The following is a 1,153,433-nucleotide window of genomic DNA, read 5'->3' on the forward strand; positions in this document are numbered from 1 at the left end:
CAGCTCTCACGTCACTTGCTTCATAGCCACAAGCACCAGCAGCTCTCTTGTGGGCTAGAGAGGATGGAGGCAGGTATGTGCAGTGCAAGACCTACCCATTACTACAAACAGGCAAAGAAATCTCCCCACCAAGCACTATGCACACATGTACATGTATATATATATACTTGAAAAAAAAAAAGGGGAAGTAGTAGGACAAGCATGTACTTAAACTGCACCTTAACAGGAGAAGGAAGGAGTCCATTGCAGATGGGAAATACAGAGAGGTACAGTACTTTGTGTCTTCACACAGGCTCTCCCTCCTGCCTAAAAGTAAGCATCACCGTTAGCATCAGTGGACTTTGCTTATCTCTGAGATAATGAACACAGGAGTGACCAAATAAGGCGCCCCAGGAGCTCACCTCTGAGAAATCCTCAGAACCATGCTGGACATGGAGCCACCATCTCCACACCCCTCGTCTGTGGGTCCTACAGAGCTCTGTCCTCTCCCAACGTACTACTCCACCTCTCTGTAAAATACCTCAGAAACAAGGAGGCAACACACAGCCCTTTATCTCCTGTACATTACATATATACAGAAATCTCCCTTTACATCTAACACCAAGCAAAAATCAACACTTGAAGAAAAATTCATCTCATTAAAACTGAATCTAGATCAGATCCAGGTAGGGGACAGAATCCATCCAAATCTATTAATTGTGTAATATCCCATCTGCTGTTGCTGAAAATGTCTGACCACATAACTAATAAAGCACTTCATAGCTTTTGGGTTCTTTCGCTCCTAAACAGGATTGTCAGCATGAAACATGCACAGATACAGCTGTTCATTTCCCTCCCAACAACAGGAGAGGGGAGAATAAAAAGACTGAAAGCAGGTGGTTCTGCTGCCTCCACGTGGTCATGAATAGACCTAGGCAGATTTTAAAAATAAAACAATATCATATTTTAATATTTAATATTCTTCTTCAGAATATACCAATTCACTAAGCCAATCATTTTTATGTATATTGTCGACTCATCTCTTTTTGCAGGTACTTGTACCAAATCCATCAGATGACCAAGGTCACAATCTGCCTGGTAGGTCTGCCCTACAACCGGGCTGGATCCAGAGATTTCAAGGTTATTCATACATTCGGGTCTCAGGTTCTGAGGTAGTCAGAGCTCTGAAGTTGCTTTCAAAAAGTCTTCTGAAAGAGAAAAATCAGCTTTTCAGCCAACTCAGGAGACACTCATCAAATGTTTATCTTCAGTGACTCACTCTGGAGCGACACCTGGAAAAGGGGCGGTGGGATCCATCCACCACTCTAAGACCTCTAAAGCAGTCCCTGGCATGACTTGCACAAGGTAAGGACTCCACCACCACTATTTATTCCGTTTACTCCTCTCACCTAAAAGCTCTTAGAGAGAGAGAGAGAAAAGACTGCTTTTCTACAGCTGTAATTCAAGACACCCTGTTGGCATTTTTATTTTTACTAAGAAAAGTGTGAATCTCAGCGTTAGCTTGGCCAAACTCTGTGGAAAAACAAACAAACAAACAAACAACCCTCTCTGGAAAATATATTTTTAAAAGGTATACTATGAAAACCTATCTTCATTAGAAATATCAAAATAAATGCATGGATTAGTGTTCAAGGCCTTGAGATTCCTGTAGACTGTCTACATCAGTTTCACAAGGTCTAACAGTCCTACATATCATAGCTCCACACCCATAAAAATGTTATAAAAGCCACAAAAAATAAAATTGCATTTTTTATTTACCCCAAATCTCTCTCTACATCTTCTTTTCAGTATGCAGAGGAGCAGCAGAGCAATTTGGTACTCCATGCTTTAATATCTCATCAGTAATAATTTTTCATTAGTTTTTTAGTATTTTAGAGCTGCCTTTACTTTTTTTCCCAACAGCCTTGAAAAAATATCCCAATGACTCATTATCTCTTCTCAGAATACAGGCATTTATGAAGTACAAAGCTCCATGCAGATTTTTTTTTCCTGTGAAATTCAACTCAAAACTTGAAAAACAAATCACAAAGGGTTGTTGTAAAAAATTCAATAGCAACATAGCCATCTTGGAGCTGGAGGAGGTAAGTGTATCCAATTTTATTTCTTGTTTTGTAAACAAGTTTGAGAGTTGTCTGATTTAAGGAAAAGCTCCGTAAATTAATGAGGAAAAGCCGCCAGTTGTTTGATATTTTTGTGACAAATGTTTCCAACAGTTAGTTCCCTTGGGAGTCACCTTCAGTCTTTATTAGTGAAGAATGATGCTGTCCTTGATGTAGCCAAATCTTTGGGCAGGCATGAGAAAAACACCATCACTGAGTCCTAGAAGTGACTAAAGCCTGTAATTTCAAAGTAGCTGGAGAATATCTTAAGATGATTCAGCTGCATACCATAAAACAGGTTTTAAGTATAACATTTATTGTCTCTGAGTATCATGAGAATTCCACGAAAATTCGGTTTAATACCACTTAATAGAGTAAAGGTACTGCCTTATGCATTTAGTGTGCTGTAGCATTAGTTCTTGTCCGATACCAGTGAAGCACAATATGGATTGGTACTTGGAACGTATTGCTTAGAGTAGAAATAGGCTGATTCCCATTACAATATCAGCCTCAAAACATGCTTGCCACTTTGTCATTCAAGGTAATTCACTAACCACAGGTACACAGTAAAATATCATTCTTTCTCCAAACTGCCTTGGAGGGAGACATTTTTGAGACAGGAATACTCAAAATGCTTTAGGATACATAAGATAAGCAAGTCATCTGGCTTGGGCCGGGCTGGTTGTCGAGTCCGCACTGATCTTCTCATTTAACATGAAAGGCTGAATTCAACATTAGCATTTAGAAAGATTATTTTTAGCCACCACTGATATTACTTGACCAAAGCTCAAGAAAACATAGCCACAACAGCAGCCTGTGTTCCAGAAGGCCATTTACTGTAATGCAAATTACTGTCATTTATTTTACCCCAAAGAACTTCTGTTGATATGTCAGTGCTTTATTGTGATGGTTTTTACCTCAGTGAAGAACTCATAGGAATCCTTTGCTCCCTCCCTTCCTATGCCTGAAGCTTTCATCCCACCAAATGGCAAGTTCAGATCTCTAACAAGCCAGCAGTTGGTCCACACCAATCCAGACTGTAGCCTTTGTGCCACCCGATGAACACGTCCCACGTTGCTGGACCACACAGTGGCTGCCAAGCCGTATTTCACACTGTTGGCTCTTTTGATCACTTCTTCTTCTGTATCAAATGCTACCACACATGTCACAGGACCAAAGATCTCTTCTTGCATGCAACAGGATTCATCCTTGACTTCGGTAATAACTGTGGGCAACATGAAATAGCCTTTCTGGTTTCCAGATGAGAGAGCCAAGGAATCTACTCCCTCTCCACAGAGGACTCTGGCTCCTTCAGCCTGGGCTTTCTTCACATAACTTCTTACCTGGGGAAGGACAAGGAAAATGTTACTGCTAAAGGACACCAAAATCTGAGGATTCACCGCTCCAGTCTGGGCACACCAACAGGAGCCCCTGAATATCTCCAACTAGATCACACTGCCTTTACTTCCCTCCTAACAACAGAGGTCATTCCCTAGCTTTTGTTGTTATATTTATGTAAAAGTAAGGTTGTGTATTTCTTCTTGTAAAACCATCAATCTCTCTCTCTCCAAACACTAGTCTAGCAGGCAACACCACTGGCCCTTCTCGCTAAGTATTCTTAAAAGGGTAGGGCCCCTGGCGAAAACACAAGTGGTCCCATAGCTTCTCTCCCTCTCTCTCTCTGCTTTATTTGAGGAGCTTGAGCAGTTTCCCACACATCCCATGCCACAGTTCACTCTTCTACTCAAAGGGATCAGTAATATTTTCCTACCTCATAGGCAGACTTTTTAAATGCCTACGTGCCACTACAATGCTGAAGCTACAAATGCTATAGAAAATCTCATCAACTAATAATAAAATCTGTTTCCGTGGCTGCTGCTATCATATGCTATCTTGAACACATACAACATGCTATCAATCTACTACTGTTATCATTGCCTGGTTTCTCTATAGGAAAAACTGCAAAGACAGAACCAGGCTTCTTTCTCTTTTTCTTCTTTCGACCACCTTGGTAGGTTAGACTCAGAAGGCCTCTATGGTGCAGCAGACCTTGGACCTCAGGAAATGTTTCTGCCACTCTGCTTCTGAACAGGCCTGGTGAAACTGTTGAGGTGTCAGGAAGCATGACAAAGGTTTGGCTTGCTCTCTCACTCAGCAGTTTTCAATCTGCTTCTTGTTTATGCTGATTGTGTCTTTTGGGATGTGAGCATCTGCTCTCCTGAACTCTGTCTGACAGCATAAAAATTCCTTTCTTATAATCCACTAAATCAGACTTTGTGCAACTATGCACCATCTCAGCTTCCCTCTACACACATGCAATACTAAATTACTTCAAGCAGTCCTAGGAAACTGTCTCTTCCTCCCAGAATTTACCAGAGAGTGATATAAAAATAAAACTTTTACCTTCTTAACTACCTTATTAGGCAAATAGGTGATGTCAGAAAATGCAATATTAAAATCCATGAAAATGTCACTGAAGTCTTATATTGGTTAGTACAAATTCAGGATTTAGATTTACGCATTTGGAATTATTTCACTTCTAATAGGAAAAAAACTATTGTTCATAATTTTATATTACTTTACCCATGGAAGTTATTTTTCTGTAGTAATCATTTGATCCCAGGCCACAGGCAGCAGAAACCTTATCAAAAAGATACCTTATAATGCCTTTCATCACCATTCCTCAGAGCTAACCTTGGAAAGGACCATACACCTCTGAAATCACCTTTCGCAGCCCTCTAAGAGATAGATGAGATTATGTAAACTCCATGTACCCTTTCTAGATGCTCTTTACTTATTAGTGCTCCCACGTCAACTGTAGGATCTGAGGGGTTCCCAACCTTCCACTTCTTAGCTTCTGCCACAAATCTCTTTAAAAATTCACTGTATACGCCCCTCTGAACAAAGATTCTGGAGGTGCAGAGACAGATCTCACCCTATCAAAAAGAAACAAACAAGAAAAACAACAGTATGAGTTCATATTACACTGTACTATTGATGGGTATTAAAAGTCACATTCCAGAATGAGACTTGTGTCCCTGCATCCTCAAGAGTGCAAACTACTTTTAACAACACTGCAAAATAGGATTTTCTGCAGATTAAAAAGGAAAAAGAGAAGAAAGACAAAACAGCAATAATGGGATCGTATAATCACTCACTAATGCAAATAAATTTGATTTTTCACCGATTACATGTTATCTTCTACAACATTTTTCATAGGAAATGCTACTTCCAATTCTGAATGGTCTCTACCTTCATTTCCTGACAATCCTTTTCTGACACCAAGCTATTTTTCTGAATGTTTGCCCCCACAGTTTCATGGCTTTGGTGATCTCTCCTGAGGTGTGATAAGGGGGAAAAGGAACGTTGACAGAATTTTGGGGTGAGTGTTCTGAGTTAGTTACAACAAATCAACAAGCTTTCCACTTATTTGCAAGGTAAGATTTAAAACAGTTGCTTTATGAAAGGATAAGCAATATATTTATTTTGAGAGGGATAATGATACCTCATTATTTTCTGCTGGAGAGTACTAGAAAAACTCTTTATTATTTTGTTTCCCTGCTTGTGGAATAATGATATTTTTTAAAAAAAAAAATCTATTTACAGTTTGCTTAGGACACAGAATCTTGAAATAGGCCTTCACAATTAAGGATTGGATCCAAAAGCTTGTGCACATGTGCACACACACGCTCAGACACATGCACACCTCCTGCTGCAAACAGTGTTTATGCACTACAGAGGTTGGAAGCACCTGGTTGGCAAAGCTGGACCTTAGTGTGGTGGGGATGCATTGGGTCAAGTCAGCATCATCAAAGATGATCGCGGGGTTTTTGCCTCCCAGTTCCAGTGAAAGCCGTTTGCAGTGCGGAGCACTTTTCTCCGTGATCCGCTGGGCTGTCAGCGTGCTCCCCGTGAAGGAGATCAGAGGCACGTCAGGATGGCAGACTAGAGCTTCTCCTGCCTTGGTGCCCGTTCCAAACACCACGTTCACCACCCCGTGGGGTACACCTGACGAGAAGAAAGGCACACAGTCATTGTACCCTTTCCCTTGCTCTGCAGGTTTCACTTCACTGTGTTTTGTCTCTTAAGTTAGAAAATTACCAGTAGCTCTAGGGTGACAAAGACTGATCTTTAATTTGCACAGTAGCTGACATGCATGATGTTTAATAACTCAGGGGTCATAGGTTAAAAGATAAAATCAATTCCACTGATCGGTCAAGTTTGCCTGATATCCATCATTAGAGACTCGCTCCCAGTCAATTCAGAGAAGAAGCAGTTGTCCTCCCAGTTTTGCTTAATAATGTGCCAAATGCAGCTAAGACACAGCCATGGAGAGCTCATTCTCACTCTCTTACACCCTCATGGCTCCTCTGCTGGCACCACAGACTCAGGACATTGACTTAAGTCAAGGGCAGGAAGGGAAGAGGCTATTTTATTTTCCAGTGCAACATTCAGCTACAGCAGTCTTTCCCAAATTCTTGAAGCACTTTCTGACTTCTGCAACAGAAAAAACCCCAAATGGTGCAAAGGTGAGTATTCCCCTTCCCTACCGTGCTATGAGACTTACCTGCTTTCTCCAAGAGTTTACACATCATCCAGGCTGTGACAGACGTCATCTCACTTGGCTTGGCAACCACAGTATTTCCACATGCAATGGCAGGAGCTATTTTCCAGGTCAACAAATATAGTGGCAAATTCCAGGGACTGATTAAACCAGCTACAAAACAAACCCACAAAAGACAGGAGTTCAGTCTGCTGAGAGATAAAATCTGATTCTCTAATCTACAACCTACACCAAATCAGATTTATGAAGGGAATTTGATTATGGCTTTTTTTTTCCCAGACAATTGTAAAACAAATTTGCAGCTAGAAACATTTCTCAGAGGCAGATAATTTTAAAGGATTTGTTCAAGTGATCCTAAAGGTGCCAGTCACATTCTCTGAATAAGTGTTGCTGCCTCTTTTGGGCAGAATCCTATATTCACTGCAGTTTTCTAGGAATATTAATGCGAGGTCAGCCATAAAAACTACGCAAGTCAACTGTTCTGTGGTAACATTCTGTGTTAGCCAACAGCAAGCTAAGATAATGTGTGTTAGTTCAGATCACTCTTGCTTTCTCTTGCTTAGAGCTCCCCTTCTGCCCTCAGCCTCATCAGGAAAAAAAAGAACATGGATAACATACAGTCCATATTTTCCAGATAAATTTTAACCTTACTTATGAGTGCCTAAGTTTATCAGTGAACAAACTGCTGTTTCCACAAATTGCCGAAGGACCAGAATTTTTTCAGTAATTACCTTTGGGAATACTTGCACCTTACATATTTATAGGAAATAGAGAAAAATAATCTGTAATTGTTAAGTGTGATTGCTCACAAAAGCCACATTGGTTTGTGAAGCAGATGCAGTAAGTGACTGTTCTTTACGAGAGTAATTTTACCAGTCGTGTTCTCCACTGCTCACAAAAACTTTTAAATAGATCCTATAGGCTAGCTAATTTTAATTTTTAAATAATTCAAGTGTGAATGTGGAACATTCACATACATTTAAATAAAACACCTAGTAATGGAATCAATCATTGGGTTGTTTAGCCTGGAGAAGAGGAGGCTGAGGGGAGACCTTATTACTCTCTACAACTACCTGAAAGGAGGTTGTGGAGAGGAGGGAGCTGGCCTCTTCTCCCAAGTGACAGGGGACAGGACAAGAGGGAATGGCCTCAACCTCCGCCAGGGGAGGTTCAGGTTGGATATCAGAAAAAAATTCTTCACAGAAAGAGTCATTGGGCACTGTCAGAGGCTGCCCAGGGAGGTGGTGGAGTCGCCTTCCCTGGAGGTGTTTAAGGAACGGGTGGATGAAGTGCTGAGGGGCATGGTTTAGAGAGTGTTAGGAATGGTTGGACTCGATGATCCAGTGGGTCCTTTCCAACCTTGTGATTCTGTGATTCTGTGATTACACCACCACCAATCACTTTATTCCTGAAGCATTAGCAGCATCTAGTGGCCGAGTTCAGATTCCTCACCTAAAAGCAGTTTTGCCAACTATGCATTCCAATCACAGGCTGAAATGTCACGTTACAAAGTACCACTGCTCCCCAAAAGGCGAGGAGGATCTGGCTCTCTCCACAGGAGCAGCAGGTCAATGCTTCTGAACGTCTCGCTGATCCACAGCAGTAATACTTACTTACCCACATCGACACACGCATTCAGAACACTAGAGGTATTTTGAAAGTGAGAGCTGCCAGGTTAAAACAGATGCTTTTTAAGGCACGTGAGCATTCTTTTTAGCATGAAGGAGCATATCTGATTTTACATGAAGATGCTCATGCATTAGCAGACTAGTCTTGTTTAGCACCTGAGCCAGAGACAGTAAATGGGTTTGAAAAATCCTCTTTCTTTGCTGAGCCACTGCTGAGGCAGACATTCTGCCAAGCTTTTCAGTATTTCAGAAGCAGCATACCAACTCCCACAGGTGTCCTCGAGGTGTAATGCACACAGTCCATGGTTGCCATCTCTGTGCACTCTGTCGTGTGATGAAGGATAGAGGAGGCAAAGAATCGGAAGTTGTACACAGCCCGAGGGATATCCACTGTTCTAGAAAATGTAATAGTTTTTCCTGAAACAAAAACAAGTTTATTGCGGTTTTATCATGGGCAGAAACAGTGCTTTAAACTCTGCTCTGAAAGCTGATTTGCATGGATTTGGGGAAATTACTTTTGTCTTGCGCCCAAGTAATAACCAGCATAGTGCAAACATAGTTAATGGAACTGTTAGTAAAATGAAAACATAGTCAAAGAAAATAGTTCCCCCATAGTATTGCATTCCAAATGCAACAACTTAAGTCAAAGTCAGCAATACTGAAAAGTGAGAATGCCCCAGGAATCTAAAGTCAGTGGTTTCTATGAAGTTCATGCACATTAACTTCAATTTGCTCCAACAGTTCATATCATACTTAAAATTTGGACCAAATCCTCCATTTCAATATTCAGCTAGACACACTGTATTTGAGATGAACAGTTCCAAAGTTTACCCTGATCCTTTGACTCTGCTTGTGCAAATGCTTCCAGGTCATGTTCAATCAGGTCTGCCAGCTTGTTCAGGATCTGAGATCTTTCCAATGGACTTTTTGAGGACCAAATTGGGAAGGCATATTTGGCAGCTTTGACAGCAGCTTCCACCTAAAAAAAAAGCAAAACAAGGATGGTGAATGTTAACAAAAGGCCTTAGAAATAATATCATACAACTAGCAGATGAATTAATAGTTGAGATTCTGATAACCCAGATCACATTGTTGGGAAGGCTCTTCAGAGTTGTGACTTTTGATATTTTGTTCATTTTCATCTTCTAAGGACACCATCCCATAATTCAAGAAGTGTTACTGAAATAGAATACCTACAAGAGAAACTGTCACTGTAACTCCTACTGTTCTTTAAATTCCAGCAATGTGTGGGCACCCTCAGCCTCAAGGAAATGACAGACAGGTCAACTGGCATGTTGGTATGGGCCAAACCCATGCAGAACCTTATTTCTCATGGAGGAAAGTGCAAGAGTCTTTCAAATGCAAATGCAGCTTCAGTCTAAACATCCACAGGTCTCACAATATGGGACTTGAGCCACACCAGCCAATGCTGAAAGTAAGGGTTTGGAGAATGAACAGAGTGTATGCCCTGCTAACCTTTAATTTGCTCTTTCCTTTCCCCTGGCTAGTTCAAGGAATGACTAAGAATATATTTACAGAACACACACTCAAGAGAAAATTTTTAATCTTAGCTGATCACAGTTAGAAACTCATTAATGCTCTCATAAAAAAAAATAGCTCCTTTCTAAACTCTTGGGGTTTAGTTAGTTCTTTCATCAGATACCTAAGGAAGTCTACAGATATGAAAGATATATCATTTATATAGATGCATACTAGTTTTGTCAGTACTTTGCCTTAGATGCATAATACTTAACTGCAGCATCGTCTCTCAGGTGGGCTGACCTTTCTGAATAGTGGCAGATTACCATCACTTTTCAGAAGCAGACTAGCCTTCAAAGGATTAACATTGACCAGAAAGCTTTCTCTCACATCATCCATTTCCTCTGGGCTCTTAAATGGAAGTTACCTGCATCTATTCATTTATAAGCTGTTCCTTCTTGATGTTTACCAGTATCTCAGGTTACTAAAGATGGTTATCAATATCCTTCCATGTCTTAACTAACCCCCCTTTTTCCCAATTTTCCTTCCTATTCATCACTTCTCTATTGCTTCCAAAGTCTAATGTACATATTGAGGTGGGCTTCTAGTCAAAGCTTTCTTCGACAGTTTCCCATAATTTTTGCTCAGAACTTTCTCTAGCTTCTGGAAATCTGCCAAAGTCAATAACTAGGAGGATGCTGATGTAACATTAATCAAATCATTTTGACCTCTCCTAATGTCGCCACTTGGTTCTGTGCAGTCACTGAAAGCTCCTTTTCATCAGTTCCACAAAACTGAGTTCCAAATTTGTTCCTTCAAATCGTGATGGGTGTTATAAAAAACCACCACAAAATAATTTATAGACACTTCAGTGATGCTTTAACAATGACACAGGAGTTCAAGAAGGTGAAAAACCTTCCGCCCCTCCCCTGCCCCCATCACACACATCAGAAGTTATGATTTCCCTGAAAATAAGGACCAGAGTTTGAGGGCCAGAACAATACTGGTACAGAGGCCAAGATGAGAACTGAACCATCTTGCAAGAGGTCACACAGATCAATAGCCAAGCTTCAGAAACCTAGACTCTACTCTTTCGACTGTAGTTTGACGACCTCCTGCTCAGGCTGTCAGCCACCAAACAGCTGAAGCAGGACCAAAGCAGTCTTGGGAAAGGGCAACTGCAGCTTCCTGAGTGAGTCAGGCGTGGATGGCACTCTACCTTGAAAAGGTTACCTTCTCTGAAACCATACTGCCTTTGCTAATTAACTTGTTCTTCCACCTTCCCGTCATTAGGTGCCATTGTTGTGCTGCTTCTCACCTATCCTCTCCTCTGTGGCCTTTTCCACCAGGTGCTGCGCACTTCAAGAGAGGAATGATGTGAAGTTAGAGCTATCTCCAGCGGGTTCTGAAGATATTGCATTTTCACAGAGAGTAGAAAAGAAAATTAGCAAGGAAGGAATAAAGTGGCAGTAGATTGATCTAAAATATGCAGGAGGAAAGAGATCTGTACAGAAGAAGTAAGAGAGCACACAAAAGTTAAACAGTTACTTAGTTTCACTAGCAGAAAGCAGCAAAGAAAGTTGAGCCACAAAGAAAATATGCATAAGAATTCAACTATGAACCTGTGTGTCTGAAACACTTCCTTCTGCTTTTCTCTTACGCACAAAACAGACACAGAGAAAGAACACACACGGTCCCGGCGTACTGTAGAAGGTTGATACCAAAATACCCCAACCTGCCCTCATGATGTGATTTTTGCTTTGCCAGGGGATGATGCACAGGGGCAACGTTCTTTAAAGAGGTATTTTTTTAATGGAAATATTTGCCAGGACTAATTAGCCCTCACCAGCCTGTGTTTTGGAGATAAAGGGCACCTGATAAGCTTGCTTTGGTGCTGCTATTTGGAATTTAAGACATCTAGCTGGGGGACAAACTAATCCCTGGAAAAAACCACTTAGTGTTTTGGCAGAAATGGCCACTGCAGCTGGTGTTAGGTTCTAGGATCAGCAACAGATTTGCTACCCATCCCCATTCTGCCTTCTAACCTGTCACTAAAATTAACCAGGAAAAAAAACCCCAAATTAGCTATTGAGCCTTGCTAGAAACCAGCATTCCAAAGTTCTTTGTTGAACCTGGGTCCGGATGCTTGTTTTGATATCTCTGGATACCCTCTAAGTAGTATGTGATTGCATTTTCCCTCGTAGCGTATTCCATCAGTCACCAGCAGATGCCAGCTCTACAGAGCCTGACCTTCTTGTAGAGTTGTCTAAAGGTAGGAGTGAGGCACACTCTGACCTTACAGGTGTCTGGATTCCTGCTGCTATGCACAACCACTAAGTCAAAAAGCTGGAAGAGAAAAGCCATTGCTCTTTAGTATATTTGAACTATACCTCCAGAATGGCCAGCAGCCTACTTTTGTTAGGCTGTTCTGGCATTCACACATCTCTCACGTTTTAACAATTTTTCAAATGAATGAACAGGAAGATTTGCAGCTGCACATCAAAGAGAAGTCTTTTCAGGCATAATTAGGGTTGGAGTGAGCTTACACAGATGTATTCTAGCAAACCAAACCTGTTACTCTTTAACCTTTGGGCATCAGCATTTAGCAAATATTTACCCAGTTGAAATTGCAGTGCAAAGGTTTCTGCTGAGAAAAGTGAAAAGATGTCAGCAGGATTGAAATGCAAGTGAACGGAACAGCTACACACAGCAACAGTTTGTTTTTAAAAAAAACACTTTTAAAATACTGTACGCTGCATGCAACATTTTCCAAGCCCTTTGTGTTATCCGAGTTTTTCCAGACATTTCTCTCTTCAGTAAATCCAAAAATTACACTGGACACATACTTGTGGGTCTCTTACAAAGTAGCATCAATGAAACTGTAGCACCCTAGATGAATGTCACATAGGCCATCCACATCTGAACACATACAAGGCACAGGGAAAGATTCATTCCACTAGAGACCACAGGACTAGGAAACATTACATTGGGGCAGAAGACAGACTACACTATAAGGAAATGTACACTCATTGCAACCACTTCATCACCTCCACTTAATATTCAATTGCTAATACCAAATCCAGAAAGGTCTGGAAGCATTTTACTATCTTAAGGGAAGAGTCAGAAAGCCAAAAATCCTTTTGAGTGACGATTGCAAATTATCAAGACACCAGGGGAGAATAGGCTTAATTGTATACACTGCCTCTATGTTTATTTACACAAGAGACCAGAAAACCCTTTCCTCTCTTACAGATTGTTTATACTTAGGGCCAGTCCGAGCCTTATTGTTAACTCAGGTACAAGACACCTCCCATGTGAGCTGAATAAACTCGACAGAAACTACTGAAGCTGTTAATTTACAGCACCCTAAGATCTAGCCTGTAACTTTCTACCAGCAAAACGAAAAAAAGTAACAGTATTCAATGACACAGCCATAGATTACACACATTACAATAATCAAGAACTCACTCATTTAAACATTAAAGTCCTCAGTGTTTTTCTGTTTTCTCACATTCAGCCCCTGCTGCTCAAAATATTGCTAGGTGTTTAACGTTTTCACTTCTTTGTACGTTTGGATAGTACTCACCTCTTCTTTGCCACTGTCTGGCACTCTGCAATAGACCTCTCCAGTGGACGGATTATAGGAGTCTATGTAGGAGGAACAAGGAACAAATTTGCCACCTATAAAGTTTTCCAGTACTAAGAGAGCCTTTGAGTTAGCCATCGTTAGCTGCTGTCTTCATCTGTGATTTTTTTCTACAAGGCATCGATTTAGATTAGTGGCTTTGTAAGTATTTGCACAGTGAATCTGAACTCCTCCCCCTCTCAGTCTTCCCAGCGCCGATCACTCACAACTTGGAACGAACCCTGGCAACAACAGCAGAAAACAGGAAAGCAGGGGAAAACTACTACAACTATATCACTTGGTTCTTTTCTAGGAGGAGAAGCAGGGAGGTAGGATCATCTTAGCTGTTAGAAATTAGCTTCTCTCTGTCTACAGGAAATAAAGTACTGAAGAAGAGGAGAAAAAGAATGGTTGGACAGGAAATTTCTCCTTATACCATTTTCTTCAAGCTATGGTCTGGAGACATTTTGCAACAGTTATACAAAATAATTCAAGATCCAAACACCTAGCCAGGGACCTGCTTATCATCAGGAGACACCAAGGAAAGACACTTGGACTAGCACGTCTGCAGCCCATGTTCACTGCTTTGTCATAATTGATACTTTTCCATGTAACCCCCAAAACAATGCTTCTGCTAAACTAGAAGTTTTTAAACATAAAAAGCTCTCTAGTTTTTCACCAATATCCCCAAACATCAAACAATACAAACAGCAGAGTGGCCCTTCAATTTAAAACAGCTGAGAAGCACAATCTTACCTGCTATGCTCTGTTGTATGTTGTCAGAAAACCAGTTTTTAACAAAAAGAAGCCAGACACCAGCTTTCAGGGTTTACCTTCCACAGATACTCCAGTGTAAGCCACCTCACTGTACAGAAGCCTGTTACATATACTTAGGTTTTTCTTCAACTTCCCATGAACCAAACCTGCCTGGTAAGAGCTGTGTAAAAGACATCTCTCTCTCCAAGACAGAATACTTAGATTATCAAATGGCTCTGGGATTGCATGTCACCTTCTTGCACTCCAGAGATATTGGAAACACTACATCCATATTGGAGATTGCGACTCTCTCAATCAACATTTTAGAAAGTTTTTGCACCCTAGACCACTGCCAACCCATCAATTTCCTTGTGGATCAACAGCCAAACATACTTTTATCAAATAAAGGTAATATGTTTTTGTTGCACAACAAGAGATTATTTATGCACTAACTAACCAGCACCTCTGGTCAAAGTTCAAACCAGTGCTGAAAGGTAGCGCAGTCATGTTGAAACTGGATTAGGTAATACCTCTGACTCTCCCAAGCTACAAAGTGGGAAAGCATGCAGTAGCTTTTCTGTTGCCACAGAATATTGAGTCTCAAAATTCAATGCAACCATGTATGAGAAGGGTTATCAGAGGTGCATCCCCTATCACACTTCCTTATCTACAAACACAAGGAATTTACTGAAGTCTTAAAACTGAAGACATGCTCTTCCGCCTATAACACTTCAGCTGTCCCTGACTTAAAAGCAACCTAAACATCTTCCAAGGTTTGAAGGAAAGTTCAAGTAGATTCAACGCAGGAACTTGGCAATACGAATCTCTGGAATCCAACAAGTGCACTGAAACTTTCACAGCTGGTATGTTGTAATGCTTAAGTATTTAAATGTAATTTCTGGACTATAAAAAGACATAACAAATAGTGATAATTCATAAGCTTTGGTTTTGGCAACAGGTTTTCATGTATTTCAGATTCATAAGATTCTACAAAAGTCATTTCCACAAAAAACAGTGCTGATACTTCTACATATATGCATGCAGCCCGCAGTACTACTAATCTGTGTGGTCAAGCGCAGGTATCTGCTGAACCGGGGCTAAAACATGTGAATGCAAAAGAAATTACCTTACACTTACGTGGGAAGAATAGGTATGGACCATACATGACCTTGAACTAAATAACAATCATAGGCTTTTTGTGTTCTCCATTATGCAGGGCACAGTTTTACTTCAGTTAACTCTAGAGGACTGATGCTCTGAAGCAAGTACTTCAGTTCCTTCCTCATACTACAAACTACGGTCAAAGCAGAGTTATCTTCAGCCTGCACTCGCACACAGGTCCTGAAATACCCGAGGGCTTTCTTACATTTCCTATTAAATAAAGATATTCCAAGTTGCAGTGAAATGTGTCTGTCCTGAACTTATTCTGGAGAGAAGGACCCCTTTTCAGTTGCTAGGTCTTGCCTGCCCTATAACTGAAAAGCATGAAGGAGTTACAGGCTTGAATAAGCACAACAATCTGGCTTTAGAATACACTCCAAGACTAAACTGCCAGTTTTTGTTGAAAAGAGCACTGTCTCAATGAAAGGGATGTGTATGCGCAGTAGCTGCACTGAGTACCATGAGAAAAACTGAAATTATTTCCACAGAAAGACAAGTCGCGTGCCAGTTTCGCATTTTAACTCATAAGTTTACTCTGAAACTTCTGAGTTATGGAAAGTGAAGAATGATTTAACACAATTTAGAAATGTTTAAACAACAAAAGATGAAGGAGAGAAAAATTATGCTCAGATGAAGTTATTTTATTATTCTTACAGTTTAAAAAATAAAACTAGCCAATGTTGGCACAGCTTCCACTACACAGCAAAAGAAAACTTTTTATTTAAATAAATTTTGGGAGAGGGAAAACAATCCCAGGAAAACAGTACATGCCATTCTCTTGAAACCAAAGTAAATAGTTCTTTTTTCCCCCAAATATGCATTCAACTCGAACCTAAAAATATATTAGACTAGAAGAGTTACTTTACTGAATTAATGTGCAGAAAAAAGCAAATCAAAGAAAATATGTAAACAATTTATGTCTGGAAGTAATGACCTTGTTTCATGATGATTCACCATCTTTTTCTCTAATTCAACTTTGAAAGATTTTTCCATTTAGCTCTAAGGGCTGAATTTCATGTGGAGAAACACATGATATTCTTGAGATCAAGAAGCGCAACATTAGCAGTTCCCTGTCAGTTGGCATCTTGTTCTGCAGTAGGAGAGACTGATGAAGGGCTCTCCCCAGACATTTTACACGATGTAACTTTTGTCATGATCTTCTCTGCAGTTAATTGCACTTGTTCCTTCAACTGAAGTAACTGGATTCTTAAACAGAAGTTTTGATATCTCATTGCATTTTGGTTGAACAGTTCAAGTTCCGGCACCACTGTCATTCTTTAATCTAAAAATAAACACAAATAGAAATAAAACCCTAGGGTGAAAAGCAAAGTACAAACTGTAAAATTATCACAACTTTTTTTAACATGATACAGTTGCCGTGGGGGGAAAAAAAATATATATCCTTTGGAACAAGATCATGAGTATTAAAATAGTAATTCCCAAATAACGATCAAGAGTTATTTAGTCCCCAATTCTACAAACATTTGGCATCATAGATCTAAAGTGGACCCCATTCACTTCAAGTTAAATTAATGAAAAATGAGTACAAGATTAAAGCCTTACTTCTGAATCCTATTTAAGACCAGAGATTGTTACAAGCATTAAAGCCCCATAAGGCCCAGAGACTCTGACAGGTCTAGGACATCATTCCCGCAGACACAAGAAAACAGAAATTCTCACACTCTAGTTCCAGGTTCTCTAGACATTAAAGGACTCAGGTTGAGGTCTCAGTACCAGAACTTGGTTAATGTGACTAAATTGCTCTCCCTCAGGCCTAGAATTAGAACTTAAATTCTAATCCAAAAATCATAGCAAGATTTTTTAATGTGACATAAGAGGGACATTCATATGTTTTCCATCTAATAGAAGGCAAAACCTTTCTATTTAGTCCCACAGCTTTTGCTTCCTCTCACTTACCCATCAGAAAACGCTTGTAAGCATCAGTAAGAATTCAACAAACAATTCCCTTTAATGCTAACAGGAAAAGACCTGGCACAAAAACTAGCCAAAGTGAAAACGGTCAATATTTCTTATTTATAAACTACTTCCAGGATATAGAAAATTAGATTCCAGAAAGACTGGTGTATGTTTGGCCTATTTTTTACCTAGGGGCTGTGGGGAAAGAAGAATGCACAGCATTCAAAAATTCTAAATAGAGTAATTTTTGCTCATAATGAACTGAACAGAACCACGGCAAGCTTTCCTTACATTTTGCTGAAGCACTGTCTCTTTTTCAGCAGAATAAGTACACATCTCAGGCCAAAGGGTGTAGAACAGGTCTTAACCATAAAAATTAAATGTTAAATGTGAAAGTTAACACCATTCATTTCAGTATAGAAAGTCCATTACAAAAATATCATACCTCTGTGACAACTCCTGCAGCAATAGTGGAACCACCGTAGCGTAACATAAACCTCCCAAGCTCTTTAAAATCTTTATACAACTCTAGAGCAATCGGTCTTTGAGTTTGCAGTTCAATTAGAGCATTCTGCCCTTTAGTCAAGAACCTGCAGGTAAATAAGCAGAATACTCTATTATAACTATATGCATACATAAATGACAAAGAAAACAGTGAATAAATGGAAAAAATACAACTTAAAAACCTAAAATTATAGTAATCACTTTTGATTTAAAAAAGAGACAATTAATTGCTCTGTAGAAGTCGTAATTTTTCCTTGACTCCCAGTCCTGCAAAAGATCTTAAGCAAGTCATTTTACTTCTCAGATACTCAGCTTTTATCAAGTGGGCAGCAGGTTTTTCACTTTGTAAAGCACTCTGGAATCTAACCAAGAAATCAACTAAAGCAAGAAAAGCACATTCTTATAAATACATTATTATTTCATAATAAAACTCCTTGGTATATTGTATATTAACAAAAAGTCAGCCCATTTCTTGAGTAATTATTAGCTATTCAAAACACTTACTTAGGTTTTTTCTTTGTCACTTCACCAGTGCTTTTGTGCAGGACACTCAACAATCTTCTAATAGTAGCAGGTTCACTTACAGTTTGATAGTGTAAAAGCACCTAAAAATATGTTTTTCAGTTATTAAACGTTCTACAATAATCAGAAATCCTAAGTGTTAATACTTGAAAACACCAATTTCTTTTAACAGTGATATTTTAAACAAAGGCTTATAAATCTTCTCCCAAACGACTGTCTACCTCACACATTCAGCAACTGTTCCTAACCCTTGCGATCTCTACAGATGCAACACAAAGGTCATGTATTATTTAACTGTATATACATCTTCCATTCTTTAATATTTTGCTTTTGCCACTTCAGTGCAGTTCAGTAGAATGAACTGGATTTTTTTTTTTTATTTTAAAAGGTATCTTAAAAACTAAGTGCATGACTATACTCCTAAAAGGTGTGAGCTTTCTAAAGGACAGTCTAGCCCTACTGCAGTGGAACTTGTTCTCTGAAATGGCTTGGCTATGTATTAAAAGCCAGTAAGAATACGTAAGCAGCCACGGTAGCTCCTTACATCTGTCCAAATTACAGAAGAATCTGTTTCCTCTGGAAAGACAGAACCACTTCTGAATCCTAAATGCCTCATTTTTAGGGAGGTCAAATATGAAGAGGAAAAGCCCTAGGGAACTTTCACAGGGACTTACAGGAAATCCTTTAGTGATTGGAACCTCAATATTGAAGATGAGAACCCGAGCTCTGAAACGAGTGCAAACTTTAATGGGTTCCTTGGGATCACAAAATACACAACCAACACTACAAGGAAAGAGAAGAGAACAAAAGAAACTGATATGCATCTTGACAAACAAATGCTAATCACTGTGCTGAAGATAAATATTTAAGACAAGCAAAGCAAAGACCCCACCACTTTACTATAACTCCTAGACAATACCTATGGCATGAAGAGGTCTGTCTAGTTCAGTGAACAATTACACCCATTGCTAGTCAGTTTCTAAAAATGTCACCGTTTCCTGTGTGTAGATACTTTGAAGAATTAAGATTTTCACTCAGACATTAATTGTCCCAGATGAATAGCATAAAATACTGCAGAGTGCCCAAAACTGCATTGCTGCTGCCTGTAACTCAACTGTTTTGTGGATAAAGGAACAAAGTGACCAGGGTACTCAAAACTTTACTTCTCAGTAGCATTCGTTATCAAACAACTCTACATGTAGACACAAAAAAAGCTGCTGCTCATTACAAGTCATTAAGGTAGAACAGTCACAACTTTTTCACAGTAACTAGTTTTTTTAACCCTCTAAAAAGAAAGGAAAGTTAACCCCATCCAGAAAAACACAACTGAAGAGAAGAAATAGCATGATTAACCATATACATCAGATGCATTCAAATTTCATCAATATCAAGAGGACTTAAAACTTCTTTATCTTTTTTTGACACACATCTCCAAAACATGAATGACACCAACGTAACAAATTGAGCCAAGCCTTCATTCAACAATCTAAGAGATCTTCCTCCCCATACCATTTACCACAGAGAATCACACCCCATTATGAAATGGCAATACAAAAAAGACTGTATTTTTTCCATAAAAACAGAGCGTGAATTTATATAACTATCAATGCAAGGAGTCTTTCAAAAAGCAGCTTAAAAGTTTGCTGTCTTAAGTCCAACTGGAACAAATTATGGATCCAATTTCCTAGCCTGAACAACTGATACTTATATCAGTCTAACACTTAGCATGAAACCTCCAGACCAAAACAGAGAGATTTGCAGTGTCTCATTGAATGTAACAAACTCCCAAAAAAAGGGTCAGCATAACAGCATAACATTTACCAAGACAAATGTTAGAAGCAGCTAAATGGCTGAATAAACAGTTTCCATCAATTCCACTTGTCCAGATTTACTTATTGGTACACAATGGCAGTTTTTTGGATTTGTTTTGTTAGCATGATTTATGATTTGATAAGTTCTTCAAAAACCTTTTGTTTCATTTAGCAATAAGGACTTACTTTGTTTGGCAATTAAAATGTCCAAGGACAAGTCTTAAAGAAAAAGGCTTTGAAGGTTACCAAAGTCAGCACTAGGGTGAAGTATGAAAACTAACAGTATTCTTCTGAGGTTGCCGTTGGACATGTAGCAGATGTTTCCAACGTTTGTACATGCAAGCCAGGTGAAATGCATCACTTCAGTTTTAAATATCCTGGTAGCCACATCATTCTTCAAGTAAACCGCTGATTTTTAAGTGTAATAGTTACAAAGCTTTTCATTAAAAACAAACCGTTACTTAGACTGAAACCCAGTTTTGCTCACTTGATTTTGATGATATCCATGCCGGTCAAAGTGAGACTAACGTGATCTCCTGCTGCAGCCCAATCAACTGGTTCATCGTGCAGTGTGATTCCTGGAAATGAGTAATAACAGAACCTCACAGTGAAGTACCTAGGTTCTGAGCTACAAACAAACAGCTCTGTTTGGGCCATTTGTGCTTCATCAACCATCACTCATCAATTTTCAGTATGAATGGATTGAGAGTAAAAGCTTTTTAACTGAGAAGACTGAGGAAGCATTTTTTTCCCTTCACTCCACCCTGCACAATAACATGGCTTTAATTAAGCCAGAAGAGGGGACCTGGCACTTGTCACACAGCACAGATGACGCAGTCCTGAAAATGCCGTAGTACTAATATCTCCGTATCTGCCCCACCCATCCTTTGAGGCACACGCACACCCTAGACCGCATCTTTCATATACTTTAATGGTACCATGTCAACTTTCATTTACCTTAAGTGGGTTTGCTGACTCTTTCATAAAAAAGCGTAACTGATGCCTTTCGTTCATGACATCGCGTCTATTAGAAAGCATCTTTAAAATTAATTTTATTCTGATTTTGATGTATTTTAATCACTTTAAAAACAACATAGGTGGTAGGTGAGGACAAAACTAACTGCTTGTGACTTAACATTCTGAGGTTTCTGGTCAACACCAAGAAACAAAATAAACTCCATTTTTTATAAATATTGCATGTATTCATAGGATCTAGTTCTATTTCATTACAGATTGCATTTATTGATTTGCAAATGCGTTCCCAAAACCACTTGTCAAAAACAAGCCAGAAAGCATCATTCAACTATAAGTATGTTAGGTACTCTTTTCTTAAGGAGTGTCGATAATTATTTCACAGATAAGTGTCATTCTCACAGAATAAGTGAAATTCAGCCTCCTGAAATAAAAAAACAGAATCCTAATGTGCACACTACCTTTAGCAAGTATTGTATGATAAATTACATTATCTCTTCTTTACATTAAATATAAATAATGCATACTTAATGAACTAATATCCTCAACCTTCAGCTGCATTTCAGCTACATGAGGAGTAGTAGAAAAGAAAAATCACTGGGAATACTCAGACAAAACATACGTTTTTCCATGCTACTTCCTCCACTCCCAAAGTGGAGCAGTGACTATAGTAGTCTGATACCAATATTCATCCACATTATTTTAACACTCCTGTGTGTGTGAACAATGTACCTACAACCATATAAACAGGCATACTAAAGAGCTTCCCAAATTAGCACTGAACAAGCTGCTACTGGAACAGAAGAGGACAGCTGAATCAGCACACTGCTGAATTCCGGCTAAACAGTCAGATACAGACACCTATTCATTTGCTTTGAGGACTTAATTGTTATTCATTGGTCAATGTAGAAAAATCATAATTTTATCTTTCTGTCTGCATATGAAACAAAACCAACTCTGCAGTACAAAGACAGCAAGCTTAATCAGGAAACAGCTAAAGATTTAATGTCTTGATTTAGCTATTCCTCTTTCCAGAAATCGAATGTATTGAAATTTAAATCCAATTTTCTTCTCTTTTGTAGTTGTTCATGACAACTATATCCTGAAAGATTTTATATTATGAAAGGATCACTAACAAGTCTTAAGAATATCAAACAGCAGAGACTTAATTCTCAAGTTTTTTCACATCTAATTCATAAGATTAATTTACAAAGGCTGTTCAACGTCCTCACACTTGCTAACAGCAGTAACACTCCATAGCAAAGCTGAATATTAATCACTCCTGTACTGCATATTTTTACAGACATTGTTGGAGCTCAGATATTTTTACAGGTTCTCCATAAAACAATGTCAAAAGTCATGAGGCTATAACATTTGGATTATCTGACATGGTAAAAAAAAAAAAAAAAACATGCAAAATTTCATAGACATATTTATACAGACCCAGTCACATCTAAAGAAATCCGTTTTATGCTTTCACATTTTATGTTTGACAGTTAGTATCAGTTTGACAGTCTGTTACCATTTCAGTAACTGCTTCTAGCCCAGTATTGACCTGAAAGTAAACACACTTCTTTAGACTGTACCTTTTGCAGTGCAAGTTTCATTAGGAGGCATTGCCAGAAGTCGTTCTCCAACCTGAATATAGCCTGCTTCTATTTTACCAGTCACACAAAATCCTGACCCTTGGTCTGTAATAAACACAGTAATAATTTCAAACAACTTCAAAATTGGATCAATATCCCATCATAAGTTAGCCCTTCAGCAATGCATAGATAGTTTCTTATATAATGAAGCCAGGTTCCCCTCCTCCCCTAGAAGAGTGTTCAGTACTTGCAAGTTAGCCAGCTGTGCATCATCATGAAAATGAAACATTCAATTCAAAACCTCTAGATCTTATGTTTTTCAGAACTAAGGGCGAAATATCCTTCTTTGAACAAATGCAGATACATGAAGAAACATTTTTTAGTTTTTCAACAGTACATTAACCCCTTAATTCCTAGCAATTGTATTCAATTTAGCACCTTTCCAGTATCACTACAGATAAAAAAAAAAATCTCAAAATTTCTCATGCATACAGGTACAAATTCCTACACTGTTTACTGTTCAACTGAACAAGAATCCTACATGTTCTGTCTACATTTTACTTTTGCTTCTTAAAATCCAAAGATCGATTCACTCTTATTTAAAATGAGGAGCTATGACAATTGTGGATAACTTAAGTGCTTCTGAATAAAAGACCTGCATTGTTTTTCTTCTTCAATGTCCTAATACTCTGTTCATTATTTGAATGATAAGTCATTTATTTTCAATAAATGTGCTACAAATGCATATTTATGCACATGCACCTCAAGAAATGCCTCACACCCTTCACACGTGTTGGCAGGAGTATTCAAAAAGAATCCTCTGAAGGGGTTCTGCAATGACATTTTCAGTATCCATATAAATAACAAACATATGCAAGTATCTTAGTAATTTGTGTGTCACATTAGATTAAAGGCTTAATTTAAAGCTGACTTCAAAAGAGCAAGCTGATCTCAAATCTTGAGGTCATATACTACCAACCTGTTCTTTTGTGTTCATCACCACTGCTGATGAATGCTTCCAGCCATCTAGCTGGAAAAATACTACCAGTATGCTTGCAAGTTAATTTTCCTCTATTCATTCCAGCAAATGAAATTAATGCAGTGAATTAACAGGATGGCATCAGATGTCAAAAGAACAGAAAACTTGAGAAACAGATACTTGCTAGAAAAAGAATCTCCAAGTCATAGTACCAATTTCACCTCAATATTCTACACTAAAGAACATGAAGCTAGACCTGTGAGCATTTGCAGGCATCCAGAAAGGTGAACCGGTTCCAGGCTCCCAAGCACAATTGAGAACATTTCTCTTTTTTTCACAACATCACCAATTCTGGCTTGATAAACTGGCATAGTGTCTGAAGCTTCACTCTCTCTCATGCTGATTGCTTCCTGCAAAGTCTCAAATTCCTTCAGCTGCCCATGAAATCAATATACGTATAAAACGGACAATTGGAGACAGAGTCAAGGCATAAAAAATGACCCAATTTCTGTATATCATGGTACTCAGGTTCTGCCAGGACATATTCTTTGTCCTCAGGATTTGGTTGCTGGACAAGACATTTCTGAATTAAGCTCAAGTTATACCCTAGTCAGAATGATAATATGGTAAGTGGAGACTGGTGCAGCAGTGAAAGAACTAAAAGGAACTTCCTGGATCAGGAGACAGTTTGCCTGTAAACAATATTAGGACGGCTATGGAGGACAACAGCTAAAACCATGCTGAGATAGATGAATCATATGTGTGGGCAACTTTAATAAAGAAAGGGGTTTTCCAAACTATGCAAGAGTACACTCGGCACTCTCACTTTTTACACGCTTTTACGGACAGCTCCTCCTCAGCAAGCACAGGCACTGGAACAGAGCTGCGAACAACTGTTGCTTTATGTACTTGTACCTGCAGGTACTTCCTCTGGTAGCATCCAAGTCAATTAAGTTTTGAGATCACAAGGTAAGAAAAAAATAGCCTAAAAAACACCTAAAAGGCCACATTTAGTGCTAAACACTGTCTATGTAAATTGAGTCCCTTCTAGCAAAAAAATCAGACTTTGACCAAAACTGCTCATTCTGTGAAATGTAGCTCAGCACAAAAATTATTATTACCACAAAAATGTTGTGAAAGATCTTGAAAAGATCTTGAAAAGATTTTGAAAGATCTTAATCAATAATCCTAACACACTTTCCCACAGCTCACAAAATTAATGATGATGAAACTAGTGGCAACAAACTAGCGTAAATTCTCATGCAAGGTTCCAATATTTATCTTTATCTCTTCAGTACCAGAAGTCAGCCAAACCACGGTATGTGGAGCATCTAATGTTTTCTCAAAGACCCACATCAAAATTGCACAAAACTGATTCTTCCAATTACAGTCAGTATTTTGATCTAGTTTCTTGTATCACCCCAATAAACACCCTATAAAGTAAAATTGTGTTTTAAACTTTAATTTCAATATTAATATTTGATTACAAATGTATACAATCATTAAAATCATACAGTCAATTGGTTTGCAACATTTCTCAAGGGACCTACAGGAAGTTTCAAATGGGACAGTTTTTTAAACCTTATTTCTTTTAAACTATCTGTAAATGTAAATGCATCTAACTGCAAAAAGTATTAAGCTTATGATGGAAACCTTAAGGGCTCAAGGCATTCTATGTTCTCCAGACGATGGGAATAAAAACTGGTTATAGTTACTTGCTAGAGAATATTTAGCTACCTTTCATTAAATCCTTGTCTGGTTATAACAGTCTCGCTACCATCACCCTTTTCTTTCACCTCTCCCCACAAACGTTTATATGAAAATGAAGGAATTTATCATTATTAACTGCTACAACACTTGTAAGAAGTTCAACAAACATTTGTTTAGGCAACAAGAACCAATTCAGTAAAGAGAATCTCCAAGCTCTGTTCCAGAGAACTATCAACTGATTACATAGTCCGTTAGCCACTCGTGGACTTTTTCTCCCTCAATTTGTTTTCCAGTGGTGTTTCTCCTTCAGAAAAATCTAAAATTCCACAAAGAGCAGTGCTTGAACACCTACTATTCCTGTTCAAGACTACTGGCACAAATAAAGCTTCTATTTTAAGTCCTATTTTTAGATCTTTTTTTCCAACTTTTTTTGTGTTAAATATCACTGAAATGATGGTGAAAATACTATAAAACCTACCAACCTTTAAAAACATCAGCAACACACAATCTAAATGGTTTATCCACTGACCTCTGTGGTGGCTTGAAAGAATCTGCAAATAAAATGGGAAGACCTTTTAGAATTTCTGTATTCAACAACTATCTCAACAACTTCTCACATAGGGATAAATCAACAGCATTGCATTCCAAAGACTTTGCTCCTCATTTCCCCCCAAATATAAGTTTTGACATACACACAGGACTAAAGGTACAGTTTTTAAATACAAAAAACTGTACTCACCAATCTGCTCCAACAAACACTTTCCTTCATACCATTTTGTTAGGTCACTTGACTGACTTCTTGTTACCAGATTTTCACCCCCAAGGCCACTCGTTGGGATATATGTCACATCTGATTCCTATTTAAGAAAACAGAAGTTAAGAATACATTAACAACAGGACCTTCTAGCAGAAGCAAGAGGTGCATTTTTTCAATATTACCAGTCCAAGCTATAACAGAACAGTTCACACATTTGTATTTCCCTTGGAGAAGGCAGATTACTCAGAGGATACATGTTTACCTCTTGCCTTATTAAAGTGCTCCAAAGAGCTGGAAATATTTAAACGTGACAACAGCAACATTAACAACTAGAAACTGAGTTCAGGTAACAAACTCCAATTCCACATCTGACAGGCAAAACTTCATTTGGAATTGCTGGTTTTCAGGAAGGCCACAGTCAGTCCAAATGGATAGTAGTTGGAACTGAGGAAATGTAAGAACAACCCAGAATGGTGAAAGGAGAGTGTTCTTATGAGTTCATAATTCACACTGACACCAGCTCTGGTGTAAAATTCTACCATAATTCATGTAATGCTGAACATCAAGAGAGATGATCCTTGGTCTGTCCTGCTTTGTAGACAACAATCCCACGACACTACAAATGAGTGCCCAAAGATTCAACAGACCTAAACAAAGATGATGACAGTATTAAAGAACTGATTAACCTTTTCCAGGGCTCAGTGCACACCCTACCAGTAAGAAAGTGAATCTGCTATACTATGTGTACGCATAGTAGCAGGGAAGCATCATGAGATAACCTGGCTGTAAGAAAAGCTCATTCTAAATAAATGCCTAAACAAAGCAACAAAGACCTGAGAAATATACATTACCTTAAAGCCAGCTTGTTTAAGAAATTGACCAAGTTTACTCGTTATTTCCTGAAATCTTTCTTGTTGCCAATTGACCTAAGATAGAAAATAGATTCTGATAATAAAATTGTAGATTTTTAACCACGACTCAAACATACAGCAGCATGTCATCAACTCTAGCACCAGTAGCTATTCTCCAAATACAGCAACCAACTAATTTATAAATATGAGATTTCCAAGTGGATTCAAAGTTAAATGCAAAAGAGCATACACAGTAACAATTTCTGACAGTAAAGAACACCCTACCTAACTTGCAAGCATTAAGTTTTAGTTTGATTTGTCCTTAGACAGCATTTTTTTTTTAAGTTTACATAAAATTCAGATTCAGCAAGAACAGATATACATTAATAATCTAAAACACAGCTAGTCATATGTAACACACCTTACAGGTTCAAAGCTCTTGGAGTCTTGACCTGAATGACTTACCAACATGCCCTTGTAGATGTCATTAGGTTAATGGCTTATGTGAGGTTTTCCTAAGTACAAGAGGGACCCCTATTCATTTTAGCACCAAAACTATTCTTCTGTGTGCTTTGAAAATACACACATAAATAAAAAGAAAAGTATTGCAAAGTCAAGAATAAAAAAAAAAAATAATTTATTATTAGTTTCGCAATATCGAGCCTTAAACCTAAGGTCTAAGATCCTAGATAAATTCCCTTCAATTAAATGAAAAAATAAAGCGTGTACCTGATCCATTTTATTGACTGCAACAGCCAGCTGTGTTACTCCAAGAGAGCGCACTAATAATCCATGTTCTCGAGTTTGTCCACCCGTCTCAAACCCTGCTTCAAACTCTCCTCTGCTAGCATCTACAACCAAAATAGCCACGTCAGCCTAGATTAAAAAAAGAAAAACAATCAAAAGTGGTTAAGAGGTGGAAATAATCTGGGTAAATATAGCAATAAAACATTTCACACAAAATATTCTTTACATGGGAGGAATTCTGACATGCTTCAAATGTCATTTAAGCTGCTCAGTCCTGTCATGTCCACCTCAGTGAGATATGAAAGTTCTTATGAAAGTTGTGCTTCTTGGAGTTATTGGAACTCTAGTTCTCTGCACCAGTTTCACTTGGGTCATTTTTCTGAGCTTTTCTTTAGCTGTCACAAGCAGATACATTATAGCACTGTCTCACCTCACTTCATAAACGCTATTTCTGTTGAATGCAAACCCACTATTGGTTTTGGGAACTACCCCTCTATGGCTGTTCTGCATAGACTTCAACTAAACAAAAGTGGCCCATGCTCCAGAAGCTCGAGAATAGGTACGAACACAATGTCTAGTTCTTCCTGCCTCAGTCTGGACACCTTCATAGTAAGGAACTACAGAAATTACAGATAAATCACCTCACTACACAACTCGTATCAACAGGCAACCATACCCTCAATGTGGATGCTTCACAGCCCACTCAATACTAGAGCATGCCAAAATCACAAGGTGGAAAAGTTGAAGTAGCCTACTTTATCATCTAGGCAAACTCTGCCACAGCAATCAGAAGAAGTAAGTATTTACATAGTCTACAGCATTCACAAAAGTCATCAAGTAAGCACAGGGAAAATCCACAGATCTTGCTGTTAGCCTTAAGCACAGCTAATATTTCTTGTATTTTTTCTGCTTTGGCCAGACAGACCATCATGCACCAAGCAACGGCAACAGACGCGAAAAATAAAGGTGCTGCTGCCAAAAGGCAAGTGCAAGACAATTTCATGAAATGATGAGACAGACGTAACGCGAAGGAGAAGAAAAAGTGGTACTTTCTCCTTTTCCTGACATGCTTATGCTTCAGGATGCCAGAGGGAAAGAGACAGCACGCTGTCCTGGTTCTGAATTCCCCTTGCCTTGTCCTAGGTGTGAAATCCCCACAGCTCATACAGAGACAACACAAGTGTGAGAACGGGAAAAGGATGATGGATGAATTTCCCCACAGCTCTCAGCCTCGTAAGTGCATTGCAGTGAACTTCTCCCTCAAAAAAATGACATCCTGTATTTTCTAAAATATAAAACCCAATCTTTGTGACTTACGTGAATTAACCGTACATATCAAAGGACAGATCCTGGCCCTGATAAGGCTGATTTGCATTTTGCATAACAGCAGTTGGGGATTCACCTCCTAACAGAATTCTCCACAATAAAAAGGCATCAAAGCCATTTCCATGTTTGCTTTCTTCCACTCATTGCTTCAGCACTGAGCCTACTCTAATAGGCAACAGATACCTGCAAAGTTTCAGTGATTTCTTAACAGGTTTCAAATAGACAGGCCCCTCACCATCCTGAGAGCTGAAGGAACACAGGAAAATCGAGTCTTATTTGGCCAGCTCCATCTTCTGCTGAACTGACACGACTGCTGGTGGATCTGCAAGTCTTAACAATTCTGCCTGTATCACGTCTCCCGCAAAAGACAAATCAATTCAAGTTGTAAAGAAAATGGTGTGACAAAGTCAACATTTTCCACTGTTCTGAAACTAAAGTTTCATTTCTAATTTTAAAACTAATGAACTTCCTACAACATATGCTCCACAATTTAGAAGACTACACGCTCTACACCAGAATTTGCAAACTTCTGACTATTCTACAGCCTAACCACTCGGTCACAAGGTCTGAATTCTTCTAGCTCTGGAGCAGAGCCTAAGAGCATAATTTGGGGCAAACCAGTCTTCCTACAGTACAGTCCTCTATCTGTAAAATCATACTAAGAGTACCCATCCTTACTGAGATCTTACGATACAACTCACATTTCAGACTGTAATGACATGCACGAAGAAAAACCCCGACACGGTAGCTTAGCTTCGGAAAAAAAATCGTCTTTCATTACACCTCTCTACTTTGGAGAATCAACTCTAATATTTAAAAAAGGGTGCCTTGAAGTGGAAAAATTTCACACATTTTATTTCATGTAACCACGTGATATTCTTCCCCTCCTCCGATTTATTATTCCCATAAATTAAATAACTAGCCTATATGAGAATGGTAAGTGCTGTACTGAAGTCCATGAATACTGCCTGATACTTTTGGTTTTACCTACTGTTCGTAAAGCAAGTGGCATGTAGTTTCTGCAAATGTGCGATTGACAACATAGACATATTCTGCACAGGACTTTGTTATGTTTTCTCACTCTATATAAAATACATCGTTAAACAGAAGAATGCCCTTTTTTTTTTTTTTGACCTCTCCATTTCTTTCTTTACACTCAAAACCATTTAAAATTTTTACCTTCCAGACCACTTTCACAGAACTTCTTGTGGAGTAGACACATGACACATCTGAATAGCTTCCAAAGCTCAACACTGATTTTATCATACTGCAGCTTAGCGTTCAATTTACTTCCCTAATAAAACTCTCCTCCAAAAAGCTAACACCCCCGAAAAAAGAAAAGCAACTGCCTTTAAAGTTAAAAAACCCATTAATTTTTAAGTTTAGAAAACTCACAAAAACCTCAAAGACACCTTAGCACCATCAATAGCTCCATTTCATCTTAGATTTTGAAAGAAGAAAATCAATTTCAGAAAAAGTTATAATGCTATTGGAAAAAGAGGTTGAGACCATCTCTACCTGTGCGGCTCCCGTAATCATATTTGGAATGAAGTCTTTGTGGCCTGGAGCATCCATCAGTGTAATCACTTTAGTCTTGGTCTCGAATTTGGTCATACCCACATCCATTGTCACTCCCCTTAAACAAAGCATACATGCAACGCACCATTAAAACTGCTTTGAGAGCTTCACAGAGACCTAAAGTAAAGTTATTAAAAACACATCATGAAGTTATACACTCCAAAGCTTTCATTTTATTTAGCCTTCATAAAAACACTGAAATAAACCTGCCTGCTGGAAAAGCAGACCTCTAAAGCTGCCTTTCAAGAACTCTAGTTATGAAGGAACACAGCCAGAATTCACAATACTAGCTCCCATAGACCATGTCCCAACATGCACAGCGAGAACATGAAAATTGTACTGTGCATTTAATCACTACTAATTCTACTTTTAATACTTAGCTCTTCAGAAAAAAAGCATCATAGAGTAATAGAAACATATCCAAGAATTGAAAAAAAAAATAATAGAAGGTATAGGACTGTAGGAATTCAACTATACATTCGCAAAGATTCACACATAGAACTACTGATTATCAAGGAGGAATTGGGAGTGCTTTGACTCAGTTCCACATCTCACTAACAACCACACGTTCTGCACAGCAGATGGGATAGGATTCATTCGACCAAATGCAAACACCTATCACACACATATTGGTATCTAGGTTAGTCATCTGCATCTCCCTTTATAGACAATAAAGGCAGATAGGCACTTTCGAAGGACAAAACTTCTCACATTAGCACAAATACTTAAAATACGTTACCCCCAATGACAAAGAAACACAATAAAATAACCTCCTCCTAGCCCCTCAAACATTTATAGATGACTCCAGAAAGTTTTTCTTTAATAATACAAAACTTAAAGTGAAGAGAAAACAGGATCAATTAAAAATATCAATTCAGAAAACTCTTCCCTTAATAATTACAATTTATCTTCTGAAAAGAAGTCTGGTACCTAAGCGCATAACTGTTGGATACTAAAGAAGTCTTAGACCATGCGACTTCCTTTTAAGGCTCATGACAATTGTTCCACAAACTTTTCTTTCTGCTAACACCTTACTCTTCAGGCAGTAAAAAAATGTCTCTATTTCCAGTTTCACATGAGGATTGCATCCTATCAAAGATGCTCTGTATTCATAAAGTAACATTCTTAATATGATGCTTAATTATCCTCATCCCTAACTCATCTAAGGATACCTTTAAAATTTCTGTTTGATCACTTGAAGATTTCTCCATCTTCTCTGTACCTGCACCCCCTCAACACTCCCCTTTCCCCCCTCAGGTTTGTATGTGCACTTTGTAAATGGAAGGACTCACACAGGCAAAAGTTTAGCTATATACAGGTACAGTGCAGAAGTGCACACACAAGAGGGACCGCCTTACTGCATGTAGGTCACATGTGCTGAACAGACATTCCGCTGCTTAGTTTATAATCGACACCCTTTTACAGGAAAATTTAACATAGAACTTTTCTATACAACAATGACCAAACTGAGAGAGATTTGACAGCAATAAACCAGTAAGGCAGCTTTAAACTAATTCTGCTACCAGAAGCATTCTGCATTTTAATCCTACACCGCACTCCACAGCATAGAAATATGTGAATAAATACTCAAACTTCTCGTTTGTATTTCTTATAATGAAATGAGGATACTATTTTCATTTTGGATAACATGTACTCACAAAGGCAAAGGAAAATATTTGCTAATAAGTAGTAAGTAAATATCTATAAACATTTAGAATACTTCTACCAAAGCATTATTAGTAGATTGATATTTCCTAATGAATTTTGTTCTTTCAGGGGAAAAAAAGTTAATTCCCATTAAAAGATATTTTTACCTTTCTCTTTCTTCACCAGTTTCATCCAAGACCCATGCATAGGCAAACGAGGCCTTCCCAGCCTTCTTAGATTCCTGTTCATATTTGTGCATAGTTCTTTTGTTCACATTTCCCAAAAGGTACAGCAGATGACCCATTAAAGTACTTTTACCTGCATCAACATGTCCTATGGAGGAAAATAAATATTACATCAATTTTATTAATTTACATATTTTAAATATAGTACAAGAAAAATACATACTAGAACACATGAAAATCACATTTACTAATAATGCTTACGCAATCCATAGAATTTCACAATCCTGAAAGACAGAGATATAAAGAGCTTATTGCAACTGTCAGCCAGCATGACAGCCACATAGCACCTCCAAATTCATACTAAAAAGAACACATAGCAAGGAGGAAGCCAAACCAAAGTACTTTTTATTATACTGTCAAAAGGAAGCTAAGTCAACCTCACTGTCTTAGTCATGGATATTGGAGTGTACTCCTTTCAAAGGATAACGGTCAAGCAGATGCAACTGCTTCTGTATCACTTCCAGATTCAATCAACACAGTTTTTCATGTCTATGTTTCTCAACAATGTAATTTAACAGAATTACCTATTACCACCAAATTAAGCAGTTGCTTTCCTCCTTGTCTCTTCTCCAACTCTGCTTTCACATCTATTTGTGGTTTTGTTTTGCTTGACTTTTTTACTGGAGTAGGCACCGTACTCTGCTCTTCTGAAACCTGTAGTACTTGGGGTGAAAGGGTAGATTTTGAGACTGCTTCAAGCACCCCAGAAGCTGCACTGGAATCTTCAGTTAACAGTCCTTTCTGAAGTGTGCTAGCGTGGCCATTTTCTTCAGCAATCACACTAGGGAAAGAAAGAAAACACAAGAAACATAGGAGAGAAATTGAATTTTTCCCTCACTATCATGTAAGCCCCAAAAAAAGAGTATGTGATAAGCCATTAAGGTGGAAGAGATAAGCAGCTGGATACAAACTGCCCAGATACCAGCTCTGAACATCTTGTCTGAAAAGCAGTGTGTACAAAAGCAAGATAAGTAATAATCTTGTAAAATGCGTGAAACAGATAAACAAAAGCTTCCTACAGCCACTTCTTCTAACAGGGAGGGAGAGGACAATAGTGCAGAACAACTACAGAGAGGTGGTGGTCTCTTTTAAGTAAGAATCCAAGCCAGCTTTGAAGTATCAGTCCTAAAATAGCTTCCACATACACTACAAGTATTGCAGCTGAACACAGTGATGCTCTGTTGTGAGAATGTCAATAAAGCATAAGGAGTAGATACCAAGCATATCTGAGCTGCAATTTAAGGTGCAATGCTTATACAGAGCTGTAACAGACAAGTTACAGTCATCAATGGGGAGAAAATTTGTTGTATGAAAAACCAAGGAGTCAATGACTAAGAAGATTTGGATTCCTCAACTCCCCTTCTCTAACACTCTGTTCTTCCACAGACCATCACACTAATCCTACTAGTAATAATGCTAAATTTGCAATTCTTATATTCTCTCAATCTTTTTCTCTCTGATTTGTAAATGAGGATATTTTCCTAATTTACACAAGCATTTAAGAATACACAATATGATTCTTCATCTTTTATGGCAAAGATGACCAGTAAAAACAAACACCAAATAAGATCTCCAAGAGAGTAAAAGCTTTCTTACTGCCTGACAAAGTTCCATGATGAGGCACTAATGTAAGCAGCAACAAAGGAACAGAAGCGGTTATTACAGGTGGGACAACAATATATCAAGGCAAACTTGAATATACAAGCCACTAGCCATGACAGTATATTGAAAATACCTACAAAACACTACCTTTAAAATTCTACCCAGGGTGAAGCAGCTTCTTTCCCTGGGATAGTGGAAATCCTTTCCAATGCAGTATCATCATGCTTCAGGCTGCTTTCTATGGAACGGATTCATACCGGCTCTCAGACTGAAGTGCCTCCACAGATAGTTTTAATTTTTCGCTCTCCACTTTCTGTTTACCTACTACAATTAACTTCCCAGTTTTCCTCTTTTCAAGTTCTATAAACAAAACTACTTATTTTGGTGCTTCAGAATCCAACATTGTGACATCTCTGCTTTTATTTGACATAATTCTCATTTTCTGTCTGCGTAGGAGTATTTGCATTGTATTAGTCCCTTTCCATTACAGGGGGAAAAAAAAAATATCAAGAAACAATACACTCCAAGCACGTTAGTCTACTGAACAAAGCAGTTCAAGAGTTATGATCTAAAAAATTAAACCTAAGAAATGTTCAGACTAAATGCAAGATTAGCCTCTCATTATAGCACTAAGCAACATGGGACATTTTATAGGTCTCCCTTTTCCCCTTCCCTAACACTAACCCTTCAAGTTTCAGAACCCACCTATGTAATCAATACTGTAGCAACTTACTGATTTTGACACCTTTTTCGTAAGGCCAAAAGTCAAGTTCTACTCTTGATTGTGAGACCCAAAAGCAGAAATCTGAGCACTCATCTTTTTTGGGCTAGAGCTCCAGAACCCAAGGCCAGGGTTTTGCACCAAGGCTGGATACAACAACCACTTTTCTCAAATTACCTAAGAAAAGAATATAGTTCATGCCAATCATGCTGGTTGCACGGGCACAGATGGTACCTGTACTTCCGCATAATGCATAGATCATTCTGTATGAAGTCTGTTCACAAGAACTTATCCTATCAAAATATTCTAAACCACTTGAAGGAGAAGGACAAATCTATATTATACTGCCTTAAGTCACGCAATCATGACATTTTGGATTTGACACTATGAAACCAGCTGTACTGTATCACCAAGTATAGACTTAAACAAGCTCCAGTATATAATATCATATCTTGACAACTGAACACCTTTTAAGAAGATATGCTCGATTTCCTAAATTCCAAAAATCAGTGGGTCATCAATGCTTTAGATGTAGCTATGGAGAAAGACGATTACACATAACTACTTCACAGAAAAATAGTTACTACAGTTATTTGTGCTTTCTTTAACTACTGTAAATACTAGTGTATTTCTATAAAACTGAACAAGGATGGTTTTTTTTTAAATTCCTTAAATAGTACATTAAGATCAAGCTGAAAATAGATTTTGGAACGGCACAGAAATTGCTTTCTCCGATGTCTCTTCAAGGACATTTTACTTCACAAAAACTGACTGAAAACAATCAAGTTGATAGAAGGCAATTATGCACAGAACTCCAATAACAAAGCTTTCTACGTAATTTAATAGAGTATTTAAAATCATGTTAATGATATAAAGTACACCAGGCCATTTTTGTCTCAAACACATATTAAGAGAGCCTCCTAAATATACAATTAACACAAGCCTATTAAAAGACAAAAAATATACTTTGAAAGTTATGTTATCTGTAAGCTTCCAAATTAAATTTCGTTTAGCTAGGTAAAGATTTTTGTAATTGCAGATGCTCAGATTTTCTTGCAGGAAGGATGGATGTTGAGTAGTAGAATTCAAACGAGTTAAAACACCTGAAAAGAATCACAGCTATTGCCAGATAAAAATAACTACTCTCTTAGTTCTAAGGTAGCTTTTATTGTGACTACCACTCCTGAAGGCTGCCAAATAGTTTTTATTTTGAGTAGTGCAAAGAAAAAGTGCTAGATACAAGTGAAATACTGAGTGAAATATGACTCCAGCCACCATAACATTAGGCCTTGACACTTTTTCAAGAGTGCAGTACTTGAACAGTCAGTAGAGTTTTGCAGGTTTCAGATGCACCATGTTTTGGAAACCTGAAAACAACCTGTGCCATGATAAACCAAGACTTGCAATTTCAGAGGAGAAACATCAGAATGGGTAGAGTGTATAATCTACGTACAGAACATCTCTGATAATTCAGAGCTTTTTTGCTAAACAGGAAGATGGGCACATGAAATGTAAATTCAAGTCTCAGGTAAGTAGATTAAGAGAGATGCAGCAATAAGACCCTGACAATGATTCCTCATGGCAACCAGATGAGTAGTTTATTAAAAGCTTGAAAACAGCTCAGAAAAATGCTAAGGAGCGTCATCTCTAATAGTAAATGAGAAAATGAATGACATTGGAAATAGTTTTCAGTAAACCTTTTCCACTGCAATTTTTCAAAATGATAGAATTGAAAATTTCTCTCATAAGACAGAGTATATCAGATAGCACAGTAGTACCTAGTATGTCACCAGCGCTGGCAGCTGAGAGCATAAAAATGTCAACAGCATTAGAAAGCATCTTCAACAGCAAAGTTCCAACTTGGTCTGAGTTATGTTGAAACACCATATCAAGAAAAATTTATATTTGGATGAAGGGTACTTCCTAATCAATTGCTTGCACCTTTGTATGAGAACTTGATGGAACTACCAAAAGCAGTTCCAGTTTGCCAACATCTGTCCCTGTCTGCCACATCACTGCTAACCGCTAACATGGAGCGATTGATTAAACAACTCTTGACTTCTTTGAAAGGATAGAATGATCAAGCACTATGTGCACTGATGTCATGTACTCAAGAAAGCCTGACCACCAGCAACTCCGGCACAAATGCCAAAAGAGCTTACCACAGCTTTTTGTTAGGAAACCAGCAGACATTCAAAAGCCTGGTAAGGATCAACATTTAGTTAAAATTAAAACTGCCAGGCCAGAAACTTCCTGTGTTGTCTTGCCAACAAGGAGCAAAAGAATAAACTGAGTAAAATGGTATCATTACATCACTGTTTTCTGGGGAAAATTAACAAATGCAACATGTGTTGTTGGAAGACATGTTAGAAACAGTCTCACCAACTGTTGAAACCCTCACACTATCATGCATTCAAAGAAGAACTTGAAACATTATCTTGCTGAAGATTAACTCTGCATAAATTAAGCTTTTAAACAATATTTTCAGTCTTGTAGTCTGGACACTTAGTGAATTATTTTTACACAACCGACTCTTTCGGAGTACTTACAGTCATTACAGGAATGTCTACATTTATTTCCCCTTTCAAAATTATTAATTACACATTATTGGTGAGGCTGATGAAAATAATGACCCCTTTTTTTACTGACAAATTCTTCTGGCTTCGTTCATGAATTAAATGGAAGGAAAAGCCTGATAAATAGTTTTGGTAGAGCATGACAAAAACTATTTGCCAGAAGTGAGTAAACTCCAATTTTTTTAAACAATCCCACTAAGAATGCCCTGTAACAAAGGCAATCAATGCTCAAAGTAATTCATGACTTCTAATAGTGCATTAACTTTAAATAAGATTCATCTATTATTATGAGGTCATACCTTATAAAAAAATTGAGTCATAAAGACTAAATAGCTATCAAAGAATGGTTATTTTTGCTGATGGTAAGCCACTGGTTTTAAAAACACGGTCCATGAATTACCTTTAAGATCACACAGAAGGTGACAACAAAAACTATTTCATACATATATACAATCATCTTCTCCTCTAGAAAAAAAACCAACTCTGATACTAATGGAGTTGAAGCAGAGGTTCATATTTTGCTTTGGATTTCTGGAAATAGATATATACGAAGTCATTACAAGTTTGCAAGACAATGCTAGCACTTCAGCTAGCCACAATATATTTAGCACAGAGTTTATGCAGATACTGTGGAAAGGAGCTAGTCAAGGTCCAACTGTTAGGAAAAGAACTAGAAAAGCAAGTGCCACTCTCCTACAGCAGAAAAGGGAAAATACGCAAATACAGTCAAGGCCTCCTTTCCCATTCTTCATATCAAGGTTCCAGTGCCTTGGCAGTGCCTCCACAGTGGCCTGTAGGACAAAAGAAGAAAGGAGGCCCTCACAGACCCCTTGAAGTAGAGGTCTTTAGACATGGCAGATAACTGTACAACTTAAATTGTGCTTTCTTCCATACTCGTTGACTGGCTGTGCTAAAATCTTATGCTCTTTTCCAAATCACTCCACTTCTTACCTGTTCCTCCCACTTAAAGCTAAATGCCTAACGCGTATCCAATTTCTACAGCAAAAGAGGCTTGCTTTTGATTAGTATTTCAGCAGTAACACTAAATAAGTAAGATGAATTAAAAAACAGCTTCACAAGATGGAGGATTTATCTAAAGGGATAATGGAAAGCTTAATTTTTTCTGTCACAAAAAACAGTAAGTCACTAAACTGGAAGCAAGCACAAAACAAACTTTCAGGGTCCCTGAAGACAAGCAGTTAGGCTGAAAACCATCTATCCTCAGAGACTGTGTCATCACTTCTTATCTCCTCCTTCCCTATGGAGTGGAAACACACACACAAGGTGTGGCAGCTGCTAAATAAGTATCAGAGAAATAAAAGTCTGTATTTGCTCTTTTTTATAAACAAATATTTTAAATAGTCATTATTACAGCTAAAAAAAAAAAATATCAATCACTACTGTCCAGGACTAGCTGGCAGATCTTTTTCACTCACTTCAGATTTCTTTCTTTTTATAAATTCTGTCCAAATTAATTTAATTCATGAAAGTCCCCAGGAAAAACAGTAAATTATAAGAAGTGTAGTGGGAACACCAGAGATGTAGGTGCCATGATGTTGACAGGGATTTCATGATCAAGTCCAGTGGTCACACCCAGTAAGTGATTAGTAAAGCAAGAGGAAACAAACAAACAAACAAAAAAATGTTCCCTTTTATATATTGTAAATCTCAAACAGTACAGAAACAGGATTTTGAAAGGATCAGAATTTTTTCATTTGGAGCTCATTCCATCTAAGTAGCCCAAAGAAAGCGATTTCTCTTAGAAATAGCATTTAGCAGTATAAAGGGAATAATGACACCATCCCCAGACATTGTATTAAATATGATTAAGAGACTAAATGGATGCAACTGCTTGCTCTCCACTCAGTTATCAAACATGCACAAGATACTGTAAAATAAAGATGATGCTGCTCCCTTACTCCCAAAAATGCTTTCCAGATCAAAACTACAAACACTGCAGGACGAAGTGGGGATGCTGGCACTGCTTACGCTTGTAATTTTTTTTTCCTGAGAATGAACTATGGAATTTCTTGCACAGATTAGGGGACTATTGTAAGACTGGTTTCAAAAACTGAATAAGCAGAATCTATCAACCACTCAGCCTAAAAACAGCCTAAAGCAATATAGGGAGCCACAGAACACTACATGTAATGACGTTTCACATACTGCATTCCCAATACTCATGTCCTGTCCTTATATATTTCTTTAAGTATTCACTGCTGTCTACTGTTGTAGTTAAGACTCTGAGCCAGATGTCTGTTTTCATGTTCTCACGAGGTGTCCCTCCAACAGTTCCAAGTCAGGATAAAATTAGAACTACTGCTCAACCACTCTAGCTAACACATAAGGAGGACCAATTTCTTCTCTACAACAGTTGCGTCCTGGACACCTGTTACAGTTAATAAAAGCTGCAGAGGAAGGCAAAGTTTAGCCGTGATTGTTTCCCCCACAAATCATTCTTAAATATATTACTTCCTTTGAAGAACAAGCAATTACAGTTAAGATTTATTGATTTCATAATTCCACTTAGAGAACTAAAATTAAAATAAACGAACCCCAAGAAAGTTCAGTATTCTATGAAGCGGATGTTTAAATAATCTAACTAGCTGATATCTCTCTGCACTATTCATAGTGAAAGGATTTGTTAAACTCAAAACGTGAGGTACCATCTTCTGAAAGTAATTCTGAGTCAAACAAGAAGCTGAGATGGTTAGTTCTGAAGACTGACACTAAAACTGCTGTAAAAAATAGAAAAAAAGAAGAAGAAAACTTGTTACAGCTGCATCAGTCTGAAAGAATTGCTGCTGATGTACCTTGATGTACAAGTGCTTGGCTTACCATGGAACTTCAAATCCCATAGACTGTTTCTTTCCAGACACCGTCATTTTGGCAACTTTTGGCACAATTTCAGATTCCACTCTGGCTGACTGGGAATCCCTTGTTTTTCCTAGTAACAGACAAAAAGTAAGTTTGAACTTAAGTTCATGACTAACAGGTGTTAAATATAGTTTAACAAGTCATATTATTCTCTTTAACCCAAAGATATCACCCTTTGATCATGATGAATTCTCACCCTCCAGCATCTTACTTGCACATATTACATATTAAAATCTACAAACAGTTATATATATTGTGAAAATCTCATCCATACCTCCAAGAATTCACGACACCTACACCATCCCCGAGTTTTACTCGGAGCAGTTCTGCATGATGCCAATAGCATTTCATGCATTATGAGGATGAAGAAAAGCACTGCAGCTGCTCACTAGCTGGTAAGGTTAGTTATTATTTAGAGCTTCGCTTTTGCCCTAACATTGTTGAGCCTCAAGGCTACTGTAAGGTAAAAATGTACACCTACTTCAGGTACTGTTAGCAGCAGCACAAGCTGCATTGAGTTATCAGGCCTTCCCTGAAACATGGAAACAGAGTTATATCATACTAAATTACACCGAAGAAGCCAAGTAATACTCAAAAGATAGCTAATTTAAACATTATTTAGAAAAAATTAGCTAATTTAAAGTTTATTTTGAAATAGTTACCAGAATTGAGTAATTTACTTACTTTAAAGGTATAATGTTTTACCATAAATTAAATGAAAACGATTACAGTAAGGTTCATTCTTAATTCTGTGAAACTACATTTTCACAATTAATAGCACTACACTCCCTTCAAGGAAAAAAAAAAAAAGAAGACTTCCAGCTTCACAGCATGAGTGACAGCAGCTGTACTTTGTGTTTAGAAGGATGTTATACAGACAGGAAAGCTAAACAATAACCTAGATTCAGAATAAATCTGTAAGCTTTAAAAAATCTTCACCTACAAATGTAGCTGAAAATCTGAAAAGTGCCACTACTCTTCAAGCAATAGACCAATTTGAATAGACAGAGTCAAGTGATTACTTATTTTTAATAACAAGTTAATCATTTCAGTATTTTAGACTACTGTTGTAAGATGAACCATTGGAGTCACTTGGACCTATTAATTTATGCTAAGTCTTTATTGCATTCCGAAGTATGACAGCTACACCTTTAAAACCACAGAATCATATTGCTTTTCAGGTTATATACAAAGTTGTGGTCAAGGCTGCTTAACTTCAGGTAAGGAAGCAGAATACCACAGACGTCTATAATAGCATATCAAAAAAGCTGCTGTACAACTTCTTCTAAACAATTGCACTATAGATTGAAACATTCTTATTTAACTGACAACAATCTCCCTCATATGTCTTATCTGCTGATATTTATTTATTTGCACCTGCAGTTCTCTGGAAGAAGTAGTTTATATGTGTTATTATTAATAGATGTATACCAAGTATGCTGTAAATAAGGAAAACAATACAAGAAATAAAGGGAACAGCACAAATCATGGTTTACAATAATCACAAGCTATATAACTGATAAACAAATAGAAAAGATTCAGAGCATTCTCAGATCACTTGATGAGGACTACTAGTTAAGCACCAAGATTTTATTTCTTCTTCAAGCTCCTATATAGATCACCTACAGCATTTTGTAACAAGTAGTTAACATTCTTTTTGTTACCAACCTGGTATTTTTTTTTCCACTTCAATTCTAACAATTTTCAAGTAGCCATCATGTTAACTGCCAGCTAAACACAAATGTTTTACATATATAATTTGAAAGTTGAATTACAGTTAATTCTCAGAAAATACCATGTTTGAAATCTGGCCACTAGGAACTAATAATTACAAACAACACAACGAAACTGAAATGTGATTAGTTGAAAGAAACCAAGATAACTCCTATACAACTTGAAAATAACTTGCAATCTAATAGCAATATTTGCTACATATAATCCAAAATCAAGAGATAAAGGTTTTTACAACAAACATTTTCTAATCAATTTAGAAATTAAGCTTCGTTCTGTACAAATATTGTTGGGGTGTTTGACACCGATCCAAAGTTAAACATACAAGGAGAAAAAATACATTCAACAAATCAAGTATCTGACACAGAAAACAGAAATTTAAAAATAGAGATTAGGAAACACTAGAAGATGAAATAAGATACAACAATAAAATTACAAAGAGCAAGAGAAAGCAAAGCAATTATCCATCGACAGCAATAACAGTTCCGGTGGATTCTTTATGTATTTATTTTTATAAAGCACTAATACTTCACAGGTAGAGTGAGGAAGCAGAGCAGGACCACATAAAGACAAACCAAACCAGAGAAGATAATCCTGGAATGGTGGCATTCAAATAGATGCAAATGCAACACAAGTTATTAGTGTGTTAGAAGCATCAAATATGAATCTTCTGACTCCAGTGTTTTCATAACAAAGTACAATAAAATAAAGCAGCAGGTTTGAGATAAGGACCAGGTCTGTGTTTTGTGAACTGCAGGCACCATTAAAGATTAATAATTATAAGCTTCATTACAAAGGACTCAAGGCTCGGAAGAGTACAGTTTACTATCTAATCTATAGGGCACCAGAGAAAACTGCATGATAAATTCTTATCTGCTTTAGCAGGCAAAGCAAAAGCTATTCAGCACTTAACAGATCGTATGCAAATCCTTAAACTGCACACTGGAACTAAAAGGAAGTCAATGCACAATGCTGATACAATTCTTAAAACAATTCTTAATCAACAAAGTATCCCATGGCAACTGAAGGGCACTACAAGCCCAGAAAAAGCGTAGGAGCAGTGATCCTGATCTGATTAGGACAAAAACAGCTGTGAGGGAAATTGACCTGTGAAGGGAAAGGATATAAAAAATATATAAACTTTTGCCAAGAAAGGTTTCATGAAGTTCTTCATGCCTACTGCCATTTAGACATCCTTAAACACATACCCAAGTAATTCAATGACAATACATTTCCTAAATCAAGAGTACGCATAAAATAAAAACCAAGATAGAGAAATCTTTCATAAACTCCTAAAGACACCTCAATGCCTCCTTGCTACATTTCACTTACTCTAAGCACTGCAAAAAGCACAAATAAGAGCCATGCTAGCAAATGGCCAAAGGTGTCAAACTGCAGAATAAGAGATTTTACTGAAGAGGACACTCCATAAAAATCCTAGCAATTCAACAGATTAACACTAGGAAACTAAAGACATTTGCCCTCCTTGATAACAGAAAGAATATAATAATAAATTATAAAAATGTAAAGGCTTGTCAGCATAATAGTTCTCACAATTCAGAATGTTTAAAACTCAAAACTTCAACCTATTTTAAGCAAAGTAGTTTCCAGATGGGTATTTGTTATTTAGACTACACTGACCTTAGAGGGCCTAGACTAAAATGCTACAAGTGATACATTATGACAAAATAAAACATGCAATGATGCACCTTGTCTCAGTACTAAATCAGGATGAGCCTAAATACCAAAGGAGACAGACCTGCACTGATGTTACCCCAGTAAAATTATGACGGAGTGTGACAGCTTGACAATCAAAGCTCTCTTCCCTTCGTAACTCTTCCCTTTGCTTTTACCTTTCCTGTGACTGCCAGCTGGTCTCTTATTAAAAGTCTTTTTGCTTTAGTCAAAAAGTATTACTAATGACACCTGCTGTTAACTTCAAAACTATTAAAACTACAATCCCAAAATATGATGGCACAATGAAGTATTTGCAGACTGATAAACAGAACAGACTTATATAGGTAGGAAGCGAGTAAAACAGGGACATTCTTTAAAAAAAATGAAACAGTCTCTCTCTGGGTTTTCAAGCTAGAATAGCAAGTGTATGCATATAGTAAGCAACTCCCTCGACTTTGGATTTCCTTTGTAAAAATGGTTGCAGTGAGTATCTGTAAAAGATTTAAACAAACAAATCAAACTACTGTTTTGGCTTCTTTATCATACACAACAAGCTTGAGAAGTCCTTTTTTTTACAGTTTTTGTTCATTTATATATTTACAGTGAAAATATCAGAAAGATAAAAATTCGACTTTTCTCTAATCCTGCTGGAGGTGTGGAAGTTATGTTTCAGTATTTGAAAGAGTTGATTGTCCATCTACTCTGTTTCCCAGGTAGTTTAGAGACACACAAAAACAACAGAAGACTTTTAAACAACCACCATCTCAAGAAAGACATGTTGATACCAAGTCAAAGAGGGATACTGGCATATTCGGAGAAATGCATACTAGCACTATGTATTTAAATCCACACTGGCTTCAGATGCCCACATCTTTTCAACAACAGAAACAAAATGCCATGGTTTCTGATTGCTATACACAGAGGCTACTCCTTCCAATTTGTCCTTCCCTCATCAAATTGTATAAAGGCAACTGAAGTTTTAAGCTCAACTACGCTGATGCACAGAGAAGCATGTGTTTGATAAGATGAACCAGAATTTTTAACCTGCCTGAATTCAGCCTGAAAAACAAGACAGCAAGAATGTCAACATGTTACATATGTCTTAAGTCTGTGCTTTTTCAGATGGCAATTGCATTTGTAAGTAAAACCACATCTACTCATAAAATATCAACAAACGGTGTATCACCACTCGCAAAGGAATGCAGCTCTAAGAGAATTATGTGCTAATTAGCTATAGTCAGACTGCAGTTTCTTTTATTCAAAGCTTTAATTCATTTATGTGCTCTTGAATTTTTACTCGGTTTATATTTATTTTTTCCATTTTCAAAACTGGTGTGAGCACTTGAAGAAGGCTGCATGCTATTTCATTTTTTCATGGTGCTGGGGAGCTTAGATACTATTGACACTTAAGAGATGCAAGTAATTTACAAGTCCTCTTAGCACTATCTAAACAACACTGACATGGAAAAATACACAAGTAACACCATGCCTTCTGATCTAGAAGACACAGTTTGCATTCCTTACTCCGCTACAGACTTTCTCTATAACCACAAGCAAGCCACTTACACCTTTGTCTACCAATTATGCAGCAACAGCTACCAACTGCACAAAAGAGAAAAGGCAATGCACTGGTTTTGTGCTAGTTTTCTGCAACATATCACGAGCTTGTTCCAAGTACATTTTGTGACTCACCGATTTAAAAACATATTTTTTGCATTTACTGCTGGCAGTGCAACCATTGAGTATACTCATAATAACAGAAGTTCAGACAAGACACAGATCTGTTTGAAAAGCAGACTTAATAACTGAGGCAACTTTCAGCCCAGTTACGTTTGCCACAAAGCACAGTGCATCTTCAGTGGCAGTGGTACTGAGCACTAGTATTATAAGCACACCACAGTGCTGGGAATAATATCAGAAGTTCAGGACTCTCAACGATGTCCTACCACTACATAACACAACTACTAAACTTAGAACATCCCAGTTTTCCTAAATTTACACAGATCACCAAGTTTCTAAACATTCTGCCGACATAATTTGCCATGCACTCATCCCTATGGATGAGTGGCCCATCATTTAAATTTCTTTGAACATAACAGATCAGTGACACAGTCTGCGAGAAGTAATTTCCAACATACAGAAATCCTTTCTTATGTGAATATATAAAACAATATTGGATATTTGGGAGAGGAAAAATTAAATTATTTATAAAGGCCTCTCCCACTCTTCTACGATTGTAGAAACATCAGCAGCCCTCCAAGGAGCACCTTTGATAGCAAAGAGACACCACCCAACCCGAATTTAGAAACCGCCACAGAGGAAAAAACTTCAAATTAAACTGTTATGTTCATATTTAAATTATACCAGTTCAAAATACTCATTTTTAGGAAAACCCATGGCATTATATTACAATGAACTGCAATATACAAATGGGTGCCACCGAACATCCACAGCACTTCTGAAAATAATGCAACAATTCAAAATAATAGAAAAGGCAGCTCTTGCTAAGGCAGCTCCCAGTGCTGAGACTTAGCCATTCTAACGATACCACTGAAAATAATTCTCCAAACAAGAACCCTGAATTTTTCCTTTTTAAAAGAAAGGGTATTTCCTAATAGAAACCACAGTCAGGGGTTTTCCGGGTAACTTCTTCTTGTCATAACTATTACCTTCTCTGCAAAGTTTCAGATGGTGAATATGAAGGTGGTTTTTTTTCATGAAACCAGAAGTAGGCATTTTCACTAAAAAATGCTGAAAATAAAAATGTCTACTTGCACCTGATTACAAGAATTTTTGTTTTGTTTTTAAGGTTTGATACAGCAGGAAGGAGGAATGATACAGCAGGCTACTGAGCGATACTCACAGGCATCTCCAACACGGGCCAGTTCTCTGTGTCTCACAACACAAACAGCACAACTTGCAACTCCAAGACTGAAGTTCCAGAACCAGTTTGCTTCACTATATGCACCTGCAACAACTGGATGTGCAGCAGGCACAGTCAGAAGGGCTGGTACAGTTAGTTGGCACTTCTTGTTGCTCAGGGTTTATTTTCAATGCTCACAATGCCACATATGCAGTGACAAGTTACCTGCAGAGCTAAGTGCGAACAAAGGAAGCAGAAGAGGATCAGAACTGAAAATGAATGCAAACTGCAGGTGGAAAAAACGAACATGGAAAACAACAATGGCAAATGACAGGAAAAATAGGCAGGAAACCAGAAATGGCTACATAAGGGGTTTGGAATGATAAAATGGAAAAAAATTGCAAATGACATTAGGAAATGTTGTGTTTAGGGCACTAACAGGAATTAAACAAAAAAAATCTGACATGGCTCAAAAAATTTAGATGTCAGTGTCTGACATTAGATCAGGCTGAAGTGGATGGGATGGAATGTGTTACAACAAGGCAATAAGCCATTTTCTTTCCTGCCTGGAACTCAGCCAAAATTTCTGGAGCCTCAGCGACTCTCTTTCCTTTAACACTCCCACCAATACTGAAGCCAAATGGTACAAAAACACAACAGCCAGCTAATTCTGAATTCTCTTCCTCCTTCCCCTGGAACTCTTCTGGCCAGCAAGACTTATACAAACTAAATGTCTTCAAATACTTAAACAGCAAAAAACTAATGTTACCTATTAAAACTCATTTTTCTCTGTGACTTTATTGCAATCATTCCATTGAACAGTATTCATTCAATTTAGAATATCTGATGTCCCAAATAAACCTAGTGTCTCAGAGACTGGCATATTATTATATAAAACTTTTTACTGACCTCTATTACAGCTGCGAGCATTCAGTTTTAGAACATCAAACTTGTATGTCGCAATATCTACATATTTAATACGTCGTTCCAATCAGCATTTATCTCTAAGTTATGTTTAAGCAACATGCATCAACAAAGGAACACACAGTTCAGCTCTGTGCAGACTGTTGGTATGGTCCTTCCAGAAACATGGATAATTGGTCTAGTTTACATTCACTGATAACTTATTAGGGGAAACAAAGGCACTGTCACTGGAGTAAAACTCTCAAGATTTTTAGTTTCACTAAGCCAACACCTCCAATGTAAAAGACAGGAGATTCGCTGTACAGAAAGGTGGACTGGGAGGGGGGTGCTTGTTTTCTTCTAGAGATTACGCAAACATCAGCTGCCTCCTTATGAAGTTTCTGATACGTAAACACGTAAAGGTCCAATAGGAATTCACAACAATCAGAACAGCAACTTAGGCATCCGTCAGGTTTTTGAAAAGAACGTCTCTGCAGTATTTCTCATGCCTACTGCTTATAGTCAAACGAACTAAAATCCAGTACTTTACATAATCGTAACTCAGCACAACTCATCATGTAACTACTGAAACCTTATTTGTGGGAAGTGTATTGCTTTGCACTCTAGCAATGCCAATGATGCCGCTTCTCACTCCGTAACTGAAGCTACAATCTGCTGCAAAAATAATTAGACATTTGCAGTTGCTCTGCAACAGCACCTTTACTCTCCCACTCATACACAACCATGAGTCGTTGGTGGTGTTTTCTAATTCAACGAATTTTTCTCAAATGACTGTGAATTGTCTTTCACTGAGATTTAGAAAAAGCTCAGTCTGGTATTTCTGAAGTGCAACTTCCTACCATAAATGGTCATGTAAAGAGCAGAGTCAGCACTACGGGCAGGATAACCCTAAAAAGATACCCCCTTTAGCTAGTCACTTACTTGAACAGAATACACGGAGTCCATGCACATTACTAGAATTTCAGTTAAAACCCTGGCCAAAATGAGTATGTAAAACTGAAAGTACAATACGCATATTCTATTATACTTATATTGAATTTCCCAAAATAACAAGTGAGCAATTTCAGATTTAATTCTTAACTAATATTATAACGCCAGAGGATGGTGCTATTTACCTGCACATCATCCAGGTAACTCAGAAACAACATCATGCCTTTGACACTTTGAAGTTATCTATGCAAGTATATTCCTGTTGATTGTGTTGCAGGAGTGCAAGGCATTTTACAGAGGAAAGCTTTCTTGATCCACAAATCCTATTGATGCATCAAAATTACTTCACGTAGAAGAATAGTGATCAAGAAAAGCAAACTGATAGTACATAAAAAATAAAACCATCTTACATCTGTTAAAATCTTCCACAACCATTCTGCAAACTTTCTCTAAAAGTTAGTGAGGTGGCCTTTTGAAGTAGCAGAACAAAACAAATGTATTTACTAGTCCTCTGCAACTAAATATGTTGAAGCTGCAAGTATTTTCAGCGTTTATAAGTTCCAGAAAATTGTATTTTGTGAACTTTCAGTGTAGCGAGAACCTCAATGTAAGATTAAATAAAACCTTATTTAATTTAATTTCGATTCTCTGAATTCTTAACTCTACTGCTCTGCTGGTTACAGTACAACCATACTAGACCCTGATTGGGCCAAAGACCTGACATATCTGCAGAACTAAGCAATTTTTTCTCAAAAGTGAGTCAAAATTGCAAGGTTTTCCTTTTCCACACATTCATTTATTTATTTCTCTGAGAAGCTAGCCCTATATAAGAAAAATGCATTTATTTGAGGGCCCTCCTTGATTTCAGGGACAGCAGAGCAGCTTGCAACATCACAGCACAGGGCACATTTCAGAGTGAAGATATGAGCATTTAATAACAAAATATATGGATTGTTCAGGAGTTGAAGCGAGATGGATTCACTGACTGACACTGACTTTTGCACTTCTGTTTGCAAGGTTATGGTAATCAAATAGCAAATCTTCAGAGATGTCCCCTTTTAGTTTGTGAGTTTTTTCCTTAAAAAGACAAAAGACAGACATATTCTACTTACATATTTTACAAAAAAGTCAGCCAAAGACTCCAATTTTGAAAGCTTTACCTATAATGAAGATGAAGGGAAATGACAGTATACATTAGAATTTCATTAGAGGTACAAATGGTACCGTTAGAGGTACAATGTACCATTAGATGATACAAATGATGATATGAAATTGCCAACACAAATGGGATTGAAAAGATAGAACCACGTTACGTGGAACAGTTCATATTTCAAGGGTTTTCACTTTGCATTATGACAAAACTGACTTCTTGATCATCCTTGCCTTTCCCACCACCTTCTACTCAAAAAAGATGGAGAAATCTTCCCAAGCCAGTAGTTAGGGCACTTCTGTGGGAACTTGTAAAAAGAGGCACAAAATCCGTACTATCATCAATAGAAAATGTAGATGATACATACATCAACCAAAGCACAGTAAACATTCAGACTCTTGACCGTTTCTTGAGAGGTGGTTGCACATTTTGGGAAGCTGCACTCTTCCAATTAAAAATTATTTCACTGTAGACTACTAATTAGTTCTGGACATGAGCCTCAGTTGAAAAACAACCATCTTTATGTTCAGTATTTGTTCATATATGGAACTCAAAGCAGACATACCTCACATTTGTGGTACAAGTTAAATTCTACAGACCATAACTATACTGGAGACTTGAACTCAACATGAGCTGCTTCAGGACATTGCTCTGCTTCCATTAACACAGAAAACTGCTACTGAAGAAAAAGATACTAAGGTACAAAGACAAATAAAATTACAGAACTTTTTTTCATGAACAATAAAATTCCCTACAAAAAACCCAACATATCAGAGTACAGCAACTCCCTATACTGAAGACAAAAATTAGATACAAGAAGACAAAGTGACTGCCAACAAAAACAACCGCCGTAACATGGTGAAAACTACCATGCCATCATAAATACCAAAATAAAAAACATCAGAAGATATTATTTTGACCAAAGATATTAAGATATAGTAATTTTCTGAATTATCACAGAATAATGTTCAGTGCTTGCATTTCTCGACCATGAACAACCTTAATAAATTGAGGAAACTGCCATGGAAAAAGCTGACAGTATTCACCAGAATGGAAATTATGATTCTGGAAGACAGGCTCCAATGAAGATGAAACCAGTAAACACAAGACTGACATCCTACAAGCTTGCCTGCTTTGCAGAAACAACTGTTGTCTGCAAGACCTCCAGCTCAGTGAATAAGCAACACCTTTTACTCTGGATGGAAAACAAACTTCTGAAAAAACAAGAATAAGCAGCAAAATAGCAACTAACATGTAACACATATTGGGTGCTCTCACTTTTTAAGGTAGTCTAGCAGAACAGTGTCTGCCCATGTGCCCCCAAGACAGTGGGTATTTTTTTCAGAGCAAGGACTTGTAGCTGTGCACATGGATGCCTTTACTTAAGATAATCAGCTACTCAGCTATTTATCGTAAATAAAATGTTTAAAGAAAAAAAACAAGATGTCACATGAGCTAATAATACCGCTTATAGCTGATGAGCCCAAAAAATAGAACTTCCAGACCTAGCAGTTGATAAGCCCTCGATTACAGAAAAGCTGTATGAAAAGATGGAGGATAGAGTAGGACATACAATATTTTACAGTGTTTTAGAAAAGAGCATAGCTCAGTTACCATAACTTGAAAATCCTACCTCTTTTGCTATTCCAACCAGTCTCTTAATATCCAAAACTTAAACAGTTACTAGAAATGTATAACCTTGTAAAAAGCAAAATGATACATTAACTGAGTTCATTTTAAAATACTGTGAATCATAACTGTTTAATACATACATTTAAAAGCCACCTGAAGAATTACTTTGAAGAGAAAAATGTTAAATGTTCAGGTTTTTACGATTTTTAATGTATCAGAAAGAACACATTAAGAAAGGACAAGCTGAAAACAAAAGGCATTAAAAATGCACTGTACTGCTTTGCACATGTAAATTAGAAAAAATTAAACATTTCCCACAATCTGTTCAAAGGAAATTTAACTGAGTGAACATACACCTTTACAGTACTCCTTTTACTAGGATTAAACGTAAATAATGATGCAAAACACAAACTTAACGAAACCAAGCAAAATAATTAACAAGGTGCCATTTTCCCTTTGGTTTTTTCCCCCTCCAAATCAGAAACTATTATTGATCAAGTACCTGCAAATCCCATCCTTAACTGTTTCAAGATTTCAGACTAAGGGGTAGTGGTTTATGCCATTAATTCAATGCTCAATATTTTGCAGTTGAGGAAAAATGAAGTTGCTTTTTAAAAAAATATATATCCTATTCGGCCTAAGATAGTTTAAAAGAAATTAGACTTATAAATTATTTCTATGTAGATGGGACAGTTTAAGTATTCTGTAAATATCCAACATCAATTTTAAAGTGATAACAACAGCAGAAAACACATTTCCTCCTTCTAGCTTAATTTCGTCTGTTCTTACATCATGAAGCCAAAGGCTTCAGTTGTACCATCAAACAAGACATTTCTATAACATGCTTGCAGTGAAATGGGAAATAAGGCTTCACATTCTTACCTACCAGTGTTTGGTACTACACCCATAACAACGGGGCATATTAAGACATGTTATTCCATATGCCACTGCTCTCTATGGGAAAAGACCTAGACTGGTCATAATCATTCTAAAGAATTGGTGTTTTATTCTACCTTCCTGCTGGGATTCAAACCTCAGCTTTTCTGGTATAGCTAAGTACATCACCACTAGCAGCTCTTGATGGTACACTTACCATTCCTGTACTATGAAGGACTTTATTCTGTATGTAACCCCTAAACTCAAGCAACTCCTGACATTTGGAAAAAAAACAGTACAATCTCAGTTTTGTCCTCAGAGCTACACAGATGGAAGTTCAACAGATCACACACAAACCTCCCCAACAGCAGCTGTCTTTAACAAAACACAAATAATAACTAAATACATCCATAGGAGATGATGACCACATTCTCAAAGCATGGCTTGAGATGCTACCTGTTAGATAAAGCAGTTTGGAACTACTGAGCCATAATTTACAGCCACATAGTTTTCTTCTAGTTCATTCCTGACAAATTTTCTGTTTATCTTCTCTGTAATATCAACAAGCCTAACATCTACTTTTGCCGTTTCCTTTCATTCTAATTGAAGGTATCTTACTCAATTCCTAAACAAGTAGAATTAGTCTGCCACGCTGCTATCTTGCCTTGTTCACATACAGAGCACATTTGAGAAAGGGCAAAATTGCAGAGGAAGAAACAGCTTCTTTGTAAAAAGTACAAAGAATATGGAGAAATAAAAGCTTTAGCACTCTTTGTTATTTAAATGAGTTAGTGGAAACACATTTACAAAGAATCTTTGAAATCTAGGTGTGATAGTGCTAAAGATCTCTCAATCTAACTTGCAAAACAAACTCAAGCTGCATCAAGTGATCAAGCCTAGTGAACTTATCTGCAGCCCAGAACTTCTTCAGTGTTAAACCCAACATATTGGCAAAAAAAAAAAGGTTAAAAAGTTCACACATCTATTACCACAATTTCAGAGACTTAATCTTAAGCTATCCGAAAAAAACCCACAAAGGCCATTTTCCTGGACCACCGCTGTACACCATACCATTTGTACAAACACTTAGCTACAACAGATTATACACCAGAAAGACACCATGCCATAGGAAACACATTATGGATACTACACTAACAATGGACATTATTAGAGATTTAGCAAATCTAACATAAAATAGATTATAAAGCTGACAGTAGAATTTTCAACAGCTAACTGATATAAAACCCTAGTATTAAGCTCTAACTGTATTTATCAGGGAAACAGCTGCCAGAAGTGGTGCAGATACTGGTCAAGCTGAACTAATCAAGGTAAAACTAAGCTACTTGACATACATAGCAACATATATTTGAGAAGTAAAAAAAAATACCAAAAAACCCTGTTCTGCATTGAAATTTAAGAAAAGTTTACAAAAATTGTCCCACCCTGCAGTGAAAAAACATGTTCATGTACATAGTTAAGTTTTCCCCTTTAAAGTGCAGCATGTTTTACATTGTCTGCCTTACTAATCTACACCTGAATTATTTATGTATATTATTAGTCTGCATATTTCTTTATCCCACATTTTCCTACAAACTCGCCTGGTGCCAGCCAAACATACCTGAACTTCACAGTTATCGAAGACTAACTTGCTTAATTAAGTCTAGGGAAAAAAAAAAAAGAAAAGAGACTGAACATCATGATAATCTGAACAACAGAAACCTCTATTTGCAAAATAACAACCTAAAACTATCACACTGGAGGCTCTATTCTTCATTGCCAGAATCATTCAGAGAAAAAGCTGTGTATCCCCACTTAGAAGAAAAACTGAATACAGGAAATATAATCTGTAGTTTTAAATAAGGTTTGCAAGATTTATCAGATGCAGATGAATGCCAGGAAAAGTTCATTTACCAGTCCGAATCAGTGCATTTGACTCTACCGTGACTTTCGAAAGGAACTTGCATGGACTCAAGTTGATTGCTTAATGTTCCTTGATGCAGTGAAAGAGTAAAGACTTCACATTTACAGTAGTACCTGCAAACACACAGATGGCATCCAGAACCTTGCAGTAGTTTGCTCTTACACGTAAGTTATCAGAAAAAAATAGCATTAAAAGCATACAAATCAAATCACATCTTTTCCTGAAAAAAATTACTTGAAGTGGCACTTTTCCTCTTCTTTACAACTTAAGCATTGAGTAGCACTTGGTATATATGCAGTTTCAACATCTTACTTAGTTGACAAGCAAAGTTAGTCATTTTCCTGTTTATGTGGGCCAGCAATAGGGAAGAGGAATATATCAGAAATAGGAAAATGTGATTCTAAAACCACAAAAATTTCTAACAAGGACCTAAACAAGGAGGCAAAACAACTTCAACTCATATTTTGCAATTAACTAGATATAAAATTTCCATTTAGGCAAAGCTTTTATATGCAGTAAAAATACAGAAGAAGAATTGAAGCAACAACCAGTCAAAGCTCTTCCACATTCATGCCAAATGGGTATCACAGCTTCTAGAGACAGAGGTATTTTCCATAATAAAGTCACCTAGTTTTTCAAGCTTTTGCCATTTTAAGCATGAATTCCTACCAGGGATTCTGTCAATAAACTCATGAGTTTTAAGTTTAATGACCATTTTAAGTATCACCAGTATAACAGAAGGGATAGGCCTGGTAGTTTTAAGCATTTGTAACCGTCCACTCTGAAGACCAAAATGCTAGTTTTATGAAAGAATACAGAAGCTGAGATGATGAAAAACAGATATTTTGTCACTGATAAATAAACCACTTCAAGTGCCAAAAGAGGCACACGAGTAGTGGGTGGGTGACATTTCTGTCAGTATGTATTTGGCACAACACACCAGAGTATGCAACTGTTTTATAACGCTACTGAATCACACAGATTAAAAAAAAAAAAAGTACGATACAGCAGAAACACATCCAGAAGACAGCAGAGTGATAAAACAGGTATTAATGCAAATTTTACAAGGAAGGCACAACAGTATCTGTAGTGAAAGACAACTAGCATAAACAGACACTGTAAAGTAATTTCATATTTTAACCTTCCATTTTTACACCTTTTTGGCTTTTACCTTTTAACTTCCATTTCTGAATTTTACATGTCTCCTATTAGCATTCAAGCTCCTTTTCATCAGTAGCCAATATATTTTAAACTGTTTGTTTTGCTCCCACAATTTTTCATTTGATAAACGTCTAGCATTTAAATGTCTTACTAGTCTCTAGAGCTGAAATGCATTGGTTTACCGCTGCAACATACTACTGCCTCAGCCTTGTCAACAACCTTGCTTTGAGTACTCAAGTGCAAACTTCAGGTAGGACTTACAGTGTTTACACTTCTTGCCCCATTCCTGGAGGTGTTCAAGGCCAGGTTTGATGGGGCCTTGGGCAGCCTGACCTAGCGGGACGTGTCCCTGCCCATGGCAAGGGGGTTGGAACTGGATGATCTTTAAGGTCCCTTCCAACCCAAACTATTCTATGATTCTATATACAACAGCAGCAATCACTCATCCTTAAAACTTGAGAGGATTCAAAACAAAAAAGTGACTCCAACGATACCTTCCTGGCACTCCAGCAATCACATCTGAGAGCTTAGTAAATTCTACAGACACCAACCTATAGAAAACCTATAGACACACACCTATAGAAAACCAACCGATGGCTGATCTCTACCATGACTGAAGGGACTGAGATAGAAAGTCACTGCAAGAATCAGCAGAGCTACTGTTTCCCCAAGATCTCTGGTCCTTCTAGAATCCCAAAGTCCTAAAAAGTATACAACCATTTTTAGTTTTATCTAAGCTCTCTTAGTTTCCAAGCAAAACGCCCTACTTTCATGCATGATATAGTCAACTATGAACATGATTGACTTAGTATTGGTTTACACTTTGTCTGGAAAAAAAGTAAACCAAACTAATGTTAAAGGACCATAAAAAAAAGTTAGAAAAAAGCCTGGAGTGTCACTTTTTCCAGTGTAGGTGTACAGTATGTATGAGGAGAATCTCAAAAACATATCTCAAAGGATTTTAAAAAGCTTTTCATTGCTGGTGACACATTTTTCCCTGAAATAAGCCACTTCCTTTCTAAAACCCACACAGTACCTCAGTGTCAAGATTCAGTAACTTCTTGAAGTCTGTGTATATATCTTTCATACACAAAACACGGAAGTCTTAAATTCTTATTACTTTCCATGCTTTAAGATATAACTGTATTATCAGTAAGGTCAGATTTCAAACATTTCCATTCAGTAAAGAATTCTCTTTGTCACAGACTGAATACATGCCCTATGTGAGTACCATTAAGTCCAGTGGGCTCTTATCACTATATCAAGGATTTGAGAACTGCCATGTCATTCAAAAGTTAGTGTAGTCAATTGAAGTCAGAGACAAAAATTTCTTCTGAGCTACTCGGGTATAAAGGATTTCCAAATGCATGAAATCAAAGCATTAGAGCCTATTATGACAAATGGAAGTAAAACCCAAGGGACTCTAAGCTAATGAAAATACGTTGTACCTTACCATTATGCTTCAGAATGTTTATTCCTCAAGGATTTCTCTGGAATTCTCCCTATAAATAAAATCCAAAGTTTATTTGTTTTTTTCATTTAAGACTCCCAACTTCACTTGGCCATTAACCACAAGCAGAAGTGATAAAAGTTATATCTGTTAAAGCACAATAATCTGCACTCTTACAATTTGCATTAGGAAGCAACTGCTATTATATTGTGCAACTGCAGCATAAAAAGACAGAAGACAAATAAGTACTTGTCCATGGACGGAGAAACACCTACCATTCTGAACCAAAACCAAACCTTGCTGCATTCAGCTGAGTGAAAAAGTTCATTACATTAAGTCATATTGCAGTAATGTTTGTAGGATTTTCATATGTTTGTAATTGGTGTAAAGCAAAAATTAAGGAAGACAAAAGGCAAAAAGATAATTGTAGAAAACTGAACGATAAACAACGTTAACAAAATGCAAGCTAAGCACCTACTAGTTTTATTCCTGGCTTACATTCTTGAAACTGCCCACGCTGTCTGAACAGCTACGTCAAAACCTTGAATACACGCAGCATTAATAAAAATTGTAAATAAGAAATAAATGCCAGTGAAGAAATACTTGCTTCTCTATTAACAGTTGCAAGCAAAGCAGTATAGTCCAATATTTAGAAAACTAGACTTGAGCTCAAGACCCACGCTCTATATTCCTAGATTATCTGGCATATCATGAGTAAGGCTTTTCAACTTCCCATACTTGACTTTCAATTTTGACGCTTTACTGTGAAGCTGGTTTCTTATTAAATACTTATACATATGGCCTAGCCCTATAAAGGCCCCCATCTTACCATTAGTCCTGAGAAATTACCGTAAAACAAAACAGCCAGTGCCTCTGCAAATAAAGCCCAACTAAAAGAATTATGTCATTAAAAAAAGACCGGTTCCTTGCTACCCCTACGACAATCAAACTAGACATGCTTACTTCACAGTAACTTTACCTTCCTGCAAGGACTACACATTTACAGACATCTGACCACCCCTCTTACACATCACTAAAATCAAAAATCTTCATGTTATAAAGTGGTTAACAATCCCGTGAATAGTGTCTGAAATAGAATAGAATCTAGCTAACTTACCAGTACCTGTATTCGTTCTGTAATACTAATATGGGCAAAAAAATTAAAATGTAGCTTAGCCAGAAAAAGCAAGCAGAAATGAAATGAATATGCACAGAAGTATGCAATGTAACGTGTCCGCAAACCGGATAAAGAACACTTCCATGGCAACAGACACCAGAAACCCATGAACCATTTCACAAGAATCATTCAACAATCACCTAAAATCATGAACAACAATTAGGCTTACATTAGGTAAAAATGTTTATTTCAACAAACAGTCTGCCTTAAGCAGCAACTGGCTGTACAGGATAGAAATGCTAAAACAGAGACTAATTCCCACTGAACTGCACACAGATTGCAATATGAGAAGACCAAATAAGCTTGCTTTAAGAAATAAATACATAAATTGCCTAACGGCTTTGATTTTTGATTCATCACATTGTTTTCTAGTGCAGACTAAACACACCAGTTTCCAAAAGAAGTTTATCTTACTTCGCCACAGAAAATCTCCTAAGGTCAAAACCATTAGCACATATAGAAGTATAGATAAATCGGAATAATAACATTTCCTGGTCATCTAAATAGCAATTTGGACATACTGAACTAAACATAAAATCTACTTTAATCAGCTGTCTATACTTTACATAAAACAAAAAATGATATGTTATCCATAAAAATTCAACCCAACTGCCAAATAAAAAAAAAGGGGAGAGAAGCATATCCTTTTAGGAAGTTTATTTTTACTGCATGAATTACAATGTGATGAAATTATTGGATTTTTTTTTTCCCCCCTTCCAACTACAATTCATAATCAATATTTAATACAAAAGCGCTTTAACTCTGTACAGTTGAGTACGTTAGGTTTGAAAGAGATGTGAATGATGGTATGTGTAACTTTAAACTACTGCCCTTGTATAAAAGTACCATAATAAACGATATAAATTTCATAAAGGCAATCTATATCCTATCTTCGTGCAAATATTTTTTGTTGCTATTCAATTTTGCAGTAGTAGTTGCTCTTTAACTTTTTGCATAAGTGTAGATTTTCAGAAAGTCTTGATTACTGAAAAACATTGTTTGAATGATATAATTAGAGGAAACAGAATAAAACACAAAATTGTGAAGACTACCTCTGAGAAATAAGAATTTGAAAAATTATGATGCAAGTTCCAAAAATTCAAGTAGCTCTCTGCCTCTGAAGCTTAAGATCCTGAGAACTGTCTGAACAGTTCAATGCGAAATTACTCATATGGTTATTTCTGAATAAAAGTACAATGCAGGTATATAAAGTTTTAATCCCATGGGGATTTTTAAACCTGAAGCTTATGTTTCTAACATTCTATACTTTTCTCAAAACAAAAGTGATTTCTGTTGTAGTTAAACAACTGAGTATAATTATGTTGAATCATAGTCCAAAGGGTAGAAAGCATCAATAATTTCTACCCAATTAGATAACCCAGTGGGGGGTGTTATTTTCCTATCCTTCCCACACTCTGACTTTCAACTTGCCCTGGTTTCCCAAAACAATTCAGACAGAAATCAGCTACAAAAAGGAAACCTAAAAGACAAAAATGTAACAGGTATTTAGAGACATGTTAAGAAGCTGATTTTAAGAAATTAGTTTTAGTAGCTCAAATTTCTACTGTAATAAAGACCTCGAGAACGAACTTTATATTTTCTTTTTGCTTATTTCACCAATATCCTTTCATTTTTAAGATACAAATACAGCTTAAAAATGTGATCAAAATTATCTAAAAAACCCCACTTTACAAGTTCATTTCTAACCAACAGCAAACTGAAGCCTCAATATGGTATCTGAAGACACACTAGTAGATGCCGGTTTACTTTCTCCAAAGGAATGTTCCATAGAAAGAAGTATGTCAATGCAAACGTAGACAAGAACTAGAGCCTATTTCCACAACAGATACAATCATTATAGAACATTTAATCATAACTCTATTTCTATCAGGTAACTTAACAAGGAATTGTAATTAAGTCAGTCCTTTAGAATATGCATTTATTTAGGTACATAATGCAATAATTACAAAGCAATTTTATATTGAAAATATTCAGCAGCCACTTAAGAACTATGTACAAAATGAATTTAATGTACAAAATACCTTAGGAGTATAGCCTGAATACCAGAAGTAATGTGGCTATGTAGTTTATATTATCCTTAAGTCTATATGCAAACACAGACACAAGTACTTTGCAATGTTAATCTGTGAACTCCAAAACAAATAACAAAATTACCCGTATTTTCGACAAAGATACATACTAGCTGCAAAGCAGGAGGAAGAGGGGTGAGGAGGAATTTTATACATACATCAATAAAATAAGGCCACCAAGTTAAGCATAAAATAGATAGATTCAGTTAACAAGAATTCTTAAATTCATTAGGCAGAAACATTTCACTGCAAAGGCCAAACACAGACTTCGTAGACAAAAATGCCATATACCATAATATCATGCAGTATTCTAAGACAATTAAACCTGTCACTAATGACACAAACCCAGTTCTCAATAAAGAAATTATTAAAATACCTGTTTCATTTAAAAAGCAAGTACAGTAACACATTACCTTTTGTTTATGAAACCAAAACTGTAAAACTTTCCAAGCATGGAAATAATCTCTGCTGAAAATTAACTGGAATTAAGCTTTACCCACCACTTAGGCACCTCTGCAGTGTTCAGCCTGCAGGTTTGTATTAATTCAAGGCTCACTTCAGAATTCAGGATTGCAAACTGAAGAAACCCCCTCACACACACTCCCTATACACTGAACAGCATGTATTCCTTCTTCAACATCACTAATAACACTGGAAATGGAAAAGTATATACGAAAAATCTAGCTACCTAACAAGATCCAAAGTTGTTTACTAAGATATCAACCCCACAGTAAGATCTGCAATAAACACATAATGCTGATACCCTTTGGCTTCAGACACTTGTTCATACTTTAATCTGCACGAAACCCAAGGCAAAACTGAGTTCCAAGTACTACACTGCCACCTGCTACTCGTATGTACTTTCCAATGGAACCTATAGGCCATACTTAGGCGTTACGTCCAATTCAGGCTCTAAAATTATTACAACATGCGAAGAAGTTTTATACAAAAAAAGAGCACGCAGGGAAATGAGAAAACAGACCAAAACAAATGAAAAGTTCAACAAGAGAAAAGACTTTGAAAGAAAAATGAATCTATTAAATGAAAATTTTGAAAACTTGCATGTAGTAGAAATCTCATTCCACGTTATTTAGGGCCTCAAGAGCATTTGGAACATAAGAAAGCAAAACCACAAGACATTTTGCCTCAGTGGGAAAACCAGACTTGGCCTTTTAAGCAGTGGGAAGCTAATATTTGGACCAACTACAGAGAAAATGATCACTGAAAAGCATTTTGTATTGTTTAAAAAGCAGAATTTGCTATTAAAATTAATTAATAAAACAAGCAGTATCAGTGAAACTTCTATAGGAAGTCTTCTGAAGAAATAAATCAGTTATGGTCCTCCTCATGAACTTAATCAGATCATAGCACATACAATGAACTGTATTATTTACACTTCAATGTTTTAAGGCACTCAAAATATGTAAGGACACAGATGGTTACATTAACACATCAACTAGAACATAAACGCTGCAGCACTGTCATTATATAAAATATTTATTAGTAAGGGTAAGAAACATTGATTTTGTTCAAAAGGTCAGAGGTCACACGGCTAGCAGTCCTAAATGACAACAGCATCAACTCAACAAACAAGCAAAATATACAGAACATCAAATTTGTACCTAAGAGCACTGGAACATGTTTTATTTTTATTTAGAAACAAAATTGTAGTGCAACCTGAAGTCAAGATTAACCTAAGGTTTATGTCTCCTTTTTGACAGGCTCAACAAAAATCAGATTAAAACTAGATAGAATTTTTATCTACTGTTCCATACTAGCTGCCAAGTTTAGCATGAACAAGTGTATGGCAGTATATGAACAAACAGTTTTCTAGTTGCAGCAGTACCTTTACTCCGCTTATTGCTGTTCTGGATCCAAAACACTGACATTGACACTGGAAATATATTAAAGTAACATGTACTAAAAGGAAAGCTGAAACATGCAGTTACTAATGTGACTAACAGGGGCATCAAAATCTGGCAATTAGCAGCTAAAATAATAGGTCCAGAATGTCCTGATTCTGATCTTCCGCCTAAATATTCAAAGTAACACCAATGGGTGCAAGCAGTAGAAGGGAATATATTTCCATTACTAAAGGAAGCTTTCTTCAAAACAGACAAGAGGCAGACACAAACAGCACTCATGCTTTGCCTGATTTTTTTGTCCATTGAGCAAAGACACTTATGCTACAGTTGAAAGAGTTATTTCAATACTTTTCTGAAAGACTTGAGAAAAAAACAGAATCCTAGTGAAACTTCTCATTAAGCACACACAACACGTAAACATCTACAAAATAGCTGTTTTAAAATTCTGAATACCACAGTTTGTCAGCTGATGGAGAGGAGAAGGGACACAGAATTTTAATTGCTTGCTCCCCTACAAATTTGGTCCTATTAAAAAATATACATGTCCTACCACAACTAAAACTGTCAAAACCTGAGGTTAGTGAGACTTTTAAAAACTAAAGGTACTTCTGCTGTAATACTGTAATCAGTATAAAGACAGAAGAGAACAATGACATTGACTAGAAATACCAATTACAAAACTGGCAGTTTAATAGCATACCTTATCAGAAAAACCTAACTTTAAGAACGTTTAATAAAACGGTCATAATATAAACTGAGGCTCCTGCTCCCCAATTACACCATATAGCAAAACTAAATTACATTAAAAATAACTCGGTGTTCTTTCCAATGAACTGTATCTTCAACACCTAGCCAGATGTTTCAAGAAGTCTAAAGGTGTTTATAGATATTGCATGTATGAGATTCTGTAAAATTCAATAATTTGCAAAAGGTAAAAATGTTAAATTATCAGTGAAAATTATGCAAAAATATATTCACTGCAACAGCTTAAAAGTCCACATACAAATTTGCTACCAGTGAGAAGTATAATACAGCAATTAAAAAAACTTCAATTCAGTTCTGAATTACAAATAGGTCCTATATACTTACTTTTTTCCATATACTAAGATATAAACACTGCTTCCTGCCTTTTTTTTTTTTCCCCACTACTTCCTTGTAAAAGCTCTTTTTTGGCTAGCTTTCACAATATCATCAGGAGATGCTGATTTGAAGTCAAATGGTGTTATGGCAACCATAGGACCAGTTTCTTTGGGTTTTACATCTTGTACTTGCCTATTGTACAGGAAAGTTTTATGCACACCAATTGTGTGCCGTTTATAACCTTTTGGAGGATAACGGAGACACAAGGTTAAAGCAAAAGCTGAAGGTCTTGCACGCAATGCCTTCATCCATGAAAGGGACAAATCCTGCCTCTTAGGACTAAGCCCTCTTTGGGGTCTTTTATTTGTTTTGGCAAAACCAGAACATTTCCCTCGTTTTTCCTTTAAAAGTTTAGCTTCAGGGCTTAAGATGTTTGACCGTCCTCCCACATTCTGTTCTGCAGATACATCTGTGTTTCTTACAAGGACACTTAAATCAATGTTGGTTCTTTTACAGGCCCTTGATTCCGTTACATTCAGCTTAGGGAATTCTGTATTCTGTTGAGTTTTACCTATTTCCATCGTCTCTGCTATTAAATCTGAGAGCGATAAATTCTCAACCTCCTTTAGTGGAGAAACTTTAGAGAGGGCTAGAGAAGACAAAGATCCTGCTAGCTCTGGCATCCCACCTGAAGTCTGGGGCTGACTTACTAGTTGTGATAATGGCGAGTTTCCCAATTTCGTATCAGTGAGACTTGCTGTTGACTGGGTATAAAGATCAGCCAAAGAATAACAGTAGCTAGCATTGCTTTCCTGGTGCTCCTGAAGCAAGTCAGCCAATGATGTACTTCCAGACCTTAACACTGGCAAAGCATCCATGCCTGAAGAGGGGTTTTCTTGTTTTATACTTTGGACAAGTGAAGAACAATGTTCACGAAGTTCATTATTTCTATTTACAGTATGACTGACTTCATTATCAAAAGCCAATTTTCCTAAAGCATTTGTTAAGCATGGAGAACTGTAAAAATCTGCATTACTATTACAATCAGAAGTATTTGAGGAAACAAGAGGAATGTCTTCAGGATTCAGAGAATCACAAACCACATTCTGCATCAGCAAGGATTTCAAGTCCTGCGTTTCTTTGCTTTCCAACTTCTTAAAGGAAGAATTTCCAGATGAGCTACTTCCTATGCTAAAGTAAATATCTTCACCAGCAGGAATCAAACTTACTGCATTAGCACTTTCTGGTAGTTGATTCTCTGCCTGTTGATTCACAGGTTCACAAAATGATCCTTTACACAAATCATCACTATAAGAAGATGACAAAACAAGTGAAGAGGGTTTCAATTCTTTCCTTTCAGGTGAAGGTAGGTTGGATTTTTCAGCATTAAGGAGCATTTTGTCATTTGTAATTAAAGAATAACAAGCTGAACCACTTTCGGCTGTCAAGTTTCCAATCTCAGGTTTGCTGGTGTTGTCAGCAACATTTCCTACTGCACAAGAGAAACTGTCTGTATCAATACACATTTCTGGACAACAAAGTAAGTCTCCTTACCTTACAATAGCCAATAATTTCAGATGGAAGTGCAGTCACAACGAAATATCCAATTTTTTTAAAGTTGACAGCAGCCACAAAAAAAAACAAGAAGAAACATGAAAAGGCACTTAATTACTAAGTGTTTTCCAAAGATACGCAGTGTTGTACAATCAAATCATCGACATATACTGAAATACCTAAGAAACTTTAAAAATCAGCAAAGAATGCTAGTAAAGATTATGAAAATTTAAGCATAAATCAAAATAAGAAAGTTACTGCTTTGGCGCTACCAAAAAAGGAAGGTGTTGGTATTGGGGGTGGGAGACAACAGTCCACAAAACAAATAATGTGCATAATGTGCATAAAACTTAAAAGACTATGTCCCACTTTTAGGACATGTATTCATTCAGATAAGTCATATATTAGAAATCAGAAATTTACTGTGAACTGCAGATGTTTGCAGTTTGAATTTAAGCTGACACTAAGGTTTTATTTTGACTTCTAGCTCAAGAAAAGCTACCGTTTCCTTTAACTGTTTTTAGAACATGGAAATAGAAGAGTAAGTTGGTCTTTTTTAATTTTCTAATAAATGACTATGCAATAACAAGCACCTTCACAGCTTGTAAAGTCAAAATTAAACTGTACATAGAAACTTATCACCTTGAACATAAACAATTAAATAGAAGTATACCTTTTTTCGTTTTTCCTACAATCACAGCATCCTCATTCTTGGTCTTCACATTTTGCTTACTGCCTTGTGAAAACACACGATCCAAAGCCTTCTGTACATCAAATTTACTATCCAGTAGTGCTTCCACCATTGTTTGCTCTGGTACAGACTCCGCCAGAACTTCTCTCATTTGATCAAGGCATGAATTAAGACGGGCTAAAAGAGACATATTACTGTTATAAACCGCACAATAAAACATCTTAAGCGGCCTAACCACTACCACCACACATCTGATTAACAGAAACAGGAGAATATATCACAGTAAAAGAGAAAAACTTTAGAATTAATTTTAATCTCACTTATTGCCATGATAAACTTATATTTGACTAAGTTCAGATATTGCTATAAAGAACACACCACTGACTACTATTTATTAGTTTATGAGGTCTCAATACTGAAATACTTCAATGTTGTAAAATTAACTAACTTCACTGCAGAGAACAAATACAAATAATTGCCTTAAAAATATCTAAAGTAATTGAGTAAGTCAATACAGAATCCCATTGAACAGCACATTTTAACTATTTACAGATGCTATAATTAACACCCCAAAGCAAAGCAGTATTTTCAGGGGCCTCAGGCTTAAGAACTGAAAACTCCAGATCAACATGTCAGGTTTGAGACTACCTGCAATCTTTGCTTTTCCTAAAACTGTAATACATTTTTCGCTGATAAAATCAATTTTCTTTGGAGTATATTTCTACAACTAGTATAAGCCTTGACCAAAATAAGTTTCTTGACTTGCTGCACAATACAAGACTTAAAATTCCCCACAATGCCACTCACTGGCAGTAAGTGGAAGTAACAACTATTTGACAAACACATACAAGAGAACTGAAGAAAATTTTCATGAATATTACAGCTTCTGCCAGTTCAGATTTTAGAAAGCAGGAACTGAGCAAAAGGAAGACAACTACAGGTTCTTTATTTGAACACCTCCTCAAAGATGGTAATGTTTAAACAACTTTCCTAAGGTAATTCAACACCACATAATTCCAACTTTCTCAACATTACTTTAAATTAGCACCTCTAAATCAAATACCCAAATAGCAGGTCAATGTTCCCCAGAAATTTGCTCTGCAAAACAAGTACCGACAGACAGAGACCTGCACAATGTGCTGGTTGGCTATTTTATCATCCAGCGCTCAACAAGGAGAGTCTTGCCAAACTCTTTGCAACCAGAATGACTGTGATCCATAACTTAGTATTAATGCCAACATGGTACTCTATATACCAAATACAGCAGGTCTCGTGGAACCACTGCTGTTTTCACAGTAGAAATGGTTATTTCTAACTTTCTTTCCCACCATTTTTAGTGCAGAATATCACTTTCCTTCTTGTTCAAATAGCAATTCTTAACTGACTGAATCTGTAAAAAGCATTCTGAAAATCCAGGGTATCCACATAAAAGCCAATTCTTTCAAGTTGTCCTCTACAGCATTACTGCCAGCTGTAAAAACATGTATATTATACCCCAAGTTACCATATTTACTCATATGCATTAGCACAATAGCTACTGATTCGCTTGACATGGAATCTAGGCTGTTTCTACTCTATCGTTTCTGAATTTTCTGTACTTGTTTTAAATACCAAATTTCATTTGTATATTTTATTGTCTAGTCATTCACCAACATAGTTCACTCTGAGCTTATCGACATTTTAAAAATAAACCTTATTTCCAGAACATTAAAAACTAACTTAACTTTAAATACTTGTGGAAAAAAGACTCATGAATCTTTTTCACAAAGCATATAAAGTAAGCAATCAGGCAGTAAGTTTTAAAAAAAAAAAGCAAGTACTTTTTCCCCCAACCACTCAGCTCAGAACTCTGCTTGTAACATGGAATTCACAGCTGCAGGACTGAATGGAAACCAGAGTCTAATGAATTCAAAACAGAGTAAAAAAAGATTTGTTGAGGATACAGGTATGTAAAGACACTAACTACAGATTCAAAGAAATGCATGACTTTAAAAGCCTCTCAAATACTGCTAATTGCCATAATTTGGAACGCAATACAAGCAAAAGATCATTATACAAATACTCTGATACTCTTCCCTAAGCATTCATTTGCAGAGTCAAGACCTTGAACAAAATGGATCTTGGCCTGATGTAGTACAGCTGCTCTTATGCCTGAATTTCATATGAAATCTCATTACTTCTAATAAGAAACTATGAACCCATTTCAACGTATGCAACCAAGTTACAAGTAGTATACAAAAGGTAGTTATGAACTTGAAGAATCACCACGGAAGCTATGGTCATGAAGGGTGTTGTTCCACAAGATTACAAAATGAGCAGTATCAGTTAAGTTGCAAACACTAATATGACTATTTTAGCAAGCCTTTAATTTATAAAAGGGATTGTTCCGAGAATTATTTATTTTTCATAATTACCTCTATCAACTTCAGTCAACTGATGATTGGATGTAAAATAATCAGCACTCTCATCTGTATCTTCATAGCCATATTCTTCTTCTAACGGCTCAGCAAGTGTTGCTGGTTTGTCTCGTCTGGAGTAGATAAATTGAGCTGCTACATTAGGTAAAAAAAAAGAAAGTTTTAAAAAGAAGTTAAATAGTTTTTCCTCCTTTAAAACCAAAACATCTCTAAAGGGAAAGAAGGTTAGGACGCTGACCTGTTGCAGTGGTTTTGGGAGGGGATGGGGCAATACTATTTGACTACTACCTGAAGACTGTACAGAGCATGCAGCACTTCATGCGTGAATATATATTCAATAAGTTGTCATTACAGTGAAGCCACAGTCTGGGCAATATCCTTGTATGCATGTAATGCAACAATTCTGCACAGTGCAGTATTCAAATGAAAGAATATACTCCAGGTTTGAAAAATTTTCTCTACTGAATTACCATCTACGGCCTGATGTCTTCAGAATGTTACTCCACAATTATTTTTCTTTTTTTGCCTCAATCACAAATAAAAAAAAAATACCACAAAAATAACATTGCTTTCACAGTACGGCCCTGTCAAACTACCTATAACAATTTAATGAAGTAGGAACACATTCTCCTCTTTTTAAAATTTCATTAGAACTACAGATTATGAATTAAAATGAATATACATAATAAACAAGTGCATAACTCCACTCTAATTTAGCAGCACATTAATGCATACACAGATAAAACGCTGAACATGAGTGCCAATCATTATATATTCTCAGGAACATATAATGTAAACAAATATACTTATGTAATATTCTCCCCAGCTCTGAAATACATACTCAAAGTATATGTATATACAGAAGTTAAGTAGTATAGCCTTAGCAACTGTTTCCCAAATGTATACCATTTCCATACTCAATCACCATAACTGAAGAAACTATTAAAAGATTGCTATACAACCCAGATCAGGTTATTTTATAAATGCAGCTCATGTAAAAAGAATTCTTAGGAAAATTACTGTGCATAAACAATTATTAGTTTTACAATTTAGCAGTTTATACTTCAATAAAAAGTAAACACATTAGACATTTTCATCACAAAATACAAGGCTACCTTAATTCTTAGAAAAGGTCAGAAAAATTCTACTAATTAAACTTAGAAAATGAATGCAAGACAATCTGAATTTAGATCAGGGAATATGGATACAAGTAATAAAAATACACACCTAGACTGATTTGCTTATCTAAAATCAACAGGATGACAGAGGAACAGATTTTTAACGACCTAATTAACTCAAGTACCTGTGGCCAGAGGTCACAAACTACATCACAGTTGTAGTGGATTTAGATCCAGTCTAGTAGCACAGCTTCACACCAACATCAGACATACTATTTTCAGCTCTAGAAACACTATCAGCAAATCTGGGGAAGCCCTGAACTGATAATCTTGCCAGAGATTTGACTAGAGAACACAAACTAATGGTTCTACAGTCAAGGTGAATTCAGCTGCTCTAAGCCACTCCAATTAAGTCTTACCTGTGCAAACAGCATCACTTTTATACCTCCTTTGTAACATTACAAATGACAGAAGGCTTATTAGCTCCTCATGATCTTGCATGAGAACAGACGCCAGTGAGGATCAGTGCTGCATCCCATAGTAAAATTTCCTACCTGACATTTACTCAACATTGTGTAAAAGACATCAACTGCCAAGTGTAGAATCGCAACTGTTAAGCTCAGCTGGATCTTACAAACAATTCTAAAAGATAACAAATCTTTCAAGACTATCAACACATTCCCATAAACCTCATTTTTACATTCTCAAGTACATTCTGACCATCCAAGATAACAAACTTGTCTGACCGAAGATGTGTTCAGTTGTCAAATGTGAATTCCAGAAGTATAACACCTAACGCCACCTGACTTAAACAGGATTATGGCCACTAGGCACTTTTAGCTTTTAAATATTGTTTTATTCTACAAATGAATATCAACTTATATGTAATCATTCAAACTAACCTGTTGAAGGAGAAATGCAATACTCATCTTCTACCGACTGGCCATACACATCATCATCTTCAAAATCTATGGGGCAGAAATAGTAAGATTAGTCTGCACAGTTTCTAGACACTTAATATAATAAAAAAAGGCATCAGGAATCAATTATCAGGAAACACAAAGAGAAAGTAAATTAACACCCAAAAAAATATCCTAGTATTATGTAAAGCTTGAAAATAAAATTGCAATTTTCACGAAGTAACGATGAAATTCACGAAATAAGTAATAAAATATTTTTAAAGATGTCATTGAATATACTTGGCAGTTTCACAAACAACATATGTTGTTTGTTGTTTTAAGAGTGAGACAAAAAAGTAGCCAACAGGTTAAAAAAAAAAATGCACTCTGATATCAACTTAACAGACCACAGAACTAGTATACAACAAACAAATACTGATCCATCTATAAAAGGCTCAGAATTTGAAGCATGAAAGATTCATTTCTCTCTCAACATGAAACAAGAAAATCAAAGTAAACTTTACTCTATAATCCACTATAATTTTCAGAAAAAAATGCCAAGCAAAAGCAATAGCTAAAAGGGCTGGCACAAGTGTATGAAAAGTTTAGTGAAAGACCCAGGAAGCTACTTTGGAAACTAAATATCACTGCATAAAGAAAACATATTACAGCCTTGTTTTTATTGTTCACCTTTAAAAAAAGAACATATTGTTAACTACTTTCTGATCATGTCGAAAAGAACACACAGTCTCCTGATTCCATGTTAGAATCTATTAATCTACAAAAAGTCTAGAGAAGAGCTATAATTTTTTTTCAAGGCAAGACCACTTTTTGTAGTTTGGCCAATACTTGGAGAGTATCAAAGAGAACATTCACAGTTAGTAGCAAGTAAAATTAACATATCTTGTCAGTGTGCACTACTTGAATCACTTCCGTATCCCACACTAGTTTAACTTCTAGACTAAGTAAAACACAGTTCAGTGAAAATGGCTTGGTTTGCACTGACCATAAAAACAAATATTTAAAAATGACAGAAATTATAGAGAACAGAATAAAAGCCACAGAAGCATTCCATTGTATCAAAAGCTGTATCACAAACATGCTCTCAGCTAGAATATTACAGTCAGTTCTGGTCACAATACCTCAAAAAGGAGAGAGTGGAAATAGAACAAGGTCAAATAAAGGCCACAGGACTTAAGGCCTCAGAAGCCTTCCTAGGAAAGGAGACCAAAAAATATTGCAAATATTTACTTTAGAAAGCAGACAAATAATTGGGCCAGACAAAGCTCTGCAAAATCTTAAGTGGCATAAAAAGAACATATGGCACTATATTAAATAAAAAAAGAAGACACAAAAGTATACTTCATTTGGGGCAGAAATGATTGTATGCAATTATGGAAGTAGTATATATTGTAAGCATAAAGACCACACATATACATACTTCTAATTAAACCCAATGCGTAATGCAACAGTAAAGTTTCAAATAGCAATAGCAATTTAAGCCTTAGGTGGCTACCACAAATTACTATACATCTCAACAATCTCAATTAAAAGAGATCCTAATGAGTGTACAAACACTGAAATGAATTCTACAGGTTGGTCACCAAACTTCACAGAGATTCAGTGGAAAACAGTATTTCAAGGAACCTGTGATGAAGTAAATCTCTAGAGAATGAAAGAATCAAGCAGGAAAAAAACCCATCCAGTTCAAGATTTTGCCTACGTTAGATAAACTTGCCCTGATAAAACTTGCAAGGTAGGCCACACAGATGTGGTGGCACATGTGGATTTACATGACTTCTCCAAAAATTCCAAGATCACAGTGCAGAACCCAAGTTGTGCTACTATACTAGATACACACATTGCATCTCTCCACTAAACAGCAAAAGACCCGAGGCAGGCAGAAGTACTTGCAGTTTTTGCATATAATCTCACAAAGAGAGGCAAAAAAAAGCTGCTCCCATAATAAAGGGTCTTTAATACATCAGTATCAACTGAAGTGTGTCCATTTTTCCCACAGCCCAAGGCAACACAAAAAAAAGAAAAAAAATTGAGGAAAAAGAAGTGTGCAATTTATAATTTGCCTAAGTTAATGGGACAGGGCACAAAGAAAGCAGCAGTGCAGACAAGCTCTTAGATAGGAGTTTGTTCATTCCATGCAAGCTTAAGATACATGCTTAGAGTCAATTATCTTAGAAGTCTTTTCCAACCTCAATGATTCTGTATGACAGAAAGGTGTTTGAAAAACAGGTTCTTCCTGGATGCTCAACTCCATCTATAAGAACTACGTTCCTTCTACAACGAATGGCTGTATGATCTAGTATTATGGCTGAACACCAACAATTTGCTAGACTGAGACCGAGTATACAAGCTTTTAAGCTTTACAAGGTTAAGAAGGCTTAAAATGAGACTAGTTTGCTGTACATCTTCATTTATGTTTCAAAACACTTATGTCATATTTAAAAAAAGTCAATAAAAATCTATTGATGCAAGAAACAGAAGCATATAGAAAAGCTACAAAAGAATAATTAAAGGAATACAGTATTTAACTCAGCAACAATCTACTCAGTTTCTATCAGCACGTTTATGCAACCAAGTGTTTGCAAAACCATACTTAGAATCGTTAATACTTAGAATCATAGAATCATTAAGGTTGGTAAAGACCTCTAAGATCATCCAGCCCAACACCATCGTGCTTGCTAAACCATGTCTCAAAATGCCACGTCTACACTTTTTTTAAATCCCTCCATCACTTCCCTGGGCAGCCTCTTTCAGTGCTTCACAACTCTTTCAGCGAAGAATTTTTTAATAATACCAAATCTAACCCTCCCCTGGTGCAGTTTGAGGCCATTTACTCTCATCCTCTCACCTGTTTATTGGGAGGAGATTAGCACCTTCCTCACTACTTCTTTACAAGTGCTTCAGAACTCCTTTTTCCTTCCCTCAGAAGGGATCCCTGCTTTCCCATACAAGTTACATTAACACTGAGCATCTCAGACAAGAAACAGACCACCTACCAACACAAGCTTTAATTCAAACAGTTAATAAGATTTAGGGGGACTCCGCCTCCGCCACAAATACCACCTCAATTCAACACTGCCATTTTGGACTGCAAATGGCAGAACTCGAATTTCGGTCTTATTTCTGATTATGGTGATAATATTGGATAACATTCTGCGCTTTTTCACAGCGTCTTCAGCTTCAGACAGCATGTTCAGTTCTATCGAGGCTGGCTTTCCAAGATACTCCTGAAAAGCGGTTAACTTCAGCAGCTTAAGCCAAGGCAGGGAAACCCTCCCTCGGCCCGGCCTACTCCGCAGGGAAGCTGCCGGGACGCTGCCCCAAGGGGCAGCAGCAGCCAGAAACGGGCGGAGGGAGGCGAGGCCTGTGGGGAGCCCCCGCCCACCCCCGCAGAGAGAAGAAGGGGGCGGGAGGCACTGCGTCTCCCCTCGCACCGCCCTAGGCGGGCCCCCCCACCCCCGCGCCTGCGGGAAGGCAGGGGCGCGAAGACGCCGGCGGAGGGGCGTCCGGAGCAACCCCAGGAGCGGACCCCGCTGCTCTGCTGCCGGGTCCTGCGCGCCACTACCTTCGTCGTAGTTATAGCCTCGGACGTTCCTGTGGCGGGACATGATGGCGGCGTCACTCGCCCGCGGTGGCACTGGTGCGGCGGGGCTCTAGGGCGCCATGTTGATGTCCGGCGGAACTCCCCGGAGCAGGCGCGCGGAGCGTACTTCCGGCCGCCTCGCGCGGCCGCGCATGCTCCCTCGCCTGGGGGTCACGTCAGCGGGGGGTGCGAGGCGGGGCTGCGGAGGTACTCGTGTCGCTCGCTGGCGGCTCCGGGGGCGTCGAGGGGGCGGATGGTGCAGCCAGACACCGGCGGGGAGGCTGTTGTGAGGGTGCTGGCATCCGCCGTGGGGAATCAGAGAAGGGTTTGGTTGGAGAGGACCTTAAACATCATAGAATCATAGAATGGTTTGGGTTGGAAGTGACCTCAAAGCCCATCCAGTTCCAACCGCTTGCCATGGGCAGGGACACCTCCCACTGGATCAGGCTGCCCAAGGCCCCATCTGACCTGGCCTTGAACACCTCCAGGGGTGGGGCAGCCACAACTTCCCTGGGCAACCTGTGCCAGTGCCTCACCACCAGGAGTCACATGGAAAAGACATGGGGTAGTGGGTGTAAGTTGCTCTTAGGGGGATTCTGGTTGGATTCCAGAAGGAAATTTTTCACCATGAGGGCAGTTAAATATTGGGAGTTGATGCTGTGAAAAGCCAGACTCAATAATAGATCCCAATTTGATAATTAAGTGAAGTATCCTTTATTACAACATCAGGCAGGCAGGGGATTGCTCCACCTAATGTGTGTGCGACTTCTAGCACAATTCATAAAGGCTACATACAGTCAAAGCATACATATTCATCACTTTTCCTGGGACACGTGTGTCTATGATAATCAGTTCCTGAAATTTATTTATGTAAGTTTCCTCCCCTGGTGTAGAGCTCTGCCCTCTGGGCGTCTTGGGCTGGGGGCTTTTGGAGGAAGTCTCACAGTCTTCTTCACGGTGAACTTTTCAACTCTCCTTCTTGCGCATGCTCTTAGACTCCTTGGGCACCTTGTCAAGATTGTGTCTGGTCCTTCTTACTCTTATCATTACACTAGTCCTTGTTATCTGGCTTAATTAGATACAATCACATTCTTTCGCATTCTTTCGAGCTGCAGTCTTGTTAAAATTCCTCATGTAAGCGTAAGTATCCAGGCACAGGCTAGCTAAAAGTTATTATTCAAGCTAATCCTATATTTTAGTTCTAAAATTACAAACACTACGCATAATATTCAAACATATAATAGGTTAGTAATTTATTACAAATAATCTCTTCCTTCAGAGTAATTTGCCCAGGGAAGTGGTAGTTGGCTTAGCTTGACGGGGGTTCTAGGCCATCTCATTTAAACTATATATCACTGAGAAGGTTGGACGAGATGATCCCTGAGGTCCCTTTCAACCTGGCATTCTGTGGTTCTCTGAGTTTGATCCCACAGTTGGGTGCAGTCTTGGCAATGTGTAACTCTAATTGCTACATCATTATTCATGCCTCACACTGAAAATGTGATAAACTGCTGCAGCCAGGTATGTCCAGGTATGTGAGCAGGCATGTTTAAGACCATTCAAGGATAACTGCTGTTACCAGCGATGCCAGAATTGCATTCTGAGTTGTCCTAAGATCACTGAAGAGTATGCTGATTTAAACCCACTCTCAAAAAACAGTTTCCATGTTTGTGCACCACCACAGGAGCAGAATTCAAAAGGCTTTGAAATTAACTACGTTTTTTTCCAGTTCCAGGAATTGACCTGGCTTGTTGGTGACCATTAGTTGTTACAGTCTAGTAACTGACTAGTGGCCGGGATTCAACAAGCTGGCTACAGGTAAATGTAAACTGTATTAACTGGCATTGCTACTGGCCAGTGTTAAGCAGTAAAATGTCAAAGCATTAGGCTTCGTGGAGGTCTTTATTTTACTTCATTGGGTCACTCGGGGCACCATCGAAACCCATATTTCAGCCTGCAAGTGCTGTTGCATTGCCAAGGGGTCAGGTAATCAAGGAACATCCCTGCAGCTACTCCTCTTGCTTCAGTCAGAGAGAGAAAGGCAAGCAAAGACGACTGTACGTTTTGGTGGCAGAGGGAGATGGGAAAGAGATCCCTGTTCACAGGTGCTACCCATGCTTCCTGCTAAGCTCCAGCTCTGACAGACTTGACTGCTTCTGTATCCTCCAACCCAGCTGTTCCACAGATGCCTGAATTGATCTACATGCTCAGGAGCTGCTAGGTGAAAGATCCCATTAATATTTCTCAAGTCCGATGTCTCCATCTTCAAGAACTTTAATGTTTTATTTACCATATTTTTATGTGGTCTTGACAATCCAGTCTTTTCCAGCCACCTGCATGCCCCAGGTATCCATTGATATCCCACTAAGTACAAATTCCTACAAACACACAGGCCTTGGTTTTATAACTGCCGCCGAACTATTGTCTCATCCTGGCCCACAAGCCCAAACTGCCACTATCTGAGACTTCACATCCTTCCCAGTCACCACTGGAGGCAGGTTTTGTTAAACATAAGCCAAAGTTTGTGTTCGTATACAAATTGTATGCAAATGTGGAGATTGTTTCCTTATGCTATTTGCATATTTCTAACTCATTTGTACAGAACAGCACATGCAGCTGCTCAAACTTAGTGTCTATATAATATCTTTCATATGGTTCTGAGATTAAAATAGAATTGGAAACAAAGATTTCTAATTAATGTTGGCGTCTTGCTTACCTTTAGTGTCCCAGATGTCCTCTATAGCAGAGGTTTGACAAAAATTGTGTTAATATCATCTGTCTCAATCTCTTGATATGGGTCAAAGATACAAAAGTGAAGAATTGCTGATGATTTAATATTGCACAGCCAGAGTGACACATTTCTAAATTCAAAACCTGAGTCCAGCATATGCTGAGCCTTTAGTGAGGTAACTTAAGACACTGTAGTACTACAACTCTCACAGCATCCTGCCAGTCTGCCTTCCAACTTTACCTTGGAAGTGACACTTTTTTCAGCCCTCAAAATTACTTTTTTTCATGCATTTTTCAAATGTTAAGTGCTCTGTTAAATGTAAATGTAGTATTTTTTCTCTTTTGAGTGGGATATTTCTCATTTCAAACTGACCATCCTATTGCAAAGATTTTTTTATCCTTCCTATTCATGCTTTTTACACAAATTACCAGCTGCTTATCAAGTAATCATTTTTTCTTTTTTGAATTTTGTTTTCACATTTATTATGTTACCACTCTTGATTTTCAGTGACTGTGGCCTCCACAGGTGTCATACACATTTCATTTGGTTGATATTCAAATGTAACATTGGTTTCAAGATTTCAAAATTGGTATTTAAAAGAAGAAAATAAATAGTAGTTGTAAAAATATAAAGATGATTTGGGCCCAGTGCAGGAGATGATACATTATGTAGTCTTACCATGGCATGAACAGTGAACTTGGAAGGCTGCCATTTTAGTTCATTTAAAGTGTAGTAGGTTGTATCATATGAAGACATGAGGGGAAAAAAATAACCACAAAAACCAAAACAACCAAGAACAACAATTTCATGCAGAAATGCAATTATTCCATATTACAGCAGTATTTTCAAAGAGTCATAAGTACACTGCAATCATTCCTTGCCTTTCCTTAACTAAGGACTATGCTTTAGTCCTCAAGCCCTAGCTGTACCTCAGTTAGTGCTATTTGTAAGTGAATGCAAGAGTCATGAAACATTTTCATCTCATAGCAAAGCAGTCTATAATTAAACATTACTCCTTCAGCAGCCCTTAAAGCATCATCAGGGAACCTCATCATCCAGTTGCTCTGACTGAGAAATGACTAACCAGGTCACCTCTGGTGAATACTATGAGCATTCATTTCCTTCGTGCCCACAGAGATTATATATTACTTTAAGGAGTGTTCAGTTCATTAAGAAGTGAACTAAGACCACTGGTCTCAATGGAGGTAATCCATTTTTTTCCAGTAGTATCCTGGGTAATCCCAGCATTTTTTTTTTTGTAACAGTACAAATCAATTAATAAAATATTTAATAATTTATTTTAGCTAAGCATAAAGTCTTCTTAAAGTGAAGTTATCCAGCTTGTTAGTAGTTTTAAAGTTCTCATTTAAAAGAAAAAAATGCCGTCTATTCCAATATTGGTACCTTTTAAACCAAAAGTAAGCAAGACATGATCTGGAAAAAAACAATGTAATTCCAGATGTTATACCACACTATGCAGTGTGGGTGTTAAGTTGTAAAATATAGATATTATCGATGTCACTAAGCACTTTTCCAGCTGATAAATAATCTGGCTAGGTCAAAAGAACTGCAGCCAATAAATACATGTGTGTTTTTGTTTAAAATGGCACCATGTAGATCAGGAGCTGATTTAGGAGTTGGAAAGAAAAGAGTATTAATAAATGATCACTTTGTACATATGGTAAATAGCAAGTGTCTCCAATTTTCCACAGTATGAATGAGCTTGTTAAATATCTTCATTATTTCTTTTAGAATGGCTCAGTCTGCAGAACAAGTTTCGCATGTTAGTTAGTAATTTATGTTAGTCAATACCTCAATTTCAACAGGATCTAGCTAAATTAGATTAATAGGTAATGTAATGGCAATTTAATTTGAAAAAGTTGCCTATTGGGATGGTTTAACATGGACCACATGGTGGCTCTCAAGTATGTAAACTTACCGTTATGATAAGGAATAAAATATTTTGGTGACTTTAGCTATGCCTATATTCCCCAAAACACTTTGGGCTTTATCCCAAATTCCCCTGTTGTCCTGTGTCTCTGATGGCTCTCAGACTGCTTCGCATCTAAAGCGACCCAAATGTTGTGCCAGAAATGGAAGTTTAGTCTCTGCAAGGAGGGGAACCGCCTTGAACTATGTTGTTGGCAAGACCATGGTAGCTGTTGCCACTGAAAATCCATGGTCAATTGTTTTACACCACTGAATGCAAATAAAAAAATAAAATATGATTACAACAGAGAGTGGCATTCACTTTTTGCTGGTCTATGAATTATATTATTGATATAGAGTACGATAAGTGATGAGAATCACCAGGGATATGGGAAATTTCTTACATGAAAAAAAGATTAAAAGGATTAAGAGTTTGTCTTACAAAGGAGGTGTATAAAAACGGGACATGATCAAGAGTTTACCAGAGAATGGCTCAGAAATAGCCATTGTTTTTCCCCCTCATACTAAAAGAGAAGAATCTTTGAAAGAAGGCAAATTTTAATGCAGCACAGAATTAGGCTGTATAATTCACCTGCTGAAGAAATTATCAAGGCAAAAAACTTGGAAGGATTCAAACAGTTTAGATAGTTGTGTAGATGACAAGAATACTTAAACATGATCACAGTAAGTATTTAAGATCTGTATAGAAGTTCTGCAAGGTATGGAAATCTTCACTAGTGATTCAGCGTACTTTTAATTGTTCCAAGTGACTGACAAGATAAATTGATAGGGACTGCAGACAAGGAAGAGACAAAACAGAAGGTTGGATATGATGCATATCTATGCTAAAGCATATTATAATGACTCGCATATATATATGTAGTGGCAGCTTTCTGTTGTATACGATTGTACACATCAACTTAGCAAGCCTTTTGAAAAGTTTGTTATGGATCCTGCCTGCTACCATAAACTCTGTCTTCACCAACGCATCCGCGGTCAGGTGTATTTACTGAACATTGGGATGCAGTCAAGCTTCCAGTAACACTAGTGGGATCTTTTTTTATTGCCTTAGTAGAAAAATAGAGTTTAGATTCTGGAAAGTGTCTTTTAAGAAACGTTACCTAAGCATCCACAGACGCAAATCAAAGCAGGGCAAATACGATTTGAGAAGTCCCTCATTGTTCTGAATAAAGTCATTCATAATGCAAATCTGGCCAGGATATTCCACTACTGATCTCTTCATACAGACTTTAAATTAAAAGCAAATGCTGACACATGTATGCTTGTGGGAGGCATAATTGCTATCAGTTTGTTCAGAAGGCAGTGTGTTAAACTCTTAAATATTTTTATACAATTACTCTGATTTTGTTTTCTGTGTTCTGTACTTCTAAGTGTTTGGGACCTGCCTTTGGCAAACCCAAGTATGTATCTTGGGCAGAACAGACTATGTTGATGAGAAAACTCCATATGCTAGTCTTTCAGAGCCTTATTTTTCTCCCTTTCTGGTTACTGACCTAAAAAAAGCTGTCCTAGAGTGGAGGGGAAAAAATTGCGTAATGCACAAAAACACGCCAAAGACTTCCAGCGGAAGAATAAATTCAGACTTCCAGAAGACATGCAGAAGAATTACTGTTTAATATTCATATATTAATTGAGGCTGTGGCAAATGCAGTGTGTATCCATTTTCCTTTAAACGCAAACTCACACATAGGGTCTGTGCAAGTTTTGGTGTATCCTGAAAGAGAACTCTCAGCTATGTGATGTTCATTAGGCTTATTTTAAATACAGCCTCATTGGTGGTGTGCACAGTATAATGAACTATGGACCATTGCCATGCATCCATGTTGCAAGGCTGTGCAGTCATCTGCAGTCCACAGGCAACCTGAGATTTGATTATCTTTATGTGATGCAGAAGAGGTCAACAACTAGCATCATAGCAGCAGGGATGGCATGGCCACAAAGTCAGAGAAACTCTATACTCACTTCCCTTGCAAACCTGCTTCTTGCAGGGTTTTCCTCAGTTCTATTTCTTTGCATGTGAGACTCAGAAATTAATCTGTAAAACTGGGATATGTCAGGCTGAAAAGATATATATGGCATTATTAAGCATGACAGGGAGCATCGTTAGGTGAGTAAGAAATCTGGCTTCATTCAAAGTGATAGTATACTTCGGTCTTTGACTAAAGTCTTTGTTTTGTTTGCCAAAAAAATTTCCCTTTGAAGGGGTAATTCTACATTGAATTCTCAAGTCCCACTTTATCTCTCAATTAATTCTCATGTGCTGCAGAGTGATGTATTCCCCCTTTACAGGAAATCATGCACTTCAGATGTTCTTTCATTTTGCTTTCCTGGTTTTATTATCTGGTTAAATTTTGTATATCCTGGAGTTTAAAGTAGTCCTGGAGCACAGAGCAGTGACACTAGCAGGGAATGGGAACTTGGCCTAATCTTGCACAATAATATCCTTCTAGTTCAGTTTTGTTTACTTTATCTGATAACCAGGAGCTACTTAGCAAGATGCTCATTTACTATCTAGTTTGCTTCACATGTTTAAAGTATAAAATTCTATCACTCGCTATTAGAACAAATGTCCTATGCTCTGTGAGCTAATCTTGGATGGCAGATGCACTGTCTTAAATGTATAAATCTACTTGAAAACCAATCTGATAAAATGTTATGCCTGCAGAATGATGATTCACTTATATCAATGTACTTGTCACTCAGACCTTTAAAAAATACATATAATACCACAGAGCTGGGTGGGTGCTGAAAATATGCAAGACCTTGATAATGGGAAAACATTAGCCACAAATTGTAAAGGAGAAACACCAATTAAAAAAAAAAAGAAACAGTCCAAATTTTCAATTTTCCTAGTCTGTCCACCATATATGATGAAAAGGAACATGTAAGCTTTTGGTCTTATGGTGCTGCAGCAGCTACCTCGTGGGTGATGGCAGGATTTCAATTTAACTGGAGATATCTTACTCATCTCTCCAATTTTCATATCTGCACTGTTATGAAAACAAACATGACTTAGGTCTTGTGAATCAATGTTTTAATACTGGTGTCAAAAGCTTAACTGGTATAGCTGTTCTACTTAAACATTATTTTACCTCCAAAGTAATTTTCCCAAATCATTCATGGACACAATGGAAAGAATTGGTTCTTTCTGTCCTTCTGGTATGGATAAAAATAATTTCCCACAAGACTTCATACTGAATCACATGTACCTTGCATCAATTACTCCTGCAGACAACCTCTGAAAATGCTAATATGTCTAAGTTACCACAACAGCTGCTTCATATTTGAAACAAACTGATCCCTGCAGCAACTGAGTCTCTCTTTGCTCTGTACTCAGAAATCAAGAGTTAAGTTTATCGTCTATATAGGTAATCTAGGTGGAGGTTTTTGCAAGCTTTTAAAGAAGCAAGGCTCATGGAAAAACAGTTCAATCTTCATAAAATTCAGTGGTGAGCTACAAGAGAGGGACTCAAATTAGTGCTCCCTCAGATGGAAAAATATCTAAAATTGAACAGTTACATGTTCTGTGTGTATGCACAGTTTCACATTAGCCACAGTATGGGCCTGATGATGGTGTCACAGTTACAGAGACAGCTTTGGTTACTCGTTTGGGGACAAAAAATACAGGGCAGAAGAATCCAGGTTTCATCCCTTCACTGTTTGTGGAACAGCTTGTTTTATTTGGCAGAAGCTATTCCTGGAGTCTGAAGGATTTAATAGAAATAATCACAGTCTATCCACATTACTTAAGTTGATGGTAGAATATTCAGGAGATAACAAAATTACTTTTAGTCAGAATTTAATAATTGATACTCAGCAGTATTGTGTGGATTAATTAAATCAGTGTAATTTATTTGGTGAGGCAGGTAAAAGAAATAAAATTTAATCAGGAATGCATTAAACCCCATAGCAATAAACTGTAGTATTTACTTGCCATTCAGAAACCTTATTCTGGTGGAAAATTATGTAGATGCATTAGTGCTTTGCTGGATTTCATAGATTAGAGATCATAATTTACAGCTATGGTGCAATGCCAGCACTCTCTGTTGGTCACTTAACTTTGTTAAAAGAAAGTTTAGAATGATTGGAAATGTCACAACCAGGATCAGTAGGAGCATTATTAGTAATAGAAACAAAAAATACTCCTACTGCCTTTTAAGTCTGCTTTGCTCATGTGGAAATCTACATTTCGTTCTCAATTAATGCTACAGCAGAATTCTTGTAATAATTTCCAGCTAGAAGCTTTTGGCAATCTTTTTGTAGAAATTCATTTTGAGCCTGGTCCACTCCTCATGAAAGTTCAACAGAGATTATTGCATTGACTTTCATGAATCAATTTAACATTAACCAGACCAACAAAACATATAAAGGAAAGGATTTTCATAGAACAAAGCTGCAAAAGGGTACATGGAGTTTCAGTGGAGTGAATTGTTTTAGAGACCCTATTACTGCTAGAGGAACCATGAGCTGAGCGAAAAAAGATGATAATAGGTATAGAAAAATTCTTATCTAAGTTCTCAGGCAGTGAGGAAATGTCAATGGATGTTATCTGTGAAAACACAAGATTGAGTGAAAAAAAAAGTGAAACTTCACAAAGTGGAGGCAAATAACTAAGGTTGCCCCTTTCAGCCTGAAGAAGTGGGAGAGGAGCGCTGGAACCAGCCAGTCATGACCCATTATTTGACCAAAACAGAAGGCATTAACCGAGTCCTGCTAAGGACCAAGAGACTCAGTTGAATCCATTGACTCTTGGTTAAAGGGGCCCGTAAGGGTAGCTTTAGTCAGGGGGAATAACCTTGTTTTGTGCTGCTTGGTAAAGTTTGCATTTCGGATAATAGCCTGTGCCTGAGGGAAGGGCCATAAAGAGGCTTGGGTGTGGTACTGGATTTTTTTTCCCTTGGCTGGTGAGGGAGCCTGCCAGTTTACAAAAATAGAGGGTCTTAGCAAATACTGTGTGCTTGTACAAGACTTCCTTCACCTTGGAATAATGACATGACACTTTCTGGTATTTTAAAGCAACTTGACACATTACCTTTGAGTGCATATCAAGAAAAATTATCACCTTTCAAAAAGAAAAGGAAAAGAAGATTGTGATCCATTGATTTGAATTTTTTTTAAAAAAGACTTCTTGCATGTTGAAAAGTAGCTGTTCTTCAATCAGAAGAAAAAAAAATGTTTGTCTCAGGTTATAAGCTCTTTGGAAAAAGGATCATATTTATTTTTTCTGTGTTTTTACCCTACTGAGTACAGCATGGTTTTTCTCCAAGGCTGACGCACAACAGCAGTAGTGGTAAAACAGTGGTGTCTCAAAGATGGACATAAACACATATTTATAACCAATCAGAGGACTGTCAGTGTATTGAAAGTCCGGTTTTAACCTCCAGCAATATTGGATCTGTATAAGTTACATGACTTTTGTAGGCTGCTGAAATAAATGAATGTTGTTCAAATGAGAATAATTTCTTGAATCTGCAGGCACCTTTAGCGTGGCTGCACATTAAGCTTGCAGGATTTAAAACTTCCACTTCATAACCTGGATGCAACTACCATAAAGAAAATTCTATTCAGGTATAGACGCTGTGGACCTGATTTTTCCATCTTTTACATCATGCACTCATTCTGAGAAGAATTCCAGGCTATGTGTGAAATAATACAAAACTCTATTCCCTACCAATGCAAGTTACAGGAGCCTTAATTGGTCACACTGGTTCTGAGCTTCCAGGCACAAAATGAGCTCTTGAAATATTTTCGGGGGTGTTTTTCTATTGAAAATAACCAGGGGAAAATAAAACAACTGAGAATCGAGGGCAAAAATCTAGCTATGAGAAAGATGTATGCATGAAGAAAGGAAAATAATGATTGATAGAAGTCAAATGGTTTAATATATTTCCTTCAATAAGGACAAAATCTGTTTGAACGATAACTGCATACAGTTTTACCCAAACAGATTGCTAGTCTTTGTGCTCTACTGTCTCTCTGGTTGGAAGCTAAAGTTGTCTCTTACAGTGCTTTATATCAGTAGCAAAAAGTAAAACACAGACAGACTTTCAGCATAGTTTAAATACGATTTCTTTGCATCAGCAACATTGATGAGAAGGACTGTTTTAGCTTGTGAATGGATGAACATGTTGCTATGATGTAACAAGTTTTTCCCATGAGAATCCTCAAACAATGTGTTCAAGGTATAAACATTGATTATTTATAATCTGAGCCTAGTGCAGACTTAACACACTTAACTGTGTGAACAGTAAATACTTTGTGAGGGTAAGAAAGTGAAAAAAAGTGATGTTTGCAAGCACTGCCACATGGTGTACAGCATTTGCTGAAAATGATAATGCAACATCTCCTCCAGATCCCCACAGGATATGTATTCTTGTTACTTCAAGGTCTCTTCCAAATTTATTTGACATTGTTGTAAGACTCATATAAAATACAATGGATTTCAGTCCTGAGTTTGTCATGTAAAATACTGGCTCAATACAGAGTTCATATTCGGAGAGGTGAAATAAAACCTTGCTATTCCCACACCCCGAATAAGCACTTTCACCCTGTTTTAAGATCATTCCAAAAATAACAGGAAGCGGGCAGGTAATAGGTACTATCTGGCCTAACATTATAATTGCAGCCCCAGGGAAGGAGGGAATAATGGATTCTTCTATGCTCATTTTCCCCATGACTGAATCTTCAAGGAAAAGGGACATTTGTAATAATAAAGATTCCAGATCTTTATATAATCATGTTTTAAAAGCCAACCAATTAAGTTATTACTTAAAAAACAATCATTTCTACCAGTTCCATGCAGTGGATACATGGTTATTTGTTATTTACTCTCCATTCTTAACTTGACAGAGAAATGTGTAATGAAAAAAAAAGTACAGAGAGACTTATTTAGCCACAGGTCAGCAAGTGAGTGGAGAAAAGTGAGTATATGCTTCAAAATGTAGATCTCAGTTGTCAGAGTGTGCAAATACTAGCTTATAATTACTCTTTATTGGGCTTTCTGCTGGTAGAAATTAGGGGTCCTCCATAGGGGCTGGGGAGGCATGAGCAGCAGGGGAAGATGGACTGCTGTGCTCATACTCAGGAATGTGTTCTACATCCGTCTGTCCATCCATCCGTCCTCTGTGAGTATAACCAGCTGCAGGTGTGAATGTTGCAGAGCTCTTATATTAACGGAGTTTGCCTTCAGCTGTTGATTATCTGCTGTTTGTCAGTGACCTTGGCTTCATGCTTAATGACTGTGGTGAGCCCCAGCTCCATGTTACTTGTTTGTTGTTCAGCAGCCTCTTCTGAAAGGTAGTTGGAGGTAAAATGACAATATCCCTGTGACTCACTGGCAGGGAAGTCAGACAAGATTGTGAGAAGAAGCAAGGGTCAGATGGCCTTCAGGTGTCTTACTGTCTGTGAGGAGGGGGACAAATGTGGGTGATCTGCAGGCTGCTGTGTAAGGCCATCAACTTAATGGTGCAATCATGACTTATGATAGTCTTTTCTGATAAAGAATAATAGCTAAATCACCATCAATCAAAAACAAAAAAAGCTATATGCAGGAACCTTTTTTTTTTTTCGTTGTTTGATTCATGGATGTGAGAATTCATGTAACAATATTTCTCAAAGAGTTTCCCCATTCATTAGTGTAGATTTGTTCTATTGAGCAGTGAGTGGTTGGTTATGCAATTTTAGTGTGGTGTTTCCTGGGGGATTTGTACACCATCAACAATAAGGGCTCTATGTTCATTGAATACGTGGCCTGCAGATGATCAGGGAATATGTTTCAGCCCTCACCTCACGCTGTCTTGCTAAACTTGTCTGGGCTGAGGAGACTTGTTTTTGCTCTTCCCTTTGGGCCTCCCACTAAGAAACAAAAATGGGATTATTTCAGTATTTCCATCTCTGCTCTCACAATCCAACTGATTCTGAAAAATCAAAATGTCTCCCTTCAAAAAAACTGCAAAATGAAACAGTGATTGCCACAAAAGCAAGAAAACATTTACAAAATCATTAATTAGACCTCTAGTCTGTAAGCAAAAGGCAAAAATTAATCTATCAAGAATAATATATGTCATTTGTTTAACTAGAAATACTGCACTTAATTATGCATCATTCAACAGCCAGTGAAGACTGAGTGGCTTTTCCTGGTAACACCAGGGAGAGCTGGAAGACAAAAGTTTATGTTCATTTATGACCCCCACACAGGTCCCTGCTGATTTTCTACTTAGCTCTCACAATCGGTAGTAATGAAACTACCTTTAACCTTGAGGCAGCTATCATCTTCACATGAATTAAACTTACCTGTACATGGTTCCTCTGCAAGTTTGTTGTTCCTTTCTGACAAGCTTTCATTTCTATCTTGTCAAGGAATACTGTTCATTTTACAGATTATAAATCAAGAAGAGACTGATGTTACCACATAATCTGGCCTTCTACATAAACTGTCTAAATCAGTTCTTATTTGAGTTACTGCATGGCTTTTATTGTTTTAGCCTGATCAAAGAAGTGCTTCAAAGGCAGAAAAAAGGAAGTTAGAGGTCTGCATCCAAAAACCCCTGACCACTCTGTTCTGCCTCCCTTTCTATGAGAGGTCTTGTGGGCTACATTTATACTTCTAAGTCAAGCAGACTGGAAACTGTGCTTCGATGCAGAAGACAGATAACATGGTTTGAATGCAGGTCCAGAAATCTCCACTACCACATCCCAAGAAGATTCATTTTATCCAGACCTCCTAATGGGAAAAGTTTGTTTAACATGCTGTCCTCTTAGCAAAACCCACATATTTTCCAGGGTGGCAGCACTAGCTGTCAAGGACTAAAGTTATGCTTGGAAGTGTGCTGAAACAGTGAAAGTATCAGCAAGTGCAGAAGGGTGTACAAGTATGAGCTCTGACCCTGTTTTATTTGCAAGTGTAATAAAAGCTCGGTGACCTTTATCTAAGCTTGCAGTCGTTCTCATATGTTTCTGTAGTTCACTTCTTGGTCATTTATGGAACACTTCCTGTGCACATACTCCCTTCACTTTTCCCTTCTATTTGTCTTGACTACTGTGTATGTAATAAACTTATCTAGTACACCCTACCACAGCCTGGGGGCCTCAAGATCTCCAAGATGTGTGTTCTTACAGTTTCAACCTGCATCCCAGTTCTTGCTTATTTCCTATTTGTTCCCCCAAGTAAATATGTGATGTGGTAGCTATCCTTAAAAGCAGGCTAACAGCTGGCTTGGCTAACTGTACATGCTAAGGAAATAGACAAGTGTTGTCCATCCTGACTGATGGTGGGTTGGTTTTACTCCAGGCGAAAATAATGTGTGTGGGAACAGTCACAGCTTTAATGCTGGTCACAACTCTACAGTTGTCCTCTGAATCTGTCATAAAATCAACCTTATTTGTGTACTGGTGGGGTGGAGATAGAGATTTACCATTTAGATGACCTTTCTCTATGAATTTGAGTGTACTGTTAATTTTTATAGTGTTGAATTTTCTCCACAGGGTCAGGTGAGCAGACATTCTTCCAATTCACATGGGGAGGAGGGGACAGGATGCAATAGAAAGTACTTTACATTTCTATTTAGTCATCAGAGCATATTTAGGGTTTTGTCCATATTTCTCATTGTTTGTGGGTCTTTTTGGCAGTACCTTTCTTTCTAAAAGCATGATATCTTCTAGTAAAAAGTAATGATGTGAGAAGACCCAGGTCTTCAAGCTGAGGTACTTCAGTTTTGAAAGACATCTACTAACACCATTCTAGTTTTATCTGGCTGCTAGGGGAGGAAGAAGGAGATTCCTGACTGTTGCTGCTCAATCATAATTCTGTCATGATGGTGGTGAGCTTTATTCTCAGGTAGGCAGGAGACATCGCTTGCTTCTCTACTCAATGTGTCTGAAGGCAGGGAACATGGTCTTAGCAAACAAAATGTTCAAAGTACCTGAATTAGGGGCAGCTCGAGCAAAAAGGCCTTTTGTGGATACAGCTGCTACTGGGACCCTAAGCTAGGATGAGAATGTAGTACAGAGTTTGAGGCTGTAGTTTTTGGGAAGGAGCTAAGGATGAGAGGATATGGCCAGGGCCTCAGATTACCTTCATGGAAGTAACTGACTTCAGTGCTTAAAATGTGTTCCTTTTTTGCTGGCTAGTGACTATCTTTTTTAAAGCCAGCTATTTTTCTTTTCAAGGTCTTACACTGGACCACTGATACTCATACAAAGTCAGACATGATTCACATTACTTTTGAGACTACTTCAAACATAGATGCAGGTGGCATCGCAATAGTATTAGATGTCACTCTCTGCAAGATGTGTCTTTCTTAAAACCACAGTCTGCCTTTGTGGTTGTTGTTTTAGAAGAAGCCCTTCAGCTGGTGTTATCACATGATGACACAAAGTGTGGGAAATGAGACAGTCAACAGGTGCTAAGAAACCTTCAATACTAGAAGTGAGAAAAAAAAAAAGAAAAGAACAACTAAAGTTAGGCAAAGGAGATACAAAAGCACCAAAAGTTTTGAAAATTATTTTCAAAGTAAAAAGAATCCAAGCCAAAAGAATTATCGGTCATTCTGGCTAGACCAGAGGAAACACTGTGCCAGAACAATGTATTTATAGCCCAGATTTTCATGTGGTTATAAGATTTCCCTACTCTATTACACCAGACTTTCTCTAGGGCTAAACAGAAAAAAACCTTTATTTACTGCTCTTTATTTGGAAAGTTTTGCTTGCAACAGTGAAGCCATGCAACACTTTGCCTTTGTTGTTTTATTTGTTGCTTTTTCAGTGAAAATTTAGTTTCAGGATATGAGTTCCAGGGCAATCACAGAGTCTGAGGCAAACTCAGTCCTAGAGCTGTTAAAAAGTTAGGGTTGATACTGTAAGTCAAATGTCTTAAATTTTCTATTTAGATTTTAGCTTAGTTTCCTAAGGAAATGAGGATTTGATTGTGTTCTCTGTCCAGAGGATTGTCTGTCTTCCTTTGTATGTCTCATGTCTTCCAATTTCAATGGCCAGTTTCTAGAAATTTCAAAGTGTGGCAAGTATCTCAATACAACTCCTAGGTGGAATACTATCCTACATTAATACTGCAGTAGAGCAAAAGACGTAGGAAGTCAACAGTTGTAAAAAATATTTGCCTTGTTGGCCAGTGAACCTGCATGTAGTGGCTGGCCGCCAAGCACAGCAATATTTCCAGGTCAACCACGATATCAACATCTCCTTCACACTGGAGATGTTGAAGGAATTATTGTTGAGCGGGGACTGTTGTGGTGGAAATGGTTAATAGATAAAGGACCGACATCTATAGCAAGCCAGCAATTCCTTTGCTTATGGGACCACCTATTAATTACACGTAGAATACCTCTCTGCAATCAGAAATATTCAGGATTCAGTAGGCTATTTAATAAGCACATGCATGAAAAAGTACCCCAAATGCCTCTTTAAACACAATTAAATATGTGTACAAAACAGCTATGGAATATGTTGATATGTTTATGCATCAGTTCCAAACATTCAAATGCTTACTTGCATATACAAATACAATGTATAACACTTGTAATATAGGCACACAGAAAATTTGATTATCATTTCAGTACCATTATGAATTTTTATGAATTTTCTCCAGACTACTGACAAAAATTTCAAGTCAAATTAGAAAATAATAACTGTCCCAGTATTTTAGTATGTTGTGTATATATATATAGAGAGAGATATATATTTACCCAAGTAAGAGTTTCAAAACCAGTACAAGACCAAAACTGAACATAATTATTTGTAAGAATATATGTTTGAGAGCCAGGACTGATAATGAAAGGTATCTTCTGAAACAAAGGCTGAAAGAAACTTTCAGTCCAAGACATTGTTTTTTCATTGCTATCACCAGTGTGGCACATGGTCCATCGTGGCTTCTCTGCCAGCTCTCTTTTTTATGAGTCAGCAGGGGATCAAAAGTCTGTCAAATAACAGAAAAGAGATAACACATCCACAGACCACATCGTTTCATACATGCCTCCACAGCTTTATTCTAGCATGGCAGAGAAGGAGAACCAGAAGGACTGCTTCCTTAAAATCCAGCCATGTGCCACTCTGTGCAATCCTTGGTGAGTTGGACAAAAGAGCAAAACTGCCTGTAAATGATATTAGCATTAACAAGGGCAGTGAGGAGTCAGCTTGGTCACTGCTGCAGATAGTCTGTGCTCCTGGCCACTCTGCCCAGCAGAGACGCTGTGCTGCCGCAGAAGCTGTTCCCCAAGATGTGCGTGTTCCACCTACAACAAACCCTTGGATTCCACTACAAGAATGCCAAGAGGGAGAAGTGGGGGGCAGCTATTGGCAAAACTGCATTACAGCTTTAATTTTATTGATTTTAAATTGAACCTGTATGAAGGATCAGGCCGCCTGCGTAAAAGACACTATTGTACTAATGACGGCTATTTCTCCCTACAACAGCAAACCAGCAATTAATTACTCTAAAATGAAGTCATTACTTTAAAATTAACCAATAATCAATTCAATTTAAAATATCTACAGCAACTTTAGAAAATGTTTTTTTATATATTTTCATTTTAAAAGAAATGTTCAGAGGACCTCTCTGGCCCTTTTATACCTTCACAACTTCGAGATGTGACTGCAGGTATAAGGAATAACATTGACAGATCACATTTATTAGGTACAATTCTGCACTAATAGTTGAAATAATGAAAAATTCCAAAGATAAGCTTGTCATGTACAATGGAGAAAAGAAGATTAAAAAGCAAGCCAAATGGAAAATCATCTTTAAAATCAGCAGCAAGACTCTTCCCCAGAGACTGAGTACAGTCAAAATATAAAATTCTACTGAATAATTAACAGGTGTTATTGAAAATGGGGTGGAGTGGTTTTAGGCTCATATCCTAAAGGAAGTAGCATGGTAACACATTAAATCATGCATTACAGGAAAATTAAATCCTGCCCACCTAGCTGCTGTTAAACCTCTAAGAACTGCCATTGCACGGGTGGTTAATAAGGCAGGAGCTGAGAAGGACATCTGGAGCACAACTGCATCCTTCTATAATACTTGAAAGCATTTCAGCATTGGTCCAGCAAGCAGCTAAAATCATCCTAGCAGTGTTATAGATGGTGATTTCAATGAACGATATTGCTACTACACTCTACATCAGAATTAGGATCCAAAGCTCTGTGAAGCCAAACCTGAGTGGGCTTCATTGGACATTGGATTACGTCCAGCTTGCATAATGCAGAGAAGCTGCACTCGGGGCCTGAGAAGGGGAGAAGCCTACACAACTCACCCTATAGCAATCAGTTTTTTGGGTACCTGCACATAAGGAATCAGCTTCCTTGGTATCTGCATATAGAATTCTCTCTCAAAACACTGTAATCCAAAGGTGAATTCAAGTCTTTCTGGTTCAAAGCTTGTAACAGATGAACTGAAAGGCGTATGGACATAGTGTTGCATGATTATCTAGTTTGACAGACTGAACTATATGTGCTCATAGTATGGACTGTTGTAGAAGACTAAATAGTAGGTAATATCTTGAATAATTGAAAATTAAAAAGAAAAAGAAACACCATAAGGTATTCTTTGAGAAAAATACCTTCTTGACATATGAAAACTCTGACCACAGTATGAGTCAGTGCAAGTGACTTCTGATGATTCAGTGCTATTTTTTAAAACTTAGATAGCGATCTCTATTTGTTTCCAAAAACATTTTTTTTTTCCCAAACAAATGGCTTCGGCAGCTTTTCATATCAAAAGTCTGCAATTTAGTTTGCTGCTTTTAAAGCCTCTAAACTGCCACATTAGTGGGCTGTAGTTGGTTAAAATTGCTTCCATTTTTTGCTCGTCATATCTTGGTAGGTCATTTCTAGCGCAGAGCAGCAAAATCTTGACTGCTCCATCTCAGACTGTAAATTGCTTGTAATTCCAATGGTGGTGGTCATTTCCTAGGAACTGGGCCAAGGGAACAGAACTCATACTAGTAGACCACTGGAATGCCACCAGATTACATTTCTTGGTTACTAACATGGCCTCTGAGTAGTGACTCGTGCCTTACTTACGCAGGAATGTTTAGTCACTTGCTTACACCAATATCATTGCCTAGACAAAAATAGCTCAGTGGACTTTCAGTCAGGTATGAGAACGTTCCTCCCAGTCAAGCATGAATCCCTTTCCAAATGACATAATATAAACTGAAAAAAAAAAACTTTTTCCATATCAGAAAGAGACAGTTGTGGGTTGTTTGAGTCTAGCTAAATCAAAGTATTTTGACACATGTAGCACTGCCCATGTGGACAGAGTTTAACAGTGAAAGACTCTGCTCTCTAATAACTATTCCTCTTGACAGTTCCCACAGACTTCTGTCCTAAACCTTTTCTTTCCGTGCTGAATTTAGGCGTGGTAAAAAAATGTCCCGGCAGTCTCAAGGTATCCATACAAATTTTGCAGGCAACAAATTGACATTATACAGTTTTGGAATAGCTTTGAATACTTTTGGAAAGTTATTCACATTTAATCTGCTTAGCAGATAAACTATTTGAATAAAATAAATGATACACTTCCTAGTTTAGACCACAGAAAGAATTTCTTTGGTCTGTTCATTCTGCATCTTATTATACCTAGGTAATATGAAAATTTTGGATGGGAAACACTAATAGTCAGATAATTCTTCCAGTAATTCAGATCTGATTTTTTTTTTTTTCTACTCCAAGGCATTATTGCAATCACATGGAAAAAAAAGCTTTATTTGTTGCTTGTATCATTGCTGACCATGTGAACACTGCTGGTCCATTTCAGTGTAATATTGAAGAGGCTAACTATTAACTAAACAACTCTGTGCCTGCTTTGAGCTAATCTGTTTGACTTCGTAAAGGAATGCTTATATATATAGTCACCAGGTCTCAGCTGGGAATTGCAGCTACAAGTAATTTTTTCATAAGTTGTTAAAAAAATATAGAAGAAATACAATCAGGCCATAGGGATACAAGAGTAGACTGTAAAAATATTCATAGTGGGTCAGACCTTAAACCAATCTAGCTCGATATTCAACATCTGCATTAGCCCTAGTAAAGATGCTAAGGGGAGGGTATGAGGAAAAAGGCCAGGTACTGACGGATGCTGGTATGTATAAACAGTCAAGAAGCAGCATTTAGTAGTCTCTCTGTCTGAAACCTTCTGACGGACACATGCTATGCTGATTTGAATGATCTCTTTTAATTAATCTGTATTTTGGCCTTTGTGCTACCCTGTGGCACTGGTTTTGCCATAATACACTTGGGCATCACAAGGAAAAAGTATTCTTCTTCTCTTAAGCCTGCCATCTGGTCATTTTATGAAGTGCCTCAAGTCCTTATGTTGTAAGAAATAAAATAAGATAAGCTTTTACTAAATATAAAACCAGTTTACTGTGTCATACTTAATGTATTAGGCATTAATATTTACTTACAAATCGACATAATTGTGCACGTCCTTACTGAATTTTCCATTTGTTTTTACTGCATGTGGACCTCGCAGTTCATGCCATTTCAGTTACAGTACAGAGATCAACGCTTTTCTGATTCCTATGGGGACATCTGTTCATTAGCACGCAGGGTGGCCAATATCGCTTTAGGTAAAGATCAGCTAGTTCCTCTGTTCTACACATTTGGGAAGAATAGCATTGCTTATAAAATGTAACAAATGTTTCCTGGATTCTGGCCAATATATTTTTGATCCTTTCTTGATCTTCATTTTCACTAATCCTTTTCTTTTTGTATTCTTGCCTTTTGTTGACATGCCAAAATTCTGTCAGTCTTGTTTCCTCTTTCAAAAAACGTATTTTTGTTAAGTTGAATTAAGCATTCTACCCTGTTGCCAAGAGCAAATTAAATTCCCCCCACACTGAAATCAAATTTCGTAAAGTGTCAGGGCAATTAGCTCTAATATGTGGTTGCTGTAACTCTTAATTTTCCCCTTTCAAGGGTTTTCTTTTTTTCCTATGTCTTTGTTTCTGAACAGAAGATGTGAGATTCCATCTTTTCCCTCTCATTGTGGCCTTCTAGTTCCCAAGCATACTTAGCCAAACCTCACTTTTAATCTATAACCCAAAGGTATTTAAAGCAACAAATTGCTCATTCTTCAACCAGAAAGCTAAGCTGATAGACCAGCTTGCTGGAACTGGAACAAAACTTGAAGAACAGACTCCTGAAGAGCTCTCTCAAGCACCACATTTAAGCGCATCATATGCACACTAAGAGATTTCCCATGACGACTTAAAACCTGCACAGCTCACCCATATAACAACAGAAGTCTTTCACATCATAAGTTATTTTCTATGCATTTTTTTTGTTAGGGGTTTTATTCCGACAGGTTCAAGGAGAACAAAATATGAGCACATAATTATTCCAAGTAGATGGAAAGGGAAAGGTCATGGTGGAATGGCCCAGCTCTAGCTTAGCCTTTTAGAAATGCTTTAGCATTCTCACATCTACACCAGCCTACTGTAGGCTTTCCACTCCAGGATGCCTTCAGCAAAAAGGTTTTTCCTATCACCTTCTCCAGACCCTTTGTTTTGATGCATGGGCAGGAAGTGTAAGACAAAGAATAAGACTTCTCTCTGCTAGCCATACCAAGCACTCTGTGGTGAGGAAGGATGTAATCAGAGCCAGGGAAGAAGTTGTTTCATTTCCAATAAAAAGTCATCTTATACATAAAAAAAGAGTCCTGGATGGTTTCCCAGTGTCAACTAGATTAGAATCAGCTAATTTGTTCATGAAGAATTTGACAGTTTGAACATTACTCAGTTAGCCACCATCCCTCTCTTTCCTTCACATCCACATTTATTTTGGCAAACTTAAATAGTATATATGACAAATCTGTGTTATAGTAACAGTCATTGTGCTATTTTAAACATAACACTTAGAAGTCTGAGAAAAGCTGCTTGGACTCCAAAGGATATCTATATACACCTATAAATTGACCAGCAACATTGCAGATTCTAATGAAGCAACAATTGATTTTAACAGATGAAACCTGCAATTATGTGAAATACTCTTTTGTTTAAAAAAATTACTTCTGTCCACATATGCATGCAGAAGTGTTTTCCTGCTTCTCATACTTCCCATTGCTGATTGCTGATCCCCGTCAATGTACTACTGCTTTAAGCCCAAGAGGTGGGTAAGTTTTTCTGTTCCCGTTCTTCCTCCTTTTTACTCCTTGTCCTGCAAGCTTCCTTAGTCTACCTATTCCCTAATTTCATTTTCTATCAACCTTGTCAGGGAGGCGCAGCTGAGAATCAGGTGTCATTGAGATTCACTGGGGTCCAGGTACTAACTGCCCTTCTGTGCTTTGAAAATTCCAGTATGAACAGTATCATGCTAATAACTTAGTCTCTATTTCAAGTTAAGATGTCCACAGCAGCATCCAGAAATTCATAGCTAGTCTTTGACACGGCTTGTATGATGCCCATCTATTGTAGCCAATTCTCCTGCTCCTTCAGGGCATTTTAAATAATCTGTATGTGGCCGAGGGCAAGAAGCTCAGCACATATCTCCAGAGAACAGGCAGAAGGATCTCAGGTGGGACATGAAAATTCTCTTCCTTCAGCTGTCCCACCACTGCCCTGTTGAATTGGTGGAAAAGGGCTTGAAGCAAAGTAATGAAGCAGCCCGCATATGAATCTCCTCTCCTTTTTAATCTAGGCATCCTGGAGTATTTAGCAATTCAAACCCTAGCAAAGACTTATATTGTGTGATCTCACATTAGCAGTCACATGCGAGCTGCTCCCAATTTCATGCAGCACAGTAATGGCATTAGCCACCTTTCTCTGTTGTAATTAATAACAGAACTGCAGTACTCATAGTGCCTCCAAGAAATGGCTGGGATGTTTGAAGGCATGTGTGATAGCTTGTGAATTCCCACAAAGCCTGAAGTTTCACAGTAACAGTCTGCTCCCCAATTTCATTCTCCAACTATATTTCATGTGTCATTCCTTGCTCTTCATCTTTTCATTCTCCATCTGCAGACCTGATTCATGCTCTATTGTATCCCACATGCTTCATCTTCTTAATCCTCCTTGATCCTCACCCCTGATAAGACTGACTTCTTTACTATTAATGTTATCAAAAGGATGAATTAAAATTAATGCAAGACTTGTAATTCAGCTGCATTGTTGAGGTGAGAAGTCAAGCCAGTCAAAACAGTAAAAGAAACATGCTCAAAGGCATATCATGGCAGCTTTTAAAAGAAAACACAGCCTCTTTAGAAAAGCGTAGGCTTCTAGAAAGAAGAGAGAAAGATGCATGATCATACAAAGGATGATCAGTATTCACAGAAGCTATTTGTGAAGTACATGTGATATTTTTCAAACATTTTAGGACAGTTACATGATCAGCACAAGGCATATCATGATACAACTGTGGTATTCCTGTATCAAACCTACAATATAATCTTCTATAGAAAAAAATAATGTATCTTTTAATATTGTAAACTTAACACTATTTTCCTAATAAAATCAGTCACTATTTTTTTCTGTAATTTCCTTATATTAAAAGAAAAAGGTTAAAAATAGAAGTATTTTATCCAATATCTTTGAGTTAATTCATAATGCCATATAACATACAGCAACTGGCTTTCATCTTTAAGTGAGATGAAGAGGTCACTTTCTTTTTGAACAACGATTGCAGTCTGTTCCCCATTCACTTAAATTGTCATTGTTTTTGAAATTTTATTTTGCAAGTTAAGTAGTACTCAAACTTGTATTTCCTGACCTTCAGGTTAGTATCTCCACTGCTACAGCAAACAGTCTTGAAAGGCATATTATTCTATATGCATTATTTCCACATATGATCAAATGGGGAAATCAGAAATGGAAAAATCAGAAAAACCTGAGGTGGAAAACAGATTTAAATTATCATGAGGCATAAAAGGCAAGGAAAAAAGTAGGTATGAGTATATTGCAAAGAAGAGGAAAACAATGCGGAGATCCATTACTTAGTGTAGGAAGAAAGCATGCATAGCTTCACACACAAAAGACAAATTGCTACCAGCCACTTGGAAGAAAATAAATTTCAACAATGACAGAAGAATATTAGACAGAACACAGAAAAAAGAAGATTAAAGAACCTTCTTTTGGTTCTTTAGGTAACTTTTTATAGTTAGATAACTGAATAATGTTCTAGCCAGCAGAGCTAGATGAAAATTACTGTAGACAAAACTAGCAAAACTTGGAAGCAGACAAACTGGCTGATTTTGAAACTAACCAAGATACTTCTCAAATATTAGTGATTGCATGTGGGAACCTGGGAAAGAAATGGAGGCTCCAGAAAATGAGAAAGGGCAGAGCCTTTTAAAGGGGGAGAAAGGAAGATGTGAAGATGCCGAGCATTATAAACTAATCAGTCGATAAAAATTCTGGAGCAAATAACAATCCATGATAAGTGCCTGAAAGATAATAAATTAATAAAAACAGGCAACAAGGATGTGTCAAGAGCTGCTCACTTAAAACTAAACTGATTTATTTCTTTGATAGGTATAAAACATAGTACAAAAGGAAGAAGCAGAAGATTCTATAAAATTCGAGTGCATTAAAGGTCAGTCATTGTCCACATAGCATTCTCAGATGGAAGAAAATTTTTATATAGTCACCATCAGGTGTATAAGGTTGGCTGAAAAACTGGTTTCAAATCTACTTATCAGTGATTCCCAACCAAACAAAGAAAGTATCTCAAGTGGTTCAATTCTGCTATGAGTCTTCTGAATCCAGTTATTTAAAGTTTCCATAATGACTTGCACACTACAATAGAAATCACAAATTCTTTGCTGAGAATCACAATTCTCGTTAATCTTTTTAAATAGGAAGAATGGTCAAAATTTAGTATGCTGAAAATCAAAGAAGAAACCTGAACAATGCTGCATAGGAGCAGAATGCCACAATCACAAAAGAACAAATGATCTGGGCAGTGTGGCAGATCATCAACTGGAGCACCTCATAAACTGGATGAGAGAAGACAATATCACATCGCTACGGAAAAAAAGCAAATACTGTTTCATTCTGTGCTGATGAGATTTCTGATGGTACCCTCCCTATATTTGCTGATACTATGGGCTCTCAAAAGTATCCTAATCCCATATGTATTGCATACTAGATGTATCCTGATTCTCAGCCCTGTCGCAAACACTAGAAGCTGTCCTGGTTCTCCTGTTAAATAGGAGATTGAAGGGTATTGCTTGTGCTGGGAAGTTTTGAAGAGGTATATTTTATCGTGAAGTTTATAAATGGATCTACAGATTTGACTTAAGGACCATTTTGGTTAATACAAGTGATAATAGTGTGCAGATGGGTGATAAAGTCTTTTGGACTATTTTGCTATTTTATTTGGGAGTATTTTTGAGTTTTATAGTAGTCTTTTTAAAAAGAAAAATGCATATACATTTCTGGTTTATATTTTCATCTTTTATTGAAAAATAGCTATTAATAGAGTTTGGTTTGATTTTGTTTTTAATGAATGTTGGTACATATGACACACTTGGGCCTCAACTGAAGTCAAGCTTAGGATCAGGATTTCCTTTAGCCACCAAATCATATCTGTAATTTTTTTTTAACTTCATAGTCAAATCACCTTCAGTTTTCCACCTCTTTATTTTACTATCACAGTCTGCTCAGAGAAAAGACTAGGCTTATTTATGGCCATCAAAGCACAAGAAAGTTTAATCAAACATAGCTAACTAAAATGGCGAGCACAAATTTTCTGTATCAAAGTCTCAAAAAGTTGGTCGGGGTAAACACCACCCCTGCATCTTAGCTGAGAACAAGAGTTTCCCAAACAGCAAGATACTGGCTTTAAGTACAAGGGCAGTCCAGCTCAATCTTAAAAATTAGTCTCATGCTATTTGGCCCAAAGCCTGGACAACTGAACAAATTAAAGGAACACAGGTTAACTTCCAGGTTAGTTGGCTGAGTGTTACGGGGACTCTGTCTCTGCAGATATCACTTCAGAAAATGTAATTTATTTTTCATAGCAACCACAACCTGGAGGTGCAAGAACAGGATAAAAGGAAAAAAAAGAAAGCAATATTTACAGTTGATCTTTTTTTTTTCCACTTAGCTCTCACACACAAAAGTGATTCATTTTTACCAGCTGGGAAATTAAGGGCATCCCTTTCATGAGTCAGATTCTTTTTTTCTTGCGGATTTCTGTTTTCAACGTTTTGTTTCTTGATTTTGCTTTTAATTGTCTGTGACAGAGTTAGGCTAAACATCAGAAAGGTGACCACCAAATTTGCTTTCTCCTCATCCTATGTTCCTTAGCATTTGTTAACTAAGTTGCAATTCAGAACATCTTGTTGTTTATAACAGTTTGAAATGAGCAGTTCAGGTCAGTCTTAAGCTTAACTGACTAAAGCTATGGAGACTAATAGGCATCTTTTTCATCTTTGGTGAAAAGGCACAAAACCTCACCAAAGCAGGCCATACCTCATAAACAGATAGAGGACTTACCTTTAGCCTTTAAAGTTTAGAAGATCTTGATCAGCTTTCCTTAAAAAAAATCGACATATTTTATACATACAAACTTACACTTCACAATTTAGCCCTGATGTAACTCATCTGGGCCTCCCAAATCACACCAGAAATTAATCAGCCATACAGAGGTGAGGCTGAAAGGGCTCAAAAGAATTCACTGACTTTGCATGCCTCTGTTTACGGTTGTCTGGCTTTAAACACTTACCAGCAGGTGTCTAAATTAGGCTATCTAAAAAAAGAAGAACACAAAATTAGGGGGGACTTTTTAGAAAAGGTTTCCCCAAGTCACTTGTTCAGGGATTTTGAGTGAGCCAGCTCTCAATTCAGAAAAGGTAATCAAGAGTGTGATACAAAATTGACTGAAGGACATGGTCAGCTTGTAAGACTCTCACATCTCTGGAACTGGCAATCAAACATATGCCGGGTTGTGTACTATAATGTGTGTGTTACAGGGTTCTGAGGCAAAGAGGTGGTCATTTTCATATTGAAACTATATATTGCTTTTCTATGCACCTGGCTAGATACTTGGTATAGAGACCTTGTCTTCTCTAAAAAGGAGAAAAGGAAAAAAAAAAGTGAAGTCTGTTTTTTAACCCAGTCCATTCATGATCTATGCTACAATCCTGAAACCAAGGAATAAAAAATCTTTAATCTTTCTCAACTAGTCAAGGAGTGCCTGAGGAATCTATTGTAATATTTTTTACTGGTATTTAGAAAGTGTACCTAGCTTTTGTGAGGTTTTTTGGACTTTCTAGAGCTAAAAACAAATTTGGAAGACCAGTGTCACTTGGATACTATCCATTCAAGTATTCTGATGCCAGACTTTTACCTCAATTTTCATCTCCCTCAAAGATTTATTGCATAACATTTAAAAACTCAGAACATCTCAAGCTTTTTTTATATTTAAAGCTGTTAAAATCCCTAACTCCGTCTCACTGGCTAGCAGGGCTTAAAAATTCTAGTTGTCCTGTCTGCCTCAAGATTTTATCAAAGATTAATTAACATGGCTTGAAATGCATCCTTCTTCTTAATAAGAGAACATTTCTATTTATTTCTTTAAAGTTCCCAGTAGGATATGAAAATAAAAGTTTTTAACAAAGATTTTATCTGAAAGAGAGTTTTGGAGAAGTTAGACTAACCACCTGACAATGGCAGAGTGCAAATAGTGGTAAGAAAGGAGGTCAGATGTACATCAGTTAAATACACCTGTGAGAAAGTAGATGTGGAGAAGAGTTCAAATAAGAAAAACCAGAGAAATGTAGAAGTCTCTCAGACACTGAAAACAGATTGTTGAGCTCTCATCCTTCCCAGCCATCTTGTTGGAAAAATCAGGACAGTATTTGCTCACCTTTTAGTAAAGGAAATTGGAGCAGATGATTAACAGGTTTTCTGACTCTTTTTACAAAGGTTTAAGTAGAGGAAGAAAATTCCAAGGTCTTGGTTATTATTTGTATTTGGCTAAGCACAGAATTTGGCCTGTCTTTGTGAGATTTTTTTTTCCCTTTCATGAAACCTTTACTCAAGCAAGATAATGCCTGACTTACAACCACAGGGTGAAATCCATTAAGTGTACATAGGATGGATAGAAGAGCGCTGACATTCTATTTCCTGGATGGGGACCTGAGCTACAGAGTAACTGAAGGTTAGGTAAAAAAGGGACACAGTTGTGCATCTCCACACTTAATTCCCACTCTATGGCTACATTAGCAAGAAGAGCAGCTCAACAGGCATGGATTTGCCACATGACATGGTTGATGTTGAGAACCCGATGTCCACCTGCTGATTGTTTTAGGAGGTTTTAATTGTGAGTAGCTGTAGTTTGGCACCAGGTACTGAAATCCAGCTAGCCCAGGAGAGCACTGAGTGTGCTACTGCCAGGCACTCCCAGCTGGCTTCTGCCTGAGAGAAGATGTGTCCTGTGAGCTCCCCGGCCATTCTGCAACACAGACTGGAGCAGAGCAGGTGGAGCAGCATGACTGAGGGATTCACTTCAAAGGTGTGACCATAATCTCCAGTGAAGACATGGACTATCCCTTCACCCATCCGGGTGGGCTGGCAGCAGATGAGCCTCCAGCCAGGCCCCATCCCCAGCAGGAGGCAGGTAGTGAAGTGCCAAGGCTTTATGGCCAGGCAAGCTCAGGCACGAGCCAGGCACTGAGCTGTTCAGTCAAGTCCACACAGAGGCATTTCTTACACAAGCAGAGAGAAACAAAAGCTTAGGGTTCTGATGATTTTCAGGCCACATCCAGCAGTGGTTCGAGGACTGTATTTTTTGTATTATTATTTTGCTGCCTAAGTAATATTAGGGACCTGTATAACACTTTAAGTAATTTGCCTGAAGCCACCACAGCCATTTGTGGCAGAACAGGGAAATGCGCCTTCATCCCCAGAGGCTCTGGCTAACACCATAACCGCACCAACGTCCTTCCTCTTTTCTCCTTCCTCCTGGCTAGTCAGAATCAGCTTAAATTCACATAACAGGAGCATATTTTGATCACAGAGAGATAGGGCTTTGAGAGGCACTGCAATAAGACAGCTCTTCCTGAAAGGGAGGCACTTTGATCACAAAAGAAAAGTCCCCATGGCATGTAACAAGGTGCACAGAGCCCACAGTCACCTACCAAGTATGAAATCATTGCAGCAGTATGAAATGAGAGATGGTTGTGGAGAAGGAAGAGGAAAAGGGGTGATGAGCTAAAAGGAAAAGCTAAGAAAGATACGCATTTATTCAAAAGAAAATAAAGTTCCTATTTATCATCTTATTTCACTCAATGGCAAAATTTCCACGCACTTCAACAGGACAACTGGCTGACAAGTCACATGCAGGACTAGAGAAAGCAAGGCACAGATGTGCTCTCCGACTGTCATTCCCTGTGAGGCTCTGAGATGCCAACATTTTATTTCATCCCAAATCAACAGAAAAAAAAAAAAAAGATTTCTTTCTTCAAGTTGAAATGTTTGTTTTGATTAAGTAACAATGTTTTTTAGGCCTTGAGGTTTTGGATAGTGCTACAATAGAAAAAGCTACAATAGTTAGTATAGAATAACCTACACATTTAGTACATCAATGTATAGAATACAGAAATTGAAATGATAGATCATTTTGGTAATTTCTTAAAAAGCATTAAAAAAATTGGTACATTCACATGATTAATTTTTTTTATTTGATTGAAGAAGCACTTTAATATTGCCACCCAACTTTCTGTTCATTCCTTTTCATAGAAGTACTTACATGAACAGGCATTTCAAAAAGCTTGAATTTTCAAAACTCAAGCAAGTTACCATACTCAAAAAACTGCTCGTCCTAATGGAGGAGCCTTTCCCATTAGTTGTAATGAAACTATGATAGTACCTATTACTTTTCACAAGCTTTGGGTCAGGCCTTTGGGGAAAATCTTTAATTATGCCTTTCATCACAGTAATAATGTAAAGACATGGAAATTAATAAAAATAGTTAATATTTTTTGTCAAGGCTTTTTCTAACTTGTTGTTTAGTTCAATTTAGTCAAATATTTCATTTGTAATGCTTTATTTATTGAGTGTAAAAATAGTGAAAACCAATAATAATTAAAAAAAATTAAAATTATTTGAATATTTCTCTCTATATTTATAATAACCTCTTCAACAATTCACATTTTCTAGTTACAGTACCAGAGGAATATGATGTATTATTTCATTGCACATGCAGAAGTAACAATGTATAAGTGAATTGCTACCAAATATTCTGATGTATAAATTTTCTTGTGGTATGTTTACAAAAATAAGGCAAGATCTCATTGAATTATTAATTTCCCATTCTGTCCTTTATACTAATAAATCATGAAAAAAAAAGACAGTAGCTCACAAAAATAATATGGAATAAGATGTGGCCCTGTATTTTTCCAGCTATCTAGGGGTTTTTTATCAGGATCCTAGAGTCTGAGTTCCTACAGGAGAGTAAAAATGTGTTAGCTCTAGTCCCAGGCGATTCAGTGGGTGCACAGGGAAGAGAACTATTGTTGGTTTTATGGCTCTACCAGTAGGATGAGAATGTAACATGGTTCTTACTTTAAGAGTAAGGCGAACTTTCTTAAGAAGTGTGAGACAAAGTATTAGTAGGAAGACCAAGCCACAACAAGCAGCTTAAGCTAGCTTCTGCTCTGCTATATGTTTCCTTACACAGAGCTGTGGGTGTCCCTCCAGAACCCTACTGACAGTGATGCTGTGCAAGCTTATATGGTTTCATCCATGTGCCGTAACCTGCAGGGTCTTAATTCCTGTTGCCTCGCTGTGTCTTGAAAAGCAGAACACCAGGTAGGAAGTTGCTTACAATCATTCTGCTACATTTTATGAGATTAAATGAGGGGATTTCCCACCAAGGTGAAGGAGAAAACACACCTGTAAAGACTGAACATCAGCAATAATTTGGCATAGCCTCCTTCCTGCTCCAAAACCTGCTGGAATGTTTTTCACCTTTTTTCAAACTCCCTTTTGTGTTACAATTGAAAAACAATACACAGTTTTAGAGTTGTGAAGCTATACTTTCCCACCTGCTCACGTCTTAACATGACTGGACTATTTTTGGTTTAGAAAAACTGAAGAACTGTTTTTATATCTCTCTATGTCTTTACCTGCCAGTGTCCCTCTATGATTTATTTTCCCCTCACTCTGTCTTTCTCTATCATGTGTCATTGTGTTGAAGCTCTTTAAAAACTGTCACACCCTCTGTACTCCACCATTGGGACAGCCTGGTCTTTTCTTGTGTTTGCATTACTCACTTGGATGTCACTCTGCTGTTAGAAGCCCAGAGTGCTGAAGGGAGATAAAAACCCTTTCTCCTATATGAAATAACGGTTGGACAAGAGTTGATGTTCTGAAAGGGCCTGATCTAATATCCCTTGCAATCAATGGAAGGCCTTTAACTGACTTCAGAATGTCTTAGATAAGGACCCACATTAATATTATTACCGTTATCATTTGTAACGGAGGCTTCGAGCTTTGCTGTACAGCACGTTTTGTAGGAACAAGAAACAAATATGGGATGGTATGTTTCTCTCTGCTGCTTTTTTTTTAAGAAAACAGTAATTTAATGCAATTTTTTCCTTGCTTTGGTTTTTTTCTGCTTTTACGTATGCGATGTTCCATTGTAAGAGGTCCTCCATGTGTTTAGACATCTCTCAAGCCTCAGTAGAAAGATAAGAATATTAAAAATCAACAAGGAAATTTTTTCATAAATAGTTTTGGCATTTGTGATGATTATGTTTTAAAGAAAAAAAGCTTCAGAATAATTCAGATGGAAGAAGAATTTCCACCTCATTTAATTGAGTCTCACTTGTATGGGTGACACTGATACTGTTGCATTATATTCCAGGAAGAAACAGACCTAAATATCTGGTACAAAAGCCCAAGCTGAACTTTCTAAAGCTGGAGGTGTTGAAGACTTTAAAAAAGGCATAAACACTAGCCCCTTTTAAAAAATTGCCAAAATACTAAGTAATAAAATCTGTAGACATCAGAAAAATGAATAGGGTTGTCTCTGCCCCATTGACCTTCAAAGTGTGGAAGGAAGGAAGTAGAGCAGGAGAAACTGTTCTGAAAGAAAGATACCTCTCAAAGAGTTTTTTGCTTTTGTAATTTTCCATTTGATTTATATCATGATCATTTCAGTGGCTCTCATGAACTTCAATGGATTAAATTTTGTAATGCCCTCTAAAGTATGGAAATGTTACACCCTTTGTAACAGTCCTTAAGCTGAACCTGCTGAAGCTAGATGATATGCTTTGGATTGTGGCAGCATGCAGGCCTCTACTCTTAAACTCTTAGTCTGATAAGTGAGCCCAGCAACTCCAAGATCATACCTAAGGAAGCCGTACCTGTGTGATTTGCTGCTGGCTGTTGCTCTTCAAGTCATCACATCTAGGACTGAGCTTCATATTATATTCTGGGCTTTTTCCTCTTCTCATTTAGAATATTACAAAAATCCTTTTGACTCTGCTGTAAATAGAAGCGAGCATTAGACTTTATGCGAGGAGCCTGTTCAAGAATGGACAGCTAAATTCAGGGTTGTATCCGAGTCTGAACTCTGTTTAAACTGATGCATGTACACATATGTACATATCTTTTTCTATCAGTATCTAACAACATGTTTCTTACACTCTTCTGTCTCCTCTCCCTGATCTGTTACGTGCCCTCACCCACTATCTCTGCCACTCTAAAGTTTAAGAGAGCTTTTAAAATTGTAGTTTGTATGCCCAAACCTCAATACAGGTATGAAGCAACTAACCAGTAAACACTTAAGCTAGCCATTTCTTATCTCTATGAAGTATCTAGTAACTTCTACAAGTACTTAAGCTTGTAGCTCAGTACATTGAGAATTATATGCAACTAGGGAGTTTAAATGGATGTAGAGAGTATTATTTATGTATTACTAGTGAATATTGTCTGTATTAAAAATTACATAGTTTTAAAATTACATTTTTCAGTTAACTTGATGCAACAAAATTAATTCAAATGTATGATTCATATAAATTTTATCCCAAATTGATAGTTAAATTAATACAAGTCAGGCCAAACAAACTGAATATAATTTATACCATATTTGCACTGTTTTCACTAACTTCCTTTCCAGGGTGATTTCAAGATAAACAGCATTCACTTTGGTAAAGATGAAAACCTAAGCCTTACCTTAGTACTCTGATAGACTAAAATGCTGACAAAGCCAACAATAGAAGGAATTGCCACAAGTGACTACAAAGTTTTCACGTGAGAACGGTTAAAGGTAGGGGAGAAATTCCTCAGTTTGCAATAAGGTAGGAATGGGAGAACATTGGTTTGCCAATCACAGCTTTCCTAATCAAGGGGAAGGGGGGAAAGATGAAAGCCTTGAAAGCCTCAGGAAACTTAACTAAAAGTTTATGTCCAAATAAAGCTTTATGAGATGGTGATACTGCCAGAGGGAGACTGCAAAGTATTTGCCAAGAGGCAGGTCTATGAGAATAATTCAATCTGCAACAAGCTGATAATTGTTATTTCTGAAAAGGACTGGTGGGTAGCTTTCTAGTTGTATAACACTGGCGCTATAAAGAAAACCTATTGAGATGACCCTAAGACATAAAAAGTTGTCCATTTAACAAAGTATTTCCAACTAATGAAAGGACACAGAAAAGCATAGCAAGCATATGTGATCAAAGCAGTAGGTAGTACTGAAAGACTGATTGCAGATATGCTAGAAAGGCAAAATATAGGAAATACCAGGGGAATGATCGCTTTTTAGTTGTGTGCTGAATGAAAGGCACACAGGAGGAGCATGCAGAGCCATTCTTCCCAGACTCTGTTACTTGTGTTGGTAAATCAGATGAACCCTGGATAGTAGATTTCCTACTTCATGGTAAGCATGCAAGCTATAAAACAGGCCTGGTGTTTCTATTGTCAGAGCTAGTACACAATGATCTTCATTACCAACTCAAACTCAAATAAACTGCTGTTGCCCTTGGTAGCTCAGTGGGAGAACTGGATCTGAAAGGGCAATTTACAGAGGAGGCAACACACAGTGGCAGTTTGTTGAGACCCAGAGTGTATGGGAGGGGTACAGGTTAGCAATTTGTTGAGCTATAGATATATATCAATGCAGCTGATACAAAAGTTCAAAGGGAGCATCTGAAGAATATGGGTCTTTTGAAATATAGGGCAAGAAGGAAAAGCTGGAGGGGCAATTCCTTTGTACCAGTGATGCAGAGCATCAAATCTCATTTCTCGACAATGTCAGGAAGATCTAGTCAAGAGCCACAGTAACACATCCTGCAGGATGGAACACAGCGTACGTCTAGACCATAAACAAACTAACAAAAATCCTGGTAGGACTTCAGTGTGTCCAGGTAACCTCACTCCCAGGGCCATAGAATCACAGAATCATAGAATCATATATGGTATTTCACATGGACTTCAGCAGAGCTTCCTTCTTGCAAATTGTGCTTATTTTCAGACTACTCCATTTAGCCAATTTTGAAATTAGTCTTTTGGTACTGGCAATATTTCCCCCCTTTCAACACAAGAGCCTAATTGAAGAAGGTCTGAGTTTTTCATACTTCTGTACTTAGTGCATGTGCTTAATCAAAAGGAGGTCAAGAGTGTTTGCGTGTTTCCTTCAGGTTCATAAGCGTACAAGTGTTTCCCTGAATCAGGGCCTGCATCACCATTACTAATTCAGAGAGTGCAGGAGACAACTGCAAGCGGATAGCATCTTCCTCATATGAAGGGAAATAGCCAGTGTGTTTCATGCTGCTCTCCTGTGAAATGAAACCAGTGGAAGCCACTTGCTCTACAAATCAATCTTTTGTGAGTTTCGGTGTTGCCTCAATGAGATCATTCACAGTCAGCTCATCGCTATCAGAAAGGAAAGGAATACAGAATGATGGGATTTAATCATTCCAACATCCATTAAAAAAAAGTGTAGTGTGCCAAATTTCCTGAAAATATTTCTGTGAAACAAAGAATATTCTTGGTATTGCTACTTTCCATGTAAGAATAAAACAGTCCTTTTTCTTTCTTGTCTTACATGAAACCATGTGAAGCTTTTATGACTGGTTCCTTACACAAGGTTTCTGCTAACAGACTGTTGCTCCAAAGACAAGCATGACCTTGTCCTACTGAAAGTTTTGATAACAATAGATATCCCAAGTTCTCATCCAGTTACAGAAACAAAAATCTCAATATATGTATCCTATGGAAGAGAGCATAGACACCATAGGGCGAGGGGAAACCTACAGGCCATTGCCCTTTCGAAAGTCAAACCAAACAAAACTACATTTGCCTGACCAGAACATTACAGAGCAGAGTAAATAATCATAGAATAGCCCCCGACTTTTCAAACAGTAGTGAATGGCTAGATACAAGGAGGGGGAAAAAAAACATATTCTTTTGTAGGTTTAGGGTAATCCCTAAAACCTGGAGAGGAAACTGAAAACAGAAGACAGGATGCCCCTCAGGCTTTTAGAAACTGCTGAAAAAAAAACCCCACTGTTTCTAGAGTAGCCTACAGCATATGAAAAAAAAAAGCAAGCCAGAGAATCTCTGAATTCTGACACTTTAGTAAGTCAGTGAAAAAAAAGGGGGGAGTGATGATTTTCTGATAATACCAGCTTTGTCTGAGGAAGACCCAAAAAGTGGATATCAATCTTTGTGCATTAGAGCCAGCTGGGCTATAATATTAGCTGAAATACTTATGAACTGCGTGGTTGCCAAGTACAACTAAAATGTCACTGGGAAGGTTAAGAGTATGTTTTCTTACTGGGGAATTCCAGAGGAACTATTATGGAAAGAAAAAAAAAAAAAAGGACCATGGCTTATAGGGCAAGGTTTCAAAGCTTTTTGGCAAGATACAATTTCTATCACATTATCACCAGCCCTCAATATCCTCAAGCAAAGCAGAAACTGGAAGAAATGTGCAGACAAGATGATCCTTCTTTGGCACAGTTAGGTACAGATCAGCTCCTGTTATGTCAGCTAAATAAAACAGACTTTGCAGAAAGCACTTGCCATCTCACTGACTGATGCTTGTAGAAACTCTATCTATCTATAGAAGGTAGAGGTTGTACAGAGTATAGCAATGTCTAGCTGTCTCTGACTCTTTTAGATTTAGATGAGAATTTATAAGAGAAACAAAGTTGACCACTCTCTGCAAAACCACAGGAAAATTTTTCTCAGCACATCATATGAGTACTTTTCTACAGAAGATGAAGTATTATCAGGACTACCTATAACTGTGCATTTAAACAGAAAAAGCAACCTTGCCTCTATTGCTTGCAAAGCCAAGAAGTGTTTGAGGTTAAAAAAATCACCCAGTTTGCCACAGAAGCCACCTCTGGTATTGTGAAAATAGGTTTAATATGTCTGCTTCAGTTGAATGTTTTTGTCTCCTGCAGTTGCACAGTTTAAGGAACTTGTGCAGTATGAACTGATGCGGGATTTATGCCCACATTTAAAGCAAACTGAAAGAGTAGCTCCATGCAATCAGGCCATGACATTCATTTGGCTAAGTTTGAAAACTAGAGATGACCCATTTAAATATTGCTATTGACACTTTATCATTTATACTAGAGATATTAAAAATTTTTCTTGGTTCTGTCCAAACTTTTCCAGCATTACGTTTCTTCTAATCCAGAGTAAATGCCTTCAGCTTCACTCTTCACCTCTAGAAGGCACTGGCACCTCAGATGAAAGAATTTATTTGTATGTGTTAGCTTACTACATTGAGATTTAGTGCATCTGAGGTTAATTTTAATGTCCTTTCCTGTGTAATCAGATAGCTCCTACATGTCTGTCAAGAAGCCGTTTGTCACAGCTCCATAATGGCACTTAGCTGGTGTGTTGCTGCTGCTGAATTCTAATATATCACCCAAAGAGTTGAGTCCCACTCTCCACTTACAGTTGGGCAGAGAGTGGGAGAACAAGCAGACATTGGCCTCCTCGTGAAATTAAAACAACATCTGACAAGTGGTAGATCAGTAAGGATGGGTGCTTTACTAATTCATATGCCTCCTCCAGCAATTTAGCTGCTTCCCTAATTGTCTTGTTTAAGAGAAGTGAGTTGCCTCTACTTGTCTTCGATTTCTACCCGCTAAGCACTAAGGATCCACCTTGTTTTATCGTTTTCGGAGCTACTAAAGGTACTTTTATCTACATTCTTTTTCCTTTTCTTTTGCACAGCAATCACACTAAGTGCAAGACTGCCTGTTAGTGACCAATTTACAGAGTCAGATAGTCAAGAAGCTGAAACTGTTCTGTAATTCTAAAGCCGTTGTATTTAAAAAAATTACTTTCCAGAGGAACTACAATTGAACCTGCATTTCTAATTGAAAAAAGGGAATATCACTGAAAACTGAAATTTACCTGAAACAGGAATAAAAAATTTTAATGAAAGTTCCATCTGAAAACATAGAGAGGCAAGGCACTAAGAAATCAGGTATGGCTGCAAGTGAACAAAAAATTAACTGAGCATAATAGAATGAATGATTATATCCATGCTTTATTCTTAATGAAACAACTAGTAAATATTTTATTACAGACTTAAGATTAATATATGACTAAGTAAAGCAAATTTTTTCCATTAGTAGTGTTGCATGACAAGTCCCTCAGCCAGTTTTCACAGAAAGGAAAGTAAGAAATAAATATCCAACATTAACCTAAAAGTACAGACCAGAAATCCTGTCTTTGGCTGCATCTTACTCTAATCTAGCAAGAATATCCTCATCAAACTGAAGTCCAACCAATTGCCTCCACAGCAAATTCACCTCTGACAAGAAGTTAAGCAGTCTTTGTGCTCAGTTTCTGTAGCATCTCCAAAAATAACTGAGAAATCAGAACCCAACTGATGACCTGATGGTACAACAGGCAGATGATGGGCCAGCTTCCTTTTCACAGCTCTTTGTGTTTTACAGTGCTGACAACACTAGAGCTTGTTTTCGTCAGTATGCTCTCCAGTTATGACTCAGAAGACATATGGAGAATAGGTATGTGTATTACCAAGATTCAATTTTTAAAGTCACTTTTCTGTTCATAACCACACTGAAAAAAAACCAACCAAACCAAACAAAAAAACAAACTAACAACCACCATACAACAAAAATGTGCTAAACTGAAAAAACTGCCACTAATAGTTGTTTAAATCATTAGCTGGTCATCTGGTCTCTAACTTCAGCGAGGATGGGAAATGTGCTTGATTTACAACTATGAAAAATGTCCATTTGGGGGAAACTCTTAGATTAACAAACTTGAACTCTGAACACAATCTATTTTACAAATTGAAAAACTGTAAGTTTATGGCCGCTGAACATATGACCTAAATATATTGGTTACTATTTAAAACAAAAGGAAAAAAATATTCCGATTTGTTATGGAGATTTCTGCATCATAATACACCTGTCAAATAAAAAGTGCCTATAAACAGGAGAAGAAGCACTTGTGAAGTCCACCTTTGAAGCTGTATGCATAATAAGGCCATTTGCTGGGTGATCTGTAAATCATACTAGAAAGCAACAGTAGATGGCCTACTTTTCACAAAAAGTGAGAGCTAGAGAAAACCACATTGTGCCATAGGGAGGGGAAGCACAGGCACAGCCTTCATTATTAATTGGCATACACAGAAAAAGCAAGCAGAAACAAGGCTAGTAAAAGAAAGAAGGGAATTCTCCCCGGAAACATATGGGAAGCACAAAACAGAAGTAATAAAACATTAAAGAATAGGGATACAAACACCGTTGTGTCCAGAAAGTGCAATCATTAGTAATGAATGCAATGAAAGCACTGCAAAGAGTAAATGCAAAAGTTAATGGCTTCTTTTACACGTGTGAGAGAGTGCACCTCAGAAGACAGCATATCTAAATAAGAACTGTATGAAAGAGTCTTCCAAGTATCATTTTCTATATAACTCACCAGCCTTCACTAAAGGGAGAAGTAAAGGAAAGCACAGAAAATTCCACTTTGACACCTGTCTTTTAGAGCTGTTTTCATTTTCACAGTTTATGTTTGCAGTTCCTGCACAGCAGAGCTTCCAAAGCCAAGCCCTGTCAGCGAGTCATTCTGGCCACAGACCTGGTTTTCCACTCATTTACATCACTGGTCCACTGGACCAACTCCTTGTTATAATTATCCATGAAGTCTGATTTCCAGGCTAACATCGCCATGTAAACCCAAAACAGGCTCAAATAGCTGAAGAAAACTAAGCACTCAGCCACTGTATACATTCCCTCTGCTCAGGAAGCTAAGAATAAGCCCATTCAATACTTTGGACTGTCCTTTTCCTACCTGATTGAGCTCTCAAACCACAATTTTCGGGATGTTTTCAACTGACATTTACAAAGTACCTCAGGAAATATTTTTGCAGGTACTCGAAGCATTTCCAGCTCTGGAAAACCAGTGCGTATAAATGAATACAGATGCAATGTTACATGCAATTTGAATTATTGCTAAAAAATGTTTGGTGAACATGTTTTCAAACAGGATACACAAAGTTTGTTGGACACAAGTACTCAGTAATAACATAGTAATTGCTTCAGAATTGTCTAAGCAATAACAATCACCTCTTTAACCACTTTATCTTGCTTCTAGGTAGGATCCAGCAAATTTCTTTCAAAAGTAATAGTGTGATGTAGGAGCAGTTTAACTGAATTAAATGGCAGCACTTATGGGCACAAGGAAGACAGGAAGGAGCACAGCATTATTTGTATACCCAACCTTACTGCAAACATAATTTGACTAACTCTTGAACAGCAGTAGGTAACAAGGGTTTGAAGGAGGTCATTAATTCTGTCTTGGCCAGAAAAAAAAATTACTTTTCTTGCCAATCTTTTGGCACCTCCTACTGACTAATACAGAAAGGAGTGACATAGGGCCCGAGGATATAAAACAAATATAGTGAGAATTGAAAAGCTTTGCTATCTATCCTACATTAGGCTACCACAGCAAGAGGCTAAGTGTGAAAGAAAATGAAAAAAGAAGGGAGGGATTGATTCTGCTTTAAAATATTCAGTAGGCCAAACAATAGGAGAAAGTTTGAGAGGGAGAAGGTTATAAGCCTATAAAATATTGGATTTCAATAAGAAAACAGGCATTTTTGTGCAAACTGTAAGTGTCCATGACAAGTCTACAAGATGGGGTTAATAATGGATTAACCTATGAAAGGAAACCTGTAAGAAAAGACCGCACCCACTGAGCTAGGACCATGGAAGGAGATGCATCTCCTTTACATACATTCCAATACAAGAAGAAATGAATGACTTTTATAGACAACGGGCTTGACAATACAAGAGGCTGCCCTTCCTTTTATTTAAACTGGTATAAATCAAATTTATTTCCTTCCAATATATCAAAGTCAATAAACCAAGAGAGGAGAAAGGGGAAATCAAGCCTCCCAGTGACGTAAGAGTGAAAAAAGGGTAAACGTAAGCAGTTGGTGTCTATGGGACATTGCTATGTTCTGCATTGCACAAGTGGCTAAACTCATTTACAGGTGTTTACCCTCAACTACACTACTATGGTTTATAGATTAAGCTCTGCTTTTGGATACAGAGGGGCAAACCTAAAGTATCTCAAGACATATCAGTGGAGTCACTTTGCATTTACAAGAGCAAAAATGGGAGAGAAGCAGCAAGCTGAATTCTCTGTAAAACTGGTGCAAAGGTGTACCTCCATCAGAGGACACTTTTAAAAGCAGCTACAGAACAAAAGCCTCTCTGCTTGCCAGCCAGGCATACATTATAGTAACCACACCCTTCTAGGTAAACCGTGTACATAGAGCAAATCACTTCTTTTGTGAATAGGGTTTACTTTATCATTTTGAAAGGCATATTGCTGTTTCTTGACATATTAGTATGCTTAAATGAATCACTTAAGAAAATAAACTTATTTGCCTATGTTTACATTTATTTGTCCTCTCCTCTGTTATTAATCAAATTTGTCTAGTGTTTTTATCACATTGTGTTTTAAATAAATAAATAAACACCACAATTGCCTTTGAAATACTAGATGCTAGCAATAAAATAAAGGCAAGAATTCACACAGACAAGAGTAGGTGGAAAGGATGTATTGCTCCAGGTATGCTGATAACATACAATGTCAATACTCCTCCATATTGTTAATTTTCTATTGCTTTGAATGTCAGTGCCCTGCTACAGGTTAAAAAGATGGAGCTACATACACAACGAATGCTTCTTATTGATAGTGCTCTTCTTTAAAAGAAAAAAAAAAACATTTTGTGAGATCATGTATGTCTTTAGCTGGAAAGGGGATAGTTTTCATTGGGGGCATTGCACTCAGAGCACCACCAAGCTCATTGTGCTTGGGCAGCCCAGTCAGGGTTTGCTGACATCTAAGGAACTGGTGCCATTTGCCTTAAGCCTCATTTCGCACCTACTATACCATGCCATTTCAGAACAAATGAAAGAATAGCTTTTGTACAACATATGCTCTTTTCCTATAGTACTCTATTTTTGCAGTTGGAAGGCCTCAGGCATTGCTCTCCTTCCAAGCCATACACAAACAAAGAAGGTTTACCACAAAAAAGAGCCTCTGCTGAAGAGTGAAAGGTTTACCTTTGCTCCCTCACTCAAGAACCTAATTTCACCATGTCCCTTTATTTCATTCTGTATTATATAGCTATAACTTACAGCTTTCTGCCAGCAGCATCATAGGCCTCTCTTGATTTTCCCTGGCCTTTTAAATCAACAAGATCATCCAAGGCTTTTACCACCAGGAAAATCTAGATGTTACACCAGAAAGGAAATAGATCTTTTATTCAGCTGATAATCCCTTTCATATAAAATTTCAATTGATTCAGTCTAACCTTATCACTGGATTCTTATTGCAACAAGACCTGGGCTAAGGCCAACTGTACTTTAAAAATAAATAAGCGAAAAGAAATAATGCATTCAATTGGTAAGTCTGAATTGTGCCTGTCTTATTCCAGTTCAATAGCAGAACACACCGCAGATTTTCAGCGTAGGGACTCCAGCATAATCACAGGGTGATGGTGGTCTAGTGGGTTCTAGAACTGCATGTGCTGAAACCACACGTGCACGCCTGAAAATCTAGTCTATGCCATCTACATAGCTGCAGTAGGACCTGGCAGAGCACCTCCTTCTTTCTTTAAGCACATGGATGTGCTGCAAAGTCTGATAAGGAACCACAGTCTTGTCGTAGAGCCAGTGCAAGAGATCACAGCTCATGCCATTGCTGCCTGTATGGTTCAGCCAGGAGGGGCTCTGCTTAGCCTAGGGGGTTGGATCTTGTTTCCAGCCACTTAGGTTCCTTTCAGCTCACTACCCTTCCTCTGGCTTTTCAGCCTGGCTGCAAGAAAAAATGGATACAATGCTGTGGAGGGAGCCACATCTCCGGCTACCCTGCAGTTTGCCATCTCTCTTTGGCCCTAACCAGGTCAACACAATGTCTGTTTTCAGTAGGGCAGGTGGTTGCCACTCACATCTACATGTTTGCTGTACCCAGAGTCCCAGCACACATGCAAATCTAGGTGGCAACACATCCAGCTGCCTTTGAGGCAGGTACCCCTCAGGAAGGCAGTAGTGCAGCAGCCAGGCTGGCTTTAATGCTCCAAACAGTTTACTGGAACAAAAATGTTGATGCCCATTGTTTGCCATAATTTATACCCACAGATAGGGGAATCTAGCTAAATATGTGGCTCTAAGTAACTTGGTATGTGATACAAGAAGCATTAAACCCTTGTCTGGAGTATCCTGCCTCCCTCCCCAGAGTTTTTAATCAGCTTTCTTATCTTCTTTCGTGAGGCATTTATGTTAGGAAATCTTCATTATAGGAAAATATACATTTTTATTTGGCTTCAAATGTATTAGCAATATTTATTGAAAATATTTGTCCAAAATATAAAAAAAAAATTGATCTGATTTTCAATGATAAAAATACCACAGCTGCATTTGAAAGTTTACAGTAACTACAGTCTAAAAGTGAAACTAAAAAAGTGAAAGTTGCTGCTTGTTTTTCACTGCTCAAGCTGAGAGAAATGCAGAAAGTAAACAAAAAAGCACATATTAACATGTATTTATAAAAATGCTTCTGACATTCTAAGATGCCTTTAGATGAGAGGGAAAGAAAGGTTGGGTTTTATGGCACCTAGAAAAAAAAAAGGAGAGGTTGCTGATGTAAGTAGTTTGACACTGATTTCACAGTATTATTGCAGATTCTGTGACAAACTCAGCCAAAGCAGGAACAGCACATAGGCAGAGATTGGTGCTGGGATTTTCCAAAGTCTCAAAAAAAAATCTATCCCTTTGGAAAATCCCATTATTCAGGCTTACTATTCCTCTCCCAGCTAAATTTCCTTCACAATTCTTTTTCTAGTTGCTTATGCCTAATTAACTAATGTTGGCAATACTTAGCCCAAGTCACACCAGCTAAATAGCAGATTGCAATGGGAAAAACATAAGGATGAAGACAACAAACTTTGGATCTGCTGTTTAACCAAGATTCTTGAAATTTTCTTAATACACTTTAAACTCCATTCTGAAGCTTCTGTTTGTAGTGGAGGTGTAGGAAACCAAGTAATTCAATGTGCATTTACCATTTATATAATTACTTTTATTAAATTGCTGGTATAATTTGTGTAAGTAAAAGATCACCAGAACATGCAGTTACACTGTTTACAATTACTCTGTCAGTTGATGAAATTACTATAAATAGGCTCAGAGACATCACTAATTAATGAAGTTGGAAGGGTAATATAAAAAGTAGTCTGCTACTGCACATCTAGGGCATATTATCCCTAAGTTCAGATGCAGAAAGGTGATTTCTTTTTCTTTAGGGCTTTGGCAAGAATATACTATAAAGAACCCTCACACCTCAAACTGCCTTAGGCTACTGATGCTCAGCAAAGAAAATAAAACAGTACAGTCATAGCTCATTTTTAGCTAAATTTTAAGCCTTAAGAATGAAGCAACACCAGTGGAGTGTATGCACACGTAGGTTTTAAATATGCAGACTTGGGGAAGACCTGTCTTTAAACCTGTAACAGAGGTGCCGTTTCCCTTTTGATTTCGAAGCCAGCAAAAATATGTTCTATCTGTAGTTTTAAGTTTTCTTATAAAACAAATGTAGGGGGGTTTTCAGTCTAGGAAGAAAAAAGGTATTTATCCGGAGTCACTGGAGATGAAATGTCATCTTACACAAAACCTCCAGAAGAAAATTGTGCATAGTAACAATACTCTTGAGAGCAGTAATAGACATTCTTTGCATTTATTCAGCAAATTTACATTCAAATTGGGAAGATGTCGGATTTCTCTCAGTTAACACTGAGATATTTGCAAAAATCAACAAGGGAAAATGATCCCCAAAGAAGCAGGAAGAGATAACCTTGCACAGTTTTGTTTGTACCTCTGTGGGAAACTACAGGCAACATGACCGCAATTCAGTCCTGTAGTGCTTACCCTTAACAGCAGATCCAATGACTCCTGTCACAGCCTTACAGCTGCATCGCCTACAGGGTCAGCTTCAGGCCTCCTATGTACATAAGCAATACTCACTGGCAGAGCAGCACTGAGAAATCTTTTACCGTTAAATAGCTTTCTGCAAATGATTCAGGATTAGATTCTGACAGAACTGTAAGAGTATCATAGAATCATAGAATCACCAGGTTGAAAAAGACCTCCAGAATCATCAAGTCTAACCATTCCTATCTGCCACCAAATCATGTCCCTGAGCACCTCGTCTACCTGTCTTTTAAACACCTCCAGCGATGGTGACTCAACCACCTCCCTGGGCAGCCTCTGCCAGTGCCCAATGAACCTTTCTGTGAAATTTTTTTTCCTGATGTCCAGCCTGAACCTCCCCTGGCGGAGCTTGAGGCCATTCCCCCCTGTCCTGTCCCCTGTCACTTGGGAGAAGAAGCCAGCTCTCTCCTCTCCACAACCTCCTTTCAGGTAGTTGTAGAGAGCAATAAGGTCTCCCCTCACCCTCCTCTTCTCCAGGCTAAACAACCCCAGCTCTCTCAGCTGCTCCTTGTAAGACTTGTTCTCCAGCCCCCTCACCAGCTTCATTGCTCTTCTCTGGACACACTCCAGAGCCTCAACATCCTTCTTGTGGTGAGGGGCCCAGAACTGAACACAGTACTCAAGGTGCAGTCTCACCAGTGCCGAGTACAGAGGGAGAATAACCTCCCTGGACCTCCTGGTCACACCGTTTCTGATACAAGCCAAGATGCCATTGACTTTCTTGGCCCGCTGGGCACACTACTGCCTCATGTTCAGTCGGCTGTCAATCAACACCTCCAGGTCCTTCTCCTCCAGGCAGCTTTCTAGCCACTCTTCCCTTAGTCTGTAGCACTGCACAGCATTGTTGTGCCCCGAGTGCAGGACCCGGCATTCGGCATTCTTGTTAGCAGTTAAGAAAGCAACATGTTACATACACAAAAAGTATACTGTTGTGGACTATTATCAGCTTTCATTCTCAATCAGTTGTGTTGTATTCTCCAAAGAAATGAAACATGACTTCACCGATACCTGGCAACAGTGTGGACACCAAGGCATCTTTCCATATTTTCTTTGGCCTTCTGATTTGCTTCATTATCTGCATACACCTTTACCAGAAAATAACCAAAAAAATCTGACGGCTCTGAATAGCTTTATTCTCTGCTGGTGCAGGTACATGCTTTATAAAGTTTACAAGGTATAGAACAGAGCTGGATTAGTTCTCTCATGGCCATTGGCATTAGAGCATTAGAAGGCCCCTGCTTCCTAGCAGAGAAGTGCTTTGCAATGATGTGAGGATGTCACCGTGCAAAGCACCTCCGCCCTGCACTAATGCTGGTCCCCTGGTGCAGCACATCCATTTTACAGGGTAGGCAAATGGAGGCCAGGAGGAACACCAACTCCTGTTGGAGGCATAGGTAGGGCAAAGCAGGCATGACACACACACCGGCATATTTGGTACAAAGATGACACCAAGCTGAGTGGTGCAGTTGCCACACCGCAAGGATGGGATGTAATCCAGAGGGACCTGGATAGCTGGAGAAGTGAGCCTGTGAGAACCTCATGAGGTTCAACAAGGCCAAGTGTAAGGTCCTGCACCTGTGTTGGGGCAATCCCCAGTTTCATTTCAGGATGAGGGATGATGTGATTGAGAGCAGCCCTGCAGAGAAGGACTTGGGGGTGCTGGTCAATGGGAAGCTTGACATGAACCATCAATGTGCACTCACAGCCCAGAAGGCCAACCGTATCCTGGGCTGCATCAGAAGAAGCATGGTGTGGCCAGCAGGTTGAGGGAAGTGATTCTGCCTCTCCATTCCTCTTTTGTGAGACCTCATCTGGAGTATGGTGTCCAGTTCTGGAATCCTCAACATAAGAAGATTATGGAACTGTTGGACCAGGTCCAGAAGAGGGCTACAAAGACGAGCAGAGGGCTGGAGCACCTCCTATATGAGGACAGGCTGAGAGAGTTGGGCTTGTTCAGCCTGGAGAAGACTCTGAGGAGACCTTAAAGTGACCTTCCAGCACCTGAAGGGGCTACAGGAAGGCTGGAGAGGGGCTGTTTACAAAGGCTTGTAGGGATAGGATGAGGGGCCATGAGTATAAACTGGAGAGGGGCAAATTTAGACCAGACATAAGGAAGAATTTCTTCAGTGTGAGAATGGTGAGGCACTGGCACAGGTTGCCCAGACAAGCTGTGGATGTCCCATCCCTGGAGGTGTTCAAGGGCAGGTCGGACGGGGCCTTGGGCAGCCTGATCCAGTGGGAGCTGTCCGTGCCCATGGCAGAGGGGTTGGAACTGGATGATCTTTAGGGTCCCTTCTGCCCCAAACTGTTCTATGATTCTATGATTCTAAGTGTGGTCCCGTGAAGCGATGCACCCACAGAGCTTGGGGAGGCAGCCTTGGCTGCCCATCCATCCCTGCGATGGATCCCGTTGGAGGACACATGGAGCCTTGGGGACAGCAGAGCCCCGACGGGGCGCTCGCGCTGCCGCCACGCTGGGCGCCGCCGCGCAGGACGCTCCACCGCGGGAGGCAGCGGGCGCACAGCTCGCCCGGGCGCTGCGGGAGCGGCCCCGCCCCGGCCCCGCCCGCCCCGCCGGCGGCTCATTGATGACCCGCAGCCCTTTGAGGAAAAGGCGAGAGCGCCGAAACCCGCTGCGAAGCCCCATTTTTTTTTTTTTCAAGCAGCAGGAGCAGCAGCGCAGCCTGGGAACTTTGCATGTTTCGCCATTTTTTCACATCCTGACTCATTTCTGTATCAAAAAGAAACGTGTTCTCTGGAGCCCATCAGGCACCCGCCGCCTCTCGGGCGCAGTCACCACCCTCCTCCCGACAGCAGCGAGGGGAACCGTAGCAAAAATCCCCCGGTGCGGCATCTCCCGGCTCCCCCGGACACCCTCCCCGCATCCCCCAGTCTCTTCTCCTTTACATTCCCCGCTCGCCCCCCCCCCCCCCCCAACCCGAGGGCTGCTGCCGCTGCATCCCGCACGCCACGCAGGGAGCGCAGCAGGTGCACCGGCAAAGGGCCACCTCCCTCCGGCGGGAGGCTCCCGGTGGCGGCCGCTGAGATCCCCGGGGGGAGTCTCCAGCAGGGACCCCCCTTCCCCGCTGCCTGCCTATACTGATGGGGGGGGGGGGGGGGGAGGAAGGCTGTCCGCAGCCGCCGACGGCTGCATCGCTGACAGCCCCACGCCGCGGGGATGGGGAGGTGGGTTGCAGGGGAGGGTTGCGGGGTGGGTTGCTGGGGAAGGCTGCGGGGTGGGCTGCGGAGGGGTCCGGGAGAGGCGGGGCGAAGGGAGCCCCCGTCGGGCGCGCGGCCCCGCTGAGCGCGCCCCGCGCCCCGCCACCCGGTCCCGCCGCGCCGCGCCAGGCGCCTGCGCACTGCAGGGGCGCCAGATTTGGCGGGAGGGGGAGTGTCCAAGGGCCCTTTGTTTGATGGCATCTCTGTTTACAGAGTTTACTCTTTAATCTCAACCTGTTTCCTCCTCCTCCTCCCGCGGCTCCTCGGCACTCCCGTGCGCGGCGGCGGAGCGCCTGGGCGCAGCCCGGCAGCAGGGCGCGGCGGCGGGCGCGGGCTCCCCCGTCCTCCTCCCCCAGCGGCCGGTGCGAGGATGGCCCGGAGACCCCGGCACAGGTAACCCGCTGCCCCCGGGCGGGGGGCGCAGCCCCGCTCCGCTCCTGTCAGACGGGGCGGCAGGAGATCACCTCGCCGGCTGGACGGGGCGGCGGGCAGCCCACCTCGCTCCGCTCACCTGGGCTACTCCGCTCCCCGAATGCCGCGAGAAGAGTTCCCCTCCTCCGGCGGCGCCGGGAGAGCCTGGGACCGCCTGCCGCGGAGCCGCCCCGACGGGGCGCGCGGGTCCCGCGCTGCTGGGCGCCGCGGCGGGGAGCTGGGACGCGGGGCTGCGGGGAGCCGGGACTCACTCGGTGCCCGCGGGGAGACGGGATTCACTGTGCCCGCGGGGAGCTGGGACTCACTCGCTGCCCGCCGCGTCCCGCAGCGGCACGGCAGGGCGATGCCGGGCGGGCTCAGCGGCGGCAGGTAGCGCGTCCCGTCTCGTTCATTCATTCATTCACTCCCGGCAGGTGGGCGGCGGGCGCGGGGGCTGGGCTCACTCTCTTTCTTTTTCTTATTTCTTTATCCTTATAGCGGCGGCCCCGCTGCTCTCGGGAGCGCTGCTCTGCCCCGCGGCGGTAATTGCGCCCTGCGGGGCTTTGGCTTTTTCCCGGCGGCGGCGGGGGCTGCGGCTCCGACGGGGCGCTCGGGCTGAGCTGTCACCCGTGCCCGCCGCGCTCCCGGGGGCGGTGGCGCTGGGGGAACCGCGGGCGGGACGGGACGGGGCGGCAGCGCCGCGTGGCCGCCTCTCCGCCACCGCTGCCGCCGGGCGGCCGCACGGAGCGGGGTTGTTGTCTAATTAGCCGGGGACGGCGGGTCGGACACGTGGAGGCTTTTTTTTTTCCCTTTCTCTTTGCAGCCTGGCATCCTCCTCTCTTCTCCTCCCCTTCGGTTGAGCTGTGACAGAGGAGAAGGTCGCGGCTCTGCCTTTCCTTGCCTGGCGGGACTGGGGACTTCGAGGGGGTTCTTTTTAAGGGAGAGAGGGGCTCGCGGTGCGGGAGGAGGCACCGAGCGCCGGGCTGCAGTTTCAAAGTATCAGAGCGGAGGTGTTCGCTATGAATCACCCGGCGCGGCTCTCCCGAAAGAGAACGGGCAGCCGCTGCTGGCCTCGCGGGCGCCTCCCGCCGGGACGCGGCGCTGCGATGCCCCGGGCCGGGCGCGGGCTCCGCCGCGGGAACGGGCTGCGGGGCCGGTGCCCGAATTCTTTCAATCACGGTAGCAGCAGCGAGTCATTTCCTCTCCACCCCCTCCTGGTTCTCTCTCTCTCTCTTTTTTTTCCCCTTTCCTTCGCCCCGTGTTTCGTTACACAAGCCGGTTGCCCGGGCGAGAAGCGCAAGCGCTGCTGCCGAGGGGCTCCATCCCTCCGCCCCGGCGGCGCTCCGCAGCGCTGGGGTGCTCCGTGCCGTGCCGCTCGTGGGGAGGCTTAGGGCTGCAGCCCCCAAGAATAAAAAGTTTTAGAGCGGCTGGCTTAGAGAGCTACCGAGAGTCCCGAAATTCCACCCAGGGCCCTCTTCTCCTGCTGGAGGACACAGGTAATACAGCGGGGTTTGCTCAGTTCTGCGGTGCCAGCGAGGCCCCGGTTGTTTAAATAAACCGGTTACATGACTGGCACCGCACTTCGGTCGCTTTAACCCGTTCGCTGCCGGCGTTTGCCTGGAACTCGCCGCCGCGCGGGGAGCGGCGCTGATGGATGGAATAGCCGGCGCTTTTTACTGTCTGCCAAACTCACTTTCGAAATGGAAAATCGAGACACAAAGCTTTCTTTGGCATACGGGCAGCTGTAGCCTTGAGAAGAGGAGGCTGAGGGAGACCTTATTGCTCTCTACAACTACCGGAAAGGAGGTTGTGGAGAGGAGGGAGCTGGGCTCTCCTCCCAAGTGACAGGGGACAGGACAAGGGGGGATGGCCTCAAGCTCTGCCAGGGGAGGTTCAGGCTGGATTTCAGGAAAAAGCTTTTCACAGGAAGGTTCATCGTGCACTGGCAGAGGCTGCCCAGGGAGGGGGTTGTCTCCGTCCCTGGAGGTGTTTAACAGACAGGTAGACGATGTGCTCAGGGACATGGTTTAGTGGCAGACAGGAATGGTTGGACTCGATGATCCTGGAGGTCTTTTCCAACCTGGTGATTCTATGATTCTATGTAGCAAAGTGACTCTACTACCCGGAGCTGTGTTTGCAGCAGCTGGATCTTGTGAGCATCGCTCGCAGTCCTGGGTGGCTCCTGCTGCCAGCGAAGGATCCACGCTCACCTCAGCGTGCAGGGCTGGAGCTTCGGGCAGCCCTATCCCCCATCTGGGCCGGGGAATAGGGAGGGAACCGTGGGGAGGAGTTGGGGCTGGGTGGGTGAGTCAGGGGCCACCTGGCAGAGACTCGGGAAGGGCCACACACATCACGGCAGGCTGTGGAAAACTAAGTACGTGGAGCATAGTTTTCGTGGCACACACCACAGGCCAGAAAAAACAGGGCTGGAGATGTGAGGTGTGATTAGCCCTGTGCGCTTTAAAATATATGCTTAATAGCTTGCATTTTGGAGGTGTTTCCATCTTGACTGCCAGTCTCTGTGCTTCGCTGCAGCTTGGTTTAAGAAGTGATCTCCTGAAAACAGGTTGATGGTGTAAATGATGCTTGATAATCTTATTACAAAATAACTTTATTTTAGTGTCTTAGTCATGTCTTAACGTACCACCTGATATATCAATTTTTTAGTGTTGTAGGATGATATTTTCTCCTTTCTAGCACTTGCAGTGCTTAGAGGACACCTTAGCTGAGGTGTCAGAACTGCTCCTTGTATCCTAAAAGTTGGAAATAAAACGCTGCCTGCCATAAAGACAACTCCTGTTGCAAAACACTCCTTTAGTTTTAGTTAACTGGGTAGAGCAAGTGTTGTTTGTGAAGAGTAATAGAGTCTTTTTTACCCATAAATAGCCTCTGGGGAAATCCCTTAGTCATGAATTAGGTGAGGAGCAGAGTATTTCAAAACCAGTTTGAGGTATTTAGAAATGGAATAGAGGTAATAAAGTCTTGAGTTAAGGAAACGGAGAATATAAAAGGGTTCAGTCATTCATTTGTTGGTTGCAGGATATCAAATATGCTTGTGCTTAGCCTGTGTCTGTCCAGGCAGACACATTTTATATTAGAGGTTATTGCATGTTAATGCTACCACTTTATGGCTTTACTTAACCATAGAAACTTTTGCCTTCACATACGGGGTCCATAACCATATTCTTAAATGAGGTTATTATTGGCTAGCTTTTGTATTTATGCACACTTTGTTTTATTTGGGAACTGTGTAACTGTCTGTTCTGTTAAACATGCAAAAATGCTAATGTTTTTCAGAACGTGTGGCATGAGTTAAAGATTTTGAACACATGCTTGTGTAATGGACACAGCCTCTAGTTCTCTTTATTGTCCCAAACATTGTATTTTAATTTGAAACCTTCATTGGCTGAAAGTTTGCCAAATGTGTAATTCACCACTGATCTAACAGTAAGAGCAGGTCTGAACATGCACAGTAATACGAAGGTTGCCAGCCCTTTGCTTGTATCTGTGGATACCAAAAACAGCAGAACCAGTTCAGAATACTAGAACAACAGAATGCAGAACAAAATCTTGTTGTGCAAGTTTTAAAACTTTTATCTGTGTAACCTTTGTAAGGATTGTAGTCGGGTTTTTGTGCTTTGGAATTAAGTAGCTCGAGTCCTCATGTCCCACTCTGTGTCTCCCTGTGTTTCCTTCTGCAGTATATATAGTAGTGATGATGACGAAGAAGATGTTGAGATGTATGATCATGATTATGATGGTCTACTTCCTAAGACTGGAAAACGTCACTTAGGAAAAACCAGGTGGACCCGCGAAGAGGTAAATCAGACTGATTTGTTCATCTCCTGCTTGTAAAAAGACAGAGAGAACGTGGATCATGTTCTTCTTGGAGTTAATTATCCGCAGGCTAACTTCACTGACATTCCTATGTATTATTCATTCCTATGAATAAGGACAACAGCTTTGACCCATTAGCTACATTCAGTGTTTTATTTAACTTTTAGGGACACTCTTCTCTATTAAATAAAACACATAACCCACCTTTTTTTTATGTCCACTGAGGTCTGTATTATAGGTACCTGAATCTCTGTGTAATGCCTGTTGGACAAACAGATTAGGAGTCATCTGCAGAAATGCTTGATTGTTACTGCTGCCTCTTTTTGTTTGAAAACAGTTGCTATGCGAGAACTGACGTGTGTTCAGTGTCCCACAGCAGCAAACAACTGTGGCAGAAACTACTGCAGTCCTTTTGTGCCATTTGAAGTTTGCACTTTAATTGCAGAACTACAATTCTGAGTGGAAATAAACTAAAAGCTGGAAAAAAATCCAGCTGTACTTAAATTGAGCATTCAAGATGTATTTTGCTTTTGAAGGTCAGAACATGTTTTAGTCTTGATACCCCTATACTGACTTTACGGGTAAATTGCGGTATCAGACTCCTTCGCCAGGTGGATATCCTGTGGCCACTTAACTGGTTTGAGTTTATTGTGAAATACATTAATACAATTCTTAAGTTATGTTTTGACTTTCTCTAACAACGTATATTGATATATAAACAGTGGCAGGTCACCTCTTGCAAGCATTTTTTTATTTGTTTAAATCATAGTCTGCTCCTGCAGAGACGGCTGTGGTTATGATGTGGCCTGGAAGGAAGGAATGGCCATGGAGCCTGATGGGCACTTTCCTGTCACATGAACTGGGAGCATACTGGGAGGCGCTCATCGGGGAAGGGGAGGGTTGCTCCCCTCCTCTTATCTCTTGGGGCAGTTCTAACTTGTGTTACACTATCTCAATCATTCCTAGTGCATGAGATTGGTTTCTTTTGTCTTTAGGTTCTATATTTCTGGCCTTATAATTAAAAATACTGGGGAAAATTTCTTGGTATTGCAAGCATGCAGAAATCCCTCACAGTCACCAGGAACAAAAAAGAGCCATTAGTTTTATTGTGCGTTTATTCTACACAGACAGGCAATAAGCAAATTACTGGAACTCCCATTACTTGCAAGACATATAAAACTTCAGGCTGTGACTTTCGGAGGTCCCCAGAGAGCTGGGTGTCTGGGTGTTACTGAATCTAATTGTTGTTCTGATACCTGGCACCAAAACATCCATACTCTTCTGTAAATCCAGTTCAAGAATAACAGTTACATAGCTCTGAGTGGTAAAATGGGAATGTATAATACAAGTCAAAGAACAGCACAGAAAAAGTCAATCTTTCTCCTGCAGCAGAGTAAAGAACCTACCAACATCCATAGTAGTAGAAAAATCTCAAGACTTAGGCAATTAAGATATGATAGGACTACAGACCACCTCCTGTTACTTTCGGGACACAGAATTAGATGTATAAAATGCTGGAAGGAGGCTTTTTTAAAAAAAAATGTATTTCGTTTGCTTTATAGGAAATTGCAATATTAATTATGTCTGCTTTTTCAATGATTCAGGATGAAAAACTGAAGAAGCTTGTGGAGCAGAACGGCACAGAAGACTGGAAAGTCATTGCCAATTTCCTTCCTGTAGGTGGATATTGGTTTCTGTTTCCAGTTCTAGTGACAACTCTTTATCAGTGGTTTCCAAGTAAGGGGAAGGGGAGTGGTTCTTTTATAGTTACATTTTTGTAGGAGATATAAAACCTCTGCAGATGGAGACCTCAGAAATTTAGTTAAAATATTGTGGAAACCCTTGCCTTTAATTTTATTTTGACTTCTCAGAAAGGGTTGGTATGAAAACAGACAAGCAAAAATGGGGGGTTGGCAGGGTCTTGCACAGTAGATGGGCAGTGTGACACTGAGACTTAGCACTGAAAAAATAGCTTTGATGAATTGTATATATGGTTTAAAAGAGAATTGCTTTTGTGAACACTTCAGCTGTCATAGAAATACTGCATATGAAGGCATGACAGCTATTGTGGCAGATGGCGAAGATTCAGTTTGTGTCGTTCTGGTGATACAGTCATCACTGCAGGAATGATGGAAATATTATCTAGCTCAGTGAACAAATTGGTAGTTGAGCACCTTCTTCTCAGACCTACTGTAGATAGGAGTGTTGTCACTCTACATTCATGTTTTCTAAAGGATGATCTGCATTGTGTATTTTACATTTCACTAGAACCGGACAGATGTTCAGTGCCAGCACCGATGGCAGAAGGTACTAAACCCAGAACTTATCAAAGGTCCGTGGACTAAAGAGGAGGATCAAAGGGTAATCAGTTTTCCTTTCAGTCTGACTTATGCCTTACTAACAAATGTGTTGGGGCGAAACACACGGAGACTTCAGTGGTCTCAACACTAACATGGCCAGAAGCAGATTGATCCTGTAGTTTCAATGCCTAGTATTTGTTTAGTTTGCTATGCAAATTAATTCATGTTCCTTTACAGCACTGGTGGAAATGCAGTCTAGAAATGTCTTAACTGTTGCCAGATTTTTCCTTTTGGGTAATAGTATAAGTGGGAAGTGGGGAACTTTAATTGTGTGTTAGTTTTACCATGGCTGTTTTGAGAAATGTCATTGAAAATATTGCTCCAGCACAGAAAAAAATTCATTGATTCATTATGCATCATTAAATACAGGCAGTTTTTATGTCCTTCTTTGAAGGTAATAGAACTCGTGCAGAAATACGGTCCAAAGCGCTGGTCTGTCATTGCTAAGCATTTGAAGGGAAGGATTGGAAAACAGTGCAGGGAGAGGTGGCACAACCACTTGAATCCAGAAGTGAAGAAAACCTCCTGGACAGAAGAGGAAGATAGAATTATTTACCAGGCACACAAGAGGCTGGGAAACAGATGGGCAGAAATTGCAAAGTTGCTGCCTGGACGGTAATGACATATACCTTTAGCTCTTAAATAGGAAAACAGGAAAAAGCTGCAGGTCTGAGCAGTTTGTTTCAGTTGCCTTGGTCTTCACATTATAGATAAAAAAAATTTGGAATCAACCTGGAAAGCTGGTGACATTGATGTGTGTTTTTCTTAGTGGAGAACTGTGCTGTTTGGTCAGGACATGGAAGAGTACGCTATTTTTACAAGCTTTTGATGTTTGCCATGGGTAATAAAAAAATGAGTAACTAGAGCAAGACCATAACAGATTCCGAAATGTCTGTGCAATCGAATTTGTGCTTGCAATAACTGTCAAAATTCAAATTGATTCAACAGTGAAGTATCAGGGTCTGCAAATGGAACATAATTTGCATTCAGCTAAGGGTATACCTTCAACATGAAATCCAGCCTGTTTATTCAAAATTAAATGTAAGAGAAGGCTGCTTCAACATTTGTAATCTCTTCTGAATCATCCAAATGATTTTGGCCTGTTAAAAATCCGTGTATAAAACAGGAGAAACTCAATTCCTCAAACTTCGGTCCTGGAAGTACTTGTCTCCTTGAAAACTTATGCACAGCTTGCATATAATTTCAGAGATTTCATGTCTCATTTGCTGTGTAGTAAACGTGACTCAACATAAAGTGTAGTCAAGGAAATAATGTAAGCAAGAGAGAGGATACCCTTCCCGTTTTTATTCCTCGTATTTAGAGAAACATCTTCAAAATCTAAATAAGTCACCTAAGATCATGATAGCCTTTTGAGCAGGCATTCCCTAGGCTGCTCTCACTTTCTAGAAGAAAATAAGAAAGGAATTGCCTCTTGCAAAGTTTTTTTGCAGCTTCCACACATCATAGATACTTCTTTCAATGATACTGTGTGGTGATGTTTTTCAAATAGAAAAGTGTGTTTCTAAGCGTACTCTTCAAAAGTCTTGCAGACGTGATAAACTTGCTTTTTCTGACTCATTTATGTGAATATTCAAATCTCAGTTTTTCTGCAGCTAAGAAAAAAATCACAACAGCTTTGTTTACTGGATTTTTGTGTATAGCATGATGTTGTCATTGTCTAGGTGGTCAGTTGGGAAGTTGCTTGGAAATAAATCTTTTCATAGGTCTTCTCCACAGACTTTCTTTAAAGCAGTGAGATATAATGGAAGTCCACTGCGTTAGTAAGACTTAGGAAGATGATGTTTGGAGTCCTTTAGGGTGGCCTCAAAGGGGTGTCAACCTTTGCTGTCACCTCACCTCACAGGAGTGAGGTAAAGCTGAAATTATCAGTTTCTTACAGTTTGAGTACGTAAGGCTTAGAGGTTGCTTTAAAAAGTGCATAAACAACCACAATACATTTGTCTTTTTCCCTACCTTTCTTTACTGAGCTTCTTTCCTGAGAAGCTGAGGGTAGCATTTGTAAAGGTGCAGGCAGGAGGTAGGTCAGAGAACAGCTTGAGGTTTAAACAGAAATGCCAACACCAGTTTCCTGCCCATTAATCTGTCTGAATTGGAAATGCTTGTTTTTAAAACTCCTCAAACGCATGTCTTTGTGTTGCAGAACTGATAATGCTATCAAGAACCACTGGAATTCCACCATGCGCCGGAAGGTTGAGCAGGAGGGCTACTTGCAGGAGTCATCTAAAGCCTGTCACTCTTCAGCAGCCACTGGATTTCAGAAGAGCAACCACTTGATGGCCTTTGCTCACAACCCACCTTCTGCACAGCTGCCAGTAGCCGGCCAGCCCCCACTGAACAGTGACTATCCCTACTACCACATCTCTGAGCCACAAAACGTAAGCGCCTGAAAGTGTGAGGTGACTTTTGTTGTGCTTTGTTGAATAGGTGGGTGCGCTTCAGCCATAGTTCATTTCAAGAATCACAAATGTTTTTCTCCCAGACTATTATGTGTTTGATGTTAGGCAAGGGCTTTTCTGACTTTGGCTTCATTCAATGATGAAAATATGTACATTTTGAACTGATTGCTGGCTTTCATGTGGTAGAATTGGGTTCAACGTTTTTAACATCTTGTAAGCAGTGAATGTGTTTTCAGTATTGTTTCTTACAGTGGTGAATATTACATTGGTTGAAAATCAGTTGAATCTGATTAATTCTGTGTTCTATGTCAAAATCTCCCACGTTTGCTTCAGTAATACTCTGTTCGTGAGCTGCTTGTCAGAACCAAGTAAACAAATATTGGTTTTAATTTGATTCCTTTTCTATTAATGATTAATAATGAAACAGGCTGCTTCTTCAGATAGTTACATTGTAGAGGTTTACATGATAATAAATTGCATCTTTTGCATTTTCACTTCAACTTAGAAAAATCTTACAAAAGCATTTATAAATTATTCATCTTTTCTTGCTCAGGAAGGGTAGCTATTTCATGTATTGATTTTCTTTTTTTCCTCTGTAATGCTCGTTGTCGTATTCCTAAAAAAAATTTTTCTTCTAAACGTTGTTGGGGTTTTTTTGCTATTGCACTGCCATAGATTGCAAATATTAAGTACCTAAAACCAGAGTATGTTTACCAAAAGTTCACAGTGCAGGCAGACAATGTGATAGAAATAGTAACTTTTAGTGTCTTTTGCTTTTTGGCTTAGGTCCCTGGTCAGATCCCATATCCAGTAGCACTGCATGTAAATATTGTCAATGTTCCTCAGCCAGCTGCTGCAGCTATTCAGGTAGATAACTTGAATCTCATTTCAAGAGTCAATTTGTTGAATATGTGATATGTCAAAATGCAAATGTTGTACATTAAAGAAACGTTTTAATGTAATAAATGTGAAGAGAGAAAATGGGGAAGGTGGGGGAGTTCTAATGTGGCTAATAATTGCTTCTTCTGAAGTAGATTTAAAACCCTGCAGTTGACATCTAGTGTGATAGCTTTCACTTTCTCCAGTTCAAATGTCTATACTGTCAGCAAGGACTTTGGTAGTGGAAAACACAATTGACGTTTATTTCATCTTTGAGTCTAATTTGCCTATTATAACCACAGGACGGCAAGCCATAAGCATTTTAGTTGCTACATCCTATCAGACCTTTATCTTTTCTTTTCCCTTAACTCTTAATTTCAGAGACACTATAATGATGAAGACCCTGAGAAAGAAAAACGAATAAAGGAATTAGAGTTGCTACTAATGTCGACTGAGAATGAACTGAAAGGGCAGCAGGCATTACCAGTAAGATTGTCACTGTGTGCTTGGATGGAGGGATAGCAGCATTACCCCAGTGCTTGTCTTTTTAACTTTTTACTCCCCCTCTGCCTTCTATACTAATCAAGGCTCTATATTTCCGTTTTAAAAGGATGAAACATAGCACATATATAATTTGTATTTGCTTCATAAATTCTTCTATGGAAAAAAAACCCCGAAACAATTTGTAGGTATTTTACCCCACAAAGTGGGGGATAGGCTGGCCTTTGTAACATGGTGTGATATTGGAAACACTATGATTGCACAAAAATGAGAAATTCCACAGATCTTAAGTCAGTGGGATCTTAATTTCTGAAAGTGTGCAATGGTTCATGTGATGAAAATGTAGTGCCTGTACATTAGATTTTTCTCCTCTGTTGTGTTCTTTCCTTCAGCTGTGTTTTATATGCTTTGTAAGCTTCAGGCTTGGTGCATGTTTGACAGCTCGTGTTACTTCTCCAGATAATGTTAGATTCTTCATAACTGCATGTGTGGAGCAAATGCTGGCTATTACTGAATTCTTGCACTTCGTTGTATTTGCCATTGGATGTTAATGCGTGAAATCCCTTATGTAGTTACTTAACACCATCACCAAAGCCAAGAATCCCCAAATCATTTTTGAAGATAGGTGATAGCCAGCAGATTCTTTTTTTGGGTGATATTCAAATTAGTAGTAAAACAACTGCATGCATGATACGTTAGTTTGGCCACTTTTTAACTTTAGTTAGTGTTTTGCAATTTCTTCTGTTGCATGATCACACTGGAAAGAAACTTCTGTTAATTTGTTCTTCTGCTTTCCTAACCACATTGATTTGACAGCCTCTTCATTGCATTGGTGTAAGCTGTAGCATTAGACAGGGACAGAAGAAGAAAAGGAGATAAGCAAACAAAAGCAACTCTAACTCTTAAACCTTTTAGCCTTCTACAGTGCTGAGCGCTCAGTAGGGAAATACTGCCGTTTTTTGCTTCTCACAGAAAATGACTTGCAGACATTTTTTGAGCTTTTGCAGTAACACGTATGAATTGATTGTGTTAGTATTTATATATGCTCATAATCCTGGAAGTAAATGATGAGGTAATTTTGGGATAACAAATACAATGCTGATATTACTTAAAACAAGATCTTGCACTGATGAAAGGAAACATCTTGACAATTGTTTCATAGGCATAAGCTTTTAGATGATGATGCAACTACTTTTATCTTTCCTCCAGTGGCATCTGACACCTTGTGCAATTTCATTGCTAAGTTCCTTCTGCCTTTTTTCCCCCCCTTTTCTGTTTTTTTTTCTTCTTCCTTTAGACACAGAACCACACATCAAACTACCCCAGCTGGCACAGCACCACAATTGCTGACAGTACCAGGACCAGTGGTGACAATGCACCTGTTTCCTGTTTGGGAGAACATCACCACTGTACTCCTTCTCCACCGGTGGATCATGGTTGCTTACCTGAGGAAAGTGCATCCCCTGCACGGTGCATGATTGTTCACCAGAGCAACATCCTGGATAATGTTAAGAATCTCTTAGAATTTGCAGAAACACTCCAGTTAATAGACTCCGTAAGTAGACTTGCTGCCTTAGGTGTATTCATGTATGGTCAAAGAGTATGGGGAGAGGAACTGTGGCTGTCCTAAATGGGTTTCATTTTTTTTCTGAGTAACTTCTGATTGCTACAAGACCTGAAGTTTAGCTTCTGACATAACAAAATGTGGCTGCTTGTAAATTAAACTCTTAAATATGGATGCGTATGGTGTTTGTGGGTGTCTCCCTTTTCTGCTACATCTTGGTAAGGGAGTGTGATTTTTAGGAAACTGCACAGTAGGACCTTGAAATGATCTCTTGACATTAAGTCTTCTTAAAATAGAATCAGAAACACCATGAAAGATTTTAAACTATTAAATTATACTTATTTATATTTCGAGTGACTTATGCCATAGGTTTATGTGTGGCTGCTCATGTATCTGCATCATTTTCTACAAGTTTTTATTGTACTCAAAGGAGTTTGCTGTGGTGTATGTGAAGAGCTAGATATACATACATATTTTAAATGCTGAGTAGGTGACTTGACATTGACATGAGCCTTTTCTCATGGTGGTCTCTGGGATACTACGTGTAATAGAAGTGGCACATTGAAATATGTATGTTGGTGGCACCCTTCTTCAGCAACTGAGGTGACTGCTTCACGCAGTGTCACATCCTATTTAGCACATCAAGGGCAGGCATGCACATTAGGAGGAGACCAGTCTTGGTTTAGAGCCCAAGGCATGCATTTTTTCATAGTGAAAAGCACTGTCTTCATACCAAGAAGAAAACCCTGGGCAAGCACATAGTAAGGGCATCTTCTGACTCACTGTTTCTTTAGGGACTCGGTTGCCAGCAACACTACTAGGATGTTAGACAATTTGGTGTAATCAAGGTGTATATTGAAAACACAAATAAGTGTTCACAATGATACTGCTAAAAGAAACAGGGTCAAGCTTAACTGAACTGGGAAAGACTTTGGTGGTGGTGATTACAGGTATATTCTAGCGCTGTATTTTCATGAGGTGGCACTATACACTGTCTTATAGCTCCGTGCCTCCCACATTGTTTCAGGATCCTTCATCATGGGGTGATCTCAGCAGTTTTGAATTCTTTGAAGACACAGACACTTCAGCTAGCAAAGCTCCCTCAGGCAAAGTGGCGCAGCTTCAGCAAAGAGGGGCCAGTACTTGTAGACCTCAAGGACACCCCATCACAAACTTTCGCAAAATCATGTCAAGTCAGGGTTCTCCTGGCTCACCAAAGTCCTTATCTGCCTCACAGGGCAGCATGGCTCCGTGGGTCCTTCTTCGCAAAAAGAGAGGGCACTCCAGCCCCTTAGCCAGTGGCCACAGTAGCACCTTGGTCCTAGCTGACGTCAGGAGCTCAACTCCTCCTAAGTGCTCCCCTGTCAAAAGCCTGCCCTTCTCTCCCTCGCAGGTAGATCAAGACTTCTGCACAGATGTTACTAATTCTCAAAAGTCACCCCAGCCTTAACAATTTAGAAACTAATCCTTTGGAACAAATGACTAATTACCGTTGCGCTTGTTGATTTCACTCTGTTTTTGAATCTTCTCACTGCTCTTAGTCTTCACCGCTGAGTTTAGATCATTGGCAAGCTAACTGTTGATTCTCTTCTCATAAATTCATTTGCGGGGCTTGGGTTTTCTTTGTTTTTGGTTTTTTTTTTTTTATTTGGATCATTCTTTGTAAGGGAATATGATTGCTTGCTTTGCTTTTGCTGTCAACTCCTTTGGCTACTAGCGTTTAGCATTTCTGATCATTTGTAATACTTTCCATCTCTGTCCACTTACAGTATGATTCATTGACCTAGAAAACCCCAAACTGCATTTAAATAGCATTCAGGTTGTGAGACAAACTGACAACAGCCAGAAAATTCAAATTACGACTCGCCATCCTCAAACCAGGCCACTTGGAATGGAATAGGAATGAGGAGGAAAATGGCCTGTTAAAATGGTCTGGTGTGAGCTTCCAAATTCCTGTCAGTAGTTACTTTGTTTCACAGCTGCAGCACTATTTAAAAGTGTTTTGGTTTTTTTTGTTTGTTTGTCTGTTTGTGTTGGTTTTGCCTTGGTTTGCCTTTAGTCCTTGAAGTTAGAGAAATTCTATGAAGAATGGTAAAAGATTGCGTGTAATGATCTCGCACTGTATTGCCAGTTACCTGTTAAGTACCTATTTTAATCGTATATCATTTATCCAGTGAAATCCATATTTTCTTATGTTCCATATTTTTCTAAATTGTATTTTAATCTGATGAAAGTTGAGCCTAGAAAGTAAAAAGGTGAATCATTGTCAGCATAAAGGATACCACTATACTTTCAGATTTGTAGACGCTAGAAATGGAAGCTACTATTTACTAAGTAGAAATCGTGCAAAAGAAATTTTCTCCAAGCCTATACTACTGTTTCCTTTTTGGTCAATGATTTCTATTCCAAATCACTCCATACACCCATCACAGGTGGCAGTTTTCATTTTATGCTGTGAAAATGGAGCACTTAGTTTTGAGAGAGGTGATAGAAAATTTATTTTCCTGTCATAAACACTTTATTTACTGCCTTAAAAGTGCCTAGATTCCCCATATAAACCCTTATGGAGTTTAGTCGCATTTCCTTCAATTTTTTCCTGAAACGTCCCTTATTTGTTTTCACCCAGTACTTTCTTAGTCACATTGCCTTTGATATTGATTAAAATATGCTTGCAGAAAATCCAAATTGGGCTTTTAAGATTTGGCTCTTAATGTGGTGGAGAGTAATAATGGAGCGTCATTGTCTTTGTAGCTTCCCTCTCTCAAAGTGCTTGTTTTGCTTCCTGAGCGTTCCAGCCAAACTGTTGAATATTGTTTTGCCACATAGCCAGGTACCCCACGTATACCTGCCTGCATTGTGGGGTCAGGAGAATGACTTGTGTCAATGAGAAGGAAATAGTCTCTTTTCAATAACATCAGCTTAAGAAGTCAGCTTTCTAATCTGACTGTTCCTGTTGATTTTTCCTTTCGCTACCTGCAGTTCTTAAACACCTCATCCAATCACGAAAACCTGAACCTGGATAACACTGCGCTAACTTCCACACCGATGTGTGGCCATAAGATGGCTGTTGCCACGCCGTTCCACAGGGACCAGACTTTCAAATCTCAGAAGGAAAATCATGTGTAAGTCTGCTATCACATGGTCTTGTTGGATTCACAAGGGTTCTTTTCTTCTGGTTTGCACACAACCAATATGCTTGGTCACTATATGCTTCCAGCAGAATTATTTGCTTATATATTCGGATTTTTCTTACTTTGGAGTAAAACTTCTACTGTATAACTGTGAAGGTGGGTTATTACTATGGAAAAATCATGCAAGTGGACTCACCAGTTTTCTAAAGCAAGCCATTCCATCTAATCACAGTTAAATAGATGTTCTTTCAGAAAAGCAAAATGGGCTACCAGATTGCAGGAAAATATTTGTCAGAGTTTTATAACAGCCACTGCCTTCTACAAAGAAGAAATATTTCTAAGTATGCTCCTTTAAAATTTTTCTCCTTCTTTGTAAAGTTTCAGAACTCCAGCAATCAAGCGGTCGATATTAGAAAGCTCTCCAAGAACACCCACTCCATTCAAAAACGCACTTGCAGCTCAGGAAATCAAATATGGTCCTTTGAAGATGCTGGTAAGAAGGAAACAGTGATAAAAGTTGCTTTGATATTAGTGCAGAGGGATGTTCTGGGACTTGGATGTAACGTTTCTTCCTTTCAGCCTCAAACTCCAACTCATCTTGTAGAAGATCTGCAGGATGTTATCAAGCAGGAGTCGGAGGAATCTGCAGTAGTGGCTGGGCTACATGAAAGTGGACCCCCTTTGCTGAAGAAAATCAAACAAGAGGTAAATCTCAAACTTACCTGAGGCAATTTAATTCAGCACTCTTTCCTGAGAAACTTATACCCTTTCTGTTAAATAGCTGTGTCTGTTTCTTTCATCTGAGCCCCAAGATCTTAGTGTCAGTTCTATATAGTATACTAGGCATGCCTAATTCATCTCCCATTGATTTCCATAGAAGTCTTTCTGCCGTTTTCAGCAGGGGTTTGCTTGGGCCGTTTTAATGCAGTTTTCGTTTGAAACTTAAAAAGAAAAAAAATTAGATGGGAATTTGGATTGAATCTTTCTAATATTGGTGAAAACTATAAAAGAACCCCACTGGGACCAAGCTCCATGGAGTGACTTAGAAACCTGAATATTTGAGGACATTGCATTATATTACTTTGTCACTAAAGTTCTAAAAATACATATACTCTCAATCTGTTCTAGGGGATTAAATTCCTGAATACTGACAGTGTTGAGTGCAAGTATTCAAACTTTTATTAGGTAGGGATTTTTTTTGAGAACCTTGAACTTTTTGTTTTCTGCAAAGAGCAAGGGTGCTGTAAAAGACAGTACTGTAAACATGCATTACGCATCACAGCGAAGAATATTTATTCTATTTATTAAGCAACTGGCAAATAAATCTCCTTCTGGTCAGGTAGGTACTCATTATTATCATGGTGTGTTTCTTGCTTTCAGGTGGAGTCTCCAACCGATAAAGCTGGAAATTTCTTTTCCTCGAATCACTGGGAAGAAGAAAACTTGAACACTCAACTCTTTGCACATGCATCTACTATGGAAGATGTGCCAGTAAGTGCAAGTTTTCAGACCACCAATGATTTTTTTCTGTTGTACATCCCTGTTGAGTTCTTAAATGTAAGAAAGAAAATATTTTGTCTGACCCTCCTCCCAATTAAGCATTATTCATTATTTCCGTATCATTTTCCTGTATTAAGCATAAGAAGCAAAATCCCACTTGTAATTAGATCACTTCAATGACTATAGAAAGTAGCAGAAGCTGCAGTCATTAAGCAGCCTACAGTCTGTATCAGCCTGCACTTGGAGGACACCTGCACCTCTGTATAGAAATGACTGGGTCACAGTTAAAACTGGTAAAAGAAAGAGTCTGTTTTGTTTTGTGCAAAGGAGACTTTGTACGATTGTGGTTCCCTTTGCTTTGCCAAGACTATTTAATGTTACTGATATTCTTGCACTTGGGAGTTTCACTGGATGAAAACCTTTTGCATGTGACAATGCTCCTCCAAAGCTAATTCCCAGGGAACCCAGGCTGAGGTCTGCTCCCAGGCTGAGGTCTGCTCCCTGGCAGGTCTGTGATGATGCCCAGTGTTGCACCCTCTGAAGTCAGGCTGGATTTGCTTTTAATACATTTGAATTCAGGTTGTTCTCTTGAGTTACTGAAAATCTTTTTTCTTTTTCTGTTCAGAATCTTCTTACCAGCTCCATTTTAAAGACGCCTGTGTCAGAAGAGGATGGTGGTTTTCACAAAACATTTGCAGTAGCTAGGAACAGGCCACTGACCAGTCCACTGCAGGTAACTATTCTTTGATAAAAATTCCGTTTGTGTATAAAAATGCAAATATATATTGCTTTCTCACAGACTGATTTTAAGCTTTGCGTATGGAAGAATGAAACATTCAAATTAATGTGGTTGAGGATCTCACTGTATCTGTGCAGTGTGAGGATACAGTGGGTACAGGAAGCTTAACAGTGAAGAGCCCTGTGTGTGTGGCATTGTAAGTCAGTGTTGTGTTGATAGGATAGAGCATTTAAGCAGGTAAGAGGCTTTTTCGTAGCCTCTTGGAGTTGTCTGTTGGTGGTTTGGAGATGAGGATAGCTGAATGGTAGGGTGGTGGCCAGAACTTGTCACTAGCCTTGGGGCGAGAAGAAAGACTCTGGCACTGCCCAGCTGGCCAGCGCAATTGTAGCCAGTATTGCTCATCCAACCAAACACCAGAATGGCCTTTTGCTGAGTGCAGACTGAGGTCACACCAGAAATTTTGTTGTAAGTAGTGGTCTGAAGGGGCCTCATATTGCTTATGGCTAGTTGTACATCTTGGGTTCTCTGAACCAAATAAAATGTGCAACTGTTTTAATGTAAGCAAGCTGGGTTTTACATATTTATGCTTTTTCCAAGTGTTAACAAACACACATTTGCTGTTCTTTAAAATACTTGGATACCTATTATATAGGGCCTGATCCAAATCCCACCAAAGTCATTAACAGCCTCTTTGTCAGCTCTTGGGGACAGAAGTCATTCAGAGAACAAAATGCGGTGTAGATAATGATCAATTATCTTTCCTCCACAGCATGTATTTTTGAGGTATATGAGTTAGTGATTTTATATCCCTTCTCAATACGGATGAATTGAGGGAAAGTGTATTAATTCTCATGGTGAGTCACTGCCAGAAAGGAAATTACAACTCCATAGTTTCTGACTTTCAGAGACATAGTCCACATGGCTAATCCTTTCTTTCCTCCCTCCTCCCAGAATTTACGTTAGGAGTTCATTACAGTAGGAAGAAATTAACTAAACTTGATTTTGATTAAGCATCTCTTGCTGGGTGAAATAGAGTGAAATACTAAAATTTCACACATGTCCCTATTTGGCATGGTTTGCCTTGGACCAGGTTTGTATTTTGCACTGCAGAATCATTTGGCGAAAAGCAGCTTTGGAGAGCAGGAACAATGTCTTCTCCTGCACAGGGCTGTCCGTAGGGGCCAAAGACTCACACTCCCTATTGCTTATTTGCTCTTTTCTCCTGAACCATGGTTTCTTAGCTGCTCCATAGCAGATTAAGAAGAGAAGTGTTTGAAGATCCTGACTCTCCTCAGTGCCGCTGGGTTATGACCCTTATTTGGGGACTGAATTCAGACCGTCTCATGGCAAAGGAGCCCAGGGTTCCAGCTTTGCTGGAGGTTGCTGAAGGTCCCCAGCTGGCACGCAGAGGGAGGCTGCTGGTGCCCATGTGCTTAGCCCTGCTGCCTTGCCAATGCATCAATGCCTGGGCATATTCCCCGGCCCAACTCTGGATTCTTCCCTAGATATAGTGCAAATTTTTCAGGTAGCTAAGCACAGTATGTTGTGGGTTGCTCTTTTAGTGGTAGTTGCCTGCACTCTGCCTGTAATAAAAACAAAGCATCTGAGGTGACTCTAAACTAGGATCTTTTGATCTTTGGCTAAGTGTTATGTTTCCTGCTATGTAAAAAAAAAAAAAATTCTTTACAAGCTGCTGTAAATGACAGGGCTTGTTTAACCATCTCTCCTCACACATACTGATTTTGTTCAGGAAGTTTACACAAGTCAGCTTGTGGGCCATTCTGGTTCCCAATCTTCAGCTCTTGCTCAGGAAAAAACTTCAATTTTGCACATTAAAAGTCAGATATTCTCGTTGTTTGGATAAAGATGACTTTTCCTTAAGTAGGAAGTCAGTTAAAAATGACTTCCAAACTTCTCAGTGTTTAAAACATCTTGATCTGGAAGAAAAAAGCAGTTGTAAAAGCCCCAAATGAATACTTAGTATTCAGCTTCTTGGTGTACCAGTATGAAGGTAAAATTATTCTCTCTGCTGATGAAGAAAAACTTGAGTGTTTCAGCTGAAATGTAATCCTAAATGAAGAATGAGGCTAGAGGTTTCTGTGACAGTGACAGAGATAGCTTTTTCAGAATGAAATACAGACATTTTATAACAATGCGGTCTTGTCTGCTGATTACTGCACTCTCTGATTTGGAGTTAATGTCACAGTTAAAAGGGACAATCTGCTTCATCCCTGGTAAGGCTGCCTGGCCTCATGTCAGTGGGGAGTTTTGTGCCGTACAGCTCAGAAAGGACATGTGGTCTCACTTGCTTTCATGCTAGAAACTGCTGCTGCTTTGCCCTAATGCTTCTCTCCACTCCCTCCCAGTGGAGCCAGATGTCTGTGATGAGCGCACACTGGGTCTAAAGGGTACACAGCTATTGAATGTGTTAGTGTTAGCACTTGCTTTTGACTGGTAGCATTTTGTACGTGATCAGTACTTACTATGTTCTTGTTTTATGTTTTCTAGTTTATAAGTTGGTATATTGGGAGGTGATTTTGCCCCTCTGTTCCGCTCTTGTGAGATCCCACCTGGAGTATTGTGTCCAGTTCTGGAATCCTCAACATAAGAAGGATATGGAACTGTTGAAAGGGGTCCAGAGGAGGGCTGCAAAGATGATCAGAGGGCTGGAGCACTCTCCATACAAGGACAGGCTGAGAGAGTTGAGCTTGCTCAGCCTGGAGAAGAGAAGGCTCCAGGGAGACCTTATAGCAGCCTTTCAGTACCTGAAGGGGACCTACAAGAAAGCTGAAGAGGGACATTTTACGAGGGTGTGTAGTGATAGGATGAGGGGAAATGGCTTTAAATCAGAGGAGGCAAGATTTAAAACTAGACATTAGGAAGAAGTTCTTCACCATGAGGATGGTGAGGCACTGGCACAGGTTGCCCAGGGAAGCTGTGAATGCCTCATCCCTGAAGGTGTTCAAGGCCAGGTTGGATGAGGCCTTGAGCAGCCTGCTCTAGTGGGACGCGCTCCTGCCCATGGCAGGGGGTTGGAACTGGATGATCTTTAGGGTCCCTTCCCACCCAAACCATTCTATGATATTGCCCACATACATGTACAGATGCGTGGATGCACTCAGGAATACTGAGCTAAATCCATTGATGCATGCAGGTAGATACGAAACACCAGGCAATGTGTCTGGGTAAAATTTAATTATGTCTGCATATGTTCACATTGCTGTTGTTAGTATTTTGGGCCTGATCCAAATGTTCTTACTTAGACAAGTTGTCATTGACTTCAGTCCAAGTAAGAATTATAGCACTCTCTGCTCCTTGGGATGTGTGCATGGAGAGGGAAGAGAGAAAGAAAGAGAGCACTGTAATTTTTTTTTTTAATATGTTTGGTTCTTAAAATAACTGCATTGGGAATATGGTTGTATCAGTGTTGCACTAGAGCAGCCCCCTTAGACCCAAGAAGAGTCTGGGCTTCATCCTCATTTGATCCCCTGATTAAGTTTCTGTAAAATGTTGGATGTAAAGGTATCCATGTGTAGGATCTTTCTGGTAAGATCTGAAGGTTCAGCCAGCTTTCTTGTTCTGTGTGGCAAATCTCACAGTTGTGTATTGGGTATTCTCTTACTGGCAGAATAGGAGGTCTCACAAAACCCATGTTCTGCCTTGGGGTGGAATTACTCTTAAAATCTATTGCATGGATCCCAAATACTTCTGCCTCATATTGATGGAGTTAGTTACAACCTATATTTTTGTGTCCTATATTTTTGTCACTCAAGCAATATTTAGTTTCACTGTAAGGAGGTTTTGGCCTCACTAGGAACTTTTCCAAGGAATTTCGGGATAACATATGAAGCTCTTGCTGAAGCAAACTGACAATCTGTACTGCGCACTTGCTTGAACAGTACCTTATAATAGGATACGTAAAAACTGTGGTTCTGGCCTTTCTTACTCTGTGAAAGTTATGTTTTATTTCACATTATGTTCCCTAGCAGTAGCAGTACATAATACAAACTATCCTAACATAGACATTTTAGCAGATAGAAAAGTAGGCTAAATCATAGACCATCCACCTAACCCTGCAGGCTATCAAAAGACACCGTGAAATGGAACCTTTTAAGAAAATAGGGCTGCTTTGATATCTTCTTCCCCCAGTAACAAAGGAAACAACACAAGGTAGAAGCCCTGCAAGCTAAAGAGAATGTTCTTCAACCCCTAGCTCCTGTCACTTTCCATTTTTTAACCACAGACTGACACATTTCAGCTCGAATTTCCTGACTTTCAGTGGTTTATGTAACCATTTACTTTAAAGAGCAAGTTTAAAGGATTTTCAAATAGTTACTTGGCTAACTCTTTTGAAGAGTGTTAGATGTCATTAAGCTTAATTTTCTCCATCTAAAAAGTGTGGAATTTCATTTGCAGCTGGTAGTCATACAAAATGTGTAGGCGAGGCAGCATGCTCTTCTCTCCACAGCAGACTTTCTCTGTTTTCCCTCCATGGCTTTTTTGGGGGGCAAGAAGATCCCCGAGTCTCATACTCGAAGTTCTTTGTTTAATCGGGGGAGAGTAGAAAGCGTGCTGTGCTCAAGTCCTGAGGGGTTTAAGATTTGCAGAGCAAGGGAAGGTAGCCCTGCAAGTTTCCCTTGCTTATGTTGTCTCTTCTCTTGCCAGTGGCTGTTGTATGCTGGAGCTGTGCTTGTCACAGTTGAGGGAAGCAAAAGGAGGTTGGAAATTCCAGGTCAGTCACTGTATGTTTTCCTCCCAGGGCAGCAATATTTAGGTTGCAAACAGATCTAGAGTTACAGCTGCCCTGAGCAGGTGATGATCTCTCAGATAGAAGAAAAGTGACAGCTTGACTGTCGGCCCTTTGCAGAAGTATATTCTGATCTGTGAATAAAATAAATTACTGAAAAACAAAACTAGAAAGGTACTAAATATCTTAATGTGAGTTGCAGGTGCTTAGCGCATTTCCATATCTCCCCCATTAATCGTACTTGGAAAGCTCATACATCTCAACCAGGAGTTTTGTCTGAGTAAGGGCTTCAGGGTTAAGCTCTTAAAAGCACCACAAAATAGCTCTTTTTAGCACTAGTAACAGGCTTATAATAAAAGCTGAAAAGTTGGACTATCTTACTCTCTCATTCAGGAAGCTGTATTTCTGAGCAACTGGGGAAGCCCCAGAGTTAGGAGAAGGCTGTCCCACGTACCGGAGGTGAACCAGCAACAGGAGCAGAATAGAGCTCTCTCTGCAAGTGGAATTCATTTATGGTCACTTGAGTTTTTAATTAGTCTTTATTGTCTGGTCTTGATAAGTAGAAGGGCTTTGTTTGGTTCAGCATCCTTACAGAACAGGTAAACATACTGTTCTACAGGGCACGCATCGTATTATGCTAGGAAATTTCTTTTTGAGGACGTTGATTATTTTACTGTTTCAGAAAGAGTACTGCATTTCTGTTGCAAGTCTTTTCAGCAGCATGCTCTGCCGAATTATGTAATCTAAGGGAAAACTGGCAAGAATTCCAGCTTTTTACAGTAGAGGAACACAATAAGATATCTTCTAATAATCTAAGCCTTCTAAATATTTTAAACATTTGGCTTTTTCTGTTTTTAAATGCCAGCACACCGGTAACTTTGCTGGAGTTGCTAAAGACACCTATCATTGTAGTGGAGATATAAAATCTGTCTTTTAACACTGTTCATTGCTCAAAGATTTTTGATACACTTCCATCAGTTTGGGAGCTTGGTTCTGCAGGACTGCAGCAGTGTTTGGTTTTGGCATCCACCAAAGGCAAGGTGTCGTAATACAGGAGCTTTCTTAAGCTATGCAGACAGCACATGAAAAGACGGTCCAGGCTTCAAGTGTAGAAGGACTAGTTTTATTAGGAAAGCACCTTTCCACAGTCTTTTCTTTCCTTACTCTAGTGTGTTTTCCCTACATGGTCCAAGTTTTTATTTAAAGTGTTTTAACTGGATATCCCAGTTTCAGTTTGTTTACAGTTCACATCTGCCTGAGGGCAATTGAAGGCATGTTACAGGGTAAGTGAGGTAGTTTTGCTGCCAGAAGGATGTGCTGTGAGGATTACAGAAGTTAAAAAAAAAAATGAGCCAAGGAGAATGACATAGCTGGAATTGTACCATGGGTCTGTAATTTTACCCTATGGGAACTCATAGTAGTATACCTTCTCCCCTCGTCCTCCCTGTTCTAACTTAAAGAGAGAAAACTGCTGTGTGTGGAAAAGAAAAGAAAGTACAGATGCAAATCCTGTCTGAAAAGGCTTAAATTCTTTTAATTGACAGCAAAACTAAGAATAGCGTCCTGCTCTTTGAGGCAATAAAATTAGAATATATGGAATTAATTGTATTGTGAAAATCCTTTTCTTTCCCCCCTGGCTAGGGATTTAGGTGCCAAATTGAACACCCCACTGTTAGATGGCTGAATTTGAGTGGGATGAAGCCACTGGATCAATGAAAACCTGCCTATCTGTTTTAGTGGGGTTTGGGTCAGGCCTTGGCTTCTAGTTACCAAGCTTTTGTGTTTCCATCTGTTGATTTGCAGACTTGGACCTTTATGTGTGACAGGGGAGATGCAATGAACATTGTGCAAAAGGAATGGTTTGACTTCGCTTTCTGTTCTGTTTTCCTTCATGCCTCTAGCTTTCTGCTCGAGTCTCTTCTCTTTTGATACATCTGCTAAGCACTGCTTTCTGCAGAGCGCTGCCCCTTTCTGTCACAGAGCCCTGTCAGTACTCATTACAGTGCTGGCATGGAAGAAGGCGTGCTGTTCCCTGTTTACTAAGGCATCCGGTAGCTGTGTGTGCCCAGAGCCAGCAAGGTGCTCTGCCTGGGTTGTGGGACCACTCTTTGCCAAAGAGGGAAGTAAAACTTCTCATGTCGGGATGACTTTCACACACGCCTCCAGCACTGTGCTGCAGGCTGGCAAGGCAACAGCATTGTGCTTTGTTTTGTGTTGGCTGCCAAAAGCAAAGGCTTCAGACAGAAAATGTTTATTACAAATACCCAATTTATATATTATTCGAGTTCCCTAGGATAGAACTGAAAACTGTCTCAGTAAACATTCTACTTTGGGTCAAATTCTGAATTCTTTACTGGTCTCACCATTGTCAGTGGGACTGCAAAGTTAGTCGCTTTCTATAAACTGCCCTAGGAGGAAAAAAACAGTGTAATGTATTTCTGGGAAAATAATACAAGGGTCAAAACTCTATGGAGCAGATTCTCTCACGCTGTCTGTGTGGCAAAACTTGAGTAAGTTGTTTGAGGCGGCTCAAGGCAGAGGTCTAGCTGATCCCCTTGCCGCTTGCTGTGTTTGCTCCCTGCTGCTTCCCTGAGGCTCTGGAGGGAGGACAGAGGGTTCCTGCCTGCCTGAGCGGCTTCTGCTGGGCTGACATCAGGTTAAATGAAGACCAGGCTTTCATTGGAATGAGTGACATGTAGCAGCCTGCTGAGATGTTGGAGATATCAGGGTACAGATTTATTATTTCTTCTTTTCTAAGCACATGGCTGCTAATACAAAGAGCTCAGTGTAGATACTAACAATTAAGCCTAATTTATGAAATCGGGACACTCCTTGCCTTAAGTTGCTTCTGTTTTTCAGAAATTGACATACTGTGACAGATGGACTTTCCTTACATGTTTTCAGTTGTTTAGGGGATTGCTGATCTCTTATTTCTAGACCGGTGCATTAAAGCTTTGGAGGATCACAGGGAAACACCAGTTGGACACATATTTTTGTCCTTTGAAATGATGGATATTCTGGAACTACCGACTGCTTTTGAGGTGTGCAGACCAAATCTGACTTATAAGTGAAACCAGTGGTATTGCATACCAGGTATTAATTCAGTCCCTGGTGCAAATAACTCCGCAACAACAGGGTAAAATATTCACAGGTGGCTCAATCCTACTGAGGATCAACAGGAGATCAGTAGGTTCCCAGCTGATGTAGATGCCTTTGAAAAAGTTACCCTGGAAGATGTTTAACTAAAACATGAAAGAAGCTGTGATGTGTCACATGCATGTCTGTGGCATGCAGAAAGTATGTCACACCTGCTTTTTGGCTGTGGCGTGTGCTCTGGGCTGAGCCATGGCATAAGGTATACAGCCAGCCAGGTCGAACCACTCTAGAAAAGACGTGCATGGCATGTTTTATCCCATCACAGATGCAGCTTTCCCACAAAAAGCTGCAGAAAGTTAATGATTTGAGGCCTGACCTGATTCTCTTTAACTGTTCATGCTTCACATGGGGAACACCCGCTAAAGCTCAAAAGGAGTTTTACCTGCAAAAAGGCATCAAGAGGAGAGACAACATTTGGAACTTTTCTATAGAGAAGAGAAATCGTCGTCTAGGGAAGGCCAACAGAAGTTTACAGAGGACTAACTTGCCTTCATCTTGGCCACACAGCTTACTTATTCGTTTTGTCCCATTTAGGCTGTAAGCCCTGCAAGGCAGGGTACCTCTGTGTGTACCAGTGCCCTGATTAGGGCATCTTATGAGAAATTATTTGTATTTCATATGTTGCCCAGCCTTTTACTATACATATGTCTCAGATAACACTATTTAGAGTCAGAAGAACGTTCTCTAACTGCTTAGGCTGGGGAATACCTTAAGGATACTCTTGCACAGTTAACAACTAGAAGAAGGAGTGTAAAGAGTCGTGGGTATGCTGGTTCCGTTATGCTCTTAGCAGATGGTTTGCATTCCACTAATCATGCTTCACCCAGTGTCCTAAACATTGGGAACACTTTGGTAGTCTCATTGAGTGACCTAGAACTCTAAATGCAGCAATGATCCATGTTGAAAGCAGAGGAAAATAGAAAACGATTTCTCCTGACTTGTCTTTGTCGATGGGTTTTGGACATAGAACTTCTCAATCTTAATCCTCTTGTTGGCACGCAGCTTTCTGTTGAGCCCATTTTTGGAATGCAGGGTATTCATACAACTAGCTCTGTATAATAATAATAATAATTTTTTTATTCAAGGGAATAAAATAAAAAGAGAATATCAAGGGATATTAGGGAATATCTTGACATGGAAAAGCAGACAAACTGAGTAAGGAAAGAGTTCAGTAAAAAAAAAAAAAAGTGCATAAATGTGTGTGTATACTGGTAAATTCCAGGAGCTTTGAAATTTCATTACTGTTTATAGCTCAAGGCAATGAGAAACATCTCACATGTGTAGCAAGTAAATAAATGCAGTATGCACAGCCCTCTGCAGATACGTTTATCTCCCTTTAACATTATAGTAAATGGTGTCTGTAACCTCCATAAATACCACAAGAAGTGAAATGGCTTACATGATAATTAAAATGTTGTTTCTGCTGAGAGTTGCACCCCCCCCTACTCCCTTGCCGGAGGAACTCTGTTAATGGGCACGTGCTAATCGCTGCGCACAGGTGGAAGCAGCTTTGAGTGTGGGACTTTTTGTTAGCCGTGGTCAGGCTGCCAAGATTGTCAGGTTCGTTTAGGGAATGCAGGGGCAGAGCAGCTGTATTTCTAGACTGAAGGTTCTTTCAGTAGGAATTTGTGGATGGTGATAGCACTGACCATTGTAACTGTAGGCTTTAACTTTTCTGTGCCCTGTTGACTGTAAAGGCCACCTGCAAATAAATTCTCTTTTTAGACCTTTCATGGAAAGGAAAGATTAAAGGCAAGGCTATAGATATGGCCTTGTAGAGAAAACACTGCTTGAGAGAGAATTGGGGAGGCTCACATGATGTGCCCCTCTGCAGGTTGTCTGGTCTGTCCACTCCTCTGGAAACTGAGGTGGCAGTGATATTTTTTTGCCTGCTATGTTGAGATTTCAGTGTCTCTGAAGACGGGACAGCATCCTACTGTGTGTTCGTACAACGCTTAATCACAAGCGGGCTGGGCTTTGGCTGGGTCTACAAATAAATGACATGACATTCACCCCAAATCTCTCTGCCTGCTTCTAATTTAGCACCTGAACAACACCTGGGAGTCAGCATCCTGTGGGAAGATTGAGGATCAGATGACCCACACGGATCAAGCGCGCAAATACATGGCCAACTTCCCCACCCGGACTCTAGTGATGTGAAAGGGTTGACAGACAAAGAAGCATTATGGTTTTGAGAACACTTCACCTCTGCTGGGAAATTTCTGTTCCTCTGCATGAAAACTTTTCATGAATGGGAGAAGAACCTATCTTTGTTGTGGTACAACAGTTGGGAGAAGCACAAAGTGCATTTAAGTCACTCAGCATATATATTCTTGTTGGATTTCACCCAACTTAAGAGGAATTTTTTTTTTTTTTTAATAATTGATACTTGCCTAAATTATTAGGTATTAAGTTTGAATCAGTAATTAATCATCTTAAGTGCAGACTTACAATAAATATAATTTTTTTTATACTTTCTGAGATCAAGCAGACCTAATACACCAGTATTGTTATTTCAGTGATGTGTTAGCCAGGGGTGGGGTTTTGGTTTTTTTTTGTTTTTTTTTTTTAATAGTAAAAGAGCAGGTACTCAAACAGATATATTTTAAATCACTGAACAAAATGCATTGGTGTAAAATTCTGAAGTGAAAAGCATTACTACAAACTCTAGTCTGTGCAAAGGGGGAAAATGATCAAGATTGTGAATGCTCAAACATCCATGCCTCTTGAAATACTTTTTCATTCTGTTATGGTTCTAGACCATTATACATTGTGTGTTTCTGTTTGGGGGGTAATTAGCTTGCTTTAAAAAATATTACTGTATGAAACATAGATTTATAAGAAAAATTATATTTTTATTCAGTAATTTAATTTTGTAAATGCCAAATGAATACTGTGTTTTGCTGCTACAGACCTTAGTGTGTAGACATGCTGCTAGTGTAAAAGGAGCAGTAGAGCTTTATATGGAAAGAAAAGAAATGTTGATGTTAGCTAATTGACTATGCACTAGCATTTCAGACCTTTGTATTTTAATTTTTTTTTACATCATTTATATTTTTCCCCTTTTTTTATAAGCAATATTTTTAACACTGTTCCTGGGAGATTTATTTTTTTTTTTGTCTGGATGTGTTTTCTTTCTCATTGGTTTGTAAGAGCATCCATTGCACCTTCATATGTTTGGGAGAACACTGTCTAGTTCGTGTTGTCTGTTTTGTTCCATGTCTAGCTAATTGTTCCCTAACTTGGGTCTTGTGTACCGAATCAGGTTCTTAAAAATATATGGTTCTTCGTATTGCCATACCAAATCTTTATCGATATGGCAAAACACTGATTTTATTTTTTTATTGTTTGGGTTTTTTTATAACAGCCTCTGACTTTGCTGCCTTAATAGCATTTGGTGCAGCTTCATCTGCACTTATTTTTTTTATACAACAATGTACTGCCTTGTAGATAAATAAAGTGTGTTCTTTTTTACTTAAACCTGCATGGTCTCCTAATCTTGTTTGTCCTTAGTGTTTTGGCAGTGTTATAGGCAACAATCAAGCCAAGAAGGTTTTTTCCAGCACACTTAGATAAGTAAGGAATAGAGCTCTGTACCTATAGGTAGCCTCAACATCTCCGATTTTCACTGATTGTTAAGGAAGTGGAAGGAGCACAGCACAAAACAGTAAGCATTGAGCATATTGTGGATTCAAGGCACATCTGTAGTGACACAAAAAGTCCAGGTCAGCTTCAGGTGGTGGTGGGCTTACTGCAAAACTGCTGTTCTCCCAAAATTCTGGATAATTGATTTCTTCATCTAAGACCATCAGATCAGGAACCAACTGAATAAGAGCAAAATATTTTGGACTTCCTGTACTGTAGAACAGATTTTTTCGTGCTTGTCTTAAGAACACAGAGGTGAGAATACACTTTGAAATCTGGTGCATTATGCTGCACAGCAAGTAATTGAGTAGACCTGCAGAGCCTTGTGCTTGTGCAGTGTAAGTACGGAGAGTGTAAGTGCTGGAGAGTAAAAGCAATTGCCAACAAAACAAAATAAAAAAATGAAATCTGCCAGGAAAAAAATGTTGTTTAGTAAAGAAGTATTTTATTTAGTAGCTTGAAAATAATTTGCTTGCTGAAATTTAAGTTGATGCAAGTGTTTCAAAGTCAGACTGATATTCTTGAGAGCAGATTTTGACTCCATAAGGCAGTAATTTCTGTTGCCAGGCTTGTGCAGCCACGTATGGGCTGAGAGCCCAAAAAGTGCCTCCCAGTCCTTCTTACTCCTTTTCCAGCAGTGTGCCTGGTCCTCCCAGCTGAAGCCACATGCTTTCAGTGCAACAAGGGACTGGTGCTTGCAGCAGCCCCTTCCAAGTTTTGGCTGTGTTTCCTATCTATCCCCCATATGCAATTCAGACTCACTGGATGCTGAGGGAAAGCCAGTCCGGAGGTAATTTTAGGGCAATGAATGCAGGCAGAACCCCAGCGCTGGGTATGGATTACAGAGAAGGGGGAAGTCTGTGGCAGCACTTGCCTGTGCAAAGGCTGCGGGCTCACACTGTAAAAATGCTTGTGCAAGACGCGAGGGAGGGCTACAGGACTCGATGGTGTGCAACTTGGGAAGAGGGAAAGGTCTGCCTTTGAGGCATGCCGCAGCTTAAGCAACGCATTACGGCTTAAAAGAAAAAAAGGGAAAAAGAAACACCAAGCTTACAACAGGTCTTCAAGGCAAAGCTATTGCCTTGTAGGGCTCCAGCTGTAACTAACTACACCAAGTGTGGCTGAGTTTAAACAGAGTGACCAGCTTAAAGACTGGGTTTTTTTCCCCCTACAACTGCATTTGCTTTAAAGCCCATTTTTAACATGCAAAACCACCACAATAATTATCTTGTTGACGGGCATACTGAGTGCTAACACAGAAGAAAATGTTTCTTTTTTCCCCTCATTTCACTGAAAATGCAAAACACTTGGTAGATTAAGGCTGATTTGCATATCTTTCTGCATGCATGTGGCACTCAGCATGAGCAAGGAAGAGGCTTTGTTTGAATGCTGTAGCCCAGGAACCTGATTATTTTTCACCCACCCGTACTTACTAAGTTTCCGAAGTGCCATGTCCTATGTGTCTTTCTCCCACAAATACCCCCATGTGACCATGTTCTGCTTACCCTCAGAAATATACTTCTCTTTCAGAGGCCCAGGAGAAGTCCTACCTGCCTGTTAAATTCCTTCTTGAGGATTTGCCCAGTGAGACCTATCCTGAGACAGGTCTTGAAGATGGGTATTTGGCCTTGCAGTAGCCCATTGCACAGGTGTATAGCCATCCTGGACCCATTTAAACCTAGCATAACCTACCAAAATGAAGGCAAAACAGGTTCAGTCAAGTTCTCGTTTAATGGAGAGTAGATATTTGGCTCAAATTCCTATTAACCTTTTTTCCTTCACTGTAATTATAACTTAATAATGTTGTCAGTCAGTGGGAATTCTTTTGATTTCTGAAAAGAATTTAAATTATCATTTCGGCATGTGCCACTAATTAAAAACGAGGAGGCAAAGGAGCCAGGGCAAAAATAAAGAAAAATACCAGAGCATGAGGTGTTTCCCAGCTAGACCCTGTAATTCTCCATCTCTCTGTGCAGGGAGTCCCTGAGGTTCACCTCCCACAGATCTGACCTGTGTGACAGCTGTAAGACTAAATTGAAAAAGTGACAAGTCTTGGACTGCATTGGGAAAAAAAAAACCCCACATTACAGCTTGAATGAAAGAGACAGACTTTTTAGTTAGGAGTCAAAATAACAAGTCTGCTGAGGGTAAAGCACAGAGTGCAGAGTAGAACTTCTGTAGCACAAAGTGATCCTTCAAAAAAGCCAGAAGAAAAGGTTTCTCCTTGGTACTCGCGATCTTGATCCTCACCCAGGTCAGCTAAGTCAATCGCCACCAGTCCTCCCTCAAGCCCACAAAGTCAGGCACATAAGCAAAGGGTGTTTCTGTAGGGTTGTGATTGCAGCATAATCATCATCAGTTGTATTTCTACCTCAGCCTTGATTTGAGACAGGGGTGATGGCAAAGGGCAGAAAAACTCCCTGTTGCTAGAGGGTTGTCTATTTAAAATGTTGGGTTTAAAAAAATAAACAAAACCAAAACGTAGAAAAAATGGAAAAGAGCATGTTAAAAATAGTTTACTTCAGGAAAGAATGATCTTGAGTCTCTGGCCTGCATCTTGTTTGCCTCTTTGTTCCCCAGCACAAGTGAATTCAGTAAAGAGCACAAATGTTGATCAGGAGCAATGGTGGTATTTTGCCTGGGTGGCTGAGAAAAGACACTGGCCACATCTTCCAGTCACCAGGCTAATGTCTTAATTCGAACAGAAGATGTGTTTCCTGATTAAATACACTTTTTCCCTTTGTTTGCCTCTTTTCTTTCAACTTGACTTTGATGTCTCAGCAGTTTTCGCTGACGACCTCGGTATCAGCATGAACTTGTATGTCACTATTTGCTCTCAGTGGCTGATGCAGGTAAGATAATGAAGATAGACCATAGAGGACCAATTTCTTCCTGCAGCTGTGTTTGCAAGCTGGTAGTGGTTATGCTGCTCATTTCTAAGGGCTATAAAATGTATTCATTCTACCGTTATTTTTCCATAAATTATTTGTGATCAGGTTGTTGGGTCTTTTTACAATCCCACTTGATACATGACATTTCTACAAGGCATTTTTCCAATCTGTTTGAGTATCAGAATAATTGCTGGGGTTTACAATTTTTTTCAGAAGAGCCTCCGCTTCTCGGACTGCACAGATTCATATTTACAGATGGGCTCAACTCACACCTGAGGAAATTTCATTTCATAGGGAAACAACTTTTACTACTTGATTAAATGACTGTTCATCACTAGAGCTCCAAGATACTCTCTGCATGCACATCTGTCAGAGAAGCCCTCACATACAGCTAAGAAAGCTTCAGGAAGCTCTCCCCAAACAGGTTTCTACATTAACCATAGAAGCCACCTCTGCATCTCCCAGTTCCTGCTGGCCCAGCTGCGAGCCTGCCATGGCCCTCCCGATAAAGTCAGCCCCGACAGTGTCTTGAAAGGGTGCCTGCAGGTGTGCTTTCCTGCTCGCGACTATCTCTCCCCGCTGCTTATGATGTTTCATTAACTCTCTCATCAGCGTGCATCAGCATAGGAGTTATCTGAAGGCAAAGGGAGGCTGTGACTATTTAAGCGATGAGTTTTTAGTATCTGCGTTTCTATGAGCTCAAGGCGGAGACTTCAGAGGTGCCGGCTCAACCTTTCTGTGCAGATAAAGGCACTGCTTGCTGTGGTGCCGGCAGGGAAATGGAAATCTGCACAGGGTTATCACTCCTACCTGCCATGCCATGCCTTGCTGAACCTCAGAATACAACAGAGAAACAGCCATGGTTTGTTACAGTCAAAGGCCTAAATTATCTTTCAATGAAGTAATAAAGACAGTACTTTGCTTTTTATTTCAGTTCTGTTCATCCTCCTTGCCAGCCCCATAGCTACTTCTGGGAGGCTCAGCTCTGCTGCACCGAGGCACTCACCCCTGATGGGGTCTGGCCCAAACCTCGCTGAAAATTGTTTGAATAAAGCTGCTGGACTTAACGATCTCATAAAGCCCAAGCCCACACCTTGTGAGGGCTGAGGACAGGGACCATTTCCCTGCCCATGGCTGATGGGCCTCTGCCACCCGCACTCAGGAGAGGACACCGCACAGTCATGACAATGCTCCTGTTACCTCTAAGTTCAGGATCACCTTCCCTGAAAGCAACCTCTGGTTGTATGTCAAATAACGTCCTCCGGTCAAGTCCAATCTGTGCACAAAAGCATCTCACTGGAGCTGATTTGCTCCAGGCTTGGCTTCTATTATGAACAGGCAGGATGGGCCACAACATATGACACTCAGCTTTGGCACCCTCTTAGCAGCTGCCCACCTGGCCAGGATGGGGTTTGAGTTCTCCTGCTGCCCCATGAAGGTCCTGTGGTGGCAGCCCAGGAGCAGCAAGTCACAGGGAGACCTCTTGAGCCAGCACTGACATAGACACAGCCTCAATATTCTCTGATCAGAGAGGTTAGTGTAATCCTTTCCTTACCACCTCTGATTTGTGGCCACATCCTCTAACAGAAAATGCTTGACAAATAGAAACTTAGTTCTTGACAGTCACTCCTCCAATATGACTCTGAAAAACATCATCTCCTGGTGCAGACTTTCATTGCACCCGATTGGTGTAGCTACTGTTTGGATCTCCAAAAAAAAAGCCCCATTGCCACAAAGTCAACCTGGCACACACCTACCCCGTGATCTTCCCACAGGCATCACAAACCAGCGAATTCACTTACATGATGACTAAAATAAGGTGCTGGATTTCCACACCATCCTCTCCCATTGTTAAGTTGTCACTTCTGAGGCTGGCTACGCTCTCGATCTGACATCTGAAAAATACCTGTCACCATCCTCTCTGGCAATTGATCAATGTAACAACCAGTTTTTTACGTGACAGCTCGAATGTATTGAACATGAAATTTTAAATGATACCTAGGTTTGCTTTCCTAATTGTCAGAGTGGAACAAGCTATTCTTCATTCATCTTTAACACCTGAAAACTGATTTTTTTTTCAAAGGATTTCCAATAACAGAAATCAGCTCTTTCTTGACCACAGCAAGATGTCCGGAAGTCTCAACATCCCACGACATGCTCCTGCACTGTCTTGAAGCTGATGCTGAGGGTGCTACAACTTCAGCCTTGCTCTGCCAAAGCAGGTTTTCATACCTTAAACCAAACACCTCAGCAGAGATGAGCTTTGGGGAATAAGGAGAGCCCGACTGCTACACAGCTATGTTTAGACTCCATGTGTGCACACAGACTGGCAAAGGGCAGGTCACCCTAGTTCTGGAGCAATGTTCAGGTGTTAACAGTGATAAGGATGTTATGAGAAGATGCATGTAGAACAACACAGCTGAGCAGCACAATGTGTCCAGCAACTTCCCTTGGAGTTTCCAAGTCCCTGAATCTCCTGAGGTAGCTTGCATTTGTTAGAGAACCACTGCAATTCAACATAGCTGGAACATTGATTTCCCTGGGAGGTGATGATTTTCCTTTATGTTTACTTTTGTTACGTAAGTGCTTGCAAACAAATCCACGTACCTCTCTATATATACACTTATATGCCCTATGAAAAATAAAGGAAGGATGTTTTACTGAGGAGTCTCAGGTCTCAACCAGCAGTCTGAATATATCACCGGCTGTGTGCCGCATGCTTGGGTTGTGGAGACTCTTGGCCACCAGAACATCAAAAAAGACAGAATTCAGACAAACACCAGACTCCCCACTCAGAAAAAGAAAAAAACCGATCCAAACAAGAGGTTGCTGTGAGAACGGCTTCTGTGATGAGAACTGAAACTGCAAGTCACTGGTTTTCATTGAAAGCAATGCAACCAAGAGTCTGAAATCAGTCATGTCCTCCAACTGATGAGTCGTCTGAAATCTGCCACCTTCCAGATCACATGGATCCTGAGATCGCTTGGCTTCCTCTCTGTGATCACAGGTTTCTGTGAAAGGGTATTTCATTAATAAAATCAAAGTAATATTATTATTATTAATAATTATAATTAATAATAATAATTATTAATTATATTATTATAATTATTATATATTATATATATAATATATATTATATAATTAATAATATATATATTATATAATATTATATATTATTATAATATTATTATAATAATAATTATAATTAATAATAAGGACACCATGGAGAAAAACATACACTGAAGTCATCCAAGGGCTTTATTTTACCCAGTAGATAATTGATTAACTTTTGAGTTTATTGTGCAAGCGATTTTATACAAAGCCATTTATTTTAGAAGTTAGGCTGTCAGAGGTTTGTCCAAATATACTGCAGTTTAGAGTGGACTGGGCTTAATGTCACAATCATGTTTTAACCTAAGTCTTACATGCCTGATGCAAGAGTTTCCAGTCAAGTTAATGGGAGTAATCATGTGAATAACACACACAGGTTTTGGCCTGAAAAATCCCTACCACCCTCATTTGTGGGTCAAGGTTGGTCTGCTCGAGGAAAAGCACAATGCAGTGCCAACAGTGAATGGCCTTTACATGGTCCATTTCCGAGAGATATAATGATACCACCAAACCACCAAAACTGTATGCGCATAATGAAAAGTGACAATGCGGTCATTTGTGAAGGATATAAGACAGCCATGGTAGTTAGGGCAACATTTGCATAATCACATTAACTTTAAGGACCTACTTTAAAATTGACCTAACAATGGCAGTCATTGTTTAAATCCACAGCTGTCCATGCTGATCGGACAACGTGCTTGGTCAACTTGTGTCACAGCCTCTTCTTCAGGAGGATTTAGAAAGTTTGACTGAAAACATTGTGGGCTCCAGGGCATCCTGTGGGTGTTTGGATGACCATCATGGTTCAGGGATCTGGGAATCCACAGCTTTCAGAGCTGCACAATCATTGCATTTTTGTTGAGATTGATGTAATTTGTTGCATAGCTTTATTTTTCAGAATTTTTCATGACAGTTGTGTGAAAAAGCATACACAGACCACTTATGAGCTGCTAAGAATATTACAAACCACAAACAGTTTGAGCCCTGGTTAATTTAAGCTGTGTGAGTTACTGCTATGATTTGAAAAAAATCGGAACTTTTACTCCAGACATCACATTTCAGGCACGTGTTCCTTCTACACACAGGGAAGAAGAGGCCACTTTGATCTTCATGCTTGCCTTGCACAATCATCCCCTACCACAAGGCTGCAGATATTCAGCGAAAAATCTACCTGATGCATGTTCTTCAGTAGAAAAGAAGTTTTCTTAAATTATCAACACATATCAGGATAGTTGGCCACGTTCAAAGTTCTGATGAAAAAACAGACTCTTCCTAACTCATTTGTTTTAGAAAGGCGGTCTTGTCCACCTTGAAAAACATGTTTATTTTAAGTATTTTCAAGATTTTCGGACAAGTAAGGTGGTACAGGATTAGCTGCAGGGAACTCAGATTTTCAGTTGGTGTGTCTTCTTCGAATAACACAAACCACAGGTAGGAGAATGACTAAAGCACACACTAGACTGGAAAACAAATAAAGAGAAATGTCGAAGGAAAAAAAAAAAGCTGTAGCAAAAACGGTTCAGTCCTTTCTGAGAATGAGGTTGAGGAAAACTAGTTTTTCCTTGCCATGGTAGGCCTAGTTAGCATAGCTGCTAGTATGAGTCCGTGAACTTTAACTGACTTTTTGTTTTGCTTGGCATATACCTGTGATTAAAAATCCATCTAATCTCCACACACGGTCTTAAACCATGGTATCCAGCTAAAATATTTTTACATCTCTTTCAGTTAAGAAACTCTCCTGCCTCCCTGCGGTTCAGGGACTTGAAATTTTCCACAGGAGCGTTGTCTGTGACTCTCAGTCCTATGAAGATCCATATAAACTTGACAAAGTCATACCCTCTGAGCATTACGTTTGGCACAGTAGCACCAGAGGATCAGCGCAGTTTGGCCGCTCCCCTCCTTGCAGACCTCCTGGGCAGCACGCACCATCCATTTGAAGCTCGGGTGCTGCAGCTAGACATGTACAACCCTGCTCCTCGCTGTTAGGGGCCAGTGTGGTGTGGCACAGCAGCTCAGCTCGGCTGTCTCAGTCTTTAAGGGGGCCTCTTTCTGCCCCTTGGGAGTTTACATGGAGAGAAGGAGGTTACCCAACGTGAACGTGGAAGGATACAGAGCAAGGCAGATGTAAACACAAGCTGGAAGAAATGGCAACTACTGGCTACGAGCCAGATGTAAGTGTGCGTATGATTGTGCGCACACATAAATAAATGTGACTGTGTAATTAAGATTAGTATTATCGTGCATATGCAGAAAAGTGGGGAGTGAGGGGAGTGTGAATTAATTGTATGGAGAACCTCAATTCTGACTCCCCCAACTTTGAAGTGCTGCACTCCCAAGCCCTAATGATCTTTTAATTTATATTTTAAATGATAATTTACCTTTTGATTATTGAAACGAGGGGCAACATTTTACAGCAATACTTTACATTCAAGCAAAGTAATTGAAAAGATGCAAATACCTATAATTAACAGATATGCAGAATGCCTTTCTGAGTATAACACAAGTTAAGTGAACAAGCATATTAATATAGGCAAAGCTTCACTAACCACAGCAATTTATATTTTAAACGCTTAGTTCATCTTGAAGATCAGCATTCTTTCCTCATATCTAAATGTATTAAGGATCCTGGAGTAGGTCAATGGCATTACAAGAGAACTGCAGATAGGGCAAAGATAGGGATGAGATCTGTGAAACTTCTTCAGAAACACCTATGCTATTGCAGTACATTGTTAATGTTTTAGTACTTCAGAAACGTCTATTCTTTGGGACTGAAAGAAAATACAGCTTCATCTCATTTAGACTTACATATATTTGTCAAACCAAGGGAAGTCTCCATGGTGAGTACTATTGAAATAAAAAAATGTAATTGTTGTGCAGTAGTGTCTTCTGACTGCCAAAATTTACATTTTGCAGGGAAAATGATTCAACACCTTAATTTGATCTCATTTTCGGTACTCCAAGAATTATGGCAGCCCCTGTATCTAAAGCCAATGTGATGATTCATTATGTAATTTTTACTTTTGGGAACCAGCATTGTGTTAATCATACATTCCCTTAGATTTGGTAACTACTGAACATAGTTAACTAGGTATTTCATTATACATAAAGACTTGCATAGGTTTATACCGGAACTCAAGGCTGAATGGACATTTTTCATCCTTCAGTATGGCCAGAATGACATTAGTAGCCCTGACATTTCTGTCTAGAAAGCAATATTTCAAATAAAGAGACCAAAATGTATAGAGTACAAATGGATGAACTAGGGAATCCATTAACATGCTTAGTAAGCAGAGTACCAAACCCCTCATCATCATCAGACATGTTCAGTAGCACCTATCTATCAAGAATATTTCTGCATTCACACTACAAACTCTTGTATTCAGATAGCACTCCCTCACATACAAGCTCATTTAATATGGACTAAAACCAAAGCTTTACCAAGTGAAAGGCTAACAGCAAAACAGCATAGCATTTAACTCAGTCCTTCTCCACTAACTTGGACCATCCCAAGTTTGTACATCTAAAAAAGAAGTTCTCTTCACAAAATCTCTTTTGACTCAGTCCACTTAAGGTAAAAAGCTGCCTATTTGTATAAGCAATCAGCACTCACTTTCCTCAGTCATCACTATATACTGGCAGATTGTAGTATTACAGGTTTCTGCTCCCCTGTTTTACATAGAGTGTACCACTTACCTGCAAGTTTGCATGGGAGAATGATTTGAAATTATGTCAAACATGAGCTCAAAATGACATAAAATAGTCTATTTACAAGTAGCACCTGTGGTGAAAAGTACAGACTGTAAACATAACATTAAATTCAATCTGTCTGTAAGACAATAATTAGCTATTACTAATCTATGCAAAATGAGGCACACCAATAGTATTGTAACTGCTTCACATAACTCTTCAAACCCAAGAACAATAGCGAGTTGTTTATCTTAATGATGGCAATATTCTGCCCAACATAAGATAAAACTGCAGTGTGGATAAAAAGTTCAGAAACCCATTCAAGCACCACGCAGCATGCGAGTTCTCATCAGCTATCACAAAAAGTGACTCATTTACAACTGAGTAAGACAAGGTTTATATGGAGAGCAATATTTTTATTAGGCTGCCTGATACAGCTTCTTAGACCAATGGTTGAGCTAATGCAAAGATATTACAGACTTTGATTTTCTTTGTAGCAGATAACAGAATCTCGCACCCTTAAGCAATCACAGCTACAAAGCGTTCATTAATTATATGACACATAGAGGACAAAGTGATGTCGCATGGCTACGTATGAAACTAGTGGTGCAAAATGACTATTGGCGAGACCCTTCTACACAAAGTTAAAGGTAGCGTTAACACTGCATGTTAGAAAGTCCAAATATCACAGAGCACATGGGAGCGCACTCTATACTAAATCTGGTGAGATCCTTGGTTCAACTATTAGGCTGTTTTGCCTTACGCAGCAGATGGTGGTACCTGATGCTGTAGAGACAGGTGTGATCTATCTGCAAAACAGCTAGGTATTTATTTTCTGCAGTGGAGGAGAAGAAGGAAAGCCGTACTTTTTGGGGTACTGCAGGTCTTGACATGTGAGATTTTGTTAATCTTTCTTAAGGCCAGATGTTATTTTCTAGCCAGCTACCTACCTTATGCACATGAATATACACTGTATAAAAGCAGATTAGCATGAGGAGGTCATAGGCAGCTCAAAATGAAGTCGAAAAAAAACCCAGCTACCGCCTCCAAAGCCCCCACATATTTCATTGCAATATGCCTGTGGGTTATTTTCAGCTGCTGTAACTCGTTAGTCTCCATTTAGCAACTTCTGTATTTTTTCCCTCTTTTTATGGCACTTCGATGGCGTGGGTTTATAGAGCAGCAATGTAAAACAACAGTCTTAGAAAACAACCTAAATTAAGCATCTGTTCATATCATTGAATAAAAGAGGCAAAAAATCAGATGTCTTTTTCTTCTGATAGTATTTTCAAAGCCCACAAAAAACAGTGCATAGCTTTTTAACTTTTCTATTGGATATTTTGGGTTCCCCCCACTTCTAAAAGTCCTTTAATGGAGACTGTTGCCTTACAAGTCTTACATTTCACTCAGAGTTAAATATCTCAGCTCTTAATACTGCAATTAAACTGTTCTTTATTTCTATCACAACAGCAGTCAAAAACATCAAGGAGAGCCTTATTGTACGACACAGTGTAACACAAGCCCAGGAAGTTTCCACTGTGCCAAGCAGAATTTACTGTTAGGGGACTTATTTAACACCATTGTCACGTCTTGAGAACAGATCTCATCCCTGCACTACATGCTGCTCCACTATGGGTAATGAAGGTACCTTTACGGGCAACTGGGACTGCTTATTTCCACTGTACACTAGCAAATTGTGATATAAATATGTAGGGTCTCTGTAAGAAATTCTTTGGTGAGCATACATCAAGTCATAGCGCTCCCAAGCAATTTTTTGCCTTGCATTGGATTACTGGAAGAGCTACAACAGCCCCTCTGCTGAGGAACTACCTTAATGATATTACATGACGTGTTATAGAGGAGTACCTTGCCCCTTCTGCATATGGTTTGGGATTCCTTCTCCAAGTTTATCATGTTTTTCAAAAGTAGAAAAAAAGGAAAGAAAGAAGGGAGGGAAGGAAAAATCTGAAGCTATTTCTTTTGAGTTGAGGCTTCCACAGAGCAGCTGGGCACACGCAGCCTGTTGTCTGGTTTGTGCTGTGCCATGTTATGTGGCAATGCAATAACTTTGATCCCCGGGGAGGTGAGGCGGAAGTTGGTCTTCACCATTAAATTTTTTTATAGATAGCAAAGTCCATCCTTCCACCTGCATCCAAAGCACTGAGCCAGCTGGCAGAACAAAGCGCTAGAGAAAAATAGTTGACCAGAATCTATCTGAAATTGCCAGCATACAGGTGCAGTCTTGTTTTTCATCTCAGTTGAAGCAGTCCCTAGTGACTGTCAATGTTTTACTGAGGCTAGTTAACCCTTTTCTGCCTAGGATAGACCAGAGGAAGAAAAACACCAACCTGCCACCCAAACTTAAAATTACACAAGTAAAGAAATGAAATAATCATGCCTGGTCCAGAATCGTGAAACAAATTAAAAGTTTGAAGGAAAAGTGAAAAAGAAACAGCAGAATTGTAGGGAAAAATATACATCTTGTCATCTTGAGACTGTTCCAAGGTTAGCATGTTACTATTAACACCTGAATGAGGTGGTAAACAGAGAAATCACCCACTGCTGAAGCACCGCCAACTCCTGAGTGTAAAGGAACAGTTGTTAAACAAGGAATAGTAAAACTGAACAATAAACTTGGATAAGCACTGTAGACGGGAAGTCAGGAAATATAAACAACTGAATGTAAAGATAAGAATTTGAGGATAGATAAGAATTCCCAAAGCTGCAGTTTGGCTGAGCTGTCAACATTAAACATTCTTTCGGATCCTCAAGGAGAAGTGGTGGCTAAGGAGCCTTATGACTTTTAACTTTCTTCCTCAAAGAAGCCAGAGGAAACCCATATGATACACGCAAATGGCAGCATCGTTCCTTGCCTTTTCTATCTGGTCATTCCAGTCCCAACCTACAGGTTTCCACTGCTTCTCTGAGGAGATGATCTCATAATCCCAATATTAGAATCTTTCCATTTACATGTTAGCCTAAGTTTTGCTTCTCATTTTCATCTTATTCCTGCTTACTTATACCTCCTCCTTTAACAAGACAATGTCCATTGTTGTTAGCTTCCAAATATTTACCTCATTTTCACATATCCTCTAGCTAAATGGCTGTCATTAGACAAGGTATATTTAGTTCTCTGACAGCCTCTATAGAAGCCACCCACCGGAGACAGCAGAGCTGTTCCAAATTCCTCCAGCCCTCCAGGCCAGGCTCATCGCAGCTGCTGAGGGGGAGAAGTCCTCGTCTCTTGCCACAGTCACCTGATACCTCAGCTAGTACGGTCCTCTCAAAATATACTGGTCTTTTTTTCCTTCCCCAATCACATGATGAGCATATGTCTAACTTTGGTAACAGAGAAGTTTCTTCTCTTGCAGAAAGCATATTTGTCCAGGTGGTCCAGGTTACTTTCCTCCTCAGCATCACTTTTTCCATAGCAACTTGAATTAGACCTAAACACATCTCTGATTTGTCATAAACAGTAATACACTGACAGCTTCCTAATCACCACCAAGTGATGGCAGGACAGAAAGGCCAAACAAGCAGGCAGCATTTGGGCTTGTTTTTGCCCTCATTCTTTGGTGTGACTACATTAGGAGGAGAGACAGAGGTATGAATTAAAAATAAGGGAGGTGCTTGCTGCCTTGCTGTGCTTTTCTGCCAGGTTTTCCGCTTTCATGATTTCAGTGCCCCATTTTCCAGGGTGGACAGTTTGGAAATACACTCTGTGGCTGCTCTATAGCTGTGACAAAACCCAAACTCAGATCTAACAGAACTTCTGTAGCTGTAAATAAGGCCATTCCGATAAACAGAGAGTTATGTATAGGTCTGGGATGAAAAGGACAAGGCAGACTGCAAGAGGGGGGAATGCTCAGTCGTGCTGATACAGCAGGAGTTCAGTACTGATGTCAGAGTTGCTGAGCCCTACCTGATTCATTTCAAACCAGTCAGTTCAAAGAACCTTGCCAGCCCAGAGCTGGGAATTCCTGAGCTGTACTTGCATTCCTGGCCCTCAGTGAAACCGCCCACTCTGCTTCTTGGTAGCAGTGTCAAGGAAAATGATGCCTCCAGATCTGAGAGGCAGAAGCCTGCCATGGGGCTGGAGCTGCTGGAAAGGTGGGCCATGATGCAATGCTTTGGCAATTGCCAGCTGTGCTGTAGTTCGGCTTGCACGGCTGTACTAGTTGTGCCTTCCATATTCCTCACTTTGAAGGATGCCATGCACAGACAATGTAAAGGAAAACATTTCCCTTGCCAAGACACTTCAACAGCAAGTATTGGACATTTTGTTGGCTATAAAACCAGAAAATACAGTTGGAAGGCATCTCAAGATGTGATTATGTTCATCCTCATGCTTTTCAGCAGTATTGAGCCTAAGAAGCATTCCCGCAGTAGATTTGTTTAACCTCTTCTTGAATGTCTTCAGTGATGGAGATGTCCAGTTTCTTCAGGCCCCTCTGTTCTTAACATGATGCTTTCTCAAAGTCTTATCTGTTTTCCTTGCTGCCTTTCAAGTCCAATCCGTCTTTTTCAATCAGTAAAACATATGGAGAATAGTTTGTTACATTTCTCTTTACGGAAGTGTTAATAGTTAGTATTAATAATCAATCATCCTCTAATGAAATGGAATAAGATTTAGAAATATCACTCATTCAGGAGCCGTCCACTGAAAGGCAGTACTGCTTGGTAATGTAGTATGACTAAACCTGTTCTCTGTCTGTAAAGGGCTCCTTAGTAAATTATTTAAGGATTTAACTGGATTCACACTGTGAAATTGAAATTCCACAGCAAATGGAATTCTAGGCTTGCAAAACAACTTCCTCCCCTTCATAAATGCTATCACTTTGCATGGATTTGAATGGTCAAACATGTATTTAGTCCCTGGAATGATTTGTTCTTTTATTGATGCAGACTAGATGAAAGCCGCAGATAACAGCTCGCAGTGATTGAATATAAAGTAAAACTCCCTTACTGTACAGGATCTGCAGCCCAAGCACCATGGCAATAATCTAATGATGCCAAAACTTGGATGCCCTTCAAATGCTTCAGAACAATAGGTGCTGTCAACGTGACCTACACAAGGTACCAGCAATTGAGAAGCCAGAGTCTGAGGTTACACCTTCCCTCTGCCGCTGCGGGGGCATGTAGGGGCAGTGCCTCAGTGGCACCGAGGGAATGCTGTGCAAGCAGAAATCTGGGCAAGAGGCTGGTGCCGCTCAGGTCCAGACCTTCTGGGGTCCTCTTTCTTATTTAGACCCTCTAAAATCCAGCTGTCATCGAAGCAGTTGCTAAGACTTTCACAGAGGTGAATCAGAGTCCTTGTTAGGATAGTCCAGAGCAGCTCAGCCCAGCAGCTCCCTCTCATTTCAGTGTGACTTGCCCAGCAGTGAAGCATGTAAATATTTATGCTTGCAGGACTTCCACATTTCAAACTTAATACGGGCTCAGCCTAGGTAAGGGTTGTGGAGTGGATGTTAATCCCTAAAGGTGTTCAAGCACTTCGGAGCAGACAGCAGAGGAGCTTTCTAGCATGCAGCATATTATAGGCAATAAAATGTATTGACTGAGTGTATTCAGCTGTACGTCATCAACCCCTTTAGAAGGAATGTCCAGCTTCTGTCATTTTCCACCAAACTATAAATTATTTCAGTGGCCAGTGGAGTTCTTCAATGTAGACATCGTAATACCCACAAACAGTCTGTGTGGCATAAAGTTAAATACAGCCAGAATAAATACATTTTACTTGCAAGCAAAACCTGATTTCTCAGACTAATACTTGGAATAAACAGGGTGCTTTCTGAGATATGTGGGAATGAGAATGGGAAAGGGTGGGGAAAATAACCCAAGCAGAAACATGGTGTAGGTGACTTCCTGACTGTTACTTCCCTCCTTTCTTCCAAATGGTTGCATTCTCTGACTACATTATTTCCTGAACAGAAAAAAATGTTAATTCTCATTTGCAGAGAAAGATTCCTCCATCAAGAAAAAATACAAGATCATTATAAACTATTCCCCGACTGAGATCACAAAAGAAGAATAATGGACATGACAAAAGGCCAAGTTCTCCAACAATGAGACATTTCCAATTGGAATGCTGCTATTTATTTTAGTTTAAACATATTGCTCAGTGAATTAAAGAACTGAAGGCGCATAGGTCAGGACCCACCAGGAATACCTTGCTCTCCTATCGTAGTATTAGGCTGCCTATTTTTCAAAAGTCTTATGGTTACAGCCTTTATTAGTCTTGTTTCCATCCAAAGATACTTCCACTTCTTAATGAGAACATGCTTACAATTGAGATGAACACTGGAATCGCAGTATGCCCCTCCAGACTTTTGATGTGGCATTATTATTTCATATACTGTAAAACGAGCATGGTCTCCTCAACTACTTCTTAACTCAATTCTGTTCTGTTATCCAATCAGCACACCATTCTACATGCTAGGCAGGCATTCCTGCTTGTGGGGGACAACAACTCGAGTCCTTTCCTTGCCAGCTTATCCAGCATTTATCTTCTCTCTCTGTTTTGATGGCAATTATCACTTATGAATGCAAGAAACCTGAGGGGGAAAGTAACCTCTCTTTCTTTGCCATGGAATACACTTCAAGGCTTTGAGTTTTTCTGGCCAGATTCCCATTCTTGATTTTTGGAGCTCCAGTGAGGCTCGTTCTACAGTGTAATATAGCTGCCAGGGGAGAGTGTATTGTAACAAGTTATAGTTTCTAACTACAACTGAATAATCCACCCTTACAAACAAAGGCCTTTTTCAGAACTTCATCTTGTGTCTGATATTGCCAACCCCAGAACCAAGATAATCAAAATTGCCCGTCCAAGCCATAAATCTGAAAAACATGAGTTTACAAAAGTACTTACAAAACGCCTTCATAACTTCGTCCCACTGTAAATGAGCAGTGTTTGCCAACTATTTACTGAGTCATACAGGTACGTGACAGCTAAGCTTTTAAGATTCTGGTAGACAAGGGCTTGAGGACTGTATATGGTCCAGGCAATCTGACATAGATTAGCTCTCAGGCTGTCCGCAGAAGGAATATTAGTATCTCCAGCCAAAGACAGTGAAATTGAGGTGGAGGTTCAATTTACCTAAGGCCATGCCATAAATCATCAGAACAACATGATTAAAACTAAATAGCCATGGGCTCATGAATTTCGGAGAAAGGTTCAGAGTCAGGATTTTTGCTCCAGTTAGAGATTTATGACAGAGGAGATAATGAATAAAGCACTTCCACTGTCTTTTTTTCTCAAAGAATGATTGTTAAACACTAACATTGACATAGTGGGTCTTACAGATGCTGTTTTACAGGAAGAAAAAGGCAACGAATATTAGAAAGAAATTAAACATAAGATCATCCAATTTACATGGTCCCAGAAATAGACCTTTTTGCCCTGTCACACTGTGCCAGGTAAAACAAATCTTGTCCACTGGAGAGAAAAAACAATATATATACTTTGTAATGAGACCACATGAACATAGATTGTACCAAAAAGGGCCGCCTAACCTCTTGCTTTCTGTGAAAACCTCTGAGCAGTAAAGCATTGCTATGGTGTCTCCTTTCCCTCATCTCCTTTCTACAATAACAAATACAACTCCTTGTACTTCTCTTATTGGTTTCTAAACCTCTGATCACCCCCACCGCTGTTCCCTGGTCCCTCTTCAGTCTGTCCACAGGTTTTGGTGTGTGGTGTCCAAAACTAAAGCAAAATATTCCTGCTGAAGCTTCACCGGCATAACTTGGAAAGAAATAATAATCTTTTGATTTTACATGTTTAATCCCTGTTAATATTAGCACTCAGATGACATTTTTTTCAAACAGACATAGTGTGGTGTTGTTTCATTTAATTTACATTTGAACCCATCACCTTTAACATTTTTCTGCAATAAAACTAAAAAGGCATTTTATGGTTTTGCCTTTGGCTCCTTCTTCCTCTACTTTGCACAAGTCTTACTGGCTGCTATTTTACTCATTTGCACCATTACTACCATTTTCCAAAATCATTTTTTATTCTGATCACATCCTGCAAGAAGCCTGCAAACTCCTGGTGTAACGCACAAGTTTTATATATACTACTACATCATCCTGCTCATTAATGGAAATAGTGAACAGAAGTGACAGAGAACTGACCTCAGGGACCTCACTTGCAATATCTCCCTGGTATGATAACGAAACGTCGGTAACTCTTTTTTTAAATGCAGCTTTTCTTTTCTAATTAATTATTTATGCATCATCTCCTCATGATAGTTTCATCTAGACCATATTTCCCTCTTAGTTTATTACAAATATCATATAAAACAGTATCAAAATTCTTACCAAAATGAAAATTTGTCACACTTAACAGGAAGTCTTATTCACTTAGAGCAGTTATACTGCCAAAGAAGAAAATTCATCTGAGTATTCAGCATCAGTGTTTATCAAACAAAGATTTTCCATTAAAAATGGTCTTTAAATAAGCAGAGAAGTTCTCTGTGAAAAACTGTAAACATTGTTTAAATTTCCTGTGAGAACGCAATTGCAATTTTTTTCAAGATTATTATAAAATCACTGCTGGTATTGTTTATTAAATACTGACAAAGCATAATTTAATCTGAAGAATTAGATCATTGAGAATTTGGGCAACAGTTTCAGATTAAAGTTAATTAATCTGCTTTCAGTTTAAAGTCGCAAAGCCAGATGTAAATTAAACCCAACAAAATGCAAAGAATAATTTCAAAATCTTCTGAGAAATAATTTTCTTGGTTTTCAGATGGCATTAAGATTCCAGATCCCTTTTCTAAACATTTCCAAATGCTTTTCATCCTAGAGTAGATACTTTGGCTCCATAGGACAGAAGTAGAAAAAACCAGTTCTGCTCACACCTTTCTAGTCAAAGAAAGTTATAATGATAGTGGCTAATAACTAGCCAACCTAAACAAAAAAAGCCAACCTTCAAAAACGCCGGTACAAAACAGGGCAGCTATATCAATATTTGCACAAATTTGTCCAGGAGTGAGTAAGTCCTCAGAGTTACAGGAGGCACGAGTGCGTGAAGAAGTGAGTCACCGTGGGGATGGACGGCAGGGCATCCATCAGGGAGATAAGTGGTGCTTTGTGCCTGGGCATCTGGCACACTGCCGCCCATCCCATTTCTCCATTTCAGCTGGAGTTTTACAGAGGAGGTGGGAGGCCAGTGGGGAGCTGAGGGTGGCTGGGAGGGAGAATGGGAGCGGCACGACAAATTACGTATCTTTCTAGGAGCCCTTAATCTCTTGTGACACTTGCCACTACTTAAAAATCCATGTATAGCAGCGCCTGTTTTTCGTGCTGCTGCACCGTGCGGCAAAGAGACTACCCGTGTGCAGCTCAAGCACTTCTCTACTGGTTTTACACAGGTTCAAATAAAAAGGAAATTCTCTTTGTCTCTCTTTCTTTCTCACTAAACTCGTAGGAATCAACCTGATCCTGCAAGATCTACTTGTGCCATGAAACTCTTAAGTCACAAAGGAACTCTGCAAGTGAGGTTAACCACCGTTCAGCTTCAGTTTCATGCACAAATACATGTGTCTTCAAATCTGGAAGCTGTACCGGTTCATTGCCAGCTCCTAAGAAAGCAGGTACCTAAGTGCAGTTTCCTCTAGGTCCAGGAAAATACATCCATATTCCAGAAAAAGACAAAAATAATCAGGAACTGATTTCTCCAGTGATACAGAGATAAGTTCCCAATATGTATTACCACACATTCAAAAAAGGAACAAAACCAGAAAAAAGAAAAAAAGATACCCCAAAACATTCACAGATGTTACAGAGCTACTGTTAGCGTGGGAAACCGGTGCAGTTCAAATAACTCAGGGAAGAAACCTCAACCTACAAGAAGACCAGACCTTCACAGTGTGTGACCAGAGTGTAAAACCAATGTGCTGAACCACTCATTCTTTTTCTCCACACAAAACTTTTTTCTAGAATAAGCTAAACATTAGGTTTATCATCTTTGGTGGGAGGCTCAGCCTAAGTGCACTTAGGCTGAAAGGGATTTGAGGTTTACAGCTTTCCCCTCCAAACTTGCCAGTTTTTCATGGCTCAGGGGGAAATCTTTGTTGTAGTGGTATTACCTGACCATCCCCATTACCAGACCTATCTTGTCTCCTGTTTCACCGGCATGAAAAATACCAGTGAATGCTAAGCATGACCGAAAAAAAGTAGCCCTCCCGAGGAACCAAAGTGAGTCAAGCTTTTGCTAGATTCTAGCACAAAGCAATCAGGAAATTGTACGTGAGACCATGCTGTTCTTCCACACGGAGTGTGACCAACAACCAGAACCTGGGAATTATCAGACATCTTTTCTCGATATGTCTACTCAGGGACATGACTGGAGGCAGTCGAGTCTGTAGCCCTTGGCACATGAACCTGCTGCCAAAAACACTGCCTCAAGCGATACTCAGCAAGAGCCAGGTAACCAGGCTTCCAAGCATGACCTGGAAACCTACACTATTCTGTTGCTAAAGAGTACAGAGGGCAAAATGCCAGACACTGAATTCGAAGAGCTGCCATCAAGGTGTTTTTCTGCTTTCAGAGAGAAAACCTAATCCCAGCTGAAAGAATGGCAGGAAAAAAGCAGCTGTAGCTAACGCTTACACCCAAGCATGCGACAAAAAGCACTGTCCAAAGCTCCCACTCGCTTTGCCTGTGCTGGCTTAGTGACTGGAGCCCATCCCTGGTCCTGCTTCTGGTTCATCCCAGTTCTGGTCCTGCCCAGCCCAACCTGCAGCTCCCGCTCTGAGGACTGTGTGCCCTGCTGCCTGCTGACCTGGCCTCGGGCAGCCCACCTGCTTCTCATCCAAACCTTTGGGTGCAGGCAACAAATTAGGAGCTTTGGGGTCTAGATCAGGAGTCACGATTCCAGGATGTTTCCTCCAGCGAGCAGGACTTGCAAAGCCTTCATTGGAGCCCTGTGTTGCTCCACACCTTCTGTCTGCCTGCTCACGTCCATGCTGCATCCCCACGGAAAGCTGCCCCAAGATATTTACTGCCTTGTAGCATCCTGCCTCGGTTGACAGAAAAGCTGTTTTTAGTCACCCTCGGTTGTACCTCAGACCTGATCAGCTCCAGTCATGCTGTTCATTAAGCATGAGGGATGGCAGGAGCCCTCGGCCACACTGCAGAGCGCGTTTACTGTCCCTTCTGCCCTTTCCCTGATGTCACTTTCTCATTATGACATTATACCAAGTCACAATGGGGATTAACCACCCCCGTGTAAGCTTATTATAGGCTTATGCAGGCTGCTAGAGCTTGGCTTTAGATGGCATTCAATTTAATGAGCCTCGGGCTGATGTCACTACTACACCTATGAGTGTATATCCCTATTAAGTGCTAAAATTAATGCAGAACATAAAATTAAGTTGCTTTATACAGTGTCTATACAAAGGTGTCAAAATCCCGATGACATACACAGATAAAAAATGGCTGATGATGCAATGGCAAAATAAAAACGTTGAAGTGGAACCAAGGGAACAGTTACAGTCCATGATAAAAAAAACACTGCTAAATGAGTAACACTTGCTGATGATAACCAATTGCATTTAGTCTGCACAGCTCACCAGCAGCAGTGTAAAGGCTTAATTTGTGCACGTTAAAACAACCGTGCGAGCAAGGAAGCAAAGCAACCTATCCTACTTACCAAAATTTGTGAGGGAAGAAGGAGGAATTTTCTTCAAGTTATACAGTTGTGCAGTGCTGAATTGGTTATATTTAGCTGTGGTTTAATCGCTGAGTATTCAAGACTGAATGTATCCCCAGGAAAAAGAGATGAAATTCAGTATTTCTTCATCTTAACTGAGAGCCAAGGCAACAAATTTAGGATAAGTATTTTAATGCAGGGAGAACCTACCCTAGTCACCTTTGTAAGAACAAAGCAGTAAGAGACATTACAAATTAATTTGTGAGAAATTTGTACTCTTTTCACCTCACAATTTTCACTGGAACTCTCTCATTATTAAACAAAACTGAGTGTCTTTAACATGGACAGAGAAACAAAAATAGGGACTGATCAAGAAGAGTTAAACTGGGACCAAGTGTCTCAGCTCCACTTAATTTCATCACCAAAACAAATGGCCAGGGCCTGCACTGACTCACAAAATGTGTGAAAAGAGGTTCCTCAGTTGAACATGTCCACGGAACTTCATTAACTCTCCTGACTCTCAGAAAAGTAGGATCGAAGCCAATATATTCTGCAACAGTTTCCTTTCCAGCAAGTACCTCTGCCTGCACTGACATTGCCATGGACACCCCACGATGCTGCTGACGATGAATCTGGGAAAAATTTCTAGATTCAGAGAAATAGCAGTAATAGTGGGGTCCGTCTTTTTTTATCTGTTTTTTTCTTCTCCATTCCATCTATACCTGCATTTTACGTGATTACAGAGTTTTCAAACAGCTATATCATAACAGTCTGTCGCAAGTGTATTGGGTGTTTCAGTTTGCCAGACCTGTCATAATAAATTAATTACAGGATGTTGCAGAAATGGCTGAGTTCCAGCAGCATCTTGCACAGTTTAATATAGCCCTATTTCCCCATTTCGATGTATTTGTGGTTAGATAAATCCTCAGAAAATTTACAGCTGCTACACATTAGTTTATTATACTCCCTGCCTGTGCAAGCGGTACAAGTACAACAAAAATTTGATGTCTGCTCAGAGCATAGATTTTACTGATATTGCTTTACCGGTGTGGAAACATTTTTCCGCTAGAAGTGGCATCTGCAGTTTTTTTCCGAGTGTTTGCATTTGAGAATTGAACAGGACTTGTAAACCTGCTTGCCACAGCCAAACATAGTGAAAATTCATTTGGCCTAACATAGTTCTCATGAAAAATCAGGTGGTTAGAGTTTGAGATGAAACACAGAGTCATTGTTTTCATTTATGAGTGCAAGCTAGAAAATATTTTTCTAGTCTTTAAAGTTAGTGTATATGAATATATAAGCTACAGCCACGATGTTGCTGCTGACAGCCTAATCCTTACTGACTTTGCTGGAGCTTTGAGTATAGGGGTCTATTTGCTCTGAGGAGCTGGCAGGGCTGGGACTCCACGTATACGTCTTACTGCTGGAAAAGAGATCCTTCTGAAGGGGAAACCAGTATATAATCACAAATGACAGAACTCGGGCCAAAACCACATCTACATGCAAGAAAAGGATCGTATGATATTTAATGTTCAAAACAGCAGCTAGATGCTTGGTGTGAAATTCTCATCTCTGCTCTAGCTGTTTTAAGCTGGATGAAGAGGCTGGAGGGAATGGAATCAAGGCAGAGGTGCATACTGCAATGGACAACAACTTCAAAAGTGTCCTCCAAAGACCTGTGCCAGAAATTAGGGGAATAAAGCTTCATCTGTCCTAACTAAACTGCAAACCAGAGGTGACATGGACCTTTCCGGGCTGTAGCACAGATTTAAGACAGTACTAAGTCATGAGTTAACTGGAGAGACACGAGAGAATATTCCTCATGAGTTCTAAGAGTTCATCGAAAAAACTGTAAATAGCACAAAACTTCAATGCATTAAAAAGTGAAGTGGTTAAATATCTTAACTTTTAAGGTTTTAAAAACATGACTGAAGCCACCAAGGCTCTGCTATAACATGCCTTGTCACTGTGTTCTGTTCCTTCTTCTTAAGTTCCAATTTCTAATTGCCACATTCATGCAAGTCCCCCCCAGACAGCAGTTTTCTGCTCAAGTTGCTCATTTCCCCCTCTCAGACCTCCTCTTGTTTCTATTCCTTACGCGCAGTAGTTTTGTTCCTAAGGCACATATTTTATACTCTAAGCAATAAAACTCGCCGAACTAACACAATATGTTTCTACAAGTGCAGGTGCGCCTCCATAAACTAATTTGTCCAAAACATTCTGGATAGTCGTTGGACAGAATGTTAAAGGAAAACACAGTACAAACTTGAACATGAACCTTTGTAGCCTGCTTCCACTATTCAGAAAATACTTCCATCCCCTCCCAGTTTCCACATCCATAAAATAGGTTGCACTGCATACATACTAATTTCATACGTGCTAGAAAAGGATCATCAAAAACCCCACCACTCTTTGTGTTTACCAAACAAGTGTTTTTGCTTTAGTCTGTTCCCGCCTTAAATGAAGTATTTCCTATTCACCTTAGTAATTAGAGCAGAAGGATGCAGTGAATGAAGTGCCTCATTATCAAGTTTGTATCCACGGTCTCTGCAGAATGGCTACCATGCCGGCTATTTTTCATAGCTGTCTGCTTTTGCTTGTAATGGGCCATTGTTAACCCTAAATGATCCTGACATTCAATTCTCCATCAGACAATCGGGTCCAGCCGGCAGATTTAGTTCACTAGTCAACAGAGACTTTCAGTTGTCATGTTCCTCTGTGTTCTCATTAGCCCTTGTTTGACTGTGATCCATCCCCTCCCGCCTTCTGAATTAAGTGATGCTACAAATACACTTACTGTGTTTTACGATGTCTGTTCCTCAAATTATTTTAAGGAAAAAACCTAAATGCAATCTGGTGACTATTGGGAAACACAGGAAAAATGTGCCACCCCTTCTTTTCTATTTTGTTAATTTATGCATTGTTCTCAATACATCGACTGTATCGTAAAAAATGTAACAGGAATTGTATTTTGTAACCACACACAAAACCTAAAACCACCAGAACAATGAACGACCAGCTATGCTGTTATCACCAGACAGTTATAAATATCTAATACTTAGCATTTTTTAAACAAGTTTTTATCTCCTTTTTTCCACCAATGAACTTTTATCACCCTCTAAAAAGACCTCAAAGAGATTTTCATAACTCTTGTACTTATTTAATGGCTCACAGACCAACTTTGCAGGGCACACATGATTTAGGGTACTTAATGTGCTTCTTCAACTAAAAAAATAAGGCCAATTTTCAGTAGGCAATCTGATTCCTTCTGAATTATTTTCTTCCACTGAAACTTAAGTCCTTGGAATACTTGGACAATTTCCAGCAAATATACACAGTGTTCATTTTGAAAAAAAAAAAAAGTAGGCTGCATTAACACAGAAACAAGCAAAATTATATGAAATTTAATTGAAAAAACTTATTTTTTTAAACCACTACTCTGATCCAAACTGTTTAAAAGTTTTATCCTTTCTTGTAAGTTTAAAATCCCAACAGCAATGTCTAAAGAACAAAGAATCAACTAACACAAAGTTTTTTTTGTAAAAGTGAACGTATCAGCCATATTTTTGAACAAAAGCTAAAAACTGTCTTTGCCCTTTGCCATGTTAATAATTTGTTGAAGAGACTTTAGTCGGAAGGTTGTAATTTTAATGCTGAAGAATCACTTAAACTTTTTTTCTTGAAATTTCAGATCTTTTTCTTCATTTTCTGTCAAATGAATGCAGAAAACTGTAGTACCACAGTGACATGGTATAAAGCGATAGAAGACCAACCACGTCGGAGGGAGGAAAAATTATAAAAACAAACCAAAAGCTATTGCAATTACAAGAAAACATCGTGGAAAGTTTATTTTCAACTCCCTGCATTTTCATGTTTGGCTCTTATCTGATTCCTTCTGCTTAATTGTTATTTGGAACTGTGCCTTGGAAGACACTACTGCTGCCTCTCCTCTCAATTTGGAAAGTGTGGCAAAGCGGCTCTATTCAGCTTCAGAGCAGTGAACATAATTGGAGCCCTAGTTCGCAAGCATGAAAGGAGGTGCTGTGCCTTTGATTAGAACTACCATCTCTCAGTGGTGTTTATCTGAAGTGTTATTTCTGTCTTCAGTGTCCACAATGCCAAATTAACATTTTACAATGCTTTCCAATGAGCTCCCAGATCTTGGCTGCTCCTCAGTTCTCCCTGATGTGGAGCCTGACGTCATGCTCTGCCCTTATTTTAAATGTGATCCAGGACATTTTAAGAAACATAAGACGTTGAGACTTTTCTTTTATGAAAACTTTGAAGCCCGTATGTCACACAGAATGATGAGTTGGAATATGTTGCAAAAGCAGATATAAGAGGCTATGAGCCTCACTAGAACCGGGCAGTCTCAGGACTAAGATAATTTTATGCCACCACTGACTGGGAAAAGAGACATTAATAAGTTTCTAGTACATAAATGCAAGTCCCATTTAGGGGAGAACTCCATATATACGCTCCAGGCAAAGCAACGTCAGGACTGCTAGCAAAGAACAATTATAGCTGGGGCCCAGAAAGACTATTTGCTCCAGTGCTTTACTCAAAAGAAACAAGTTTACCAATTTTTCTGGCTTTAAAACATGTGCAGGGAAGATACTGCAATATATAGCAGCTAGTCCTCTGCATCTGGGTGCATTTCACACATCAGTGCCCAACATTGTTATTCTCACTTCTTTTTTTAATGGAATCAAGTGCCTTGTCTACTAAATAAGGGCTTTCTAATTTTATGTTATTTATTGCTTCAGAGGGGGAGGAGGAAGAATTTCCTAGCAGAGTAAAAATAAACTGGACACCATCAGCCAGAAAAAATACCAACATTAACTGATAGGAAGTGTTTCCTTTAATATAAAACATAAATTATTTAGCACTGTAGATAACTAGTGAAGTCATTAGTAGAAGTTCACAACAAAACAGTCAAGTAAAAATACAGATTAATGACACGACGGAATAAGGACTACATATAAAACAGTAGTGTTGGATATCAAATGTTTCATTCAAAGAAAAGAAAGTGTATTTGGCAAGACTGCTGCCAAAGCAGCCAGGAACTGTGACAAAACTACAATGCACCTTCATTCTGTGCAGAAAACCTCATTTGAAAAATAGAACTGCCTGAAATTTGCAACACTTATTTACATTGTTAAGCATGAGTAGCCACACTGAAGACAGTGCAGTTGCATAGGTAGTTACTCAACAATTCACTTCAGAGCTGCAAAATGCAGTCCAAGAAAATGTGGCATCAGGAAAACATTTTTAAAATGCTTCTGTTTCCAGGTATGCTGTAATGCCAGCATTCCTTTGGAATTTTACCATTCTGAGCACTCCTCTCTTTTACATACAACACATTTCAAAATGCTAATTTAATAACTTACATAGTGGTTGGGCTTCTTTTCATAGAATCATAGAATGGTTTGCATTGGAAGGGACTTTAAAGATCATCCAGTCCCAACCCCCTTGCCATGGGCAGGGACACCTCCCACCAGAGCAGGTGGCTCAAGGCTCCACACAATCCTTGAACACGTCCAGGGATGGGGCAGCCACAACTTCCCTGGGCAACCTGTGCCAGTGCCTCATCCCTCATTGTGAAGAATTTCTTCCCAATGTCTAGTTTAAATCTTTCCTCCCTCCAATTTATAGCCATTCCCATTCATCCTGTTACCACATGCCCTTGCAAAAAGTCCCTCCCCTGCTTTCTTGTAGCCCCCTTTAGGTACTGGAAAGTTACTGTAAGGTCTCCCTGGAGCCTTCCCTTCTCCCGGCTGAACCCTAACTCTCTCAGCCTGTCCTCATACAGGAGTTACTCCAGCCCGCTGATCATCTTCATGGCCCTCCTTTGGACCTGCTCCAACAGTTCTGTAACTTTCTTATGTTGAGGATTCCAGAACTGGACACAGCAATCCAAGTGGGGTCCAACCATGGCAGAGCTGAGGGGGAGAATCACCTCCCTCGACCTGCTGGCCACACTTCTTTTGATGCGGCCCAGGATATGGTTGGCCTTCTGGGCTGCGAGCACACATTGCCAGCTCATGTCAAGCTTCTCACTGTCCAGCACCCCCAAGTACAGGGCTGCTCTCAATCACATCATCCCCCATCCTGTACTGAAGCTGTGGATTGCCTTGACCCAGGTGTAGGACCTTGCACTTGGCCTTGTTGAACGTCATGAGGTTCAAACAGGCCCACTTCTCCAGTCTGTCCAGCTCTCTCTGGATGACATCTCATCCTTCTGGTGTGACAACTGCACCACTCACCTTGGTGTCATCTGCAAACTTGCTAAGGGTGCACTCAATGTTGCTGTATATATCATTGCTGAAAATATTAAACAGCACTGGTCCCAGTATGGACCCCTGAGGGACACCACTTGTGACAGATCTCCACCTGGACATTGAGCTGTTGATCGCTACTCTCTGAATGCCACCATCCAAACAATTCCTTACCACTGAACAGTCCACCCATCAAATCCACACCTCTCTAATTCAGAGAGAAGGATGTTGTGGGGGACCGTTTCAAAGGCCTTACAGTAGTCCAGAGAGATCACACCCATTGCTTTTCCTCTGTCTACTGATGTGGTTACCCCATCATAGAAAGCAATCTGGGTTGGTGAGGCAGCACTTGCCCTTGGTGAAGCCATGCTGGCTGTCTCGGATCACCTCCTCAGCCTGCATGCAGCTTCAGCTGCTCCTTGGCCTTCGTGTCCCCAGCCCTACACAACTGGGCAGTGTCCCTGTACTCTTCCTAGGCTACCTGTCCCTGCTTGCACCGCCTGTGCCGTTGCCTCTTGCACACTGGTCTCTTCCCTTCCCTGCCCAATTTGCTACACAGCAGGACTGAGCGCTCTTGCGCTTTATGGAAAGCATCCTTAAATATCTGCCAGCTGTGTTTCTCTCCCTTGTTTCCAAGGACCGTGTCCCACAGGGTCCTACTGACTAACTCCTTGAAGAGCTGGAAATCTGCTTTCCTAAAATTTAGGGTCCTGACTATACTCCTCGCCTGTCCCATATCTATCAGGAATTTCACTCTAGATCACACTTTTTCACTCGATTCTCTGCTCCCAGTGGACTGATCTTCAGAATATACAGAAGTGCCCAAGTTAAGATGTAATCGAATATCAAACTAGTTCACATTCTATCCATCAGTGGGGTTCTCATGAAATATGATAGTTGTTTTCAGATTTTACCAGTCCAGTAAGGAGCTGAACATTCAAGTTCTGTTGATTTCAAGGAGCCCAGGGCAAAAATTTTTCAAAATGGGTTTACACCATTGTTAAGTCACAACTGGTGTCATTTTGCATACTTGAGTATCTCCCTTTGTTTCTTGTTAATCCTAGAAATGAGATTGTAGTTGCAGCCTTCAATGTGTATACTGAATATCACACCAGTATTTGGAATTAAATTACGACTATGTGTCACAGCTTTCAGACTCAAAGGCAATATTTGTCTTTCCCTTTGTGCTCAAGCTTGAGCCTCTCACTGCTTTTTTTTTCTTCTTCAATTCCACCCCATGGGCTGTAGGTTCATTTTCAACACCATTAGCTGTAACTGATGATGCAGCAGTATCGAGACCCATTAAGTTGTTCTGATTTTCTTGCTCTTTCCTCTGTATCCTTTTCTTCTTTTTCTTTGCACCTCTAGAGGAAGGTGGATATAAAAAGAAAAACAAAGTTAGCCCAAATTTAGAGCTTTTTCCACCCACAGTTCATGTGTTAAAGCAATTGTCTGCCTGTCCCTCTTGAGTACAATGCTGAAACAGCTATAAAACTACTGTTCTGCAACAGAACAAAGACAGAAAACCCATGAGGGCAAAATATGAGACCATTCCACCCATGTATTTTTTAACATATCGTAGCATTGCTTTGAAAAGAACTGCTCATGATCTTAAAAATCAGTTAGTCTTGATTCGAATAAAAAATACAAATTACCAGTCTCCTCCTCTCATAAAAATAATTTCACTTTTTTTTCTCTCCTAAGCTCAAACACCAAAATACATGCAATTAAAGAGAGATTCCTGCTTTATTTACCCAAGAACAATAAGACAGGCAGGCAATACGCATGCGATTATTTTTTTAATTTTAATTTACCTGAACTATAATGGATTAACAGAACCAAAAATCACTTAAACATCTACTTATGCTTATCAGACTTCATACAATCCAAAAGCATCAATCAAGCTCCTGTATCTTTCCCAGTTAATGCCTTTGAGCAAGGGAATTAGACTGGTCTTGCAGACGATGCCAGAGATTATGCAGATGTCACACCACTTTCACCACGAATTCCCGCTCTTGGCAAAAGTAATAACTTTATTTAACCATAAATATGTAATAATACTTTGACTGTATCCTTTCAAGGACAGGTATGGTCATTCAAAATTTATATTGTCCCTAGCACAAAGCGGTCTTGGTTAGTGACCAGAACCGCTACATTGAACACTGCTGAAACACAAAAACAAGTGGATGAATCAAGGCCAAAGAATGTCATGAGATGTGTGCAGTTTCCCCAGAGAGGGTGCTTGTAAGAGCACTACTGTTGGGGACACTCCTCTGATGTAATCATAAGTTATAGATGAAAATATTTACACATCAGCCTTGCTAATGGACTGATGTGTAATTTGTATATTTTTTTTTAAGCTAAACTGTGTATTTGTGAGCACACAAATTGCTGCAGTTCTGACACTGGGACATCCTGAAGGAAAAGGTTCTGGACTTTAAGACCCTCCATATCAGGACTCCTGGAACAATCTGAGAAGTACTGCTGCAGGAGGAAATTGGGGTACAAAAATCACAATTCATCAGTAATATAAGTACCAATTTACCAAAGTGAGTCTTCAGATGGGCCTGATGTGCAATCACTTGTAAATTTACGCAGAAAACACCACCTACTGTAGTTCAACAAAACTGTACAATGGGAAAATATCTAAGGAGAAAATGTCTGTCCTGACAAATAGCATCTTATTATTAATATTCACAGAGTGAGGCACCTATGCATACTTTCAGCATAAAGCTACTCAAATTTTGAGTAGTTTCCATCTTTTTATAATTTGGATCATAAATGTGATGATGTATCCAAACTTTGAGATACGTGCATAAAAACTTAGTTCACTTAGCATCTGTTATGTGGAAGTTTCTTTATTTCTTCTACAGTCTGCAGAAGAAAGGTTAATTGCTTGACTAAGAAAAATCGACTACACATAAAATTTATTTTCCTATTGCAAAACCATATTTCCATTCAGAAATTCTTAAAGACAGACATGTCATAAGGGCTTGCCATTAACTTTCTTTCACAGCAGGTACTGTGGCCATAATGGGCACTGTTTTAATAGGCAAAACAACAAAAATTCATTTGGAAGCTCAAAGAAAGGTATAGTGAGTTATGCGGGCGCTAACAGTTTCACTTCTCTGCAGTCAAGGCGCATACTTGCAATCACATCTGACTTCATTCTTACAAAGTTTATTTATGTGCGGTTCATGTACTAGCATGAGACATGGATATTCCATGTATTTTCACAAAACGTAGGAACATAACAGAATGTTTTACGTGGAGCAACTACCTAAGAATAGATTTGACCGGCCCTCAGGTCATGTTGATATTGCTTTTGGATGCTAATTTCCAGTTAATATCACAATACTTGCATGCATGTCTTTTTTAAAGGATATTTCAAGACACATCAACTGTAGTGAACATGAAAAACTATACTGCTGTCACAGCCCCTGCCGGTCATGGTTTCAGGTACAAAGAAGTGAGAGTTTTCATGGAAAATATGCAACCATGTTTCTGAGATGTTTTATCATCTAATCTGTACTATACAGATAGCTTCTAAACAGAAATATGGAATGGTCTTTTAAACTAGTGGCATCAGAAATGAAAAAGATCCTTCTTTTTTCTAGCTCTGAGAATAAGGCAGAAACTTGTAGTCTTTTCCAAAAACTTTGGTATATGCAGTCACTGCTATAATTACAAACAAAAGTCAATCACATTCCCTTATGTTCTAGCTCATGGAACAGCTTGAAAAGTACACACATTTAGGTTCAAACTTTAGATCAGGAAAGGGTAGTACTTGGATTTGCATTGCGATCTTGAAAACTGACCACCACATATCAGAAAAATCACAAGCGCTGGTGAAAAATCCAGCAAAAACGTAATAAAGCCTAGAATGTCCCATACAGGGAAAGAAAATAGAGCACCGTGTAAGACTGGCATGTCTATCTTCCTCCCTTTCATATTAGTTCTCCCCTGATGAAGTATAGCATCAAATGCTGCCTCATGGCATTTTTCATTCTCCTTCACTAATGACTAGGTATAAATGGCTCAGCACATGAAAGCTTGTGATTGAGGCTCTGCAACATTGCTCTTTGTCTAGATGGGACAGCTATAATGAAGCATGACTTCAGACTAGTATCTCCATGATGCTCCTGCTCCCTATAGTTCAGGAGGAGGGAGTACATTCTAGCAATTCAGGCATGTAGGTGTCTTCCCTCACCATTTTGAAATGTAACTGAGGCAGTTTGGGGGCTCCGTTTCCCCACCATGCCACTTCAGCATGACCTCTTTTCAAGACAGCCTTAGTTTTTATTCATTAAAATGAATATTTTGCATTTGTTATGACTCAAAATTCTTGAATTTGATTAAATCATTTGCGATTCCACAGTATAAATCTGTGGTCCCACATTCTTCAGTGGATGCCTTGGAGATTGCACTCAAAATAATTATTTCCTGAAGTTCTAGTAATGGAGTTGAGTCACACCAAATTTTTGATACTGGCTTCTAACAGAATACATCAACCGTCACAGTAACTGTGCTTTTAAGGCATTTCCTTCCTTAATGTACATTCTATGAGAAAAGTCATGCTCAAAATTCAACACTGAATTCTGTCAATGTGTAATTATACAGCCCTTTCCTCATCATACATGAGGGTTAAACTTTCCACTCACAATTTATTTGCAAATCCAGATACAGATGAAGATAGAAAATTAAGATTTAAAGATAAATTAAAATTAGATCTGCATCTGCATCAACAGTATACGCACAGATAATTTATATGTGGAGGGGACCAGTTTGGAAAAGGATCAGTAAAAATAACTTTCCTTAGATGACAGATACCTGCAATGGTGAACAGAGGAAGTAATTTTAGATGTATTTTTTTAAGTATAAATGGTTGCAATAGCTAAAGATATCGTGGAAGCTCTTGTTCAAATTGTTGAGATCTTATCTGCTCACACCTTTCATTCAATGAATACATACGATTTTTAAAAAATGCAAGTGTTGCAATCAAAGAGGCTGGCTTGTATCTTCTTAGTATGTGACAACTGTTTGCAATTTATATGAATTAATTTTTAGAAGGTGCAAAAATAGTTGGCAGTTCGTAGCAATAAAGCCTAATACATAGATAAGGGATGCCACGGGGAAACCCTACATCCCCGAGTTTTGATTCTCATGTACACTATAGTCTTCACTCTTTTGGAGAGAGAGAGTGTCCACGTATACAAGCTGTTACTTCTTTCAGATTTCACCTGTGTAGCACTTTCTGAATGTTTAGCCTAAAGCTAACTTCTTGTTTCGCTTGCTAAAACAAAATAATCCTTCCAAACATCTCACCCAGTCTTCTAGCAGCAGTTATAGAAGTAACACTGCAAATTGTTTTAAGTATTTCTTGCTTACTGTATTGCAGGTAAGTCTGTATCTGTGTCACGCTCCAAGCTGAATTTTAGGTCCCCTGATTTACTGATGACTGGTGACATCTGTAAGAGAAAAAAAAAAAGCAGGAAGATAAAAAGACAGACAGGCAATGGGGCCAACACATGTACATAGAAAACCCACCAGTTTCCTGAATAATGAGAGAATATACCTCATTTGAAAAAGAATGTCTATCAGCCATAAAATGTTAACTCCTATGTGGTCACAAACAAGGAAACAGTACCATACTTTAAAAAAAAAAACTTGCAAATAAAAGACAGTTTTCAGGTATGTGTAGAAACAAGAGGTTATGAATCTGCCTGAAGTAAATAGACACAGTCTGTGAAGATTAAATTATTTCTGCTACTGCATGAGTAAAGAGATAATGCTAAAACGCCATCTAATTGCATAATTTTAACAAGAGAAACCTGTCTATCTTTAACCGTGCAAGTTTCAGTCAAAAACAATTCAAATCACTCCAGGTAACTTTATACTTCAGAGGTAAAACCAAACAACCAAACAAACCTAGAAGAGTTTAAGTAAATTCTCTAACTTCCACTGTTGCGAATCTCTAGTTCAGGCTAACAGGACAGCTATGTTCTGCAACTGTCTGTTTGGTATAACGTGCATGAGAAAAACAGTAGCTATACCCAGGCAGGCATTGTGTTTGTGTTCCCATGAAGACCTTGCAAAACTGGAGAAAAAAGTCTCTTTCAGGATATCGGAGCCCTAGGCTAGAGAAAGGAGGAAGAGATAAGATCTGGTATTTTCAAAAAATAAGATTTTTTTCCATGGAGTAAGGGAAAAGAATGGGCTTGAAACTAAGTCAACCCTCAAAACCTGGCCTACATTTATGATCCTTTTAAGACTGTTGAATTTCCAATACATAGCCAGCATAAAGTAAAATCTGCAAAGTCTCTGACTTTCTTAAATAGCCTTAACGTTAAAAAAGATCAGCCCATCCTGTTCTGCCAAGCACAGAGGTACTTCTCTGATTGTAAGTAATAAGTTTAATATTCTGCTATCAGCCTGAATTGCTCCAGGAAACAGTCAGTTACTGACACTACTGTTTTTAAAACCCCACCTGAAAATGAGTAGTACTAGGAAGGGAGTAACATTCAGCAGCTCAGGAGTGCCTAACAACAATACAGTATCTAAAGAAGTAACCACAAAGTCAACAAGAGCTTTCCTGAAGCATCAGAGAAGAAAGAATCACAGTTCTTGACCCTCTAGTCTGCCAACTGTTCATTTCTTTTTGGGTGACCTCACAGGCAAAGCGTACCCCGGTCTCTCCACTTTTAAATGAAACAGAGAAAATAAAGCATTAAGGACAAGAATTCCTACGGAACAAGAACCCATACCTCCCAAATCTCAGTTTTAGGCCTTGAACATTTTAATTACTTTCCTGAACTCTAAATGCAATTCATTAAAAAATATCTAGTCAGTGTTAATAGTTGAATAAAATTTGGACTTTTTGTCCAAATTGGTCCTGCTCTGTAGTATTATTAGTTTAATATTGTTATTCTGCTGACCTAGAAGAAACAAAATCAAACTCCCAATGACTAATTTAGTTCATATAAGCACACTGCCCACAATAACCATGTTCAAACATTAGTCATTAGAATGAGTCTGGTGAAACAACACAGATTGTTGGATTAGTTTAAACAAAATTTAGCTTATTAGAATATAATAACAGCACTGGTGGGACGAGGAAGAAAAATCCTCTACTTCACACACAATATCCCTGTTAATACAGTAATAAACTTGAGCATTCAGCATTCACAATCTTGCAGTTCCTTGCCATACACAATCACTAATTCACTTAGCTTGCAGTCAAAACAAAATCTTTTTCTGAAAATCCTATGTAAAGGATGTTGAACTACATGTTTTACCCTTCTTTTTGAGTAAATAAAACAGAACCTCTATGTTGTACTAATACTATAATCGAATATGGACTTTTCCAAAGCAGTCTGGTAGAATCCCTGTAGTGCCACTACAGAAGACTGACTTCTCTTATAACAGATGGACTAAACATTTTAATATTTACAAATACCAAACCACAGATAATTATCCTTGTTTTATGCATAAAAGTTTATTCAATAAATTAAGCTGTTTAACTGATCTGTTTTAAAAACTTTGTACAGTACCACTAACAACATTCAATTTTGTTGCCATATTCTAATTCTCCATTCTTTGAAAGTTTGTATCAACTGTAGAAGCTTAGAATTTCTTTTGCTTTGTTTACTTATCATGAATATAAAAATTGTAATAAAATACATACTTCTCTTTTCTAGAAGACTTGATTGCTTTACAGCTCATTTGGCCTCAATTTTTTGATACTTATTGTTGTCTCAGGGTTACCACATAAGAAGAAACCAAGGCAAAATAATTAAAGGCTAAATACTCAAAAGCATTTAAGTTCTTGATCCCTGCTGCAAGACTTGAAGCAGAGGGCACCTAAAGGAAATACTGGGGACCAAGCCTCATCCCAAGTCTATATCTCTGGTAGTGCTTTACTCTAGCCTGTGCAGGGTTGTCTCCAAGAGTGACAGTTTGCAGAAGCACTCTGACAGACTAAGAAGAAGATGGACAGAATGAAGTGGTGCACGCCATCTATTTAGGTGATTCAAGCCATGAAAGTAAATGCGCTTACCCTAGTCTGCACAGGGGAACTCTCCCATCGAAGCTGTTTATGCAGAATTTGATCTTATTAAAGATTCATTGGATCACAGACAGCAAGAATGAACATGTCTCGGTGTCTTTTCAGACTTGTCTTTAAGATGTTATACTCAGTATGAAGATTGTATTTTGTTTTCTATTACACAGTCCATAGATAAAAGATTTATAACAATGTCTTTAACTCCCCAAAATCATGTTGATACCTCCTATCAAAATTGTTCTAACTATAGTCAAGCTTGGAAAAAATGCCGTGACACTACCTCTTTTTCTTTCCTGCTATCCTGTACTCCTCCACACATTTCCCCATTAAATGAACAACTAGCAAGGAGCTTTGCCAGTGGAGTTATAGAGATTTATTTTACCATGACCTTTCTATTTAAAATGCTATTAACTCACAACTGCTTGCCTCCCTATCTAAAGCCTATCTAAATTAGACATATTATATTATAACTACATGTCTAACAGCATTATTGTAGTTGTGAGTATCTAGCAGAACTGGGCTTCTATACAGAGACACTGACATTGGCATGAATTTCTACCTTTCCCATAAAGAAACAGCTAAAACACTGGTGTTTAGGACTAAGCCAACATTCACTAGCTTGTCCATCCATGAACACTAGAGCCAGAGCCAGAGATGACTTTGCTTTGTCTAGTCTTCAAAAATACAACATTCTGGGCTTGTTTAAGTCTACAAGAGACTAATAGGAAATCTGGTGGGTGAAAACTGTAGTCATGGCTTCACAGTGACAAATACCGCATGTCAGAAATTGACAACTAAACAATTATTTGAAAGACAATAAAAGAAAGAGGAGGAAGAGTGGAGACAAGGTACTTCAGACTGAAGCTGTATGGTTTAGAACGGCTGTTTTCAGTCTTGAAGACTTGGCTTCTGGGAATTTATCTGTGGTTACAGTTTTGCATTAAAATTTGCATAAAAATAATTCAATCCTCTTCAGAAAGAGGCTATGAAGGCCCAAGGAGAAAACAAAGAGAAAGAGAGAAGTCAGCTAGCTCCTGAGAGTTATCTTACTAATATAAAAGTCCTTCAACAGTATTTTTGGTTCTGCTTGACCAACTCAGTGTATCGGGGCCTGATTCTTTCTACCTTTAAAAGACCAGTCACTTACAGCAAATGACTATGGATGCCATTTCATCCTTTCTCTTTCGCCAATAGATAGTAATTTGCTTATAAACCAGATATCTTTTCTTTCTATGACTCAACTAATATTATACAGGAGTAAACATTTCTTGAGACAGACTACGTTGGGAACCACAGAGGTGTTTTTGAAGTTGAAAAAGAAAGAGCTACCAGCTTACACATAAAGTAGCACAAAATATGCTGAAGAGAGAGTAATTCAACTTGAACAATACAAACTGCATTTTAAAGGGAATACAGAATACCTAAGAATAGGAAACTATAAAACTAAAAAGCTGAAATATGTTAAAGTTGGGTAACATTTAAGGAAAATAGTCCATTACTCGTAGATGGTACCATAGTAACTTTTCCTTTGGAAGAAGGATTTCTTCAAGAATAATTAAAGTAATTACTATTTCAAAAGTAGGATTTGCAAAGAAATATCTATTTTATAATGCCTATTCAACAGTTTATGTGGAAGCAGCTTTGCAGACTGATTCTAAATAAGTCTAGTTTCTTTCAGCCCAGATGTCAATGCCTTTAGAAAGAGAGTTCTGTAATCATATCAGGGACAATCAAAGCCCAGAATTATAAGCTTCACTATAATATATTCCAATTCAATTGAATATTTTGTGGGTCTGCAACATCTCTGAACCTTCAGAATGAACACGCTTGGTGACGTGCTGAAAGTCTTCAGCTCTATTCACTAGAAGAGTTCCATTGTATTAATTCTTTAATATTTCCCTCATTAGAACTATCGCATCTTCTTAGTCCCTCCACTTCATAAAAGGTAATCAGTCACTGAAGTGTTTCCCAGTAACTTGAAGAAAGATACCATTAAAGAGAAAAGTAGAAACAGCACAAACTAGAAAATGAAAGCTTTTAATTAAACCAATAAAAAATCTCTAGCTAGTACTTTGGGAAATATTTCTGAGCAAGTTTGCTAAGTTTTTAAATTTCTAGATCAAATAAATAAATTTTGAGTCCAGAAAAACACCCCCATCAAAAGAGCTCAAACCCAGGGGAAAGCAGCGGGTTAGTTTCAGATACACTAGGCTAAGTAATCAGAATTTCTGACAACAACCTGCTTTAGGGGAAAAAGATTGAGAACATGAATTATTTAGATGAACAGTGATAATCCCAAACTTCGCTTAAATACACATGGAATCAAGCTTTGATAATCTCTGTGTGGATTATCCAAATTGTGCAATAATGATGTAGTTCTTATGGTCATGCTTTTGACCATTACTTTACACTTTAACATAATTTTTCAAACATAGATACACTAGAAAGAATAGTTTCCTACACTTTTAATGGAAATTTTAAATTACTGCTTTGTTTTAGTGTATTGCTACTTCCTATTATTCTTACACAATGTGGAATTGAGTACTTAACATTCAGAAGCTAATTAGATGTATTTCATGTAGTGAGTGGAAGGCCATCTTAAATTATAAAACACATTCACAAGATTTTATAGGCAACAGAGCATTTTTAATTTGCCAAAATTTTGCAAAATCCAAATTCTGGCTTCTAATGGAACCTTATCTGAATTCCTCTCTTTTCTGCCTTCATCTTAAAAAGCCTGAAAACAGCATGTTCACTGGAGCAGCTAGATGACACATCTGTATCCATTTCTTGGGATTCTTCATCAGTGCAGTGAGAACTTAACTTCATGAAATTTCTATTGGCAGTTTAGATGTATGTTGTAATTAAAGATGATTATGACCTAATTTTGTGGCTCAGGAATTAAGTAACTCATAAGGCAGGAAAACAAGGTTTGCATAAAATTATTATGTTATGAATGCAAAGCTGATGGTAGAAAGCATTTGGAAAGCAGGTTCTTTGAACTACAACTTTTTTTTTTATTATTTGCAAAGACTAATATTGGATCATGAATATTACACACTCTTCTAATGTTAATGATTCCATTTTATTCAGTCAACATAAAATTCTGACAATTAGCAAGATACGCATTTACAATATCTGCAGTTGGAAATGCATTTTTAATTAGACTATCTGATAGTCTCAGTAACTAAAACCATAGTACTATTCTGCATTGTAAGTGGTCATATGGTAGCAAAATCTCACAAGTAACTGCGATGATGATTTTCACAGTAACTGTGCTTTTGTAGTCTTAACAGAGTTAAATATTTACGTATTCCTCAAAAAATATAGAAAAAAAATAGATATAGCAAATCTGGATATAACTGGGCATTAAGGAAAACATGCTTGTGGCCAAAAATCAAACACAATCAAAATATTCAGTCATATTTTCCTGCTTGTGGTAACAACTTAAGCAACAACTTAACTATTTGATACATTCTTTTGGATTTTTTAAAAAAGCTTTATTTTCTGCCAAAGGAAAAAAAATCATAGGGTATTACAAAATGATTTTTCCATATCTCCCATGTAAAGAAACTGGCATTTCCTTTCATCCGCTCTTATACTAAAGAAAATACGAAAGGAATAGGAAGAAAAGTTGCTGTGTCACTGCTGCAACACAGAAACTGCCATAACCGATCAGCCCCCTCAGTGGTCCTCTTAGTAGTTTTGTCTCAGAAATATGTGGTATTGCCTAAAGTCAAAGCGCTGTAGAACTTTCCTTCATTATGACAAACAGCTGAAGGACAATTTGTTTCTTCTATGCAGCCCTCTGCAGCTTTTGTAAAACCATTACACTTCAGGGCACTGCAAGTCTTACACAGAGATTTGATTCATCAATTGATTCAACTTGTTATCTTCTTGGTCATTTATATTGTGCTATTATAACTTCAAATAAAAAAACCCAAACAAACCACAAACAGCCAGATTTGGATTTCCCAGTCATTTAGATGCTTTTGGAATCTCAAGAATTACCTCAGCCTAAAATGTGTTGTTAAAAAAATTGATCCCGAGTGTCTAAATTTAATAGTGTCTTTTAGTAGCTTGGTTCACCGGGTTAACTAAGCATGGCATAAACAAAACCTTCCTTCTACCAGTATTAAGCTGGAATGGAACACATCTAATGTTCCCTGTTCTTGTTTAATGGCAGCGGGGGAGGGGGAAGAAAAGAATGCAGCCACAATTCACTTTCTCTCATGTACTTTCTTAATACACTCTCTTCACTGCTCAGTCTTTGCCAGTTTAATCTTGTAAGTATACACTCTTATACCATTTTCTCCAGGGCTACATTACTTTTCTCCAGACTCTCTATCACTTTGTAGGGTCCTTGGATGCTATGCAAGATAATTCAAAGTGTCACTAGAATCAAGGCAAGAATATTTTGATGAAATATTACTAAAACCATGTGTTACTAAAAAAGTGATACTAGTAACACAAAAAGTATTGTTAGAAAGTTATGTCAATCGTAGACATTTGAGAAAATATAAGTGATCAAAACTAATTAAATGTTACTTCTCACAAAGTATGAAATCTTGGCTATGAAATCCTCAGCTACAAAGTAGTAAAAGATACTTCAGTATTACTACTCAGTGCAGTGATTAATTACAATTATTTCATTAATTAATTAATTTTCAAGTATAGTTAGAAACACTTAGTAACTCGATTCATAGCAGTTGGCTTCAACTGTGCTGCCAAGTGAGTAATCTGTACTCAATAACTTATTTAATACTCTCTCTACCCACCTGTTAAAAACAAAAGATACACAGAAAAGGTTAACAAAAGTAGCTTTGAGTGTTTTAACCCTGAACATTGCAATATACATTATGATAGCAAAGATTAGGTAAATAGTCAGAAAAAAAATGCAACTAAGCAACACGTCACACATTTTGCGTCTTGCAAATCAGACGCAAAATATTAGATTCGATTCTAGAAAAGTAGATGGAAAAGTCAATTAATTTGAAACAAACCTGAAGAAAAGTAACTTTTCAAGTAGTTATGTTAGTACCATTTGACTAAGTGAATAGCTTTTGAAAGTGCACTTTAGAAGGATAGAAACATTTTGGAATAAAATAGCCTAAGATTGTAACAGTTATCAAGCTAAGTTCTATTACTCATTTTTGCCTACATAGTATCCCATTCTTTAAGACAACTATCAGTCTTACTTCACAGAATGGGAACATAAGTTATGCAAAATTTCTAATCTCTGCCTGGAGAAGTGAGAGTAATTCAGTCTGCTTTGCACATATCAGCATCTCTAAAGATCTGAAACAAATTAAATAAAAATCAAATGTTAACTTTTTTTTTCCTTGACTAAAACCTGGCTGTTATTTCTTTGTTCTTCTGTACATATTGTATTCTGACTACTAACTAAAATCACAGAAACAGGAATGTTTCTGTGTACAATGTAGTACATGAAGTGTAAACAACAATACAACACCATATGCAATTGCAAGCCAATATAAGTATTCAGTGGGAGTGGAGAGATATCAGATATAGTCAAGACAAAGGCCCATTTTTCTTCTGCTCTTCCAAACTAGGAAGTCTCTGTACTTCACCCTTCTGAGCAATATACAGGATGGGTGCAGTCATTCGAACCAGAGAACCATCAGCAGCTTTTAAACAGAAATATCCATTTATAAATAAGCATGTTTAGATGCAGCATATCTCATGGTCTGGTAAAATGGCTTTACAATCACATGGTATAGTTTAAATAGGATATTATTACACAGATTGAAAAATTCTTGAGAGAAAAACATCACATCTTTTTCCTACGCAACCTGATAGAAAAGGAAATTTCATGGTTGAAAATTTGAAGGATCTGTGGGCAGTGCATATTCCAAGAATGACAGTCAACTGCCTGAAAGTATGTCAGGTTTTTACAGGTCTACGTTGCTTCTTAAACCGTTATTTACATAAGGCAGCTGTGAGAAATACTTCTGTGAACTTTGGAGTTAATGGGAGATTTGTTACTCATTTCAATGGTGCAAGAGTAGGCAGACTATTCAACTGCTACACAATGGAACAGCTGGTTCCACATGAGACAAACTTTGGACATTTGTTGAAAATATACTTGCTTGACTGCAATGAGGTCTACACAAGATATTTTTCTAAAAGGCTGGTAAATTAACACAGTCTAGCTGGCATACAAAGGGCATACACCACCATTACTTAGAGAATCCCTCCTTCTCAAATTATTACCTTATGTAGTGCTGGAGAGCCTTCCTTTGCTTCTGTTAGTGCTTCAGGTAGGAGAGGAGCAGAATCTGGCACTAATCCTGAAGGTTGTTCTTCATATTCTTCTGAAAGCAAAATCCATAATTCACCATTGTGAGAGCCATGAAAGAATTATGAAAGTATCTATTTTATGCGAACTACCATGACATTATGAGGTATCCAATAACAACACGTGACCAAAAAAGATAAGCAACTTTTGAAGCCAAACTCTGTATGAAAATTTATCAAAATTTCCCCTTTAACTTTTCTTCATATTAGTAAACTTAGATTTATACATATAGGAAATTATATAAAATAAAAACAATCAAACATCCACATGACCAGGAACAAAGCCCATACTGGCAGCAATGTAGCTGATACTTAACAAGTGGTATCTCGTGCTGCAGTAACATGAAGGTCACCAACTGAAATAAATTAAATACTAGTGGGTTTTTTTGCACAGTGGGACAACTGCCTTCAAAAATTTTGTTTTGTTAAGAACAACAGGCCATTGCTGAAGACTCTTCCAACAGACTGCTCTCTGACTTATTTTGCAAGGAAAAAAGGAAGAGGAAAAAGCACAGGATGTGCAAGGGGAGGATAAAGGGGAAGGGCACCACTTAAGCTAACTTTAATTTCCATTATCAAGTTAGCATAGTGTTATGTCCAAGGCTTTTTTCGGGAAGAGAAATAAACACTAGACTACACTTGAAAGACAGAGGGAGGGACTAGAAAACGAGGGAGCATCTTGAGAAATGTTGTGTTAAAAGATTTCTAAACACCAGCATAACTGATAGCTTGATAGTTCAGGAAGGCAAATAAACTTCTTGTAGAATGTAACCACACGATATGTCCATATGTACCAGCTCTCAGGACAACTGAGCATCTTTACATCACTTGATTCAGTAGGATGCTTCCTATATTATTTGTTCAGGATTCATTTAAGCTTGTCTTTGTTAGCTTAAACAAAACTGTTTAAATGACAAGGACCTGGTAGCAGGTTCAATGCTCAGAATTTAACTATTACCAATCATTTAAAACTTCATACTGAAATCCACTTATTTGAGAACTGAGCATTCTCCATTAGAGTATGGGTAAAATCAGGAGTGTTTACACAAGTAACTGGTTCAGAGATCGAACAGAGATCTAAGAAAACTCTGAGATGTCTGTGAAATGCTTTCATGTGCCCTAAAATGTTGCTAAGGTAGGGCATGAACCAGGTGGCTATACGTAAGAAGAGTTGAGGAATCAATCCAGTTGACTGATAATTAAGCCAGTATTATATAAGTTAGAATGTTTAACTAAGTGCCAATACCTTCCTAAGTCAGCTTGCTAAGTGGTTAGCTAACTTTATACAAATTCTGCATGACAATGAGTCATAATTACACTATCTGTGTGCTACATAAATTCATATCTTCAGAACAAGGAGCAGTACAGCAAGGTAAAATCTTGGACCATCAGTTAAACCCACACCAGTATACCAAGAAGACAGCAGTAAACTTACTTTCACCAGCCACATAATTAGCTGGAAAATAGCCTTGCTGTCCATTTGCTAGGCTGCCAAACCACCAGTTATCATTATCTTTGTATAACACTTGGATAATGTCACTGCGATGGATGGTTAGCTCATCTGATCGATGCGCTGTGTAGTCATAAAGAGCCACTACCTAAAAGAGAGATAAGAGCACCACAGCTTTATCACAACCATGCCACAGAGAAAAAAGCGCAACATTCACTTCCTCTTGCAGAAAAGCAGCTGAAACCAAAGCTGCACTTTGGTAAAAGCTGAGGCTGTCTCAAGTTTTGCTAATGGGATCAGGGGTGGTGGGAAAGCAGCAGGAGAGGCAAGATAAAGGACTGTGGGATTGTAGAAATGGTTAAGAACATTCAATTCACTAAGATTAGCTTCAAAACAGCAGCTGTTAGTTTTATAAGCAATTTACTTGTGAAGCAAAAGGAAAAAAAACCCCCACTTCATACATTCACTTTCTCAGAATTGTTACACCACCTTCAGATCCCAGTCTGTATGCTCACGAAGCATATGTGTTCGAACAAATACTTCAACAGTATGACAGTTTTACCAAAGGAAAAGTTTAGTACAAAAAAGTCACTGCAAAGTTTTGCTTTGATCATTCCACTTTTTCCTTTTTTGTTGTTTAGAAACAAATATTTGCATATACCGCTTTATAAATATCTGCCAAAATTACATTTATATTCCATTTCACATTTGGCAGTGAAATACAGTGCATCTATACTTTTCTGGAAAAAACTACTAATAGTGGTCAGCACCATGCATATGACATCCAATACAAATACGAAAATATCAAGTATAATTTCTTAATTCCTACGTGCTATAAACAAAAATCTGCCCTGATGAATTCAGAGTAGAAAATACCGAAAACAAGTGAACTGAAAGAATAAGGGAATTGCTCACTTCCCTCATCAGAACTGAAAAGCAAAATGATGACCTATTTTACACAAAGAACACTGCTTTCCTACACCTCTTCACCTCAGATTCCTCTACAAAATTGTAAGTAAAGAGGTCAGAAACGGGGATCATTAGGAGTGATAGGAGGTTACAGGGGACTGAAGGAGATAGTGAAGTTATTCGAAGCTAAGAATTCAGAGAAAACCTTCCTTTTTTTTAATAACTCTTGCATGCATTTAAATCCTAAGACTGCTGAACTACACAGTGCTTTTTATATTTGTATTTCTATTTTGAGTAAGATCACCTATGAGTTCTGTCTGTAAAAATATAGGCAATATCACTTGTATTCTCATACTTTCATGTCACCAATTAAACAGATTAAATCAGTTATGAATGGGAAAAGATGGAAATCATTCTACCATTGTAAATTCTATCTGGTAATTTATGAGTTGCTCAACATCAAAGAATTAGTATCAAAACAGTTCACAGTAGACAGGAAATTTATCCAAACATGCATTCAGTAACCCTGAACTTACATAAAGATGCTAAACAATGAAATATCATCCTTTATCATAACCCTTCTCCCTGCATTAGCAAAGCTAATACATCAATTACAGATGCTGTTGACAATACAGAAGTATGACCAATATAATAGAATCAAACTAAAACACACTGACGAGCACCACAGAGAAACAGTACAGAACTGGAAGCTGTCATGATCACGTTCAGTTAAGTGACAAAGGTTTCTTTAGCAATGGTACTAAGAAAATCATGAGGTTGCTTAAGGTAAAAAAACCCCCAAAACACAGCATTAAAAACAATGAAAGGCAGACCAACAAATACTTCTTTATGCAGTGTCTTTTGTAAGACAGCTCTGGTGTAAATGTTTTGTTTTTTTTTTAAAAATTACAAAAATTCAGTAACATGGAAAACTGTCAACGAGTTCAAACCAACCAAGCAAAGCCCCACTGTCTGTTGCCCAGAAACAAAAAAAAAAAACCCACCAATAGATCCTGTAATACAACTGGTTTAGCAAAACTGACAATTCAAACAAAACTTGAAAATTGCCATTATATTCTCTGGAGACATATAAGCAGAAAATGAGCATAAGGGGATACAGGAAATGCAACTCGGGACCTATGAAGAATGTAAACCACTCAGAATTACGCCAAAAGCAATAGAACATCTTCTGGTGCGACATTCAGAGATGTGTTAACTTCTGTCTGGGTCCAAGTTCAAGCAAAAAAGTCTATACTCATCAAAATTTTACAAATTTTTAAGAGTGATATAAAACCAGCAGTAATGTGGGCATGCTGGTTATGAATATGTTTGTAAGAAATACAGTATCTACTGTAGCAAAAATATCTTGGGATCATGCTAAAAAAAAAAGAAAGTGCTTTCAAAAGGGCAGAAACAGTGTAACAGCTATAGAAGATACTACAAATATTACATAATACTCACTGTCTCTTGTCCAAGTGGACAACTGCTTTCTCCTCTTATCCCCAGCGCAGTCAGGCAGTCATCATTCTAGAAAAAATAATTTTAAAACTTTAATATGAAATATTTTGATAAACTATAACTTTGAGTATTTTCATGTCTACTGTAAAACAGAAAGAATTCTCTGTAATAAAATATTTCTTTAAAAAAGAGAAAAGCAGAAGTGACGTTAAGCAAACTGAGTAGATACTGACTAGGTAGATATTTGGAAAAAGATACTAAGTTTTTTAAGCATGCACACTACACTAAAGACAACATTGGGGAAGACAGACGACTGATGATGTTGCAGTCTAAGCTTTTTTGCATTGCAAACACTACAGTGGACGTTTAAGAAGTCGGTGCAGTGAACTTTACCTGTGATCCAGTAGGCAAAAGATGCCACTTCCATATAATGGAGAATTTCACTTTAGTCTTAATAGCCAATAGTTTCCATTTAAGCCTAATTGTTCTATTTTTACTGATTACTCTTCAGATTTCAAATGAAGTAAAAGGAATAGCAGGTATATCATGCAATAATTAGGATGTGACTGTACCTACAAAATTTTTCTGCCTAACAATAGAATTCTTCAGTTGGAAGAAGATTCAAAACAGAAAAATTATGAAAATTAGCAGAGGAAAGAGGAACAACAAATTGGAAAAAACAAAGAGACAGAAGTCCTTTGCTGGTGTTACTTCATTATTTTCTATGGCTTATTTCCACAGTAGGGAAACCAGTTTCCCCTAGGTTTGTGTTCATGGAAGGATACAAACTACAATGTAGAACAGGAATATTACACAGCAAGTAAAATAGAAGACTCAAATGCAAGCTTTGTGAAAAAAACATTTCCAATCATAACAGATTGTACCGCATTATAAACAACATTTAAATAAGAGAATTTCTATCCAACATACTTCACCTATTTTGTATTCTACAGCCCCTCATTTAACTGTCTTTTACATGAACTTCTTTCTCTTCTCTTGCTTTTTTTGGAACATATATCTAAAATGTATTGCTCCTTGAATTTTCTAGTGCTTAAGTTTTTTTTTGTTGTTAGTTTTTTTTTTTTTTTTTTTTTTAATTAGAGTGATCCAAAGCACATCATTACTGCAATCCTCAGCAGAATACATGACTTTCTCTAGAAAAGAGATCCTTGCCCTCAACCTCGTTTTCCTAACTTAGCTATGCTTATCCCATATGGGAAAGAAATCACTGACTATCCTGAACACAGAGGTTCCATTCCGTCTCCAGCTTATTTCAGTATTGCCACAGTAGTTACAGATACACAGAGTACATACAGGTGAACACAGTATAAAAATGAAAAATTGAACTCAGTTCTTATCATCTACCAGAACATCTAAGCCTACCACGTAAAGAGATCTAAATAATTATGTACATACAAAGAGGGAAAGAAAAAAAAAATGTAACTGCCTGATTTGACAAACAAATTTTTAACAAAGACCAGCGAAGCTGCAGTTAAGAGTTATGCAGCTTGTTCAGTGGTCTACTAGTAGTTAGCACTGCCTTACAGGTTTCAGCTAATTCTCATTTTCTATTCTCAAGCTTAAGAAAACTGTGCAGGCAATGTGCTTAGCCTGTGGGATGGGAGTGCCTCCTGTTGCTCAAAAATGATTCATCAGAATTATTAGCAGCACTATTTAGGTATCTAGTTCAGGTACTCACATTGCCCCATTTTTGTGTCTCAATCTGTCTCTCTTTTTAATAAAGTTCTTATGCACTCTCAAACACTCAAAGTAAAAAGAGCTTGAAGAGAGCGAGCTGTTTGGAAATATCAGGCTAAAATCCATGAGTCATCCTGAGACTATGTTGAATGTTCTCAGTCCCTGCATTAAACTTCTAAGGCAACAACAACTCGGAGAGTTCTCTCTTAAAGGGATACTCAGAGTATGTCATGGGCTGCACACATTCCCTCCAGAGGAATTGCCATGGCTGCCTACCGCAGACGTAGCTATCCCAAGGCAGCAGAGCTGCCTCTGGCATGCCATGCCATTTCTCAAATAATGCCAACTATCAGTTATGCTGCAAGCAACACCCAGCAAAAACTACTGGCCTTTCAGTTGAGAAACATCTTTTTTTAATGTTGTGTCACAAGATTAAGCCACATTTCAGGATTCCAAAAAAAGCGACAGACCTACTAAAGTGTAGGAATCAATCATTCTTAATATAAAATTAACATCTTTTTATAATGCAAGATGGAAACTAGTTAATCCTTTTGTTGCACTGAAACAGAGACGTGGCTATCACTAAGTTCTGAGGAGCTGGTCTTTTTGGGAGGCAGACTATCTGCAAGAAACAAGGAACAAAATGTTTGCTGAAAAGGCCCTCCACGTCACACTGATTTTGGTTGAATAAAACTATTATTAGGGGCTTTCAGGAAGATCCTCAGCGAAAGACAAATAGAGCCAGTAGTTGATGCAGAGTTCTAGAGCACAGAATTGCAGCATGCTGGCTATCCACAACTAACCCATTTAGACAGCCTTCACATTTCTAACACAGAAACAAACAAAAATTTTTTGAAGATATTAATACAAAAGAGAGCATTGCAAATAAGAGTAAACTGATAAATAAGGTGTTGTATCAAGTGCCACCAATTCCTCAAAATAGCATTAATTAAAATGTTCATGGCTTCTTTTTAATTGGGCAGCTTCAGTGACTGTGGTAATGGAGCTTTTGCTTTTACTCTTGCAGATGTATAACAGCCGACAGGAGTTGGGCACTAGATACCACTCATTCCTTTAGGAGAGGCAGCACAGAGCAAGAACAAACGATTTGTTATTGCTGCCTTTTTGTAAAAATGTTAGCCTGTCATTTCTACTACTGAACAAATACATTTCAAATACAATATCAAAGTTTAAGGAAAAAAATATGGAAAAATGTAAAGACTACCAGTGGTTTCATACGTTTCTTCCTTATACGTAAACACACTGTTCATTCTAAAAGAATAAACATACAGATTAAGTTCCACTTCTAATTAGTCATTAACTCTTAATAACTATACTTGGAAAATAAGCTTTTCTAAGATTAATCTTAGGCAGCCACTACACATATCAGGGTGAACCCAAGTACGTGTGCATACAAGGCCAAAGCCAGTTTCCCTCCTTCTCCTATTAGAGTGACAGACTCAGTGACAAGAAGGACAAACATCTATTTCTTGGATGTTGGACAGTGCCACTGGTTGTCACCACTCCACCTCCCTATACTTGCGAACTGCCAAAATGGAATAGAAACTGGAGTGTTATTTGTGCGAACATTCCAGGAAAGACACAGGGAATAAATATTAAAGCTTTTCTTGCCCGTTTAGTAAATCTGTGCCTTGGTGTGCAATAGCCCAGGTTCTGAGACTGTTATCCTTTGGGGTTTTGCTGTTGTTGTTTTTGTTTTATGGTTTTTGGTGTTGGTTTTGGCATTTGCTTTTTTTTTTAAAGGAGAGAAAAGAAATGAATTTGCAGTTCTCAAAACCCCCAAAACGTTTAAAAACACTTAAAAATTTTACAAAATCAATTGGAGCTTTCACAGTCACTCCACCGTTTTCATTTTTCCTTATGAACCCGTGGGTTAGAAATTTACTTAATCCTTTCCTTCCCCAAGAATGTAATGAAATAGCTTTACTCCAGTAATTCAAGTTTTAAATGAAATGCTAAATAAGCTGAGATGTAGCATAAAATAATTGAATATTGTTAGCACAGTCATATTTCTGTCCTTGTTCTCTGCTCCAATTAATTGTGAACACACTCCTAGCTCTGGACACCTAACTGTACAAATTTTGTCTGCAGGAAACAGAAGTACAATGACAGTATTAATAGCTAAATTAAAATTATTCTAGAAGTATTAATTGCTAAGAATAAAGTACTCCTCTTTGGTCTTTAATTAATATGTCTGTAAACACTGTAAAGCTGCTTCTTTTGACTTCAGATTACTATCCTTATTTGACTTCAGATTACTATCCTTATTTGATTACAGCCCTTCAATATTTAATGAGCATGGGAATCTATAATCTGCCTAGAGGAAAAAAAACAATACTGTTCTAGGCTACACTTTATTGAAACCTGCAGTGTACAAACAGAAAATAGACATGCAAACACAGCTGCTGCAGTAAAGCCTATAGGGATAAAAAAAAAGAAAAAAAAAAAGGAAAAAACCCCAAACAATTCAGAAGCATGTTAAAGACCTCAGCTCCTGAAATTATTCAAAACCTCTTCATGTATTTAATCATTTGTAAATATACTTTCTTGATATAAATCACTCAGTTCACCTGCACTTATAACACATAAAATACTGCATTTATAACAGAAAAAATAAAAAAAAAAATTCAAACTCTTAATTTAATCCCCTCAAAAAAATTTTTTTAAATTAACCGCTATTTAGTGTTTCCCAAAACTTTGTTCTGTAAATATTTACAGAGCTTGCTGTGATGAAGAACGTTAAAATTCCGATTGAACAATTTATACTTTTTCCTAAAAATGACATATTGATGCCTAAAAAATTGAAAATATGAAAACAAGAACTGTTTGGCTACTAACAAAACGGGAACATAAACCAGTACTTTCAAAAATTTTTGGTGAATCCTATGTATCTTACAAGCCTTCTACAGCTCTATTCACAGATTCTGTTAACTAACAAGAAAACTCTAAAACAACCCAAACCAAAACCCAAATCCAAACTGTAAAACAGCTATAAATGATCCAAGGTAATTTATGTATATTCTTAACAAGTCTCTGAAAAGTTACAATTAGCACACAACTAAGATAGAATATGAAATCATGGCATTCTGTCCATAGGTGCAGGAAGATTACAGTACAACAGGCCCAGTTTTCTAGAACCACACATACATTCAACATTCAGAAGAACCACTCATTTCCATCCCTAGTCTCTCCATACACATTGTGTTTAATCCTGGTTTATCAACTGCATAGTAGGAATTAATGGCTTTTACAGATTCTGTTGGATTTTTACTATGACGATCAGGAAACCGGAAATAAAGAAAGGAACAAATATAATTATTACAAGTTTCCAATCAGTATTTAACAGATAAACAATGAATCAAACAGAGGATAGCTGTGATTTCATTTATTACAAAAAAGGTGAAGTATTAGTAAACAACGAAAACACATTACAGTAAACAGAATTTGATTTCAAGTTACTGTTCAAGCTTTCTCATCCCTACTTATCAAGGCTTGTATTCTTAGTCATAATCAAAAACAAAGGACTGAGAATTTTGGCTTATTTATTTCTAAACAAAAATAGTAAATAACGAAAAAGTGTAAAGCTTTTAATTTGCAGGTATCTGATCTTGTTACCAGCTGGCTGCAGCAAAAGCTTATTTGGCCATGTAGACTATTTTCTTGAAGATACCTCTTTTATGATTAAAGACAAGATTAAAAAAACGCTTCTCTACAATGAGAACTTGTGAATAATGATATTTTATAGTTAAACAAGAATTTTTTTAAAAAATGCAAAGATAGAATTCCTTACCGTCTGCAGTCTACCCAAAAGTGTTCGGCTAAGAGGATTTCCTACTGGGCTGAAACACCCTGTGAAAAGAAAAGGCTGTGAATTTTCTGCTTGTTATCCTTTTCCATCGAATAAACCATTTTATTTAAAAATCATTATGTTAGCAGGATATGTTTGACAAAATTCTAATGAAAAGCAACAGCATCTTTCAGTCACAACTATGCATCCTTCAGTGAGGAACAGTTGGAGGGTTTATTTAACTAACAGACCTGACACAAGGTTAACTAATCCAATATTTCCATTCAAATGATTTGAGAAATAGCTCAAGCTATGTCCACATGCCACCTCGTGCTCAAAGCTGACACTATTATCTAGGCTGTATTGCTTTTCTCTTCATTGAATTTCTGAGTAATGCACACAAAGTTTCCAACAGAAATGATCACAAAAACGCTCAAAGGAATTACTTCCTTATTTTATCTGAAAGAATAACTATGTCTATTCAGTAGTTCCCTTTGATCATGTGAATTTCTATCACAACACATCTTGCTGTTTATTTTATTCACTCTCTACATACTGCATTTGAACAAGTACTTGTAAATTCTTTTCTTTTCAAACTATTATGTTAACTACTAAGCTCAGGAAAATCCTTTCATCATCTATGGATTTATCTTTTTGTTACTGGTCTCCTCAGCTGTATATTTAAGAAAAGATCTTAAAAATAAAAGATACAAAAATCTGAAAACTGTTGAACACGACAGTGAAAAATGCTACTGCTTCATTCGAGAACGGTTTCTCAAGTATAGAGATGCCAGACAACAGAGTAAAACTCATTGGATTTTCTCTGTGAGACACTAGATTTGAAACAAGTTTTATTTTCAAAGAAGGACATGTTCTGAAAACTTGTTTTCATCTGCCACTCCAAAAGCCTACTCTTGGGGAGTCATATATGTGAATAAAGAGGATGTTTCAGATTCAGATTCCCATGTACTGGCACAGCTCCACAAGGATGCTTGCCCAACTCCACCTACAGTATACTTTCTAAACCCTAGTGATTTAGACTTTCACAGGAGATTTACTTATAAATGTTTAATCATATTTATATTTAGATATTTCTGAATAAAAGAAAAGCTGCAAACTCAAACAATCATAGTTAAACCACGATCTTGCAGATCTTCTGCATGTGAGTGATTTTGTACTCACCAGAAATCCTAAGTGCAATAATTGATTTTTTCAATTTTGTGCATGAATTAAAAATGTGGTTTTAATAATTTAAAAAAGCTTGTATAAATTCCAAACCACCTAATTTTGAAGGCTTACCTTGATTTTTATTACTTTATTCGATTTCTATGCCTATTAACATTATCATCTACATACTCATACAGTTAAAAAACAAGCTGCCACAGATATGATACTACATCTGGATATCCTGTTCCATTCAAGTCATATTAATTTTTTGAATAACATCCTCCCCCAGCAAACTCAAGACTAATAAAATGCCTGCATGATACAAAAATATACTTTTTTCTTTAGTCAGCTAAGTATTCTACCACAGGATATTCAATTTGAGCATTGTAGTGTTGTGCCAGTTCATATAAACCCACTAAAGGGAAAAAAGATGCACAGAATACATGATGAAAAGAACTACTTGTTTGCAAAATTCCTCAAACTTTAATAAAAAATATATTAATCTATATTTTTACCAGTAATTATTGACTCTCTTGCTTTTCTAAGGAAAAGATTCATTACCTACAGGTACTACAGTACTTCTGTACTGTATGTTTACGTATGTGAGTACTCTGTGCAGTCTCTATATTTAGCTGCTTGTCAGGTGAAAATTTTACTGCTAGACTGATATCCCTGATTAAGCCTGAATAAAAGGCCGTGTAGACGTGTTCTGTCGCAAGTGTAGCAAAGAGATAGATGTGTAAACTCAAGGATATAGAGAGTGCTGTACTGAATTCCATCAGTTTGCATTGGTTTTGATTTACTGTTTTCCATGACTACAACTTTCTCTCAAAACAAGCAGGAAATTCTTATTACTTCGCTTGAGGTGTAAACACTAAATAAACCAAAGCACACTTGGGTCCAAATAGTCTACGTGCCACAGAACCAATGCTATTTGTTTATATTCGTCATGCTGATCATGCCTCTTGGTTACCCCAAACTAGTCTTTTGTGCTTAGTCTCCAGTGTTATCCATTAGTTGTTTTCAGTTGTCATGCATTCTTTTAGTAGCCCCTACATTCAGAACAGTCATACTAAATAAAAAACTCCACATAACTGTTCAAATCCTCCTCATTCACAAAACAAGGACCTTCCAGCAAGCAAGCCAATATCCATCCCTCCTTTCTCAAATGATGCAGTATATTTTTAAAGCAATTTTACACAGCTATTGGCTTGACGTGGTTCCATGCTTGATGAAGCATGTAAATGATACCAAGCAGGTGTGACAAACAGCCTCAGCAGTGCTTGTTTTGGTTATGCCAAATCCAGGCTTTGCAAACTTTTCAGCTACTAGAGTGAGGTATTGAAACTGAGGTCAGAATTGCAGAGGGACATTTCCACTTCGTCAAAAAATGAAGTTTACAGGACACCATGACCTACTGGCACTCCTACTAAGCCTGCGCTTATGCAAAGGCCACTAAATCTCTTGTAAGGTCAAATCTGGAAAAAACCCAACACCCACTGTTTTATCTTAAGGATGCTTCAGAATCAGTAACAAAGAAGCATTTTTATTGATTCAGAGGGTTTACTTGAACTATCCCACAATCTTCTTTCTTAACAGCATTTGCTGTCTTCACCTTCAAAACCTTGTATGTGTTGAGAAGCTAATCTTTCCTATGAAAGTATTAACATTTAAAACAACTGTATTCTCTATTAGTCTGCATTGATTCTTCAGCAGTCTCCTTTACATGGAATTTTACTTGAGAAGAATCAATTATTTCTAGAATCACCTACTGCTAACGTCTAAATGCAACACTGGATGTCTCCAAATGATAGTTGCTATTGCTTTTTCTCAAATGATCAGAATTTTCACACTGTCACAATTTAACAGCAGGACAGCTCTTCTTTATGGTCCACATAATCCTCTATGATTATTTTGAGAGTCCAAGCATGTGCTGATTTAGGTAAATATCTGCCAAAGAATTGCTATCTTTTGAAAAACAGTGTAGCTGTCTGCCCTGAGAAGGAGTCTGAAACTGTATTAGTTTCCTGTAGAAGTTCAACAGCGAACTGGAAGTCTATCCTTAGTTCCCTGAGTCACTTCTGGCAATATGTTCTCTGCTGGTATAATTGTAGCTAAAGAGAAAAGAAGATGACAAAAAACCAACTACTTGTCCTCTTGTCCAAAATGCACTACGAACTTTTTTCAAATGCCATTCACATAAAATTAAAGGAATGGGTGCACCCACCTAACACACATGTAACTTTTTGTTTCACCAGCAAAATAGATGCTTTATTAATATCCAATGCTCTAGGTGAAAACTCACTTCAAATTCTGCCATACATAACTTAGTCTAGCATCTATGATTTTTAACATGTTCTAAATTGAAAATGAGTATTGATAGGAAGAAAATGTACTGAAAACTGTTTTAATGAAATTCAAAATTGTAATGATATTTAATCTGTCTCATATCCAACTTACTTTGCAACACATTTGGCTGAAGCTGTAGAGAAAGAAAAGTACATTCAAAAGCAGTTCAAAGTGAGACAAGGAATGGAGTATTTTTAGTATTCTTTCTAAAATAGCGTTCTCTTTGTAACTAATACGATGCCAAAGGAAATGGTTAATTCTCTTGAGAACCAGTATCTTGCAAGTCACTTAAAATGTATATTCTCAAAATAGACAGTTCCCACATGCTGTGTTTAAGTGTATATACAAAAGTGCTGTGATGGCATTACTACTATATGCAAAGGACTTGTACAAACATCCAGAAGATTCTTGCAATGTATTCTGCCCTCACCGAAGTCTACTCAACATCAGGTTAGCCCATGCTGTTACCAGCTCTCTCCTTGTCTTTTCCCCACTTTTTTCCTTTTATCAGAGCATCTTCCTTAGACTGAATTATCTTCCTCAGTGTCATTCTAATTTTCTAAATGGGGTTCCAATTTGTTAACCTAAACCTATCCACTTAAAAATACCAAAAAATCTAAAGGACAAATAAAATCCTTCTCTGTTTACTGTCTTACTTTCTAGAAGTTATATAGAGAAACTTGTGTTATTTTACCAGTCAGAGAAGAGAGCTCTTTTCAAGCTATACGTACTTAAAGAAATGAGAGACAGGCCTTAGCCTTACTGCTGCCAGACATCACTCCTTCAGTTAGTGAGTGCACAGACTGGCGCAGATGGCAATGACAAAACTGAACTATGCTGATAGCCAGAAAAAAGTAACTCCATTACTTCCCTTCCCCATCCACATTAATAAAACGGCAACTTTTAAACAAACAAAGCAGAAGAAACTTGGGAGCTTATGTCAATAGGTCAGGCTGTGGTTGTCATTCAAAATATTATACTGAAGAGAAAAGTTTGCACAGGAGGATAAGCTTTCAATAAAAAGTATGCAATATTTATCTTTTTAACTGTTTACTAAATGGTGATATTAAAACCAGTTATCCCGAAGAGCAACTCCAGGGAGTTATACAATCCAGCACCATGCAGTTGCACACATACTGCTGCAGCTTCTTTCACAAGAGCACCTGATTTTCCAGTAGATGCCCCAACTTCAAGTATTAGAGGAACTCTGGCTTCCCAAACCATGAGTCAGTCACATTCTTCAGAAACTGAGAAACTGATTGAGTATGCCCAAACACAGTAACTTTCTTGTCTGAGGACCTGTACACTTACATGTAGCTACTGCATCTGGTTGTCTCCTATTCTCTAGCCCAAATGACTAAGTACACCCTTACAGGAGAGCTAAGTGAACACTCACGCAGTGGAACGGAGCAAAGCTTGAATTCACACCTGTAGATCCACAAAGAGATGACCTTCACTGTAACATCAACTAATTCCAAGACTCATAGAAGAGACCTCAGAATCAGACAGCAGTAACACAAAGAAAACACTATGCTTCTGGCAGTGCCATTTCCCGCAACATAATTATATTATCTACCATCAACGAAAAGAATGCATAGAGCTATTCATTCAGGCTTAGCCATCATTTTTATTCTTGGTTCAATGCAAACAAGGGCACAAACACGTATTTGCTCTGCATTTTAGAATAATCCTCCAGAAGGAACTGTAGAGACAGTCTGTCACTAGCTTTGCGGGGAATACTGTTTCATACCAATACATTTATCCTGTACTTAAGCACAATGAACAGTCAGAATTTGGCCACTATTTACAAGAAGTATAATAAAGTAAAAAACTATTGCATCACAAAAACAATTAAAAAATCCAACTTTTTAATTAGAGATTAAAATCAAATACATTCAGCAGCCTACACACCCACCTAATTATTTCTGAGTAATCTTATCAAATCATCTTCTTACATTTTTCTTGCAAATGTTAAATTTCTACAGTGCCATATATAAACAATGCAAGTAGTAGCACGTGTCCCAAGCATTCTTTTGAAGTAAAGAACATTTATTGAATTCATGCTAATCAGGAATGTGCTAATTAATGACAACCTCTAACGTTACATCATAATGGCAGTAGATATAACTGAAAGCAAGCAGGGGTTATAGTATCCAGATGTCTCTTTCTACAGTGTAGAGAACAGAAACTGACTCTACAGCAAACATCAATAAGCCTGCACAGATACCATCAGCGTTCTGAAATCAGATTGGCAACATTATTTACAAGTTCTAGATAGCAGATAAAAAAAGATGTAAGGAAAATGCAGACTATGACGCACACTTGGTATTAATAAGAGGTATTTTTCTTCTACTGCTGCAGATATCCCCAGAAAGTTATAATTAGTTTCGCTAAGATTGCGGGGCTATTTAAAAGCAAACAAACGAAATGAAATTTGAAAAGAAACTTATTTTTTATGATATTAAATAAAGCTTGTAGTATCACCCTACCAAAAAATACTTCATAAAATACAGAAACTGCAGTCCCTTACAGCTGTGGATGCCCAACAGTGAAATAGTAACCTTTGCTTTGGGATTTGGTAATATTTTTGCTTCTGTATTAACTTATCCTCCCTGAATCAGAGGAAATGAAACTCTTAAGTGGGATTTATGCTTATCTGTTTTCCTAAAAATATGTAGTGCAGTTAAATTATATTTATTAATAATTTCTGTGTAATACAGTTAAATAGAATTTAACTCTGTCTATAACTCTCAAAATCAGGGATCTACTGACCTCAGGAGGTCTACTGGTGTCTTCAAAAATAATACTTAACTAGGGATAAAAGACAAATAATGAAAATTATGCAAGGAAGGAGGACGAAGTAATATACTTTTCACAGTTCCTTTCACAACTGAAATTCAGCAATGCCTAGTGATCCGCAGTTACTTAAACCAAATTAGCCTGTTACAGATGGAAAGCTGTAAGTAAGAAAATATGCTTAGAATACCACAAATACTTTCCAAAATAAGCCATTAACATTTTTTGCAATGCAAAGTCTCCTCAGATAAGAATAAAACAGCCAGTGACTGCATGAACTACTGAGTTTCTATATTACCCAGTAGCCTCACAATGCAAATCAAATCTTGACAAAAAAACCCCATAAAATCTTGTAACTGCTTCAAGTCCATAAGTAGCATTTTTTCTAAAATTTGCATTCAAAGAAAAATAGTATCAGCAACATCATATGGCATGTGCTGGAAAAAATAAGTCAGCTGGATATTTCAGGTCTTTATCATGACCAGAACAGCCGCTAGTTTGTACCTAGCCTACTTCCTCCATTAAATTAATACTTTCAGCCAGTACTGAATACTAATTTTGAGAAAATATCACCAGACAATTCCATGACATTGCCAAAAAATTCATACATTATTAACCCTGAAAAATGCAGGACCATTGACAGACACTAAATCAGGAAACCACTATATAAGAATTACAATATGGTCGAAACTCAAAAGAGTAAGAAAAAAAATTCAGAGAAGTTTTACTTATTATTGTGTTTTCAAAAATAGAAAGCAACATTCCCAAGCTTACTTTCCATTTTGTAGTCCAGAAAATAGAATGGTCAGATATTTCAGGACAAGTTCGTGATGAAACTGACCTACCACGTGTGAGATTTTGTGCATGCTCACTACTGAGTTTTCAGACAATTTATGAACAAATTACCCTAAAAAGAGTTTTTCTACGTAATGATATTTGGAACATGTATGAATAGGTAAGTCACTTCTGACCAGTTTCAAACTGTCTATGGAAAGAAAATAATGGCCCGTAGCAATACAGTATTCAGCAATACCTGTATCCAGGTAACGGAACCTGAATATGCCTCCTTGCAAACAATATATGACAAATCACTTGAGACTAATATTGTCATGATCCATTACAGAAGAAAATATAATGTAAAGTGAAGTTCAACATTAAAGCAATACATTGCAGATCTAGTTGGGCACAGATTTCGATTATATTGATTTTTCAGTTTCCCTTATCTACAACGTCCACAAAGTTTTCCAGAAGGCAACAGCAACCTGTTACTACTTTTACAGCAGTGGAGTTTTAGAGTGCTTTTTAGTAAGTATCACTATTGCTATAATCTCAGCTTTCAGCCATCATGCAAGTACTCTAGCAGAATTTACATCAGTTATACAAATATGTGGATACCAAATGTTATGCTACCACGGAGAAAGCAAAGTAAAAAAGATGACTTGGCCAGGGCTGCCTTCTAGTACAGCAGACCCTGGTAGAAAGCTTGAACTGCTACTTGACAAAGAGCTGAAAAGCAATTTATTCTAGACAGACTTTTTCTTGGGTCTTAGGTGGACAATATGCAAGACATAACTATGGAAAGGAAACTGCAAAGAACATAAGTAGAAGGCAATATTCCCTTTCATTTACAAAGTGGTACTTGACCTGAGGAGAGGTAAAAGATAGAAAACCAAGACAAGCAAGTTCACAAAGAGTCACATGTGTGGCTAAGACCACATCTCTAGGGATGAGACGGAGAGAACAGACTTCTCTCCAAGGTTCAATAAGCCACCCAAATCACTGCAACTGGTATTAGAAGAAAACAAGACTTTAAACTACCTCAGCATCAAGCCAGAAAGTAGAGTTACAGTCCTATGCAGTGAATTTGTACCTTACTTATATGAGAATTTTATAAAAAAGAGTATTTACACAGCAAGTCTAAATATGTAAACAAAAATATTAATGAAAATTAAATTAAGAACAAATACAGAAATACCATTTGACTAAATATTTTCTATAGTATAAGGAAATACAATTTAAGTAGCTAATATAATCATGAGAGCTTCCTTCCCATTATCACACAGGTAGTGCCAAACCGATAAAAACTGCAGTATTTTAACATGTAAGCTTAGTTACATCACCCATCCTCACTGGTTTGACTAAGGGCAGCAGCTAAAATTGCTACTATGTTCATACCACCTCCCCACTAACCCCAAATCCAGATGAAAGCAGCAACTGCAAAGGTTTTATACTCATTGGGAAGAGAAAGAGCATTATTAAGGGCTTATACTCAAGGTCAGGAAATTCTTCTACCAGCTGATGATGAAAATAACCCATTTCTATACATTATGCATTAAGGAAGATAGCCTAGGTTTCTTTAAAATTGACTTAATTGCTAACTGCTACACAAACATCTGTTTCTTCAAAAGGACCAAAACTCAGTACAAAACACAGAAAACTGTCTAGTAACACTCTAAAAGCCTGAGACTCTCAAAGCATATCCTTTAATAGCCTTGTTCACATAAAAGCAGACAACTGTTTGTTAAATCTTCCTAGATGTTTTTTGCACGTTCGCATGTGCCAAATTATTAGCTCCAACACTAGTCATACAGATGGCTCTGGACACACCTTGTTCTCTTTGTAGGATTCCTGGAACTTGCCCTGAAAACAATTTGTTTTGGTAAGAAAAGCTGATTTGCAGGGAGATTCTTAATTCAAACCACAACTACAATTGCTGAAGATCCTTTACATGTATGAATTGTCACAAAATGATGGAAGTATTCCTTATGCTCTTTAGCACAAGGAAAACAACTTTCCAAAGAAGTACTGTTATCAAGGTACGCATCATGTGGTATAGTACAGATGTGTATTAAGCAGGCAACACACTCTAGATTTTCCAAATAACAGTGGCACAATTATCTTTCTTCTCCTGCTGGTTCTGCTTTTTATACAGAAGCAGACGAATCTGAAGAAAGCATATTTGGGCCCAATATATTGTTAGATTGAACTGCTGGACACAAAAGATGAAAAATTATCACAAATCAATCTATATATCATTCAAAACACAAGTTCTGAATGTATTTCTAAAATAAAAAATCCCAGAAGTGTGACTTGGGAGTCCTTATAAGAGAGAAAAAAAACCTCAGTTTTAACTTGTACCTGGTTCACGAGAGAAGTTCTTCAACTAGAAATGTGCACTATACAGAATTTGAAGACCTCTGTTACCACAAATTCTTGCAAACAAGTAGAGGAGGTGACAGACCTCACCAAATCTCCTCCGAATCAAGACAGCCTGAAAGAAAACAACCCAGCTTCAAGGACAAGACCATCCTTTTTTTTTTTTTTATTAGAGAGGTGAAATCTGCTTAAATGTGGTTATCCAAAAATGAAACTTCAAAGATGCAAGGAGTAGGAAAACAGAGCCTACTTATAATCTTCACCTGAAAAGAGCAGAAAATATGACATCTTACAAAGTAAATCTTAGCAGTTACAGTTCTTGCTAGGAAAAAATTAAAAAAAAAAAAGCTAGAGAAATCACTTCTTAAGCCCTACTGGTGGGTAGTGATAACCAGAGGTTTGGTGAAAGAATTGTCAAAACATTTCCTGCTACTAGGCAATTTATCACACCAAAAGACTCTCAACGTACACTATTAAGAAAGCTCCTATTTTCTGTATTTTACTCTTTGGCAAATTAGCTGAATTATCTGCTTCCTTTGACAAGTCAGGCTCTGAAGGGATTCCAAAAAGACCTAAACCAATGTATGTCACTGAAACACCCTTCAGTGAAACCCCAATCAATGAGGCACTATAAACTAGTAGAGACAGCTGCACTCTACTCAAAACAGAGGATACTGACAGGACAGGAAAAGGGGATGTGATATCTAGAGGCATATATAGGGATGCGACATGCTGGAATCAATATTTATATGAAATACACAGTTTCAGATGCTTCTGTTATACGGTCTGAGTAAGAGTCTTCTGCAGAAGTACTGCCTGGCATGTCAGAGCAAAGGCTGGGCTGAAGTGAGCAGGAGAGACCCTAAAGAGTTTTTTTTTAATTTGCCTATGTGTCATTTGGATTTTTTTTTTTTTTGGCCTAGGAAGTAAGAGCTGAAGAGACTGAACCCTATTTGTGAGGGGAAAAGATGAAGAAGGAACCTGCGCAATCTATTCCTTCACTGGAGTATGCCATAAGGTTGCAGAAAATACCCAAATAAAACTCTGCTCCTGAAAACTTGTAAGGTAATTCTATCACCTCATTTGAACCCAACAAGCAAAGAGTCACCCTTCCTTACAATCTCCAGTGAGCAAGAACACAAGCTTAACAGTGAGGAGGCACAGGCTCCAGTGAAGCGCTGATTTTATCTGGATCAAAGGTGTTCATTGAGGCCAACTCCGTAAATAATACCAAGTTGCTAGGTTGTATGACAATAGCAACGCGCAAGTCACACACCTATAGAGTCCCACTTCCCTGTACATGCCCTCTGCTTTCTTAATGCTTTCACAAACCACCACCTTCTATCTTTGCTTTCTACAGGACCAACATGACCAGTATCGAGCAACACAGGAGCACAGTTTATTGCAAAGCAAAATGTGGAAAACAGATATCCAAAGGTAATTTAAAAGGTGTTCTATTAGTATAAAGAATAATGTGAGGGAAGCTTGCTTTTCCTGAACTTGGTGCTTTAGCAACGACAGTAACGGCAGCCTCTTCCTAACAGCAGCAGTGTTCACCAAACCCCTGTCCATCATCTACCAGCAGTCCTGGCTGACTGGTAAAGTTCCACTTGACTAAAGGTTGGCAGATGTTACACCCATTTACAAAAAGGGGAGAAGGGAGGATCCAGGGAACTACAGGCCCGTCAGTCTGACCTCAGTGCCGGGGAAGGTCCTGGAGCAGCTCATCTTCAGCGCTATCACACAGTGCGCACAAGACGATCAGCTGATCAGGCCCAGTCAACACAGACTTATGAAAGGCTGCCAAACTTACCTGATCTCCTTCTATAACAAGGTTATCTGCTTAATGGATGAGGGAAAGGCTGTGGATATAGTGTATTTGGAACTTTAGTAAAGCTGTTGACACCTTTTCTAACAGTATTCTGCTTCAGAAACTGGCTACTACCGGCCTGGACAGGCACATCCTCTGCTGGGTAAAAGACTGGCTGGATGGCTGTGCCCAAAGAGTGGTGGTAAATGGAGCCAAAAGCAGTTGGAGACCAGTTACAAGTGGTGCTTCCCAGGGCTGTGTTGGGTTCAGTTCTGTTCAATATCTTTATCAATGATCTGGATGAGATGACTGAATGTACCCTTAGTAAGTTCACAGATGACACCAAGCTGGGAGGAAGTGTTGACCTGCTTGAGGGTAGAGAGGCTCCCCAGAGGGGTCGGAACAGGCTGGATTGATGGGCTGAGACCAGCAGGATGAGGTTCAACAAAGCTGAGTGCAGAGTCCTCCAGTTGGGACATAACAACCCTGTGCAGCGCTACCAGCTTGGGGAAGAGTGGCTGGAAAGCTGCCTAGAGAAGGACCTGGGGGTGTTGGTTGACAGTGGCTGAATATGAGTCAGCAGTGTGTCCAGGGGGCCAAGAAGGCCAATGGCATCTTGGCTTGTATCAGAAATGGTGCGGCCAGCAGGACCAGGGAAGTGATTCCGCCCCTGTACTCAGCACTGGTGAGGCCGCACCTTGGATAGTGTGCTCAGTTTTGGGACCCTCAGTACAGGAAGGACACTGAGGTCCTGGAGCATGTCCAGAGAACAGCAGCAAAGCTGGTAAAGGGTCTGGAGAACAAGTCTTACGAGGAACGGCTGAGTGAACTGGGGTTGTTTAGCCTATAGAAGAGGAGGCTGAGAGGAGACCTTATCACTGTTTACAACTACCTGAAAGGAAGTTGTAATGAGGTGGGTGTTGGTCTCTCCTCCCAAGTGACAATTGATAGGACAAAGGACAATGGCTTTAAGTTGCACCAGGGGAAATTCAGATTAGAATATGAGGAAAAAATTCTTCAGCAAAAGGGTTACCTGGAAGTACAACAGGCTGCCCAGGAGGTGGTTGAGTCACTGTCCCTGGAGGTATTTAAAAGACAATTAGATTAAGGATATGGTTCAGCAGTGGACAGGTACATTTGGACTCTATCTCAAAGGTCTTTTCCAATCAATTGACTGTATGATTCTATAGGAATCCATGAAAGTTTAGTTGTTTCACACAGATAGAAATCTGTCTTCAAAATTAGCAGTTTTTTTGAAAACGTATATATGCTTACCAAAAAAAAAAAAGGATGGATAATTTATCTTAAAAATAAAGATTTTTTTTTTTTTTAATGTACTTGGTTTTTGCTTACTTGTCACAATTGGGTATGAAGTCAATGGACATAGGCTTCCTCTTAGGAGAGGTAGATACCTTCCCTCCCATGCACTGTGGCTGCTACTGAGTCTTTTGCACAGTGATCCCAGCTCCTCTGAAAATGACAGGAATAGAAGGACTGGAGCAAGACAACAAGAGTTCAATTTGCCCATCTTATTCATTCATGCTTATGGCTGTACAGACAGCATCCTTGCTGACCTGAACTTTCTGATGGACAGAGAATTGATATTCACTTCACAGTGCTTGGGCAGAAAAACTGTTTCCAGATCTGAAAACAGCTGGAATCCCATTTAAGGATGCGCTTTGTCAATCTTTGCTGTCTTGTGGCTCAATAGCTAAAAAATTACAGGCAAGCTTTATTTAAAAGTAAAGACAAGCTCAGACAGAAAACAGTTAACAGGACCTCTCTACTTAGGAATTAATTAGATTTGCTTGTTTTAGGATCCACATAATTGAGAAAGTAAGGGCACATTCAGGCCAAATCACTTTTGGCAGAGTCTTTCCGCAGTACTACGTCACACCCTGATTTTGCAATCTATATCCACTGCTGCCAAATAAAGAGTAATGCTTCATTTAATCCACACCCTTGTATAATTTGGCTGAGAGTACTTCCTTTACCCCGAAGGCACAGCAGTGATTACCCTAACATACACCAATTTCAAGTAAATATAAATGGTGTTCTTTTGATGAAGTTTTTAGAATCTTCAAAGATTGCTGTTATTGTGCTCCGTATTTAGTGTAATTTTTAGTGAAATATTTTAATTAACTTGCCTAGAAGAAACATGAAAAAGAACATACAATAAAAGAACATGTGTATCTTTGATCTCAATATAAACAATTCTAGCAAGTTTAACTAGAAAATACAAACTCTTCTGACATTTATAACAACTTATCAATCAGATAGAGGAAACTGGATAACTAATCTTTTAAAAGAGAAGAACTATATTGTCATTAATGTTAATGGTTTTGTCTCTATGTCTTTATTATTCTGTTGGAACATTTTTGTGGTTAGATGAATCTGTTCATACATCTTCTGCTTCCAAACTAAAAATTCATTTTTACTACTCATTTTATAAATATAAACACTCACATCTTCTACTTTAAAACAAAGTCCTGTATTCGTGCCTTGAGCCAAAACTCTGACATTGGTTACTGATGTTGATGGTACAGTAGGGTCACAGAGCTCTGAAGAAGTTCTTTCCTCTGCAGAATCACCTGAGCTGCCTGTAAGCCATGGTGAGGGCACAGCTGTGTCCCAGTACTCTTAATTCTTATTTACTTCCAAGGCCAGCTTTAAGGTGGAATATCCTAGAAATGGCTCTAGTGACTGAGCAGAAGGACTAAGATCAGGGAAGTCCATGCATAGATTGGCTGCAGATGACAAATGAGCTTTTGCCATCTTTTTGCACTGAAGAAACTGACACAATACTCAAGTATCTTGCCTTCAAAATGCAAATTGCATAACAAAATAGATGATAAAAGAACACAAAAGGCACAAAAAAAAAATAGATCTTGTGATGGATATTTCTAGCACTGAAAAAGAAAATTAACTTTGAGAAAAATTTTTAATCATATTTTTCAGATCTTCCATTCTGCTATGAGAAAAAATACACCCACATATATGTATATAAAAAATTTAGACCTAATGTTCTGCTTATGGTAAAAATATTTTTACCTAACTTCAGTGTAATTAAGTTAGTTCACACATATTGAACATCTGATCCGTGGTGTTCAGGTGGTACTTCGTCTCTACTCCCTTCTCTTACCCTCATTTGAAAACTAAAGAGAAATTCTGGTAATTGGATATAAAACTTAACCCATCATTTCTCTGCGACTATGCAGTGCTTTATAGTTAAAATAAAGCCTTGTAATGAAGGTAAAAGTATTATCTTTGGTTAATAGGAGAAAAAAAAATAAAAATAATATATTAAAAAAACTAGGGACTACAATAAGCCCAGTTTATTCTCTTAAAAAATGCTATTTTTCTGCACTTTCTTATAACAATTTTCAAATGTTATTGTTATCCAAACTGGGGGGTGATGGTGTTTAAAAGTAATTCAGTTTCCAAAAGGAGGAGAACATATATACTCCAAGCAACCAAAAAGCTAGACGCAACTGAGTTCTACAAATTACACCAAATGTGAGAATTCTGCAAAGCTGCTATTAGCTACTTGTTATAATAACAAAAAAGATTGCATATTTCCATGCTTAAGAATGAAAAAGAAAATTACTGGCTAAAATTTCCAATTTTTAGATCTACTGTCCTATGAGAATAATTAAATGAAAAGGCCGCATTTTACAAAAAAAAATCCATCCCCATAAAAATGTAAGAATGATCTTGAAAATTTTTAAAAAGTTAAATTTCCAGAAAATGTGTCAGGTAGGATCAGTTCTTAAAATACATGACAGAGTAGTAAAACAGCAAACTGCATAAACCCATAGAAACGTAATTGACACGTGAGACAAGTACTGGGCACACATTTCTTTCATCTTAATGCACATTCACCCTTCTCAAACACATGAGATCATCTACTATAAGCAGATTGTAGCTTGCAGGAAGCTAACCATTCTGTAAACTTTTATTCTAATGTATTCTTAGACCACTTCCTATTTGGGCAGCACCTCCACAAGATACTAACAGTGTTCTGTATTACTACAGTTTAAAACCTAAAGACGACTAGTAGCAGACTACTAATCGAAGATATTTCCCCACTGGACTGCCTGACTACACTATTACATTGCTATTGCTAATACAACTACCCCGTGGCGAACAAGAAACTTGCATTTGTTCCTCTATAGTAGTAACAACAAATAGACAAAGATAAACATATCAGGCCACCAGGAAAAAAAAAAACCCACTAAAACCCTTTTGCAGAAGGAGTCATAATGTCACTTCATTATTTTCTTAATTAGCTTCACAAAAAAAAGAAAAAAAAAAAGAGGTAAGCAAACTCACCAATACTAATGAATTTGAGAGATGGCATTTGTGAGATTATTAAACATTACCTACTTTCCTTTTGTAAGTATTCTCTTACATAAAAGAGCAACGAAAATTAGTTTCCATCATCACCTATTTCTCCTTGCAGCTTCTATTACACTCAAAGCACTTTCAACTAACAGTGTGGGTGCTAAACCAATTTTAGGTACATACTTTTTCCTCTTCACCACAATATGCTCCTGCCCCAATTTTAAGATGATGTGTGGCTCAAAAGAAATATCTCAAAGTGACTTAGACATTATGGCAAATTGCTACACCATTTCCATAGCTCTGATCTGTGCAGCCTTGCAGGCTTAATTGCTTTTCCCATCACAGCAAATCTAAATGAAGCTGTTGGGTGCACTAATGAGGTAACACATATTACAGTTTAACAGGGAATAGATATACCCAGAGTCTTTCAAGACAAAATTGAGACTTCTTATCTTATCTTATCTCATCTTTATCTTTCTCCTCAAGAAGTCTTTTATACACACTTAAGTTATTTTCTCTTAAAAAACAAATAGGAAGAAATTTCACTCCTGTTTTAAAATTTCATAAAACAGAGTATTTACAATAATATGTTAGGATAAAAAAAGTATTTAGCTATGTGTGTGCCATTAAATCCACCTGCATGGATTGTATCCTACTAAAGAGATCTCTTCAACTGGCATTCGTACTAGCACTCCCTCTAAACAAAAACAATCCCCCAAGTTCAGCCTTATATAACTTCAGCACAGCAGTGTGGGAAAGCTGGTAACGCTTCTGGCTGTAACACATGCCTTCTCTTAGTTGTCGTCTGTCTGTCAATCAGTTCTTGCAGTCCTCTTTGAAAATGTCACCAAACTGTATCCAAACATAGCTAGAGATATACTACAAATAGTGTATTTCATGTTATACCTGTACTACATAGCATACATACACACAACTTATAATATATACTCTGTCATGTTTTTTAATCTCTCTTCATGATATTTTATTGTTGTTTATTCTCAAATCAGAAAACTAAGCCATGCTAACTTATTCAGTAAAACTGAATTAAATTGTCTATTTGATACATTTTCAATCAAAGTTTGCATGACTCTTTTCCCCCTAATAGTTTCTTACTAAGAGATGAAAAGAGTAAGGCCACACTGACCTAGCTTTCCACACACATTCTTCCTTGAGTGGCACAAAATTATGTCAGAAGCAAGATAAATACCCCTAAAATAAATAAAAAAAACCAGTTAAGCCCTACAGGACTATGGTAGTACTGAAGACAGATGTTACAGATTTGGGAAGAAAGTAGAAAACATTGAAAAAATGTAATCAATGATATCAATATACATATCACGATGTAACTTTTGACAGTGTTTCTGTAGTATCTCTGCAACAATGTGGATTTTGCTACTTGACATACTTCCTTTTTCTGCTTCTAAAAAAATGAGAATCAAAATAGTATTTTAAGAGCATTTAGTTGATGGGTAAATATTTTCAGTATCTTGGACATAGGAACCTATTTTACTGTTTGCTTGAGACTGAAAAAAGATTTAAACAGTTTATCAAATATTATAGAGGACTTAAATGCAAAGTCAGTTTTATTAATATCTTCAGAGAGTGAGATAGAGTGCTTTGAAGCTTTCACTTTATGCATGTGGAAAACACCCTTGACTGTCAGTTGTGTAATGGAGAGAACATTTCTAATTGTTCTCAATCCTGCCAAAGTGTTGTGTTTTTTGTTTTTCAGATTTTTAAAGATACAAGAACCATCATGTTTCTAGCAGATACGTAATTAATTTTTAAGAGTAAGTTTAATTAACTGGTTTTATTGAAGTCAAAGTTTTAGTCAAAAGATCTGTGCAGCTTTTATAGTTGAGCTTCAATCTCCCAGATACTTAATTATTAGGGTCATTGCTAATTACAATTACTTGAAATCTAAGATTTATTTCAGAAAACGTGCCCTGAAAACCGTGGGAGTTACTGAAGAGTCACTGTTGAATAAAAACTAAAAATCTGGCTATTTCTTTCATGACATGCCACGGATCTGCAAAACGGTGTCTGAGAGTACAGAAAGATGATTTCACTGTTCAAAGATTCTCACAAGCTTAAGGACAATGGAAAACAAAACCAGAGGGAATTTTAGTGTCTCTTAAAGAATGGGTAATTGAAAGCTGGAGCTTTTGATACTTCCTCATTTGTTTATAAAATAACAACTAGGAAAAGGGTTATCCTGGCAGAAGGTGCAAAGACGAGAACACAACAACAAAAAGATAAGAATGCCTAAGACAAAGTCCTGGGCAACACTACGGTATGGTGCTGCAAAGTAGTACTACAGGTATGACAAAATTAGTACTGAAGCAGAGAGACACACTGCCATTCAGAGGGACCTTGACAAGCTGCAGAAATGGGACAACAAGAACCTCACAAAGTTCAACAAAAGGAAATGCAAAGTCCTGCATTTGGAGAGGAATAATCCCACATACCAATGCAAACTGAAATTAAAAAAAAATGCCATTTAAACATAAGAAAACCCCCTTTACTGTGAGAACAGTAAAATATTTTAAGAGGTTTTCTAGAGATGTCGTGGAGTCTTAGAGATATCAACACCCAACTAGACATGGTCCTGAGTACTCTGCTCTAAGTGGTCTAAGTGAACCTACTCTGAGCAGGAGGGTCAGTGCCTTCCGACATCAATGATACTATGATCTTGTCTTTATTCATCTCTTATAAAAAAGTTCTGTGGTTGAGAAAGGTGCTGGAGCTCTCTATTTTATGATTAAACAATGAATTATTTAATTTAGAACACAGTAAGTTAAGATATCTAAGCATCACATGTAAAATTCAAGATCAGGGATAAAAAACCCTATGACTGAACACACTCCTCCAGGAGACAAAGAACGATCTGAGAGTAGTTTAAAATTAGAAGTTACAGCAGCTGAGCATACAGAAAAACAAATCACTAGCAGATTGTTTCACTATATGGAGCCACTTCATAAAGATAACAGTTCATTTTTTAAAAAAATTAAATAATCAGAAAGAGGTACTCAGTGTAAGCCTCTAAAACTTTATAGAACAGAGGGAAGACTGAAATAAGAAGGGGCATCTTTGCTATCACACTATGAAATATTCAAGTATGTATGAACCCAAGTGATTTCCAAATGACTCCAGTCTGCTTTCACAAAACATTGTTGCTGACGAAAGCGGCTATATTGGAATGACAAATGTCACTGAGCAATATTTTCAGTGTTTCATGAAGTTTTCCTTCACATAAAATATTTATATATTTATGTTTCTTACTGTTTGACTGCAGTGTTGTGAGAACCTGCAGACACAGGCTCTTTAGAAAGAACCAATGGAAAAGCCAAGAATAGAGAGTGCTGTAAGGAAGGGAGGAGAAGTTCAAGTGTGCAGAGCTACAGAGCAGGTGGCAGGCTTGTCAAGAGTGTATGGATCAGAATTGGAAGAGTGGGTGAAAAAATGGATGTCATGGGGGGCACCTGCTAAATACTGCCTCATCAAAACCAGGAAGTGGATAAAGCCTTCTTTAGACAGAGAAAGAAATCTCACAATCACAGGCTTTGGCTCTCATGGATGTTTTTAACCACCTCGATATCTCCTTGAGACACAAAAACACGGGCTATAAGCAATTTGGACTTCCAGAATTTGCTGGGGATAACTTTTAGATGCAGATGTCAGACAGGCTGACTAAAAGGGTTGCACTCCTGAGCATGCTAATAATGAATAAGGCAGAACTGGCTGGAGACAAAGGCAGTCCTGCCTCAGTGACACTAAAATAAATGATCTTGAGGAAGGAATAGCAGAACAAGAACTGGAGCTTTGTTAAAGCCTATATGTATGTGCAAGTAGGCACTTGACAAAAAGCCAAAACATATTATATGTTTGAGAGTATACAGAACCCACATGTTAAAATGAACAGGCATATTTAAAAGGCATAGTAGGGAATATTACTTTTATTTGAAGTATTAGGAAATCACTTAAAGCTATTTTGCAGACATATCTGGACAGAAAAAGATTTAGAAGTCAGGAAACATCTACAGTATTACTGCTACTGTTCATAAATTACAGAGGTGGGTATTCTGTTTTTACACTGTTTCCTACCTAAGACAAGACCTAAATTAAACTGTCTTGCTAAAAGTAGGAAGTAGCATGTATCCAGGCTACTACACTGTCCATATCACAAGACATCAATTACAACCTTATCAAGTCAATACGTCTGCATGCACACATATCAGGTACATGGTTAACAAAATTGCTAACAGAGCTTTACACATGCTGTCTGTAGGAACTTCACTGTAATGGGAATTCTGGATTTCGCTTTAAGAAGCACTAAATACACAGTAAAAGGACAGTGTGAGAATGAGGAGACTGAATAAATGCCAACGTACCCTTCAGGAAAATGTAACTGTCCGCTGAACAAAAAATGACTGATCTCTGTACTGCAGGCAGTTGTTAACAAAGCAGCATCCCAGTAACGTAAGTACAGAAAAGCATATATATATAGTGTATATGAAACCAACACAGAAAAAAAAAGGTTTTGTGCTTCCAGCACAATCCATAAATGAATGTATCTGTTTAAGTATTGATCTGGTATTCAAAAGTAAAATTAAACTGGCATTTAGGAACTATGAACACAAGCATTCTATTTCCAATGGGGAGAGATGAAATTAGATGAGTAAATATTTCCCATATGTTTCACTGAAAGCAATTCTATCACAGTAGAACAACTTGGAGGCCTTCAAAATAACAGAGAAGTCATTTAAAATTTTAAAGAGCCTCTTATGGGAAAATCTATTTCAATTGTGGTCCACTAGCATTTTTTTTTTAGTCTTCTTACCTTAAAAATCTTTCATTTTCTCCTTGCTTTCATTGCCTGTTGAAAGACTATTAGAATGTACCTCTTCTTTACCATATTTCCCCTGCATAAACAATATTCTGTAGCTGTGGACTGTCTTGAAGTTCTTAGTCAGTTTTGGAAACAACTACATAGGGAGCACATATGAACAGCTATAACATACCTATGCTTGTTCATGCTATTTAAGAAGTCTCCATCAATACATTTATCTGTGCTTCTGCATAAAGTAAAATTCAAGACAATAAAATGCACTGCTTGAGAAATACTAGCTACAGCCATTCAAAACAATTTAAAGTACATGTTAATGCTCTTTAAAGGGTTAGTCCACTTTTAAATATTCACAATATGTAAGACAGCATATTCTGCCATATTACAGGAATATGTTAGACATAATTTAGTGGTTCCATAAGATCTATGCATTCCAGAAACAATTAAGCATCTGTTGCATGATAGATGAACATTATTACGGCTCAACACTCTTTTGTTATGGTAGCAAATGGGAAGTTACTTCGTATATAGCCATTTGTATTGTGAATTAGTGACTAAGAGTGATTTTGAGAGTCGTAGTCAATTTTTTAACTCCATGTGAAAGACTCTTTCCCTCACTACACAGAAAGAGTAATCATAACTTGATTTGTGAAGAAAATAGTCTGCCTCTAGGAGATAATTCTGTATAATTATAGAGGCCACTCCTATTTTTACTATCTACATTTTAAATCTCTATTACCTGCTTTTAGTTCATTATATATTCCACCCTCCCTCGGACTTCTTTTTACTCTTCTCAAGGATACAAAACAAACCACTTAGAAACTAAGGTTCTGTATTATTTTACAGGTGCCCAAAAAAGAGAAAAAAAAAGCACAAAATGATCAATTTTATTATTAAATATTTTTATTAGCAATGGAAAAGATATTATTAGCAAAGTATCACAAAAATACATAATCCCATAGCTTAGTTTTTGCTCAAAATATCTGCATACAAAATGTCTTATGAAACAAACTCCTAAAAATACATCTGCAAATAGACTACCAAGCACTATGATTCTTAAGTAAACTGCTTTTTTAAATTAGTATTTTCTTATTTGAGTACATATGTTTTTAAAAATACGATTTTACTGGTTTTAGGTGTCTGTGTTTCAGACATTAAATTATATATTAAAACACTATCAAAATATTACATTAAGAAAAGCTGGCAATCTCACATTGTTCTAGGAATATATAGCACTAATATGTAAGTATACAGCTTAAAGAAAAAAGCAATACAAGTGAAAATATCAGTATTGGACTGTACTATACTACACTTTATAAACAATACCACACACAACCAGGAAACCCCCTGAAAAAGCTGCACAGCAAAATTTAGAAAAAAAGCAGAAAAAAATCCTTATGGAAGTTATTACTCATTCCCTACAGACAGTGAAGAAATAAAGAAAGAAACTTACCACTTTTAGCAGTTAAGGAATACAGAGGATTCAGTGAAGTGCTCAGAGTGCCTGGCAGTCCTAGCTTGGAGTGTGGTGACAGCGACGATGGCGCCGGAAGCAAGAGATTTGAGCTTGCCTGCAATACGAAAGAGAAATCAGAAAGCGAAATGTAATTTCCTGGGTTACTTACTGATGCAATGGCTGGAAAAGAAATATTTGCTTACTGTAAATAACTATTAAATGCCATCCAAAAAACTGAGACTCAAGTCTCAATGATAAGTTTCTATGGTAAGGTTTGGTGTTTGTTTGGTTTTTTTTTAGGTTATTTGGAGAGACAGACTTGGAAAAATTATTGACAAAGTTATAAATAGAATTGCATGTTTACACACGGACACAAACCCTCAAGCAGTGCAAACAATGGAACAGAACTGTTTGAATCGGCATCTCATTGCATCTTCATGTATGGAAAAAATATATATGGTTATAAACTTGTAAAATAACTTCTCATTTTTGAGTACTCAAACTACACTACATCAACAAAGATATTACTTAGTATTAGACTAAGAGAAAAATAAAAAACCTCAAACCACTCCTAACACAGACCCAATTTCTGCAAATCAATAAAGCATAGTTAGCTCGAAAGACCAGACGCTTCCTTCATGTAAGCTACACAAAAAATACCCACAACCCTAATTTCCAAAGTAACAAAAACAACATGGTTAAAATTTGGTTTACTATAGAGTTTCTTGACATATATGCAGCTATTACAATGCTTTACTTTTGACATATTATCCAATACAGTCTATGTAAAAAACATACTAGGATAGTCTTTGGCTTTTTATGTGATTCAGCTGAGAATTTTGCCATTTGTTAAACATTTTCCTTGGCTGCTTTGACAATACAGTCAAAAGGGAGGGAAAGTAGATCTTAAATAAAATATTTGTAATTTTCTTCAAATAAAATAGATTAAAATGCTAAAATTTAAGCTATTTACATAAAACAATGCAATTCTTGTCAAGTCTCTTTCACAATCTGTATATTCCCAATAAAGGGATATGGCCGCTCAACCTAACTAAAAGGCCACACTCAGTGGAGCACTTCCTTTGGCCTCAGTAAACTCTAGATCAGACCCTTAAAACTTTAGTTGTGGGCCAAAACAGAACAATAACATTTTGAAAATTTTCAATCTACTCGCTTGTAAATTCTGTCAGATGGCTAAACTGAAATGAACCAGTGGCTTATTCCCAGAAGTGATATAATTTATATAAACTATTATTTCTATCATTTAATAAATATTAAACAATTCAACTGGTTTCAATAATGCAGAATATTTGAGCATTGGCAGGTGTACTGGGATGCACATAATATGACATTAAAGACGTGTTGTAACTTGACTGAGCCATACAGGATAACTGCTATCATCTCTTCTGTACTACTACACTACACCTTCCTCATAGAATCATAGTACAGTTAGGATTGGAAGGGATCTTAAAGATCATCTAGTTCCAACTCCCCTGCCATAGGCAGGGACATCCCACTGGATCAGGCTGAACAACCTGGCCTTGAACATCTCCAGGGATGGGGCAGCCACAGCTTCCCTGGGCAACATGTTCCAGTGTCTCACCACTCTCATGGTGAAGAAATTCTTCCTAATGTCTAGTCTAAATCTCCCCCTCTCCAGTTTAAACCTGTTCCCTCGGTCCTATCCCTACAAGCCTTTGTGAATAGCCCCTCTCCAGCTTTCCTGTAGCCCCTTCAGGTACTGGAAGGTCGCTATAAGATCTCCTCTGAGCCTTCTCTTCTCCAGGCAGAACAAGCCCAACTGTCTCATCCTGTCCTCGCAGGGAAGGTACTTCAGCCCTCCGATGATCTTTGCAGCCTTCCTCTGGACCCATTCCAACAGCTCCAATCTTGATGTATCTGGGTTTTTTTGCGTACCAATATGGATTTAATTCTTAAAGAAGTTCATGATAAAAAAACCTGTTCTTTACTAGTCAAGTTCTCTCAGCTACTGTGTGTAGCTGTAATGACTATACTCCAAGATTGACCAGAAAGTAAAGAAAATCAGATCAGCCATTGGACATTGTTTTAAAAAAGCATTAAATCAGCCAGACTTTACAGTTTTGCACCAATTCAACAGCATGTTAGTAAACAGATGTTGCGAAATGTAGGCAGAACGGAGAAGCCTTTTTTACTGAACAACAACAAAATCAATCTGCTTTTCTAAACTCTACATACGCAAGTGACTATGTTTCATTAATATAAAATTTTCTCTAATACAAAAAAATATGACGGAAAGCCATTAGCTTATGTGTTTACTGAAACCCAGAAGAATAATCTGTCCTTCAAACACGTTGAGCACAGCTTCACAGTGTTTCATCTTTGTTTATCCACTGTTAGCTCTGGGGAGAGTCTTTATGCAGTAAGACAAATGAGTAGATGTCCCCGCATGAACTTCTTGCCGAATGCACAATACACCACCAGTGACAAAAATGCACATTTTCCAGTAAAGTATTCTCATGGAATTGTCTTTCAAATTTGCTATCATGAAATTGGTTTCAGACACTACCAGATAGTGAAGACAGGTCGAATATATCAGCCTTTGGAAATAAATACAGCAGAACAAACTATTCAAAACTAGCGCTTAGCATACACTTCATTGGTTCATCCTGGAGGACAACATATATCAGGAGAAACCTGTCTTTATTGTGGTGCTTGAATGAGTTACATAAGAGATATGGAACTTCATGTGTAAATTATTCCTGTGTGGCATTTAATGGATTTCTTTATTTTCCTGCTATTATTAAAATACTCTCATCATATATGCCAAATAGCATGTTTTGAAATGAAATGCAACAGACACACACATTAAAATATTGAAAGTATGCTTGGCATTTTTACAATGAGTTCTATTTTAAAACTCTTCCTTCCTCTCCAAGTCCTTAAAAACAAGATAAAACCCACTTTTATAGAAGAAATACTAGAAAGTTTTAAATTTAAGCAGTCTTACAGGAGAGATTAAGTCCCTCCATGACAGGCCATGAGGCTCAGCACAGGTGAGCTATAAAAAAATGCCCATCCAAACTAAATACAAAATCAGAGTTTTAATGACCTTTCTGCCACTAGCTCTTTAGTATTATTTAAATCTCTAAAAGGCCCAAAGAGACAAAAAGCCCACATCATCATAACAGAAGGAACCATTAAGCTAATATAAGTGAGGACTAATGATTCAGCAGAACTGCTTGCAGGTGAAGTATGCTGTCCTACAAAGCGTAATTAATTCTCCTACAACAGATGGACCTAAGACTACCTACAGAATAGAGTGAAGCAATCTTTTTTTGAAACGCATGCTGTGGGAAGGCATTGCTAAATACCTTCACAACGAGTAAAGTTGGCTAAGAAAGCCAACCATCAGTCCACTTACTTTTCACAACAGGCTCCACTTGCCTCATGCACAAACCACAGCTTTATCAAAGACACAGTTTACTACTACCCTGAATTGAGTAAAACTAAGAGTTGTAACATCCATTAAGTTTTTCTAGTGATAAAGGATACCGAGATAATTTTTGCCAAGTTCAAAGTTGATTTGCATTTTCTTTTTTGTGTTAAGGAAGCTCTATGCAAATTATGCAAATACACATCTTCAGTGGAACTCGCTTTCACATTAAAAGTGAATTGCATGAGATGAAAACCAGAATACTGGAAGACTTGAGAAGCTGACAATAACATTTTTTTGTTTTTCCTGAGTATGCAATTTTATGATCTTTACAAGCAATATAATTGACATTTCCATATATACTTGCAAGTCAAATAAAGTTGGCCAGCTCTGCGCTACCTCTTATTCTTCTAGCTTCAGGTGTCCCTTTCGAAATGTTAGGCCCGTAGGACACTTTGTAAGACAGTTTAAAATCATAATTAAACTATAATTATGAAGAATTTAAGAACTGACAACACAAATTCTGTTTTTCCTCAATGTTAGAAAAAAATACATAGGAATAATGCTTAAAGTAGGAGTACAGTACTACAGCTTTTAAATTTACATTGTAAGTTTGAATCAAATCTACATCTGTGTAAAAATGCGATAACTTCTATGACAGCAGCATTAGGAGGACTCTAGTGAAGTTGGGATTCTGCTGCCGTGTGTGTCCTGCAATCACTTAGAGACTCATGTATTCTGCTCTTAAATAACTTCTAGACTAAATGGGAAAAAATGAAAGGCAGCTAAAATATCATTCCATTACATACAAGCAAAATTGAAAAATATTTACTTCGCTTGTCTGAAGCAAGTGTGTTTCCCTGATGATCCCTACAGTCCTCTTACTCTGATCATCCAGATTAGTTCCCTCATAACTTGGGTGCTCTATTGTTTTTCCACATGGAAGCCCAGAAATGACCAGGGCATACACATGAAAACTGAAGCTAGAAGGTGCTTGATCCTACTGTTTAGATATAGCCATTGTCTGTAGATGATAGGTCTCATCACACAGTAATCATATATGTTTGATTCCTTACTTCTGCCAAAGAGTTCCATCATTTCAATTACAGGCTTATCACAAAAGCTTTTTTTTTTTTTTCTCCCTTTTAAAAAAAATTTAAGAAGAAATTAAAATTATTATAAACATTTGGAATGGTAAGCTTCTTTCTTTGACCACAAGGAAAACCAGATTCTTTGTACAAGACACAAAACAGTTAAATACAGGCTCAGATATACACAGGCTGTGTAGACAACTCAGCCATTAAAGACAGAGAATATAACCCTTTCCTGGCTCAGATAAAGCTGGCTTTTCAGCTTAAGGACCTGCCTGGATATACACATTTTAGCAGAATTGGCCAAAGTCAACACCAACTGACTAGATCTAGATCTGTCTCACTTAGTAAGAAAATCTATATCTGTCTCACTTAGTAAGAGCCAAGGAGATTCCTATGTGAACTGTTGATGTCTTCTGCAGCTGGTTATGAGTCTTGCTATCAATGAACACATGGCCGGGGAGAGGGAGAAAATAAATCCATTACTTAAGTAGCTAAACTTTAAAAATATCTTTTTTTGTACAAATGAAAAATGGATGTAATCTCTGTCACATATGAAACACACCCTAAAATACTTGTTCTACAATTTTACTCTTCTTCCTACTAAAGAAGGAAAATAGGCATCAGAATTTTTTCTGACTCACATCTTGTCAAATACATATAGAAAGGTCTTCCTCGGTACCTGCTGGTAAAAGACATTAGGATATGACTATAAATACAGTATAAAGTTTCAGGTAATCATGTAACCATTTAGACATTCATAACCTCTCTCTGCCCCTTCTGCTTCCTAAGTATTTCATTAGACTCTAGACCTTCCCCATCATATTAAAAAATCTACCAAAAAAAGATATTATGTTTCTTTGTTTTCACAGAGATGTTAAAAAAAGACATTTCTGTGAAAGTGTCGTTATAAAAAAAGTATAGCCAAGCTTGCACTTTTTTTAAAAAATATGCACTTAGACAAAAAGTGTAATCTAGTTTCTTATGTTAACAAGTCCTCATTTGCTTATTCCAGAAATTAACTGCAATCATAGAATCACCAGGTTGGAAAGGACCCACTGGATCATCAAGTCCAATCATTCCTAACACTCCCTTAAACCATGTCCCTAAGCAATTCATCCACCCGTTCCTTAAACACCTACAGAGAACCATAAAGAGAGAAAGGTAAACAAAGCCTGACCAGATTTGCCCATAACAAGCAGCACTTTCGGAAACAAAGATACAGTTATTTATTATATCTTTTAACTGAATGAAAAGCAAATTGCTTTCCTCAGCTGACAAAAAAAAAAAAAAAAAAAGATGCTGGAACAGGCTGTCCAAATAGGTCATGGCTTCCCCATACCTGAAAGCGTTCCAGGCTAGGTTCGATGAGGTTTGGAGCTACCTAATCTAGTGAAAGGTGTCCCTGCCCATGGCAAGGCGGTGGAACTAGATTATCTTTAAGGTTCCTTCTGACTCAAACTGCTCTGTGACTCCACGATTGCCTTTTATTTTTCCTGTCAGACAAATATATACAAGATAAAATCTGCACTGAATTTTCATATTCCAACCCTATCACAGGGCAACTTCATTGCCCTATGTGTGGCTTAGTAAAGATTTCTCCATTTTCACTTGTCTGCACCCACATGTATTGGCGCATTTGCATAGATGCAGCTGAATGGCAACTTTTATGAAGCCTACTTTGACAAACACTTTAGCAAAGCATTTATTCTAACAAGCCTTTCAACAAAGCCTGCTCTTACATACATGCATTATTTTTCATATGAAAAAGGGAGTTGCACACGTGTAAATGCATACATATCCAAAACTGTAATTCCAAATCACATATATTATACTCCAGGACTGTCCAGAATCTCCGATAATGCAGGCAGGCAATACTGTACCCACATGCAAGAAATAATCCTAATCCGTGCTTAGAAAGGAGGTATCACTGTCCCTCATCTCACGCTGGATTGCTGAAAACATGAGTATCAAGAGTCCTTCCAACGAAAAGACATCTCCTCCCAGCATGTCAGTGGTATAATCACTACTGCTCTGTGACAGACATTAGAGTGGATATGACTCTTTCAATCACCATCCTGTATTGTTCAGAAACATACATGGTGCAAAGACTCAGATGACCTTTCTGACATTGCCATATATATGGTCTATGAGTAGGGAGTTTGGAGGATCCTGTTCAAAACCTTGATCATGACTGTGCTCACAGTGGACTTACTCACTCCAAACTGGCCATTGAGCAACAGGAGTCCAGGGTTACAAAAATCCAGTGGCTGAAAGCTATTCTTTCAAACACAGCTGTGGGCTTATCTATTTTAACTAGTTACACAGTTCTGCTTGGTTCTGCTAAACCAAGTTTGTCTCCCACAGCCCAGAACCCCTAGCTAAACAGAGACTCAGCAGCTGCAACGACAGACCCCCAGAAATTCATTATCCCTGCCTTCTTCCTCAGATGGCAAGACATCCAGAAAAGTAAAAATAACTTCTTCTGGAATGTCTTCCTGCAGTACTTGTCCCAGACACAAGGTTACATGCTCCATTCCCTCCACATGGTGCCTCTCTCTGATTGCTAACACAACTTGAAGGCACCAGGGCTCACCTGTACATGAGAAGAAACAAAATAAGCAGAAAGCAGGAAGAAGACTTGCTTCTTTATGTGAGGCCACACGTAATGTGAGCATGGTGCTGCTGCCTTTACAATTATCTATTCAAGCTACAGTGTAGTTTTTTCTTAAATGGGTCCACTGGGAGCTCATAGTCCAGAAAGTAAAGGACTGCGGGATAGCTTTCTTTTGGATAGTTTCAAAGCACAGGCCTAATGGGGATGTCCAGGCCAGGGAACCCGACTAGATCTAATACAAAGCAAAACTTGTGAAGCAAGTTACATTATCCTCAGCAACAGCTGCTTTCATCCTTTTTTTTTTTTTCGTTCTTCACTACTTATTAATGCAGACAAAGCCTAATACTACACTGAAAAAAAAAATAAATAATAAGCGCAACTCCAAATGAAGTTCATGACACTGTGAATAGTAATTATAACAACACAGCGCTATTCAGGAATATTCTGTATTCTGCTGCATACAAAATTGTCTCAAATTAGGAATTTCACCTAATTAAATTTATTGTGAATTACGAAAGCTTTAATTACTGATGCAAGTATTGAAAACATAGTCATACAAACACCCACAGAAAATACTTCTCCTCTCTGTTTATCTGTCCCAACTTCACTTCAGACACCTCTCTCTTCTCTTTCCTAGTCCTTATTCTCCTTGCTTTTGCCTTTATGTTACACTTAGTCCCTTTGGTAAGGCTATAGGAGGTGCGCAGTGGCTTGCTCTTTTTGCCTCTCCTTTCAACTGCTTCAGTGTGGGTCCTCCATCAGCTGAAATCCCCTCCAGGATGGATTGTCCGGTGTGGATTCCTCCATGGGCTGCAGTCCCTTCAGAGACATACCTCCTTCTGTGTTTTCTATTGTGCGTCCATACTAATCTCCTGTCTTTCCTTTCATGTCTACTCTGTTATCTCTCCCAGCATCTCCATTTGCTCGTCACTTTACATCTCCTGCATCACCGCTGTGCCTCCTTCTGTGTCTACTTCTGTGGCTTCTCACATCCCTCCTCCCGAATCCTCACTTGTACCTCCTGACATTTTTCCTGTTGCGTTTCCTCCTCTGCTCTGGCATCTTCCGTACCTAGCAGCTACCAACCTTTCATATATAAGTTTTCACAGAGGTACCATATGCTCTTCTGTTTGTTCCAATTTCATCCATGCAGTGGGTCTGTCTCATCCTTTGCAGAGCTGGCTGGAAACAGCTGGTCCCAACACAGAACAGTACATAGTCTCCTACACAGGTCACTCCTGCAGCCCTCCTGCTACAAAACCCCTGCCATTTGTGCCACATACAATTCTAAAGATGAATGGGAGGAAAAAAAACAACCACAAAACACAACCCACAAACAAACAAAAAAAAAAAGCAAAAAAAAATTAAACAAAAACAAACCAAGGAAAACAAAAGAGAATTTCCTAAAGCTCAGCCATAACGATCTACGGAGTAAATCATATGAACGGTAATGGGCACTGACAAAAATCATTCTTTGTCATAAATATCTGACAAACAAAAATAACTTAGTTTTATGCAATTAATCTTTTCTAAAGAGCTACTTACAGGTGCATTAATATTAGTGAGAGATGCATAAATTTCAGCAGAACAGATCCCAAGACTACACAGATATGCTTTGTTACAATATACGAGTCCCAGTACATGAACTTTGGCTGAGAATCAAATCACCACTGGATCATCGAGTCCAACCATTCCTAACACTCCCTTAAACCATGTCCCTAAACACTTCATCAACCCGTTCCTTAAACACCTCCAGGGAAGGCGACTCGACCACCTCCCTGGGCAGCCTGTTCCAGTGCCCAGTGACTCTTTCTGTGAAGAATTTTTTTCTGATATCCAGCCTGAACCTCCCCTGGAGGAGCTTCAGGCCATTCCCTCTTGTCCTGTCCTCAGTCACTTGGGAGAAGAGGCCAGCTCCCTCCTCTCCACAACCTCCTTTCAGGTAGTTGTAGAGAGCAATAAGGTCTCCCCTCAGCCTCCTCTTCTCCAGGCTAAACAACCCCAGCTCTCTCAGCCGTTCCTCGTAAGACTTGTTCTCCAGCCCCCTCACCAGATTCGTTGCTCTTCTCTGGACACGCTCCAGAGCCTCAACATTCTTTTTGTGGTGAGGGACCCAGAACTGAACATAATACTCAAGGTGCGGTCTCACCAGTGCCGAGTACAGAGGGAGAATAACCTCCCTGGATCTGCTGGTCACACCATTTCTGATACAAGCCAAGATGCCATTGGCCTTCTTGGCCACCTGGGCACACTGCTGGCTCATGTTCAGTTGGCTAAGGGAAGACTATACACTTCTGGAAAGTAATTAAAATTGACTTACTGTAACAGAATCCAGCTTTTGTTTCACCTTCTGCATTCTCATTGATGCTCTTGCAACACTGACAAACTGATCTGCTGGAGACACCACTGAACCTTTTTGTACAGGAATATCAGAAAAACTGCTAAGAAGCTGTGGCCCTCTTGGTGCAGCTGCAGTAAGTGATGAACCGAGATCTTTCATGAGTTCAGCCTCCTGTTGAGCAACTGTAGAAATAACCAATATTAATGGGTCAGGTGAAGCCTTATTTTGCCAAGGGAAAAAAATAATTGAATGACTACTATAATCTTGTCAGCCCAGTCTTCAGTTAAACATCACTAGAAGCCGTACTACTAGTGCTATGGCGAAAATCTGAAAACGGCATGAAATTTTCCACATACTGCCAGCATTTCCCCCTAAGTCTTCCTGATTACAATGTCTCCCTTCTAATATTTGCATCAGTAACACAGTAACAGTCCTCTCACACAGAACTGATATTTTTTTTTATTGCTTATAAATAAATGTTCTCCATACAGAAATATTAGGGGTGAAAAAACCAGGAAATTTTCAAAGGCAAGGAAGTTATAGAGCTTGCGCTGAACTCAAGTCAGCTATTTTAGTATGTACTTTATACACTTTTTTTTCAGCCTAGTTCAAGTGAGCTTACTATACTTGGGTAAAACTTCAGAACCTGCTAGATACAAGGTCCAACAAAAATCCTGACACTAATCCTACAGCTTGGGAATGAAGAATGGGAGAGACAAAAAGATGGTGACAGAACATTTTCTAACCTGTCACAGTAATAAAAGGGTCAATTTGATCGCTTCACTCAGTACAATGGGTGCATGTTCAAATATAGATGTTTACTTGGTCTTGGTCAGAAAATGTCAGTGTGCAAGAATGAACAGTGAGTTAACATCAAGTTTCTTGTGAAACTGAAAAAATACATGATGGAAACTTTAAAATTATTGGCTGAGGCTTATGGTGAAGAAATCCCAAAGACCAAGTCAGTACTCAAAGGAACCCATTTTTTCTTGGCAGAAGATGCGAAAGCAAAAACAATGGAGATCCTCAACAGCCTTTTAGAGAATGATTTGTGGAATTGTTTTGAACACAGGCAGCATTATATGCAGCTGTGTGTCAACTCAGAAGGGAAATATTTTGAAGGTGATCATAGTTGATTTTCTTAATTTGTTAAGTAAAAAGAGTTACAGGCACTGTTAATTGCTTTTTTTGTGTTGGGCCTTGACATACAGGCAAAGGAGGCATTCTTAGGAGGTAGCCTGCTTTAAAATAGGATACATTTGATGAAAGTTTTCCTCATTGTCATTTAAACAAACTGTTTCAATTTTGCATTTTTTTTTTTTACTACGGTCTCAAGTCAACAAAGGTTAAAAGTATTCTTGATTAGTTTTGTCCAGGATATTAATAAAACTTGGTGCACATAGAACACACACTGTTGGAGTCTCTAAAATTGTGTGACTAAAATTAGTATTGCTACATGATTAACTCTTACAACACTAAGGTAGTAATAAGACCATCTTCTTAAAGGAAAGTGTGTGCTTTTAACCAAAAAAAAGGAACAAAAAGTTAGTAACAGACAACATAGAAAAGACTACAACCTATGCAAAATCTTACTGTCAGCAGTGACTTAGTTAAGCAGTCAAATGATACAAATAATTATCAATGTGATATCTCTGTGATCTCTAAAAACACATACAGACATATATATATCTATTAATTCACTCTATTAGCTTTTTAAACTCACTGTCTGCTGAAAAGTCAAAATATTTTAAAGAAATCCTTCCCTCAAAAAATTTTCCATTACTATCTAGAATACAGCTATCTTACTCAACCCAGTTTAGCACTGTTTACTGATTGTAAAAATCATTCCACTTTATTTTCCTGTAAAAGTCAACCAGTTCATCAGAGAAATAACCTAAACTGAGACTTGATATGAGTAATCTCATTAGTACATTTTCTTTCAAAGGAAAATGTACAAAGACAGGATTAGGTTTACAAATCTATGTTCACTGCAAATATAAACAAAAAAAACCCTGGTTACAGATATGCAAAATTCACTGCACAATTTGTATTAACATTATCTACTGATATAACGTCTAGATATAACATTACATCTGAAACTATGTCTGTAAGTGAAACAATGACATTGCTGAAGTTAAGCACAGAAACACAGCATAAGAAAAGCCTGCAAAGGATAGTTTGAATTTTATTATGTATATCAAAAATTCCAAGCTAGCATATCTTCTCTTTAATGTAAGATGAGGAATAAACATCTCTCACTTCATCGCACCACAGACATAACACTTGTTTATGAAAACAATCTATATTTTGCCATATGAATTCATTTCTATAGAGCTCCTCTCTTGTAATATAGCCAGCACAAAATACAGATTTATATTAAGCTACTCAATAATTTTCGTAACAACAGCACTTTGTCGCTCCATAATCCACCTTGATACTGAACAAAGGTTTTTACATATTTGTATGAAGCAGACTTTATATGATAAAATGCTGTAAGAATCACACAGGATTACATACAAGAACACATTTAAACTTGAGGTTGCAAGGGACCTCTGGTGACTGGGTAAGCCTAAGCTCCTACTGAAAGAAGGGTCACCTACAGCAGGCAGCTCGGAGTCACGTCCAGTTGGGTTTTGGTATCTCTCAGGATAAAGATATGTATTATCAAATGAATGGAGTCTTTTTCCATTCAAAAGATGTAAAAATAATATCAAATAATTTCTGAAAATAAACTACTTACAAGTGTTGGTCATGAAAATTTGTACTGTACCTTTATAATCATAAATATATACAAGTATTGGCTGGTTTTGACCAAAGGCACAAAATGACACCATGTGTTCATGTGGATGAAAGGCAACATCACGAAGCGGAGATGTGAAGGAGAGTTCAGAATATATGGCCACCTGATCTCCTACAGAAATGAAACACGTTTATTATTTATTTATTATTTGTGTGGAAACACATTTGATACAGATAAATAACAGTTGATTAAAGATTGTATTACTACAGTATAGTAACCGTCACTCTAAATATGATTCTGCCAATTTCCTTATTGAACAGTAGTATCTGGCATAAGACAAAAAATATCACATGCTTTCAAGTTATTCAGTAAGTCGGAGAAGTTAATGCTGCTGCAAAAGCTACAGAAAACATCAGAGGATGCATCAGGTTAGTCGAGTTCTCTTGTTCTGATAAGCAATTTCTGGAAAGGTGGCGTTCCACAGTATTTGTTTGTGCTTGCATTTTACCAGAGATAGCTATCTTAGTTGTGGATTTCAATTATATAATACTGACAAGAGGAATGAAAGTTGAGCATAAAAATATACTAAAAAAAAAAATAAAACAAAACAAAACAATAAAATTAGCTCTTCAGCTGATGGCAGCGGGAATGCAAGTACAGCAGGTAAGCAAAAGCAAAAACATACTACTAACAAAGTTCCTCCTCTTCCTTTTATTCTTCTTTAAAGTTTTCAGACAAATTATGTAGTGCATACACGTACGCTAATTTAGTTGGAAATGTGGAAAAAAATTCCAACCAGAACTGATGGTTAGTTGCCAGTTTTAAAATATTTACCTCTTCCTTTTTAAAAATTATTTCAATCACAATCGGAGACATTAAAGTCATCAAAACCAAAAAGGTGTAGTTGGCTACCCTCTACTGTTATTCTGGTCCCTTTCACCTCAATGCACAATGAAGATAACAAACTCTTTATCTTGGATTTGCTTAACATTTTTCCAGAAAGATTTTGGTAGCTATTTGGAAACTACTCAGTTTGGGGAATAATTAATGAGAAACTTTATATTACAAAGGCAAAAAATACTCCGTCTCTGGCCACCCTTGGGAAACAGATTAAGTGGTTCTCTCTAATTTACCAAATCCAAAAAAACACAGAAGACTGATTTGATGTAATTTGTGTTTTCTGACCCTCAACCATATACTGGGAACTGCAGTACATAAAAAGCAGAGCTTAAGGTGCTCCATTCCTGCTCAATACTACAAATGCTACCTCTGCTTACTAATTTCCTCAAGAGAATTAAATCTTACAGATTAATAATAACTATTCAAAAGACAAAGTTAAGGCTTCAAGGTTTAAGAACATTTTACTGAAGCTTTATTCCATATCAAAAGTGTTTCAATAAACACTCCCCCAGCTCTGACAACTTGGCTTAAGACAATAAAATAATTAGTTACCTGTTTCTGGATTCCAAACATAAGCCTTTCCATCTTCACTTCCAGAAAACAGGAATGTACCACATGGTGTTATAGTGCTGTGAATCTTTTCCCTATAATTTGTGGCACCTACATATTTCTTTGTAGCCAAGCTAAAGATAAAGAAAGTTTGCAAATGTCAGTACTCCTTCTGTTTCTCAGAAATGTCAATATATCTTGCATCCTAAATAGCACCCACCTTTTGCAAAGTACAGTGTTTGTCCTTTCTTTTCCCTGGCTTTCAAATACAAAGTTACACGTGAAAGTGGTCAATCCTTTTGTTAGAAAACGGAAATACTCAGATTTGGAGAACGGATATAGAGTAATGTTTTCTTGGTTAGAAAACCAGCAGTAGAATCAACAAATTTCAGACATCAACAATGATTTAGTACTACCGTTCATGTTTTTAATATTATCTTGCAACTTAGGTATCCTAATTTTTTTTTCAGTTTAACACTATTGGTCAGCATAGTAATAACGACCTACTAATGAACTGCTGTCAAACAGTTTGTTGGCATCAAGTAAGAGAGGATCTACAAAATTATTTAAAGAAGCTTAAGCCAGCTTGTAAAAGGCTCAAACACAAGGTACAGCTTGGAAAGATATGAAAGTTTAAAATGGAGATTAACGCAGCAGTCATACTACAAAGCAGAATTAAAGGCAAGAAGAATGGCAACAGGTCATGAAAGCCCTCAGAGACAGAAGACAGTAATTTTTAAAATGTGTTAAGAGGTAGAAACAACAGAGGTATACCAGGAGTAGTGCAGTGCAGCTAGTCTGACAGGAAAATTATTTTCAACAATATTCTGAATACATATCCCTTAGATACAATTCTATTTGGCAAGGAAGGGATAAGGATGCTTTAATGATCACAATGCAAGACCATATTAGGCCAAATAAAGAGTTTTAGCTGTGTGAATAAGATAGTATCTCTGAGATGTCATGCAGAAGATCTCTGCAAGACGTAAAACTAACCTGTATATGAAACCCTTAAGGAGATCACATACCTGACCGACAAGAGAGCAGCATTATCCAAACAGATCAAAAAAATTGAGTTGAAAGAGGCAAGTTAAGAACAACTAGCTGTCAATCAAAGTGAATTGTGTTGATCTGTGACCTCCACCCCCTCTTTTCTCATGCAGGGAATGAGCAGTTCATGCTGACGTGTAAAATTATCACTGCTGGGTATCTGACCCTGTGGTTTATTGACTCAAGCCAATGTAACTATGGGCTGCAGTCAAAGCAGCAGCCCTGCTGCTGTCCTCTTCACCCTTATCTTCCCAGGTTCTCCCTCATTTCTTCTCTAGTGTTTGGACAGCTACCAGATGAGTTAGATCAGATAGTTGATTAAAATGAAAATTAATCATTTGTATTTGTACGCTGACTTCTTGTCGGATCAGTCACTGATCTGACTTACCCTGCATCAAAAGATCTTTGGAGTTGATAAGGAAATGCTAGGAATACATGGCCAAAGGTGTGGGAGATAGGAGGAGATGGTGTGTCCTATGGATAAACTGGCTTAAAATAATTGTGAAATTGCACACCGTATTAACCCTTTCTTAGAAACTAATATGCATGTCCATTTTTCTCTCTCAAGCTAAAACTCTCTGCACTTTTTAAGAAAGTTAGTGATAGAAAAACATCATCTGCTTCAAAAACTACAGGTTTCTTCTGTTAATCCACCGATTTCATTCTTCCATTAAGTGGATAGTTTAGCCTTCTAGCACAGTCATTACAATTTATCATTTACTGTAAAAGATGAAGAGTGCAGTACAAGACTGGAAAGTCTTCAAGTAGTTTAAACATCTAACCAATTGTATTATTTAAGAGTGAGATTGCCTGACAAAGCGTGTATATATATATATACATGTACAAAAGCACATTTTAAAATAACAGTTTCTCATGCTATGACACTGTAAAGGTATTTCCCCCAAGTAACTTCATGTAGAACACCAGGGATCTTTGATTTGGTGCATGGCAAGGGGAGGAAGGGAACTCATGAAATTCAGGATGAATCATTTAGAAAGAGTGTTCATATCTTCAACGTGACTTTCCAGAAGAGAATGTTCAGGTACATCTTATCAATGTGTGTAACTAACAGGAATGAGACTCTTCCAGTGAAAGGACAAGAAGAAATGGACAAAAACTGAAATACAGGAAACTCCATTTAAACTTAAGAAAAAATTTCTTTTACTTTGAGAGTGAATGAACCCTAGAACATGTTGCTTCCTGAAGCTGTAAGCTCTCCATCCTATGAGATATTCAAAACCCAACTGGACAACAATCTGAGAAACATGTTCTAATGTATCGATTATTGGGGCTAGACTGGACACCCTCCAGCCTTAGTGATGCAAGTAATCCTGTGATCCTCTTGTTATTTATTATAGTTCATTATTAAATAATCATGTTCACAGATATTAAAAATGAAGAAATCATCAAAAACTAAGTTAAAGTATCTCATGGCCTGATTAATATACTACAATACGTATATCACTGCCTTTTGCAGTATTTCTGATGCTCTTCCCAGAATCTTAGCAATGAGAAACCAACATACAAATAGATATCATAATTTCAAAGTTATTTTCACATCCAGACTGGATTTTTAAAAGTGAATTAGGAGACTAGTGTCTTCTCCTTCATGCCACCTTAACATCCCAAGTAATCTAGTAATTTTTGGATATTCTGTTCTAAAAGACTTACGAAATATCACACAAAAGGTCTGTAATACAGCAGTCTTTTGAAACAATTTCCTAACCCTAATATTGCTATCCTTGATTATCACGACATCTTTCTTCTCCACAACTATGAATTTAATAGTTTTATGGTACTTTATTTCCCCGTGTAAATTTTAAAACAAAAAAGAAAAATGCATTTGTCAGCAAAAATCTACTTACATTCTGAGATCCATGATTCTTAGGGTACTGTCTTTGGCATGGATTAATAAACGTCTTCCATTTGGATGCATCTCCAAATGATTTATTGGTGTTCCTTTAATATCATTTTCTTTTATTTCCTAGAAAAAGAAGGAAAAATAAAGTAAAAATAAAAAACACCTTTGTTTTAAGACTCATGTTTTTACATATTATTATTCATTTTTCTCTTGCACTATTCTTTCTCTGCCCACTTCATTCTATTTGGTTAAGGAAAATTTGTTCCTATATTAAGGATTACATCCTGGGCAATGAAGTTTTCACAACCACAAGGCAAATTCTGCTGTAACTCTGAATTTCTGAAACACAGCTGATGACAGAATTGCTGACCGAACATCAGGCCTCTAAGGCATGAATAAAGGCAATTTGTAAATCAGGCAAAAAGGTGTGGTCTATATTACTGTCTCTACAGAACAAACCTAATGCATTACCATTTATCTGTTAATACCTCAAGCATTTCATGCTCATATACAAAAAAAATCTAAATTGCAAGACAATTTAAAAAAAAATTAAGCCAGTGAATCAAAGCATTTTCTATCAGCTCTTTTGTACAGTTATTTAAAGAAAATACAACTTTCCAGTTAAACAAAATTTAATGTATAAAAAATTTGAATTTAAATCAAATAATTCAATTTGGAACAGTTCGCATAAAAATTACAACACTAGTTTTAGCAACCTGTATACCTGACTAATCCTCCAGTGTTGAAACAGGTGTTGAGAATTTCCTTTGACAGATGTATCCCAAACTATTATCATTCCCGAACTATCTCCTGAGAACATGTGGAGCCCTGTTAAACAACAACATCTTATAAGTAAGAGAATGCCACACAGAAGAACAAATTCAGAAAGCCACGTATGAACAAGAAATCACTGTATTATTTTTGTGAATAGGTGAACATCAGTTCTCTCTTTTCTTTTGCTATGATATATTAAATGGAAATGCATTTTGCTCCTACTACGTGATGCAAGTTGATTCCATAAATCTGTATTCAGAACATATCATATACTGGAGTGCTGCATATTCTTTTATTTTTTTTCATTTTTACTCATATTCTAGAACCACATAAAAATAAGCATTTGTAGCTCAATGAGCTTCAGACGATAGCTTGATGCTTACCTACACATTCACTCAGAGCTCCTTGAACAAGAACAAATACAGTTTTTCAACGGATGTTCTTAAATTAAGCACAAATATTTACTCTTCAGAAAAATGGAACTCTTTCCTCCTCGTAGTACCTACTCCAGTGAATATCTTCAAAAAGGAACCACCTAATTACTAATTACATCACTAACACTACAAAAACTCAAATACTTCCAAGTATCTTATTCATTCAGCCATCTTCAACTCTTCCCACCTTTCACTAGTACAAGTAGCATCCGTGCTTTATGTTCTGCTAATTTTTGATGCAATATGTACAAAACACTAGCTAACTAAAACTAGCTAATTATAGGGATAATGAAAACTAAACTATGACCAAACTTTGACCAGTTGTCATTGCCTGATCACTACACATTTGTCTGCCTGTCCTTTCTACACTTACCTTTTCTGATTACTCTCAATTTATATCAGAGAATGTGTCCCATTCTGTTCAGGCAAATAAGACATCATACTAGCATATTAATTCCAAACACAGCTAAAACTATTCTATTCTATGACAGCGCTTCACATTGGCTCTACAAAATAAAGCAAACCAGTAACACTCAAGCTGGTCTTCAACCAAAAAGCAGACTATTTGAAGAAGTAATTCTAAGTACATACCGTCTGCATCAAAACAAAGCGTGTTAATAAAACTTCTGTGACCATCAAGCTCTTGTAACAGCTGCCCATGGATTTCTTTCACATCTGCATTCCAGATTCTAATTACTGAGTCATAACATCCTGTCACGACCAAGGAGTCAGCAACTGGGTGGTACTTTGCAGTGTAAACAAACGAAGGATGAGGGAAAACCCTTGCTGCAGATGCTGCCTGCATTTCTATCTTCCACATTCTAAAAGGAAAGGATGTTAGGATATCTGCTGTATAAAGCAATCGCATACACAGGTAAAAACGAAACCATATTTTGTACTAGTGGTTTGCAAGCAAATGCTCGCAAATTCTCAATACCACCTGTTTAACCTACCAATTAGTTGCACCTGTATTTAATCCTTTAATATGGTACTTTCTAAGACGAATTAATATACATTTAGTACTTTACATAGTACTCTGTCTTCAAAGTAAATTCATGACTACTCGCTCATTTAATAAGCATATTTAAAAATACACATAAAGAATTCCATGGAACGGATCAGTTTCTTTCTTTCAGGAGTTAAAAGAAATTATTAAAACCTTCTGGGCTATCACTCTTTAAAAAAAAAAAAAAAAAAAAAAAAAAAAAGCTAGAACAAACACTCACAAAGTAACATTTAGGACTGCTAAATATAAAAGCCCAGAAAGTTTTTAAAGAGCAATTACCTACCACACAGCAATTGTGATCTCAAGGATATTTTCTTTACATAAACCCAGTCCTTACTATTCATCCGTTTCCTATTCTTCATCCATAGCTTTAAGACCAGATTTTTCTTAGGAAGTGTTTTTTGTTGATTGTATACATGCTTCCCCAAAGATGAGTCAATGGAATGGTACCTGGATCATGAAATCTAGGTAGGCAGCACCTTTCAAAGAGTGCTCAGTTACAATATGGAATTTAATTGTTTGAGTGCCAGCCTTCCAGGTGGGGTGGCTACTGAAGAATTCTAAACTTATTCACAGGTAATTTCATTACAAAATTGCAATCCCTTAGAGTATGGCGATTAACTTGCAATTTAATGTGAAAAGGTCACAAGCAGTCTACCTATCTTTCAGAACAGTTTTGCACTAACAACACAAATGCTCACAAATAATGTGGGAACAAAGCTTGGGAAGGCTCAAGCCTAACATAAAACACTATATAAGAAGGATTCACGTAAGTTCCCACATTTCCCTTCACATTGCCTTAGAACTCAGTCTAAGAGATGACCCCAGTAATAAACCGATAATGACTTCTAAGGAAAGGGATGCCTTATGGTCCACATCCTTCAATTCTACCATGTTTCAATGGCAAAACACTCCCAATACAAAAGTGAAAAAGAAACTCCTTGCCTAAGCAGACATTTAAGGAGCTTAAGGCAATGGACAATACAGGAACTAACACCTTGTGCAGTGACTATGCACAGTACACAGAAAAGACTACTTCAATTTCAACTTGCTGCTATAAAGTCAAGAACCGAGGAACTGCTGTTTTTTCTTGTAGGTAACATAAGTTACTGAAATTCATATATTTACTTAAACATAAAAACAATCTTATTTAATCTGCTTCCAAATGAAAAACAGAAACATGGACTAAGCTCTCAAAATACTTTTAATACCCTCATACAGCACCAAAAAAACCAAAAGCAACACAGTTCCACATATACAATACAGCATGTAACAATTCTTCTGACTTTTTAATTATGCAACTGCCTGTAGCATTACTGAGTTGCATAACAGAAACAACAGACAGCGATCTGAAGAGCTAAAGAAAGAAGTCTTATGAAAACCTGTGAAGTCGCTCGTAATAAAATTGTGCAGTGTCACAGCCATATTTTCATGTTTTTCTACAGTTTTGAGGTTTTTGTTTTTAAATCTTGGACAGAATAATATTTTAACATTAACACTGTGCTGAAGTACACTTCGTAAAAGTAAAGGAAAGAGTGTACACAGCCAATCTTGAAGCATTACTATCAAATTTCATTTACAGGAGTTTCAGGAATTGAAGTTGAATTACTTAAAATGCCCCAAAACTAAAAAAAAAAATCACATATATAAGTGCAGTATGGCCAATTTATGCACACAACTTCAACCTTAAATTTTCAATTTCATGCTTTATGTGCAAATTTGCAAATTTAATACTGAATTCATAATACTGCAATTTCTCCAAGGACATACTATTCCAACTGTCTCTGCGACTTTTTGAACTATAAAGCCTTTTGGTTTTATTCTGTAGATTGAGACACTACAGTTTTTGAAAAAGCTTTGGTCTCAAATTCACGTACATTATAAACCAATATAGTAAACACAGTGTAAGCAATTAACTCCATCACAATTCCTATAACGTTACAGAGTAAGTAACACTGCAATTAAATTGTTACTTAAACTTTATAGCACAGTCTAGACCACTTTCTTTTGTGCTTCTGATGCTATCTGCTAGAATATTATCATCATACTGACCTGACAGTGCCATCAGAGGATGCTGTAAGAAGGTATTGATTGTCTTTTGACCAACAAAGATCATACACTATGTTAAGGTGACCAAAAAATTCTCTCAGGAACTGCCCAGAAGGAATTTCATACACTAGTGAAGTTTAAATAGAAAAATAAGAAATAGAATTCTGAGTATTTACAATCAATTACATGCAACTATTAGTGCAAAGTTTAGCCTAATCTTAGGCTGAATTTCTGCTAGGATAAGTCAACTCATTTTCTTTATCATCTCATTTTCAGAGAATATGATGAAATAGTGCCTAGATATGCATGGACAGCAAGCATATACTTCCACCTAGTGGTTGACGTATGTCACAAATATATTGACCCTTAACAAAAGCCGTATTTGCTTTAAGTTTTTAAAACCAGTTTAGGATTATAATTTTTTTTATATATAATTTCTTATACAGGGCTTAAGAACTATGTGGCTAAGGCTACAGTGAGGAAGCGGCCCCAAGTTCAATAATGTTTGTAGTTTCAACTGAACTGGACCATGGAAGACAGCAGCCTTCAGTAGTTTGTCTGGAGAGGACAGTATTCCAGGTATCTAACTTTCCTGGCAGGTTAGGAGAAAAATTTACATCAAAACAATGTGGAGTGGGGGGCTGGAGAAGTTATTTCACTTAAAACCTTAATATCAGAAAATACGTTCCTTATGCAAACTGATTTAGTAGTCCTGTTAGACCTCTGCACAGAAATACTGTGATTTCATAGCATTAAATTGTATACACTATCATGTATGAAAAGCCAGCTCCATCCCCATTAATAAAGAAAGAGCATTTTTCTCAATGCTCTTTAATGTATGGAACAATTTCCAAATCACAATTATAAAGCAACCTCCCCCCCAAAAAAATCAATCACAGGTTAAAAATATATTTTGCCCTTTAATTTCAAACTACACAAATTATAAGAAACCTAAAGCCAAAACTTATTTTAAACTTACAAACAATGGGATAGCCATTTCTTCCTGCACATGCTGCTGCCAGAATTTTCCCATCATGAGAGAAACGAACACAGAGACAGCCCATATCTCCACCTCGCAGTGAAAAGAGATGCTTGTTCGGTATGCGGCAGGCCTAGCTTTTCCAGTAAGAATTACACAGTTATGAATATTAGAGTACCAGATGCTTAAAACACTTCTTAGTTCCTGTCATGCAGAAGTGTTAGAAAGCTACTAACATCTTAAGTCAATTTAATAGAAAAATTTAACACTATAAACAGAGACGGTTCTACTGCAAAACTTAGGCCATGTGTAACTTATACATTCATTTCTGCCCCATTATTACAGACAACTAGCATGTTTTCAAAGCCTAAGAAAAAATACAATTTAAATAGTTTCCTTAATCTTACGAAGTGTATAATCACAATTATCATCAAAAATAAAAGCTGTAGATGTAGACTAAGTCAAGCTTGCTTAAGCAGTCTTAGCACAACTTTTAGTAACTTAATAATTGTAGTGTGAACTTAGAAGACTTAACTACAGGCACTCAAACCTTTAGTATACCAAACCACCTTTAGCATTCCCCGTCTGTATTTCAGTTCTTGACTTTTTTTTTTTTAAACATAATGACATATACAGGTCATGTAGCTGCAATTCACATATAAAGTTAATTTAATATTTATTTCATATCAATTAATTCACAACTCTATAGCACACTTCACAAAAATAACACATCATCCATCTATCTATACATATGAAGACAGATATAAATATACTGTGGTTCTTTAAAAAGATTATTTAGCTTTAAAGCTATAACAATAATTTAAATCTATAAGAAGGAAATAATTTTAAGTCATTATCAATTTTTAAACAAGCATAGCTGCTTTAATACTCTCTGCCAAGCAGAGAAGTCAGATCATGCTGACCTTACCGAAACTTTTTCACAAGACAGCACACTACAAGATCCATCATCATTGCTACTGAAATTCTTCAATATGTACATGGACTAGTCTAATAATAAAAGAGCTGCCAAATGAAGCCAGGCAAATATTCTTAGATCATATTTCTCTTGGTTTTGATTACAAACATTTTCAGAATTGCAACTTTCTAAAAAGTAACAAACACTAACCTAAACATACCTTTTAGGTATCCTGCCATTTTGGTAAGAAAATTTCCATTGTAAAAACTCATCTTTTCCCTACTATTTTATTATTATTAGCAAATGTAACTGGGAAACAAAATTAGGCCCTTGTATGTTTAAGTCTTCTTTTTTAAAGAAAGGACTGTAGTATACAACCAAAATAAAAATTAATATTCTTTGTTAACAAATCTTATGTTACTTTTTGAATTCTTTAAGAACTATGAACTCAGGCTAAAACCATTCTACAGAAATATATGAAATCTTTGCATAGAGATTTTATAAGTGGTTGCAAAAATACTCACTTTCTATAACTGCTAATTTCCCTTAGCTGCTCATAGTTCTGTTACATTGTAAAAATAACTTTAACTGAGGAAATAAAAGAAAAACCCAACACCAACAAGAAAACATATTTCCAGTCAAGGTGAAATCTACAAACTTGTTTCTTGTCCTGCTTCCAGCCCAACTAGCCCTACTCTTTCAAAGTTCTAGAGACATCCAAAGATAAAAATTATTTTGTGAAAAAAAAAAAAGTTAAATCAACCATATTTGGTAGGAAGCTAAGCAACCTCTACTGTTTCTGCGAGTTATTTATGTTTTGGCTTTTGTTTACTATTTTTTTTTATTTGCTCTAATGAATGTTTCCTAATACTTATAGAAACAAAATCATAAAATCATAGTAGATCTTTAAATCATTTTCCTTAAAAAAGCAAAGAAAAACACTTCACCTGTCCAGGCAATCTTGTCCATTTAAATGGCTCCTTTTTCTCCTCTAGAAAAGGTTCACATGATTTTTTAGATCCCTCTCTCTGGAGCTCGCAGAGTGCTGCACTACTTTGTTCCTGCTGAACAGCTACCATAGAGTGGAAAGAAGGAGCGACCTTAAGATAAACAAAACTAAGTATCAGGACAAAACATTTTAAAAAAGAACAGTGCAATATCTGAAAAGATTAAAAGGTACTTTTAATTTCAAACACATTGCATGTTTTCTTCTAGGCAAGATGCCCTGTTATTCAAGACATCTGTTTTCTTAACTACCACACCATTCAGGAGGTATGGAAGATCTGCAGAAAGGGGAGACTAGGCAAGATCTGTAACAGATCTCAAATGGAAGCAGAAATCACTGCACAGAAAACGTCTCATGCTGTGGCTCAATCCCAGCCTTGGCAAATCTGGCATTTATGAGAATAAAAATGAAATAGTATCAGTAGCCAGTGGATCCAAGTGAAGTATAGTCAAGCCTAGGCAAATTCATCCCATCACTTGAGCTTCACAGAGTAAAGCAGCGATGTCTGTAAACCAGTGATAGCACCTAAACATACCAGGAAAACATTCAGACTATGGAGAAGACAGGCTTAGAACACTGCCAGAAAGATGAAGCAAAGCATGCACAATTCCTAACATCAGCAGGTGACTGAGCAAGGGATCTATAAATGTCATTTCAAGACACAGATTAGAAAGAAATGTCCCAAAACCATGAAATAATCCCAGAGATTAACTTGGTTTTGGACCATTTTGGACCACATCCCATCAGGCTTTCACAGATCACCCTTGATTGTATCAACAGTGATCAGAAGACTTAGAACAATTGTAAAAATGTATGGAAAATAAGGCAACAGAACAATTTGTACTCACATCATAGAAAAATTTATTACGTATTTATCTTGAATGCACATCTCAGCACATACCAATGTAAGCCTGTCTTTAAAGGAGTTTTCATTTGAGAAAAAAAACCAAAACAACCCATAAGTGACTTACACCTTCTCTCACAGAATTTACTCACCTGCATGAGTCCATTGACTTGAAATGACATTTCTAATGAGAAGGACTATCAATCTTAAAGTTTCCATACTCTGTGATTGACAGAAAAGTTGCAGTTGGGAAAGAAGGCTTATTTTTCAGAGATAACTATGAAGGGCTGGGTTTGGAACACATAATTTAAGAGGCAAAGTTCTTACTAAAGTTGTACAGTAGCTATTTTATATACTGCATGCACATATAGCTTTTACGTACATGCATACAAACACACACTCACTAGCTAGCTACTAGTTTTTACAGAAAAGTCTGTATATTTGTAAATATATTTATATTATATATTTAACTTACATGATCTGGCAGTTTTATGCCTCTTACAGTTACATATAAAGTTGATGGGTAACGGTTTCTAGGACATTTTGTCCACCACTCATAAACCTCAACAACATTTGAACGTAACTTGGTCCTGGGAGGTGGGTAATATAATTGCAGGCGGAGTTTTCCATCAACATTTAGAACTCCATTTGCACCTACAAGCTGGAAGGGTGATTAAGAAGAGAAAAAAAAAAAGTGTTACCTTAACACAAAACTAAAAGAAGTCACTGATGATTTCTAATATCTTAAACATCTACAGTATGATCTACAAAACCCACTTCCTATATAATTTCTTTTTATTAATTGCTACTTGCTGGAATTGCCCAAATCTCAAACGACCACAATCCACAAAGATCCTCTTCCAAATCTGTTCCCTTTGAACACTGGGGCAAAGGACATTGGTAAGGCTTTGACTCGAAGCGAAAGATTCAGCAAAGCAGCAATCTTTCCAACTGCAGAGGAGATAGAGTTCTCCCTATTAAACTAGAAATTAGCGTTTATGTTTTTCATCCTGTGAGTACCTACTGCCATTAATATTGACTACTGTTTATCAGGACATTTCTACTTTTATATAGTGGAAAGGATTATATTGATTGATGCAGTAGGAATGAAGAAATGGCCACAATTTTATTTGTATTTATGTATTGGAAAGTCTTCCTTCCCTTTGTTCAGGTGTTGGCTGTGCTGAATGCCTGACTGCATAGCTATACATGAGAGACAGAATATCAGATTTCTGATTCCTGTAGCTTTGTCTTGGGAAGAGCTGAAAAAAAGACTTTGTATGGAAGGATATGCAAGTTCCTCTCACTTCCCCTAAACTTGCAAAATTCTCATATTTTAGACTGCTTAATGGTTGTCAAGATCTACCATCCATGGAGGGTATGTGTAAATGAACAATCCTCAGGCAAATTAAAGCATGGAATACCTTGTCGGCTTTCAAAGGCCAAATTGGCACATTCAAGTCTCCCAAATTGGCACAAGTGTCCCAAAAGGTAAAATGGTACATGACATAGAGGCTAAATTACTGGTATCTCATTGCTGCAGCATTTCAAATTCTGCAACTAAAAATGATAGGCATTTTATAACTAGGGCAGGAAGTCTTTTCAAAGACTGGCCAACTGAAAATGCCACTAGAATACAAAATAGCCAAGGTACAGAAATTAGTGGATTTATTTTTTTCCTTCAAAGACAGAAATAATCTCATGAACATACAAACCTTCAAAGAAAACCTGCTTCTATACTTTACAGAACAAATACAATCTCATACATTTCATATTTCCTTGAAAAATATATATTCTTTACTGTCAAGCTTGTTTTGGGTGAGAATAAAGAGGGAGAGAACAGCCAAATAGGCAAGGATTTGTTTTTCCATATCTGTTGCCCGGAAATATTTAAAAATGTTTTCCCACTTAGTAGGGTCAGTGTCTTTTAGATAACTGAATGAAAAGATTTATAGGGTTTTTTTTTCTTCATTTAAATATTTACAATACCTTTAGAAATGCCCAACAAATTTTTCGGAAACCACATTCCTGAGTCTGTACATCAGAGCTGGCTTTCACGTCATCCACACGTAAAAAGTCAAGGATCTGAAAATATTTGTAGGAATATAAATACATTTCAAATTAGTATATCTTTCATGGTAACTAAAAAGTACTGCTGAAAATATGCTATATGTAATTCACTAAATTAAGCGGATTTAGATTTTAAGCAATTACAAAAGGAGTGCTTCTTCCACACAAGCACATAATTAGAAATAACAGATCCTATGCATTTACCTGATGACTATTCATAACCCATTTCAAAAAACATCCTAAGTCTCACCCTAAAAAACTATTTCTGCTTCCCTTCTCTCACAACAAGAAAAACATTCACATGCAATTTTCATAAATCCTATAGAGTTCACAAATCATACAGATCACAAATCTGACAAATCCAGCTGTGTGTTAATCTAGCTAAAAAAGTGCAGTGAAAAAGTTAGTTTTCCTTTCCTAGCCTTATCACTTACGCCATTAAATTGATCACAGAATGGCTTGGGTTGGAAGAGATCTTCAAAGATCATCTGGTCGATCCCCCTGCCACAGGCAGGGACATGTTTCACTAGATCAGGTTGCTCAAAGTCTTATACAACCTAGCCTTGAACACTTCCAATGATGTCCATGAGATTCTTTTTTTTATCTGGTCAATGACCAGAGTCTCTCATATTTAGCCACTCCTGGAGGTTTATCTGGTATACAAAAAAAACCCTGGAATCATGCTACCTTCAAATTGGCATTTCATAAACCATGCTGAAGTCAAACAGCATGCTTTCAGTGTAGACATACTTTTAGTCCCATCTACATACAAATGTAACCGCTTCTGTGTTAAAAAACACTAAGGAATCCTAATTCTATGTGTTCATGTATGATTACCACAGAACATAAAGAGACATATAAACATGTAAAGATGTCCCTGCTCCTGTAAGGAGATTGGACTAGGTGACCTGTAAAGGTCCCTTTCAACCCAAACCATTCTATGATTCTATATGGTGAAGTTGTATATACAATCCATTTGAAATATAAAAAAAAACAAGGAAAGAAAAAACTATTTATTGTCTTAGGTTCTTATTTTCAGGTTAATACTACAGAATGTCTCTTTAAGTTAAGCTCAAAATCATGTTGAATATATACCTTACAATTTGTCCTTTAAATATAATCATACTGGAGAGCAAATTAATAATTACTTAGTGAAGAATGGAAGGGAAGCAGATGTCTAAAATGTTAATGGCAAACAATGCAATAGCTTGCTCATTAGTACAAGGGAAAAGAGGTGTTGCTACAAGCAGGCACACTCCATCACTGAGTTTCGGGTACTTAAGCTTCTTTTCAGATTTCAAGATTGTGGGAAAGAATAACTTTGATCCATTATATGTGGTGCCACCTGTCTTGAACTGGAACAATCTTACCAACCTCATCAAAACGGGAAGGGGGGCTGCTATTAAAAAATATGTATTAGCATTAGCAATCACAAATACAACTTTTATTGTATCTCCACTCAATTCTGTATTGTAAGATTACGCCAGTAACCCAATATAACTGAAAGAAAATACCTGAATTAGCCAAATATATATGACTGAAGAAATAAAGCAAAAATCATAACATGCAGAAATGTGATGTAGAATATTTAACCTTACCTCAAAAAACAGTATTACCCAAGGGCTTTCTTCAGTATTTTGAATACAGTAACTAAAACGTTCATTAAATATGACTTGCTCCTCCCACTCTGGAACTGTTGATTTAGAGTGTCTGAAGTCATATGGTTGTGTCATAACAGGAAGAACATGATCTATTTGTTCTTGTTCATAACAAGACGAAATTTTCCTCTTGCTGTTTAAAAAAATTCCTAACAGTTAGAATTTTTATAGCTTCTTAAAAGAAAAACTCTAAACAGTATTTTCAGTTAATGAAAGCAAAGAAGCAAGATACCACCTGTTTGAGTTTAGAAAGAAAAAATTCTAAACTCAACCAAAATTTAAGGCAATTTGTAATGTACATAGAAAACCTATAGCCTGAAGTTCAAAATCCTAACAATCAGCTTTCTGCTACTAAATTTATGCATAGTGGTCATGGTAGAGTCTACTATTTAAACACTATTGAAACTAGGTTTTCAGGGATATTTTCCAGTATGACAGTGGAAAAAAGTAACTGAGGTGATTAGAAATATGAAGAACTAAACTTCATTTCAAGTTTTTAGGAGTTCTTTTAAAGGCAGAGACTATTTACGCTACAGCAGTTTTGCTTAATTATTCTAATCTTGGCTTTTGCATACTTTTGAGATTTAGGAAATTCTCACTCTAGAAAGAACACAGAAATGTGTGGACCTCCAGAGCAATACAGTAGTGCAAAGCATTTAAAAGTGCCCAAAAGAAGAGAAAAATACCATCCTAAATTACTGTAGGTATATATATGTATTATTATACATGTAGAAACTAATGAATGACCTCACAAGCTTAAAATTAAGCATTGTTTTAATTTACAAGTTTAACTTTCTAGGGGAAAATGTTTGTACTTATAATCATTGACAATAGAAACAGTTTATTAAAAGTCACCTATGATCCTTCTTGATGTATAAACCACTTCTCTGATCAACGACATGGATTTTAACTACAGGATGAGACACCAGAAGATCAGTTTTAAGTCTATCAGATCGATGGACATACACTCCCAACACAAGATCATCATCAAATTTAGACTGAGCTGAAATTTCTGAATTCTCCATTTCCTTGGCATTTTCTGCAGTAACTTCTGTGCTTTCTTCTGGAAACAGGAATAAAGTAAATAAAGGTGATTATATTCCACTAGTGACAGTCTAAATGAGAAAAAATGTTCTGTACTGTCTTTGCAATCAATAGCAAAGTAACATTTAACTTGTTCTTTATGCAATAGGTTAAAATAAAATTATCAAATTTGCAGCAGTTTAAACGTATGAACATACACATGAATATATATTAATTAATAAAATCTATTTCTACTAACAAACATCTTTATTTAAAATCAGAGGTCTTTCTCTAGATTGACACAGGTTCTTCTCTTCCACAACAACTTAAAGCACACACTGTTCAATATCCTGCTCTGGACTACAGCCTACAGTAGTTTGTTTTTTTGCCTGTTTCTACATAAACATAAAAAAACCACGGTAAGCAGAAACTGATTGTTTCTCCACGCACATTTTCCTTGAATTACCAAAATATTGTTTTTTTTTATTTAGGAGTTACATTGAGATCCCCATCAGATATCAGAAGACCTACTCCTCAAGAATTTCTGTAATCTTCATTTTTTTAAACTATTTTCTTATTTTGGCTTCCACAACGTTTGAGGAAATGAATTCTCCAATTTGACTACAAGTTGCACGAAAAAAAACATTCTTTATGTTTGAATCAGCTTAAAGCAGTGGCAATACATGATTTATAGCATAAAGTAAATAAAAATGCTAAAATAATAAAAAGAAAAGCAGAATATGCATCTAAGTAATACACTGTAAAGTTGGTATATAGAATATTATGCTTAAAAAAAAAGTTTAACTATTTATAAATTTCAAAACTATTTACAGTAAATGAATTCTCAATATTTTAGATGTAGACATCAAGTGAACTTCCTTACAAATTAGTCTCAGAATCAGAAGAATAAAAATTAAGTAGCTAAAACATAAGTAAATCAACAGTTCAGATACTTTGGTGTTACTACTATGGATAAATATTTCTGCAGCAGGACAAAAGAAAAAAGCCTTGAATGAAGCAGCAAAGCAGCACACCATTCTTAACATTTTGTTGGCAGACCTTTTCTGGGTTTCCTTTTAACCTTTTTTGCTTTAGGTTTTTGTTTATCCATGCTTTCCTCCAATTTCTGTCCTTCTGATGTACATTGTCTTTCCAATGACCGATTTTCATTGTCATCTTCTGCTGGATGCTGCTGTGTCTCAGAAAGGGACATTGCACTGCAAGATAATGCATTACAGTCAGCAACTGCATTCTACGGCATATATGGATGCAATTGCTCATTACTTCTATTAATCCACTTGCAATGACTTCTTTAGTTCTGCAACTTATCATCTCTGTATCTTGGAAATGCAACACCCTCCCTCAACATCAGTGTCTTGCCTTTCTTCTTTCTCCCCCCGCCACACCTTTCATTTCTCCCTAATTTCCAGACAATTGTAGAATCATTCATGTGAACAAAGCTAAGCTAAAACTCTTCTGCTGGATGAGGGCCATCATTCATCACTACAAAAAACACACACAAAATTATCTTAATTTCATTAAGAGTTCCACACAAAAGAAACATCAGATAAGTAATAGAGGATCTATTTTAAAAAGTTAAACCAAATCTCCAACTTAAATATTAATTTTCACAGCATTTTGAAAAAGTATTTGGTAGTATTTTCTTCATAACAGCATCATTTTTCTAAGTAATGGCCTGGATATCTACAGTTTACCAGAAAGCTTCTGACTATCTTAAAAGAAACAGAAACGTTTCACTTAAGATTCACAGACACACGATATACAGTTTATCATAGTACCTTGTTTCAGCTTCACTTAAAACCGCTATTTCTTTCTTCTTTTTCTTCTTCTTGCCCACTTCATTGTTCAATACAACTTCCTGGCTTTGAACACTGAAGGTAAATTCAGACATCTGTTCTTTAAGTTTCGTTCTTATTTTCTTTTTAATTGCATTTGCCTCATCCTCAGCCACATGCCGCTGATAGGCTCGAATTAGCTCTTCTTCCTCTTCTAAATCAGTTACATTTCTCGCTTCAGTCAAAGAATTTTTAATCTTTCTAGGACTCCCTTCATGAGGTACATCTGTTTGTGATTTACTTTTTGTTTTCTTCTTTGGAAAATCATTAATCTTTTTCTCAAAACTCTCCAATTTAGCTTCATATAAATCCTCCTCCTCATTAAATTGTTCTTGTAATGATGATTTCTTTTTCTTCTTGTTAGACTTTGGTCGCTTGTTTTCCTCTCCGCTAATAACATCATTGTTTATTTTCTCTGCAATTGAGGCTTTCTCTCTCAGTTTATTTTTTGTAAATCGAGGACTCTGTTGTTCAGGATTATATGTGTTGTTTATAATTGCTTCATCATTCACACTTTCCTTAGCTAGGTCAATATTACTTCTGAAGGTATCAAGCTACAAATGAAAAGAACATAAAACATACTTATACTAAGAATTACGTTCTAAGGATAAACATAGTACTTTATGTTATTCCTTTAGCAACACTAGACAAAGAAATACTGAAATCAAAGATCCAGTTAGTTTCTTTCAAATTAACAAGTGACACAATGAAAGGCAACAGATAATTCACACTGAAAAACCCACAAACATTTGGTGTTTAATTACTTCAACTTTTTCCCACCATGTTTAAGTTACTTCTACGTACAGTCAGTAACAAAAGAAATCAAGTCTATTCCATAAACAAACGCCAACACTTTAGGCTACAGAAGACTTGAAGATTACATGCAGCATAAAATCAATTAAATATTTTCATCTATTTGAAACGCAACTTAGAGACAGGCTTCAGGCTCAGTTGATTGGAGTCTCTTTTACTGAAAGTTGCTTGCCAAAGTTTGACAAGGAAACCCTGTGAAAAAGTGCTAAAACTGAAAACCAGATTTCCATTAATACTTTTTGTATTAAAAAAAAGTGAAGTTAAAAAAAAATCCCATGTCATTCTTAATAGAATGACAAAGAGTTGATCTAACGACGAGCCAAGTAAAACTAGCAAAGACAAATTTCAGCTAACGCATTTGTCTGTACACTCCTTCTGCCAGTCTTTGGTGGTTTTTAGAAAATACATTGTGAAATTTCCTCCCTCTTTTAGCTTAGTATTCCCGGTTACTAAAAGCTGTAGCTCCAAACAACACAGCAGGCCTAATTCTGTAAGGAACATAACACACAGGTCTCTGTTCCCTGCTGGAGCTTCTATAAAGTTGCTCTATTGTCTTAACTAAAACTCTCTGGAGTATCCACATGAAAATTAGAAAGGACTTCAGGACACAAAGAAAGCAAATAAAAAAAAAAAGTTGGAGAAATTTAAGTCTTTGTACGCAATCTTTTCCTTAACAAAACAATCTTCCTCTCTGAAACACAGACATTTTTTCCCCTTGTCCCGATTTCAGCTGGGATACTTCTCCGGTTACAGAATCATGTTTGTTTCAAATATATTTTTAAAAGTACAATATATGTAATAACTGATCATCAAAATTTACAAGCTCATAAGAAAAAAAATATTAAAAATTTCACGTGGACAGAGAAGGAGTGTGCAACAGCAATCCTGCTTTGGAGTATAGATGCTGACTTTACAATGTTCACCTGTGAAAGTAATATTCCACGACTAGAAAGAACAGAACACTCAATGTGCACGTCACCTGTCTCCATGTTACATTCCCTCAATTACATGAGCCTGACAATCTTCACCACTATGTGATATTTGAAGCGATAACATAGAGAGCAAAAGAAGTATTATAAGTATTGAAGAAGAAGGCAGGAAAGAGAAAGTTTGAAGTACACCAGTAAAACCACAGAACAGAAAATAAAAAAAAAAAAATCAAGGAAGTTTATTTTTTTACAGGAAAATTGTCAAATAAAAGCAATGTAACAGAAAAAAACACCAAGACAAACCTTAACACAGAAATAAAAGCTGATGTCTGAAACTAGAAACAAAGCTTAAAAATGCACAAATTAGGCTTACTAATGCCTCATGCTAAACAACTGTCCTAATAAAAGATAAATTAAAAAATAAAGTGCCTAGAATTTAATGCAAGTATGCTTATCTAATTCATCAGAAAAAATCTACAGCCATTCATATACCTTTTCAGTAGGTACCTTTATTTTTAGCATCCTACGTTTATAGTTTAAATTATCCCAATATCAAATAATAAGAAAGCCTATCCTTGTAGCTTCATCTCTTACTTGCTCAAATAGACCAGTAACATCCTCTTCATTCGTAAATCAGTGACGTAAGAGGATGTGGAAGATTACATATAAATAACTTGAAACAGAGTAAGGCAAAAAAAAAGGCAAAACACCAACAGGCTTTCTACAAAGTAAAAAAACCAACACAAAATAATGCTTTTTAAAGATTGTCCACTTTCTGATCTGCATTTCTACAGGTAGCTTTAACTACAGAGTATAACAAATAAAGGTTAAAACATAACCTTCGTATAAGACCCAAAAGTAACCAATAGCTAAGATCATGCTGATTTTTGCCTTTGATAGAACATTAAGCCCAAGAAGTAGAATTCGTTTGAGAAATCCTAAACCAAAAAGCCTTCATCTCTGGCCTGTTTAAGAGTTTCTGAAATAAATCTGATATTCAAGAATAACTTCCTCAAAGAAAAGTAGCTGTTGAAAAAATCTGAAAAAAATTCTATTTACTAGGATAAAAGGAAGGATGGGATTTCATCCAGAGGGACCTGGACAGACTGGAGAAGTGGGCCTGTGAGAACTTCATGAGATCAACAAGGCCAAGTGTAAGGTCCTGCACCTGGGTCAGAGCAATCCCTGTTTTCAGTACACGATGGGGGATGACGTGCTCGAGAGCAGCCCTTCAGAGAAGGACTTGGGGGTGCTGGTCGATGAGAAGCTCAACATGAGCCGGCAACGTGCACTCACAGCCCAGAAGGCCAACCGTATCCGGGGCTGCATCAAAAGAAGCATGGCCAGCAGGTCGAGGGAAGTGATTCTGCTCCTCTGTTCCTCTCTTGTGAGACCTCATCTGGAGTACTGTGTCCAGTTCTGGAATCCTCAACATAAGAAGGATATGGAGCTGTTGGAATGGGTCCAGAGGAGGGCTACAAAAATGATGGGAGGGCTGCAGCACCTTCCCTACAAGGACAAGCTGAGAATCATAGAATCATAGAATCACCAGGTTGGAAAGGACGCACTGGATCACCAAGTCCAACCATTCCTAACACTCCCTTAAACCATGTCCCTAAGCACTTCATCAACCCGTTCCTTAAACACCTCCAGAGAAGGTGACTCAACCACCTCCCTGGGCAGCCTGTTCTAGTGCCCAAGGACTCCTTCTGTGAAGAATTTTTTTCTGATATCCAGCCTGAACCTCCCCTGGCGGAGCTTCAGGCCATTCCCCCTTGTCCTGTCCTCAGTCACTTGGGAGAAGAGGCCAGCTCCCTCCTTTCCACAACCTCCTTTCAGGTAGTTGTAGAGAGCAATAAGGTCTCCCCTCAGCCTCCTCTTCTCCAGGCTAAACAACCCCAGCTCTCTCAGCCACTCCTCATAAGACTTTTTCTCCAGCCCCCTCACCAGCTTCGTTGCTCTGAGAGAGTTGGGCTTGTTCAGCCTGGAGAAGAGAAGGCTCAGAGATCTTAGAGCGACCTTCCAGTACCTGAAGGGGGCCTACAGGAAAGCTGGAGAGGGGCTATCCATAAAGACTTGTGGAGACAGGACCAGGGGGAATGGGTATAAACTGGAGAGGGGGAGATTTAGACTGGACATTAGGAAGAAATTCTTCACTATGAGAGTGGTGAGACACTGGCACAGGTTGCCCAGGGTGGTCGTGGATGCCCCATCCCTGGAGGTGTTCAAGGCCAGGTTGGATGGGGCCTTGGGCAGCCTGATCTAATGGGATGACCCTGCCCATGTCAGGGGGGTTGGAACTAGATGATCTTTAAGGTCCCTTCCAATCCTTACTATACTATGATACTATTTGTTATTTATTATGCCTATAAACAAAAACATGCATCTACAAATACGTGTCAGGAACAGTAGCTGCACAGTCACTTAATTATAGCAAATTTACTCTTAGGAAAAAAAAAATACAGAATATCCTCTCACAGAAACAATGCAATCACAAACTACAGCAAATTGTGGGAACATCATAGAGACTGCAGGCAGCACAAAGCTGCAGTTCAAACACAAATTCCTCACATACATTGCTTGTATGATCTTAACTCAGGCCACTTCTTGCACATATACTGTTCAATTACATGATGTAATTAAACCAAGAGGAAAGATGGGAGAGAGCCACAAAACAGTGAAGTAAAAGCCAAGAGGTTCATAAAAATCATCACATTACATCTCAGAGACAGGGGCATGGATATTGGTATAGATTCTATGTCTAATCTAAAACACACAACTAAAACAGATCAACTAAGAGCAATCACCTACATATAAACACATTTGTACTGAGTCAGAAAAAGCAGTTAGGCTGGAAAAGCAGCTCAGAGAATAGGCTGGTCTCTGGAGTAACTCCAGACAGTTGCTGACCTGAACCTGACCTCTTCAGTTTAAAGCATGAGACAAATGAGAAGGCTTTTTCTCAAAACAGATCCAAGGCTGCATTACAGTAGCAGGGCTGAAGAAGCACTCTTCCCTGAGAGCAGACCTACTTGCAATAATGGCTTGGTAGAGGCAAGAGATGGGAGCCAGCCAAGATATGAACAGGTAGGCTAGCACACAAGAATTGTACAATGAGCTAACCCCAGGTCGCATCACTTGCCATTCCTGTTCCAAAGCTGCCAGCAGGGACAATGCCTAATAATCACACTCCTTTCCAAAAAGACTTCTCAAATATGTATGAATGGAACCTGGAAACACATCAAGTGATTTGCCCTGGGTATCTGGAAACTCAGATAACCAGATTTAAAGAGGTACCTGAACTTCTTCCCATAATACAGGCACGACTTGAGAAATTAGGAATGGACACTGCCAGCTCACTGAAGGGCTGATATGTACTGGTTCTAAAGGACAATCAGCTTACAACTGAATTTGTAATGAATGTACATGTGATGTGGGCTAGTTGGGTGGGATGTTTGAGAAAATTTCCACACACTAGTGAACCAATTTTACTGCCATTGCTCATACAAAACTACAAAGTATAGACACCAAAAGCTAGAAGAACTTTAATTTACAGATAGGAGATGTTTGGAGAAGTTTCATCAAATTTTAACAGAAAACACTGAGGAAACATGTAGGTCAGGTGTATCAACTACTAGCAGTTTTCCTGTTTTAAAACCAGTGGAAGCCTCAACAATTATTTAGTGCCTTCCAGTTTATGAAAATGAAACAGACCCTGGAAAAATTTTACAACCAAAATTCCACAGGTTGTGTTTTACATCTAAGACAGAAGCTCAAGTACTGAATAAGTCAGAAGAAACCTGTAAAACTTCCATCTTACTCAAAAGAATACAAGACCTGTCAAATCTGCAGACAGACACCTACTACCTCTACCCTCGCAAAAGGGTTGGAGTCTGGATACTCCAACCTGTTGGAGACTTGAACCTGTCATCCAGGGCCTTATGAAGAAAGGGAAGGAGTGGATTCAGCAAGGTAGAAAGCAAAAAGCCTCAAGCATATAAATCTATTGCAGCCCTGCCTTAAATACAAAACCTTAGTTAGCATTTCATGTGCACCCCAATATTATAAGGTGGTCAGACTAGAGTCTAGGTAGGAAATTCTTGCTTTTCACCCAGCAGAAAACCTCACTGACATTTTCTGAGTTAAACACTCTATTTTCTGCCATGAAATTTAGATTGAAGAGATGATTTCCGCAATGATATTAGACAAATCAATCTATCTGGGTAAAATAGTCTGGGCATTGCCTGGTCCAAGGCTTGCCTCGTTCTAATAACTTGTAATAGGTGATACAACTGCTAAAAAATAAATATGGTGATGGCCCCTGAAGGGATACTAGCAAATTCATTCTCTGTGTCCCAACTGCTTGTGTTTTCAGCCATGCCTCCAGGCCTCATACGCACTGCATCTGTGGCTATTGAACAACAAAGCAGACCTTTCACTGGCCACAGCTTATGTTGATCTCTCTCTCTCTGTTACAAGCCCCTCATTCTTATCAATTGTGACTTCAAACTCACCAATGTCATCCAACCATAAGGTCAGGGTGACAGAATCATTCCTAATCTGCATGTCACAAGCTAAGGCCAAAATCTTTTAAAACACATCCTTATGTGTACTGCCCAAACAGACATGTAAGCATGGGACCACTCAGAAAGAAAAAAGGTCAGCACATCCAGAACTATGCCGATTACTGAGATAAAATTGAAAAACAAAAGTTCTACTTGCTGCTTAACATTGTTTATAAAGTCTTATTCTTATATCAGTAAGTATAAGTCAATACTGAATTTGAAAATCTATAAACTTTTCTGACAAATATGGATAGAACAAAAGTACTAGTAGACTTCAAATGAGTGCATGTCTGCGTGTGCTACTTTCTTTTTACCAGTTTTACATTCTACATAATTTGGCCATACCTTCAAATTACAAGGATGAATTGCTGGTACCCAAACAACAAATAAAAGCCACATCAAAAACAAAGGATATGTGCAGAAAGACACTTTATACTAATTTTTTTTCAGAATGCTTTCTACAATATATTTGACTGATCTTTTTTCCATTAAAGAAGGTAACCAAACAAAACTTGCATGTGTGCAAACTCACCACAATATTCTCTTGAGAGTGAAAATTCTTTTTCTTTGATTTATTTCTGTCTGTTAGTTCAGCATGACGTCTGAAGATCTCCTCAAAGCGAACTTTGGTTTTTGCCTTTGCCTCACTTTCGACTGCAAAAAGAAATATATCGTATGATTCACTAGCTCAACCATCACCATTGCTAAAAAATCACTTTAAAATTGCAAAGGACAACAATTATTTACCAAGAAGTTTGCTTGGTATTCAGTTAACAACAACTCAAACCACACTATGATAATTCAGCAACATTGTACAACTGCTGCTTGTTGCTGAAGTCTGCACCATCTACTCTGTTTCCTGAAGAAAGTACACTTTGAAGAGCACACAAATCAGGATCAGCACAAAATCTGGGCCAGCCAAAAGCAGAGGACAGGTCTTTGCCTTCACGGTTTATGAACAGCAGCACAACTATAAAAGAGGTGGACACAGTGTCTCTAGAGGTAGCAGCTCTAGGTTCTCACCAAGTCTGGAACCCAGCAAAGAATGCCCTTGAAACAGGTCTGCAAGAAGTAGAAGCATGCACAAATGCTGCTATCAGCAGCATTTCAGCCTTTGAAGCAGTAGGTGTTCTAGCCCCTGAGGTAACGCTTAATTTGTAGATAAAGAATTAAAAATGCAATCTGGCATACCGCTGAAAAAGGCTGTTGAATCCTCAGCTGCAGCATATTTATTATTGTAATTACAATTTTTACAAAAGCTGCCAAATTTAACATAATAGTACTTTGAAAATCAACAATAAGCATGGACTCAATACAGAGCCAATGCAACATTAAAAAATTATGGACAGAATAACTCCTATAATTTGTATCTAGTTCTGACTATAAAATATATATTGAAAATGAAACACAAAGTATTCTTACCTGCTGGCATTTTCAACACAGTTAGAAGCTGCTCAACAGACCAGCTGCTTCTTCCTCAGAATTCACCATTCTGTTTAAAGTAATTAACAACTTTCATTAACATAAATGGTCCATAGACAGGAAAGTAACAATTGAATGCATGCTAATTAACACCATCGACGAGTACGGGTATGTCTTTCAGGGAAATACTCATTTCTAGACTATTTGTCTGAACTATTAGAAGTTCTCTGCCACCAACTCTTAGCTTAAGATTCTCAGCATCTAATACTTGTTATTTTAGAGAAGATAAAACCTAACACTACAGCAGTTTAAATAGCTACATATTTCTGGGCAATAGCCAAATACTTCAATACTGCAGACCTCCAGTCTTCTAAGAAACGCTACAGTTTATTTAAATAATAATGATCCATCCAGCCATCTATATTAAAGCCTTTCTAATTGCCTTCCTATCCTGACAGTATCACCAAGGAAGTCACATTGTAGCCAGCTGATAGCTTTGGATGCAAAGATTAATACCTATGAGCAAATATAAATTTATTATAGAACTCTAAATATTTATGTTCACATAAAGCATTTATATTTTACATAAAGCAGACAAGCAACTACATGAAACTCATTTTTCTAAAGGAAAAAAAAATGTTAGGCCCTCCTGATTATGGAGAAAAGCCTACAAATGCAATCCAAACAAAGCTTGAAGGCAAATAAACATCTTACACAGCTTTATCTTTTCATCAAGAAAATTCAGAATGTTTTACAAAAATGTCAATACAAGAAGTTGTTTTGTAAACAGTGGAATTAATGAAACTTAGCTTTCTATAAGTGTGTAATATCCCCCTTAGCCTTCCATGCAATAAACTATCATACCTACCTCCCATGAGGCAATGGCTCACAAATTCTCCCTAGGCAACACCTCCTGTTTGACACTACTAACTCGCATTCACCAGACACCCAGACTACATCTTTCCTAACAAATTAAAATGTAGCATTAAATGCTGCCAGGCTATATGGTTGCATTGTCCTTAGCACTATCTTGGTCCAAGCCACCTAACACTCACCCAAGAAATTCCTGGGAGTTAGTAGGCATTATTACTTAATAGCCAATTTGCATGTGGCCACTGATTTGGAGCTAAGAGAGTCTAATAGCATTACAGCAGGCCATATATACCACTTGGCTTCAACACTAAAGATCACTCTTGGGTACGAACACCTTATCAGGATAGGAAAGAGCCAAGGCTACGCTTATATCCCCAACTATCTGCACCATCCTACCCTCAGATGCCTCTCCTTTCTTTCTATTCTTGCTTCTTCAAGAAGCCACAGGCTACATACTTCCAGGTCACTTCACATTTGTTACTTACCATAATTTGTTCTGCTGGCCAAACCAAAGCCAGTTAAGGAAAGAAAGGCAAAGCCTTAGGGTTGGTTTGGGATTACAGAAATGCTGATTAGGCAGTTGCCAGGTGTTATTAGTTTATTTCAGCTCTGAGGTAAAGCATGGATACTAAGTATCCAACAATCTAAGGATGTTTGAAATGAGCAAGAATACCCAGAAGGGACTTCAAAGGAAGGAAAAAAAATATGTTTTGTTCTGTACTATGCTGCATCAGGTCACTGACAAGGCAACAATATTGTCAAGTAACTAAAATGTGTTTGATTCTTAAAGCAAAGCTTTACTGTCACTACTAAAACACTAACAGTTAAAAACAACACTTCTTAGAAGAAATAAAACCAGAAAACATTGTTGCAAAACAAATCTGCTTTTGCAATTTATACTTAGTTGTACCAAAAGGCCATTTAAAAAGTACTACAGTTACTAAGTGCTGCTTTTCAAGTAGTCTGATCACAATTGGCTAAAAAATATAACCTGAAAGAGTAGAAAACTAAATACAGTTATAAGGTACAACGGATTCTATCACTCTAATCATTCACTAAGGATGGCAGGAACATGGAAAAGTCTCTTATGATTAGTTGAGTGATTTTGGCCTCCTCCCCGAAAACCTAATTACAAACAGTAAATGAAATGCTGAAGGACTCCTAAGTGCCAAACAAAAAACATGAGAGACAACATAGAAGACAATAGCAAAATAAAGCACATAACTCTTCCAAGTAAGGAAATAATTTTATGGTCAAAGGTTAAATAAATCACATCACCAAAAAAACCCACAGTAAATCAATTCTGCACAATACTTTTTCTTATAATGGAACAAACACCTTTACAAAGGCTAGGCTTACCTCATGTCTACTAGCACTCTATAAAAGGCATAGATTTGCCAACTTAACCAGTGAGTGCATAATTTTCTATTAACTGCTATTTATTCATTAAAAGTCTATATCTATTAATTTTATTGCCACAAGAGTACAGTACTGTAATGGTAGGGCTATTATTTTACACATATTTCAAATTTAGAATTACATGACCTTTGACACATGACCTTTGAGTGCATTAAAGCAACTATTAGACTTGTGTAAGTACAAATCATTAATCAAGAAGGATAAGACCAAGGCTGTTTACTCAGTGTAATCTCACCTTAAAATAGGAGAGATTTAATGATACATCAAAGTTCAGCAGCCACAGTTATCCAATCTGAATAAGCTCAGTTATCATCTCAGTTTTCCAATAGTAAGGCATCAGAAAGCTTTAGCTTCAGAATTACTGCTGATATTTTCCCCATCTTTGGCACCTTTTGTTGGTCAGGAGGCTGAAAAGTCTGTCTGCCCTGATGGCAAAATTATTATAGATTTCAGTTCTGTACAAGGAAATACAGATGACTTTCACTGTTTACTACATTTTAAACCTCTGTCTTAATTTCAATCATAGGATCACAGAATGGTTTGAGTTGGAAGGACCTTGAAGATCATCCAGTTCCAACTCCCTGCCACGGGCAGGGACATCCCACTAGATCAGGCTGCCCAAGGCCCCATCCAACCTGGCCTTGAACACCTCCAGGGATGGGGCAGCCACAGCATTTCTGGGCAACCTGTGCCAATGCCTCACCACTCTCATAGTGAAGAAATTCCTCCTTATGCCTAGTCCAAACCTCCCCCTCTCCAATTTGTAGCCATTCCCCCTTGTCCTATCACTTACTCCATGCCCTTGTAAACAGTCCCTCCTCCTCAGCTTTCCTGTAGCCCCTTCAGGTACTGGAAGGTCGCTGTAAGGTCTCCTCGGAGCCTTCTCTTCTCCAGGCTGAACAACCCCAACTCTCTGGGTTCTCATCAGGACCAATTTAAGTATTTTAATTTCTGAAGCGGTATTTTTCTCTTATGTAGAGGAGCACCGCTAAACAACAAACATACGAACAAACACTCCCAGCACACACCGTAACCGGACCAACCGACAGGATTAATTGCATTTAATGTACAGATGCGAGGGAGGCATCACTGCTTTGGGGCTTAACGCGTCAGGCACGGAGAAGCCCTGCATCTTCATGGCGTGGGCGGAATTAGATGATCTTTAAGGTCCCTTCCGACCCAAACCATTCTGTGATTCATGGCCCGCGGGGTCCTCACCTCCCCAACTACAAAACTTGTGCTGAGAGGAAGGGTAGGGGCGAAACTCAAACCCGCGATAACCGAGGGGTCACGGCTTCGGGGGCCCCCGAGACCATCAGAGCGCACAAGCCCCGCCGGCCTCCCCAGGACCCCGGGTCGCTCCCAGCCGCCAGCCCCGCGTCCTCCTCGGCGGCTGCCGAGCCCCCCGCCCACCAGGCCGGGAGCGGGGAGCCGGAGGCAGGGAAGAGCGGCGGGGAGGCGTGCCCCAGCTTACCCGCAGCCGCGCACGAGGGACCCCCCCGGGCCGTACGCGACTTCCCCGCCCGAAGTGCTGGCCCCGCGCCTCCAGATCCAGGCGCCCTCCCCCGCCGCGAGGCAACACTCACGCCGGCCCCGTCCGCCTCCGTGGCGGCTGCTGCGACTGCCCCGCCTCCCCCCCTGTCCCGCCAGTGGTCTCTCCCTCACCCCGCGCTCCCCCCTCCGCCGCGCCGCGCAGGTGGTTTTGCCGAACACAGCAGCGGCTGCCAAGGAAACGGCGCACGCGCCGCATGCGCGCACGAGAGCGGGAGCGAGACGGGTTGGGGAGGCCGGGCGGAGGGAGAGCGCATGCACATAAGGGCGGCCTTGTGCCGGAGGCGGGGTGGGGAGATGGTGTTTGAGCGTGTGCGTGAAGCTCGCCGGGGTGGCTGCGTTTTGGGTTGATGCTGAAGGTGGGGGAGAATAAACTCCGTAAGACTCGGTTTTGAGTTTTAGAAAACAAGCATCCTTTATCAGGCCTGGGTAACACGAGGGAGCGATCTCTGTCAGTCGCATGCAGCGAGACAAGAGCTGGGGGCAGGATGTATTTCATAGAATCGTAGAATCATAGAATGATAGAACAGTTTGGGTTGGAAGGGACCTTAAAGGCCATTTAGTTCCAATCCCTCTGCCATGGGCAGGGACACCTCCCGCTGGATCAGGCTGCCCACGGCCCCATCCAACTGGCCTTGAACACCTCCAGGGATGGGGCATCCACAGCTTCCCTGGGCAACCTGTGCCAGTGCCTCACCACCCTCACGGGGAAGAAATTCTTCCTTATATGAAGTCTAAATCTGCCCCTCTCCAGTTTATACTCATTGCCCCTAGTCCTATCACTACAAGCCTTTGTGAACAGTCCTTTCCCAGCTTTCTTGTAGCCCCTTCAGGTATTGGAAGGTCACTATAAGATCTTCTCGGAGCCTTCTCCAGGCTGAACAAGCCCAACTCTCTCAGCTTGTCCTTGTATGGGAGGTGCTTCAGCCCTCTGATCATCTTCGTAGCCCTCCTCTGGACCCATTATTTTATATTATATTTCATGCTTACATTCATATGGATAAATTGTCCCAAGGACTCATTTTAATGTTATTATGAACCTCACAGCAGTCAAAACTCTTGCTGACTTGGAGCTGCCTCCAGCTCTGCCTGACCTTGCATTTGAGATGAGGAGAGGCTGCAGACAGAAGTGGTCACAGCAAACATGTCTGTTCAGCACAGATCACACTGCACACAAGACGTTATCATCCAAAGAATGAACAGTGTCTGAAAAAAAAGTCTGAAAGAAAACATGCTGTCAGAGGGTCATTCTGTCTTTCAAAAAATAGTTACTTAGATGAAACTTCAGCTTAAATTAAAAAAATCCCACTTTTTGTATTAGGACCTACTTCTTGTATCAGACTCTTGCCGTCTGTGCTTGGAGGATGCTGTGCTTGAAAAGGCAAATGAACTACTTTCTGCCACCATGCCTTGGCAGTTTATCCTGTCAGTGTTACAGCTCTTCCTCCAGCACTAAGCTCCAATTTACCCTTACATTGGAATCATCTCCCCAGGGAAGCAGTAGATTCTACTACACTGGACATGTTTAAGGCTCAGAGGGTCCTGGGCCATCTCACTTAAACTATATATTGTCTAAAAGGTTGGACAAAGATTATCCCTGAGGTCCCTTCTAGCCCAGCACTCTGTGATTCTGCCATGTGCAGTGAGACAAGAGCTGGTTACAGAATATGTTTCCCACTTACATGCATATGTATACATTTTCCTAGAAATCTTATGCATATTCTATTACTTTCCAAGGACTGATTTTAATGTTATTATGAACTGCACAGCAGTCAAATGTCTTGCTCATTTGGAGCTGTCTGACCTTGCATTTGAGACAAAGACTCCAGACATCGGTGATTACAGGAGAAGACACATTTGTTCAGCGTAGATCGTACTTCAGACAAGATGTTATCGTCTCCAAAGAATGAACTGTGCCTAGAAAAACACTGTTTGAAAGAAAACATGCTATCAGAGGGACATTCTGTCTAACTTTCAAGAAAATACAATTACTTAGATGAAACAACACTACTTTAGCTTAAACAAAAATTCCACTTTTTGCAATAAGAACTACTTCTTGTATCAATTATAGAAGATATCTGGTCAGCACAGATCATACTTAACACGAGACATTATCTCTGAAAGAACAAAGAGTGTTAACAGTGTCTGGAAAAACACTGTTTAAAAGAAACAAGAGGCTGTTAAAAGAAAACATGCTATCAGAGGGGCATTCTATCTAACTTCCAAAAAACAGCTCCCCGGTGGTGCCTCCTGCCCATGCCAGGGGGAGGCGTGAAGCCGTGCCCACCGCAGGGTGAGACCCGGCAGGGCTGGAGGAGGTGGGAGCAAGAGAAGACAACTCGGAACAACTGTGCAAGTTACAGTGTGAGGTTCAACGAGGCCAAGTGCTGAGTCTTGCGCTTGGGACACAACAAACCCATGTAGCGCTACGGGCTTGGGGAAGAGTGGCTAGAAAGCTGCTTGGTGGAGAGGGACCTGGGGGTGTTGGTTGACAGTGGCTGAATATGAGCCACCAGTGTGCTCAGGTGGCCAAGAAGGCCAGTGGCATCTTGGCTTTTATCAGAAACAGCGTGGCCAGCAGTACCAGGGGAGTGATTGAGCTCCTATACTTGCCATTGGCGAGGCCACACCTTGAATACTGTGTTCAGTTTTGGGCCCCTCACTGCGAGAAAGACATTGAGGTCCTGGAGCACGTCCAGAGAAGAGCAACAAAGCTGGTGAAGGGGCTGGAGAACAAGTCTTATGAAGAGCAGCTGGGGGAGGTGGGTTTTTTTAGCTTGGAGAAAAGGAGGCTGAGGGGAGACCTTATCACTGCCTACAACTGCCTGAAAGGAGGTCGTAGAGAGGTGGGAGTTGGTCTGTTTTTCCAAGTAACATGTGATAGCATGAGAGGAAATAGCTGAGGTTGCAGCAGGGGAGGTTCAGACTAGATATCAGGAAAAATTTCTTCACTGAAAGGGTTGTTAAGCACTGGAACAGGCTGCCCAGGGAGGTGATTGAGTCACCATCCCTAGAGGTATTTAAAAGATGGATAGATGAGGTGCTCAGGGATATGGTTTAGTACTGGACAGGTTTGGTTGGAGTTGATGATCTCAAAGGTCTTTTCCAACCAAATGATTCTATGATGCTATGATTGTATCACCTCAGCGGAGGTGCGCTGGGGCTGCACCTCATACTGGCTATTTGAGAGTCTCTTTGCAGTGGGCTTTTTTATGGCTTAGCATGTTTAGTTCTCTAAGAGACTCATTGTCATATTAGGAAGAAAAAAAAAAAGTAATGGTACTGCTGGACTCCCCCATGGCACAATGCTAGGGAGAGGGCTATAGTGACAGGGCTTGAGGGTGTGTAGTAGTGTATCTACCATATAGTAGAATCACTTGCTTACAGATGAGGGAAGAGCCCATAGTCTTAGGTTTTTAAAGAATAAGGGTTTGAAGAGGTAATCCTTTATCCTCTGAGGCTAGAGCGGATAACATAACAACTGAAACTGATCTGAGGCGGGGTTTTTAGAAGCTTGGTCTTGTTGACGTTGTGGTTAGTGTACCACTGAGATGGAAGGGACTGTAAAGCTAATGCCATTGCGGGACCCTGTTTGCTAGTAATTTAGGAAGAAGCTTTCTGAGGCCAACTCATAGCTAATTAGGCAGGAGATGGAGTTCCCTTCACTGTAGTGAAGCTTTCAGGTTATGATTAAAGTTCTTCTAATAGTTTGGACAGCAGAGATTGCAGGGTGGTGTATGGTATATTGCTGGATATGGTAAATGGATAGGCTTGTGGAAAGTGAGGCAGGTTGAAATGGAAAGTGGTGGATCTTTTATTGTAAATTACAAAGAGTGTTGTCAGTCCTGAAATTATGCCTCCTTTGAAGATTAGGATTGGTGTTAAATGAGAATTTTCTGTGGCTCACAGGAAAGAGGACTGAGATAGGGGTTGGTGCTCACCGTGTAAAATCCCAAAGTACGTAGAGCTGTAATTTTTAGAAGTGTGTTGGGCTATTGTCAATAGCTTTATTGACAACAAGGCTGAAGAAAGCCCCTCCAGGGCTTGGATGAAAGCTGAGCCTAGCAGAGTGAGTGGCATATGGCAGCTGGCAGGCTCAGTTATGTAATTCAAAATTCAGTCATTTTTAATCATTGGCATAGAAAGCAGATTGGATATTATCTTTGGATTTGACCTGTCATCAGCAGTAATGGGCTACAAATCCTTCTACATAAACCTGGCACTAAACATCAACAAGTTTTCCTACTGCTGATACAAACTCGTGTCAAGTTTCCAGGAATACTTGTTTCATGAGAACATCTTAAAGAGTTCTGGGGCCATTTAACTTATGAAAAAAATGAGGTATTTTTGCAGTCTGAGTTCTATAAGCAAGTAGTAGCCAGGCCCATTTTCCATGACAGAGAATTCCGTCTCACCTCTTCAGGTGACTTGTTTAATTAGGTTTTTGAGGGGAACAGGCAGAAGGAAGTAACTGGAGCTCTTAATCACAGAAATAGATTCTGTGATAAAACCAAGAATATAAGTCTATGTTGAATTTAGTGCCTTCAGCCTGGGATAGTTAAAAATCGCTGTTCTGGAGTTAAGTATTTTCCAGATGCAAAGTTGCTATAAGCCAAGATTTGACATGCTGATCTAAAGATTTTTTTTACCTCCCACATTTCTTCCTAAGATGTTTTATGTCTTATTGTTCTTCCTGTATACTTTGCATACAGCATAACATGATCTGCTGATATTAAGCAATTCTTAAGGTTACTAATCACACTTTCACTACAGCTAGAAGTGTTGTGATGTGTATTCCAATGTCAATGTGAGGAATATACTTTGTTCCATTTTCTGGCAGTGAAATTTTTTTTAGGAAAATTTAGACTTTGCTCACTCCTGCAAAGGCAATGGAAGTCATGAGCAGCATCTAAGAAATCCAGCCGTGAACTTTGACAACCCCAAAAATAATAGGATTAGTTTTGCCTGTAGTTTGATGTCCTGTAGAACAGACCAAAGAAAAGAAATCATATTCCAAACACAACACATCCTGCCCAAAAGCATACAAGTGTGCAAATCCTTTTCTGCTGGAAGAAGAAAAACAAGACTTTCTAAGAAGACAGAACAGTTATGTGGATGCATGGAGTTTTTCAATAGATTGAAAACCTTGTGCTCATCGTGTTCTCATTTTTCAGTTGCGAGGGCTTGTATATGGAAGGCTTCCCATTACTCACCTTACATTTGCTGTATGTTTGAAATAGTAAGGGATATGCACAATGACGATGTATTGTGATGTACAGGTAGAAAATTTGTAGATACCAGCTGTATTCTGAAAATCTCACAGGAATTCCAGAATGATGAAGAACGGATCAATGTTCTTGTCAGAGCCTGTTCGGTAAATTCTGTCACATGCAAAGAGCAACCTGTAGGTGTCACTTGAGTGTCCAAAATAGAAACGGGTTTTGGGGTTGGGTGACTCCACTCTAAAGACGCACCTTTATTTTGGCACAAGTTAATTGTTTAAATGATCAGTAGGTTATTTTCTCTTGATAGTCAAATATAATTCTGTTTCTTTTATTGTGTATTCCGAGCAAAAGGTCCGATTGTTTGACTTAAGCTGAAGCTTGAGTAATTTATGGGGCAATGCATAGAAGAATTTTAATGATACTGATAAGAAAAAGAAATATCACAAAAATGTCCTTGAAGTCCATCGCCAACTTCTTTAATAAACTTAGAGACCAATTGCGCAAGATGCTCTGCATTCTGAGGTTATTGTATCTTGCATGCCAAATTTCTAGTGCTTTGAAAGCAAGTCATAAGGTCTAACTGTTTTGGAAAGCTGGTGTTCCCTAGATGTGCAGATGTTGGCAGTATAAATGTCCGTACATGCTTATTTGGCAGGCAACATTTCTGTGGCCTTTTCTCAGACAGCTTCAGCTACTGGGATTAAAAATTTTCCATGTTCGTTCAATCCTTGACTCAAACCCTGTTCTCAAAGTTAGTGCCTTTAGTTCAGGGGGTTACATAAGCATGCGATGTACTCAGTGCTTTCTCAGAAGATAACTTTTTCATGTGTTTAAGGATGTCCTTTATCCTCACTGGCTTTGTTGAGCCAGTTATTCTCTTAAACTGAAGTTTTTGCCTGAGTAGAGAAACAGTTATTGCCATGGAATTTTTCTCTTCTATCACCTTATTGTGAGTGACAGGTTTCCCAAAGTTAAAATTCCATAATGCAGAAGACTTATTTCACAGATTACTACAGTTTTTACTTGCAGGCCAAGAGCAAAAAAATCTTGTATTAAAATTCAGCAAAACATCTAAATAAACCTACTTTTTTTTTTCTTTCCTATTTGAAGATATTTCTAGCATAGGGCTTTGAAATGTTTTAAGAGACTCAAGCCTTACTTGTTGTATTGATGAAGAGGCTTGGAGCAGGGCTATAACCATGAAGAAACACAATCCTAGAGTCTGGTATTAATAAGAAATGTAAGATTCCAAACTTTTTAATGAGTAATTTTATTTTTCATTTTACATGGTCTGACATTAATAGGAGGATCATATCAACAGTCCCTCTTATCGCAGATTATGTACCAATATGTACAACATACTAGATTAGCTATTTGTAATAATATGTTGTATTTTTATAACATGAGGCAAATAATAGGATAGACTTATTTTCTTTAACTGCCAAAAAAGTAGGTTTCAGAAACAATACATTCTAATTGTCTTTCCAGACAATGAGGTCATGAGCCCTCTGAAGTGAAATTGTGATTGTGATTTCAGTAGGGTTAGTGTTTTTTACAGCAACATTTCCTGAGGTATAGCTAAATCCCTACTGATATTTTCATGGCTTCAGAACAAGAATTCTTTCTTGTCTTTTTTGAAAGCAGATTATAATATGGATACTGCATTATCTTCACAGAAAGCTGCAGTTATCTTGCCACATGATGGCAGTGTAACAACACGTCGTTAAGTCTAATTTTTCTGTAGTGTTATGGAAACATATGGAAACTGGAATCTACCTGCAACTAAGTGCAGCATTATTGCTTTTTAACATTTGGAAACACCATTGTTTTCCGTGTATGGTTAGTGGATCTTTGCATACATTTTAATTACATTGTTTTCCTTTTGTACTGTTTATTAGCTATGCAATGTTTTATTAAAGAATAATGATGAGAGCTTGGCTTTCCTGAATTTCCCTATTGTGTGTTATGAATAGTAGTCTATTATTTGTAGACTACTTGCCAAAATCTTTTTTTTTTTTTAGAAAGGTAATATATTCTTTAAAACGTAATTGTTGATTTCTTTCAAAATATAATTGTTGATTTGTTTCTTGTCTTTTAAAGGGTTTTATTTTTTTAAGAAGTTAATCCAGAGCTTTTATTTCATAGACCTTTGGTAGGTTCTCATAACTCTATTTGCAGAGCCTCCAAGCCTATCTTTTTAATCATTACTGTTAATTTCACTGGGATATTTCCTCCTTCAGTGTTTTATTAAGGTTCCTCTCTTTCCATGCTTCAGGTGGCTTCTTGAGTAAGAATCACTATTCTTGTCAGCAAAAGAGTTGCTGTTTTTTAACTTGGGAATTACTTTAATAGATCCATTGCAAATAAGCTATTGTGCATCTTTGTTATTTGTTTCTAATCAATTTATTGTGGAGTCTTGATAGAGCTTCACTGAAGGTATCTTGAAAGGTAAATGAAACAACATAAATTTGTTTGCTTGCACTGCAATTTTGCAAGCCATATTTATAAAAAAACTGCTGGTTTTTTTTGAATGTCATATTTTTATATCAAAGCCATTAAATTTTTTTCATACTTTTGTTATTAGCAAAGGCATAATGTAACTTTGGACTTGTACTGAAGTACAAGAGTCTGCATTTCTATGTGGAATCCAGGCGATCCAGTTGACTGTTTTGCACTTGGCCAAGAAGGAGGAGAGGATTTTTGTAGAGAGCAACTTTGGCCTGAGTGTGTCTAAATAGCAGGTAAAAGTGAGATATCTTGCAGTGACTTCTAAAATTAAAAGTCACTGAAAGATAGGTTTGACTGGGTTTCACTTCATTGTGAAACAATCTGGGACCAAATAACTTGCTAAGTCTGATTTTACTTTGGTACTGAAATTCTACATTCCATCTAACATGCAGTTTATTTCTACAGTGATGGGCACTAACTTATTAGGTAATTCTGCCTTTATTAGGGTGATGTGCTGGTACTGTGGTATAGTCAGATTTTGGTATCTGTCCAGCAAAAATAAAAACTTTAGCTTTAATTTGTCTTACTTAAACATGATGTTGTGTCAAAGTAAAGGTTTATAAAGAAGCTTTAGAGTTCAGTGTAAGTTGACTTTTCAGATTCATTTCTGAGAAAAATGAACTCAAATGCAACTTAATGAAGAAAATTACTAATTAAACATGAAAATGGTTTGATGATTGAGAGAAAAATGAAGAGAACACATTATTTTTGATAAAATGTTCCTCCTTAAGTAATGCACAAAGCAAGAATACAAATTACTTGTAAGGATGCTTGTAGTTTAACAAAATTCTGCAATTCAGATACTCAATACTGACAATATCTAAGTGTCTGTTCTATTTCTGCCTGTTTTATTGAGCAAGAAACCAGGAACTGACTGAAGATACCTTTTTACTTGTGCAATTTCTTGTGTTGGCTAGCTCTACCACCTCATTTCCTCATCTCTAATGATCCTTAAGAATCCCTCTTGGCAGGTTTTTTACATGCGTTTGCCCTGTCGCGATGCATAATGAGTATCTATTTTAGCCATTGTTTCTATGTACATTTTATCAATTCTACATTTTCTAACTCCTACTTACATTCTTGTCTTGATTCCATTACCTTCTGAGTACAGACATCACTTCGTTTAGAAGGGAGTTTTTGGCAAAGAGGTTTCCCCCCCATCCTTGTTTCTGATTTCAGTATACAATTATTACCTTGGTTCTCAACTTGTTTCTGAGACCATAAATCTAGATATTGTCCTTGATATTCCCTCTTTTCCTCCACACTGATTTTCTTTCAGGCTTTCTCCGTCTACTCTTGGAATGCAGTCAGAATTTGTATTTAATGTGGTGTTAGCTCTTTTTTTCTGTGTACCACTTTTCTTCTTGCCTGAAACATCTTCTTATGGTCTTTCTGTATGCTCTTTCTGGTAAGCTAATCTGTTAAGGTAATCTAAAGGCAGCTACTCTTTTCCTGAGCAAAGCCTTTTGCTTCAGGATGTAGAATTTAATACCCATGTGTTTTGCCACTTATTTCTGTCGCTGCAGAAAAGGCTTGTAAAACAAGGACATAGCAGCCTTATCAGGAGCAAAGATATCAGACATAAATCAGACAAATGGAAAACCTACTTTGCATAATACCAATGTATTGGAAAGTAACAGTAACAATTTTAATTTATTTACTCCTGAAAGACTTACTAGATAGTTTTACTCTCATCTCTTTGGTATTTTGATTGGAAAGGTATGTTGCTAGGCATTTTTATAATTTTGTGAACTCTTTCTTGCCTATGGTCGTGATATTATTACTGATCTTTTCCTAAGATCAGTAATGTAGTCAACTAAGATGTAGTCAAGTTATACCTATCAGATACAGTACTTGTCCATCATTCTCCATTTTAGCATTAAACGGCTTTGTTCAGTTGTTCTACTTTTGCACATCTCTGGTTTCTTGATTATTTCTCTGACTTGGCCCTGCAGATCCTTTCAGGATTAAAAATTTTTGTACTCCCTCAAGTCTTTGAAGCTTTCTTATACTGCTTATTGACTCACCTTCTCTTGTATAAATGGTTGTTTTTCCATTTCCGCATTGCAGTCTAATTCTCTGTGTTATTGAATAAATCTGGAGAACACTTGAATCCTCACTCCTACGTAACGTATATAAATCCAGTTCCTAGTGAATGGATATGAAATTACTTTCATTTCTTGCTATGATTTTTAGTGTACTTTGCATAGTGTACTTTGTGTTTCTTTATAATTTTGATGTTTCATTCCTCTCACATTTTTTTTACACTGCCTGATCTTAAATTTTTTCTATGACCTAATAGAGCCTGCTTGTCTCAGGCTAGCTCACTGAATTAATTCTACTTACCATTTTTAGTAGTTACAGCAACTGGTACTAATCAAATGAGCTGTGAAGAGAAAAGTCTGTCTGACATACTTGGCCTAAAATCATAGAATACGGTACTCCAAAGTCACTTGCAGTCTGTTTGTCCTTTATAAAGCAAGGTAAACCATACCTATATCATCACATGCTGTTCTTAAAAGTCTTACAGACCTGGAGTTTCCATAACCCCTTCATCCACTGTGCCCTGATATGGTTTTACTTTTGCTTTTAGAAAGATTATTGAATAACTCATGTTGGAAAAGATCTCAACAGGTCATCTGGTCCAAATCAAATTTTCATGTGAGAACGAGCCTAGATGAGCTTATCTAGCAACCCGTCCAGTTGCATCTTGAAAACCTCCAGTGGCAGGAACTCCACTGTGTACCTGTGAAGGTTGTTCTGGTGATTGATTGTTTTCACAATTTCTTTATTATATCAAGATGAGACCTCTCCCAGTGCAACCTGTACCCATTGCACTTTGTCTTCTCCCTGTGGCTCCCTGTGAAGAGAGAGCATGTCCTCTTTTTAGCCACCATTTAAGTACTGGAATACTGTGATGAGGTACCTCCTTAGCCTTCTTTTCTCCAGAGAGAAAAGACCTAACTCCTTCAGTCTTTCCTGAAGATTCTCCTACCCTTTGATCATCTTTGTAGTCCTTCTTTGGGGCTCTCCAGGCTGTCCGTATCTTTCTTGAATTGTGGGGACCAGAACTGTGCACAGTATTGCAGATGAAGCCTGACAAGCACTGAGTAGAGTAAGACAATCAGATCTCTATCACTAATAATGCCCCTTTTGCTGCCATTTAAGTCTGTTACACCTGTCGTCTGCGAAGAGACTAGTTTATTGCCTTCCTCTTTGCGTCAGTCAAGGGGAGCATTCTTCAGAACTGGAACAGTTTTCAATTTTTTCCACTCGATCTTCTCTCCAGCCTGAACAATCTTGGTGCTTTCAGTCTTTCCTCATAGATGGTGTTTTAGAGACCTTCAGCTATGTCTGTTGTTCTCTCTGTTAGGCTCTGGAACCTTCTGGATGATAGTCCTGTCTGCTTTGTCCAACGGCACATATTGTTCACTCACATATGGTTTATGAACCCTGTAGTTTCAGATCCTTTTCAGCTGAGCCACCAGCTGAACATTCCCCAACCTATATGCATGCTTATTGCTGTGTGTCTTGCTGTTGTACTTACTGAATAGCAGTCTCCTTCTTCAGATTTATTTCCTGTTCATCAAGATCACTTTGAATTATAGCCCACTTGTCTGAAACAGTTGCAGTTCCTCGTGGACTGGTGTAACTGCCAGTTTAAAAAGCTTCTTTATTATAGCACCCACTTCAATAATGAATGCATCAAGTTGTATCAGACCCAGGGCAGACTCCAGCAAATGTCACGTTGATATAGCCTTCTGTATTGACAGTGAATTAATGATAGCTACTCCTAAATAGGTTTTCCACCAGTTTTACACCATTTATATGCTTGTTTCCTCTAGAGAAGGCAACATTTGCATAAGCAAGATAGAAATGAGTAAGACAGCATCAAAAACTCTAAAAGGATGGATATATGGCATCTGTTGTTTCCTCCTTATGCACAAAGCTTGCTACTGTCTTACAAAAAGAAGCTATGATCTGATACAAATAATTTTCAGATGTGATGAGTGCTACTTCAGTCATGTAGTGGTTTCATTATTCGTTCCATGATGTTTTTGTTTCTTTTTTAATAGGAACTGCTGCTAAACTGATGGGTAGGTAATTTCCAAGGAATACCTTTAATCTTTCCCCAAATCTTTTATATTTGCCTCGCTCAGCCTTGGAAGTTCCTACAAATGATCCAAAGAAGATCAGAAAAACAGAACTGAGAAGAATTATGATGTAGGACTAATTCTGTTTATTAGAAGGTCGAAGTGCCTGTGCTGAGGTACTTGCACTCATACTAATCCTTACCTTTGGAACTGAGAAGGAGTTTTTCTCTGACTTGGGTTGACAAGAACTTTTGCTTCCTTTACTAGTTCCTCTTGGCTTAGCAAGCACCTGTCATTACCAAGAGTCAAACCCTTATCTTTGCCTGGAATACACAGTTTAATCTTCTGAGAATGAAACATTTTACTGAAGTCTTTAAGGTTTATATATCTGGATAAAATCCAATATCCTCTTACCTCTATAGGTTGATTAGATGATTTTATGGGTCTTTCAGCTCTTACATGTTATGAAATTTAAGAGAGCTCTCAAATTAAAAAATCTTCAGATTTTCTGTTTAGTTTCATTTTCCAGACCTAACAATTATGCCCCTTTTGATTATTTTACTCCAAGTTTATATTAAGGTGCAATTCTTTGTTTGGTGGAAGAAGTCCATATTTCACTGGATAAAAAGCAACACATCATCACAGCTTCTGATACGAAGTCACATATTGGCAAATTATAACTATGGCTTGCTGATCTGGTAATTCTTTTCATACACTTCAGCAACACAAGTTCTCTGTTAGAGGCAAATAATAATTTAGATCGATTTCTGCTGGCTCAAGTCAACTAAGAGACCCTCTTACTTATTTTACAAAATTCACCTTTTATATGTTCATTTCTTAAAAGGCATCATTTTTTACTTATAGCTGAATTGCAATTATAGACTTCATTGTAATATTAAACTTGGGAAATATCACAGTCACAGCATAGTCGGGTCTGGAAGGCACCTCTGGGGATCATCTAGTCCACCCTCTCCTGCTGAAACAGATTCACCTACAGCAGATTGCACAGGAAAGCATCCAGGCAGGTTTTGTATATCTCCAGAGAAGGAGACTCCACAACCTCTCTGGGCAGCCTTTTCCAGTGCTCTGTCACCCTCACAGTAAAGAAGTTTTTGTCTTCATGTTTAGACAGAAATTCCTGTGTTCCACTTTGTGTTGTTTGCCTCTTGTCGTGGGGCTGGGCACCACTGAGAAGAGTCTGTCCCCATGGGTTTTGACACCCACCTCTTATATATTTATAAGTCTTCTCCAGACTAAACAGACCAAGCTCACTCAGCCTCTCCTCATAAGAGAGATGCACCAGTCCCCTAAACATCTTTGCAGCCCTCCACTGGGCTTCCTCCAGTAGTTCCTTGTCTTCCTTGAACTGGAGAGCCCGGAACTGGTCACAGTACTCCAAATGCAGACTCACTAGGGCAGAGTAGAGGGGGACATAAACTCCTTCAATCTGCTTACTCCACTCATCTTGATGCACCCTAGGATACCATTGGCCTTCTTGGCCACAAAAGCAATATGTTTCTCTTACACAAAACAGTCTGACTGCTGGGATATTTTCAAGATACCAGGATGCTATTCTCATTTTTACTATCTGATAGACAGCCTGATAAGAACTGCTGGAAAAATAACTCCAAAGGCATACTTCACCTTCTTGTAACCACTGCATTGCGACTACACAAAGCCCTGTTTTTGGAATGAAAGAGTTGGCCTCATCTCTTTTAGAGGCATCCTGAGAAGGAAAATTTGTCAGATCACTTACATAAAAATAGAAATGTATTGGATTTTGTACCTTTTTAGTGAATTAGCTGTCAACCCTAAATGACTGAAGATAAGACACTTCAATTTTGTAGTCCTCTCTGAACTTTAAAGAAAATGGTCAGTACATACTTAAAATATCACCATGTTTCTCAGCCATAGAGGAGGACTAAATTGTCTCTAGCACAGACCATTGTTCCAGTGACCCGTAAGAGATTTGCAGCTGACAGCATTTACTTGCTTCAACCTTAAGTCTCCCTCTCTGATGAAAAAAAACAGTCAGACTTTTCTTTTTGAATAAATGCACAGCTTATTTTTTTTGTAACAAGGAGATATAAAAATGTGTTGGAAATAAGGGGGCTTTTGTTCACTGAAAAACACCTTGTTCTTTTAAACTTTGCTTCAGTTGTATCATTATATATTAATCTCTTTTCAATTAAAAGACTTTAATTTTTTTTTCTTACGCCTTTTTTTTTCTTGCTCTACTCAGGTATACCATAAGGCATCTTGGATGACAGAGGTATTGATATCTTTTGCCCTCGTGTCAGACTGGTTTCATTGGCAATATTCTCACATTTAGTTAGGCATTTCATAGCCTTTGTGTGTGATTATACAAAACTCACGGTGGTCTAAAACCACAGAGATCATATTATAACTTGCCATTATCTGCACCACCGACTGTTACAACTTTTTCATGAATCAGAGGGTTTGACCTAAAACTGTAGTTTCCATTGCAATGTCTTCCAGACTACTTGAAAAAAGCATCCGTAGCCCCTGTCCAGGCTTCTCCTGCACATCTCTGGTGACAGCACTGCCTCAGGCAATAAGCCATGCTTTCTCCTTACCACTTCAGGAGTCTGGATTGGTCTTAAATCCTGCAAGAAAGAAGTAGAAAAGTCCAGATGCTTGAGGGAGTTGTGCTTCTTTATTAATATTTGACTGATTGATAGAATAATTTTCTGCATCTTTCTTTTTTACCTCTTGGTATAGGAAATGCTCTCAGTTGATAGCTCAGAGAAAGCAGAAGTGGAACAGAGAAGATCAGAATGAACTTGGGGGCAAGTTTGCTTTGGGACACCGGGATTTAACATGTGGAATCATGAGCCCTTGTAGCAGAAGCAGGAATTTGCTATAATGTCACATTTCAAGTAAGATTGTAATTCAGATGCACCTAATACAAACATATGTTTACCTCCGTGACTTTTCTCATTCAAGATTACATGTAGTTGTTGCAGAGAGCTGACAGAAACGTGCATTCTTAATTATCATGCAAATATTATACAATAACTAGTCCTGAAATGTACATATTATAGAAAAATTGTGTAGTGAAATGAACTTGTGTGCTCAAGTCCTAAAAAATTACCTGTCATGCTCGTTTTACACAGAAAAGCCAGCATAAGAGCATGTTTCTTTATTGGTAAATGAAGTATTAAATATATCTAGAACTACCCAGCAACAGGCTGCTTCTTAGGCAAAAAAATGCATTTCCTTAGCAGAGAAGTTGAAATGTGTTATCTCTATTAAAATAACTACCAAGATTAAAGACTACAGGAAACATACAAGCATATATTTACAGTCAGGGGGGTTTCCTTACTCCTACAGCAAATAGTAGTTTTTGCTCAGGAAGGCCGTGCCTGGGGTGCAGTTCTTCCAAGAACTGGGTCATACTTTTAACCACTGCAAAAATTTTCCACTCACTTCAGGTCTTGGCTTTGCCAACTGGGCAGAGCAGAGACATTCCAAACAGCATCCAAAGGACACTCTGTATTTTTGTCATTTCTGTTTGTATTTTTCTCCAAATGTAGTAATGTGTTTTTTGTAACATATTCTTCGTAATGTATTGAAATAGACTTACTTTAACTTCTCTTATAGCTTTTCTGGTCCTACATCTGATTTCACAGTGGCAAATAGTAGATGTTCCATTCCCTCCATGAGCAGGAACATCATTAGCATGTTTTGGCTCCTCTTGCAGCGTCATGCCATTATAGTGTTTGGGAAGTCCTGAAGAATCTGGTGGGAACAAGTGAAATGAGGTGACTTGATCACTGCCTGGAAACTTGGGTGCCAGATTTGGGGAAAAAAGCTTCTCTAATGAGTATGAGTAAAAGTCTGTCTCTAGGGAGAGAGGATCTGATATTCAGGGATTGTCTTAAGACTGTCCTGTTCATACCTGGGCAAAGCTGGCAAGTTAGTGAGTTATTACACACATTTTTCAGGTACAGGGGAACTGAGGCAAAAAACTTCATCCAAAGACAGATCCCTAAAATCAGAGTACAGTAAATATTATATATTAAAATAAACACATAAATAAAATTTCTCTTGTAATATTGGAACACTTCTGCAGTCCATAAGGTTTCAAAAACATTTGTGGAGTGGTTATTGGGAGACCATTAAGTTAAGGACCATTTATGGATCTGTATGACATACATAAAAGAGCTTGAGATGGTCTGCTTGATAGAAAGAATATGCTCACTTTTACTTGGGAAGGGTGATATTTCAGGGACTGGAGAACACAATCTTCCTTTGTCAAACAGGGAAGGAGCCTTTGCTTTCTGAAAGGAAAAGTCAGGAATTCATGTAGGTTTCTCTGAGGCCCTATAGGATTGGTCTAGAAATTGGCCGAGTGTGTGTTGTTACTGTATGAAGATTTTTTGCAGAATGGAAAGGTATAACAAGATGAAGAATAATTTTCATTTGTTCCTAGTTTACATGTCCACCTGGTATTGGCGAGATGAAGGGGGTTTTATATCTCCTTAGTTAAGATGTTAAGTTATCCTTCAGGGTGCAGAGAGAATGTTTTGCTGGTAGTTCTCTTTCCCTCCATGCATGAGGATCACAAACAGGCTTTTAACTTCATCTCTTTTGGTTGTTTTGCAGAAGCCTTGCTCTTCGGATTTGTTACATAACACAAACATAGGGAGGTAAACTGAGCTACATGTTCACAAAAATATTAAGCCATAAAGGTACCAAGTTTCCTCTTGGGTGAGGAAGATGCAAAGCCAACATTTCTTATGTGGTTTTTGTTTTAAACTGCTACAGTTTTGAACAGAAACTGAATAAGATATGCTCATATATACTGTTAGTAGAGCTTTGATCTCACCTATGCTTTGAATCTTTTGCACGTGCCTTTTCTCAAGGGAATGAGGCCAAGAGTTTTATCTCAACTTTATTGACAACTTTGTACAGTTGTATCTCGTACTGAAATACATGATGCACTGGTGAAAGAAACACCCACCTATCTCTACTTTAAAACAAACAAATTCTACCTAAGTGTTATGCTCTGAATCGCAGCTAAAAATCTTATGCTCCTTTTTGAAGTCTAAGCTGAGAAAACAACATTACTTCTCTTGTGTACCTGGAATCCTGTATGAGCAGTAATTAAAAATACATTACCTTTTTGTTAAAAAAATATATATGTATTTCCAACTTCCATATGTGACAATCAAACCAAAAGGATTACCACCATTTTGTAAATTTAAAACATCGCTTCATATGCATGCAGCTTTTGTTTTAATGATGGGCCTACTCATGAAGTGCTACATTATTATTTTCTGAACAAAAGCGTGTTGATCAGTTTATTATGTTCCTGAATAAATTTGTGTCCTGTTTTCTCATGATTATAACATTGCTATCCACTTACTACTTTCTGAATGCACTAAATAGAGAAGCTGAATAAAAAGTTTAGGTGAAATTTTGTTCTTACTCCTAGACCCTCAGACTACTACCGATTAGTGCTACTCCATGTAGGAGGTGAGGAAGCTGCAGTACATAGCCCGAGGGTGATCAAAAGAGCTTTTGGGGCCTTGGGACAGCTAGTGAGGGAGGCTGGGGCCAAGGTGATTTTTTTCATCCCTCCTTCCAGTTACAGGCAGTGGCACTGGAAGGATCAGACGGGCCCAGTCTATTAATAAATGGTTCTGTAGCTGGTGTCACTGTAATAACTTTGAGTTATTTGACAATGGCATGGCCTGCATGGCACTAGGTTTACAGCTATCATATGGGAGCCACCTTTCTCAAAAGGAAGAGTCTTTGCTCAGGAGCTTGCTGGCGTCATTGATAGGGCTTTAAACTAGATGTGAAGGGAGTGGGGGATAATATGAGGCTTGCCTATGACAAGCTGCAGGAGGGCACTCGGTGGGTAGAGGGATGGAGTGCTGATATGGGTCCTCCACCAGCTGCACTGGGGCGTGCTGGGGATGCCACAGCAAACCTGAAGTCTTATGGAGGTGAGCGGGAGGCTCCTGAGGTAGTAGGTGCCAACAAGGAAACTTCTGCAGAACACCTTAAGGGAAATAAGGGGTGTTCCACTAAGAAGATGATGCAGCCAACAGCCCAGCTGAAATGCCTCTATACAAATGCACACAGCTTGGGCAACAAAGAGGAGGAGATGGAATCTACCGTGCTACTGGAAAGCTATCATCTGGTTGCCATTACTGAAACTTGGTGGGATGAATCCCATGACTGGAGCGTGGCTATTGATGGCTACAGGCTGTTCAGAAGGGACAGACCAAGGAGGAGGGCTGGAGACATTGCCGTCTACATCAGGAAATGGATAGAATGTGAAGAGCTGTATTTGAAGAGCAGCCACAAACAGGTTGAAAGATTGTGGGTCAGAATAAAAGACCAAGGCAGCAAAAGGAACCTTGTGGTTAGTGTATACTACAGGCTGCCAGATAAAGGAGAGCCTATTGATGCAGCCTTTTTCCTCCAACTACAGGTGGCTTCACGCTCGTGAGCTCTCATCCTACTGGGGGACTTCAACCACCCTGACATGTGTTGGAAAAGTAACACAGCAAGCTGTAGGCAATCCAGGGAACTGCTAGAGTGTATTGAAGATAATTTCTTAACCCAGGTAATAGACACCCCTACCCAAGGGGATGCAATACTGGACCTGATGGTCACCAGTGCAAATGGACTCATCAGTGATGTCAAGATTGGAGGCAGCCTGGGCTGCAGGGATCACACATTGGTGGAGTTCAAGGTCCTGAGGGATATGGGACAGGCAAGCAGTATAGTCAGGATCCTAAATTTTAGGAAACCGAACTTCCAGCTCTTCAAGGAGTTAGTCAGTAGGACCCACTCAGATATGGTCCTCGGGGACAAGGGAGCAGAACAGAGTTGACAAATATTTAAGGATGCTTTCCATAAAGCGCAAGAGTGCTCAGTCCCCAAATGTAGGAAATGGGGCAGGGAAGGGAAGAGACCAGTGTGGCTGAGTCAAGACCTATTGGTCAAACTGAAGAGCAAGAGGGAACTGCACAGGCAGTGCAAGCAGGGACAGGTAGCCTAGGAAGAGTTTAGGGATGCTGCCAGGTTGTGTAGGGATGGGGTCAGGAAGGCCAAGGCACAGCTGGAGCTGAGCTTGACAAGGGAAATGAAGACTAACAAGAAGGGCTTCTACAGGTATGTCAATCAGAAAAGGAAGGTTAAAGAAAATGTACCCCCCCAATGGATGAAAATAGTGACCTTGTATCAACAGACAAGGAGAAGGCTGAGGTACTCAACAATGTTTTTGCCCTCAGTCTTCACCAACAACCGCTCTCTTCACCCCTCCTGGGTCAATGGACAATAAGAAGGGATAAAGCCCCTCCCACTGTAGGGGAAGATTCATGACCACCTGAGGAACATGAACATCTATAAGTCTATTGGACGTGATGATATGCATCCCAGAGTCCTGAGGGAGTTGGTGGATGTGGTTGCCAAGCCACTCTCCATGATATTTGAAAAGTCATGGCAGTTAGGAGGCTGCAGGAGTTGTCCCTGGCAACTGGAAGAAGGGCAACATTGTGCCCATTTTTAAAAAAAGGTAGAAAAGATGACTGTGGGAACTACCGACCTGTCAGGCTCACCTTTGTGCCTGGGAAAATCATGGAGCAGACTCTCCTGGAAGCTATGCTAAAGCACATGGAGGACTGGGAGGTGATTCAAGACAGCCAGCATGACTTCACCAAAGGCAGGTGCTGCCTGACCAACCCAGTGGCTTTCTGTGATGGGGTAAACACATCAGTGGACATGGGAAAAGCAATGGATGTAATCTATCTGGGCTTCTGTAAAGCCTTTGACGTGGTCCCCCCCCAGCATCCTTCTCTCTAAATTGGAGAAAGGTGGATTTGATGAATCCACAAGCAGGGGCGATTCCAAACACTACACTCAGTACATGCACAGTGTCCAGGCTCCTCTGGCTCATTCCCTGCAGCTACAGAAATATTTGTCTGTTGTTAAAATAACCAGCTTAAGTTTACTTTAGCTCTTTGTGTTCTAAAATATGTGTTCTTGTCCTTACTTGCATGAAATTATTGCCTTTTCCTTTGTAAATGGCTTTTGTTCCAACTAGTGCAAGCTGGCAAACTTAATTTCAGTTCTGTGGAAATTTTCAAGATTTGGAAATATTTTTAATCCCACCCTGGAACAAAATGTCAATATTGTACCCATTTGTGAAAACCCCACTAAAATCCCCAAATACTTTGCTTTTGGATACAGTGTGGTGTGTTCATAACTGTTGGATGTTTACATTCAAGTTTTCAGTCCTTTAGTGCCGAGAAGTAGATAGCAGATATCACCGGTTTTATTGTCTGAGAGAACTCCTTGTTTTAAGAAAGTACTTTTTCTGCAAATCCTTCCATTCATTCTGAAACCTGAAAGGATGCAGTGGCAATAGTTTTATCTGTCATAGGCAATTAATGACTCCAGACCTGCTTCCTGGTGGTGTCTATGAAAGTCTGTTTGACATGCTGGATTAGAAATACTTTTCATATCAAAATTTGTCTATTTCATAGTAGTTTTTTACAACCTTATGATTGTTGGCATTTGTTTTATTTTATTAGTCTATGTAGAGTTTTGAAATGTTGAGTTTTATTTTGTTTTGACCCTCCTGCCCAGAGAATTACATGGACACTGTAACAAGATACAAGAAAAATATTTGGTCACATTTTTGCCCTATCATTTCTGACAATATCTATCTTAGTCTAAACAGGATATCAGTCTTTTAACCTAAAACCACCCTTCAGTATGCATGCAACATTTTCATTTCAGTGAGAGCAGTATGTGCGTATTGAAGAACATGGCATGACCTTGTATGTATAACTTACCTGCTTTTATATCATAGTTTCTTGTTTGAGTGGCTGAGATATTTAAGTCCAAAAAAAGGGAACATGACATTTTGAGGGACTTTCTGTCCAGTGTTCATTTAATGAAGATAAAGCATTTGATGGTGAATGAACCACCCAAAATTAAGTACTAAAATAAAAGAATTATTAAAGAATAGCAATATCTAGACCCTTATACTCTCCATCCAAGGGGTTTCAGAATGAGATGCCTGAGATGCTAACAAAACCATGTAGTCTCTTTAAAACCAACTGCTGTTGGAAAGTAGAAAATATGATTCTGTCTTAAAAATCAAGTGATGATTCTCCAGGAATCCTATTGGCTTTCAAATATTATGAGGGCAATGCCAGTTGCAGGAGTGATTGGTGCCAGCTGCAGTCATGAACTAAGTGAGCCTTACTCAGGAGGCATTCAGACAGTCTCATGGTCTCTTGTGAAGAGATTCTTGGAGGGGGCGGACACCTTGACAAGGTGCAGAAGATGCTTCTGGTGGGTTTCCAGTTCCTGTGGAGGTGACTTGGGTGAGTGGTGATAGCCTCCATGAGTGACCAGTGCTCTCTGGCCCATTTGTAGTCTTTCACGGGACACAACCAGAGAGGGTGAGGGGAGTATCCCATCCTGGAGTGGCCACTGCCTCTGCTGGGCTTCTAGCTGCTGCAGGCAGTGGGATAGAGCTTTACCAGGTCTGTTAGGCTTCCAGTGGGATTGTGAGAGGGATGGATGAAAGAGTTAGAATCTTGAATGGCCTGTTCTAGCTGCACCAGTATTTCTCTGTTAGACACCTTCCCCTTGTCTGAAGAAAAAAAGTTTAAATTAAGATTAAATTGAGAAATATAGATTTCTTGAAAAACAGTGATAGAAGAAAACAGCCCTACTCTGCATCATGGAGTTCAAAAAAGTTACCAGAAAGGCAACTGTGGTAACTCATATGAATTTATTCTTTAAATTAATAAATCGGGTGAAAGCATATATGTGCTTACACAAAAATAGCAGGCTAAATATTGTTAACATGCCAAGTGGTACATTCAAATAAACCTACGCAAGTAATGGCACTTGAACGGTTTATAGAACTTTGATCTACAGAGGGATCTGAACAGGCTGGATTGATGGTCTGAGGCCAATAGGATGAGGCTTAAGAAGGCCAGGTGCAGAGTCCTGTACTTGGGACACAAAAAGCCCTCCGCAGAGCTACAGATTTGAGGAAGAATGGCTGGAAAGCTGCCTGGCAGAGAAGGACGTGGGGATGTTGGTCAACAGCAGTCTAAACATGAGCCAGCAGTGTGCCCAGGTGGCCAAGAAGGTCAATGGCATCTTGGCTTGTAGCAGAAATAGTGTGGCCAGCAGGTCCAGGGAAGTGATTCTGCCTTTGTACTCTGCACTGGTGAGGCCACACCTTGAATACTGTGTTCAGTTTTGGGCCCCTATAAGAAAGACATTGAGGTCCCGGAGCATGTCCAGAAAAGAGTGATGAAACTGATGAAGGGGCTGGAAAACAAGTCTTAGGAGGAGTGACTGAGGGAACTGGGGTTGTGTATCAGGGAAAGGGGGATACTTTATTGCTCTCTACAACTACCTAAAAAGAGGTTGCAGAAAGGTGGGTGTTGGTCTCTTCTCCCAAGTGATAGGTGATAGGACAAGAGGGAATTTCCTCAAGATGCATCATGGGAAGTTTAGATTGGACATTAGGAAAAAATTCTTCACTTGGACGGTTATCAAGCACCGGAACAGGCTGCCCAGGGAGGTGGTTGAGTCACCTTCCCTGGAGGTGTTTAAAAGTCTGGTAGATGAGGTGCTTGGGGACATAATTTAGTAGTAGGCAGGTATGGTTGGAGTTGATGATCTCTAAGGTCTCTTTCAACCTAATGGTTCAATGATTCATAGATTCTATGATTCTGTGATCAATTGTTTTGAAATTACTTTGCTAAGCATCGCAAGTATTGTGCTTTATTTAATTTGTACGGAAATTGTGGCACACTGATGTGATTTGTTGAAGGTCACCTGGCAGGCTGAGGAAAAGAATTCTGCTCTTGTGTTCTGTTAAATTGTAGCGAGAAAACAGGCCGAATCTTTGACCTGAAGTGGTCACTGAGCCAGTAGTTAGATATAGTAAAAAATTAAACTTTGTTTTCGTTCTATGATATTGGCACCAGTTAAACATGTAAGTTGAGCAATAACTGTATTACAGCTTTTGACTCTACCTTAAAATGAGTTATCCATTCATATGATGAGTGTCATATTGACCTGTTTACATATTTCTTGCAAAACTGTATTCTCTCTGATCTGCAACAGCTTAAAACCATTATTTTTTTGACAAATATCCCTGGAGAGCCAGGTCTTTGGCAGGCCATTTAGCAAAACCATATTTTCCTTCATATTCTCCCTCTCCCATCTGCATTCACACTACTCCTATACATGTGGCCAAACATTTGCCATGGGAGAACTTTTTGTTTGTTAAAGCATGCCCATGAGCTCTTCCCCACTTTCCACTCTTTGGAGTAAAGGAGTAAGCACTACATTTTTTTTACTCTCCTCAACCTTTTAAGTCTTACCTTTTAAATCTGTATCACTCATTGGTTTTGATGAAAGTTCAGTTGTTTCTGTTTGAAGTTATCTGATTCTCCTTCTAGCATTTGGCTTCAGGAGCCTCTTCTGAACAATACCTAACATTCTTTCTCTTGGACAATTTATGTGCCTGTAACCACTGAAGTGGGTTTTCAGTTATCATCAGAGCAGCTTTCATTGATCCCAAGCAGTGACTCTTGAACTGAGAAAAATTTTCTCCAACATTGCTGTAACTAACTCTGTCACGGTAAGAAGCTCCATAGACACTGTACTTCCTGAGCATGAAGTACCTTTTCTTGAGCATGATTTACATTACAGAAATGCCACCAAAGAAGCCAGGATTGGCAATGCACATGTTGGCATCAGTCTAATATTCCTGATTTTTCTTGTTGGTGTTGCTGTACATATGCATCTTGAAAGACTTGGCCCTTCTGCCGTGTCTGGCATAAAGTGCTTTATCACTTGACATTGTTTATCGGGATGCAGCTGCACAAATTGCACCAAGATGTTATTTTGCTCTTGTCAAAGGCTGTCCCACTCAACACTTTAAACTTCATTGAACATGGCAGTACACGTCCTGCTATTTGAAGTTGTGTTTGGAAGTGTCTCTTGGACTGGCTCAGTGAGATACCTTGAAGCTTCCAGTATGAGGGGAGAGACCTCACTGTGAAGCCATCTACTTAATACTTCATTCATCTGTTGATGAAGAGAGCTTCCCAAGGCCTTAGTAAGAAAAGCTTTCCTTCATGCTGATCTCTATTTATATATTTTTGATGACAAAACAAAAATTCAGACCCATTCTGAATTTATTTCTGAGGTTGTCTTCAATTTCACTTGAGTCAGAGATTATTTTCTAAGCTATACTCTGTCATGACCAAGCTTTCCCTCTGTAAGTTTGTTGACAGGCAATCTTTCAACTTTTTATGTTGATAGGCCAAGATGTTTGAAAAGTATCTCTTCTAGTCACAGTAGTGGCAGAAAGATGGGATAGTTATATCAAGGTAAAGAAGTTAATTGTGATTTAGTATGCCTGTAATCATCAAGGCCTTTACTTTTAGACTTGAAGTGACCACCACTGACCTCTCTGCAATCTATCTCCATCCCTGAGGTTTGTCTTCAGAAAACATTCTATTCGTTTTCAAGGTCCAGGACCTTTCCTGAGGTCAGTAATAAATTTTAAATAATAATAGTGTTTTTCATAGAGTAACATAGTGTGAAAATATTGGTAAACAAGTACTCATGGGAGAAAGGTGGCCATCTGCATTTTTTTAAGATATTTTGTCTATACATACACTTACAACCATCCTTCTAGCCCTACCCATCAGATTACTCCAGAGTTTTCTAGTTCTGAGGCTGAGAAGCACAACAGGCATGGGATGTATCTCTTACTTTTAGACCAGCTGGTGTCAGGTTGGCTGTGTACCTTATGAATAGTATGGAAAAAAATACAGCCTTAGGAAAAAAAATGTCTAATTATTGGTATATAAATCTGTAACTAAGCATGGCATTTTTAAGAGGAATAGTTGCAATTCAATACCACGTGTATCACACTATCTAACTGTGCTAACTCTGTCTTACCCATAGTATCATATAGAATATTAAGTAGTGAAAAATTAAGTGTGAAAAACTAAGTGAAAATATTTGAACAGCTTTATGTACACTGTTTACTTCACAATTGTTAATTTCAAAAGTGGTTACTTGTCTGTTTTTTTTTAAAGAACACCGTCTTCCTACAATAAAACAATTATCTCCTAATACTGAAATGGCTGAAGAAATAAAATGTAACTATTGCAGCCAAAATTGCTTATTATTATGATCTCATCTAGATAGGATTGTTGGACTAAAGAACTGACTTAACTTCTTATTTTCCAACTTTGCTACATCAAAGCAAGTGACTAACAGTCAGAATTAACAGTAAGCAGTTAGTCAAACCTCTGAACAAAACAGAAGTACTTCAAGCTGTCAGCAAAGCACCAGAGAGTCATCTTCCTGTGTTTCTTATCCAATTAGTACATACTTAAACAAATTGGAAAAAATGATCGTACAGCTATGAAGGCAGTGGAGACTTGTGCTTTTGACATAGTTTTTCAGTAGTTATTTCAGGGCATGTTGATCTTCTGTTTAATTGTGGGTTCAGTTAGAAGCTTTTGGTTTCAAATTTCCCCCTTGGTCACTTAGTTCAGTTCCTATGAAGACAGGCAGAAGGGAGTTCACATAGTAAATATTTTTGCAAACTCTTCTTTCCAAGTTTCTCTGACTGTCATAATGGCAAACCTCAGAGCTCTTCTGCTGTTTTTAAGGAGGCCTGAAAGGATGGAATTTAGGAACTAGGGGAGCAATCTGGGATGGCTGAATGAGGAGCAAAAGACCTGAGAACATGGGCAAGGCAAAACTCCTGACTTATTGTAGTGATGGAGAGCAAAGGAGCCCCTAAGGGAAGCAGCTTCCCTGTGAACAAGGTGATGGTGCTCTTTGGTGCACAGATCTAGTGATATTGGCACTGGAGACCACTGCTCATGCCTTTGGTGTTCCTCTCATCTTTTGTTTGCTGAAGTTGGGCATCCAGGGCGTGCTGGTATCCTCAGTACAGGCTTCACACTCCGAGCTGTAGGCAAACTGCTCCTTATTGTTCCTTCCCTCCTCTGCTGGAGCTGGCAGGGCCAGAACACCTTAAAGCCCAAGATCTGTGCCACAGCCCTGAAACCACAGAGCTACTCCAGCTCAGTTTTCTGCCTCACTCATACTAGTCAGATCCTCAGTGTGCCTCTTCCAGCTGGTGTGGCAGACTCCGCCAGCTGTGCTAACACTTCACAGTGTTTTCGGAAGCCCCCAGATCCAGAGCTGAGGAGTTCTGATATGGATAGAGATGTGGAAATGTTTACGAAAGGTGTTGAAGGAAACAAAAACTCCTTTGGTTCTGTCAACTGTGTTTTTACAGGGATTATTAATTAAAATAAAATTAAAAAAAAAAAATGAAAATTTTCCCTAACAATTGCTTTTTCATTATATTTCTTAAAGGGTAAATCATAACAACCCTGCACAGAATCTGCTGTTTACTTCCTGCTGCAGGTCAAACACAGCAAACCAGGCTGCCCAGTGATACATTTCTGTTTGACACTGTGCATTCCAGCGCCTCTTGAAGCTCTCAGTAACCAATGAGAGTGATGACTGTAGGTTAATATCTTTCAGTCAGGTTGCCATATGGTACTTTGTGTTTCATATTAACACACAGGAGAGGGGGAAAAGAGAGAAGATCCTTAGGATGAGAATGAGCATTGTGTGTTTGGCCAGATACAGAGGTCGGCTTTCTTACTTCACAGGGACAATACTGCACTACCAGCCCCTGTGAAATTGTGCTTTCCACTAAAGGCATTATTCCTTAGTCCTGCACTATAGAATTTTTTGGGAAGTGGAAAATTGCTATAGCAGCTTTCCTGACCTTTATTTCCATTTTCTGTGGAGGCCACAGCACCATTTCTGTTTCTCCTCATGAGAACCAAGACAAGAAAAAGAAGGTGCAGGGAAGCTGTTACCACATTCTGCTGGAATGAACCATATACTTCTGAAAAATAGATCTGCACTATACATGCTTTTTTTCTGGAGCAGTCCTGGACCCATTGCTTGAAAATTGGATTATTCTTCTTTTGAGGTTTTTTTTTCCTTTTGTGGGCCTTCCTGGATTCATTGTTTACTCTCTAGAACTTCAGCTCTTCCATCTAAAATATGGGATATTATCAGAACAACCTAGGGGATAATCATTCTACTTTACTCAAGAATTTGAGATTTCAAAATCTGTCTTCATTTCAAACTGGGCAACGGCCAAGTATTTTGAAATTCTCAGAAAGAAAAAATGAAGTAAAACAGATTGATCAAATCATTTCAACTGTAATGTTTATCTTTCAACAGTAATGTTAGTGTCTTGACACAAATTTGATCAAATTCATAATTTTTAAACAGAAAATCCGTATTTTATTTCAGGAACATCTTCATCAAAGATTTTGAGGCTCTTGGAACTACTTTCAATGTTTCTTAAAGGAAAGACGCATAAAGCAAATGTGGTTTTGAAAACATCTTATTTTCTCTTATGAAATGTATCTGTTCAGATTACAGATGTGTTCTTTTTGTTTATTCACTAGACCTTCTATGAACTATCACAAAACTAGAAAGAATTGTAAGGCTTGGTGTAGGAGCTTGTGTGGAAATTGTGAAGCAAACATCAGCTGAAGTAAAAAGTTGTTAGTTTTACTGAAGTCTGCCTTCAGAACTGTGGTAGTCCCTGCTTGGCATTTTCAGCTATATACATCTGGTAGTCATCGTGCAGTACTTTTTAGTCATATCTGAAATGCTCAGTTAGATAGTTACATAGGCATTTTCATTAAGCATTTCTGTATGTGTGAACATGTGTTGCCCAGTCGTGGGCACAAAGCTTAAAATGTAACATTGACTTCTCTATGGGCACCCTACATAGCATGAATAAAGTTATTAAATATGCGTTTTAAGCACAGCATCTAAGTTATGTTGTGCTCATTATTCCAAATGATAAGATCAAATAGATATTCAGGCTTAAATATTCAGGATCTAGTTTTTTTAATTGCCAAGGATCATCTCAAAGTGAACTATTTCTCTGCACAACACAGTGAATATGCAGTGGTTCAAATTGCTTGTACTGAAAAATTAGCAGAAGTGAAGAGATGTATCTTGATTCCTAGAAATATGAAGCCTTTTAAAAATACATGTACAGCTTTTCAGTACACTTAAAAATGTTTGGGCTGCACTTTTTTGGTGCCACATGGACATTTTTTTTTCCTCATTATCTGAATTTAAACCTGGTTTGCATCAAACTGATCGTCTACCTCTCTTAGCTTGCTCCAGTGATTTTTTTTACTAGGGTTTTGTGTGGTGTGTGTGCTTAAGAAAACAACATTAGGTTGTGCTATCTGATCTTAACATGCTGTACTGTTGTGGTGAATTTCTTAATGCACCAGGGTGTCCATCAGGCCCCAGATACAACCACAAAGCCAAGCCAGTGACGCAAATCAGCAGCTGATATAAACAAGTTGACACAAACCAGAAACTAAGCTAGCAGTGAACCTCCGGAGATGCTTCTTTTTTCCTCTTCTCTTCTTTTTTTTTTTTTAGTAAAAGGAAACATTTCTCAGCAACTTAAGTACTTTTGCATTGGCCTCCAGCTTCACAATTAGCCTAAATTTGGCTCTGTAATGTGCAAGTTTATGAGACAGAATGTGATACAGCCTGCTTGTAATTAGTTTTATAGACAGTGTCCTAGACTTAGCATTTGTCTTCCAATGACCTCTTTTCCTATTTATATGCCATTTAATAATCCATCCATAAGAATACTCACAGAAGAGACCATAGCATTCTTTGTAGTCCTGTAATCTTTTTTCTTTACTATTAGATGATTAAATGCATACAATCACTTTCTTTACTGCTAGAGTTATCTCTCTTAGTTTCCTACTTTTGATAATTTATCCATCTTTTAAGGGTATATGTAGTGCTTTATTTTTACTATGTCATTCACGCTTGGAAGCACAAGCATCATCTCATCTGGATTTATACTGGGCATAATTTTCTAGCTTATTTACTGCAGCTACATATTATGTTAGTTGTGCTAAGTGTGAATGCAGCTTAGAGTAGCAGAACTGCTTTGTTCCACGTGGTGCTCTGTCCTGCTTTCCTCCTCCTTCCAGGCAATAAGGTCTTCAAGCCCAGGTCCAGGTTCGCCCATGTAATTGCATCTGCAGTGAGACTCTTGCATTGTGCAGCTGTAGCATTGGAAACTGCTCCCTGCACAAATACGGTCAGGCCAGCAGGAGTGGAGATTTGGTCAGAACTATCTACCTCCTCTCTTTTCTCAGAATAGTTACTGTTTATTCTACTGTGTTGTTTTATAAAGTCTTTCAAGTACCTTATTCTGTATAAATAAATCATTATTAAATGTGATTGTAACACTATTTCCAGCCAGCTTATGGCTTGTTCTAAATAAGTTCCCTCCTAGAAAGGGAGGGAACATATTTCTTCTGCATATTTGTGTCTGAAAGTATAACATTATTAACTTACCTTATTTTATGAATCTCCAGGTTTTGTTTTCTTTTAAAAAGTATGGCACAAGCAAAACAGCAGGCAGAACCTGATCTGAAAGGCTGATAGTATTTAACGTTATGGCAGCACGAGATATATCGAGATTCCCCAATTTATTTCTGACTGGCGCTCTGCTTTAAATGACCTTAGATTAGTTTATTATCCTTTGTTTACAAACTAGAGCAATTATATTCACAAAACTTAAAGACTGTTCACATATTAAGTAATCAACATTCATTAACAAAATTTCTTTGAAAGAATTAAAGTATTGGCTGTTACATATGTAGTTGCAGTGGAAAACAGTATTTGTATTCTCCTAGGGAAATGCATATATGACCACACCAATACTTCTCATCGTGCTGCGTATCTGTTCCTGTTAAAGACATAATAAATAGGATGTAAAAGCTCTGTTCCTCAGAGCTTTCATTTCATGTATCTAAGCCTGCTGGAAAGTACAAGAAAGGTTGTCAGTCAGGTTTCGTGGAAGTGAATGCCTTCTTTTTCATAGTTCAGATAATACCATAACAGGAAATTACTTCCATATGTGGCATACAGATGTATTAGGAAGAGCAGGACATTTTTTGTATCTATTAACAGAGAGATGTCATCTACAGGATGTTATAATTTACTGAAGAGTCCCCAAGTTTATTTAAGAAATGTTAGCTGTTGCTGCAATTATGAACTTCTATGAAATTGCTTCTAATGTACTTTCCACAGAATTTAGCTTTCTGACAGAAAGTGGGTTGATATACAGAAGATAAGGAAACTGCACTTCATATGTCTTTTTTTCTGATTGTCTTTTATCCACCAAATAAATTGCAGATAATATTGCCTGCATTTTTCTAGTCTTCTGTCATTATCGTCCCTTGATCTTAGTTTAATATAGAAGATGATGATAAATAGGTATTTTTAGAGGCAGATGTGGAGCATTGAGAGGTTCTGTAGAGTGAGACTGACATTTTTTCTTTGCCATCCAACTTCTACTGTTTTATTATCAACTTAAAAAATAAAACCTGAGGCTCCTGTGCTTAGCTCTGTTCAGTTTTAGGAAAAAGACTTCTGGGATTTAAATTAAGATTTAAAGATTATGTATTTAAATTCCAAAACCTACTTTTTTTCTGCCTAAGCACTTATTCTGCCTGCTGCTTGTTGCGTTGGTGTGTTAAGAATACACAATATAGTATCATAAATGTACTGTGTAAAATAATACATAATGTTGTCCTCGCTGTCTTGTTGCTTTTAGCTCTGGATTTTACATTTTATCTGTTGTAAAAAGTGCAGTTGCAATTTGGGGAACTACCATTTGTGAATCACTGTGTAGGGGAACAATTCCATGTGCGTGGAGTCAGTCAGAAGCTGTCGTGCTCCTATGTCAGAGATAGACAGTGCAGGATTGTTGGGCTTCAGTCTCTTAGATGCAGACTGGAGGACATTGAAGCTCTGGCTAGGTATAAGCATAGCCAAATTAAAGTTGGTGCCTGCAGAGAGAAACTGAGCGGAGTGGCCACATCATGCCCTTAAATAAAACACTGAGAGAGATTCTCATCTCCTTGGACTGCAGTTGCTGTTCAACTTTGAAACTATGTTACTTTTAAGTGGTAATAGCAGTAGAGCAGTTCTCTCACACAAGGTTCTCACTGAGTAGCTCAAGCAAAATCCCCACTCCTTGCAGCCAAAAGGAGAAGTTGTGTTGCTGGTGAGCTAACAGAGTGGTGATGGCATGGAGTATAGAGCCTAGGCTGTTTGTTCTGCTTCCTCTCTGCTCAGTTTTGCCTACAGCGATGAAAGCTTGAGTTGTCCTGACTTACAACAATGAGATAACCACATCCTTCATAGAGTCAATCTCCTCCAGCAGCAGTGCTGGGAATGGTGGTTTGAATGTGGAAATTCCCCAGAAAGGAAGACAAACAAAAGACACTCTAATGCTGAGCCTTAAAAACTGTGCTGCTGGCAACTTCAGTAGATGGGGATTTTATCTACACTGCCTATGGACAGTTGCCCTCAAGACCAAATGTTTGGTCATTAAGGACAGCAGAACTCCGAATGCAATTCTAAATTCAGTGGAGGTACAGGAGGCTGTTAGATAAATCTCTGTGTTAACTGGTACAACCAACAGACCACCTGCATAAAGTTGTGTAAGTAGAAAGTGGACAAGATGCAGAGCATGTCATGATTAAGGCCATAATTGCAGAAGCCTGTCACACCTTATATTAACTTATACAGAGAAGCTCTTGGGTTTTAAGATAGGAAAGGCAGAAAAACAGAGATAATGTTTTTATTATGATAAGAACTCTTTGTGGAGCCAGGCAAGAAAGAGGAAAACACGCTGCATGGAAGTCAGATCCCATGACTTGGAGGCAAAGCCCATGGCAGAATTCAGGGTGGGTTTGAATCAGATTTCTTGTCTCCTGAGAGTCCTATGATGTCTCCTGAACAAATGCCTAAAATTTATTTAAAATTTGCCTACGACAAGGAGATGTATGCAGATAAAGCCTCAACCTTACAAGTCCTTGAAGGATGAATCGTAACACCAGAGTCCTGAGAGGGCAAAGGAAGAATGGGTATAATGTCAGCCCTTGCCTGGAAGTCCTAGGAAAACTGATCTGGGGAACGGATAGAAAATCTGTGTACAGGAAGTATTCTAGAGCAGGCAGGGGAAGTCTGCCTGCAGTTTCACAGCCTACAGGAGCCAGGGAAAACTGACAGTACGCAGGCACAGTGTGACTGTTTCTAAATAGGGCCCGAATGGTCTCCAGCTGAAAGAACCTTATCAGGACTGTCTGACAGGATTTGTCACGGGCTGTGATGTGCGCTGCTGTGGTCTTGCACTAGGGACGTTATTAAGATGACAGATGCTGCTGCTAGTATGGGTGTCTATTACGGTGTTACATAAAGGTCTTTACTGTTGTATTTTTGTCTAGGATTTTTATAAAGTGACAGAAAAAAAGTACATTGTGAAAATCTGAATGTGTGCTTGTGGACTGAAAGTGTCAAATGTGAACATGAACAAGAGAGAAATGATGGAAATGAACCAGTGGGAAAGTAGAGAGAAGCGCAAGTTCCTACATGGAAATGGAAGTGAATGTTTCAGAATCCTAATTTGCAAATCATAGTCAAGATCCCACACTTTGCTAAATCTGGTCAAAAATATCTGAAAATGCGGAGACTAAAACCTTGAAGTAGAAATGTTTAGAGGCTTTCTTTTAATTTATACTAATATATACTCAGTAGTATTTCTGCGGAATACGAGTTGATGCCATATTGACATGTCTAGTTCTGACCAGAGCTAAAAAAAATATGAGTGGAGTGAAATTAAAATTATATTGACTATATTATGATTTATTGAAATTTAGCATAAATTATATTATGATTTCTTGAAATTAAGATTTTGGATTAAATAAAAGTGGTGAGATAGTTATGTATTTGTATATATTTGCTCATGATACAGACTCTAGGATGTGCCAATTGCATTTTAAGGTAGTATTTTTAAAATAGATTTAAAAAAATCACAAAACTGAGATTTAATATGCGGAATGGATTTCCGTAAGGCAGAAGAATTTAGAAATAATGGGAATTAAATACAGTATGAAATAAGAATATTAAAAAAAAAGGATGAGATTTAGAAAGAAGAGAGATAATTTCTGCACTTTGCTATAATGTTTAACTCTGAACCTGTGGCAGATCTACTGAGCACTGCTGCAAACAGCATGGTGATCACAGCTCCTAGTCTGATCATCTTCTCTCATCTGGTTTGTCAGTTCCCATGTTCTATTCCTCCACTAAAGCTTCCTTATGGCTAAAAAAAATTGTTTGAAATTTAGCCACAAGGACAAAGCTCTTAGGAATTTCAAGGAGCTGCTTTTAAAAGTGTATTAGTCTGTTGGTGCTATCTGTCCTTAGTGGTTCTTTTGCTTTCAGTGGGATGTGGACAGGGTAGAAGCTTTTGCCTGTACCTGCTGCATCACTGCAGTTCACAACAGCCTTTACTATCTTCTTCAGTCAGTGATTCAAGCTCAGCTTAGTCTTTTTCGTAAAGAGACCTTTTTTGTTCTCTTAAAACCTAGCCTAGCTGCTTTTCTGAGATTTCATGTTCACATTTTACAGTCTTAGAAAACAGTTTTACTGAACTACCTATACCAAATCCAGTGCCCAGCCATGGGACCATGGTTGCCATCAAGAAGTCATAGGAAGATGCGGTTCTGTAGGAGAATAGTACAGGTATCTATGAGGTTACGCAGGAAACATCCAGGATATATTCCTTTGGACTTTTATGCCAACCTGTCATGGTATTGTAAAATAAATTTTTTTTAGAATGATGAATAAGAATAATCAGACTACCAGAGCCACCCTGGAGTTTTAAAAAGCTCAGCTATGACAATAGCAAACTAAGAAATGTGTGTAACATGCCTATTGTAGCAGTCGCTGTATCTGAGGAGGTGAAAGAGGTGAATGTGGTGGCAAACTTTAGAAGTCCATGGGGACTACAGATCTGAGTCCATTTCCAGCCAAAACTTTATAAATTATAATACTGAATAGAAGTAATAGCCAAATACGTAGATGAAAATGTGACATAGCTTTTGCAGACGGAAGCCACTATCACTCGTGTATTGTGGTTCTTAGAAAGAGACAACAGTATGTGAATGAGAGTGGTCTAGTGAGCTGAGTGTACATAAATTTCCAAAAAACTTTTCACAAATTCCTGCTCAATCATTTGTGAAAAGGCCAAATTTCTGCAGGAAAAGTGAAAAAATATCCTTTCAAGGATAAATTATGTTAAAAGATGAGTAAGTTTTCACAGTGGTTGCAGGTTTCCACCCGAGACTCACAAGGATGTGTGTTGGGAAACATGTTCAGCTGTTCATAAAGAGACTGAAAAAAGAGTGGCAGAAGAAGGGTATGAAAAAAAACTTCCAATAATAAAAAATTATTCAGAATGGCCAAAATCAGGGCTTTGTAAGTCTTAGTTAGTGGGTAAAAAGATGATGCTTGAGTCTTAATATCCATAATGTAGAAGGGGGTGGGAGAAACCGTAGTTGTGTTTGCAAAGCAATGGACTTGAAAGGAGGTGATACTTTTAAGGAAAGACCTCTTGGACTTCTTGGGCAGGCCTCTAAAAACATCAGCTCATGTATTGCCAGCCAAAAACATGAAAAGAATGAGGAAAGGAACAGAGAGCAAAATAAACAGTCATTACACCACTAAATAAATCCAGGATATGCTGACATCTTGAACATTAAGTGCAGTTCTGGTTACCTCATTCCAGAAAGTAAATATTAGGATATAAAGTACTAAAATACTGCTTAGCGCCATGGAACATAGGTAGTGAATAGATTAGGAGAGACCTTTTTGGTGTGGAAAAAGACCGGAGGCAGGTTGAGAGGAAAGTGCATAACAAAATCATGGAGAATCTGAATAGGATATAATTATGTACTTTTTGACACAGGAACACTAAAAGCAAGACAAAGGAAGCACTTTTTCACAGAATGGATAGTTAAGTTGTTGGAGTCATTGCCCCAAGATCTTGAGGTCAAAAATATGATGGTTTTCAAAATGAAATTTAAAAATACACATAGGATAGATTCCTATTTTTCCAGTAAACATACTGGTCAAATATGCCTTCTATCTCATCAAGTTCCTTACCAGACTGCCAAAATCTTTCCTAGAGAAAGGATCATTCTATCTATTCTATACTTTTTTGTATGCATCTGTTGTTGGCTGTTGTCAGCATTACTTTTGGCACCATGGTAGATACTCTGCATATGTATTCTCTTGTTGCTAATTGAAATTGAATAACTTCTGAGTTGTAAAGCTTTTAAGCAAGGATTTGAAAACTACGGTTCAGTGCGGTTGAGGTTTTGTATACCTAATGCTAAAACTTGAAGGGTTCTACCTGTTGGAAAAGGTTGCCACACAGCCTGCGAAATCTAATCCCTTTAAGCAACAGCATAGTGAAGATGTGAACTCCTATTTGGAAATGTTTACCTTTAGTTGCTTGTTAAGGCATGTTTTACCTGTAGTGATTTCTGTATAGAGTTGGAAAGGTTTCCATTTGGTGTTAATCAATAGTTAATGCTTGTTGTAGCCATGTCAGATAAACAGCATTGTTTCACTTCATATTTATGTGTGTCTTCATATTTATGTGTGTCTTCAAGTGTTGAAGCTACTAAATTTGCTAAGATTTTTTGTGTCCCACTTAGAAATAGGCCAGTTTCAAAAGGTTTTCAGGCTTGGATGGGTTTGTATAATGATCCTCATTTGAGCTGGAGGTCTTCAGAGAACAGGCACTCTCATGAGACCGCTGCTATTTCCTGTTTCTCACCAGTCCAGAAATACATAGCAGAGGAAGGGCTTTTCTCTTAGCCCTGCATGATACTTATGCTTCTCCCTGAATCTAGGAAGTGCCACTGTGCAAAAACTGAAAGAAAACAAATGAGTAAATTTAATGTAACCTTTTCAAGCCCCAGATAAGGTTCATATTTGCCTTGTGTTTGGACAGCAGCAGTTCTCCACTCCTTAATCTTGTGATATATTTTTGTTCAGAATTAAAAACTAACATGCCATTTTTTTAAAGTTAACTACATACTTCTTGTAAAGCTATCTGCTGTAAAGCTATGACATGAGTAGTTTACCTGTAAAGACGTTGGTATTATACGGTGACCCTCAACAAACTAATCATAATTTAACACTTCTTTGTAGGATTAAAATACCCGTCTCTAAATATCTCTTAATGAGATATGCATAAAATTAAAATAGGTTCTCACTAATTTTCTTGAAAGTTATCTAGTTTTTATAAAAAAGTTTTATCTAGTTTTTATTAAAAAAAATTTTTTTTATAAAATGTGCAATTGTGGATATAAATTGAGAGATGTGTAGATTTGAAACCCAAAAGTTCAAACATCAAATTCAAGTGCTTTCGAAGTAGACAAATTAGAACCAGCACAGAAGATTCCTGTTGACACAGAGGATTATAAAAACATAGAGTGACTAAGTGTGTGCTTGTGTCCTTCCAGGACATTCACATTTTACTTTTAAAAAAAATTAAATATTCACATATAAATATTTGAGGGACTTTTGTTTTGTTTGGCTTTTTTTAATATTTTACTGGTGTGTTTGTCTCTATAAATTTTATTTACATTTATAATATAATTCATTAAAATATAACTATCTGTATATGTTAAAATAATGCTGAGAAGTAGGTGTTTTTGTCTTTTTATATTTCAAATTTATTCCAGCTGCATCAGGCTTTGGCTGTTATTTTCACCTTGCTGACCACGTGATTTTGCTGTGGTGAATATGTGCGTAAGTGAGGTTTTTCTTGTGGTTTTCCTGCAGATACTGGGTACTAGCAGATCATGCAAAGGTAGCAAGAGAGCTTATTATTCCGGATGTTAAGAGATGTAGAAAGTTTCTGTCATGGTTTAGCCCTGACCTGGCTAATTTCAGCAGATAAAACCATGCAGCTGGACTCTCAATTCCCTTCATCCCAACCCCCAGGGAAAAGGGAAAGGAAAATGAGAGGAAAAAGACTTGCAGGTTGGAAACTAAAACCACAGCTTTAATGAAAAAATAATCATCATCATCATGACAAGAAGGAGGAGGAGGACAAGAATAAGAGATCGTGCCTCCACCCCACCCCTCCGTGACTATACATCACCACAAATACTGTAGAGCAGATGCAGATAGAAGAGAATGGGTCCGCAGCTAGGAAGGAGCTGGACTCAGGAACTGGATTCAGGAACACATGGATCCAGTATTAGCAGTAAACAGACAGACAAGGTCCTCACCTGATGTTGGACATTGCAGAAGAGGGACGAGACCCATCTAATGTCTCATTTTATAGCAAGTATGACATATATGGGGTGGTATACTCTGTTGGTCAGTTTAGGGTCACCTGTCCTATCTGCTCCTCCTTGCAGGTGTGGCTCTTCTTCACCAGTTCAAGGATGGCCTTGGTTACTATAGGAATTAATATAAGTAATAGCCTTCCTGCATACCAATGCCCTCTGTTATCACTTCTATAGAGGAATACTGTCTGAAAAACATGCAGTTAACTTTCAGAAAATGAAGTTGCTTAGATGAGACTGAGTTAAGAGTAAGAAAACTGACTCCAATGTAGCTCAAACCACAACAGCTTCTGAAATGTTTTGTTTAAAATATTGCTCTTCTGATACATTAGTGGAAAAGCTACTGTGAGTGCCTCAAATGCAATACTTAATTACCCTGTCGGTGGTGCATTTCTATGCTGTAAAGCTATTTCCTGCAAATAAATCTGTAACAGAAGCAAACTCTCAGCACTGAAACTCCACTCAAGCTTTTTTCCTAAAGAAAACCTAAATAATGTATACATTTTTCTGTATTTTTTCCACTAGGTTTACAAGATTGGATTATTTTTCCCCCACTTTGAGATTCCATTTTTTACAGGGAGGATTTTCAAATCTGAGTGAAACAGACGCTCCCCAATCACAGTTCAGTCATCAGAAAGAAAACAAAAGTTTGCCATATTTAGCAAAGCTACTCTTGGTTGCCTCAATGGTTAAACTTCTTTGGATCAAAGAAGCTAATGCAATGCAGTAAGTAAGTTTATTGGAATTATTAATGAAACTAGAGAACTCGAAGATATTATACTTTATCATCTGGAGGTTGTTCCACCCTTGCTTTAAGCTACTTCTCTGGTGAATATAGAATTTACATGGGTCAAACCTGTCTGTTACCTGATAAATTTCAGTCCATTTCTCTCACTGAATTCAGAGTGCTGAATTACCATGATGATTCCTTCTACAGTATTTCTGGGAATGAAGTGCTCCAAGTGCAGTTCAAAACTTGCAGTTCAAAACTTTGAGAACGCAACTGCCTAAAAATCAACAGGCAGCTGCCTAAGACTAACAAAATGGTAGGAATGCTAGAAAAGGAACTGTTGAGGGTAGACACTCTTCTGGAATGTCTCCCTCTTCTGGATCTCAGAGAGGATCTTCTTTGGGCTTTAAAAAAGATCTCTTTATTCTGCAGAGATGCAAAACTCTGAGTACAGCTCTAAACTCTTGCTTTAAGAACACCTAGTTTAGGTCAGTGATTTTCTCTGCTTTAAGTCTTTTATACTGACAACGTTTACCACCTGTATTAAAACCCTAATCGGGGAATAGAGAATAATGGAGGAGAATATTTTGAAAGTATTCAGGACAAATTCAAGAGTCACCGTGTAGGGAAAAAAAAATCTATGACTTATTAGGAATCTCTTGTAGTTCACTACTTACTGCATTTCTCTAGGAGCAAAAACTTGTCTCTAATCCCAGTTCTGAGCATCACTATTGTGTTTCACATGGAAGAATTATTTAGTAAAATACTAAAGCAGTCTCGGGTGGTAGCTAGGGCCTTGAATAGAACCCAATATGGTGAGTGTCCTAGTTTATAGGGTATAGTGTAGAGAACACGGGCAGGATCTCCCCTCCAGGTCCCCTCTTTGAATAGAAAGCAGCTTTGCTATCACATTCGTAGAGACCCCAGTGCTCCAAGTGTGTTTAATGACTGGTTTGAGAAAACCTGTCAGACTGGTCACCTCACATATTTTAGCAGAAATACATGTCTTCTAGACCCTGGAGATGATCCAGGAATTGACTTGCCCAGTTCACTGAGACTGTGACAGTTATCATCATCCACAGAGGAATGCAGAGGACTCTAATGGAAAGCTTGAAAAGTGGAATGTGTCTAGGTTTGAGAGTCAGATTTAAAGAAATAATTACCACCTAAATCTTAGGTGCAATCTAAATTTGGGACCTAAGTTGTCTATTGCATCTGGCAGAGCCATTTTGACTTTGCTGCTTTACTTTTTTTCTTCAGTCTGTTCTGTTCCACCTCTGTTTTTTTCATGTAAGATGGGATACTGCAAGGACTTAGGGAAGTGCTTAGATCCGTGTACACGGTAAGTCATTGCTTGAAAACAAAGATGTTCCTGCCAAACTAGGCCTCTACATTGTATTGGCTTTACTTCATCACTTCAAAATTATTCGTTGGAATGCATGTGCTGTAGATTAGGTTGCTATATCAACATATCATGACTGCACTGCTGAACAGTACTTTCATTCTTAGTGACTTTAGGATGGCCTAATTTGTGGTAATACTGCACGAATGTGAGGCTTTTAGAGGGGGAATTCTCAACAGGTTTGAGCCATATGAAGTCATAAGGTATCTAATTAAACTAAAATTTAGACTTGTCATATTAACTTTCTCATATGAACCCAGATGCTCCAAAACAGATAATACATTGCTGATTACTTGCTAATCCTTTGTAGATTTTTAGCTCTAACAGCAGTAGCCCTGCATTTGGTGTCTTCTTTAAACTGCATAATATAACCAATTTTAGTGGTGTCTCAGTTAGGACGTAGAAAGAAGATAAAACAGGTATGCCATGTGCAAGGACAACAACCTGTATTGATAGCTACATTGCACATGACTTCTTTTTGCTAAACTCTTAGATTACCATTCCTTTACTCAAGGTTTGTTGATGAAAATGAAAGTTGCAAATAATTGCCTTGGCAGTAAATTCTTTTTGCCTGCTCTCAGTCAAGCATTATTCTTTTTCTCAAGACATTGCTAAATTTAATTTTCAGCAGGATTAATGACTTTGTATTTGGTAACTATGCAGCAACAGAAAGGACATTTAATAATTCTGAGTTACAGAAATTTTTATCAAAGAAAACACCAATGCTTTTTAAATAGCTCTAAGAGTTATACAGGCATGAACCTTGGAAGAGTCTTTTACCCAGCGCAGAGTATGGCAGGAGGCTGCATAAGTTGTTTGTTACACTGTGTCAGTGTGACACTGGTTACTAAGCAGAGTCCCAAAAGATGTCTACTTTTTAAATGTAAGTATATAGCCCTGCACTTCGTGTTCCCACCAATCCCATGGTGAATGTTTGTAAATCAGTGTTTTCCATAAGTGGGAGAGAAATGGGGATCCTCTGTGATGAAAAAATATACAATAAGATGTGGGAAAACAAAAACTTCCTATTTGTTTCTGATCCTATATTCTGCCTTATTTTCTGTTCCTGGGTAGATCTGTAAGTGCAGATGGATGAAAAGAAACCAGCAAACCAAACAACATAACTTCCTTTTTTTGGCTTGAAATCTGTAAAACACTGTTCGTGTTAAATTCAAGGTGAAAATTTTTACAGGATCTTATTGCGTCTTAAAGTTTTCTCACCGTAATCATGAATTCTAGCCTAGAAAGAATATGTGATTCAGCATTTTATACCCTGGAATATGTGTATAGATATCTTATTCCTTCATTTCTAGTGTTCCTCACCATGTGTTTTATGAAAAGAAATCTCACAATTATGACATGAAATTCTCTCCTGGTATTCTTTCATTTGAATGTAGGGCTGGCACTGGTATAAAAGATTGCAACATCTGTCTACAGTGCATCAGCTATCCTTAAAATACATACAGGGTCTGGTTCTTATACCCTGTCAACTCTTTACCCCTCCTCTGTGTACACATCCAGAAACAGACAAACTGGCCCTCACGGGAGACTGCATGGCAAAGTGAAGTCGAACACGAGTCCTGGAGTAAAATGGGAGTGTTGAAGGCAGAATTAAGGAAAGATGAGACAAGTGAATGCTCTAAGTGTGGGTAGTGGCATTTGTGCATTTATGTGTATATGCAGAGAGAGGATAAGAGAGAAAAAGACCAATGCAGAGAGAGAAACAAGACATCAAGTCCCTGGTGAAGCTAAAAGCACAGGATGATTGATATTTTTAGTATTCTTAGAAGAATTTTCTCCCAGATCATCAGTTTGCAGCATATGCAAAACCATGGTAAGATCAGTGAACTCTGCCCACACCCAGCTCATCCACTTCTGGAGATTGGCATTGAATAGGATTTACTGGAACTAAATGTGGAGAAATGTTGACCAAAACATTAATAAATAATTGCCATGTGGTTATGAAACATACATCAGTTGCCAAAAATTCATCATAGGCCATGCAAGGCAATTGAATTGGTTAGTATATATTTTCATCCTTTTTTTTGGTTAGTGAGGAGATGGTAATACAATAAAAGGAAGATGTGCCTGAGTAACGTCTAGAGTTCAAACAAAATACTTCAGTGTAGTTTGTTAGCCTCAGCTTTAGTGCAATAGTGAAGATATTTCTAAATCAACAAATCCATCTACAAGATGAAAAAAAAGAGTAGAGATGAGAGGGGGGCGGGTCTGACATGGGGCAGAGATGTAGAAGAACTGGTTTCAGTTCACATCTCCCTGTTAGCATTTGGTTGGCAATAATGAATACATTTTCCCACTTTCCCTGCTTACATTTTTGTTGCGTTTACTTACGATACTGTGTCTACAGTTCAGGCTAATATAAACTATATCTGCACTGCTATTATGGTGGTCAGCAAGTTTGTGTGCTCACCCTAACCGTGTTCAGCTGCAGGTATGCCTGTAACCCCTGACACCAGCCTTGCTTCTGGTTGCCCAATGGTTCCATTCACCCTCTTCAGCAGATGATCTCATGGCCCTTCAAGTAGGAACCCGAGACAATGTGGCATCTCAGCAGCACCAGTGAAATCCAGAGAGGTAGCGAGGCACAGCATGGTACAGCACATCTGCCCTATGCACACCTCAAATTGTGTGCTGAGGTCCTCTTGAAGGGGTGGCATACGCCCGGTTACCAACCTGGCCTTGAACACCTCCAGGGATGGGGCAGCCACAACTATCCTGTGCAACTTGTTCCTGTGCCTCACCACCCTCATAGTGAAGGAATTCTTCCTTATGTCTAGTCTAAATCTGCCCCTTTCCAGTTTACACCCATCGCCCCTCGTCCTATCACTACCAGCCTTTGTAAACAGTCCCTCTCCAGCTTTCTTGTAGCCCCTTTCAGGTGCTGGAATGTCACCATAAGAGCTCCTTGGAGCCTTCTCTTCTCCAGGGTGAACAACCCCAACTCTCTCAGCCTGTCCTGGTATGGGAGGTGGTCCAGCCCTCTGACCATCTTTGTATCACCTTTTAGAGATTTATTTTAAAATATTTTTAAACTTCTAAATTTACATGAAATGGTTACTTCATTACCACAGTTATTAGCTGCTATTGCACATCTTGGTATTGCACATCTTACAAAGGTAGAGTTATCATGCAGTTAAATATTAACTCAATTACTTCTCCTGTTGCCAAATATGAAATGGAAGTTTGCACCCTTTTCCTCTCCTCTCCTCTCCTCTCCTCTCCTCTCCTCTCCTCTCCTCTCCTCTCCTCTCCTCTCCTCTCCTCTCCTCTCCTCTCCTCTCCTCTCCTCTCCTCTCCTCTCCTCTCCTCTCCTCTCCTCTCCTCTCCTTTCCGAAATATTTTCAAAACAAGTACAAACAAATATTTGATTCAGAGAATTAAATCTCGAATTATTGATCAGTTGGATGTTACAATCCCATTTCAGTCAACGGATATAATTATGTAACATGACAGAATTTGACACAGTTTGTGCAATTACTAGTTTATTATGGCTACATGTTTCTGATAATAAATTTAAATGAAAAGAAGTACATCAAGCCTTGTAACTATTGCCTCTACAAAGGAGATTTTTGTTCTTAATCTCCTGCTATCATCATTTGAAAATGCTCTTGTTCCCAAGTTCCCTTGATCTCTTATCAAAATTTAGTCTGAATTTTAATGATGATGTAAAAAAACTTTCACATTAGTCTGTAAGATGATGTTTGAAAAAACAGAAACTGTAATGATCCACAGATTTTATGACAGTAAGTCTGAATGGAGCCATGTAAGTGAATGTAAAAGTTGTATTTTGAAAGACCAAAGGACTACTTGCAGTGGTAGTAACAGTAAGCAAAGCACTGAAGCTATCTTTTAGTGAAGCAACTAAGAAAAAAGAGAAAACAGGCAATCACGTTGAATTTACACTGCGTATGATCATGACTTCTCTAGGTTACCTGAACTGGTATCTGAGAATCTCTTATAAAGTTGCCAGTCTCTAGGCAGAGCAACATTATCATCCCAAATCTGTCCTACACATATATTTGAGTGGTATGTTAGAAGGCTGAGTCCAGCTCCTCAAGATAATTGGAGTCTGCTTGGAAAAAAACACTGTCAGTGGAAAAGGAAGTTATTCTAAAGCATGTCTTAAGTGCCACTGCTATTTAATACATACATAATTAGAAACACTATAAATAGAGTACACAAGTTAGTCTTCTGGTTGCTTCAGCTGTAGCAGAAACCTTTAGAGTGCATGATTGTGTAAGGCCCTTCTTGCATATCGATATGACGAAGGAAAAAGTTAGACATGACCTATTCATCAGCATGCTGACATTTGTATCATGCTCTTAGAGTAATGTGAGATATGATAACTTATGTCATGAACTTTTGAAAACCATTTTAGAAGTGATTCCAAGAGGCTGGCTTGTTTGTTACAAAGAATCTGAGACTGGGTCCATTGGGGAATTTGAGCAGGGATCCCAACTATGTTCCTCAGTCTTCTTGTGGAAAAGCACCTCAGGAAGACTGTGGGAAGATAAGTGTAGGAAATCTTTGGAAAAAAGAGGCATGGAGAGTATCAATTCTTCCCTCCTTCTGAAAAATATCTTATATGACCAGCAAATTTAATCAAGACCTGCGATTCTTGTGTTTCATCAACTGAAGTCCTGGATATTTAATAGTAGGCTGTACTACTAGAAAATAGATGACTTTGATTGTTTGGCAGATTCCTAGTAAAAGTAATCAATAGATCTTGGGAGATACCATGGAATAGAGCCCCCTTCTGTTGCACTGCACAAGGGTTTTTTGTTTTGTTTTTGCTGTCTTGTTTCAACTCATTTTGATTCCATCTTTTAATCCACAACTTACACTATGCAAAGCAGAATGTATTCCTAATTGCTTTTGTCTGCCTCAATGTAGTCACACACAAAGCTGTAAACACCTTATCATCTTCAAACTTGTTTGTTAAAACCTGTTTGTTAACAATCTAGCTGTTAAAATACAGTCAAGTTTTCTTTCTTTTAATGATCAATAATTATCACAGTTACCACATCAAAAATCTGAATAATAAACTGAGATCTAAATTAGTAAACGAAATTGTACAAAAACATGGAAAGATCTGTCTCCTTGTACAAAGCATAACTGATTTGAAAAAAAAGAGATACCAGGTCTTGAAATTGTAGTTTTGCATACTAGGTGTTTATTTTTCACAGAACAGATCAGTTAATAAAAACATTATGCATATTTTTATAGTCAGAGTCAGCTTTGTTTCCATTAAATACGATTTTATAAGTAATTTTAAATCTGAAAGTACTAATCCTGTACTTAAGTCTTACTTACATTTAAATTGACGAACTTCCTGCAATGCGTTCTTGCAGAACATTATTGGTTTTGATTAACAGGTCCAAATTTTTCCAGCATCTATTTAATAGGAATTAAACTGTAATTAGTATGAAATAGGAGTGGGTGTATAGAAAAGTAATGTCTCTGCAATGATAATTCGCAGAAATACCAAGGCAAGGGCTAATCCTTAATCTTACATCTCCAAAACATAGATTTCTACCACTCCAGGTAAATGTCATGCTTTGGTAAACTGTTGTCTTCAAAGGGTCTTTTGTGTATTCTGAAGGCTGAAGTCAAACAAAAGTGAGAAACATGAAAAATTTCCCCAGCTGAAGTCCCATTAAAGTTAATGCCAAAAGAAGAGTGCATTAAAATTGACAGAATCAGAATCTGAACTTAAAAGGAGAGGAGTCCTGAGGACAAAAGCTCTGTTTAATTGTTATGTATTTTTTTAACATATAATGAGTGTGCAGTTGTTCGAGAAATGAAACTGTGTGGAAAGTTTGAAAGGTTAATAATTGAGTTTCAGCATCTCAAAAAAAGTCAAAGAAAGAGAAAAGAATGGAGTCTTAATCTCTGAAGCAATAAACCTTTGTGTTACCCAGGAAGTCTCAGTGCCTTCTTGCTAATTGCTTTTAGCATCTATACTCATGCTAATGTAAAATCAAGCTGAACATAATCTCTCTCCTAAAAGTACTTTAAGTCATACAACATAAAATACCTTTCATGTGGAAAGAATTAACAGGCATACAAGGTTTTAGATGTGGGGTTTCTTCTTGACACTCATTGGTCTATCTTCTAAGCACCAAAAGAGTATTTTAATGAGTAGTGTCTGTGGAAATTCATAAATAATTTTGACCTTACTTTTTCAGTTCGTTTTCTTTAAGTGGTTTTACAAATAAATTCTTTGATTGTATTTAGTAAACAGCTTTTTGTAATGAATACTCTTTGTTAGGAAATAATACCATATCTGAGCTTACTAAGTATTAAATTCATTAATACAGACCAAGTTTTAACCCACAATTTCGTTTTTAGGATCCGTAAAAAAATTTCTGTGATGTGTGTTCATACTACAGAGACCGTGTGTCTTGGTAGGTCTGATGGGGGTGGGGGGAGGGGGCAAGTGCCTCATTACTTAAATATTTGCATTAGCTGGATTTAACATAGCATGTCTTAACACTAGGACAGTGTGATGGCAGGAAGATCTGATGTGTATCAGCAATTGGATGTATATCTCACTCTTCCCTCTATTATATCGATTACCATTAATATAGCAACATTCAGTGTCCCAGGAGCACCATGTGAGTCAGTGAAAGCCTCTTTATGCACGAGTACTGTGGGTGTTATATCACAAGTGTGATAATTTCTGTGATTATTGTATATGTTTTCTTCTAAGTACATCTGCATTTCCACGAGATGTCAGACTGCAGAAACGCCGTGTTATTAAGCAGTAACAACAGCTAGTGATCCATTTTATTGTTGTCTAACCTCCAGCAATGCAACGTACTTGAATAGCAAAAGTGATGCTCCAAAGAGAAGGTTCAAAGTCCAAGCAAAAATGAGATTTACAGAGAAATGCTAAAATCTCTAGTAACTAGAGACAAGTCTGGCCCTTTAGAAACTTTAAATCCTGAAGCTGATCATTTAAGAATTGAGTCAAGTGACTTCAGTAAGAGTTTAGTGATGCAAGTGAAGTGTTACTAGAATGGATCATCATAGAGAATCACAGAATAGTTTGCGTTGGAAGGGACCTTAAAGATCATCCAGTTCCACACCTCCCACTAGATCAGGCTGCCCAAGGCCCCATCCAACCTGGCCCTGAACACCTCCAGGGATGGGGCAGCCACAGCTTTCCTGGGTAACCTATGCCAGTGTCTCACCATTTTCACGGTGAAGAAATTCTTCCTTATGCCTAGCCTTAATCTACCCCTCTCCAGTTTATACCCATTGCCCCTTGTTCTATCACTACAAGCCTTTGTAAATAGTCCCTCCCCAGCTTTCTTGTAGCCCCTTTCAGGTGCTGGAATGTTGCTATGAGGTCTACTCTGAGCCTTCTCTTCTCCAGGCTGAACAACCCCAACTCTCTCAGCCTGTCCTTATATGGGCAGTCTTTCTAAATTCACTGTCTTCACATCAGCATTCACTGATATCTTCAGGTTTATGTAACTGCGCTTTGATCCACTCAATTCTAGGACTAGCTGCAAAACTTATTTCTGAATTTGTGGTATGGGATTCAGAAATGTTTTTGTTAATAAAGAGCAATTTGGTTTATAAATTAATGGTGAATAATATTGGGGTCAGAGTCTTCAAATAGTTCATTCTCAAGGTGAATGTGACTTTGAATTCTGTAGCATTTGAACTTCGTCCAAACTGAATATTAAGAACAGAAGTAAACCAATTTAATTCTGAGGACTTGTCAGGTTGAGGAGTGTATCTGTATGGCATGGTGGAACATAACACAGAGATACCTCTACTTTCTCATGAATGGTCTATTTCTGGAATGTAATTTACCACTACCAGATTGATTCAGGACTTTAGCTTTGCTTGATTCTATGCCGTGTGGATGATTTACATCAGGCTCGCACCAGCAAAGACAGAGCTCTATTACATGGTAGAGATACACCTCTCATACTTTTGCAATAGCTGTATCACTGAGGAAAACCTATGTAACATACAGATTTTACTGTGTTCCCACTTTCAACCTGAAAGCATCTAACATCTCTTTAGGTTGCCCGGGACTTTGATCAGAACTCTTTAGCACTGAGCAATCATATTTAAACGCTGAACTGTAAGGCTATGTCTACTGGCTGATAGGATGGTATTAAGCACTACTTTAAATAATAATTTCCCTTTTAAGAAAACATGGTAAGGTCACCTAGTCTTTTATGAGAAAACTTAAGCATTAAGTGATTAGTCAGTCTTCATAACTAGATTTCTACTGCACTAGAACAATAGCTTTAAGGCTACAGAGTGTTTCCTTTTGAAAGCTGGATTTTATTTGTACTCTGTGTGTCTGTCAGTTTTACAGTTCATGGTATTGACATTTATATTACTTTTGTTGACAAAATACCCATCATCTGAAAGATATCCTCAAGATTAGCCAAGCATTTCATCTGGTGGCATCAATAAATCTTCCTCTGCTATGTATCAGAGTATATTGACCATCAAATACCTTTCCTGCTGAAGAAAAAAATGTGCTGAGCATTGTGTGATATCATCCCTGAGAGGCAGCAGTAAAAGAGGCAGAGTTAATAGAAACACGTATGTGGCCAGTGGATCAAGAACAAACCCTAACAGGTGCTGGGCTGGTTACCAGTTGATTAATCTGGTCAGCAGCTGATGCACTCCTATTTTAAGGTCACTCCATGCTATTGACTTTCCAAGGAAGACCTCGTGGTATGGTGTTTCTCAGGAAAGTTAATTAAAGAGCTTTATAGGTTAACAATGAACTGAACAGGATTATCATTTACAGATGTTTAAGGGCAATATAGCTAATCAGAACACTTTTCAGTGGCTCAACTATTTAGATAGGATTGTAGAATCTTTTCAACAATTCTTTGTATTTTTGACTGTGAATGCTTTCTTGCTTATATTCTAGGAAGAAAATATATTAATTGTATCAGACATAATTACTCTGATGTGGAAATTTCTTCCTTAGTACTTACTTTTTCTGTATGCTAGGAGCTGCTTGTTTAACTTAGAATAGAAAAGAAAATACATAGACCTGAAACATAGTGAAACGTCCTGCATTATCCATGACCTCTCTGTGTCAGCTTGCTCTTCTGGTCTGCAAGTAAGGTAAAGTTGTGGAAACGTATTAATTTTTGGAGTAATTTAAACAATTTTTTAATACTGAATATGAATACAGCAGAAATATAAACATGTATACGTTCTTAGTGTACCATAATTGATTTTAACAGTGATCAGGAGGTATAAGTAGGGTTTTGCTGTACACTGTATTTATTTATCTATTTTTATAACAAATCAATAGCTATTAGGCCAGCCTGGATCATATTTTAAGGGATTTTTTGAGATGCTTGTTTGATGTTTTACTGTATAGCTTAAAAAAAACCCTCTCATAACATTATTCATTGAAAAAAGGTGACTAAAATATATTTCTTAATTGGTCAGTGAAATAATAATTCTTCAAACTTAAATGATATGTCCTTAGGGCATGTTATGTACTGAACATTTTTTCCTTAAATGTATATAGTTTGCTACACAGTCTTGAAGTCTTTGGAGTGATTGATAATATCATATCAATTATTCTTTTTCCAGTACTATATCAGAGTTTGTGTAGTGGCATCTTCGGTCTTATATCAAATAGCTGCCACTATTGAGACAGTAGGCCAAAATCACATCTTCCTTTATTTCTCAGGCAATGTCTGATGCAGTGGTACTAATACCAAATCATGCCTATGAAAGCTAAAACCAAAATAATGTACACTTTTCAATGGGGTTACTCACTGCTGGCTATGAAGAAATTACTACAGCTGCTGCTATATTTGAACTTCGTTCTGGGATAATGCAGGAGAGATTTCATGGATTACTTTTTCTTTTAGTATTACCTTTGTAATGTGCCACATGCATAGGTTTATGCTGAAGAATATATTATTAGAGCAAACAAGAATAAAAGTATATAAGTATGTGACTTTTATTTTTAAAAATCTACGTAACAATTTCTGTAATGTGAATCTCTAAAAAAGATTTTCTATTCTTATACTTAATGGTAATAGAAGTTGTATAAAACTAAGTTTTAGTGTCACTTTTTTCAGCATCTCCCTTGGCTTTTCTTACTTTTGTAACTTGTTAGTTCCACTGGACACTTAAAACTTAAGCAATTCAACATGAAAAGGTTCAGTGAAAGCTGCCAGTTCTCTTCTCTGCAAATTGCTAGGGCCACTGAGGGCTTTTAATTTATTGAGGCAATATTTCTTGTTAAAACCTGTCGTAAAATTGTACCTAATGAGTGAATTAGTAGATTGAGGAGTGACAGTTGCTCTAGTGTCAGTTTTTCCTGTCACTTTCATCTCCTGTGCTTCATTGACTTTAAAAAGGCTGCCATCTTCTGATGTATGTTTATTCATATTCTATGTATCTTAATTACAAAGACCACAAAGCCCTGGTGAAAGAAAGGAGAATCCATGTTTTATCTGTAGCATGAGATGCTTAATCCATCTTCTCTCCTCGTTCACAGGCTAATTATCTCTTTTCCAAATTGCAAAATGCTTTCTGATTCTTTACATTTTTTTTTTTATTATCCCTCTAAAGCAGATATTTCACTTAAAAACCAGTTCTCTAACTGAAATTGTGTTTGTGTTTTGTAGGGCTCATAGGGAATACTTGACCCTGAAGGTAGCGTGGAGGAATGAAGGGCCAGAATTTCTAAACAAATTCTTTATATCTTAGCCATCAAAATGAGGCTTTCTATGTCTTATGAGTCTCTTCTTGACCTTTCATGACTCCCTACAGACAGCAACTCCACTTATGTGATAGTTCTTTAAACTATAAGTTGTGTAGTCTCTCTGTATTTAGTCTTCCATCAAGCCTACTTCCTCGCATGTTTACCACTGAAATACACTTTTCACCTTTTTCTTAGGCTTTTTTGAAGTACAGCTCATGATTATTTCCCCAGATCCTTTTTTATCTAGAAGCTAAACCAAGTAATTAATCCAAACAACAATGTTGCCCAATACTACTCACCCCTTTGCAGAGACTCACACATAGTGTATTGCCTCTTTCTGAATGAATTTCAGGCCTGTTTCTGGGTACTCGGAGAAAATCAACAACTCTGGGTTTTTATCTCTATTACCATTGGAAGGAAAATCTTGTCTGTGCTAGTATTATGAAGCAGTATGTTGTAACACATTGTGGTTATTGAGTGCCAAGATGATCTAGAGGCAGAACAGAAAACATGAAAGACTATTTTGCCTTTCTGGAGGGTAAGACTGTGATGTTATTTGCAAGGCCAGCTGGACACTCTCTGACAGGAGATGCATTCCTATAATTACACAATATGATCCTCGGAGATGCCGAAAATAGACAGAGATTTTGGAGGGTGTTGTCAGTATGTTCAATCTCACTGAATCTCGCTTGTTCTGAGCAGGCATCACGGACTTCGCTAACATCACACATCACACTCCAAACTCACTGCTGATTACCAGTCATAGCTCAGTCAGAGAGTAGTTCAGTATCGACAAGTACATCTTAATGGCTACCATTCCTCCACTCCATTTCATGTCTATTCTCATCTGAAAAATCCAAGATAGCACAGTCAGAGAGTAGTTCAGTATCGACAAGTACATCTTAATGGCTACCACTCCTCTACTCCATTTCATGTCTATTCTCATCTGAAAAATCCAAGATAGCACAGTCAAAGAGTAGTTCAGTATCGACAAGTACCTCTTAATGGCTACCATTCCTCCACTCCATTTCATGTCTATTCTCATCTGAAAAATCCAAGACATGAGCCTGATATTCCAGGGTCGCATCGCAACATGCATCCCCATTTGGATGGCTACAATATATTTAGGAAAGGTACGCTTTTATCTGACATCCTTGGATACTGTAAGAGCTCAACTCAGTCAGTGCTATCAAACTACGTAAGTAAAGACAAGCTCCTCTTTTTGGGATGAGCTCAAATCCAATACTTATTACTAGGAGTTATAAAGCCTGATGGTGTTTGGTTTATGCTCAGGAAATTCTCTGGCTCTGTCTAGCTTGACAGTGGAGTTTGTCTGGGCAGTCATTAGCTTGCCTGCTTGAATAGAGGTCGACCTTTGTGTGTCTTCTTTTTTCTTTGACTTAGTCATTTTATGGAACTAGTTGAAAATATTTTGAATAGATGATGTTCCATCATACACACTAATTACTTATGATTTTAAACTTTTTGCAGGAATGGATCAATTCTGACTCCATTTTCTTTATAAAAGATTGAGTCAAAGGAAGACCTTCACCCCAACAACAAATTTATCTGGGTTCAGTAGGGACTTACTGTGTGGCAAGATAGCAATGGTCTGTCTCCTCTCAGATTCTGTCATCTAAATCAGATGTTTGTGTTTATTGAAATATTTAATTGTTTTTGCTATAATGTGTGCTGCAGCAGTATTTTATAGCTTGGTTAGTGTCCACAAGTGCGAACAGTGTTCTGCGGTGGAATTGTAATTTTGTTTATCTTTGTGGAGAAGTCCATCCCTGCTTTGCTGAAAGATTTATTAAGAAAATGCAGCAAATTTTCACTCTCTTTGTAGCTAGATGTATGTTTGCATGTCTATAATGGTTGTCCACCTACTTGCAGATCTCAGTTATAATTTTGGGCAGCTTATCACTTCTTATATTCTGGCTACAGGCTTCTGCTTCAGAGATAATATTGTTCTCAGTGCTCTTGATCTTGAGCCTTTTTGCTTCTGGCACTGCATATACTTGTCTCATCTTCATACGAGCATTCTTGCAAGGACTATGTGACATATCCACTACTTTTTGATGATGTCAACAGAGGCTATGCAGCTATCCATTTCTGTCAGCATGTAATTGCTTTTGGATTCTTCCCAGCTCTGCTGTTAAAATGGGCTTGTAACTACCTTTGCTAATGCTTTCAGATGAGTTGAGGATCATGTTAACTTGTCATATTTTCACGCTCAAAGACTACCTTCAGCTGTGCACATCAGTGTCTTGTCTAAACTTCATCTGTGTAGTGTTGGTAATAAGACCAGAGTACCTCAAAGTTCTGATGTGTGGTTCTTAGTAAACTCAGTGATCATGAATCACTAATGATCTCTTTTTCCTTGAGCATAATGCTTAAGCACTTAACATATGTAAATACTATTCATAATTTCTTTTAACTGAAAAGCCCTGGGAGTTTACAAATTCTGGCAGACTGTTTATTAATTAATAGCTGTAGGCCTGTGCTGGATTGCCTTTGCCTTTTGTTTGCTGCGCTCTGTGAAGGCGTAGCAACTATCATACCTGTTTCTCTTTTTTCAGTTGAGATTAATTTCCTTGTCTCTCTATAGCAGAAACAAGACCTTTGTGCTCCTGTACAAGAAAGTTAAAGGTATCTCTGAAAATTCTATTAGGGAGTGATTTACTGTCAGAAACAAATAGCCACACTAGTTTACACTGATGCCACTAAATTAGTAGTCAAAGATAACAGCAACAATAGTGCTATTCATCCACGGTAGATTTTTACAATTGTTGAATCATAAAGCTGGAAGGGACCTTAAAGATCACCTATATCCAACCCCCATCCATGGGGGCAGGAACACCTTCCATTAGGTCAGGTTGCTCAAAGACTTATCCAAGCTGGCCCTGAACAGATCCAGAGTTGGGGCATCCATGACTTCTCTGGGCAACCTGTGCCAGTGCCTCATCACCCTCACAGTAAATATTTCTTCCTAATATCTAATCTAAATCTTCCCTCTTTATATTTATTTGTTTACTGAAAGGAGATGAAGAATGATTTCTGAATCCATTAGTATTTAACAGTACTTGTCTATGGAATTGGAAATTATTTCCACCATATCTGTAAACTTAAGTTGTGGGTATTTGATAGTTATATCTCTGTAGTACTCTTTTTCAGACTAGTTGGGCTTTGCCTTGCTTCACTGGGTGACAAGTCATTTTGAAGCTTTGTCATCTACTGAGGAAGCCTTTTTTCAAGTGCTTAACTATTCCTATTATATTAATTATATTCATTATCTCCAATTATTTTAATTACATGCATCAACTACTTGCATGATGTAGATATTACATAAGTTCTTTTACATAGGAAATAGTATTGAAGGCAGATGATACTGTGAATCAGTCAGTTTATTTAGTTGGAGATACACTACATCTGGGGATTGAGTTCTTCAAAAACATCTTGGTAATGTTTAGTTATTTTGCTGCAGCTATGTCAGATTGTATTGTTCTCATCGATAGGTTTCTGTTTTGCTTACATATCTATTATGCTAATAATTTCTCTCAGATTTAATCTTAGATTCCTAAATTTCCTTTCTGTTTTTTTCTGGAAAAAATGACAGTTGTGGTTTTTTGCACTATTTCCATATTCCTCCATGTTCTTCTACTTGTGGTTAATGTTGCTCCTATAGTCTTTTAAAATTTGATTTGCCATCACTATACCCTCTAAAGAACCTGATGGTGAACAAGTCCATTGGATGTGATGAAATGCATCTGTGGATCCTGAAGGAACTGGCAAATGAAGTTGCTAAGCCACCATCCATCATATCTGAGAAATCATGGCAGTCTAGTGAAGTTCCCACTGATTGGAGAAGGGGAAATGTAACTCCCAGTTTTAAAAAGGCCAAGAAGGAAGATGTGAGGAACTACAGGCCAGCCTGTCTCACCCCTGTGCCCTGCAAGATTGTGGAGCAAATCCTTCCAGAAACTGGGCTAAGGCACATGGAAAATAAGGAGGTGATTGTTAATTTCAACAAGGCTAAGTGCAAGGTCCTACACTTGGGTCAGAGCAATCCCAAGCATAAATACAGGCTTGATGGAGAATGGATTGAGAGTAGCCCTGAGGAGGACTTTGGGTTGCTGACTGACGAGTTAATTTGAGCTGGAGACCAGTTACAAGTGGTGTCCCCCAGGGCTCAATGCTGGATTCAGTCCTGTTCAATATCTTTATCAATGATCTGGATGAAAGCATTGAATGTACCCTTAGCAAGTTTGCAAACGACACTAAGTTGGGAGGAAGTGTTGATCTGCTGGAGGGTAGGGAGGCTCCAAAGGGATCTGAACAGGCTGGACCAATGGGCTGAGACAGATGGCATGAGGTTTAACAAGGCCAAATATCCTGCACTTGGGGCACAACAACCCTGTGCAGTGCTACAGACTAGGGGAAGAGTGGCTAGAAAGCTGCCTGGAGGAGAAAGACCTGGAGGTGTTGATTGACAGCCGACTGAACATGAGCCAGCAGTGTGCCCAGCGGGCCAAGAAGGTCAAGGGCATTTTGGCTTGTATCAGAAACAGCGTGACCAGCAGGTCCAGGGAGGTTATTCTGCTCCTGAGCTCAGCACTTGTGAGACCGCACTTCGAATACTGAATTCTGTTCTGGACCCCTCGCCACAAGAAGGATGTTGAGGCTCTGGAGGGTGTCCAGAGAAGAGCAACGAAGCTGGTGAGGGGGCTGGAGAACAAGTCTTACGAGGAACGGCTGAGAGAGCTGGGGTTGTTTAGCCTGGAGAAGAGGAGGCTGAGGGGAGACCTTATTGCTCTCTACAACTACCAGAAAGGAGGTTGTAGAGAGGAGGGTGCTGGCCTCTTCTCCCAAGTGACAGAGGACAGGACAAGGGGGAATGGCCTCAAGCTGCACCAGGGGAGGTTCAGACCAGATATCAGGAAAAAAATTTTCATAGAAAAGGTCTTCTGGCAATGAAACAAGCTGTCCGGGGAGGGGATTGAGTCACCATCCCTGTAGGTATTTAAAAGACGGGTAGATGAGGTGTTCAGGAACATGGTTAAGTGGTAGATAGGAATGGTTGGACTCGATGATCTAAGAGTTTTTTTCCAACCTGGTGATTCTATGATGCTATGATTCTGTGAGAAGCTAAACATGAGCCGGCAATACGCCCTTGCAGCTCAGAAAGCTAACCTTGGAGTTGAAGTCAGTGGAGTCGATGGAGTTCATATACATACACAGACTTTATGAAGGAACTAATTATACTTATTTTGAGTTTAGTAAATTTGTTTCTCCAGATAACACATATGCTGCCTTGAAGAGGAGAACACTTTAACAGGTGTTTCAGTGGTTTATTCATTCAAGAATATTTTGGAAAGAATCAGCCTTCGAAAGACTTGCATGTTTCACAGACAAGAAGCGGTTAAACTGGTTCTAGGAAACAAAGAAAGAACCACTAAATTCCTCTCCAGGCTCAGAAGCTTTTTATCTTTTGCAAAGATAGTGAGGAGAGTATTTTTACCTCTGTTTCCAGTGCAAGAATGGAAGGTTTTACATTTATGGAGCTTGGCAGCTCTGTTAACAGCCTTGATATGTGAAAGGTATTTGTTTATTTTGCTGATGTTGAGTTCCATTCTTTTATATTTATTTTTTTTTCTTTCCTAGGGTGATAGGGTTGAAGCAACAGGATGAGAGCTCAAGCATGCAGCTGAATGTTGTGATCTGACAGAACTACATGGCTTCCTTTATTTTACATAAATAATCTTAATTTGGCCTGCAGAAGGATTATGCCTGATACTCAAATACGCTACCTTGAAAGGTCAGCTTGACTTCCCTAAGGAGTTTACTTCAAGGCATTCAGGATGCCAGACCAGAAAGCCTCACAGACTGTTTATTGCTTACTACTTAAGAAGGTAATACTGTAGTGAAAAGGATACTTTCCAAAATAGCAAAGAAAATTACTGCTGCTCACAAAATCACTTTGAAATTAAGATTGCTGAATGTGCTGCTTCATTTTGACAGTCATACCTAGTATGGATCGCAGGGAACAGTTAATGTGTGTTAAGTTAGGCTTCTGTTATATAGATTTTCACCTGTATTAAGTGGCCTCCCATAGATGTCATTAGGATTGTTCATAGAAGCAAGACTTGGATGGTGAGTAATTTGCAGGAGCTATACATGCAACTCTGCAATTTGCAGCAATTAAAGAAATTGGTCTTTTATTTTAGTAACCTCCGATGATAGATAATTTGTCCGATGTTCAGAAACACTCATAAAGAATGTCACCTATGAGCTCAAAGATCCCTGTTTGTTAAAAATCAGTTAAATGAAAATCATTATTTTAAACTTTCATATAAAATTTCGTGTTCATCACATAATGTGAAAAGGGGAGATTTAAAAGATAAATGGAACTATTGCTATCTATGGAAATATCAAATTATTTTCCTTGTATTTCTATACTGATCAATATGCATAAATGACCTTTTATGTCATGAAAATTTTGAAGATATTTTTGTAGGTTTAAAGCCTGAAAAATTAGTTAAATATGTTCCTGTCTCCTATAACTACAGATTCCGATAAGCAATCGATTGATTAGGTAAGATGCACATAAATCATGTACTTTAGTGGTAAAATTCATGGCTGATCATGAGATCAGTAATATTGAGGGCTAGGTTTTTATCTGATTTGAAATCTGTCTGAGGCTGAGGCTTTAACTTCAGAGTGGAGAGTGCCAAAACATAAAATAAGACACGTTTTCAGTTTAGTGGTCTTATGCAGAATGAGAGCTTCTATTTGCAAATACAGATTGGATATGGATGCAGCGAGTAAAACAGCAGTCATGTCCCACTTCTGTTATTACCAATTGTTTGACTTGTTTGGTTTTTTTTTTACACTGCCCAAAAATTAACATACAAAGAAAGCAACAATCTCTATAAACAGTAGTTGTACAGTAAACTGGTAGTTCTGAAATCTTCTGCTCTGTTTTTTCTTCTCAAGGTATGCACAATCAGTAAGAAACAGCTGGCATTTTTACACACAGATGTGTACTTACTATTTGGACCAAATTGCTGATCCTCTTGATGAAAGAGCCTTTTTTTTCAGCCTTATTGTTTCACATTTCCCTAAATATGGTTTTCATGTGGTAAGGAGAAGGGAAGCTGTTTTGTGATGTGACATAAACTTTTCAGGGTCTTATACTTTTTCTTCACACACAACTAAACATACAAAAAATATCCTGAAAGAGTTTTATGAAGTCATAGTTAATATCCTGGGCACAAAATGCTGATATTAAGTTGTCCACAGCAACCAGTATGATATCATGCCATTTTTCCAAAATTGTAAGCCAAGACGGCTATACCAGGGTAGACATAGGGATGTCACCTGATATACCTCTGTAGCCCTTCCTTTTGGGTGTTAATTTATCATAGAATCATAGAATGGTTTGGGTGGGAAGGGACTATAGCAATCATCTAATTCCAACCCCCTTGGCATGGGCAGGGGCACTTACCAGCAGACCAGGCTGCCCAAAGCCCCACCTAATCTGGCCTTAAATACTTCCAGGGAGGGCATCCACAGCTTCCCCAGGCAACATGTTCCAGTGCCTCACCACCTTTGTTGTGGAGAAATTCCTCCTTATGTGCAGTCTAAATTTCCCGCCCTACAATTTAGAACCACTCCCCCTTTGTCCTATCACAACGTGCCCTTGTAAAAAATCCCTTCCCAGCTTTCTTGTTGGCTCCTTTCAGGTACTGGAAGGTCCCAGAGTTTTCTCTTCTCCAGGCTGAACAAGCCCAACTCTCTCAGCCTGTCCTTGTATGGGGGGTGCTCCAGCCCTCTGATCATCTTTGTAGCCCTCCTCTGGACCCATTCCAACAGTTCCATATCCTTCTTATCTTGAGGATTCTAGAAATGGACACCATAGTCCAGATGAAGTCTCACAAGAGAGGAATAGAGGGACAGAATCACTTCCCTCAACCTCCTGGCCATGCTTCTTTTGATGCAGCCCAGGATACGATTGGCCTTCTGGGCTCTGAGCGCACATTGCCGGCTCATGTTTAACTTCTCATCAGTCAGCACCTCCAAATCCTTCTCTGCAGGGCAGCTCTCAATCACATTGTTCTCCATCCTGTATTGAAATTGGGGATTGCCCCGACCCAGGTGTAGGACCTTGCACTTGGCCTTGTTGAACCTCATGAGGTTCACACAGGCCCACTTCTCCAGCCTGTCCAAGTCCCTCTGGATGACATCCCATCCTTCTGGTGTGACAACTGCATCACTCACCTTGGTGTCATCTGCAAACTTGCTAAGGGTGCACTTGATCCCACTATCTATATCACTGATGAAGATATTAAACAGCACTGGTCCCAGTACAGTTCCCCGTGGGACACCACTCATCACAGAACTCCATCTGGACATTGAGCCATTGACCATTACTGTCTGAATGTGACCATCTAACAAATTCTTTATCCACCAAACAGACTATCCAGCAAATCCATATCTCTCCAATTTAGAGAGAAGGTTGTTGTGGGGGACTATGTCAAAGACTTTACAGAAATCCAGGTAGGTTACATCCATTCCTTATCAGATGAACTCCGAATTGCTGTGTTGCTGGACAGTGTTAAAGTCTTTTACCCATACCTTGCAAAGAGTCACCAAGACAGAGCTGGATTCACACACTGTTTAGACATTTCTTTGGCAAATATCTGTGTTTGTGTAATAGAGAAGGAAATTGGAATACGAATAGGTGAATTGATTTCTCATTCTTTACCTCTCTAGGACTGGAGATCTTGAAATATTTCGGATATTTATCTGGGATTTAGAAGGAGATTAACAATAATTCACATAAAACGAATAGCTACTGCTTGTCAGCACCTCAGGGCAGATATTTGTTAATATGTCACTTTAGAAATATATGTAATTGTATTTTTGAAAACTGTTATAACTTCTGAGTGCTTTATACAATGTTTGAGCTGAACATCAGAGATAACTACTTGCCTTCTCAATAGTCATGATGTGATTCAGTTTTTTCCAGATGCCAAGGAATTAATTGACACTAATCTCTCATTATTCTGGTTTTGGGAATATTCAGTTGGGAATATTCTAGTAACATTGAAAGGTGTAACTAGTTGTGCTGTGGCTAAATAGAGGCTATTTATTTCCTGGTACATTCATTTCGGTTCTTACCTGGTCAGTAAGTTCATTCAAGCTATTTTTTTAAATTAAGAGAAAAAAATGCTCTAAAGCTCATTTTTGTATTCTGCTGCAGCTTGCATTGTGCTAATGAATTTCTGCTGCTATTTGTGTCTGTGGAAATTTATTTTTTAGCAATTAAAGGGCACATGCAAATATATAAGATCGTGGTACAGCATAGCTGATTCTAATGTTCTGAAAACACTTCTCAGATTGGAAAATTTATCATAAAATTGTTATTGTCACTAAGCCATGTAATGCAGAAGTATAAGTAAATGGTCTGGAAATACAGAAGAAATCATGCACAAGACCAAAGTAATCATAGTCTTCCTAGAAGGCACATGATGGTATCCAATTAGCTTAAATCACATTCTAAACTTAGGCTAACAGAATTGCTTCCAGTGATGCTGACAAACACCTTCTTGTCCTGAGTCTACAGAAAATTGTTTCTTTTGCAGAGATTTCTTCATTATACACCCAAAATATAGATAACCTTCCTGAGAGAGAATGGACAGCCACTTGTTTCCTGGTATGAACAAATCCAGAGACCAGCTAGTTGGAGGGAAAACAGATTATGTATGATCTCACCAACATTCATGAAGGCTGAAATGAAAGAACTCTAAAGAAGACAGAGAGTGTAAATGGTAAAGAAGGCAGAGACTGTAAATGGTAAAGAAGGTAGCAGAGTCAGAAGTGGAAAAGTCGGTCAAATCTTAAAACTTTTAAAATTTTTAAAAATTTCAGCAGGATCTCCGTACAGTGCTCAGACTTCCAACCACTTTGACAGGAACCTGGCTAAGCTGGATGTTCATGAAGGATTATTATCTCATTTGTACTATGCAATGCAGGATGTAGGAATTAAAAAAAAAAACAAACCCAAACTGAGTACGTAAACTAGTAAATAAATAGAAGAGTGTATGGATTAATTACCTAAACCAGGTGGACCTGTTTCCATCCATATAAAGAAAGAGGAGAAAAATTACAGTTCAAAGTGAAACATTTTCTAATTCCTAATTACTTAAATATGCAACTATTTTTGCTTTTTGTGGTATCAAGATCAAGTGCCCTTTTCAACAACGTAATTAACAGTCTCAGTTAAGGAATCCCCAGATAAGAATTCTTATTTTGTGATTTATAGAATCACATGAAATGGTTAATAATCTCTTCTGTCCTTAACCTAACAGTGTAATTTCATTAGCCCTCCATTTTGTTTGACTCATGTTTTTTTTTTCTTTATCCCTTTTGATCTTCATATTTCATATATTTATATTAACATTATTTATAATTATTCTTATATCAGTGGTATCTGCTGAACACACAAATGACAATAGGCACAAATTGAATTACAAGAAATTCCATTTAAACATAAGAAAAACCTTTTTATACAGTGAGGGTGGTCAAAAACTGAAAGAGGTTGCCCAGGGAAACTATGGAGTCTCCATCTTTGGAGGTATTCAAAACCTTTTTGGATAAGCCTCAGAGCAACCTCCCCTTGTTGTCCTTGCTTTGAGTAGGGCAGTTATACTACATGATCTCTAGAGGTGTCTTCCAATCTCAGCTATTCTGTAAACTGTTATTTGATTATGTCTAGTTGACCTGTGTCTTGCTGTAGCAGGACAGCGAAATCAAATTTTGTGTGTAAATAGGGATGACCCTACAATGAAAATGAAGTATGCACTTGCACCAAAAAATAATGTAGAACAAAGGGGACAGGATGCACGTAGTCTAGAGTAAGTATCGTCTTGGCATAGCTGGTGTCTGAATAATACCAATGAGTGGTGTTTCTCTAGATAGGTTTCCAGACCATTTAGTCGCATTTCCAGCATTTGTACCTGAAGTCAACATTTCTAATTTTTTAAGAATGCTCAGGCTTGGATAGGATACCTGAATGCCTGTGCAATCTTGATGGCTTGCCAGTCAGAAGTTGCTGAGGTGTCTGAGAGCCTGTTAGTTCCTGCTGTGCTTTTCCAACGAAGCTCTTAGATGTCTGTGGCTGTGGAAGAGTCAAACATTTCCTGCTCAGTAGCCAGATGGAAAGGAAGTCCCATCTGCTTCCTGGTGCTGGAAGTGGCACAGAGAGCAGGGAAGCCAGTAAAAGCAAACGTACAAAGTGAGACAGGATTTGGTGACTCCCCGGAGCAAAGCTTTGTGTCACCCTGCTTGAAAGCAATCACTATTCCTGTGTATAATTAATTTTATGACTACAATCATATCCAGAGCCCCAAAACAAAGAGGATTAGAGTGTTTAAAGGTTTAGAGATTCTTGATTCTTGTTTCCACTTTCTTTCTTAAATATATCTAATGATACATTTCTGGACTTAGATCAGTCATGCTGGAATCAGTCACAGAAAAAAGTCTCAAAAAAAAAGACTTTTACTGATTGTTTTGGATAACTTAATGTTTATGAAAAGTGCCAGACAAGTTGATAGCCTTAAAGCCTTCCTTTTCTAGAGTGAATCTCTTCTGAATTTTGTGCAGTGCCTTCAGACACTGCATTAAAGCTGTTTCCTGCACCTTAAATCTATCTATTTTTCTTTATTTTCTGACTGGCCTTGGATCCTATCTAGTTGCTGTAAATCTTCATAATATCATAATATTAATATATTTTTTGCTGGCTAGCAAGATGTAAGGCTTTTGCCCAAAAAGTGTAGGAATGTGGGATGTTGTTTTGTAGCATATAGAAACAGCAGATTTGTTTAAACTATAATAACTTGAAGATGATGTGTTCAAAAGAACCATTCCTACTATTCAAATATTTCCTCGGGCTCTTTGTATTGTCAGAAGACAGCTTTTCAATTGGTCCAGGTAGGTTAGCAAAGATCCATATCAAGCCATATCTGTGTGACCAGGTCCGTACAAGTGCCCTAGTGGTCTGCATCTTGCATTGGAAGAACATTCCACATTTATCAGTTGTATGGTGATTCTCTGACTGTGGGACTTGTACTAAGGTACTTTCATTTCTTATGAGTTTTCCAGCCTTGGCAGCACTGTCTGTGTCAATGGCATGAAAACATTATTTTTTATATAAGCTATTTCCAAGCAGAGTTACTCATCACTAATGGATGCAGATCTGACCATAAAATAATTTAAAAAAACACTATAGGGACAGCAAGAACTTTTAATGCAAATTTTCTTCAGGAGTTGAGGTTATAAACTATGGATTGTTCTGTAGTGCAAATGATGAATGTGTCTGCTTTTCCATTGTTTAGTTTGTATTTTATGTGGTAGTCTCAATTGTACGGACTTTGCTGATACTCCACTACAGAATTTATGAGAAACTGGTAGCAATGTCAATATCTGGATTTCTGAAAAACATAAAAGTGGAGATTATTTTTAGATTACATCTTGGTTTACATACTCTGAAAGAGCAGGAAAACTAGATGGATTTTTGGCAGTCTTCAGGTAGGTCATCTGCTTCAATGCTCTGCGTTTCCTGTTAACTTCAATTCATTCCTGCTAAATGCTAGGGGTTTGGGCTTTCGGTTTTTCTGTAGCCTTATCACTCCTTTTTGTATTTGAAGAGAGTTTTTCATCATTATCTTTGGCTAGATTGTTCTCAGCAGTGCAGGCAGTGGAGCATACAGATTACACTACCATTGGCAAGTTATCTTATGGCTGTATTAGGGAGCTCTTTCTTCCGTTTCCCAGAAAAAGAGAACAACTGAGTTGGTACTATGAACAGTTTTTAAACTGCAAATTCTAGGGTTTTAACATTTCTACTCTCATAAAAAACGGATCATAGACAAAAACATTGCTCTCAGTCTCTTAAAATCTTGATCACATAAACACTATTACAGCCATCAGTTTTCCATAACAAGCAGTTTATCTTAATATAATGTTTATACTGTCTGGTGCCACTGCACCAGATGCCATCTCCACTCACCCTTCAGACACTATCCTCTTTTCAAATGGTGCTCGTATGTTCACCCACTTTTGCTATTAAAAAATACTGAAAAGACAGATTATTTGCTTTTCCTTGTCCTCCAGTTGTCTTCTATGGAACACACTGGGAAGAAATCTCCATTTAATAAAAAAAAAAAAAAACCAAACAATTTATTGAACTAGGCTATTAGTACTTTTACTTGCACAGAATTTTTAATACCTGATTCTTTGACCTCTCCAGAAGGGGATATAGCAAGACATGGTGAGATAATCGTCTGGACTAACATTCATATTTGAGTCCGTCCTATAGACAAAAAATGAAGATACATGCAAACTTCATCTTCCATTAAGTCTTATTTTGAAATTGAAATAAATCTGGTTTTCATTTGAATTTTTTCAGTACTTGAAATTCTACCACAAGTTTTGTCAAAATTGCCTGAAGAAGATTAAGTAAGTTTTACTGGCTCTACTCAAGGTATGACAATCTAGTTCCAGCAGAAAATGTCTTGTTTCAGTATGGCTGGTCCTTTTTCTGCATTATTTCAACTTTCAACGCAGCAGCCATTCATCTGCTAGGACACCACCAGCAGTAATAGGAAAGAGTTTGGGAGATGACAAGATTGGGGAGAAAGCTATGTGACCCAGATGTTTTATATTGCAGTATTTAGCAATACAAGACATAAGCTGGAAACAACTGCCAACAGTGCATAGGTGATGATGAGCAATATTCTAAAGTGATAAGACATCATATAATTGCTATAGTTTAGGGAGGACTTGAAGTGGAAGACATTGTCCAATAACACTTCAGTCTTCAGTTTGCATAATGGTATCACGTCCTTCAAGGACATGTCCTAGGCCTCTATGAGATATTCAGAATGTTAAGGATGCTAGCAAGAGAAGGATTCTTCTGGAATTCTAGGAACCACTTTATTAACAATATTTAATAATATCAAAATACTCAGTGGTATCATACTTTTTTTGGTATCAGTGTTGTGAAAGGTTGAAATGTTACTGCCCATCATTTGATATAATCATGACCAAATTGCTTGGCAGATCACACTCAGCTGGTCTTCGAAACCTGATCTTGCTAAGGTCAAGAACAGAAAAGAGAAACAATTAGAAAGATAGGATTTAAAGATGTCTCTGAGAACAGAAGCGATGATTGACACTGGGTTGACTGATAGATATATTTGTCCTCAGAGCTGATTCCAGTTTCAATACTTAAACCAGTTTTGTGCCAGTTTTGGCACAGACTTCTCCATGATGAGTAGCTGAGGACCAAACAGGAATGAGGATTTTAAATCAGGGTCAAGCAGTTCCTTTTTACAGAGGTATGGGGAATTTCTTTGTGAGGTGACTGTCTGCACCTGAATCCGTTTGAATTGTGCTGCCCTAGTCTTCTTGATCTGAAATGACTTACAAAGTATTGAAGCATTTCCATTTTTCAAATGGGAAGTGCTTAAGTTTAAAACTAATTTATATTATGATTGAAATAATGCAGTTTACAATGATTCTGATTGTTTGGACATTTATTTATGAAGTAACATTGCTTGTAGTTTCTCTTAGAAGTTAACTGGAACCTATTCATATTTTCTTGTCAACATTTGCTTCAGCAGATATTTAAATTGAAGCATAGAATGAAGGAGAGTGAAACAGAGATATGCCTAATGTTGTCTCATCTCTACAAGCAATTATATACAATAAAGATATATTAAAAACTGAAAACTAAGACATGAAGCTATGAAATGCTAAAATTTAAGGTGGCAGTTAGTCTTATCCTAAATATATCTTCCTCCTTTTCCTAGCCTGTCTTTACTTCATCCATTATGATTATACTGACAATCCTTATACTTCCCCTCTGTACCCTGCTTTCATATCCTCTCTCTGTCATCTCTTACTTCCATCCCACCCGGTACTACACCATGACTTACTCACATCACAGTTTACCCCCTTCCCTCTCCCCAGGTTCTTTTCCCTTCTAATTTTAACTCCCTAAATCAGATACATCACTGGAAGACCCAAAGAAGTATTTGCTGACCTCAGTTTAGGTACTCAGACTCAGCACTCAGAGCACAAGTCATGAGAACTTCACATTCTGTCCCTTGGGGATGACATCTTTGGGAAATGAAATTTAAAATCTTAATCTATTGAACATGTGTGAATTTCCTTCCCCACCTCACAGAAGTATGAAATTTAATCAGCTAGGGTCAGATTTCAAAGACATGGCAAAAGGCAAATCCTTGATACTGTGCTGACTCCTCCCTCCTTCCATCCCAGATTTTAATCTGAAACTTGAAACACTCAATTTAAGGTCATTGGAGTTAGCTCATATGGAGAAAACTGATTTTTCCATAGTCCTGTCCTTGAAAGCAGCTGAGGTATTTTTGCTGTAATATCCCCAAAACAAACAAACAAAAAAATAAAAACTGGTCCAATCGAGACACCTAAGACGGAAAACTTTGACCCAAATGGTTGAAGCTTGGCTATGCTAAAAGTACCTAAAAAAGGGCTATTAAATGGGAGGTGTCAGGGAATCTAAGTAGGTTTTACTATTAGCTTTGGCTTTAAGATAGGTATTAAGAGCATTATTTTACTGTTCCCAAGATGTTAATCAAATGCATTCATTTTCCTTCCCAGTTGTCTACAGATACAGCAACTTAAGCAGCAGCTCTGTAAGAGGTCATGTCAGGTGCTAAAACAGAGTCTGTGCTTTGATTTTCTAGTTTTCTGAAAGATGCCCAGTGTTATTGACATGCTTTGATGATCCATACGGGTCTTGAAAGTATATGGTGAACTGATCTTTTCCTGTTCAAGTGCTTGGTTGGCTCATTAAGTTGGCCGGATGATAGAGAAGTAGAAGGCATAGGCAGAGCAATCAAAAGTGCCTGTTGTTGCTACTGGAGTTCACTAATAAGAAGAGATCCTTTGTGCTACTGATAATGATCTTGAACAGATTCTTATCTACGGAGGTGAGTTTTCCACATATCCCTTGGTCCAACACATGGCATGATGAGTTTAGTTCCAGTACAGTGGAACAACTGGTCAATGTTGAGTTTAAACCACAGAATTTTAACTTCATATTGCCCATGTTAAATGTCACAGTTCTGCAGCTATTGCCTAACTTCAGATCTCTGAGGCTTTGAACACCTTTGGAATGGTTCTTTTCAAAATGTTTCCGAAAACACTGAAAAGATCATTTTTCATTTCAAAGTGGAGAAAAAGAAAGGAGAGAAGACTAGAATAAACAAAACCATTATTTCCAAGAAAAAAAGATCAGATTCTGGTCTAAATTACTCTGGTGGAAAAGAAGCTGCAGCAGTGCATTAAGACCAGAATTTGATCTGTCCTTTGAATTAAAATTATAGTATTTTTTGTGCAAAACCTTGTTGCTTTATTTTAAATTTGAGAAACTCATGGACATGGGAAATTATCATTTGCTCATGGGACCCAAGCATGTGCTATTCCGATTAAGACAGAATATCCAGATGTAAATGAACTACTGCTTCAGAGTTCACAGGATGTTCACATTGGCTCAATTTCTTTAGAAGTCTTTAGAAGACTATCCATACCACTTTTTGTTTTGCCTTAGTCAGCACACTTGGTATCTCAAAAGTACTAAACGGAATTAATTTTTCTTTGGTTTTGACTTTTTTTTTTTTTTTTTCCCCTGTAGAATGACTATCTCTGCATATGTCATTGTTACATTACTGGTTTTGAGAAATGAAATAAATATACTGAATTTTAAACAATAGTCTGTTTCCTTTGTTAGCAAAACAAACAAAAGCAGCCCAAGTAAAAGATTTTCTTAACTCTGAAGGAACGTTGTCTGCCTCTGCAAAAAAGTATTGAAAAATCAGCTGCTGTGGCTCAGTATTGATATTTCCTGTGTTATCTCTCCCCATGAAGTTTTCTGACATCAGCACACAATTTATTTGCAAGACAGTTTTCCAGAACTGCAGAAAAATGAGCATACTACCTGAACTGTGCCATTCTTAATCAATTTAAAGCCAGTTTAGTTATCAGCTAAATTCATAGAAACATAGAATCACTAGGTTGGAAAAGACCTTTGAGGTCCAACTGTACCTGACCACTACTAAACCATATGCCTGAGTACTTCATCTACCTGACTTGTAAATATCTCCAGGAATGGTGACTCAGCTGCCTCCCTGGGCAGCTGGTTCCTGTGCCTGATAACCCATCTGGATGAAGAATTTTTTCCTGATACATAGTCTGAACCTCCCCTGCTGCAACTTCAGGCCATTTCCTCTCATCCTATCAAGTAGTTGGGAGAAAAGACCAACATCTGCCTTGCTACAACCTCCTTTCAGGCAGTTGTAGACAGTCATAAGGTCTCCCTTCAGCCTCCTTTTCTCCAGGCTAAACAACTCCACTTTCCTCATCTGCTCCTCATTGCACTTGTTCTGCTGCCCCTTCACCAGTTTTGTTGCTCTTCTCTGGACACGTTCCAGCACCTTAATTCCTTCTTGTACTGAGGGGCCCAAAACTGAGCACAGTATTTGAGGTGCAACCTCATTAATGCCAAGTACAATGGCACAATCACTTCCCTGGTCCTGCTGACCGCACCGTTTCTGATACAAGGCAAGGTGCTATTGGCCTTCTTGGCCACCTCGACACACTGCTGACTCATATTCAGCCACTGTCAACCAACACCCTCAGGTCCTACTCCTCCAGGCAGATTTTCAGCCACTCTTCCCCAAGCCTGTAGCGCTGCATGGGGTTTTTGTGTCCCAAGTGCAGGACTCGGCACTTGGCCTTGTTGAACCTCATATCATTGATCTGGCCCATCAATTCAGCCTGCTCAGATCCCTTTGGAAAGCCTTCCTATCCTCAAGCAGATCTACACTTCCTCCCAGCTTAGTGTCATCTGCAAACTTACTAAGGGTGCATTCGATCCCCTCATTCAAGTCACTGATAAAGATATTGAATAGAACTGGACCCAGCACTGAGCCATGGGGAACACTACCTGTGAATGGCCTCCAGCTGGATTTAACTCCATTTACCACCGCTCTTTGCAACTGGCCATTGAGCCAGTTTTTGACACAGCAGCAGATGCACCTGTCCGGGCCAGTGGCAGCCAGTTTCTCAAGCAGAATACTGTGAGAAAAGTGTCAAAGACTTTACTAAAGTCCAAGTGCACAATATCCACAGCCCTTTTCTCATCCCTTAAGTGGGTAACCTTGTCATAGAAGGAAATTGGTATTGGTAACAACAAGAAGTTTGTATATTTGGTATACCAAATCTTTAAGCCCTGATGGTTTTAGGTGGTTGGGAAAGTCCTGTTTGCCTAATGCTTGTGTTTTTTCTTTCCATCAACTTTCCATCACAGGGATGCCAAAAACATGTGGGTAGACTACATTCAACTGTAATATAGACAGTACCTCATGATTTCACTTACAACATGATCACTGCAACCATTTCACATACCCTGTCATCTTATAACTTTCCTCTGGCACGAATCAAATTATTTAGAGGAGAAACATCTTATATATTTTGGACTTTTTTTCTTCTGATATAGCAGAGAAGGACAAAGATAACAGTTACTTTGCAAAGACAAATACTGACATTCACCAAGTGGCCCTTTAAAAATTTTAGCTTCAATATCATCAGAAATGTTTACTTCAGATTTTGGGACATTTGAAAACAGATCTTCCCTTTGCAGCAAGAAACCTGAGAGTGAGCCAACAGCCAGTAGTTCAGCATGCCATCTCTGATAGGGGCCTCTATCAGCTGCTTCAGAAAATGTTACAGAATTGGCTGGCCACAGAAATGTTCTTCTAATTATTAGTTCGATGTTGATCTCTGTCTTGAAGCCTATCTGCCTCCACAAATTCCTGTGGGCTTTCAGAAATGCTTATTTTGAATGTTGTTATTATCCACACACATCCAAGATTTTTTTGACTTCTGCTGGACTCTTGACCTAAATGATACTTCATCATGGCATGAATCCCAGGTTGATTGCATGTTCAGGATAATTATTTCATTCATATTCCATTCCCCATACCACAACTGAGAAGCAAAGTTTATGTTGAACAACTTGCTATGTATGCCAGCTCTACACTGATTTCTAATTATTTTTAATGGAAAAGAGAATCCCCAAGGTCAGCAGTATCAAGATTGACCTAACAAAGAAGAGGTCTCATTCAGTGATGAATAAAACTAGCGATATTACTTTTTTGAATGAAGGCATGCCTTGGACAACATTCTTGCATTGAGACTGAAGGCAGCAAAAGAGAGATCAAGCCAAATACAGAAAGTGATATGTTCTGGATATGAATGCAATAGAGAAGCAAATCATAGTGTCTCTTTGTTACTTGTTTTACACTAGCAGTGCAAGTATTTAATATTTAAAGTTTATTTTATGTCACTTGATTTAAGAGAAAAAAAGGTCCTTGTCTACCATCAGTGCACAAACCCTTCTGTTGCAGAAGCTTTGAAACCTTCTTGTGCAAGTTGAAAGTTTTTATACCCATACTGGGTGTCTTAAAGTCTTAGGAACTAATTTACACTGCATCTGCATTCCTTAGTGTAATACAAATGATGCAGAGTACAGGAGAATCACACTTACTACAGTGTTCTTCTGTATCCACATATTTATTTCCTACTTGATTTAGAGACTCATCTGTGGAATGAGAATTGCTGGTATAGTTACTCCCGTACTAAGGCTGAGGGTAGGAGGAACATTTGCACTAGACACACTAAGGCTTGTTTGGCATTTCCTCAGTGCTGCACAAACAAGTTGATTTTTCAGGGAGGGAAAATGTGGTTGGAACCTACCAATGACTCAGTGTGGCCAAGCAGCTGCAGAAAATACTCCTGTCCAGAGCACTCTTCTGACAGTGCCTGTCTTGTCTGATGCCTGACTCCTTGTTCTAACTCCTGCACCTGCTTGTCCACTGCTCCCACCTTTCCTGGCTCGCCTTTCCCTTATGATTTTCAAACTTATCCCTTTCTAAAATAATGCAATTGAAAATATCTTGTAAAGCCAAGTTAACCTAAATTTTTAAAGGAATCTGGCATCCTCTCTCTTATTTTGTTCTGTTCCTTGTTTTTGTTTTTCATAAGGACTTCAATATGAGGACTGTATTATTTCAGTGTTAGCAAATTATCTAGCGTAACATGACACAGGCCAAATTTTGGCAGCCTTAAAAAGCAAAGTATCGTTCAGACACTACAATTCACCACCATTGCCTATTATATAGCAATTAACATCGCAGTTAGTATAAAGATAAAGTACTGGACATTTTTCTCATTCAGCAATGTCTAACACCAGCTGGATGGCCATCACCTCTGCCAACAGACTCCATTCGCCTTGTCCTTCAGCAGTTTCTTTGACTTTCTGCACTTATTCAGGGGTGAAGTTCAGAACACTGGAGATGCCCACTGTCCTAGATATTTTCCCATACTATTCCATACACCCTGCCATTCATAAACATCCGGCCTTGCGACAGATCTCTGGGTGACATTCTAACAAAAATTCTTTGTAACTCTAAACAATACCAAAGACAAGTTCAGGAGACATACCAGTAAGAGCAGGCTGGCTTGAGCATCCCAAGGATATTAAAAATTCTCCAAAGCTATTGTAACCAGCCTGAGGACGAAAGGGGAAGTGAAAGAGCAGGGGATGTTACTCCCGCCGTGTCTTGTTCACAGAATGGGTGCAATTACTTACAAATTCTGACATGATGCCTCAGGTAACGACAACATATTGATCTTGCAACAGATAAAATTATCACATCATGGGTTGATATTATTAGAAGACAGAGCATATAAGGATTTACATAACACAACCATGTGAGCAAACACAACAACATTGTGAGCAGCAACTATTAAGCTAATATAATGAATACTTATAACAAATCTGTTTTACCATCCTTTCTTTATCTGTCATTATCCCAATTCTTCATGCCTACACTGGGTGTCAAAAAGGACTGTTGTGGTTTCGCCCTGAGACATTAACAGAAAAACTATGACAGTCACTCTTTAAATCCTTCCCAGCTCTGGTGGAATGTGGAGGGAATCAAAAAAAGAAAAGGTAACGCTCATGGATTGGGATAAAAGCAGTTTAGCAGAGCAGCAATGGAAAATACAGCTACAGTAATAACAGTAAAGGGATACACAAAACAGCTAATGCACAATAGAAAGTCTCTCACTGACCAGAGACTGACACCCAACCTGTACCAATCTGGAATCTCAGTTTGTGCACCTGTACAATGAAGACATCTTCACAAGACAATGTGGAAAACCAGACACCGCTCCATTAAATCCAAAACCCTGAACTTAACTCTTTCCTTGCCAAAACCAGGAAATTAACGCTTTCATAGCCAGAACTAGGACACAGAGAGATAAGGAAAAGACCAGTTCAGGAAACAATACGGGTCACAAAGTGGGGACCCAGAGCATCCTGGAGAATTGATCCTCAAACAGAGAGGGCACCTTCAAAGTAGCAGAAAAGAATGAATGTCCCAGAGGAGAGAAGGAACCTTTGTGCCCACACCAGCACAAAGTCCATGCTTCCTTTCATGTAATAGGGACATAAAGCAGGCTGTGAATCGTAATGGATGCTGCCTCTAGCCATCTCCATAGTTGTTCTGAAGTCCTCAAGCACTGAGGTTTGGGTGTGGAAAATGCAAATATGGAAGAAGTTATCCTTCCCTCAGCAATATTATCCATCCTGAATTTCTTTGCTATTTCTTCCCTAACCCCCAAGGTCTTAGTTTGTGGAATCTTTTTTCACTAAGTCTGTGTGTCACCTTTGATGTAGGGAAAGAAAAATTATGGGTATGATTAGATAGTTAAGGATGGAGTCTCATACACTTCTGAGGACTGGGGGCTGGCTCCTGTTCCGGAAAACCATGGTTTCTGGAGGGAGAGGAGGGGATTGGCATCAGCATTTCTATGTAAGAGAAAGAAGGAGAGAAAGTAGAATCAGAGAGCTCTTCTTTCGCTTTATCGGGACAGGAACATGGAGTCCAGCTGGGAAAGAAGAAGGAGGGTGGTAATGCAACTATAAAGTTAAAAGTCAATAGTATCCTAATAAGAAAAATAATGGAGCGCTCCAGGGATGTGATTCTTACGGTGTATATTGAGGGGGCGCAAAGGGCATCTGAACTATTAAGCATGATCTTTAAGGCAGTGGAAACTAAAATTGCCTAAAGAATATGCTGCCTGAGTTTCTGCCCTCGTTCAGTTTTGCATTGCTCACTGCTGGAATGAATCAAAAGACACATAATAAAGGCCCTTGCAAAGAACCAGCCTTCAAAAAAAGTGATAATGTATCTTGAACAGTCGCAGATGACTCTGTTTCAAAGCAACTAAGATCTATGTTAGTAGTAGGCAGCTACCTCCCAGCTAGGATAATAGTGTAGATCCAGGCAGTAGGAGGAGGAGAGTGAATTTGGGGTGAACTAAACACTAAGACAAATACAAAATAAGAGAATGAACTTCTCATACAAATCATGGATATTTTTCCAGTGATTTCAATAGGAGCAATATTTCACGTAATTTCTTTTGTTCAATTATTATTTTTCCTCAAAAATGTTTGTAAAGTGTACTATTTGGGAAACGTGCTGGTTAGACATCCAGGGCACGAAAGAGGTCTACTCCCAGTACAAATACCTCAAGGGCAGCAAGAGATCAAAATGCTTCACAGTGCCCTACTTACGGTCTATAGAGTCAGAATCTGTTGTTATTCTTTTGACAAATATTGTTTTTCATATAACACTTTTGAAGTCATGGGGCTACCCATTGTTTGAGGGATTAAAAAATCTGACAAAAAAGGAGTCCCTTCTAGGGTGCAAAATGCTGATTCTTTGTTCCACCCTTGGTATTTTGGATAGCATACCTCACAGCCAAGCTAACGGTGATGACTGTTGTTTTCATGATGTTGAAATTGTTGGCTGAAGCCTTCATCTGTGTAATACAGTATTTGATTTTTCATCTGGAGGAAGGAAGAAAGGGCAGTCTGATTTTTTTCTTTAGTTAAAGTTTTGTTTTCACAAATAACAGCAAGCACATTAGCTGAAGAACTGAAAAAAATACTTAGAGATTAAGGTTTCTTTCAGAGTTCTTTAAAAGTGTGGTGTCATTAAAAACAAAAGTAAGATTTGATATAACCAATGCACAAAATTATTCTAGTCTGTGCTTGATATAAACATACATGATGTCAGTAGGAATTATTTTTATATATGCAAGGAAAAGCAAATATCTCAGTTTACATAAACTGGGAAAATATTTGTTTGCTGAGTACAAGCTGAGCATCTTTTCTGGCTTTTCTCAGAAAAGGCGCTTGTCTCTTTGTGGTTAGCCAGGCTGGATACGTGGTTCATGTAGTTTAAGGATTGCTTAATTTAAAAAAACCTCCGTCCTTTGTACGTTTATGCTGCTGGCACATCGTACCAATGGCCGGATGTGCATTACTAATGCAGTGGTTTTCATCTTGATTTTGCTAACTTCATCTGAATCATATGTGCAGCACTGGGTTGTTACTAAGCCTGTAGAGTTAGAACTTTTGAAAGCAAAGTTTCTTCCTTCTGCTCTTGTTAGTGAAGACGGTACTGGTGAAAATAGTGCCAAAGTAGCTTAGCAGAGACAGAAAGGTGGGAGAGTCTGATTGTCACCCCCAGGTTCTGTCTTTTCAGTCTGGCTCCAGGTGATAGAACTGAGCTGGCTGAAAGGAACTGCAAAACTTGGCCAACATTTTCATCTCTTCTAGGGTACATGACAAGAAGGCAAGATCTGTATGGCTAAAGGTGACAGAAGCGAACAAGTTGTGGAAGTTGGTTTTTGTTCACTCTGGCCATTTCTGTGATACAATTTATGGATTGACACAAAATCAAATTGTGTATCAGCAGTATTTCGGTAGCTATGAATTCCTATGGAAAAGAAGGAAAAAATAGGCTGCCATAATAGCCACAGGTAGCCTCTTAATATAGCTTAATTACCAGAAAAAAGTGTACCTGGAGCCAAACCCTAAGTCTCACAGATTCTTCTTCCTTTATCTTCCTCCTCACCCTCATCTTTCCTGCCCCTAAACTATGTTCTGTGTATGTCTGGACTTTGGCACAGAAAAATGTTTATGACAGAGCTGTTTAAGTTACCTCTTTAATATGTGTGTTACATACATGTAAAATCTACTTTTCTATCTTTGTTCTTGTTTCAGTTGTACTTACTCAGCAAATGTATAACCCACAGCCTTAGACACCTGAGGAGCCATTTCTTATAGTTTACAGACACAGTTAAGCCCTGCATACAAAGTGAAAGTGAGATTCTTTTGGGAATTAGAGAAAGTTTCATCTATTGATACAAAAGCCACAGGACTTCCGTTTATTCAGCCAGGTAGGGAATGAGCCTTCCATTCATGTTAGCAAGGTAGAGAATGAGCCTTCCGTTCATGTTAGCCAGGTAGGGAATGAGCCAAGAGGCAGTCACAGAAAAAAAAATTGTTACTTAGAGCAACTGAAATTATATTAGCTGTTAGGAGATACTGGATCGGGATGACACCAGATTTAATAAAATTGTTATAGGAACATAAGCACATTTATAAGGGCATTTGCAGGAAGCAAAAAAAAGACTTTGAAGGGGATGTGAAAGTGGTTAGACAAACAGGAAAGATTGTTGCAGGCATTCAGGGAGTGAATTGTTCTCCTAACTGGGTTTGATGATCATCAACTGGCTTCATACATCTCATCTGAGAGGTCTTTCTAAGCAACATTTCATCCATAAGGGGATTAATCATGTAACATTTTGGCAAGTTCTTCCCTGAGTCTGTCGTGCTGGTAACCATATCTTGTGATCAACTCTCTGAATTCAGGGCAGTTTCAGAATGAGTCTGAGCCTTTATAGGCAGTCACCAGCCCTCACGCTCCAGACACACGAAGAAGTTGCTGAGATGTTCTGCTTATCTGCCTCCCTATTTATCAAGTGACTCAAAAGCTTGGGGTTTCAGTGGAGGAGGACTATATATGGACCATCATTCTTGGGACTAGGGAACAAGAAAGAATATTAATATCAGGAAATCCAATACTGATTTGCAGATCATCAGCTACTACGGTACCTATGCATGCTTGCATAATGACCTGTGTGATGCTAAACCTGAAAGTTACAGCTATCTGACCTAATTTCCTAAAACCGGTTTTCATTACTACTGTCTGACTAAATCTCTGGAAAATGCTATAACCTTCAGGAAAGATAAACCACAGGGATGGGAAGAGGAATGGAAAAGGGAGAGCTGACTGCAGGGAAAGATGAAGGGAATGATTAAGAGGCCTTCTCCACCAAGGGGGCAGGATACGGCTGAGACTAATCCAAATCAGTCTAAGTATACCAATCCAGGAACACACTTTACAGAAGAAATTATGGTTGAATGGGTGGAACAGCCTCTATGTGGTGGCTTCCTGTTGTACAAGAAGTTGATGAGAATGACTTTTCAAGGAAGAGGAAGAAAGATTTTTTGGGGTTAATAAAAGACTAACAAACTCTAACTATGTCTAAAAAAGAGACACACTGGCTTATAAAAATGACTATTTAAATGGGATGAAGATTAGGATTTAATAAGAATATCATGATTGCCCTGAAAGTGTCTGAAAGGAAGCTCTGATCATCAATAATGCTACATTGCTACCTTCAGTGCTGATCAATTTACTTTGAAGTTACTGACATCAGTTTTCTACATGAGCAGAACTCAAGAGACAAAGTTAGCATTCCTTATTACTAGAGTCAGAGCTGCTGTGATATCAGCGTGCAGTAGCCGTGGTGGTGCAGAGATATATGAGAGGCTAAGAAATAGGGAAAGATGTGTAGTTTCCTTGGATAGCTGAGAAAAATAAACAAGCTTTACAGTTCACGTGCCTTTGCTGGTCAGCATTCCAATAGTCAAGCTGGGTGAGGGTGGCTCAAGCTTTCAGTTCATATCAATGCCTGAAATTGCTAAGCAGAATTCGAGAACTTGGTTGCTTGCAGATCTGTCTCCCTCCACCTGCTGTTTGTTCCATCTCCTGTAATGACAAGATAAGCCACCAATGAAGTGTATATACACATCAGTAGAGGGCAAATTTGGCAGCCAGTTCTTGTCTTTCATTGCAGAATGCTTTCAAATCCGTGAAAGAAGATCACTATAAAAGATGTTGGTATTTGTTTTATGGTATTACTAGTACAGCAGCTGCTAGATGGTATGTGGTATCATTTGAAATGTTCTCAGTGAAATTTGCTGTTTGTTATTTAACTGTAAATTTTATATGAGCATTTGGTATTTATTCCAGTATGCTTTTTCATTGTTAATGTCAGATGTCATATGGATTCATTTGCACTTTTAAACAGGTCAAGTATAAAACCAAATTATTGCAAAAATATTGTGCCATGTGATTGTGAAACACCAAATCTATCAGCTCTAGCACATTTAATGTAATATTTTGTTTTCAATTAACATTTAAGCCTCTTTATCCTGACTTTGATATCCATGGATAGCATCAAACACAAGGGGCACAAACAGGAATAAAGCTTGTAATGTTAATTGTTGTGGAACCGGTATCAGTGGATTATTTCAGACTTTTTTATACTGTTCAGTTTTCTCTACTGGATGTTTGATTTAATCTTTTATCCATTATTTTTAGCAAAAATGTCACTCAGTCTGTGTTCTGTGTGAAAATGTCCTTGGCAGTTGGAATTTAAATTTTGTGTCCTTCCTGCCCTACCTTCTTTTCTCCCAGAAGCTTCTACAATTGGTGACAATTTAGAGAAACAGATCGTAATTTGAAGTTAGCAGAATTTCCTAGTTGGTGTCTCCTACATACTTTCTGAGAGCAATTCATTATCCCACAAGATACTTCATTTGTCTTTCAGAGTATCCTTTCTCAGGTCTCATGAAGTATCAAGTCTGTAAAATTCCCCATTTCTGGAGGGGGTCAGTTGAGGAATTCTCTATTTCCAGTGTTTCATCAGAGTATTTTGCACACAAACGATCAGATTCTGCCACCATTTACTGTACCATTAACCAAAGGCTGTTTTAGAACAGCGTTTGCAAATCTCATTCACTACAAATTGCGACATTAAGTTCTGCATAGCTGCATACTTGCAGGGCAAGATGTGTCCGGGCCCATACAGCCCACTGGCAGCAAAACTTGTGTGCATTTTTCGTTTCTCAGGTATTTCCTTGGACTGGGATCAACTGATGGAGAAGGCTAGCCATTAAGAGTTAAATTCTGCAGAGCTGAGCAGGCTGCACGCAAGTGTTAGATATGAAGTGCAGCTTTTAAAATTCTTGTAAGATTGGATCAGTCAGCATTGACTTTCTGCAGGTTTGTGCACATTTGCTGGAACATGCTCAGTGAGAACAGCACAGTTCATCGTGGAGCAGATGTATGCAAGCTGCACACTCCATAAACTGTGATGAAATAAGGTAAAATAATGGCATCTCTACTTTGTGTTATTGTCCATGTTTAGTACCCATTCAGAATCCCATTGGGAAGATGCTTTCAAGAAAATAGGACCTGAAAAAATACACTTGATTTATAAGTATATTTTATGAGTTCATTTTATGAATCTACCCCAGGAGAACATCTATCTAAAAGCTCCAACAGGCTCTCTTCTTTGCCTGATACAGGTGCATGATTGGTTTCTGAGCTCTCAGGTGTGGCTCTGGCAGCACATATGATGGCAGAGGCCTCGGGACACTGCTGTCACCTCTGAAATGCAAATGGGGACTACAGTTTCTTGAGTACCTGGGAAAGAATAGTGAGCTTTAAAGAGTGTTTGTTAATGTTGTCTAATTCCAGAGGTGGCTTAAGGCAGGAGCCTCTGTTGTTTAAAGGGATCCTGTGTTTTACAGTTGGCCTTGTAGGGGATGAGCTGAGGTGCACAGAGGTTCCAACAAGTGAACCATGGAAGAGAGAATTTGTGGAACAGCAAGGCTGGTCGGGAGAACAGGGGTGATAGGGCTGTGGGTGAGTTCAGAAAGTGGCCTTCAGAAGAGAAGTATAGATGTAGTAATTGAATATTCTGTCCTAGTGCTTATTCCTGCTCTCTGTAAAGGAAGGATGGCCTTAGATTGAGGGTTGCCTTATCACAACCCTGGCCCCAATCCACAGTTTCTAAATTTCTATACAGATTATAGAATACTACCCAAATATTTGGAAAGTGGAGCTGTGGTAGTTGTTGATAATTCATCAAACAGAATGTGTAAATTCCTGCTATAATGTGAAAAGTCGTTTTAAGGCAGACACAAAAATTTGCGAAAAGAAGCTGACTAACTTCTGCTTGTTCCTTCTGGCAGACGTGGATCTTCATTTCCTACAGGTCACAGAAGAGGTGCTAGGTTTTCCCTAGAGTAAGGAAGCTAATCCTGAATAGACTTTCAAGGGACATTACAAGACAGGGCTGGATTAGACAGTTAGCTTTCACTGCTGTGTGTTTTAGTTATATCCACTGTGAATTCAGTGAAATATAAAAGTTTAATTTAGATTTTGTAATAAGGTCTGGGTGCTTTTTTGTAGAAGGCAATTTCCATTTTCCATGAGCTGATACAAGTGAAGCTTTGCCTTTGTAAGCCTTGTTGAAAGGATGATGGAAAATCCACAAGCCTAAAGTATGTGACCCTGAATTCAATAGGCGCTCAACTGATGGGAGGGCTCGCTGTGCTGGACTGTGGCCATCTGTCAGTCTGTGGGTGTCATCATTAATTGCTAACCTTAATAAAACTGAAAATATATTCTCACTTTCCTTTTCTTAGAAACCCAAATACAAGAGGGACTGACTTTCATAAAGTGGTTTGGCAACACTCATTCCCTAGCTTATCCCATCAGATTGGACTACAGCTGTGAGGGACATGCTGTACTTCCTCAAGGGCACACAAGATCGAACAAGATGAGCCAACAAGATCAAAACCTTGTGGGCAGTGCAAGCCAGGCTTGCACATGCTTTTGGAGTTCACATCCGTTTAACTAGCAACTGCTGCAGTACCTCTCATTAAAAATCATAAATTGAAAGCCTCTTCTGGCTTTTTTATGCAAAAGCTTTGATTTCACGAACTTCAGGTGGAGGCCCTTCCTTAGTGTACTAAGGGGCCTCCCTGGCTCTGACAAGCTGCACAGAGGACTCTACCCCACCCCTGCCCAAAGTCCCAGAAGCCTCTGTGTTGTATGAGCAGTCTCCAGCTCAGCCACAGACTCTGTCAGCCTGATCCCTGACCTACTGGCTGGTCTCAAATCTATTTTGTCACTATTGACCTCCCCAGTTATCCCAGGGCTGTGTGCTGTCTGGTCTACCTTCTCCAGAGCTGGCCATGACCAGCAAGCCTGACCATTCAGCTTGACCTTGGACCTGCCCCACCACCATGAACTGGCCTGATGAGCCTCAGTCCCAGCTAAAGTCGGCCCAGGTGTGTCACTCAGGCACCATGGGGCTGGTGATGCGCTGTAGCTGCTGACTATCTTCTTGTGCTCACCTCCTGCCTCACTATAATAAAACCAAATCAAGCCACTTGGATGCTTTCTGTATGTGCTTGCTTTTGTCCTTTGTCACTACTTTCCATTACTATCCCATAATTTGCAGTCATCTTCCTTTTCCTACTTTTTCCTCATCTATGTACAGGATTTTTCTTCTTCCTGAAGCCTGGACACTACTAGGAAAGAAATTAGCACCTAATGCCACAGGGTTCTTCATTAGCCAGAAAGAGCAGTTGCAGAATCAGCCTAAATCATGGGAGGATATTTAGATCTTTTCTTCTGAACTCCAGAAGTTTTACTGGATTGACATTTTCTGGCTAGGAGATTTGACTGAATTACAGTTTGGATAATTTTGTATTTCTGCAACCGTGCTGGAAGAAAGCGGTACACATTTTTTCTGTTTTTTCAAGTGGGGAAAAAAAAGTCAAAGATAACATGGTGAAGAAAACAAAACCAACTTGAATGGCAATAGATGACAAAGTTAAAAGGAAATTAAAACTTAAAATGTGCCTATCAAAAATGTCATCAGTCCTGGCTAAATTTGTAAGTAACTTAATCTGTTCTGTTGTGATGGTTAATGACAATTAATTTGATAATGTGAGATCATACACCAACAAAATAGAAAATTCCCACTGCATATGATATTGACACTGGGCTTAAGCAAAAAAGGTAACCTTGTCCAGGCTGTTACCACAAATCCGTTTATCAGCAGTAATAACCGCTGTGTAATCTTATATATAGGATCGTGATTTATCTTATTTCTATAAATGGTGCTGTCTGGAAAGAATAACTTTTTTGTTAGACAGCAGTCCTGAAATCTGAACAGCCTGAGGAAAAACAAGATTACCAGTTAATCTGCTAATCTTCCTCCCTGAAAGCATTGTTAAGTACTGATTCAGGAAGCACAGGTATTTCAGGACAAGGGCAGCAAATATTAAACTAGCATCTTTGAGATTTTTGCAAGGAAGTTGTTTTGTATGATAGACAAATCTAAGAGATATTAAGACTTTCAATTCTTCAGCACTCTCGATGGAATGGCTGCTTACCTCAGTGTGATGATACCCCTTTGGGCTCCTGAATTTTACATGTTTACAAGTACTCTTCTCTCTATCCCCGTCATATACTTTTTTTTCTTTAGTAAACATAATGTTAAAAGAGACCGGTCTTGGCACCAGAGTCACATTTATAAATTGCTTCTTTAGAAATAAAATTAGAAACTTTTAATTCAAACTTCACAGATGTTTCAAAGCCACACAATGATTTGTTCATCAAAGAGCTGGTTAGTTTCCTTTTAGATGGAAAGCTGAAAAAAATGCATTCACAGTAGAGACAAAAAGTGGCAAACTACAGATTCACAGGCTGTAGGATGCATAACATATTGTGAGTTATACAAGCAGTAAGTGAGAAAATACCAAGCTTTTATATGACATGTTCCAAGAAGAATATAAATCACAAAGAAATAGATTAAATATGTAATTCAGTTGACATAATACACTGAGTAAATTTACCAAATGGTATCATATTCAGCAGAACAAAGAAAAGATAATATAATGGGTGCCAAGGATACTGAACAGGGTAAAAATCTTCATTAAATTGCACCAATTAAAGATAATGAGTCAATAAACAAAGAAATTGAATGACACTTGAAACAAGCATTGTAAAAGATACTGAATCAGAGGAACCACAGGAACAGATGAACTGTGGAGGAATAGATTTTGTAAGCTCTATAGGTATCAACATATCAGCAGAGGAACATATTATATTTCTTTCCCATAAAATGTAAAGAGATGGGAAATTATAACAGTAAAATTATATCATAACACAGCATCATTATGACATTTGATTTTAACTGCTAACTATTTTTCCTTATTTATAGATTGTTTTGCCTTATGTATAAGTTGCAACTTTCTGCAGATTTTGTAAATACAAACAGGCTAAGAGGTGAAGTAAAGTTTTAGATTAGATTCATCATCATGATGGGAATATGCTAGATTTCTTTGCATAGAAAGACATGACAAATTACAATAGCAAACCTATATATTATTTTGATTTATGCATGAGTTGCAATATTTTGTAGCTCATATAAATACAAAGAGCCAAAAAGATGAAATAAAGTTCTAACTTAGATGGTGAAGTTAACAAAATTATGGTTTTGAGTTGGGGTAAAGAGTGGTTGTCTGGTGCCAAGGACAGACATTGGATTTTGAAATCTAAATCATCTTGCCACATCTAAAATTGGCATATTTGAATATATTTATGGTGGGATGTTACTGCAAAATAAGTTTTGATGGAATTTACAGTGTTTTTGTTACTTTTGTTTCACTCTTCTTGAAAGCTTGCTCTGTAATGAGGAGGGAACTATTTTATCTTTAGTGAGTAGTGATGTTGAGAATAATCTCACTTTATGAGAAATACGTGAATGTCAGTCTCTTAGTCTAAACTAAGCTAAGCTTAGTCTAATCTAAGATAAATTCCTTTCATAATCAATACAGAGCAAGGAGCTCTTCAAAAGGATGTGTTTGCCTCTTCTAAAGATGAAAAAAATGGAGCCTTGCTAACTTTTCGTAGATGACGTTAAGATGAATCAAAATCTAAGTCTATTCAATTGAGAAATTAATGCAAAGAAGTTCATGTGCTGTAAATTCACAAACTAACTTACTATGCAGGAATTTGCCTGACAAGTCTACAAATAGTCTTCTTCTATGATTCTATATCCCTTTCAAGGAATGCTAGTATCCACTGTATCCTTACATCATAAGGTATGGCCAAGAGAGAGAAGTTCAGTTAACTTATATTAATGTTTATTGATTACATTTATTTAAAGGTTTCCGTGATCTTGGTAGTTTTTCCTTGCCTGAAATTTCTATAACTGCAGTTTCTTAACTCCTTTCTTTACTCCTTTATAGGAGCCTTCACTCCTCTGTCCCACTTTTTTCAGTCTGTTATAGCAATGAAAGATGTGGCTTTTGCTACAGTTCCAGATGAGGATTCTTACAGCTACAGTGGTGACAGTTTTGAAGAGGAGTCTCTCCCCTACACAATCTTGTGTAAGGAGAGTCTGAAGGGAGACGTGGATTCAAAGTTCACAGAACTTAAATGTAATTCAATTACCATTTTTCTTTCCATCTCATTATGCTGTTAATCTTGCAACAATTTCTTTTTTGCTGTCCTTACCCTTAGGTTTCCGTTTCTGTCTCCAGTTTGTTTAGATTTTGACACCTTTTGTGGTATTTGTCATTACAACATTCTATCAAGAATAAAATATCTGACACAAAAATATCTGTTCAAGCCTGGTATTCATCTCCTGAAGATGGTCAAAGGATGTGCCTCTGTTACACAAGGAACTTTTTTCCCATTATTTTTGGAACTGTTGTCACAATACGTTGTTTGTCTAGATCTTCTAAGTAATGTTGAACAAACCTTAGCAACGTTTGGCCTTTGGCAACAAGACAGGGCCTGGAAGGTGAAACCTGGTCCTGGGAAACATGCTGCGTCTCCACCTTTGGCACTGACTCTTGTGAACCTGGGAAGGAGGTTTAACTCTTCTGTGCCTCAGTTTCCCCACCTGTAAAAGGGAAAAAGCAAACATTCAATAGTTGTCTTAACATTTGAGATACACAGATACTAAATGCTGGAAACAGAAATAGAGGTGTTCTGTTCTAACACAACAAGCTAATTCACAAGTATGTTGGGGAGATTATTTTGTTTAAAGGTCCTCTCAAATTCCTAAACCTTCCAAATGATTTTCCAGAAGGGGGCTGTGTGACACATGTAAACCGATTATTCAAATTAATTTCATATTTTTTCTCCATGTTGACCATTTCTGTACTTTCATTTTTGTTGACACTTTTTCACATTGTATTTGGTGTGAAGACTTAACTTCATACTCAATACTGTACCATATAGTCCATAGTGTCCTAGCACGTAATCATTGCTGTAAATAAACTATAGGAAATATTTTGCTGCATTTTTTTGTTCTATACCTTGCTGTGCATTTTAACAAGGTTCAATCATGAGAGAATTTTGAAACCTGAAAAAAAGTTTCTTACAGGCAATGTACTACAATGTAGACTCCTGGAGAATAATGAAACTTATGAAATCGCTCAACATTAATACAGTCCTTAAATTGTTATGGGAAATGGCACTACCAAAACCAAAGTACTTTCATGTCAGTTGATATATGACTGTTATCTTGTTTCCTGCAGAAGAATCTTAGAGTGAGAAGACCGGCTGAATGAGTGAGAAGTACTTTTGCTACAGTGATAAAATTAAACTTCAGGTCACGGTAAACCTAAATCTAGAATTTCTGGCACTGTGTCTTACATGCTAGAGAACTGCTAAAAGCTTTAGACCTTCTACCATGAGCGGGTGTCAGAGACCTGATAGTTTAACAATCCATTATTTTTTGTCATGGAATGTGATAAAATAGAGATAGCATTTTGAATTTTCTCCTTACAAGAACTTTTTACCACTGAAAAATGACTCGTTTAGGTATTTAGAAATAAAACCAATATATTATATGTGAAAACCCAGTTACATATTTAAACACTTGCCTCTTGACTTTTTTTCATTATATTTGCACATAATCTTGCTTGAGAATGCTTAAACCTTACAGATTGCTCATCTTTGCTTAAATTCACGTTTGAAGTCATTAATAAGTATATAGATTTTCATAACAGTAACAGCTCTGTCATGATAAAAGCTTTTCCTTCTGTCTCATGATTAAATCTATGAGATAACTCCATATGACAGAAGAATGAAATAGGAGATGACTTACTTTCTAAAGAAATATTTTTCTTCTCCCACTGAGAGCCTGAGGGTAATATATTTGCCAGGTGTAAAACTCAAAGTCTGGAGCAGGGCTGGATCAGATTAGGAGGAGTGTCAAAGAGAACAAAAACAAATAAAATTGCTTCTGGTTTGAAGAATGTTCTCTCTAGCTAAGTTTCCATGTAGTTCCTGACAGTTTGTGTATGAGGCACATTTTGTGAATAAACAATTTAAACCAAGACATTACTTATGACTGCTCATAAGTGATTTCTTTCCTGAATGGATGTCTTTCTTTTTCAAAATAGCTGTGTTATTATTGCAAGGTTTCTTTCTCCCTTATGCATTACTGCTTACTTTCTCTTCTCATTAAAGTTGTGTGCTTTCAAGTCATCATCCACTGTGAAAGCAGGAGCCTGGCCTTCCTTGCAACTTCTTCTGTATAGCACTAAAATATGAGTTTTCTTTCCTTCTCCTGTTATTTTTCTCAATTGTTAATTAATGTATAGAGGAAGCTGAAGGAAAAACAGTAATGATTTAGCCCTATGGATGAGACAGGAAAATAGATTTTCACTGATAATTTCAAATATACGATACACTATAACTCATGGATTAACTTTAGACGAGATTTCACTGAGATTAGATTTCTAATTTATTTTTAAAAAGACCTGAAGTAACTTTGGACTAAAATCTGTAATACATGAACTTAAATAACAACCGGTCTCATAATAATTTTAAAATAAATTCTTATTTCATAATGTTCTTTCTAGTTATAAGGGCTCCTGTCTGCTTTCATGTGCAATGAAAAACATTTTTCTTTGCACACAGTGTGATCTGCTGCAACCCTTGTTTGACTCCTTAATGAATCCTTCCACTGACAGGTATGAGAAAGGGCTTTGTGAGGAGCGGCACCTTTTGAGGCTCCTGCAGAAGCTGGGCAGATATGGAGGCTTATGTTAAATCACACTGATTCCTTAACAGTCAAATAGTGAATAAGACATAGCCTTGGCCGTGTCTTTGCCTTGAAATCCCTGCCTTCGGGACATGACTGCATAGAGTAGACTGCAAGGCAAATACGAAGTTCTTTAGGAATGCAAAGGACAGCTAGAGGAAATTTAAGTATCGCTTCATTCTTAATATAGGAAACATTACAGAAATGGAACCAGTAATAAAATAGTCTTACTTTTTATACTAGCTCGTTCTTGATGATGCAGTCATTCAGTTGCTCGTGAGGAAAACCTGTGGACTGCAACACTTCATAAGCTTGAAATGTGCTAGTGCTATATTTTTAACGTAAGCACTGGTAAAAGAATAGTTTTATCTAATGGGAAAGAGTCATTCACAATATTGCTATTATAAAAAGGCATGAGCCAATATAGAGCTTCTATTGGACTGGTAGATATCAATGAGTATAGTTACTGGTGAATTCTCGACAAAAAATGATAGAAATATGTTTAGGTAAAGAAGTCCTCATTTTTGGAGCAAAAATGGATAAAATTTAAACATGTCGGACACTGCTTGATGTGTTACAAAAACGCAGAATGCTGCAAGTACAGTGTACTTGGTCAAAATGGCTTAGTGAGCTCCACATCCCAGTTCAAAAGATGTAGCTGTGTGTATTTTCTGCAGGCCAAAACTGGTCTGCCTGCCATGGGAACTTTTCTAATGTTCAGTGACCAACATTGAAACTGAAGATGAATATGCTATCAGCCCAAGCAACCAGTAATCATTCATTTTACACTTGACACTAGGATATGAGACAACATCATATGTGAGGCAACATCATATATGAGGCAATGATTTATCAAGGAAAGTAAAGCAACATGTTGTAGGAGCTACAAGTTTAAAACCTAGGGCACACAGATATAGTAGTTTTCCACTAAGGGATTATTTGAACTGAAGATGTAGGTAAAAAGCAAACTGGAATAGATTTGGTAGGACAAAGGCAAAATATAGTTTTTACACTTTAAAATGTATTATTTACATAAAGACTCAACTGTCACGAATTCATGTCCCTGGTATTAAAAAATACATATTTGTTTTGTAAAAACTTTCCTCCGTCTACAAAAAGAGGAAATTTTATGCAGATAGATAACTGTTTTGCAATATATCAGCACTACTCATGAATGTGCCTTTAAAAACAGACAAAATGCACAGTTATGTGCAACCAAAAATATTTCTAGGTATGTAACGTTTTGTCTTATTACCTTTTCTTAGTACTTCCTGGAATTTTATTAAAATAAAGTGAAAGGTGTTGTAAACTCCTCATCTGTCATGGTTTGTTCTATAACTTTCATACTCAGTGTTATGAACAAAAGTCTTTCTGCAGTATCTAATAAACATGAAAGTAGAAAAAAAAATTAACTAGAAACATTAAAAATGCTTCTTTTATCCAAACTTTAATTCCTGGAATCAGTCTTACTAAGATATACCAACATGTTAATCAATATTATTTTCAGATCTCACAGACAAAACGGCTGTAACTTGTTAGAGAATAACATTCTAGGGCAATTTGCAGCAATTCTCAGTCACTAACTGTTTTGTTACTTAAAGCCATTTGACTACCAAGGGTATTGGATTATACATATATTTAAATGAGAGTAGAAAGGAAGGAAAAAATTGTGGAGAGTTCCACATTTTGATGCAGAAACTACACAAAAGAGGCTACAATTTCCCCTCATACTCAAGTTTATGAAGAGTATTTTCTGTCAGTCCAACGGTTTTCAAAATGCAAATATATGAAAAGTACAAAAAAACATTAAGTACAATAAATAACAAGTATTAAATACTGAATCATGTTTCTAATGCTATCTTTGATGTTAAGTTACTGAATGTCCCTACTTCTGTTTCTCTATAAACTTAGTGGTTTTTATTAATGAAGGGGGTTTAAGGAACCATTGAGGAAGAAATAGATTAATTTTGAAATGGACTGAAATTTAGTAGGAGAAAGTGCTAATCTTGTCAATAAAGAGAATGTCTTCTGTAAAATGGTTATTCAGTATCTGGTAATAAGAAAAGAGAGGAAAAAAACTCAGCATGTTAGTTAACTGGGAGTTGTCCATAAGTCCCCTTTTTGTTGTGGCTGTGAAGAAAGGCCAATACAATCCCAAGTTGTAACCAGAGAGGTCTTTTCTAGAAAAGATCAGGTAGCTCATTAAAGCCTTAATCTAGAAAACTGTATGTAATTCTACTCACTTACTTTTTATGTATATTTGTTCAAATGGAATACAGATCCAAAGAAGGAGTGCAGTGGCAATCAAGGAAATGGAGAGACTGTTACACCAAATGAGAAAAAGAGCTCGATTTGTTTACCATGAGGATTGAGAAAAAAAATAACCGTTGTTCTCTATAAATGCTTTGAGATGATGCATTTATACCAGAAAATGTGAATAACTATTAAACTTGTCATAAATAAACTTAGGCAGAAGATTAGAATAATGTTTCTAACTACCAGAGGTACTAGAGTCTAAATGAGGATTCCAGTAGGAGTAGTGTAGGTAGGCATCTGCACCACTTTTTGATTCCTTCATGAAAAGGACAATATGACATACAACAGCAAGAGATTGATAAGCTTTTATGTTGTCAGATATTTAAATTCAACATTCACCTAAGTTTCAGTAATAAAAGTGACCTTTTAGTGAGAGACAAGAATATCCTTGCTTGGGTAATGGAAGAAAACTCAAGAATGGACATGTTTTTAAGTGGGAAATATGCAACTTGTTGGTTTTGTGTGTTTTCAGTGAGAAAGACATGAACTGGTTGAAGACTATTATTTTTGTAATACCTGGAGAATATTTTAGAACAGCACAGGGATATGGTTTAGTGGCAGATAGGAATGGTTGGACTCGATGATACAAGAGGTGTTTTCCAACTTGGTGATTCTATGATTCTGTGATTATTGGCTCAATTCATATAACTCTGGATTTTTTTATTTGGGATTTGCCGGGAGTTGGCTATAAGGCAGCAAGAAATTAGTTCGATGCCACTATTTTTTGTAATATTTGAGAATGCTTGTAAATGAAATTGTGCATGGATATCAACTAACTGACTAGTAGAAAACTCAAGCTAATCCTGTTAAGCTATAGCAATACTTATTGAGTGTTTCTGGTTTTTGTAACGTCTATTTACCAAATACTGTAGTGTTGATACCAGGCTGCTGTAAAATTATCACATTCCAGTGTTGCTTAGGAAAGCTGTTCTCCATCTTTGGTTTGCAAACAACTTAAGCCTGCTTTGAACACAGATCAGGGCCTTTTCTGCTTTGAGATTAGATCATTTGCATGTATTGTGAGAGACTGAACTTTAAATCAATCTAGAAACCATAGTTGGTACGGAATGTGATACCTGAAACTTCAACACTGTATTTTGGCAGCATATGGGCCAAACTGAAGTCTCACAGAAGTCCACGCGAATTTTCAGTTGAAGTTGAAAATATGGATCATTTTGCAAGTACTAATTAGAACCTATTTGTTTCAGAAACTGTCTTATATTCTATATTGTTCTGCCACAGCTTTACTCACCTTTACTCAGCTTTACACACATTTACTCAGCTTTACTCTTCAAGAAAATAGAAAAAAAATAAGTAAAAAAAAAATAAGTAAAAAAAATAAGAGAAAGAGCAACCAAAGATAAGGATATATTCTTCTGTGAACCTTCAGCTTTGAATCTATTTTTTTCTATCTCTTGGTTGGCCATGTATTACCAAATTTAATCTTCTTTTGTGCACAAGAGATCATTAACCTCTTTACCCAGACAGTAAAAAAAAGCAAAACAGAAGATGGCATTTGTAAGAGAGGACCAAGTTACTGCATTTTATTTTTATTGTAGAGTTGCTTTGTTGGTATGAGAGTGTAGAAGCAATCTTTAAAGATCAGGTTAAAGTCTAGGACATGTTCTCTCCATTTATATATTAGATTTTACGTGTAGTTACTTGCATTTCACTAGGTAATGCATGACTGAATCCCTTGAGACACCAGTTATCACTTCTGTTTTCCAGAAGACACTACTTCAATTATTACTTCTTTTCCTACAGATCCCAGCCATCAGTACTTAAAACGTCTATTTATTACACTCAGGATATGAAAGATATGCATAAAAATCAAATGTCAAGGTTTCCTTTGTTTGTTTTTAATTCCAAAGAAAGGCTCTCATTCTTTCTTGCGTGGGGATTTTGAAGAAGATGACAAATAAATTACAAAGCTTGAGAAACTTACTTCCAGACAACACTAGAAGAGAACAAAAAGCCACTGAAACCATTTGACTCAGCCTTGGTTTCTTCCAATGGAAAAAAAAAATCTGATTGGTCTCAGAAGCAGAACGATTAAACTTCAGAATGAACTGAGATTGTGATAATTTAAATACAGGCTTAGTGAAAAAAAAGCTGTGTGTGTACATGTGAAAAAATAGAGATGTTCCAATGGAATATTTCCACCTTGAAAGCAAAAAGTTATGTTGGATTTTTTTTAAGATTTCGCAATCAGTTCTTGTAAGAAAATTATAAAAAAAAATACCATGGTGATACACCCATTTGATTCTATGATTCTATTATGGTTTAGTAGTGGACAGGTTCAGTTGGACTTGATGATCTCAAAAGTCTTTTCCAGCCAAACAATTCTATGATTCTATAATTCCATCTGTATGTGGACAGTTGTGTTAGTATGTCCCAGAACTGTGTTTTCATATGATGTGTGTTGGTAGCTTTGTGTTGCAAAACGTATTAAGTGCACTAGAGCATCATTGTATCACATAATGAATGTACCAAAACAAGTAATAGAGCAAGGCCTGCACATCTCGGTGCTGCATTACTGTGGCTTGGCTTCTCCCTGCATGGCCTAAAATAGTAGATGCATCTGATTAACAGGTTGCTTGGCCAGCTGTCTCTAGCAGATGTGAGTCAGAACACTCCAGAGATGCTTCAGGACTGCACAGTATAATGGTAATATTATGTCATAGGTCTGGTTGGGAGAGTGTTTGTGGCAGATGGTTGTGAGAGTCTCACACCCCATGTATGAGACCTGACATGAAGCTTCCACTAAGTGGGCTTCTTCATGAGGGGGTGATCATATAAAGAAAGACACTCATATGTTCAATATTTCAGTAATAGTGTCTTTGGAGAAATGATACCATCATTTAGTATGAAAACTGATGCGTTTTTGCTATAACCATGCTGAACACAGTGCAAAATGTAGATGTAAGAAAAATTGCCCACCCCAGTCCTCAGCAAAACTTCAGGCAGAAATGCATAATTCTTGGAAGGTGGATACACAATAAAGTGAAAGGACTTGCCCGAGCAGCTGGGCAGTGATATCACCAGGAATACAACTGCCTAATGCCACTCTTTACTGCCCTATCTACTGAAATACTAAACCAACAGTAGAGCTAAAACATGTCCTCACTTATTAATGAAACTGTAAGAAACAGTCTCACTCAAAACATGTTCCATTTTATGAAAGCACTGATTTGTCTTGGGGGATTTAACTGCAATTTTCAAGCATAAAATTCAGACTATTGCTATATTTAAAATAAATGAAATTGCAAATGAAAAATACGTGGTCTGTCCCTGCTAAGCTGCCAAGACAACTGAAAAATGGAGGTTTTCCTTTTAGCCAAGTCTTCTTAAACCAGGAATAAGTCCCAAAGAGAAACAGCAGGGTTGACTTCTTCAAAAGTAGAGGCCTGAGGCAAAACAAGAGTCTGGTAGTGCTGTTTTCATCTGGTTCAGCTCAAGCAAACAGACACACTTCTCAGCTGAGGAATGCAAGGTCATTGCCATCGGGTCAAGTCCTGGGAGGGGAGCGTGGGCAGTGCCCTTTCATTCCATTTTTACAGTGCGGTGGAAAAAAAGACATCTACCCATGTACTTGCATGCAGATGCCCACTCACACACGTGCACAAACAGTGTGTGCATGCACACGTTCTTTTCAGTGTTTGCCAAGCTACTGCTTCACTTTCCTCTTATTTTGTAATGCAGTTAAAGCAGAATTCTCTGAATTGGAAAGGAAATACCAGTAACAAATTTCCGTCTCACTGGATCAACACCTGACTACTTTGAAAGCATTGCCTGTGCTGCTGGGTAGCCACTCCTACTTCACAAGTCCATTCTTTTGTCATTATCTCCATTGTTATGAATTTTTAGCATCCTTCACCTCTATCAGAAATGAACTGTCATTAGTTTTGGCAGAAAAAAAAAAGGTTGTTCAAAAAAAGCAGCTCAAATAAACCTTTCTGAGCCTTCAAAGACATTTGATGCATTATAAAAATAGAAAAACAGCTGTAAGAAAGTGTTTTACAGCTTACTGTGTAATCATAGAGACACATATTCTATATATCACTGAAAATTGAATGGGAATGTGGCAAGGGCAGTGCCAAATGACACTGGGAAGCTGTTGGTCAGAATTCTCATCTAAGCCTATGGTTGTTTTTGAGCTGTGTGATCTGCTCTGAAAGAGTCTTGAAACCAGGTTATTTATCTGAATTCCCTCAGGCGAGCTACTGCTATGGGATGCTTAGAAACGTGGTCTTACATTTAGACGCAAAGTCTCATTGCTTTCTGACCAAGAACTCTTTGGGGGAAAACCCTGCAAGTGCAGATGAGGACTCTGTTTCTGGTTATTTATGGAAGTAAAACAGCAAAAGAAAGGTCAGGAAGAGGAGATGCAGACTGTGTGAGTTTGAAAGTTGATTCTGTGAAATCTTGTTTCCCAAACCAAATACACACAGTTAGTTCATTAGAAAAGTTCTACTTTCTCATCTCACCTGCTTTATTTCACCAACTCTTCTCCCTGTGCTTGTGTGGTCTCAGCAATTGAAACTATTGTTCTTCATTACTTTGACTCTCTCTAAACCATGAAAACTTTTCCTTATTTTGGTTATTAAACATCTAAAAGGTGGCAGAGTACAAAACTGATGCTATTGGATAGTGCTTTGGTTGTTACTTCATTCAGAGTCAGCACCAGACCAGCTATGCAAGAATGCAATGCTCACTCTCACCGCAGCTCCTTAAAGCTGGAAGGAAACCGATGATCACACTTGCTCTTGCCTTTCCTTTATCACTCAGGGTATCCTTTGGTATCAGCACAGCATCCATTTTAGCTGAAGGAGATAGGGAGTCTCTATTAAAAATATTCTCAAGAAAATATTGCTGTGGACTTCCTGGGTCTCCCGGTATTCGTTGTTGATGTATATTTCTGTAGTCCTCACTTTCCCTTTGGCTATATTTGTGCAGTTCTCACTGATTTCAAGTGAATGGATAATCACATCTAAAAAACAAAGTCCAGGACAAACCATTCCAAAACAAAAAGACATGTAATGATGGAGAAGTGTATAGATTTGTTTAGAAGTAGCTGAATTTAGGTTTTGCATATAATCACTTCCTTATCTAAAGAATACCACAAAACATGAAAGAATTTTCCAGGCTCTGAACAAAACTGAGTTTTATGTCATCACCCTATAACACAGTGATCACCACCTTCTGATAAAGAGTGCACAATAAGTATTTTTATACTTCTGACTTGCAGTTAACAAATTTTTGAACCAGCTAGTGAAATTAAATAATCTTGATTGAATTCCTGCATAAGCTGTACAATTTCATTTTCTAATTCCAGTATTAAGTTGATGTTATGGTAAAGAACATGTTCTTAAAAAGTCACTTAGGTATAATTTGAAGACATTGAGAGAGGTATCCAGTAATTTCAGTTGTAGTTTGTTGCAGAATGATCCAATCTTTTAAAATGTTTATTCTTTTGGCTTATGGCAATACCTATAAAATTTTGACCTGGATTCAGATGTCATTATGCCAAGCTTTGCAGGTACATAGGACAAAAAGACAGGATGAGTTACCAGTTTACGAGACTATTCTAAGAAGTGCTAATCCCTTTCTTTTTGTCCAGACCCTTATCCAAATCAATTCTGAATTCTCCTGCAGGTTATCTTGCTGGACTTACTCATTTCTGTTGATTTACTCTAAAAATTCAAGTTTTAACAATAGTTATTCTGTTACCAAATTGCTTTGGAAGAGCTCCGATTAACCACACTGGTATAACAAGTTTTGTCCAAAGCTACAGATTGCAATTCAGATAAACTGAGCTGTAGTACAGAGATTGCTGTCTGTTTATGTACTCACATATATGGGTCTGCAGAGCCTGATATCTTAAAGGGTTCAGTAGTATGGATACAGAGGGTTGTGTTGTTGATTAGTAAAAGCTAATGAGTTGAGAGTGCAGCTTAGTCAGATAATGCCTATAGTAACACTTAAAAATCACTTTCAAGTTCTTTGTCACAGAATGTGTCTATGTTTAGATGGGGAGTAAAAGAGAAAAAAAGGAGAAAGTCAAACAAAACAGCAACATACATATCCTTTAGTCATTTTTAAACACTCATATGTTGTACCCAATAAGCACTTTTACCTCTTCCTCTGCAGTAAATTCGGTATTTTAAATATATAGCCAGCCACAGCTCACTCATCTGCTGTTGGTATTTCTCAGGTCTGACTTCACTCTTATGTATGTGAGTTATGACTGTTTTATTAGGTTTTGCAAATGTAGACAAGACTGTGGTGAAAAGTGAAGTTTGTAGAAATGATAGATTTTCTTTATAACTTCAAAATAAGTAGGAACATTTTCTCAGAAAAGGGGTGTGATTTTGAAAGTGGAAAAAAATTTCCTCTCTGTAAAATGAATAAATTAAATACTTGGACTACACCTTATTATTAATGTTTTAAAGAGAAATGTATTATGCAGGTAAAATGAGAGCTTTACGTGAATTGGGAACAAACCAGATATTTAGCAGATCTTCACAAGTTCAGTATTTTCCATTACAAAGTAAAATTAAGTAAGTGAAATCAGAAATTTCCCCTGAAGAAAAAGTTTAAAAAAAAAAAGGAAAAGGAGCAAGCATTTTATTGTTATTCTTTTAGGATTCTTATTTTTCAATGAAGCATTTTTCTTGTGTTAATTTTGTTAAACAGAAAAACCCTCAAACCCTGCCATATAAGATTTCTGGTTATCTTGACATACCAGAAAAATATGCCAGAAGTGAAGCCTATGCAATATTAAAAGAATCTCAACCTCCAGCTTAGCTTTACCTGACAGAGTAGGTTGGCAACAAGTGATGAGAGAACAGCAGCAATTTTATGAGCGAATCCCAGTGACAGACACAAGATAAATTGATTTGATCAATAATAAGACCTGTTACAAGCATAACAATTGTATTTTGAAATATCTCCAATCTCTTTAATGGGAGTTTAGGAAGGGAGCATTTTCCAGGACTATCAGTGGCATGGAGAAGAGTTTTATTGTGTGGTAAAATGACTAAATAAGGTTTGTTACTGCATAACATCATATGACATCATATGTTTGCCAGAAAAAAAATGATGTGGACCAGTTTGTTCTCCAGATTATTTTCTTAAGATACAATGACAGGTTTTCAGTTAAACATTTTCAGACAGTCAGGCATATAATAGTAATATTTAATTATAGCTGAATTCATGCAAACGCTTCAAAGTAAAACTGTCTGTTGTAGTCATTTCATAACCATAAAAATATAAAGCTGGGAAGGACATTGAGATGTCATCAGTCCAACATCCTACACTAGCAGCATCCAGTATTCATAGACAAACATACAAATACAAACATCTGTAGGCAAGTGAGACCAGGATATAGAATTGATGGGAGAGGAAAACCTCAATCCATTCCAATCCTACGAGTTTGATGCCAGTGCCAACAATGGATGCCCAAAGTGTGGAGAAGGATCACGTGTTGTTTGGAGGGCATTTGAAGGTCAGCACAAAGGAGTTCCAGCCATTCCTGGAATGTCAGCTTCATCTGGACCCACAAAAGGACTTAGAGATATATGTATGCCTGCAGGGCTGTGATCTTATTAGCATCACAGAAACATGGTGTGATGGCGCCCATAACTGGAGTGTTGGAATAGAAAGACAGGCAGCGGGAATGAGGAAGGGACATTGTCCTCTATGTCGATGACAGCTGGAATGCCTGGAGCTTTGCCTGGGAATGGATGAAGAGCCAATCAAGAGCTTGTGGTTCAGGGTTAAAGGGAGGGCACAGACAGCTGACATTATAGTGGGGGTCTGCTACCGGCCACTGGACCAGGAAGAGTGAGTGGATAAGGTCCTCAACAGACAGACAGGAGCAGCCTCACATTCACAAGCCTCAGACTTCATGAGGAACTTCTGCCACTCTGATACCTTTTGGAGGGACAACACAGAAGGGCATAAGCAATCCAGGAGGTTTCTGGAATGCATTGATGGTAGCTTCCTTCTCCAAGTGGTAGAGGAGGAGCCAATGAGGAGAAGTGTTATGCTGGACTTTGCTGTCACCAACAAGGAAGGGCTGGTGAGGAATGTTAAGCTCAAGGGAAGCCTTGGCTACAGTGATTATGAAATGGTGGTGTTTGAGATCCTTAGGGCAGCAAGGAGAGCACACAGCAATCTCACTACCCTGGACTTCAGGAGAGCAGACTTTGGCCTCTTTAGGGATCTACTCAGTAGAGTACCATGGGATAAAGCCCTGGAGGTGAAAATGGCCCAATAAAGCCAGTTAGTATTCAAGGATCACATCCCTCAAGCTCAAGGGGGAGATCAAAGAACCACCTAGTGTAAGAGAGGATCAATTTTGAGACCATCTAGGGAAGCCTAAAAGCAATATAGAGAATTGTCGAAGCAGCCAGGGGCCATGGTAGGAAAGCTAAAGCCCTGATAGAATTAAATCTGGCCAGGAATATTGAGGGCAATAAGCTTTTATAGGTATGTTGGTGATAATAGGAAGGGAACATGTAGGGCCTCTCCAGAGGGAAAAAGAAGACCTGGTTACCCAGGATGGGGAGAACGCTGACATTTTTTTTCCTCAGTCTTCACCAGCGAGGGGATAAGCTACACTGTCCAAGTGCTTAGTAATTTCATGTGCCATTTCCCTCATGACCCGCAGGTGCTTCTCATCACATCCCATGGACTTGTGCACCTTCAGGTTCCTTAGATGCCATCCACCATGCATGCTAGATTTGCACACCTGCACCACATTTAGGTCTTCTCCTGGTATTTGATGCTGCAAGTCTGTTTTACTCTTTTATTATTATTATTTTCTAATTTCTGGGCTTTAAACATGTACGATCAAAGAAAATGAAATTTTAGATACAATGAAGGGCAATTGCAATGGAAAACTCTAAACAAAAGAGATTATTTTTTTTCATCTCTTATCTGGAAGGTGGAGGTCTTCCAACTTTCCCTTTCAGCATTGTTCCTATTCAATATTGGCCCAGAATGATTGAACAAGCCCGTTTCAAGACCTCTTTCTAATTTTGAATATGTTAGATTTTTAAACCTCTGAATGTTTAGTGTAAAAATGAAATCAAGTTTCTGTGTGGGTTGTGAAAGACAAATTTTGCCAAATCCCTCCTCTTTTTCTCATTCAGTTACTTAATTTGTATTTTGTCGTCAGTGCCATGGGCTGCCCTCAACCTTCTCTTTGCTCTGAATTTTCAAAAGAAAAATGGATTTAGTTGTGTGGTCTTTTTTTTGTGAAACAAAGCTTTAAATCCTATTGGAGCAAGACAATAGCCAACAACATTTGCATTAATAAATATTTCCTAAGACTCTTTTAAGTGCAAGTGTCATTTTTAGAACAGACTTCAACACTTAAAAGTCTAAATTGTGCTGGAAGTTAGGCTTAGATAGATGTACTTTTTTTTCAGTCAAATTGGAAGTGTTCCATAAGCCTCTTCAGCCGATATATGCAAAGTTAAGCACTTCTCTTCTGAGTGCTGTTTACTTGCATATTTAGGTTATGATGTGTTTTTATACTACGGATGCTTAATTCAGACCCTGTTTTGCCTTGGATGTGCCTAGGTGTTCTTCCTCCACATGCCCACGCCCTCCTTTACATTTTCAGCTACTCAGCTGAACAACACTTAACCAGGGAAGCAAAACATATTTGCCAACACAAAACTCTTTTTGTATTATTATTTTATCTATGGCTTTTGGGCAGAGTTCCTTTGTTTTGCTTTGTTTTGTTTCATATTAATTTCTCCAGCTCTGTAAAACAATCTGAAGGCTGCACTCAGCTCTGACCACACCTCTAGTGCACATTTTCCTTGAACCTTGGAATTTCCATCCATATTAATTAACATTTTACTTTCATGTTTCTGTCATGACCCTGCCAATTTCTGCAGGTTGTTTCATCTTTCGTCATCACTATCTTTTAGAAAGTATGTATTCGCCATAGACACCTACGTTCAGGTTCTGAACAGATATTGAAGTAGCTGTTCCTTTAATTCCTGGGCACAAACAAAGTGTGCACTGTATCTGCATAAGTATTTCCTGGCTTGACAGTGGCTTCCTTTTGAATCTAGACAGTTAAGAAACTTTCAAACAGCCAAAAGGCTTTGGCACTCATACTGACTACTAGTCCATCTTTGTAGTCAATGCTGGAGGATGACTGACGACCCCATCTTCGAGGGGGTCAGGTCTTCTAAACTGACATTTAAAATACTCTTGCACCTTCACTATATTTAGTAAGAAACACTGAGATCTTTGGCTGCTCATAGTCCCTACAAAGGCTCAATAAAGCCAAGATTCTCAGATTACGTTTCATTTCATTCATAGAACAAGTCCACTTAGGGATTTTCTAATATTCGTGTGTTTCAACTGCCAGGAAATTAAATGGCAATAACCTCCTTTTTGAAGGGGTTGTGCAGTTGCATAATAATGTTATGAATACTATGAGACCACCAAAGTAGTTTCTGAGACAAAAGTGTGCACCAGCAGAGGTTGAGCCATAGCTGTAAGCCATAGCCTTACTAAGACTATAAAATACAATTACAACATCAATTACACTTGCAGCATATTCAGTGCACGTACAGTGAAACTGTCTAGAAACTGCAAGCTTACAGGAGTGTTACTGCACATTTGATGAAATAAGAACATAAGAGAGAAAACTTTTGTAGTATACATATTTTATTAAAGCAGTACATGCTTTTTATCCTCACAGTGCTGTGAAGGCACACATTCCCTCTCCTTCTGTTTACCAGGTAGAGAAGAGAGCAGTTCCTTTTGACCACAGGAGTGCCTGCAGGAATGGCTTGAACAGAGTGCAGAAAGGGAATGCAGAAGAACTACTGTCATTAGAAGTAACTTTTCTTACTCCTTCAATACTCATCCATATGCATTAACACTGTGGGTGATCCTATGTACTTCATGTACTCACCGATTACTTAAAGTTAAGACTCCTGTTATAGCTTTTTCTGAAAGACAGGGTGGGAGGAGTGGAGTCAACACAGTCATTATTATGTAGATCCAGAAGCTCTATTCCTACACAATAACAATGCAGAGAAGAGAAAGAAGGGAAAGATTCTGCTCTGAGTAAAGGGAGAAAATAAATGACAAAAGTCTTTGATGAACTCCAGCAGTATGGGAACTGTTCACAACTTCAAACTAGTGCTGATCCATACAATGAGAAGCATGGATGGGCACGAATTGGTACAAGCTGAAGCTTTTTCCTCAGTAAGAATATTTTACATCATCCCTCAAAGCACAAGACAGAATACTGCCAAGTATAATTTATATTTGTATTTTGTCGGTTTCCTTCACCTTTGTAACTTTTCCAGTTGTGAAATCAAGAACTTAAGCTTTTGCTTTCTTCGATTAAACCTTTGTTTTCACTTTTAAGCTTCTCTGGTCGAAAGATTGAATCTGGATAACAAAGATCTAAAGTAAAGGACTACTCTGGAGAGTAGCTACTTCGGTAAAACAGTTTGTACAGGCCTTTCTCCTTGCTAGAAGTTCGGATATGTCTTTTGCCTGGATATAAGGACTAGTTTGAAAGTGTTACAAGCAAGTATAAGGGTTTAATGGCAGAAAGATCCTCTATAGCTACCTGTACACTTCAGATTATCAACATGTTATTTAATTTTTTAAATTAAATAACTTAGATGCTGTTGAAAACTTTTTACTCAAATCTTCGATTCTAAAAGAAAAAAAAATCTGTTAAATCTCATGGATTTGGAAAATAGACACAAACTTTGGAATCAGAGTCATTTACCAGAAAGATTATGTAATTATTGTTCTACATCATGTCCTGGTCCCAAGTTCTGGTCTTGTTTATTAATTGTTAGAGCATTTATTTTCCTTCACAACTCTAGTATTTTCTCACTAACACTCTTCTTAAGATCATCTGTCATTAAGAATGCAAATGAGCTAAATAATGAATTTTAAACTCTTCTTGTGTTCTATGGTCCTCCAAGACAGATCTTAGTAGAACATATAGCTGTGAACACACTAGGATTTTTTCCTGTACTCTTATTGGGATGAAAATTTTGCTAGACTGAGGCCACAAACAATCTGATTCCTATGACCACCAAATTAAAGGCCAACTTGAAGAGCGGGAGTGAAATCTCTTTCCTCATAGGCTACTTCAGAAGTCTCTGAAAGTGTTGTGCATGTTCGTTGATTGCACGTGCAGACCTAGTGTCTAACTTTGTTCTCTTGTTCGCCACGTGCAGATTAATTTATATTCAGTAAATCATATTGGAAGTCCTTAATTTAGTAGTTTTGTCTATGGCCTGATTGGAAGAACAAAAAAATGGAGTAGTTGGTAAAAATAAAAAAGAGTTAATAAAATATAATCAGCCTATTCTCTTTTACCTCTTTCCCAAACAAAACAAATATAAACCTGACATCTGTTAAATTTTCAGCTAATGATCACTCAGAATGGAATACTTGTGAACCTAATGTCTTGGTCATGCTCAGTTACTAAGTATTAGATAACACAATGCTAGTGGAAAATATTCTATTTAAAAGAACTCTTTCCAAGGTCTAATAAGCCTTTACGACACTGCTATTTGTGACACTGAAGATGACAAAAAAAGACTTTGAGCACTGTACAGATAAGTTGGTCATAAGAATTTCAGATTTCAAGCATTTTGATGATAGGCACTCTGCAGCAGAGTCTGATACCTGCTGTTTGATGCAGTTGCCCTTTGAACTGTTTAGTGTCATCATTTCCTGTTCGGCTAATCCTATAATTCTTGTCAGATGAAGAGCAGTTTAATAACAAATGTGTTAGCACAACACAATTAGTCCTGACTTTCCAGACTTGGGTTACTTGGTACTTAGGTCTCTTTGCTCTCTGCATGACAAATTTGCCAATAATTTTGAAGAACCACTCTGCTGTCTTCCCATCACATTTTTTACTTCGTGGGTTGAAATGAACATTGACATCTTCTCTGTATTCTTAGGAATGGTTCTCTCTTTTGTTTTCTCCAGAGCTCAGCTTTGAGTCTGCACCAGACTACAGAGAAGCAGCTTGTTTTCCTCAGGAATATCCCAGTCTATGCTCATGCTGCTTACTTTTTCTCTCACTGCCCTTTCCACTCTGCATTCAAAAAGTTCTGCAGAGCTGAGCTTGCCCTTGAGGAAATGAGTGATTTCCCCCCTCCTTCCCCTTTCTGGAGGTTTCAATCTGACTCAGAGTACAGGAGCCAGTGTGACCTAAACATGCAACCTTCTTGTTTGTTGCCACCTATGCTACCTCTTTAACATAACAGGAAATATACACTGGAGTCATCCAATAAACTGGAAACCATCTATGATTTGTAACCACAATGCTATAGAAGCAAAGTGCACTGAAGTAAGGCACTTTTTAGTAGCAACTTGGATTGAAGAATTTTTGCATTGTATAGCAGTTGAGTTTTGTCCACTATTACTTCACCTGTTCTGGGAAAGATTGATTTGTGCCTTTTAGCATGCAGGACACATTCTCATATCTAAATACTTACTTCTTGGGTTCCACAATGGACAGAGCTTACTATCAAATAAAAGTCCTTCCACTTAGATTACCCACCACAGGTTTTCAAGAACTTTCTATGAGTCATATGAACTTATTTCATATGTGTTGGGCTAAGGCTGTTTTCTGATGTGGGCAACTCCTTTAATACAGAGATAGCAATATCTAGCTGAACAATTTTTCTTCATTAATACTACTCTGATTATGTAATATCACTTTGGGATTATAAAGCCCAAGGAATTCCTATTCCTGCCATTGAATAAATAAGATATTAGGGAAATTTTTCTTCCAGTCTTTGTCTGTGATGCTCTCCACTAGTCTTTGGTTTTTTCACTCAGATTGTGTCACTTTGCATGTGCTTTTACAGTGTCTGACTCCTGCTTTTATTAGGGTGTTTAAATACCAAAATAATACAACAAAAATGAATGTAGTTTCAAATATCTTGTTCTGCAACTCAAGAATCTTGACAGAAGGACTACAATCTCTTTTGTTTACAAATCTCACTTTTAGCAAGCATAAAATAATATTTGTTTTATCCAACCAACTGGGAAGCAAGAGAGTGTGTCCAGATGTTGTTATGAATTTTAACTTTAGTAGCCAATTGTAAGAAATTTGTGTCTCCTATACTTAGGCAGAATATTATGTATCTCTAAAAAGAAGTGAATAAATTGAACTATTCACACCTATTTGTGTAATGGATACATTAATATGACTACTAGTATGTTCCAATATTAATCCCACAATGACAGTCATTTTTGGAAATAAATGTAAAACTAATTTCTCCACATTTACTTCCCCTTAATTAATATTTTGGCAAAGATCTCAATTGATGAGACAACATTGATGGTAAAACTGAGTACTTTCCCAATATACAAACATGTTTCCCAAAGTGCAAACCTCTCTATAAGTTTCTGTGTGAGACACCAAACAAACAAAGAAAAATCTGTTTCCATGTCATTCTCTTATTAAATTGTGTTGAAATTAATAAACAAAATAGAATTTATTGCTATGCCAAGGTTGTTTCTTTTTTATTGAATAAGAAATTAGTAAATATAACCTACAAAACTCTACACATCCTCTCAACAACATGTGAGAAGTATAGCCTTTTCAATACCCTGTCGTAATGTACAGCTAAAATGGAAAAATTCTAGACAAAATTGAACCAATGTAAGAGAGAGAGAACACTTTAAAAAAAATTGTTTCATCTGGAACACACCTGATCATCCAATGTACCTGAAAATTAAGGATAGGCAAGAAAATGGTTCAGCTAGTCAAAACTAAGTTAAAGTTATTCTGTTCCTATCAGCCCTACCTCTCTTGAGACACAATTGAGTCTGAAGCAGTGTGCAACCTTCAAACTGTATTTCATATGGGCCTGGATTAAATTAAGTCTGTTCTTATCAACAGAATCTTTTGACTTGTTCAATACTATTAGTTACCCAAATAGTATGAGAGCAAGAATAGATAAACATTAATAAATGAAAAATGCCCTTAAACTTGTCTCTATTATTTTGCCATTTTATTCCCCCAGTTTTTAGGGGAAAAGAACAATCCTCTTAAATATATCTAAGACATGTTATTGGAGAAATCTGTACACTTGCAGCACTGAAACCTGCGACTCCTTGTTATATAAACGTACTTAAAAACTGTTCTCCAAAATCAGCTCCCGGTCTCCTTAGCAACACAGACTGCGAAGTGCTCACCAGCCTAGTGTTCTGCTGCATATACAAGATTCCAACTCAACTGGAAGATTTTTGGTTCAGAATTCAGAAATTCGTTTAGGTTAGTTCAAATTACCAGTAAGAAACTCTCTGCTTCTGCACACAGTCCCATAAAAGCTGTAGTTCATTAAAATGTAGAAGCAATAAGCCAACAGTTGCTTCTGAGAAAAAGAGAATTTTCGTGGCAGAAGAATGAGCTGTCTAGTCCCTTCCTCCTCCCCATCCCATGCTCATGACCACAGAACAAAGTATTTTAATACTGTAACTGATTTCTTTAACATAGTTCCCCTTAATAACTTATTCACATAAGCGTGCAAGAATGTATACAAGAATAATTGCACGTCTTTCTCAAACTTCTAGAAATTAACACCTTTTTCTTATGTTGTAAGACAGAAATGCAATGAATCATATATAGTATTACACCTGCCAGTGCTTGTGAGGTGCTATTATAAGACTAATTGTTACCTAATACTGTCATGCCTGGCTTTAGCCATTGAAGACTTAAATTGGTTGTGGAAATGGAAATCTCATTTTAAACCATTCCTTCCCCAGTCCCTTCTAGTTAGCTTGAGGTTTTGTTTGTTTTTTTCTCTCTTGTTTTTAAATTTTTCATGCTAGTTCTGTACTCACACACGTAACAGTAACTTCATTTATATTTAAGTCTAAGATTGTTCCATTTCATCAGTTGTCATTGCCACTCCACTGCATTTCCTGATGTCACCAAATCAATGAGGAAATCATTAATTAAGGCAACATCACATGCTTTAGCATTCGTATATTACGTTACTCAAAACATTTGCAGTCTTCTTGATTCATTTGTACTGTGCTGAGAACTGAGAGAGGGAAAGCAAGGATGATCAGTCTCTTCGGTCAGGTGGCTTTTGGCCCCAGGATCCTGCCTTTGACTCCACAATGGGCTGTTGGGAAAAGTAATACAACAATGAGATCACTGTGTACTTCTAGATGATTTCCATTTTCCTATTTATTTAAATACACTGGGAATAATCCTTCTATTAAAATGAGGCCCACTCCTTGAAGATGGGCAAAGGTTCAAAAGAAGGGAAAGAAAAACTTGTTCTTATACCAGGAGATTTTCCTGCCTGAACAAGCACGGAACACCTTTGTGGCTTGTTTGCTGGAAATCTCCGGCTCCTGGAGGAACAGCTAAACGTGTGTCAAACAGATGTACCCAAATAATGATTTTCCCTCAGCAACGGGAGTCAGGATGGTTTTGTTTTTCTTCATGGGTTTAAATTACAGGAGGAAATGTTAAAGGTCTGCGATTGAAGCCTTTGAGTAGAGAAGCTACACTGCCTGACTAGGCTGGTAATGCTAGGTTATACACATCCCCCTGCTCAAGGTCTGGGAGCACGTTGTGTTTGTACTTTCTGTACTCTGACTCCTCAGTATCAAAAACGTTTGGGTCTCTCACTGCTTTGTTAGCATTTCTACTCCAGAGCAACGCAAAACCATCAGCCCCAGAAAAAAAATAAATCCATTTAATTAGATTTTCCCACATGTACCTGGATCCAAGAGACTTGCTGAACTTTGTGCTGCCTCCAGGTAATATAGGAGAAAGGCTTCTCCAATCTGTAATAAACTCCTGCCAAGAGGGTTTTACTCATGTTCCTGTAATGCTCTGTAAAATAAAATTTAGACTGACAAAAAGCAGCTGAAATTGAACAACAATATTGGTTTCTGATGAAAACTTGAATGACTCTCTTGTATGCTGGGTACGATTTTAAATAAAAAAATTTATTGTGTGTAGTTTGTGACTAACTTCAGTTGTCTTATAGCAAAGCTATAGAAATAAAAGTGTAATAAATGTACATTATTTTACAATTAGGTTTTATAGCTGTGTCAGTTACAGGATATGCACTACCTTGAACCTTGCAACACACATATCGTATTTTATTGTTAATTTGTAAATAAATCTTGATTAGTAAGAATTTCTTAAATGAAACAAGTAAGCTCTTTGATTCTCATTTTCCCCTCTGCTCGTCAGAATGAATTCAGAACAGGAGAAGTGGTTTCCAGATCTGTCATTGCAAGCCAAATCAAACCCAGAAGTAAGAAATATAAGAAGACTTTCCTTTCTGTATACTGTTTATATTCCAGTCTCTTTTACAATTTTTTTTAATGTAACAACGCTCTTCTAGACCTGAAAGTGATTTAGTTTTGAGTGAGAAGCTGCACTAGAAAAAAACATGGAGAGATTTTGAAATGCGCAAAGACAAATGTTTAATCAGCATTGCCTTACTGATTATTTTTTTTACAATTGCAATGCATTAGAGAGATCTGCTCATTTTCATTTAATGTTTTGTATTTGTCTGAATGATTTTAACTCATCCTTCATTTACTTCAGGCAGCTGAATGGTTAAGGAGAGAGGCAAGTCCCAATTTAATTGTCTCCTGCTTATGCAAAATACCAGTAGCTATTTGGACTAGTGGTAAACAATGGCTTAATATATTATTCTACAAAATAATTTATTAATTAAGGATCAGGATATTCAAACAATTCAAATTTAATTTGTGTATTCAGTCTGTTTATGCATGAATTTAATATGCATCCTATGTTTCTAGATGGACTGGTTTCAATAATGAAAAGGAGAAATTATTTTGGGGAGTTTAATACAGAGAATAGGTTTAGACAAATCTCTACCTACAGCTAACTATATTGAAAACTACCTGAATTCGTGACCATGCCCAAACTGCGAAGAAAAGAGTTAGGTTTTCTTTAGTATAATTAAAATCTGCACTGTAAATGTACATGCACATGGGATTAGAGACACACTTGAATGTAAAACTTTACCTCTGGCATTTCCTGACTTTGGGGTACTTAACTGTGCAGTCTTCATGTTTTTTTAACTTGGTGTTTTTACTTTTCTGAATGGAATATTTATTTGTGTTGGAGACATAATTATCAAACATCGGCCTATGGATACACATGATATGTACCAGTCAACTGTTTGTGGACTTCAATAGGAGAGGAACACACAGGTTTGGGGTCCAGAAACACCAGCCCTTACTCAACCACACTGTCTACTTTTTCATTAATAGGCTATAGGAAATATTCCTTCCAGCAGAGGGCAGTGGAATGGCAGATGTATGTATGTAAAAAAGTATTTTATTACAATTTAAGAGAGAAAATTCAAAGATTGATTGAAAAAATTTTGGAATTAAATAGGTGATAAGCAAGAGATGTAACTTGCATTGCCCCTCAGGCATAATGTGATTTTGCTTTGGCTTTATTCCAAGAAATACAGAAGAGCTGTTTTGATTAACAATGGTATACAATCACGAAAACCACTCTAGTGCTTGAGAATTAATAAAATATGAATTTCTGAACTAGAAAAAAAATGCATTCTGAATGCCTTAATCACAAAAAGTCTCATTTTGTGTGGCCCGGTTTAAGGTACATCTTTTTGAAATATCTTTTTTTCTCTTGAGGAAAATATTAGATTAGCATTTTCTGTCAAAAGAATAGAACCCATTAATATATCGGCCAAAATTGTTTCTAATAAAAAAACTCTGCAGACACACAAAGAAACCATGTCTTTAAAAGCCTGTTGTGGGATGTGATGTTCCATTTCTGACCTTTGCAAAGCCGAAAATGCTCTCAAAACTGTAAGACCCTGCGGCAGGTTGGAAATCACATGGTTTGAGGATGCAATTGCATGGCTATGAACACGGAAGACTCAAAGCCTTTATTGATAGCAATGAATTAGCTCTTTTCATTGAATCTTTCTGTAGAACATCCATTCTGAGAATTTGATGCTTGATGTCTGAAGCTTAGCAGCTTTGGTGGGATATGCGTCAAGACAGAGGCAAATGCCAAGTAAACATGCTTCTTTCTTTCATGCAAGCTGGGCTTCTGTTCTCTTAGAGCTTTCTCTAGAAATCTGTTAAATGAAACTGCTCCTTCTTATAGGTACTTTCATTTAAAGCAAAAAAGAAGAACAGCAGAAATATCAGTGCAATTAGAACATCTTTCAAGTAAAGCAGTGCCACAACCAGTACCAGTATTTGATCAGAATGCTTGAAAAGAAAATAGATGTAATAGCTGATTGAATCCTCATTTTGTGGCCTCTCTTCTAGATGGCAGGCACCTGATTTAATGTCTATTTAACCCAGTTTCTAAAACAAGAATCTGCTTTTCTTAAACACTTTTTATTGACTAAATTTATTCCAGACAATTTGTGCAGTAAATTCTTCTAGATAAAACAGTCAAGAAAGAGGGGTAGCAAAAAATGAAAACCTTTAAAAAGACATATTGGCATAACACTGAATTGTATTTTTCCCCTTAAGTCAGAATAAATGTATTCCTCAGCCTCACAACTGATCAGCTGAATTATTTGCTGGTTTAGGGTGATACATAGGGTTGGTCTGTTCCTAAAATGGAATAACTCAACAGACTGCTTTCCAAATACACTATGATGTCATTTCATACTATAATTTCCTCCAGAAATAACCAACATGAACCTTTTTCATGTTTCCGTATGGTTGTCTTTTGCATTTTTTTAAAGTATGTGAATGAATTTTATATTCTCACAATATTTTATCATCCTTACTTCCTTTGCATTTGTGTGAGATAGATGGATGGCAATGAACAATTAAGGTCAGGAGAAAGATACTAAGCGACTTCTAGATGAGAATGTAAAATTCTAGCTGTGTATAAGCCAGGGTCTGAGCTAAACTGAAGTATATTTCAGATTTGAGATATTACCGGTAAGCAAAGAATCAAATTTCCAGTTCCAGCTATTTACTTTATATAAACATCCTGGCTGAAAATTAACCACAAAAATGTTGGATGGAATCATATTCTTCATCTAAATCTACAGTGAATATCTAGCCAAAAGAAGTGTGTTGTTCTTTAGTGGTACATATCAAAACTCTCAGTCAATTTTCAGTCTGTTTTGGTTTACTTGCCTTATGTTTTCAGATATTCATAAACATCAGCCTTTGATGTATATCAGCCTTCCTACTAAGGTAGTTGTGGAGCAATAGGCTGAGCCTTCTGTTAAGTAAATAAATCTGCTCTTAACTTCCAGAATTATAAATAACGTAAGGAATGTCAGGACAAACTTGAGGGTAAGCCAAGTCTTAGCACAGCTGCTATGACTTTGCATGACAGCATGTTAGTCTTTATCAGTGTTTGATTTGGGTACAGCATGGAATTTCTTGGGTTTTCCATTAATTTAATTTTATTTCTTTTAGTTACTTATTAAGAAAATTTTAAAAATTAAGAAATAATCCCATGCTGTGTAAGATTTCTTTGGTAGGTCTCTGGCAGATGATCTGTAATAAAGAGAATTACTCCAATTTACTCTGGTACAAGGTAAATGCTGTAGCTGTATTGTCAGCTTCCATGTGCTGAGGCCACTGCGCTCGCTATAAAAGTTTATCTTCTCTGACCTACCACATAGGACACAGAGCCAGAAAAAAGGCTTTTCTTATATACAGAGCACTGAATAATGGCACTTTTGTAGGAACTAGTCCTCTTCCCACTGCAGTTCTGTACTTCAATTAAGTGTTCTTTAATGAATGTCTGATTTAAAATATGTAATTAGTCAGAGTGAGAACAATAGACCTACCTGTGCTTAATTTCCTTAATGTGTCAAAGCTGTACTGACTTCAGCAGAAGTACGACCAGGTTTTTACAGCTCAGTAGTTACTGGATAAAAGTTAACTCACATCCTCAATGAAAAAGACTGAATTCAACTTTTCTTTTGCACCTCACTAGGGTTTTCTGAAAACCTTTTATTAGGTATGTATTCACTTGAACTTTCTTAAAAACTGGACCAGCATCACCAAGATGCTTCTCCCATCTTCTATGTGGAGTTTACTTATTCCTACCAGTAGAAATGTTACTGCTTTCATTTTACAGCTCTTAAAGTTTTTCTGAACCAAGACTTTTTTTTTGTGGCAAATTTATCAGTAGTATTCAAAAACCCTACAGCTAAGAAGTATATAATGGCATTCTGTCTTTGATTTTTATCATTGTTGATCTATTCTGTCATGTCTGAGAGGACATAAGGTTTTCCATCTGCTTTGTCTACTTTATGATTACAGTATAGGTACTCTTGCTGAGAATAAATATCTACCTGGTACGTCAGGACTGGAAATACTGCCATATCATGAAAATCTCGTGTGTCATCAGCAAAATGAATTCAAAATGACATCCAGAGAGTTCAAGAAGATATACAGAGAATGCTTTGGTTTCCATCCCAAAACTCTGCCTTGTGAAGAGCTCCATTTTCTGTTCAGTGAGTTTAAGTAACAATGTTGGTTTCCAATACTGTATTTTGATCTAATTCTCTGGTTGTACCATATTTACCAAAATTGACTATCTGAGTCTCAAATTTAGATTTCTAAATCCCAGTAAGGACACTTAGATAATTAACCTATGGATGCCAAGAACTTTTTGGACATATGGAAACCTGTTTTTTAATAAACTCCACTCTTATGACTACTGAGGGATTCGTTAAAGAAAGAGAAGTCTTAACACGATTGACATGACTGCAATGTGGTAGATCCTAAAGCAAAATCTATACAACAAATTCTACAGATTTCTGTGTAGAGGTACATTAGCCTCTGAAAATTTAGCAATGCCATGGCTCTGCCATTGTTTCCTGGGAGCATAGTGATGCTAAAGTATTTTCTTACACTCTATGCATAAGCTAAAGGATCTAATTATGTTTTGAATTACACACATGTGGTTTAATTTTACCTTTGTTTTTTCTGATTGTCATAGGTCCAGTTAAAGGAAGGGAAAATGCTGGTGTATTCTTTTTCATGTATTGCACTTTCTACTACTTTAGCTCACATGGGAACCAGAGGAAATATTATGTTCTATGATCTTTTAATTTTATTCAAATTAGCTGAAGTTAAAATTGTAGGACACTTTCTTACAGTGAACACTTTTCTACTACTTTCACCACATTGCCTTTTCTCAGGCTCTCTCTGGAGGTGCATTTGTGTAGAAACCACTCAGCTATACACATTTAGAGTTATCAAAATGCAAAAAAACACGTTTCCTTCAATGAGGGAAGTTTTCCTTTGCTTTTCTTCCTGTGACTCCTTCCTCCATCCCTTAATCCTCCACTACACATGTTCAGGGAGTAACTTGAAATGTTTGTGTATCCTTACAATATTTACTGAGAATTCTGTTTTTTCATCAATATGAAAGGGAAAAAGGTGAAAACTTTGGAAATTAAGTGTTGAATATGGTATTCATATCTGTGTGATCAAGCAACAGAGAGAAGATTACTTTTCTGTGAATATTTGTACTAGTAAAACTTAAATGCACAAATGTTTGCCTAAAGGTACACTTAAAAATGCCTTACTATGAATGGAGTGAATGTGCTTAAAGTTTCAGGCTGTTATTTAGACTATTCCCCATTGAGTATGCAGCTCTCTCTTAGGTTGCTCTTGGCTCCAAGCAAGAAAGATGCCAAGATAGACATGATATGGAGTGGCAAATATTTTTACAAATATTTTACAGGTTGTCCTAGGGTCTTAGTCAAATCCAGACAGCTAAGTTTTACTCTTGTAGAAAACAATAACAATAAAAGACAGTTGCTGAAACCGCACTATCACACCACTCTGGGACCAGGATATGACTAGGGTGTAGACTGAGATCTTCTCAGCTGTGCAGGACACAATACACTCAAGCCTACATTCACATTTCTGCCTTGGCTTCAGCAATTGCTCACCAATAAAGCACAGGTTTCTGAAATTCCTTTAGCATGTTCAGCTTTCCAAAACAAAACAAGGCTTTCACGGTCTCCAACAAGATGTACATGGATGAAGAAAGTGCACTGCTTTGCATTGTAGGTGGCTGTTCAGGTATACTTAGAGCAAGGATAACATTTGATCAGATTGGAAATACAGCAATATATGCTAGTTTTACACATACTTGTTTGGCTACTCCTAGTCATGCCAGGCAGCTGTTTCTTCACTTAATCCGGTTATTTTCTTCCTGTGTTTTAATTTTGACACCTACCTCAGCAGAGAGAAGGTATTTGTCTGTAGAGCAGCCCTAAGACAAAAATGTCAAAGAAAGAAGAAAGGGATATCAATCCAACAAAGCATTACTTTGTCTTGTGCTCCCTCCATGGGAAAATGAGAAGCTGCATTTGAGCTATTGCTCAAATGTGAAGGAAACACAAGCAGGGTGCAGAGGTTCAGTGCCAGTGCATTTATTTACGGGGTAAAATATGTGTACAACAGGTATCAAATCCTAGAAGTGCAAACAATTGTGTGTGTTGTTACTTCACATGCTGACAAGGTGATATGTTTGTTATTCTTCAGCTGGATGCTCCACACAGATGAGTTAATTCAGCATGGGCAGAGCACCTGAACATGGAGCAACATCCTTAGTGCATTGTGGACTTGTACAGTGAACCAGGTTATTTGGTGACTGACTTTTCCTGCATATTAAATGGGGGGATAATGAGTAATTAGTCACGGTCTGTTTGGAAAAAATGAGTTATTTGTTTGCCAGTTTGAAATCATAAACCAATATATGCTGCAAATGTGATGTGCTGCCTACAGCTTCATTCAACAGAGAGCAGCTCTGGACAGGAAAAAAAAGGTGTCTCTCCCTGGCTTTTAAACGCTGCCCTCTGCACAACCTGGTATTGGGAGGGATTCCTTGTTAACTGTTTTGAGAACAAATATGATGCAAGTGGCTCGTTCACCACCTTCTGTGGACAAAAGGAGAAAACATTAAATTAAGCGAGGAGGAGGTATAACTTATAGTTACCTGGATCACTTTGACTCTGTGGACATAACTATTCTGTTAGCAATCACGTAAGACAAGAATTTTCTTTAATACCCCTGGGTTCTTTCCAGGCACATCAAGCTGATGTTTTCAGCCAAGATTTTTAAAACAAAATTTTTCTCTTTATGGTGCTTTTTCTTCGGATTTCTTCAAATGCTGGCTTCAAAATCTAAGCCTGAAGACTCAAAGTGAAATATTTTTCTTTAGCTAACACAGATGGACAGAGTAAGTCAGTGTATTCCCTGAGGTAGCTTACAGCAGCTTTCAAGGTTCCATGATCGAGTGGTTTCCTTGAGTCTTTTTTGAGGTACAGCATTGCTCAGCTCTGCTAAGCCCCACACTACTCCCTGTTTCTAGTGATCTCCCTTTCCTCCACTCTCTTCTCAAGGTTACTCTACACACAGGGAAGACTTACTCTGTTTAGGATTGCAACTGCTTCCAAGAAACTGCAGAAAAAAAGAGCAGAATTAGCTTCCCTGCTGTCATTATTTGCCAGCACCATGTAACTGTTCGTACAGGTGCAAAAAAAATCTCTTCCACAACTGATAAATTCTAACGAATCCATGCATCAGTATTTTTAAGATATAGTCCAAGAACTGTGTCTAGGTTTCCATTTTCATGACCAGCTCTGCCTTTTTGTTTTCTGCCTATGCCATAAGAATGACATGGCAACCTAAGGAGTTAAACCAGTCTTTACAGTGAAACTAGAGCATATACTGCTCTGTGCAATTTAGTAATTCTGATTCTGAAATTTTTTTCTTTGGTTTGCAGTAGTGTGAGTGGTTAGAGGCAGGGTGACCAAGGTGGAAATTTACTTGCATTCAGTCCATCACAGCTTGCCTAAAATACATGGATGACAATACTGTAGCTATCCACTACAGAAAAAGAGGGAGAAAGAGAGTGCTCTTTTCTTGTAACAAGTATCTAGCATTTTACATCCAAAAATTCCTGGTGTGTTCAGTACACACTTTTTTATTTACAGCTTATTTTATCTTTACCTTCTATACCATTGTGACCTACACTAAGGGGACACCAGCAAACTTCACCGCAAAATGGGAGAAATAAGGAGAGATTGGTTATGCAGGAACAGCTGCTTGTTTTCAGCAGCATCACTTAAGAGATTTTCACATTCTCCTTTTCCATTTCTCTCCAAATGTTCAGCCTGCTGTGTGCAAGCTGGGTGTTTACAGTTCAGGACTATGGAGGAGGAGGAAATATTTTGCCTATTGTTCAGTGACGTCAATGGCTTCGCTCCCAGTCACTTGAGGGACGCTGGTGCTTAGCAAATGTCAGTACACTGCTGCTACTGCATGTGCCTTACAGTCTGCTTGCAGGAATTTAAGGTCTCTCCTTCAAGATAGACTCAGCTGGCACATGAGGTGGGTGTGAAAAGCAAAAAACAATAAACATAGAAAGCTATTCTGCTGCTTTTTGCATGGGAAATCATTACATGCGAGGGTTTTTTGTGGTGTCAATATGGCATATTTATTATCATTAAATGCTGTATTTAGTACAAAACTGTCTTTATCCTGCACCAAGCTCTTCCTTCTCTCTTCATCTGTATTAAGTAATACAGAAGGCACTGAGAATTTTATAATTAATCAGGATAAATAGTTATCTCCACATATGACCATATTCAGTGCTTTTCTGATGCACCCTCTTCATGTATTTTGCTACCAGACATTGATAACTGAATTGCAAATGTATTGTTCTGAGATTTTTCAAAGTTCAGAGCTGATTTTTTTAATGCATATTTTGTGAAAGTATGCTACAATTGTTGTTCCTAAAGGGGTCACAGTGGGAAAGTCACTCTTCAACCACTTTATTTGCATTTAAATGCATTCGAAACTACTTTTTGAAAATTTTTCTCCCTATATATGTAATCGGGGAAAAAATGGGTATATGTAGTCTTTGTTTATCTGTTCAAGAAACTTGGTTTTTAGAAAACATTGAAATATTTTTCCTTCATGTCAGTTTTTTAGTAGTACATATGATGTTTTGATGGAGGTGGTTTTGAAAAAAGTATCCATAATGTGTCTGAACAGAGCTGTGACTCTGGATAGGTCTAAAAGTACAGCCTACTAATTATCTTGATGTGAGACCTCAGATTTGTTTCATATCAGTGAAATAAGCATTGTGAAAACTCCAAGCATTTTGAGGGTTTATTAAAGCTTATGGTTCAGTGCAGCATTACACCAATACTTTCAGATAAAAGTACAACAGAAATAGATATTGCCATTTTGTAGGACAAAGATGGGAATGCTAAGAGCAAACAATGATGAATATGGGGACTAGCACTGGAGTTGCAGTGGGAATTAAAAGTGTGAGACAAAATCGTATCACTGTCCCTAGGTCTTGACTTAGATTTTGATCATCTCCATTGCCTACAGGGATATGCAGAGTCACAGAAAGATGCCATAGGCAGCCTGTCTTTCTGTGCTGAGAAGTAATTTGTAGATGGTTTGAGGTGATATGTACTTAAATCTATGTACTTTACTTTCTAAGTTGCTCATGTGTATGAATCATTCACTGATCAGCAGAAGAGAGCCTCACTCCATAATGCTTCCATATTGCAACTAGTAAGAATTTTGCTGGTAGATGACTGAAGAATGAAAAGAAGTATTATCAATAATGTGTATTAAAAAAAAAATATCAGAAGAAAATAAGATTTCAGATTTTTGTCAGCTTCTGGCAAGGCAGTGTCACCACCACCACTTTTTTTCAAGAAGAAAGCTAGTGAATACAAAAGTAAATTATCATAGAATCATAGAAGAGACCTTAAAGATCACCTAGTTCCAAAACCTGTGCCATAGACAAGGACACCTTCCACCAGACCAGGTTGCTCAAAGCGTCATCCAACTCAGCCTTTAAGACCTCCAGGAATGGTGCTTCCACAGCTTCTCTGGGCAACCTGTTCCAGTGCCTCACCATCCTCACAGTAACAAATTTCTTCTCAATATATAATTTAAACCTCTCTCATCTCAATACTATTCTCCCTTGTCCTATCCCTATGCTCACACCCTGATAAAGAGCAAGGAGCCTGCTATAAGGTTTCCCTGGAACCTTCTCTTCTCTATGCAGCATAAGCCCAACTCTCAGCCTGTCCTAATATGAGAGGTGCTCCAGGCCTCTGATCATCTACTTTCATGTCCCTCCTTCGGACAAGCTGTAGCAGATCTATGCCCATTCCTGATGAAGAATGTTTGGTATATCTTCTACAAATTATTACAAATATATTTGTGAATTCTTCATTAGCTTTTGAATCACAATAAGTCCAAGAATTCTGCTTTATCTGTTAATTACAGAACACCCTGGCGCTTAACTTAAGGAGTAGTTTTTTGCAATACTAACTCAAAACAAATAATCTTTTTTAAGATGAAAGGCTCACCTTTCTTTTTTTCTGTATAGCCCTCTTACCTCATGGATAGTTCTCAGTTTTGGACAGAAATAGACTTTTAAAAGATTTTCTGAAATTGAATCACAACTGAATTACCATTACCATAGACCCCCAGTAATTGTTTCCCGATTTTTTAAGAAGTTTCCAGGAACAGCTCATAATCTAATGAGAAGGAATGTAGTGTAAACAATTATGAAAAATAATATAGAGCATGTAATGTAATACTTAGTCTTTCTGAGATGCTTTTACATAGATGCACATATATAAATATAAAACTAATGTAAAATGTACCATATCAAATTAACATAAAATACTGCTATGACATACATACATATAATTCCCTTCTTACAGGCAGGGACTATGAATCCCAAGAGACCAAAGCCCTGTTTTGCATTTAGAAATCTTTTCATAACAGACATGTACAAAGACATGTCCGAAAATATTAGTATAAATAGGAAACAGGTGAATGTTGAAATACTGTTCACTTAACCTTGATTTGTTGCCCTTCACTAACCTGTAAATAGACATCTTTCTGTCTTTCGCCTTCTAAAGGAGTTTCTAAATCAGTCTTAGATTTCCTTTACTTGTCTTAAAGATTTTTTTCTAACAGCATGAAATAGCTGTTTGCCAGATCTCAACTGTAACTGGGGGAGATCTGTCATCACCTATAGGAAAAACAATGAATTGTGTCTAGCCAGAAAATAAAGTGAGTTCTTTCTTCACGTAATAAACTGGTTCTTGGCACAGCTAGTTTTTCAAATTGACAATACAGAAAGAAGAGTATGACATGAATTCTGTTGTTATGATAACACTTTCCCTGTATACCAGGTATAAGAGTTTTTGCAAGCAAAATCTATTGCAAGTCTTACGAGAAAAATTTTAAAAAAAAAGGAAAAAGAAGTATTTCACCACTTTCTGCCTCAGAGGGGGTGGATAGGGACAGAAATTAAGAGACGGAGTTCATTTCCTCCCCACGTTCTCTTCCTTTCCCTTTCCCTTCCAGCAAGACACCTGTCTAATGCTGTTACTCTCTGTACTGTGGCTCCTTTTAAACTACTGCAAAGCAATTAAGGAAATCCATTTCAAAATAACATATAATAGCTAGCTCAATTAGTTGTTTAGATAATATTCATATTGCTAGAAAAATAATTTTGAAGTACATGAAAAGTACGGAATATGAAATTCTCATGTGTTGACCACACAGTTAAGTTAGGTGATTGCTTTGGTAGCCCATGTTTTAAAGAAAATCTGTGAGTGTGACATTATCCTCATTACAACAACTATCTATATCCACCTCTTGACCTGTTGCAATGGCCTGGGCTTTAGGCCCCTTGAGGATCACTTTAGGGTAGTTTCCAAGATTTTTTTTGAAAGCCACTACATCATGTGTAGCAATGGCTACAGACTGGGCTTGCCAGGAAAGCTAAGGCTGATTCCAAAGTGGTCATTTGTCTCACTCGTACTCGGACTGAAGACAAACATTACTATTCAGGCATAAAGCATATTGTTACACAACAATTTCTTCAGTAAGACAGTGGTCGCTAAGGAATAAGCTGCTATCTGTTTTCATGAAAATCAAATGCAAACAAAATCAAGAAACAGTGAACCTTTTCAAACAAAGGAAGAGAGTACAGCCTTTTGAGGGGACCAATAATGCCACTATTTAATATCATATGTGATTCCTAAATGAACATAGGATATTAACATTAAATATATTTATAATAGTGTCTTGTATCTTCTGGGAGGCCCACTGTATTTTACAGACTATTTCTCAATCACCACTGCAATGCAGTGGGTGGAACATTACAGATTTCTGCATCCAAAAAGTTACACAGAAGCTTTCAGCAAAATGCTGTGTGCAAGAAGGGAAAAGAGAAAAAAAACAATAAAAAAACCCCAAACAAGCTAGCAGTCAAATTGGAAGCTGGCAAGGAAATATGGAGGGAGAAGGGAATAAAATATGCTTTTTAATTTCTATATCGTAAAATGTAGTTTCTTCTCTCCGCTTCAAGATAGTAGCATGTCAGCATGACGTGCAAGTCTCATGTCAGCATATCATCCAGGAGATCTTCAAGTAGCTGGGTTATTTGAGGGAGAAGAAGAGATAAAAGGAGACTGGAGGAGGGGAAATTTGGCATATTGTTAATCCTGAAAAAAGTTTGGGAGGAATGGTGCATGTTGGAAAGTACCTCCCCTCCCTTTCCAGGATAGTGTGGGGAATGGGATAAACACCAGATGCAACAAGAGGAGTGAAGCTAGTGCCTGGAGGGAATGGTATCACTTGATACTTGGAGTGGGTAACAGATCCAGAAGGGAAAGAGCAAGGAGGAACAAGACGCAATGTCACGTATGAGAGAGAAGCTGTTAGTGTTTGGGTCTAGCACTTGGAGAGAAGATTAGCTAGAACATTGGGTCAGGGAAGGATCTCATGCCTCAGGGAGGGATGTTTATCACCAGAAAGGGTGTGACTACAGACCTGGCCTAAGAAACATCCCCTAGGGCAGCAACAGGTGCTGAATCTTGTTTCCAGGTGCAGCCTGGTTTGAATGATGAGGTCACTGTCAGCATGATGGAAACTCAGCTTTGGAGGAACAAAAAATTATCTCAGTTTTATGACTGGCTGTGACTCTATCACTTGTGCCGTGGGTGAACAATGACAGGCCACGTTAGTGAGCCACTTAGAGGTGCTGGAAACCCAAAACCAGGACAATGCCACTCCGAAGAGCAGAGCTCTATACAGTCACAAAGCTGGGGCACCTTTTCCCCTCACACTCCCAAGGCTATATGCAAGGCTAAGGGGAAGGCACTAGGATTGCACTGGGAGTTGTGAGATGGCTATGCCATCTATGTTAGGCACAGCATGTTAGCCCTGGATGAATAGATCTCTACTGACCATCATTTAACCTCTTTTCATAAACAAATTGCTGATGCATCTGTCACGTTAACAGGATCAAAATTTTGTGTTAGCTACTTTATCTCACTTACTTTGCTTAATTCAGCAATTGTCCAAAGGAGAGATGAGTCATAGAATGCCAAGTGATATAATCTCAGTATATCCCAATGGATTTATAGCCATTTGTAAATTTTAGATTTCTTTGCAGAACATTTTTGTCGGTTTTCTGTTTCTTATAAATGTTTTTGTAGCATTTACTACAGTAGAAGTAGAACTAACAGCAATAATATTTTTATTATGCTAGTGCCCAGGAACTCCAGTGGGTGTTGTGATCTATGTAAATACAAAAAACCCCAACTCACATGATCTCTGCCCTAAAGAATTTACATATTGAATCTTGCTCCAACTAAATCATGTTTCCTTCATTCTCCTAAATCAAAAAGCTTAATAATAAGTAAAGGAGTTATCCTGTAATTACAACAGGATTCTTGCAGTGCATCTTTTTTTTTCAACTCTTTTTCTCCTGTTCATTTATTTTCTGCAGTTGAATTTCATTGTTTTTTCACTCCATCCCAAGAACAGGTAGGATTCTTTTGCCACATATAATCAGATCAGCACAGAAAAGCATTTTCGTTTAATGTGTGAAAGATTTTTTCTCTGAGTGCTAAATGAAAAAAATTCTTAACCAGCACTTTTTACAAATCTTTCTTACACGTATGACACACTGCTGTATCAAGCCTAACATAGGAATTGGCACAGGAATACATTGTTCTATTTTATTTGGCAAGTTATTGTCTTTGAATGCACCTCAAAACAGCAGCTCTGTGGCAAAATAATACTTCGCACAGGTTCCTTATGCAGGTTTTTTACGTGGGAAGCCCCTCAAGCTCTCACAGAGGATTAGCACAGCTGTCACGTTGTGTAGAAACGATTGCTGAACTATGTCAACATGAACAGTACATCAGTCCTCCTGTCTCCTAAATTGCCACATAATCAATGTTCTCCCAGTTCTCTCTTCCTTTTCTGACAGCCATTTAAGGCAGCACTCAGCTAAGATGTCTGCTGCTTCCCTTTGGCGACTTTAATAAGGTGCATCGGGGTGATTTTTGCTGGATAACTGAACTGTTATCTTACTGTATCTACTTGTAGTGAATGTGTGAGTGGCACAATTTTTTCTCCATTTCCCATCAGTATATGTGATTGAAGAAAGGACAAAGATGAAGCAGGATAAAGATGAAATTTCACAGACCTATAAGCCTGGTGTCCAAACTTCAGCTGGGCGAATATAATTTCTTTTACTGAGGAACTGCCCAGAGAAATCTAACAAATAAATTTAAGCAGGGTGTTTGTAAATGGAATAAAGCCAGCATGCTATTAGTTTATTGCCTTGCTGTAAATACTTTGGGTTTTGTTTTAGAAATGAACCCTATTTGAGCAATGCTGAACATAAAGACTGTCATATTGCCATGTTCATCTGTTTCAAATCTCAAAAAAATGGACAGAAAGCAGAACCCAGCAGGCATGCTAGTTAAGTGTAGTGGACAGGTGCTGCAGTCCAACCTTAATCTGTACAAGAACTGAGCTATTCCAGCTCTGGGAGAGGCATGAGGCTGAAAAGCAGAGGGGTTCTCATTGCCAGACTGGCCATTAGAGGGAGGAAAAACTACACCTACAGCAGATGAACTAAATGGATGAGTTCTATAGCCATTACATTTTAAAGAGGATCATGTACTTAAATATTATTTGAAGGCCCATCCAAAAGTCAGTGTGCCCTTGGCAGTCGCTTGCAGCAGGATTTGTTTCTGAAAACATCCTTAATCCTTCATGATCTTGATTTGGCTCAGAGTTAAATGTAAAGGGTTCTAGGATCATATAAAATACTTTGGCTGTTGAATATATTTAGGATTCTCTGCACTGCTTCATCTGCCTATGTTTTTCTGTAATTTTTCTTTTACTGGTGTGTAGGTGGTAGGTAGACTTTCTGACACCATAAATTCAATGTCTTTCTCTAATCCTGCAAGTGTTCAGGTCACATTTCAAAAGCAAGAAAAGTATTTCTACATGTATGCACTATGGTGAGTTTTTTAAAAGTTTCTCTCTGAAATATGTGTGGATAGACTACAGTCATACCTGTCTTTATTACAAATCTCTTTTTGACAGCAGGAGACTGAAGGCAGTATGACTGGACAACACTTTGTCTTGTTAGGCATGTACGAATGTGTTTGGTTGCTATGATAAACGCTCCAAAGCCACATGTGAGGCTGAGCTCTCATAGTACAAATGATAGAGAGCAAGGCTGAGTAAAATGAAGTGTTTATTGGTCTTCAATGTCTTTCCAAAGCAGCCTATCCTCACTTTGCCTGTTTTCTCCATCCTCTGAGATTTCTTCATCTGACCACTGTGGAACAAAACTGGAAAATGTCTAGTGTGTAATACAGAATGAGCCAATATAAATTTAAGTTAATGCATAAAACCAGGCGTGCTGTCCTTTCTCTCCCCACAATCTGCTGCTATTTCTTTCCAGTACTGTTGAAGGAAGAATATTTTTTGTTCATCTGAGACACTTTTTGGGCCATTCCCATTTGAAAGTACTGAGTATATCTTTTCTAATAGTCAAGTCAGTCAAGTTGTGCAGACAGTTAACATTTTCTTATACTCTAAGAAATTTCAGAAAGACACTGAAGACCAAGTTACATATTCACATTCTCAATAAACACAAGTTTGTTATATTAATAGAAGCTGGGGAAAAAGATGCAGTGGCTTCATTTAGAAAGAAAATGGCCCATGATTTTAAAAGAAAGTAAGCCTAGGAAAAATTGGCGTCCTAGGAGGCAAAGTTAAGTAGGCACTAGAAATCCTTCCTAGTGAGCAGATATTCATAGCATTTATGTGTAAAAAGCATAGTGCTAAGGAAGACAATCCAAAAGCCCAACCAATCCTCAGGTCTATAAGTTTCAAATATTCCAAAACTTGCAGACTGAGTTGGCAGATGCTGCTCATAAGGTAACTCAAGAGTGGAATATCGTGTGGTGTTAACTGTCAGGACTGAAGTGTTTTAGTAGCAATGTGTGTGGGAAGCCTGTACAGAGCCTACTTGCAATGTGCCTAACAACTGAAATTGTTTTGCATTACATTCACCCACAAATTGAAAGTATATGCAACATTTATTCCACTATAGTTTTTGGCACAGTTTACACCTCTAACACTTTGAACAATTTAAGCAGGCCTGGGGATCTTATCGAGGGCAATAAATTAGAACATTTTGTTTGTAGAAAAAGGATTTGCTGTACTCCACTGTAAAAGCCAAGCCAAAGTTGAACTATGTCCTTTAAAAAACAAAATAAAACCTTTTCATAAAATAAACTGTCTCTACCTAAAACAGTTAAATAATAACCTTATTGACAGCAGCTGAACAAACCTGCCATAGAAAAATGTGTAATTTTCAATGTGTTTGGCTTAAGGGTTTTTTCCCCTATTTTATTACATTATATAAATACTTTTCTATAATGTATACAGACCCTCACTGGTGTTCAAAAAAAAAGAAAGCAAACACAAATCCTGGAAATACTTTATCATGATTTCAAGTTTTTCAAAAGTTTACTTTTGTAAAATCCTGAAGTATACATGAACCTTTCTGTCCTTCTAAAATAATGTATGTATGTATGTATGTATGGAGGTTCAGACTATGTTTTAGACTGCTAAAATAAAAAAGCTATTTGCCTGACTGAAACTTTCTTGCAGTTTGGTTGGACCTGGACACTTGAAACTCGATGCTTTTAAAACAAGGAAATAAAGTTCAATCTACTTCTGAATATAATTTATTGAGACCTTTTTTGGAACTGTGACAAAAATAGCTTTTTTCTCCTCTACTTTTTGTCCAAGCTGTTGTCTATCTTCTCTCTACTGCTGACTTTCTACTATATGTTTTGTAGTAAATCAGCAAGTTCACTCATCAACTAAATCCCAAATAGAGCGAGTCAAATACTGCACCATTCAGGCTAATTTAAGGGAAAAGCCCTGCTTTCTTCAGAAATACACAAAACTCTCTCATTCAAAACCTTATTTGTTCAAAGTGACTATGATTTTGTAGTAAAACAAACAAACAAACAAACAAACAAACAAACAAAAACCCAAAACTCCAAAGAAACAACAAGTTCTCCTGCAACTAAACACTAAAGCTCAAACGTAAGTCACCACTTTTGTAGTATAAATTTGCCATCCATAACTTTACAATTCAGAGCAAAAGCTAGGCAAGCAGTCTTGAGTGGATCCCAAAGCAGATCAAATTGTTGTCATTTGTTCTTGGCAAAGTTGTCTTCTAATGTGGAAGCAGACACCCAACAGAAGATGTAGTCTTTAATATTTTTGTCCTGCCGTAAGGCTGTGTTAATCTTACATTCCATGAAAGGAAAAGTCAAGTAACGTAAAAGAAAAAGGCTACATATGTTTTGGCTTTGTGTTCCATGGAAGGAAACATCATGCACAGAGTTTTGGTTTTGTCTCTGCTTCGTGGGGTTTTAGATAGTAACATAAAGACTTCCGTTTTGTGCATTTGCTTTCTTTTAAATATCTGGTGACAACCAGTGGCAGAATTTGAGGGAGGTGGTGCTCCATGTTGTACACAGCAAAAGCCTTCATTTTCTGCTGATGTTTCTTACTCTTTTAAATTAAGTTCAGTTAGAAGAAGCAAATGTCTGTTTTTCTCTCCAATAATATGGAAATAAGGCTGAATATTTCAAGTGCATTTTGATTTATTAGACTGTATTTAATGTTTTTGATTGAACAGTAGTTCCACACAGAAAACCTAGCAGGACAAAACTGTGGTACTTCCTCCCGAGGTTAGTTTATGCTACTACTTTTCAGGCACAGGGAAACCTAGGCAGAATGAGAAAAGAACTATGGAAAAATTGCTAGTACTGTGTTGCATCTGATCCTTTGTGCACATTTCAAACGAGAATGCCATAGAGAATAACTCAAAAGTTCTTGTGTAGTTGTTCTTTTTCTGTATTTTCAGGCATTCATAAGACATGGTTTGTCTCTGCTACTACTACAATTAAACATGTTAATTAAAAACTACTTTTAAAGGGCATAGTAAGGAGTGACAGACACTTGGGAACTGCTGGAGTAAGTATCTATCATTAAACTAACATGCTTTGAGATACAGAATTGTTAGAATAATTTATTGTAAATGGTTTATTTAGACAAGACAGTGGCAACTTGAAGAAGTACCCATGTTAGCTTAATGTGATGTAGCTCAGCTGTGGCACTACAGCACTCTGCATGGGCTAGTATATCTTACTCTTGGCTGCTTTTTTCTTTGTCATCTTGTACAATGATCCAGATTTTGTTTAAATATTCTTGTTAGTCATAACTATTCACAAATAATTTATGTAAGCAAATTTCAGCTTTTGGATAGCTTTTCTGTGCTCACTTACATGAGATATGGTGTCACTCAATGAGTCACATTATTGGTTTTTGTCCTCTGAATTGATACATGACATTGATACAGGAAAACCTTAATAAATAGTGAATAACAAGACAAAATACAAACAACATTCATTTCTATGAACTTTTGAATTAGTTTTGGAACTCAAAACTCTTCTGCGAGTTAACTACCGTGCCTCTGAATAGTACTACATTCCTAATAAAAAATAAATAATTAAAATAATTAATAATAAATAAATATCAACAAAATATTATGTTTCGGTGAAACCTTATCACATTGTACATTAAAACTCTCAGTGATTTCACTGACATTGGGCTTAGACTGTTTGTCATGAAATAATCACTAGGCTTTTATACACCATGCTGCCAATTAATTCATAGAATCATTAGGTTGGAAAAGACTTTAGACCATACCTGTCCACTACTAAATCCTATCATATCATATCATATCATATCATATCATATCATAAAGAATTTAATTTATCCTCCTTTTAAATACTTCCAGGGATGGTGACTTAACCATCTCCTTCGGCAGCCTGTTCCAGTGCTTGGTAACCCTTTCAGTGAAGACATTTTTCCTAATGTCCCATCTAAACTTCCCCTGACACAATTTAAGGTCATTCCCTCTTGTCCTATCACCTCTCAGTTGGGAGAAGAGACCAATACCCACCTCTCTGCAACCTCCTTTTAGGTAGTTGTAGAGAGCAATAAGGTCCCCCCTCACCTTCCTCTTTTCCAGACTAAACAACCCCAGTTCCCTCAGTCACTCCTCATAAGACTTGTTCTCCAGCCCCTTCACCAGCTTCATAACTCTTCTCTGGATGCACTCCAGGACCTTAATGTCTTCTTAAAGTGAGCGGCCCAAAACTGAACAAAGTATTCCCTGGACCTGCTGGCCATGCTGTTTCTGATACAAATCAAGATGCTGTTGGCCTTCTTGGCCACCTGGGCACACTGCTGGCTCATGTTCAGTTGACTGTTGACCAACACCCAGAGGTACTTCTCCTCCAGGCAGCTTTCCAACCACTCTTCCCCTAGCCTGTAGTGCTGCACGAGGTTTTTATGTCCCAAGTGCAGGACTTTGCACTTGACCTTGTTGAACCTCATTCCATTGGCCTCAGCCCAACAATCCAGCCTGTTCAGATCCCTCTGTAGGGTCTCCCTACCCTCCAGCAGAACAACACTTCCTCCCAGTTTAGGGTTGTCCGCAAACTTGCTAAGAGTGCATTCGATCCCCTCATCCAAGTCATTGATAAAGATATTGAACAGGACTGGACCCAGCACCAGCCCCTGGGGAACATCGCTTGTGACCTCATGATTCACTGAGATTTTGATAGTTTGATGTTATAACACAATGACATTAGCTGTAATATTCTTACTCTTAATGAAAATTAAGAACATGCTAAGGGTCTTCATTTTTCAAAAAACGCAGTTGTTGTTAATAACACATAGGATTAGATCCTCTGAAAGGAAATCCAGACCTGTTGCTTTGTAGGATTATTTTCTTGCTTATCTGTCTTTTATTAACAGTCATGACAAAATTTCAGTTTAAAGAAAGATCTAACCTAAGACTCTTTCTAAACCCCAGCAAATCTTATGAGGAATGTTCAGCTGTTTTATATTATTACAGATATAGGGTTAACACAACTAAACATTACTTATCAGAGTTAGAAAAACACTGCCTCCTTTTTGCATTTTAAAAGATTCCCATTTGAGCTGTAAAATCGTGAGCCGAAGTAAGAACCATTTTTTAAGAAGTATAAGACAAATTACCAAAAAGGCCTTAACTGTCTTAAAATTTTAATTAACATTTAAGTCAAATCAAGATGCCAGGGCTTTCCTATTAGCAGTCCAAGGCTAAGGCTGGAGAAGTGGCACATATCGATGAGTGACACGTCAAGTTCCACTTTGGAGTCCAGTCCAGTTCTCTTGAATACTGTAAATGCTGATTGTTCTGCTCCTTTCCATCATGTGGGCAGGGACAGCCAAGATGGGGCTTTACTCCCTCCACAGAAACAAACACTTCACACAAAGACAAGAGTCAGTGCGTCCTTGCTTGCTAGCATCAGGAGCCAGTTTTGTCTTTGAGTGTTGTGTCTCCACTTAGTTAGCAAAGTCAGAAGTGCCTGGTGATATCTGCATCACTAAAGGCTTCCAGGTGAAAATGCAGAAGATGTGGCTATCTGATGAAGCCTAATCATCTTTATTTTCCAAAGGATCCCTAAATAGTCAGGATTCTAAAAAAGATGACTGAGTAGCAGGTATGCGGTGTTTAGGACATATTCTGACCACCTGTCCACAAAGCAAAAGGCTTACACATAACCGACGAGCTGTCTGGAGGTGTGGTTTGTTGTATGACAATGGCAGTCTGACTCCTGGTGCAAACAGAAGCAGCCCAGTTTCTGTGTAATTAGCAGCAGTCAGAGCAGCGAGAGAGCTGGCTTCTGGCTGGATCTTGCTCTCTGGGGTCCTTACTGACAGATCCTCCTTTCCAAGACACCACCTTCGTGCCCAGCCTGTGGGGTGGCTTTCTACTCCTTGAATTGCACAATGGTGCAGCCAGAACATGACAATGATGGGTCTGGCAGGGAAGCAGCCAATGTTGAAACCTGACTCCAGCTTCACAGTCTGGGCACACAGTTGGCAAGGAAAGAATCTTGGGATCCGAGTCTCTTCTTTAGCATGTGGAAAACCATTAGTCATCACATTTGTTTTACCTAAATTCACTGCAAATTCAGCACAGGTTCTAAGCATAGTCAGCAAACTGAAGTCTTCAGGAAACTTAAGCAAAGAGACGCCTGTGGTTTTTTTCATCTACCAGAGATTTTTTTCCTGAAATTCTTAGCACCTAAGGCATTTTTTATGACTTGCTCCTCTGGGTGATGCTCTTAGTCATACGGTTTGCTTTTAGGTTGTCCTGCAAGAAGCAGGGGTTTGGACTCAATGATCCTTATGGATCCATCCCAACTCAAGATATTCTATGATTCTATGACTTCAGATGCCTAAAATAGCATTTTTGCTCCTCAGCTCATCATTGGACATGTCCCTCATGTTTTATTTGATAATACAACGGTAGGTTCTCGCATCTAAGACTGCAATATACTTAATATGTTGGCCTGACAATAGGTCAAGAAGACATAACTCCTGTAAGAGGCTTGGGAAAAGAAAAGATAGTTTAAAAAGTCCTTAGGTGATGTGACTTCAGCATAACTTATGGATTATAGTCAATTAAGCAAGAAATTAACTCATCGTTAGTGCAATACAGTAACAGATAAGCAAGGAAGCTATAATCAGCCCACAAATATTTTTAAACAAAAAAGTGCTGTGGAAGCATCATACACATTTCTTAAGCCTCTGATGTTACTAGTCATTGCTTATTAAGATATGCAAATGAAATGTTGTTTTCAATCACGTTAGGAACAGAACGTGAGGCTACAGACCATATTTCATCTGCAAAGCCTTTTCAAAGGATGAAAAATACTGCAGCAAGGCTTACTCACTGTCTAAAAATCAGTTTGAGAGAAACAGATTGACAAGTATGTGAATTGAAACCTTCTTGAGTTAACTTGCAGCAGATCTACCAGATCAGCGTAAACCAAAACAACAGTAGCACTAGTTCTAGTCTCTACAGCTCTGTAGATATTACTGCAGTGAGCTTGGCTGCTGTTAAGTCTGTGGCGCAGAAATGACACGGAGAGTTTTAAAATGTTCTTTTACTGTTTCAAGCCAAAAGTGTCCAGGGAGGTGCTGTGGCATTCAGAGTGAGGTATCTTGCTTGTGTATGAGTTTGGCTACACAATCTGTGAGTCAGGCATGGGCAGTTTTGAAGAGTATAGCTCTCATTTTACCATAGGCCCCTGGAAAAAACATGGAACTCACACTGTTCAGGTCAAATGTGGAAGTCTGGAAAGTCTTTTTCACCTGTCTGAGCAGTTAGTGATAGTGATGGTATAAACACTTCGCAGTGGGGAAAATACGTGGCAAGAAATCATTTTAATGAGGGAGATTGAAAAGAGTATTACCGCTTTGAGAGCATTGATCTACTCCTCTTAAGGCTACTAACAGACTAAGAGCAGAAAAAGAAAGTGACTGGAAAAGTAGGGATTGATTAAATGTGATAAATACCCTTTATAATAAATTATGAACCCACATCATTTAAACTTTTGGTGTTTTACTAGGTAACTCAGTTTATTCCCATTTACACTGTAGAATTCCTTGGTACTCATTTTTGTTAGTGTTTTGTCCAGTCTACTTCCCTGAAGTGTGTGATGACATATAGTGAACTTGGTATAGAGAGTGCTCCAGAGTGAAATAAAGGAAGTTTATCATGATGTTCAGCAGACATCTATCTTTTTAAATATAAGCTCCATTTTTGCCTTTTATCTCTGAACAATTCCTCTTGTCGATAGTTATTGTGTCCTACTATAGCTTTTATTAAACAATGCTTCCAGAGAATCGGCACTCAGCGTTATTATCTGCACAAAGTCCCATATCTTCTTTGATGTCTCTGCCTATAGTTCCTAAGTTCTTGTCACAGCAGACTTCATAGTTTTCTATAAGTCTACAAAGCATTTGATTGCACTAATAGAAATCCAGGATAACTTCACTAACACTATGTGTAGCCTGAATTCATACTCAAGAACAGGCTAACCTGATGCATGTAACTGTCAGAAAGACTGATAAGATTGACGAGATGCATCGGGTACTGTGCAGCTTTCCTCCTCATCCTTATGCATGCCATGAAATCTCCTGGAAGGGGGTGAGTTGGCATTTGCATTCATCTTTTGCATGTAAATGCAATGTGATTTCTTTCCAAAGGGTGGAGATGGGCTGTAGACACATGCACACATGATTTTTTGTTTGGAAATTTGCTGGCTGGGTATGTAATTCGACTAACATTTTTGTTTTAAAGCAAACTTGGAAGGAGAGAAAAGCATTGCTTGTTTTTTACAGCAAAAACATTCAGTGACTTTGTCCAGTTACATCCTGTGTTAACCTAAGTCTTCTTTTAGCTTTTTGTGCTGAAACACATGCTTTTCTGTCTGTTTCATCCCAGAGCCCAGTGACATCAGTAGAATTGTTCTGAATTTACAGCAGTATAACTGAGAACAGAAGTTGGATCTGTATCTAGTTCATTCAACCTTTCATAGAATCATAGAATCACCAGGTTGGAAAGGACTCACTGAATCATCGAGTCCAACTATTCCTAACACTCCCTTAAATCATGTCCCTAAGCACTTCATCAACCCGTTCCTTAAACACCTCCAGGGAAGGTGACTCGACCACCTCCCTGGGCAGCCTGTTCCAGTGCCCGATGACTCTTTCTGTGAAGAATTTTTTTCTGATATCCAGCCTGAACCTCCCCTGGCAGAACAAACTTCTAAGTTCATAAATAATAACAGTTCCTCAACCCTCTTTCGTTAATCCTCACCACTCTGTTTATTAAATTACGCAGCAGTATACTTAAAGTAAAATCGGTGGGTGGAATAATACTAACTTTGCATGCAACTGAATGAATTAAACTTTGTGGATTTAGATACTTAATACGAAGCAGTGTTTAATTAGCCCAGTGTGTTAGGTTGTTTGACTTTGCATGAATGATTATTTTAAAGGGATGTTATTAGTACTACTGGAGTTATTGGAAAATATGACTCTCAACACTACTAACTACTGGAGCACTGGATTCAGATGCTTCATTATGACCTTGACCCCACTACCTACTATGTGAAGTCCAGATTTTTAATGACTAGTTTCATGTTGTCTGTCAATTAATCTAGATCATCTATTTTATTCCTCATATGACTTTAATTAATCTAGATCATCCAGTTCTAGGCTCCCCCGTTCAAGAAAGACAACAAACTACTGCAGAGAGTCCAGTGGAGGGCCACAAAGGCAGTTAGGGAGCATCTCTCTTATGAGGAAAGGCTGAGAGAGCTTCGTCTTTTTAGCTTGGAGAAGAGGAAACTGAGAGGGGGTCTTACCGATGGATATAACTATCTAAAGGTTGGATGTCAAGAGGATGGTGTCGTGCTCTTTTCAGCAGACCTTATCTACAAGTTAATGGGCAGCAGGCACAAACTGGAATGCAGTAAGTTCCATCCAAACATGAGGAAACATTTCTTTGCTGTGAGGGTGAACACTGGAACAGGCTGTCCAGAAAGGTTGTGGAATCTCCTCTGGAGACATCAAAACCTGCCTGGACACATTCCTGTGAAACCTGCTGCAGGTGAACCTGCTTTAGCAGGGGGATTGAGCTGAATGATTTCCAGAGGTCCCTTCCAACCCCAACCATTCTCAGTTTCTGTGATCATCTGGTCACTTATGATTAATAGCAATGCAGAAATCTGAATTCATACCATCCTTGTTAATTTCTGTATTAACTTCTAATGTACTCTTGATTGTTACTCTCAACAGTTATATTTCAAGTTTCTCTCTCTGTTTTGTGTGGCAAGTTGCATTTTTCTTCCCAAAATTTTACTGTATGCATTCCTAATCATTACTGTTACACTTTGTTTGATATCTGTTGTAATCATAGTGGCATATCAACCACTTGGTAATTGTGTAGTCTGTTGGCATTTTCACTGCAAAACCAACACTTGCAGTTTTTTTGTGATATTGCATTTTCCACAGTTTTGGAAATGTAACCCTACAGTTTTCAACTACAATGAAGATAAAATCTTCCTCCGTACTCTTTGGACACTTAGTTTAGAGGCTGGAATTATATTCACTGAACAACTAGTTAAACACAATGTAGACATTAAAAGACAAGCAACTTACATTCATTAAAAATAAAAAAAAAGTGCAGTCATGATAGACAGAAGGGATTAGCATGAATTCAAACTTCAACGTAACATTGCAAAAATGTCTATAGAAGAATTTGTGTTTCTCCAATGACAATAAATGATTACTGTAACCAAAATGAGCTGCATTCTCTTCCTACTATATTTGCTGTAATTTATTTTTGTTATTCATTTTACAAGCATGTCCTCATAGTACATCGTGCACACAGACATGCTGACAGTCCTCAGAGTTAATTTGACATTCCAGGATCTGAGCCCCTTCAAAAAAGGGACAGTGAGATACATGTGCCTCAAAGATCTACCCAAGATGAGCAGTTCATAGGAGTGTAGCATTAGATTAATCTCTTCTTTGTCTTTAAAATATTGTGATTATTAATGAAACTGTGAGAGTGAATCTGAAGAGAAACAATAAACAAAAAAGTTATCCAGTACATACACTTTTACTCTCTTTGTTTTACCTCAGAAACAAGAAAATGTTTGCAAGTTGCACTGGAAAAAATACCATTTTCATAGTACCTTCTGATTTCTAGGAACAGCAGCCTCTATGTTTTCTCCCCTGAAGTGTTTACTAAATGTTTGGATATGTGGACCAATACTAGGTTCCAAGAACGACCCATGGAATTTTGTTTTCAAAGGTAGGGACAGGGACAGGAACTCATTTCTGTGATTATGGGAGATGATATCAATGGCAACAGATGAAAAAGAGAAAGTAGTTTTAAAGAAAAAAACGCATTATTTTCACAAGCAGGGAAGGGAGCCTGAACCTTTTACATCACTTTGCATTGCTGATGGAATGGAAAAGTCCAACTTTTTCATTATTGTTTTTGATGGTAATTTCCAGCTGTTTCTGTTAGTGTTCCAGCAGAATAATCAGAAGAAGTGTTCCACAGAATAGTCAGAAAAGACTGGTCAGAAGCTGCAAGAGACACCAATAAGCTGATAGACACCAGTAAAGACTATCAAGAACTTGTCTTGGAATGCTACAGAAACCCAACAAAGCAGGAAGAAAAATGAAGCCAGCATTTAAAGAAGCAAAAAACCTAATTAGAGCAACAATAGGTCTGGCAGACTAACATCAATCCTGAGAAAGACAATGGAAAAGCTGGTAGAAAGCTCAGTTAAAAGAGGCTTATACAAAGCATATTCCCTCACATTAAATATTATATATTTTATAAACTATATAAAAATCATAAAAATAGTATCTGGACAACAGAACTTGTCAAACTTGGCTGCATCAAAAGAAGCGTGGCCAGTAGGTCAAGGGAGGTGATTCTGCCCCTCTATTCCTCTCTTGTGAGACCTCATCTGGAATACTGTGTCCAGTTCTGGAATCCTCAATGTAAGAAGGATATGGAGCTATTGGAACGGGTCCAGAGAAGGGCTACAAAGGTGATCAGAGGGCTGGAGCACCTCCCATGCGAGGACAGGCTAAGAGAGTTGGGCTTGTTCAGCCTGGAGAAAAGAAGGCTCAGAGGAGATCTTATAGTGACCTTCCACTACCTGAAGGGGCTATAGGAAAGTTGGGGAGGGACTTTTTACAAAGGCTTGTAGTGATAGGACAAGGGGCAATGGGTATAAACTGGAAAGGGGCAGATTTAGACTAGACATAAGGAAGAATTTCTTCACCATGAGGGTTGTGAGGCACTGGAACAGGTTGCCCAGGGAAGTTGTGGATGCCTCATCCCTGGAGGTGTTCACGGCCAGGGTGGATGGGGCCTTGGGCAGCCTGATCTAGTGGGACGTGGCAGGGGGGTTGGAACTGGATGATCTTTAAGGTCCCTTCCAACCCAAACTATTCTATGATTCTATGATTCTATGAAATTATGTCTTTTAATGAGCTGTTAAATTTAGCTTATTAGGGTAATGATCATTGAGTAAGCTTAGGTTTCTGCGAAACGTGAGACCTGATGCAGAATAACACTTTCTGCTAAGAAATTAGGATGCTACAAAATTAATGTTTCACATGTCAAATGCATTGAAACTGACTAATATGTATGTGATAAAATGGAGTTGTAAACCCTATCTTTGTCATATATTGATTTAAAAAACAATTGTAATTCAAACCCCACACATTAATTCAAAGAGCAAAAGGACCTTATATCAAAATCACCACAGATATATGGTTTGGAGTTTCTGCTTTTAATTAAATGTCTCTAACGGTGCTTCCAGCACTCTTCCAGTCAGATGTATGTCAGATGTGTCTAAAGCATACACCTAAAACCATATAGCTCTCCATAAGGTAAGAAAATGCAGTGACCATATTTAGATAATACACGCAAGGAGTGCTTCAAAGTAGTTTGGTTCAGTTCTGGTGTTGCTCATCCCTGGGTTTTTCCCATTTCAAAGAAAGGAGGCACTATAGTTACTGCTTAAGATGGCAGCTAAATACCTATACTGACAATAACCTTGTCTCTTAGTCCTTATGGACTTTCTACAATAGTATTACGGGGTGATGACTATACAATATGGTTTTAAGGAAGTATGATTAAATAAATTAAAGATATGGAGCTGAAGCAGAAAAACCTCCTTATAACGGTCCTTTACTGTCAGTAGGTTCAACTCATTGAAGCAGTAATATTTTCTCAAACCACATCATAAAAAGGAGAAAGTCTAGAAGGCATTCCAAGAAGTACAAGCTAGGCAAGAACAAATTTGGTCTTGGAAAATTTGCAAATCATCCTTTTTCAGTGAAAGCAAAAGGCTGCAACTGTCTTCTGGCAGCAACAGGAGTCACAATAGATTGTATGGAATATAAATGTAAAATCAGTTTTAAGATGTCTTTGTGCAAGTGCGTCAGTACAGCAGTTTCTGTATGCTACAGCAAGATTGCCTTGGTTGTACCTCACAGAGCATAATATTCAAAATGGTTTATGCATTTAACAGCACAGAACGCAGCAATTACTGATGTTTAGTCCCTGGCGATTGTGAAGCCAAAGGTAAAGCATGCTAGATGTTAGCAAGGTTTTGAGTGGTGCTTGGCTTTGCCTTAAGTCTATGTTTGTGAAGCAATAAGCATTACTGCTTGGCAGTTGCAGTAACTTTATGTATCACATCACGTTTTTTCTTTTTCTTATAAGTCTAGTTGGTTCTATCAGACTGGATTTACCTTTTTCACCCTTTACTGTTCAGACAAGCCAGACCCTTGTTTCAGGTCACTCTTTATTTTGGCTACAGAGATCTTTATTTCCCTGCTCAGGTAGTTGGCTTGCATTACCTAGGGGAATGAAAACTAAAGTAACTGCCTAGAACTGTTGCTGGGATAAATATGAAAGCCACCAAAGCCACACTAAGGGCACAAGGACTGGTTTTAGTTCCAACACCACATAAGTGTGGCTGACCTGTAAATAACAAATTGGAGTGAGCATCCATGTACCAGTATTTATGATGTAAGAATAGTTTTCATTTTTTGTATGAACCAAATTATAGATCAACTTGAAAGGTAGGATTTTGTTGCTGTGATTTTTGTTGGTTTGGTAGTTTTTGTATTTTGGGATTTTTTTACAGAAAAAAAAAGTCTATGTATACAGAAGAGTGATTAACGTCCATATTCTAACCATTATAGATGTTTGTCATTATGCAAACAAGATCCATTGAAATGATACAGACAAAACTAAGCTGTGATGTAGAAGTCATACTACAGAATTTAAAGCCCATCATATTATAAATACTGGAAATAAGTAACAACCCTAATGTTAATAATTACACTGATAATTTCTTTCGAACAAGAATATAACACCTACCACAGACTGTCAGATGTTGTTTAAGGAGCTACCCGTTAAGGACTTTAAAATGCAGCTCCCTCGTCAGAAAGGCACAAATACATGGAGGGCAGAGAAGTTCAGATGCAAAGAGATTAAATACATTCCTTTGTCCCAAATTGCTTAAATAGAAGGGGCTGCAAAACTCTGAGTTAACCTTCAGTGCATATCTATAGCCTTGGAATATAGTGGCATGTCACCTAGCATAGAATTAATACAAGTAATCTTGTATTTCTCCCAAGACACCGAGGTTGTAGGTGTTCTAGAATCATCTGCACCAAGGCTCAATTTGGCTTTGAAGGATATTGGACAGCAGAAGAAACTGAGGTGGAGAATTAAGCAGTCAGGGCAGCAATGGACTCCCACTTCTTTTGGTCTGTTTGAGCCATTTCCAGGTCTCAAGACTGCCGAGCATTCCCCTATGCTATACACACATTGGCTTTGCAAAACTATTTCTATCACAGCCCTTACCCAAGAGGACAGAAAGGGGTTAAGTTAGTTAAGTATTGTCAGCCGGCCAGGCGGGCTTGGGTACTCTGTTCAGGTGACACAGGAGCTGGAAAGGCACCGAGTTCCCTTTGCAGAGGTAGGAGCAAGCACCACAGCTCCTGTTGTGACTGTCACCCTGACTACCTGAGCACCTGCGAAGGTGGCACGTGGAACTTGTGTCGAGTGTACTTTGGCTACTTATGGAAAATACACAAGACATCAGCAAGAGTTAGCACACTTTGAAAGCTGGGACTTGTTTCTTAAAAGAACTTTAAAAATAAATATGTAAGTAGAAAATTTTCCTTTACTCTGTGTTGTTAAAAGCCTTTCTCAAATGAGCTGTGCATTGCATAAGTCTTCATACTATACCTCCCATCTGCTCTTAAAATGCTTTCTGTAACAAAATAGTTAAGAGCACTGATATTTTAACATACTTTTTACGTGAGGTAGCAGTCTTGCTGTGAATGGGGCTGTTGACACCTCAGAGCATGGTTTCTTTGTTAATCTCTCTGCTTATTCAAGAAATTAGTTATGTGGGATACACTTGGATTACACTGGAAGTATTTCATTTGAAAACACAAGAGTTATAAAATTTTTCTTTGTTAGTAAAAGCTGAGACATTAGAGAACAGTGAAGGGGCTTGTATATGTAATCATTCTCTCATCTGCCAAACAACCTTCCTTATGTCTTACATAGGATATTAGAGAAACGCTGCAAGTTGAGAAAACTCTGTCAAAAAACCGAAACCAAACCCAAACCAAACCTGAACTGAAGCCTGTCTATGCATTATGCTGATACATAAATATATGCATAGATGTTAGTTCACCTGTAAATTGTTAACCAACAATTGTGGAATCAGAATCATATATCTTATGTATTTGATTTCCAGCAATAATCCAAAAGTCATAATTTTCAGCTACAGTTCAGGAAGAGCTGAAGAGAAATCCTATCTGCCAAATCAATACAACAGGAACACTAAATCCTTACCTCTCCTCCAGGAAGCAAAGCAGAGCTCATGCAGAGCTCTGATGTCCAGCCAAGTTACGTATATTGAGATTTTTATCTGGTAGACAGGCAAGGGAGGAATGTTCAAACATAATCAAAGACATTTGCTCAACTCATAAGCTTGTCTTAGCATTTCTGGTTTTGTTCTTAAGTAAGAAAAGTTAATATTCAGCTCAGAAACCAGTTAGTTTCTCCATGAGAATGACTTAACACTGTTGACAATGTTTATAGCATAGCTGTCAGACTAAACAGAAAGAGAAAAGCAGTTCTAGGATACCCCTGCTGGTTATGTTGGAAATCATTACCTAGAGAGACCGACCCATAAAAAAGTATCATGAACTTCATATAGAAGATGCAGTGTTTGAAACTAACTAGAGTTATTCTGAAATATTTGTCAGAATGAATTTCAAGCTAATACAAAGTGGGGTGGTACTGTACTGTTACAAACAGCTTGCAGTCTTAAGCAGTATGGATGCTTAGGCAGTAAGCTTAGAAAAATAATTACTCCTTTGTTGAAAATCTTTTTTTAAAGATAAGCATATAGCTCATAAATTTTATTTAAACTAGTATCCGTGGCTGAATTAATATACAAATATGTGTCATGGAGTAGCGTTTAGAGCTATTGCTTCTAGTAGGATATCTTTCAAAACTATTACCAGAATATACATTGCTGAAACATTTTATCCTTTATCAATCACAATTTGTTTTCAGTTGTAAGTAATGGAACAAATATATTTTTGTCTGTAAAGAGCAGAAGAGGAATAAGGTAGGTTTGTTTGTTGATAAGATGTTAATCAAGAACTTGACCAAAAGTTGCCACAACTTACACATTATTACAAGAAGCAATAATGGTAGAATTTTGCTTTCCTCTGAGAAATAACAGTATCTAGCATTATAATATAATGGGAGTACAGAGGGAGGGCTTAGGGGAAAAAAATCGTATTATGCAGTCAGAAAGTAGACTTATTACTTCTCCTACGAGACCGCATGTCTGGGTTGTCGATATCTGAATAGAAATATTCAAAACAAAGAATTAAGTGAGTTCAGTAGTAACTTCATGCTGCGCAAGTAGTAATTTATGCTACACAAAAGGATACTATAAAAATCAGCCTGCAGAAATTTTCTTTAAAATATTGTTTGTGGCAAGTTAGCAGATTAATATAATTTAAAGCTGCATGAAACCCTATAAAGCAGTCCAACAATTCCTTGTATGTCCTTTTCTATAAACAGTTTTACCTTCATGCTAGTCCCCAAAATAACAGATTATTCTCAGTCTCTGTGTTAAGTAAGATATTTGTATTCCATTTAGGTAATTAACATATGAAGCACCTGGGTTGAAGTCAGAATTCACAGTACTGTTCTGCCTTTATTGTCTTTTACTAGATATTTGACAATATATTAAAATATACAAAGTTAAGCAAAAAAATCTGGTCTAATTTAAGATGATACATTTCATTTAATTTAAAATGCAAACAGCAAACATAAGGAAAATGTTTTTTTTTACTAAGAACTGCTGTTCTAGGTTAGACTAACTAACTGGCCATCCATCTGAACAGGTATTTTGAAATATAGCAAAAAGTAGTCTACTAGCTGACGCAGAAGAAATAGTGACCAAGTCATGCACTTGTTCTCAAGACACTAGAAGACACAAAAGTTCTCCATCACTTGAGCAGCAGTATACTTTTTGCCCAGTCAAAATCACTTTTGTTAAGAAAAGGAAAACAAAAGACAATAGCCAGTAACGCATGTATCATATTCCTTTAAGTGTCAAGTTACTTACATTTTTAAAATAATTTTTGCTAATTTGCCCAACATAGATATAAACTTACTAATTTGTAAACTTCCCCCAAACCACTCATAAAAACACTTCATTAAATAGTTGCCATGCAGGTTACCTTCCAGTCATCAGGAACAAAGCCATTCTAAGCAGGAGATCACACACCACAGTTAGTTTTTCAGCTGTTTCTTGAGCTTTTTAGAACTCTCAATCAGTTCTTGTGATTTGATGAAATGAACATTAATAATTTGTTCTATAATCTCCTTTAATGAATTTTCATTTGGCATTAGATTATCTGATGTGCCTGCCGTACAGGAGCCCTGCAGATGGGAACTCTTTCAAGCTCCATATAGTAAATCCAGAAGCAAAAAATTATTTAAGCTTTCTTTTTTTTACTACTGCTTCATTTTCTGTGAACACTTTAGGAAGCCTTACAAAATGCATTTTTTATTAACTTTATGTCTTTTGCAAGCTGTTTTCCAAACTGCTTTTTAGCTTGATTGCCTCACAGCTGAATATCATATAGGCACTCCCAAAAATATACAAGTATGTGGTCTTTTCAACATACAGCATGTTCATCTAAACCTGCTTGGATATATAAAACTGTTTTTTAAATTCCATACATTAATACGTACTAAGGGTTTCATGCACTATGAACAAGAGGATTTTTTTTCAGAGCACATGCCCATTTATAAAACCCTGGAAAACATTAAAAAATGAATTCTGATGGTACAGAGAACAGTTACCACAGCTCTCAATGTTTCAGTCTCCAGAAAAAAATACCTGACTCAAAAAAACGTTAACTTACGAGCTAAAACACTAAAACATTGATGGACTTTCCAACGGCCCAAGGTTATGTTTTTGTGCAGACTGAATATTATTCAGAGCTGGACTTCTACTAATCAGTGGCCAGCCAGGATGCATCTTGTTTGACCTTGTGTTACAGCATGGCTGGGGGCCAGTAGAGAGCCACTAATAAGCCTCAAAATAAAAAAAAAAAAAAAAAGCCAACAGGAAGCCAAGACTTCTTCCTTTCCTTTGTTTTTGTTTTGGTTTGGGGTTTGGGTTTTTGAGGGGTTTGGGTTTTTTAAGAACAAAACCTTGCTAGTTCCTCTTCCCTGGGACTTCTCCATTGTTGCTTTTCTGATGAATAAGGATGGATCATCCCTGTTTGAGGTCACTGGCACTGGCCAGTGAGTTCTGCTTAAATCATTTTTGTGTGTAAGAAAAAGTCAGTTTTCCTCTGTCCAAAGTTGTAGTAGTCTGGAGCAGAGAAAATATGTACATTGCAAATGTGTTCAGAAAGTGAGCCAGCGTATCTGTAAGAATTCAAGACACTTGGAGATCATAAGGAGGAGCGTAACTGATGTTTTCCAAGGCACCATTATGTCCTACCTAAAGCATTTATAAAATAATGCAAAGCTTACAAATATTAACCCTGCAATAAGAAGTAAACGCCAATCTTATACTCATTTCAAAATAGGTACAAACCTAGTTCCTTAATCTTTGGGTTTGTTCATAGATGCATTCAGAGCCTCCATTTGTTCAGAAAAACATGTTCCTGGAGACATGTTAGATTTTTAACTCCAGGAAAGGAAATTAATATTTTCTTCCTGAAATTGGTGTTGAGATAGCATCCTGTAAAGGCCAATATATGATCAAATGTCTCCTTGACAGTTAAAAAGGTCTTCCCAAGTGAAACTGATAGAGAGATAAAGGGGAAATATGCAAAGACAGGCATGATACACAGTAAACTATTCCAATTCTTGCTATTAAACCTACCTTAAATCATCATGTCTTGATCATATCAGCCATAAGAGTAGTCTTCATTTGAAAGTATCTTTCACCAGTTCATATCAGTATTTGCATTCTTACAGAACAAAGATTTACAACTGTTCTATCACATATAACAGGGGCAAGTCTCAAGCCCAGGAATATCTGTGTTATTTACCTGAATGCATGCTCCCCAGCGTGATTTGACACAGGACAGCTACTTCTCTCATTGACAATACACAAGCACAGTTAAGGTGACAACACAGACCACAGCTTGTTCCCATGAAGCGAGCATACTACCATGTTCTGGTATTTAACAGGGCACAGAAGAGGTGTTATCAGCAGATGCTGTCATGGCTGCCTTCACCAGGGAATAGATTCTGGTCTTGCTCAAACTACAAGCACACTAGTAGCCATGGGGCCTTAATCTCAAACGAGTATCTTTAAATGCTGAACACAAAGATTTTTTTTCTGTCATAGAACTACATTTCAGCACGGTGCTCATGGTCTTCCAAGAACAGCAACACAACAGGGAAAAAGAAATCGAAGTAGCACTCCTCCATCACTTCTGTCTGTCCTATGGTATTTCTTTGAGAAAAGCCATATAATACCTAATTGATGACTCCGGATGACAGAGAAGTTTGTATGTGCCTTCTTGATGACCTATCCCACATCTAGGTTGGAAGCTGAATCCAGATAACCACTAAATTTAATTTTTTTCTGAATCAGTTCAAGCATTTACTTTCAGAAATATCTCTCCTATGAAGGTACTTACCAATCAAGACCAAATAGCATCTTAACCCAGTGAGGTGATATAGGGAAGGCTGGGCTTTTTGACCTATGACTTCTGGACCTGAAACAATTCTTACAGAGCTCTTCCGAATTCTTGTCAATTTGTGAGTCTTTTATTTCAGCAAAAGGCTGCAAGCCTCTGTGTAATACAAGATAACAAGACAATCCAAGGGACTAAATGCTTCTGAGAATATCTGAGTAAATCAGATCAGCTTGAACAATAGATGCTTCTTCAATCGCTACAAATAATTTGTATTTCTATTCATCTTACTAGTTCTCTTGGTTAAATGGTTGAAAGTTGATAAATTTCTTTTTACTTCATTTGAACTAGTTTTCCTGCAGTGTCCCCACAGATTTTAATTTAGCAAAGCATATGTACTACATTTAGGGGTACACCTTTTATTCAGATATTTTGGGGCTTTTGTTCATTTTCACATCAGTCTGGTTTTTTTTAATAACGGTGTTGTAGCTTTGTAAGAGTATTTCATAGACTAATTTCACTGATTCCTGATTTCTTTTGTTTGTGCCTCTATGTTGTGTGTTTCAAACAACGTAATTGACTGGACAGAACACTTATCTGTATGTCTCACCTTGTTCACCATTTCAGATAAGTCACTGTAGCGCTGTGCCTTTTTCCAATCTGTAAAACACAAAAGCAGTAAGAAAGATAGTGTTTAGACATGAGCATCTCTAAATAACTTTGAATGAAAGTGTAATACAAGCTACATATGGTATGCACTGGGGGAAAGAGCATAGACACATTTAGAAATAGGGATTTAAAACTAGACAGTGTTGTTCAAAATAGCACAGAGCACCTTGAATTTATTGATGATCTATGAACACCTATAAGCTCCTAGGTGAACTGGCTTTCTTTCTATAAGAAAGTTCAAACTTGAGCTTTTGGCATTAAGAAGCCATTCTTCCTGTAATTTTCTCTCTAATATGCTAGTTGTTTTCACTAGGAGCTTTGCTGGTTTAATGAAAATGGATTAACTATTTCTGATTGTAAAGATCAGCTCAGTTCAGCATCTGATAAATCTAATTTTTACTTAAGAGGGTGTCTCAGCATCAGGAGCCATAACGTGGTGACTTGCAGGCTGACTATATAGATGGCTTAAACTGTGAGACAGAGAAAGGAAAAATTTCCTTCATGATTTTCCTCAGAGACAGGATGAAATCACAAGGTCTGCAGCTGCATTCTACAAGCAATGTTCAGAGTTGCTAATTGCAAGGAAACATTCCTTCTATGCTGTGAGGATATTCACAAATGCAACCCTAAATTAAAAACACCTGAATAAAGAAATCTAGACTCAGTTTTGGCAATTGTGGGGTGATTGCTGTATGTTGGGGCATCCAACATATTAGATATAAATGGCAGGGTGTATTCTTTGCCTTGAAGGTAGTGGGTGGGATTTTTCTTTTCTTCTTTTTCTTTTTTCTTTTTCTTTTTCTTTTTCTTTTTCTTCTTCTTTTTCTTTTTCTTTTTCTTTTTCTTTTTCTTTTTCTTTTTCTTTTTCTTTTTCTTTTTCTTTTTCTTTTTCTTTTTCTCTTTCTTTTTCTTTTTCTTTTTCTTTTTCTTCTTCTTTTTCTTTTTCTTTTTCCTTTTTCCCAGAGATTTTACTGAGTGTTCGGCTTAGTTGTGTGTATTGACTACTGCTCAGCACTAAGGCAACGCCAGTACACGATATGCATGGTCTTATGGTCAGGAATTTTTATATGCAAATGCAGCTAGCCTTCTGCTGCCTCATTTGAAAAAAAATGTGATTTAAATTCTCAGCTTCCTACTTCATTGCTGCTTTCTTGAAAGTGACTGCTCAGGATGCTAACAGAAAACAAGTTTTATGCACAGATAATATCACTAATTGCCATGATGGCTGATCCAGATGTAGTGTTTATGAGGGGCATGGGAATATTGCCCTGTACTCTCTGGTTTGCTCACCTGTGCAAGGGAGGAACTTGTTTGACATGTGTGCAATTAGTAGGTCTAGTCAGATGCATCATATTGAAGGGATAGAAAGAAAAGCTGTGGTTATTATCTGACTTTTTTTTGACTGATCTATTTAGAGGTTTCAGTTGCATTCATGACATGTCATATGTACTTGTTAAGAAACGTACCTGATTTGGGTACAAAGCACAATGAAAAAAAAAAATATATATATATCATATCTTTAGCATAGTGCATAGAAAAAAATTGAGTTTAGGGTGCATATTAATTAGCTTTTCCATCTCAGAAATTTGTTCTTGGAGAAAAATAACTGATCTAATCAGATAGCATAAAAATCCTCTACTGGAAGGAAGATTGGTTGACTGAATTCCTGCTCTTTCTCTGTCTGGAGACTGCCAACCATGAGTCATGGCACCCATGAAGCTGAGTGCACTGCATTTGAAAATAAAGCTGCTGTCAGGCAAATCATGCACTAGCTTAGTACTAACAAGCTTCTGCTAAGCATTTGTACAACACTCAGTTTAAAACTGGACAGTCTTTCAAGACGTAACAGTACAGAAGGCATAATATGAGCATTCAATATGAGCGCTGTGAATGTACTGCACTCAGACATAGAAAACGGAGAGAAAGGACATCATTCCACTGTGTTTCTTCCCTTACAAAACATGTTTGGAATCTGCATCTTGCAGTTTCCCCTGGCAACTCTCTACTATCACAGAATACAATGTCCCAAGGCTACACTCCATTATACTGCACCATCTTTTCATTTCACTTGCTCTGTAAGCTTTAATGAAGACCATCAAATTTGCACAAGTGCCCTATTTACTGTACAGATTACGTCAAAAGAAATTATGTTGGATTTCTATTAATACTTGAAGACTGGCAAACGATCATACAAGTCAATTGCTGCTCAGCTTGCTAAGTGATGGCATATATTTCTGCCTTGCCTAATTACAGCAAATCAGATGTTTTGGTTGTGGAAAACAATACTAACAAATTACTAACTTTTGGTGGTTTGAGAGGAATAGTTATATAGAGGAATAGTGTATATAGAGAATCGATTGAAAAAGAGCATTAGAACATGAATTTCTTTAGATGTTTATTTTAATGTGTATTTACGGATAGCTAAAACAGAACTCTGGTGAAATAGTCTTTTAAATACACATGACTGATCAACTGCATAGTAGTAGCTTTTCTCAGTTGATACAGAGACAAATTATATTCAGAGCTGAATTTGTAGACTATTTTTTTTCCTAAGCAATTCTCCAAGAATGATCTGTTGATGAGTTACAAGGAAAAATGAGCATGTGGTAAGCAGTGCAGTAAATACTAGTATACAGAATGGTAGACATAATCTACAAATAATTTGCTATGTGTATGCAAATAAAAGGAATGGGCATTACCACAAGAATACCAACAGAAACTTATCTCTATCTGAGATCTTAGTGCTCCCATTGAAGATTGCAAGAATACAGCCATTTCTGTGTGAACGCATATTCTCTCTGTTTCTAAGCCAGTAGTTCCCTAAGACATGTTCTTACACTGAGGGATTATTAGGACATCATAACTCCTACACACACTCTTTGTCTACCTTCTGCATGTAATTTCAATGGCTGTGGCTTTCCATCTAACAAAATCACAGTTAGCGTGACAGCCTTTGGCTCTTTATAAAGCATGTCACTGATTTCCTTCACTTGTCACTTAACTAAGAGGAAGGTTGGATCAATCAATCAAAACTTTACAGAATAACGTTAAAGAAAATAATTGCTATTTAAACCTCATTTATAGTGTGAAATTCAACCTGAACAAACTGTTGTCTAACAAAAATCTAACTGGAAAACTAAAAAAAAAATAATTGAAAAATAAATCCACTGCGTCTTATTTTCCTGACACTAGATTCAATACAAAAAGTCATGTTTGTGACTTACTGCTTGAGAAACTGCCTGTTACATCATGGCATTGCCCACTCAGCTCTGACTTTGCTCTTGCAGCCTAGGGAAGGAAACAGAATTCCGTGGAGAAAACTTCAAGGAAGTTTGTTTAATACATATACCAGCAGCAAATCATTGCTACATGAGAATACTGTTTTCAGACTGTGTTAAGAGATATATCCACTCACAGAATCACAGAATAACCTAAGTTGGAAGGGACACACAAGGATCATCAAATCCAACTTCTATCCCTGCATAGGACAACCCCAAAATTCACACCACGTGTCTGAGGGCATTGTCCAAATGTTTCTTGAATATTGTTAAGTTTGGCGCCATGACTGCTTCCCTGAGGAGCCCATTCCAATGTATCACCACCCTCAGGATGAAGAACCTTTTCCTAGTATTCAACCTAAATCTCCCCAATACATCTTTCTACCATTCCCTCGGGTTCTATCATTGGTCACCAGAGAGAAGAGATCAGCTCCTGCAGCTCCCCCTTCACTTGTGAGGATGCAGTAAACTGCTACAAGGTCCCCCCTCAGTCTCCTTTTCTCCAGGCTGAACAGACCAAGTGATTTCAGCCACCCCTCATGTGACTTTCCCTCTTGATGTTTCACCAGCTTTGTGGCCCTCCTCTTCAGTAGCTTGATAACCTTTTTATACTGCCAGGTGGGGATGCAACAGTGCAGAATAGAGCAGGGCAATCGCTTCCCTCTGCTGGCTAGCAATGTCATGCTTGATGCACCCCAGGACACGATTGGCTGCCAGGGCACACCGTTGGTTTGTGTTGAATTTGCCATGGATCAGAACTCCTAGATCCCTTTCCACAGGGCTGCTCTCCAGCCTCTCGCTCCCCAGTCTGCGTGCATATCCAGGGTTGCTGTGTCCCAGGTGCAAAACCCAGCTGTGCTCTACTGATCAGAAACTCCTGAGGAGCTACAGGAGGAGAGAAATACCAGGCCAGTTTGAAAGAACTAGAAAAGGATCCCCTCTGAGCCTAGGGGGAGGGTTGAGTCAGGTTTTGTTGGAGCACACCAACAAAGATTCCTCTAATTGCTTAGCAGGCTCATTTATAACCAGAATGGCCAGGTTTGGAAGAGACCTCTGGAGATCACCTAGTCCAACCCCTGGAAAGACAGAGATACATTGTGCATATCGATTCAAAGGGATCTAGAGTGACAAAATCAGATAAATTCAGTTTATTTTCTTCCCATCAGTTTCCCATGCTCTCATCTTGTTCATGATCAAGTCTTATATGTTTGATCTCTTGTGTCCAGATGGCAAAGGTGGCCAATAATACCCTGGCTTGTATCAGAAATAGTGTGACCAGCAGGACTAGAGCAGTGATGAGTTCAGTTTTGGGCCCCTCACTACAAGAAAGACATCGACGTGATGGAGCATGAGGGCAACAAAAGTGGTGAAAGGTCTAGTGCATAAGTCTTACGAGGAGAGGCTAAGGGAACTAGTGAGTTGTTTAGCCTAGAGAAAAGGAAGCTGAGGGGAGAACTTATCACACTCTACAACTACCTGAAAGGAGGTTGTAGCGAGGTGGGTGCTGGTCTCTTCTGCCAAGTAACAAGTGATAAGAGGAGAGGAAACGGCATGAAGTTGCACCAGGGCAGGTCTAGACTGGATATTAGGAAAACTTTCTTCATCAAACGGACTGTCAAGTGCTGGAACAGGCTGCACAAGGAAGAGGTAGAGACACCATTCCTGGAGGTATTTAAAAGACATGTAGATGTGTTGCTTAGGGATATGGTTTAGTGGTGGAGTTGGCAGTGTTAGGTTTAGGTTGGACTCAGTGATTTCAAAGGTCTTTTCTAACCTAAGCAATTCTATGATGTACAATTTACTCTAAAACCAAATTATTGTAAGTTTCTTTAGAAACTTCATACGTAAATTATTTCATTACCATTGAAATGGAAAAAAAGCCTGAAATATGTTCCTGGCTTCTCTTATTTAAGGTAGTTTTGACGTAAATGATATGGACTTGCCTTTTTTTCACTCTGTCTCATGTTTCCTTCCTTTGCACTCCCCTTTAACCTTTTCTCCCATATCTTTCCCTGTCTTCTATCCAGAGAAGTCAGTAAGGCTCATATCCTGTTCTCTGAACAATGTTCATTTGCGTGACCTCTAGCACTTTTGATTACTGTAATGAGTGTCTTTAGTAGTTACCATCATCCTGTTCTGGTTTTCCAGAGTGATATCCACCTTAGTGAGTTTCAGTTTTATAAAACATGTGTTATACTAGTAAAAGCTTAAATACTTCCTCTCTTCCCGGGTAATGCATATATATATCTAATAAATCAGTAGGTTTCTCCAGTAGTTCTGAATAAACTTATAGCTGACCTGATGAAAGTGACTCAGCTGAACTGAGCACTTCAGCCAAAGTGAAGAGTGTCTTTACCATCAAAGTGGTTCACACTTTCATTGAGTTGATGTATAAAGAATTTCTCTCTGCCTTGCAGACACAATTTCATGAGTACCTCTGTTTTACTTGAAAAGCACATTCAGTAAAATTTTCAGTGGCAAAAGAACTTAAAAAGTATTGAATATGCATACCTATTACACTTTCAAATGCTTTCTAACTACTAACTGTTGAAGAAAATATTATCCTCTCCAAAAGCTCTGAGTGAAATAAGAGAACACAATAGGGAAGTGCAAGAAGAAATGTCTGATACTTATTGCTGTTCTGAGAGTGGTGGACCAGGATTTTATAGTGATAAGTGCTAAGCAAACACAATTAAATTGTGTGGCGCTCTTTCTGAGACAGCAGTTTCATGTTGTTGGTAGTGCTAACGGACATACTTTTGTTTTAAAACTATTTTTCAGTATTTTAGTTCTTTATAGACAAATATCACAACTCAGTTCCAGTATTTTGCCATTACTAATACACACTGAGTGTAGTTATTGCTGGGTCAAACAGTTCTTTCTGGAAAGCAGTTGCCTACAGCAACGTGGATGCTTCCTCTGCAAGAACTTCAAAGGAGCCACTGATTCCCCAGCTGAATCTTCCCCCTCTGGAAGACAGCAGCTCCTGTCAAGCTGCTGCTAGTGCCACCCATTCAGAAAACCAGCCACTCACTCTATAAGTAGCTTAATGGTGATGTTCAAAGATCTCGATGGCTTTATGACTTACCACATTAGGTCTCTCTTCAGGTGTTGCATAGATCTTTTCTATCTGAATGCATTTCTGTGATTCTTGTGTCTAAGCTGGCTCATTCAGCAACAGCATAAAACATGGACAAAACCAGTGTGGACAGTCTTGTAAATTCCTTTCTTTTCTCTAAATTGGGATTCAGGAGAATCAGAGACAGCAAGTACCATGTTTGGCAAATCGATGATTCAGAAATCCTTCTTCTAGTTATTAAGAGACCTCTGACAACTATTTGCATTTGAGATAGCAGAGGTTAGCTCTAATTTCAGTTCTATGCACAGATGGGGAGACCTTACTGTCTACTTCTTCCCACCATACTCTGCTATTTGTCCTAGAACTCCTTTCCACACAAATCCATTCCCTGTGGAACTCTGAACCTGAATGTGGACAGGCAAGTGGTGCAGACAAATGGAATCAGGAGACCCCAGAGAGTTTAGGAGGTGTCCCATCAGTTGTTCTATAATGTGTGGGAAACATGGGAGAGTGCCATGGTGTCTTAAGAAAGAGAACCAAGAGGCGGTATATATAGATACATCTGTTAGGAGTGAGGGATAGAACAGCATGATGAGATCTTCCTGTAGTCATGTAATGGACAAATTCAAGCCCTAGGCTTAATCCAACACATGAATGAGATTTGTCCTCCTCTGCCTGCTGATTGTTCTTATTCCTCCTCTACTTTGTCCATTTACTACAATAAGTAAAGACATTTTTATTCTCTTAGAACTGCAACTACATAAAAGATTCATTGTATGCAAGGCAGCTAAAAAGTTCAAATTACAATACATGAACACAACTTCTGATACAGGGATAATGGAAATCCCTGGACAGTTTCTTTTGCTCCTACAGCTCATTAGTGAAGTAGAGGTGAATGACATGCAGCAGAGCTCAGAATTCATCATTGTTTCTTGGATATATGCTCATTATTTGTAATGCAGTGTCGAGGTTCAGCAAGGCAAGTCTCTTGGGCTTTTCATGTTTGGGCAGAAGATGTTTTCTCAGGAGATTTCTGATGCTTCCAGTCTCAGTGGAAAATCTTTTTCACAACATTTTAGTCCTAACAAATAATAAACATGAACTATCTGATTTTGTTTCACATTCTGACTAAAATCTGAAGACCTGAGTCAAAATTCATATTTTTTCATACCAACACAACCATCTGCTGTCTTTCCTAACATCAGTGTTTCATTCATTATCACTTCCATTTCTCAATACTAGTTCAAACAATAATTGTAATTGCTTATTGCCTCTATGAATGTTTGTCTGGTAATTACAAATTAATCTAAGCAAAACAGCAGTGAAAACAGAAAGCACAGACAAGGATACATTATCATACAAAGTATAAAAACACCTTCTTTTAAAGAACTACTCCTTCAGTTATTGTCAAATATATTTAAAGGAAATTTAATTTTGAACTAATTCTCTTTTAATGTGTGCTAACTTTGTAAGAAATTATCCTGCCCTCTTCCGACCTTGGAATTCTAGGAATGAGATGGTGTAGCTGACTGAAAACAAAACAAGGAGGCTTTCACAAAACAATGTTTCCACAGAGTGGCTAAGCAATGTGAAAAGGAATAGGTACTTTCATCTGTGCCTAACATATTATCCTCTCTCTGGAATATGTAAAGATCACTTGGATTTTATAATGGTAAATACTGACATTTTGAGCAAGAGTAAGAAACACTTGGATATATGTTTTGTGTGCCTGTCAGTACACAGTGCTGCTGACCACAGAGGACTTTGTGTGTAGGTAGAGAGACCTAAATTGGGACTTCAGAAATAAAAATCACTGTTCATGTTTATGGATCAGACAGATTGATTAGACCAGAGTGTGTTCCACAATCTTGGTCAGACAACTGGGTATCTCAGTGTGTGAGAGTGGTTTGTGATTCCGCAGCTGTTTTAACAAGGCATCCGCTATCAAATCTCTCTTGATCCTCATTGTGTAGCAGAGTAATCTCTAAGCATCATGGAGTTCATCTCCTTCTGTGTGTTAGTGCAGGCCACGTGCTTGCATTTGCCCTTAATCTGGGTCATATTTAGCCTGTTTATGCAAAAAACCATTTTGCTTTTAGAAATTAAAGTTAAGAAAGACCTAAGGCCACGTAAAATAAATCTCTTTTCTTCTTAATGCTTGTTGTTGGTAAATTTTTCTCTCTTTTCTGCTCATTTTATTCTTTAGTATTATACATTTTGTGTCAAATTTGCCCTTATTAGAGATTGGTTTGTTTTGCAATACTAAGTGTTCTTAGTCATCACAGAAAAATATCTTAGCTAAAGGAAAAATGCACTTCAGTGCGAATGGCTAGGGTACTTTAAGCATGACAGCTGCAACTCCTTCCTTTTTGACTTCATGTTTTCTCTTTGCTACACAATAACCTGGAGTTTCTTCTGTGAACCAAACTGTAGAAGCGCAGGATATGTGCCATACCTGATGACTGCATAGAACAGACAATACTTTTAATAGTCTTTATATAGCTACTATGTTAATATGTATTTATTGAACATCAGGAGTTGTATTCTGGAGAAAAGAGAGAAATTCTGGAGAGAAAGTCTGGAGAGAAAGTCTGGAGAGAAAGTCTGGAGAAAGGAGGACTATCCCTTGATCAAGAAGGATTGGGTTAGAGAATATCTAGGCAAACTGGATACTTCAAAAATTCATGGATCCTGATAGAATACACCCACTAAGGCTGAAGGAGCTGGCAGATGTTATTGCTAAACCACTCTCCATCATCTTTGCATGATCATGGAGAACAGAAGACGTGTCTGAGGACTGGAGGAAATCTAGTATCACTCCAGTCTTCAAAAAGGCAAGAAGGAGGATCCAGGAAACTAGAGGACAGTCAGTCCCACCTCCACCCATGGAAAAGTGATGGAACAGCTCATTCTGGATGTCATCTCCAAGCAGCTAGAAGAAAAGAATGTTATCGTAAGTGGTCAGCATAGGTTCACTGAAAGGAAATCATGCTTGACCAATCTGATAGACTTCTATGATATCATGACTCTGTGGGTGCATGAGGGGAGAGTTGTGGATGTTGTGTGCCTCGACTTTAGCAAGGCTTTTGCCATTGTCTCCCAGAACATCCTCATAGATAAGATTAGGAAGTCTGGGTTAGATGAGTGAATGGCGAGATGGATGGAGAACTGGCTGGATGTGGGTGGCAGAGCTCAGAGGGTTGTCATTGGTGGTGCAGAGTCTAGTTGGTAGATTGTGGCCAGTGATATTCCCCAAAGGTCAGTACTTGGCCCAGTCTTGTTCAATATATTCACCAATGACCTGGATGAGGGAATAGAGTGTATCCTCAGCAAGTCTGATGTTACAGAACTGGGAGGAGCAGCTGATACACCAGAAGGCTGTGCTGCCATTCAGCGAGACCTGGATAGGCTGGAAAGTTGAGCAGAGAAGAACCTAATGAAGTTTAACAAATGCAAGCGTAGGCTTCTACACCTCTGCACTAATAAAGGCCAGTGCAAGGAAGGCACCCTTCAGGTGACAGGTAGGCTGAGGAGCTAAGGGAACAATGACTTACGTCATCCAACTTCATCTGTTGCCTACAAAGCCAGAGTGAAGCTATGGTCTTCGTTAAAGTCTGTGAAGATGTGGATCAGAGATGCTTAGAATTAGAGGACTGAAAAAGGAGAAAGGCAGCTGACAGAAAATCAATGGTTTGTCCTCTGTCAATGTTGTCAAGACGAGTTGTCTCAGAATTGTAGGTACTTGGCACAACGTCAAAGCAACCTTCATTTGTCCTTAATGGGTCTGCCATCACAAGAAGAGCTGAATACGTACATGTTTTCTGTCTTACATAAACATTTTGCCTGTTTAACAAGATTCTGAATCTAAAGAAAATGCAAAGAAAATATGAAGAATAGCATGATTAGAGTTTCTTGGCACTGCTAATTCTGAATATGTTCTCCACAAGTTTATCATCATGAAGTACAGCAGGCATAATCTGAACTCCAATTGACTTCAATCAAACAAAGATTTTATCCATTATGTATCTTCAACACATTTCCACTGTTTTCATGACTCTAACCAACCCTACCTAGCATTCACATTTTTAGCATTTGAATTAATTCATGCTAGTTTCAACTGCCCTTTTTTTCAAAAGTTTATGATTTCTTTAAAGGTTCAAATTGGACAGAAAAAGCACTGCAAATCATTACTGTTCTTTTAAAGCAAACAGTCTATCACGGTGTAACTGTCGATTGTATATTGCTACGTTTGCTTTAACTTTGCAGATTATTTTACATGTATGTGACGGTAGACTAATTAGGGATGTTTTCATGTAACATGCTGAGGAAGTGGGATATTGTGACCCCCAACAACCTCCTTCCTCTTCTGTGGAAAGAAGTTATGTTTTGGCTTGCATTTCAGACAGCAGAGCAGTGAGATGATTTAAACATGATAGGTTAAAAAAAAAGTTAGCTAAAAAAGTGAGACTCAGACCTTGCAGGGTGGAAGAAATTAACATTGAGATCCTAGATCTGAGGAGAATTTATGACTTTTGCATGTCTGCAAGAGAATTTGTCTCTTTCCCTTGCCTGAGGATTGTTTTTCTCCTTCATCTGACTGTATGACTTTTACCATTACACTGGCTAATTTCAAGTAATGAAACAAAATAATTACATGCTTGAAAACCTCAGTGAGTTAGGATTACAATTCAGCCTGAATAGTCACAGTGCTGGGGAGAGGCACCAGGCACGACAATGACTCTTTACACTGTACACTTACTCGTTAACGTTTTTCAAATAAGCACATAAAACGCAGGAATTATTTGTTTTCAGTTCTGTACATTAAAGACATAACATATCATGAAATAAGTACAACTTCATCAAGTACATAGGTTCTTCAAATAGAGCCCATTTAATGTTTGCAGACTCTATGGGAATCCTAAAACACAGGTGGGGATATAAGCTCTGGAGCAAGGAGGTGAAGAGGAAGAAAATAGGTGGACACTACTCAACTGGATGGCCAAAAAAATCACTCATGTGCAAGAGCTAGTTGCTGAGCAAACCCCAAGGATTTTTGCTGATTTTCATTTACACATCTCAATGTACTTTTCATCTTAAGGGCCAATAGCTGCTGGCTCACACTATTAATTTCAGTTCAAAAGGATAGGAAGTAAATCATTATCAGTTTCATCAAAAGCTGAAAATCCCTTTGATAGATAAAATAGTTTCCTCCCAAGAATGTTGGTGTCCATTTCATTTCAAGTAGTGCCTAGATCATGGAAATAAGAAAAAAATCTTAAAAATGTGGAAAACACTGAAATGCCTAAGGGGTAAAATTCACCTTTTTTCTACAAAATCCACTCTATAACCTAAGTTTAACTTTTGCCTAAGGATTTTTTTTAACCAACAATCAAATCCTTCTGTACCTAAAATTTTGGAGAAGGCAGGAAAAAAATAGAGAAAAAAGCAAGAATGAAGCTCTTTGTAGTTTATGTATGTTGAATTGTGTATCGTTTTCCTCAGTATTTTTCAAGACAATATTTACCTGTGTGTCTATTAATGTAAAACAGTTATGCAGTACAAATTTTTAAATATTAGAAATGAGGTTTTTAATTGGAAATGACCATATCATTATGTCTTCTTACTTGTTGGCCATAGAATATAAGATATTTAACGGTATAAACAAAAAATTTATTTTTTCTTGCAATACTTTTTCACATCCACAGTTTCACCAGTTTTTGTACTAACCTTTCAGACACTTCTTTTAACCCTTAAATGTAGTATTGCATCTGGTTTGTTTTTCTCTTGTTTCAACTTCCTTTGTGGCATTGCTTTTGGTTTATCTCTTCTTTTTCAACTGTCTTAAACACCAGGAAAGAATCTACTGGCTGAAAGGAAGCAGATAAACAAAAAAATTTCTTGTACGGTTTAGGAGAAGTATCAGCAACAGCAGTGTTAAAGAGGTAAAGTTTTGGATTTGCTAATCTTGCTGCTTTTAAAGACTGAAATTTTTCTCTGAATGTGCTTGGATTTTAGAGGGAAGCTGTGACACTCGCCTGTAAGTAATCAGAGGGAAGACAAAAGTACTCAGCACTGACCAAAATAAAAGAAAGTCTATCATTTTTCAGGTAAGGGAAAATGCTAAACTTTTCACCTCTCCATTCTGAATTTTCCTGGGTTTGATCAAATGTTACATTAGGAACCAAACAAACATTTCTTCATATAGTCTGATCACTAAAACAAGTATGAGTCATTCGGAACTATGTTTTCTCCCCCTTCTTTTTCCATGCCTGGCAAATTCACGTCCACTTCTTTGAACCAGATGGTGAAGTCCTTTGTGCCTATATACAGCATTTGGAGTAGCAGCACAAACTATGCTTCCGTAATATGTCTCTGGTCCGATTTTGGAGGATTTACCATTGCCCTGCGCACTACTGGCCAGGAAGCTTGACTCTTAGAGCAAGCCATGCTATATTCTAGATCAGTGCTGCAAGCTACTGGTCATTTGAAACGCTCTTCTAGATACTTTCATCACCCTATACAATGCTTGTTAAGCTTATCAAATCCTGTTTATGTGAACATAAAAATTATTTCTATGCCCTTATGATAGAAAAAAATCCATTTTATGAGGGATCTTTCCCGTCATTAAATCTATGAATAAGTATATAAAAGTAATTAAAGAGGTTTTCTAAAAATCTAGTCCTGTTATATATATATCCCAAAAAGTTCTTAGATTAAAGAAAAAAAAAAACTAAGTTAAAGTTCTGGAACTTTACTCCTTTTCTATAGATTTGAATATACTGGCTAATATAAGTTTTATAGAGCAGTAATGTGATGTATCAAATCTTTGAAAAACAAAGAAGTGGCCCTCTATATAGGTGCTTTCTCATTGACCTTGATAGAAAAATTATTAACAGTAACATATAGAATCATAGAATCATAGAATCAGTAGGTTGGAAAGGACCCACTGGATCATCAAGTCCAACCATTCCTAACAATCCCTAAATCATGTCCCTCAGCAACTCATCCACCCATCCCTTAAACACCTCCAGGGAAGGTAACTCAACCCCCTCCCTGTGCAGCCTGTTCCAGTGAAACAGTCCTACCTAATTAACCTATGCCTCTAGATCAGAAAACACTCTTTGCCTCTTCTACTGTCTAAATTTCATTCTTCCTTCAGTATGCTACATGTCTAAGTCCTAAGGGTACCCATGTGTGCACACCTAAATCTCTGCCCATGCTCAGCTTTCCCTTTCTGCTCTCTGAAGTACGCGGCTGTTCACAAATTCACGGTGCTGATCCTCTGCCCAAATGCTCTTGCGTTCTCCTTTGCCAGGGAAATGTCTAAGGTCAGCCTAAATTTCCTGGAAACCCACTATTACAGCTGGGCTCAGATCACTACTTACAAGCTGAGGTTCCTGAACTGTATTTGAGTTGCAGCACATGTTGTAAGACAGGAAACTTTCTCCCTTGTGTACTTCCTTGGCATTGCACTGTCCATAGAGAAAGCTAAAAGAAACAAAGTATTAAACATCAAGATTTCTCTTTTTTTTTTTTTTTAACTCAGCATTTCAGATTAGAGCAGATGCTGAATGGCATGGAAACTAAGAACTTTTATAAGACATAGGACACAGTTAGAGGAAAGTTACTTGCCAAAACCAATTGAATTTCTAGATCATGTTGGGAAAGACACCTGAGAGTAGGTAAGTTCAGGCTAGAAAGTCAAATAGAATAATGCATGGATAAGTATATGAGAGCTAGAGAGTGTCCCCTTGTTGCAAGCACCTGCAATCTTGTTATGACAGTACTTTGTAAGATGAAGTCAATCCTGGAAGTCTAAACCATATATCAACACACCAGCTTTTCGGGTCAGATGAATGAGGTCTGTAGTCATACCAGCAACCTATGTCCTCCTTTTAGGACCACCTCAGTCTGAACAACATCATGTCCTTACCTGTCTCCATGGTTGTCTGAGTCATATTGCCCTCTGGATCTCGGTCTTAGGTCATTGCAGACAACCCTGAACTTCAGCTAATCACCAGGCAACAGCATCTTCTTACATTCACGCAGACTGCCTGTAAATACATTGAAAATTTTGCAGAGAACCAGAAGGGACTCTTTCCCACATAGGGTGCACCAAGGGTGCTTCTAGCCATTCCTTGAATATGTAAAAAGATTTGAAAGCTAGCTGAGGACATTACTTTGTAAATAAACAGGCACAAGTCATCCACATATAGTCACTATCCATCCATTTCACAAAATTCAGCCTGCAGAAATCTGCCTTAAAAGTTTCACAACAGTAATATATCCCGGGTAACATATAAACTCACCTTCTGGAGTAGTGTATATATAATCCTGGGGTGAGACAGACATACGCTTCCTTGAGGTTATGTTTTGACTCTGTTATCCACTCTCTCCTTCCTTTCTTTTCATGACTACAGAAGATTGTGCCTCTGCAATAGATCTTCACCTTTATTGTCCCCTGACAAAGAAAGCTACATCAGATGTAGCAAAGGACAGGTTTCATCAGTCTTCAGCACCCTCAGCATGCCCTTAAGGAAAAGTGGCAATAACATTGGGAATTACTCTAACCTTGAATTTCAGAGCAATTTCAGGGGGAGCTGGGAGATGTGGAAAGGAAGAGTCAGACATGAACTCATTGGTCAGTGGCAGCAGCTTACTAAGGATGACTCTTTTCCCACTCTTTATTCCCACTCCCTAAAACTATTGTGTAGCCTTAGATGTCATTGATAGCAATACGAAGAGCAATATGTGGTCCCATGCCAGAGCACTTCCTAAAGGGTAGAAATCAGCCAGGGTAGAAATAAAGAGGTGTGAAGACTGTATCTTAGGAAGAAGGCATGTTTTTGCCTGTCCATGCACAGTGCCTGCCATTCTATCATACGCAAACACAATGTTTATTGGCACTCAGATGAATTTAGGGGTTTTTTTAGGTTTCAAGGAGTATCTCTGGATATAAGGAGTGTGGTTTGTCTGAGACAGATCAGGCAGTTCCTCTAATCATAGAATCATAGAATAGTTTGGGTTGGAAGAGACCTTAAAGATCATCCAGTTCCCTAGATCATGGGCAGGGATGCCTCCCACTAGACCAGGCTGCTCAAGACCCCATCCCACTTGGCTTTGAACAGTTCCAGGGATGGGGCAGCCACAACTTCCCCAGGCAACCTGTTCCAGTGCCTCACCACCCTCGTCATGATGAATTTCTTCCTAATGTCTAATCTAAATCTTCCTCCTTCCAATTTAAACCCATTCCCCCTTGTCCTATCACTACATGCCCCTGTAAAAAGTCCTTCCCCAGCTTTCTTGTTATCCCCTATATAGCTGCCCTGGAAGGCATCTATGTCACTCCAGAGCCTTCTCTTCTCCAGGCTGAACAACTCCAACCCTCTCAGCCTGTCATCACAGCAGGGGTGCTCCATTCCTCTGATCATCTTTGTAGCCCTCTTCTGAACCCATTTCAACAGTTCCATATTCTCCTCAGGTTGGGATTCTAGAAGTGGACATCATAGAATCATGGAATCATAAAATCATAGAATTGTAGAATAGTTTGAGTTGGAAGGGGCATTAAAGATCATGTAGTTCCAACCCCCCCTGCCATGGGCAGGGACACATCCCACTAGATCAGCCTGCGCAAGGCCCCATCCAACCTGAGTTTGAACACTTAGAGGAATGGGGCATCCTCCAGGTGGGTTCTCACAAGAGCAGAACAGAGGGGGAGAATCATCTCCCTTAACTTGCTGGCCACTCTTCTTTTGATACAGCCTAGGATGCAGTTGGCCTAATAACCAAGTTCCTTTCCAAAGACCACAAGGGAAGGGTTAAAAATTTGAGAAGAGGAATGCCATCCCATGATGGAAGATAGCCCATCTTGGTGTTCCACCTATGCTGAGAAGGGAGAATAACTAAAAGCAAGTACTAAGGTGCCTCCACTGCTAAGCCAGGACCATAAAACAAAGCCAAATAAATTATTTTGTCATGCAGGACTGCTCAAAAAGGCAGGATCATAAATTTGAGGGATTCCCAAATGTATTGCTTGGAACACCTATTCTGGAAAGAAAGAACCAAGGTATCAGAGTCCAGCTCAGCTCTTTTTCCAAGAGCTACATGATTAAAATCTCTGACTATGGCCAAGTTCTGTGCTTCAGGTAAATCTGTTAATTGGTAACAAAAAGAGTTACCCACTTGAACTGTCTGGATCCGCAGTAGATCCCTCAACAGTGCCTACATTTATTTCCTTTGTATTATGGTTTAGAATTTCAATACAAATTTCCTGCTGCATCCTGAAAATGAGTGAGATTTGTGGCATAATCTCCTTCACCTTTTTCCCTCCTGTTGCTCCTGAACAAGCAGTGCTCTTTAGTATTAGTATTCCAGTCACATATTCACATGACTGTACCCTACAGCGTTTCTGTTATGTCATTTAAGTTGTAATTTTGATATTGCATGAAGTTTTCCAGTTCCTTTTATTATTTTTCATACATTTTACGTCAGTATAGACGTATCTGAGCTGAGCATCCGGTGGTTTGCTTTCTTCTTGTTCTTCCTCCAATGATATTTTTAAAGATTCATACAGTTTTTGTTTTTTCAGCTTTTGTGCCTAGGCCACTGTAGGTCATGTTTATTCGGATATTCATATCACCAGCCTGACAGGATATTTTAACACTTACCATTTCTTAATAGCAGTCCTTCCCATCCCATCATGGAAGCACATAACTATGTTGTAGGAATCTGAGGTATTTGTTTTAACACTGTGCACAGCCATGCATTCTCTTTCTCATCGTCACATGCTTGTACTCATTTTAAAGAGATTATCTTTATCTGAGTAGGTATCTGCAATCACAAATGTTTCTAGGCCTCTCCATCTTTTCACCCAAGAAGCATCTACATCACAAAAACCATACAGTGAACACCTATTGTCAGAGGGCGCTAGGATTCCCAGAGACTGAAGTAACCCCCAGCTTCTTTAGGAGACACACATTACCTGTCGAAGAGTTTGTGCCTCACTTGAAGGTACCAGGACCTTAATTGATGAAACACAGTGTAATATTATTAAGAAGATTGATGCTAAAATGCAGAAAAAGGAAACAATGGGATCGGAAAAAAGCATTCGGAAGTCCCTTGGCCTTGCCTCTCTAGTCCAAGCTAGGATCACCTATATCAAAAGAGGGCATGAATAATCGTTGCCCAACCAGACTTTTAAAAATAGCCAGTAATAGGATATTGTGGACTATCACAGACTATCTGTTTCAGTACTTCCCACCCTTAGTTTTACCTATGTCAAACCGCTTACCTCTGCTGCAGTTTAATTCTTCTAACCACAGTGAATATGGAAAAATTTATTCCGTTCTTTTTTGCAAATTGCTTATATCTGTACTGGTAAAATAAATACAGCCAGAACAAAGGCCTGAACAGTGGTCCTTGATTACCTACAATGTCATGTTCATAGAACGTGCCCTCACAGAGTCTGAGCACTGCCCTAGTCACTTCTCAAGAACAGTTTGAGACTTACTAGCAGCTCAGATGTCATTACAAAGGTTATAAAAGACTTTAAAGACCAGATAAGTTCTTCAGGTCAAATAAACTCTAGTATTGCTAATTTTTTTGATAAATGTACACTTGATAAAGTTAATAATACTTATCATATCTTCTGTTTTGGACTGAACATTGTCAATCTCAGCCTTTCTCCACAGACTCCAGACTATTTTCTCTGGAACCCATATTGCTTTCAACCAACATTCACGGTCCCCGAAGTGCAATTCCCAAAGTGCAATACTCAGCTGCCCCTTCACCAATGCTGAGTGAAGATGAATGGATCATTTTCAGTGTATTACAAATAATACTCCTATTTACACATTCCAGATTGCTACATGCATTTCTCTAAGTGCAGTCGGATGAACTTAATGAGCTCTAATTGATTTTGTAAATCTCTAACTTATTTAATACATTTAAATATGATGCTATTCCAGCATTTATAGCATGATAACCCTTTGCATTTATTGGTGAAGCTGATTTCATTAGCACAGACAGAATTCTCTGTGAGAAAAACAATCATTAAATATTTTGACCTCTCTGTAGTAACATTCTTGTAGCATCATTTGGTGGTCATGAAGTAGCTTCTATTGCTTCTATTATTTTTATACCTGTTCTATGCCTCATTGAGAAATTTATTTCTCAAGACCTATCAGCCTACCCATTTTAAAAAGCACTTATATATGTTTTAAAATGAAATGTTAGACTGCTAAGACTTTTTAGAAGTTCACTGTGCCTAATAAACCAGTCCTTTTCAGATGAATGTCTCGAAGATCAAATCAATAAAATTAAAATTGCAAAGATAACTTTACAATTATTGTTGTCAACTGTCCTGTTATCAACTATCTTGTGCTGTTATAGCCTCTGTTGCCCATGCTAATTGATTTTAGCATGCATTACCTGTTTTTTGAAGCTCCTGCTGCATAGCTTCTCTGTTGACAAAGTTGTGGTGACACAGGAATCCAGGCTTTACCATTGTCTCTTACCTTTTGACGTAGACTTTTGTATGAAATAAAGCCCTGTGTGATGGTATACAGCAGAGCTCGTAGGTAAGCATGCCCGGGCTGTGACCTGCTGGTAGGATGAATGTTTGTGTTTTGGTTTGAGCTATGTTAGGGTCAATTCTGACTCCTAACTCAGTCATTCCAAGTAATTTCATTTTCTGAAAGCTAACCGCATGTTTTTGAGATAGTGTTCTCTAAAGTGATAACATAGGGCAGTGGTAGGCAAAAAGGGCAATGCTTATACTTAACCAAGGTCGTCCTCAAGCTGGTGGAAAAGGGATCGCAACTGCAAGGAGGGGTGAATAGGGCAAGTGACCCTAAACTGACCAACAGGGTATTCCATCCCATGTATGTCATACTCAGTATAAAACTGAGAGATCACAAGGGTCTCATTCTCTTCTGCGATAGCTGACATCCAGTGAGGGCTTCATCTGTCTGATTGCTCCTGATCCCAGATCCATGCATCCTTGAATCCAGTTCCCGAACTCAGCTCCCTCCTAGGCGTGAACTTATTTCCTTGTGTCTGCTCTGAAGTATTTGTGGTGACATACAGTGACCAAGGGGTGGAATGGGGGCATGATCTCATATATTTGTATATATTTTATTACTTCCTAATTATTTTCATCATTATTATTATCATTTCATTAAAGCTGTAGGTTTAGTTTCCGACCTGCAAGTCTTTTTCCTCTCATCTCCCTTTCCTCTTTCCCTGGAGAAGGCGGTGAGTTGGGAGTCCAACTGCATGGTTTTAATTGCTGATTTTAGATAAACCGTGACAGGGTGTTTGCCCAGAGCAGCAGACCTTAAGGATGACCACATTGGTGACTCTGACACAGCAACAAAAGAAGTTTGCTAATTTGCAATTAGCAAGTGCTGACTGATAAAGGGATGTGTACAGTAGCCTCAGTCATATCTCTTTCACCAGGTTTACACTGGCGTGACACCTCTGACTTTAGAGAAGCAGTTCGTGATTTACTTTGGGGCAAGGGCAGAATCAGGTTTGGTTTTGCATCGTAACCTGTACAGACAACAGCTCTCACTGGAAACTTCTTGGGTATATTTAAGAATACTTCAATATATATAAGCATATTTATAGCTTTCTCATTTTTATAAGGATAATTCATGTGTTTCTAGTACCTCTCGTTATTAAATATTTCTAAGCTAAATCCAGGATAGATAAATTATGGCTGGTTTCTTTTGAGTAGGGGAGCCTGCCTAAATCATTGCCACATTCTTCCCATAGCAGTAGTTTAAAATTAATAGCACATGCAGAGGAAAAACTAAACCCTTTGACGTCACTCCCGAAATGAGGAAACATAAACAAAAAAGGCTTCACTCCTCTGAGCTGACAGTGCGGATGCGGATTGGTCTGCTCTCCCGTGCCTGTGCCAGTTGACAGCACCTCCCAGCCCTGCACGGCCTTCAGCTCGCTAACACAGGCAGACAGACTGCAGCAAGCTCAGCTCTACCCCAGCCCTTACACTGGCAGAAAAGTGCACTCTCTTCCCGAATCTTTTTGCTTCTTAAGGTGGTTTTATTGGCTGGGTTGGGGGACTTGGGGAGCTTTTCTTTTCTTTTTTTTTTTTCTTTCTTTTTTTTTTTTTTTACATTTTTACATTTTATTTTTATTCTATTTTTATTTTTGTTTGCTGTTGTTGCTTAATTCCATTCCTAACCCTGGATGCAGTTACTGGATTCTGCAGTACAAGTCTTCATGAACAAGCTGCACCGCTTAGAGATTTCACGGCATTCAAAGGTCACAGAACTGCCACTATGGTTAAATGTCTTGTTTAATGGTTGAGGTATGTACAGCAAATCTAAAAGAGGCAGCATGATTATTTTTGAAGGGGAACTAAAATTGTGAGGGGGAGAGGGAGATAATACTATTACTTAGTGGAAAAGATTTTTACTGGTGATTGTTACTACAGCAACCAAATTTTTGAATTTCCTCCCTTTTGCTTTTTATTCCATCTAGATGAAAATTTTAACTTATGTTGATTTAACCATTTGATGGCAAAAGAAGATTGTAGAAATAATCTGTTACTGTAGTCCTTTCTGGCTCCACTGAGGAAAGTGTGATTGCTTTTTCAATATGTTTTCCTACTGCTCTGTGGCAGGAGAGGAGATCTGGGGCTTGACTGGCTTAGATGAGGGGAGAAGAAAGCAGAAACTCATTCTTGTCCTGAGGGGTCTGTGAGTTTGCCTGAGAGTTAGAGCAGAGAAAGAAAGCATTGGAAATAAACAGATCAAGCAGAAAAGAATAACAGCCTCATTTTTAAGAGTATGTGTACTACTTTTTGGGGGAGGGTTAGGGGTTTAACTACATGATAAGATTGCTTTACTTGGTTCGGGTTCAGAAGTTCAAAACATAGAAGCAGCACTTTGACTTTTAAGCAGATCCTCAGTGGGAAGGGAGGGAGTGGATTGTCTTATGTCAACACCAGTTTTCAGTTAGCTTTTGCTACTTAAACAGAGAAAAGTGGAAATTTGCTTGGAAGCTGAAGTAACACAGCCTGACAGCTGTTTGACGGCATATAGGTTCAATTCATATTTGAGCTAGTGAATTGCTTTGACTGCGTATTGCAGCATTACAGTGGGCAGTGGGTGCTGCAGGAAACAAAAGCAACTGCTAGCATGAAACTAACACTGTGATTCTAAAATACAAAACAAGGAGTCACTTCTCAGAGCTTGTGTTTGTGTGTGCATGAGTGGTCTCAAAAATAATTTCAGCCAACACAGCTGATTTCTGTTGTTGATTGGATTAATATAAAGGTATGCTCAATGACTAGCAATCTTCATATTTTCTCACTTTGTGAAATAAGATGTTTTACAGCTCTTTTTGTGATGTTGCTGTAGATATAAAACCTCTGTAATATGAAAATCTTTTAGTTTAAGATTTATACCTGAAAAAATAATTCATATAACAAGGAACAGAACGTAAGCACAACTACCTCACACAATGCACCTCAAAGGGTTAAAAAAATTAACTACATTAGGCTGAAGCGTGCTAGCTTAAGGACTGCAAAAATATTAGCTCTGAAATGCAGAGGATGTGATATGTGCTATGAATGGACAATTGCTATTCTGCAGTGCCTGGTGGGAAAACAAGGACTTTGTGTATTGCAAATGCATAACTGCAGCTCCTCCATTTCCTTTGCTGTATCTTCACTGATGACTGCAGAAACAAAGAGGCTTGTCACAGATAAACTCTTTAATGCTCCATCTCTTTGAAGATACTTGAGGATATTTTATATATCCTCCAACAACCCAAAGTCAAGCATCGTCTGTTGAACTGTTTTCTGTAATCCCATGCCATTCTTTCCTCCCCAGCCCTTCCCAAAGTCTAACTATGTGAACTGCCAGCTGTTTTCAAAAACTAAAGCACTACTTCTTTAGCTCCAAGCTTAGGAAGGTTAATATAGTGTTTGCTAGATGATTAATCAGTAAATTTGACTAAGGGGAAGTTCTCAGTCTATAGGAACTATTGCCTGTTCTGTAAGGAAAAACCCTGTAAAAAGTTTCCAAAAGACAATCTGTAAGACATTTGTTCATAATAATTTCCAAAAATTGAATTATTCATTTCTTTTGGAAAACATTTTTTAGAGAAGCTTAGTTTTTAAGCACTGTGATCTACATTTTGCTGCATCTGTGTTTCATAGCAACTGCTACTGGTGATACTAATATTAAATACGTTAAGTGGACTTCAGCTGAGGAAATGACACTGTTTCTCTACTTTAGTAAGAAAAGTTTATCTGCAATGCTTTCTCTGAACATTCTGAATTCAGCAGTAAGAATAAACTACAATATAAGATTGGCCTCTCTGCAGTGGATGAAATGCTTGCTGACATTTGCAGTCACAATGTGTCAAAAAAACCACTGTATTGCAGAAGTTTCATATGATATGAATGACTGCTTATTCTGAGTTTATTTCCTTAGGATGGACAAGAGTTGACATTAGTGAAGTTCTAGTGATTCAGAAGAGTAAGGCATGCTCTTCTGAGTCTGATCCAATGTTTTGCAGATCACTTCTTTAAAACGTGAAATGTTTAATTCTGTAAACTTACACATGTACCATTACAACAGCATCTGTTTCCTCCCCTTCCTCCCTGTTTATGTGCTTTCCTCCTCTGAAACTCAGGCCTCTGCTTGCCCTTTCCAGACCTTTAGGTAGGTCATTGATGCAGACTGATTTTCCAGCGTCTTCATTACAATTATGAAGTATAATTGAGACATTCAATCACACATAATCCCTTTCACTCACCCCATAGTTCTTCTACCAATAGTTAAAGCATATTTTAATGAGAAACAGTCTGAAAGTTGATATTTTATAATGCATATATGATTTCCTTGTAATTTTTCAGTCTCATAGGGGAAAGGGTTGTACTGGTAATGTCCTTTATAGGAGATGTATGAAGCAGAAATGACAGCTACCAACCAAACCATTACTGTCAAGAGACTAAAACCTGATGCCTCTTTATTTAGTAATAAGAAATGTTTAAGATCTAGTCTGTCCTTTAATCAAGCTACACATACAGCCAAGAGCTCTTAATGCAGTTGGGCTAACCGAAAAACAAGTCATTTGGGGCAGCCAAGAAGATATCTTGTGTAAATAATCATTCTTAGCAAACTATTATTCATTTTTTCTCCATTTTTGTGCTTGAAATTATTACAGTGCTCCATGTGTTTGTCACAGGATGACAGTAAAAGGGACAGCTGCGATCCTACCTGCTGCCAGAACAAAATTGTTTTGTAAAAGAAACAATGGTTCGGTATTTCTCCTCCCACAACCATATTGGGTGGATGATGGGATTCTCTACATTGGAATTATAGCATGTATTTTTGTTGTTCCCAGCTAGAAAGAAGGCTTATCCTTGCAGAGACATCATTTTTTACACTTTCAGTGAAACATTGACTTTATATCTAGTGTGAAAATTGTTCTTTTCAGTCACAAGCTTCCGGATGTGGAACTGATGTCATTTAGAGTTTATATCCTGGGGCTACTTGGACACACAGACTTGTAGCCTAAGTGTCCAAAGCAGTTCACAAGTTCCAACGCTTTTTCTTTCTCTGGCTAACACAAGGTGTGTCTTTTTAGGCAGCTAAAGCTAAAAATGGTAGCTGAAAAGCTGGGCCACAAAAATGAGCATCACATAAGCACTCAGACAAGCGTGGCTGGTAACCTTTTTCTATGATTTTACAATAAATGAATAGAAATAAAAAAAATTGTTTTCTGATAGTGGTTGGTATTTTTCAGGCCTGAAGTATTAGCTTTGTGTAAATACTAGAGAGAGAAAATGTATTTGTTGTACTTAAGACAATTTATTTAATTAATTTATAGAAATTTAAAACGCAAAGTCAACTTCTGAAAGATTTTTTAGCAAAATGATTTCTTCATTATCTTCCTGGAAATTGTTTAGAACACTTTTTAATTTTATGTTTACTGTTATTCTTACTACAGTGGCAACCCAACAATATTGGAAAATTAGAAAACAATATTTGAACCACTGAACTTATCATTTCTTTCTTCCTGTAACAGACTGTAGGATTCAGGAGATATATTGCTAGGGTTCACAGTGCTCAGGTATGAGCTAGTGATATCTACCCATTTTAAAGCCTCCAGTTTTAAAGTGGAAAATTAACAAATCAGAATCAGGTTAGATAGAAAGCAATTCCAGAAACCAGATTTTAGTGGCAAAACTGTAAGTGGAAAGTTTGGGGCAGTGGCAATTCTCAAAAAACAACAGTCAAAAGATTTAAGCATTTCCTTTGCACTCGTTTAATTATGTTGTATCTACAGTCCATCAATGTTGTAATTTAACTTGCTCTGATCTTAGAAAGTGAAAAATTTATAGCTATAATTTTATTATGTAAAAAGTGTTGAACTATAGAAATTAAACTAATGAAAGGGCCCTATTGAGTTCGATTTTCTTATGCTGTTCTTCTTTCCAGTAGGAGTTGTGAGTCAGAACGGATGAGAACTCAGTTTAGCTACTTATTTAAGCCACATAGTCTCATGATGGTATATGATATGCTTATACTAGCTTACTTTCCAGCCAAATAAGACATCCAGGTTGCCTGGATGGATAAACATAGTTGATGATCTCTCCTTCTTAATAGACGGGGAGGAGCAGTTAGGATTCTCCTAGTTACACAAAAAGACAAATCTAGCTAAAGAAAAATTGCATACAGACACAAACAGTAATATTTATTTCTCTTTGAGTAGGTTATTTTTAAAATAAGAAACAAATATTTAGAAGAAGATAGTTGCAGAGGTATTTTTTTTTTCCTTAGCTGGTACGTTTATACTAGTCACCCACAAAAATTCCTGGTATGAGACAACTCACCAACTAATATCTCACTATAGTGTGTGTTAATGCTGGCAGTGTAAGTTTTTTAAAAGTAGAGCACAAAATATTCTGTCAAATTAAGGTTAGCTTACTGTCACAGAGGCAAAAAAGCACAGTTGTGTGTGTGGGGCTACTGCTGTCGGTACCTGTATAGAATTTTTCACATGGCTGTTCATAGCAGAGTTTGTGATACTAACCCATCTGGATGCAGGAAAGGTGTCTTAGAAAGGACAATCATTACCTTTCCAAGAATAAAGTGGGATGTAAGCATGTTTTGACTGAATATGCAGCAACTCAGGGTTGGCTCAAAGAAATACACCATTTGTTACAGTGAAATTAAGAAAACTCCACTTCAACTAGAGAACATCCAGGGCATGATATTGAGCTACTGTGTAATCACTTCTGCTGTTTGGAAATTGCCCTTTATTTCTTCTAAAAGAAAGGGTTTGTACTCTCATGTTCCTATTTCCTTTCTTTCCCTCTATCCAAACTTTTTCCCACAGAACACTTCCTGCAGCGCCTCTGAAGACTGGCTAATCTCTGGGCCTTGTCCTAATATGGGGTGGCAGACATACCTCTAGCGTTCAAGGACTCATCCCTTAGAAAGATGGATGATAATTCCTAGGTTGTTGCTGTGCTTTAGAAATGAACATATATTGACATGAGATCCCTTCATACTTTCCCAGGCATTCAGCTGTCATCCAAAGGGTGTAGCTATTTTCCGCTTTATGTGTGATGATCCTGGTATAGAATGACCCAGAGGACAGCATCTGCTTAATATTTCTGTAGAAAAGCACCAGTTTCCCAAGAAACTGAAGGTGTAGCAGTGCTGTGAGCTTCAGTTATATATGCAGCTGCACACCGAAGTACACTAAACGTGGGCAAAATCTGACGTCTGGGTTTGCCTTTCCCTCAACTTATCACTTATACTTGGCTTTAAACCTCTGAGAAGGTTAGATAGAATGAGGACTTTGCTGCATGCCAGGCTGCTAGAAAGGAGGAAAAGACCTCACATAGGCACCCAGAAATAGATGAAAGCAGAGAAAGATTAAAGCAGAGAGAGATGAAAGATGCATGAAGTCTTCTTGGAAAAAAAAGCACACTTCTGGCTTTGAGCTAACTGACAACCATCTTTAAACAGGCTACTGTCCCTCTCTGTTTCTAATGGTGTGATATGGCTGAGATCTATTTTACTTACTCGTAGGCATTTCTGTTTCACACACTGCCATAATATCTGAGAGTCTATTAATAACAATGTTCAGGTGGCATCAGAACTGCAATCACAAATTTAATTAGGCAGTGAATCTCCAGTAAAATCAATATGGTCTTTAGAAGACTGTAAGACAGCCATAAAAACAATAATTAGTTCTGATGAACAAAGAAGAACTTGTACACATCAGCAAAGGAAGGGAGGAAGCTTTGCCTCTCCAAGTCTTGAGAGGACAGAAAGTTGCTTTCTGTTTTAACAGACCTGAGGACACTGTTATTAAAAAAAACCCTCTGTCTGTCTATTGAAAATGCCATTATAGTACTAAATAAAGTGGAAAACAATATACTGTAGGGAGAGAATTACTATATTGCTAGCATAATTTCCAAATTCTAGAATTCTGTTATGAAAAAAAACCCTTTTATTTTGTTGAACAAACTATGGGTGCCAGCTAGAAAAAGAAAACTAAAATGTATCCCTTTGCCAGCAAATATCTCAGGTGCACAGTTGCTTTGTTCTTGTAGGACTGTTTTAAAAAGCAGAATGACTGAAAGACAGAAAGACGTCTCAAATTGTATTAGTGTGTGAGTATAAAACAGCATGGTTCCACCGAGATGGATAGGACTCCATCAACTGACATTTGCGAAAGATCAGACCTGCTGAGCTTTCAGATCTTACAAGCACTACTTCTCTTCACCAGTTAAATCAAATTTTAGGCTCATTAGCCTTTTGCTGTACGTGTTTAATTTCCACAACTTCCTTACCACTGCAATACCATCAAGCTACTTTTTGATGGCTCCAGAAGAGTTGCATTGCATTTTTTTCCCATTCATCACCCTCTAAACATCCCTTTTCTCCTTATCTTTATCACAGAAAAAAAAGTCTTTACGAAATTTTATTTGAAATCACAACCTCACAGTTAATATCTAGCTTATTTGCTAGCATCTGTAAAAATGTATATATTTGTAATACAGAGGGTGCTGTTCCCGCTTGTTTTCAATGTAGGCCATGATCTGATTCAATGACACAGCTATGCAAGAAATAATTTGAAATGTTGGGGAATAACAACGAAACAGTAATTTTGTTTAGGGACCAACATGTACTAGACTGTATCAGGAGATATTTTTCATGTGGTAGGGCTGTAACCGCCTGTCTCTTTGAACCACAAAACTATTTCAATAATAATAATATCCACTACCAAAATATAATCTCTGTAATAGTATGGTAACAAAAAACACTGCAACATGAGGATGTTGAATGATGTTCATGCTATATATCATCATCAAAGCCCATAGAATCGGTCAAGCTTTCAAAAAAAATAGAATCTGCTTTAGTCTGTAAATGAAATGGCCAGATCTGAAAAATTGCTGTGCATGAGAGTTTGACTGGGAAATGTTTTCCTATTCTTGCTCAGAGAGAAGAACCCAACAGCTTGTGGTTAGTGCTCTCAAAAAGGTATAGAAGGGAAACAATCACGTTCCCTCTCTACTTGTGTTGGCTTGCCTATGGTGGACTATGACTGCAGTGTCCCATAGAGGTTGAACGCTGCCTTCAGAGCGCCTGGCAGACAGAGCCCATGGCTCGCTGCCCCGCTCTGACCCTCAGCATGAAACTAGAGCTTCTTCATTGCTGAAGCGGTACATGAAGGTTGTCCTAGACAGATCTCCACCTGCAACTCCAGGAATTCTGTCCTGAAGAGCCTTTCTGATAGGTATGTTCTCCAAATGAGCACCTCCTCCCATGCAGGTTTTGTTTCAACAAACTGTCAAATTCAAGAGGAAAGCCCAGATATATTTTGAGGGCAAAAAATATCTCACCACTACTATAGAATTCCCTGTTTGCTTGTGAAGGCTGATAGGCACAGATACTTTGCTTGTTTTGGGTGCCTGATAGCAGGAAGAGGTAACTGAAAATCTGGTTCTAATCTGGTGATCATTTTGAAAAGTCTGCTTAGATCTTTTTACTTCACTGTACCTGAACTGAAAGCTCGAAGCCTTCCATTTCCAAAGCATTGAGCAATCTTCTTCTCACCCTCCTCCTAATAGGCCTAGTACTACATTTGCTTCTATTTTGAAAATAAGTAAAAAAAATAACAGCACTCCATACTTTATTGATGTGTTAACTGTATAGTGCTGAGAAGATTATTTCTTTGTGTTAAGACTTCTTTCTAGTGATTATAGTTTTTTTGTCTGTGAAACATACTTGCTTTAAAAAGAGGTCTATACATTCGTCACAGATGTACTGTTCTTCTGTCCTTCACACAGATATAGGGCTTCTCTAGCTGACTAATGGACTGTGAAATTCTATTTGGGTTTGGGTTTTGGGGGTATTTGGGTTTTTTTTTTTCTCAAACACCATATCAAGCATTATTTTAAATCCAGTAATGTGAGAAAGGGAAGATTATAATGTTTAAACATGTCAGCTGGTCAGAAAGCCTCTTGGGCGGCAACTTTACATTCATCTGGACCTCCTAATGCACAACTCCATCTTGGTCTCACCATGTTAGAATCTTTAAATTGGTATTCACAATTTTATTCAGAAACATGCAAAACATTACTTGGCTAATCTTTTTTTAACTTTTCATCATATTAACTACTGATGTGAACAAACTTGAGCTGACTGCTGTTGTTTTCTGAGTATTATTAAAAACTATTTCACATTTCATAAAAGAATAAAGTAAAAGGCATATAATGTCAATTTGTGTTTTGCATTGCAGCTTTTTATGATAGCTGATGAAAATTAGTGTAACTAAACAAACCATTCTCTAAAAAAGTCTCAAAATATCCAGATGCTTAAAATGCAGAAAATAATTAGCAGAGAGGTCTCAGTGCTACATAGCAACCCTTTAATTGTCATCTGTTGACAGTACTTCAATTGTTGACCTTCTTCAGCTCTCATTTTAGGAGAGCTTCAGAAGCCTCTGAACTACTCAATTTCTAGAGACATTTTCTAAAAGATTATATTGAAAGGGCATTTCTCCTTTTTGACTCCCTGTGATCCTCATTTTCTCATCAGAGCAGTCATCTAAAAATCACCTTTTCATCACACTGATTTATAGGTTCTGTTCCAGGAACTAATGCTGTTTCTCTTACTAGCAGACAGAAAATTAGTCACAAACTGATGTTAACATCTTCTTCATTACCTAAGTTGTTTTACACTTTATTAAGTTCAACACAAGCGAATCTAATGCTTTTGAACAAACCAGAGAGCTCTTGTCCATGTTTCAAATATGCAAGACAATAATTAGTTTATAAAGTCACTATTGTAAGTCCGTCTCTGTGGCAAACTGAGATCTCAATTGTGAAATCACTGAATTCTGCAGAGAAGTGCCACTTGAGTGCAGCAGAGAGAAAAAAATGTTTTAGCTAATTTACATTAAAAAGTCAAATATAAGTAATACAGTTGCTCCTGTGGTTCCCATTGGGAGATGAGATTCAATACATTTGCTATATTCTACCTTTATATTTGACACACTGCAGGTTTGTCTATGCTGGCAACAAAGAATCTGCACTTTAGAGAGTGATAGAGTGGTTCTGAGGTATAGGATACCTGTAGATATCAGTGACAAGGATACCAAGAAAGCTTTCATTAAGGGTCAGTCCATCACTAGGTGTTTCTACCAAAATCACCAGTGATAGTGTAATTTTCAGCTGGTCCTTTAAATTACCCTCACAGCTTTTCAGAGCACCTGCTGAGCACAGGTGGTTTATTGATTGATGTTGCTTTGCATCTTGCCCATGAACCTCAAGCAGTATTCCTGAAGACCTTCTGGACAAGAAGAGGAACTCGTTGGAAAGTCAGCCACATAAAAGGGAATGGCCTTGGTCTTAGTCAAGGCAGCTGTGACGTTTTCAGGTATGATAAGTGCTAAGACATATTTCATGCTTCGTGCATGCAATGACATTTACTGTTCTATGAGAGCCTAGTATAAAAGGATAGATTCATGAAAATTATAAATTAGAAAGAGAATGTTGCTATGTGCTGGTGAATAAAGTTGGAGATTTTTGTAAAAGAGGATTTACAATTATTATTTTTACAAATAGAGACATATAAACAAAGTTTTAGTTTCACTTGGTCACTCCAAAACTTTTCCTTTAAATTAAGATTCTTTTAAGGACCAAACTCAGAATTTGCAAAATTATCCAGTTCTTTAAAAAGTTTTGGGAAGCCTATTTTGAAACGTGGAACTGGAGAATGCATGCTCAGGCAAATATTTTACATTCCTCACTGCTCAGAAATACAAAATAATATTCTCTTTTCTTTTCCCTCAAATTCTCAAGCTTTTGCTTAATGCACTGTTTCTTCTTCGTACATATTTTATATTAGATTTACAGAGGTTGCTTGTTACTTGTAAAAACTTTCTATTTTTTTCTTTTCTCACTTTTTTGAAATTTTCCTTTTCTCTTTCAAGAGTAGAAAACCAAAGACCAGAAAATAGCAGAAAATAGACTTTTCTTATTACTGCATTTAGGGATCAAGAATTTTGTATCTAACTGATCTGAAAAAAAAAAAAAAAAGTAAAGTCAAAGGAAAGAGAATCTTTTGTTTTGTGATTCTGGACCTTACAACTATGCTGCCTTCTGAATTCTGAGCAAATTGTTATGGGAAGTTGATGCATCATCTTAAGACAGTCTGTAGGCAGGCATAAAGTTCATCCGCATGAAACACCAGAAACATTTCTGATCATGATTGATAAGAGTGAAAAGGAGATAGACAAGCAGAAATGGTCTCAGAGACTTTGGATCCCAAATAGGAACATGGTATCATGTTCAGACTCATACCAAGTGAAATGCTAACCTAGGAAAAATTGTATTGAGCTAAGAGATTATTTAAGGCTATTTCTCTATGTTGCAACGTGTTTTGCAGTACCAGCAGAGTATGAAAATGTTGCCTCTAACACACTAATAAGATCAGTAAGATTTAAGTAAGATATTCCTATTCCCCACATGTAGAAGCATGGAAATACAAATGTATAAAATGCTAATCTTTGGAAATTACTTCTTTATCTGCATATAAGTATCTTTTAGGAGATTCAGTCTTCTGTCCCTCCAGATTTTCTAGCTCAGAAATAATTTATTTAGTGTTTAAATGTAATCTTTAGGTCTTCTGTTCTCTGTGTATGAATCTAGTTGTTTGCATCACAACCAAACATTTGTGTAAGCAGTATGTCTTGACAGTTTTCTGCTGTAGAAATTTGCCGTTTCATAAAAAAAAAAAGAAATTGTTATGGAAAATTGATCTGTATCTTAGAGATATGGAGTTCTTCCTAAACTGACTTCAAGCACCTATTTGATTTTTTTTTTTTTTTAATTATAAAAGTGAAGGGTTCCATTCACCTACCATATGCACAGTGGGTGCAAACTGCACCCATTTCCCACTGGAAACAAACACAGGCTTGTTTCAGCAGGCAGGGTGGAAATCTTACGTACCTTGGAGCTATGCTCCCTACCTTCACACCCACAGCAGAGACTACTATATCATCTGATCCCACTGCTCTGCTGACAGTGCACCTTTCCTTCATGTCACTGTCCACATCCAAAAGTGCATGGCTCCTACGAGAATCTCCCTCAGAGGATTCGTCATCTCTGACCTAAAATCCCTGGCTCTGCTTTGCATTGTGCAGGCAGGGCATCGGCAGAGAGGGAGTGAAAGGGTGGAGAAGGAAGAAATAGGAAAGGCTGGATACAGAAAACGATGGTGAAAAATTTTACTCTATCTTGCTATCTTAAACATTAGTAATAAAGCACCTTGCTCCATCCAATACTGACTATAAAATTGCTGATATTAAGTCTTTTTCTTCTCTTTCTCCTTGTTTCCATCAGGTCTCAAACTTTTAACCTCCAATATTTCTATGCTGTCTGCCCATAGATATATTTAATGAGTTTAACACCATGGTACTTAGCATCTTGGGTCCGGCTTTAAGCAGATTTCTTTACAACAGTTGACCACACAATTCTAGTGACATAGAGGCTGTCTCAGCATCAGGATAAAGATTTTATGTATAGGAGTCATCTCTGCAAAACTACAAAATGAGCTGCTAAGAAACTGAGGATTATTTTATTCCTGAACTCTTCCATTTCCAAGTGCAAAATATATTCAAATTTTTCTAACAAAGACAATAATTGAGAAAACAATGTGCCCAGGTGGCCAAGAAGGCCTATGGCATCTTGGCTTGTATCAGAAACGGAGTGACCAGCAGGTCCAGGGAGGTGATTCTCCCTCTGTACTCGGCACTGGTGAGACCGCACCGTGAGTACTGTGTTCAGTTCTGGGCCCCTCACCACAAGAAGGATGTTGAGGCTCTGGAGGGTGTCCAGAGAAGAGCAACGAAGCTGGTGAGGGGGCTGGAGAACAAGTCTTATGAGGAGCGGCTGAGAGAGCTGGGGTTTTTTAGCCTGGAGAAGAGGAGGCTGAGGGGAGACCTTATTGCTCTCTACAACCACCTGAAAGAAGGTTGTGGAGAGGAGGGAGCTGGGCTCTCCTCCCAAGTGACAGGGTTCAGGACAAGGGGGAATGGCCTCAAGCTCCACCAGGGGAGGTTCAGGCTTGACATCAGGAAAAAATTTTTCACAGAAAGGGTCATTGGGCGCTGGAACAGGCTGCCCGGGGAGGTGGTTGAGTCACCTTCCCTGGAGGTGTTTAAAGGACCAGTGGATGAGGTGCTGAGGGGCATGACTTAGGGAGTGTTAGGAATGGTTGGACTCGATGACCCAGTGGGTCCCTTCCAACCTAGTGGTTCTATGATTCTGTGATTCTATGATTCTATGAAAACAAGTTATATATAACAAGATACTACAGTCCTAGTTTATGCAGTACTGGAAAATATTGACTCTTGAGGATGAGGGATAAAATAGTAAAAAACTCTAAGAGTGCTAGAAGTATATTTGAGTTATAGAAACAAGAAGCAATAAGGATCATTATTTATTTACTCCTGAACACTTATTAACCTACAGAACACTTATTAACCTCATTAGATCATCCGGTAGCATCTCATTGCACGTGCATATTTGGACCACTCACACAATCTGTGAGAATTTATTATGGAATTTTTGCTTAATATGTGAAAGAAAATTCATGGTGGCAGTACTTGCAAATAATGTGTTCCACACAACAATAATATGGTCATACATTTTTTTTTTCATAAGGAGAATGGTAATTTTAAATACTCTGAATGTTTTAGATCTCCAACAATGTATTTAATCGTGTGAATAGTTTGGCATGTAAGAGTGTTTGAATACTGAGCAAATTACAGTGTCTCTGCAGGTCTTGACAACACCAGTTCAAAGTACCAGCAAATGATTACTCAATTATTATAAAATTTTAGAAGTTGTATAAAATTTTATTCAGTGGTGGTTTTGGAAAACTGACAGAATATTGTCTGTGGATTTGATATATTTGTATTTCCTTCTTAATTTTATAACTATATAAAATTCTGAATTGTTTGTGAGTTATTGAATACAAATATGGAAAAAAAAACAGGATCTAACAGAAATTCACACAATGAAAGATCAGATTGATGACTGGATGTTTAACCTGTCAAGAGGTCCTGAAAAACTGCACGATACAGAAAACCCGTAGATGTAATCTAAATTCCCTCCTTATACCTGCAAGGAGAAGTCTGCGTGGCTTTGTGATAATCTTCCTTGTATGGAAGAGAGTCGTATGTGTTACATAAACAAAGAAAATATTATTTTTTTTTCAGTTTTTGTATTCAGTTGACATGAGTCTGATAACAAGAAAAATCCTGCTCTTCTGTTTTATCAACTTATCCTTGTGGGTTTAAGTGTTTTACATAAGTTCTATGTTAATATTCTGGCAACTTATCTCTACTGCATATTGTTTTGAAGAGCCAAACCACCTAACAGTTCAAATCTTTCTGGGATTTGCCTCATTCTTTCATTGTGATATAGTAAGGTTAACACTGCAGTTCCGTAGCCTTCACCATATCTCCCAACAAACATTTGTTCATAAATAAATGAGTTTGGCAACGTAATCTCATGTTCTTGTCACTAGTACATCAGCAAATCAGGCTACACCTCTGCCTGGATTCCAGCTTCTTAATCATTCTGAAGAAATTTGAAATAAATTTGCCTCCGGGCACCTGAGATTATTGTAACTAATGAAATAAGTTCTAGAAACTGCAGCAGTTCCTCTACAACTGTCTTTTAACTCTCACTTGAAATCCATATATTCCTCTCTCACTGCTACTCTAGTCTTTTTGAGCTTGTGCTAAATCCTCTGATGACGTCTTTCCCTTTAAGTGATTGCCCTTTGCATCTTCTTGGCACCAAGTTATTTTCAGCAAGCTGTACTCACAGAGCTGGCAGCTGTCCCAGGGAAGCTGCTCTGCCTCAGTGACATTTGCTATATGGGTATTTCAGAGTAAGGAATGAGCAAAGGTTACCCCATGTTTTACATCACTCCCAGAAACACCAAACTAGACAATTAGTGCCTGGTGACAAACGATGCACAAGGCCTCTAGGTTTTGTGACCTGGCTGATTCTTTATTTTCCCTATTCTTGTACCTCCACTTATACCAGTCACGTTGAAATTGTTCTTATAATTTCACTCCATAGAGCGTAGGAAGTCATGATAAAATATTCAGTATAGTTTAAATGCTAGGAAATAGTTTACCAGCTAAGAAACAAACCAAAAGCTCAATAAGATCTGGATATTTATATTCTTAGACTTTTGCTGCTCTAATATTTTAGGAGGAGACTGATTTCAGCCTGGAAAGTTACCATCACTCTTTCTTCCTAAAGCAGACAGGCAGCTGCTTTTTTTGCACAGCAAAACCTGTCGTTCTTCAGAAACAGAAATATCCTATCAGGAAACAACAAATACACAGAACAAACATACATGTATATCTGATGGTAAACAAAAGGAAGGCAACTGAGATTCCACAATTTCATTTTTTTAATTAAGTTCTTATTGTATTCTGCCTGCTGGAAGTTTAGTCTACAAACCTGTTCAGCTATGTCTTCCACAGATTTCTGAAGGCTGTTTGTGAATCATGTGCTCCCTGACTTGCCTGCCCTCGGACCATTACTTGATGAGAAGTCTCTCTGGCGATGCCTCACAGTGTAGGTGACAAGTCACCAAGCACACCCAGTGGTGCCATTGGTGGCCTTAGTTAGCCATTTCTGACTCTCCCTGGGGACTGTTCTGCCCTAGACATGAGTGATTGAGGTCTTCTGTTATATCAGGGTGTATCAATGCTCTTTATTATCACTGTCTGCCTAATATTATTGAGAGGGTTTTTCTTCCTCCTGATGGGGCAGGTTCTGTACAAGTGTGTTATGATGGTCCTAATGAAGAACATTGTTTTCTGAGTAACCTCAGGGAGAAAATTCACTTAAATGAGGATGAAGAAGGGAAATAATAAGTCAAACGCCAGGGTTAAATGCAGAAAACCTGAAGTAGCGACATTAAGCCAGACCATACTGGTGAATCATCTTAGTACCAACTTAGTAGACTTTAACTCATACTTCATCTTTCCATATTGACCCTTAATACTAATACGTAGAAAATCACAGATCACAATCTTAATTTTCTCTTTTTTAAGTGAGAAAAAAATGCGTTCATCAAATTTCATGACAATATATAGAACGGATTTTTTCCCTGATATATTTTTTCTACAAATTGTATGAAACTATCTCTGAGGAGTAAAGATTTAGAGCAAGTACATTAATATAAAATACTGTCCTTTAAAAAAAATAAATTCAGTTCAATACTATGATTAGCTAGGCGAGCCTTCCAAACCTACTTAGAGATCTTTTTATTAAATCTTTTAAAACGGATTTGTTTCAGCAGAAAGATAATTTACAATGCAAATGGGAATTTTCACATGAACGAACTGAGTAGAACACTTGTAAAAATGAGTATCGCTAGACACAGGTTCAATACTACGAGAAAAAAAATCACTGATCCATAACATCCTTTTCTAATATAACACAAAGGATGCCTAAAGTGCTAATTTTCAAGTACAGATTAAGAACAGCTTATAAAATCAGAGGTATCCATAATACATTGCTATTTGGGGGTTTCTGTATGCATAATAATCATGTCAAATAAGCAAATCCCATAGCAATTTGGGAATACTATTTCTCATAATTCAAATACAAATGTCAAATGGTCACATGGCAGTTAGCAGCAGATTGCTACAAGTCCAGTCCACAACAACCATCTATTTCAAAACTGCAACACACTCCTGCAGTGTCTGAGTTCCACAGAGAGCATTTTTGTCTTCATTCATTTGCTTCATTATCTTTAAGGTAAGGTATTTCATCTCACTGTGAAAAAAATGTGGTTTTTTTAATACTGTGTTCTTTTAAGTGAAGGATGAACTTGAGAACTAGCAGAAAAAGGTATAAATCCCAAGTAATCTTCAGCTAAGGCATATTTGCTACTGGAAATATGTGAGAAGGAAGCTGTAATAGGTTTGTGATGTTTGCAGGAGGTAAAGGTCATATATTCATGTTTGAAAGTATGAATTTGTGTTCCACAGCATCAGGAAGAAATTTTCCGCCACCAGCATCAACATGTATGGCATCAAGATATAAATAGATGTTCGATATCCTCATGTGAATAAGACAAAATTACCTATTCCTGGCAATCAGATATGTGATTTGATGTTTTTTTTTCATCTGGTATGGCTTTTCTTAATGCGAGGTTATTCCTTTGTTGGACAGCTTAATTCTAACATATGGAAATACTTGTCAGATAAGATAATTCTAGTTCTATATTTAACAGAAAAAAATGAAATAAAAGAAATAATCTAATCAATACTTTTGTAGACCAGTGAACCTTCGATTGTGACAAATTATATTTTCCTTTTCTAACAGCAAATTTTGTCAAAGCTGATCTCTAAATTGTTTCATCATATCATAACAAAGTCTGGTATTCCTTTATAATACAAAATTAAAGACAGACCTGCGTGAAAGATAATGGAGTATTTCTTACTAGTAAACATTTTTTCCTACTTTTTTACACTCTGTGCACTCACTTGCATTACAGTTACGCCTTTTCCCTCTGCCATCTCCACTGTGCTAGGAGCTGTGTAATAAAGGTGCTACACAAACAGCAAAAGACACAGCTTTGGTTGTTTAATTTGAAACGAAAGTCAAGTGTAGCAAATGGAAGAATAGGAGCAATGTAAGCATGCAAAAATAAGATTAGGCATTTGCATTGGTTTAAGTGTTGCATAAATTGATATCTCAATTTTTGTATGTTCAAATGAACTAATGAACTGTTGAACTTCAGATGTCACATTTTTATTGGTGATTAAGACATCATCCTTTATGTTTACTTCATAGTAAAAATATAACTTAAATTATTGGACTTTTTGAGGAATTCAAATTACACCTTTGTTAGTAGTTGCTTTTCTTGGTGCATGCTAGCTGAGTTAGATTAAGTTTTGAGCCTGCCTTTGAATCAGTCTCGGTCTGACTTAACAAAAACTTTGCAGGCTGTCTTAGTTCAAAATCCTTAATGACAACTTCTACAGAGATCATTAGAGGTTAATAGCTTATTAACAATCTGTGCTATAAGGCCACATCTGAAGCACAGTTTCTGATTCTGGGCTTCTCTGTATAGGAAAGACATGGAGTTACCGTAGCAAGTCCGGTGAAGGCCCGCAAAGGTGAATAATGACTTGGAGGATCTGTCAGTGCAGGGAGAGGGTGAGAGCCTGTTCAGCCTGGAGAAAAGAAGGCTCAGCAAAAGTCTTATCACTGTGCAGAAATAGTTGATGGAGAGTGTTAGGAAAACAAAGCCAGACAAGGGAAGAGGCAATCTCCAGAGGTCTCTTCCAACCTCTACCATCCTGTGACTCTGAGCAGTAGACATGGCAAATGCAAGATCAGTAGAGTGCCAAGCCCTGCATGGGACTGTCAGCAGACACCAGCTACAAACATAAATGTCAATTACATGATTTGCGGAGAGGACAGGAGAAACATCCCCCTATTAACAAGTTTTCTGTAACACAGAGGGGCAAGCTGAAAAATAATTTCAAGGAAATGTAGAAATTAATATCTTTACATCTTCAGCAAACCAATTCAGATAATTTAAACTTTGTTTCCAGCATGTTTCAGGTTATTTTGAGAATATTCTGTGATACCACTGTTGCTGCTCTTTTTAGTCCAATCAGCTTCTGTTGCAGTGCATCTAATCCACTAACTCACTTTCAACAGGGTACCTTCTTGCTAGTGGGAGTTCTAGGTTGCCTATGCCTAGGTATTTTTTGAGCACATCCATTAGTATACTATTAGAGTTCAAAAGGAACACAGTAGTAAATGTTACAAATCTAACACATGCTTTCATTCAGTATTTACACTTTTAGAAGATGAATAGGAAATCCACTTCTTATGTCGTTCCAAATAATTTCAACAACAGGTAATTTAAAGGCCTGATTTTGTTTGTGTTGTTTGTACGTGTGCACACGCCCAGGCATTGCTAATTGTTTCTCTTCCAAAGACAGTGAAGTCCACAAGGAAGCCATATCGTAATTTGCATATCATTTCCCTTTACAACTTCGATTTTTTTCAAGCATGTCTGCTGCCCGTGTTTATTCATGAGGGAGAATATTGCTGAACCCATTGATTAATAGCTTGTATTAGAGGGACAAGGTTATATGAAAGAGAGATAGAGAAGTGTCAGCTGCATATACTCTGCTCGAATAGCCTACTACAGCAAATTCATAACTAATAATTATTGTTAGTTATATATAAGTTATATATAAGTTATATAGTTATATATAAGTTATATATAAGTTATGAATCATAACTTATAATTCAGAGAGTTACATCCCTGAAAACTTCTAGGACTCTTGAAATCATAGAATGGTTTGAACTGGAAAAGACCTTAAAGACCATCTAGTGCCACAACCCCTGCCTTTGGCAGAGACACCTTTCACTAAATCAGGTTGCTCAAAGCATCATCCAGCCTGGCCCTGAACACCTCCAGGGATGGGGCATCCATGACTTGTCTGGGCAAACTGTTCCAGTGCCCGACCACACGCATAGTAAAAAATTTCTTCCTAATATCTAATCTAAATCTCCATTCTTTCAGTTTAAAACCATTACCCTTTGTCCTATCATTACACTCTGGTAAAGAGCCCCTTCCTAGCTTTCCCATAGGCCCCCCTTAGGTATTGAAAGGTCACTATAAGATCTCTCCTGAGTCTTCTCTTCTCCAGTCTAAACAAGCCCAACTCTTTCAGCCTGTCTTCATATGGGAGGTGCTGCAGCACTCTGATCCTCTGTGGCCCTCCTCTGGACTCACTCTTCACAGATCCTTCCTGTGCTGTGGGGACTCCAGAACTGAATGCAGGACTCCAGGTGGGGTCTCATGAGAGCGGAGTAGAGGGGGAAAATCACCTCCCTCAACCTGCTAGTCACACTTCTTTTGATGCAGCCCGCAGACAGTTGGCTTTCTGGGCCTCAAACACACATTGCGGGCTCATGTTGACCTTCTCATCCATCAGCACCCCAAAGTCCTTCTCTTCAGGGCTACACTCAATTCATCCTCTATCCAGCCTATATTTGTGCTTGGGATTTCCAAGCTGTATTTTAACCAATACAATTCAAAATTTACTACAAGTAAGACAAAAAAAGGCTAAATAGTTCCCAGTTTAGGAACAACCTTGGAAAACCCAGTCTTCACCATAGATAAATTGGAAAGACTGTTTTTGTGTGGCAACCCTGCTTAAGAATCTACATTTAAAGATGAGCAGCAACATGTCATTCTGTGAAAATGATCTCGCACAATGCATTCCAAGTCCCTTGCTACAGTTATGTTTAATTAATATTTTAATTAAAGTATATCAAATTAATGTAATGAGCTCTGTAATAAATCTCCTGTGGACTACAACAGAGCCATGGTACCGCAGTAACTATGAGGAACTGGTACAACAAAAGGAACCAAATCTCCACAGAACTTATTAAATCTCCTGACATGTCCCAGTCTGCCCCGTTTGATTAATACAGTCACCCATGTGATTTATCTTGATTTAAAAAAAAGGCAAGGAATCTTTCAACAAGATTATTTTACACTCCTGTAATATGGAGCTCTAGATCTATTATCTCAATGTGTCTGAGTGGGATTTGTTCTGTTCTCAAGTAAAAATCATTTTTCTCTTTAGACACTTTCTCTCTTCTAAGCCGATTGCTATACTGTGCTTAGTCCCACTGCTAGGAACTTCATTTGACTTCAGAGTGACTAGTCAGCCAAGAAACTTCTTACCAGCATCAGAAGTTCAGAATTTGGATGCAGATCTACAAATAGGTCTGTGGAGATTCTCAAAATGTGGCATTCTGACCCTTATGTGTTGTGGCATAGTCATTTTTTGGAAGCTATACACTAAAGACATACCTACATGGAAAAAAAAAGAATATCACACTTACTTCCTAAACTTCATTACACGATGTGGATTAATTGCATTTACCAAGAACTGGCCACCTGCTAGCAATAATTATCTCGGGTCTGGTGTTGAATTTAAGGAATATTTTTTGTGTGTAACACTATTAGGGGATGCATCCCACCAGATGCTGTAAATATGGGTTTTTTCTTTTAGCAACAAAAATTCGTTCAGCATTCAACACAGTGGAAGTGAATGAGTACACTTCAAATCATATGTTGTCTGTGTGTATATAGTCTGTTGAAATTTCTATTTTGCTATAATGTTACATGGCTTACTTTTATTTTCTGTCTGAGTTTTTACAGTGTGCATTTAGCAAAAGAATTTTTGAACCTTCCAGCTGTGACTGCATGTTCTGGTTTTAAAATCATTCATAAATCACGAGGCCGTAATGTTTGTACAAGGTTCCTTGTAAATAGTGTTTTCTGATATAGTCAACAGATTAGTTGGATGCTGATTTTGTGAAGCATTTCGGTTTGACAAACTGAAGATATTCTAAATGACCTGATTAAGCTTCTCTGTACATATGTATGACAGATTTGGGTTTTGTCCATTTTTCTAGTGCAAGTAGGCATTGATGTAATACCGCAGTAGCAGCAGGCTTGTCATCATACTAGATTGGAAAAACAGAATTCAGTGAATATTTGATGTCAGACTTGACACTAACAGTGACAGACTTACTAGTTCTTAATGGGCCGAACTTTAACACTAAAGCTATAGAAAGCTTATGTCTTGCATTTCACATTCAAGGTCCTTGCACAGCTGTGTTTATCATCTTAAAGAATCTTTAATTATACTATACTTGTAAACTCTTATTTGACTTCTGATTAGTTCAGTAAGAAAGAAATCTGTTATAATGAATATACACTATGGAGTATTTCTTTGCCAGGGACACAAAAAGAATACAGTAATGCTACAAAACAGACAAAATCAGGCCATAGAAAGAAAATGCATTTTGTAATTTTCAAGTTAATAATTTTTAGTGCATTATTCTGTGAACAGTTCTCATTTTTGTAGAGTAAGTCTTTTATTCTCAGCTTCAATGTTATTTGTAATTTATAGTTTAAGAGCAGATCCAAACCACATTAAAATCCAAGGTAATTCTCGCTTTTACTTCTGTAAATTTTGAATGAAGTCTGTTATCGGAGTATTTCTCACAAGTTTCTGGTAGGGAAAAAGGCCTGCTCTGTGTTAATAATTGTCATTTGTAAATTACAGGTAAATATTGTCATTTACCATATTTGCACAACCTAATAATAACATTTTATGTTGAGCACACCCATTTCATTTGCCACTTGTGGCTGCATTAAAACTAAATGTTGGCATGCAGCGTTTCTATATTTCCATGTAAGAAGACTAAAGAGTGCCTACACGAGAAGGAAGGGGCCCTTTATCAATTGTCTGCCTCTATAAGGTCTTACTGACTTTACTGTACACTCTACCTTCAGTCACGTTTTGATATCACTGTTTATTTGAAGTAAGACTTGCAGAAGGAAGCATCTCTATTGCTATGTCATAAGTGCTTGGTAGTACTTGAAGTTGTGCTTATATATTCATACAGCTTGCCTTAAATAGGAACAAGAACTTTTTCTGGGAGGGGTTCGTGATCTCACATTTTCTCAGAATTGATTATTTCAGCCTCTTGTATTTTTCTGTTTCTGCTCATGTGAGAAACCTTTGAGAATCTCCTGATTTCTCTCCCATTTCGTAGCTATGAAAGTAGTCAGTTTTTATTCAACTAACCTCGCTTGTAGTGTCGAGACAGGTTAGCTTCAAGGGTAAGCAGATGGGCTAATCAGTAGTATAACATCATTTGTAAAACCTGAATCAAAGCTGAACCCTTCTGAAGTTCAAGAGGCACAAGCTTCAAAGATGACAAATAATCACATTCCCTAAATTTCAACATCCTCTAGCCTGCTTTTCCCAGTTTTAAATGCCTGGTACTTAAACTTCCAAATTGCTTGCATTATTTAAAAAATTATATGATAAAAAAGATCTCTATTAATTTCTATGCTAGAAGAAAATATTTACATTTCTTAAATGAGGGTCCCGAATCAGATTAATTTGGGCCCTGAGAAAGGAATGAATATGAATTCATAATCAACATTAAAAAATGCATTTGAAGCATTTGTAAAACTAACATATATCTCATCCTGAAATCCCACTTGATGTCTATTTTCATCCTTATAAAACAAAGTAACAATCTGTCCCTAAGTAACCCAGAAATGTTGTGGGAACAGCAGGGACCAAATGAAGGTGAATCCTCAGTGCCATCACTTAACTGATAATCAGGCAGAGGTCCAGTGGGAAAAAGAGAGGAGGTTATGAAGGTAGATTTTTCTCAAAATACGGACTCACGGGGGGGGGGAGGGGGAAGGGTGGGTGATGGTTTTGTTTTAACACAAGTAAACTGACGACTGGCATTTTTTCTTTTAAATGCTTCTTAGTACAGTTTTAATGATTTTTTTTTAACAGAGAAAGAAGGACAGATTCTTTGATTTTTAAAGGAAGAAAAAACCTTAAGAAAGAGTGTTTCTATCTGTTATGGTTGTGATTCAGCAAGAGAGCAGTATCCAAGTTTCCAATACAGCCAATAGAATAGCTCCTCATCTCACATAGAAATCACCTCCAGACAACAGCAAAAGTAATTTCAGGAGGCTTTGAAGATATTTGTTGATATCAGGATCAAAAATGTAGGGGCGAACTCGTAATTCCGCAGAAGGAACCAGAGAGTGTTTTACTAGTTTTGCTAACTGCAACTCACAAAGCAACAGCTGCATCTGCATTGCAAAATACCTCCCACACACACATACACACACAATGCTTGCACAAAATACTTTTTTTTTTCCTTTAATGTGCAGGAATAAATTAGTATCTAAGATCTTTCTGTGCAGAAAGTGTGCACTGGTTAGTTTAAAGGGGTGAAGATAATACAGCTTCATAATTTGATTATGCATGTTACAAATGGAAGAGGGGATCCCGCAAAAAAGAACCATTCCAGCAAATCCAGGCAGAGTTTTAGTGAAATTGTTGGGTCTACCTGACTCTGTCCAGAAGATTATATTCTTCCTAAGTTGCTTAGTGGTATCCCTTAATTGGGAAAGAGATAGCATAATCAAAATTGCGTTCTATGAGTGAGTACTAATGCTTGTATATTATCATTAAAAAATTGTACACAAGAAAAAGTAGAATCTGAAAATAGTTGTACCTGTGCTTTGTTATGGACTCAAAAGGAACAGATCTTGTTTGCTGTCTTTGCTGTTTGAAGAACTGGTTCTGAAATTTCTCAAGGGAACAGGATTTTCTAAGTACCTGATTTTTTTTAAGCTGGAAATACTTTGGAAATGTGTACTGAGAGTTTCTTATCAAAGCCATTACCCAAGTATTTCTCCAAGTATGGTTCCAGTCTAATTCAATTCACTTTGATTAGTTCATCCATTGCTGCTATCTAAGAATGTAATGACTCTAGAGGATGGTTGGACTTTTCACTCTTTCTAGCTATGGTATTCATTACTTTAGCTTACTTACAAATCCAGTGCAGAATCATGTCTCATAGACTACTGTGCTTTTATTCCAGCTAAAGAAATTTTTGTCTTCCTCAAATGTGGCATGTTTTTCTTTACTGAGTTTTATTGTAGCAATGGGCAAAGTACACGCAGTCTGCAGTACTTTTCTTTAGAACTCTGCTAATAATATTTTATTAAAATAGTTTCAGTGCTAGCAGGATGTCCCCTAAAGATTTTCCGGTATGAAATTTCTGAAGAAGTAAAGAAAATCTTTAGAATGAGTGGCAGGCAATGCTTCTTTACATACAAGGGAAAACAATTCCTTCTTGATTTTCTTAATGCTGTATGGCTGCTTTAAGTAACCCCTAAACAATGTACAATGTGGATTTAGACTGAGTATGGCTTTATGAACTCACCCAGTTCAAAGTAGCAGATCAGAGAAGGTTACTATTGATTTGCAGGATCCTGGGAAGCATAAATGATTCGTGTTCAGTGGTATTTGTCCCACTGCAGATTGAACAAAAGGACAAGATTTACACCTTGTTTAAGGCATATGTTAACATTTCTGTCAGCCCACTAAGTCAATCAATGTGACTGGCAATCTTAAATATACATTAAAGGTACTTTGCTCTTGTATGGTGAAGGAAATATTGTCACTTTCACTCCTGGTGATAGAGTGCAGTGACAGAGTGAAAACACTGGGTAGTTGGACACTACCAAGTCAGGCACTGCAGTTTAACTGCATCTCTAAGTGGCACAAAGAGACTCAGTAACGAGGTAGGCATAGCTTTGTAGAAATAAGAAAACTTTCTGCTCTTTTAGGGAAAGAAGTAACACAGAACAAGGTCGAATAGTCTGGGAACACATGCATTACTCATTGTTTGGCTGGAGACAAAGACATATTTTCCTTTGGAAATCAACCATAGAACTGTAAACAAATTCCTCTGAAAAGGATCTGTGTTACCTGTCACCATATTCTTAATTGGAAGGCAAACTTAATTGGAAGAGCAGTTGGAGAATTTGTTTTGTTTCCTAACATCTTAGTCTGTAACACTTGGTACAGCTGAGAGCAATCCAGTTCTGCCAGCTCAGCTTTAGCCATGCTGAACTTGAGTGTCATTAACCATGTAGGAGTGTGTCTGCTCAAAGATAGAGCATCTGTACTGCCCTTCACAGTGACCTCACCTGCCTGTGCCATTAGTATATACTTAACATATTTTGGCTAAAAGCTTGGAGGTCATCACAATGTCATATCAGAAATATGATCCTCCCCCACTCTGAAAAAAAACAATAACAAGAAATAAAATCTCTTTAATTACTCTGCTCTTCTCCATTTATCCACTGAGTTCCTAATGCGCGGTTGCAGGAGAACAGTCAGACTATAACTAAAGGAAATCATGTCCTACCTCCCACTCAGTCATTTTGAATTAAAAAGAATTATAGTATAGCATAATCCTTGCTAACTTTAAGACTGAAATGACATATAGTGGGAAATACAGTAGCATGAATATTTTGAAGAGCCTGCTTATTCAATGTAATTTTGCATCTTCGTCATTTAGAAATTATCTGTCACTGAACAAGATTATAGCAAGTGAACGGGTAGCTGAAGTGTCGACTTCTTGCAACATATAGATGTTTTGCACTCATATTTGGAACCGAAATGGCATTCATTGTATTAGCAGATAAGCTTCTAGCAATTATGATAACTTGACCCTCGTTTCCTAAACTGATTTGACAGAAGTTCTAAATGTTGCTGATTATGACCAGTTTCTCATTAGAGAAGGAATGTTTCTTCCTGCCAAGATACCTTCAGTCCAGGAGGGATTTTTCTTCTGCAAGGAACATTATAGTGTAAAGTTATTCAAGTTCTATCTTGTCTTCCTCTCTGTTCAATGTGTGCTGGAATACTTAAGGGGCCCCCTTGAGAAGGTAGTCTAAAGTGTAAAATGTGAGTGATATCCAGCACTGTATTATGTCTTCTTAATCATCTTGATTGTCTAGCCTCTAGTGCTTAAGGTCTTACAGAGAACTAGTTGACTGAAGCACAGCTGGTTGAGGCTGAAGTGATATTGGTGTGGTGTATTGGGGACAGTTGCAGGAGACAAGGTGAAGCTAATATTTTCTGACTCGGGCAGTGCATTTAGCTATTACTCGTTCACAGTTCTGGGATATTGAGTCCTCACTTACTGATGTGACCTGAAAGAAATCTTAACTCTTCTCTATAACTGATATTTTGCTACTCCAAGTGTACATTCTAAGGTCAAATTAAATAGTGAAAGTTGCATAGAAGGGTATGAATGCATGCCTTGCTATAAATTTGCTTTGCACTTCTTGTAATTTCAAATTATTTCAGCAGGATTTAATTCCTTGGTCTTCATTTTCATCTTTTTTCATCTAAACATTTTGCCTTCGATGTCTACAGAATTTAAAAATTAAAACAACTCTATGTTACACTAAGCAATTATTTTCATTCTGGTTTAAGTATGAGATTTGTCTTTGGATATCTGAAGCTTATCTGTTTTTTTCCAGTGATTAAGCTGGAATTTTTAGACTTGCTTCTATGGCTTCTCTTTTTTTTTCAACAAGAACAAACAATTCATCCTAACCGTTAACATTCACATGCGTTGAATTTAAGCAATTGCATCATGAAGTTTAAGACTGAAATTTATGTTCAACAGTGGCTGTGCTGTATCTTCAGATATGTTTAAACTAGAATTTCTGAACCTCAAATTAAAAATTTCATCACACAAATTATTTAAACTCTTAATTAATTAAACTATTTTAAGTGAACAAAATTTTATATAACTAGTGGAACACTTTTTTTAAGCTAAGTTCTTGTGATGACAAAAGACAAAAAAGACAAGAAAGAGTTAAAAGATAAATTATGTTTTCCTAAATAATCTTGAGGTACTCTAGATGAAGTACATAGCAACAGAGGAATTAAAAACAAATTCTGGGTGTGTGTTTAGCAGCATAGTTTATGATAATTGTAAGGCTAATCTCCACTTTTTAACTTTCCTTGCAAAGTTACTTTTCTCTTTTGTTCATGTCTGTCCCATTGTTTTCAAGGCCAGTATTTTTATAGCTGCATTACAGACTGTCTTAGGTTTGTTGAGTTTCTTCCCTGATTCATCATCTTCTACTTTCCAGCAGCTACAGGTGACTGCCAATCAGAATTTCTGAGAAATGCAGGGCGTTCCTCTTTTCTGATTCCTCTTTTCCAATTCTTTTCTAAGAACTACCTCTTCTTCTACTTCCTTTCATGTAGAATTTATGATGATTCTGTAGCAGCAGCCTCAAATTTACCCACATTCCTTTTTCCTGTTTCTGTGTCAAATACCAACTTTATCTGCTTTGTTACAGTCGGTATGCATTCTTGCTATTGCTTTGGGCTTTTCCTCTGTATTAGGCTGATATTCTGAAGTTCAGCCAATTTCAACAGATTCTGTGCCTAAGCTTTTGACCTGACTCCTTCTATTTGTTTGGCAGTATTTCCTACTCATGCTAATTCTTGTTCACATTGCTTCTATATCTTAACTCCTTTGTGAAGAAACTTCACACTAAGTTTTGTTTCATGATCTCAGTATTTTCTTCTTTCTCTGTGTTTTCTGCATTTTATATCGGTAAGTTGTCACGTCCATGTAATTAGTTGATGATGTCTGTTTGAAGCAGAAGACGGGCAGTTTCACCTGCTACTCTTCCAGGTTTCTCCAGTTTTAGTAATAGAGCAGAAAGTTCCTAAAACTTGTCTTATGGCAGCCTGTCTCTCAAGCCCAACTACTGCTAGGGTTAGTTCCAGGAAAATATTTATTTTCTGCATCCATATCTACTTTATTGTAGTTTTCTTTAAAGCTGATGACAGAAACAGTTGATAATTACTCAGCCCAGTTTTCATGTAACCCGAAAGAAAAGATTTGAAGATTTGCACTTGCTGACAATTTCATTCTCTTTCCTGAGGACTTGTGTTTCAGAGATGCCAGTAATTTAAATGGAACATGGACTGTAGCAGAGAAAGTGCTTAAGAACTTGATTGTACCTTTTCATATCAGGCTTAATGATTAATGCATTTTTCTCAAGGGACTCACAAATAAATTGTATTTGTCTGTCTTCCGTTCTGTTGCATCTGTGTGTTGACAGGAGGAGTGAAAGTTCTGTAAATAAACTGGTTTTATGATGCACTTCTATAGCTGATGCCAGAAATGTCATGTAAATCCTGAGACAAATATTGCTTACATAAAATCGTTTCAAGTCTATATAAATGAACTGCCATGGTAATTTCAAACAGTCAAAGCTAAAATAGTCACTTATCAGGAAGACTTCTTTTCAATTAGGGAAGAAAAAAAGGAAGAGACCCCTCCTTCCCTCAGGAACCAAATCAGGAACTGACTAGGAGTGGTAACTTTACGGACATTGAAAGATATTACTGAAGTATAACTAAGGATGGAATTTGGCCTTGGTTTTTTATAGGCTGTCTTCCCTACCTTAGAATTTGGTATTCTATTTAAGAAAGAGAGGGAAAGGTAATGCTCAGTTTCCCCAAAAATTGTAGAGTAAAAATAAAGGTGAAGTAGTTTCCAAGGACTAAACTGCACTGCAGTACTGAAATGTGAAACCCCTTCTATACAAACGCTCCTTTGAGGACAGAAATGGTGGTGGGCATTGGCATTCTAGTATCTCACAGAAAAGCTTGTTAAATAATACATGCAACTTAGCTACTTTCCTTATTGCCATGACAAGGTAAGGCAACCAGTCCAGCCAGAAGGCAGCCAACCTTCTCTGACTGCAGTAGGGTTTGTTGACCATTACTGCATAAATGGATTCAGGTTCCAGGTGGGATAAAGCAATGGGGCTGGAGAGGATTGATAAGGAAGAAAGGGAAAGATTCAACAGATATCTAGAAGTTTCAGCAAGTATGAAAATTCACTACTTTCCATAACATGGGAATTACAGAAAACAAAATGAGAACACCAGCCAGCAGAGTTAAGTGAAAGGGAAGTACTTCTTCACACAACACAAAATGAAGTTGTGGAACTAATTTCCACAGGGTATTGAAAAGCCCAAAAGTACAAATATCTTCAAAAAGAGACGAGGCAACTTCATGCTGAATAGATCTATTAAATTCTGCTAAACAAGATGGCCCAGCTGCAGCATGCTTAGGAAATCTTAGTACTTATGAATTCCAGAAATGGGACAGCTATTTATCAAGAGAGGTTTACTCTCCTTGTTATCTGCTTCTTGTGGCCTTTACCTAAATATCTATTGCTGGTCATTATTAAAATAGCTTACAAAGCAGGAGGATCTCTAACCTGATCCTATTTGGTTTTACTTTTGTTAATTGTGAACAGAATCTGATTCAGATACCTTCAGATGTAGTGATAGGCAGGGACAAACTGCCATGCAGAACTGTTGCAAACTTCAGGGACTCCCAACAACATCTGACCAACTAGCTTTGTCCTAAACTCCCATCCAGAGCTATTTACATAACTGCTGAACTGACCATTTACATACATGGCATTAATTCAAGAATTTTCCATAACTATTCTTTTTAACAAAAGGTAAACTTTTAAAAAATCACATTCTTTTTGTTATTTTTTTGTGGTCTAAGTCAAGAAGGTGGACAGATTTAAAATAAGGCAAAGGATTCCGTCTATGGCCCTTGGTTAGCATAGCTACTGCTCAGTCTAGAAGCAGACCAAGTGATTAGCTGCTAGTTTGTAGGACTTCATATAATGACATGCTATACATAGTCACCAAACGCTCTAAATATTCATGTTTAATTTTATACCTAAATAGCTAACTTTATGTAACACAAAATTGCTGAAGGAGGTTTCAATAGAACTGTGTCATTTTCACACAACACAACTGCTCACTGTTATATTTAGATGAAAGATTTTACTGGGAAGAGTCCATTTTCTTTGGTTGGTTGTCTTTTTTTCTTCATTGGAAAAACTGAAAAGTAATTATTTTCTGTCACACTTGGGGACAAAAATAGTTTGGGTCATCTCAGAGAAAGCTCAGAGGAGTGATCTACTTGAACTGTCCAGATACAGAAATCATGGGAAACTCCAGTCTTTGTTTGAAGCCTGATTATTTTAGTTAATAGGAACTCTTCAGATGAAACTATATTTAGATCTGGTGTAAGTGGTTGCAATTCCTTGGAACTACAAGGAGCCACAGCTGCTTGGATAGATTCTGAGCTGGTCAGTGCCCTCCCACATAGCCTACCACCATGCCTTACAAATCCTACTTAACTCTTTAGTCACCAGGTTTACAAAGAAGAGACCAACTAAATAAAGTAGTTGTGTGAATTAATGTATAGCTATTATTTCCAAATAAAAAAGGAAAGTAGCATCTCTTTCCATCTGTAAAGAGATGCTACTAAGAGTAGGTGACGTTTTCCAGCATTTCTTTCAAAGCACACTTTAAGAATAGCAGTTTTGGCCAATTATGGCTTTTACACAAGATTTCTTCTGTTTGAGGGAAAGAAGTTGCCTGTAGAGGTCTTTCAGGACTTTATTTATTTTTTTTCTAATCTCTCCCTCTTGCTGCTTTGTTATCCAGAAAAGACTGGATAAAAAAAACAAAGTGTGATAAATCAAGAAAATTTGTTGAAATAGTAGTCTCATGCACATAGTTCTGTTTGGAAGACGACTGGGGAAATTTAGTTTTCTGTCCCCTTTAAATTAATAAAAGAAATACCATCGGTGCTTCTTAAAAAAACTCTTTTTTGAGTTGAGAAAATATTTATGCCTTTTCTCATTTAGTAAACAATTAGTTTCTAATTTAGAAACAAAAGAGTCACATAATACATTAAAAATGCAAAACACATTTTGATATACAATTATTTTCTTTGAGAAAAAATATCAAATCTTTTTTGAGAAGGAAGAAATATTTTTAACACATTTAAATTGTCTTAGTTTATAATTGGTTGGCAGAGGAGATGGAATAATCTTAATAATTTGGCAAGTCTGGATGTTAGGTTCCTAGCACAGTTTGGTTTTCTATTTATAAATTAAGTATGAAATATTATATTTTATTTAATCTTTTTGATATTAGCAACTCAGAAGATTTGTACAGTGATGAAACTGAATGAAACACTTTCTGCCAGTTGAACCAGAGAGTCAAAGATCCAAAATAGACATTAGTACTATTTTGTTACAGCTAACTATCAAAACTTGATGTACCACTTTCTGATAACCTAAAACAGCCTATGTCAAGGTTTGTAGCCAAGAAATATTTACTAATCAAATTTCAAGTCATATGCTATGACTTCTCCCTAAACCTAGCTGGAGTATGTCCAATCTGTACTATGATTAGGTAGGAACTGGATCTGTTCATGGATTCATAGAATCATAGAATCACCAGGTTGGAAAAGACCTCTTGGAGCATCGAGTCCAACCATTCCTATTTGCCACTTAACCATGTCCCTGAGCACCTTGTCTACCCATCTTTAAATACATCCAGGGATGGCGACTCAACCCCCTCCCTGGGCAGCTTCTGCCAGTGCCCAGTGACCCTTTCTGTGAAAATTTTTTTCCTGATTTTTTTCCTCAGGCACAACCTGACGCCATTCCCCCTTGTCCTGTCCCCTGTCACCTGGGAGAAGAGGCCAGCTCCCTCCTCTCCACCACCTCCTTTCAGGTAGTTGTAGAGAGCAATAAGGTCTCCCCTCAGCCTACTCTTCTCCAGGCTAAACAACCCCAGCTCTCTCAGCCACTCCTTGGCTTGTTCTCCAGCCCCCTCAACAGCTTTGTTGCTCTTCTCTGGACACACTCCAGAGCCTCAACATCCTTCTTGTGGTGAGGGGTCCAGAACTGAACACAGTATTCGGGGTGCAGTCTCACCAGTGCCGAATACAGAGGGAGAATAACCTCTCTGGACCTGCTGGTGACCCCATTTCTGATACAAGCCAAGATGCCATTGGCCTTCTTGGCCCCCTGGGCACACTGCTGGCTCGTGTTCAGTTCCTGTCAACCAACACCCCCAGATCCTTCTCCTCCAGGCAGCTTTCTAGCCACTCTTCCCCCAGTCTGTATCTGCGCAGGGTTCTTATGCCCCAATCGCAGGACCCAGCATTTGGCTTTGTGAAACCTCCTGCCATTGGTCTCAGCCCAGTGGCCCAGCCTGTTCAGATCCCTTTGAACAGTCTCCTTGTTGAAATGTTGAATAGTTTTCTGGCAAGTTTTGTACTCAGTCTGCAAATATTTACTATAGAAACTTTTTAGAGATGAAAAAGCAACATTGGCCAATTTATAAAAACAAAAAATGTTACTCTGACAACAAGAAAACACTAGAATTAGTAAACATGAAGGTCAGATGTCTGTGGGAGTAATACTTGTAAGGCAAGACTGTGGAAAGTGCTTTTTGTAAGATTATAGGAAACAACTTCTTAGAAGAATTGTTCTGAAAAGATTGTGAGGAAAAACTTACTTCTTTAGAACACCTTCCTGCCTCTGTCATATTTTAGCTATCAAAAATCTTCATAACAAGGAGAAGAAAAATTTATTCTTTCACTAAAAATGGAACTGTGACAAGTAGCTGAGTTATCTGATACTCATACTGATAATACCCCTCTTACCTGGTAATATCTCTCTTAGAAGTTTACCCTATTAATTGTGCTGGTTTTGTAATTGCACTTGGAGATAATACAAGCCTAGAAATTTTTTAAAGTTTACTGTATTCATATTCAAAATATACGTAAATCATGCAAGTTTTTTCTGTTAGGGCATAATGTTGGATAATGGATTAGTTTGCAAATGCCAGGTGGATAAAATCTCAGTGTGTTTATAGATTGTATATACAGGGAAGATGTCCTTCTGAAAATTAGGTTGTCAGGCATTGGTTATCTTTAATTGAATGGAGAGGATTTTCTTTAAATTTTATTTCCATTCTTCAATGTCTCCATCTACACAAAGCAAAGAAAGTTTTACTGGGGACAATGGAGAAGGTACAGTCATTTGCATGACCACGAGTTAAGATTAGGACTGGTGTTTTAAAGAGAAGATGTGGTAGACAAAGCATGCTTTGGTAATTAGGTCCCCACCCACATGATGTACAACATCCAGGTGATTTCTTTTACCAAGCATCACTCTGGCGACTTGGCCAGCCAGATAAGGAAATCTCTGGTCTCCTAGACAGGTGAGATCTTGCAAGAAAGAAACTCAAGACTCTGCTAGAGAGATGGAACATAAGTATCAGATGTACAGTGCATATTATTTTATCTGGTATAGCTTGTTTAAAGATATCGCAAGGGCTTTACCTTCACTGTGAGAAAGTAAATTCATTTCTTATCTCATAACTTTGACTAATGATCAATGTGGTCATGATCTGAAGCTGTTACACCCATGGAGCAATCTGTTCTTACAAGTTATAAACAAGGCAGAGCAAGATACAGCCTAAACATACTTTGAAGGCTTATGGAGTGGTGTCATGGGCCTTATACAGCAGTGTAAAACTCTGTTGGGAGATTGCTAATGACGCCATCACAGTATGCAGATCAGCTTATTTTAGCAGATGATAAATACCTCACAGAGGTGCACTTTGGAGGACAGGGTGAATGGCTTGTGTTTCACCAAAATCATGCCTTCTTTAGACAGTCTTTTATGGAAAAATTCTTCCTGATTAATTCAAATATCAGAATATCAATAATAAACTAAAATGCAAACTAAAATGTTTTCAAAAATCCAGGTGTGATTTCAATGAAACTTAGTCCCTTTGCCACGGGTGCGTTTTCTCAAAGTTTCATTTTTATTTTAAATCTTGAAGTCTGTTTGTATAACAGTTTAGAAAAAAAAAGAGGTAATGGATCAAGACCCAATGTCTCAATCTGTTTTATGTTTTATCTATAGGTGAAAGATAAATATATGATAACAGGCATATGCTCATACACAGAAGAAAAATTATTGCCTGCATGATACTGTGTGGATAGAGATTTGATTCCCTGTCATAAAGTTCCCTCTGTAAAATAGTCCAGGCAGTAGCAACAGTATATGGCAGCCTGAACATGCAAAAAGAATAAACATTAGATTTACAACCAGAAAATTTATATCTAGAGGCTAGTCACTTCTTTAATCATACCATGTATACTGCCTTTTTTGTTGATCCAGTATGGTGTGCATTTCTTCTCTATACTGTCTCAGTAAACCATCAATGATTAGAAGGCCCTGATGATGAAGCAAATAAGGCTTTTTTAATCTATAGGGTAAATTTCATCTAAGATTTGTGGTGTATATCAATAATTTAAAAGGATTGAAAACATTTCTGGGAAAAAGTAAGTTTCTTCCCAAATATGTAGACATGAGAACAGAACCAATAATTAGCAGACCCTCCTGCTCTTGAAAGGGGCTATTCTACTGCCTTTGCTCTTACATGTTCTCATTAACTGTAAAGAGCTGCAGCCCCACAACTTTGACTAACATTGCCATCAAATGGGTCCAGAAGCAATATACACATCTATATTTCCATATATATATTTTTTACATTCTTCATGTTACCATATTTTTAAATTTCAAATGTCATTACACATTTTTTAGTGAGGTTAAGAACCATTTAAGTCATAAATATGAAGCTTCAAGCTCGGTGGCTATAACAAAAATGACACTCTTGAAAGCAATGACATTTCCTTAAAAAAATAATAAGGTTTAAGGTTGCATCAATGCCACTGCATCAAAGATATGTGTTACACAGTCTTTGATGGCATTGCATACTTTTTTATATTATTTTAGCAAAGATTTATCGTGTACTTTTATCCCAGCTTTTATAGAAGAAACAAAAAGTCCAACCTAAATTGAAATCTGTATGGTCTGCTGGCAGGGCTGGGACCTATAATGAATCAGGGTAAAGGCAACACTAGTGAACTTTTGTTATCTATGCAAAATAGTTACAAACGTTGTGTGGAATATTTTGCCAAATTTTTTACAGATATTTTGCTTTAGAGATGGGTTCCAAGTCAATTCTTGAAAAGGAAAGTATTTCAAGGTCTATGTGCTCTCGCTCTTCCAAGTTTGCCTCTCAGTCCTTGACCTGCATTTGTTCTTCTTATGTACAACCTAAATAAGTTGAGTGTGATTCTAAGCATCTGTGTCTTCCTTCTGTCTTTCTTTCTCCTCTTTATAATCAGTTTATAATGAAGCAAATTATGGTACTTCTTCCTTGCCCTTTGCAATATGTTCACTTCTACCTGGATGATTTCTTTATGAATACACATAAACACATCACACTTAAGCAACTGAAATTTTTGTGGGGAAAAATAAAGCCTTTCTATTTAACAAGAAGATAAAATTTGCCTGTTCAAGACTACAATGTGTCCTTGACATTAGTTTCTCTTTCACTGCCTTTTGATAAGAAAATCATGCATGTTGTTTCAAACCATCCCAGAAAACCATGCCAAGTAACTTCAATCAACAAGAATCTGATGAGAAGTGGGATTCCTGTTGAACTTTATGTTCTGATAAACAGATTTGTGGTGTCTGTAGCCACAGGAGAAGAGTTTTTCTAAAAAACATTACCATAAATGGCCCATGTAGCTTTGATGTAGACTTTGATGCTGAACAGTGGATGCTATGAGTACAGCATAAGTTTGCATCTAACTAAGAAATAATTTTAGGAGCTCAAATGATTTTCATGGAGGAAAGAACAATTGTTGATCTGTAAGTAGCAGTCCTTTTGATCAATAAATCAGGTCAACTGTGGTGTTAAGAACGAGCACTACAGTGGGAATGAAATTGTTAACTACAATTGCAGAAAAATTACATAGCAAAAGCTTGCAAAGTCTTTGTGGTTTATCCCAACAACATAACTGCCGCATGGTTATTGGCATATCTCCCAACTTCCAAGATGTTGTTAGCGGCAAACAAAAGTACAGTACAGCTTTATTTTGTGGATCATCTGCCATGCAAACATATTTTCACACGCTTTACCCAGTAGCATATATGCAGTATGAGAAATGCAAGTAAAATAATATTTTAGCAGTTACATTTTAGTTTTATTAAATACAGTTCCTTACAACATCTTTCCAGAGAAAACAAAGTTCATTTGACCAACAGGATCAGCTGCTGAACACTTCAAAATACCAGCATTCACCATTATTCTACAGCTGGTATTTCAAAATGTGTTTCACATGGCTTGCGATGCTTATAGGAACTGAGTGCCTGTGTGTTGTGCAACTGTTCTTTCCCATGATTATTAAACAAATGGTCAGAGCTTTTATATTCTAGTGACCTCTTGTTTATTTCTCCCTAAATTATGTATCTATCTGACCCACCAAACTCTTCCTTATGCTGTTTCCATAAAGGTGGATGCTTAGAAGTTGCTAATTGGCTATTAAAATGCCCGTGCTGCCCATAGCTCTAATGATTCCTTCTGCCTTCTTTTGATCTTATATAATAATTTTGCACTTGAACCTTCCTAGAGCATGGACTATCAGCAGAAAAAAATACTTAAAACCATTTCAATATGCTAGTAAAAGGGGTTTGTTCTCTTCAAATAGTTTTTTTGAGGCTTACATAAACTAAGCCAATTATGTAAACTGAGACAACAGCACTTCCAGATAGCAAATAGAATAAATAACAATAAAAATATCTCTTTTCATGGGTCCATGGACACACCTCTGACTAGGGTCCACAGCACAACCCTTTTACTTATTAGTGTAACCAATGCTATATGACATAGTGCTAAGGACCTACTGCTAATAGCAATGTTTCAGTGTGTGACAGACTGACATTTTCTACCTTCCCAGCTACAAAACCACAGGATGTTTGGAGTCTGGATATGCTCCATATGACCTCTTGAAATTGTTCTTCTTTGGCCGGTACCATCAAAGACTGAGGAGGCCAGAGACAGGAGTGAGAGTGAACATGTTTCTCTTTTTTTATGATTTGGACAATGGTATTAAGAAAGGAAAAGCTGAAGGACTTTGCTTTCTAGACTACCTATATTTATTGGTCAATAGCTATTTAATGCAAAATACAGAGCAGAGTCAGGAATCCAAACCCTAGGTGAGAGTACCATGAGTGCCAAACATTGCGTACTTCCTCTCTCCCTATTGCAAACATGTCCTTAACTCTTTACTTCACAATCAGTCCATTTCAGTAGTTGAACAGTGTTTGATATCATGACCTGGCCGTTAACTGCACTTACATCTTTTGACAGAGGCAGCCACACTGTTTTGGACAAGATATGTAGGTATATTTAGATATGTGCTAATCATAGAATTTTTGGGGCACATTTTGGGCACATTTTCCTGTGGGTCTTAAGGCCCATTCCAGTTCTCAGAGGAGATATTCCTACATGAGGCAGACAGGGCTTTCCTGGAGATGACTCCATCTAGTCCAGTAAGACCAACTGTTAAGATCACAGCAGGTTTGTGTATAAACTCTAAAAGGTTACTTCCATCAAGTTTCATACTTTGTTACCACTGTCATCTCTGGGGAATACCTCTGCTCAAAGCTGACTCAGCAGATAACTTCTCTTGTTCTTCTCCCCCACCCCCCTCCTCCCCCCCCACTGCTCAGACCTAGAAATCTCTTCTTTGAGGAAGATCCAAATTCATGTCAAGTTGTTGTGCACACCCTTGGAGACAGGCAGCAAATTTTGCTTAGCAATGATAACTATCCCCAGAAGTGCATCTTGAAGAAGAGGAAAAGTTGATTTCGAAAAATTATGGAAAAAGGGTTCTCTGTGGCACATTCAAATGTCTGAATTTCAGCTGTTCAGCCTTAGCACCATCTGTACTTTTGTGGTCTGCTGCAATTTCCTTAAACTATAAATGACAAGAAATCAGTTTCTGAGGCAATTTGTGTTAATTTATATCCAAGCTGGTAAAAGATAAATAGAATATTTGGGTAGTGGAGATACAAGAAAAACATTAAGGAAAGGATGGAGAATTGCATTATTAGGAGAAATAATAATGGTCTACACCTAGAGAAGACTGGAGGAACCAATTCAGTAGAGAGCTGGGAAAGGACTGCAAAGCCATGAGACGACAGGAAACAAGTACAGACCTGAACAAGTGTTGATGTATAACTTTATACAAAACAAGAGCATTATACTTTTTCTAAAAAAAAACCCTACTAAATTACTGGATAAATTATTATTCAGCAGATCAACTCAATTTGCGTCTTCTGCACGTCAAATATATAAAATCCATTTAACTGTCCTTTTTTAATTAGAGGTGAGCTGATGTAATGGCATATTGGGTCTAAGCAAAAATGTAATAAGTTAGGCAAAGCAACACCGGAGCAACGGTAAAAATGAGAATGTTTGGGGGAAAAAGTCTGGACATTTTCAAAATGAAGTAGACATTTCTTCCAGATCTCTGAATTCCCTACCTACCCTTACAAGTTTCTGTCTACTAAGGGATGTTTTTCACCTTATAGGTGCTGAGTGATCCTTCTCTCAAACATTTCTTTGCTGTTTCTGCCTCTTGTATAGGTTTCAAAGAGCATATTACATGTCATTTTTTCACCATCAGTGATTTCCACATTCACTGTCTATAGAGGAAGAGGAACTAGGAAGGACTAGTTGGCCTAGGAAGGCCTAGGAAGGACTGAGTTGGTCCTGTTATCCCTGGAAACTCATAATGAAAAAGCACATGATCTTCTCGGTCTCCAATAGACTGGAGAAGGTCTACCTGGCTAACTGCCTGAATCTGCTTTTGCTCTACACTGGTGAAACGCCAGAGCTTAAATAGTGGCCATTCTTGTGCAACATCCTCAACTTTGAGATGTGTGAAGCTGCTGCCTAGAGTGCTGGTCACATCTTCACCAGCTGTCATGCCACGGCTGAAGTCTTCAGACAACACGCCACCTTTGAATAGCAAACATTTGGTCTTTATTCAGCCGGAGATGCCAAGTGCTTCCTTCCACTAAATAATGATAAACGGAGAGCATTGGCTGCATTCTCAACAGTGAAAATTGTAGCTATAAAGTCAGAATTCAAAAGAGGAACTTCTTCATTTTTTTAGCAATGTGTTGTCAATATGCACGTTCCCAATCCATTAACTCATCCCCCTCTGTCACTGATCTATACTATAATGAAACAATTAGAGTCCATAGGAAGCAAGAGGTAGGGACAAAGACCGGTGCACAGCATTATCTACAAGATAATTGTGTCTTTCTCTATGGATATGGTGGAATTTTTTTGTGCTTGTGAGTAACTAGTTGAAGAATATGCTTGTAGAGAGCATGCCTCAAAGGACAGCAGCTGTGGGTGTTTTCAGTAACAATAAGACATTGCCATGATACACTATTTCTGATCCTGGCAGATACAACTTTCCTTTGCTGCATACAAGCTGAGAATACTGAGGTTTCCATTTTCAATGGTTTAATTTCCCAAATTAAAAATACATCAATAAGGAAACACTTATTTAAGTGTGGGTCTATTACTGAAATTATATATTATATTACTGCTGTATACAGCAGTTTCTTTTATGCTTCTCATTTTTTTCCATACTAGCTACCACCAACAGCTGGCGCTACCCTAAACTCTAAAAGGAGTCATAAATCTTTCTCCTGGGAAGCACTTGGCAATGCAGGGAGACTTCTCCCTCTTGGCTTTTGCTGTAATACTTAGTGTAATTCTACATGGATTTCCACCTTGAAACTTGGCTATGGGGTACTACTCTCCCACCAGCTAAAACCACTTTGGCTTTCACGAGTCTCTGCCAATCAAAATGGTACAGAGGATTTAAACACCAGGAGTCAGCCATCTCTTGGAGAATCACCTGGCCATGCTTAGTGGTTTTAAAGCACAAAAGTTGAACCATAACAGCATGTGTGACAAGAAATAGCAGAGAAGGCTGCCCAGCATGAGTATGAATGAAATGTGAGAGGATAGCTCACACCTTTTGGACTACGTATTTTCAAATCGGATTTGGACCAGTGTTATGTTCCTGTGCTTATAGCATTTTACAAGTGCTCAAATGGCAGCAACGGGTTAGCTTATTCTGAGACTCATCGAGTCAAATGGCCTAAATGGGAGATACACAGATATTATAACTACACGTCTGCCTGCTTAGACTCTGCAGATTCAAAAGCCAGAGACCAGTTTTCTGCAATTCCAGCTCTTGTGATGCATTTGAGCCAACACAGTGAAAGTAAATTGGGGCTTTACATTGTAGGATATTTTCGTTTTCTGGAAAAAAAATGGCTAAGGCAATTGGATTTTTGTATCCCAGCTCTCAGTATTCCCCAGGGAAGACCAAGGTTTGCTGCTGCTTAATAGGCATAGTTTTTTTCTTGCTGGCCTCTTTCAAAGCTGTCAGACAGAAGCGTGCGGTTAGTGGACCGTGATGCCCCTCTAAGACTTCCTCTCAGCTGTCTGTAACAGTAGCAATATCGTGCCCTGCTTAAACAGACACCATTCATGCTAGGTGCTCGGACTTCCCCTGATTGCTGTGAGCCCACAGTGAATTCCTCCACACATGTGCATAAATATCACTATAGTAGCCACCGGTAAGGATTGTTAAAATTCAGATAGGTGTTATTTCCCTTAATAGTGCTGTTTTCACACACATTTCCTAAGCAGACTCCTTGGGAGCTAAAGCTGTCCAGAGTCAGCGCTGATTGGAGAATCCATGCCACTCTGTGTACCAATGCAGTAGCGGTGCCAGGAATTAACATGCAGTGGAAAACAGCGGCAACTTGTAAGCTATCTGTAAACAGTAGTCTTACACAGGGGCCCTCAATACAATTTACACCAAGCTATCCAAATGTCTGCAGCCACTGTGCAAAAGCTGCTAGAGGAGTGAACAAAAATGTAGGAATCCAGAGCTCAATCGCCTGTTCTGTCTCCACCTCGATGCCTGGCTCACCTTCCTACATTTCGTGCAACATACAGTGCTCTACAAACATTACTTCGCAAACATTATGTAGGTGGGCCTCACAACATCTCTGTGAGGTAATTAAACAAACAAATCTCACACTGCAAACAGGGAAAGGGAGGCTCAGAACCTGACTTTCTCACCAGGCTTACAGGGAGAAGCAGTCTCACGGTATTTAAGACAGTTTCGGGCATTACTTATTGGTTCTTTGTTTTAACAGTTGTGAGGACTCTGCTAATCCATGGGGTTTGATTTGATTCACAGCAGTACAATCTTTAGATGGGCTTGGACTCACTTAATTTGTCATTCTGGGCTGCTTTTAATCGGCAGGGAGAAATAGGCACAAGTAGGCTGCATCCTTAAATGGACCTTTAAAGTATGCACTACAAACAAAACCACCGCTGATGTTAACAAAGAGAGACTGCAGTAACTACTCGGCTGTGGACACCTACAGTTGGATGAGATAAACCCCACTCTTTGGCTGCACACATACTGATAAATTAAGTAGTGCTAGAAAAAAGTCCTGGGATTTGTCAGCTATACCATTAAATCCTCAGCAATTACAGGGTGCAGTTTTGGCCAGGTCTAACTAGAACTTTTCCAAAGGATTTTTGGTACAGTTTTGGGCTCTAACAGAGTTTAATATGATAGATGCGAACTGTACTGTGCCAGTCGGCCCCACTGTCAGGGAATAGGCTGTGATATCTTTGATTTGCTAGTATAGACAAAACCTTTAATTAACCTTTAAGTTCAGAAAATAATGATATTTTATTAAAATTTTTGCAAAGAACAATTTTCCTGATAACACTTTGTCTCTGATGAAAGCACTAGAAACTGATGTAAAAGAAGTCTATATAGTAAAGTATTAATTATTTGTGGTTTTGAAAGTACTTTTCGCAAACCCATGAAATTAAATTCCTACTTCAGGTCCTTATGCCTATTCTAAATACTCTCTGAAGACTGATTTGATCTGTTGTTCTCCACTTCTGCTGTGTTGCAGAGCTGGTGCTAACAATCACTTATTTTATTCTTCAGAAGGATGGTTACACATTATGAACTGAAGAACTAAGGCTGCAGCACATCCTTACCCTCACTTGTTCATGTACATCCTGTATACTGGGCAAAACATTTTCATTTCATTTTGAATGAGGTTTGATGAGCTTTGAATATATTTTAACCCTTTCTGATTTGGAAGAAGGTCGACAGATTTGGAAATTTGCATAACATCGCCCATTGATTTGGACTGGTCAATGAGAAGGTTTTTTTCCAGGATTTTCTGGGAAGAAAACTACTTTGTTGTGATGTTGCAAAAGATAAAGTGTTTTTGTGGCAGATTTGAAAGTATCAGGGTTTTGGTATGAAGGCCGTTGGTGGGTTTTGTTAGTTTTCTCTGTAGGAGGTGAGGTGAGGTGCTTTATTTCTTTTTGCTGAGTGACAGATCTCAGGTCCCCCTGGAAGATACAGGTTGGCAGGATTCAAAACTGTGGTTAGACAAAATTTTCAAAGGTAGAAAAAGATTTAGAGATATGCTTTTGTGACTACTACATTGTATCTGTCATAGAACTTATTAATAACTGTTCTTCTTTATAAAAGAAGCCTTGAGTTTTCACCGTTTCCTGTGGTTTCGGTAAAAATTGTTGGAGAATCACCTAACAGCATATTTCCCTGTTATCTCTTCTTAAGGGTTCTCAAGCAATCCTTGTACACTCCTGAAATTCCCTTTAAAAATAATGCATTAATCCTTTATGATGCTGACTGGTGGGTGGAGGAACTCATGTCCTGGACACTTGTGGTGAAGGTCAATAGAGTAGAAAAGGTTGCAGTATTTTGTGTTTGGCTTGTGGAAATGTTCAGGAACAAAATTGTAAAATATTTATTTTATGTATTGTTTCAAGTATTATGCAAAACCAATAAAAGTAAGTTGAAAGAAAACAGCAGCATTTCTGATTTTAAATATCAAAGGACAGGAAATTCTCCATCCTTGATTTCCCATTGGGATTATAGCAATTTGCTGTTTTGAAATTCCCTGTTTTAGTGTGATATAGCGTGTAAAGGGTAAGCAGGATGACATTGAATTCCAACTTTGTTGGATTCCAGCCAGAGCCTTCATAGTTATCACACCATTGTAAGGTGACATCCGTAAGCTTCCAAAGATATCACAGCCTAAACACCTTTTGATACTGGATTAACATCCTTTCCATGGGAAAGACACATTTTTAATCTTTTTCCAGGCTTCTGTGTTATTACAATAGTCTTTTTAAATCCCTCCTATACAATTCCCCCATAAAAATAAATGTGTGATCAAGCAATACCAAACCTCCATGTTGAGAAGGGAGGTGGCCTTATCACCAAGCTTTCTCACATAAAGCAATATAACTATGGGAAAAACAATATATTTCAAAATGCTAATCAGGCTGACCTATGTCATATTTAAAGATGCTGTTGTTAGTGAGCACTATCAGCGTAGTTTAGCACTAGCTAAACAGCTAGTGTGTAGTTGAGATAAATAAGTAGCCTTAAATAAGGCCCTGTATCATTGCAGTAATGTCCAGAATGCCACTTATGTGTGATGGTTTCAATTCTTGGTGGATGTCCAGTGATGAACAGGACCTGTTATTTAACTTGTATGTAGTTAAAGCAATAGAAGGCTGTAGTTTTATTCAGTGATGGTGGTTTAGGACTTAGGCATAGACAGGAAAGTTGCTTTTCCACTCTTCAGAAAGGCGTGGTTGAGTCTTGCTTGGGATCTGGGCTGATGGTTGCCATATTTGCACATGGGGGATGCTGACTGTTGTCCACATCAGTTCACAAGGCAATTACTGTCTCGGGAAGTCGGAATTTCCAAGCAGCACTAGCCCAGTGTAAATAGATCTCCTAGTTCAGCTGGTACATGATTTCCAGTGCCTGAAGAGGGCTGTCTGTCATCTGTAGATTAATTTAGCAATGACTGGAAACTGAGCTACTCAAAGAGGCAACTTCTTATGTTACAGGAGTTAGATTTCCGTCAAACTATTATTTTTTTTTCATCTATAGAATCTAATATTGCAAAGAATGTTTCCCAATGTACTGAAGAACGAGGCTCCAGTCAGTTGTGAAATACCACACTGAACACAAGAAAAACATTGAAAAACCCACACAATAACTTTGTTATCCTTCTCTTGGATTACTGTACATCCAGATGGGAAGATTATTCTTACTTGGAGATATTTTAACTTAAGGAGTTTTTGTTTGGTGCTTGTTTTCAGAATTAGATTCTCTTTTGTTTCAGTTTTGTGGTTTTCTACGAAGTCTGGTTATTCTGAAACAGGCATTTCATTAGGACAAGCCCCTCTGTCTCCCCTTGAAGGAAAGTCCTGAGAAGGCAGTTTTCATCTCTGTTCTCATTCACATTTTTGTACAAATCCAATTAGCTCCATGCAAGATGAATGTATCAATAGCAAACACAAAATAGATCATCTGATGTGCATAACTGGCAGTGCTCACCTTCTCCTTTAGACGTGTCCTCACAATTCTTATTGCTGTTTATGTTTGGTGCCTGCTGATATGCCTGCGTTTCATCCGGTGGCTTCAAAATGGACAGTGAGAAGGTGGAGGTGGTGATGATGATCAGGTTTAGCTAAAGAATCACTGCTGTGTTATCAGAGTCTTTATTCCCTCTACAGATCAGAGACAAACGGAGCCTCTCATATGCTCACCAATGCATTACACGTATGTGCTGGATTTACTTACATACAGTTCCATAAGGAAACAAAATCAGAAAGTGGTCAACAAGCACAGGGCTGATTTAATAACTCTGCTCTTAAGTCATCAAGGTGCCTTTTGGAAATAAAATCTTTACAGTGTTTCTGTGAGACTTGTTTTCAAAATATTCCCTCTCAAAGCTGATTCTTCTGGCCTAAGTTGCTCAGTTGACTTTATGAGGTGAGAGTGCTCGTCAGTCTGCCCTATTAGTTCCTATATTTACTCATCCATTACTCAATAAGACAAATGTAATCATACTGTTAATGTAAGAAATAGTACACAGAATTAGAGGCAACTGGAATGTTACTCCCTGCTCTTTCAGTCTGTTGGCAACCTTTAGCAAGTTTGTGTAATCAGTCCTTTCCTCCATTTCCCAGCTGTACAGCATTTAACTGCAAAACTTACCCCGCCTAAAGGGTAATGTTAAATGATATTGAAAAAAACCACAACCTAACATAAAAATGGAAAGAAGTAAAAAAAAATTTCAAAAATCACGGATACACCAGAGATCTGTTAAAAACTCATTACATTATTTGTATGAGTCTCAACATAAGGTTTACTGCGGTCATTTCAGTCTGCAGGCTAGCATTGTATTACCAGCATTCAAATAATAGAAATGCATCTGTATGCACAATATAGACGTGTCTGAGCCACTAGATCCAAAAGCAAATTTCATGTGTTTTCGTATAAACAGGAGGCACTTCAAAACCTCTTCTAATTGATACCCAGCACATATCCGTTAAAAAACTTTGCACTGAACAGCACCTGAGTTATTAATTAGGATTTTGTGACACAGAATGAACAGTATCTTTCAGTTTTAAAATAAAGTTAGCCAAGAGAATTAGATATAACTTCATTTTTATGTATTATGTAAATCCTGTTTCAGAAGAATCTTCGTAAATCGTAGGAAAATACATTTTTTTAAGTTTCTAGTTGCTACTATAAAAAAAAATTCATTTTCTTTCTTTCTAAAATAGTACAGATGTGCCACTTCTGGTACGTGCCTTTTTTTTAAGAGTCCTGTGGCTCAGGTATATTGCCATATACAGGAAACAGTGACTCATTTGTGAAGAATGACAAACGCCATGTGTAAATACTAAGGACACTGTAATAACTTATTGATGTTTTAAAATGAGAAGTTTTACTAAGATGTGCCTTCAGATTCTGACATGGAAAGTGCTTTGGTCCTTTCTCTTGATCACTGCACAGAACAGCTTCTAAATGTACCACTGTTTCCCACAAAGTATAATTCACTAAGGGATCTTTACTCCCAACAAATTATAACTGTACTTTTTATAGTTCATTATAGGCATTATATGTTATATGCAAAGGTATACAAGAAAATTAAATAGGTAAACTGGAGATGCTATTTTCCCTACTGCTTTGTCATTTCTTTAAACCCAACAAGAAATAACTGGATTTACCCATCGCTTCAGTAAAGATATTCTGTTTACCGTGAAGAAAATGGCATATAGTCATTTGTGAGCCTTACATATGTGCTATTTAACTTGTACTTTTCCCAAGTGGTCAAACAGTCCTAACAACTACAACCCAAGCAGTATTAAAAACATCTTTGTAATTGATTCATAAAAGTGCAATGAATCTAGAGTTGTTCAACAGTCCGTGCTGGTCTTTTATGACAAGTCCCTCTATAACCAAATGTTCTGGACATCTTGCATCTCATGGTGAGCAGTTTCCTAATTTCTGCTTACCTGCCAGTCACCTTGCTGTCACGTGGCAACTGGGAGAACATTTCTTCTGTCTTCCAAATCCAGCCTCTAGCATGCAGTATTAACACAGATTTTAGGGTCCAAATTACAGCAGATGTTTACGCTTACAGAGTCAGTTAAATCCTTCTAAATTTAATTGATGAAGAGTTAGGCATTCAGGCCTTCTCCATAATTAGGTGAGCAAAATAAATCTCCAGATATCTCCACCTCTCTCCTTTATGAACTTAAAAATCTAGAAATTATTCCCCTCAATGAGATTCAAAAAAGTCCACCATAGTTTTAAATATGTTGTAGACATTGTTTGGGAATTTTAAAAACAGACATTCTACTGAAAGAGAGACTTAATTTAAAGAAATAACTAAGACACTCAGTGTCTTAGTAACTGTCTGAAAATATACAGGGTGAATTATCTTTTTTTCTTGAAGCCTATCGTGTAAAAATTGGAAAAAACTTAAAAAACAATAGGTTTTAGGAGTTGTTTTTCAATCCCATCTTTAATATAAATACGTATTAGCAGTCACACTTCAATAGCACAAGACAAAAACAAACACTTCCAAAAATAAAACCTTTTGAAAAGAAAAAGGTACATTGTACACCCAGTTTTCCTCTTGAGGAACCAGATATAGAACAAACCATGTATGGCAGATATTAGTCACAAGCCTTAATACACCTACAGAAGCAAACGCAGACGTATGTTTATAAGCTGTGAACAAACACTGAATAGAAATGATGCCATGCTTATCAGTCAGAATCAAATCGGTTAACACTAACAATCAAAGGCATTGACTGGTTTTGTGCAGAAAAGTAAGGGATATGTGATAGAAACTGCACTGTTTATATGTTCACCATATTGACTTTGGCAGCTAAGAATGGAAGATATGAGCAAAACCAGACCAAATGGCGATGTAGGATTATTCCCGTGACAATAAAATGTTAACAGGTTAACTCTTTTTTTTTTTTTTTTTACAAATTAGGTACAGTTCTCAGTTTCCCCCCCAGAAAAGAACTATTTAGTTGAATAAGGAGTAGCAGGAGACAAGGCTTTACCATTTTTGAAAAATATTTAAGGTTTACTACATACAAGAAAATGATGTATCTCTTCTATCTCTTCAAGAGAATTTATCTTCAGAAGATAAATCCATACAAAGGGAGAGAACTACATTCAACCAAATCCTTTGCCAACCTTCACTTGGCTTCCATAGGCATCGTCTCTTCAGTTCTTCATAATAAAGCTTAAAATACTTTAGTGTCCCTCAGTAGTAAAATGCTACTAAGTACACAAAGTGTGACAGGCAAAGTGCAGTACGGTGATTTCACAGGTAGTCTGTTCTCCAATATGGTTAGGATCTTATATGTATGATACATGGAAGTGAGCTCTCTAATATCATTCTAGACTTGTTTGAATAACCATTTGCAAATCAGGGTTATGACAATCACAGGTAGCTACAAAACTATCACGGCTTTATTTTCTCTAGACTGGTTTTTGACAGCTCAAGAAAACTTGCAGTCCAGGCCTAGGGGATAGTTTGTTTCCATGGATTTCATTTGAAGTTTTTTTTTATTCCAGTTGTTTCTGCAGTCTAAAATAAGCCCCTTTAGAATGAAACGCTTTTACAGCTTTTGCATGTGGAATCAAGACGCATGTCACTTCTGAAGGCCTTATGCCTGCAAGTGAAGCAGCAAGCTACCTGGGAAATCCATTCCTTGTGTAATACCCTATAATGTGTTTTACCACAAGTAAAAGAAATATTTGCAGGGGCTTTGTCCTTTTACTCTCACAAGGATAGGCATACATGTAGTCTTAGCTAGGAGAGATTACAATCAGAATCTGTTGAGAAGTGAAAGAACAGAAAAGAGCAACTTTGTACAGCTCTTCCCAGCAATACATCTGTTTTGAACTGCTGCTTTTGAACATTAAAAAAAAAAAAAAAGCAACTCTAAAAGAAATTCTGTGCTTGAGTGAATTATTTCAGAATAAGTCTTCTTAGCATTGCTCCAAAATCCTGTGTCTTTGGAAATTGTAACTAATATGTCCAAAACCTGTGGATTTCCCTGTATCTGAAATAAGTTCATAGTGATTATTTCAGTAGCATCTAAATGTTTCCTGACAATAACGGCATTGTATGGCTCCACAAATGTCATTAATCCCACTTTGAAAGTTGTCCAAAAGATATGTTAGTATCAATGACACTTTCTTTTAATGAAGAAGATGCTCTTTCCCAATACACAATATGACAATTTTTGAAATGCAAATTTTTCCTGTCAAAACAACACTTGCTGCTTTTTAGCTCCATATGTTCTGCATGTAGAAATGTGATGTATACTGACTGTACTTGACTTTCTGAAAGTCCTTTTTGCAGTCCTAAGGTTACTTAGGGGTTTTTTTTATTTCCTTTTCTTAACAACACCAATATAAGAGTAGCTCTAATTGATAGTTAATACTGTAGAAGTAAGTGTTGACAAGGCACTATTGGTACCCAATTTTACAGTATGTATTTGGTAACGTGTTGGACACATGCCCACAAAAATTTGTATCAGATCATTGGTGTGGAACAGTTGAATATAATGCTTGTACGTTAAGTTTTCTTACAGCAGCAAAAGAGTTTAAAAATAAGTACCAAAGTGCAAATAAGGCCAAAGAGCTCAAAATGTTTGAGAAGGATAATCAGAATCAAACTTGGGAGCAAAATTGTAAGTGGTTGGTGATAAGCCCAGGAGATACAGTCTGAAGTAAGAATTTCATGTTGTGACACATTTAAATCCCCTGAACAGCCAATGAAAGAAAGGCCTGAGGACATTCTTTGGTGGTGCACTCTGCACAGCAGTTGGGCTAGCCCAGGTTCCCTAAGCACATCATGTGATGACACAGTGCTGCAGAAAGGATTTTTTCCTACAAAACACTGCAGAGTCCCTTATGGATGGTAGACATCAAACAAACTTACCTTCGGGAAAGAGAAAGAAGACAGAGAGGAGAGAAAGGAAAAGGCTCATTGCTGTCGGGATGACCAATTTTGCAGTCATTGTAGAGGTATGCAGAGATTCCTACTACCTTCAGACGCAAATGTGTGCTGCACAAGTGGGGAACTAGGGAAGAGTAGTTTCCTACCTTCTTCCTTTAAGTGCTCTATTTTCACTTCTCCTGTTGAAGCTGTCCGCTTGACCAGACCTTCCACACTTAGGTTTTGAGTCTTGTTTGATGACTTCTCAATCTCTCCTACTTGGTTTGTTGGTCTAGTGCTACTTCTCTTACCTAAGTCTGTGTCTATGCCAGAAGGAAAGTGAAAGCAATGGACTCCTGAGCAGATTACCCACTTATCGGTATGTTTTTGGCATGGGTTGTTCTCACCAAATCCTATTCCTTAAAAATTAAGTCCTGGAAATGATGAAATAGTACTGCCTCAGTGTGTGCCAATGTCTAGGGAATTAACAACACCCAGCTCTTGAGAGGCAGGTGGCCACCAGCTCTTGGTACCACTCAGAAAGTGGTCAGGTAGAGAGTCTTATTCAGGCAGGAGGAATCCAATATCTGTGTTGATTTAACGGTAATCAGTCTTCTTGTCCTTCCTGATGCAGAGCTTTTGTATGCAAAGCCTATGTTATGCAGTGGGCACACACAAATAACCAGGTGCCAAAACTTATTTCACATTGCTCTGAACACCCTGAGGAGACTATTCAGGAGATTTGCTCTCCTACAGGCCTTTGATTTTCTTCTTGGAAAAGGTGGTGTGTCAGTCAGTACTTCTAAGGCTTTGACCCTTCCTTTGATTCAGTAGATCAGTGGGATATATGTGAGAAAAACATGGTTGAAGTCGATAACTAAATTTTAAAAAAATAGTCCTATATTTTCCTCCCATTAGATATTTCAATAGAAAATGAAAGTTAAAACGGTAGTGACCATAGAAAGCGGCTAGGAGTACCGCCCAGCTCTGCAACTCAGAGGAGGAGGAAAGACAATTATGTGGTCCAGAAAATGTTTAAATACAGGCAACTTTGATGTTTCACATCAGAGCAACAATAAATAGAGGCAGTGAATTTGCCTTTTCCCTAGTTTTGATATTTTCCTCCCATATTGTCTCCCACTTAGAACTGGTTTTGTGGTGGGATGATCCATTATGTAACGTACAGATGTTTTACATTCTTTAAAATGTAAACTAAAATAACGAACTGTAATACAGATTCATCTCATGAGAGTAAAAAAAATAGTCTGCTTTTTAATATTTCTTGGATGATGGCAATCCCTCAGATCTTGCCTACAAGTTGTACCTTGCTTGTTAACACACACTTGACTGCGACTTACTGCTTATCAACACCCAACATTTTTATTGCTTAGTAATTCTAGATTTGGCTCACAGTGCCCATGTTACAAATACTTAAAAGTAGGGATGCCATACTGAAACACTGACAGATTATGAGGGGTGATCAGGGCTATTGACACCTCCCTAATGAAGTTAATTCACACACAGTTAATTTTTTTTTCCTTAACTGATGAAGACAACAAAGCAGTTAAACTACTATATCCATTTTCCTGCAACACTAATCCATTTCAAACCACTCTTAACCATAGTAAATCACAGGTCTGTGCGAAAATGAACTGCCTAAAGGTTCACTTCGGGCTATTTAGCCCACAAACAAGTTGCTGATCTACTGGCAACAATGATTTGTTGGGAACTATTGTTCAATTTAGATTTAATTACTTATTTTGCTGTGTTTTCTGTTCAGACTAGCTGAGGGTCTACAGCATGGTGAATTCCAGAATGAAATGCATTACCAGGGTGCTGCCGTGATTTACATTGACAATGTTGAAAGTTATTTGAGCAACATTTTGAACATTCTGGAGGGAAGAGAAACTTTCAGTTTCACCGGGAAATCTTGGAAAGGAAGGAACTCTCAAAACAAGTCTGCTCAGACACAGCTATTACACTCTGCAGAAAATCATCCAGATGTTAACAGAACCTGAATTTTCAGTTTAAGTATGCCTCAATTCTGATACTAAATAGGGAAGCTGGAAATATTACCCATTAAATATGGTATAGTTGCAATATAATAATTGCAATGTAATAGTAGTAATTTGAAGAGCAGTGAATGTAGTATTCTGGCTGCTAGCAGTATTTTAAAGGCAGTTATCAGTATTCTGTGATTACACTACATTTATAAACAACATAAAGCATATACATAATACATAACCAGTTCAAGATAAGTATTCCTTTTTGCAGCTCAATTTAGTGGAACAGTTAATTTGACCAATGTAGGTCTAAATTTTCAAGTAAGAATAATCTATAATCATTATGGCAAAAGTTAATAAGGCCTGGGGAAGTAACATGTAAACAATCACACTTTTTATAGACCTTGAGCAATTTCATTAGCTGATTCCAGTGGTATTTGCTACCAATGGGAATACTTATATATGCAATTCTCAAATTCTAGTCATTATACACATATTTTCATGTAAGAAAAGCTAAGTAAAGTTCTTGAAGAATTCAAAGTTGGCAATGCAAGGTTACACAAATAGGATGAGCTTTTTGCAATCATTCACTCCAGAAACACTCAATTAAATATGGGCCTGTTAAATTCAAAATAAGGTGTGATATAGAAAAAAGAATATTTTTTGTCTCAACAAACAAAAACAATGGCTTCATTTCCTTTGCTAAGTCCAACAAAGGCCGTAGGGTAAAGATTCAACAAATTTCAGAAGTATTTGACATTTAAGCACATCTCAAGATTGCATAGAGTATTGGAAGGGAACTTCCTTGCTTTACATAAACATTTATTTAATCACTATCAGATATTATTATAAAGCATTCATTTTGGCAGAGGTGCTTGTGAAAAGGTTGCAGGCAGGACAGATTATATTTGTTGGGCTGCCTGGGTAGTTCCTGTATTTTCTTTTGTCACTGTCAGGGAAGAGAGACAGAACTGGAAATACCATGAGTGTAAGAAGGCATTGGAAGTCCTACAGTTCCTACACTCTGACATTTCATTATCATTTGAGATGAATCCATCTTGAATGTCCTCACAGCCTGAATCCTTGTGAAATATTGCCCTTAATTTTTAGCTATTTACATAGTGACCAGTCGTTCTTATAAAAGATTGCTAAGACTTACAAAGTAGCATTGCTTTTCACACTAACACACTTTACATCTATCAGTCCTTAAGCAATTAGAATGATGCTTCTACATAGCAGGGGACTTTATTCAAGTAATTTTTAAAGGTGATAGAGTAAGGAGCATAACAGGAAAACAGGAATATGAATAACAGTAGCAATTTTTTACATCTGAGATCATCCATTGTTCTGTAGAAGCTCCTTGTTCTGCCTTAAATTCTTTTAATCTGTTGTATCTACAAGTATATCTTCCAACTAAAATTTCTAAAGGAGTGAAAAGTTAAATGAAATACTCCGGGGGGGGGGGGGGGGAAGGGGGGGGGAGGGGAAAGGAATTAAAACATTGTTTAAACTGTTTTACCGAACAATGTTGTTGTGTACAACACAACTCTTTCTACTCGTGGTAAGAGCAAAGTATATTAAAGTATATAAAACCACCTAAGAGTGTATTCTGTATGGGGTATATACACCCGGTTTGTTGCTACATATCTCAGATCTTCAAGTGCAGGTGGTGTGAGCCCAGGCATGCTGGAAATGGAAACCCAACCTATGAATGATCATGTAATACCAGAGAAGTAACATGAGATGCATTACTGCATTAGTACAACTGACTAGAGCAGATTTTCCATTCGCTCTCTGCATGAACTCTTTTCCTGCCAATTGTGTCCTACATATTTGCAGTTTTACTTACACTGTTTTGGCACAGGGCTCCTCACAGAAGATTTCCTCTTTCCTTGTATATTCCTCACAGTATCCTGCAAAGAGGTTGCCTTGTCTAAGAGCACCCTCCTCCAGCAGAGTCTTTCCCTGTGGAGGATAGTGTCTGCGTAACAGTGTATTTACCTTTTCTGACAGGTAGTACTGTGCCATTACAGCCAACCAGGCCAGCTTCAAGCTTTCCAATATACAAATTCTATCAAAGAACCTGAGTTCATGTCATATACTTCCTGAATATCTTGTCCTTTCCGTCCTATTCTCTAACTGCGTCTCTCTTTTTTTCTGTTTTTTTAAGCTTCACTTTCAGCTGCTCCGTGATTTGGTCTCTTTTTCCATGGGTGACTTGTAAGACGCATTCTAGTTTACCAGGTTGCAGCTTGTGCAACAGACTCAAAATCATGGCACATGTCTGATCTCAGAAAAGGGAGTTGAGAGTAGGTAATTTATTAATTTGCATTCCTATATAACTATATCCCAAATGTAGGGATCATTTAGATCCAAGAATATGATTCATCATCTTTTCAAGTCACAGCTTTAATGGGCTCCAAATATAGGTCAGGACTACGAATCTATTCCATCATAGTTTTCAAGAAATGAAGTTTAGAGGCAGCTCTCATATTTGAGCTTGTTGCTTTTCCTAACTTGACAGTATGTTTGGTCTTTAGAGCTCACCATTGATACTTCTCTAAAGTGGAAACAGAAAACTGATACCTTTTTCCAGACCTGACTCCTATGAATACCACAAGCAGTTCCTAGAGACTGTTTTAGCCCGTGTTTAAAAGAGATGCCATGTATCTCTCTCAGCTTCCCCAACAGACAAATATGGTGATCTACATGTGTGCAATAGGTCTAAAAATGTGCAGCAGATATTCTGACATTATTCCTCCTCCCGCTTTCTTACTGGTTGAAATTAAAAATCAGCATCTAATGTTAAATTCCTATTTCTGCTCTATGTTGGATCCACTACTGACTCTGTAGCCAACTTAGAAACTTTCAGGAGAGAATGAGCAAATGCTTTGGGACTAGTTTGGAAATGGATAGGGACTAGAAAGCCTCTTGGCCTCATCTCTCAGTACCAGCCCTGATATACAAGCAGGCAGAACAAACCCAAACCAGAAAGGGTAATAAGCTGGTCCAGGAAAAGTACAGGAGAAGCTTATCCATCTCTGGCAGGAATTCATAGCAGTGGTGGCAAAATCTCAGTTTAATCCTAAAGCTTAAATCCTGAAGTCATTCCCTACTTCTTGTCCATGGAAAACATTTGCTAACAGCAAAAATGCCCCCAAAAACCTCCTTTTGGATGAGCAAAATGAGTCGTTGCTGCATTTCTGTGCCACTTTACACATCCAGGATCCAACTATTTTTCAGGTGCTCTAAGAAGTTTGGTAACAGCTTATTTTTCATCCCACTGATGTGTACCTATGAGCTTTTACTGGCACCAGAAATTAAATTGCTGCAGGAGCTTTTTCTCTTGGTATTTCCAGATGCAGTGGTAGTAGTCAAAAATCTCCTATGCTAACTGTTGTAGCATGATTTTCAGCCAGTGCTATGGGTTGTAGGGGTTATGGGAATTCAGATAAGGCTATGAACTCGTATACAGTTGTCTGAATCTTACTTGCAAAGATTTCAAAATTCATCCATCATCACAATGGATCCCACGGGATGTTAGTCGGCTCTGTGGAGCATTAGCCATATTCCCAGTTTCATAACACTAGGACTGGTGAGTATTGCTAGACTTTGTAAGACATAGTTTAACAGCCTGAAATGTAATATTTATATAAAAATGTCTGGAACATGAAATACATTTGAAGGACTAAATAAAAAAATTAAAAAAAAAACATTTTCAAAGAACAGCATTAATACAGGGGTGAGGTGGGCAGTAAATTTTCGAGTGCTTTCTTATATCCATGTTCATTTAACTGTAGTTACGGTCATGAGGAAGAAACTGGGAGATTTCTGTGAAAAGATGCCCATGTCTTAACAGTCTCCCCAGAAGACTAAAGACAAAAAGTCCTGTGTCTCCTGACAGGGAGCTGGTATAAGACCATTCATAAAATCAACTTTGAAACGCTGGGTGTTGGTTTTTTTGTTTTGCAATCCTTCAATAGTATGTGCTCCCACCTAGGAGGGTTAATACAGGCATCTGTTTGCTGTTTTTAGATGTACTGATATATGAAAGACTCTGTGTGGGAGATGTACTTTTGTTTATGTTTATGTTTATTTCGGTGTGAGGGGGGTGAAGGCTATTTTAAAAATAGTGAGTTCCAAATGTGTTGTTAATTTATGAAACTGTTGCTGTGTTTCATCTTCTTTGAAGCTCTGGGATTTTTACTTACCTTACTTCTTTGTAGGTTTTAATATTTGCTGTAAATGTCACTTCTATTGAAAAAGAAAAAAAGAAAAAGATAATACAAACAACTTTGTCTTACATAAAAGTAAAAGCCATGGGTGCTGAAAAAGGGAAACTATATACAAGAAAGTGGGGGGGTGGCGGGGGAGGGGGAGGTAGGGAGAGAGAAAGGGAGGGAAAGAGAGAAAGAGGGGGAGCGAGAGACAGAAAAAGAAGAAGAGGAAGGGGAATGTATAGCTGTCAGTGATTTTTCCAGATTTGAACCCCTGTACCTTTATTCCCATTTGCTCACAGTTACCAAAAGCATAAATATGTAGATAAAAAGTACAGATCAGTTTTATCTGTAAAATATGAGGCTATCCTTAGACCCCCATTACAAACATTGACTGTAGCAATAAAAAATCCGAATTTTTTTAGCACCTGAAGAATCCACTGCTGAAGCGAGTGGGATCTGCACACTAACAATAATTGGAGCTGGATCAGACCAATGAGCCACACCAATTATGTTCCTCCTGGCAGCTAAACTGACATGCCTGTCCACAGAAAGGACTCGAAAACTAATGTCTTATCTTTGAAAACAATCCAACACTTTTATATTCTGATCCTAATTCTAATGTTTGTATAGGTTTGCACAGGTACAGAACATCACCCCTGATAACATATCTGCACATGTGAATATTATTTTTCATTAACAAATCATGTTAGTACAGAGGTGTAAATTATTTGCACTTTACAAAGTGCAACTTTACTAATAGATGTTATGGAGAGTCCAAATTTAGTGAAATTACATCTTTCCATAATAAATACCTTAGAGTTGTGAGGCTTTTTGAATAAGTTCGTTTGAAATTATTGAATCAGCATGGCTGTTTGTTTTGTTTCCAGGTGGTTCACTTCACAGATCCTGTTTAGGGTGCAGCCAATGTGACAACTAAATCAGTATAGTGGATAGTGCTACCAGAGGAAAATGAGGCTTCCCATATAATTGAATTCAATGCTAACAAACAGTGACATGGATGAGGCAGTAGATTAAGCCATAGATACAAGGATAATAGGTGCTACCTTGAGTTTTTCTTCATAAATAACCTGGAATACAGTGCTGACCCATTCTTATACATTACAAAGTCCATTGTTCCTCAAACTTTGTTACTTGAAAATCTTTTGATTTTGACATTTTTAACAATGTGTCTCTGAACATCTCTAGTGCGAAACATAAAGAGAGGTACCAGAGTACAAGGACAGGGACACTATCACAGAGTTTTTAACTAAACACATCCTTTTCTTTTTTCCAGAGGTGCGGAGAAATCTCATTTGATAGTCCTGACCAGAATGCCAAATGTGTTCGCATGCTAGGTAAGGGTAAGGGTCTTTTCCCCTTTTGATACAAATATGTGGAACTATGTTTAATTAGGGATTTCTTCTGAAAAGCACATGGTAATGGCTGTGGTGATTCATGATGGCATATAGATAGCTCATCCACAAGTAGGACTTATTGATTTATACCTTCTGATGAATTTTCAATTACTTAAACAAAGTGTATATCTATCTCTACATATATCAGTAATACCCTTCTACATGGATAAAAATATAGCTGTACCAACACTATAATCATGATATCTGAGGTACCCATATTCAAAAGCTGAAAATCTCAGTAATCAAACCAGATTTTAAAGATAAGCCTGTGGAAAATGTGAGCTTTTGTAGACTGCACACCTTTACTGTAAGAGAGCATTTATGTACTTTGAAAAGCAGTACGAATTTCACAAATACATACCAAATGCCTCTATGTCAGATCTTCAGCTGCATCAATCACCGTGATTTTATAGATCTGCACTAGCGTAGCACTTTGCTTATCATTTGTAAAAATTAATATTAAGAAGAAGCATCTATTCTTGGGAAACAATGCAGGAATGTTCTGCCACGTTTCATTAATTACTGTGACCAATTTTATTGTATTTGCTTGTTTCATCTTCAATGCTAGTACTGAAACATTAACAGCATGATTAATACGACAGTGAAAGATGGGAAGTAAGCATCTAAAAACATAAAAGACAATGTTTACTCAGAAAAAATGAGATCACAGAATACTTGCAGGATTAGGCTTTAAATTCTGAAGATCTTTCACCTGCCAGAGTTGAGATAAACACATGCTGTGAATTAGAGCATTGCTTCTAATAACACAAAGACTGAAATAGTCACAATTTTTAAAACTGCAACTGGCAACGTCTAGGAACTTAATTCCCATCTGGGTGCATAGCTGTGTTCTGTAATAACAGATTATGTGGTTTGTTGTTTATATTCATTAAATCCTATTGTCACAATAGACTATAATTGCTGCAGAAGAAATCTGTCATGCTTATAGTGCACAGATCCCAACAGATGAACTGACACAATGGGCCATAATGATCTGTTACATCAATGATCCATGGTTAGAGGTTCTTAATGGAACAAGCTGACAGAAAAGATACACTTGTGATTCTTTATCATGCCAATTATAATCTACAGCTTAAATACCATTGAGTTCATAATACTGTAGTTCTGAGGAAGTTATGCCCATGCAAATGTTATTATCCATTAAGCAAAGAAAAGGGGAGGAGGGTAGTTGAGAACAAAAAGTATGGCCACAAGTAACATCCATTGAGGTTTAGACTGGCTATAAGGAAAAACTTCTTTACTGAAAGAGTGATCAAGTATTGGAACAGGTTGCCCAAGGAAGTGGTGGAGTCTCCATCCTTGGAGTTCAAAAAAACTTGTAGACGTTACACTTCGGGACATGGTTTCTTAAGCATGGTAGTGTTGGGCTGACAATTGGACTCAACGATCTTAGCGGTCTTTTCCAATGTTAATGATTCTATGATCCTATGATTTTATGAAAAAATTACCTGAAGATCTGAGTTGTCTGCACAAGTTGGTTCATCAGTTTTTTTGGCAATTTTGTAACAAGTCAGTCCAAAACTGGGAGTTTGACATCATACATAGTGCAACTGATTCTTTAGGAACAGTGAGTTGAACAAGATCTTGTTTCCATTACATATATTCTTACCTATGTGTTGTAGTATATTAATGCACAAGAATTAGAACATATGCTGTGCTGTATAAGGAAACTGCTAGGAATTTAAAAGTGACTCCAAGGTGTCACGCCAAAGGTCTGACTGGATCTCAGAGGTTGCAGGTTGCATCTCTCACTTTTAAAAATATTTCCCCTGCTATTATTACTCATCAGTATCTCTAACAAATTAAGGACTGTAGTGTCACATATAATATAGGAGATTACATTTCGCCCCGAGGAATACCAATTGATGTACAGAGCTGAGTTATCCTAAGTGCAAGTGGATATCCTACAACTGGCTCTGAAAGAATTATGGGAAGTAGAAACTAGCATAATATGGTTGCCCTGAGGGCAACTACTGGAGATAAATTTCACTGTCTTGATTTGTCATAGAAATGCCTGTGTTTCTGGTAGTGCTATACGCCAAAGGGTGTCCTTTCTGGTACTTCCCCTTTCATACCGAACTCTGTACAGAAGTGCAGGACACAGAAATCATCCAACCTAAAAGGTCTAAGACTTCATGCTGAATGCATCACACAGTGTTCAATTTCAGGTTTTACAAGGGAATTTAATTTCCAAGGAAAAGAAATACAAATTTTGTAACTAATCAATGCAAAGGTGACATTATAATGTCTCTGGGTATAATTAGTGAACAAAGCACAACATGCCTTCAGAGAGGGACATCTTTCTTGACTGTACAGTCTTTGAAATGTGCTGAGAAGGTTGTGCTGTCATTTACTGTAATGATAACAAAGTGCTGGCAGAAATCTAGAGGGCAAGTCCCAACAACTGCAAGAGGATAATTATTTAGTAAGAAAAGAAACATGGGAGCTTGGAGTACTGGCTGTATTTCTTCAAGGGTATTTGGTACAAGACCTGTCTGTACTTGGAACTGTACATTATCAAGCAGTACTCTAAAATGGTAACAGCTGATTTAGTCATAAAAGGTGCGTACTTGGGTTACATTATTTCTCCTGGGCTAGCTTCAAAATTAAAGATTTTTGGAATAATGCTAGGCTTGCTACTATGTGTCCACATTCTTTGAGATAACATGTGAATGAGGTTCTCTTTCTATAAAGGTGAAGAAGACAAGTTTGCAGTGAAATTTTTATTCTATCTTCCTACTGAAAACCAGGAAATAATAGATAAAGCTTAAGTGCTTACAGTGGCTGCAGTGGAAGTAGGCAACTTTTCAATGGACCGACTAGGTATCACTCAGCTTGAGGTTAAGAGCAAAATAATCAGTTTAAAGCCTCTTCTTTTAGTAGTGGAGTGCTGGGCATTTGTAATTTGCGTGAAAAAATAACTCGAACAACTAAATTAAATGGTCACTTAGCAGTGCTCCATGAGGATGTAATAGATAATAACTATGTGCTTTACCTGGGATATGCGTCATATCAGTGTAATTATGTGTACTAAAATTCTACAGAAAATTATGTTCCCCTTCATATGCTTTATACTGTGCTTGTTTCTTTACACTTCTATATGTTATACTAGTTAGAGCATTGGCTAACTTTGGCCTGGCATTGGCCAAGGGTTTAAACATTCCTCCACATCCATTGTCCTTCAAAAAATGTAAAAAGCTTCCTCATTTCTTAGGAACAACTAAGAATAAATTTATAAGTACAATGAGAAGCTGTGCTACATTAATGCAGGTCATAAAAATACAACAATGTTGATAAAAATGTATTGTCAGAGGTTTCCTTCAAATCTCCAGGTCTCTCTGGAGCCACCAGTAGCTCATCAGCACTTCCAGTGCACGGTAGAAAATCTGCGCTGCTCTGCTTAAATTGGAGCTGTTGAACTGGGCATTCAAGCATGACAAAATTTCTAGATAATGCTGAACTGGATGACAAAAGCTTTTGCTTTGTAGTATGTTCTGGAAGTTAGAATCCTGGATTTCTCATGCCCTTTTCTTATAATGATTTTGAATTAAACAAATGATAGTTGGCACAGAAATTGAGAATATAGCAAAGTACTCACTATATGGTTATTAGTCCTGCTATTCATATTATGAAGGGCATAAGGGAAGTATCCCTCTCCCTAGAGCACTCACTGCTATTTTGAATGGCACAACCTGTGGTTAATTTTTCCCATATGCAGACAGACATATTCTGGGCTCAGACATGACACAATGTCATATCATGCAGAGATAATTGGGTTAGTTTGCTGTGAAAATTGTTGGTTGGATGCCTAAGCTAATTAACTCTGCTGGGAAGAATTGCATACCAGCTTGGAAGACTCCAAAGTTAAGGCAACTTAACCGGTTTTCACATCTTAACTAGTTCATCCAAAGTTAACTCGGTAACTTTTACATGGCAGAGAAATTAATTTTATGAATTTATCCTGGAAAGAATAATGTTTCCATATCAGGCTCTAGGATTAGTACAGAAGGAAAAAATGTCTGCCAACTAGAAGAGAAACTTCAGTGTACAAATAAATAGCAGTTTATACAGAATAGATACAGCTATTTTGCTATTTTATTTTTGCTGTATAGAAAGTAGGCAGCTGCATTCATTGTAACACATACCAAATTAAATCATCCCATCAGTTTAAGTCCATTCAGCCTTAGTGATGACAGTGGAGTAAGGGGGATGGATGATAAAGGCAAATTACTTTGTTTGTTACTCTAATAACCAGCCTTCCACCACTGGATTTGGTCTTTACTCCTTAACCGATATGCTGAGTTGATCTTGAAGAGGTCGCATCTCTTGCTGACCAACTCTGCTGTCTGCAGATATTTTTCCAAAGGAATTGTGAATTGCCCTCCTTAAAGAGGAGCTAGTTAGTAAGATGAAAACATAAGCCTTCCAGACGCCCCATAGCAAATGGCTGAGGTGCTTTCTTTTCATTATTGTAAATTCCACACAGACAGGAATAATGTGTGTTAGTTTTGTTTCCCTTTTGGTGTAGACTTAATCCTTGCAGAAGCAGACAGATGAATCCTTGTTTGGAATCAAAGTAGTTTCCTCACAAATAGCCATTTAAAATTCATCCAAGAAAACAAAACAAAACAAAACAAAAAGGTGGGGGTGGCACCTTTTTTTTTTCTTCCCCAGACTACTAGAACATAACTTTGTTGCTTTGGGGTAACGCAGAGAAACACCTATTTCACTCTCCTACAAAAAAAACCAACAAAAAAAAACCAAAAAAAAAAAAACCCCAAAATGCTGCTTTGTGGCATACTTCCACCATTTATTACCTATGCAGAGTTATGGTGAAAGGAATCGGCATTTAGCCATGAAATGAGTTTCATGGATCCAGCTTGAGTCTTGGTGGCTCTTTGCCCACAGCAGAAAACCACCACACATTTGAACAGAGTTGGCAGCTGGAGCTTGAGAGAGACATTACTGGAATAACAACTGTGTTGAAAGCCAGGACTGAGGGGTACTGGCAAGGCTTTAGCCTCTGCCTTACATAACCATCAAACTCACCTTCACTACGGGGAAAAAAAAAAAGTCTATTAACATTTACTTTGAGAAACTTAATCAGGTAAATGACAATAAAACTTACTGGGGAAAAAAAATAAATGTTAAAGAATAGTTAAATGTGCCAGTCTACCTTGAAGTAGAGGGAGAAAAAAAAAATGTGGCAGCTAGTCAAATGCACCCGTCAAGTTTTGCAGCTTTGCAAAGCTTTCTGGAGCCCTCACTGACATCATTTGAAATGTGACCCTGTATCTCTCACATACGCAAAACTTCTACTGAAACTGATAGGCATGCATGAGCAATGGTGTTCTAACTAGCCAAATATAAGAACTATTTATATCTCAGTCATTCGAAGACTTACACGTGCACTTGACCTTATGCAGACTAGCTATTCTTTCTAAGCAAATGACATGAAAATAAGCACATGAATTAATCTATGTAAAATTAAGCAATATTTTTATGGGGGAAAGGCCTGAAATCTACAGTGACTAGCAAGAAATACACATTCATTGCTATGCTGCCTGACAGGATTACTCAGAACTTTATAGCAGTGGGAAAAGGGAGGCTTAGGATGTCTGCTACAAAAAGACAGGCTTTTATTCCATGAGCAGCTTGCGACACAGGATGAAGGGAAGCAGGTTTTTTTTCCACTATAAAGAAATGGTGTAAATGCATACAAAGAGATAAACATTATGTCTCTTTGTGATATCTTGTTAATGTAGGTAAATTCAAATCTAAACATATAAGCTCACACTATAATCTTTACACTTATATTTTATACTGTAGTAGGCAATGAAAAGTCTTTCTACCAACAGTTTATTCTGACCAGAACAGTATGATATAGATGAGTTCTCTGGAACTGTAGTTCTTCCAGCCAGGTGAGTAGACAAAAGGTAGAGATTTTCAAATAACTTCTCGTGCTTTTTCTTTGGTTTTCTAAAATACCATTCCAGTGTATTAAAACAATTAAAAAGTAAGATTTTGCTCCTGATATTTTAACTATACTTGTAAGTGCATTAGAAAAGTGGTATTTCTGCAATCTTAGGACCATCAAAATAGAGGCTCATTGCTCCTTCACGTTAGTTAAGATCTCCTCCCCAGTTGACCGTCTCTTCCTGAAATGCAGCACTTCCTAAATCTCACCCGTTTTCTCTAAGAGTGCTCCTCATTTGTTTACCATAGTGGTACAGAGAAGGGTAAACACTTGGTGCACTGCCCTACGCTTTATCTAGAAGGCCGCAGTCAAAATGCCAACTTGCATACATGTGACCGTAGTGTGGAGACAGAAAGTGGCAAATCAGGGGGCATGAGGGTGCAACAGACTCCTTTGTCAAGGAGTTTACAGTGTACCCACACCATCATTGTACCACTTCATCAGTGTATTATAGTTTCATGCCAAACAAGCAGAAACTCTTTGTTTTTACTATCACGAGATTGTGTCCAAAACCACAAAGAACATAAATATCTAATCCATCTTCTACTTTCATGACTATTTGATTAATTTGGTTAAGAAACTATTAAAAAAGATAAAATATATTGAAAATTCTGGTGCTCTTAGTATATTTTAAAGAACAGTTTTCTAATACCATCTTGTTCTTGCCATAATTTTTATTTAATTACTATTTTAGGTAACTATATAGCCTGGTAGCTGAGTGACAGTGACCACCTGTTTATCCTGTTCTGTCCTGTAAATCAGGTCACACTGAAAACACTTGTCTTGCAGTATTCTACATTTCACAAGGGTGATGAGGGAGACAAAACCTGACCTTGCCATTTTGATCAGTCATGTAAAACAATTTTCTAAATCTAATTTCTGGGGTTTTTTTCTATCACCTAAACATTAACATGATCTATATATGATTTTATTCTGTGCCTGAGCATGGTGCATAAAAGAACTGGGGGTCTCGGGGACCTTGGAAAGAATGCAATAACAAGGATTTGACACGATCTCTATGATGTAAACACACTGTGATGGCTTTCTTTAGAAGGGAGAGTTGTTGCGTTGCCCACACCTGCAAAAGACATTCATTGGGATCACAGGATCCACTTGAGATATCAAAGCTCAAAAGATGATTAAAAAAATCATCTGTCCTCCAACTAAAAAGAACCTAGATATCTGACTCTTCAGGTTCTCTTTCTATCAGAAAGGCCAATCTCACCACACAATACATTTAGAAAAAAAACACAGGTTTTTAAGTCCTATCCAGCAATTGCATTCACAGAATAGCTACAAATACCAGCAAATTCAGTGCTGTACAAAGCCAAGAAGTAACCCCTCCTTTTGTCCACAGCATGCTGCGGACAGAAGCATGGCATTCTGCTGCCCATTTATGTAATAACCTAGTGACAATTTAAACTTTAATCACTAACTTCCGTTCCCCTTAAGCAGTTACCACCCACAGCACCCACTTTTTCTTTACCCACCAAACTAAAGGCAGCACAGGCTGGGGTTAGGCACTCTCTGTTCCACCTACTTACCCCACACAAAAAAAGTGCCGAGTATGGCTTCAACAGAATAACAAATAGGTCTATGACTTGCATTTCTTGTTGGGGAGGATGCATACATGTAAGGCAAGGAGAATCTTTGGTTTTGTTTCCCAGACTTTTTCCTTTTTTCTTTTTTTACTATGCCCCTTAGATAAGGCTGAGAAACAGTTGCTTGATTGATTTACTGAAGATGATCTCATATCTCATTTCATGGTATTTGTCACATGAGATATTGCTGATCCCCTATTGGAAAAAAGATTTGAAACGCCTATTCAGTCTGCTGCCTCACAGTTTGATTTTTCCTTGTGCCTAACGCTGTGCCTGAACATGGACTGTATTCATGTAATTTCCCATCTTCTTTGTCCAAACTTATGAGTGGGATGTGTTCACCCAAAGTACTTGCTGTACAGAAAATTGCTGTGACCAACCATACTGCTGTAATAAAGCTCTCTTAAAACATGGGAAGGCGGGAAAGGAGCAGTTATTAGATCTATTAATGAGACCAAATTGGAAAAGAAAACTCTTATCCACAGTTTTACAGCCAGCCATGCCTTCGTGTAAGTACAATAAAATCTTCAGATGTAAAAATATCCAAACTTACTTTTAAATGGTTCAAATTTATATTTTGTGGTTTGAGCTCATCTCTAGCAATTAATCTTTATTTCTCTAATGATTACTTCGTGATACCTTGCAATTTCACAGTCTATGCAATTTTCTATAGATTACTGTGTAGCACTCGGATCCTGGCTGTAAACGTTCATAAACTTCTCGGCTTAAGAATGCAATTTCCTATATTGCTCTCTGCTCTGGGTTGTAAAGAATATCTCATTGTATTCTGTAGCTAAAAATTTTTGCTGTTCTGAAGTGCTGCTAACTATTTTACCATTCTTACTGAGAATTGGGTATATTTTATTTCTAGGGTTTTTTTTTTACCCCAAGTATAAAAAAGAAAACCCACAAAATCAAACATGCTGTTCTTTGGCCTTGCTAGGGAGCTATATTTCCTTGATGGCTTTAGCTTTCTTTTTATTTTTTTTCTTTTATAAACTATATTTTATAATGATAATCTGTTGGTTTCTTGTACATCTCCTGCTTCTTAAAGCATTAAGTTGATCTCTTAGATCATCCCTTGATCATCAAACTTAAGCATGTATTTACGTATTTTCACAGAAGCCAAAAACTGCATAGGCTGAAATGTGTTCCCATGCCAGGGTCAGTCACGGTGTCTAGCACTGTTCATGTTCAAACCCTGATCAGATCCAAATACTTGAAGCTCTGGGCTTATGAAATCATGGAGTGTGACTATGAACATTGGTAGTAAATTACAGGAACTCAATTTAGAAACAAGAAATGGAATTTCTGAATCTCAAATAGCCATGTCAAGAGATTACTGTATTTCATACAGAAAAATTCAAAGAGTGCTCCTACTGGATTTCCTTTATAGGGCATTCATCTCACTCTGCAGATGAAATAAAGCTTAAGATAGCTGGGATGTGATTCATCTGGCAGAACGTCTGTAAACTTCTATAAAATTTTTTTCAGTCTATAGCCATCATCTGATCTTCTCTTTTGTAGTCAAAAAGAATGAGCAAGAATTGTGTCCTTCAGACTGAGCTCATTGCAAAATAGCCATTAAAACTAGCCTGAGGAACCTGACTCAGAGAGTGCTGAGTTCTCCTCATTGACTGGTAATGAAGCTGAAGTGTGGATGTGAGCAGCTGGAGGAGATTGATCTTACTCCTGGAGAAGAGACATTATCTTTCATGACGTTCAAAGTGCTAGGCTTTAAAATAAGGAAGATAACAGAAAATCAGGGCAATCAATCTTATCTGTAAGATAATTTATTGCCTTTTAGTAGAAGACCAATTTCTAAGTTTTAGTCATATTTGTAGTAATGTAGACAGCAAATAAATTTATTAAAACAGTTCTCCCCATTGCTTTTGTGAAGTCTTAATTTCTCTCTCTCTCACCCTGTGACGTAGCTGCAGAACCTTTTCTGACATCTGAATAGCTACTGAATTTTAGTTTAGTAAAGTACATAGAAGGCGTGATAAAAGACTTTCCAGATGCTTAAGGGGTCCTGATTGGCCTGATGGTCACACTGTCCTGTGGGTAGAAAATTTGACTGCATCATGAAGTATTTGGATGAGAAATCTAAATTCAACCATTAATATGCAAAATGTGGGTTTGATTTTCATACCATTTTAAATACACATTTCAGACCATGGTAAATTTTTGAAGGAGAGTACTCTATAGCCTCTCCTTGTAAAAAGCATGTCTATATTAGTGGTTTAGGTCAGATTAGGAGTGTGGTTTTGAGATGCAGCCCCAAGTTACTGCAGACTTTGGAACAGTCTCAGACAAACTGGATTACTTTCACATGAAAAAGACCAAACTGTGTGTTCTGGGAGCACCTCTAGTGTGTTCTACCTGCTACTAGACAATTAGTCCATGGAAACAGATTAGAAACTGTCCATAGACTAGAAATAGTCCAAACCAAATCCTCCAAAGTATATACAGTGCAGAGATTGCATCCTCAGTAACGGGTGTTCAACTCTATTAATCTGCTCTTCATGTGCTACTTGCTTCTGTGAACCTTGCCAGAGTCAACACCAGTTGTGACTTCAACCCAACAGCTGCTTTAACACACAGATTTCTGTACTCACACCTTGCCTTCAGTCCCATTCAGTTCAGTTAAGGTTTAACTGAGGATGCATAGGATAAATTGTGATTTATGACAGGTTGTTAAGAATGTGTTTTCCTGGATATTGTTTGCCTGCTTCCAGCACAAGTGCCATCAGTTTGTGTATGCAACCTAAAACTTTGTCAGGCATTTGTCTTATACTCCAAAATGCAGACAGGTTTATTGGAAATGGCAAATATTACTCAGTCCAATGTGAAGCACTACCCTTTCTGAAACTCAAGGTAATATGCCTTTTAACTCTAAGTCAGGATTTCACATCTAGTTTACAGTTGAATACAGAGCACATTTAATTTAACAATTCAGTCACATTAACAATATTCCAGAGCTTTTTTTATTGACATAAAATAATGAGATCCTCACACTTTATTCATGCACATACAAGACAAATGCATAATTTAATGTTTGCAATATCTTTTAGAGTGCTAATGAAAGGAACTTAGAAATATTGGCACCATACAATTTATTAGTAGAAATTTCTTAGAAGAAAACAAGGACCAGTGGCCTAGGATTAACCTCTCCCTCCAAAAGCAGTGTAATAAACTGACATCAAAATTGTAGAACATTATAATAAGAAGAATCATGCTGACAGAAAAGACACTTATTTTCGGCCAGTTATACAGGAATATGTAACAAAGGCCCATATAGATACAAGTGGGTTTGCATTATTGTTGGTTTTGTTACTAAACACTGTATGAAATCTTGAACATCATCTTTAAAAGAAGCCTGTGCACTTTCACTCCATGAGCTGTATTTCAGGCTTATACAAAAGTGGGAAGTTAAATTTATAGTTAAAGTGCATGACTTGGCACTTTGTAAAAGTCCCAGAATGTGCTCTGGCACTTTGATCACTGAGACAGGTGTTCATCAAGAGACAGGTCATTCCTTCTCTAAAGAAAAGACAGATTTTTTACCTCCCTCACCTCTAAATGCCTGCAAAGATTTTCTAATGGAACTCTATTGTCTTATCTATTTGTTTCCAGCATTTTATATCAACAGACTAGGGTCAGTATCTGCCATACAACAAAATCATCGTTAAACTGGTATTATTTGATTTGCTTTGCTTTGCTTTGCTTTGCTTTGCTTTGCTTTGTTTTGCTTTGGAAATCTCAAATAGGGTTGCCAATAGCCCCGCCATTCTGCGAATGTGCAATTAAAACTGCCACAAGACTGCTCCTATGGAAGGAGTTGTGAGGATGTGAAAGTAAGCTAAGGGGTAGAATAAATTATTTGAGTCTTCAGTTAGTAGCTACGTGATGTAGCAACAATAGAAGTCACTGAGAGCTATGCTGGAAAGAGAAGATGAATGGCAGTTGCTCCAATGTAATTTCTTGCTATCAGCAGAGAACGTAACAACAGGCATTAATCCACTCGTTTAATCAGAGGTAATAATATCCAGGGAGCTACTACTTCCAAGGCACAAGTGCAATTGCTGTCATTGTACATTTGTCCTAGAGGGCTCTTTAGGCAAGTGTACGTCATAATATTTTAAAAGCCAAAAGAATCCGAATTCATGTGACTTTAATTATTAACATATTCCCCTTTTCTTAAAAAGAAGGAATGGAAGCATCATAAATCATGATGTCTAATCACGTTTATTTTCTGCTGTTTGAGAACAACACTCAGGGCTTTTCAAGTCTGTGTACTATTTGTTTCACAGGAAAAAGTGACATTATAATAACCCTCAGAACAGCTTAGAGAGAAAATTCTGTTAGTTTTGGATATTTTTATTTTAATCCAATCCATTTTCTCTGTGCCATGAAGGAATCTGTGTTTGGTTTAGGCAGAATTATGTTAGATACCACAGTTGCTTCAAATTGCACAGCTAATTGAGACAAAACAAGAAGTCTCTTGATAATTGATGACTGAATAAACAAAGAGAAAACTGGAGGCAGATGTGTGCTGGAAAGCTTTCTGAAATCACAGGATGGGATGAGAGAGAGTTTGATTTTTATTTTAATCAGAGATACCACAATTCTCTCTTCACCCTGAACATTTCCTACTTGACTTTTTTGTTCTTAATCTTCGTTGGGAGAGGTTGTCGCTGATGTTTAATTTTAAGTGAGTTTCCAGTAGTAAATCTAGAAAGGTTTTAGGCTGGCAGCTGTGCAGACTCAAGCCCTCCCTCTGCAAAACAAACTCTGGAGAAGGAAGAGCATAAATCCCTCTAACACAGCCCTGCCAGAAAGCTTCTTCCTTGACATGGAAAGATCATCTACAGAAATTACTAACCTACTAGCGAATTTGTCCATCTGTTTTTTATACTCTTGCTGAAGCTGCCTCAAGAGTAACAAGACGTGCTGTAAGATCTCATATTATGGACACATTTAACTCCCTCAGTAGGAGCTACATCAGAAGTACAAGTTCACATAGGCAGCATCATTCAGCTCCTGCCTTTATTTCTCCGGTCACTACGTCTGCTTGTCTTCTGCTCAAAAACTTGCCTGCCTTTGATAAATAGTATGCATCTAAGCTGGCTAATATTTGACAAAAATTGCCTTCCTGGAATTAGATCCGGTAATTACATTTCAGTATAAACTGAAAACTTAAGACCCAAATCCAACATGGGGTTTTTTTGCGGAAATACTTTGACCACTAACAAGCTTCAGAATCAGAAAAGCTGCTGTGGCATTTTATAGACACAGTCATTGAAAGTCTATGCACTTCAATTTTTTATGTTAGATGCGCATCATTGTGCCTCTCACTGAGTTACTCCAGCGTATGACAGGAGTCCCTGGTGATACGTCACAGCAGGTTCATCTTTGCTGAGTAACCGTAGATACAGAGGAAAATGGGATAATGAGGCAGACATACTAAGGCTCACCTGAGGAATTACTATGGCATCTCTAAATACAGTATTTCCGGATGGAGAATGAAATTTTGTTTCTGGGAGAAAATGAGCATTACATTTCTTTGACAAATAGAAACAATTCCTATAGAACTCAGAAACTTTTTGATAAAAACATTTTGTAGCCAACAGTCTAGTTTTCTACCATGTTTCTTGATTGAGCTTATTCACTTAGAGCTAATAAGATCTCTGCCCAAATGCAGTGACCCTGCTTTGTAGTAGTAATTTATCTGGCATAAAATAAGATGGAGTTTGGTTAACGCATAGACATGGATGACATAATGGGAGTGATGGAGCTGAAGTAGAAAGTGCCTGTGGCAACTGCAGCTATTGTGTAGCTTGTGAGTGTCCTGCTGATGGAGGAGCTATCTGCTTGATAAGATATAAAAAAACCCTAAACCCCTAAATCCCTGTGCTCACTGATGATCCTATGGCATCTCTTTCATAAGAGGAGTTACTACACTACTGTTAACAAGGACTTCTTCAGTTGTAAAATATTCCCTTTAATTGTTGGTGTAATGTATAGCAACACATTACTTTAAATTGGATTTAATTGGGCAAGGGATGAGAAAGAATATGGTTTTAGTCATTCTCCTTCTGCTTCAGGTTGGCCAATGCAACACTAGTTCCCACGTTCCAGGCTGCTTTCTCCCATGGTGCTGGTGCACAAAGACTTGCCAGCTACCCTTTTACTACAAAGAGAAAAAATTTTCCCAAAGCCATGCCATCAAAATGACTGCATCTGTCTTGGTAGAACATTTTATTTGTCCACATTTTCCCTGTCTTCATGAAGCTAGCCTGAAATGTTGTCTGGTGTGTAATGCAAGGCTTTGTGGCAAGTTATTTGTAACTTCTCCTAGGCAAAATATCACAGCAATTTGTGTCTAACTCTCAGAGCACTGAGAAGTGCAAATGTCAATCCAAAGGGAGAAATTAAATATGTATCCACTAAATAAAGTAGTAACACTGGAACAGGCGATTGGCAAGTTCTATATTTTATAGTTATTAAGTATTGAAACAGTTACTCCCGTCCCCGTGGGGCTTTGAAAGCATCTGGATATAGCTTATCAGCCAAACAGAAGAAGAATATGAACAAACTAATGACAGTCAGTGTCCACTTGAGGATTCTCACTCCTGCATATGATTCGGTTCACAAAAACCTGACCAACTGTTAAACCAGAATGAGCTACTATAAACCTAGTTTAAATTTTTAATAAAATCTTAAATAAAAAAGTCTGACTGTAAAAGCCAAAAAATAAATTAAATTTTAAAATTACAGCATAATCTTCCCTAATTAAAATCATTCCACACTACTGAAGAGGTGTTCCTACACTGTGATCTCTGAACCAGGAGTCCCCACAAAATTCATGTAACAAAATGCAAGATCAGACTATGAAGCACAGCCAAGATCTCCACCATTCTCCCTCACTCTAAGTGAATGTCATAACCATTACACCACAAAGACATTTCACTCTCGCAGACACATACACAACAGACCTTGAATTCTTTTCTGTATAGACAGGTTGTTCCTGCTCAACCCATGTAATGCTGCAGGCAAGGTGTTCTGCTGCGAGCTACAAGCTATGGAAGAAGCATTCCCCTTGGCAAACAACAAAATTTAATCTGCCCGCCCCTTTCCCCCCCTCACTTTTATGGATAACCCATGTAAATGCTGAACTGCTAAATGAATTCCATGAAGTTTTATTGTTAACTTCAAGAAACGCACTTCTTTTTCTCCTGGTCCTATTTCATAATGGTCACCACCAGAATTTGCGATGAGCCACACCCTGTACCTGGCATGTGCTGAGTGACTGGACTGAACACAAGAGGACTCCAGTAGATGAATGCTTCATATCTGGATGCAAACAGAATGGAAATCTGAAAGCAGTTGTGGCTTCTGAGCTCTGCTCCAATCTGAAGTGCTCTTGAGCAAGCTCACACTCAGATCTTTCAGACACCCACTGGGTTTTAAGGTTAAAAAGCAAGCAAGTAAAACAAGAAATCTGCACTAGGCACAGTGTTAAAGCATTTTTAATGTCAAACAAAAACTAAGTGGGAGTTTTCAGGGTTTTACCCTTGGATTTAAGCACGAAATCCTATTTGGAATTCCTAAATCCTATTTCAGGAATCTTAGTTGGATCTCGTCCTTAACATCTTGATGACCTATGCTGTGTTCTCACATTCAGTAAGAAATAGAGACTAATAAGTCTCATCTGTAATATCCATGCATAGCAGCTGTAGGCTGCTTCTAATCATCAACATTCTTTATCTAAGAATATAATTTTTTGTTATAACAGTAGATTTTTTTAAAGTAATAACTCAAAATTTAAACCAAATTAAATGTATTAAATGCAAATCCCCAGAAAATTAGCACATTATGTTGCTAAATTGCTAAATACATAATCTATGAAATAGTTATTTCTATTAAAGAATATTCCAAACAATTCTGCAAAATTAAATTCATGCCTTGTTCTTCCACTTTATAGAAACTTTTCTTATTCTAGCACAGTACAAGATGTTACTGTACGAACTTCATTCATGTCACTTTCTACTCTATTCTTAGGAAGCATTTTAATGATAAGACTTGCTGTTGTAACAACAGTTTTCAGTCTTTATTTCTTATGGGATCTAAGACTAATCAGAAATTCAGCACTTCACTGTGTTTGAAAGTGATTAATCCCAGTATGTAAAAGACATTTTTCTCCCAGTGCAAGACATCTCTGTCTTTGTAAGTGCAACTACTGGCATTAAAAAGAACCTGGGAGGAAATCAGTGCAAATCAGAAATATGCACTGAAGATTTCTTATATGTATTTGGTGCTTTGTCTCTCGCAGGAGACACTCACTCTGCATTCCCTGGGTACATTATCACACACTATAAAGGAAGAAGTGCAATGAATCCAGTTGGTTTATTCCCCCCAGGAGTTCCCTCTGGCAGAGTATGTCAAAGTACTACCAGCCATCAGTCTGTCAGGTCTGCCCGGATGTTCTGGAAGACAGCGTGCTCTGAATGAGAATGCAACAATACGAGGCTGATTTTTCAGCAGCCAGCACTGATAACTCTGATAAACAGTCTTCTTGAGGTAAGAAGTGACGTGTATAAGAAGTTCCTGCCTTAGATGCCAAGGTTATTCGTCATGTAATTGGATATTGTTGAGGAAAACCATAATTACTGCAGATTTAAAGGCATCAGGACATCCAGCTGATAATATGTGGTCAAAGATAAACATTCGCTGCTGAATCCACTTTAATCTTTCCTATTCATTTACTTTAAGAGATGTGACCTAACCAGGTTTTACTTATACGAAGCTGTGACTTAACTAGCTTCACGATTGTTATTAAATTATACACCTGGCACCCTTGGAATTTCATTGCTGTGGCAGGGGAAAACTTAGACTCTCCTAATTCAGAAGTCCAAGAAGCTATCAGCTGACACAAGTGAGGAACACATCCATACCCCAGCAGATGTGGAGGTCTAGTTCTAGCTCCACCAGCAGAGAGCAACAGTAGTGAATACCTCCTATTCCCATTAAGTTCTGCCTATATGTTAGCATATTTCATCCTACAAGCTGGCCCATAGGTCAGGTCCATAGTTAACTGCACCTGAATTTGCCACTTTCAGCTAACCCTTGGCTGCCCAAATGATGGGAAACCTCGCAAGACCTAGGCACTTTGGTACTCCTGTTCTCACTTACCTCATGCCCCTGCTTTTGCTATCTGGCTGCTCAACCATCCCTCTGCTGAAACTGTGTGAATTGTGTGAATTAAGTTGCGTCCCAGCGGTCCTAATCATCATTACAGTCCCTTGGAACTGTAACGGGAGTTTTTATCACATCAACCATTGACTGACCTAGGAGATTCTAGGAAGTATCTGGCTCAACCACCCCAGTGTGCTGAGGCAATTAGTCACCTGATGGGCTATCTCCTGCTTCCAGGAAGTCAAGAACTATCACATCACAACAGGTTTTAGCTCCTGCCCCCAGGGAAAAAAACGTGAAAACTCAGAAGGTTATACCAAACAAAGTAATTCCTCTGTCTTGGGCCAACTGCAGATCCCAGCAGCCTTCTCCCTCACATTTCTTGGCACCAGAAAATTGATATACCTCTCCTCCTTCAATACTTTGCTCAATCATATGATAGGAAGCCAGATTCCCTACGTCGCTTACTTTCTCTTTCATATGCTAACACATAATTTTCTTTTTCTTAATATAAACATCCCCAAACCACCCATGTAAGCATTACAAAATCTTCATGTAAATGCTATACACTACCTTTAAAGATAGATTTTTTTTCTCTGACAGCTTTTGATTGCTCATTTAATTTTTTATATTCTTAGCATGGTAACCATATGTTACAAAACTTTGATCCCTAAAGGCTGCACAAATAAATGAGGCTTTGGCTTTTCTCCAGACATTTTTCTATTGTTAACAGGAATATCTGTTTTTAGACGCTTTCCCGTTTTTCTGTAAAGGTAGCCTTATCTTCTTGATTCATCAGTAACAGTTCATTACTAATGTGGAACTCAGACTCTTTGAGGTTGCTTTTCCTGTAATTACTGTTTTTGTCATTAACAGTCCCATTTAACCTGAGCTTTCTAATTGGGATTTGATGTAATTCCTTAGCCTTATACACGGGGAATATTCTACTGCAGCACTTTGGAAGTATTTAATTTAAAGTACTTAATACTTTGGAAATATTTTGCAAGTATTTAATATGAAAAGAAAGTACATCCACATTGATGAACAAAAATGATGACCTCGTATCAGCAGAGGAGGAGAAGGCTGAGGTACTCAACAACTGTTTTGCCTCATTCTTCACTGGCAATTGTTCTCCTCACCCCTCCTGGGTCAATGAACAACAAGAGGGAGACCAGGGGAGTACAGTCCCTTCCACTGTAGGGGAAGATCAGGTTTGTGACCACCTGAGGAACCTGAACATATATAAGTCTATGGGACCTGACGAGATGCATTCCCAGAGTTCTGAGGGAATTGGCTGATGTGGTGGCCAAGCCACTCTGCATGATATTTGAAAAGCCATGGCAGTCAGGGGAAGTTCCCAGTGACTGGAAGAAGGGTAACATTGTGCCCATTTGTGAAAAGGGTAGAAAAGATGACCCTGGCAACTAACAACCTGTCAGCCTCACCTCTGTGCCTGGGAAGATCATGGAATAGATCCTCCTAGAAGCTATGCTAAAGCACATGGAGGACAGGGAGGTGATTCAAGACGGCCAGCACAGCTTCACCGGGGGCAAGTCCTGCCTGACTGACCCAGTAGCTTTCTATGACGGAGTGACCACAGGAGTGGACACAGGAAAAGCAATGGATAAAATCTAACTGGACTTCTGTAAAGCCTTTGACATGTTCCCCCACAACACCCTTCTCTCTGAATTGGAGATATATGGATTTGATGGGCGGACTGTTCAGAGGATAAGGAATTGGTTTAATAGTCACATTCAGAGACCAGTGGTCAAACAGCTTGATGTCCAGACAGAGATCTGTGACAAGTGGTGTCAGTCACTGGTGCAAAGTCTTACACCTGGATTGGGGTGATCAGCGGTTTCAATACAGGATGGGGGATGATGTGATTGAGAACAGCCCTGAAGAGAAGGACTTGGGGGTGCTGATTGATGAGAAGCTAAACATGAGTCGGCAACGTGCACTCACAGCCCAAAAGGCCAATTGTACCTGGGCTGCATCTAAAGAAGAGTGACCAGCAGGTCAAGGGAGGTGATTCTGCCACTCTACTCCGCTCTCATGAGACCCCACCCGGTTTTTGTGTCCAGTTCTGTAATCTCCAGCGTAAGAAGGATATGGAACTGTTGGAATGGGCCATAAAGATGATTTGATGGCTGGAGCACCTCTGCTATGAGGACAGGCTGAGAGATTTGGGGTTGTTCAGCCCGGAGAAGAGCAGGGTCCAGGGAGACCTTAGAGCAGCCTTCCAGTACCTTAGGGACCCTACAAGAAAGCTGGGGAGAGACTTTTTACAAGGGCATGTAGTGATAGGATGAGGGGGAATGGCTTTAAATTGGAGGGGGAAAGTTGTATATTAGACATTAGGAAGAAATTCTTCATGATGAGGGTATTGAGGTACTGGCACAGGTTGCCCAGGGAAGCTGTGGCTGCCCTCTCCCTGGAGGTGTTCAAGGCCAGGTTGGATGGGGCCTTGGGCAGCCTGATCCAGTGGGATGTCCCTGCCCATGGCAGGGGGGTTGGAACTAGATGATCTTTAATATCCCTTCCAACTCAACCTATTCTATGATTCTATGAATTTCTTTGTCTTATCGCTATGAGATAGCTGTTAATGCCTGTAAGCTCTTTTCCTGTCGTAGGTTTTACATGGAAATAGACAAACCTGGCTGAAGCTCTAAATCATTTTTGGTGAGTGAAGTGGGAAAATGTTTGTAAGAGACTGATACTGAGCCAAAGTATCAAGACTCATATAAATCCTAGGCCTGTTTAGTCATGTTTTATGCATACATCTAACATATTTTCATGCATATTTTTTTCATGCATAGATCTAACATATTAAATATTTCTACAAAAGAAATTATGGAATTTCATCATAAAAACATTTCCTAGTTCTGAAGACTTTTGACTGTATTCTCTTACTCCATTAAATTACTGCATAAGAATAAATTTCATCAAGGAAAAGGAAAGAAGGCAGGCATTAAAAATTAACTGAAAGGCATTGGAAGAAGTGAATGAAGAGTACTAATGAGGGATCTCAGCTCTAAGCAAGGAATTTATATTGCACAATACTGGGAGTGGTAAATCCTCTTCATAGATAGCACACCATGGCTAGGGGAGCAGTATGTTTTCTCATTACCTCTTTTGTACCTTTATGAGTACACAATACGAATGGTTATATCTGAGGCTTCCTTACAGTCCTCAGACACAGACATCCAAGGCGCTTTTCACTTTTCTGCTCATGTCTTTCTACTGAGGAGTTATGTTCAAAGCCAGCCACTTCTGACAATAGAATAATTAAGGGATTTTTAAACTCTGGACTGCAACTGATATGCAATTTTATTTTTTTTTAAATGATCACAGGTAATTGAGGCAGAGGTGTAAAGAAAGGGTTGCGTATTTTCTGATGGGTTTAATTGTCAATGTCCTACATGTGCATGTGTGCAAGTGGGTGTGCTCACCTTGTCTTTATCTGCACACATACCTACTCTACATACAAGAGTATTAGGAAGAGGGGGTGTTTTCTAGGAAACACACAACGCTCATTGTACAGTACCAAGCAAATGCAAGGCACTGTATTGTGTATGTAAAAGGCATTGTACATCATATAATAGGGGAAAAATCACTAAACTGGACTTGTTCCATGAATGCTGAGAATATTCCATGACACGGGAGGAATTAGCCCAGCCGAGAAACATGATAGGACATATTTTTTAAAAGGAAATTTGGCTCTTTAAGGAATGATGACACCATTTACTCAGCTATTATATTTTTTTCCAGCATATACTTAAAACCTGAGGCTATGATTTTATGATACCAACGTGCAACATACTAAAAAGATACTCTTCTTAGTCAGATGAAACTTATCCTTTAGTTCCTGGAAATCAAGTCATTTTGGGTGACTTCAATTCAGCTTCTAACTGAATTGTCTGGAAACAGGACACCCAAATCAGCGGTCCTCTTAGAAACCTGCCACTTCTGGGTTTTATAATCTACTGATTCATAACAAAAAGGAATCTAAAACATTTAAATACTTTCTAGTGTTGCACAATTGGAGGAGTTTTGTGTCAATTCTTTGCAAAAATTAACAACAAAATGAAACAAGTACCTCCTGTAGTAAGGAAAATAGCATATGTGAAAGAAATGCATGGAAATTGCTTGAAGATGTCCAGAATGACAACTTTCCAAATTCTATTAATGCATGTCCATTCTGCTCATGGATGAGACACTGTTACTTTCAGATGGGATTGTAAGATTTTCTTCTCATCCAAGGCCACGCACAACTGGAGCAGAAAAATCACACACAGGAATTTCTTTCTCCCTATCATATTGTTTCAAAGCTCTTCATACAGTTTAGCTCATGTTGGAAAGTACTTAAGCTCTAGCTCCTCTCAGAGATGCATATGTCTTCACTTAGGATGCAGAGCAAACTGGCTTGCCTCAATACCAACAGTACTTATTTGGTAGGTAGGTAGATAGGCAAGGACCTGTTGCAGCTGATTTCAGTGCTGAAGCATGCAGTGCTGGCAATAGGCCAGGCAGGGCAAGTTCTGAGCACGTCCTTTTCCAGAACACCTTAGCCTCCAGCCAGGCCCAGTGTGGGCCAGGCTGCAAGTCTGGCTGTGACTGCCAGCTGTGACCATTCGGTTGATCCATCAATTCCACTCTTCCCTGTGTCAAATTAAGGGAAATTATTTGTTCCAGACAATATAACGGATAAAGTAACTGAGACCTTTGTTACTTGTGGCTACGAAAGATGATTCTTAGAATTGGTCCTTATTCTGCTTTTCTGACTAGATATAATATTTATCACACTTTTCTGACCAAAGTATTGCTTTGGCCACAATGCTATTTTAAATTTTCCCTCATGATATGTTCAGATTACATAGACTCAAAAATGTGTTTATACCTAACCCTTTTCGATAGCATTCACACTTTAGCCACACTTTAGGGTGAACAGCAGAGCTTATAGCTATTACCACAGATTGCAGCTGCCCTCTCACCCAATAGCCCAGATGTAATTGGCAAGACAACACAAAAAATAATAGGAAAAAACATTTTCAAATATAGATGGAAAATAAGTATTTTAAATACTTCCTCAGAATAAAAACAACTACAGACATAAGACACTTTCTGTCAATAACAAGTGGACTGGACAATAAGATAGTTGGACATACGTAACACCTCTTGAACACTGCACCTGCGGAGGACGTCAGGAGTGGTTGCAAGTACTCCATTCCTGCCCACATCTGGCCCAGGGGAAGGCTGCTCACACGTCCTTGCAAACCGAGACGCTCAGGCCTGGAGGTTAACTGGGGAGACAGTGAATGCAAGGTCATGCAGGGCTGCCAATGTTACCTGGCATGACTCATAGGCGTTGCAAAGTGATGAACTCCTACTCAACTCCCTGAAAAAAACACCACCATTTCTGAGTCTGGCTAACAGTGTTACATTTCAACATGTATTTGTTTTTGTACTATCTTGCCAATTACACTTTAAGCCTGAGGGTGACCAGATAGCTATAAATCTTGATATTTGAAAATAACTAAGTTTGAAAATAACTAAGACAGAGCCTTAGAAATACATGTAAGTATCTAAGAAGACTTATAAGACCTTTGATACTACAATATGCTAAAGTTTCATTATTCCTTAACATTATGTTTGCTTTCTTCATTTGAAGAATGGTAACACTATTCCCATGTTAGCAGTAAGAGAACAGTTACAACTACACAGTGTGGCAGGTATAAGACCCTACAAGCCACTTAGTTCTGGTTTCCTGATCAATCAGTAATACCCAATGCATCACTGTGCTTTTACAGCTTACATCGCTGGACTTTACAGAGAAACCAGGGGGCAAGAGAGAAAGGAGAAATTAGGCTCCAGATCTCATCCCAGCCCTGAGGTAGCTCACATCCCCAACTCTGGAACTAGGAATAAACTCTCGAGTTTAGGCACCTTAGACATACTCAAAGTGATTAAAATTAATTTCTTAGTATCACACAGGCAATGTGATACACCAGCAAGCTGAATTCTTATCTGCTCAGAAAAGTACACTACTTGTTAAGAACGCATGTAATGTGGGACAGGTCTTTTGAATACTCCTGAGCTGACATCTGCAGAGGTGTAAGACTGTTACAGAAGCACAGTTCATTTTCTATTATTTTCTCATAAGGACTGTATAAGGGAGAGCAGAAGCAAGTGGATGTCATTAATACAGTGAAACCTCATGAATAAGAATAGGTATTGCAAAAACTGCTGAAAACAAGAGGGGTTTAGTTATTCTTTTAACTTATGAATATTCATAGAGCCATTAACACTGATGTTTCCTAGAGTTTCAAAGTCTGAATTTGCAAAATCTGTACTTTTCAAGCAATACTGCTGATATTTTTAAGTAGGTAACAGGCAAACCTCAAAAACTTTGGTGAGTCCGTTTTACTCAAAAAGTATTTAGAGTTCTGAATGTTTGTTTCAATTTATCTTGGCATCTTGGAATTCAGACAGAAAACCTAAGATCAGAATTTTCTCAGGAGATCCTCCTCCCTGGGAACAACCAAAGGGTAGCACTTTCCACATCATTCTCATCCTTCTACTCTGATCTCAGCAGAAACTGAGGAGCATACCTGACTCCAATATTTATTTATTTATTTAGAAAGCAATAGAATTTTTTGAACCTCAAAAACAAAAAGAAGGAGAGTTTGGTTGTTTGGATTTCTGCCAAGATGTGATGAATTCTACTAAACAATTGTTTAACAGCAATTGTTATAATTCAGGACATTTGGTCTGTGCCAAATGCTATTCCACTGCGCATTATTGTAATTTAGGGTGCAAGCAGCCTACCCAAATACCAGCACAAAACGTGGCTGATTAAATTGTCTAGCTGTTTTCCCATGGCTCCTCTTTCAGTGGAAGGGAAGACACAGGCTCTGTGATACAGTGATTCGGAGCAGAGGCTCATTTGGGTGTTTTGAATTGTACTCTTGGCGACTGTATCATTCCTATTTAAGTTAGTGGCGTTGTAAAAGTCTCTGTTTCTTACACTGACCTTCGAATGATAATTAGAACCTGTCTATATAACATCAAGTAAAACAAGGCTCCAATCACACAGACATCTGTTACCAAATTGATCTAATCCAAACTCATTTCTACTCCCACATATATACTGAGATATACTGGCATTTAGTAACACAGGAAAAAAAGCAATTAGGAAAGTTATATTTGGGTTTATGCTGCAGGGAACTGACAAAAGTAGCCTAAAGTTGACGTACATGCTAAATAAAACTTCTATTTGCCTTTAAGATTTAAATATATAACCATAAAGTTAGTAGTTTTACCTTATTTAGAACAACCATTGCCTCATTAAATATCTGCTCCTTTCATTACCTTTGTTATAAAATAAAATTAATTAATCATAGTAAATAGCTACCAATCACTCCAGTGATTGGCATGTATATAGTTCTCTTTTACCACTCATTTCTTCCTGTTTATCTCTCCATAGTTTAACATTGCTTCAACAGTGAACTTTCTACCAGTTCCTCTCAAGACAGTACATCACATCCCATTGGTCCCAGCCTCAGGAAAGGGCATTAACTACAGGGTTGTTAAAGCTGACATTTTACCACTGTTGGTGCAAAGATGTTTCAAAGTGTTATGGATATGCTATCAGGTCTTCCTCTCTCTCCCGTGTCACACACAAGGCAGCTACAAGCCATTGAGCTCTTTACCCAAATGTACCCTCATTCTTGCATTCACATTGTTCCGCGCTTGCTCTTGTTTTCATACACTTTGAGACAGAAAACGTTTAATAAGATGGCTACAGCAAGCTGAAAATTTCTCAGTGGAACAATATTGCCTGTGAAGACTACTTCTTCTCGGATTTTCCATTTAAAAAGAAAAATAAATTTATTAACATTTTTTCTATGAGGGAAAGTTGTTTCTCATTTCTCATTTTGTTAAGAAAACAATGAGCATCACATTCTGACCTTCTCTGGCAGTTGTCCTTCTCTATTGTTTTGTTAATTTATTTAGAATTTAATATTCTACAATGTTTATTCAAATGTTATTTAAATATCAGGTTAAATGTTATTCAAATATCAGGTTATAGGGTTTGTTGTTGTAATACAATGTTTTGAAGTTATCCCAACAGAATACTTCCTACATCAAAAGAAAAACATTGTTTTCTCAGAAGTAATTTATTACAAAATTTTAAATTCTGTCTGATGGACATTTAGTTTTAATTTCTAATTTCTAATACACACAAAGTCCCACATTTTCATAAAACAATACTGCTTTACAACTTGCTACTGTTAACATTGGTTTTATTATGTTAGCAACAGTACTCTGAACTAGGGAATTGTGTTTTTTAAAAGAAAATAGTAAGGAACCAGCAGGCAGTTCTAAGTGATCATGCAGTTCTGTTTATTCTATAGCTAGAAAAGGAAGTTTATGTTCATGCAAAAAATGAGAGTTAAATAGGTATTTCCTATTGGACTTATACACGCACATGTGATGGCATAGCTGGAAACTTGAGATTTAGCCATTGAAAAAAACAACTGATGTAGAAGGCAAATGTCAGCAGAGGAGATGCAGTTGATTTTCCAATTCATTAGCATAGGAAACCAGTGGTTTAATAGGGTAAGAGGCCAACTGATGTTTGATTTTTTTTCCACACAGTCACAAAATCTGGTAATAGTTACATCACTTCCTTGCACGCTAGCCCCACTAAATTGTTTCCTGTGCCAATGTTCCAGCTAAAGCTGGAAATTCTGGAGGATTTCTTTCCCTTTCTGAAAGCCACAGTTAATGATGGCTGAAACCAGTTTCATCTGGTATTACTTGAACATTGATATTATACTTTAAAAATAACAGCAAAAACTACGTAATGGGTTTCATTGAAGCACGTAAGAAGTTCCTGATAAAAATAACAGAAACCATTCTACTTACGTAGTACATGCACAATATTCCATTAAAAACAAGCTCGCATTAGCAAGAACATGGACTAGACCATTATTTAGACTTTTTTTTAAAACTCTGACTTTAGAACACAGCAACAACCACCCTGTAACATCTCTACTTTTCATAGCATTCAAAGTCACAAACAGAGCTCTATGAAAAGTGATTACATAACTGGAGAGTACCACTGTCCCTGGCAGTTCAGTGCTCCTTGAGCACCAAAATCTCCTCTCCTTGGCAAACAGAGACACACAGCAACCCCCTTCAGTCAGCTTCTCTGAGTGTGATCAGTACTTTGCAGATTTCAATAAAAGGATGACACTTTGCTGAGACCATGCGTACAGAGAGAAGACAGTGCCTGTCACTCTAAGGATCTGAACTTGGTTTCTGAATTAAGCATCTTCAGACTACGACAGCAGGTGGCAAAAAATGTCTGTGGGACCAATCACTCATGTTTGGTGCTTTCTCGCCCCATCCAAAAGTGGCTGAAAATAGAGGTTTTGCTATTGTTTCTAGAGGAACTCTTTCAGCAGAATGCATAGTAAAGATAGGAATCCAAATATTTTAAAATTTTAAGATTAAGTAACCAGTGTTGTCTTGTAATAGATGTGGCATATGAAATCGCAGACCTGAGAAACATAGATCAAGCACAGGCAGATACAGTCCTTGGGTTTGAAAGTAGTTAACAGACAGTGAAAGGAGATAGAAATTTTGTCTGTACTATTGTACCTGAAAACTTCTGGAAAGTGTTTATGGATGTCAATACCATGACCAAAGCTCACATTTCAATGTGTGGCTAAGGTCTAGGAAAAGAATCTGTATACAGTAGAGTATCTGTATGAATATCTTAATCAACATAACCAGAAAGCTTTCTTCTTTTATTGAGCTTTTGATTAATTATGAATTCTTTTTAAATACTGTCACTTACAATTATTGTGTATCTAAATGAGTATTGCTATCATAGAGCTGTGTAGAGCCTTGCAAATTGATGTGTGATTGTCTGGATGGAAAAAAAAAGAAGTAACAGATATCTTAGGAAACATTGAAATACATTTATGATTTTACATATGGTCAGGATATCTTGGAATCATAGTGCAGCTGGAACTACATTACTGAGAGCAGCCTGCCCAAATACCTCTGAGAGAAACAGTGTGAAAAGCTCTCTCTGAAGAGTAGCCATGAACAAATCAAAAGCTTATGGATGAGAATAAAAGACTGAGAGACTGAGACAACAAAAGGAACCTTGTGGTTGGTGTATACTACAGGCCACCTGATCAAGGAGAGCCTACAAGTGAAGACTTCTTCCTCCAGCTACAGGAGGCTTCACGCTTGCAGGCTCTCATCCTACTGAGGGACTTCAACCACCCTCACATATGCTGGAAAAGGAGCACAGAAAGCTTTAGGCAATCGAGGAGACTTCTAGCGTGCATCAAAGATAATTTCTTAACCCAGGTAGTAGACACACCTACACAAGCGGATGCAACACTGGACCCGATGGTCACCAGTGCAAGTGAGCTCATCAGTGATGTCAAGATCGGAGGTAGCCTGGGCTGCAGTGATCACAGATTGGTGGAGTTCAAGGTCCTAAAGGATATGGGACTGGCGAGGAATATAGTCAGGATCCTAAAATTTAGGAAATCACACTTCCAGCTCTTTAAGGACTTAATCAATAGGACCTCCTGGGAAGTGGTCCTCAGGGACAAGAGAGCAGATCAGAGCTGGCAAATATTTAAGGATGTTTTCCATAAAGCACAGGAGCACTCAGTCCCCAGATGTAGGAAATCAGGCAGGAAAGGGATGAGACCAGTGCAGCTGAGTCAAGACTTGCTGGTCAAACTGAAGACAAAGAGGTAACTGCACAGGCTGCGCCAGCACAGACAGGTAATATTGGGACACTGCCCAGTTGTGTAAGAATGAGAAACCGGAACATATATAAATCTATGGGACCTGACGAGATGCATCCCAGAGGCCTAAGGGAATTGGCCAATGTGGTTGCCAAGCCATTCTCCATGACATTTGAAAAGTCATGGCAGTCAGCGGAAGTCCCTGGTGACTGGAAGAAGGGTAACATTGTGCCCATTTTTAAAATGGGCAGAAAAGATGACCCTTGCAACTACCAACCTGCCAACCTTACCTCTGTGCCTGGGAAGACCAGGGAACAGATCCTCCTAGAAGCTATGCTAAAGCACATAGAGGAAAGGGAGGTGATTCGAGACAGCTAGCATGGCTTCATCAAGGGCAAGTCCTGCCTGACTAACCCAGTGACTTTCTATGATGGGGTAACCAGATGAGTGGACACAAGAAAAGAAATGGATGTAAAGTATCTGGACTTCTGTAAAGTCTTTGACAGAGTCCCCCACAACATCCTTCTCCCAAGTGATAGGTGATAGCATGAAAGGGAATGGCCTCTAGTTGCAGCAGGGAAGGTTCAGATCGGACATTAGGAAAAATTTCTTCACTGAAAGAGTTATCAGGCACTGGAACAGGCTGTCCAGGGAGGTAATTGAGTCACCATCCCTGGAGGTATTTAAAAGATGGGGAGATGAAGTGCTTAGGGACATGATTTAGTAGTGGACAGGTACAGTTGGGCTTGAGGGTCTCAAAGGCCTTTTCCAAGCTAGTGATTCTACAGTCCTTCTCTCTAAATTGGAGAGATATGGATTTGATGGGTGGACTGTTCAGAGCATTGGTTGAATGGTAGCATTCAGAGAGTAATGGTCAACAGCTTGATGTCCAGATGGAGATTTGTGATGAGTGGTATCCCTCAGGGGTCTGTACTGGGACCAGTGCTGTTTAGTGTTTTCATTGATGGTACAGACAGCGAGATGAAATGCACCCTTAAGAAGTTTGCAGATGACACCAAGCTGAGTGAAACAGTTGTCACACCAGAAGGATAGGATGTCATCAAGAGGGACCTGGACAAGCTGGAGAAGTGGGCCTGTGTGAACCTCATGAGGTTCAACAAGGCCAAGTGCAAAGTCTTACACCTGGGTTGCGGTGATCGCCAGGTTCAATACAGGATGGGGAATGATGTCATTGAGAACAGCCCTGCAGAGAAGGACTTGGGGGTGCTGATTGATGAGAACCTAAACATGAGTCGGCAACGTGCACACGCAGCCCAGAAGGCCAATCATATCCTGAGCTGCATCAAAAGAAGCGTGGCCAGCAGAAGCAGGTCAAGGGAGGTGATTCTGTCCCTCTACTCCTCTACTCTGCTCTAGTGAGACCCCACCTGTTTTTTTGTGTCCAGTTCTGGAATATCCAACATAAGAAGGATAAGAAACTGTTGGAATGGGTCCAAAGGAGGGCCACAAAGCTGATCAGAGGGCTGGAGCAGCTCTGCTATGGGAACAGGCTGAGAGAGTTGGGGTTGTTCAGACTGGAGAAGAGAAGGCTCTGGGGAGACTTTCTAGTGACCTTTCAGTACCTGAAGGAGGCCTACAAGAAAGCTGGGGAGGGACTTTTCACGTGTAGTGATAGGATGAGAGGGAATAGCTTTAAACTGGAGAGGGAGGAGGTGTATATTTGACATTAGGAAGAATTTCTTTACCATGAGAGTGGTGAGACACTGGCACAGGCTGCCCAGGGAAGTTGTGGATGCCCCATCCCTGGAGGTGTTCAAGGCCAGGTTGGATGGGGCCTTAAGAAGCCTGGTCTGGTGCAAGGTGTCCCTGCCCATGGCAGGCGGGGTGGAACTAGATGATCTTTAAGGTCCCTTCCAACCCAAACCAGTCTGTGATTATATGATTCCAGAAAGCCACCCCTCCATCTGCAGATGTAGTGGATGCCTTTTTCTAGTTATAGATAGCTTTTCCTCTTAAGTTGTCTACTCAGAGTGTTTTTCTTTCTGCAGCATCATCATCGAGACTACATTTCAAGTGGAAGCTCTAGTGAAGAAAAGAATCAACATGTGTTTGTGTGGTTATCGATAGGGTTTGTCAGCATGGTAATAAAATGCCAACGCAGGGGTGACTGCAGAGCTCCAAAGCTGCTGATTCTCATGCAGCTACATTTACACAAATGCATTTTTAAGAATTGCAAAGAGCTTGATTACAGTAAATATGGCCTGACTTTTCAGTCATGAAAAACTAGGTCAGAGGGAGCTTAGTTTATCACTGGGATGTTTGTGCATCATTATTAGATCTTTCCCATGACTTTGCAGCTGTATCTTCTGTCCATCCCTGCAGCAAATTGCACTCACTGCTGTCATGTAAGAAGCAAAGACAGAAATGAAGCTGTAGCACTTCTGTAAGAAGGCAGCAACTTCAGCTTTGTGTGCAGACAGAATAGAGGCAAAGTGTGAATACTGTATAAGCATCAATGAAGAAATGATACTCAAGTTCCATAGATATTTCATCCCAAACACAAATCTATATTTGCTCCACCATAATTTAGTGGCCTAGGTATTCAACCTGACCACAGTCATAGGCTTATTGTCACTGCTAGTCATACTGCTTGTCACTGCTAGTAACAAGTCCACAACCAGAATGCACATGGCATGAGGCAAAATCTAATTCAGTTGTACTACTTTACTCACACATTGCAAACAGGAATAAATCTGGGAGAGGTCTGCACAAGGTATATTCTGAACCTTTGCTATCCTAATGCTCATTAGGCATCTAAACAAGATTATACACAAAGATAAATTCACCATTAACTATTAAAGTCACTAGACAAACATTGAAGAATAACAACCAATAGCTACTCTGCAAAATTAATATGTGCAGCCATGAAATATCTAAGTTTAAAAAGTTAAGAAATATCTACTAGTTTTATTTTAAATAGTGCTTCTTTTCCCAAATATTATTTTCTCTCCATTTTGAAAGCTAAAATGAAAGACTAAGTTATTAAATCTTGTAATATTTGATTTACAAGTGAAGAAGCAAGACCTTTTATTCCTCTACATTCATCACTACCTTTGTGTCCAATTTATTCTTACTGTAGTATGTTTTCTTTGACAAAAATTTAAACTTTATATAACTTAATGCAAAATTTTCAGCTATTCCCTTTACTTTTATAATTCCAAAAGCCAGGAAAAGACAAAATCATAGTTATAGTCTTTTCTATAGCCCGTAGTGGCAACAATACCATAGGCTGTACAGCCACTTACACCATCTCATTAAAGTTAAAGCAGAAAGAACAAACATGTTAAATGTGGCACACCTCGCATCTTTCAAACCACTGCCATAATTTTGAGATATTTATGTCCCTACTGAGAAAATATGTATGCACATACTCAGCTTTAAAGATGGCAGTAATCCTTTTGAATTCATCAAGGCTATGCAGTTACTTAGTATTAGTTATGTATTTATTGGGTATGTATCTCTTATCTGGTGAGTCTCTTCTTTCTACTCAGTCTTTTCTTACCTATTCACAAAAAGTAATCCTGTGTGGTGCTGCAGTTATCCTTGTTATAGGGTTATTGTATTAAGATGATGACTAGCATTTCAACTATCTTGTACAATAGGTTAGTATTTTCTGCCTAGCTGATTTCTACCTACGTTTACAATCAGATGCAGTGTTCTTAACAGAATCACAGAATCACAGAATCACACAAGGTTGGAAAGGACCCATTGGATCATCGAGTCCAACCGTTCCTAACACTCCCTAAACCATGTCCCTAAGTACTTCATCCACCCGTTCCTTAAACACCTCCAGGGAAGGCGACTCGACCACCTCCCTGGGCAGCCTGTTCCAGTACCCAATGACTCTTACTGTGAAGAATTTTTTTCTGATATCCAACCTGAACCTCCCCTGACGGAGCTTCAGGCCATTCCCTCTAGTCCTGTCCCCTGTCACTTGGGAGAAGAGGCCAGCTCCCTCCTCTCCACAACCTCCTTTCAGGTAGTTGTAGAGAGTAATAAGGTCTCCCCTCAGCCTCCTCTTCTCAAGGCTAAACAACCCCAGCTCTCTCAGCCGCTCCTCATAAGACTTGTTCTCCAGCCCCCTCACCAGCTTTGTTGCTCTTCTCTGGACACGCTCCAGAGCCTCAACATCCTTCTTGTGGTGAGGGGCCCAGAACTGAACACAGTATTCGAGGTGCGGTCTCACCAGTGCCGAGTACAGAGGGAGAATAACCTCCCTGGACCTGCTGGTGACCCCATTTCTGATACAAGCCAAGATGCCATTGGCCTTCTTGGCCACCTGGGCACACTGCTGGCTCATGTTCAGTCGGCTGTCAACCAGCACCCCCAGGTCCTTCTCTTCTGTGCAGCTCTCCAGCCATTCTTCCCCCAGTCTGTAGCGCTGCATAGGGTTGTTGTGCCCCAAGTGCAGGACCCGGCATTTGGTCTTGTTAAACCTCATCCCATTGGTCTCGGCCCAGCAGTCCAGCCTGTTCAGATCCCTTTGCAGAGCCTCCCTACCCTCCAGCAGGTCGACACTTCCTCCCAGCTTAGTGTCATCTGCAAACTTGCTGAGGGTGCACTCAATGCCTTCATCCAGGTCATTGATAAAGACATTGAACAGAGCTGGACCCAGTACTGAGCCCTGAGGAACTCCACTTGTGACTGGCCTCCAGCTGGAGTTAACTCCATTGACCACCACTCTCTGGGCCCGGCCATCCAACCAGTTTTCAACCCAGGAGAGTGTGCGCCTGTCCAGGCCAGAGGCTGACAGTTTCTGAAGCAGAATGCTGTGAGAAACTGTGTCAAAGGCTTTACTGAAGTCCAAGAAGACTACATCCACAGCCTTTCCCTCATCCAGTAGTTGAGTGATTTTGTCATAGAAGGTGATCAGGTTAGTTTGGCAAGATCTGCCTTTTGTAAACCCATGTTGACTGGGCCTGATCACCCGGTTCTCTTGCGTGTGCTTCATGATAGCACTCAAGATTACCTGTTCCATGACTTTCCCTGGCACTGAGGTGAGACTGACAGGCCTGTAGTTCCCCGGATCCTCTCTGCAACCCTTCTTGTATATGGGCACAACATCAGCCAGCCTCCAGTCTAGTGGAACTTCCCCAGTCAGCCAGGACCTCTGGAAGATGATGGATAGGGGTTTGGAAAGGACATCCGCCAGTTCCTTCAATACTCTTGGGTGGATCCCATCCGGCCCCATAGACTTGTGGACGTCTAGCTGGGCAAGCAAGTCTCTAACCGCCTCCTCTTGGATCACGGGAGCCTCAATCTGCCCCTCTAACTCTTGGATTTGTAAACAGAAGGAACAACTTTCTTTGCTATTAAAGACTGAGGCGAAGAAGGCATTAAGTACCTCAGCCTTGTCCTTATCCCCTGTCACTGTTATTCCTTCTGCATCCACTAGAGACTGGATATTCTCCCTCGTCCTCCTTTTCCTGTTAATGTACTTGTAGAAAGACTTTTTGTTGTCTTTCACAGACTTAGCGAGTGAACCTCCCACTCCACTACCCTAGTCCATTATTAAGCATCTGTTGCAAAACCATTGCAATGGGCACTGCGTAACAGCTGCTTTTGGGGCAACAAGTTTGTCTTAAATCTCTTGATTTTACCTTGGCTCAGGCAAATCTTGCTTGCTTGTAAGAATTGAGGGAGGACATAAACTAACACAGCCTGCCAGCTACATTGTGCAACACAGTTAAATATAGTCCTTGCAATTCCCTTCTTACTTCTTCAGCTTATCATTATTATTCTTATTGAGGTTTATTAAGGTTAAATGACTGTATTATGTTACCTGTTGTTTCCTTTAGAGTGACACAGAATTTCACTGTCTACTGGGGGAGATTTTAAGCATCAGACTCAGCATGCTGAACTTTTAATTTTCCAAAGCAAGCGATGGAAAAATTACACAACTTCACTGTTTCCAATTAGTAATGGACTTCTGTTTATTCCTTCACCGCAAGCATTTTTGCTTAGTTAGTAGTACAAATCATTAATCATAAAAATGTGCTATCTCACATGTGCTAAGAATGAAAAAAGGAATTGGCTCCTTGCCCTAGAGAACTCAAGCAATCCTCACTCCTCCACTTCCAGTACCTTTTACCGACAAGTCTGATTGATTGACAACAACAACTGAAAGATTACCCTAAACCCACAGAACACCACTGCCTGTCTTCAACATTTCCTTGTAGGTGAGGCTCTCAAGGAGTGATGCCGTGCACAGCTCAGGAAATAACAAATGGTGCATCCTACCTTTCCTTTAGAAATCATTTCACTACTCTTGACAGTGAGATGGTAGCAGATAAAAATATCTCCTGCTATGTACCTTGAGTATTCATCAAAAAAATGTTAGTAAATTGTTGAGAATTCATAGTAAAATTATTAAAATAATGTCAGGGTTGGCAAAAAGTTTTGACATACAGTTTATAGAATTTAGTATGTCCAGTCTAGAAAAAAGACATAATAACTGTCCCTAAATAAATACAAAATTATTCATATTTAATAATGACAGAGATAACTAAGAGTAATTGTTCTTATTAGTAAGAATAAAATTTTAAAAAATAGACATCTGGAATGAGACAAATGTGGGACAAGAGTGGGAAAATGATACTAAGATTTTTAAAGCAATGAAAGAAACTTTCCAGGGGGTCATTAGAAAAATTCTTGCAGGCTCTGCATAACTCTGCCTTCTTATGTTTCTTCTGTCATATTCTCCAAGCCCTCTCAGGCAGTCTGTTTGCTTGTCCCTTCTAAAAGTTACTGACTTAACATTCTTGTTTTCACTGTTCCTCCTTCTACGCTGCACGGTGAATCTGCAGCACAGGGTTTTTTTGCTTCATGTGCCCCAGTATTCGCAGTTTTCTCTTTTATCTTAAACTCCTATCACAGAACCGAAGCCTTCTAAACCTTGATACTATCGATGGTGCCATCACTTGTTTCTAACCCTGAGCAATGGCCTGGCCTATTGTCTCTGTGACTCCATGACCCCTTGGACAGATGCAAAGACATATTTTTCATAACTGACCATTGATTTAAGATAGTTCTGCTAATAAGAGCCATCTAAAGACACATGCTTTAAATATCTGATAGTCTTTGAAACAGGTCTCTACATAATGTTTGATAATTTCTTAGATTTTTTTCAGTTTTTTTCCTTTTTCTTTAATAATGTACTGTATAAATAAACAATAGCAAATCTTTTCACGTGTCTGCTTGGGAAAGTTGTGATATGATGCAGTGGTGCAGCTTAGCTGAAAGACTTGACAGTTTCCAATACTAATGAATGTGCCACTAATATATGTACCATATTTTCAAACACTGGCTATCAGATAGAAGTGATGGGAATAATAGAATATAACTTCTCCTTTACAATGCTCTGCTAATACAGAAAGGCAAAGACGCCTGTGTTCTAAGGAAGCTGTCAGCAAACTTGCAGGCTGGAGGTCCCAGTATCATTTACAGTACTGACAAGCACGAGGTCATTGCTAGGGAATGAAGCTCAGGGAGAGAAGCAAAAGGAAAAGGCTGGGGGAGGCAGAGGGGAGAATCAAGGATCTTTCTTCACCATTCTTTTTTTACAGCTTTTGTGTGTCTGGACTGATTTGTTGTGGGAGAGCTGCTGGAGACAGTGTATTTGGCACAAGACAGGATAGCTAAAAGCCAAAAGGATGGTACTATTGCCAGTTTAAACCACGGCTTTTCTTTTTCTTTTTTTTTTTTTTTTTTTTTTTGCTCTTTCTCTTTCCCTCCTCTTTCTTTGACGGAAGGAAAAGAAAAAAGGGGAAGAAAGGGACTTGCAATGAAAACCAGAGCAGTGGGTTAAGGACAGCCCTGCAGGCTTCAGTAGACTGGGAAGATACGCAAGGCACTTCCTCTACCATCTGGCATACAATTCTGCTGCTGCTTAGTACATAACTTTGGAGTGAATAAGCAAACAAGTAGAACTTTTTAAGAGAAACCAATTATGAAACACCAACTATTAATCTGTCATCTTACTCCCTCCCCTTTTCTCCTACCACAGTACTCCTTTCCTCAAGTCTTTTCCAGTTCTCATGTCTACCTGTGAAAATACGCAGAGCCTTGTCAGGTCTTCCGATCCGACCCCATTTGCCTTTTCATTGCAATTGCTTCTTGGGATGAACAAAGGCCAGAGCTAATACACTTACATTTCTCTTGTAATCACTTAAGCTTCTGTGAGTCGGAGAGAAACGCAGTAAGTGATATCAAAGCCATCTATCTCTGCTGAAAGATCTCCTTCAAGTCTTACTGTAAGTGAGAATACAAACAAGAAGCTTTAGATGAGCCAAGCTTACTCAAGGATTGTTTAAAATGCAGTCACAAACGGCTGGGTACATTGCTGTGTAGCAGTCTGTTATGTTTTAATTCTGTTGCCTTTTCTCAAGCACAATGAAAAGCATTACATTGGAGTCAAATCTTCAAGTTGGGTAAATCAGCACAGCACAAATCAAGTCAATGAAACAGAGAACTTGCAAAATCTGAGCATTTGATCTCTTCAAAGTCTCTGAGAGTGATGCTACAGCTGATTTTTGATGCTGAAAATCTCACAATCAAACATATCTCTTCCAGGCTTGCCTATAAGCAGCTCTTGTCTGTCCCAAGGACAAAAGGGAAGTCAATCAGCAAAAGCAAAGTCTTGGATGAATTAAGGACAAGTAATCACTGACTTGTAGTACAACCGGGAAGCAGAAGTTCAGTAAGAAAAATATGTGTTAATTTACAGACATACGCATTAATGCCAGGCAACATTTTTTACACAATTGTTTTTTCATTCATAACTGCTGATCCTTAAACAGGCCCAAAAGCAGGGGAAAAAAAAAAACCTCCAGGCTATCTAGAGCAGCTGCTTTCATTTGACAACTTTCCCAGAAAAATGCACACTGTCAGTTAGGTTTATTATATAGCTTCTTGAAATACTAAAACAACAATACGACAACAACAGATCACAGTTTCAGTTTGGTTTTTGATTGGCCTCCTACTTTGCACCTGGAGGGCTGTAAGTGAAAACAAATTTAACAATGCTTTAATTCTGTCTGATCATATCACAGAATCATAGAATAGTTTGGGTTGGAAGGGATCTTAAAGATCATCTAGTTCCAACCCTCCTGCCATGGGCAGGGACACCTCCCACTGGATGAGGCTGCCCAAGGCCCCATCCAACCTGGCCGTGAACACCTCCAGGGATGGGGCATCCACAACTTCCCTGGGCAACCTGTGCCAGTGTCTCACCACTCTCATCGTAAAGAAATTCTTCCTAATGTCTAGTCTAAATCTGCCCCTCTCCAGTTCATACCCGTTCCCCCTCGTCCTATCACCACAAGCCTTTATGAATAGCACCCCTCCAGCTTTCCTGTAGGCCCCCTTTCAGGTACTGGAAGGTTGCTATAAGATCTCCTCTGAGTCTTCCCTTCTCCAGGCTGAACAAGCTCAACTCTCTCAGCCTGTCCTCGTATGGAAGGTGCTCCAGCACTCTGATCATCTTTGTAGTTCTCCGGACCCATTCCAACAGCTCCATATCTTTCTTACATTGAGGATTCCAGAACTTCTTACACTGAGGATTCCAGAACTACGTGGAGGATTCCAGAAAGAGATTCCATATCCACAAGGCAGGTACATATCCAACTGATCCAACCACAGTTAGCACAAAACTTTTCACAGTTCTAAGGATATAAAAAGGTAGTGTCGATTTTGAAAACCTAGAAGCAATAGCAATAGCAATCTATTGATGCTATCAAGAGGGTTTGTGGTTAAGTTTGTTTAAAGATCTATATATTCAGATATTCATTTAAAATTGGGCTGGACATTTGTGGGTACACCCTCTTCCAAGTTATCTGGTACTTTGTGCATCCAGTGAAGCTAGAAATGCAATGAGGACAGCCTGTCTTTCACAGTACTCTGACACTTCTGCTCTTTGTCCCAGCGAACTGCATGAAGTGCAGAGGTAAGCATAAAGGAAAAACAATCATGGAATCACAGAATGACCCAAGTTGGAAGGGACCCACAAGGATCATCAAGTCCAACTCCTATCCCTGCATAGGACAACCCCCAAATTCACACCATGTGTTTGAGGGCATTGTCTAAATGATTTTTGAATAGTTGGGTTTGGTGCCATGACTGCTTCCCTGGGGAGCCTGTTCCAAAACTCCACCACCCTCTGAGTGAAGAACCTTTTCCTAATATCCAACCTAAACCTCCCCTGACACATCTTCCTGCCATTCTCTCGGATCCTATCATTGGTCACCAGAGAGACGAGATCAGCTCCTGCACCTCCTCTTTCCCTTATGAGGAAGCAGTAAACTGCTACGAGGTCTCCCTTCAGTCTCCTCCAGGCTGAACAGACCAAGTGACTTCAGCCAAGTGATATCCTGCAGCACCTAAAACTGCACACAATACTCAAGGCGGGGCCACACCAATGTGGAGCAGAGCATTTTTTAATAACTGAAAAAAAAAAAAAAGTTACTGCAGTTCTTTGTAGCTCAAAACCAAAATGAAGTAGTTGGGGTGTAAGGCTTAAATCATCCAGTAAGTAAGTAGTCTTCTAAGTCTTTTACAGTTAAGTTGTCTAACAGGATCAACATTGCTTTAGAAAAGTAATTGCACAACACCCACTAATATTAAAAACCTGAAATATCACAAGAAGCCATATGAACTTAAAACCAGCAAAATTTGCTTTTCCACAAAGTTATAATCATACTTTGTATGAATGTGTTAATGCTTGTGCTTCTGTATTGCACACCATCTATTTGTTTTCTTTGTTCTTAACCTCTTTGTTCCAAGAGTCAGAATATCTTGATGCTAAGAACTCTGCAAACTAAAGTACAACAACAATAGTATAACACTGTGGAAGCACCTCACAAGTTTCGAGATAGAGCTACCTGAAAGAGTAGTATGCTAACAGTACAGCACTAATTGCGGTTTCAATACAGGATGGAGGATGATGTGATTGCGAGCAGCCCTGCAGAAAAGGACTTGGGGGTGCTGACTGATGAGAAGCTAAACATGAGCCAGCAACGTGTGTTTGCAGCTCAGAAGGCCAACTGTATCCTGGGCTGCATCAAAAGAAGCATGGCCAGCAGGGCGAGGGAAGTGATTCTGCCCCTCTGTTCCTCTCTTGTGAGACCTCATCTGGAATACTGTGTCCAGTTCTGGAATCCTTAACATAAGAAGACTATGGAACTGTTGGAATGGGTCCAGAGGAGAACTACAAAGATGATCAAAGGGCTGGACCACCTCCCATACCAGGACAGGCTGAGAGAGTTGAGGTTGTTCAGCCTGGAGAAGAGAAGGCTCAGAGGAGATCTTACAGCGACTTGCCAGTACTTGAAGGGACCCTACAAGAAAGCTGGGGAAGGACTTTTTACAAAGGCTTGTAGTGATACGACTAGGGGCAATGGATATAAACTGGAAAGGGGCAGATTTAGACTAGACATAAGGAAGAACTTCTTCACAATGAGGGTGGTGAGGCATTGGGACAGGTCGCCCGGGGAACCTGTGGATGCCTCATCCCTGGAGGTGTTCACGGCCAGGTTGGATGGGGCCTTGGGCAGCTTGATCTAGTGGGCAGTGTCCTTGCCCATGTCAGAAGGGTTGGAACTAAATGATCTTTAAGGTTCCTTCCAACCCAAACTACTCTATGATTCTGTAGCCTGTGGTCTGAATAGGGCTGTTCTTTGAAAAGCATTAGAGTTGTCTGTCTGAGGTGGGAGCATTAAGATAAGCATGGAAGAGGATCCTGGAACAGGGGAAACAGCACACTGTCCTTACTGATGTTGGCATGAGGAGGAAAGACTTGTGCACCTTCTTTTCTATATGTGAGGGGTGTTTGTTAACTTTCATTCCATTCTCTTGGATTCTCTTCGTCTGTGATGAAAGATCTTGTTTGTTTGGCAGTAAATTCTTTTCCATCTGGAGAGAAAGCAGAACACTGAATGTAACCTGGAAAAGAAAAATTTATTAATAACACTTGCTAGGAAAAATTAAAATGCCTGCTAAAATCCTTCTGCAGTTTTACTGAAAACTAAGTGCAGGTGTAAGAGACCACTCCCCACCTCAGCTGTATGCTCGGTAAACGAGCGGCTAAAGGCCAGACTAGTACATAGAAAGGGGATATTGTATAATGGCAAAGTAAAAGTTTTGAGAAGCACAAGGCTCGTCCTGGTCAAGGATCCCATGGAACAGGCAGGTGCTGCGGTAGCGAACACACTCAGGGCTGCAGAGCCCGAGCACAGCACCTCATTTCGGCGTGTGGCAGAGCCTTGCCTTGTTTTTAAAGATTAGCTATGAATATGAATATGAAAATGGGTATAAACTAGAGAGGGGCAGATTTAGGCTTGATATAAGGAGGAATTTCTTCACCATGAGAGTGGTAAGGCACTGGCACAGGTTGCCCAGGGAAGTTGTGACTGCTCCATCCCTGGAGGTGTTCAAGGCCAGGTTGGATGGGCCCTTGGGCAGCCTGATCCAGTGGGAGGTGTCCTTGCCCATGGCAGGAGGGTTGGAACTAGATGATCATTAAGGTCCCTTCCAACCCAAACTATTCTATGATTCTATGATGCTATGATTCTATGAATAGTTGCCTTCTCACCGGAATTTGTGAGTGATCGCTCCCCACAGCAGTGTTACCGTGAACCCATTCAAGGTGGAGCTTTGCAGCCAAAGAGAGGAGGACGGAGCGCAGACCCCGCACCTTCCCGAACACAGGATATTCAGCAACTCATCCTTTCCCGTCCCCTCCAGCCCCTCCGCCCTCTTCTTTGGGCTCATCCCGGCTGCTTTCCCACGGGCTGGCGGCCGAAAGCGGAGCGGGGACCCCTCGCAGCGAGCGGCGGGACGAGAATCGCCGCTTTTCTCCTCGGCCGAAGGGCAACCGAGGTTACCGCGGGGTTTGACTGAGACACCACAACTCCCCCCGGCTCCCTAGCGGGGAGGGCTCCCCGGCGGCATCGGATAAAGCCGCACCGCCCTCCTCCTGTAGCGCACGGCGGGGCGGCTCTGCCCGCCCAGCCCCGCTGCCGAGCCTCGCCGGCAGCAGCAGCAGCAGCAGCGGCAGCGGCAGCGGCAGCAGCAGCAGCAGCCGCGGCGGTCGCAGCCCCCGCCCCCGGGGCTCGGCGCTTGCGATGAGCGGCGGCTCGGCGCCCGCCCGCCAGCCGCTTCGCCCCGTGTGTCGGCGCCCGGCGGCGGGCTGAGGGCTGCGGTGGGAGCCCCGATCGGGGGGTGGAGGGCGGCAGGGTGCCCCCGCCCCGCTCTGGATGCCCATCGCGGCCGCTCGGGCCGGGGGGTGGCCGCGGCTCCCCGGCGCGGGGCGCGGGCGAGGATGCCGGTGCTGGAGCGCTTCTTCCCCGCGGCAGAGCCGGGCAGGAGGAGGAGGACGGGCGAAGAGCCGATGCCCTTTCCCATGGGCGGACTGCCCGGTTATCAGCAGGGGACCTTGGCCTGGGACTTGCCCGAGATGATCAAGATGGTCAAGCTCGTTTGGAAATCCAAGGGGGAGCTCCGCGGGGCGAAGCACAGAGGGGGTTTGGAAAGCGAGGATGCCCTGGGCGGCTCGGCAGGTAGGTTTTTTCCCCCGTCTCGCTGCTCGGGGGTGGCGGCAGCCGGGCTGTCCCGTCGCGGGGGCGCTGGGAGAAGGCGCAGGATGGGCGTTCGGGTCTAAAAACATGCTTTTGGCAGCCCTCGCCCTCTCCCCCCGCCGACAGGCAGGGGACACGCGGGGCTGGTGCGGGATCGGGCAGCCCGGTCCATTTGCTGACGGCGCTCTGCCCCGCAATGTGTTTCGTGGTTTTCTAAGTGATGAAAGCTCGTCTGAAAACTAGAGCGAGTAGCTTCAAGGCTGAGCTGAGGCAGGGCAGCAGGGCTCGGTGCCGGCGCTTCTCCCCGTCCCGCACGGGCTCGGGGATCCGGGGGAGGCTGCGCCCGCCCCGGCGCTTCCCCGGCTGTTTTCTTTCCTTTCTAAGCGCACGGCCTTTCCTCTCGCGCCGTCAGAGTTCACCCTCATCTTTTGAGCTGTGCTTGGCTCCTTTCACATGATCTTCCAGTGCTTCCCGTCTGCGGAGCGGCGCGACACCCTTGCGGCGTGTGGGTTGTTAGCGACCAGTGTTAAAAACTTGAGACCCGTTCTCGAAGTAACGCTGCCTCATCCCACTGCTTTATCTCTGATGTGGTATAGTACTGGATAAAGAGCACATGATTTTTTTATTAATTGTATGAATATTGAATGTCTGGGGTTTTTTTCCTAACTTCCCAGCAGTCATAGAAACATAGAATCACTGGGTTGGAAAAGATCTCTTAGATCGACTCCAGCCATTCCTATCACGGAGCCATATTCCTGTAGTGGAACCATATGGTACCATATCTGTTGCTTTACTGAATGAATTCCAGGTTAGACTTCTTGCATGTTCATGATGTAGAAGTGAGTTGTCATGTTAGAGTGGTATTTCTTACTTCTGATTAGTTGATACTACATCTTATCCCACTCTCCACATCGCTGATGGTTCAAAAGCTCTTGCCTTCTGTTGGAGACAACCTCTTGCCTCCTTCAAAACCTCTTGACTTCTGTTGAAGTCAGGCTCATAGGCCTACAGTTGTCTCAGTATCAGTTGGTTGGGGTTTTTTTTCTCCTGTCATTGTAATATGAGGACTTAATAGACTCATTGAAACTGTGTGGCTTGTTCCTTCAAAACTCTGGATTGTCTCATCTCCACAACCTGGTCACTAAAGTCTTTCGGTGCATTCAGTCTTCAAAGATTATGCCTTCATCTTCCTTTGCTGTACCCTTTATTGAGACCTATAACATACAGTATTTTATTCCAGAATAATTTAATTTCTTATGTAGTATAACCACATTGCAGGTATTTCCAAGTGCATGTGTGTGTATGTACATATTCTCTATGTGTATATACATAAATAGTAAGTAAATATCTGTGCATCACTTTTGTATGCCTGTCAGGATTGGTCAGTGGATGTCTATTTTTTCAGATGTTTGCAGTTAAACTAAGAAATGTGCAGTTCACTTCTGTTTTGAAAAAGGGAATTAAATTCTCAGGCTTCAAGGAAAGTGTACAACCTGCCACCCCACTCTCTGGGAGCCACTTCAGTTTAAAAGAATAGTAAGTAAGAGTGTCATGGATAAAGAAAGTGGAGGTCAAATTGCTCTCTAAGACTTGAAGCATATCAGCTGGGAATGTACTGTAGCCATCCAGGTAGGCTGAGGTTTGTGTGGTGAATGGTTCGGAGGTGGACCCAATCAAACAGAACTTAAGAAATGCTGCATTGGTTACACCTCTTGTATGAGTAATAGTGGTTTTTCAGTATGCTTGTGTTATATCTGGTGAAATTAGTTTCTTTAGGTAACAAATGAGATTCGCCTTCAGATTCCTGGAGGCAACTAAAACTGTTCATGAATGTACAGAGACAGATCAGTCCACTAGCAGGATATGAGTAACTTGCATTTACTGAAGTGTCTATTACTCGCATCCTGTGAAGGGACAGTCCTCTTCATGGTGCCAGATCCTATTTCATAAGCTCAATTGACTTGCGCCAGTACAAATCAGAGCAGAAGATTACTCTAACTTTCAACACTTTAAATACAAATCATCAGACCTGGGTTGCTGGTTTTTCCTCTTCAGCAACAGTCATCCTAGTAGTTTTCCCTCTTGTGGTTTCATTTTAGTCACTTTAAGTACACTAGAGTATGTGGGAAAACCAGTAAATGCTGAAATCTACTATACTTAAATGAATGTGAAATCAAAGAATGTAGAAATGGAAAGAAAAAAAATCATTTGGAAGGATCAGTAGTATGAGGTACCCAGTTTCATGTTTGTGTGGTAGTTTGCACGTGTTTGGCTCCTTTAAAAAAAAAAAAGACAACTATATAACTTGCGTCTTATAAAAAGGCAGAAAGAAATCAGGTTTTCGTCAGGTGAAGCTAAAGCAAATAATGTCTGCTCAAGGTACTGCTAGCTAAGCAAATAAAAGTTGATTGTTTAGTAGTAGAGTTCACAGCACTTTCCACATCAAGGGCTTTTTCATTTAAATGATTAAGTTTTCATGTGATAACTCATGTTCTGTTATCACATCCTTATGAAACTACTTTGCTTACAGTAGAAGAGGAGGAAATAGATATGAATTCTGGAAGGAAACTGTCAAGATTTCTGCTTTGCTTGATCATATTAATACAGATTTAGCTAAGCAAATTCCCTTGTCCTAGCCTGAGTTACTGGACTCGCTTTGGGCTGGCTTTCTAGAGAGGAACAACTCTCTTAACCATAGGTGAGGGAGAAGGATAGCTGTATCAGACATGATGTTAGTTCTGTGGGTGGCGGTGTCTTGAGGACCGGTATAGCCGTAATTCATACTGCATTCCTCTTTCCTGAGGTAGAGAGCTGCTACAGAGTAAAGCTGTTTATGTGTTCTGGGATATCCAATAAAAGAGCTATATCTGAGTCTTTTATCTTCTCGTTTAGTGCTGAGACTAAGCTACTCAATCGCCCTGCAAAAAAGTGGTTGTTAATACATCATGCACTGTATAGTTGGGATGAACAAAGAACACAGATCTCATAAAGACTGCCTGCCTGGGGTTTCTAGTGATTTTGTTTTCCTTCTAAAGCAGTAAAATGCACATCTTGAGCCCTTTGTTGCACTGCTTTTTAAAGTTAGTATCAATTAAGACTGCAGACCTTTCTCCTGCTCCTGGCCTGCTGTTGCTTAGTAACTCTTTTTTTTCCCTGTTTCAATCCCTGACCAAATCAGTGCAAATCTGCGGTTTGATGAAGACTCTGGTTGTGCCAGAAGCCATTTCATGTGCTCAAACGAGCCATATGATAGTAGAAAAGTGCAATAATGGAAAATAATTAATTTGAAAAGCATTGGGTGGGAAATGAATATAATTCAATGTCATTTCTTGCAGTATTTCGAATAGATTCTTTGCAAGCCAACAGTTTTTACTTGAATCATATATCAGCATGTGTTTATATTATTACAATTGAATTATTCAAGTAATTCTTAACGAAACCATCTTGATCTCTAGGAAGGAACTGTTTATGACCCTAACTTTCTTACCACCCTCTCCTGGAGTTCAGCAGCAGCAGCTTTGCAGGTGAAATAAACCTGATCAGGGAGTGGGTATAGGTCTGCCTCCAAGAGTCTTCCTTATGAACATTAGCAACCTCTTAAATTTATAGTGATGATCCCAGATAACTCCACTGAGACTTTCTGTACTGTTTGAGTCTTGCACGTGTGCAATCACAAGAGCCTTTCACATAAGTTGCAGTGGTACTTAGAGTTATTGAAGTCCTTTGAGACACTGATCTCTGTGGGTTTTTTTAAATAACTCTGTTTTTTTCCACCTATCTCTATCTGTAGATGTTTTCTCAGAAATGTAGGTTCTGATTCATGCATGCATCATGCTTATTGTTAACTGATGAGTCCCTTTGCCATGAAGAGGAAAAACAACAAGTACCACACATCACTCCTGTTAGCATTTGCTGCTGGGAATTTTTCCTTCAATAATTGGGATGTCCATTTACTTCTTCACTTCAATCATGTCCTTTCCAAGTCAGTAGTTTATGCAAACTTCTTGCCATCATCCAAACCCATCTTGCTCGTTCAAGCCTTTACAGCTGCATGCTGAGCAATCTTGTGGTATGCCTGTTAGAGAAGTCAGAGTTAAATCATCTGTACGCTTCTTCAATGGTTGCTTGGAGATCTTCCCTAAAGTTATTAACAAGACTTCCCAAAGAATCAATTATTCCATGATATTCAAGGGAACATGCCTTCTACTTCATTTTTATTAAATAATGAACAACTTCTATCATCCTGTGTGGTCGTTTTGCTGTGTATGTTAAAATAAAGTTGGTGCTTCCCCTTCCCATCATTACTTATAGAATCATAGAATAATTTGGGTTGGAAAGGGCCTTAAATATCCTCTAGTTCCAAGCCCCCTGCAACAGGCAGGGACACCTTCCACTAGATCAGTCTGCCCAAGGCCTCATCCAACTTGGCCTTGAATACTTCAAGGGATAGAATCTTCCAGAATCTATGAATGATTCTTCCAGAATCACAGAACAGTTTGGGTCAGAAAGGACCTTTAAAGATCATCTAGTCCAACACACCATCTTTCACTAGATCAGGGCACTCAAAGCGCCATCCACCCTGACCTTGAACACTTCTTCCAGTGTTGGGGCATCCAGAACTTCTCTGGGCAACCTATTCCAGTGTGTACTTGCTGAATCATGTTTAGCTGTGATGTCTTGAAACTATTGCATGGTTTTGTAGTCCCACCACAATAATAAACATAAAATGTTTAAAATCTGAATCTGTGAATTATGGGGGCTTGGCTAACAGCTTAGAAAGCTTATAGTCTTGTGTAGTTGAGCATGTAGCCACAGATGTAGATTCCAGCAATAAATAAAACATAAGAGGTATCAAACAGTGTTGTCTTAGCATCTGACCAGTGTCTTGCGTTATTCGTTAGATTGAAAACAGCTCTGTTTGTGTCCTGAGAGATGCACAGCAGGCAGAAGGGTGGCTTGCTATATCTTTCTGAAGTTAGGTTTTCTTTTCTTTATATTATTTTTTAAGGTTTATGTTGAGACTTGTTAAATCCATTACACTTACTAGGGACAAAGAGTGTGAATTTCATAGAATTAAGGCTACCTGTAGCAACCTTGATAGCTTTCTGACTGTTGTGTTGAAACTCCAGCCCTTCAGAACAGGAAATATGGCCTTCTGTGTTCTTGAGGAGATCTGGTTAAATCAGTGGACTTACTTTTTTTTTCAGAATACTTTTCTGATTGAAGAATTGACTTCAAAGATCAAAAATCATTTTGAGACATTAAATCATGGTCACTGTTCTAATTCTGGTCCTTTTTTAGCACCTAGCTCTTTCTTTAGAAGTATTTTAAAATGTAGTTTAGAATGAGAAGTTGAACCGATAATAGTCTTTGGGTTTGAACCTGTCAAAGTGAGCTGTGTTTGTCAACTAAGCTCTATTTATTTTGGGGATGAAAATTTTTACTCAACTCTACCTTTAAGTGTTTAACCACCTTCTCCTACTTCATTCTCATGTAAATTTTCTGTTGTGGATTTGTTAGGGTTTGGGGATATTTGGAAATAAGAGGTAGCCAAGGAATAAACATTAGAAAAGGAATTATGTGAAAATTTGTGAATAGTCTTTCAGTTCAGCCTTGCTGGCACATTTTTTGTTTGTTTTATTGTGAATGTTGGAAAACACAATTTGCTTTCAGAAATACTTGGAGAAGCTCCTTCAGAAGCTGTTCAACTATGTACAGCCACAACAGAAAGAAAAAGATTACAATATGGAGTTAAGGCTTTAAGATAAAGTTAGCAGACAAAATGTAATTGCCCAGGATGGGTGTTGGCCAACGTGCAGAAGGTAATGCTGCTTGTATGCTAGAGAAGTGACAGAGGTTTTATTGATACATCAACTTAGAGACAAATCAGTCTGCTGAAAACTGTAAACATAAAGAGAGCAAATTCTAGTGAGTTATTAAACGGTGGCAAGTTCTGTTCCTTTCAGTGAAGCTCTTCTAGATATCAGGACTCAAATATGTGGCTTTATATGTAAAAATAGTGCTTCTAAAGGAGAAGCTATTGCACTGTAATACAAACAGGCTTTTTGATGGGTTTTTTTTGTGTGTGCTTGTTTGTTTCACTAAAGTTAAAGCTGATAAGAATCAATTTACCAAAGATAAAGAAAAGTAAGTGTTTTACACTCTTTGAAGAATGAAACTGATAAATGGCTACCAATAGAAAGCAGTAATGATATTAGCAATGTCTGCCTTGTGCTGATAATTTTCTGTATTGCTTAAATGTTGTGAGAGAAATGTTGAAATTGCACTGTGCGAGGCTTGATACTGCGTCTAACTTCCACTGCTTCTAAGGTAGGGATAGGGCATTGCATGCAGTGGGTTTGCTATTTCAGTGTTTCTTCATCACAAAGTTAGAGCTTGTGGCTTATCGTACTTCTTAAAAGAGTTTGCTTGGAGACATGCATCCCAGACAGCTTCCTGTAGTCCTGCTTTATGAAGTGTGAGATTGGCTTTCCAGGCCAGACAAGACAAAGGATGCCCATGTCACCTTTTTCTCTGCTGTGATCTATTCTGACCCCCCTCCCCAGAACTTTGCATTCAGAATGCACTAAACTCTGTTACTTATGGCTGCTCACATGATGCTTAATTGCTGTTACATTTCCAAGGGGCATATTTATGAATGGGCAAACTTGTGTGAATTGGAGTCATACTGCAGGAACTCCTTAGTGTCAGCCTCTTTAGACTGACTGAAAAAGCTCAACTGACCTCAGGCTGTTTCTTCACAGCAATTATGCACCCAGTTCTGGCCAGGATGCTGCAAAACGTGCTAGTTCTCCTGCCTTCCCTTGGTCTGGACTGGAAAGTGCAAATACTTTAAAAGAAAACCTCTTGAGACTTGCAGCCTGAAACGTGCTTTGACATTTGTTAAAAACTTTCCGTAAGTCATCCTAACCTAGTTCTAAAAGAGCATTTTTAACATGCTTAATTATGGGATAAATTACAGTAACTTTTAGAGTACTTAACTGATTCTTGGTTTAGACTTGCAAATGCAAGACAAAAATGTCTCAGCTCTTCATTTTCTCCTTAGCTTGCAACATAAAATTTCTTCTGTCACTGTTATCACTACAAACAAACAAACTCCTTATGAAAGAAGGAGTAAATCCTTCTTATTAACCTCCTGGATACAGCATTCTTTCAGTTCTTCTGTGGACAGCCTGCTGTGGGTTTTCCGCTCCCCTCCTCAAATCGCCATGGCATCATAAAAGTTCATTGTATTAACCAGTCACCTGCTAGGAAGAAGCGTCCAGTGAAAGTTCCTGATGCTGTAAAGCTGAGCATAGTGTGGTCTAAGGTGTGTACAAAGAGCAAGGTCAAACACAACACACATTTAGAAACCTCATCCTAGAGGGTATCACTGTCAGAATCTACCACTTACTACAGCAGTGATATAGGGGCAAAACCCATTGCTCTTTGAACAGAATATCCTGAAATACAGGTATCCTCCCAAGTTCTTTCGGAAAGTGAAATTTTTTATATCAATTAGCAGAGGTTGCTGACAGTACTCTTCATTGTTGCCCTGCGCGAGTACTCCCCAGTCCAGGGAACTGAGGACCTGGTTCAGATTCCACTGAAGCCAGGGAGAGTCTTTCCAGGGATGTGGAAGGGCTTTGTTCTGAACTGGGACGTTCCAGGCAAAACACTGTGGAAGGTGGACTCTCAAGTGTCTTTTTTATACACAGGAGAATATTTTGAAAAATTGTTGTAAACTTCCACAGATCTGATCCCTTCTGAAAGGGAAGCATGTAAAGCTACACTTCCCTTGGGAGAATAGGAAATCCTTTCCTTTGTAGCCATCTCCAGCTTGCGTGGAAGCAATGCCCCCCAGATATTGTTGTCTCAGTGTTCTCCTGCTATCCCTGATCTGAAATAAGGGCAAAGTATTAACTGAGGCCTACTTAAAAGATGCTCGGTGCAGGTGCAGTTAGAAATGAAGTGGTATCCTGGAAGGTTTTCAGAACGGGCTGCGCTGCAGCAGGCATTGCTTCATTCCTCATTGCTTAAGCACCACCTTGAGACTGAATGTTTTGTTTTCAGTTGCTGAAATTAGGGAACAGACAGAAAAACTCTAAACTAGGTACTGCACAGTGGTGTTTGGTCATTGCTCTTGGAAGCTAAATTATAAAGTAGGTTCATTTAAGTAGAAGGAATTAGATTTAAGCTTGGTGGAACTGTATTCCAAAATACTAAAACCCTAGTGTTTTGCACAGATGTGACAGATAAGTATTCAATTAAAAATCATACAGAACAATTGAAAAATGCAGGCACAGGACATTTCTTAAGTCATCAAAACTTTGACAAGTGCAGAAAACACCTTAAGTACACAGTCTACTGGCTTGTTTTTAATAGCTGTTGGCTAAGTTCTTCCTTGTCTAATAAGAAGTGCTTCTCTGAACAAGCTTTCTGTTAGTTAAGGTTAGCAGCAGTTAATCCTTTGGGGGTTATCTGTGCATGTATCTTGATTATCAGGAAACCTGGTTCAGTGAAGCCCCCAGGTGCTTATCCAAATAACTGTGCATTCCAAACTGTGCTTATCCAAACATCTTCCGAACTGTTCATGTGTGCAAAACTTACTCTGGAAATCTTGTAATTATAGGCTTTCATGGAAGATTTCTTATTTCCTGCTTCCAGTCTGAGTGGATATACTGCAGAAACAGCTGCCTTCACAGTAATTCAGCAATTGCATTTCCAGTTCCTAATGGAACTGGGAGAATTAAAGGATGAGAGTGACAGGGCTCCTGTAAAATGCTGAAAAGAGTGATATGATCCAGCCTGGGTTGTAGATGCAAGTCTGTCTCATTAAAAGAAGGCAGGGGGGGAAGAGGTGTGGCAGAGAATTCTGTGTGCCTTCCTTGCAGATTACTTAACAATTCAAATGGTGTTCAGGCACATTAATAGTGAGAAATGAAGAACTGCATGTGGGAGATTCAGAACTTTATACATGCCGCACTGCTATTACGCTTGCTTTCTCTTCTTCCTAGAAGCGCTAGTGAGCACATATTTTGTGCTCTCATTTGGGAACTAAAGCAAACCTAATGAATTAGTACTGGCAATAGCTCAGAGCCTTTCTTGAATTCCAATTCAGTGTGTGTAAAAGAGGTGTGTTGCTTTCTGTGACTACTGGAAAAGAGACTAAGCAAAGAAGAATTTACTGCGCAGCTGAGGACTGCAGCCCTAAAATGGCAGAGGAGTGACACTTTAAGGTGAGACAGTGTCAGCATATGCTTCCAAGCGAGGTCAGTTTGAACACCCTGCTTAGAGTCAGCAAGCTGAAAGCTCTGAACAAACATAGCCATGACGAACCTTGAGCACTTAAAGGAAACCAGCAAGGCGTAGGGATTGGAAGACAAAAATAGGAATTTCTTTAGTGCTGTTCAGTGCACTAGCATGTTCCACTTAAGTTTAATCCTAAGTTACCTCCTTGTCAGTCATGAATGTGGCAATGGTCACAGCTGTGTATCAGTGCTAGCACAGATTTTCTCCCACCTTCTTTCTGTCAAGTAGTCCTGCCCTCTTATTGGAAGCCATAATTGCAGCTGTGGATCAAGGGCATGCTGACGCAGATAAGCTGGGCTCGATGCAGTTGTACATTGACTCTCAGAGACTTTTTTTGTTTTAAAGGAGCTTCTTGTGAGTTGTGAATTATCAACTTTTCTGTCTTCATACATCTCAGCCAAAGTGACAGAAAATAGCAAGGGTAGCAACTCAAGTTATGGCAAGTGGGGGCTTACGTTGAAGACATGCTGCGGGTATGAAGATAGAGGAGCTGCTACAAGGCTACACTAGCTCAGCTTCATGAATAATGAGAAGGTTTCAGTATGATCTCTTCTGTTTCTTCCTCAGTGCTAGTTTATTTAACCACAGTAGAAGTGAAAGGAATAGTAGGGCTTAATTGGCTTGTACTTTTAACGTACTGCATGCCAGGTGAAGTGCAGCAAGTAATATTAAGGAGCTTAATACAGAAATATCTTTAAATATCCTATTTTGCCTGGGGAAAATATAATCGGAAAGAAGGGTTTTTCCTGTCTTAGCTAGAATGGGCTGTGTTCACTGGGTGGTCTGCAAGGCTTACCCACTTGGCATAGTGGTGAGAAATGTATGATCTTTGACAATATTTCACAGACCCTTGGTAGGACCTGTATGCTCAGATCTTGACTAATGATTAGGTCTGAAGTTCTAGTTCATGAAGATAAAAATCTAACTTCAAATGTCTAAGAAGCTACCTGATTAACGTCAAATAAATGCTTGAGCTCCCTACAGAATCCAGTGTTCTGGTTTTCTGAGTTGTAAGATGGGCTCTGTAAAATGTGATCATCTGCTGAAGGTGCATAGCTGTTAAATCATAATTACATTAAAGAGATGGAATTCAGGATAAAGTTATAACCTCTAACTAGACAGACTCTGCAAGCTCATTTAATTTCCCTGTGGAATAGCAATAGAATAGATCTTCGCCTCCCCCATTGCCTGCAATGCACATCATTAAATATGTACTTAGTAGCTGGCAAAACAGACTAAAAGTTAAACTAACTTTGCTAATAAGGGGCTGGAATCCTCATAATGAAAATGCAAGGTACCTTATTTAAATGTTGGCCCCTTGACAGAATCTGCAACACAAGCCTCACAAGACTGTCACTAATCTTTTTGTAGGTGCCCTGTAGCCAAAAATGTGCTGATGTCTGGCTTTGCACAGACTGGAGACCTGGGAGATTATATGTTTTGAATAGGATCAAATGACTAGAAAGGGAAAACACTCTATACTTAGCTGTCTTGTCATACAGACGGAATAATGTTTTGTATGTGACCTTGTTAACAGCATGAGTTAAGGCAACACTACAAAGTAGAGGCAGAGCTACTGAAGCTTATACCATAATTGAGAATCTGTGTTTTTCTGGTCACCTGCTTAACCTATTCCCCCCAACCCCCACCCCACCCTCCGTCATCTGCTTAACATGTTTTCCCTCTCCCTGCTCTCCCATTTAGATATAGTGACTTCAATTTTCATGCTGACTTTAGATCAGATGAAGAGAGGAGGGTGAGAAAATGTAAAACAGCTAGAAGGTTCTACATGTTAGAAAGGCAGAGCTCCTTGATATAGGATTTCTCTTTCACAATCACTGTCAAGTCCTCCTTTTCTCTTAACAGTCATTTGTTCTCCTTTCCTACTGCAAAGTCTGTCCTAGCATGCTCCTCAGCCACCGTGCCTTTGAGCATCTTTCCATATTATTATGACCAGGCTGACTACTTCACTACAAATTAATTCTCTTCTGTTGCAATCTGCACCTCAGTCTTCAACTTAACTGACTCCGGCACCCGAAGCCTTATTTGGCTCTTTATTTTAGATATCCTTTGAAATCTTCCCCTCCTGCAATCTCCACCTCTCTGCAACGCATATTTTCACTGATGCTTCTTTCAACAGAAGATTAACATCCCCTATCCCTCCTTATTCCTTGTTACAGGCAGAATTTTATTTACTACTCGTTTTGTTTACCTAAGGACAGCATATGGTAGAGGACTGTGTCCTGTTGGAGTCTGTGGGCAAGTTAATCTTCCCTACGAATACAGCTTTCACTGTCACTGTGTGAATGGCTTGTGAAATGCCTTATCAATTTCTAGTCCCTAGCTGAAGTCAGTTGAACTCCTATTTTTCTCAGGTATCACTCCATACCTTCTTGTAATTAGGGTAGATGAAGCTACTTGGGTGACTGTCACCATGTAAAGGCATGCGTGCTACCAACCAACAACTATTTAAATGATGTGTCTCAGCAAGGACATACATATTCTTTGCCCTGGGGGAGCTTCTCTTTCACCTTTGTCCAGCAGGAGAGACTAGGTACAGAAATTTAGTTTTCTATGAAAAACTCGTTACGTTCTGGATCTTGAACATTGCAACCACCAAAACTATGTATCTTACAGGAGTCAGAAGCTTTCCCAAATGAAGTGTTAAGGTGTTGCCAGTAGAAGCTTGTTTGGCTTTAATACTATTACTCAGAAACTGTTCCTGTTCCCAGAAACATCTTTTTATCAAGAGAAGGGCCCCAGCCTCTTGTGAGCAAGCCCAAGTAGGAAGTTACAACAGCAAAACTTTCTGTCTACGTTGCTCTTAGAGTTGGAGGCTGATAAAACAACACAGGACCATCTGAGCCACACACAGAGGCAGAAGTGGAAGGAGCAGAGATCAAATAATATGAAGCAGCATGATAATAAAAAAGAAAAGCATGTAAAAATATGAATGTCAGACAGATGGTGTGGGGGGAGGAGTGCAGCTAATCCATGGGAAATCAGAACAGTTGGATCACTGTCCTTTAAAGGGGCAAAACCAGCAGTTTAACTGGACCGAATAAGGAGAAAGTAAAAATAAACCACATTGGAATGAGGAAAGAATGTCTTCTTAGATATTACTTATGTAGTGCCGTAGGATGTCACAAATTATGTCACAAATGGAGTAGACCATTTTACTTGAGTGCTGTATTAAGTTGAAAACTTCTTTGAAAGCAAGGGTGTATATCACCTTCAGCGCAGGCTGTCATCCTTGAGGATGAAATAAGAAAATGCTTTCTTTAGGGCTGGATATGGGTGAATGCAGATGCCTGTGCTGTATTGGACAAATTTATTAAAGAAGCGGGTGTTGATGGAAGGTAGCCAGTGTACAGGAGGTGGCAATGCACAAACGAGGTGGCATTCTTTTCTTTGGGATGGGAGTACTTGTTTTTTGGGACGGGAAAGGGAGGGGGAAGAATTAAAATAATTTTCTCTTTTACTTCTCGCCCTCTGATATCAAATGCAAAATCTGCAAGCACAGGAGTTTCAACGGAACCAGGGAAGAACTGGGCAAATATTTAATGTTGCTGTCTCTGTTTACAGGATATTTCCACAAATAAAGAAACATGGGGGAAATTATGAAAATAAAATAAAAGGACCTTCCCACCACATGAGTGGTGTATCTTCTTTCTTGCTTTGAGTGGAAAGCCAGATCTGAAAGCATGACCAGTTGAGAGAGGCAACAAGTCAAGCTGGTGGAGCCGCAGATTGTGATTATCCTGAATCAGCAGTGACAGGCTCTGAAAAACCTACAAAATGTTACCACAAGAGATGGCTTTCAAAGAGCAGTCTCCGCTGCTTTAAAATATACCTAGGGGAGGCAGGAGGAGGATGAGTGACCACTATGATGCTTTTTCTGCACAAATCTGCAGGATGGGGGAGGGAACTGACTTTCTTCTATTTCCTTTTTAGCAACTGAAGGCACAAACTGGTTTACAGGAAAGGTGGTGCTAAGGGGAGCAAGAGAGGAAAGCAGGGGGGTGGAGAACAAAAACTCAGTGTGTAACTTAATGCCTTCTAGGGGGAGTCAGCTAGCATTTAGAGCTCTTAGATTCCAGTGTGCAGCAGATCAGAAATGATCTTAGAGTGTCGGCCGTCAAAATACACACAGGAACCACTTTAAGGAAGGATGAATTATGTATGAGGCACTCAGAAGCTGCTCAGGGCTAACGGTGTTGACATGTCGCAGGTGATCTGTGCATGAGATCAGCAGTGGTCTGGTAGTGCCTTCTTGCTGTGTAGCAGGGGTTATGCTTCCTGGGCTGCAGGAGAATGGGGAGATTGAAAGCAGACCCTTGTCTCTGGCTTGGGCTGCTCAGCACATCGAGAATATAGTTGTACGGAGCTATGCATGACCACATAAGTGGAATTAAAAGGAGCAGTCGTCTTTCCATAGAGATGCAGACCTCTTTGTACAGCAGAGTTAATCAACTTTAGGCAGGAGAAATTTTGAGCTGCTGTGGCACCTTTCCAGGGGCTAATAAGAACTTGAAATCGCGCCCAAGCCCTAACTGCACTTTATTTAAGCTTAGAGTGGCAGCTTTTCTTACTGCTGTAATTCAACAAGAAAAAGCTTATAATCTTGTCTTTGAGTTTCTGGCTTTGAGACTGGATGGTCTTTTAGAGTCTTCATGTTAGACAGCAGATAAGATGAGGGTCAAACTCTCTTCTCATTCTGGATTTACTTTGCCGTCAGTGCTGATCTCCAGTACAGGGATTATAATGCCTACTAGCAAGGTCTCATAGTGCCAGATACAGTTCACCTCTAAAACCAGCCCACGGAATGTGGGTACAGATGAATGTTAATTTTGGAAACCACAGTAAATTCAAGCTACTGCCCCACAAGTTCATTAGTCAGGTTAAATAGTTTATTCTGCATTGAGAGAGGCTAGGGGTGTCTGCATGCTCCTCTAACTTAACAGACCTAGAGGGATGGTACCTTCAGCAGCATGGCAGTTACTTCATGAACCAGTGTACACTTCAAGTGCCATCACTTAATCTTCTTTGTACTTGAAAGCTGGTGACTGCCTGAAGACTTCATGTTGAAAGCAGCGGCCTGCTAGGAAGACCAGCTACCAATATGGTTGTTGTAACAGAACAGATTGGGCTCCGTATTTTGTAAATGAGTCAACCCTTGCTTATTTCCCAGACTGGCAAGTAAACCAGAAGGGAAAGTTTGTCACCGTCTGACCCCATTTTGGCCATTTGAGGCCCAGTAAATCATGAAGTAAAGCCAACACTGTAAGAATCACTCAGATGAAGCTCTGATCCTTCCTCAGAGACATTTAATTTACTGATTTACAGCTTTCGATTTAAAAAATATATATTTTCATTTTGCAAATTTAAAACAAGGAAGAGTAAAATGTCAGGTGGCCAGCAAGGCTGACTTCTCAAATAAACCAACACAAAAATCAGGTTTGAAGTGCTATTGGAGGGATTAAATGGTACTCATACCCACAAGTTCATAAGTATGTCTAATTCATCTCTTCAAATACATATTTGCAATATCTCTAGACTGCTGGTCTACTATTTATGATGCATATTATTCTATGAGTTCAGAAAAAAAAATACCAAAGTTTAAGATACTTCTTAGCCTCAGGTTTATCCTGATGATAATTAATATCTTTCAAGTGTGACTTTAATAAAGCTTTCTCCTTTCTGTCCAGTAAGGTCCACTCTGATCCACTTTGTCTAGCAAATGAATGGGAGAGAGGAGCTGAGCCTGCCAAGGCCTCTTGGGGTTTGATGAGGAGCTGAGGCATGATTAGAAACTGGAAAAAATGAGAGACCAGGAACTTTTATATGTCAGGGAAAGGATGGGAGTTTTAGAAACAGTGTATGTGGAACTTGAGCCAAAAAAAAGGTTTTAAACTTTTGAAGGTCTAGCTTCTGTTCCTTGGCATGACAGAAATAAAGAACTAATAGAGCAAATAAAACATGCTTATTGGCATTGACTAGGGTGGGGTCACTTGTAAATGATCACTAACAATAGGATGAGGGTTTTTTCCTCTGCAGGGAAGAGAAATTAAAGAATATAAAACACAGCACAATATATTCACAAACACTTGAAATGCACATATGTATAATGTCCTTTAGCTTACTTCTGACTTTTGCATCCGTAAAACATACCCACAGCTCTGGTGAGGAAGAAAGGAATAAAACCTCAGCAGTGCAAATGAGTGGTAACTTCACTGTTGCTTGTCTTTGTCAGTGCTGCTTCAGGTATTTTAAATCTGTGGGGTCTTGTTTCTGAAGTGCTGGTAAGCTGTGTCAGGCAGGGCATTCTGCTCAGTGATGGTCTGATAGCTCATGATTCCCATCGTTTACTGTTCGTATTGCTGTAAAACCTGATCATGGAGGTTGTACTATTGTGCAACCTAGAAACTTACAGCATATTACACTAGGCACTGCACAGGATAAAAAAAAAAAAAAAACAACCCACAGCTTTTAGGCTCCAGAGAACTGGAAAGAAAATCTAAATAAACAAATGTAATCAATGGATGCATTTGGAACTGTTCTGAAATAATGACTGTGATTTGTTATACTAACTACTCTGCTCAGCAGTAAGTAGCTGTAGAACTGGACTTTAAGGAAAGGCTGAAGGAAACCAAATTGCTCAACTGCCACAAATATCCTGCTCTGTTCCTGTAAGAGAACATAAACTAAAAACTAATAAAAAAAAAAGTTTTATTAACTGTTGGAAGAATTATTTCTATCAGCATTTCCCAGTGAAATTGAAGTGACTTAATTTCTAAACTTTCTTTCAAAAAAAGGCATTTTTTCATGCTATTGAATGCTGGCCACTAAGTGTGTCTGTAACACATTAGGCACTGTTTTTCAAAACACCTTGTGGACTGCTAATTGGGGTTTGCATAATACCGCAAAATCGCAGGCATTCCTTTGAAATAAGTAGGAATGAAAACTGCTTTTCTAGGGTAAAGAAAAAGGAAAATTTTACTTTTAACAAAAATCCCTAACTAAAATCCCTTGCTCGAGTATGTTATAATTGTTGTTTGGTTTTTTTCCTGAAGAAATTAGAATCATTTGAGGAAAAGTTTCTGAGCAGTTTTGAGTTACAGAAGTTCAAGGGAGCCTTGTACATACAGTACTACTGTTCAGGCCAAGAGGTAAACAATTATGAAATGCCTTTGAAATGCAGGGTTGGTGAGGCTTTTCAAGGTTATGTATTTTGTCATTGAACACAACAGTAAGTTGTTGGGAGTAGGAATGACTGATACTTATACACAGATGTGCAGCTGAAAAAGTTACAAAATTTAATAGCTCAGGGTCCAAATTCATAGTTGTAACACCCTCTTGTAGAGCTGACTTGCCTTGTGGGAATTGGGGCAGGATGAAAAAAAAATTTAATTAGAGAAATACTCTGGCTTTGTCAAAATTCAGACTTATTCTGCACTTTGGCTGCTGAGTTCCTATGGATTTCAGGTCTGTCCCTGCTGTAAATCTAGGGCTGTATTGGGTTTGGGTCTGAAGGAGTTTTTAGGCACAAGCCAGGGCTGGCACAGAAAAGCATTAGGCTATACTGTCTACTTTTGTCCATTCTAACTACAGGATCACTCTGAGCTGTGAATCCCTTTCATAGATTTGAATTTTCAAGATGTCAGTCCAAGCAAACTGATTTTGGTTGTTTGCTAAGTGTCCAACAACTTAGCATGATTGGCCATGGGTATCAATTCTTTCAGGAAGGAAAAGCTGGAGAAAGCCAGTTTCAGAACATCGCCAAGAAGTAGCTGTGTGCATGAGAGAGACGGTCCAATCCACTTAACTCTTATTTCTGTCTTGAGGTTCTGAAAGTAGAGTTGTAACATCTCATCATGCTCTGGGTGAAGTACCCAGCCTGAAAGCATGAACATGGTATTTCCAAATCTGCTTCACCTCACTGAGTGATTCTGTGTTTAATGAAATGCAGCATAAGGAATGCTTTTAAGCAAGCAGATGTGCTGGATGCTAACAGAGTCGGAAACTTACACTGTGTTTACCAATGAGAACAGTCTCTTAGCTCAGAAGCTTGGTACAGCAAATAATACTGTAGCTCGGAGAGCAGAGAGACATCGGGGAAAGGAGAATTTTTTCTTTCAAGTGTCAGATTTGACAGTACTTTTGTTTATATCTAATAAGTATCTAACGCTTATATATAAGATGTGGTATTTCAGGCTTGTTTAAAGAAAGCTTTACATGAAAAGTACACGTCCTTCACGTTAATCGATTACACAAAAATAAGGAAAGAAAATAACCTTTTGTTATATTTGAAGCACAGGAGGAGGCGGTAAGGGCAGATAGCAGCGTTTTGTGCAGTAGTGCCTGTGTATGAAGTAAAACAACTTTTGACAGGAAAATTACAAAAACTGAAATCACGAAGAGAGAAAAGTTATTGCTAAATGGTAAGCATGAATTTGCTTTACCCACCTTCTTTCTTCTCTGTAAACAGAAATACATACTAGGTTCTTGGAGATTTTAATCATCCCTGAGCTGTCAAAAACTTTGTTACCTGCACAGTAGACTCATGTTTACACAACTTATTGAGTTGGAAGCCCTCTGCCCACTCATGTGATGCACTGTGGGCTCCACTGTACTGCTAATGCTTCGACGTATAGAATTAGCACACAAAAGCGGCTGGTAGCAGTAAACAGATCATAGATCTGGTGCTGTGTATTTTTAGCTTTATACATCTCTCATGAAAAGAAAGTCAAGTGAATGAAGCAAATACAGGAGGCCAGAGGTGGAAAAACATCCTGATGAAAAGAAAATTCCTTCTTCTAATGAGAAGTTTTGTCACTGAGCCACAAAGCTCAGAAAACGACGAGAGGTCACAGTTATCTACCTACTAGGTGTAGAGTTTGCTTTAGACTGACAAGAGCAGCAGAAGGAGTAAAGAAGTCTCTCCAGAAGAGCACAGCATACACCCGTCTCTCTCTTTGCAGCAGTGATCATCATCCTCTCCACAGTGTTCTTGTGGGTATGAGGGTGAGGATCACAGAAAATAGTCACATAACGACTCAAGCTTTCCTTCCTTACAGTTCTGTCTTATTTGCTCTCATTCTGATAAAACATTATAAAGACTGAAATATATAATAAAAGTACTCGTGAGTTGAAGTACTTTTGCTCATTAGCTTACTAGTTCCATGGAAACTTACCTATTCAGAATTACAAATAGCAGAGGTGCTAGTGATTGTAATTAACTGGAAATAACATGTTGGTATATCAGCACTTTTTAAAAACTGACATTTCTGTCACAGTTTCAGAAAAATCTAGAAGAGCATAGGAATATAATTGTTTGCTGTCACAAGAGGTGCCTTTGCAAAATTTGTGTTGAAATGATGTTTCCTGTTGCAGGCACACCCATGGTTCACCTATGTTGTGTTTTAGTGTTTCTTATTTTAGACCCACTTCTTAGAAATTGCAGGGGCTACCCCAAAAGGCAGATAACCACACTCTGAGACCTGGAAGAAAGTTTTCTTTGCTTTTTGGTTTTTTTCCTAGCAATTTACTTATTTCCCCTACAGTTTTTGCGTTTGACCTACACTAGTTGAAATGCATGCTTATACAAAAGCCTGCAAAGAAGTCTTATCTCAATATTATTTTGAGGACATGAAGGCTTTGAATCATCCAAGGCCTGTTGGTGTGATCCTTGATTGGATTTGGACCAAAATAAGTGGTCTGCCTTAGCAGGCTACCTTATGTATGTAGAATAGTCATAGCCATAGATGTTAATTCGTGTTTTCATAGAGAAATGTATTAAAGTAATTTTATTCTTGATCTGAAGATGTTAGGTGCGTTTAATTTTATCATAACCCACTAAAGTTCTTTACCTATTATAAAATCTGGTGGAGAGTGAACAAAAATACTGTGAGATGGACTACTCTCTCATTATTTCTAATCAAGTCAAAATGTGGTTTAACTTCCTTTGTGACTCTTTGTCGAGACCAAAAATGTTGCCTTTCCATCAGCCTACTCCTCCTAAAGGCAACAAATGAAAGCAAAACCAGATCTTCAGCAATGAAGGCTGTTCATTCTACTACTACTTTAATAAGCAAGCAGAATGTCATCGATATATGAAAATGTGCTGAATATCATCTAGGTGATTGTAGCATTCCTCAGTTAGCTGTAAACTGTCATATTGACTCAAATCACAGTCCACCCCAAAGTACATTTCGAAAATGTTTTCTTCACTCCCCTGTTGTAGAAAATTCTCAGGGTTTTTTGTTACATTAAGCTGCTGTGCAGGTGCAGTGCAGTAAAAGTATTAGATACTTGACAAGAGTGGTGCTTCTTAATTTACACGATGGGGCTGATTTGAAAAGAAAACAGGAGCCTTTAAATGAGAATTCACTAATTTCAGATAGCAAAGATTTATAGATTTGGCCTAACAAAGGATATTTTCCTGTTTTGTAACAGGTTTGTAAGGCCTGAAAGCATGTCACATAATGTTACTCAAGAATGTGTAATGTGGTAATTAATTAACTGTGGTAAACTGTGAGTTAGTATATATTCAGATATGGGCACATCCTATGTAGCTCAATGAATTTGACCACAATTATTCTATAATTACTGTCATCATGACTGGTTTTTGAGTTTTGACTTCACAAAGCATAGTTGTGTACTGTTAGTAGTTGGTTGATAGGGGGTTAGATTAATTAGTCAAGTTTGAACATTGCTTGCTATGAAAAGCAAACATGTTAGTATCTTATGTTTTTCCTAAGTTAAAGTATGGGAAACTATGAATTTACAGTGAGAAGGCATAGTACAAGCTACACTGTTCTTGGGTGATATACAGAAAATAGGTTCTGCTGGAAACCTATTTAGATGTCTTTTTTTCCTTTGGTACTGTTGAACTAATAGCCTTTAAATCCAATTAGTTTTGTGTCAGATAACATTTGAAAATATTTCATTGCATCCCTATCACAAAAAAATAAGGTGAAGTTAATAGAATTTTACACATTACTCTAAATTAACCTCAGCATTTAGCTCTCTCCTTTCTATACAGCTTGTCCTGAAGTTGTAGTCCTGGCGAATTTTGTTCTTGGTCACTAGGGGTCAGTGATTCAGCTCCAGATTAAGATGCTTAAATGTACTGTTAGGTACATAAATTCCTGCTGTAGTCAGTGGACATCTAGTCAAGTTAACGCTTCCCAAGGCTTCACTGTCTGTTATGGCTTTTACTTGAATGGCAGCCGAGACATGTAGCTCACATGCAAATGCTTACATTTAAGTTTTTGAAGTAGAGCAATAATTTTCTCTCAGCCTTTAGGTTCTGTTGCATGCTACTGAAGTTAATTTCTGATGGTCTGATCTAGAGCCAGCTTAAGGTTTCTTGATTGAGAAACCAAAACTGGGTTTGACCACTCCAGAAACAAAGACACAGGAACATGTATTCTGCTCTTACCTTTGATGGCAGCAGAACTCAGAATTTTGGTGCCAGTAAAAGAAATTCAGGACAAAGAAGGGTGAGAAAAGCTGGTGGGACTTACAAGGCTATGCAGAAGGGTGGAAGCTCTGGGAGAAGCAGATGGACATGTGAAAAAATGAGTTGGAAGACCTCGAAAGAATGTAGGGGCTCTAAGTGGGACTTCTCTGTTCCCCAGATTGCCTCCCCAGAGGTTGTACTGAAAGGCTGGGAAGTGTCCCTGGGGGCTCTCACCTCAGTGGCAGTACAAGGCATGGTTCAGATGCACAAGAGAAACCTTCCAAGTCTCCTCTCTTCTCAAGGCTGCTTTTATTTCTTATGTTGTCAGGGTAAAAGCACCCAGGAGTGCTCTTATATCCCTAGACACAACAATGCATGCTCTGTGGCCAGTGACTAGCAGCTCCAAAAGTCTAAACAAACCAGGCAGAGGGCAAGCAAATACAGACCTTGCTGCTTACCCAATCCCTTCCTATTTGCAGTCACAGGGAAAGGGAATAGTCCCTCTCCCTTCTTCATCTTTCTTCTGCCTGAGTCCTGGAGGAGAAGACAATGCAGCAGGACCTAACACTCAGTGGGACTGAGCAGTCCAAAACTACTTTGCCTGAATAGGCCTTAACTGGCTTGCCCCACTTCTGCCTAAAGGCTTACAAAGTTGGGTTTTTTCCCAAAAAATTTTTGCCAGAATAGCTTTTTTGGTAAAGTTCATAGGATCATAGAATCATAGAATCATACAATGGTTTGGGTTGGAAAGGATGTTAAAGATATCTAGTTCTACCTCCCCTGCCATGGGCAGGGACACCTCCCACTGCAATGGGTTACTCAAAGCCCCATCCAACCTGGCCTTGAACACCTCCAGGGATGGGGCATCCACAACGTCCCTGGGCAACCTGTTCCAATGCCTCACCACCCTCATCATGAAGAAATTGCTTCTTATGTCTAGTCTATATCTCCCCCTTTCCAGTTTACACCCATTGCCCTTAGTCCTATCACTACAAGCCTTTGTAAAAAGTCCTTCCTCCGCTTTCTTGTAGTCCTTTATACAGCGGCCCTGGAAGGTCGCTATAAGGTCTCCCCAGAGCCTTCTCTTCTCCGGGCTGAACAACCCCAACTATCTCAGCTTGTCCTCATAGCAGAGGTGTTGCAGCCCTCTGATCATCGTTGTGGCCCACCTCAGCTTGTCCAGGTCCCTCTGGATGACATCCCGTCCTGCTGGTGTGAGGACTGCACCACTCAGCTTGGTGTCATCTGCAAATTTGCTGAGGGTGCACTTGATCTTGCTGTCTATATCATTAATGAAAGTATTAAACAGCACTAGTCCCAGTATAGACTCCTGAGGGACACCACTTGTCACGGATCTCCGTCTGGATATCAAACCTTTGAGCACTGCTCGCTGAATGCGACCATCCAAACAAATCCACCAAACAGTCCACCCATCAAATCCATATCTCTCCAATTAAGGGAGAAGAATATTGTGGAGGACCCTGTCAAAGGCTTTACAGAAGTCTACATAGATCACATCCGTTGGTTTACCCATGTCCACTGTGGTTACCCCATCATAGAAAGCCACGGGGTTGGTCAGGCACGACTTGCCCTTGGCGAAGCCATGCTGACCATCTCAAATCACATCCTCATCCTCCATGTGCTTTAGCATAGCTTCTAGGAGGATCTATTCCATGATCTTCCCAGGCACAGAGGTGAGGCTGACAGGTTGTTAGTTGCCAGGGTCATCTTTTCTACCCTTTTCACAAATGGGCACAATGTTACCCTTCTTCCAGTCACTGGGAACTTCCCCTGACTGCCATGACTTTTCAAATATCATGCAGAGTGGCTTGGCCACCACATCAGCCAATTCCCTCAGGTCTCTGGGAATGCATCTCATCAGGTCCCGTAGACTTATATATGTTCAGGTTCCTCAGGTGGTCACAAACCTGATCTTCCCCTACAGTGGGAGGGACTGTACTCCCTTGGTCTCCCTCTTGCTGTTCATTGACCCAAGAAGGGTGAGGAGAGTGGTTGTCAGTGAAGACTGAGGCAGAATAGTTGTTGAGTACCTCAGCCTTCTCCTTCTCTGTTGATGTGAGGTCACCATTTTTGTTCATCAAGGGGTTATGCTTTCTTTAACCTTCCTTTCCTGGTTGACGTACCTGTAGAAGCCTTCCTTGTTATTCTTTGCTTCTCTTGCCAAGTTCAGCTCCAGCCATGCCTTGGCCTTCCTGACCCCATCCCTACACAAACAGGCAGTGTCCCTATGTTCTTCCCAGTTACCTGTCCCTGCTTGCACTGCCTGAGCAGTTTCTTCTTGCTGTTATCTGGATCTGGAGGTTCTTGAGGTTTGCTGTTTGGCCAATGCTCTCATCTCTTGACATGAGCAACTGTCCTTCCTTTGGCATGATCTTAAAAAGTAAGAAGGAAAAAAAAAAGAAGGAACAAAAGGAAAATTTCTCTCACCTGAGTTTTGTCTGTCTGTCACTAAACTTCTCATGAAGTAATCATTAGCAATTAAAGTGTTGATTTTGATGTTTCTCCTAAATGCTTAATGTGCATAACTGTTGACCATGATTTTGGACAGTTTCCTTATTCTGAGTGAATGGTATTCACCATTCAATGTGCTAAAGCATTAAGGAAACATCTCTACTGTATTTGAGATTTATAGTTTTTAATTTTTTGTGGGTTGAGGGGGCTGTTATTTTCTTTTAATCTGCAATGGATTACAGGTTAAAACAGTTCTAGCCGCCTGTGTTCCTCTTGGTCTCCCTTCTTAGCACAGAATAGTGTCACCGTATTTTCCCACTTACTTTGGTTGCTAGGGACAAAATGTTTGATGTAGTTTGAAGCCTCCAAGAACTGTTTCTTTAATTTTATTTCAAAAAAATACTACTTGACATTATTTTTTTCCAAGTAGGATGTGCTGCTTTCAATAGGTCTTTATAGACAGCATGGAGCCTCTAGGAGTGAATTGCTCTGCTTAGTCGCAGCATGGCCATTGGTGGCTGCAGCTGTTCCCTTTTAGCTCCCTCTGCATGGTTCTGTCCTAATCCACAGTGCAACCCTCAGAAGTGGCAGAAAGCATCATCCTTTGGGTCAGCAAAGCCCTCACAACTCCCTACTAAGCTCACTGGAAAGTTCACCCAGTAGTGTAAATGGTAGAGGTTGTTTTATGACACGGAGACTTGGATACAGAGGGATGAACACAAACCAACTTAATCTTAATTACTTTCAAAGGGAAAGCAGATTTCCTCCCTACTGATAATCAGTGGGACCTGTGTTTGGAAAAAAGATGGATTTTTCAAAATGGAACCAAATCTATCCAAGGCATATTTCCAATAGATCTTACTCCTTTTTAATTTCACTTATGGTTTCGTAAGTAGTTCCTTAATAATCTTTAGTAAGTGTAAATTAAGGACCCACTCATACTATAAGCCATTCATACTATAAAAATCAACCAAGGTCTAAATTTGCTTTAGGAACAATTTTAAAAGCAGTGGTCCAGTTGTGTTAGTGAATACATTCTTCTTGCCTCACGCGTTTTTCCAAGCTGTTTAGTTTCCATATCTAAATGGCATTATAAATCACTGTCACATATATTTCTTTCAAAATTTTAATCTTCTTCGTTAGAAGTCAGTTCTGTCTTTGACTACACATCAGTAAGAAATACAGGACATAATTTGGGTCTGTAGGGTTTGAGAAGACATTCTAAATAAATCTGTTGCAGCCACCACCACCATGATCAGCTGCATCAGTCACACCCACCAAGAAGCTGTACCTGCAGCCTGTGTCTTTGTACCCACCAAGTTCAGTTCTATGCCATGTTATCTAGAAGCGCTCTTTTGATGATAGGACACTTATTATACATCTTTTTTTGGTCTGGTGTTTCACAGGCATGTGTACAGGCTCCACGTGTACATTTTATCTCCATGCTGCTCTGCCAGCTTATGGTGTCACAAACCAGCATGTCTCACTCCTCCAACAGTAGGACTGGTGTGGGAGGCTGCCTACATTTCCAAAGCTGCCTTCTTCTCCAGGCTCGCAGCAGGAAATTGGAGGCAACTTATGGCCTATTCTCTTCCTGGCATTTTTCAGTTCTGCAGAATGAAGCCAGTTAGGGCATGTAATATAACTTCATCAAAATAAACTTTGGGTTTTTTGAGAAGCACTGAAACCACATGAATTAAAAACATCACGTTACCAACTTTCCAAGTGAAGTGACAGATTGTTCCACCCTGTCCTGGTGCCATTGTCAGATAAGAAAACTGAATTCTTCACTCTTCACGATGTTTCCTTTGGTGCAAAATGAAATACAAAGTCTCCATAGCTAGAACTGATTAATGTCAATTCTGTAATGACAAGATATTTCAAAATTACTGTCTTGTGTCCTTTAGTTTTTTCCTCTTCAGCAGTCTTCTCTGTTAGAATATGTTTACAGTAGGTACTCTTTTAAACTAGAATTTCTAAAAGGATTCAAAGAAAGAAAACAGGGAAATTACCTTGACATTCAGCGACAGCTCTAATATCATGTAAATCATTGCTAGTGGAGAACAATTATGGATGCTCAGCTTTGACTGTAATAAATTTTTCACACAAAGGAGGAAGGATGTTGGACCTACTGTAGAGCTGTGAAGAAGTAATTACATATCATCTTTTGTACTTGACAAATGAGATGTTTTTAAAGATGTCACAGTAGCTGCTCAAGAACGTCATGTTCTAGGCAATGGGGTGTTTTGTTTCCATTTGCATCTTTTAGAGCAGCCATCTGTACTGCAGCATTTGCCTGCCTGCTACATATTTTAGGTGTGCATGTGCATTACAATTTTCATTTTGTGCAGTTGTTCAGTAACCTCCTACTGGATACTTTGCAGCCATTTAACATCCACGCTGCTGTCTAGTTGTCTTATCTCACGCAACATTAAAGTTCCTTTTCAAAGTGACTTCTTAGCAATGTGACCTCCTCAGGATTAATAACTCCTGTGCAGGAAAGACATCCTGTTTCCACAGTGGTATTTATACTAAGGTCTGAGAAGGTTTAATGAAAATTAGTAATTTGAGGTTCAAAACTCTAGTGAGAGGTAATTATCCTTGGCTTATGAAGATGGAATATATGCTGTTTGAATGCTCCCTTGCTTCAAGGACATAGTGCTGTTTGCTTCTAGCTATTCTGTTGAATTTATCATCTGATTTTTCCAGTTCTCTGTATCAGCACTTTGCTTAGTTATGAGTGTTTTTTAGTTAATGCCACTTGTCTGCTGCCTCTACCTTACACATTGTGAAAAACTACTGTAGGGCAGCGTGCATTGAGCTGATAGATGGAAGGCTTTAATTGCATCTACGATTAGATTCACCTTTTATTGCATTCAAGTGGAAAAAGGAAAGTGACACTGGGACATGTAGCTTACTCTGCTTGCTGGTGGACTGGAGACCAGAACAAGGAGATCTCCCTCCATTGTGCTTCATTAGGACAATCCCAAAAGTGAAGTCCAGCCTTGCACCTTGATCTGTATGTTGTGATGTCATGGAAACTCAGAGATGTGTTGTAAGATCATTTAGTGGCCCGAGTGTAAATACAGGACCTTTTTCAATTTCAACATTCATTTATGTTAAAATAAGTCGCATTTGGGGATCATGATGTTTTTCATTTGTCCATCTGTTGCAGTTATCTGGGCAGATCATTTATCTACCTGTTGTAGGGATGACGGGCACTGAAAATCTGAGGTGCCACCCTGTTTACCACCTTTGTCCTGAAATGCAGAAGTCTCTTGGAAACCAAAATATCTTAGTTTATACTAGATGTTTTAATTAATAGTTGGGTAAAGGATGAGTGATGTTTGATATGAAGGAGTTTGGACCTGATTATTTAAAAACCTTGGAATCTTAGAAATCAGTTTCAGTTTCCAGCATCAGTTTCCCATCTGTGAAGTGGATTTTATGTTTAACAGCTACATGCAAATGAATTGAGCCTAGATTATATTCGTGACTTGCTTTCATTAACTGTAAAAGGCTGGTGTTCTTCCTGTATTTTGGACTGGCTAGGATCCATCTGACCGTTTGTAAAAGTCTTTGTGAAGGAAAGCAACGTCTAACAATATTAGTTGAAAAAAACTGCATGTTTTGTGATCTTAATCACTAGTCACATAAAAAAAATCTTCAGTGTTCCTTGAAGACATAACACGATCAGGGCATATGTATTTTCTTTCAGTTTATCCCCGAACATCTGTTTTCCCAGTGAATAAAAGTGTAAACACGAGTGAGAGGATGGTTTATTTTCCTGACTTCAATCTTTTTGTCAAAGCCTTTCATCTCGGAAGTGCACTGTAAAAGAAAATTTTGGGAAATGAGCATATTCCTGAAATGTTTGTAGTATTTTAATCTTTGTGTCCCCTGATAAAAATACCACACTGAAACCATTTTGACTAGATCACCAATTCACTGCTGTGGGAGACATCACATCTTAAAAAAAACTTTAAAATGTGTCTATATATTTTTATTTCGTTTTTATTTGCGCTCTGCATTTCTTCTGTTGGATGATTGTTCAAACATCTGGCTGCTCCAGTGCTATACCAGTCTGATTTAATTTGTGGCAAACTTGCCGCTTTTTGCTTTGCCTGTGTACCCTTTAGAGAAGATCTGAATCATTGCTGTGCATTAATAGTTTGTGTTTAGTATAATTAATGTGTGCAATCTTATTTTGTGGCTTAAAAAACCCACAAGGACAAACTACTTAGGTTTTACACCAGGGCAGAATTGGCATATAAATGTTTCTAGTGGCAATATCCACTTCACCAGTTTTCATCGCGGTGCTGATGCCAAGTGATAACTGGGAAGCTGATGTGGCTGAGAGACAGATTTGTACCAGATTGCTTTTGTTTCCTTTCAGAGTAGTCAGTTTTCACGACGACTGCCACACAAACATTTGTAGCGGTAAAACATTGGAGGCAATTCAGGGGCAGGAACTTTTGGATATTATAGAGAAGAGTAGAGATGGTATGGTATGGCCAAGCTCAGTGAAATACATATTCTTTCAGTACGCATCTCCCCAGCTGCTCTCTTGAATTGTCTTTGATGTCTAGCCTGTGATGAGACTAGTGTGCTTGTCTTTATTGGTCTTGCTATCTGATATATCACACATATTATCTGTTTCAGGGTTTTAAAGTATACAGTTTTAATTATGAGAGTTAAAGAGATTGTGTGCTCCAAAGCAATTGCATTCTAAAAATCACTTCACGCAATCTGGGAAACTTCGCAGATCAAAGATATTGTAATGTCTTATGAGGGCATATTGTCTGAAAGATGCCAAATGCCCGAGTCAAACCTGAGAATGATTTTATTTTTCAGTCTTATAAATTACTGGCATAAATCTGCCTTGTTCAGTAGCTCTGGTTACAAAGTATTAATTCAGTGTCAGGCAGCTGTGGTGAGGGGGTAGGAAAGGGAACTTTTCGCACAAGATTTGAATTATTTCTGCAAACGTATGCAGTAAATGTCATTAGTTGTGTTGGTTAGGGAAACTGTTGCTCAAAATTCTGTCCCACTGGTACCCAGTTGCTCTTTAGATACCTCTAGGTGAGAAATATATGGCAAACAATATATGCATCCTATATAGCAAGATTTTGCATGTGCCTCGGCCATTTAATGAGTGCATGCAAGAGGCTGTGGGAAACCTACTAACACATACGTACAAAACTAACACATACATAAAACCTGAACAATTAGAGAGTGATAGAGGCTGAGACGTGGAACACCACCACACACCCACACACCTGCAGTTTGTTGAAGGCCTCATGCCTCACAGGGCTCAAAGAACCCATTCATTGGCTCAGACAACATGAGGCTAAATTGTGTGAAACGTGTCCCCAAAACTAGCAATTACAGAACTTCAAGTAAGGTCTTGTAGATAAGAAGATAAGGTTCTGGCAACAACCATATTATCATCAGGAATTTGGCAAACTGTTGGCTGGCCTGTGGTGCCTGTGTGCGTGGAAAGACACTGGAGGATGAGGGGTGCTTCCTAAAGAAAAAGAGGGTGTGCTTCCTAAAGAAATACAAGGGGAGAACATTAACTTACAATAGGCGAGGTTTGTAGGGTTCAAGATGTTGTTCTGCTTCCTGCCGAAGCAAAGATGAAAAATAAATTGACATTTCTACCAGAGATAGTCTCAATAAGTTAATCTCAGAAATGAACTCTCTTAAAATCTTCAGCGGAAATGAGATTTTGTAGGATTAAAAGTGATGTAGAAAGAATGATTAGCGGGGTCAGTGACCTGGAGAATGTGAGTAAATGTTGGGAGTAGAACCCATAGAGAAAATGGTAGCTATACAGATTCTTGAAAGAAAGTTATAACTTAAAAATCTCCAAAGTGGAGCAGGAAGATCCTGTTAAACATTTAAAACAATGTTTTTTCCCTTTCCAGAAGCAGGAATAGCTGCAGTGCTAAAGAGCCACATGGAACTGCCTGGAACTCTGCCATCCTCTGCTCTCAGAGGAGCCCAGATAGTCATGATATTGAGTTACAATCTCCAGAACCACACAGGTGGAAGGTTTCCGGTCCAATATGCTATTCCAAGCAGTCTCAGTGTCTGTGAGCGCAGACCCAGTTGCTCAGGACTTCACCAAGCCAGGTCTTAGGAACCTCTGAGGATGGAGATTGCAGATCTTCAGCAAACAAGCTCTTCTTGAATTCAGGAAAATTCAAGAGAGATCTAGAGTCTTCTGACTTCTGTAGAAAGGTGTAAGAGTGTTTCAGGCACTGTCACAGGCTACTTTAGTGAAAAGTAGTCTCTAGCAAGCATAGTATGATGCTGGTCTTTCAGACTAGTTGCCCAAAACCACCTGAAAAGGAGATCACTGCTTGAATGAGGAGAGGTTGACCATCTTTGTTGCCAAGCTAGGCTGAATTTCCACATTGGGGAAAGAAGGGGAAGAAAGAAAAAAGGAAAGGATCAGGTAGGTGGGGTGTACAACTGAATTAACAAAGGCAGGAACTGACGTGGTGTTCTTTGCTGTAGTACATTTTTAGGCTAAAACATAAAGGAGAGATAAAAGATGATGAGGCCTTATTAAAGAGACTGGGAAAGTAACTTGGGTGATGATTCCCTCTTCTGTCAGGAAAATAAAGGCAGTTTTCATCAATGAACTCCCTGCTACAGTTAGTGATATTTGGTAGGTTTATAAAGGAATTGGCTGGGATTATGTTTCTATGAGGAGTGGATTTATGTTCTGAAGACACGGACAGTAAAAGAGCAGAGACTTAGTAAATTATGATGGAAAAAGATCAGCAATACAAATCATTTCAGTAACTGCTAAAAAGATGAAAAGCCCTTTTTTGTATGAAGCAAAGACAGATAGATGTTTTATTGTGCCATTATAAGGCATGCATTTATAAAGTGGTCTGAAGGAGATATCTGAGGACATGAAGACTGCTGCTGTATGCAGTCCCTTCTCCCCCAGATACTGGGGGAAATATTTCGCAAGCAGTCTTTGTTGGTGGGGAAAGCCACTAGGTGCATTACAAATTTAGCCCTTGATTGATCAAGTTGACTGACAGCTACACAAAGCAGCATACAGAAAGATTAGCAAACTCATCACAAGGTTTGTTTAATCAATGCTCTTAAGTAGGAGAAACTGCTTCCTCCTGGAAGAAAGCAAAGGTATTTATAATGCCATTAAAAAAAAGAAGAGACTACTTGTCATCTACACGTGTTTCATTCATGTGGATTGACCATTTCTCACTGGTATTGACAGACTAGGTAACATTAGGTATGTGTACCCAGAGCAGTATGGATTCATGGTAAAGGGACAAATTTCAGATAATAATAGTTCTACTAGGAGCTATACAGTACAGAATAATAACAGATAAATTATCTGGTGGTCTCTTGAAAAATAAAATGCTACTGAGTGGCTAGAGGGGATATTTAGAAACACTGCATCTGGGAAAACATGGCTTTGGAGATAAGGTGAGACCTTGCATTTCTTCTGTGTATAAGGAGTTTCAGGTTTTTGAATTAGAGAAAGAAATGTTTCTAAACTTGTTAATTAACATGGCAGGAGCCTCTGTGGTGTCTACCGCTACAGCAGGAGAACATCTGTCTGCAACAATTAGGCAGGAACTTGCAAATTAAAGAGCTGCTCAAAGATGGAATGGGGTAGTTTGCCAGGCAAATGATGTAGGGCTATTTATACAAGCCCACTTTCCCTCTTAAAAGCAACGGAATAGCAAACACATATCATTGGTGGTCTTTGGGTATAAAATTAATTATGGTAACTCTGAAATGTTATGTGTCTGCTGTTTTTTAAAAATTACACTGAGAAGGAAAGAAACCCTCAAATTCATTAAGTAGGGTAAGAATTCATACTAACGTGACAGAAAAACACAAGGTCTTATTGGAAGTTTATTATACTGTATAAAATAATAAAACCCTTTGAAGAATGGGAAGAAGTGAATCTTTCTTGTATGTGCAGAAGAGTCTTCAGTAAAATTAATGTATTTTTACCACCTGTCCTACTTATTACTTTTGTTAAGATTAAAGAATTAAGAGTGTTGAAGAATTTCTTCTCATAATCTATCAAACGTATAAGGCTGTTTTGGTCAGGGGATGTATTGCCCTGCAAGCAGTAGGGTATGAAATCTCTCAAAATGTTTGAAGATACCCTGTGGAGTAGGAGGGGGTTTCAGTATGTTTATTTTTACTGTATGTAATGTTAAGTTTATAGAAAAGTTCTGATAACTCTGTGTGCTCGCGGTTTATTAGATAGCATAGGATTTCAAGAGAACTAAAATCTATTTTTCAACAGAAAATATGGTAAGACTTACCATATAAAATATTGGAGAAAAAAGATCAAGTAAAGAAGTTTGAACTAAACAGGGGAGGAAGATGTAGAATAGTTGCCTTTGGTCTCCCCCTTCTCCCTCCACTCTTTCCTAGATGTACTGTAAAGAAAGTGTTTGCACTCTGTGGCTGCTATTTCTCTTTTTGATCATGGTAAGTAGTGCTACAGAGGTTGTTGGCAAAGGTGCTTCTTTTTCCAGTACCTTGTATTTGTAGGAGAAACTCAAATTTAACAGCCTCTGTACTATTCTGGTTTAGCTATCTGTGCCTTTCTCCTTGCAGTTCATTTTATAGTGAAAGAAAATCCAATAGTCTACCTTTTACAACTGCTAGACAAGGTATTGCTCAAAGCAGTAATTTCATACCCTACCTAAACCCACGATTTGCTAAAACACTTCAGTTTTTCCAATCAGGTATCTCATCCAATTAGAACAATTAAAAATAAGAAAAAAAAGGTAGGTGATCTGAAGGACAAAGATTCTACAGCGAGTATCTTCTGAATTCCAATCGATATTAGTGTATAATGCAGTATTTTTCCTTTGTATGTGTTTGTATGCTGAGGACAGATAAAAGACTTCTTATTAACAGTTACATATATTCCATTTTACAAAGCAAATACTAATCTTGACTTCTTGTATTTTCTGTCTGTTCCACTCCAGCTTTTTACCTGACTGGGAAAAAATTGATCAGTGAGTCTTGAATTTGTTTTTTGAGAAGTGTATTGGTCTCTGCTGAATTGTCCTTGCAGCCTGCTATGACTGCCCTTAGAGTACAGGGTGCCACTGCTGATTTTCAGAAGGGTCTTGAATACATGTGATTTTTTCAAGCTGTAATTTCTAAACTCCATTTCTGATCTGAAATGTGAAGACTCCTCAGTAATATGCAAACGTGTGTCTTTATAATTATTATATGGCTTCGTTTCCCTGAAGTTGTTTCCACCACCCCCCTCCCCCAACAACTGTTGTTCTTGACCCCAGTGGTTTCCTGTAGCATCTGTAGACTCTGCAGCATCTGAAAAGAAAGATTTGGGAACAGTGACTGCTGCCTTTGCCCTGTAGGACTGGGGAGCCACTGGCTGGGCTGTTCCTTCCGTGGAAAGCTCATGGCAAGCTGTCCCTTTCTTCTTATTAGTCCCAACACCATCCCAGACCAACATATTTACTTTTCCAGGAGCTCCAGTGATGATGTCTGTTACTGAGACAGGAAAATGAAGTGGCAGAGAAGATTAAGCAATGGGGAGGCAACTAGGTCACCTCCATAACTCCATTCCCATTTCCATAGTGTTGAAATTAATTTCCCCTTTTATATAAAAACTGAAAGTCAGTTCGGGAAAATGAGATTTGGATTTTCAGGTGATAAAGCAGGACACGTTATTCAACCCTCCTGTGGGAAGTAGCCACTTGAAGCCACTTCCACTAGCCCTTGTGCACATGAGATACCTCTGACCAGCAGCAGTCTGCATCCAGGGCTACTGAGACACTTGGAGATGGGCCAGCAGATCTCAGACCAAACACAGGAGCCAACACAAGGACTGAATGCACCAGTACTTGATACCTGAGATCTAGGAAAAACTGGCTGTCCTAAATCTAGGAAAATACATTTGCTGAGCTTCGTTTCATAAAAACAGAGAACAGGAACATCTCATACTGAAACAACAAACCTGAAGTATGAGTTCATAGCTGCAGTGTACTTGCCATACAAATAAGATAGTGCTGGCAGAAGTGATTTGTTTTTCTCTAAAACAATCTCTTAGATCTGTGATGGATTCTCTTGCACTCTGGAGACATAATTACTCAGCCATTAGGTTTCGGGGAAGAAAAAAACAGGAAACTTATTTCACGATGAACTGGGATGTACATCCTTCATTAGGATTTTAAGCAAGATTCTGTCTGCCGGTAGAATTTTAATCAGTGTTTTCCTCTATGTAGTTAATATCGGATTTTTTTTTTTAATTTGTTTTAGGAGAATATCCAAATATCCATGTTTGGATATTTGTTTGAATATCCATGAAGACAGTGCACATTGTCTTGCTACTCTTGTGTGGGAACTAACAGAGTACAGTGTTTTTCCCAGTAATATACATCTGGTATTAGAGCCCAGTCCAAAGTTAGTCAGTTTTAACAACTATAGACAGAATTTTATTGCATTCTTCAATAGTGTGATAATGATGAGCTGATTCTTACAACTCTTCATGGGCTTTCTCTTCGGTGTAGAACTAAATTAAAATTTTCCTTTTTTCAAGTTTTCGAGTGCTGAGGAGTTCCACAGGTTTTGTAAGACCTAGCCAAATAATTGAAACTGTTCCTGTGAGTTTTCTAGCAAAGAGTTTCTAAAATGCTTTTCTATTTTGTATAACTTCTGCATTATGTATCATTTGCAAGTGGAGCCTTACCAATTAAGATTGTTTTTCATACAGTTCTTGATTTTTCTTTGTTAACCATTAGCTACTGAATATATCGTTAAGGCAGAGTCTAGGAAAAACACAACTTTTTTCTGGATGTTATTTTAAGATATATTCAATGTTTATTCAAGCTGATCTGTTTTGAAGAAAATGACAATAATCCTACTGCTTTTTCTGTGTTTTGTCTTGCAATTCCCAGAACAGAAAAAAACCAAAAGAAAAATAATCTCTGCTTAGTATGAATTGCATAGGAGTACAATGAGTTGAGAAATACTTTTTATGTGCCTTCACATGCACATGCCAAAAAAGTCTCTGACAGAGTTATTCTCTATTGGAATTTACAGGGATTTGTGAAGAGCAAATACTGAAGTGCTGTCTTGCTCTTCTTTAAAATACTATTTGAGGAGGAGCTTGAGGAGCTGGATTGCTCAGAAAACGAATATCTAAGGCAGAATTCTTGGGTTTTTAAAGGTAAATTTTGAGACAAAGCAAAATTAAATTATCATTTCTACAGCTTATTGTTCCTTTGGGATTTATAAAACCACCTCCAGTATTTTTTGCCTCCACCCAAAATGGCTGTTTGTTTGTCATATTAGAAGTTTTAGATTGTAGTTTTCTCCTCTTTCTGAAAGGCTTTAGCAAGTGTTTGAATTCCCTAAGAACATATTAATATCCAGGAGACAAAAGCCTCAGCTTCTCTTTTCAGACCTAGTTGTGGAGAAAGGCAGTATTGCAGAGTACGCTATCAGTGACATAAATAGGCATTTCTCATTTAGAATTATTTGAAATATAATACTTTTGTTGCTGGTTTGGGCTGGTTTGTTTTCTATATTTTAAAAAACAGTGAGAAAACACATGGGGATTTTAGTTAACTGCAAATAAAAAGTAATGTAGATAGCACACAAATACATTTAATGATGACACAAATTATGAGGTAATTGGAAGTCATTAAATAGGAAGTTGTGGGGTGTCTTGTCTTGAAGGAGTGTCATGCTGGCAGACTCTGGGCCACCAGAGTCCCCTGGAATCTGCCTCGCTGGCCCTCTTTGGCACAGGGTGCCTGGGCATGACTCCCAGTAGCATTCTTGGTAGTGATGTGATAGATAAAGCTTTGGCAAAGTTTACAATGGTGGTGGGCCCAAATTGCAGACCTGGCTCCTAGGTGTAGTGGTTCATGAATGTAGACTTCTGGGTTAGACCAGATAACAGATTAACTAGTAGTATGACTTTTACTGAAATCAAGTCTAGGTGTACATGATGGGATGAGGAAAAAAGACAGTGATGTAAAGCATCATTGAAAGGGGCTCTGGATACAGTGACCTGTGTTTAATCTTCTCTGCATATCTCGCTAGTTGTTCTTCCTTTCAGATATTAATATGGTTTTGCAGTTTCTGGAATAAGTAGGTGGAATAGAAACCCGTTTTCACTAGAACAAGATGGGCACAGGCTACCTGGCAGCAGCTTGCACTTTTGATGGACTAAGTGAAGCCACGGTTGCCAGCACATCTGCTGGGGAGGAAGCTTGAATGCCAGCTGCTCCTGCTGCTGCTTAGCAATCTCAGCTGGGGAAACATGAAACCAGGTTCCAGGGAAATACTGGTCTTTGCCAATGGCAAGCACCTAATTACATTCGTTTATCAACTCTTGTATAATTACAGAAATATGTAGCTAATTATTTTTCTTTGAGCCAGCTCATGCTCACCTCTTTTAAGAATGTGTACAGATAAAGAAGGTAAACTGCTATTTAATTGTACTTTAGACAGTAAATATTTAATGCAACTGAACCACGAAAATGAATGGGGCTTAGAGAATAGGCTAGCATTTGAGTAAGATGAGTTTGATCCTGAACTTTCTCTTGTGCGACCCTTTTCTAAAGTTTTAAAGTTTAAATGCGTAGTGCATAGCAAAGATGGTCCAGATCTCTGATCTGTTTAAGTACAAGAGACAGCACATATATAAGCAGGCTGGGGTTCTGGATGTGATGGTTTGTCTTTTTTTTTTTTAAGATGGAATGAGTTGTTTGAAAAGTAAAACCAGAAAAATATTTCCGAAGCAGTGAAACAGTCAAGCTCAGCTTCCACTTCATGCAGGTTTATTCCTGCGTAGCATCAAAAAGAAAAAGGTTCCATTCCAAGTAGTTATATTATCTGCTTAGGCCATTTTTATTTTTTCTAAACAGAAAAGGATTCTTATGAGAAAAAGTTTTTTTTATCAAAATAATATTTTCTGATGAAGAAATATTACATGATAAAATATGCAGTAGCTTAGGAAATGCTCTTCTTAAATAAGCAAATAATGCTAAACTTACCTGTGCTTATTTTGGTCAAAGTTCTCTTGCCTTATTGTTCAATAATTCACTGAGTTATGGAGGTATTCGTATGTTTCACAGAGCAATTCAACCAAATTTAAAACCAATAAGAAAGACGATTTCCAGCTATTGGCCACAGATAGTGTTTTTGAATACAAAAAAGAATTTATTGCAATATATGATGTACAAACAAAAGTCAAATCATCAGTCTCAAACATTTGTTCCTGCAGACTTGTGTGCAGATAAAGCTCTTGGAGCAAAGCTTCCCGTGATGAGTAATGTTTTCTCCTGCAATATATTACAGACACCTTCTTGTGTTCAGCGCTTCCTTCTCCTCCTTCCCCATTTTATTGCTCTCTCCCAGCCATGAAGACTCCCAGGGCAGCCCCATCAGGAAGAGAAAGTGGCCAGCACTGCTGGGCTTCCTCCAACAAAGTCGCACCGTTCTCCAGCCTTGGGAGAACGAGTGAGTAGAGGGGAAGCTGGATTACCAGTGAGTCAAAGTGAAGGAGAGGAAGAAAAAGGTCCATGCCTGAGTTATTAATATCTACATCTGCATATACCTATACCTATACCTATACCTATACCTATACCTATACCTATACCTATACCTATACATGTATGAGGGGAGTTGGAAAGAGGTGAAGGATGTGCAGGCACTGATAGGGAAGGATAATCCTGTAGTTAATGCAGGAGATTGATACTAATTTACTTTATTACTTGATTACTTGTACTGATGTACCTTAAGGGTTGTGCAAGCACCATAGGATCTTTACATAGAAGTGTTAGCTGCAGGGAGACCAGCTGAATCAGCAGAGGCTGAATCTCCTCTTGTGTGAGGTGAATGGCAGCCATGTGGTTCTAGTACAAAATTAAAAGGGAGCAAATCCCAAAGGTCCTTGCACTTTTACTGCTCAGCTTCTCCACAAAACTGCCATTGTGTAAAAAACTGTTAACATACAGTTAACAGATTTTGGCTGATGTTAAGCGTTTCAGAAGTAGGCAATGTCTTGTGTAATGGCAGTGGCTGTATCACTACTTACGGTTTTGAACACATATCTTTTGTTGTTTCATTGGAGAGGGAATGTGTAGAAATCTCATGGGCAAAGCTATGGAAATAAAGGGAATTTTCTTTAGTGTCCTGTTGACCGCAAATTTTGTTTTGGTGGTAGGCATTCATTTTCTTTGAATATTGTCTAGCTTAATGTTGCTAGTGTGAAAAGCAGAGATCATTAATGTCAATATAGAAACCATAAGGAGAACTGCAGGTACAAGATGTTGTTAAGACCACTGAGGCTCTGCATTAGAAAAATCACCGTCAACACAGAACAAACAAACCACAGAAGTGGAAAACTCAGGCATGGAAAGGAAGCTATTTGTTCCATAGGAATCCAGGAAATGAGCTCAGGGCTTATGATTGCCATCTCACATTTTGTTTCCAAGAGTCCTCTCTCAGAAATAAAAATGTTGATCTCAAATTATTGAACATTTCTCGAAGCAAGTTCCGCTTGCTCTATTCCACTTAGGGATTATCAGCGTTTTTTAATTAATATTTATGACATTATACCAGTTGTTAATGTACATAAACTAAGTAGATCTAACATATCAAAATTTAATCAATGGCTGCGTTACCTATATGTGGATTGTAGTATCAAGCAGTTTCTGCCTGTCTACGTAAGAATGCCTTGGCAGAAAATGAAATTGATGTCATGTGCCTCAGGTGACTTATCAACACAACCCACAAAACACATATACTTGCAAACAGTGATTCTTGAGGAAATTATAGAATTTAAAAAAAGTTAATTAAAAAGATTACCTAACAAATACTATAGGTAGATGAGAAATGAGAATGTAGAATAGTAAAGCAAACTTAGTTGAACAAATGCTGGACATTTACCTCAACTTTCTACGGAAAAAGAATCTGTTCTTAACTGCAGAACACTCACTGGCAGATTGAAGGCATCCGATTGTGTTCTCACAGTGGAAGCATTTAAAGCTTAGATAATGTTTAAATCAGAAATCCATGCAACAGAGTCCAATGTAAATGTTAGAGAGAGTTCAGTTTGAAGTTAAAATACACAGGCATGTGCAAAGAAGTCTCTGAAAGAGCTGCTATATCTAGAACATTACTACAGTTAAGAAAACATTTGTAGTTTGGATAACATAGGGTCTGGATGTAACTATGAGTGAAGAAAATCGTGTCTTTTGGGCACTGGTAATAGATGTACTAATAGTTTGACCTAATACACTGCGCATACAGATGTGAACTCCATACCTCTTTTTGCCATTTTCTTGGACAAAACACAGATTCTTTGTGCTTTTTTCTTGTACACAGAATGAAAATCATTATATTAAACTACTTAACCTGCTCTGGAAATCTGTGTATATGGGATTGGAAGCATATGAGTCTTAGAAGTTTTCTATTAAGTACATGTTTATTTTAGTAGTTGGGGGTCTAGCAGAAGACTGGAATCCAGAAAGTACAATTTAAATAATTAATAAATTTTTTTTATTTATGCTGTCATTTATTTGGGAGAGGAGTAGGAGCCACATGACAGTAAGATATTCTTTTCAGAGTTGCCATGGTAATGCAACCTAATACCTGTTGCTAAGAACATGTTGTAGCTGTTGTTATTACTTTGATTACAGCTCTTCAACATTTCAGGATGCATCCTTTAGTTTTTAAGGTTGTTATTTTAGATTCAAATTTGCATGTGAGAAAACCAGTAAGTTTTGCCACCTCTTAGCAGGGCTCTAGAGCAACAGCAATGATAGCAATGCAAGAACCTGATTCTGCTAGCATAGCTCACATACTCTTTTGCAGAGCATTTTACAAGCTATCTAACAATGCAGGAAGACAACAATTATCAAGGTAGTAGAGTGGCCTATCTTTATTAATGTCCCCTTTCTCCATGACAGGAGCAGTGACACTCTCAAGATGCCATCAGTGATATGCTACTGCTTGTGGGTACTATAAGCTGCAGGCAAGAATGGGAATTGTAAACAGAGCACTGAAAAAAAATAAGCAGATTCACATCTCATACTAGCTGCCAGGCTTTCATTTTTATCTTTTACCAGTGAGTTCAGCCCCCTAGATAGTAGTTGCTTCCTCATTACAATATAGTTCAAGCAAAATATTTACCAAAGTTAAGATGGTTGTCTAAGCTGATCCTTTTGGGTGTGGAGGTGGTGATAGATGATTTCTGTGTTCTGCACTTACAGCCCTGTATTTGTATAAGTGTCTGTGCTTCCTCATTGCACTCTTTTATCCAAGACTTGTCTCCTGCTTTTGGTTCAATAATTTTCTATTCTTTGATGCTAGATACCAACATTTATCTGTTTTTTCTTCTGCATATGAAAGCCATTGGCTGAATTTTGCAAAGTTCATGCCAACAACCTCCTATGTCTGGATTTGTCATGTCTTCAAAATGAAATGTTTGTATGTGAATAACCAGTCCTTGTAATTCGTCTGCATTCTTATGCTCCCTTTCTCTCTTTGTATCCTGTGGTTTAGCACTCTCTATATAAAATTTTTAATTTTGTCTAGAAAATACTGACAGTTGTATCACACAATAGCATCAGGGAGCCATTTCTTTTTATAGAGAACGGTAGGAGTTGTGGCATAAAATGACACTATATGGGAGTACACAGTACTCAGTGTTTTGAGGGTGCACCCATATGCAGGTGTGAACTGAAGGTGTACATATCTATTATGTTTATTACAAAATAAATAGTAACGGTAACAGGGATAAACACAGTAAAAAGCTTGCTTAGAGATAAGAGGTTTGGTGTAGTCTTGGCTGTGTGAATGCAATCCTTGCAGGCAAAATTTCAAATGCTTCCCCTGCTAAGCTGCACTCATAACCATGGCGCCTAATTTAGAAACAGAGGTGTCTTAGACTCGATCTGCAGTCAAAGTCAAAACCATGCAACTCTGAAAGGCAATACAGTTTCTTTAAGCATTAGTCACTGGGTGGGAGAACCTACTCCTCCCCGCTGAGTTTCACCTACAGTTACGTAAAACACATCTGATCCTAAGGCAATAATTTGTAGCCCATTATCAAACTTGGAAACAATTGAACACATTTCTAGTGTATTAACATTTATATTATAAAAATTAATATAGCTTATTAACATTTTGGAAAGCCACCATCTTTAGTACATGAAGGATTGTCTGTCTTAATTACTCTGACAATTTATTCAGTAAGACATAGCTATTTAGTTTTGCAGGCTCTGCGTTTGCTCATACAAGAACAAACATGTCTGTGAAGAGGGCAATATGGATGCTGCTTCAGTATCTGAATTTTTGATGACTGCTATTACCTAGTTCTCGATAGCAGTTTGCTCATCCTCTTGGATTTCAGTTGTCTGCAAGCACTTTTTCCAAAGTCTGCATATCGTAATAGCTTTGCCTCAAGGTATTTCAGTTCAAAATCTTTGCTCCAAAGTCACTGATGTGATGTGATATAGTTTAAGGGAGGATTTCAAGAGTGTTTGTAGAATATTCATTTACCTTTACTCTAAATGTTCATTTGTCAGAATAGACCGTCTGTTAAAGGCTTGCCTGTAGATCCTAGAGTCTTTCTTCCTCTGGCTTTATATCCATATAGGCTATGCATAAGTGCAGAAGCATTCTTGCCACAAGACTTTTTAGCACTGAGGATCATTTTACAAACAGGCTGTCAGCTTCTGTTTCTTGCATTTTACTGATTACCACAAGCAGTGGTGATAGTATTTAAGAGTTTAAGGTACAGTCTTTGTATAGATACTGGTCAGTAAAGTAGGGCAGAATTTACACTTGGCAGGTACGGCCAGGTAGTGCCACTAGTTTATGTTGAGCATAAATCCACCATTCACTCCAAAACACAGTTTTGCAAGAAAACAGAAGATGAGTGAAATGTTTCATCTGCAGCTGTACTGGTGTGGAGATGGGATTTTGAATGCCTGAAATTCAAGTAACTGACTGGTAGAAAAAAACCCCCATGTCATTCACAGGGTAGGACCACTTCAGGGAAAATGAAGAGATTATCTGTAAAAAACATCTACAAAAACAATCGATGGTTTCTAGACAATGATTTTATCCCCTCTTTGTCAAATGGGAGCACCAAGTTATCTTCCTTTGCAGAGCATTCTGAAATGAAGCTGCAGAATGCATTGAACAAAATCACTACTTAGGAGCTCATTAGACTATTACCAGAAGTAGTAGAACCATGCAATGTATGGCACAGAAAACCCCATGTTTTGGAATACTTGTTTGAAGATTTACAAATCTTCAAATCTACAATTTACAAATGGATGAAGTGAGGTGCCCCCCCTCGATTTTATCTGCTGGAAAGGAGACTTGTGCTGTCTCTGTAATCTCTAATGCCAGTCTTGTCGTGTCTTGTTCGCTGAAAATCTTAGGCACAAGAGGAAATCTGCATATAATGCTTTCTGCAGGCAAGAATTGAGAATGATAGTCTTCATGACACTGAGACAACAAAATCAAAGTAGTCCAACAAGTGCAAACCACCATGAATAAGCACTAGACATCTTAGAAAATAATTGCAGGGATTCTGCTACTTCTTTTTAACCTAACTTTTCATCTCAGTTTGCTACTTACACATAGGAACACTTTCCTCTTTTAGAAGGCTTTCCACCAAAATGAATGATGCTTCAAACGTTAACAACTCATCTGTCTTCATCTCAGAAATCACAAGCCTTTTCATGACTGAAGTAGTGAAGGAACTAGGGGCACCACAGACTCTGCGAGATCCCTTGTTACTGCCTTGTTACTGCCCCTCGGTTTTCCATGGAAAGCAGTCAGCCATTGCAGTATGCGTCCTAAAGCAGTAAGCCTAAGAAATACTTGGATGAAAATTATAGAAAAGCTTAACTAGAAAAAATACTTGTAACCTCTTCTGAATTTGCTGTGGTATTTCTGACTTACCACACAGAGCTGTGTACTAAGTAAAATCAATAATTTAGTGGCTGGTTCTAACTTCTGCTTCATGAAGCTGCTCTGTTGATTTTGTCACTGCTAATGGCCCTGTTTTCTCTCCTAATTTGTTGTGCTTGCTCAGTGAAATTGAATCCCATGTCATTTCAGGCAACTTCTTGAAGAAGTTGTTTTCCTTGGTGCAAATGGCTCTTTCCTCCAGATGTGTCAGGCAGCTAAGAGCTGATTTGTTTTTTTCTTAACCCTTCTGCCCATCTTGAAATCACTCTGATGCTATGGCTGCAGTATGATCATGGTTCTTGACCCATTTCTGACTTTCCCATGACTATAAGCTGTCATGTCTGTCAGTCACAGCATCTGCTGTGTATTACTTAGGTTTCTTTGATTTGTTTGGCTTGGTTTCTTGTCTGTTTTAACAAGGACAAAGTAAAATTCAAGAGCGTGATGGCTGCTGGGAGATGTCGCTGCTGGACGCTTTTGTGGCAGTTTGGCTCCAGTGAGGGTGCAGCCCTTCATATTTGCGGCTGCAAATGTTCCAGCCTTGCGACTTCAGACTGAAGCAGCCAAGGAGAACCTGTACCCTTGCCGTTTCCCTTCACCCTGTTTGTTTCACTTGGGAACACAATGAGCTGTCAAAATTTCCTGCCCTGTTTCCACAGAATCCTTCCTTTCACTCCAAAAAGGATTATTTATCTAAAACTGCTAATTGCTTAAATTGTCAGAACAATTGTTTAGCTTGATCTTAAGGTGGAGAGCAAAGAAATGTAAATGTGTGGTATACTGATGAAAGTTGCCCTCAAAGTCTTCTGTCAAAGCAAAAAATAAAGCCTGGTGTGTTGCCATGAATGGCTCTTGCCTCTCAGAAATTAAGAATCATGTGATATTGTGTACCTCTGGTGTAATCCCTAGTTTTAGTATCTGTTGAGTGTACTTAGAGGTAATTAAAAGTAATAGGGAAGAATATAAATGTTTTCTAAATAAGCGAGCCAAGAAAAAATGGAGGAAGGCAGGCGTGGTTGATACAGCCTACTACCACTTCTCAACTAATCTTTCTCTCATGATGTAGAAAGAGGTTAGGCGGCACATGGCGAAGTAACTTGAAATAGCAGATTCATGAGGTAGAGCTATTTGATAACATCTTTGACTCATCAGTAACTTTCCTTCCCTGAGGGTAAAGTTAATAATCCTCAAATATATGGATTTTAGTGGCTTTTCCTAAGTTAGCAGGGATGCAGATTTATTCTGTATATAAATTCCTATAGTACTAAAGACAGCCCAAACTTTTATTATCTGTAAAAAATATAATACATCACAAATAATTAATCAGAATCATCAGTAATTTTCCGTTACTTCAGGTCCTCAGCTTTGCTGGTTAAGTAAAACTAAATTTGCATTTTCTTAATTTGAACATAGAGGTGGTAGCAAGTTTATTGATCAACATGCAGAGTCCTTAACTACTTTGAGTCATCTTTCAGTGTGTATAAAATCCATGCTATCAGCTGCTCTGATTGTTTTCATGTCCCTCTTTCAGAATTATATTCTTCTGATCACCTAAATGTTTTTTTGCCTACACTGCTGTATATCAATGGTAAGCATTAGTCCAGAGTGATTTTCCTTTTATGAAATGACCAGTGCCTTGATCATCTTCTAGAAGTTCTTCTTTCCACTTTTTGCAGAAGGAATTCAGCTATCTCAGAGAAAATATTTCAGATGAACTTACAGCTAGTGCTTTGACTAATGGTATGAATACCTCCCTTGCTTTCCCTCTCTTTACTGTAATTACCTCGCTTGAGTAGTTTTATCTACATGTCCGAGTTGGCTTGTCTTTAGTTTTGTAGGAGACATCAGCAGCACTGTGAGAGGAATCTGGACTACCAGTAAAATGAAAGTGGGAGCTGCAGGTAGCTGGACCATAGAGCAGTTGGGCAGAGGTGGTGACAGTAGCAGTGAACTTTATTTAAAATAGCTGTAGCTGTATATACCTGGAGCTTCCAGCTCTGTGTTATCATCAAGACTTGCCAGTGCTCTCCTAATTGCGTCAAGACCATCAATAAAAAATTTTAAGACCATTCCCAATATGGATCTTCTAAAGATCATGCAGTAATTGTACCCAAGCAAAAATTTCCTTTCAATGTGCCTTGTTTCTTCCTACATTTAGTCTTTTCCAATTTCATTTTTTGTACTCATCTCTTGCCTTGTTTTATATGTTTGACTAAGTCCATATGGTTGAAATGTACTACAGCGTTGATTTTTTTCTCTTCTCTAAGAGTTAGCTATTTTATTTGAGGTAATTAAATATCAAAACTTATCTTGTGGGGTCTACTTTTGTTAAGTGCACATTGTGGTTTTTCCTATCTTCCAGTTGTCTATCAACCTTTTAGTGTTCTCTTCCTCAAAATTTGGGGTCATACTATTAAGATTAATTAGGCAACTTTTTCAATATATAACTGCGTATGATTTTGTTTTTTTCTAATCCTATGGTATCTCTCAGGTCTTGATAGTTATATTATTTCATATTCAGAAAGAAAATTGGTCTTTGAGGGTTTTACAGTATCATGTATCTTAGGTTTTTTTCAGATTTTTTTAATTTGAATTTGTGTCTTTTTTTCCAAAGTATCTGTTGATTTTGCCTCAAGTGATGTTTTTACTAGTGTGATAATTCAGGGGATTATTTGCGGCTTCTTGTTAATTCATTAGTGCGTGCAGAAAAACAAAAGCCTCTATTAAGGCATGCTCTGAATTTACACCCGTTCATAGTTTGCTGCTGCTTGTTTTAGTGGCAGGCTCACCCCTGCCTGATTTTTTTGGCTTTGTATAATGTGTACCGTATGCTTGCCATTCTTAGTCTTTCTACACAAATCAGTCTGTCTGATGGTTCTACCTATGGCAGAGAGCAGTGCTTTTAAGCCCAGGTGGTCCCTTACGAGCTCTGACTCATGGGTGCTGATGAACCTTGCCTTGTTGTCTTACAAACGCTCCAGCTATTTGCTCCACCCTTGGGCCCTTTAACAGAAGGATCGGAGGGGAATAGGTTTCTGTGCCTCCGTTGTCACAAGCTGCAGGTGATTTTAAACTCCTAATGAAGGAAGACCTGTGCTGATGTGCAACAGTTAAAGAGCAGGCAGAGGCTTGCACCTCCTGCCCCTGCTGTCAGGAGGGGTAAGTGTTGGGTCAACACCAGCATGAGTTGTTTTGGGCTGGTTCCTTAGAGTGAGCTGTTGGCAAGCAGGTGTTGAGTACAGGGAGCACGTGTTCTGTCTCTGGGAACAAAAAAAGCAAAATGAAAGTAAGGATGAGAGAAAATGGAATTATATTTATAATCAGAAGTGACTTTGTTTGAAATGTTCTTAATCTGAGTGTATGCTCCTGTCTTTCATACCTCCAAGAGCACCTAGAGGGCATAGTTTTTTCCACTTCAGTATTTAACTTAATAGTTCCACTTGGCTTTATTCCCTTAAACATAATTGTAAGCACATTTTAAGCAAATGTTAGATAGAAAAAAAGTAACAGTGTCCAACTAGGTCCTTTTTTATGCTGCAAGATATTTTCTTGTTTTTAAACACAGGCAGCAGTAGCCAGGACTAGCAGCCAAATTCTTAAATTGTTTTTGTTTACATTAGTCAGTGCTAGATTTGTATCCCAGAGGAAGCACAACTCAAATTAACTAATAATTCATAACTTTATTGGAAACTTTGAGAGGCCTATAGTGTGAGCTGTCTGAGGAAGTGCACTGGGTATACTTTCAGTGCTATGTTTCTGTGTTTCTGTAGAGGAGGAATTAGTATTATGAAAAATGAGTACTGTAATCTGAACCTCTAGAATCTCCAAACTTCACCTTATTTAAGATTTTTTTTATATTTTGGTCTTGTTATTTGCCTATGAAGAAATTATTAGATTACAAGGTATTAAATACTACAAGGTATTTAAGGTTATGGAAATGTAAAAATGTCACCTGCTTCCAGCTACTTCCTATCTACTTGGAGAGAGGGGTTTTGCAATTCTTATTCACTCAGAATAGCATTTTTCTCCTTAAATGAGTTTTGCCTACTTCATCAGTATTACGTGGTAAATCTGGTACTAATCAATGTGAATTACATAGTGATACTAATAGTTAGTGTTGTGTTGTCACTTCGCAATATTTCATCCTAAAGCTCTGGAGTAATGTTTATCTGAGAACATCAGGTTTCACTTTCATTAAGCAGCTTCAGTGTTTGTGGAAACGGCTGACATTTTCCAGAGTGCTCAAAGAGCAGAAGGCAAAATAAAGACAAACAGTCAAACAACAAAACAAAGCAGCTTAAAGAATTCTTCATATTTTGTTTGGGGATTTTTTTCATCATCTCATTATTTTGAGACCAGTCCCACAGCTTTGGAGGTCAGTTGGACTGTGAGCCTAGTCCAAGGTTGAGATCTTTGTGTGTGATGTCATGACAGTCAGAATCCAACTGGTTTTGTCTGGCAGAAAAATTGAACCTCTGCAATACTCCTGGAGATGAAAAAGTCTACAAAAAAGTCTACAAAAGTCTACTGGCAAGAAACTGTTCAATAGGATAAACAAGAGGAAGGTGTGTGCCTTTGTTCTGATAAAAGGGTCAGCTATACTGCTTACCCAATTACCGAGGGATGTCAAGGGAGATTATTTTTTGGACCTTAGTTTTCCCGCTGGAGGAGTGTAAAATCATCACTTTGAATAGAAAATAGATCTAGATCTAAACAGCAGACAAAGGCAGCTGGCCCTTCTAATGTCTCTGGGGATTTTGTGTTTTGCAGGAGATGCACAGGTGAGAGGTCAGACAGGGGTTCTCTCCGAGCGCCGTGGCTCCTACCCATTTATAGACTTCCGTCTTCTTAACAGTAAGTGCAACCCTTCCTTCAGGTCTGTATTTTTAAAAAAAACCCTGTATTGAAAGTACACGAACCATTGTATCTCATTTCATATATATCTATAGTTCATCTGTCTTCAGAAAGTCAGCATTAATAGTTTTATTATTCCTACTCAGTGTATGACTGTGAAATGTTTTGATTGTATGAATACTCCCGTAATGCTGTGTAGTTCTGTAGGGTATGCTGGGAGGTGTGGGGGCAGGGGGTGCTTCAGAATTAAAAAGATAAACCTCTGTGTCCTTTAGCCTCTTAGACAGCAGTTGGAACAGATTTATGTGAGTCTGTTATCCGGTCATATAGAACTGGCACAGAACGGGAGCATGTGACAGCACTGACCAGTGGTTTACAATAACATTAATTTTTCAACAATTAGAACCCAATCCAAAGCCCCATGGAGTCTTCTCATTGACGTCAATGGATTTTGGGTCAGGCCAGCAGAGAGCATCTGTTAAAAATAATCTTAACCTCATTTTGATTGAAGTTATTTTGCCACTGTTGTAAATAAAGGAGGGCAAATCTGCAAAAAAAGCCAAAACAAGATCCTGAGGGTTTTTTTCACCTGATGGGTTCTGTATTCATGCAGACTCATTAGCCAGTGTATAATAAATAAAATAAAATAAAATTAAAATAAAATAAAATAACAGAGTACTCTTAGCTTTGGGCCCTATAGCATTCTTTCTGGATGCTGTGCTAACTCTGGTGTTCAGACACAGGCAGATCTTGATGTGTCCTTGTGTACTGCACAGACCATTCCATCTAAGCTTTGAAACAAAAATTATTCACAGTCTTGATCAAAACAGACTGGAACTCCAGCAGTTTGTTTAATGATGACACTTTTAAGCTTCTGCCCGCTTAATGGATGAGGGAAAGGCTGTGGATATTGTCTACCTGGATTTTAGTAAAGCCTTTGACACCATTTTTCTCAATATTCTGCTTGAGAAACTGGCTGCCACTGGCCCGGACAGGCACACCCTCCGCTGGGTTATGAACTGGCTGGATAGCCAGGTCCACAGACTGGCGGTAAATGGACACCAAAGCGCTATCGAAAAGAAACTTATTAAATGTCACTACTACGAACTGCTCATTAATACTTGCAGTAAATTTTTGGCCCTGTGTTACATTTGTTTGGGGGCAATGACTGACAGGCAGCAACTGTATACTGAAAGCTGTTTACAGTATGGGAAGGACGACGCATAGAACATTTTGTGGTGAATATCCTCAGAAGTTACAAAGGAATGCAGCATAAACATTACTCCAGCTTTTCACTAATTCAAAGAAACTGAGCTTAAGTAGGGATTGTTCCCTCCACAGTCTGACGTATCATTTCAAATAACAGTACCACCCTTGTTTTAAAGTAAGGGAAAACACTAAAACCCATTTTTGAACAGAGTTGACATTCATTTTGAAAACTGACATTTAAAAAAAATGTTCAGGCCATTGCTGTTTAATGTCAGACTAAAGGTTACTTAAATGTAACTTTTTTAACATACTTATGGGTTCAGTCAAACTAGTGGATTTTCCCCTGTTATGGCTATTAGGGTTAACACCGAGAAGACCGTATCTTTTGTTTTTGTCTAGAGTCCTGCAGTAAAGTCACTGTGTAACTTAAGCCACCAGTAAGTCTTTTTGGATTGGAAAAACCTATGCTCTGAAAATGGGATCTTCTGTAGCCTTAATTGAAGCCAACTGGATTAATGTTGGCTTCTTGCTGTTTGAGCTAATGTCTGTGATGCCTCTATACATTCCTCTGGTGCCTCTCTGCAATATATAGAAACTTAGTAAGCGTTACTTCATCTTGTCAGTGCCAGGCTGTCAGGACCATGAGGATTTTGCAGGATCTTTTCTGGAGGAGATGCGAGGCTTTAATGTTTTCCTGTCTTTTCTCTGCCAAGTTGCAAGCTTTTCTGGCAGTGTAGTTGTACTGGTGGGTTTTGGGACTCTTAAGATGATTCTGAAATACAAAAGTGAGTGTAAAATATCCCTGTGTCACCTCAGTTCTGCATTGCAAGGAGCATATATTTGCCTAAGCCTCCCGAGTCAGTCCCTGCAACTTGTGGAAACCTGCATAACCAACCAGATACTCATTTATGTTGATGATATGAAGCCAGAAGCTTCAGGGGAAGCTATGGAGGAAGTTCTCTCCCAGGGAACCAGTGGCAGCTGATGCTTGTTAGCCAGCCTGGTGTGAAGATGCCTAGGAGGAAACCTCACCATCCCTTTCTCCATTGTGCTGTAAAAAGGCAAGGGGATCACCTGCTCCTGATGGCAACAGATATACCCCAGAAAAAAACAAGCTGGACATGGCAGACCTGAGACTTCGTGTTCACTAGGTTGCTTACGAACAAATATTCAGACTTTACAGGCTCCTAACCTAAAAGACACAAGTTTTGCACAGCCCTGTTGGTTTACATGAAGGTGTGAGGAGGGTTTCCTCTTCATGCAGATAAGGCATTCCCTAAAATGGGAACGGTATAATTAAAAAATACTTAGCATTAGAAACTTATTTTCCAGAAGGATTGCTATGGGAATAGACAAGGGTTAGGTGCCACTGAGCAGCTGAATACGATGTATAAATGGTGTAAGGTTAATTCCAAACCAAACCTCTCAAGCGCTAGGAAAGTTTGACTCTGAACTCAGTAGCTCCAGCTTGTAACTTTAACTAATGCGGGTTAAAATTCATGATGGCAGTTTATTGGCACTTCTGCATTTCTGTGAGTCAAATGAACATTTTTATGTTACAGGACAAAAAAGGAGTTACAGTGAACATGTGCAGTGTAATAATTTAGAATTTGAAATGCTTCTGCAGTGAAAGTTAACTTGATTCAATCTTCCTTTTGAGCAAAGCATAGTTTGGGTTTGAGAAATAAAGCACTGAAGGGTCAGGCAGCAATAATTTAGTTCTCTGATTGACCAAGTTGCTCAGTGAGTCATTGAACCATATCTCTCCACCAACTAACGTGTACTGATTAAAATAGATTTCATTATCCCATGATGAGGTGTGTTGGTGACTATGATGGTACATTTCTTCATTTTATTAACCAAAAGTTTGAGGGAATTCTTTGTGACAAATCTAGAACTGTAGGTTGGCATGCAGCGATAACCAGGAAGACTTCACTCTGCTCCAATTATATTGTTTTATTTCCAGGAATAAAACTGCTGAAATTAAGTGGAGTAACAAAATAACATAGTTTACATCTGTAAACAGTATCAGTCATACCATAGTTTTTGTTATCTTGCATCCACTTGTCGTCAGTAGGCCATCCACAGTGCCTGATAGAATTTACTTTTCTGTATATTGATTTAGGGGGAATAACAAGGAAAAGGAAAGGAGTCTAAGTATCAAAATGGTGTTACCCAAAGAGATTTCAGTTTCCTTACACCTTGCACAACAGGAATATAGACTGGCATATGAGACTATCTAAAAGGTCAAAACACGTCTGTAGTCATTCCAAAGGTATATCAGGTATTACCTGGGATTTTAGTGTTGTCATGCAGGCAGAAGTTGAGTCCAAAAGACCCTCCCTTCTACTTTAAGCTTAGCTTAGCCAATTAAGTTAGTATAGATAATGTACTTTTGGTCCCAGGTGGTGTGTTTTGCAAATAAAGTGATACTTTGCAGACATGTGATGACTTAGGTACTGCAGAAATGAAAAGTGTTGTTAGGGTTAGTAAGGGAAGATATGAACTCAAGAAAAAGTCTTTGTGTCAAACAACCAAAATCTGTGGATGTTTCAATCTGTGGTTTCTGCCTGTCTGCAGAAGGGTCCACTTGCAAAATTTACGTTCATTTTGGGGTTTGGATTTTGGACAACTCCAGGGCTTTCAGGTAGGGCACATCTCCAGGGAAAATAAAACTTAACCACATCCACCAACCCAAAACTGAACCATAAAGTAACCTGAACCCAAATTAGTAATGTTAAAAAGAATTTGGTTAACTGTCTTGTTTTGTTGCCTTTGGCTAGAAAAAGAAGTGGGAGTGAGATGTCTTTTTAGATATTTCTGACCCAGGTTAAATTAGGACACTGAAAGTCTTGTGAGGAAGTTTCAAGGGCTGATTGGATTACTCGGATCCCAACTCAGCCTGTGAAGATGAGTCCAAAGTTCCAAATGTTTATTAAATTAGGAAGGGAGAGATCTTATGAGGTCTGCATCACTTCTACATAATGCTTTCCTTAGTTCCTCATGGATAAACGCATCCAAAAGATACTCATCAACATCCTGAAGGCACATGAGCTTTTTAAGCTGCCTAGCTTATGTCTGGTTTGAATGGGAAGAACATTTCCAGAACTGGTTTTTGGCCTTGCCTTCAGTTTCCTAGTCAAGGAAGAGGAGTTGGGGAGTATCTTAGTTATGTTTAAACACAAAAATTTTTCTGTTTTATAGTAACACTTCACTATATTCAGAAATTCATTCTGTCATTGGAAATCAGTCTGGTTCCCCTCTTTCTTCTTCTCATCAAATAACAGCAAGTTTTTTTTGGATCAGGGTGTTGGTTTGGGGCTTGGGGGGAGGGGAGGAGGGAAATGTTTTTAAGACTTGTTATCTGCAAAATTTAATAACAAAGTAGGTTGAAAAGTGTATGCTACTTCTCGACACTCATTCTCCTTATTTAGATGTTACACTACATTTGTAGAAAATGAAAGGCAGAACATAAAATTCACTGATGCCTTTGCTCTCATGTGCTAACAAAATGCAGTAGTTTGGGTTATGAGTGCTTCAGGAGAACTTACGAGAGCAAGCAGAACAAACAAAAAGCTAGATGTGCTTCACACACAAAGTCTTAGTGAACATTGACCTGATTATACAGGTTTGTAATTTTTTTTTTTTAAAATACAGATTTGGGATTCAGTTCAACTGAGAATGTCCCTTTAACAGTTTCCAAATGATGTGTGACCTATTCTGCCACCCCACCTTCTTTACCCTGATTAGAAAAGGGAAAGGGTGTACTGAAGATAACACTGAGGATACTTTCCAAATGACCAGAGGAAAAGAAAGAGCAAGGAGAAGGGATCATTAAGATGATAAATGAAAGTTGGTTTTTATTACAGGTTATGTTGCTTTTTCGCAAGCAGAGTGAAGGGGGAGGGGACGTACCATTTCCTGTTGGAGAAACTATAATCAGCTATAGAACATTTGCACTTTTAGGGAAAATAGGTCCTGACTGTACTACTGTATGAAGATTGAAGTGACAAAATGAAGGTTCATGTTGAAATGATAACGACTTCATGGTGAAAGGGAACACAACAAGCTGTTTCGTAAGAATTTATAAGAGGCTTAATAAAAGATGCCAACATGTTTGTTTGTATAAAGATGATTGATGACGCTAATAAAGGCTGCAAATTGTGAGAAGAAACACGTCTAAATTAATCTTGTATTTGGATTTAATCTATTCCTCTTCCTGTTATTAAGTCTAATATTCTGTTACCTAAATGGTCTCTGAAACGTTAGTTTCTCCAGACCTTAGTATAATGGAGTAATCTGCATAATTCGTAGAGTTACGTAGTGTCTTTCAAACAGATCAAAAGGAATGTATTTTGGGATGGGAGGGAACTGCATGACTAGTGTTCTTTAAGGTTAAAAGTCAGGGAACAAAGAATTTTTTAGACATTACAGAAGAAACAAGTAAAACCAAAATGTTTATAAACCAACTTTTTTGGGTTCCCATATAGTTTGGGGAAGTCTCATGAGAATTTCTACATTTAGAAGATTTCAGTACAACGCTTGTTTATATGTAGATAGGATGTAGTGCAAGGTGTGAATCTCTGTCTTAGTTGCAATGACTGGTGTATGTTCAGCTGTTAAAATTGACGCAGTCTTTTACTATTTTTGAAGCAAACCTGTCATCAGGTTTTCACACTGGCTGCTGACAATTGAGAAGTACAACTGAGATATTCAGCTGAGCTTCTTGGTCCTTCTGCACTAGACTGAAAGCTTTCAAGTGACAAACCTTTTACGTAGGTTTCTGGTACTTAATGCATTTTCTCACACCATTCTTCAAAACTGAAGCGTTTCCCTTCTGAAGGGTTTTTGGACTGCAAGATGTAAGGTAATGGGAAAACCTAGACAGTGCAGAGATGAGTTTATCTGTTCTTCTAGGGGAAAGCCTAGTCAGTGCTGAGGTGAGATTATCTGTTCTTCTAGTTTACCAGTGCCTAGTCGAAAATTTAAATTTGAAATATTAAGTTTGGAATTATTTTTTAGATTATCTGTGCTAGCTCAGCTATCCTTACTCATGCTACTGTTGTCTTTTGGACAATATGATAAATCCATGATGTAAAAAGAAATTAAAAAGGCACGGTAATTTAGTTTTATCATCCGTGCTATGCACTCTTCTTTATAAGAAGAATTTAGCAACCAAGTGACTGTGACAAATGAGACTTCAGTAAAGGTGATCTAAATGCCTGACATAATTTGACACAAAAAAAAAATGGACAAACACCAATTATTCCTCATAAGTCAATTACATGTCTCTTGGACTCTCAAATAAAAGCTTTCTAATCAGCTGTCAAGCCAGGAACCAGTGCAGGAAATTATCTCCGTAACATACAGGACCAGAATTAAATTGTTTCCCAGAGTCCTCACTGTTTGCAGACTGTCTGGACAGTAAATTGCAGGTCTGATCCTCCCACCTTATCTTCCAGATATTCCAGCACTTTTCTACCAGTCCTGCCTGACTCTTCAGGCATATGGCTGTAGAGCAGTGGCTGAGTACAGAGTGCTTTTGCATTATCATAAGAGGGGAAAGAATATATATTATATATATTATAAAGAATATATAATTATAAACTGTATGAGTTAAAAGCAGATGCTTGAGGACCTGATTTGTTCTGCCTCCTTTTGGAAAGGAGGAACATTTTCTGCTTCTGAATTGGTTGGCTTTTTAAAATTAATAAACATGTAGTTATCCACTCCTGCTGCTGGGTGACCTGTTTTTATTGTATGCTGAGGTGTAGTAAAATAAAAACGGCAATACTCCGAAGGAAAACTGAGGGGCCTTATTTGAATGCATAACCAAGTTTGTTTACTTTGGAAGAACAACACCACCATAATGAATGTCTGGTGTAGAGTTAAGTACATCTCTGTCCAAATTTGATTTATGTGATCATTTCTAGATGTTAACTTAACCATTGTTAACGTAACCTCCATCGTTTTTATATTCATGTTGCCTGTGGGCATGTGCTAGCGCAGCAATTTGAAAGAAATCTAAAAGAAAACTGGTAGCAGGAAACCTCTTTCCCTGAAATAACAGAGGTTGGGCTGTAGTGAGCCATAGATCATGTTAGGGCAAGCAGGACTATGTAACTTTGTTAGGAGAGAGAAGGCAACCCATTGATTCCTGTAGCTTATTAACCTCTTGAGGGCCACATGCGGTATCCAGACACCATCTATGCGTGTATGTGTGATGTAGCTATCAAATTACCTGAAGAAAAATGTAACCACTTTTGCTGCCTGCTAAAACAAATCAGGAGATGGAGTGTGAGCTCAGAGTGCCTGTGTTCTTAAAGGTAGAAGTTAAGCTTTGTGAGGAGCGCTTATACAGATGCTTCTGTAAATGTGTATGTAATTCATACAATATGTCTATATGTTAACACAATAACTTTAATCAGTATACAAAGAAGGGCTTCTCCAACCACTGTGCTAGGCAGGAGCTCCACAGGGTGTGAGAATGGAGATACAGATGATGGGGTTTTTAGGTAAACAAACCGTTTAGAAGTTTCCACAATGACTAAAGATAAACATGGTTCTCAAGGGAAGTTTTGTGGGTATAAACAAGACATTTTTGTTCATCTTTCAAGTGCCTTTCAAAATTGCACATAATTACTAAATCTTTCCCATTTGAGCATTGCAGCTTGTGTTCTTTAAGTAGATAGTATAGAATGTGTTTTAGTACCCATAGCTCCACTATTGAAATCCAGTGATACCTGCAGTATTTTTTATCCATTTACTTGTAATTCAATTTAACCTAATTAGCTATCAGTAACTCTTTACATTTCAGTCACTATACGACTTGCGCTGTCATCAAAATTTTATATTTACAGTTTAAATTGAAATTTACAGTTGTCAATAGAGAAGTGATATGTTCAGCATATTACCATAAGTCATTCACATAAACTCTTAATTTCATCTTAAAACTGCATCTTGATTTTGTGTCAGCTGGATCCCATATGCTAGGAATGACTCTTGGCTGCTGGGAGATTGGGATATGACTGCTGAACTGAGGACAGAATTTGAGCATTCATTCTCAGCTGCTTCACTTTTTGCACTTTTTAAGTGTCCTTTTTCTCTCAATTTCATATGGCTGTGCTTTTCTTTTTTTTGTTTGACCCTGATTTAGGGAGGGGAAAGAGATAATGCTGATGTGATTATAATAGTTTGGGGTGTGTAGTGCTTTGAGAAGGACAAATCTTGGTCCAGTTCTGTGCAAGACACCATCATAATAAGGTACAGTTTTGCAGATGGCATAGTAATCTATTATGGGTCATAGCAATCATCTGACAAGTCCTGTGATTCATCAACTAGTCAATAATTACTAAAATGACCCAAAGGATGTGATTTTAACATGGTGCCCATTGAGTCAACATCCAGAGTTTCCATGTGAATAGCCTGCAGTGGGGGATTCGGGCTGTTCTGTTAGAAGCCCAGTTTTGAAAATATATTTCCTACTGTTCTTTGTCAGTATTATGAACTCCTTCCCTCATGAACGAAAATAGGGGGCAACAGGTCATTGTGGGAAATTAATTCTCATAATATATTTTAATACAGTGCTCATCTGAAACAGCAAGTCATGTTTGCCAGTGAGTAAGTTTCAGTTGAGACCCATGATAACGGTATGGAGAAATGTAACAAAGCAGTGGCAAAAAGTTTGATGGATCAATTCAGAAAATGTTTCACAGTAAGAAATTATTTATTTCAACCTAATGTGTTTGAGGTTTCAGAATTATTATTTGTGCTGCTGAAATAATCTGGTGATCCAAAGGATAAAATAGCCAGTTCTTCCTAATCCAACATATGGCAGCTTATTGGGACTCTGGCCAAGTCTTCACCTTAGGATTGTCCGCAGCAGCTCTATGTATGAGTTTTAAAGACAGGTTAGGGGAGAATAGGTGGTAATTTCAGGCATCTGTCTTAAACTGAGAAAAAACAGATGTTAACCTAGATAAAAATTAGTTGGAACAAGTACTTATTTTTTAGTGTACAAATGTACAAAACATTAAACATGTTACCTGAAAGCAGTTGACAGTTTGAGGGCACAGATGGAATTAGGAAAGCTGGGAAGTTGAGAAACAGCTGACAAAAGTTTAAAAGTGAATTAATTTTAGGAGTGTTTTGTTATCAAGGAATTAAACTGAATGCTAGCCACTTCTTAGCAGCCCTGTATAAATGGAAAGAAATGTGAAAACAAACACACTGGTTCCTCAACATGTTGCTGTCACTGGATAACTGTTAGCACTTACGTTATTCACTCCTTCAACAGGCCATGAAATTGTTCCAGCTTTTAAAATGTGTGAGAGAATTAAGGCAGGTGCTGGCACATCATAAATGAAAATCTAACCTTCAGGCTGGTACAGTGGTGACATTGTTCCTGTTTGCATTCTTGAAAACACATGGCTTGTCAAGTTGCAATAAAATTGTTTTGTACCTTTGTATTATTAAAACTCGGTGGGGTCTTTGGGCTGCCCACGAGAAATGAGAGCCTTACAGGTTTAAGAAAATATGTTGACACTCAGTATGTATGTTATTTTTTTTGTTGTTGTTACTGACTTTGTGTCACTCCATAGCTGTTGGATTACTTCAGGAAGAAGCTTACTGAAGTGTAAGCTCATCTGTACTGTACCATCTATGATCCACAAAAACCTTAACAACTTCTCTGAAAAGCCTCTCAGAATGTTAATACTCATAAAAACAGCACACAAAGTCATATTTTAATTTCACAGCAGAACAAACACTTAGTGTCTTTGTGTTAAAAGAAATAGTAGAATAGTGAGAGTCATCTTCAGTCCATGGTATTTTTCCTGAGCTCTTATTTAAACCTGAAATCCAGTGATTTTCTGTGCAGCTTCTTATCTCAGGCAATCATTACTGTTCTCTAAAAGGAGTGCTTAATCTTCAATTTCTTACAAGTTTCCTCTTACAAATAAAACTGTGTTGAGTCTTACTAGCTTCAAACAACTGTCCAGTTTCTGTCCTCCCTTTTTCCAAAACTTTTACCAGACTACAAAATGAAAACATCACAATTGCATGTGAAGTTCTGTTAAAAGTTCAGATGAAATTACATAAGTCATTATCAGTTTTAGGAAGCTTCCATATTATTCCTACTAACAGTAAGGTAATTTAATTACTCTAATTACTGATTTAATCACTGTATAAAAACTGGGTTTTGTGTCACATTTAGCCCAATAAGAAAATCTCTTCATACAGCATTAGAGAATTAGAATTATCCTAGTACTGAGTGAAAAGGACACATTCTGTTGTTGAACCAGAAATGCATGTATTGCCTGAATGTACTTGCTTTCCTAAGTGTACAGCTAAAATATTTTCTTCATTTATAATTTCCCTTGCTACGTAGGATGTACAGCAGAAAATACAATAGGATTATTGAACTATTCTTACTTCTTTGTCTCTTCTCTCCGATTTTCCAAAAACGAGTCATACATTTGTGCTTTCAAACTGTATTTTGAGGTCTCTTTTTGAGTCACTTTTTTGGTTTTATATCCCGGATTAACTTGTGTGCTAGTGCTCTGCATGTTTAATATATTCTACTTGCACTCCTTTGAGATAGCAAGGTAATGCTATTTTCAATTGCATTGCTAGGGAACAGAGGCATGGAAGAATAAGAGCAGCTTTGCCATACCTAACTCTGCCTAGTCATTTAGGCTTCCGCTAGGCATCTACAGCTAGGTAGATGTTATCACCCCTGAGTGACTTAGCCTGGATCACGTTAAAGTCTGTGGCAGGTAGTGTGCTGAACTCAGATCTTCCAAGTCCAACGTTAGCAGTCTGACTACTGGAACATATTTCTTTCCTGAAATAAACAAATATACTGAAGGGTAGGAATTTGACTACTGCTTCTTCATGTGGCTGGCAAGAAGGATGAACTTTATGGGATTTTTTTTTTTATTACTATTTTAAAGATTTTCTCTTATTAAATACAGAATGTCATTCTTCATCTTGGATTTTATGGTTTCTGTACTGATTGCTTTTCACAGATACTACACTCTCAGGGGAAATTGGCACCAAGAAAAAAGTGAAAAGACTGTTAAGTTTCCAGAGGTATTTCCATGCATCCCGGTTACTGCGTGGAATTGTACCACAGGCCTCTCTGTACCTACTGGATGAGGACTACCTTGGGCAAGCAAGGGTAAGACGGATCTCCAGATCTCCATTTTTTCTAATAACATTCCAGAGAGTGTCAATTTTGTTTTGGTGTTCAGATAAACAAATGTAAAGCTGTGTGGCTTCAATGAACCATGTTACTTGCCTGCCTCTCAGCAAACAGATTGTCCTTTCCTTTTTTATGGTTACAGCTTTAAAGTCTTAATCTCAAAGCAACAACAAAATGCCTAAATCTATTCAGCATTTTCAGATTCTGTCAACTAAAATTATAATCTGGATTTATTAAAGGATGAAGGATCCCTGGCTGAGTTACTGATTTAAGTAAGTGCGGTCTTGACACAGGATTTCATTCATCCGCTTGAAAAAAAGACATCTGTCTCTCAGATGGTGTGGAGCAGCTATTAGGCAACACACAACAGCTCTCCATAGTGGCAAAGGCTGGGAAATGGGGAATGTTCACTGCAAGGAACTTCACAATAATCAAAATAAAATTCTCATATTTTACAGCTCTTATACTTGCTCTGAATTATATTTTCTAACAAAACTTGTACAACTGACTGTGTTGGGATTATGTATACAGGCAATTTTTACTTTCTGCAAGAGAAGGTGACGTGCCAGCTGTGAGAAGTAGTTAAGAATCCAGAACTGGTTTGAATATAGACTAAATGATTGGAGTGCACACACATTTCATTCACACTGTCTGCCATTGTAGGTCATACAGTTAGTCCAAACTCAGTCTCTTAACTGAACTGGTGTGGCCGTAAAAACACTCTGTGTGGTGGTAAGGATGGACTCTTCTGCATGTGAACTTTGCAGAAGCACTGTATCTAAGTTTATAAAAGCCATTCCTGTCTATTAGTTTGTTTAGCAAAATGTCATTCATATTCACCATGAGAGCTACAACTGGTTTACTTTAATTAAAACCTAAGAGAATTTTTACTGAATTGATTTCAGAACGTGAATGACTGAAAACCTGTGTGGCAAAAAGAATACTTTCATAATATTTTGATTTAAATTATTTCATGTTTTGAGCTCCATTTTGAAGGTATTTTTAGTATCAAGTTCAAAACCTCCTCAGTTAAAAGTGCAGTGATACTTTATGCAGTATAGGTAAATTTGGTTCCTGAATGTGTGATATTTCACACCCCTCCCTACAAATTTCCTAAACAAAACTTGAAAGTTGCAGCAACCAATCCTGTGATTGATTAGTGTGCAGTAGTAATTTACATCTGCTTTACAGTTTGACATACCAGTCATTTTCCTTTTCATATTTGTTTGTTCTAGCACATGCTATCCAAAGTGGGAATGTGGGATTTTGACATTTTCTTGTTTGACCGCTTGACAAATGGTAAGTAATTAAACAAAAAGGTTTTGTGTTGTCTCATATACGACAATCCTAAAATCCCTAATTGTTTGCTAAACTTTTCCAGTTAAGATTACAGGATATAAACCCAACTTCTCTTAAAATCATATCTTTGAATGTTCCCAGGCTTTTCCCAGAATGTTCACAACTGTGGGATAATGTTTAAAGTATGTTTTCATATTAATGAAATTTGATACATTTGTTATAGTCATCTTTTGTTTTTTCATTGTGAAGTGCTTATTGGTTTCAAGGTGTTTAAGTTTCATCTGGGAAATTACAAAGGTACTTTAAATATACCTATTAGATCCATTGGTTGATAGGTCCAGGCTTCCATAATTAGTCAATTTGAATCAAGGTGAAACGCTTTTAGCCGAAGATATCCTTGCTCCTCTTCAGCAGCAAAATTTAGGAAAAGTTATTAAGACAGTAAAAAAATCTGTGGAACGTTCTGTGTAAACATATGCATGTAACACCACACACACCAGTATCTAGCCCGTACCTCTCGATCTGAACTGCTGAAGAGGGTCATGATCACAGCTTTCTCCTTTCTGTATTGCCTTTGGGAATTAGAGATCCCTCATTCATCAACCCCAATCTAATTAGGTTTGGCTGGGACAGAAGGTGTAGAAAAACGTTGATTTAGAGGGTAATTCCACTGAATAGCTGACAATGAAGAGTGGAAATGACTGCAGGTGGCAAGGGGACCAAGAGCAGTATACTCCTAAATTAGCTCTCTACACCTCAGCTCTATAGCCAAGGCCAAATAGGTTTCCATGTGCATTTTGTATATATATATATATTTTCTTTCCTGAGCTACGTTAAATGACAAAACACTCTCTTCAAATATTGTTTATGCATTGTATGTGTTGCATGGGTTGACAGGGATTCTAACTTTTCTGGAAACATTGTGGTGCGAATGTTTTTAAACACTCTGTGTATGTATAGTTGATTAGTATGTATATTAGTTAGGCTCAATTTTGCCAGTGTTCCCAGTATTGAATTTACGTTAAGGACAGCAGAACCTTACAGGGGTACTTGAGACCATAAATACTGCAACTATTCCTGACTGCATCTTCTTTGTAAGATGCAATTTTAGTTGAGTAAGGTACATGGGTTAATAACATGTTTATATAGCCATGTGTAAAATAAAAAATAAAGGTAATTACAGACTGCTGATTTCTCAGTAAATAATTAATTAGTACAGTATGGCAAGATGAAGTGGCAGAAAAGGTGTTCTATCATTTCTGGAAGTAGACCTGGATTATGAAAATGAAGTGAGTCTCCAACAAGCCTATCAAAAGTTTTCCAACTGAATCCTTGTCAATTTGCCTTTTTTGTCATATTGAAATAGCAAACATGACTTTATGGCATCTAGACACAAGAACGGCACTCTACTGGTAGAGCTGTGCTTTCAAGTCTTGATTGTATATGGGAGTAATTTATATAAGCTTCTTTTGAGTATATGAGTACCATCTAAGCTCATATGATAGGAGCTGACTAGTAGCTAGGAAACTACCAAGATTTTTAGCCTTGCATGTTCTGTAGCTGCATGTTAAGAGAATCTTAAGAGTTGTTCCTTTCTGGTTTTAGGAAACAGTCTTGTAACACTGCTTTGTCACCTCTTCAATGTGCATGGACTTATTCACCATTTCCAGTTAGATATGGTTACATTGCACAGGTTTTTAGGTAAGTGCTCACCTCAAAGCCATCTTTAAGTGCAGTTTACAGCTTAAGTAAAGCACAAAAAAAGGCCCTGCCTTGGTCTATCTATCTATTCAAAATCATGATATTGCAAATATTTCAGTAAAACATTTACGTGATACATATTACCATATAATGTACAGGCACTTGGGTACTCAGTTCAGTACCTGTTAAGTCTGGAGGGACTTCAGAAGGCTCTGCGTTGGGCTGAAACTTCTCAGTACCACAACTGCGATGCTGACTTAAAAAAAAATATACCATGCAGAGATGTGGCCGGCCAAGTAGGCCCACACAGACAGACAAACATTGCAGAACCTACTCATGCACAATACAGTTGTGGTACGGAGTCATTATTTTAGTGACTAATAGACCACTGAGATCCAGGGCAGTTAAAAGCTTATGTGCAAAATTTAACAAATTATATCAAGCTGTCTGCACTGAATAGTGTTGATGAAAGCCCCTGCTGCTGTTACTGCCAACAGAAATACTAACCCCATGCTGTCACTGAACCAAAAGAAGAAATTAGCCAAAATCAATTACTTTTTGCATCATGTTTTGAATGCGGCTTAATGCCAGTTTATTTGGCTGTCAGAGTTTCAAAGGCAGGGTCTCTTCTTTAAGACTGTGTAATTGTCGCTTCTGGAAAGCATGCCTCTGGTCTGGAGACAGACAAAATCTCCCTGCCATTTCTGACTCCTGTGGGTGGCCGTGAAGTGGACGCTCAGATAATTAGAGCTAGCATTATTCAGGGTTTAAAGGATTACCCACTGTAACTTCAAACGCTGGTGGAGCTGGAAACAGACTGAAGGCTAGGACTTTCTGTGGCATTCCCTGTGCTGGAGACAAGTGCCATAGGAAATATACTTTTCTGTTTGATTAATTTGGTAGTGTCTAGGAGAGCACTTTGGGCAAGATTTGGGCAGAGCTTCTAGCATTCACATGGTGGTGTCCCTAAAGCACCTAATGGTGCAGGCACTGCTGTAAGGAGTAGGTGAGTGTGAAGCACACGCATTGATGATTTTCTGTGCAGCTGAAAGTTGAGAGTTAAAAGGCTATCACTCGGTCTTCCAGCTGGACCTGTTCGAGCACTGCACACTAAAACAAGAGGGACTGGTATTTTAAAATAGATGCATAGACTTCACTGAAATTATCACAGAAGATTTTGCTCCAAATACCCTAGTCCTTTATGTTTTGATTCTCTGTCCAAAGGATGTAAGAATGCCTTTGACCATTGCTAGTCACTCAAATAACAAGTTACACCAGGGTATCAGGGTCTCACACCCTGTTGCTGCAAAATAGCTGGTACTGCCTTAATGAAATACTACTCCCCCATGACAGCAGCATAAATAATTACACTCTGTTGTGGATAAATTTGCCACTCTTCCTTATTTATTTTACTCCTGAATGAGAGCCTTGACTAAGGCAAGAAAGACTTGATTTATGAACTAGAAGCAGTATATCCCCTTGGGCCTCACAAATCCTCTCATGCATTTTTCTCTAAAGGTATCCCAATAGGAGCACTAGCCTAAGTAAGCTACAGAAGAAACTTCCTAGGCAGCTGACTGTAAAACTTCAAATTGTATTTTAAATCCAGTTTCCACTTATGGCCATAGCATTAAGAGACCAAAGGATCTTTGTTTTCTGTTTTGGTTCCCAGTTATGGTTCAAGAAGATTACCATAGCCAAAACCCGTACCACAATGCTGTCCATGCTGCTGATGTCACACAAGCTATGCACTGCTATCTGAGGGAGCCCAAGGTAATGATACTGATGATGCTTTGAGGTATTTTTTTCCCGGGATTGAAAAAAAAAAAACGCCCAAAAGCTATTTTTAGATAGTGCATAAAGATCGCGTACTTGAAGTCATCAACGAGGCAGTGACAGAGTCAGTTACAAATTACAGATAGTTCACACAAGCTATCTTCAAGTCCATCCTGTCAAGAAGTGCAGAGGACAGACCACATGCAGAATCTGTATCATGTGTTTGCCATCTTGGGGTGCTTTTTGCAGCTCATAGATCTGTACTCTGTACAGACTTAATGGGCTGGTGATAACTACCTCACTCTCAGAAACTGTAAATGCTAATATTTCCAATTTCTTTTTTTTCAATGATAACAAAATTTGTTTCTGAATGATAAGCTGTATAGAAGAAAAAAATTTGGTCAGGTTTTCAAACTTGGATGTCTGAAGGAAGAAAGATAAATTTTGTTCTCTAATAAAATTCCTGTATTTGAGCTGAGCAGCTAACAGCCAGGTTTGAAATTTCAAGCTTATAAACTCTGCATTTTACAGCACAGTGCTGTGCTAGAAAAATGAAGCGTGATCTGTTGTTGGTATTACTGTGTGAGGCGGAGCTCTCATCACATATGCTAACATACGTCAACCTGCTAGTATACTTATTTACGATTTTAAACTGAATCTTCTAGGCTAAGCTCAAGCACTTCTATAACAATAATCTTTATATTGCCATGAATATTAAAGAGATAAGAAATACGAACTGTAAGAAAATATGAGTATGTAGTCTGATATCTTTATAGATGCTTGTTCAACAGTCACCTTAAAAATGTTGTTTGCAATTTATTTTATATTTGTGTACAAATGCCTACAAAACTGAGCAATGCCATGATGTCATCTGGGTTTTTTTTTTTGCCAAAAATAAAAAGCCATGTTTACTGTTCATGTTCTTGTGATTAACATGTGTGATTCAGCTTGCCAACTTCCTCACCCCGTCGGACGTCATGCTCGGACTGCTAGCTGCTGCAACTCATGATGTGGATCATCCAGGAGTCAATCAACCTTTTCTGATCAAAACTAAACACCACCTTGCCAGCCTGTACCAGGTAAAATTGCTCATCAGATTGGTAATATGCAAAATAGTGTCAAAGAGAGTCTAAGCAATTTGCAGTGAACTTGAATCTCAAAATCTGGCAGTGAGGGTGTTTTGGTCATACCAACCTGCACTTCAGAGTCTGGACAAGTTCAGCCGAGCTCCTCACTGGATGTCTCTTCTTACAGCAAAGCTGATGAGAAAGAAGGTGAAAATGTCAGATTTTTTTGAGGACATTTTGGCCAGATCAGTTGCCTTGGTTATTTTCACCATAGATAATCTAGGGTTAGGATCTGTGGGAAGGAGATCTAAAATCATGCGAGTCAGTTTGTACTTCATCTTCCTTCAGTGAGCAAGTAAGCAGCAGGCATGTTCTGAATTGGCATTGCATTCAAAGAAGTTTTTGCTTCATGTGGCTCTGGTAAAATTAAATACTTAATGAGTAGTACTATTAAAAAAAAAAAACAAACAGAATATAGAGGAAACCAAAGGAAAAGTTGTAGATGGCTACATTAATGCACCTAGAATTATAAAGAAAGAACTTAAAAACAGCCACTGTAGGTCACGCCACAGGCTGTCCAGACCAATATCCTGTTTCTAAGAGCAGCCAGTAAAAGATTTCAGAGAAACATAAGCCTGAGATAAGTATAGAGTTTTTCTTCACCTGATATACATCTTCCCAGCTCTGGTAATCATTAGTAGAAAACTTCCTGAAATAAAAACATAGACAGTTCTTGTTCAGAAATAATCAATGAAACCATGCTGCCCTGATTTTTGTGGTCCTTTTTGAATGTATTTGTATTTTTGGCCCATGATATTCACCATAACTCTGGGGTTTATCTACAACTGTCCTATGTGTGTAATCTTTGCATGCATGTATACACTATTATATGTGCACATCTCTGTTTGTTACATTATACTTAAATATACACACCAGAGCAGTGCCACAAATCATTTTGGTTGCACTAACTGTAATTCATAGCTGGAGATGGTATTGGTTTCTAGCCTTTGGAAGGGTCAACTTCAGCCTTCGTATTATAATATTCCGAGGTAAAAATTAATCTAGTTGAAGAAGACTCACTAATAGCTGTGTACCTTTCTACACATATTTAGGTAATTAAGAGTTGCTGTGATATGCTTACTGCTTGAAAAGAGATTCTCCCTTGTTTTCCACTTCTCAAGCAATGTTTGGGTTTTCTTGTAAGTGGGTTGTGTAACAGTGCAGTTGTCCTGCCCTGAGCTCCAGCCAGGGTATGGTGATGCTCGGACTCTTAAAAATGTGTGATTGGCCTCATCACAAGCTGATGCAGCTTATTAAGTCATACCCATATGTGTCTGGTGCCATTCACTCCTGCTTTTGCTAAATGTCAGGCCAGCAGAGTTGGGAGGGAGAAAAGCCAGGGGACTAAGCCAGGGGACTTTGGGAATCTTTTGTTAAGGATCCATTGTAAAGAAGTGGGTAGAGCCATTCCACAAAAACCCTAGTCCTGTGAAAAAGGTGTAAACAATTCCTTCTTAAATTAGTAGTGGGAAGACGTAATATAATACTAGGTTTTAGGTGAAAAGTCACGCTAATCTGAAAGAAATGTAGCTGAAATAAAATATTAGAATCTTGGAGAAGTGGTTTCTGTTCAGCTAACTGAACTTGAATATACTTCCAATTGATGGTTAGAAAAGGCAATGACAATACCGAATATACAATCTTTCAACAGCAAATGTAATTTTTAAGTATCCTGTTTGTGGACATTCACTGGCAAGTTTGACTTATATTACTTTATATAAAATTGATCCCAGATTGTTTCTGAAGATTTCATTAGTATACAGTACATTGGTACCAGTTAAAATAACAATGCCAGAAAAAAAAATGCTGAGAACACTTTTAGTCAAAAATTTAGATTCCGTAAATGGTCTTTAAAAAAGTAAATTATATTCTTCTCAAGATTAGTGCTTTAACATGTGTTTGAAACTGAAGCAGAAGAGTTGTGGGGGTTGTGATTTAAATAGCAGAGCCACAGAACTGTTGGGGCTAATCAGAATAGTGTTCAAAGAAAGTAAGTTGTAGCGTAGCTGGCAGTCATCTGTCACTGAGACAGTAGTAACTGAGACTAATGGTTATCTGTTTATGGCTTCTCTTTGCTCTTGATTGCAAATTGAAATTAGAACTTTACATTTGAATTATGCGGGAAAAGGATCTGCAAAACAAGGTCATTCAGTATTTGACACAAATGCGAAGTGTTTGGCAGCTTCTGAAGGGCATGTTTGAGGAGAATCATGTTTCAGGAAGATCAGGTGTCATCATCAAGAAGTTTAGAACTTTCAGTATTTATTTTCAAGTTAAATCCATATTTTATAATGCAATGTATTTTTTGTAATGTATAGGGTAATTTCCGAAAGAGTCTACTCCATGTGAGGCACCATAATTTTCCACAAATTAGAAGTGCCTCATTCAAGTCACTAGCATTACAAGGACAGATGAGAATGTAAAAGGTGACAGTAGGGACCTGGAAGTCACTTAGTCTCCTATGAGGAGCACAAAAACATTCATTGTTGTATGATGCAGACTTTGCTTCTAACTTTCATTGACCATTACAACTGAAAATAAAAGTTTCATTCTTGTTAAATAATCATTGTTTTAGGTCTCTGGAGTCTTAAGTGTCACAATTAACTCAAATACTGGTTGATACATTTGGCTTATCCAATGTTACTTCGACTTGCTTTGACTGAAAGCAGTGTAGAAGTAAAGATTGCTCAACCTGATACAATCCTGCCTTGTAGTTATCCAAAACACCACATCAAAGCTTAACACCAGGAAGTGACATATTCTTTTTTTTTTTAGAAGAAGCTGTATTTACTGAGAATTGATTATGAATTTCCTAAGAAAACAAATAGCATTTATGTAAAGAAAATGTTATTTTATAATTTCAGTAATTGAAAGTTGAAATCTATCTTTGTGTGGCTCTTAAATGAAGGATGATAGTTTAGAAATCCAGAATGATCACAAACTACATCTGTAGTACAGGTTTCAGAAATCTATGAATGGACACTTTGCAACTTTAATAAAGATGCAGATTAACTAGACATTTACGACAGTTCTACTTTGCAGTCTTCCTTACAAGCACCATTTCTAATTAAAGTATAATTTTCAGGTGTTTAACACTGTGTAGTTAAACCAACTGCTGAATGACTAAGAATGGATGACTAGACTGAAAGAAATTTAGATCACCTTCCACTTTTAATTAAAGCTGAAGTTTTCTCTGCACTTAGTTAATAGCAAGTCTTGCTCTCTTCGTGTTATTATTGTTTTCCAAATATGTGTGTCAAGTGTGGTGGTTTGAGTGGCTCAGGGAGAGTCACAGATAAGAGATTTTGTTACAGTCTAATTTAAAAAAAAACATTTTTTTCCTCACAGTCCTGAAGTCTGTGTTAGAGCAATCCACTAGTTTTAGGCAGTATATCTGACAGAGACTTCCTATCATGCAGCATTTAAAAAAAAAAACTTGTGGTATTCATTTTTTTTTAAAAAAGTAAGAAGTTATTGGAAGCAAGTTCTTCTCTGTGGAGATCAGAGCTGAGAACCCCAGTCTGCAAGCCAGCACATAGACTTTTCCCTGCATGGGTTATCTCCCCACCAGCCCAGGCAATCAGATAGCTCATGGCAATTAGTCTTAATAAGGCAGTAGAGTGTTCCGAATTGGAATAGCTGACTCTACTAATTGTTGGCAGCAGCTTCAGGGGTTCTGACTGCTTACATTTAAAAACGGAGTCATATGACTTCATGCTCAGAACTTGACCTTTCCTTTTCCCTCCTCTGTGTACTTTGAGTGTGGGAAACTAGACAGTGGAGCAGCTTTAAGTTCTCCCTGCAACAGTAGACAAAGAGCAGTAACTCACAGAAGTGGAATTGCTCTGGGAGGGATATCTCAATTTGCTTTTTCCCTTGAGTAATTCTTAGTTGGATGCAAGGAAGTTCTTGGATGCTTACATGGCTCAGCCCTGTTCTGGCTGGCCTTCAGCATGGCCAAAGAGCAACTGCATCTATGGAGGGTAATTCTCTGGTTGAGCTTCTTCTAGCAAGTAATACTGCCATGCTGGAAGGGATGTAGGGGTACAGGGTGCTTCGAGAGGCATCTCCTCAGTCAGGATGCTTCAAGGGTGCAGTCAGACTGGGGCTGCAGGGAATGTGCACGTAGGCACTGTCTTACGTGAGCACAAGCCTTCCAAAATGCCAAATTTGACCATCAGGCAGGGTTTATTTCATTTATGTTAGGGTAGGAGGATGGCAGCCTGAGGGCTTGGAGTGACTGTTGGGACCAGGATTCAGCTCTGAGGTTAGGACAGTGACATAAAGGAAGAAAACCAATTGTTACATCCTATTACATTCCCTTATTTTTCTTGGTCAGAGTGCAGGGTTGCAAAAGTCCATCCTGATGTATTTAGGCAAAAGGAGAAGAGGGATATTTAAGTTGGCTAATGAGCAGAATTGCTGTCAAATATATTAGGTATTGCATAGCTGATCCTGAGTTCTGAGTCTGTCAGCTCTTTCAAGGAAAAAGGACTTAGTCTTTGCACAGTTGGAAAGTTTGAGGGTTGGTTTTGGTTTCATTTTTTTTCCCTAGTATCTGCGATTTCTATTGGGGCTGGGGAGGAGAAGACCAAACACAACCAAAGCAACATATCACCGATTGTGTGAATTCAAAAGCAATCAAATATACTGCAAAAAATATTATCATGGGAAATCAATCAAATTTGCCTCACACCTCTGTACTGATTTTCAGCACAAAATTTCAAGATAAATACTGACAAGATGATAAAAATGCAAATATGATCTTGGTTACTGGCAATGTTTAGTGTTTCAACAGTCATTAGATATGACTGGATTAAAAAGGAGGATAGGGAAACCTTAAGGAGAAAGTAGTGTTCAGTCCCTCTTGAAGAAGTGGAAGATGTGCATCACATCCAGCAGGAAAGGCAGCACTAATGCAGCTACACTTTAGAGCTGTGGGACTGCGTTGAAGGGAGACAGAGACTAACAGTGGCCAGAGAGAGGGATTTTGAGTTGTTTTCCAGTTGGCAATGACAGGGTGGAGTCCTCGCTCTGCTACCTGTCTAGAAGGTTTAGTTGTGTTTGGTTTTTTTTTTAATGCAATGCTCATCTACTGCAAAACACATAAACTGCTTCAAACTGGGATCAGATGCCATAACTCCCCTGAGAGTGTCCCTATTGTTAGGTGACGGTCAACTTCTTCACACTGTGCATGTTGTTGTGGATGACTGAGGACTGTGCCATTCACTGGAGGGGACTGAAAATTTGTTGCAGACTAAATTGCTGAAGCCTGCAGCTGCTCAGTGATACTGATACTCCTTTTGCTTTCACTGAGCAGCTGCAGGCAGCTTCCGGTTCCCTGACTCCAAGGGAAATTTCTAGTTTTCTTTTTCCTGTCTGCATGTTTTAATTAATTTGTTAATAAATCTGTTAAAAGGCAAGCTATTTCCCTCTCAGATGAGATTAGCTCCTCTGTTCACAGCAGGGCTCAAAAACAGTAGAACAGGACTCTAGGGCTAACCTTAGCTGGGCAATGTAGAACCACAAGGTGCCTCGCTCTAGAAATCCAGGCCAATTCCTCAAATCAAAAAGGTGGCTAAAAAGCACACATTTTAGGCTTGCGCACTTCCAAGCAGCTCCATGTGGGGTGGCAAGTCTGTATGTGTACCACAGATATCTGCCTAATCCTTAAATGTATTCCTTTTATTTCTCCCTAGAACGTTTCAGTGCTAGAAAATCATCACTGGCGATCTACAATAGGCATGCTTCGAGAGTCACGGCTTCTCGCCCATCTGCCCAGGGAGGTGACGTAAGTGTCTGCTGGAGGAAATGCATCACTCAAACTATTGCATGGCTTCCTTCATTCTTCTTATAAGGACAGTGGCAAAGAGGCCCAGGCTTCAGAATAGGGTGAACTTCCTGCGCTCTTTTGTGGCCAGTATGAAATCATGAGACAAAGTTATTCAGCAGAAGTACTTTCTAAGGTGCTGCCACTTCTGCAGCGTTGGAATAGCCACTGCCAATGCCAGAAGCATTGGGAGTCCCAGCAGGAAATGAATCTTTTCAGATCCTTTGTTGACATTTTGTGTTTTACATCACACAAATAGCACCAACCAAATATGGAAATATTTAGTCATTAAAAAGCATGAAATAGAAAAATGAAGGATTTTGGTCAAGTAGTATTGAGACTTCTCAGGTTGTCCACATCTGACTGAGGGGGTTCAGTCTTCATTGTGTTTTTGGGTGAAACAAAAGAAAAAGCACCAAGGTGCTTATGTTGAGTTAACTTTTTACCTTCTGCTTTTGTGTGATGTTACTCCTGCCAAGTAATGGAGATTGAGGAAATGTACAGCCTGCAATGCTAAGTTTCGATCACAAGTGACCTTACCAAGAATATAAATAAGTTACCTGGAAGCTATAAGCTCCATACCCCTCCAGAAATTGTTTGCATCATACCGACAACTCCACTCCTACTTCACAGAACATCAGTCCTTTACAACTTCAGCTGCGGCTTTTAAAGCTGCTATATTCGGCACCCAGCTGAAGCAAGAGCATTTTTCTAGATGCATCATGCTGTTGTTTTGGGGTTTTGTTTTACTTTCCTAGCGCTTTTCAGAAGCTTTCAGAACTATCTTTGCCAACGTTTTTCTTCTACATTATCTATTCCTCCTGAATCCATTTAGGCTGCTAGAACAATAGTACCCTGCAAACCCCTGAAGAGACAGACTAAACAGATCAGACTGGATCTATAAAGAAAGCGGGGGCTTATGCTAGCTATGTTCCACAGCAAGTGGTTTTGAGCTATTGATGTTCAACAGTTGCATGGCTGAAGGGGCTTATTTTCCTTAACTGCAGACAGGACATCGAGCAGCAGTTGGGCTCCCTGATCCTGGCAACAGACATCAACAGGCAGAATGAGTTCTTGATCCGTCTGAAATCTCACCTTGACAATCAGGATTTGAGGCTGGAGGATGCACAAGACAGACATTTTATGCTCCAGGTAACTTTACAAAATATTTTTCTACTATTGCTTTTTATTCATTTTTCAAGTCACAGTATTTCCTAGTATACATTAGAATAGCATATGGTAACGTGTCTGGACTCAGCATCTTCTTATCTATCACCATAAACTCTTTGCTTCAGCCACTTGGCATTATCAGGCAAGCATAAGGTGCCTCCACTATTTTCTTATATAATTTCCTTGAGTTAAAAAACTGTGAATGCAACAGATACAGGAGAGTGTCAAATGCTGAGAAATGAAGATAAGCTATTAATAATTTCATTTCCAGACCGCTGCTTATCTTGCCAGGTAGCGCTTCGATTATATTTTCTCTTCTGGTAAATGTCACTTCATCAGTGTTACTTCCTAGCACCATGCAGGAGTGCCCCCTTGTCTGTGTTGTTTCCAAGACAGCCTGACGTCGAGCGTTCAAGTCCCATTCAGGAATGGATGTTCAGAAACTGCCTCTGCAGAGACAGTTGTTGCCATGGCAGCAGGTGCTTCTCTGTTGGATCTACCCAGCTAATGAAGAAACTATGCTTCATTTAAAAATCAAATAGATTCAAACTGGTTCTTCCACCTAAGCTGCCATCAATAACAGGCTCTTCAGAATAAGTCTCTACCTATTAAAGCATTTTTTGCGATTGAAGTATCTGCATATACATGCTTCTTAGGAGAAATTACATCAGTTTCTCTCTTGAATACGTGAAGGAGTTTTAAGTAATAGTTATCGTTAGTAAAACAAACATGTGCATGTTATCACTTTGTCAAGGTTCCAGGAAAGGTGATGCTGCAAAGAAAGAAGTGTGTTCTGTTAATTCTTCCCCCTCCACCAGCATGGGAAATGTAGTAATCTGCTTGTCTCCATGAAAAACTGTCTTCTGTCAGATTCCTGCATGGACCATGCCGGGCAGCGCGATGGGCTTACAGATCAGGCAAGAAAGTTGTGCAAAATTCAAAGGCAGAGGGATTACAGATCTCAACTATGGCAAAACATTTTTTATGTGCTTTCTTGAAGAGAGGACCTAGGGCACAGAAATGGTACAATTTATTTTTCTGGTAGTTTAGCTGTGGAAGAAGAAAAGAAATAAAATGTCAAGAAAACTTGATTCATAAGGATAAGTTAAAGAATGTTTGACATGATCTTGTAACAGATGGTTACATTAAGGCTAATCAATTTAATCAAGAAAGAAAGTGACTTGGAGACTTCCCTCCTCTAGTTCACAGGTCTGAATTTACACAGGAAATATTTCTATTTTCCTCCCGGATTCCAGAATGATTTTTGACCTCTGTCAGGCAAACTGACTGTATTCGATCTGTGAAGAAACAAGGCAGTAAGGCAGACAGACTATTACGTGGTTTACTTTTCTGAAGCAGTTACTTGATTTTAAAAACCTCTTGCCCTCCTGCATTCATTCCTCTGCAAAGCACTTAAAAGTATTAGTTAACTAAGTGAAACCAAGCCACGGGGAGTCCGGAGAGCCCTGTACTTAGCTTTGTAAACAAAAATATGCAGACATTAAGTGTGATTGAAGTAAGATATAAGGTCACTCACTGAGACCGCAGAGAAATTATGCCCAAATAGTCATACACCAGCTTGGCTCTTCTCTTCCTTGTCATCAGCCATGGATGCTGAGCCAGGCAGTCAGCAGGAGCCAGCCCGAGGCTTTTGTTGGCTTATTACTTGCAAGGAATATCCAAAAGACTTTGCAGCCTTGGAATTTGGCCCTCCTCTTGTTCTCACTATGCTAAAGCGGAGGGCTGAATGAAAGTTTTGTTTGCAGCTTAAATAAATGTTCTTTCCTCAGAAGGCTTATTTGGGTGAGGCTGAGTCTCTAAAAGGTGTTCTTAAACCTTCCCAGCATTCCTGGTGAGGCCTGAGAGTTTCGTGGCTGCAGGCCACGAAAACAGTGCTAGACGCTGTGTTTTCTCATCACTACCTCTCTCTTTGCTTTCAGATTGCACTCAAGTGCGCTGACATTTGCAACCCTTGCCGGCTCTGGGATCTGAGCAAACAGTGGAGCGAACGGGTCTGTGAAGAGTTTTACCGGCAAGGTCAGCCTCTTCACTTGCAGCGGTCCCCTTTCAGGTTTTTTATGTGACAAGACAGAGGTAGCATTCAGCCTACCCAGTTTGCCTTGAAATGCCTCTCAAGAATGAGATGAAGAGATACTCTACCTCATTTGAAAAGGAAGGGACAGAACAGCAGCAAGTATTTCTTTGCCCTCACTGTTGCAGCAGCAGCATCAGGCAGGAAGAGGGGGGGCTCTGCTGTGAATTCGGCTGGGGAGCTCACGGATGGATTCTTCTCTGAGAACCTTCCAATCACCATTAGCTCTTCTGAGCTGGAATGGTGCCAGGGCTACACTGCACCAAATTCCTGCCGCCGTCCACTGTGTTTTATCTCCCTTTTCATGCTCCTGTTACCACTCTGATGGGAGCCTTACCCTCACTGTTTCCCAAATACAACACATTCTTCTGCACACAAATGCAGAGAAAGGGTTCAAACACAGTTCCCAGCATGCCAGGCTCTTCTAACTCTGTTGAAAGGGCCAAAGTAGGCAAACCAGTGCTCAGCTAGGACCTATTGCAAATGTTTTCAAACCCCTGCAGAGAGTGCAGTCAGTCAGGGTTTTTCTTAAACACAGTAATTACACCATTTGGCTCTATCTGCATAGGCAAGGTCATGCTGTGCTACAACACAGGGTGCAGCAGAGTTTAATCACCACTAAATTCTTTGTTCAGAGCATCCTGAGAGCTGAAGGCAAGTGGTACAAACACTGAGAGAGCACACAACAAAGTTCTCGATTCATTTAAAATTCTGCAATACAAACTTAAGCCACGTTTGAGCTGGTAACTAGTACAGTTAGTCCATAACAAGGACAAATGGGTCAGCAAGTTAATTTTCAGCCATTGTCAGTTTTAAGCTGGCAAAATGTCTTTTTGACTTTGTTGCTTTTGAAGCGATATAAACAACTGACCAGATGCAGGTTTATTTAGTCAGATGTATATCAAGACTAAATAAATATCTTATAACCATCCCTCACTACATCCTTATTAGTAAATCAAATGGATGAAGTATTATTGGCTGAAGGAAAGTGTGCAGCTTAGCTTGCACATACTTAGTCTCCCTTCCGTCCCGTACGTAGACAGGAAAGGGTCTGTACCTCATGCAGTGGAGTGTCCCCTGGCAGTGTCTTGGAGAAGGTTAACAATTACAGAGGGTGAATGTGTGGCACTCAGAATGTTTGTTTAAAAAACAGCCAACCTTAACTAATTTACAGCAATGTTTGCATGGAGTACTGATTGCGTGGGGAAATGCAGTCTCTTTAGCAGGACAGGTGATTGCTGTCCAGATGGCAGCAGCAGCTTCAGCTGGAGTGAATGAGACTCCCTGAGCTACATTTTTCCCATATTCTTCTGTCCATCAGGCCTGTGATTCTCTGTGACCACTCCAGCATATGCATGAGCATTGCTGTTGATTACTTTCAACTATGTAAAAAAATATCTCGTAACTGTTTCAGCTGTGTGCAGAAGACTGTCTTGTGTGACCATTTCTACATTTGCAGTAATAGTTTCTACTGAGTGTTTATAAGCATGTTCTCGATGCTGAATTTGGTAATTCTGCGGCAGAGGCAGTCTGAGATGGCATCTGGAGTGAGCAGATCCCCCAGCCAGGCTCTTCTTCAACAATTTGAAACATGCAGCGAGGCCAGTCACAAGCAGACGCTGCCTGCAGATGTCTTCAGGGCTGTCTACACCTGGAGACTTCCTGTTCCGATGAGTCAAATACTGTGTCATGAAGGTTGCTAGGAGTTTGGCCAACCACTTTGTTTCAAGTCTGACTGCTGTCTTGAGTCAGTCCTATGCAGGTGGCTCTTGGGACTTCATGGCTGACAGAGGGAATTAGTGATATAAGTTCAGTGCAGCAGCAAAGGCTTGTACCTGATACCCAGTTATACCACAATTAGAAAACAAAACTTTTAATTTCATCCTTTTTCATAGAATCATAGAATGGTTGGGGTTGGAAGGGACCTTAAAGCCCATCCAGTTCCAATGCCCTGCCATGGGCAGGGACATCTCCCACCAGACCAGACAGCTCAAGGCCCCATCCAACCTGGCCTTGAACACCTCCAGGAATGGGCCACCCACAGCTTTCCTGGGCAACCTGTGTCAGTGTCTCACCCCTCATCATGAAGAATTTCTTACTCATGTATAATCTAAATCTTCCCCATCCAATTTAACGCTATTCCCCCTCGTTCTATCACTACAAGCCTTTGTAATACAAAGTCCCTCCCCAGCTTTCCTGTAGGCTCCCTCCAGGTACTGGAAGGCCGCTGTAAGGTCTCCCTAGAGCCTTCTCTTCTCCAGGCTGAACAACCCCAACTCTCTCAGCCTGTCCTCATAGCAGAGGTGCTCCATTCTTCTGATAATCTTCATTGCCCTCCTCTGAACCCGTTCCAACTGTTCCTTGTCCTCCTTGTGCTGAGGATTCAGAACTGGACACAGTACTCCAGATGAGGTCTCACAAGAGCATAGTAGAGGGGGAAAATCACTTCCCTTGACCTGCTGGTCAAGGTCTTCTTGCTGGTCCTTGACTTCTTTTGATGCAGCCCAGGATATGGTTGGCCTTCTGGGCTGCAGGCACACATCGATGACTCGTGTTGAGCTTCTCATCCACCAGCACCCCAAGTCCTTCTCCACAGGGCTGCTCTCAATCATGTTCTCCCCCACTGCTGTATAGAAGCCATGGATTGCCCCAACCCAGGTGTAAGACCTTGCACTTGGTCTCATTAGGTTTACACAGACCCACTTCTTTAGCTTATCCAGGTCCCTCTGGATGAGGGACGTTTATAAGGTGAATGCTATAGCTCTTTTTCCACATTTATTACTTGAATTCTATAGCACCTGACACATAAAAACGTGTTGCCCGAGCCCATGCTTTGGCCCTTGTTATTTGTTAGGGCAGACACAGCTGACCATCGTGCTGCCCGACTCATACTATAGTAATATAATAACAGAGATTAATTTCTTATAAAGTATATATTCTACCTTTTTTTTCCATAGGAAGACATTTGAACATGAAGTAACTGAACTAAATTGTCCTAAAAATATTTCATGTGAGAGCCTGTTTTTAAAGTTAAGGTCTTCAGAACATGTAAGTGCTTAGATTAAGTGTTCATTCAAAAATCACCTATCCTTAGTGAGCTTTTTCTTTGTGTGCACACTCAGTTTCTCTGATACCTTAAACAAAGTCCCAAAAATGAAGGTATTTAGACAGTTAACATGGTCAGCCGCTCAAATCCACACGTTTGTAGTCACTGCAAGACTCTGACATAGGTATGGAGAAGAGAGATAAGCGGCAGCAAATTATTTTCTTTTCTTTCTTTTTGCAGGTGACCTGGAACAAAAATTTGAACTGGAAATAAGCCCCCTTTGTAATCAACAGAAGGATACAATACCAAGCATACAGATCGGCAAGTACTAGTTTTGTTGTCATCTCTCTGTGTTTATCTCAGTATGACACAAGCTCAAAGAGAACCTTTTCTTTTTTTCTCAATCTAGTTTTTTTAACAGTAAGAATTGTAAGTACCATAAGAAGTCACGATTCACATTCTAAATAAAAATATACAAAAAGAAACCTATCTAAGCCAAATATTGAACAGAAAGGCAAAGGAGTCATTGCATAGGGGAAAAAAGAAGGTCATTCTAATATCTGCAGAAAAGAATCACAGCCAGCGCGTGTGATTCAGTTACTTTGTTGTCTGAAATCTCCTCAGAAAAGGATGGTGTCTCTCTTAGATTTTACTGTCAAACACACAGATAGAGCCACATCTTGTAACGTGCTCTGGTGAAAAACTATGATTTCAAAAGAGGTTGATGGCTGTTTGAGGTGTCATCTGGGTTTTTGCCACATATATTGCTACATTCTCTGGAGGCACTCTGTGGGGCAACGCACTCAGGGAATTAATTTGTTCTTCACTTGCTGTCCTTTGTGTTTTTCCCCAGGGTTCATGACGTACATCGTTGAGCCACTATTTGAGAAGTGGGCCCAGTTTACAGGTGAAACCCCCCTATCTGAAAATATGCTAAACCATCTCAGGAGGAACAAGGCCAAGTGGAGGAGTTTGCTCCACAAGCAACACAGCAGTAGTAGGAGCAATGACCACTCAGGTCAAGTGACTGGCAGCCAAGAACAGACTTTAAATGAAGAAGAGACTCCTTAGTGGCAGCTTTGCACTTTTCTGTATAGCACTGCTATCTCTGTCTTGATCACAGCAGCAAACAAAATCCAAGGGAGGTAGGAACCTGTCGTCAAGACCCTGGAAAGGGAAAAATTGGTGAAGCAGAAGCTGCAAGGGCTCTCACTAACAAGCCTGCAGTTCTGCTGGGTTCCTTTCTGGATCTCCTTCACGTTCCTCTCCCCAGTCTTTGTTCTGCGTATGCCTGATGTCATTCGTCACTTCTGATCATGAACTGCCTTGGTGTGGAGTCCCAGTGAGCAGTACTGAAGCTGGGCTGGCTACAGCTGCCATGAAGCAGGAAGGATTATTGAGAGAACAGGGGAGACAGAGGCACTCTTGGTTATATATACAGTTACCATGAGTCATACTGTGACATATGTATATAGGCCCAGAGCACCATACGCTTTCCAGGCTGGCAGCTGGGCTGCACATTAAACCACCAGCATCTTCAGCATCCAGAGGACACTGGCTGAGTGAGACAGCTCTCACAGAGGGCAGAGAGAGTCTGGTTATTTTAGTAATTAAAAAAAACCCTTTTTAACTTTTGTATTCTGTGCACTAAACACCAGATCTATAAAACTTGGACTGAAGTTACTCTCCATGTACACAACTCCGGTGTAACAAGGCTCATTTTGGTAATCATTTTTATGCCACTTTGGATAAAAGACAGGCATCTTCTCGTTGCAAGGAACAATATGCCCTCGCAAACAAAAGGGAAGGTGTTGTGCAGTCTAAACCTTTGAAACACGAACAGATCTATCTTTTGAGTACTGTTTCAAGTAACATGTTTATATTCATACGTGTACAGTCTCTGTAAATACAAACTGCTACTGATTCCCATGCCAAAATACTGGAGTACTGTGGGATTGCTACCTGTAAAAACATTGGCACTGTGAACAGAATACTGTTTTAATACAAGAGAAAGCATTTGTAAATATGGTATAGAGTTTATTAATATACACCATTGTTTGTGGATAAAAGCCTTAACTTTTAGCATCCTTCATCATCTGATAGCTGCCAAAATCATATGATCACAAGATACGGTTCTGAACTGCCTTTCCACTATCTAAGGTGTATCAAAGGTCATTAAGGAATAAGGTCTGGCAGGATAACTTCTTCAAAACTTCAAACACATTCCATACGGGTCCGTGTTGTTAATCCATGGCCCCTTGCACATTCGGTTTAGGCAAAAGCTTCACATAGCCTGAAGTTCAAGTTCAAAAAAAACCAAAACCCACAGCAACACCACATAATTCTGCAGTTCAACTGGATTACCATTTATTTAAAAGTGTGAAGTTCTATTGAATAGCTTAGTGACCTAAAAATCACGTTATTCTGGTATTTCTGGAGTCCAATTGTTTTCCTGAGTGATGTTGCAGTGTAACTGATTTTCCCCCACATTCCCTCCTTAGATAGCCAGCATAAAATATTTTTTCATTTGTATTTTTCTTTTCATTAATACTTCAACTGACTTTTAGATCAGTCTTACTAAATGAAGGAAAAAAAAGCATTTCAGTCAAACTTTTAAGAAAAATCCTCTTAACTATCATAGTAGCTGAGGAATTTTCTGTGGTCTCATGCTTGGCCTTATTGATGCCATGAACAACTTCAGTTCGGATAACTTTTGTAAAATTTTCTTTAAATTTCCATCTTTTCAACAAGATTGTGTTCTCTGACACTACTGCATTGCACCAAAGGGATTGTCCCGTTTTCCTCTGCCCCTAGAAAAATTAATTGCATTGAGATAAAGTGAAGTAGTGTTGTAACCCCCCAGTACATCAAATCTGTATAGCTGTTTTCCAAAAGAACTAGCAGATATGGCCATATAATCTTGTTTGAGTATGGATGACTTGGAGAAGCCAACGAAGAAAGAGGTATTTAAGTTGGTGTTTGAGAAAGATAATGTGTAGTCATAAAAGTGCGAGGGGAAATCTGATAGAATTTTTATCAGTTCCTGGGAATATTGACCTTATTAGACAAAGTGTTCATGCTCATAAGGTGACTACTATGTTTAAAGGAAAATGAAAAGCCTAACTTTTAGTAAAAGGATGTTTTACTTTACTAATTTAGTGGACATTTAGCTTCAGGAAAAGAGACTGCAACCCAGTGAAATAGGAAGGTGGAGATCCCTCTGAGAACACAGAGCATCCCAAGAACATTGTTTTTCTTCTCCTCTGCTGTCTTGTAAGCTATAAGCAGTGAAAATATTCTTCTTCCTCCCTTTTCTAAATGGGACTCACAAATCAGAAAGTACCATAACAATCAAAGAAAAAGACTTGTAGTAGAATAAAATTATTTCTAACTACAGAACACAAATGTCTTTTTAACCACCTGATGGTGGAGGTGGGAGCATCGCCACTTTGCAGCTTTTTAGGTGTATGTTTCGTTCTCCTAACAGATTTAGGGCAATTATTAGGACATTACACGAGCAGTGTAATGTGCTGCTTAGAAGCACTTAAATACGTACAAACGGATCTATTTTCCCTTGTTTTGTCTTTTTACTGAGAAATTGAAGCCATTTTCCATCTAGTTCAAAGAATTTTTTTGAAATGCTCTGAAGTTTAGTTAAACAAACACGGTGTCTAGCAGCATAAAAAGCTCTTGACAGATACATTATTGAGCTGTTTCTGAGGAGCTTCCAGAAAACAGGTCCAACAGGAAAGCTTAGGTACAAATCGAGTTCGGTTATAGCTACAGTAAAATCTAGATCTTTTCTGTAATTAGAGCCTACAGGGTCCATTACAAGTCTGCTCTTACCAAGTTAAAACTTTGCAACTTGGAAAAGCTGCTCTTGAAATGAACAGGCTGTGAGGTTTTTCGGTGCACTGAACATCCTTGCTGGATTTCAATGACCTTGTCTAATGAAACAATCCTTGAAATAGGTTCTGGGTGGTTCCAGAAATGCTTCTGTACTTGTAAGCCAAACCCATTACACAAATTTGGTTCTGGGCCAGTTTGCCTCAGGTGCTCTAGACAAAAGCATGCTGAAAAGTTAGCCTCTGGCAGCAGATGTCTGGCAGCCAAATTCACTAGGGTCTGCAATGCAAAGTGGTACTGTCTGATTTCCCAGCCAAACCACACCCAATATAGCACATCCAATAGCACCACTGCTCAGTATATACGATTATGGTATGTATTTGTTATTTTCTAGTTCGGAGGACACTTCTGTACTGGGATTTCTCCCGAAGATGCCAACAGAATGCTAGATGCACAGAAAAAAACCCAAAACATCTATGTAGGTAATACAGACTTGTGTCTTGTCAGTCCTATTAGCCACATCACAGAAAACCCTTGTAATTTGTTTTCTTATTGGGCCAGCGCAGCTAGAAGATTCTGTTTTAAAACTCAGTTTTTTCATATAAGGAAGGAAGCAGAAAACTGCTAGAAGCAGGAGTTTAAAACACTTTTATACCTTAGAAATATATTTCTTTAGATTAAAACCTAATTTCTTTAAAGGCAGGTTTCATACCATGAAAGAGGAAAATTCTGTATAAATAACAATAATAATATAACAAAATAAAGTGACGATAAGTGAAACTTCTAGGCTGATTAAAATAATGCATATGTATGCTTTTTTGTTAAGTAAAGATTTTGCCTACCTTTGGCTTTTTAAGGGTCCAGACAACAGTGTTGTTCAGTGTTCCAGACAACAACCAAAAGAGGAAAGAAGGACTGTTCAAGATGTGTACGTTTAAAACACAGAAACAGAGGAAAGAAAAGTAGCAGAGATTAAGTAGAGTCTCTGAAAGAAAAAAACCCACATGATCTGCAGTTGTATGTAACCTAATCGACAACATGGGCCAATTATTTTCCTGTAAACTATTCGTTTTCATGAAGGAAATCAACATCTCCCCAAATGATCAGTGAGAAGGTTGCTACCAGAGTAAATGAGACAAACCCATTTTCCCACTGCATAGCTATCTCACCAGCTTTTCCAGTCTGTGGTTGAAATGCCTGTTAAAAGTTTCCAACAAAACAGAGACAGAATGAATACTAGCCCTTCCAAACTGAGTTTCCTTGGAAAGGAGAAAGATTGAAGTAGTTTTAATTTTATTTTCAGGTATCAGGGTACCAGTCATAATTCATAGCCTTGTATTTTTAAAGCCACTCAGCTGAGTTGTCCATAAAGTACTCCCATTCCCCTGCTGATGCCACCATCCCCTGCTCATGACCCACAAAAAATAAATATCAATGCTTAAATTTGAATTAAGATCCTGCAAATCCAAAAAAGCCACTTCAAAATACAAACCCAAGGCAAGCTCATGCCATGAATGTGTATCCAAATTACTTTGATTGGTGCAAATTATTGTTCTACTATTTGTTTCTATAATCCATCCAATATTTTAGGTACATAAACTTTAAGTGAAGAGCATAAGTTTGAGTTGGATGTAAAGTATATTCTGCTTATCTTTAAATTCAAGATTGTATATGTCATGTTTATTGTAAAGCATTTTATATATACATATTCACATATCTTATACAAGTCTATGGGCCAAACACTGGTCCCACCAACTTCACTGGGACCAAGAATCAGCCCTCATATGTGCGTATATATGCCATATGCATCATTCTGAAAGGAAGCACTAGATTGTGTGAAAATGCTGTGACTGCTATGCAGTGATGCCAAGAGACTTAACTGTATCTTTTTTAACATACTGCTGTAAGTATTCATCATGTCAAAGAATGACAACTAATAAAAAAATAAAAAAAGAATGAAGTGTCCAAAGTTCTTTAGTAGAACTATTTGATTGAAAGCATCTCCTTAGTTTGCAGAAGACATTATGGTTTGACGAGGCAGCGAAAGTCCTGCTGCGTCTATCCTCCCACTGCATGTCCTGCCTACCAACAAAATAATCCCTAGTGCGCTGCTTCTGAGAACTTTTCTCTAAATTTACACCCTTAGCATTGTTGTAGGAATTAAATGAAGTTACCATCAGGTGAAGTCTTTCCATATCTTTCTCCTAAGCATATAGTAGAAGGAGCTTCAAACTCCCAGGGAAAACATTTCACTTTTAAATAAAGAAGAGTGAGTTGTCTTTTACTATTTTTTCAGTTCCGAGCTAGTTCACCATAGTGTCATTGGTCAGTTTTAATCTCCATTTTCTCATTTCTCAGTTGTAGACAATGTTATATATATCTTATAGAATCATAAGGCTGGAAAAAATCTTGGAGATCATCAACCAAGACTGTCCACTACTCAATCATGTCCCCAAGCACCTCCTCTTCCCTCCTTGGGCAACCAGTTTCAGTGCTTGATTACCCTTTCTGTGAAGAAGTTTTTCTTAATGTCTGATCTTGTGCAACACAACAAAGGCTTGTGAAGTTTAAATGAAAATAAGGGAAATAATATCATTCTACACCAATAAATATCTCAATGTGAGAGATACCTGTCATTGCTGATAGTCTTATGCCACTGCAGGGATTCTTCTTCTTGACTTTGACACATTTCTAAAGCCAGAATTTCTTTGTGCCTAAAAGTCTTCAGCAACAACACTCATGTAGTTTGTGAAGAGCAAATGCTACAGTTGAACTGAATATAGAAGCTCAAATTAGATTTGCTTTCTCTGCTATTCAGCCAAAATTTTAAATTCACTTTCTTAAAATAATAAGAACACCCTTCCGAATTATAGCAGTGTTTTCATGTGTCCCTTGGGTGCAAACTGAATTGCACAATGGAGTCTAGACTGAAGCTGCTTAGAGATCTCTCCTGTATATGGATGGAGTTGTGATCATTTTCTCCAGTTTTATATAGTCAACATGGAAAAACTACTAATAATTTTCCACAACATAGTTAGCTAGTAGTGTTATTTTCAAGAACATCTAAGTCAATACTTTTTTCTGCTCTGCACAGGTGTTTTCTGTATGGATGCTGGTGCTTAATAGTTCCACAGAAATCATAGGATCATTAGGTTGGAAAAGACCTTGGAGATCATAAACTCCAGCCCTACCTGTCTACTACTAAATGATGTCCCTAAGCACCTCATCTACCTGCCTTTTAAACACCTCCATGGTTAGTGACTCAATCACCTCCCTGGGCAGCCTCTGCCAGTGCCCAATGACCCCTTCTGTGAAGAAATTTTCCTAATGTCCAATCTAAACTTCTCCTGAAGCAGCTTGACGCCATTCCCTATTGTCCTATCACCTGTCACTTGGGAGAAGAGACCAACACCCACCTGTTTGCAACCTCCTTTCAGGTAGTTGTAGAAAGCAATAAGGTCTCCCCTCAGCCTCCTCCAGGCTAAACAACTCCAGTTTCCTCAATCACTCTTTGCAAGACTTGTTCTCCAGCCCCTTCACCAGTTTCATCACTCTTCTCTGGACACACTCCAGAGCCTCAATGTCTTTCTTATAGTGAGGGCCCCAGAACTGAACACAGTACTCGAGCTGTGACCTCATCAGTGCCGAGTACAGGGGGAGGATCTCCAGGACTTTTTTGACCTGTATGTGCTGTGAGATGGCACCCAAGATGACCTGTTCCATGACTTTCCCTGGCAGTGAGGTCTGACTGACAGGCCTGTAGTTTCCTGGATCCTCTCTCTAGCCCTTCTTGTAAATGGGTGTAACATCTGCCAGCTTCAAGTCCAAAGGAATTTCCTCAGTCAGCCAGGACTGCTGGAAGATGATGGAAAGAGGTTGGACAAGTACCTCCACCAGCTCCCTTAATACCCTTGGGTGAATCCGGCCCCATAGACTTATGAATATCTAGTTTGCCTAGCAGGTCTCTAACTATTTCCTCTTGGATCAAGGAGCTTTATTCTGCTCTTCCTCCTTGTCTACTACCTCATGAGGTAGACCAGCGTGTTGAAATGAATCACTGAACTGAACAGCAAAAGAAAAATTAATAATAAGGAAGCTTTTTTGTTCTGGCCAAAGACTTCACTGTGGTTTAAAGCTTAGGTGGAGAAATCTGGGAAATATAACCATTCATTAAGAAAAGCAGCAATACAATATGCACACGACAAACAATTACTTAAATGACAGACACTCCTATTCCCTAAAAGTGAGGAAGTCAAGGCCTCTCTAACATCCGACAGAGTCCAGTCTTCTCTGAGCTAGCATGAGCATAGCTACAAAATACGCTGGGTTTAGCACAAGGAAGTCTTATGGTGTTCCCACTCCTACACCTCTTGATCTTTCAGCAATGTTGCACACAGTACAGTCTCAAACAGCTATTTAGGAACAGGCAGACAGAAATTAAACACAGAATAGAAAAGAAAGGGTTTAGTTGGCTCTGCCACTAAAACCAATGGACCATTTTACTATACTCTGGACTAGTTTGCATCTTAGGAAGAGTGTTACTAAACATCATGCAACAGCTCCATCAAAGACAAATTAATTTTGCTAATAGCAGCATCACTTTCTAAAATCTACCTTGGATGTCCATGGAGGGCCACGTAGATCTAAAAATACAAGAAACTGAGTATCACAACAATGAATTTAATGTCAGACAATGTTATAGTAATATTCTTTAGAGAGAAGACTTTCTTTCAGAAGACTGAAAGAAATATAGCTACCAAAAAGAAAAATCCAGAGCAACAGGTACACCATGCATTTGATGCCCAGCCTCATTTCTATAACAGGACCTAACAAGATCTGGAGACAAATTTGGGGCTAATCACTTCAGGCAATCAAAATCCAAATAAAATAGAAAGCACTGAATCATATGATAGATTCAGAGACAGATTGAACAAGAAAAATCAAATATTGTCACCAAAACCACTCTTCTGTATCTTTCATCTTTTGCATTGGAAAAATATATTTAAATTCAATCTTTAGAGGGAGAAGGAAAAGAAATATATACATATTAGTATCATCAACTGGGAGATCAAATCACAAATGGAATTACTTTGTTTAAAATGTACTGTTTTGCTGGGATTAAGTTCCACATGTATGACAAGTATTTTGGGACACAGCCAGTGCCCTCTATGGTACCTACGCACAACACATTTCCACTCAATGTACCAAAAACAAACAGCACCTGTTCTACCATTACTGCAAGAAATATTAAGGAGTGGCCATTTGCCCTACAGGCTTTGAAGTACCTTTTATCAGCACGAAGGCCTAATTAAGGTGCATATACCTATGAAGTCTAATTGCCCTGACTCCCACGTTAAAGGGGAATCTTCCTCAGCAATTCTGCCTATGTAAAGACAAACATTAAACTAACTAAGAAATATAAATTAAGTAAGTCAGTTGTGATGTTGGATGGGTATTTCAGCTACTAAAAACAGCTAAATTATGTTGGCATATTGTGTGCTTTAACTGTATAAAGTTGTATACAAATCTTTAACATAGAAAACACACTTCCTACATTTCCCTTCAGTGTGGCTACAAACAATGCAGACAAATCATATTAAATGAAGGTATGAGTGAACTAAAGTGAAGAAAATTGGATAAGAATCCATGTAGTCGATTTTCTTCTGCACTCAATCCTCACAATTCCTCTGTGCTCACTCTATCAAAAGCCCCATTTGGAGATGACCAACACTGATTATCAAGCCCCCATTTTTACCTTCCTAGATCTTTTGCCCCTCCCCATGCACACTTAATTACAGTCAGCTTCTTGAAGACACCAGCTAGTCACAAACAAGACAAAACAAAATGTGCTTTGGGAAAGGATGGTACTTATTATGTTTTTTTAAAGAGTAGAGTGACTTCCCTCTCATCCCAAAAGAGAAGGAGAATTCTTTGTTCTCTGAGATGCTCTGACTTTGTCTGGAAGAAAGGTCAGAGACCGCAGGCTATGTCATGTAAGAGAGCCATAGCAAGAAGCTCGCAGTTTACTTGGAGAACACAGCAAATAAAATTCTTGAGAGTCTTCGCTATCACCTAGACATTGGAGGGGCCTAAGAGGCGTCGCTGCAATTTGGCAAGGTAGTGAGTTAAGGGGAAGCAAGGACTTTCATATAAGGGCACAATAAGCAGAGCAAAAGTTACTTCTTTTTATTTTCTGCCTTCCTTGGTCATTTCTGAGTTCTGCATAGTTAAAACTGTATTGTGAAAAAAAAAAATGGCCTTTTGATTTCAGGAGAAGTATCTTCCTGATGCTTAGGTCGGCTTAAATTCCTGTCACACTTAAGCACTTTTTACAACAGTGTGAAACCTGTTGGGTTTTTTTAATACATCATTGTATACATTTCAGTTTCCCAGTTTTAAGGATTCATAGTTAAAAATATTACTATTAATTTTTGCTTACAAATGAGTGTAGGAAACGTCTAGAATCCAGGTGACTTTTGCCAAATCCTCCATCTGCCTAAAAACTATCACAGTAGAACCTCACCTTTTGAACAGCCTTCATTTTATTCTGAACAATTCTACCACTTAAGCCTATATGTTTGCAGGCTTTGAAATATAAACCACCAACAAAATTATCTGCAATTTTGGTTATTACAGCTCAACAGTTACATTGTACATGAAATGCTAGATAAAGGTGGAACTTATTTATTTGCACTGTGGCTACACTTTGGAGCGTTCTAGTTATGGATCAGGACCCCACAGGGGACACACAAATCTTCACAATGGAAATAATTTAATAACAGATTCATGCTACTTCAAAAGCTCAAGGAAACCACCACATATCCTGTAGACAACTAGGTGTGAAAGCACAGCATTTACTTTATATCACAGTCGCTAAACTTCTACAATCTTGTGGAAAAAGTTAATGCACCACCTGTAAGTACCTAAAAAAACCCTGTACATTTTGCTGGACTTTTTGAGGAAACAGTTTACTCCATCACCAATGCAACCACAGTTTGCTCTTGCTGGCACCTCAGTGTCATTAATTTAAAGGGAGAGCTTACATCATAACTCTTGAATTACTTGACAGCTTCAAATTTTACCTGTGGGTGTCACATTGCTCTCCACGACATCTTATATAATAATGCAGATGTCATTTTTCAGCTGGCACAGCACATCTACAAACTTAAATTTTACCAAGATCCATGACTGTATGAAGTCTTCTTAAAGCTCTGAGTACCAGCAAGGAGTTTGCACCCTCAAGAGTAGCACAGGCTCCTCCCTCTTAGAAACTAAAAGTACTACTGAACTGTAAACAAAATACCTTTAGTGAGAGCTGATCTCTTTTTAAAGACAACCTATGATAAATACATTAGAAAATAAATATACTTCAAAATTTCTCTGCAGAAAATAATGTAAAGGAGAGAGAAGGAAGGCCACGTTGTCAAAAGGTGATTCAGCTAAGAAAAATCTCTTGATACGAATCAGGTGAACTTTCTGAGACCCAGGCTTTTACATGCAATAAACTCTGATCACCCAGATATCAGAAGCCATAGACATTTTTGTTGGTCTATAGTTCGTTCACCGTAGAACTAGCTTTGGGTTCTGCTCCTGAGAAGAAATAAAGGAAAGTCACCACTCCTCGCTGTGGATGTCATGCTCATCATAGAAACGCACTCTCGTTTTAAATTATTCTAGTTTTCACTTCCTGCTACTGGTTAGTGTTCTATTACTCTCTGTCAGAGAAAGTGGGTTTTAGTACCTTTTTTTCTCCCCCCTCTTCATGCATTCACCAACAAATCAGGTCACTGCAAACAGATTTGCTGTTTCTAAGAGAGTACAGTAGCAACCCTTTATAGTTTTCCAACTGACTGGACTAGAATGTACTCTCTTTCTGAAGATCTAATGCATTATCATTACAGCTTTGCGCCATCATTCTCATCCTAATTATTTCTCACAACGTAATTTCTGGTTTTAATCACACAAATTTTATCATTTATTTCATTACTAAAAATATAAAACTGCACTAATCTATGACCGTAGTAGAAATACTTTTTTTTGGTGATTGTTATCTACTGGGGGGGAAATGGAAGCACAGGGAGGAAAAAAATCTATGAGTTTGTACAGATGTGTAGAAATAACACACGTTTCTGTGGTTTCCCCAGGCAACTACCAGCTTAGAGAACTGTTAACATGCTCTTCTCCTAGCAACAGCACCAATGGCTTACAAAGAATGAAACAATCTCCCAAATTCTGTTTATTTAGCTTATCATATGTTACTATTTCTTTCTTTTATTTGTGACCTCAAAATTCTAACTCAACATCGAAACTATGATATGAGTGGCAAAGGTTATAGAGTTGGTTATTTGGTAGAGATCAGTCTCACTAGCAGCCTGTTCATTGTTCTGAAATACTTAATACAAAGTATACTCTCAAAGAGAAGATTATGCCACTGCTAAGAAATAGTAAAGGGGCTAAAGATTTACAAGTAGTTATTTCAGAAAAGATCCTGCAGAAACATAACAAGTAAAACTTTAACATAATTCATATACAGGCAGACAGTGCATATGAGAGGAATAGAAGACAAAGGAAAATGCAGCCAGATGAAAAATGTTTGAGTAGTCAAATGGGCAGATAAGGAACAGGGATTCTTCATAAATCCCACATTTCACTCTAGTCAAATCAAAGTACAACTTCAGACTAGCTGTTTTTACTACCACAAACTACTGAATTTCAGATTACTTTCCCAGTGTAAATGCTGGTAAAGCAGCTCCTAACTTAAAAACATGAACATAGAGCTTGATCTCTATTCAGAAACAGCTCTCTATAAGCAAGGAAAAAGCATGACAAAACCAGCCTGGGTTATCAAGCCAGCAGATGCCAGTCAAATATGGTATGAAAGTCAAGCAATACACTACTAGAAAAAGCATAAAGACTAAATACCATCTAGATAAAATTAAGGAACAACAGAATACATATACACACATAGAAAAAGGCGGTATTCTAAAGGACAAAAACCCCTCACTCAGTAGAATACACAAGCACAGCCTCACTGATCCATACTGCTATTTCAGAACTTTAAACGCAGAATCCTACAGCTCTCACTATCAAAAAAATAAGACAAATATTCACAGGCTGTAAACTATAAGGGGACAGTAACGTACAAAGACATAAAACTAAGCTTACTTTTAATTTCTTCCTACTCCTACCTTATACCAGTAACTGCTGTTCAGTGGCAACGGCTTCCCAGCATACACAGCTGCTGTGTCATGGCGTAAGAACTAATAAGTAAAACAAAATAGCAGGAACAATCAAGTGAGCTTAACTTTCCTCATTAAGTAAAACACAGACTACTAAGAGGAAACATAGATGGCAAGAACTGACATCTTAAATGAACAAGTTCTCCACAGTTCAAGGTGATAGGACAGTTAAAATATTCCTTATTTAAAAATATGTAGCTAAATTCAGACTTTCATTCCACTCTAGCAACTCTAATGAAGCTGATAGGGATGCAGAAGCATTACTGAAAGCTGGACATTGCCCAGTTCTGCAAGCATACCCTTACTCAGCTTTATGAATGCCTCTAAGCTTGTTCAATTCATTGTTTACGTGTGATGATCATAGAATGTGTATGCTTACAGGAGTAGAGTATAATCTTTCATCTGAAATGTGAATTGCTATACCTGATGGCCACTTTGACTTTTAATCAGTAAGTGGCAGCATATTTTCACTTGTATAATCTAAAAGTTATTTAAACTAATCCCTGCAATTCCATGGCAGTGCTTGTTATGTGTGTATTGCACCACAAACAGAAATTTTCTCCAACAGCCATTTCACGTGTGATATGAGAGAACGTTTCTTCACAAAAAGACTACTGGCAGATGAAGCTCTTCTCTAACTCACCACAAAATCTTCTGTCTGTTCTCCATAAAATGAAGCAGTAAATTTATTTTGTGAAGAGAATAAACTAGCTCGGTGTTGACCTTTTTACTAATCCAAATACACATAAATATAGTGCACCATAACACAAGTAAGTTAGAAACACAATTCTACAATTTAGTGAGCACTTCTAAATAGATAAAAATATAAAGGGATTAAAACTTTGCTGTTTGACCTATTACTGACAAACCTGAATTAAACTTATTGTAACATAGATCTGGTGTAACACTGCTCTCTGGCGGTTAAATACATGCAGTTCATGTGCAGAATGTACCAACTATTTACATCAATTACTCAAATTTTTCAAATATATTTTATTCTAAGATACCTTTTGCTGATTAGAGGTTTACCGCAACCAGTGCCAACTCCACCCCTACACATTGTGCTGCCACTTTTCTGTTACCTAAAGAGGGAATTTAGACTCCTGCTTTCAGTTCTGTGACCTGTTGAAATTAAATGCTTAAATGAGTCTTAAGCAAAAGGTATGAATATTTCCAGCCCAATAACAAACAAAATGAGAGTCTGAACACTCCTGCTCACATACAGAAACAATCCGCTTTTAAAGCCTCCTTCCAGCCAAGTAGCCTGAATGAAAGCATAAACAGAAATTAACATGTAGAGAGGACTAGAAACATAGCTGGAACAAAAGCACCACATTGTTTTCCTTTCAACATGAAAAAAAAAATCAAAATCAAATTCCCATTGCAGAAGGAGAGGCTCCACCGAGAGGACTATTGGGAAAATTAATGAATATGAAAAGAAGGGCCTTCTGGTTATTATAATTAGTTATTAGAACTAATTCTTTAAATAAAGAATACCACAGAAACTAACACCTAGCACAATCAGAGATGCGTCTTGACTAAATAGGTAAATTAGAGCTAGACAGAACAAAGTTATGATATCACAGAATAAACTACTACTTCAATCTCCTAGTACAAAACATGGCGTTTGAATTTAAAGAAAAAGATCCCTTTAGCAACACAGAAGGTTTTAGGATCTTCATTTTTTTGCTAGGCTGGCAAGTTCACATACATACGTAGGTGCTTCTGAATACATCTGATCGAATTAGGATTCATATTCACGATTAAGAGATTTTCAGTGATTTCTTTCTAGTTCTGTTAAACAAAGGCCAAGAGAATTTATTTCTACTTGACTTCATTTTGATGTGTCCTAGCATTAATTAAATAATACAGATATTTGGGTTAATATCAGTTATCTTATAGAACATAGCTATTTTATTGAAACACACCCAGAGATGGATAGACAAAACATTTATTTACAGAATAGATATACAAAAAATAGATTGAAAACTGTGATAAAATCACTTGTCAATCATTTGTCAGTGACTGGTATTAAGAGAGAAAAATACTTCTGAAGCACAAGAATTTGTAGGTAATCTGGGCAAATAACACTGTAATGGGCAAAGTATTTCCCAGGTTAAGAGACAGCTGTCTTCTTCAGCCTTTACCCACAACATGATTTTAGATATTGTTAAAACTATCACAGCAGTTAGACATTGGACTCCTAAACAAAACATTTCAAGGTGTAATTATGGAGCATGATGTGCATTGCTATAAATCACTGAAGCATTTAGAAACAGCAAGGAAGGAAAAAGTTTGTCAAAGACCCTTCCAGATTGTGCCTTTCTGACACATTTGTCAGTCAAGATGCAAGAAAAAGGGCGGATTTATTTATACAGACACAAGCATTAATTCACGTCTTTTTTTTCTCTTTGCATAACTTGAGTTATTTTTCGCACAAGACATGCATTAGTTTTGATAACTTTGTAAGATTCTTCCTTCTCTTACAAAATCCCTTCTATGCTTACTATCTAATTCTTGTCCTTTTTTGCTATACTGTTTATAACTTCAGCTTCCTACTTCAACAAAGTATTTTGAAAAATAATTTACAACGCCCCTTTTTATACATTGGTGATTTACAACAGGTATCCTATCCCTTCTAGTCAAGCTACATGCTTCCCGTCCAAATCTTTGAAATTAAATTGACTATTTGAAGTACACTTCTTTGAGTGTACTCAATTCCATATCTACCCACTATGGAATTTACCTGCTTCCAGTTTCTTGGAGGCAGGGCTACATTTGTAAATCAAGGCCAGGGGAAATGGTTCAAATGCGCTTTCTTGTAATAAGAAAAGTGAGCAGATGAGGTCCTCCATAGACAAATAGGAGCAGCTTCATGTTCACAACCCCTTATCCTTATGAGCAACTTCAACGATCCTGGTATCTGTTGGATGGACAACATAGAAGGGCATAAGCAATCCAGGAGGGTACTGGAGTGTTTTCATGATAACTTCCTTCTCATTGCGACAGAGGAGCCAACAAGGAGACATGCTAAACTGGACCTTGTTCTCAACCAACAAGGAAGGGCTGGGGGGAATGTGAAGCTTAAGGGCAGCCTCGGCCATGAAATGGTTGAGTTCAAGATCCTTAGGAGAGTGAGGAGAGCATGCAGCAAGCTCACTACCCTGGATTTCAGGAGAGCAGACTTGGGCCTCTTCAGGGGTCTCCTTGGTAGAGTACCACGGGATAAAGCCCTAAAGGGGAGAGGGGCCCAAGAAAGCTGGTTAGTATTCAAAGATTGCATCATCCAAGCTCAGGAGCAATGCACCCCAACAAAGAGGAAGTCAGGCATTATTGCCAGGAAGGCGGCATGGATGAAGAAGAAGAGGCTCCTGAACAAACTTAAACTCAAAAGGGAAGCCTGCAGAGGGTGGAAGCAAGGGCAGGTAGCCTGGGAGGAACACAGAAAATCTGTCCAGGCAGCCAGAGATCAAGTTAGGAAAGCTAAGGCCCAGACAGAATTAAACCTGGCCGAGGACGTCAAGGATAACAAGAGAAGCTTTTATAGGGGTGTCGATGATAAGAGGAAGACTAGAGAGAAAGTGGGCCAGGAGGCCCACTCTCCAGGAGGAGATGGGAGACCTGGTTACCAAAGATATGGAGAAGGTTGAGGTAGCCAATGACTTTTTTGCCTAATTCTTCACTGGCAAGGTCTCGAGCCACACCACCTAAGTCACAGAAGGCAAAGTCAGAGACTGAGAGAACAAAGAACCACTCACTGTAGGAGATCATGTGCGATACAATCTAAGGAACTGAAGGTGCACAAGTCCATGGGACCTGATGAGATGTATCCACAGGTCCTGAGAGGACTCAGATTAAGTTGATAAGCCACTTTCCATCATCTTTGAGAAGTCGTGGCAGTTCAGTGAAGTTCCAACTGACTGGAAAAGGGGAAATACAGGCCCCATTTTTTAAAAAGGGAAAAAAAGAAGACCCAGGGAACTACAGGCTGGTCAGTCTCACCGCTGTGCCCAGAAAGATCATGAAGCAGATCCTCCTGGAAAATCTGCCGAGGCATATGAAAACTAAGGAGGTGACTAGTGACAGCCAACATGGCTTCACTAAGGGCAAATCATGCCTGCTTAATTTGGTGGCCTTCTATGATGGGGCTACAGCACTGATGGATAAGGGATGGGTAACCAACATTACCTATCTGGATTTGTGCAAAGACTTTGACACTGTCCTGTATAACATCCCTGCCTGTAAACTGATAAGACATGGATTTGATGGACCACTTGGTAGATAAGGAATTGACTGGCTGGTCACTCTCAAAGAGTTGTGATCGATGGCTCAATGTCCAAGTGAAGACCAATGACAAGTAGCATTCTGCAGGGGTTGGTATTGGGACAGGTATTGTTTAACATCTTTGTTGGAGACACAGACAGTGGGATTGAGGGCAACTTCAGCAAACCTGCCAATGACACTAAGTTGCACGGTGTGGCAGACACGATGAAGGGAAGGGATGTCATCCAAAGGGACCTTGACAGGCTTGAGATGTTGGTCTGTGCAAACCTCATGAGGTTCAACAAGGCCAAGTGAAAGGTCCTGCCCCTTGGTCAGGGTAATTCCAAGCACAATTAAAGGCAGAGAATGGATTGAAAGTAGCCCTGAGAACTTCAGAGTGTTGGTTGATGAGAAGCTGAACACGAGCCACAAATGCACACTATGCCAACCGCATCCTGAGTTGCATGAAACAAAGTGTGACCAGCAGATCAAGGGAGGTGATTCTGGAGTGCTGCGTCCAATTCTGGAATCCTCAGCACAGGAAAGACATGGACATGTCAAGAGTGAGTCCAGAAGGAGGGCCACAAAGATGATCAGAGGAGCTGGAGCACCTCTTATATCAGGACAGGCTGAGTGAGTTCGGCTTCTTTAGCTTAGAGAAAGGAAGGCTCTGGGGAGACCTTACAGCAGCTTTCCAGTCCTTAGAGGGGGCTGAAAGGAAAGCTGAGATGGGCATCTTTATCAGACAGCACAGGGATAGGATGAGGGATAACAATTTTAGGCTGAAAGAGGACAGATTTAGATTAGACATTAGGAAGAAATTTTTTACTGTGAGGATGGTGAGGCACTGGACTAGGCTGCCCAGGGAAGGCATGGATGCCCCATTCCTGGAAGTTTTCAAGGCCAGGCTGGATGAGGCTTTCAGCAACTGATCCAGTGGAAGGCATCCCTGCCCATGGCAGGGGAGTTGGAACTGGATGATCGTCACAGTCCTTTCTGACCAAACCATTTTACAATGAATGAACCTAATTCTTTTATCCCCTGAGGATTAACATTCTCCCTTAATATTCACTACACCTTGAAAAGAGAAAATCTTGCAGGAGATAGCAACTAAGAGATCTTGACTATGCCAACGCAGGAATAAATATTGAAATAAGAGAGGCTGATGAAATAACTGAATGGAACAGAACTGCAATACATATATAGTACAAAATATATGATGCAGCATGCAAGCAGTAAGGCAAGAAAGGAAAAAGAAGAGTACATTTGTTGAAGAAACACTACAATAGCTTCACTATTTAGTTATACTAAATTACATAAAGACTGTAAAGATATAACCAAATAAAACTTGCATACCTACCTTCTGTAGATTTTTATACACAAAGACTTCCAAAACAGTTTTGCAAGGCAAAATTAATGGAAGTATATGATGCAAAATGAAAAAACATAGTATGTCCTTTCAAAACATCTCCAGAGACAGAAATCAGCTCAGTACTTTAAAAACACAAAGAAAGTCAAAAAAGAAAGTATTTTAGGAGGACGTAGTGTCCTGATAGCTATCAACTGCCTTGTAAATCTTTCCACTACCATTTCGACTCTACAAAGTCAATTATGAAAGTTTGCTTTACAGGTACTTTGAAAGACTTTCTTATTTAATGCCTAGACTTACACTTCAAAGCAGTTTCAAGAATCATTTTCTGTATCTTCCAATAATTCTCCCAAACAAGACGAAAGGGACAAGAATGGCTTGTAGGCTGACACATGAACAGAAATTTGTCAGATGGCAGGCTCTGGTACTAAAAAAATAAAAGAATATAAAGCAAGATACAATATTTAGATACATGTACAAACCTGGTTGGTTTTACAGGTTTGGTCATTGTCAATTTTCGAATTCTAACTGTCATTAAAACTTTATGAGAAGCAGCAAGCCTACAAAGCCACATCAAATTCCTAAAGGAACTGCTTCTTACATCAGTTCTTTTCTGTGTCTTGGCTAACTTATTCTGATTTTAAAATAAGTTAATAATAAATGCATGTTCTCATCAACACAATGTATTTATATAAGAAATAGGGCTATATAATCTTAATGTCTAAACAAACAAATAAAAGAATTGCCACGTTATTCTTCACAAATACCAGTGAAACTATGCTTAAGACAGGTCTTTTACATAGCAGTATATTCTCAATGCCACACATGTACAGTATGACGAATATACATGCCCAAGAAAGAAAATAAAAAAGCATATTAATATTGAGGACAATGCTGTCCAGGAAAAAAAAAAAAAGCTGCATTTTCTCACTTACAAATGTAATAAGGACTCGTTACCTTTAAACAACTGAAAGTTATTAAGTCAAATCATGCCATTGACTAAGGGCAATATGAATGTCAACTTCCAACTGTTTCTCTCAGTACAGCGTGCCAATACTGCCAATTTTAACCACTGGAAAACTTAGAGAAGGCTTCGTTTGTGTTTGTTTTTTTTTTTTTAAAGTGTCTTTCAGTCAAGTCACAGCAGCGTGTTAAGCATTGGAATAGAATCTGCAGGCTCTTCAAATCTCAGACATGCAAGAACAATGCACTACAGTATCATACACAATTAATGCAGATTATTCAGACAAACCTGTAAGGTAACAGAGACATAGCTGAGATCAATGCCACTATAAAAAAGTGTATTGGTAGATCATGTGGGGATCTGTTCTCAAAATCCGGTACAGGAATCAGGATCACAAATGTCTCCCGGACCTAGAATCGCTGGCAAGCAGATTTCAGATAAAGCAGAAACGAAATCTGGCTGCAGGCCCTACTAACATCGTGACACCAGTTGCTTCTAAAGTCTTGCCTGCAGGACTTTCTTTCCCCAAATCTGATCAGTAACTCAAAGGCTGACTTGGTTAGCAGGATCCTTTTGTCAATGAGGCTTTTGCAAGAGAACAGAACAGTAATTAATTCCTGAAAAGAGGAATAAACTGAAGGCAAGGAATACTGTTCCGTATTCTCTGCTGTGCCTTTCCCCCCAAACTCTGTACCTACACGTAGAGAGATGACAGATTGATTATACATTGTCTCTCGCAAGTAGTGAGAATCTGGACAGGGCTTGTGCATTATAGGAGTCTGTCAAATAGCAGTATTTTGACAGTTTAGGTAACTGTATTTATTACTCTCCCTGTGACGGGAAAGCTCACTGACTGAATACTCAAATTTCTTAGAATCTCCTAGTGCTTTTAAACAACTGCATTTTTCCTTCTGGCCTTGTTTAGTCAAAACATTTGAAACATTTATTCTTGTTTCAATTTTACCAGTTGAAAAGATTGACATACTATACCTCTTAGCCTCTCTAGTGGAAAACAAAAACAAAAGCAATTTTCATTCGAGACCTCCCCAGCAACATGAAGAAAGACATCCTGCCCAAAAACTTACCAGGAGTAGCAGAATAAACTTTCCAGACTTCTCCAGTGACAAGAATAAGGAGGCACAGCATTTCACAAGATTGTTCCAGCAGACCAATATAGTGCTTATGTTCCAGAATCTCCTTCCTCCTCCCACATACTGCCACCTCTTCTCCAGGAGTTGCATTGCCACCAAGCAATTCAGTCAGGGACCTTATGTAAGCAAGGTTATTTGTAGATGAGGAGGGCATGGACTTGAGGAGGGCATGGACTTGAGGAGGGCATGGACTTGAGGAGGGCATGGACTTGAGGAGGGCATGGATTTGAGGAGGGCATGGATTTGAGGAGGGCATGGGCAGCCACAGAGAACTTGAAGTTGCTTCCAAGTTGTTTGGGTCGAAGAAAATAAAATAACAGTCATGTTTCCACTAGTTCTGAAACGGAGAAAAACCTCTGCAATAGATGCTAACCTCGGTCTAAATTTTGCAGTTTCACAGTAAACTCTGAGATGTTATCACATGCCACCCAAAGACTTCTTAAAGTATAGCAGGGCTCAATGCCTAATCTAATTTACATCTGGAACTACATAAAACAAATCATCTGTTCTCATAGCATGTGTAGACAGTACACAGCTGGAAAAAAATAAATAAATCCCAAGGCTCCTGACTTCTTTGCTCTAAGAAAGTGGATAACTGTACAAACTGCACTACCACACAACTCACATCAGACCGACACAAAAATCAGAGACTGCACCCAATAACCTGAAGGGTCACATAGCTCACTAAAATTTACAGATGCTTCTGAAGTCTGACATTAGACCCTTGGTTTGGGGTACTAAAAACATCTTTGGGAGAATTCTCTTCCACAGCACAATGGGCAACAGGCACAAACTGGAACACATGAAGTTCCACCTGCACATGAAGAAAAGTGTCTTTACTGCAAGAGTGACAGAGCACTGGAACAGGCTGTCCAGAGGGGCTGTGGAGTCTCCTTCTCTGGAGATACTAAAAACCCAACCAGATGCATTCCTGTGCAACCTGCTCTAGAGAACCTGCTTTAGCAGGAGGATTAGATTTATCTCCAGAGGTCTCTTCCAACCCCTATCATTCCGTGATTTCATAGCAGTTGCCAAGTTTAGGCAGAGAATACAGCAAACGTGCATGTATTTTGAAAGCGGAAAGAAATGGCAGGTCAAACTGTTACAGACTAAGAGGAATGGCAGAATGTGATAAAATGCAGTAATTACTGAGTTGGTAAAGGAAAACATCTAGAAGGTATAATTTTAGAAGCACAGATCAGCAAGCCACTGAAGTACCAGTTTTAGTCAAAAGATAACTTTTAAAATTAAAACAGAAGTATAGGATTTGCAAAGTAATTTCTTACAAATTCAGCAGTAAGACAGAATGCAGCTGCCACTCTACTGTGTACACAGGCAGGGAAATAGAAGACAGCCCACAGTAATTGACAAGATTTGGTTTTATACATCAGGATAATTAGACAAAAGAGTACGTGAAGGCAGCTACTGTAAGCAGTTGATTGTAATGAATTTGTAATTAAGGAACTCCAAGTACTCTAGCAGGAAAAATGCAAGCTTAATTATGGTCAGTTCATAAGACAAAAAAATTAGTCTGCAACACAAAATGCCACTACCACACATATCTATGAGAAAGCAAATTTTATTTTATAAACTCTTGTGAACAAAACAGACTTTGTATGGAGAAGCCAAGGAGGGACTTAATGTTATTTACATATGGAATTCAGACTGTGCGCTACCAGGTTTTTATCTCAGTATGCAACTCCTCCATATTACGGGCATTTAACAGACAACCTGCAGTTTACCTTCAGTGCAACAGATTTTCACAAACACAAAAGTTTATCTACTTACCCAAAATAAGTCAGAATACTGTTTGCACATGGTAAGAAGTTGCATGAGCAACCTGAAAAGAAAACTCAGGCAACTATACCATAACAAAACAGTACTAGCTACCATTATTTAAATACAGTTATATGTAACACACTAACAAAGTTTGCACTTCAGTGTAAATAACAGAGCGTAAACTGACTGCACACCTCAGCTGCCCACCAATTCTTTTTCTTTCACACACACTTATTTCCTGCATTTCCCATATTTCAAACACACTGCTCCATAGCAATAAAAACCTTTTTTTTTTGTTGTTGCATGCATCATATTCACAAGTTCAGCTGCTGGGAAACCAAGAAGGAAGAAGCAATTTTACAAACCCTACAACCCAAATTTCAACAGCATAGGAGAGATGTTCTGGAAGTGTTTTAGAGTGGACTCTCCACTCATACACACTATGAAGTCTCCTCAAAAATCTCCGTCAGTTAAATCTGAGCTCTCGCTTTCCATGTTGATGCCTGTTTAACTTCATCGCTTCTTACAATGCTAGATTTCACATTTGGCTTCAGACTGCAACGTCCAACCTGTGGAGCAGGGATGGAATTAAAATTATACCCAAGACAACTGAATGAGAATAAAGACAAATTTTACAATAAAGACAGTTTGGAAGAGCTGTACTTCTCTTAATGTAGAAAGAAGAAAATAGTAAGCCTGTGCAAGTGTTTAAAGTACATTTATTCCTCAAAACACTCAAGGGTAAACAATTAAAGGCTTGATTACAAGTTCATGAGATTACTTTGCTTTAACCAGAAAAAGCCCATCTCTCCATATTTACCCCTGAACATGTTGGTCTCAAGAAGTCTCTCTTCCAAGACTTCAAAATTCAGTTGTTGGATCCTGGAACAAAATCTAGATCATGGAATAACTTTGATTTTTGTATCTAGAATCAGGTATGACTGCTATGCCATGCAATGCAATGCTCTGCAGCATGTAAATAGAAGCCTGGCTCATTTTAACAAGTTTCTAATTTTTCCTTTGGGAAAAGAAAATGTCAGCAGGGAAATTTATTAGGACTGCACCACAGCTGTTGACTCACTACAGTGTGTAAATTAGATGCTACATTTGGTTTGCAAAATCCTTGTGGCAGCTGAATATCTGGAAATACAAATACACACCTTAGTTTTCCTTGAGTTTTTAAGCCAAGCAGCTAGCCACGCATATAAACAACAGTCTTCAAAGAATGTCTGGATTTCCACATATTTAGGACTATTATTTCCTTCCACTAGGCTGACAAAAAAAGCCACAGTCTAAGTATTTATGTCACTCTTAAGACTGAATCGCTAAGCAGAGAGATTTAAATTACTGAATTACTGCCACCTATTTCTATTCATCTCACCTAAGAAGTTCTGAGGTTTGTGGAAGTCTCTAACAAATAACCGATACCATTGGACTGCATAAGCTCAAGGCTGCTCTACAGAAACCAGAATTACCTTAGTCCAGTGCTCTGTCTACCACACTTTTCTTGCTCACTAAAACCTGCATTTTTCATGTGCTTTGCAAGAGCATTCAGAATCACACCTCGTTCCAGATAAAAACGCAAACTGTGTGGAAATGATAATACCTCAAATTAAAATATTTCAGCCAATGTTTTAATTTAAATTTCTGAATAGATAGCACGTGTTAGACCTCCCGGTACCTTCCTAGTATCATTATTTGTAAAATTAGTCAAGAAGTAATACTAACGTATTACTAACCAGACACACAGTTGCTATGCACAGGTACCTGCCAGTTACCATCAAGCAGAAGTCCTAAGTTCAGTCAACTATGACCTCAATTTTTAAAGTCAATCTCTTAAGTTTTCCTCTTGGGACATCTAGAAGCGTATTTATCAGTCTAAATCACCCAAAAAATTAATCTTTGAGATTTTTCTGCCTTGATTATACTTGAAAAAAGCAACTACCTGCACTGATAGCTTAAAACATTGTAGAGAAGTTGTAGACTTGAAAAAACCCTGCAACCATCCATGAAAACAACAGTCATTTAAGGCATATAAAAACACATTCCCATGTAAAAACATACCAGTGGGATCTCTGGACTAGAAAATGGGGAACTATCAAAAGATCGATTTTCCTTGTCCAAGGAATCATCATCTTCATAATTTCTATGTGCAAATTTTTGCTTTAGTGCATGAGTTAGTAGAGCAACTGGATCCCAATCTGAATTTGGCCTGTTTCTGGGTCTAGAAAGAGGAGTACCACCAGGTGACCTAATTAAAAAAAAAAAAAAAAAAAAAAAGAAAATTAGAAGAAAATTTCCGGCCCTTAATCTTGTACCGAGCGATCCAAAATCTAGGGACACAACTTCTGTATACATCCTATCCTTTAAATCCCTGATTAAACTAACAATGCCGCTAGTGTTACTTTACATCAATTCAAACAGGACTAACACAAGCACACCCAATAATTCATCAGCCAGTTTCTTAGCTTGAAAATACAACTTGATGCTTTTTCACAAAGAAAAATGGCAGTAAATCAACACAAAGAACCGAAGTATTGCAAATAAATAATGAGATGGAAAAAAGTAAAAATGTGCAGCTTTCATAGAAAGTCCCATTTATAAGTCACATTAAGTTGGTAGGAATCTCTCACTAACAAATTTCCTAACAATTGTGAACATAATTTGATCTAAACTGCATTAATTTTTAATTCACAACAGTATGCCTTTCTATGATCTCACAAGAAAGACAACTTAAAAAATTCCTCAGAGCAACTATACTGAAAGAGAAAACACTTTGTTTAAATCAAATACACAGCCAGGGTATGATAAAGTCCCATTTATAAACCACACATACTCAAGTTTCATCACAAAAAAAAATTATCATTACATTTGGTACAAAAGCTTCAGAGACAGGATTTTTCCCTCCAAACAAGCACCTGAGCATCGAAATAGGAATATTTTATAGGCAAAAAGTAGAGTTTACAGTCCAATTTAGAAAAACTGTTCTTATCAAATTCAAAATCAAAAGATAGCAGAGATGCAAGATCAAAGTAGTACCTGCATCCCAAAACCTAATACAAACATGGAAATCAGTGACTAGCCCAAGAAAATAAATCATGAGAAAGGCTTCCTAACCAATGAGGTACTTGGAAAAAACAAAAAAAAACGTCAATATACTAGCACTTCACAGGCAGAAGTGTTATCTCCAGGCCAATGAATTGTACCTATTTGACAGCACTGAGGTCAAAGCCTGGCAGTTACAGTCAGTGTCATTTAACACTAAACCTGAAAGGACTTCCTACGAAAATCAAGCTGTTAAAGCACTTTGCCCAATGTGTAACCTGGTGCTCAGGTGGTAGGAAACCTAGATCTTCAGGCTCTCAACTTCTGAGAACAGAGGTCTTGTCTTTACAGTGCACATACTAAACTACCATCAGACCACTGCCTAGAAGAGTACAGCAGTCTTGATCATCACTAATCCCTCCAACAATTTAAACTCATTATTCATTAAAGTTCTACATTCAGATGCCTAAATCCAGGAAACATTTTGGACACATACTTGCTACTTCCTACTAATTATACTCCTGCTCAACACGATGGTTGCTAAAACTATAAATCTGAACACTTCACTTTCTTCATTTGCTGTACATGGAATTATATGGAAAAAGAACATATATAAGGGAATACACAGGTTTACCTAAGTGCTCTTCATATTTGCTTTATTTACTGTGAAAATGTCATTAAAAGGGTAAGGATATGCTTTAGATAACTTGCCCAAAACTTGTTGCTAGTTATTTTCAGGGATAAAGCCCACAGTTAAGAAAACGCTGAAAGAAGAATGCAGTAAGTTTTGGTAAATGACATTCTTACTGCATTAAGAGCCCTAAATCATTATTATAGACTCAGTTGTACTTATATACTTTTTCAACTCAAGACGTTCAGAAAAGACCTCTATTACACTTTGCACAGCAGAGCAACACTGACCCAAAAAAGTATTGCATTTTTGTAATGTCCGCTGTGCTTAGCGTCAAAACAGCAGGCCACTAAAACCATTTATAATCCAGCTGCACTACTGAAATGCAAATTAATGCAACATTGTCAATAAAAGATGCAGCTTGTATTTTCCTTAACACTTCAAAGCTAGGACCAGAATACTTGGGGTATGTTGACAGTAGTTTACCAATGTTTCCACAAGGATTTATCCTTTCACAGTGAATCTAAAGAGTTTACTACTTCAGATCAATTTCCTGTTACAGTAGGCAACTTTGCAGGCGCTCTCCAGGTAACAACACACCCACCTCTCCACTTTACCCTGAGATTTGTATACTAAAGCAGGAGGCTAGTTAAATACTCTGATATTCAGCATGTTTTAAATGCATCTAAAAGCCACGTCACAAGTATCTTTCATTCCAAGCTGTGAACTTAAAAGGTATCAATTTAAGTTTGTCAGCAGCAGCTGCTCATTAAATGATTTTTCAAAATGGTGAAAACTTAAAAAGTGCTGCAATGCTTACATAGTCTTGGATTACTCAGAGACACATTCAACCCAACCTACCTCTCAACAGCTCGCAACCGAACTTTGTTTAGGTCTTTCAAAACATCCATCATACTGGGAACGGTTTTTGTACTCTGGTGATCAGCACTATCAGCTATAGTTGAACCACTGCTTCTGGCAGAGCGACGTTGTTTTATAAGTTCAACTGTTGAATTGCTAGCATCAACACCAGATGGTACACCAGAAGGAAGTGGAGGAGGCGAGGGAATTGCAAAGTGATTGTGAGAGACAGACAATGGCGTAGAAGTCATGGCTGGCACTGAGTAAAATCCATCTGGAGTGTTGAATGTTTTAAAGCCTTCTGGAAACAGTTACAAAAGAAAAATAGTCATCTTTTTAGTTAGTGCACCTTCACAATTAACAATACTAAGCAACACCTAGAATGACTCTGTTTTAAGTCAAGATAAGACAGCCTTCTTGAAGCTCTTTCTTATACACCTTGCACATCCACAGAAAAATTCTATTTAAAACAAAGAACACTTTTTATTTCAAAGCCGCAGTCTCAGAACACATGACATAACAGATACAAAGTGTGTTGTACTGCCCCGATTTCTTCCATTTCTGTCTTGACTCTAAGCACTAGGTAAATTAGCAAAGCAGCACTGCCACAGCAGAGCAGCCTGCTACTACATAGTTTGTTCTCAGTGGTCAGAATGTTACAATATCCCACACGAAGCAAATACAAAGATAACTACAAAATACATAAAACAGACTACAATACTGAGTATAATGGAGAAGAGAAAAGGAGAACTAACAACTTAAATACAGCACAGAGATGCCTGAACTGTTTAAGTTCACTTGGCACAACGCACACCACTTCAAACGTTTCAGCAATCACAGTGCAACTAAGACAATCAAGACTTTAAAATTCTCTTTTCTTGGCCAGCGGGCAGAGGGCGTTTTATAAAAAATGAAGTCACAAGATAGTTGTTCTCTGATATAAACTTCAGTCTTCGATATTCTAGTGGCTTAGACATGGCAAGCTGTGAACAGGAACTCTACAGCAAATTTGCAGCATTTCTTTTTGTTAAATTCTGAACCCAACTTCCTCAGAATACATTTTTTAACCCATTGTTTTGATAATCTGTCAGAAAAGTAGAAAACCCAAAAGTGATACTTAATAGTCTAACTTTTTAAAGCAGTAATTGGTAGTCTATGAATAGCGTTGTTGCTAAGCTACTTCACAAACAGAAACGAGTATGAAGATCAGTTTGGATCAACTGCATTCAAAACTGGCAAACAGGCCATGAAAAGAGGGGAGAAGGAAGATACCAAATGCTGTAAAGAAAATCAAAATATTATAGTCTCTAAATTTTGTTGGTGTAACCTCAGTTAGAGAAATGAGAGGTGTTCTATAGCAATATAAGAAATGGCAAGCCGTGAGCAAAAAGCAAAACTGGTTTGCTGCAAACCAGAAAGTCTTACGTGGCAGAATGCTTCCCAGTGTCTGCGTTGAAACAATCGCAGCAATCTGGCCACGAAGAAAGGTTAGCTCATCTTCAAGGGCAGAAATTTTCTGGAGTGCTGCTTGCTCAACCAGGCTGCTTTTTTGTGTACTGCTTGTTGGAACACTTTGTACTACATCTATAGATGGACGTAGGTCATGATAAACTTTACTTGTTTCTTTGCTACATAATTCAGCCCTAGAAAGCAAAAAAAGACAGTTTCAAAAGGCTCAGTCAGCAATGGAAGTCTCAAAACTTACTCACTGTCTGTTCAAGCAAGTTTTCGTCATTCAGCAAGATATGACATTGGAAACTACTAAAGAAAACTTTAAACATTTAACTACTCAGAACCGTAAAAATATTTTAAGTATCCCACTGCTCCGGTACAATGTCCTTGAAAAGACATAAATATAGTCAGATAATTTACTCTGTGATAGATTATACACCATAAGGTCATAACATAAGATTGAGTTATTATTATTCAGTTACTATTACACTGACATTATAAAGGTGTTGCTTCTTCCTCCCTACCTGAAAGGGCAGATATAAAAGGTGGGGAGAGACAAATAATAATGACCTCTTAATTAGGGTTCCTACATTTTAGTTATCTATCAAACCTTGCAAGATGAACATTGCAAGCAGCAAAGAAGTTCCAATCTTTCAGAAAATATACTGGAAAAATAATATGAATTTTAATACACACTTGCAGAACAAGAATCTCATCTGCAAGCAACATATGTACACAGGTTGCATTAGAAAATTGTACTAGAAGTCTCCAGCTTTAATTTTATAAATTGTTTCACATCTGTGCCTGTAGAAATAACCTTAAAATACAGAATGAGCGTAAAGTCAAACTACCAGAATTCCATTATGAAACAAAAGAATTAAATTTACTTTATTTACTCAAGATGCACTAAGTTCTGACTAAAACAAAACCAGACCTTTTCCCTTTTATTAATCATCCTAACTTCAAATCAGACCGGCAGCACTGCCTTCTCACTTGCCAAAAACTCCTGCTCCTCAGAAGAAAAAGATATCAATTACAATACTTGTTCTTGATAAACATCCCACAGAGCCAGGAGAGGAGGAGAAAGGAAGAATGAAAACAACAAAAGAATGAACTTCCACGGATCTGTGAACCAGACTGATTACAGAACAGCACAAACAAGACAAAACAGACCGTAGTTCCTTTTAACAATTTTCTAACTCTTCCAGTATTTTACAGCTGCTGCAAAAAGCCCTTCCATAATTCAATAGTAACATCCCAGGAATTACAAGATGAAAAAAAAACACTTCTCTAATAAAAAGTACATTATTACATCAGTCTCTTGTAGTTTTGTTATCAACAAGCAGCACAAGGAACAGATAAACACATGCCAATATGAAGTAGAATTATGTTGCCCAATACAGATGTAATAGGAGACAAGTGTCCAAATTTTAAACTTAGTTCTGGCTGACTTATCCTCTGATTTTGAACGGATCCTTCAGAGGATCTGTAAAAGCCAACTTCCTATTTCTTCTGTAGTGGGGAGAAAGGGAAAAAAATAAAAAAAAATTTAATAGTATTTGTGTCTATATATTCCTGGATAACTTCTCATTTCACAGTACATGTAATACTTCATAGCTGTAAAAATATTTTCCTTTACCAGTCTGTAAAAGCTAGAAAGAATAGTAAAAAATATATTCAAAGTAAATTTTTTAAATTATGCATTTAATTAAAGCAATTATGTTTTACTTTCCATTAAAGCAACCATCAAGATTTACATACATAACATGGTAGTAATTGGCGTCAAAAGGAAACACTTAAATATTCTTTTTTGTTCTCCCTTCTATAACGTTTCTCAAAACACTTGTAAACTAAAATGATAAAGATAAGAATAATCTTATTGTATGTTGCAATACTCAAGTTTCCCTTAGACTCCCTCTCCCAAGGTATTTTGTGAGTGATAACAAATTAAAATACTAGTAATGCATCCAATATGCAATTAGGCAGAGAAAAGAGGGGAATCAATTTCAGAAACCTTTCAGATAAGAATACTCTATATAGTAAGAATTTCCATGTAAACACAAACTGCCACTCTAAAAACCCAAAAAGCTTCCAGAGCTGGTTTACCAGGAACCCTGAAAGAGCTAGGAAAAAGGAAAAAAAAAGGGGGGGGAGGGGGGAAGAAAAAGAACAAAATCACACACCACAAAGGAGAGAAGATGTTTTAGTACTCCTTTTATGCACGTATTCTACTTTTGCTTACCTAAGTCTAGTAGATGTTTGTTCCTCGTCATTTGCTACCCATAGAACATCAGCAAGTGATGGACCTAAAGGAGCTGGAGCAATGCTTTGTTCATCATTATCTTGAACCAGTGGACCTGGGTCTTCAACAAGCTAAAAACAAAAAAAAAAAAAAACAAACAATGTGAAGAGAAAACACATTCAGGACATAGTATAAGTTCTGCCTGAGCAAAAGGAACTTTAAAACAGTGCTTTAAGCAGTGAATATAAGGGATGCAACACAAGAACACACAAGCTAAAAAGAACAGAAAAGCTATCACTTTAAGCAATTTACATTAAGAAACTAGAAAACTTTGAAATTAGTTGAAGCATACGCATAACAAGAAGTCACTTACTTTAATGTAAGGCCTTGGGTAGGGCTCTATGGAAAGAATTGTCCCAAGTCTACGGACAACACTCCGGGAAGATCCATATTTCTTTTTTTGGCAAACAGATACAACCTAAAAATCAGAATATCTTTTAATCTCCGAAGCAAGTTCAAAGCCCTCTCTTCTTACAATCAAAGTTAGTAAATAATTTAATGTTATATGCAATTAAATATAAGAGTTAGTTTAACCAAACCTCCCAGTACTCTTCCCAAGCTGAGAGTCTAAAGAGGTCTGCACAGGCTGTTTCCAAAACATTGCTAGGATACAGCTTGTACCCAGTATATTTTAGAGTGGCACAAACGTCACTGAGCAATGCAGCATATATGCCATGTAGCTAGTAATATTCTGAAACACTAACAAAAGAAAAGTGCATGTTTGAGCAACCATATGGATCTATATAAGTTTTTTGGGGAAAAAAAAGTGAAAAAGTGAACATATTTAATGTACCTTGACTTGATACTTCCTTACGACTGCATATAACTGCTGGAAATGTCTTCTGGATAGGATTGCTGAAGGAACGCATGTTCTGACTGTACGACTGATGCTGCTACTCAACATGCGAGTTTCCAAAAATATGTCCTGTCAAAAAAACCCAAGAACTCCTGACAATAAAAACCGAAAATAACCAGGATGCCTCAAAGTATGAGTCCTAGAGATACCTCAATAGTTTCACACCAATGAATGGGGCATTTCCAAAGACCCAGTGACAACAGCTGTGGCAAATCGCGGGACCCCCTGGCAAAGACCTGCACATGAGCCCATGCTCTCACATCAAACCCTAACGCTGCAGCCGCTGACCGGTTCTGTTTCCAACAGGATGCCCTTCCCAGGTCTCTAAGGACACACCAATAACTGCTGCTTGGGAACAATTATGAAGTTTTTCATTTAAAACAGCAAACCATTAACAACTGGAATTATGGATCGCTTTCCCTGTTCCAAGAACCACTTGAACAACTGCATCACAGAATCACAGAATAGTTCGGGCTGGAAGGGACCTTAAAGATTAGCCAGTTCCAACCCCCCTCCCATGGGCAGGGCCACATTCCACTAGATCAGGCTGCCCAAAGTCTCATCCAACCTGGCCTTGAACACTTCCACGGATAGGGCATCCGCAACTTTTCTGAGCAACCTGTTCCACCACTCTCATGGTGAAGAAGTTCTTCCTTACACCTAGTCTAAACCTGCCCTTCTTCAGTTTATACCCATTGCCCCTTGTCCTATCGCTACAAGTTTCTGTAAACAGTCCCTCCCCAGCTTTCTTGCAGGCCCCTTAGACACTGGAAGGTCGCTATAAGATCTCCTCAGAGCCTTCTCTTCTCCACGCTGAACAAGCCCAACTCTCTCAGCCAGTGCTGGTATGGGAGGTCCTCCAGCCCTCTGATCATCTTTGTAGCCCTCCTCTGAACCCATTCCAACAGTTCCATATCCTACTTATCATAGAATCGCTTGGTTAGAAAAGAACTTGGAGATCACAGACTCCAACCGTACATATCTGCCACTAAATCATAACAGTGAGCACTTCATCTACCTATCTTTTAAATACCTCCAGGGATGGTGACCCAATCCCCTCCCTGGGCAGCTTCTGCCAGTGCCCGATGATCTTTTGTGAAAAAACTTTTCATGATGTCCAGCCTGAACGCCCCTGGCGCAGCTTGAGGCCATTCCCCCTTGTCCTGTCCTCTGTCACTTGGGAGAAGAGGCCAGCTCCCTCCTCTCCACAACCTTCTTTCCGGTAGCTGTAGAGAACAATAAGATCTTCCCTCAGCCTTCTCTTCTCCAGGCTAAACAACCCCAGCTCGCTCAGCTGCTTCTCATAACACTTTTTCTCCAGCCCCTTCACCAGCTCCATCACTCTTCTCCCGAAACGCTCCAGAGCCTCAGTGTCCTCGCAGCGAGGGCCCCCAACTGAACGCAGCATTCGAGGCGCGGCCCGGGAACCCCGCGGCATCCCAGCGCTCCGCCCCTCGCCCCCTGGCCCCAGGTCTCACCTGGTAGGGCTCCCAGCCGAAGTACTCCAGCACCCGCCTGAGGAGATCCAGCACCAGCGCCATGGCCGCCGCGGGGCCGGCGGGTGAGCCCGTGCCCCCCCCCCCGCCGCAAGGCCCGCAGCGCCAATGAGGGGCGGGGCCCAGAGCGCGACAGGCCAATGGGAGGCTCCGCTGCCCAGCGCTGGGCCAATAAGGGGCGGCGCAGGGGCTGTCGGGAGCGGGGTCCGTTTGAATGGCGCCTGCAACGACCTGGGGTGTAGCGGGGAGGTATAGCGCTCGTCGCGTGGGTGGATTCTCCAAGACCAAAGGCACAAGAGGAACGGTGCCGTGAACACAAGCTGCGGTAGGCACGCAACCCTAGGAAGGCTTAAGCTTGAGTAGACGAAGGGTAGGGCTCTCTAATAATAGAATTGTAGAATAGTTTTGGTTGGAAGCAACCGTAAAGATCATCCAGTTCCAACCTCCTGCCATGGGCAGGGACACGTCCCACTGGATCAGGCTGCCCAAGGCCTCATCCAACCTGGCCTTGAACACCTCCAGGGATGGGGCATTCACAGCTTCCCTGGGCAACCTGTGCCAGTGCCTCATCACTCTCATGGTGAGGGTCCTCTGAAAACTGTACTCGCTTTAAAAAAATGTACTCCTCACTCATTCCTCCAACACCTTAGTGAGGAAAATGAAAATGCTGGCACGATCTGATGGTAACAACCACACACAGTTCTACCACAAAGCTAGGAAGAGGCAGCATCTCAAAAGCAACAGCAAAGCCAAGTCAATTTAGTTTTGACTGCACCACCACCAAGAATTTGCTTTGGAACTGGAGATGTGAATTGGGAACTTGAACAGAAATGCGTGACGTCTGTATGTACAGCTGGGGCCTGCAGGATCTCCTCAACAAGGTTTTCAGCTTGACCTATAGGACAGATTATCCATTCTATGGCTATGACATTTCAAGCATAGCTTGGTCCTATTTGTTAGTTTCAGACTGATGTTAAACTTCACCTCATTAAGATAGTCTTTGGCACTGCTGCCAGTTTGTTTAGTCCTTTTCTTTCTTATTCTGATTTAACATACACTCAGCCTGTGTGAGCACTGATAGAAAGTCCAAGGAGTAAAACTGGGTTTACATTTCAAACAGCTATTAAAAAATGCACTCTATATGTAAAAGCAGATCTCCCAATAATGGTCCAGTTTGCCTAAACTTGCTGAAACACAAGGCAGGAATGACCCTTTAGTAACCACTACAGGAGAGCAAGGATTATTCCTGTTTCCCTTTATACAGATGCTGGCAAACTAGACCAATTCAAAATACAGTTTCCTCAACTACAGTTTGGATTAGCGACCATACTACCTTTTTCTGCCTTCTAGTGTTTAATTTGGAGAGGGCAGATGGTTGACTGCTTCCCTAACAGTAAAGCCAGAAAGAGGTCATTCATTATATATGTATTAAATAGAATGAGATGGCAACTAAGAACAACTACACTTTAAAGTCCATATAACATTATACTACATTAACAGCAGTCTGACAAAGAAAATCTAAGTCTTGCTGTATCAGAATGTCCTTGTTCTGGTAATTCAAGTATGTTACTGTTCATCCTTAACATTCTGTAGGGTTAAAAGAGTACTTACCACTAAACCAAGTTTGTGGGTTTGCTGTTTTTGTTTAAAAAGCTCAAACAAGTGTAGCAGTTTGGCTACAAAAATACCGTAAGCACAATTATTTTTAAATAGTGTCCAAGAAAGAAAACTAATTTTGCTAACTTTTACTATTGAGTTACAAGTTCAAATTTACACATTCCATAGAATGGAATACTAAAGAAAGGTACTTGCAGGGTACTGTAATAGAATTCACACTTTATAGAAAATGTTCAGTACATCTGAAGTATCTTTGCCGATTCAGTACTTAAACATATCTGGATTTACTTTTTCAGGGATTTTTGTGTTATTTGGTTCATTACCCCCCCTCAATTCCACTGAAGGCTGTAAATGGGATATAAGATTTAAAGACTTACTCTTGCCAGCTTACACACCTGGAAATACAAGTCCACATAAAGAAATTAAACAGGCAATTTTAACAAACTAGAACAAAACTGATAATGGAGAAGCTAGATTGATACTGCCACTGATTTCTTTAAGCATTCCGTTGAATCCACAGAAAAATCAAACTATGATTGCTAATGATAGCCCAGAAAATTCCACCTATACTTCATACTTTATGGACAGCACACTTCTCTTCTCTTGTGGTTAGTTTAAAGCCTACCTTTCCAGAACCCTAAAAATTTTACTAAGTAACCCTTGACAAGGAAAACATCTTTTAATGACAAAGCAAATCATCAGGTATGCATAACAAAGGAATGATCTGTTCTAGACAAGCTACAGGAACTAAGGTAGTGCAGAACTACCTACAACCAACTACAGAGATAGGGGAGGGAACTCAAGTTTTCAGATCTGCTAAAAAGTTTCTAGCAGCAAGCAATGACTTGGAAATAGGTTTCTAAAACTCACATTCCAGAAGAGAAATAATACACTTAAAACTCACTTTAGTATTCATATACATATGTATTTCTTAGGCTACTAAAGAAGAGTGACAATTTCACTCTCAAAGATAAAGTTCTCGCTGCACACTCTAGCAGGGTGGAATAAAAATCCAGGTTTATCACTATGTAAGTGTGATTCTCATAAACTAACATACAATCAGCATTTTGCACAACTGCTTGTACTTACACTACGACTGGATAACTAGCCTTAAATACACTTCTTATAAAAAGACAACACAGAAATAGTAATAAGTTTATAAAAGATGCTGCTCCAACATTTCAGGTGTGCAGAGCTGTAAGTTTACTTCAGAATAAAACACAGACATAGGGGAGAATCAAAACTTTTAGATTTGTACTTGACCATATATTTGGACAAAGCAGAATTACACTGCATATAACAAACAGTAAAATTTCTTAAAAGTTGTTACAAATATTTTACTTTCTACCTGTACGATCATTAACATAGTTTACTATATCAAGATTTTTTTCTAAAGGCTTAAAACAAAAACAATCCCTCTAAACTACTTTCCAACAGTAAAATTTTAAGTAAAATGCTTACATTCATTTGACAACAAAAAAACATATTAAAAATGTTGAGTGGGTGGTGCAAGAGCTGCTCTTTCAGCTACAACCTTCTTCCAGGGTTATTCCTGTGGAAAGAAAGAGAAGTCTTGTTGTAAACTGTTAACAACCAAACTCCAAAACCTTTCTAAGCGATCCCCCTCCTCCCCCAGTTTCTTGAGATACTGCAAGATAAACTGTCTTATCTGCAATTCAGTAAACTTTTTACCTTTTCCTCTTTGCGTCTGTCCTTTTCTTCATTGTTCTCAATTGTTTCTTCTTCATCTTCCACAATCCCATCCCCTTGATATTTGTCATGCGTCCACTTTGGACTGCTACCCGACTTCTTGAAGTTAAAACGCCCTCTGCCACGCTGGAAAGTACCACGACCTCTCCCTCTTTTGGCCCAGTAATCCACACCATCATCTCTGTCATCATGCTACAATAATACCAGACAAAGAATAAGGTTAGAACACCTCTTAAATGTACCCCTTAAACGTTAGTACTCTGTATCAAATTTACATAGAAAAACATTTAAGAGACTTTAACAGTGCAGATCATAATCTATAAAATGCATAATGAAGAATATCCTTACAATTCACCATCCTGTAACTAGAACAATAAGATGTCTTAAAACAATTTTATTAGCTGTATGCCTACTCAAATGTTTCTGAGTAATGAATCAATTCTGTCACTTATCTTCCGTCAGAAGAAAGAATTACCCACTAGTTTTGAGAAAAAGAAAATATGATTTTAAAGGAAAATGCTCTAAGAATATGCTAGGATTTTTTAAAATTATTTTTACTTTAATGCAAAGATAGAGTCCTTTATGCTTTTTAAGTAGAGGTAACTGAAGACATTTTTCAGACAGTTTCCACCTGCACAATGTAGAGCAAATGAAGTCTAAACTGTTTAAATTTGACATTAACAACAGCTGAGTTGCTCTGGTGCTTAAAGTTTGCTATCTTGCTACCAAATATAGCCTTCATAGTTTGACAAGTCTTTTGACAATCGCTCCATGAACTGCATGTACACTAAAGACAATTATTTAATATAAAATCACTTTGTATTTAGAAGAGTGAGGTACACTTGCTTCAACATCTGTTTTGACTTGTGATTTGGAAAGAAATCAGAACTATTAAACACATACCACAGCTGTATAAAGCAGTTAAATAATAATTATATATTATAAGAAAAATTAAAGGGTGGATTCTTTTAAATTAGAAAACATTTTTAGAGATGAGAATAAAGTTTAATAGCTACAAATACTTGCTCTAGCTATCACAGAATTTCTTAATGAATATATTAACACATCTCTTGCTATGTTTACAGATCAGAAAAGTTTACATGTGTGGGGAGATGGAGGAGAACTCCTCAAACAAACATCCAAATTGTTATTCGTATTATTTCTTGGATTACCTGTTAACATGCTTGTGACAAACTATGATAGAGGAGAAGGTCTAATCTCCACCACTTAAAATTTTTCAGTGGTGAAACAGTATCCCTCAAAGCTTGCATTGTTTAAGAAATCAACCTGAACAGAGGCTATTCACTGGGGAGTTACATCAACTGTCCTCCTTTCATAATCCAGATGAGAAAGAGGCATCAAGACTAAGGTGATTTTCTTATGACTATCTCACTACTCAATGAGGAACAGAAGGACTGCTGTAACAGTCAGCCTACATACATCCACAAATACTGTCACAGCTTTTCCCAATCTTCAATTTTTGCAGTCTTCCAGACAAATCTAAGACAAAGCTTGAATGATATACAGACATAAATCCAGAAAAACACAGCACAATTATTTCTGGTTTAAAATTTGTTTTTAATAATTTTAGTCTGACTCTGCCTTCTTCCCTGCTCACTGATCAAAGTTCTGGAGATCAATTCTGTCTCAGGCTTCAGTTATTGCCAGCCTGCTACAGAAAAACACAGAAGCAGCAGAACCACACACAAAAACAACCCTGATACTCTCATGATTACATAACTAAAGTCCCTGTCTGCACATGCATGCTACTTCTACACTTGTAGAAAGTTTGAGAAAACAAAAGCATGCATAAGATATCGAGTTCTCCACACCCACCAAGAAGTATTTCTTGCTTTTTGGGGTATATTCAGGATCCCATTCCTCTTCCTTCGGCCTCTTCTGAAAAGTAGTATTTGAGTTGCTGGGACCAGTATTTGTTCCAGCAAAGACTCCTCTGGCTCTTCCTCTGCCCCTAATTCGAAACTGATTAACCAAAACGTCATTTAATCTATTTACATAAAACCACAAAGAGTTCAAGTTCTCTGTTACTGAAAATGCTCTTTCTGTGCTTAATTACAGAATCTGCAAGTGTAAAACCATTTTCAAATTCACATATTACCTTAAATAACATATTCAAGCATTCACTTTGAAATAATGATTCTATTAAATTTAATTGAAACACACTTGAGTTCTTGGCATATATTCACCCACAACCACAAAAAATTTCCTTTGACTGCTGGTAAACTAGTGTGTTGCAACAAAAGGTCAGAAGACGCTTCTGAAGCTGTTCACAGACAAAAACAAACAGAAAAACTAGACTGAAAGAGGGACAAAACTGTCATTTGGAGAAAAAGAAGGTCATTTATGGAGTCAGTCAAATCAGTTATGAGAAAGTGATTCTAGAATACACACAAGCATTGCAGTTCTCAAATAAGTACATCCACTTTGGGTTGCTCAAACATTTTCCACTGAGGTTCAGAAATATACTTCAGGCCAAATTAAATTTCAAATTAAATTCTCTACTCAGAAAAATCAACAATATGTACTGTAAAAAGCAGCAATGCTTTAAGTGAAAAATATTCTTGAATGCTTGAAGTGAAGAATATTTAAGTGTCTTAAATATTCTTTATAATTAATTAACAGGATTTTAAAGCAATAGGCTAAAATGTCTCAGTAATAAGGAAAATGCTGAACTCAGAATACACTAAGTAGTAATATATACAGTTCCTTCAGCATACAGTTTTTTAGCTTGTACAAAATATTAAACAAGTGTTTATATCCTCCATTCAAGAGGAGGAGGTTAGGTTGGGAAGACAGACTGCTAAAACCAGCACTAATTATGAACACAACTTCCATAAACAGCCTAATTAAAAACTCAGAACTGAGTCTCCAGAGTAAATCTCCAAAAGCATGACTGGAAAATAAGTATGTTCCACAAACGTGGACCAAAATAAAAAGATATAATTAACTAACTTGAAAAGGAGTATTATGCATACTTAGTTCCACAAAGCACCAACACTTCTAATGCAGAACTGATACTCGACAATTCTAAAAAAACTACTCTGAAAACAAAACTGACTGAAAAACAAATCTTCAAAAGATTCATAAGCCCTATCCAATACACTATAGGCAATTGAGAAAAAAAGTAATTGCTTGGAAAATCACTTGGAAAGCAACAGACCATCACCTGAAAAACACTGTACAGGAGAGGAAATACTACACGTTTTATTTCAAATAGCTTTGAAACCTTTACAAAATTAGGATACAAAAAGCAGTATCTCAGTGGGGGAAAAAAAGGATGTTGAGACAAAATTATGACAGGATTTTTAGAAACGCAAGATCAGCATTTCCTAGTATTAGGTCTCATTATCAGATTCTGTTTAAGAAAAATATCTACAGCTTTCCTCAACACTGTATTAACATTCTACCCCTCACCCTCGGGCCACCTTTCAGGCAAAGAAATATGGCAGGTGAAAACCATTATAGTATTGTCTTTATGGGCTTATTTACTGCGAAAACCATCACAAAGTGGACAGACCACATTCTCTATAAAAGAAGTTCTCTTTCTAAACCAAATTGTTACACACAGAATTCTGTAGGAGCTGGATACCTAACGACACTGTCATTAAGAGACTGCTACTTATTCTTATTTGTGTTCCTACTTCAAAACTATTCATGATGTGTAAGCATCGTGAACAAGAAGCCTAGAATTAAACATCTTCTATCAGCGAGCATTAGAGAAAAATCACTGCTAATTTAAAATTAACTTGACGGCTTAGCTTACATTAGTTTCCCCTATCCAGCAAGCTATGCTCTGCCAGTGTATCAAGGCTCCCTGCTTTAGGGAGGATTTACAACCAACACATTTTATTTACCCACAAGGCAAAGTAGTATTTATCGGAATGCAGCCATTATTGGCCTGAATTAAAGACGTTCCTACACTAACCAGTCTCTATGTTTTAATACTATCCAAGCTGGGTCCCTGAAAAGATCTGAGTCAACAGGTTGGCCTCTTTAGAGTCTCCTGTTCAGACAGAGTTTGTTCAATAAACCCGTGTGTGACCACGTACACCATTGGAGAACATTAACTGCATAGTCACAACTGACAGTCACTAGCAGTTAAATTAGTAGAAGGCTATTAAATTTTCAATTCACATCTACTTAAATTTCACGTGAAGCAGCATCTTTCACAACAGATACAATCTAGTTTAAGCAACCTTTAAGGCTTTCACCAATTACGAGTTTTCTTTAACTGATTCTCTTCGAGACGAGAGAGGGTTTTAAACTCCTTTCACTCAGTGCCACTAGCTTATATAGCTAAAAATTGTGCTGATATTTTCATCTTTGATGCCTACACCATCCAAGGGTTTATACACTTAGGTCACATTTCTGTTCCTTAGTATAATTATAAAAAAAAATAGCAAGAAAGAAGGAAATTATGCCTTTTTAGTGCTAGAAATTTTGAACTTTAAATTTTCTTCTAAGTAGCTACAATTTTTCAGATGGAAGATTCAAAACTGAAGTGTTTACACACCCCATGTGTTTCAGACACCCTCGTGTGTAGTTTAAAGCTTCTTTTGCTCTATTACAAACAATTCAATGTAAATTTATACGAAAAAATACCCTTTAGCTTTTTTCAGCCTTAAACACGGGCTACATGAAGGAATTATTGCACAAGTATGAAATTACTCCTGCCCATTCTATAAGTATATTGGACATCTCTCCCTGCCTAAACACGGAACTTGATTTTTTTGTGTGTCTTGTTCTGGTTTGGATTTTTTTGTTATGGTCCTTTGGGGTTGATTTGAGTTTATTGTTTGTTGGTTTCCAGGGAGGGTGGGAGCATTTTTGTTGGTTTTTGAGTTGTTGGGGTTTTTTTGTTTGGTTTGGGTTTTTTTAAGTTTTCCTTATCTTTTCAAGGCCTCCCTTATTGATTCCTAGTCTTTCCTAATGCTTCTACACTTCCCAATTAAATACCAGTAATTATATTAACATGGAATTTAATTTTAAATGATTTTTCTGAAAACTATAGTGGTCGATGTGTCACTTTCCAAATCACAATGCTAAAACACATTCCAGAGCTAAATTAATGAGCTTTCATGCTCACTGTGGTTAGCCCATGCCAAAGAAACACTAAAAATAACAAGTATACCACCTCCTCTCCTCAATACCGCTGTTTTAAGGTTTATGTATATTTTTAATTATCTGTCATTCTCTATTTCACAACTTACAGGTATCATGCACAAAGAAGGGCAAAATTAAACTGAAAATGTCAGGGAAAAACAGAAGTTGCAGGGAGTTAACAGGTAACAGATCATGTGATTAATCTTTACAAAAAGGCAGATTTTCAGATCCAGTCAGGAAACAACATAATTACAAAATCACAAGGAATAAACAATTTTTCCCACCTGTACGCTAGGGTCTCTAATGGTATGCTAATGCATATTTGCAAACCAATTAACTGCTATGGAGCAGTGCTGGGAAAAAAAACCAAGCTTTTCCTTTACATCACAAAATAATTCAAGAAACACTGCCGCAAAAGAAGTCTAGCCTAATCCTAATCACTGCAACACTTCCTTGTTTTTTTCACCATTAGTGAAGTATTCATAATGTGGGGGAAGAGAGCAACTTACAAATGTGCCTCTTGGCCTGTTGACTCCTGCAAAACTAGAGTATTCCTTCTGTTCATGGTGGGTTTTGAACTCTTCATCTCTTTCCTTCTTGCAATCCTTTTCTTCTCGAGAACTGGATGAGGAAGAAGATGGGGAGGAAGATGGGGAGGACCGAGCACGGTCTTGATCTCTTTTCTGTTTACTGAAAAATAAGAAGATACACTCTGTGCTACTTCAAAAGTACTAGATAGTCTGTAACATACTATACTAAAAGGGGTCTTATTGTATTTCATGTAAAACTATCCCCCTTCTGGTTATAAAGTCACATACATTTTACGTATTTCAGATGCTAAGATGAAGTACAGTTCCACTTTCCAGCCTTCTCTTACACATTTAAATGCACTAAATGTATACTACTGCTAGCAAGTTGGAAAGCAGCAGCATGCAAACTGCAAATGCAGCTTTTCTATGTTTTGATGCCATGAAGAGATTATGTTACTTTTCAGATCTGCCTTTCATGTGAGGCAGAAAAACAGAATTTGAAGGAAAGAAAACCCTCAAAGCAAAGTTTTACAGTGACTTTACGTAGTTCAGTTTACATACTGTTGGAAAATTACAGCGTGGGCTTCCCTACATAGATGGCTGTACAGAATCAGCCAGTGGAAAATAACGTGGATACCAAAGTCAAAGTAAACAGAAAGGATAAGAAAAAAATTCATTGTATATCCAGTACAAAGCAGGGAAAACCAATTCCTATAGCAAGACTTTTAGTAACCCCGTAGTGGTACTATTTTGACCCAATCTACAAGATTTTAATATTCTATTCTAAAGAAGGTTCTATCTGAAGTAACTCTTACCACTGCTAAACAGTATGCACTAAGATATGCTAACATTTTTTCCTTAACAGCCCACTGTCTTTAGACAAAAATAAAAAAATCCCCTTCTCACCCATGTTAAAACCTAAGTTATCAGTAAGATTCTCATACTCTCGGTGTTATGAGTTGAAAAAGTGCGGAATCAAGCATAACGAACCAAAGTTCTTACACAAACTGTTTATAGAAATGTACTGCATTGAAGTCCAACCTCCTGATGTAGCCTGGATAATAGGACAGATTAATTTGTCATTTTTTTTCAGTGTTAGCTTGCTATTCCAAAGTTTTTGTCCTCATCCACCATAAGCCGTGTAAAAGACAGATAATATATATTTGCTGTAAAACAAATAATTTTAATTGTTTAAATTTAAATGTTCCATTACACAGTGAAAACTGAAAGCAATTAAGCTTACAATTATAAAAGGCTCATTAGAAGCTAGAAACCTATATCAGGAATTCAAATATTTACCTGTCATCTTTGTAAGATTTGTAATCCTTGTAATCTTTTGGCGTTTTCTCCCGCTTTCTTGACCCACTGGATTCCCTGGAACCCTTTGAGTCTCCTCGCTCTTTACTTCGCTCTTTTCTACGTCGGTCAATGTCATGCCGAAGATCAGCAGAATCACACCTTAATTTTTTATCTCCCTGTAAACAAATATATATATATTTGGAACAAAATTTTGAAATAAAACATCTAGAAGACAATCTGAATGAAAAGGCAAGTTGCGAGACAGTTTACCTATTCTTCAACAAACTCTTCAGCACAGGAATTCATTTTAAGTCAATACCCTTTACAATGCAATGGCTAGATATGAAAAAAAAGAACAGCTAAGAATTTCAGTTTCAAACAAGCATTCCCATCAAGCCAATGGGATATCTATTTTTTATGCAGACAGATCCTAATACGTGGTTTGGGAGGATGTATAAGTCCTCATTTCTTCTGATGAGTTGTTTTTAACAAAGCACAAACACCTTTGCAATTTGACCATACTACTCACTGACCACTTCAGTACCTTCCCCCCCACACCCTTTTCTTTGTACTTGGGAAGCTTAGTGACAAATTTGGTCAAGAAGCATCCAAGAAGAAAGGAAGGATGGGAGAAAAATTGACCTTATATATGCCACATTATCACACAGAAAAAAATCATGCTACATTAACTGGCTTCTTATTAACATGGTGTACTCAAAGGGGAAAAAAAAAGTTATAGATGCAAACACTCCAACTACAATACCACAAGTTATTTTTGTGTTTTTATACACAGAGTTGAAGTTCACAGTTAAAGGGAAACAAAATTAAGTTTAGAAATAAAGACATTTACTCGGAACCTACTTTTTGACTGTCTTCTTTAAAGGCTCTCTCTTCACCTGCTAAACGGGTATGCTTCCTCAGGGTACTCGGAGAAATGTCAATCCTCCTAAATGCAAAATAAAAGCAGGATCTTGCCATGCGTGTATGTTACTGTCAATAGCCTCAGACATTTCTTTTTAACAGGAAACTGAGAAGCAAGGTATTTTGCAGTAGAAGAAACATTTGCATACAAAGCCCCACCATCGGAATACAGAAGCAGACTAAAAATTAAAAACCTTGGTTCTGTACTGTGTGACGTATGCTAAAAACAAATACGGAAAATAGGTGGTTTGATTTTTTGCATTTTAAGTACCACTTTGAAGACGTAAGAAATGTTCAATGAGTTACTTCAAACAATTGTACATAGCCAGTTGAAAACCCATCCTCCCAAGAAATCAACATTATTATAACAGTTTTCTGTAAAGTCAAATATATTTAACAGTTAAGAAAGCCTATCAGGCTGGATACTGAATAAGGAGATAATAAATACTCACATGCAACACAAATATAGTACACTGCATCGTTAAAGTATAGCACACGATCAAAAAAAAAAAAATCTGTGTGACTACCTTCTTACCTTTCAGGCTCTCAGAATTTTCAAAAAATTGCTGTAAATTAACACACACAAAACCTAAAGTAGTATGAGATGGAACATTTCACACTGGAGAACAAAGATGCATGTACAGGGCTTCTTTTCATCTTCAAGACATATGCCCCTCAATATTTGAGCACTGCATGTGAGAAAAGTAAATATATCCCAAATGAGATACAGAAGTACAGAAGATATCTGCTACAAAACCACAGGTGAAGCCAAACTTGGCTCAGATGAGTTCTCTTTCACAAAACAGGGTTTTGAAGTTGGTTTTTTTTGTATTTACACAGAAATTAACAAATTACTCCATACAGATTAGAGAAAGTATTTTGGGTTCTCCGAAGAAATATTAGCAAATATTATTTGAAACACAAAGCATCTACATATACAGTTAACATATACCTATGTATTTCTGGGCTCTTTTGCCGGGTGCAGTGTTCTTCAGTAGCTTTTTGATATGCAGTGAACCTCTCATTTAGGGTCATTCCAGCTGACTTGAAGTATTGCTCTGTTGGTTACAATAGAAAAACACTGTTTCATTAGCTTAATTCAACTGAGAGGTATTTTACTCCTGACAGAAAGGCAAATAGCAGGCAAACCCACAGTATTTTCAATAAATCTATGAGGACAGGCAAATGTGGTGTTTTCCCTATTTTTACATATTCAGTAACCAAAACAAAGTAGTGCACAGCACCACTGCAAGCCTGACTATGCCACAACTGTATTACATCTAATTAAAGCATCATTTACTGATCAGACTTCCTCATTTTCAAAGACATTTTCCTCTAACAAAAAAGAAAGAAGCAATTTTGTAACAGTTACTTTGCCCATAGAGAAAATGGAGTTACTTTGAGTCATGAATACTTGCAATAAGTACATTTTACTACTCATCTTAACTTAAAAGTAAGGTTAATTCAGTGAAAGCACTTAAGTAATGTATGCTTCAGTAACTACACGAATGACCTAACAAGTAATTTCTTACAGGAATACAATTTCTTGATTTGAAGCTGTGATGATAAACAACCCAAGACAATTAACACACCTACATGTAAATAAAATCATTTAAGCATCTGGCATCTTGGCATACTTGACAACTTCTCTGATAAAATTTCTTTCCTTCAGAAACAGTTAAATTAGCAACAGCAAAACTCAGTTTTTAAACCAGCTCAACAAATGTGTTTAAATGTAATATAGAAATACATAAAGTCATGAGCTATGAAATGTTACATATGAAGCAAGCTATCTGCTTAACAGGTCAACATACATCTGTATCAACTTACCGCCCGGCATCCAGTATTTGTCTCATAACCAACCATTAAAACTTGAAACGGCCACTACAAGGGTAGTGCCTCAATCATAATTCCATCAAACACAGGAATTTGAGCTAGCAACTCTGTTTTTATGCCATTTTTGCCAGGAAGACAGAAGGTTCAACTTTGCCTGTTTGGCATCTGTATCTTTCAACAGCTATTTTACTTTTGTAACATGGATTTTGCCATTTCAAAACACATTCCAGGACCTAGTTACAATGAAAAAGAAAACATCACTGGGCATTTTCAGCTCTACATTAATAAAGAGCTGTTCAGACTGGTCGCATCACACCAATAATGAACACAACTTCAATTTGTCAAAAAAGTAACTAAAATCTGATCACAGATCACAGTAAAACTTAAAGACAGGTTCTGCTTTCAAAACGAACCATAAATGCATATATTCTAATAACTTGGCCAGACAGGCTGTTCAGCTGCTACATTTACCAGGTATTTGTTTAACATACAAAAGTTTACAAAAAAAGCAGTCTATTCTGTGATCAACATGTCAGAGTTTCACAAATATTATTTCACTTGCAGCCTATACATGTACTATATAAACAAAAACTTACAGAGGCTCTCAATGGACAGAGCCTTAAATCTCTTCAGACAGCAATAAGACAAGATACTTTCACAACAATGATCTTTACACTCTAAACAGGTGTCTCAATAAGAATTTTTTTTTAAATCTAATACATTATCCTATATAGTTAACATTATTGTTGACTATTACTTTCTTAAGTAATTAAAAAATGCAGGAAAATATTTGGCCTTAGTAATATGAATTTTGCCAACAAAATGAGATTTACGAGAATCTTATTAGCACATACTTCTAGCACGCAACTCTCTGCAATTAAAGCTAAAGCATCTTAAAAAAAACCCAATGCTTAAAGATACACTAAAAAACTGGTCACAACTATTTCCACACTCCCCTTTGTATGATGATACAGAATTATTTTCACCAGAAAAGTCTTCCACATCATCTCAGTACATCAAACAGAAGAAAACAGCCCAGTAACAAAATAAAATCCTAAGAAAAAAAGCATTTAAAGAACTCTCCATATATCCACAATCGATTTTAAGGAGTTACCTATTTTTCCATCAGAAAACTCTGACAGGATGAGTGTGTGACCTAAATTAAATGCATCTACTTTCATGGTTTGGGTCTAGGTTTTGGTGGGTTGTTGGTTGGAGTTTTTTGAGTGTTTATAGTAAGTTGCAGCCACTGCTGCTCAATCAGAAAATAATTAGTGTATAATTAATTTAATGGAGGTTTATTTAGCCACCACCAAGTTCTTGTAAGTGAAATTCCTGGCTCCACCACTAAAATACTGTCAAACAAAAATATCACAGTGTATTTAGTATCACTTTGAGCACGATTTTTCCTAAATCTTATTATTTTGAGAGCAAAAAAAATCCCAACCTTCTAATAGCATCCTGGATAAGAACTCCTGGGTGTTCCAAAAGGAATGCCACTGTATTTACAGTGTAAAGACATCTCTCAATTGACACTGCACTGCTTAATATAAAATTATATGTTAGAGCCATTAAAACAAAACATTGTAAGGAAAGACTGACTAAAGTAGTATGTTAAAAGTCCACTGCAAAAATTCAAACTTTATATGCTACTTAGGCTCAAAAATTCATCCAGAAATATAGCGTAAGTGCTATTATGCTCCATATTGCTTGGGGATTTTGCTATTAGATTCTGTGGTTATTCCTGTTCTAATTATTTTTATGTTACCTCAAAAGGAAAAGTTTGACTAAACCAACATTAAAACAGGGCCAAAATCTTCCTGTACTAGAGACAGCAAACAGGCTTAAACGAAGTTGTCAGATGTGTATTCGGTATAATAAACTGAATACGTACCTTTGACATGATGAACCAAGGACACAATGTGCTGAATAAATGACTCTGACGTGCTTTTGCTGGCCTGTGGCAACTTAATGTGGTCAAAGATGGATCGGAATTCTTGCTCCTTCTTGACAGAATGGACAAGTGTGCTAGCAAGCAGCCTGTCTTTAGTCAAGGAAGCAGGTCTAAAATGCATCAACAACAAAAAAAGACACACAAATAGAAACCACTAGTTTAAATAAGGATGAATGACACTGCAGACGGTCAAGAACCACACTGTAGAGTGGAATAATTTACCTATTGGAATCATCAAGAGGTACCGGTGCCATTTTGAGTTTAACTTCAGGACGATGGGAGTCACTGGCTATCATTTTGATCCTAAGTGGGCTCTCCTCTCTGAAGGTGGATTTTTCTCTCGCATCCAGATTCTTGTGTAGAGGGGGACTGTAATCAAAGAGTTCTTTGAGCTTTTCAGACTTTACCTGCTCAGGTGACTGACTTTCTTTCTTCATCATTAGTCTCTCAGAACTTTTGTCTTCTTCCTTGTGCTTATCTTTTGTGGCACTAGGCCTTTCCACTACATAGCCAGTCTCTTTAGGCTTATAACTTTTCTCATCTCTAAATCCATCGCTCTCTCTACTGCCCTTGTTTGATATTTTAGATTTGTATTTGGTTCCTTCCTCCTCAGCATTCCGGTGAGATGCAGTAGGAAAATTTTTACCCTGATCTGCCAGGACAGACTTTCTGAACTGTCTGTAATCCTCTGTCTCCTCTGTGTCCTCCCCTTCAGAGTCATTAAACTTTTCTTTCCCAGTCTCTTTATCAACGAAAAAATCTAAAGTTTCCTGTTCCTCCCATTCCCTTTCTCCCTCTGTCCTCCCTTTTTCTGATCCTCTCTCCTTCTGGGCCTCCTTCTCCCTGGTATTACCCCTATCAAGCAGGTATACTCTAGACTCTTCATCTGTGTACCTGTGGATAGCAAAGAAGAGACTCGTAACTCTGGATTGCATTCATTCTAGTTCACTTGCATTCCTCTTTTTCTGTCAATCCCACACCAAGAAGAAGAAAATACATTCCTCTGAGCAACTGAACTTCAGCATGCAATGCTTCGCACACCATTAATACCGTACCCATTAAATACCCGTACTAATGTACTACTGGAGGCATCCGAAAAATATGCCTTTCTGTAGAAGACCTACAAATTCTCTCCTGGAGTTTATAAGGATGCTAATGTTTTGGGTTTTTTTTTAATCAGTACCCAGTTTCACATTCTCTTACACCAGACATTTTTCCCAACAGATTCACATGAAATTTGGCAATTCAGACCGCAAGTCATTTTTGTACTTCTTTTAGTGAAAAAGTTAAAGGAGTACCATAAAATAAGTGAACCATTTTCAAGATTCTATACATTTCTAAGAGAACTCCAAGACCTGACACAGGCTTAATGCATTCACTATATTGTGTACAAGCAGGGAACCTTTAGAAGGCAGCTCTCCTAAACACAGAAACACATCAATTAATTATTTCAGACACTGCCTTATCTATATACTATTTTCACAGAAGTCCTAATATGTTCACCAACTCCTATGTATCTACCCCAGAGGAAGTAATATTTTTGACCTTCTAAGCAGTATATTTTTACATAATAAATCATTGGCTGGACAAAAGCCTACAATCAAACCTGTATAGCATAGTCACAGCTTTGCTCTATAATTCATTTTAAAATGAAACCACTGAAGTCACATTAGAAAGGAACAGTCTAATATCACTTAAGATTTTTACAACTTTTAAAAATTATGTCAAAAATTTTAGAGCAAATTTATGAATTTTATGTTAATTGGAAAATAATTATATTTACAGTTGAATGTATAAGTAATGCAAGTCAAGGGACCAAAGTTGTCATACTCTACCACAAAATTAATCATTGTACAATTTCTACACTTTAAGACTTCTGGAAGATTTGCATTTCAAACTACATGAAGCATTAAAACTTCATAGTACTTGAACAGAATTCACTATCAAACAATAAGTCTAACACACTATTCCAATTAAGATTTTTAAGTAAATGGCGTATAACAAAATACACTGTAAAGGAAAAACACAAACCAACTGCTCCTCAATTATACACATCCCTATCCTCTGCTAGTCAACAGGCAAGACCTTGAGGCACCTTAGAAGGAAGAGTCATACATTTCAAACTCAATTCCAAACAGGCTAAAATTAGTAATATTATTCCACAGTATTCTGTATTGCATTTTCCAAGACACAGTAATGATTTTGTCAACACTACAACAGACAGCATTTTAAGAGGTAACATTAACTCTTACCTTTTCATAAACTTTCCACCTTTTGCAGTTTCCTGTTCACCACCCTCAGGATAAAATGACCGCACTCGAGCCTCCTCACGGGGAGCGCTCTGTGATGGGATTGTCTTTGCAGGGCTTCTCCTCAAAGGGATGTGATGCAATGGACTATTCTGAGAAGGACTGTAACGGCTAGAACCATTTCCAACAGAACCAGAGCCAGACCTCTCAGGACTATGCTGAATGGAATGGGAATGTTGAGGTGTGTCCTTTGCTGAGTGGGCTGTGCTAAGCAAAGGGGCATCAGAGCAAGATGAACTCTGACTAGGTGGGGTGGCAATAGAAGGACTATGAGGTGACCTTGGACTGTTATCATACGCTGAAAGGCCAGGCCAAATGTCGCCAGAAGCTGCTGATGATTTGTTAAAATCGTCAAGAGACTCTGATGGGTCATGTTCAAATGTATCTTTCTGTTCATCTTGTGATTTATTTTTCAAAGGGCTATCTTGCAAAGGAGCCCCTTCAGTTTTCTTTGCCTGCTTTTCCAGAGACGCATGTCTTTTGGAAGAGACAGGTGATTTGCTGTATGGGGATGAAGAACGAGATGAAGAGGACCTCGGGGATCTGGAAGATCTGTAAGATCGACGAGATCTGCTCCGGGACCTCTGGGAAGACACAGACCTTCGTTTTGGGCTTCTGGAACGTGAACGACCACGCCTAGGACTTCGGGAGTGTCTTCGGTTCCAGACAGGCCTATAACCTCCACGATGGTATCTACCACCTCCTCCTTGATAATACCCTCTACCTCTTCCTCTGTAACCATAGGGACGTCTCATTCCTCTATTATTTCTGTAATCTCTGCGATAATCTCTAGAATAAATACGATCCCGGCTGCGAGATCGTGAATACGTCCTTGACCGAGACCTAGAACTAAAATTAAAAAGTGAACATTAACATTTTACAATTAAAAAAAATAAATTAGTGCCTTGGCACTAAATGCTAGATTTCTCAAATGCAGTCAGAAAAGCAAAGGAAGAAGACTAACAGCCTACGTAAATTCTACAATCTATCTGTATTTATTATTTCTGCCTTGAAGAACTATAATGAACACATCTATATTGCTAAAGACTGTGAAACTTAGACTTCAGCATCACATGATTGAGACATTACCAGTGGCTTAGTGGCTTGCCCTGCCATTTTATTAGAGTTTATCACCACTCTGGAGCATGGCAATCAGATCCTTAGCCACCACGGTTCACAGCCTGGAACGTGAAGTTACATGACCCCAGTTTAATATGGCAGCCTGTGGACAGCTGAAGAGGCAGTAAACATTCAATTCAGCCACTTCTTTTATGGGAAGATGGTAAGGTCCACTAGTAAGAAAGAGGAGGAAAAGGCTGGAGGCAACCGAGAAGACAGGGTAGAGCAAAGCTTATCTGCTGAAGCCTTAAGTTACTCCAGATCTGAAAAGCTGCACGAAAAATACAGAACAAATCACAGTGAAAGAGACTGGACAAGGAAAACATCATGTGAAGGCCAAGGGGGATAGGGGAGTGGGAAGGGAAAAAAAAAAAAAAAAAAAAAAAAAAAAAAAAATCAAACAAGCCACAAACCACAAAGAAACATTAGCGTTCTGAAATTATCTCAAGATATAAGAAAAGAGGAAAAAAAAAAAAGGCAAGTATAAAACAAAGTAACCTAAGTTACGTTCAAAGCAGAATTTACCCACTGCCCCAAATGAAGTAAGATCCCAGATTCACTTTTGACACAGGATTATGCAAGTGACAAATAATTTCCAGACAAAACCTAATATGCTATACCAACTTTTCATGCAGTAAGACCCAATTTACCTGTATCTCTTTTTCCTAGAATGTGACCTGGACCTTGACCTAGAGCTGGACTGGGATCTGGATTTTGATCTTGAAGAATGCGATCTAGAGTTAGATCGACCCATTTTTCCCAGTAGATCTTCTTTCCAAAAGGAAAAGCAGCAAGAGAACGGAAAAAAAAAAGGGAAGCGACTAATTTAGAGTCCACGTAAATCATAAATGAACACAATTTTTATATGCTAAAGTGAGAATATTAGGAAGAGGTATAACATTTCCTAAACAGAAGAACTTTGAAGACATGCATTAGTAAACAAAAAGCTCAACTACATTTTAAATATTTTAGCATAGCTACTATGCACACAGTTTGTCTGAAAAGACCGAGTATTAACAGTAAAAGGTTATCCAGATTCAATTGCAAAGTCACCTTGTAGAAGGCAAGAAGAAGCAACAGAAAAATACATTTCTGCAAATTAGGGCAAGAAATAATCTAAGTCTGTACAATTACACATTTTAATATATTTTAAACAAAATTCTTGCTATTTGAATGGTTTATAGTTTCTTTGCATTTCCAATGCACCTATCCTTTCCTGGAAGGACTTTACAGTCCTGTACAATGTACCCTTTTACATAAGTAGAGAAGAAGCCCTTGAAGTATTCTGTCCAGCAGCTGCCGATTTGAGCCAGGGGTATTATTTCTCTTAACCACATGTACTAAAGCTAATCACTCTGATCCAATTTTCCACCTTGCATCTTCTAAAGTTAACTTTACTTTTTCAACTACACATAAAATGTAAGGCTAACTTAAAAGATATTAACAACCAGTCAAAGAATATGGCTTAACAATAGAATTCAACATTTTTCAGCTCAAATTAAGCTATGCAAACTACTATAAACTATAAAGCTACGAGTTCTGAAAGAAAATAAAACTCGTAATAAACTACCATTTCTCCTCATGTATGATCATAATATTTGGGATTAATTAGTGCAAACCTAAAAAAAATACACATCTTTTCTTCTGAAATCGTTGGCTAAAAATCCCCAAATTAAAACTTTCAACCCATCATTTTCTTTTGAAATCACCCAGCTTTTAAAAATGTCACATTAGAAAACCTGAATGCAAATTGCGAACAACTAACTACACATTTTCATACCTTTGTATGCTCAATATCTATAATTATCAGTTAATAAGAAATAGAACAAAAATGAGAAACAGTTATTTAGCTTTTATATTGCAAACTACCAGGAAAGCCCAAAACTACTGCATTGAAAATACAAGCTCAATACAAAAAGCACTTTCAGTAACAAGGTATGTCACATAATCCTTCTTGCTACCTGGGTGATACTGCAATTATGTAAAGACAAATAAACACCACTAGAGCTTAATTTGAGATTAACAAGAGATTTTAGACACACTAAGCAAACACAAAATAAAAAATACAGACCTACTTCTCCCCATACTTATCCCCTGTTCCTGCCCATAACTCTCCCTACCACAGAAGCACAGAGTTTGCACGGCCCCAAAGACACATAACGTTACTAAAACTAACCCAGGGGAAAAAAAAAAAAATCTAAACTAGCTTTCCATTTAACTACAAAAAAAAAAATATTTACCTTGGAGAAGAATAACATGCTGAATGCTGTTTTTTATTTGTTCCTTCCATTAAAAAGCAATTTCACATATCCCATACTCAGAAGATGGTTTCTAATCCACTGCGTTCAATTAACTCACAGAAAATGGCATATAATCTCTCATGCTCATCCACTCACAGGCAACATAAATTCAGAGGTTTTTAAACTGTTGTAAGACATGAACTATGCCAATTTCCCAAGAGTGATAGGGAAAAAAACCACCTCTGGTTTTTTTTTTTTTGCTACTACAGGTAATTTTTGGACCAAAGTTGAGATGCATAAGTTTACAATACAACCCAATCTTAGCTTTAAAGGAAAAGAAATGAAGTTTATTTTCCCTGTACTCAACGATAACAGTTACACACTTGCACTCTATGTACAAGTACAAATCTCTGTATTACAGCTGACCTTTACAAGACTAGTGCTAAGTTCAGAGTTTTCTAGCTTCTTATTGCATGCATAAATTTTAGGAAAACAAAATCAATTCTCATTTTAAATGAATTAAGTTAATCTTACCTCAAACTGTTAGTTGGTGCCAATGAAGCAATTATTTCAAAACTCTCTATTTGTGCTTTCAGCAATACTGATCCCTATAGAACAGAAAAAGGGACTGTTAAATACATGATCTTTTACTAAAGGGCAGGTAATATCGTTTGGTTAAATGGGTTCAAACAATCTGTATACCATGAAAAGACAACACACAAGAAATGGCAAGTTTATTCTTTGACTCAATGAAGCTATGTGTTCGGACTGGAGCAGCTCAAAGGCAAGCCACTGACAAGCAGTAAACCCAACTCCTCATCCATCCATGATCACTCCCTCCTTCAACCTTGCTCACAGAGTTGTATAACACATTATCCTCACCTTTACAACAGCCTTGAAACCCTTCGGGTCCTTCAGTGAGCAGGGTCTTGATAACCAGAAATCACTTTCACATGATTAGGTTATCAAATTGACTTAATGAAGAAGGGCCAAACAAGTGCCAGAGCTGGATAAAGGGGGAAGGAAAAGCATGTAGCCAGGAGGAGAGGGCAAAAAGGACAGTGACAAACTTAAGACCAGTTAGAACTCTTAATATACAGCTTCGCACTTAACTGGAGCTATCTTTAAAAAAAAAATATTTGGAATGAGGACTTAAGACAAAAAGTGAAAGCTTTATGTTTCTCTGCAATTACTCTGTTATACCTTCTTGTTTAAAATGCATACATATATGAGTTTACCTAAATAACCAACATCATCTTCAAAAACAAGCTCTTTTACAGGTATACAGTAACAAAGTACAATTTTAATAATGAAGCAGTCTTAAGACTACAAATTTTTCACTGGCCTCAGCTTTTATTACCTCAGAGTCTTAATACTACGATACATTTATAGTCTGACTCAATACTAAGCAAACTTTCCAATTGTACTCAAGCAACTCATAGATTTGTCCCAATTCAATGGAGACAGGAGGATCCCCCAGAAATTCTGCATCTCAACAACTTATTCATTAAAGCCAAAGCCATAGAACATCCACAGCTCCTAAATAACACTCTCACACTTGTTCACAGATGTTTTCAATGCTTTCTTCATCTTAAAGTATTGCAGCACTTGTGTTCATAAACACTGCTTTCAAAAGTCCACTTACCATTCACTAGTAGTGACCAAGATATTTCCAATTTCTACAAATTATATGCTTTGATAAGATTAAGTTTTTACTTCTCATCATCAGCAAGCATGAGTCTCTGAAGGAGCACAGTAGTGTATCGGACCATTTCAGATCTTGTCTAGACAAAAGGCGAGATGGTGTTAGCTAGCAAAAGTTAATTAAGGCATTCAGAAGTCTAATACAGAAGTACCAATACAAACTTCGGCTAAAAGCTTGAAGTTCAGTTTGATATTTTTAATCAATACTTAAATCATCTCTACTTCTGACTCTTAAATCTGTGCGAGCTGAAATCCATACTCCTGATTTACACAAGTCTTTAGATCCTAGGCATACAGAACAAGACTGTTACTTTACCTTTAAAACCTCTAGGCAGAAGACAGGATCTTAAGTTACTATAGATCAAACTCTGGCAGTCAGTTCTGCACAGTTTTAGGAATCTTTCCCAGCAAAGGTGAGAAATAATAAATAAATCAATAAATAAACAGATGTGGCTAGCAGCCATTGGACACATGTCCAACCCTGGCAGCTAAAATATATTTGCTATTCTCTTAAAAAAAACCTCAACTACTGGGAGCTCTTGTTTCTATTAATTTTAACAGGTAAAAACTTGACACAAAGCCCCTTCTTCCAAAAAAACACTCAGACTTGGGAACAGAAGTGAAAAGACTACATAGATCTTTTAGAAGTTTGTCCATGTAAATATTCTCACAATATGCAGGAATCTAAAATTTTATTTATTTCTACTGAAGCAAATTCAGAAGACAGCAGCAGATAGACAGCATGCAGGAAAACAGCTCCTTTGTAACAGTAAACTTTTACATGCTTCACACTTCAGTAGGAAGAGTACACATTCCTCAGAAAGCATCACAACTACATAATATTGTTTCACAGTATCAAAAACACCCACAGCCTCTTCCTGTAGACTATCGTGCTCATTGTCAGTCCGTACTGGTTACACCATGTCAAGGGAGGGCAGGAATTGAGGCAGGCAACAAAAAAGAGGTACTAAGCATCATACGTTACACAACAACATCAATGACCAAACACAGACCAGTTGCCTCTTTACTGCATGAAGCTCTGAATAAGTTTCAGAAGAGACCAAGAGTCTGCCAAAGGTGCAAATTAAGAATGTGACACAAAACATCATCACGAACACCAAGCATTTTTAAGAGAGAACTGTAACTAGGAGCTAGGAACATGGCCTAGGCCTTAAACAGCAGGCTGTAATTCACATGCTTTATGCAACTCAAGCTTCTTTTTCTCTGGCTTTCTGCCCTAAACATGGGAAAAGAGATGCTTAAATCTCAACGATTTCATTCCTGTGTTAGAAAATCTATATATCACAAAGGAAGCTGCTGTAGCTCCACAGTACTTTAAACCAGAATAAGCCAAGACCTCTAGTTTAAAGAAACAATCCCATCTCTACTGCCATCTCTCCTACCCTTTGTTTCCTCGCATTCCCAATGATCTTCACCCTTACCCAGCACAAGTAATTTTTCAGCCATGGAGTGAATTACATCAGAAAATGTATGGACCACCTGGATTAGTTTGAATACAAATTATTTTTCTGATATAATTCGTGACAGCAGCCAGACAGGACTGCTTCTTTTGGCAGCACTGTTTTCCTAAAACTACCTTGACAAAAGCCACTAGCAAGAACAAACTCAGAAGCTGAGCTTTTCAACACTTACTTGCAAGCAGCTATTATAAATAAATAAATACTCAACACCATACAACCCACACAGGCACCCGAACAAGAAAAGCCTACCCTCAAACAACCAATCCCTGAAAAAAAAAAAAATTTACTTTTTTTAATAAAATGCACAGTCTGCTATCTGTCAGATACTGAGTTACATTCAGACCAAAGGGAGAGTCAAGAAATGTTTCTTAACAACATAACAGCAGAATCTTTGTGTACCTTAAATCAGCCTTAGTGAGCAAGTATGACCATCAGGCTTATCCCACCACAATAATTAGGAAGTAAACGTCAGTTTTAGAATTTGCTATGTTCAAAAGAGAAATGAAGGACAAAGAAAACAGTTTCCAAATCCTTTTAAACATTTTTTTAAGAGTCTTTAGTACACCACAGATGTTAAAGTCTTCTTAGAGTATACTGGCTGCAGATTTAAAAAGATTTAAGACATGTTACAAATTCTACAACACCTGGACATTTTTGAAGACATTTTAGAACAATTATCCCCACTTACAATAGCAAAACACTGCTTCGTCTTACTTTCCTTATTTTGCCTATCCTTCAGTTATTTAGTACCCTATGTTTCTCTTGCTTAAACACTACTTAAAAGCTGTCAGCAAGATTTAAGTCAAAATCTTGTTAAAGTAATTCATAAGCTGTTACCAAAATGCACTTTCATTCAGAGATTCAGGCTTCAGAAGAAATGAGTATTATACAATCAGGACAAAACAAAAGGCGATAGGATAAACCCCAAGAAATCCCAAAGAATTTCTTATACTCTCTCTCATAATACATACACCCAATTAAAGAGCCAGTCTTATTGAGACAGTAGTGCAAGGCATTTGTCAGTGCTTGTACATCTGTCATGCTTTCTTATCCATTCTTTACCCCCTCTTTTTTTAAGTGCCCACAAACTTAACAGTGGTGCATCACAAACAAAAATAGAATGCATTTCATTAGTGAGTGCTAACCCCTCCCACTCAGATTATCGATGAGTAGAATCTTACAAATACTACAATACACAGGAAACTTGTTTATACATTCCAAGATAGTTTGGGCAAGAGCTAGGAAGCATGCTTTCCCCCGTTTCATATTCTTGCTATATAATATTATCTTCATAACAGTCACATGGTTACAAAGACAAAACAGACCCACACAGGGATTACAGCACACAAAAAGTCAACTGTAACAGTAAAACATACACAGAGCTTTTTTCCCCCATTTCATTCATTTATTTATAGAAAACAATATAAAATATTTGCAAATTAAGTCAAAACTCAGCATCCTAGTAACAGTAATATCAGCTCTCCAAAACCATCACATGATCAGTAGCAGTCCTTTTATGTAACACTACTGGCAAACAAAAGCATGCTTCTCCACTAACTAAAAAACACAGAAACCAAAGCAACTATTTCTAAGAATTTTTGTCAATACAAAAAAGGAATCTGCATGCTTTTGGATACCAGTTCTTGGTTTTTTTTTCCTTAATGTTTCAAACACTGTATTTTCATGTGCCCTTACACAGTGGTTTCCACCACCTCTTTACGATAAGCTATGAGCATGTTGCCGCAGAAAAGGCTGTCTTCCCTCTCTCATTTATTCCAAGACTGATATTAACATGGGAGCTTGGTGAGCTAGAGCAGTTAACTGATCCGAAATAAAACTACTCTGGACGAAAAGACAAGAGGATTTCTCAGTCACATCACCTCCCAGGTCCCATTTACCGCAAGGCTGCAGGGAGGCCAGTGCCAGCACAATGAACGAGACAGCAATGCACTTTTTCAAAATACATTTGGGAGAAACTCTCAGACAGATAAACTGAACACAGTTGTAACCCAAAGGCCTAGTTTCTTCAGTAGTTTCCTTCACCTATTTCCACTACCTGTAACCCCAAGGGTTCTCTGGCATTCCTCAAACCCCTACACCACAATCTCTCCTTGACAACCAGCACAAATCTAATCCCTCCAAATACCTGCACTCTAGCTCCAAACAACAGCTCCCTGCTGACCCTTTCTGAATTACTACAGCCACTCCAAGTTCTCTGCATCCCCAATGGCAACAGGCCCTTCCCCATGGTAAAAACCCCCCTTCCCCAAGAAAGATTGCCTCAGCCACACCCTTCACCTGAGGGATTCCTCCTTGCAGCCCAGCCCACTACGGCCTTGCTAAAGCTATGGAACCAGTGCTCGGAGGAAAGGCAGTCACACCCCAGGTACTGATATATGGAACACATTAAATCTCTTCCTGCCTTTCAGCCCAGCCTGTCACTCAACATCAAGAAGGACGAGTGGGAGCAAGCAAATCCTACACTCCTCGCTGCAAGAAGCTGCATGCTTGGAGTGTACCTCAGAGCCAGAGCCTTATTCCTTCTTGTTTTCCTCACTTTTATCTAAAGCAATGAGATTATCAGAGCGAGAAAGAGGAGGACAGAGAAGAAAGACAATGGAGCTAGCCACCATCTTCCTGGAACCCTACGGTCTTTGATCCCACACCAAGAACACCTATGTTCTAATGTATTTATAATAACCCAACCATTACTCAAGCAGTGACTACTTGCAGTGTCAAAGATTCCTTTGTTTTGTATGCCCTCGAGTCTTTCTGCAGTAAGTCTTAAATGCTGCTGTTAAGGTAAAACTTTGATCTCAGAGATAAACAAGTGACAAATTGTACTGACTTGACTCAATAAAGGATCACTACGACAAACAAAACAAGAATCTAATCTTCATAAGAAAATCAAAGGAGAGAAAAGAGAAGGAGGAGTGGTTTACAAAGCAAACAAGAAATAAATGACAAGAACCCGCAAAAGCCGTATACCACAGTACGAACAACGCCGAGAATATAATAGTCCTTTTCACTACGGAGCAAAAAAACCCACTCTGACCCCACTCCGACCCCTCTCCGGCTTTTGCGGGCATTTCTAACCAGGGCATGGAAGGCGCAGAGAGGCAAGCAGGAACAGAACATTTAAGGCACAAGCACTTAAACCGCAGTCATGCCCGAAGGGAAGTTCCTCTAACTAGCGCAAGGGCTGATCCAATACCGGGAAGCATCCTCTCATCCCAGGCACACCCTCGAAGGAAACGGAGAGACATTCTGTTCCTGTAGCCAGCGCTGCACAGAGCGATCCCCTAGGGCCCATCTAGCACAGGGCAGGCGGAAAGGCTGCACGCCCAGGTTGCCCAGGGCGGAAGCCCAACAGGGCAGGCTGCCCGTTCCGCGTCCCCCGTGGGCTTCTATAAGCCACGAATCCCCTCAAGGCAGCCCCGCAGCCGCCTCCCGCCCCCCCCTTCCCTCTCTACCTTCGCTCCTCGGGGCGCCGCGCAGGCCCAGGGAGGAGCGGCGCCGTGCAGGCCCGACGACCACAGAGAGCGGCGGCGGCCGGGCACGCACGGGGCTCACCAGCGGGGGTGGCTGCCCACCCCGTGCCCCGGGATGGAGGGGAGGGGGGGGCGCGGCTGTGTCCGTCGCGGCGGGGGTGGCGGATAATGGCGCGCCCAGGTCACGCGGCGGGGAAGGGCGGGACGGCGCGGGGAGCGCGCGACCGCGGGGGGGAGGAGGCGGGAGAGACGGCCGCGCGCGGGGAGCGGGGGGGGGGGGGAGGAGGGGCGCGAGGTGCTTCCCCCGCTGCCGCCGTCCCGCAAAGCCTCAGTGCAGCCCCCTCACCATCATCTCCTCCACCCCTTCCTCACCTGGCAGGCGGAACTCCTGGCGGCCCCGCTACCTTTATCGCGGCTAGGCGGCCATTTCCCGTCTCGCCAGAGGAAGAGACGCGGGGCCCAAAGGGAAAAAAAAAAACCACCATGGAGAGCGAGGGGGCGGCGCCGCCGCTGCTCCGTCACTTCCGCCCTGCGCGGGGAAGGGCCCGCCCACTGCGCGGCCCGCGCGCCATCTTGGTTGTGGGTAACCGTCCGCAAGGAAGATGGCGGCTGGGGGGGGGCGGGGGTGTCCCACAGCCCGCGTCCAGCTGCCTCGCCCTGTACTACTGCCGGGGGCTCCGCGCCCTCCCGCGTTTAATCATAGAATGGTTCGGATGGGAGGGGACGGTAAAGCCCATCTAGTTTCAACCTCCCTGCCATAGGCAGGGACACCTCCCACTGGATATGGGTGCTTAAGGCTCCATCCAGCCTGGCCCTGAGCACCACCCGGGATGGGGCAGCCATAGCTTCTCTGGGCAACCTGCTCCAGTGCCTCACCACTCTCATGGTGAAGAAATTCCTCCTCATGTCTAGTCTAAATCTGCCCCTCTCCAGTTTATACCCATTGCCCCCAGTCCTATCCCCACAAGCCTTTGTAAACAGTCCCTCCCCAGCTTTCCTGTAGCCCCTTCAGGTACTGGAAGGTCACTATAAGATCTCCTTGGAGCCTTCTCCAGGCTGAACAACCCCAACTCTCTCAGCCTGTCCTCATAGCAGAGGTGCTTCAGCAGTCTGATTGTCTTTGTAGCCCTCCTCTGGGCCCGTTCCAACAGCTCCATATCCTTTTTATGTTGAGGATTCCAGAACTGGACACGGTACTCCGGATGAGGTCTCACAAGAGAGCAATAGAGGGGCAGAATCACTCCCCTCGCCCTGCTGGCCACGCTTCTTCTGACGCAGCCCAGGAGGCGTTTGGCCTTCTGAGCTGCCAGCGCACGTTGCAGGCTCATGTCGAGCTTCTTATGGACCAGCACCCCCAAGTCCTTCTCCTTCCCAATACTAAACCGTATCCCTGAGAACCTCATCTATCCACCTTTTAAACACTTCCAGTGACGGTGACTCTTAACACCTCCCTGTGCAGCCGCTTCCAGCGCCCGGGCTCCTTCCTTCCCCGCGGGGGTCACCCGCTTACCTGCGGGGCGGGGTGCGCGCCCATCCACGGGAGATGCTCGGGAAGGGCTGTCGGCAGAGCGGAGCCCAGCGGCATTGGCGCCTGCCGCTGCCCTGCTCGCGAAGGCGATGGCGTCGCAGCGGGGGCGCGCCCGCCGTTCGGCTGCGAGACGGGAGTCGCGTGGTCGAGGGACCCTGATGACACCGAACTGCACGGCAGGGGCTGAGGAGGAGCAGCATCCACACAGGGATGCGTGTCGGCCGAGGAGGTCCGGGAAGTGAAGCTGCTGGTTTATTTTTTTAAAAGACTATTGCAGATTATTTCTGAGGCAAGGAAAAAAAAGAAACCACTATAAGTTCTTTTTCTCTCTTTCTCTCTTTCCCTTTTTCTCACTTTCTCTCTTTCTTGCTCACTTTTTCTTTCTCTTTTTTCTCTCTCTTTCTTTTTCTCTCTTTCCTCCTCTCTTTCTTTTGTTCTTCCTCTCTTTCTTCCACCCTTCCTCCCTTTCTTTCATTCTTTCTTTCTTCTTTTATTTCTTCTTTTCTGTCTTTCTTTGCAAGGTGAAGATGCATACACACAATTCTACCCAAGTTTTTACATTCAAGGGACAATGAGAGGCAGCCCAAACCAGCTGATGGAGGCAAAAGACATGAAAGATGGGAAGCAGACATAATCTCCCAAATGCTGGTTTGCTGTTTCCTGCCTAGGGAAACTAATACACTGCATAGACCTAGCTAACCTACCCTGGTGTTTTAATTGTACAGTGTATAAATGGGCTACAAAGTTCTTTAAACGTGGGTTTCTATGGAGGCAGCAACCCACGAGTGGACGGTGCTGAAACACAAACACAGTGGAAGTTTTCAGTTCTGACCAGTTGAGGTTAACTGATGAGCAGCCTGGCCTAGAGAGACAAAAAATTCCCTCGCTCCTTCTTTTAAGCTTTTTCCTTTATGCAGGCATAACTAACTTTTAGCTCAGGTGCAACCCCGATGCTACAGCTTTTACAGTAACCAACAATAAGACCTTATTAATATAGAGGTTACTCGGTAATGCATTTGTGGGAGGAAGCCAGCTTGCTACAGCCAGTAAGGTTTCCAGAGTGGTTGAGACTTGGCTGCACACAACCCACACACACATTTCTTATTGGTTCTTAAGATCTGTGAGGTGCTCGTGTCATAGAATCATTGCATGCTTTAGGGTGGAAGGGACCTTTACAGGTCATCTAGTCCACCTGCCCTGCAGGAGCAAGAACATCTTCAACTAGATCAGGTTGCTCAGAGACCCATCCAGCCTGACCTTGAATGTTTCCAGGGATGTGGCATCCACTACCTCCCTGGGCAATCTGTTCTGATATTTCACCATCCTCATTGTAAAAAATTTTGAACTTATATCCAGTCTAAATCTGCCCTGCCTTAGCTTCCTTTCAGTGATGGAGAGATCACCTCTGTTTTATGAGATGTGTGGGATATATCTTATTGGCACAGTAAGGGTGGTCTCTTCTGCTCTCTCCATTCTCCATTGTATTTAAGACAATGTACTACTGGCCCAGAAGAAAAAGCAAAACAGAACAAAAGAACCTATAATGCAGAACTTTTTTCAAATATGTTTTAATTGTTTCAAATGTATTTACCTAATGGCAAATAGGACTTTGCCTAGTGGCAAATAATGCAAATTGTTTCACTCCTCATTTTATCAAGAATTTGACATTTGAGCTATGTGCTGTGTGACACTTCAGTGCAGACCCTGGATAGCAAAAACATCAGGACATACACCTCTGCCTAGAAACACATCAGACCAGTGGTTTTCTAAGGGTATTGTCTACAAAACACAACCTGACAGGTTTCCCTTCAACTCTGCCCTGCAAGCTGGTAGGCTTTGTCAGATCCTTGCCTTTGTGTGGTAATTCTCCTCATAAAATTTCAGATTTTTTTTATACAGTTTGTTCAAGCTTCTAAAGTACATAGACACCTCTGACCTACCTTTTACATTTTAGAGGCCCTGTCTTTTACTACAAAGCAAAGAAATTGCCAGGAAAAAAAAGTTAATTTATGTGTTTCTTATTATCATAGTAGGTAGTAGCTCTGGGCATGACATGAAGTGCTGCTTCATTTGGATACAGCAACAGTCCAGAAAATTTACGATGAAGTATGAGCTTCAAGGCAATAGGAAGTTACATGTTGACAAAGCAGCACAATAATCAGTGTCATCCCTGGCCCAAGCCAAACTCTTGCTGACTACTAGCAGGTGTCCTCACTGTCCAAGTACTTGTACATCTTCTGAGCACTAATGTAGAAAGGGGAAACGAGTAGGAAAGTCCATAGTTAATAGTCAACGGTGAGGTCGGATTGTCCCATAAGGGAATGCTGTTTAATTGTTATGAAATGATAATGTAGCCTCAATTCCAAAGATTTATTAAGAATGAAGAAACCCAGAGTGAGGTGGGTTTTAATTTTTTCATAAAAATGGAGCATAGGCTTGCACAGTTCTCTGGTGTTACCATGTTTGGCCTGGTCCTTTACATGCTGCTGTTACTTTGCTGTAGAGAGTCACACCTAGAGCAGCTTTTCCTCCTTTTAAAACCTTGCTTGATTTTACAACCTCCTTGAGTAAATTTTTTCAATCCATGAGTGAGACAAGGCTCAAGGCAGCTGTGTAAAGGTGATTCAGTAGATGGCACTCTCCCTCTGAGTGAGGATGAGCAAATACCTCTGCCATAGAATGTGAGCAACTTTATACTCTACAGAAATTGCAATATATGCAAACAAAGCTCAGCCTGGCTATGCAACCCCTGGCAGTTTTTCACAGATCTTGATCTATGAAGTACTCACTTCTGGCTTCTTCCCTATTAAATGACTATAGTCTGTTTCTGTTCAGCCTGAATTCTTCCTGAAATCTTAATGGTGAATGTGTACACAGAAATGCATACACACAGACACACACACACACATATATAAAAATATATATAGAGAGAGATTATTTAAAAGATACATGTATTTAAAAGAGCTTAGTAGTGATCTAAGTTACGCACATCAGACTCAGAGTTTAGAACTGTTCTTCCTCAACCATTTCTTTTCTAATTCATGATTTTATTCCTCTATTCTGTCAACAGCGGGTACAGTGTAATAATGTAATACCTTTGATTTGTTGTTTCCCTTTTTGTTGTTATTTTGAAGCCACAAAATTTCACTGATCCCGTTTAAAGAGCAATCGTACTGAATTCGCACAAGTGAGGAAGTCTTAAGTGGAAGTATGGGGACAGGAAAGACCTTCTAGGCATTAGGGGAGCTTTTACATCAAATATGTCACTAACCAAGCAGTAATGCATAGCCATCATTTTACAGCATTCTAAACTGTACAGTGTTTTGCTCACCCTGAACAGAAGAGTGACAAAACAGAGTGAAAGAAATGAGTGTAAGAGAAAGGCTGCAATAAAAAAATACACGTGACAAATTCATAAAATGCAAATTTTTTTTTTTAAAATTCTTAAAGCTTTGGGTTCTTGCGTAATGTAAGTATTTTCTTTCAATTTACTGCTTTTTAAGAATTCCTTTATGTATCTGTTTCCTTATTTGACTGGCACATAAGTTAAATAAGACTCCATACTTTCTTAATCCCTGCCTCTGTCCTCCACTCTCCAAAAATATTTCCACTGATTAAAATTCCAGTCATAACGGTACTCCTAAAATCTGGAACCTGAAGCTATCATTTTCTTTCTTTAAGAGGGAAGCGTTTGCTACTGTGGCTCAGATAAAGCAGTTGACCTCTTATTTCCAATATTCATGTCAGAGCCTGAGGGTCTTGGGGGCATGTTAGAATGAAGAGGCCCTTGGTAATGTGTGAAGGAGGAGTGTAAAGTGTACTTGAGTACATCTCTCCAGTGCCAGTTAGCGTCTGGACAATCAGAAGTTATGCACCATTGCAAACTAGATAAAGGAATTTCTGATAAAAAAAGTAGTTCAAGCAATGGCATGCTGCATGAGTGAAATGGTAGATGAATTTAATGATGAATAAATATGTTTTTAGATTTTCTGTTCTTAAATCAAAACAAAACAAACCTGCTGCGAGTGTGGGATGCTTAAGGGAGTGTGCACAAAAACAATATTTCTGTCCTTTGCAGAGAAACTACACAGCAGAAAAAATGCTGGACCAGCGGCAGCTCTCTGTTGAAAGTGCAATATAGATACAGCATTCATCTATTATTTAGCAAATAGCTATAAACTTCCAAATGTATTTTATACAGAATTCCAAATAGTCTTCATACAGTGAGGTTACTACTTGAAAGTCTCCTTAGCATGTGAGTAAATGGAAATGGTTTGGAGAGGAGTTCTTTTAACACTTTACAAAAGAACTTTCTTTGGAAAACTTTCTTTGGAAAAAAATCAGGATGTGGGTCTTCTGCTATTTGGAAGATGTTCTTTAGAAGAATAAACACAAGACGATTTAACACTATTTCAGTACTACGATTTTTTTCCCTTTTCTGCATTCTTGAGCTGACAGTTTGTTCAATCAGATAAGGAAACATATCTAGGTCACAAAGCTAATCAGAGACATCGGGTTTATGGTTGCAACCTTTACCTTTACATTGGCTATTGTGAATTCAGGGGAGGTTTCAAGACCTACAAACTAGCCTTCTACATTGGCTTTCAAATAGTGGTTTCAAATCAGAGAACAATTTCCCAAGTGAATCATCAAACTAAGTATTGGGACACCTGAGTAGCTTAATTTTGGGGTGTGGTGCATTTCTTTAACTCCTATCTATTTCAAATGGAGTTAAAAGAGCTCAGCACCTCTGAAACTTGTTTTAAAATTATTTTGGGAATATCTTTCTTACAGATACATTGGAAAGCTGCCTTAGTGCTTTTAATACATTTTGAAATGCTTAGTAAGACTATGTTAGAGAAATGTAGTCACTACTAATAAGTGTCTCATTGAAACAGTCTTCTTTTTTCTCATCTCTGTGCAGTACAGTTCAAATTAACTCAAAGAAGAAATCTCACAAGAATTAAAACTTACAGCTCTGTAGACAGGACAGAGCAAGAGTCAGAAGGCAAGTGCAATGAGTTCCCAAGGGTCTGCCACTTCACTATTTTTAGGATAGAAGCTGAAGAGCATAAGAGTGTGAGCAAAAGGTGAAGAGCATGTGGTGGCAGAAGCAGGACCTGACAATTACATGAGTTCCCTATGCTTTAGAAGATCCTACTGAAAGGGTGCAGAGGACACAGTGAGAAAATAGGCATATTAGCCTCACTTCTGATAATATTAGGAAGCCAGACAGAGAACTTGGCCAGCCTGCAGAGCTGGCCAAGGAAGAAGCTAGAAAAGTCTTGTTTCTTTGTAATGCATTGCATCATGTAATAGAAGTCTCATGGCTTTTGGTTTATGGGTGTAGGTGGATTTATCTGTGCTGTGTAGCATTTGTGTTTAGGAAAATTACAACACGTGTAAGTAAGAGAAGTAATAGCAGTAGGTGGACAGATCAGTGAGATTTGGGTGAGTTTGTTCATCCATTTTTGCACATGGGTGCAAAACAAAGGGTTTATTTTCACACGTCATTTATTTAGAAACTCAAGATCTATTAAAGGATAGTGAGGCTAAAACCAATAAATGTATCAAATACAACAGTTAGAATAAATCCATCAAATCCATGGGTAAAGAGAAGTTAATAAAAGTGATCGGCACTCAGCAGACCCGTACCTACTGGTTTCATAATGAAGATGATCTTGAATCAAACCAAGTTTTACTGGAAACCTCAAGAATATTATGAATATAACTTCATGCTACATTAATTAGACCAAGGTCATTTTTAAAACTGTTTAACTAAGAGTGGGCACATGCACCAGACTGGTGAATTAAGCAAAAGGATGGAGCAAAAGGAGAACTGCTCTTTTTCCTTTTGCTTTTTTTTTCAGCATGAATATTTCAGATGAATTTTGCATCCTCCCATTGCCAGCATATCCAGCCCACTCTGCAGGATTTGCTCAACTGGAGGAAAACATAGTTCTAAATGCATTTGACCACTGGGTGTTTTTTCGGTTTTCTGTACTTGCCGATTTGCAAAGTCTCAGTTGACTGATTTATAAGCTATTTGCCCAACAGGGCCTTTGTTCTGGTCTGTGCTTCAGCAACAACTGGAAAAACCTGTTTGTGTGCTCCCTTTTTTTTTTTTTTTTTTTTTTTCCTAATCTTCCTCTCCCATTGGCAGCTGCAGCTTGTATACATGTAGACGAGGTGGTGCCTACCTTTCATGTGGAGAGCTGCCTTACAAAAGGTGAGGCTGGTTTTTCCATTATCCCAGAGCTTTTCTAGCCCAGTGAAGGCTTTGATGGATTCTCCAGGATTTAAACTCTGCTCGTTCTCCATGAGACGTGTTTAGGTCAACATTTTATTTTTCTTCAAGCAAACAGAGGGTGTTTGAGCATGCCTCCAGTACAACCTTTTAAGTAATGTTTTGTAGACTCTGTGAAATCTGCAGAAACCAGCCTTGCTGTGCAATGTGGCTTTTCAGACACAGAAGCTTGTCTGCTTTACAGCAGCTGCACACAGCACGGTGTTAACATCCCTAAGACAGGACAAACCCTGAGGCAGCAAAACGTTGACAAGTTGAGAAGAAACATTTCTTTCCATCTTCCTCCTTTTCCTCTTGCTTTGTATTGCTGTTGGATCAAGAATGGGTCAACTGTGTGGACGGTGCATGCAGCTGCTGCAGGACTTCGTGGCCTTTGTTCAGAGGATGTCCTCCAGCTTGGTGCACAGCATCAAGGAATGCTTAATCCTGATAAGCAAATGCTCCTGCTTAAAACAAAACAGCTCTAAAGCCAGACAGCTTTACAAGCCCATCCTACAGCCTCATGAGAGGGTGACAGCACAGGAGTTTCTGCAGCATATTGAAACAGGTAAGTGGGCTTGGTATTTCTGTTTGTTTGTTTCTTTAAGGGTCGTGTAAGAGTAAGAAGATTAATTTTGTGGGTTAAAAACACATTACTGGCTGAACTGTGTGGGAGGGAGAACCTTGGTGGTGTAGGAAGGGCCAGAGCTACAGAGCCTGTTCTTTGTGCGTGGGACGCCAAGGGCTCAAGTGGTGTAACAGGTGGATCTAAGTAGAAATGGTCAGTCACATTCTTGCTGTTCTTTCTTCACTGTTAATACATAACTCATATAAATATATTTCATGAAATCTTTCTCATAACTGAAGTCAATTTTTCGAAGTCAGTCACTGAGGTCACAAAGCTGGAAACAGGCTCTAGTGACGCTGGATGCTGGATGAGTCCCAAGCTGTGAGCAGGCAAATCACAGTGTGGTCCTTATTGAGTTGTGCACACCCATGTTGGCCAGATACAGAATACCTGGATTATGCGCTGTGGGTGTCTGTTCTATATGTGAGGAAGGACAAGCACTGCTGGGCTCCCAGGGCTTCCTCAGATTCCAAGTGACAGGTCTGCCTAAGTGCTTTTGTGCAAACATAAGTATGGGATTCTGCTTGAATCAAAGTATATCCATATTTCTTCATGTATCTCCTCTGCTTTACAGGCTACCTGCCTAATTCGCCTGTTTATCTGCTTGTGATGTCCTCTCTGTCCTGTCCTAGGATACAACAATATCCTGCAGTTACAGCGTATCTTCTTGGATGAATGTGTTTCCTCAGTTGTCCAACCTAAAAACATTCCTTGTCTCAAGCTCAGGCAGGGGCTATTGCTTGTTTGGATTTGTTTTGTCTCACAGCTAGTAGGGTACCTTGCTTTAAGTTTAACAACCTTGGGTTAAACCTACTACACAAAATCACATGGACTTCTACTTTCATTTGTGTGAAGGGTGCGGAACACAAACTGTTTCTTTGCTTGCCTTTTGGGGGACATGAAACCATCTTGTGAGAGGAACCAGGAGAGACATTTTTCTGTAGTGTGACACAGCACTGTTTCAAATGATCTGCCATGGAACAACCTTTGGTATAATTGTTCTGACGCTGGTTGTCGGGAACTGGGAACGTATGTGAATTAGCCTCAGCTGGTCCTAGCTGGTGTCATTACCCTATGAATGTGAGGAGTCCTATTCTGTTGATATGGTTCACCAATTGTTGCACAGTAAGCACTGGCTAAATCCTAAAGTCCATATCTTGAACAGGATCAGAACGTTCAGCTCGATGTACAGTAGGGGGCTTCTATGGCTGAACTTCTTCTCCAAAGGCTAGCATGCTCCTGATTGTGTAAGAGACTTACAGCACAGCTGATGGATCAGGTGCAACAAAGGTGTGGTCTGAAAAAATGGTGAAGCCAGAATGGCCCTTTGCATTATCTACTAGTGTTTTATGAAAACATTGAGTGTAGATTTTCTTGAGAAATCCTTTCCTCTCCAAGAGAGATCTTCAAAAACTGGTCTATCTTGGATCCTCAGGATCTGGGGTAAAACAGCAAGAAGCCTAGAGCTTCTGTGCCAGCAGTGTGCAGATGGCAACGTGCTCTCAGAGAGATACACAGAAAGCAGGAAGAAGAACCAAGGTTAATTTTCTGAGTGGCCAAATCCTGCTTCCAAGACAGGTAGAGGCAGAGAAGCCTCACAAAGAGAACCAAGATACGTAGCTCTTACTTTAGTGCTCACCTGGGTATTTTATTCAGAGGTGGAGCAAGTTCATCCTCACTTCCAGAGAAGTTATAATGAACAGGGAGCCAACATTTGGACAGTTTGGGTGCAAGGAGGGAGTTCACAGTTGATCACCATACTCAGCTCTTAGCTAGGGCAGCAAATGCTTCATATTATAGGCCGTTGAATGTTTGAGTGGCTTCTGGTTTATCACTCTCCTAAACTCTCCCACATAGATATGTGGGAGATACAGATAGTCAGTGTGTAAAGAACAGAATTAAAGCACATGATGAGATTATTTTCTCTCTAAAACTTTGTACCTACTGGCTAGTGTTTCTGTTTGTGTTTGTTGTTGTTAATTACTAAACAGAATTAATTTTTATGTGAAGCAATGCTCCTCTGAAGTCCACTTACCTAATCCTGAAAGCAAGTGTTTGTTATACTTGACATGTCAGCAGCTTCTAATGGCTTGAGATATTGGCTGAGTTTCACACTGAGTCGTGAGAGCTCACACTCCTCCCATCCCTCACATCTCTAACCCTTGGGAGGTGAAGTAGCCACATCTTGTTCACAAAGATATTTCAGTCTTTGTGCACTGCTTTAATCTCTTGTCTGAAAATACATGTTATAATTGTGTGCTCCACCAGTCAATTTATACATCACCTTTTCAACTGCTTATACTATTAAGTATTGGTTCAATGACCCTTCTTTTTCCTTTCTTCTTTTCCATTCCACACGTTATAAGCACATAATACAGAAACTTACAGAAGTCATGCATGACTGCTGTTGTTGTGTTCTTCATGGCTATTGCTGAACAGTTGATTTATTCATAGGTAAACTATCACACTGAGAACAGGTATACACATGCTAGAAACTTGAGCCCAAGGCTAGCCCATTTACAATCTGTGTTGCTATTCCCTGAAATCCTTTATTGTAATACTGAGGATAGGAAACACAGTGAATGTAAAATGTAGTAAATTAAAAATTATATACTCTTGCTATAAGCTCATAATTAAAACTACCATCTTCAGTAGATATATTTTAACCAAGATCTTCTGTAATTCAGTAAAAGATGAAGATTTTAATGGAGAACAGGAACACCTGCATTTGTATTGGACAGCATAAAAGTGTCTAAATGTTATAATTTCTTTTGCTTCCAGTCAGTAGCTTTGTGAGCTTCACGAGAGGTATCAATGAGGACAGGTTATTCCAGATTCATTTATTGCTTTTGCTCATGGAAACATGAATAAAGATAGACTCTGTAGAGTTGTTGCAGTAGAAAAATCCTTATGTTTTCAGTTGGCTGTAAATTTTAATTTCTTTTTGTAAACTGGTGCTTTTCGGGTATAATTGAGGCTGTTCTGTCATTGCATCTTTAGGCTTTGAAATGTCACCACTTGGAAAGGACCCTCTGGAAGCCTTGAGGACCTTAGCCTTTTCAGAAAACCCAGGTTTACAGCAGTCTGCTGCCCTCTACTACTTGCATATGAGTCAGCACAGTAAGTTACCTCAGTACATTTGAAAATTTTCACATAATTATAAATAAAATATTTTTCCAATTGTGAGACTCCCTTTGATTTTTTTTTTTTTCTTTTGTGTTGTGTTGCTTGCTAAGGAAAATAGAAATATTGTCATTGCCATGTGGGCAGGGTCTTTCTGGTTGTTGCTATGAGAAGGTATCTCTTATGATTATAAAAGCCTGTCATTTATGTAATCGTAATACTTCTGTAAAACTCAGCAGAACTCAAAGTAGTTAGTCAGTATACACTGAATCTCTTGAAAGCAACACAGTCAAAATGTGGTGGAAGGATATGGACCTAGTGATCATTTAAGTTTTATATGGTATAATTTTTTTGGAAGAGGACAAAGCTCTAGAGTCCAGATTATAGTGGAAATCTATAAAAGAAACATTCTTCTTTGTCCAAATTATTCTGTGGGAGCACTTGATTCCTGAGGTAATTTGTAAATGGTTAGCAGTCAGCCTAGATATGCCAATAAGATTCCAACAAGAGTTTGAGTCCTACAATAAGGTAGAAATACCAGCAACAAGGAAGTGGTAATTTTGTTATTTGGTTGTTTTAAATCTACTTCAAGGAGAATATTCTGGCACTTGGCTTGATACCTTTATGCCATGTATTTTTTGCAGGCTAAAAAGGGCAGATGGCCACAACGTGAGGACCTGCTATGAGGAAGAATGACTTGTTTGGTAGCAAGGCATATTGGTTTTCTTCCCATGATGTTTTTAAATGCTTTATTATTCAAAACCTTTTCAGGAAACTTGTCCTATTTTGCTAATAACAAAGGAATTTAAATGAAGGGGAATACCACTCAGCATGGTAATACCTGAGGCTTAAGACCAGTAAGAGAAAATGTGACCAGCCAATGATGAAATCCCCAAATATTTCCTGTCATTCCTGCAGTGAACATCCCCCTGCCTGTTGAGCATCTGGAACCCTTCTACGCCTTACTAAGGTCTGCTGACCTGGAGGTGCAGCAGATGTCTTCCTTGTCGCTTGTCAACTTCTTGCTGGAAGGAAATAGTGAGTAATTAACAACACCTCTCTATTCAAGTAAAAAGTATCTCTGCAGCCAGACTCAGACAAGAGGAGGGCACATCTACACATTGAGGTCTACACAAATCCGAATTCCCTTTTTTTTGCATTCCTCATAGGACAGGTGTGAGTTTGTTTCTGTCTGCAAGCCACATAGATTCTTACGGCACCAGGATATATCAGATCCTTCTAGCTAGATTATATCATGTGTCAAGAGATCTTATATCTGTGCAGAGGCTGATAAATTATTTGCAGACAGGTGTGGGAACAGCTATACCACCGTCATTCTTGGATTGAGTCTACCACTTACCGTTTCAAGCAACAGATACCACTCTTAGAAATAAAACCTGCCTATGGGATAGCGCTGATTTTCTTGTTATTTATTAACTGGACCTTGGCCTTAAATTGCTTGCAGATTAAAAAAAAGATAATAGAATTGACCTTTTCTGCTTGCTAATAGGGCAGATGTAATCAAGATAGGATCTGGGAGCTGCAGATGAAAACTCCCCAATAAAGTTTGTTGCTAGATAGGGCATGAACACCCTAAATTCAGCCCTTACTGAGTCTATTGCTGTGCTCTCCAGCACTTGGCCTACAACAGGTATTCTATCATGCTATCCCATAACTGTAGATGACAGAGTCAGTCTTCAGTGAAGTTACCTGTTTTCTTTTTTTAAGGATCTTGTTGAAAATAATATCATGTCACTGTTCACATGTGAAAAACAGTGTTTAAAGGGTACACAAAAGCAGAAGAAGGGCAGGAAGAGTGTTGAGTAAATTGTGAACCTATTGGAGAGCTGCAGTTGCAAGTTCCTAAAGGAACCTTCTGTTTGAAAACAGAATTGCCAGCCAGAAATATCTGGGACCTTCTATACTAGAATCTCTGAACATCTCTTGCACTGTTTCATGAGTCTGAAGAGGAATCAAACAAACCAAGCTAGGGACCGTGAGTGTTTTTCAGGCTACCTCTGTCTTAGGTCAATTTTGCGTAATCATAACATAGACTGCCAAAGCAGTCTAAGGAAGATGTATTCTTTTCACAAAGGCACTAACTATTTACTTCTTGTTTGTCAATTTTTTCTTGAACTTGTGAGTAGTTGACAAAGAATTAGTTGTCCAAATGGGTTTACTTGAGCCAATTTTGGATCTGCTTGAGTCAGAGGATCCCACTGTCCAGTGTAATTCCTGTGCCTGCACCATGATTTTGGCTGTTTCAGGTGAGTGCACTGTTCTTTCCCTTTATCCTTTGCAGTGAATTCATTCAACTTGTACATCATATGTCAAGGTGAAACAACCTATTTGCAATGGGTGTAAGAGTCACAAGATGCAGGAGCAAATTTTGGTATTCCCACATCATAAATTCAGCCTCTTGAGATCACAGCTAAGATCATTTTCTCAGTATTTCTGACCTTCATTCTCTTATGATTACATTTATCTGATTTCCAACCCAAAGGTATTCATGACCAGCTTAACTTAATTAGTGTCTACATTGGCTTTTGCTTCAGTAGTTCTGTCTCTCTGATGTCCATGCTGAAGAGGCTCCTTCATTTCACTAGACTGCAAAATCCAAGCTCATTTAAAACTCGTTTTGTAACCAGTGCTTTCTATTCATCTCCATAGCCCTTCTGGGCGTGAATGATGTGTTCCAGAAATGAAATGTAGCACTGGCATCTGCTGATTTGTGATACCACAGACCTCAGGTGTTGTTATAGTCTTAAGGTGTACATAAATGGTGCCAGAGTTCCATTTTGAATTCATCTCTTCTGAAAGAGGTTACCACAAATGTGCAGTGTTTCAGCTAGGGTCTCACTTGTGCCTTTTATTGTGGCATCCAGGGAAATATGTTTTATGGTACATCTCATGATGACACTTGCTTTTTTGCGATTGCATCATGGTGATGTTGTCATCCTGCAGCTGACTTAATCCCTTAGTCTTTCTCCTCCTCTGCTGCCTCTTCCAGCAGACACCAATTAATTAACGGTCTGCAACAAATGTTTTGAAGTGCACATCCCTGCATTTTGTACTACAAGTTATCATCTTGTTTCTGTGGCTTCAGTCTGTAGAATGAATTCCAACAACAGTGCTGCACTCACACTTTTGTATTAACTTTCTGGTTCAAAATCAACAACAGACAGGCTCATGTGGGATTCCACTTGTTGCCTCATTCCAGGTGGACGTTCTCATTCAGCAAAACTTGCTGCCAGCTTGCTTTTAGTCAGTTCCTTATTCACATGCACTACTTGCATTTATCACCATCTTCTTTTGCTTAACTATGCATATTTCATATAATGATACAGATATTTTTCTGGCATGCAGGCAGATAACTCAAGCACAGTTACAGAAAGGAAGGTCATCAGGTTAGTCAGTCTTATTCTACGTTTAGTGAATTTTGCGATTCTACCACACAGACTTTGTAAAGACCTGTATAAAAGCCATGAATAATATGCCTTTCCCTTTCCCTAGTGTTTATTCTACCAGTATGGAAAGTTGCAATCGGGTATCCCAGAAAGGTGTAAGAAGTACTTTGAAAGTGTTACTTCCTCAGTTATATCTTTATGTTGCAAACGGGGAGTGGATAAGCAGGATCCAACAATATGAAAGTTCTGATTTGCATTTTATCCCGTCTTTCATTTATCTGCGGGTTTCAAAACAAGTTTGAAAGGGAAAAATATTTTAAGTGCTACATACTATTATGGTCAGGTTAGGAACTTTGTATATTGCATTACTTTCTGTGGAATTCGAATTATCTCATTTAAATGTCTAAATTAGGCATGGCCTCACTAAAATTTTAGGTGCTTGACACTAGGAGGGCTTTATGTGTGGTCAGTGGAGTCATGCACCTCAGATCTACAGAGGGATATCCTTTTACCTGTTTAAGCAGCCCACAGAGAAAGTGACTTCTTTGAGCACCTAAGGATGTTCCTTAGTCCTGAAGGCACTCTGGACCTCTTAGATGCCTCTGTCTTTAACCCAGAGTATAGGGAACTCCAAATCCAATCCACCTTCGTTCTCTGTTGAAGGTGGTCATCTAATGCCTTTGCACACTCCCTTAAGTGTCAGTGTACTTCTGAGCACAAACAGTTCAAATTAAGTACTTGAGAAGCTTTCAAACTGGACAGAAAGGCACCTGATGAGCATAGAGGTAGGCAGTCCAGCTAGTGCATAGACTAGGTTGCTGTCTGGGGTTTAGATCAGTTTTGGGGATCTCTGTCCCAGTTTAAATGGCATTTAGACAGACTGGATCCGTGTATTTCTTTTTCAGACTACATTTAGCCACAACAGCAATGAGACTAAAGCAAGAGGCAATTCTCTAGATAGAATCTTTTTTTTTTTAACTTGCGGACTCTGATATCTGAAATGGCCCAATTGAGAAAACTATTCTGTTCAATCATGTCCTTCAAGTAAGACATCCATGCTTCAGAGCGATTTAAAAAAGATAAATATGGAAGCACGTTCAATTAGGAAGATTCTTTAGATGTCTTTAAGGTGACTATATTCTAAACCCAAGAATGGTAATGTGTCTCAATTCTGCTGCAAAACTGTACAGAGTGAAGCTGTTTAACATTGTGGCTGCAAGTTATATGTAAGCTGGGTTGTCTGGTACTCACATGCTGTAATAGGTAGCCAAAAATAAAAGCGGCAAAGAAACTCATTCAGAGGAAAATTATATGAAGGTCAGTTTGTCTCAGCACTAGCATTTGTCCACACATTTCAAGCACACAATTGGCAAAGAGTAGAAGGAATTTATAAATGCAGGTTTTAAAGTTAGTTATTTAAAGCCAGCTTGAGTAGATGTTATTGACTTCCTCACTTCAGAGTAGCACATGAATACATTGTTCCCTTCTAAAATCACTCTAAGGGGCATCAGTGGTTGCTGGAACATCAGCAGAGTGCCTGCATTACTTAGATAAACAGATGGTCCAGGGCAGAAATGTAATTTAGCCTACAACACCTGTTATGGAGATGATAGTACAGTTACACATTGTGGTGAGATAGATATCTCCATAATTTCTGACACAAATTGACAAAATAGTGTTCAGCCATGTTATCTGACAAATACTAGAATGAGAATGGAGAGTAGAGTAAGGGAAGGTATAGAAAAATAAGTCCAGCAAACTCACAATAATTTGCACTGAGACTGCAGAGCAGAAATTGTCAGCTGGTGAATGACCCAGAGGAAAAGCCAAAAAAAAAAAAAAAAAGAAAAATATATTTTGGTCACAGAGCTTTCCATTGTTTGTATACCTGTTTGGTGTCTCCACTCTCCCACAATGAGAGCAGCTGCTCCAGTCCTTTCCAGGCAGGAGTGGAGTGCCTCGGTCTCCATGTGCTGCCTCCCTTCAAAGCCCGCTGTAAGAGCTCATCCTGCCGCTGTAGCCTGTTGACCACCACCTCTAAGCCCTCAGGCAGAAAAGTTGTTTGAGTTGTGACAGATGTGAAGCCCTTCCAATCAAGCCAGTTATATTTCTCTAAGGAAGAAAAACTTTTGAAGCACCCAATGGATCATATTCTGTCACATTTTTGCCCAAGTTTTCTCTGAATGTTTGTAATCCCTTTGCCCAAATCTGGTGTTAATGTTCTCTTCTACATTCACAAACATTCATAGAGTGTATTGTGTGAAAGAATGAAGGAAGTAGCAATATCTGAATTTTCAATCTTTTTATCTCTCTTCTTTACTCGGCTAATTAGAGTTTATATCACACCAAACTGGTTTCCATCAGTTGGAGCCACACAAAAGAATTTTTGCTTCCACTGAGGGAAACAAAATCACAGAATCACAAGGTTGGAAAGGACCCATTGGATCATCGAGTCCAACCATTCCTAACACTCCCTAAACCATGTCCCTCAGCACTTCATCCACCCGTTCCTTAAACCTCCAGGGAAGGCGACTCGACCACCTCCCTGGGCAGCCTGTTCCAGTGCCCAATGACTCTTACTGTGAAGAATTTTTTTCTGATATCCAACCTGAACCTCCCCTGACGGAGCTTCAGGCCATTCCCTCTTGTCCTGTCCCCTGTCACTTGGGGGAAGAGGCCAGCTCCCTCCTCTCCACAACCTCCTTTCAGGTAGTTGTAGAGAGTAATAAGGTCTCCCCTCAGCCTCCTCTTCTCCAGGCTAAACAACCCCAGCTCTCTCAGCCGCTCCTCATAAGACTTGTTCTCCAGCCCCTTCACCAGCTTCATTGCTCTTCTCTGGACACCCTCCAGAGCCTCAACATCCTTCTTGTGGTGAGGGGTCCAGAACTGAACACAGTATTCGAGGTGCGGTCTCACCAGTGCCGAGTACAGAGGGAGAATAACCTCCCTGGACCTGCTGGTGACCCCATTTCTGATACAAGCCAAGATGCCATTGGCCTTCTTGGCCACCTGGGCACACTGCTGGCTCATGTTCAGTCGGCTGTCAACCAGCACTCCCAGGTCCTTCTCTTCCGTGCAGCTCTCCAGCCATTCTTCCCCCAGTCTGTAGCGCTGCATAGGGTTGTTATGCCCCAAGTGCAGGACCCGGCATTTGGCCTTGTTGAACCTCATCCCATTGGTCTCGTCCCAGCAGTCCAGCCTGTTCAGATCCCTTTGCAGAGCCTCCCTACCCTCCAGCAGATCGACACTTTCTCCCAGCTTAGTGTCATCTGCAATACGCAGGCAGATTAGATTGGAGAAAGGCTTGCCTACAAAATTGGCCAGAAAATTTCACCAGAATCATAGCTTCCCAGGTGGAAAAGCTATTTTTAAACACATGACTATTCTCAGAACAATTATTTGGGTCAAAAATTAAGCTTTTTTTTTTTTTTTTTTTTTTTTTTGCCGCCAGAGTAGAAGGTGTAAAACAGTCATATGAGTGCTGAAAGGGACTTGTTTTGGAATACGAAACTGATACTGGCTGAGCTATACTTCAATAAATATCCTGGATTATCTGTGTGTGTCATCAGTTCCCCAGTACAGATAGGCTCTAGGTATAGAAATAATGGCTTTGTTCTCTTAACTCTCTTAAGTTAGCTGGCACCTAGAGACTTGATCTGATGCAAATACCTTCACATTTCTTGCCTTCTTCAGTTTCATGTTTGTCTCAGCAAATGTCCAGGGCCTGGCCATTGTTTAAACTGTCTAAAATGTATGTAAACAAAGCAATACTCAAGAAAACTTTTGCAATCTTCAATAACAGTTTGACTGTCATAAACAATGAAAGATGTAGACTATAGGTTTTGCTTTTTCCTTTTACAAACACTCTGCAGAATACTATGATATTAAGAGAATTCTTCATTGGTCTCATTTTCACTTAAATCTCATCAACCTTAAAAAACACCACTGCCAACGCCTTATTTATTTTTCAAAATTATGCCACTAGAATGATTATAAGATACATATACAGACAACATATAGATATAAATAAGACAGCAAAGGGGAGAGGACCATAGCTATCTGCGTGTGGCAGCAGATTATTTGTTGCAAATGTTTTGATGGCCTCATGGTAGAGGAGTAGGGAAGAGCATAATGGAAGGATTTCCTTCTATACAGAGCAGCTGAGGCTACCTTCAGTAAGTCGAAAACAAAAGGAGAACTAAGAGCAGATTTCTTTTTCTAAATTGTATTATATTTATAGCATAGTATAACTTTATCATATGTAGTATACATATATATGCAGTATATAAATGTTCTGTAGAAATTCATACTATGTAGTTAATTTTATAGTGTTATTTAACCATTATAGTTATTTTTTCCTCGGCTTTTTATCCAGAAGTCTCAAGGGACACTGCAGATCTTTTTTTTTTTTTTTTAATTCTCTTTGTACTCCAGGATGTTGAATACAGCTGTAAAAGTTAGTAAACTGCTGTATAAGGAAGCATCACCACTTCAGAGGAGATGCATCTTTTTAATTACCAGTGGTTAAGTCTCCTATCTTTAGAAACCTCTGCTTTGTTTATAGCTGTCAAAGGTGACACAGGCTTATTCAAAGAGAGAAATTGGCCCTGATTATACCCTCCAAAATTACCTCAGTCTTACCTGCAGCTAATTATGTAGGTTTTGGTTGGCTCATTGTGAACAGTTTGATCAGACACACCAGGGGTACAAGACAAGTACACCTTGCTAAGCCTGTTAAAGGGGAGTTATAGTCCTTGTATTTTAATCATCCCAGTCACAAGACAAAAACATTGAACCAGCTGTGGTCTGAAACTAATCCAGAAGTTATGAGTTAGTTTCTTTCCCACTCTGTTCTTGGAATTTTTAAGAGGTTTCTTCGAGCTTGCAAAGAAATTTTGGTATATACCAAAAAACCAGAAAGGTAAGCACCAAAGAAATCTAGTCCTGCTAGTTTCCTGCTCCTGGCTCATAGTAAGGTGGCAACGTCTTATTTCTTTCGCTGATTCTTTTCTCCAGAGTCCAACCGAGAGGCTATTGGTGCTGCTCGAGGAGTTACACCACTACTATCTCTCGCCAATTCCTATGATCCTAGAGTCCAACAAAATGCAGTTGGTGCTATTCTCAACCTCACACAATCAGGTACTTTGTGACTAGCCTGTTATCTAAAATTGCTGAAAGAAAATTTTTCACTGATAGAAAAATAATTCAGAAGGGTTAAAGCAAGAATTAAAGTGTATCCATGCAATAAATTATTTCTTTTGCATATGGCATTCACGTTGATACCATAGCCTGCTGATTTGTTTGACCTCTTTTTTGCCTGGTATCAAAATAGAAAGGCTTGATTTTTTTTCAACCCCAAGGGGCTAGTGTACAAGCACTTAAATCATCGATCAAAGAAATAAAATAAAATAAAAAAAATCATTTGTTAAATAAATAGCTTGGTCTAAAAAGTTAGCAGTACATTTGATGGTACATTGAAACTCTCTCAGAAGCTTATCCAACAAGGTCAAACTCTAGGAATGTTTGACTCGTATCCCTAAGTTGATGTTGCAAGATGCGAAATGCAACTATCATGGGCCAGATGTTAAAGGCTCCTGGAATATCTGCCAAAAACTTTAGCAAAAGTGGTATTTGGTCCTTTGCAATAATATATGCACTACCATACATAACTATGAAAAGAAACAGCAGTAAACCTCAGCTATCTAGATCATACCATTATCCCACACAGCTAAATGATATTGTTACGAGTAATGTGTTTTATCTCTGTGTGGTGGAAGGGAATCATTGGCAAGAACTTCTACAGTTGGCTATTACACTTCTGTTATTTTTCAGAATTTTTTAAACAATTTGTTGGGGTTTTTTTAACACAGAAGACATGATTAATGTCATACTGAGTTTTTTCAGCTACTCCAGCATTTCAAATTCTCAGAACATAGCACAGAACCAGCAAAGACTTAATCAATCAGCCTGATAGTCATATTGCTAAAATGTCTGCATACTGCTATATTACACAAGCTCTAAATTATATATTCTTCAGTCATAGTGATTGGCATCTATTTGGACAACACCACGACTCTCTAGAATCTGATGATTGTGCATATCCTGTTTGAGTGGTGCCTCCAAATGAGAGGGAGGGAAGGGGAAAGGCAAACTAACAGCACTTTTTTTTTTTTTTTTTTAAATGGCAGAGAAAATTCAACAGGTCCTGTGCAAGGAAGGAGCCTTATCAGTTCTTGCCTTGCTGCTGGAATCTCTTGACTCAGAAGTGCAGGTATGATTCAAACAAATCAGGTTTTTAAATGGTAACAGTGTGAATGTAAAGAGAACACAAACCACAGCCTGTAGAAATGAAAAGATGGAGTGGATGGAAGGTTTCTGTAGAGAATCAAGGAAATATGAGAGCATCTTGGTAAAACTCAGCTCAGTCAGATAAACAAAACACTCAATTTGTCTAGCTCCACAGGAGAGAGTTTATGATGCAGAAGTGCATCTGCTAGCACACACTAACACATGCACACAGTTGTTGTGCAGTTACATTCTTGTGGCTTTCAGATCATCAGACAAGTTGCAGATAGGCCTCTTCCTCTGGTGTTGTGTTTTGGGGTTTTTTCTATTCTAAGTTTTGATCTTCCACTCTAGGAAATTTTACTAAGTGTTCTGAGGTCAGCTTGCATAGATTTTATTTCTTCTTATTGCAAATGTCTGGTCTGGGAAATCTTCCTATTTTATGCCTATCATGAACACCTCTGACATTCTGCATACTTGACGGAGAGCCAATCTTGGTTCGAAAGTATGCTAATGAAAAACTATGAATCAGAGTTGTAAACCTTAGAGACCGCTAGTTCATTCATTCAGTCCTCCGAGTAGTATAGGATTGCTTCCTCCATCAGTTTTGTCATCTCTATTCAGTTCTTTTTCAAATGCCTGAAGTGATGGAGGCTCTGGAATTACTGTCTGCAAACTGTTTCAGCATCATCGGCTTTCTCTGAGATTCATCTTGAAATTTCCTTCTCTGCAATTCAATCTGTTTCTTCTAATTATACCTCCCTACTAATACATACTCTCATATATATAATCCTCTCTGGTGTTGATGTTCAAACTCTTTGAAAATGATCTTTTGGCATGCAAGGGCAATGACTACATCCAGCTTGAATAAATCAATGTAAACATATAATACAGTATATGCAGATGAGCTAACTTAGGCGCCAGCAACAGGGTCATTGCAGCAGCACAGTACGTTCCCATGGTCCTAATGGATTTGTACAGCATGCAGTGCCACAGCATGACTGCTGTTGTAGCTACAGCAGATTGCATCACTTTTCCTGGAGGAAGTCCACTCATGCTGTTGTCACACGTACACAATAAAACACTTCCAAGCTGAAAAAGCACTTTATTTTTATCAGCTCTAAATCTGAGCATTTCTCCAATTTGTTTTTATTCTCTTCAACATCTCACCAGTGTGACCTCCTCTCTCTCTACTCTTTTCTTGGTTCTCTGCAGTATTACAGCTGCGCTGCCCTAAGCAATGTGGCAGCCAATGCTCAGCACCACGAGGCAATGCTGAGACCTGGCAATGGATTCCTGCTGCGAACACTCATCTCTCTCCTGACCTCTTCTGTGGACAAGGTAAAACTGTAGCTTTCTCTTTGTGTAAATGCTTAGCATCAGAGTAGAGCTGAGGTTCTATTCGGAAGCTAGGGCTTCCAGTTTCAGTCTTGCACAGTTTTGCTCATACGCTGTACAGTTGCCTATGTGGCATCTTTACCATAAGAAAAGACACATTTACTAGAACATACATAGGTTCTACAAGGTCAGCATATGGAGAATGAGAAATCATTCCAGTTGTTCCACAGCCCTGGATACTTCCTTTAGACTAGGGTGGCCTGCGTTCTTTAAACACCAAACTATGTGTGTGAAGTGCCCTTGTCCAGGCTCTAGACTATCTGTGATCATGTGTCTGCAACAGAAGGTGTCTGGACAATCTATTATGCTACTTTTTTTTCTTTTTGTTGTCTGTAACTTTGACCGTATGTCTTCAAAGAACAAAATCTTGAAAACTTTGCTTTGTGGTGAGCCACACCAAAGATGCTTGTATAAGCCACAGTTCAGCATTTAAAAGGTGGAACCTTAAATTCTCTGTAGGAAGAAGGTGAAAAAAAGATGCAAAGCAAATGAAACAAATCCACTCCCTTCATTTTCCTATAACTTACCCGACAGTCCTAAAATAAAAAAAAACTCTGAGCCCTATTGGCTCTTCCTCATCAACAACATGATGACTGATACAAGAGGAGGTTGAAAAAACTTGATTGAAACTCAAAACAAACAAACAAGTCCCAAAGTTTGTACGCTGAAGATAATGTAATAACTTGTTAGTTTTGTCATGTTTATTTTGTGTTCAGTAGGCAAGAACACCCGTTACTGAAACCAGTCTGTTTTTCTCTCCTCTCTCTTTCTTTTTTTTTTTTTTTTAACTTTTTGGTACAAGCAGGTTTCAAGCCAGGCCTGTGTTTGCCTAAGAAATTTGGCTACGAGTGGTAAGCAATGTATATAATATAAACAATGTATATAATATAAAAAAAACACACTTCCTTTTTGTTTCTCTCCTTACCTTTCAGAGTGAACATTTGGCAGGAATCTTTCATATTAAAAGCAAAAAGATACCCTCTTTTCTATTTTTTAATTGGATGTTAAGGGAAGAGGGAGGTGCAAGTTTACTAACTAAACCAGCCTCAGAGCTCCCAGGCAGTGAAGGGCAGTATCTGGAAAAAGTGAGGGAGACAGCAGTGGTCTTACGCACAGAGCCTTTGCAACTGTATTGTGTTTTTCTCCTTTCCATGTTTCCTAAGAATTAAATACGATTAGGACAGAATGTCTCCTGAAATTACTGCTTGAGTGAGGACCTGCTCTCTCCCAAGGCATGAATCTGTCATTAAATATAAGTTTTCTCCCAAGCATTCATCATGCTCTTAAAAAACTATATCCTATTAAATGCATAAGCTCCATTTGTACAGCATACTTGGGAGATGAAAGCAGAGGACTGGCATGCTCAGCACTAGAGCCTTGGGGTCCAGGGGAGAGTTGTTCATCTAGAAAACGTAGAGATGCTTCATTTTCAAGCACTCACAGTTTTAGCGGAGGGGGAAGTAAAGGAATTGCGGCCCTGCTCCTTGGCGTGGTTGAAAAGCCTTGTCAGCTTGCCCTTCCAGGACTGCTGCCCCATCTGCTGGCTGTTCTGGCATTGCCAGCAGCGCCCAGAACCACTCGCTGAAGTTGCAGGGGCAAATGGGATGTAGGACTCAGCCAAGATGGCATATCTCTCTCCCCCGGCTAAGTATGACTCTTGTCAGATGTGTGAGGCTTGAGGAGGTCTTTCTGTCTGTGCAGAAGCAGCAAAGCAGCTGCCACCTTCCTACCAGGCTTTATGCCAATGAAGGACTCAGAAAAACCTCATTTCTTCTCATTGAGGTTTAAACTCCAGCTTAAGAGTACCCACAGCTATTTTCTGCTTTCAGACCTGTATTAATCCTTTGGCAAAAGCAGCCAAAGCAAATTAGGGTTTATTTTTATAACCAAATATCCAGTGTTGTCCCATCCCACAGGGACTAGAAGGCCCATTCTAATTTCATCACTGAGCACAGTTTATGAGTCAGGGCCTGAATGCCTCCTTCTGATGCTCTGAAGCTCCCTGACCTCGGTCATTTTCCCAAACCAGTGGACATCCAGGACATGATGGTTGCTGAGGATGTTCTGCCCAAGCTGCACTCTCTCCTGACATCTGGCAGCGAGGACGTGCGTCGTGCCTCCATTGCTTTGCTCTGGATCCTGTCCCAGCACTCGCACAACCAGGTAGGGGAGATTATTTCTCAAGACCAGAAGGGAAAGTGTGGCTCTGGTCACTTCCTGGGTTAATGTTTTGTTATGGCAAATATGCAAATGCAACACGTTTTGTGAATGACTGCTAGATCCCATGAGGCTTTTTGACTGTTCTCTCTTCCATTCAAAGTGACAGGGGTTTGTCTGCTGCATCTGTGCTGTTGCTAGCTACTTGAGGAACCCATCTCTTGCGGTGAATGGGATCCAAAGGATTCCAAAACTAATCAGATTACCTGTAAGGACACTAAGGGGAGGGTAGAGGGTGAGATGGGTGTCATATTCCTTGGATAACTGGACACTGTCCTGCACTCCTTGCAACTCCTCATGGTCTCCAGGTGGGTGTTAATAGGGGAAGGACACACACTTAGTGTCATGAGAGACTGCAACCATGGGAGCAGCTCAGGAATCTACTCCTTGGCTACAGAGCTTCCTCACACATTGAAAAACATGGAAACTAATTTAGAGTGTGAGTGAAAGTGAAAAAATGCATTACTTCCCTATGTGGACAGTTATTCAAAAGTACATTTGCATAAATTTAATGTCCTTTGACTTAGGATCAAGACAGCAAGGAGGGGAGCTAATACCATTTTACATCTTATGTTAATTCATCAGGACTTTCCTGTGTCTCCTCATGTCTATAGTTAGAGAACAATTCTTTTGCCCGTGTTCAGGGTGAACACCACCATTAACAGTGCAACACTATGCAAATACATTAAGAATTCTGACTACAAATGAACTACAGCAAATAAACAAAACAGATATCCCTGCTGTACTTTGATCCTCCACACAAAAACCTAAAACCAGTAAGTAACAACTGACAAATTGTTATTATTATTATTAAATGTGCTTTTCCATTGCAATAATTAAGGACATCCTTAGGAACACTAATAAGAAAGGTTTCTGATAGGTGTCTTAAGCTAACAATAATCTTTTAAGACAGTCAGAGTTTGGGTGGATAGAGCAAAAAAAAAGTTAGAACCTTTCCTGCCATATTGCTTTAAGCAGTAGTGACAGAGTAACCACAGCTGGGCTTAGGTGCTTCTAGTGGCTGAAGTACATGCAGTATGATTTGAAATGCCCTCTGGGTACTGGAAGCCTGGTGCATGACACCTCACTTGCACATACACACAGTACAGCATGAATTAAATTGCACCTCCTTGAACTCTGAGACATGATGGAAAATTGAGTAAGCTCAATGCCTGGGAAGCAGCAACTAGAGCACAGAGCTTTTCAAAGGCACTGTATCTTCCTAGGTTTTGTGCTGGCTGCATTAGCACCAAGTGTCCTCATTGCTTGCCAAACTGCCTCATGCCATCAAAACACAATTAGCTCTCAACAAGCTTCCAGCTGAAATACATTGTTACCTGGAGGCTATTTGCACAGTAAAAAAAAAAAAAAAAGAAAAAAAGAAAAAAAAGTTTCTTAGTTTTGAGTAATTATGCTGAAGCATTGTCTGAGCTCCCATTTCCTTGCCCCCAAACATCATTTACACTTTTTGTTCTCCCAGAAAAGGGTAGCCGCAGCTCCTTTCCTCCCTGATCCTGAAATACCTCTTTACCAGTGCTTCAGACCCTCCACTACAAAGGGCACAGCCCAGCATCAGTGGGAACAGGCAAAAGCACCAGGAGCTCATACTTGTTACACCAGCAGTGAAACAGGCTGCTGTTCGGAGGGAAACGGTCAGCAGCAGGAGGCTGAAAAGTAAAGCATCACCCTTGAGGATTTATTCTGTAGTAAGAAGTATCTACAAGTCAAAATTTGTTTTGGTGAGCAAACACTGACTCTTACTACTGAATATTGCTGCTTTGTGCGAGTGAGCCCTGGGTACTCTGAGAAGAGGCTGACCTCTCTTTACTTATATCCTGCCTCCTCACCTCCGTGCCTTTCCTGCCCTGTTTTTCAAATCTTTTCAAGGTTTCTTTCTTTAACCCAGGCTGAATTCTCAGTGACCGAAAGGAGGACTTCTCCATGGGAACAGCTGTTGGAAAACAAACCACTGAACAAAGCTAACCTTTACACCCAAGTCAAGGGATGCTTGAATTATTTCAAATACTACCCAGGATACAATAGGGCAGAATTCATCTGCCCTTTCGTTACCATGAAGCAATGCCCTGGGAATGCTTCACAGGAGCTCCTGTCCCTGCTTAAACCTCTTTTTTTTTTTTTTGTGATCCCCTGGCCAGGCTGCTGACAGCAATTCCCAGCAAGTGCTGGAAAACTTCCCTCTTGAAGGGGGAATTTTACATTTCTCCCAAGCACAGCCCAACCCTGAAACACTAAAGAGAGGGTCAGGCTTTGTGAGAAAACAGCCTTTTAAATCACATTCCTTTGAGCAAAGACCTGGAAGTCAGGATGGCAGGGGTCTGTCTGCTCTGGATTATGTCACTGACTTTCCTCTCCCAGTACAAAATAATCTTGCCTTCACATCTTGCTATTTATACAGGTAAATGGAGGACAATATTTATCTTTGCAAGAAATCTCTGGGTAAGGGTTGCGAGGGTGGCACTGGAATTCTAAGCACGGTTGCTGCTGGAATGCTTTTTTTTTTTTTTTTTTTTTTTTTTTTTAAGATTTAAAGAAAATTATCTTGGGAGAAACAAGATCAATATTCACCTGAACCACCCAATCCATTTTTACTCAGAGTATTCTCGTGATTCTCATATGCTATACAGGATTAAGCCAGAAAACAAAATCTGGATCCCAGCCACATACCAGCCAAAAAAGAGGTTCAGCAAAATTTAAAGCACTGTTGCAGGCTAATCCAGGTCCTAAACACACATAAGATCTTGGCAAGGAAGTCATTATGTATTAGAAATTTCATTTATAGTCTGTAGATTATTTCCTCTTCTTAGGCTATAACGACTCAGACAGTGGTACCACTGCTGATAGGATTACATGAATAAGAGGATGCTTGATCCAAAAGAACATAAACCAGCCATCAATGGTAATTTGATTGGATTATATAAAACTATATTATTTCTGTGTTTGAAGAGAAGGAAAAATAAAACAAGAATATTTACAGCTTTATCTGCATATGACATTCTTTAGATGCTTGAGTATAGCCACAGCACTGTCCTTTCCATCTATTTTCGTGTTTTATTTTAGGATTACTGGTCGTGACAGTGCTTAAAAAGAATATAAGAGAGGATGTCAGCTGATATTAAAAGAAAATAACATACACTTCTGCAATTTAACCTAAGTAAAAGAAAGATGCAATTTAAACTAATTTTACAAGACAGATGCCCTTAAACACTGCTTCCGTGGTCCTGACATTTCACAGTTTTCAGAATTATGCAATTTTTCTCAACTGTATTTAGGACTGCTTTGTTTTATACTGAATACACTTGCTAATATCTCAATTCCTAAGTAGCACAAATATAGCTGATTACTAATAAACATAAGATCTGCATCAAGAACTCAAATTCCTAATGGAAGGAAAAAGAAAAAATGGTCCCAAGAGGAAGTATTTTGCTTTTAATTGCATACCTAACCCAAAGCCTGCTAAGATCAGGTTTCTCTTGTGAACAGCAGTGTCCTCTTAATCCATACTCTTAATGAGGAAACTACCTGGACAGTAATCCAAACTCAGAAGATCTGAATGTTGGTGAAAATTGGAGGAAAAACATGTTTAGAAAGAGAGGGACCCAGTAAAGTCCTCTGAAGTATCCATTAGACAGCAGAGAAGCAGATGTATAAATCCAGAAGATGCTGTTCAGAACAGGTTACTGAAGTGGTGCCTGATCACAAACGGGTCTGAACATACAGTTCATTACTGTAGGTGAGGTAAATTGCAGAGGTACTTGAGGACACACTGCTGCTGCTACTCACCTACTTTTTGCCTTTCCCACCTATCCTGACCACTTCTCCTTTCAGTCAGTATCACACATCCTTCTCTTGACTACCAACAACCTCTGGGAAGTACTTGATGCAAACAAAAATAAAGTACTGGATCTTAAGGACTCCGGCTTTGCATAGCCAGTGCTCTGTAGATCAGTGCCAGTCAGTAGGCATATTTTGAGAGAAAAAAGCACTGGACTCAGCTGATTCACCATTGTTTTTAAATGAGCTCAGTAATGCTCTTTTTTCAGAGCTATGATACATCTGTCTATAGTTTGCTGCAAAATTGCATCATGTTGTCTGTACTGGATGTAATTGAGATGTTGGTTGCTCTTCTCAGGACACTCTGGCCTGTCCTGAGCTTCTACGGAGCCTGGGGATGCTACTGTTGGCGCATAAAACAGACCCTGTGATTGTTGGCCATACTGCTTGTATCATCAAAAACCTGAGCCTTTCCAAAAACAGACAGGTATGTACCCAGTATTTTTCACTGAACTAAAACCTGGGAGGTTGCAGTTATGTTTATATCAAATTACGATTACCCACAGAAAGATTTTTTTTTTTAATGAAACATACGTCTAGGATACTGTGCACAGAATTGTCTGTATTAATAAAAGCACCCACTGTACCATAATGAAAGGGGGTTTTATTCACATTTTTCCAATACAATACAAAAATACTAAATACAAAAAATATAAAATGAAAATAAGATGTCTAATTTTTCTTATGAGTGATGTGGTTACCTAATTTGAATGACCGCATCACAGATATAAAATGTGTATCTAGCAAAGGCATTTCATACTGATTAACGGAACCATCTGGGAAAATTTGAGGTTTGTTTGAAACAGAATCCGTATTTCCTAATGCTCACTCTTCAGCACTAGTTATCCACTTCTGGGGTTCAACACTGATCTAATTTCACTTCCAGTTTGTTAAGTATAACCCCAGCTACTAATACACATTTTGCCTGTATGGCAAGATACCAGTTGTGCCACAATGCTATAAGGATCTCTGTTGCTGACTTTGCTTCTAATGAAATCCATATCCTCAGATGCACTTCCTTTCTTCTTCCAATCTTAATCAAACAGTGCCATTAGGAACAATCAATACAGGGGAAAAAACTCATCCAAATCCTTGTCTCTTCTTTGCCCCACTTTCTAGCACACACTTCTGAGACTCAGTTCCTGGGGTTTTTTTCCTGTATTGTTCATGATCCAGTTACCACTAGTTCCACAGATTTAAACTAGACAAACCAGGTTTCCAGGGTCAATTCTAAGGACCCGTGCATAAAAAACTTAATTCCTTAGCACAAGAGGGAAAAAAAAAAGTGTTGTTTTTATGCCAGCATGCCACAGAGTGTGGGAGCTTAAAAGGCAGCACTCTTGAATCCAGCTTTGACCTCTATGCAAGTTAAAAAACTGCAGCATAAAATGAACACACACAAAAAAAATTCCTCTCTTTTGTTGATAGTCACCTGAGCTTCCTAATGGAGGAGTGAGCAGCTTCCATTATTAGGACCTCCCAGAGAACTGATGACTATGTGATTCAACTTCACTTATAACCCATATCTTCCAGGTGACTCATTCAGGGTTCATTCCTTGGTGTCTTGTGCTTTTAATCCAGGTCAGCGCAGGCTAAGTCTCCTATCTGCTTTTAACTTGGTCTCTAAAGTATATATCCCTGTACAATGGCATACTGCCCAACATCAGTTTTAGTATAGCGGATTCAGCCTAAAAAATAAGGGATATACAGAAATGTTTAATTAATGTCAGATCATGGTTTTGCACATCAGAGCACTTCAACAACCAGAAAGTTTTCAAAGCCCTGGAGGCAAATAAGAGAAACTGAAAACCCTTCCACATTTCCGAATGCTTTGCCCTGGAGCACACAGCTTTTTTCAGCTCTGCATCAAGAACTGAGTAAACGGCAGCTTAATACTAATATACAGGCCAATACAGCAGCAATAAGTCAAAAGATTCTTTGAGCTCAGAGTGATCTGTGATCATGAGAACATCCCACAGACAGAGCAAGCTCTGGGAAATGCCTACAATCAGGTGATATCTGATCACTCCAAATTGATCGTTGTGGTAGATCTGGGAGGAGACATTTCCATTATTGATAGTTTAGCCTTCAGTGAAGCTAAGACTTATTCAGTACTTCTGACATCCTCAGACACCACTAAAATATAATGGAAGTGCTAAACATGAATCTCTTTCTTGATGCAGAGAATCATTGAGAGTCCTTGTGTTGAAGGTCTCCTCCAGAGCATGCTTTCTACTGACATTCAAGAAGACTCTCTTCATTATGTGACATCTTGCCTGGCTGAGCTGACAAAGCAAGGTAGGGAAGCTATCCTACCATAAATGGCTTAATTTGAGAAGTGGACGTATCTTTTATTAATCCTAATGGGAGATGAAGAATGGGTGGACGTACAGCCCAAGTCTTTCCCTTTACATTCATGGGGAGTTTTGCCATAAGCAGCAAGATCTGACTCACTGGCAGGATGCACGGGTTCCATTGTTTGCATTTCTTTCTGTTGAACTGCTTAAAGTATTTTACTCAAAGATTTGAGCTGAACTTTACTACTGTACATGGCCTGTGTACTTTGATTTGTAACGTCACCTGTTTTTTCCAGCTGAATTCCTTCCACGATAGTAGAACCTATAATAAGAAGAGGAAAAGACTAAAATACAAAGTGGTTCTTTCACTTGAATTTTTTTTGCACATAGATTTTAATGAAAGATCCCATAGTATTGCCTGTGGAAGGTACAGCACTCCTCATGGCAGAGAGGATCAGTGTAAGTTTGCCCAGCCTGCCCCAGCCTTGGATATTGTCTGTCAAACATTTAATCTCTTGTATCTGGTGTAACTGCCATTCAATTGGCTGCGTGCCACATTTAATTTTGCACGAGGTCCCCAGCAGCTGTTGGACAGACCAAGCCCACTAGGCAAGAAAGGATCTACTACATAAAACGATTAATTCTTTCAGAACACAAACCCAAGAAAACAAAAACGCCAGCAGCCTTTCTATGAATCAAATCCATGTTCCTACTTTACTGAAAGAATAAACTCAGGACATGACCCTTTTTTACAACCTAAACATACTGATGGCACAAGTCCAGCACTTTTGCTTCTCCAGCTGCATGAAGGACTTCCTGTTCAGGCAGTATGGTTTTTGGCAGGCCTCTCACCATCATTTCTTCTGCACTGGAGTTTCTGTTTACAGGCTACTCTCATCTTTCTGTCTTCCAGAAGGAGTCACATTGTGCATGGTCCAATGGATGGATGAACCCTTGACAAAGTGCTTGGTGAGACTGGCTGGCCAGCTGGAACATACTGAGATATCCTTTCAAGCTGCCTCCATCATCCAGCACGTGATAGGGCACGGTAACGGTCACATAGCATTAACAGTGCTTTCAGAGATATTTATGGCTGTCTGGAGTGAAACGAGCCTTTTCCCAAAGGAGATAACTGTCAGGCACCAAACAACCTTTAACATTCCTATAGCATCCTCCATATTGTCTCTACAAATTTATTAACATTGAAGCACATACAGTCACACTCAAAATACACATAAACCGGTGTCTGAGTGCATGAGAAAGCCCAGGGGTGTAAATACCATAGATAAAGATCTAATTCAGGTGTTTGTTGCCTTCTTCATGCACGACCATTCTGCACAGCTAGTCTGTAGCCAGTTCCGAAACCCTTAAGAACAACTTGAGTAAGAAGGTGAGACAGCTCAAAATACTGTTTACCAAGGAAAGATGAGAACACGTTTCAGATAAGAGGCATTGTTGCATCTCTCTGTTTGACCCTCCTTCTCAGTATATGCAGTATGATGGCATTCTCCACAGGCAGGCGTAGAGGTTAGCACAAACAATTAGAAGGGGATGGTTGTGCTCCAAAATTTTAGATCAACTCTGCTCCCTGACCAGCAAGAGGAAAGCATCTTGCTGAACCACACACTGTTGTTGTAATTCTAGACTAGATTAGCAGGAGCAGTGAAGTAAGGTAGCTTTTAAGAATGTAGCCTTTGAGTTTCAATGAAGAGAGAATGAAAAGAGCATTGTTTTTACCTGCAGACAGCTTTGCACCGGATATACCTGCCCCATGCAGCTGAGTGGCTTTAAGATCGGCAAGAAAAAGGTTCTCAGATGATTCTTGCCATAGTTTCTAGAAAAGGATGGTTAGATTTTAATCCTTAGACGTGAGAGAAACTGAAGTCCATAATGAGTCTCTATAAGGGAAAGCACAAACCTATTTCAATTCTATGATCAAGGATTTGCAACAGAGCAGACTCTCAAGTAGTCCGTCAGCATACTTGCATCACAGATGGATTAGCATGACAGGCTGGTCAGTCTGTAAGTGAGCATGCACCTCACACAAGGACCAACTTCCTAGCACAGCAGCCCACTCAGCATTTTATTTACCTGAAGTATCAGCGATACCGTTAGAGGCCGAGTACGTGGAAGTCCTTTGCCTTTCTTTGTGGTAACACTGCTTTTAGCTGAAGGTAGATGAGTCATTAATGATCTTAAGTGCTACAAAAATCAGTTTTCAAAGTGTTTCAAATGAGCCTACTGATTTCCTGTGGTTCTCCCATTTATGCAGAAAAAAATATGTTCTTGTGGAAGCGTCATATTGGGGAGATTCAGGCCTATCTCAAGAACTTTCTTACCCATCCAGAGGTCCGCTTTCAGCAGCTGGGCATCTCTACATTCTGCAGGCTTCGAGAAGGTATGGCCTTCCAGCTGGGCTGAGCCTCCAAGGCACTGCTTTATAACAGAAGTGACAATGCCAGGAAACTTGCTCTGCAGCCTAGCTCTGCTTCCTTAAGCAAACAGAATAATCTCAAGGGTAGCTGTTACCTGTTCTTAAGTAACTAAGAGTGTTCTACAATAAAGGCAGGGTGGTGGTGGTAGTTTGTCTGTCTGCTTTAAAACTAAAGGCTTTCTGATCAGCAGAGAAACAGGACTGCAGACACCGATTTATCCCATATAGGAATGTTTGGCACTAGATGCAATCTAAAAACTCTTCAAATATGAATTTCATTTATTTTGATAAAGCAGACAAACAAGCAAATTGCATTATTAGCTTGTATTAAAGCTAAGAAGACTCATTTTTCATGTTTTAAATTATGTTCATTGGGGTTTTTTTCCATTTTTAATTAGTTTTTTTGGTGTTAGGTAGAAGTTGAGTATAGATGGGAGTTATAAATACGGTAATAAATGTATATAGCATGTACCTTCACATATGTAAAGCCACAGCCAAGACTTTGCTATGTCTTGATACACACCTGTTGCATAAGGCTGAATTTGGCAACTGAGCATTAAATATCAAACATCTAGATCAGGAGAATTTAGCAGTAATCTTGAATGGTTATAGTGATGAAAACTGAATTTCTACTTGCTTTCTGTGGTAGAAGGATATTGTTCTACCTTCTCTTTACTTTACACTGCAATATGAACCATCAACTGTATCTAACCTGAAATATAAGCTTTCTAAGGATCTGCACAAAAATACAGGGGAAAAAAGCAGGTTGTCTGACACTTGTTTTTCCTCTTCAGATCCAGAATTTTCATTAGCATTCAGAGAAAGCCAAATGGCCAAACTCCTTGAGCAAGTCCGTCAACAAACAGAAAAAACTCAAGAGCTCCTTAGGGCAGCTGTTTGCTGTGAAGACAATTAACATTTAAGCCAGATGACTTATGAAAATTTACCAGATCCAAGAGCTTGAACTTTCAGAGAAGACAACTCTTTTCATCAGTTCTGTAGTTAGTTTTCCTGCTATCTGCGGTTCCATCATACAGAAGAGATGTTCTGATAACAAGAATCAAAGGAGGTCAAAAGACAATTCCTTAAACATTTTGGCTGGCTGCTTTAAGCATGCTTCAGGACCACAACTAAGTTCCTTCCAGTGGTTTGGAAAACACCTATTATGCTTGGGTATTCTTCCATGGTTTGTTTTTTGTTTCCTCACCAAGCCCCTCCAAAAATCCAGTGCTGTATTCATGACGTTTTATTCACAAAACAGGCCAATTCTACTGAAGAGACACCTCTCAAGTACTCAGGTGACTCTGACGTTGTTTTGTTTCTGTTTCACGTCCCTTTTTCCAAAACACACCCCAGGGACTTGACTTCAGGAAATTACTGCATTAACACATAGTATAAAGGTAGCAAACTCCTGACAGGTTGCTACATGAAGTAACTGCTGAGGGAAAACTCAGAAGTTGCAAGAAATTTGTAAGAAACAAGAATAAGGCAAGCCTTAAGGCTGATCCTTGTATGCACTGTAGGCGCTACTCTCCAGCAGAGGAGCAAAGGCACACTGAGGCAGGTAAATGGTTCATAGAGTATGTTCAGAATATAGTGGCTCCCATGAAGGATTTGAGTGAAAGGTGTTTTAATACAGAAATCTGTGTTCTGCAAATGGTAAATTATTTCCAAAGGTACTCACAATGGGGGAAAAGTGAACAAATCTGGCAAAATTAGGAACTGATCTTATACCTTGATATTAATATCTCATTTTAGAAGGAGTTAAAGAACAAAAAAGAGAAGTAGTATGTTTAAATTTAACTGATTTTCTTACAAGTATAGGGGACACTGAATAATCTCTTCCCTTCTCTCTTCTCCGAGGGAAAGAATCTGTCACACAGACCCTCCTAGCGAGTCAAAACAGCATTTCTCAGGAAAAAAAAATAAAGTAGCACAGAGCCTTGAAATTATGGGGCACTAGTTTTCTAATGTGGGTTTTAATTTGTAAGGGAATGATAGAATTATAATTATAATTATAATTATCTATTTGTAATCTACTTCCACCTTTGATCAGTACACTTATTTTTAAATACAAGAATCCTGCTGGAACTTCATGGCTGGAATAGTGAAATTTTGGAACCACTCTTCTGGGAAACACACCTGCTCCCAGACAGCACAGTTTTCTATGAAAGGATTTCAGAAGAGTTTCCTGTCTTCTGAGGTACTTCTGACCATGGCGTAACTCCTACATGCACGTAGAGCTTGAGAGCTGCTATTGGCTACAAAAATGGAATAAAAGCAAGATTTAAAAAAAAAAATAGTAAAAAACCTGTTCTGTCAACAAAAAGCTCAAGATTGTATTTTACTGTGGCCTACATCTTTAAGCTTGGTTTTGGCGCTTGGGGGAGGCATTTCTGTTAATGATTCCTTTGAATAATTGCAAGTTCTCTCCAGCTGTAATGATTAAAAAAAAACCCAAAACAACAAAAAACCCCCAAAACTACACAGAAAAGTTGCTCTGCTGTGCAGTAAAAACACCTGTAAAAGAACAGGGCAGACAGACTTCAGATATAGCAGTATGTCATTTTCAATATTCATATGTGACAGGAATTTTCTTTTGAAATCTCATGTGAAAAAGCCATGTGCTCAGCTGTGGGCAGTTGGGCTTATTAAAACAGAGGACTACAAAGAGCTGAATAACACAGCCAGGAACACAACCAGAAACTCTCAGACTTAAGGCCATCTCCTTGAGTGACTTCAGGTCATTTTCCAAAAAGAAAATATTAAATAATGCAATATTAAATAATGACATTAGAATCGGTCTGTTTCTTAGGTATTTAATTGCAAATATTACTTCAGGGTCTTAGCAAGAACGAAAATAACAAAGCATTCTTCATGAGGAATGAGGAGATGAGACATGAAACAAGCAAAGCTAATGATGGACAACCCAGTAGCTGTTATGTACTGAACTAAACTCCCTGAATGTTGTTCTACCTCACTGAGTAAAGTGTTGCATCTGATCACGCAAACAACCAAAACAGTTGCAATAGCAGGCAAAGGAGTTGGCCTTCATTTGATGCCTCATTTTATTATCAAGAACAACATTCAATGGGAGAGAAATATTTTTCCCTATATTTGAAGAAAGGGGCTTAAACCAAGACTTAAAATTTCAGTCCCTTTTCAGATTTTAGGGTTTTTTGATTCACACATCTAATTCTCTTCCCAGTTCTCTAGCTTCTAGTTTGTATGTTGGGCCCTTGAAAAGAAAGAAATTTTCGCTCTCCTTTGAAGCAAACCTGGAATGAACACAATTATAAATTGTTTTTATTGCAGTCCTATTAAAAAAAAAAAAAACAACAAAAAACCAAACCAAAACCCCAACACACACGAGAAATCAAACAGGCTCTTAATCTCTGTGCTGCAAATGGCAAAGCAAGTGTTCTGAAGTCCGACAAAAACCAGATCAGCACAATTTATACCTGAGCCTAAAGGAATCCTCAGACTTCATACTGAAGCTAAATATTACTGGCTATTTCTTTACTCTGTTTCTAGCTGTAAGTGATTTTCAGTACTGATTTTCTAGTAAAGGTATCAGAGGAAACCTGAAGAAAAGTTGTAAACAGACCAGGAGTAGCAGGAAGACTTTTCCATCACAGACGGACTCCTGCTTCAACTAAGCAAGAAAATGAGAATATAAATAGAATAAATATTTCAAACAAGTTTTATTTGGTACTTACATGCTATATATAGGCTTAAAGAAAAACAAAACTACATATGTTGGACACTTCAAAATATTGGAGCTATGTACAATGAAAACTAAAGAAAGCAAGAAAGGAACCCAATTCATTTTACTGTGTTACAAGCTGCTATCAAAAGCTTTCTCACTGAGTTGCTGTTTTTTTCCTTCCATATATATTCTGGCAGCTGAAGTCTTTTTCATTGCATTTCCATTGCTTTAATCCCATCTCTTGTATAAGATGAACACTTGGCAGCAGCAGAAAGTCATTTCTTCAAAAATTCTCCAGCTGGATTTCTGCTAGCACAGGCTTCCTGTGCAGCTTCCTACGGGCCAAAGCTCAGTGCTCACTAAAGGCAAGTGCAGGAATCTTAATGGTACATTCTCTGGTAGCATAAACTGAAACCCCGTAAACCCCTGCTTCCACTAAGCCAAGTATCTACTCACTGATTTCAGTGAACAATGCATCAGTCCCTGGTTGGTGCTTCAAACTCACGCACCCGGAGCGAGCTCTACCTGTAACGGCAGTGTTTATCAAAGCAGAAAAAAGCACAAGATTTTACAGTTCTGCCTGATAGCAACCAAAAGCGATGGATGGAACCATGACGGTAAAAATCATCATCAAACTAAAGAGAAAGCAGCCTCTGTTGCTTCTCTTATCACTCAAACTGTACTGCTTTATAAAAATCACACACTATGTAAAAAGCACAAACAGCGACCGCTTTCCATTTGCTCTGAAACGAGCAAAGCCAAAAAAATACCCAAACCTGCTTCATCATCAGAAATCAAATATTTCAGGTTTCACACGGTCTTCAATAGTCTGATAAGGCAAAGGAAAAGTCTTCCATCATTGGGAACAGCAGCAATTTACAGGACTAAGAATAAGGTATTTCCTTGTGTGTGCGCACATGTGTGCACATATGCGTACACATCCTCTATAGTATTGTGATCACGGATGTAACTAAAAAAAAGAAAATAAATGAAGTTTGCAGTATCATTGTACCACATTTTTTCTAATTTATTCAATTAAACAATTTATTTCCGTACTGAACAAAATTCATAAATACATTATCTAGAACAATAGGTTTTTCTCATGTCTGTGAAAAAATAACGCTTTCAAATTTTCACATTTTAAAACTTGCCTGGTTTTGCATTTTTTTGAGAAAATGAAGATCATAGTGATGTCTCAATTTACAGAATGTCCGTGTAGGAATTACATTTACAAGAACTTGATACAGAAGCCTATACTTTGCCCCCATAATTAGAGTTCTCTACAATAATATTTAAACCAAGAGGTTTAAACAAAACACCCCATTAACTCTACTTGTAGAGTAATGAGGTATTTATTTTTCAAGTATTAGAACCACAAAGTGTAAAGATTCTTTGCCAATTTTACAATTATGCCTTCTAAACCAACACCCACCTTTTTAAAAAGAATCAGTCCCACCACCCAAATCAGCCCATTGCTTTCAGATTCCAGTGTCTTGTGTCTTAAGGAATGCAGAAATATCCATTTACTAACAGAAAAAGCTTGTTGGAAAAAGCCGTATTAAGTAATGCACATAAAGCATGATTTTTCTAGTGATGAAAGCTATTAGAAAGGTGATCCAAGTCTATTCCCATCATTTCTTCTGCTGGTTTTACTAAAGTCCTTTCAAAAAAGATACTCAAGAAATCTTTAAAAAACTGGAGAGAAAAAATAAAACACTCCTTCATAGCATGGAAGAAACTCCTCTGACTGCAGAGATGCTCATAATCACCTTTGGTTCTTCAGAAGAAACAATCAGATCACTTCTACAACAGAAGTATCAAAAATGACAAGTCAGGAAAGAGTAACAATGCTTACATCAAAATGCAATGCATTTATGCAATTATTTTATTGTAAGATAATGTTCCTTACATTTTCTAGCCACAGAAAAAGAAAGCAGTGGTCCAGTTAAGTCTGATAAATCAGTACTTGTTTACCTAACATACTTTAAAAGTTGTGACATAATTCAGAAAAATCTAGTGTGCTGCCTGTAAACCACCGTTCAGTATTAGTATCAGTAGGAACTCAATGAGTGAAGTACATCCAGAGTTTCACATGGAAGGTAGGTACCAGTTCCCCTTCTGCACATGAGTATCTGATATTATACTTGCAGAACTGGAACACGATTGCCGATCATAAACTCAGAATAGCAGTTGTCACTGTTACCATTTCTGCTTGAAAATGTTTGCCCTGTTTTTTTCAAGCAACTTCAAATGGCAGAAATTGAGAAGCACCTCCTCAAACAAAAGATAAGACCTCACCATAAATTGCACAGCACCTGTATGTACTTGGGAAGTACAGCTTAAAGTGGAGATACACTCATTTCCCCAAATAATATGGGGTTTAAAAATGCTCAAATAAACCGACCTATATCAATCAAGAGCTCTAGGTCCAATTACAAGACATTACAAGTATTAATGAACTAAGGCAGACCTACCTGCTGTTTGATGTGTTTGAACACTATCTACCTGAGGCAAGAGAGTCCCCTTATCTTCAAAGGCTATAATTGGATTCAAAGGAATCTCAGGACTATTGCTTCCATCATTGTTCATAGCATCCAGCCGGGAAGGTTTAGAACCAATAGGCAAGTTTATGATCTCTTCAAAGTTATCATTCTGCATAGACATTCCATTTTCATTTGCATTTTTCTCTGGATTGAGATTGCTGAAAGAAAAACACAGGCATTTCCTCATACATTTCACCTAGGGCAGAAATTTAGTCCTCATCAAAGCAATACTACAAATGGAAGAAGTCTGCTTTAATCCTGAGTGTTCTTTTAACCAGTAAAGACAAAAATATGCTTCTACCACAGCTGGTTTTTGCAGCAAAGTACTAGATATGCCTTCCCTCAAACACACGGGATAGTTGTTACATTTGCTACATGATAGTCAGGATGATAGAGAGCTTTATGTACACTGCAGTTCTGAGAAGTAACTGTGATGGAAAGCTGCAAGAACACCCCTTGCAGCACCAGCAGTGGTATCTTGAGCCACCCACTTAATGCAATCTACAGTTTCTAACCCCTTTTTCAACTTTCATAACCTTTGACATACCCTTCCTTCTACTGCACATTAATGCAATTGCCCTTAGAGAAGACCATTGTAATTTTTGTTATTCCTTGGTTCACCTCTTGCCTGCAGTTTTGGAGCAGCCTTTTCTACCTGCCACTTGGCCAGAGAAAAAACTCCCTCGCCAACATAGTTCTTTCCCTCCTCCCCTAGAAGTTCTTAGGGTTTATTTCCAAGATGGTGGTACTCGACTTTGCACTCCTCCCAGCATCCCTCAAGTCAATCTGGTCTTTCTTTTTCTCTCCCACTTGATGGAGATGCCTTATGAGCAAGCTGTTGTACATCTCCCCCCAGTCAGGAGTGGCGCAAGCACAGACACGCTCTCCAACTGCATACTCTCTTCAGAAGACACATTATCACGTCTCACAGTCTTGCCCCTCCCCTCCCAACCCTTTATGAGGTGCTGTATTGTCAAATCCTGCTGTCTGCAGACAGTGTGTACTGTCTTGCCGGAGGCGACAAACTAAGGTGCTACTTTAGTGAACAGGATGACAGCTATGGGACCATAAGCTCCTCGAGAAAGAGCAAGTATTCCACTGACACTCAAAAATCATTTGGTCTTTCACAAATGCTTCTGAAGGCCGTCAACAGTTAGGTCCTGACAGTCTTCAGTACCTATTCCCTTTTCAGATCACAACACAACTATTCAGGTTGTTTGGGAATGCTTCAGCCACAAAGGCTCAAAGGCAATTTTCCTAGATTGAAACCAGGCTATCAACTTCCTCAGGCCATTTCTGAGCAGGTGGCTTGGTTTCACAGGCTCATTTTTTCCTGACAGTACACTTACTAGTCTTAAACCCCACTCCTGTTTGTAATTGGCACATGGTTTATTTTTATTTGCTGGCTTCTTTAGATGTCTAACTCTTCATGAGCAATTACAGAATTGTTTTACAGTACTTCCCAAGAGGGAGAAAATAATTATTGCGCTTTTGAAAGTGGCAATGCTTTATCCAAAGACCAGATCTCCAGTGAGAATGACGTGCTGGTTTTCACATCAAACCTTTCCCAGTTTTTCAAACCATCATCAGTTCTTTTTCAGAAAGGTGCTCCCCTTTTTTTTCGTTTGTGGATCTGCTGAGCGAATTTCAAAGTGAAAAGTATGTTTCACCACACTGAGTTTGAGAGCAGACACAGAAATGCTGCTGGCTGGTGGGGAGAGGTCCCAAGTCACATTATCCTTTTGTGTCACAGATCCACATCTGTAAGATGAGGAGCAGAATCTCTGAAACGCTTTAGGACTAAAAACCTGTTCTATAAAGTACAGTTATTAGGTTATGATTCACTATAAAGGATCCTGTTACTTATTTCGTTCCCATCTACCTACCAATAACTTCACCAGAACTAGGATAAACACAGCAATTTTGCTGGATGGGTTAAGGAAGCAGAGAAAGAGAACAACTGCTCATTCATATAAATTAAACAGTATAGTGTTTCAATAACCACTGGTACAATGAAGAAGTCTCTCGCTATTTATTTGTCATTGCAGTGCCAGTGTTACATACTGAGTCAGATTCACAGACTTGAAAGCTGTCTTTGACACAGGGGAGTCTGTACAATCAGAAAGGGGGTACAGAAGAAGAAAATATGACTATGAATCTTCTATATTTTATGCTATTTGCTCCACTAGGTTACTAGGGAGCAAATTTGGAAGAAACAGAGGGAAAAACAGAACTATGGAATTAATCCCACTGGACATCTTAGAGGCCATAAACTCAGAAGATCAGACAAATTCCTAGGAGATTGGTATAGCCTCCAGCTTCTGGTAATTAGTAGCTCAGGGACTACTTGAGCCTATGGTTGTATTTGGACTGCAGTGCTTTGTAACCCTTCATCGACCAGAGGATTTCCTGATATTTACCCCTTTTCCTTTACACTCTCTCCATAACTGAGTGTTACAGGCCATTAAGGCAAAGAACACAAAAGTAATGGATTTTTTACCTGCTACAGTTGTTCTTACTGTCTTATATCACATTTCTAGCAATGTCTCAGTATCCAGCACACAGGATATTCCCTCTTCAGGTATACAATATTGCAAATGTGCTTTTAAGAACTGGATAATTTTGGTATTCTAACATTCCGTAAGCGTGCTTTCAGAAAGACAGCTATATAATAAAAACTTGTCTGAGTTATTCAGAGTGCACTTCCAAATGTAACAGTCTTGCAAGCATCTGAAGAACAGCTTCATGGCAGAAAAAGAAGCATCTGTGCAGCTTCACATTTTGAACTGGACATATCAATATTAACAAGATAGACTAGAGGAAGTGGAGAGAAGAGCAGCTAATTTAAATAAAGGAACTGGAACATCCAGAAAGTTTAAAACCACATCTAACACAGATAATCTTAGCCAAAGCTCTGTGTAGATATAATCTCTATGTAAAGAAATCAGAAAGTAAAGAAGAAAAAGATGACAAGAATTAATTTCTCATCACCCATCTGAAATCAACACCAAATAACAAAACAAAAAATACTGATTTGCAGGCCGTTGGAATGTGCTAAAGTACAACCACACCGGCTATTTCTGAACTTGGCTGAAGCAAAGTTCAAGTGTACTATCCTACAAATCAAGCAACGAACATCACATAAGAATTTGAACTTGGTAACATTCTCTTTCAGGGATGAGATATTTAGACAATCACCTTGTCTATCTGTGTATTTCCAAAAAATAGTTACCTAGTCTACTCAGACCCAGCCCCCTTTATATGGAACGGATAAGGAGATACACAGATAAGGTGAACTGCTCTCACCAAGGCCCATTGCAAGCACTCAGAGAAAGCAGCACGGGAAAAATAAATGGAATTACAGGACAAGAAGTGGTGGAATAACAGAATATTTTCCATAAAGGAAAATAAACCTAAAACAAAAAAAACCCAAACCATAAACCACAGTACTGAAATAACTTGGATAATTATCAGACAGGATTTAACTTGGGTGAAGAACTAGAAAGTGGAGAAGGAGCAAAAATCCTCAAGTGGGAGATGGATTAGGCAGCAGTACTGGTTATCCAAATCCTGACATAGTGTCTCCTTGAGGATTGTAATGTTCAGTAAAAAGAAAAAATTAGAATATGGAAACAATCTCTTTGGAATCTTATAATTTAAAAAAAAGTTTGAACATATTTTAACACTATTTAACACTATCTTATTTTCAAAAGCCTGTTTCAAATTTATTTTTCCATTTCTCAGAAAAAAAAAAGCCAAACCCCCAGATCTAGCCAGAAGTTAACATGCCATTAACAATACTGCAGCATCCACGAGCTACCAGTTTTCTTGGTAATTCTAGATACTTTACTAACTGGAAAATTTCCTTGGTATGCTCCATTATAAAATATACTTACTGTTGCCCTTTCCGTTGTACTACACCTGGATGAGAAATGGCTTCATTTGGGTTCAAATATGATTCTTTTCACCACAGACTTAGAGGGCAGATGTTAAAGTTACCACTCCCCACCCCAGTAATTTGGTATTCTTCATTAGCATTCAAGCATTAAATTGTTTAACCAAATTTACTTGTGGAGAAGACACTCAGTGCAAGCATAGCTGGCGAAATCAGAACCATTGCAGCACCACTTAAAACTACATACCACAAAAATCACATTCACGTTCAGACGACTTTTTAACTCAAATACGCAAAAAGGAATTGTTTTTATGAACTGAGAATTCATGTAAGATCCATTTGAAAACCTTGAGAACGAACGTGCTAAAACAGCTCAATTCACAAGCAAGTCTGCTTTTTTCTTTCACGATGGAAAATGAGTGAGCTTTAAGTCTAAGAAAAAATGATTACCATTCATTTGCTCAACACGCAGGAGTAGTAATACCAACAAAAATTTAGGCAACCTATTGGATAGGACAGATGATAGTGCAAATTTATCATCTGCAAGAAATGTTTATTATTAAAGCTAATCATTATTTACCATAGTTATATGGTAAATAACACAGCAGATAGCAGCATTTTCATTAAGGTCTATAAGATTGTCTTGGAAAGCTAATGAAGTCCCAGCACGAGTTCTGCATTGCTGATCAAAAGCAGCAGAGAACACTGAAGCATTTAAATCAATTGCCTTAACTCCAACAGAATTATTTTAATGTTTCTCAGTTGCATTGTATTGATGAAGAGAGAAGCAAGCATGCTATTTCCAACTGAATCCCAAGCCACAGAGCTGACACAGGATGGATGATGGATGGAGGGGAACAGAGATGAAGGTTCAGCACAGTAAGCAATCAGGTAACTTCCTACTACGCCCCCCTAAGTAGAAATCCTGATCTTCACACAAACCTGTAGTAGTCTTCCAAGTCACTCTCCTTCAACACTACTGGTGCAACACTACTGGACAGAGTACCTGCAACGTCTGGGAGTGACCCCAAACACAAGTATTCTGGGTTTGGTTACTGAACACCAACCTCTAGTGCTGATTAAAGACACATTCAGTCTAGACTCCATGCTGTACAAAATAGACCAACCAACATTTACACTTCTTCAGTCCTGGATCCAATGAAACTTCCTACACATCCTACACTGTAAGAGGAGAAGGAGACTGACTGTCTCAAGAAGATTCCTCTCCTTTGCTTCCTCCTCTTGCCCATACATGCATGTGCCACAAGTTCGCCAGGCAAAGCCTTTTTAAGTTCTGGTCAGAAATCTGAGCTGTCTTGCCCCTAAAACATGCTCAAATCTTTTCTAGACAAAAGCAAAATCTGTCTTGGGGCTGAAGTGAAGTGCTCACACAGGAGACTATCTCCGCTTGTTGCTGTTGCATATGCTACAGTATCAGGTACTTGCAGATGCCAGACAACTGCAGCACATCAGATGCAGTAGCACTGGTGTTGGCAATTGTGGCTTTTTCCATGTGATAAAATCTATGCTGCCATGTATTCCTTATACAGTTTTTCAGGCTACCAGGGCTAAGCTTACACCAGAATGCTACCAAGCACTTCAGCCTTTGCCTTCCCAGTCAGTGTGGATGTACCTCTAGAGTCAAGTCCCCCTGCATCCTAAGCTGGTGTATCAGTTTCCCCTTCCACAGCCCTATACACACCTCCTACTTTTGCTGCTGTTCTTCAATGTCATTTATTCCTTCTTTGCTTTGGCCATTCAGAGGCTCCTTTCACATGGATTATAATGCTACATGACAGCATTCACTACTGTGGCGCATTTTATATTACAAACATCAAGGTGCATATAAAGCTGGAAGTGATTAACATTTAATAGCTGCCCAAGACAATTATGAGGCAGCCCTGTGCAGCTCATCCAGTGCAGCTCAGTGTCACTGACAGAACTTCCTTCAGAAGAAGCATCCTTGTCAGCATGACAGCAGGCTAAGATCCCCCAGACACATGGAAGGACCAAGAGAGGGCAAATTCCTCCTTCAATTAGTGCCAATCACACCCTGAAGCATACTGCCCATTACAGACTGCACGATGGCTTCCCACATTCAAGTCCTTCCATGCATATTCTGGCACTACCTGCATAAAACATGAAAGGACTAAGGGATTATTTGGCTCTCTGCATTACTGAAATGGAAATAACTGACAGCTCATGCTTATGCAACAGACTTCCCTTGGTTTGGCACCAAGGTTTCAAGCATTTCAACCATTTCTCCAAGTCTTGCTTGGAATGACTTGCTTCCCAGCTACAGAAAGCTCCCACCATTAAATATCTGCCTCTTAAATTCTCCTTACAGAGGACAAAGGGGATTTTTTTGAAATGCAAACCCAAAATGAGTAGTTCTGTGTATCACATTGGGGATTTCTGCTTAATAAGCAAAACTTGCTAATAGGACAAGCAGTTCAGAAATCAAAACATCTAGGTTGTAAGCACACTGTTTATTATTCCATTCAAGAAAATCAGCAGCAGAAATACAGAGTGTTTTTCATGAAGTTTAATTCATGCAAAGGAACAGAAAAAAATTGCCCTTTCAAAAAAAAATTTCAATTTATGTAATAATAGCTGGCAAACAATGTTATTCCAAACACTAAAAGAATACGCTGCATATTTACAAAATTCTTCCCTATTAGTTGGCTAAAATAAGTAACTGCTAAGTGAAAGATGATAAACTTGTTTTCTGAACGTAAGAAAAGATAAAAATAAACAGGAAACAAGGCAGATTGAACACTTGCCTCTTCTTTAGTTAATGAACACATGGATCCAAAACTAACTTATTACACTAGTAAACCTCATGCTCTAAACACCCTCCAAAACTTAACAATGTTCTTACCTGTCCATATTTATGGAGGGTTGATGTGAAACAAGCACATGTGTGCAGGTGACGGGTTTCCCATTGTGCGGAGATTGTGTTCCGTGCTGAGGCTGAGGTCCTCCTGCAGGTTCCAAGGGAGATGCAGGACTGGTTATGACTAGAGAAGAGAAAATAGGTTTTCATAAAACCAAGGAACGTCATCTACCTGCAGATTAGGATAAAATATTTAAAGACAAAATACAAATAAATACAAGAGACAGCACAGTTGATGCAAACTACAGCTTAAAAACCCAGTTTCCGTATGCCTCCTTCTCCTACCCATCTTTGTGAAGGTGTTGGGTACACAAACCCTGTTTCATGTCTGAATTAAATGCCACCAATTTCAAAGCTATAGCTTTATGGACAAGAATAAGCATTTTACAATGATACACACTATTCCAACTCATAAGTCACTAGTCAAATTGATATCTGACAGAATATCATGCTGGCACTTTTCACTAAGCAATAGAGAATGGAACAGAAGAACACTGGAACATCCATCAATCCAATATACTGGAATTTCTTGGTTTCCATGTTGATCATGGCCTATAACCCAAAATGAAATCAAGAGGAAAAAAGATCTCCATAGGAAGGATATTTCTTTCAACAAATACCAAATCGCTACTATAAAATGTTGTAGAGAGCAACATAAAATTCGAGTATCCTAATGCCTCATCTAAAGACCATATAGTAGAAGCTGTTGGCCTGCATCAGGATGTTCTTTTGAAGAACAACAGTAGCCTTCTGCATTGTATCTAAAGTCACACTAATTCATATACAACTCAGTAAAAGGACGCAATAGCACCCCACCCATACTAGCACCTACAACAATAATCACAGGGACAATTGAATATTCATCAGCTTGGATGCATTTTTCTCTACCCAAAACCTCATGTGAGGGAATCCTCCTTCAGCTGTTCTTGTTTTGCTATGCTCTAAAGCCTTTTAGAGCATAACACGTAAAGTTACGTTTGGCTAAAATATGTCCATTAATTCATAACTTTAACTCAACATCATACCTAGATAAAGCAAAGCCATACAGTAGAGCAGCTCTGAAGGTGAGGGCAGTTTTCCCCTTATGCAGTCAAGGACTGCAAGGACTCCAGCCTTCTCTTGGGCCGAGGGAAGTGGAAGTCCAAACTCTTGTATATCTTAATGAAACTGACTTCCACCAGGGAAGCGCTAGCTGCATGTTAGAATGCCATTTATAGTTTCAAGATTTTTTTTTAAGTGGTTTATAGCACCTTCAGCAGTGCCTCCAGCAAAAGATGCATTCTGTACTAGCCGTTCCCACACTTCTTTCCCTCCCGCAAGATAATATGTAAACAAATAACTTCCAAACCCATGTAATGAAATTTGTGTCAAAAAGTATCCTGGCAGTGCTAATTATAGCATTCACTTTAAACACCAAAAGCAAAAGCAGTACACTCAGCCAGTGCTAATATTCGTCCTTAGCATTACTCAACTCAAACACAAAAAAGAAATACAGATTAATGTCATTTAATGCGTTACACTACAGCAGGATAAGACATTTGGTGGCTCAACTTCAGTATCTTTAAATACTGCTGATTCATACTTGGTGATTGTTGAATATCAGCTATGTTTTATTTTGCTTCCTTCACTCTAAGTACTAAAATCTTATATAAAACTTTACCTAAAAGGACCAGGAAAAGACCAAGGGAACAGAACAGTAGGGAAGACTGGAAGTGTTGGTGTGACAGAGACACTCCAAGCTTTTGTAGAAGCTGAGTTTTGAAAGAAAAAGAAATTAAGACCTAATGAATAAGGCAGCAGGTGGGGAAATCACAGGGAGATGTTGGATAATGAACAGTTTGTTTTGATGACTGGGATGAAATAACTGTTTATGAAAACGGCATAAGTCTGCGACAACCACATCAGTAATATTATGCAAAAGAAACTACAGAATCAGTTTATTTTGTGATCAGAAGCAGAAAAGAATTTGTTTCTTTTCACTTTACAAATAATTAAACTTGGTTAGCAACTCCCTCTCATCAAACACCAATGTGACAAAGTTCCTAAAAACAGCTGACCCATTTAGTAATGGCTAACTGCCTATGCGGAAAGGCTAAATAAATGTTTGCTAAGACTTCAGTTATACTTCCCTCATGTTTCACTTTACTGCAATTGGTGTGCCATATTTCAGAATTGTGTCTCAAATCATTATGCTCAGTAGGCATTTATTCACCAGTTGTGCTCAGAGCACAGTTAAACACGATACCTTCTTCTCCGGTAACATTTGCCTTTGATATATGTCCATTTTGCTGGTCATTGGGTTTCTATAAAAAAAGCACAGTTTTGTAAATTAAAAATGGCACTAAAGATGTGAAACACGCCCAATATTTACACATATTAAGTAGCACCACTGACCTTATCTACAGCTTCTACACGCCTGGTTCTCTTCATGATCTCCTCAAGTCTCTACAAGGAAATGTAAAGAGGTAAAATAACATTTGCTGGCATTAATTAAAAAAAATCTCTCCCAAGCCACAGCTGATAAATGACAAACAGTTGTATCTGTTTATTGCAAAAAGATGAATTACTTATTACTGTTGGAAATATTCCCTTCATTTTTACTTCAGGCTACTCAGATGAGGACTGCAGCTTTTCTGAGGGTACATTTCTATCACTGATAACTTTCCACAGCTGAAATGGAAGCAAACTCCTAAGACAATATAAATTACAGTTTTCTCCATGTACTGAGTTACCTTCTTCCTTTCCAAGCGTTCTTGCTCTTCTCTTTGGAAATGCTTTTCACGTTCTAATCGAATGCGCTCTGCCTCTTCCCGTAGGCGAGCTTCCTCTGCTTTCTGAGTTGATGGTAAAGGAAAAAGAAGTGAGGAATAATTTCCTATTTAAGGACAGATTTTCACTGTTATCTGCTTAACTGTGCCTATCGAGAACACCTTGAAAAGACACTTTTGGGGTTTACAAGTCACCAACAATCTTTTCAGACCAAATTGTACATTTTTAGATTAATCTCCATGTTTTGCATAGCATTAAGAGATGTGTAACTAAACAATGGGCATCATATTTGGTTCCGTACCTTTTCCAGGGCATGTGCATGAAAGCACATCAAATGATAAATGTGGAAGACACTTCACAACCTTCAGCATTAAAAGAGCAGCCAGGAAAGTATTCAAGAGATTCATGTTTTGAGTGTGGATGTTTTTTGAGAGTCAAACAAAAGCAGCAGAATGTTTTATATGGTCAGAGTCATTGCTTAATAAGATCAAGGACAGACAACCACAGGTACATTTGCACAAGCTTTCCACTCCTGCTTTTTTGATTAAATGTAAAGCTTGTCTAGAATTTGCTGTGGAGAGACCTTGCTCCTTAATAGTGACAACATTGTACAATGGAACTACAACACCAGTTAATTCGTTAAAGTTGTAACATCAAAAGAAACTTGGCCATGCATTGTCTCTGAATGCTAAACTGGGGGTGGACCTCCGTTTAGCAGCTCCAAGAAAGCAGCATACATCTTCTGAAAAAGAAAATGTCATTTGCTAAGCTATATTCACTAACACAATCCTTTAAACACTTATTTTCAGAAGCATACATTTAATTATATACCAGAAGAAAAAACTAATGCCTATGAGGCATACTGAAGCGCTGAATTTTGGAGGCAAGAAAGTGCATGCACAATGTAAGAGCTTGTGAGAGAAGATTCCTATCCAAATTGCTTACCGCAGCCTCTCCTGAAGTTGGTAAACCAATAATGCCCATCAAAAATGAAAGCACTTGAAAAATTGTATTTTGATTTATTAGGATTATGTCTTGGAGTAGCTGCTCTGATATCAGGAGGATTGCACCTGGTAAAGGTTTTCCTTGGCTTGAATAAAGCGAACAAACCCCATTTCCCACTAGCCTCAAACAAAGCAATACTTGGCATAGGATTAGAACTCAGCAGTGTTATGTCTTCAACTTTCTGAAGAGTTAGTTCTCTTGGCATCTAGACTTTCTATAAATGTGGGGACAAAAAATTCTCTGGTATAACACCATTCCTTAAAATCCTCCAATAAAACCCTATTGATCTTTCCATCACAATTTATCAGGAAAGGGAAAGACTTGTTCTAAATAAACAAATTGCACGCTCTCCCTCTCTCTCTCTCTCTCTCTGTCTCCATCCCATTACCTTATGGTGTCAAATCAGATCTGAGTGACCTTGGCTGTCTTCCGGGATCAGACTGTGATCTAAACAGGTTGGGATTTATACCTGTAACTTTGGAAAGTTGCACCTCCACGTCTCGGCTGTGCACCTGAGTATTTTGATCTGTTTATGTTTGCCAGACCCACAATAAACACTGCTTTTGATATTCACCCTGAGAGTGACCTTGTTGGCCTCCGGATCACTGCACAGATAAATGAAACCACTCCCTCCTAGTCAGGCCTGGATGTGAGCATGTGGCTCATGAATCCGGGGCGTGACGTATTTGGCACAGCGAGCAGGGTTTATCTGTTTGCAACGGCGACAGGGTGAAAGAAAATTGTGATCTTTGGCATGGGTGTGATGGCTTCCTGGGATATGCCTTCTTTCTATTGCTCCCACTTGTGTTTAGCATTGTTGGTGATGCTTGGAGCCCTGGTGGCAGTTGTGTGGATGGCTGCTCGGAAAGGGAAGTCGGAGAGACTTAGAGAGAGAAGTAGAGGCACTGAAAACAGTGAATGAGGCATTGGAGACAGATGGGGCCTTGGGCAGCCTGACGTAGTGGGATGTATCCCTGCCCATGGCAGGGGGGTTAGAACTAGATGATCTTTAAGTTCCCTTCCAACCCAAATTATCCTATGATTCTGTGAAAGAGGCCTGGGTGTGAGTTGACAGCTGTGCACCTGAGTATTTTGGTCTGTTTATGTTTGCCAGAGCCAGAATAAATATTGCTTTTGATTTTCGCCCTGAGAGTGACCTTGTTGGCCTTCAGATCGACACATAGATAAAGGGACTCCTGCCCTCCAGTCAGGCCTGGACGCGAGTATGCGGCTTGTGGATCCGGGGCGTGACAACTTCATACATGGTACTTAAAATTTAGATATGCCTCTAATCTACACGCTACGTAAGAGATGTTTCTCCATCCCCTTTGCTGCCAGACTGGTACAGAAATTCTGGGAAGGGTGCATACTTGTTTCTGAATGCGCTCCATCTCTTCTTTCTCCTTCTGTTCTCTCTCTTCTGCCTGTTGACGCAGCCATTCTTCCCTTTCCTTCTCCTCTTCTGCATCCTTTTGTTTTTTTTCCTCTTCCTGTCTGCGAGCTTCTTCCACTTCTCTGCGAGCTCTTTCTTCAGCTATCCTCTGTGACAGCTCTTCCTTCTTTTGCCTGTAATCATGAAACAACCATAAGAAAAATAAGTTAAAAAAGGAGGTGAAAAAAAACCCCCAACCACCAGATTCCTGACTCAAGACACCAGCACGGCAGAACAGCCGGAAAAAGGTTGCATGCCTATCTCTCTCATAAGAGCATCAAAACACCTGAACTGGGTCAAGCCAAGTTGTCTGTTCTGCTTTCAGCAGGAGCCAGAGGTGAAGCCCTATGATCCATAAAAACTTTGCAAGGCAATATCAGTACTTCTACAGTATATGGCTGGCTTCCTGCACTTCACTATTGTGCTTCATATATCACAATATAACAAGAGAATGTACACAAAAAGTTGCTAGGAGGCTGCTAAAGATGTATATTCTTCACTACAGAGGTTTAGAATCACCTTTCAAGCTCTTCTCTCTCCCTCCTTTCCTGCTCCTCCCGCTCCCGCTGCTCACGGGCAAGGCGCCTCTTCTCAGTCAGCATCCTGGTTGCTTCTTCAGGGTCAGTTGTACCTGCAGAGGTCTTTATGGTGGCTGGGGGTGGAGAAAGAGCTGGTAGAGGAGGAGGTAGGGGTGGGCTGGCTGCTGAAACAGATGGGAAGGGAAAACTAGTTTGTAGGAACGCAGTAGCCAAGATGACACTCTTGGAAGTAATAGAAAATAGTTTAAAATTCAAAACTCAAATCTTTTCAAGCTTACATGGTTTTACAAACAGTTCAGAGGAGAAAGGAATTTCTGTGTGTAACAGGTTAATATTCCTTAAGAGAAGCTTGTTTTTACAGGATGTATGAAAGCAGCTGCAGCTGAAAGTTTAAGACAACTTTTCTGGTCAGAAGAACTAACTCTGATGGACGCTCAACAGGAGTCATGCTGACTCAGGAAGTCCCTACCATCATATTTCTTAAGTTTGCCCAATTCTATCTGGAGAGCAGAAATGAAGCATTGTGATGTTATATTTTCTTGTGTGTGATAGTCCACATCTGAAGAGCAGAGCCAGACATTTTGGTGACAGGTCAGATACTTTTGGCAACTTGGTGATCTCAAACATCAACTGTCTGAAGTGATCCGCAATAAGGGTAGGACAGAAGCTGTCATCGATTTTACAGCTATTCCAACCTGAGGCAACTGATGGGATCAGAACCCACTTTACCAACAAACTTTGCCGCTATTGGTGAACTATGGCTTGTGTTCAAGTCTTAACAGTCTCTTCATATAAATCCTTTATCCAAGACCAGCTTCGGCCACCTGCTGGCAGAGAAGGTGTTACAAGTTCTTCTCAAGGAAAACACTAGTTAGCATGTCTGTAAATTCACCTGGCACTCTCTAGAACAGGTTCAGAGCGTCTCAACAGCACTTTTTTCTCTAGAGGCCAGGGACCATTACCAACACAGAAGCTAACTGAAGGAAGCATTCCCAAGGTAACCATGTCTGGTAATGCAGACAAATATGAACAGGCAAGACTTTGAACTGTCAATAAAATCAGATTCTGATCCTGGGAAGATACATGTAAAATAAGCCAACAGGAACAGCCAGGAGATTATTTTAAATCTACATTTATAATATTACGGTGTTTCCCTCATCTCACTAACAATTTCCAAAACAGGTTTCTTCCTAGATTCCCCCCCCCCACACTTTGTCCTGTATACAAACACAAAATCAGCTGCTTTCTCTGTGCTGAATGTTCACATCTGCTGAACTCTCTGCTCTCTTCTTCTATCAAGTAAAAACTATGCAAGATCATTCTATAACTGCTTGAGGGCTTTTACCTTGAATTCAAACATGTAAACCAGTAATTTAAAGAGTGCCAGGGCCTGTTCTCAAGCCCTAAGGTGAGCTGGCACAGTTTAGCCTCAGCCAGGGCACTATTCTCTCACATTACCAAAACAGGTATTCAGTCCACCCCTAGGGAACAGTCCAGGCCTGGGCTAACCTCCAAGATGTTGCTGGGAAATCAGAAAAATCTAGGATAATCAAACATAAAGAAGTAATTTGATCACTCTGAAGCTTGGGAGCACTTTGGAGCTATGCTCTTACTAGCCTTGGGGACAGAAGTTAAGAAAATGTGGGGTTGCAATTACAGCTTGGATCAGAGACATACCACAGAGCCTTTGTAATAGTTAAGCAGTATAAATTACAGAGTTCCTAAATCTCAGCCCTTTTTAATTTACTAATACGGACCAAGGCAGGGCTGTCATTCTTGAAGGGAGCACAGCTTTGTGCTGCTTGAGGCTCACTTCTTGCCGTAGGTGTAGAAGCTGTCAGCTGTTTAATGAGCACCTGCTCTTCTGTCAGAAAAGATGACAACAACTTGCACAGGCACACCCAAAATACCTTTAAAACTTCATTGGTATTAATAATTGGTATTAGTAAAGTCATGTGAGATTTACATGCAGAAGCTTGAACAGCTTCATCAGTGATCATTACCTGCCTACTTCCTGACTCCTGTGACTACACAGCCATCAAATAGCTGAGCCAGACTGATTAAAGGCCATACAGTTAAATGGCAGAATCAGCTGTGTTCACCTGCAACACAGACCCAGCGATGTCCCTCTAGCCCAAAATCCTCCATTCACTCTCCTCTAGACTCCTGCATTCAACCAGTGGCTAAGTTTTGGCAGCCTAGGCCTCCATCTGCAGTATAAAGCCTGTCCTCTAACCTCACATGCAAACCGCTTACCTTGGTGTCTCAGTCTTTGGTCCCAACCATCACTTCCTCTGGCTTTGGCAACAGATATACAATCTGAAGAGCTGCTCATCACTTTGACTATAGTATCCTTCTCTTTTGCCCCTCCTCATTACTTGTTCCTTTGCTGTGAATATAAACTACTTCACTTTTGAATATCTTGATCACACACAACCTTTTCCCATACTAAGCAACCTTGTCACAAACTCAAATATTTACTAGCTCTGCAAAGAAGTCAAGCCTCTCTTCCTCCTGAGCTAAACTGTAAGACAAGCATGATAATGTTTCTCTGGTCTACACCATGTATTGGGGAACTACAACTTGTAAACATTTGCAAAGTTATTTCAGCGGTATCCTTGAAATCCTTTTAAAATGAAGCTTTCTCCTTAACCTTTTGCCTGCTTTGTTTTATCAGAAGAGCTGTGAAAACACATGCTAACATGGCAATTCTCTATTTTATTTAGATGACTATGGCCAACAGATGCATCCATTTATTATTGAAAATGCCTAGCTCTTTGTGTGGTAGGACCTGCGTATCAGACTGGAACTACTGTAACAGAACTCAATAGAACAAAATAAATCAAAGATGTGAAGAACAGCTCCCAATTACACATCCTGCAGTTAAATGCAGGATTGTTAATACTCAAAATTTTAAATTTAGAATCCTAAGTAACCTCTCCTGGGAATCTCAGTGATCACAATGGCCATTTGATCCCATCTGTGAGACAGATAGTTTATGACATATTTACGATGGACTAAAATGTCTGCGAGAACAAACTAACAATTCTCATTTTCAGGTTTACTTTTTGACCTTCCTACATTTTACGATCATTATTTTGTGTGTGTACCTCCTTTTCTGCACTGCTGCTTTCTGGGGTTGGTGTGGTTTGTTGTGGGTTTTTTTGGGAGCAACGTTTGTTTTTTGCTTTTTTTTTTTTTTAAATACCTCATTTTCCCTGAAAATTTCTGTCTTTTCCTCTTTACTCTTCTCCTTGGTTCTCTTCTGCATTCCACTTTATCCCATGGATCTCTCTAACGATGTGGCACTCTTGCAATATAATAGGCAGGCTGTGCTGAGTGTCTAGCAGAGCTGGACATGCTCACTGCTCACACTACCTTACGTGATGGCTTCCTGTACCATTAGTCTTCAGATCATTGTTATTCTACTTGAACAGTTTGAAAAGACGTCGTGATGTGAAGGACAAAAGCCCAGCCCAAAAGGGCTGAGAAGAAGGCCATGAAGTCACACCAGACGAGGCAGATCTGAGTGTTTGCTTGTTATGAGCAGGAGGGCTTTAACTTGTTTACACTTCCTCATAACGGACATATATCTATCAAATGTTGATCTAAATTCTTCAGAGAACTACTGGAAGTTGTTTCAGAGAAAGGGATGGAACAACATAAGAGACTCAGACATTCCTTAACCTAAAAGATGATCTGTCCTTACCTTGAACAAGCTCTGCCTGCACAGTAAGCTCTTCACGACTTGCAGATTCTCCAGCACCTGCTGAAGTTCTTTTACTCTCTTCACCGGCCTTTTCAGCTTCCTTTTCTGGTCTTCTCTTCTCACTCTCAGGCTTGACCTCTTTTTTGACTGGCCGGATGTTGCCAGGAGAAGGAGGGCGTGCCTGAGCGGAGGAAACTTTGGAGGAACCAGGTGGGGAAGTTATCTGTTTGGGTGTGCCAGGCAAAAAAGGCAAAGACTTTGATGCGTGCCTGCGTAACCAAAGAGTGACAATCACTGTCAGACAAACCCTGCTGGTCACCATCTACACATCACTTCTACAACCACAATAACTAAAAATAAAATAACCTCTCTATTTCTCTGCTATCAAGGAGGACTGCTGGAACAACCGGTTAGCTTTCATGAAAAATGCTTCTCTTTGCAACTCTCCAGATGTGTAAGCACTAAGCCCAGCCAAGAGGGAAGAAACCAGGTATCTTCCTCCTCCTTCCCCTTCCTCAAAGTAGTAGTAATACTTTTCTAAAAACAGAACTATCATTCCTTTATTGCAGAGAAAACATCTACATGGCCAAATAAGCTTGCACTCTTTCACATTTAATTAACAGAACAGAGCTGCCTATGAGCTCGACCTCCAGATAAGCATGTACTTGGCTTACCAAACTGAAGAGGGAGCTGGTGATCTAGCATTGAGGTTGGAAGAAAAATGACCTCCTTTAAAGCTGGCTGAGAAGCTGGATGAAAAGTGGTCTCTCTCCTTTTCTTTTTTGTCAGTCTATAGTTCAGCAAACAAAAAGACAAAGTCAAGCCAGTGTTCACATGACTAAAGAAAGCAAAGCAAGTGCAGTTAAGGATGAGGGATTGTGGGCTGAGAAAAAGCAGTGTTGAGTTAGTAGTTCCTACAGTCTGTTTAACAAGTACATTAACATAGCTCCTCTAATCCACCACCATCTTTGTCAGTAAAAATGCAGTTGACAACAAGAATCCTTCTTAATCATACCATCTTCTACCTTGAGACCTAACAGGCTTATTTGCAGAGACTGTCTCATGTGGATAAAATGTTACTTTAAGGTTTGATCTTTGCTGATTTTCACACAGGACCAATTCACTGCTCCCCATAAATCCTGGATTTCATTTGAAGAAAGAGCAAAACACTTTCACACACCCCCTCCCCTAGGCTCACACTTAGTCACAGTTCCTATATGGCACAAGCTTTTTGGTTTGACACTTATATATGAACACCACAGATTCCTTGAAAGCCCTCAAATGTGGTACAGCAGTTATCCTATTCATTTTTGCTTGGATGATTCCACAGGACATCCATTTCTGCCACTGATTCTTATACATGGTAGCTATTTCCTCTTTTCAAAATATTAAAAAAAAAAAACCCAAACATTTCTGTTATAGCTCTAGTTTTTATTAATAGAACTATTGGTTTAAAGGAATATATCAGAATTTAGGCATTTCTATGGTTCGTCCATTTAACTATGGTTAAATCTTAACGGTTTCAATCCTAAAGTCATTACTCAAGAGTAATTAGCCAGCTCTTTGGCAATACAATTTACCAGATATCTACTGATTAACATGATAATCACTTGAGTTATCAAAGCATAGACAGCCAGACTAAATGCATTACAATGAAGAAGAATATTTGCTTGCTAGCAATATTGTACCTATATTGTACCTACTTCTATATTGTACCTACTTCATTAGTCTTGAAAACAGGGCAACAGAAAATTTTTCTTAATATCAGTAAAGGATAAAAACTGAATTCCTACAAAAGTTTATAGGTGCATACAGGCTGCAGAAAATAGCTCTTAACTCAGCCATTTTGTATTAACGTTTTTACATTGTCTCGTCCACCAAGATATATCAATCTTTCTTCTTTTTAACAACTCCCTCCCCCAACAGCCACATAAAAAAAAAAAAAAAATTAAATCCAAACTATTCACAATGAGAAAGACCCAAGAAATGCTAAACCAATAGCCCTGGAGACTGCAATGCACTATGGGCATACTACGAGATTTATCTACAGACATATCCCAATGCTGTGCCTAAACTTTAACTTCAATATACTACCATCTGCCTGAAAGGTTAAGTACTGGCTATGATTCATGCGACTTTCATTAACACTGCTTCCACCAAGGATGTCAACAGCAGCACTGTCTCTTGGTATTTTGCCCAACAGGCCAAATGAAAATGCAAGCACACCTTACACAACCATTTGCAGAGATGACTTCACTCATCTTGCGCTCTAAACAAGCACAGGCTGGAGAGTACAGGTAAAAATATAACTGCTCAGGTTCAGCAAATGATATCTGAAGTGGAGCTGACTGCATTCCGTTGGCTTGGAGCAGCATCGATATAAATTCAGTCTGCCTATATCACATTGCCCTGATTTCCCCTGAAAGCTCATATCAGTCACAGTTCTGCTACCAAGTAATTCAGAATGAGCAAGTGATCTCTGTGAGAAGCCTCACTTACAAACCCTGCTCTTAAACCAACCTCTTCCTTCTCAATGAGGAAAGGCTTACTAGCCCAGTCTCTTAAGCAAGTAAAGCTGAAGTGACAGTGCTCTGTGCTTTTATATGTATGGACATACGTGAGTGCATGCCTTTCCCTCTCTTTATCCCAGAGGTTCAGTTGTATTTGCTAGAGGGCTCAGAAAACATGAAGTTCCATAGGCTTTGCAAAACCAGGTTGCTGGGAAAAACAGGCTCCCCACTGAGTGAAAAGCTGCCACACCAGCTTGGGCCCTAAAAGGCAGTAAAGAATCCTCTTCAGAAAACGGTACACACTCTGACTGCCTTTGTGCCTCACGAGAAGCTAAGGCAGCCACTCTGCAAACACAGATTCTTTAGTTCCTAATCAGGTCATGCCAGCACACATGTAGTATATTTTCACTAAAATCCAGACACTATGAAACAAATTGGAGGGGGTGGGCAGAGTGCAGAGGGGAGGATCAGATTTAGTCAAGTATCCTTGCAACTATTCCTGTTCTAAAAAGCAATGCAATCGGGTGGTCATGGCATAAGAAGCTAACGTACAACTGTCATGCTTACCCCTGCAAGATGTGTTGTTCTCCTACGTCCAACAGCATCAGTAGAGGCATAAAGTTTTGCTCGGTCTCCTGTATTCCTGCAGCTCATGGTCTTGTAGGACAGAGGACTGATGGGGCTGCAAGATGCTGAACGGGGACAAATTGGGATAACTACGGTGTTGGTTGGGTTTGTTATTTATTAATTTTAATTACAGAGGAGCATTGAAGAATTGACAGAAGAAAGCCAGCAGGAACAGAAACAGAGAAAGACAGAAAAGAAAGAAGGTATTAATACAGAAAGGAAATTTGCAAGTCAGAACCATCATTTGATACACTAGCTTGGCCACACATACAGTAATGATATAATTTCTATAGGCACTCATGTACTTTTCCATTAGTAAATCAGTAATTTTTTTGAAATAATTTAAGAAGTATGCCACATAACTGGGTAGTAGAAAGTAACAATGTTTTTTTACAACTGGTGGTTCTGAAAAAGCAGTGGAAACAATGACTGGTCTTGGCTACCTTAGTTTATGCATTAACATGAGTTTCAATTACATTTGGAATTGGAAATAATCAAACGAAAATCAGAATGCCTATTAATCGGTCTTGGAAAGGGAGGAAAATAAAGAGACATACACACAAAGATCAAAACATTAACAACACAAAATAGTTTCCTCTAGGAAATCAATGAAATTGCTGTCTACAATTTTTAAAAAGTGATGTGGCTTTAAAAATCTCTCTCCTAGGAACATATGAAACCCAGCCACATAAGGACTTCTAATACTTCTTGATAATGCTACAATAATAGCTGACTTGAATGCATTCTCAAGAGCAAATTATTTCACACATTATAAAAAGCAGGCTAAAAACAACAGATCAACTTGGATATTACTATTAGAATAAGTAACGATGATAGCAACTTCCCTTAGTTTGCACAAGGACGTAGACTATTACCATTGGCAATAGATACCATTGGACGTATCTATTACCAGATAGACAGTGTTCTGATTATATATTCAAAGAGAACTGTAATACCACAAAATGTGTCATGGGGAACTTTTTGCAGCAAAGTGTTTTTTTACTTTTTCCTAATATAGCTAAAGACAACAACTGGGAAAAAGCTAGGTTATTACTGCAGAGTTTTATTTGTCTGCTCCTGTTTCTTTTTCCTGGTCATTTAATATAGTCTTAGCATGATTATTATTCAGTGTGTTATTTGAAGGAAAATTAGGACTTATATGTGGTATATCTCCTATCTGCTTTTATTGGAAAAAAAAAAGGTAATTACATCCTCAGTTTCCTTGGCAAAAGAAAAATCACAACATTTTTTTCCTGTAGAATCCTCTCTGAGCACACTTAAAAGAACACAGTTCATCATACAGTTAATTCTTCCAGTCTTAGAACTGTACAGCTGCTGTTACAGGAAGAGCTCATAGACTTAACAGTACTAACGCTGCAAATTCTCCTGCACCAGGAGATTAACATCGTGAATGAAGAGAGTCTCATGTAAGTATCATAGCAAGGATGCTCATGCTTATCTTATCATTTACAGAGATTTATGTTTAATGAGGTGTAAGAAGATGATTGACTTAAAAAAAAATTCAAGAAATAAGAAAACGGGGGTTTATTTGTGAATATATCTTTTTTTTGGTTGAGTGTATCTAAACCAGACAGGAGGCAGTGGCACAATGTATGTTTTAATCAGCTTATAATCTATGTCATTCCCACCCTCTGTGAATCAGTTCTCTTGCTGCACAACGATTATCTGAAGATAGCACCAAGGATGGCATCATAAGTACTAAAACAACAAGGAGTCACTTCCATTTACAATGTTGCCAAACAATGCTTTAGGAAGCACTCCCAGTGAATCCTGTACCACCAGGATTACATTTTTTTAGAGGAGTTTTTGGAGAGATATTTAAAAAATGTTTTGGAGGGATATTTAAAAAAAATCCAGACGTACCCTTATCCTGGATGTCCCTAATAGCTTACTTAACATTTAAGGACATGAATCCATACTTAATTTGATCTTGATTGTTTTACATTATAATTTATCTTTACTGCCAAAGGGCAGGGTAATTTTCTAGGGAATAATGACAGGCTGGGATGAGCGGAGCGCTCAGAGCACAGCTGTGAGCTGTTACCACCACCTGATCATTAATCTCCAGGAAGTATTCTGCATGAAGAGACTGCACTTACTGCTCCTAGAGAATAATACCTGGAAAACGACGAGCAGATAGATTATTCTTCTGGGTGGTACAGTTCCAGTTAGCACAGGAAATGCATTTCAAGGGAATTACCTCAGACTGATGACTGACAAATCAGTCATTCCTGCTATTTGCAATCTTCCTCAATATTCCACTCAGTTTACAGCTTATTGCCTAGCATAAACAGCAGTCACAAATTAAAAAAATCCTCATGCCTCTTCAAGTAATGAAACTGCTAACAAAAATTAAGTCATGGCTTTCTCAACTATTCCCTATTGAAGAGCTGAATGTCCAAAATCCTGCTTGGTAGATAGTATTAAGTATTTGTTTTACAAGGTGTTGTTTGTGAAGAGTGATAAGGAATTTTATACTTGTTAATTCCACTGTTTGCAGAATATAATCCATGTATTAGCTCCTACAGTGCTACCCTTGTGGAAATGTACTGCAGCCTAATTAGTTATAAGAGTTCTTAAGTGAAAGCTTCTTTAAAAGTAATCTTAGCAGATCTCTATTCCTTCTTACCTTCTATGTCCTTTAATTAGAATAAAAATCCCATCTATATCAGACAGGAAAGACTCATCTACACTTAAACACTCTGAATGTGCAGCAATCTGCTATTGTAATGGTAAATTCCCTAGTGCATCATCATAAAGCATCCTATGATAAAAGAAGAGGCAGCTGTCACCTGTCTAAAACACATGATAAGCAAGTATGGCCTGTTTGTCTCTGGAATGCAGTTTTGCCTGGTCTGTAAGTTACCACCTAGCAATATTTTCGCATTTCTGCATGTTAATTTTCCCCTCAAGTAGTACATTAGACTGTTCTGGGGTTAGCAGTGAACTTTTGCAACCTCACCAAACCTGCACCTTTAATTTAATGTGCTATTAAATCTACTGCAACCAGGGCTTACCATTCTCCAAGTGTAATGTGTTCCATGTAAGAAGTACCCTGACCCAGGGTGAAACTGGTTTTGCAGGAAGCAGCTCACAGCCTTATAGCAATGGACATGCTGAATAAACTCTTTACAGCACTGTGGGCATTTCCTTAAACAGTCAGAGAATGCACAAAATTGTTGCCCTGTGTTTTGTGTTAATTTATTGCATCGAAGACAAGGCAAAAGAAAGAGGTGGTGAGAGAAAGAGAAAGAGGCATAGCAAACCGATGTACAAATAAGCTTTCATGCTGTCATGCAGTGTTATCACAGACATTCAAGGTCATTCTGAGATGCTACCATATACTTACAATTAGCTCAATAACTTTACAACACCCCACATGGAATGTGGAAAAATAAGTGGCTGAGACATGAAGCCTCTGTTCTTCTAGGTTTACCTGCATCTCCAGACAATGCAGCTGTGCTTTTACTTCGGGCCAGGAATGAGTGAGTGGGCGTCAGAAGCCTGTTAACGATGCTGCTCTCCCATGGACTGAGCTGTAGGCGGCGAGCTGAACGTGCACCATATAAGCAAGACGTTAGATCAAACACTTCACAAATAACTACATGTTGCAGAAGTATTAGTATTATCTCCTCGCTACCACATACCATGAAAATCTTGAACCTGTCCTTCAGAGATCAAAAGCATACAAATCATTCAGTGTTTTGCATTTTATTCTTACCCCATTTTAGGAGAGGAATTCCTATAGGAATACATATATCTGAATATTTAATTTGCATTACTGCCTGTGGCATTATAGCAAATTGTTATCAAATTAATACATAGTTTTGCACATACACCATATTCTCTACTAGGAATGACAGGATAACTTTTGTACTAGGATAGCAGTTGCCATTCCTAAATAGATTTTGACAGAGATTTTTGTCTCCTGAGCTCTTTCTGCACATAAAGTATATAGTCTTCTAGTCACAAAAAAGACTAATTACTAAAACACCTTCCAGAGTCTGCAAGCCTCCCTAGAAAAAAACCAAAGAAGGCTGTTTAATATTAGACACTGTGTCAAAGAAAGGTTTTGTCAAAGCATCGCAGAAGTTTACAATGCACCTCAGCTGCAGATACTAAGCTCGGCAGCTATGGTTGTCTCAGTAATACATGAAGCCACGGAATATAGTAAGTACACTTGATCATTAATTCTCTGTTAAAAATCCTGCTAATGATAATTTTCAATTTTGACCAATAACAAGGCCCATTTTCTAGCACTGAGTCTGTTTTGAAAACACACTACACATTAACCTGGTTGCAATCACTCCCTTGCCTTGCTTTTCCCAATATTGCCTAATGCAAATTTAGCTTGTCAATACACTCCTTTGCAAAATTTCTTTACATTTTTAAAAATACTATTTAAACATTGATATTGGTGAAGTAGCATCCAAGAGACCTGTAAGTTATTTCTTTTATATTGAACTAGATGTTCCTTTGATACTCTAACACAAAAAATTGTATTATAATGAAAGTGACAAAACAGAACATTCAACTAGCTCCTATAGTCGTTCATTTTACTAAGCTTAAACCACTGCAATAATCTTGATGTTGCAAGTGAAATCAGGTCGTCTCATATCTCAGCATTCACTTGCCTTAGTTTGACATTTACAGCAACAAAACCGCATCTTGAATTTATGAGGCTCAGTCTCTAAAACATTCATTGGAATTACCGGCTGCAATAAACTCGGGATAAACTGGAGATTAATTTGCATTTTTCAAGGTAGAGATCCATCACTTCTAACAGCCATAAACTCTGAATCTGTCTTTAATCTACTTCATGCTGAGCCCCATGAAAAGAGAGGCCAATCTCAATCTCATCCTACGAAAATCTAATTGTCTAATCCACCCGCAGTGCTGGTTTTCACTTCTCAAATTGCTCCCCTAAATTCTGCTAACTCAATAAGGGGCATTACTACGGAAATATAGGACTCAAACACAGCAGGCTCTTTGGATAAGTGTCCTTGAACAATGTACTACTGCCAGAGCTCTCTGTGATTAACGATTCCATTTTGCATTGGTACACATTATACAGACACACAAAATACCCTACAGAGACCTCCATTACACCACATGTATTATCATTAGGGTTGTAATTCAAGAATCAAGAAAAATCACGGAACTACAGTTAAACTGAATGCAATAATGGTAAAATCTTTGCTTCCTTTCTCCTCCAGGCACCACTGCTCACTATGATCGCTGTTTAAAGCTCCCGTTCCAAGACAACAGACTATATTTTTGTGGTCCAAGGCTTTACTAGGTGAGGCTCACGTGCACAAATATGGAGAAACTCTTCAACTATAGTTTAACACAAAGATCATGTAACTTCAAAAAGTAATCCCTGAAATTTCAGGCCAACAGATCAGTAGTATTACATATACTATCAATTTCTTGGAGTTAGCTGTACAGCTGCAAATATCTGAGAAGTAAATGTTGCGACGTAATATGGCCCGGTAGGCCAGCCGCAGACCTTACACATTAGGCAACAGAGATGAAACAGTCTCAGGAGGACACACATGGGAGACTGATGATGACTTAGAACACTAAATTGCTATGTCTCACCTATCTCATGTCATTTGCCTTAAAGGTGCATATGGTTTCATTCTCACTTGTCTTTGCCCCTGTCACAGGACAGTCTACACCCACATCACCTACTAGAACCAATCATGTGCCCACAGCATCCAATTGCTAGCACTGAGGTAGGGCTTAGGAGCAAGCTAGTTGCTAACACACCAACAGTGACATAAGAGAGACCAACAAAAACTTTCTTCTTCATATAAGCTATAGGCCTGGTTCAGAGGTGACAAAATAGTTTTAGTCAGGAGCTTGGAGTGGTCTCCCTAAATCTCTAAAATGGGTTTAGATCAGAGTTCATTTATATACATCTTGGCTTTGTGGATCAAGGTCATGACATACTGATTTTTCCAAACCCACAGCTCCCTGAAAGCACTGTATTTGACACTTTCAATACATAACCTAGAGCAGGCAAATAAGCCTTTGCCCGCTGGGTTTCAAGTACAAGAGAATGGACACCTAAATGCTTCGAACAACTTAACTTTGGTGTCTGATTCACACTGAAGCAAAGTGAATACAAAACAAAGAGCATTCACAAAATAATGACTGATTTTAAAACAGTAAGATCAATTTTTTCTTATTCTGTTTGTAATACCTTGCGGTCATGTTTTCAAGATTCAGTCCTTCAAACTATCTGAGAGGCAAGGGATATTTTTTGTTCTCACATTGTGTTAGGCTATCACTGGTACAGCTGTTTGCTCCTTGTTGTCACACAGGAAGCACATTCATGATAGGGCTGCCGCTGCAAGTATCTCTACACCTAGCTACAAGCAGGTTAGTTTAAACAGATAACAGAAAATATTTATAGCCTAACTTGTAACTGAAAACCACACAAAGTCCCAGGGAGCTGGCAACAGCAAATTGATTGCAATAATCTGTATTTGTCTTCAGGATATACTAACTGAACACTGGAAAGTTATCTTAGCAGCAGCAGAATAAATTGCAAGTAAGCAAACAGCAACATCTGATTAGTTCTAGGAACAGATGGGAGGCAGGGATTTAACGGGTCTCCTGATGAGCACCACAAATAAGACTCACCAACAGTGGTGTTGGCTCATGCAGAGCCACATAGTGAAGTGGAGACAGGGAAGGACTACTCTATGCTTAGATTCTCCTTCAACAGGAAACAATGCTAGAAGACCCTGAATTTCTTCTATAAGGGTGGCAAACAAAGGTGATGCAGTGACTGAGACCATCACCTGTATGAAGGAAAAAGCACTGCAGAGAGGAGGCAGCACACACCTATGGTGCAAGTTTTGCTTTTCAATAGCAAGAAAGTGTTACCCATTTGCCAAAGCTTTCCTTAAAGAGCAAAGTTACCAACATTTTTTGGTCAACAGTAGCTTTCTCCGCTTGAATATGTGTGCTCACATTTTGTTACAGTTTCAGGTACGCAGGTCTGTACCACTAACATAAAAGCATAATGAGAGACCTGTTCTAGCTGCCTGATTGTAAAATTGTGATTAAGAGCTATATAGTAGTCTTACATATTAAAACTAATTAATGAGTCTTTTATGCAATTAGTTATTGAAAACTCTTGTCTTTTGCTGCCCCCACCTTCCTCCTCCCTCTCCCGCTCCCCCCCCCCCCAAAAAAAAAAGAAAATCCTGTCCTTCAAATGGTAAAAAGGTGCTGCTTAACAGAAGACAGGTTCTTGATGACAGCTATAAGCCACTTAAAATAAGCTTGCATGATCCTCATCTCCATCTCACTGTTTTGCCAGTAAGAGTATGTATTACAGACAAAGTGTGATTGGGTGCCCTCTGGAAGGAGGAATGGGAGCCTTCCTTTAAGCATTTGCCTTAAGATGTTGAGACAACTAGAGAGATGAATAGCACTTCTCCAGATACATGCTCAGCTAGATTTAGGTATATGAGTTTGCACAAGGAAGAGGGTATCTCTAGTTCTTGTATTTGCTTTTTGCCTTGGAGTCTATGAAAGACATAAGAGACTTCTGAAGAGTTCTGTGCTGTTATAATGAATATGTCAAGCAAAGAATGCCTCAACATTTAAAAACTTTGACAGATGGCTGTCACTTCAGCATTTCTTCCCTTTCCTCACCTCTAAACCACTTACTATTGTGTCTAACTTCTCCTGAATTTTAAATGGGTGGCAGAAACTATCACACAATCTCTAAGTGTCCATAAGAGTTTATGATTTATATTTAATGCCTAGTGCTGTTTCCTCCCCATCCCCAAGATCCTTCCTCAAAGAAGCATCCCCTGGCAAAGAACAGCAAAATATATGTGGAAAAATACGTATGTACCCGCAAAGCTAGTTAATTAAAACTGACTGGATTTCAATATTTAGAGAAAAAAATTATTGGACTTTTGAATTAAATTATTTCCTAATATAATGCTATATTTTTCACAAGTTACTCTGACTCTACAAATAGGTCAGCCCACTAAGATTAACACAGCTCATCAAGTAAACCAGATACACACATACAAGTATGCATATAAAACATGGCACTTGGTTAGACACACAAATAACGATATCAACCAATCAGTTTTGCAACACAATCAAAGTTTCATTCTAAAAATTTGATTTTAAAACATGCATTTATCTGGATTGAAATGGGACAGAACCTCTCATTCTCAGTTGAGGACAAAAAAATCCCTCTCGAATACTTTCCCGTAAAACTCTTTGCACAAGTTATACAAGAGATATTCTTTCATAAAACTCCATTAAGCTCAATGCTTCAATCTCATAAACCCTCAGAACAGAGGCAGCAATTCAGCTACACTAATTTTTAAAAGCTGTTTATCATTTGTGCGGAGTTGTAAACATGAAAAACATACACTGAAATAAAGCAATCTCTGAAAAGTAACTGGACACAAAAAGTCAATAAACAGACCATATCAAAAGCACCCACACCTCGTCAAGAAAAATAATCAGAAATGATAATAAAATAATTACTTGAAAGCTTCATGCAACATGTTCTTAGGTATTCAAGAACTATTACCAAAGAAGAAAGGAAAACAAAGTAATGACAAAATGGCCTAATGCAAAAAAAAAGTTCACACATGATTGCATGCACTATTGAGCAATGTAGTCTTTCAACAGTTGTACCTCATTTACTAAAAACCTGACAGAAGCACTGCTTTTACCATTTGCTAAAGTAAGATTGTTTAGGTAAGTTCTCCTGTTTTAAAAAATGAGAAATATGTATTTCTTCTCACAGGAAAAAATGTTCAACCATTTACTTTTCACATTTGAAGTCTTTTCTCTCCCACTAAGATGAAGTGCAGAAAATGACTTCGGAAGCTTGTTTTATGTGCAAAGTAACACTTCAATATAGAACATTCTTTCTTGCTTTTTTTTTTCTTTGAAACTGTACCTCTGTCTGGAGAATTTAGTAATGTTGCAGATGAGGAGGAGAGCCGCTTGTTAATGACTGGATCAACATGTTTCGAAAGGTTCATTGTTGAAACAGACCGCCTGTCTGGATCTAAAACAAATGGAGATAATGCTAATTGACAGCCCACATGCAGTAGTGCAAGTTTCTAGCTCACTAGTGGGAGGAGGAAAACATGACTAGGTTATTCCTGCTCTACCACAAGAACTTTCAAAATAGAATGGACATCTCAGCAGGTGTACTGGTGACTCCAAGACTGGGCACAAAACCTTTTAAGTTTCAAATGTCTAAAATACTCTGTTCATTGATTATCACTCAATCAGGTTGCAATCCAAGGATTTAATGGAGGATATGAAGTGGATACTACTGGATACTAGATACTACTGCATAATAGACAAAATGATATTTCCTCACTCCTTTCAAGATTCACAGAGAAAACTTGCTCATGACTTACAATAGAAAGCCTCAGGGGAGGAGCAGCATGCTTGTAAAGGTGAGGTTATTAATAAAAAAACCAAAAAACCTTAGTACCTGAATAAAAGGTGACCTTTGACAAGGCACTGTTACTGAGCAAATGGTTAGTATGATGACAATACAGTGTTGAAAGATTAGGGGAAGAGTAGTGCACAAGCGAAGCAAGGGCAAGCACAAAATTAATTAAAAGATATAGTTAAAAAACCTGTAGTTATGTATAAGTGTAAACTTCCCATCCCAGAGTCATTTCCTACCTCCTGTGAATGAAGTTGTAGTTACTTAATCTAAAACAGCACACAGCTCAGCAGATAAAGAAAATGAGTGTCTGTGGAAGGCTACAGGCTGCCTATAATGCATGTGCTTGGTATGTAGTACTAAAGGGTTTTATTTTGCTTTTACATTCTGTTCATTTTAGATCAGTATTACATCATTCACCTGTGCAACTGTTGCAGAGTCAGGATCTGCACCTTCCTGACAGTTACTTCAAGAATACAGATTGCGCACACTTTGTGCACACACGAGTTACATGAAGGCTGCTAGCGATGACAGAAGATGAGGAATGAGCTAGACAGGCCAGCTATATGCTTTGTTTTCTCTCAAAAAAAGAGCTATGTGCATCAACTACAAGTCCCTCCATTGCAAATTTCCATTTGTAAATCTGACATTCTGAAGATGCTGGGAGAGGCAGTTCTGCTTTTGTTTGCACCTTAGCATGTACTGAACCTCAGCACTACTCAGCAAAGCATTTAACCATACTGAAATGCAATTAGGCTTGAACATATGCCTAAATGCTCTGCTGATTCATCTTCCATGTTTGCGAAAATATGTCCAGATACTGTGTTGGAAACAGATACCAACTCAGGACACTGACAACATTAAGGAGGATGTTCCTGAATATTGATCTGTGGAGTTTACTGAAGAGTGCTGTGTGAAAGTTAGCACTGGACTCTCAGACTTCATTCATCAGAATAAGATTTGTAGGAATGAGATGAGGATTTTGATCTCTTGTTCCTAATCTACAGCTGAGAAAATGTATAGTATTTCAGTACAGCAATAAAGTTTTTACATCTGGCATAAAACAGCTTTCTGAAAATGAAAAATGACAATACGAAAAATCAGCTTTTGTATTTGGCATGCCAATATTTCTTTTGTGTCTATGAACATTATTGAAATGAATTAAATTCAGCATGAGGATTTGCTGTGAGTGTTGGCAGTATGAATCCCATAAAGATAGAATAGGCCAAATGCAATCCATTGACAACAAGATTGCTGGTTTCTTTGCTCTAAAAAATGAATTAAAATACCCATGAGAAACACATCAGCCAATGCAGCTGTTTATATGCCTGTGTTCACCTGCAAAATAAATGTAAATCCTGCCTATGTGTAGTATGCTAAAAAGGTTTTAGAAAAGAGCAAAATATTCAAATTGGGTCTCTCTGAATTTTAGTAGACAGAATATTATGCTTCATTTCAGTGAATTGTGCCAAATCTTTAGAGTCAGCCAGAAGTAACTCTCCATAGTAAAAATAAATAATAACAAAAAAAAATCTGGTACTAACAACAGTTCTAATATCTATCAGCATGATGTTAAGCATGCATTGCAACTACATGAGGGTGATTTAGTTACTGATGATCTCGTTTCCTGAGCACTAGCTATGAGTAAAGGAATCAACAAACCACAGCAATTATGTACCAGGTTTTCTAGCACCACCCAGAGATCTGAAGTGGTGCTCCAGGCCTGCTAAATCGAGAAAGGTGAATGATGATTCAAAAAAATAACCTAGGGACAGAATGCAAGACAATGATTTTCAAGTAAAGAAAATAAAAATCAAATAAATTATACAGAGTTAAGAAAAAAAAAGTAACCTTTTATGAAAAATAACTGTTTATTGAATTTCTACATGACAAAGACTTCAGAGCATTCTTTACTCAACTTTTTTCCTCCTTGAAGAATGGACACATTGAAATGTATACATCAGAATAGGAAGAGAAGAATACACAGTACCACTTTCTGGTGAAAGAAATAAAGGACAATTTCTCTTTTTTGAGTTCAAGCCATATTTAACAGGGCATACACACACTAATGACTGGCAGATTAAATTAGAGAAGGTAACTGGAGAACAAACGTATAGCTAAAATTTATTTAAAGTTAATTTGCCCATTTTCAGGGTTTTTAGGGGCAAGAAGGGACTTCTATCTCCTAAAATATCTATACAAGGTACAGATAGCTTATGACAAAGAACAATTTTTCTTCCTTGTGTCTGTTTTGATACCAGTATTTGGTCGCTTCTACAAGCACACCCACATACACCCAAGCAGCAGAAGCAAGAAGCTGGAGCAAGACAGAGTTACAGAATTACTCAACTCCTGAAACAAGTTATAACTTCTGTTTGGATTTTTCTTTGCTATCCTTTTGCTACAGAAGAATGTCAGAAACATGCCATTGCTAGCTAAGATCAAGACCAAAGAATTTAAACCAGCATACACTGAATCATCCTTCCTTTTAACAGAAGCAAAGTAAATTCCATTGAATTGGCAGGGTAGGGAAACTAGCCAGGAAGCCAAGCCTCCCTCTTTACCTGTGTTATTAATGCGGCTATGTAGTGCTCCTCCCCAGGACCACCTGTTTTGCTTTTGTTTTGGCTTCTGGCTTCTTTCAATTGTGCGACGTACAACAGCTTCATGTCGTTCCTTAAGTACAACAGGATAACACATTTGGATACTATTGGGTTTTTAACTTAGCCTTCTCATCAAACCTTGCTACCCTTCACACTGAAAAAAAAACTAGCAGGCATCCTGAGTTGTGTTCAAGCTTATGTACTGCCTACTAAGATACACATTAGAATAAGATTAAGTAGTAACTACGCCACAAATAAGTTTGTAATTTTATAAAGCTAAGATCTGTTTGAGGCCTGCAGAACTGCAGACTAAAAAACAGTGGTCCTGTTATAGCAGCCATTACACAAACACACCGAGGGGCTACTGCCCTCCTTGTATCTCTCACCTACTAAATACTAGAACAGTGGGAGAGATAGGAAACAAAAACACCCACAAGGATGAGCTGACTTACATAGGATCATGCTGCACATAATTCTCAGCCTAATCAAGAAAAATCGGCCAAGAGCATATTTCATTACACACTCACTTTTCTTAAAGGTTTGGTTAGGGCAATTAATATTTAGCTACCCTTACACTGAATGGCTAAGAATTAACAGCCAGTCATACAAAACCAATACAATTTCTATTTTTCTGCATGAGTTTGCACAGTGCCATACACTGTAACCCAGACACATTCAAATGAGCCACATTTCATTAATAAAGGGCACTTGTAAGAAGCAGTGCAAATACCACTTAAGATCACATGCTGTCCATACTGATCATGGCTTATGTTGCATTCTTCCCATCAACTCTTAAAGTTTGATAGCACTGTATCTTATGATAAAAGTAAGCTGAAAAGCTTTTTCATGACATCTTCTGTTACCTTATCTTCTTCTATTCTCTGTCTTCGCTTTTCCTCTACAGCAGCTCGCCTTCTTTCTTCTTTTAATCTCTGCTCTTCCAGCCTCTTTCTGCGTTCCTCTAGATGTTTTTCATAATGTTGTCGGGCCCTCTCTTCTCTCTCTAACCAGATGGATTCTCTTGCAGCTGTGAGAAAAATCAGAAGTCAAAGCATTAACACGCTATATGTGATGAAGTCTTCAATTCAAATATTTTTAATTTGAATAACCAAGCTAAATGGAAAAACTTTCAAACTAATTTTCTTAAGATGACATAGACAATATCCTGATCTCTCCCCATGTATTAAATGTATCTTGGTCACACAGTCATTTATTTTAATCTCAAATTACTTACTATGCCTTATCACCAGAAATAGTTAAATTATTTGAGCATATAGTTTAACGATTCTTTGTTGGTTTAAAATTCCTAAATACTTAAGTCAGATGGATTTGAATGCACTTCTGTTGTACAAATTGTGACAATTCTCTGCAAACATTTATTATAAAAAGAAAGATAAAAATACCACCACACTTACTGGTCAGTACAGATCTCACGATATAAGTGGCTGTGATGACGATTCTATCACCTGAACTTTTAGCAGTACCAACAGCTGACCAGAAGGAAACAAGTCATCCAGCAAAGAAGTCAGCCTAAAGGCTTCAATTTGTCATGTAACTCCACTGCTGCACAGCTCTGAACTTCAAAAGCAGTAATCAAGACAAATAAAAAAGCACCTACACATGACAAATCTTTTTCCTATCAGAGTCTGAATCTTCATGAAGGTACCATCTGGAACACAGGCTCAAACTGTAGTCCACATGAAACCATTTGCCTATGATATTCTGGACCTCCCCACATTGCTGTCTTGAAAGCTTCAGGTCCCAGAAACATTTGTGTTCTAAAAAACGTGTTACTTCCTTTTTAAAAATCCCAAACATTTGATACCTCTGGGTGTTTATGAACTGACCGATAGGAGTGCAGGAAGAGATGCACATGAAGGTCACAAGACAAACACCACTGAGAACCATGTTAGAAAAACACGGAAATAGCTCATTGATAACATAGCAGTAACAGAGAACCAGGACAGCAAATTGTCAAAAATACTCTCAATTTCTATGGTCAGCAATGTGAGGAAGTTCTGTAGCCAAGTCTGAGACAGTACTTTTTAAATTCAATCTGAGGAACAAAAAAAATGGAAAAAATGAAAAGGAGAGTCTATTGCAGTTATCACATACTCCAGAACAGCACCTCCAGTCTTCAGTCAGCAGAGATATTTGTGTTTGCCACAATCACATACCAAAACACCCAAATGCTTCTTGCTGTTCAGAGCAGACATTGCAATCGCTTCTTGTAACGCTAGGAGTCATCTTTATCGGACTGCTCTTCTGTACTTTCCTACCTACTTAAACAAACCCCGCCTCTTTGATTACACTCTAATAAGGAACTTTGATTACACTCTAAACCTTATGTACTTGCATGCACACTCTCATGAAAAATCTCTACCCTGGGTAAACTAGTTCATACATGGAATAGCTCCCTTAAGAAAACAGCTCTCTACCATTTCAGCTGTGGAATACTTTGAGAAAAGCAGACAGCATGTTTAGCTTTGCTGTGGTATACAAACTAGCAGAGAGATATTTGTTCACCAGATATAAGCAACCGTAAGACATCCTCATGGCAGAATTTGTTTGCAGATCTTTGTAAGATGTCTGCAGGAAATTTAACAATCATAGCTAGAATAATTACAACATCAAGGAATAGTAAGTACCCTTGCTTAGATAATCACTAACAATAGGTATGAGAATTGACGCCCACAAATGTGAAATACTAATGCAAGAGCCACCAGAAGATTTCTAGAAATACTTTTCTATGCTAATTTAGTTAAGTGACTTGCAGAAGAAATGTGAACTGCAGTCTAAGGCAGAAAACAACAGAATACAGCAGAAAAAGCAGCTTCCAGGCCCACTGAAGTCTGCAATGGCTCCTTCTATAATAAATACTATAATAAAGCCTAGCAACATAAAAAAAAGGAGCCAAAATTGATGTTCCCAATGCAAGACTAATTTGTAAACTGGAAGCATGCATCTACTGCTCCTTCTTGAGACCTAATAGCTCACCTACAGAATGGACAGAAAGATGACTCTCACTATGGTTTACCCTTCTCCTCGGAGTACATGGCCTTCCTCCATGATGCCGTCTTTCCATTGCCCAGGCCCAGAGAAAACTCAAAGGGCTCATCACTCTGAGCCCTCAGACAGAGTCCACCTTTTCCAACAATTTGGGTTACATCCTGAACAACTGAAATGTAAGACATCATCTCTGAGGCACCCTCTTTTTGTCTTTATCTTCTGCTTGACAGTTTAGCTTTCACTTACTAATGCCTTGGGCACAGCCACTGTCAGTCTGTCCATAGAAAGGCAGAGACTTTTGCAAAAGCTTGCTGTTCCGATGAGCTTCTGCACAGCTGGAATGCAGAATAGGGTAAGCCCAAGAACAGGCAGACACATCAGTGAACTATACCTTCTTTCCACTTATGTGAATTTATCTTATTTTCTTCAGCAAACGAGGGTGGCATTCTCTAAAAGCAGCAACCCAGTTAATTTCAATCAACTACTTCTTCAAAAAAAAGAAAAAAATACTTATTGTTTTTAATGCCATCTAGAAGTGGCAAAAGACATTTTTAAGTCTAACTTGAAGGGAAAAAGACCAAAGAGTAAAATTAATCTTTGAATTCTGCAATGCAAAAATTTCACATTACTCCCCCTTTTTACTGAATCTATGATGAAAATTTCAGAGAAAGTTTTATATGTACTGTTACAGGATAGGACTACTTTTGATATCCCTATTCAAAACACTTTTACCCATTTTGATGAGGTTTCACCAACCATTTTAACCAAAACGCTGCTTGATACCAAGAGGAGCAGCATTTGCTCTCCTCTAGGCCCTGAGTTTGTACTTCCCCTCCCCATGCTGACAATGTTGCTCATGGGACAGAGATCAGACAAACTAGGTAATCAATCTGGTTAAAAACAGGTTGCTTCCATGCTTTCTTTCTTTCAACACTCACAGCTGCAGCTGTTCCTACTGGAGATGGGTAAGGAGACATGCTGTTTCAGTTCTAAGGACAGCATTGCACAGATACATATAGATGTAGAGCTTGTAGTACTTTAAAAATAGATATGATTTTATGGTGTATTATTTTATTCTAACATGCACAAACTTTAACAACTATTTTTAATTTCCAGTCTTCATTATTTGTCCATCTGTAGACATCACAGAAATGGCTCTTGGGGAAAAAAAAAAAGAAAAAGAGAGAATCATATCATATCTTCTTCTTAAAAGGGAAACTGGAGTTCATTTCATTTATTGCATGCAAAATTCAATAATTTGATCTTTGTTGTAAGCTTTAGCTTCCCTAGCCAACTATTGAAGAGTGGAACTAGATTGTTCCCTTATGTAAAATCATATGTTTGCAATCTAAGTTAGACCTGCCTTCACATACGAAATGCTCCAGTTCGAACCTTACAGCATCCTGTCAACCCAGTGCTATACAAGTGAACTAGAAAAAAAACAAGAGTGAACACACCTTGTTATATAAACCCTGAACACACTAAGTAACCCAAACAATGCAATTGCTCAAAACTAGAATCAAATCAACCATTTTGCACAGGTTTTGAAACATGCACTCTCTGAAAAAGCTAAGAGCATCTAAGGAGCTTAGTAGCACACATCTCCTGGGAGACCATCCAGATGCAGCACGTTGGCTTTTACTCAGTAGTCACTTAGATACATACTCTAATGATCATATCAAGACAAACCACCGCTGGGAGTCAAAAGACTTCCACAGATCCTGAGATCATGTGGATCTTTTGTGCTTGGAATCTGCTCACAATGGCAATCCAGCATGAAAGGCTCTTTGGTTTTCTACTGAAAACAAAGCACTTCCTGAAGGATGTAGAAATCAAGAAAAGCTAAGAATAAAAAAAAATAAATCTGAACTTCCTTAACTGATGTCACTGGAATATTAATTTGCCTATAAAAGACAAGGATACTGTTTGTTCTTTCTGTCATTAATGTAAACAGTTAGACCTCCTTGGGGTATTATTTTCGGTGGTTTCCATAGGCTTCAGCCTATCATGTTGAAAAAGTAATGAAAACAGTATATTTGAACATCCAAGACCAAATTCATGAAAAGAAAGGCTAAAACATTTTTATGCTTCAGTATGTGAGAGTTAACATTCACATATACTCTCTATACTGGGAAGACAATCAGAACGCTATACCACTGGAGAGAATACTTATTTTCAGGATTCTGATCCTCAGAGAAGGGATCACTTTTATGAAAGCTCCTCCAGAAGCTAAGCTGAAGGCTATGCCCAATGCTTAGCTGGTGCTGGACTCAGTACAGGTATGGTCCAACAAAAAGTCTTTTTCTTGGGGCTGAACCTTAACAACTTCATGACACTTCTCCCCCTTGCGATAACGCATGTTGTCTGACAACACACCAGCATCACTCAAAGAAAGCTTGGTCGTCAGTAAAATAGAACCTGTATGCTGAGAGTTTAAATGGCCTCGGAACATTACATTAAAGCTGGAAAATACAAAGAAAAGTCACAACCTGACTCTCATTCAATCCCATTACTTAGTACTATTTGTGAATTTGAAGTCATGTGGTACAAGGACACAAAATTAGAGCATAAAAACAGACTTCGAAATTGAGCCGTGGACATGCTGTTAATATTTTCAGCTTGTTTGCAAACCAGTAATACTGGATTAGATTATAAAGCAGCATAATTAAGGCTATGCTTCTAGTACCTCTAAAGTTAATAAGAGAGCAAAAGAAAACAAGGTCAATCAAGAAATGTTCCAATATTAAGAGACATATAAGACTTGAAAACAACTTTACACTAGAATTAACTAATTTAATGTGGGAAATGTTAACTGCAAACCACGCGCACTTCTTTTTTGAAAATCGTTTTGTAGTTTCTTTCCCCAGTCACACACACAGAGAGCCATTCTTTGCAGTGGTTTTAGACTGCGAGGGAAGGGGGAGCATGCATTAAGTGTCAAAACCTATTTTCTGTTTATCCTTATGAAGGAAAGGGAGGTCCCTCCAGCTCCTCTTTTGCTGTCCCTTCTGCTTCTTTCACTTCAGCCCTTTTCCTTCTGGTTTACTGCCTACATAAAGGTAGATCAGCCTAGCATCGCCCTTTCTCAATCTGCTTTTTGCATCCATCTTGGACAGACAGATTACCTGAGTAAAGATCCTATAGCATTTGTTAGTCTTCCCAGCCTTTATCTTTTCTGACTTTACAGCACTGACCTCGGCAACTGCTTTCTCCTCTGACCGCTGTTTCACCTTTCCTCACTGTCAGCTCCACGCTGTCTGAGACTGTGATCACCTCCTTGCTTCATTAGCAGAAAAATGGATCAGTGATGCTTTAATCATATCTAAAAACGAGGGTGTCCCATCAGGCCACAGAAACAGCTGACAAAATGAATCAAAAGGTGAACTTCAGAGCTGTAACTAAAACTGAAGTTCATGTTAGATTCTCTAAGCCAACCTTTCCCCAGTAACCACGCCCTGAGGGACGTTCAGCACAAAAATGTCTAAACTAGTCTTCCTTAAAAATATTTTTTTTGTGTGTTATAAACCCTTCTGACACCAAAGTCCCATGAGAACACCCCAAAATGATTCACATTCTAGTGTCACTGATTCCCTGTTTCTGTGGGGCTTCTAACTGTGGAAATGTCAGATGAAGTTCTGTCCCCAGCTGTCAGAGATCAGAAGTAGCCAGAAGGAATTCATTCACAGAAAAAAGAGATTGTAATTTTATTAATGTCACGTTTCACCAATCATCACTTTCAAATAGAAGAATTTTTATTATAATGTGATCTTTAAAATATTATTTTAAAGCTTATGCATTGTAAATATTAAGAATTTAATAGATTTAACCAACCTGAAACTCAGACGCATTCTAAAAACTAAGATTAATAAATACACATTTCCTCAAATGAAGAGTTAAGTCAAATGGCAATATTACCATCTAATGTTCTCAATGCCAGAAACTAGAAGAGCCATATGTCCCTGTCAGGATTGTAATCGTGATAAAAAAAGGTCAGCCTTCAAGCAGGATTAGTGTAGATAAAACATGCACAGATGTAAGATTTAAAATGGTTTTCTCAAGAATCAGGGACTGAGATACTGTGAAGTAAAAACAAGAAATCTCCACACTCCCTCTTTGCTCAGCCACTACCTAAGGTTATCAGAATGAAGCCCATTTTAAAATCCCAGTAACTCTGCCTGTTGAAAAAAAACCCCACATTTTGATTTTTCTTTCCAGTTATGCAGAATAAAGTCTCTGCTAATATATGGAACATGCTCAGAGACCAACTGGTGTGGAACAATTTTCAGCTGTACTACTACGCTTTTACCCTCCAAAACAGCAAAAGTACTGAATCAACACCTGAGGAAAAGCCTATGGGTCTCCCCTGCCAAATCCCAAACTTTGTCAGGGAATCAGCAAGGAGACAGCTAGTTGTGAGGAGCCAAAACCCTGCCAGGATACACCACAACAGTTCAATAATAAGAACAACTGAGTTTCTGCATCAGAGAATGCTCGAATGCTCTTCACCGCTGTTTAATTTGCCCGTACACACATACAACCAATACGGCAGAGTTAAGGGTGAAGCTCTCTGTTTAAACAGCAGAAGCTTTTACTAAACTTTTCCAATTTGACCAGGTCACCACCACGGTCAAACAACACAGTTCTGACGTGTGTGTGTCTCAGCTTCCAGTGACAAACAGAGCCAGTCAGCCTGACGCATGCAAAGGTACCTTAGTGCCAAGCTGAAGCCAGAAGTGTGACATATCCCTTCATTTTGTCCCCTAAAAGAAGCCCCATTTGACAGCTATCACCCTCCTCTACCACCACCTGTCTTGGGATTCCTTTTGCACAAGGCCCAAGAAAGTTGGTCTCACACAGAGAGATCCAACATTGGTATTTTAACGGACAGATGTTAGCTTCATGCATAGGCACTGTGTGAAAGAATAACAGCAGACACAGCACAAAATGAAAACATGATTACTAAAGAGCAAGTGACATATTGGAAGCATTATTTATAGAATCAAGTAAAGATTACCTAAGCAAACCTTTAAAGCTCTGAATGTGCATATCAATAAGTACACACACTACCATTTGGTAAGGGGAATTAAAAACTTGAAGCATGGATGCTAAAAAGCAATTCCTTATTTTTCGCCCACATGAAAAGATAAGTGTAAGAATAGAGAATAAATACGAATACAACTTATTAGTTATAGAAAACATGAGCTGCACAGAAAAAAGCCAAAGATTAATCTTTCAGAAGTGTTGGCATTTCAAAAGCAATGCCTCTCCCACAGTGAAGAAACTAAAAAAATCCTTCCATCTTGATGGATTAATCAGCCTAAATAGCATACACACCCCTGTGCACCTTCTATGCTTTCTCAAGAAAGTTCCAAAATTAGACATGAATATACAAAGGTGAAAGGGGCATTTTTGTAGAATACTTTTTATTCTTTTCCATTAGGTAGCATAACATGATCCTCACGCTCACAGGCCCACCACACTTGCTATATGTATCCAGACAACGACCATGACAGCCCTCATATTTTCTACACTAAATTCTCTTTAATGAAGGAACAGGTAGACTTTCAAGTGTGGTAAGTAAAATAAGGCTGCTAAAATACCACTGCCAGGTGCAAGCAAATCCTCAAGGATGCAGAGCACATACTGACCAATCATACCACAGTGAAAGCCACATCTATCACAGCATAGCGGAACTTGAAAAATTAAAGCTTGAAAGTAAGCAAAAGGTGAGGAAAAATAGATCTCTAATCAGCCCTCCTGTAACATCAGAATATTGCCCAAAAACCATAATAATTATTATTAAACTTGCACTTCACATGATCTCGACAGAAGCATTGAACAGCTGCATTTTCATTAAAAGACTGATAATGTGACCTCCTGAAGCTCAAGCTGCTGAAAATGCAAACCAAAATTGTTACAAATTACTACTAGTTCCACACTTGGAGAACCGAACACTGTCTTTGTTTTGGCAGCAGAGAATAATTTCACATGAGGTATGGCTGAAATTCTCAACTTCGCATTAAAAAGAAGCCTTTGCTAAACTTGACAGATCCCCTAAATCAAAAGGAGAGGAATTAAGTTTAAATCCAACTTAATTCAGAAAAAAAAATAAAATCCTTCCTTCAATTGCTTTACTGTTGCATGGCTGATGTCCCAGTATTAACAAAATCCAACTCTTATTTTCAGCAACACACATTTATGTAACAACATTATACAACTTCATGTTTAAGATAGACAGCTTAGGCATTTCTTTGCTATGGCTCACATGACACGAGTGACTGATTATCTAGGTTCTGAACTAAAAAAAACCCAAATAAACAATGCCATTGTAAAAATAATTGCCTTGCTGTACTGGAACACAAACTACAAGAGGCAGCCCCTAAATCATAATGTTAGAAGACAAACAGATTAAAGTACACCGTGACTTTCAATTTTCTTGTTAGTTCAAAAAATTCTTCATGCAAGAACACATTACATTCATACATCACAGGGGCATGTAGAACTTTCCCATTTAGGAACGAAGGACTGCTTGTTAACTTAAAAAAACTCTACAGTTTGAAGTTGCTTTTTAAGTATGTCACACAAAATGACACATTTCTCAACAGAAGTCATGTCTGGCCAGTAACAGATTTCATTTATCAATAGCCAGAAAAAACAGAGTTCAGAAAAACGTAAGGAAAGCATCTCCCTCTGCACTTGAGTAAAGCATAGTTACTACAGGAGGACTGAACCTGAAAAAACGAATATAGATTAGGTCTTACCTAGCTGTTTTTCACGTTCTTCTCTCCGTTCTCTAGCGAGTCGTTGTCTGTCATCAACTTTTAGTATTGTTGGATGATCTGCAAATGGAGGGAGGGGGAAAATATTAGGCATATAGCATAAAATCAAATGGTACCACAAACCAGCTTTTAGGGGAATGACTATTAAACAACTCTAGCCATTCATGAATGTATTCTAATTATCAAGATGTAAAAAACGCCCAAAGAATGGATAAAGTGGTAACTATGAATTCCAAGCAATAGTACTGCCTGTGAAAACTCAGGAAGAAGTTTTGTTTTGTTCCCAAGACGATAACAACTCACTTGCTTCAGAGCATTCTGACAAGATACCATCTGTTATTGCATAATCTCTCTCCAAAATGCATCCACAAGAACTTTTATTATAATGTAATGCCCTCTTCCCACCAGTATTACTTTAAAAAAAAAAAAAAAAAAAAAAAAAGCCCTATTTCACAAAACTGAAGAAGCTTGGTACCCAACTAACACAGGTTGGATCAAAACACCGCCACAGTTCTGGTTGAGCTTCTGAAGTTAGCATGATATTGATCTCCACAGATGTTTGTGTGTGCATGCGTTAAAAGCTGTGGGGAACACGTTAAGACAGCGGATCAAATGCATGGACTGGTATAATACCAGTAAAGTGAGATGATAGTTTCCTTAACTATCCTTGTAGACTGAAAGTTAGCTACATGATTTCTTTAAAAATATTGGCAACTTGTCGCTCAGGTCACAGCAACAAGAATAATATGAAAAAATCTGGGTTAGAGCCCAGGCTTGACTATAAAAATTCAGGCTCCGTTGGAAAAACATCACTTGCTCAGTGAGTTCTCTGGGAAACAACAAAATGCTAAACAACTAGCATCCTACTTCCAGCCTCAGCAGTGGAGCTGTTGCAGACAAAAAGGGAACAAAATCCAAGTTACCAATTCATCTCAGCATGCTGCCAAAACTAATTTCCTACTCATCCTGAGCCTGTTCTGTTAAACCTGGAAAGCTGTTCATGTTTTCACTAGCACTGAAAAAGTCTGCTTTGAATCAAAACACAAGTAAACAACATCCTCCCTCTCCCCCCTCTCGAAAAATTATCTAAAAGATTTCTGGATGTAAAGAAACAGCCTGATTTATTTTAGTATTGAGGGGAACTCAGTTGTTAAGTATTTTAAGATAAAGAACTACCTAGAATACTGTCACCATGGAAGTGCATATAAAAATAAGACAACAGATCCTTTTCACTATTTACTGTGAATACACAAGTAAGCAATTTGTAAAAACGTGTAAAGTCAACCTATGTGTGCACAGACTGCATACCTATGAAGAAAGTTACTAGCAAAACAAAACTATGGGTCATAAAAACAAGGTTAAAGATATTTGCAAAAATAAATCCCTGAAATAAGGAAGTGGTAGACAGACTGAACAGTTATTTCAGTTAGACGAAAACAGATCAGTAATGTGTACTTCAGACTAATGGAAGTTTCTGCGTCAGGATGACAGGATTTCTTGATTTAAAGAGTTCGCTGATGACTAGCTTCAGTTTAATTATTCTTGAACTCTCACAGGGAAAACCCATCATCTCAACAATCAGACACTACAGCCCCAGTTAATGGTGTTAGTGACGCAAAGTAAGAGCTGCAGGGAGAAAATCCATTGCACAGTTTGTAGGAAGAACATTCTAACATGATAGCCTCAATGAAAGGTGCAACAAGTGAACAAATTACCAGCAAAGACAAAGATAATCCATCATTCAGTTAACAGATCAAACCTTTAATGCTGGTTGAATACCGCACATTTATGAACCTGTGCTTAGCCATGCCACTGCATGGATTTGTCTAATGTATAGTGTAGATTAACATCTGGCTAATGTTACGTGGTGTGCTGACTTGCATGCAGTCTCTTCAGCACACAGACACAGGTCAAAAGGGTAATAATATTCCTTCTCTCTTGTGGCTGGCACACAAGATTCACAAAACCTGAATTTCTGTAGCATGAGTAATTAATGGCAGTGGAATAATGCACACCCAATATGAATTCCCCTGGAAAAAAAGGATCCCCTTCAAGGGCTGTCAGCAAAGTCAACATAACATCGAGCTGACAGAGAACGATGAGACACTGGGGAATAATGTAAAATCCTGCTTCTTTTAGAATTTACTATTCTCCTTCCAGTTTTGGGTTTGGTTTTTTTTTCGCCCCTTTCTTGAGAGGAGAGATTTCCCTATTAGGGAGAAGCATCAATTCTTCAAAGAGACAGGAGGGTTACATGGACAGGCAAACTGAAAAACTCTCCCTTAAGAATTCCTAATTATAAGCAATGGAAGGAATAAAATAAATTTTTAAAGCTGCCCTCTGCCATTCTTTTTGAAGATATCCAATTATTTTTTCTATATCAAACACCTGATAGTGTTCACACACACAGACCCTATCTCAGCACCCCTGGATGTTAGAGCAGTCCAAAAGAATTCACATTAAGTTGCAGGCTATGCAGAGTGTAAGGACCTCTTCGGTAACAAGCTATTTTGCATACATTTGGGAGCACAGAGAACTAAATCAATATTGGCACAAAGACGAGGATGACACCTTTGTAGCAGACCTGCATTGGCTTTGCTCTGCTAGAAGCTGGACTACACATTCTTGTGCAAATCTTATACTGTTAATTAAAACATCTTTTCTAAGCCTTGAAAATGATCCTTCATAGTTTGGCTACAAGGCCAACCTTCAACAAGTGCATCTTGAATCCAGCTGATCTGCTGACACCCCTAGCACATAGCTTCAATAGCTTCAAATTGTGGCAAAACAAGAAAGTCCACTGGACCTGCTTGACAATCTTTTCTCATGTCTTTGCTCACTAACAACCCGTCAGGCAAATACCCAGGGGACTGGCATTTCTTATTCAGTATGAATACCAGGACAAACACAAGGTACTTTGTACTGTCTCACTTGTATCTGTCATAAGGCAATAATAGCCTTACAGTTGCTGCACAAGGAGATTGGAAACATGTCATTTGCAACAAACCCTTCAAGAATACCTTAGTTCTTACAGAAATAATGGATAACCAGGCATATGCAAAGCCTTATACAGAGAACACTCCAGGAAGACCCACATGCTACTGTAGAAGTTGTGGTCTGGTTAGGATGCAATGTGTGTGAACTCATACACAACAACCTATTTCACTACACTTACATAACATACAAATGCTTAATATTATGCCCGAGAGGGATGTTTAGAGATTAAATAAGCCATAGTTCTGTAAAGGGGAAATTAATTTTGTACTTAGTGATGGAAACCAAGCCTCAAAACTACATATGAAAACAGTATTTTTCATTAACTTACCACATATACTGTTAGTTCAAATTTATTTTTAAGAATTTATTATTCATGTAAAAGATGTTAGAGGCCATGAACGGTATTTTGCAGAAATTGAGTACTGAAACATCAGCCATTTTTCATCCCTAGTTATATTATCAAAAGGCAACTGCAAGCTTTTCTATATAAATAATACTCACTGAACTCTCAAGTACAGTTGAGATTTGTAGAAATTAGGTAGCAATTTTGCTACATTGGTAACTATCATACATACTTACTAGAGATGGCCGTTTTCTGTGGCTTGAGTAACCATCACCTGCACTTGGTGTGACTTCAAAAGTAAGACTACTACTATTCTTCATTTCCATCTACAACCCTTTCAATCTCTTCTCACAAATGGCTGCTTCCCTTCTGCCCTTGACTCCTAGGGTGCCAGTTTCTTCTACTCAAGAAACTAAACAGCCAATCTGTATGCTAGTTCACAGTGGAGCTGTGTGGGGAAAAAAAAAAAGTAAGCCACAACATTACTTGAAAAGACACACTGCTTGGATCTCAAAACTCTCTTCCTTTTGTCTAGCTCCCTTTGCACTTCTATGCACACATTCAGAGCTGACTTGGTCTCCCAATATTTGTTCAGTCTGTAGACATCTTCCACACAAAAATGTCATAGTTCATAATGACAGCTGTCACTCCTGCTGCAAAGTCCTTGGTTTGTTTTTTTAACCAAAGCACTGTTTGACACAAAATTCATATGTAGTCTAAAGAAAAATAGCAATAAACCTCAAACAAATCATGAGCTCTCAGAAACACTCTCAACATGCACTCTCACCAGCGGGTTGCAGAACTAAATCCTGCAATACATGTCTATGCCCTTCCTCTCTCCAGCCTCATGAAGCTCGTGCTTCTTTCTACACACCAGCATAGATGAAGAGAACATAGAAGCTAGGATATCCTGAGAAATTAAAACTGGGGTTGAACCACTGCTGGATAAAGTGGGTACTGAAGGCTGTCCAACGCCAAGAGTTCCATTTTTGCTGTGGAAATATAATGTTACCTCCATTCTCGCCTCTTTTTCCCATTGCCTTTCTCACTGCGAGATGAATGCTGAATGCTGCACTTTGTGCTGGACCCAGCGCTGCCTGGCAAAGCATATGTTCAGATCACACCTTGCAGACATCACTAGGATTGCTTCCCTCTGGGGATGTAGGGCAAAGGTACCCAGTTTGGGGACAGAGAAGAGTCCATCAGTACAAAACAGCCACTGAGCTGCCAGGCTGTTAAAGAGCTGAAATTGGAGTGCTTACAATGTGCTAGTTTTCAGCAACACAAGCATCTATGCTTTCCCAATCATCTACACAGGATCATTATTAACTGCATATTTTAAGCTTGGGTACCTGAAATGCAATACAGGCAGAACTTAGAGATTTCAGGATCTTGGCCTAAGCACGCAAATGGAACAGAATCATGGCATCAAGGACTACACCAAGCATTTTGGTACACAGACTGTCAACTGTGCAAGCGAACAGTGAATTAAATCCACACAAAGTACCAATCAGTTATGATAAAGTAACGACAAACATCTGCAAGCACAGTGGCGTCTGTTGCCTTATCTCGCTTCCCAACATTCATTCCCAAGCTGTACTAAAATAATTTTTTTTTGGTTTGCTTCTTTGCTGACAGAGATTCCAGCCTAACTCCATATGAACAGTCACTGACACCAGTTTTGACTGAAGCAGTAAGAGAGGTTTAAGAGCATAAAACATTTTCAAAGCTCATAGGACAGCTGTTTTTCATACACCATTGAGGCAAACAGCTCTGTAATATGAAGCACATGGGATGTAGTACCTGGTTTATTTGTGATGTTGCTTTGTCCTGAGGTGACTTTCTTGTCTTGTATTTTAGAACCTTCAGCTTCTAAAACAAGGAAGAAAAGTAAAGTGATTAATTAACCATGCTACTAAACAACAACTCAACCACTCTATTATAATGCAACTTAGACATTGCTGAATTCCCTCTAAAACCAGATCATTCTGAAATACCACTTTAATACCATTCTACAGCACTTTGCTCAGAAACCCCCTTAAGGTTACACAGAAAGCATCGAAGCCACAATACCAGTTCCCCATTCAAGGCATGGAAAGAGCCACAAGAAGATTCCATTTTAACAATCTTTTTTAATACAGTGTATGTTTTTTGGGTTTTTTTCCATGCTACGCTAATGCTATACATGCAGCTAATTTTTCCTCTTCCATCTCAATGATGCTTTGGAAACCACTAATTCCAAAGAATACCAGTCTTATTCTTTTTAAATTTAATTTCCCTTGAAGGAAACTGGATTAATCCCGCTGATAAAGGCAAGTTACTGAGAATAACAGAATGAAACTGAAGAGTGACTTTGAATAAGCAAACATTCAAACATACTGCAACGTTTGGATGCAATGAGGAAGCTGTTGCTAAAGGTGACTTGGAAATCCCAGGTTTCTAAAGGTAAGAGATACTGGCAAAAATTTCATAGATTCTACAATTTAGAAACACACTCATTATGCAGAACTGAAGAGAGGAAAATTTATTAATTAATGAATGAAATAGAACAGCTGAACTATTCCCATTATTTATAACAGACTTTCAAATAGACTCTCAGTCTAGAAAGAGATATTTTCTTCAAGCATTGCACCATAGGATTATACAGCACTCCATAACTTCAAAATAACTGTTTAAATGCCAATGAGAAAACATACTTGTAATGGACCGTAGGCACACAGAGAAATATTTTTGCATATCCTCTCTGACATTTCCTTAGAATATTTTGAGACATAGCTTGAGTACACACTCATATGACCACTCACATGACAAATGAAGAAAAGAACAGATGAGACAACCATGAATTTTAACGATGCTGTATACCAAATAAGAATTGGTACAAGTTTAGTAGCTAGTGTAGGTGTGCTCCCACATAAGATACGTCTTCTTCCAAGATACTGATTAAATCAGATAGACAACTAAACATCTAAAATCCAAACTTAAATACTGACAACACTGGTTCCAGCAAGACTAAATAACCTAACACATGAAGAAAGATATTAAACAACAAATGCTTGCTCTACTGCTTATCTTGAACCACTATCTCAATATGGATAGAATAAAAGTTGAATAAAGCAGTGTTAGAAATGAAGAGGATTTTTTCTGTGAAGCGTTCTGGCAGCTTCAAATGCTGAAGACAGTTTGGGTAATAGCACAGATATATTGGCAAAAACAATCACAGAATCTGAGGTGTTGAGTCTTTGAAGGGATTTGGAAATCACCTAGTCCACCCCTCTGCTGCAAGTGGGGTGGTCGTAAGCAAGCCATGCCCAGTTGGGTTTCAAATACCTCTAAGGATGGAGTCTCCCCAACTGCTCCAAGCAACCTGTGCCAGTCTCTAACTACTCTTCATAACAGTTTTTCTTATGTCTCTATTTCCTGTATTTCAATTCTGGGCCAATTTTCTCCTGTCTTCTTAGGGTTTGTCACAAAGAGAAGCCTGGCTCTGTATTTTATTCCACCCCATCAGGTATTTTCTGGTATGTTGTTCTGATCATACAGGTTAACACTCCACTTTGACCTTCCACTCACAGGAAAACCTGTAAAGAGCTGCACCACTCCACCTTCACTTCGCAAGGACCTGTTTTGGTGAATGGTCTTTCAGCAGCCGTCTACAAATGAACTCTCGAAACCAGGATGCTCTAGTCAGTAAATAAACTTTTCTCTTTGGCCTTCTGCCTCAGATGAGATGTTATCTAACATCTGTCTTCTTCAATAACACTTTCACATAAGAAAGTCAGATGAAAAGCTTTGTCTAAATGTGGCCTACAAAGCCTTAAAAATATGTGACTTTACCCACCTACCCAGAGCATGGATTTCAGAGACTGCATAGAAATCACTCACTGACTGCAACACTGGCAGAACCAAAACCTCGTGTTCTTTCTAAACACATCAATACCACACTGTATTATCGTGGTCAGAAGCCTGCAATAGTTTTCCCTCCCTCCTTCCTTTTACCACATGCTTCTCTCTGGTGTTAGTTACACAGACCTGCATGAAATGCCTAACAGCAAGTATGTACGATAAATTTAAGTAAGCAATAAAAGCCCATATATACTAAAAATGCACATCTTCAGACAATTTTAAGATATGTACTACTGATAATTGCTTAAAAGGAAAGAACAGCATAGAACTTCAATTTTAAGGCAGCTTTGGGGGATTAAAAGCAAATGTGAAACAATACTGTAAACAACACGTTCCTTTGGTGATACAAGCTAAATACCTGAGTTAAAATGGATTTTGTGTTGCCTAAATATCTAATTAAATACTTTACACCAAGTACCTAACTGAATCACTGAAGACAATTGAAATAACCGCAACTAATTTACTGTATCTTCATTTTGTAATAGTGAGGAAATATCACAGGTGAAGTTTTATTAGTTCTGGTCATATACTTGTGCATTTATATGTCGCATCTGCAAAATAAACTGGAAGACCAGAAAACCAAAGCAAAATGAAGAATTCTGCTGCCATCCTAATACATGCACTACATAACTGCGTTTCGTTCTTTGAAGGATGTAGCGTGGTTCTATAACAAGACTCAGTAAAAATCAAAAGATACTAAGCTCACTCTCGGCTCTGTCACTATTATACACCATAGAATGGAACTGAAAACTAGTCCTCAGTTTCTCTACCTTGAAACAGGAGGGGAGAGAGATGTACTGCTACTAAATACAGATGCATTTGTAAGTGCTGAGCTCTGATGTAAAACCAGCTGCAGCCCAGATTTCAGTATTTAAATATTCCAGAGTTCCAGAGGCAGAGCTGAAAAAGGGACGCATATGGCTGAGCAGTGCTAGGGAGGATGTCTGTAGATTCAGCTTTTAGTTTTACCTTGAATCAAGGCATATGTGAAACTGGCAGGTTATTCCCAAAAAAGCTGTTTCATGATGGGAATTAATTCTATTTACAAACTTATGATCAGTTCTGACATCTATGTGTTCACATTCAGACAGGTTTAACCAAAGTCTCTGTCACCAGGAAGAGGACAAGCTCTAGGAGGACTGATAAACAATTTCCTACAGTATGTCAATTTACCTTGTTTCTCATACAGCCATTATAATCAAAAGAAGTGTGGCCACCAGGTCAAGGAGGTGATTCTGCCCCTCTGCTCTTGTGAGACCCCACCAGAAGTATTGTGTCCAGTTCTGGAATCCCCAACAAAAGAAGGATAGGGAATGTTGGAATGGGTTCAGAGGAGAACCATGAAGATGATCAGAGGAATGAAGCACCTCTCCTATGAGGACAGACTGAGAGTGATGGGGTTGTTCAGCCTGGAGAAGTCTCTGGGGAGACCTCATAGAGGCCTTACAGTACCTCGAGAGGGCCTACAAGAAAGCTGGGGAAGGGACTTTTTACAAGGTCATGTAGGGATAGGATGAAGGGGAATGGTTTTAAACTGGAAGAGGGAAGATTTAGATTAGACATTATGAAGAAATTCTTCACAATGAGAGTGGTGAGACACTGGCACATGTTGTCCAGGGAAGTTGTGGATGCCCCATCCCTGGAGGTGTTCAAGGCCAGGTTGAATGGGGCCTTGAGCAGTCTGGTCTGGTGGGAAGTGTCCCTTCCCATGGCAGGGGGGTTGGAACTAGATGATCTTTAAGGTCCCTTCCAACCCAAACCATTCTATGATTCTGATTCTAAACAGTCAGTCACTTCCCACACTGACTGAGATTCCCTGTACCAAACCCTACCTTCTAAAAGGGAAAAAAAATATTTTATAGCAGCAAGTAGTACTTAAAAAAAGGTCTTCCATGATCAGTATGACGTTATAAAAGGCAGTTTTTCTACAGTACTCCTCTTGAAGTAAAGAAACTATCCCTCTCCAGTTCCTCCAAAGAAGGTCTGTGTGAGCAGAAAGAGGAACTACTACCAGTAGGAAACAAAACAAGTGCAAAGAGAAATTTAAACTTAAAAGATGCAAAGCTGATGAAAAGTTTCAAAAGGAAACCACGAAAAAGGAGTAAAACTATAAGCTTTTAGAGCTTCTTTACCTGCCATGTAAACGCTAGTCAAAGGAGACTGATGTGAGAGAGTAAGCAAGACAGCGCATTTAAGGAGAACAGCCAGACTGAGAAGCAGAGACCCTGGAAGAGTGCTCTGGAAAGCAGGAAGAACATTCACCCAGTCTCTGGAAAAAGCACAGAAAGCCAATGAAACAATAAGCTGGGAAGCAGCACGCTGGCATTTTGACAGGCTTTTTAAAAAATATGAGATCTATGCAGATTGCAAGCATTTGCTTTTCAGACCGTGGCAAATCAAGCGCACGTTTGCACAACATGAAGCAGCTATCTCCAGTCAGGTGAATGGCAAACCAGAGCCCCCATGGTGAAGCTGAAGACCTGGGAAGATTATGTTAAAGCTCTGTTCAGTTGACAGACATCAGCCAAACGGCAGAAGGAGCTGGACTAACAGGTAACAGGTCTCCACTTCCAAAAGTGGAATCTTCAACAGCTGCAGTGCAGTGGGAAGAAGCAGCTTGGGACCACAAGCAAAAGATGGTGCTCAGATCCCAGTCAGGGTCAGGACAGCAGCCCCCAGAGAACTGCACTCACCTCATCAAAAGTCTTAACAGAGGAATTGTACAAGGGCTGCATTGCCATGGATGAGAGCACAGTCAAGCCTGAGGCATGAACGCAGGCCAGCTACAATCGCCTGACAGTTCAGATACACCTCTGGGTAAAGGGTGCACTGAGCAGTGAAGAGGAAACACCGCCTTCCAGTTTCTTGCTCTAATTCCACAAGTGAAAGACAGAAGTACTGAAAAACAGCCAGCAGAAAAAAAATAAATAGCTATAACAGAGGAAGAGGGACTAAGGGGAAAAAAAGAAAAAAAACACATAAAAATCCATCTAATCTGTCCTTGCTGTTTGTCAGCTAATCCCCAAGTTAGACCGAACAGCTACTTCACTGTCAAAAAGTGCCAGGGGTGTGTGTTGGGAGATAGAGAATGCATCAGAAGTGACAGCTGGAACAAACTAGGGCCTTAGTCAGAAAGTGTTTCCAATACATAACAGAGGAAATCCAGCATTAAAGTGGGAGACTTAGAACATAATTAATCAAGAACTGCTATATTCTCTACTTAACATCCAATTCCACTACCTCCACTTACTTATGAATATTGCTCCAAACCAAAAAAACCCCAAAACCTACTGTAGTTCACACGCTTATTTTATACTACATCTTATGCCTGATATGCACAATCTAAAAATGCACAGTTTGAACTAGTCAGCATTAAGCAGACAACAGAACCTCCTAGGACTCTATAAGCAAGAATAAAGAAGTAGGGGCTTCTCTAGACAGTTTCATCTACCCACTGGGAACAGTGGCTGGCCAGCATGTCAATCAAACCAGAGATTTTACTGTGCTGGGTGGAGTACGCTGAAAGAACAGATACAGGTCAGCACTGACAAAGTTTATTAGCTTAAATGCAGCACCACATTAAGACCGAAATCCTAAATACCTGGTTTGGAATAAGAGTCTGAGCATTCAGGAAACTGAACAGCTGGATGGCTAATGTTAAAATCTTCACAGTAAGTCCAGATAAAGTTATGGTCTGCTCTCCTCTTCAGAAATCTGGGAGGCAATAAGTCTTAAAATATACACAAAAAACAACCCCCTATATGCACACTTGCTAAAGACTATAATTTTCACAAAATCCACTTGTCAATAACAACTCTGAAGCTACCCCTCAAGAAGAACTTGGGGAGAAGTGGCCTGGAAATCTACTCCTGCACAGTCAAAGACGTTTTCTGGTGCTGCTGCACTGGACTGAAAGCTGGACTGGCCTTTGACAGACCAACTTCCTTATGCTGCTGCTTCCATCAGCAGTGTCTGAGCTGAACACTGAGTCAAGGCTACTCCTTGCTTCTATTTATTCACTGTGTAAGCACACCATGGAGCCCTAGCCTTGTTTAGGACCCAGCACAATTTTTCATCAGATTATTCTAAACCAGCATTTTGAATGTACCAAAATTACACTGCAACTGTGCTAGCTTTGCTTTTACAAGATTTTCTTGCACACATACATAATAGTTATCAAAGTCCTTCAAAATGAGATGGCAAAAACCATCTTACTTTCAGCTTACACATGCTACAGTACGACTCTGCTGAGAAGCATAGAGATGGATAAAGCAGACCCAAACAGAAAAGCTTGAATACAAACCCAAAACCATCTCCTTCTCTCACCACTGAAATCCATCAGTACATACTGCTCAGAACAGCTGTATCAGAGATGTTTACATTGACACTTGAACTGTGCAGGAACACAGGAAGCAAGGATCAGCATTTTATTCACAGAAAACATCTCCTCCTCTTCAACAACTTAAAACTTACCTTCTCCGCAGAAAGTAATAAACGGTGGCTTGTGGGTTGCTGCGGGCCTCCAAAGAGCAAGCAGCATGCCAGCAGTCAGCTCCTATCCATAGGCAATTCTTCATCTTTTAAAAACCTTGCTGCAGAGCCTTCCTGTGCAGTGGATGTGCTGTCCTAGTAACCCAACAGACGCTCCCAGAGCAGTTGCTGAAGACAGGAGCAACACAGCACAGTAAGAAAACCCTGCTCTCAGTCACTAAGGACACAGAGCTTCCAGATGTCCTCAAGAAAGCTCGGAGACTGGTTCAGCTGGGGGGCTCAGTGCTGGGAGTGAGCTCAGAAATCAAGATTTTTTGGCACAACAGGGTGGGAGATACCTGGTGATGAAAGTATTGCAAGATTGAAGAATAGGTTGCAGGAAGGACAAGGAGAGAATTAGAGGATTCCTATAAAAAGGGAGGCCTGCATTACATGAACATGCATTTTGCAGCAACTTGGTCTTAAGAGACAGGAGTTTTTTAGGGAAGGGGGGAAAGCAAGACACTGATGGTGCTCTGGCTTTCTTTCAGGTTAATCCTCTGGGGAAAAGCACATAGATAAGAACAGAACTGAAGCATCGGATGGTAAGTGTGCACTCTGCACACTAACTGTCAAGCCCCCTCCACTCCACCCAAAAAAGCCCGAAGTGCTCTTAAAAGCCCTGGTGTAGATGGTTCATAAATAAACACTAGAAAGATTTCCCTTACAGAGCTAAAACTGCAGAAGAAAGTTAGAAACATATCCAAGCCAACATCTTAATTTAAGTGCTTCAGAAAACGGTTAGCAGAATGGGTATGGTTATGTCATTAGAGTTCAAATCAAAATCCTTTTGTAATGAAATGTTCTAATCAGCAACACTGATAAAACTATTTTAAAGATTTACCAGGTTCTGCCCTAAATTACCGTACCAGTGAAGCAGTAAGAACTGTGGCGTGGGTGAATTCTCTTAAAAGGATTAGCTGTAATGCACTCCAGTGACTTAAAACTAAGATCTAGACTTCCGTTTTGAAAGAATAAAGAGATGTGCTTAATTTTGGTCAGATGTTAACAATTGGATTCTCTTGTTAAGCAAAGCAGGTTGAAGGAACTGCTGAGGGAACTAGGATGAAGCAAAGAATAATACAAGTCTTGACAATTTCAGGCATAAACATTTGAGGTTTCTATCACCAGCAAATGGAAAACACCTATTATTTTTAAGTCTAAACAGCAATATTTAGAGTCCATTTGCAAGTTAGAGATATTATTCAGAAGAATGACAGAATATCTGTATATAATTTCTACTCACTGAAACAGTAAAGAAGATTTCATACCTTATTTAAATACACCTATGAATTAATTTTATATTGATACATTTTCAATTCTTAGAAGCTTGAAGCTGAAGTACACCTTTTAATACTTCCAACACTGTGGAACCTAGGGGTCTGTTTTGTAAATAAAATAAATCAAAAGACACCAAGAGGCAGTGACTATCCCAGTTCTTTTTTCACTGGCACTGGTCACAGAAATCTACTATCAGAGTTGCCATACAAAGCACAGTTACTAATGTTCTTCACCTCTGGTGTCCTGAAAATTCATCAGCATTAGTGCTCAGCATTTATGGAACAGCCTGAGTTTTGCCATTGTTTTATCATACTTTTGACTAGGAAGATAAACAGATGATTTAAAACTGTCACAGCTAATTCAGCACTAAGTTGTAAAACACTAAAAACAGAAGCACAGACAGGCTTATTTAGAAACAATCCACAGATATAAAACTGGATGACGCAAATAGCTACAGGGAAAGGGACAATTTTTTAAATTAAAACTGTGGGGTTTAGATTAAATTGTGCAACTATCCTATTGGGAGATGTATATTTATAAAAGATTACTTTTAGCTGACTATGTTGGCTTTAAAAAGCATGGCATACTAAAATATTAAACAGCATAGGAGAACATACCAAACTGAGTGCCCTTACAGGGAGAGCCGTTATGCTGCTTAAGAGTCTCTAAAAGACAATAAAAGAAGTACATAACTGCAACAGCATTTACAAAAGAAGCCAATGCTCACATTATTTCCTCTAGGTAATTATATTGCATTACCTTACCGCAACATAAGACAGCAATATTACCATAAAAGAGAAAAAAAAATAGTCCCTGTTATCTGCTAAGGAAGGGCTGTGCTGTGAAGCTGTTTCTGCAGCTGACCAGAAAGCTGGCAAGCTTGGCCAGGTACAGACGAAACACAGGAATGGAAACCTTTTAATTATATATCACCAAAATAAAAGCTGAAATGTCACCACCTGGGGACATGCAGGGCATCAGTTCCAGACACCTAGCATTTTGTGCTGTGCAGTCTGTCTTGGGCTGTGTGCTCTTCAGACACCAGGACTGGGCAACATACAGCCTGCAGTGATTTATTTGTGACCTTTTTGTTCAAAGGCAAGACACATTCAGCCAAGGTGCAAGAGTTATCAGCTGCCACTCTTCCTCAGATTTCTGAGTGCTGCAGGCAGCACTGGCTACCATGATGTCAGCCAGATCCTCAGATCCAGGATCTATGTCAGTGTATTGTTGTAAGAGTTGTACATGGAAGGTCACTTCAGAGATTATGAAATGAAGCACCTATACATTTTTCTAGATGAAAATTCTTTCTGGATTTCAACTAGAGAGTTTGCTCCAAACTATGAGGTAATTCCTGCGCCTATTTCCAAGTCATGATGAAGCTTACATCTACCGCTGAGAACTGGAGAATCAGGCACAGAGTAGCCTGCTTTCAATATCACACTGATCCCAAGGTCAGATCACTTGAGCTGAGGAGAGCAATTCGAGCGTTCGTTATTTGATATTTGTGTTCAGAGGGCACAACGATCAAAGCATACCGCAGCCTTTGAGTTCTACAAAAAACATAGATAACAACTACAGTACAGTAAAGTGAAGTGAATACAGGGATAAAAAGAAGGGGAAAGTGGATACTTCGCTATACATTGCTCTACTAAGCAATTTGATCTTGCAGGCTCAACGTTTTTAAAAATGATGCAACCTCTTTTGGTCATGACTTTGCAACAGAAGGTAATGAGTTTTTCCCCCAAAAGTAAAATAAAACTTTCTTTTGATGCAATACGTAGTTTTAACTAAAATGAACGTTGCAAAATGAATAGTATCTACTGATTAATTTAGGAGACTTCCACAAGCTCCCAAACCGATATAGTGCTCTCTGCTTGCCAGCTCACTGACATATGCAAGCCACAACATCCCTGCTGAACTCTGTTCATACCCATGCTCTCAGCTTTTCCCAAATTTGTTCAGCCTGCACTAGTCTGACAGGATTTAAGGCCATGTGCACCAGGGATTCATAGCTACCATCCCAGTGGCTTCACGTTTAAGCTATCAAGCAGGCCTGTAACACTGGTACTTCTGCCATGGCAACATACTTATCAGTCAAAAGCAAGGCACAACTGCTTTTCTGTCTCACAGTAATTAATCCGTTTCTACAGTAACAGAGCGATCCTGTGGCTATATGGGAACTTGCCCACATACACATACCATTTTCAGGTGTAGGCTGAGTATGCCCTGTGTATCAACACTTGTTATCTTCACTGATATCTCAGGTTGCTGAGCTTTGCTCAACAGAGAAAGTTTAGACCATGGAACCGAGGTGAGGTTTTGGAACTGCTTTTTTCTACAAGGAGCAAATTCAGACAGTAACGGCTTTCTGGACATTACATAGGAAAGACATATATCAGCAGCTTATTCTTCTACTTTAATGATCTCCCTCTGCTGTGTGCATAACTGCAGGTGTACTCTAAATACTAGGGTCTAGCATTACCCCCTCTACACACACAAGGAGGGCTGCAAGTGTTTTCAAGAGGCACAAAAGACCTGCAAAAATGAAGTGACATAAACTTCACAAGAAAAAAAATAGTTAAAAAATAGGACTATTCCCTTTCAGAGCCTTCTTTCTAGTTAGGTTACCCTGCACTGTCACCTTATACAACTATTCAGGTGAGAACTACAACACCGCAGCTCTCCCACTACATTACTTTTAGAACATACCAGAGCTTCTCGACCTTTTGGGTACCTCCAATCACTTTCCACTGAGCTTCTACCAGCAGTACAACAACTCCCATTGGATTCCAGGTTACCAGTCTGCCACATGAAGGACAATTCCCTCATTTCACACTTGTATTGAAAAAAACCCTACAATAAAGCTTAAGAGATTTCCATTATCTCAGATTTCCCCTCCTTAGCTTTAAACTCAGAATCGCTGTATCTGCTGAGCTAAGTAGACTCTTGGCCTTCATCTCATAATTGCTTTGAGCCATCTTCAGTCTCTTCTTTTTGCTTCTATGAAGAGAACTGGGTTGCAAGAGAAACTCTGTTAAATTACCTCATTGAGAAGAGAATGAATGGAGGCCCACTGCAAGAAGAGAAACAGGATAATTTCAGCCTAGTCTATAGATTTAGCAGCTATCTTCACCTTATAGTCAGCAACAACAGAAATACATTTGCAAAAACAGATGAGTGACTTGAAACTGAAACTATTTTACTCCCAAAGAAACAGCTCTGCACAAGCCCTGAAAACTGACTTTAGTGATATCTTATCAAATCTTTTATGAAAGAATCAGTAAAAATAGAGATGTCCAAAATGCAAGAAAGGAAAATGTATGGGTGAAAAAAAAGTAGCAGTATTTTTTAATATAAACAGTCTGAGGTATTTAATGTTCCATACAAAGAAGCATGGGGTTAAATTGACTATAACTGGCTTCAGAAGCTGCAGAGATGTCTGCAAGATGAAGCTTCATAAATAATGAAGTATCATGATGTTGTTTACAAAAGAAAAAGTTAATTGCCATGCGGGTTTCATCTCCTGACTCAGCACCCCAAGCCAACTCAGGTACAGAAAGTAGGAGAGCCTTGTTAACACTAGGGTACAACACAGGAGCTCATCTTGTCTGAAAAACAAATGAAGCGCTACACTAAGATAGCTACACTGCTCCTGGTACCTAATTGTCTTCACATAACGTTGCATCAGGCCACTTAGATTTTTGCCTGGAACATCTGCTAGGATTTCTCTTCCCAGGGGAGGTAAATTCTAGACCTCCTACAAGTTAGTGGAACCAATACAAGTAATGTAGGTAACCATTGCACTCCTGCAGATTTTCCTGGGCAAAGCTCTACAGCTCACAAATTTTGCAGAGATGTTCAGTCCTTCTTCCAGCCTCAGGAACTAAACCATGAATAATGCCTGCCAGTCACTATAGCAACAACCACCTCTCAAATAAAGACAGCAGGAAGATTCACAGAAGGCGCACTTTATTTATACAACCTACTCTGTACAGACAATTATTTCCGAAACACTTAAAACTATGAAGTCCGCATGCCATTATTTAGCAGTTGTGCTCCTGGATGCACACATTCAAGCCATTATTCTAAACAAGAGAATGCCCACAGGGAATTTTCTGCTAGCCTGCCTCTACCTCACTAGAAGGGATGCTCTAACTACTTATCGCAAGTGCAAAACTCCGTTGTCTGATTATTTTCCTGCTCTTTATATGAATGATATATTCTATTACTATAAGTTAAATAAAACAAGAATTTAATGTGGTGCAAAATGCATATATTGAGAAACAGTGAAGCAAGAAGGAATGTGTCCTACCATTGCTGGGCAGGGAACAAAGCTGAAACACTGACTTAAGAAAATATATTACTGTTGCATGACTTATCCTTAAGCACTTCAAGCACCATCAAAAATACAAACTGTGCCAGGACTACAATGTCATATTTAAGGAGGCACAAGACAAATACAGCTACTACCAGCTAAGAACACAAGTAAATTCACAAGACATCATTAAAAATTTCTCTTTCAAACTGAACATCATAGGAAACTGGAAAGTTCTGTTTTCAATTCAGGGACCAGTTCTTCAATGTAACCATTATTGTCATCTTTATGGTTATCCAGACACCAGGAAACAAAACTTCCTGAGGAAGAAGGTATTACTTGGCATACGGGCAGCAAGCTGACAGATAATTGCAATACTACATACACAGAACTGAGGCTGCACAAAGAACCTTAATTATTTCTGAGCTCCATGTCTTTGGAAAAACTATATAAAGGAATATGTGTTTAGAAAGGCAAACATATATTTGAACAGGAAGGTACTCACATACAATCTTTGAATAACACTAACATTTACTTTTAAAGTATCTCTAATATGAACATATCAAATGGTTACTAGAGGCTCTTTGGCATTCATGTTATAAGAATTATTAATTTCTTTCTTCAGGTACACTAGCAAAACCAAAGTATATTTTTTCCCCAGGTTCTTTCTGGGAACTTAGGCTGAGCATCACACCACTAAAACACGCATCTTTACATGCTGCCATTCCTGCCCTTGCCACATGCACAAGCTTTTTTAAAAAGCAAAACTTATTTCTCTATAGACTCTCCACGGGTACTTGATTTCTCTTAGAGAATCTACAGACTACTCTATTGGAAGCACAAATATCTGCCCTAAGATCAGTACTATGACAGCTCTTTAGACATCATAAAAGCATAAAACATTCCAAGTCCATGAGGTTTTCCTTTAGTCCCTTAAGTATTGTTGTCATTGGCTTTCCAAGCACTTACTTGTTAGATATCTTGGTAGCTGAATTGCCTGATTACCATAATTTGCAGCTCCTAGCCTTCAGAGACAAATTTCACTTTCCCCCCCTTCAGCCTTCAGGGAAACCTTTTGTTCTTTTACTAGCTTTTATTTTAAGCATTTCCCATGATATCAAAACTAGTCTGAGAGGATTGAGCCATATTCAGGTATTAACAGCCCCTCAAAATTAAGTCCTCTAGAGAAATAACACATGTAAGAATGGCATGCTACAGAAAATAAATAAAACCCAACATTTCTTAGTCCACTTTCTTAACAGGAGTGACAAAGATCTTACCTTACCCTCTTGCTTTTAGTCCGATTTATATAGCTAGTCGGTCTATCTACCAAATCAAAAAGGACGTTAAACAAAATTATTGTTGTCATTGTATTTGGTGCCTTAGTTACCTAGGGAAAAACCACCATGGTGCTAGCTGGATTGTGTCTAACAGACAGAACAAAGAATAGGATAAGTGTTAAACTTGTGGCTTCGTTCTTCTGAGCTAATTTTTTACTGTTTATAATGACATGACAGAATATGCAACATAAAACATCTGACTAAGCATTGCATCATGCTGTAATCAAAAGAAATCTAAAGGAAATCTATTTAACACCAAATTTTAGAATTCAAGAATAAAAAAAACAACAAACCCAGAAGTTATTTTAAACCAATACCCTTGAACTGTTCAGTATTTTGCAACAAATGCCTCTCATTCTTTATATTAAGACTTGCACGAATCTTTGTATTCGGACTACCGTTTATAGTAAATACACTGCTACAAAGTGTTTCAAATCCCAGAAGGTTTGACCTTCTGATACAGACCTAGAAAGAAGTTGCAATGAAGTAGCAATGAAGTATCCCTTAATCCATTAGTTGTACCTCCACAACTTTAGGTATGCAGTAGTGCTAAGACAGATCAAAGTCTGACTTCATTCAGTTACTTAGTCTTAATGATGAGAGGGCTATTAACTGCCAAGAGCACAATCACATGCTTAGTTATTTGACAGTAAGTAGATGCACAGGTTATATTAAACCAAGTTATATGGGCAAGTTTCAGTCTGAGGTTTCTTAACTTTTCCGTGCTTGAACTTAGAACCTTAAAAGTTAACAAGAACCTTGTATTATGAACTGACGTATATCTGTCACCTAAAATTAAAACAATAGAAACATAAAAAATTGGTAACTTTACATACCACCACCCTCTTCCTCCGAAATTATCAAATCAGTTCAGGAAATCTCGATTCTGTGTTCTCTAACAGAAACCAATTTACCACCCTGCCACTAGACGGGGAGAACAACGTGCTTTGACAATATTATCCCCTCCTTTCCACCAGCTGCACCCTTTGATTCTTTCCTGATCTCACAGCCCCATCCACACCTCAGGCACTGCCTCAACTTCCTTCTCTTGTTCCTGAACCTGCTACTCTCTTCTCCTGCCTTTCTATTTTTCACTCTTGTAGTTTTCTTGCTAGCCTTGTTCCAACCCAAGCATTTTCTCCTTCCACCTCTCTAGTGTCATGAAGACAACCTTCCCTGCACACCCAGTAGCAGGTACCTGGGCAGCACTGGAAAAGAGCAAGCCCCTGTGCTTGTAGTCTGTGCTCCTGGTGCCAAAGCAGCCCGCAGAGACTGGAAGAAGCCAGGGAAAGAAAGTCTCTGCTCAGCCACCTGGCCTCTGGAGAGGAGCGTGCTCAGTCATTCTATGGGGATGGTGAATCATGGAAACACTGATGAGCCTCCAAAGCATCTGAGAGGAAAGGGTGTTGCCTCAGTTCAGTCAAAAAAATTGAGCAGAACTATAGCATTCAAATGCTGAATGCATCTCTATTAGGCACGAGTTAACCGTGACTTTTTATGTGGTTTGTTTGGTTGGCTTTTCACAAGGACAGGAGGAGATAAGGCTCTAAAACCAAATTTATACTCTTCCCAGTTTCAAACCTTTCCTCTAAAGAGTGGTAGCCTTAAGCCATCCTTATGAGACTGCTATTAAGACTTTTTTCAAGAAGCATGTCCCATTTCCCATGTCTCATTCTCTAGCAATTGGTCCGTTTGCTGAAGATGAACAAAAGAAGGAGGGAGAGAACCTGGCAAAAAAGAAACAGAGGTCAAACCATTTAAGTCTAGCAAAGTTATAAAGAGACTGAAACAAGGCTCTTTTAATCGAAAGTGTTATGCAAACTTAATTATTTGCCATCTGCCTTGTAAAATTCAAATCAAGCATGAGAAGGATAAAATTCTCTCTTAGGGTTATTTTATTATGTAAAACATCTAGGTCTTACAACATCTCTGAAATGCTTCATGGAATTACAGCTCTTTAATTCAGTGGCTTCCTCTTTATTATGGATAGAGAAAACAAAGAATTTAAACCTCTAAGCCACATACTTCATTGCAGCAGCCTAACCACGACAGATCGGTACCAACAAAAATGAAACAAATACCACTTTCTGTGATAGCAGACTAAACATTTAATTTCATGAAGGGTGTTCATGAATTCACTCCCAGAACCAACTATTTTATGTAGTAGTTGTGTTCTTGCCTTTAAAGATTAAATGTTCTACAAGGATTGCTGGACTAAACTATCATGTACTATGTATATCTCTGCAAGGTTTTATAGAGTGTGTTCTTGGTGCATTCTTTTGTTTGGTCAAAAGTAGAGAAAAAACAACCCTCAAATAAGAGTGTTTGTTGCAAGTGACTTAACTATGTCACCACAATAGTTCAAAATCCTATCTATTGCACTGTAATGTTCATTAACCGTTCCACTTCAGCACAGAAGTATCACATAAATACATATACATTACATAAATGGTGAAAAGATTAAAAAAAAAAAAAGAGAAAAGAGGTAAGCAACACAATGCTGAAATCATATCTCCACACAGCAATGCACCATTCACCATATTTGAGTCGTACTTCTGAAAGCGCAGGCAACCTGCATCAGTGCTGAGCAGCCAGTGTTAACAGGTCCAGTAATTTCAGACAGGGTCAACGGGCTTCCCTCTCTTTGCCCGTAATAGGAAGGTGGGGATGGAAAAGTGCTCAAGGCTGCTTAGTCTTCAGGCAAGTCATTCAAGCGCAATCCTGGTGGAGAGGCTGGTTGCCAGAGCCATTTAGCTTGCTTGTGTGCAGCCACTGAATGGAACTGGCTCCATACCAGTGACGCAATGTTTTTCACAAATTACCTTCAGTATCCCCAAAACAGACAATTTCCTGGCTTGACCAAATACTATGAAGTCTTTGTTTATATGGAAGACAGACACCAGGTTTGGTTACAGCAGTCTTGGGGCTGCATAGATCAGTTACTGCTGGCGTTAGGCTGGATGCTAACTGCTTCCCAGGCTCGCTGTTGTGCACTGATAGAAATTATTTTTAAGGATGCAAATGGCCTTACCTACAAGGCTATTATTTCAGCCTTGCTCTTTTGATTGTCATTCCATAGGGAGACTGAGTCCCATCAAGCCTCCTTCAATTCTTCATAAAAACATTTTTCATTACAAAGGACTATAATGCAGACTAAAAATAACCAGCTCACCGAGTTTAAACACTAGCATGTTCCCACTAGATTCTCAGACAAGGCTTTTGTAATTAATGGAGTCTCACCAATTGCAAACAGCTCCAGATCAGGATATTAGCGCTAACCACCACTCTGCCAGTCATCACAGTGAACCAAGGCTAGAAAAGTTTGCTATGATGAGTTTCACTTGAAAGCAGAGCATTACATTAGTTACTCACAACCATGGTCCACAAATTTACTTACCAGGTCCCTGTCTTCCTGGTGATCCAGATGACCTTCAGGTTGTAGTTACTCATATCCTGTACCTGCTTATCTCTCAATCAAAATCCTATTTCTGTTTGCATCTCTGTTGCACTATCCAACAAGACTTACACACTTGTGCTGTGATTAAAAAATTATTTCTTCCAAAGCAGAGAGCATATGATGTCACTTTATCTCAGGACATCCCTTCTTAGCAAACTCATGTCTCATCTATTTCACCTATGAAAGCAAAGTATTTACCACAGGTCTGGGCAGTCAGCAGCTCACCACTACTGAGGTTCCAGGCTAAAAAAGGATTAAAGCTCCAAGGAATGTGACTAAAACAAGACAATGCAGGTCCACCTCAGTGGTTTGTCTTCATTCACACAATAGATGTTTCAAAGTCAATCACTTTGAAACAGTCACATAGGGTGCTGCTCTGTAAGAGAGATCACCTTGCTCCACAGTCCCTTAGTCAGCCCAGCCAGGCAACTCAGAACACCATTGACCATGCTCTGAACAATTAGTATTCATATCACAGCTATACAATAGAGGACACAATAATAAGATGCACTCTATTTCTGTCTGAGACACTTTAAAACATTAGTTCCAAAATCTAGTGTGTGAGCTAACTTGCTTTTGTTAGTGCTTACCTACTGCTCTGCCAACTTTGCAATTAAAACAACAAACACCAATACAAATTCATCAGCACTTTTTACTTCCAACAAGCATTTATCTTGCTTTTAATAGAACATCAATGCCAAAAGCTGATACCAGTAGACGCGAACACTCTGCAAAACCAAGGTTTGCAAGACAGCAGTTTAAAGGTGCCCTCAACCTTTACATCACTCTGTTGGTAGGAGGCCCAGCAGAGCATGTCCCCCTAGTCAGTTCATTGATCACTTGCATCAAGAATTATACTGGAATGTACTGAACCTATTTCCTGCTTTCTAAGCACCCAGCCACACTGCCCTTCGAGAAAAAAGCTTGAGAGAGACCCATGAGTACTACAGCCTCTGACTGTAAGGCTCTCTCCAGCTGTGTAAAGGCAGAAGCATCAGCTCCCTCTTCTTAATCAGGGGGTCTGCAGCTGACATTGATTACAGCATCATCTGTTTCTCACCCACAGATCTCTACTGGCTTGTCACTTGCCTAGGGCAAAGCTCCAGTCATTCAGGCCATTCCTTTATACAGAGCACAACTCCTCCTCTCTTTACCTGTCTGCCCTATTTTCTCTTTTTTCACTCAGCAAATTAAGATCTGAAGTGCCTCTCAGGGCTGGGTCTTCAGCTGCCAAGTCCCACACTTTGCATGGCCTGACAAAAACGCTGGGGCTGGATTCCATTGCATGCTGGGTAATTACTCTGCTGTCCACACTCAGCTCTGCAAGCCTGAATTGTGACAGATGAGTGGGAAAACTGGTATAATTCCTTCTAAATAGCTTTGGCTTGGAGTAGGTTAGGAAGGGATCAAACAATTCTATTTCAGGCTCTAGAAAGCAGAAAAACAGATTATGAAAAAAATAAAGCAATAAATGATTTTGGTTTAATATCACTCTAAAGCTGAATATGAATTGTTAACACTAAAAACAGGCTTGTGATCTTCAGTGGGGGTTTGGAAAACAAATGATTAACGAACTGGTTATAGACGGGGCAGAAGCCTTCCTTGCTTAATTATAACTCTTTTCAATGCTCTCACACAATATTGGACTGGACTATTTTGGACTGGAATTGTGCTGTCTGTAAAGAATATGAACCACCTAACCACCACAGCTCTCCAGAAGACTACTTTTAAAATTATTTATCAAGAGCCAATTGTTGAACACTGACACATCTTTAGAAACTGTCAGACGTTTGGATGCAGAGATCCTTGCTCGGCACTTCTACATCACCTTGAACAGCAGCACTTGATTCCAGATTCAAAATCAGTGCCACTATGCTAAGCCAGAAAGAAAGGGCTAAATTACCCTCCATTTCTGAAGTTCCAAGAGTCATTAACAAAAGAAAATCCCGAATTCATGCATTTTCAAACTATATGCAATTGACATCACAATGAACTGATACTCATACCCACATAATTAGCAGTAGTTAGTCCTAGCTGTCATCTCCTCCTAACCTCCTGCAAATTAAGAGCAGTCTAAATTTAGCTATACCAGTTAAATCTCCTGCTATCTCTACATCTAGATAAGGAAGTGACTATAGATAAGTGATATTAATTCATTTGAGACAGTGTGGAGAAAGATTAATTAGGATTCCTATATGAAAATTTTATTTTGTCTACATTTGGATTTATTTTGATAACACTCACAGTCTCAAATCAGTGAGATTTGATACTGAGTTGAGATCTAATTTTGAGACCTTTTTTCTGGACGAAAAGTCTCCCTGGTTTCTGTTCAAAAATAATAATATAAAATAACAATACGAATTAATTAATTAATTAAATTTTCCTCGGTTCACCAGAAATTAAGATTATTTTACTTTTGGTTGAGACTAGACCTATGCAATTAGACTTTTCTAAACTTATGTGCATTGTTTTCATTTGCAGTATGTGTATTACTTCATTCTTCTCCCCATAGTTTTGCTCAGTATATACTGGTATAAATTAATGTATTTTTAAGAGCAAAACAATATCATACCACCTCAGAAGAACACCTGTTCTAGTGAAGAGGGCAGACCACTTGTCAATTCTGTGTTTGGAAGAGAGTCAGATAGTATGAAGTTACACATGCCAGTGAATAGGATTATTTGAGAAGAAAACTCAACTAGTATTGTAAAAAAATAAAACTTTCTAGGCCTTTTCATGATCTTCCCCTTGGAACAATTCATGTTATATTTAGATGGCATTAATTTATCCGTGATGCTTTCAGGTCTGTGCTAGAATAATAATCTTCTATAGATGTTGCAAGGAAATCTCTTAAAGACACTAGTGAATCATCTGGTCAGGAGCTAGAGAACACTATGACTGGCTTTGGAAACTCTTCTTTCCCCTCAACATGTAAGCTAGGATTAGATACTGTAATGATTAAGAGAACGTAAGTAATCTGGGAGAAGGACACCACTCCAAGTAGTCCACACATCATACAGTGCTACTACGAGTCAGATTATATGACATATTCAAGAAGTAGCTAAATAGCTTATATATTTGCATATGTTAAAACCTTCTCTGCACAATAGCAGTAATCAAAGGCCTACTCTGCAAGTACTTCCTTCTACACAGATGCTTAGATATGTGGCCAGTCTTGAAGTCAGAAGACCATTATGCATAAACTGGAGCACATTCAGACTCTTCATCAGAGATCAGAACTGATCAGGAAATTCATAACTACTACAGAAAAGACTCTTATTCTAGGTCTGTCTGACAACAGGAAAGTAAGGTAAATCACAGGGACAGACAGAACAGGTAAGGATAGCCTCCTCTGAGCTGGTTACATATCAGAAGGAGCTATAGTAGCTGAATAGAAATAAAATGCCTCTTCAGTGCCAATAATATCATCCAGTAAGTCTTGAATATGTACCAAATTCATTAGTGTCCAAGTGCTACTATAGGACCAGCTACCATTTATCCCCAGAAAAACTTCTAGAATAAGTTTTACAAGAGCTTAGCTTTCTACACACATGAAACGCTGGACAAAAAAATTAGCTATAGTGTAACATATACATTTTTCATATTTATTCATAAAACCACTTTCAAAAGTATCCTGATTGTTTGTAACAGATACTTGGCACGATGCTGAGATATGAAGCTCACTGAATTCCACGGATCATTAACTATTAACAGCTCTTACCACAAAGCATTCTGGATACAAAATAGTGCCCATCCCATCCCCTGCCTCAGGATACTCCTAATGCTACCATGAAGATGACAACCCCTTTCCCTACAGCTGCAGCAGCCAGGGGAAGCTCTTGTTGTTCCTGCTAAGAGTTGGCCAACCAGCCAACTGCACTGAATTCAACACCACCAAAAGGCAACATACAACCAAAATCTCACTGCAACCCAGCAGGCAGCTCAGCTTGTCATGCACCATCCTACCCTTAAAAGCAAATGATTGAAAATATTTGCATTTATATTCCTGTCCCTCCTTTTGTTTAAGCCATAGAAGTGACCCAAAGTAATGAGCATGGGCTGATTAATCGCTGTACGTGTTCTCTTCTGCAGAGCTGAAAGGTCAGTTTGGGTAAAAGCAAAGGGTGACATGATGTATAATACCAAACACTCCTGTTTTTAAGCAGCCACCTTGTTCAATGAACCACACACAAACCAAGAAAGAGTTCTTTTCAATACATGCGCTGAGGCTTAAATGGACCAGCTGAGAAACAGTTGCTGAACTACTAACTCCGAAGACGGAGAAAAATCCTTATGTGGGCCTCTCTCTCTAAGGCTAAGCACTTAATGGCGTATTAAAAATGTAGACATCTTAGCGCAGATTTCTAAGGATTTCTCTACATTTACATAACAGTTGGCAGCTCTCTCATCTGTGGCTGGGGAGTTTTGTTTGCCCGTTTTTGTTGTTTGTTTGGTTTTTTTTTTTTTTCCTGGTCTTCATAAAATCATCTGCAACAGTGTATTTGCCTTTACAGTTTTCTTTGTGGAGAAGAGATCCAACTGCACCTTCTCTTATTAACTGCCACAGATGGTAATACACTGCTAGCTATGCAGCCAGAGACGTAACAAACAGCAGCCAGCAACCATCCCAAAGTGGTTTCATCTGAGACTGTGTTTTAGAAACGTGATTTCAATACTTTCTATGACACAATTTTGCTGTATTATTGCTGTATTTATTTAGTATTGAAGTGCAGGCAAACATACAGTGTATGTTTTCCAGAAGCACTTCACGTTATGCTGATTGTAGACCAGCTGAAGATTAAACACAGTAAGAACAGCGTAAGGCAACACTGAGTTAAATCAGAAAATTTTAAAATTTCAACCAAACAGGAAATATTTCATTCTGCTACTCATAAGTGATCATTTCCACAAAGGAGAGAAAATATACTGTGAAGAGATTTCGGCTCCAGCAATCTCTAACAGAGTTCCAAAATCCCACAAGCTGACACTGAATCCATTCCTACTTTTGCCATCAAAAATATCATAGTCAGTCTTTCCACAAAGCTAACTAGAACAAGTAAGAGAGCTTTGAATCTAGCAAGATGATTACATAAATGAGTTTTTCAAAGTATATAATTATCAAATTCTTAAATCATTTATTTCAGAGGCTGTAACAAGAGAAGGCATGTAGACAGCTGTGTAGATTAAGCAATGTGAATGTTAATTATGAGAGCTGGAGAAGGTAAAGGAAATCACACAATCCCTCTGCATTAGCATAGGGAGCCCTGGGCCCAGTCACCACATGGTGAGGGAAAGTCTTTTTAAGTGAAAAAAAGTAGAGAGCAGAGCGCAGGCTTAGGAAAGGGAAAATAAAAGGTCAAAATTCTTTGGTCTGTTTCCCTTCCTCACCATTTCCACATCCTTCTATGTGCCCAGGAGACAGGCATAGCAGTGTTGAAAAAAAGAAAGGCAGACGTTCATGCTAATAAACACTACACTAGCCTTGAAAGGCTCTGTGGCCATTGTATTAGCCAGCTGCAAGGCTCAGGCAGAGAGGAAAGATTCCAATAAACATAACCTTTATTTTGCTGTCTTGTTTTTATTCTACAGATGCTTCTACTATTGCAAATATACATACTTCACCATGACTAGACAGAATAGGTAAAATGGATTTTTTCCAGGACAGATGAACAGGCTTCATAAATCATGGATACACCACCCACATGAGGCTGACAAACTGAACAAGGTCACGCTAGCACACAGAAGGCTTTACATCATGCACAAGTTTGCAAGCTCCCAAAATTCTGGGGGTACAGCTTCACCAAGCAAAAAGAGCTTCCTAAGACTGGCTGCAAGACTTGGTGGACCAGGTCTCACTTGGTCACTGTGTGAAAGGTGCAGACAGTACAGAATGGGCCTAATATTCATTGACCACTTGGAGTGTCACAGCCCGATTTACAAGTCGTGTTTAGGCTTTATTATTCTGGTCCGCTGTAGTCCTATGGAATATCATCTTTGCCTCCATATATGCATTCAGGCTATTAAAGTTTGCAGGATTAAGAGCTACATTTGCATTTTCTACAGCTGAGGGAGAAACTTGACTATTATTTAATTAGACAAAGTTGGTAGAATGCTGCATTCAAATTTGTCTTCATAAGATTAACAGTACCTCTCTGCCTTTGTATAAGTACAGATTAAAGCAGCAGTGATCTTATTTATCATGGCACAAAACAATAGCACACTTCAGCACAAACATACTATTTTCCCCCGCTGGAAGCATATATATAATATGTGTCTGCAACAGTACTAGCTATTTCTCAATAACATGGTTTCTGAACTACTCATGTAGCAGGTCCAGCAGCAATACTTCTTGTTCAGGACATTCCAATGGATGTAACAAACCTCCTACTCCTTTCTCAACATCCCTCTTAATGCGCTCTTTGCTTGCTCGGCAGTTCAATGCAGTAGTCTGCCTGAAACAGCATTAAGAAATTGAGAATAGGGGCATGTTACCAAGCCAAAAAGCTCTCAGTAAAGTGAGTAGAGCGTGGTGAAAAAATCTGACTGTCACACCACCAGCATTATAAAGATTAAATCTAGCATGTGCAGACGTGCCTAACAGCAACCTATCACTAAAACCCAGAGAAACTCAGCTTCTTAAGTGACTGCATCTTCAAAATCAGCTCTCACCTCCTACGTGCCCTCTTAAGAATTGCCCAGAGTTATCCTAAATTTTATCAGGAAGCACACACACTCCCAGAATACTAAGACATACTTTCATATGCACATAGTCTCACCAAGGAAAAGCCAGATTTTAATATGTCAATAAACTAGTTATTTATATGCTTGCTGTCCTTTCCAAGTGCTATTTGCAGGTACTAGAGCAATAAACTAACAACACTAAGGTAGGCTGTAGAAACACCAGGTATTGTGAGCTACCAGCTCCAAGGGCTTCTTCAGCTTTCAGTGAAGAATCTGACATCTCTTGAAAATCTGCCATATTCTAGTATACATTCTGTCCTTCAACTTGATAGGAAGGACCTACACTTGGTTATGATAACTAGAGGAGTATAAGGAAGTTTGGAATGCATCTCAAAAGACCATGGTTCAAATTTCATGGCTAAAACCAGGCTTCACCACTTCACAGTTCAGGTCCCTTCTTTACCTAATACCAAGCTACTTAAGAGGTTTTTATCTCTCAGCACTCTCATAAATTCAGCCCCCCAAGCGCTACAGCTGATAACAAAACTGAGTGAAAAGACAGGTACAAATACCGCAGTGGTGCATGTGCATCCTTGGAGTAGTTGGGCAGTACACACTGAGGCCACACTCAGGCTGCACTCTTGTCACTGCTGAACAGAACATAGTCCCTTGAAATGTACGTATTTTATAAATAGATAGAAGAGTGAGAATAGGATTTTGTATTTTCTAAGTTTAAATACATTTTGGTGCAAAGGAGATAATAACCAGAGGAAAGCCAACTCTAGTTGGCTCAAATTAATCTCCGGTTAACTGCTGGCATTGACCATAGATAAATTTTAGCCACCAAGTGACTTAACTGTAAAAATTTAAACATGTATCAACACTTTAACCTTCCAATCACTTGCCTGCTTTTACGTGCAGGAAACAAGCACGCAAAGACTCTGCCTTTCTTCTATTAATCACCAGCTATATTAAATTATTTCCAGTTATCTGGACAGGAACACCAATGCTTTGTCACCATCTCTAGAGACGCTTCTGTAATTCTATAGATAAAAAAGCCAGATGTCCTGCTAAAAAGAAATAAAAAAAAAGTAGGAAAAGCAAGCATGCTTTAGTTGTAGGTAAGAGTAATACCAGCAATCATCCTTCCTCATCTCAACCCTGTCTCCAAAAGTGTCTGTGGCTAATCCTTACATACAGTTAAAATAAAAACATCAGTTTGAATCCTGCCTTCACAGTTAGGCAGCTCAAATATTTACAGGATTGGAAGTTAAAGAATTTAGCTTCCTATCTTTCTTCCCTCACAGAAGAAAAGTTTGGGAACAGTTAGTTAACATTAACTTCCATATTTCAATAGAGCCTGGAAAAAGATAGAATACAATGCATAAACTAAAAGTAATACACCTATCACGCAACTTAACATCTAGAGGGACTCCACAATTCCCTGCAGGCTTTTTTTATTACTATTAAAAAAAATAAAATAAAAAAAAATACCCACAGCTCTGAAATAGGTTTTCACCTCCAATTGCAGTGATGCACTTTGTGTCATGACATTGGTTTTGGCGCCATGTAAAAGCACAAATCCTAGCACAGGATTTTAACTCACTGTAGCCATCTGTTTCAAGAGGATTATATGGATTTTTTTTTTTAAGTGCTAGACACATTAAAAATAGCAGAGAGACATTTCAAATGCTTTTTCAGCCACCTTGTGTTAAAAATATCACCTAAGCTTGGAAGTCAAAGCTACGTGACCCCGTAAATCCACCATGCCTATTGATGTACTCTGACATCTTAAAAAACTCAAACCATAAAACTGTAAAATACAAGTAGCAACTATTTATTAATATTTCCACAATCAATTTTCATGACTAAAGGAAGCATGTATAATCATTAGCTCTCAACTACCCTGAGGGCTTTCATTTAATAGCATAGTTATGATTTTCAAAATGGTACAACTGTAAACAGTACTCTTTTCTTGACAACTTAATGCTGAAGTTTTCTGAAGAAAGTTTGCTACCAAATCTGAAAAATCTCATTTTTCTTCATGCCTTCACTGCAATATTTAAAAGAACAGGCTGCTTACTCATTTCATCCAGGTGAATATATGTCTTTTTCCATGATGTTTTGTTGCTGGGCAACATAACCATTTCAAATATTTTACTCTTTTGAAAAAGAAACACAATTATTTTAGATCTTTTGCTTCAGACACACAAAACAGATGTACTTTCTGTATAAGCAGAGACGTCAATAACAACTCTGTTCCTATTCTGATCTATGGATTTCTTGTTTGTTTTTGTTGTTGTGTTTTCGGTTGGGTTTGGGTTTTTTTTTCCCCACTCTTTTGACCAAGGAATATGTACACATTTTTGTAGACAAAAAAAAAAAAAAGAGACTGGAGGAAAAATCTATTTGATCAAACGGAAACATACTATGGGCAGTAGTTATATCACACCTCCCCAACCAAAACCAGGAATTACAGAAGTGGAATTATACTTCACTACATAACCCCTAGTTTTGAAAAGTCACGACAAAGACCTAAACCTTTTGTTTCATAGGGAGGCCACCTCTAGTTGCCATCTTTCTGTTAATACAGATCTGGCTTTGCAACTAGGCTAGGGGGCAGGGAAGACAAGCACTTCAGAAATACATTCACAGGCAGTTATACGCAGAATCTACTCCAAGCCTCCTCCCCCTCCACTTCAATCCTTTGACACAGCTTTGGCCTCTGCTTTTGTTTCCCTCTAACAAACGTTGGTCACTGCATATACTTTTTAAAAACCGTAGCAGCTTCAATTCTGTAACAGTGCTCATAGGACAGCTCTGGATAATACCAAGAGAAGTCTAAAAATTCCACTTTCTAGTATTTTCCTCATTAGAAGTACGAAAAATGATGCAAGCTGATTATTTATACTAAAATAGCCTCAAAATATAGGAATTTCCTGATTAAGTTGGTAATTCTATCTTTTGCTTGTTTATTTTTAAAAGTAACCAATTAAAGAAATTATATCAACACAAGTCACAACAGCCTAAAGGTTTGCCGCATCTTCTATCAATTCATTCAATCGAGGCCTTAAAATGAAATGCTCTCTGTTCACATCCTCCAATGTTTTTCTTATTACGTTATACTTCCATTTCTACTTTGCAAAATTACCTGATAGCTGCAGAAGTCCATTGCTTTTGGAACCAATATTAATAATTCAGATGAACTAAGTTTCCAAAGATTTTGGCAATGATGTAACAAATTAAAGCAACAGCCTCTCACATCTAAAGTGCCCAGTTATGTTTGAAATTAAAGTGAGGCAAGTGGTCTCAGCTTACTTCCACTGCTTGTTCCCCTCACAGTTACTTCACAGCTCAGCTTCCCTTCCCTTCCCTTCCCTTCCCTTCCCTTCCCTTCCCTTCCCTTCCCTTCCCTTCCCTTCCCTTCCCTTCCCTTCCCTTCCCTTCCCTTCCCTTCCCTTCCCTTCCCTTCCCTTCCCTTCCCTTCCCTTCCCTTCCCTTCCCTTCCCTTCCCTTCCCTTCCCTTCCCTTCCCTTCCCTTCCCTTCCCTTCCCTTCCCTTCCCTTCCCTTCCCTTCCCTTCCCTTCCCTTCCCTTCCCTTCCCTTCCCTTCCCTTCCCTTCCCTTCCCTTCCCTTCCCTTCCCTTCCCTTCCCTTCCCTTCCCTTCCCTTCCCTTCCCTTCCCTTCCCTTCCCTTCCCTTCCCTTCCCTTCCCTTCCCTTCCCTTCCCTTCCCTTCCCTTCCCTTCCCTTCCCTTCCCTTCCCTTCCCTTCCCTTCCCTTCCCTTCCCTTCCCTTCCCTTCCCTTCCCTTCCCTTCCCTTCCCTTCCCTTCCCTTCCCTTCCCTTCCCTTCCCTTCCCTTCCCTTCCCTTCCCTTCCCTTCCCTTCCCCTCCCTCTAAATTCTTTGCTCCCAAGAGAAAAAGCCTGCAATTTAAGCCTACTAATGAAAAAAGGGAGAAACGCTTGTAACCCTCAGAGAAAATAATTAAGTGTGCACGTACAGGAGTATATCAACAGCTAGTGCTTCTGGAAATAAAGGATTGCTAGCACTAAGTTTCACTTGCCCTACTTAACTAATACATGAAAAAAATCCCAGATAATTCATTGTCATGACTTCACACCATGATTTGGAGAGTAAAGAACTTTCCACTCAACCCAATTCTCAGAGCAATCCCAGTATGACAGCCACGATTTAAGCAAATGAAAGTTGCACATATCAAACAGGTAACATTTACTAGGACCTCTATCTGTACAGTGAATGCAGGGCACACGCAATCTGTGCTGGGGCTGTGCTCTCTAGAATCGGACTGTATGATGGGCAAGCACCTATTGATCACAGCTGCGTGCCAGAGCAGCCACCACAACATAAGGCAATATCTGGAGGTACTGACCCCTCAGTTTGCAGGCTAAGTGCTGGGTTCCATTCCTCTACATTAGCTCCAGAGCCTGACATGCAAGACACCAGTTGTTAAAAACAAACCCAAACCAGCACAAAATACTGCTGCAGCAGGGATACACAAGATGGAGAAAAGCCACATGTGAGTTGGCAACACCATAAGGGGAAATAAGGGTTAGGTGAGGGAGGTGCACATAGAAAGCATGATAGCATCAAGCTACTATTACAGTATCAAGCTACTTCCAGGTATGTTAACTAGCACTTACAGCGATGGAAAAAAGCAATTCATTTATTAGTTCAGAGATAGTCACAGCAAACAAAGAGGAAACCCACATAGCATAACCCAGAGTTCACAGAGCAACCAAGCAGGCAACCACTAACAAGGAAAACAGACATGCTGAATGACAAAGTGAGACAGGAAGAGAGCATCTTCATCAGAAAGATTTTTTTTTTTTAATAACTTTTGCTGGGTTTAGTCACCAGAAGATAAACTAAGTGGAAGTAGAAGGGAAAAGATAGAATAATATTCTTGTGTTCATGCACTGTATGTACAAACTTGAATAACTAGAAGAGATTAAAAGTTACAAAAATCTCCTGATTCCCTGCTTGGGGAATAACTCCACAGAACTTCCACAGCACAGAAGATCTATCTTCAATTGTCTGGACTAGGGCAGATTAAGGAAAGAAAGCATTCTTGATACCAAAGTTGCTACAACGCAGTATACCAATCCCAAAAGTAGTAGCTCTTCTAGCAACTGCAGTCCCCAGTTTATGTAAAAGATTTCATTACAGACAAACAGGCCCCTTCCTGTTCTGCTTATTACCATCCTCAGTTTCCATCAGTCTCACAAATTTGAAATTAAAACTAATTAGACTAAATATGTTATAAGCAAGTAGAGAACTACACCATGTATGAAGTGTATGGCTACTTACAGCCAAGAAGTCAACTTACATAAGAAATCTTGTGTTTTGGAAAGCAAGCAATAGTGAATTAGTTATTAAGAGCAGATACTGAAGAAAGATAAGACCTTCAATTTCATATGGCGTCTTAAAAAAATAAAATCAAAATATGAGTGTACTCACAGATTACTCTTTTTCAATACCCCTTACATCATGCTAAACTCCCTACAATTAATTAGAAAGTGAACATACAAAGAAAAAACACTATGCGCATCCTACAGCTAGAGATAATGGTATTTTAATTGAGAGACCATTTAAAAGAATTATTTCCGTAAACATGAAGAGCAAGTTGCTTACCTATTTTGTCCATTATATCAGTACTGCATGCTCATTTGCACAGCTGATGTCTACTGTGAATCCACAGCATGATCCATATCACCCCATATGCATGGCTTCAGCCTCCCATCCTACATTCCAAAAATTGCCAGGAATTATGCAAACCCAGATGCACAAAGGAGGAGGTATCATGGAAGAAAAAGGTGCAGCTTCAGAAAGCATCAAAAATGCATGCCACCAAAATATCCTTCTGAGGTCAAATCTGACCTGCTCTCACCACTTCTGGCCCAACATCTGATCAAAATGGAGTTTGTCACATCCGCAGCATCATGAGATTATAAGCAAGGATAGGGAGGAGAGAGAAGTCTGCCAAGCACTTCCCTGTGCTCTGCGTCAATAGATTTGGGCTTAGCCTCTGCTAAGCAGCTCAAGCCACCGGGTATTGGCACTGGCAGCTGTCTACCACACTGCCCCACTTCCTCTTTCAAAACACACTGCCTGGGAGGGAGGCCTTGGTCAGCCAGCTCCAACCTGCCTCCAAATAAAACAGAGAAGTAGGACAGTAGAGCCTCCATGTTTGCCTTGGACAGTCCTTCAGTAGTTTAAAATACACTCTCCTCCTCCCTTTTCAAACAGTTTAGTGCAAAGATCAGTTACAGCAACACTAAAAACCCTGCACTTAGAGAACTAAACTGAGACAGGACCTTGGTTTTAGTAAAGGATTTTGCACACATATATAAGTGAGTATCTTTCTTATGCATTTCCAAGACTTTAGTATTCAGTATACTATTAGGCATTTCAGCATTTCTTGGACATCGGGTAATTCCTGACATGTTTCTATTGGCTTGATAACAACTGAGCCTTTTCAAAAAGCACAGTACAGCCACTAATGTCAACACTTTGTCCATTACAGCAAATCAATTACTAACAGCTTAAAAGCAACTGCTATATTACTTTCCCCACCTCAAAAAAAAATGCATTCAATTCAGACATTAATACTTGTGCTATAGTGTCACATGATTCCTACGTCACATTTTACTTCGCATTATAAGATACTACACAACGACATAATACGACCAAATATAATTCTCCTCTGAAATTCCGTCATTAATTAAAATCACATTTGTCACACCAACAAGATCATGCCATCGTTAGACCTCCTATTTCAATACCAACAGCTTATGAACACTCAGGTTCTACAATAATAGTATGTTAAGCCGTAACAAGTACTCTACTCACGTGGCTCAAAGGCATCTCCCACCCACTCTCCATGCCGGCCAAGTCACATGACCTTAAAAAGGCACACAGAACTCAAAGCTCTGTTCTGTCATCATTGTCAAACCTGAGGTGCAACATGAAAACCGGTATTATGATATGGGTAGGGAGCCTGGGATTGAGCATTTGGTCCTGCCAGAGCCTTCCTGTATAACCATAGTGATAACAGGACCGCTAACCTCACTTAGTCTCTCACAACTTGGATCTACATCCTTAGATGAAAACATTTCTAGTCTCAGCTTTTTAAAATCTCATGTATTCAAATTACTGGCTCTGAATCAAACATTCTCCTCCGGCTCCACAACTGGACCCAAATTTCTCCTGAGGAACCTGGCTAGCCTATGGTAAAAACAGTAACTATGGCTCTGGAGCTCTTCCTGTGAAATATTAAGCCTGAAGCAATTAGGTTTTATGGCATAATAGGGAAGTAGATTGCTAAACACTGTGTAGTTTGAGTTGCAAACTCAAAATAGAGTGTAAGCATTAATTATCTTTGATTATGGAAATTAAAGATTAATTATCATTAATTGCCTCTATCATCTGTATTCAGACTATGAGCAGGTAACTTGCTCTGCAAGTGGTCCCCTTGAGGCAGAGTACATAAAATTATGGAAAAAAAAACACAAACAAAACCAAAATCAAGCTCTTTCAGAACATGTCCAAAAACATCCCATTGATATTGACTGTAGAACAGAATTAATAACTTGAGGAGAGAGCAGGTTAAAGTAACACCCCACTCCTCCCACTACAATGCTTCTAAAAATAAAAAGCAGTGTTTGTGTATTCCAACATGCACAGTACAGTTCAGATCACACAGCCCGAGGAGGTAAAAGCTATTCTGTCACTGACATGTAGGGTAAATTAACTTGCTAATTCACTTTCTAATGCACAGACCAATGAGCGTACAATTACATTAAAAAAGGAAAATGAAACTCATACCGTCAAGCATAGTAAATTTTATGAATTGCAATATTCTACAGAATATATATATGCTTTTTTTTTAACTGAACATCATTCAGCCTTAAGTCAGTCACATGCACAGCATGTATACACTGAGCATATGCCATCCTTCTCTAGTTCTGCCAGACAAAAGCTACATCACCAAAAATAGCCACACAGTGTGCTAGTGCTGCTGCAGAATGCCCTAGATACATTTAGGCCATGAAGACTGAGCAGCCCTGCTGCAAGGAGGGCTAGTCACTAGCCTTCATAATAGGCCAGGGCTGAAAAGAGGGAAGACAACAAGTTTCCATCCTCGAAGTTAATTTTTAATAAATGTCATTTAGCTGTGTTTAAAAGTGCATCATCTGAAAGCTATTTTCATGCAGAGTTGGAATGCATGTGCATACTGTGATAATATAACAGGAAAAGGGTGCATTAAAATAGTACAGGTTTTCTATGGAAAAATCTGGTAAAGGAAGAGTTAGTGAGTTTGTTTGTATGATTTTGTTCAGTTTGGGGTTTTTGTTGTTGTTTTGTTGTGGTGGTTTTTTAAACCTTAAAATATACAGAGCTCACTTTACTAGAAGAAGCTCCCAAACTTCGACAGATGTTTCCCCTATTTGGTTTCTCAATTATTTTTTAAATGTAGTTTATGTGATTTCTTCCTACTCTTCTACTTCTGCAGAGTCCGGTGAAAGCTAACAGTTGACATTTTTTCTACATTGGGTAACATACTATAAACTGGAAGAGCTGAACAAGTAAAGATCAGTGTGCTAAGTGTTCAGAGGGATCAAAGATTGATCACAGCTCAGTGTGCCAGACATAACCCTTTAAATCCCTCAAATTTCAGGCTAATTTGCAGTTTATCTTCTTTCATCATCCCAACACTCCCTTCAGCATATTAGAAGGCAGCACCTTGAACCAAAGCAGGTGTTACAGCACTGCAATTACAAACATAAAACACACTTATCCCTGCTTAAATAGGCAGCAATAGGTAATGTAAGGTGTTAAATGAACTAGCAAGATAGTGACATCCCTGAGTAATCTTCATAAACTTCAGGCATTTCCTTTCAACAGATTTTTTGATGTACTGGATCAATGACAACCATATGTTTTTCTCAGTGAAATACTGAGTATTACCAAAGCCAACACATTTTAATCTCTGCAGCAGAAAGGACAGTGCTCTGGCCTTTCTAATGCTATCCTCCACATTACCTCTGAGGAAGAAAGCTCAATCTGAGTGAAGATATCATTGTCTGTATCAACTGACCGAGACAAAATGGATTTACCCAGATTAGCAGAGGATTGCTCTATACTGGTCTGCAAGGCTTCACCTTTAGCAGTAGGAGCAGTAGAAAAATGAGCAATTTCCTCTCATGTCCTGTACCCCTAATTAGCTTGACTCTGACAGGAGGCCTTGTTACATTGCCTGTGAACCACCAGCATTTAAGAGCACACATACACACTACCAGGTTGTTGTTCTCACTCAAGACTATGCCCTTCTTTTTTTCCCCAAGATTAATACAATGGAGAGCAGAAGGGATGGAGACTTCTCTTTATCTAAGACAGTCTTGGCATCCCACATGTTAAAGTTCAGTCATCGACCTTTAAAGTGTAAACATTAGCCTACATCCTCACAGTCCGTATGAAATGAGTTACATGACAGCAGTACAGTATTTAGTTAACAAGCTACTCTTACAGCTTGATGCTTAACTGTCTAGACCTATTTTGAAGGTTCAACCCAAAGCACTGAACAAAAAAGAAAAAGAAACAGAAATCATTCAAGTGGCAGAGAAGAGTTGGTGCTCCTGTTATTCTGTGATTCTGACAAGGCTATTGCATGCGTAGGGGATCACATATGTAAAAGCTGCAACCTGGTTCTGCTCTAATCTGTCTTCCCAATCTGTCTTGATGAAAATGCAAGTACCAGAAAACCAAAGAACCCCTGAAGCATTCAAGGATTTACTCTGCTGACTATCCTAAAGAAGAAAACGAGCAGGCTGGTGCTCAATAAATATTAAAACTGCCTGAAAAGGGTATAATTCAGTCAGTGTTGTCAAACAGCAGTAGAAAAACAGTTTTGGTGGAGATTTCACCATCAGTTATATCCCCTGAACTACCTCTGCTTTGTTGCGGCTTTCATTATAACGGCCACTGACAGGGAATGTGACCCTATTTAAATATTAAAAGAGAAATCCACTGCTACAGCAGTTTTCCAAGTCTTAGGAAGACTTGGAAAAGACTTTAATTCCATCTCCTTTTAAAGGAGTATTAAAGGATCTACAAACAATATCTTAAAAACATTGCAAATGTAGGAAACCACCCATGTCAAGTTCTCATCATATTTCTGTCTACTAGTACTACATCAGAAGACACTTACATGTACATACATACAGCTTAGTATTTAGTAACATAGTCCCCCAGCATCTGAGTCAGTAATGCTCACCTGTGGAACTAACTGCAAACAGAACTTCCACTCTCTTTTTGGCGTCTGTAAATGTCCCCATGAAAAACTAGCATATCAGTTGTTTACCATACATGTACAATGGTTTTTTTCCCGTTCTTTACATGTCCAAACAAAAATGGATATTTCTCACTGTGTCTTTTAAGTAACTAGGAGGCAATCACATCTACAGGGCTGAAAATTCTGCTGACAAGACCTATGCTTCCACTATAGATTCAATGTTCACATGAAATTCTTTTAGTACATTAACAGAAGAAACTCCTGAATATATGAACTAGTAGTCACTTCCCTTCCCCCCTCATTCCCAATGCAGTAATAAAGCAGCCTGTGTTTTTTTTCTGTAGAAGTCAATATTCACTGTGGCATGAGAATAAGTGGAATTCAGGGCTCCTTGAAAGCACTGTTGACTTTGATTCTGTCCCACCATGTGAGCTATTCTTCTTTTACCCCTTTCCGTAGCAAAAAAATGCTTGGCTTTTTGTTTCTTAAAAATAATAATTTTTAAAAAGGCCTTGTGAATCTTAATAGTGAGTGTATTTCTAATGCTTTGGTAAAAGTCTCCTTTTCCTGTATCATGCAGACCTGCAACTGCACACACAGGATGATTCCCTCACACTCAAAAGCAAGCTAGTATATAAACACCAAAGAGAACAATGGAATAACAGCATTGGTACTCTGAGAGCAAACCTGTTATGTTGGAAACACTCCTCAAACACTGAAGAGCATTTGCTGAAAAGAGTTGAGTGCAATGGATCAAGAACAACAAAGTTCTTTCCTGCCCTTTTTAGAAGTTTGACAGCGTCCTGGAACAACCTGCCTAAGACAAAGTATAGCTAGAAGAAGAGAACAGCGGGGTCATAGGCCAGAAGCTGACGGATACCAGAAGTGCTCTGCAGTTCCCACTCCAGGAAGAGAAACAACACACCTTTCTTTAAGTTCTCATGAGCTATTTGCCAGGAACAAGGCCTCTATGTGACCCAGGCAGTCAGAGAATCACAGGATCTGTAGGTTCGAAAAGACCTTTAAGGTTATCAAGTCCAACCTTTAACCTAGCAGTGCCAAGTTCACCACTAAACCATGTCCCTAAGCACCACATCTACACTTCTCTTCAATACCTCCAGGGATGGTGACTCCACCACTTCCCTGGGAAGCCTGTTTCAATGCTTAGCAACCCTTTCAGTGAAGTAGTATTTCCTAATATCCAGTCTAAACCTCTACTGGTGCAACTTGAAGTCGTTTCCTCTCGTCTTATTGCTTGGTTTTTTGGAGAAGAGACCAACACTCACCTTGCTACAACCTCCTTTCATGTGGCTTCACACATAGAGAGTGATGTAGTTTCCCCTCAGCTTCCTTTTGTCCAGACTAAGCAATCTCAGTGTCCTATGCCACTCCTCATAAGACTTGCTCTCCAGACCTTCACCAGCTTCATTGCCCTTCTCTGGACATGCTCCAGCACCTCCACATCTGTCTTGTACTGAGGGCCCCAAAACAGAACACAGCATTTGAGGTGTGCCTCACCAGTGCTGAGTATGTGGGGATGATCACTTCCCTACTCCTGCTGGCCACACCATTTCTGATACAAGCCAGGATGATATTGGTCGTCTTGGCCACCTGGACACACCGCTGGCTTATGTTCAGGCAGTCGTCAACCAGCACTCCCAGGTCCTTTTCTGCCAGGCAGCTTTCCAGCCACTCTTCCCCAAGCCTGTAGCGTTGCATGGGGTTGTTGCGACCTAAGTGCAGGACCTGGCACTTGGTCTTATTGAACTCCATACAGTTGGCCTAAGCCCATCAATCCAGCCTGTCCAGATTCCTCTGTGGAGCCTTCTTGCCCTCAAGAAGATCTACATCCCACACAACTTGGTGTCATGTGCAAACTTAGGAAGAGTATATTCAATCCCCTCATCCAGGTCATTGATAAAGATATTAAACAGAACTGGCCCCAACACTGAGTCTTGGGGAACATGACGTGATCAGCTGCCGACTGGATTTAAATCCATTCACCACAGCTCTTTGGGCCCAGTCATTTTGTTTTACCCAGCAAAAAGCAGCTTTCATTAGATGCAGAAGAAAGCCTTCTGTGCCCGATAATATGATACAAATGTGTAATATAAATCCTTTCAGTTTTTAAACTCATAATTACACATTTGATTACATAGTTTGAAGGAAGCAAAGGAGCTTCCTTCAGCCGTGCTGTTATGAGGCTTTTGGATGCCAGTTTGGTTTCAAGCACTTCTGCTGTAAAGTGTTATACAACTGTACACATTCAGATTTCGGGTAGGTCTATATCCACAGAATTCATATTTTTAATTAATTCATATTTTTAATTAAATTTAAATTAAATTTTAATTAATAAAATGGTTGTGAGGGAATTCACTCTAGTCTGAGATTTGGTTCCCTCCTACCCAATGTCCTAGAGGGGGAAAGAACTTAAGAGTTATTCCATATGTTTATGCACTTAGGCAGCAATGCCTGATACACTCTTCAGCAGGAGACTGTCAGGAGAATCATCGCTTCCACTGGTGAGTGAAAATTGGCAAGTTTCAGTTACAACAAGTTAGCATTACACAGCAGTGTATGTAGGCTTCACTAATAAAAATGAAAACAGGGGCAGAACCCAGAAGCTTGAAGCGCCATAATATGCAGTTAACTAGTACTATGAAAAGAAAATTATTTATATTTATCACTAACATTTTTGAGATTCTACAAATCCAGGCTACAGCTAATGGTTCAGCGGGTAGGACATTTTCCTTAGGAAACGCACACATTTTCCCAAATAACGCTTCAGTGTCATGTTACAAGATGTTACACGCATAACTACTGTACAGTATCCACAGCATACACATATCCTTTTGAAACACTACCCATTCACTTTTGTTATAAGCACATAGGCGTCTAGATGTGATCACACACCTATGCATCTTTCTGTAAGAGCTCTCAGGAATTGCATCTTGCGTACTGGTGTGCCTTTCCTCCAAGACTTTCTCCTAGTAAACAAAATCCTAAGCTGCATGTTTGACAACTCTTTGAGGAAACAGCTCTGAACTGATGGATTTGGAAAAGACTTACAAAACAGCCACACTAAACACAGCAATTACTGGAACAGTGAATAGAACCCAAACAACCATGCAGCAGTTTGGTATTCGATTCAGTAGCAAGAGTAGGTAGCGTCATTACTCCCCAAAGTGTTATTTCAGGCAGCTAGTAAGCAGCAGAATCATTTCCACAAGTTACCACAACAAGAATAAACGAAACAAAAAGCAGGGGGAAAGAAAAAAGCCTCCAAAGGTAACCAGTAACTTTTGGGACCAGTTCACTTGGACTTCAGAGGCTACACATGAAAGAACTGAGTATCACTGAACATCTTGTGATACTATCTCTCAGGCACAGGCCAACTGCATCAGCACAGTCACTCCTAGCTTTCGTGTTTGAAAGTGCTGGCTTTATACATTCTGGATGACATTCAAAATCCACTATTTTAACTCTTTCCTCTTTGACTCATGATGCCTTGTTGGCAATAAAATAAATGCAGTAGAGTAAAATCCAGTGCCAGCTCCCTACAGCTTAAGTTGTGCAGCAAACAGATAGTATGGCTGAAAAACAATGTAGACATTTACTGCCAGCAACACAAGAACAAACCCAACGAATCTGGGCCTAGTCCAGCATGGTCTCTCCAGTCCCCGTAAATGCAGCTTTGATCTTTGGGAAACTCTGAAGCACAAGAAAAGTCAGAAGACCTAGTGGCACAGAAATAGACAGTACTCCAAGTAAATGGAGAGTGTAATCTTCTCAAAGTCAAAACCATTTCAGTAACTATTTCAAAGAAATATGAAGTGTGAAAAAGCAAGATTTCAGGAATAAATAAATACAATTAAAGTAGAAATAACTCTTTTTCATAAGGTCTTTCTTCCCTGTGCCAGATGCTCTTAACCTATCTTCCCATTAAATATTACGGAACCCTGCTGTCTGACTAGCAGCCCAGGTTGTTCAGGACTGAAACCCTTTGGTTTTTCATACAAATGATATCAGGCTGTGCAGAAGCAGTACTGCCTGCAGTCCTGCCAGCATGCCTTAGCCGTGAGGAGAAGGATGATTCACACCATTTGACAAGTGTCCTGCTTCAAATTCTCTGTCTGCAAGTTGCCTAATAACATAATAATACCCCACTTTCCAAGACAGGAAATTTTTTCTTAAGTATTTACTCCAGTACGAAATTGTAAAACTTTTTATAGCTCTACTATTTTGAGATATAACTGACGTGACAGCAGGTTATACAGACCCTTTGCTAATTCAGAAGATAAACGGATCTGGGATTCAAAGGCTGATGAGAAACTTGCACCAATTTCTTCAAGGCAGCTTCAGGTCTCATTCTTTGAAATGGATACGGTATGGTTCTTTCTTTCAAGCAAGAATTAGACCTCTAATTGTCCTCTTGCAATATGCAGTTCAGTTCAATAAAGCCAGAGGATCCACAACAGGTTAATAATTGCTTTCAGTCCATTAACAAGAGAAAAAGATAAGTGCTCTAAGCCTGGAAACAGAAGGTCAGATTCACTGCTTTTTCAATTTACTTTGCTTCAGAAGAATTACAACAGGGATAAAATTGGCTTTTTTAAATTGTTTTGCACAAGTCTTACCATGCATCTTGCCCAGCAGACTTCAACATTCCCCACACATAGCACCTCTTCTTCCGACATATTATCTCTGCACTGCTCATGAGTTACAACTACATAGGACAGGATTATAGCTGTGCAAAACATGCACCACTGAAAAGAGCAAATCATTCAGTTGCAACTATCTCAGGCAATGTTTTGAATACCTCAGGGTCAGTAAACCTTGTTTTTTTTCCTCATACAGTTTCAACTCCTATTCAGAAATGGCTTTATTAAAAGATCTTTGAAAGAGGTTTTAAAGACTATGAGAAAGGAGCCCAGGTCAGGTCTAGCTTTCCATGAATCCTTTAATACCTAAATCCTTTAATAGGTGGGCTACAACTGATAGCACAGAACATCTTTCCAGCTGTGACAGCAGACTACAAAATTAAGTGTTCAGCTATTTGTAGAGCTAACTACTGTAGGCAACAGTCTAGTAGGAATTTTCCTGCTCTCTTAGAAGGGAAGTGTTTGACTTAACAGAGTAAGAACAGGATCTAGAATCACTGTCTGCAAGCTTTGTGTTTCATTCTGCCAGAGCTTGTGATGCAATCTATACTGTAACCACTTCCCACGTTTACCTGGCATTAGTAATCTGCCTACAGCTGTATTTGCCAAGAGACAATATCCCTTTAAAAAGAAGAGGGACACATATCTCCCCCATAGAGAAGCATTCCTACTTTGTCTACCTGTGCATGGTGAAATGCCTTAGCAATACCTATTTTCTTTCTCAAATAATCAAAGTACTGGAATATTTGTCAATGATCACTTGCAACACGCCTCTATTATAGTACACAGTGAAGGACATTACCCTACTTGCATAAGGGCAGATGCAGAGAGAGAGGCTTCTCTTCATGCCAAAAAAAAGTCAGCTTTCACCCTAAGAACTTCACCACAGCAATGCTTTCTATTTTACCACAGAGACTGAGATTAGGAACACAGGTGCAGTAGCGATCCTTGCTTCCAGAAACCTTTAGGTATCAGCTGACATTAAGACAGCCCTCAAAAAGTACCTATAGACACAGTGGGAATACTAACACAAACACCACTGATGAAAAGGTTTAGCCCTTGTACTTCACCAAAATAATAACACACACTACAATATTTTATAATGCCTTACCTGGATTGGACAGGTAATGAAACTACTTTAAAATTTGTGAAATATTTTAAATACATTAAAATAATTTACAATTTGGAAATATTTTAAAATTTTGTAATTTATTTGCATCCTAGGCTGACTAGGGAGCACTGCATCTACAACATTTACCAAAAGAAATTCTCACTATTTAAAAGAATGTAACAACTGTGATATCTACATCTCATCAAGTCCATGAATAGGCAATCCAACACAGTGTCAGTAGCCCTGCTCAGCAAATCACCCTGGCAGGCAGTCCCTCTTTGCTATCTGCTTGGCCACCAGCACCTCAGCACAGAGCTTTTTGGCTCTGCTGGCACATGAAAGGCGGAGCTCAGTGGACCACAACCAACATGCTATGCAAGTGGCCCATTAAAACAGCCCTACACCACAAGTATCAGCGCTTGAGCAGCTCTACCCAGCTACAACTCATGCTAACTCTTCCTAACCAGGTCACAGAGAGTACAGCTCAGGGGAAACAGCAAAAAGGTCCCACTGTCAATTAACTTAAGCCTCAATGCTCCACTTACTCAGCAGTGAATCGTATCCAACACAAATTAATTTCTTTCAGCGGAAAGTGCCAATTGATCTTCAAGCCATGCAGGACACCACCACATCCCTTCTTATTTTCCTCATTTTATTTCCCCCTCCTTTAAAAAAAAAACAAAACCAACATAAAACATAATCCAGCATTGCACTGCTTGAGAGTAGCACAAAATAAAGGTATCTGGAAGGTGCTTCAGCATTATAGAATCGCACAGCAGTGTGTCATATAACAGGAAAGCCAGATCTCATTGGATTTTCTCACTTAACGATCCAAGCACACAATGGAGAGCAAAAGTTTAAGCATATGCAGACAGCAATTTCACAATATGTTTTACTACCTACAAGTAGCGAAGTCTTCTCAAAAGGTTTACAGGTAAATCATTTTGTTCTTATTATGTAAAAAAGAATTTTGTCATATATGTACACGCACACATATATCACAAATACATACATACAGAATCATAGAACAGTTCAGTTGGAAAAGACCTTTGAGGTCATCCAGTCCAATCATTCAGTCTAACAGTCCACTAAAAAAACATATCTCCGATTACCTTGTGTAGTATGTTATACTACATATAAAGCCCTTTTGGAGTATATAATTAATGTTGTTCTAATTTAAGGGTTATTCAAGCAAAAGGCCAACCAAGTAAATTAGGAAAGGAGAAAACATTGCACACAGAATGTGAAGTAGGTGTTCTGTTGCTCAGTCACAAGTAATTAGAGCCTCAATGGCTGGCTATTTTTCCACAGAGCAGTGTTTAATAATCCCTACACAGCCTGAAGCATTTGAGTCAGACTGGAAAGCTCCCATTCTAATCACTACTGTCAGGATGTTCTGCAAAAATGTGTTTCACCTTCCAAGAGAGAGAAACAAAGATTGTTTCCTGTAAATGTTACTAGGCATTACATTTACCACCAGTTATTCTCTAAATCACAAGAATTTTCATGTGAAAAGGCTGTCACAGATGTCAGAAGCACTGTTAATCAATAACTGGTTTTCTAGTAACCAGTCTCAGAACACACATGCTTCAAAACAACAAAAACACAAGCCTTCCTCAAGCAGAGACTATGCTTTCATATATTGTTATGTCTTCCTTTAGCTTTCGTGGCTCTTGCTCACTCCCATCCTCTTATCTGTGTGTATTTTCAGTCCAAAACGAGCAGGTCAAATTGGATATTCAGTGGCAGAGAACTGGTTGAGAACGGAGGAGGGCAAAGGCTTTCAAAAATAAGCAAACTGACTCCCACACAGACATACATTACAAAAGGTTTTGTAATCAAGGAGAAAAACTCAAAATCTTACTTTGAATTACAACTGTTGGATTCTGCTTACTGTACAAAACATCCTGCTTATTACAGTAACTCAGTACACAGTAACTCTCCCAACCCACTTCAACTTCTCTACAGCATCATTATAAGAAGTATCATCATGTCATTAGTAAATGATAAAACATATGTCACCAACATCACAAATAGAAAAGTAAAGCATCTCAGCAGGTTGCTCCTTAGCTGGTTTCTTTCTAAAGCTGTGTTAGCTTACATGGTTTCAAGAGCAAGTGCTTATGTGACTCACTGGTGCTATGTCAGACCACTTTCCTAAGAGCCATAACAAAGGCAAACAAGAGGGAACCGTAACAATCAGATGAGGGTAACCTCTCTGACTAACACAGATGCCCCTCTTAAAGCTTTTGGTAACTTACTAGGTCAAGTTTGCAAGGTCATATTTTTGTTCCCCTTACTTAAAAAAAAAACCCATCCTAAAGTACCTCTGTCTGAGAACTCTAAAAACTGGCCTGCAGACTTTCACATTTCAGCAGCGGAACCTTCTTCCTTTGATTTATAACAAGAAGCTACAGCCTCATCCTCTGGGACTAGGAAAATGATAAGAGCCTGCTACTGGCAATTACCTAGATCTTTTTGACAAGAAATCTTAGGACAAGTTTAAGAAAAGTCCATGATCAAAGCCTGGAGTATAAAGCAAAAGACCAAAGAATAGCACTCTTTCAAAATTCAAACTAAATCTTCACTGAGTGCTAAAGGGAACTGCTAGTAGCAGCAAGGCACACTGAACTCCTCTTTACAGGTAGGCAATAGCAGGGTCTGCTTGCAGAGCTAAGATGAGCATAAATCACCTCTGAAAACTCCAGAGTCAGGAGCCTGCTCAGTACTCCAACATGCTGTAATCATGGAGATGCTCTCTTCATTTCTCAGGAGAGGAAGATCAAATCATATCCTGTCACCTTAAATATTTCAGCCTTTGAATGTTGCTTATCATGCAGATGCCACAAACAAGTGAAATCTGTAAGGTTAGTGTTTAAACAAAACTAAGAAAAAGGAGGCATCCATAAGCATCACCATAGTGTGAGCACAGTCTTCACTATACTGATTTCCTATGCTCTACATCAGTTGCTGACTAGAGTTATTTAAGTACTCTACATACAATCTTGAGTGACACCAAGCATCTGCAATGTGGTTTACAGCAGCAATCCAGGTAACTCCCAGAGACAGCAAGGCTTGCAAACTCCTTGAACAGAAACTAGTTGACAGTTGTGTTTTTTAAACATGAGAATAACCCAGTGAACAAAAATCCTGGGACAGAAGTAAATAGGGAAAATTTCAGGAAAGACAGATTGGAAGCATAAGAACATACCAAATGCTGATAAGCCAGGCATATCAACAAGCACACGCTGCTTGGTCTGCAGCCTCATTTTATTGCCAATACCTCACTCAGCAGCTGGTTGTTGCTGTCCTTTTCTGGTTTACAGATGGTGACTGCCATCTGCATTTTCTTTACCCCTTTACCCTCTTATTTTGCACTTCAGACTACAACTAAAAACAGCAGTTTAACATAACTAGATAGCCAGAGAAGATTGGTTTCAGTTAGGTGGATATTTTTTCTGTTTCTTTTTTTTTTTTTAAACACAAATTACTTTTCTTTTCTTTGCTGCAGGGAATAAGAAAGTGAAGGAAAGACACTTTGATTTTTCTAGTGAAAGGGAACGAACACAAAACGTGAAAGCAGCATTGTCTAGAATTTGTGCGGACTGCATGTTAAAGATGGGGTGCACATTCCTCTACGAAATAGCCATCACGTTTAAGGAGGAATGACAGGCAAGAGGGTTCAGCAGTTTGTCTTCCACCATGCTGCCACTGCTGCACTCAGAAGTGTAAACAAGTGCAAAGTCCACTGACATCAGGACTCTGTCTCCAAAACCATTCAGACACGTTGGATGTCATTCATGGTGTCTTAGCATACGAGTCAAAATTTAATAGTCATGTTCATCTGTGCATGACTCAGCATGCAGGCAGCGAGGAAATTGATTTTGAAAAAGTTAAAAAAAACAAAGCTAGAATTGGCTGCTTAAAAGGATGACTTATCATGTCAAGGACAGGTAACTGGAACTGGATAAACCTGCGTTTCCAAAACAGCTCTCTGAAAAGCTCTTTGAAGCAGAATTGAGAAACAAGATAGCTTTGTACACTAAGATACAACAGTGTGAATCAAGCTCTGTCAGCACTTTTATAATAAGTCTTGCTTGCGCATGAGTTTAAAATGAAGCTGAAAAAGATCTGGAATTCAAGAATGGAAAAAGCAAGCCTCTTCAGCACACTTAACAGTATGTTCTAGGATGTTACGAGATTTTAGATCCAGGATCTTTCATCGGACTTTCAACTAGTCAGACTGCCTCCACCCAAGGCATCAGCACTATGATCACATTCCCACCAATTAAGTTAGAATTCAGGCATCCAGCAGAAATATTGGTTTTGAAAGTATATGTTACTTCCTTGCTCTTTTTCCTCATTGTGTCCCAGCACACAGAAAATAAAAATTTTTCTTAATGTTTTTCAGTGTCATCTACTATCCTTAGATGCTTCAGAAGGCAGTCCCAGTCCTGATAAGGAAAGAGAGCTCATTACAAGCACAGCATACTATGCAATAGGAGGTTGCTATGGTACTAGGCTGCAGCAAGGCTCTTCTGAGGACAAAACTGTACCAGTCAGATTATTTCCTGGCTGCAGGGGCGTGCAGTGGCATCAGCTTTGTTCAACAGCCCTCCAGCGCTAAACAAAAAAAAAAACAAACCAGCAGCAGATCTCAGAAGATGAGATCTGTACTTGGCAGGCTAGATTGTGAAAGGATGGTTGTTCCTATGCCTGCTTCAGATAGAAGAGGAAGACCCAGACAAAAGTTGGCTGTGAAAAAACCAACCTCCAAGAAATGGACTAGGCCAATTAGTAGTCATGACTGAAGGTTCAGACTATAGTAGTATTAAAGAAGAGAAAAAAAGACTGAAGAGCAGGTGGCCAGCAGCCAAACTACAAGTTCAGGCTGCAAGTACATCAAGTCCCTTCTGAGACTTTCAGTACCTTGAGTATTTCTCCTGAGTTGTTGAGGGTTTGGGGTGACTCAACTCCTAAGCAAATTGATTCTTTCCCTCCTCTTCCAAGTTGATTGTAAATCTGGCCTCCAACACACACTACTGAAAACTGCTTACTGGATCACAGAATCATGGAGTTGAAAAACCACAACTATGACTTCTAACAGGAAACTCCTACTTTCCCTGAAGCCAGCTGTATAGACACTAATATCAGAAAAGGAAGAATACTTCAGATAACTCATTTTTTTATTCCTAAGCGAAGGTCATCAACTGGAAGAATTCTACATTTTGGTATCTCTGGTGCTTTCCCCATTTTGTTTCCCACCAGTTTCAGCAGATACCTGCGCGTGACTTCTCAAACTCTTGATTCCATACAGTTTTATCTTGTTAACATCTGCACAGATAGACTCTAAAAATTAGACATGAACTCAAATCTACAGAAGCATAGCAGCTCCTTGAGAAAAACTGTGTTACCTCCACAGAGCTAAAGCGCAAAACTAGGCATCAAAAGATCTGAAACAACTAGAAGATAATCTATTTGTCCAGCATTAATAAAAGGGAACAAACACTTGGATGGACTTTTTTTCTGGCAAACAATTAGACAGAGAGAATCTTGTACCATGATCCCATTGAAGCTACAGAAAGTATTATTCTAGCTCAAAAAAACTCAACACTTCCCCAGCACAAACATACACAGGGCAGCTACAGGACTGTGTCAGTACTTACACAGCAATTCACTTTCCACTCACGTAACCTGCTTCAAGCCCCTTGTCTCCCTCTCTAGTACAGGGGCACAAATCCTATTTTCTGGAGAAACCTGCATCCAGGTTAAACTGCAGGGACCTGCCTACTGGAACTTTGTTTATTCTAGCCATTATCAGCAAGGCAATCATTTAAAGGAGAAAGTGAAGCTAACAGTCAAGCACTGCTCACCTGAAACTGCTAGTATTAAAGGAAAATGTAAACAATCTGCATGTTATCCCTAATCATTCCTACCTGGAGTTTGACCAAGTAGTTATACTACATCTACACATACAGATTCATTAAGAAGGAGTTTGGGACAATTTGGATATTCAATGGCTGTCACAGTCAAAGCTATCTAACAATGACATGGGTATTTTGCATAGAATTAGGATTCCACAGGATTCCACAAGATTCCAAGTCCTCCTCAAAATACTTTGCCTCAAGTAACAATATGAGAAAAGCCAAGTTTTAGAGTACTCCCTAGTTTCATTTCTGATGTTTCATCTGCATATTTATTGGCATGTTAAACATTGTCCATATCCTCCCTCACTTTTATTATACAAATTTGACCCATGGATATCATCAGCACCTACTCATACTATTCTTCAGCTCAATGCAGGTGAAATTCATGTTTCAAGTAGTGCTTGGCTGCGAAAACAGTGCACTGTGAGATGCACCTTCGGTGAGTGAAGGTAGCTCATTAAAATAGAACAAATTGCATCAATCTTCGTGGCATTTGTTCTCCTGGTACATTACTGTTGTGGCCTGAGGCTGGGTAGACTGGCTTAAATAATTCCTTAACATGGTTTAGAAATACAAATCGCTTTTGAAGAGAATTCTGATAATATTACAAAAAGTCTTCAGATGCTTTCACTTAAAACTCTGAATTGTTAAATAGCAGAAAAACAAGTTCTCCATTTGTGAAGTACAGATCAAATTTAAAGAAGCAGGGGAAAATAAAAAGGACAAAAAGTACTCTATGGGTAGCTGAGTAAGCAACAAATGTACACACGTGAATTTGTGCAGGAAGAAGACAAATTATGTACTCCCACAGATTCACAGAAGCCCAATAACGAGCAGTTCCATCACAACTCACTCATGGCCAGAAGCAACACTGTGGGCTAGTGCTTATTAATTTCTCTGGAATTCAATATGACAAGAATAAGTTTTTCTCTTAAAAATAAAGCCAGGTTTCTACATACCTGGATATGAAGATAACTTCAAAGGTACGAATGGATAGAGCAGTTTCTGAGCAAGCTTGCAAACAGCAGCAAGAGGGCCAAGACTCTTAAAACACCACAATCACAAAGACATTAAGGAATCTAACTGTAATGTATTCCTTCTAAAAATAAGTGCCTAATTATTACCTCATTTTTCCACCACAAAATAAAAACATTATACTACCCAGGCATACGCAGCGCAGTACAGATAGGGCACAGAGGTCCATTGCTTCTTGCTGTCATTTCATTCCCATGGCATGTTGCTGTATACAACATCCGACACAAATAAAACAAGATTAACCCTACAGATTAGGGTCAAAGAGTGAGACGGGAAAGGTGTTTTTTTCTATAGAAAATGTTCTAACCTGAGGGTTATAGTGAAGAGATCCCAAAGATCAAGTCAGTGCTCAAATGAACTCTTTTCTTTTTTTTTTTTTTTGGTAGAAGACATGAAAACAAAACCCAAGGAAATCCTCAACAGCCTTTCAGAAAAGAACAACTCTGAACATTGGCAACATTGTATGCAGCTGTGTGACAACTCAGAAGGAAACTATTTTGAAAGTGATTTCAGTTAATTCTTATAATTTGTTAAATTAAAAGTTACAAACAGGCTCTTCTTTTTTTCCTGTTAGATGCTGTAAACACTCTCGAAAACTTACTATTTATTTTCAGGATAAAACAAGAATGTAACAAGACCCTAGCGTATTTCAAGACCCTTGGACAGATCTACAACTTTCCATGTTTCTCTCTCATCCATAAGAAAGTACCATAAACCTGCATGCCTTTTACCTCTGTTTTCCCTACAGTTGGAATCATATTCCCAATCCAAGGTTTTTGAAGCCACTACTTCTAAAGTGCTTACAGTGAATAAGGGAGAAACGCTACTGTTTTTATCAATCTTTCATGAGTGGCATTTCTTCTTATGAAAAACTTCCTTTAGAACCACCTAAATTAAGTTCAATTCCAGTATGTTTTTGCAACCAAGTATTCTGTCCTGCAAGCATAGAAACCAAATACTGCACCCTGTTCTCACATGGACAGCTCTGATGAATACTATGTTATCGTTTCTATCTTGGTTGAAATAACCCTGTTTACTTACAAAAGGTACTTTGCAAAATTCAATCTTTTCCCTAACTGGGATTATCCTCAGTTCACACGCCAAGTTAACTTGAATTCCTTTTAATAAATATTTTAAACTTCAAAGATTTGTTGTACTATTTTGTACTTCTGCCATGTATACACTCAACATCAAGTATGCTCCCTGAACATATGAGTAGATCAGAGGCCATTTCCCCCTCATGAAAACGATTGACAAAAATATATGAACACAATGCTCCGGAATCAGCAGTAGAAGCCTCTTCTCACAGACCTGAGCTAGAAGTGTAAGATGATTCTTACTGAGCATAGATAAGCTCTCAGTAATCCCAGCACACACTTTGATGAACGGACTGTGTTACAACACAACTACAGTCCCCAGACCCGGGACTTCCACTCTGAAAGCCAAAGGTACTGAACAAATCAGATTTGCTCCACTGGTCTGCAGACATATTCCCTGCTATCCCTGAGACTTCCAGCATGGTCTCTTTGCTCTATTGCAGATAAATTACTTCATATTAGGAGCTCTTTGTCTTTATTACAAATGAGGTTTTAAGCTACCCAGCACCCACAGCTATGAACAGTGAAATCCTGCAAAGGAGACAGCTTTGTAGTAGCTTCCTGAAAAAACACAACTTCCTTCTGCACCCGCAACAGCTGCAAATTAGGTAATGAATATAGGGGTTCTTTAAGAATATACTTCAAGAGTTGATTTTAAATAAACGTCCAGAAAAATCACAGATAATTTTGGACTCTTCTTCTGGCCTTGGCTAGCAGCAAGGAAGAAGTAGCTTAGACAAGAATTAGCAAAACTTCCTGGAAGGTACAGGATGAAAAACCCCACTGTCCAAGTTCTCAGCCCTGCCCATTTACACAACCAGCATTGTAATGAGAACCGGTACCTTCCCACTCTTTCCCCTAACTTTGTCTTAAATGCAGATGGGCAAGATAAGTTCACCAACTGTCACGAAGACCTCCAATATTTGATTTCGGTGAGCTAGTTCACCAGCCTTTAACAGTTGCTCACTGTTTGCTCAAATCAAACTGGAAGTCAGCCTGCTGACTAGTGTTAAGAGGCTCTGCTGGGAGAACCACCATCCCAGCTAGTTTTTCTGGTTTAAAGTGGGGTGGAAGCCAGAGACCAAGTTGTCATTCTGGATCCAGCCTGAGGCACAGACTCCACAGTGTGGGATAAGATTATACTTCCACACCCCACATAGTACCTGTTATGTAGGTATACAGTTTCATTTTCCAAGACTATCAGTTTAATGCCTTTGAAGATGGCACATTTTTCTTCCTTCCAGGTATCTTAGTTTTGTGTTTGGTATAGCCACATAGCAGCAAAATAACAACTGAATTCAAAGTCAGCAAATCAGGGTTTAACAAGGAATACATACTCCTGAACACATGCAGAACGCTGAAACTAAGCACGTAAACAGTTGTATTAGAAGAAATTTCCCTGATCTCCCTGGATAAGCAAAGCTTACATCTGAAATAAGCATCACACAAAACCATTACCACCCACACAACAGTAGCAAAATCTGCTGGTAATCACAGACACCACCGCCATGCACCAAAGGACTGGAAAAAGCCCTTCTCTTGTTTGTTTTCAAGATGACAGAGATACAGTGTTACTGTACAGAGATCTAAAGCATGCATGTTTAGCTTGGTATTAGGAGCAACACTCAGCAGATTAGAGGTATAGTCCTTTGATCAGTTTTAAATAAGCAGGCAGGTGAAGGATTCCATTGTTAGTCTTTTCACTAATTTGCCGTAAGTCTCATACAGTAGCAATTTCAGTTATTATTCAAATTTATAATCCAGAAATATGAGCATTACTTTTCCACACTCTTCAAACACAACATTATCAATAGTCTGAGAAGGTATTTACCTTCTCCCCCCAATGAGGAAGGAGAGGAGGCATCACTTAAACATTTCATAAAATTGAGTAAGAGTTAAGGCTTTATCCATACTGCACAAAATCAAAGGGCAGAGTAGGGAAATCCTAAAGTGAATTGAATTGCTTCTGCCTAAATTCAAACAATGGCTGAGGCCAAAGTTCACACACACAGGTTGGATATGTTTAATACAAAAAACACTAATCTACCTGGATGTATTGTGGCAATTTACATACTGAACCACATTCACACAACACGTTCAGTCTCAGAAACAGTATTTGTTTTACAATGCAAACTTTAAAGGAACATTGAAGCTGTTAAGTGTGTGGTTCAGTGCCTATTTTGCCTGGTTTCTTTGTGGAAATACTTGTAAAACTGCTGAAAAGCTGGTGACTAAAACCAAAAACAACTCAAGTGCAAAATAAGCTGCTGTAAACCTGTACAAACTCTATTTGAAGAATGCGCTATATAGTACATTATATGCGCTTGTGCAGTATAACAGGAAACGAGAATAGATGCTGTTAATAACATTAAAAAAGGAAATTCAATGTAACATTTATTTGCACTGTTCTTCCATACAACAGCTAGACCACAAGACCCTGCACAGTGGGTGCTATACAGACACACAACAAAAATGCAGGCCTTATCCCAAAAAAGTTAAAACACAGTCCTTGCCACAGTAGCACACTTGGGATGTAATAAATAAATAAATAAATAATAATAATAATAACCAGTCTATTACTTTGCTGTGAAGTGATTTCTAAGGCTGCTTAACAGAACAAGACCAGATATCCCTGTAAGATTGGTTGTAGGCAGACGCTGATCCCAGTAGTTCATCCTCAATTCACCTTCAGACTTCAACTAAGAAACAGTAAGCAGGATTTATTACCTGGAAGTCTGGATAGTCACAAGTCTGTGTTAAGTACCACACAACTTGGATGCCTGTGTTACTTCTCATTGTTCTTATCTTACAAACAAGACATTAATTTTACCTTCATTAATAGTCAATGATGAAAACATCTCTTTAAAAAAATCACTGAGACTACATTTGAATTTCCCAAATTGCTATTTTGTAGATCTCCACTCAGTTCTGCACTCGAGCTCACTAATTTCAGTTTTAAGCATCTTCCTGAAGCTTGCTTGGTTGAACTAGTATCTTATCAAAATGACAAAAGAAAGCAATAAAACTTGAGTACTCCCTAAGCAACCCAAACACACAGACACACTCTCAAGCTAAAGGAAACTGTCAAATCCATTAGGAAAAAAAAGGAAAACATCAAACCCAAAAACAAGGGAGAAACCCGTACAAATGTCTACAAGATAAGATTCATTTCTTGATAAGAATGTTGCCTGTGAAGAAAAATGAACAGCTTTTAGGATTTCCAAGGAACATATTTAGCAAAAGAATGATTAGTTCCCCATCAAAAAACACCAACAGAAAAGTCTCAGCCCCCACATACACTCATCTAATGTCATCAATGATTTCAACCAGCAAACATGTCAAATCTAACAGAGAATTAAAAAATGTCTTGACAGACACAGGCTCATACAAAATTCACATTCATACTTGTAGAAGGTTCTCAGTCATGGATTGAACAAAAGAATTATCTTAACTTTCTAACTACTAGTTAGCTAATTGATACACAGAGAAAAGTAGCAACATTATTCAGAATCCAGAAGTCGTTTTCCAAAAACATGCATTTAGCAGTTAGGGAGGAAAGGGTGCGGGAGTGGAGAGGTAAAAAAGCAGTGAATATAATTCACATCAAAGCAAAGGAAGCAATAGGAGCACATGGCTACAAAGGTTAGTGACAGACTGAAAAAAAAGAATCCTTGACAAATTTTCAGTTCATTATTTGTTTACAGTGGAGGAACAAAGTCACTGCCTATCAGACTTCTCAGATTACAATACAGACAAAGGCAAGAAAATAAATTGTTCATATCAAACTAAATTTACAGAAAATCTCACAAATGTTAGCCACTTTATGATCCACATAAACAGTTTTTTTTTCCCCAGATGACAAAACCAACTCTCATACAAACTCTAATCAAGCTTTAGGATTCTGAGAAGATCTGGACTACCAAAACGATGACAATTTTAAAACTTCTGAAGATATTCAAATATCCTTAATGGAGGAATAAGATGCTTTAATACTTTGGAGTATAAGATCCATCAAAGACCTCTTGGGTTTTGACCTGCTGCACAAAGACAGGTCCAGTATGATTAAAGAAACTGCAGATGAATATAACATGAAGCCCATCTGCCATGAAGATGGCACTGACTTAGTACATGCTCGGGGGAAGAAGAAAAATCGCAACAGATGCAGGTGCTTGCTTAGCAAACAGGATAAATAAAAAACTATGACAAAGCAAACACTGTAAAGTAGCAACAGGACATCAGACATTAAAGCAACTAGAAAGCCTCAGATGACTCCATGACATCTTACATTTCCACTCACAGCTACACTGGAGTGAACTTGCTTGGTATCGAGTAGGGAAGGGAGAACACAACCCTTGAATACATCCATTCTCCATGACAAGGAATTCCAGCTCTAACTCACCTAAACATGGATAACACATTCAAATGGACAGCAGAGTAACAACATCCATCAGTGTGACAATGGTGTTCTACAGACACTATGAGCTATTTTAAGTATTTAGTAAAAGAAAAATTAATAAGTATACTTGCAAAATATTTTGCACACCCTCCTATGCTATTTCTCACTAGAAGCATTCAAGATAAGCCACCACATTTTTATATTAAGACCACATACACTTGTTAGTTTGCTGTCTGTTCTCTTGTGCACATTCATCTACTTAATATTTTCACAACAACAAAAGAAAAAAGGAAAACCCAAGAATAGAACCTCAGTTATAACAAGAAAGGCAAAGAAAAAGCACATCTGCATAACTGCTACAAGTAGAAAACACTAGCTAAGACAAAAAGAACTTTTACCCTGGGAAACCCTCAGTGCCATTGAACAAAACCAGGAAAATTGCTGATTCATATCTTTGTGGACTGTTGACTGTGGAAGTTATCCAGTGTGTGATAAAGGAAAGTAATTTGCTTCTTAAAACATTAAAAACTCAGTACTTTCACACTATATTTTGTATCCCCATTTTATTTGGGCAGTTTCAAATACACTGAAGAGCAGATAACTATGTACACACGACCCAAACACATTAGGCACATTAACAATTACTTGTAATATACATTTCATCATGATGCTCAAATCTGTCAGGCTCATTACTATGTGGATAAGAAAAAAAGAACAAGCTGCAAACTCAAGAAAATCCCAAGCTTCGAATTTGTTTCTAAAGCTACCAAGCTATCCTCTTCCTTCAAGTAAAAGAAAACAACCAGTTATCTGTAAATTATTCAGCTCTAATAAATATACATACTATAAATTTGCTATTTAAATGCTTGCTAGCCTCTCCCCTTACATGGTAGAATGGTAACATTTGAAATTTGAAGCACTGTCTTAAGCCAAGAAACTAACAGAATTTTAAGTTGCAGGATCCCTGCCAGACCAACAGAATTTAAACAGTAGGATCCATGAGGAAAACATTAATTACATGATACAAAATAGAGAGTGGCTATGCAGGCTTGACAGACCTCTGTTGTAAATCAACGAGTCATCAGCATCCCTCTGCCACTACCACTCACTTACTAAGCATCACAAATACTTTTCTTTATCAGGTAGAGAAACTAAACAAATTGTGTTGCACTTAAAGTCAGCATCTTTGAACAATGTGTATTTTTTTATACTCTGCCAAAATAAATTACCTCATGCCCAGGAACGAAAGTATATCTAATTTTACATTGTCTTTGGAAAGCTGCCTTCTATAACAGGGTGGTATTGCATTCTCTATTCTCCAAGCCTACAATCAGCTCTTCTTATTACAGAAGGTAAAAGGTTTCTTGTAGAAGGTTTTTTACACCTTTTTTATTTATCCAGACTGTGCACAGAAATCAAAGAAAACACACAAATTCACTGATATATTTCTGATGCAGGACTCTCAATCCTCCCAGAAAAAAATGGGCTTAATAACTAAAAAGTATTATTTTCTTCATATCAAAGCAGATGACTACATAACAATCTAGGGGATTTAGATACAGCCATCTATCAAGCACAGTGCACTTCTGGGTGCCAATATGCATTACTAAACTGCACCAGTCACTCACAGACTCTCTATAGCACACAAGAAGAGCTAATAAAATCCCGTGCCTGCTGTGCAGCGTATTCAACACACAGCCCTGACTGCGCTGCAGAACTGCAACATACCTTTCAGTCCTTTGGAATTCCCATTCTTTTGCTGCTCATCCTCTTCGTTAATGGTGAATAAAGCCGGAGGATTTGGCCTGGCACTTGTCTTCTTTAGTCGTTCTTGTCGGAGGGCAGTAGTTGAACCAAGCATGCTGCTGTTGCCTCTTGCTTATTAAAAAAAAGTAACAAACTGCAGCCCCTGCTTCACAGCTAGCTGCAATACTGCCTGTTCATTTGAGCACTTGTAAGAGAGCCCCTATAGATAAGCAGTATGCAAACAGCTGACAAATACCAACATCCACTCAGTAGTGAAAGGCTGGCAGTCTTTCCCCACCTTCAAGAAAAGCCCTAATTAAAGTCACATTGGTTTGGATGCTGCTCGCTGCTGTCTTAACCTGTTCAAATCGTTTCCCAGCCCACAGCTCCGGATTCCTTGCTGCGGCACCTTCTTCGCTGCAAACCTCTTCCAGCTACAGCACACTAAAATATTCAGCACGCAACACAAGCGGAGAAAATATGATACGCCGCTGTTAACAGTTGCCCTGACAACACTGACACATCCTAATCAAAGGGGGTCTATGAGTGTTGTCTCCTCAGCTGCAGCAAGCCGGTCTCAGGAACGCTGTCTCCTGCACGCTTGTAGAGAGCTGAAAACACCTCAGCAGCAGAGGCTGCTCCTTCCTCCTCACAGGGCGGTGGGAGGATGGAGTTGTGCTTGCACAAGCAGATGAGCACTGAGCGAAAAGCCTGAAAGGCTCCAGGCATGAACCTGGATTTTGCCAGCTACTCTGCTTATTCACATATAGAAATTTTAGCCTAATCTAAACTACACCAATGAGGACGAGTCTTCTTCCATATATGCATGTGTTGAGTGTCATCCCCTCCTTAACTTAATCATCTTCCTATGTAGTGCATACCTTTTGCATTATGAATGCATACACCCACAATTACAGACAGGTGTTGGAACATTCTTTTCTGTGTGTGAAAACTCAAAACCCACAATTTCTAGCTTTGTACAGACGTAGGACAACGAAAGGACTTTTGGAGTGAATATTCTGTGCTGCACCATTAGTTTTACAACACCAACCATCAACATTTGTTTTGCAAAATGAACAAAATATAAACAATCTGAGTGGTTTTAATTAAGTTGGATTTCCTTCATATCCTGACATTCTGGATTTTCTTTAGCCATTTATGACAGAACACTTGCTCACAAGTTTTGCAGTCTGTATATTGCTCTTTACAGCTCCAAATGCCACTATGCAACATACTTTTACCTGTGAGACCTTCAGCTTCATCTAATTCCACCTCTCTAATTCAGTGTGTGCTCACTATTTCAAAATGTCACTGAAGAAAAACTGCAAAGTAGAATATCCTTAGAGTATTAAAACTACAGGATTTTTCTCCACTTGAATTTTTGTTTAAAGAAAAGTGATGTGATGTGACCACCTGCCACAAGATGGCTCATACTGAAAATACAAGATTATACAGATGCATATAATCACCTCAACGACATCAGTACTGAAGAATAAGGGTCAGAGCTTATGACAGTCAACATAGTACATATCACAGTGGCCTAGGATGCTCTTTACAAAGGAGTCCTGGATGGTGCTCAGCTGACAGGATAGCTCTGTTCTCACACCCCTCGGGCTCATCAGCCAGGAACCCAGTGAATGGAGAAAAACACAGCACCATCTGAAGGCTTAGCTGCACCACTGTTCCTTCGTCTCCAGCACAAGCACAAAGCACCCAACCAGAACAGAAGTGTTCCGCGGCAGGGCACCAGTTCTGAACCAAAGCCACAGCCCACCTCCAGTACGTCCCACTGCTTGGCTGCACCTTGGACTCTGGGCGTACACGGAAGCTGTACACAATGACATTTGTCTACAGTTAAAGACGCTTTGTACTGAAGGGTGTGGACAAAAAAACCCCAACACCCTAATTCTACCACAAAGTGTTCTTTAGCTCAACAATTTGTCTGCTGGGGTTTGTACAAGCTACTGTTTTGTCCTGTAAGAGAAACAGCTCCATTCCTCAAATCCCATCCACTTAATGCCCACCACAAATACTACATAACAGCATACTTATAGCCACAACTCCAGGATGGCAGTACCATGAATACTTTTCACATATGCCCAAGACTGTTGCCAACAGAACAAAAGTAACTGAAAACAACACTTACATGGTAGCTTAGTTAGATATCACTGTAATATCACTTTCACTATTTTAAGTCACTAAAAAAGGATTTCTGCCCTTTTAAACATTTTCTTCAATCAGTCACCTTTGATTGCTAAACTACTTTAAATAGAGATTTTAAAATATATGAGTCTCATCTAACACACAAAAATACACAACTGAAGGGGCTTCCAAAGGGGCTTTCAAGCTTACAGGTATGCTAACTGTTTCAGCATCCCCATTTCCTTATTATCTAAGGAGTTAAGAACGGTTACAAGATCGAGAATGCCTTCCTTGATCCTCAGAGGATCCCCTGCACTCATAAAAGTGACTTGCTCCAAGTATAAAACATAGTAATGACTAAGTTTGATGCTTCAGGGTCTGGTGAATATGGATTTGGGCTATTACACACAGGCAACTGATGCAGTGGTGCATATTACTTTCTGGTGACTTACTAACATGGAGTTGAATCCTAACAAAGAAAAGGATCAACAGGACATTCAGCTTATGCAGCATGGTTACATTTCAAGGCCTCTGTGGTTAAAAACTATGCCAGCCCACAACATATTACCAAATGCCTAATAGAATGGCATCCTATCCACCTGTAACCTATTACAAATTAAAGACACCTATCACAATATCAGATACCACTTAACTTTAGGTACTTGGCTATTTGTAAAAGACCCTTTCTAACAGCACTATTAAATATACATAAAAAGATACCAGTGCTGCACAAAACCCAACTGCAATGATAAATCCCCTCCCTCCATCTATTGGTTTAGGGAAGAAAAAAATTCCAGAGGTATCCCTCAAAAGAAAGCTTTGCTTATAGTCTCAGCTATATGGGATGAAAGCAACATTCCTTTGAGGAATAAAGTGCTACATTATTTTAAGAGCGACGCTGCTAAATTCTTTAAAAATAATTTAAAAAACCCAACCATTTGCTTACACAGCCCCTATTAGTGTTCTTCCTCCTCTAACCATTAGTTGCACTGTGTACAAAAACAATCACAGTTGAGCTCTTCCAGATAGGGTGAGATTGTCTCAAGAGACGGAATGAGGGCAACTGTGTATCTTGAGGGTACTGGATAATTTTGGGTTTTTTGTTTCTACAACACTTTCAAACTAATTATCAGTTAAACCACTGCAGTTAAAACACACCTACTTTCTCCCACTGGATTCTATAGGTATAATTACTTGCACGATACATTAACTGATATGCAAGTCCTAAACAGCAGTTTGAACAAAGGCTATTAGGATAATTATATTGTGAACTAGGAAATGTAAATATTTATAACAATGTGCTAATTGATGTTTATGCTTTAACATTAGGTATTAAGGCATGATATCCCTGCCTATGAAACGACAGGCGGGTTGAAACCAGTCACTAGACCAGTCACCATGATCCCTACATGCAGCCTGCTACGGGTAACCTGATAATTCTCAGTGGCTGAACTCTAGATTTTCTATCTTCTTTCATTCACAGGGCTGTTTCAGTTTCTGTAAACTATCCAAACACTACATGAAGCTCATTTACTGTGATTTAGAGCATAATGAGTTGCACAGAAGTTCCTGTTCCACAGCCACTGCCTTGTGAAGCACACTGCCAGTCTAAACTTACTGAAGTGAACCTTTTTATTCTTTCTTAGGGGGGGAGGGAGACAAGAGGCAGTTTTCAACACAAGTTAGTTAGCTATCAGAAAGAAAGGAAAAAAAACCTTGTGAAGACAAGACAGTTTGTATCTTTCGCAAGAGCTGGCAGGCAATGATAACTAGGACTGTGTATGCTTTCAAGAAAAAAAACACTTGATGTAACACACATCTGCAAACCACCTCGTATCATTGGGCATGTCAGGTTACATTACAGAAAATCAAGCCAACAGAATGCAGGATCATCTACTTTGCAAAAGGGCAAAAAAAAATTATAGACAAATTGCCTATGAAAAACCCTGCAAACAGAATGACATGTAAGACATTGCTGAATCACAATACACAGATTTTACCTCCCATTCCACGAGACACTCTTATGTTCACCAAGCTAGCTACATTTTATATTAATTTCATATCTTTCTCCTGCAATTTTCTTAGGATAAGAGCAGTTATTTAAGTTTTTTAAAAGAACACTATATCCAAAGAGAAAACAACCAAGAAATCGTGATTTGATGGGGGAACCTCCTCGCATCTTCTCCCTCTCCCCCCAAAAAACCACCACCAAAAAGCGGGAAAAAAAAAACCCCAAACCCAACCACTCAATGCTTCCAGGTCTAACGAGCTCTCAGTCTTAACATACAGAAAAATCTACTATCTGCCATTACTGTGAAACCAAGATACGATTATCAACTGATCAGACCACTAGTTAACTTGCAGCCTTCAAGCTTCCCTTCCTCCCCACTGCCTGAGGGATTTAAAAAAAAAAATTATATCAAGAATTAGATCAAGATTAGATCTCCTTTCCAGACTGCCAGTATTTCACGACGTTAATTCTGATTTTCTTAGCACTGAGAGGTTCAGGACAAGGTAAGTATCTACCTTATATAGCAGCATCAAGAATGGGTGTGGCATTTAGCATTTATAGATGTGTTTTCCCAGCATGGAACAATAAGGTTCCATGGGGAACTGGGCTCCAAATGTTTCTTTCTTGAGAAGAAAGATCAGGAAATTCAAGGCACAGTTAAAAGCTCCCATCCTGTTCTGCAAAACCAGTACACCAAAACATTTCAATGCACCTACCTATCAGAATATACAATCATATTTTGTATGGACATTTTCAACATTAATAATCTACATCAAAACTTTTTTTAAGAACTCATTTAAAAATACATAATATAGACAATGCTCAATATAGGATATCCTGAGTTGAGAGGGACACATAAGGATCAATTCAACACTCTGCTCCTCACTGGACAATGTTGGAATACACAGACATTGACCAGACTCCAAACTCAATCTCTCCCTAACTTCTGTCAGGAGAGTAATTTCTTCGTATTTATTTTCTACTTCACTAAGTTTTGAATCAGGCTAGAAGAATGAAGAAAGCAGAGCCTTTTTTCCTCATGTGAGAAAACAACTATTTACTCAGCACCAAAAAGGCTGGAAACCTTTTCAATGCCATGCAAATCTGGGACACAGCAAAACAGCCTTAAAAAGACAGACAGGATTTTTACTGCTCGGTTTGTTGTTTGTTTGTGTTTAAAAAAAAAAAAAAAAAAAGGGTAAAAAGTTAGTTGGAAATAGCAGAAATAGCTACTATATCAGAAAAAAACAGACACTTCCTTCCATTAAGCAAATCACTGTCTCAAACCTCAGGCACACTGCTGCTCTTGTATTCTCTTTTCCTTCTACCTCTTATTATCAAAAAGGACAGAGAATAACACCATTTTTACACAGGTTTCCAAGTCTCTCTTCAAAGATATCTCTAAAGCCTCACTTGTATATGCAAGATAATACAGGATTGGCAGATTATTTTTGCAGCAGTACATTAAATTTTCTAAACAACTTCAGTATTTGGTGTATAAACTTGATACAGCCATTGATTTCTCCTTTCCACCTTCTTGTAAGGAAAAAAGACCTCTCGCATTAAGCAGCAAGATCGAATATAAAATGCTACAGAATGAGGGAAAACTTAATCTTTTTGACTAATGAGAATCCTGCTGTCAAGACCATAGATGCACTCCGAATAGCTTTAAATAAGCAATGAGTCAACTCACTTCTAAAAGTCAAGGCCACAAAATCACAGTAGTTTCATGAACTTATCCTGCATTCATCCATTAAATTAGGTGCTTCAACTCAAGAAAGGTCAGAACTTTTCAACCTTTCTAAGCAAACATCCACTTAAATATGAGCTGGGGAAACAGAGGGGAGCAGCAGTGTATTATTATGATTCCTCAGAAAGCAAACTTCAAAAGGCAAGTTCACCTCTTTTCACCAATCTCTCCCGGACTTTGAATAAACATGTCTTTATTCTGCTTTCATACCTCAGCAACTCCATTTCCAACAAACTGAATTCAGAATTATTATCCATATCTGCCTAAAAGATATTGAGTTTTAAATGAGCTAGGTCTGGAAACAAGAAAGCAGATACCAGGTCTTTATCTGCCTATCAACTATCCTGAATACTTTGGCTCCTTTACCTTATCCATCTGCTTATGGGTCCCATCATGTGTGCTGCAAAGACTGTGCACATGCTATGTAGTACTGTGATCAAAACTACATACTTCAGCCGCAGAACTGTAAATGCTAAGAGCAGTCGCAGCAATCCCCTCACACGATGTGGGAGACTTGCTTCTCCAGTCCTCACCTTTTCCCCACCCACCATAGTCCTGGTGAAACACAGGCATGCAGCTGAGCCAGCAGCTGCGCTGCCTACAAGACCCTGGAGCAAGAGGCAGCTCCACTAGGAAACACGTCTCCACACAACATGCTCAGGCACAGACAGCTTCTCTTGGAGGTGACCTCTTCCCAGCTGGAGCTGTCTCTCTGACATGCATGCTGCCAAATACTGAATCCAAAGGATGTTGAGAGCTCCTCAGAAGTCACTAAACAGAAGGTAAGCGCTAACTATTTTCCCTTCTATCAATGAAAACTGAACCCGTGCGCAATTCCCACGCACAGAAAACTCTAGGAGAAGGCTGGGAGCCCTGCCTTGTTCTGACTCAAACTCACTCATCAGAGCAAAAGACACGTGAACATGGAGGTAAGAGCCTCATCAACCATAAACACTTTAAACATGTGCACACCAATAAAACAATCAAATACAAGATGCACATTAAAAAGTCTTGTTACATTTTTTAATTAAATGGATTTGCATAGTATGACTAATTACAAATATTGCACAACACATACCATGAGGAATAAAAACATATTAGATCATTCTTAGCCAACAGTTTTTATTTACAGATAATAGAATGATTTTGGATCAAGCCCTGTATAAGAACATATCATGTAACTTCAGCAAACACTTAACTAAGGAAAGGCAGCAAGGAATGGGGACTCACAAAGCAGCAGTAAACAGGAATGCAGTAGAAGAGAGAAGTCATCAATGCTAATTACCCCACTAACTAACAGCCTGGGCACTGTTGCCACTGCTTTCATCTATAAAAAGAGCTTATTTTTTAAATACCTAGTTTGTATACATGTCAAGAGAACTAAGCACTTGTAAAGCACTCAGAATTAAGAGTACTTATGTAAGTACTAAGCTTTTTAGTAGAAATGTGAAGGTACTTCAAAGAAAAGGTGGTATGCCAAGAACAAATTAAAATGTTCTTCAGTTTTATTACTGACAGTATATGATGGATGGAATCCTGTGAACTACCACTGCTCTCCCAACATCTTACTTCCCAACACATTTCTTAGAAGGTGACCAAGAAGTCTGGACTTTTGGATTCTATTAACTTCGAAGGAGAACATATTAGTGTATTAAACGCAGACATGAGAAATGTTTGAAGACCTCAGAAATTTATTTCTGTCCCTCCATAACCTAGTCTCACAGTGACTATCAATCTGGTACATAAATCATGCCATCGTGTACATCTCTGAAGAATCTCAAGTCAACAGGAATCAGGGTTGCTAACGCCATCCATTTGAATAGCGAGGCAGCCTACCCCCAATATGTCATCTTCACAGACAACTTAGGGTCACTTTCCTTGAACTCTGACTGATCTCCTAGGATACGAATTTTCAAGATTTTTCTCCAAAGCCACAAAGGGTGTGCATATATACCTTCTACTTACTTTAATGAAGCAAAGATTGATTTTAATGAAAACAAATGTGGCATGACTCCCAAATCAGTGCTCAGGAAGAGCTGCAGAATTAAATCTGCATGAGTTTAACAAACGCACCATCTTCTCACAGCCTTTTTCACCTTAAACATGTATAATATGCACATAGCCTGCTCTGCTACAGTTCCCAGCAGGCCTCTGCATTTAACAGAAGTCACATACAGGGAATCTCCTACTCCTAGGAAAGGTGGGTGCACTGACAGTTACCACAACATCAGCAGCAGCATGCTGTGGCTTGTATTGTGGGTCTAGGCTTATGCACAATTTTTTCAAGTGGAAAGGAAGATCTACTGCTGCAAGATTATACAGTATTTACATAATTGAGGCAATTATTGCACTGATCATATTTAATTACCTTAATACCACAAATAACTTTCAGCTGTAAAGTATTAAACTTGTTTACATGTGAGAGTAACAAACCAGCCATCATAGAAATACAATAGCAGCCATCTCAGATTATGTAAATTCACAATATTTACAGTTTGAAATAGCACATATGAAAGAACATCCATTTTCAACATGAAGCAGAGGTAAAATCACAATGCATACTACTTCAGCTAGATTAGTAGAAGCTGTCTCTCTTCCTGCAGAGAAAGTAGCATATACCAAGAGACAAAACTTTAGCAGCTTTCTTAAGCTGATGGATGGCTTCTATAAGGATTTTAACACAGATCTACACTTGTAAACTTAATTTAGTTGTGTTTTTCTAATATCCAGTCTAAAGCTCCCTTGGCACAACTCAAAGCTCCCATCCTATCACTCATTACTTGGGAGAAGACACCAGCACTTACCTCACTACAACCTCATTTCAGGTACTTTTAGAGAGCAATAAGGTCTCCCCTCAAGTCTCCTTTTCTCCAGGCTAAACAACCACAGCTCCCCCAGCCGTTCCTCATAAGATCTGTACTCCAAACCCTTCACCAGCCTCGTTTCCCTCCTCTGGACACGCTCCAGCACCTCAATGTCTTTCTTGTACTGAGGGGCCAAAAGCTGAACACAGGATTCAAGACGTGGCCTCACCACCGCTGAACACAGGGGCACGATCACTTCCCTGGTCCTGCTGGCCACACCATTTCTGATAGAAGCCAGGATGCTGCCCTTGGAGGGAACAGGACCTGCGTGCTCCAGGCAGTGATAGAACCTGAGGGACACCCCCCATTTCTGGGAGTGAGCTGCGGGAGCTATGGGATTCCTGTTGCACCTTGTGTTTTCCTATAATTAACCTGTTTGTTAAAAAAAAAAAAAAAAAAGATAATGCCAAGGTAACATTTGTTTATCCTTGTGAGAAACACTTATTCAGTGGTAAAGTACTGAGAAGGGCAAAGTCTTCAAAGCAAAGGCAATAATATTTTTATTTTACAATTCACCACTGAATCGGACACCCTTCTAAAAAAGACATCTTACAAATGCAGTAGGTGTATGTACGACTTATACAAAAAAAACCCCAAAAACGCTCAAGTCTTCAAAGAATGTTTATTTTTTTTTTAGGTTATCCAACCACGTCTGGAGACTTCCTTCAGGTTTTCTCCTGGCCTAAAAATGCTACATCTTACAAGACAACTAAGCATAGCAATAAATTCTTGCAACTGTAAGAGAGTGTTTATCCCTTCAGGTTATTTATCCATGTCTGGAGATTGTATGCGTATTATCTCTTGATACAAGACAGATTCCTATGACAAGATAATTAAACATACAAACCAGCTGCATCAAAACTTATCAATTCATTCTCACATCCTGGTATTTTCTGTCTGAGAATAAACCAAGTGACGGATATAAACTCCCAGCAGCTGTTATAGAGAGAACACCGCAGTGTCTGGCTTTAACAAGCTACCTGGCACCAACATCATTATTGCTTTACTGCAAAAAGACCAGAACAACATCAAACTCACTTAGAAGAGAACACTAGCTGGAAGAGTATGCAAGATCACGACATTAAAGGGTTCTCCTTTTGCAACAAGCCAAACGCATTGCTCTTCCTGGTCTCCCAGAGCCTCTGCAAGCTGTTCGCTCTGCACAGAGCCGCCCAGCGCACACGTAGGGGAGGCTCACAGGCAGGCACATGTACAGGAGTGGGCAGCCACAAAACGAGGTGCCTTAGAAGCTTCTGTGTTTGGTATTCCCCACAAGAGGGCCCCTCTCAGCACTGGAATCACCGAAAAGCTTTTTAGCCCTGTGAGACGGTCAAGTAGCTGTGATAACAAAATTTTAACTTGGTATAAGTTGGTGCAGCCCTTTCAGACTGAAGTCATTTTGCCATCTATGCATTTATGAATGCCAGAGTGAAAAAAAATGTCACCCCGGTAATTAAGCCATTATTCATCTGAAGAAAGCTAGTTTAGCACAGCAGATGCCCACCAATAAAGGAATCCACTTGTAATGTGCCTCTGCAAAGTCCTCAAAGTCTGTTTGTCCAGCCACAGGAGGGTAAAAAAATACAAACACACACCACAATACACCCAGGGCTATTGAGCTGGTTTGTTTTGTTTTCTTAAACAGGAGCAATAAGTCAACCAGTAGGTAATTGCACCAAACCAGGATGGTAGGTTGACCTTATTGAGGAACCGGATCCAGAAATGGGTGTTCAGCTTGCAGAGCGCAGTGCAGCCAGAGCCATCTGCATGGCCCTCCCTGAGCACACACTTCTGCTCACTCATGGGTGGACCAAACAGCTGTGGAGCAGCTCCATGACATGCTACAAAGGTGTTTCTGTTTGTGAACACCTCGAAAGCAGACCTTGCGATAACTCAGAGACTTAAAAGAACCTCAACAGACAACAAATAGCTTCACAGAAGTTAACTCAGACATTTCGTGCATGAGGAAGTTCTGAATGAACTTTAACAGCACAAACCATTCTAAACTCAAAATACTCAACAACTTACACAAACAGATCTACCTCCTGTCTACAGATATGTCCTAATGAGTAACAGTTCAACACAATAACATGAAATAAACTACAAATCAAACTCAATAAATCTTTGGCAAGTAAGTCCTTCACAATGTACAGTACAGAACTTGAGAACAGTTTGTTAAACGTGGCATTATAAACATGTTGACAGCCAATTCTTCCTGTGGAAAGTAAAGCTAATGTGGTTGCAAACTCTGAAACACACAGGATAGCAGGTGCACGTCCTTTGCAAAGCCGAACTTTTGAGTGGTCGCTGGGAGAGATCTGTAAAAGGAATTTCTGAGCAAAAGCACAGTACTTTCAACTTCATTAAAGAAAGAGAGCAATTGGATGGGTCTGCCCACAGTTGCTGCTTATGACTGCATGGCCATATTATATAAAACATGTATTTAAAAATATTATCCTGTGGAAACACAGTTAGTTCACCAACAGCCATATGGCCTATTCATATGTTGTTTTGATGAAAAACCTCACTCTGTGATTCAGAGATAAATTTGGACGTATGATAGAGAAGCGAAGGACTGGCAAAGGGCGAGTGTAATTGTACTGCAAAAGGAGGTAAAAAAGGAGAGGACAAAAAGCTGGAGCCAGGCTTCCTAGCCCAGCAAGCAGCATTCCCAGTGAACATGCCAGAAAGGCAACCCCTCTATTGCCTGAAAAAGCAAACAGCATCTGCGCCTACAGCAGCGATACAGCAGCCCTGCCGCTTGCGTAAGCAAAAAACCTCCTCCCTGCACCCTCCTCGCCCTTAGGACAAAATAAAAGCGTTTTAAAGCGCTCTTGCGGCGCGCATCCCTCCTCAGAGGGGATGCACAGGCAGTTCCCTGCTTCCAGGAGCCCGTCGCTTGTAGCTTTCCAGGCGCAGCCCCTGGATACCGTGACCCCACCGAGGCACCTTTTCTCCTCCCTCCGTTCCCGTGGGCTGCACGCTGCGGGGGTTCATCCTCACTGCGGCAGCTCCCGCTGCGAGCCCCGAGAGCCGAGGGTGCCGAGCCAACCAGCGAAGGGCTCCGAGCCCCGCAAGCCGAGGGTCCCGAGCCCCGAAAGCCGACGGCTCCGAACCCCGCAAGCCGAGGGTCCCGAGCCGGCACACGGTGCCCCGGGGCGCGACGGCGTGCGCTCCGCCGGGCTCTCGCGGCCGCGGCAGGGCACGGGCTGTCCCCGCTGTCCCCACCCCGGCTAGCGAGGGAGCCTCTCCCGCACCTGTTGCGTGACGAGGCCGCTGGGCCCCGCGGCCGCCGAGCTGTTCCCCCCGTCCGGCCCCGTCTCACCTGCGCGGCGCCGGCCGCCGCCGCTCCTGCCCGTCGCCTCCGCCATAGCTCCGCGGCGCCCAGCGCGGCTGCTCCGCCCCGCGGCCCCGGGCAGGTGCGAGCGCGGCTGCTCCCGCCTCCCCGCCGGGATCTGCCCGCTGCAGGTGAAGGCGGCCCCGGCGCCTGCGGGAGGGACAGCCCCACTGGCACAGCTCCGAGGTACCGGCGCCCAGAGAAACGGCGGGTTTATAGGACGATTACCGGTTCTATTCCTCTCTTGTGAGACCTCATCTGGAGGAGTGTGTCCAGTTCTGGAATCCTCAGCATAAGAAGGATATGGAATTGTTGGAATGGGTCCAGAGGAGGGCTACAAAGATGATCAGAGGGCTGGAGCACCTTCCTTAGGAGGACAGGCTGAGAGAGTTGGGGTTGTTCAGCCTGGAGAAGAGAAGGCTCCGAGGAGAGCTTACAGTGACCTTCCAGTACCTGCAGGGGCTACAGGAAAGCTGGAGGGGGGCTGTTTATAAAGGCTTGTAGTGATAGGACTGGGGGCGATGGGTAGAAACTGGAGAGGGCAGATTTAGACTGGACATAGGAAGAATTTCTTCACCATGAGAGTGGTGAGGCACTGGCACAGGTTGCCCAGGGAAGCTGTGGATGCCCCATCCCTGGAGGTGTTCAAGGCCAGGTTGGATGGGGCCTTGGGCAGCCTGATCCAGTGGGAGGTGTCCCTGCCCATGGCAGGGGGGTTGGTATTACATGATCTTTAAGGTCCCTTCCAACCCAAACTACTCTATGATTACCCGCAGATATCTCCATAGCAGGTGGGAGGTGCAATAGTTGTCCTGCCAGCCCAGGCACTGTGCCACATGCTTTGGGAAAGAACTGTGCTGCTGGAGTCTCATTATTACTGCACACACCTTTTAAACACCTGGGTGCATACCCAAAGCTGGCTGCAGTGCATTGCTCCCAAAAAAAAAAAGGCTCCATGAAGAGTTGTCAGTGTATCCGTCCCTTCTACAAAGGTCACAGCGTTGTTACCTTTCTGGTGAGTTCACATAAACTTGCCCTATGTCGCTTTCTGGGGATCACACAATCACAGAATGGGCAGGGTTAGAAGGCACCTCTGGATATCACCAAGATCATAAGAGTTTTTCTTAAAAGTATTCTAGGTCCGGATTAAAATGTAATTTCATTTTGTATCTGCTGGCAGGTAGTGCCAATCACCAAAATTATGGCTGAAACAGGGCAAATGAATTGGGGAACTCATGGTACACAGTTGGGGTGTACATACAGGCAATCAGATGGGAGAGCTGCAGCTCTCTCAGTCCCATGTGCTGGACAAAGAAAACTTTGGTCACTGTGCAGAACATCCTGCTTTCACAAACAGCTAAGTTGAGGGCATGAGGACTTCTTACAGGGGAAGGATGAATGTTTTGTTGCATTAGGAGCCAACTATGTTCTAAGAAAGAAGAGGATGAGACTCAGGTGAAAAACATGTCCGGTGGTTTTAGGCAGAAGAGTGTGTGATACAAGAACAGGCTGGGGTCTACACCAAAAGGTGCCAGAAACTCCAAAACCAGCACTGCGTTGGTCAAGCTTTCACTTCTGTGTTCTGCCTGGCTTTCTTAGAGGAGGCAGAAAGCTGTATGTCAGTCACCTTGAGCTCTGGATTGCAACAGCACTAGTCAAGGACCAAGAGGCTATCCAAGCTCAAACGGAATGTTATTCCGTACAGCCTAAAGGTTGCCCTTGGCAAAATCCTGCACTAAAACATAATGTATCCTTACAACATAACCTCACTCGTGCTCCACATTGACAACCACCAGCATATTCAGGAGGCCAGGCTGATGCATCTGATGCATTCTGTCCCAAAATGTTTCTTCATGTTCTGGCCAGAGGTATAAAAAGTAACAAGCCTGGCACAATCTACAAGAAGTAGCCTGAAGAGGGGATATTACATAAGCTTTGGTGCACAAATGTGGGACATATAGACGGATAAGCTGTGCTGTTCAGGGAGCCATTATCTCTCAAGTAGCACAAGTGTACATGGCCCAGCAGGCATTGATACAGTCTTACAGTAAAGAATAGAGAACGGATTGCTGAGCATCCCTGCAGAAATCACCTTGGGTCTGGTGAGGACAGCAGTGAACTATAGGAATTAATTCCTAGCTGATACTAGGCTAGGTCTCGTGGAGATATGAAAATGCTCCCTTGATCACACTCCCTTGTCTTAGGTATAGCTGCAATTACTGAGCACCACAAGTCATACATAATAGAGAACATGCTGCATGTTTTCAAAGTATCGACAGATAAATAAAGCAATGCAATGACATTCTGGTCTATTAATGCTGCATGAAATAAGAGGTTTTCAGCTCATAGTCATGGACTGATAAAGGAACATGTTTCACACAAAAAATCAAATTATGGGAGTTCATTGTTCTCGGGACACTTTTTCATTGGTAGAGTTTTTTAGTTGCTTTAGGTTTTCCAAGTCAGCCTCCACCACTAGCCTCTCCAGTGCTTAAAACTACCTTGAAATTTTACTGTCTTCTGCTGTAACAGCAGCAGAAATCGGTAATAGCTTTGTTCCTCCTGAAATGTTATTAATTTTTGGAGTGAGTTGAATATGTGCTGAAACGTCAGTGGAACCATCTTTAGAGCAAGAAAGTCTGACTAAAATTATTTAATCTGCTGTTCTTTGCTTAGTCTATTTTTTAATACATAATTGTTGGCTACTAGTCAGCAAAAATTACTACATACGTGTTAGGACAACATGTTTATGTTTAGAAAAAAAGATTTAATTTTCTTTGAAAATACTTGCTAGACTTGAAAAATTCAGGGCATAAGCTGTTCACCAATTACCAAGGCTTATGAAGAAAGAAGCCTTTTCTTGCCCAGGCAAGTGTGACTCACAATGGAATTTTTTGCAGCTGCCCCATAAGAATATGATGATACCCAGTGCTGGAACACTGGAGTGACAACAGGAGTGGATGGACAGGGAATATCCAGCATCCTTTTTCATTATATGCAAGAAAAGACATATTGCATAACCAAGAGCAGAAAAAAACAGTGGGCAACAAGGACTACCCAGTGCATGGAGGCAGGACATTTATTTTGCAAGTCAAGTAGAGCACCCAGAGAAGAATTTTGTTTTGCCCCGGACTGTCAGTACAGGAGTTAGACTGAATGGGAAAACTATGAGAAAATATTCAGTGCTGTGATTATCCAACTCAAATAACAGTAACTTTACCTTGTGTTAGAAAGGTCCCCTTAATACTCAGTATGATTCTTTTTTCATCTTTTTTATTTTCCAGTTCCACACCTTTATTATTTTAAAAGTCCAAAAATATAGGAAAAAGTCAGTCTTAGGTTCTTTTTATTTCCAATTGTGTATGTCAGAGATAGCTTTAGAACAAGCTAACATTACTGTGGTTCAGGTGTATGCAACTGGTACAGTTCAGTAGTACATAAACAACTCTAAAACAAATGCACCATAGAACTTAAATTACCAAAAATAAACAATATTAAACTATGTTGGGCAGTAGGTAAAAATATTTACCTTTAGGTCTTGCACACTAAAAGAAAAATATCTAATTATGATTGAAATTATGAAGTTCTACTACAGATTATTGAGATATATTACAAAGGAAAAGAAACTTGAGAAGTTGTCACATTTTGGTTTTGTTCCAGTGATGTACAGTCACATGAAATCTTATATCATTTTTTTATGAAATTAACATCTGGTTACTTTAACTACAATATTTCTTGACTTTATAATGCGGGTTTTGGTGGTTGGTTTATTTTTTAAATTTCTGAAAAACTTGCATGTAAAAACATTTAAAGTAAAATAACATTGCATGTCGTTTACAGATTCCTTATGGATTATAGGAGTAAAAGCAGTCAGGAAGCTGCAGTGTTTTTAACATTGGTAAACAAATACTGGATTAAAGTGCAACAGTCCTTCTCACAGCACACCTGCTCTGTGCTGAAAGGAAATCTTTTCCTCTCTGCAGAGAAGCGAAGGAAAATTTGAGCTTCAGGTGTGTTTTTCTCGAAAGTCAGTGATGGCCTTCCAGAGTGTGCATAGCATTCCTCCTCTGTAAAGAAAAATCATAAAGATTCTCAGGTACAAAGATACCCTGTAGCCTGAAAGCATTTAGCATAGCTGCCTTCTGATTTTCTTGCTCTGTTTCTGACCAATGAAATTCAGTGGGAATGCTGATCAAAGGTGAAATTCAACACGCAATACTCAAATAGAGAACAGAGTCCTTTTCTGATTACAGTACAGGGCAATCTTTCCACTTTTTAGATGCCTGCTTTCTGCAATTCAGACTTCTGGTCAAAAGGACCTGCATAATGTACAGCAGACCTCCAGCACTATGAAAGTATCAATTATGAAAAATATCCTACCAAGTGCTGGACTTTTTATCTTTTTAATTCCTACTTAGTATTTATTTTTAAGGTGACTGGTCACACACACAGTGTTTGCCAACTTATATTGTTTCTACTAAATGTTGGTTCTGCAGTAACCCACAGACCTGGCATTGGCATTATTAGGTGAAACCTAACGTTGGTTGCAGTCCATGAGTAGCATTTTCTGAAATTTGTTGATGATGATAACCTACAGAAAGTTTTTTGCCATATCTACCTTTTTAAAGAAAAGCAAGGCTCTAATGGGATATCCATCTTCTCCAGGTATAAATTAAAAGCTTTACTTCCAAATTTTCCCCTTGCTTTCCTTTGATAGAAAAGCTTATTTCAAAATTTAAACAGTACCAGCTGTTTCTCTGGAATGTATCCGTATACAAAGACATACTGGAAAGTGTTACTTATTTTGAATTAATACTGCACAATCCAATAAACAGAGGCTTAGTATCAGTTATTTTCTCTTGTAACAAAACACTCCTGCTCAGCACAGTTCATTTAACTGTGAAGCATTACCTCAGTCTCAAACATTTCAGATCATCTCGTGTAACATAGCAGAGAACATCCATTAATGTATAATCTTCAGCTAAGAACTGCAAAAAGAAGTTGAAATGCAACATTTTGTTAGAATAAGAATCTAATTTTCTAAGTTTTATATACCATTTGCCTTTAGAAATAGGAGTTTAAGTTTAGATGAAAACTAAAATCTGGCCAAAATGTGGTACATGTAACAGATTAAAGCATATTGTTTCTAGAAATACAGTGAAACTTAACTTTTGTACTCTACATTGGCATACCAGGCACAACTTGAAAGGTGTAATGTTTTTGCAGCTACTCAAAACTTTTGTCAACTGGCATTTCTATTGTTATCACTGATATCTCAGTCACAGACTTTAATAAGCACAAGTTAGAGCATAACTAATAGCACATTTCTCCTATGAGGAAATTTAAAACAACAGTTAAGACCTACCTTTTCAAAAGCAGCATCTAAATTTGGTCCACTTGAATACTGAGGAACCTTTTATCTAATCTGTAGGAGTGATAACTACATGTGGGTTTTCCTAAATCAGCTGAAATTCTGAGATGCTCAAGACCTCTAAAATTATGTAATTTGCTGCAGAGCAGACTGGTATACTTCAAGAGATTTCACTTCAACACAGTTAGCTAAGGGTGAGCCCTGTATCCAGGGTATAATCAACAAGAACTGCTGCAATGTGTAAAGACACTGGAAAATTATGAATCAAAGCAATATTGCCTATTTACCAGGACATTTTCTTCCCTTATTCCTAATCAGATATAGGAATTAATAATAATGTATTTTTATGAAAGCCTTCATATTCATGGCTTTTTCCTATCCTCTGAAAACAAACTAATTTCTCAAAAATGTGCTAAAGTAATACAATAGGTTTGGTATCTTCCATCAAGTCACAAAACAGTGCTGCAACTGTGTCAGAGACTGGACAGAATCTTTGCTACCTTGTTTATTGTGGCCTCATCAGCTCCTTGAACACTCAACCAGTTTATAAGATCAGGGTCTTCGGTCCCTGTGGCAGTGGAATGACGATGACAGACAGACAATCCAGGAATATCTAGGACAAGAATTTTTGAGAAAAGGTTTTGTGTTGCCAAAGCAACCTCTTGTCATTTTTGACTGCTGAAGCACTTTCTTCAGTGAGCTTTCCCTTCAAGCTTAGACAATCAGTATAACCACAAATATAGATGTCAGTTCCCAAAGCACACTTAATTAAGGTTTATAGACAGCTATACACCAATAACTCTACCTGTTTAGGAGCACAGTTGAAGTAATATGAACATCGATACAGATACATTTTCTGTGCTCTTCAGAAAATGACTTTACTAGGACAAGGCACATCAATTTCACAGCAACTGTTTCTATAATAAGACTGTTGCATCAATTTAATGAAACTGTTCAGCTTAACTCATAATTGATGTGTAGGCAATGCCTTAGATTTAGGATCAGCTGCTTTTGAAAAGCTTCTTTGAAGTATATTACACCAAAATATAAAACTGCATTAGCACTTTCACCCTCTTTAGGGCAGATACACATCAAACTCAGCTTCCCTCAGCAAGCTTTAGGATGTAATTACATCTCAGTGATTAGATCCTCTTGAACTTCAGTGTAACATTTGGAACAATCTGTCATTCATAGAACACATAGATACTAGATTATCATCTTTAGAAATAGTACTTATTCTGTAGAATATAAGCCTTGCGCTCTTCTATATAATCACAATGAAATATATTTAAATCATACCATTCCTTGTACTGTGACTAACAAATTCAGCAATTTGTTTCCACAAGTACAATCTTACTTCAAAGCGAACTCTACCAGAAACAGCATAATGAAGCATCTTTGCTTAAGACTGGCTCAATAAAGAATAGAAGTTTAGCTGCCACTGTTTTCATTTGTAGCCAGTATAAAACTTCTCCTTGAAAATTCTTCTCACTTACCTATTGGCTGTGACCTAAGCCGTAGGTTTCTGATCTCTTGATCTTTCTCTTCTATAGCTTGATGTAAGAGGACTTGAAATTCTCTCTCTTTTTGAATCAGCTCCTCCAATAACCTGTGGAGTAATGGAAAGGAAGCACACATTTCCTCATGTAGTTTCAAATTTTCAGGAAAGCAAAAGATCTTGCTACACCTAAACTGGAAACATTCTTGACAGAGACAAGAACAGATCTCTTCAGCTATAGCTCCTGAACAAAACCAAACACACACACCAGCCTCCACACACACATCCACCCACTTAACAGGTGGTATGTACAAAATTTCAGTGAAATTCCTACAGCCAGCGTTCTATTTTAAACAAAACTGTGTAACTGAGAAGAACAAACAATCAAACTGTTTCATAAGCCAAGGGCTAAACTTTGTGACATAGTCCTTTGTAATGAAAAAATGCCAATTCACAACTCTCCAGCAGACATTTTCAAAAATATGGCAAGGGTGGAGCTGTGACAAAAATGTGGTGAAAACTTAGGGTCATATTTTTTAAATGGGGAACATACATTCTCATCCACACAAGGCCTGTACTTTCCTCACATACAAGGCACGTTGTGCTTACTTTCCTGTGCTATGAGAAAAATGAGCAATGAGGAAGAAAAATATCCTAGAAGCATAGAATTATTTAGGTTGGAAAAGACCTTTTAAGATCGAGTCCAACTATTAACCTAGCAATGCCAAGTCCATCACTAAACCATGTTCCTAAGCACCACATCTATGCACCTTTTAAATACTACCAGGGATGGTGACTCAACCACTTCCCTGGGCAGCCTGCTGCAATGCTGACAACCTTTTAGTGAAGAAATTCTTCCTAATATCCAATCTAAACCTTCCCTGGTGAAATTTGAGGCCATTTGCTCTCACTCTATCACTTGGGAGAAGAGACTACACCCACCTCACACAACATCCTTTCAGATAATTGTGCAGAGGATAGGTCTCCCCTCAGCCTATTCTCCAGGCAAAACAACCCCAGTTCCCTCACCTGCTCCTCAGAAGTTCTCTGCTAAACAATTACTTTTGAGAATGTCAGGCAGAAACAAATTCAAACCCATGTTTGATTTCCTTCATAACAGAAACCCAGAAAGAAACCCAGAGAGATTCTGTGGCCAGCACCTTTCAAACGGATCAAAGGAATATAATCAGAATACAACAGAAAAATAGTATGTGAAACTGCTACAATTCATTATTTTATAAAAATATTTTAGTAAAAAGGGGCACTTGTGAACAATATGTGTCCAGCAACTTTGTCAGAGAAACTGGGCATGGAGAACACATTTATAAACCTTCCGAGTCTTAGGAAGTTCTGCCTTAAAATAGTTTCATCACTGTTGTCCCTTCCTTAAAGCCTTTGTCAACCTGAGAACTATGCAAAACCTGTTCCATTTTTTAATTTTGTTTCCTTTAAAAAAAAAAAAATTACACCGGTTGAGCACTGCAACTTTTTCTGGGACACTGGAAGAGAGGGACATTCTGAAATTCAGCTGGAGAATGTGCCACGACAGCACCATAACTGTCTTTGCTGAGAGGTAAACTGTATCTCTTAAGACCACTCTGTAAAAACATCTAACTTTACTTTTAGCTAGCATGCAGGCCTACCAGAAGCATGAAGGCATTTAAGGGCTTCCACACATCAGCTAACAATTCTTAACAAGTCCATCCTGCATGTGAATAGAGCTCTTTGCATCTCTACAGAAATCCACAGCTTAGTTAATCTTGGTGCAGACTGATACTCTGTCCTGACAGGTGTGCAGTCACTTTCCAGTTAATTATTCCTCCTCCATCCATTTTGGCTGAAAAAGCCTTCGGGCCAGTAAAATAATCAACTATTTTCTCTTGGTAACTGCTTGCTGCTTATGTCAATGAAGTTTTAATTAATACTTAAGCAAATGCTGGTACTATTTAGCTCAAAATTGCTGCATTAATGACAGGATGTGATTATTTGGCTAAAGGCTTTGCATTTGAGAAATTTACAAAAGCAAAGTGCTAGAAAATAGTACCACTACAAATTGATCACTTCTGATGCTACTCTTCATCATAAATTTGGGAAGTAAAGTGAGCCAGTCTAAATTATTTATGTATTTATTTAAGTGTATCGATAAGGTGACAAAAATATTTCTCACTAGTCATAAGCAAAAAACTGAATTGCAACATAAGAACTCAAAAATACCAATACTTTATTAAAATAGTACAGTCTAATCAATTACTCTGGTTATAGCAAAATTCTTGAACACATTTAAAAGTAAAGTGCAATTTAACATTTTAATTTAAATTGGAACAATAAGTAAAAATAAAAAGTTCCCGCAGCATGACAACTGTTTTACTATATATAATAATTATTAGGATGAAGTAATGGAGAGAGATTTGTCTCTGATATTTCTTAAACAAAAAAACCCAAACAAACAAACCCAAAAGAACTCCTGCTCAGGTTTAAAGTACAATATGTATATTTCTGAAAAACAAAAAATCCAGTAACCAAATTTCTGGTGTATTTCTTCTTTTGAAGAACACACCTATTTTCTTCATCTTTCTCTGATAACTAAATTTATTTAATAAAAAGAGAAAGTAATGCTCTCTGGTAAGCACAGATTCTGCTGTAGGGAATTCTGTGCACAAAACACATCTGAAGCAGTTTCCTTGTGGAGTTTGTGTGTGGCTATTGACTAGCTCGAGTTCATTCTTGAAGAGTAACTAGAGAAAAGGACAGCAAGTTCTGCTTTAATGGAAACAAAACATAACACCGTTCATCAGCCATACACAGCATAGCAAGGAGAGGAAAAGCAGAAGCTTGGCAGCAAGCTCAGTTTTTCCAGACCTTCCTTTAAAGGGCACCTGAAATTAAGACTGACCTTAACTTGCATCACTGTTGTTCTGAAGAGAATAAAACTAACATAAGTGCTCAGTCACAGCTGAACAATGACCATCATTTAAATGGATAACTCACAGTACTACGGAATTTTAATACTGTCACTAGTCTCCTAGCACATACATTTTAAAAGCAAAACAATACATACTGTCAACAAGTAGGCTGGTGTCTCCCGACGTCCAGACTTACCTGTTTGTTTCTAATTTTAGCCTGCCCAGCTGGACACTCAGTGATCTGTGAGCAGCCTGAGAGTCATGGGATACTGTAGAGCTGAGTGTGCTTACACCTGAGGTAGCTACTGCATCTTCCATGACAATGCAAGGTTGTTGGATAGTTGGATTCTGAGGCTGTTCTTCTTGATCTTCTTCAGCTTCTATATCATCTTGATCTGCTGTATCACTTTCAGATGCAAGGCTAAAATGTGGCCTCAATTCTATTAGTAACATGGAAATACAAGCAAAAGAAAACACATTAAAGATGTTAAACATTAAAACAAAAACAGACCTAAGCAACTGTTTACAGATCATCCTACAAATTTGGTTAAACCAGACCTGAAGTTTCTGTGGCAAGAGAACAGATAATGTTTTCTAGGCATTTAAGACCACTCAGACCAAACAGCTTATGTTTATGCTAATTATTATTCGGCCTAACAAATGTTCAAAAGCCCTAAAACCAAAATATCTGGATGAACAGGATTTCAGATTTGACTAGTATTTCATGTCAAATTATGTGGATGTATTATATTATGTGCAGCAGAAGTACTTTCTTTTGCATTATTGCATTCTCAGTGGTTTGTAATTTCTTAAGTGTCTGACCCGAAATGTTCTATTAAACAAATAACCATTACTTCTCTTATATCCAGCTATTCCTGCTGTTGCCATTCTGGCAAATTTAGCATTTTCTTATTATAAGGATACCTTGTTTACAAAAAAAATTGTATCTGAAGATATAGAGAGGAAATAACAAACAGACCTCTTTCCTGACAGTTAAAAGTAGCACAGTTCCCTTCTACTTATCAGAGAGAAAACTGCCTATTTCGTAATGACGTATATCCACAGAACGGCAGACACTAAGCCATATGGGTAATCTGGTTTCTGTTACTCTCTGTTTAAACTACCTACCAGAGCTTACCAGGTATGCAAGATACGTACACAAGATCTTATATTCCAACATAACCTATTACTGCAACAGCATCTGTTTTTCTAACCATTCTAACCATTTATGCAAATCCTCCTTCCTTCCATCAATTGTACTTTCTTACTCCTGAGTGCTCCCTTTAGTCCTCTCATCAAAACATACTGTTTTTCTGAATCACAGTTGTTCTTTTTGTCACAGTAGGTTTTTGTCCTTTCTGCTGAAGAACTAAAAAATAAGTTTCTCTTCTTTACAAAAGGGACATTCATTCCTTGATCCACTTCATCTTTTCCTTTCAATGCTACATACCTTTTTTAAGGCTGAACATACTAAGACCAATAAAGCTGTGCTTCTTCTAAGTTAAAAAAAGCACATTTACTATATAGCTATTACCCAAAGCTTGCTAAGCAAATATATTTGAATTTGCTTTGAACTTCCGCACCACACTAAGAAGAACAGAAGTTCAGTTTGCCATTGTTCACCACCAGGCTGTATAACTATACAACATCTGCTTCTTACCACTCTGAAAACAACCAATTACTTTTAGAAGTGTTAAGACCAGAGATAAATCTTCACATTATTCACAGGAAAAAAAAAGAAACAAAAGAAGATTTAAAAAAAAAAAAAAGAGGAAAAAGAAAAAGAAGGACAAAAGCAAGAGGAAGCAATCAGAAGTAGGGTAAAGCAATTAGGGAAGAGGCAGATGATTAGTGCCTGAAAGCTGCTAGGGCACAGAGGCTTTTGTTTAAGCCTAACTGTGTACAATTAATGCTTGTACAGAGCTGAACGGGGAAGTCTGCTAAGGAGAAATTCTACAGGGCTCCTATTATACAGCAATAAAGTATATGCCTGTTAAAGGTGTTCAGCATCCTAAACAAAAGACATATTTTCCTTATGACTCAAAAGTAAATTCCTTGCTAGTCGTACTGGGGTTATGGAAAATACCAAGGAGAATAGGAAGAGCTGTGACTTCTGTTGGATTTTTCAGATCCCCTTGTTAATAGTTTAAGGCTTAAGCCACTGCATAAGTATTTTGACTTCAGACTTAAAGCATTAAATCATATATTTGAATATTTCACCATTAATTCCAGTGTAGGGAGTAGTGGAATCACAAGGTTAGAAGTTAAGAAGAAGCAGGGAAACTAACCCTGGAAATCGGTTAAGTGAAAACTGAATGCGCTACAATTTATTTCATATAGACTCCTTCCCACAGCTAAGCTTTGCAATGCCGCTTCCACAAGATCCAAAATATTTGAACTGCAGGCACTGATGATTTTTTTCCTCTTTGGATAGCTTATGACCAGGACCCAGACAGACTTCTGAGTGCTCCAAAAAGCAGATCATTAATCTTCACTTTATTAAAACACCTGGCAAGTGGTCTGTCCACTGGATTTTAAAAGGCAGCATCATGCACCTCAAAAAAATTAGGCTTCAGAGCACCTTAGCCTACTACAGCTCACTGTGTTGCAGAATTCTTTAGATGACACATCTTGGAAGGGTGAACAGGCAAAAGGCCATTGCTGGTTTCAAAATCCTAAGCGAAGCATCATAATAACAGCTCTAAAGCATGTTTAAAGAGATCAGCTAGTAAGTATTTGCTGAGTGTTAAGAAATTACTCACCTGGGACCAGAATAGTTATAGCAGTCTGCACAGCTTTTCTGATTATGCTGTCCAATGCAAACATCCAATGTGGCTTGATGTTATGATTTCGGAGAACTTTATTGACCTAGCAACAGAAAATTCAGTTCAGATATCATACCCCCCAACTTAAAACTGTAGTAATATGTCAGCATTATATAAAGAGTTTGAACTTACAGATGCTCTATTAAAGAAAACTATCCCATATTCATTAAACAAAGAAAATAGCACCATTGTCAACTTCCACCATTTTATTACATGCTGTGCAATATTTTGCATTTTTTAATCAAGTACTAGTTCCTGTGTTAGGTGATTTTTTATGGCCGCGATACTGAAATTTATTTAACCTTCGTGGGTGTGGAGAGAAACTTAAAAAGAATGCAAGGAAGACAAATATCAAGGACCATATTGTGAAAGCCTTCTAACTTCAGCTAATCAATCTTTTTTATTTTTTTGGCATCATTTTCACTGTTTGCTGTGAGTAATACTTATCTATCTTCAAGTACAGTTTAGGAAATATCAAAGAACTAGTGTAATGCTGCTCTCTCTTGATTCAGAAAATAGTTAATTAATGCTAGTTTAAATAGTCACAGGACTTCAGTTGTATAATGTGCCATCTTCTCTTTCCTTCTACATTTTACTCCATACCGGGAGATAGTTTTCTACAGTGGGTTGCTTCTAATTCCCTACAGGTCTGTTTTCAAACTGATTTTAGCCATATTCCCAGGTGCCTCTATGAATGTTTCATGCCACTTGTAAGAATATCTCCACCTTGGGAAAACTGTTTTCCAACTCCTAAATGACAGGCAAGAAGCAGGTGGGGTGATACTAGTACAACAAAGCTCCTCATCCACAGTAAATGGCAATAACACAAAACAGACTCAGTGTTGTTTTCTAGGCACAGCAGCAATCCAAAGCAACACACTCTGTATTACTGGAGAAGCTGAAGGAAGATACAAGCTTTATAAAAAAAAAGTGGCAACTAGTGCCTACTTAAAATGCGGCAAGGAGATACTTCACTCAGGTCTTCCTGAAAAAAGGCGATTAGTTTAATTCTTTCACATTGTGATAACCTCTTGTATAAAATGACTGAAGTTACACATGATGCATTCAGAAGATGTGTAACAGTTAATAAATGTTATTAATTATATTATTATTACGCCCCAAAGCAACAGTATTCAGTAACAAGGTAATTTATGTAAGCACCTGTAGCAGGTTTGGCTGGGATGGAGTTAATTGTCTTCACAGTAGCCTATACAGTGCTATGTTTCAGACTGGTGACGAAAAAAGCCTTGATAACACACCGGTGTCTTAGCTATCACTCAGCAGAGTTTACACAGCCTCAAGACCTCTGTTTCTTATGCTGCCCCACCAGCAAGTTGGCTGGGGGTGGACTAAAGGCTGGAAGGGGACACAGCCAGGACAGCTGACTTGAACTGACTAAAGAGATATTCCCTTCCATATAACAACACGCTTAGCAATAAAACTAGGAGGGTAGTCTGTCCAAAGGTGATGTTGCTGAAGGACTGGCTGGGCATTATTCTGCTGGTGGCGAGTGATTGCTTTTGCGTCACTTGCAGGGTTTGGGTCATCCCATCCTGCCCCTTCACTTGTTAAAAACAGTTTTTATTGTGACCAACAAGTTTTCTCATTTTTTACACCCTTCTGATTCTCTCCCCCATCCCTCTGGGACAAAGTGAATGAGCAATTGGTAGGGGCTTTTCTGCACCTGACAGCTAGGGTTAACCCACCACAGTACCTGTGTGCTCATTTCTGTTGCCAGTGGCCACAAGATGGCACTTGCACACTGTGCTTGGACTTGGGAGAACTGTCAGCAGCTTCAGAAGAGCCTTCCCTGTGCCTGACACCCTGGCAGCAGCTGCCTAAGGGTCCCAAAGGCTTGTCCATGGCCCTCTGAGGCAGCACAACTCCTGCTTGCAAGCACTTTGCACCTTTCCACACTGACTCCTTCCTACCAAGCCACCGACACGTTTTTATCCAAGTGCAGCCTATTTAAGTACTGAAGAATCACAATTTAACTCTGTCAAGAACTCAATAATCCACAGTAATGCGATTTAGCTACTTAGACTGCAACACAAAACTACTTTTCCTGGTTGTTCAGATGCAAACACTGTGATTATTAAACCTTGATATCTTATTAAGCCCTGAGAACAAAGGAACTACTTTCCCTCACTTTTAGCAATATCCCAGTCTCTGCAGTACTTGAAGTCTTGATACTGACCTGGATTTCAGATAGAAGTCTAATGTATGTTCAAAAAAAATTAAAACTGGGCACATACAAATCAAATTTTTTCCTCAAACTTTCTGTATGTAATGGTAGAGATAGTAACGGAAGAGAAATTTACCAGTTAAAAACCAGCAAGTTATAAGGATGAAGTTAACAGAAGAGAGTGAAGTTTTTATCAAAAAGAACATGGCTCAGGCAATTACCACCAAACAACAGATGTCAAGCAACATTTATATCAGAAACTCAACCCGAGTACTTGTGCTTTCCCCTTCCTCATTTTTAGCTTGACATTGTATGTTTCCTTTTTTTGTTCCAAGTGTCAAAACAGTAGTACTAATAATATGTGACTAGGCAGAATGGAGAGCTGTAGTGTTCTCAAAGTGAAGACTCAAGAGAATAATTTGTGGAAGCCTCTCTTGTAGATTCATTACACACATCAGTTTTTTTGTAAACAGCATCTAATTCTTGTCAGTGTAGTCTATGGAACAAACAGTTTACATGCTATGCAATCCTTCCCGACAGCTCTTTTACTTGTCAGCATGCCCCAGGTTTAAATGCTAACAAAATCATCCACCTCAAATGCCTACTTGGATTATCACTTCATTTTTACTACGTGACGTCAGTCTGGACAAGTGATGCCCAATACAGCTGCACCCTCCCATGTTGGTTATTCAACTTAAGCATTAAGCCTAATTGCTTGTGAAATAACGTCTAAATACATAGCTTAAGAAGCAGCAGCATTTGATTTCAGTAAATTTGCTATTTAAAGGGTATTCAAGTGTGTGTTTGGTTGTACACTGCAGGAAATAATAAATTTTGCATTAACTATTGTTAGAAAAGTTCGGCAGAAATACACTGCTAACTGAAAACACTAGAACAAGAACTCAATACAGTACTATAAGGCAGACTGACTACTATAAGGGGCACAGAGTGGTTTTATGCATTAGTTTGCTAGAGGAGACAAGTTCAAGAGATTTGTATGCATGTAGGACAAGTCTGACATTCAGTGTTAGGCTTATTTACCAGAAAACTCTCCAAAATCAGGGCTTAAAAAGGCCTTTAAAAAGGCTTTCCTGCTTTAGTATTATGACATAATGTTTACACAACTATGCTGAACCTTCTAGATTTTAATCAGCAAATTCTCAATGGTTGCATTCAGAGTCTGTGTCCTGCCAAAGGATCACTTGGCAGCCCAATCAAGTCACGACTGTGGCTGGGTTTTTTGTTATTACAAGTTCAAAGCCCTCAAATATTATTGTTTCAGTAACTCAGGATGGAAGTTAATGAAGTTCTGTTTACTTCTGGCTTCTAGCTTTTTCTTTTTTTTTTCCAGCAGGTTTGCTGCACAAAGTTCTTAGTAAAAATAGTAACTTACAGCGTCTTGAAAACCAAAGAGCACGAGCTGCACTTGACTGATACCATGACTGTCAAAGTCCAACTCCAGCTTCAGTTTTGAAAGAGTAGTTGCGATGATTTTACGATCAGTGGACCGTACAAACTCTCTGAGGCTGGAAACGAGTGTTGTGATATGTTCCCATTTTAGCTTGGGTTCTTCAGCTCCCTGGTAGAAGACAGAGGAAAAGAAATAGTTTTGATAGCCACCTTTTGAAATCTACACCCAGAGGGACTTCAGTCAATAACATCAGATGGCAATATAGACTTTCAGAAACTCTACTGCTTTGGCTAAGGGAGAGGTGCAGCTGGAGGTCGACTAGTGGTAGCAGTTTAACTGCAACAGCACAGAGCTCTCCACTAAGCTTCCTGCTCATGCAGATTACCTGTCGAGCAAGTAGCTGAATTTGTTTTATATCAGTTGCTTAAGTACAAGTGCACAGTATAGTCTGTATATCTCATTATAAAGGAGTGAAAGGATATGAATAAATATAGCATGCACTGAATACTACAAATTAGTCTTTAGTTTCAAACAAATGTGTACTTTGTAGTGCCTCTAATTTCAGACTGACTCTGAGATACAACATGCAAAGTCCCACAGCAGCATTTAAAAGAAAGAATTAGTCAAAGTTATGCAGAAGCCTCAGAAAGAGACTAGTTCTTTCACACATAATTTCCCTTGATACGGAACTTTTACACTTAGTTATTTTTAGAAAAGGTTTACAAATCTCTCACCTTTCTACTATAATATTCATATGCCTATTTTTAAAAAAGTTGGTGGTTTTGCATAAAACACGAAGTAGCAAAAAGCTCAACAGCATTCATCAGAATAATCAGAAAAAATAAGTAACTAGGAAGCAGAAAACTGTATTTTCTTTCTAAAGTTGTGCCAACTGAACAAAAATTTCAATTCCAAATCTTAAAATTAAGCTAGAGAGAAAACCACACCATTTGTTCAAGATGAAGTATTAGATGCTTATTCTAGAGGAAGTTAAGTAATTGTATATAGAGACTAAAGATATCTAACATTGATTTCCGTAACAGAACAACATATGGTGTTTTGTTCTGTTATGTTTGCCAGTTTTATGCCATGAATATTACAGCTGTCCAGACATCAAGAACTATGTTTGCCAACTGGGGTTTTAACTGGGGTTTTAACTAAAGTTAATTGATTCTGATCAGGATGAAACAAAGACAATGTCATTACTTGAGAAAGAAACTAAAAAAAGAAAAACTTCTAGAGCAAACAGTCCACCAACTAAAGCACTTAACTTTCAGAAAAAAAGATCTTAGCCTCAGATCCCGATCCACTTTGGTTTGGAGGATTCATATGATAATTGGCTGTACACAAGTAGATCTCTCACGCTGTCCTGCATAAGCTGATTTCCTTTACGTGTAAATAATTAATAAACCATCAGTGAAGATAGATGGACATATGACACACTGTAGCTAGAAAATCCAAGTTCATCGACGCATGCTGGGGACAGGGCAACCAAGCATGACTCCCTAATAAAGAACGGTGACCTATTTTGGGAGGGTCATTCTCCTTGCCTAACCCCTCCACCAATGACTTCGTTGATATTGTTCTTATGAAAAGTTTTGGTGAAGGGAAAAGCCTAAATCCTGATGTGGTCTAAAAAGCAAATCAGGCTTCCGTCTATTGGTAACTTGCTGCATTTGAGGGCTATGTAACAAGAAGCCAAATCAACTTCCACTTACCTGCAGTTACCACCACTACCTGCCTAAGTTTCCTGCTCTTTGACCAAGGTCCTTCTCTCAGGGTAGAAACTGCCGTTTGGGAGTCAAGAGTTCTGCATCCCCTTGATGGGCAGATAGTCCCATGCAAGTGTGCTTTGAACTCTTTGGCTCTACATGTCCATGTGTCTCTGCTCCTATCTTGGGCTGTTCCAGCCTCAGCTGAGAAAGGCATGAAATGCCAAGCACCTTCTCTGGATCTTGTGATTGAGTTTCAGCCTCTCACAATCACTGATTATTCCTTTCATACACTTGCTAACAACTGTGTCTGTTACAGCAACACTCAAGCAAAGTACAGATCACGGGCATCTCTCATTTCCTTCTATTTTAACACTTTCTATAGTTACCAGGGCAACCGTGGGTTCCCTCTCTCATTTTTATTGGTATGGCAGCAATTTCAACTGTAGCACATGCATAAGAACCATTCTGGTTTGCATCACTTTCTGAACAGTACTATCTTTAGAAGATGAGTTGTCCTATTTTATACAAACATGCTTTAGACCAGCAATTCTTAACCTTGAAAATGAAGTGAGTCATTTAACTACTAACACACACATTACAAACAAGAGAAAAAAACATGTCATCCAATTACGGTGTTGCAGTGTGGTCATGACCTGTAATGTATTCAGTGTCATCCTGAGCCGATATGTCATCATAAATCACCCCCACAAAAGACTGCCAAAAGGTCATTCTGAATTATTTTGTTGTTTGTTGTAGCTCCCACTGTTATTCCATCTCTCCTCCCCTCCATCTGTGCTCCAAACGGCTATGAGGACTAGCTGCAATTCCTAGTTCCCTTTTTAAACTACTGGCTAGAAGGCCAGTGTACCAGTCAGTCCCATTTTTTCTACACAACAACCTAACATAAGGCCAGGGCATGCCAAAAAGACCCAAACTTCCCTCCATAAAATCAATCAGCCAGAAGATGGAACTCTAATAAAAGGAGCCAAGGTAATCACCTCCCGGGGATGATCTGTCTTACGTGAGTTGACCTGACAGCCTCAGTTAGTCCCATTTGAAAATCACTGGCAAAACATAACACCATGAAAACATGTTTTTCTGTTGTCTGGCCAGCACTAATATCCAGGTGTAGCATTTAGAAACAACACAAAAATCATATGTAATGCAGCATGAGAATTTTAAAGGCTACTTCTAATCCCTCAAATGAAAAAATAAACCATGAAAGCTTACATGCTGTATGCTTTCTAGTTTAATCAAATTTAATTACTTAATTGCTTTACTATGTGCAATTTAAAAAGTTCCAGGTAATTGCAGATAAGTCTTCAAATTCTATAAAAAATTACTACTGCCTTCTGAAATTCCTTTACCTGAGCCAAAGCTTCCATCAAGTTCCTCACCACCTTTTCTTGGTCCTCAGTTAATATCCTGTGAAGGGTGGCTCTCCTTTCGCTGTCCTTCTTCAGCATGAAAAATCCAGAATCTTTCTCTTCAGGTGAAGGAGGTGCACTGTGATCCTCAAAATTTTCATCTGGGATGCTGAAAGACAGACACCCAGTGAAAAGAAACTCTGTAAAAAAACTGCCTCTATGCACACATTCCTAATCTACTGTGTAATATAAATGCCAGATGGCTCTTTACCTTAGAAAAAGGGACCGAATTCCCTTCCCATCTTTTTCTCCACAGGACTTGGCTCTTGTTTTGAAAGAGAATGGATCAATTTTTAATTCTGTATCAGGTGAGACAGAACCATATTCACTGCTGCTACTTGTATCTTCCACCAGAACGGGGACAGGTAAGGATATACTCCGAAGATACTCTATTTGTATAGAAATATTCAGAAATCAGAATTTAATAGTGCCACCATAGTTCTGAAGAAAAGGTTATTCTTCCAGAGGAAACAGAAGGACTCCCCACACCAATACAAAATATTAAAAACAAAATTGGCAAAAACTTCTAAAGCTTATTCTTCTGGCAGAAGAGTCGTCTTTCAGTTATGTCTTTATTCAAAAGCTTTGCAAGATATGGAAATGCTGGGCTTTATGCAAGTTCACTTACAGAACTTCTGTTTACTACTAGAGTGAACATGCATTTCATATCATCAGTATGCACTTTCAACAGTAATGAAATGTTTTTGCAGGGTAAGTCATCCAAGCATCTTCCAAGATCTTAATTTTATACGTGTACATCAATATATATTTATATATTTAATACATATAAGTATATTACTGTAACACATTAGATATATTTATTAACTAAACTTGTACAAAGTAATCTGATAAAAGTCTTTGGTTAACAATAAACATGTATGTTCAGTCAGAACTTTGATTTTTAAATCCAGAGCACACATTACTGCTGCAAGAAACTATTCATACCTATTTCACATGTGCACATTCCAAAATTGACTTTAATAGCAACTCAGCACAATGGCAATTATATTTCAGGCGCCCCCCCTTGCAACTCTTCCTAGTTAACTTCTTGAAACAGATGAGTATCCTATACCCAGGCCCGAACAGGTATCTCAAATGCATCCTACTTTTTTAAATTATAGAATTTAGCCTAATTAAAATCTATGTTAACTTTATCCACAAACCTTAGTTGTATAGCTACAATACTATAAAACAACCATCTGGTTTCTTGTTCAAATTTCCACTAAATGGCCTTGTAACAGCAACATAGCCCTTCAAGCCTGTACTACCTATCTGCCTAGACAATGAAGCTGTAGTCTGTCAGGATTACGAATAGTAGTTTTAATTGAAAAAAAAAACCCTAGAGGTTCCTAACAGAGAAAGGTCATTTATTTTCATAATTGTGACCACTTTTCTTTGCAACATTTTCGTGTGACAAATTATACACCAGAGTAACTGCTAACAGTATCTACACAGTTATGTTTTGATAGATAAGTATGTTAAAACTCACCATTTGTGTTAGCTGAAAGAACTGTGGGAGAAAAGCAAAGAAAAAAGAAAGTTAAGTGTGCTGAAACAGTAACTGAGAAAACAAGCATAGTCTAAAGGATAACTCACTTCCCATTTCTATGGGCGATCTGGATGCTCCTCTGAATACAGTATCTAAAAGTATAATTTATTGTGATTTAAAGTTAATTTTAACCTGCAGGGTGGAAACCACATTAAAAGCGCTCATCCAATGACATCTTCTTCACCTGGTATTTTTATTTCTTTTAAGTATCATGCTAAAAATATACAGAAGATATTCTATATGTGTGCATATATACATACGAAAATACGCCATTCATACTCTGAAGACTCCTTACTTACTTTCCATAATTTAGAACACTACAGGAAATGAGCATATGAAACAAAAATAATGCAGTATATGCACATTTGCTATGGGACAAAGAGTACTTGGCTCATGTAGAAAACTCCCCTGAGGCTCAACAGCATGTTCTAACACTACACAAAAGTGTACTCTATGGAAACATTCTTCAAATTAAAACATATGCAAATTAAAAAAGAAATAAACCCCACAAAAGCTGCACAAAGTCAGAAATGGACTTTTAGAAACCTTATTAGAAGTACTTATATAAATCACCTCTGTGACAACACAACAGAATTCTGCTCCAACAGTGTTTCTGCAGCAAGCTGCTAGAAGAGAAGGTTATAACTTTACGTTCACCTGCAATGGAGATCTGCTGTGTTCATCTTAAAGACTAAATCAGCAGTTTCAGGAAACAGCATCATCATCAAGAGAAAAACTCCAGATGAAGTTTAGCAATGCTTACCTGAGAGCTTTGATGGGGACTTTCTTTTTTTGCTCGAAACCTTCAAGAATTCATCTACAAGTAGCTCATGAGCAAAAGCTCGTTTATCAGGATCTGGTTCAAAGCATCGCAATATAAAAGCCTTGGCTTCTGCAGACATGGACTCAGGAATCTCTGGGTGTATTTTAAACATTCCCACCTAAGGAAAATAAAGGAAAAAAACAATGGTCTACACTGTTCTTTTCCCAAACACTACATAGCATCAACAAAGTGTTTAGACAGTACAAGCAGTATATTGCTCTCAACTTTTGATACAATCTTTCTCTAACTAGTTTATTAATTCAAGGAAAAAAAAACTATTACAAAATGTATAAATAATTATATTTAAAAAAACACAACTGCAAATAGAGGCTCTCAAAAAGCAGAAAACTGCTTCCTTTCTCAGTGTTTTTTTAAACACCCAGCCTGCTGAATAGCTGCTATTGCTTCATTCCTCTCTTCAAAACTACGTATCACTCCCACTCAGTTGAATCAGCTTATTCTTCCTAACATCCTCACTAACGAAGCATCTCCTTTATCTTCTTTTCCTGCCGTCTGTAATTCTAGCTTCTCCAAAACAATCATAAGATTTCCTGTGTTTACAAATACTGGTCTGATTTCTACAAGGAAGACATCTGACCTTAAACATAGCCGCTTGTGGTTCTCCCAGTTCATAAAATGGGGGCTTCCCTGTAGCCATCTCAATGATTGTGCATCCCAAAGACCAGATGTCTGCCGCCTTGCCATAGCCACGTGGTCCTTTGTCTATGATTTCTGGTGCCATATACTGAAGGGTACCTGTTTAAAAAAAAAAAATACTGATTTTTTTACTTAGGTGAACAAATGATGCAAACAGAGAGCTAAAGCAGAAGAGCAACAAAATCCCTGAGGAGTAAGCAATGCATTCTACATAAAATTCAAAATACTACTTGTGCTAAAAGCATCTGATGACATCTACTGATCTGATGATATTGCATTTCAAAGTCAATGACAATTATCAGAAGGTTCAATGAGCTTTGGATCAGACATAATTTTCATTTACTGTACGACAGATTAAAATTAAAAGAAGCTCAGTCTGAATTGCATTCAGAAAGGAAAAGGAAGTGAAAGCTAAAATCTGAACCAAAACCAGAAGGTGATTTGAACATTTTTTTTCTGAAGTAACAGTATCAACCTGACACGTTATTCTGATTCTGTTCCATTTAAATCAGAAATGGATGAGCACAGGATTGAATGAAAAGAAGTCACTTCTCATTTTGCATAGTTATTTAATGCACTGACACTGCGTGATTTAATAACAAAATCAAATTATCAATCAGAATGAGGATCAAATTAATGACAGGCAGATCAGCAGTTCTGGAAATGAAGCCAGGATGTCCAATCCAGTCATGAAAGGAAAAAACCAAAAGTTGGCCTCCAACCAGCAAGATGAAAAAGCGAAGTACACAGAACTCTCGCGTCTCAAGTGCAACTTCCATAACAGCATTGTCTGAGCAGTGCATTCAAGTATAGAGTATATCTTAGGATTAAGTACACAAAAGCAATTATTCTTGCATCAGTTTTTTATATTCATTTGAAGTCAATGAAAGCTGAGCAGCTGTGGATTCTGATCCTACACACAAGTTCAAGTGAGGAAGGAGTCTCCTCTGGGAACATACCAGTGAAAGTTTCAGTACATGGATTGATTCCTGCAAGTCTCTTTGAAGTTCCAAAGTCCGAAATCTTTAACACTCCACTGTATGTGTTGATAAGCACGTTATCACCCTGAGGAACAGAACATTCAGAGCCATTATTTTTGTCTGCTGACTCATCATCTAAGACTTCTGGCATAGTCTTTTCTACAATGCACTCTTCAGTAAGTAAAAATTACCTCCTAAGGCTCTTAAGGGGGGGAGATGAGAGAGGAATCTATAGTGTTCCCGCCTTACATAATCCCAATAGCAGAAACTTCATCACAAAGTGAACTTCATTACAGGAATACTACACGAATTCAGTTAAAGACATTGAGAGAGATGAAAGGGCTTTTTTAGTCAAGACACCTTTTTCATCTGCAATGTCCTTCAAAAAGAACCTGCTAATATCCCATCCACAATCTTCTTCACTTCTAATAAGCTTTTATGAAAGTTTGATCATTGAAAATAGAAATAGAAATATCTACTTTATCACATCTTAAGTGGCTATATAGCAATTCTTCTAGAATAAAAAACCCAAACACTTTGTTACGTAGCAGAGAGGGTATGTGAAAATAAAGAACTTACGGGGAAAAAAGCTTTTAAATTACAAGACAAGTAAACGGCTGTTCAGTTATATAACACTACCAAGCTTAATTGTTCCGCAAATTCCTACCTTTATGTCTCGATGCACTATTTGATTATCATGGAGGTATTTTAATCCTTCAAGGATCTGCTTGGTGTAAAAGCCAATTGTCTGCTCATTATTTTTCAATGGTCCCCATTTTGATCGTAGAAGAGCAGAAAGGCTGCCTATAAATTTGGGGAATAAAAAAGTGAGTAAAAATCTAATTAAATTCTGTCTTCTCCCTCAAAGGAAAAGAAAAGTAACAACAAATATCAATCCCAAACCAAGTATGGGCACCTCTCCTATAACCAAAGGCCTCTCTAGAAGAATGCTTACTTGCATCATCACAGGCTAGAGTAATTAAAAAGAGTCCCAGCATCTCCACTGTCCTCAGCTGCAGCAGAGAAGCATATGCTTCCTCAAGCAGGCAGATTAGAATCTATTTAATAAATGTGCTCATGTCTCTTCTTTGCCTGGAGAGAAGATGCCCCAGAGGAAAGTTATAAAAGAGTGAAAGAGGGTGGATATACACATGCATATCTTCGTTCCTACACCAATTCCACAGTTTCTTGAAAAGCTAAGTTCAAGATGTGGGATTTTTGTTGCGTCTGACTGCTGTGAGTTGTTTGGTCTCAAACAGAAGCAACAATCAGCAATTGCCATTCTCTTGTCTTAGGTTCCTGAGGAAGACTAGCTACGGGCTTTCTAACAGGATAACCACAGATGATCTCTGCTTTGTAGGTGAAAGAAGCTCGCCTGGCACAGCAATGATCTCAGCTTTATCTGTAACACATCCTATCTAAATACTGAACAAGAGGATTCAAGCACTTGGAAAACAGTTTGCCCCATTAATTTACAACATGTATATTAAAGAATATTGCATTTGCATGAAATATACATTGTTGCAGTGTTATAAGTTTTATAGTTTTAAAATGTTAAAAACCAAACAAACCAACCAACCATCAAACCAGTCTCTCACACAACTTACCACCCGGCACCTGTTCCATGAATATCTTAATGAAGCCATTCTCACTAAGAGAACCTAAATACTGGACAATGTTCTTATGTTTGAGATGCTTATGCAAAGCTATTTCTTCATGGAGAGGTTGGGAGTACCTGGAAAGAAAAAAAAGCAGTTTATTCAATCTTGAACTTCACCTTCTGTAGCAGCTGATGTTCTATTTTGGGTCCCATGAAACATGTTTACATTGAAAATGACTACATATTAGATGCATTTAACAACAGGGGTTGTTACCACCACATACTAACAAATAATGTAATCTTATGTAAACACACATAACATATATAATATTGTGTACACATACACACACAAAATGTTATAAGTGTACATAGGCAGACTGAGCAAAATACAATTTGTGGAAAAAGAACTCCTCCTAACTCAAAGAGAATAAACAGTTGGGCAAGTGGTTGGATTCTGAAAAGTCAACTAGTAAACCAGAAAATTAGTGTATAATTAAAATCACTTCAATAATGAAAAAAAATCACCAGTGAAGTTTAATTAATTAAAGTAGGAGTCTTATCTGAAAGCAAGAGAGGTTAGCTATCAGCCTAAAAGAAGAGGTATAGTTTAACGGGGAGATATTCAGAAGAACTGATCAAAACAATTTCATCAAATGCAATTCAGTCCACGGTAAAACATTTTTCAGAGATGTAAACTTTTCAGCAGTCTTTTTGCCAAGGTGGTTTCAGGAGTCCAGATCCTTTTCCAGTGTGGAATACCAGTAGAATTCAGAGCTGATGTGCTCTCTGGGCCAGCCCTCAGCTTTATTCCTAAACACGGGTGAGTTGCACACACCCTAGGAGGTCAGCTGCCAGATTCTGTGTACTTTCTGGCAAAAAATAGACAATATGCTGAGAGTCTGGTGGCTATTTGCACTAACATCTGCAGTCATACTTTCAGGGTAGCTGAAACAGATGAAGGACACGGATCTCCTTCCTTCAGTCCAGATATGAGAAGGAGGTTTGGAGTTTGAACAAGTTGAGGACATATTCAGATGCTTATACTGAGGAAGTAGTAAACACAACTGCAAACTCAACCTTGCAGTTATTTGCAATCAAAAGGAACAGTTTCAATGCCATCTTTACCTTCAGCATGTTGTTCTCAGCAAAGACCTCACATCAACACTAGTACATTCTCATCCCTGAGGAACAGGCAGAAAGCTTTTATTTTATTTATGTATCGGGAAGAGGGGTAGCTTTTAGTTGCTTCAAGTCCAGGAATTACATCACCCTGGAGCCAGCAGAGTGCCAGTGCCAGGAATGCTATCAAAGCAGGAATGCAATCGAAGTTGTAGGGGAAAAGTGCCAGTGAGCTCCATTCCTTTTTGGTGGCAGGTATTTATCAGCTCATCCTAACAACAGCATCAAGTAGCAAGTGGAGGCTTAGGTCTTAAAAGCGGAGGGAAATGAAAAGAAAAAAGAAAGTGGGCATCTGAAAATCCCTCTGGAAAACAACTGTTGCAGTAAACAAGGAAAATATTTGGTTAATGAAAAGTGTGATTATGCAACTCTGAGTCTATTTACCAAAAACTAACTTGAGTTTTGGCTTGTCTCACCACACCTGACTATGAAGATTCTGACTATGCTGTTAGTCATTCAGAAATGCAAACCCAACAGAGATTATATTCCTGCGTTCCACTAATGGGATATTCATTCAAAGCAGCCACAGCAAGGCAATTATAATTCTTGTGCCTGCACTTCTAAACAGCAAAGTTAATTGAGTCTTGAGCAGCTAAAATAATTTAGCAAATAGTAAAGCCATAAGAAAATTCTCCAGTAGGATGACGCATTTATTATCTTACAACTTAGTCACTAGAACACTTTAAATGGCACCAAGAAAGACAAATTCTACATCCTAGAAAGCTCATCATCTACCCAACATGATTTTACTTTAACTTGGAAAGTTGATATGGCCACCGGTACTATTTTGTAGTGCTGGAAATGCATTTGAGGGCAATAGCATTGCAGGAATATCTCCTTTTCTTTCAGAATGTGTCTCTATAGTCTAACATTTCCTGACAGTTAAGTAAATTATTCAGTAGCTTATAATTAACATACAGCGGTAGTGAAGATTCACTGCTTTTGAACAGAAATAACTGCATTCCTGTTCATGCTCTGACTCGGAACCTAATTATTTCTTACAAATCCTAAAGATGGCCATTTTTACTTTGAAAATACTAAGAATTCACTTTCTTTCCATAGATTTCTTTCCAAGTGCTAAAAGATCAATTTATAATTAATGAGAAAGAAATTAATAATTTTTTCTTACTTTGCCATTAGAAGAATAGTACTTGAAATTTGTCCTGCAAACCTGAAAATACTTGTGAAAGCCTATATGAAAGACTAACAGCTTCTTAATTATCTCTTTTCTGGTATGCTTTACACATTGAACCTGAAATCGTTCTGACTGACAAGTCTTTAGAAGTGTGTATTGGAGAAGAAAAATCTGGATTTTTTTTCATTAGTTACTGCTTTAATTCAGGCTAATATTTGTTTTCTATTAACCACAGTTGTTATAAACAAAAAATTTCTTCTTAGCACATACAAAACTTGCAGCTCTATTTTGAGTCACGAGATTGTTTTACGTAATTAGGCCATACTGTCTGAGAAATTACAACACACCTTTAAGTTCAATTTACAGTAACAATATAGAGGATGGAAGGATTCCCCTTTCCATAACCTGAATTCTAGTATCTTTAAAATACTACGAGCATGGAAAAATTATTACATCACACACATGTCCACACTGAATACCCAATATATACATGGATTAAGAAAGATTTAGGAGGATTCATTTTGTAAATATCAAAGAAAAGAACAACTAAATGAGAAGAGAATAACTCAATGAAGGCCCACAAGAGAGACCCATGAAAAAGAAACTGAGTGGGCACATCAACTGGCATTATTGACCTTCTAGTCTATAAATTGCACAAAGAAAACTTTATAAGAGTTATCACACAGTGTCCCGTTAACACCTACGCTCCAATACAATTTAAATAACAGTACTTGATATTGGATAGGTTGGTAGAGCATAGTGCTTCTTTTCCACAAATGGCGTTTTTACCTCCAGGAACATATATTCTAGATAAAAGTGAGAAGAATAACAGCCATTGTGGTGGGTTAGAAAAGCCTCTTGTATCTAGTGTTTTGAACATTAACGCTCTCTTTAAGGCAACTGTTGTGTAGGGACAAGTAAAACCATCTTCTTTCCTGATATATCTATATCAATATGTAGATTGGATACTGCACAGAGAACAATACTGTTATTTTCTCCTACAGAGGAAATGCAGTATGTCACAATATGGGAAATCCTGCTGAAGGACAAGCTATCTATTAGATCATAGCAGTAAACCAAAAAAGCCAAATGAGCAAGAGACGACAAGAAACTTGGGAATATGGATTTCACTCCTGACAAATGATAGACAAAACTTCACCAGTTGGTACACTCGGTATTTTACCTCCATCCATTTAGTATGCAATGCCTCCTGCCACCAAAAAGTGCTTTGTTTTATCAGAAGAGTTTCCTTCATAAAAATTACTTCTTATACCATTAGGAAAGGAGGGATTTATCTTTCTGTTACCAACCAGCACAATGACTTTATTTCCTATTTTTCATAGCTTTCCTGAACATAAGCTGGAGCCAGCAGTCTTTGATAAGAGACACTGTCTGAGAGACATTTTAAAGATCCAGGCACTCACGTCACCTGTTAAGCAGCAGCTTGTACAACATTTGACTATAAAAAACAACAGCTAATGTATAATTTAAGAATAAGAACAACTTGACAGTTTAACAGTCAGTTGCATTTGAAAATTCTTATCACTAGACTTGCTATCACTTTTATCACAGTACTTGTGGACAGCTATGTATTCAAATTAGGATGCACGGCAAGCCTCCAGATACACAAGTACAAAGGACACCAAGAGTGTGGTCTTTACACAGCAACCTTTATAAATAAGAGAACACAACACATATATCATAGAATCACGAGGTTGGAAAAGACCTTAGAGATCACCAACTCCAACTGTACCTGTCTACTACTAAATAATGTCCCCCAAGCACCTCATCTACCCACCTTTTAAACATCTCCAGGGATGGTGACTCAACCACCTCCCTGGACAGCCTGTTCCAGTGCTTGATAACCCTTTCTGTGAAGAAATTTTTCCTAATATCCAATCTAAACGTCCCTTGATGCAGCTTGAGGCCATAAAGAGACTCTATTAAAAAAATGTGGGAAAAGAGCTCATTCCACGTGATTTATTCTAATCTTAAGGGGCTTCATAATAAGTTAAGCACAAACAGGAAAGGAAAATGTTCTTACCAATAGATTCAGAATTGTAAAGGACTCCATAAATAATGAATTTCAATGGTTCTTTTATAAAGACATGGCTGAGCATGTCTAAGTAGACAGGACTTATCACAGGGTGTTTGAGTGAGATTCTGTACTTCAGCAATATCGCTTTTGCAAAGTAGCAGTATTATAAACTACCAGTACCAAAACCAGTAAACACTTAAATTCCCAGTTGTGATCATAATCTATTCTGTAACTTAGAAACATCTAGTTACAATGACAGGGAACACCATTATATACCACAGACAGGTAATTTATTGGCAGCTTTGTAGAAGAGGTAGTCCTCGATCAGTAATCTGATTGATCCCATTAATGATGGAATTCTGGAATGCACAAAATCTGGAATCAGCCACAGTTACTATACCTGCTGTCTCTCTCTGGGATTTCTTTAATAGCAATTCTGACTTGATTGCTCAGATCTCGTCCTGCATAAACAATGCCATAAGTTCCTTTTCCCAGAATGACTCGCTCGCCGTTTTCATCATATTCATAATCATACTGAAAAGCGAACAATAACATGAAATGAAACAGAGGGATAAGATTAATTCCACCTGACACCGTGCTCATAACTAAGGCATCTAGGACAACAGTTGCTTCCTGCAGACCACGGAGAAGAACAACACTTCAAGACGACAATTTGAATACCATGCAGACATGTCTATATTTCTTCATTGACTGCACAAGAAAAAGCATCGGCTTCTGAGGTATCGATTTCAGGTAAGTGCATAAAGCCAAGATGTTCATCCAGTTATAATTGTATGTCTAAGCCAACAGCATCTGCAATTGTGCTGGCAAGTGCTGTAAAAATAAGAGAAGACGACAGAGGGCACTGTGTGCCAAACTGAGAACTTCGGCTCACACATGGACACAGTAAGCAAGGCAGAACACGTTTAATTTATTCCAGATGCTCTCCTGACCTGACCACATCTTCCAAAAACAGAACAACCTCAATCTTGCCAGTGCCAGGTCACCCAGCAGAGCGTGCCAATGGTGGTTAGTCCGGATTGCAGTGTATTAAGTGTAGTTTCAGCTGAATCTGAATTTCAAAGAGTTTAAGGCCAGTCCAGAAGCAGTCATTACATAGATTATTTGGTCTGTCCTCTTGCGTAACATAGATAGGTAATTTCACATGCTCACTCCCATGAGCGAGCCCAGTCACTAGATAGAAAAGTATTTTTTCTTTTCCTCCTAAAGGAAATAATAAAATAAAGGCTGCAATCTTTAATAAAGAAAAGAATCCACTACTTTTTTTTACTACTTTGCTTCCACAATTATTTACTTTCATAGTGAGATCATCCCTCTTAATTCAAATTTCTTTGGTGTCACTGTATTTCATTACATTTTTCTTCAATAGATTAAAGGGACCATCAGCACATAGTAATTTTCCCTGTAAAAATACTTACCCACTGTAATAAAGTCACCCACTGTAATAAAGTCACCCACTGCTTTTCTTTTTGCTAACAAACAAATTGGGCACCCGAAGGTTCTCATTATGGGGTATTTTTCTATCTCACAAGTCATTTTAGTGGTTTCTTTTCGTCTCATCTCCAGTTTCACATGTATTATAAAATGCCAACATCAAAACTGGGACAGAGGGTTGGCTGTATTTATTAACTAGTATTGACCCCCTCAGTTAGTTCTCAATTTCTCTAAAACTTTGGGACACAAGATTTTCATGTGATACAACGTGGTCTTAGATATTCCGCCCTGTTCCCTGGCACCTAAAAGAAAGCCTGAACACCCTCAGTACTGCATTGCAACCAACGGCCCTGTTCTCACTTTTCAGTTATGCATAAGCTCAGAGAAAAACCCAAGATGAGAATACCACGGGTAATGGCATGCCCAGGCAAGCTATAACAGAGCTAACAGGAGTGGTAACAGAAGTAGGGCACCCTAAGCTTCAGTATCAGTTGGTGGACTAAGGGTATAAGCAGACTCCTCGCAGCAACAATATCATCATGTCATTTGAGTTTGCTGCTCGTCGCTGTGCTGACCTACTGATAGCAACTAGCAAGGGCAAGCCTTGCCACAACTCTACCCTTACTTGTTGCGCAGATGATCTGCCAGTAACGGAAGTGTACATTATTCCAGCGATGCATGAAACAGACAACAAACAGCCTTTAAAATTTAAAAAGATGTTAATGCTGCCTGACTACCACTACATTCTGAAGTAACTGTTACAAGAATGGCTCTATAATAAGCACGACTGAAGAATTCCAGAGTTGAGTATCTTCTCAAACCAGTATGCTAACTGAAATACAAGAGAATTAGCTATGCTGGTTATAGAAGCTCCATGAGGACCATCAAAAAGAAATATTCCTTTATAAACAGTAGAGGATAAAATTTTGTAAACAATAAATTGTCTAACTTCTTCCAGAGAAGGGATGAGTAACTTACTCCCTTCAGTGAAATGCTACACTAGAATTCCCAAATTCTTAGTATGCTGGGGTGGGGGTTGGGGCTGGGGCAGGAAGTAAATATACCTCTAGAGAGTCTCCATCACATTCCCCTTCTTCTGTAGTCTTCCCTATTTCTTCAGTGATACTGTTCACCATGTCAAAAAACCTGTTAAAGAAGGAAAAAAAATACATGCTGGAGACAGCGTGGAGTTAAAGAGAATGCTTCTCTCTGAATTAATGAATGATACAAAAGAGGACATTAATATACTAAGTATAAACCCAGTGTAAAAGTTTGTTGTCAAAAAGAAAAAAGTATTTTTATTTACATGGAGAATTAACAGTCAAAATATGCAGTTTTCCTACTTCTTTTACATACTCCTTTTGTATGTGCAAGTCATCTGTGACATCCATTGTTAATGGAATTCATATTTCAAAATCTATGTATCAGGTGAAAATCTATCCTACATCACCATTTCTTTATGCCGAAAGAAAGCACTAAAGCATCATGAAAAGTACCTATAAGTCTTGCCTACACTTTGAGGAGGTTTTGCAGTGCAGAAAGGCTATTTTCAAGTTTCTGCTTGAATGAAAAACAGGTTTAATTTATAATTTCTCATGGGAAAAAAAAAACTTATGACTTCTACCTCTTGGAAAGAATGGAAATGCAAATATCATGTCATGCTAAGATATTGCTTACTTGTCTTATAAGTGCTCAAATGCAAAGGGGAATGAATGTAGTAAAAAAAACTATATGAACTAGAATAATGAGAGGACGAGCTAGGAACTGGGCTCAGAGGTGGCCACAGCCATTAATATGGAGTACCACTGCAATTTTTAATAAAATTTCAGCCTTTTTTAACACAAAGACATGAAGTTTCCTCTGTGAATGTCTTCTGGATCAGCTTAAGACCACAGCCCACAAGCTTATGGAGCAGAAACACAGCTCTGAGACAACTCTAATTTTGTGCAATGAACCCTTGGCAAACTTCGCGTAGAGATACTGGTACAATCTTACTTATGTAAATGTGGTGCTAATATAAAGGAAATCAAGTGTGCTTCTTCATTATTGTACATAAAATTCTAGTTAAAGTAAAAGAGAAATCTTGACTAGATCTTGTTGTTACCCTAAACGTTCCCACTTCAGAAAGTCCATTTTAAGTTCAGAATGCTTTCTTGGATTGGGGACAACAAACACTTGTAGTAAGCCTTAACTTGGTAAATATTTGAAAAATAATGCCACAAAGCATTAAAAAAATAGAAAATTAAATTCATAATCATATTTGTTTCTAACGTGTGTCTGAGCTTGCTCTTTGACCTTTCAACCCTCATACCTCTCCACGGTACCGCAGCACTACGCTGTTGCATGAAAGATGGTGATTAATGAGGATGCTTAGACCAACTTTCACCATAGTTCTTAAATTGTCAGTCCCTGTTGCGCATGTAGACACCATCTACCCCACCACAGCCTATGTTTTTTTCTGAAGTAACAACAGTGATGTACCTTCTGCAATGAAGTTCTGTGCAGAAATAGATTTGAAAGTCATCCGAGTTGTGCAGTACATATAGGAAACAGCACCGTTCTTCAAACTTCGAAATGCTAAAATAACAGCCAAGCAGAACATGTTATTGCAAAAATGGATACGGACTTCTACTGGCTATGTAGAACCATACAGATCAATCCACGTAATAGAGGAAAGCATCAGATTACAGCTAAGAAGCCAATATTTTCCTTACTGTAAAATTAAACTCTTCTGCCCTCTGAAGTCCACATTCTGCTGTTTGCTATCAGTTTGCCCCTCTACTCCACATATTGCCCAAGAAAGAGTAGCAGCAAAGAAGTTAATAGGATTACTTCAATTGACCTGAGTCGTTTTTGTCTTCAGTGCGTTTAGGTAAGGCACTTAAATTTCCACTCCTGCAGCCAGGATGAAACATCCTTTCAGGATATTAGAAAGCTGGACTTTGAACTCAAATAATGAGTTATTCCTGCTTTAGAAATCAGCCACAGCTCAATCCTAAACACAAAAATTTCTGATCAATTCCATATGAATTACTACATTGATAGTTGTTGGAAAAATATTTCAAAATAAGGTCAGCATCAAAAAAATGAGGTGGATGGCTTTACCACGCTTGCGCTACTATGTCTTCAGTTTTGGTTTTATCTGCTGTAAGAGGAGAACAAAGATAAGGAAGAAGCACATATGCTATCTTCTTATGGATTCAACAGAAGAGTAGAAGAGATGCAAACTGGTACGGTAGTCAGTTTTCTACCCCAAGCGGGCTGTGATTCTTGCAAAGACATTAATTCACCGCAATTGTTTTCTATGTCATGTCACGAGGAGCATGTCATTACTATGCTCCTCAAAGAAAATATTAAACATTATTTGAAATATCTCTTTCCGTAACTTTGTCACATGTAGAGTGTCAGGTGCCAAGCTGATGCACTATAATTGACTGTTACTGTATCAGAAAAGGAAAACCAAATAGATGTCTAGAGGTGTTACAAGGGAATATAATGCAGTATTTGAGTAACCAAGACAAATTAAGTCTCCTTATTAACAGTTATAAGACACTGGACAAAGCTTTGATTTTGCTTGATCAAGATAGCTATGATGATTTTAATTACTTTCTAGCCCAATAAAGTAGAATGGTATTCTATGCTGTGTCAAAGGATTGATGACTGTATTAACATAAGTTTTTCTTTAAATATCAGGAAATATTTGTAATTTTAAACCTTTCATATGTGTCTAAGGTTGTCTGATCTTTGCTGCCTTTTATGATTCCTCTACTGGATTGCCCTGTAACTTTTGGATAAACAAATGACTCCTCAGGCCAGCTGGAGGGACCGCCTTTCAGGAAGCTACTTATGAGAAGAAGAAGGAGCTTCATTATAAAAACACTCGTCATCGATGTGGCAACTAATTTATTTTTATGTTAAGAAAAATTCGTAAGTGCTAAGTAATGTACTCATCTGGGACGAAGGTCACTGTTGCCAGTTTATAAATTACCTTTTAATTCAAGTTTTTCATTCTTACAGCTAAACTCTCAGAGTAACTGATATTAACAGAATTACTCACTCACTTCAAGTTCCATGCGAGTTTAAACATTTTACTGAATAATCAGTCAGTTAAAACCTGACATGCACAGAAGCCACTGACTAACACAGTAGTGAGTAAAAAGGTAAGAATGCAGTGTGTACACAGAGGGCAGGCAAATTCATAAATATTTAAGGCCTTTAAGTGAGTGTTTACATTGCTTATACGTTGCTTTCCTCCCTGAAAAAAAAGTTGTTGAAGTGGAAAAAAAAAAGGAAGACCTAAAAATACAAAGGTATAAAAAGAGACAGGAAAATTTGCTCAGGAAATGCCTCATTCTGAGAATTCCCAAGCACATTTAGTACTCACTGACTTCTAGGACAGCAGAATTGGTGTTGAATTTGCAAAACTCCAAAGGCAAACAGGGAAGCAAGATGCAGCATGGCCTTAAGCCCAGGTCACGCGCATCTAGAAGCAATCTTAAGCAATGAGAAATATCGCAAATGCTGTGTGTAGTGCTTACTAATACTTCCAGATGAAGCAGCAGACAAAACAGTTGAGCTATTGGCAGCGACCACAGAAAAGCAGCTTTGTGGAACTTTTGTCTGTTTTCTAGAAGTTTAGCAGTACAGGCAGCTCTCACTATTATAATTAAGTAGAGCCTGACTATATTCCAAGTCCAAGAACTTGGGATGGTAGATGAACATCCATGTTGTCAATTCTTAAGCTATGAAGAAAACTGTATGCAGATCTGAATTCAAGTTTTTCACTGTTTCCAACACCACATTCATGATCATGAACTCTGAGGCATTCTCCCACAGAAACAACACAAGTAACAGTTATTTAATAATCCAGGACTTGTCCTGAACACTGAGAAAAAAACAATTTGCAGTCTAGTGACTTCAGCCTGCTCTTCATTTTTCAATTTTTAAATTGGAAAAATAAAGGTGGTATCTTCTTGTGCATATGATGTCAGTTCTGCAGAACACTAGGGACTTTTCTGGTTAACCTAAGATGCGAAGCACCTTGGGGTAGCAGCCACATTCCAAAAGCTCTGACGTAGCCTTTAAGATTAACAGTAATTTTTTGCCTGAATAAGTAATAAACATTACTGTTTAAGAGGTCAAGAAGGCATCTGACAAAAGCAGATTTTATTACATTGGCGAGCAAAGCACTAATCAATGAGTTTGTTAAACTAAAACCAATTACTCTGCCTGCCTGCATACAGAGTGTGATTTAGCACTGTGCTGCTCAGAGAGCTCTATGTACTTTCCAAGTCCCTTTGGAATTCTTGAGAGCTGAACTCCATTACTCATGAAATAAGATGCTGATTACACTGGCTGATACACAGCACACAGAAAAGTGAACCCTCAAGTCACCATTTTGAATTATTTACCAGAAACAACAGCCATTTCATTGCCAGAAGTCTCTTCAGACCTGCTGTCTCCTTATGTAACACAGTAAATATTTATGGAGGACTTCGTTGAAAAAGCCTCCTACATGTACAAAGACCCGCCTTGTATGTTAAGGCTGCACCTCTAAAGCTGGCTCTTACTAGCCTAGAAAGGTTGAGAACCCTAAAAGCTGCCAACTCCCTCATCCTAGACCACTTTAAGTCTAGGAACTTCAAAGGAGACAAAGCCAGTCTGGGTACAAAAGCAGAATAGAATCATAGAATCATAGAATAGTTTGGGGTGGAAGGAATCTTAAAAGATCATCCAGTTCCAACCCCCCTGCCATGGGCAGGGACACCTCCCACTGGATCAGGCTGCCCAAGGTCCCATCCAGCCTGGCCTTGAACACCTCCCGGGATGGAGCAGCCACAACTTCCTTGGGCAACCTTTTCCAGTCCGTCACCATTCTCATGGCAAAGAAATTCTTCCTTACGCCTAGTCTAAACCTGCCCCTCTCCAGTTTATACATATTGCCCCCAGTCCTATCACTACAAGCCTTTGTAAACAGTCCCTCCCCAGCTTTCCTGTAGCCCCTTCAAGTACTGGAAAGTCGCTATAAGATCTCCTCTGAGCCTTCTCTTCTCCAGCCTGAAGCCCAACTCTCTCAGCCTGTCCTCCTAAGGAAGGTGCTCCAGCCCTCTAATCATCTTTGTAGCCCTCTTCTGGACCGGTTCCAACCCGTTCCGTATCCTTCTTATGTTGAGGATTCCAGAACTGGACACAATACTCCAGATGAGGTCTCACAAGAGAGGAATAGAGGAGCAGAATCACCTCCCTTGACCTGCTGGCCATGCTTCTTTTGATGCAGCCCAGGATTCAGCTGGCCGCCTGGGCTGCAAGTGTACATTGCCGACTCATGTCAAGCTCTTCGTCGTCCAGCAAATAGAAGCAGGCCTGATTCTGAAGGCTGTCCCACTCTAAAGAATACCTGCCTTCATAAAACTAGGGAAAAAAAAAGAAAAATACCTAAAAATTAAATTATCAGAAATTTGTATCTATTTGGAAGGAAAATAAAAAGAAAAAAGAAAAGGCTTACGCAATTTTGTGCTTGCATAATATAAATCTTTACCCCTGCAGCTCCTTATGGAGACAGCTAGAGAGTTTTCAAAGAATTCACAGTGACTCGTGGCTTACTGTAAAATCTTTCAAGTTGTTTTGGATATCTGTCCCGATGAACAGATTGGAAATTAATTTAATTGACAAATTAAATGACAATTGACAATTCAAACGACAAATGCAGGAGGGTATACCGGAAATGGCACTGAGCACAGTGGAGTTTAATAAAGAGGCTGGGGAAGGGAGGGAAGAAAGAACAATAAATAATTTTTTTTTTCCAAGAAGTCCACAAAAACATACTGTAACCAAAACCAGACTGAACTAAGTGTATCATTGCAATTTTTGCCTAAAATAAGCTGAATCCCACAGGACTGAATTTCTGTGCCTATTGATAGTTTGGTTTTTTTTAAGTTACTTTTTGGAAGGAAAAAGAATCATCCATCTGTGCAAAAATGTACTGCAGACACAGCAACAGCTTTGTGTGTATAGAAGAGTTATTATTAGAACAGAGCAATGATTATTTTTAAAAAAGTAAGATTTCTGGACGTTTTTTTTTATTGCACTAAAAGCAAACACCAAAACTGAAAGTTGCAGGATACCGAAACATAGATAAATCATAGAAAAATAAAAAAGACTAAGAATTGATCCAAAGAAGTCACAGCGTTAGAAGAACACTACTTTCCTACTACAAGAAGACACAAATTGCAAGGCTGGACCCTCACAAACAGTATGGACATTACATTCAGCCTGGGCTAAATGAAGCAGATCCACCAGCTCAAATTCAACTGTTCTCTACTGACAATATGGCACACAATCCAGACTAAAGCTCCTTCCAGCAAATTCGCCTTAGAAGTAGCCTTCTTAGAAGACAGAAAAGATTTTGCTGAAATCAAGCAAACAGATGTCGAAGTTTCCTTCTTCATCATTATCTCACAAAGAAGGAAGCATGCTGAAGAAAAGAAAGGCAGCCTTGAACATATAACTTCATTCTCTTCTAATCCAGTCAAAACAGTCTTTCCTTATACATGTCATTCCTGATCCTACGATTTATTAATCCATGTCAATATACTCCATATGAATCTTTGGAAGGTTTTGAGTTATTTTTTTGTTTGTTGTTTATTCTTCTGTTGACTCCCTTTTCAGTTCCCTCAAACAATCTTCAATTTTTCAGTTTGTGGTCTAACCAACACTCTACATTGACAGACTCCTCTCCCTATGGGCCTTCTCTGAGATACTTTTGTTGCCATATCTACAAACAGTCACAGAAACAAAAAAAACCCACCAAAAGCAGAAGTTCACACCAAAACCCAAAAGCAGGCAAGCAAGTAGGACACTGCAAGACATCCTGATCTTGTCAGTTCCTCATACCCTCCCACTCTGTATCCACATGTTACTTTCTGGCTTATGTGTTTTGTGCACCAAGCAGCACCAGGCTGTGACAGAAATCAGGTAAGATGACATGAAATGTTGGGTGTTATTTTAATTCAATTTTAATTAGCAGAAAAGTGACTACCAACTTCTAGAAAATATCAGCATTTTTGTTCAACAGACTATGTTCACTAATTTTTACATAATGAATCCTGCAAGTAGTAATTGCTGAATCTGGAATAACACTCCTGGGGCTTCACCTAGAGCACAGCACCTGTGAAAGTACCTGTAATACTCTGCCCCAGTTCTGCATCTGCTACCCCATCACGGTCCACAGCAGCAGCTCAATACAATACACCTTCAGTTATGCTCTTCACTTCAAAACGTGAAAGTGAAACAACTTACCTTACTCCCCTGATAGAAGCAGCACTGAAGTTCCACTCGTGGATACCTTTCTGTAACACACAGGAAAAAATAAAATAAATAAAACATTCCTTTTTACAAATGAAGTGCCAGTAGGCATATCTTCTATCCTAAAACTCAAGAGACAGAAATAGAAACACTTGATTTATAACAGTCTATGACCTTGTAACACTTATTCTTCAGGGCATTTTTTTTTTTCTCCACCCAAAACCAAAGCAAGAGAAGTTCTAGATAGAAATTTTGGTCAGATTGTTTCTTCACTGTTTATTCTGCAAATGCAATACACTATTTTACAAACTATGCAAACCAGGAGGTTCAGCCTGGTCTGAACCCGAGGTCACACGCAAACCTCTAGGAAGTCTAGGAAAAAAAATCCACCTCTGAGAGTAATAAGAGCCTGCTCAATGGCCTAACATGTGGAAGCTCAGGCAGAGCAGTAAGAGCAAGAAGTCTGATGCCGGACAGCAAAGTGGGAAATTCTTCAAAAGTAGGAGGAATTGCTCAAGGAAGGAACAAATCTGAATCTTTGTTCAAAGAAACAAAAAAGGAGACGATTTCCCTAAGAATCCAGAAGAGAGCAGTAAGAATGTGCCAAATCCCTAAGAGTAGTTGGAGTAACTAACAAGGCTGGAAGAAAAAAGCCACTCTAAAAAACACAAAGGGCCAGTCCTCATTTATTTGCAGACCTTTTACATTTATATCTGTCACATTCAGCAGAACAGAGTTCTCTCTGTAGACAGTTATATTGCCCTATGTTTATGTTCTAATAAAACTTTACTGTAGAAAACAGAAGCCTTTTGTATCTTCTCAAGAAAACATTCTCCTTTCAGGAAAAGGTGGAACTACACCACACCTCAAAGCCCTTGGCAATCTTGGGATCCCACCATAATGAGCAATGTATGTGAAGAAACTCTGCTTTCTAAAGTTAAATTTCATTTGGCACTTTAGTGACCTGAGCAATTAACTGACCAGAGACATTTCTTGCCTGGTTCTCTGGCATGGAGAAAGATCACCAACTCAAACCCTCTGCTAATAAGGAGCGTGTATCTGCACTGTCTTTTAGTCCTCCCTCCATACACAAACTGTCACTTTTCAAATTCTCATGCTTGGAAACTCTTGTCAGAGCTTAGCTACTGGTACTGGTCCAATTCCCACTATTAGGAATAATCTGAAATTTAAATAAGTTAAAATATATGTCCTGGCAGGCAGAAATACTCAAGAAACGTAGGAAATAGTGTATGTATTGTTGGTTTTACCTGTCATCTAATCTCTCACAGATTCATATATCTTTCATTTACCACACGATGTTCACAGGCAGTGAAATAATATAAAAGTTATGTCCCTCATGGTCCTGCCAAGTTTTGATTACATTGCAGTAAACATGTCAAGCGTGTTATCCAAATTCAGCATCTGTTTTTTACTTAGGCAAAAAACCCACCAACCATCTAAAACAAAACTCAGAATCAATTCAGAAGCCAATTCAAAACAGAGACAGGCTATTCTATTTCAAACTTTCAAACAGCACTGTTGCATTCCTCTAACTGCATGCAGAAAGGGCTGCTAAAATTAGGGAATTGTAAGGCAAAGGTAATGTGCATTCTGCAAAATATAACAATATCTGACTTTTATAGGCATTATTGTTAAACATTGTATTATTAAAGGCATAGATATTAAGATAACCTGCTAGAGCAGCCACAGAAAAAAGAGGCCACGTTATTTATGCTGGTATCAACTGTCATTTGCCTTTTCATCATAAAATTGCTGGCTGCAGGATTCCCTGAGTTCCAGTTTGGATTTGAAATGGAAATTAAGTTTCTTTGTGCGTGAGAGGAATTTCATGCGTTCCATAACTCAAAATTCTTATTCTTAGAGCACTTAGTGAATTTTGGAAAATAAGTAAAACCATTACTTCATGAGCCAAAATGAACTGAAATCAGAAGACTGAGCTGGTAAAGCTTTGACAGACGTGTGGTAGGTAGGTTGAAATTGGATGACTGAAGCAGTTTCCAAACGCAGCTGTCTAACCTGCCCTTGCAGTAGGGATAGGTGGTCGTTGCTTGATAGTCAGCTGCTAAAATGCCTAGTAAAAATCAAAGTCCTCCTCTTTGCAGTGGGCTGACAGATCATACATCTATATCCTTCAAAAAAAACTCTTAAAGACAAATATATATACTGGTTATACTCAGCTGACATGGAAGCAGGTATGAAGCAGGTATCTCCAAATTTTTTTAGTCTCTTTTCTCCCTGTAAGGTTTCTGTTGGATTCTAAGGACTTTGACAAACTTGCAACAGACTATAATGGTAGAGCCAAAGTGTAAGAAATTGCACATTGCATTCTTTTGATGGGTGTTATGGCTTGCCTGCACCGCATACCAATCAGATTCTGAGCTACTGAATAAGCTCACCACAGTAAGGATTCTGACCAGAGTGAAAGTACTAGGGGGTGCATTTAAAACCCTCATATCAGGGGGCAGGACAGTATGGGAGGACATAACATGCTATAAAGAAACTTTAACAATGGAATAACAGAATTACAAAAATGGAAAACGCTAGGAAGGAAAGGTTACAAACTCTGCAAAGCCAAAATACCTGTCTACGGAACACCAAACAGGTACAGACTAATACATCCAAATACTTCTCCCAGTCACAAGCAATCAAGTGACAGAGAAATGAAAAAGGTCATTGCTGAAACTATCAGGCAAACCACCCTGGTAACTAAAAGATACATGACTGCACTAGGAAATACCACTTTTGGAATCTAAGTGGACATGCTCAAGTAAGGTTAACTCAAATTGGAACATAAGTCATGGCAATGAGGTGCCATGTGTGGCCAGTGCACCAAGCCTACTTGTTTTGCCTAAGCCAAAAAAACCCAACCAACCAAACAAACCCCCAACAATACAGAGATATTAAGATTCTCCTTAAAAATACTGTAAGGTCAACAGCAGACAGAGAAAATAACCAAATAAGTATGAAATAGCAACAAATTCAGACTGAAAGCTAGGAGACAGAGTAACCCTCTTCCACTTCGCCCGCAGTATTCTGCTCTGTACTATTCTAGAGTTGCAGTGGCATTAACAACTTTCCAGCACGAGTGGTCATCTGTAAAACCTGCATTAGTATTCGGTATACAGCAAGAGTGTCTGCAGAAATGAACTGGGCTCAATATCCAGAAAATTTGTTCTAGTCCTCTGTTTTTCTTATACTATATATAAGCCACTTAACAGAATGGAAAGTATTGTTTGGAGGTGAACTATATACACACACAAAAAAAAGCCCACAGAAAAAAACCCAAAAAAACGTGCATGTACAAATTTCTAAACAGACTACATTCTGAATACAGAAATACTTTCAGAATACATACTTCACAATTGCAAGGCTTACTCTGCAGTACTCCCAAATCATTATTTACTGTATGGTAAATTTTGGGTTTGAGCCTACTTGGAAAAACAACAGTCAGAATAAACCACAGATAAACATGTTTGGTCTACGCAAACATTTCAGTTTGTGCCCAAAATATGCTATTTCAGCCACTGTTCATTTACATTTTCTCATGAACTCACAACAAAAATTCTAAGCAGTACAGACTCACATATTCTGCATGAAAAATGTTTCACTTTTAACAGAACACAAATACAAAAGCTGAAGGATGAATTACCTGAAAAATAGATCTCCACTGTCCTACTCTGCAGGCAAACAAAACGCTGCCATGGAAGAATGCACAGCACTAGTTCTTAGAGAACCACACAGTTCTTACAAACCACACCATCTCCAGTGCTGTGCTTCCAGCTAACTCCGCCTCCATTCATTCTTCATATACTCCCCCTATGTTTCTGTCCTTCTCTGAGGTTCTACAATATCCTCCCTGTCTGCACTCTTCAACAACATTTCAACTCCTAAGCAACCCAGTATGCAATAACCATTATAAGCTTTCCTCTCCCCTTGTATGTCCAGATTTTCTGAGCTCCTTTCCAAATACATCTGGCTATCTCACACCTTGACATACAGACTTCCCAAATTTTCCAATTTCTAGACCTTCTGAGCTTCTATCTACCCTTTCGCCAAATACTTCTTTGGTTTTTGGTTGACTCCGCTCCTATTTTAAGATACCAGTCTCTATTACTTCCATTTTAAAGGATTATTTACCACAGCTGACAAGCAATACTGCAGGTATAGGAAGAAGACAGTTCTGTTAGAATAAGTAATTTTACACTATATTATTTGTATGATGACAGTATACTGTAAAGTACTTCTGAAATCTTAAACAATAGACTTGTTGTATATTAGACACTGGTTTAAAACAATCATACCAAAGATGCAAGTTGTTTTAAAAACTGATGGAGACAAAATATCCATTGAACAACAGGGCAAACTTAAAGAAAAAATTAAAAATGGCTTATTAAAAAATAAATGCATGGCATTTTCCCGTACATAACTAAAACTCTTATCTCTTTTGCACAATCCATCATTAGATGCAACTGTTTACATGTTATGTACCTTACGTACTATGCATACTTTTACATTGTGAAAAAAGTTACAACTACAGACAACATCATGGTATACCTTGTCATCAGGCAGCACATGCCAGATAGATACAGTCTTCTCCTCGGCTTCACTGTTGATGGAGAGATATGAAGGCTGGTAAATTTTTGTTGGCTCCAATATTAAAACCTTGTAGAAAAAAATATTTTTAAGAGTTAGTACAAAATGAACTTCAAAAAGTATTAAAATCTGTTAAAACTATTTCTGTAGTCTCACAGCAGGAAAAACGGGGGAAGCAGTGAGACGTAAAATTTTAGGTACTCACCTAGTTTAGTATGGCTCACAGTAACTTAAGATTAAAAAAGTGCCAATTTATTTAGGTGTTTTATGTAAGGCTATTATGTGTCAATTGGTAGCACATACTACAGTTTTCCAAATTATTTCTCTGGCAACTATCAGATTTTGAAATCTTTCCATCACCACTCATTCTTTTGCAATGCCATTCAAGAACGTCCATCTCCCATGTGGACAGGATTCACAACATACCTTTATCATATCTTGGTAGAACTGTCTTTGAGTAAACCAGAAAAACACATCAACCTAGAGCTAGACTGAACTGCTCTTGATTTAGACCACTGTGAACTGTAGCCACCAGATTAAATGATTTTCTCAAAAGCAACAAGCACCACTGCAAGAGGCTGACACCTAAAGCTTAGAAAAAATATCCTGGAATAGGTGAAACAAAACCCAGAACCATCATGTAAAAGAGATGGAATGCAATGCAGCAAGATTTAGTCCAACATAACCGCTTAGTAAATTAAGCCAGCCACTCTGGCATTTTAATAACGTTCTGCCAGAAATATTACACTTCCAGATCTTTAAAGCTTCCAGCATGCTTTAAAGGAAAAAGTGAAAATATGCCTATTTAATGAGAAACCACAATTCTTTAAAACTGCTTATTTATTTTAGATTTTCAGTGGTTAAAATCTGATGTCTAAACCACCAAATCTATATTGCCTGTGCTGAAGGTATTCTCATTCTTCAGAATGTGAAGTATTGTTATTAATTCAAGAAAAAGCTACTTTCTTCCACTGCAGCATGCATAGGAAGATTTCAAGCCCTCAGCATTTAGCCAAAAGACCTTTATATAATAGATCTAAGTTAAAGGTGGTTATCACATTCATAATCTCCTCCCTTTCTTCTGCCCCCTCCTCTCCTATGAAAGCTCCTCCAATCAAATCTTTATCTTTGAAATACAAAAGATACAGAATTTCTTGTTTGAATTTTTTTTGGGGGTGTTCAAAAAATTAGTTCAGGAAATAATGACTGACTGAGGCAACTTGGCCTATAGCTCTTAGAAAAAAAAAACCCAAAACATAAACACTTAAGTAGAAAGTCTTTGAAAGAGCCAAGCCCTAGAGTCACCTCCTACAGAGTCAATGAGCACACAGATACACTGGAGAAGTGCAAGGTGAAATTTTAAAAGTATCTAGGCATTTAGCTCTATAAATGATGACCAGTGGGATTTCAAACATATCGCTTAGCATCTCCAGGCACTTATTTCTACAATTTGATTGAGATTTGATTGATTCACAAATTGAGGTCTTTACAGTAAATTACCTAGAAGCTATGTCATTTCTTCCTCTAAAGGCCAAAAAGGGTGATGACACCGACACTACCAGATAAAAGAGTAACTGACAGCTAAGCTAATACTGATGGGCAGTGAAGTCCTTAAGTTCAAGCTCTGAGAACAATTCAGAATAAGGAAATCTGCAAAAAACTTTCAGGATAAATTAATCGTGAGAATCTGGGAGAACGGAAGGAAAAAATAGTTACAATCTTTCACTTAGTTCACTTGTTGAATGGTGTCATTTTCCTTCTGAATAGGCAGAAATATAATTCTTGTATTATGAGAGAACGTGCATGTCTGCAACGCCAGAATAGTTTCCTGTACAACACAATCAAACCATGCGGTCACTTTGCTTATCTTTTGGCTCACGCTACTGCAATGATCAGATTCAGTTTGTGTCTCAATATTAATAAAAAATCCAAACCATTTGAATTGGACAGCTTTATAAGTTGGAGCCTATTTTAAACATCTGATTGTGCCATTTCATCATCAAAAATCTAAAAAGAACATGGCCTTATCTTTTACAAAAAACAGAGTATTCAAAATATTTTTTGCTTCCCTGCAAAACTTTATGCCCATTCTCCTTGGAGGAGAACCAGACACCCTAGAGAGTGTTATGTTGCTTTCACTTTACTGCCTCAAGCTTTTGGTGTTCAGCATTAAAATCTTCCTTATGGTTTATTATCCTGTCTACACACAGAAACCACAAGAACTGTACCAAACAACTAGCATGCACTTCAAGTATCTGGGAGGCAACAGCAACTGCTATTTAAAATGAAAGGCTCTATTTGCTAATAGTTAGCCAAAAGGAATAGCGAAGACATTATTTTCCACACATATACAGTTAATATGTAAAGGGAACAAAGATCTTTTTACAGTATGCTTTCAGGACATTGCACAGGGTATCTAATAAAAATTTGCAACAAAATGTTTGTGGAAGAAATCAGAAAACTATATATATGCTTATAGTACAATGTTGTTGAAATACATTGTTTAGTAGCTGGAACAACAGATCTCTTACAGCTCAGGTTGATTTTTAACCTCTAACAGAACACAGGCTTAATTGACAACAGGTTATGCAAAACCTGCTGAGCTAGAAAGAGACCAAAATTAAATATCCTGTCTTCAAAACATAATATAGTGAATATAGTATCACCAGGAATACACTGAAAAGGTTTGCTTTAGAAGCATACCCATTGTTAGCAAACAATAAATAGTGAAGTCCTATCTTGACTTTTTTTCCTTATTACTTTCATATGGAACACATTGTGCAATCCCATTGTAGCTACGTACAATCAATTAAAACCAATCTAACATGCAGAACAAATACATTTCTTCTGGGCAAGTGGTTTATTGGCTGGCAACCTAAAACGAAGTAGTGCTTTCTGTTCATTTTTCTGTTCATTTCTTTTATGTCACAATTTATGAAAAATAACCCACAACAAAATAATCACTTACTGGAAATCGAACTACAGACACATCCGTCTTTGTGGCTTCAACAAGGAAGTCCATCCAGAAGTCCACAAGTTCCTGTGTGGTTGTATGTTGTTCTGGAGTCAGTTTCTTAAAATGCTGATTTATCAAAATAGTCTCTACAACAGACTTCAGGTACCTGTGATCACCCAAACATACACAGATAATAAATTTAATACAGTTTGTTACCTATTAATCAGTTTGTTACAGTTGTCTCCACCTTTAATCACAACTACAGCCCTCACCATTGCAACACCAAGGAAGACTAAGATTTTGGTTCTCCAGGATTGCTTTTAGTAATATCAATTTCCCATTTAGAATTGGAAACATAGCTGCTGTACTAGTAGCTTGAAATACAAATGAGTTCCAGGACACTCCTTCCTGCATATATTCCTGATCCTGTATAATGCCCTCTATCCTAAAGCATGAAAGCTTCATGAAATAACTAAATCATTCACCTATGGACAAAACTGAGCCCAGGTCAAGCTTGTTTCAGTAGTGACCAACTTAAATAAAAACTCAGGCAAGAAGTCCACTACTTATACTTTCTACACCGTTCTGTCTTCTATATTGTATGTGCATTGGCAGTTGTTTAACAGATTTCTAAAACATGATGCTTCTGGAACTGATTATACTATAAAGATGACAATCACTCCACTAAGCAGCCTTTTGGCATTGCGAGGGAAGGACAACAGCAGTGCTGAACACCTCTCCTAAACGCAGATCATCCCTGATTCGTGGTACTCGGAACACTGCTTTCCCTTGGCATTTTTGTAAAACAAGAAGTTATAAACAGAATTTTGTGCCATTTTTATGAATACCACAGCAATGAGATCTACACGCTTAAAGAGGATTTATCGCAGTTATTGCAATTAGACTATTCATGAAAACTTTATTTAGAGGCTTATAACAAGAAGTATAATGTAAACTCAGAGGGCCTTTTGGGAGCAGTTCCATAGCTGTGCATTTTCCAATCATCCTTCTTAGGCCACGGGGATATCCGGCTTAAGGTATTGTATCTACTCCCCTTTGCATCAAGTGGGGTCTGCTGAACGGCAGGCAACAGACTGGGGCAGAATTGCTCACAGGAGAAATCCTTTCTAAAGCACAAATGAGAGCGCTGCATTTTCAGAGTTTAATCCATAGACTTAAACCCCAAAGGCACTGATACATAAAATCCTGACAACCATGCATACATAAACTCCAGAAAACTCTACCAGGAGACTTCCAGAGTGCACTATCCAGCTTCTCAGTAAAACATGCACATAGTAAAAATGGAAAACCTTGCAGATAAATACACTATAAAGAGCATTTATAAAATATTTGGTCAGAAATTTGAGTTTTTAATTTTGAGTTTCCTATGTTATGTCGATACAGAAGTTTATCATTTCCTTATTTTAGCACACGTACATTCACTCCCCTCTGATCAGCTTTTGGAGACACTTTTTAGCCTTTATAAAAAGAAAATATACATAGGCAGTCACATACACATTCCTTCAATTGGCAGAGTGACCACTTTTTTTGATCAGAAAGGACTGTTCTCCCTAGCTAAAAGGATCCCAGCCCTTGATGAGTAGGTGAGTGACCCTTTCTTGCTGCCTAGATCCAAAGCAGAACAGATGCCTGCTGTTGGAGCGCTCTTGGCCTTAGTGTAACAGATGTTGAGTCTACAGGGTTGTCTTTAAACCTAGATTTATAACCTTTCTATTAATTGGACTTTAGTCTTCATTCTTCTCAATCATAATGAGATGCAACTTGTATCATACAGCTCATTCATGTTCAAGTTCCTAAAACAGTTGGCATGTGCAATAATCATCACAGTATTCTGAGGTACATCCACACCTCTCTAGCCATGCTGTCCACATTCCCAAAAAACTTTCAAGCAGTTATGACTAAATCCACATGCCACTACCATTTCTCTTCAGCAATGTAACTACTGAAGTATGGTGCCTACAAGCAACTCCTCCGATCCTCCTCAGAAGAGCCTGGAGCTAATGGTGAATATGCCCTTCTCAGGCACCAAATGAAAGACTCCTATCAAATCTATAGGAAGAGTCCCTAGTTTGGTTGAAACCACAGTGAAACAATACACGGACAACAAAATCTGTGAAAAAAACCAAGACCAATCTCCTGTCACCTAAATACGATGCCAAATGTGAAGACTGAAGGAGTCCAATGTTTTAATATGTAGCAACGTATGTGATCTCACTTATCACCTTACCATGCTGGTGCCTTTAGCTTAAACAGCTTTTCTGAAGCCTGGATGACTCTTATGTGGTCATTGGCCAACATACTGGCCCCCAAGAAAGATCCCACTTCCCAATAGCTCTGCAGTTTCTCCAAGCTCCCTTTTTTACCAAGCAGGCTGCTGATCTTTACTCCTGTAGTAAAAAGAATAAGAGGTGACAGGAATGTATTAATGCAGTTTTAAAATAACCATTTCTCTGATTTGAAATCTATTAATTGTTTAAATTACTGCAGCCTCTCCATTTCAATGAAGTAAGATGGAAATCATACTTACCAGTTAGTGTTATATGTCTTCCAAACACCCTAAGTGGTAACAGATTTTTTTTTTACCCTCCCCCTCCTCCTAAAGGCTTCTCAAGAAAGCAACTTTAAGACATCACTGTCAGGACAAGGCCACAGTCAGATTACCTATGTTCTTGCATGGACCTTATCTGTAAAGGTAAATTGGGGCCTTAGGCTAAGCAACATAGCTGTAAAAACTTAACAGATGCTGAATAAGGCACCTATTATGTTTTTTTCTGCTTTGTTTTTTTTTTTTAATTACAAGCCCCAAGCCCCAAACTTACCTTTATAGACAAGGTCCCATGCAGAAGGAACAGATGATCCACTGGGCTTCTTCCAGCAGTGATGTTCTTTTTATTGCCGCAAGTCCTACCCCAATGAAAGACATCTATTAATATTCATAAGTCCCTCATCAACTCAAGACTATGGAGAGCCTCAGGTTTTATTTTGACTTGCTAAGTTTACTGGAAACTACAAGTTTCCCTGTGGCCTTCAGGATGATTTCGTTTCATATTAGCTCCTACATATTTATAGCTAACATGAAATATGCTACACCATTCTCTGCAAAAAAAACAATTTGCAGCTTAGAAGGCAAGCCTCTTCACTGCCATAGCCTTTTATTCACTTTTCCCACACTACTCCATTATGACAGTTTCCCTTCCACATCACCTTCCATTGTCCTTGATATTTAGGCTGAGTATTCACAAGAAATTTTAATGCAACTGTTGATCTTTATTCTTTCCTTAACCTTCCTTAACTAATAGACTAAATTTCATGCTGGAAGCAGTAACAGATCCTATGAAAAATGGGTATCATTACATTAGCTATATTTCAATCTACAAAATTCATCTTGCTTTCTCCAGTTGTTCACATTTCTATGTCATCAACATCAGACAAAAAATGTTTTTAAAATGTGAAATTGTATCCAAGTGTTCTATAGCTTATTTCATGTCTATATTTTACACTTTGTGCTCTCCTGCTAACAAGAAATTGTCATGCTTGAGTAACATACAGAACAAAATAATATATATAATATAATTATAAATTATATATATATAAAAAAAATTATTTGTTCACTTCTTGGGAAAGAATTTGTTTAATTATTCCTGAAGAGAAAAAAATACAACAGATTTTACGAAATATCTCAGATCTACCTGAGACAGGATGCAATGCACGTCCAGCAACTCCACAACATACAGCAGTGACCATCTCTATGTATACGATACAGCTTTGAGCTAGGGTGGTATACAATGCACATTGTCAAGAGATCACTTGAGGATGTACACCTACACTTGTTGGTGCAGGATAGGAAGTGGGAATTTGTGTGAAATGTGTTCAGCGTCAGCTGACTTCTAGAAACCAAAACCTATGCACTATACGCACAACATGGTAAATGGGAAAAAAACCCAGTTACCCGAAGCGTAACTGTCTAAAACATTTGCATGCACATGACAACAACATACAAGAGTAGAAAGACACCTACTACCTTCCAGAGACTTTGAATGTGACCTCATCACAAGAGAAGTAAGGTATCGGCATCACAGAGATGCAGGAATCATTTCAGACAGGTGTACTTTTCCTGGGAGGAAGGGGAAAGGGAGCAGTATAACTGTGTGGAGGGCCTTTACTGAGTACAGGGTGATGACAGTCACAGTTGCATTGTCTGCTGACAAGTTATCACAAGCTATTTGTCACAGTAAGAAGCTGCACTGGTGTCTGGTTCACAGGCTTATGTACTCTGCTATGATTCATTGCACCTGCAGGAACCGACCCATGACAACCCTCCAGTGTTCCAGACATGGGAACAAAGCCAAAGCAAGGTACAAACTAAGCATGTGGTCTTGATGAAAAGTACAAGTCACATAGGGAGGGACTGGGATTACAGATGTGCCAGGAAGAAGCGTTCGTTAAGACAGTAAGACTGGTGATAGCAAGAATTCTGAGTCCCAGGTCACGGAATAAGGGAGAAATACAAGAACATTGTGGGAGAAAGGATGGAAGTGTAGCAGCAATGATATCAGAAGACACCGGGTTTGGGAATCATTACTGTTACACAGCCTAGATGAACTCAAAGTTTTATCCAAGTATTCTGTGGAGTGAATCCTATTACTTTAGAGAAAACAACATTTAGAGAAAACATCTCATCAAATTCTTCTGAGAAAGCTGAGATACTCAGTGCTAAAACTCACTCTAGTTTGCTGACCTTCCTCTACAAAGCTCATCTACAAAATTCCTTGTCCCTGAAAGGCAAGTTAGAAGAAAGCAGTTGAGGCATGGAGGTATTAGCAATAGGTTCAAAAGCCTATAACTCTAATTTATAGCAGTGGGTTTGTTTTTTTTTCCAGTGGGTTTGGTCTTTTTTGAGGGGTTGAGGAACAAAGAACCTTTTGGTGCAAACTGAACACCTTCGTGAATTTCACTGTGAGTTTGTGGTCTCCTCATATAATTTCTCTTCTCTAGTTTAGTTTGATTTTACCATCTTTAACAGTTTTTTGAGAGTATAAAAAAATCCAGGCAAAGTCAAGACATTCTCTCCTTCCATGATAAACTTTGCATTCATGGCAGCGGGAGAAAAAAAACCCCAAACCAGTAGCTGAACTCTAGTATGTTTTATCAAAAATACTTAGCCTTAAAAGTAAATGACCTGAAATAGAGGAACTATTAATGCCAGAAAAGCCAATGTTTTTATAACACCAAGAATATACCCACAGCTTGTGAAGAAAATAAGATAGAGGAAGTAGATATTACCAGTTAAATGTAACTAAGAAGGCTTTATTTATAAGCTGCTTTCCTTGCTCAAATATTGACAAAACAATTCATATTACAAGACCCTCTGTGTGCCAAAGTTGCACAGCCTGGAGAGATCATTACTGTCAATGCAAAGCACTGCATTTCTGTTTTGGTCTCAAAGTTCTGCAATTTTGTACAGTTAAGAAAGCAATATTATACAAAAAAAATAGGAAGAATTTCATTAACGCTTCACATGATCATTTAGTTTTGAACTATTACCTGACAAATAGAGGTAGGAACTACTACAAGGCAAATTTTCTGATCTAACACAGATTGGCAAAAATTCTGTTGGATACCAGACTTAGTTTTACTAGAGTTATGACATTATTGCCAACGTGATCAAATATTGATCTTCTAATTACAGCCTAATGCATCCTCTGAAGTGCTATTTGGGGCCATATCCTTCTTTAGCTCTTCCCAACTTATCAGTATCATTTTTATATAACTTGTACTGAACTTCAACCAAGTTGCTCTCGCCTTTCTCCTCATCTCCCACCAGAAGACAAAATTCCTTTGATATCTATGTGCTACAGATCATGATACAGGTGGACACTAAACTGAAAGGCAAATCTAACTACTGCTTACGAATGGTCTTGCTCACACAGATCTACACAAAAGGTGACATCAAGAGTGACGCGAATGTAAGATTCTTGGGATAGGAAAAAAAAAATCAAAACATTTTCCCACACAGCCTCTGTGGATTTGCTTATTGTTGGTTAAACCGCTAATGTTAGCCCAAGACAATAATAATTAACTAATAACTAGACTATATATAGATAATATACTATATTATCCTCAGAATCTAGCAAAACTCAAGTCAGCTGACAAACCTCATTGTAGAAAGACAAATGTAAGGTCTTGCACCTGGTAAAACATAATCCATGAGTGCAGCACAGGCTGGGATCTACCCACCTTGGGAGCAGCTCTGTGGAAAGGGACTTGGTGGACAAGAAGCTCAATATGACCAAACAGTGCGCTGCTGCAGCAAAGACAGCCATCAGGATGCCGGCTCACATCATCAAGGGCATCATCAGCAGAGATAAAGAAGCCATTATCCCAACCTACTCAGCGATTGCCAGGCCACGCCTAGAATACTGTGTTTAGTTTTAGTCCCTGCTATATTGAAAAAGATGTGGACAGGCTGGAGAGGGTCCAGAGAGGGGCCACAAAGATGATTAAACGACTGGGAAGCCTCCCATACCAGGAAAGGCTGAGAAAATTAGGTTTCTTCAGCACTGAGAAAAGAAAGCTTGGGAAAGACCTTATCACCATGTTCCAAAATGTAAAGGGTGGCTACAAAGACGGAGATTCCCTTTTTACAAGCAGTCACATGGAAAAGATGAGAGGTCATGGGTACAAGTTACTCCTGGAGAGATCAATTAGACCAAAGAGGAAAATTTTCACAAGGAGAACAATCAGCCATTGGAGTAATCTCTCCAAGGAAGTGATGGATTCCTCAACACGGCACATTTCTAAGATTTCACTGGACAGGGTGCTGGGTCATCTTGTCTAGATTGTGCTTTTGCCAAGAAAGGCTGGACCAGATGATCCTTGAGGTCCCTTTCAACTCTGTATTCTACAATTCTATGAACAGTGACCATGGTCTTATCAACAAGAAATCAATGACACACATACGGTCTATATTATATATGCAGTCGAAAACTTGTTTCAAAATAGCTAAATCAGTCTGAGGCTTTAAGTATCACAACAGTATTTCCCATAATGAAATAAGAAAAATAGACACTAGTAGATAACACAAGGGATTGCAGCAGATGCCAAGTAAATGTTTACATAAGAGAGATGCACCAACAGGTAAAAAAAAAAAAACTTCCACCATATAGCTACTACCTAATGATTTCTCCACTAAATCATTTATCGGCCGTGGATGGAACCTTAACAAATAAGGAATCCTAATTTCTGTAATGTTCTTCATATAAACAATAGGGAAAACAACACTAGCCAAACTCATGTGAAGATGATATCAAACACCCAATCTGTACAAATAACACCCAGATTTCATCATTACAATTTGTCCAAATTTAGTTGGCTGTAGCCTGTGTGCAATTGGGAACTTTCTTTTAAATTTAAGGATTCAAATTAAACTACACAATAAATACAGTCCAAGCTTCACTAAAGTATCTAATTTAAAATTATGCCAGCTGAGTGAATATTTGCAAATGCTACAAAGAAAGCAAAACATGTATTTTTACCTCCTACACTGGCACAAGAATTCAAATTTTAGTGTAAGAGATTAAAGTATTCTATCCAATCCAAAAAGCAAAATCTTGCCCACTCACAGAAGGGCAAACACAGTAGTTGGGGCAACTCTATGCAGCCTATCAGATTCAAATGAACACCTTCATTCACACCGGTGAATTCCAATTTCACTTCCATTATCTATGTGAAAGTAACCATCTCACTCTGGCATTCACAGTCAAAAATCTTCTCCATCTAGAAAATTACTTCCAGACATAGAGTGTACACCTAACTTCTAAACTAAAGCAGTGGCTCATTATAGATACACCCTGTGGAGTGAACACTGCATCTTTCTCACTTGATAACCTCCTCAGGAGAGAGAGGATAAAAAACAGTCTACAATAATTTGCATATACAAATTCATGGAGAAGAATGCCAGTTTCAAAAGATCTCTAACTACAAATTACAACATGCAATGCTTTCTCCCGTAATTCCCTGAAAGTGTTACTGACTAATCTTGACTTTGCACTGTCCATCAAAATCACACGAAAAACAGACATCTTAATTCTTAAGCAAGATTATTTCGGTTTTGTATGATGAGGGTGGCAAGTCACTGGACCAGGCTGTGAAGTTGTGAATGCCTCATCGTTGGAAGTGTTCAAGGAGCAGGCTGAGCCACCTGATCTAGTGAAAAATGTCCTTGCCTACAGCAGGTGGGTTGGGCTAGATGGTGCTTAAAAGGTCCCTTCCAACTCAAACGACTCTGTGATTCTATGAATACAGACATTCAGAAGGCCTCAAAGAAAGCATCAGAAGAGAAACATTCTTCTCTCAGCCTATCTCAAGCCCAAGTGCATTTTTCCCACTCTTAGAATGGAATTTTGTCCATGTTCCCTGCAGTTCTAGAGTGTTTTGGTTTGAAAGAATGCCAGCTGGAACTGGCTCCTCTCCCTTCAGGTGTTCCTGTTTCACACCAATTATGCCATTGCAAAGAAGGGCTGCCAGTTTTTACTACAGTCTGGTAACCAGTTAAGACCTTGAAATTGGAACTCTGTCTTCATGACAGCACTAATCTGCAATCAGGTGGGATCAGTAGTGGTGGTGGGGGGACCAACTTAAATATTCACATTCTCACTGTCAAAGCAACTGTACACAATCATCAGATTTTTCCCATTAAGTCTGCTGTCATACTTCCACTAGAATGCGATTTCATTGTGAATTTGCAAGATATAATTACCAACTTTCCGTAGCTCAAAAGAAGTATCAAAGCAATGTCCAGCTGCCAGGAGGAGAACTGCATAATTAATTCCTGACTGTAATGTTGGCTCTGACTCAAACGCCTTCTTGAACCTAGAAAAAAACAAACAAATGAGTTTACTTTCTAAATAATGTGATCTAACAGGGACATAATTATACTTTTAGGTACTTTAAGTGCTTATCTTCTGTTTACACAGCAAGAATCCATGGAAGCAAAAATATTTTACTGTTTTCCACACATGCTTTGTGGTTATTTTTAGGAGTCCATTACTTATACATCCTCCTCCTATTTCCTTTCCCCTCAAACAACAAGCACAGACCCTATTCACCCACCCCAGTTAAGTTATACTGTCTTACTAGATCTCCAATTTTCTTTAAAACTGAAGGAAGAAAAAATGCTGTCAGCTTGTAAGAGATCTGTTTCACAGTTATCTTATTAATAAAGCTTATTAATTTATTCTTAAATATATAAATTTTCACTGACTTGAAACCTTAGATTCTATTGTGGAACTGCTACAGTGACATACAAGAATATCAAAATGCATAAGCACAAAAGCCATACAAGAACATACTTCACATTTGGCTATGATTTCAGCTACTCTAAATTTTATTCTTTACTGGATGTCTCATTGGCATTGCCTTTGTAAGTCTATTCACATAAGAAAGGACTATGTCAGATTTTATTCTCCTCAAAAGGAAGTGAGCAAGCAAGAGCAAAGGCAGTGGCAGTCACCTAGTCTAACTCAAAAGAAATCAAGGGGCTTCACACAAACACAGCACACACTATCTCCATGCTAGCAATACAAGTTGCGGTGACAATAGTGACAGCAAACCTACAGTGTGCTTTAAACTTGTTCTACAGAATCAGAACATTTCTAGTTGCATAAATACACACAGACATTTACACACACCTCTGTAAGGAGGCGGCAAACAAGACTGCTATATGTGCATTAAGGAGCACAAGAGATGTGGTCCACCACAGTAAAAGCAATGGAGTTTAAAATCACCTTCAAAAGGATGTGAAGAATCCAGTCAAACAAATGGATTATGTTAAAAATAAAAATAAAAATAAAAATAAAAATAAAAATAAAAATAAAAATAAGAAGGTTATGAGATTAAATAAAGAAGGAAAGAAAAAGAATATATGAAAAAGCTAAGGCTTTGGCTTCCAGGCCATGCTTTGGCATGTAATTGAAGCAATTTGATCCCAGCAATATAGCTGCTTTTTAGATTTTTTTAACTTTGTTTGCTGATTTTCCTGCTCTAACAAAGTAGGACTTTGCATCCTTTGATGTAAGTTCTGCTTTCCAAAACTGCAAGACAGACTCCTCTTCAATCTGCTATGTGTATACTCTTTCTATACTCCAGTTGCCTGCCTCTAAAGAACTTAATCATTAAACAAGAGTCTAGTGCTCTAATTACAACAAAACAAGGAAGTACGTACATACAAAAACGTTCTTCTCACTTAAAATAAATGCCATAAAGACCCGCCAACCAAACAGGATGACACTCTCCTTGATTCTAAGCATATATAGTAAAAAGAGATCTGAGTGGCTGACATAATCTTTTGGAGACATAATGATGCTGGGAACTGGACTCCCTTTTCTGCCCTAGAGACTTTTCATGATGTAATTCTCATGCAACATCAGGAAAAGAAGACAGGAAAGACTGACGGAAGAATACAAAAACCTTGAAAATAAGTATTTTTGTTCCATTACAAGGGACCATACTTTCTTTTTTTTTTTTTTTTTTGTTTTGCCCCAAAATACCTCACTTCTGGCATGACTACGTAAACTTATGTAATTCTTGGACAGATACATACAAGGCTTCGAAATGTCAAGATTGAATAAGCATCTCTTATGCATATCAACAGGTGGGCACATTTATGCTGTAAACAAGGTTAATCATACAAGCAAAGGAGATGGAGGTGACCTTAAGTTTACAAACTAGTTTCTGCTTGCAGAAGCAAGTGGCAAAATAGGCCTCCCGACCCCTTTTCTTAAATATGTAATCACAGAGACACCACCAGCATGGCTGATGGGCTCGGTTTTGGCCACTGATGGGTCCACTGGAGGCAGCTGGAACAGGCTGTGTCCAACACAGGGAAGCTCCTGGCTTCTTGTCAGAGGCCACCCCTGCAGCCCCACACTGCCAAGACCTGGCCACTTAGCCCCAGTAAACCAGGTAGTATATCCAGGGAATTTCTGTACGTAAGTTCTGCCTTTTAATATCAAATTGCTTCCAAATCTCCCTTCCCACAGCAGAAAGTAGCCACCTTATGGCTACTTGCACCAAGAAATATCAGTATCCCTGTAATCCCATTTACCTCTCCTAAATTTTTACAGCCCAAAGTGTAATTTCTATTTGCTGTGATCTTGTGCTGACATTCCTAAACCTGCCTTATATCCACATAGCCTGGACACCAAATTACAGACAAAAAAATAAAAAAGAAAAAATAACCTGCAAGAATGAATTTCGAACAGATGGAAACATTCCCTGTTTCCTAAACAACTCACAAGTCACACCCGTTGACAGATTTAAATTCAACTGGTGGAACTGCTGTACATTGTCATGCCCCAAGTATCATTGGTGCAGGTGGTAACCTGTGCAGTATTGTTGAAAGGTGGTAAGATTTAAAAGTCTGCCTATAAAGCATAGGCTGTCTTAGCAGCTGCAATTATAAATGCCATCAAGAAACTGAAATATGACATTTGAGAAAATATTGCAGTGCAGACACCGACCTAGGAAGGTAGCAGTGAAAAGATTTGAATAAAGATTTGATAGCTTTGGTAAGTCTGATTTACACTGTCAGTGTGCAACAAGAAATGACAGTTAATAATTAATCTTTCATCTCTTATCTCATATTTATATGAAAGATGTCTCTTATTCTGCTTTTTGATTGTCAAGAAAGTACATTGCCTGCCTAGTTGCCTTTTTTTGCCTTTTTTCTTTGGTTCTGCTGCCAAATTCTCACTATCTTATGCAATTAACTCTACTTCTCCTACACTCTCATTTCTTAAAGACTGAAATAACGTCACCACAGAGGACCAGAGTAGCACTACAGTAGGTTTGCTCCTTCCCAAGAGCCTTCCACTGAGTTGTGAATCAACCTTTCAGCCACATCAAACCTGCTATATGACTAATACTAGAACTGAAATCAATATCCAGCATAAAGTGCAAACCAAAAGCAACTGGCCCATCAGCTTCCAACCGAACTCCAGCTTGACATGGCAGAGATCACCTTCTTCTATAGCAGCAGGCACAGGGAGCAGTCTGTATTGGGCCCTGCTCTCCAGAGACCTCAGGGATTATCTAAGGGCTGGCTGGTCAGCATCCTCCCTGCTGCCAGAGTTGTCAGCCTGCTGTCCATTCCCAAGCTGGTGTGCTTGACTGTAATAATTTTCCCTAATCAAATGTATGGATATCATGATTGCCAAGATGCATCTATTAAAAGCGTGTTAAAACGGCTACAGGAAATACCCTAGAAGTAATTCCAACTATTATAATTATTCTTAGTTCAATTATGTTTGAAAATCTCAAAGTTTATATGTTTGGAAGGCAGCATGAATGAGGCAAATGCAACATGTTCAACATCAAAAGTAATCCCTGTTCTATTTAGCCTATGGTAATGCCTAGTATTTGTACACAGGAGTACATTTTTCTTTTTATACTCATTCCTGGCATAAGCAAAATATTTTTTGAAAACAGAATCTTGAAAGCTTATCATGGGTTTTGCCTCAGAGGAAACAAAATTTTTCTTTAATCCAAAATTATGAAGCAGGACGGCAGTATGCTGCATTCCTATTATTTCACTATCTTCCAAAAATCCAGTAGGCATTGCAAAACTGTGAAACATTATCAGCAACTATAAACGTTACTTGTACTCTGAGGCCATAAATGGTAAACAACATCTTATTTTTTACCAAAGACAGTTCTAATCTGAAGTTTGCTGTAAACGAATGATAAATAAGAAGGGAGAAGAAAGCTTTCCATTCCAAACAATTATTTCAGCAGGCAGCTGATGAGCACAAGACCAGAACTAGGACCTGATGTGCAGGATACATAAACACAGACTATCCATATTGTCATCTTAATCACAATGGAGAAAAGCAGCTGATCCTGACAGAAGTCTAGGATGGTTTCCAGTGCCTCCATTTCAAGTATATCACTTTTGGGAATTAAAAGCCCGGTAGATAAAATAAGAGATAAGAACTTTAGGGTTTTTTAAACCTATTCAAAACAGCTTTTTAGTGCATTTCAAAAGCAATTAAAAAAATGATACTCGCCTCTTAAATTAAGATAAGAATTTGTCTAGTCTATTGTGCGGTTCTTTGACTATTGGTGGTCTCGTAGTCCACTGTAATAGTCATGTACTATATGGTAGTGATGGAGTGATAAAACTTTCACCAGCATGAGTTTGGAACAGTTACACTGTTTGTGAGCATAGAAGCCAAAACCAGATAGATCGGCCCATTCTAAGCATCAGTGGAAAGCTAAACCTCAGCACATTTAAACCTAGCTAGGTACCATCTATCAGATTACAGATGTACCAGTCGATTCATGGCTAGTATTGTCTGCCCCAGATTCCTAAATACAATACAGTAAACAGGAGACTTCACATTTGAGAAAAATACACTCTGATGAGAGCTACCTAAACTTTCAAGTGTCTGAGGCTCTTCAAGAACTTTGCAGAACCAGATCTGTGAACAACACATCTCCAATTCTTAACAAATAAACAGAGAAGATTACAAGATTCAGTGTATCCCTTAAGGATGCCAAAGATTTGGAATAAAAACAGTCGATATACATTCTTGTTTAAGGAATATCCTGCTAAAGCTAACAAAAGGACATAGGCCAGGACAATAGTACTCACCAGAACGTCCCTTTGTCCCTGCTTTCTGTATCTGTGAACCCAGATTCCAAAAACATGTCCTTGTAAATCCGACCAACCAGGCAGTACATATCTGAAGCTACTTTATCTTCCTGTTCTACCAGAGGAATCATAATTTCTAGAGCTTTCTGTCTGTCTCCAGGCAGATTTCGCCTGTTAAAAAATAAAAAAAAAATTATTTAAAAAAAAAAGATAAATAAAGTTAACAAGAAGTACTTTTTCAGTACCATGTTTGATGACGTATGTCTGACTTCATCAATATAAAACTTGATTCCAGACACAATGATCCTATTATCTATACAGACTTCTCCCCACCTCCCCTCCCCTCCTCTCTCCTCTCCTCCCCTCAATTTCCTTTCCTTTCTTTCTTTTCTTTCCTTTTCTTTACATTGTGGGATACTTTATTAAAGGCCCCCAAACATGTTTTGTCTCTCTCATGAAGCATCAGCAAAGCACTGACAACAGCAACAGGAACCTCAAGAAGAATTCTTCGAAAAATTATATGTTATTTTCTTACAAAATATAAATATATGAACCTAGGTTTCATAGTGAAGATTCTTTCCATGGTAATTCATGCTTTTAAGGCAAAAAAAGATTCCATCTTGTGACTTTTTAAAATATATATTTTAAAGGTGAAGCAAGAAAAACCCCAAAAGCACAAAACAGACTGAATTCCCATGGTAGAGAAGGTTAGGAAGCAAATCAAATAAGGTGACATTAAGAAAAGTACTTTAGACAAATAAACCACATAATTGCAAGCATTAGACACCTCCTGGTGACTCATAGTTTGGATACATACACCATTCGGTATCAAGAGTTTAGAATTTTCTACATATTTGTGTACTGATCAAGCAAACAATCCCTTTTTCTCAGCAAAAACTACTCTTCAGTGGTTTGGGTAGACTAGTATATTTTTCTTTTTTGAGAAATTGCTTGTAATATTTGAGTGGCTACAATTTGAATTGGGGGAAATTCAGAAAAGTGCTTATCAGTCTTACAGACTTTGCACTGAAGCACCTTGCAAGAGAAGGCCACCTCAGAAAGTGAAAAAACAACCTTCAAAAGCAGAGAAAGAACAGATTCTATTTGATCAGAGGCTCAGTAATGGATATTTTTTTTTTCCCTCGGCAAGAACGTATCAAAGTTTTGATGCATCTGCACAGGCAGCATCAACGTCAAACCTTAAGAGATCCGAGCATGTCTACTCCAAGTGATATCTGAGTTAGTGAGCTCTGAGCTCTTGTATGCAGTTCCAGAAGGAAGTGATATAGAAGAAAATGTTTAAACAAGTGAAATAGGTAGCAGAGGAAGTATGAGCACTTGCTTCGTAAGAAAAATAATTAAGAAAACGGAGCTAAAGTACTTCTTTGGGCAGGCAGTATAAACTACTTCCCTGAGTAACAAACTCCGAAGTGCTGGCAAGCCTGGGCCAACTTCTATTGATGTCTCAGCCTGATGAGAAAGATAAATGAAACCCAGTGTCCCCCTTTCCCAATCTTCAATCCAGTCAAATTCTAACAAATTAGGAAATGCCTACTCAAGAGTACAGAGCTGTGGCACACTACCCAAGTAGTTCTAGAAGGGCACAGTAAGGCTGGTTTGCTTACGAGATGGACAAGTGCTCCAAATCCCAGGGAAAGAAATCAAGCTCTCCTGGCTGAGCAAATGTAAATGTCCTTCAGGTCTGTGTTATTTTGGTTCCTTTGCCAACTGGTCACTTGCCCAGCTATTTAAGGTTTGCTTCCTTTTGTTTTCTCCTCTCATACTGAACACTCAAGTAAAGCAACAAGGGCAAGTCTATAGCTTCTTCACATTTTTCATTTGACTTTCATTACAGAGGAGTGATTGTCAGAATGGAGTTTCAGGTGAATAACTGCTCCACATCCTGTATCAACTATCACTAATCCAGATCAAACCAATAGCTACTTGAACTTAATGAGATCAAAACCAGTAAAGCATAGCAGTGTTCTGCAATATAAGCCATTTGCATTTTGCTGGTCTCCTGGGACAGGGGTCCTGACTTTTCCTTCTGCCTACTCTTCTATCATCAATGCCCTCACACACTCTCTTGATTTAGGTCAGACTAATCCTGACTAATTGAGTTGCTCAATCCTTCCGTACTAGTGACCTGGATTAGGTGCAAGAGGGGCAGCTTCTTCCACAGCAAACACTCACAGATGTGCAGAGTATTCCAGACCTATCCTAGCTCAGGAAACATTTCCTATGTTCCCCAAAATGTGAAAGTTGCAATCAGCCCAAGTAATGACTTATTGGCATACACCAAAGCATGACCATTTTCAAGGCTGTCATGGATTCCAGTCGAATTTACAATCTTAAGAATGGACAGGGAGGAAAAATCTATCTGAATTCCTTTGGAGGCACTGTGCAGATGATTTGTATGCCAGATACTCTCAAATGCTACATCTTACATCAATAAAATATGGGGTTTTTTTCTTTTCTTCTGAAAGAAGTCCCAAAAGAACCAGTATAAGAATCTGCCTTGACAAGTTTATACTGCAGTTCTACAGGTTTTTTTTAGTACACCAGAGAACTAGTTGAGTCCTGTTTTCAAAGATGACTTTGTTTTAGAAAATAGTGACCCTGGGGTCTAAAAAGTTGTTAAAATTCCAAGGTACACATAGTGGCTTTTGTGAAACCTATGTAGAAGTGGCAGATGTGTGCTGGATTATTTCATTTGGAAAGCTCCACATATGGCAAAGCAGGAACAAAAAGGGCACTGTATTTGTACCTTCATATATCTGGTACAAAGGAGCAAGAAAGGACCCAGGAATAGAAAAAGCAATGGCAGACAGCTTTCTTTGGTTGTTTGTTTTATTTTTGTTCTAGAAACAGTGGGGGTTTTTTTCAACTAATTGGTTGTGACATATTTTTGTTATGACTTTGACATGATAAGCATTTTTTAGCCTCTTTTGGAGAACCTGAATTAAAATACTCAAATCTGTGACAGAAGCAAAAAGATGTGTAGATGTTTTCTATATCTGAGAGATTCAACGCCTGATGACACCTGGTCTACTCTTCTAAACGTCAACAGCAACACATTCATTGTGGTTAACAGCAAGGGAGCAGAAAACCTCTGCAATTTCCTATCAAAAATTGCCCTTCTAATATCTCACCCAATTGCTACTATCCTAGGAAAAAAATCTGGGCTTGGTTCTCATTTAAGCCAAGAAAGTAGTGCATATTGCTGCATGTGGCACATTTTGTGCATGTAATCAGAGGACATGAAAAATTGTTTATTATTACAATATAATAAAATCCACTGACAGATATTTGATAAACGTTCTCCTTCTGTCTTCTTAAACTAGCAGAACTTGGGCTTGAATGAGGATGTCTAAGTTAGCAAAAATGCCACAGCACTGCCCCTCAGGCAGCAATGTTAAAGGTATATTTGAGAAAGGTGAAATACCTCTAGGTATTTATTTGCTCTGATTTAGGTACTAAAATGAAAAAAAATGATGCAGACCTACGGAAAGACAAATCAAACATTTATGCTTAAAGGAAGAGGAATTTGACAGTGTGAAAGCTTAGAATAATCATGAAGCTCAGGATCCCCAAAACGACTTCAGTAAAAATCCTACATCTCTGCTTGAAGATTGCAGTAACAAAACTTCACCCAGAACTACCAATTCTGTGTGAAGTTCACAGTTCTGATTTCTGTTCAACAGTAGAAAGAAGGGTAGACTCTTACCTGTTCAGAGCAAATGCATAATGAAACCTCACATGGTGGTGGGAAGCCAAGTCAAAAGTAGGCAGTTTTTCTAAAGTTTTCACCAATTTCACAATGGAATCATAATCCTTCCAAAACAAGGGAATAATGAAAGTTTAGGTGGCTGTATTGGGGTATGCCTACATAAATTCCTCTTAGAACTAAGCACCTAATATTTCATCCCAAGAAGTATATTCAGTTCATAGTAAGTTTTACGGATTTCAAACTTTACGGATTTCTTCAAACTGTAAACGGCCCAGCACTCATCAGAAACCTGAATATGCACAGTGTTTAGCATGGAAATACAATTTTGCTTCTTGTACTGCATCAGCGTGGACTTGTGAAATTTTAGTACACATATTTCACAACTGAAGTCAGCTTCAGGGACTAAACACCTATTAGAGCTCATATTGGACAGGCATTGCAATACTACTGCATCTGAATTAAGGCATCTCAAAACTTTGAAGTAGGTATGAGTTACAAAACCAAAAAAGATTCTTTCAATATCACAGTTTTTTAAAGTGGTTTGCTTGATGACATATTACAAAAGCAAACCACAGCAAAAAAACCCAAAAAAACAAACAAAAAACCCCCACACCCTACCCCATCAAAATCTTCACACTATTTGAGGAGCAACAGTTGAAACTATGTATAACAAAATAAGCAAGAACTAGCACCACTCAGACAAGACCAAGTGCATATGAACATGTTATGTTGCCATGAGAAGTGTCACAAGTGTAGTACCAAAGCCCACTCATAATAAGAATACATATACATATCAATAGCAGAATGCTATGATAACCTTTAAGAACGATACACTACAGGCTGTGAATCAGATAGCAATGCTGAGATGGAAGAGAGTTACAATATGTTGTGTGCTTTCTAGGTGCTGTTATGAAGTAAAATAACATTTCTGCTGTGTAAAAGCACACCACAAACAGTGGAACTACAAAATAAAGTAACATACATCAATGAAGATACTGCAAAAGATTTTTACTAGTATGTATTTTTAGCAAATCTGTCTAAAAATGCACTAAAAATGTTACTGATAAATAAAAATTTATTGTGGTTTAGATTATCTTTGAGCATACGGTTCATACCTGGATATCTCTGTAGGACAGCAGCAAGTTTATTACAATGTCAGCAGACAAGACTTCAACATTATCCACTCGCTGTCGAATCCTTGCCAGCTCTGCTGCAAGCTCTTTGCCCGTGTAGAGGGTGCGGGCCTTCCTGATGTCATTCAGAATGGATTCTCGGAAATACTGGCTGGAGAGGAAGAACTTCACATCAGCAGTTGGAGACAGGTTCCTTGCATTTGGTTTTTTGGCTCTGCAGCTCTCCCGCAACATATATGTGGAACATTTATTGATGGAGCAGAGCCAATGGAGAGATTTGCTCAAGATCAATTATTCATTACTCATTTGTCTCAACAGAAGGCAAAACATCACATCAACCTGAAGCAAGAGCCCGGCATTTATATTGCCAGTAGAAATATACGAATTTCACACAGGGGTACAAAAAGACAACTCACCTTGAACTGGCCTGTGCCACCTTCAAGAGCTGAATAAATCGATCCACCAGAGGTAAGCATATGGGCCCAAGCAGCGACTCAAAACTGGGCTGCATCAGTTCTGTTAGTCCCTTCATAAAACTGCTATCACAGCAGTACACCTTGTTATGTGGAGTTATCATATAAGGGACAAATATGTAGTTACCAGTGCACATCTGAAAGGAAATAAGGTGTAATATTTAGGGCAGTTATGGTTTGACAAGCTTGAGCATAAACCATCTGCATATACTGCCTGCAGAATTTCACCTGTTAAAGTCTAAGGGAGATCTGCTGCTTACTTCAGCAAGACCAAGATTTTACCTGTGAAGCCTAGGAACTACATAAATTCAGTTTTCATCCCAAACATGATATACATCTGAAATGTATTCTTTCAGATGTCTGTACTGCATCCTGTAATATCAGCCTTCTTAGAAGTATCACATTGACCTTAAAATAGTCACTGGCTCAAAAGAGAAACAATTCCGAGGGCACACCCTAGTCACCCCAAAGAGGCAGGTGGACTCAAGCGAAGCTGATATACATTCTTTTCAAGGTGACTGATGTTCAGAAGAGAGTATGCACTGCAACCGAGTATAGTTTGGCTTACAGATGTGAAAACAGTACCACAAGCTAGTTGCCTCACAACAGAAAAACTGCAGAGAAAACTAATCCTCATATGAACTGCAAAATGACTCAAATAGTTTAGCATAACAAAGACAAATGGAATTCCCTGCTATGTAGCAAACCTTCCTGGGCAGTGGGACTCAAAACTGTACACATCTCAATCTAATCACTTATGGAATGTTTTAGCATTGACAAACTGCATTGATTTCTATATATCGATATATGACAGATACTTTGCTAAAAAAATAATTTATCTTCCGGGAAAGAGGGAGGCAAGCTGTCTGGTGCCTGTGGTATGTGTGTAAATACAGATTTGCGCACATAGAAAGCTTGTTGAATATTTATGGTTCTGAAGGATCTTAACTATGAGACAGTACACCATCAATACTAGGAGGAGTTCCACCATTTGGCTCTCAAAGCTCAGACTCCACTATTGAAGCGGCCAGCAGCCCAGCAAGAAACACTCTAAGGAAGCAATTCTTGAGACCCATCGTTTTCGTACCCCTATATTACTTCCAAGGTTTATTACTTTCTGGTCAGCTTCTTCTGCTCTCCCAGAAGTCAACAGAGCAATGAGGACACCACTTCAGAGATTCCCATGGGAAGCAGGGTTCCCTTGAGAGAGCAGTGACTGATTAGTTTTCAAATGCACAGCAACAGCTCTGTGCTTAAAACATGCATTTTAACATACATTATTAGATTTTTAAAACATGGAAGGATTGAGGTACTCTAGTCTGTATAAACATGTGTACGGATATGTCAGGAACACATTTCTGTACAGATCAGAGACTGGCTATGAGGAGTACAGGAACTACCTTTTTTTATTTTAATTATACCTGTTATACTATGAAACTATTAGACCTCACTATAAAGGCAATCTCATCCCCGATTCTGAGCGATATTGACAAACTCCATAAAATTTAAAATTAATTGATGCATGAGGTCCACTGAGCTCAACTAACCCAGAACTTGATTGGAGATTACAGCACACACAGACAGGATGAATTTCATCTTCCTCCCCACACAGATACAAACTCTTATAGCCAAATAGGTAGGACACATTTTTCAGTGCACGAGTGCACGAGTGTAGCAGTTCCAAAGGAAACTTGAGAACTGGGAAGCGTATGACAATATTTTTAATAAGCATTTAAGGAGTGTGTTGCTAGAACCCAAACTGCACATCTTTACTATGGAGAACTGAATGGATACTTCATATAAGGTGATCACACACTTCCAAGAGTGAATGGATCAATCTTTGACCCTGGTAAAACTTCATAAGCCCCAGAGTCAAAAGCAGAGAGGAAATTATGAATTTGCTGGAAATGGTTTCAACAGTTACAGGACAAGTGTGAGGAGTGACTGGCACGGAGCCACTATTAAGTATAGACAGACTGTTCTCCAGACTATTCACCTTTTTGAAATAAAAGAGAAAAAGCTTGGGAAGTCAGAGCTAAGAGAAAGGACAAAGTAGCTACAGATATCCTATGGTAAGCATTTTACTTCCTGATGTTTATTCAGTGCATTAAAAATAAATTCAAGACTGTTTTGTCCTGGTTTCAGCAGGGATAGAGTTAATTTTCCTCCTAGTAGCTGGTACAATGCTGCATTTTGGATCTAAGATGAGAACAACCTTAACACAATGATGTTTTAGCTGTTTCTAAGCAGTGCTTATGTTAAGTCAACTCTTCAGCTTCTCATACCGCCCTGTCAGCAAGGAGGCTGGAAGTACACAAGAAGCTGCAAGGGGACACAACCAGGACAGTTGACCCAAGCTGGCCAAAGAGATATTCCATACCATATGACATCATGCCCAGCACATATAAATGTGGGGGGAGATGGCGAGATGGTGGCAGCTGCTGCATGGGGACAGGTTAGGTATTGGTCAGCAGGTGGTGAGCATCACTTGTTTAGTATATTGTTTTATCATTAACATTATTATTATCCTTTCCTCTTATGTCCTATTAAATTGTCTGTATCTCAACTCATGAGTTTTACCTTTTATTTTGTCCCCCAATTCTCTCCCCCATCGCTCTTGGAGGCAGGGTGGGGGCATTGGCAAACGCTGCGTGGTGTTCAGCTGCCACCCATGTGAAACCCCAACAGCCTGTAGAAAGGCCCTCTCAGACCTCTGGCACAGTGTTTCCAAAGCTCAGATCTTAATTAAAAATCAGCTCTGAAAAAGGGTGTTTCCAGCTTTTGAAATCCACATAGACAAAGTTTATCCTGGCATAACGGTCAGGCAACCTACAGAGATAGTACTGGAGTCTTCAGACATAATCCTATGCACAGGAAAACTCTTCTCTCAGACGCCAAGTGCTCAAGCCCATTACTGAGCAAGAGCTCTTTTAATCTGATCCCAAGCATACCTTCTGTAGGAAGTAGGTATCTATTTCAGCAGAATAAGAGCCAGCAAAAAGTAGTTTACATGCATTTTTCCTGTTACCTGAGAGATATGGGTATAAAGGCCTGCTATAGAATACATGCAGACCCCGCAGCTTTTGGAAGCAGCTGTCAAGCAAGAACTTAACAGGATAAAACAGGAGAAACCAGTATATGTGAAGAAAGCGAAAGAAAATAAAATCAATTTACCGTTGTTCAGAGGACCCCCAGGGTTCTCAGGGAATTGTCTCAGGGTAGAATCTTACCTTCGTCCTCAGTGGCAAGTAGCGTGAGAACACAGTGGCTGTTCCCTCAGCCAAGGCATTACTTTTGTTGTTAACCTAACCTAGATGGTTATATTTTATGGGGAGCTCTATATCTATGAAACCTCAAATTTGGATGAAATTCATCAGACAAAACAGGCTGATACAGAAAGAGGGCGGATGGTGAAAGAAACAGTACAAGCTCTTAAGTTTAAACTCCTTAGGAAAGAGGCTTTTCAAAGCAAATACGAAAAAAAGTGAGTAAAGTTAAGAAATACAAGGAATATTGATCTCAATTTCATCCTCCTAGCTAAAGAGTACGTTAGAAATTTCACAGCTGAACCTGACAAAGGCAGATATGCAGTAGCTTTGGTGACAAAAGAAAAAAAAAAGAATGAAAAGTTAGGTGTTATTTACTAAAGGTGGTGGAAGAAAGATAACAGTGACAGCAAGACTCTTCTTGCATAAGAAGCCTATTGTTTCCCACTATAGAGAAACATATTTTATCAGCATCACAAATTCTAACTACAGAGCCCAACCTGGACTGCATTTGAGGACTGATTGAGATGGGAGCCCAAGAGGACCAGGGTGACTGTGGGGCCAGCAGCTAAGAAGCTGCTCCAATGTCAGACAGCTGTAAACATTCTGCCACAAAGCAGAGTGCATGACTTGTTTCTTTCCTCATTCACAGACCATGCAGCTTCTGTCTCAGCCACTTTTACCTTCTTTCTCACCTTTCTTTTGTCAAAATATAAGCTACACTAACTTAAGTCAGAAAGATCAGGTGGCCTTTCTGACACGTTTCCTATCTCTTCACACATCACTTTACATTTTGACTCAGAGCACACTATTCCACTTGGAAGTTTAAATAAATTCCACTTATCCTATTAAAATCTGCTGTGTATCAGTCCACCACAACTCATCTCAAACACTGATGTTTTCTCCTAACTCTAATTAGCCTCACTCTATATTCTAAGTTTGCTGAGCACCCAAGACAAAATTGTTCTTTTTCTTTGATCTATTCCTCTGAATTACTTTCATTGTATATGGTATAGCAATAGAATCAAGACATTCAAGAAAAATGGGCAAGTTTTGAAGGCGGAACACCTGAAATCCAATTGCAATATTCTCTATTATGTTCATATTCCATAACAAATTGTGAATAGCATGAAGGGGCTTCAAAAGTAGATGGGAATAGGCCACTCCAACCAACAAAAGGTGCTAGAAGTTTCATTTTTCAACCCTCTTTCTTAATAAATCCCTCATTATTTATGACTCAAAAGCTCAAATTACACTAATGAAAGTTATAAAGTGACTGCAGATCACCTGAGTTGTAAGCTGTAAACCATCAGGGGCTGGGACGGGCCATGAGTGTGCACACAGATAGTTACTATGGTGCAGTCTGATGCACAAGAACTCAGAACATTAGATAAAGTTAACTTGGCCTGAGCTTTCAGATCAGCTGAACCAGTTATATCTAAGAGATACAAACATACATATCTTTGAAGGCTGTAGGCCAACACGCTCAGTACCTGGCAACATCAGTCCACCTTTTGAAAGACAATCTCTGTCACAGCCCATTTCATCAAAGCAGTCAGACTAATCTGGCTGGAGCCAGCTACGCATGCATAAATGCTTACCACCAAAGTCACATAATTGGTACTTCATTTTTGCAAAGGTTTTAATTGTTTACATTTTTCTAATGTCCCTTCCTAACTTACCATGCAAAATTAACCAATTCTAGAGCTTGTGTAATTTCAGTTTAAATACAGCTATAAGATCGTCTTAATAGCCCTACAGCTACAGAATTTAAGACTATGCTGCTCCTAGATAGAACCACTGGTGACTGGAACATTAAGAACTTCCTTGTTGTTTGATATCCTTTCTTAGCCTCCGAAAAGACATTAATATAGCACCTATTTGTATTTAATAGATTATAAAAATGTATAGCATATAGGTATATCTTTCTGACCACAATGAGAATATAGAATTCTTTCAATAACACTGATACAGAACTGTTGCTTCTGAAAGGGGCAGCCTTCTGGAAACTCAATTTGTAGACAATGTCTTATCAGAAAGAACGTCATGCAATAAACTAAACACTATTCTCTCCCCCATAAGTACATCTGACACAGTACAGAAGATTTTTCTCTGAAAGTTATGCAGATAAAGAAGACACAGTGCTATACAGATGAGCGTTTGAGTTTTGCCCAATGAGTCCTCAAACCTTGACTTTTCCTTCAAAAGGAGGGATAAAACCTTCAAAATCCGAGGGAGTTAATGGTGTGCAGTCCTCTCGACTCCCTGAAGCTCTTTATTAACACTCCTCTGTTGGAACCACTTAACAGTCAAATATTCACAAACAGAGGAAAGCTGCCTTCGAAGACAAAAAGTGTCAAAGAAAAAATTCCCCCCAACCAAAACCACGATGCTTTACTCATGGATGGGAGAATCTGGCAGAATGTCATCTACTTGCCTAAGCTTTAGGCCAGCATCCACCAATATAACTTTTTCTTTTTTTTTTTAATAAATACAGCTGAGGCAATAAAAATAGGCAGTATCTCACACAGTAAGAATTGTTCTTCACACTGACTCTCCTCTAATTAAGATCCGCATTTTTACACTTCTCCTGCTAGATCTTTCAAGAAATAGCTGCTCTTATTTTAATTCTTCTGGTGAGATTTTTTTCTTACAGGTAATTATCTGACTGTACATGCTGTGCATGTAGCAGATGGCAAAATCCTAAACCAGGATATTAAATCTATTCCCTTCATCCCCCAAACCCACAGTAAATCAACATCTGTTGATGTTTTAATGAATACAGACTTAGTCTGGGTTTACTTCAAATCCCACTCACGTGAATGACAGCCTTGCTACTGAATCAAAAAGGAACATAAGGCAGCACTCACACCTCAAATGAACTGAAGCACAGAGTCTGAGTCTACCCTTTTAAATACTTCCCGCTTTCTTTGGAATATATTCCTTATTTATATGCCCAGCAATAACATTCTGCTGTAGCTATACCACATCCTAAATGCTTGATAAAAATCAGCACATACTCTATATGGTTCTTTCATCACATTCACATAGCAAAAAAGCTCTAACTCTTTCCAAGGAAAGTATGTGCCAAGTATGCTAGACAAAAAATTCAGAAAACAAAAGAACAAGCAAGAGATCGTGATGTATTACAAATAGCAACAAAAACTACAGCTCTCATTATCAATGAAATATTTACTGAAGGTTGCTACACTGCCTTTTTACATACTTGGATACCAAAAATCAAACTGCCCCCAAGCAGTTTATCATCTGAGTGAGGATCATTAAATATATTTCCCTCCCATTTCCACAGTGAAAGTGACCAATTGCTAAATACACCCTGGGGGATCTACAGTCTTCTAGCAGTATCTAAATTGAGACTCCAAGCTTTCAGATGGCTCTGAGATGCCTCATCCAAGGTCGCTCACTCTCGTGTTCCTATTGAAGGAGCACTACAGCAAACTGTCTCCCAAGCTATACTTCAAACAGGAAGGAGTTAAGAAGGGCTGTGGAAAACCACTAAAAATCACAATCTCTGATCCCTCCCCGTGTCATAAAAGGAAAATATCAAAAAGAGTCCCCAACCATAAAACATTAACCCTGTAAGCTTAATCACTAACACTTGCAAGTCAGCTGCCCAGCAGAAGGGTTCCCACTGCCTCCAGATCAGGCCAGCAGCTGGACCATGGTCTCACACCCCGGGCAGTTCCTGAGGCCACTTATCAGTGCAACCTGGTACACGCAAGCAACCTGAGCTGAAAGGTGACACTGTGTTGAGGTGTTACAAACTGCAATTGGTTGCAGACCTTAAGTATAATTCATGTACATTAGAATTCCTCAGACTCAACAAGAAGTGAAACTTAAAAAAAAAAAAACCCAAAAGTGAATAAATGGCATTTGGAACCTAATCTGCATCTTTTCTCCAAAGCTGGTAAGATCCAAACTGGGGAGAATTAAAATTAAATAAAAACTGGTGAGCAAAAAGAAGCAAAGTACATGAACTGTGACCTTTATACCAACATCTCCTTGTGACTGAAACTCTCCTCTAGTAATTTCTAGAATGCCTCTGCTGCTTGGTTGACCTCAAACATCAGATAACGGCAAAACCTAAACTAAAGCATTCAAATATCAAAGTAACTGCCTCCTGTCAAAGTACCACTCCCTGTAAAAATGTATGGTTTTGGTATTACTGCAATATTTGGAAAAGGTCCAACTAAATAGCTATAAAACCACATACAACAGGAAACAAGCCTATGTTATCTTGCACTGCTCTGCCCTGACAGGCTCCAGGCAGCTTATCCTAGCTATGCAAGTTTGTATTGACTATTATTATGGAGCACAAAAAGCCAGTCAGAACAAAGAACAAAACAGCTGGTAATGGATTATTTATTTTTTTTGTTTCCCCGCTAGTTTTAGGAATACTAGGTTCAGGAAAAGCAAACACAAGGCATTTCATTTAGACAGATATATATAGATAAACACACACGCTTACGCTTGTTTTGCAGCCTTTTTAATCCCCTGGTGCCAGGGATACCATTGTCTTGTTACAGCTGATGTTTGCATGCTATTCAAAAAACATGTTCTAGAACAGCAGGACAAAACTCCTGGTTTATTCATATGTGAATTTCATTTTTTTCAATGTTTGTAACCTCACAGGATCATTTGTATGACTATTTTTGGGAAGGATGGGCGTCACAACCTCTCAAGAACAGTGCCTTCGTCATACCCATTTATCCAAGAGTCTTACAATTTATTAAGAAACATGATTTTCATGAAGCAGGAATTATATTCAATAGCTAGGCATGCACCAACATTATGAAAAGTCTACTTCCAGGTAATTTGGCTGACATCATGTCAAAAAACAAGGAAAACTGAGAAAAAAAAGATCAGTTGCAGAGTTGCTATACTAGTTTTGCCTACTTCCCTGTTCTAATCCCTGGGAAAATACTTCTTCACAGAAAAGACGTTATGTGGGTGTGCTTGAAAACATCTGAGACGCAAGGAACACATTCTTTTTCTGGCATACATTGAAACATTTCTACAAGTGATAAATGACAGTTTCACAGCCACCTATCCAAATTTAAATGGAAAACAGAACAATCCTTTCTCAAACAGATGAAGGCCAAGTTATAACACCTCTCCTTGAGCTTCAGGGACTGTAATTTAAAAATAGGACAAGAAGACAACATCCTCCCCTTTACTCTACTGTAGCAGACATCTCCTGCTGGTTTCGTGCTAGCAGAGCTCTCTCCCCCACCCTCCCAGAGTTATTACATTAGTCACACATCATTTTCCCTAGATCCTGGGTGACCAGAACAAAAATACAGACTGCAATACATTCATTTACAAGAAAGGCCTTACTGTTCTGTTTCGGTTTGTGTAAAGGTCTAACTGATCACATACCCCACTTTCATTAGAGAAGGGTGAAAGATTTCTAGTCTAGCAGGTCATTCACAGCATTCTGTGAGTCTCTGAAAAGCACTTGTTGACTAAAAGCTATACAGAAATTCTATATGGAACCCTCTTTGCCTCGTTTGGTTGGTTTTTTTTAAAAAAAAAGTAACAAAATGCAGTGTCAGGGCCAAAGCTTGCACTGGTTTTGAAGCCATCTTTAGAAACTCCGTCAGTTACAGTAGATAACTACATCCTTTTCCAAAAGCTCTTTCATAATGGCAGAAATCAGTACTTAATCTATGAATTTCACTGTTAAATGAAAAAAAGCAAAACCAGGAATACTGCAGTTTTTATGGCAGTCTTAACACTGCGGGAAAGAAAACCTGACCAATTTCTAAAATTAAATATTTCATATGCCATTTAGAAAAGTTTATTCAAATATATAGAATAGTTCAGTATACACATAGCACCTCAGGATATCTGCACACCACAGTCTAACCGCTATGAAATTACATCTTAGCATATATGGCTACCAACAAGTCCCGAAGTGAAGCCAAGAACAACTCAGCATGCCAGATCCATATCCTGACATGACTGCCCGGCTGCTCCAGCACAGACAACATTGTGCAAGCAGTGTTCTCACAGTCACAGGTCTGCCTCCCTTCAACTTTGGAATGAAAAAGGGATGGGAGATTTGCAAGGCCAACCTCAGAAACCAGAGGGATGCCAAGGTGCAGAAATCAACAGTGTAATGACTGGCAGTCACAGACTGACTACCAGGATTTCTACTGCACTAGGACTAACAGGGTCCAGGACACAACTTCCAGAAATAAATGCACATACACTTTCTCTTTAAAAATATACACATTTTCGTAATTGCAGCCTTGGGTTTCTAAATGAGCGTCAGTTTCCAAATAAACTCTCCTTTTCAATAGAGTATTTTTTTAAAAACACTGAAAAAAACTATACAGAAAAAGGCAACAGAAAAAAAAGCCAAAATGACAGATGTGAATTTTGTGTGAAAGAACATAAGTAATATAAGTAAAATAATAACAAGTAAAGGCAGCAAGGAAAATACCACCGATAGATGGAGGCAAGGTAAAAAGTAAGTCTGGCACCTAGCAACAAAGTGAAATACACAGATTTGCTGCTAAGATTTCCAGAATTCTATATCTAACTCTGAAAAGCACAGTAGGAGAATATTAAATGGTTCAAGTGGAAAACATAAGATAAACAACATTAAATAGAACAGAAGTTTGGAATGCCTAGAATTCAACTGGCATCCACAAATCATACTTACGTTATTCTTCTGGCAAATAATTTCCTGGAATAAAAAAAAAAAAAAAAAAAAAGAAAAAAATGTTAATAGTATTGAACAACTACTAGGAAAGCTATATGATCAGAATGACTTACTAGTATTAACATTTACAGATACATAACAGGAAAAGACTTGTTGTAGTTGTTGCTTTCTATGCCTGTCAAATCAATAGAAATCAAGTATTCCATCAGAGGACAAAAAAACTACTATGGAACCAAGTAGATACATACATCCTATATATATACACGAGCATATGTAGTGTGTGCATCAGTACATACATATTTATACATACACACATGTACATACCTCTCCCTGTATAAATTTTTCTGGAGGGATTCTGCCTAAAACTTGACTATTAATAAACATCTACTCATATGTGAGAAGTTAAATATAGTAAGTAACATTTTGCTGCCAGCAGAAGAAACCTTGAAGAACAGTAAAAGCAGTATTTCTATGAAGTTTTAAAATATTCTAAAACTGGTTAAAATTCATGTTGCTCTAATAAGTCTGATACAAAAAATACATCTCCATATTTTAAAGATGAATTTCAGAGAACAAGAAGCCAGAGCACACACTGATGGAGAGAGCTGTTTCTCGCACACTGATCTGAGTGGTAGAGCCCAAGTGTGAACCACTTGTGGACAGTGACCTGGCTTTCGGCAAGATTTGTCAGCAAATTCCAATCCCAGCAACCTCTGCCACTGGGACTGCCAAGAAGCCTCACCTATACCACAGCATGAAAAACAAACAGCATCAAACCAAGGCACCTTGTACTTTTCATGTTGTGTAAGTCAGGCTTCCATAAAACTGCTCTTCCTCCTATTGAGGGGGCATGATTCACCAAAGAATGTTGCTAGCTTTTGAAGTGTTGGACATAAATATGCTAATATACATAAATATACAAACCTATACATGAACACATCTAGAACCATAGGATGGTTTGGGGTGCAAGAGACCTTTAAAGGTCATCTTCTCAAACTCCTCTCATGAGTAGGAACATCTGAGGTTGCTCAAGGCCCTGTTTGACCCAAATATTGATACAGAGGAATATTCCACTGGCAAAAGTTTACCTAGGTTGCTTTCTACCCCAATTAAACTATATGCCACAGTTCTGTATTTTCTGCATTTCTACGATCATTTTCAGTTCTTGAATTCACCACCTTCTATACAAGATTAAAACTGAACACACACTCTTGTATTGCTGCTACTCTATCTGCTGGCTTAACAGATACAGGAACAAACGTGACCTCAAAAGATGCCCAGGCATGCCCACAACTACTTTTTTTCAGGCAGCCATTAAATAATACAAATAAGGTCTTTCTCTCTGTCAACTTTCGTGCAAACAATCAAGAGCAGATACATGGGCCACACTCAAAGCTAAAGGAAAACAGAGTCTTCCAGGGAGCACTGTACTGGTGGCATCTGGGGCATCCAAGTCTCCCTGTGCAGAACTAGGCTTCTGCTGGCATCAGTGAGAACCCTGCATGTGACCCATTTGTGAAGTCCACCTCCTAAACTAATAACAAGTCTTTCCAAGTGCCCAAAGAAGCCTGGTGCCTCACTCCAAGTGATTCTCAGGGGGATTTGGGTATTTGGCTCCTTATCCAGTACAATGAAATTCTGCTGTGGTTATACGGTAGATCATTGTACTTGCATAATTGAATAAAATCCACAGATAGGTCTTTTGTCATTAGCAGTTTTATTTTTCCAGAAGCAGTGGAAGCAAACCCTCCATGAGAGCTGGCAGCGTCCAGATTGCAGTCTGACTCACCAAGCTGCTTACTAAAATTCTTCTTTTCAGCAATGCCTAGAATGGAAGTGTAATAGTATAAAACACCTCCTGATGAAAGCCAATGAAACTGAGGAAGGGGAAGTAATTGAAAAAACTGCCATGGAAGTTGTCTACCCTCCACGGCAGTTACTAAACCTTTAGTAGAGTGAGCAGGGAGAAGCAAGTACTGATTCCTTGGCTGACACAATTCACAGCCCCACAAATAATCTTAAACCACTATCTTGCCTTCGAGCAACCACCATACTGTGAACTCCAGCCCTGAGAATGAGGCACAGGTTTTGGTTTTACCGCTCTGTTATGCCGCTGGTAATCTCCAGCACAGCAATCTTGCAGGTACTCAACGTAAACACATCAGAGGCCATCTGGGGCCCCACCAGATTTGGCCAGAAACTGCTACTTTACATAGAAGCTAAAACTTCACAATTATTTTGCAGTCCTCCACACACTACCATTCTCAATTGATTGCTATTACTGTAACAATTTACCCAAATGCCAGTAATTCCCTTGAATGACAAAAACATGTATTTCGTTTCTCATCTGAAACCTGTCAGACTTCTGTTTCCATTCAGAGTCATTTAATACCTAGGTATTTAACAGACTGTGATAAAGTCATCTAAATCTTTCTCTGGGGAAAACTAAACTGAATGTTTCAGCATTTCACTATGGCCATGTTTTCTGGCCTTCGGAATATTTTTGATATTCTTTTGTGAACCATAAGTGGCATCTGCTTTTCCTATGGAAACAGAGAGCACATTTCAAGAGCTGGATCAACTGTGACATCCCCTCCAACATATCCCGTTTTTCCATTCTGAGTTACCTTCAGTGACTGCAGAGACTCTGCATTTGTATCACAGTACAGGATAATGTTGTTAGCCATGCTGAAGCTCTCCCTAACTCCCAGGTGGTAGAACAGGGAAGGCTGACGGAAAGCATCACTCATCTCTACGACAGCTATATCTGCAGAAAGAAATGAAAAAATCATTGTCAATGCTACACTTTCCTGACAGTCAAATGCTTCTAGGCCATGTCCCTTCACACAATTTGCTTTGATAAGAAGAGTCAGTTTTAAGTAGGAAATAAGAAATCTAGAGCGATTTTCCCATTTTAGCTGTTATGTCTGAGTTTTGAATACAGTTAGCAGGATATGGTTTAATTTTTCTCTTTCCTTGTTCCTTCCTCCCTTAAAATGAGACCTTAATTTCCTCAGATAAAAGGGGTAAAACCTCACTAACCAAGAAAAGATAAAAAGTTCATTTGGTGCCTTCATGAATTCTGATTGGTTACCTGATGGCCTTATGGGAAAAAAAAAAAAAAAGAGAAAGTTACATTTGATGTGAATTTTCACCCTCTGTGCGAGTTGCAATAAAAATTCATGCAATATATGTACATCAGTGCAGAACATACTATATAGATTCTCTATTAGAACTTCGGAAGAAAACAGCTGTAAATTGAAAGAAGGCAAAGTAAAGTTTCAATGTAAACTACCATTCAGGTCTGTTTTGATTCATACATTAAGACTAGAGAAAGAAAGACAAGGTACAGAAGAAGAGAAGGAAAGAGGAGTCAACATGTAAAACCGTAGGAACCCTCATCTATGTAAGAACTTCATTATGCAGAAAAAATCTGTTCCTAATGAATTTTATATATGTGAATAAAACTAAGCACATGCACAACACTAACATAAGAAGGAATATAGTCCACAATTTCTCTTAAAATTTTTCACTTGCCCACATTCACACCAATGGAAAAGTAAACAAGGCAATTAAAAAGTGTCAGCAGAAATAGCTAAGGTTTCTATTACAATAGGCAGTAAGTTTGCACTGCAAAAGGTTCATTGGATCAAGAGAGCAAAATGAGAAAAATTACTCAGCCCCACCTGTCCTGCAAACACCCTTCTCCTCTTCACCTAATTAATTTTTAATTTCTCTTTCAGGGAAAAAAAAAGCAGAGAAACTTAGTTCTATGAAGAGTAGAACAAACGAAAAAAGCAGACTGGTTTTCAGTGTCTCCCTGCTCTCCCCTTCCTGTGGATGCTTTTATGACAGAAAAGACAAGCAGCAAGACAACCACTGTAGGCAGAAAGCATACACACACTAATTGAACTAATGAGAGTTTCTAACCACAACATTTGTCTTGCTGATTTCCTTGGATCATCAAAACTGTAACAAAGATATTAAATAAAAGATAAGCCTTGTGGCCATGCCCTCAGCTGGGAAGGCAGCAAAGGGTGTCTGTGCAACTTGTTGAAAACATCCTCGAGACATCTATTCCTCAGTCATACTTTAGTGTAACTGCCCTACAGGCTTTAAAACTATTAAAAAGCTGAAGAACGGATAGATAACACCCAGGGAATGAATCTACAACGTGTGCCTTGACAAGCTTAGGCTCATCAAGAAACAAGATTAAAAGAGAAGATACTAACATCAAATATTAAATTACATTTTCTAAAAATTTCATAATTTGTATTCTAAGAATCTCCCTCTGTCCAAATTAAAATAAATGTTTGCAATGTGGATTCCAACAAACACATCTTTTTGAAGTTAAAAAGGTAGGGCATTGCTAAGACCATATGGACTCCAGCTTTCATTAATTTTAGGAAATTGAGATATCATAGAAGACAAGAATGACAATATTGCTACTACAGTTTGTTTGGGTGAGATTAGGGCTTGTTTGTTTATTTTCTTTAGGAATTTGCCATAATACAAGCTCTTTTTTTTTTACTAGTCTTATTCATATATAAGTCTAATCTTGAGCAACGCTAAGTTTATGGTACATTTCTATTACATTGAGCAGGAGGAAAAATTGCGTAACTTGCCGTGACTTAATTCTCATATCTTGCAAGATAACGTGCTTTCACTGAGTTGCAAAACTAAAATTAAAAGAGAACTACTAATTAAAAAAAGAAAAATAAAGAGATAGAGTCTGCTCAAACTTAAAATATAGAAAATCCTTGAGAAATCATGTGTTAAAATGGCAGGACCACAAAGGAGGAAAGAATAACCCTTTAAAAATCAAATCAAACCAAATCCATATATGTTTGAGTCTGTGGAAGTTACTTAAACAGAGGAGAGAAAGATCATAAATAAGGAAATCTGTGTAAGAAAATGTGATATACATTAAGATACTGGCATAAACTTGTGGTACTTATATATAATATACATTAAAATTCTCACTAGTTTTGTATAGCTAGGATTTAGCTAAGCCCAAAAGGACTATTTGGTCATAAACACATAACTCAGCAGAATACCATTTATTGGGCTCTTGCTCTCATTTTCCTCAGAAGAAATTAAGCCTGCTGCATTGAAAGATATCTTCCATTCACTGGAAAATGCAATTTCAGAAGTGGCAAAATGGTTTTTCACTAGAGGTGGAAGAATTATCTCTACGCTGGAATAAAAAACCCTTATCACAGTATTCACCAGTTTCAGTATCAAGGCAAGTAAAACAATAATTGACTACAAATGGGAATCTGAGTAGAGCCCTCTCAACACCTAATCCCTCAGTATGAAGCCCTCTGAAGACCAGAGTCCGACAATTAACTTCATGTGCTCTTGCACATTATCTTTATTGCAGCAAAGAGAGTCTGTTTAGGTTCCAGCAGAGAAATGAGCAGGGTGGGTTTGGAAGCAAAAAGCACTGTGCAAAACAGAAGCAAGAGACAGGGAATTAGAAGAACTTCAATTCTTACAATCCCACAGGTTGTGGGAAAGAATAAATTTTATTCCTTACTTTGGTTTCAGGCACAACATTAAATTTCACTTTCTCTACCTCATGAAAGTGGACCTAGTTACAGATCACTGATACTATTTAAAGAAAATAGGGATATTACAATCTTCGCTAGTCATCTTTGACATTACAGCTGAAATAAATATTACAGTAAATTATCATGTCTTGTTAGTTTACAATGAACAAAGCAAGTCTAGTCATAACCTTCTCTCCGCTCTCCTTAAACAACTGGCATGCCTACATCCATGTGACCGAAGCGTATCGTAAGTGTGAGATTAGAGCTTAACTCTGGCCTAGGCAGCCGAAGCAGCAGAAATGCACCTGCAGGCAGTTCAATAAGCTCTTGGTGTCCATTTCCTAGAGCACCTCAAGCTCTACCTCCCTACTGATAGCAACCAAGCCATCTGTACTCGAAATGCCTACCTACAAATCAGCTAGGTAATGACACACTGAGCTGCAGACATAGCAACCGCACAGCAGTCATACTCTATATTATTAGGCTAATATCTATACCAATAATTGCTTGAAACACTATCACATATTCAAGAGAACAAAATACCACTACACTGGGAATCACCTTCTAGGAAACCATAGGAAACCAGATTCATGTGATGGAATTAGGGCAAGTCTATCTGACCCTTCTTACCTGAGAAGCATGGGAAAAAGGACATCTTTCTGTGAAGCCTGGCATATATTACAATTGTGTTACCAAGAATTCTTACCTGCAGTGTAAATCCACTTAGGTCTTTTTAAGCTATCTGTGTAAAAGACTGGGAACTTCACATGTAAAACTTCTGCTAATTAACCTTTCCTAAGAAATGGTAAAAACTTAAGAATATACAGGACAATCAAGGTCAAGAAGGCTAAACATCCATTATCGGATAGAAAGCCCTTTGCTTTTGGCTATTAGTCATGCCTTTAGTCACCCCAAAACAATAAATGAAATGCAGTGGTCAAAGTTCATCTCCTACTCATTTGTTTAAAATACAACTGGGCAAAGAAGAATGTTTAAACAAATGCTCTGAGATATCATACACATACACCTTCCTTTTTGATACTACCTGCCAGGAAAAAAAAAAACCAACAGAGCAGCCATAAAAATAATGGATGTTTATGTTTACTATTATCTTCTGATTAATTAGTATTAAACACACGACCATTGCCTTATGTTCATTGTCCCCCAATTAATCAGGGCAAAAGGAAAGCTAATAATGGCCACTTCTGAGACAGAACAGTATTTAGGGTTCTTTTCCACTTCAAGAAAGACACAGTAAGTTACTCTCGTGACACAGATATAAAAGAAAAGGGCTTGCGACAATATTTGTTTCAGCAAATCCTAACACTAACTTTTTTCATACTGCAGTAGCAGTTCTCCATTCAGCATTAGAAAGCAGTTTTGACAAGCCATGATGACATTTAGTACTGGGTAAGCTTTCAGAAACAAGGAAACAACATCCTTATCTACTTCAACTTCTTTATAGTCCTCTGTGTTTGGCACGGATAGCTGGCTTCCTCTTTATGCAGGGACTGACTGCATGAGGTAGGAAACCTGCTTTGGAAATCCCAGCACCACGTTAGTATAGCTTGGTATTTCTGGTTCAACCGTGCAAACCACAGTGTCACTGACTTGTCAGCATCACTGGAATCAGGCATTTCCTGTCAAGGACATCTCCTACGTCTCTAAGACCAGAAACAATTGATGGGAGCCACTGGGGCGAGAACACCTAAACACAGGGGAATGGCTGACCTCCCAGGAAACCGGTCCAGCTGAGCCAGTCTGTTGGGAGAGGCTAACCAGAAAAAGAACTTTATAAAGGTGCCTGATACTTGGATATAGGGAAGGAAAAGCAGGTAACAACCATATGGGCAAGTTAAGTATGCCATACATTACAGGAAAAGCACGGTATCTGTAGAAGCTCCAACTGATGTGCAAAGCATGCTCAAGAGCACTAAAAATAGAGACACATGGACACATGCTATTTCTTATCGAGTGTAAAGCATTATGGTTCAGAATCCTTATAGCGATCCTGACTTGAGCAGTCACACTTTTATGAAACGGAAACAGAGATCCTGCATCACTGAAGTATAAACCAGAGCCAGTCCTGCAATCTACTCAAGCGCAATTTGTGAGCACGTATTCCCAGCAGGCTGGTGTGTGTCCCTTTCTGGATGCTGCATAGCACAAACTGGAGAAATAATTAGAGCACCTAATACTTACCCCAAAAGCAACAAGTTACCTTTAAAGACAACAGTACCACGTTACTTCCATACTGGTATTAAGCTCTACCGCTCCCTGTATAGCTAAACTGAGTTGAACTTTTGAATATCGAAGTCAACCTCTACACCTAGACTCATAAGCAAAAGGTATGATTTCACTTCATATAAACTCTTTGAAAAGATAACTGTTACTCTTAGGGTGGTCCTGACTGTTCCCCCTCCATGTTTGTATCAAATCTGGTGTGGTTAATATTAAATAAGACAACTGAGTAAGTCTATCTGTTGGCTTGGAGGGGTGGGGTGACTGCACAGGATCAGCTGCCCTTTGCATCAATTGGAAGATCTCACTTTCCACCCACCCAATCACTATGTCCTATACAAAGAGGTCATCAGACACAACACTATCTGCAGGGTTGCAACTGAATACCTCCCTTACTTCTGCTTAGGACTGTGAGTCCTGAATTGTTCCAGCAGGCAAGGGAATTTTATCTCCATACAGACATGGCTACAACATCCACTTGTTCGGGAACCCCATATATAACATCATCATGGGAGGAAGAGTTCCTTGAGGTACAGTACAGAAAATAAACAAACACACACCAATCCACATTGTTACAGATACAAATTAAACATCTATATCCATACTGACAGGACTTCATCTGTGACTCCACTTAAATCTCTGGGAATCTGCTCAGTAACAAAAATAAATTAGCTAATAACTTAAAAGGCAAGCTTCCCTCTTTTTAAAACACAAATACTTGCTGATTTCTTGGTTAAAAAAAGTACTAAAGATAAAGACTGACAGCTGCCACTGTATAAACTTAAACCAGAAATAAGATAGCTCATAACCCACAAACCACCTTGTTCTGGAGCACCTCCCCAAATGTTTAACTGACTTGTGGTGTTTGCTTGACTGTCACACAGGAGCACTGCAAGACTCGTACTCTCTCCCACAATACAAGGTGCTGCTTAGAAAAACCTGTGCAAATCGATTCCTGCCAACTTTCGTAGCAAATCAGCCCAGATCATTCTCATACAATCTAGTGCAAGACTTCATGGCACAGAACCATCCAAACAGGGAGGAGAGAAAAAAATAACTATTTTTTTTTTTTTTTCTCCCTAGACTGAAAGCCTCTGAGTGAAACCCTGGCCTTATTGACTCCACTACGCTTCAAGGATGTGAAAGGAAAAGAACTTTGGTAATCCAAGGCTGATGGGAGCAAAGCAGAGAGTAGTTACTGAAATAAAACAGCAGAAGCTGGCAACAGGTAACACAAAATTCATAGAGATGTTAGAAAAGAATGAGAGGTGGGAAAAATGTAGATGACAAAAGGGGAGCATGTAGGAATCAACACAGCAAACTACACAGCAACACAATTATATCAATGATTTGAAGACAACTGGAACAATACAGAAAGACTTTCTGCTTAAAAAAAAATAAAGCAAGCTTGAGATTCAAAAAATCCACTCTCTTGAACTGAGACAAAGGACTCTGATGTTATCACATGATTCCAATCCTCAACAACTTAAAGAAAACCACTCCCGGCTTGATGCATGTGGGAGGGACTCAAGATTAGGCAAGAATAAAAGATGACAAGCAAACAAAGAGCAATTTATTTAAAAATAACCTCAATACGTTCAGGCTTAATGCATCTGTATCAATCCCAGTGAAACAGGCTCCCTAGTGCCAACAACACCAAATATTAAATATTATCTCAACTCCAAACTTTGCATCAGAAAAAATACTCAGAGCTCAAAAAGGTAACTAATGAGGCTCAGCTGACAGCCTGAACACACTGCAGGGCTAGTAAGCAGTAGGGCCTGCACCAAATGTTAATGTATTTGTAGACTGTTTAAAAAAAAACCAGACAACAGCAGAAAAAGTCAAGGAGAACCGGGCAAGCTGTGAAAAAAAACTCAGTACTTCCACATTTAGAAGTTTTGTCCAGAGGATGTACATCACCGCAATTTTTTTTTAATGAATACCAGGCACTCTTTTGGCCTTGACAAGATCTTCAGCAGACAAAAGAACACAAACAAATAAACAAATACGAAATGTAATGTATGTGTGATTATTTTGGCTTATGTTTTCAAGTTACGTGCCTTTAAGACATGAGATGGAGTGGTCATTCATTCTCTGGAGAAGTGACTGAGACTACCCAAGAAAAAAGTACTCCTGGGACCGCAGTTATGACAACAGAAGAGCTCAAAGAAGATGGGAGTATCCTATGAAAAGCAAACAGCCAGGCCTCAGAGGTGATGGAAAGATTTCTTGAAGTCTAAACAAACTGTAGAGAGGTTGCTATAGCTCCAAAGGCGCAGAGTTCATTAAAAGCAAGGTAGGAAAAAACAACCCACCTCAAAGACAGAATAGGCAGGAGGAAAATGGATCAAAAGTTCTTTTTGTTTCTGTTTATTTGTGCCTTAGTGACCTGAAGTTTTCTCCGCCCAAGAAGAGAAGTATTGTAATTTTTATTCTAATGAAAACTGGTAGCTTTCGCTTATAACACTGTTAAATATTTGGCTTCTCTGAGCAGCTCACTGTGACATGGATGTCTAGCCAGACCAAGCTCCAAGCATCCAAAACCATCTCTGGTTCATCACAGCAGCTACAGGGGTAGCTCGGTATCTCCTCTTTGCCAGAAGCCAGCAGTCAACATTGCAGAGGTTATAAGAATGGGGCAAATAAAGACTGACCTTTTTAAGTCAGGAACCCAGAGACAAGTTCAGAAAACTCTTGAGCTATCTAGGAAGCTGAATAGTAACTAATTTAGCGCTTAATATTGTGTGAATAATTAGAGCTGTTTTTCTTCATATATGTTACTTTGCATTCATTATCAGTGAACTTTATCTGCCCTTTACCCACCCATTTACCTGGCACCATAAGACTTTCTGCAATTCTTTACAGACAATTATTTATAGTTTTGATTAGCCTGCAGATCAGCAAACATTGCCAACATGCTGTTCACCAGCAGGAAGCTTCCAGATCAGCTGCCATGAAACCTCTGAAAAGCCTAATTCAAAAAGAAAATACAAAGCAATCCTTTCACCAGCATATTTTTCTAATGGCGAGCTTTCTTCAATGCAAAACTGATCTTCTGTTCCATTCCTTTAAGAACTCATTCATCTGAACAAAGCAAAGATGTCATGGCCAGTCATTTTGTCTCTTAAAGATTCTTTGATAAGGTATCCTGTCAAAAGCTTTTTGACATCCCAATATACTGTCTTAAATGGATCACCCTTAAGCACAGGCTCACAAAAAAAAAAAAAAAAAAAAAAAAAGAGCCATTTCACTCTAGAAACAAAAAGCATGGCAACTCTTCCCTACTGTCAGATTTTATTCATGAGCCTGTGCAGTGTTGGCTTTAGTTATATTTACAGCCCATTTGTCCTACTGGTATTACATTGCCACCTCCCTTTCCTATGCTGCCAACATCAAATAAAGTTGGAAGTCACACACAACAATTAACATCTCAGCTTGTTTCAGCTGAAGCTGCTTAAGAATTTTTGAGTCATCATAACATAGTTTCTGTGAGTTGTTATGGTTCATTTGACCAGCTTACTTTAAGATCTCTCCTCCTACCAGTTTAAATCGGTGGCAGGTCCTCAACCTTATCCCTTTAAAGACAGTATTTCTTAAGACCATAGCAGGAAAGCTGCATCTTTCTCAAGTCGTTCTTTTTCATCTCGACTGCATAAGAACCCCACCTTGCTTCCTGTTGGTAAAGCACTCGAGAATGTTTGGGGTTTTTTTGTAGTCTGTCTTCAGCAAATATTGATCAAACTCTTTTGGACACCGTCTTACTAACGCTTATGTTTATTTAGCCAGAGTTCACAGGTGTTTTTAACTTGTTTCCTCAGCTGGACAAAAGGGCATCATTTCATTCCTTCACCCTTTTGGCAATGCCACCTTCTATGGGTTACTTATTAAAAGAAATTTTCAAGTAGCATGCATTTTCAGGAGGCAATTTTCCTTAAGATGCCTTCATGCTATCTGTAAGCTTTCCCTCTTTTTAGTTACTCCTTTCCATTTTTTGTTAAGAAGCTTGCTCATTTTTACACATGTTCTAGTAGAAATGTGATCTGCACCAAGCCAAATTAAAAGCTAAGGGACTGAGGCAAAGAGGCCAGAACTATGCCCATTAAACTGTTGGAAAAAGAACTCCAGAAGTACTTCTAATCCAAGGATACAGAATTATTTCTTACAGCATTATTTTCAAGTCAGAGGAGTTAGCATTTCCCAGTCCAGTGACACCAAAAATGGTTTAAAACATACAAGATTCGTGATCAGTGAACACAGACTGAAAAACAAATATACACTATTTCAAGAATATGACGAACAGCAGCTGGAATGCTTGTACAAAGCTAGGATGTTCCCAGGCTTCCAAAAATTTGGAGCAGAAATATTCTAAGATACGTAAACGAACATGTTTGTTAACTTCACTTAGTCAGGAAAACATTTCTGTCCTAAAAATAAAGTATCACTCATAAATTATACAGCATTTCAGAATTTTAGGCCCTAAATCTCATCATAACCAAGGGGACAAGACACAGCTATCTTCCCCCGTTCTCATAACCCTCTCTACAAAAATGTCTACATTGTAGTGTTTTCATTGCTGTGTCCAATGTTTTCCTGGGAACAGAAAGACATTGAGGAAACCAAACGTGCAAGGGCTTAGGAATCTCATGGGCAATGTTTTCTGATAGAGAATACCATAATCTCTGAAAAAGCACACAAATCTTTATTCACCAGGCTTGATCCAGAAAGCAGTACATTCTTCATAGTTCTGCTGCAAGATTTTCATAACAATTCATGTTCTGCTAAAAAAAATGGTATGAGAAGTCTCATCTAAAGTATCTGACCGTAACTATTAAGCTGGCAATATGCTGTGTTGATTAAAGTTAAGGATGGATCAAGGACTCTGGAATTTAAACTGCTTACTCCTACTTGCAGTTTTCTCTTAAACATTTTAAGATAAACTCCAAGTGCTGTAAAAACCACACAATTTTTGCCTATAGGATGAGAGTATTTATCCATGATTCACTGTCAAACTGTAGCGCAACATCACAAAGAACTATGCAAAGTCATGCTTGCATTCCTGAGTTGTATGTTAATACGTCTAGAAATTGTCTATGGCATCCATTTGGGAAGCACCCTGAAGCACAGCAGAGGAACTTGTTCTGAAATTAGACTGACAGCTCAGTAAAGGTGAGTATTTATTATCCCCTGTGTTTAGGGGTGCTGAAATAAAATGTAAAACTGTCTAGACAGTATCCAGGAAAGCAGAAAAAAATATAAATATGAATATATATACACACACACACACACATACATATTTTGCATGCATTAGCAGTCACAGAACGAATGAGCCAGCACCGTAGGCTGCTGCAAAAATCTTCCACATTCTGTAATGTGTGAAGGAGAATCTCATATGAAAAACACCAGATCACTATCCTCCTCTACCTGTCACTCAAATGAAACATTGTGAACAATCTGGGGCATAACTAAAGGAAGAAAGTCAAACTCAGAAAGTATCCAGAAGAAAGGAACAAAACATGTCAGTGAGAAGAGATTTAAAGAGATGTGATTAAGGAGGAATGTCTGAACCCACTAGAATTGTTCCATCTATGAGAAAAAAGAAATTATTGCTGGACACATCATATGATAACTCCTCACTGCATATAAAGGTGCTGCCAAGTAAAAGAGCAATTAAAGTTCACTGTGTTTGTGTACAGTAAAAGAAAAATAAGTCTAAATAAAAATTTACTTTAAATTAAAACACAGAATAACATTGTAGGGCTTTTTTTTTAACACATCTCTTATAATACACTTGCTTCCAAAGTAAAGGAGATTTAGAATAGAGTCAATCATTAAAGACAACTGTGTCCACACAGGATTTAGGGCAGGTTCTAGACTTCTTACTACTAGAAATTTCCAATAGCAGATGGGACTCCTCACAGTGGGGTGGCAACACCAATAAATGAGCCATCCCTGGAGTTCAAGGTGGATTAGCAACTCCATGAACTCCCTGCCAACCCTACATTCTTCAATGATTTGCATTACCCTTCTTGTATTTGCAAACCACACTATGCTTATTTAACAAAAAAACATATTATGTTGCTGCTTCTGACTTTACATGATTAGGACACTAACTTTCAGTTTTCTTCGTGTTTAAAAGGCATTCATAACAATTTAATGAGGCTTAAATCAAATAAAATAGGAATGCTTTTATGCCGATATCTACACTGCAGGTATTCCAAATAGTCTGCATACACAGATCTGATCTACATACATTTTTATTACGTATCAGAGGAGCTTTCATGAAAAGAAATATTTACAACAAAGAAGTAGACAAACACCTCCAACAGTCTAAGACGTCATTTTATTTACTCATTACAAGAAAATGCTCTTCTCTGAATTGGATGGATAAAAACAGATAAAGAACCCTCTCTCTTTCAAATTTCCATTAAATGAAAAGATAAAACAGAAAATTTGCTCAGACCACACTCAACCACACTGTGATTTGTTTCAGCACTGAAAGTAAATTGCAAATGAGTAAAACAAGATGTCCCATGGGAAGTATTCCTTTTATTCCAGCACATTCTAGATGTCTCTGAGCGTTGCATAATACCCCACCGACAAACACACATCCCAAACAGAAGATGTTTGTAGAAGCACCTTCTACAAAACCTTCCTCCCATGTCCGAGTTACAGGACAGTAACATTTCGGGAGGCTAATGAAGGATCTTACCTTTACAAGTGCTCTATATCAGCCAAACTTTCTTCCCCTTAATTCAAAAGTGATAACTGAAGGGCAAAGGCATTTAGTTACTGATAAGAACATTTGAAAACAAACAACCCCCTTCCCACTGGCAGAAAACTGTCCTGAGGCAAAATATCCAGAGATTTATTGCCATTCAAAGAACCATGATTAACTTGTGTACTTTATTAACAACAGCTACATAAACGAGAAACTTTTTTACTGCTTACCTCTAACGTATCTACAAGCACCACTTTAACCACAAATTAAAAAACACAGTTGTCAGAAACTGGACTGTGAAAACTGCACACTAAAGCATCCTTAGGCATATCCCTACCACTACAGAGCCTAGTCAGCAAGAGAAAATCACGTTAAGATGAGCTTCATTTCACCAGAACCCAGGGTGTCTCAAGCACCCATAAGGTCTCAGCGCATCTTGGGAAGGTCCTCTTGGATACACTCATCAGTGGATCCTTGCCCCCTTCCTCCTGATTCTGCTCTACAGGTCTCACTTCGAGGTTGCTAGAATTCACACTTCAAAACCCATTAATTTAAACATTGAATTTCCTGGCTTCACTTTAAAGGTGACCCACAAATTAAAGATGCAGAGCTACTAGCTGACAGAGCCGTGACGAAGCTAAGGAAGGCCATGCAACACTGCACTGAAAACATCCCAAAGCCATTCTGGCACCACACTTACTGACAGTCTTCCTGCTATTTCAGATGCCAGACATGCCAGGTCCTCACTCAGCATAAAATGACATGCTGCTGTGAATCACATTATATTAGCTAATGATCTGCCCCCACCTGGCATTAAATGGGTCAGCCTTGTTTATCATCATCATTTATATTTACTTCTGGAAAACATTTACAATTCCATTTGTCTCGCAAATTAGTTGTCAATGAGCCATGTCCGTTTGTTCTTAAAGGTAGCAGCATTAAGTCAGATCAAAAAGTCCATCTAGCCCAGTATCTTCTGATCTCTACCACTGCATACAGCAGTTATTAGGGCAAAGAAAACAAACAGAGCAACTGGAGAGCCACTTGGTACATCCTTAAAGCTGATAGAAATTCAACACTGAAGAGTTCCCAAGTCATTCCATGTGTCCACCACACATATTAGATCTCAGCAAATCCATCCCTAACGAATTTAGTCCTTTTGAAGACTATTTAACTACATCCTTGTTTAGAAAAGTGCTTCCTTTACATTATTCTAAAGTTCCTTGCAGAGAAGACCTAGAAGGCCAAAAATTAAAAATTAGTAATTGTTCCTTAATCATTCTTCCCTTCCCATTCCTGATTTTCAGTTATATCACCTTTCCCTTTGTTTTCATTCTGAAGAAACAATATCTATTCCGTCTCCATCTGCGTGGAAATAACTTCATTAATGCTTCTGATAATCCTTTTTTCCCTTGCCTGTATCTTCCACTAAGTTACACATTCAATTTTTGAAATTAGATGAGCAGATATGTATGCAATAAAAAAAATATGACACATCACAGATTTATAGAGCAAGTGAATTCTCTAGTCTTCCCTGTATTTCTTTACTAGTAACTCCTGACATTTTAATTTATTTATTACTTCCATAAGGTTTTTAGAAATTTATTCACAATAGTTCTAACCTCTGTTAGGCATACTAATGGATTAGAAAATAAGTATGCCCAGCGACACTCAGTCCACTGTGTCTCTGTTTATTCATTCACTTTTAAAAGGTCTAGTGATCACACCAGACAATATTTCTCAAAATAAACCTAAACACTAGTCTATCAATTACTTCATTTCTCACAGGTTTCCAGGTAGCAAAGCATGTTCTTTCCCTTCAGGCACAATAAATCCACCATCTCCAGTACATGAAATTATTATGATCCACTGGCTTTGTGCAATGTCCTAAATATTCATTTTTTAATTCAAAAGGTATTTTCTAATTTGTCCTACTCATCCGCACCTTACAAAGCCTGTTTACATCCCAATTCAAAGAAATCTTTGAAAACCAGAAAGATATACCAGTTTCTGCTCCCATACCTCATATACCTTATCTACTTCCACCTCTTCCTTTTAAAAATAAAAATTAAAAAAAAAAATCTAAAAAAGCAAACCACTATTTTCTTTCATCAACAAAGGCAAGATGGAGAATTACAGTTAAGTTGTTTTTTTGCTTTTCCACTTAACAGTAGTACTAAGGTTTCACAAGTCAAATATGATTTGAAAGCAGGTATGACAATCCTCCCAGATTTCAGTCAGACCTTATTGATCCATAAGTCTTAAGCACAAGCTCTGCATGCAGCTCTTCTAGCAGGTTAGAATCATAGAATGGTTTGGGTCAGAAGGGACCTTAAGAGATCATCTAGTTTCAACCCTCCTGCCATGGGCAAGGACACCTTCCACTAGACCAGGTTGCTCAAAGCCTCATCCAACATGGTCTTGAACACCTCCAGGGACAGGACAGCCCCAACTTCTCCGGGCAACCTGTTCCAGTGCCTCACCACATCCACAGGAAAAAAGTTCTTCCTACTATCTCATCTAAACCTACCCTCTTTCAGCTTAAGACCATTACCCCTCTCCTATTCCTGCATTCCCTGATAAAGAGCCCTTTCCAGCTTTCCTATAGGCTCCCTTTAAGTACTGGAAGGCTGCTAGAAGGTCTCCTGGGAACCTTCTGTTCTCTAGGTTGAGCAACCTCAACTCTCTCAGCCTGTGTTCATAGAAGTGCTCCAGCCCTCTGACCATCTTCATGGCCAAGCAGGGGAAAGTACAAATCCTTTGTATCACCTACAGCACTGAGCCACACAAATCACTTCACTGCAGCCAACACAGGGAAAGTGCAGAGTAAATGGTGCAGACCCGATTAGATTTAATTTGAAAGATCCCCCAGGCTCCATCAAAAACACTATGTAAAACTTACCTACTTCACACAGAAAATAAATTTAAAGATGAGCCTTTTGGAGTGTTCAGAAACCAAAAAAACAACCCTCCATCAGAACTGGACATGGGTCAGTAACGCGGGTGTCACAACTCACAAAAGATCTTGCTACAATCAGTGTTCTGCTTTGTAAAGTTCTCCACAGAATGGACTCCTGTGACACAAAAGTCTCGAATCCTTTTAAAAATTTTAAGGTCCTTGTTAGAGGCTAACAAGGATGATTTTTATCTCCAGCAGAAAACAAAGTCGCAGCTTTGTATACAGCTACACACTTACAGGTTTGGTTACAGTGCAAGTATTCTTACTAGCTATAAGAATGTCTGGAACAGCTGTCTTTCCCTAAACTTCATCTCTCACCAGTTCCCAGGAACAATAACTACAGAAGTTTTTCATAAAATGGAATAAAGTTAAATGTATCCTTCATCTAGGAAAAAAAAATGGAAAATCTGAAATTTTGAGAACGTTAGCCCTACAAAATTTAAATTAATTTAGAAGACATACTCAAGGCTGAAGTACACTAATTTTTCCTGCAAGCTGTGATTCTGATCCACATTCTTAATTTAGGCACATAGTGCATGATCACTGGATGTTTGAAGCTGGTGGCATAGCAGCTTTATTAGAACCATACCATCTTCAACTTCAGACAAACACAGATTCATCCTGGCTGCTTTGTTCAGCTTGAGTTCATCTCCCTTTTATGCAGATCATGTTTGAAATTAATTTCAGAATTTGAGAGGCAACCCTTTTCATTAGCCAAACTAAGCACAGATCCACATATCACAAAGCTATCCCTCATGTTTCAAGCCCATCAGAGCAAGAGTGGTATAGTGAGAGTACTATTAAAGGGGAGAGGAGGATATAAGTCTTATTCTTACTGAAGAGGACAAAACTTTACACTGGTTACTTTATCAAAGTAACCATGCACACAAGAAGTTGCGTACTATTTAAGCTCATGGGTTTTCACACTCAAATCTCCTGAGAAGCAACCGTTAATTTGCAAACTATTACAGAAAATACTGTACACCTGAAATTGCTACTGCTCACGCCACCACATCATCTGTCACTAAGGCGGCACTGGCTGCCCAGCCTCACAAGTAACTGCACTATTGCATCCCACGGCAGAAAACGGATATGACTCATCTGAGTTAAATTCTTAACGCTTGACATGATGACTGCTAATTGCTGCAAAACGAGGTTAAACAGGTCTGATAAGCAAGTCCGCATTTGGCTTTGTCAGTGGTAACTCCAAGTGGCCTGCGGTAGCTATGATTTCATTCTACTCAATTAGGTTTTACAGCAAGGAGAATAGCCTTGACTCAGTGTTACTTCTTGCTTCATATGAATATATGACTGCTCAAACATTACTCGCAAAGGCAAACTATCTTTGCATATGATTCCAGTACCAATAGCTGTTTTATTTTGCCACAACACTGATTTAGACTTACTGCACTGCAGTCTAATATCCAACTATTCTGTAAGAGTTTTTAAAACTTTTCTTTTTATTTGACATTACAGATCATAGTGTTCTTTTCTTCTAAACAGAAATGAGCCATATCTAAATCACCAACGCTCTCAGCAGCAGCACATCCAACGTTGCCAGTAGGAAATCTGAGTTCTCTCCTCAGCTCTAGCTATAACCCACTGACAAACCTCAGGAAAGTCACTTCACTCTCTCTCTGGTTTCACTATTGTTGAATTAAGAGCTTGCTATTTCTTCCCTCTATACAGTGTTTTAGGACCTAAAGAAGAAATCCACAAGTAGACATATTATCTGCAAATGAGAATGGTGAGCATTGTAGCTGGTAGAAGTAACTTTGAGATAAAACAATCTAAGGACTGTAAACGATGAATTTGATTCCAAAATATTTAAACACGGACATTCACCAACACAGGCCAGTGCCAAATGCCATGTTTAGAAAAAAAATTGTTCCAGTAGCAGTTTTTTAAACAGAACAAGCACCACAGCTACATATGAGGTTACACATTTTGTGTCTTGCGTAACATCATATTTTTGAGAAAGAGCAAGGACTAAAAGAACAGGAACATGGCTAAATATTTGATTTGAGAAAATAAGACTACAAACTAATCTATCACCTATATTTCTTGACTCACAGCAGACAGCAAAAACTCATGCTAGCTAGACCACTACCGAACCAAGGAAATTATACTAGAAGAAGCTTATGAATTCATCAATTCCAAATGGCTAAATCAGTGGTCCAAGAGAAAGTTTTACAGCTGACATAGGTTCGTAGAGCCAAAATGGTAAGAATTATTATTTGCATACTTAGCAGGTGATTTATTTAGTCTTATATATCTATTCTTTCTGTATTCTATGTATCGATAAAAATGTTTTCCTTCCAAATAGTTTCTGGAATTCAATTAGTATTCCAAGGGGCCTGGTACTAATTAACTAAAATAACTCAGTATGCAAGATCTAACTGCCAGATCCAATGTAGGCTTCAAGCTCCATTCAAGCTGAAGTGATGAACTGCTAAGATGACAGTCATCTATGATAAATATAGAATTCTTTTTTTTCCTACAACAATTACTAATGTGAATAGCAAAGCTACACAGATGTAAGTCTTTGAATAATTGCCAGCAAAATAGATATTCAGCAAACAAATAACTGACACAGCTGGTAAGAACTGCATCTCAGTTTGTATTTGTACAGTGTTGCACTTGAATTCTGATGCTTCAGCCTCATCAACTTCCACAGAGAAGAAAGAGAATCATTTAGAATTAAGAAACATTATAGATACTGAAAAAAAAATAAAAAAAAGGTGGCAACAGCCACCACCTACTCACACATTCATTTTGAGCAAAGTAACCACTCTTTCGCTTTTGAGGAATACCAAGATTTATCCAAAAATACCTCAATACAAAGGCCAACACATTAAAACATGAAATCTAGGCACCAATTTTGTCGGTATTGGACAAATCATTTACAACAGCATGAGTCCAAATTAAGCATCTGAAACTTCATTTGTTTCTTTTACAGTAAAGCTTCTTGATTTTTCTGCACTGAAGGCTTTTCAGTATAACTGCAGTAATGCAGAGTAGTTATATTATGCTGAAATTAAACATCGAAAAATATTCTATCTTTTACTAAAACAGGAACTGAGAGGTGCTTTCAGTCAGGCCTTACAGTTGGCCTGAAAGTCCAAATGTACAAAACCAGAAAATAAAATTTTTACACCATACTTAGTCATGACTTCCTGCATGTTACATGCAGATAGAAAAGAACTGACGATCCATGCTGGAAAAGACACACAAATGCCATGCTTGAAATCTAGTTCTATAAGGTGTTTTTTTGAAAGATTCCTTTTCAACAGATCGCGCATATTGTGAGAATATTTGCTTGATGGCTACTGAGGCCTAACACTTGCAATAGCCATCCGCTGTCCTTCATTCAGTGTAGGTGCTCCAAGAAAGACTGAATTTGGAAGCTATGACAGCTGCTGGAATTGTGCCTTCACAGATGCAATATCTTTAACTCACCTCCATGAACAGATATAGATTTGCAACTCTGCATGTCCTCAGCTGTCAATGCAAGTTACAGATCTCTCCTAAAGAGTACACTTGTTACTCTTGAATCAGGAAACCAGTAAAGAAATGCGTATTGATTAGACATGCCCTAGGCCCCACTTCTGCACGAGGACCACACGGCATGGAATGGGTTACATCCATCTTAAATTCCCCTAGCCTCAGGTTGCTGCCTGTATCGTGGCCACTGGGAATGCTACTGAGACTATACGAGTCGGCCTAGGTCAAAAGCATGCAAGAAGTAATAATAAGAGCATAGTCAGCTGAACACTGGTATTCATGAGTGCCCTCCTTTGCTAGCAGAGATGCAGTCACAAATTTCAATTTCATAGAATCATAGAATGGTTTGGGTTGGAAGGGACCTTAAAGATCATCCAGTTCCAGCTCCCCTGCCCATGGACAGGGACACCTCCCACTAGATCAGGCTGCCCAAGGCCCCATCCAACCTGGCCTTGAACACCTCCAGGGATGGGGCACCCACAACTTCCCTGGGCAACCTATTCCAGTCCCTCACCACTCTCATGGCAAAGAAATTCTTCCTTACGCCTAGTCTAAACCTGCCCCTCTCCAGTTTATACACGTTGCCCCCAGTCCTATCACTACAAGCCTTTGTAAACAGTCCCTCCCCAGCTTTCCTGTAGGCCCCCTTCAGGTACTGGAAGGTCGCAATAAAATCTCCTCTGAGCCTACTCTTCTCCAGGCTGAACAAGCCCAACTCTCTCAGCCTGCCCTCGTATGGAAGGTGCTCCAGCCCTCCAATCATCTTTGTAGCCCTCCTCTGGACCCGTTCCAACAGCTCCATATCCTTCTTATGGACACAGTATTCCAGATGAGGTCTCACAAGAAAGGAATAGAGGGGCAGAACCACTTCCCTCGACCTGCTGGCCACACTTCTTTTGATGCAGATAGATAAGGAATTTGAATGCCAGAATCCTTGAACTTCCAGCTGAAGAGATGTCCTGCAGTTTTTGTTCCAACCCACAGCAAAACCCAAATGATGTTTTCTGAAAAACATCAGGCAGAGAACACAAACAGCTGGCACAGCCAACATGAAATCTAGTCCTCAGCCACCCTTACCAGAAGAGGAAAGGATATGAGGCAACTCACAGTGAGACAGGATCAAGAATAACACGAAACCACACCTTTAGGCAATCTCAACTTAGGTTGCTGCAGTCCTGCTTTTGGTCTGTCTTCTGGAATGCCTGCTCAGCTCTGAGAACTTACTCAACACAATGCCAACCAGGAAGAAATATAGGGGTGAGTTAGCAATCAGGTCGGCTCCCCAGCCTTCCTCATCGCATAACTTTCTGAATGCTGAAAGCAGCAAAGGGAGAAGTGTGCTAGTCCAGTTTTTCACCCACTTTATCTGCCATGGGACTACACCATACTCAGCTCTCCAGCAGCCCTACTAATTGAGAGTAAGTGCATGCGAAAATGGATTTTATGATCCTCTTTCCCTACTTCGCACTGCAGCTAGAGGGAGACAGCAGTGTACTCTTAGCAGGAGGATATTTCTCTTTTCTGATATTGATTTGCATATTGCAGCAACTGTAACCCTACTTGCATGTATTTATTTATCATCATTAAAGATGATTGAAAATATGCCATGCCAGTTAGACCTTACAGTGTTGGAAGTCTGAGAAATTCCTACTGCAAAAGTACGGCCAGAAATTACTATGGCAGTAGCTCTAATTCAAAAGCTTCAATTCATGATAGATAAGGAATAAGTAACTTCTTACAAACTGAATTAAAACCTGAAGACACGCACCTGCCAGTTTGCCACAGCATAAACTGAAAACCACCAGGACTTGGGATGTCTGCCTACCAGGAAGTTTTTCCACTGGAACTACTATTAACAGAGAAAAAATGAGAGACAAACTATCAGGTTGTCAACATACTGATCATTCAAAACAGAGACACTTCTGGGACACTGCAGAAAACAGACCAAAATGCAAGCACTTAGGCAACAAAAGGGACTGGAAGTGTTCCAGTTACACACCCATCTGGCAGGATTTGCTACAGAAGCTCTTGCTTTAGATTAGTCCATTTTCCTAGTGCTTTTATTGCATCTTGGCCTTCTTGCATCAGCTGGAAGAGGCAGATCATGGGTTCTGGTAACAGACTTACTGGCGAGAATCATTATTTTCTTGCTTCTTTTGTGGAACACTTTTAGAATGCATGCTTTAAAAACTTTTTCCATTTTCCTCAAAACTGTGAAACACACCCAAGTGCGTTGAGGCATTTAACCAAGTTATAACTGCTTCACACTTAATGATCTCCACAAACTTCTATTGTTACTGAGCTTCAAAGAAATAAGTGGATCTCAGTAAAGCTTCAAAACAAGCTCTTTGAGCGGCAGCCATGAGATGCGTGACAACTCATCTGCAGAGGGTTCTGCCGTACACCCTAAGACTGGTCCAGCAAAAAACTGCTAGCACAGCTGGGCTGGGCTGCATTGTGCAGTCTCAAATCTGGACAGTGCTGCCTATATTGGGGTCCAGTCTAGGAGAAGGTTTGTGCAGAACCCAGCATTTGAAAATATGCCACGCCAAATAGACCTTTTAGGGTCGGTAGTCTGAGACACCATCAGTCCCCAGCTCTAACCTGAGCCAGAGGGCTTTCTCCCTCACACTTAGGGGCTTGGGAAGTACTTTCTCCTCAGTCACAGACCTAGACTCAGCAATGATAAGTTCAGACTTCACTGCCAGATTACAGGCTTCTATGGCTGCAACAAATCATGGCACCCCTGTGCTGCCCTTGGTATGTGTGAGTATACGGAAGAGGAACAAGTAGTCCTGTCTACAAGTAGGAAAGAACATAATCCCTCAAAACAGACCAGAAGCAGGCTGTGCTGCAAGATTTCAGCAATTCCTCAAGGGTAACAGCATAGACCACATCAGCCTGAGCTGACAAAAAGGGTAATGCCTTTTCTCTCCTCCTCCTTGCACAGCTGCAGCACTAGGGAGCATACTCTTTTCCCCCCTGTACAAGCACCATTAAAGAAAAACCTAATAAACCTTACTTTGCATAGCAATGCTATAATTGTTCAGGGCATTTCAGATGTGTCACTTTTTTCTGGTCTGCCCTACAATCTTCTCTATGCTTCATATGTGCAAAACTGACTACAGATAGTGTTATTTCTGGATAGTAAATCAGGAAAATTCCCAATTTCAGTGACAACCCTGAAAGGCACAGAAGGAATAAAACGCTCCAGCAGAAATAAAATTCAACTAGAACCCCCAGGCTTTTGGGTTACAAAGTTTCAAAATAAAAAGATAACCAAATCTTCAGGAACTTACTTTCCTAATTAAACATATGCTCATAAAAAGCAGTTGTGGAAGGTACAGTGGCATGGGCTTCCCACACTAATATAGTACATACAAATATAGAACTAATTAATCAGGGAAGCTTACCTCCTGAATTAAGTTTCATTATCATAAGCAAAGAAAGTCATTTCTGCACAGCAGTTTGCATGATTTGCAAGATCACTGAAAACCCTTATAAAAGACTACATGTGAAAGGACTCCAAGTATCATATAAAGTATATTTATTATTACATGAAGTACCAGCATAATTCAGCCCTGCAGAGAACAAAAATTTAAACTGACCTCAAGGAAACACAACACAAATAAACAGGACTTCAGTTTATTTACACAGGTAACAACCACTTCTTTTCTAGTGAAAGTGACCAGTACAGTGTTACTGAGCATTTTCCAAATGCACTTGAGCCAAGAATGCGGATGGTGTTCAGAACTGACCAAAGTCCCCTCCCAAGGAGACCTGGAAGGAGCCCCAGTTCTTCACACCAACCAGCTGGCAAAAACATCCCATTTCCAACTGTGATCTGGCAGACAAGGTTATGTTCAGGAGGCAAATAGCTTCTGCCCTTCCCCCCGGATGCCATATGTCACTTCCACTGATGGCACGAGCTGGAAGGAGCAAGTGAAGACAGGATGCAGCACACGACCAAAAACTGGCTTTCACCAGCATGCCATGTTACTGCCAACAGGTGGAAGCAGAACTAGTGCTCAGCACTCAGATTCAGGTTTAAGCCAAGCCATTTTCATCTGAATCACCTGTAAGGTTCCTAGAGGAACTATATTATCTTGGATACTATATTGAAAGGCAATATTAAATCAATCAAACACAAAAGTATGGCATATACCTAGCATCTTTGTATTTTGGGATATTTTTCTAGAGGGAAAAAAACAGCACTGTCATGCTTTCAAAAGCATGTGTAACTGTTAAAATCACATTGAAGGTGGAGTAGCAGAAGTAGGAGCTTTTAATCTCATGGGTGTGTCTCTATGGTGGAGTTAAATGAAGCACTGAACCACCATGTGAACATAACTGGATAAATTTATCCCAAGCACGAGGGGCCCCACTTCAGGGCCATAAATTAATACCTACAGCAGTACAAGTACTCCTTTCTTTTTTTGGTGCATCATCGAGCCTTCCTTATTCACACTTAGGGCTTTCCGTGCTACAGTTAGACAACTGACTTAGCCGCTCCTGTACACTGCAGAACACGTTTCTGTTGGAAGCATGTAAGTCCATGGGAAGGTGCTGGAGGACTTTCAATTCTTGATAATAATTTAACCTGCATCTTCACAGACTGCAGGTTTCAGTCTATAGTCCCTAGTAAGCCAGAAAGACTGTACTGAAAGCAGCATTATACCTGTATCGGACAGGCACTCCGTAAAAGGGAAGAAGATCAGATAAAACCCTCTGAACGAGCTGTGGATAACTCTTCTGTGAAGACATCACTGAAAAGCTGTCTTCACCTCCAAAAGCACCAGCCGCTTACTCACCCAGAGTGCACTCTCTGAAATAGACATGCACAGATGCCATCAGCAAGTCCCAGAGCAACTCATTTACTTTATTACAGTAAGGGAGAAATGCAAAGCCAAATTTTTACAAGGGTATCTAGTTCCTAAATCAAAACACAAATTTCTTGTGGGATTTAAAAGACTGCAGATTCCCACTGACTTCAAATTAGTCAGTCCATGGGAAATCTTTAAGCCCCATGCTTCAACTAAACACATCCTCAAAGGTTATGAATAAAGGCAGACACAATTTAGAAAGGAATTCAGTTCTGGCATGCAGTTGTTAGTAGTTGATCAGCAGTTCTTCATAACTGAAAGAGGGATTATAGCTGTTCCACTCAAGGAATATATTTGGTCTCAGAAGAGAAAAGTAATATACACTGAAAAGAAGCAGCCTGTGCATGTGTGTCATGCTCAGCCTGAGGTTCATTTTCTCTTGGAATACAAACAGTTACAAACTTCTTACACAATCTACCCATCAGTGATCACCAGAAATTCCCCAACTGTCAAAACAGATTCTGCCATCATCTGTCACTCACATTCTGCTGTAGATGACTTCACTGACTGTTTCATGTGCCTATCTCATTCTAAAAAATGCTGTACTTCTGAGTGTCTGTAACACTGAATTTAAACCACCAGAGAAGCCATAGAAAATAAGTGGTAGGAGATACTGTGGAGAGCTGATGTTTAGGGACAATTTAAAGCTGAGAGCCTATGATGAAAGATGGGAACACCAAGTCCCCATCATTGTTGGGCCACTGAGGGTTTTTTTAGTTTCCTTGTGTATAACTTAGAAATACAACTTGCAGGTTATCTATGCATGCAAATACAGCTGTTCTAAGTAGCAACTGTTCCAAAGGGCTGGTGAAAAAGAACAAGTTATAAATAACCAGCACTACAGAATACGCTTAAAACGCAGCTTTTCTCAGCTGAAAGACAAAAGAAAATGAACTGACATAAAACTGAAACTCTCACTTGCTTAACTTAATTTTATTTAAGACCACAACAGACAGGTAAACTTACCAAGGATAATGGTGCTAAATGTTGTATTAAGGCCTTTTCTATTTTTCACTTGGCCCTTTAAGGCTTTAACACGGTTTGTTTCATTCCGTTGTACCTTGCTACGTGTACAGTAGCCCTCTACTTTAGAAAGCAACTAAAAGGAGAAGTCAGTTCTTACCATGGCTGTGGTAAATTCAGGAGTCCTTTCTGTATGACACATCCTGTTCAGAGCTATAGAAATGCAAACTACTGAAAAAGCAGTCACAGTCTTTCTTCTGTATTGCTCTCAGAAATCATTTATCTAGCTCCATTCAACCTGTTCTCCACTGGTAAATATACTTTCACAATGTCTGCTCATACAGATAACTCACGATGAATTTTACATCTTTATTTTAAGAGATCATAATCCGCATTTGTCCCATCACTTCAAATGCTATGCAGCACATTGTTTGAAAACTAGCTCTAATACCCTGATGCACTTAACAGAGAAGGTAGCATTTCAAAAGCCTGTAACTTGCAATAATCCAACAAATGCCTGCATATGGACTACCTATCCAGGTGCCTCACTGATACCTCTGGGAGATTTAGTAAAAAAGCACTGCAAAAGCATATTCTTATTATCAACTTTATAGAAATGGCTGGAAATTCACACTGGCATTGGGGCTCACAGGTCCCCCCTGCTAGATGTTGTACAAGCCTCTCGGCTAAGGGAGAAGCCCAGGGAAGCTCTTGCTGTACAGCAGAGCTACAAACCGCTATGAGAGACCAGTGCTTGAGCTGGAAAGAGAACCCAGGTCTCACATCACACATATCCACTCCATACATGATCTCCATGCATCTGCTGTTCTTCTCCTAATTCATAAACAAACTGATGGGATACTAGTCTTCCTGTTGACAGGCAGCCTGACGGAATTACATTTACAGTATCAATATTGTGATCTGGTTATAAAATTTACAGCTGGCCTGGCAATCTAAGTATTTGTGAATATATTGTTTCAAATCCCATCATTTCTTAATAAATCCAGAAGTTGTCCACAAGCACTAACTATGAACAGAAAAAAGAAACTTGATATCAGGATTGTAGCTTTCCTTCCAGACTCATCATCATTACTTTTATTTTAGATGCAGATCACATGCAGGTGCTTCAAAATGAAATATTTTTTTTTTTTAATGTTGAAGATGTGCCATGTATTTTTCTTAGGTTTCTAATGCTGCATTTTAACAGAAGTCTGGAATCGATATCCAGAGTCAAAAGGAGCTTTATACGCACCCCATCGAAACGTTACAACACACTCTACGCATTCAGACACAAAGATTCTGTATTCATAATATCTCACATCCCTGACATGCCTCTCTTGAGACCATGGCTATAATCAACTCCGTTCTGTACACCATCTGCATTATTAAACTACTCAGCATTTCTTGCTCCAACTCATCACTTGCAACATAGTGCTGCTGAAATACAAAGCTCTTTCAACATGAGTTCCACCGACATTGAGACTAGACTTTTTTTTCTTTTTTTATAGTTGCCCTTGACTTTGAAAATGGACAGGAATAATGCATCAGGAAAATTTCTTCTGCTCCACAAGAAGACCTATCGTTTGGAACAGGGATTCTCCAGTTATGATGCTACAGAAACATCAGTGGCGATTCGGCAGCACCTAGGGATGCCGAATGGGGAGAGTAGGGGTGTCCAAAAAGTACAATAAGTGATGGATACAAGTGCTGCATAATCACAGAAAGCAGGCGCAGTATTTCAAGTGTCTGACAAAACAGAAATGGAAAAAAAAATAAAAATCAGGAAGTACAGAGAAAAAGGTGGTAAAAAAAAACCCTAATTGTTCTAAGAGACAAGGTGAAGTAGAATAAAGCTTGTGGTTGCTCTCTTCTTTGGTAGTCATTTTTTGCTCCTACAAACAGCTACAATGCCAGGAAGCATGCCTCCTTTTATAATACCAGGGAAAACATTTTTGTCAACTGCTAGAATCAAGAATATCAGTTTTGAAAAAAAGCCCTTTTGGGTTTAAGAGGGAAGTCTGCATTAGTGTTCACAACCACAGAACTTCCAAGAAACTTACACAGAAGCATAAATCACTTGAAGAACAATTTAGCATCCTAGAATTCAGCATATTTAAGGAAAACCAGAAAGAAACTGCAAGAACACAGTTGAACCCCGGTACTGCTTCACTGCATTTCTGTGTGCCTGTAAATGCTTATAAATGTGCAATTCACAAATGCTCTGTGAAATCCACGGAAACTATTTCTGTGTAGAACATCTTCCAAGAAAAGTTCACTTTCACACAAGTGACTGTACTGGCTCTCTGAAGATTTTGCCATTTTGTATGCCAAGATTCTCCTCAGGCACATTGCACAACATGTTTCTAAAGCCCAGTAAGCTGACATTGACAATTTCTAGCCTAAATCTGCATGAATTCTAAAAGCAACAATGCTGAATTCTACAAACAATGATAAGACGCTAAACCCATTTTATTATCAGTTATTTAATGAACTATTTATTAGTCAATCATTGCTGTTATGGAGAATTCCCTACACAGCCCCACACAACAGTGATAATACAAAATAAAATCGTAAGGGTCATTGATTCATAGAACTTCAGCATAAGAACCTGAAGACAAGCAAACTCCCTAATGTAACACAACAGTGAAGTTTTAAGGAGATTTGTATGACAAGCATACCAGCCAATCTGTTCGAAAAAGAGATCATAAAGAAAAAAAAATTAATGGCTTACTTATGCCAAACAAACTCTAAGTACTCTATACTTATTTATGGCTCAATTCAAAAGGAATTGAGCAATTAAATAATAAAAAAAATAACAGGGTATGCAGATCTGGTCACTATAGTGTGGAGAACATACCATTTAAATACAAATATCAATGGTTATAGTAATTTTTTAAACACCACGACTATCTACAGCACTGTAGAAAGGCTTTCCTGGTATATTTTAGCATGTCTCTAATTGCCCAACTCTTTAAACGTTCTGAAATGTTTAAAAATTAAGCTGAATTTAAGAGACCTGCAATCCACCTGCAGCAGCTTAATACAAATGAATAAAAACTAAGCACCCTCTTCAGAATGGAAAAAAAACCCTTGAGACAGATGATCAAACACAGATACATTGAGTTTTGCAAGAAATCAGACTACGTCTTCCTCTCTTCACCTTACTTTCACTTTAAGTGGAAGGAAATGTGATAAATGTTGAAGTCTCTAGTTTTGTCAGACAGTTTTCCAACAGTTTCTAGGGCCAATTTGACACTTGCTTCTCAAAAAGCAATTTTTTTTTTTTTTTCTGAAATCAAGCAGAATTTAAACCATGCAAGCAGAAATGCCAGAATAGGCTCATTCTTAGTAGCTGGTGCTTGAATGGTTCAATTGTACATAGCTGAGACCTATTCACTAGTCATATGCACTGCTAATTATGTCTTAGCATTTAAGGACCATCAGTTGACTGAAGCTGGCAGAAGATTACTAGTAGGCTAATCTACATTTAGAGCGGATGATGAGTATTTACATTTGAGATTAGTTTTTATTTAATACTCCTTGAAGTTCTCTTTGAAGCAGTGCTTTAGGAGCACTGAACCTACATCACAGATCACCAACAGTTCAGACTGTCACACAAAGCAGAAACAAGATATAAAAAGGGGAATAGAGGACAGGTGTGTTATACTGTAGCACTTCCCCTCCTCAAATCACAGTTGATTTATATGCATTACAAGAGCTGAGAGGTTTATTGTGTTATTTCATTCAAACACAGTTATAAGCTTGATTTTCCAAACCTTCATGAAATCACATAAGTCCTTATTCTTCTAATCTAGTTGACTTCTATACTAAGTCCAGTAAGACTTGATGCTTCAAATAAGACAAATTAACTATTCCTTAATTTGAAAGTACCTTCACTGCTAAATTCTTATATGACATTCAGTGATGCTGTACAATTTTCATTCATTGTTTTTTTTAAAATAACGTGGCATGCAGACCACCTTTATCAATATTACTAACGGGACATTTGATCACTGAAAGCACACAGCGAGGAGAGGACAAGAAAGGGAACAGGGAAGGAGTTTAGGTCACCTACAAACACTCCCACCACCCTGTTAAGCAGTAAATACAAAAAAAAATCTGTGCAATAGTTACACCCTCCATGGCCATTTTAGTTTTGTTTCCTACACTTTTCTTCATTTGTATTCTTTATAGAGCTTCTGTTCTTTAATACTGTTCTGTTCCTAACCTGAGAGCCATTTCTTCACTAGCTTGAAGTTTCTGGAGAACAACTAGTTTTTAAAAACACACTGGGAGCGTGCATGCAAAATGTAACAGGAATGAATAAACAAGTATGAAAACCCACTGATCCTTCTAGACCTAAGTTAAGCCCTGAAGTCAGCAGCACTTTTTGGATCACAGCCGGTTTATGACTCGTCAGCTCAGACAGTACAGAGTATATGTGGAGTAGACAAACTTCATCCTGCTCTCTTCAGTCAAGGAGCTAGATGTTTCTCTCCTGGTTCTTTATCTGTTTGTGGGCTTTGCTGCTAAAGCAGAATAGGAAAGTATTTTTCCTGTTTTGCAATACTCCCTCACCCAAACAGTACTGAAAGAAACGTTTCCATCATTACACAGTTTGTTCAAAAGACAGTGAAATACGCAAGTTATATTACATAAGCGTGCAGTTATGTAGTACTATAAGCCAGACGCCTATACTGCCAACATTAAAAGGGGCCCTCTTCAAGTCAAATCTCCCATTACCAGAAGCCTCTGTGAACTACTGAGACTCCGCCTACTGCACAGCTCGGAGTCTAAAAATTAACCAACGTCAGAGGCACAAAACCATTGTGGATAACCCAACTCCGTGAGCCTCAATACGAGACAGCTTTGGCCACACAACCGGACAAGAGCCTCAGCCTTCACCTGCCTTGGGATAAAGAGGTGTCAGGGTGCTTTATATCTGAAGTCTCCCTTATCTGTATGTGGAGACTATAGGATTTGTAGTGAAGCTCCATGCCCGTTCTATTATCATCTGCAAGGACAGCTCCTTTGACTTCGGAGAACATCACTTCTAATGACACAGCTCTGCAAGAGGCACAAGGAATACGCCGTGACTGCACACTTCAGAATCACCCACCTCGCTGAACCAAAAGCAGCAGTCCATGAGTCCAACGGCTTTTGCAGTTTCAAAGACACTACATGCATATATATATGTCCATGCTGAAGAGTCTTTCGTGGATACTGGCTACAATCCCACCGGGGGGTTGGGGTTTTTTGGGGGGCATTGAGTGTTGTGGGTTTTCTTCTCCCCTTCTCCCCCCTCCCTGGGAGGGGGCGAAACTACCACATCAGCCAAAACTTTTTAAATGTTCATTTTTTGCATGTGTAATACTTAACATATGCATAAACCATGCCACACAGTAAGCTGAAAATTGTAGGTCAGGTCAATTTCCTGCTTCTGAATTTTAAGCCAAAAGATATTAATTCAGTACTGTAATTTTAGTTTTACAAAGCCTTTAAAAATCTAGCAAGCAAGCCTTTTTATTCTACATTCATGCCATGTATCTGTCAGTAAAACAGGGAATTTTTTTGTTATTGCTTTTGAAAATGGGGCCAAGTAAATCATAACACACAACCTCGAGTAGCCAGACCTTCCAGTGAAGGTGCTACCATATTATCACTGGGAAAGCTGGCAGGCTGCAGAGAGAGGACGCAGCACTGGGCTTTCACACGAACTAACCGGATCGGTGCGTGTAGCCCTTTGTTCAAGCCAATCCATCATCAATGTTTTATGCAACCAACATCCAAGGCACAAACTTCCAGGCACAAGCACGCCGAGCATCCCAGACACTGTGTCAGCACAAAGTAATTTTGGCTGGTGCCAAATCTGCTTTTCAGAGCTCCTGGGGCCTCACAACTCCTGCCTGTCTCAGCCAGAGCTCAGCATCTTGGTAAAAACTTGGATCACTGCACTTTGTTGGGAGACTGGGACATAAAAAAAAAAAAAAAAGCCAGGTCATGTTTAACCAACAGGTTAAGCAATAGCCACAACTGCGACAGGCGCTGATTCAGACCACGCTTGACAGCGAGCACTGGAGGGGGTGACACGAGGGCTGCGGAGGGGGTGACTGGAAAGCGACAGAGGAGGGCGACACGAGGGGAGGTGACACAAGGGCTACGGGGGGGGGGATGTGACACAAGGGCTACGGGGGGGGGTGACGTGACATAAGGACTACGGGGGGGGGGGGGGGGGGGGGTGACACAAGAGTTACCGGGGGGGGTTGTGACACAAGGGCTACGGGTGGGGTGACACAAGGGCTACCGGGGGAGGGGTGTGACATAAGGGCTACGGGGGGGGGTGACACAAGGGCTACCGGGGGAGGGGTGTGACATAAGGGCTACGGGGGGGGGGTGACACAAGGGCTACCGGGGGAGTGTGACATAAGGGCTACGGGGGGGGGTGACACAAGGGCTACCGGGGGAGGGGTGTGACATAAGGGCTACGGGGGGGGTGACACAAGGGCTACGGGGGGGGGGTGACACAAGGGCTACCGGGGGAGTGTGTGACACAAGGGCTACGGGGAGGTGGGGGGACACACAAAGGCTACGGGGGGGCGGCCACGACACATAAAAGACTCTGACGGACTCTCGCCTTCCCACGCCCGCTCGCAGCGGCTCAGCGGGACCGGAGCTGACCCCGCCGCGAGGGGGAGGAGGAAAGTCCCGCTCCCGGGACAGGGAGGCGACCAGCGGCGGGCAGGTGGCTCTCACCTGCGTTGTAGAAGCGGTCCAGCACGGCCGTCTCGCCGAAGTCCAGCTTGCCGAAATGCAGGGTCTCCAGCGCGGCTCCCACCGCCTCGCACGCCTCCCGCAGGCTTTGCAGGGCGCCGCTCTCCGCCGCCAGCAGCGGCCCCTGGCTCGCCTCGTTAATCACGTAGGTGACGGCCGTCCTCCTGCCGCCCCCCTTGGCCCGCGACTGGGACCCGGCGGCGCCGTCCTCAGCCCAGAGGGCGCCGCCCGGTTCGGGCAGGAGGATGCGGGCGTCGACGCCCTGCGCCCGCCGGCCGGGCACCTCCTCGCCGGGAGGGCTAGGCACCGGCACGCTGACGATCCTCTCGCCGCTGTCGCTCATCCCGGCGGGGACAAGGCGAGGGGCTCCCCCCGGGGCGCTAGCGGAGGCTGCCGGAGGCGGCGAAACGAGCGCGACCTCCTTGGGTGCCCGCCGCCAGCACCATAGCGCTGCTCCCGCGAGGAACGCCTGGCAGCGCAGCCGCCTCCCTCCGCTCCGCGGGAGAAAGCACACGGCCGCAGGCAGCAACCACTTGTGGGATCGCTCTTCGGCGCCCCCGCTTTAGCCGAGAGACACCTCCGGAGCCGCCGGCGGGGCGGGGCGGGCTGGGGCGGCCCCAGCGCCCGGTCCCTCCCTCCGCCCCCCCTCCCCTCGCCGGGCGCCTCCGTCCCGAGCGGGAGTGACCGCGGAGCGCTCGGCGGTAAACAGTGTCCTGGAACAGGGACTTTTACCCATTACTGTTATTTTTTTTTGGTAGTGACTTACGTGCCTTAAATAGCCCGTCAAGAATAAGCGCATCGGGTGTTTGCGCCCAGTTGAGAGCAGCGTCGTGATTTAATAATCATTAGCTTGTCTTCTACTATTATTCTCGCCCAAATCCCCTTCTTTCTGTGTTCCCAAACGTCTTCGCGTCCACTGAAGGGTTTGTGGTTACTTTCGGCAACATCAGCCTCATGCTTTTCAAGGGCTGCGTCTGGAAACTGGAAAACTACCCATCTATTTCAATTAAACATGTTGGGTTTCTTACATTCAGTAATTTGCCTGTCAAGAACACCTGAGCACTTGATAATTAACAAAAATATCACATTGTGGGAAAGGAAATGAGTTGGAATAGCTAGAATATAGCCAAAAGTTGTGTTTGCTTTGTATGGCAGCCCATTTGGTCAAGGAAAAGATCCTTTGACATTTGAAAAAACACGAAATACAAAGGGAGAACACCCCAAACTTTCAGATTGCTTGCAGGCCAAGAGGGACTCTCTAAGGAATTCAAACTGATTTGGAAAGGAAATTACATGTAGACTTCTGCAGCCTGTTTTTTTAAACAGAAATACTGTGAAATTGGACGGTTTATTCAAAATTTTTTTTTTAATTTTCTTAGAGGTTTCTATTTATATAGGTACAGGGGGAAAGTAGGAAAAATAGTACTCTACATATGTCTAGTTATGTTTATATGTTATATCAATAGGTCCATCCTGTTGAAATGGATCTCATTAATGGTAATTAACTTGTTGGCACGAAGCTGGCTCCTGTATCATTGTTTTCCATGACTTCTGTCAACAGAGGATCAATTCTGGAATAATTAGAAAAATTAGTCACTGCAGTACCTTCAGTAGCTCTGTTTGCTTTTGCATTGAGCAGCCCTCTTCAATGAGATATGCCTGGCATTTGCTTCTAGATAAGAAATGGGTAAATGGAGTGGGAAGATGACGAGGAAAGTAAAGACTAATCTACAGGTAAAAGTTAATATTTGCTAATCTGCCAGATACAGTAGGTGACTGTTTCTTGCCACAGTCTGAATGGCAATTGGTGTTTTCTAAATAACATTATTTTCCACAAAATACGGAATCAGTGTTAATCCATTCAGCATTGCAGTTACATCACCTTACAGGAAGCAAGAACAATAAGTCTCTGTTGTTCTTGAGAACAGCCCGTATTTTTCAAGTGCAGAAGGAAGTCATGGACTGAAAGGAGGCGGAAGCAGCATGCTATTCCACTTAGCACTACTGACTTGTGAGGCTTCCTTCATTGTTAGAACCATGTCTATTCCAAATTCAAGTTAGTTTTTCTATTGATTTGGCTGTAAGTGAGGTCAGGCCCTAAACTGGAACAAAAAAAATATTCAAAATGCTGTTGAATAACACACACAAATTTCCCATATTTTCATGAAGTGAAAACATACCTTTTAATCTGTTTCCACTTTGAAGTGAGTAATTAGACACTTAGGAAATCGAGTTTTAATGTTTGATTTGGAGATAAGAATTTAAAGGATTTCTTATTAATCAAAATAATCCTCCATTTATTATCAGAAGTAAGCTTACCTTGTTCTCTTGTTTCTCAAGTGATGTACATTAACATCTTTCGCAGCAGATGGTTTGCATACAATCACAGTTCAGTATTGTCCTGTTCCCACTCAGTTTTTTCTAACAACAAAAAATCGTAACAAGCACTTAGCTGTCAATTTGTTGAAATAACAACCCTCTCTTCACTACATGTTTATACAGCTCTATATCATTGGCCTCTAAGTTTAAACATAATTATAATTTTAACATCCAAGATTTTGCCAACTTTATTAGTTGCAAATACAAATGCAAATTTTGATAAGTGAGAAACAGTATATGACAGATGCCACAGGCTTCATTTAGACACTCAAACTAGTATAAACAAAATCCAAGACCAAGAAAGGTAGTTCCAATGTGTTCGGATTTATAGAGATGATATTTAAAACATATGTGCGTTTAACATAACTGTCCAAATTACATTTTACATGTATTATGGCCATCAGCATCCAGTAGAGAGAGAAAAGTTATTCTAGACTAATCCTTATTTTTAATTTTGTTTTTGATGATGTTGATAGAATTGGCAGAATGGACTAAAATACATCGCTACAGATATTGGGGATAAAGTGCTAAATTTCATCCATCCATACTGTAAGACCTTCTTATTTAACTCCAGGATAATATATAGGAATGAGAGATTGGAGATACACTGTAAACTCCTCATTGATAAGCAGGACAAAGAAGTTTGTAGGACTCATGTCCAGTATGCTTCAATTACAGTGGGGGAAAAAAAAAAAGAATAAAAGGAATGTAAAGAAATTTGTGTATGCAAAAATCCAAATGAAGTCTTGAAAGTACATAAACTGATGCAATTTCTTGAAGTTTCAGACTGTAACTCTCACAAGCAGTAGGAGTCATTAAACTGAAATAAAAAACTTCTTTCTGAAAATTATCCTAAAAAGTTAGACTAAGTATATCACTGTAGACAATATAAAGAGGGCAATATCTTGCTATGAGGCAGTCTTTAAAAAGTGATAAATCTACTATACTGAACCTTTAAAGCAATATTTAAGTAAAAAGGGGCACGTAAATAGAGACCGGTGTCCATTGTGTAGGGATGTAATCGACCATGAAACAGTAATAACATGAGGAATCTGCTTACCAAATTATGGCACAGTGTATATAAACGGCAGACAGCAAAAGCTGATGGAGCAATGTGGCTACATTGTTGGGTGTAGATAGTTCATCAGCCAGGACTGTCCTTGGGAGCCCTTGTCTTATGAGCATGAAGGATGTGCACTGTTCTTGCTTCGTATCCTTTATCCCCCCAACCACTCTCATGCTTCTTTCTAAATCTCCCTGTCTAAATTTTCCTTTGCTCCAGCATCTTTTGTTCTTCTGACTTCCAGAAAAGTCTCCATGCTAGCTGCCTCTTCCTTCCAACTTCCACAACCCTTACTTTCTGCATATGAGGGCGGCCTTTCCCCTTAGCAGTCATTCCTGTAGCCCCTTTGGTCACTTTGTTTATCTTCATTGTTGCCAGTTTTGCAATCTTGTCAGGAACCTTAAGACAGTAAATGTTTTTCTTAAAGCTTCAACTCATAGAGCTTTATCACTGTATGGGAATTTCAGCTGAGCACATCTCTACATTTCTATTAGTCAATCAACATTCATTGTTATAGAAGAAAATCTTGATAGCATTAAACCTAATAAAATGGCTCAATAACTAAAAGAAAAAAAAGTTTAACGCAGTCTCTGAGTTTCTTTGGTGTTTTAAGCTACATGTTCTTACACGTGAAGGAATAGCTTATAATCTACTTTCTCTGGTAGAAAAGCCCATTTTATAACTTCTTGAAATACTTGGACTCAAGCTTTCCTTAGAAGTGTTTCTGCTGGCCAGGAAGGGTTCCGTAATGTCCCTGTGTATACGGCAGGGACAGATAGCAGTCCAACTCACACCTAGGCTAGCTGTCAGCCAGCAAGCTGAGGAAACACATGAGGGACATGTGTTTGTAATAGAACAAAACTCAGTGGACTGAAAAGGTAAACTGAATGGGAGATACTGCTGTAAGCATCTCAACCACCTAATCTAATGGAAATGAGAGGTATGAAGTGAGCTGAGCTAAGAGAAGTGACTGCAGCATAAACATAGCCTAAAAGTTACATATTTAGCAACTTCCACTTTTGTTTGATTCACTGAAATTATGCTGGATTATGAAAAAAAAAAAATATATATATATCACTGTAGTTGAGGAACTGTTCCCTGCAACCTGTTCCCTGTAATTGGTGTTTCCATGGAACGTGGCTGCCATCTACCGCTGCAGGTGGGATCCGTCTCTTAGCTGTGGAAGAGCCGGGCCGGTAGAACGTTCAGTATTAATAACTGCATAGAAAATACTACTGTATTTGGGGGTCCTCTGTGTTCCTTGAATTTACTCAGCTGCCCAGGGGTTGAGTAGGAAATACAGCCATGTTTAGCAGCTTTGTTTGTTGCACGCTTCTCTCTTTGCTTGTAAAATACTATAGCTTTCTTACCTTTGGTTGAAATCTTACGTGCAAATACTTCCACTTGCTGTGTTATTTTTACTTCCTACTTCTAAGTATCTGCAAAACTCGAACTCTCGAGATTTCCCGTGGGGCGAAAAAAAAGTTTTTGAACTAGTCCTTCTCTCAGGACTTCCTTGTTACCTTTTATCTACTTCTTGTTCTTTATGAATACTCTTAATTTGTCTTTAAAACAAAGCTGGGCCACTGATACGGATGGTTTACTGTTTGTGTAACCTCTCTGTGGAATTTCACTCATTACAAAAGAACAACTAGGTTTGAAAATGCACTTGATGAAACTTTTCCAACGGCAGTGATAAATTGTCCATACAGTAACTGGACTTTACACCATGAAGCACTTGACTCTGTAACACCACCTTGGAAAGGGCCGTGTCCAAATTTACTTTCTGCACTCTGTGGTGGCCATGTATCTTTTCAAATGTTGTTATTGACATCCCAGTTGCAAAGGATAATTACTTTAAAAACACTTGCTCAGAATATTGTCTTCTAACTTGCGTTTTGAAAGCACACAGTGATTTTAAAAGATTCCATAGAGGCTAAAACTGGTCAAATTTGACCTGGAGCAGACAATTCAGCAATGTATTGTTCTGCTCCAGGGTTATAAATCTGATCTCATACAAAGTCAGTCAATAAGCCTATAAATTGTCTGTTGTGAGGCTTTAAGAGCTGCTGTGATAATCCAAAGGATGTATTAATTTGAGCTTCATTTGCACTGAATTTGAATTTATTTGATTCTAAAATCCCAGAGGCTGTTTGATAAACATATTTGTTTTCATTTTTACCACGAGATCAAAGAATTAGAAGAACTGCCTAATTTGGAGATCTATATCTATATCTATATCAGGCTGCCTAAGGCTGGATGGGGCCTTAGGCAGCCTGATCTAGTGGGATGTCCCTGCCCATGGCAGGGGAGTTGGAACTGGATGATCTTTAAGGTCCATGACAATCCAATTTATTCTATGATTCCATGATTCATTCTATGATTCTAAGCTAAACAAGAGTTAAGTTTCATCTAAGAAATTAAGTTTCATCTAAAAAATTGTATTTAAGTCAGAAAAATCATAGAATCATAGAATCATTAGGTTGGAAGGGACCCACTGGGTCATCGAGTCCAACAATTCCTAACACTCCGTAAACCTCAGCACCTCACCCACTTGTCCCTTTAACACCTCCAAGGAAGGTGACTCAACCACCTCCCTGGGCAGCCTGTTCCAGTGCCCAATGACCCTTGTCTCCCTTCAGCCTCCTCTTCTCCAGGCTAAACAACCCCAGCTCTCTCAGCCATGCCTCATTAGACTTGCTCTCCAGCCCCCTCACCAGATTCGTTGCTCTTCTCTGGACACCCTCCAGAGCCTCAACACCCTTCTTGTGGTGAGGGGCCCAGATCTGAACACAGTACTCAAGGTGCAATGTCACCAGTGCCAAGCACAGAGGGAGAATAACCTCCCAGGATCTGCTGGTCACACCATTTCTAAATACAAGCCAAGATGTCCTTGACCTTCTTGGCCCACTGGGCACACTGCTGGCTCGTGTTCTGTTGGCTGTCAACCAACACCCCCTGGTCTTTCTCCTCCAGGCAGCTTTCTAGCCAGACTTCTCCTAGTCTGTAGCACTGCACAGGGTTGTTGTGCCTCAAGTGCAGGACCCAGCATTTGGCCTTCTTTAACCTCATGCCATTGGTCTCAGCCCAGCGGTCCAGCCTGTTCAGGTCCCTTTGCAGAGCCTCCCTACCCTCCCTCAGATCCACGCTTCCAAGTTTGCAGTGTCATCTGCAAACTTGCTAAGGGTGCACTCAATGCCTTCATCCAGGTCATTGATAAAGACATTGAACAGAGCTGGACCCAGTACTGAGCCCTGAGGAACTCCACTTGTAACTGGCCTCCAGCTGGAGTTAATTCCATTTACCACCACTCTCCCGGCCATCCAACCAGTTTTCAACCCAGGAGAGTGTGCACCTGTCCAGGCCCAGAGGCTGACAGTTTCTGAAGCAAAACTATCCCTCTGATAGCATGTTTTCTTTCAGATGGTGTTTTTTATCAGTGTTATTTCTTTGAAGATGATAACGTCTTGTGTGCAGTGTGATCTGTGCTGAACAGACGTGTCTGCCATGACCACCTCTGTCTGCGGCCTCTCCCCATCTCGAATGCAAGGTCAGGCAGAGCTGGAGCCAGCTCCAAATCAGCAAGAGTTTTGACTGTTGCAAAGTTCATAATAACATTAAAATGAGTCCCTGGAAACTAATGGAATATGCACAAGATTTATGTGAAAATTTATCCATATGCATGTTAAGTGGGAAATATATTCTGTAACCAGCTCTTGTCTCGCTGCACACGATTGATGGAGATGGCTCGCTCGTGTTGCCCAGGCCTGATGAAGGATGCTCGCTTTCTAGAAGTCCAAAACCGAGTCTTAGTGAGTTTATTTGCCAGCGTTTTCCCTCCCGCCACCAACGGCATGCCCTTTGCCAGCACCAAAGATGGCGGCGGCGCAGCAGTTTCAACCCGCGCTTCCGGCGCGGGGGCACTTCCGGTGGTGGGCGGGCGGGGGCGATGGGCACGGCGGGTGGAGGTGCCCATACCCTGCGGTTGGCCGGAGTGCACGGCTACGCGGCGGAGTTCTCGCCTTACTGGCCGGGGCGCGTGGCCTGCGCCGCCGCGCAGTACTACGGCATCGCAGGTGCGGGGGGGTGGGTGGGGAGAAAGGCGTTAACGCGGTCGGAGCGCCTGGGGCTGTGGCACTGCGCGTGCGCCCCGCGCCCGCCTCCCGGGTGCCCTGATAAAACACGGGCGGGGGGTCGTGGATGCGGTTTGGCAGCGGGGAGGCACGGTTGGGACTCGATGATCTCAAAGGTCTTCTCCAACGGAACGATTGTCCTGTGATAATCGCATAAATTCTGCTGGAATAACCATTTACATAATGACTCTCACCAATTCATAGAATCATGGAATCATAGAAGGGCTTGGGTTGGAAAGGACCTTAAAGATCATCCAGTTCCAACCCCCCTGCCATGGGCAGGGATACCTCCCACTGGATCAGGCTGCCCAAGGCCCCATCCAACCTGGTCTTGAACACCTCCAGGGGTGGGGCAGCCACACCTTCCCTGGGCAACCTGTGCCAGTGCCTCACCACTCTCATGGTGAAGAATTTCCTCCTTATGTCTGGTCAAAATCTGCCCCTGTCCAGTTTATACCCATTACTCCTCATCCTATTACCACAAGCCATTGTGAATAGTCCCTCTTCAGCTTTCTTGTAGCCCCTTTCAGGTACTGGAAGGTCGCTATAAGCTCTCCTCAGAGCCTTCTCTTCTCCAGGCTGAACAAACTCAACTCTCTCAGCCTGTCCTCATATGAGAGGTGCTCCAGCCCTCTGATCATCTTTGTAGCCCTCTTCTGGACCTGCTCCAACAGCTCCATATCCTTTTGTTGAGAATTCCAGAACTGGACACCATATTCCAGATGAGGTCTCACAAGAGAGGTATAGAGGGGCAGAATCAGTTCACTTAACCTGCTGGCCACGCTTCTTTTGATGCAGTCCAGGACATGGTTGGCCTTCTGGGCTGTGAGTGCACATTGCCAGCTAAAATCAAGCTTCTCATTGACCAGCACCCCCAAGTCCTTCTCTGCAAGGCAGCTCTCAATCACTTTATCCCCCAAAATCAGAAATTGCGCCGACTCTGGTGTAAGACCTTGCACTTGGCCTTGTTGAACCTCATGAGGTTCTCACAGGCCCACTTCTCCATCCTGTCCAGGTCCTGCTGGATGAACTGGTGTGCTGGAGAGGTCTACAGATTTGCACTTTGGTTTGAAGCTCTGTGCTGTAAAGAGATCATTGATTATGACCAATCTTAAAAGTATTCCCCAAAAGATATGTCAAGAAACTATATAAATTATATAAACTATAACTTTGGGGCACAACCACCCTATGCAGTGCTACAGGCTGGGGGAAGAGTGGCTGGAGAGCTGCATGGAGGAGAAGAACCTGGGGGTGTTGATTGACAGCTGACTGAACATGAGCCAGCAGTGTGCCCAGGTGGCCAAGGAGGCCAATGGCATCTTGGCTTGTATCAGAAACGGTGTGACCAGCAGGTGCAGGGAGGTTATTCTCCCTCTGTACTCGGCACTGGTGAGACCGCACCTTGAGTACTGTGTTCAGTTCTGGACCCCTCACCACAAGAAGGATGTTGATGCTCTGGAGCGTGTCCAGAGAAGAGCAACGAAGCTGGTGAGGGGGCTGGAGAACAAGTCTACAAGGAGCAGCTGAGAGAGCTGGGGTTGTTTAGCCTGGAGAAGAGGAGGCTGAGGGGAGACCTTATTGCTCTCTACAACTACCTGAAAGGAGGTTGTGGAGAGAAGGGAGCTGGCCTCTTCTCCCAAGTGACAGGGGACAGGACAAGAGGGAATGGCCTGAAACTCTGCCAGGGGAGGTTCAGGCTGGATATCAGAAAAAAATTCTTCATGGAAAGGGGCACTGGGCACTGGAACAGGCTGCCCAGGGAGGTGGTCGAGTCATGTTCCCTGGAGGTCTTTAAGGAACAGGTGGATGAAGTGCTTAGGGACATGGTTTAGGGAGTGTTAGGAATGGTTGGACTTGATGATCCAGTGGGTCCTTTCCAACCTGGTGATTCTGTGATTCTGTGATTCTATATTCTAATCTCCAGGGAAGATTCAGTGTGTATTCCCCATGCTGTAGATGTATTTGTCCTGTTTGTCTGTAGAGATGTAGTGCAGCTTTAGTGTCAGCATTCCTGAAAGAATTCCAGGTGGTCAGTCAAGGAGCCAGGTAATATTATAAAATGGGTTGTGGAATTTATCTTTTAATATGAATAATATCTAATAAATAGTCAAAGTATCTTGCCAGTGAATGGCCGATGGAATCACAGAATCATGGGATAGTTTGGGTTGGAAGGGACCTTAAAGATCATCCAGTTCCAACCCTTCTGCCATGAGCAGGGACACCTCCCACTCGATCAAGCTGCTCATCCTTGAACATTTCCAGAGATGGGCCATCCACAGCTTCTGTGGGTAACCTGTGCTGGAGCCTCACCACCCTGATCCTGAAGAATTTCTTCGCAATGTCTAATCTAAATTTTCCCTTCTTCAATGTAAAGCAATTCCCCCTCTTCTTACCACTACAAGCCTTTGTAAACAGTCCCTTTCCAGCTTTCCTGTAGCCCCTTCAGGTACTGGAAGGTTGCTATAAGGTCTCCCTGAAGCCTTCTCTTCTCCAGGCTGAACAACCCCAGCTCTCTCAACCCCAGCAGATTCTATGATTCTGGTTTGGTGGTGGTTCTCATCAGACCCCCCATAGGGGAGTCCTGGTGTTGTGGGATCGGGGATAATTACAGCAGCAGAGATGTGAAGTGGGTGAATGAAATCTCTGAAAAAATGTTTTCTTCTTAACATTTTAACTGTTTCGTTGCAGTCACTGAACATCTGGACAGGCCCCTAGCAAAAAGAGCTTTGGGACCTCTTCCATTTTCAGTGAAATAGTGCTTCTGGAAGCATTCCCTTTAAATACGGTTCCTAAGTGTGGAATTACTTTGACAATATCCCAGTTATATGGGAAAGCAGTACTCTTGAATGTTACCATAGAATGTTTTGGATTGGGAAAGACCTTAAAGATCATCCAGTTCCAACCCCCCTACCATGGGCAAGGACACATCCCACTAGATCAGGCTGCTCAAGGCGCCATCATACCTGGCCCTGGACACCTCCAGTGATGGGGCTTTCACGACTTATCTGGGCAGCCTCTTCCAGTGCCTCGCCATTTTCACAGTAAAAAATTTCTTCTTAATATTTTATCTAAATTTTTCCTCTTTTGGCTTAAATCCATAACCCCTCGTCCTATAACTGCCTTCCCTGATCAATAGCCCCTCCCCAGCTTTCCCGTAGGCTCCCTTTAACTACTGGAAAGCTGCTGTTTTCTCAGAACTGAATTATTTGATTCACTTCTGGTGAGCTGTGTTTGAATTTCTGGATTCTCCTTTCAGGAAAGGAAATAAGAAAATAAATGAAAAAAATTATGTCTGTTGTGTTATCAAAAAGATAGAAAGGAGGCTCATGGGGAAAATGCACAATTATACTTTATAAGCAATGTCTTTCATTTGCATCCTCAGCTATGGGCGTGTTGGTGTAAAACAAAAAACGATCTGATGTAAATTATTTATTCTTTTAGAGAATGTGAGATAACGGGATGGTTTTTTATGCAACTAGTTGTTTGGCCTCCTGAAGTTCAGATGCCCTTTGCATTTGCCCACCGTAGCAACGGCAGAACACAGTAGTTTCATTTTACATGGGGAAGCTAGTTCTGATATTTTGTTTTATTTTGCTGGTTTAGGTTGTGGAACTTTGGCAGTGCTGGAACAAAATGAAGCTGGGGTTGTTCTGCTCAGGAGGTAACATGGGCTTGAGTTTTATTTTTGCAAGAGAATAACTTATTATGTAGATATGAGTACAAGACCCAATCCAAATATTTTGTGGTATTGTTAGCGATAAAAAGTATCCACTGAATATGTGTCTTTGCATTTACATACAAATGTATTCATTTGTGTTTATATAGAAACGACATGTTTACATTGCATAGTTTTTGTTATAGGAAGCAATGTAGAAAACTAACAGTACAACTTAAAAGCCTCTGTGCCCTAGCTTGAAATTAAAAATTTTAGCTTTTTAGGAACAGTATGTTGCCTTGTGAATTTATACCCTTGTAACTGACCTATTGAAAATAGAACAAGAAGCTGTAGAAAGTTATGGAGGTCCTTCCAAGAAGATCTGGTATTCTGAGCATTTGAGGCAAGTGTGGTTTGTGTTCTGGAGGGGGGGTTGGGAAGAAGAGGGTTTAATACTTGACCATCACTCACCTAAAATTTTTTGAAGAAAGTTTTGAAACAGCATTTTTTTAGGTTAAGAGGACTGAAATAGAAATGCTTAACAAACAGTTAAGCATATTCAGAGAAACTTTTAGATTCATAATAATAAAGCAAGACTATGAAGCTGTTCGGCACTCCATTAGCTCTGCTGAGTGCTCTGGTTTAATGTTTCCTGTGACTCCACTTATTTTGTGGTAGAAAGTATTGTAACTTCTTGAGCTGTAAGCGATGTAATTTTCTGTATCAAAACTCTCTGTCTGCATATCTTTCCTCATCATTACTGCAGAGTGCCATGAAGTTTAGCTTGAGCTTAGCTGAACCTTTGGTAAAAAGGGGGTAAATGAATTCATAATAACCATCAGATGACGGCATGGTTGTTGCAGAGCAACTAATATATGGTGTTGGATGCCATATGATGAATTGTTCGTGTGTTGAAAGCCCAATGTAGGGAGCATGGAGATCTTTAACATGACTATCTTTCTGTTAGTTTTGCATTTTGACTCAGCTTCCTAATGGTGATGTGAATTGGATAGAGCTCTATGAATAGCAACAGTTTTATTTCTTTGTTCACTACAGTTGTTATGAACAAAGGGCTCCAACCTCTGTAGCAAAATCCTGGAGAAACCACAGAGCAAAGTGAGACATGTGGTACCTCTCTCTCTGTTTGCCCAGCAAGTTTAAAACTGAAATCAGATTTCATTCTCTGTGTGTGTGTATGGTCCTCGGGTCATTTATACTTTAACTTAATCAACCTATTCTGACATACAGTTGTAAAAGTTGACATCATAACAAGAAAGTTACTTATAAGAAGACTTACTGGAAACTCGAATATATAAAAATGCTGTTTAGAACGGTAAAGAGGGTTATTTAAAGGAATGCTGTCTTTGCATGTAACTAGTCCAGACTTTTATGTTGTGCTTTCTCATGGACAAGTATCTTCATTGTTCCAATTTAGTTTTGACTGGAATGATGGCCTGTTTGATGTGACCTGGAGCGAGAATAATGAACATGTGTTGATCACTTCTAGTGGAGATGGATCTCTGCAAATCTGGGATACAGCTAAAACCAAAGGTCCGCTGCAAGTCTACAAAGAGCACACTCAGGAGGTAAACCAGTCAAACTTGAAAAATTTAATGGATGATCTAATGTTTGCATTGTTAAAAGATATACCTGTGGACTTAGACAAAACCCACTTTTGATTGTATTTTTTTACCTTTTTGTGGATCTGTGGTTTGAATTTTTAACTTAGCATTATTTTGAATATAAATTGAATTACTTGTTTTACATATTCATATGTACATTCTTATGCTGTAGCAGGTACGGCTTAATTAAGTAAATCTAATATATTCAGAAATAGCATTTGTGATTTCTTATAGGCTAAGTGTCATTGTGTTGTATGAAAGTCCTGCAGTCCGTCTGTGAGATCCTACCCAAATAATGGTAGTCAGATACTGGGACAGCATGTTTTTTTTAGCCTTGGTTTGACATTGTTGCGTTTGATTTTCGTAAAATCTCAATTTCTTTATGCAGTGCAGTATGGGTAGAGAAAAATGTTTTATTCATGTTCATAAATGTGTTTGCATATTTTTAAGGACATATATGCTTTAGTGTATTTATTTTCCTCCAAGTGATGTTTCTAGCATTTTTTTTCCACTTTCCATCTAACTCTTCTCTCACGTCTGTCAAGTCTTGAACTTTGGGTGTGATCAGTTTTAGCCTGTATTACTGACGCTTTATCTAAATGACATAAATCTGAATAAAATAACCTAGTGGATATGTAGTCAATAAAAAATAATGGAGGAAATCCAGCTTTATAGTCAGAAAGACCTCAAGATTTTTCCAGATACACAGCTAAATGCTGAGTGACTGCAGTTAGATGACTGTCTTCTGTACCTTATTTATTTGTAATTTTGCTGCTTTGGTTTAATACATATACTATGTAAACAAAGAATTCTGAAAGATGAGTTTGTAGTTGTGATCAGTATATTATGACAGTGTTCAAAGGCTGATGGTGGTAACAGAAAGATGTAGGCAAAGAATAATACCTTTTTTTTTGTCTCTATCATTTTCTCATTGAAATTCTGTCCATAAATTTATTTTTGTTCTGCTACACCATCTGTTGTTTGTGAAGTAAACATTTCTGTGTCCAAGTCTTAGTTTAGCAGGTAGCATGGGGAGGTTGGGGCATTCATCCATGGGTTAGGATGACAGTATAGGGAATATGGGCTGAGTGTTTATTGTGAGATACTAGAGGTTTGTATGGATTACTTTTAAACATGCATTAAGGGGATAGATTTCAGAGGGAATATACCTAATAGTTTGTGGTAAACACTGGTAGATAATGCTTTTCAAAATGATTGGCTGCCTTCCTAATCCTTAATCCTTGTCTGACATTTCTAATGACAATTTTGTCACTACCTTTAATAATATTTCTAATGCAAGATTGACAGGCCTCTTTTTTCTTGTTTTCTAAATTAGATCATTGTTCCTCCTCAAAAAGAATGTCCATTTCTAATTTAAAAGTGCATCTTTATTATCAAAGGATAGCGAGTTTTATTCCAGCACTAACCAACTGCTTAGTCTCATGAATAAATTAATCTAATTTGCCTTGGGTTTTAAGAAGTTTCACTGGAATGTGAAACTGTATTAAATTTATCTTGTAAAGTGAGCCTGAACATTCATTTTGAACTGTTTTTTATGCTTGTACATCTTTTTTTCATCATCTTTTCATCTTGCCTGAGGCATTTCTTGCCACTGTTTAGGCTTAAACTAACATTAATGTGTTTTATGATTTAAGATAAAGCACTAAAAGATTAACAACTCGGGTTTATGCTGTGTTATTAGTCTTTCCCAGTTGCTCGACACAGTTTCTGTTGAAGTGTCTGTAGATTTATCTTGGATGATAGCACAAAATGAAAGAATGAAAGTGAACCTTACCTGCTTCTCCACATCTTCTTTTCATTCTCTTCTTGTCACCTGGACCAGTCACATGGCAAATGGAAATTAGCTCTTGCTTTTTCTGAGCCCGTTGTCTGTTCTGTTTGTAATACTTGCCTGAAGGAAAATTTGCCCGAGTCCCATTGCCTCTGATGCAGCTGCAGAGTGCTGGGCAGTCCCAACCGTGTCTGCCATATGTACACAGATCCGTGTCACAACACGTGTTCAACAGATCTATGTGCTGATAGCATGTGAGTGAGCTGTAAGCCATATGTGTGCTTTGCCTTATCTGTGCAGTAGATCTGTTACGTTCCGAATGTGTGGGGCTAGGTGAATAGTGTGTCAACTCCCAGGTGCACATTTCTCTAAGACTTATTTCTTTCTGAAAATCTTGGACATGAATATGAGAGCTAGACACGTCAACTGAGCTGACTTTATAGGGCTGTTATATGAAAGAGGTATAGTATATAGTGATACATTTAGGGGCATTTTCAAAGAGCAACAAATTAGGAGTTGAACATAGGCCATCACACAGATTTGGGGGAAGGAGAAAGGCTAATAATGCTAGTGAGGGGCTTTGGAGCCACTTCAGAGAGCTGCATTCCATACTTAAAATGTGAGCAGGTAGTTGTGTGTGTCCTTTGTTATTATTTTGACAGGGAGAGTCAGGTTGAAATCGTTATTTGGCTTTTGTCAAGTACTGTCTGAGTGTCTTGTAGTTTTGAATTATAAGCTCCTCCAGGAAGGGAGTTAGCACAACAGGGTGTCAGAGCAACGTGCCTTTCAGTATATGGGAAGCAGGACACTGTGAAACAGAAAATGTGAGTTGCAGATAGTGCACTTTGGTTTTCTGTGGGCACTGTTTGCCTTCCACTTCTGGGAAATGAGCAAATACATGAAAAACAGTTAATTTAAGTTGCATCTAGCATAGGCTGAAATATTTCTTATGAATGAAAATGCCCAGAAGTAGATAAATAATACCTCTATTTCCTTTTTCATCCAGGACAGTTTCCATAGAAGATTTTGTTTCTTTGCTGGATGTTTTTCCAGTCCAGCCCCTCTGCTTTTTTTGTCTGCTGACACACTTCCAAACATTTTCACCTTCAAAACAAGGTTGTTGTCACTTATTGCACAATTCCATCTATCCAAGACAAATACAGCAGCTAGTGTGTCGACTTGCAGATTAGATCCAGCGCTGTGTTAGGACTAGAATATCTCAGCTGGAGTACAAATCCTCGGTGGTTAGTGGCCCAACTGAGAGTGGCGCCATCTACTACTGGCAGGTAGCGGGCAGGTTTCTGAGAATTGTCATGAAAGGTCTGACTGGGTCAGGAGGTGAAGCAAATAAATTGTTTCGGCTAATATTTATCCACCTTAGCACTGAAACGGTTCATGTCTCACTGCAGCATATTTGTGTAAGACATCTTTGTGTAAGGTAAAACTAGACAGAATAGAATGTGCCTTCCATCATGTAGATACCGTGCATTTGAAGATGGAAGTTGTGAATGGTCTTGAGACTTTCAGATTTGAAGTAATTTGAAGCACTACATTAACAGCATTCATTTCCACTGAGGAAGCAGATCTGAAAAAATCAGCAGTGAAGTGTAGAGTTCAGGTGTCCTCTGTCAAGGTGGGAACCAGTATTAGAATAAACTGTCAGAGAAGAGGGAACTTATTTCAACTAACCAGTGAAAAGCAACTTCTTAATAGCTGAAATGATTAGTCACAGGGGAGGTTGGGGGTTTAATTTTATTTGTTTGAGGAAATGAATGATAAAATAGAATTGTCATAGAACCTGAAATAGTGAAAACCAGGAGTGTTTTATGGCATGTGTTCCTTATGAGAATTGGATATAAAAAAACCATTTATTGTTAGTCAGCTAAAACCTCAAAGTCAACTCCATAGTCTGCCCTGAAAAGAGATGGCATCTACATTGCTAACAATTAGAAGATGTACATATTTGAATAAAATTGGATCAGAGATGAGAAATCAGTCTGAATTATGGCTGATTATTAAGTAGAAATTTCTAGTGACTGTGGGTCTATGTGGATTTATTTTTTTCCTCTCCGTTTTGGCCAATCTTTACTTTTTCAGAAACTTTTCTGAGCCTGTATGCTAGACTGAGATGTTAAATTCAATTTTTGTTCAGGTGAATGGCATTGTTGGCAGCTTTGTGGTGCTTGACTGGTGTGTTTTTTTAACTGATTATGATACAGTCTGCAAATCCAAGTCTATTTCATGAAACTTTGGCTAACTAGAGTCTCAAACTTGTATTCTAATGTTCTTTATAAACTAAGCTGTTATATCATTTATAGGCATATAGTGTCGACTGGAGCCAAACTAGAGGAGAGCAGCTAGTGGTGTCTGGTTCATGGGATCAAACAGCCAAGCTGGTATGTTGGTTTTCTACTGAAGGTGAAAAATATGATTTTTTTGGGGGGAGGGCAGACAGACGGGGGAGAATCTGATAGTTCTTTGTATTATGAAACAGCATTGATTCACTCTTCCTCCTTATGTTTACACCAAGGCTGAAATGGTCTTTTAACTGAGATGTTGCTTTATCTCTCAGTTGATTTCAGTTTAGGTATACAAATACTTTTCATGATACATGGTAAAAAGAAATTTATTTAGTCCGTTCTGTATGTATAAAGCTTTTTTATGTGTGAAACACTTTTCTTTCTTGTTGAATGTGTACGTCAGCAGTTTTCTTTTTACTTTATTCAGTGGGATCCAGCTGTGGGGAAGTCATTATGCACTTTTAAAGGCCATGAAGGGGTCATTTACAGCACTATATGGTCTCCACACATCCCAGGTTGTTTTGCGTCTGCTTCAGGTAAACATAATGGTAAAGGGGTTCTCACAGTTAAAAAACCTTGTGTGTTAACTGTATTAGTTCAGCACTTTGTCCAGCAGATGGTAGTGTGTGTCATACATAAAAATTGAAGAAGGAAAAATAAACAGTGCTGCAGCTGGATTTGTAGATTCTGTTACAATCTGTAAATCATCTTCTTGGCCATTTTAACAGGGATCAGCAGGTTTCTAGCAATCACTTCAGTGACCTTGTGTCAACTTTTTCTGTTGTTTTATGTAGCTTTTTTCCTTTCCCCTCACTCTTGTTGTTGACCACTAAATCATTATATTCTTTATTTTGTATTCTGGCTTGCATTTTTGTTCAAATTACCTCAAGTATCAGTAGACTTAGCTCTGTGAGAAGCATAGTCAGTTCCATTTGAACTGTTTTAAATACTGCTGGAGATCTCTGTGCTTTGTTCTTTGGGAATGATAATAATCAATTTTACTTTTCTACCTTGGCCAGTACTATGAATCTTGCTGGTCAATACAACCAGGTGAGTTTGGTGCACTTGGAGGCAAAGAGACTGTGTACTGAGGTGTCAGTGTTTTCCAAACACTACTTCTGCCCCATAGACACAAGGAGATCTCTGGAATCAAACCTAGAGCCTAACTGCTGACTAACTGGACAAAGGGTGCTGTTAGCCACAGAGTTTGCTTGGGAAATAGAGTGGCAGTAAGACACTGCCTTGATGCAAATACTGGTAGATTAAATCCAGTGGCTTAAATTTCCCTGGTTTCAAGTCTGTTGGACTTCTGTACTGATATAAGAGCTAAACGATTTCTATTTAAATCAAGAGAGTAAGCAAGTATCAATATGTTTCCCTGTTACCAATGTTAGAGAGACAATGAAGACACACAGATACTGGTTTTCCTGATTCCATTGGAAGCTTGATGAAAAAGTGCATGTAGCTTTCATAAAATTTCAGTCTGTGTATTTCCATCTGACTCTGCTTGCAGAGTTGAACTAGAATGACCAAGTTGCATTTATTTGTTCTAATGTAGTAGTGATTGAAAGTCAGATGCTGATGCACAGGTATTTCCAACTTACCTGAAGATTTATGGAGGTAACAGTGAGGTACCTGTGTAATAGGATGTGCAGAAACTTACTTTTACTTATGTACTACAACATCCTAGCTGAGTACCATATGGTCAAAGGTAAGTGGACAAAACAGTGCTTAGTGTTTTTTGGAAATTCTAGGGGGCGTTATAATCTCTTTCAAGGCCTTCTCAAACACCTCCCCTTCATGGTAGTATTACTCATGCAAAATTTCTGACATTCTACATGAACAAAAAGTCTTTACTGATCCAGCTAGTTATTTAAAATTTGATTCTCTGGGGCTGTGAAGCCAAACTCTCATCTAATATGTTGCTACTTGAACAATTTTGGGAAACGTTGATTATTAGATGCTCTATGTGATAGTACTTAAATTGGGTACAGCAACATACAAATGATGTCTTCTTTGAGTGACTTAGTGGGTGCATCTTCAAAATGGTGGGGAACTTTCTTACAGGTTCCAAAATAAACATCTGTTGTGCTTGCAAGTGAAGTAACTTCAAACCAAAGATCTTGCGTAGAAATCATGACACACTGATACAGAAAAGGTTTCTTTCTTTGCTTTTAGTTTTAGTTTACATTAGAATTTTCCTGTAGTTTGATTAGATCACTAGAGAAAATACATACTGGCAGTTTTTTCTTTGGTCAGTGGGACTGTGGATAGTAGAAGTACTCATCACCCTGTAGCCTTGGGTGTAAATGCCATTTCCTTATTGTGAGAAAGGCATATCAGACAGTTTACGTTAAGAGAGTTTACTTCACTGTTTAGTGTTTAATGGCATTCTACTCAGTCAAGATATGTGATTCAAGTCAAGCGGAGCGGTTCAGGAGGCTGGACCTTGTTTGAAACTTGCTATGGTCCATGCATTTTATAAGGGTGACAGAAAATTGCAGGACAGAAAGTTTAATTTCTCTGATGGACCTACTGTGCCAAAGTTGGAGCTGGGGAAGAGCTACAATCTCAACATGATAGTACTGTGTCTAATTGACAGCTGTTCTCTTCTTTGATAGACTTGCTGGTAGGGTAGATATGAAGTTTTGTTGTGTCTTCTTTTGCAACTTTGTGTTGTCTTGAAACCTAGAAACTGAAAATGTGTCTGATGGGAAACATTTTGTATTTCCTTTCTTCTGTCTCATTTTTTAAACTTTTTAAAATATTATCCTTTTTGAAGGGTGTCAAAACATTCCCTTTTTGAAGGAGGCTGCTCTGCTTTAGAATGGTAGCATGTGTGTTCTTTCTCACCCTTCCTGCCTCCTTTCTCTCATCCCACCTCATACATACCTACTCACAAGTACATACTTACACGTATCTTGATAGTATAAAGTCTTAGCACTTCAGACCGGAAATGAACTGATTCATGTTGCAGCGTCTTCAGTTTTGCATGTGTTAGTAAAGTAAATTAGGTATGTTGATAACCACACATTGGAGAAAATGTTGGTCTTGAAATACTTCTGATTTGACTAAATTTAGGTAAAGCAATGCTCCTTAAATTTTTTTTTTATTTTATTTTAAAGAAAATAATAAGCAAGAGGGAAGGAGGTTTAGGAAGCCTTTGCATGATTCACCCCTTCCTTTTTCTGTCTTTATTTGAATCCACATAGATGCCAGCAGAATTTTCATTTCCACTTATCTAATTAGTCTAAGCACTGAAAACAGAAAACCAAACAACTGCAAGTCACATTAAAATAGCTGCTCAGAAGGACCATTATGTGCCTAGACAAATTTTGCCTGAAGCTGATAAGGTTAAATCTTTGCTTTTGGAATATGACTTTTTCTCAAACTATTGTGAGACTAGAGAAGGAATATGAGTGAAGAAAATGAGAAACCTAAGACTGCAATATAAAACAGATGAAAAAGGATTTAATACTAAATGTGGTTATTTTGCTTCATTAAGTCTCCTATCTGAATATATACAGGAAAACTAAGTTCATCTGCAGTGGAGAGCAAAATGCAATTGAATCACAGAAAATAAATATGTCTGATGCCTCAGTTAAATTACTTTTTATTCAGTGTCTAATACACTTCCATTTAACATTTACAGAGTTGAGTGAGGTACTTGACAATGCTGTTGTCTTCATGTACTATCATTTGTACTCCCAAAAAGCCAGTAAATGGCTTTTTTTTTTTTTGTCTTGTTTGAAATTGGGACTTAATAGTAACAGAACAAACTGTTAATTCTGTACATGTAAATAACTGCTGTTGTGATGTCAGTAACAGTTTCTGAGCTGATAAGATAAGCAGGATATTCAGGTGTACGTGCAGCACCAATCCAGAGCCCTGACAAATGTCTGCCTTACACTGAAAAAACAGTGATGTGGAAAATGTCATTAAAGAAGTGATATAAATGTTTTAACAGTATCTTCATGGCTAAAAGGGCTTAATGAGTCATTGTGTCATTTGCCCAGGAGGACTTTGTCTTTTTGTTTTGTTTTGTTTTGTTTTTATAACCAGAACAAATTGGTGAGACGCTTGTAAAGAAAGTGCCAAATACACACAACATTAGTATAGAGTCAAAAGTAAATCTGTTCTACTAAATGATTCTCCATAACTGTAGAGCAATAGGCTTTGCTCGGTCTTTGCTTTGTAAGGAAAGCATCCTTTATAGTATCAACTGGTTTTATTGTCCTTTAAATTTAACAGTGGGAAGTAATTAGAGTATCATTTTACCCTTATCTGCATAACTGTAGTATTCCTTGATACAGATATGACACTGGCAAATGAAAATATGAGTGTTTTGGATTAAACAAAACCCAGATATAGAATGACTGCTAGCTTTCATCTTAGCTACATTAATGCTACATTCATTTTTAAATCATTGCTACACTCCTTAATTTTACTGCTTAGGGCAGTTTTCATAACATTGTAAACAGATCATGAAAAAGGGAAAGAAGTGTTTCTTAAACCTGCAAGGTCATGTTTGTATTCATCAGTATTTAGATCAATTAATTATCTTCTTTTCTCAAAGACTTGTTTTTCAAACTTAAAGCTGAGGGTGAAAAATTTTCTTATACCACAAGAAGTGTGATAATACCTGAGAAATTTTTATTATTTTGATGAAAGTGCTGGGACACTGCTTCTTTGCTTGTTTAGAAATTGTAAATCCAGCCTCCACTCTTCGTAAGCCCGTACATTCAGTGGAAGGCTAGAAGGTTAAAATTAAAAAACACAGTTTATCTCGTATTCTGTTTTATTGCCAGCCTTGACATAGTGAGTTGCCTTTTAAAAAGTTTGTCTTCTTGCCTACTGATCTCTTAGTGACAAATGTGTGTAATTAAGGAATTGTCAAGCTGTAGTTTGATGCACTGGGCTGGCATGTAGTTTTGGCAGACCTTTCTGTGTTTGGGATCCAAATTGTATCAGAAAACTAAAAATGAAGAAATTCTTTAGCATGAAATAGTGAGCTGAGGAAGGTTTACATATACTAAGAAGATGGTTACTGAATTAGTTGAAAAGGAATAGCCTTGAGTGCAGTTCTTAAATAAGGAGGTGTTTTGCATGTTCCTGTACCAAATTTGGGGTTGTAAGGTCTTTGAATTCAGCTTTTTGAAGCTTCAGCTTACATTGTTGCTTCAGAAGTGTCACAGGGCAAAACAAGGAGCTGTTGGGGAGTGGGGCTTGCAGACAATTAATTCCAAAGACATTTGGCATGGTTCCTAAAAAACTGAAGGAAATAATCTTCTCTTCTGCCATAACAGAAGTTGTCATGAGTTCCAAAACACTTTACTACAAGTTTGTGTTCCATTAGTTTCTGTGTGATGCGAGTCCACTCTTTGCATCTCATGAATTCTTTCCTGAGTATTTGCTTGTTGTATGCGCTAGAAGAAACACCATCATGAACAATGTTCAAGGCTTTGGAAAACTTGGTCATTTTTGGAAACCAAATCCTCAAGGGATAAAAGAATAAGAGGCTTACTGTGTGGCACCTTATTGTACAAATTAAGCAGCTAGAAAAGAAACTGACTATGGAGTTACTGTGTTTTGTTGCACATTAGCTAAACTGCTATTAAAATAGAAGCTATTAAAATATAATTTACTTGCTTGCTTTTTTTGTGTCAAATCTGTGTAATGAAGTGAGGTGGGTGTTTTCATTTGCAATATATTGCTTCAAGACATACCAGCACAGTATGGAATTCATCCTAGTCTTGTGCTTAGTGAGCTTTACTCAATCAGTCTCTAATGTGGAAACTGAAATATTTATCTGTAATTGAGTTTGGCCCTCAATTTATGGTACATGCCAACCATAGTAAAGTATTATATGTAGTATGTGCTAGAATATACAGCAGTTATGAGATTATAATCCCAATTGTAAAATAATGGTTTAGTCTTGATAAGAAAAATGCAGTAGCAGTTTTCAACAGTGAATTAATGTTTTGGGTCACTTAGAGTTAGGTTGAATATTGCCAGTTTTTGAAGAGTGGTTTAATAATAAGTCAATTTCAAAATAAAAATGTCCCAAGATTTGTGTTTGATTGTCTTTGAATATACTGGGGAAAAGGTTCCACTGTTCTGTTTGGGTTTTTATTGATTTTTTTGTTGTTTTGTTGTTTTTTTAACAGTTTATTTCAGAGACAGATTCTGGGGTCTTCTCTGAAATAACATAAAACTTTTTTTTTTTTTTTTTAGCTTTACAGCATTTTGTATTAGGCAAAAATATTACCAGTTGGAAAGTAAGTTTCCACTGGTAATTATGTTTACTTGATATCTAGGTTGTGCTACTTGGAAATAGATTTTGTACATATAGTAGAGTCCTGTTGGGTGATTTAAGTAAAGCTGTTATTTGTGTCAGTCTATTTCTGTCCCTTTGTGTGGAATCCGTGAGCTTTATTAAACCTGTTCTAGGTTTGCTTATATTATGACAGAAACAGGGAACATGATCATTTTAACATGCCTAAAAAGATTATTTTTGCGTCGTGAGGTTTGGGTTCCACTCTTTATTCTCCCATGGATTTTCTGTTTGATTCTGGCTAAATACTTTAATCTGGTTTAGTATCTAAAAAATACATACAATTAAGCAAGTAATGCTAACTTGTAATCATTCAGTAGCACTGTGGAAGTACTTAACTTTTATTGAGATTTCTTTGATATGAAACCATATATGCCAATACTTGTTTCCTTTATGCTGAATTCTTTTCTTACAGTAAATTAAAAATCTATTATTGGAAGGTCTTTTTCTCTTGATGAAAGAACAGTGTCAGAGGTTCAGATTTCTTGCTTTGGAACTAAAATAATAATTTTTTTTTTTTTTGAGTATAACTTTAAGCTAATGGTACTTTGGTTCTTGAAAAAAGTTTTAATCCTGGTTGGATTCCCTTTTACCTTCAGAGCTTGTTTAAGGTTTCTTGGGCTTTTATTAATTTCCCAAATACGTAGCTATGTTTTATAGGTAATGTTGTACCTCTGCACTGTCTGGCAATGATTGCTTAGATGGTTGTTATCACAGGATTTAGAAGATGATGATTTATGGATTTGTGTAAAGTACATCTGAGTAAAAAGGCTGGTGTAAAATCTACATGAAATTTAAATCTTAAATAAACTGTATCTTTTCGCTGTTATATATTGTCATTCACATTAGCAGTCTTTATCCCATGTACGGGGGACGATGTACTTCTAGATTAGCATCTCTTTAAAAAATTTTGAATAGATGAGTATATATTGTGTAGTTCTATTGATTTGTCCAAGATTTCACAAATATTCATTAAAATGAAAGAAAGCAAGTACAATATACAAATAAATCTGGAATCATAATTATCTAACAGAGCAGCAAAAATCTGTTGCCATAGAGAAATTGCTTTTTACAAAAATAGAAATATTTTGTGAGGAAAAGTTGGCCACTTTTGTGTTTGCTTGCTTTGGGATGCCAACTGGAAGTGGCTGTTAGTGAATATGATTGTAGGTGTACTTTACTTGTACTTTCTATTATTGTTATCCTACTTCTGGTTTACCATATGGAAGAAATGCATCCTTTGTAATGCAAATTTGAATGAATCATGGAAATGTGGAAGTTCCAACATTTTTAACAATAGTTTTTGTTGAAATGAAATATAAAAGAAGTATGTATTGTGAGATCATGGAAGGATGTTTGAGGTAGAAAAAAATAGTTTTGTTCAAATGTGTAATGTGTCAGGATTACACTATGTATTAGCTTTTGTTTTATTAATCTGATTCTGCCACTTGCAGCTTAAATGGAAAAATTGGATTTGCCTTTGGCTTTAGTTCAGTCTATTCTATTCACAGAAAGGTTCACTTTCATGTTATGTTGCTCCATTAAAAACATTTCACAAATAGTTCCAGCAAGAATTAATAACAGCTAAGTCTAGTATTTTCAAAGGAAAAAAAATAAAGGGAAAATAACTTTCTTGTGCATCAGCATTTTGTATTAACAAAGAAATAATTGGGGCAATTGTATATTTAGCGTCAAAATTGTTACTGGCTGCGTAACTTACTTTTCCAAATGTTTTTGGCCCTCATAATGCTACTGTGGCTCATCTCTGTAGCAGTTAATTCTAGTCCACCTGGATTTATATATTTATTTGTTTGGGAAAAACGATCCTGTCTCTAGTGAAATATGTGTTTCCCCTTCAAATCTATGTTATCTGATGAAATTAAAATGAAAGCTTTTTAAGAAGTCCATTATATGATTTCTGAAAGACTTAAGACTCAAACTGAAATCTGTCCTCTGCAGGCAAGCAGATTAGCAAGACTAATGGTGGGTGGATGGGCATACTACCTTTTTTTTTGCCAAGACCCTGCTGGTCATGTTTCTTCCTCTCCATATGTTGCCCTGTTTTTCTAAGCACTGTAGTGATGTTTAGGGCTTCACCTGACTGCAGGGTGTCTTCAGGAGTGCTGTAGATATACTGAGCAGGAGTCTTGCACTTGACAGTGTTAGAATTGTACTAGGTGCGCCTTACTTGTACTTTCTGTTATTATTATAATATATATTCTTCTTCTATACTTCTTCTTTACCGTATAGAAGAAATGCATCCTCAACATGAGCAGCAGTGTGTTTGCAGCCCAGAAAGCCAACTGTATCTGGGGCTGCATCAGAAGCTTGTACTTTAATTACATGTTATTTAAGTGTTTTACCCCATCCCTTTTTAATCAAATCAGAGTTTAAAAAATAATGAAAGTGTTAGTAGTAAAATGAAGTGATGGAGTTTTTTTCTGATGAAAGAGCAATTGTAACTTCTGATTTCTTTTGTGCATCAATCTGACCTCTGTGTCTGTAATGTGCTTGCTTTATTCTGCATGAGTGTCCTCACTTAGTAGTCTGTTTTCATACAGCTAAAAAACAGTTGTCTGCTAAGTACTAGTGAATTAACTCTATCTCATAACTGATTAAAAAATGTTGAATCAATTTCTCTTTGTTTCAGGTGACCAGACTTTAAGAGTTTGGGATGTGAAAGCCCCAGGAGTCAAACTTGTGATACCGGCCCACCAGGCTGAGATCTTGAGCTGTGACTGGTGCAAATATGATGAGGTATAAACCTTCATCCAACTGTTTTCCTAATTCAGCCACTGTCATTAATTAGCAGTGTTTTCTACTGCAACATTAATGCATCTTCTCTTTATAGAAACACATCTGGTTGCTTTCCTGCTTACATCTTCAGAAGGACATTGTTCCCCACAGATAGATGGCCCAAGTAGATCAGAGGGTTTGCTTATTCTTTTGTATAGTGGATAAAATATTCCGTAGTGGAGAAACAGTTTATATTTCTCTGTTCTCTTTAATTTACACACTGGAGACCGCCTTTATGATTTATTTATCTGTATTGTTTGGTTTATCCAACTTTTATGGTCAACATATGCATGACTGCAATTTAATAATTAAATTGTCTTGATATATCTGTGTTTTGTCAAATCATCAGAACTTGCTGGTAACTGGTGCAGTTGACTGCAGCTTGAAAGGCTGGGATTTGCGGAATGTTCGGCAACCAGTGTTCATCTTGCTTGGTCATACTTATGCTATTAGAAGAGTAAAAGTAAGTTGTATTTTATTTCCCATTGACCACTACTTAATTGTTTGGGTTTTTTTAATCTGATAACTACAAACAAAAACCAGCTGGTGTTGAAGATTATAGGTGCTACAGTGAGTGTTCTTCAAAATCTTCAGGTTAGCACTGTAAAATATTTTGATGTTTAGCAGATTACTGGGATTTCAAAGTAAATGACATCTTTGAAGTCAACATATTTCCATGTTAGAGAGCTTTAGAGAGGACTAGGAGGTTTGCTTCAGCCAAGCTTTATAGGAAATTTGAGACAGGGAAAATACTTTCTCATTCATTTTCTTAATGGTGCTGTGCCTTTTTCTTTCCATACAAAGGATCAATATTTATGTAAGGCATTTAATTTGGTTTTTTGTGTATACAAAGAAGATATTAATATGTTCAAAGGGATTTTGAAACTTTATGCATGAAAGGCTACAGGTGACTATATTGGATCTCTGTACTGCTGGACCACCTACTAATAAGAATTGGTTCTATATGTATGATGACTTTTTTTCATATTTGTCAGTGGTGGGTTTTTTTTTTTATATTAGACAGATAATACCTGATCCTTTAAAAAACTTTCAGAAACAGGGATGTTTATTAGTAATTTCTAGGAAGTATGAACTGGCAGAAAAAAATATTCTTGCTCAGTATTTTGTTTCGCATACTGTTGGATTTTTTTATGTGTTCTCAACCAATTCAAAGTTGCTTGGCTTGTACTTTATTAGAAAAGAGTGTGACTCAGGGAGTGATTCCATATCACAAATAGTGTTTGTGGCCAGCTGGCCTGAGAAGCTCCTGCTCCACCTTATCCCAGCTACCCTTGCCTGCTATTTCCACTGGTAGTGGCTGTCCAGTCTTTTTTTTCTAATTTAATTCCTGCATGACCATGCTGTGGTCTGTCTCTGTGAAGCTTCTCTTTATAGCAGAAGAACATTTAGCAGTGGTGTTTGAGTTTGTTTAGTTTTTTAAACAAGATCATTTTGCAATTCCAATTTAGCAGCCGTTGAGACAAAGGAATAAATACGGTCTCAATCAATACAGTCTGTCGTATTCTTAATCTCTGACAGTGGGATCTTTTAAGAATAGCTCTGGCACTAAGGGGTTACTAACACATTGTCTTCATGATAAAATGGAGAAAGTGAATGCAGAATTGTTATTCACCATAACCTGTGATAACAGAACTAAAACTACTAGAAGATGGGTTTACAGATGGATGGAAGTACTTATTTTGCACATCAGATGGTAGACTGCTTGAGTTAGATCTCTGCACAAGAGGTTGCATAGGTAGGCAGTGTCATCAGGTTAATGGATGGCAAACAGATACTAGAAGAGCTAGACAAGGGTAATATCTCTAATTTCTCTACTCTCTATCACCCTGGACTGTGTTAGGAAGAGGTTAAGCTGGCAGGTTAAAGGAAATGATGCTGCCTCACTGCTCACCACGCCAATGAGACCTCATGTGGACCGCTGGGCCCAGTTCTTGGCTTCCTAGTACAAGGGAGACATGGGCATATGGGAGTAAATCCAACAAAGGATTTACTAAAAAAAAGAAGATTAAATGACTGGAACCTCTGTCCTACCAGGAGAGGCTGAGAGAGCTGGAATTTGTTTAGTGTGGAGAAGAGAAGGTTTGGGGACGATCATATCACTGTGTATGAATGACTGGAGGAAATGGAGAAGAAAAGGCCTGACTCTTCTCAGTGGTATCTAGTGAGGGAACAGAACAGAGGTGATTGTTACAAACTAAAATACAGAAGATGCCACGTAAACATAGAGCACTGGGCTTGAAGACTGCTGGCGTGACCAGGATATCTTTATATTCTTAACACTGTCTCACCCACGTTCCGTTCTCACCTATCATTCTCCCTGTTTTCTTAAAATGCCCTGAAATGATTATTAGGAGCTGGCCAGCCCTAGAACTTTATACCAGCCTCCGAGATCAGTTCACTAAGTTGCTTTAAGGAGATAGTGGGGAGGCTGTATGCACATGCAAAGGGGAGTGATGTGAGAGTACAGGACTTCTGTTTCATCCTAGCAGATTTATAACTTCCATTTCAAGATAGATGTGGTCCCTGTGGATGTAAGATATGAGAAAGTGGGCCAGCACTTAGAGGTGGTGCAGCTTATGTACACTTGTGTAGTTTAACTCACCAGTCACTCTAAATGGAGAGAAAGACAAGGGTGCTGCATAAAATAGAGGCAACTGTTTCTACTCATGTCCCTTCCCCTACGTGATGCTGACACTAGCAATTACAAAGCTGTGCAGCAAGCTGGCTCAGCTGATTGCTCTGACTGAAAATCTCGTCCCTAAAAGTGACTAGATTCTGTCTGGATCACTAAGCTGTCTCCGTTTGTCACTCAATCACACAGTTGCAAGCCCTGACACAAAGGATAAGGGCAAGAGAGTACACAGCCTGAAGTGGAAAGGAAAGGGAAGGCCATGAATCTTGGCAGCAGTACACTCTTAAATTAGCTTAAACCAACCATGAAATCACACTCTTCTGTTGCCTGTCTTTTGTATTCTGTTCATTCATTCATGGTTATGTTGACTGTCAGATCTGAGACTGGAGAGGAATTCTACCCAACATGATACACTTGGGATTCCTACAGATTTCTTGTGGCCTTTCACTGCAGTACAGGACATTTTCAGTACACTCAGGTCATCTGGAACCCTTTTCAGGAGATTTTGGCATCAGTGCACTTGGGTGTCTCACATTCTTAGCTGGCTTCAATCTTTTGTACTGAAATGTAGTTAGGAGTTTTGAGTTTATCTAAAAGGATATTTGGATGAATGATCTGTGAAATATTGCAGGTTGGGCTGGATGATATGTTAGTCTCTTCTGTCAATACACAGCTGTTCAGATGATAAAATTGTAGTATCTTACAATTAAGTGGAATGTAGTTTTAAAATATTCTCTTTGTAGTAGAAAGGCATGAGTTTAAACAGACTTTGGTAACTTTCTAATTATAGTAAGTCTATATATGTTCGTGATATTTTTACTTTAAAAATTTTCTGGTTTTTTTCTTGCAGTTTTCACCATTCCATGCAACTTTATTGGCCTCTTGCTCCTATGATTTTACTGTGAGGTATAGTATTTTTTTTCTTATTGGATAAAAATGGAAAGGTAATCTATTTTGATGTGGCTTGCAATAGATAACAATTCTGGAGTGGACATACTGAAGTGCAGCCAATGTTGCTATTGGATGTTTTCTCTCTTCATAAGCTATTTTAAAAATGCAAAGGTTCTTAAAGGCTAACTCAGTCACTCTTCTGAATTATATCTGCTCTGACAGATGCTTTCTGTAATCCTTTGCACATCATTCTTCTGAATGTGGTTGTGTCTGGCTGTAATAGTGTCTCATAAGAAGGTAATAACCTCTTAAATGAATGCAGGTGGGTAACTTCATAAGTTTCTGTGACTTATTTTCATTTAAGCTTTTTATCAACAAAGTTTTTGTCCTACCAGTATCTGAGGAAGCTTTAGTATTGTTCCACAGTTTTTATGCTGAAGTTCTTTAGACGCTACTTCTGCAAGTTCCCCTGGCTGCCTGGTATATCTGATACTGCTCAGGATTTTATAATACAGCTGATTTAAAACTGATTAAAAGTCCTAAAGGACTTCTCCAAGATACACAGTGTCATAAGTCAATACACATGAAGTACGTTCCTGAATATTTCAGTTACATTCTTTGATCTACATTTTATAACATGGACTGAATTTAGTAGGCAGTGCGTTTACAAATGGGAGAAGCCCTCTTGCCTCCACAAGTGACTGCAAAGTTATCCTGTTCACCCAAATTGTCTGAATTAATGTCACTTCTGGTTGTGTCCTAATTGGTCTAACACCAGACATGGAAAGGTTCTGTTTCCTAAGGGAAAAGGGGATCTTCACAGATATCCTTCAGAGGTGAGAGCCCAAATCCCACAGTACGAGGAAGTGAGGGACAAATGGAGACTATGTCTTATTTAAGCAGAGGATAAGGATAAAGATTTCCAGGGCGGAGGAGGCTGGAAGCTGTCAACACAAATTAGAGCTAGAGAACAGATTTAGCGCTCTGGAAATGGGGGAGCCAGAAGAAGCGCATTCTGGGGAAATGTCAGGGTCAGCTAAGCCTAAATCAACTGTGTGCACCAAAAGAAAAATGTGTATCATCACTGGAGACTGCCTCCTGTTGCATTCCTTCTTGAACCATCTGTCTGACAATCCAGCTTGATGTCTTTGAAGGTTTTGTTGGTTCCCTTGGGCTGAGGTCCGGGAGGCTGTGGAGAGACTGTCCAGATTCAGAATGCCGCCTTTTCCACTTGCCTGTATGGGTTCTTGTGTTACTGAAAGAGGTGACTATGAGTGGCTATATGGGATTGGGGGCACAGATGGGTTCTCGTTGATCTTGACAATAAAGGATGAATGTTCAAGTAGGAAAAGACATCTCCAGCAAGTCAACAGTGTCAACATTTGGCTGCTGGTGTCACAAGCAGGGCTTTCACTTTTACAACCATAGTGTCCTCTTTTGAGTGAACAATTGGGGACTACAAGGCAAGCATGAGATCCATCTGTGAAAGGGCAAGAGCTTTTTTGCCCACAGGCTTGCTAACCCAGTGAGGAGTGTTTTAAGTTGCATGTATCAGGGCAGACTGACCATAACCTTAAAAGAAGTGAAAGTGGGAGGATGAGAGAAGAGTGTGGGGAATAGCATAATGCCAAAGGCTTTTGTGCTTGCCCTGTGGAAGCAGCCTGACACCTATATAAGGGAGAGATGACAGGTGGGGAATTCAAAGACTACATGTGGTGGCAGAGCTGTGGCCTCTTGGGGATTATAGAGAGGTGGTGGGACTGCTCACAAAACTGGAGTGCGGCTATGGATAAAGTCTCTATAGGAAAGAGAGGCTAGGAAGCTGAGGTGATGAACATGGTAAATCTGTGAGTTTAGTGGTCCAGTCACTCCTTTAAATTTTCAGTCCCTAAATGGCTTGTTCCTTTCAAAAATTGTGCCTTTCTCCTGTAGATTAGAACAGTATGGTTAGCTTATATAATATTCCTGTCCCCCATAGGCATGCTGTTATTTCAGCAAAGGACTTAAGTGCTTGAGAACCTCTCCTAAGTTTATGTTAACTGTTTATTCTTTCACTTACTGTAATAAGGGGTAGTGCTTTGCCAGTGATAGCCACTGTTTTGTGGTTGGTGCCAGGAGCCTGGCAGTGTAAGTGCTGTGATGTCCATATGTATATAACTTTCTAGACTGCTGTACCAGCATTCTGTCTTATATAAAGTGCTTTATTTATGTTTGAAACACAGTTCTTTAAGAATACTATACAGTGGTCTGTGGAAGGTTATTTATGGGATCTTACTTAACATCCTTTACTGATGCAGTGCCAGCTGGTTTGCAGCGTATCATTTCTCAAAAGGCTTCTAGATCTAAAAAAAAAAGTGGTAATTTCTTTCTTCCAGTTGCCTTGTCTGAGCAATAAGACTAATAATTATCATGCTGATGCATTGAAGTGACTTGATTGTGTTGTCATGCTCTTACCATTTTTGACACCAACTATATATCCTTCAGGTTTGGCCCTAGTGCACTTCATGCAGTACTGAAATCTAGTGCAATTTTAGTTCTGACATTTTCATATGTGAAAACTGTCAGTAAAGCTGAGGATTGCTTCCAGCTCGTATACCAGGGTGTCTGTAAATTCAGAGCTCTTAAGAGCTTTTTACAAAACGCTATTCTAGGCATTATTTTTCTGTCCAGACAATTACTTGTGACCAGGGACAGAAGATGGGGTTGGAGAGATGAAATACAGATTTTTAGCAGTATCGGTAAACAAACAGCAGCAGCTTAGTTATGATATTCGCTTTTTATTTTCTTTAGCATTTCTGTTTGAAGCTCAGAATTATCTGTAAGTATTAACATATAGTAGATAAACTGGATAAAGCATATCTTACTGTTTAAGCTTTGTAATTTTAAGTGTTACTGAAGCTTTCTAGTTTAACCAAACAAATGCAAATCTTGTGTAAGATGACCAAACTATCATGTAAGAGGTAGGGGTTTTGTTTGTTTCAGGAGAACAGCTAGTTTAATGTATAATCCCAACTGACTATCAAAAAGCAAAAAATGGTTGAAAGAAAAGTTAACAACACTTATCTTCATCCTTTGCAGACAGCATAGTGATTGCACGTGTGCACTATAGTTAAGCTACTGAAAAGAATTTTTTTTTTTATACCATTTACTTTTTTTATACCATTTACTTTTTGGAAGAGTTCAGGAAAAATGTAGGTTAATTAAATAACAATTTAAGAAAAATTAATTATGGAAATGCACAAAATACTGTAAGATTTCCAGGACTTGTTTAGGTTTGCGTGCATGTTCTTAAACCTTATTTCTCAAAATTCAGTTTGAAAGAATGTCAGTGTCATCTCTTACTGGAATCAGTGCTTTGTATTTTTGTGCACTCTTCAGTATGAAAAAAAACCCAGCTTGGTGCATTAGGCACAGACAGTGCTTACCAAAATCTGAACAGAAGATCTCTTAAATTATGGAACTTCATTAAGCTGATATCGGGCCAGATCTTGAAAGGTATTCTCAGAATCATGGCACTGAGGCAAAAACGTGATTTTTGCTTAAATTTGTGCTATACTGGACATCATCTCTGCAAGATACTTTAAACCACTATGTCCAGCTCTCCATCACAATGTGCAAGTTCAGTAGCTTGGATCACAAAGTAGTCTTGACAATTTCTGGAGTAATACTGTTCATAAATCCCCCTGTTTTTCACTTCAGTTAATTATACTTGTTATCTTTTTTTGTTTCTTTTTTTTTTTCTTTTTCTTCAAAGTGAAAAGGTGGGTGTTTACTCTTTTTTTTACTCCTCTCTCTTTTTTTCTTTTTTTTTTTTTTTTTTATGAATGAAAAATGTCTTCTTGCTGATCAAAATGCTTGTTATTGGTAGTTTCCCATATGAAACTGAAAACTGCAGTAGAACTTGTTAATGTGAATGTCTTAGTTGATGATTGCTCCTGCATCATTATGTCTTTGTGATAGCAGAGTTGCTAGTGATAGTCAGACCTTTGGGCATTATATTTGATGAAACTAAGGAAATTAAAAATGGAATGTACTTTTCCATTGTGACTTACCTGTTTGTTGCAGCTATAGACTGCTGCAACTATTGACTATATAGTCAAAATCACTCATACAGCTGTGTAAAACATATCTGTTCTCTTACATGTCTACTTTTTGGATTAAAACAAGAATTACAATTTCATGGTATATATTTTGACATATAAGCGAATGCTCAGGTTCTTGTATTTTAAATTCACTGGCATTTTCCAGCCTGCATGTGCTTTTCTTTGAAATAAGTACTCTGAGATGGGACTTCTCTTTAACACTAGGAAAGTGTTGGCTGCGGGAGCTACTTATGAAATGATTCAACTTCATAAAGAGATTGCTATCTTTTATCTGTGAAAACAAATTTTCTGGTGCTATAGATAGCACTATAATGTTGTTGTTGAAGAATACAGCAAAGGATAAGTGAATTGTTTATCTGTTTTATTTCTCTTAATGAACAGGTCTCTAAGTGTTAGATATTTGTAATTAAAACTTTCAAGTATTTATACTTGAATATTTAACTATGGCAGGATCTGAATTTTTTTTATGTCAGGTGCATATTTTTTCTTCTAAATAACTCCTTTTTACTTTTTGGCTGTGAAGCTATTATTTCTCAACTTGTTGTACAAATACATTTAGATTTCTTAACAAAATATATCCTGTCTGTCTGGAAGGCAAAGTTAAGATTTTTTGGGGGGGCGGATGAGGAAATGCAAGTATTGAGAGAGACCTCATGTACCTACAGTATTGTCTGTATGTTAGTGACAACCACCTCTGTACGTCTCAGGGATCCAACTGACTTTTCCCTGTGCTTGATGAAGAGTGGGGCATGTGGCAAAGTGAACTGGCGCTCCAGTCTAGAATTATGATACTAAAGGATGGGGAATATCTAGAAGTTCTGGTGAGACCATATATGTCCCTAAGTTAGGGGTTTGCATCCCCTTTTAGTTAATTCATGTTTTGGGGAGATACTGGGAAACAAAGAGTAAGCTGGATAACTTTGTTCTCATAACTATGCTTAAATTACCGTGTATCAGTAGCAATGAAGTTCTTACTCTTGTATGCCAAACAGCCTGTATAGGGTTCTTTCTTTGTCCTTCACGATTAAAGTAGCACATGATGCTGCATCTTGGGCTGCACTTTGTGTTGATGTAAGCTAGAAGTCCTAGAGAAGGCATGTGCTTGCCTAAATGGAATTTCTCACATTTCTTAAATCAGATTGAACTTTTTAGTGACAAGAAATATCTTCATTTTGTGAGTATGCCCTGTTTTCAGGGCGCTCTGTTTCTGTGTTAGGATCTCTTGGTTGATAACCTCAATAGAACGGTGATACAAATACGCTTTTTAAGCCCATGATGATGATGAGAGTTACTCTCAAATCATTGTTTGGAGGGAAGTATTAAAGTTTTGCAGATTTGAGGATCTTCAAAAGCAGAAGTGGTATTAGGAAAGCTAGTCACTAGTTCTTAAAAGTTATTCTGATATATTGTGGCAGAAGAATTGAAACCAACATAACTTGTGGTCTGCCCCCTTGCCTTACAGGAAGAATGTTTGTATGGAATTTCATTGTTAGGACAGGAAGGACATGGATCTGTTAGAGCAAATCCAGAGGAGGGCCACAAAGATGATCAGAGGGCTCCCATATGAGGACAGCTGAGGGATTTGGGGTTGTTCAGCCTGGAGAAGAGGAGGCTCTGGAGAGATTTTATAGCAGCCTTCCAGTACTTAAAGCAGGCCTACCAGAAAGCTGGAAAGGGGCTCTTAATCAGGGCACGCACTGATAGGACTAGGGGAATGGTTTTGAGCTGAAAAAGGGTAGATTTAAATTAGTTTAGAAAAAAAATTTAGAAGAGATTTTTTTTCCTGTAAAGGTGGTGAGGCACAGGTTGCCCAGAGAAGTTGTGGATGCCCCATCCCAGGAGGTGTTCAAGGCCAGGTTGTGTGGGGCCTTTGAGCAACCTGATTTAGTGGAAGGTGTCCCTGCCCAGGGCAGGGGTTTTGGAACTAGAAGATCTCTAAGGTCTTTTCCAACTCAAAATCTATTTGATTCTATGAATCACATGTGTAATAAAAAAGTGATGCGTGTGCAGTTCTATTATAGTAGGGTCATATATGTGTAAGTGGTGTTCTTTGGTTTTCCATACAATACATAGGAAGTAAACTAAAAAGTTAGCATTTCAGCAAGAATTCCTTCAAAATAAAGCATGTCAGTTGAATCTTATGAAAGAGCTATGCTACTGGAGCAAACTCAAAAATAAACCTATTTCAGAATTACTTTTTTGGAGTATCTTCCATTTGATTTGGCTCTCAGGCAATTCTTCCTCTTCTCTTTGATGCTTATGGAAGATAATACTTCAAATAAAGGCTTTTTTTCTCTACCTGAACTGTTTCATAATGTTGGTACTTTACTGGAACTGTAATGAAATAATATCTTACGGGTATTATTATGGAAATATTAGATGTTCCCAGTTAATGCCTAAAGTACATTGCCCTTATTGATCTGTATCCAAAAGTAGCTCAACAAGATGTTTTTTCTAGTTTGCAGGAAGAACAGGTAGCTGTCTTTGTACAGGAATTAGAGAACAGGAGCAGGAGGATTGTGTTGTGTGATACATGTGTGATAAACTAACACAGTTCTGGATTGCTCTTGAAAATTTCTTAGTTATATACATCCATATGCTACTGCGACCTCTGCCTGATGTGGTTGCATATGCATAATGGCATTAGTTGTTGAGTGGGCTTTTATGGAAAGCAGCCTCTAAACAGCTGATTCACACTCACCTAAAAATATGATGCAAGAAGACGTCTTCTATTTGAAACCTAAGAGCAGTAGTAAAGCTTTCATGCATAAATATTTATTATAAATATTTTTTTTTGTTCCCCAGAAGGAAGTGGGCTTGGTGAGGTGTGTTTTTTGTGCTTCCATCTGCATGTTTTCCCTGAATCGTTTCCTAAAGTAACTTTTGAACTTAATTAGATTTGACAGGAAAGTTATAGTCTAAATTTACTAAGCTTGTACAAATGTAACGGAAACTCATAAGCATACAAGATGGGGAAATCCAAAGTATTACCATAAGGAAGGCAAAAGACGTAACATGAATTCACTGCCTGCCTAATCTGCTTGCTAATCTGCTAGCTCCTCAGCGTGTAGCAACAGTCTACCACAGCGCATGCATTGTACTACCTTGTACAGACACTGGATCCTGAAATGACACTTGCTGCCTTTTTTATTTCCCAGCCAGTGTTAAAGGCACAGGAGCAGGAGGTAAGAGTAGAGCGAGGAGGAGGACATAGTAGGAGATAGCTAGGAGAAACTGTATTGGGGCTGTTAGAAGTATTTTGGTAAGGGAGCAGAGGAGACATGTGTAGCAATATCACAGAGATCTATCTTGCTATGGGGTAGTACAAAGTACAAAATCAATGACAGGATTTTTATCTTTGTACAGTGTCTTGTATAGAATAAGCGGTCCACTTGCAGTGTATGGGCGTCTTATAAATTACTGGTGATGTACATATAAAACAAATAGGAAACTATGAAGAAGTAAGGGAAAATGAAGATACTATGAAGAAATAAGGGAAAACTTTCAATAGTTCCAGTGAAAAGAAGTTTAAGAAGATGCACTCACTTAGGTTGCAGGGTATCTATATAGTCAGTGCAGATGTGACTGTAGTTGCGAGTGCTAGTTTTAATATACGTAATATGGGTAAAAATCACAGTTCTGTCTAAGTGGCACACCTGACTGTATAGGCTGTACAAAGCTGGAATGGACCCTAAAAGCGTATGTGGTTATCTGGCCCACTGTTCAAGTTCATGCTGCCAACCACGAACATACACCTAATTAAAGTAATTAAAGTAATGCAAGCACACTTATTTGTGCTGTGAGTGCATCTTCATTTTGCTGTACAACACAGCATCTTCATTTTGCTGTACAACTATCCTGCTGGGGTAAACACTATTCTGGAAAGCCTGCATTGAGCTTTCAGTGTTCCGAATGCAATGGAAGTTCACTCTGAGCAAAATATTGTCACTGTGCTAGTCTTGGAAGCTGGCATATAGGTAGAGTTTTTCACTTTGGACTGCAAAGTTATGAGAGCTATCATTAACTTATCTATCATTCTCAGTCCTGAGACTGTACATTGTTTTTTTTTATTTTCACTAATTATTTTTATATTAAAAAAAAAGTCCCAGATAGTCTGTGGAACTTCAACTAAGTTGAAGTACTCTTTAATTCTATACTGATTCTGACGTTCTGCAAACAAGAGTCCATACAGCAAACACCAATTTGTCCTACGTTTATAAATTGATGAAAAAGTATTTTCTAGGTTTTTGTTTATGTAAATCTGAAATTATTCCTTTAATCTTAGTTTTCAGTTATAAGCATCTGTTTTTCAAGAGTTAGTAGAGGGCTAATGTGGTAAGGAAGGCTACCCATGTTACTTAGAAACAGGATTTGTTTCCTTACCTTCTTATGAACAAATGTGGGAGGATAAAAATGCTGAGGTGGTCTTTTGCTCATCTCTCCCGCAAAATAAGTTGTTTATTTTAGATCTGGGGTACTAGGAATAAGTTAAGAGGGTTGTTGCTATGGCATAGCCATTGTGCTGATACCACTCTGCTCATTTATGAAGGAAATAACATCTACATGTTAAACAAACTGACCCTGCTGGCTCCAGTGTTTGCTATTTTACCTGCATTGGTTTGAATATATAGTGCTTTCAGTGTAGCTGATCTGATAATGAACCATTCTTATTAAGTATTGGCCTTTCCCCAACAGAAGCAAGGCAGAGAGACCTCTGTGGTGGTTACAGAAGTAAAGCATATAGTTTACCCCTATGAGAAAATTCAAGCTGTAGAAAATTGGATTACAGTTGCCACCCCACAAAACATGCTGTGCTTTGACACCTATGGACTTGTCTAAGCTTTGACACCTATGGACTTTTCTATAGAACCCCCCCAAAAAACCCAAATCTTTCTTTAGTGTCATCATATGGCATTTTCTTAATTTGTTATTATCTGAAAGTTCTATTTTTGAGTCCTTTTTTCATTACTCAGATTTCTTGTACTTATACTTTTATCCCATCTGCTCTTATATGTCTCTTATCTTTGCTTTTAACTACATTCACGGACATTACATCTAATGGGGAGTAGCTGGGAGAAGTACAGCACTTTAGAAATCTAATTTCTAACCAATTGTATCAACCAAGCCTGGAAAGAAAAAATTATTTTTTTGAAATATGAATTAATTGAATTAACTGTATAATGCAACTGATCTCAGTAGTGCAAATTCATTATTGAATTATAATATTAAATTCTGTTTTACAGGAACTCAATCTCACATTTGATATTGGGAATGATCAATATCTCTAAATGAATGTGTAATTTTCAGTAAATAAAGACCCCATAGTGCCAAAAACTGAGAAAAGTCATGAATTGTGCTGATGTCTTTTCAGGGATAAAATTTCCCAGTTGTAAAAAAGCATAAAAAGACTATTCTAGCCTATATTTTGTTCTGTTTTAATAATGTTCCAATGGTCACTCTTTGGTGCCAACTTTTGATCTCAGTTGCTGCAACAGGAGACAAAGATGGTTTTGCCCAGTGGGATTTAATTTATGCAAATCAGCAGATGGCTTTGCAGGAATATGATTTGTTATGTTTCCTGAGTGGATGAGTTTGCTCTTTTAAATACCCTGGCAGCAACACATTTGTCAATATCTTGCATTATATTTTTGAAGTGGCCTTTCAATTACTTCAATTGTGGTTTGTTTTTGGTTTCTTCCCTCCTCAATAGATTTTGGGACTTTTCCAAGCGTAACTCTTTGCTGGAAACAGTTGAGCATCACACAGAATTTACATGTGGACTGGATTTAAGTCTTCACAACCGTGGTCAGGTAAGAGCTGGGATGACTTTACTTTTCACTTGCCTGTTACAGGCAGTGTGGTCATGGCTGGACTGCAGGACACGGATCCTGAATAAGAGCCACCAGATTGCAGAAAGCTTCTGGAAATGAGTCTGGCTTAATGCTTATTAAATAAACCTCACTTCAAATCCATTTTTATTTATAAAGCAGTTGCTTGCATTGGACAGGAGAGGATGGTGGGACAGACAGAACTGCAAAATCAGATAGCTGAAAGCCACAGTGTGCTCAGGGAAAATGAAGTAGTTCTGTTTCAGAAGGAAGAGTAATAGAGAAGGGCCTAGAGTACCAAGCTGAGATACAGAGCTTTCTTCCATCTGCATAAAATGTTAAGTTAAACATCAGTAGTGTCACACATGATATCTAAACCGGGTTTGTCATAATGTTTGGAGCACTAAAAGAGGCTTAATATGTAGTTAGAATTCTAAAACCGTCAACTATTGACGTGAATGAGTGGAACCCATTTTAATTGTGTAATGGTTGTGGTAGGATTCTCCTCTGCTTCTGTTGCTACAATTTTTTCTGTTCTGTAAACAGGGCTGTTGTTTGTAGTATGAACTGTTTTTCAGGCAAGAAAGACAGAAAGCTAAAGGTAATTGTTTGTTTTAAAAGGGGAAAGCCTATAGTTTTCACACAGAAATCACTGTCACTGAGTTAACTGTAACTAATACACTATTAGTGCCACAGATATAATTTCGATCTAGATTCCTTTCTAATTCACAATGAAATTATTTTTTTACCACAGATGAAAATTATTCGTAACATCTGTGATGAAATTCTGATAGGACAAAGCAAATAAAACCATCATAATACTAGTGTAAGGACACAGGAGGAAGGTGTAAGTTTGGCAAAATACTTGGCTTAATGTATGTGGAATCATTCTGGCCAAATGCTAGCTTGAAGAGTTTCCTGCCTGGTTTCTTGTTCCCTTAATTCTATTGTCTCAAAGGTGCAGCAGCTACTGTTCATGAGGCCGTGCTGTGAACCACATAGGAGAATTTGTAAGGCTGAAAAAAATCTCTCAAATTTCAGACTATTTTTCATTGGGGTAGGTCAAGAATACCTTAAAGGCCAGTTGCTTGGAATTAAAACTTCATCCCAAGTAACTGCATAGGTACAATTCTGGCTGAATTAGGTCCAGTGAGAACAGCAAGCATAGCATGGTACATTAGAACCTTATCGTGGTGCATCACCACATGCCTTGAGCCCAGTTCAGTTTTCCATGAGGCTAGCGTGGGTTTTGTCATCTGAATGAGGGGAGAAGATTTTTCTTTGTTTTGTACAGAAGATATGATTCCATTTTGATTATAAGCCAGTTGCAAAGAGCCCTGTGTGTTACGGAACGGGTCTCAGTGGATAGTGTTTCTGACTGACAGGTTAGATCTGACTTCTTTTTATATGATTTTTCAGTCAGACTTGCCATAGCTGCTATGTGGATATCCTTTCTTTCGTAACTGCAATGTATGGAATAGCCATCTTGGAACAAGGCCAACTAAATGCTTATTGATGATATATAATGAATTGAAAGCAAACTACATTAGGGCATTTGTGCATCCAGGTATTTTTTTCCACACAGAAATTCTGCAAGTCCACTTAATGCACAAAAACTGTAAATCTGGAGTGCATATCCATATATACTGCATGCCAATGTGCCTGCCAGACATAAGTTTGGCATCTGCACTAGCTTTAATATTCCTTTGTTTTCTTTTCTTTTGAGTTGGTTTAATGTATTGTGCAGGTTGGGTATCACAGCAGTGCAAAATGTAAACATTCTGGGTTTTTTAAAAGAAATTCAAAAACCTGTGACTGAATTAAACTCTAACTACAAGGTAAAGAATGAACACTTGCTGTCCAGTTGCTTCCCGTATGAATGCTTGCAGCCTTTCCCTAGCTTCTACATCTATCCACCAAAGATTTTTTGCTTAAATTTTATGGGGCTGTTCCCAGTATGTAGGTTGCCTTCATGTCTGCTCTTTATCAAGGCCTCTTAACGTGCCCCACTCATTGTTGTTATTCATGCATTTGTTTGATTTGTGATTTTCACTGTACGCTTAATGAGGAGTTACGACTTGAGATTTGAACTGCTTCTCTCCTTGATGCATGCAGAGTATTTTATTCATAATGGACAAGCTATTCATTTATAGTCAAATTAAGTACCATTCTGGTCATAAACCTTTGCTTTCATTCTTAATGTTATTTTTATTGTCTAGCCAGATATTTTCTTTGATTGTGCCCAGTGAACCTCAGTATTTTTGAAGTAGATTTTTTTTACATGTCAAGAAAAAAAACAGTCTGTATTTCTGAAAAAGTATTCAAAATAGATACTGTGATTAAGTACCTGATCTAAGAATTACGAGATGTTCCTGTGGAACTGATTGAGTTTTGAACAGAATCCACAGGCAGAGGGTAGGTATGTGCAGGCAAGCTGGTTCTTGTTCAGTACCCTGCTAAGCAGAAGCAACATGTGAGAGAGAGGTATGATTGTAAGGAATGGGTCCCAGGTTGTAAAGGTAAGTGTTAGCTAGATGCAAGAGAAAACATCTCTGTGCTTAATTAAGATTCCAATGTCTGTTCTGGGGTAGCTGCCTCGACATAAACTAAGCCTTTGTTGAAAGCTTTGCATTTTAATAAAATCAACTGTGCTTTCATTTGTGGGGGTTTTTTTACCCACCACAATGTTGGCGTCAGGTTCATAGCAATTTCAGACAACTAACAGAATTTCAGGTGCATAGAAAAATGTGGGTTTACACTGCAAAGCATTAACAGAAATGGTTCTGATGATATTGAGGTTGTTTCTCTGCTATAATGCAAGTGTTCATGTGAGAGCTTGCAAGGCAGCGTCTTGAGAAGAAAACATTCCCAGCTTCAGCTTTCAGCCAAAGTAGCGCAAGAACAGTGACAAGCACTGAAAATATTTAAGATTTGTAATAGTGTACGTTATTAATAACTGAACAAATACATGTATCTTGTCAGCAGTTTAAAGTTCATACATTTTTTTTAAACCATGATATTTCTTTCCAAAGTCTGGGGATAAGGAAAACAATTAAAGTTTGCTCCTTTCTATATAAACTAGATAGGCATAGGATATATATAGACTATATGAAAATGGTAATTGTCTGTATACTGTTCCTTGCTGGGGGCTGATAATGCTAGAATATATGTTGGAATTGTAGTCTGTAACTCATTGGATTTCTTACTTCTCTCTTGATATTTATTTTCTCTGTATGTGATCTGTGAATGTTTCGGTGAATTAAAATGTAATACTCATTTAAGCCTAGGTCTTACTGGAATTTTTCTGTGCTTGTCTACAGCATGTAAGCATGAACCTAACTTCTTTTGGTAGTATTTGTGCAGCTTTGTTTAAAAGCAGCCTTTTTCTTCTGTTGCAGGTTGAATGTGATGTTGAAATCATGAATTAATTTTAACTGCCTTTTAGACAATCCATCAGTTTTTATCCATCAGATAAAAAGTATAGATACTGTGACGTTCATTGCTTTTTGTCTTGATTCTGAAATGCTTTCATTAAGTATATAAAGAATAGAAAATGCGTATGTACCATAAACTGTTTTAAATCATGGACAAAAAACCCTCAACTCTTTCTGTTGTATTCCTAAACCTATATTTTGCTTAATGCAAATATAAGAAAAACTGAAGCTCTGAATTTTGTCTGAAAACCTTTCTTAGCCTATACATCACATCTGTTCTGTAAAGCAGCCAGTGGAAAGTATAAATTAATGCTTTCAATTGAGCCAGACTTTCTATCTTGCTGCTGAGAACAGGATTAAGTATTTAATGGGAGCAGGGGAGGAATCTTTCAATTTCTCTGTACTTTTGCACTATGAACAATGACGTTCCTAAATTGCAAAGATATGTGATTTTCAAAAGAAATGATGGCAAGTTGTGCAGTGATTTAGAATACTTGATATGTGAAGAGCACATTGTACATCTGTGACATGACAAATCAGAACAGGCCTTCAATGATGCACAATACTGAGGTGCTCCCTTTGGAAATTAAAATTCTGCAGCAAATGAGAGTGAACCAAATGTCATTTCTCTAGTCCAAAGTCAAAGAATAGAGTCATGAAAAGGTTTGGATTGGAAGGGACCTATAAAGGCCATCGGTTATCTGAATGCATGTTAAAGTCTAGATTTTAGAATAACTTATGGACAACACAAACAGTGATGATTTTCTTTTACTGTGGTTGTGTGTGTTTGGATGGTAATTGTAACTACAAATGGGCAGCTGGCTCTCTAAATAGCTGTTTGTGTCAAAGTGGTTTGGGAGAGAAACTTGTTTTCTGTAGCCTCTCTGCACTGAAAATATTCCACCCCAGGGTAGGTTAGTTCACATAAAACTGGTTTCTCTTATTTCTTCAAAGCACCTGGAGCTCTGGGGTGTATCGATACAAGAAAGGGCATGGCCACAATTCTTCTATATTGCATTTGGAGATGGTGATGAGTGATGCGGCAATACACTTACATGATAACAAGTAATACTGAAGTCTAGTTCTAAATTCTTCTGGCTTTATGGAGAAATTTTTGATCATCTGTTAAGTTTCGATGTACAGGTTTGTTCTGCTACCTGTTTTCTGTGTGCAACTTTTGCAGTGTGCCACACTAGCTATGCCAACACGGCAAGCAGGAGAATGGACAGGAAAGTGGCTGCTGAAATTGGCTTAACCAGCATAGCCAAATAGAAACGCAGAAGATGTCTTTATTGAGGCTGTTGTGCCATGTATTTTGCTGTTCATTTATATTAATTGTACCCCCTCAACATGCCCAGAAATGTTGACTGTTTTATATAAAAGTGGAGTTACATCTTGTGGAAATGTACAGAAAAGCAGAGACTTTTCTGCTTTTTTCTTCTGATTGCTTGCTCTTATCTTTTACACTCAATTGCCAAGGAATTGATAGCTTCCAGCCAGCTGTTGTGGCTATCATACTGCTATAATTATATCACTATCTGTACTTCTTTTTAATCTCTCCTTATGGTCCTTCTCCAGCATGCTACTAAAGTTATGTAGTAAGTGATCCTTTGAGATAAAAAGATCCGACAGCATCTGTTCTTTTACTTAATTTCAGAGTGGATTTTTGCATGGAAAGATCAGATTTAATCAGCTGCAAATGTTAAAGCAAATTGAACTCGTTTACAGTGTTGGAGGAGGGAAAGGAAGGTGACTTTCCTTACTGGTGTCTATTATGTCTTTCCCAAAATGTTAAAATTAAGCTTTCACTGCTTAAGTCTAAGCTAGCCGTTCATGTATAAAGGTTCTTCAACATTATCAGCTGAAGTTTCGTGCTAAGGTGTTTGGAAAGGTTGTTATCAGGCACTGCAATTCTGTAAAACCTGCAATGTCAACATATTGAGGACAATGGAATTTAATTTTGATTCTGGGAAGGGGTGGGAGACACCAGTTTTTCTCAATAAATGCATTGTGTGTTGTATCTGATTGAGTGGCTTACAAATAATTGATACTTTTGTGACCCCCATCTTTTACTCGGTGTTTTGTTTCTTTTCTACATAATCAATAAATCTGTTTAAGAAGTCCCACTGAAACTCAATGGAAGACAACAGAATTTTGCAGCTGTTAACAAAAAACATTGTCTTATGATTATATCCCAAAAGGAATGAGCTTCACTTGACTCTGAGCTCAAGGAAGGGTTTGAAGATTGGATAGGGGCATTTGAAAACACAGTTTCACTGTAAATTGACTGTATTTGGGGCCACCAAGGTTAGTACTAACACAGAAAGGCATTTTGCAGTTCCAGTGTATCTTCTACAGAACTTAAGATAGACCTGACTGATTAAAAAGTCCTTGAAAGACTAGAGAGATGTCTTTCCCCTTGCCTGTAGAGAAAAGTTGAATTACTACAAATTCTATTGAAATTTGAAGGATTTCTCTCTAACCTGTAAATCACATCTCAATTTCCTTTACGTCTTACTGATGAAATGCATGCTCAGCTCAGAAGCCGTGTATTTAGAAACGTGTAGCACAACTACCAAGGCATCTTTGATGAGTAGCAAATGTAGCACCTTGCTTTTGTCCACTTAATCTCCATCCCACAGGCCTACAGATGATGCTCAGGACTCCTCAAAAATGTGTAATAATGGTATAAAGAGACCATTAAATCTGTATGAAAAGACATAGAGGATAGGAAACTAAAAGAGGAAGGGAAACAACATTAATGGAAGCAGAGAACCGAATGCATTTTCTGCTGTCTCTTCTAGAGAAAAAAGACAGGTCTTATTAGTTTTATTTGAAAATGGGATGAGGTAGAGAAAAGATGAGAGGAGAAATGGGTCACTCTCAGACACATTTGCGTATTATGCTATGATTTATTATGAGCACTCTGGAACCTGAGTGGCACCAAGATACTTCTGGAAATACTTATCTAGAGAGGGCTGTACTTTCTTCTGATTTAATCCCTTCATGGAGAGGTTACTGAAATCAATGTTTATGGTTGCTGTTTTGAATGTATCTAATCTTGGTTAGGGCTTTGAGGCTTGTTATGCCATCAAATATTGAAAAAACCAAAAGTTAGTAGCTAACTTAGGAGATTTCTTTCCTTTTCTTGTTTCTTCTGAACATTAAAGAGCCACAATATCATGCAGGTAATTGCACTAGACTGAATGGATTGCCCTCCAGTGCTGGAGAAGGTCTAAGTCTGTTGCAAAGCAAGCTGATCGTGATGAATAGGAATCAGAGGGACTGTCAGAGGAGTAAATCAGGTAGTGAGTCAATGGAAATGACTTCGATAAATGAATGGATGCCGTTATTAAATCAGTTGGTTGGGAACACTGTTATACTCTGGGAGAAGGATAAACACTTCAATAAAATACAGGATAGCTGTTTCATTTAAGTTGAATTATGTTTTTTCTAGTCAAGCAATCAGCTTGCTTTGACTGCAGGTTTTGGGTTGTTTGCTTGCTTTTTTGCTTAACTTGTAGGGAAATACAGTGGTCCTCATTTTATGTGCTTCACATTGACTTGCTTAAATCTCTACTGGCAGATAATTTGGCATATTTATTCTGCAGCAATAACAGTACAATACCCATAGCATATATACTAGTACTGCTACTTTGCTACTGAAATAAAAGGATTAGACACAAGATGTAAATGTCACTTCATCATACAGCTTTGGTAACAATTCATAACTGGCAATTTTTGAGATTTTTTTATTTGCATTTTTTCTTGTTATAACTTAGCTGTCAGTGTAAGGCAGAAGATTCTTGGTTTGCAATTAAGCTCAAGTTATTCTCCTTTTCTCTGCAATTAGAAGTTGCCATAGGGGAACTTTATTTTATAGTTACAAGAGAAATTCAGTATTCATAAATGATAATGAAAATCGCATAGCATATGGGTGTCCAATATATTTGATAGTATAAGGATATTATAATTCATACAGTTCTTTGCAACTGAAATATTCAGCATTCTACTCTGCATGCTAGCTAAAAAAAAAAAAAGGGTTAATCATGCACCCTCTAAATACTGAAATTGGTGAGATTTGTTTCAATCTGAGAGTAAAATTTGTCCCCAAGACAGTGAAGACATTTTCACCGAAAGACAAACCTCCAAGCTTTCATGTTCCTAATGGCAAGGACTTTTATTAGACTTGTCCTTCATCCTACCACAGAAGGATTTTCTCTGCCTATCAGTAGCATAATCTTATTGATCAAAATATAAAATCAAGGAAGTTACAGGGTTTTTTAATGCCATATTTATTTACTCTGGTGTATTTACTGGATCAGCCCTCATCCCCATGAAACTCCTGCTGCTATTTTAATATTTGAGTTAAATAGCATTTATTTTATAAAAAGAAATAGCTGAAGTGCTTTAAAGTGTGTATTAAAAATGTTCATATGTCACATGAGAACTGACAATTCTGAAGACTTTTAAAGCACTTATATTCAATATCCTATGTTCCTCTTTTCTAGGGAAAGGCATACAATGGTCATAAGACCATTGTATAAGACAGGCTGTAAGAATAAAGGTAAAATGAAGGGAGAAGACGTTTTGTAAACTGATGCAGTAGCTGCATAATCAGGCGCTTCTCTTTATCCCAGGGTTCACTTCAGTCATTTGTAATTGAGGCAGTGATAATCTATGATCTGCTGCAAAGGGGCATGTAGCAGCTGTCCATCGGCTAATGCTGGCTGTTGTGCAGTTAGCTTAGAGTTGTCCCCTTTCTCTTACACTCATGGCTGTATTTGAGGGAAAATATTATGGAGAAATGCAAATGCTATTGCTTTTCGTAATGCTGTTCTATGCTGTAGTGTCCCAGTTTCCCATAGATACCTGTTTTCTGTTCTTTGCATGTGTATTTTCACCATGCTTTCTGATATTTGCAGAGTTCCTGCTGCACAGGAGAACTTGATACACTGTTATTTGATGTAGCTTTATTTTCCTTTTGTTTGCTGGTTATGTTTTCATCTTTCATGGGCTATCATTAAGTCAATGATTTGAGCAAATTACCACAAGCGATCCTTTTCAAACTCCCTTTTAATGTCTCCTGTTTGGTTTTAGTGTTGCTAGATTAAATGGTTCTGTTACTATGTTTGTTCGGAGGCTACTTCAAGGATGCTAATTAAATTGATAGCAGGTGGGAATTCCCATGGGATTTTTTCCAAATGTTATCTCTGTTTTTTGTTTCTTTATGAAAGTAGAAAGTGTTGCCTATAGAAATACAGATACTGATCCAGAGCTGTAGAGTATATTAAAAAACTTGTGTTTTATACGATTGCCAGTTTCTACACAGCATTTGGTGGAGAACTCAATTTTTCTTTTTGGTGTGATTTGGAGGACTGCAATGCAGCATAACATATTACACAAAGCTCTGTTATGTTGTATGAATAGACAAACGTTATCAGGAGAATTTTTTATCCATTTAGATGTATATGGAAAGCACTTCAAATAACTGAGTAGAACAAGCTAAGGAAGCAATAAAAATGAATAATAGTGCAGTATAGTAAACACAAAACGAGCTAATTATAGTCTGAAATAAAATATTTAAGTTGGATTTCCAAATTTTTAGTGTGCAGCTGTTTGTTCTGGCTCCAGAAGAGAACAGGAATTGCAGTCTGTAGCAGAAGGAAGCTTGTTGTGCAGAGGATCCAATACTGTATCCTTTGTGATCTCGACTGGAAATGACATTGTAAAGATAATGCAAGATGGATTCAGCCAGATTTACTGCCATATATTTATGGACCTCAGCAGCTTTTTCTCTTTAGCTGTCCTCCTTCTTTCCTTTGCCTTAGTTTTTGTCCTCCACAATATTTTATGACTATATATTATAGGTCATCTGCTTGAGTAATTACCAGTGTGGTTAACCCCTTCAGTTTGTTACAGATTTTAAAGTGCATTATCAAATAATTTTCAAACCTAAAGCATTCTATAGTCTTCTTCTGTGGAATCTTGTTATTTATTAAAATCCTTTAATGCAGTAGAATTAGGTTAATGTTAACAGAATTCTGGTGTTGTGATTTTGGGGGTTTTGAGTAGAGAACTACAGTAGAGCTTGGGAACTGATATTCAAGAAACCTTCAGTTATATTGGAATCAGTTGCTGTTTGTATAAGATGCCATTGGCACAAGTGGCATCACTTCTCATGAGACTAGTGGGGTCTAGGTAGTGCTTGAAGCAACACCACCACACCCAATTCTCAATGCTCAGCACATAGATCTCTCTTCTCTCAACAGAAGACAACCCAGTGATATCATAACTTACCAATGTGAGACTCAAGTTCTGGCTTAATTCTTCAAGAAACTTCATGCACCGTTTTGGTCTACTACTTTGTTTTTCCACTCCTCGGCTCTCTGTTACAAAATTACATATAATAATTTTCCCTACCTGCATGTATAAGAGAGTTGGTCAGATTTGATCATTAAGCATTTAGATATAAAGGGTCCTGAGACTCTGCAAAGAGAAGAAAGGGGACAAGATCTGGACTTCAGTGTGTCCTTCCTTCATATCATTCTCAGTTACTTTCTTTAGCCTATTTGGAACAATCAATTGGAATACAAAGGTTTCTCCCCTTTCCTCATGGGAAGTATGAAAAATAAGAATTTGTTACTTTTCATGCACCTCATTAAAGTTAAGACAAAATTAAAAAAACTGAAGCCAACTGCATTTTTATATAATTTTGAAGTATTGTAAATCAGAGTACCAACCAACATTAACTCCACCATACGCATTAATTTCTTCTACTTTCCTTCTGTTTTTTGTAAAAATAACACATATGAAGGATCTAAATATGTTTCCTTCTTTCATTTGTTTTTTGCTTTTAGGTGGTGGACTGTGCTTGGGATGAACTAGTCAAGATCTATACTCCACCATGTCTGGCAGCTCCTGTCTAGAGAAAAAGTGAAGATGATCTGACACGCCAGGAACCTTTCTGTCTTCTCCCACAACCAGATTTTTGCTCAACTGTTGACTGAATCACTAATTTTAGTGTCTCTTTCTAAGAAAAACTCTGCTTGAGTGGAGGGTTGTGCACCTAAGCACATGAAGGTGTTAGGGCTTGGTTTACTGTACAGATAGTACTTGAGTCAGCAAAATGTTCAACATCTACTGAACAACTCAAGAGTGGCTGTGGCAGACAGGAGCTGGTGTCTTTGGAGTAGAATCGCCAATGCAGTTTTGTGATCTGGCTGGCTAATGATGAGAGCAGAGGCCTGAATCTTCTTGATCCTTATAAAGAATAAAAGAATAAAAAACAAAAGGCTTTGTATTTTGAGACAACGTCAATGTAGAAAAGAAAAGAAAAAAGAAAAGAAAAGAAAAGAAAAGAAAAGAAAAGAAAAGAAAAGAAAAGAAGAGAAGAGAAGAGAAAAGAAAAGAAAAGAAAAGAAAAGAAAAGAAAAGAAAAGAAAAGAAAAGAAAAGAAAAGAAAAGAAAAGAAAAGAAAAGAAAAGAAAAGAAAAAAGAAAAGAAAAGAAAAGAAGTGACTTTTCACTGTAAAGTACTGTAAAGAACTGAGGTTTGTATCACTAAGATGCATTTATATTTGTATGTTTTGCTGTGACTCATATCTCATTATTTAAATAATTCTGTAGACAGTAAATGTCATAGTTTATAGCCATCTGATTTGTTGGACCTTTTTGATTGCCACTTCACAAAGACATTGAAGATTATTTTCATACATTTTTTCCCTTTACATCTCTTTGCATAAAACAGTTGATGAAGTCATGCAGAAAGATGCTATGATGATAAGAGAAAGTGCTTAGAAAATAAAACATATACAAAGTTAATTGGATCACAGCCATCAAGATTTAAGGATAGAACAACCATCTTTTCCTTTAGACTTGTTTTCTATTTTCACTTAGCAAGTTTTTCCAAAGGTAGAAGAGGAAAGTGTTCACATGTTCGATGGACCTCTGACAGCCTAGCCAAAGTGAGAGCTGTTGTCCACACCAGTTGAACCTGCGTACATGCAGATTAACTGCAAGAGATAAGCATAGCAGATTCAGTGTGCCCAAGCTATTATACTTAACATGTACTTGCTTACATGACCAACGTGTTCTAGGTATGTTAAGTACTTTGCCTCCCATTTTGACTCCCCAGCCCACCATGCTGGTATTTTCATCTAAGTTTTTATGAGGCAAGTAGAGACGTTTGATTTTTATGCTTCTCCAGTCTGCTTTGAATACTGTTTCAAGATCTAGCTGTGATACTCCTGCAGTTCTCACTGGTATATGTTAGGCTTCTCTTCTGGTTTCCTGCTAGACTATTTTTTTTTTTTCTTTTTAACCTTCTTAAAGCCCTCTCCCTTCTGCTGTTTATAAAAAATCTGCTATCAAAGGACTCATTGCAGGTTGGGTCTTTGTAGATCTTTGTATGGGTTTTTGTAGTCTTCTGTTAACGAATGCTGTACACTTATGGGCTGCACCACTCATACATCAAGCAATAGCAGACACTGCCAAATCTGCTGGATGCTTTGAAGAAATGAAAGGAAGAATTCAGCAGAGCTAAGACCTCCAAACTGCGTGGAAAGAATGATTGCACTGTCTTGGATAAAGAGCCAGGGAACTAGCAGGCGGCCACAGGAAGATACGCACATAGTGATGTGATGTTAGGGCAAGACAGAAAGAAACCCTTCTACAACATAAGAATTTGGATCCTGATAGGATCTTATATTTTTCTGGGTCAGGGCAAACTGGTCCGAGAATGCCATGTTCTCCAGCTGAATTAATAACGATGTGTTGCACCAAATTCCAAATGTTTACTGCACTTTAATTCTGTATGCTGAGGAATGATGCAACAATAAAGCTGTGCTGCATACAGCTTTCAGCAATACCATGGGCCATAAAATCTAATTTTAGGCATTAAAATTGATTATTTCAACTTTAATAGTTACTCCACTTTTCTGCCCTATCTCCCTTTCCTGCTTATACTACAAGTTACTTGTCTGAGTGAGGAACATTTTGGTGATGGGTAGGTATTTTATATGTGTGTTTCTGGGGGAGCGGTGGTGGTGGGGTATTCCAGAATCACTTGGAAGGGCAAATTTAGAAGATATAGCATGGGACTGGGGGTGGGGGAGAGAATGGAATTCTCAAAACACACAGACACACGCTCTCTCTCACTGACTCAACACATGGATTAAACCTTTTCTTAACTGACGCCTTCTGTCATGTCCCGGTGAGCTTCCGTGCTGATGGTTGCTGTGTCCAGATTTTATTCATTTGGAAAATGATGCACATAGTAAATAAACTGTGGCCTTTAATCTTCCTGAGTGATCTCTGAATGGAAAGAGTATGCTGTAACATTTCTGCACTGTGACAGAAAAAACAATCTGACAGGAGTTGCTTCATTCTCAGGGAATGCGTGCTATAATTGTTTTAAAGAAATGTTTGTTATTTTATGACCATAATGCTAACTTCTGATTTTTTTTTCATCTACTGAAACAGACTTTTAACAACAACAGTCTTAAAAATACAATATGTTCTGCTTTTAAACTTGTTCCTGTGGAAGATTCTGTTTTGTGGGAGCCCATAGGTTTCTCCTTGGTTAAGAAACATATTAATTAATAATGTTTTTAAAGGAGTGGATTTGCTGTTCTACAATGCTATTAAATTAATTGCACACGGCATCTTTGGCTACACTCCTGTATTCACTTCTCCAATTAAGAAATGTTGGTCAAAAAGTAAATTTAGTGAAAGATACTGAGACTATCTTAGAATTAGCAAGTATCATAATCACGTCTTGTTTTAATACTGGGTGATGGTCACATTTTTTATCTGTGCTTTTTCAGACCATACTTTATGCAACTTTGCCTAGCTGTGTGTCCCATCAGGTCTGCGTTTTGATGAAGGGAAGCTATTTTAAATGTTTCTCTGTGCCTCCTTGTGCAGGCTATGTGTCAGTGATGAATTGATCTCTTTTTTTCTAGCCAAAACCAGTGCTGCCCTTAAATTTTGCTGTGTAGGTGTACACAGCCTTTCAGTACTACTGCTCAGTTTTGAATGTGCTCAGGGTCATCTGATGGATGCAACTCTACACAACACTTCCCCTGTATACATTAGACCCTAATTACAGCAAACTGTCCATTGAATATTTTCTATAGATGTTCATTTTCATCCAAGAAGCCACTTAAAAAGTGGTACCTCTAGGAATTTGACACCAATTTGTTCCACTTTCTTTTTCTCACCTGTGTCATTGTATCCAGGTGAAACACAGAGCTGAGCATAATTTGCATCAAAGGGTTGGAGTTAAAGGATCATAATAATCTTATTATTGTAAGGAATCACAGAGCCATTCACTACCGTGAACTGTGCCCCACTGCTGGGTCAAAATTTTGTAACAGAGTCAACTTACAAACTGAGCACCCACTGCTGTCTCTGGACACAAGAACAGATAGTGTGAGGGAAGTACCTTCACTGCATTGTTACCTCAAATGATGTCCCCCTGTTGCTTTATCCAATTCCTTCCCAGTGAACTGCAGGAGAACTTGTTTTTTTCTGAGTGTGGAGAGACTAGTACTGGACCTTGCCTGAACACATGTTGCGAAAGAGGTGGTTTGGCAAGGGCACCTTCCCTTTCGTCCCCCTTTGCACTGTATAGACAAGACTTAAAACTAGGAGCACTATGAGAGATGTTGCAAGAGAAGCTGGCCTTGCAATATAGAGGAGGCCCAAGAAATAGGATATAGTACCTGGGACACAAGCACTTGAATCCTCAGATTTAGCAGTAGTGCAACCTCACCTTAAGTATCGTGCAGTTCTTGGCTCTGCAATTTAAGAAATATTTAGATGTGTCCAGAAGAAGACAACACACCTGGTGAAAGGGCTGGAAGGAATGTCCTGTGATGAGTGGGTAAGGATTCTGGTTTTGTTTGGTCTAGCTTGGAGAGGAGGAGGCTGAGGGGTGACCTCACTGGTCTCCACAGCTTCCTGAGGAGGAAAAGCGAAGATGGAGATGCTGAGCTTTTCTCCCTGGTATCTTCTCCCTGGTATCCAGTGATAGAATGCATGGGAGTGGTTCGAGTCTGTATCAGGAGGATCAGACTAGACATTAGGAAGCATTTATTTACCAAGAGGATGGTCAAACACTGGAACAGGCTTCTGGAGAGGTGGTCCATGCAATAAGCCTGTCAGTGTTTAAGAGATTTTTGAACAGTGCCCTCAATACCATGTTTTATCTTTTGGTCAGCCCTGAAAGGGTCAGGCAGTGACTAGACGGTCAATGTAGATCCTTTCCAACTGAACTATTCTATTCTGTTTTCTTCAACTCAAATTTTTATCCTTCTGATACACTCATTTTTCTGTTTCAATTGGAAGTATTCAGCCCCCAATGCAGGCTTGCAGCCTGGTCCTCTGCAACGTCAGAGACTCTTCTGTAGTGATAATTTCACTGGTGAAGGGACAAATGTTTTTCTTCCAGACGTTATGCTTAAGTGGAGTCCCAATTACTACAGTATTTCCAGAAAGTACAATTAGATTTTTTTCTCCATCTGCAATTATTGGGCAGAAGGAGCTTTTTTTCTCCCAGGTGCAAACACTGTCACGGTGACCGACACATTCCTTTAAATTGTGCTTTGTGGGGCCTTGGGATGCGTCCAAATGAAGGCTGGTGTAAATGCATTGGCACAGTTCTTCAGTGAGTTTTGAAGCCAGGCTTGGTCTCCAGTAATTTTAAATGAGAGATTCAACCTTTATACCCCTTAATATTTCAGGCCACTTAACTGTGAATTTACATTTTATGCTGCAGTGTATCTGATGAAGCAGGTGAATGCTGCTGAGATGGAGCACCCCATGGACACCAGGGAGGTGACCGCAATGGATATGTCATTTTGCCTCAAAATTTCTGGGGGTTGGTGCATGCTTTCTTCCCACCATGAATTAGCAAAGGTTAAACTTCCAAGCATCCTGGTCACATTCATGGCTTTTGTGGTGGAGGTAATTCACATAGGTATTACACTCATCTTTTAAAAAGAGGCACACACACAGAGTCCTGGGGTATTTTTCAGTGTTCTAATACTTCAGTAAGTGGAGTTTTTAATCAATAGACATGTACGTAGTCAAATATTATTCAAACTAAAGATTTGCATTTTAAAAGAAGATTAAAATACAACTGCCTTGGTCAGAACTAGAGAGAGAAAAAATGGAAAATAAACTACCATGGAAAAAAATTAGAGACACTTAAAGACAAAAGAAGAAAAGCCCATTTGAAATAGTAGATATTGAAAGAATCCTTCCCACAGATTCAAAGATGAAGAACTGAATAGATGGAGGAGGAAAAGAGGCTGCAGTGTTGAGTCAGGTGAGTGTTACACTGGTCCTGAAGAAGTCAGGTGAGTATTACACTGGTCCTGAAGAAGTCAGGATCTGTGCATTAATGTCAGGTTCTGGAATGGGAATGGGGAAATGAAGGAAGGTAAGAAAAGACAAGAAAAGGAGAAGAAACAGCAGCTTGATAAAAACATTAAAAAAATGGCAATTTAAAACTAAAAGGCAGGCAAGCTGGAGACAGCCTCTGCTAAGAAAGAACAATTATCCAGGAACACGTTTCAAGAAGTGCAACAAAATACTGCTGTGTCTGCTTCAGTCACAGGCAGCAGCAGCAGCAGCTGCTGACCCCCTGGACAGGCATGGCCAATGGCTCTGAAACACAACACGGATTTGCACTCAGCTCCCGGCTTCTGGAAGAAGACTGCAGGTCTGATGGTTTTGAAGGTTGGACTTGATCATAATAATTCTATGATTCCATGGTTTTCAGACATTGCTTCTGTCTCCATTCACATTTATTCTGATGGCTGAAAAAAAAAAGAAGTTCCTATTCGCTTTGCTTAGAACATCATTTTACTCTTGTTTAATTTCAATGGTACCCGTGGTTTCTTCTTCATTACCAGTTTTCATGTTCGGTCATACCTTAATGTGTACCTCTGTTTCATTTTATAAACCTCGCTCTGCCTCTTTGCACTGCCTGTAGGAGCTCCACTGCTGGTTGTAACCCGGGAAATGTGTAACGCATCTTCTTTTGTCCTCGTGATCACTGAGGGCCCCTTACTGCATCCAACAATAGTACTGGGCTTACACAGTTTATCTTGGTTCGAATGAAGAGCCCAGGGCTGTGGGTTTTCCTGCCACTCCTCCTTACTAACATGGTTGTTCTGTGTACATATCTTGCCTGGCAGTCCCAACGCCTGCCCTGCTCTTCTTCAGGTCTGTTAGCATCAGTATCCCTTTGCTGCAGTTGCTGCAGTCCTCACCCCGGCACCAAGCTGTACTTTGCAGTAATGGGTTTCCAGTGTGATGACTGGGAAAAAGTATTGCTAGTTTTGGAAGCATGATATGTCTATTAGGACTGAAAGATAACATTTTTCCTGCAGAAATCTCACAGAAAATAGTTGTGCATTTTGCACACTGCTGAAATGCATAACATGCTTGTGCTACACAAGCCCACCAGCACTGGTGGTCCTTGTTAGGATCTAGTCCACTCTTTCATGGTAAGTCTTCCAAACCCAAGCTTCAGATGTCAAGCATGCCAATTTGCCTAACGTATTCTTTTCAAACGCAGTTCCAGGAGGGGGCAGGGAAGGCTCGTTTTGTTTAAAGAATAGGTTTACTAATCTCATGCTGATGGGTGAAAGGTAGTTTTGCTGCTAATGAGAGAGACCCGACTTTTACAATGTTAAAAGGAGGCTCAAGATTACAAGGCAGATCCAAACAAAAGTATAGCTTTTAATTCCCTTATGTTGCCTAACACTGCAGGAGACTTCTACAGGATGGGCTCTCCTCTAGAAGAGAAATTGCTTTTGCCTTTCCTTAGAGCCGTGGTCGTCTTTTGCAGACTCCTGTTAAAACTCTCACCTGGAAAGTGGAGAGAGGGGATGAGCTTGTTTAAACTTTACCAGGCTTTAAAACACCACTTTCGAAGTCTCTGTGTGGTTACCAATTTTTAAGCGACTTCTCAAGGACAGCTGCCTGCTAGGAGCAAGTTCTCCCTGCTTTCTCAGCAACGGTTCCCGTCTCCCCGTCGTTCCCGTTCGAGAAGGGGAGTTCCCTTTAGAGAGCCGGGGAGCTCGGGGACCCCAACGCGGGATGCCGCCAGCAGGATCGATGGATGCTTTCGCCTGGGAGGAACCTGCGCTTTCGGGGAGAGTAAAGCGGTATCGGGATGCGCAGGGGAAGTTTGCACTGAGCTCCTCGCTGCGGGAAACGTGAGGTTCAGGGGGGCGCCCCGCGTCCAAACCCGGGCTGGAGGTACCGCGGGGTTTGGGGGGGGTGGTCAGACGGAGGTCCCGTAGGGGGCAGAGAGGGTGTCCCACCCGCTGAGCTGGGGCGAGCTCCGGGGGGACCGAGGCTGGGGGGACACGGGGAGCGGTGGCGGCAGCATGGGAGGGACACCAGAGGAGGCGGGGACACACAGAGGGGATGGAGGGGGGCACAGTGGGGATGGCGAAGTGACACAGTGGGGATGGGCGACACACAGTGGGGATGGCAAAGTGACACAGTGGGGATGGGGGACACAGTGGGGATGGCGAAGTGAGACAGTGGGGATGGGGGGGACATAGCGCTGATGGCAGGGGGAACAGTGGGAACGGCGAGGGGACACAGTGGTGATGGCAGGAGGACACAGTGGTGATGGCAGGAGGACACGGGGATGGCGGGGACAGACACAGCGGGGACGGTGAGGTGACACAGTGGGGATGTCGAGGACAGAGCGGGGATGGCGGGGACACGGCGAGGACGGCAGGGGGACACAGCGGGGATGTCGGGGACACACGGGGGGCGGGGAGGGTACCGGAGGGCGGGGAGGAGGGGGGACCCGTCGGGGGCGGCCGCCCTGCCCGAGCGCGTCCCGCCCCCGCCCGGCGGCGCGGTGCGCGGTGCGCGGCATCGCCGCGGTCCCCGGCGGGGCCGTGCGCGGGGAGGATGGGGCGGTGGCGGGGCCGGGCGCGGGGCGTCGCGGTGGCGGTGGCGCACGGGCTGTGCTCGGGCTCGCTGAACATCCTGCTGAAGTTCCTGCTGGCCCGCTACCACTTCGCGTTCCTGACGCTGCTGCAGTGCCTGAGCAGCGCGGCGGCGGCGCTGGGGCTGGAGGCGCTGCGGCGGAGGGGGCTGGCGGCGCTGCCGCCCTTCGGACCCCGCCTGGCGCGCCCCTTCGCCGCCGTGGCCGCTCTGGCCACGCTGCAGTCCACCCTCACCCTCTGGTCGCTGCGCGGCCTCAGCCTCCCCATGTACGTCGTCTTCAAGCGCTGCCTGCCCCTCGTCACCCTCCTCACCGGCGCCCTGGTGCTCCGCGACGGCATGCCCTCCCCCGGCGTCCTCGTCGCCGTCCTCATCACCACCTGCGGCGCCGCGCTGGCCGGTGGGTGCGAGCGGGGCCGGGTGGGCTGGGATGGGATTGGGATGGGACGGGAGGGAATGGAATGGGATGAGACGGCATGGGACCTGACGGGACGGGCGGGACGGGACGGGATAGGACAGGATGGGGTGGGACGGGACGGGAAAGATTGGAGTGGAATGGGATGAGATGGTACGGGACCTGACGGGATGGGACAGGACAGGATGGGACGGAACGGGAAGGAATGGAATGGGATGAGATGGCATGAGACAGGACAGGATGGGACGGGATGGGACGGGACCGGCGGGACAGGACAGAACGGGACGGGATGGGGTGGGATAGGATGGGATGGGCCGCGATGGGATGGGACGGGATGGGACGAGACGAGACCGGACGAGGCGAGATGGGACGGGGTGGGATGGGATGGAACGGAACGGGTCGGGACGAGACCGCACGAGACGAGACGGGATGGAACGGGACGGGAAGGGACGAGATGGGATGAGAAGGGACGTGACGGTGCGTCCGGACAGCCGCCGCGCCTCTGCACCGGCAGCCCCGCGCTCCGGAGCGGGACGGGGCGGTGGCGGCATCATCCCGGAGGGGGGAAAGATGCAGGGATCCGGGGAATTTGCAACCCCGGGAGATTGGGGGGAAGCTGCACCCCCACCGTGGCAGGCGCAGCGTTACAGGGGCAGGTACAAGGTCGCAGGGTGGGTGCAGCCCCGCTGTGACAGGTACAATCTCAAAGGTCCCGATGCGACCTTAGGGACGTAGATATATCCTTACGGTGGTCGGTGTAACCCTGTAGGAATAGGTGCAACCTTATTGCACCCCTATTAGGGAAGGTGCAGCCCTATGGATGGAGGTGTGGTCCTGGGGGGGGCGGATGTAGACATGCAGAGGTAGATGTAATTTTCTGGGGGCGACTGCAACCCCATGGAGGCAACTGCAGCCGTACTGGCGTCAGTGGAGTCTTGCAATGGGGGGTGCAACCTTTGGGGTCAGCTGCAGCCCTGCGGGGACAGGGGCTCTGCCTATGTTGATTTCCAGCCAAGGTGTAGGTAGGATGGGAGGCAAAGCTGGTGCTGTGTGGCCCAGCAATGCTCCTGCGTTGAGGGCTGTCCCAGGGAACAGAGCACACACACCTGACTAGTAGCTTAATCTGCAAAAAAGCCTGGCAAGGGGCTCAGCAGGGAGGCTCTCCCTGTGAGAACCCCACAGAGCCTGGCCTTGCTGGGGGGAGCAGGAGGGCACAAGGAGAGCCAGGGGGGCTGGAGAGCAGGCAGTCTGGCCAGCTGGAGCTGATGTGCCCTCACTGGCAAGAGGATGCCCATTGTTGCTGTGTGGATGTGTGATTTCAGCTGCAACTCTCCCACGGTGTCTTCACCAAAGGGAGAACACAATCTGATTTTGGCTGTGGCATTCAGGGGGAGAGTGGATGACATTCAGTGGGTTTGCAGCAAACGCATGTACACAAAAAAAGGTATATCTGTTGGGAGGTAGATGTGTCCAGCCTTGGGGAAAGCATGGCAAATCTTCGGACTTATGGAAAGGGCACTGATGCCTGTTTCCTAAATATCCCTCCAACCCAAAACAGTTCTATCTTTCTGTCTCACATGCAAAAGCCACATGCTGTGACTCTCCCAACAGGAGCTGGTGACCTGACTGGGGATGCTATGGGCTATGTGACAGGTGTGCTGGCTGTACTGATACATGCTGCTTACCTGGTGCTCATTCAGAAGACCAGTGTAGATAGTGAATATGGACCCCTGACAGCTCAGTACGCCATTGCTGTGTCGGCCACCCCTTTTCTCATCATCTGCTCCTTTGCCAGCATGGATTCCATCAACGTCTGGTCCTTCCCAGGCTGGAAGGACCCAGCCATGGTATGCATCTTTATCGCTTGTGTCCTGATCAGCTGTGCCATGAATTTTACCACCCTCCACTGCACTTACATTAACTCGGCTGTGACTACCAGCTTCGTAGGGGTGGTGAAGAGCATAGCAACCATCACTGTGGGCATGGTAGCATTCAATGATGTGGAACCCACAAAGCTATTTATAGCCGGTGTTGTGGTCAACACCTTGGGGTCTATCATTTACTGCGTGGCCAAATACTTTGAGACCAGACGGCAGAGCAATTATGAGGACCTGGAGAAAGAAGCTAGAGAAGAGGAAGGGAAAAGGCAGGCTGGGGATCAAGCACTCTTCGCAATGGAGGCAATTTCCCAGGAGAAGGGGGCTGAGGAAACAGCAGTGGAAGGATCAGGCACGGAGGACAGCCAAAGCAGCAAGGAGGAGAAGGACAGCACCAAGAAACCTGCCAAGGGACCGGCGGTTCAGGGAAAAACCACTGGCACACAAGAAGAGAACAGGAGCTCACTGAAGGATGCCTATCTTGGAGTATGGAGGTTGGTGAGGGGTGCTAGTTATATGAAGAAGGATTATTTGATAGAAAACGAAGAACTACCAAACCCTTAAAAAGCAGATTTGAAAACCTATTTCTTGAGGACAGACACCTGGTTCTCTGTACATTTCCACATCAATGCTGACAAATCCAAATCGTGTAAGATAACTTTACCTCATTGTCAAAAAGCGAAAGATCAGCTTTTTGAACATTTATTCATGCTTTGGGCTTGCTTTCAGCTGCTTCCAGTACATCAGTTTAGACCCACCACAGCTAAAGGTGCCAAGTCCTCTGCAGTGGATACAGAGAGAGCTGGGTAATGGCAAGTCATGGGCTGCTTGCCCAGCAGCCTTGACCATGGGGGACACCAGTACCATTAAGTTAGTCGGCAGTGCCAGTGACACAGCGGTGGCTTGTAGCTTAGCTTGTGTCTGAAGCCTCGTGATTGTAATACCATTTGAAAGCTCTGTCGATACGCTTCCGTATCTGTATCCATCCAATTGTAGGTACTCAATATACATTCCCACAATATATAAGCTCCTTTTAACTGCACTTTGATGTGCTCCTCTGTGTCAGTGCAATTGCAACAGAGCTAGAGGTTGTGCCACTTCAATTATATTGGTGTAACATCACCCTTTAACTGGAGAATTCAGACTCCCCCTGATTCTGTGGTCAGGCTGTGCCTTGGACCTGGTTTACATTGGGTGGTTTGTGTCTTCAGTAGAAATACTTTTGCCTTGTGGTGGTGTACATGACAGCAGAACCAGATCTGAACTTTTGAGAAGCTGTGGTCAGCAAAAGAAGGACGTTTTTCTATGAGCTTTAAAAAAAATGTAGCTTTGGGAATATTAGTTTGACTCAAATAAAAGGGATTGGAAGTCTTGAACTGTATTGATTTGGTTTAGAAGGCCTATAAAAAAATGAGGAGACAGTGAGTGCCTTGTGCTATCCTTTCCTTGTACCCTGACACTGGGTATATCAGAGCCTGGCCTGGACCCTAGGTGTCCTCTCCACCTCCCTCTCGCATGAATACAAGCTGATAGAACCGGGGATACCACCTCTGCCTGGGTTCCCAGGAGTGCTTTTGCAGGACAGGTTTGCAGTATCCTGGCTGCATGTCGGGACGTGGCTTTGTGCACGTCGGTCCTCGTTGTCCCTGCACTGGGCTGCCCAGTGGAAGAAAGCACGGGCAGGCAGGTGGGAGCTGCGGTGTGCTCTGGCAGATCGCACAGTCGAGCGCTTCTAGGCAAGGATGATCAGTGCATTTAGCACTGAGACATCCATAGCTTTGGTGGAAGCTGTTTCCCTGCACCCAGGCTGTCCCTATGGACTGTGAGGGATAGCACTGCCTCTGCCCTGGTCTTTCCAGCGCTCCTGTGGGCAGTGGGAAGCTTACCCTCCAGTGGGGCCTTTACTGAACATGCTGATATTTTGTTCCACGTGCATTTAACAGGAAAGACTGGGGAAACAAGGTTTTGAGTATTTCTTAGCCTGGGGATACCCTTTTGGGAGGTGGGAGTCCTCAGGTCAAACATTTGCTCAGAACCACGCAGAGAAGATATTTGACTGAGTTTTCCTCATCCCAAAAAGGTACTCTTGACCACAGGCTGAAACAAGTTGTTATCCTCTCCTGACAAAACGAACCAAGTTTGTTACTGTTGTTATTATTGTTATTATTATTTATGAAGCCATTGAACTGAAAATCAATTATTCTCACTGCTCTAATTGATCAGTGCCTAGCCCAATGCCTTCTCAAGCCAAGCAGGCTGCATTAGTCTCATGGCGTGTTCAGCACTGAAATCCCAAATGAGCAATTTACACAGCAGGGAATATTTGTAGAACTGATCTGTGGGGGAGCTTTAGATTCTTGTCAATAAATGCAGGCAGAAACAGTGGGTACAACAGTGTAGTTTTGGAGTTAGTGCAGAAGTGCAGTGACCTGGCATCACCCATGAATTTTGAAAGAGGCGGCTAAAAAGACTACGGGCTAAAAGCCTGTGGCTGCTGAGCTGGAGGACAAGGCATGGAGATCTGTACATGACATGTTACCGTGTAGCTTGTTGAATGTTGAGAGATACTGGCTATGTGCCGAAATACAATGTTTACTTTGTGCTCAAGCTCCATACAGCATCTTTTGCAATAAAAGCACTATTTATTGTTTATAGGCTAATATAATAGGGGTTTTGTTAGTTTTTCAAATGTATTCTAGACTAAAGAAATTTGTGCCTATAACATATTTATTGTATTACTGAACTCATTATGGTATTAAACTGCTTTGTAATTGTACAGATGGCTGAAGAGAAACACACGTTTCTGATCTGTACTCACTGTGCTCAGTATTTTCTGTCCACAAGAAACGTGGTTCTTTTTACCACCTGGATCCCCTAGCCTTAGATCCCCTAGTATACACTTCGTGTTTGGCACATGCTGTAGAAAGCTCTCCCTCTGGACTCATGTTGCAGGACTTTTCCCTGAGGGAATTCAATGTTTTGCTGCTTGCTGTTGTTGAAGTAATAGAAACTTGCGGAAATTCAAACAGTTTTGACTGTTAAAAAAGCTGCTGTTACAATGTTGTATATTTGCATGTATAGTCAAAATGTGATTATATTGTATTCTGTTTATACCTGTAAATTCCCTAAATTAAAATGGGAATTTGGCAAATACAATCCATTTTTTTCAGTAGCAGAGACTCGCACAATAAAATAAAAGTACTGCCTCGTGCTGAGGTATTTTAAAAGCATCAGCGGAAGGCTGCAGAATGAGATTTGGGAATAAAATGTGCTGCTTTCCAAAAGTCTGGTTTTCTTATTGTTGCTGCTCTGGGATGCTCGTTTTTGGTTAATTTATCGTTATTCTTGTGCCTTTATACCATCCAAGTTTCCTCAACATGTGACCACACACTATAAATACCATCATGGACAGAGGGACTGGGGACAGACAAAGGAACACAGGAATCTAAAGTGGCTGAGTCCTCCGTACAGCTTGAAGTTTCTGTGATTCTCAGTAGTGATTTCTTTGGTTACATATTTAAGATAATTTAGTGTCACTAGTGTAACTGCTGTAACTTTAGAATAAAGAAAAATATGATTATGCTTGTTATTAGTAGTTGTAAAATCATTGCATTATTAAAGGACTTAAATATCGATTTTATTTTACGATGTTAAGTATTTGTATTACCAGCTATGTCACACAGCAACCCGAGGAGATAACTTAAGCATTAATTTTTACGTGTTTGCTTTGGATTTTTATCTGTCTGTAATGTGCCCCTGGCTGAAACTGGATTGTACCAGGCAGTGGGGCTGGTGATTGTTGCAGGATTCATCTTAGAGCTCCATAGAAGTGTGCTTGCTGGATGGTTTGGAGAAAGAAGCTGTCCTTGTTCCAGGATAATGAATGAACCTGATGCACAATGGCTGCTTGGAGAATAAACATTAATTTCAGTGTCAACACGTCATCGAGTAACACCTGCTCCAGTACTACTATATACACACTCACACAAATACTCATGCAACAGGAAAATGAAAGCCAGACTGGCTATCTTTTCTAAAGTATATTCTTTTCTCAAAGGAATTAAAGAAAGGACAGATTATTTGGATGCAGGGGCAGTTAAAATTTCTAAAGATGAGTAAAAAAATTTCATACATCACTGATAAACTGATCCTGCATTTACTATCACTTCCAGAAGGAAAATGAGCAGCAACCTACAAAAAAACCCAGGTGATAGTGAAAGAAATTTAAAATTTAAGTTTATTAAGCAACGCTCTACAGCCCTGTGTATGTCCTGGGGTAGTTTATTGTTAGTGCTTAACGGCTTCCCATAATTGATTATGTCTGTTTGCTGCAGGCAAAGGCTTCAGTAGGCAGAAAGGTGCAAGCCCTTCAGCTCTGCCTTCCAAATTAACAGTTGAATTGCTGCTTGTCGTGGTTAAGGTTTAACAGCACTGATTCCCGTCTCCTTGCCCTCTCTGCCTGTGTCCTGTATAATTTCACATACTGCTTTGAGGTTTCTTCTGGTTTTTTTTTTTTTTTTTGTTTCTTTTTTTTTTAACCTGAAGCCTGTAAGTGCAGTGCAAGAAATCAAGTCTGCCTCCCAATTAGCTACTATATTCATGCTTCAGTATCTGGTAGGAGGTCATCAGGAAGCTTTTCACCTCAACCTCACTTCTGTCAGGAACTGATGAGAGTGCACCTGCCCTCCTTTCTCTCCCCTTGCTCCCACTGTTATTTCCCAACTCTCGTTTCCAGTGAAAACCTCTGCCTGTGGTGGAGGACTTGCCACAGATGCTTCTGATATATTTTTTTTTTCTTTTTTTTTTTCTAGAAGGTCAGGGAGGAGGTGGACCAGCAGGACCTTGTAAGTCCAGATTGCTCCTTGCTACCATTGTGTGTGTTTCTGCACACCAGTTCCCTGCTTAGCATCTCCCTATATAGCTCAGCCATGGCTGTGTACCAGCTTCTTGTGGAGCTGGGCCAGGGCTGCGTACCAGTATCCTGCAGAGCAGGGCTGTGCGCAGGATAGACGCAGGAGTTGAGTGCCCTTTCTTCCAGCCAGTCAGTACCGAAATCTCCTGGTTGTGCCCACTGATGTGGATATTTATTACACTTGTGAAGCCAGAGAAGATTTTATTCACAGCACGAGCATTTTGAATAATAATGCTATAAACCTGAAAAGGGGTTGCCATCACTATTGCCGATGAGCCAGGCTTATTTTTATTATAGGTGGAGACTAGGAAAGCCAGTCACATTTTAAGGTTAGACATTGTGTTTGAATAGGAGGAGACTGTGCCTGAGATGAAAGCCCTGGTAGAGCACAGGAAAACACTGCTCAAATTGGTACTTGAGACTGGGATTAAAATGGATGAGAAAAAGTTGAGAATTTGCAGAAAAGTAAAATGTTTCAGTTCATATCCGTCTCCTACACCCACATTCCGGGCGAGCTGGAAGCTGGCCCCTCCACCAAATTTCAGTTTGTCACTGTTCTTACACAGAAAGAAATAGTGACAGCATCAGAAACCCAAGATCGAACAGTTCAGTGAATCTGCAGTGAACGCACTTGAATTTGGGGCCCTGGAAGAGTGATATACGTGAAGGAGAGAGAGACAGAGTGAATGACCTGGCTGGGGGGAAGACAGGTGGATCTGTTCTTTGTGGTCCTGTGATTTTTTTTCTTACTGGACATGTGTAAAAAACTCTGCTCTGGGCATTTTTGTTGATAAGTTTGTCCTTTATCAAAGAAAAGTGATGTCGGTTTCATTCTCAAAACTCCACCATTTTTTTCCATTAGGTGGTATTGATTTTATTCCTGGCTAAACAAGACAGATTTCAACTATTCGTTAATAGAATTCAGGATTTCTCTGAAAAGGAGTGGTAACTGTTAAGTTTACAGACTGTTTCTTAACTGAAGTGAGTATCAAATGAGAGAATAATGAGCTGGAGCTGGTCATGATAGTAAACCAGTCAGGTTTACCAGCTGCTGTAAATACTGAGTATCATCAATAAATAAAAACAGCTACAGGGTGTTGTGTATATCACCGTTAACTCCTTGTGTCTTGAATTGTCACTTTTTAGTTTTCAGAGTATGTCTGCAAAGCTGTCCTTATGGCCTTATTCCAAATTGTGTATGCTTAGATAAAAGGTAAAATATGGATTTTTCCCTTCTGATGATCACACGCAGCACTAACTGACCTGGGCTCTGAAAGGGAAAGGTTTCCTCTGTCAGTGTGCCTTCTTGGGTGAGTGAACATTCAGTGGCACAGAAAAGGTCTAACAACATACATTATTACAATCATACAAAAAGTGGCTAAATATGTCCTTATCACAATTACATAGGAAAAAAATTTCATTTCCTCAAGTGTAGTGGCTGAGAAGCCACTGGGTCTGAATATTTGTTGAACATCAGAAAGTTGATGCACACGCAACATGCCGCAAGTGACAGTACACAGTCACACATTTTTGGCCCTGGGATTTACAATATTTTCTGAAACAAGAGAGGCTGGGATGCATTTGCCTGGCATCATGGAAGAAACCACTTAACTTAGGAAAGTCGGAGTGCAGGTCTCTGCAAGAGCTCCTCTGCAAAGAAGCATCACTGCCAAGGCAGCAGCAGCTTTCAAGGATTCCTGAGATGTGTTTAGGCTTTCAAAATTGCTCAGTTGTTTGGTTTTTTTGGTTGTTTTTTTTTTTGTTTATGCTTTTTTAAATTTGTTAATAAGAGTTGGGCAGAATGGTCTGTAGTAGATCATGTCCTGGGGAGCCTTCTGGGTATTGAACTCCTCTGAACCCTTTGAATGTTGTAGTGGCTTGATCAACCCAGGGCTAATCATGCTGCATCCGTCTCTGTCATCCAACACAATCAGCACTGTTTCTTTTTCTTTTTCTGTTTGGATCATCTACTTAACAGTGATTAAATATATTTGTATACTTGTAAAGGTCTTTTATAGAATCAGCTACTCCAAGTATTCAACACTATGGTTCAGGAAAGATACTAAGCAATAGTTAGCTATCGAAGAGCAGTCTTGGTTTCATATGTATGCATCACATGAACTTTGTTCCCTCTGGTTTATTGTGTTTTCCTTTAAGATGTGGAAGACGAGAATGACAGCCATAACTGGTATTTTCACAGAGGATTTTTTCTGGTTATTTGTTATCCAAGCTTTAGACTTTCCACGGTGTTATTTACTTCAGTGCCTTTCCTCAAAACTTGTCAGCTTTGGTCTTGACTGAGCTTTGTTTCTGATTTGATAGCATTCTTTTTTTATTCTTTTTCTGCGAACTTCACCTCTGCCTGTCTCCCACTGGCTGGTCAGGTAGGGCACAATGTGGGCCTGGCATGCACCCTGCGAGTCCTCTTCAGGGAAATCAAAGCAGCAGCCAGCAGACAAAAGACATCAGGTCTCTTGGTCCTGGACAGAGACAAGTACACATTGTTCTAATTGAACTTCATTACTGATTTATACTGATTTATAGTCATGAGCAAGCACAATGAGTAAGGTCTTCAGAGCCAAGGAGGTTTCACTGCATCACTGCATTTAAAGCATAGGTTGAAACCAGACACTGTTTTTCAGGTGGGCTCCTACTGGTGCTTTGCTTAGGTCCGACCTGCCGGCATGTAAATTGACAAAATCTGAAGACTCTGTCCGCTGTGAATGCAGATTCCTAAGTCACCATATAAAGCAGTCACTGCTACACCTTCCTGGTTGTCATCATGGATGCTGTCGTGCAGTAGTCCATGTCTGTGTACCAAAACATTTAAGCATAGATTTATTTTGTGCCTTGACCTAGCCTCCATTCAGTAGGACATAAACCTAAACGAAAGCATTTTACTGCATTAGGGGCTCAGTATTGGCTGGTGTTTCACCTACCCAGCCTCAGGAGAGGATTAGAAGTAGGTTTGGGGGTTATTTCTCTAGTCCACCAAGCTGCAGTCTGTACTTAAGGAGCTAAAATTCACAATTCCAGCAATGGAAAGTCAAAGAACACCTCCTCTACTCCCACTCCCAATCTATTTATCCTCAGTGCTGTGGCAGGACAACTGATGGTAAAAGCACCTGCTGCAGGACAAGACAGATTTTGCCAGCTCAGCATGTGCCACTGAATTGCGTGGCACAGCCATGCCACTGGGAAAGGGCCATCAGCCACTGGAGCTGTGCCGGCACCCTCAAACAAGCACAGCTGTAACTGCAGAGACTTGGGAGAACAGCGCTTGCCATTAATGCTGCATGGATGAGTGTTGTTGCATGGAGTTAGGGATTTGCCCCTTTCCAAAAGCACCTCAGAGGGAGCCGACACACAACAGCTCTTCCAGCCCCTTCCCCGTGCAGGTTAACAGATCGGCTCAGGCATTCAGTAGCATTGTAGCGAGGGAGAGATGTGGTACAAATTTTACCTGTTCAATACAGGCAGGCTGTTACCAGAGCAGAAAAGGTTCCTTTATTATTTTTTTTCATCAGTCACAGCTCCCTCTACATTTCTGAAAGAAAAATGTAAATCCACTAACAGTTTTTTTAGAAGGAAAGAGGTATTTAAGAGGCAAGTTCCTGCAGGCAATACAGCACTGGCAGTGCTTGCAAAATAATTCAATGGTATGGATTAGGTTAGTGGCCGCCTTATTTTCAATGCTTTAGAAGTGTCAGGAAAAACGAAGATGTAAAGGTAAGGACAGTAATAAAGAATGAACTCTGTAAAGCAGCTTTGCTACAGTGAACCTTCAAACCCTTTTGAGAATGGCAGGGATTTAGCATTATTCTTGAGCTGACTTGACAAACAAATCTGGCATCTTTCAGCTGAGCCTTAGAATAAAAAATGCCATAAATTCAATCTTCTGCAAGATAAGGAGTAACTAGCTGATTCCCAGGGTGCAGGCGGCACTGATATGCCCCTGCTATCGGTGCGCTCTGCTGCAACGGGATATCTAATTTAGCTAAGTGCATTTCCACCATTAGGGCACATGAAGTTTGACTGTGGGTAGCTGCCAGTATCGATGCACAAGATCAATTTTGCAGATTCAGGCAGAAAACTGCTCTCATTTTAACTAAAATGCTAAATTTGAGTAATAATGTGAGTGTTATAAACTAACAAGAAAGGAGGAAAGCCAAGGGAAGCCAAAATCTAGAATCCTACAGACACATTTCTAAAGTTTTTCCGTCCTGTTGCTCTGCATTTTTCAGTCAGAATAAAGAATAAACGTATGAGTGCTAAGGACATGGACGTAGATAACTTGCATTATTTTGAATACAGCATCACTTTATGATCCAAATGTAGGTGCAGGGAGCTCATGAGGTATTTCAACAGGAGCTGCCTGGGTCTGAGCATCACAGGAATCCACAGCACTTTTAGGAGCTCACAGCTCACTGGAGCAGTCCCCATCCATGGCGTGCAAGGATGTAGTAGGCTGGAAATAAATCTGCTACCTCTTTCTATTCAAAGATGCCTTTATGTATCCAGTCAAAATTTAAAACTTCCCAGCCATTTCTGGTTGGGGGGTCCTGTTTGCTGCTCTTTCCTTCAGGAGTAAATCTTTCCCCACCTGCATATTTTCTGTGACAGTGCCTAAACAGGCATTCACATTGCAGTATTGCAAGAAAAAAAAATAAAAATAAAGGCAGAAGTATTGATTTTTTTTTTTTTAGTATAGTTTTAAGGCTAATTCCGTCATCTTTTGTCATCTTTGGTTTTGCTAACTTGGTAGATGAGCTGGCAATGTGCGCTTGCAGCACAGATAGCCAACTCTATCCTGGGCTGCATCAAAAGAAGTGTGACTAGGAGTTGGAGAGAGGTGATTCTCCCCCTCTACTCTGCTCTTGAGAGACCTCACATGGAGGTCTGCTTTAATTTCTGGAGTCCTCAGCACAGAAAGGGCATGGATCTTTTAGAGTGAGTCCAGAGGAGGGCCATGAAGATGTCCAGAGAGCTGGAGCACCTCCCCTATGAGCACAGGCTGAGAGAGGTAGGCTTGTTTAGCCTAGGGAAGAGGAAGGCAGGGAGACCTTATGGCAGACTTCTAGTACTTAAACGGGGCCTACAGGAAAGCTGGGAGAGACTCTGTAAGGGAGTGCAGTGATAGGATGAGGAGTAATGGTTTTAAGCTGAAAGAGGGTAGGTTAGCTTAGATATTAATAATAATAAGTTTTTTCCTGTGAGGGTGGTGAGGCACTGGAAGAGGTTGCTCAGAGAAGGTGTGGATGCCCCATCCCTGAAGGTGTTCAGGCTGAATGAGTCTGATCACCCTGATCTAGTGAAAGGTGTCTTCTCCAAACTGGTTGGAACTGGACGATCTTTAAGGTCCCTTCCAGTCCAAACCATTCTATGATTCTATAATTCTAACTTGCTTTCTAAAACCTGTGAGAATTTGGGTGAACTGCTCTCTTCTCTTCTGTTCTGCCGATATGAGATAAAGATTAGATGATCCACTAAAGTTGGTATTTTTCTTAAACCAGTTGTTACAGGAGTTGCTGTATTCCAGAACTGGTATATATTTTTAAATAAAGTCCATTAGCCAGGTTTTTCCTTGCTGGTCTCTTTTCAACTGTGAACAGAATTACGCTCCCTCTGAAATTGTGCTGTTGCTTGCTTTTGCAAAAGGAGGCATGAATATTTGGGGGGTTCATTGATTGATTTGTACCGTGGGTTAATTCTATAGATTTGGTGAGATCGATGTGCTTCAAAACCAGTAAAGAGCCTGTTCTCTTCTGCTACACTGGCACGGTCCCGTAATGCCAATGAAATTGATTGAGAAGACATTGGTTCAGGACAAATAGCTCCCCCATGAGCTGTAAACAGCTCTTATGGTTAGGAAACGATGCACATAAAGCTGTAGAATTCTGTGCTGTGGCAGCAGAGAGAAGTGTTAAAAAGCTACTGTTAGTGGAGTGCTATTTGGCATACTTGTCACAGGGGCTCCTGAGGTGTTGCTCAGGAATTTTGTCTCATCATTAAAATTTCCCGTGTTGTGGAGCAGTTTCCTGTGGGAATCATTGCCTACTTGCACATAGGGACTTTGAACAGAGATCTTTTCTCTTACTATTGTTTCTCAAATCGCTATATCATTTGCTGTCATTTTGTCATTAGTTAAGGTTTTCAATCTACTCCCTGTGTGCAGCCACAATCTCTATTCTGGGAGGTATCTGTCCCTTTAGTTTGGATGCAGCCTGCAGATCCACAAGCTGGGGTCTTATCCACAAGCTGTGGATCTGTTCATTGACAACACTCAAGGGGGAGAAATGTCTGGTGCAAGAAAGAGAGAGGATGAACTCAGTGGGGACTAAAAATTTTCTCCATCAATGGCAGATCCACTTGAGGACATAATCGCCCTTCCCCTCCTTCCAACTGCCTATTGACGGGCTCCTGCCACTTCTTTGTAGCCAGTCCTGAAGAAACAGTATATGGGGCTGGGGGAGAGAAAGGCTGTAACTTAAATGTAGGGTTTTTTTTTTTCCCTAGTTCTTTTATTAATTTTTAGTTAAATATTTACTAAAACGAGCATCTGCTTAAGCAGCAGAATTAGCTTCCCCAATTTCACTGCAGCTATGTCTAGACATCCTGGTGTCTCTGTACTGTACTAGATGTATGTATGTATACCCTATGTATCCTGGAAAGTGTTAGACACTGGTAGAAGCAATGTGAGCGTTAGACCCATAACTGCTCGGCTTTCCATGCACTACATAGCTGCACATGTAACTATTCTTTCTGTTACTACTAGTGGTGTTAAACAACAAATAAAACATACATGGGTAAAATTGCAGAAAGGAGCCATCCTGTGTTGACTGGAAGAAGAAAACGATCACAATTCTGTGATTCTAGATGTTTGTGATTACAGGAATTGCAGAAATCTATGATTCCCTTTAAACATTAGATCAGTAAAGCTGTTTGGCTGTAGCAACCAGCAAGCTCAGCAGACCATGGATAGTGTGGTTTTGTACAATAGTTTGCTTCAGTTATCCAAATTGTGCTGTGGGTGACTGCATGTAGCTGTCAACTCCCTTTGAAACAGCAAGGGGCTAAAACCACTAAATAATGCAATACATGGATGGACTTTAAGGGCAAGTTCTTTTACTAGTCTAATCCCTGCTAAGAAAGTCCAGTGGTGCAGAACTGTCCGTTGGATGAAACATATTTGTCTTGGTGGCTTGATGTCTTCAAAGTGAAAAACAGGACGCAGGAAAGCTAATGACTAGAAGCAGAGCATTAATATCAGCATTCATTTTAATTTATTGACATTAATTGTAATTAATTGGCATTAAGTAGGAGCATCTCAAATTAAAATGACGGTTAACTGAAGATCTGGAATGGCTAAACTTTGGTTTAGCTAAAAGTGACATTCTTCTGTGCTTTACTGTTCTGCTGCATTTCACACTGTCAAATCTTGGGCTTGTTTTGCACCAGTGGCCCTTCTGGCCATATCTACTGTGCAAGCAGTGCAGAGTGATTGTGTCCACGTTACGTGACTACTCAGTGCCATTAAGGGCAGATGGGCCTTGTCCACATTTGGCCCCAAATTTTCACTGGGTCTCATTGTCCTCAGGTATAACTATCACTTTCATTGTGGGTTTTTTTTCAGGTAGAGTTAACTGATGTAATGAAAGGACTGTGCTGTGGCTCTGGGTTAAAAACACATAGAAAAGCCCTGCACACAGGAGGTAGTAAAATGCTGCCACTTGCTGCCAAGGGATGTAGTGGAAGGTAAAAGTTTACTTTATGACATAGGTACATGGAAAATGACTAAACTGAGGGCAAATAAATATAGAAAACCGCGCATAGATCAGGAAGTCCTTTGAGATCGAAATACATTGAGTGTGAGAGAGTATTCAGAGAATGTACCTGCACAGCCTCCTGTTCTTATCCCGGGCACCTGCTTATGGTGCTGCTGGGGACACGGTACCAGGGAAGATGGACCTTTGGTTTGACTCGGTATGGTCATCTGTATATTTTCTCTAATGCCTCCTCTAGGAAGTAAACCTGTAAAGGCTTCTTCAAGATATCCTCCATCTTCAAAGGTCTTAGAAAACCTGCTCTTCAGTAATTTACTTACTCCTTTCTGCTCCAATCGTTCTTATAAAAACTGTGCTTAATTGCTGGTAATTTCTTTGTTACACTCTTTGGTTTTTGTCATCTCCTGTGCCAAAATAGTGATTCAGCAGGGTAAGAAGTAAAGAAAAGTCCTTGCAAAGGCTCCTGGGTGAAGCAGTTCACCAGCACTGACTGCTTTCTAATATGCTCTGCTGGAATCCCCCACCTCTTCAGCTATTAAACACCCTGGTAACCAGAAACAGACATATAATATTTATAATTACCGTGGGCAGTGCCCACTTACATCATATTTGGGTACTGGAACAGGCTGCCCAGGGAGGTGGTCGAGTCGCCTTCCCTGGAGGTGTTTAAGGAACGGGTGGATGAAGTACTTAGGGACATGGTTTAGGGAGTGTTAGGAACGGTTGGACTCGATGATCCCATGGGTCCTTTCCAACCTTGTGATTCTGTGATTCTGTGATATTCCAAAGGCAATTCCCTTCAAGTGAATGATATACCTGTTCCAACCCCCTCAAGGAGCTACTAGGCAATCCCTGGTCTACAGACAAAACAGAACTGTGTCAATAGACAATAATAAAGCCCTCCATTTTACCACTCCCAACCATCATGTCTATAAAACACTTTACTGGAATTAGACTGGTGACTTGCTATGTGATGCTGAGTAGTGGCTTGCAGCTGTAGAAGGTAATGGTCTTATATGCTTCCTCTTTGTCACACCCATCATTCTGCTCCTGTAACTTTTGCAGTCACCAGCTTTCTGCACTGCAGGATGGAAGAGATGTGCTAGTGCTTCAGAGTACTCTGTGGCAGAAATAATACTCAGAAGTGGCTCAAAATCATGGACCTACCTGGATCTTAAATATGGCAACAGAGAACAGTTTTGAAACAGCAAAGCTCTATAGCACATTTTATGTCTGTGAGCTTTTAATGACAGTACTGCACAGACCCTAAACCCTCCAATACTCTAAGTCCCTATGCCCAGGTTATTGTCAAGGCCTAAAGTCAACGGAGAATAATCTCAGTGTAGCCAGCATAAAAGCTGTACTAAATCAAAGCCTCCTTAATTGTCCTTCTCTGTCTGCTCTGCTTTTTTCTGTGTGATGAGCCTACAGTGGATGACCCAAGGATGGTTTGGTCTCCAGTAAGACACACAGAGCCCAGAAGCAATCTGTAAGTACTTCATTTTCAGAAATTTCCCAGCTGGTGAGGCACGTTTGCTGACCCAGCAGCAGAAAACCTGTACATGCCATGGGCTGCAGATGAATCTTCGGGCTTCAGATCTATGCCATGTGGTCTCAGTCCAGGAGTATGTCATACAGATGAGCAAGTGCACATTGTGTGCATGCAAAAGCTAAGCAGAGGCATGGCTGTAGACTGAACGATGCTCCTGGGCTCTGCAGTCAACCACAGCTGACTGAAATCTGTAACTACATCTCTAAAATAGTCCCAAGAGTGCAGCAGTAAAATGCTTCCATTGATTTTTGCATTTAACATATTAATTTGAAGACTAACACTTGATCTGATTTGAAATTACTAGATTCAATGAGAATTTGATTTGTATGGCTGGAAGATCTGTTAAAGCACTAAAAGCTGAACACATGGGGGGCTGAAATTTCTGAAGGCACACAGCAAAGAGTGGTACAGAGACGTGGCCATGGATGGCAAAACCTGATTATAATTCCCCTTTCCCCTGCGCAGCTCTCCACTTCTATGCTAAGGTGACCAGCCCCACCCTGAGGCCAAAGGTATGTGCGTATATATGCTAAGTAGATAAAACGCAGGCTTCCCTGAGCTGTGGGTAGCCAGAGGGGCTGAAAAAAAAGCAGAATGGGGCATTCATGAGTTGCATCTAAGGTTTGATCTCAGGAGCCAAACCCTACGCTCTCTGGCTCTGCCAGTCAGCTCAGAGTCACCAGGTGCCTTCTGTGCCTTGAAAATAGCTAAAATGGTCACAGTCACCATGATAATTTTCTAAATGCTGTAGCAAGGAGACCAGAGCCCACTGAAGAGCATGCTGACACATGCTCCCTTTGTGATGCAGGGAGCATGAAGGATTGTAGGTTGTTTCAACAGGTAAGTGGATACTTGTTTCCATTGGGACTCTTCATTCTGGTCCCTTTCCTGGAGCAAAGGATCTCAGCTGATTCATTTCCTCAGTCTCCATGTCTGCCCAAATTAGATAATGCTGCTACAGTGCTCACCAACGAGCGAGATGATGAGGGAAACTGGCCTGAGTCATACTGCGATGGTTGGATGTAGAGGTGAAAACTTGTAGGACTGAAGTGCTGTAGGTGGCCAGTGGCCTGACTGAAGTGGTTTTGTGTTTGGCCAACGGCAGAAGATTCAATGACCACCCGTCTCAGAGACAGGCAGCAGGTGAGTACTATTTAAATAAATGCCTGGTCTTGTTTGTGTATGTGTTTTGTATGTGGGAATGTAGCTTTTATTTCTCCCTTGTGCTTTTGGGGTAAGTGCATAAAGGTTTAATTTTGTAAAGCAATCGACCCAACACCAAGTGGATTACACGAACTTTATGCAGTGGAAGTACTCAGGAATAATTTAGTCTTGTGAACTGATAAGTACCTGGAGGACACAGACAAACACAGGTCCCTATTATGTTGGGCTCTGCTTATACAAGACATGGTCTCCGCCCAGAGGCTTTGCAATCAAAATAAAATGTTGAGTGATCCTCTGCAATTGTATGTGCTACTAGAAGATAAAACTGCATCGAGTGCGTAACAAAATTGCTCACAGTTCACAAACCTGTCAGGGCACATAGATAGCATTATCTCATCTAATATGGGCTTGCATCTGTGAGAAACTTCTTATTAGTAAAATAAATTATGCAATATTCCCTAAGAATTCGTAATAGCTTATATCTGGAAAGAAGAAGATGAACTAATGAAGAGAGCTCGCAGGTGTAGAAATGAGATAAAGAAAGTGCAGTGAGTCCTCCTGTAAAGCAACTGCCCAGATGCTTTCTACGTCTTTACAGAAAAGTCCTCTGAGCCCACAGTATATTGTTTGCAGTGAAAGGCTGAGCTGAGCTATTACTTGGGATTGTACTGTCTGGCACTCTGTAGCAGCAAGCTGAGCATATATATTGCTGGTAGAAAATACTCTTTCTACCTCTGAAAACACTTTTGATCCTCTGGTAAAAGAAAAAAAATCTGCCCTGACTGTAAGCCTGAATAAGACAGAGTGGGTTTTTTTCCTAACAACGTTTCTTACTTCAGAGAAAGACTCCTGTCTGTCGAGCTGCTGATCACATAGACTTGGGCTTGTATAAGCATCCCTTAACTTTAGAAGATAAATGGAGTGAGAGTGATAAACAGCTTTTCTTACATGTTTCTCATATAGTTAATGGGAGTTTTACTGGTGGCTCCAATGGGGACAAACAGACCAATAATGAGTGGTTGTTTGAAAAAATCCTGCTGAAATTCATGCTGTCACAAAAGGTGTTTGCTGCTATACTTCTGTACTACGAATCCTTTCTGTTGCAGATGCTTGCTACTAACTATGTTTTGAAGATGTATTTCTGTGCTGACATCACAAAGAAAGAGCAGTTACAGGATGTAGACATGCAGCAATTACCAAATGGCAGATTTCAAGGTAAGGACAAATTACCATGGACACTTCGCTAACGAAAGAATTGAAATACTTTGTCAACTGTTGTCTTCAGATGCACTATCATGTTTAACATTTTGTATGTTGGCAGGTTCTGGTTGGCAGAAGGAATCTCCAGCTCCCACTCCATCCCTGTCCCAAGCCACCTGCAGTTTTGTGTCACTCCTCAGGAGCAGAGTACACTACCAGGCAACAGGGAGCCTTGAAACCAGGCACTGCCATTCCCAAAGCCTTCTGCAGGGCTTGTTCCTCCTCTGTAAAATGGGTTGTGACACTCCTGGGTTGGTCTGTATGAGTTACTCTCAATAACTCCTTATTGTTCCTGAGAAGATTATCTAAAGTACAGATTGCCTCGGGGGCAGAGACATCTGAGGAAGCTCTGTGTGACAGCATGGGATTGCTTAGATTAATTTACCTGGGTGTAGCATCATGTGAACAGAGCTACACTGCTCCTGAGCTGCCCAATTCACACATGTCCCTGGCCCTGAAAGCCCTGGCAAGGCAGCTTTCTGTGCCTCTGTAAAGTGGGGTTGGTTTTGTTCCTTTGTTTATTTTGTTCCACCCCACCTCTCCCTAGACCAGGGTATCTACTATTCCTGATAACAGCATGCTGTGGGATCTATAGAAGTTGCTACCCAGACGTCTGTGATGATGTACCTCCTTTCCTTCCCACAAACAACTGCTTCTACAGCAGGGAACACCTGAAGCAAATGAAAATGGAAGTGAGCACCATATGCTGTACATGGAAAGTGATGAGGTAGTGACCATGAGAAAGTTGCGAAAGAATGGAGGGAAAAATGATTCTGCCATCCCGAGACTCCCTATGCGGTCCTTGGTCTGGCGCTGTCCATGAGAGAGGAAAAAGCCCTCAGTGGGTCAGGCTTCAGGCTATTATTTCCCTGTCCAGAGAGCCAGAGGGTTTGGAGGTTTGGAGTTAGAAGCTGGAGCTCTCACAGGAGGGCTTGTGTTTCCTGGAAGGCAGCAGACAGCTGCCCTGTGCCCAGCAAAGCAGCAGTGTTGCTCTGTCATGGCTGAGCAAGGCAAATTCTTCTCTTTGGATGCTGCTGTCACCGCTGAGCTGTGCTGCAAATCCAGCTCCCAGCTTACCCCACTCCTTCCCAAATTAACAAGTATGGCAAAAAATTGAAATATGTTAAACAGCAAGTAGCTCTTCCACTTAATCTGATATTTGCTGTAATATATTGCATCACATTACAGTGCTGTTCCCCAGCCTCAGTTTTTCCTATAGCCTTGACAGATTTTCCAGTCTCTGTTCCTTCCTGAGTGCCTATGTGAAGCCACAGAGCACCTGCGATTTCTTTTCTGCAAAAGAATAGACTTCAACAAATAAAAATACTAAAAATAAAATGAAATTTTAAAAGGGCTATAAAAAACGGAGTCATTGGCTGGATCCGGATGATCTGCATGAAAGAGAGAACAATATTCAATTTGTCTAAAACCCCAAGTTTTTCTGAAAAGGCACTACAGAAAATTGTTCAGAGGCAAAATGTAAATTAGAAAGCCACCAACACAGTTCATACTTGAATGAAACTAATTCACACAGGATGCAGTAAATATGGCATAACTACAGCACCGCTATTATTTTTTTATACCACCAAAGAGTTTCTTTCCTTTGAAGATGAGCAATTGTAAAGAATACAGTACTTTTGATTTCCTATGTTGAATTATGCTTCTCAGTGTCTCTATGTTGCACGGTGTTTTTTATTAGCTACAAATGATTAAAGCTGGCCTCCTGCCCCTTCGGTTGTTTTTCAGAGTCTGTGAGTGTCTCCAATGGGCTGAAGTTACGTAGTCGATTTTGCGTATGAACATAAAAGCATTCTATTTATCTTCAAAGGGAAAACCAGTTGAGAAGTCTTGACAGATCTCTTGATTATTCGGCTTTCTCTGAAAAAAGGGATTGCAAATAAATTTTAAAAAGAATGTAAATTCAAAGCAAAATATGAATTACCGGTATTATTATCTCTGCAGGGTTGCTCCCAGGTCCACGTCCTCATTCTACCTATGGTGTTCATGCAATAAATTTGTGAATCTTAAGCTATTGATTCAAAACAAGATCAGATTTGAAAGTCTTCTAGGGAGCCTGGGCAGTATCAGCTTTAGTTGCCCAGGTGCTTGTCCTTCCAGGAACAGAGCCCCTATTTCCTAGCAACTCCATGAGGGAAAAGATGCAAGCACCATAATTTGCTTTCACTGATGCAGCAGCACTGAAACTAAAAGGACTGTATCTTGGCTACGTGCCCAAGTGCTAGTGCAATGTGAACACTGCTTCCAGGTCCCAAACTGTGATATTGCTTTAGCAGAAGAGGGGAGCACTCTTTGCAGAAGAGGCATCGTTCCTGTCACTGTGTGTGAGGCATTACTGCTTCCCTGGCTTCACAGCCTTGTGGGTTGGTACAAAGGTCTCCTCAATGTCAGAGTGGCAGGACACGGAGGATTGCTGTCAGCATCCATTTTGGAGCACAATGGTAACAAAATGTTCCTGCTTATTTTGAGGACTCATGCCTGCTTGTGACCACGCAGGAAATACGGAGATGGGCCAGAATTTGCATAAAATGTATTAATTATAGACCACAGCCAAGAATGGAAACTTCACACATTCCCAATACAAACTCTGAAGAACTGGAAGCAAAATTTAGCTTTGCCTACACTATTATTTGATCTGGCTGAAATTTTATTCTATTCTAACTGTATTTTGGATCTCATAGAAGGGTGATGGTGAGTAGCCTCTCAGGGACTTTGTTAATTCTCTGTTCTCTGGTTTATGAACATGAACCTATAACTGCCAAGCATATTTAGGGTCCTTTTGGTTCAGTCTTTAATACAATCCCCTTCACTAATTTATGAAGCACTTAATGGCCAGGTTTGGGCCCTTTGCTGCTGTTAAAAGGCTTTTCCAGAGCTGTAACTCTCCAATAATGAGAAACCTTGTTCTCATTTCTAGCCTATTTTTTTCTCTCTGTGATTACATGCTCCATTTCCAAATCATGGATAACAATTTACGGTTTAGCATATCCATCCCCCTGAGCCATTTTGGTTATGTCCTCCTACTTACCACGTTCCACATCATTTTCATTGGTAACAGCTGAAGCAAAGGCTTGCTACCATCTTTCGATTATTCTTGAATTTTTGCCTGTTTCTCAAGTCCTTCTACTCTCTAAAACTCTAGTAGTCGAACACCAAACTGTCCCTATTCCTTAAATAGCAACCTTGGGCAACAAATCAGTTTGGAGTCCAGTCTAAGGTGGGTTCCTGCACTCAAGATCTTTATTGGATTTTGCTTTGCTCTCGCTTTTCGTTAGGAAATTGAGAAATACAAATTTAAGAAATAATGAGAAAATCATTAGAACTCACTGCGTACGGAATTATTACAAAATTTCAGGCTACATCTCTACTATCTGAAATGAGGAAGGCAATGATAAACCTAAAAATGGACAGGAACCTGTTGGGGAGCTTTAGATAAAAAGGGCTTCGATACGTGTTCCCTTGTAGGAGCCACTCTTCCAGACCTGTGCACAAACACCTTGGGGGCTTCTCCTCAGAGAGGGGAGATGTTGAGAGAGTTGGGGCTGTTCAGCCTAGAGAAGAGAAGGCTTTGGGGAGACATTGTTGTGTGGCCTTTCAATACTTAAAGGGGGCTTTATAAGAAAGATGGGGGCAGAATTTTTAGTAGGGCCTATTGTGATAGAATAAAGGGTGATGGTTTTAAACTAGAAGAGGGTAGATTTAAACTAGATATAAGGGAGACATTTTTTATAATGAGGCTGCTGAAATGCTGGAACAGACTACCCAGAGAGGTATTAGATGCTTCACCGTGGGCAATATTCAGGGTCAGACTGGATGGGGCTCTGAGCAACCTGATCAAGTTGAAGATGCTCCTACCCATGGCAGGCAGGGTTTGACTACATGACCTTTAAAGGTTCCTTTCAACCCAAAGTATTTTATTATTCTATGATTCCTGCCTTTCCATGTGTTCTTCAGCCAGCCCGTTCGTGATAATTTTGTGTGATTTAGGGCAGAGATGGTGGCAGGTAAAGGATGAGCTGCATTTAATCTACTTCCCTGTCCAAAATGCTGCTGATGTGAATACATTTGTCACATCCCTGTATCTGAAAAGAAAAAAAAATAAAAAAAGAATAAAAATAAAAAAACCCCAAAACATTCCAAGGCTATTTCAAAATGGGGCACAGTAACGCAATTAGAATATCTGCCAAGGGAAAACTGTATTTTGTTTCACTTGGAAGACGCACAGCAGAGTTGACTTGAGCTTTGTAATTTCTGAGCAGATACTGGAGCTGTTTTCACCACTTGAGAGGGTGGTGTAAAGCAGAAATCCTAACTACAGATAGCCTTTTAAAATAGCTGCAGAATTTAAGGAATCTTAATCCCAAAGGATTAGCCCCAGTCAAGGTCAGATAATTGCTAGAACCTGCCTGGTAAAATGGCTGTAGTTTCACCCTGAAGAGGTAGTTACTTTTCTTAGAATCATAGAATGGTTTGGGTTGGAACAACCTGGTATAGTGCCATGGGCAGGAACACCTTCCAGTAGATCAGGTTACTCACAACCTCATCCAACCTAGTCTTGAACACCTCCAGGGATGGGGCATCCACGACTTCTCTGCACAACCCATTCCACTAAATATTTCTTCCTAATACCTAATCTAACCTAATATCCCTGCCCATGGCAGGGGAATTGGAACTAGTTGATCTTTAAGGTCCCTTCCAACCCAAAGTATTCCATGATCATATGATTGTATGGTTGTATGATTGCATGATTGTATAATTCTAATCTAATCTAATCTTCACCAAACTAAGGGTAGATGTGTGGTAATGGCTATATTTTGTCTCAAATACAGTTGTGCTTTTGTTGTGTGAAATCATTCCTCTGAAGCCCCTGCTGTGTTGAGACGGGGATGTTGAGGCTAACATACCTTCATGAGAATAAAAGGTATCTTCATGAGAATAAAGCCCTGAAAGGATGTGGTAAGTCCTGCAATACATTCACACACTTGCAGGTGGCAGGCGCATTTCATTTGTGTGTTGCTTAAAGAACTTTTAAAGAGCTGAACTATTGCACAAGAAACATGCGGCCGAGGAATTAGGGGGAAGATGAGGGTTCTCCCTCCCTTCCCGGGTTGTCCTGCAGAGGAGCGGTACCTGCACCGCCCTTCGTGACCGCCAGGTGGCACCAGGCTCCTCCCGGCCCCGCGTAGTCCTTTAAGCCCTCGGTTTTATAAACCTAAAGGAATAAGGAGACTGAGCAGAGTAAGTTCAAAGAAAAAGACTGCCTTGTGCCTAAGAGTTTCCTATGACAAACCTTTTAGACTGGCACTGAAGGCTGTGGGTTGTCTCTGCCTTGGCATCCTGAGCAAGCCAAATAAAACCAAATTTGGGTTAAATATTAAATATCACTGTGACTTTTCAAGATCTGATCAAGGATAACATTCCCTAAATAGGCACCAAGTATGTAAAGCAAGCAAAAAAAATAGAATAATGGAATTATAGAGTGGTTTGGGTCGGAAGGGACCTTGGTTTGGGTCAGGTAGTCCAATGCCTCTGCAGCAAGAAGGGACATCTTTAACTTGATCAGGTTACTCGTCCAACTGTCTTAAAAAAAAATACTAAGGGAAGGGCTGCTCTTTTCCCACCCACCTGCATGAGCTCTGCAAGCACAGCACTGCAGGAGCCACCCGACAGGCATGCTGAGTGTCATGGCTGAGGCGTAGAGGGGACAAACAGTCTCCAGGAGCCCAATGGGGTTCAGTGGGCTAACATATTCCAAAAAACTGGCACACACAAAGTACTGCAATGGAAAAAGGTGTCACCCCATCTAGAAGCTTGTTAACAGCTTGACTTGCAGGGGTGTGGATCCCAAGGACAGTTTATTTACTTGTGGGTTTAGACAGGCAAGCCCACCTGCCAATTACACTGGTTTAGAGCTTCCCTTGAATGTGGGGTATGGAAGGTACTGACAAGCCTTGAGGCAGCTTCTCACCCCGGGACCGAAAAAAGAAAGGGAGAAAGGTTTGCAAGCAGTTCATGTGGTCATGTATGCCAGATCTTGAAGCTGTTTGAGCCCAGGTGTGTATTAGATGTATGTGTTCTTCTGAGGTTTTCAGGCTTTCCTACAAAACTGCTAACATGACAGTAACCAAGTCCTGAAACTTTCCAGAACCCCCAATCTGCACCACTCTGCATGCTGTGCTACACTTAGCAGACTTCCTTATAAAAATATCCCTTCAAGAAGTCCTGGGTGGCATGATTTACCTTTATGCCATGGGCAAGGTTTGTGGCTGTCTTTACTAGCAGAACATGGAAAAAGTATAAAAACTTGCATGCAGAGAAGCCATTCTTTCAGTCTCTTGGTGTTACCTATTCTGCAAATGTACAGAGTCCTCCTAGCTCTGAATTTATCCATACAAAACAAAATGCATTTCAGAGATACTGGTGCCAAAGACAGGACTGTGTGGTGACTAGGACAATTGTAAGTACTGTTGTAGTAAGATGGTGGGCAGAAAGGATATAGGTAGGACATGTGAGATCTCTGTCCTGGGTCTGCAACCATGCTTCAATCTGTGTTGTTTGGTGTTTGTCCTGGGAAGAGTTTCTAACAAGTCCCCGCTAGTTTTGGCTGAGATGGGGTTAATTTTCTTCATAGAGGCTAGTATAGTGCTGTATTTTGGTTTGGGACCAAAATAGTGTTGATTACACAGGGATGTTTTAGTTCTTGCTGAACAGTGTCAAGGCTACCTCTGTTTCAGACCACACCACATGGTAATGAGGCTGAGGTTGCACAAGAGATTGGGAGGGGACACAGGATAGCTGACCCCTACTGTCTAAAGGAATATCCTATACCATATGGTGCTGTGCTCAGCAATTAAAGTTCAGGGAAAGGGGGAGAAAGGGAGAGTTTATGGTGTTTACCTTTCCAAGTAACTGTTACACGGTTAATTCTGGGTTAATTCTTTACGTGCGCAGCTTTGCTCTCCTTGTTAAACTGTCTTTATCTTGGCTCACAAGTTTTCTTAATTTTGCCCTTCTGATTCTCCCTCCCATCCCTCTGAGGGGGTGCTCAGAGTGCAGCTCAGTGGGGCTGAGCTCCTGGCTGGAGTTAACCCTCAACAAGGTCTCAGAAGCGCAAAACCTCAGATTGCACAGAGGAAAAAAATGAAAAGGATAAGAAAAAAAAACCCACATGGCAACAAATATATTTAGGAAAATGACACAGAACAGGGCTTGGTTTTCTGCTTTTGAAATTATGAAACACGGAGATGTTCGGAAATAAATCTGAAATAAATCTTTACCTTCACTTTCCCTAAAATCCGAGATTGTCCTTTCTCTGCATGTGGCACTGGCACCAGTGGCCCTTGGCTCAATACTGTGGTTGAACCTGCAAGTGCTCCTACACTTCTCTTCCCCTGACCCATCAAAAGATGACTCTCTTCTCTGAATATGAATGTGTGTCTTCAGTTTCCAGTTTCTGCTGATCCACTTGCAGATGAATGAACTTCTGGATGAACGGCTGTATGAATGTGTCTGAGGTTTCCCTCGGCGGTGCTAATGAGATGTTTCCTGCAGAGGAAAACTCCTGGCAAAGCTGGATGCCTCATAGACAAAACTACCCAGCTAGTTGAGTCAGCTAAAACTATTTAGCTAACGATACTAATTTTGATGGATGGAAATCAGACAAGATTATAAACAGGCTTTGAGATTATGTGTGAAATTACGAGACAGGCTTCATAAAGTGGTCTCATTTGGAAATGAGTATAAAGGTGCTGCTGACAGTGAGCCCAGGCAGTGTGTGTGCTCATTTGCAGTTAGTTACAGAGCCAAGACTGCTCCAGGTTTACGCAGTAGCCTCAGGTACATATCACACTAATGCTCCTTCAGAACAGCCCCTCCGGTTTAGCCTTCTAACATTACTGTATATTGTAGTGTATTAATCTGGGAGACATCCACATGATTCACATTTTCAGATATTGAAATAGCACATGAATTTCACCCACTGCAAGTTGTTGGCTCCATAGACATGATAATAACTCACCGTAAGGTTCACATTGAATCTGCTACTTCTAAGCTTTGACAGTTCATTGTTTGTCTTTCTTATATTACTGAAAAAGATGAGAAGAGATGAGATGGGTCTGAACTACGCTCTAAAGCTCTTACAACCTGGACAAATAAGACAGAAATGGAGTATCTGAGAAAAAAAGTGAGTGAATTGTGGGGTTTAGTGTAAGTCCGTGGGACCAAATTTCCAGTCATCTGCTCTCCTTGAAACTCTTGTGACTGACAGATCTGGCTCTCTACTGCAGCGGATTTAGTCTCTCTATTTAGTCCATCAATTTTGTTATCTTAACTTCCTATACTGTTTGTGAAGAGCTTTTCATTCAATGGGCAGCTTCCCTGAGTGTGCTGGCACAGCTCAGCAGCTCTCATGTGGGACGACTCAAGCATTCTTGGTTTCTTCATTGTACAAAGTGCTCGGACATTTTCCCTCTCTCTGAGAAAGTGAGGGCTTTGGAAGAATGAGGATACCTCTTCATCTTAGGGCATCCAAGGACCTGGAGCCAGGCTCTCAGGCACTGCCCTAGCCTCCCCACTCGGTAGTGAGACACATTTCTGCCAAGCATCTTTCATGGTTTAGAGAATGAATCAAAGGATTTCCCCTGCAGCTCCTGGTGTTTATTGTAAGAAGTTGCTACGTGCCTTGGCAACTAGCACGCTCCTGTTTCCTTCAGTTCTGCTCCAGCTGAACAAAAACTGCCTAAGGCAGAAACTGAGTCCCTGCATGTATTACACAAGGCAGAACAAAGCTGAAAGAGGTTTGGGGAGCTTTCAAAATAATAAACATAGAGGAACAGAGGCAGAAATAGAAAACAGGAAGAAATAATTTGGTTTGCCTGAAGTCCTACTGAAGGGTGTTGCAAGCCTGAGAATTAAATGCTAAATCCCTGTCCTGGATCCGAACTGTTAAGGTTTTCCCTCCCTACCTGAAGCTACTTAGCAGTGGTTGGTATTTCTACTGTGCTTGTTGCTACGAGAATTCTGTTTTTAATAGATAAAATTTGGACGACATAGTTCAGGTGCTTAGTTTAACTGCATTTCAACTACGCTTTTGATGCCTTTTTACTGTTGGGAACACTGGAGAGGACACTGGATCAGGGACCTTGGTGAGACTGTTAGGGTGAGATCCTGCCCAGTTAACTCATTATGGAGTCCCATATGCTTTCTTGCAGAAGGTGAAAACAAGGAGTAATGAAATCAGACTGAAAGAAACCTAGCCATCTGCCCTGTGTCACGGTGACCAGAAGTTAGAAGATAAGCAAATTTACAAACCTAGTCTCAGTGAGGCATTGCTTGTTTTGGTCTTTGTATATTTTTCCCAGGAACTCTGATGGCCTCACTATGGCAGATAACTTTCTGATAAATGCTAACTAAGTTATGAGGAACAGATCTGCCTTCTTAATAATGAAAACCACAACAGCAAAAGGCTAGGGAAAACAAGCCACAACTGATCCATGCACTTAATGGAATTTGATTATTGTCATTTACTGGAATATTTGGCTTTGGATCAGTCAGGAGCCTTGAAGATGCATGTTTCGTCCCTGTTGGACACTTAGAATGCTAATTTTTAAGGGACTCAGTAGTAACATGACTTCATCATTGCACAGACTACAGATGATAGGTAGGGTGGTTTTGCTTTTACAGAATAGACTTCAAAACAATCACAGGTGTTAAGAAGACACCTAGTAATGGGAGATCCTACGTTGCTGAACGCCACCGAAATGTCAGGGAATTACTGTTTTTTAGAGAGTGCTCCAGGCATTCAAGACAAAATCTTCAGTTTCCATTTTCTATCTTCATTGCAACTTCCATCAAATGTAGGACTGAACCCCATTTCATAGGAGAAGATGGAATTTCTCTCCCAAATGCTCCAGTCCTTGGCAGGAGAGTTCGGCCCTCACTATAACCGCTGGGGATTTCGGGTGCTGACCACACTGTTTTTCAGACTCTTCAGCCCTGGCAGAAACAGTAGATTTGAGAAGGAAGCTGGCAATTTGGCAATGGCTTCTAAATGTCTTGCCTGCTTGGTTGGCCAGGATGCACACTGGATCTGAGAAAAGCACTAAAAAGTCAAGATTTTGCTGAGACTTCCTTTGAGGTTAGGAAAGGAAAACTGGTCTGTTAAATTTAACAGACGTGGAGAAAAATAGCATGGCACAAACAACAGGGTAAACCATCTACTACTATAATAATGTACCACTAGCAGGAGAATGGAAAAAATAGGGCATATTGTATTCAGACCTAAGGCCAACTGCAACATGATGTTACACAGCCATTCTGTGCTAGAGGCAGGTTGTGAGTTGGCTGCACTGTGTCAATTAATCTTGAGTCTGCCTATTTTTATTGATGGTATTGATACAATCTTAGAAAACAGGAGTAGTTTTTACTCCATAAACAAACTCTGCATTTTGAAAATTAAAAGGTTTTGAGAAGCATCAAGCTTGTGTTAATTATGGAAAGCTTTCTATTAAAGGAAACAGTGTAAATGTAGTAGAAATTGTCCCTCCTAAGAGTCCTGTTTATAAGAAATTTATTATTTGGCATAATGGAGGTAACAGTCTTTTCTCTTAGCCATACAAATCGATTGTGTTTACTAACTGTGTAAAAGGTGACAGTCTTGCTGTACCTTGGTGTGTTGGACTGGAATGTGTTTACAGAAGCCTGGGACGGTTGCAACGAGGGCTGCAAGGTTGGGTAGTTCTGACACCTGCATTTTTGATAAATTGGAAGTACAATTGTTCCAAAAGATTGTGATGAAATATCTTTTGTGATGGTAATGAGAAATTAAGGATGTTGCAAATACAAGAAGGACACAAACAGAAGTAAATTAATGTTTAACTAATCATGTAAGGTATTGTGGACTGCCCATCAATAGATGAATACAATAGATGGTTTGGAGGGATTTTTAGTTCATGTTTACATTCATGTTTTAAAAGCCATAGGATCAATTTGCTGACAAACATCTGCTTCCTTAGTAGTAGAGCATACAGACCAGCTCACTACCTTTTCCAGAAGCTCAGCAGAGCAGGTGACATTGCTGCAGGTGACACTGCTGCTGGTGACATTGCTTCAAGTCTTCTCTCAGCAGCTGCAATAAAGTCCCTTCGCGAGCTGAGGGAAAGGAGCAGAAGTCAGATTTCCTATCGCTACCCCTGTTGTTCCCCAAAAGTATCTTTGCTTGTCATTCTTACAGAAACAGAGTGCCTGCTTCAGGCAGAGGCTAAACGTGTAGCTATAATTAATTTGGAGCCCTTTGCCTAATACTTTCATTACTGAGTGCTGAGAATCCTAGTAGGTCTGGCTGGGATGTAGGCACTCTGATTTCCAGGTGGCAACAAGTTACTGTCACAAAAAAGAGGGTAGATAGTTCCTGTCATTGCCCCAGGGCAGGTACAAGAGCTTCTCTGCTCATCTCCAGTATGATTAAATTCCTGATTCAGTAGAACAGAAAAAAAACCCTTAAGCAGCTTTTACTATTTTCCTCTCCTTTTTGGCAACACATATCGTCTTTACCGCAACCAATTGCACTGCCTGACATTAATTTTGCTGGCTAGCCCTGAGCGATTGCTGACTATTGCTTTCTGACTGTTAACTGCTGCCCTACAATCAGGCTACTTTTTGGCTACAGCTTAAAAATGTGCGGTCCAGGGAGACAGAGAGTAGGAGGAAAAGAGAGCATAGCACTGAGCAGCAGAACAGACTGCTACCTGTGCTTTTCCACAGCTAAAAATACAAGGTGTGCGTGTGTGTTTTAATATTTCTGATTGCCCTTGAAAGCTCTACAAAGTTTTGATAATTAGTATTAAGTAATGAAGTAATAAGCATGTATTTCCCTCAATTTGTGAACTATGCAAGATCAATCTTGCATACCAGGGAAAAGTTCACCTCAAGAGTTTCTAAGGTTTATCTTTAAAACCTATTTAGTTGTAAATACCAAATACTTCGTTTTTTAGCTAGGATGCATATAATCTGTGGTAACTGCTTAAAGAGCAAAATGCCTCTGTGACCATACAGGAAAACATAAGCATAATCAGTTTAGATGAAGAATTATTTTGGGGTGTTTGTGTAAGTCAGTTTAGCTGGAGACAACTAAAACATGCAGCTTTTAAGTCCAGCGGGATAAGAGTAAACAGTCTCTAAATTACACTGCACAAGCTGAATCTCTGTGATCTTTTTGTAGAGTTAATGGTGCTTACACCACAAGAAGCAAAGCGTAGTCTAAGGAACATCATTTTCTCAGAAACAGGGTGAGAAATACACGTACAGAAATATTCTGTTTATTTTGCACAGAGAATAACTAAGCAAACTTAGAAACACATAAAACCATTTCCCAACAGTTAAAGTACTTTTATCTTTGAAAGCTTGAAGAGCAGAGCTCATTCAGGAGGAGCACTGGGCTGAGCATGAAATAGTGTTCAGAGTTTAATGGACCAGAAGCCTGGAAGCTGGCGTAGGTAGTGAAGGGCACCAGTGGAAAGGCCCCCATCTCAGTTCAGACGGGATTTGCAAGAGCAGATGCATTTCCCTCAGCCCATGCTGCAAGTGAGGTCAAGAGCAAAGGAGAGGTGCAGAAGCAGTTGCACAGACAGCTTGACTGCATAGCGGGATTTTAATTTGCTGTTTGGGTTGATGCAGCTTGCTATAGAGTAGCATTGGCTAGCAACACTCAGGAGCCATTAGTTCGGTTTTTGCCCTGCTCCCATGACAAGTTCAACTGTATCTAAACCACCACAACTGATGTTTCTCTATTATTTTTAATTCTTAAGGGCTGTCTGCTCTTTCCAGGCTGTCTGCTCCACTGGTCTACTGTCCTCCTTGGAAGAAAGCAGTATTACAAAATAAACAAGCAAACAAACCATGTGCAGCAAAACACCACATATGTTAACATTAATGAGGTGGTGGGACAGAATGGGCCAGCACGGGGGCAATGGGGAGCTCACCCAACTCAGCACAGCACTCCCATTAAGATGGCTGTATGGCATGGCTTGTTATCGTCTTTTCCCTAGAGAGCAGTTTTCCTAGATCAGTTTGGCTGACTTTGCCCTGGGGATCAGGTTTGCATCTGATCTTGTTGGTCATCTCTGGACTCTGTAGCTGGTTCACATATTAAATTTTCACTTTAATGTTTCACCTATTTTTGATTCAAGCCAAACTGTGGATGTGTACAGACGTAGACATCCAACAAATTGTAATAACCCATGCTACGGCGAGATACTGCTGAGAGGAACTGTGACCTTAGTGGTTAATGCATGGCGCTGGGGAAGAGGGATCTGTGTTTTGCCCTCTCCTGCCCTACACCCCACACTTGCTGTATGATGATTTTCAAGGCATTTGAGCCTTTCTGTTTATCAGTTTCTCTATCTCTAAAACTGAGATAGCAACTCTTTGTATTTCATGACTGTGAAATGCTTGGAGGGCCTGAAATATGGACAGAAATAAAAATCAAGGCCAAAATTAAAATACACAAATGAAGCATTAAAGTGCCAACTTTCCTAATGTATAAGTAAAAAATCCTTTGAGCTCTTTCTGTCACACTGAAAGATTCCATGCATTTTTTAGAGTTTCTTGCTGTTTTCAGCAGGGAATCCTGCTGAACATTTTCGTTTCACTTCCAGCTTGCAGTGACATGATCATTGAGAATTCGGAAACCCGAAGCAATTTTCTGCCCTGATGCCATGCCACGCTGCTGTCAGCGTGATGACTTACTTTAGAGAGCTGGAAGACGTTGTTTCTTAATGCAAGTTTTTGGAAGGCAGAACTGATGATGAATGTTTATGGCACAGGCTGCTGCTGCTAAATCCAATACCAGGGTGAATTATGGTGAAATGGGAATGTTTTCTGGCACTACGGGTGTCACTGCAGTGATTTCATATGCTTACAGAAAGCATTTGCTGAAGCTGCTGTCAGAGATGATGAGCAGTGCCAGCTTTTTCCTTGCATGATTAATTCCTTGTAACTTTGATAATGTAACATGTAAGACAGAGTGAGATCTAGGAGGCTGTCTTGCAAGTGATATGGAATTAAGAATGCTCCCTTTCTGGAGGTTTCTCAGCCTGCAGAGACTTTACAGTGCTGTAAAGAGCAGTGGCGAACAACATGCATTCAGAGCAGGAACAGTGTGACTGAAAAACATTGCTGTGCTGCAGGATATTGTTCTCCCAGCAAAAAGGATGCAAAAGCCAAGAGCTGATGCAGCACTACTGGAACATATATCCTCTCTCAGAAAGTGAGTGTCTCCATATCTTTGTGGTGTGAAGGAGCAAACCTTCATCTTGAAACCCAACTGAGGCCAGGAAAATATGTCTTAGCTAAACTGATTCTGGAGGTTTTAGAAAACGGAAATCTGTACTTTTCTTATTTTTTTTCTTTTTGTACCAGAAAGGGAAAAATAGCGAGAAATTATGACACCAAACCGAGCAGTTGAATCGGCAATTTGCACTCACAGCCCAGAAGGCCAACCATATCCTGGGCTGCATCGAAAGAAGCGTGGCCAGCAGGGCAAGGGAAGTGATTCTGCCCCTCTGTTCCTCTCTTGTGAGACCTCGTCTGGAATATGGTGTCCAGTTCTGGAATTCTCAACAGAAGAAGGATATGGAGCTGTTGGAATGGGTTCAGAGGAGGGCTACAAAGATGATCAGAGGGCTGGAGCACCTCTCATATGAGGACAGGCTGAGAGTTGGGCTTGTTCAGCCTGGAGAAGAGAAGGCTCAGAGGAGATCTTATAGCGACCTTCCAGTACCTGAAGGGGGCCTACAGGAAAGCTGGAGAGAGGCTAATCATAAAGGCTTGTGGGGATAGGACCAGGGGGAACCAGTATAAACTGGAGAGGGGCAGATTTAGACTAGACATAAGGAAGGAGTTCTTCGCCATGAGAGTGGTGACATTGGCACAGGTTGCCCAGAGAAGTTGTGGCTGCCCCATCCCTGGAGGTGTTCAAGGCCAAGTTGGATGGGGTCTTGGGCAGCCTGATCCAGTGGGAGGTGTCCCTGCCCATGGCAGGGGAGTTGGAACTCGATGATCTTTAGGGTCCCTTCCAACCCAAACTATTGCATGATTCTATGATTCTAAATTAAGGAGAACAGCTTAGTGTCATTGTCAGCACAAATTACCAAAAACCTTTACGGTTTCTAGGTAACACTAAACATGAAAATGACTTCCTCCACTTACTGTTCTGTGATCCTGGCCGTTGAAGCTTGAAACCTACATTGAAAACCAAAGCATAAAAATATTGACTTGTTGCTGCATCTTCCTTTTCTGGAGAACATTGGTATTTTCAATGGACAATAGGAGATAATTGAACAGGTTTACATCTTTGACTTTGCAAGTATGCATCACATTGGACATTGGAAGCTGCAATTGTTCAAAAACGTGGTGATTGGAATAACTGTTGTTGAACTCCACTGTATAGAGGAGCCAACATTTCTTCTTCAAAAGGAAAAAAAAAGGATTAATCAATTTTAAGACTTGACAGTGTATGATATACCATTTGGAATATTCCAGGCAAAAAATGTCACCCATCTGTTAGCACTACTGTTGAAGAAATACATCCTTGTTTGAAAGACAAAGCATTGGAGAACTTTCATAGCCCTTGATAAATAGCCAGTTGTCCTTGTCTTAAAATGTTCAAACCATGCTGCCATTCTTTTAAGTTTTGTTTGCTTCACGTTCCAATAATCTTGTCTGGTTAAGCATGTATTTGAAGGTTAGACTTTGTGGAAGTCACGACTTCACACTCTTCTGATAAACTTTGATAGATTTTGTCAGTCCAAAATTCAAGAATTCATTCCTTTCCAGGGAAGTGCTAAAGCATGAGCTTAACTTAAAATTTAATTTGAAATCAGTAGAAATTGAGCATGTTTCTCTGCAGTCATTTAAGAATAATGTAATTTGAAATATTTTCTTCATCGGGATGTTTTCATATTGTGCGTTTTCAGAGCTCTTGCAGGACCTACCTTAATGTCCACAGGAAGGGCTGTGGTTTCAGATTAACAATGTTAGCTACTGTTTCTAGAGCCCACCTCTCCTTATAACCACTGCACTACCAGTATGTTGCAAATTACTGGACCATCAAAGATGCTAATGCACTGCTGGCATTTCCAAAATGCATCCACTTACCCTCTGCCCACAGTGGGCCACTCCAAGGGCTCCTTCTGATCCCACTTTACAGAGAACATCCTCATCTCAGCCTTCTCCAGCCACCCACGCTCCTTTTCTGGTCATGCTACAGATTATTCTGTAATCATCACATATTCCTGCCTCTAACTGCACGCACTGGGCAGGGACTCTGGCTGTAGTCCTTATCACACCAGGCACACAGCTCATACTGCATTTTTACCTGCCATATTTGGCCTTTTCCATCTGCTTGTTCTCATTGTGCAGTAGTTTTTCCAGGGTCGCTGTCAGACCACAGGTATCCTGCTCTCAGTTGCCTGTTTTAGTGTCTCCTTCAATAACCCTGTCACCCTTTCTAACTTGTAGGCAGCAAACCCACATTTAGAAATCATAGTTCCTTTCCAAAACGGTGTGCCCACACCTAGCTATCGGTTTCATCACCATTATATCTCATTTTAGAGATATAGCAATGCTTCCTGTTTTTCAAGCTTGAAAGAGTATTGCTTTAGCCTTTTATACTCAGTATTTGCCTTCCATCTTCATGGCTTGGCTTATATTGTAAACTGGATGCAAGTTTTCCAGTAGTAGTCACATCAGCCCTGCAAACACAGGTAAAGTTATATTTTCAGTGCCACAGTAGCCAAGAAATATACATCCTTTTGTCCTCAACATATCACTATTTACGTCTCCTACATAATTTTCAAAATCATTGATTTCAAGGCTACAAGTAGCCTAATGTTTGAGTACAGTCGCTAATCTTCGCATCTAGATGAATGACCTTGGTTTTGGCTCTATTAAGTATCCTAAATGTGGTTAACCAAATTTTAATAAAGTGTAATAAAGACTAGGAACATTTTAGGTCTCCTAATGTTTGGATCTTCCACGTAATTAAGAATTGCCTCTTGTCTGAAATCTTGTACGTAAAATTAATGTGTTTACATGGAAGTGTTTTGCACCTTGCTGACTGTTTGGCTTGCTGGAGGTACCATTTGTTTAATAGAATTAGAAGATTTTTGGGGAAAATACAAGTAACATTGAGGGCATTAAAAAAGCCATCAACAATTTACTGGTATTATATTGATGGAAATTGGCACCATTTTCTCTGCCTCATTAATTCTAGAACTTGACTAGCTAACCCCCCAAATTCTTTTGCATATAAAAGAAAGTTCTTAGTTTAATTTACTTTTTTTTCCCCTTTTTTTTTTTTTTGCTGTGGTTATCCTGGGAACACTTTGAAAGTATCTTATAAATATGAGGAAGGACTGTTTGCATAATCTAGTATCAGTTCTGAATTTAAAAAAGGAAGCATCACTGAAAGAGCTGCAAATTTCTATCACTTGGTCCAAAATTAAATACTGTTTCAAAGCATAAATTTATCATGGAAATGTGTGATTGCAAGAATCTCGGTATCTTGTGCCCTGATCACAAGTAATATTAACTAGAAAGGTGATGCCTTTTCAAGTACAAGAGAGGAAAAAAATGTTACACAACTTAATTGTGGTTGAAAAGTTAAAAAAACCCAATAGGATAAGATGCAGAGAAGGCAGTTCGCAATGACCAAAGAAGGGAATGAAGTGAGGGTCTATGCCTTAGATACCAAGTTTTCAGATTTTAATAAACAATGACTTGATTAAGGTATGTTAAATGTCCACAGACATAGTAATTGCTGGTGCAAGGCTTGTTTAGCTAACAAAAAAAAAAAAGCAGGAGACACCAGCAGCTGGTAAATAAGGCCAGGGAATGGGAACACAAACCAAAAATAATGGATTCTTTCCTCTTCAAAGAAGGTTGGTTGGCAGCTACGTCAAATTATTCAGGGAGCTGCAGCATTCTCATCCTTCTGTATGGAAGGCATACACTAAGCACCAGTGACTGGTCTTAGGGCAGCAGTAACTGGATAAAATTCAATGGACTGCAGAAAAAAAGGTAAATAGTTGTTTCCTATTTATCAGTGAGAGGCCTCACACTGCAAAAGATAATTAGGAGATTATGCGCCAAGAGGTTAGTTAAGAAATTTCTAAGAAACATTGAGAGATTTTGGATTACTTAAAAGAGGCTGGTAGTAATAGAAATTTTGACCTTATCTCATCTCCAACTATTTTCTTCTTTCACACTGAGCTAAAACACTCCTCTGTGAACCTCCCAGTGCACAAAGGTGTTAGTATAAGTATTTAGGTATAACACTACAACATGATTCTATCTTTATTACAAAAGCAGCTGAGAACATATTTGACATCAGCATGAAATATTTTACCGTCATTTCTGTTTTTAAAGTCTATGTCTACAACTGAAATACTTCAGAGGATGTACGGTCACATAAAATGCGAAGATCATGCAACAAAAACATTACCTGAGAGAAAAGATATTGGTAAAGTTCTTCCTTCAAAAATACACCTAACTGTACGACTAATTTGGAGGGTAAGTTTTAAACACCACAGAAAAGTTGTATCTCTTTCCTTTGCTTCTCCTCTCCAAAACCAAGCAAATCACTACTGTGATTATTTTTTTTGGTGTACAAAATAAAGGTCCATTAAGCGGAAAAATGACAAACAGGTCTTGAAAAGAAAAATATCATCTGCCCTAGTAAGAAAGTTCTAGAATACCCTGTAATTTCATTATCTTAAATAAATACCACATGACATGGAGCAAACATGAACTTGTATCAGAAGTTCTGGTCAGGACATCAGACAACAAAAGGAAGCCCACAGGTACTTTCTGGGTTTGCCACAGCACGTGGGATGTGTCTGAAGTAGCAGCGGTGTGTCTGGGGCAGTCTCCTCCATCTGCACTAGTCATGTCAGCAGTAATCGGAGAGGAACAGAAACTCGCAGGACACGAGTCATACAGACGCTGTATTGCCAGTGTCTAAGGCTGGATGAGATGCAGTTTATCCAGTAAGATTATAGGCAATTCACTGAATCGGCTTGTGCTCATTTCCCCCCCAGTTTAAAACACAACTAATGCTTCCTTTCTTCTCCCTTATGTCTGTTGAGCTTGTAGTCATATCTGCTAAAAGAATTGTCGCCGGTTGCATATCTGCACAGCACAGTATGGAAGGGATGCCACACCTCCAATAGGTCTTTAAAGAGAAGTAAATAAGAACTTCATTAAGTAGAACCATGTTTATAAAACAGTAACAAAATATATACTAGATTGCCCTTAACTTCCACAAAAGTCAGTTCAAACCATTACATGCAGCAGGAGTGAGAGGTAGAAAAGTCTGCATTGTATCAAGATACATAAAATTGCCCAACAAAATGTCATATTGTTGCTTTTTATTTGCTAAAAATAACTGATTTCAAATGCCGACCATTTATTTTGGTAGAAATTACAATGTGAAAATCCTAGCAGAATCCTGTAAAAATATATGTATTTTTTAAAAGTAGGTAATCTCATAACCATCATATTTTACCTGAGGGGTTTCTGATGGGAGTTTAAATCACTTCTATCACGCTTGGAAACTTACAAATAACGTATCACAAATAAGTTATTAAACTGTGATGGTTCCAAAAACTTCAATATATCAAGATGTGTTTGTTCCACTCAGTCCATCGCCATCTTTGGCAAAGGAAACATGACTGTGCATTTTAGAATACTTTAGAAAATTACTGTTCAATCTTCCGTCCCTATATGCAGTTCCCATTGTTCCTTGAATTGTAGGAGATACATTCCTTGGTCCTCTGCTGATTCATCAGATACCTCTGTCTCATAGAGTTTGGACAAAATTCCCTCTCTGTCAGGCTCATCAAACTTGAATACTCCTTCACAAACTTGATTTTCAACACTGGGCAAGGTAGGAATATACAGTCTTCCAGTGTGAGGATCCCAGTCTATTAATACGGTCTGTCCACCTTCTTTCCCTGTGAGGCTCTGTGCTATACTTTCCAGCTGAGCATAGGATGTCTGCCCAGATTTTTCAGTATCCAAGTCCAGCAAGTTGATATGGGTCTCACCTGGCAATTCATCTGCTGCATCAACCACCTTCAAATTAAGTCCCTCTATTTTCTGTCCCAAACAAGGGTCTGTTGCTCTCACTTCTAGTTGGGGACAATACAGCTGTCCTGTTTTCATATCAATCAAGTCCCCCAAAGCAACCTGTGTCTCACCTAGTAGTCCCCTGGGGGCAGAGGTCTTCTCTTTCAAACTGAGGTCTTCTAGTTTCTGACCAGGACCAATGTCTTCAGCCCTTACATCATGTTCATACTCTACAGTCCCTGCATTGTTCTGTCTCAAAGTATTCTTTGTTCCAGGCTGGCCATAAGATGGCCACTCTCCTGTTTGGTCCCTTTCTGCTAAAATATCCTCTTCACGTGAAATCTCTTCATGTGAAATATCAAGCAAGTGTTTTGTTTCCAGCACTTCTTTTGAAGGCAAATCCTTCCCTTCAGTGCCATTATAAACAGTACAGTAACATGGATTTTTCGTTTCTGACAGATGATTGGATTCCTCAGATGGTTTGTACTCATCCTCATTAACAGTGATAAGGTTGATCACTATTTTTTCACATGGTATGAGAACCCTTTCCTTGCATTTGTCAGTGTAGTGCCATACCTGGAAAGCAAAAAAATATTTCAATGTGAGTGAAGTATAATAAAAATATTGTATTGTTGCTTCTTATACTGTCCTATATTTTTAAAATATAAAGCTAGGGTAGACCTTATTAAGAGATTATTTCAATTTAAGGAAGAAGGAAGTTCATCACATAAACCTCCAGGAGTGTCAATACACTCCACTTCTTTTTATTTTATCCAACATAAAACTGTATTATGATCAGCTCTAACATCCATTTTCTCATCTTTGCCAGTTCAAAATAATGGTTAGAACAATTTTGTCAAATTCTGGCTTTGTTGCCACCAGCAAAAACTCAACTCACTTTGGAGAAAACATCAAAGTTCTCCTTGGGTCACAGTTTACAGAGTCTATTCCACTTTTTTTAACCAATGAAGAGGAAGTGCAGTCAAAACCACATCCCACAAGCACAGAGTCAGGTACAATGTCAAGAGATAGCTTACAGAGAATTAAATAATATCAGGTTTCCTTTTGGAGAAGTAGCTCTACAGAAAGCTGAAGTGGAGCATATGGAGCCTGCATTACGCAGTCTGTCACAGGCTGCTTTTGTGACTATGATAAATCATCTGGTTAAACAATAAGAATCTTTCTCAAATGAACAGTATTTCTAAAAGGAATAAATAATGTATGAGCACTCACTAAAGGAAAGCGAAATACAAAAACAACAACCAAAAGCTGCACTTCGGTGCTTTCAAACTTAAATGGAAGACTACGGCCACTAATTGATGTACCAGGTAGTCTGAAAGCTCCCCCAGGCCAGAAGTGCTGGATCAGAACACACTTCTTGTTCCACCTCTCCCTGACCACACAGGGTGCACATGTTGCGCGATATGTAGGTTGAGAAAGGCAGAGAGCATCATTAAAATCCCAAATCTGCATTCATGTGTGACATTAACATCAACTGAATCCAGATGTGGAGAAGTAAAGGTGGTCATAAAAAAGTGCAATGGACATTAAAAAAAAAAAAAAAACCAACACACATAGCATACATATATTAGAGAAAAAAAAAAACAAAACTCCTAGAGTTGGAGTTTAGTCTGCTATTGTGTGGGTATTTTTCAGTAAGTAGCCTTTTATGTTCTTGGACCATAAAGAGCTCTGACCTGCTAGCTCTCCCTTGGAGAGCTATCTCCCTCTACTGTGCCCTGTGCCTCAGAATAAAGAAAGATGGAGAAAGACCTTTCACAAGTGACAATGGGCAATGGTTTTACACTGAAAGATTTAGATTGGATATAAGGAAGAAATTCTTTATTATGAGGATGGTGAGACACTGGAACAGGTTGCCCAGAGAAGCTGTGGATACCCCATCATTGAAAGTATTCAAAGTCAGGTTGGATGGGGCTTTGAGCAACCTGACCTAGTGACAAATGAGATGTTGGACAAGATGATCTTCAAAGGTTCCTTCCAAGCCATGCTGTGATTCCACAATTCTGTGATGAAGCTGGTGCCTTGTCAAATGCAGATGTCTCCATGCACATCTGATCACACTGCACTAGCATCTGCTCTACACCTTTCCAGTCCTCCTCTGTGAACATATTTCCTATCACTTCTGTGCTGCTCTAGATTTCTTCAGAAAGATCAGCATGTTGAAACCAACTCCCTAATGCCTCCCATCCCATGGTGTCACACAGATTGGATTAACATCAAAGTGTTTGTTCATTATTGTAACTGAATATTTATGCTTGAGCAACTTGTTTAGAGATAGCTCTAAGAAAGCTCTGTGGGGCTCACGAGCTGGAAACCAATAGTGTTTCTTAAACTTCATGTTTTCTTTCTAAAAATTAAAAAACTTCACAGCTCTAAGAAGCTTGCAAATGTTTTTACATAGAACTTAGTATCTGTGTTGTGTAAATAATAGAATGTGGGTTTTGGTACATTTTTGGGTGTTAGGAAATGGTGCAGTATTTGAAAGTCTTCTTGAAATCCAGATTAGATTATCTGTATGATGCAGATGTGTTAAATCCTTCACAATCACAATTAAATGGTAAAATGTAGTAATACTCAGTAACAGTCCAAGACAACATCATGAGTTTTCTGCACTGCTTAATTATCTTCCCTTCTTGTTTCTGATTTCAACCAATTAATAACTTCCGTTCACTAAATCTCTACTATGCTTCTTCCTTGATCAGTTTAGGGAGTGCTGACTTCCTAACAGAACTTGCCTTGGTGCACCTCAGACCTTGCTTATGGCAATGACTCTTCCAAAATCAACAGCTCTGCTCTGATCTTCATTAGCTCTGGTCATCTTTTCAGGTTTGGGCATCTTTTTAAACACAATTGCTAACTTGAGTTATTACTCCTCTTTTCTTGCACTTTATAACCCTCAATGTGATATTCTTTTCTTGATCTGTTTGGCAACAAGAGCTTTTATTTGCAACTAGTCATGGTTTCCTCCCAGCTGACTTGGAGCCCTAGAAAATGCACAGCTCTCCTTTGAGTGCCAAGGTTGGCAGTGACCTCCTGCAACAGAGAACACTTACCAAGTTTGTGGGATGTTTCTGTTTGCTGACATGAATATACCTGTGCACACAATACCATATCATGGAAATGAAAAGGACAGCAAGCATGATAGGCAGAACATATCCAAGTACGACTGTTATAGTCTCATCTGATGTTTTATCTGTTAACAAAACAAAAGTTTTCATTGTACTGAGCTACTTTTTAATGTATTCAAATAGTAATGTGCATCCACCACATTACTATTGGATATGGGATGCAAATGTTTCAAATAAACAAGGAATTTGCATAAAACCTAAAGAAAAAGACATTTGAGCTACAGGACAAATTTTTATTATTATCTAAATTATAAATTAAATTACAAAAAGAAGTAATAATCCCTCCCTCAGGTTCTCCTGCTGTTAAATTCTGCCCCCCCTGAGACTGACCCAGCTCTGCCAGTCCCAGACCTCATTCAAGGAGGAAAATATGTTCCATTCACTAAGGCTCAGAGAATACAGATCCTTTCCTTCAGTGGTACTGTTGTACCTTCCAGTCAGTAGGCCCCAGCTATGTTTTATTAAAGGCAAAGATTTTTTTCATCAGAACAAATACAGAGAGAGGTGAGAAACAATGCTAACTTCTCACTCTCTGAATGGACGCATAGATAACATACAAACTAAATCACTGTGGTTTTTTCTAGCTTGTACCTTCTTTTTGTAATCTGCCAATTACACATACCTTTCAAAGTAGCGATGCAATATTCTTTAGAGAATTCACTATGCAAAAGCGGTGTGGTGACATGTATCTGTGCACTGACACAGTAAGCTGTTCCAGGCTCTAACCGGGGCACAACCAAAGTGTTGTTGCTGACAGAGAAGAACCACTGGAAGACATAAACAAGGAATTTTTTTCCCCTTTAACTCTTCACATAAAGAAAGGTAAAGATCTTGTGTACAAAATGTGTCCTAAGCACACAAATTTTCTGGAAAGAATAACGATACTGTAAGAACTGCCAGCTGTATCCTTTTTTCCCCCAAATAAAATTAAGTCATGTGCTCTCTGACTATTTTATCTTTCATCCAATTACTCCTCTACCACTACTGAACAATTTCATGGTTTATATGAAGTAGGACCATGTACTACCTAGCCCTAGCCCTACCCCTAGCCCACATTCTCACGTTGCTGTAGAAGTTGATCTAAAGTATCACTCCAGCCCTGTCTTGATGGTACAGTTCCATAAAATCTTTCAAATTTGGATGTTTGGGTAAAATTAGGAGCAGTAGAATAATGAGTGTTACGTAGACCTTGGAATCTAAGGTAACGTAATTGCTCTTTGTCAAGCATATTTATTACAAAACAAAAAAAGAAGCTCAAACCCTTTTGTATACCTCTAATTACTAATCTTGGCGTTTTAATATTTCCTTTGATAAAAGGTGACCTTTCTGGTGTAAAGCTTCTGTCTCTTTTCAGGAAATTCATAGATTTGCCAGACAGAGATTGTGCCTGGAGGACATGAACAGAAGAATGAGTATTTTTGTAACTGATCACTGAACTCCTCCTCATCTACTGAGAACTACTACTTGATAATTAAATGTAAGTCTGCAGAGAGAGACGAAGATGTTTAGATGTGGTGACAAAGGATGCACTTTGTCACAATGAACTGCAAATATTGCCAATAGACTGACTGTCTGGGGATCAGCTCTGCTAGGAGGACCGGGGAAAGGCAGCAAGCTGAACATGAACCAGCAACATTCCTTTGCCCTCACAGCAGAGGAAGCCCACAGCAGCCCTGGCTGTGTTAACAAGAGAAGAGGAAACTGATGGAGGGGATGGAATACCCCTCCTCCACTCAGGACTCGTCAGGTCAAATCTAAAATACTGTGACCAGTTTTGTTTTCCCAATACAGAAAAAAAACTGGAAAAACTGGAGTGGGTTTACTAGAGGATCACCAAGATGATTTGGGCTGGACCACTTGACCTGTGAAGGGAGGCTGAAAGAATGGAGTTTTTTCCAATTGGAGAGAAGAGATGGCTTTAGGTGGACCTAACAGCAGCTGCCAGGATGACCCAGGGAGGTCATCAAGAAGATGGAGCTGGGGTCTTCACAGTGCTGAATGTTGGGAGAATAAGAGATAGCAGACACAAATTCAGAAAAGAGATGTTCAGATTTGATATAAAGAAATGCTTTTTCCCTAAGAGGAAAGCCAAGCACTGGAAGAGGTTGTGCAGTCTCTCTCCTTGGAGGTTTTCAGGATGCAACTGGATAAACCCAGAGCAACCTAGTGTGATCTCACAGCTGATCTCCTGCTTCAAACAAAACTTTGGACTAGAGACCTCCCAAGCTCCCTTCGAACCTGAATGATCCTGCAGTTCCTATAAGGTTAGGAATATATTTTGAATCTTGTTACGGACTAAGTGCATTTCAGTAAGCACAGAGCACAGATTAAACCCGTGCAGTTCTATAGCCTTGTTAAAGCTTACCCGCTTTTTTGTTTTTTTGTTGAGGACAGACACATTGTATTGCAGGCCAGGATACACTTGAAGCAGAGATACGGATTCTCCCTCAGGACTTCTTTTCCACTTCTCAGGAGCAGTTAAAGTGATTGAAATAGATTTATCAGTAGAAGATATGCTTACCATGGGTGGATCAATTTTAGCTGGAAAAATGAACATATATAAAAAGCAGTCAAATGCACCAGAGGCACACCAATCTTTAAAAGTGGATGATATTAATTTTTTTTTATGTTTTGGGGAGTCTAAGTAGGACTTTGAAAAATGTATTATATTGGTACAAAATTATTTTATCAGTAACTAACAGGATCTTTATAGTGAGAAAGTTAGCACTGACTTGGAATACTGCCTTAGGAATTCCTGTGACTTCGCAGGATAAACAACCTTGAAACTCAATTTGCTAAAATAAGCTAAATTACCTCTAGGTTTGCAGATTAACTGGCATAGATAAGAGATATTGTGCTCCAGAATATGATTAGTCCTTGGTTTAATAAAGCCTTTTCAAAACCAGAGTTCTTTGTAGTGTGGATGTGCCACAGCCTTTATTTGCTTTGAGTAAAGCTTTACTTTAGCATAAAGGAGCATTCAGCGTATATAAGACTATGTATATCACACACATATATCCAAATTCTAATATAATTACTTCAATTACTTCTGCCAAAAGCATAAATGCGAAACATCACCAAAAAAAAAAATACAAGCACATGTTAAAATTAAAATATTATAAGCTTTGAAGGCACGTGAAATCTGGGCACACAGTATTAATCAAGGCGACTGAACACCTGGCTGTACGATTAGCTTTCCTTACTGTCTGTAAGAGGGTTGAATCTTGTGGTCTCTATCCAGTCAGAGCACATCTCATTTAGGAAGGCTTTTACACTCGCATAGTATTGTTCTTCGTAGTCAGAGGTCTCACTGGAGAGGTCACACCACGTTCTGTTGATATTCCTGCATTCTGGCTTTCTAATCCATTTGCCAACACCGTATCTGTATTGAAAAAGGAAGAGAAAGGAGCTGTACAAAAGCTATTGCCATAGTATTAGTCACCTGACAATATAGCACAGAAACTGATCTTGTAGCTGATAAAACAGTTTGCTTGTTTTGCACAGATCTGCAATTTCAAGGCATTCCCAACTTTGGCTAAGATAAAACACAAGATTTCTACCAGTTTTTAATGGAAAATAAATCAAGTAGGCCCTATCAAGAACAGGCCATATGGAACTAACAGGGGTGTTACTGAGATGACTCTGAGCCCAGTTTTGCTTACACAGACCAGAGATTAATCAACTTCAGCCTCCACAGCTTTAGTTTAAACTCTAAACAGAGGACAACTATTTAAATAAAAACAAAGAGTTCTCTCAGAACGGTCAGTAGCTTATCCTGGCGTACATAGACAGATGATGCTCGGAGTCTCCAAGACAAGTGGATAGGAGACTACTCATCATCAACTGTTTCTTCTTTTTCCTGTTTAAAAGAAAGACTCCGTTGGAATACAATGAACTTCAAAACCGTTCTAGCTGAACAAGGGGCGTATACATGCTCCCCATAATGCCTCAGTACTGACCAACTCTTATGCACTAGTAGAAAAAATCAAGTTTTCCTTGGAAAACTTCTGTCTGGATTTGTTCAGAAGGTCCTGCTCTGCACATTATGAAACTCCCTTTGGCTGCTAATTATTAAAGGCATGTGGCAGTTTCTACATCACCACAGGACAGCATCACGCACCAGCATTTTCCACTTAGCTCAAGGCCTTGCTCTCCTCGGCAGAAAGAAGCACATATGAATATTTTTGTCTTCATTGTGAGAGATGGCGGTACCTGTAACTACAGACTCTTCCATGGACCAGTTGACCTTGCCGAGTCAGTGAGCTAGCACTTTCTGAGCATTTTACCTTTTCCACAGTTATCGCTCATTCCATAATTAATGAGCCCTTTCTCCTATCGCTCATTCCATAATTAATGAGCCCTTTCTCCTTTTCCAGAAGGTGGACTATGTTGTTCTTCTGTCAGCACAGCATGCAAGATCTGGGCAAAAGAGGTCACAGTCTCTTGAGTGCAGAAGCAACTCCTTGCTTATTTTAGTAGCCAGTACAAGCTATGGGAAACTTCTGGAGAAATACATTTGTTCTAGTACCATGAAAAATTACTACACTGAGGGAAATGTTCATATTAGAGGTAAAGATTGAGAGTACTACATCATCCATGACTACAATGTCACACTTATTTGTAAGCTAAACTTCCAGCACTGTCCTGCAGTGCTGTCTCAGTGGGAATAAAGGAAATGGATTCCAGTCCTCACAGTCCTTACAAAAGTGCAGGTCTTGAAAACAGGTGGCATCAATTCCAATCATGTTGCTTGGTTATCTGCAATACTTGATAACTTCAGTGGATTTTCTCCTAGACTAGAGAGGCTTGAGAGATCAGAATAAATCTGTGGAAGTTGGGTTTGTTAGAAAATACCAACGGAACACTGGGTGCTGTTAATATTCTATTAAATACTACATGTCCATATCCATTTAAATGTGTACAGAAGGCTAAAATATACAGACGGCAATTCCCAGCACAGTCCTTCGTCGTCTGTCTCATTTCTCAGGAACACCCCTGAAAGCTTCCATGTTGCATCCTACAATTCTTTAATAGGAAGAAAGTCTCCTTATAAATTTTTTGACTGGATCTGAAGCAAGCAGTACCAGAAATTAAAAACTATATTCCCTAAGTCTACTCTCACTTTAGCTTTCTTTTTTTTACTTTTTAGCAACCCCATCTTGCATAAAGATTTTTTTTTAATTATTATTCAAAATGCTTAAATAAAAGGCAGTGGGAGACAAAACAAACAACGCAACTTACACTAAATACTTCACCTTGTAGAGTACTCCATCTCCTGTGCCTTCTGGTGCTGACCAGTGGAGGACATTCTTCATGTTTACAGATTCGAAATGGACATTCCTAGGGTTGGGCAAAGAACAATACAACTCCCCTAAGAAAGAAAATAAGAAACGAACAGTATACATTAAGAATCTGCAAATACATATGCCTCCAAGTTAACCAAAGAAGATACTTATTTTTAAGTAAGCCATAAAATTCTATATACTGCCTTTCTTATCATTAAAAGCAAGATTGTTAGCGATGGAAATTCTTTCTTTTTCAAAAGTGTCCCTAGCTAGTGCAGTCCCAAATTCCACCTGTATGAATGTGTTTTTTCTCTAACAAAAACAGCTTTGCCATTTATGACAGACATTGGTATGGGAATATTCAAGAACCGGAAGCTAAAGCTAGAAAAGTTGAGCCCGGACGAGACATACACTTATAAAACTGTAAAGGTATTTGAAGATCGAAACAATTTAACACTGGAAATTGTAAAAAAAATCCTTGATGCTTCAGTAGAACTCTTGTTGCAGCTGAGTGGACTTTGAAAAATCAAACCACGTATTTTAAAAAGGCGTGTGGCATTTCCTGCAAACACAGCCTCACAAACAGAAGTATGGCTTCACACTGCAGAATCAGACTGGATGATCACAATAGTCCCAGCACCATTTGATCTTCCATGTTGATTCTCCAGAAAGTCAAAAGTGAGCACTTACTGTTAGGTCACTCATCTAAATGGCTGTTATTGCACCAGTTTTTGAAATGAATAAACAAGTAAGTCTGGGGCTTTTAAAAAGCCAGTTTCATGCTTCCTAATACACGCTCCTAATCTAAAACATTCAATCAAGATCCTCACATTGCTAAATTGCTAGCCAAAGAGAGGCCCACGGACCCAGGGGCAGAATCCCAAGCTCCAAGTTGTGACTCAGTCCCAGCGCCTCCTGCCACGAGAACTGTGCCCACCTGAGCAACCCTGAGATCAGCCCTGAAGCTGCAGTTGATGGGAAAGAGCTTCTCGTTACGAGTGGCCATGAGAGTATATTGGGGAAGAGAAAAAGCGAATTTGTGGTTCTTCAGGACTTTTCAAAACTGTTTAGGCTCTTCCTCCAGGGATGCAATTCTAGTTCTTAAGGTAAGAAAAAGAAATTAAGAAAGGGGGAAATAAAACATATTAACACAAACAGTGGGAACCTGTCTGAATTAGTAGTTCTTGACTTTTGTTGCTTCCTTAAGCTGAGTTTAAAGGTCTTTTTGTAGTATATTTCACTGTTACTAGAGCCATAATGTACATTCTCCTGTATTGTAACATATGGTCGCCTTTGTAAGGAAAAGTCACCACCATTTTTCTGATTAACTTGCTGACTCCTAGCTGTCTTAGAGCCAAACAGCAAAAGCTTTTCTTTTCATTACATTTATTAAAATAATTTCCTTGCAATTCTGTGGAGACCAATTACTTTAAACTATATTGGTGGAAGCCCTGGGTTTTCCAAGCCTTTAGCTGTATGTTACTGTTCAAAACAAAGTCTGGTATATACTTGTCTCTGTATCTTCAGATCATAAAACTGTTTATGGAGGGTGTTTATAATGTTGCTCTCTTTTATCTCTAGCAGTTAGCTACTGCTCAGTGGCTTTCAACTTTTTTCTAGCTGGAGAACAAGTTTTGTCAAGCTTATTTATTTACGAAAAGTATGTAGAAAGTCCCATTTCCTTGAACGCTTGGATACAGAAATGCCCAGTGATAGTCATCTAGCAAGAGCTCAAACTATAGACTCAATTGTAATGAAATAGAGAAAAAAGTTCCAAGATGTTAAGAGTACATGGAAGCATCAAAAAGAGACCTCCAAGGATCTGCCTTCCTCTAACATTTTCTTCCAAGTGGGATATACAGAATCTAGAAAATAAAATGTATTGACTTCTCCCCCAAAATATGTCCTCTGGAACTGCTTTTGGTGAAACTAATCCAAATGTAAAGATCAAGCTGCCCAAGTGAGTGAAGAAAACAGCCTCAAACTCACAACATCTGTTCAGTAAAATAGAAGCTCCTAAACCACCAATGTGCTTGCTACTAAGTACAAACCAAAACCTGCTTTACTTGGGCTATGAGAAATAACACATGCATCAAGTTTCATTCTTTGCATCACATCCTAGCACTAACTGTTTGAGACTTCAGAAAACCCATCAACTGCATAATCAACAACAGGGAACAAGAGATTAAAAAAATCAGAAGTCACAGAGTCCTATGCAAGCCCTGGGAAAGGGAGCCAGGCAATCCATGTAGAAGAAAGGGAGAAAAGGACTGAGGAACAATGGAACTTTCTGCTGCAATTCCCATACCGCCTCCAGAGTATGGAGGAGAATACAGTATATACTTCACAGTCCAAAAACCTGCAGAGGAAAGATTAAAAAAATCTAGCCTTTAAGCAGCAGCAGATGAGAAGGAGATTAGTCTCTGGCAACGTGGGTTCTGAGCGAGGCATCCATTTTGCAGTGGTCATAAAAAGCAGAGGAAGATAAACTCTTCAATAAGTTTGTTCATGTCTGTAGGATGGACCAGACTGGGTGCATCTCTTTCCCTCCAGTGGAGATAGCAGTCAAGCCCATCAGCCTTGATCGCTGCTTCCTTGTCAGTTAAACCTACCAGAAAGGCACCTTGTCCCAGGAAGACTGGCAGAGAAGTCTCTAAGTCTTTACACGTGAAAGATAACCTATCCTCCATGCCCACCACAAACAAGGTGGAAAAGGAACGAGATGGTTGCTGGATGAAGGAAACATCTCCCAGAAATAATACTAATTTAGATGATTCTGCCTAGGTGTAGTGGGACAGACTGTGTGATCTCTTAAGGTCACCGCCAGCCTCATTTTGACAAGCTTTTTGCACTGTATAGTAATAAATTTGGCAGCAGTACTGCTGAATCAGGTACAGGACTAAAGCTAAAAAAATTCCCTAACAGCTCATTTTTCACATCTTTTTTCTTTTAACAATTTTTTAAAATGTGTACTGCTTATTAGGCTAATCCGTACTCACAGGATTGAACTGGTCAGAGGCAGGCAGCTCATTACAGACAAGGGATGTTACTTCCATTGGTTTTCTAAAAAGTTTCTCTTTGCCTCTACCTTTTCACATTTTTCCAACCTTATATAAAAACATTTCTTTTCCTTGAGTACATTTTAAAGTAGCAAGAGTCATACATTTGTCTGTTGTATCAAAATATTTTTAAAGTAGGAACATGTAAAGGTGATTTTTTGTTGATTTTTTTATTTTATTTCCCTCCTCCTAGTGCGGTTTCTGCTGTGGTAAATGAAGTTTCAAAACAGAAACATTGACTGCAGCAGAGGAGCCAATCTCAGCACACAAAACCCACAGACTGTATCTTTACAAGATCTCAAGCATTACAACACTGGCAGCATGCTGCTGCCTGCCTGCAGCTCAGTGTGATTTGGAAGGCAGAGGGATCAAGACCGTTAATTTTCCATTTGCTGCAAAAGAAGAGTTTAGTTTCTATTTCTCTTCTTGCCCCTTTAGGGCAAGACTTCTCATGTAAAGGCTTCTTTTGCCCTTACAACAAATCATGCAGGTTTTTTATTCCTCAATTCTGCATTTGTAAAAGAAGAATAAAACTACTGGACTCCCCCATTTCTCCATGAAGAGTTAGGAATAAACTCCTTCATGTCTGTTTGATGTTCAGTAGTATCAGGAGGCATGCACAGAAAATAGATCATACACAGAGCTTGTGTGTCCTGCAGTTATCAGTCAAGAAAGGACTCAAGTATGGGCGTCAGCTGCTTATTTCAGAATGTTGTATATAAACACAATATATCCAGTCATATTCTGATTTTATTTCCACTAATCAGTATTAAAGGCATGAGTGTCACGTAGAGTATTTTCAGTTCATACTGGCTTACGTAAGAGCAGAAATCAGTCATACAGGTTGCTTTGCTAGGTTTAGTCTGCCTCATCGAGAGTCTGCAACAGCTGTCATCACTTCCCAGTATAACCAAGTCACTGTATTTCTTTCTTGGAAAACTCTGCAGCCCTTACTACTGTCTTTGGAAACACTGTAAATCAAACCTTGAGAAATAGCATTCTTTACAACTTCATGACTCTGCACACCTGGAGTGGAAAGAAAGTAATAAGACAGGCTTGTGAGCTTTACCACCACAAAGAGCCGAGTCTTGATCCTAGAACAAGTTTCTGTGAGGCTCTCCAAAATAGACACGAGTTAGACTGAAAACACCTTCATGTGTGACTGAAAAAACCCACTGACGTCAGACAGATTATTCACGAGTAAAGAGCGCATGCCAACTGCCTCATCTTCTCTTTGTGAAAGTGTCTGCTAGGTTAAAAACCTGGTCACTTCTAATCATATAGAGCTCCCTATGTTCAAACTTTGGCTTGGCTATTGCAATATCTATCCACACATGCACCCTCCCCCCCATACAAAGACAAGTATAAACACACTTAATTTCCATGTAACAACTATTATCTGTTCAGTGTATCTGCTTTTTACCTGCTCTGAGGCACGGCTGCCTATCTCAGTGACAAACAGCTGTGTTTAATGTCAATGCTGCACAACAAATACAGCTGAAACTACCTGCTCCCTCTTACTATAAACACATTTGTTAACTTTTCACTTGAGTTGGGCAATCTCGCAGCTGCAAAGCATAAAAATACATAAATACATAAAATCATAAATATTTAGTCTGTATACTGGGTAGAGTTCTGGGGTGGGGAGAAGGCAGAGGACCCACTGCAAGCTGACCTTTTGGCACAGAAATGCCTCCTGTAAAAGTACTGTTGTTGACTGTACCACTCAAACAGAGCGATCATCTGTATCTAACTGTGTCATAGTGACAAGGGTGCAAACACCAAATTATGTAATAAAATACAACAACAAAGAAGGTCACAGGGCTTCACTAAACAACTGTAAGATATAATTTAAGACTCTGAGTGATGTGGAAAGCATTAAGACAGAAAGGCAAGCCTTACTGCAAGACAGCTTTTCCCAGTAGCCACAGCAGTAAAACCTAGGGACTCCTCCCCTACAGTCATTTCAGAATTTAAAAGAGGAATTACTTTTCTGATGACAGAGACTTTGTCTTCAATTGCTGTTGTATTTTCTAATATGAAAGCAGCCCTTGGGAACACCTCTGATGGCAGCATCTCCTTTGTGCTGGGCACCGAATTTATGGGCAACACTGCTGGGACTTCCCATGCCTCATCATTTGCAGTTGCCACTTCAAGGCCTCGGATCTGATCCATGCTGATACACCTCGAAGAGAGGACAACCTTTCAAACAGGTTGAGTCCCCACTTCACCTTTTCCTACATGGAGTTTAGATCCATCAGCAAAGCATCAAGCAATTTAGGATAGGACACCAAATATTTGCTTCTGCTGATGCTCTAAGCTGATGCCCTTTCTTTAGTCTTTCTGCTCAGCTTTGGGTGACTTTCACCGAACTCCGGTGAAATCCTGCTTGCTCCTTCTATGCTGCTGCTTTTCATCTTTAAAAGAATTTTCGCTCTCTTTTCTTTTTCTTCCTCCAGTTCATCTGTCTCAATTTTATGTCGTTCTCCGTGAAAAATATTCCCTCAAACACATCTCTAAGTACAACATAAAAATGGTCATATTAAGTCAGAACATTTAGTATCATGTTCAGTGGCATTCACTAACAGAGGATTGGGGCTGTCTTTTCTGGCACACCTGCAGCCTCAAGCAAGCTGGCACTGGCCATGCAGGAATGCAAGGGATTGCATCAAGTGGTAAACAGGGGAACCGAGCCAACACTGGAGATCAGAAGTTACAGAGGGGAAGGGAAACCCAGAAAAGCCAGGAATACACATTAGCCAATGTCACTACCTGCTATTAGTCATCTTAGCAACAATTTAAACAAATGAGTTAACTTCTTTTAAATTAAGTGGGCATGAAAGTTTTTCTCTGTGCCAATTCTTTTAGACTCAAACTCAACAGGGTGGATAATGAGGAGGAGTAGCAGTTGTCATCATTATAGCTCAGCTGCCTTTCTCCTGATGGGTTGCTGGAGCTCTGCGACTGCTGAGTATGAAGCTGTGCTAGTAAAACCCTATGATTCTAGCAGTGCCGGTGGGAATATGGGGAGGAGTACGGAGGTGATTTCCTGTTCGAGTCATAACAGCACTCGAAAGCTAACCACAAAGCACACTCTTGCCCTCCCAGAACAGAAGCCCGTCACTCCCTTTTCCGATGGGGCACACGGGAGAGAAAGACGGGGACAGAAATGGAGTCATAAGACCAAATGGAAACCAGATGGTGGAACAGACAGAAAAGCATGAAAAGAAGTGGGAAAGGATCAGACTGGGGTATGTGAGGTTTGTTTCTGAAGAAACAGACAGGCTGCCATTGGAAAAAGGTGAACCCCTGGAGGTCATCTGTGGCAAGAGTGGGAGTGGAAATAGAGCCTGAAAAATAGGAGAGATGCAGCAGGCAGACTGAAGCTGCAGCTTGTCCTGACACGTTCTCCTCCTTGTAAAGCCTTGTGTTTATTTATCCAAACCACGTCCTAACTTAGAAAATCACTCCCACAGAGGATATTGGTCAAAGACCATTTCAGACTCAGTTCAGAAAGACCCAGCTTCAGAAAGGAAGAGAAAGTCTTCCCAGTCCATTGAAGGCTTACTAGGAGACAGCTTGATATGGCCACAGCAGCTGACATCCATTCCTTTTTGCTAACTTGTATGGCAGAAAAAAATAAATTGAGTTTTCTTCTCATTCTGTTGAAAGTTTGCAAGCGCAGGAGTAGAGGTCATACTATCTAACCACACCTTGACAACAAAACCTTTCCCTGATGCACTCCAACAGGAGAAAGGTTTTGTAGGTATGTTTTCTATTAATTCTAAGTGATCAATACTGGCCTGAAACAAGGTAAGTGAAATTCAAAGTGTGCTTATCTAAAACTACATACAAACCCTTCAAGCCTTTCAGAGTCCTATCCATGAGAGGTGTTTTGTGCTTAGTTTTGTTTTGTTTTTTTTTTAATTAACAAAACCTCATTCCATTTGATAAGTTTGGAAGAACTAAATTATTTTTAATTAATATTATTACTTTCTTTCCAGTCCAGGTGTGCAGAGTCATGCAGATGTAAAGAATGATATTTCTCAAACTTAATTAAGAACTAAATTAATTTCAAAAGCTTGACACGATTTCACGCACTAGCTGTTTTTTAAAACAGATGTTTTGAAGTTATATAAAATATTTAAAACAGCCCAACTGTCCAGCATTTTATTTTGAGGATATTCTTTTTTCCCCTCAAACGTATTTAGTGTCACCAACTTATTACTTCTTAGATCAACCACAATCCAACAGCCAAGGAAATGAAAGCTTAATTAGAATACCTCTGACAACTTACGTTTGTTTTTCAAAATACCCAAGGATTAAGTAAACTCTCTGATTGAAATATTGTAAAAATTATGCTGTTTGACAGTTATCAGCCGAGTCCTGGGGCACCACATTTTTGAACACTTCTAATCCATCTTTATATAAAAATTCTGGTTTTTACATATCACCTGAGCAACAATTAGTTTCGGCTTTCATTGTTTAGTGCTGGCTAATATCTATAAGGCAACAGCAATCCAATTAGAACTGATAGCATTATATTTATTGCCTAACAGGTGTTGCTGCTTGCTCTCTGACCTACAGATGGCTTGTCTAGAGAAGGGATTTAGCTTTTCTGGGAGTCCAAATTAATTTGGAATAGGCTGCCCAGGGAGGGGGTTGAGTCACCTTCCCTGGAGGTGTTTAAGGGATGGGTGAACGAGGTGCTGAGGGGCATGGTTTAGGGAGTGTTAGGAATGGTTGGACTCGATGACCCAATGGGTCCCTTCAAACCTAGTGATTCTATGATTCTGAATCCACATTTTCCCTTAGGTGTCAATGGAGAATGAGCACTTGCCTTAATATCAGAGCAAAAGCTACTCCTCAAAAGCTGCAAGTCAACCACCACCTTCTGCATCTGAGATTTGAGAGGCAGGACCAACACTCCTAGCAAGCCTGCAATGCTGCATCTCTCGCAGGCAATCAAGCTGGTGTGATCATACAGTCACCCCTGTCTGAACGACCATAAACAAACCACTTCCAGTCCCCAGGTAGCGCTTGCAAATGGCAAAAGGCAATTTCAGGTTCACTCTGTGGAACAGCCAGCAGAGCTCTACGGTTGATCTCCTGGATGGTGCTGGCGAGTGGCCAGCGATACACCAGCAGATATGAGGCAGCGTGCTGAGCATCTCTGTTACTCAAAATGCTCAGAATTATCTTTCCCTCGTGTGCCTCACGTTCACGCTTCTCCCACAGATGATCAAGGACATAAGCAGCTTTGGGAAGCAACTGCCTGCAGAAAACTCACAAGAAATGTAGTTTTCCTCCAGTATCCACTGTTTCTGTTGGCCTCCTGTGAAGTACAGGCTGGTGTCTTTTGTGGCACCATATGACTGTTCTGAGTGTCCCACGGTAATTTCAGATATGAACAAGTCAGTATCTAACTATAGGTATAGTAGTATTTTTACTATCTTTCCTGTACTCAACAAGCATTTTTTTATTAAAACCACCAGTCATGATTTTTAGACTCATTTACTGCCTATAGATTAAAGTGATTTTGCTGTACAGAGGAAGTTATTCAGCATAATCATATCTGTCTTTTACACGTAAGTTATGAAAGAATGCCTCAGAAACGGCACTAAACCCAGTAACAAGCACAGCTGGATCCAAGCGACAGCGCAGTGTCATTGATGAATTCAAGAGAACAGCCAACACGCTTTGATGAAACGAGGAGGAGCCTGACCATTGCATGGGCTGATGGAAAAGCGAGCGCTCAGTCATGTTTGATCTACTGCAAGCTGATTTAGACCCAGGGAGATGCACAGGTCTACTTCTGTGTCTGTCTTCACCCTCCTTAGAGTGCGAAAAAGCCCCGTCAGCAACTATACGTCTCAGTCAGTTTTCTGTGCTTCTGAGCCACATCCTGTGCTTTGCTATTCCGACTACATTACTCCCTAAGAGCAGGATATCGATGTACTTTTGGAAAAGACAAGGGAAGCCAAAGGAAGTGAAGTCTTGTGCAAAGCAGACACAATAACAAATATTAGCTCAACTGCTCCCTCCAGCCTTTAAGAAACCAGTAGGAAATAAATAAACTCCTTTCATCTCAGAGCTGTAATACCCACTCACATGTGTTTTTACGCCCAGTGTGATTAAGCTCAAGTGCGTAAATCTTGGAAACAGCTCATAAGATCCTTGCACTTCTAAACCAACATTCTCTTTTCTCCGGACACATTCCCATCAGAGAACTGGAAGTGGAAAATGGAAAGCTGAAAAATAGCTAAGCTATCAGGTGAAATTTAACACAAGATGCTGAAGTACAAAGTAGGGAAGAAGGAACTACAGTCTGCCTCCTGTCCCTTTATTCACCTTAAAATACTCTTGCAGTAGCCAGGCAGACGGGAAAACCCATCCATTTTGTCATGAGAAGGAGACATAGTTAATTTAATGTCTTCATATGAAAACTACCCCATACCTCCAGTCCTACAATTTGTTTCCATTTCTTTCCGATTTATATAGTTTTACTGTACTTTCTCAAAATGGGACGAGCAGTGGATAAAACCTGCAAGTTACTGGTACGCTAAGTACAAAGTACAAACTGATCTGTACATCTTTTAAACACGGCTCTCTAATAAAACCTCATTTATGTCTGGAAAGAAAAGGCCTGGCTTTCAGAATTCAGACTATTATAAAGCTAAGCTACTTGAAATACGGGAACTTTTGTTTGGCTCAAGAAGGGTGATTTTTCTCTCTCTTAGCTATTAATCCTGTAGTGATAGAAAATCAACACCGCTTCTTGGGGAGATATCAATCAGCAGAAATCAATCTGTACAAGCCACAACTACAAAACCAAACATAAACTGGAACCACACATGCACAAATGACTTGAGTAAATCTAACCACTTGCTTCTCTTGGAATCAAGATTATAAAGGCCACTAAAGAACAACAGCCATGGAAGGGTCAGTTTATCAGCTAGACTGGTGAACCTGAATGTTCTCATGGGGAACCAAAATGTCCATCTAAGTTTTGGACTTTAATCACAAATCCCAATGTTGTTCAAAGTTTCTCCAGACAATGAGCTACTTCCTTTAATCATTTCCATTCCTAACTAGTAGGCAGTAAGGATTTGTCAAGCTGTGGACACCACAAGCAAAGCCAACCAATAGGGCACAGATCACAGCATCATTTAAAGCAACCTGGCACGAGATTGGAAGCTGAGAATGAGACAGTAGGGATGAGCCTTTGACTATATGAACATGAAACTCCTTCTTCATCCACTGTAGTTCTTCTTATGCCAACATCCCTTTTTGTCTACTACATTAAATTTCTTCTCTCCATGCTGGCAGAGAGCCAGGAAATACCACCTAAATACACAAGCTCAGCCCTCCCATATACTTCCATGCTTACTACTGAAACTTAATGTATTCTCCAGTAAACACACAGATTATCACCACCACAATTGCAGTTCAATCTGCTGAATATACAGACATATACTATGTAATACAAAATACTACATGCACAAAATTGTCAAATTTTCTGAGGGTTCAAAAATCATTATTTATTACATTATTTTTCTCCTCTCTGCTGCTGCATGAACATATTTTCCTTCTTTGAATCATTTAGGTGATCAGACAATTTTCTGTGAGTTCTCACCGTATTTAGTAACACAGAGTACTACACACACAGTTACTTCAAGTGCAATCCATAAACTTTGCAGGACAGATACCACAGAGTATATCCACAGAGTGACTAGCCTATTTATTATGTGCACGCTGCACACCTTATATATGAAATACTCTGATGTTTCAGTGCGCTATTTAATACTGTAACTAATACTTATTGGCTGTGTCACAACAACAGATCAGCTTCTTCTCAGATCCAAAAAGTACCTTAAATCACCACGTGTCAACACCTACACCTCTCAGCACTGTTCAACTTCAAGCCAAGCATTTCACTTCTGTCCTTTAAAAATTATGACTGGTGCCCAAGTGCTCTGTGTTTGTGCAGGAATTAAAAGTGGTTGTTCAGGCTCTGTTTCTATCAAAACAAGCCGAGCAAGTCACTTCTGCTGTCCCAGTTCCTGGGGGAGTAAATTGCAAACAGCAGTCTCTCTCCTCCTCTCAAATCCAGGAATAGAATCCACATAGGGACTTTAAAGTTTTCAAAGCATTGTACGTATGCTGACATCAGGAAGCTTTCTCAAGGGTGCACTGTGGAAATGCGAGAAGGAAAGGATGTGAATGATTTGCACTAGAATACTGCCTGCCTTCTAGATGGGTTTTAACATGATGAAATATATCTGGGCATCAGTGTGGTCCCTGAACTCCAGCTCAGCGGCTTAAATGTGAAGCCCATACCGTGACCCCTTTTATGTTTTTATTCAGTATTTCCAAGAACAACCTTTTGATAAAAAGGAGTGTTTCATACTTTTCAGCACCCCAGTAACCGTAAAAGAAAATATACCGAAATTTGCCTAAAGAGAGGCCTGAAGCTGCTTCTCTAAATACAGACCTATTTATTAGTAAAAATACAATAAAGTGGAAGATGAAAGGCAAGTAAATTAAATCAGGTGTGTCAATGCAGACCAAAAAACCTAGGTAACTATCAGAAAACATTTAAAGCGGTAAGCTTTCCAGGATCCATCATGAGGAACATAATTGGTACAGCCACATACCAGCTCCAGTGGGATCTGTGGCCATGTATACATTAGTGAGTAGTACAATCCAATGTGAGGAGGTCTGTTAAATAAAAATGCTGGTATTGACAAAATCTTGTCTATGCTATACACATTTTGGGTTATTTCTTTTTAACATTAGACTAGCTCTACTTGCATTAGATATGCTGATGGAGCACATCTTCAGGACAGCTTCATCCAGAAGAAATCCAGTCCCAAGACTGCACCACAATACAGACAAAAGCACAGTAAGTTAAATGATTGAGAGATTTGCTTCAAAATCACATGCCTTACCTGAACAAAATAGTAAGTACACCTTAAACATATAAAAAAGCTTCTGGTTTTGCAGTATAACATTCAGGCTCATTTCCCTTTCCTCAGAATAAGTAAATATTGTGGTACCAATCTCATTTTCTTTTCTATATAGATCTACAAGATAGAGACTGAACTCCGTGGGCTAGAAATTCAGAAAAATGAGGTTAGGGAAATCTCCACTAGAAGTATGGAGAAAAATTTAAGATTGAGCTTGGTAAATTAGTAGATTAAGATTCTAGTACCTGCAAAGCTCAGAATGTTCTTTCATATCCCTATGAGTTGTGTGCAAAAATTGCAGAACTCTCTCATGCAGTAAAGAATATGCTGCAAGTCTTGACCCTGCTGATTAAACAATGAATTTTCATCTTTTCCCCATCTGCTTTTCCATTTTGCATTTTCTGTGCTTTTTCATTTGTTCTAGAGTTTACATGTTTAAACAGTGAGTGAAACATCGGTTGACCAAAATCCCACTGGAATGCAGTGGCAAGTAAATTTTTTGTCCTGTGCAAACCCAGGTAATGCTTAGACAGCCTACAAGAATAAGACTGTACCCACTAGCACACCACAGCGAAAATGAAAGGTGTTTTGCAAAGGTCCAACTATAAGTATTTAAATGCTGCTGCCAGAGTTCAGAAAGGAATTCAACAAGTGAACCCAAAGGGATGGGCACAGCACAGAGCCTGTAAGATGCGAGAGCTCAAGTATGTTAAGTCCTGGTCTAAAATTGCTTTCCATGGCACCTGGGCTTCTGTACAGTCTGTTCCTATTCTGGCACCAGATCAAGCCCTCAGGACAACTGCATTATTTTCAGCACTGCATCTGCTTGCAGCTGGCAACCCAGACTGCTCCTGTTGGGAGGAAGTACCCAAAAGAGACTCCTTTACCTATCACTTGGGAGAAAGAGCAAGAGCTATGACAGTTCTGCTCCTCATATAATTTTTCCATTGTTAGCAAAATACTCATAGGCTGAATTAAAACTACTTTTACTGTCCCGTGCTGAAGAGGTGAAAATGGAAACCCTATGCTTCTAGCGAATGGCACAGCTTTCCCTTCCATGCTGGTATTGCTGTCAACAAAAACCTACAGTTACATCCAGCTAAAACCTCAGTAATGTGCAAAACACATTCCCTTCCCCCTTGGAGACCCATTAGACAAACCCAACATAAGTTCCTTGGTATTTCTATAAACCTTCTTTGGAAACAAAATCAGTATTAACCTTTTTTTTTAAAAGGGCAACTGAATGCAGATTACACAGATTTTCCAAAACACTCGCACTGATGATCAGTGGACTTAAATAAAAGAAAAAAAAGATACATAAAAGAAGCTGGCATTGGTACCTCTGAAAGCCACTCAAAATCACAGATACATAACAAAGCAGTTTGTCAGTAGAGACAATACTTTGAGGTATGAAGAACAGTCCTTATTACTATCCAGCTCTCACAGTATCTGGAAGTTTTGCTGTGGATTTAAATAGGAACAGACTCTGTCCTTATGTAGTTCATTTACGAGGCAATATTTGCAGCAGAGAACAAGAGCTTGAAGCCAGAGTAGGATTCACAGAATCACAGAATCACCAGGTTGGAAAGGACCCACTGGATCATTGAGTCCAACCATTCCTAACGCTCCCTAAACCATGTCCCTAAGCACTTCATCCACCCATCCCTTAAACACCTCCAGGGAAGGCGACTCAGCCACCTCCCTGGGCAGCCTGTTCCAGTACCCACTGACTCTTTCTGTGAAGAATTTTTTTCTGATATCCAACCTGAACCTCCCCTGACGGAGCTTCAGGCCATTCCCCCTTGTCCTGTCCCCTGTCACTTGGGAGAAGAGCCCAGCTCCGTCCTCTCCACAACCTCCTTTTAGGTAGTTGTAGAGAGTAATAAGGTCTCCCCTCAGCCTCCTCTTCTCCAGGCTAAACAACCCCAGCTCTCTCAGCCGCTCCTCGTAAGACTTGTTCTCCAGCCCCTTCACCAGCTTCGTTGCTCTTCTGTTTATCTCTGCAAAGCCTTGCCCAGTTTTATACTTGAACCATATAAAAAGAGAAAATGTGTGAGATGCTTTTAAAAGCAGCAGCGGATCCACCATGGACACACACTCAACAGTCGTGGTTTACAAGCTTGTTCCCATTTGGTAACATCATTGCTCATGCCCTGGACTGTTGGCTATTAGAACTGTACCCACAGCCTGCGCCAGCTGCCACCTTTTCTGCTCCCTTTGCCTCCTTGTCCTTGCAAGTGTGGCTGTCACCAGAGGACTGCTCTAGTCTACAGGTGGGAGAAGGGAATCGGAGCCACTCAGGACACTGGCACATGAGCTGATTACCTCTGCCAAAAACCCCATCCTGTCTTTTGTTTTCATCTGTCTCTCGACTGCTCACGTAGGACTCCTGAGTTTGGTGACTGTCAATCACAAAGGAAGATAAAAACACCGAAGATGTTTGCTCAGTTACCGCAACACATTTAACAAGGACTATCTCAAGAGCACACCATCAACTTACAACTGAAAATAAATGAATGTACAACTCGTAAAACACAGTTCAAGTGTAACTACAGAGGAAAGAAAAAATGAAGCAACCTTACAGAAATACACAGCCCTCTTCTTCCAGTTAAGTACTGAAGGCCAGAAACAGGACAGAAAGGCACTGCTGCCTGGCCTGGCCGGGCCGTGCGGGCTTTGGCCGCTGCAAGCAGGGGGAGCGCGGCTCGGCTCGGCACGGCACGGCACGGCACGGCTCGGCATTGCCTGGCTAGGCACAGCACAGCTCGGCTCGGCTCGGTACAGCACAGCTCAGCTCCGCACAACTCGGCTCAGCACAGCGCAGCGCGGCTCGGCTCAGCACGGCACGGCTCGGCTCGGCTCGGCGCGGCTCAGCACGGCTCGGCTCGGCTCGGCTCAGCTCGGCTCAGCATGGCTCGGCTCGGCTCGGCTCAGCGCGGCTCGGCTCAGCACGGCACGGCTCGGCTCGGCTCGGCTCGGCGCGGCTCAGCACGGCTCGGCTCGGCTCGGCTCAGCTCGGCACGGCTCGGCTCAGCGCGGCTCGGCTCAGCACGGCTCGGCTCGGCACGGCTCGGCTCGGCTCGGCTCGGCTCAGCTCAGCTCAGCGTCCGCGGGGCCGGGCCAGCTCTGCCGTTTTTCATGCAATATCCGAGGACCCGCGGCGTAGGGGGGCGGCTCCTGTTCCCATCCCAGGAAGGATGCGCATCCCTTCCCGCAGGAGGGAGGGGGGGTCAGCGGCAGCACCTACCGGTGTGCGCGGCGGGGGGCGGCGGCAGGAGCAGCGGCAGCACCAGCAGCCAGCCCGGCCCCCGCCCCGGCCGACCGGCGCCCATCGGGGCTCACATCTCCCGGCCCAGCGCCCAGCACGGCTGGAAGGAGGCGCCGCGCAGGAGAGGGAGGAGCAGCCGGGCGGGGGCGGGGGGGCCCCTCTGCCTCCGAGCCTTCTGCTGCGCCCCTGGGTGCTTTCGCTGATGAGTAACTCTCCCCCACGAAGCCACCGTGAGACGTGGGCAGGATGCTGTGGTCCCCCTTTTTTCGCAGGGGGAGCTGAAGGTGCTACGTCTTTGAGTCTTCAGGCGTCTGATTTTCCCCATTACTTTGCATTAAATTGTGTGTTTGGACGTGGGAAAGGGCTGTGGAGCTTCCATCCCTGGAGGTAAAGAGGAGACTGGAGACCTTATCGCTCTTCACCACTACCTGAACGGAGGTTGTAGCGAGATGGGTTCTGATCTCTTCACCCAAGTAACGAGTGATTGGACAAGAGGAAACGGCCTCAAGTTGTGCCAGGGGAGGTTTAAATTGGATATTTAGGGGAAAAAAAAAGAAAAAAAAAATACAAAAAGAGTGGTGAAGCATTAGAACAGGCTGCCTGGGAGTCACCATCCCTGGAGGTGTTCAAAAAACATGTAGATGTGGTACTTTGGGACATGGTTTAGTAGGTATGGTGGTGTTGGGCTGACGGTTGGACTGGGTGATCTTAGAGGTCTTTTCCCACCTTAGTGATATTATGATTCTGTGAACACCCTGCTCCACCCGGGTTGGACTAGGTACAAAAGCTGTGTTCTCACCTCAGCAACTCCGTGATTGTGAGAAATAACATGGTTTTGTTGCAATTTGAGCTCTCGTGGAGTTTATGAGGAGCTACTCAGTGCAAGGGTCAGTAAGAGCAGAAGGAGGTGAGAAAACCTAAGAGGAAGCATGCTGGGCTTGTGGGGTGCTATAGACTGAATACTTGGAAAGGCTCTAGCAGATCAAAGTGCTGTGACATGGACCCTTCTCCTTTCCTCAGATGGACCCCTGCCTGCTCCTTTCCTGCCATCAGGTCTGTTTTGCTGTCCTCCTACTTGTTTTCTTCCCTTTCTGCTTATCTCCTCCATCCGGGCATGCTTTTGTGTTTTCTTGGTCCTTTTGTCACCTCCCTGCTGTTTTCCTCTATGGTGGTGCAATCCCTCACCTTGGGCCAGTTGCTGATCCAGGGTAAGCCGGGCATGTTGGGGTAAATAATTCCCATTGTGAAAGTGCAGTGAGTGTGTTAAGGCACTCCTGGGTGTATCTGAAACCACTGTGCTTGGGAAGGTACCTTCACAGCCTGAGAAAGGGACTGATATTGGTCACCTCCTGCCAGCCTGGTGCACCTGCTACCTGAATTGTAGCAACGAGACTAAGACTGTACAATCTGGAAAGTACTGGAATTGTATACTTGGTAGGAATTACCATGGTTACTTAATATAAGTCATGGCCAGAATGAAAAGGAAAATACTGACTGAAGTCAATCATTTGTGACTCTATAAACAGTGATCCTAAGTGAGACCTGAGACCCTTCAAGATCTCCTGGACCACAGCAGGTTGTGACCAGTATCTCCTCCTGAACTGGGCCACCTTCCAGGGTAGACTTCTTCAGGTTTAAAGAATGTGTGCTAACGAAGCCAAAGGCAATAGTTGTCCCCTTGAGGTTTAAGGAGCCTCTGCTCACAAAGCCAATGGTGACAATAGACTTCTCCAGATTAAAAGACCCTCTGCTGACAATGCTTGTACATCAAAAGCGAGTAATTCATTAAACTCAAGAAGAGGGAAACTTTTGGGCATATGCATACCTCTGCATATTTGAATCCATGTACCTTTGTATGTGTGTCTATATATCTCTGTGTGTGTGGTTTGATTTAACCTTGTACAGTGTGAACCTTGCCATTTTTTAATCTGTAATTAAGTTGCTGTTTTGATTGTAGAAAATCTTGTTAAATTACTTTGAATCACTTTGTTAAACAAATGATTAATGAGTTACTAGAAAATAAACGGTAGTAGAAATATATTTTAATTTTGTGATTTTCTTCAATAAATTCTAAATTGCTGCTGAATCAAAGTCTCCCAAAATATCCTATCCGTGACACCCTCTCAGGCTTTTCTGCATAAAGGAAGATCATGCAGGCAAGAGCTAATACCTGACAGCTATGTATCAATCCAGTTTTGAAGTGATCATCATCATAGGTTGTGTTAACTAATGAGAGGCTTTGTCTGAAGATTAATGTCTTGCTTGTTTGTCTAATTCTAATTTGCAGAAGAAGATTAGAAACTAAAAACTGCGTGTGGTAAATATATGGTGCTTGTTACTATAGCAGAGCTCCTGATGGACCTCTTTCCCTAGTCACTGTTTCCATGTGTTGCCTACTGGTTTCTGTCCCAATTAGCTGCTTTGTTTCTTCCTCTCCTCCCTGCAACTCCTGCAGGCTTGTCTGTTTTTCCATCTGCATTAGAATCAGGGTACTTGGTGCCCTTGTCCAGATACAAATACCCACTCTACAGGTACTTGGTGAGAAAAATGATGTTTCTAGCTTCAATTTTGGCTCCACAGCCGAAACACAGCTTCTCAGAGTTCAAAGCCATGGCCACAAGGCATGTAATCCTGCTTGCTCTTGGACTTAAATATACATGCAGTGTTGAGAACACCTTTGGAAAGTTCAGGTACTCAAATGGTCAATGTCACTCCTGTCAATGAATTTTGGCCAGATTTTTCACAGAAACTGGAAAGCTACTTTGATGAAAGGTCACACTGCTTTTCCTAACTGGAAATTTTTCCACATTTAGGTGAAACTTTCTGAACAGGATAAAGACTGTTTGCAATTTAAGCAGAAGTTGGGGAAAGGGGCCTTCTGGTGGTGTATTATTTCCCTACCCTTGTTTTTGGAAATGTCCCACCTGACTTGGTTTAGAGCCTGAGGAAGAATTCCGTGGGGCTTACAAACTGGAAACTTTGTCACAAGTGGCTAAAGTTTGTCAGTGGTGCAAAGACTGAAACTAGTTCCTCAATTTCAGTGTTTCATTTTCTATTTCCTTTTTTTTTTCTTGAAAAAAAAAATTAATACAAACTGTGCATCTTTGCTTCCTGCTGGAGTTTGTCCCAGGCGGTACCCTTTCACCTCTAGCTGCCTCTACCACCCATGACAGTAGAGCTTTGTCTCCGTTGTAGTTTGGTCTTTTTCTTTTCCAACTCAATTTTTTTTCTAAAATAAAGGATATATTTAACAAATTAGTGAGAGAAGGATTTAACTAATTTTGTGTCTCTCAGTGTCTCATCTACAACACAGCAAATTTAGATTAGCCCTTAACTTCTGTATGTTTACTCCGTATCACTTGTATAAAAGAATGGTTAAGAGCGGAATTTAACATCCATCCAATGTGACTGAGTAATTTGAATAATTTGTTCCTTATTATAAAAGAATAGCTCAAGATCAAAGTTATTTATACAATGGAAAAAGTCAGAAGTACATTAAGGTTTATGTACTAGTTAATTTTGAAGAAAAAAAATTGATCCTTGATATGTTGATTTATACTTCATTTTAGCTGTTGTGGGTTTGAGATGGGGTTGGGATTAGCTCCTGCCTATGTTAAGCAAGCGTGGGAAAGAGATCATAATCTTTGCTGATAAAATGCTGTGTGATAGGTGTGTTAAGGAGCAGCTTGCTTTTCCAAGGAACTTGCTGGCAGGGTTGGGGTGTCTCTTTGCTCCTTCACCTGACCTCCTGAGCCCCAGAAGCCCAGCAGGAGGAGGAAGATGCTGAACATGACAGGACTGAGGATGTTAATCAGCTCAAATGTATCAGTCTGGGGTTGAAAGGATCCTTTTTTTTTTCACCTTTCCCTGATCTTGAGAGATGCAACTGAAATCAAGTCATAGCTGTACTTTCCAGCAATGGGTACTGCTCAGGTTTCTAAAACGTATGTTTATTTCATGGGACAGTGCACATGTGCATGAATACACGCAGCTTTTGCCTTCAGCACTATCTATAATCCTATGCTTCTTTCTCAGTATACGTTGCAGTTGGCTTTCATTGGAAATTTGCCTGAGTGAGGCAAGCAGTGTCTAGCCATGTGTTTATGCCAGGTGATGGTGGCATATTGACTACATTTGGGTGGTGACTATTATTGGATGTGTAAATGGAAGAAAAGTGAGGTGGATGGACTGCATCGATGTTACTGTAGATCATGTTTATTGTCCACAAGCAATAAAAAAACTTCTTTGGACAAACCAGAATTTTTCAGTCTAGAACATCAGGCTGCTTATGCCTCCGCCTGAATCTATGCCTACTGAACAGTGAAGACAAAAGCTTTTCTGTGACTTTTCCTTCCGCCAGCACAATAGATTGCCTCAGAAAATCATAGCCTACACTTCACTTTGTAAATAGTTTAATTTGGGAGTGTAAATAAGAGACTTATTTCCATGCAGATAACATCTGATGTTGCTGAATGTATTCTTAAAGAACAACGTGACCATTAGGAATGAACTGGAAAGTTCAGAAATGTGGCCACAATCCAACCCAACCTTGTAAATTTAATCTTTCTATGGAAATATTTAAATGGTTGTAATTAAACATGCAGGAAGGCTGCCCTGGCTGATTTTTAAATTACACATGGAAAAGACAAACTTACACTGTTGCTCAGAAAACATTTCAGGAAATTTTTGCCTTTGCAGTAATTCAGTAGAACAGTTTTGGCTTAGTATTCTTCAGCGGAACTAAAAAGCAAAGGTCCTCGAAAACATTAAAAGATGCTATCAGACTTAGGTTTTGAAATCCAGATGTAGAGCTGAGAAAGATGTTGTTTGTGTTTTGTACTTACTATAGGAACAGACCTGAGTGCCTGAATGCCAGCCAAGTTACAGTTGTAAGTTGTTGTTATTTTTCTTTAAGCATTTGATGTAGTGTTAGATTGAGATGCTTTTGTTCTGATAATGTACAGTTTTAAGCCTATCATGTTTGCAAACTCCTTAACATATTCATGAGTACTGTGCTGTAAATCTTTATTCTGCTGGCCAGGTTAAAGCTCAAGTGCAAGCCACTAGATTTTGCTGGTGCAATCAAGAGGCCTTGATGTTCAGCTCAGTAGAAGACAGATGGGAAATAAATGCGTCCTGTCCTTATCAATGGGAATACTGCTCAACTGCTACCTTTGCTACCCTCCATGCTGTTTTTTTAAAAATTGTAACAAGAAAGTATCCAAAGGAAAATACAAACAAAACTCATTCGTTTGTGGTTATACCTTTCAATTATAAGAATTAGTCACATTTTGAAAGTAAAAGAAATATATAGTTAGGCAACAATAATTTAAATAGCATTTTTCCCTACTGTGATATGTGAACATGTCAAAGCTTTCAAAGAGGAAGCCAAGAAGGGCAAGTTAAAATTGTTCTGAGTGTTACTGAAGAGAGTTTTGATTCATGACTCATCTTCCTCCAGACAGAGTTTATAGGTTATTCCTCATGCTATTAGTTTCAGTGTAACAGTGATTATTCATCTTCCCCTATAAAGTACTCTTGTGAAAGAGATCCTTCATCATCTTGTTTCCTAAGGTATTTTTGTCATTTACTATAAAGGATTATGTAAGGTTCATGGTTTTTGAGGTGTGCAAAATAGCAGTTATTTTCAATTGTAGGCTGAAACAAAAAGATTGGATGTTTGTAATTCATTAAAAACTTGGGTAAGAGATCTGTTTAAATAGTGTTCTTCTCCAGAGCTTTGGAAAAAGAAGCATAGACAGTCCTCCTGTTGCTCACAGTGAACTGAAATACCTTAAAAATCTCTTGATGCATCTTCCTTTGCTCTTTGTAGGCCAAACAAAACAAGTAATCTTCAACTCATATGTAAATCAACATCAATCAGAAATCATCGTTACACACAGCTGTAATTAGAAATACAACTTTACAGAGTACTCCCTAAACCACGAGCTCAGGTGAATGAGATTAGTACATACTCTAAACCCTGAAGCTCATTAAACTGTGGATCTTTTGCAAATGCTTTGCCTCCTGACTTTTACGAACTGTTGCTAATAAATGCCAACTTGACCAAGGAAAAAGTTCTGATATCCAAGCTCCAGTGTGTGCATGGATGCTTTGCCTGCAGGCACCCTTAAGTGAAAAGGATGGAAGTGTAAGTCCCCTTCCACAGCAGCCAGAGTGGCAATGCTGTCTGTGCCAGATGGCGTGGTCCCCCTTGCAGCTGACCCTCATCTCTCCCTTCACCATGACTGAATTGAAGTGAATCTTCCTCACTAGACCTTCTTGACTGTTGCAGGTCAGAGCAGACATGGCTATAGATTTTATCTATACCAAAGTAAATAATCTTCTCCCAGCACAATGCCTCAGACTACGGAATCTACCATGCTGTCAATAATCTCTGTAAAAATAAACTGCTTGTTGTAAGGACTAACGGAAAGCATGGGAGCCTTCCAGTGACCACTCTTGTTAATACCTTTACCGGAGTTGTCCCCTGTTTCTAATACAGCTAAGATGACTGTTATTCACTGTCCTATTACATCAGGTGTTAAATGTGAGAGGATACTGCATGTGGTCTTGATTTGACTCCATCTACTGATATTACCAAAACCCATAAAATGAAACCATTTTAATAAGGGAAATGAAAATCATTCTTCCACCCACCAAAGTTACAGCTGCAGAACTATTTTGAACAGTGTATTTACAAATCCTGATTTGCATAGTCCAGGCAGCAGGCCGAAGCACTGACCACAGCCAAGAGTACTCCTGCTGTATTGTAGCACCAAATCCAAGGTGAGTTCACCAAGACAGAAAAATCTAACTGAGACAGAGAAGTAATAAGCATAATAGCACTATCCTCAGTGGAGCTTGACCTAGGACACTCATTGAAGCACAAAGAACTCTGAAATGTTTGACTCCAACAGCATCTAATATGAAGTGTGCCTCTAAGTTAAGATCCTCTGCTGGTGGAAATGAGTTAATGCCTTCTCTGGAGGAAAGGAACTGATCCTTCCTGAAGAGACTTAATTTATCCTGTCCTCAGAAAACAACCCCTAGAATATCAAAAGGTGGCACCTAAGGATTAAGTGGGACCAAGAGCAGCCTGAATAAATTGACTATGAATTGCACATCACTCTGCTGTCTCTTGAGGAGGGGTTAGTAGAGGAAAATAATGATTCAGTAAGTCATCTGCATGCACTGAGCTGGTCAAGCCTTTTGATTTCTCTCATTCCCTTCTCTTTATTAGTTTATTGGGTAATTAAGTGGTATGGTGAGACATAGCAAAAGAAATCTTGTTGTGTAAAGTAGACTCCCAGGAAGTCTTTCGTCAACCTTCAGAAAACCAGGACCATTGTACACTAAAAAATGTGCCTGTCCCATGAACCAGACTTTCTTAACGTGTCTACCAGAAACATTTATGACCTGAAGATACAGCCTTGTAGAACAGAAAGGAGTCTAGGAAACACCAGAAACAGGTGGTAAGTGGATTCCTGCCTGGGTTCTCAGAGTACAACCTGCCCTTTGTACTTCAGCACCTGGCCTAGAAACCGCAGACACGTGTGTCTCAGCTGTGTCCCCTGCTGCTATACGTATCATTTTTGGCATGAGACATAGAAGAATGATGCAATCTCAGCTGGGTTTAGGTCAGACATCTGTATTTGTGGGTTTACTCTATGTTCACAAATGACTTTTGAGCAGCTGCAGTTTTTTCAAGTCTGGTTGTTGGGGGTGCTACCATATTTAGATGGCTAACATGCCTGAGCTTTAAAAAGCCTGATCTTCAGTCACCTGTTCAAGTGTTTGTGCATGAAAACAACACCTATTTGAAGTGTCTTTGTAAAATGGACGTCTCCAATTCACTTTGGAAGATCTTGTAGTGATTAGGGCCCTTGGTCAGGTGCCTAGAAAGCCACATATAATTATTAAAGTAAATGCCCAGGCTCATTCAAGTCTTAAGAATCAGAAAAGCCTGAATCTGAATAGCTTACATCATTATCAGTACTGTTGCTTCTTTGCCTCTCATTCTGACATGCCCAAATGAACTAAAAAATTTACTTAAGTAGCAACAGGATGTCACCATTTTTTCACAATATCTACTGCATCTTTTTACTGCAATGTTGTAACTCTCTTGGGGACTGCCAATGAACCTATAATGGGAGCTTAAAGTCAAGGCAGACTGAGATATGCATCACTAGCAATGAGGTCCTTGGGGACTCACTTTGAAATTAAACTAAAGTCATTTTCAATATGGAATCGTTTTACTGTGTGGGTGCATCTGTACATAAACTTTACATTGGGTTCTGAACAGCATATAAAGGCTTGCAAGAGATAAATTAGTCTAAGTATAGCACTCATCATTAATCAGGGTACTAAACAAGCATGAGCGCTAGAAAAAGAACACAGCTGTCCCTTCATTTATCTTGCTGTCAGAAGGTAACTCTCCTACAGAAAGAAGCTCAGAAGTGGTGGCTTAGGGTCTTTTGTGTCTGCTGAGAGGAGCTCCACACCAATTGCCAGTTGCTTGCAGAGGCAATTGCTTGCAGAGAATTTATATGCTTATACATAATAAATATGTATCTGTGTTACATGCATATATGTTTGTAAATTCAGAGACAAATATACCATATATATAAGCGCAGTTTTGTACCGATGTGTGTATAGGGGTGAATGTGTTCTCTGTAGTTTTGAGCTGAAATGGGGAGGTATGCCTGCTTGTTTCAAAGGAAAAATGTTTAATACTTATTCTCTTCACTCTGAGTATTCTGACTCAATTACAGAAATATTGGTTACTGTCTTACTGTAAGGTTATCTTCTGTGATAACTTTCATCAATTACCCCCACATGAAGATGTGGCATAGATGTAGCTGGTATGGCAAATTAAAAAGTCTTAGCATTAATTTCAGAGTTAATGTATGATGCTGGAAGGTAATAAAATCTATTTTCTCAGTTGCCTTGGGGAAAAAACAGCTAAGTGAAGTACAATTTACCGGAAGTCTCCAAGTGTTATTTTTATAGTAACTTCTTGTCAAAGCATGTTTTGAAGACAAGCTAACCAATTGCTAGTCAGATACATAGGGTGACAGGCTCCAGTGTCTGGTCTTCCTTAGTCTGACCTTTTGCATGAAAGCAATAAATCAGCTAGCGTTCCATGTCTCTCGCATTGTCCAGAGCTCCTGGAAAAAGGATGATTGAATAGGAAGAATTAGTGCTGCTGCATAGGATTTAGCATAATGTATAGATCATTAGCCTTTTAAGTCTGGTATCTTGGCTTCTGCACTGGCCTACCATGGCTGCTTCAAGTAAGGAAAAATCTCCATAGATAGCAAGGGTGGTTTGTGCAGGGAAGGGAAAAGATTTCCTGGACTGGAATAATGAGAACAGCTTGTCCATGAGGCTGGGCGGCACTGCAGCTGCAGTGGGACAGCAGTATAAAGTACACAGGCCTCAGGATCATAGTCATGGGAATGACACGTGTGCATCCTCAGTGCAGTGGCTTACACCACACCACATGATCAGAGCAATACAATCACTGTGATCAGGGTTATGCTATTCCACAGTGGCATATGGACCTGTATCTGAGGTATCTGAGATGCCTGTAGTAATGTGCCTATATGAGTAGAACCTCTATATAGGCTGCAATACTCAGATGATCGGCTTATTTGGGCTTTTTTCATGACTACTCTGCTAACAGCATCCAAACCAGCTAGTTTGAAGCCAGTGTAAGAGTAGACATCTAAACACTGCTGCAGAACCGACACTAATTTTGACTGCAGTGTTGACTGCAGTCTTCAGTTTATTTTAATGAAGATATGAGCTTCAGGTCTGCAATTTGCTGTACCTCAGCCAAGAACTTGCAGGAGAACAATATATCACTGCCTAAGAGGACAGAAATATTAGCATGCAGCACTCTGATAGTTGTTAATATTAGATTCTCAGGTTATCATGCCCTTGAGTATCCAGGATATGTGCAAGAACAGGTAGATATGACACATGTTATAGGGAGACATGAATTCTCTTCTGCAGTGGCTGCTGGAGGCCATGTGGGATACCCTCAGCACCTAAAACGTATTTGTTGCCCTTTTTTAAGTAACTACATCTTGCCCCACTTGTATATTTTCAGTGGAGTCCTATTAAAGTTGGAATTAAATGTTGGAATTAAATTAAAATGATCGTCTTCTGTGTGATGTTTGGTCTGAAATAGGCTGCTCAAAGGTACAACTTCAACTCCATTTGATTAGAACTTACCTCACAGGATGTGATTCAACACTTGAAAACGTATGTCAGAAGATTCAGCTTGACAGGGCTTTCCACGAGAGAAAACAGCTATATGTAGACAAAGCTATATGAGTGACACATAGTCAGATCAATCCCGAAAGCACCCATCAGCTAAGCATGATCTTAATTTCTGGTAATTTTTATGAGCCCACACTGAAAGCATGTGGTAGTTAATCTCTGAAAAATCCTAGACTTTATGGTCCACAAGCTTTAATTCATGTCTTAGCAACACCCTACACTGATCGCTACAATGCTTTCTGTGTTGTCTGGCCATCGGCCTACAGAGAGAAATTATAGTCTCATTGCATTATACAGTTGTGACCATGCTAAGACGTAAGAAAATAGCTGAGGAGTTTTCTGCTTGGATAATGCTAGGATGTTTTCTCAAATAACAATGAAGGCAGTGAGTGTGTCAGTCTGAGCTGACTTACACCTCACATTCACAATCTCATGGAAATCTCCATGTTGTGATATTTTGTATTTCCTACTTTCTCACTGCATCTTACCAACAAGAGGCAGTAGCGCTAGAGGTAGGACCAACAGGCTGACTTTAAAGCAACTGAGAACAGACATGAACTTTTTTCCATCTACGGTGATACTCTTTTCAGCAAACCACATGACAAAGTATGGAATTTACAAAAGGCCCAAAGCTGGCGACTGACTGAACTACTGAGACTGCCTACTTCAGAGGTGATCAAGTAAATAGTCAGCTACCTGGCTGCCTGTGCATGTTCAGAAAACTCTGTATAAAATCTCCAGGCATATGTTAGGTACAAGTTTATCTTCTAAAAACGGCTTATTCATGTCTAACCCCGTTCTCTTGGTGTTTTACTATTACTGTCTTTGTTACTGTCTATATATTTATCTGTTTTATGTCCCATGAGGTCTGTTATCATCACACAGCAAGTATACTGTCACTTGTGCATCTCCTCACAAGTTTCACCTCAAGAAACCTTCTCTGATAGGTACTACTTCTGTGCTATGCTCAAGTCATAGAATCATAGAATCATAGAATCACTAGGTTGGAAGGGACCCACTGGGTCATCGAGTCCAACCATTCCTAATACTCCTAAACCATGCCCCTCAGCACCTCATCCACCCGTCCCTTAAACACCTCCAGGGAAGGTGACTCAACCACCTCCCTGGGCATCCTTTGCCAGTGCCCAATGAACCTTTCTGTGAAAATTTTTTTCTTGATATCCAGCCTGAACCTCCCCTGGTGGAACCTGAGGCCATTCCTCCTTGTCCTGTCCTCTGTCACTTGGGAGAGAGGCCAGCTCCCTCCTCTCCACAACCTCCTTTCAGGTAGTTGTAGAGAGCAATAAGGTCTCCCCTCAGCCTCCTCTTCTCCAGGCTGAACAACCCCAGTTCCCTCAGCTGCTCCTCATAAGACTTGTTCTCCAGCCCCCTCACCAGCTTCTTTGCTCTTCTCTGGACACGCTCCAGAGCCTCAACATCCTTCTTGTGGTGAGGGGCCCAGAACTGAACACAGTACTTGAGGTGCGGTCTCACCAGTGCCGAGTACAGAGGCAGAATAACCTCCCTGGACCTGCTGGTCACACCGTTTCTGATACAAGCCAAGATGCCATTGGCCTTCTTGGCCACCTGGGCACACTGCTGGCTCATGTTCAGTCGGCTGTCAACCAACACCCCCAGGTCCATCTCCTCTAGGCAGCTTTCTAGCCAGACTTCTCCTAGTCTGTAGCACTGCATGGGGTTGTAGTGCCTCAAGTGCAGGACCCGGCATTTGGCCTTGTTAAACCTCATGCCATTGGTCTCAGCCCAGCTCCCTTTGCAGAGCCTCCCTACCTTCCAGCAGATCCACAATTCCACCCAGCTTAGTGTCATCTGCAAACTTGCTAAGGGTGCACACAATGCCTTCATCCAGGTCATTGATAAAGACATTGAACAGAGCTGGACCCTGTACCAAGCCCTAAACTGGTCTGATTTTACCGCTGTGGAAAAGTTTTTATCAGCTTTACTAATAGAGTAAAACTAAATCATTTAAATATCAATGAGCATCATAAGAATCTTTCTACCGGTTATCTTCTGTCACTGGCATGTATACTCATAGTATAGGAGACCATGGAATCTTGGGGAAATCAGAATTTCAATTTCTACTTCTATTTTATTGACTCTTAATTTCTGCATCTCTGTAAAGGAGTCAAGAAGCTAAGCTTGTTCCATAAGTAAAACTGAAAAGAAGTAAGAGTGTAGACCTTGCTAATAAGGGGAAATGAGACAGGCTTAAGGTTCACAGTTCACCCACTGAAACTCTCTTGCGAGGACAAGGTGTGAGTGTAAAGAAACCACAGGACTGCCATATTGTCACTGCCCGAGGTCTGTATTCAACCTGGCACTAGAGATGCCCGCTGCACTCCCCATTCTGAGTAGATGCAGAAGTTCAAGACAAAAGACAGGTTTTCTGCCTTTTCAGGTTTCTGTGGAAAGACTGTTGATACGGTATCTAATAGCCAGATTTGACATGCTTATCGAGTTTTCACAGGAGGTGCTCATTTGCAATAATTCATGTAATGATTTCATGCTAACACTTACATGTATCGATATTAGAAATCAGAAGATGCTCTTATGTGGTCTGCTTTGGTGTGTGCGTGAGATGTGTCGGTTGTCTCCTCTGAGTACATCTATCTTTCTCCTGCCTGCTTTCTGCAGAGGGTTGCTAGTCAGCACAAGGCTTGCGTAAGCCTTTATCTAAAAAAAATTTTTGTACTTCTGCCAGGACTCCATGGGGCAGTGAGACAAATAGGGTTGATGCATCGCAACATTCAGCATTGCAGCATTCAGCATTGTAATATTTAATTTTTAGGCATCATGCCTAGTGCAGTGCAAAATCTCAGGTGAAGTGCCCAACTTGCTGTGGAGAAATCTCACTGCTGTTACCATCTCTTTCTTATTGCTATACTCCTACACTGGATTTTTTCTATGATGTCTTACCTCTCTTGTTAGAATCTGGCCTGTTGGTGGAATCGTAGAATGATTTGGGTTGGAAGGGACCTTATGATTCAGGCTGCCCTTTGACTGCTGAGTCTGTTGACTGTGACATAAATTCTGCCATGTTCTTCATTGTAAAGGAAGACTTTTGTTCAGGTTTGGCATTCGTGTATTATTTTAATGATAATTTCTGAGTGATTAATAGGCAGTGTCACAGCAGTCTAATGTTTTGAGATCCTCGGAGCAATGGCAACATGGTCCAGTTCCCTGCACTGCCCGCAATCTTTCCATGTAATCTTAGCAGATCATTTAGTTAAAAAGTGATTGGGTGTCTGTATATCTTTACAAGTGCCTCTGAATATATATACCAGATATGAGTGTTTCCTCATTTCATAGGCATTATGAAACTAGGGGTGACTAACTCCCATTGAACTCAATAGTCTCCGAATATTGTGTTCTTTATGGGAACATGTTTCCTCTTAAGCTCTGCTAGCTGGTTTGCAGTTTAAGTGACTATGGTATTCACGGTCATACAAAAAGACCCATGTTTCAAACTTTTCTCACATCTCAACAGGTAACTCTGTATAAGTCTTCAGGCTTTGCAACTGATGGTGTGGTGGAACTGTGATTGGTCAACCTTTGTTCATATCACCCTTCCCCTACCACAACTATTGTCTACTTAGAATGAATTGTAGCTCTGCCAATAAATCTGATTCTGTGACTCTGTGGATTGAAAGGCTCTCTAATCCATAACTGGACAAGATTTTTCACTATGCTAAGATGTGGAAACAGCTCAGTTATTACAGACATCGTGGTTGGAAGCATTGCAAGGATCCAGTCACAAAGTCTCACGTATATTTTCTCAGGTTCATTGTCCCTGAACTCAGTTTGGGACTGAGGACAGGTTCCTTGTCCGTGTTCTTAGTCTGGGACGGAGGATCCCAGCCTTCTCTCTGCATCTCAGCCAGAGGGAGGATTGTAGTTTATGGTCAAAGAAGCACTGCATTACTACTGTTTTGCCACAATATGTCAGTATAGTTCCGTGTATGGTTCAGCCAGCCAGTTCTCTTTATAGTTCCCTGGTTTATTTAGAAAATGTTGCCTTGGGATTTGGGATTTTGCGGTTCTTCTCAGCTTTGTTTTATTTTTTTCCCCCCTCCCATCTGTGCAGAAATAGCTGTGTGCAATGATTAGATATATACCTTTCCTGGGAAAATAAAAGCAGACCTGTTTCAGGAATACAAAATCCACTTGAATGTGCTTCATTCAGTTTTTTAAATGCTTTTCTGTAAACAAGTAAAGAAGGGGATACAAGCATTCATTAAAGCCTCATTTCTGAAATGTGCATTTCCAGGCACAGCTCGTGCCATGCTATATAGGCACGATATACTTATACAACAAGTACAAACAAATTTTACCTATGACAGTGTTTGTTTGGGTTTTTTTTCCCTTGTATTTTTGAAACTGGGATTCTCTTTACAAAGGACTTCTGATTTTTGTGTGGCAGTGAAACATTCACATCTAGTATTTTTACACAGGCCATGGCTTAGATGCTGTCTCTGAGCAAGTGAATGCACATGGCCTGGGTCATGGTATGAAGTTGACCATGAGACTGTGAAAGTTGTTGCCAATTTTGGCACAGCCTAGAATAAGCCAAGACCTTGTCCTTGTTTGTGCTCCAGAGCCTCTCTGCAGTAGCTGCGATATCACCCGAGACTTAGGGCCATCCACACCAGTTCTGCCCAGTACCACTGAGTAGTACCTGCTCAATCCTTACCTAGGAGCTATTCTTGCCGTATGAGTAAATTATTTGTAAGGGTTAAGTGTGCAGCCCCCTGAGTGATAACAGCCAACACCGGATGAGCAAGAGTGAAGAATGAACCTCTTACTCTTTTATCCTACTTGGCCATTAAGAAACTGTAAATAGCTCTGGGGAATTCTGTGTTTTTCCTGTCCCAAGGATGTCCTAGGACCTGTGCTCACTGAACTGGTAGACCTTCTGCACAGTAAGCTTGTCCATGTTGTTCTCCAGCTAACTGAAATGCTTCAAGGCTGGTAGGGACATAATCTGCAGAAGACCTTGATAAGCATCTCAAAACTTATTTGAATTTAAGTACTATAACTATTAATATAGTATATTTATTAATACAAACAGCTAGTTTCTGTGTTCTGTTGTGCCTGGTCCCAAGTTGCCCTAGGGATATGGATTTAATGACTTCCAGTCACTATGTTTGGCCCGCTGGCTGGTCTCTGCAGCTTGCCCAAGTCTTGAAATTAGAAATACTAGCAGCTGCATTTCAATTGTAAACATGAAACAGATGTCTTTAATCTTGATTGTTTAGGGAAGTACAGCCCATTCTGCACTATTAACTGGCTAAAATGAAATGCAGAGGGGGAAGCTAATACTCAGTTTGCTGCATGTAAACATCAGTAAGCTGTGTGGACCCCTGTGATTACATAGCAGAAGTTTCTTGGGTGTTGTTTTCTTGTTTTCTAGCCAGTGCAGCAAAAATACTTGGCACAAAGTGACCAAGAGCAGAGCCCTTGCAAGCAGGGAAGAAGCCCAACCTGAGGTAGAGGAACTCCTTTGGTTTCATGTCGATGTAATGCTGATACATAAGTATCTGCTAGTGAAATCACAGGGGTATGATTAATTAATAAGAAGCAGAGGATAATTGGAGCAATCTCAACTTCTGACATGCGTGTCTGTCTTAGGACTTAAGGCTGTGCAGAGCAATGTCCTGTCTCATACCTCCTGCCTCAAGTCAGAGAAACAGCACTTCATCAAAACCACTCTCAAAGAAGTATGAGCTCTGATTGGATGGGTTAGACAAAGATTGATCAGAGCTGTCAAGAAAAATTTCCACACCTGTTCTGCTGCAGGAAGTTTAGACATGGCATTGGAAATCTTACTGCTTGGAAAAAGAAGGACACAGGGTTTTGGTCACAGAGAAAATAATCTTATTTTGCATTTTTTACTTGAAAAACAATATTATGAAAGATATTTTAATAACTGTTATTCTTTTTTATTTCAGTAAAATTTGAGTTTTTCATTAGAAATACTTCTCTGGAAGTGTTTTCATTGATCCTATTCACACGTAGTGTGGATATGGCATATGGAAAATGAGCTGAAACTTGTCTGTTATTCAGTTTGCTCCTCATGTTTGTCTCCATTCTCCACCTTATACTGACTTAACATGACTGGCTGTCATTGGACCTTGAGAGATCATGTTTCTGGCCACAGCTTGCCAGGTGCTGGCTTCACTAATGCATGGCTCTTTCCTTTGATCACGTTGATGGCCTAGGTCTAAAATTTTACTTTTCCTACTTCATCTGGAAGTAGCAGGATGTTTTTTATTGTAATGACCATGATAAAAAGAAAAACATAATGTTCCTTTAGATGGCTGTTCATAACACGAGTCGGTGCTTTCAGCTGCCTTTAATACATAGCAGGTATAAAAATTGGGGAAAAAGGTCTTTCCCAGTCTAAGTCATTTTGACCAAGTTTACTCCAGTGCATCAGCAGTACTGTGTGTGCACACACTAAAGGAGTGCACAGCTGCAGTAACTCTTGCTTGTTTGTGGCTCTGCTTCCTTTTTGAGGTGGTAGAACAACTTGCAGAAGAAGGAGGTTCATGTCTAGGAAGTACACAATAATCTCCCTGTGTTTCCCAGTTGGACTTAGTCTTCGGTATGCTCTGCTCAGCTCTTCCCATTGCCTCTGCTTGATCCCAACTTCATCTGTTTCAAAACTTGAGTACTTAAACAACGTTACACTTTTTGTCATTGTGTCTCCTGTTATTTCTAGAAATCTATCTTTATGTGGCAAACACCTTAATGATGCAACTTAGCAAAAGATGATGGCCTTGTGCACTCTGGGCTGGTGTTATTATACATCTTGTTGTGCAGCTGAAAGGATTTAATTTATTTAATCCTTTTCTCTACTTTTGGTATAATTTTTTACAGTATTTACCAGAGCGGAACAATGTTTCAGCAGGTGAGACAAGAAGGTATTCAGAATGAATGTACCAAACTGGGATCTCATTCAGTTTCTGAGGTTTCTTCCCATTCACTTTTCAGAGTTTCACTCTTCCTACTCTGTTTTCCACAATGATGTTCAAATGTAAAAGTAATAATTCTAATGTAAAGGGAAGGCCTTTAACATTAGAAAGGCTAATGAGCCCAAAGCCCCCTGCAACTCCAATGTAAACACTAAGATTTTCTCATTTGTGTTTCATCCCCATAGCCAGTGGCCTCAATACACGAATAAGTGCAATAAAGCAGGCAGTGATTTAATCATTTGGAGAATTAATTAGATTTTTAAAGTTTTTTTTCCTTGGAAGCACTTTATAAAAGATTCTGGAAGCACATTGCGAAGGAGACTGTAACTTCCATGATGGTGAAACCTGCTGCTATTTCTTTCCCTCTGCGTCTCTGCAGAAGTAGTCTTGTTTTGTGTCCTACATCCTTTGTGGCAAACTAACTTAGGAACTTCGGGGTTATTTTCTTCTTTTTTCCTTTCTCTAACAGATTTTATTCATTACTATCTTTGATCGTGGTAGCAAATTTTGAAATAGAGAGAAAATCCACAAGAACCTCCTACAAATTTATGATTAATTCCCTAGAGTTTGGAATATTTGATAACATCTGTCAGAACTGTTGGCAAAAGCCAATGTCATCTCACAACAGCATCCTATCCCCGGGCCACAAGAGTGGTTCTTAGCTGAGGTCAAGTCATGCAAGTAATTAAACCCCAAGTCCACATCTGATTAAAGCAGATATATGAGAGATATGAACAGGACTGGCCAGATGCTAGATCATATAATAAACACTGAGGACCATGGCGTCATATAAAACTGGGCATTCATATGGTGCAGCTGGCTATGCATAATCTTCTCCTAATTTATAAGGCTGAAACATCTGGTCCATTGCTGTTGCTCTATCAGCTTTTCCGGAGCCCGGTTCTTGAATTTCTAGTAGTTGGATATTGCTTCCTGGTGAAATGGGAAGTTAAAGCCATTTGCAGTGAGAGTTAAGCTCTTACTCCATTCGGCAGGTAAGATAGTGTTCTAGCCATTGTCATGAAAGAAAGGGTAGGCCCTTGTGGGTTGGGCTCCACTTCATATGAAGATCAAGAACTGAAAACTCTGAAAGACCTAATATCTATTTCTCATCAGCAGAACCCTCAGCTGTGACACAGGCACTTGGCCAGATGAGGTCATTGTGACAGGCTGTGCCCATGACCGCAGACGTCCCCTGGTGACACTGCAGGCAAGGGTTTACAGAATAGGTTGCACAAGTCCTGTTCTTTCACACTGTTTATTCTTCCCCACCCTATCCCGTAGCTCTAGGATCCAGCATTTACTTCTCTCTTTCCTGAAACAGAAGCTGGCATTTGACTTGTTATCAGAAAATGCTCTGTAAGTGACTAAAAGGCCAAGAGAAATGTGTTTTCAGCTGAGAGTGGCAAACTTATAGTCAGAAGGAATTAAGCTGACCATGCAAAGGTGTCTGGCACTGAGTGGTGTGTGTGTGTGCACTAACCACTGGAGCCATGTACCGTCACAGGCAGCTCCGGAGAGGTGGACCTACAGCACATGGTCCCTGTGTTGACAAGGAGGAAGGGGAACGAGGGCCAGAGCTCACTTTTCCAGGTATTTCTAAACTGCAAGAAAGCCTCAGCTGTAGTTTAGAGCCTGGGAGACCTCTCCCTCCATTCCCCCTCTAACGGAGTCGTTAATAGCAGTGCAGCATACACGCTAAGGTACCAACAAAGTTGTTTTTTAAAAACTACATTTCCAATGCTCTTTAGCAGCTATCAGTATAGGTCACTCAACCAGTATATACCACAGCAAAGTACATCTCTGGACAGAAGCCCCATCCTGTGAGCCCTGGGGAGCATGTCTTGAGAACGTGCCACTACCACTGATTGCGGAGAAAAAATACAGCACCAGTCATTTTACCAAACCCTTCCCCAGCAAAATTATGTCAAAGCAGAGCTGAAAGCAAATTTGTATTTCAAATGGAGAGAGAAAATTGATGTTTGAAGAATATCATGGGTTGGTGATAGTAAATCCTGGTGCCATCAGAATGGAAGTGGATCATTCCTGCAGCTCTTGCACTGTTTTCTGTAAGCCTGCGTTGTTGCTGAAGAAGTGAAATCTGATAGCAAACAGAACAGCACAAGACTTTTTCAGACCTTTTATTGATTTTCCCAGTATAAGCTCTGTACATTATGTATAATTTCGTGTTTCCAATGTTTCCATAGATCCATGGCGTAGCAGCTGCAATATTTCTAGCCAGGTTTGAACACTTCAGGCAACGCTATTACTCTGCTTCTTCCTTTTTTTTTAATGTCTTTAAGTTTGGAGAGTCCTAAACAGTTTCATTCTCTGCATCTGACATAGGTACTGTATCCAGTATTGTGGGAGCCTGGTCTCTGACTACAGCTACTAGAGGTTAAACTTTTATCTTCATGTAACAACAACGTGAGTTGCCCCAGAGATAGAAGTGAATTTGAGAAAGCTTGATTTACTGCAGATACTGTTTTCAGGCTGTGATAACCCATGAGTGGACAAAGTCACCACTGCTGAAACACAAGAAAGGCTATTTCTTAATAATTTGCCTGGTTGTTTTTATTGTGGTGCTGCCCAGTGCAAGAGGAGTGTCAGGACAACTCTCGACCTGAGACTTGTCATGGTGCTAGGTGCAATATAGGGATTTAGTAAGTCCTGTTTCCCAAAGAAACTTATCTAAATTAAGAAACTATGTGATACATGTGGGGTAAAACAATTGGAAGAAAGGGGAGAGGAGCAAAAAGGGAAGTGTAGTGAAGGAAACCTGGTTTTATGGACTAGAAACGTGGATGCAGCTAGATGCCTTCACATCTAGTCATTCAAATATATGATGTGTTAGAATCAGACAGTGGAAATATTTAATATGTAATGCTTTTTTCTTTATTTTGGTGAAAGCGAGTGCACCAGCATTCACTTACTTGAACACAGCCTCCTCTCAAACACCTACTGCCAGCATTCTGATGCAGCTCTAAGTGAGCCTCCAGGTGAGGTGTTAGTGACAGACCATGAAAAATGCTTTGCATGAGGCTCAGGTGAACTCAAAGTTTGTTATTTAAACTGATGCAATCCACCTTTGTGTATGCAAATTAAGGGAAAACTGTATAGTCATTATGTAGCAGGAAGCTTCATTTTTCCCAGGGCTTGCTTTGCCCTCTTGCATCTGGCCCCCTCTCATCTCCTCTCACTTACTTTGCAATAACAGAATGCAGTTAGGTATCAAGATTCTCATTAGTTACATATCTTGATGCGGAAAAGCCACTTCAGCTCTCCATCCTGTGATAGCTTACTGGGTATCTAACCAAACCTCGCCCAGGAAATCTTTTCACTTAAGAAATGAAGACTTAAAGGAATAAAATCACTAGAAATCATACGTGGAAGTTGGTAATTTACTGTGACATGGTTGAAATAGAGGTCTTTTCCATTTAACCGTCATTAACTGAAAGTGAGTATCTCTTCTGTTTCAGTTTAGCTGAGCTCGGGCCTAACTAATTCTGGTTTCAAGATCAGAAATGCTATGTTGAGGGTACTATGAAGACTCTGTGAATCTGAGATATGCTCCTGGACTATATGTTTCTTATTTTAAAGAAAGGATGCTTTTTTCATCTTTTGTTGCATCCTTTGTAGAAGAAATAAAATATCTGAAGCTTCTCTTTTATAAACTGTAAAGTAATCCCAATGCTTAAAAGAGAAAACCCATAGAAACAATCTTAAGGATATTTTCACAACTGCTTTTTACTTTACTTTTTATTAGAGTACGTTACTATTTGCTTTCTAAATGCAAATATATATAATTTCAAATTGTGATATAGGACATACAAAGTATCTTTGGCTTTTCTGTAGCATAACATTATGTTGATGAATCAAATCATTGAATGTAACAAAGATTAATTTATAAAGTGTCCAAGTATGCATTCCATACATAGACCGCAGAAGTTGATTTACAGCTGGATCTGTGATGGGAGGCATCTTCTGCTATAATTCTTGTAACTGGGAAGAGAAAGAGAATTGCCACTGGAGTGCACGTTTAAGCTGGGTCGTATTCAATTTAACTGAAAATGCCACACATGCCATTTGCCTGCATCCCTCCTGTGCCTCTGCAGGTTGTTCAGCAGTCCAGCTCTAACCCAAGCTCTCAGTCTTTAACAGTACAGCGAAAGCAAGCAAAAATGCAGGAAAATACCTAGTTACTGGCTCCCTCCTTAGCCTAAACCCACTAAACAATTCTCCAGAGAGACCAATGTTATGCATCATATTATGAAGCAGAAGACAGAAAAATCTTTCATCGTTAGGGTACCAAGCTGAGAACAGAAGCACAGGTTCAGACTTCAATGTTTTTCCACTTTTCCTCTGTTAATCCTAGAAAGGACCCAAATCTCAGTTTACTGAAGCCAGTGACACTGAAGTCAACATTGGCTTAGGTCTCTATGCACTCCGTGCCTCAGCACGTGCAAGGCCGGATTGATAGTAAATCTCTCTGCTGGCCATATAGTACCTGAAGATAGTCTAATGACTGAGGTAAGTGAACAAACAGATTTTTCAGACCACCTAATTGGGCTAACTCTTGTATTTTGTCCATGGAAACTCATGAAATTTGAAACCCGATTTATTTTTAAACACATTCTATCTGAAGAATGGCCATAAAAGGGGACAGAATCATTTGAATTAAATACATCAGATAAATCCCTGAACCAATTTGCAGAGCTGGCAGCAGAATTGCCTGTTAATAAAGTTGGAGGTTGCTCCTTCTCCTAGTTAAATACTTGACAGCAATAACAGCTGATGAGAGCAGTGCTTCGTATAACTTTTTAAAGAAGGAGAAAAGGAGAAGAGTGTTTCTGAGCACCATGCCTGCATGCAAATACTTATCCACAATATTCCTCTGATCTCCTTGGCTGTGTCATTCTTGCTCGGTGATGTAAGAACTCTGGCTAATATTGTCACGTGGGATGGCAGGTTTTATGCTACCCCCCTTTGTTTTTTCTTCTTTTGGAGAATATCTGCCTTTGATAGCTCTTGATTGCTGGTGAAGAACAGTGCTAGTGACTCACCTGTCGCAGGGGTGCTCGCCCTGTCACTGCAGCATGGTGCATTGCCTGCTGCTGTAGACACTGCTGCGGTCCAGTGCTGGCACGTATGTTTTAGCCTCAACACAGTAGCTGATTCCAGGCCTCAAATCTTCTATTTTAATAATCTTGTCTTTTCCTTCATAGACCAGGACTCTGTGTTGCTTCAGACAGAGCAGGTTAAAAACAGCCAGTCAAGCACATTGCCCTAGCAAGTGACTGAAGTTTGATAAGAACAGAGGATGCGGAGTGGCATGTGGACTTGCACAAGGTCAACAACATTAAAATATATGAATTTAATAGAAAATTCCCTCCAAAATTCCCCTCCTGTCCTTTTTTTCTTTTATGTAGGCCTTAGAGTACAAATAAGTTGATGGAAAAGAATAAAGGGAGGAATTACAACTCTATTCAAATTCAGTTCCTGAAAAATAAACTTAATTTGTTATCAAATACTTTCCCAGACACCGAAGCCCTCATGCTCCCAGAGGACAACTTGAACTGTAAAACAAAAGTCTTGTACCCATACTTTCCTTGCATTTCAATGGTAAAGGGTTCATATCTAAATATGTGCTTACCTCTTCTAGCAAGTTGTTAATGATAAAGATTTGATATAACAGATCATAATAATTTGTCATTGGTATCTTGCTGCCTCTCTTCTTTTTATAAGGAGAACGTGGAGCCTGGAGCTTTAGTATTAAGGATTTGTTGCTATGAATCACAGTTACAGTTGGAGGTCCTATTATAGCTAAGGAAAAACGCCAAAGACATTAACATGATTATAGTTTATTAATAATGTTTCACAGAATGCACTTTGAATCCATCCAATGATTTAATGGTCTCCTTACCAACAATATATTCTGCTGTATTTACTGTTAAAGGGACACTTTGTAAATCCTTACTTCTTGCTGCTTATTGATTGGGATGTTTTGGGGACAAAATTTCCTGTGTTTATAAATCTATCTTTAAGCCAAACTCTTTGAGATCTCTCAGAGCTGTATGTTGCTGACTGCAGGTTGGTCAAGCAAAACACTTTGGACTTTTGCCCTGCTTTTATTTTCTTCTCACATATTTATCTGTGTACTTGGACTGCATAAAACAGCTATTTGAACCATTTCAGTTATGTGAAGGGTGCAGCTTCAATCATTACTTTCAAAATTTTGCACTCTGCTTCGTTAAACACAGCTATGGGTTTGAACTAATGCCTGCAGACCCCTGCAGACTCAGAGATGTGGGGAGACAGCTGTCTCGTGTGTCTCTCCAGGAGGAGGAAGAGTCAGAGGGCAAGACGGGCTGTTGCTGCTTTAAGGTACTATTTAATGTAACAGCCTGCAGTTTCATCTATACAAGAGGCTCAAGGTTGTTTGCACTTCAAGGCTTTGAAGTGACCCGCATTGAAATTTCGCATTGACCACTGTGGGAAAACTGGTTAACTTACAGGGAACTTACTGGTAGAATCACTGCTACTATTTAATGTTTTGCCAGTCCACCAATTTCTAACATACTACGGCATTATAATGACTGTACTAACCAAAACTTTTGTTCGTGTCCTTGCCAAATACCCTGCAGTCAGGAAAACACATATATGCGAGAAGAACAGTGGTCATGCAGCTCTCAGCTCTGTTCTCCCTTTTCCCCTCCAGCAGAGAATGTTTTCTTCTTTTCTACTTTGTGCTCAGTCCTTCCAGCAGTTCCAAAACCAGCCAAAAATAATTTGTGTAATTACATGTTTTGAGGAAGGGCTTGTGTTAAAAGGAGCCAGGCATTTCTGATCCCCTAATTGTAGGTAAGTGGCTACTTATCCGTAATAAATAGATTGTCATCCAGGCATAGGGAAATTTATTTTATCACAACCTGTGAGCTATTGACTGGCAACATCTTTTGGTGCAGCTTTGTAGCTAGAAAAGGATTACTCACGTTTACAAATTGTAAGCAGAGATGATGTATTCCATGCCACAGAAAATCTAATTCCTTTCTCAGAGAGACCCATATGTTTGTACTTACTTTCTCTCCAGGGAGTGAATCTGCAGCTGAGGCTCCAGTCGGAATAGATGCCAGCTGATGCGGCTTTCACTCTGCCGTAGTAAGGCTCTCGGATGTCAGAGGTTTCGTTTGTTAGGTCACAGACATGATTTTGAATTCCCCAGCACTCATCTTTGTTTTGCCACGTGCTCTGCCCATACCTATGGAGAAAGAGGAGGAAGGATATAAGCTTTAGCTAGAGCCTATGGAGTCCATACAGATTTTTAGCTGTTTTAACTCAGCGGTACTGACAAGCATTTTGCCATGGAAATTAACTCCCTTCTTCAATTTGATGGCAGGGAAAATTGATTCCAAGGGTGTTTGGGAGCTATCTGCTTCCATCTTTTCTGAAAGAAACATAAAGCAGAGATGTGGTTCACCAGTCCTGTAAGAAGCCACTGCGCCCTTATTTCTTGGGAGAGGTGGGCAAGCTTTGGCCTAGCTGGCATGATCAACGATGGGCAGAATGCTGGATTCCACCAACTATTTTCCCAACAGGCATGCTAGGAATATCTCAGAGGACCAGTCCCTAGTACTTCCTCAAGTTTGCCATGTGAAGCACCTGGAAGCACTGTCCTGGGCAAGGTGGGCCATGAAAATATCCTAAATGTTCTAGTGAAGAAGTACCTGACCTAAGCACAGCTGCCTCAGGTAGGGGTTTGGAGCCGGTGACCTCCAGGGGTCCCCTGCAAACTACATTTTTCTGCATCTCTACAGTGCAATGAGGGTGCAGAATGTGTTGCTGGCAGCGCTTGTTCCCTGCCTGCCTTGGGCTGTTCAAGCTGTCTTAGTGGGCTATCAATAAGCACAGCAAAAACTGAAAGCTGGCAGTGGCTGTTCCCCAGGGATGGGGAGAATAACCCTTGTCATCTGAGAAATCCCTTTGATGTGCTAAGCAGGGATGATCCCCAGCCCAGCACGAGTCTGGAGTTTCCCTGGTACTTACACTTTATACTGCACAAAGTAGACTGTGTCTCTTGCCTCTCCAGCCCTCCCAGGCTGCCAATGCAAAGTGCTGTTGAAGTTTAGCGAATGAAACACTACATTCTGTGGCTTAATCAAATCTTGCAAGTCTTGGTTTTCCAAAACTAAAACTGCTGCAAAAAAGTAAGTAATGATAACACAATGAGTTTATCACAGACATACTCCTCCAGAAGGGTATCGCTACAGCTCAGTAGGTTTCTTGACTAGCAAATCGCAGGGAAATTAAATCTCATGTTTAAAACTTTTTAAGTCACAGTAACTAGATCTAGCAGTTACAAAACAAACACATTAGTATTGTGAAAGGAATACTTCAATGTGGTTTTGGTTTTTTTGTTTGTTTGTTTGCTTTTTTCATTTTCCCCTAGTGAGTTTACTGCTGTGAAAGATGCCTGATGGACATTCCAGAAAACAAACCCTCCAGATCAATTCACATTGCCTGCAGTAAGCGGCTACAGCGGTTCAAGCTGAGTGCTCTTGCCTTTCCGCTTTATCTCAGCTTTAACCTATAAGAATTATAGCTGTTTTAACAATTTCCACAACTGTGTATATCAACTCTTGCTTAATGAAAAAAATAACTTGAGATTCACTGCCTTTCCAGTCTGTACTACTGGAAAAATCTGCCTGACAGTTTTTAAGGTAATTTGCTTTCAAACTGCGATGGTTACAGAGGACAATCAGTTAACAACCTCTCTGAAGCATCCAAATGCTAAAATACTTCTGGGTTTTGTGACCCAGATGGCTCTATATTACTGTAGCTTTATCCCTAGCATATCACAGAATCTGGTAAAACTTGTACTAATTGAATCAAAACTGGTAATATAGCTATGAATAAATTCAATGGGCAACATGCTTGCTTTAGCTGCATTTCATAATCTTGAAAGACAAAATAACAGACTAATTTGGAAATGACAGGAATTTTGAAACCCACCAAAAGATTCAGAGATTTCTTGACTTATCCAGAGATTCAGTGACAGAGCCAGCACCCCCACTCCCCACACAGGAAAAGAGCACAAAGCCTTTACTTACTCGCTATCTCATCCTGAAGCAGGTGTATCAGTAAGCAGAGGGAGGAAAGTGTGATCCCCCTCATGCTTAGGAGAGCAGCTCCATGACAGAAAAGCATCTCTCTTCCTCTTGGGCATGACTTATGAGGAAGTAATTGTTAAACACTTTAGAGTTCCCCTTATTTCCAGCAGTTTCCAAAATCCCCAGTTTGGCTTTGCTTTAATTTAGCTGAAAAACATATGAGTTGTTCAAACTAAACATAAGGAATCGTTCTTACTTCACAGCTGTAGTCACTCTGGAGTTTGCAACTGATTATGAAGCAAACCACCATGACAAAGCATGCTTTTTTTTTTAGGCACTAATTTCCAAATGACAATGTTGCTTTATCCCATAAATTTGTCACACAAGCTTGCTTGCTTGCCATTGCTAGAGTCTTATTTTATTTATTTATTTGTTCGTTTGTTTTTCAGCTGGCTAAACACTCAGAGTTGAAGAACACAAAATTTTGCTGCAAACATGTAAAAGACCTACCCAAGGGATGTCATACGATTTGGTGGTCCGTCTTGTCTGTCTTTGGGTCAAACGCAAGCAGATGGAGTTTGCAGTTGTGTTTGTGGCAAGACATCATCTAGGCATATATCACTGGAGGAATGAGGGGTCGTGAAATCGCTGCCAGCCTTGCTGCTGGGCCGTGAAGCGACACCATGCTGGGTGCTGGAGAGATGCTGGGAGATGTTGCAGCTCTTTCAGCCTCAGGGCATGGAATGGCGAGGCGAGCCCAGCCCATCGCGATGAAGTCTCACCCTGCGTTGGACTTTCAGACTCCCAGGAGTCATGTGCCCAAGCCTGGTGTGGGTGTGACACTACTCTGTACAAATACTGGCGTTTGCCACCACTGTCCTCTGAATCCTGTTTCCCGATATGTGTGTAGGCTGAGCCTAGGGCTGGGATGCTGGGGCCCCCTAGCAAGACAGATCTCACTTTCTGTTTGTAAACAATTCAATGCCACATGTGTGCCTCTCTGATGGGAGCCAGGTTTTGTTCTCCTGGAATGTATGGAAAGTTCAATCAAGTCAGTCGCTGGCAGCAAATGTGAAGCTGCTGGAAGCAGCTAGGAAGCTTCAGACCTCCCTGCTCAGCCTTGCCCCTCACTCTTCCCTCCTCAAAATCTCCCTGGAGCTGACATACACATATATTTTGCTGCTCGTGCACCATCATATCTGGGCGAAAGTCAGGATGCGTTCTCCTTTTGCAAGCTCACATTGACAAGCCAGAAGAGAAAACCCAAAGTTTGTACAACTTAGTGCAGCACTGTGTAACAACACCCACTGAAGAAGTTATGGAGATGAAGATTATCTGTCTGCAGAAATAAAAAGTTGCCTAACAATCATCTTTGCTTTGTGAAAAGGTGGAAGCAAAACACCTGTCAAGTCAAAAAAAGTGCAAGTTGTCATTCAAATGATGATTTTTTTTTTTTTATTTAAAGGTAAACGATTACACTCAGCAAACTGGACAGCATCTATTCAAGAATCTGGCCTTGGTCAGGTTCACAGGCACTGGCTCTCAGTTCAACTGATCACCTCTGTCTTATTATCCAAGCATTGAACCCGTAGCAGATACATTAAAATGCTAGATATGTAGCTTTGAATAATTAACTAGATAACCCAATTAAGGGAATTAATGAACTGAGAAGAAATGCAGAAAAGAAAAAAGACTTGAAATGGAGGTAGAAGACAAAAAGGTTATTCTGCCATCACCGGCTGCAAATTTTTGTCTATCCATTTCCCAAGCACTTTTTCAAAATCTGGTGACCTTTAAGTAGTTCCCCACACCAAATGCAATTTGTATTTCATGTTAAATAAGCTCAAGTATGGGAATAGGGAACTTTCCTAAACCAATCACCAGACTGAATTGTCATCAAAGTTTAGTCATGCTTGTCTCGGGTTATATATTTGCTTTCTTGATTATACCAACACACCCTCCCGTACCCCATGTAATAATCCATTGCCAGGAACCGAAGCATGGAGCTTTGCCAAAATCATTTGATGATGCTTCCTCCTATGAACGCAGAGCTGAGGGCCAGCACACCCACTGACTTTTGCCCATAAAAGGCTCCTCTGCAGCATGGTGAAACAGGGAAAGAATTGCCTATTCCGTGGAAAAACTTGGGGTTTCCTGCATGCTTCACTCTAATAGAGCTTAATCTGCAATTAGGCTTGGCAGTCTGAAGTAATTGGTAAGTCTTCACATAACTGTTTTGTGATTATTGAAACAGCCACTGGTAATCCCCAGGTTATTAGCATCTGTAACACTGTCCCAATCATCACTCCAGTCATGTTTTGGGTGATGAAAATAGCTACAGTCAAATAAACACCAGCTATTCTCACACACATACAGGCATGTACATACATATATTTAATAGAATAAATAAATATATGGGACATTTAAAAATGTAAATATTTGAACAATATTGTAGGATGACATGCACTGCAATGCCATTTAAAATATAAATGAGGACTCTTAAAAAAGTGTTGTTTAAAAATACGCTGAATGGTACTTAAAGAAGAAGTGGAAAATGAAAACGTATTACTTCACCCAACAAAATCCACAGTAGTTATGTAACAAGGTCATCCTAGCTTACACTGAAGCATCTTTTTGATCCAAACCCTTGTGAAACAACAGTACTCATGTTTCTGTGAACAGACACAGAATTATGGGAATAAGAAGTCATTTCTTTCCTGGAATAAAAACCTATCTGAATGCTGGGTAAACAGATACCTTTATTTGAGGACTGGATATTGCTACACAGAAGTAAAAGTCAAGCACATTCTTGCTGGAAGCTGCCTGACTCATCCAATCCGATAGCACCATCTTGATGGGTTTGGGTTTTTTTCCCTTTTTCCGTTGAACAAGTTGTTTCCCATCTGTAAGAGGAGAAAATTTAACCCTGAAACTGCTCCTGCAGCACCACCCTGGGCTTTTTGGAAGTGAGTTGCTGATATTTGGCAGTGGATATGAAGGTGGGTTTTGCTTACACAACTAGATGAGGGCACAGGAAGAGGGAGGAAGGGGACAAACTCCCAAAGGAGGCACAACACTTCTAAAGGGCAAACAAGTCTCTCATGGTCATTCTGGACCCAAAGACTATTCTCAATTTGAGCTATAGATTTCAGTCTTTTACCCCTCTAAGCAGCCAGCATGGACTCACAGAAGAATCTGCTTTGGGAGAGGCCTCTGGAGGTCATCCTGTGCAACCTAACACTCAGACCAGGGCTGATGGCAGCCTTCTACCATGCCCAAACACTTTCAATGAGTTCCTCCCCCCATAACTAAGTGGGATTCTCCTGCTGCAACTTCTGTCAGCTGCTTTTTGTCGTTTTGATTGCCGGCCTCAGAGAAAAGTCAGTCTTTTCTGCAAATGTCTATATAGGTGTTAACTGCAGTTAGATCCCTGCCCTAGCTGTTGCCTCTCCCAGCTGAATGGACCCAATGCCTCAGCCTCTGCTCCTGCATCATGTACAGCAGGGCAGCCCTTCACCACGGGGACTGGGAAAATGAATTACTACACATATACACACACATATTAAAAAAAAAAAATTAAAAAAAAGAAAGAAATCCCCTCCAGTCAGGCAGGAGGGACTTTTTGGATTTGTTTCTCCCTGCCTTCAAGGAAGAGGTATTGCATCACAGGGGTTCTGACAAAGAAGTTTCTGAGGAAGCCAGAGGCTGGCTTTCACTGCAGTGTGTGCCTTCACTGCCTCCTGCCCACAGCTACAAACTGTTCAACTCTCACTCTTAGAGGGCTTCAGCCAACGTTTTAAAGGTTACAATTAGAAATTCCCACCTCAATGCCATAGCTACACCTTGATCGTGAAACATTTGAATATAATGATCTGCTGAAGGCTTGCTGTGCAGCAAGTCACTATTTGCATATACAATATTTAACAATGTGCAAAACACTGAATTGCACCAGAACATCCAATGCTAATGTTCACTAAGAACTGTAGGTAATACCAAAACCCAAAATACTTCAAAGCCTTTTACTTAAATGACAAGTCTTTTTAAAACTGTGAGTCTGTCCTCACCCACAAAGCCATAGAATTCTTTTTTTCCTGCTGTTAAGGATTGTTGTAGCTTGTTTAAACCCACTGGGGAAACATCTACTTCTCTTTAGGTTGTGAGCTATATGATTGAGGTGATGGTTGCTCACCAAATCATAAACAGACAAAAAACCCACCAGCTCAGAGACACATGCAATTAGTATTCCATAGTTTGTTGGTTTTGCTTAGGCAATCTTAATGGCATAGGAAAGGTACAAGATCACTCAGCCAGGAGAAACCACAGATAAGCCTAGAGAGGTACATCACAAACATTGCTCATGCTTTCTTGGACCACCTACTAAAGTAAAGAAAGAAACGCTCAAGCCTGGTAGATGTTTCCGACAACCTGACACCAGCAACAGATGAGGCAACACAGGAAATATTACCCGTGTGGGTAGGATATCACCTACTCGTTCGTTTTTTTTGTAGTTAGTAGTTAGTAGTCCCTGTGCCTGACCACCAAAGCCCTGACCAGACCACAGACCGTGCAGGGCTCACTGACCACACGGCACCAGAAGGGGAAGAGATGGAAAGATCTGGGAAGCCTGATCTGATCTGCATTGGGGCTTGGGCTGCAGTATGAGCAAATGCTTATGGCAGCTACTTTGGGCAATAAAAACCTGGAAAGATGTAAGCTCCAGGGGCTTGGCTGCCTGGGGAGGAAGAGAGGAGAGGGGGGAAGGGAGAGGGGAGGAAGAGAGGGGGGAAAGAGAGGGGGGGAAGAGAGGGGGGGAAGAGAGGGGGGGAAGAGAGGGGGGGAATAGACGGGGGGAAGAGCGGGGGGGATAGGGGGGGGGGGAGGGGGGGGGGGGGGGGAAGAGAGGGGGGGAAGAGAGGGGGGGAAGAGCGGGGGGGAAGAGAGGGGGGGAAGAGAGGGGGGGAAGAGAGGGGGGGGGAAGAGAGGCGGGAAGAGAAGGGGGGAAGAGGGGGGGGAAGAGGGGGGAAGAGGGGGGAAGAGAGGGGAAGAGAGGGGAAGAGAGGGGAAGAGAGGGGAAGAGAGGGGGAAGAGAGGGGGAAGAGGGGGGGAAGAGGGGGGGAAGAGGGGGGGAAGAGGGGGGGAAGAGGGGGGGAAGAGGGGGGGAAGAGGGGGGGAAGGGGGGGGGAAGAGGGGGGGAAGAGGGGGGGAAGAGGGGGGAAGAGGGGGGGACGGGGGGGGGAAGCCGGGGGGAACGAGGGGGGAAGGAGGGGGGAACGAGGGGGGAAGCAGGGGGGAAGGAGGGGGGAAGAGAGGGGGGAAGAGAGGGGGGAAGAGAGGGGGGAGGAGGGGGGAGGAGGGGGGAAGAGGGGGGAGGAGGGGGGAAGGAGGGGGGGAAGAGGGGGGGAAGAGAGAGAGGGGAAGAGGGGGGGAAGAGAGAGGGGAAGAGAGAGGGGAAGAGAGAGGGGAAGAGAGAGGGGAAGAGAGAGGGGAAGAGAGAGGGGAAGAGAGAGGGGAAGAGAGAGGGGAAGAGAGAGGGGAAGAGAGAGGGGAAGAGGGGGGAGGAGGGGGGGAAGAGAGGGGGGAAGAGAGGGGGGAAGAGAGGGGGGGAAGAGAGGGGGGAAGAGAGGGGGGAAGAGAGGGGGGAAGAGAGGGGGGAAGAGAGGGGGGAAGAGAGAGGGGAAGAGAGAGGGGAAGAGAGAGGGGAAGAGAGAGGGGGGAAGAGAAGGGGGGAAGAGATGGGGGAAGACGGAGGGGCAGAGGGGGGAAGAGAGGGGGGAAGAGAGGGGGGCAGAAAGAGTGGGGAAGAGAGGGGGGAAGATAGGGGGCAAGAGCGGGGGGAAGAGAGGGGGCAAGAGAGGGGGGACGAGCGGGGGGAAGAGAGGGGGGAAGAGAGGGGGGAAGAGGGGGGAAGGAGGGGGGACGGAGGGGGGACGAGAGGGGGGAAGAGCGGGGGGAAGAGAGGGGGGAAGAGAGAGTGGGAAGAGAGGGGGGAAGAGAGAGGGGAGAAAAGATAGGGGGAAGAGAGAGGGGGAAGAAAGAGTGGGGAAGGGGGAAGAGAGAGGAGGGAAAAGGGGGGAGAGTGGGGAAGGGGGGAAGAGAAAGAAGAGAGAGGAAGAAAGAGAGGAAGGGAGGGGAAGAGAGAAGAGAAGAGAAGAGAAGAGAAGAGAAGAGAAGAGAAGAGAAGAGAAGAGAAGAGAAGAGAAGAGAAGAGAAGAGAAGAGAAGAGAAGAGAAGAGGGATAGGAGGGGGGAAGGGGGGAGGAAGGGGAGAAATAAAATAAAGAAAAAGGGGAGGAAAAAAAGGGGGGGGGGAACCACTCCCCCTACCTTTCACCCCTCCTTTCTCCAAGTAGAATTCTGTGAGCATCACACTTCCTATCTGGCAGCTCAGCTCTGTAGTGGTCTTTCAAATTCTCAGTATCATCTCTGCATCATCCAAGAAGCATAAACTCTAGAAAAATACTATATTCTACAGCAGTCTTCATCATCTACAAATGACTACAGCATTTGTAAACAGACTGTAATTTTATGAGCCTTCTCCACCCAAATACAATGTCTCTGATCCTATGTGGATAGTTTCTTGGCATTCAGAATCAGCATGCTGAGCTTTTCAGGACAGAATTCTTCATGCTCAGCATAACTGTTTTTCACACTTCCTAGAGGTGTTAGTTTCAAGTTTATTGTAACATGACCATTTAGGCAGAAAATTTAGATTATTTGACAAACATTGTTGTTCCATATCATTTTTCTGAAATGAAATTTGGCATCTCTCAAATGAAATTGCTAATTTTGCTGCAAACCCTTGGAGGTAGTTGATAGAGACACTCAGGAATCACCCAAATCCACAGTGTTTTGTTCCAATTTGTGTTCAGATTTGGCAGGGGTCAGAGGGAAACAGCTACTATAATAATGCCTGATACAAAGCCAGATTGATCTGTGGGATGAGCCTGCCTGGAAGAAGGAGCTGAGGAATGGCAGTGGTGCTCTCTGCCTCCATCCAGCTGCCCAGCACCACCTTTTAGCCTTTCAGGCAAGCTTTTGCAACTCTTCCTTACTTGTTATAATTTATCTTGCATTTAATTGCATTTGCAGCAGGTTGCAATCCTAGCTGTTCTTGTCACCAGCCCCAACTCTCCCAAATCTGGTAGAAGAAAATGCACATCACTTACAGTTCCCATCTTCAGGGATGGGACTGCAGAGACTGCATTGGCCTCCACTCTTCCTATAATTAACTAAGCTGCTATTAACTTGCAAAAAAAACCAAAACCCAAAGCCAAACAACCCAAACCACCCAAATACTCAAAACCCTCCAAACATAACATGAACAGTCACACTCAGAAAGAAAATACAGTGTATTTTAAGCTTTTATTCTTCTCACTCTGTATTTTCAGCCTGAAAGGATTCTAGATACTCTATTGAAGGGCTTTTTTGGAAGGGGCATAAATTGTTTAAGCAACCTTTCTGAGTCTGTGCTACTCAAGAAATGTCAGCACAGAAAAAAGCTGGATCAGCCCTGACATTGCTGCTGCTTACTGCTCTACTGCATGCATTGCAAGTATTTGACGACTGCAGGATTAATTCTGCAGTTTAATTCTCTCTTTTCTCTGCATGCAACACATTTCCTCTTTTAAGCTGTGGATGGACAGTAGAAAAAAACTTCTTTGCCCCCTAATAAATAAAAAAATCAGTTTTCAGCCTGATCAGCTACCCTGTCATTGTCCAGTTACACAAATGGGCTATTTATAAAACATGAAAGCAAGGCAAATGCTGTCATCCAGTGAGATAAAAATACTCAAAACCTCAGGAAGGACAACTGTTTTGACTGCAATTCATATGAGGGTAATAAAAAAACTAATACATTACTAAAACTCACAGGGCCTGTGTTCTAAGTTTAAATGTCATAATTAATGCAGACATTATAAATTCAAGTTGCTCCATTTGTTCTGACTCTGCTCAGTCTGCACTGTCATTCCCAGGAGAATCTGAATTCTTAAGGTATGATTGTTCTTACTGGAATTAGCCCAGAAAAAACGCTAGTTGTCATCTTAAGAAGTTACTCAGAAGGAGTAAATGTGTTGATCAGGAGTAGACAACATTTTTAAACTGCATGTTCTACATTTGATGGACAAGTGAAACTAGAATTCTTCTAACAGCAGCCTTCATTCATTTGGATAAATTAGCACGACACTTAAAAGACAAACAGTTCATTTCCACGAAACCTATAAGAAGGTACATGCTCACTATCAAGAAGCAAATATCACATAAATAAGACTTTTGTGATTATCAAATTTCAAAAAAAGCAATCAGTAGAAATCTCAAGGAGCCCAGCTTTCCTTGCTCTGTAGCAATTAATCCATTGAAACGGTGTGACTATTTAATCCTTGTCCATGGTTTTTAAACAGAAGAGAATGAAAGTCCCCAGGTTCAAGCAACAGAACTGAAGTTATTGCAGCACTAAACAGTAAAAAAGAAATTGAGTAGCTGATGATGTAGACAGAATCAGTGTATCACTAAGAGCTCCTGTCTGTCAGCCCTCATCCCTCTCCAAGACAACCTGGAATACAGCAAAGGCAACACCTTCCATCTGTACTGGAGACCTCTTTCAAAACACATGGATGTTAATCTCAGCCTCAAAATCAGACTTCCCCTGAGTGAGTGGTATTCCACCCAAAGGATACCTCAATAAATGATAAACGACCTTAGTTTAAAATTAATTCTTCTACATGCTAATACATCTGGTAATGTATGATAATGTAGGATACAGTGACTGGTTACATATAATTACACACAGAGACATATGTATCTCCCACAGTGTTTTCTATTCATTGGCAAGAATGCTTAAGCATGTAGTATGCATGTAACACAAACTACTCAAAGCTTCAAAAACATATTTAGGCTTTAGTGCAAAAGCTAACAGTAAGAAAAAGGTCAGCACACACTTTTAATTTGATGTAAATATATTTAATAGTTACAGTATTTACAAGTAGTTTAGTTACAAATCTGACAAGAATCAAAGTATGTTCAGCAGGCTTACTGTGGATAATTAAGTTTCTAAAGTCAGGAAGACTTGCATTAGACACTAGAAAATACTTCCTAGTGGTAAAGAACTCCTAGGATAAATTACCTGATGGGTCTGTGGAGTCTTTAGGCAAATGCAAAAGAGGAACAATGTGGTTCTGAGGAGGAGAATGACCTGTAGACCTCTGGAGGCCCCACACTGCCCAATGATTGGACTCATTTACAGAATGCAGAAAGTGTATTAATAAATATGGGCTTCATAGCTGAAGGACCGAATTTTTAAAAAATACACTAAAGACATCTATGCAGGTCACTTATTTTAGAAGACAAAAGGTGCCTTGTGTTTGGTTTCTTATTTGTTTCTTCGGCTTTTATAAGACAGGCTACAACTATTAATTTGAGCCAAGTACAATAGCTCTTATTTATCAATACTACACTGTTTATTCGGCCCCACTTCAGAGCAACAGGTTACTTATAGCCTTGAGGAAAATGGCTCTTCTCATGCAAGTTTCTTTCCTGCCACCTTAAGTAGTGAAGGACTACACACAAATACACTTCTAGTCTAAGCAACTGGGACTCTACAAGATACGTTTTGTTTCCACAGATGTCAGTAGATTTGACAAAAAAGAATTGTTTAAACTACATTATTGATTTATGCAGAAAAAGCATAAAGGCAAAACATTTGATGCTTCTGTGCCAGCACAGAGTATTACCATGATGCTTCATTCGTAATTGCAGACCTGGTAATAAAAAGTTATGATGTCCATGCAAAAATAAGAACTAAAGATCTTCATAGAAACGTTGTCAGGTATTAAGCTAAAGTTTTGTGATGCAATTTATTTTTACACAGTATATAATATTTTGGAGTCTTATATCCCATCATCTCCCAAATCATCTTTAGGAGACAGGAAGGCAGCAGCCATGACAAGAGTAAAAAACACCTGAAACAGCTTTAGGTCGTGAAACTTTCTACACGTGTCACACTGGATGGCTGATACGTCCGTAAAAGGCACAAATATTAAATGATTTTCAATCTGTAAATTTTAGGCACTGATACTCTGGGTCAAGATGCTATCCATGAATATCCAGAAGCTTAAGCAAACTACTTCTTTACCACAAGACTATTAATTTAAAATAATTTTAAGTGAAAGTGCATAGATAAATGGCACCTGACAGCCCCCAAACCACATGGCTCAGATATTTGACACTACAGAACTTCAAAAGCAAAGTGAACTCACTGTAGCTGGTAAAGAATTTCCATGTTCCCTGTCCCAAGAAGAACTCAAATTGCAGGCTTCTGGACTGTATCCTAAGAGAAATACCACACCATGCCCTTGCCCTGTTTCCAGGCTCTCTCTTAAGACCACTACAAACAACTGGTAACTAACCTTGTGGCTAATGTCTGATATCTGCATGAATGGGAGTAGTCCAGAAATTGCTGTGTAAACTAATTTGATCTTGGGAACACTCATGTCACTGCGAAATGTAAGGACAGCAGCACTATGACACTTGCTTTTCTTTTAAAAAACACCTGATATGATATACAAACATTTCTGATAGTCCTACAAAAATATCTTTTAAAACAAAGACATAATTTTTGTATAAGTGCACCACCTTGTGTCCGTAAAACATTTTTCCCGAACTAAGCTTCATTAAGAACTACTGTAAACATTTCTGACAACCAGAACATACCCATCAAATATAGCCATCAAATTTGCTACAGGAAAATAGCTGGATTGCGGAAATTAGACCCAACAATTTTTTAAATATAAAAGAAAAATAAAATCCTCATCCTTCAGTTTTCAAAACCACAGTCTCATGGTACAAAATTCAGAAGGCTATCAGATGACAATAAACTACGAACTACAATGTACCACACCACTTTTCTATTGTCTTATTATTTGTATTCTTAGAGGGAGGTAATTTGGTGTAGTTCCCGTGTGAAGTCATAAAAAGGGAAAAAATTGTACTAATTTTCAACCTGCTAGAAACATGTTTGGAATACATCTTGTTGATTACTACTTAAAAAAAAATCACATTGTTCAAAGAATTAGAACAAACATGTTCTTGAAGAAAGAAAGCTTTTGGATTTTAGAAACACTTTCTGGTACTTGTGCAATCACCTATTACACACATTTTTTTTTTTTCCATTGATGACTGGCTGGCACACCAATACAGGAATTATCCAGAATGTGACATGGTTACACAATGCATGTAGCTGATCCAAACAGATGCTGCTATACACAAATAACAGTTCTCTTAAGAATAGATTTTTTTAGTCACAGGACTTAATACTACCAAGGAAAAAGTCACTCACAGAAATGTACAATGTAATGGTCCTAGAAGTACATAATTCTAGTTGCAGAAAAGACTGTAAATAACTGGCTCTTGGTCACGGAATAAAATTCTTAAGATATACAGGAAAAGGTTATAGACACAACCTTACGCAAAAGAAATAGTAGCGTTTCATTTAATACAAAAATACTCTTCAAGAGAAAAATACAAGCAAGGGAACACTTCAAATAAAGGCCAAAACTCTCAAATATTTCCTGCACATCTCTATCATAACCAAATGAAGGACTTCTTAAACATTATGTTCATCAAATTAATTTTGAAAAGGATTTGAAACAGAAAGGGATAATGATGCAGCTGCTGTTTTACACTCCTTCATGAAGTCTCGTCTCCATACAGTACTGTTGGAAAAAAACCCAGAGCACTACTACCAATATGAAATAGTTATATACACAAATATTTCTTAAAGTGATTATTAGAAAATTTCCCTACACTTTTTATGCTGTTATAAGGCATTACTTTCAGTCCCATTTCAGGATTCCACTGTACTAAGTTGCGTACTGATTACTCTGGTTGGATCAGAACAAATACAACTTGTTGATGTTCATAACATAACCCAGATTTTCCACAATCTTCAGTAATGCTGTTAGGTTCTAAGTTCTGGTCAAACACTTCAGATACCGTGGTTAGTCAGTTGGCCTGTAAGCAATCACAGGCTGTTCTTCACCAACGTCAATCAACATATTTAGTGGCACATGAGGCTTGTCATAGCCAGAAAATTTGAGACAGCTGCTTGGAAGGACTGTTTGTTGTATTTCTGTGGCAGAAACCTCTGACCCTGAAGAATTACTGCATATATCCATTTGGCTACTGTCAGAAATGAAATAACTCTCTTTTACTTTGTGAGTCTGTTCATCATCAGAAAATACCTCTCCTGTGTCTTCCTGCACTGACACCTCTTCTGTTTTGGCTGGTGCCTCTGGGGGAGGAACAGAAGATGTTCCTTCACTGGAATTCTCAGGATTAACAGTATCTTCTTTTGGCTCTACCTCCAGTGAGGTTACTGGCAACAATGAGTGGTCTGACATGAAGTTTATTACAGATGTGTATTTGGCTTCTGATTTCGATTCTAGAATATTGTCTTTGTTTAGGCTTCTTATCACACTGACCTTAAATAGAAAAAAAATAAAAAAAGCATTGTTAGTTCCACATAATCTACTAATTTAGTGGCTTTATCTTCTGTCAAAGTTTAGAAGAGGGGGAAAAAAAAAAAAAGAGAGACGTTCGAAGTAGAAATTTAATGTCATTATAACCAATCCAAACACAAATCAGCAAAATTAGAATCTGGCAAGGTTATTAGCCTATATCTATGACTTTAACCGCTCATTAACATTTAACATTAACAATTCTCAAAAATGCTTTCTATGCACAAACACATTTGCAAGGATCAAATCCATTTCATGTCACCCACTGTATTTTAAGTAATTTGAAGTTTACAGTGTAGAGGAGAACAGCAAAGGAAGAAAAAGCTCTAATACTCTTCAACTAGCTGGGGAAACCTTCTATACTCTATGTCTAACGAGCGTTAACTTGCAACAACTAATATTTTGTGGCAACTGTCTTGACTGAGATTCAAATGACAGTGGGTTGTTTTTTTTTTTTCTTTTCTTTGGGCATATGAGACTCTCAACTAAAGCAGCTGCTTGATTGTTACTCTTTCTTATTTTTCCTTCTATTGGCATCTGCTTTAAGCTGCCAGGAAGCAGATAACTGGAAGGCAGCAGTCCTAAGGTAAGAAACCTTTGCCCAGCTTTTAAACAGATGGAAAAACTCCCTAGACTTTTCATTTCCAGGAAAGCTCAGGTAAAGCATAATGGTCATAACCTGTAGGGAAAGAAATGTCTAGTACACATTCAAAGGTCGGTGACAGGCTCTCAGCTCCAAGATATAAGCAGAGATGAGTTCATATCATTAAACCTGTTACTCATTAATTATTTTAAAAATACTTTAAAAGCTTAATTTTAATTCTAAAATAATCAATAATCAATCATAAGTTATTAATTATTTATTTTACATTTCCACATTATTCATATCACCTGTAGTGAAACTATCCTGATCAGCTCTTTAATTTATATTTGTCACTAGAGACAGAAACGGACAGAATCAGAGAATATCCTGAATTGGAAGGGATCCATAAGGATCATAGAGTTCAACTCCTGACTCCATTCAAGGCAATCTAGAAGCTGAATCATACATCTAACAGCATAGTCCAAATGTTTCTTGAACACTGACAGGCTAGAGACTGTGACCATTTCCCTGGGGAACTTGTCTCAGTGCTCGACCACCCATGTAACAATCTTTGTTAACAGTTATTGGTTCTGTTCAGCTCCTTAAGAACAAGGATATGGAATGTGAATCAGACTGTGGTACACTGGAACCTAGGAATCACAAGATAACATACAGCCCAGTAAAGAGAATATGGGCACAAAAATTAGTTTCTACAAGGTGACCTAATGTGTGAACTTGGAGGATGCATCAGGAAGCTCAGAGGAGTTAAGGAACACAAATTCTATTTGTGTAATATTCTTTATCCTGGTCCCTTAGATGCAATACCACAGTGCTACTAGGAAAACAGAGTAACTATGGATCCCTAGAGCATAGCGCTGTCATTCTGGATAAGGTGCCTTTTGCTTTAGTTACGGGACTGAATTTTTAAAAACCACACTAAAGAAACCTATGGAGGTCACTTATTTTGGAAGATAAAAGGTGCCTTTTTCACAAAAATTCTTGTGCGTATGTAGGCCATATTGTTATATAATCAGACAGTTACACAGCAGTGTGAAGTTAAAAAAGATTTCCAGTATTTCACTTTCTCAACACGCCTATGTGAGGTCTACCTGCAGATTCCATCAGACAGGTTTCTTTAATCTTATTTTTCAAAGTCTACAGCATGAATGGCTCTCTCTGATCTAGTCTCATGGCTCTGTCACAGTCAATGGAGAGAAACAGGCATATCAGAGAGTGTTTTGTCTGACCAGGCATGCATGTTATTTTAGAATGAGATGTATCATCTTGTGTTGCACAAGCTGATAGACTAGGTTACTGCTTACTACACAGTTTGAAAGCTCTTTCAACTGCTGCCGACTGTACAGTTGTTGTGACTAAAGAGACACTAGGTGGACATAATAACAGTACTTCTCAGATGCTCTGCTCTTGCCTGGTGTGAAACAAGGAGTGTTGCTGTTCTTTAAAGAATGTCCACTCTGTTTCCTAAGGAAAACAGGAGCTTCCTACAGGAGCTTTAAAGGTAGAGCAGCTCCTGACCTCTCTTTCCTTGTGACTGCTCAGTGTGAGACCAGGTTTGCCCTAGTTGTTCTTCCCTCTTCCTTACAGCACTATTACTCCCTCCCCTTATTCTGCACATCACCTTAAGAACACTGTAGGACTCAGCAATATCACAACGTAATGACAAAATCTCATAGGTGTCCAGCAACAGGACAAGAGGAAATGCGTACAAACTGAAACACATGGAATCTTATCTGAATGCAAGAAAACAATTTTTACTATGAGGGTGGTTAAATACTGGAATAGCTTGCCTAGAGCGGTTGTGGAATCTCCTTCCTTGGAGATATTGAAAACTCAAGTGGACAAAGTACTGGGCAACCTGCCCTCTTTGACCCTGCTTGAGCGAAACTGTAAGACTAGACAATCTCAAAAAGTCTCTTGGGATTCTGTGTCTCTGCTACTAGAATGAATACAAACAACCATTTTTTCAGTTAAAAAGAGACTGAAGTCTAGCCAGAAAACAGATTCTGGTTGCAGAAGCTGTCAAAATATTAGACTAGTATAAATCCTAAACATCTATGAGACCATGGTAAAAAAATCAGGCAGGCATAAAGATGATATAGTTATACAGTTATATAGTATAAAAAACCTAATGCAGTTGAAGTATGAACTTACCAAAGACTTAGGAAGCTTTACGTTCTTCTTCCTTAGTTTCTTGTAGCCACAATATATCGCAAAAATTAGACTCGAGCTCAGAATGACAGTACATAGAACGATGATATCTTGTGTGCCTAAGAAGTTAAGAGTAAAATCTGTTAGGAAGTTTTGAAAATCAAGTCACTGCTCTGTCATTTAGAATAACTTCAGAAGCTCTAATAGCTCAGAAAGCTTAGCTGTAATGTGTGAATTTCTCAATTTACCAGCTTTCTTCACTCAAGAAAACTTAATTTATAAAGAATTAATTCAAGTAAATAAAAGTTAGAATTACAGAAGATTTTCAATCTATATAAACACAATCATGTTTTTATAGAGGTAAAGGAACGTTATAGTTAACTTTGTGTTCCTTACAGATTTCACATGGGGATGAACAGATTTGTATGTTTTCCGTGCGACAGCATGTTAACTGACATAATAATTACATATAGTCTATGTATAACAACATTAAAATGTCAAATCTTCCAAAACATAAAACTGTTAACTATTGCTAGCAAGATTCCACTAGTCTGACTCTCCTTAATGTGTTGCCTCCCTTCCCTCCCCACCCCACCTTGGTTATACTGCTGTTCTTGTGCATAAAGGAACACAACTGCTTCTATCAATTTTATCTCTTTTCTCTAGTGAAGTTTCAGGTCACAAGGAAGTAACATTAAGAAGTTTGTAGAAGGTTATCACAGATAAGAATATGGGTCACTAGCTGCCTTTGTTCTCTTTTATTAAGAAAAAGATGTCAATAGCTTAGTTTTATGACCACAAGTTTACAGTTGCTTCAACCTCAAGGAAGCCTATATACTTTTACACATTTTCCTCAGTAATGTGACTCAGTAACGTGACTGAGCCATTTGTTAGAAGAGACAATGCTTCTGAAAACCATCTACCTTGATGAATGATCCATTTGTCATTTACTAATTACACCAACAATTGGGTGCAATGGAAATAGGTTTTGCAATATCCATGAAGCAGCAAAAGCACCTCAAAAAAAGTCAGGGTTACTTTAACACATGATCTTTAAAGGCCTTTAAACTGGGAAGTGCATTTGGAAGACAATGACCATGTTTTCCCTTTTTTCATATTGTCCCATAGGCATCCAAGTCATCCCATGGCTATACCAAAGTTCGAATATTCAGCTAGTACAGATCTCTGGTCAGACTCAGTATGTTCTTACTAAAGTTTCAGAATCCTCTTACTCAATGTCCAGTTGAGAGGAACATGAATGCAGCTTTCTTCTGATGAGGCGCTAACCATCAGATGATCATATAAAATTCCCCTTGCTGAAACACAGTAAGTGGAACCTTCAGCAGTTACTGGGATGTTTAGGATGCATTTACGCATTGTACAGCTTTCTTCAAGGCTAATCTTCAAGTTGTCTTCTTTAGTCTGCAAAAAGTGAAAGTCACATTATATCATTTGACTCAATACAACAGTATAAATGTTACAGTACCTTCCAACACTTCAAAAAATATTACAGCAATACTAGATGTGGCTCCCACATCATCTATATGTCTTGTAAAAGCTACATGAACTTAGGGTATCAGTTTATGAGCTACCTTAAGACATTATATTTGATCAGACCATGGTGCTTTCAGCTAAAAATTGTCATGTTTATAGTCTAAATTTGCATTCCTAGTTGACTTATAAAACTAGTACCTCAATGCACATGAAAAGAATATTTCTAAATATAGTGGTAACAGTATCTCAAAAATGTAATCTTCTTAAATGAAAGATCTATCTAGACAAGTGGATGGGGCACAAGTAAAATTACTGTTTTAGCATGTATGCAGAAAACAACCACATGGTATCAATTAGCTATCTTCTGCACAGCTACTGCAAGAATCTCATCTTTGTTATAAGATGTCCATTTGGACAACTAAAATCCACATATCTCATTGTGAAAAACTTGACATTTCAGAGCTTCAGCAGTCCTATGTTTTGTTCAACTGTTTTCTTAATATCTGTCGGCTTTGTGCCATAGCAGTGAACTCCTTGTTTGTGTTTAAAGTAAACAAGTATTTTTAATTTGAATTTTTCATTTTTGAACTTACCTCATTTGTACTATCCCAAAAAGTCACCAAGTACACAAACTCTGAATAAACATCTTTCATCAACGGAAGATGCTCCATAGATGGCAATGGAGGATGGTAAATATCAACCATGATTTTATCATTGTGCCTTGAAAGACTCAGTTTTGGTGGTCCTATTTTTCCTGCAACACATTGCACCTTTGCTATTAGGCCAAAACTTTTAACATAAAATATGCTATTTATAGTTAGCTTTCCAAGATTTGTCAGAGATTTAAGAAGAATTACACGTTTATTTCAACGTTGTTAATATCACACAGCTGTGATAGCTGGAACTAATGGAGGCATTTGGATATATTAATGAATATGTTTCTAAAATGAAAACAGAGATTGGCTGCGTAGGTAACTGTTAAGCAATCTAACTTTTCTATACACCATAAGGCCATAAAAATTCATCTCACTGACAAAAGAAAAAATAAACAAAGCAATTAAACATATATACGTGAAGAATTACAGAACACAAAATACTGCTGAGGTTCCACCATAAATCACGCTCAGCTAAAAATGATACTGTACTGAGACAAAGGCTATCTGAACATCTAAACAAATCTTATCTTGAGTAACAATGCTTAGGAAGCCTGATTTCCCATGGCAATGGTGTACGTGAATTTTTGGTGTGCAATGATCTGACTGAACATATGAGTATCTCATTCAACAAAAAATTATTTTGTCTCTCTCCTCTATACATGGCTACCAGTTGTCTGCAAACTGTCCAACTCAGCATTACTACCATAATGACTTCCATCCCTTTATCAAACACTAGAAACCAGCCACTGATTCCAAGTATTCGGAGTGGTGGTTGGGGAGGGAATCATAGCAGAAAACAAAAAGGGACTCCAACTCTGGCAGTGCAGAAAGCCAGCTCTTCCTAAATAGCAGCCCCAGTCAAGGACAATCTCATTGGCAATGTCCTGCCTGAAAGCTATATGTTGAGAAGGGACCAAGTATGAGAGGAAGTCTCTTGGTCATTCCTTGCTCTGCTGTGTCTACTTCGCACTTCCTACACACTGCTGGGGCCTGCCCCACTCTTTTGGACAGGCTGGCCTAAAGTCTAGACACACTATTTACTTTTACAACAATATGAAAAACTGATTTCTCCTGAAGCAGCCCAAAGGATTTACAAGAATAATGAGTAAGTCTTAGTTATCCATCTACACTGGACTCCCATAGCTTCTAGCAGCCAGTACACAGGATTATCGTGTCAGGCAAGGCATCACCAACCACCTGAATACTACTTCATTGATGCTTAAAGGTCCACAGCCTCCAGCTGCAGTTTCCTACCCTAAATTGGTATTAGGGTAGAGAGATCTAGGATACCAGGCAAGAATATCGGAAGGATGCACAGAATGCACCTCTTTCTTGTCTATGGAAGTTTTGAAAAAATATTCAGATACCACAGTGACAGGGCTAACAAGTACAGAGGCAGAACCACAGAAGTTCCTACTGAAAAAACATCAACTTTCACTTCATCCTGGACTCCTGATATTCCCAAATGAGATATAATAATAGAGCATAAAGGATAATTACTTTTAAACTGTGGGAAAACTACAAGGTTTAGATTATGACGGAACTTACCATGCTTTTGTAAAATAAACTCATTTGTCTCAACATACTCAGACTGTTGTGATCCAACAATAGCTTTAACTCGAATCCAGTGAGAAGAAAACACATCATCTATTTCCCGTGAGAGATCACAAAAATGAGCCGAAATGTTCACACATGTTGAGATGTTCTTATATTCACCTGAACTATAAAACAGACCAAGTAATAGTTAATCCACTTTCAATTGCACAGTATTATGTAATATACTGCTCCTGTGACAAAGCATCTGTGAGGGTGACAGAGTACTGACACAGATTGCCCTGGGGGCTGTGGAATTCCCCACCCCTGGAGACGTTCAAAAGCCATCTGGATGTGGTCTGGGCCAACTGGTTCCAGGTCATCCTGCTTGAGCAGAGAAGGATAGACTGGATGACCATCAGAGGTCCTTGCCAATCTCAACCATCCTGTAATTTGACAAATTTTGCCTTTATTTACACTTAGGCAACCTTCCCCCTACATGACTTCACCATACAGAAACAAAAGAATTTACCAGGGGCTGATTGATTTTAAATGATTCTAGGGAATATCAGGTATGGGAAATGACAAAAGAATAAGAACTTACTTGTATGGTTTGATTTCCACAATAAAATGAGGAGTTTCAGACATAGGTGGGTATTCCCAATGCAAGACGGTTCTGAAATTTTCAGATGTTACTACAACCTGAGTAGGTGACTCCACTAGAAGAAACAGAACAATTGCACTGTGATAAACAGACCTAATCAAACATAAGAATAGCCAAATTACTTGAAAAATTTACTTACTAAATTACTTGAAAAAAGGCAACAAGCTCAAAATTACTGGAAAAATTAGACAAAAATTGCAAATAATTCCTCCAAATGGACTAGTTTGTCAACAGTATGAACACATATGAGCCCTGCAAGCTCATTTATCCTTCTTCTTCTCTCCTACAGAGACAGCTTTCTTCCTGTTTGCAACCCAGAACCTCAGATAACGCCATGCCCACTCAAAGCAAGACCATATGATATGATATGGCCCATATCAGTTACAGAAGCTGTGATGATTATACCCCTATGTTCATATTATAGAGATATACCGGCAAGACAGATAATACGAATTTACTGAAGTTAAGGGAGATTAGCCCAGCTCCTGCATATTTCTTTTGCTCTTCAGAAACTGAATGGGGGGAAGAGAACACCAAAGCTGTGCTCCAGGGCAGTTGTACTGAATCCTACTACTTCCTGAAACAGCCTTGCCGAAACACAACCAGCCTGCTGGGGGAGGCCTGGGTTCAATGTCAATTTCTGACAATGACATTTTTACCACTCCAGCAGTATTTCTGGAAAGCTGTGGTAATAATAAACTACTAAGATTTGTAAGGAATTTGAACACTGAAGCTATAATGTAGTTCCATATACAGGAAAGCATTCAAAGTACATTTAGTAAAAAGCATCAAGGGTAAGACAGTAAGCAATAAAAAAAAATAAAAAGCAGCATTGACAGTTTCCTCATACAACAAGCTTTTATTCTAAGCACCAACAGCAACAGGGATATTGGGGGAGCAGTTGCAGGGAAAGGAAAATTCCTTTATCTATTCAAGGCTTACCCATGGTATTCAGAGGAGAAAAAGTGAAGGTTACCCAACTGATTTCAGTTGTTACTTTTTAGCTTCTCAATGTGTAGTTTGGCATCCTTAACATTCTGGTAAACACAGCTTTGGTGAATCACTGACAGGTAACTCGCATTTGACCTGCTCTAGACTGCTGCTTGTTTCCAGAGCAAGAACTCCCATTTCACTCTGACATACTGAGGGAAAGTAAATAATTTTCACATCTTGAGAACAAGACCACAAAGATAACACTCCACAGAAAGTAATACATAGTGGTTGAGATATGTTATTAACCACAAAGATTTGAGACACGTAACATACGTCACTCTGCAAATAGTGCTGTGGTCTAGTTAAGTTTTAATATATACAAAAGTGGTATTTCAGTTATTGGAAAAAAGGAACACAATCATCAAATTCTGAACCACAAGAGAAAAAAAGATGACAAATTGATAGAAGAGGTGTGAAAGAACACAAGCATTACTTGAAGTATTTAGTTTTAAGGCACTGTATAGGGAGTCTTACAAAATGTTACTCTTGGGTACTATTACACTAATAGAGCTACACTTAACAAAAGAGGGGGAAATGAAATCCCAGAACACATCTGAACTGTCAGTAGAAGCTACATGGCTTTTAGTTACACAATTACACACCACTTTGCCTTCTTCTCAGTCCTCCTACTGCCCATAGCCACATTTTTGTTTTATTTTGTACACAGACAGTTGCTACCCTAGATTTCAAGAGAGTAAACTTTAAGCTACTAGGGGAGCTACTTAGCAGCATCCCCTCAGAATCTGCTTTGAAGGGCTTAGGAGCCAAAGAGTGCTATTCAGTTTTGAAAAAACACCTTTTAAAATCACCAGAGCAGGCAATCACCTGGTATCCTAAGTCAAAGTAGCAGGGCAAACAAGCCAGGCTCAGGAGGGAACTCCTCTTGGAACTCGGGAGGAAAAAGAAACTATATGATCTGTGGAAGAAGGGTCAGGCTTTGCAGGAAGAATATAGAGTTGTGGAAGGAGGGGTCGAGGTGCTGCCCTCTATCTCAAGAAAGGGATAGTATGTGAAGAGCTGTCATTGAAGAGTAGCCACAAACAGGTTGAATGCTTGTGGGTAAAAATTAAAGATGGAAGAACCAACAGGAATCTTGTGGTTGGTGTATACTACAGGCCACTCGATCAAGCAGAGACAACTGATGAAGCCTTCTTCCTAAAGCTACAGGAGACTTCGCGCTCGCAAGCTCTCATCCTACTCAGGGACTTCAACCACCCAGACAAACGCTGGAGAAGTAGCACAGCAAGCTGTAGGCAATCCAGGAGACTCCTGCAGTGCATCAAAAATAATTTCTTAGTCCAGCTGATAGAGACCCCCACCCAAGGAGAAGCAATACTGGACCTTATGGTCACCAATACAAGTGAATTCATCAGTGACATTAGGATTGGTGGCAGCCTGGGCTGCAGCGATCACGCACTGGTGGAGTTCAAGGTCCAGAGGGATATGAGAGCTGAGGACTATAGTTGGGACACTAAATTTCAGGAAAGCAGACTTCCAGCTCTTCAAGGAATTACTTGCCAGGACCTCCTGAGACATGGTCCTCCAAGACAAGGGAGCAGAGGACAGAGCACAACAGAGCACAATATTTCAGGAAGCTTTCCACAAGGCGCAAGAGCGTTCAGTCCCTGTATGTAGAAAATCAGGCAGGAAAGGGAAGAGACTGGCATGGCTGAGTCGAGACCTGCTGGTTAAACTAAAAAAGAAGAAGGAACTGCACAGGCAGTGCAAGCAGGGACAGGGACCTGCTGTGTAGGGACAAAGTCAGAAAGGCCAAGGCACAGCTGGAGCTGAACTTGGCAAGGGAAATAAAGACCAACAAGAAGGGCTTTTACTCCCACTGATGACTGGAAATGGGGATCATGTATCAACAGATGAGGAAAAGGCTGAGGTACTCAACAACTTTTTTGCCTCAGTCTTCACTGATAACTACTCTCCTCGCCCCTCCTGGGTCATAGGACAGCAAGATGGTGACGAGGCGGGTAGAATCCCTCCCACAGTAGAGGAGGACCAGGTTTGCGAACACCTAAGGAACCTGAACATATATACGATGGGGTAACAGCAGCAGTGGACACGGGTAAACCGACATGTGATCTATCTAGACTTCTGTAAAGCCTTTGACACAGTCCCCCGCAACATCCTTCTCTCTAAACTGGAGAGATATAGATTTGATGGGTGGACAGTAAGGTGGATAAGAAACTGGTTAGATGGTCGTATTCAAAGAGCAGTGGTCAATGTCTCAAAATCCAGATGGAGATCCATGACGAGTGGTGTCCCTAAGGGGTCCATACTGGGACTGGTGCTGTTCAATATCTATATCAATCATATTGACAGCGAGATTAAGTGCACCCTCAGCAAGTTTGCAGATGACACCAAGCCGAGTGGTGTAGTTGCCACACCAGAAGGACAGGATGTCATCCAGAGGGACCTGGACAGGCAGGAGAAGTGGGCCTCTGAGAACCTCATAGGTTCAACAAGGCCAAGTGTAAGGTCCTGTACCTGGGTTGGGGCAATCCCCGTTTTCAGTACACGATGGTGGATGACGTGCTTGAGAGCAGCCCTGCAGAGAAGGACTTGGGGGTGCTGGTCAATAGAAAAGTTGACATGAACCGGCAATGTGCGCTCGCAGCCCAGAAGGCCAACCATATCCTGGGCTGCATCAAAAGAAGCGTGGCCAGCAGGTTGAGGGAAGTGATTCTGCCCCTCTATTCCTCTCTTGTGAGACCTCATCTGGAATACTGTGTCTAGTTCTGGAATCCTCAACATAAGAAATATATGGAGCTGTTGGAGTGGGTTCAGAGGAGGGCTACAAAGATGACCAGAGGGCTGGAGCACCTACCCTACGAGGACAGGCTGAGAGAGTTGGGCTTGTTCAGCATGGAGAAGAGAAGGCTCAGAGGAGATCTTATAGCGACCTTCCAGTACCTGAAGGGGGCCTACAGGAAAGCTGGAGAGGGGTTATTCATAAAGGCTTGTGGGGATAGGACCAGGGGGAACGGGTATAAACTGGAGAGGGCAGATTTAGACTAGACATAAGGAAGGAGTTCTTTGCCATGACAGTGGTGAGCCACTGGCACAGGCTGCCCAGGGAGGCTGTGGCTGCCCCATCCCTGGAGGTGTTCAAGGCCAGGTTGGATGGGGCCTTGGGCAGCCTGATCCAGTGGGATGTCCCTGCCCATGGCAGGAGGGTTGGAACTAGATGATCTTTAAGGTCCCTTCCAACCCTAACTATACTATGATACTATGATTTGCTGAGGAAGACACAAAAGGCCAAAGCTGAAAAGGAGTTCAAACTGGCCAGTGTTGTCTCAGACAACAATAAAAGCTTTTTGAAGTACCTTAGCAAGTAGAGGTCCAAGGAAAATATTGGACCAATACCTGTTGCAGATGGTCATATGACTAAGAGAGATGAAGAAAAAGCAGAGGTATTCAGGGTTTTGTGTCTCAGTTTCTAATAATACTAGACTTTGGGCTGCCCAGTCCTCTGAGTCAGAGGAACCCAAGTGCAGGAACAGTGACTTTCCATGTGTGGGCACTGAAATTTTAAGGGGCCAGTTTTATCAGCAGAATGTTCACAAGTCCATGGGGACTGATGGGATTCTCCTCACAGTACTGAAAGAGCTAGAAGATGCTACAGTTAAGGCTCCTCTCAGTCATCTATTGAGGGTCTAGGAAGGTTCCCATTGACTGGAAGCTAGCCAACGCTATTCCAATTTAAAAGAAAGGCATGAGGGAATCACAGAATCACAAGGTTGGAAAGGACCCATTGGATCATCGAGTCCAACCATTCCTAACACTCCCTAAACCATGTCCCTAAGCACTTCATCCACCCATCCCTTAAACACCTCCAGGGAAGGTGACTCGACCACCTCCCTGGGCAGCCTGTTCCAGTAGCCAATGACTCTTACTGTGAAGAATTTTTTTCTGATATCCAACCTGAACCTCCCCTGACGGAGCTTCAGGCCATTCCCTCTTATCCTGTCCTCTGTCACTTGGGAGAAGAGGCCAGCTCCCTCCTCTCCACAACCTCCTTTCAGGTAGTTGTAGAGAGTAATAAGGGAAGAGCCAGAAAACTACAAACCTTTCAGTGTAACCTCAGTACCTGGAAGAATTATGAAGAGGGTAATGCCGGGTGCTACTGAAAGACATTTAGAGAACATGACAATCATCAGGCACAATCAACATGGGTTCACATAGGAACAGCCCTGTTTAATTAATTTAATACTCTTCTATGACAAGGTCACCTGCCTAGTGGGTGAAAGGGAAAGTGGTAGATGTAGTTTTTCTGGATTTTAGTAAGGCTTTTGATACTATTCCTCACAGCATTCTTTTTGTCCAAGTGTGGGATGAGCTGGTTCATGGTGCTCCGGGTGAAGAACTGTCTGCACAGCAGGGCTTAATGGGCTGTAATGAAAGGCTACAATCTGCGCGGTGACCAGTCATCAGTGGTGTTGCTCAGGGTTCAATTCTAGTGCTTGTTCTGTTCAAGATTTTTACCAACGGTCTGGATGCAGGAGTTCAATGCACCATTAGCAAGTTTGCTGATGATACTGATCTGGGAGATGCAGCTGACTGTCCCAAGGGATGACAGGCCTTGCAGGGGGTTCTAGATAGATTGGAGCACTGAGCAATGATTAATGGGATTAAATTTAACAAGTCCAAATACCAGATTCTGTACCTGGGCTAGAGTAATGTCAGGCATAAATATAAATTGCAAGAGGAGTGGCACAGGAATATAAAACTTATGAATGATGAGTGACTAACTAGAACTAAAAAGTAACTACCAAGTCACTCATTCACAGCTACATGAAAGACCGCTCAACCTAATTCTCCATTCTTCCACCTAGAGATGATTTTTAATGTGCTCCAGCTCTGACACTACAAAGGAGCTAGCAGAAAACAAGCTTTCCTGTGAAAAGACAACTTTCTTCAGAAACTATACCACCATATAAACCACCTTATCAGCCACCAGGAACATTGCCACCACCACCACCACGTTAAAATCCCTGACAGCACTTACAGGTTGGCCTTGTTCACTTACAGGAAGGATTTTACACTTAGCACCAGCTCATTCTTTTCTTCCTCACTTTTAATAAATCTGCTTTCAGTGCTCAAGGACACTATCTCCCGCTCTGGTATTTTACTTCATATCCTCAAAACAGACCTAAAGGACACCTGACAAGCTGAAAGTCCTAACTCTATTTACAAACAAAAGTCGGTAAAGAAATACGGTTCAAGCACACTTTCTCTCACCTCATTAACCTCTCAATGCCTCACAGGCTAGGAACTATTTTCTTGTATTTTTCTAAAGGATGATACCTTATTACTCCTTCCATTACTTCCCTTATTCTCTACAGGCACCTGTCATCTTGTCTCTAAAGTGGACTAATGGATATGTGCTAAAGTCAAATGTAAATTGTTCTTAGCTTGTACTTATTTTTGACGCTTTCTGGCTCTACTTTAAAGCCGAAGGAAGAGTTCGTTTCCTTTCACCAGTTATTTTCCTGGAAGGCTATCTCTACCTATCTCTACCTGCAAACCTTGCCTAACCAATTTGACTCAAAGACCTGACTCTATAGGTCATTTATTAACAATTCACAGAAGCTTAGCACAAGTGACAGCAGCTTAAGATGCAGAAGTGAGTGCTCAGCACTGCAATAGTTCAGACCTAAGTATCTCAGAAGGGGCACAGAAAATTAATCGGCTTGTTATCACCTATTGCAAATCTACTTTTAACACCTTGGTCAGACAACTACAGTCCCTTTCTACACCTTTGTTACCTGCCCTGCATGCTGCACCCCAGCCAATCAAATGAGTCTTCACTGTCCAGCTTGCAGCACCAATATTCAGGCTGTCTACTTGACTTGTAATGGTTTCTCCTCCAGCCAGTACAGACACAGAGCCTTATGACACTTCAGTCTCATTTCAGTCCAGCATCAAGACTACAGACCAGAGAACACTGCAGATTTTCAAAGTGCTAATGTTTAGTCCTCATAATTGCTATTTCTGCATACTACCAGCTAAAATATTGTAATACTTTGTAAACACTGTTTTATTTAACCCATAATGAAGCATTAATTTTCAAAACACATTACACACTGTTCTGTGTTCTTCAGCAGGCATGACTGGAAGAAGATGACAGCGGCTACTGCCACAACGGTAATCTTTATACATAAAACTCCTGATTTATAACAAACATAAATGCAGAAACACTTAATGTGTTCAATTCAAACAGTGAGAAACCAAGTGCAGAAAAAGTGAGACGAAAACCAATCAGCAATTCTCATCGTGATGTGTAGGACAGGGTCTCTCAATCGCAGCAGTGATGCATGATACAAGACATTCAACATGTTCTAGTTTGATTCCAGTTCAAATGCAGTGATTTCCATCCACAGCTAGTGCTGTTCACCTTGCGATGTAGGACAGCACTACTGTCTGGCAGAAAGGCAATAGAGATGTCAGCAAGAACAATTTTTCACAGAAACTGAATTTGGTGCATGCATTGTGGAACAATGTAAGAGGACGCTCAGACAACAGCTCTATGCCCAGACAATAAAGGAATAAATGGCAAAGGTAGGTCCATCAGATACACTTTTTTAAAGAATACTAGATGAACTAAGCATGCCTGGATTTTGAAGATAAAGAACTGCAATGCTGGAAAGCAAAGACTGCAGTAGGGGAGGCGTAAAAGCAAGCACGATCACAGAGTGGTCCAGAAGTTGTGCATTTAATAAAGAACAGACATGGGAAAACAACCACATAGCTTATCTCAGCAAAGCTGCACCTGCATCAGTTTTAAACCAGTATAAACTCAGAGAGAAATCTGACTATTAATTTGTTCGTGTACAAATAGTCCAGACTAACTATTCCTGCTGTAGAGGTAGTAAAGATCTTAGCAGATGTGACTACTATGGAGTGTACCCCACAACATCCTTCTCTCTAAATTGGAGAGAGATGAATTTGATGGGTGGACTGTTGAAAGGATAAGGAATTGGTTGGATGGTCACATTCAGACACTAGCGGTCAACATCTTGATGTCAAGGTAGAGATTCGTGACAAGTGGTGTCCCTCAGGGTTCCATACTGGGACCAGGGCTGCTTAACATCTTCTTCAATGATATAGACAGCGAGATTGAGTACACCCTCAGCAAGTTTGCTGATGACACCAAGCTGAGTGGTGCAGTTGCCACATGGGAAGGACAGGATGTCATCCAGAGGGACCTGGACAAGCTGGAGAAGTGGGCCTGTGTGAACCTCATAAGATTCAACAAGGGCAAGTGCAGGGTCCTACACCTGGCCTGGGGCAATCCACAGTTTCAATACAGGATGGGGGACAAAGTGATTGAGAGCAGCCCTGAGGAAAAGGACTTGGGAGTGCTGATCGATGAGAAGACTGACATGAGCTGGCAATGTGCGCTCACAGCCCAGAAGGCCAACCATATCCTGGGCTGCATCAAAAGATGTGTACCCAGCAGATCAAGGGAGGTGATTCTGCTCCTCTACTCCGCTCTTGTGAGACCCCACCTCGAGTATTGTGCCCAGTTCTGGAATCCCAAACACGAGAAGGATATGGAACTACTGGAACAGGTGATCAAAGGAATGGATCACCTCTGCTACAAGGACAGGCTGAGAGAGTTTGGCTTGTTCAGCCTGGAGAGGAGAAGGCTCTACAGAGACCTTACAGCAGCCTTCCAGAATCTGAAGGGGGCCTACAAGAAAGCTGGGGAGAGACTGTTTACAAAGGCATGTAGTGACAGGACGAGGGACAATGGCTTTAAATTGGAGAGGGAAAGATTTAGATTAGACATTGGGAAGAAATTCTTCACAATGAGGGGTGAGGCACTAGAACAGGCTGTCCAGGGAAGTTGTGGATGCCCCATCCCTAGAAGTGTTCAAGCCCAGGTTGGATGGGGCCTTGAGCAGCCTGGTGCAGTGAGAGATGTCCCTGTCCATGGCAGGGGGGTTGGAACTAGGTGATCTTTAAGGTCCCTTCCAACCCAAACCATTCTATGCTCCTATGATTCTATGTAATCAAACTACTTCTCCATGTGCAGTTACCTTAACTAATGTATTTAATTTTTGGAGATGTTTACATCTTCAACAAACTTCAATAGCTGACAGGAAGGAAATACACGTGGGAGGAAGTTAAAAGCCAAATGTCACTGAAAGGCTTTTGTTTTACTGCAAATATCTGCTATTTGGTTGCAGGCTGCTAAGAAATAAGGGCTAGGGGTGGGGGTTGTTTGTTTTTTTTTTGTTGGTTTGGTTGTTTTTTTTCCACAAAGTAACAAGAACAGGTGTACCTCAGCTGCATTTTCTAAGACTAAGGAAGATAACCCATAGAACTAACCTACTAGTTGCACGGAATATATGATAATAGTCCTACTTCAAGAACGCCAATCAAACCAAAAAACACTTGCTTGTATCTAAAAGACAAGTCCAACTTGTGTTGTTCTGTATATTCACTTCTCCAAGCCAAAACCACCACTCTGCACATCTTTCACAAACCTCAGCAGGGTCAGACACATGCAAACTGGAAAAGCTTTCTATATGAGCTTAAAATTAGACTAACTTGTTTCTTATAGTGTACCCAAACAATATCACCTAAGGAAAGTATTCATGAACTACAAGTCTGAAGCAGCCATATATTCAATAAAGTCTATTTTTAAAGCGTATACACAGAAGGACTTAATACTTTTTATTTATGTGGATGTCTCACTTGTTCATTTAGCCTCAGCAATGCATTACCCAACAGCAAAAATCAAATCAATGACCTGGAGAAGGGGACATTTCACAGATGTAAGAAAGAGACAGACAGACTGATGTTTGCTATATTGTGCAATACCGAAGTTCCTCTCTCTTTCTAGCAGAGGCCACAAGGCATTACTGCATACAGAGAGGCATTTGTTACCACTGTTCATGCATCGGAATTTAGCTGGAAGTGCAATAACACATATTATTATATGCAATAACTCTTATCAGAATAGCGCCTTATGAGTTCATAATGCATTCTCTATGGCACAGCTATCTGAGAAAACAGTGATTTAAAGAACCATGGAGTTCATTCAGGTTGCGTGTACCTATTAAACATCATTTAGGCACTGAAATACAGATTGAAAGCACAAACGGGAAGCTTGAGAAGACAAACTGTGAAGAACCAAGTAAAAATACTTTTGAAAGCCCTCTCTTTTTTTTGATTTTCATGAAAAACAACAAATCCTTATAATCCCCAAGTGATACAGTTTTAAGCCATTTCAATAGGACAAAAGCAACAACTGAACTCTGCTGTGGATTCACACCAAGTGGGTTACTCAGCCTGTTAAAAATATAACCAGGCATAGTGTTAACAAATCAGTCCCTTCTGGGCCTCTGACTTATGCCATTCTTATGCTAGCCCTGTGCTCCAAGTTCATATATCCACTTTAATGGCACTCAGAAAGCAGCTTTGGTGACTTCATAAATGTAAAAAAGTAATTCTCCTTAACTTTCATCACCATTGAAAGAGAAGACAAGGGAAAAAAAGATCAGCTAAACCTACACTACCCAAGAACGCTTCTGCAGGAATCTCCAGCCATACACAATAAACAGAGAAAAGAAAAAAACAAACATGGCAAGAAGGCAGCCTATACTCTGGAAAATAGATTCAGAAGAGTAGCAGGTTTGTGCTACGGGTAAAACAGCACATAAAAAGAATGCAGTCTGCATTTCCTTCTACAACGGTCCTCTGTCATCATTTAGAGCCTCACTTCAATCTGTTCCGAATCAAACAAAACTGGTCAGTGTTAAAGTGAAGAATAGCTATCTGAGGGCTAGAAGAGAGCTAGAGCACTGCCCAGAATAACAGGGCAGAATTTCACCAGGCAGAGATCAATGCTAGCACAAGCTGTGAGGGCACCAAGCACATGCCACGGGGACAAATGGGACACCACTGTCAGAAAGGGGGCTCTGCCTGCTGCTGTGCTCCCCCTCAGGGAACAGGAAAAAACATTCACTTCACAAAGGATTATGAAGTCTTTGGGTAAAATTCAAAGCTTTTAATTTTTTTTAATTTTAAATTAAGTTAACTTAAATGATTTTACAGGAATCAGAAATAAACACTATACACAGTATTTAGTGCATTTTTACAGCTTCTGTTTACAACAGGTTTTTATTTTCTCAGCATCAGAGCTTTGACACTGTTCGTGGAGCTTTTAAAATTGTCATTTATATAAATCTCTGCAAGGTGGTATGCTGTACTGAGGAGAGCCAGCCCTAGATCACCGTCTTAAAAAAATCCACAGTAAGTTGCACAAAATGGACTATTTAAAAATTGCTGTAAAAGTAGGAGCTAAAAATTGTTTTATCTATTTTACAACAATTCTTCCCTTTTGTTATAGCTGAAAAGTCATTATAATAGATGAAGTCTATTCTATCATCTGATTGGTTTTTGGCTGTAGCTGGACAGACAACTGCTAAGACTGCCAATAACCTCAACCATTAAAGAACAAATCAAGTTCACCAAGATCATCACACACAACAAGAAGTCAGCCACAAAACCAAAACACACACATCCCCTTGGACATCCAGATTTCAATTTGCAAGAAACACCTGAACGGCTCTCAGAGTCTCCAAATCTTTTTCTTCTACTACTATAATCTTGATCAGGGACCTCCTCTTCCAGGATATTTAAATACAGGCTGAGTTCCCATCGACTAGCCCCAGTCACCCTGATGAGTCACAGGCCTAGCTATGCAGGCATGGTAAGCAAACACGGGTATGAAATGCAAGGGTGGTTCAGCTACTCAAATAATTGCCGTGGGGTTGTCTGTTTTTTCTAAGCAAAATTGTGTTCTACAACACAAGATGAAGATGACTGGGCATTTCCTTGTTACACACTCAGCCTTGAGGTACATATTAAACTGCCAGCATGCTAAAAGCCCTACTGAGACTTAAGAAAAAAGAACACTGTACCGTTGCAAATGGAAGCCTCATAAACATGCTTCAGAATTCCCCTTCTTCTGCTTTCACCCTTCCATCGTAAGCCAGCATGTCTGCTTGCATCAATGTAATAATGAAATAAGGACATGGTATTTGTTTGTCATTACCAATACAACCAGCATTTTCATTCAGCTAATACACTGGAATATCTATTACAATTCCTTTCACCAAGTCTTTTTTTCACTAAAAACATAAGTTTTTGCCAAAATGATGAAGTCTCTGAAGGGTACGATTACAGAGGCTTTGGCCAACCTGAATGCTAGTCCCTAGGAAAATGCTTGTGTTTTCAAAATCTAACTTGGAAGCATATACTGCTCCTTTCATCTGAGAGTTTCCTGCACCCATGTGCAGAAAAAATAAGCTTTTTGCCTCTAGGCAACTTGCCATATATCAGCTATACCACAGCAGGTTTCTGCAGCCTTACATCGAAGTAATTATTGTGCTGGATTAGGCAGGATTATGGCAGGTTTGGTTTACAAGTCATTTACTGGTACTGTGGCTTTACCTTAAAATTGCTTAATGCAATATAAAGTAGCATATTCTATTAGTAACAAGAGCATGCCCTTAAAAGAAGTGACATCAAATGTCAAAAGTCAGCACATAACAAAACAAGCCTCCTTACTGCTAGATTTTTTAAAAAGGAGTTTTGCTGCAAGGTTTACTGGTTAACAATCTGTCACCAAGACAAACAAGGTTGGACATTGAAGATATAAATGACCAAGAGACACGTCAGCACACAGATTACTATTTTTACTGCTCCTAGTCCACATCAAGTAAACCTAAGCAGTCTTCCAAATACCCACACAGTGTGGCCCATCCCCAGTGAACGTGCATTATGTGTCTGCAGAATCCAAGGAGATCGGGCACATAATCAGTGTTACTGCAAGCACACTGGGTAAATGGGTCTCGCTCTGCGAGTAAAGATCAGGGCAGTACTGCTGCATTTACCTAGCCAGCGGATTTTGCCAAGACCCTTCATGAAAAGCATAACACACGGCACCTTGCAGACAGCCCTCATTTTTAAAAATTAAGTGTATGTTCTCTTTTGACCTGAGTTACTAGACAGCAATCTCTGGTTTTAATGAGCTGTTGCAGTTTGAAGTGAAATTTGCAAACCAGATTCAATATTTATTTCACATTTTATTTATAACAACTCTGCCCAGAGACAAGACATGAATCTGCTCCACAGAGTCCAGAGGCAGGTCACAAAGATAATCAGAAGGCTGGAGCATCTCCTATACAAGTACAGACCGAGCGTTGATCTTACAGAGTCTAGAGAAGAGAAAACTCCGGGGAGACCTCCTAGCAGCCTTGCGGCACTTAAAAGAGGGCCTACAGAAAAGCTGGGGTGGGGCTCTTTATCAAGGAGTGCAACGACAGGATGAGGGGTAATGGTTTTAAATTGAAAGAAGGTAGATTTAGATTAGAATTAGGAAAACATTTTTTTCCTGTGGGGGTGGTGAGGCACTGGAACAAGTTGCCCAGAGAAGTCATGGATATTCTGGAGGTGTTCAAGACCAAGCTGGATGAGGCTTTGAGCAAGTCTCCCTGCCCACGGCAAGGAGCTTGGAACTAGATGATCTTTAAGGTACCTTCAAACCCAAACCATTCTATGATTCTTTGCTCACTGGCTACTCCCATTCCCACTGAAAAGCGGCCCCACACCTGTGGTCCAGGCCACGATCTTGACACCTTTTTTGGACTCTCCGGTCTGGCACTCTCCATCTTTGCTGTGAAACTCCCAGTTTCTCTGCTTTTTTGGGACACACACGTTTATCAAGGCCTGTTCTATGCACACCCTACTCCTGCTTTACATGGCAAAACACAACAGCACCTGACAGGACAGCGTAATCAGCCACCTGACTATAAGGTACTGCACCCATTTATGGCAGGTGCGATACAGCCAGGGCTTACACCTGAACAGCAACAGAGATAAGCCTGGGAAAGCGCTGACGGTGCTGCGCTACCAGAACTGACCCGCATGCCACCAGAATGATGCAAAAAGTAATTACTCGTTCTTGTCTTGCTATACGTGATTTGGTGGAATACACCTCCCTGTGTCCAGCGCTGTCATAAAAGACGCTTGCTTTCCAAAACGAGCCTTAGGAAGCATATTTGCCGGCATTTTTTGGTATCAAGACCACTTCCACGGCCAAGCCCCATCTCGCAGCCCGGGCAAGGGAGCTGCGCAGAGCGGCACTCGGCGCCGCCGCTTCCCCCCGGGCTCCCTCAGGGACCGGCCAGCGGGGACCGGGACCACGCTGCGGCGGCGCCAGCCGCTCTGCGCCCTCGGGGACCCATGCGGGCCACGGTCTGCTCTGCCGTCCCGTTCCGTTACATCTCATTCCATTCTACCTCGCCCCGCCCCGTTCTTCCCATCCCTTCCCGTTCTTTCCGTCCAGTTCCACCTCAACCCTTTCTATTCCTACTCGCCCCGTCCCTTCCCATTCTTTCTGTCCGTCCCCGTTCCGTCTCGCCCCGTTCCATCTCGCCCCTCCCGGCCGCTCTCCTACCTGCGTGCGGCTGCTCCCCGCGGGAGGTTACGCTGCGGCGGGGCGCCAGCAGCATCGCCGCCAGCGCCAGGAGGGGCAGCGGCAACCGCATGGCATCTGCGGGCGCTGAGCGCAACCCCCTCCCCCGGCTCCGCTCCCCTCTCCGCTGCCGCGCCTGCGCGCTGCGCCCGGCGCGTGTGCGCCAGGGAAGGGGTGGGCGGCGCGGGGGCGGAGCGGGTCACTGACGGGCAGAGCCGCTTCCCGGCCGGCAGGGCGGGGCGGGCTGGAGGCGCCGCGGAAGCTGGGAGCGCCGCTCGGGGGTGGGGTGACGGGTGGGGGCCGGTACTTGCCTTTGCCGTGTCTCGGCTTCGGTAATTTTGTGTTTTGTTTGAATCTATGTTGTACCTGCCAGCCCCGGGCGCTGGAAAATCATAGAATCGCCAGGTTGGAAAAGACCTCCAGGATCATCGAGTCCAACCATTCCTGTCTGCCACTAAACCATGTGCCTGAGCATCTCGTCTACCCGTCTTTTAAACACCTCCAGGGATGGTGACTCAACCCCCTCCCTGGGCAGCCTCTGCCAGTGCACGATGAACCTTTCTCTGAAATTTTGTTTCCTGATATCCAGCCTGAACCTCCTCTGGCAGAGTTTGAGGCCATTCCCCCCTGTCCTGTCCCCTGCCACTTGGGAGGAAAGGCCAGCTCCCTCCTCTCTGCAACCTCCTTTCAGGTAGTTGTAGAGAGCAATAAGGTCTCCCCTCACCCTCCTCTTCTCCAGGCTAAACAACCCCAGTTCCCTCAGCTGCTCCTCTTAAGACTTGTTCTCCAGCCCCTTCATCAGCTTTGTTGCTCTTCTCTGGACACGCTCCAGAGCCTCAACATCCTTCTTGTGAGGGGCCCAGAACTGAACACAGTACTCAAGGTGTGGTCTCACCAGTGCCGAGCACAGGGGCAAAATAACCTCCCTGGACCTGCTGGTCATGCCATTTCTGATACAAGCCAAGATACCATTGACTTTCTTGGCCGCCTGGGCACACTCCTGGCTCATGTTCAGTCAGCTGTCAATCAACACCCCAGGTCCTTCTCCAGGCAGCTTTCTAGCCACTCTTGCCCTAGTCTGTAGCACTGCATAGGGTTGTTGTGCCCCAAGTGCAGGACCCAGCATGTGGCCTTGTTAAACCTCATGCCATTGGTCTCAGCAAATCGGTCCAGCCCGTTCAGTTCCCTTTGGAGCCTCCCTACCCTCCGGCAGATCGACACTTCCTCATAGCTTAGTGTCATCTGCAAACTTGCCAAGGGTGCACTCAATGCCTTCATCCAGGTCATTGATAAAGATATGGAACAGAACTGGACGCAGCACTGAGCCCTGGGGGGCACTGCTCATGACCAGCCTCCAGCTGGAGTTAACTCCATTTACCGCAACTCTTTAGGCCCACCCATCCAACCAGTTTTTCACCCAGAAGAGTGTGTGCCTGTTCAGGCCAGAGGCAGACAGTTTCCTAAACATAATCCCATTGAGAAACTCTGCCAAAAGCTTTACTGAAGTCCAAGAAGAATACGTTCACAGCCTTTCCTTCATCCAGTAAGCAGGTCACTTAGTCATAGAAGGTGATCAGGAAAAGCATCACCCTCCTGCTTGTCGTGCTGGCTGAATGTGAGCCAGCAGCTTCCCAGGTGATCAAGAAGGCCAGCAGCGTCCTGGCTTGTAACTGAAATGGTGTGGCCAGCAGGAGCAGGGAAGGGTTTGTGTCCCTGTGTTCAGTGCTGGTGAGGCCACATCTTGAATCCTGTGTTCAGTTTTGGGCCAGGAAAGACATGGAGGTACTGGAGCATGTCCAGAGGAGGGCAACAAAGCTGGTGAAGGGCCTAGAGAACAAGTCTTCTGAGGGGCGGCTGGGGGAACTGGGACTATTGAGCCTGGAGAAAAGGAGGCTGAGAGGAGACCTTATCGCTGTTACCTGAGCAGGTTGTAGCAAGGTGGATGTTGGTGTCTTCTCCCCCGTAACAAGTTATAGGATGAGAGGAAATGGCCTCAAGTTGTGCCAGGGGAGGTTTAGAAAAAAATTCTTTATTGAGAGAGTGGTGAAGTATTGGAACAGGCTGCCCAGGGAAGTGTTGGAATCCCTGGAGACGTTCAAGAAATGTGTAGATGTGGCAGTTCAGGACATGGTTTATTAGGCATGGTGGTGTTGGTCTGATGGTTGGACTGGATGATCTCAGAGGTCTTTTCCAACCTTAATTTTATGATTCTATGACTTTGGCTGTCTCTGTCCCCATTCCTTAAAAAACCACAAAGTTTTCATCCCATGAAGTCCTTCAGAAACAGCACATTAAATGCATACCTGTAGAGGACTCCTGATTTATGCTGAGATATTTTATTCTTTCTTGAAAATAACCTAAATTCATATGCACTTAAAAAAAATTAAATGATGTTATGCCAAAAAAAGATGGAGTTTGCAGCTTTTTCCACCCTCCTGTTTCTGTTTCCCACTCAGTACCCCAATGCCAGGTAATTCTGCACCTCAATCACCCAACTTCAAGGCCATCCTGGACCAGATGAGGAGAACAAGGATGCAGAAGGAACCTCTTCTGTTAAGCACCTCCCCAGCTGTAAGGAGGATGTAGCAGCTTTTTAAGCTCCTGTTAGAGATTCTGCAAATAACACTTTTCCCTGACCTGAAATGGAGGCAGCTTGACGGATCCTTGACACCCACACTTGTTCCCAGCCTCTCAAAGAGACAGGAAGGAAGAAACAGAGCTGCCAGCCAGAGTCATGCTTCCTCTTTCTCACATGCCTCTTGGAAAAGGCTACTTGAGCGGCTGCTTCACCTTTATTTCCCATCCCAAACATCATCCTACTCCCTGGAAAGGTGTAGAGGAATTGTTTTTCTTGCCATCTGCCATCTGTGTTTACAAAACTGAGGAAACTCCACAATTTTCTGTACTGGAGGAAATGAGTAGTGAGGAGAAGGGAGATTGCAAGCCAGTACTGCTGTTGAAGGAGAGGCCCTGCTGATGTGAGTGCAGTATCAAGCTTCACAACCAATGAGTACTTAACTTGATTGGTTGAAATACTGACTGCTTACTGGCATGTGGGTTTCAACTTCCTGAATGGTGGCACACCTGTGTATTTTCTAACCCACAGCACACTTTCTAGCACATAATTATAGGACAAAAGGAAATGGCTTCAAACTGCACCAGAGAGGGTTTAGGCATAATATTAGGAAATACTACTTCACCAAATGGCTTGTCAAGCATTGGAACAGGCTGCCAAGGAAAGTGGTTGAGTCACCATCCCTGGAGGTATTTAAAGTATGTGAAGATGTGACACTTAGGGACATGATTTCATGGTAGACTTGGTAGTGTTGAATTAACAGTTGGACAGGATAATCTTAATGGTCTTTTCCAACATAACAGATTCTTGATTCTATGATTGAAATGGTATTTTACACAAAAGTAAGTGAGAACAAGGAATCACCAGCCCTGGATTGAGATTAGATATTCTGACAGTCATGTCAAGGGCGGAAAGTGTGCTTAACGTGTCACATCAACAGAGCTTAATCAGGCTGGAGTTTTTTTTATGACAATACTGCACTGACTTGATGGAATCTTATGAATGGTGAAAAGAGTGAATAAAAATTACATCAGCTCTCTACAGAGGAATTAAGGAAGTGTAATTCCAGTTACAAGGGCTGTCCCTGGCACACCTCCTGCCGGTGCTACCAGAACCCCTGTAAACAGCTTCTGGTAGGACTGCTCTCACTTGGGTGCCAGTGGCATCCATCCCCACCCAAATTTTACAAGCTTGCAAATTTTTTCCTTGTCTTGAATTGTTTAAAAAAAAGAGGAAAATAAAATGTCTGTTGTCATGTGAAGTGTCCAGTAACTTCCTCCTCTGCAATGCTTTTCATGCTCAGCCCAAGTGGTGGTCACATGCCTCTCTGTCAGAAAGGTCTTGACAAGATATATAACTTCTCAGATCATGGGACAAGTTTCCACAGCTTTTTGCTTGCTTGTTTGTTTTTAGTTATCATTTAATTGTGTCACAGAGTTGTTGTGCCTTCATGTGCACGTGCAGTAGCCCTCCTCTTTTGGGGTTTTGCTGTTCTTGCTGCAGTAGGTACAGGATCTTCACCTCACCTAGTCTGAAATGCTTACTCTTCTGATTCTCCATGACAGTCATTGCAGTTACATACATGCTTTCTCACAAACTGTTCTGGACTTTTAGGAGTTTGGTTTTGAAATAGTGCCTGAGGGCCTTTGAAAAACTAAGGTAGATGCAGTATCAGTTTAGGAACAATTCTGCAGCTTGTATGTGACCGTATGAGAATATTCTTAGAAAAGGTGTGTTTCAAAGGTAGTGCCACCTTTTACTTTAAAGGCTGTCACGAAGAGAAGTCACAGACATAAAGAAGTTACCTGTACCCAGAGCTTTTCTTTAGTGATTAAAAGCACTAGATGTGTTCACCTTCAAAAGGTACAAATAATCAGATAGCCCACTCCCACCTGCCTCCTAAAAGTGCTCATTAGGGATCATTTAGCTTCTATATATCCCATGAATCTGTCAGTAGTTCAGTAGTCTTCTCATACAGGTTTATGGTAAAAATACACAATTTGATCTTCTGGGAACATCATTCCTAACTTTCTATTCGTCACTTCAAATTTCTGCTCATTTTGATTCTCCTCAGCTACCTATTCTTTCCAAAATCACAGTTCCAGGAACCAGAGAACTGAAGCAATGAAACCTGAAGCAGTCTAAGCTGTGCTTTTATCAGAGACTTCACTCACTCATTCCAGAAGAGAAAGAAAATGTCCCACTAACCTGGAAGTCATCTATATCCTAGGATTAAAGCTCTTTTAAATGTTCATGCTGTATACCCTGTATTTACCCTTGCATTGAATCGTGAAGGAAGCAGATGAACCAGGAGCTTCTCACTTTCTTATATGTATTTGAACATTCCAACACCCTTAAGGAAAGGGAAAGCTAGAGACAGTTACTGCATTTGGAGGTTGGTTATTTTGTTTTGTGTATCTCCTAACAGTGCAGTCTTTTGTGCTTTATACATGAAATTATAGTGCAAACCTTAGTGTGTGTTAGTGTGGTTGCTGGTCTCATCAGGTATACAGACCTGAGTAAAAGGTTAACCACCTTGCTTGGTAAAAATAGCACTGTCATGAAAATGAGACTAATCTACTAGTTTGGTTAAGAGGTGAGGAAGGGATATCTAAGCCAGTCATTCCCTGACCATGGGAAGGACAAGCATGATAAAATGATGGTGCAGTCAAAAGCTGTGTGCAATGCCATTGTCAACTTCTGTATATGTACATATGGCCTAGATAGACCTCGTAAGAGTTAAAATGTAGACCTGAAAGATTATATCTTCTATAACTTTCTAGAAAAGGTTGCCATTAATCAAAGTGCAACAATGACTTCTGATAGAAAGTCCCATCTCATAAAACAGGCTAGCAACATGATAATGATAATGTTACTAATGTTGGTGGATAAGGGAAGAGCAGCTGATGTTATCTACTTGAACATGTGCAAAGCATTTGACACTGTCCTGCACAGCATCCTTGTCTCAAAATTGGAGAGATGTGGGGTTGATGGATGGACCACTTGGTGCATAAAGAATTGGCTAGGTGGTCACACTCAATGAGCTGCTGTCAACAGCTTAATGTCCAAGTGGAGACCAGTGAAGAGTGGCATTCCTCAGGAGTTGGTATTGGGACTGGTGCTATTCAGCATATTTATTGTTAACAAGGACAGTGGGATTAAGGACGCCCTCTGCAAGTTTGTGGTGTGATCGACACACTGGAGGGAAGGGATGCCATCCAGAGGAACCTTGACAGGCTTGAGAGGTGGGCTTGTGGGAATCTCTTGAAGCTTAACCAGGCCAAGTGCAGGGTCTTGCACGTGACTCAGGGCAATCCCAAGCACAAATACAGGCTGGATGGAGAATGGATTGAGAGCAGCTCTGAGCTGAAGAACTTTGGAGTGTTGGTTGATGAGAAGCTTGACATGAGCTGGCGATGCGCACCTGCAGCCCAAGAAGTCAACCCTATCCTGGGCTGCATCAAAAGAATCATGACCTGCTGGTGCCTTTCCCCCCTCTACTCCGCTCTTTTGAGACTCCACCTGGAGTATTGCATTCAGCTATCAGGGCCCTGACATAAGAAGGATGTGGACCTATTGGACCCAGTCCACAAGAGGGACACAAAGATGATCAGAGGGCTGGAGCACCTCTGCTGTGAAGACAAGCTGAGAGAGTTGGGGTTCTTCAATCTGGAGAAGACAAGGCTCTGGGGAGACCTTATAGTGACCTTCCAGTACCTAAAGCACCTCCAGCCCTTTTCTGCCAGGCAGCTTTTCAGCAACTCTTCCCCAAGCCTGTAGTGGTACATGAAGTTGTGGCCCATGTGTGGGACCCAACACTTAGCCTTATTGAACCCCATACAGTTGGCCTCAGCGCATTGATCCAGCCTGTCCAGATCCCTCTGTAGAGCCTTCCTGCCTTTAAGCAGATCAACGCTCCTGCCCAATGTGGTGTCATCTGCAAACTTACTGAGGATGCACTTGATCCCCTCATCCAGACAATTGATAAAGGTATTAAATAGAACTGGCCCCAACACTGGGTGCTGGGGAACACCACTTGTGACCAGTCACCAACTGGCTTTAACTCCATTCACCACAACTCTTTGGGCCCTGCCATCCAGCCATTTTTTTTACCCTGAATAATGTCACAACATCTTTGTAGCCCTCCTGAATGGCCTGCTCCTTCTTCCAAAGGTCATAAACTTTTTTTTCTTGACTTCCAGCCAAAGCTCTTTGTTCAGCCAGGCTGGTCTTCTTCCCTCACTATAAATCACAAAGAGGTCTTAGAATGGGCACAGATACTTTCAACAATATGTGTAATACAGGATAAGATACTTTATGAAATAAAAAAGTAAGAGCCTAACTTAAGGTAGTTTTTAATTCTCATGATTGGGTAGATTCAGAAATTTGTGTATGCTTCTAATATTACTTGTGATTATACTGATACTCTTAGTTCCTTGGAGGCCCTTTATTTTTCATTAAAGTAATATAAAAAACATTTCCTAATGAGAGAAAGGTATGCAATTTATTCTCTTTGGCAACAGCTACAAGAACATGATAGCTGACTGGTTGTGGAATGTGCGTAATGCTGAGCCAAGCATCAGGTGCATAGCTCATATTGACTATCTAAAGTGCTGGTTTTGCCTAGTGAAGATATTGTAGTGGACATGATGTAAGGATGGGACTTGCGAATCAGCAGCATAAATCCATAGGAAACCAGGCTTCATTAATTCTGCTGCTCACTGAAGATTTTGTTATGTGAATATGTGTTCATTGAAGCAAGTTTTATTTGCAAAGGGAGGGGTGCAAAGAAACTGTAATTGAAACGAGTACCAGGAAAAGGTGTGAAATTGCAAAATCAACATATTAAAAAGCCAGTGCATGTGCCAGTGCCAGCCAAACTTTCATTTCTTTTTCACAAACATCCAAAGAAAATTAAATGGCTGTTGTATTATACTTCATAGAGTTGGTTAGGAAGAGGAAGAGAAAGAGGAAGCTGAGGGTTTGCAGATATTCGTTCGTACACAATGTTATGCTGTTTACCCTTAGATGGAGTTCAGCTGGGGTGGCGCTCAGTTCATGATCCCACAGGGAAAGTGAGTATTCCTGAGCCAGGATACGGCAAGGCTTGTCCATGCACATGTGTTGCTGAGAGATGTCTCAGAGAAATCTCAGATGACAGAGAATGGTTTTTAATTATTTTTGAAAAAATGTTTTACATTTGTAGGACAAAAATCAAACCATAACACCACAAGAGAAAAATTCCCTGACAGTACTTTGAAATAGAAATAACAAAAGGGGAATAAAACCTGGTGAGAGGAGAAAAAAACCCACTAGATTTAATAGGAAATATTTCTGATTTCTATTGGCCATGAATTTAATTTGTAATTGTATCAAAACAAAATGCCCAGCAAACCTACACACAGACTAGGCAGTTCAGAGATCTGGCACGATACTGACTATAGTGAGATTAATAAATGAAGGCATACATCCACTGTATCAACTTCAGTCTAAGAAATTAGTTGTTGAAAACAAAGATGTCATGAATTTTTTAGATTTGTAAGACAAAATTAATTCACTTTATAGTGCATGAGACCAATCCATAACAAACTTACATAGTGTATTGTAGAACATGAGTAAAACGTAATGATATACAACAAACAGGCAGCTAACCAAATAATTAGTTATTTGTGTGATTCCATTTTCCTGAATTTTTGCAGAAAATAAACTTCTCAACAGTTCTTTATGTTTTCACTGAAAAAACAGCATGAAAGTTGTGGTGATTTTCTGTTACTGGGAGCAGGGCTGTTGTGGGAATATAATGGAAGACAGGGGAGGAGGAACTGTAAAACACACTGAAGTGACCTTAAAGCTGAGATGTAGAAAACCATATAAGTCTTGCTAATCATCACTTGGTCTTGTGTGCTTGACAAGCAGAACCTTTGTTACCTTTAGGTAACATAGGTCTGTAATAAACTCAGAACCTTCTCAAAAAACATGACTGAGATTCCAGCCTTGCTGTGAGAAAGCACATTGGAAAACTACTTCACCTTTTCCTGATAAATAGAGGCAAAGCAGTAAGTTTGAGATTCCTGTTTGCTAGCAAGGACTGAGCTCTGTGGAACCTGCATTCCCACTTGCATTCCCTCTGCCCAGGTGTTGTTTCTCAGATCCTCTGGTTCGCAAAATAACAGAAATAAATTTACTCCTTGCATTTTGTCTGTGGCTTTGTGGTTGTTCCTCCTTCCTGCCTGTGTTTGGCTCACACAGCCATATACAGCCAAGGAGTTCAAAATCACTCAGGAAACAGGGGTGATACTGAAAATGTTGGTAAATAAAACTCTGTAAGACTCGTTCTGGAGTTTTAGAAAGTAAGCATCGTTTCTCAGGCCTGGGCAACATGCGGGAATGATCTCCATCAATCACGTGCAATGAAGCCATGGCTGGTTACAGAATATATTTCCCACTTACATACAAATGTACAAATTTTCCCAGAAATCCTATGGATAATTAGACCTTCCCAAGGTCTAATTTTAATGCTATGAAACTTTGCAATGGTCGAAACTTTGCAGCAGCCAAAACTCTTTCTATTTTGGAGCTGGCTCCAGCTCTCTACTTTACCTTGCCTTTCAGATTAGTAAGGATTCCAAACAGAGGTGATCACAGAAGATGAAACATCTGTTTAACATAAATTGTTCCTCACACAATACATTATCACTTTCAAAGAAAGGACAGTGTCTGAAAAACACTGTTTTAAGGAAAATGTGCAATTAGAGAAAAAAAAACATTCTATCAGAGGGACATTCTGTCTAACTTTCAAAACCCACAACTGCTTAGACAAAATGTAACTGTACTTTAGCTTAAACCAAAATATTCCACTTTGAAATATTCTACATATTGTATCAGGGAGGATCTCTGAAATCATGTGTAAAGATAAAGTCACATAAAAACTGTCAGGAATATGGTTTGTCTGTAATATGCTGGTACAGTTTTAGGTTTTTATTGCTTTTTTTCTAAACTACTGATATTCACTTTCAGAGCTAGTAATCAGTTTTCCAAGAATGACAGTGAGAGACAGAGATCTCAGCAGGCTGTATGTGTGCTGTGGATTTAACTACACCAGGGTATGGTAGGCAAAACCGCAACGTTTGCGTTCCAGCGTGTTTCATTTGGTAGAACAAGCTTCTATAAATAGAACAACAGCCTTGAAACCCACGTTGGAGAGCAGCTGACCGCACATATGGTTCCATTATCAGTTTGGTTCATAGTTTCACAGTTTGGTTCCATAATCATCCTATTCCCAAAGCAAACCAGAACATTGTCATTTGGGCAAATCTTTGAACCTACGCTATGAATGTGTTGAAGACAAAAATACCCACAATCATATTAGAATATCATGTACCACTCTTTGTTTCCATCTAAGGCATTCATTTTTGTGGAAGTCAACCAGGAAGTAAAAAAAAGTTCTTCAGATATCCTAGATAAGAAACACACCTTTAAACATCTTTGTTTCAGTACAAGTATTCAGTATGTGGGTATGTGCATCCTAAAAAACACGTGTGCAGGTCCACAAACGTGCAGAACAAGTTGTAGAAAAGTAATCACTCTTGGCCTGCTGATCTTAATTAGGTTAGTTATTTTCTACTCTCTCTGTAGCCATCCAGTAAATAAAAAGGGAAGATGAACATGGAAAAAATGCAAGTCAGGTGCACAAATCGACAATTCCTCTTGCTATCTGTAAAGGGAGCAAGGTGTTGAAGGGTGTTAAGAGAGTGGATGCCTCCTCTGGATAATATGTGGCTCATGTAAAATACAGATAGCTAAGTCCCACCCTCCTGGGCTGACGAAGGCGGATGGTCATTAGCACAGGCACACACTTCACACCCTCTGTGTTCATAAGTGCATGTGCATTCGCAGGTCCCCTCAGCACCAGTAGGACCCCTCTGCCTGCCTGCACCCCTACCTACTGCCCAGTGTACCTTACCCATGCCACACGTCTCCCACTCATTGGCTGGTCCAGCTTAAAGTTTGCTGGTGAGCACACCCCCGCTACCAGAGATAGCAACACTGTCCCCAAACAAATGGCACCAGGCACCCAGGCTGTGACCCTCATCACTCCTTCAGTCACCAGACAGAGCTCCTCACTCACCCCCCTCACCCCGTGAAGGACTGACTGTGGTGGTCATGCACAGGGCTCAGCCAGACAGACACACTGACTGGACCCGTTTTACATCCATGCAGCCCTCTTTATACCTTTTCATGCCTGCCCCTCTCTTTGTTCCTCCCTGCGCCTCTTCCCCTCTGCATCCCTTAGGAGTTCATACAGCTCTGGGCATTCCCACACCCCTCCCAGTCGAGGTCACCCCTGGCTTACAGTCCCTGCCATTGCAAAGTCCAGGTTGATTTTTCTGAAAATGGTGCCAGTAGTTTCTTGATAGTCCATCAATTAGTACAGTTGAGTTTTGTCATTCTTTTGCCACATCTGTGTCTCTCTCTATTTGTTTCCAGTTGCCTTCTTTACCTCTTAGTTTCCCAAATGACGAGGTCCTGTGGATCTGATAACCTTGCTGGAATAAACCTTCACACACTCTCACTCGCCCTCATCAATTAGTGTGACGGACCAGGCTGCCTCTATCCTTGGCCAGATGCAGCTTCAGCATTGGGAATGGGGAATCCTTCTGCGTAGACTCCCTTCTTCTGACTGGATTGTAGCCCCTTGGTCAACAACAAGTTTTGCTCGGGAAAGTGTGTAATGAAAAGCTAGGTATGGCAGGATCTTCATGCTTGAATGTTACCTGGAGTTTCGACCTCTCTTCATAGCTGCATTCATGCTATTTGCAATCTGTTATTTCTTTTCCCTTCCCTTTTTTGGGGCCTAAATATAGAATGTCATGCTTTTGTACTTCAGTGGGAAGATGGACAGAATTGAGAGAGAAAGTATTTTAATACTGAGACTGTGAAACTCCAGCATAGATGCTGGACGCAACTGTAGTCCTGCACTGAAGTCATGCATGCTTTTTAGAGCTGAAACAGCAGGAGCTACTGCTCAAACACAGGCCACTATGGAAGTCATATTCTGTGATTTCTGAACGTGGTAGCAAGGAGCACATGGCTATGAGCAGATATCCTTGCAGAAACAAGACTCGGAAGTATGTGGGAAACAGGAAGAAAAAGTTGAAAAAACCCTCCAACTATGAACTATGAAGAAAGAATTAGCAGAGAATAAAACAAAGAGCAGGAACATTTTAGGAAAAACACTTCTTTGGGAAATGCCTCAAGATATTAGAAAAGGCATTTCTTCTTATTATTTGTTTCTTAAAATGTTCAGGTTCTGTTAGAAAAGAAACCATAACTCAGTCTCAACTTTTGCTCATAAAAGAAATGAAAATCACTGTATATTTCTCAAGTTAGAAGCAAAAGGAATAATTGCATGTTCAGTAAATAACAGCAGGTGTTAGATAAACAGTGAAGCCCTTCACAGTAGATCTTCTTAATATAAAGTAAATGTGAACTTTGCTTTTACTTTACAGATCAAGAATGAAGTTTTTATTTTCATATTGGTGTTAAAACACCAACAATATGGTAAGAATAAAAAAGTTCTCTTTTTTAAATTGTCTTCCTTTTTCTCTTAATGCTATGCATTTGAGCGAAATTTAATAAATGTTAAGGCATGTAATGAAAAACCTCTCAGATGTTAAGCCATTAAATGAAAGTGCTCAAGAAGAGATTCCCTTTCAAAGAATCTTCTTTGTCAATGCAGACACATCGGACCAAGGCTGAAATTTATCAGCAGTTTTGGGCTGCAAAACAGTTCCTGTACTTTCTGTTAACTTTTGTTAGCTTCTGGATGGAGGCCAAAAACACCCCTGGGATTTTTTGATAATTTTTTTTTTTTTTTTGGCAGCCTACCATGTGCTGAGATATTTCACCATGTGCTGCAAACCCAGCTTCGATATACTGTCAATGCACTGTGTACACCAGAGTTTTGAAGATGGGAGCATGAGGCATTTGTGTCGTGCCTGCTATGACTGGGAGGGGATTGTCTTTGGCTAATAACACAGGAAGAAAGGGGCAGGTTACAGAAGCCTGGAGCAGGCTAAAAAGGAGGCAGAAATAATCACTTAGTTTTTAAAGGCAGGGCTGTAGTCCCAGAGGAAGTCCCAGAGGACTATGTTCATTGCCAAGTCTTTGAATGATTTTAACCAAAGAGGAAATGGGTATTTTTTTCCTCCAGAGATGGAAATGATATAAAAGCAGTTGCCTATCCATTTTGCTGCTGTTCTGAAAGATCAGTGGCTTGGTTGGCAAAACAGTCATGAAGTTGAATGTTATTCTTTGTGCTGACACTCGAAGACACTGTGTCAGCTGTGCTGACACTCAGCTTTCTGCTGAAAAACATAAATGTTAGCTGCTGTTATGTTTCAAAACATAAAAAGTAGATGATTAGATTTAATCATCTATCATAAAGTATGTGATTAAATTGCTGCTTTATTTAAATGAGTGATTTATGTCCCAAGAGTTGTGGTCTTCACATTTGTTGTTGGAAAAGGGAGGCAAGCAGGTAGAATTTAATGACTAAGATATATTTGCAGGGGAAAATGAACATGTAGATGGTAACTACTCTTCTTTTTTCTCTCTGAACATAGGACTGAGTGATGTGGTTCACAGCCAAAATGCTCCATCATAACAAAGGCTTTGCTATGTGAATGTATCTTGGTGGAGAAACAGAAGTAGGTATATAAGGAGAGGGAACTTCTGGTTTTCCTATGTGTCTCTGTGTGGCTATTGTGACAACTGGGCAAAATCTCTGCATTCTTTTCCTTATACTTGATGAATGAGTCAGATTTCCTGTTCATTTTCCCATCACTGTCCCTCAGGCTTAAGTACTCTCTTCAGGACAAATGCAAATAAATCAGAGGAAGCTGTGAAGAGGCTGCTGGAGAACCAACTAGGAGTACTAGCACAATAATGCCCAAACCGGTCTCAGATGCATAGTTTCAGGAGAATTAAGATAAAAAACAATGTATTGACTAAAACACCCTTCTAGAGGCAAGAGTGCAGAATAGAAACTTTTATGGTATTTCAAGAGTTGCCCAGGTATTTCAGTGAAAAACCTAACATGCTGGTATGACCTGATAATGTTGCAAGCAGTAAAGAAGGTTTTGATTGGTTGGTTGGTTGGTTGATTGGTGTTTTGTGCTTTGGTTGTGTTTTTTTTTTCCCCTGGAGATGAGGAATATCAGCTGCAGTGTGGTAAGAAAATTTAAGGGAAAAGACCAGTAGATCTGTTTGTTTGATTCATACTTTAGTCTTGCATGCTTTGTAACTTTAGGTGAGTAAACGAGTAGTGCTTTAATCTGGAGAAATGGATAGCAAGCCCCTCTGAACAGCTGTGTCAAAGCTTTGTCTGGAAATCTCTGCATGAGTCTGACTGCAAAGTGAAGGGGTGGCTGGTGACTGTGACCTTCAGAGACTTTGGGATCGTGTCGCAGAACAGGCACAGATTTATCAAGGATTACAAGGCCAGTAGTCTTTGCTCATTAGCTATCATTTCATTCAACTTGTTCTTCTCCTCCCTGTTGTGGTGCAGGCAACTCCTCTGCACAGCACTGCCCTGCAGCCCCTGTAGCTCCTCCAGAGCTACCAGCCTGCACAGCAGCTTCTGCCACGTCAGCTTGTGTGGTTTTCCCCTCCTGCTCCTAAATCTCATTGCTTTGATGTAGTATGTCTGCAGGAAGGGAAAAGGGAATTTAAGCCCCTCTTTTATCATTCATTACTGGCTACAGTAAATCTGTGCAAGTTACCTAGGGCCTGATACTTGTGGAGGTACACTTGGGAAAGCCTTCAGGAGTGAGACTGGAGCAGCTAGCCCAGCAATCATGACAAACACAGTACTCTCATTTTTATTTCCTCAAGTCCAAAGGACTTGGGTGATGACACTTGAATCATGTTTACCTTTAATCTCCTGTTGCAGTTTTTTAGATGTACCTGTGCTAAGAAATGTTGGAGCTGGGGAAACATAACCAGTGTGATACATCTTTTCTCCACCTATGACTCTTCCTCTGAGGCTGCTTTGCTGCAATAGCCATTTGTTCAAAATTGTTCCTGCCAACTGGTAACATACAACTAAATGCAGATGTCTAGGGAAGTGGAAACTTCTCAGCACTCAGGCCCTCCAGATTAACCCCCCCATTCTGCATTACCATGAAAGACTGTGTTACAACAGTCTGTTCCCTGTAGTCCTGAAGACTCATAGACCCTGCTGTGAAATCTGCTGCTGCTGAGAGAGAGTGTGCGCTGAGTGCATCATTACATTGTTTTCTCCATTGTCACCTTGTGCCCCCAGAGGCATCTGTCACATCAAACTGGAGAGCCATTTGTATGAGATAAGATACTTGGTATGATTGAGTACTAAAAGCTGGAGTTCTAGTCTTGTAGCATTGATAATATATCTGAGTAGAAAGGAAATAGACTGATTTAGAGAGCAAAGGAGGTAGCTAAAAGAAGGAAAAAAGAAAAGCACCTGCCTAAGACTTAGGAGCCAGGGTTCTATTTCTAGTTCTGCTGCTGTCCTTGCCTTTTTACAAGTGACATTTTGCAGCACTTCCTCGGTTTTCCCTCTTTCTAATGAGAAGAACCAATAGGTTCTATTGTTTGCACATATACAGTAACAGTGGAAGAAAACACATCGCTGTGAAAAAATAAACTGAAAAAAACAGCGAAAAAACCCACTGAATTAAGTTTCTCTCTAGAGCTAGGTGCTCTTGAGGTTTGCACTAAAAGCACACAAGCAGGGAAGAGTGGATGTAGCTAATTTGCTAATGTGCATTCTTAGCACTGTAAAATCTGCAAGTTAAGTACTGAAGGGCTTTACATCACATTAAATTGAGTGTATATGATGTCATTACATTAATGAATTATAAACATTCTTGAGAAATAGTTTCTATGCTCATAAAATGAACTGTGAGACTAGTGACATTCTATATGGTCTTCTGAAGGTAAATGTATGTTTGGCTGAGATTACAGCAATCTTATTTTATATTTACTTCATATCACTTGCTTTCTGTTTTATATAAGTTAGAATTTCATTAATATACATAAAGCTAATTCTATAGGAGAGCAATAAACAGTCAGTGGGCATATTCGTAGGTATTCCACCCTGCCAGTGAGCACTCACAACCAAAATGAGGTTTGCAGGTCTGATATTTGCCTTGCTAGCTAGCTTCTCTTTTAACTTTTGTTAGAACTGTTCCATCCAAAGTCAAAATGAAACTTTGTATGGGAACAGACTGAAGCTATTAGCTGGATGCAGTTTGCACTCAGGAAAATCTAGTAGTGTTACCATTGTACTTACTGTTTGGGGCATATGCTCAGGATAAGGATTTTTTTAAATGTAAGTCTTTGTACTATTTCTAGAAAAATTGTACCCAAATGTCTTTACACTTCTATTTTATAGGAAAAAAATTTTCAAATTTACAAAAGAAATTATCAAAAAAGCACTTCCTCTCTGGCAAACTATGACTTCAGAAGGACAGCACGTTTGCGAGGAAGTTGTCCAGCATGCTGTTTAAAATAACAATATAAAATATTTTCTTGCTTTTGCTTCATATCTAGTACAATTTACAATCTTAATATCAAGTTGTTTGTAGGGGTAAAAAAGTGTTGATGTCGCATATTATGCCTGTTGAGCATCACGTGGTGCCAGTAACCGATCAGTGTGGAAAGATTTGTTGAATGTGCTGATGAGGTACTTTGCCAGGTGCTAGTTAGTGTTATTAAGGAGAGGATCGTTCTGTATGTGCCCTGTATCTAAATGAATGCACATTCCCTATTCTGAGCACCTATGTATCTTATCCTAAGCGTCGCTGTGAGGATAGTGTATGGACATCTGATTTTACTTAGAATGCTACTTCTTATGAGTTCCCAATAGGAAGCTGTAAGTCAGAGAGCTAATGTAACTCTGGAGTGCAGAAGAACATCAGATAAGTGTAGAAGGGATACAATGTTATAACCATAGAAAAAATAATTGGGATAGGTACTTAAATGTAGTGACTATTTATAGTACCTTGGTTGCTTAAAAACTGAAGGGCATCCAGAAAAAAAAAATTAAGATCTGAAAATTCTCCTGATAAAGAGAAATCGAACCAAGTTAGTTTATTTGACAGAAGTGAAATTGGGATCTCTCTTGATATGGAAGAGGTTTCTGATAGAAGATAAATACAAGGTAGATCTTCAGTCCAGGGGAAAAGCTGTAAACAGATTCACTGCAAAAAAAAAAAGTATATTTTTTTGACAATATATCCCATCAGAACAAATTATATGGGGATTATCTTTAGCACTTCACAGTAAATCAAGAGCAAGTATTTTTCTAGAAAACATGCCATGACTCATCAGAAGTTCTAGATTTAATAAAGAAACTAATTTTAATGCAGAAATTAAGAAGTACTTACTGAGTGCACAAAGATGGACCAGGTCATCACGACCATGTCTTTAGATACTCAATTGTGCAAGAGTACATAAAAGCCTACAAAAAATTACCAGAGAATGCAAAATGCTCACGTTGTGTAAGAGTGCTACATGATATAGAAAATTTCAACTACCACTTCCCTGAAAGAGTTTTGAAATCCCTTTTCTATGTTATCTGCAGAACTGTAAAAATAGAAAAGAACGTCTGTTCCTAAATAAGCTGATGTTACAAACTACAGGACATGCAAAAAACAAAAGAACCCTCAGAGACTTCCTAAAAATAATTTCTTGCCAGTGGTAGTGCTGACTGTGTTGTGCTGCCTCTTTTTGACCCAAGCTGCTGAACTTTAAATGCAAATGACTTCTAGGAGGAAAGAAAACTGATGACAGAGCAAGTTATTTTCCTGACAAAATCATGTTCATTTGCAATAGTGTATCATGACGTTTTTTGTTTGTTTTGTTTTGTTTTGTTATGGTTTAATCCCAGCCAGCAACTAAGAACCACGCAGCTACTTGCTCATCTCTCCCTGGTAGTGGGATGGGAAGGAGAATGATAAGAAGTAAAACTCATAGGCTGAGACAAAGACAGTTTGATAGGATAGCAAAAGGGAGAGATGATGATGATGATAATACACACACGACAAGTGATGCACATACAGTTGCTCACCACCCAATGACCAGTGCCTAACCTGTCCCTGAGCAGCCATCACCCTCCTGCTGGTCAATTCCCCAGTTTATATACTGAGCATAACATTATATGGTATAGAATGTCCCCTTGGCCAGCTTGGGTCATTTTCTTGTGCACCTCCCCACTGGCAGAGCATGAGACGCTGAAAAGTCCTTGACTTAGTATAAACATCAGTGTTTTATTAGCATTATTCTCATACTAAATCCAAAACATAGCCCTACACCCATGACTAGGAAGAAAATTAACTCTATCCCAGCTAAAACCAGGACGTTTCCAATTTGAGATTTAAAGAGCTAGAGATAATCTTTGTGCTTGTTGGGTTTTTCTGTCTGTGTGTGCGTTTTGTTTCCTGTTTGTTCTTGGAGAAACTGCAGTTGCCTCTTGAGACAGAGAGGGATGCTATGGCAACGGAGAGATGCTTGATGATGCTAGTCAAATAGTCCTGAGTGGTTTTGATTACTGCAATGATGCAATCTGATTTTATTGAAGTGTACCTTTTGTACTCTTTTTCTGCTTTGGAAGCTGTGCCTCATTGCCCAGGACTGTGGGAAGGCAGCTTAGGAGACCATGTCCTCATTTAGCAGTTCTCTGCATTAGTGTAAAACACTAATGGCATTTAAATGCTAGTATCAAGCCTGTCTCTTAGAGTGTTGCTTTGCTGTTAGCAGAGCGCACTAATGCTCCATCACTGCCTGGCAGGAATTCAACACTTGAGTAACTTGCCTGTGTATCCTAGTGTTGTTTAGGCAGGTCTGAATGACTCAGAGCAGATTATGGGGGTTTTAGCTATGACAGAGACTGATGTCCTGAGGCTGCTGTCATGCCTGTCAGCAGAAGGGAACAGCAACTGTTTCTTTACTAACGTGCCCTGGAATCACAGCACAAGCAGACACTGTGAACTTGCTCATAGCCACTAGACCTGGTGTTAAATGAAGGCTGGCTAGAGATCCTTTTCTCTGATAGCACAGTTACCTTAGGAGCTGAATGAATGAATGCCATTTTTAGTGCTTGCACAGCTAGAGAAGCTACATTGAAAGCACTCTGATGGCCCAGCTTGCCCCTGACACGGTTGCCCTGACAGGAGTTTGCACTGTGAATCTCTTCTCACAGAATGAGAGGATCTGGATGTGATTAGCCTTCAGAGGAGTGACTGTCCAGGGGGGCACTGCTTTAAAGGTGTCCTGCCACTACAGGTGCAGCACTTGCTGCCGGTGCTGGGTGCCAAAAGTGCTTCTCGTCTCCTGTGCATGGCTGTTAATCTAGTGTATATGACAAAGTGTCCTGGTCCCACCAAAGCATGCTGTCCTCCGTTGTTATGCACAACATCTTGTCTGTGGGCAAAGGGGGAAATCACCTTGTGTACAAGCTGATAACCTAGTATAAGTCAAATTTCAGCAGCCTAATTCAAGAATTATTCATAACTAATATTGAGAGGGAAGGAATACATTCTTTCAGAAAAATATCAATAGTGATAACACAGTTAAAATCACTAAATGCACATGTATTAGTTTCTACCTCTTTTCCCAATGTTTTGCTTATCCCTTCCCTGCTCAGCTGGCTCCTAAGGTTGGTGATTTGACTATGGTCGTGGTGGGAAAAAGGAAAGTTGTCGGTGTCTGGAGCCCATCACTGGAGGAATATGTTAATGATTATAGTTTCTCCTTCCTCACTCAAAGATCCACTTTAGGTCCTTTTTAGAGGCTTGCTAAGGTGCTTTTAAATCTTGTTCTTTCTCTGCTGGCCTACAAATCCATGTAACATATGAATGGATTATGTTTCATGCCTTTCATGTATGTTAGGTCCTATTTCTTTGTTCTCTTTGTTGCTGTAAAACCAGTTGAGTTCAAATCACTGTTTCATTAACTGGCTGTTGATAAATTGTTTGTACCTGTGAGGTCTCCAGTGCCAGGCCCATGCCTGGCTTTTATAATCACACAGCTATACTCCTCTAAACTGCATTCTGTACCTTCACTTCTTCACAAGCCTGTATTTCTCTATCCTGCATATTGTATCAGATTTGTTAAACCACAGTAGTACCAGACAAAGATAAACAAATCCTAAAAATATTACCTATGGACAGTTAGTGAATTGGAAAATTTAAACAAATGCTCTTTTACTAGCAATGGTAATACCCTATTGGAAGCTTATCCAGCCTTTCAAAATGAAGTGGTGGTGACTCTCTAGAGGGCCATGGAGTAGAAAGTTCCCAGGCCCGAGTGCCTCCCTGATGCTGTGTAGGCTGGAAGCAAGAGGTTGCTTTTTCCATGCCCTCCGAGGGCCCAGGTCTCTGCCTGAGGGCACAGAGGAGGCAGCATTCTGGCCAGGCTCCCTGCCAGTCCAGTGCAGGCTCTGAGAGGATTGTGGCCTTCAACATACAGTGTTCTGCAGCACCAACAGGGGAGTTAAAGCCTGGTGGTGGTGGTAAATAGTGTTGGTTAGGAAAGATCTCATGCAATGAGGTACAAAGCACTATAGGTAACTGCACAGCCTGAGCATGCTTCTGCTGATGCGTAGCACCATTTGCAACTGGTTTATAGCACCTGGATCATGAAAATTCACCTGTCTTCCACTGTTGCTACCAAATACAGTGAGGTATGATTCAACCCATAGCTGTATATTTTTTCTTGCGTGTAGTGTTTGAATGGTTGGTTTGTAAATATATATGCTTTGAAATGATCTACATCAGTATCTGGAGCTAATGAGTGAAGCCATACTTGCAGTTCAGAAACAGGAATTCTTCCTGTATTGTAACTGCACAAAGTAATTTGCTGTTTGATTGTTTAGCCAGTTGACATTTTCTAGTACCTCATTTCATATGATTATTTCAGCTAGTATTTTCTAATCTCAGAAACTGAGAAATAACACTGGCTTGTGATCTTATTTTCCTGATGATGACTACACTCTGCAGTGTGCTTGTTTAGCTGTACTAAACTACCATATCCGCAACAAAAATATTTCAAAAGCGATTATTGCAGCCGAACTTGTCTGTGGAGTAATGAGTGCATGGTCACTTACAGTCCTGGTAGCATTAAAGATTTTCAGCTAGATGTATTTAGTTAGTCAGTTTCTCGTTCTGCCTTAAACGATTTTAGTCAGCATTATGTGTTTTAAGGATGCAGTTGAAATAGAAGAGATGAGCATGAGACAAAGTTGGAAATTACCTGGGAAGAAGCAAGCCCTGGATAACAAACAGTTGCCTCCTGGTGGCAGCCAGGAGGCAAGATCTTGTTTTGGACATGCCATCCAGCATGAGTTAAACTTGGAGAGGACATCAGGAGCCATAGTGTCTGTGCACACTACCCTTTTCTTGCCAGACTTTGGACTGTTGAACTTCTTGCGAAACCCAGGGGTCAGAACCAGGAGTAGGAACATTTCACCAGTCTTCAGGTCTGTGGTCTCTATTCAAGGTCCATTTAAGTCAATTGGTCCAATAAAACTGTTTGGGATACTACAAATTGTCTTGAAAATTATCTTCTCAAGGCAATAACTGTAATTCACAGAATCACAGAATCACCAGGTTGGAAAAGACCTCCTGGATCATGGAGTCCAACCATTCCTATCAACCACTAAACCATGCCCTTGAGTATCTCATCCACCCGTCTTTTAAATACCTCCAGGGATGGTGACTCCACCACCTCCCTGGGCAGCCTCTGCCAGTGCACAATGAACCTTTCTGTGAAATATTTTTTTTTTATGTCCAGCCTGAACCTCCCCTGGTGCAGTCTGAGGCCATTCCCCCTTGTCCTATCACCTGTCACTTGGGAGAAGAGGCCAGCACCCACCTCTCTACAACCTCCTTTCAGGTAGTTGTAGAGAGCAATAAGGTCTCCCCTCAGCCTCCTCAAGGCTAAACCACCCCAGTTCCCTCAGCTGCTCCTTGTAAGACTTGTTCTCCAGCCCCCTCACCAGCTTCGTTGCTCTTCTGTGGACACGCTCCAGAGCCCTGACATCCTTCTTGTAGTGAGGGGCTCAGAACTGAACACAGTATTCGAAGTGTGGTCTCACCAGTGCCGAGTACAGAGGGAGAATAACCTCCCTGGACCTGCTGGTCACGCCATTTCTGATACAAGCCCCCTGAAATCTCCATGTCTCCTCTTGGTCTACAAGCCCAGTCCTCCAAAGTTCACACTTGTTCCCTTCAGTTTCCCCAAATCCACCTTACCTCTCCCATCACCTTTCCTTACCATGCACTTCTATGCCACAGAACTAAAAGTGGGTTTGCTCACCCAGCTTTCCTTTCAGCAGGGCATAAGCTGATGCTGGAGTCTGGTCTGAAATTGTTTTGGAAAGCAGATCTGTCTTGAGGGGGCTGTGGGTATGGTGCTTGTCATCTCTGCATAGCTCTTCCCCAAGTATCTTGATCCTCTTTTTTCCTCTCCAAGGCTCACCATGCTGTCTTGAAGTTTCTTCTCTGCTTCCAAATGGCAGGAGCATTTCTAATGAACATTCTTGCTGAATATCTACTTGTCTGGAACAGTTTATCACTCTGGATTAAACATTCAATGTATGTTCATGGAAACAGCTCTGAGCCAGGATTTCTCCAGTTCATACTCTACCATTTCTTATTAAAAATGTCTGCATTTCCTAGGATAAAAACCAAATCTTTTCCTCCTTCATGATCAGGCATCCATCAGAACTGCCTTCCTTAAATCCTAGCACAGCCCTGCCCAACATTACACTTGCCTTTCTGTGTCATAAGTGCCATTATGGCACCAGCTATCCACGGTAACAAGAAGTTTGATCTGCTTGTAGAGGTCTTGTTTTTTTAATTAAAAAATATACAACTATTGCTAAAGCTTTTCTTGTGTCTTATACTTTTTCTTCTGGCTCTGGGATATGAAAATACAAATATACTGGTCACTCTTTTAAAGTTCTTCTTCAACCTCACAAACGTGATAAACCTTGAGGATAAGAATCTTTTTTTTTTTTTTTAGGAAGAACAGAAAAATTAACGTTGGCAGAATAAGTACGGTTCCACAGCAGGAAAATATGGAAATGAAATTGATGCAGTCACCCGACAGATTTGACATCAGAGTAACTTCACTGAAACACATAGGCTGCCAAGTTCCTGTGCTCTGGTGACTGTGGTTTGTTTTGTATCGTTCCAGCATGAATGTGGTATTTCCGGACAGCAACATACTCTTTGTGTAGAACTGGAGGAAAACAATGATTCATACTGAGCAGTGCCTATTTTTCATCTTCTCTCCTGTGAAAGAAGCAGAGATTTCTGTTCTTGCAGGAACATCATTACAAAGTCATTTGCGAGTCACCTGAAGCATTTGAAAAAATTGCCAGCTGTTCATTATGACTTCTCATCTGGATGTTGCTCCTCACAAAGCTGAGCTGCTTGAACAGATAGGTGTTCCCTACAACATAAAACTGGATGCATTAGAGCAAGCTTCAACAGTGGTTTCAACTAAGCAAGCTGAATTTCTCCAGGAGCAGACTGGGGGTGCTCCTGCAACCCCCTCAGTGTTCAACTTCTGGAACTGGGAATTGCATTTGACTGAGGAACAATCAAACACTTACCTTTAAAGTTTTTTTTAAGTTTTATTTGAAGTGTGGGATCAGCTTTTGCATCCTTTATATGAATGAGGAAATTTTGTTTTAAAGGCTTTTTGGTTCCGACTCTTCTGTTATAGCCAGAGAGTTCACTAAGGAATACAAAAGCTGAGGGTGCAGAGAACAACTGAGATTTCTGCATTAGCTTTGGCTTCTGCCTGTTCTACACCTAGGTTTCTTGTGTCCATTCACTGAACAGAATGTAGTAGGGCCATTGTAGCCTGGCTGGCTATGGATCTGCATCTTCTCTGGTGTCTAACAAGGTTTTTCCTGCAACTGGAACAGTCAGAATATGTATGCATGTGCGTGTGTCTGTCTTCTCTCCAATTTCTGATGGGTAGCAAGGGTGGAGCCTGCACTACAGCTTTCCTTTTAGCATGAGCTAGAATCTCTTTCTTCTATCTCTGTCCTCTTATTTTCACGATATTTGTAAGAATTCAGGTTGCATGTAATTGAAATTGTCCAATTCATTTTGATGTTATTGGAAGGGAGGATGGCCAGTCATGCAGAAGTACTCGTGTGTGCACATACATACTGACTCCCACCACCCCCTGAATGGAAATGAGGCTATAAACATTTTTTGTTTTATCTGTTAACTGTGTTGCAGTTATCACACCAATTTGAAGGGGAAAAAAATAGATGAATGCGAGCGCATGGGTAAAAGTGGACCTGTATTTCTTTGCTGGTCCTCGGTTAAGTGGCAAAACCAGAAATCAGCGCTAATACAGACAAAAATCCCATTTAATCTTTTTTGTTGTTGTTCTGCTCATCTGGCATGAATGAGAAAAAAAAAAATAAATCTTTTGGGGGCTGTGATTGTTTTAACCTGTCAGTAACCCCCTTGCGTTCATCAGAGCAAAAGACAGCGAAAGCCTGTTTATTGTCCAGCAGGCACCTACACATGTTGTAAGCGAAGTTCCATCTGGTCACAACATCGTGGATCATCTGGGTAACAGCCAGGCTTCATTTGCTTCATGTCCTGGACAGCATGGAGGCAGCCGAATAGGAATATTTAAATGACTGACCAACCGCAACTGAGTTTACCCCTGAGGATTCATCTAATAATGGCTCCTCGCTGTGGAGCAGTAGTGGCTCTGCGAGTTGTTTTCTTTCTTAAATGACTTAAGCTGGGCTCCGTGGAATGGTTTAGCCTTTTTACTAGGTGCTGACTATTTACTGGAGACACAGTCTGGCTGTTACCTTGGGAGATCTGGATGTGGATGTTGACTATGCCTGAAATTCTTCCTGAAACACGTTTGTAAACTGAAACCTGAAGAAACCGGGTCTGCATAGCACAGCTGCTGTTCTGGGCCTGACAGGGGGCATTTCACACCAATGTGGAGGGCATGTAAAACACTGCCATATCAAAATTTGAAATCATTCACATCTGTTTAACACGAGGACAAAAGACTAAGAAGGCTGATGCATCATTTAGTTCTGCTTAACCCATGCCCTGAGTACCTTAGAGAGACTTTTGGCAGCTGGCACTGCCACCCTGATGGCAGTGATGGGTGGGGAGGGAGAAGTTCTGCCTCCAGAGCTTCTCCAGCTACCCAGGTTGGGCAGAAGTAGCTCACTACTGGCAGTGCTGCCTGCAGTTCCCACTGGATGTCCTGCTGCCAGGTGTGGGATCCCATTAGGAAACTCTGTTCTGCTAATCTAGAGGGGAATGCTGGATTATGAAGGGGTGACGGGCAGTTGCCTAACACAAACATACGAAGTTTCAATAACAATTGTTGATGGCAGTACTTGCTAGGCGAGCAATACCCTTCTTCTTGGGCTAGGAGGATATGCAAATCCCAACACGCTGCATGAACGGTAATAAGGGCTTCCAAAAATTTTGTCTATCTGTAAATTCTTTATTGGTGGTGCCTAAAGAAGCCTTTTTAAGCACAGCAAACCTTTTGAAGTTCTGTGGGTGGCTCACTGCTTGTTTATGATAACAAACTTATTCAATGATTGATAAGGAGAAGTACCTGAATTCACCTTCAGAGGTGGCTGTGAGAAGTATTCCTTTTTGCTTTTAAATGTGGGCATCTTTTAGAAAGATGTCATTCATGTAAGATCCTGGAGTAAAAATTATCCAGGAAAAAAGGCCAAGATAGCACAGTAACATCTATAGGGACAGTGCATGCACTGTTTCTTTCAGAAAATCTCGGGAAGAAAGTTTCTAGGTGAGTTATAGGGGTAAACTCTTCTACAAATTGCAGTTAGTTGCTGCAGAGACCATAGAGCATTTTGGGGATTTCACTTCCCCTCTATCTAGGCATGTCTCTGCCTCCCTCCTGCCATGGCCAGCAGGGCCATCCAGCAACAGAGAAAAATGTGCTTAAAAGTTTGTAAAACTAGATTTCAAACCCTTTATGACTGTATATGTATATATCTCTGCATATGTGTTGCATCTTAAGATTCTGATGCTGGCACGCATATAAATGTCTTTATTCAGGTAAGCAAGGCTAATAAAAACAGGTGTCATAACTCACCGGATAAAGATGTGCCAGAGGCTAAGGAGGCGGCAGATGGTGAGGTTTCGTTCTGTCCAATTGAACTTTTCTTAAAGATCCCGTTTCCTTTCTCGGGCACAGCAATAGCTGTACAAATCCGCTTGGAGTCACTGTGACACAGCCGTGGGCTGCAGCCCCAGCATCACCCAAGGGCGCTTCTGACAGCCCAGAACCTGTCGTGTTCAAGTCGTTCATAAATAACTGACCTTTCTTTTCGTATTTGCCTTAGGTGCTGTGCTTGAGCTTAAATACAGCTATGAAGCCAGTTAATAACAAGGATTATTTTGGTAGGTGTTTGAGGAATACCATCACGCTATGCAAAATGGCATAAAAGTAAAGTGCTGATTTGTTAGAAAAACAAAATTATTTGTTACCTACTTGTGCTCCTCTGAGGTTCACGGTCCCGTTGCAGGGGTAGGGTTGCTCATGCACTCACTTGTGTCCATAGCTGTGTGTTTCTGTAGTGCTGTGAGCTTTGAGAGGAAAGGAAACACAACTGGGAAAAAAAACCCCAACAACTCTCTGAACAAGGAAGATTGCAAAGGGTAGAAACTGATGGAGCGCAGCTGTTGAGAAAAGTGTTGGCCTCAGGTTGTGAGCTACAAATGGCAAATGGTGTATTTTATTCGAAGAAATTTATTTTGAAATTTCCATCTTTTTTCCCCCTACTCTTGCAGAGAAAGTCTCACAAATGCTGCAATGATTAAGACAGATTAAAAAGCAAAGCATTTTATACATCAGTCTCAATTTATACTAAGTGTTTTTAGCATGATATTTAACAACCCAACATGCTATACAACAAGCCAACATTAAAATAAATAATTTACAATGGTGCAGCTGGCAAAGAGGCAAAAAAGCATTCTAGCTGTAAGCAACAGTATTAAAAGTCTATTAAATAGTTGCCTTACAGTTTCAGTGACTAATAATGACTTAAGCAGATATGAATGTTTCAGTTTTGTGAACAAATCTTGTGTGAATTTTATGATTTTCCCTGAACAAGAACACATTGTCATGTTTGTTATGAAATACTCTACTGTCCCCTGTCCCTTCCCCACGTTATAATTTACAATCCAGGAATTTAGACCATGCCAAAGCATTGAATGAGACATTTGCAGTATCACTGCTGCTCTAGTGCCATGTCTCTTTTTTGTCTCAAGCGTTCTTATTCCAAGGGTGAGGTATTTGTTGCTGAACAATATCCTAAGCCACCAAACAAATGCATATTGAGTTTGTTCAGCAAAGGATCAAAACAGAATGCAGAGCTGATGCTGAGCAGGCAGCGGTCGCAGGCTGCAATTCTCTGGGCTGTTCCAGAAAGGCTATGGCAATTGGTATTTAATAGTATTTGTCGGGAGGGTGAACATGGTGTAAAATACTGAATAGGAAGGAAGCTACTGCCATTAGTCAGTTAAGGGTAAGGAAAATTTTGGAACTGACTTAAAAAATACGCATTAGGCTTTGCCATTCTGAATATACAGTATATTGTATTTCAGCATATGACTGATGACAAGCATGAAATAATAATAATAAAAAAAATCATCTAACTCATTAGAGAAATGCATTTTTAAACAATAATCATCACATAATTATATCCTTGCCTATGTTTACTTTTCAGATGAACATTATTTTATGTTTAGGAGTGATTCATTTATATGAAATTGTTTTCAATACTGGAGTTTTAATTACTGTCATAACACTGACCTTGTCAGCAGAATATGCGGATAGAAACCATACAATTCTATCTTGACTGTTTCAATAAATGTGCTTATGTACCACAGAATAGGACACCGGTATTTTGCAAGGTTCCAAGTGTGAAACAGCCTGCTGTGCTATGCAGGAGGACATCAAAATGGAGACTTTCACAGCTTCTGGAGAAATCTGAAAACGTTTTATACAATTATTCAGGAAAAATGCTATGTTTTGCTCCTGCCTGGGTAAGTTCTCAATCCATCTCCCGTAGACCTGAGTCTTAAGAATGCAAATGGCAATATTTAATTATATTATTTTTTTCCTTCAGCTACTTACTTGACCTGAATTATGCTTTCCATCTGAACCCTAATTTGTCTCTGCTAAATGGCATAATTTCTACTATCTATATAATTAAAAATGCACACTTAGAGTTTTCACTGTGGCAAATGACATATTTCATTTGGTTAATTTGCCTTCATTCTGTCTACTCAATCCAGCCCTAGTTTACATGCTGTCTATTTCTACAGCAAACCCTTTTCAGATATATTACGTTTGGAGGTGGTATATAGTACTTGTGACTTGCTTTAGACATTTGCAGATTTCATAAAGGGCCTGAAAACAAAGTAGTTGAAGAACCTGAAATATTGCCAAGAAATATCTGTCCAAGTGAATGCAGACATTTTCAGTTTGAACATTTTCAAATGTAGATAAACCCTTCCACAAACCTCCATAAATGTGCAGTCACTTTTCCGAGAAATGCTGTTGCAGAAACTATTTTAACTGTAATTTATGACTGTTTATACTGTAAATGTGGTCATTTGGCTCTTTTTAGGAAGTGATGGCAGAGTAAAATTATCCAAATGAACTGTATCACAGCATTTTTCAAGGTAATTATTGCACTAATTTTTTTATTTGCTGATAGAAAGTACTCTGTGTTCAATAAAACACAACTTTATGGAATTAATGAATTGATAAGTACTGCAAATACAAAAACTTTCTTTGTATTATCATCAGAAGCACTCTCTGACCTGGAAGGTGGAGAGCTAGGTCAGGCAAATTTTACTGCATGCTACCAATACCTATCGTGCTATGAAAAAGTCTTCAGTGCAAAGCCTGGAGTCTAGTCGCTGGCAATGAAACCTCTCCAAATCCCAGGTAACTGTGTTTTGCTCTTGTTTCTGTAATACTTCTTGGGTTAAACTGCTGACGTTAATTTGACCTGAGAATTGCTACTAGGTTTTTAGGTGATAATTGAGGAGTTAGTAATTTAATAAAGGGCAACTAACTCCATGTGTTACACTCCCTAGCAGAAACTTTGAGGCGCTTTTAAAGCTAGATATGCAACATCTGCCCTGGACTTTTCCCTGAGGTGCCTCTGGGGTGATCACTGATCTGCTCTGCAGCAATGGGGTTCTCAAATCTCTTTAGAAGGAGAAGAGCACCTCAAGTGACCCCTTCCTGGAAACAGAAGATTACTTAAGAATTGGTAAGTGTCCTAAAAGAATGAGGACACTGCTTTTGGCTTTTCATGGAGGAGACTGGAATGCAACGCAGGGAGCCCCATGTAGAGGGCAGTTCTGTGGGTGCTCATGGAGATGGGCCACCAGCTCCCCACTGGTCCTCCCTGCCCGCTTTTGGCCTGCTCAGCATTGCCACAGGGAGAAGAGACCTGACCCTGGAACGGGTGCAGTGACTGGTGGCTCTCCAATGTCACCTCTCATCTGGGATCCACCCCAGCCCAGCCCATCTCCCTGGGACTCAGAGGAACAAGTGTCTTGAATTTACCAGAAGGTGGATGTGTCCTGAGGAGACAAATATTGTGGCACTGCTAGAACATCTGCTGTGGCTATTGCTTCATGGTGTACGAGGCATGAAGCAGGAGTTAGATGGCTCCCCCCACAAACGTGATGGTTTGTGAAATATTGTGGATAGGTTCACTTCCATGTGAAATCTCATGGTCCTTCTCAGTGTTGCACTACTCAGAAAGGACAGGCTGGGCTTTAGGAAGGTGGAATGAAAGGCACCTGAGCCCATCAAGGCACAGGGCAACCCCGTTTTTTGCTAGGGAATATGTCCTTATGCCTTAGCCCCTCAGTGTTGTTATTATCATACTTGTGTTGGACTGAGAGTCTAGTTTTACAGCATCCAGCAGCAGGGCTGCTCTTTGCTAAAGGCCCTTCCGAAAGCAGACTCTCTTGCCAAAATAAGACCAATACCTTTTACTGAGACTTCAGTAAGGGAAAGACTCAGACTAAGGGTGTAATTCTGCAACCAGTGGACCCAGGGACAACAATCCCATTCACTCCAATAGGACTGGATTAAGCTCACCATGTGAAGATTTGGAGATTGGTCTCCCAAGAAATAAGCAACCGTGGTAACCTGTGACTGCAGAGACAGCAGACCTGGGAGTGATGGGAATCATCACACTTCTGACAGACCAACATCAGTGACATTCTCTCCCAAAAAAAATGTATTTAGCTTTGATTGCCTTAACTTTAAAAATATTTCCTCACGTATTTGGGGGCTTCTGTGGAAAAAAAATGAAAGAAAATGAGAAAAAAAATAAGAAAACTGAAAATTACCTGTAACAAACAAATTGGAAGATTTAACTGGTAGGAAAGTATTTACAGGTTTCATGAAAACTAACCTGCTGGATGCCAGGTTTTTTTAGTCTCTGCTTTCTTTGCTTTCCTAGTTTTTTAAAATTATAATAATGATAATGATCTTGATAATCTTATCTGAAAAAAAAAATTACTCCTGCTGTGATTTTCAGTTAAACAAAACCAGAAAAATTAATTTAACTCAAAATTAATTTTACTCATATAACTTAAGCAATTGAAGCAACAATATATATAGTTTATCTTTGGTAACTCAAATTGTTAAAAGTGCTAAACCCCCCGAACTTGTTATCTCTACTCAAAAATACTATAAGGGACAGAAATGTTGTTTATATCGCCATGTGACAAAACCAAAGCTCTTCAGACCAAGGCTCAGTCTTGCCGGTCCTAGCATGAGATCGTTTCTTCTGTTATAATTTGTTAGTGTATATTGGCATAAATTACAAATACTAAGCTGTCATATAGATTGACAGACTCACATGATGATCCAAAAAATTTTTGTCCCACTTCAGTCTCCTCTGCCTTTCCTCCTGCCCTTCTCCACCTGGCTGCCGCTCACTTGCTCCACAGTCCTGGTGTCAATGCTTCTCTTCAAAACCCTCACACTGTAATGGTGAGCACAGCAAGTCCTCATCTGGCCCTGCAAAATGAGGTGGGATTTTCTTGCCTGCAGAGGTGATGAAAAGAAGCTGGAAAAGTTGAGCCCGAATTTCAACCCACCAAAAAACCTATCAGAGTTTCCATGGAATTAAATGAAACTTGTAATATTGCTCATTTTTAAGCATTTGGAAACACCAATTATGGTTTGGTTTGTTTTATTTAATTGGGGGGTGTTGTGTTGTACAGTTAGTGGCTTCTTTAAGGTTCTTCTTTATTATTTCTCTCAGATGCTGAGGACTCAAGTGGTTGCTAATGAGCTGTTCCTGCCTTTGCTGGGGATCAACTAGATAGCTTTGTTCACATCTACCTATTACCATAAACTCTTCCCTTGCTTTCTGGTATTCACCTGTGTGAAAAACCAAGCAGGTATTTTGCAGTTCCAAGTGTTTATTCATAAGTATCTGTCAGGATAGCCCCTACCTTCTCACCTGCAGACCCCAAAAACTTTTTACAGACTCCAAACTGTAGCTTATCATAGATTTTAATAAACAGAAATCTCAGTCATTGAGGGAGAGAGGTAGAAGAAAAAAAAAAAAAAACTGAGAACACCAGAGAAAGGAGGTTAAAAGCTATGGAGATAATATTTTTTTTGTTAGCATTGTTCAGTATGAACACTAAAGTAACTTGCTGAAGTTTTTATTTATATATCTTCCTGTAAGCCTTTGCAGTCAAAGCTGACAGACATCAGTAGCTAAAGAAATTGTCTTTTGGGCAGGCTGGGCAAAGGCAGCTGTCTGGGAGAGTACCCTTGGGGAGTTTTTTTAATCGGGCTGTAACTGCATCAAAACCAAGCACATTCTGAGTACTACCAAATAAACTGTAGAATCACTAAAAGTTACTTCAGTAGTTCAGATGGTGAATGGCATCAAAGGCATTGGAAAGAGTGTTTAATGTCTCATCCTTCCCTATTGATCTGAAATGGTAGGAGAAAGAGAAAAGGGGAACATTAGAATGACCATTTATCCCACAGGGAGAGGAAAAACCTCCGCTCCCTGTCATGAGCCCTAGAAAGATTTTTGCTGCAGTATAGGCTGAGCGCTATTCCTGTTTTGTTGCCTGGGATAGGATTTGTTAAGTATCATGTCCCACATAGGGAGTGAGTCCTCATGCTGAGCTGGGAGCGGATCCTGTGACTGGAGCCTGACATCTCCAGGGGCTGGGAGAAAGCGGGGGCAGGCTGAGTCATTCCCTGTCTCCTTGTCCTCCCTGGCTGTGTCTCCTGCTCAGGCTCCTTTCAGACTTATTCATGAGCAAATCACTGAGGGAAGGGATCAGGGAATGTTATTTGCATTCCGACATAACATTTAAAAGCTATAAATTACTAGCAACTATAAACAATCTCCCTGCTGATGGGACCGCTCATAAAAATCTGGGCTTGCGTATGTGTTGCATTCCATGTGTGTGCGTGTATTCAGCCTCGCAGGATTTTTCTCTTGGTTATGACAACACTATTAATTCTTCTGGGCTCTGAATGCAATGCCCGATGCAATGAAGATTTTTGCTGCTTCTTCTGGTTTAATGTAGGTCCATCTGAAAAGTAGAGTTGTTGTCACTGCTTTGAGTTAAGTTTTGATTTTAAACTGAAAGAAAAGATTATAAAGACCTTAGCTGAAAGCTAGACAAATAGCAAAAATGCATTCGAATCAATGATATTTATCGTGGCCAGAAGGCTGCATGCTCCAAATTACCGTCAAAGAGGATAAAGTGTAGGTATAGGGAAAAGGGAGAAGGAGGGCAAAAACAATGCTTGCTACAGGTCCATAATGTGACTACTGAGTGCTTGGGAGTGGGGTTTGCAAATGGGGTGAAAACTGCTCTATTTATGTCACAGCTCTCCTCCAGCCTAAAGATACGAATGTGATAGTAAAATGAGAGTGGTAATGATGAGATATTTGTATCTCTGCTCTGGAAAAATCTGTTGGGTATGTATGAGGTGATCACAGCAATGCAGAAATCCTTCAGCCTGGTGAGTTCCTGGGATACAGTGTGTTTTTCAAAGCTTGCTCAGGGCCTCAGCTTGACACATAACAGGAAGAATGAAATTCTGCCAGGAAAAAGATCCATCTGAGTGTTTCATATGTATTTTATATATATTCTCTTAGGTAAATATACAATAATGAGCTGCCAGATTTTTCTCTTGTGGGATTTAACTTCTGACATTGCTTCATCTTGTAGATACATGTAATGTCCCTAAGCCGGCAGAGTCCTCAGTCCTGTTGCTTGGGAGGTTTTGAGGCTTTGACTGTCACACTTCATTTCTGCATCAAGTGAAAAAAAACATATAAAGCCATTGTTGCTGCAACAGACTGAGAATCATCTGCATACATTGACGTTAGGCTGTGTATGCCAAGGGGCCTGACTGATGACCGAGAAAGAAGGAAAGTTGCAGCCCAACATTTCATAACACGACAGGGAAAAGCAAAGTGTGCTGTGAGTGTGCTGGAGACATTTGTGGCAAGAACTGCAGTCTAGAAGGGTTCTTGACTCAGGAATAAGCTGTGGTCTGGGATGATTTCTCCCACTGTTTCATCTGCATGTGGTTAAACTATCTGTAGAAAAAACACACATCAGTCCCTGGCAGGCCAAGATTATAGGATAAGGACAGAATTCTGCTATGAATAACACAGTGTCCAAGCAGGGTTAGTATTTTCAGCCTCCAAATAAGAAGACCTTTTCTGTCTCCAGCCAATATTAGGTACGATGTTGTAGCTCCTCTGTTGCAATGGCACCTCCTGTGTGGAAAAACTGAGCATGCATGGCAGAGCCCAGGTAACAAGCAAATTGTTAATGAAAAGCCACCTGGGAGTTAGAGACAATGCTGGACTGGAGCACCTCAGAGAAGCAGGGCACAGGCATGGGAAAAATCAAGTGGGAAGAAAGGATGAAGGAGAAGGGGAGAGTGTGTGGTGTTGGCAAAGTGACCCAGGATAGGTTTTCTTGTGAACTGGTCACTATCTAGACACAAGGCATCATCCTTCCCCCATGCCCTGGTCTCCTCTGAGGAGAGGACAGGCAGGAATTGCATGTGTCATCTCACAGACTATTTGAAGATGTGTATTTTTCCCTGGATCTTGCTCTCATGTGGCCCACTAGCAATCAGGTCATTTTTCACATTTACATTGGGTAACTAAACTTACAGCAAGAGGCATGGCAAATTCTTGCCTGCTGTTTATAGGGCTGGTGTCTGTGTGCTGCAGACACATCAGCTTCTTTCCAAAGGAGGAGGTATTGGCTGGCTGGGTCATCTCCCTGAGAAAGACAGAGCTTGCTGAGGCCCAGGTAATTCATCTCATTGCAAGCCAAAATTTGGCCTGGTTGTGCTCAGGACAGTTTCAGGGCTAATTACACTGGCAAAAAAAATCCCTCTGTTTGGATTTGTGATGGTTTGGGACAGCAGCATGACAGAACCATGAACTTGGATGCTGGGAATCTCCAAGTGGAAGCTACACTTCATAGAGAATTTCCCCTCCATATCTCTTCAGTCCTATTGGCATTACTGAGGAAAAGCACTAAAGTGAATGTTAAGTGAGCAAAAGTCTCCCAAGTGTCTGAGCTGTGTGAAATATGGCTCTCTAATCTTTCCCCAAGGTCATCCATTGCTGTGCTGGTGCTCTTCACATCTCCCCACAACATCAGGGAGAGTCTTCAGTGGGATTATAAAAGTCTGATCTCTTATGCTGCGGATTAAAGAATGCAATACCGTGTGTGCTGACAGATGAATGTCTACACAGACCTGTGGCTGATGCTGGTGAGGAGTATACGATGACCCAGTGGCTCCCATGCTGGTTGGAAGGGCCTGGTTGAAAACCTGAAAAACCAGAAGTGGGTCCTGGCCGGCCCTTTGTGGGCGGTGAGGGGGAGAGAGCAGGCCCTATAGATCTCCATGAGAAGCGCCACTTGCTCGGCAGGGAGAGCGGAGCAGGCTATGCCTGCGGTTCACATCTCTTTGTCAACGGCATCCAGCCCCTGGCCTTGGGAACTGACTGGCGGCAGTTTGCAAATGTATGTGCTTGGCTGGGAGCCTGCAGTTCGCTTTGTCCCAGCGGCGCAGGGGGGCTAATAGAGAAGCCGGAGCGTGTCATCCCTGACTGCCAGAGCTTCCAAGCAGTAACATGACGGGCAACTTTTCAGACAATATCCAACATGAACATTCAAGGCTGAGCCTATTCTTCTTCTAGACACTGGTACTGACTGATTCCACATGCTGTTTTCCAGACTCTGTTGCTGTAACAAGCTTCAGTCCTGAATATGGACCATCCTCCCAGGAAAAAGTGCCATCGAATTTGAAAGGGTTGAAACTGTTTGGGATCATTAGAAGTTGAGTGTCTTTGAACATAACACATAATGCTGTAGACATAAAGAAACAAAGTATTTGTACAGAGTTCTGTATAATGTACACAAAACCATTTGTATTTGCTCTGTTCTGCTTTGCATATCCTACTCCAGGTGCTTACATGCAACTTGTGTATGCAATTTAACTGTGCTGTGCTGCACTGTGTTTTGAGGTGAAATAATTACAAATTAGACACTGTGTGAGATGGGAGTGATAATGGCAGAGGAAACATGCACATTCTCTTAACTCACATGAAAATCTGAGTCAGGTGGCTGTAGTGAAAAACGTTTTGGAGCTTTGGTTGAACTTCAAGCTTAAGGTGAGAGGGCTAGTTCTTCTGGGATTTACTAATGGGCAAAGACATTTAGTAGAGAGAACTTGTGCTTCTCGGATGTGTTGCTGGATTCCACTCTTCCAGGTAGTTAAGCTTCGATGTTGCCCCTGCATTGTCATTGCTCCTCTTCCATACTGCATGCTGGTGGATTGCACATTGTGAAAACAAAGCAAATGCAAACGTTCGTAAAAACATAGATGGGCTGCAGACTTATGGACGAGCTATATTTAGACTTTTATCTAGTCTTTGATGGGTGCACAACTGCCATGGCTGACCTGATCCAGTGCTGGTGATGGTCCTGCTTTGAGTGGGGGATTGGACAACATCATCTCCAAGGTTCCCTTCCAACCAACATTACTTCACTCTGTAAGTCCGTAATACTTGACCTGCTAAAAGTGTGTGCTGCCTACATTTGCAACAAGGTGCAATACCTTTAAACCAGCAGATAGTACTTGTAGATAGCTTGGAAGTTCTGCTGAGTTTGGTGCTTTCTTACCACTTCTTTCCTTATTGCTAAAAGCTAATCATAATAGCATTCCAGGACAATTTATAGCTGAAAGGCTCAGTCATCTGAGAGCTTTCTTCAGCACTGTCCCTCAGCCTCCTGAAATGGCTCCAGTGGAGACTACTCTGAATTTCACTTCTTTGGAAAAAATCTGCAGTCTCATATGCCTGTCTGCAAATGCTGTCAGGTGACTGTGAAAGACAGACGTTTTCCAGTACTGCAGTTACAACTCTGATTTCTTCTGCCAGAAACACAGTAGTGGTAACATTTGATTTGCAAATCTGGCATACAGGCATCAGCCTGGTTGAAAACAATCAACAGCAGCCATTTCCTCAGTGCGAGTAAATATATTGACATGTGTTGACAATAAACTGATTTTGTGCACTTTTGGAAAGGCAGACAGCAGCTCACATGTTTTAACTGCTTAGCTCCTCTACAGCAGTATGCAGAAAAATATCTTTCATAGGCTATCTAAGGCAGTTCAACTTCCGTATGTCTGGAACAGTCATGATGTCTTCTAATTACAAGAATATGATAGTTACAGAGTATTCATGCTGCACTGAGCATGACAACAATATGTAAAATAGTATGTATAAAGCATATGTTTTAGGATGTGTAACGGAGTTAGGGCTGTTAAATAATAATTTTTATCCTCTTACTTCCAGTTAAAATATATAAAAGCATTAGTCAAGTCTTAGAAACCATTTGCTGCCTTTTGCCTCTGATGAATTGATTCCTTGCTGAATAATTAAACAGCATAAACATCTTTCCACTATTGTCGATAATCAAGAAATACACGAGTCTGTAATAACTGAGGCCCCAATCCAGCGAGGCTCTAAATCTCATGTTTAATTATAGTGCTCTTGCTTTGAGACAGGCTGGCGGGCAGGCAGGCACCACAGCATGGCACTGGATTCGGCTGGCAGCCCAGGCTAGTGGGAAGTCCACGCTATGCCTGGTCATGCCAGCAAGCTCCGTCTGGGCAACTGCCCTGGCATCAGAGTTGAGCCACTTGCCCTCAGAAGCCAGACCTCCAAGCCCTTGCTCCTAGGGTGGTGGCACTGCCTGAGCTGCTGTATGGAGCCGTGACCCCCCAGACCAGTGGACCCCCCAGTGTGAGCACAGGCGCAGTGCCAGGGGAGATGCCAGCATTGTCCGGGGTGCTCTTTGAGCCCATGGGAGGGGTGAGGGGGTGAGAAGGACAGGGCACAAGACCGACTCCCCCTTTTCTCAGAGATGTTTTGATACAGCAGCCTAGCAGCAGCCTGCTGAAGGAGGAGCCATCTCTTCACAATCACAAAAAGACCAGAAAAAGTAATAATAATAAGCTGGTCTAGTACTTATCACTAGATCTCAAATTGAGTTCGTCCACCTAAATGCCCACCTCCATGAAGGACTGTCTTGCTGCCTTGGGGAATCAAACAGCTACCAACCTGTCTGGCAGATTTAGGAAGCACATGCTGAGAGGGTAGCTTGTGCTTGGTGGGTTTTCTGGTAGACAGCTGAACAAGGAAGGGCTGCTGGATCCTGCCCAGGTCTCTGTTGGACCTTCAGAGGCCAGAGTGGCCCTCCCAGAGGAAACAGAGCTCTGCTGCTCTAATTGCAGGCTCTTCTACCATCATTCACCTGTCAGCATAGGGTTGTGCCAGCACATCTATATTAAGTGGAAGTTGGAAGAAATCCTTAAAACAGCTCTTTGTTGTAGGGACATTGTGCCTGTGTGCCTTTGGCTTCCCAGCTGCTGAACTGGAGGGACCATAACAGCAATTTTTATGGTGAAACTGCTACTCTTCATTGTCAAAAAAGTATTTTTGAAACCAGCTGAAACATGAGGAAAAGCTTTGTTAGAAGGAGTCTTGATGCGGGGAAGAAAACTTCTGTGACAATGGATCCTGGATCTGAGCTTCAGCCTTCAAACAGCCCAAAATCTGGCTGCATCTCTCAGGCCCCACGGACATGAACATTTAGTAAATTGATGGGAAGAGCTCAAACATTACAACCAAAGTGCTCCACCTCTTGTTTTGAGCAGTGTTTGAAAATAAAGGAAGCAGACTGAGCATGTATTCATGTCTTGGCTGAGACAGGGAGTCCCTCTGCAAACAGAGTATGATCCTGTTTCCATAATGATCATAGTGCTGTTTGCATATAAGCAGATTTTCTAGTAAATCCCATTTTCTCATTCTGGCTCTCATTAGCGCTCACAGCTTTGAATCTACAAAAGACTTTTTTTTTTTACGGCAGAGTGTGAGTTTCATCTCTTTTCTCTGCTCCAAAGAATGCAAAAATTTAGTCACTAGAGTAGAACAGAATTGGTTTATAACAATTTTTGTTATAACATGGACATGAAAAATATCTCAGTGAAATTCTCACTTGCAAAAAGATGCGACCCTGCGACAGTCCTCTGCTGCAGCTGTTCCCGGGCAGGCAAAGAGCTTCCCATGCAGCGGCTGCTGCACTTGAATGCACTTGCTGAGACAAAGACCTAACGTCAGCCTCTGCTTTGGAAGTCAAGGATTTGGTGGCTGTTGTGTCAGAGAGACAAGTGTTTAAATAAAAACAGTACCTTAAATACAAGCTCTTCACTCCTTTCATCAGACCAATGTAATGGTAGCTTATGACACTCGGACACAGAAGGGTTGCATTAACTTCCACACCTTTAGAAAATTTTTACCATATCATCTAGATCCATATTGACACAGGCAGTCAAATCTGCACCCATTGTAATTGTATTTACTCCTCTAGCTGCTAATATTGCCCGGAGAGATCTGTGGAGGGAACAGACACTAAGCATACAGACAGGCTATTTACTGAAGGCATTAATTTACTAATTAATGAAGTGTCAATGCAGCTATTTAGCACTACATTTAGGCTGTATTTAGCTTTAAGCTTGAGCTTCAGCCAGTTGATGTCAAGGATGCTCTTAATGCTGAGTTGCCACTTGAAACTGGAGCAAGCAATTCTGCATTATGTTCTCAGAGTACTGGCTTCACGCAGGTTATTGCCCTTTTTAATCCAAAGAAGCATATTTTGTAACACTAGGATAAAAAGGGGGATCTCATTTTTGAAAATTTGAACCTATATTATCTTATATTTCACAAATGAATTAAGATAGACACTGGTCAGGAAATCTGAGTGGGAAATATAGGTTATTTTTCCTTGTTTGTGTTTTTTCCTTTCTCATTTCTGTCAATATTTACAGTGTTCTATGTTTTTGTTGTCACTACAGAACTAAAGCTCAAAATGTACTTGCCTCAGTTTTCAAAAAAGCAGTTTCAGATAAACATTTTGACCATGAATAAAAAAAAAAAAAATTAGTTGACCAAAAAAAGGAAAAATCTTACAGATATGATTCAGTTTTAACAGTGTGCATTTTCTTCCATTAAAAATATACTGAAAAGGACATCTTTATGCAGTAACTTTATGTCTGAGAAGCAGTTCTTATTTGAATTACTTTTTGAAAAAGGCAAAATACAGCCAGCTTTCATTTCATGCTGCCTGAGAACAAGTTCCTCACAGAAGGGAAAAAAGAAAAAAAAAGTGCCTTTGAAGCACCAAGCTGAGGGGAATAATGGCACATCCAGTCATCTCTAAAGGTCTTCCCCAGAGATTATGCTTTAATTTAGGAGAATGTCACAGGGCGTATTCCCTCTCATCTTCTTGGGCATCTCCTTAAAACTACTCAGTTTATCTCATCTAACTGCACTCCAAAAAACATAATGAACTCACTGATGGCATCATCTCCTTAGTGTAATCCTGAGCTGCCCGGGTGTACCAGAGAAATTCATAGCAGCCTCTTTAAAAACAGAGCTAGGATGTAGCAAACAGTTAAAATGAACAGCACGCTCTCTGCTTACATTTTAATGGATAATAATTATTGAAATAATTAATAAATACTTAATTTGCCCAGGCATATCCAAAGTATTTGTGATTTTTTTTTTACCTTATATCTGCCATTAAAATATTTGGCTTAAATGCTGTATAACTCACTAAAAAATACAATTCGAAACATTTGAAATATTTCGCTGTGACTGCTTTGCTCTGGAACTAAGTGATAAAAATCTCTCCCAGGTGTATGAACTTGATGTGATAAACCCAGAGCTCAACAGCTATTGCAGTCAAGTGGAAATCCCTGTGTTTTTATAAAAAGGACTATGGTTTTTAATACAAATTTATTTCTGTTATCATTTCCTCAGAGCCCATATTAAACAAAGAAACATGCTAATTACATTAGACTTCACAAGAATTTAGCATGGACTTGTTTTTAGAAACAAAATGGAGACAAAATTCCCGAATTTTTAGTTTTTATAAGCACTTAACCTTCCCAAATAACAGTGGTGCCTGTTTTGTTTCAGTCCAATCGGCAAACACATTTAGCACTACCCATGCTCCATCTCAAATGGTGCAAAAAACTTGCTCGAGCTATTTGCAAAGTGCGTGAAACATTGCAAGTGATGCAGTTTTACTATTGGTATGATTGAATTCTTTTGCAGCACAAGAGAGCAACTAGTTATTTTACCGTGCCAGAAGATTGGTAACTATTTATTTACACATTTATTATCTGCTCCACTCTGAGAATAAAGAATGAGCCTGAACTACAAAAGCTGAGCCTGCATGAAGGCCCATCAGTCTCTCCACACTTCTGCTGTCAACCCCATTATGGAGGAAACATTATTCAAACTGCAGGCTCCAAACTCCCAGGTAACTAGAGACAGCAGGAAGCTCTGTTTGATATCAAGTATATTCTTTATCAACCTTTTTGTTGCGATGGGAAGAAATGATCGAACTTTACTTTCATCTTGCTCTGTCCTCACATCACCCAGTAGGTGAATTGCTTTATTGGTGAGCCTTGGCCAAAAGCTCTTTGATATATGCTGCCCTTTGCAGCCATAAATTTTCCATCTTTCAGACAAGGTTTGAGACTTTCCCTGTCCTGCTATTCTGCCCCTAAATGATTAGATGCTCTTTTCAAAATGAAAGATGAGCTTTCAGGGAAACTTTTGGCCCTCTCTACGTACCATAAAATAGCCATAATTTTATTCTCCTAGCACTGATTAGAAGTTGCAGGTTTCAGACCAAGGTTCATCCCCGTGGAAATGGGTTGTTGCTGAGCCTTGTGCCAGCACAGCTGTGGCACGGAGGGATGCCGAAGTCCTCCACAGAGGCACGACCAAGCTGAGAAATCAGGGTGTGCTGGGTAAGGTCTGCTGGCTGGCCTAACACTCATGGTTGAGCACAGCATCCCCTGGCTGAGCCCTGCCCGTGCTCCCAGCTCTTGCACGTGCCCCTCTGCTCACACTGTGTGGTGTTTGCTTGCTTTTGAAATGACTTGAGCCAGGGCTCTGCACCTAGCTTTTGCTGCTGACCCATGGGAAGCAGACAGACGAGGGCTGGTGGAACCTGCCATGGGGAGCAGCCAGCAGGCATTGCATACAGCACACAAGACTTTGAGGAGAACTTAAAACCCCTCATGCTCCAGCAGCAACCCCCTCAGCTCCTATCTACCTCTGACACGGGGAAAATGACAACTAACAACTTCCTCTTCTGCTGTCTGGAGGGGTCAACCATGTGGGCAGTGTTAGTACAGAAGCAGTCCCAGCTCATACAGGGGTTTGAACGTACAAGTGCCGGGGCTTCTGGAGGGTTATTTCTCAGGGACATCAAGACACGAACCAACAAAGAGCTGACGGCATCCTGTCTTCTCAATTAGATGTCTGCAATTTAATAAGGACAGATGGGGAATTCTTTATTTATTTGCCTCCTGGAAAAGACCGATGAATATTATTTTTCTCTGCTGTGCCAAAATATTTCTTCGATGGCTTTTGAGTTTTCATTAAAAACAAAAATATAAAATGTTGTTGCCTGAAAACTAAACACAAAAGCCTTGCAGATGACAAAAATGCCAATGCATGAATGTTTCTGCTCAAAAAGGAGTTTTGAAAGGAAACATTAGGCCAAACACAACCAAGTTATGACTTTCATGAGCTGGTGAATCCAACATCTTGACTTGACATTCAGGCTGCCTCGTTATTTCTTTGTGGTTTCATCCCAGTTGTGACTCAGATGCTTGGTGATGGGTGGGGACTACAAGCATTGGCAATCAAGTTGGAAGATCCTAGGCATTCCTCTGCTCCAGCACTGGCTGTGCCATGTGTTGATCCCACCCAGAACAGGCCAAAGTCTGCTCCCAGTTGTGATGCTTTCATGAGGCTGTAAAGATGGCCAACGATCAGTGAGCCAGAAACAAATGTGTTCACACAGTCTTTCAGTGGTGACACTGGCGAACTAGGTGAGGAATGACAGAGTTGACCCACTGTTTCTGAGTTGGACCTCTGAAAGACCTTCCTGGCACAGGGATCAAGGACGTGATTAACCACGTTTTACCTGATGGTGATGAGGATGCTAGACCTTTACAGATGAGCACATATTTAAGAAGTAGAATTCAAACAGTAGTCTGAAATGGTGTAAATCTGATGAAATATAAACCTCACATGCTCAAGGAAGGAGTTCAGCTTTGAAAGAAGCTGAACTAAACATGTTCTGACTTCTACACTTGAGATGACAACTGCTTTTAAAAGGAGGGCCAGATTTTCCCCCTGCACAGCCCCTGACAGCTGGCAACTGAAATGCCTGCAGAAGTTGTTCAGGTAACGACTGGCCTCCCACACTGTGCCACTTCAGCCTCTCCTTTCCCCAGCGCCTGAGCACTGTTTCAGCTTCCCTGAAAATGTGAATTGTACCCTCTGTCCCCATGAGATGCCAAGTGTCCTGTCAAAATTAACCTATTAGCTGATTATTCACTTTTGAATGGGAAACGAATAGGAATGTCATTCAGTGTTTCCAAGCCAGAGCAGCAGAAAGGATGTTTTCCAGATGAATGGAGGTCATTGTGCACTCTCTCTGGCATGGGGCTGAGCACACACATTGGGGACCTTAAACTAACGTCCTTTGCTATAAGAATAAGGACCAGCGCCTTTGCTCAGGGGCAACGATGGAGATTGTCACCTGTATTGTCTAGAGAATGTGGATCTTGGTTTTGCCAGTTCAATGTTGGGATTAGTTCCAGTCAAATTAGGTGCTAATGTTGGAGCAGAGCACGGGCAGATCGGGTCAAAATGAACCCTTGTGACTGCCTGAAAACCCTGGCTCTTTTGGCAGATAAGCTGCTGCTAAGGCAAGGCTGGCTGTCAGCTGGCCGTGTTCAGCCGGACTGTCCCGGCCAGCTCCAAGCGTACTGCAAGGAATGGAAGTCAGCATGCTGCCCAGTGACAGAGGCACCCGGGCTGAGTTGCTCCGGCCAGAGCCCTCAAGAATGGAGTGCGTCCTTCAAAAGGAAACCAACCTTCGACCTGCAGTCATCATTTTGGCCATCAGGTCAACAGTTGTTCCACAGAACATCGGCGATTGTCTTTCTCCTTGTGTCAGGAGGCTCTTGAAACATTATACGAGGATAATTAAGTGGTGAATAAGGGTCAGTGTGGACAAATAAATCAAACTGATAGTTTGAACATAGACTGATTGAGCAAAAACAAGGAATTATGCCATGCCTGTTAGCGCTGCTCTTGATGTTAACTGACTTTGTTAACATTACATCCAAAGGCAGCAAGTGGGAAAGCTTTGTGAGGAATCAAAAGCTGAGCAAAGAGACATGGGCTTTAATTGTTCAGCTTTATTTTTGAAATAAAGACATGCAGTGCATCAATTTAGCTGACTTTAATGGACCACAAAACTGAACCTATTCTTTAAAATGCTAATTGAGTTTGAAGATTCTCGCCTCTCGCAGAAAAAGGATGCAAGAAATACCAATGCAACATTCAGAAGTGTAACTGTTATAGTTTCATTCAAAGAAAGGGGGTGAAGAGCATGCCATCGAGCAAGAGGGATGTGTGCATATAACAGGATAATCTATCCACAGACAAGATAGCATCTATGCAAATAACATGTCTGCATATACAGCCTCATACAGAGGAATATGTATTTATATGTATGATAATGCATAACTGGTGTGTGGGTCTTCTGTATAAACACTATATAGCAGAACTGCAAGGTGCATGAAAGCTTTCATTCTCAAGCCCATCAAAATAAAGTTCATTAATACATTTTACAGAGCAAAAAAAAAGGGTCAGTCAGTTCTTAAAACACTTTTTTTTTATGGGGAAAAAATATGCCTACTCCTTCATGCATTTCTAAGGAGAAAACATAGTTGGACATGGGAGTATAGCATATACATTTTACTCTGTCATTGTCACCGCTAAGAAGAACACTTGCTACAAACCACAGTAGTTTGGACTTCCAGGATCAAAGTGGTGTACCTAAAGAGGGAAACTCATCTTTCCACACCCACTAGTAATGTTCTATAAAAAACTACTCAGTGTCTTCCCACGCTGCTGTCTTTTCTTCGCACAGAGCAATCATTTAATTAAACTATTGAAACTGGTAAAAGTCAATTCTGAAATTAAAAATGAAGACAGAAAGAACACCTTTTTTTTTCTCTTTCATTTGTATAACATTGATCCTCTCTAAAACAAAGTTTGCAACCAACAGTAATATGCCATTATTATTTTCTTCTTTATTTAGAAGGTACCGTGCATGGCAAATTACAGACACACAAAATGTGTCTGCCCCAAAAATTTTGCAGTCTATTTCACACAAATTTAAAATATGGACCTAGTGTAAAGAAATTCATACCTTTCCTGTGACTGAGGTCTGTTATTTTTCCACTGCAAGTCATTATATAATATCTCTGTCTGTATTTATTTCTGTGCTGCAGAATCTTTCCTTCTGACCAGGTTCCTACAAATTTATTATTGCTGGGCTTTCACACTGCAAGGCACAGAATTACTTCTTAGGCAGGATGCTATGAAGGCTTCAACACAAGGAGCTGACAGTTCAAGTTGCAACTGGACCATGCAAAGGCAAGTAAGATATAAGAAATAAATTTAATGATAAAAGTGTAAAAAAATTCTATGGGAAATGTATCTGCATGGCTACATGAATTATGAGAGTTTGCCAAGAAAGGTGTAATGGATTATGGTGGAAAATGAAGGGGAGCTCCCACCATATCCAATCAGCCTTTTACTTAAAGGTCAGGACATTCTGTCTGGGTCCACTTGAGTTTTTGATTCTGCCGTTTCACTATTCAGTGGCACAATGTAACTGTCAGTCTCAACAACGGTTCCTTGAGCCACTGGCTCCACTGCTCACAGGGCAACACACAATATTTCACAGCCACAAAACAATTCACTGTCTGCATAGGCAAACCATATGATTACCATGGGGAGCAATATTGACACACCCTACTGAGCACTCTTAAGGGGACGCTTAAAAGAGTTATCTCTTAAAAAAAACCCTAAAAATTCCTATGGATCTACTATTCTTCTCTATGTCTAAGTTACCAAATTGCATTTTAATGTTCTGTCTCCATGAGACAAAGTTAAATGTAAATATTCTCTATGCCTTCTCCACGCTTACTCATTTTACCAGAGGGAGACAGTTTTACTGCTATGCAGTCTTTCTGATCAGTAAGAAGTAGCATGATAGATACTAAGAAAAATTAGCACATGAATGATGGTTGGCTTGGATTTCCCCCAGTGAGTATTTACTCCATAATACTATGTCTTTTCAGTTCTATGATAAATCCAGAATTTATAAACGCAGGCGACCCTGCTGATGGTATGTGAAGCACTACAGTACTGGGGCTCTGGCCTGCTCCTCATCTCCTTTGAAGGGAGCTACCTGCAGAAAGAGTTGTGGATTTGTGAATTTGTGAGCACCAGCAAGGATGGGGCACGGGGGGGATTTTCTGTTACACAGCAGATTTGCTGTCCTGGAAGTCGAGTGGAACCAAACTTGGAAGTGACAAGTAGATGTACTGGGAGATGAAGGGTCACTGCAGAAACCTGGGGCCACAGCTGCCTTTTGGAAGCCCTTCAACTAGACTTTTATTTAAGTTTTCAAGTCATGCACCTTGTTCATGACGAGCTTAATGTGTTAAGTAGCAGGGAGTGCCACACGGCCCCACCCCCCAGCAGACCGCTACCTGAGCAGGGTTTCCACCCTATGCTCCTGACATTGCCGTATCTTTTTACAAATGAATTTTCTCTCATTGTCCCCACAGTGCTCTCCAGCTCTATTCAGATTATGCAGTCAACTGCAAAATGAAAACGGCGTCAGACCATTGTTGATGCCTTGCTCTGGCCCCCAGTTTAGGGGGAAGCAACATCCCGATGCCACAGAGAAAGGAAAAGGGAGAGGGCTGCCTCACTAAGAAAGGCACAGAGGGCTGTGTTGTCACAGGATGAGATCCTGGACGCCGTGCAGGCCGCAGCCACACTGCTGCCAAAGTAGTTCAAGGGGCGCAAGCTTGGCTCAATGCCAAGTCTGCTACCTTGGACGGGCCAGCTTTGTGATGCCTCTGTGGGCGTCAGCGCTAGTGAGCCCTACAGAGAAAAATTCCTTGCAAGAATTGCACTTGTGGGTTCACCATGACTTCACAGGCACCTTTCCATCGTTCGCACACAGGGTGTCTGTGCTTGCATAGCACACGGCACCGCAGAGGCCGGCTGACATGCTGAGCACTGCAGATGGAGTTATGTGATGACTGGGGCTGGCCATGCCCATGTTAACTGAGCATATTCTAAGGGGCATTGAGATGTCTCCACCAGGTTGCTTCACTTTCAACATTGGGAAGCCACCTTGCCTAAATGAACAGGTAAACCAGAGGATCCAGGACTGCTTTGACACCCAGTCCTAGGTGATTTTTTCCCCCTGCCAGCTGCCTCTCTGCTAGCTTAAATATCATCTCTGTCACCTGAAGAGGGCACATTGTGCAACACAGCTCCATGAGCAGTGGCAATCCACAGCTCCACTGAGCACACGCAGCTTTGCAGCAGCGTGGTCTGAGCCTTCAGCAAAGTCCCAACTCTCCACTGTCAGCACTACGCTATCCTATGGCTGAAAACCTTCCCACTGTGAAAAAGGGAGGTGAAACAGTCCAGCAGCTGCTAAGAGCCCAAGGGACCCTGATTTGTTTTAAAAACGTCATATTCTGATGCTTCCAAACCAAAATACGGCAGGGTTCTGTTCTTTTCTCCCCACTCCTTGCCACGGTTAAAGCTCTATATAGAGTTCTAGGTTTTCCTGGTTGTGGGTTGCTTTTTTTGTTATCCCTGAAAGTTTATTATAAAGCAGATTTTTTTTGGTCCTGATGAGCTTTGCTTATATTTCAGCCATCTGTTTTCAGGGCAGCCCCAGCCAGGACTGGTGATGGTGTGATATAATGGTCCCTTCTGACCTTAGCAGGACAAACATACGGACCAAACTCCACTGCTGCTTCTTTGGTCATGCTGGACTGCTGCTGGCCAGCACATGCTGGCCTTCCTTGGCATCACTATTCAAGCTATATATGGTGACAGTTTTTGTTTTGTGAAGCAGCAACTTGGTCCCTAATGTCTGCACCAAAACCAGGATTGCAGACATTAGTGCAACATCTGATTTAATCGTCTGCAGATTTTTTTTATATTCCCCCACATGCAGTGGATGCTGAGGTGCACCATAGCACCTCCTCTCCTTCCCATCAGAAAGGACTTCACATGAAGGAAGAGAGTTCTGCACTAGTCTTGCGTTGGTTTCTCTGTGAGATGTACTCTGCTTATGAGAGAAAAAAAATGTTAATTTTCCTTTGCAATCTACAAGGAAATGTGAAAATCAGGCTGACTTCGCAGTTGCTGATAGGTTTCCACCAGTGTCACAATAAAAAGTCCCTCCAAGCAACCTTTCCTGAGCAGCTCTGTCAGACGCACAGAATCTCATCTCCCTCCCTGGGCTGTGTTAGTTCTACACTGTGAGTGGGAGTAAAGCATGAAGAAGTCTTTGTGCTCAGTAAAATCTAGACTATTTTCTATTTAGAAGGAGTACTTAATACTCATGTGCTACTGCCAGGTGGGGAACATACAGTCTGTGGCTGGATATAGCCTGTGATTTCATCTCATCCAGCCTATCATTGACTGGCTGAAGACCCTCCAGTGACCACTGCCAGAAGAGCGTAAGTTAGATTAGCCCACAGGCTGCTCTAAATTTAGCCCAGAGCTGGGACTTAGCAAATTTTGAGGATGAGCAAGAGCATCTGAGATCTGTCAGTAACTCCCTGACACTAACCTTTTTCCACGGCGTATAATTTGATCAGAGCAGAAAATCTCACTTTACCACACAGTCACCTAGGATTATATAGTTCATTATTCAGCAATTAAATGCTGCTATCTGCAGAAAATAGTTGAGGTCAAATAGACCTTGAGGTCTGAGTCTATGTAAAACTCCTTATAGCAATTATAATAAAGTTAGGAGTTCCCTGTGCTGCGTCTACAATGTGAGGGGGAAAAAAAAAAAAGGGTAAAATAAAAAAGATAATAAATAATGATAGAAGCCAAATATACAGGCGTGTGCAGTGTAACCCAGGACCGGGTTATTTATGAAAAGAAGCTAGAAATAAATAGATTTGTTTCTTGTCAGGAAGGATATGGTCAAAATATCTTCTACAAGATGGGAAAACTTGCATGTGCAGCAGTCCATGACAGGCACATGTTGCGCCAGACAACCCCGCACTGGAACAGTGCTTGTCTGATGGACATCCAGTGTCAGAGTGATTTGTGATGGTAACGGCTCTGTCTGTTGCCTTCAAGACGAGGCAGCAAGAAACAGATAGTGGCTCCAAGTGCTGTAATTTATTTCTCTGTGGCTGGGAGCTTCTAGGCCGTGCTTATCTCTTCTCGTCAGGTGGGTGCCATGGTTTTGCTTGGTGAAGGAGGAAGATGATGCCTGTAAATCTGTATTAAAATGGCCCTAATGTATCTGAGAAGCTACAATAACACAGATACTGTGAACCTTGCTTCAGAGAGCAATTACCTAAGCATTTCTTGATTAGCAGGCAGCCATCAGTCCCAAACAACATCAAGCCTTCCAAGTATTTTTGATGTGAATACAGCCCTGTGGCCGCAGTTCTAAGATACCTTGCAACCTGCTGTACATTTTTTGTTGTAGCTCCCCTGAGATGAGGTAGAACTTTTCTTTCTGCTTCACAGGCAGAGAAAACAGGGCTAAGCTACACTTCTAGCTAGCTGTGGGGCTGAGACTCATCTTCCCCTGTTGCTGAGGTCTCTGGAAGAGATGCTCAGGGATTTTATGCTTGTCTTCTGGCAGAGCAAATAGGACCAGTGTTGCAGAGTATCTCCTGTTCGGAGGGACAGTCCCTGGGACATGCCCCATAAGGACAGGGCTATTCAGTCCTAACCAGATTTGGGATACTGTTTCTGATGCATGATACACTATGCCCTGTGCAGCTTTGGGTTATGCTGGATGTGTTATTTCAGATGCACTGTGAATTATTAATTGAAGAACAAAGAACATCTCCAAGCTGCAGCCCCCCGACAGTTGAAGGGAGTGGTGCCATTAACTTCTCTGAGAGCAGAATTGGGCACAAAGTGCGTGTGTCTGTTTTCAGCATCATTTTAAATATGCATTGATACTCTACACTGTGGAGTAAATTTTATGTATGTGTTGG

At 39.3% G+C, this 1,153,433-nt stretch overlaps 15 protein-coding genes and 1 long non-coding RNA gene across 56 annotated transcripts; 6 read left to right on the forward strand and 10 right to left on the reverse strand.

Moving 5' to 3' along the window:
- Positions 1 to 1,724: 1,724 nt before the first annotated feature.
- ALDH8A1 (aldehyde dehydrogenase 8 family member A1) lies at positions 1,725 to 14,508 on the reverse strand. Its single transcript, XM_009557463.2, has 8 exons — positions 14,152 to 14,508; positions 13,357 to 13,637; positions 9,123 to 9,270; positions 8,553 to 8,708; positions 6,667 to 6,816; positions 5,851 to 6,107; positions 4,874 to 5,035; positions 1,725 to 3,442 (listed from the first exon to the last, which is right to left on the reverse strand). The coding sequence occupies exons 2-8, from the start codon at positions 13,492 to 13,494 to the stop codon at positions 2,990 to 2,992; spliced, it is 1,464 nt and encodes a 487-aa protein (XP_009555758.2). The 5' UTR covers positions 13,495 to 13,637; positions 14,152 to 14,508; the 3' UTR covers positions 1,725 to 2,989.
- Positions 14,509 to 14,706: 198 nt separating this feature from the next.
- On the forward strand, positions 14,707 to 15,773 carry LOC128851635 (uncharacterized). Its single transcript, XR_008448994.1, has 3 exons — positions 14,707 to 15,014; positions 15,127 to 15,257; positions 15,368 to 15,773. It is a non-coding gene; the product is annotated as an uncharacterized LOC128851635 (long non-coding RNA).
- Positions 15,774 to 15,989: 216 nt separating this feature from the next.
- HBS1L (HBS1 like translational GTPase) lies at positions 15,990 to 73,188 on the reverse strand. Of its 2 annotated transcripts, XM_054061491.1 has the most exons (19): positions 73,033 to 73,188; positions 69,450 to 69,515; positions 67,427 to 67,564; positions 64,995 to 65,189; positions 64,142 to 64,316; positions 40,202 to 40,312; positions 32,989 to 33,245; positions 32,387 to 32,552; positions 30,513 to 30,630; positions 27,651 to 27,797; positions 26,922 to 26,996; positions 26,053 to 26,170; positions 25,796 to 25,864; positions 22,625 to 22,729; positions 20,554 to 20,644; positions 18,930 to 19,038; positions 18,238 to 18,338; positions 17,675 to 17,819; positions 15,990 to 16,594 (listed from the first exon to the last, which is right to left on the reverse strand). In XM_054061491.1, exons 1-19 carry the CDS (start codon positions 73,073 to 73,075, stop codon positions 16,583 to 16,585), a joined length of 2,241 nt encoding a protein of 746 aa, XP_053917466.1. In that variant the 5' UTR covers positions 73,076 to 73,188; the 3' UTR covers positions 15,990 to 16,582. The 2 variants fall into 2 exon arrangements, with proteins under 2 accessions (XP_053917466.1, XP_053917467.1); XM_054061492.1 differs by lacking the exons at positions 15,990 to 16,594; positions 64,142 to 64,316 and having other exon boundaries at positions 17,669 to 17,819; positions 40,202 to 40,310.
- A 47,416-nt stretch (positions 73,189 to 120,604) lies between these two features.
- On the forward strand, positions 120,605 to 148,948 carry MYB (MYB proto-oncogene, transcription factor). Of its 4 annotated transcripts, none has more exons than XM_054064090.1 (15): positions 120,605 to 120,806; positions 124,526 to 124,643; positions 126,266 to 126,337; positions 126,930 to 127,022; positions 127,416 to 127,636; positions 129,183 to 129,417; positions 130,225 to 130,305; positions 130,699 to 130,803; positions 132,116 to 132,373; positions 135,362 to 135,504; positions 135,892 to 136,006; positions 136,093 to 136,218; positions 136,894 to 137,004; positions 137,639 to 137,746; positions 147,699 to 148,946. In XM_054064090.1, the coding sequence occupies exons 1-15, from the start codon at positions 120,784 to 120,786 to the stop codon at positions 147,813 to 147,815; spliced, it is 1,926 nt and encodes a 641-aa protein (XP_053920065.1). In that variant the 5' UTR covers positions 120,605 to 120,783; the 3' UTR covers positions 147,816 to 148,946. The 4 variants fall into 4 exon arrangements, with proteins under 4 accessions (XP_053920065.1, XP_053920064.1, XP_053920063.1 ...); XM_054064087.1 differs by lacking the exon at positions 120,605 to 120,806 and adding an exon at positions 121,109 to 121,214 and having other exon boundaries at positions 147,699 to 148,947; XM_054064089.1 differs by lacking the exon at positions 130,699 to 130,803 and having other exon boundaries at positions 120,653 to 120,806; positions 147,699 to 148,947.
- A 25,211-nt stretch (positions 148,949 to 174,159) lies between these two features.
- AHI1 (Abelson helper integration site 1) lies at positions 174,160 to 265,361 on the reverse strand. 5 transcript variants are annotated; one of them, XM_054062509.1, is made up of 27 exons: positions 265,343 to 265,361; positions 261,465 to 261,534; positions 260,575 to 260,696; positions 253,679 to 254,289; positions 252,939 to 253,096; positions 251,712 to 251,919; positions 250,797 to 250,989; positions 249,118 to 249,213; positions 247,604 to 247,789; positions 246,226 to 246,378; positions 244,363 to 244,495; positions 243,387 to 243,510; positions 240,920 to 241,149; positions 239,845 to 239,948; positions 239,125 to 239,243; positions 236,213 to 236,343; positions 234,791 to 234,931; positions 232,000 to 232,202; positions 222,554 to 222,671; positions 213,264 to 213,380; positions 212,944 to 212,988; positions 200,636 to 200,694; positions 195,130 to 195,195; positions 192,745 to 192,907; positions 191,226 to 191,326; positions 182,318 to 182,397; positions 174,160 to 178,293 (listed from the first exon to the last, which is right to left on the reverse strand). In XM_054062509.1, the coding sequence occupies exons 2-27, from the start codon at positions 261,472 to 261,474 to the stop codon at positions 178,065 to 178,067; spliced, it is 3,900 nt and encodes a 1,299-aa protein (XP_053918484.1). In that variant the 5' UTR covers positions 261,475 to 261,534; positions 265,343 to 265,361; the 3' UTR covers positions 174,160 to 178,064. The 5 variants fall into 5 exon arrangements, with proteins under 5 accessions (XP_053918484.1, XP_053918482.1, XP_053918486.1 ...); XM_054062507.1 differs by lacking the exon at positions 265,343 to 265,361 and adding an exon at positions 265,231 to 265,317; XM_054062511.1 differs by lacking the exon at positions 265,343 to 265,361 and adding an exon at positions 264,550 to 264,592.
- A 160,657-nt stretch (positions 265,362 to 426,018) lies between these two features.
- Positions 426,019 to 606,473, forward strand: PDE7B (phosphodiesterase 7B). Of its 3 annotated transcripts, none has more exons than XM_054061457.1 (14): positions 426,019 to 426,155; positions 426,315 to 426,429; positions 482,850 to 482,916; positions 571,155 to 571,238; positions 582,476 to 582,627; positions 583,887 to 583,950; positions 585,556 to 585,651; positions 587,324 to 587,424; positions 588,375 to 588,506; positions 594,254 to 594,345; positions 595,392 to 595,536; positions 597,495 to 597,591; positions 600,933 to 601,013; positions 601,546 to 606,473. In XM_054061457.1, exons 2-14 carry the CDS (start codon positions 426,409 to 426,411, stop codon positions 601,761 to 601,763), a joined length of 1,350 nt encoding a protein of 449 aa, XP_053917432.1. In that variant the 5' UTR covers positions 426,019 to 426,155; positions 426,315 to 426,408; the 3' UTR covers positions 601,764 to 606,473. The 3 variants fall into 3 exon arrangements, with proteins under 3 accessions (XP_053917432.1, XP_009555763.1, XP_053917434.1); XM_009557468.2 differs by having other exon boundaries at positions 482,850 to 482,910; XM_054061459.1 differs by lacking the exons at positions 426,019 to 426,155; positions 426,315 to 426,429; positions 482,850 to 482,916 and adding an exon at positions 523,620 to 524,125.
- A 16,387-nt stretch (positions 606,474 to 622,860) lies between these two features.
- Positions 622,861 to 634,130, reverse strand: MTFR2 (mitochondrial fission regulator 2). Of its 2 annotated transcripts, none has more exons than XM_054061132.1 (8): positions 633,929 to 634,130; positions 632,388 to 632,519; positions 631,908 to 632,012; positions 631,535 to 631,665; positions 629,266 to 629,483; positions 627,841 to 628,138; positions 625,368 to 625,554; positions 622,861 to 623,872 (listed from the first exon to the last, which is right to left on the reverse strand). In XM_054061132.1, exons 1-8 carry the CDS (start codon positions 633,989 to 633,991, stop codon positions 623,774 to 623,776), a joined length of 1,233 nt encoding a protein of 410 aa, XP_053917107.1. In that variant the 5' UTR covers positions 633,992 to 634,130; the 3' UTR covers positions 622,861 to 623,773. The 2 variants fall into 2 exon arrangements, with proteins under 2 accessions (XP_053917107.1, XP_053917106.1); XM_054061131.1 differs by having other exon boundaries at positions 622,875 to 623,872; positions 627,841 to 628,141.
- Positions 634,131 to 636,555: 2,425 nt separating this feature from the next.
- BCLAF1 (BCL2 associated transcription factor 1) lies at positions 636,556 to 662,966 on the reverse strand. 17 transcript variants are annotated; one of them, XM_054061117.1, is made up of 14 exons: positions 662,792 to 662,966; positions 656,251 to 656,389; positions 655,140 to 655,213; positions 653,016 to 653,133; positions 651,190 to 652,095; positions 649,160 to 649,831; positions 648,878 to 649,047; positions 646,100 to 646,205; positions 645,088 to 645,172; positions 644,227 to 644,402; positions 642,907 to 643,087; positions 639,110 to 639,256; positions 637,256 to 637,465; positions 636,556 to 637,115 (listed from the first exon to the last, which is right to left on the reverse strand). In XM_054061117.1, exons 4-14 carry the CDS (start codon positions 653,117 to 653,119, stop codon positions 637,110 to 637,112), a joined length of 2,763 nt encoding a protein of 920 aa, XP_053917092.1. In that variant the 5' UTR covers positions 653,120 to 653,133; positions 655,140 to 655,213; positions 656,251 to 656,389; positions 662,792 to 662,966; the 3' UTR covers positions 636,556 to 637,109. The 17 variants fall into 17 exon arrangements, 15 of the variants coding, with proteins under 15 accessions (XP_053917092.1, XP_053917104.1, XP_053917090.1 ...); XM_054061129.1 differs by lacking the exon at positions 662,792 to 662,966 and adding an exon at positions 661,654 to 661,785 and having other exon boundaries at positions 649,160 to 649,306; XM_054061115.1 differs by lacking the exon at positions 662,792 to 662,966 and adding an exon at positions 661,654 to 661,785.
- A 6,064-nt stretch (positions 662,967 to 669,030) lies between these two features.
- LOC104056236 (uncharacterized) lies at positions 669,031 to 698,272 on the forward strand. Of its 2 annotated transcripts, none has more exons than XM_009557471.2 (14): positions 669,031 to 669,663; positions 672,724 to 672,843; positions 673,765 to 673,884; positions 674,994 to 675,113; positions 681,270 to 681,392; positions 682,442 to 682,524; positions 683,754 to 683,879; positions 684,742 to 684,787; positions 685,966 to 686,099; positions 690,304 to 690,432; positions 692,189 to 692,303; positions 693,216 to 693,350; positions 694,575 to 694,700; positions 695,531 to 698,272. In XM_009557471.2, the coding sequence occupies exons 1-14, from the start codon at positions 669,438 to 669,440 to the stop codon at positions 695,650 to 695,652; spliced, it is 1,725 nt and encodes a 574-aa protein (XP_009555766.2). In that variant the 5' UTR covers positions 669,031 to 669,437; the 3' UTR covers positions 695,653 to 698,272. The 2 variants fall into 2 exon arrangements, with proteins under 2 accessions (XP_009555766.2, XP_053917116.1); XM_054061141.1 differs by having other exon boundaries at positions 693,219 to 693,350.
- Positions 698,273 to 698,421: 149 nt separating this feature from the next.
- Positions 698,422 to 813,757, reverse strand: MAP7 (microtubule associated protein 7). 8 transcript variants are annotated; one of them, XM_054061139.1, is made up of 19 exons: positions 813,471 to 813,757; positions 747,386 to 747,454; positions 742,225 to 742,302; positions 733,318 to 733,481; positions 732,416 to 732,527; positions 731,530 to 731,616; positions 729,345 to 729,455; positions 723,828 to 723,941; positions 720,311 to 720,459; positions 717,908 to 718,023; positions 717,234 to 717,502; positions 713,505 to 713,688; positions 712,924 to 713,119; positions 710,512 to 710,613; positions 710,174 to 710,224; positions 710,025 to 710,082; positions 707,765 to 707,903; positions 700,920 to 701,146; positions 698,422 to 700,248 (listed from the first exon to the last, which is right to left on the reverse strand). In XM_054061139.1, exons 1-19 carry the CDS (start codon positions 813,514 to 813,516, stop codon positions 700,238 to 700,240), a joined length of 2,283 nt encoding a protein of 760 aa, XP_053917114.1. In that variant the 5' UTR covers positions 813,517 to 813,757; the 3' UTR covers positions 698,422 to 700,237. The 8 variants fall into 8 exon arrangements, with proteins under 8 accessions (XP_053917114.1, XP_053917110.1, XP_053917111.1 ...); XM_054061135.1 differs by lacking the exon at positions 813,471 to 813,757 and adding an exon at positions 801,361 to 802,037 and having other exon boundaries at positions 713,505 to 713,685; XM_054061136.1 differs by lacking the exon at positions 813,471 to 813,757 and adding an exon at positions 801,361 to 802,036 and having other exon boundaries at positions 720,311 to 720,435.
- Positions 813,758 to 816,541: 2,784 nt separating this feature from the next.
- MAP3K5 (mitogen-activated protein kinase kinase kinase 5) lies at positions 816,542 to 923,290 on the reverse strand. Its single transcript, XM_054061142.1, has 30 exons — positions 922,649 to 923,290; positions 891,700 to 891,839; positions 889,073 to 889,096; positions 879,059 to 879,252; positions 878,625 to 878,793; positions 877,507 to 877,613; positions 873,780 to 873,950; positions 868,887 to 868,999; positions 862,356 to 862,515; positions 860,120 to 860,273; positions 857,113 to 857,220; positions 852,532 to 852,581; positions 846,715 to 846,810; positions 845,298 to 845,379; positions 843,179 to 843,312; positions 838,434 to 838,561; positions 837,494 to 837,630; positions 836,806 to 836,911; positions 835,788 to 835,945; positions 835,130 to 835,307; positions 834,307 to 834,327; positions 833,029 to 833,206; positions 832,758 to 832,926; positions 829,658 to 829,843; positions 826,017 to 826,122; positions 823,451 to 823,694; positions 820,350 to 820,462; positions 819,354 to 819,466; positions 818,394 to 818,470; positions 816,542 to 817,549 (listed from the first exon to the last, which is right to left on the reverse strand). The coding sequence occupies exons 1-30, from the start codon at positions 923,007 to 923,009 to the stop codon at positions 817,489 to 817,491; spliced, it is 4,038 nt and encodes a 1,345-aa protein (XP_053917117.1). The 5' UTR covers positions 923,010 to 923,290; the 3' UTR covers positions 816,542 to 817,488.
- Positions 923,291 to 930,048: 6,758 nt separating this feature from the next.
- On the forward strand, positions 930,049 to 972,974 carry PEX7 (peroxisomal biogenesis factor 7). The gene is made up of 10 exons (XM_054063682.1): positions 930,049 to 930,184; positions 933,845 to 933,902; positions 935,332 to 935,482; positions 939,629 to 939,706; positions 940,038 to 940,146; positions 948,595 to 948,701; positions 949,090 to 949,203; positions 952,244 to 952,299; positions 962,098 to 962,197; positions 972,510 to 972,974. Exons 1-10 carry the CDS (start codon positions 930,058 to 930,060, stop codon positions 972,576 to 972,578), a joined length of 969 nt encoding a protein of 322 aa, XP_053919657.1. The 5' UTR covers positions 930,049 to 930,057; the 3' UTR covers positions 972,579 to 972,974.
- Positions 972,975 to 980,529: 7,555 nt separating this feature from the next.
- On the forward strand, positions 980,530 to 986,889 carry SLC35D3 (solute carrier family 35 member D3). The gene is made up of 2 exons (XM_054064138.1): positions 980,530 to 981,033; positions 982,660 to 986,889. Exons 1-2 carry the CDS (start codon positions 980,598 to 980,600, stop codon positions 983,487 to 983,489), a joined length of 1,266 nt encoding a protein of 421 aa, XP_053920113.1. The 5' UTR covers positions 980,530 to 980,597; the 3' UTR covers positions 983,490 to 986,889.
- A 30,850-nt stretch (positions 986,890 to 1,017,739) lies between these two features.
- On the reverse strand, positions 1,017,740 to 1,045,389 carry IL20RA (interleukin 20 receptor subunit alpha). 5 transcript variants are annotated; one of them, XR_008449396.1, is made up of 8 exons: positions 1,043,449 to 1,045,389; positions 1,028,130 to 1,028,259; positions 1,026,092 to 1,026,270; positions 1,025,254 to 1,025,429; positions 1,023,511 to 1,023,655; positions 1,022,814 to 1,022,953; positions 1,019,177 to 1,020,315; positions 1,017,746 to 1,018,843 (listed from the first exon to the last, which is right to left on the reverse strand). XR_008449396.1 is itself a non-coding variant. In XM_054063950.1 (7 exons), the coding sequence occupies exons 2-7, from the start codon at positions 1,028,194 to 1,028,196 to the stop codon at positions 1,019,377 to 1,019,379; spliced, it is 1,632 nt and encodes a 543-aa protein (XP_053919925.1). In that variant the 5' UTR covers positions 1,028,197 to 1,028,259; positions 1,042,784 to 1,042,899; the 3' UTR covers positions 1,017,740 to 1,019,376. The 5 variants fall into 5 exon arrangements, 4 of the variants coding, with proteins under 4 accessions (XP_053919925.1, XP_053919924.1, XP_053919922.1 ...); XM_054063950.1 differs by lacking the exon at positions 1,043,449 to 1,045,389 and adding an exon at positions 1,042,784 to 1,042,899 and having other exon boundaries at positions 1,017,740 to 1,020,315; positions 1,028,144 to 1,028,259; XM_054063949.1 differs by having other exon boundaries at positions 1,017,741 to 1,020,315; positions 1,028,144 to 1,028,259.
- Positions 1,045,390 to 1,062,911: 17,522 nt separating this feature from the next.
- On the reverse strand, positions 1,062,912 to 1,070,669 carry IL22RA2 (interleukin 22 receptor subunit alpha 2). 2 transcript variants are annotated; one of them, XM_054064092.1, is made up of 7 exons: positions 1,070,372 to 1,070,669; positions 1,069,862 to 1,070,068; positions 1,068,798 to 1,068,945; positions 1,067,834 to 1,068,012; positions 1,066,408 to 1,066,577; positions 1,065,818 to 1,065,996; positions 1,062,912 to 1,064,756 (listed from the first exon to the last, which is right to left on the reverse strand). In XM_054064092.1, the coding sequence occupies exons 2-6, from the start codon at positions 1,069,956 to 1,069,958 to the stop codon at positions 1,065,841 to 1,065,843; spliced, it is 750 nt and encodes a 249-aa protein (XP_053920067.1). In that variant the 5' UTR covers positions 1,069,959 to 1,070,068; positions 1,070,372 to 1,070,669; the 3' UTR covers positions 1,062,912 to 1,064,756; positions 1,065,818 to 1,065,840. The 2 variants fall into 2 exon arrangements, with proteins under 2 accessions (XP_053920067.1, XP_009555791.2); XM_009557496.2 differs by having other exon boundaries at positions 1,068,798 to 1,068,948; positions 1,070,372 to 1,070,665.
- An 8,397-nt stretch (positions 1,070,670 to 1,079,066) lies between these two features.
- Positions 1,079,067 to 1,104,115, reverse strand: IFNGR1 (interferon gamma receptor 1). Its single transcript, XM_054063057.1, has 7 exons — positions 1,103,951 to 1,104,115; positions 1,089,412 to 1,089,526; positions 1,088,823 to 1,088,995; positions 1,087,212 to 1,087,372; positions 1,086,357 to 1,086,546; positions 1,085,128 to 1,085,243; positions 1,079,067 to 1,082,336 (listed from the first exon to the last, which is right to left on the reverse strand). Exons 1-7 carry the CDS (start codon positions 1,104,039 to 1,104,041, stop codon positions 1,081,854 to 1,081,856), a joined length of 1,329 nt encoding a protein of 442 aa, XP_053919032.1. The 5' UTR covers positions 1,104,042 to 1,104,115; the 3' UTR covers positions 1,079,067 to 1,081,853.
- Between the last annotated feature and the right edge of the window lie 49,318 nt (positions 1,104,116 to 1,153,433).

The sequence above is a fragment of the Cuculus canorus genome, chromosome 3, assembly GCF_017976375.1.
Source record: "Cuculus canorus isolate bCucCan1 chromosome 3, bCucCan1.pri, whole genome shotgun sequence".
NCBI lineage: Eukaryota > Metazoa > Chordata > Aves > Cuculiformes > Cuculidae > Cuculus > Cuculus canorus.

What these genes read in the sequence shown, in the direction of transcription:
- ALDH8A1 (XM_009557463.2), bottom strand. Translation starts at nt 13,494, where the DNA reads ATGGCTAACTCAAAGGCTCTCTTAGTACTGGAAAACTTTATAGGTGGC. An exon ending in TAAACTCTTGGAGAAAGCAG is followed by an intron (nt 6,108 to 6,666) that starts GTAAGTCTCATA and finishes TCTTCTCGTCAG; the next exon opens with GTGTACCCCACGGGGTGGTG. An exon ending in GTAAAGAGCATCTAGAAAGG is followed by an intron (nt 3,443 to 4,873) that starts GTACATGGAGTT and finishes GTCCTTCCCCAG; the next exon opens with GTAAGAAGTTATGTGAAGAA.
- HBS1L (XM_054061491.1), bottom strand. Translation starts at nt 73,075, where the DNA reads ATGTCCCGCCACAGGAACGTCCGAGGCTATAACTACGACGAAG. An exon ending in GTTGACTGAAGTTGATAGAG is followed by an intron (nt 65,190 to 67,426) that starts GTAATTATGAAA and finishes TGTCTCTTTTAG; the next exon opens with CCCGTCTTAATTCATGCCTT. An exon ending in ATGGATATCATCAAAATCAA is followed by an intron (nt 19,039 to 20,553) that starts GTGAGCAAAACT and finishes CTTTCCTTGTAG; the next exon opens with TGTTGGTTGTGTATTTTGTG.
- MYB (XM_054064087.1), top strand. Translation starts at nt 121,189, where the DNA reads ATGCCGGGCGGGCTCAGCGGCGGCAG. An exon ending in TCATTGCCAATTTCCTTCCT is followed by an intron (nt 126,338 to 126,929) that starts GTAGGTGGATAT and finishes ACATTTCACTAG; the next exon opens with AACCGGACAGATGTTCAGTG. An exon ending in CTACTATGGAAGATGTGCCA is followed by an intron (nt 137,005 to 137,638) that starts GTAAGTGCAAGT and finishes TTTTCTGTTCAG; the next exon opens with AATCTTCTTACCAGCTCCAT.
- AHI1 (XM_054062509.1), bottom strand. An exon ending in TTTGTTGGGCATTTCTAAAG is followed by an intron (nt 247,790 to 249,117) that starts GTATTGTAAATA and finishes TCACCCTTCCAG; the next exon opens with CTTGTAGGTGCAAATGGAGT. An exon ending in AAATGGCTATCCCATTGTTT is followed by an intron (nt 243,511 to 244,362) that starts GTAAGTTTAAAA and finishes AAACTTCACTAG; the next exon opens with TGTATGAAATTCCTTCTGGG.
- PDE7B (XM_054061459.1), top strand. Translation starts at nt 523,888, where the DNA reads ATGCCGGTGCTGGAGCGCTTCTTCCCCGCGGCAGAGCCGGGCAGGAGG. An exon ending in GTTTGACCGCTTGACAAATG is followed by an intron (nt 583,951 to 585,555) that starts GTAAGTAATTAA and finishes TTCTGGTTTTAG; the next exon opens with GAAACAGTCTTGTAACACTG. An exon ending in ACAGACATTTTATGCTCCAG is followed by an intron (nt 595,537 to 597,494) that starts GTAACTTTACAA and finishes CTTTGCTTTCAG; the next exon opens with ATTGCACTCAAGTGCGCTGA.
- MTFR2 (XM_054061131.1), bottom strand. Translation starts at nt 633,991, where the DNA reads ATGGCGCTGGTGCTGGATCTCCTCAGGCGGGTGCTGGAGTACTTCGGC. An exon ending in TCGGCTGGGAGCCCTACCAG is followed by an intron (nt 632,520 to 633,928) that starts GTGAGACCTGGG and finishes TTTTTTTGACAG; the next exon opens with GACATATTTTTGGAAACTCG. An exon ending in ACTGGGAAGCATTCTGCCAC is followed by an intron (nt 628,142 to 629,265) that starts GTAAGACTTTCT and finishes AACTGTTTCCAG; the next exon opens with AAGGCTTTAAAACATTCAAC.
- BCLAF1 (XM_054061121.1), bottom strand. Translation starts at nt 653,119, where the DNA reads ATGGGTCGATCTAACTCTAGATCGCATTCTTCAAGATCAAAATCCAGA. An exon ending in ACAGGCCAAGAGGCACATTT is followed by an intron (nt 639,257 to 642,906) that starts GTAAGTTGCTCT and finishes TTGGTTAATCAG; the next exon opens with TTTCGAATTAGGGGCAGAGG. An exon ending in AAAGCAAGAAATACTTCTTG is followed by an intron (nt 637,466 to 639,109) that starts GTGGGTGTGGAG and finishes GTATTATTGTAG; the next exon opens with CATGATGACAGAGATGATGG.
- LOC104056236 (XM_009557471.2), top strand. Translation starts at nt 669,438, where the DNA reads ATGGGTCAACTGTGTGGACGGTGCATGCAGCTGCTGCAGGACTTCGTG. An exon ending in CTTGCATATGAGTCAGCACA is followed by an intron (nt 672,844 to 673,764) that starts GTAAGTTACCTC and finishes TCATTCCTGCAG; the next exon opens with TGAACATCCCCCTGCCTGTT. An exon ending in GGCTGAGCTGACAAAGCAAG is followed by an intron (nt 692,304 to 693,215) that starts GTAGGGAAGCTA and finishes TCTGTCTTCCAG; the next exon opens with AAGGAGTCACATTGTGCATG.
- MAP7 (XM_054061134.1), bottom strand. Translation starts at nt 801,493, where the DNA reads ATGCTTGGTTCAACTACTGCCCTCCGACAAGAACGACTAAAGAAGACA. An exon ending in CAACATCACAAATAAACCAG is followed by an intron (nt 742,303 to 747,385) that starts GTACTACATCCC and finishes CTCCATTTGCAG; the next exon opens with ATCATCCAACAATACTAAAA. An exon ending in GTGTAGAAGCTGTAGATAAG is followed by an intron (nt 710,083 to 710,173) that starts GTCAGTGGTGCT and finishes CTTTTTTTATAG; the next exon opens with AAACCCAATGACCAGCAAAA.
- MAP3K5 (XM_054061142.1), bottom strand. Translation starts at nt 923,009, where the DNA reads ATGAGCGACAGCGGCGAGAGGATCGTCAGCGTGCCGGTGCCTAGCCCT. An exon ending in TATGCATTTGCTCTGAACAG is followed by an intron (nt 873,951 to 877,506) that starts GTAAGAGTCTAC and finishes ATTTTTTAACAG; the next exon opens with GCGAAATCTGCCTGGAGACA. An exon ending in ATGTACTGAAACTTTCACTG is followed by an intron (nt 835,946 to 836,805) that starts GTATGTTCCCAG and finishes TTTTTTAAACAG; the next exon opens with GTACCCTTCAGTATATGGCA.
- PEX7 (XM_054063682.1), top strand. Translation starts at nt 930,058, where the DNA reads ATGGGCACGGCGGGTGGAGGTGCCCATACCCTGCGGTTGGCCGGAGTG. An exon ending in GCAGTACTACGGCATCGCAG is followed by an intron (nt 930,185 to 933,844) that starts GTGCGGGGGGGT and finishes TTGCTGGTTTAG; the next exon opens with GTTGTGGAACTTTGGCAGTG. An exon ending in GTCTTCACAACCGTGGTCAG is followed by an intron (nt 962,198 to 972,509) that starts GTAAGAGCTGGG and finishes TTTTGCTTTTAG; the next exon opens with GTGGTGGACTGTGCTTGGGA.
- SLC35D3 (XM_054064138.1), top strand. Translation starts at nt 980,598, where the DNA reads ATGGGGCGGTGGCGGGGCCGGGCGCGGGGCGTCGCGGTGGCGGTGGCG. An exon ending in CTGCGGCGCCGCGCTGGCCG is followed by an intron (nt 981,034 to 982,659) that starts GTGGGTGCGAGC and finishes CTCTCCCAACAG; the next exon opens with GAGCTGGTGACCTGACTGGG.
- IL20RA (XM_054063946.1), bottom strand. Translation starts at nt 1,043,533, where the DNA reads ATGGGCGCCGGTCGGCCGGGGCGGGGGCCGGGCTGGCTGCTGGTGCTG. An exon ending in ACAAAAAAACAAAAAAGCGG is followed by an intron (nt 1,023,656 to 1,025,253) that starts GTAAGCTTTAAC and finishes TATGTCTTCCAG; the next exon opens with TGGTTCTTCTCTGTCAGCAA. An exon ending in TTGCATCGCTACTTTGAAAG is followed by an intron (nt 1,022,954 to 1,023,510) that starts GTATGTGTAATT and finishes TTTTGTTAACAG; the next exon opens with ATAAAACATCAGATGAGACT.
- IL22RA2 (XM_009557496.2), bottom strand. Translation starts at nt 1,069,958, where the DNA reads ATGCTTTTCTGTCATGGAGCTGCTCTCCTAAGCATGAGGGGGATCACA. An exon ending in GCTTCAGGATGAGATAGCGA is followed by an intron (nt 1,068,949 to 1,069,861) that starts GTAAGTAAAGGC and finishes ACTTTTTTGCAG; the next exon opens with CAGTTTTAGTTTTGGAAAAC. An exon ending in TTAACAACTTGCTAGAAGAG is followed by an intron (nt 1,065,997 to 1,066,407) that starts GTAAGCACATAT and finishes CTCTGTCTGAAG; the next exon opens with CAACACAGAGTCCTGGTCTA.
- IFNGR1 (XM_054063057.1), bottom strand. Translation starts at nt 1,104,041, where the DNA reads ATGCGGTTGCCGCTGCCCCTCCTGGCGCTGGCGGCGATGCTGCTGGCG. An exon ending in CGGGGAGCAGCCGCACGCAG is followed by an intron (nt 1,089,527 to 1,103,950) that starts GTAGGAGAGCGG and finishes TGTTTCTTCTAG; the next exon opens with TGGAGTCACCTACTCAGGTT. An exon ending in TAAAGCTTCCTAAGTCTTTG is followed by an intron (nt 1,082,337 to 1,085,127) that starts GTAAGTTCATAC and finishes TTTCTATTTAAG; the next exon opens with GTCAGTGTGATAAGAAGCCT.